The sequence below is a fragment of the Cryptomeria japonica genome, chromosome 10 (assembly GCF_030272615.1).
Source record: "Cryptomeria japonica chromosome 10, Sugi_1.0, whole genome shotgun sequence".
Taxonomy (NCBI): Eukaryota; Viridiplantae; Streptophyta; class Pinopsida; order Cupressales; family Cupressaceae; genus Cryptomeria; species Cryptomeria japonica.
The window spans coordinates 650,655,674-651,809,106 of NC_081414.1; the positions used below are offsets into that span (position 1 = coordinate 650,655,674).

Consider the following 1,153,433-nt stretch of genomic DNA (forward strand, 5'->3'; position numbering starts at 1 on the left):
GAGCATTGATTATTAAGTATAAGGTTTTTATCTACCAGTTGTTCGTGCTCGCAGTTTCAAGGCACTTAAGATTTTAGCAGTAACTTGGTCAATTGTTCATGTTCGCATTTTTAGGGCACTTAAGATTTTTACGATAACTTGGTATGTGACGTTGTTTGTAATCTTGCACTTTATAATGGTTATATGCATTCCTACATTCCTTGATTTCAGTAGTTACTCTCTGCATTTTACATAGAGGGTATTTGTGGTGTAACACTTTTTAAGTTTGCATTCGTGAGATCATCTTTTGTTTGTTCCTGCGTTTTGGTGTTGTATTGGGCATTGAATATGTCTGTGAAGAGTATTAACCATTTGCAGGGTTTCTCCAGAGTTCCTCAACCATCTATTGTCTACTACCATGGATTCTTCTAGCATGGAGTTGGTTGTGTCAACAAACCGTCAACTTGGTTTATTAATCTCAAATATTTATCATACAATTTTAAGCATTTGCCCCCTTGATTTTTGGTAAATTTGCAGTTTATAAATGTGGATTGTGCCTGTCGTGGGATGAAATTGTTTACTCATTTTTCTAGGAACCCGGGTTCTGATTATTTTTTCATTTTGTCTAATATAATGGCATTCACCTCAGGAGGACTTGAATCAATTAAATTGGGAAGGTTAAAAGGCCCTTTATTCAAATTGAAAATTTAGTTAACAATTACATACTAGATATAAAAGAAACACCACATGAGAAGGACATAATGCAAATGATTTACCTTGTGGAAAACTAAATTAGGAAAAAAGTATAATAAATAATCTATTATCATCAATACACTAGAAAGATCCCCTCTAGGAAGAACTCTAGACACCTTATAAAATTCAAACGTGTCCTCACTTCTCCTAGTAATTTTGTCTTACTTGTAACATAGTGAATTACTAAAATTATGAGTTCATTCCATTCTCAAGGATCACTATGAACACCTTAAGGCACCCTCTCACTTATATAGAAGGTGTTAATTTTAGTGATCAGAAGAATAATAAAACTCAGAAATAAACAAAACAAGCAAAAACATAACACAACACACGCAAATTACCTTGGGAAACCTCCAGATTGGAGGAAAAAACCAGCATTAAGTTGAGATCAAAGGTTTCAATATAATGTTTGGATTACATGAGCAGATATCAGATATACTTATATGATTGGTGACTAATCATAGTCACCACCTGAAGTCTAATATGAAGCCCTTTGTTCAATGCCTAATCCAACGAATGCAAATTTGACTGTTGAATGAGTTGTCCTCAATGAATCTGCCTGATTCACTCAAGTTGATTGCACTCAGAATAATGTGAATGCACAGTTTATGGTGCATATAATCATCTCACTCCAATTTTTTTCCTCCTTAAGTATTTTTTAGACGCCATGATCAAGGAAATTCTGTTGATGCCATTAAGCATCTACACTCAACATCTATTGTTGGGAGGGAGAGAAAGAGGGAGGGAAAGGAAAAATAATTTATGTTGAACATCTAATGATTGAACATCTATCAAAATAATTTATGACCACTAGCTACATTAAATACGTTCTCTATTAAGTTCAATGTTTTAAGATGAAAAAGAAGAGTTAAATGGTTTTGGTTCGATTTGCAATTTTTCTATGTTTAAGTATTTTAATTTGGCATATTATATTGAAACATCATTTAATAACGAACATTTCAACTTCTATATAACTAGTTCTAAGAAGACTTCTATTCTTGCTATATCTTTTTTCTTAGTTTGTGAAGGTTATGCACCCAAGTTTCCATAGCTTGATTTTTTTGCTTGTGAACAAAGACCATGTCAGATAATATTAGCGAAGAAAAAAATAAGGAGACAATTGCTAGATTGTGGTCTAACTTGAAAAGAAAAGGTGATGAAAAATGTTATTGTCCCTGCAAAATTTGTAAGGGCTTAAAGACTAGAAGACTTCTAATCAAAACAACTAAGAAATATTGTAGGCAACATGGTCACATTGAAGGGGGACATGATTATCATCCATTGGTAAGTTGTTCATTATATCATTTTAACAATTTATATAGATAAGAAATCACTTGATAATGAGATCATGATCATGGTTTATTTATGTTGATCATTTTTATATAGGTCGAGAACCCCAGGGCACATGATATGGACCAACACAACCCGAAGAATATGGTTTTTGAAGTGGAGGAACATGGAGGTGTGAATATCAAAGCTGAAGATAATGATCCCATGGAAGATGGCGATCATGCACCAGAAAACACAATTGAAGATGATGGTACAAATACATTGATCCATGACACATTTAGTACTGGCACAGCTAATCATGATGATCAGGATGACCTTGATGTTCATGATTTACCTCTTCTTGAGAAGGCATATGAGCCCCTTTACAAAGGCTCCCAAACAACTCTTCTCTTTGTTGTATTGTTGTTGGTGACCTTGAAGGTTATGAATGGTTTATCCAACATAACAATCTCATGTATGTTAAGATGTGTCATACATGTCATTATAGTTAATAAATGGTGAATCCTGTACCATTAATATTCTTTATATTAACACCTCAAACTTCTTTTTTTGTTGTAGATTGATAGGTGAGTTTTTCTTACCACCATCAAATATTCTACCTCGCTCATACCGAGAATTATCTACCATTATGAAAGATATTGGAACTGAGTATCAAACAATAGATGCTTGTCCCAATGATCATATTATATATCATAAACAACATGAATTTGGAACAGAATGCCCTGAATGTCATAACAGTAGATATCGAATAGATCAAATAACAAAAAAGGTGCCTTGCAAGGTTCTTCATTATATTCCCATTATTCCACGTATGCAATGATTATTCAGGTGCACTAGCTTGGCACAATTTATGGATTACCATGCACGCAATAGAAGTTGAGATGACATTATTCGAATGCCTGCGGATGGTTCAACATTTATGGACATAGAGGAAAAGTGGCCACACTTTAAAGAAGAACCTCGTAATCTCAGGCTTTTATTGGTAGCGGACGGTGTCAATCCATTTGGAGAGTTGAAATCTGTTTACTTGGTGTGGCCTATTTTTGTTATCAACAATAATATTCCTCCATGGATGTCAATAAAAAGGGAGCACATAATGTTGGCAATGATTGTTCTAGGTATTTTATCATTTAATAGTCATCTACATTTAATTATAAATATTGCAGTAAAATGGTCATAACAATTATGTAATGTTTTTGTTCATTCCACTAAGCAAGTACCAAGTTAAAGATATGAATGTATATATTGAGCCTCTTATCGATGAGTTGTTGGAGTTATGGAATGGTGTGACCATGTATGACATCTATAGACCAATAGGAGAAAGACAATTTCAATTCCATGCAATACTTGTATGGACAATACATGATGCCCCAGGGCTAACACGTTTTTGTGGTACGTTATAGTGTTCAAGTTGCGCATGATAATTATAATTATAAAAATTAACAGATTTAATAGAATTCTACATTATCTTGTAGGTCTTCATACAGAAAAAACATCTTTTCAATGGGAAAGAAGAGACTACATCAAAGCCACAAAGAATGACACCTCACTTATGGAAGTTGGAATATAATATAATTAATCATCAAGGTATTGTCATTCCATATAATGGTTTATGTTTGGAATTTGTATTTTTCTATCATGTTTTGTTTACTGATGATGTAATTGATGATCATGAAGGTCGTCAAGGCATGGATGACCACCTTCCAAAGGAACTAGAAAGTTATCCCAAACAATTTAGTAGGTTGCCCTATTATGAGTAGCTACAAATTATGCATTTGTTTGATACTATGCATATTGGAAAGAATATAATAGAGACATTATGGAAAATATTGGATGGAATGCGTAACAAAGAAAAAATTATCAAAATTTGTACTGACATTGAGGAATCCAATCATGCATTGAAAAATGTCATTCAATCAAATAACAGTGGAGACCAGATTAATATAAGTGTCCTTCCTTGCTTATTAATAGAGCAGAAAAGCAATGCTATAAAAGAAGTCATACAAAAGATTTGATTTCCCACAGGATTTGTTGTGAGCATAAACAATCTCATATCAAAGAAAAGTGAATTTGGGCCAGGGATGAAAATGCATGATTGGCATACCTTCATTAAGGTAATTCATGATCTTGTGTATTTACTATATATTTGCATACTGCGCATGTACTTTTCACTATATTATGTTAGAAAATAATAAAAATATAATTTTATAATTGTTGCAGTACGTTCTACCTCTATCTCTCCTAGACCACTTTGACAATAATGTCAAGAAAGTCATATATGATCTTGGAAAATACATGAGGTAAGTAGTGATTTTTGTTCAATTTGTTTTGATTAAGTACAAACAAGTATTTGAAAGGTATCTGAACCTTTTACAAGCCAGGAGAACAGAATAGCATAAAAAAGTGTCTGATCACTTCAAAAAGTCAAAATGAACCCACCAGAAGGGCACAGCTTAAAACATCATTACATAATTACCTAAAACTTGGAACAAACAACAATAGGAAAGCAAAAGATAGCAAAGAGATAGAACCAAGGACATCAACTGGAACTAAATATTATTCAAGATCTCCTCAGCATGAACAACCATTTGTTTCATGTTGTTCAATTTGTTGTATAGATATTATATTTGCAATTTGTTTTACTTGTTATGTAATATATTGTATATTATTTTGTAAAGTCTCATTTATATATTTTTGCGTCTTGAATCTCTTGTAGGTGGTTGTCATCTAAAGAAATCCATAAAGAAGATATAAAATATTGGAAGGGAAAAGTTCCTCATCTAATGTGTGAAATGCAAAAGTGCCTACCTTCAACTTTTTTCAATGCACAAGAACACTACCTCATACACCAAGTTGAGGAGATTGAATTGTGTGGACCTATACACACCAGGTCAATGTAGATGGTTGAGAGGCACTTGAAATTTTTGAAGGCTTTGGTTCAACAAAGAGCACATCTTGAGGGTTATATGGTGGAGGGATATATGGTATACCAGACTATGGTGTACAGTACTGAATATATTCATGTTTGCAGCAAATACCCACATAGATCGCATTTGGGATCCAAACCCCATTAACAAATTTGAAGGGGAGTACTTGATGGGGAAACATAGATTGAGGAAAGCGAGAGGTATTTATAAGATGTTATTGTAATTAATTAATTCTTAATCTTCAAAATAAATCGGTTGTAAGTCATTTATTTATTTTTTGTACAATTGGTCGAGAGTGGGATGCACTACATTTGTATATTGCCAAAAATCTTTATTGGATGATAGTATGGATTGAATGATGTCAATATTTTGGTCGCACATTAACATGGGATGGTGTGGCTTCATTGGTTAAAGAATCTCATCGTAATGGAGATTCCAATGTTACGCAAAGGGAAATTGATTTAGCATATGGTTTAAGAGATAAACAGGTACGTATAAATTTATTAATCACCCATATGTTTATCAACTCACGATGCAATAATTTTTACACGTTTGACATATTGTAGGTCAAACACCACAATGCTATGTGCTTCAATGGTCATAAATTTCACATCAAAAAGTTGGATGACATGAAGAAAACTTGTGATTCTGGGATAACTGTAGTCTTTGAGGTGACCAATATTTCATCTAGAAATGACATACATCCTCAAGAGTCTCAAAATCGATACTATGGCATTTTGGATGATATACTTGAGTGTGACTTTAATTCCTTCAAATTAGTTATGTTCGTCCTCAAATGGTACAGGCTACGACTGAATAAAAATGATCCTGATAGAACTGTTATTGAACATGATAATGGATTTACAATGGTTAATAGAAGGTCATTTGAGCCAGTTGGGGATGAGCCCTATATTCTCCCAAGCCAATGTGAGAAGGTATTTTACTCAGAGGTTCCATATAAACTGGGTTGGTCATTTGTTGTTAGACATGATCTAAGAGGGAGGCTGATAAAGTATAATGTGATGGAAGAAGAAGATACCAAAGAAGTAGAAGATGATGTAGATGATGATCATGATCGATAGTTAGTCGATGATGTTCCTGATGGAAATGTTCATGAAGAAGAAGAAGCTGATGATGATGATGATGATCACGATCGATAGTTAGTCAATGATGTTCCTGACGAAAATATTCATGAAGAAGAAGAAATTGATGATGATGATGTTGTTGCTGCTGATGATGATGGTGATGGTGATGGTGATGGTGATGGTGATGGTGATGGTGATGGTGATGGTGATGGTGATGGTGATGGTGATGGTGATGGTGATGGTGATGGTGATAGTGATGGTGATGGTGGTGTTGGTGATGGTGATGGTGATGGTGATGGTGATGGTGATGGTGATGGTGATGGTGATGGTGATGGTGATGGTGATGGTGATGGTGATGGTGATGGTGATGGTGATGAAGATGACGATGACGATGACAATGAGGATGTCGATGATGATGATGATGATGATGATGATGATGATGATGATGATGATGATGATGATGATGACGATGATGATGATGATGATGATGATGATGATGATGATGATGATGATGATGATGATGATGATGATGATGATGATGATGGTCATGATCATGAGTTGGATGAAGAAGAAGATCAATGACATGAATGAAATGTATGAGGTATGTGATTAGTATATTATCTATTTAATATTGATTTCTTGACAAAAATTAATTTGACTTATATGGTTACATAATTAATTCATTATGTGGACTGTTTATTAGCTATGTGATGGATGGTGATTTATGAAATATATTTGATGGAATACATGTTTATGATGATACATATGTGATGCTTATGATTCTCAATTACATATATGATGATACATATGTGATGCTTATGATATATATGTATTTATTGTTTATCAAATTACAAATGTAATGCTTACGATGCTCAATTGTTGGTGCTAAATTCATGTATATATTTTTTGTGATGTTGCCACCCTTGGTGGAAACATGTAATTGACTACAGACATCATCAACCCTTTAGTTGAGGATCTTGCACAGTCTACATAAAGTAAAGGTAAGGAATAAAAAAATATACAATGATTCTAATGACTGCATATTGTTCATGTTGTGTACTATGTAATTTTTACCTAACATAAGATAATTGAATTACATATGTAGGAACCTGAACCCCTTTGAAGAGGATCCTGCACAGTCTTATGGATCGACAGGTATAGGTCAATGTACCCTATAGAAACAAATTTTTTTAAAAAAATTACTAGGAAAACAAAATTCCTCATTTTTTCAAACCTCGACATTAGCAGCAAATCTAATACCGTTATCAAAACTTAAGGCCCTAGTTGGACTTATTCAAATTTTAATCTCAACATCAACTTTAGGGTCGACTTCTTCATCAACATTACCCTCATTTGCAAAATATCTCTTTCATTACAAGCTAACTCTCTCATTTGATGGAGTGCGGGTATCACCGAATAGGTATTTGTCAGATGTGTCTTCCTCGAGTGAGGGAAATGTAGGAATAGACGATGAAAGTGAGACATGTAGTAGATCTAAAATAGGGAGATCAACTAGAGATCAAAAGATTAGAAGAAAATTTAATAAACGCATGGAATTTTTCCTTGCTCAAGGGGGGTCATGTTCTTACAATGATGAGACCAAAGGGGACATCAAGGTTCCCTTGAGGTACAAACATCTACAGAAACAATGGGTACCCAAGGAACTTCTCCAATAAACACTGATTTTTGTGTTAACGAGAGGACATATCACATAGCACCTTCGTCATTACATGGTTTGGGCCTATTTTCCATGGACAACATAAAGATCTATTACAACAAATTTGTTGAATTGATGGAGCATGTCGGGCCTTGTTACAATTACAAAAATTAGATGCAGATTGTTTGATATAAAATAAGTATGTGTAGGTATGCACTGTTAGCAAGTTATATACAACAGAAAGATAATTATCAAAGTAAACGAGTGGTTGTATACATTGATGGAAGGCCAAAAGCAACAGGGAATATTGCAGGTTTTATAAATAGTACACGACCTGGGTCAACTAATAAGAAATCCAATTGCATATTTGAGGTGCGCGAGGGAAATCATGTATTCGTATGTGCGATAAATTAAATAAGTACAAGGGAAGAGTTGCTAATCAATTACAATTTGAATCATATAGATACAAACAAAGTTACTATCATGGGGGTGGTACGTACTATATACCATTTAAACCAACCTCTAATTAATGACTCCAATATACCATTTTATTATTAAATTTTTTTGCTAAGTCTATTGGTTTCATTTCGCTAACGTTTTTATATTTTTTCTTTGTCACAGGGTGACATGGATCCCTCACATAGCATAGACATGGATGTAGGTCCTAACACTTCTACCGAGCAGGTAAACCTCATTGTAATTGTACAAATTAGATAGAAGCAAACTGTTACATTATTATGTTCTTTTCTTGAGTGTTTTGGAGTAATTATGATAGTGTTAATAATATTCTTGTCATAGACGAATGTTCAGGGAAATGGAAAGGGACCTGTAGTACCTCAGCACCTCTATAAGGATGTAGACTCAATATTATTATGCAATGATGACATCGCATTTACCACAAACCCTATAGAAATGATGGAAAAATCTGTTAGAAAAATTAATAGAGAGACTCTTGATTTGGCATCCATGAGCCCTTAGACCGATGAAATAAAAGAGAGGGTGCAACAATTGATGCGGATAGCACAAAACTTGCAAGTAAGCAGTAATGAAAGCTTTATTTATAACAAAAGTTCAATAATGGTTTATATTTTATTCTCTTTTATGTCATTAGCTAAAATATGTACGTGTTGTTTCTGCAGGATTTTATGCGTCCTCATCAACCTAGTGGCCATGATTAGGGTATTGTAGGTAGTTCAGGTGATGACCATGTTCTATACATTAAAACTACTCTTTCTTTGGACTTGTGAACTTGATTTTTTAATGTTAGTGTTATTAATCATATATTTATTGTTAGGAACCGGGAAGGACAACTAAGAGGGGGGAAGTGAATCAGTTGTCAATAAAATGCAATTCAAAACAAATTACTCCAACTTAAAACTTAGTGCCGGTAAAATAAATTAATAGTTATAGTAATACTGGTACAACTTAATGCATGAAACATAAAGCAAAACAACATCCACAACACATGACATGAAGATTTTGACGTGGAAACCTTGTAAGGGGAAAAACCACGGTGGGAAACCTTACCCACAATCAAATGATACTACTGTAGATAGTATGTGAATACAATAATGGGGTTTGCACATGCAAAAAGGCCAACCGCCTAGAGCTCACTACTCAATCACAAAATTAGGAGTCTCACTGACTACACAGTTGGATGGTTAAATCCAATAATCAATGTACTACTTCAATTTAGCATCTTCAATGCCAGATTCAGTACCAATTTAAGCTCTGTGCATGAGGACTAAACACCTTCATGACCTTTAACATTCTTTCCTTCAACATTCAATGATATCTGTGTGATTCGCACAAGGATTTGCTTGTTTTCGCTCTTCACAATAATCTCAACACATATGCATACTTCTTCCAAATAAGATCTTACAATTATTTATACAAAACCTAAGACTTAACCATTAGGTTAGCTCCCAAAAGATATTACATTTAAATCAATTACAAAATAAGTCTTAGTGCGATACAATATGTCGGCCTTGATACATTTACACATTATCCAAGCAATAAATCATTTCCAAAACATGTCGTGCTGATCGAGAACATGTTTTCTTATGCCGATTCAAAACCTAGACCTATCTGTCAGTTAAGGCAAATATGTGAACCCAATCAGTCCAATATGTAAAACATCGAATAAAAACATCCAATCCATGTCTTCGACATAACCAAATGATCTCTAGATGATAACAAGTCATCATCAACTTCCTGAGTTGCCGGTGAAACATATACCGATAACTGTGCATAAGCCAATATCCATATCGAGACCACAATGTGTTGGTTCATCAACAAACCAATATAACCAGAGTGCCAAATCAACAATGTAGACCTCCAGAAAGATAAGTGTTGACATCAATGACAAAACCAATGCAACACATGATGAAGTCATCCATAATACCAAAATTTATTATGTAGTTGATGCAGAGGGATCTAGTTGATGCTCTTCATGACTGATCATGCATACCTTAGGGAAACAAACCCCCTTACACGTCCCTTCACTTGTTCTCAACAAACCCCCAACACATCCTTTTTCTAGATCCTTGACTTGGATCAACCTCTCACTTCATCACATAATTTTTGAGAGATTCATACTATGATTTGTTCTTCACTGTCAACTCACCTCTCACTATATGATACTCTCTCCTTTTAAAGCTTGTTACAATCTACTTGAGCTCACATTCTACTTGAGATCAACTTCCAACAAGCCAAGTTACATGTTCAAGCAACTCCATGTTAGCCTTAACATTGTGAAAATACCAAGGATTTGAGCCATCATACCTTAACATATACTTACCCCTATCCTCCAAGAGTTTTCTTTCATTGTCGTCATCTCATTAATGTCTACTCCAACTTCCCAAGTACTCATAAACTGCACTTACTCATAGAATCCTTACAGATTCCAAAACTGCAAAATAAGGAACCCAAACTACCATTCATTGTGATTGTCATGATCAAACAAGTAGATTGAAACTTTCTTGGCTTATCACTTTGAGCACCCAAAACAAATCATACTTGATACTTTCTCAAACATATTAGATCATCAAACATATTTTGCAACCCATAAAAATTGTACTTATGCCATTTTTAGTGCCTCAACGCCTTGGGATCAATGTCCATCATACTGGGGAAGGTTATTTAGAGTTGTTACAGCCTTATTTAATCAACACAGTCCTATTTCAACCCATTGGACATCACTCAACAAAACAATATGGTTTGTTGTCCCAAAATAGGGAAAACTATATCTCAGTCTATTAGGGCACTAGTTTTCTTGACATTTGTACAACCATTCAACATAAGAAAAAATCAATATGAAAGATACTTGAGTTGACAATAGGAATCCAGAATTTGAGAAGTTTCCAATGACAATGACTACATCAATGGATATTAACAAACCCTTGTGATTGACCCAAAATTGAGGGTTTTGGACGGTTTAGAGAAAATCAATTCAAACTCTCCTCATTCTTCACGGTCATTGCTCTAACTTGGCACAAAAAAAAGTTAATTCATTACACTTCACCCTCCAATCCTTGATTAGACATTTTTAATCTATTTATTGATGAGAAGAAACTTGAAACAATGCATGAAACATGATTGTCATGGAAATTTGCAATTAACAAGTTCCAAAACATAAAATTTTATTGATTTTATCAAACCATAATACATTATAGTGTTCTTCAAGGTGTCTCCTTCCTTCTTCCTTTACAATACCCTCTTGTCACAAATTTAACTACCTTTGTCCTCCTTCATAATTTTGTATCATTAAGATTAGCATCAAACACTTAATAAAGGTTCATCTTTCTTTACAATTCTTAATAAAGGTTCATCCTTGTTTACAATTCTTGCAATTTTCATATATTTAATGTATTATTCTTCAGGTGTTGTCAATGTTCCTATGAAAATGTCACCTCATCCGAGGTTAGCCCCACCTGTATTGCCAACTGCAATATCGACAACACGCAGCATGCAGACATCGTCTACTGCACATCATGTTGACCCGCTCACTGTTGGTAGATCCCTATTTTTCTCTCCTTCATTATGTGCTTATTTACCTTGAAGCATTCTTTCTTTGGGGCATTTCATAGTGGATACATTTTCTATAGCAGGAGATGCACATGAGGATGCGCTAGAGGTGATTATTGTTGATAACATACCATCATTTCCTAGATCTTCCTGTATTGCCAGAATGGGAACGTTGCAGGCCACATTCATGGTGAGAGATGAACAATTGATTCCCTTAAAGATATAGAAGGTTCCAGGTACTTTACAATTATTATTATATATAGTCTAATTATAATTTACTTACTGATCACTCATTTTGGACTAATGATCCCATGATTTTTTTGCAGGAAATAATATTTTTTATAAAAATATTAATGACATTGCATTGCAGATATTTGGGCCCACCATACGTAAAAGGTGGAACATCATATGTGACCTAACCCTAATCCACTATTTTGGTTTCATATCATTGCTAGAATAGTTTTCTTTTGATCCTTTTCCTGAACTATATCAAAGGTAGCTTTATTTTATTTATGAATCTAACAGATTTGTTTTTGCTTTAAAGGTGGAATGACCAAGAAAAAAAGTTAAAAGATGAACTCACAAACCATATGGTTGGGTTGTTCAGAAATGACACATTCGACAAAACCAAGCTCCTTGAAAAAGCTGGCACATATATAAAGTATGTGAGGGAAGAATGTAAAGTACGAGTGTCCCCCCATGATTCCAGAGAGGGAGTGGAAGGACCTGATTTTGGATGCGAAGGAGAGAATTGAAAGGAAAAAAGGAAATACACAACCAAACACTAGAAGAAGGTATGTGATACTATTAAGAATGTAATTATGTACTAATTACTCTTTATATTTATATAATCTAACATATTTCAAAGTTTTCATATACTGAGTGACATGTCAAAGGCAACCAAGGAAAGACAAGAAAAGCACAGGCAACACAAACTCGACTTTGGTGGTTATATGAAACTTTCTGCATGAATTGTAAGAATCAGTAAATGAAATATCGCATCAAAATATTTATAAATTGCAAACATTTTTTTTTATCAAACAATACAAGCAAAATTCATGATACTAAGTAAAAATGTAGGGCTTTGAATTCAATAGAGCACACATAGAAGATGACAAGAGAATTGCCTACCAACAAGGCTATATAGTCGAGGATGAACGGCTACGAGAATTGAGTGGACAAACACGAGATTTTGATGCATTCTTCACAAAGGTAAATAAGCTAAATGAAAATAGTTTCAAATTGAATACTTTACCAATAATCTATTTGATGTTAAGTTCCAACATAAAGTGACTATATTCTTTTTAAATAAGCAAGAAATGATAACAATGTGCATGACATTGGAATGCATCCTATTAATCGTGGAACACAACCTGGACATGAAGGTCTGGATGTGCATTCTAGTAGTGGAGGTATTCATTTTCTATTCAAAAACATTTATGTAATTATTAATACAATTAAACATCCTAATTAAATTGTAATTACTATAGTAATTAATGTAACCTTTTTGGTTAATATTTTAGAGCGTGTAGTCGGTGGTGACCAAGTGGAGCACGATCCGAGTAGACAACATCAGGAACGTGAAGTTCCCCAATCAGGTAAAGAGGACCAGTTTTATTCCTTTAAACAAATATAATTGCAATTGGTGTATTGATTAATGTAACCTTCTATATTTCAACTCCAGAGGATCTAGAGGTTGTTCAACATGTTGAGGTTGAGGCTAGACAAAATGATGTGGAAGATGATGTTGCCCCATCAGGTAAAAAAGTGCCATGGTTATGTTCTTTAAATTAATGAAATACTTGTAAAAATAATAAAAAATATTTTGAATTTAACCCATTTATTTGTTATTGCAGAGCACCCCCCTTTGATTTAGTGTCCTTATTCTCTATATAGGACTAGGCATACATTGAGATCACAAGCAGAGGGCAAAACAACTGAAGATGAGGAAAATGATGAAGAAAACGATACTCCACTTAGTTGTTACATAGCTTCAAATTTTTTTTTTTTAAAATGATTGTAATCTACCTTATTTGATAATGACTGATTTTTATGTGTTAATGAATGTAATTATGTGCTAATGAATGTTCATGAATGATATGTGTTAATGAATATTGATGAATGTTGCATGTTAATGAATGTTAATGAATTTTATGTGTTAATGAATGTTATGTGATAATGAATGAATGTTATATTTTAATAATGGATGAAAGAATGAATGAATGTTAGATGTTAACACGGAATTTAGAGTGATGTTAGGGGGGATGGGCCAAATGAGCTTCCACCTTCATGTGGTTGGCCCTATTAAGTAGAGAATATTAAACTATTCTCAAAACAAAGCGAAGCTCAATAAGATAGCACAATTTTCAATATGTCATTATGTTGCATAGTTAATCTTATTGAATAATGTATATTGAATCTTAATTGTAGGGTCCAACAGAGCCAACATGAACAACAACACCACAAGTTGTTGGGTATAATGAACTCCCATATTGTCTTGTATGTACACTAACACTATGAGTTGCTTCTACTGCTGATATTCATGGTGCGACTATAGAAGTTGTGAATATGCCTCATCCTTGTAAGTTTTTTTATTAGTTGACATTTTCTTTAGCATTATTTTAATTTTCCTTATCATTTTAATCTAACCACTTTTAAATGGAATTTATTGTTCTAGTTTTTTACTATCTGCCAGACATTATTGATACAAGGACTTGGATTGCATCCATTTTTTCAATTAGGTATTATAAAGGGTAGGTTGTATTTATAAATGTCTCTTTGAGTTCATCCAAATTTTATAGCTATTACCTCACATCTCATTATTGCTGCAATAGGGATTATGGCCAACATAGGCTACGATTGCAACCTCTCGGTGCCACAGAGTCTCTTTGTTCTTAAAATTGTAGCAGACTATCTAGTACATTCCCTCTTTTGCACTCCAAATTATAGTGTTCAATGCACATGACCAAATTTCCTTTGACATCTAGAGGATAGTATTAACTTTAAAGTAATTAGAGGCTTATGAGGCATAAATGGTCAGTATTTATTTTTGTGGGATATGATGGTTGTGTTTTAAGTCATCTTAAGATGATCTCAATGAGTAATCATTTCACTAATGACATTTTTTCATTTTTCTTCATGAATGTTGGCAGTTTTTACAAGTTAAGAGACCCATTGAGCACATAGGTACCTTTCAACATTTGTTAATAGGGGAGGGAACAACTCTTTCTAATGCTAAAGAGGATACAATGAAATGCACAATGACCCATTTGTAGGTCTCAATCTCCAAGAGACATAATTAAGATGCTTGAGTCATCTATGTGCATGTTAGAAAACCTCAATCTATTAGAATCTTGATTTAACATATAATTAGAAGAGTGCACATCAAAAACTTGCTACCTCCTAGAGGTAGGATTAAAATGCATCAAAGTATCCTTGTAAATTTATTACTTTGTTAATATAATACTTGATATCTCTAACAAAAACTCATTATGCATAGTGATTATGATAGCCAATAGTTCTCATTTGATGATCATCTAGGTCAACTTTTGATCTAAAAGAAAACTTATCACAAAAGGGGTCATGAACTATCCTCATTCACAGTCAAACCTTGCTATAGTTGAGATATCAAAGCTTTCAATCATAGGTAACAACCAACACAAGCATTTCGAATAAGGCTTGAAACAGATAAAAGAAAGAGTAAACAAAAGGCAACCAAAAGTATGGAAATATTTATCATGGCATATATCCAAGAAGTGGTAGGCACAATTCCTTATGAGATCTCAATGATAAATTTACTATCAAAATAAACTTATCTATTCTAAAATATAGTCAATAATGATATAGCAACAGTAATGTAGATGTCAACTTGAAGAGAATGAGTAGTGACAATAGAAGTCATACAAAGTTAAAGACCAAGAGTTTCCAGTCAAACCAAAAGCCCTAGAGCCATAGATGATACAAAGAGTGGTCAAATAACTCTCCACGAGTGTAGATAGTTAGAAAATCATAGTGATGAAGGTTTTTTAGTGGTGAGATAATCAAAACAATATGAGAAAACACTTAGATAAGAGATCATTTTTAAAATATGAGAAGGATGTCATCATACTCATTGTATGTGACAATAAGGACATTTACTATTGCAAAGATAGTTGTGAGTAAGAATTTTTGTATCAAATCAATATAAATACTATCCTATGCTTATTGCAGAAGCCATACACCTGAGCCAATATTCATAGTGATAAAGGAGCCTTTCAATGTTAGCAACATAGAGGATATAGACTATCAAAGTTTCAAATAGTGGTAGGCATGCATTCAAGGTAGCTCAAATAGAGGAGATTTGATAGAGCACAAGCCATGACAGAAACCTAGAGACAAATACCTATATTGGGCATAGTTAAGAAGGATAGTGCCCTAAAATGTTATAATGATTTTCTTGAATTGATCAAAATATTGCTACATTATTAGCCGATAGGATACATTTTATGTCTGGTTTTGACCTAAAACCTATCCCATGCCGTAAAACAATTGAGGGGTTGATGTGAAACTATTGTCTTTCAGTAGTCATTAGAAATGGTCGAGTCATCAAATGAAATTAATGGGGCCAGTTTTCATCGTCATCACATGAAATTAGTGGGTTGTCACAAAGCTAGTGTTTTTGAATAGTTATCAGATGAGATCAAATCTTCAAACAAAATCAAAGCTTTGAATCATTCAGATCTCTGAATTGGATCTAATTACCTCACCTCATGCCTAAAAATAACAAAATTAAATTTTTGAATCATTAGATCTCCAAATTGGATCTGATTTCCTCACCTCTTGAAAACATATTTTAAATTGATTTTGGGTTCGCTTTGCATATAATTTGGCCAGAAAAATAATTGTGTTTGAATTTTCTTGCTATGCTTGGAGTAAATAAATAATTTGGCCAAAAAAATAGATGTGCACAATGTTCTGATTTCTGAAGGCTATTGTCCCTGTGGTGATAACCTGCAACTAGGCTATAATCTTGCTTGTGGCTGTAAAGTAGCTAGACAGCTTAACAATCACCAAAAAAGAGTTTTGGGTGAAAATAAGCTTTGTCATAAATATTTATTATGTTCAAATTTGATCAGCCTCAAAAGATTTTGTGGGAAAAGATTGCACAGGTTACTGGTTTATGATTGCATGCCCAACAGTTGTTTGAACTCCTTCCTCTCTAGCCATAATTCTGAAAACCAAGAGCAGACATTCCACTGGAAAAAAGCCAATTTGGTACCATCATAGGCATCACAAGAGCCTTTATTCATGGTGATGTCAAACCTAAGAGTGTTCTTCTAGATGTCGATTTGTTCTCCAAAATTGGGGGATTTTGGACCGGAAAAGCTTTTGGGTAGGGATTTTAGTCATATGCTAACAACAACAAGAGGAACAAGAGGGGATCTATGCTCATCCAATCACTCCCAAGGTTGGTGTCTACAGTTTTGAAAATAATATTAGGATGAAGAAATTTGGACCTTAGCATGCAAGAATCATTGGAGTACTACTTTCCTGCCTGGGCTGTAATGGAGATTCGGAAAGGGAGCATGATGAAGTAGGCATCATTTAACTATCACTTTCAATGCTTTCAAGAAGAGAAAAAATGCAAGTTGCTCTTTTTTCCCCTTTCGCATTCCTCTCCTACTTGACCTCTAGGTCTACTTCTTAATTTTTTAATTTTCAATGTTTGCTTCACTCAATGGGTTTTGTTGGGATTCATTCATTTGATGTTTGAAGTTTTTGTGTGTGTCTCTCACAGTTATGCTCTCAAAGAAGGAATGGTACTGAGAATATAGTTGATCTTTTGTTCTCCTTTAACATTAACTATGGATTAAAATTCAATACCCACGCATTTCCACTTCAATATAACATTTTCTCTTTAAACCCAAGCCCTTGTGACCAATAAATCAAAATGAGACAATTTTGTGCTACTCACAATCCAAATAACAAAATGGTTTGTTTTTGAAGCAACTTATATATTTTTATTAATAATCTTCAATCCCAATGTTTCACATTATTAGTTAGAAGTCAATGTTGGGTTTGTTATTTATTAAAATGTCCCACCTAAAGGTTCTAAGTTTCTAACAGTGATTAGAATATTCTTGTGTTTCTGAGGTTATGTAGCTCTTTAGCAAAGTTTTTGGCTTTTGGTTTAGTTTTATAAATGGTTCATATTTCATAGTCAGAAGATTCACAATTGGCCAAGGATTGAAAAATATGCATACTTTTCCTCTTAGTGCATGTTCAAGTTTGGCAAGTTAGGTGTTTACTAATAATTGATATCATCAAATAATGACAAAGATTGATCTAAAATAATTGTTCTCATAGGGATTCATATATTTTTTTTACTTTTGGAAACAGTTGTATTAAGAGAAATTAACTGTTCTTTATTAGTGTGTCAGCTATTCACAGTTACTGAAGAGGGGAAAACAGATTTGAAAGGTAAACTGATCAAAACATAATGAAATGAACATGCAGAATGCTAAAATATCATTAAAAGACCATTTCACCTTGCTATTTTACCTTCTCCTTCAGATTGAGCTTGATGAAGTGAAGGCGCCCCTTGATAATGCTCCACTTGATGTGCTCCTTTGATTGCTGGATGTGGATGACTCTCCAATATTGTGCACAAATGATTACGATGAATGATAAGGATGAGATGATCAAGTTGCCAAGATGATTTCCTGGGCTCAAAAGGGTAGCATAAGCTTACTAGATTTCAAGATGTTATGAATGAAGGGATGGAACCCTATTTTATAGGAAGAGGAGAGGAAAACAAATGGCTAGGATAAAATTCGAGATGAAGGGCTATGATTTACTTGTGAGCTCACACAAGCTCCAAGAGCGGGTGTGGAGACCAAGAAATATGCCCTAAAGGCATTTCGTATCTTCACACTCTACAAGATGCATTTGAGGAATTAAAAATTCTCCAAAAATGAATATTATGGGGATTAGAAGAATAAAAAGGAATTAAAAATTCCTTGGGAGAGGGAAATGCCTAGAGGAATGTGAGATTTTGAAAATCTTATATTCATCTAGAAAAAGAGCATTTAAAGCTAGCGGCTGGATGAAAGGACAAAGAGTTGACTTTGTGGCTAATCATGATGATTAGCCATTAACAACTCATTAGGAGGGGGATTAGAGGAAATGTTAGGTGGGATTTATATTTGTAGGAGAATTTGACTAGGAGAGAGAATGAGTGGAGGGAATAAAAAATTAGAAGAATAATGTTAAGTGAGTTTAGGGAGTTTCTAGAAGAATTTATTAGGTTAATGATGAATTAAGAAGATGATTTGTAGGAATCATGTAGGTTAACTAATTAATTGAAATTAATTAGCGAAGAGGAAGATTTGTGAGAATTTGATTTTTTAGAAGAATAAAGAAAGGGATTGATTTATTAAATAAATCATATGCTATAGTGACAATATTAATTATATTTAATTAATATTGAGAATAATTTTAATTAACATAATTAATTAATTAATTATGTGAGGAATTAAAAATAATTAAAATAATTATTTTTAAGTGCCTACATTTTGCCCCTCTTTGAAGCAAGGTGTGATGACACATTAATTCAAAGAATAATCTTGTTTTGATGCTGATATTGGTTTGATAGGATGCCCTAGCTCTTGATTTATAGATTACGATATGGTGATGCCCCCTCGGGAGATCAATTGAGGTATTTGATCTTTGGAGTTTTGCAAAATTGATATCTCGATAGATTTGATTTGATTCGATTGATAAGATCTAGATTCAGTCTAGTTTCAAGAAGAATTCATCCTGTATAAGACAAAGATGATCAAAGTGTCTAGTTTCGGGAAGGATTCATCCTGTATAAGACATGATTGATCACAATGTCTAGTTTCAGGAAGGATTCATCCTGTATAAGACATGATAAGAGCATCTGGTTTTAGGAAGGATTCATCCTATATAAGACATGATTGATCCCAACGTCTGGTTTCAGGAAGGATTCATCCTATATAAGACATGATCGATCACAACAAACATCTGGTTTCAGGAAGGATTCATCCTGTATAAGACATTATCAGAGCATCTGGTTTTAGGAAGGATTCATCCTGTATAAGACATGATCAGATCGTCTGGTTTCAGGAAGGATTCATCCTGTATAAGACATGATCAGATCACAATGTATGGTTTTAGGAAGGATTCATCCTATATAAGACATGATCAAATCACAACGTCTGGTTTCAGGAAGGATACATCCTATATAAGACATGATCGATCACAACGTCTAGTTTCAGGAAGGATTCATCCTGTATAAGACATGATAAGAGCATCTGGTTTCAGGAAGGATTCATCCTATATAAGACATGATCGATCATAGCATCTGGTTTTAGGAGGGATACATCCTGTATAAGACATGAATCTGAATCAGAATTGATTATGTGAGGAAAAAAAATAAAATAGAGGAAGAAAAATTAGGGTGGAAGGGATAAATGAGGAAGATATATGAAGTAGTCGTGAGATATTTGGAAAGAAGAACAAGAGATGCGAGACCACGGAGGAAAATGGGGGCAATTGAGAACTCCATGGGATTATTGAGTTTAGGATTTGATGGAATGATGGTGAGATTTTGTGCACAATAAATGTGGAGAGCCAACCTAGTTTGATGTTGCCCTGAGTGACTTGCACCACTGATTATAGAAATCAGGATGCCATGAGAAACCCAGGGCATGGACTGACTCTGCAGACAAACGGGAATTTCTTGCACACAACAATGCAAGTGTTAAGAAACACTAATACCAAGTTGTGGGTTCGTGCAAGGAAACCCTCAAACACACCGATACCTCTTGTACACGAGAAGGTAAGTGTTAATAAACACTAGTACCAGGTCGCCAGTTTATACAAGAAGGATCCAAAACATGCCATACTATGAAATATGCCCCAGTATGCACTTATCATAACATACCTGGATATGGAAGAACCCAGGCAGTCATAAATAGTGGAAGTCGTAGGTCAAAAGATGCAAGCCTATATGAAAAGATCTAACAAAATCTAACAAGTCTCTTCCTTGCGACCAAATGATACCTCTTGCCAAGAGTAGAACTAGGATGGACTTGGGATTGTTTCTCAAGACTTCTTGAAGCTTATACAGAGGCATAAAAGATCAGTTTCACTGGGACATTTCTTGTTCATGACTTAGGTGAAGACTCGTCATCATACACATGTTTTATTGGGAGGCAGAAAAGAAGGAATGTTGTGCATGGGTGGGCTGGATGGCAGATGATTTGTAGTATCAACATGATAGACAGTGGATCCAGTTATTTACCTTGGCGCCTGCATAGAGGTTTTCACCAAGATACTTGCCCATAGCACCACGAATTGTTTTTCTTTCTTTTTCTTTCTTTTTTCTTTTTTCTTAATTTTTTCAGGATCTTTTTTTTTTCATTTTTTTATTTTTTTGACAATTTAAGACTTTCTGAGGACTAAGCATAAAACCTTTTGAGGTGCATGATATTCATCGGATCATCCAAAGGATCGCCTTCAGGAGTAGCCAACTGATAAGCTCCTGATCCATATTTTGTTGTGATTACATATGGTCCAAGCCAATTAGGCTCGAACTTGCCTTTCTTTTCTCTTTCTTGTAGATTTTTCTGATTCTCCATGAGGACAAGATCACCAACTTGGAATTCCTGGGTTTTGACTTTTTTATGATAACTCATGCGCACACGGTTTTGATATACCCGGAGATGATTCAAGGCCTTGAGGCGCCTTTCATCTAACAATTCTAGCTCTTGTAAGCGGGCAATTCTGTATTCTTCCTCTGGTAGGATGTTTTGCAACGATACCCTTAGAGAGGGGATCTCGATCTCAAGGGGAAGGATAGCTTCGGAACCAAATACTAGGTAATAAGGAGTGGCGCTTGTGGAGGTGCGGATGGAGGTGCGGTAGGCCCACAATGCAGGATGGATTTGGAGGTGCCAATCATGGCCCGCTTCATTGACTATCTTTTTGAGGATTTTTATTCGGGTTTTATTAGAAGCCTCAGCTTGGCCATTGCCTTGGGGATAATATGGAGTGGAGAAGCAGTGTTGGATGTTGAATTTTTGGCAGAGTTCTTTGACATCCTGGTTTTTAAATTGTTTACCATTATCTGTGATGATAACTTTTAGGATGCCATATCGGTAGATTAGGTAGTTCAAGATGAATTTGGATATTTGCTTGCCAGTGGTGAAAGTAAGAGGGATAGCCTCTACCCACTTGGTGAAGTATTCAGTGGCGGTGATAATGAATTTATGTCCGTTGGAAGATGAAGGGTGGATTTTCCCAATGAGATCGAGCCCCACTGTGAGAAGGGCGATGGTGTAATGAATGGTTGCAATTCTTGTGATGGTGCATGAATCTTGTCGTCATGTTGCTGGCAAGGGATGCATTTCTTCACATAGTTGTATGCATCTTCTTCCATTTTAGGCCAATAGTATCCTGTTCTCAAAATTTTTTTAGCCAATGTGAGTCCACTTGAGTGTGCCCCACAGATACCCTCGTGTACTTCACGTAATGCCCATTCTGCTTCTTGTTTATCTAAATACCTTAGGAGGGAACCATCAAAATGCCTTCTGAACAAGGTGTCTACAAGGATGGTGTAATGGGCACATCGGCGGATGAAGGTTTGCTGTTGGGTTTTGGTGAGGTGTGGGGGAATGGTGTTGTCTTTGAGGAACGCAAAGGTTTCTTGGTACCAAGGGGACTCAGGACCAACGAGAACACACACCATTTCAGACTCTGGTAGGTCATATGCCCGTATAAACAATTCCTTGACCAAGAACTCGCACTTCTAACTGTGTGCTGGCATTTGAAGGAGGGAGCCAATGGTGGCCATTGCATCTGCAGCCCTATTGTTTGTTCGTGGGATTTGATCAAACTTGATTGCCATGAAATGTTGCTTAAGATCTTCAACCATGGTATGGTAGGGAAGGAGTTTATCATCTTTTGTTTGGTATTCATCATTGACTTGTTTTATGATGAGCTGGGAATCGCCATAGACTTGTAATTCCTTTATTTTCCAATGGATAGCCAAGCGTAAACCTGTGATGAGGGCCTCATATTCTGCTATGTTATTAGTACATGCAAAGGCTATCTTGTATGATTTGGGGATGCCATCTCCTTAAGGTGTGACCAATAATATTCTTGCCCCCGATCCATTTTGAGTGTAGGAGCCATCAAAATACAATTTCCATGTGGAGGATGTGGTAACAGTCATAATGAACTCATCTGGTAATTTTGTGAGAAGAGGATGGTCGCCTGGAAGTGGAGCTTCAGCCAACTGATCTGCAATAACTTGTCCCTTGATTGCCTTTCTATCCACATATTCAATGTCAAACTTTCTTAAGAGCATGACCTATTTGGCAGTTCTGCCAGTGAGAGCAGCTTTGGACAAGAGATATTTAAGTGGATCAATTTTAGCAATTAATTTTGTCTTATTATTTAGCATATAGTGTCGTAGTTTCTGTGTGCTGAACACTAATTTCAAACATGCTCTTTCAATGGGGGTGTAATTGAGTTCATATCCTACCAACGTCCGACTGATGTAGTAAATGGCGTGTTCCTTCCCTTGATCATCTGTTTGCGACAGTAATGCCCCCAATGCCACTGTAGTAGCACATATGTACAAAATAAGGGGTTTTCCAGGGGTAGGTGGCATCAAAACTGGAGGTGATGCTAGATATTCTTTTAATTTTTCAAAGGCCTTTTGATAGAGGCAATCCCATTTGAATTTTGTGTTTTTACGTAATAGGTGTGCAAATGGATGGCACTTGTCGGCTAGCTGTGAAATGAAACGCTTGATAGACTAGAGGTTTCCCTAGAGACTGCGTAGTTGTCTGAGAGTTTTTGGCGGAGGCATTTCCATAATAGCTTTCACTTTTGTGTGATCAACCTCGATGCCTCTGCAGGAAAAAATGAATCCTAGTAGTTTTCCTGATGTGACGCCAAACACACACTTTTTGGGATTTAGACACAGCTTGTATTTTTCCAATCTTTCGAAGATCTATTTTAGAATAGGGATGTGCTCTTGTCTTGTCTTGGATTTACCTAGTAGATCACCCACGTAGTCCTCCATAATTTTGTGCAAGAGGTCATGAAAAATTGTTGTCATTGCCCGTTGATATGTAGCTCCAGTATTTTTAAGGCCAAAAGGCATGACCCCGTAACAGAAAGTACCCCATGGTGTTGTGAATGTGGTTTTATGTTGATCCTCATCTGCTATCCTAATTTGGTTGTATCCAGAAAACCCATCCATTAGCGATAGCATTTCATGTTCTGCTGTAAGATCCATAATCATATCTATGTTTGGGAGCGGGAAATCATCCTTAGGACAAGCTATATTTAGATCTCATAAATCTATACAAATGCGGATGCCCCTAGCAGATTTGCTGACAGGTACAATGTTGGAGACCCATTCAGCATAGTCTATGGGTTTGATAAATTTTGCGTCTAACAACTTTTGAAGTTCTGCCTTGACCAAGAGAGCAATATGTGGGTGCATTTTGCAGAGTTTTTGTTTTACAGGTTTAACATCTAGGCGGACGACGAGATTGTGAACCACCAAGGTAGGATCCAACCTTGGCATATCAAAATAGGACCATGCAAAATTGATTTTAACCTCTGTAAGGAAGTTGATGAAGTCTTGTTTCTTCATTTCGGTGAGGGATTTGGCAATGAGCACATTTTTTGAAATGACTTCGATGCCCATGTTGATGTTGTTTGTTTCTTCTATCAACAAATTTGATTTGTCCTATGGAAGGTAACCAATGGTAGGGAGGTCAAATCCCTCATCGTCAAGTGCCTTTTCCAGGTTTTCACTTTTAGATACGCCCTTTGTTTTTATTTCTTGTTCATCCAAAGGCACCTTAGGGAGGTTTTCACCTAGGAAATCATATCTTTTTCTTTTATTATCTTTTTTGTGGATAAGGGCATTGACTTGACTACCAAAGTATCCCTTTTCATGTAGTTGAATACCCTCAATTCTGTTACAATCTTCCATATTTTGTGTTGTTAGGAGAGCAATGAGAGCATTATCGTCAGCGCAGATATCTAAAGTGGGTTTGTCTCATTCGCCCCTGTCAATGAGTTCAAGATGGACAAGATGTAGCTCATGTGAAGTGGGTGGGGTTACGGGGGTGATGGTATTGATGTAAGCGTCGAAGAAGGTATCTTTCTCATATTTATAAGGCATTTCATGAAATTCCTCTTCCTCGGCGCTTTCAATATCCGAAGAAGGACTAGAAGGGGCACCGGGGTGTACCCCAAGCCTCTGTTGTATCTGTAGGAGATAGGATTTATGGGTGCTTTTCTTCCTTTCTCCTCTAGTCCCAGACCATGTCCTTTCTAACCCATTTTTTCAACTATGGCGAATGTTTTTGGCTACATTTCTTTGGATATTCTTGTTGGATCATCATCCTCTTCCCGGTACAGCCATGAAGAGATATCTGTTTCAAGGTTCTCATTATCAAGTGGGCCCCATTGCTTGAAGGTGGTGTTTTGGCATTGCATGACTAGTTTTGGGTCCTTTTTTAGCTCTTTTGGTTTACCAAATGACTTAGGAGAGAGAGGGAGGTTGCCTATTAATAAGACGTCCTCCAATTTGTATTCTCCATAGCCATTGTCCAAGATCTTGATTTGATTATTTGGTTGGGATGATGTGGAGGCAACATTTGATGTGTCAGATGGAGGCGTTGGCGAAGGTCTATTTAGTGGGCAATGATATGGATGCTTCCCCTCTAATAGTTTGCAATATTGAAAAGGTTGGGGATCACCTTTGATAGTGATCACTTTTCCATTATAGGGGAATTTGATGCATTGGTGATAGGTGGAGGGTACGGCCTACAAGGAATGAATCCATGGCCTCCCGAGGAGAATGTTGTAGGGGAGATCAAGATCGAGTACTTGGCAAGGGGTTTCAATTGTAATGGGGCCCACTTGAAGAGGTAAGGTGATCACGCCCTTTGAAATTTTTTTTGCATCATCATATGCCTTTATTGTGATCCTTCTTGATGTGTCTATCAAATCCTCAGAAAGTCCCAATTGTTTTATCAATTTGTATGTACACAGATTAAGCCTGGATCCACCGTCTATTAGGATACGTTTGACCTTGTGCTTGTGGATGAGAGCTTCGATGTGCAAAGGTTTGTGATGGTCCTCATCTGTGGGAGCAACTTTGGAGTTAAATACAATGTGCTGCTGGACAACAAGGTTTCCAATGAGGGTTTGAAATTGGGTGGCATTGATGTTATCAGGAATGCATGATTGGAGAAGGGCTTGTTCCAAAATTTCTTTATGGACCGGAGAAGTCTTGAGAAGTTCCAAAATGGAGATCTACATGGGTGTCTTCCCAAGTTGATCAAGGAGGTCATATCGGCAGGTGGAAGACATGGGTGGGGGGTTTGGTGGGGGAGGAACTCCTTGGATGGTGACTCTTCCTCGGCGTGTAGTTGCATTATACTCATTTTGGAAATGGGAGGTGGAAGGCGTGGCACCTTGAATGACTATTCTAGCCGGATTTGGTCTGCTTTGGGAAGAACGAGGATTAACTCCTTGGATGGTTATGACATTGACATGATTGTCTACAGGTTCAATGCGACTTACTAAAAAATCAAAACCGGTTACGTGATTAGTGTAGTCATAACCCATTACATTAGATGATGAGCCTTTTCCTTTATCATGCTTTGGGAAGGGTTCCTGGTACATTTTGAGTTTGTCATTGTTATTACCAGGTTTTGCATTTGCTACCTCAATCTCACCTCTATCAATGAGATCTTGTATGTAGATCTTCAGTTTCATACACTTTCGTGTATCATGTCCCTTGATACGATGGTATTCACGATAATCATTTTCATTATACCATCTTGGTTTAGGTTGATTGGGATCAAACGGGCGAGTGATTGGAAAAACCACTATACCTGCTTCGACAAGTTTTTGAAACACCACTTCAATAGGCTCAGCAAGAGGAGTGAAATCTCTTGGAGTCCTCTTAGTCGATCGAGGTGGTCATCTCTGGATTGAGACATTGTTGTGAGGTTTTTGAGATTGATTTGAATTGTTTTGATTGTTGAATTGATGAATATTGGTGGTGGATTTTGGGGGAGCGACCACGGTTTGGACCCGCTTTGCATCAGTTACACCATCATTGACCACAATTTTATTTTTAGCCCAGAATTTTGGCTTGTCGTTATGATAAAAGGTAGAACTTTGTGATGACTTCTGGTAATGTTTCAAGGTTCCTTCCTCCAACAAGACATGTTCGAGGGCGAGGCCCTTATCGGTCAATTTTTGGAAGGATTTGATACATTGAGATATTAAAGGTCTTGAAAGTTCAAGCACCAAGTTCTTTTGAAATAGTTCAAATTGATGTTGTTCTGGCATGTCCCACTAGAATTTTTTGATAAGATGTCACCATCTTTGTAGGAAATTGGCGAAGGTTTCTCCAGGCCTTTGTTTTGTATTACATAGGTCCATCATAGAAACATCATTACCCATGTTGTATGCATAGTGGGCCACAAATTTTTCTGCCAAGTCTGGAAAAGAGACAATGGAACCTCGTGGTAAAGATGAGAACCATGCTAGGGCGTCTCCCATGAGACTCTTGGGAAAGAGTCTGCAAAGATAAAGGTCACTATAGGAGACTTCTTGGCATAAGATGTGGAATTCATGGACATGGTAGTGGGGGTCTCCTTTGCCTTCATACTTGGTGAAATTAAGGATCTCAAATCCTGGGGGATACGGTGCAACTGATATGGATGGGTCGTAAGGACAAGGGAAAAACCCTTCGAATGAGTAAGCTTTCCTTTTATTAGTCTTTTCTTTCATGTTTTTGATGATATTCTTCATGTCTTGAATTTCCTTGATGAGGTCTTGTTGTGGACTTTGATATTTATGGATTGTATTTGCCCCAAGAATTGGATGAACCAAAGAAGGTGCACCACCACCAATATATTGATATGATGAGGAGGTGGGAATGTGGGATGTGATGATCGATGTCGCTGGGGTTTGTGTGATAGTTGGTTGTGGTCTACCAACTGTTGTGACGGGATTGAATGCGGTCTGGATAAAATTTGCGACATTGTTGGGAGAAAGGGAAGTTTGTGGAATAGAAATATGTGGTTGAATAGAAGGAGATGGTATAGAAGTTTGTTGGAGAATGGATGAGATTGGATTTGATAGTGGTATGGATGGTAAGGAGGAAGAAGGCGGGATGGAGACCATGGTGGGAGGTGTTGCAGGTGGCATTGATTGGGCTTGGATGATTCATGGGGCTGCAATTGATTGAGTTTGAATAGTAGGTGCAGCACTTTGTGTGGGAGTGAGGTCTCCTTGTGGTTGTTGGACAAGAGCGGATCTATTAAATTTAGGTGGAAGTTGAGCTCCATGTTCAAGAAGAGTTTTCAAAAGTACAGTAGGATTGTGTTTAATAAAATTTTCCATCATCTCTTGGTTATAAGAATCCGCTAGGAAAGTTTGCACTTCCGGACAAAGTTCATCTTGGTTAACCATGTCAACATTTTGGCTTTGATCTTGATCGCTTGGTTGCCCACTTTGTGTATGATCTTCCATGGGATCTTCATATAGGACACCAATATCTGGCATGCCATATTGTTGATCAACCATCTTTTTCTTTTGGGATCGAGTTGCGACCATACACGATATTTGTGATGAAAAGACTTAGGAAAAATGTGATGAAATGACTTAGAAAATTTGTGATGGAAGAATTTTAGAAACTTGTGATGAAAGGACTTAAGAAATTTGAGGATGAAAAGACTTAAGAAATTTGTGATGAAAGGACTTAAGAAATTTGAGGATGAAAGGACTTAAGAAATTTGTGGATGAAAGGACTTAAGAAATTTGTGATGAAAGGACTTATGAAATTTGAGGATGAAAGGACTTAAGAGATTTGTGATGAAAGGACTTAAGAAATTTGAGGATGAAAGGACTTAAGAAATTTGTGATGAAAGGACTTAAGAAATTTGAGGATGAAAGGACTTAAGAAATTTGAGGATGATTGATGAAGAAAGTATGGTAGTGATGGTTTAGAAGAAAACTTGATGACTAGGTTGTCTTTGGCATGAACATGAAGGATCTATTTAAATGGCAAGTTGTATGAAGGGATATGACCACCCTGATTTGGACGATAGTAGGTGTTTCAAAGGACAAACTTTAATGTTGACGTAGAGGATAAACTCTTAGCTTCTCTCTTAGGCTTATGAAAAATGGGACGGATGGAGTTTTGACACAATTTTGGACTCGGTGTGGGTAATGACTTGGACAATTTGTTTTTGTCTTGACAAATATTTTTGCAAAGTGTTTGGGGATAGTGATGTGTTTTTAGTCTACTCTTGGCAAGTATGTATCAAACAAAGCAAACACAATGATTAAATGCATATTATCTCAAAAACACTCATGCTCATATACAACATTCTTAAAGCTAGCAAGGACAATAGTCATTGAATCCCAATTGGTTTCCCATCTATGCTTACCCAGAGCGGACACTTAGATGCTTGACCCCACTGGCTCCCCTCCACGACACTCACTTCTCGGGGCAGCCAAGCATCAATTCCCATGAAAACTCCTCATGGTGAACTTTGTCTCTCTACTAAGGGTCATAAGAATATGGGCCGCTTCAGAGGTCCGACCTCCTGCACCAATGACTAGAGGGTTTTTGGCCACTATGAACAAGGTGTTTAGTAAGTCTTCCCATTTGGAGCTACCCTTCGAAGTTGCGCAAGTGCAATTGAGGCCTATAGCCCAATGAAGCACCAAGAACTTAGTAGTCACACAAGCATGATTGAGATCTCTAGGATCCTACTAAGCACCCAATGTGAGAGTGAACTCTCATATAGCCCCAACCATTAACCCTTTCGTAGTCAATGGCCTATTTATTATAGTGAGTTGGGAACCCCAGGTCCGGGTGTACTCACTTGGGTCGTTCCCCTCTTACCTTCTCAAAGAGCAAGTTGGGAGGGCAGGCCCGCTAGAGGTAAACACACAATCAAACAAGAAAAGGTTGGAGGGTCTGGATTTCTGATCGCCTAGTAAGACGAGAGCATACTTTCCTACCTTTACGCTTTTCTTAAAGACACATAAGACAATGGTTCATTCCATTTTAATTAATATCTAGGTGCCTAATTTAAATAAATGCACAATATTTGGTTGAATCAGCTAGGCAACCTACAAAACCACTTGATTAGTAGTTTGAAAAATGGAGTCTTCAAAAAGTGTCCTGCAAAACAACTTGATTAGTAGTTTGGAAAAATAGTCTTCAACAAGCGTCTTGCAAAAATCAACAAAATGACAAAAATATTAATTTTTTTTTATTTTTTAGGAATGAATAGAAAAACATGAATAAAAACTTTTTTACTAATGACAAATGTGGATTTGAAGAAAGCCTTGATGGGTAAATGGGGTTTGACTAGGTTTTTACCACTTTCCAAGGGATAGGCAAGCGAAAAATGAGGATTTTGGAGGAGAGATGAAGGAATGGGAAAATTTGTCCAAGAGGGACAAAGAAGCAAAAGTTGAAGATGGATAATATGGGAAAAATTTGGAGATGATTGGATGAAAAGAGAAGTTATGGCAAACCCTGAAAAATAGAGAAATATGAGATTTTGGGCTTCAAAAAATGGATTTTTGAGATAAAGCCTCCAAGGAAGAAAATGTGGAAAATGGCAATGTGGAGAATCTGGTGAAGTTTGAAGGAAAATGAAGTCAAGATAAAGAAGATATGGCGAAAAAATAGAAACTCTAAATTTAACGGAATAGAAACCCTAAATTTAACAAAATAGAAAACCTAAATTTAACAGAACCGAAACCCTAAATTTAACAAAACAAAAACCCTAGATTTAACAGAGCAGACAGAAACCCTAGATTTAACAGAGCAAATAGTCGCATTAAATAGAATAAAATAAAAATGTCAAAGGTCCGGATTTCTGATTGTCTAGATAGATGAGCATACTCTCCTACTTTCACACTTTCCTGCAGTCAGACAGATTATGATTAAACAGAACAGATAACACGAAATGAAAAGAAAATGCAAACTACTGTTAGCGCCTAACAAATTTCAAACATATTAACAGAGCAGACAGTCGCACTAAATAGATAGAAAAGTGCCAAAAATCTGTATTTCTGATTGTCTAGATAGACAAGAGCATACTCTCCTATTTTCACACATTCTTGCGGTCAGAGCATACAGTCGCGCTAAACAGAATAGAAAAGTGCCAAAGGTCCGGATTTCTGATTGTCTATATAGACAAGAGCATACTCTCCTACTTTCACACAAATTATAAATAAACATAATAGATAATAGAGCTATCGTGCTAAAATAGAAACAACAAATAAACAGAAAATAGAAAAGTAAAAAAAATAAGGAGGAGCTATCGCGCAGAAATGCAGAGCCGCTATTCTGGAACCTGCAAAAAATAATATTTTTTTTTCTATAGTCACTCTATTCTGGAACCTGCGTCTCACAACTCACAAAAAACCTAAAAACACAACAACATTAGTTCTTAGGGACGTGGGTCCCACCGGGCGTGCCAAAATGAAGAGGGGAAAACAGATTTGAAAGGTAAACTGATCAAAACATAATGAAATAAACATGCAGAATGCTAAAATATCATTAAAAGACCATTTCACCTTGCTATTTTACCTTCTCCTTCGAATTGAGCTTGATGAAGTGAAGGCGCCCCTTGATAATGCTCCACTTGATGTGCTCCTTTGATTGTTGGATGTGGATGACTCTCCAATATTGTGCACAAATGATTACGATGAATGATAAGGATGAGATGATCAAGTTGCCAAGATGATTTCCTGGGCTCAAAAGGGCAGCATAAGCTTACTGGATTTCAAGATGTTATGAATGAAGGGATGGAACCCTATTTTATAGGAAGAGGAGAGGAAAACAAATGGCTAGGATAAAATTCGAGATGAAGGGCTATGATTTACTTGTGAGCTCACACAAGCTCCAAGAGCGGGTGTGGAGACCAAGAAATATGCCCTAAAGGCATTTCGTATCTCCACACTCTACAAGATGCATTTGAGGAATTAAAAATTCTCCAAAAATGAATATTATGGGGATTAGAAGAATAAAAAGGAATTAAAAATTCCTTGGGAGAGGGAAATGCCTAGAGGAATGTGAGATTTTGAAAATCTTATATTCATCTAGAAAAAGAGCATTTAATGCTAGCGGCTGGATGAAAGGACAAAGAGTTGACTTTGTGGCTAATCATGATGATTAGCCATTAACAACTCATTAGGAGGGGGATTAGAGGAAATGTTAGGTGGGATTTATATTTGTAGGAGAATTTGACTAGGAGAGAGAATGAGTGGAGGGAATAAAAAATTAGAAGAATAATGTTAAGTGAGTTTAGGGAGTTTCTAGAAGAATTTATTAGGTTAACGATGAATTAAGAAGATGATTTGTAGGAATCATGTAGGTTAACTAATTAATTGAAATTAATTAGCTAAGAGGAAGATTTGTGAGAAATTGATTTTTTAGAAGAATAAAGAAAGGGATTGATTTATTAAATAAATCATATGCTATAGTGACAATATTAATTATATTTAATTAATATTGAGAATAATTTTAATTAACATAATTAATTATGTGAGGAATTAAAAATAATTAAAATAATTATTTTTAAGTGTCTACAGTTACCATGTTAATTACAAACCTACTATTTTGTGTAGGTTTTGTCATCTAAAAGGTACTAAGGAATTCTCATCTTGTACGATAGACAAAGTTAAAGATAATAAGGTAGAAGAATTTAAGCTTGACAACAAATTCATTCTATAATTGAGAGGGTTTACTAAATTCAACAAGAGCTTGATAATGTAGGTGAAATATATTTTTGGGGGGATTTTATTTTTATTTGAGCATCTCTTTTTAATTATAAGGTAAAATTGAATTATGAAGTGAAGTATTTCCATTTAGATGGTACAACTATTCGGTAATTCTCCATTGCTTTATCAATTAGACATATCCAATTCTATGTGCAATACAAGTAGGTTTTGTGCTGCTATGATCTATGGTTATGTAAATTGTATATTTTTATGAGAAAGTAAGTTTCACAATGATGGAGGCGGAGAAAAATTATAATGAGATACAAAGATGTATATTTTTTTAGTGTGCATCTCTAATTTGTTATTCACTTTAATACACTATAAAATACATTTATTCTCATTTAAATTTGTGTTTTTTAAAAGTCGATAAAAATGAGCCATAAATTCTTCTTTCTAAATTTTTCTATTTTGTCATCTAATTAGAAGATTCTTTTGTTATCTAATATAGAGAAAGATCCACTCATTATAGAAAACATAAATTCTTTATCAATATTTTTTTTAACTCTTCAACCACATTAGTGCTTTTAATGCTTGCTTCCTTTCATTGATTTTTAATTTTAATTTTTTATTAAATGACTTCAAGTCATGGGATGGATTTCTTAATTTATGTGGTAAAGATGTAGCAGAAAACTCATGTTTGGATAACCTTCAAATAGCAAGAAATGATTCCTATATGTTCCACACTATATTGTCCTCTTGGGATTGTAATTTCAACGTTCTCATTCATTGCTTGGGTTACATGTTCCATTCTCATCAAGTTCTTTCATGTTTCTCTTTCCCATTAACTGATTTATATGTGGACATCTACTTATTCTCTTCACCAAATTTGTGTTCCTTTTTGTCACAAGTTGCTTACTTTCACTTTACTTTATTTTAGAAGTAACCTCCTTGGATTTTATTGAGTAGTAAAATATGTTGTGCTCAAATAAGTTGTTTTCAACATGTGAATAAAGCTCAAAAATAATTACCACTATAACTCAAAGAATTTATAGAATGTATTGTGCCCAAAGAAGTCATTTTCATCATAATGATAGCTAATGTTTGTTAATTTTTTCCTCTAACTCTTCTACCCTACTAAAGGAACTTGTGACTCTTATCATAGAATAAAAATTGAGAGGAAGATATACTTATGTCCTTAGATTCAATTATGCTATGTGTCACCTAATAAGCATTTTTCTCTCTATTAGGAAAATAACCACTCAAGATATGAGTGAAGTGAAAATACCAAATTAATAAACTAAAATTGACATAACCATTGCAAATCCATTATAATATTCATGTAAAATACAAAATTGTTAATTGAAACAAATAATATATAGTATATTATTTAATATAATATATTATATGATTTTTTGTATTATTTTTTTTAATAAAAATTAAATCATCATCAGAATTCCAATGCCCCCTACATTTGCACCGACGACTATATCGTCGGAAATACAACATCCTCGTTGGTACATAGTTCCTGGTTGTCGTCGAACAACATTGACACTCTGATAGAAATCAATGAAACATCCCATGAGGATGTTGTATGTCTGATGACATTTTCTCGTGGGATTGGCATCAAAATTATGACATTTATCCAGAAAACATCCAACGAGGATGTTGCATGCCCAACGACATTCTCTCGATGGACTGGTGTCACAATTTTGACGTTCATCCAGAAAACATCCAACAAGGATGTTGTAAGCCCGATGACATTCTCTCGGCGGATGAGTGGTCGAGGTAGCACATGCCAATGAAATCCATTGGCGGGACTTACACTAGCAGCGAAGGGAACATTTGGTCTTGTTGATAGTCTATGAGGCTTTTGGTAAGACATACATTGATACAGACCTGATTTCATAGGTGTCGTCGGAACTTCGACGTTGGTGAGCACCATCAGAATATTCGACTACAAGTTTTTTTTGTCTGTGTTTGTCGGTAGTCCAACAAAAAATAGTTAGAATTTTGACAAGTAGCTGTTGAAATTGAGCTCCGAATGTACTAGTGATCTTATCATACACAAAAGTGTTATATGAAGATCATTAAACTATTGTTATCCTAACAGTTGCATTAGTCAAATCCCTTAACCGGGTAGGTCTTGACAAACCTTAATCTGTAAATCCCCTAATAGGGTAGCTCAACATCTGAGTGTAAATCCTCTTGCGAGGTTGCTCCTAACAGGACTCATCATAGCAAATCCCTACATCAGGTGACTCCTAAAAGAGTCTACTCCTAACATGGCATATTTGTAAGACCTTAACCAGTAAGAGGTTTCTATTCTATAGATAGTGAATCTTGTGGGTATTAACTCCCACCATGGTTTTTCCCTTTTGGATTTCCACATATAAATCATTGTGGTATGGTTGGCATGTTTTATGTAGTGTTTTCTTATGTGATTATTTTCCTTTCATGCCTATTGAATTTAAAATTGTTAAGAGGTGTAATCAGATTCTTAAGGTTTTTGCTTGCCCTGATTCACCCCTCCCCCTCTCAGTACTTTATAATTTTATCACAAATCCCATACATAGAAATAAAGAATGCAAATTTAACAATAAACCCTACTTTAATCATTGAAAACAAGAACAATTCCAACCAAAACTTATCAATTTTTAGATCAATAATGAAGACATTCCAAATTGATTTCAATGATATCAAACTGTTAGGCCCAATATGGAAAGCTAATGTACTGAGAGGGGAGGGGTGAATCAGTACTCCAAAAATTTTCTTTTGTACTAATCTTACTGTTATACATAAACAGAATAGTGTAGTAACATAAAACAAAACAATAGTAAACAGATAACATTCATACATGATTCACTCCATAACACATATATTTTGGTCACGTAGAAACTCTTGGTTAGAGAGAAAAACTGCGGTGGGGATGGCACCCACAACTTCACTACTGCAATAATAAAGAGTGCTCGGTTAGAGCTACATTTAGCTATTTCTGATAGCTTACCCTGTTAGGAGTATTAAGATCAGTTAGATCTACCTTGCTAAAGGATTTTACAACACTATATATGTGTAGCACTTGGTTAAAGGATTTACAATTTATAGACTTGGTTAGAGTCTTTTACCCTGTTAGAGGTTTCTCTTACAACTTCAAAATATTACAATAGAATCATTACAAATATCTACAACTTTACATCTGAAATGATGTAGCAGATTCTATGTGCTCAAAATAAGATTACCTTGCCTATAGCATACCTCGGTAACTCATAAAGTAACTCGGTAAACCCTTCTGTTTACTTTGTTCCTCGACTGTTCTCTAATAACCTTCTCAGTGACCTCTGTGTCTTTTGTAACAGTCATAATACTCTGTGATTTCTCATGTATCACATAAGTCTTGCTTCATACACACATGCATACACATTTCTCACATTCACATATTTTTCTAACCCTAAATTCATGCTGTATAAATAGACTTCTTATGTCAGTGATCTGATTCATTGCTTCGATCTTACAAACATGATTTCTCAAATAAATAACCATGCAAAATATTTCATTGGTTAGATGATCTCAAAATTATACAAAATCTGTATGTGCAATTTCCAATGTGATAACGGTTCTGTGTGCCTCGATCTTGTAACACGTTTTCATATGCGTGCCCAAGTTCAATGAATCTGGTAACACGTTTCACTCGGTATATATCAACTCAATGTATTATCTTTACTACTCGGTAGACATGAAATAACACTCGGTAGACAGCTCGGTGTATACTGGGCTTTGTGACTGTTTTCCTTCTGTAACCGACTAGACTGTTCATACCGACTTCTCTGTGTGTACCGACTGCATGATTTGGTAATATTAACCGACTAGAATATAGAATGACTTTGTATATAAAACTAATGGCAATTTGATAAGTAGTAACACAAACATCATATTTTCATTGTAGAACAAGAGAAATTCAAAGATATGCAGAGAAACAAAGAAGATCCTACCTCAAAATTAAAGATCAAGGAAGAAGGAGAAACTTGCACACTAAAAACCCTAGCCAAGAGCCTCTCAATCAATAGAAAATACACCAGCAATCCAATCCAAAATTTCAAGACAACAATCACCAATTCCAAGCCAAAATCTCCTCACACTCCAAGACAAAATAATGCAATCAGAACCCTTCAAAAATATCCTTTAAAATTGTAGCAAAACAATCCCACAAAACTCCAAAATCCCACCATAAAAATCCTTCCCAAAACGTGTGTGAGAAGTGAAAACCAATTAAGACACCAAATAACCAAACATTAACAAATCACCAATAATTTAATAAATAATACAATTAATAAATCATCAAATATAATTACTCACACAATAATAACATATTAATTTATTTAAATTCTTATTTAATTATTGCCCCAACCAATATAAATAAAACAAACCATAAATAACAGTCAATATAACCATCATAAATCCACCCAAAATCAAACAAGGTACAACCACTTGACAATGGGTAACTGGATGTTGCCTCCATGACAAATCGAGAAACTAGACTCAAGACCAAGATAATCACCCTAATTCCGAATGATGGCTAGGATTAGGTTAGACATGCCTTAATGCTATCTCCATGTAAACAACCATCGAGGAATGTATAGGCATGCTCAAACCTACAAAGTTAAGTGGAGTTGATGCATTGTACCTACAATAACCAAAACACAACACACCTACACAACATATCTACACATATACATATACACCTAATCATGAAATATACATAAGAATGCATGAATTCATTGTTGGAACACAATGGACCACTGAGAGGGGTTGAATTAGTGGTAATAAATACAAATGTGTACCTTCTAAATATCTAAGTAGCAATAATTTTAATTGTCAAGAAATAAGCAAAGGTATTAAACACATGAGCACACACACATAAGAGGCACATCACATAACACCAGATGTACGAGGAAAACCCATGGTGGGAAAAACCTCGGTGAGAATGTTGTTGAAGTCTACTGCTCCAATCCAGCCTCATAGATAAAAATCGATTACAACATTTAGGGAAACAACTCAAGGAGCACCAACCCCTACTGTTTATGGGATACAACCCAAAGGAGAACCAACCACTGGTTTTAGGGCACCAACCCCTAGCTCTGAGCACCCACTTAGAGATTAAAATTAAGATATACTGAATACAATTTAAGTACCTTGTTGCAAATGAAGTTTTGCAACACCTAGCTAATCTTCTTTTGAAATTGATTGACTCTCTTTTTCCCTTAGGTCTTTATGCTTCAATCTCAACTCTCTGCCTTCTATCTGTCTCTTCTCTTGTTCTCTCCTCTCTACTCTTTATCTTCTCTTCTCTCCTTCTGCTCTTTTTACCTTTTCTCAATATCTTGTTGCTTCTAGTTGTCTCGACTCTCTACACTCTGATCTCTGAACTTTGTTGTTCTTTCTATCTTTCACTATTTTCTCTCGGTAGCTACAACATTCAATCAGCTATTTGTTCTCTTCCTTCCTTTCTCAGACTACTTTGATCTTGTCCTTTTGCTTCTATTATTTCTTTCTTTCTATGTTTTTGTAACTACTCTCTCTGCTTTGTTTCTACAACCTCTGTTTATTGGTGACAACCTCCTTCTCTGATCAACAGCCCCCTGACACTGACATACATTTGTCTGTCTCTTGTTTTGCAACACTTCTTCACTCTCTCAGCTTAGTGTCTATCTAACTTCATAGTGACTTTTCCACACACCTAATGCAACAAGCTAGCAACCCTTGTCCTATCACATTCACTGCACTGATCTACTCTTCACTATGATCATCTATTTAGTAGGTGTGCATTCTCCCAATTGGCAATCTGAGTTTCAAGACCTGCCAATCTAATTCTTCATCAGCTTTGAATCTGAGCCGTCGATCTGCTAGATTCAACCTTCACTATAGGCATCATGGCGGTTTCACACGCCACATCATCTTTGTGATCTACTTTGTCTGCACTACCAACTGTCCTCACAACTCTTCCAACTCAGCTGCCTCATCTACTATTATCGAATCACATTATATTTTCCACTACCTTTGATCATTACCGCTACAACTATGCGATCTCAGCATGATCATCTGAATATCTTCTCATAAGATCTTCTACCTCTATCTACTCTGCTACCTCTCCACACAGCTCTCATTAAATGTGTTATAACTATCTTTAGGAAATTTTGTTGATCACCTTGAGCCCATCAACCAACTACTATAGATCTGCCATTAATGTCTTCTGCGACCTTTGCATTGATTGGATTGACCAACATTGTCTTCGGTAATTTTGCATTTCTGTTTGACCACTTGGAGTACACATGTCATAATTATCATTGTCCAAGTCACTCTATCAATCCTAATCAGCATTCTTGTGGACCTTTGATTAGCTTCATGCATGCCACATTGTCATGTAAGACTTGGTCAAAGCTTATGTGGACTATCAGGCTATACAAATCAGTTGATCTTCATGTTGTGACTAACCTTCGTGTTATGCAAACAAGTTGCATGTATCAGATAGATTTATAGTTAAACACTTATGTCGATCAACTTTGTCATCTGGATTTCTCTTCCCCATGTTTATCACCATAGAAATCTCAAAGTTAGTTTGTCAAAGCTTCATCGATATAGCATTAACTATCGAGTTAACATTTTGTGTCTATTCTGCCTTCAAAACCTATCCCGATGACCTTGTGAAGCCTTTGGTTCCTTTCGTCGGTATTGGTTACTCTGATGAAATCTTCACCTTTGAAATTTCTACTATCACCATAGGCTATCCCAAAGAAAAATCTCCATCTTGACTGACCATATCAGCATAGGTTACCTCGAACTGAAGGACTTCACACTAAACAACCACTTATTGGGATGACCATCACTATTGGTATAGGAAAAACTTGTTAGAATGACCGAACAACTTATTTCGATGCCACACTATCAACTCACCTTTATTGGCATAGGTAATCCAAAGAACAAACTCCACAGTGACAAGATTCATCAGTATTGGTTGTCCTGAAATACATACCCATCAGAACAACTAACACTATTGTATTGGATTTTGGATGTTATACCATCTATACAAACTTGTTCCAATGTCCCAACATGAACAAGCATCAACATAGTTCTCCGAAATCTAAGTCCAAAGACCTCCCACATATCAGCATATGTTATTCTGATGATCTTACCAAGGGGTCTTCACTTCATTCTTCTCTATCGGAATAGTTGTTCCAAAATAGTGATTGTCGAAATAGTTAACACTATCAGTATAACACAAAATTGTTATGTCACCTTTGTCAACTATTTCGATACACATCCTCAGTGCTTCGGTCGACATATTTATCCTGATACAATGATATCAAAGTAGTTTACTTTATTGACATAACACAAAATTGTTACTCTACCTTTGTTAGCTATTCTAATGCACCTCCTCAGTCTCTTGGTCGACATAGTGAACCTGATATGACATAAACTACACACTACCCAATATCGGCCAAACTTATGCAGGTAGCAATTTCCTCCACACAACTTAGCATTGGTCTAGCTATTCTAATATGACCACCTAAGTAGTTATCGTGTGCACAACACTTGATTGGTATAAATTATCTCGATATGATCACTTCACTTACACAACCCTTGATTGGTATAAGTTATCCTAATATTGCTTGTGATCCTTGTTTATCAAATCATAATGTGATTGGTATGACACAATGGATTCTTGTCAATATAAATGATTTAACTTCATAGACTTTATATGCATTGTGGGAGTTTGCAGCAACACTGTCATTTTCATCAACCTGATCCATCAACATCTTTGCAAGTCACTCCAATATATGACATCAATCAACCTGATCATAGCAACTCATCTGCAACTTGATCATCCCTACACACACACATGTTGACATCAATGACAACTTTAATGCCAACAATCTCCCCCTTTGGCATTGACGTCAACACTACACATTCTCTCCCCCTTTGACAATAATGGCAAAGAGGCCTTGATAGCCAATAGAATTTCATCAGATACCAACTTGACTATTTTGTATAGCACTTCTCATCACACTCCCCCTTTGATTCAATTGATCTATGTCCACCACTGCTTCCTTTCACTCTTCCCCTTTTGACACATGAGAGTTTTCCTTTCTATATCTAGATGAACCATTATTACAATATAAAAAGCAGTGCCAATACTACTTACAAAAATTCAGATCTCCCCTTGAGACTGCACATGAGGTTCAAGAATGAAAAATAAAATAAGGTATGCTCCCCCTGAACCACAAACATATTTTCCTTGATCCAATACATGCATCTTGATTGTAGAAAGACATGTAACATTTCTTCTTAATTTTCTTCTATATGTCCTTATGATTATGCTGCAACCACCAAACTGTTGGTTGTCCCTGAGACCATTCAATATTGTCTACATATATTTGATCTCATCATAATATTTTCATAGCTAGTTGTGCACCTCTTGCTAATAACATTGTGGACTACACCTTGTTATGCATACACTCTCAAACTGCTTCTTTGTCCTTCATTCCTGTTGCATCAATCAATCTTCTTGCAATCTTTGTAGTTGCATTTTCAGCTACACCATTATGAGCAACCATCTTATAGTGTGGATTGTCTTCACACTAAATGTCTTCAACACTTGCAAGAATATGCATCCTTATGTATACAGATGTGAAACCATGATACCATGCCTCTTCACAGTGATCTTGTTCATTTCATAAATTTGGGGGTGAAAGATATGATCTTCATACAGCTCCCCCTCATGCCTTGCATCTCCTTAAGCTTTGAGAGATATCACTTGTACATAAAATACATCATGATGGACCATGAATGCATTCACTTGTTTCCTTTTTCATACTTGTTTGACTCCCTTCCTTCCTTCATTCACAACTTCTAGAGAAGCATCAGTTTTCAGGTGTTGGACAAACCTTTCTCTACAATAACTTGTAGTGTGACCAAATTTATTGCAGTTGTAGCACACTATGTTCTTCCTAAATGGAGAAGTAGATGGGTATCTATCAAACTAATTTTTTCTCCTTCTCCAAAGCATGTTGATGTTACTATCAGATAGAACAAAAGAATTTCTTGAAAATCTAGGAGCACTTATGATTTTGTTCCATGCATATCTTTGTCTTTCATATGCTCTATCAACTCTTCCTTGCTGACCATAAGTGTTATATCTTGCAATTCTGTTGGAAGAGAAAGTGGAAGGACTGACATATGATTGAAATTTTTTCTTTCTACATGCATGACTCATATGACCAACTTTATTATAGTTATAAAAGATTACATTTGTATTCCTTGATGTATCAAAAAGACTCATCCTATCATAGATGGGAGCATATCTACACATGTTTCTACAACTTGAACTTTATGTCCATATGTATTACATCTATGATAGACTACATTTCTATTTATAGAAGAGACAACTTGCTCTATGGCCATAACCATTGCATGAGTAGCAATAACTAGGAAAAGGAGACTTGTGACTTAAAAATTTCTTTTGTCATGTGTGTGGAGATCTTGCAAACTTGTTTACAACATTCTTTCTTCCTTTATTGTTGATCCTGAGATTCTCATTTGCAACAGTTTGTTCATTTGATCCTTTTTGTCTCCAAACTTGTTTGTTCTTGTGAGAAATAGCATGCCTTGGTCTTCTTCCAGTAGAAGGTCTCCTAATTTTTCTTCTTGAGCCCATATCTATGATGAAGCCATCTTCATTTAGTTTTCCTTTACCCTTCTTATTAGCAATATTCATCCTTGTAGCAACAACATGCGTCTTCATGTTTTTCAGTTATAGTAATTAGATCTATTTTCTTCCTTGGAGTATTCCTAGATGTGAAGATTTTTCCTTTGTCCTTCAAGCTTGAAGACACAAAATTTATGTCACATTTTGATGATTCTCCACTTGTAGAGCATTTTCCACCCTCACATCCTAATCTGGTGGTGTCTTTTGAGTGTTTTTGTCTACTCAACATTTCATCCAATTCTTTGGTAGCACCATCATACTTCTTCCTCAGTTTGAGATCATCTTGGAACTTCACAAGCTCAATTGTGAGCGTTGCTATTTCATATTTTAGGTTCTTACACTCCTTTTGTTTTGTCTCTACTTCTGATTCTATATCTTTACACTTACACTTCTTAGTATCAAAATCTGATTTTGATTCTTCATTTATCCTTTTAGTATCATCCAATTGTGCCTTCAGATTTGTAGTAGTTTTCTCTAACTCTTTAAGACACTTATTCATCCGATCTTGTTCTTCAATAGAAACATCTTTATACATTTTGTATTCAACTCTCACCTTTCTGAGTTCTTCCAATTCAATTGTCATATCAGCAATACACTGATTTGATTCTTCAAGGCTTTTCCTTAACATATCATGTCCCTTTGTGGTTGACTTCTTATAATCTTTGAATTATTTCCATTCTTCCAGGGTATATAATAGTTCGCCTCTCAAATCAAGTTCAACATCACTTTCATCTTCATCATCATCACTACCAAAAATACCTTGTCTATAGGAAGGTGATACTTTATCATAGTAGGATGTTCTCTCTTCATCTTGTGTCTCTTGTGCCATGAATGAATGTGATTCATTCTCATCTTCAATGCGGCAACTGACAGATCTACACATATCAGCTTCAAATTTATCTGCTTCACAAATATTCTTCCTCTCACAATCTAATCCAACAGTGGTAAGCTCTTCACCATATAGTTTATTTAGTCTATTCCACAAGCTCTTTGCAGACTTACATCTATCTGCCTTTGAAGACACTATATCTGGTAGCCCACTGAGAATAGCCTTCATAGCTTCATCATTCCATTCATATCTTCTTTTTGAATTAGGATCAGTAGGAACAGATTAACCATTTACAATTGACATCCAAATGTCATATCCTAGAGTGGACAAATAAACTTCCATTCTTACACTCCAAGTGGCATAGTTTGAACCATTAAACATAGGTGAAGGGATTGACTCAAACTTGACCATTATGCTCACAAACCAGAATCTACCCAAGCTGGAGAAAGCTTTTCAAATTGGGAACCTAGGGCTCTGATACCAATTGTTGGAACACAATGGACCACTGAGAGGGGGGTGAATCAGTGGTAATCAATAAAAACTTTGACCTTCCAAAGATCTAAGCAGAAATAACTTTAATCATCAAGCAATGACAAGAGGTATTAAACACATGAGCACACACACATAAGAGGCACATCACATAACACCATATGTATGAGGAAAACCCATAGTGGGAAATGATATTGGAGTCTATTGCTCCAATCCAGCCTCATAGATAAAAATTGATTATAACATTTAGGGCACCAACCCAAGGAGCACCAACCCCTATTGTTTATGGGCTACAACCTAAAGGAGCACCAACCCCTAGCTCTGAGAACCCACTTAGAGATTACAATGAAGATATATTGAATACAGTTTAAGTACCTTGTTGCAAATGAAGTTTTGCAACACCTAGCTAATCTGCTTTTGAGATTGATTGACTCTCCTCTTCCCTTGGGTCTTTATGCTTCAATCTCAGCTCTCTGCCTTATTTCTACCTCTTCTCTTGTTCTCTGCTCTCTTCTCTTTGTATTTTCTTCTCTCGTACTTCTCTTTTTGCCTTTTCTCAATCTCTTGTTGCTTCTAGTTGTCTCAGCTCTCTGCACTCTGATCTCTAAACTTTGTTGTTCTTTCAATCTTTCACTATTTTCTCTCGGCAGCTACACCATTCAATCACCTAACTATTCTCTACCTTCCTTTCTCAAACTACTTTGATATTGTTCTTCTGCTTCTACTACTACTCTCTCTCTATGTTTCTGCAACCTTTGTTTATTGGCGACAACCTCCTTCCCTGATCAACAACCTCCTCACACTAACATACATTTATCTGTCTCCTTTTTTGCAACACTTCTTCGCTCTCTTAGCTTACTCTCTATCCAAATTCATAGTAACTTTTCCATACACCTAATGTAGAAAGGAAACAACCCCTGTCCTATCACATTCACTATATTGGTCTACTCTTCACCATGATCATCTATTCAGTCAGTTTGCATTCTCCCAGTTGGAAATATAAGTTTCAAGACTTGCCAATTTGATTCATCATCAGCTTTGAATCTAAGTCATCGATCTGCTAGATTCAACCTTCACTATTGGCATCGTGGTAGTTTCACACGCTACATCATCTTTGTGATCTACATTGTCTACACTGTCAACTATCCTCATAGCTCTGCCAGCTCAGCTACCTCTTCTGCTCTTGTCGAATCACATCAAATTTGCCACTACCTTCGATCAACACCACTATAGCTATCTGATCTTAGCATTGTCATCTGCATATCTTCTCATAAGATCTTCTACCTCTATCTGCTCTGCTAGTTGTCCACACAATTCTCATTAAACATGTTCTATCTATCTTCAGGATGTTCTCTACATAGATTACAAAACATGGTAATCTCAATCTTCTCAACCAATCTGATCATGACCTCTATTAATCACCTCAAGCCCATCAACCAACTGTTACATACATGCCATTAATGTCTTATGTGGCCTCTGCACTTATTGTATTACTGTCTTCAGTAATTCTACATTTCTATTTGACCACTTGGAGCACACATGTCATAATTATCATCGTCCAAGTCACTCTGTCAATCCTAATCAGCATCCTTGTGGACCTCTGATTAGCTTCATTCATGTCACATCGTCGATTCAAACTTGGGGAAAGGTTATGTGGACTATCGGGCTACATAGATCAGCTGATCTTCATACTGTGACTAACCTTCGTGTTATGCAGACAAGTTGCATGTATCGGATTTACAGTTAAACACTTATGTCAATCAACTTTGTCATCTAGATTTCTCTTCCCCATATTTATCACCATAGAAATCCCGAACTTAGTTTCTCAAAGCTTCATTAGTATAGTATTAACTATCGAGTTAACATTTTGTCTCTATTCCGCCTTCAAAACCTATCTCGATGACCTTGTGAAGCCTTTGGTTCATTTCGTCGATATTGGTTACTCTGATGAAATCCTCACCTTTGAAATTTCTACTATCACCATAGGCTATCCCAAAGCACAATCTCCATCTTGACTGACCATATCTGCATAGGTTACCCCAAACTGAAGGACTTCATGCTAAACAACCACTTATTGAGATGACCATCACTATCGGTATAGGAAAAACTTGTTAGAATGACCAAATAACTTATTTTGATGCCACATTGTCAACTCACCTTTATCGGCATAGGTATTACGAAGAGAAAACTCCATGGTGACAAGCTTCATCAACATTGGTTATCCCAAATACATACCCATCAGAAAAGCTAACACAATCGAATTAGCTTTTGGATGTTATACCATATATACAAACTAGTTTTGATGACCCAACATGAACAAGTATCGACATAGTTACTCTGAAATTGAACTCCAAATACCTCCCACATATTGGCATATGTTATTATGATGATCTTACCAATGGGTCTTCACTTCATTCTTCTCTATTAGAATATTTGTTCCGACGTAGTGATCATCAGAGTAGTTAACACTATCGGTATAACACAAAATCATTATGTCACCTTTTGTCAACTATTCTGATGCACATCCTCAGTCCTCTAGTCAGAATAGTTATCTTGATACAATGATATCGGAGTAGTTTACTCTACTATCATAACACAAAATTGCTACTCCGCCTTTGTCAGCTATTCTTATGCACCTCCTTGGTCTCTTGGTTGACATAGCTAACCCGATATGACATAGACTGCACACTACCCAATATTGGCAAGACTTATGTTGGTAGCAATTTCCTCCACACAACTTGGCATCGGCCTAGATATTTCGATAAACCACTTGAGCAGTTATCATGTGCACAACAATTGATCAGTATAAATTATCCCGATATGATCACTTCACTTGCACAACCCTTGATCGATATATGTTATCCTTATATTGCTTGTGATGCTTGTTTATCAGATCATAATGTGGTCGGTATAACACAATAGAGTCTTTCCGATATACATGATTTAACTTCATAGACTTTATAGGCATTGTGGGAGTTTGCAACAACACTCTCATCTTCATCAACCTAATCATTGTGATCTCTGCAAGTCACTCCAACATATGACATCAATCAACCTAATCACAACAACTCATTTGCAACTTCATTATCCCTGCACATACACATTTTGACATCAATGACAACTTTAATGCCAACATTCATAATCAATTCTCCAATAAGATCATTTGAAACACATGTTAGTGCATCATGATCCATTATAATCATAATGCATTATCTTCCTATCAGATTTATTAAGAAATTATAAGAAATAAACCCTTATATGATCAATATACCCTCATATGCATAAATTATCAACATCATTATTAGATTCATAAATATAGAGTCATCATGAATAGTCCACCATCATAGATCAAATAATTATGTCTACACACACCTAGTAGGATATCACACACATATAGAGTCAAGCATAAGTTCAATGGACACAAAAGTAGAAATAAATCATGGAAGGTAATACAAACCACATAGATATCATGAATAAATAACCATATCACAATAAACATGTCCCACACAACCTAGGGTAATCATATAATAATTGAATCATCAATGATAATCTACACTAGAAACAAAGGTATACTTAGGTCCATCTTCAACCCACAAATCCCCAACACAATTGACTACAATAATTAAATTGAAGGAGGAAATACAAGGTGAGTACTAAATAGGTAATGACCTCACATATGAATCACCAATAATTCATAAAGGGAGAAATGGGGGAAAACACTCCAATTCTACCATGAAGGTGACACTTTACTAGAGACCTTATTATAAAGATAGCTAATGTCACCCTAGGAAATGTCAAGTCACAAACGAGGCATTATCTCTGCAATCAACCCCACACAAATGGTTCTCTAAAAAATATAAGAGATTCGACCCTTATAAGCTCTTCCCTTATCCCAATATATGACATCTGCAAACACTCATTACTCAACAACAAGTCCACATCATCCAATTATCATAACGACACCCAAGAATGAAAAATTTATGATGTCCACAACTCTTTGCTCAAATTGAGTATGCTATATCACATCTAGTACTAAGAACATACAAATTTGCCAATATCTCATAAGACATTACTAATTTTCACAAACCAAACAAGAATCATCATACATTAAATCCTTCAACAAATTAAGTAGGACCCATAAGGTTCCAAAGTAGAAAACCCCACTCTGATACCTAATGTCACACTTGAAAAAGGAACAACACAAACACATCTACCATCCTCAAAAAAACATGACTAACTAATTTTTTAAATAAAATTATTTATTGCATCATTTAACTAGTAACCTAGTTGATAATGGATCAATTTGAAAATAATACATCATTTCAATTATCAAAATATAACAAACTGTTTCTTACCATAATTATCCTCACTTTACCTCCTAGCTTTGTCTCATCTCTAATAATTGTACCTACAAGATGTATGTACAACTAGACACACATCATAAAATCCTATCAACATTTAAACATATCATTTGTTTATAATATCTTTTAGAAACATCTCTAGTTAAAACTAGGAAGTAAGCTACACATCTATATTTAATCTACCATAAATTGTATTACTCTATGCACATGAGGTAGATTATTACAATAAAACAAAAAACCCATAGATACAAAACTATGAGCAGGATAGGTGGTCTTACAATTATGTTTAGAAGTTTCATCCCTATTGACTATTGATTGTGTTTCTTACCATCAAGGCCATGTTGGGGGTTCTACATCCCCTCAAATTTATGTATGTATATGTATACTCATACATCAATTTGACACACTTATAGTGCCTTCTTGATGTTATCTATTAATATTAACTATGTGTTTATTTTTTATATTAAGAAGCACCAAAACAAGGGTGCTAACCCTTTACACTAATAACCCTTTGGAAAAATTAACATTAACAACACATAAACTAACAACAACTTAACAATAAATATCAAACACCCAAAATTGTCTTAACCAATAAGCTAAACAAAATAGTCTTAACACCAATGACCAAAAGGCCAAGAGAAATAAAACCTGCCACCTAGTGGCTATTTGAGCACATGGCTCCAATCATCAATAAGGAACTTAAAGAGTTTCTTTTAATTCCCTTTTTTTCAATATCATTGCCTAGGACTTTTCTCTACATTAGGCACAAAGAGATAACAGAGCTATGCATCACCTTCATGCTAAATTTAGAGATATTTGCTAAATTCAGAGACATTGACCATCTTCTATTGTATCTCTAACACCTTCTTCCTCAGAGCCTCTAAGTCTTCCATTGTGGTCCTATAGTTGACACAAATGCACTCACTCTCCCTCTATCGAACGTCTTCCTCTTCTGGAATTGCATCTTAGGTCAGGTCCAAGGGTTCATTCTATTAATATTTGGCATTGTTTAGTTTCTCCAAAATTTTAGCCTTCCACATGTCGTCCTCTTCCCCATCTTCATCCTCAACTTCCTAGTCATTATTTGTAGCTTTCTCCTCCTCTCATTTTTCCTCATAATCAACTAATTTCTTTCCTCTATTTTTTGTTCATCAAACAGTCAACCAACATATTCGAGTGTCATTGAGCACTTCCACTCTTACCATCATCTTCGACACCCTCATCCTCCTCTTCAGTAGCCACTTCTTGAATTGTGATTTTGTGTTTTTTGGCTAGGGTGAGGGTCTCTAGAGTTTCCTTTTTTTCTTTTTGTGAGAGGTATAAGTTGGGGTTTTATCTTTGGCTCCCAAGTCCATGGTGGGGGTGTTGGCAACAATACTACAGGAAAATTGAGAGGGGGGGGGGGGGGAATGAATAAATTTTAACCAAGCTTAAACAAATTAACCTCAACTAAAGATCTAATCAAGAACAAAAATAACAAAGATAAACTCTGCATCAACAACACACATAACACACAAAATTTTGATGTACAAAACTAGGTTAAGGGAAAAACCACAGTGGGAACCTACCCATAATATGATAATACTTTACAATAGTATGTGAAATATTACAATGGGGAATTCACATGCATTTAGGCACACTGTGTAGATCTCACTGCTCAAAAACAACAAAGGGCTACAACCCTGGGAAGGCACATTGCATTACAAAGATTGGACAACAATTCGAATTACATGAATTAAAAGAATAGCATCTCCAAATGCCTAATCATAGTTTTGGTTAGGCATGTTGTCTGCCCTACAACACTTCTCTATTCTTCTCCACACTTCTGAAAGATCAATTCGCTTGTTCTCACATACAACACTCTCAAAGAATACAGGCACACATCTTACATGATTATTACACTTATTTATACAAATCATCAACCTTAACTTCAAGGTTGGCTTAACACATAAGACCTAATTACAAAATTACATCACACGATACATAAATCAATTGCGGACCAATACAATATCAGCAAGGACATAGAATGGACCCAAATCAAAATGTCGTACACGCAACACCATCGAATATCTCGTCGAGATCATCCGCAACATGTAAGAATCATCGAGTCAGCCAAAAGATCGTATAACATGAAGTTAGACCAATAAAATATGCAATAACATGCACATCGATCAATGCGGACCACCAATATGCATAGAACATGATTGAAAAACATCAACAAGCAACATGAATTCCACCACAACTACTCAGATTTCAAGAATCATCATCATCTCACCACTGAACCTCAAGAACACCAACATAAATTACTAACAAACTGAAAGATATGCTTGTGAAGTTTCAAATCATGAACCACTTGAACTAAGGACACAGATGAATGTTCCAAAAACTCTCCAAAATCCACTCAAAGTAATAAATCAATTATGGAGAAATACAAACCAAAAATCACAATTCTGCAATATAGAACCAACAGATAAACCAATCATCACACTGGACCATATAACTTGATCAAATCACCTTTTGGAACACTAAAACTCATGTTGAATCAACTGAAGATACTAATCTCTAAATCCTTAAATCTACATCAACATATCTGCAACCAAACCAACTCTCTGCAACATTGAAGCATGAGAACACAGGAATATGTTGACATCAATGACAATAATACATTCCAACAACTGTAATATCCAACAGGGGGTATTTGGGGAACCAGTGTGAGAGAAGATTCTATCACTGGGAGGAATTTATACTCTTCTTCTTTTTTATAGTCCTTGGGCAGCCACAGGAAGAGAGTTAGAGAATGGGGCTTCAGGGGCTTCAGAGACCAAGATTTGTCTAGGTGGACAGAGGGTGAACTAAAAATGATATAAGTAGAAAATTAGGCCTTGGTGGAGAATAGGTTTCCTACCTTTATTTTTAGCTAATTCTGGAGCATCATGAACAAAAATTTCAAGAAAAGTAAATAGAAAAAATGGAAGAGAAAGAAATTTGTGGTTTCAAAAATGATTGAGTAGATGGAGATGATAATAATAATAGTAATAAACTTTAAATATTCCTTCTAAATTAAAAAATTTCATCAGCATGAGACAACTGTCACTCCAAGGGTTAGGTAATTTAGCGCAAGCAAAACCACCATGGAGCTTGATTGATTCTTTGTCCTCTTTGAATAATTAGGTAAGGCTTTCACTACTCTTCTTCTTCCATTTTCTCCCTTTCATGGAGAGTCTTGTTGCTTTCACAATAACCTCTTCACTTATTTCAAATGAAATTCCCTACATAGTAACCTTTTGTCTTCCTAGGACCTAGCAAATTGAATCAAAAGATTCTCATCATACCCATTTATGTTTTTGATAAATGAAGCCACACCAACCTCTTTACAAATATGCCAAACAATGCTATTCCTTTCTAACTCAACAAGATTGGTGGTCTTGATCCTAACGTTGTCCCCACCCATGGAATCCATCATCGTAACACATAGAACTTGAAACTTGGCCCTTTGTTTTTCCCACAGTTTGTAGTTAGCCGATAACACAAATTTCATAGCCTTAACATTAAAGGCCTTGGATAAAAATCTACCAACTATAATGTAATGATTAAACAATGACTACTATAAACCCAAAATGTGCTAACCTTCATCCTTCGACTCAATATGGAGATTATGGTGGTATTTTCTATCATGGGAAAAAGTGATATTTAAGGCAACCATTCAAGAAACATTATGTTTTCTCCTAATAGTCATTTCAACAGTCTAGTGGCACATAAAATGATGATATCTTCAATTCATAAGACCATTCTTTGGTGTGGCCACATGAACAACCCATGCACGGATTAGCCACCTCAACATCATAACCTCTTCATTATTAGGGTGACCCACCCAAAAATCCAACTTGGCATGTTGTATTGTGGACAGGGTTTCCACATCATCTCAATATACATAATCTATTTGGCAGTTCAATCCTTGCAAGTCCAAGATAACACCTTTTCTTCCATGTGGGCCACTGAACAAGCCTCCGCGCTAGCCTAAAAGTTTCCACCCCTTTTAGTCCTTTCTACTACTATGAGGGTCTCACCTTTTTTCTACTTGACCCTATCACACACATGTTCATGTGTTTGTTATTCCTTATATGGTGACATCTTTTACAATATTATACTTTTGTTGAACATGATATGAACATTTCCCCCTTACCTCCAATTCTTGGCATCCTTTATAAACAACCAATTTAAAAAATGGATTTGATCATAGTGATGCATTTATTGTTGGCAAGAGACATTGTTCCAGTGAATATTGGTGCATGATTAATGATTAGGGGTTGTCATTGATGGCAACTCAATTCAGAAATCACATCTAGTGTACATAGAATTGGTTTACTAGAAGTCATATTGTTCATGAGGCATAAGTCTAGAAGGTGGAGCACAGTAACTAGTAGAGCATGAGATTATGGTGTATATATTGGTTTTGGTGATGTATTTTTTGTTGTGGTGACCAAGGTAGTTGATTGAAAGTTTGAGGTAGATTATCTTGTGATTCTGATATCTGGTGATTGATTTGTGAGTAAGTTTAGAGGTCTGATATCCAGTAATTTAGTTAGGGAAGAGCTATTTTGGTGTAACATGTGTTGCAGATTTGTTGGGTTGAAATCAATGATCAGTTCCATGTTTGAGGTGATTGGGCAAACTTATCAGAAGCTTATTATCATCTTATTTTTGTCCGCATTCGGATTTGTGGATGGATTGAGCCGACTTGGTGATACATATTTCATGTTGCATGCTATGCAATTTTTGGAAACCGACTTAGTAAATGATTCTTTTTGTTAGTGTAGATATATAAGATCAAATTGGTTGATGATTTTGAGGTGAGTAATGAGAGAAAAGAGTCAGTATGAGTAAATTTGCAATTCTAGTGAAAGTGATTGAAGGCTTTGATGGTTCGATGATTGACAGAGTAGGAAAACATAGCAAAAAGAAAGATCAGTTGCAGATGACAATTTGAGCCTAACTGGAACTAGTTTTTGGCATAGTTAGATGCTATACTTCAATTAATTCATTATTGTAATCATTTGTAATAGCTTGTATTGTAGTGAGCCTTCCTTCGGGTTGTAGCCCTTTTTGTAATTGAGTAATGAGCTCTAGGTAGTGTGTCTGAATGCAAGTGCATTCCCCTCATGTAATATTATCATACTTTTTGCCATAGTATAATAATATTGTGGGTTGAAATCCCACCATGGTTTTTCCCTTTTCGGGTTTCCACATAAAAAATTTGGTGTTATGATTGTGTGGTTGCTTATTTTATGTTTCTACATTTTGCTTTCACTCTTGAGCATCTAGTGGTGTAAGAATCAGATCAGAAAGTTTAAAAATTGTAGAACACTGATTCAACCCCCCCCCCCTTCTCAGTGTTCATTGATTCTAACATTTACAACAATAAATATCATTTTACAGTACAAGATGGAGTTTTGTCATCATATTCAAATGGAACACATTTCTACATATGAGAGCCCTTATTATGCTATCTATATAGTTATATCATAGTCCACATGAAAAATTATCCACTCTATTGGAATTCTTCATAGTTGTCTTCTTGGTAAAAACCCTTTCCACTTGGACCTTACTCCATTTTTTAACTTTTTTAGGTCTCAATTTTACCAAGTTCTCATTATGCTCTTTTACAATATTGGATAGATGCTACTCATAGGAACTTTTTCTTTTGTGCTTACAAATTATTAGGATGAAAAACATATAGAAATGAGAGTATGCATGATCAACCTTTGTATCTATATAATTTGAGTGAATAGATGCCATTTGAGTGTTTGGAAAATATAAATGGTTTCCGTGTCTATTGTTTGATTTTATTTTTTCATGCATTCTATTTGTAGTTCATATGAAATTCAAAGTGGGAGAAAAATGTAGTAGTGAAATCACACATCCATGCATTTTTCTCTTATCTTTCAACCCATTACAACTAAGTTGTTTTTTATGCATCAACAAATATGCAAAATGGGGCAGTATTCATGGAAGTTGGCAAATTATATAAAAATCTCATCCTCATACATCTACAAAACTTGTTCTTGATCATTAAAACCCCATTTATCAGAATAGTTTAGGTAATTAAATGTAGAATTGATTGCGGTAATTCATGTGCTTGCAAATGTAAATCCTAAATTTTAAATATATTTTAAAAAATTATAAATCTTGCCAAATTTAGAATTCATTTACAAAAGGATTAAAAAAAGATTATATCAACATTACATCATCATCATAAAAGAACATTAAATACATGCTCATTATTTTCTATCATCTTTTTAAAATCACTATATTGGTTTAGATAAATGTATGTAATGAAAACATGACCCTTATAACTTTACAAAATTCTCAAAAATATTTATAAACAATATCAACTACTTAATAAAATTCCAATATAAAAACAAGCAAACAAACAAACAAATTTTGATCATTAAATTTAAACAAATTCAACACCATAACTAAAAATTTAACTCTACCAACTATTCTCCACACAAAAATAGGCGCCTGTACAAAAATACGAATCCACAAAATAGATGGATTTTCACTTGCTCAATCCTCATAATTGGTCTCCACGATGCTCTTAAAATGCAAAACATCTAATGCAAAACCATCATGTTTAGTGGATTTTTGTTTTTACAAGTAGGGGAATCATACTAGTAGACGTTATAGCTAACTTTGTGCACTTACAGATCATAAATGACACATTGGATTTCAACAATTTTTTTCTTGTTGTCTTTGTATGTGACTTAACTGCATATAGTTATTGTTTTGACTTCTAGGTAGTAAAGATGCATGCTATGAGATCTGTTATCTAGGCAAGGGTGAAAAAGTACACATTTCAAAGTGTTGAGTGATACCTACTTAAAGGTACCCCAATAATTATGCACTTAAAATTGCCAACGCTTATGCACAAATGACCGAGTACTTGTGCATAAATACCCCAATACTCATATGCACATGGACCAATTATGGGAAAAAAAGCTAAAAAATGAGTGATTATCAATACATATGAAATTTTAGCTATCATTTTTTTGGTTTCTTTGAAGTTAGTAACTAAGAAGTTGGGTTCACAAGAAATGTATAAAAAATACACAATTATTGAAACACACACCCTGTACCATTTTGTGTGAAGAATAACAAGAACCACCATTGTACCGGACAATTTGAGAGACAAAGTTTTCATTTCATATATTTTTCATTTAAAATTTTCACTTTGTATGTATGCAATGGTTCCATGAATGACCTTTTACTTAAAAAGTGAGTCATTACTATTGAATAATTCCATATAAAACCATTTTATATTACAATATAGAGAATCTAATTTTGTTTCATACTAATCTCTACAACATATATTCCCCTTCTTCCTAAATGCCTCCACCAAGATGATGAAAAAGAAACTCATGCTAATTTCATCCCCTATCAATCTATAACCCCACAAGAGAAAGCATTAAGCAAAGAAAAGTTGGCACAACTCATAAGGTGGTAATGTAAGTCACCTTGAACATGGACTCACCCAACATACTTTTCCATGAAAAAAATGGAATCCACCACCACAAAAGAATTAACATAATTAAACAAGGAACATGTATATATATATATATATATATATATATATATATATATATATATATATATATATATATATATATAAACATATATAAACTTAGCATAACCATGAAAACTCAATGATAGGAAAACATGATCAACATAAAGATACATACATATACATATACATGTACATCTATATGTATGTGTGTGTATGTGTGTGTCTATATGTGTGTATGTGTATGTGTATGTGTATGTGTATGTGTATGTGTATGTGTATGTGTATGTGTATGTGTATGTGTATACACATACACATATATATGTATATGTATATGTACATGTACATGTATATGTATGTATGTATGTATGTATGTATGCATGTATGTATTTAGTATATATACATATATATGTGTATATATATACATACATATACACATATGTATATATGTGTAGTGTCGTAAATTGTACACACTTGCTAGGGTGGTACAATTTCACACTTAGGTTAGCACCCGTCTTAGTGTGTCTTGCATCTTGCATTTCTCATTCCCCTTCAAGAATTTAATTAAATCTAAGGTCATGTCTCATCACTTTACACATTATAAAGTTGGGCCCTTTACCCTAAGTGTGCCCCTTTTCATCTTATTCCTCCAATGAATCATTTAATCATAAACCCTAATTATGTCTTATTTTGACCGTTTAGGCCTAATTTCACATATCAAAACATCTCAAAATCGGTTGTAACTTTGGGATGCACTCTAATATCATCATATCTAATGTCCCCAAAAATTTGGTGAAAAGTTGGTCAGATCGTGGCAGGAATGCACATGGTCCGCGACTTTTTCCCCAAAATTTTGGGAGCACAATCCTATGATATAATAATGTTTAACCCCAAAATATCAGTGGGAAATTCAAATCCTAGGTTGGCCTAAACATGAAATTAAGATCTAGGGTTTCATGCTTAAGAGCTCTCTTTCTTCATTTGAAGGGGTCTTCTTCTAAGAATAGAAGAACATGTTTTTGGAGCATAAAGAGCCTTCTTTGTAGTGAAAGAGTAGATCTTTGAAGTCTTCAACAACATTCAACATTCATCCATCAAACATTCATCAAGTATCATTTTATCAATTGGGAGCTTTTGAAGATGTAGAAGAACAATAGGAGATCATCGAGTGATGATTGGCTTGTACCTCTCCCTTGGGGTTGGGTATGGTTTCATGTTGTTTTCATGTCTTTGCGTAAGATTAATTTTGATTCACATTCATACTTTAGGTCACTTTGCATTATGGATTTAGAGCATTTACTTTGTCAATTATAAGAAATTAGGGTTTACTCTTTAGGGTTTTTGTAGGTTGTTTACTTTCATTATTAGGATCTTGCACACACATAAGGTTCTTGCACACACATTTTCAATACATTATCGACTATTTGTGGAGGTGGAAATCACCAACATGGGTGTTTGACTAAGGAAAAATTCTATATAGACACCCCAAACCCTCTTTTTCAGCTTGAGGTACAAGTTCGGTTCCAAGCATCACTAGAGGTTTCGGTACCGAAAGAGCACATAGGGACAGTTTTGGGTTGCAGATCCTAGCGAAAACCCCAAGGAAAGGGGTGTGGTGCCCTAGTCTTTCCTAGGATAGTGGCGTGGTGTCATGGTCCTACCCTCTATCAGTGGGACTTGGCAGAACAACACTTTGCAGGTCTCAAAATCCCTCATGTCAGTTTCAGTTCTAGAATTGCAGAATCGGGACAATGTTGTGGCACCTTGGTCCTGGACATTTCTACTCCGATTTTAGACATAGGTGTGATAACTCAATGATGAACCAATAGTACCAAACTGGTACTGAGAGGGGGGGGTGAATCAGTACACACAAAAACACATTCCAAAATCGGTTTAACAGCAAATACTTCAAATGACTGGCAAGTAGTGATACTTAGCTGAAATAGAGTGCAACCGGTAAGACCCAGAGCAACTAAAACAATAATAAACCAGTCACTCACTAAGCTTTCCTCTTAGCTCAATACTACAATACCATTACACCCTCATGCATGAACAGGTAAACTATCATCTGATCTTCACAATAGTTGGTTTAGTATGTTTTATAGAGAGGCATAAAACCCAGAACCATCATATGCTTAACAGGTAATAACAAAGCATCACAAGACAAAAGCATCACACATGACACACATATTTTTCACATGGAAACCCAACTGGTAAAAACCACGGTGGGGTTGAATACCCACAATCTGCTTTTGAACTCTTTAGAAGTCAGCTCTGTTAGGAGCCTTGTTCGATTAAAGACATTACAATAGGTTCTGCTAGGAACCGATCCTATTAGGGATCACCCGGTTAAGGGATGGCTACAATACCCAGTTAAGGGTTAAACCTGGTTGGGGTTACCTTGTTAGAGGATTTCAAGAACTCAATAGCTAAAGGATCTCTAGAGCTCTATAGCTTCTTAGAACTCATTAACTTTGAGTTACCCGGTTAAGGGATTTGAATCAAGCTGGTTAAAGCTACCCTATTAAGGGATTTGCATCAAGCCAGTTAAGGATACCCTATAAAGGGATTTCACAACTATTGAAGTGGTTAGAGATCAACAGGAATTACAATGATCTGGTAACAACACTCAATGCTAATGCAGATCCATTTTGGCTCCTCTTCACCTTCTGCACATTCACTTTGTAGGTATCTCTTCTCTCCTTTGGTCTGGCAAGAATCACATATCACTTCCCTTGGATACACACTCACAACTTTTTCCAACAACCTTAGAAAGAAACACAACATCAACCTTATAGAAAACAGATAGGTCGGTAGCAAAAACCCTAAACCCTAAACCTGTTAGGTTTAGCAATTCAAGTGGTTCAATCCTGACCATTGAATCATACTGCATTAAATGCAACAATCTTGAATCGATCTCAAGACATTCTCCATCATCCATTATCCACCGATTTCATGGTGGCTAATAACCCATCACGCGTTATCATTTGACAAACTTTGCACATTCCTGAGATAGATAGGAATAGTCTTCTTCTTTCAAGATCCTTCACACGCACAGAGCTTACATGGCAACATGAACTATTATTCATTATACTGTTGACTCATCACACAAATATCACCGACTGAGTCACACAGGCTTGAGGTACTCCAACCGGAAATCCTGAAGTGGAAACTACCTACCAACTGGTAGTCACATAGTGCTTCCATGTGCCGATTCATCTTGAACAAGTATACCGCTTTACTTTGGCATATATACCGGTTCACACATATGCTGATTCACTTCATATCACATATTGACATCAATGACAACATACAATATCATTATGTCCTTATACCGGTTCACATAATGCCAACAATCTCCCCCTTTGGCATTGATGGCAATATACAAAGATATCTCTCTGCTTCACATCTTCTCCTGCAGATATATTTTCCGCTTCACTCCTTCTCCCCCTTTGACAATAATGCCAAAGTGGAGGCACAAGCAACCCTGTCCCATTATGCTATTGCCCCTATGGAGTAGCATCCTTCAACACATCAATCAACAAAAATTTGACTATACAATACTTGACTAATGTGGAATAGATACTTTTAGTTCACCACCTGAAGGGGCAGTACCCCCAATTCACCTCTTAAATGCACAAATGTAGTCTTTGGAGGAGGCTTGGTGAATATGTCTACTAACTGCTCCTTACTAGAAACATATTCCAGTGCAATCTCTTTATTCTGAACCTTTTCCCTCAAGAAACAATACTTAAGCTCAAAATGCTTGGTTCTAGAATGTAAAACCGGATTCTTTGAAATATTGATAGCACTTGTGTTATCACAGAATATACTTACCAATTCAGATATGGGGATTTTGAAGCCTTGCAGTACATGCTTCATCCAAATTGTCTGAGTGCAGTTCATGAAACCTGCAACATACTCCACTTTCGTTGTAGACTGAGAGATACAACTCTGCTTTTTACTCATCCATGAGACCAGTCTACCACTGAGAAAGAATGCACCACCAGTTGTGCTTTTCCGGTCATCCACATTACCTACCCAATCAACATCTGTAAACACTTTTAGATTGAAATCATTGTTGTATGGGTACCACAATCCATAGTCAACTGTTCCCTTCAGATACCTAAGAATCCACTTGACTGCAATCAAGTGGGATTCTCTTGGACTTTTCTGGAACCTTGCAGTAATGCCAACTGCATGTACAATATCTGATCTGCTATGCACTACATAACGCAACTTACCAATCATTGATCGGTATTCCTTCTCATCAACCAGTGCGGAATCATCCTCTTTTGTCAATTTGCAACTGGTCACCATTGGTGTACCAACTGGTTTGCTATCTTCCATGCCAAAAGTCTTCAACACCTCTTTGACATATCTAGACTAAGTGATAAAGATTCCATCTTTCATCTGCTGGATTTGCAGTCCAATGAAGAACTTAATCTCCCCTATGAGTGACATCTCAAACTCTTTCTTCATCTCATCAGCAAACTCATGACTCATCTTGTCATCTCCACCAAAGATAATGTCATCAACAAAAACCTCACAGATCAGGATCTGATCTCCTTCAGACTTCAAGTAGATATTGCTATCTTCACTTGTTCTCTCAAATCCAATCTTTACAAGATGGGAATGTAGGCACTCATACCATGCCCTGGGTGCTTACTTTAGACCATATAAGGCTTTATGTAGCCTGCACACCATATCACTATCTTCAGATAAGGAAAACCCATCTGGTTGCTCTATATATACCTCCTCTTCAAGTACACCATTTAGGAATGCAGATTTTACATCCATTTGATATACTTTGAACCTTTTAAAAGCTGCATATGCAAGAAGCATAAGAACTCCTTCCAATCTAGCTATAGGAGCAAAGGTTTCTCCATAGTCTTCTCCTTCTTCCTGAGCATATCCTTTGCACACCAATTTGGCTTTATTCTTGCTCACTGTGCCATCCTCATTCAGCTTGTTTTTGAACACCCATTTGGTGCCAATGACATTTTTATGCTCCGGTTTGGATACCAAGGACCATGTACCATTTTTCTCTATCTGATCAAGTTCCTCTTCCATTGCCTTGATCCAGTCTTCATCTTTATGAGCCTCTTTGAATCATTTAGGCTCAAATTCAGAGATTATACATGAGTTTTCTCTGATCTTTCTCCTTGTAAGGGTTCCTGCATCCTTATCTCCTATTATCTGCTTAGGATCATGATTCAACTTGGCATACCAAGGAATGGTCTTGACTGGTTCTTCTTTCTTTTCCTCTTCATCCTCATCTTCATCAGTATCAGCATTCATTGGTTCAGGAACACTATTACTGGTACTTGGTTGACTAGCAACCGGTTCCTAGAAGGTTGCAACCGCTTCATTCACAGCTTGCTCACTGTCGGTTTCCTCAGTTTTCTCAGAGGATTCATCAATTCTTACATTGATACTTTCCATAATTCTCTGAGTCATGTTATTGTAACACTTGAAAGCTTTACTCTTGGTGGAATATCCTAGGAATATTCCCTCATCACATTTAGCTTCAAATTTGCCTTGATGTTCACTCCTCTTGATGTAACATTTGCTACCAAATACCCTAAAGTAGCTGACCATAGGTGTCTTACCGATCCAATACTCTTAAGGAGTTTTTTGTCCTTACCTTTCTTGATGAGTACCCGGTTCATAGTGTAGACTGCAGTGCTCACCACTTCTCTCCAAAAGGTGTGAGCTACCTTTCCTTGAATCAACATGGTTCTAGCTACTTCAACCACAGTCCGGTTATTCCTCTCTACTAGTCCATTCTATTGTGGAGTCTAGGGGGCAGATAGTTGCCTTTTGATGCCAAATTCTTCACAATACTTATTGAATTCACCGGAAGTGAATTCCCCTCCTTGATCGGTTCTGAGACACTTGATTCTTTTACCACTTTCCTTCTCCACTAATGCTCTAAAAGCCTTGAATTTCACAAAGGCTTCAGACTTGTCTTTCAAGAATGTGACCCACATCATTCTTGAGAAGTCATCAGTGAGAATCATGAAGTACCTATCACCCTGCACGCTTCTAGCTTTCATAGGACCACACAAATCAGTATGCACAAGATCAAGCAAGTTGTCAGCAGTGAAAGATTTACCTTTAAAGGTTGAGGAAGACATTTTCCCCAATGGACACTCTCTGCACAAGGTATTATCCAGTTTGCTTAGCACCGACAACCCTCTAACTGCCTTGATCTTACTAGCCTTCACGATGTTATCAAAGTTTACATGATAGAGTCTCCTATGCCATATCTAGCTATCATCAATTTTAGCCATAAGACATGTACTTATATTTGCATTTAGATGAAATAGGTTACCTTTGGTCTGCATGCCGGTGGCCACCAATTTACCATCTTTTCCTTTGATTCTGCAAACTCCATTCTTGAATTCCAGAGTGAGGCCACTGTCATTTAGCTGGGCAACACTCAGAAGGTTGTGTCTGAGACCATCAATCTAGTACACATTGTCAGCACTTCTCTTTCCATTCAAAGAGATGGACCCTCTGCCTTTGACCATGCATGGTGCATCATTGCCAAAGAGAACCACACCACCATCATACTCCTCCAAGGATAGAAACTTGCTCCGGTCACCTGTCATATGGTGAGAACAACCACTGTCAATGATCCACTCATTGGAATTATCAAACCGGGAGACAAGAGCCTTCTTGTCTGCCACATCTTCCTTCACAGCAACAAACACAATGTCTTCTTCATTCTCTTCATCTTCTGATTCCTCATCTGTGACACCTTCATCAACTGCCACAAAACAGTTTCTCTGATTTCCTCCTTTGAATTTCCTAAACCTTTCTAGTTTGTCCTTGTTATCACCATTAGGACAGTTTATAGCAATATGTCTTATCCGGTTACAAGAAAAGAATTTCAAAGGTAGCTTACCTTTGTATTTACCGGTACCTTTTTTAAGCTTCCTGGCAAGGAGAGCTTCAAATGCCATCAGAATCTCCTCATCATTCATTTCTCTGCTCTGACTAGGTTCCCCACTAGTGCTAGCTTCTTTTCCTTTTCTGGATGGTATAACAGAGGCTTTAAATGTTGATTCAGTCTTTTGAACACTGCCATCAAAACTATTTAGCTCATATGTTGTTAACTTGGCTATCATGGAGTCCAAGGATACCTTAGACTTGTCTATTGATCTCAGCTCCTAGATAGCAGCAACCCTTATTGCATAGACCGGCAACAGGGATCTCAGGACTTTGCTTACCACAGTGGAATCTTCTATTTTACCACCTGCACTCTTGATTTCTCCAACAATTATTTTGATTCTTAATCCATACTGCTGAATGGTCTCACCTTCAACCATACACATATCTTCAAACTTCCCTCTTAGGCTTTCTTCCTTAGCCTGTTTCACATGTTCATCACCACCATAGATATTTTCAAGAGCATCCCATACCTCTTTGGGATTTACCTTGTCCTGAACATCAATAAACTCAATGTCGGATAGACTACTGATGAGGGCTTCCATGACTTGCCCATTTTCTTATATCTCTCTCTTTTGGTCATCTTTGAGAGTACCAGTAGGGACAACATAGACATTCTCAACATAACTCTAGTGTTGAGCACCCATTCTTCTGATGAATATCTTCATCCTATCTTTCCATATACCAAAATTTTCCTTGTTAAACTTTGGACCTTCCCTCTTCATCATTTGACTAGGATCTTTTACCTCAAGCAATTAATCTTACAACATAGAGGACCTAGAGTGCTTCGATACCAGTTGATAACTCAATGATGAACCAATAGTACCAAACCGGTACTGAGAGGGGGGGTAAATCAGTACACACAAAAACACAGTCCAAAACCAGTTTAACAACAAATACTTCAAATGACTGGCAAGCAGTGATACTTAGCTGAAACATAGTGCAACCGGTAAGACCTAGAGCAACTAAAACAATCATAAACTGATCACTCACTAAGCTTTCCTCTTAGCTCAATACTACAATACCATTACACCCTCATGCATGAACAGGTAAACTATCATCTGATCTTCACAACAGTTGGTTCAGTATGTTTTATAGATAGGCATAAAACATAGAACCATCATATGCTTAACAGGTAATAACAAAGCATCACAAGACAAAAGCATCACACATGACACACATATTTTTCATGTGGAAACCCAACTAGGAAAAACCACGGTGGGGATGAATACCCACAATCTGCTTTTGAACTCTTTAGAAGTCCGCTCTATTAGGAGCCCTGTCTGATTAAAGACATTACAATAGGTTCTGCTAGGAACCGATCCTGTTAGGGATCACCCAGTTAAGGGATGGCTACAATACCCAGTTAAGGGTTAAACCCGGTTGGGGTTACCTTGTTAGAGGATTTCAAGAACTCAATAGCTAAAGGATCTCCAGAGCTCTATAGCTTCTCAGAACTCATTAACTTCGAGTTACTCGGTTAAGGGATTTGAATCAAGCTGGTGAAAGCTACCCTGTTAAGGGATTTGCATCAAGCCAGTTAAGGCTACCCTGTTAAGGGATTTTAAAACTGTTGAAGTGGTTAGAGATCAACAGGAATTACAATGATCTGGTAACAGCACTCAATGCTAATGCAGATCCATTTTGGCTCCTCTTCACCTTCTGCACATTCACTTTGCAGGTATCTCTTCTCTCCTTTGGTCTGGCAAGAATCACGTATCACTTCCCTTGGATACACACTCACAACTTTTGCCAACAACCTTAGAAAGAAACACAACATCGACCTTATAGAAAACAGATAGGTCAGTAGCAAAAACCCTAAACCCTAAACCTGTTAGGTTCAACAATTCAAGCGGTTCAATCATGACCATTGAATCATACTGCATTAAATGCAACAATCTTGAATCAATCTCAAGACATTCTCCATCGTCCATTATCCACCGATTTCATGGCAGCTGATAACCCATCACACATTATCACCGTTTGACAAACTTCGCACATTCCCGAGATAGATAGGAATAGTCTTCTTCTTTCAAGATCCTTCACGCGCACAGAGCTTACGTGGCAACACGAACTGTTCTTCGTTATACTGTTGACTCATCACACAAATATCACCGACTAAGTCACATAGGCTTGAGGTACTCCAACCGGAAATCCTGAAGTGGAAACTACCTACCAATCGGTAGTCACATAGTGCTTCCATGTGTCGGTTCATCTTGAACAAGTATACCGCTTTACTTTAGCATATATACTGGTTCACACATATGCCGGTTCACTTCATATCACATATTGACATCAATGACAACATACAATATCATTATGTCCTTATACCGGTTCACATAATACCAACAAGGTGCACCTCTGATTTTGCCTTCTAATCTATACTTTTTAGTAGTGTATCATTTGTTCTTTGATCTGTATTCTCAAATTAGGGTTTTCTTGCTTACTTGATTTCTAGGTGTTACCCCTATATTTTTGCTCGTGCCTAAAGCCTCATAATCAGCTAAAAATTAGCTATTGCTAATGTTTTAATGTTGAAAGTTTTGGTCACCTTTGTTCAAACTTTCAAGGACCCTCATGGACATTCCCTACCTGCCAATCACAAAAAAAAAATCATTATTTTTCAAATTATGTGAAAGATGACACAGAATCCTTTTGTAGAGATAATTTTAACTTCCTTTTCTCCTAAATGACCAGTTTTTATGGCTAAAATCCATGTCGGCTGGGGGATTTTAATGCTTTTATTTTTGGGTTGCCCATATGCCCAAACAATTAAATCCCAAGTCTTATGTGTCCTATGCATAAATGATTTTTGGGTTATACTCTACTTGGATTATTTATTCTACAGTTAAAATTTCACAAGAAACAAAGTCCTCAGTAAAAGGTTATGTAGATTTTTCTATGGAAGCCCAAAGGAACAATTATCATTGAACTTGAACTATTGAACCTTTTCAAAAAGTTCAAAATTCGGGTTCAAGTTCAAAGTTTGGGTTCAAGTTCAAAGTTCGAGTTCAACCGGAGCGGGTTGTATCGTAGCTTTAGTTTTTATGAGTGTAAGGTTTTTGTAATTTTTGGTCATTGAACTTGAACTTTGAACCTTCTTTGGTTCAAGGTTCAAGGTTCAAAGGTTCAACGCACAGCCAAATATGAAGACAAGGTGATAAATGAAGCATATTGTGGGCAAAGCCTGTAATTTTGAATCTTCTGACTGAACCCCACAAGTTCAAGGTTCAAGGTTCAAACTTAGCAAGTTCAAAGTTCAAGGTTTGATTTAGAGGTTCAAATTCAGAGTTTAGAGATTCATTAGATTAAACAGATGCAGGTTCAGAGTGTGTGAGTTCAAAATTCAGAAAGTTCAATAATCCAATAACATTGGCATGTATATTGTTTGTAGTTCTCAATGCAACCTCTAACCACAAATTTTCTAAGACAGATAAATCAGTCTTAGTGTGGGGGCATAACTATTAATTGAACCATTGGATAGCACTAAATTTTTGATATGTTCTAGAAAACCTAGTTTTCTAAATCATCACTGGAGAGATTGATAAAATATTATTGCATTAAAAAGTTATTAATCTCTGAGTACGGGTCTATAAAAAAATCCGAGATAAAAGATTTGAAGCTAAAAAAAAAAAAGTTATCGGGAAGAAGATAAAAGATAAAAGAAAAGATTAATTAATAATCTTTTCAAGAATCAGTTATTGATAACTGAAAGTATCTTTTAAAAAAGAGGTTATATATATATATATATATATAATTAATGAAAGAAAAGAGCAAGGGTTCTTTTTTTATCTTTTTGTTGTAAAAAAGAGGGGGCAGTATTGTTTTCTAGACTGCACAGTTTTATTTTTCAGAAAAATTGAGTCTATGAACTCACATTTTGGCATTGATGGAATGAAGAAGATTTTGTTGATCTATGGATTTGTCAATATTTTCTTTTGATTACAATGAGATTTGTTTCTCTTGTGATTACCTTTCATTTCCTTTTCTGTTACATTAAACTGTGTATGCATTTAATTCTGAAACTTTGATTTTAGAAATAATTTATATGTTGGAAAGAAATGTGATGTTAGCTCTTTGTCTAGGTATTCTGATCCCCCTTGTCCTTTGAGGCATGAGAGAGACTCGATCAGAGTCCAAAGCATTTTGATCTATTGGAAAGGGTATTTTCTTGGGTGTGGGTAATTAAACTATGTTTTACTTATCTTTATTCACTTCATTATAAATTTTCTATTCGCATTTGTGTCATGGTTATGAGAAGATGTTAGTTGCCTTTATTGCTTTCTGGTTAAAAGCATATTCAGAAAATCCAACGAAGGGAGTTGTACCTTCATATCAAAATTCAGAGAGCACTTGCACTCACCATTGCAAGTGACTCAACTGTTGGTTCTTGTTTTTGTCTTTCAATTTCGACATTTGGGAGTCATTTTTCAAAGGTATTTAAGAAGGACAAATTTGTTAACCAACACTAGGTTAGATTGCATTGTGCATCATTCTTCTCTCTCATTTACAGCAAAGTAATAGAAAACCTAAGACATAATCCATGACTCTCTCTTTCTCATAAGAAGTAGCCGACATGTGTTACCTCCCTAGGCCCTTTCGTATTCCACGAGTGTGTATGAGAGTGGGATTAGGGTTTCTGTACTTAGCCTCACTTTTTCCCCTACACAATATATATGTATGTATGTATGTATGTATGTATGTATGCCGACGTGCATTACTTCCCTAGGATCTTTCATATTCCATGAGTGTGTATTAGAGTGGGATTAGGGTTTCCATACTTAGTCTCACTTTTTCCCCTACACAATATGTATGTATGTATGTATGTATGTATGTATGTATGTATGTATGTATGTATGTATGTATGTATGTATGTATATACATATATTTATATATATGTATATGTATATGTATATGTATATGTATATGTATGTATATATATAGATAGTTAGGATAACCAGTGGACAACTAAGGGGGGGGGTGAATCAGTTGTCAATGGATTATATTAATCAAACCACTTTATAACCTTTAACCGGAGCACATACACATTGAATACCGGAATAGTAGAAACAGATACCGATAAGCAATAAAACTTAAGAATGAAACAAAGAATTAACACAATGCAACCATACCACATAACACCATGATTTGTATGTGGAAAACCCGATAAAGGGAAAAACCACAGTGGGAAGCCTACCCACAATCAGATGATACTTCTATAAAAAGTATGTGATACAATGAGGGGCCTGCACATGCAGGAAGGCACACTGCCTAGAGCATACTGCTCATTACAAAAGAGTCTCACTAACTACAGAGAGGTTATAACCACCTCAAGATAATTGGACAACAATCTAGAAGAATGAACTGCCAGAGATAGCATCTACCATGCCTGATTACAGTCCCGATTAAGCTCAATACCAGAGGCCTTTGACCTCTTACTTAAACCCAATTTGATCACATATGATCGACCAAATCTCCTTCGCATATGATATTTCATTCCATGACCACAAAATAAATTATTCCCGTACCATGATCTACAATGAGATCTTACATCAATTTATACAAACCCTAAGGCCTAAACCAATTAGGTCGGCCACCTAAAAGATATTACAATAAGATCACTACATATATCCATGTTACAATGATATGTCATGTCACCTTTAGACCAAAAAAACATTAACCAATCCATAAATCATCCTGGTAACATGTAGAGAACACGTTAACATGATACTGGTCCATAACCTAGATAGGTACTAGACCTAATCTGGGTCCACCACACCAAAGCAATGTCTCTAATCAATTGAGGAATGATCAAGGATCGCCTTCTGTATCTTGAATTCCATCTAGAAGCCACACCAAAAACACTTAACATTTTGTCAAATTTTCTCAGTAAAAGCTATGTTGGTTAAACCCTAAACCCTTACTGGTAACACAAGATCTTCTACGGCTAACCAAAACCTGTCTATTGGTAACCAACCAAAACATCTAGTGTTGACATCAATGATAAAACATCAATGCAACACATAATCAATTCCTCTATATTTCCAAAAATCTCCCCCTTTGGCATTAATGGCAACACTAGATGTGAAAAATATCTAAGTACCAAGAAATGCCAAACAAGTCTCCCCCTGTGGAAGACAACCAATAATCTCCTACATATAGCTCTGAATATCAATAACTCTCCCCCTATGAATAATATCTTTGTAAAGTTCCAAATTTATTTTTCACATCACTATCTCTCCCCCTTTGACATCAATTTCAAAAATCTGACAAAAATATCAAAGAAAGAATATAAGCCTCTGAATCTCAAAGCTGACTACTCCCCCTAAGCAGTAGCAACCCTACATCAACCTGGAGAAAAGGATAAAGTTGATGATGCATACTGAACTGATGGTCTACTCCATCAATTAAGTTTATGCCGAAAGGGTAGATACCCCTAACCTGTCTCTCAAATACTCAAATGATTCCTTAGATAGCAGTTTAGTGACTATATCTACAATCTGTTCTTTAGTGTTCACATAAACCAATTTGACTTCCTTTTCTTCCAACTTGTCCTTCAGAAAATTATATTTTATTGATATGTCCTTAGTCTTAGATTGAAATACCAAATTCTTAGACATGTCAAGCTGCAGAGTTATCACAATAGATAACTACTAGTTCACTATAATTTACCTTGATATCCTTAAACATTTGTTTCATCTATAAGACTTGAGTGCAATTGATTGCTACTGCAACATATTCAGCTTCTATAGTAGATAAATAAATACATGACTATTTTTTGCTGATCCATGAAACCAATTTCTTTCCAAGAAAGAAAGCTCCACCAGAAGTGCTCTTCCTGTCATCAGTGTCTCCTACCCAATCTGAATCTATATATGCACATAAAGTGAAGTTATCATCTCTAGAATACCATAATCCATATTTTGTTGTTCCTTGTAAATATCGGAATATCCTCTTTACTGCAGATTCATGATTTTCTTTAGGATTACTTTGATATCTTGAAACAATACTTACTACATTCATAATATCCAGTCTAGTTTGAGTTAGATATAACAAGCCACCAATCATAGACTTATACCTTGTTGAATTTATCGGTGCAGATGTGTCTTTGATAGATAATTTCTCATTTGTCACCATAGGAGTACTTACCGGTTTGGAATTATCCATACCAAACTTCTTCAACAATTCCCTTAGATACTTAGTTTGACAGATAAAGATGCCTTTTTCAGTTTGAGTAATCTGGAAACCTAAGAAAAATCCCATTTCACCAATCATGGATATTTCAAATTCATTCTTCATATTATTAGAGAATTCCATGCACAATTTATCTTCACCTCCAAAAATGATATCATCAACAAATACTTCAATAATCAGAATATCATCATCAATGATCTTATAATATAAATTACTGTCAATGCTACCTTTAGTAAAACCAAGCTTCAAAAGATATTTATCCAACTTTGCATACCAAGCTCTAGGAGCTTGTTTCAATCCATATAAATCTTTCCTCAACCTACAAACCATATCTTTATCATCTGTTAGTGAAAATCCATCATGCTGCTCAATGTATACCTCTTCCTCAAGTTCACCATTCAAGAATGCACATTTAACATCCATTTGATAGACCTTATAGTTCTTATATGTTGCATAGGCATGAAATAGTCTAACAGCTTCAACTCTAGCTACAGGTGCAAATGTCTCACCATAATCAATTCCTTCCATTTGATAATATCTTTTTCAAACCAATCTAGCCTTATTTCTTACAACTTGACCATCCTCATTTAGTTGATTTCTAAAAACCCATTTACTTCCAATAACATTCTTATTTTTCATGCTGGGGAACTAAAGTCCAAGTCTCATTCTTCTCTATTTGATCTAATTCATCTTGCATATCCTTTAACCGATGCTTATCTTTACAAGCTTCAATGACAGATGTCGGCTCAATTTGAGAAATAAGACATACCTCTTCATTTACCAGTCTTCTTCTTATCATAACTCCCTTGTTCCTATCTCCAATGATTTGATCTTCAGAATGATTTAATCTTACATACCTTGGTGTCTTATGAATTTCAGGTTCACTATTCTGATCATTAGTCACAGTTGAGTTTTCTAATTGTGTTGGTGTAACTATCTTAGTGTCTTGTACTAGTTGAGTCATTGTCGGTTCAGTTATGATAATTTCCACTGTCGGTTCCCTGTCATATGATGTAGATTGGTTTCTGTATTTCTCATCCACTTTCACATTAGCGCTCTCCACAATTTTCTGGAATTTTTTGTTATAACATCTATATGCTTTGCTTTGAATTGAATATCCAAGAAATATCCCTTCATCACATCTAGGATCAAACTTCCCAATTGAATCATCCCTTTTGATATAACATTTACTTCCAAAAATTCTAAAATATTTAACAGTAGGTGTATGTCCAAACCATAATTCATAAGGGGTCTTATCAGTTTCACCTTTGATGTGAACTTTGTTGAATGTGTAGACTGTTGTACTCACTGCTTCTCTCCAGAAGATGTGAGGAAATTTGGCTTCCATCATCATAGTTCTTTCTGCATCCAAAATGGTTTTATTCTTTCTTTCCACTACTCCATTCTACTGAGGAGTCTAGGGTGCGGATAATTGTCTCCTAATTCTATTTGTCTCACAATAATTGTTAAATTCATGAGAAGTGAACTCACTACCTTGATCTGATCTCAGACATTTGATTTTCAATTCAGTTTCTATTTCTACCTTAGCTTTAAAGATCTTGAGTTTCTCAAAGGCTTTAGACTTCTCTCTAAGAAAAGTCACCCACATCATTCTAGAATAATCATCAATTATCAGCATGAAATACCTATCACCTTGAAAACTTCTTGTCCTTGTTGGACCACTAAGTCAATGTGAATCAAATCAAGCACATCATTAGATTTATCATGTATGCTCTTAAGGAAGTTCTAACTTTCTTTCCCAGTTGACATTCTTTACATAGCGGATTATGAGGCTTGAAAATCTTGGGTATATCTCTAACTTGCTTTGTTGAACTGATCTTAACAATACAATCAAAATTAACATGACACAACCTCTTATGCCATAACCAACTCTCATCAATATGAGCAATCAAACATGTCTTATTACCAGTGTTCAAGTGAAAGATATTACCTCCAGTCTGAGTACCGATTAAAATCTCCAAACCAGTTTTGTTAATGATTTTGCATTTTCTATCTTTAAACTGAAGTTGGAAACCCTTGTCCACCAATTGACCAACACTTAAAAGAGTATGCTTTAAACCTTCTATATAGTAAACATTATCAATATTATGCTTTCCATCCAGAGAAATAATACATCTACCTTTGATCATACATGATTGTCATCTCCAAATCTAACTTGACTGCCATTGTATTCTTGCAGGGACAAAATTTTTCTTTTATCTCTGTTCATATGATGTGAGCATCCACTATCAATTACCCATTCATCCTTGTCTTCGACTTTTTCTGCCAGGGCCTTTTCTTCACCCTTGATAGCCAGTTCTGGTTCTTCTTCCTTTAAAGCATAGAACACCCATTCCTTTCCATTGTTAGATCCACTAGTAGAGTCTGCTATCAATTCATCCTTAGAGTCATCACTTACTCCTTCCTCATCCACTATGTAGCATTGTTTACTTTTCTTGAATCTATATCTGTTCTGATTAGGCTTAAATGATTTCTTAACTCTCTCTTCAAATCTTGCATTCCTTTCAGGACATCTAGATGTAAAATGACCAATCTTATTACATGCAAAACATTTAAAAGGTGCTTTTCCTTCATACTTACTTTCTGTCAATCCTTTAGGTACTCTTCTAGCAAATAAGACTTCAAGTTGCTCAAATTCTTCATCCTCTTTCCTCATATCTTCCAATTCTTTTGCATATAGGGATTTCTAATCACTTTTGCCGGTAAATGATGATGCATGAAAAGCAGGTTCAGATTTTGTAGCTCCAAAAGGTCCAAATTCTTCAAGCTCCAAAGCAGATAATTTCCCAATCAGAATGCCTTTATTAACTGAAGTGTTTGCCATTGTTCTCAATTCATTATTGTAGTTGCCTTCATCTTGTAAGCCTATGGAAGGGCTCTTAATACTTTGCAAACTATTTCATCTTCACTCAAAGATCCTCCACAACATTGAATTCCCATGACAATCTCATTTACTCTTTCCATAAATGTAGCAATTCTTTCATTATCTTCCATCTTCAAGTTCTCATACCTTACCTGGTAACCATCAAGTTTAGCAATTTTTACAGTAGGATCACCTTCATTAAGAGTTTGCAATTTATCCCACATAACCTTTGCCAATGATTTAATAGTCAATCCCATTATTTTATGATCAGTAAGTGCATACAAGAGGACTTCTCTAGCTCTGCAATCATTTTCAATATTCTTGTCCAGGTCTACAAGAGAAGGATTGCCAAATGCCGGATCATAAGGTATATATCATTTCCCAGTGATCTCCCAAATATCCTTTCCAGACATTTAAGATGAGTCTCCCTTCAGATTTTCCATTTCCCATAATTTCTTCCATCAAGCTTAGGGATTTCTCTTTTGAAAATAGTTGTCATTGGATTTGAAGTATTAGCTGACATAAGATCTACCTCAAGCAGTTAAGCTTCTGCAAAAGAGGACCAAAGCTCTTATACCAATTGTTAAGATAACCGGTGGACAAATGAGAGGGGTGGAATGAATGAGTTATCAATAGATTATATTAATCAAGCCACTTTATAACCTTTAACCGGAGCACATACACATTGAATACCGGAATAGCAGAAACAGATACCGATAAGCAATAAAACTTAAGAATGAAACAAATAATTAACACAATGCAACCATACCACATAACACCATGATTTGTATGTGGAAAACCCGGTAAAGGGAAAAACCATAGTGGGAAGCCTACCCATAGTCAGATGATACTTCTGCAAAAAGTATGTGATACAATGAGGGGTCTACACATACAGGAAGGCACACTGCCTAGAGCGTACTGCTCATTACAAAAGAGTCTCACTAACTACAAAGAGGTTATAACCACCTCAAGATAATTGGACAAAAATCCTAAAGAATGAACTGCTAGAGATAGAATCTACCATGCTTGATTACAATCCTGATTAATCTCAATACCAGAGGCCTTTGACCTCTTACTTAAACCCAATTTGATCACCTATGATCAACTAGATCTCCTTCACATATGATATTTCACTCCACGACCACAAAATAAATTATTCCCATACCATGATCTAGAATGAGATCTTACATCAATTTATACAAACCCTAAGGCCTAAACCAATTAGGTCGGCCACCTAAAAGATATTACAATAAGATCATTACATATATCCATATTACAATGATATGCCATGTCAGCTTTAGACCAAAACAACATTAACCAATCCATAAATCATCCTGGGTAACGTGTAGAGAACATGTTAACATGATATTGGTCCATAACCTAGATAGATACCAGACCTAATCTAGGTCCACCACGCCAAAGCAATGTCTCCAATCAGTTGAGGCATGATCAAGGATCACCTTTTGTATCCTAAATTCCATCTAGAAGCTGCACCAACACCACTTAACATTCTATCAAATTTTCTCAGTAAAAGCTCTGCCAGTTAAACCTTAAACCCTTATCAGTAACACAAGATCTTCTACCGATAACCAAAACCTATATGTCGGTAACCAACCAAAACAACTAGTGTTGACATCAATGAAAAAACATCAATGCAACACATAATCAATTCCTCCATATTGCCAACATATATATACATATATGTATATGTATATGTATATGTATATGTATATACATATACATGTGTGATGCATAAAAATGGAACGAAGTAGGTAGACCTAATCCCACTCTCATGTACACACAGTGGAATAGGAAAGAGCCTAGGGAGATAGTTCACTTTGACTACTTCTTGTAGGAAAGAGAGAGTCAAGGAATATCTCTTAGGGTTTATATTCCTTTGCTATAAATGAGGAGTAGATGTGTAAGATGCAATGCAACAATCAACTAAACTAGGAGATGAGAAACAAAAGCACACTAAACCAAAAATGTAGATTTGACACAAACTGAAACTGAGAGATTGAAAGAAGAGCTAGAAAATGGACTCAGAGGTGCACCTGTCACTGAAATTGATGTAGAATTATCAGATCCTAGGGTGTTGGGTGCTCGTGTCCTTTTTCTCATAGAAAGATGATCTTCTGGATCTGGGGTCTTGAGGGTCTAATATGCAGATCTGTCACATGAAACTAAAAAACCCTGGGGACTAGGGCACCACACCCTAGTCCTATCCCAGGGAACCATGTCCTGGTTCTATCCCAGGGTGCCATGCCCCTATCTCTGAAATCTGAGATCAAATTTAGGCCCTGAGACTATCTCTATGTCTTCCGTCGGTCCCGAAATTCATACGCCCGTCAAAATTTTGTACTTGCACCTACAACTTGAAAAGGGTGTCTAAGTGGCTATATAGGGTTTTGCCTTAGTCAAACTCCTTGCTTTGGTGATTTCCAGCTCTACAAATAGCCAATAATGTAATGAAAATGTGTGTGCAAGAATCTTATATGTATGCAAGATCCTAAATGAACAAGAAAGTAAATCTAGAGTTCTACTCTACGCTTTGGAGAGCAAACCCTAAATGATTGTAAGTGTAAATATAAATGCTTCAAATCACAAATTCTATAATGGATCTAAAGCATGCATGCAAATCTAAAAATCAATGAAATGAACCTCATACAAAGACATGGAAATAACATGAAACTATACCAAACCCTAAGGGAGAAGTACAAGCCAATCGTCCATCAGTAGATGATCTCCTATTATTCTTCAGTGTCTTCAAATATCCTAAAGGATGTTGAAAATGCTTGATGTAGAACTGATGGATGCTTTACCGGCACCCTTGTGGTCCTGGTAGGTTGAAGTAGTCTTTGGTTAACTTGGATCCAGCATGATCTAGTTGACTCTGGTATAATCTGGTGATAGAATTGACTTGTTCATAATTCTTATACTCATATTTGGTCAGTTGGTTTTGGTCTGGTGATTGGATGCTATCCTACTTGCTATGAAGATTGGATTCTGGTTCCGGCGAGGGTTTCACCGATAGAGATTTTGGTGGAGATCTTTGATGCATTGCATAATTGGTGTTGGTGCAGCTTCTGATGGAGTTTTAGGATGGTGTTGGTGATCATGTTCGAGACTTGGCATTTGGAGATCATTGATGAAGCGTGTGGACCTATACTTGGTCCCGGTTGATCTAGGTTATGGACCAACATTAATGTAACATGTGGATAGGACCTATTGTTCTATTTCTGGGATGTCCTATGTGTTGGATATTTTTTTTTTGGTCTAAGGCCAACATGGTTTGTAATTATGTAATTGGTTTATTGTTTGGTAATCGACCTGATTATTTATGGTCGAGGGTTTGTATAAATAAGATGTAAGATCTCATTGTAGATCATCATGGTTATTGTAAGAGGTCATGGTCAAGGAATGTAATGTGCGAATAATGTAATATCATTTAGGCAAAGGAGTTGGTCGATCATTGGAGATCAAATTGGGTTTGTAAGAGGATTTAGTCCTCTGGTATTGAGCTTAACCAGAACTGTACTCAAGCATAGGAGATGTTATCTTTTTTATGCAGAGACCTCCTTGTAACCTTCCAAGCACTCCAAGGTTTATGAAACTGACCCCTCAAAATAAAAATAGGATCCTATCAAGGCAGAGCTCTACAACATTAGTTCAATATCTCACAATCTCCAAGACTCATAACTACTCAACTTGGATAACTTACTCCAACATACACTTTGAGACCTCCAAGGGTTATTGATCATTAACACACTTGTTTTGGGCCAAACATGACTCACCTAAACCAGATCAAACATTGGTTGTACAGGTTCAACTCCATTCCCTATAGTACCTTCACAATTAGGCCTATTTGCTAGTAGCCCTTTGAAGCGGGTAAATGGACCTTAAGTTCAAACTTTCCTAAACACCCTAGCAAAAAAATTATGGATTAAAGTACCCTTTTGGGCCTTACACAATTCCCCAAAAGGAATGGTCAAGGTCTGACAAAGAAAGGTCTGAACCGGTAGGATGTTGACTATCCTAAAGGGCTAATTAGGCCTCCATTTGTGAAGCATCTATGTCCAAATGAGAAAACCATACAATCCCAACCCCAAGAGCATGTGGGGAACCATAAACCTTCATGGATTCCAGGGTTACATGCCTGGAATCATTGCCATTTGCATACAAGGGTAACTTTGTTGCTCAAGGACTAGGTAGCCACATTGAGATGTCTACCTAGGGTCGGTTCAAACACACACCTCCCTTGCTCCTCCTACAAAATTATTTTATAATCTTAGAATAAACTTGAAATACTTTCATTTCACCAAATCCCATGAGTCTCAGATTGATAAATTGCAAGTTATGACCATGGAGGAGTAAAACCTTAGGTAAACCTTGGTTTCTTGGGCACCTACAACAAAATTGGAATATCAGGAGAAAAACACATGATCTGAACCTCAAACCAAATCAAAAGAAAATTTGACTCTCTACTCTAACCAATTCACATCATTAGGGATTGATCCCAATCTATATAGTACTGTACTCCGAACCAAAACTCCAAAATTGCAGGAAAAACTCAGAATTTCATTAGTTTGTAGTCACCAAATCTTTCCTCCGTACAGTCTCCACCTGAGAATTGGATCCACAAGGTGTATAAACCACTCCAAAACTTCTCTCAACCTAAAACAAGAGGTTAGAGCCATTGGAGGAGTTCAAAAACTGAAAAATGCAAAAAGTGCATAAAAGTTGCTTATGACAACTTTTGACAACTTCTGCAAAAGTTGTCAAAATATCATCTTTCCCCTCCTAATGCCTTGGTTGGAGACCAATCCCTCCTAAAAAATCCTAGAAGCACTTAAACTACTAGGATAACTATTTCCTACACACATTTGATCCCCTATTATCCAAAAGTCCTAATTGGCTTATTGAGATGCCAAAATAGGAGTTTGGCTCACAAGGTGGGGTCTTTTATTACCAACACACAATGCATTATTGAAACACATATAAAATATCCTAAAGAAATGTTTGATGCCTTATCCTTCCTCCCGTGAGTCTAGTTTATCATCTTGAAGGGGTGCTCCTGCACCATACTCCCCGGAAGAAGAAATCTCAAGTCCACTTGAGATGAGAGCTTGCAGGTCTGCACCATGGTCTTTGATCTATTGTTCTATCATCCAAATTGCTTCAGAATCAGGTTGTCCCTTCCAAGCCACCAAATATTCCATGTAAACTTTTTTTCTTGGTCACTTTGCAACCTTGGTGTCTAAAACCTTATGCAACTTTGGTGGTTCATGCTTGGGAATGTCATCATCTGCAATAACCTGAATTGTGTCTTATCCTGCATCAACACTACATTTATAAAGAGTTAAGTCACATACATTAAAGATAGGTGACAAACCAAGATCGGGTGGGAGTTGTAGTTCATAAGCATTTTGGCCACATTTTTTCAAGATTTGACAGGGTCCAATCTTTCTTTGCATTAGCTTTGTATATCTACCTTTTGGAAGTCTTTCCTTCTTCAAGTGAACCCACACCAAGTCTCCCACATCAAACTGAACATCCCTCTTCTTTTTGTCAGCATGGGCTTTATATTTGTCTGCAGATTATTGAAGGTGATTTCTAACTTGGTCATGGATCTCCTTTATGGCAGTAGCAAAGGTTTCCCCATCTACACTAATGACTTATCCTTGAGGTAGTTCTCTCAACTCCATCACACCCCTTGGGTGGATGCCATATACAATCTAGAAGGGTGACTTACCGGTACTCCTATTCACTGTATCATTATAGGAGAATTTTGTCTGAGACAATATGATATCCCATCTCTCTCCATGTTGTCTAGTCAAACACCTTAGCAGATTTCCTAATGACCTATTTACAAATTCAGTTTGGCCATCCATTTGGGGATGGTAGGCTGAGTAGAAGGCTAGATTTGTACCAAGCTTCTTCCAAAGGGTCCTCTAGAAGTGTCCAATAAATTTCACATCCCTATCAAAGACTATAGTCAAAGCTAAACCATGTATCTGGATAATCTCCTTGAAGAACAAGTCTACAACATAAGAAGCATCATAAGTGGTTTTGTATGGCAAGACATGTGCCATTTTACTAAACCTATCCACCACTACAAAAACACTATCATATCCTTTCCTTTTCCTAGGCAATCCTAAAACAAAATCCATACTTATGCTTTCCCATGGTCTTGAAGGGATGGGTAAAGGCTAGTATAGGCCTACATTTGTGGACTTTCCCTTTGCCTTTTGGCATATCACACAAGTGTCCACAAATCTCCTGACATCTGTCTGTAGTTTGGGCCAAAAGTAGTGTCTCTTCACCAAATCTAGTGTCTTGTCAAGGCCAAAGTGGCCTGCCATTGCTCCATAATGTTTCTCCCTAATTATATTCGGTCTCATAAAGCATTTGGGTATGCATAGCTATGCGCCCTTAAACAACAATCCATTTTGAATAAAAAACTCAGAGAAATCAACATGAAACCGCTCATCAAATGAAGCACATACCTTATAGATCTCTCCAAATTCTTCATCGTCCTTATGCATGGCTTTCAAGGAGTCTATTCCAACACTCTCCAACTGGATCTGATTTGTTGTTAGGACTCTTCTGCTCAAAACATCTGCCACCTTATTCTTGACCCCTTTCTTGTTCTTAAGAATGAAAGTGAAGGCTTGTAGGGTCTCTACCCACTTCATATGCCGGTGATTCAACTTTTCTTGACTATTTATGAAGCTAAGGGCCTAATTGCCTATGAAGACTATGAATTCTTTTGGCAGCAAGTAGTGTCTCCACTTTTTCAAGGATTGTACTAGAGCATACATCTCGAGGTCATAGGATGAATATCTTCTCTTTGCCTCATTTAACTTCTCACTGAAGAAGGCAATAGGTCTTCCCTCTTGACTAAGAACTTCCCCAATAGCCATGTGACTAGCATCACACTCCACTTGGAAGATCTTGTTGAAATCAGGTAGGGCAAGGATCGACTTCTCTGCAACTTTTCTCTTCAATGTTTCAAAGGAGTTATATGTCTCTTCTGTCCAATTGAACCTGCACTTTTTTCCTCCCTTTATGGTATCAAGCATAGGAGCACAAATATGGCTAAAGCCTCTTATAAACTTCCTATAGAAGGTAGCTAAGCCATGAAAACTTCTAACATCATTCATTGTTCTAGGTGTAGGCCAAGACAATATGGTACTCACCTTTACTTGATCCATTTTCAACTCACCATATGAGATTACAAATCCCAAATAAATGATCTCTTCCTACATAAAGAAACACTTTTCCAAATTGATCATTAATTGCTCTTCATACAATTTTTGTAGGACCAGGTCTACATGTTTTAGATGCGCTCCTTTGGTTTGACTGAAAACTAGAATGTCATCTAGGTAGACTATAACAAATTTTCCTATAAAATCCCTCAAGACTTCATTCATTAACCTCATAAAGGTACTAGGTGCATAGGATAAGCCAAAGGGCATGACCTTCCGCTCATACAACCCCTCATTTGTTTTAAATGCAGTCTTCCACTCATCTCTTGGCCTAATCCTAATCTGATGATAGCCACTCTTCAAGTCAAATTTTGTAAAATATCTAGCACCCTCCAAACAATCCAATAAATCTTCAATCCTAGGCATTGGAAATCTATACCTGATAGTAATTTTGTTGATGGCCCTTGAGTCAGTGCAAAACCTCCAAGTGCATTCCTTTTTGGGTGCCAAGACTGCAGGGACTGCATATGGGCTCAAGATTTTGCCAATCAGTCCGGACTCCAACAATTCTTCAACCTATTTTTCCATCTCAACATTATGTTCCATTGTGAGCTTGTATATTAGTCAAGGTGGATCCAAGTATAAGATCTATGCAATGGTTTATATCCCTCATGGGAGGTAGTGACCTTGGCATGCCATCAGAGATGACACCCTTGTACTTGTTTAGCAGTTGCTACACTATAGGGTCAACCAACCTCAATATGTCTTCTTCCTTATCTTCAGACCTCTCCACCTTTGTTACTGTTGGACTAGTAATAAGGGCATAACAAACCATGCCTTCATCTGCCATGTTCTTCATGAATTGCTTCCCTCCTAACACCAACACCTTGGCCTCCTTTGGTTTGGTTTCCTCCTCATTCTCCATCAGAGGTAACAACTCAATCACCTTACCATCTTTGGTGATGGAATATGTGTTCCTAGAACCATCATGTTGTGCCTTCAAATCATCTCCCAAATAGGAGATGGCAAGCATCCATCTTTGCAATGTCAAACATCAGTCTATCCTTATAGGTTCCAATTTGGAATTCTACCCAAGCCTGCTCTTCCACAATAACTTGTTGTCCTTGGGTGAGCCATGAGACCTTGTGGGGGCAAGGGTGAGGTAGTCTCCTCAACTTTAGTTTCTCCACCATTTCTAGAGACACAAAGTTTTTAGTTGAATCAGAATCTATTAGAACTTTGCATACCTTTCCACCCGCCTTGCAAGTGGTCTTGAATAGAATCTTCCTTTGTGGTGGTTCTTTTTCAGTCATCTTCATGGTAGTTACTTCTCTTTTGATCATCAAAGCCTCACCTCTTTTAGGGTAGCCATAACTATCAGAGGTATTGATACTTTGGTATGTATTTGCACTTGCCACACTTTGGTAATCAATTTCTAAAACCAAGTTACTTCTCCTCTCCCCTATGGAACTAGTAGGTTTATCGAGGCATCTATTGGCCATGTGTCCTTCTTGGTTGCAGTTATAACATCTGATTGGACCTCTACCTTGAGATCTCCCTCTAAATGGTGGTCTCCTTCCTCTGAAGTTACCTCTCTGATTGTATCCTCCATTGTTATTGGAACTACTCTCTCCTTTAGTGCCTTCTTGACTGGTTTCACCTTGGTTTCCAAAACCATTTCCTTTACCTCTGAAAAAATTCCTTCCACCCCTCTATTGTCTTCCTCTTCCTTTGTTGTTCTTCTCTTGTCTCCTTTTTATCTTCTCTTCTACCTTGATGGCAAGTTGATGGCATCTACCAATGGTATCCGGGCTAAGAAGGTTTAGTTCTTCTTGAATGTTGTACCTTAATCCATTTAGGTACCGGGAAAATTTCTCACTCTCTTCCTCTTTTGTTTTAGACTTCATACATAGCCTTTCGAACTCCTCAGTGTAAGAGTTCACATCCATCTCCTTTTGCTTGAGGTTATGTCTCCTCTTATGGAGTTGAATTTCATAGTCTTTGGGTACATAGGACTCATTTATTAAGGCAACCATCCTCTTCTAAGAAACAACCTTGGGTTTTTTGTCCTTCTCTCTCTCCTCTTGGACAAAGTTCCACCAAGTTAGGGCAGCTCCCTTCAACTTGGACTTAGCAATTTTCACCTTCTGGTGTCCTGGAATGTCTTCACATTCAAAGAAACTAGACAGGGAGTCTATCCAATCTACCACAAAATCTGGTTCCATCTTCCCAATGAAAGTTGGAAAATCAATTTTCTGCTCCATGGTTCTCCTCTCCATGGATTTGAGGGCATTAAGGAAGTGCCTCTGGTCAGGAGGAATCACCTCTTCCTCCGGCATAGGGATCTCATCCTCATCCCCTTCTTCACCACTACCAGTGCCTCCATCTTCCTTCCCATCTAGTCTACCTCTCAACCTCTCTAGCTCCCTATGCATTGCCTTGCAAGCAGTGGCCTACTCTCTCACAATATTTTCCAATTCCATGTTGGTGATCGGTTCTCTAGGGACTTCTTCTTCTTGTCCCTCTACCATTCCTCAAATCTCTCTCTTTACCAAAGCTGTTACTAGCTCTGATACCACTTGATGCAAAGACCTCCTTGTAACCTGCCAAGCACTCCAAGGTGTATGACATCGACCCCTCAAAATAACAATAGGATCCTATCAAGGCAGAGCTCTACAACATTAGTTCAATATCTCACAATCTCCAAGGCTCATAACTACTCAACTTGGATAACTTACTCCAACATACACTTTGAGACCTCCAAGGGTTATTGATCATTAGCACACTTGTTTTGGGCCAAACATGACTCACCTAAACTAGATCAAACATTGGTTGTACAGGTTCAACTCCATTCCCTATAGTACCTTCACAATTAGGCCTATTTGCTAGTAGCCCTTTGAAGCGGGTAAATGGACCTTAAGGTCAAACTTTCCCAAACACCCTAGAAAAAAAATTATGGATTAAAGTACCCTTTTGGGCCTTACACAAGTCCCCAAAAGGAATGGTCAAGGTCTGACAAAGAAAGGTCTGAACCGGTAGGATGTTGACTATCCTAAAGGGCCAATTAGACATCCATTTGTGTAACATCTATGTCCAAATGAGAAAACCATACAATCCCAACCCCAAGAGCATGTGGGGAACCATAAACCTTCATGGATTCTAGGGTTACATGCCTGGAATCATCACCATTTGCATACAAGGGTAACTTTGTTGTTTAAGGACTAGGTAGCCACATTGAGATGTCTACCTAGGGTCGGTTCAAACACACACCTCCCTTGCTCCTCCTGCAAAATGCTTTTAGAATCTTAGAAGAAACTGGCCATACTTGCATTTCACCAAATCCCATGAGTATCAGATTGATAAATTGCAAGTTATGGCCATGGAGGAGTAAAACCCTAAGTAAACCTTGGTTTCCCAGGCACCTACAACAAAATTGGAATATCAGGAGAAAAACACATGATATAAACCTCAAACCAAATCCAAAGAAAAGGTGACTCTCTACTCTAACCAATTCACATCATTGGGGATTGATCCCAATCTATACAGTACCATACTATGAACCAAAACTCCAGAATTGCAGGAAAAACTTAGAATTTCATTAGTTTGTAGTCACCAAATCTTTCCTTCATACACTCTCCCCCTGGGAATTGGATCCACAAGATGTTTAACCACTCCAGAACTGTTGTCAACTAAAAACAAGAGGTTAGATCCATTGGAGGAGTTCAAAAACCAAAAAATGCAAAAAGTGTAAAATTTGCTTGTGACAACTTTTGCCAACTTTTGCCAAAGTTGTCAAAATGTCATCTTTCGCCTCCTAATGCCTTGGTTCCAAACTAATCCCTCCTAAAACATCCTAGATGCACTATAACTACTAGGATAACTATGTCCGTCACACATTTGATCCCCTATTGTCTAAAAGTCTGAATTGGCTTATGTAGATGCCAAAATAGGAGTTTGGCTCACAAGGTGGGGTCTTTTATTACAAACACACAATGCATGATTGAAACACATATAAAATATCCTAAAGACATGTTTGATGCCTTATCCTTCCTCCTCTGAGTCTGGTTTTTTAATCTTGAAGGGGTGCTCATGCACCACTTTTGGAGTTCAACACTTCTTTGGATTGTAGTCTGGATTCGTATGTAGTCAGTGAGACTCCTTTTGTGATGAGTAGTGTCCCCTTCATTGTAAATTCACATACTTACTACAAAAGTATTATCTGACTGTGGGTAGGAATCCCATTGTGGTTTTTCCCTTTACCAGGTTTTCCACATACAAATCCTTGTGTTGTGTGGATGGCTTTTATTCTGTGATTACTGTTTATGCTTAATTGGATTAACTACTATTCCAATATTATTGTTTTGGGTTCTGGTGTTGTTGTTTTAAATTGCTAAATCTTCCGATAATCTGTGACAACTGATTCACCCCCCTACCCTCCTCTTAGTTGTCTTTTGGTTATCTAAACTGTCTAACAATTGGTATCAGAGCTTTGGTCCTCACCGCAGAAAGCTTAACCGCTTGAGGAAGATCCTATGGTAACTAATAGTTCAAGTTCATCGAGTTCTTCTGGAGCTATATTTCGAAGGGATATACCGAGGCTTGAAGGAACAAATTATACAATATTGAAGATTCAGATGGAAACTCATATGAGATATCTTGGCAAGGAGATTTGGGAGATCACACAAAATGGTGTCACACCCTATAATCCGGGATCTGGCAATCCTCCTCTGTCAAACCTAGACAAGGAGCTTGAGAATGATTTTAGAGCAAGAGAAGCCCTCGTGTGTGCACTTTTTTATCAGTAAATTATGGGATTAACCGACAAATCATCTGGAAAAGCTATATGGGATAAGTTGTAGACTCTTAATGAAGGTGACCCTACAATGAAGATTGCTAAACTTGATGGTTACCAGGTGAGATATGAAAACCTAAAGATGGAAGAAGATGAAAGGATTACTGCATTCATGGAAAGGGTAAATGAGATTGTTATGAGAATTCAATATTGTGGTGGAACTCTGAGTGAAGATGAAATTGTTTCTAAAGTCCTGAGAGCCCTACCACTAGCTTACAAAATGAAGGCTACTTCTATTAATGAGTTGAGAAAAATGGCTAATACATTTGTCAACAGAGATATTTTGGTTGGGAAACTATCTTCTTTTGAGCTTGAGGAATTTGGACCTTCTGGAGCTATGAAAACTGAACCTTCTTTTCATGCATCTACATCTACAACCTATAAGCAAGATTGAAGAGTTTTATATGCAAAAGAATTGGAAGATATGAAGAGAGAATATGATGAGTTTGAGAAACTTGAAGCACTATTTGCTAGAAGAGTAACGAAAGGACCAGTAAGAAGTAAGTATGAAGGAAAAGCACCTTTTAAATATTTTGCATGTAATAAGATTGGTCATTTTGCATCTAGATGTCTTGAAAGGAATTAAAGATTTGAAGAAAGAGTTAAGAGATCATTTAAACCTAACCCTGGATATCAGAACAAGTATAGATTCAAGAAAAACAGAGACAAATCATGCTACATAGTGGATGAGAAAGGCATTACTGATTCAGATGATGAACGGACAGAAGATTTTGCTAGTGGATCTGGCAATGGGAAAGAATGGGTATTCTTGGCTATCAAGGAAGATGATACAACACTGGAAGAGAATGTACCTAAGGAGAAGGAACTTGCTGCTAAAACCGAGGATGAGGATGAATGGGTAATTGACAGTGGTTGTTCACATCATATGACTGGAGATAAAGGGAAGCTTTTGTCTTTGCAAGTAATTGATGGTGGACTAGTTAGATTTGGAGATGACAAGGCATGTATGATTAAAGGAAAAGGAACTATATCATTGGATGGTAAGAACAATACTGACAATATTTATTATGTTGAAGGTTTGAAGCATAATATTTTGAGTGTAGGACAATTGGTAGATAAGGGATTTAAATTACAGTTCAAGGATGGAAAATACAAAATCATTAATAGATCTGGCTTGGAGATTGCAACCGGTACACAAACAAAGGGTAACGTATTTCATTTGAACTTCGATGAGAATACATGTTTGATTACACAGATTGATGAGAGTTGGTTATGGCATAAAAGGTTGTGTCATGTGAATTTTGATTGCATCGAGAAGATCAGTTCAACTAAGGTTGTTAGAGATATACCTAAGATTATGAAGCCCTATAATCCGGTATGTAAAGAATGTCAAATGGGTAAATAGGTCAGAACCTCTTTTAGGAGTATACAAGATAAATCAAATGATGTTCTTGATCTTATTCATATTGATTTGTGTGGCCCTGCTAGAGTTAAAAGTTTTCATGGTGATAGATATTTCATGCTAATCATTGATGACTATTCTAGAATGATGTGGGTTACTTTTTTGAGAGAGAAATCTGAAGCATTTGAAAAGTTTAAAATCTTTAAGGCTAAAGTGGAAATTGAGATAGGATTGAAGATTAAATGTTTGAGATCTGATCATGGTGGAGAATTCACATCCAGTGAGTTTAATAACTTTTGTGACAAGCATGGTATAAGAAGACAATTTTCTGCTTCCCGAACACCTCAGCAGAATGGAGTTGTGGAAAGGAAAAATGGAACTATCTTGGATGTTGCTAGAACAATGATGATGGAAGCTAATCTACCTCATATCTATTGGAGAGAAGAATTAGTACAATGGTTTACACATTCAACATAGTACATATCAAAGGAGAAACCGGTAAGACACCTTATGAATTATGGTTTGGTAATACACCTACAGTTAAGTATTTCAAAAATTTTGGTAGTAAATCTTATATCAGGAGAGATGATACTATTGGGAAATTTGATCCTAGAAGTGATGAAGGCATATTTCTTGGTTATTCTAATGAAAGAAAATCATATAGATGTTATTACAAGAGATTGCAGAAAATAGTGGAGAGTGCTAATGTAAAAGTAGATGAGCTGAGAAAAAGTCAAATCAGAATTTATGAGAAGAAACCGGTAGTGGAAATGATTATATCTGAACTGATAGCACCTTTACCGGAATAGAGAGTTTAACCAGTTACTCCAGAAACATCAGAGAATTCTACAGTAACTGAAGAATAGGGAAGAGGAACATAGAGTCGGAAGACTTATAGGTATGTGAGATTGAATCATTCTGAAGATCAAATCATTAGGGATAAGAGCAATGGAGTGATGACAAGAAGACTGGAAACTAATAAGGTATGTTTAATTTCACAAGTTGAACCATTATCAGTAATTGCAGCATGTAAAGATGAATTTTGGTTAAAAGCTATGGAAGAAGAATTAGATCAGATTGAGAAAAATAACACATGGACTTTGGTTCCCCGACCTAAAAATAAAAATGTTATTGGAACTAAATGGGTTTTTAGGAATAAATTGAATGAGGATGGTTAAGTTATAAGGAATAAGGATATATTGGTTTGTAAAGGATATTCTAAGAAGGAAGGAATTGATTATGGAAAAACTTTTGCATTAGTAGCTAGGATTGAAGTTGTAATATTATTTCTTGCCTATGCTGCTTATAAAAACTACAAGGTTTATCAGATGGATGTTAAATGTGCATTCTTCAATGGGGATCTTGATGAGGAAGTTTATATTGAGAAACCTTATGGTTTTTCACTATCAGATGATATTGATATGGTTTGCAAGTTATAGGAAAGCTTTATATGGATTGAAACAAGCACTTAGAGCTTGGTATGCAAGGTTGGATAAATATCTTTTGAAGCTTGGTTTTACTAAAGGTAGTGTTGATAGTAATTTATATTATAAAATCATTGATGATGATATATTGATTGTTGAAGTATTTGTTGATGACATTATTTTTGGAGGTGAAGATAAATTATGCATAGAATTTTCTAAGAACATGGAGAAAGAATTTGAGATGTCTATGATTGGTGAGATGAAATTTTTCTTAGGTTTGCAAATTACTCAGACTGACAAAGGCATTTTTATCTGTCAAACTAAGTATGCTAAGGAATTGTTGAAGTAATTTGGTATGGGAGATTCTAAATCAGTAAGTACACCTATGGTTACAAGTGAGAAATTGACAAGGAAAGATGTTTCTGCACCGATAAATCCTACAAGATACAAATCTATGATTGGAGGTCTACTTTATTTGACTCAAACTAGGCCTGACATTATGAATTTTGTTTGTATTGTTTCAAGATTTCAGAGTAATCCTAGAGAAAATCATGAGATGGCGGTGAAAAGGATTTTTAGATGCTTGCAAGGTACATCAGAATATGGTTTGTGGTATACTAGGGATGATAACTTTACTTTATGTGCATATACAGATGTTGATTGGGTTGGAGATGTTGATGACCAGAAAAGTACTTCTGGTGGAGCTTTCTTTCTTGGAAAGAAGTTGGTTTCATGGATCAACAAGAAAAAGTCATGTACTTCTTTATCTATTGTTGAAGCTGAGTATGTTGTTACTGCTACTAATTGTACACAAGTTTTATGGATAAAGCAAATGTTGAAGGATATAAAGGTGGATTGTGATGCACCAGTAGTTATTCATTGCGATAACTTTGCTGCTATTGATATATCAAAGAATCTGGTATTTCACTCTAAGACAAAGCACATATCTATCAAGTATAACTTTTTGAAGGAGAAGGTGGAAGCATATAAAGTTAAACTGGTTTATGTGAACACTAAAGAACATATTGCAGATATTTTTAATAAACCTCTATCCAAGAAAACATTTGAGTACCTGAGAGATAGATTGAGGGTTTCTGCCCCTCCGGCAGAGACTTGATTGATGCGGTTTGGCATCAGTTCAGTATGCATTATCAAAGATACTATTCATTTTGGCACTGATGTGGGATGCTACTGCTCAGGGGGACTAGTCAGCTTTGAGATTCAGAAGCTTATGTTTTTGCTTTGATATTTTTGTCAGATTTTTGGGATTGATGTCAAAGGGGGAGAGATAGTGATGTGAAAAAGAAATTCAGAACTTTACAGAGATATTATTCATAGGGGGGGAGACATTGATATTCAGAGCTATATGCAGGATATTGTTGGTTGTCTTCCACAGGAGGAGACTTATTTGGCATTTATTGGTACTTAGATGTTTTTCATATCTAGTGTTGCCATCAATGCCAAAGGGGGAGATTGTTGGCCATTTGGTGGAATTGATTATGTGTTTCATTGATGTTTTTTCATTGATGTCAACACTAGCTGTTTGGATGCTTTACCGAGACCCTTTTGGTACTGATAGGTTGAAGTGGTCTTTGGTTAACTTGGATCCGGCATGATCTGGTTGACTCTGGTATAATATGGTGATGAAATTGACTTGTTCATAATGCTTATACTCATATTTGGTTAGTTTGTTTTGGTCTGGTGATTGGATGCTATCTTGCTTGCTATGAAGATTGGTTTCTAGTTTCGGCGAGGGTTTCACCGGTAGAGCTTTTGGTGGAGATCTTTGATGCTTTGCATAATTGGTGTTGGTGCAGCTTCTGATGGAGTTTCAGGATGTTGTTGGTGATCATATTCGAGACTTGGTGTTTGGATATTATTGTTGAAGCGTGTGGACCTATACTTGGTCTCGGTTGATCTAGGTTATGGACTGGCATTTATGTAATATGTGGATAGGACCTATTGTTGTATTTCTGGGATGTCTTGTGTGTTGGATATTATTTGTTTTGTTCTAAGGCTGAAATGGTTTATAATTATGTAATTGGTTTATTGTTTGGTGGATGACCTGATTGTTTATGGTCGAGGGTTTGTATAAATAAGATGTAAGATCTCATTGTAGATCATCATGGTTATTGTAAGAGGCCACGGTCAAGGAATGTAATGTGCGAATAATGTAATATCATTCAGGTAGAGGATTTGGTCGATCATTGGAGATCGAATTGGGTTTGTAAGAGGATTTAGTCCTCCAGTATTGAGCTTAACCAGAAGTGTACTCAGGCATAGGAGATGCTATCTTTTGCAATTCAACACTTCTCTGGATTGTAGTTTGGATTTGTATGTAGTCAGTGAGACTCCTTTTGTGATGAGCAATGTACTCTATGTTGTTGGTCTTCCTGCAAGTGTAGGCCCCTTCATTGTAAATTCACATACTTATTGCATAAGTATTATCTGACTATGGGTAGGCTTCCCACTGTGGTTTTTCCCTTTACCAAGTTTTCCATGTACAAATCTTGGTGTTGTGTGGATGGCTTTTATTCTATTATTACTATTTATGCTTAATTGGATTAACTGTTATTCGGGTATTATTGTTTTGGGTTTTGGTGTTGTTGTTTTAAATTGCTAAAACTTCCGATAATCTGTGGCAATTGATTCACCCCCTCCTCTCAGTTGTCTTCTGGTTATCTGAACTGTCTAACAAAAAGATTCTCCCAAAATTCGGGGAGAAAAAGTTGGGACCATGTTGGTACCAACCAACATGGTCTGAACACACGATCTGACCAACTTTTTGCCAAATTTTTGGGAAGTAAGATATTGTGATTTTAAAGCAAATTCCAGGAGTATGTGGAAATTTGAGATGTTTTGATATGCGAAATCGAGCCTTGAAGATCGAAATAGGACATAATTAGGGTATTTGATGAAATGATTAATTGGGAGAACAAAATTAAAAGGGGCACACTTAGGGTAAAGAGCCCAATTTTATGATGTGTATAAGAATAAAAGATGACTTTAGATTTAATTAAATCAATTAATTAAACGCTTAAAGGGAATTTGAAATGCAAAATGCAAACACACTAAGGTGGGTGCTAACCTAAGCGTGGAATTGTACCACCCAGTTAAGGGTGGACAATTTACGACGCTACTATATATATATATATATATATATATATATATATATATATATCTGTGTGTGTGTGTGTACACATACACATACATACATACATACATACATACATACATAAACATAGCTTAACCATGAAATTTCAATAATAGGAAAACATGATCAACATAAAGATACATAAATGCACAAGAGACACATGAGGCGATGAAGTAAACACAAGTTGACAACGACAAGTAGAATGGAACAAACACTACTTGAACATGGTGGTGATGCTCGAAAGAATACATCTGACTTCCCCAACTCAAGGCTAAATAACATTTGTTCATTTCCAAAGTCTATGATCCTCTCTTGATGATACTCTCCCTCCCTCCTAAGGGTTTTGTGATTCCTACATCCACTTGGTTATATGAAAATCAGCCAAGCACATCTTAACCACATTAACTGATTTCATAAATTACTGAAAATACAATCTTCATTATTCATTATACATTCAAAGTGGTAACAAAGCAATATCATTGTTTAGTTGAACCAAAGTATAATAAACATTTTCCAAAGTTAGGAAAAAGGGATGCAACATATTTCCCCCCTTATGAATCATCATCCTTGATGATTATTTAACATAAGCCAAAATTTCAAACATATAAGCAAGTCCATTTATTTCTCAATATAACAGCTCAATTGTTTTTAAAAAGATGAGGAAACTTTTGAAGGATTTCATCATAATCCTCCTAGGTAGCATTTTCTTCTGCATATTGGTCCCACTAGACCTTGCATTGCATAATGTCATGGCTACGTAAGTGCAACTTACACACCTCAAGTATTATGAGTGGTTTGATCATGACCACCCCTAGATCGTGCATCTACAAGGAATTCTATTAAACCTTATGTTCAAAACCTACCGCATACTTCTTAAGATATGAAATGTTATGAAAATCATTATGCAATCAGGCGAAAGCTAGTGGTACAGAAAGTCTATAGGCTACTATATTGATAACTTCCAGCACTTCAAAGGGTGCCACATATCTCAAGGCTAATTTGGAGGCTTTTCCAAACTTGATGAAACTTTTCTAAGGTTTTAATCAGGAGAACCCTCTCCCCAACCACAAATTGTCTGAGAGTTTACTTTGTGTCAGCAAAACTTTTTTGCTAATCGTTAGCTTCTGCTAACTGTTTGCTTCTGCTAACCTTTGTTTGATTAGCTTAACCTAATCTTTCATTTCCAAGAGAATTTTAGGATCGAGGGTTATTTTGTCCTCAAGCCTATCCCTAATGGGGGTTCTGCATTTCCTTCCACATAATTCTTCAAAGGGTGCCATTTTAATGGCGAACTGATACGAGTTGTTGTAAGCAAACTCTACTAGAGGAAGGTATTCTTCCCATTTAAATTGTCGATCCATAGAATACATCCTCAAGAGATCTTCCAACACTTGATTCACTCTTTTAGTTTGTTCGTTTGTCTCTAGATGGTAAGCTAAGCTAATGTTTAAGTATGTCTCCAATGCTATGAACAATATTTTCCAAAATTTGGATGTCATTTTGGCATCCTTGTTTGAGATAACTTTCTCGGGTATCCCATGCAGTCGGAAGATCTCTTGAAAAAAAAATTGAGCAACTATATGTGCTTCGTCAATTAGGTTCCCTGGTATAAAATGTGTTAACTTGGTAAGCCTATCGGCCACCCCAAATTGGCATTATGTGTATTCCTTGTCAGGGGTAGACCTTGTACAAATTCCATACTAATGATCTACCACTTCCAATCTAGTATGGCGTGAGGTTGTAATAATCATGTTGGATGTTGGTGCTTAGTTTTTACTTTTGACACTTGCAACAAATCTAGCAGTGTCCTTCTTCATACCTTTCCAAAAGTATAAAGGTTTAGCATTTTCTAACATCTTTTCACACCAGGATGTCTCTAGTATGGTGTTGAATGTACCTCTTTCCATATCAACTTCCTTAATTCAAGGTGGTTGGGTATGTACATCCTTCCTCAACACCTCAATAGGACATCCAACTCAATGTTGTACCCATCATATCGAGGGTTTTGGAAATTTATTTGTAAATCCCCTCATACTTGATTGTAATATTCATCACCTTCCAGATTCTACAACACTTGATTTTTGAGATCTATGTTCACGGTTGCCATAGTCAACAAATGCCTTCAATGACTCGGTGCATCTAATACCCTATTCTCCTTCCCCTTGATATATTTGATCTCAAAGTCATAATCAAAGATTAACTCCAGGCATCTTCTTTGTGAAGAATTTAGATTAGGTCGGGTAAATATGTACTTCAACCCTTGGTGGTCAGATCAAAGTTTGAATGGCTTTCTCATAAGATAATGTTACCATATTTGTAGAGCATGTACAATAGCTACTAACTCCAGATTGTGTGGTGCATAATTTTTCTCATAATTCTTTAATTTTCTATACTCAGAGGCGACTACCTAATCATTCTAAATGAAGACTCCTAAACCTTTCCCTGATGCATCTGTGACTACCACAAACTTACCATCTAGGTATGGTACCTTCACGATAGGTGTGGTACTCAATTTCTCCTTTAAGTATTCAAATGCCTTCTACCAATTTTATATCCACTCAAATCTCTTTCCCTTTCTTTGGTTATCCTAGGAAAATTCCTCACGAACTTCCTATAATACCTAGCTAAACTCATGAAACTTCTTACTTCTTGTATGTTTCTTGTTTCTAGCCATTCCACTATAGCTTTTATTTTTGTCAAGTCCACTACTATTTCTTCTGCATAAATTATGTGTCCTAAGTATTGTACCTCCTTTTGGAAAAAGGTACATTTAGATAGCTTTCCATACAATTGATGTTCACGTAAATGCTAAAGGACTATTCATAAATGTTGAAGGTTTTCTTCCTCATTCCTTGAGTAAACCAAAATGTCGTCAAGAAACATTGACACAAATTTTTCCAAACAATCTTTAAACAAACTATTCATTAAATTCATGAACATGACTGGTACATTGGTGAGTCCAAAAGGTAATATGGTGAACTCATAGTGTCTATATCTTGTTCTAAATGTTGTCTTATGAATATCTTCCTCCTTCAGCCTCAATAATTGATAGCCTAACCATAAATCAGCCTTGCAGAACACTGCAACCCCTCTCATTTGACCAAATAAATAATCAATTCTAGGTAGAGGGTATTTATTTCTAATGGTGCACTTATTGAGCATTTGATAATCTATACATAGATGCAATGTCCCATCTTTCTTCTTTACAAATATTACGAGGACTCCCCATGGTAACACACTAGATAATATTAACCCCTTCTCAATGAGTTTGTGTAGTTGTACCTTCAACTCTATCAGTTCCACTGTTGTCATATGGTAGGGAACCTTAGATACTGGTTCGACTCCTGACACTAAGCCTATAGAAAAGTCAAACACCCTCTTAGTAGGTAATCCTGACAACTCCTTGGAAATACATCATGATAATGTTGCAGATAAGGGTACCTTTCCACAAAGGTTTCCTCCTTCTTGTCATTTCGTAACAACCCTTCTCTACTATGTCATGTTGCATCATACATCATCATATCATCATTGTATATGGTCTCCCTAAGCTCCTGAATCTCTTCCAGCCTGATGGAAAACATCTATCAACCTTTTCTTTTACGTCATTTCAATTGCATGGTGAAAATTTGTCGTACTTTAATTCTATGTCAAATTCCTTGGAAACATACTTTGCTACCCAAGTCATCTAAGAATTCTACCTATTTGGAGAAATATTCCTCTATAGTCTTATGCTCCCTTAACCAATTCATTCCTAATATTACATCATAGGAACCTAAGGGAGCCACATAAAGGTTTGCTTCGTTATCAAACCCTGGTAGCTCAACCTTAGCCTCGAATGGACATTACTCTACTCAATCTCTCATCTGGTTGGCATACTCTATAGGATATGTATTAGCCATATAACCAATTCTTTTGGGAAATCTACTTAGTAGTCTAGGTGAAATAAAACATTATGTGATGCCAGTATTTATTAACACTATTATGGAGTTACCATGTAGCTTACTTGTTACTTCAATTGGTTTTACCTGGTACTCTACTTGTTTGTTGTCTACCATTGCATAGATTCTTTGTTGAAATGTTGTATGTTGGTGTGGTAATGGGTTTCACTACTGTTGGCCACCTTGACGTTTGTTAGAACACTAGTTGTCATGGTGGTCTCCTCCACAAGTGAAACATCCTACATGTGGACTTGGATTTTTGGAACATTTGTTGACATGTTCTCCCTCCTTTTAGTTATTATTATTGAACCCTTTTTTGTCTCTCCTATGGTTAGGTTTGTTTCCCTTAAAAATCTTCTTCTTAAAATTCGAAGAGGACTAGTTCAATTGAACTTCTTATGGTTCTTATCCCGATAGGAGTCATCCATTTTCACCTTTTTCTCCCGCCTGAGCACCTTTTCATATGCCTCATCCATGGCTTTGGGTGCAAGCACATATATTCCCCCTCCTACCCTATGGTTGAGCCCCATAACACACTTCCTAACATGGTAGTTCTCCTCTTGATGCACAAGAGCCTTGTACTTGATTGTGAGAAATTTCCTTTATCAACCCAAGATTGAGAGGAAAAATGAATAGCATATAAGAGAGAAAAAAATTGACAAGAATAAATTGTATTCCTATAAAGATGCAAAAATATCAATTGGATTGGATTTGATTGGATTGCATACAATGTAAATGAGCCTACTTATAAAAGAAAAGCCATGAGAGAACACAATCATGACATGTGGCTCAATGAGATACAATGTTAGGTAGGGGTAAGTAGGAGAAATAATAGAATATTCCACTAAAGCTAGATCACCCATCGAAGGTGGAATGTGATAACAAGATAGCACCACAAAAGGTGGAATTTCTCTACAACCATCTTCCCTAGATGCACACTTCCTTAAGTGTCTCATATGCAAACTACAATGAATGAATTATCCTAAGTCAACTTAAGTGAAGTGTAATTATGAAACATAATTTACACCAACATTGATTAACCTAGTAAACTTTTCCTAGTATTTGTTAATTGACATCTCCCCTTGCTAGAGGTTGTGGAAATTTTGCAATTTTTTATAATAAAATATTTGTGGAATCCATCTTTGTCTAAAGACTCCCACAAACTACTCCCATGAGATTTTATTTATCTTTAGTCCCATCTCTACCTTCTTGCTTTCCCACCATGTGCAACCTCTCCTATTAGTTGATAAGCCCCCCAAGACGCTTTGGAATTGCCTAAGTAATTTCAAATTTCAAAATACTTTTCCATCTCAATGAGCCATGCCTCAACAACATCCCCTAACACAGACCCTTCAAATTTTGACGGTTTGATCTTCTTCGTGTCATTGGAAAGATCAGTTGCTAATTGGTTTTTCTCAATATTGAAATCTAAGGAGTCTGATTGCTCTTCTTCATGCAGTTTGGTTGACCTAGATTGCTCTTTCCTATTATAATTAACCCTTGATTGGCTTTTAGATTCATCATCCTTGGAATCTTGTTGACCCTCGAATTTCATCTCAAGGTTATCTAACCTCAACAAGTTTTTATTCATGGCCTCCAAAATTTGTCTCACCATGGCCATGGGTTCATTAGTGTCCTCAAAACCTTTTATGTTATTCCTAGAATTCTCCATGCTCAAAATATTTTCCTGATTAAAGAGAATTAATTTTACCTATTAGATTCATTTTAGATTTCACTTATTTGTTACGCGAGTATAATTTTGATAGCGGAATTCACAATCCAAAATTTTAACTTTATTACTCAATCCAAAATTGATTACATTCACAAGAGTTACCAAAAATTTTTAACTCTCATTTAGGAGTCACTATCACTTCCTATGATAAGTTCTTCTTGATCACTAAACTTTGAGAAAGGAAAAAGTCTATAACCAAGGTTAGGCACATGATGTTTCACAGGTTCAACAAAGTTTATATCCTTCTCAAGTGGTTTCTCAAGCACAGGTTTACTTATAATTTTGAACTCCTTCATAATGGATGCCTTGACTGATGCCTTGTTGGTGGTCATTCATTTATGTCTTTCTCTTTGAAGCCACTCAAGATCCTCATGTTGTTATATGGATCCTAATTAGACTCGGAGGTTAAATTTTCCCCACTTCTATTAGCTCAGTTTCCCCCCAAATTATTTAACGAGGGTTTGGGGACAGTGCCCCCAATACAGGGTCAAGGGAAGTGCATTATAACTCTAAAAACTAGAATCTACATTATAACTCATAGAGATCTAAAACCACTCTCAAACATCCTGCCAATATATACATAAAATATAACTTAAAGTATTTTTATGTATAAATTCAAAGAGAGAGTGAAAGGGAAAGGGAAATTGTGCTTTCCTAAATGAAACTTTTTATGGAATACATTTTCCATGCATCTTATTTGGCATGGCCCATATTTGGTGCACACTAAACATTTTTTTTCATTTTTTTTCATTTGGCATGCACCAAACTTGTTGCCTTGGAAAATACCAAGCCAAAGGCTTGTATTTTCCTTGGGCATCCAACCCAAAGGCTTGGACGCCCTTCTTAGGCCTGAGACGTGTTTTCCAACAAATATTGAAAATTTTCTTTTTTGCTCGTGCTCTGTATCAGGTTTGCATGTGTTTCAATGCAAACAAAAAAACACCATACAATCGTCAAACTCTCTTTTAGCTATCCAGCCATATAATAATTTTCAATTATTGATAATGTTAAGGTCTTGATCCATTATTTCTTTTGTTAGTGTGTCTGTTTTTTGTCAAAAACCAACATGTCGTATTTCGGCTATATATTTTTACCCGTTTATCGAATTTTGAAATAAATTACTTTTTAGAAACTAGAATCCATTCTACACAATTTAAAAAAATAAAATCTAATTTTTTATTAGTTTTCAAAATAAATTTGGGGAAAGCACGCTCAAATTTCTGTTTTTCAAGATGTGTCCACTTCGAAAATTTGTAAAAATTCAAATATTCATAAAAAACTTAGCTGAAAAAATCGACATAAACTTTAATATGTTAGCTACTTTCTCACTGAAGCGATTTGAAAAATTCTATAAAAAAATGACGTTTTAGGGGCACCACATTTTGTGCTATGTCGTGTTTTTATGAAAAATGGGACCAATAAATGTGGTACCCCTTTTTCAAACCCTTAATCTCCACCATTTTCAAAACAAATTAGTAGTTTAGAAAGTAGATTCAGAGCACTTCAACTTTTATTCTTGTTGCATCTTCAAATTTTGAGTGTGCCTATCTTTAATTTCTCATCGAAGTTCAAACTTTGCTAATTTCAACAAAAAAAAAGTGGCATCTTAAGACCCTTTTTTGGTCCTCCATCTTTGTGCACTTACCCACATACATACATACATACATATGTGTGTGTATATATATACATGTATGTATGTATATTGTTGCAAGGTGTGTGCCCTTGATCTCCTTATGATGTGCAACGCAACACTTGGGTTTGTGACATGGCTTAACCACTTCCTGTGGATTCTATAAGTCTAGTGGTTGTATTGGGCATTAACATGTCGATCTTTTGGTGCAACGACAATCGTACTTGTAACAAGTGGTATCAGAGCTTGGTCACACGTTCAAACCCCTCGCTTGCGTTGGGGGGATTGTTGCAAGGTGTGCACCCTTGGTCTCCTTGTGTTGTGTAGTGCAACGCTTGGGTTTATGACATGGCTTAACCATCTCCTGTATATTCTATAAGTCTAGTGGTTGTATCGGGCATTAACAAGTCAATCTTTATATATATATACACATGTACATATATATACATACATTAATACATACATGCATACATACATACATATATATGTGTGTGTGTGTGTGTGTGTGTAAAGATACACAAATATAAAAACATAGATTAACCATGAAAACTCAATGACAGGAAAACATGGTCAACATAAAGACACATAACCACACAAGAGACACACGAGGTGACAAGGTAACCAGAAGTTCACAACAACAAGTAGATTGGAACAAACACTACCAGACCAAGGTGTCGATGCTCGAAAGAGTACATCTAACTTCCTTGGCTCAAGGCTAAATGATAATTGTTCATTTCCAAAGTTTGGGATCCTCTCCATGATGATTATCTCCCTCCCTCCTGAGGGTACTGTGATTCTTGCATCCACTCGGTTATACAAAAATCAACTAGCTACATCTTAATCATATTAATAGATTTCATAAATTATTGAAAATAAGATAAATTCATTATCCATTAGACACTCAAAGTGGTAACAAAAGAAATATCATTGTTTAGCTGAACCAAAGTATAATAAGAATTTTCCAAAGTCAAGAAAATGGGATGTACTAGCTTCAACAAATTATGTAGACTTGTTCCGTAAGGTTCCCAAGTAGAAAACCCCACTTTGATACCTAATATCACACCCAAAAAAAACACAACACAAACACATCTATCATCCTCCAAAAAAATTGACTGACTAATTTTTTAAATACAATTTTATTGCATCATTTATGTAGTCGCCTAGTTAATAATGGATCAATTTTAAAACAATACATCATTTCAATTATCAAAAAATAACATATCATATCTTACCATAATTCTCCTCGCATTACTTCATAGCTTTATCTCATCTCTAATAATTGTACTTGCAAGATGTATGTAATGTTGGACATTTGGTGGAATTGATTATGTGTTGCATTGATGTTATGTCATTGATGCCAACACTAGTTGTTTGGATGCTTTACCGACACCCTTTTGGTCTAGGTAGGTTGAGTAGTTTCTGGTTGGTTTGGATCCGTCATGATCCAGTAGGCTGCGATATGATTTGGTTGTGAAATTGGCTTATTCATGATACTCATGTTCATATTAAGTCAATTGGTTTCGATTTGGTGATCAAATGCTATCTTGTTTGCTTGGAAGCTTGGCTTCTGGTTTCGGTGAGGGTTTCACTGACAGAGCTTTCGATGAAGATCTTTGATGAATTGCATAAGTGGTGTTGGTGCAGCTTTTGGTGGAGTTTCAGGATTTTGTTGGTGATCATGTTCGAGACTTGGCGGATGGAGATCATTGTTGTAGCGTGTGGACCTATATTGGGTCCCGGTTGGTCTAGGTTATTGACCGGTTTAACGAAGCGTGTGGATTGGACTTCTCGATACGTTTTTGGGATGTCTTATGTGCTAGATATTATTTGTTTGGTCTAAGGCCAACATGTTTTGTAATTATGTAATTGGTTTATTGTCTGGTGGCCGACCTAATTGTTTATGGTAGAGGGTTTGTATATATTGATGTAAGATATCATTGTAGATCATCATGGTAGAGATATAGGAATGGGAAATAGATATGTAATGTGCGAATGATGTAATATCATTTAGGCAGAGGATTTGGTCGATCATTGGAGATCGAATTGGGTTTATGTAAGAGGATTTAGTCCTCTAGTATATTAGCTTAATCAGAACTGTACTCGGGCATAGGAGATGCTATCTTTTGCAGTTCAACACTTCTCTGGATTGTAGTCTAGATTTCTATGTAGTCAGTGAGATTCCTTTTGTGATGAGCAATGCGCTCTAGGTTGTTGGCCTTCCTGCAAGTGGAGGCCCCTCAATTGTAATTCACATACTTATTGCATAAGTATTATATGACTATGGGTAGGCTTCCCACCATGTTTTTTCCCTTTACCGGGTTTTTCACGTATAAATCTTGGTGTCATGTGGATGGTATTTATTTTGCGGTTGTTGTTTATGCTTAATTGGTTTAACCAATATTCTGATATTTGGTTTAAGCATTCCGGTATTAATGTTTTGGGTTCCGATATTAAGGTTTTAATTGCTAATTGTTTTGGTAATCTATGACAACTGGTTCACCCCACCCCCCCTCAGTTGTCTTCTGGTTATTTGAACTGTCGAACATGTACAACTAGACACACATCATAAGATCCTATCAACAATTAAACATATCATTTATTTATTAACTTTTAGTAGCATCTCTAGTTAAAACTAGGAAGTAAGCTACACATTTATACTCAATCTACCATAAATTGTATGACTCTATGCACATGAGGTACATTATTACCATGGAACAAAGATGCATATATACAAAACCATGAGCGAGATAGGTGGCATTACAATTGTGTTTACAAGGTTTATCCCTATTGACTAAATTAATTGTGTTTCTTACCACTAGGGCCATGTTGGGGGTGCTACATCCCCTTGAATTTATGTGCTTATATGTATATCTCATACATCATTTTGACACACTTATAGTGCCTTCATGATGTTATCCATTAATATTGACTATGTGTTTGTTATTATTTTTATGGTGATATCTCTTACAATATTATATGCTTTTGTTGAACATGAAATGAACATTTTCCCCTTACCTCTAATTCTTGATGTCCTTTATAAGCAACCAATTGAATGGAGTTATATATTTTCACTAATCGGTTTTTTTGTAATAGATTTGATCATAGTGATGCATTTACAACAATAAATATATTTTTATATTACAAGATAGAGTTTCATCACCTAATTCAAATGGATTGTATTTCTACATATTAGAGCCCTTACCATGTTATCTATATAGTTAGACCATATTCCACATGACAACGTATCCACTTTGTTGGAGTTCTTCACAATTGTCTTCTTGGTAAAAACCCTTTCCACTTGGTTGAAATCATACTACATTTTGCATAGTCATAATCTCTCACGCTACTACTTTTTTAACTTTTTCTTTTGTGCTTGCAAATTCCTAGGATGAATAACTCACAACAAGGAGAGTATGCATGATCAACATTCGTATCTATATACTTTGAGTGAATACATGTCATTTGAGTGTTTAGAAAATATAAATAGGTCCCATGTCTATTGTTTGATTTTACTTTTTCATGCATTATATTTGTAGTTCACATGTAAAGTCAAAGTGGGAGCAAAATGTAGTTGTGAAATCACAAATTCATACATGCTTCTCTTATCTTTGGACCCACTAGAACTAGGTTGTCCTTTATGCATTAACAAATATACAAAATAAGCTATTAAACATGAAAGTTGGCATATAATGTTACGTCATATCTAAATCCTAGATCCCCAATTGCCACCAAATTTGAAGTTTGCAAGTGTAGAATTGATTGTGGTCATTCACATGCTTGCAAATCTAAACCCTAAATTAAAATAAATAAATTTAATTATAAAATCCAATTACAAAAAGATAAAAAATGATTTTTTTTTCATTTCAATTGTCACTTCATATGTACATCATGGTTCCATGAATGACCTTCTACTTAAAAAGCGAGTCATTACTGTTGAATAATTCCATATCAAATCATTTTATATTACAATAGAAAGAATCTAAGTTGCAGGTCTCAAACAGATCACAAAGGTAATCTGACACGGAGGTATTTGTTGGCATAGCACCAGATCGTCCTTGTCACTGCTTAACAATGCTATGCTGTGGCAGATAAGATAAGATATCAACATTTTTTAAACTAGTTTATGCCTTAGTTCAACCAAATAAATATTTGACTACTCAAATTTATTTAACATTAAACAGTATCATAACAGAATTCAACTGTATATTTATTAAATTCACATTCATTATTGTCAACTCTTAATACAAATTTGACTTAACGGTTAATAATTTAAAATTAAAATCGATTAAAAATATTTTGTTTTTAAATGCTGATTACACAGAATAAGATAGAGAGTAGCAAAGAAGGGTGCACAAAAGCTAAAAAAGAGCGGAGAATATTGTTGTTCAAACTCATCTAAATTTCCGTTTGTATCTTAGGTAGGCCATCAAATCTTATCCGTGTTGTGGGGCCATGACACCTATAAATTTTTAAGCAGACACGTGACTGTGGGCCATAGCATAGCAGCTGAGTTACAACAAGCATTTTTTCCAACTGGGGGTTAAAGTTTTTTTTATCGTTAGTCAATCTTATAGAGCATGAACATGTCAAGCATTATTACTTATGTTATTACATTAGATTTTAATTTTTTTTTTGTTTTTGTTTTTGTATGTTACTTAATTTTTTATAGTTATTTTTTTGGCTTTTGGATAATAAAGACAAACGTTGTGAGATCTATTATGCATGTAAGGGTCCAAAAGTGGTCATTTTAAAGTGTCGTCCAAAACATATTCTCTATTGTCGTGTTCTCTTTGATTACCCCTATAACTATTGTTCTAAAAGTGATCATTTTATTATCAATTTTATCTATCATGCATATTGAATAGCATAATGTCATCCAAATAGCAAATTCCCCCCCCCATCCTTCCAAAAAAAAAAACTTTTTAATTATGGATCAGGAAAATTTGAAATGTTTTCCTAATTTTGTGGAGTAGTTGCTGTGTAATAATTAAATGAGCTATTTATTGGAAAAAATGATAGGTGCTTTCACCAATTTGTTTTCTCTCCTTTTCATTTTCCTTCAATTTTGCCTCCAAATTTTATTTACAATAAATATTATTAAACATTTTATTTAAAAATATGATTTAAAAAGAATGCTTAAAGTAGCAAATTTTATTATCCATGGACCATGAGTTCCACAAATAGCTCTAAAAAAAAGTTGAACAACAACTCCTAACCAAAATAAGCTCCGCCTAGTAATAAATGGTACTCTTCCCCTTTTTTTCCTTATTTTCTTCCCTTAAAAGAAGGGGAGCGCTGGACATTTAAAATTTATGATTCATCTAAAAAAAATCATTGGATTGAAAAAATATATTCTTAATATGTAGCTTTAATTTATTTTTAGACAAACCTTATGACACATTAATCAATTTCCAGGAATAGGTAGGTAGTATGATTATTAATCATAGTTTATTCTCAATTTTTAGATATGGAAATTTTCGTGGGGAAACACAAATTGCATAGTGATGAGCATATCGTAAGTTCAGCGAGTTAAACGGCTAAAGATACGGAACGCAGCTGACAGAAGTTTCCGTTAAGGCGGCTACCAAATGCTATTGCCCAGTGTACCACATTCAAATTTGACACAACTGTACTTGACGATGTGACACGAGAGGGACCCACCCCGCTCTGACGTCGCTTTCGTTCCCTGTTTCCCAACACCCCGACTCGTACTGTCGCTGTCAATAAATCCACATAGATCGTAAAATCTTACAACTGCGCTGTTCCCGGTTAACAATTAACCAAGGGCAGTGACCCGCGGGGCGCAGGCGAGTTAAAAGCGGTAAGGGGCTGGACTCTGAAGCGCCCCCGTGACCGACCGCTTTATTTGGCAATGCCCGATTTATGAATGTTCTCTGAATTCTGAGTCTGGTGCAAGTGGACATCATAGGGATTGAGGGCGGACGATGTGACCGTGAGTGTCAGACTAAATCTTGTTTTGGATTCTTGTTAGAATCCTTAGGTAAACAACAAAACCTATTTGAGAAATTAGGAAGAATTCTTCTTTGTTTTTTTCCCAATGATGACGTGATCAAAGAGTGGATGAGTTGTATAAGAGTTGGAAATTTTGAGGCTTTGGTCACATTAGAGTGAGCTGGCTACAGAGGATTTTGGGGAAAAGGGCACAGATTGTGGTCACATTGGACAGCTTGCAAAACCTCACGTCACCTCTTTTCTCTTTATTTTAAGGTTGAATATATAGTTTATTCTAGAGATAAAGAGGTGCATGTTTTTATACTTTCGAGATAAAAGGGTGCATGTTTTTACAATTTTTTTTTTAATTTTGTGTTAGGGAAAGGATTCAGAGTTGTGTTCCAATGGTTGGGATAGTGTTTGTTGATTTAATGTCTAATATTTTTGACAATATTGTACCAATAGTTGTGACTTTAAAGTTATTGTGATGCTAACTACCCATAATTGAATGAAGTGTATCCCTAAGCACTAAAAAGCAAGGAATCATGTGAGATGCCACATCAACACACAAGTATCGGTCTCTTTTTTTGGGGCTATTTTGGACACCTTGGCAAAAATCATGTTGATGCAACATCATATTTTTGATGATGTGGCCTTGAAACCTTAGTTTTAAGTACGAGACTTGCTAAGTAAGTTGCTGTAAGAAATTGAGAGCAATTTGAAATTTTCATGTAGGATTTTGAGAAACGCAAAGTTAGGGTGCTCAACTACTAGGTCCTCTCCCTTATATTGTATAGATGTTTTGTATATATATGGGAAGAGTACCACTAGTGGTTATAGCCAATTTTGGAAAATGGAAATGGATTCTTTTATAGTCCACAAGTCTAGGTGGTATGTTCATTAACAAGGTGTATATGTTTTATCCCCTACAAAATTTGAACTTGTGACCTCTTCTTTTCCAAGAGTATAATTTCTCCACTACTAGGCCAACTTAAGTGTATGTGCATCTAATGTTCCTAAATTGTACATCAGATTTTGACGAAAAAATTTGGTTGTCTTTGAATGCAACTTAAGTGCTTATAACTATTGTTTTGGCTTCTGGGTAGTTATGACGAATGTAGTGGGATTCGTTATGTATGCAAGGGTAAAAAAATGGTCATTTTGAGTTGATGTCCCATACATATTCCCTATTGCTCTGTAAACTGTTTGTTTTGACCACCACAAAATTTGAAAAATTGATCCAATTATGCATAAATGCCCCAATAATCATGCACTATTGGTACTAATAAAGTTGCACAATTGGTCTAATTACTAACCTTTTTTTTCTTGGGTATACCAATGGGCAATTATTGGCCCACTAGTTGATTTTTTAGTGGGCTTTTAAATAGAGAAATTCAATTAACAATGATTGGAACCTGGGTCGTAATTGGGCCACTTCACCTAATCTTATCACATGATTTTGTTTGATTTGATGTATTAAGATTTTTATTAATATTCAAAAATATTATTTTATTTATTTCTATTTTAAATATGTATTTTTTCATTTTTATATTTATAGTTGTAAATTCAAATTTAATATAGTAAATATTTAGGGGAAGTGTACTAGTAGCCATTATAGCTAACTTTGTGCACCCACAAATTCTAAGTGGTACATTAGATTTTGATTGTTTTTTTTGTTGTCTCATCATGTGATTCAATTGCTTATAGTTATTGTTCTAGCTTTTGGGTGGTAACAATGCACATTGTGGGATTTGTTATGTGTGCAAGGGTCAGAAAGTACACATTTCAAAGTGTTGCTCAATACTTGCTTAAAGATGCCCCAACAACCGTGCACTTAAAATCACCAATACTTATGGACAAATGCCCTAGTATTTATGAGCTATGGGTACCTATTGATCCCCAATCAGGTCTAAAGATTTGAAGCAAGGTAGTCGGGAAGTTTCATAGAGGTGGGACTTAGTGCGCTTTGTGAAACAACCTCTGAGATTTTAGAAGTTGACTCTTTGTAATTGCAAAAGGGGGGGCGGGGGTGAAAAGGGAAAGAAGAATAGAAACACAACTAATGCTAAGGTGATACACTAGAATCTGTAGTGCTAGGTACTTCCTGATTAAATTACAAACATAGTATCCTTAAAATGAGTATAAAATACATTCTCTTTTCATAGTTTGAAGGAGAACACGAAGCTTAAATTTCACAAACATAAAAGCCAAATATTCAAAAACCTTCAGTAGAGTTATTTACTAAGACTTGTAAGGAATATATGTCTTCCATTCACAACTTGAACTAACAATTTGATCCTACTAACATGGTACGATAACATGATATCATCTACAAACCACCGAAAGAGTTAATAAGAACATGATCTAGCTACTTGCATTTGATAAACATAAATCATAAGAGTCAAACATTCATCAACAACCTTGACATAATACTTTAAACAAGTCCAAAGATAAAAACATAAAAAGGCCAAGATGACAAAGTCTATAAGTCTTTGTCTAAATTTTGTAGAAAGGAGAAGTCTTCAATCCAAAGAAAATTCTCTCTTTATACTTTTGAGATCATAACCCTAAAATAAATCAAGGAACCCTAATATGATGCTAGTCTGAGGTGGTAGATGGTCATTAAGATGGTTGTTGCAACCACCTTACTCTCGATTTGATCTTGATTCATATCTTTTGATAAGCGCACAAGGAGATCTCAATGCACTTATTACTCTACAAAATTGTCAGCAACATCAATTCATTCTTATCATTTCATGTCGCCCACGATCTCTAGTCCATGTGTTAGGTTCAAGCAAAAAACAAAACTATGTCGTCGACCTAAACATGTGGCGACACGACTGGGAAAAGAGATACTCTGCTCACTGAAACCTTTAGAAGTCTCATAGGGAAGCCACGGGGAATACACATGATCAGAAATTTGGGAAATTTTTTCTCACAAAGCAGAAACCGTACACGTGGAGGCATGATGAGGATTCATCTAAAAGAGGACACGATCCTACCATAAAATCCTACCACAACACCAAGTATCAGGGCACAATCAAAATTTCAAAGTTAGGCACAAAACAAAGAGGGAAACAACGTGGAGGTGCAAAAACATATGAAGTGAATTTTTATTCACATCTTGGCAACTTTTAGGGGCTCTCTACTGATAGGGAGAAGGAGAACCTAGAATTTTTGGTTTTGCACCAAGCTCGCTCAAAAAAGGGGGAACAAGAGGAAACTACATCCTAGAAGACATGAACTACAAAGAAACCCAATCCACATCCAAGGGTGGCTAATGATTGTGCAATTATTCAAAAGCAATGCCCAAGGAAATCATTTCCCAAAAAGAAATGTTGGTTAGGATGGGAAACTCTACCTCAAGTAAGAAGTGGAGTCCGGAGAGATGATGCAAGATTTGTTCAACTTCAAGAATGCTAGCACCCAACTCAAGGTCCTGTAGGAAGGATTGGTCTTTCTATTTTTGGTCCAACAGATCCCTTATCTAGTTGTTGTTTAGTACTATCTCGTCTAGTAAAATAAGAGAAGGGAGTCCCAGTTAAACCAATCAATCAATTTTCCCCTTAACATGGGCCATCGAGAATATGAGGGCCATCGAGGCATCCTTGCACTTGAGAGCAAATGCATTACATTGAATAAACTCATTAGCCCACTTGGCAATTAATATTTTGTCATTAATTTCTGCAACAACCAATATCGCATTATCCATTGCGCACAATTTTTTGACAATAGCTTGGGACTGAGCTTACTTTAGTAGCAATGTTTTCCAACATTTCCAAGACAACCACTTGCACTTTTCTCTCCAACTCATTGGCATATGCAATGAACTGAAAGGTTAGTTGTAGAGAGATGAGGACGACCTTGATCTTCTCCCAATACGATATATACAACTGCTAGAGAACAGGGATGAAATTGGCTTGTAATTGGAGAACATGATCACAACCTGCAACTATGAAATTTGCAATTCTCTCTCTTTAAACTCTTCTCTCAGCTAGTCCAATTGCAGCACCAAAGTGACGTGTGCTTGTTGAGACTTAGATAAATCATGCTCTCTAGCTTGGAGTGCAGACCTGATTGTACTTCCATTTTGTTTCTCGGCCTCCAAGGCTAACCAGGCCTCCTACAACTCTTTCTGGAGTTTTCCTTCTTTTTCTTGCCACTGTTTCTCAACCTAAACCCTAGCATTGCCTACCTCTAACCATTTTCTCTGCAACTCAGCCACTTTTTTAGAAAGAATACTCTATTCTCTCTCTCTCTCTCTCTCTCTCTCTCTCTCTCTTGGAGTTGTTGAAGCAATCTCTCTTTTTCTCCCATTTCAAAATTCAGATGGGCCTTTTCCACAGTCTCATCCTAACAAGCAGCTACAAGTTGGGCCTCTAGTTCCTTCTTTATCTTATCTACCTCTAACATCTTTACTTTAAGCTTTGCATCCCTCCTGTATACAACATTAACATTTGCATCGTGTAGCCACTTTTCCAATTTGGAGTGTTTCCAACTTAGTCTTAACAAATTAGTCGTGACCACCTTCTAAGTCTCCTCCATCAGCTCTACCTTACCTTGGGGATCGGGTCGTGCTAAGATCCACTCCCACAACATGGACATTATAATCATTGGACAACATCTCCCCCTTTGACTTTAATAACTTTGGGAAATTTATGCGCCATGGTGAGGGTGTTCTGTTGTTTTTTGAACACTGTGTTCATATGGCCTATGGCTAAACTACCGAGATCCTTCTCTCTCCTTCTCTAGATCTTCCTAGCTCTGTACTCCCTTGACACACTAAATTGTTGTTCTAACTCTATCGAGAGCCAAGGAATTGCCTTACAAATGGCACACACTGGGGAAGATCAAGAGGTATCTCGACGATAGGAACTATCACTGGCATTCCTGGAGGTTTTGGAAAACGTAACTCTCTAGGGGAGAATGGGGGGATACCTTGGGAAGCCATGGTTGAAATTGAGGAGGCTGAAACACTTTGCGCAAAGACTGAATAACCTAAGGAAAAGATAGGAGTAGAAGCAGGCAATTGAGTCAGCATAGCCTTCACTATAGCTACTTGGGGTTGAGAAACTCAAGTCCAAAAATGTGGTTGGGGATTTGGGGAAACAATTATGGTTGCCACTAATGTAATGACCTAAGGAATAATAACTCTTGGGAGCATAGAAAAGGACAACGGTGGTTCAGAAGGCTCCCTCTAGGAATCACTAAGCTACGGTTCTGAACTTGTCATGTGACCAAGAGATCCGACTAAGGAATGAGATGAAGAAAGAAGAGGAGAAGGAAAATTACCTACTTTGCAGTCGAGGGAAAAGAAATAGCTTTAGTGGCTTCCTCCTCTTGAGGTTTTGTCTGGTGCTCTATACTTTTCTTCTTTCTTGATTGCTCGATCCCCTTCCCTCTCTGAGGGATCTCATATTCTGCCCCTTGTCTAATTGCGACTTTGGGTCTTTAATAACAATTTGGGGCTTGCTTGATCTTGCACCAGCCTGAGCTAGTGGGGATTAGACTCCAATTGTTGCCTCTGGCCTTCTATTTCTTTAAATCATTTTGATAATTGGAACTCCCTCATCCTTGCTATCCCCGATATTTCTCAAACTCTTGGGAGAAGAATGTTCCTTATCCCATGTTCTGTTAAAAACAAATTATCCAGGTCAATAATGATGGACTTGAAAAGAACTAAGGGGGGGGGGGGGGTGTAAATCAGTGACACCAAAAATAAAACTTTTGTTAACACTAACCGGTAGATGAACTTAACAAAGCTTTTAAACGCAATGCATGCAATCCAAAATGATACAAAATCCACAAAAAGTAAAGCATCCACCATAACACAAGTGTTTGTACGTGGAAAACCCAAATAGGTAAACAGGGTGAGATGGAACTCACAAGTTAACTATCTGCAGTAATAGATAACTGATCAGTTAAGGTCTACAAAGTGCTCTGCTAGGAGCGAATCTTGTTAGAGATCCCAAAGCTTGATTAGAAGCTTATACCCTGTTAAAGGCAATACCCTATTAGGAGTAACCTCGGTGGAGGATTTATGAATCCAAACTAATGGATCACCCTGTTAGAGGATTTATACATTGAAGCTTGTTAGAGCTTACCCGGTTAGGGGATTTGATTCTGCTGTAATTGTTAGAAAACAACAAGAATGGTTTGATCTGTTCTGAGTAGCACAATACTTGCTTGATCAGATCCTTCTAAACATATTCAACACTTATCTTCTGCATACTCTGCAACTTAACTCCTTTTTTTTTTTTTAAAACTTTTGCACATAACATAACACTTTTACTTATATCAAAATATTTCATTGTGATGTCAATATATAGACCTTATGATTTCATGTCGGCCTTAAGAAATCATAACACACTTTTCTAGGTGCAGTGTAGCTAGACAAGTGATCATAACTCATCATAAAAAATACCGCCAAGCAGTCGGTGCTAGTAACTCATCACGAAATGTGGTAACTCGTCACAAAATTACCAAATACCGGTTGGAACAATCAAATACCGGTTTGAGTGAAACATATGAACTATTGTCCTTGAATCTCTGCTTGATCTCCATCTTGATCTTCATCTTGATGCCGACTTAGTATAATTACAGATTGTCTCTTATGCACATACCGGTTAACACAAAAGTACCGGTTAGATATTAACCACTAAGTATATCGGTTGACAGTGTAAATAATTGAAGGTACACTGGTAGTCCATATAATCATGTGTGTGTGTCAGTGTTTCATCAATGACAACATATGATGAATACATTGCAATCATCATCAAGCCAACAATCTCCCCCTTTGGCATTGATGGCAACACTTAGAAAATTTTACAGTAATACTGCTAAGTGTGCATACACAACAAATTTACACATATACTCATGCTCCCCCTTAATGCATACAATTATATAAAATTTTCAAAAACACACATACATATTTCTACTCCCTCTTTGACAACAATGTCAAATTAAAAAAGTAATATATATATATATATATAGAAAATTTGGATCAAAGTGTTTAGCATATACAAACTGAAAAATCAAAGTCCAGGCATAAGCAATTCTCATGAAAATAACATTGTAGCTCTTCTTCAATTGTGACAAAGCATGGGTCCATGATTCCAACACGTTCTCAGTATACTCGAATGTAGAAATTAGCTATGAATGGAATTCTTCCATTGAGTCGAGTGTGGAGGTTTCAGGAGTTGCAAGGATTTCTTTATTTGAGTAGGCTCTCTGTAATATGTCTACTTGTGATGTGAGCAGACACTTGACTTCCTTGAGAGAGCAGAGTCTCTTTGCCTTCTCCTTATCATAGATGTCCAGCCTAGTATGCAAATCATCTACAGATTTGCTAAAGGCAAATATAGAGTTCTGAAGTGGGACATATGCCTTGCATATCCTTTCCAGCTCTTGCTCTATTTTTGTTTGTCTTTTTCAAATGTCAGAATAAAAGAAAGAAATGTTAGAGGTGGAAGCAAGATACTTTCCTCCTATTTTAATATCATTGCTCAACAAATCTTTGTTGTGTGACAGAGCCATTTTTCCACTATCAATATCCTTTGCCAGTTTTTCTCCATACTTCTTCTTGTGACTCTTTTCAGCATAGAGTTGAGTAGCATCTTCTAGTGACTTGATTTGATCAGATGCATCTGCAACTAACTGACCAAGTTTGCTAATAGGTGTAGGTAGATGTGCTGTAGATGTTTCTGGTAGCAGACCAGATAAAATATCTACTGCAGTCTAAATTTTTTTAGCATCAACCCTTTGCTCTTTTAGTCTCTTTTTATGCGTTCTAGATTGCATGGCACTTGCAATCTTCATCATTTTCGATGCACTTAGGTTGTTCATATCAATAGATTCTTAAATACTTAAAGAATCATCTTCATCTTCATCAAGTTGCTTTTGGTTTGCTAATTTAGAGGATACAACCTTAATGATTGCTTTTTTTGTATTCTCTTCTGTTTCCTTTTCAAAGGAGTGTGTGATAACAATTTTGGTAGGCTCGTTCTGAATAACTTGAATGACTGGTGGAGATTGGGGTTTCTCCAATTGTGTTGTTTCCAGTGGATTGTCCACTTTTAGTTGAGTTGTTGGTTGCTCAACTAAGGTAACTTGTACATCAGTAATTGCAGGAGGCTCCGTATCTTGTGTAGTATTGTCTCCAGATAGATCAATTGTGTCCTGAACATCATCAACAACATGAATAATGGAGTCATCCTTTTTCTTGAGAGGATAGACCTCATCAACTTGTATAATCTCTTCTTCATCCATTTCCGGTCGATTAACATCATCTGCAACATTATCCTCATTCATAGAGGATTGGATGAGTTTTTCCATTCTTTTGATTTCATAGGCTATTCGATGGGTCTCAGTTTCAACAATTGCCTTCTTTCCAATGAGTAACTTCAGTCTTCTTTCTTTGAATGTAAACTGAGATTTATATCAAGCAACTAAAGCACCAATATCATCTTTAGAAAGTTCAGAAAAATATTGTACAAATATTTCATCAATGATTTCTTTTTCTAACTTTATAGCTTCCTCCCATTTGTTCAAAAGAATAGTGTACAAATAATTTGAGATATCCTTTTCCAATTCATGTGGATATCTACTGTAATGACACAAATGAGTGATTACCTATTGAATGACTTGCTCTTTCTCATTTACGGTGAAGGAATCAAAATGCTCTTTGACATTGTCAAACCTATTCCTCCCTAGTGTCTTCATTGTTCTTTCAAAATGGGTTTCAGGCTTGAAGGATGCTATATCAATAGGCACAGTTGCCTTTGGTACTTCCTTAACTATTTTTTCTACTCTACCGGTAGCCTTCACCTTCTTAGGATCTTCTTAAGTATCCGAACCTTCAGATTTTGCTTGGAGAATAAGTTTTTGATTCCTCTTCTTTGGTGCATTCTCATTCTTTGTATATACTTTAGGTGTCGGTTCCTTTTTGGTTAGGAAACTTTGAGTCACCCTTTTAGTCTTTATTACTGGAGGTGAGTCGGTTTTCTTTTTCTTTCCTTTCACATTAGTGATAGGAGAAGTACTGGTTTCTGCTGGTGCATTTTGGACTGCCACAATGTCCAATTTTGCCTTCTTTTTGTCTTTGGGAGATGCTAATAGGGTATTAGCATAACCAACCAGTAGATCATAGTTCACCTCATAACTCATGTCTTCCATCTCTTCTTCTCTTGGCTAATTGCTTGCATCAAGCAAAAGTCAGTGGTATCAGTAAAGACTATGTCTTTTTTCAAAGTGCCTTACCACATCTTCTGGTAGTCTCATTCTCATGCTCATCTTTTTCTGAAATTCATTAAAATACTTATTCATGGCTGCAGGGAAAGTATTATTTACAGCCTTAATGTTGTTCCTGATTTGTGCAGAGACTGGTAGGTCTTTTGACCACTCAATGTCTCCAATTCCTGGTAGAAAGTTCTGAAAATAGAAGAATAACCCGACCAATAGCTGACCATACTTGAATTTTTTACTATTGTTCTTTTTAATAGATTGCAAATTTTGAAATAATTGCCTTTTGATGGCTTCACAGAGATAATAATTTGCATTATCAATGATCATTCTGTGAATTGTATGAATTGTTGGAGATGGAACACTATTAAGTCTACTAGATTAAAATACTCAGTAGCCTATCACCATTGCTGCTAGTTTCACTGCAGGGTCTCTAATATTGTTGATAGAAAGGACATGCTTATCAGAAGTAGAACCGGCTAAAGAGAATACAGTGTCTTTTGAAATTCGTCTGAGAATAGGTACTTCACCGGTTGAGAAATAACCAGTTACAACCTGAATGGCTTCCTTAGTTATTGTGTGAGTTCTTTCTAAATACATATTCTCTCCACAAACTCGACTCAAAATGATTCTGATATGCTCATCCTCAAAATCTTTAAGAAAGTAAGCGGCATTATGAAAACCCTTTTTGAAAACCCTAGCATACTTTGTTTCAATCTTTCTGTTCTCATCACAAAGTGATTTCAATGGTGTATAAATGTATAGAGATCCTAAATCTTCTATATTGCAGTAAATATAACTAGATAAATCAACTTTGATCAAAACTCAACTCGGAACTTGTGACAATGCATTATACGACACAATTTGTTCTACCTCTACAACTTCCATAGGCTCAGAAGTAATCATTAACCTCTCTATAGTCTTTGAAGTTGATGCCATTCCAGATGAACAAGATTCGAAGTAGGATGTTCAAAGAAATACCTTGTTTTGCGCTCGTTGCCCCGTTTACCAGTTAAAATGCCCAAGTGCACACCAGTTCGACCTTCTGAAACCTTCAATTCAACTTAATTACACAAATCACAAAGCAATTCAGAAATTGACAACAAATAATCTTTCTCAGCTCAGCAAGCGCTCCAAATTCCTTTTCTTGAATGCGTTAGGGTAAAACTGACAAAGTAAAACTCGCTTTTATCCTTTTTACCTACTGCATTAAATGCTCGCCCGTTAGGGTTACAAACCCTAATTTCACCGCTCAAAGAGAAAACCGGTTGATAACATATTGAAAAAGTTACCAAAATTTCATGTTTCAAAATTCTTTTACCGCTCATTTTTCTCAAGGGGTTTGAAGGTAATTTGACCATTAAGCTCCCCTTAGCCATATTAAAAAGGCTTAAGTCATTGGTGCAGGGTTCTCTTCACTGGCTGAAGGAACAGTTTCTTCTCCAAGTTAGTCATCACTTTTCTTCTTTCAAATCCGATTCATTTCCTCTCTGGTTTCTTCAGCATTAACTTTCTTCTTTCCTTTCCGATCCTTAGAAGAATTGACCGGTTTGCTATTTATGGATCTATAGAATTTTGCTAAGTGCCCCGGTTTGTTACAGTGATAACAGGCCATACCAGATGATATCCAAGGTCCTGCATTACCTCTTCTTGTTCTTCTTCTACAATTCATAGCCACATGACCAAAGTTATTACAGATGGTGCAAATAACATTTTTTACCTTTTCTATCTCAAATGGACTAAACCGGTTGTCGTAGGGTCTTTGCCAGTTCAGGTTTACCTAGTTGTCAAAGTTCCTCATTTGGTCACCTTTTGGTCTTGGATGCATGTGCGGTACAGGATGGTTTGCTCCATATCTGCACTCAACAAATCTATGTCCATACATTCAACATGTGAAGCAATGACCTTCAAATTTCTTGGACACATACCTAGCATTAGTATTGTAACTTGAATTTCTATTAGGTCTGTCTCTGCAAACATTTGCAGTGTGACCAGGTTTATGGAAAACAAAACAAATAGGTTTAAAGACCTTCTTAGTAGTAGACTTATTGATCTTAGGAGAAAATTTGTTCTTAGGAATGTTTCTCTTTGTACTGGAGGATTCACCTTTTTTAGATGTGTGAAAACCAAGTCCAGAGATATCACCCTTCATCCTTTGTGATTGTTTTTGTTCTTCTAGCATGGTAGAACTTATGTTGAACTTAACTAGTTTCTCATTAGCTTCAGTAAGCTGTTTGGTGAGATCTTCATTATGCTTTGATAGGTTCTCTCTCAGAGATGATGCAAGTTCAAGATCTAGCAGTAGGTTCTCCTTTTCTTCTCTTTCAACAACCAAATGCTCATGCATAGTGAAATTTTCCCACTTGATCTTGGAAATATCTCGATCTCTTTCCTTGATAAGATCTTCAACTATTACTACTTATCAAATTGCCATTAGTTTCATATCCAAAGTCATACTATATTCTAGTTGGTTAGTATTACCGAATCATGCAGTCGGTAAACACAGAGAAGTCGGTATGAATAGTCTAGTCGGTTACTGAAGAAAGCAGTCACAAAACACAGTATTCACCGAGCTGTTTACCGAGTAAAGGTTCATGGCTACTGAGTGGTAAAGTTAACTCACCGAGTGAAACATTTTACTAGATACATTGAACCTGGACATGCACATGAAAATGTGTTACAAGATCAAGGCACATCTAACCATTTTTGCATTGGAAATTGCACTATGAGATTGTGTATGATTACAAGGCCAATCTAACCTATGAGATATTTTGTTTAGTTATTCATTTGAAGAATCTTTTTGTAAGATCGAAGCAATAAATCAGATCACCGCTATAAGAGATCTATATATACAACATGATTCTAGGGTTAGATATATGACATGATATGATGTGATAAGAGATGCAATGAGATAGCAATGTGTATGCATGAAGGAAGACTGCTACAGAGACATAGAGAGGTCACCGAGAAGGTTATCAGTGAATAGTCGAAGAACAGAGTAAATAGAAGGGTATACCGAGTTTCATTATGGGTTACTGAGGTATGCTACAAGCTAGGTAATCTTATTCAGAGCACATAGAATCTTCTTTAGCATTTCAGATGTAAAGTTGCAGATATTTGTAATGATTATATTGTAATATTTTGAAGTTGTAAGAGAAACCTTTAACAGGGTAAAAGACTCTAACCAAGTCTATAAATTGTAAATCCTTCAACCAGGTGCTACACTTATATAGTGTTGTAAAAATCCTTTAGTAAGGTAGATCTAACTAATCTTAATACTCCTAACAGGGTAAGCTATCAGAAATAGCTAAATGTAGCTCTAACCGAGCATTCTTTATTATTGCAGTAGTGAAGTTGTGGGTGCCATCCCCACCGTAGTTTTTCTCTCTAACCAAGAGTTTCTACATGACCAAAATATATGTGTTATGGAGTGAATCATGTATGATTGTTATCTATTGATTATAGTTTTATTTTATGTTACTGCACTATTGTGTTTATGCATAACAGTAAGGTTATTACAAAAAAAAGTTTTGGAGTATTGATTCACCCCTCCCCTCTCAGTACATTAGCTTTCTATATTGGGCCTAACAATTGGTATCAGAGCTTGAATCTTGGAAAAGGGTTTAACCACCTAAAGAGAAAGATCTTAGCAATGGAAGGCTACAAACAATCTTGGAAGACTGTGCATCTTCAAGAAGAGCTAGATAATGCAAATCAAGTGATTGCAGACATGCAGAGGCAAATGCAAAAATCTCTGAAAGTAAGGAGAAGATTATCTGATGACTTGCAGGATTCTCAAGAGCTAGTGGAACAAATCGAGACATCATCTGAGAACAGTATATTTGAAGAAACTGAAGAAATGATTGGAATGTTGAAAGAAAAGAACAAAGCATTGGCTAATCAACTAAAAGCAATGAAAAGAGAACATGAACATTTCGGTACACAAATGACTAAAAATCTAGATGCATTAAGGAGAGCTGAGGATAAAGCAAGAGATATACAAAGAGAGAAACAACAACTTGAAGCTCTAGTATCTGATAAGGATGATGAAATCATAAGTTTAATTGGTATTCAACAAAATATGACAGATCAACTAGGTCATGCTCATCATGAAGCAATTCTGAAGAATGATGAAAATCAATCATTGAAACTTGAAGTATCAAGGTTGACTGGTGAACTTGAAACAAAAAAGAAATCCAAAGAATCATTGGAGAAAAGTTATGAAGCATCAAAGATGTTGGATGAACAACTGAATACAAGAAGACTCTACAAAGATGGAGGACTCAGTTACAAAGGAAAAGACTCTACCGAGAAAGGAATTAATACTACCGAGAGAGGAGAATCATCAAAACAAGCTAGAAAAAGAAATAACATCAAAAGGAAGAAGCCTATTTGCTACTACTGTGGAAATCAAGGTCATACTGCCAGCATATGCCAGATCAGAAAAGGTAAGCAACTGAATATCTCTAAGTCCAATGGATACTGTTATAATTGCAAAAAATATGGTCACATACCTAATCAATGTAGGACAAAGTCTGTTAACAACCATCAAAAGGAAAAATTCAAAGGGTTTTGTAAAAACTACAATAGATATGGACATAGTACCGAGAAGTGCTGGTTTAAGCAAAAGAACTACATGAAGTATCCACACCAAGCAAACATTGGAGGTTACCTAACTCACACAGATTCTTACCGACAATATGCAGCAGTACCATGGGATTACAATACAAGGATATGGTGTGAATGTTGTGGAAGATATGGACATATAAGTGCCAACTGTTTTATAAGGTTTGTAATGAACAACCAGAGATCATGGAGAAATCCCGGTATGGCATGTTTTCATTGTCACAAAGCTGGACATTTAGCTGGAGATTGCAGAGATCAACCAAGAAGAGACACTGAGGAGATAAAAGAAAAATTCAAGATGATTTGGAAAAAAAAAGAAATTATGTATGATGAAGAAAGAACCTTACCTACCAAGTTAGGTGCACCTATTTCAAATTAGTCAAGAAAAGGTATGAAGGGACTGTATTGTTTAAAAGTTAAATCATAACAGTTCCTATTTTATTATGAACAGAATTCAAAATCTGCATAGTTAAGATGCAATTAGAAAAGTTTGCATACTATACAGGAAACCTGTCAAGTCGGTTAACAAAGCAAAGTTGGATACTCGGTGAAAGCAGAAAATGAAGTAAATCGGTAAAAGGTGAATCGAGTGCATTTAATATCTTGACCTAACTTGCACGGAGCCTGATAAGGTATTTTTGAGTACTTAAAAGTGTTTTCGTGGTCATTATCATTCACCCAAGTTTTCAAGAAGTAGAGTAGAGTGAATCAAAGCGACCAAACTTCATTCAGAGCGAATTTCAAGGTATTTACATCAATCTATTCACACTGTTTAGCTGGTTTCTGATCTAGTCAAATTGCTAGTGTCTACCGAGTGTGAAGAGTAAGTCACTTGTAAACCCTAAGGATAACCTGTTGAATTTTACTCGAGATCTACCATGGCGCCCAAGATCCAAGACCCTGTAGTTGTCCAAAATGTAGAGAAGCCATCTCTGAAGTATTCCCTAACTCCTAAAGTCGCCTCAGAACTTGATGATAAAACTGCATTTTCACTCATCCCGAATCGAGTCTTATTGGTAGAAGATGTCATATTCTTTACCAAGTGCCGTGTTGAGGAACTCAATCATGTAGAGATTAGTGACACATATGATGAACTGTGCACTGACGGCAAACTGGATAGTAAATTTGAACATATTAGAATCAAGGGATTAACTGAAGCTCTAGTCTATCCTCGTGTGTTCAAACCCCAATGGGTTAAGTTTGTATTGAGCAGAGTACATGATGATTTCATGTGGCTACAAGAGCAATCGTTCAAGATCACGAAGGAAGTCATTCACCTGATCACCGGATATCCCATCTACGATCATGCTCGTGCACAGAAAATGATATCACAAAAGGAGCTAATCAGTCTAACTAGAGTAGAATCCAATTACTGAGGACTGAAATTGAATAATGTCACTGATGTTGAACTAAAATTTGCAATCAGAGTCATTGGTTACTGTTTCTTCCAATCTGCAAGGGAAAATAGTGTACCATGTGCTGCAGTGGACCTGGCCTACAAAATAGTAAAGAAGGGAATGAAAGTAGACTTATGTGAAGTGCTACTAAAGAACTTATTTGAGAAACTGAACACAATAAGGAAGTCGAAGAAGAACAACTCGGCAAACACACACAAGTTCAGTTCACTACTTGTCTGTATGTTTTTCTATTTTGAAAAGTTCTTTCCCTCAGTTGGTAAAGTAGTATGGGAGCTACATCAACCTATCACCCATCAGATCAATGATTACATCAAGAACTTAAGAGATAACTTTAATGATGTCATGGATGATTACTTTAGCAAATTCCAAGAGAAAATGCACAACAGGTACAGGATCCCACCACAGCTGGTCAAAAAATACAAGGACAATATATGTTTTGAAGTCAACACTGATTATTGCTATGTAAATGCTGTTGAACCAAGGATTCAGTCGTTGCAACCAATGGGTTATGAAATTGATTATGATATCACACAACAACAAATTGATGCCTACCTATCATTGCCAAGGCATGCAACTGAACTAAGGTATGGAACCTATGAAGAGGTGAAGGAGAAAGTAAAAATGAGCATTCTAGTTCCTAAGGCTACAAGGAAAGCTACAAAGATGATAAAAGCTTTATCTAAGAAATTTGGAGAAGAATCCTCATCTACACCTATCAAAGGCAATCTTGCCATTACCGAGGAAGAATCAGAAGCATAGGAGGCTGCAATAACATTGAGCACAGAGTTGCCAAAGGGAAAAGTTCTAAAAAGAAAGAAACAGGACATAACAAAGGCCCTGCCAACTCCACCAACAAAGAGACCCAGCACCAGAGCATCAGCTGCATCACCAAGCAAGAAACAAAAGACTGTTGCCATTCCTAAGGTAACAAAAACTTACAAGAAATCTACTCAGAGACTCATTTTGGCAAAAGAGTCGAGTGATATAGAGTCTGATGATACTAACAAATTCCAGATTGTGAAGAGCAAAAAGGCAAACATTCACAGTGTTGAAAACTTTTGTGCCAATCTTAAGGAATATGGTGGATTTGCAGGATTTAGATATGTTAAGTATGAGTCTAGGAACAATGATGAGAAATGACAGATTGAAGAAGCTGTCATATGTACACTTCTGAAGTTTTGGCTAGCACCATTAGAACTAGCAAAGCCACTTCCAAGTGAACTCTACTCACATATTGATAACAGATGGAAATATGCAATGGATTCAAAGAGACAAATAAGAGAAAGAAGTCTTGTCCATTTATTTCCTGACATGTCCGTAGCTGAAGTCAAGGAGCATTTGTCCACATACAATTCAAAATTTCTTGTGAAACAGAGAGCCTTAAAATTGATGAATGGGCTATATATTGATGTGGAGAATGAGACTAAGGCCAAGTGGCAGGAGATCTTCAAACAAAAGGATGTCGGTGAACAATCTCAAATTGAAATTGTTGATGTCACCGAGCAAGGTCCAGAACCAGTTGACACAATACAAATTGATGAAGATGTAATGGATGAAGCCGCACCAGAGCAAGAAATGATTGAAGGCACCACTTATGCAAAACTTGTGTCTATTGAATCGGTCTTAGAACAAGTTCAACCTTATCCGCCAGTGAAGCCAACAGTCCCAACCAAAGCTCCCAAGGACACCGAACAAGTTACTGAAGGTAACATGTCTGAAGCTATAGCAGAAACAACAAAAGATCAATCGTCTCAAGCACAGATAAGTACAACAAATATTACAGTAGAGACCCCTATCATCAAGCCATCCAAAGACACTGCAACTGCTACAGGAACAGTGCAAAGTGTTGCATCTACCGAGCAACCTACCGAGGGACAGCAAGCCTCACAAGCACTTGTCTTAGTGCCCCAAACAAAAGGAAAAGAGAAAAAGGTGAGAAAGCATGGTTTTAAATTTGACTTGTCTAAACCGATCGTGTTGCCAAATGTCGACATCTCCAAATTAAAAGGGCAAGCACTCACTGAATTCGGTGAACTATGCAAGGCAAAGGCTGAACAGGAGAAACAACTAGCCATACAGAAAAAGAACAAGGTACTTCAAAAGGTTAGGACACTGCTCACAGAAATGCTACCATTAGCAACAGTATCAACCGATGCAGCCATCCATATTCAGTTGGATGAACTCCTTAATCAGATTGAAACATCTAGAGTTGATGCATCTGAATACCTAAGCAATCTCAAGGATAAAGAGCTCACAACAAAAATGATAGAGGAAGTCCAAAAATCAATTGCTGTTGGCAAGGTAAAACTTGTCAAATTCATTGCTGAGTTGTCCCCTCAACTCAAGCACATTCTTTATTTATTCTAGAAATTGTGTACATTTTCTTTATTTATTAAAGACATAAAAAATAAAACTGATGCAATTGAGAAAGAGATCACCGATCTCTCATCCAAGTTGACCACTGAGCCTAATTCAGTTCAGAATTTTTACAAAAAGCTACAACAACTCATGACTCAACAGTTAGAACTGAGGAATGAAGAACATAAAATTAGGATGGATATAATGACCCTTCAAACATTATTCCTTCCTCATCTCTCATCAGTCCAAGAGCAGCTCAACCGAGCTACAAGCTTATCAACTACCCAAGAGGGAAGCACTCTTGACGGCTTGATATCACTCATCTGATATTCAAGCATAAAACTCATTAATGGAAAGTCTCAATGACTCACTCTCAGTCGCCCTCACTGATGCCTGGACCAAGTATAGGACTATTTTTGATTAGTTACCGCCTCCGGATGCAAATTAAGTATTTAATGTTTGTCAAAAAGGGGGAGTAATATTATGTTACTTCATAGAGGAAAGCCTAGCAAAGGGGGAGTAATTCTACACTTGGAGAGTAGTACAGTTTTGATAACACAATTTTGAGTATTGTATACAAGGGGAGTATACCGAGCAGAATATACAGAGCATTTAGAGCACACAAGTACAGAACAAAACCAAACATGCAAAATTCAGAGTTATGTACAGGATAATGATAAGGGGAGTGTATCTGCATATACTATTGACTATTGTACATATTGTCAAGTATATAGTTTTTGACTTATGACTTTTTTAAGTAGTTTTTGTCAAACATCTCAACTAATGTCAAAAGGGGAGATTGTTACTAATCAAATTGCCATTAGTTTCATATCCAAAGTCATACTATATTCTAGTCGGTTAGTATTACCGAATCATGCAGTCAGTACACACAGAGAAGTCGGTATGAATAGTCTAGTCAGTTACTGAAGAAAGCAGTCATAGAACATAGTATTCACCGAGCTGTTTACCAAGTAAAGGTTCATGGATATCAAGTGGTAAAGTTAACTCACCGAGTGAAACATTTTACTAGATACATTGAACCTAGACATGCACATGAAAATGTGTTACAAGATCGAGGCACATCTAACCGTTTTTGCATTGGAAATTGCACTATGAGATTGTGTATGATTACAAGGCCAATCTAACCTATGAGATATTTTGTTTAGTTATTCATTTGAAGAATCTTTTTGTAAGATTGAAGCAATGAATCAGATCACCGCTGTAAGAGATCTATATATACAGCATGATTCTAGGGTTAGATATATGACATGATATGATGTGATAAGAGATGCAATGAGATAGCAGTGTGTATGCATGAAGGAAGACTATTACAAAGACACAAAGAGGTCACCAAGAAGGTTATTAGTGAACAATCGAAGAATAGAGTAAACAGAAGGTTTTACCAAGTTTCATTATGGGTTACCGAGGTATGCTACAAGCTAGGTAATCTTATTCAGAGCACATAGAATCTGCTTTAGCATTTCAGATGTAAAGTTGCAGATATTTGTAATGATTATATTGTAATATTTTGAAGTTGTAAGAGAAACCTTTAACAGGGTAAAAGACACTAACCAAGTCTATAAATTGTAAATCCTTTAACCAGGTGCTACACTTATATAGTGTTGTAAAAATCCTTTAGTAAGGTAGATCTAACTGATCTTAATACTCCTAACAGGGTAAGCTATCAGAAATAGCTAAATGTAGCTCTAACCGAGCATTCTTTATTATTGCAGTAGTGAAGTTGTGGGTGCTATCCCCACCGTAGTTTTTCTCTCTAACCAAGAGTTTCTGCGTGACCAAAATATATGTGTTATGGAGTGAATCATGTATGATTGTTATCTAATGATTATAGTTTTATTTTATGTTACCGCACTATTCTGTTTATGCATAACAGTAAGGTTATTACAAAAAAAAAGTTTTGGAGTACTAATTCACCCCTCCCCTCTCAGTACATTAGCTTTCTATATTGGGCCTAACATCAACAACTCTTCTGGCTTCTAGTTCCTGACTCATGCGAATAGTGAGACCTTCTAGCTCTCTCCTTAGATTCAGTTTCTCACCGTTTAACTTTTCAACTTCCTCTGCTAAAGCATCAATATTGGCTGCATCTGAAGAACTATTATTAGATATCTCCAATAGTTGTTCAGTTAGCTCTCTCCTCTTGACTTGTGAAGCTTTCAGTTTGACCCTAAGGGTTTCAAGCTCATTTCTGCTAGCTTCTAGCTCTCTAGCCATCTCGAAGTAGCTCATGTCCCCCATGGTGGTTTCAAGGCTCCCTTCTAAGTGATTAGGCTTGAAAGAAGTTAGGCTCTGATACAGATTGATGGACTTGAAAATCACTGGGGGGGATGGGGGGTGAATCAGTGACACCAAAAATAAAACTTCTGTTAACACTAACTGGTAGATGAACTTAACAAAGATTTTAAACACAATGCATGCAATCCAAAATGATATAACAACATCCACAAAAATTAAAGCATCCACCATAACACAAGTGTTTGTACATGGAAAACCCAAATAGGTAAAAACCACGGTGAGATGGAACTCACAAGTTAACTATTTGCAGTAATAGATAACTGACCGGTTAAGGTCTACAAAGTGCTCTGCTAGGAGCGAATCTTGTTAGAGATCCCAAATCTTGATTAGAAGCTTATACCATGTTAAAGGCAGTACCCTGTTAGGAGTAACCTCGGTGGAGGATTTCTGAATCCAAACTAATGGATCACCCTGTTAGAGGATTTATACATTAAAGCTTGGTAGAGCTTACCCAGTTAGGGGATTTGATTCTGCTGTAATTGTTAGAAAACAACAAGAATGGTTTGATCTCTTTTGAGTAGCACAATACTTGCTTGATCAGATTCTTTTAAACATATTCAACACCGCTCTTCTGCATACTCTGCAACTTAACTCTTTTTTTTACTTTCGCACATAATATAACATTTTTACTTATATCGAAATATTTCATTGTGATGTCAATATATAGACCTTATGATTTCATGTCGGCCTTAAGAAATCATAACACAATTTCCTAGGTGCAGTGTATCTGGACAAGTGACCATAACTCATCACAAAAATTACTGCCAAGCAGTTAGTGCTAGTAACTCATCATGAAATATGGTAACTCATCACAAAATTACCAAATACCGGTTGGAACAATCAAATACTGGTTTGAGTAAAACATATGAACCGTTGTCCTTGAATCTCCACTTGATCTCCATCTTGATCTTCATCTTGATGCAGACTTAGTATAATCACATATTGTCTCTTATGCACATACTGGTTAACACAAAGTATCGGTTAGAGATTAACCACTAAGTATATCGGTTGAGAGTGTAAATAATTGAAGGTACACCGGTAGTCAATATAATCATGTGTGTGTGTGTGTGTGTGTGTGTGTGTGTGTGTGTGTGTGTGTGTGAGTGTTTAATCAATGACAACATATGATGAATACTTTACAATCATCATCAAGCCAACAAATATTATCCACCTCAGAGGTTAGATCTTTAATTTCCTATCGATAGATCCAAAAATCAATGATCTTTTGCTCATCCCAATCCTATTGGGTCATAACATTTTTCATTGATAGAAGCATTTTCTTCTCAGGGTTTGCACTATCTAGCACAATGTAGTAGTTGTAGACACCTAAAATTGTCCTAGCTTAATTAAATAAATATTTTATTTAATTTTTTTATCCTAAGCCTTCTATTAATTAAATAATTATTTATTTATTTAATTAATTCATTAATCCTCTTCTAGCCTTTCCTTATTTAATAAATATTTTTAATTTATTTAAATTATATTTTCCTAAATTGAATAAATATTTTATTTATTTAATTGGTCCCACTTCCTCTATTAATTAAATGATTTTTTATTGGTTTAATTAATTCATTAGCTTTTTCTCTTCATGACACATGTCATTTATCTCTTAATTTTCCTCTACCTACCCCCTTCATATTTTATTATTTCTTTTACCTACCCTTTAATCTTAGACGACCATTTATTTCTTTCACCTCTTAATCTTATCCCTCCATTTTCTAAAGTGTCTTCTATATAAGAGGATTCTTTCATCCTTATCCTAATCTAATAAGCAATCCTAATCTAATCCAACAAATTTATGTAATCAAGCGACTTCACAACCACAATCCATTCTTTGTTGAGCTCTTGTGCACATATAAAATCTGAGAGAAAATATATCAAACAAGATTAATGGAGATAGGATACAATGGAGATCAAACCCTACTTGGCATGTGAATGATATTATTATTTCAATTTGTCAATTTTCATGTTCTTAGGTTTCTTCATTGGTGTATGGTGAATGTTTTTATTGTAGAACTAGGATTTTTTGTGGTTGGATCTTTGTGGTTTTGAAATAGTTTGTCATCATCATTTTTCACCTCACATAGAAGCTATGACACTTGGGTCTCTATGATTTTTGGATATATGAGAGATGAACATAAACATCCCTTGTAGGCACTATAGGATTGCATTTCTAGTCTCAATAAGGAATTGGTTTTTGATGGACTGGGAGGGCCCTATTAGCTAAACAACCATTTGGATCATAGTTCCAAGAGTCAGCTATGAGGTGGAGTCCTAAGTGAACCAATTTTGCAAGTAATAAGGCCCCAACCTTTCTCTTTTGAAGTACAATCCATTTGAAACCCACCAAAGGTTTATAGAGCATGGATTTATTCCTTCCCGCCCCAATATCAGTATCCACAATAGTGATCTTCCTGTACACTTATAAGGCCAAAGTTTTATTAGTAACAAAGGTAGGCAATTGAAAAGGCTCATCTTTGAACCCATGCAGCTAGAACATGGTAAAGTCTGCGCCGAAGAACCAGTCACACAATGGGGATTTGAATTGGGCGATGACTTGAGTTCGTTCAAACCACTCCATCTGGCTCTAGGTGAGTCTAGAGGGATCTTGGTGGAAATCTTCAAGAGTTGGGGCTAAGATGCAATCTGAGAAAGTATAATAGTCATTGGTAGAGGATATGACATGGGTCCAAATGGTGATAGGGTTTTTATCACTGACTACATCTAGAATTCTTATTTCTAGGCCATGTTGGCCTTGGAAGAAATTAACATTTTGGTACAAGAGCATATGCATTAGAAAAGAGGAATAGCTGAAAACTGACCAAGCGAGGAAGTTTATCAATTGCAATTGTTTTTGATATTCATGTATTTATATTATTGAGTCAACATGTATATTCATAATGTAATCATCTTTGTAAGCCGACATAAGGCATGATGAATTGTAAAGGGTATATAAGTCAGTTGGTTAGATCATTTTGTAATATATATTAGGAAGGAAATAATGAAGGAGGTGCAAAATATATGAGAGAGATTATGTATGTGAGGATATTTTTATAAAGGGTTATTCTAGAAAGGGTTTAGGGTTTCAGACTGGAATAGACAGAGCTTAACAGAAACTATATTCAGGCATAGAAGATGCTATCTTAGCAGTTCAATCATTTCTCTGGATTGTAGTCTAGATTTGTATGTAGTTAGTGAGGCTCCTTTTGTGATTGAGTAGTGTTCTCTAGGCTATAAGCCTTCCTGCAAGTGCAGACCCCTATATTTTGTAATATCTCTTCATATGGCCAGTGGATTGATATTGTGGGTCACAAATCCCACCGTGGTTTTTCATCTTTGAGGTTTTCCATGTATGATTCAGTGTGTTATGGTATTTGTAGAAACCTAAAAATGGTCAACGTTTGCGGAGTCATACTTTAACATTTGCGCATTGCCTCATTTTAGGTTTTTGCGTCGTATTAACATTTCTTCCATGTTTCGCACTTGATTTTTATCATTTGCAAACATCGAGTCATTCGTCTACATTCTTCATTCGTCTCGCTCTTGAATTTGGTCTTGTCGACAACAATCTTCAATCATGATTTTGGTCAATCTTATCCTATTGCATCAATATGCGTGCTTATTTGTCATCATTTTGGACATCGTCAATCCTAATTAGGGTTTTGTCCTCCTGTCAATCTTGCGATCGATTTGTCATCGATTGTTTTACTCTTATCAATCTTGTCGATTTATCATCAATCCTTATCATTTTCAATCTTGTCGTTTTAACGATCGATTTGTCATCGGTCATTGTCATGTTCGATTTTGTCATTTTGCGATCAATTCGTCATTGATCATGGTCATTTTCAATATTGTCATCGATTCTTGTCCTCTTGTTCGATCTTGTCATTTTGCGATCAATTTGTCATTGATTGTTGTTTGTCTCAATTATGTCAATTTGGATCAATTTGTCATTGTTCCTCGTCAATTGGCGCATTTTCTCAATCAAATCATTTATCACATTGGTCATTTATCAATCCAAAATCAAATCATGATCGAGTCAATTATCTTTCATCAAGACCTAATTCGTCTTTTAGGGTTTTATGATTTAATCATTTAACCTTGTGTGTCATTTCTTCCTTTAGGATTAATAAATTATTTATTTATCCTAAGTCTTCTCATTACAATTAAATGTTCATTTAATTGGCTAATTATTCCTCTTTGTGAATTAATTAATAAATGACAAATTATTAATTAATTTACCTAATTTTTAATTTCCATCAATTTCTTAATTCCTAAATTCTTAATTCTCTAATTTCTTAATTTTCTAATTCCTAATTTCAATTTCCTCCTATTTCTCTCCTAAATTCATCGAAATGACATGTCAATTTGTCATAATTGACAATCAATCAATTTTGACATAGAAGTTGTCATAATTTGTCATAAATTATCAATCAACAAATTTTGCATAGAAAGTGCATAATTTGTCATAATTTGTCATAATTGACATAATTGATTTGCAATTTCCATTTGAATTGAATCATGCTAATCTTGTCATCTCTCCAATTCTTCTATAAATTGGATGATCTTCATCAATCAAAGCTAATTGGTAATCAGACTATTGAATTTCTAATCACTTTATCAAATCACTCTTCTAGTATTCTTGTGTCAATGTCAATCTTGCTTTCTCAATTAGGTTTATGCACTTGAAGGTGAGATCTACAACAAAACTATTTGGAGAAGAAAGAAGAACAATGGAGCCGCATGAAGGGAACATTTGGTTTGCATAATCTTTTTACATGTTTTTATTTCATGTCTCTATTGAGTGTTGTTTAGGATAGATCATTGCAATGAATGCATTTGTGATTGAGCTATTACGTTTATCTTGTCTTGTGATGATTTCCTATTTCCTAACGTACATTAATTGGTGAACCCGACGTGAACACTAACCTTCTAACCTCTTTATGGTGTTTTTGAGTGCTTTCAAGTTGATTTGTAGGCCAAAAAAAACAAAAACAGGGTCGTGCAGGGTTTTCTGGAGACTTCTGCGCCTGTGTCCTGCATCCTGCACCTATGTTGAGCATTCTGCACCTGTGTTGAAGACATTCTGTGCTTGTGTCTTGCATTCTATGCCTGTGTCCTGAGTTCTGCGCCTGTGTAAAGTCCAGAACAGGGGTAAAAATGCAGTGTTTTACTTGAAAATTTGTTTAGTTTTTGCATTCTATTTTCTGTGCTTTGGATTTTGGTACTAATTATCGGTGTAGAATCTTGGCATACGCATGGCAAAGACAATAAATCAAACTACTAACATGGGTTATGCATAATCGATAGTTAAAGACAAGAAATCAAACTTCTAACTTGGGTTTTGCAGGTTGCCTTGGAGAAACAACTAAACTTGGTGTTTGTCTTTAAATGTTTTAGGCACCTAGTGATTTTTAAATAGGTTGGAATGAACATGTTTTTGCTTTGATTGTTGAGTGTGACATTGGAGTAGGAGAGTATGCTCTCATCCTTCTTAGGGTGATCAGAAATCCAGATCTTCGATACCATGCTCGTGTCTTTGATTGTGTGTCTCCTTTAGAGGGCCTGCCTTCCCGACCACTTTGCTTTTGCAAGCAAGTGATATTCGTGAGAAGGGAACGACCCAAAGTGAGTACGGCTAGAATTCCTTGGCATTCTAACTCACTATAAACAAATACCTGATGAGCGAAAGCTTTGAAGGAAGAGTTACGTGGGAATTGTAGTTACTTGGGAAGTGATGACCCTTGAACTCTTTCTCATATCAACATCTAAGTAGGGCCTCTTGGTCTAAATCATGCTTGCGCGACTAAATTTTTTTGGTATCTTGATGGGCTTAATGTCTCAATCACGCTTGCGTGACATCAAGGAGTAACGCTTAACAGAAATCCTTACTACACACCTTGTTTTAGAGGCCAAAAACCCTTCTAGTTGCTTGAGAAGGACAAATTCGGATACTTGGAAGAGATACTAAGTTCACCATGGGGAGATTTCCATGGGGACTGATGCTTGGCTGCCCTGAGAAGTGAGTGCCGTGGAGGGGAGCCCGTGGGGTCAAGCATCTATGTATTCTCCTTGAATCTCATAATGAGTCTACCTCTCAAGTACCTAATGTCTTTGCCTACCATAAGAAATGTGGAAATGAGCATGATTGTCTTGAGTCTAAGTTGCAATATCTTGTATTCTTTGCTTGTCAAAAGTTGAATTGCATCCCATTTCAAAAAGAAAAACAAATTGATTCAAAACATAAGATTAAACACAAGAGACATTCATCCAACAAAGGTCCAACAAACTTCAAAAATCATCTTCAAACATGGTTAGCAAACATTGTTCAAAATCTTATCTCAACATTCATGTCACTTACATTTAGGTTCATCCTAGGTTGCATTTTGCAAAGTTCATTGTCAAGTACCAAGGTTAGGTTTCACCTAAGTCATACTCTTTTCAATAAGGGTCATCCATTTGCATGTGTCCTCTTGCATTAAAGTCATACCATTGTCATACATTCATATTTGCATACCCTAGGTCTCTTCATTAAGCTTAGGACATTATCATATCATATTAGGGTCACTTGCATAGTAATTGTCCCTTTGCATATAGTGCCAAAACTAGGTTTTGTCATACTTGAGTAATGCAAATCTTTGATACAACCCTAAGTCATTGTTAAGAAGTCTAGACCTTATCAAAATTTTGTCTTTTTGTCATCAATATCATTTGGTCAAACCTAGCTTAGTATCCAAGCATATAGGGGAGACTTTGTCATTTGTCCTTTTGTCACCTAAGTCCTTTTGTCCTTTGAGGTCTAGACATCATTTCAATTTCCTAAGGGTCTCTCTTAGATTTGCATTCCAAAAAGTTTGTCAAAATCTTGAAAAACAACCAAAAACATAGTTTGCATTTAGTTGCATATTATACATTATCTTTGAAAATTCCAAAAACATTGCATTTGCACAAGTGACATGCCTGTTGAGACAAGATCAAAATCTAAAAAGATGGGTGAACCAATGTATCAACCCATGGACAACATAGCAAATTCGCAGTTTCAAACCAGTCAAACAATAGAAATTGAAGGTTCATCAAACACATCTCTACCACCATATGGAACGGTTCAACTTGGGCCACCTCCATTACATGAACCAGTGTTTGTACCTATGAAACCAGGATATGGGAGTGTTCCACCAACTCCAAGAGGAAGTGCGCCTTTCAATTTGAATCAACCACAACTACAACATGACATTCAAACTCAAACATTATATGAAGAACAAACTCTCTCACAAGGATTTGGTTCAGATCAAGGCATTCAACAAGAAACAAATCCAAATGTCCAACCAGATTCTTCATCCGATTCCGATACTTCTGATGATGTTGACATGTTCCTTCAAGATCCAAAGATAACAAAAAAGATGGATAAGTTCTTGAACAAGGTCTTTAAGATGTTTCCACAAAAGTATCTTAACATGATGAGTAATGTGACATCTTCAAGTGACCAAATCAATGTACAAGAACAACAAGGTGGTGAGTTGTTAAGTTTTTCCCTGCATCCAAATGAAGAAAATGCACAACAAGCAACTCAACCTACCTTGATGAGTAAACATGCTTCAAAGGCATTGACAGTGACTATTCCTCAAAAGTCACCATTTGAAATGATAAATAATCCACTATTCAACACAACACCTGTAACGCAAGATCAAATGAAGAACATGCAAGTATTCACAACTGTCCCTCAACAAGAAGTGGTTCCTTACATGCATAAAGTGGGATCAAAATCTAAGATGCAGGAAAGCTTCACAACTGGAATGCCTAATGTCACCAATGTCCAAAATAATTCCACGATGCAACAAAGTTCTTATGTCCCGTTAAGTTCAATATCTTTGTCGAATATTATTGCGACAAATCCTTCAATAATGGCGACACAAAGAGCTACAGATAGTGGTTTGCACCAACAACAATTGTTGCAACAATTGAGTAATATCCAAAAGGTACAATCGAATGTGCAAACAAGTAATGTGCAACAACAACAATTTCACATTTGACAACAAATTGCAGCGCCTTCGGCACCATTACAAGTTAATGCAAACTTGCAACCATCACAATGGATTGGACAAACAACACAGCAAGTTAATGCAAGTGCTATACCCCATCCTAAGGAGAAGCAACGAAAAGCATCTAAACAAAGTTTTTTACAAATGATGGGATATACACCACGACAACAATTGGCACAAAGTCAACAAGTTCCGATCCATCAGCCTCAACACCAACATGTGCCAAGGCAAACAAGCTATCCTACTTTACAACCGCAATTGGCGCCTGTGCAATATCAACAACCTACTCAATTGCAATATCAACCTAGGCTCCAAGAAGCAAAAAAACAAGGTCAATATCAAGGCATAGCATAACCGCAGCAACAAGCGATGTACCAAGAACTTTATATGCTGGAAACACCAAAAATGGCTATTTCAGAGTATCAACAACCGATCGGAAATGCGATGTATCGACAAAGGATACCAACTGGGATTAATGATGGACCTCTAAATTCTGATACAATTGCGCAACAACTTGAGAAGTTGCAACGAAAAGTTGACGCATTAGAAACTAAAGGAACAAAGAAGTTGTATACAGATCAAGATTTATGTCCTAATCCATTTGACAAGAGTGTACACATGCCTCCATTCCCTAAGCATTTTGAGGCACCTAATTTTGAGAAATATAAAGGGAATGGCAATCCAAGAGATCACATTCGAGCATTTTTTGCGGCATGTACTGAGGTAAGCTATGAAGAGACATATTTAATGCGCTTATTTGCACGAAGTCTCACGGGACAAGCTATGGATTGGTATTCACATCTGCAAGGAAATATAAAGACTTGGTCTGAATTGGCTCAAAAGTTTTTATCTCATTTTGTGTTCAACATCGACAGTGATGTGACCATGTCAGATTTATACAACACCAAGAAAAAGCAAGGTGAATCATTAGTGACTTTCTTGCAATGATGGTGAAGCTTGTATAGTTGTTCTTCTCTTGATATACCTGAAGAACAACAAGTGAATCTGTTTATCCAGAATTTGGTCCCAGAAATGATGTATGAGCTAAAATTGAAAAGTCCTAGTACTATAGAGAAACTCATTAAGAAGGGAATGAGCATTGAAATGGCTCTGGTAGCTAAAGGAATTATCAAGCTCAATAAAGACAATGACAACACCAATTATTCGGGGGATAGAAATAGATTTTGGTATAAGAACAAGAATGTCACTAATGATGGAGTTGTTGATGCAAGAGCGGTGAATGCAAATCAACCCCCATTCATGATCAAGAAATTGAGTGTTCCTAATATGTCAACTATGGAACAAAATCAAGCACCAATGAGCAATGTTACTCAACAGCTGCAATACCAACAACATGCTCAACAACAGCATACTCAACAATATAACCAACAACAAGGCCAACAACAAAACCAGCAGCGCAAACCCTTCCGATCATGGGATGGGCCTCCTCGACAATTTACGCCATTGGGAGAGCCTATTGAATCAGTCATGAGACAATTGATACAAGCAAAATTTATTAGGCTACCAGATATCAAGGCAGAACCAGCGGTAAAACCGCATTGGTGGAATGATAATGCGTACTGTGAATATCATCGGTCCAAAGGACACAAAACTGCATCCTGTTTCCAATTGAAACACATGATTCAAGATTTATTAGAGCAAGGAGTAATTGAGGTAGATCCACCCCATCTGACCTCTAACACTGATCATACTATTTTCAAAACTCCTTTGCTTGATCATGACAAGGGTAAAGCGTCTTCTTCCAACTCTGCCCAAACGGCCAATTATGCAAGTTCTGGTTATAATAATGTCATTAATTGTTTTCGCGCATCAACTGAGTATGTTTCTACCCTGAGAATAAAGGGACAAGATCCTTCTTGTGCAGTCACCACTTGTCGATCCAAAATAGTCCTGAAAAGAGCTCCTACAGCTCCTCCCAAGCCAACTCCTGCAAGTCAGTATAATCTTTTGGATCACCTAGGAAAGACACCTGCACAAATATCAATCCTTGAGTTACTGAAAATGTCTCCCATGCATCGTGCAGTCCTAGATAAGGCTTTAATTGAGTCCACTATTCCGACAGATATTGATGTTGACCAGTTTCAAGCCCGGATTGGACATTTAGCCATTTCCCAAAATGTCGCATTTTCTGACAATGATATCTCACCTGATAAACTCCCTCACAATGATCCTTTACACCTTGAAGTCTTTGTTCATAACTGCAAAATCTGACAAGTCTTGATAGATGGCGGAGCAGGTCTTAATATTTGTACTTTGAGAGTCGTTATTGGCCTTGGATATACAGAAAATGACATTGATGCTTCTAAAAGAATAACAATCAAAGCATATGATGATGTTGAGCGCCCATCCAAAGGGATAATTACATTGCCTATCAGAGTTGGTCCAGTGACAGAAAACACTTTCCTGCAAGTCCTCGACCTTGATCTCCCTTATAATATGATCCTTGGCCGTCCATGGATTCATGCAATGAAAGCAGTTCCATCCACCTATCATCAATGTTTGAAATATCCTTACAATGGAACTGAGATAACAATTCCAGGGGATCCTAATCCATTTCAATTTTGTGCTACTCTAAATGATACCCCTCAGCAGCAAGTCCCAGTCAATAGAGAGGCCAAATCACATAGCTATGTGGATCCTAATCAATTGTTAGATGCTGTCAAAGGAAAATTGAAGATACAAGACCAAGGATGTGGAGAATATTCAATGGATCAAACATTCCTCATCAGGAATTTGCCAATATCTCCAAAATCATATGGCAAACCGCATTTATTGCAAAAGGAACCTAAGGTCATTATTCAATATCAGCCTCCTACTACATTTACAAGATGGGGTGAACTTGACAAGGAAACTGTAGATGAGGATGTCATAGACTGGCTTTATAAAGATCCAATTGAGACCCCACCTATCAGATTGCCAATGGAACAATATGGAAAAGGATTTACTATGCTGCAAAAGAAAGGATATGATGGTTGCAGTGGCTTAGGCCTGAACAACAACGGAAGGTTAGAACCTGTCATACCTAAGAGACAACCTCCAACTTTAGGGTTAGGTTTTGTACCGTTGCGAATTGGATCCACATCTACCAAAGTGCCCACGTGTCGAAAAGGGCGTGATTCTGACGATGACATAACACCTGAGGATACCCGACCCAAGACTGATTCCAATGAATGGGAGTGGAGTTCTTTTTCTTCTAGCTCCTATGCCCTCGACAATATTTTCATTGACCCTGATAATTTGCCTATGGAAGACAAACATGAAATAACTCCTCTTCCTAAAACCTGTCCTCATGCTTGGATAGAGACATTTTGGGATCCAAGCTCCAAATCCAATACAAGCAGTTCGGATAGTGACACTACAGATGTTCATATCTTTACCATATCAGCCCTCTCTCTCCTTACAACTGATGATGACATGCCCCTCATCTACCCCCAGCTTATCCAACATGATCAACAAGAACCGCTTACATTGGACTATTTTCAAAATGACGAAGCAATTGCAGAATTCCTTGGACTACGGGAAGGCATACCACAAGGTGATCACAAGGCAGGATTTGCTATTGACCTGGATTCCACGGCATATTTTGGGGAGTCAACTCCCTCTTCCAGTCATCAACATGAAAAAAGAAAAGAAATAGTAAAAAATCAAAAGAATAGATCTTTGGGTGAAAACCATAAGGCACTCTCTGATCATACAAAAGTCAAAATAAAAGACGTACCTGCGGGTGAAAACCTCTCTGAGGCGCCCAAAGGTGGAAGAGTGGACATACCCCTATCAAGTTAGGACAAATCAACATTGCTTGTGGAAATGACCGAGGAAATCAATTTGGGTACACCTGACAACCCTAAGGTCATTCATTTTGCCGCTTCTCTCTCACAACAGGAAAAAGTAGATTTTGTCAATTTCTTTCTTGAGAAGAAGATCAGCTTCGCCTGGTCCTATGCCGATATGCCTGGCCTTGATCCAGAATTGGTTCTTCATCATTTACCACTAAAACCTGATGCTAAGCCTGTCAAACAGAAACTTAGAAAGATGCATCCTCAGGTGGCTCTTTTGGTCAAAGTGGAACTAAAAAAATTGCTAGATGTGGGCTTCATCAGACCTGTTGATTATGCAAACTGGATTTCAAATTTAGTACCAGTTAGCAAAGTAACTGGGGGCATCAGAATCTGCACAGATTTTAGGGATCTCAATAAAGCATGCCCTAAAGATGATTTTCCATTGCCAAACATAGACATCATAGTGGACATGATGGCTAGATATGAGATGCTTTCATTAATGGATGGTTTCTCCGACTATAACCAAATTCACATTGCTCCTGAAGATCAGCATAAGACAACATTCACCTGTGCTTGGGGTACCTACTGTTGGAATGTGATGCCCTTCGGTCTTAAAAATGCAGGCGCAACATATCAAAGAGCAATGACGACCATTTTTCATGATTTCATGCACACTTTGATGGAGGACTATGTTGATGACTTGTTATGCAAATCTGTCACCCGAGATAGTCATCTAGCCATCCTAGGCCCAATCTTTGACCGAATGGAGACCTACAAACTCAGGCTCAATCCAAAGAAGTGTGTCTTTGGTGTCACAGCTGGCAAGTTACTAGGATACATTGTTTCTCACCGAGGCATTGAGGTCGACCCTGCTAAAGTCAAAGCAATAATGGATATGCCTCCACCTTCAAATCTCCAGCAATTAAGAAGTCTACAAGGAAAGCTCCAGTCAATCCGTCGCTTCATAGCTCAGTTGGCCGACAAATGTCATCCATTCCAGCATCTATTGCATAAAGGTGTCACTTTCAAATGGACTAAGCAATGTCAATCAGCCTTTCAAGCTCTTAAAGAATATTTGTTGTCGCCACCTATTCTAATGCCTCCAATAGATGGAAAGCCATTTTTATTGTATATTTCTGCAACTGAAATGGCATTAGGAGTTCTCTTGGCTCAACAAGATGAGAACGGCAAAGAGCGAGCCATTTACTATATCAGCTGGACACTGGTAGGCTATGAGCTAAATTATTCAACTATTGAAAGGGCATGCTTAGCAGTGGTATTTGCAACGCAGAAACTCTGACATTATATGCTGAGCCACCGAACATTGTTTGTTACAAAAATTGATCCCTTAAAATATTTGCTTAGCCGAGCAGCTTTGACGGATCGCCTAGCAAAATGGGTCATGATTCTCAGTGAATTTGACATTGAGTATATGGAGCGAAAGGCCATAAAAGGACAAGTCATAGCAGATCAACTTGCAGAGGCTCCTATTTCTGATGATCATCCCATGTTGATCGATTTTCCAGATGAATTAGTCTTTGCTTTCACATCCTCTAATGAATGGAAGTTATAATTTAATGGGTCCCATACTAAGTTTGGATCTGGAGCCGGCATCTTGTTTGTCACCCCTCAAGATGATGCTATTCCAAAGTCCTATAGAATAACTTTCCACTGTACCAATAACATTGTAGAGTATGAAGCACTGGTTACAGGACTCCGAGTGGCAGTCCATAGGAACATCAAGCATTTGCAAGTCTATGGAGATTCTCAATTAGTCATTCGACAAGTGAATGATGACTACGAAACAAAAGATGAAAAGCTTATTCCCTATAAGCATATGGTAGATTTCTTCAAGACCAAATTCACAACTATCCATTTCAATCAAGTTCCAAGAATGCAAAACAAGTCGGCAGATGCGATGGCTACAATTGCTTCCATGTTAAATATGCCAAACAATATGGAAAAATGTGAATTTTTAGTTGAACGATTGCTGATTCCTTCTTTTGACATTCTGACGGCGGATGTGATGTGCATTCTTGTTGGTCCCAACTCCCCATGGTACAATGACGTATATCAATATTTGAAATCCCAAACATTACCACCCAACCTTTCCGCTAACCAATGCCGAGCCTTTATCCGAAAGACAGCCAAATATGTCATCATCGCCGACACCCTTTACCGCCTTTCCTTTGACCATACCCTCCTCAGGTGTTTGGATTCTGACGAAGCACAAACGGCTTTACATGAGGTTCACGATGGTATATGTGGGGGCCATTTCAATGGTCTAAGCTTAGCTAAAAAGTTGATTCGTGCTGGGTATTATTGGCCCACTCTGGAAAAAGATGTTCATGATTTTGTTAAGAAGTGCTACAAATGCCAAATTCCTGGAAACTACATTCATGCACCAGCCCAAGAGCTTCATTCTATCATATCTTCGTGGCCTTTTTCTCAATGGGGATTGGATCTTATTGGCAAGATTCACCGGACCTCTGCAAATGGACACAAGTTCATCATTACAGCCACAGAGTATTTTACAAAATGGATTGAGGCTATCCCCATGACCTATATCACAGGTGTCCAAATTTCAAAATTCTTGCTGAATTATATCATATGCCGGTATGGGGTTCCCCTTGCCATAGTCACAGATAATGGTCGTCCCTTCAAGAATAAAGATGTCAAGGAACTTTGTGAAAATTTTCATATCCAACACCGTTTCTCCAGTCCATACTATCCACAAGGGAATGGTCAAGCCGAGGCATCAAATAAAACCATTATCAAGATCCTGAAAAAGGTTGTCAATGATGCTGGTCGCGATTGGCATGTTCAGTTGAATCCAGCACTATGGGCCTATCGCACTTCTATCCGCACACCTACTGGCGCAACACCTTATTCCTTGGTGTATGGTGCAGAAGCTATTTTACCTTTGGAGGTGGAAATTCCTTCCTTGCGTGTTTCCTTGCAACATCTGATTGATGATGAGACACATAGAGTCTTTAGGCTGCATCAGCTTGAGATGTTAGATGAGAAACGTCAGACAGCTCTGACACATTTGCAAGCATATCAAAACTGTCTCCATCGCTCTTATCATAAGAAGGTCAAAGGGCGACACTTCGAAGTGGGAGACCTAGTTTTAAAGGCAAACCCTAAGAATGCCTAGTCTACTGACATCATCAAAGGTAAGTTTGAACCTAATTGGGTTGGTCCTTTCATAGTAACTGCAACATATGGCTCGGGGGCATATCAGCTTGCTACCCCAGAAGGTGAACCTCTGTCCGACCCTATAAACAGCATGCATCTTCGCAAGTACTGGGCATAATTTTCTATCAGTACTTCTTCAAATATGATCCTGAAAAAATACAAAAAAAAATCAAAAAAGCAAAAAAATACAAAAAAAAGTGAAAAAAAGCAAAAAAGTAAAGAAAAATGATTCACCCTCTAGTGAAAACCTGGCAAACAGGCGCTTGGGGCAAGTACCTTGGTGAAAACCTGGCAAACAGGCGCCATGTGTAAAATGAGATCGTTTCTCCGTCATCTATCATGACCTCTAAGCTATGCTTTTTCTTGGCCGGTTTCTCATGTCTATCTTTGTCTTGACCCAATGTCCTATTCCAGGCCCGTTATTGGTCAACATCATTGTCTTACATACCTCGGTTCCTTGTCCATATGTTTTGGTCCCGGTCTATGTATGTCTTTCAGATACGCATTGGGTGTGTTCCCTTGTCATGATCAATCACTAGAACTTTTGCATTTAAAAATGTCCTGAAAAAAGATCATAAAAATTTAAAAATGTCCTAAAAAAAGATCATAAAAAACTCAAAATGTCCTGAAAAAAGATCTTAAAAATCGAATAATGTCCTGAAAAAATCTTTTAAAAATCAAATAAATGTCTTGGAAAAAATCTTTTAAAAATCAAATAAATGTCCTGAAAAAAAGATCATAAAAAATTCAAAATGTCCTGAAAAAAGATCTTAAAAATCGAATAATGTCCTAAAAAAATCTTCAAAAAAATCGAATAATGTCCTTAAAAAATCTTCAAAAAAAAAAATTGAATAAAGTCCTGAAAAAAGTATCTAAAAACTAAAAAAATGAAAATCCCTAAAAATCATAAAAAGTCCTGAAAAAATGAACAAAAACATTTCAAAAATTGTAAAATCTCGAAAAACAAGCATTTTGTCAATAAATGATCCCTTTTGTGCATAAGACAGATCACTGAGCATCCCTCCAACGACACTCGCAATCCAACACCGTGCTGTAATTAAATCACGCTTAAACAGATGAACTTTTTTGCTCAAACCAGACATTCAAACTGATCCGAATTGTCATATCAATCAACCTCAACATCGTTTGTCCTTGGCACACTATCATGGGTCTTATACAGGGTGTGGTATACTCGAAACCAGACTGTGTCCTGTCTTAGATGGGGTACCACATGTCCTGAAACTAGACAGCATGATTGTCCTATCAGCACTTTCAACTTTTGACAATGAAGATCAAGATGTTTGTTTGATTTGTTGGAATTTGTGCATCTTATCTTTTTACTGATTTATCTTTGGCTTCGGTCATGTTCCTATGTTGCTCGATGATGTCACTGAGTGATTTAGAGTGACCGGGATGGATCATGGTCCCTTTTCTTTTTTGTGATTGTTGATTGTCTGTGATGTGTCTGTATTTTGCAAAAAGGGGTTGCATTTCAGCTCTGGCCTTCAATGCCATGATGCTACGCATCCATTTTGCTATATAAAAATAAAGGTTCTCACCTACAAAGTGCATTACTGAAAGCAAGTTTTTCTTCATCTTTAACTGTCCTCCGTCTCATTTTCTTCTTACTAACATTTCTTCCATCAGTTCAGATAGTCAGTTCGGTCTAGTGCTCCAATTTCCCCGCACACATATGTTGCATCCTGCATCCATTTCATTAGTACATTTGCATTACATTAAGCACCATATCAAGCATTTTATCCATTTCATATTATCAATGCATCAAAAAAACATAAAAAAATACATCCACACATGTTCCATAATGGTACATAAACACTGCATAAGTCATCCATACATGGAAAATAACATAAGTCATTTGCATCTCATCATATCGATGCATATCATATCATCTGTCACAATAATATCGGAGTACAAAATCGGACTGTCTGTCCTAAGTATGGCCCGCAGGCTGACTACAAAATGTCAATGTCAAACTACATAATGTCTCCTGTCTATCTAGGGAGCACGTGCCTTTGTCACTGGGTGCTCCCTCTGTCCTCCTCATCCCTGCCATGTCTCGCGGATGATGTCCCCCCTGGTCCTGGCTGTGGTGGTCTCATCGGTCCACTCACCCCCATGCTGCTCAATGACCTCTGAGAGCGTGCCCTGCTCTCTGTCCTCGATCGTGCCCGATATGAAGGTGCTCTCTGCTCTGGTGAAACTGCACTCTCATATAGTGTCCTCCAATGGCGTATCTCCTCTCCGGTCTCTACCAACATTTGTCCTAGCTCCCGTACACTAGCATCCCGAATCGACCCAATATACTCAGTGACTCTCTGTTCCTCTCGTTGTGCCTGAGCAATCGCTGCATCTCGAGCTGCTGTGAGTCTGGATATCTCTACTCTGAACTGATCCTGCTATCTCTCTAAAGTCTCAATGTGATCCTGTTGACTCGCTATGATAGCCCTGCACATCTCCATCTCCTTTGTCCTAGCTATCTCCGGCTCTATGGGTATATCCTGCAATGCCTCATGCTCGCCTGAATCTAGCTCATCCTCATCATCCCCACCATCCTCGTCTCTATCCTCATCATCCCCATCATCCTCATCCTCATCTCCATCCTCGTCATCCCTCTCATCCTCGTCCCCGCCCTCATCCTCCTCCTCGTCCTCATCATCTCCCTCCTCCTTTCCTATGAGTGGGAAGTCCTCCTATCTCCTCAGCACTGGAATATCCGGATCTGTCAATGGCACTGGCCGTCATCGTGCAAACCATCTATCATACTCATCTGTTGTCCCAACGTCCATCACATCTGATCTCCAATCCCACTGTCTCTGCCGTAGTTGTGAGAAGTCCGCATATGCTGTGTGTGGCTGAATCATACTCCCCCACTGACTCGTCTCTCTGTGAGATCAGGCAAAGTGTGCAGTCCTCCTGGGTACATCTTGCCTCTCTCCAAACTGTCATCTAACTCTCTCTGGTAGGTACAACTCAATCACTCTTTGGTGATTCACTGGTTGCCCAATCAAGTATCGCTCCTGTCTACAATATGGTAGCTCCTCACTGTCATCTGACCATCCCGGGCAATCACGATATGGCCTCCATATGAACTCTCTTAGTCAGTCTAGCTCATGTCGCCAATATAGTATGTATCCAAAAGGACCCTGTCTCAATGCTCCCCCATAGCAGTACACATATGGTCAGTGTGGTACTACCAGTCTATCTTTAATCGGTTGACATATGGCTATGTGCTCAAATGCCCATACCTGCAGCAATGTAACTCCATAGCTCAATGTCTGCACTCCCTGATATGCTATCTGATGCAACTGAAAATAGAGCATAGCCAGTACACATGGTCCCCATGCGTACACTGTCCCCTCTGTCGCCATCCGCTCCAGCACTCTTCCCCATCTGATAGGGAATCCATGTCCTCGTCTGTCTCCTGCTAGTAGACATGCTATCACCACGGCTATCACCACGTATTGTCGATCATACTCTGATGCCATAGTCTCCCAGCCGATCTCCCTCTCGACAATATCCAACTCATCTGTGTTGCACTCAAACAATCTGCACAATGCATCTCTCCCTGTCACTGGGTCATACTCTATTATCTCTCCATGAATCAGAATGTGGAGGATACGCCATACATCCTCCAGTGTCACCGTCGCCTCTCCAGTCGCCAGATGGAATGAGGAAGTCTTTGAATGCCATCGCTCTGCCAATGCAGTAAGCAGTCCTGTGTTTGCCCTAATCTCAGGCATGAATGTGACATAGTATATCCCAAGTCCTGCTAAGGTATCTCTCTCTGTGCTCCTGAGTCTATGTCGTAGCATGAAGCAATTTGGTCGGTTTTCCCGTGTGATCAACGGATACTGTCAACTCTGCATCACAATTGGGGCATATTTTGTCAGTTTTAGGGTTTGCTCCTACGGGTTGCATTTCCTCATTTTCATGTCTAATCCAAGTGTTTTTCATCTAATTTGACCTATCCTACCCTTATTCCACTTTTCTGGATCATTTGCATGTCATTTTGACCAAAATTAGGGTTTGCATTGCACAATTGCGCCTGTGTAAGGTAACCTGCGCCTGTGTCAGGTAACCTGCACCTGTGTCTCCCTACACAAGCACAGAAGACCCTACACAAGCGTAGGATTCGCCCTACACAAGCGCAGGAGTCCTTTTCGGCATCCCCTGTGGGCCCCGCAATGTCCCGCATGCAATTAAAAATCATGAAATTGAAAACATGGGTATTTGAGATCCATATCGCTGCTCCCGCATCGTCTGGTCGTCTGAATGTGCGTACACATTCCTCGAGGTGATCCGCCATTGGAATGTTCACCATCTCTCTGCAAGTGTCCTTGTCCAGAGCAACAAATCCTCCTCTTTGTCTAGTGCAAATGAGCAATTTTTCTTCTCTTGGCCTCATTTATAGATCTTTGTCAGTGCATAGATGGACGTGCACCCTCTCCATCTTATGTTGGTCGCGGTCTTTTGCACCATAAATTGCTTGTCCTTCATGCATCCGGTATCCGATTGTCAGTCCGTTCGATCCTATCCTTTTTATCGATCAATTGGCCTCTTTTCTGCATGTTTCCGGCCAATTCCTTGAGGGGTCATGCATATGTCATTATCATTGTCTGGGGCATTTTCATTAAGTTCTTTGAAACAACGCTTAAAATCGCATTGTCTCAAAGAGGGGCAAAATGTAGACACCTAAAAATGGTCAACGTTTGCGGAGTCATACTTTAACATTTGCGCATTGCCTCATTTTAGGTTTTTGCGTCGTATTAACATTTCTTCCATGTTTCGCACTTGATTTTTATCATTTGCAAACATCGAGTCATTCATCTACATTCTTCATTCATCTCGCTCTTGAATTTGGTCTTGTCGACAACAATCTTCAATCATGATTTTGGTCAATCTTATCCTATTGCATCAATATGCGTGCTTATTTGTCATCATTTTGGACATCATCAATCCTAATTAGGGTTTTGTCCTCCTGTCAATCTTGCGATCGATTTGTCATCGATCGTTGTACTCTTATCAATCTTGTCGATTTATCATCAATCCTTATCATTTTCAATCTTGTCGTTTTAACGATCGATTTGTCATCGGTCATTGTCATGTTCAATTTTGTCATTTTGCGATCAATTTGTCATTGATCGTGGTCATTTTCAATATTGTCATCAATTCTTGTCCTCTTGTTCGATCTTGTCATTTTGCGATCAATTTTTCATTGATCGTTGTTTGTCTCAATTATGTCAATTTGGATCAATTTGTCATTGTTCCTCGTCAATTGGCGCATTTTCTCAATCAAATCATTTATCACATTGGTCATTTATCAATCCAAAATCAAATCATGATCGAGTCAATTATTTTTCATCAAGACCTAATTCGTCTTTTAGGGTTTTATGATTTAATCATTTAACCTTGTGTGTCATTTCTTCCTTTAGGATTAATAAATTATTTATTTATCCTAAGTCTTCTCATTACAATTAAATGTTCATTTAATTGGCTAAATTTTCCTCTTTGTGAATTAATTAATAAATGACAAATTATTAATTAATTTACCTAATTTCTAATTTCCATCAATTTCTTAATTCCTAAATTCTTAATTCTCTAATTTCTTAATTTTCTAATTCCTAATTTCAATTTCCTCCTATTTCTCTCCTAAATTCATGGAAATGACATGTCAATTTGTCATAATTGACAATCAATCAATTTTGACATAGAAGTTGTCATAATTTGTCATAAATTATCAATCAACAAATTTTGCATAGAAAGTGCATAATTTGTCATAATTTGTCATAATTGACATAATTGATTTGCAATTTTCATTTGAATTGAATCATGCTAATCTTGTCATCTCTCGAATTCTTCTATAAATTGGATGATCTTCATCAATCAAAGCTAATTGGTAATCAGACTATTGAATTTCTAATCACTTTGTCAAATCACTCTTCTACTGTTCTTGTGTCAATGTCAATCTTGCTTTCTCAATTAGGTTTATGCACTTGAAGGTGAGATCTACAACAAAACTATTTGGAGAAGAAAGAAGAACAATGGAGCCGCATGAAGGGAACATCTGGTTTGCATAATCTTTTTACATGTTTTTATTTCATGTCTCTATTGAGTGTTGTTTAGGATAGATCATTGCAATGAATGCATTTGTGATTGAGATTATTACGTTTATCTTGTCTTGTGTTGATTTCCTATTTCCTAACGTACAGTATTCATTTGTGTGATTGGCTTATTGGTTTCTTTACTTCTTTCAATTCTATATGTACCGGTTTACTGGTTGGTGTATGCATGTTTTAATAAGGTTAAAATTGATCATTCTGGTAGAACATTGATTCACACCCCCTTCTTAGTGTTCTTGGATTCCAACAATTGGTATCAAAGATTTGTGCCTCAAAGGAAGTTTAACAGCTTGAGGAAGATCCTCAATCTTGAATCCATGGATATGATTTTGGAGAAGCAACTTGAGGTGGCACTTGAAGATTATGATGCTGAAAGGATGAAGAACTTGAAGCTACAAGATGAATTCAATTCTGCTCAGGAATTCATTCTTATCTTATAGGAGAGACTGTCACCTATTCAGGCTAGGAGGAAGGAACTTTTGCAGAATAAGGATAATGATGAGAAAGATGCACTTAATGAGAGATGTCTGAAGGTGAATCAGGAGAACATGGTTATGAGGAATGAAATACAAGCTATAACTATGAGGATGTCTAAGGAGATTGAGGACCGGAAGAAAAAGGAAGAAAATCTTGTTGTATCTCTGAAAAACAAATTTGAAGAATGTGGAAGGTTGGTTCATGAAAATGATATGATGAGAACTAATTTAGTACAATCCCAGAGTAATGAACAAGAGCTTGAGAGACAAATGATAATTCTGAGAGATGATCTGACTATTGCAAGTGAGTATAAAGAAAAATTCAAGATTAGTTCAGCACATCTAGATGAGTTATTGAAGAGACAAAGGCAGAATGGAGATTCCAATTGACTTGGATTTGAACAAAGATAGAGTTCCGGTACTGCAAATGAAGATCAAAATCATAAGAGACTGGTAAGGCAGTTTAATGCTTATAAATTTAATGGTAGATGCTTTGTTTGTAATAAATTTGGTCACATGGCTAGGCAATTTAGAAATAGAGCAAATCAAAACCTTGATTCTACTCCCGGTAAATATTCTAAATGTAATAAGTATGGTCATAAGATAAAATATTGCAAAATGAATGTTAAGTGTTATGCATGTGGACAATTTGGACATATGGCTAATCAGTGCAATTCAAGCAATTACACCGATTTTAGCAAAGCAATTCAAAAGAACAATGTTACATGTTATGCATGTAATGAGGTTGGACATTTTGCTAAGTTTCGCAGATGGAGGATCAAATGAGAAAGGAAAAGAGAAGGTTAATGAAATCTAGCAAGATCATACCCAGAGATGGGTCAAGAATATAGAAGAACAATCAACAGATGATAATGCATTGGTTACTCAACCAACAGAGGAGGTTGCTCCTGCACCGATAGGAAGCTCATCCAGTAACTAAGGCAGATGCCTTAGGGGTAGGAAAATTCATGAATATGCTACATATGCCCTAAGAAGAGGTTCTGAAAGATGTTCCAGACATTGGAGATGCTTATCCGGCATGGAGATGTTTGATCGAGATTCGGTATCTTCCACCGGAAGTCATTGATGTCAATGAAAGATTAGGAAGTCGTTGATGTCAGTGAAAGATTAGGGTTTCTTGGAGGATAAGAGGTTGAATTCACTTCATTTCTGATTACTTTGCATTCAAAGTGATTCAGAGCGATTCAAAGGAAGTCTAAGGCGATTCAGTGCAATCGATAACATCTTGAGTGATTTCACCAAGTGATTGGAAGAGGTCTTTAGGATTTTTCACTAGTAGCTATTCACAGGTATTTATCTTCAATCATGGAAGAAGGATCATCATCTATACCTATATTTGTTGTAAATCCAATTTTTGTTGAGGTCAAGGACCATCCTAGACCATTTTTCAAGGGATATCTACATGTTGCTACCCTGGACGATTCGATTGGAGCTTTTTCCCGTGTCCCAGAAAGGGTCATGTATGTCAAAGATGTAAGAGATTACATTCACTATCATGTTGAGGATTTGGAATAACTGATATTAAGAGCATGTACATGAATGAGTTAATGGGAGATTCTAGAAAGATTAATCCTGAATACCAGCATATTGTGGATTTAGGGTTTATCGGCATTTTGGATATTCTGGAATTTGAAGATGAAATTGTTAGGTATGTTTTGATAAGAATGCATGGAGAGTTTATCTGGTTGGATAGACCATATAAGATTATGAAGCAGGCCATCAAAGCAATCACCGGTTTACCAAAAATTAGATAGAGTTCGGAGAAGAAAGTTTCAAATGATCAGGTCAACAAGATTACTAGTGCAACATAAGACAAGCGGTCAATGAGGATCAGTGCTATCACCAACATAGACATCAAATTCATAAGCATGGTCATCGGTTACAAGGTAACACAATCAAACTGACTAAATTTTGTTTCTAGCTCCTGCATTTATGCAGCTCATAAAATGATGAGGAAGAATGAGAAGTTGGATCTATGTGGTTGGATGTTGGATGAATTGTTGATTAACCTAGGAAATATTAAAGGAGAAAAGAAAATTCTGGTATGGTAACCTAATTGTCTGTTTCATGCTATTTTTCATCAATGAGACTCTCGATTTTGGGAAGAGAAAATGTGCATTCGATATCCCAATAGGGAGGCAGCTAAAACAGTCAATTGCTACATTGGGTAGTCAAAGAGATGAAAAAGTGTGGGGTTACTTTAAAGCATTTCAAAAGGCTATGAATTCTAGGATAAGGGTTCCAAAGCACATTGTTGAGAAGTACTCAATAGACATATGCTTCATGGTCAAGAAAGATGAAACTTTGATGGAAGCTGTAAGGCCCCAGAAGATTTGGATTGAGGAAATGGGTTATGAAGTTGATGCTTAGATTCTTGATGCTTATGCACAAATGCTAATTGATGCACTGGTAGATGAAACTGTAAAAACCTTTGGCACTGCTAAGCAGAAGATGCAAGAGGTTGAAACTGAGTTCAATCGGAAGAAGAGAGAAGCAGGAAGGAAAGGAAAGGAAATTTAGTTTGTTGAAAAGGTTTCATAGGACATAAAATAATTGATTGATGTTGTCCTGGAGAAAGGCAGGAAGAGGAAAGAATAAGAAATATTCATTGAGCCTGTTGTAGCAGAATCCGCATCTGAGGATGACACACTGTTAGCATTTAAAAGGGTATTGAGGAAGAAAACTGAAGAGACCAAGGTAGAGGCTAATAAGCAACCAGTTAGGAAAGTCACTATCAGGGTACCGATATAGAGAAGAGACCAAAAGAAACACCTTCAACCCCATCTGGTACTAGAAGGACAAAGAAGAAGGATGACATTGATATTGAATCTGGTAATGTAACTATCATTCCACCAAAGACTTGTGCAGAGTTAGTTGATGAAATTACTAAATCTGGTATGTTAAAGAATGTGCAGTTTTATTATGAACATTTAGATAATGATGAACAAAGAGAAGTAGAGGAAGCAGTTTTGTTGTATTTGGATATTTATAAGAAAGCCTTGTTAGAAATTGAAGACCAAATACCGGCATAGTTGTATGACACGTTAGATGCCAGAAGACTATCATCAATGCAAGAGGACAAGCATATAAAGATTCAAGAGTTATTATTTGTTTGTGTTTCTATTGCTCCAGAGGAGTTGGACAAGACAATTGAGGTTGCAGAAAGGAAAATCTTTAACAACAAGCATAGAATAATTAGTCTTATGTTAAGTAGAGTAAATGAGATAATCAAGGAGACCCACAAGGCATGGGTTAAGTTATTTGAAGAGAACCATGGTTTTATACTTCACCGGAACCAAAGATAGATACTACAGACATCCTAGTTGAATGGAAAGGTAAAGGTATTATGGGCACTTCACCTTCAATTTTGAAAAACAATAAGATAGTAGATATTAAGCCCCTGGTAGATACAAATGTAAAGGCAAATGTTGAGATATCGGTAGATATAGAGAGTGTAAAGGTTGATAATGTATAGGTTACTAATTTTGAGGAAAATAGTCTTGCAGATACAAATATATAGGATGAGGTTACAATTCCTAGGGAGGAACTGATAGTTATAGAGATAACACCAAGTGGCGAAGCCACCGGTGCAAGTGAGGAAGCTATAAATGTCAAAAAATCAGAGGAGAAGAAAGGGGAACCCGATAGGGAACTAGTAGTAAGTCCATCATTGTTTTTAATTAACACCTCATAGGTTGAAAAGAAAAGTATAACCGAGATGAGTTCTATTGAACTCATGATGATGGCTGCACAAAAAATGTTGAAGGATGGATCTATGGATAAAGGTGTTATTGACCTATCTATCACTATTTTGCATTGACTAGTCCCAGAGTGCAAGTTTGACAGAGAAGTGAGCCCATCCAAAAAGCTTAAAACAATCACAAAGCACATTTCAAAGGATTTTCAATCCTTGCAACATATATCAAACCGAAAAGCATTGGAGAGGTTCACATAGGCAAAAAGAGCTACATTTGATCAGGTGATTGAGTCTGAGAGGAAGAAGATTAATGATAAGTTGAAATTGATTGATAATGCATTGAGGAAGTGTACTAATATATATAGGGTATGGTGTAATACAGGTTTACTCACAGCTGAGACAGATAAAAAGATTAAGGATATTCAAGAGGAGATTGTAGGTATAGCCAATTCTTTTGATGGATTGAATTCATTAACTACATTTGTAGATGGTCAGATTTTGGTTTTGGAAGGCCAAGTTTTTTCTCTTGAGAAATAAAAGGATAAAATCATAAGGAGAGCCAGAAGTCTTAGAGGTTTGGTGATTCCCCAGTTGGATTCATTAAGTGTACATAAGAAGGAGTGTATAGATCTGGTTGGTAAGCCCACATCGACAGAGCTTAATGAGAAAGAGTCATTTGCCCATATGCTAAATGGACTTGTATCTATTTCCAACACTTTCAAATCAGGTTGGAATACCTATCTTGAGCTTTTGGAGAAGGCCTATCTGGATATTTTCAAATACATTCAGCTCTGGTAAGGTATTTTGGGACATATTCATTATACAATCTTTCATTCTTTGTCCCAAATTTTTGGTATTTTTGATGGCATTGATGTCAAAGGGGGAGTGATATAGATGTGAAAAAGAAAAAGAGAGTTCTATACATTAGGGGGAGTATAGGTTGAAAATTATGGAGGTATGGAGTATTTTGTATTGATGGATATTCAGCTCAGGGGGAGCTGGCTCAAGATAAAACCAACAGATGGAAACCATGATCATTTTTCACATGAGTGTTGCCATCAATGCCAAAGGAGGAGATTATTGGAAATTGACACTCAATTGGTTGGTTTCAATATATTTTCATTGATGGAAACATGGCAACTTGTTCCAACTTCATATTTTGGGTTAGATGTGTACCGACAAGAACTTCACTGGCACCAGCACCGACACCGATAGGTTGGAATGAATTCTTTGATTACTGACAATGCAGGCCGACATGGTTGAGAATCAGGTTATCGGTATTGGAGGCCGAAATCTTTTGGATTTGGCATCCACAATTGTTTTTGATATTCATGTATTTATGTTATTGAGCCGACATGTATATTCATATTGTAATTATCTTTGTAAGCCGACATAAGGCATGATGAATTGTAAAGGGTATATAGGTTAGTTGGTTAGATCATTATATAATATGTATTAGGAAGAAAATAGTGAAGGATATGTGAAATATATAAGAGCGATTATGTATGTGAGGATATTTTTATAAAGGGTTATTTTGAAAAGGGTTTAGGGTTTCAGATTGGAATAGGCAGAGCTTAACCAAAACTATATTCAGACATAGAAGATGCTATCTTAGAAGTTCAATCATTTCTTTAGATTGTAGTCTGGATTTGTAGTAGTCAGTGAGGCTCCTTTTATGATTAAGCAGTGTGCTCTAGGCTGTAATCCTTACTGCAAGTGCAGGCCCCTATATTTTATAATATCTCTTCATATGGCAGTGGATTGATATTATGGGTCACAAATCCCACCGTGGTTTTTTCTCTTTGAGGTTTTCCATGTATAATTCAGTGTGTTATGGTATTAATTTGTGTGATTGGCTTATTGGTTGCTTTAATTATTTCAATTCTATATGTACCAGTTTACCGGTTGGTGTATGCATGTTTTAGTAAGGTTAAAATTGATTATTTTGGTAGAACACTGATTGAAACTCAGTTTTGTTTGCTGGCTTTCAGAGGGGTATCCAAATTTATTATGGTGGTATTGGGTCATTTCAATAGAAATACACAACATTTCTTGAATTATCTTTGGTGAAACAATTATCTAGAGGCGGGTGCCTTGAATGGTTCTATTATGCATGTTAAAATGGGAGGCACAAAGACACAAATTTCTAACAAGGGTGTACCACGAGAACCATGAATTGAGGAAGCCTAGAATACCAAATCTTGCTAGTTTTCGAGTTCAAGACATTCTCAACTTCTTTACTTAGCTATCTTTGTAGCGCATGCCCTCCCAAAATTTTTTGGGGTTAGAGTTGAGCTTCAGATCCTTAATGTTGTCTACATAGTCGATCACCAAAGCTAGATTCCCATTAGTAGGAAACTGGGAAGGGTCTATAGCTTAGGTACCTTCAAAGATGGGCCTTGGAAGGATAGGAGCCGAGGCATATGATGAATCTTAATTTTTTTTTTTATCTTGGAACAAGTAGAACTGTTGTGTTTACACTTGTCCTTTGCCTTCCTACTTCCATGGTGTTGTTGGTCTTCTTCTTGCTTTTAGTCATCTTTCAAAAATTCACCTTCAATAATTTTCTGAATTCCTCCTCTACAACTTGCTGCAATCCTTCTTCTTCATAGTATGGGAGCACAAAAGATAATATTGCGTGTGAAGGATGATCTTTCTGTCTTTGTATATTTCCCATGCAATCGCTTCTTTTGGAGAAATGCACACATTAATTTTGCATTCCTTCAGGGGTTAAGTGTTTAAACTTGTGAGGTAAGCTACTAAAATGGTGGCAATCAACTAGAGGAATTAATGATTGGTACAAGAAGGCTTTTCAAATTGATTGCCTCGACAAAAGAGGTGGTCAACAAGCCCACAAATGACACCTATACATTGTACCCATGTGTGCTTATTGAAAGCAACATGCAATGAAAAGTAAACTACCCTAATTATGTACATATGGTAGGGAAAAGCAATTAATGAAAATGTTTAAGGTGGACTCCAATAGCAGAAATCCCAAGGGGGTTACCATTTTCATCTTCTAACTCAATGATGCAGGAGCATCTAGGGTGTGGGAGCAATCTTGCATCATCCCCAAAAAAAAAAATTGTATTTTCTTTTGTTTTGTCATTTTTTCTTTGTTTTGTGGGACCAATTAGGTTGGTTGCACTATATAAATTGTGATGAAGATAAAAATAGCAAAAAATAGCCATGCACCATTTTTAGGAGTTTTGCTCATTTTTTGTTCATACAGACATAAAAACTGGTTCGAAGGAGTGGAATTAAAAAAAAGATGATTGGCAAAAGAATCACCTCAATATCCTAAGTGGGTTGAAAGATATCAAAGGTTTTGTCCCAAGCAATTTCTCTAATGAAGCTTAAAACTCAAAATTGAAAACCTTAGAGGCTCAAAAAGGTTCAAAACCTTGACAAATAGATCTTTGATATATTTGGTGTTGTAGGTATCTTCACGAGATTTCCAACAATATATTATAATACCAAATCGGACGCCTGAATCAAAAGTTATGGCTCCCGGAAGTTGTGCCACCAGAACTCAAGTTTCAATGAAATTCCACCTAGCGAGAAAAATGAACCAATGGACCGTTGGTGCCAAAAGGGGAAAAGTTACACTTCCAGAACATTCTAAGGTGGTTTTAAATGCTATATAAAGGGATGAATGAGGGTTATAGAACACAGTTCTTGTAGTGCAGATGGTGGCTTCGAATTTCATATTATTGGCTTGCAGATTATTGTAATGGGAATGCCCATTTGGCTGTTGCATGATATTTTCTAAATATTGTAATTTCATTTCTTTGAGATAGTAATAAGTAAGTGTTTCCTCTCTTGCCTTGTCTGTTTATTTCTCTATTGTTTTTGTGTCTTTGGATTTATAAGGGGAGTACCCTTCATCGCTCAAAAGAGTTACTTTCTTTGAAGTTTATAATTTGGAACGGGCCTACCCATAATGAATCGAACTTGGCATTGTTGCCCCGGCTTGATAGCTCATTCATTGTACTTCAATATGAGGTCTCCTTCCTTGAACTTTAGGTCCAAAGTCTTCTTATCAAACCACCTCTTCACTACTTCTTGGTGACTAGTTAGGGCACCAAAAGCCTTTTCTATTTCTTCTTCTACTCTTAACAGCTTGACCATCCTAGAATTGAGGGGTCCATTCTCTTCTATATCCAGGGACTTTAGCAATTGTAGCAAGAAAAATTTAGTTGAAACTGGTACTACTACTTCTTTTCCATAAACTAACTCGTAAGGACAATTCTTTAGTATTTTCTTAGGGGTAATACAATCAGCCACAAGGTGATCCTTAGGTGTATGTGCCACTCTCTCTGGTGGTCTACCCCTATCTTCTTTATTAGTTTGATCAGGTTTTTGTTGATGGATTCTACCAATCCATTTCCTTGTGGATAGTAATTTGATGACATCTTTAAGAAGGTCCCATATGTCAAGGCAAATTAAGACAGCTTGGATCCTAAGAAGGCTCTTGCATTATTTGATATGATGGTCTTTGACGGACCAAACTTGGTTACCAATTCCTCTAGGAATTAGCTATCTTAGACTCAGTTGCATTCTTCAAGGCAATAGCTTTAGACCATTGGGTGAAGTAGTCCATAGTAGTTAGAATCAATTTGTGACCAATGCTTGATGGGAGGTTGATCATCCTAAAGAAATACAAACCCCATTGAGTGAAGGGCTCATCTATAACTATTGGCTTAAGGGGCATGGCTGAGTTTTTTCTCTTCCCCATAAAGAATTGGTACTTTTGGAATTTTTGGACCCATTTACGGCAATCCACAAACATAGTTGGCCAAAAATAATAAACTCTCATGATCTTCAGGGCTATTGCGGTAGAGAAATGTCTTCCTGAAGTACCATCATGCATTTATACCAAGATCTTCCCTTCCTAGGCTGAATTGACACACTGGAGAAGGAATCCATCAAGGTTTCTTCTAAACAGGGCCCCCTCAATCAAGACATATCTAGTCCCTTGGAGCCTAAAAAATCTCCACTTATAAAAAGGGAGTTGTGGGGGGTATTTTTCGTATTTCATGAAATCAACATGATCGCTGAGCCAATCATCTGAATAGGACATCTGATTCACCAACACTGATTCTCCAGATTCACCTTACAATTATTCAGGTTCACCCTCGGTAGCTAGGTATTCACAGAGTGCTCGCCCATGGATGACCTTGGTGGGGCGAATTTCAATGTCGTATTCTAGGATTTTGGTAATCCAATTTGCTCTTTTTTGAGATCTCACCCTCTATGATGTACTCATGTACACTTAAATGAGTGACATATACCAACACCTTGTTGGCCACAATAAGGTGTTGGAACTTCTTAATCCCCTTAACTATCATTAAAGCTTGAATTTCGATGAAGTTATATTTAGCCTGATACCCCTATAATGTCCTTGAAAAGAAAGCTATCAGATGTTCTCCTGGTGCTCTTTCATTTTTTTGATTTAGGACGACCACCATACTATGCTCACTCACATACATACACATGATAAAGTCCTTTGAGAAATTAGGATTTATGAGCACTGGACCAAAATCTACAACTTCTTTTATCCTTTCGAAATCTAATTTTCTATCTGGAGTCCATTGAAACTCTGGTCCTTTTGTAGCATAAGGGTAATTGGTTGCACTAAACCAACACTGTCGAATATGAATTTACTTATGAAATTGATCTTGTTTAGAAAGGACTGGACTTCCTTTTTATCCATTGGTAGGGCTAATTCCCTGATTTCTTTGACTTAGTTGGGATCAATTGAGATGCCTTCCTTAGAAACCACATGTCCAAGAATATTACCATGAGGGACTTTGAACACACATTTCTTAGGATTCAAGGATGTCCCGAATTCCTAGCACTTCTAGAAAACTTGCTCCAAGTGGTCAAAATAATCTTCTTTCCTTTTGGTAAATATAGTGAGATCATCTAGGTGGATAAGAATAGTCTTATTTATAAGCTCCCTAAAGGCTATATCCATTACCTAATGGAAGGTGGCCCTAACATTTGATAGCCCAAATGGCATTTTGGCATATGCATACATGCCCCACCTAATAGTGAATGTTTTCTTATGATGGTCTTTTGCTTTCACCCTAATTTGATTGTACCCTAAAAATACATCTAGTAGGGAAAACATTTTAGAGACAACAACTATCTGTAGGATCTATTCCATTGAAGGGAGTGGGTAATGGTCTTTGAGGGATGCTTTGTTCAAATCTCAAAAATCCACACACAACTAAATATCACCATTCTTTTTCTAAACAGGTACCAAATTTGACACCCAAGTACTATGTTTGATTGGATAAATAATCCAGGAATCCACTGTCTTCTTGAGCTCCTGAGCCATGAGGGACTCAATCTTAGGATTTACCAGCCTTTGCTTCTATAGATGGCCTTGGCTTCATCCAAAAATTCAATTATATGCTAAATGATGTCTGGATCATATCCTTCTAGGTCATCATAGCTCCAAGCTATAACTTCTTCATATCTTTTACACAAGGAAGTTATGTGCTCCTTATTCTTCTATGCAACACCTTTCCTGACTTTGAGTTTTCTATCCCTTCCAACCTCTAAGTCCTCATAGTCACCTTCATCTGCAATGAATTTCCTCTTGTCATTTCTTGCATCATCACAATCGAGCAAATTTTTAAGGGTGATCAAGCCTTTTGGTAGCTTATTTCATTTTAGTTGAATCACTTGATCTCCATAAGCTTCCTTAATTTTTGGTTGCAATATACTTGTGAATTCTTTAGATTGTTGTAGAAACAGGGGCACTTAGGTATTTCTTTCAAAAACTTTCCAATTCTTCTCATTATCTGGAATTGTCGACCTTACTATCACTTGTACAAAATGCTCATTGTTTGGCAAATCCATCACCGGGATAAACTATGATCTAATCAATACCAATTGATTGACCCTCATATTTTGTTTGTGGGGAATAACTTGAATGTTCAATACCTAAAATACCTCAACTAGATCCCAAACCTGACGTTGATACAATCTCATCTATACATTCTTTGTAGAAGAAGTACTATGCACCTATTTAACCACTAGTTTGGAGTCTCTAAAGACTTTCTACTATTTGATTCCCATTTGCTTGACAACACTAAGGCCTCTGATCAAACCTTCATATTTGGTTTCATTATTAGTACAAGGGAACTAGTAGCGAAAGCATTTCAATATCTCCTTACCCTATAGATTTACTATGCATATCCCCACTCCTTATCTAATCTTGCATCTTTCACCATCAAAGAACATGGTTCATACTTCTAATTCAAGGCAACATTCAACCTTGGGGGTAGTTCTGTCCTTATCCTGAATGACTTTGGGAATAGGTCGATCTTCATTAAAGATGACGTATGTTCCCAGGCTTGTGGTGTGGTAGTTACAAAAAGGATTATTCTCAATGAATTGGCTCAGAAGGAGCTCCTCCTTTTCATCTCTTTCACTGGTAACCCCTTTGTCTTCTAACATTTTGGTACAATACATTTCCTCTTTGGTAATAACAGTATGAATGGGCTCAAAAATCATTATAGATTACAACATCCACTGCTATATGTTTGGGATGTAGGGGTTTCGACAAGACTTTCAATTTTAAACCATATTTAATTCTAAGAATCGGATGAGACCAGTCTAGGGACATACATCCACCAATCTTGGCTATGAAATCTCGAGATAGGAAAAGTCCGAAGATGGGAGGAATGTCAATTATAACAACCTCTTGGGGACTAGTGATGCTGGGGAAAGAATATAGGGTCAAGGGTAGGTCTCGAACAATCCCCAAGGCTTGTACCTTTTTACCATCTAGTTGCATTATTCCTCTTTCTAGCAGCTCATATTTGATTTGGAGGGCCTCAACAATTTGTTTGGGCATAACAATGGTACTTGCTCTTGAGTTTATCATATAATTATGCAATAACTTATCCCCTACTAACAGTGTTAAAAAGAAGGCAATAGGTTTTGGCTTACTAATTTATCCTTTCTTTTGATCTTCACTAGTGTTAACGAAGATAGTAGGTGGCAGGTGTTGTCTTGGGTTGTCTAGTTGGTTCCCTGTCTTCTGTCCCATAGGATCTTCAACTCGAGCCTGCTTCTCTCAATCTTCTAGGGCCTCTTTTCATAATAGATTTTGTTTAGGAATAGCCTAGATGTCCCATAGAAACACATTATCAGGGGATTTCTTTAGTCTTTCCACCACATTCATTGCTAGGGGTATCAAAACTTTGAAATCCTTTGGTTTATATTGAAAATTCTCTTGCAGCTTCTAGGGAAAAGATGCAATCGCAACATTATCCGACCCCTTTTCAAAAGTCATGTGGAGCCTAGAAATTTGAGAAGCAGGTTCCCCAATGAATCTCCTCTTTGATAAGGTGTTGTAATATGATAGAACATGTGATTTGGATGTGGAGGCATCATTGGCAAAGATTGTGTCTTCCACTTCCATCCAAGAGAAAAGTGTATGATTTGGTGCAATCTTGGACTCTTGTTCTAGAGAGATGCCTTGTATTTGTGCAATTGACATTGTGTTATCCACCCCCGAAGATGAATATGAATAGTTCTCGAGTCTAGTAAGATACCTTGGGCTTGTTTCTCAGCTACCTTTTGTTGTAGATTTCCCTACAGACAATTTTGGGGCACATGCACATCATTACAAGGAAAACACCATGAGTTTGTATCATCCATGAAATTATTTTGCCCTTGCACTAGCTCCTTGTTGTTGTTTGGGGGAATAGCCTATATGGGAGTGAGCACAACCATGAGCTGATTTGAAGGTTTTCCCTAGATCCCTCCTTGAGTTGCCTCTTGGTATTGATTCAACTAACACAAAGGCTTTGCATTTTGATAATTTTGGAAAGGAGATCTAGCTGAGGCGGCTTGCTGGCACTTGATATTGATAATCTCATTAGAGAAAGTCCATAGGAGATTTTTCATGTTATTCATTTATGGGCCCAAAGTGAAAGTGAGTGCTATAGGGGCTTGTGCATTTGGATACACATACACGGATTACGGAGGCAAGTACATGCTTGGCTAAGAAAAACTTGATTTGGAGGGGGAAGACTCTGGGAATATGGGCATAGGTGGCCTTGGAGGGAGCTTTCCTCCATCAATCAAGCTATTTTCGACTCGAATGGTCACTTCATAAGCTTGTGGTAAAGAGGTCCCCCTATGCAGTTGCACCATCATTGTAATATCTGAATTAAAATCTATGAGATAAAAAAGAAAGGCCATATCTGCCAATGGTCGGGTGACAATCAAAATTCGCTGCCATGCCTTCTGGAACCTCATGTTGAAATTAGTGATAGCCTCTTGGGATGCCCTTTTGATATTTATCAACTAGTGCAATTGATGAGAGGCTCATCTACTTTATGGTTTAAACTTTTAATTATCTGTGAACTAATATGCTTGGCGGCATACTTATAACTTGCATGTTTACTCATTTTTGCTATTATATTTTGCTTATTAGAAGTAATTTTAGGAATGATATCTGTTGGTTAAATGTTTTACTTTTTCATTGATTTGCAAGTATAAATGTCGTGATATCCAAAATTATGTCATTGTGTTCTATTTAATCTTCATAAATGTATTTTTTAATATGTTTTAAGAGAACAAGTGGATTCAATAGTTAACTCCATTTTGTTTTCCACCTGCATGATGATGTGTCTTGAAGTATTCTAGATAGAAGATCCTCTTGATCTTCCTTGTGTCTATTTCATCAGTTGTCTCTGGAACTTTAACTTCCTTCCAAAGTTTGTTAGTCTGATGTTAAGTTTTCTCCAATTCAATTTGTATCCATTACTCTATTTTAAGCAGGTAACAGTAGTTTGTATTTGAATAAAGGATATGTATAAATATCACATTGAGTTTTGTAGAATGAGATAGGAAAACTAGTTAGTAAGTTAGCCAGCAGTAGAGCTCCACATTTTGTAATCAACAAGTCTGTTTTTACTTCCTGTTGGAAGTACATTTCAATGCAAATCAGAAGCTGATCTAAGAATTCTTGTACCTCGGATCCCACCAAAGAAAGAGCAGGGCCCGCTCAAACAAAGGTAGGTGATCCTTGTGTTGTTTCTTTTACATGCTTAGTTTGTGCATTGAAACTGATTTCACATTGTTCAAATTCCATGGTAATGCATTTCTTATTAGATTAAGTGTTGAATTTGAAAAGCTATAGTTGTTTTAATTCTCACTCAAATATTGTTTCGATAAGTGCATGTTAAGAAATCTTAGTTGTCTACTATCATTTAGTTTATTTTTAGTAAATGAATTTAGTTTCTCATTTTAGTAAGATGACAAATTTGGAACTAAGAAAAGAACAAAAGCATTGTTGGGTTAACTCATGAAATTTAGTTGTTTTCCCGTTTGTTAAATAGATTTCATTTCTACAATTATAATTTAGATTTATTTCCTGCAAACATAATTTAGATTTGACTTTCAACAAGCGTAAAATAGGTTTATTTTCTGGCACTCAGTTGTAGATTTAATTTCATAGGAAGATAAAAATTATTTAAGTTTGTGATTAGATAATTCCATGATTTATATCTTAAACTTTGTTTTGTTTAGACTCTTGGTGTCAGATTGAACTCTTCGCAGGATAGTTGATTTTCGTAGCTTAAATTAGCAAAGTGTCTTTTAGTTCTAAACCACGGTCATAGGAATAGTTCCTAATAGATCCTAACAGCTCCTGAGGGAGTATGATCCAACCCCAGTTACTATTTTACAATGCAAAACCCCCCAATTAAGATCCTCATTATTGCAGACAACTTTTAGACATGCCTCAAGTTGATAATGAAAAGAATTTACAATGGTTCAAGTTGTGAAACCAATGATCTTGCCTACCATTTTTGGCATTGTTGTCGGGGATCTAAAAAGATCTGGCTATTAAAGTTAGAACCTTAGTGTTGATAAGGAAGATTTAGGAAGTTGATGAGAAGATCTAGAGATCAATTTGGAAGATTCCTTCCAAGACATTTTAACCTTGATTGACTATAGGAAGAACATCAAAACGAGTTAGAAGAACAAGTTGAACCATTTCAACAACAACAACATAATGAAATGGATGATAGTGTGGAAGCTGAAGTTCCTCCATCAAATAGGATGTTCTCATATCCTATTAATTTGAATGCAGGAGATAATGAACCTCCTATGAAAAACATTTCACCCTCGATATTACCAACTTTTAGAGGAAAAACTTCTGAAGATCTTGATCATTTTCTTTTTTAATTTAAAGTCATATGTCAGACATATGACTACACATCTAATAATAAGAAGTTGAAGTTATTTCCCTCCACTTTAAAAGAATCAGCATTAAGATGGTTTATGGGTTTATGAGCTAGTTCAATCTCTACTTGGTCGGAAATGGAAATAGTGTTCTTGGATAAATACCAAGATTATTGTTGAGTAAGAGATGGGAAAGAGGAATTGTTTCAAATGAAGAAATTAGAAGATGAGCTCTTAGAGGGTTATGTTGATATATTCATGTTTGTCTATAAAAGGTGTGCTGAAGGTCTTAACAATGATATTAGTCAAACAATTTTCTTACGAGGAGTTGATGATGAATCAAAAGAAGGTTTGAACTTAATGGGTAAAGGAGATATTAATAAGATTCTTTTAGAGGAGATTATTGATATTTGCATAATCTAGGATAAGAATTAGGACTAGGGAATCTAGGAGAAACAAAGCCTTAGGACCTAATCTACCTCAAGTTATGGAAGAGTTGGAAAATCTAAAAACTGATATTATCCTCCATCTCAACATAGAGGCAGATAAGAAAAGTACTGAACCTTTAGCCATCTATTGTTCGAAATGTAGGGGAAACATCTTTTAAGGGAGTGTCCAATGAACCAAGTTGATCTCTGTGAAATCTGTGAGAAGAATAATGTTACAAATTCTTCCAATCTTTTACCAGAAATAAAGAATCATTTGAAGAAGCCACCTATAATTGAAGAAGAGCTCAATTATACCTTAGGAAAAACCTCCACCTGTTATCACTAGCCCAAATATTGCCAATGAACAGATAAACCAACCTCAGATTCTAGCACAACTAGTCCCAAATCCTAAGAATAACCATCCTCAACAAGCATTTATTGCTGATATCAACCCCCCTGGTTTGAATGTAATTGAAGTTAATGATATCCAATTAAGGAATCGTAATGTTCCTTCCAAGGATAATACCAAGGAGAAAGGAGATGTAGAGGAAATAAGGGAAGATGATCATGGTACAGACAAAGATAAAGAAGTTGTTGGGATCCAAGAACACTGAGAGGGGGGGTGAATCAATTTTCTACTAGTAAGATATGATTTTACCCTTTTATAACATACACATATAAATCAGTAAATGAAGAAACATATAGCTTGAAGAAAATAAACCATCCACATAAATGAACACATAACACACAAAATTTATACATGGAAAACCTCAAAGAAGAAAAACCACGGTGGGATTTGTGACCCATAATATTAGTTCACTGGCCATATGAAAGGATATTACATAAAATGGGGGCCTGCACATGCAAGAAGGCACACTTCCTAGAGCACACTGCTCATCACAAAAGAGTCTCACTGACTACAAGCTTCTACTGAAATAAAACAATAATAATGAACTCACAAAATGTGTCTGCTATGCCAAAAAGAGTTCCGGTTATAGTTCTTCTCTATACTGGTTCATAAACCCTGAACACTTCTACCGGTATATCCTTTCCTCCAAGAATGCTTTCCAAACTATCTACAAATCATTGCATGATATAAAATTCACATACAAATGATCTACATACATATGCTTTGCATTATACAGTCTCCTATATCCTTATTACAATCTATTTTTTTTTTTTTTTATAATGACCTTAACAAACTAACCTATATACCCTTCACAAACAATATGCCTTATGTTGACTTATAATGCATTACAAAAGATATACAATGTCGGCCTTATACAGTAATTACAAAATGATTTTACAAATAAAACTTCCTTTGGGTCCAAGCTTGATGTCGGCTTCACTGAAGTGCTGGATACCAGTGCCGGTGCCAGTGTAACCCTAGATTCTCCAATGTCGGTGTCTACCAGTGAATGCTTCCTAATGTTGGTGAACACTGGTGTATGCTTCCTTGTGAATCTTGTTGCCAAGTTGCCATGTTGCCATCAATGACAACATATGAATCCAATGAGTGTCAATTGCCAGCAATCTCCCCCTTTGGCATTGTTGGCAACACTCATGTGAAAAATGGATTCCCTACCGGTTCAACCTGAAGTATGCTCCCCTTGAGCAATACACTCCTTTCTGATATCCTTCCCATATTTTTCTGTTTGATATTTTTCACATTATATACACCTCCTTTGGAATCAATGCCAAAAATTAGTGAAAGAATTGAAAGAATGAATAAATACAGACTACTTTAGCGAAGCTTGACCAATTTCAAATTTTTGGGTAAGCCTTGTCTAGCAACTGTAAATATGTATCCTATTTTGAAAGTTTCAGATATGGATACAAGTCCACTCAGTAAGTGTGCAAATGTTTCCTTCTCTTTGACTTATATCAGTGTGGGTTTAGCAATCATATCCATACATTTCCTCTTATGTACATCGAGTGAATCCAATCTTGGACTCACCAATCCTCTAAGACTCCTTGCTCTTCGAATGAACTTGTCTCTTTCCTTTTCGAAAGAAAAAATTTGGTTCTCCAAAGACAAATTTTTTCCATCAACAGATGTTGTTAGTGAGGTTAATCTATCAAAATAATTTGCAATATTGGCAACCTTATCATGTAACTCTTTTAATCTGCTATCTACATTTGTTGTAAGAGTTTCTATGTTACAACAAAGCCTATAGATATTTGTACACTATTTCAAACAATTCTCAATAAGAATCAATTTTCCTTCAATTTTCTTCTTCTCTATTTCAATAATCTAATCAAAAGTGGCTCTCTTAGCTGTAGTAAATCTCTCAAGGGCTTTTCGGTCTGAAAATTGTTAGATATATGCTTAGTTAATGCCTTAAGCTTGTCAGAAGGGCTTGCTTCATTTTCAATCTTACAATCAGGAATTAGTCTGTGCAACACTATGATTGAGTGATCTATTTCTCCTTTATCTACCAATCCCTCCCTTATTAGTTTCTGAGTATCCATCATCATTAACTCAGTGGGACTCATCTTAGTGATTGATTTCTTCTCAAATTGAGAAGTGTCAATTGTCAAAACCTTTGCTGGGGAATCAATATTAACTATCAGTATAGTCTCAGTTCTCTTTATCTTATCCTCCTTAGCACTGGTGGCTTCACCACTTGGTGCAGTATCTATTACTGTCGGTGGAGTATTTTCCATAATATTGTTAGTACCCTGTACATTGCCTTGTTCAAAAGTTTTCTCTGCCAGTATTGATTGTACACTTTCCTTTACTGTCGATGGTGTCTGTATACTTATAGTTACTGCCAGTTTATTCAACATTGGAGTTGAACTATCCAAAATACCTTTCCCTTTAGATCTGTCTAGGATGGTGGAAGTTGTTTCTTTTACAAATTCTTCTTGGGAGGTGAGAAAATCAGGATTCTTTTAGAAGAATTTGGTCCAACCATCTTTGGTCTCATTTACTACCTCATTTACCCTGCCCATCATTAGACTTATTTGCCAGGGTTTGCTACTAAACACTATTCTGTTTGCAACATCAATGCATCGTTTCATTTCCTCATTGTTTATTGAACCACCCATACCCAAAAGTTCTACTTCCTTAATTTCTCTATCCCTCTCGACTACATCAAGTCTTCTAGCATCTAATTTATTGTACAGTGATAGAGGAATTTGCTTCAAAATTTCTACTAAGGCTTTCTTATATATATCTATGTGTAACAAAATTGCCTCTTCAATCTCATTCTACTCATTATCCTCTAAATCTTCATAATAAATGGATACATTTTTTAAAATTCCATCCTTGGTTATTTCATCAATCAATTCAGCACAGGTCATTGTAGCCTTACCAAATTCATTAGCATCGTCACTCTTCTTCTTCTTGTTGTGGCTTGCCGGAGTGGATGTGACTGTTTCCTCTTCTGAATAGGTTTCCTTGCCAGAGGTGGGGGTGCAGTAGGTTTTGTTACTTTTCTCACAAGTTTCCTCCTTGGCTTCACCTTCTTCTCCTCTATCGAAGGCTGGTCAACTTTCTTTCTTTGTACCCTTCTAAATGCTAGAGGTTCATTATCCTCTGGATCAGAGTCAGAAGTGATAGAAGAAATGAAAGTTTCAGGCCTCTTTGCCTCAAGAGCACTAACCATTGCAGGTTCCTTTGCCGGTTTGGATCCAGAACCCAGTTGAGTGTCAATTTTATGGATTATATTCTATATATATGCAGATATCTTATCAGTTTTCTTCTCTCTTCTTTTCTTGTTGAAGCCAATCTTGACTTCAAGAGCCTTTTCCTCAGTAGTACCAAAGTGTTTTGCCTTATCATCCAATGGAGCTTCAAGCAACATTTTTGCATAAAGTTCAAAAATGCTATCATCCACTTCATATCCAAGCTCAGTGACCCATATGGTCCTAGGTTCTACTGCCTCCATAAGAGTTTCATCACTCTTCACCATAAAACAGATATCAATGGAGTACTTCTCCACAATGTGCTTTGATATTCTTTCCCTCTGTCTCATATTTTCCTAAAATGTTTTGAAATAGCCCCAAAGCTTTTCATCCTTGCCAGTACCAAGACCGGTGATTGCTTCCTTGATTTGCATACCTATTGGTATGTCATGAGCCCAATGCTTCTTCCCTAGACCGGATAGCTCATTCATGAAGTAAAGAATTAAACAAACAATGTGATTTCCAAACCTAAAAGTTCCTTTCTTATCACTCTTAATCTTTCCAAGATTCAACATTAGTTCACTTGTCAGCCATTCACATAAATCATAGTTCTCATTATTCTTTAACATCTGATAAGTAGCATGGATGCAAGAATTAGCAACAGAGTTCAATCAACTAGATTAAGTTACCTTATAGTCGATTATCATGCTGAAAAATTTCACATCAGTGTCTTTGATTGTGCTGACCCTCATAGATCTTCTATCATGGGTTGCACTGGTGAGCTTCTCAACCATAATGGTGGAAGTCTTCTTGCCAAGTTCTTGTCTGACTTTGGGTAAGCCGGTGACTGCTTGAATTGCTTCCTTTGTGATCATGTAGGGCCAATCCAGCTAGATGAACTCATTGTGAACCCTTCTCAGAACAAATCTGATCATCTCATCTTTGAATTTCTATATGTATAGGATACCGGTTAACCCTAGATCCTAGATGATCTTATATTCTAGCTTGATTGTTCTGGAGCTTCCCAGTATCATAGATTGATACATGCCCTTTATCTCTTATGTATCTAGATCCTCCAAGGTGTAGTGAATATATGCCCTTACATCTTCAACATACATCATGCCATTGGGAACCCTAGAGAATGCGCCTACAGAGTCTTCTTTCTTAGCTATCTAGGGAACTTCCTTGAAAATGGGTCTCAGCCTATCCTTAACTTCAACAATAGTGGGATTTGCAATGAAAGTAGGAGCAGATGATCCGGATGATCCGGATGCCATTTCAAGGAAATACTTGAAAATGATCATCGTTGTGAAGATTTGATTACTTCTCTGATGATTGCTGGAAATCCTCTCAGAATACCTTTTCTCACTCTTAATCGCCTGAAATTCGCCTTTGCTTCACTCTGGATTGCTTGAATGTTGGGTGAGTGAAAATGAATTCACTTTCTCCTTTTATATGCAAGTAAAGCCTAATCCTTCACTATCATAAATGCTTCACGATGTACCCTATCGGATGCTGGTTTCACAGTCTTATGTCGGGTAAACCAATTCTCTAGATCTTTTCAGATCTCTTTAGGGGAATATGCAAGATTTGCAATATATTTTCCAACCCCTAAGGCATATTCCTTAGTTACTGGTGGAATTTCCTGCCAGTGTAGGAATGCTTTGTTCTACCGATGGAGTTACCGGTGTAGATCCATCTCCACTTGGTTCTTCAGACTTTTTAACCCATCTCTTGGTGTGATCTTTGTTGTATTTCATCTACCTTCTCCTTTCTCATTTTTTTTATCATTGCTAACTAGTTGAGTGTTGCTTCTGCAGTACTTAACAATATGACCTATTTTGTTCCATGCATAACATGTAACATTGTTCTTTTGAATTGCTTTAACATATCCGGTGTCAATCCTTGACCTACATTTATTAGCCAAATGACCAAACTTTCCACATGAATGACATTTGACATTCATTCTGCAATCTTCTGATTTATGACCATATTTCTTGTGATTTGTGCATTGATCGGGAACATAATTATAGTTTTGATTTGCTCTATTTCTACATTGTTTATCCATATGCCTGAATTTATTACAAACAAAGCATCTACCATTGAATTTATAAGCATTAGACTACCTTACCAGTTTCCTTTGGTCTGATGAGTTCTGCATACCAGTTGTTTGATCTCCATTTGTAGTACCGGAGCTGTCACCTTGTACAAATCCAAGTCCTCTAGAATCATCATTTTGCCTTTGTCTTTTCAATAAGTCATCCAACTGTGTAGTACTAATCTTGAATTTTTCTTTATACTCACTTGCAGTAGTCAGATCATCTCTCAGAGTAGTTATTTGTCTTTCAAGCTCTTGTTCATTATTCCGAGAGTGTACCAAATCAGTTCTCAACAGATTATTCTCATGAGTCAATCTACCACATTCATCAAATTTGTTTTTTAGAGATATAACAAGATTTTCTTCCTTCTTCTTTATGTCCTCAATATATTTGGATAAACTCATAGTTAGGTCTTGCATTTCATTTTTCATGAGCATGTTTGCTTGAATCAATTTCCGACATTGTTCCTTAAGTGCATTTTTCTCTTCATCATCCTGGTTTTGCAAAAGTTCCTTTCTCTTGGCTTGAGAAAATGATAACCTTTCTTGCAAGACAAGAATGAATTTATTGGTAGAATTCAATTCATCTTGAAATTTTAAATTCTTCATCCTTTCAGCATCATAATCCTCAAGAGCCATCTCAAGTTGCTTCTCCATAGCCATGTTTAATGATTCCAGTTTCAGGATCTTCCTCAAGTTGTTAAAATTCTTTTGAGGAACTAGGCTCTAATACCAATTGTTGGGATCCAAGAACACTAAGAGGGGGGGGGGGGGGGGGGGTGAATCAGTGTTCTGTCAGTAAGATATGATTTTACCCTTTTATAACATACACATATAAACCGGTAAATGAAGAAACATTAAACTTGAAGCAAATAAGCCATCCACATAAATGAACACCATAACACACAAAATTTATAAGTGGAAAACCTAAAAGAGGAAAAACCATGGTGGGATTTGTGACCCACAATATTAGTTCACTAGCCATATGAAAGGATTTTATATAAAATGGGGGCTTGCAATGCAGGAAGGCACACTGCTCATCACAAAAGAGTCTCACTGAATACAAGCTTTTGCTGAAATAAAAATAGTAATAATGAACTCACAAAATGCATCTGCTATGCCAAAAAGAGTTCCAGTTATAGTTCTACTCTGTACCAGTTCTGAACACTTTTACCGGTATATCCTTTCCTCCAAGAATGCTTTCCAAACTATCTACAGATCATTGCATGATATGACATTTGTATACAAATGATCTACATATATATGCTTCACATTATACAATCTCCTATATCCTTATTACAATCTGTCATTTTTTTTTATAATGACCTTAACAAACTGACCTAAATACCCTTCACAAACAATATGCCTTATGTCAGCTTACAATGAATTACAAAAGATATAGAATGTCGACCTTATACAATAACTACAAAATGATTTTACAAATAAAACTTCCTTCGAGTCCAAGCTTGATGTTGGCTTTACTGAAGTGCTGGATACCAGTGTTGGTGTCGGTGCCGGTGTAACCCTATATTCTTCAATGTCGGTGTCTACCGGTGAATGCCAGTGTATTCTTCCTTATGAATCTTGTTGCCAAGTTACCATGTTGCCATCAATGACAACATATGAATCCAATGAGTGTCAATTGCCAATAGAAGTAACTAATAAAGCTCCATATCCAAAACGATTGGATTTACCATAGAAAGCTCCTGATTCCTCCTGATCAAACCATGCCAATTTGATAGATTCCCCACTTCTTCGGGAGTTGAAAAAGATTAACATCAAAATCCCTTTGTTGCAAGCCATCAAGGATATACCATAAATAATCTAACTTATTAAGTCGCTCTGTGTTAAGACACCTAGAAGGAAATGTAAATTTCCACCCACAATACAATTAGGAACAAAACTTACTGATGTTTTGTTAGGAAGATTGCTTCCTAAAAAATATAGTGACCTTGGAAGTCTTATGATTAATTTAAGAATAGGAGGAATTGAAATACCAAATGTCAAATGTGTTGATCGATTTAGGAGGATCCATAAATGCAATCACTACAAATACAACAAAAATGTTGAAAATGACTCAAGTTCAACCAACAATAATTGTACTTCAGTTAATAAAGCAATCTACTGCTAAACTTGAAGGTGTTCTGGAAAATTTTACAGTAACTATTGATACATGGGATTATCCTATACATTTGCTAGTACTTAAGGTTAGGAGAAAAATATCAAGATATCCAATCATACTAGGGAGACCTTGGTTAGAAACTATTGCAACTCTCATAGATTGTAGATCTGGCAGTATGACCATTTCCAATGGTCATAAACAAAAAGAATTAACACTTTACCCCCCAGCAAAATCAACAATCCATTCTAATACTCAACAATGGATTGATGAGGATATGGATTCACAAGGGGATGGAGTTATTGAATTAGCCATGGTCACTCTAACTGAATATATTGAAGAGTATGAGGAATATGTTGATAAAGGAGAAAAATTGGATAACACTGAGAGGCTTTATGAAGGGATTGAGGGGAATTATTCTCAAAAGAAGGACAAAGATGAAAGTCATAGAAAGATTTTAAGTCATCATGACCAGTATACTTGTCCTCTAAATACACTTATCAAAGATCCAGTTGAAGGGGAAAATCATACAAAGGAAATTTCAATATCAACAAATAAACCCCCTATTCATTAATTCATCCTTGCCTGTTGAACAAGAAGACGAGTTAAAAATTTCAATAGAAAAATATATAGAGGCATTTGCTTGAGAATATAAGGACATGAGAGGAATACATCCTTCAATCTGCACACATCACATTTATACTAAGGATACCAAACCGATGAGACAGGGACAAAGATGAATTAATCCAACTTTAAGAGATTTTGTTAAGATGGATATAGAGAAATTACTGCAAGTAGGGTTTATTTACCCAATCTTTGATAGTCAATAGGTGTCACCATTAGTCATTGTGCCTAAAAATAATGGAAAGTGGCATGTTTGTGTTGACTACAGGGAATTGAACAAGGCCACTAAAAAGGATTATTTTCCCTTGTGTTTCATTGATCAGGTTCTTGATAACCTAGCCGATAGTAACTATTTCTCTTTCCTGGATGGTTTTAGTGGCTATAATCAAATACAACTAGCTCCTGAGGATCAGAATAAGACAACATTTACATGTCCCTAGAGAACTCTTGCATATAGTCTTACCATTTGGACTCTGTAATGCACCTGCAACTTTTCAAAGAGTTATTTGCCATTTTTGTTGACTTAACCACTTAATGTGTAGAAGGTAATGTAGACGATTTCATGGTACATGGGAAAACATATGAAGAGGCATTAGAAAGTTTAAACAAAGTGTTACAAAGATGCAAAGATCATAGATTGTCACTAAACCATGAAAAATGCTCTCTCATGATGACAAAAGGGATTGTGTTAGGACACTATATCTCTAAAGAAGGTATTAAGGTAGATCCAAAGAAAGTGGAGGTCATCCAACAAATAGAATATCCCAAAACTCAGATTGATGTTAGAAGCTTCCTTGGTCATGGAGGTTACTACAGAAGGTTCATTGAGGGATTCAATAGAATTGTTGAACCATTGTCACATTACTCAAAAAGGATTCAGAATTTCTATGGACAAATGACTGTCAAAAGTCATTTGAGACTATAAAACATGCTTTGACTATCTCACCAATAATAAAAGGACCTATTTGGGGAGAATAATTTCAAATAAATACTGATGCATCCAATTTTTCTATTGGAGCAATCCTAGGATAGAAGGATGAAAATGGATCAATGCATGCCATTTACAATATCGGTAAAAATTTGAGTCCAATTGAGAGAAATTATACAACTGAGAAGGAATTTTTAGTTGTTGTGCATGCAATAAACAAATTTAGACATTATATCACTGGTTACAAGATTTTTATTCATACATATCATGCAACCATTCATTATTTAATGAACAAAGTTGTTGTAGGTGGACATATAATCAGATGGTTGCTTCTTTTGTAAGAATTTGATATTACTATTGTAAATAAACTAGTGAAGGATAATGTTGTAGCTGATTTTCTCTCAAGAATGGTTTTGTAGGGTAATGATGAAGCAGTTAATGATGCTTTTCCAGATGAACACTTGTTTTCTATCTCAGTACAAGAACCTTGGTTTGCGGATATTGTAAAATACCTTGTAACAGGGAAGTGCCCAAATCATTTTAACCCTAAGCAAAAGAAAAGATTGATTCGTGAAAGTTGTAGATTCCAATGGGTTGATGGTGTTGGAATCCAAAAACAAAGAGAGGTGGGGGGGGGTGTGAATCAGTGTTCTGCTGGTAATATAAGATTTTACCTTATTATAAAATACACATAGAAATCGGTAAATGAAGAAACATATAACATGGAGTAAATAAACCAGCCACATGAATGAACTGTTTGGATAACTAGTGAACAACTGAGAGGGGGGGGGGGGGGTAAATCAGTTGTTAACAGATTATATCAATTAATCCACTTAATAAAATTTAACTAGATTAAGTACTGATAAAGAAGAAATAAATACCAATAAACAATAAAACTTAACAATTAAACAGATAATCAATGCAAAGAAACCATACCACATAACACCATGTTTTGTATGTGGAAAACCCGGAAAGGGAGAAACCATGGTGGGAAGCCTATCCATAGTCAGATGATACTTCTACAGAAAGTATGTGATACAATGAGGGGACTGCACATACAGGAAGGCACACTGTCTAGAGCGCATAACTCATTACAAAAGAGTCTCACTGACAATAGAAAGGTTATAACCACCTCAAGATAAATGGACAATAATCTAGAGTAATGAACTACCAGAGATAGCATCTACCATGCCTGATTACAGTCCTGGTTAAGATTAATACCAGAGGCCTTTGACCTATTCCTTAATCCCAATTTGATCACCTATGATCGACCAAATCTCTTTCACATATGGTATTGCATTTCAAGACCATGACACTTATTCTGCATTCCCATACCATTATCTACAATGAGATCTTACATCATTTTATACCAACCCTAAGACCTAAACTAATTAGGTCGGCCACCTAAAAGATATTACAATAAGAGCATTACATAAATTCATATTGCAATGATATGCCATGTCGGCTTAAGACCAAAACAACAATAACCAATCCATAGAACATCCCAAAACATCCCGGTAACGTGTAGAGTACATGTTAACATGATACCGGTCCATAACTTAGATAGGTGCCAGACCTATTCGGGGTCCACCATGCCAAAGCAATGTCTTCAAGAAGTTGAAGCACCATCAAAGAACATCTTTAGCATCCTGAAATCCATGTAGAAGACGCACCAACACCACTTATGCATCTTGTCAAGATTCCTTAGTGAAAGCTCTATCGGTTAAACCTTAAACCAATGCTGGTAAGGGTTTACAAGAGTGTATGATAGCATCTGATTACCAAGTCAATACCAATTGACCAAAACATGCTCTAGGAACATGTAACACATAAAATCAAACATACTCCATTGATCCAAACATACCGGATGTGTCCAATAGATAGTCTCTTCTGCTGGTAACACTAGATTTTCTACCGGCAACCAAAACTTGTCTGCCGGTAACCAACCATAATAGCTAGTGTTGACATTAATGCAACACATAATCAATTCATCCATAATACCAACAATCTCCCCCTTTGGCATTGATGGCAACACTAGATGTGAAAAACATCAAGTACCAGAAAAATGCCAAACAAGTCTCCCCATGTGGAAGACAACTAACAATCTACTGAATATCAATAACTCTTCCCCTGAAAATGATATCTCTATAAAGTTCTGAATTTATTTTTCACATCACTATCTCTTCCCCTTTGACATCAATGCCAGAAATCTAACACAAATATCAAAGCAAAAGTGTAAACCTCTAAATCTCAAAGCTGACTACTCCCCCTGAGTAGTAACACCACTCATCAGTGCTGGAATGAATAGTATCTCTGATAATGCATGTTAGAATGATGAAAAAATGCATCAATCAAGTCTCTACTAGAGGGGCAGAAACTCCTAACCTGTCTCTCAAATACTGAAATGATTCCTTAGATAGTGGTTTAGTGAATATATCTGCAATCTATTCTTTTCTGTTCACATAAACAAATTTGACTTCCTTCCCTTCTACCTTGTCCTTCAGAAAGTTATACTTTATTGATATATGCTTATTCTTAGAGTGAAATACTAGATTCTTAGACATGTCAATAGTTGTAGAGTTGTCATAGTAGATAACTATTGGTTCACTATAATTTACCTTGATATCCTTCAACATTTGCTTCATCCACAAGACTTGAGTGTAATTAGTTGTTGCTGCAACATATTCAGCTTCTGTAGTAGATAAAGAAATGCATGACTGTTTTTTGCTAATCCATGAAACTAGTTTCTTTCCAAGAAATAAAGCTCCACCAGAAGTGCTCTTCTTGTCATCAGTATCTCCTGCCCAATCCAAGTCAGTATATGCACATAAAGTGAAATCATCATTTTTAGAATACCATAAGCCATATTTTGTTGTTCCTTGCAAATACCAGAATATCCTCTTCACTGCACATTCATGATTTTCTTTAGGATTACTTTGATATCCAGAAACAATACTTATTGCATTCATAATATCTGGTCTATTCTGAGTTAAATATAGAAAGCCACCAATCATAGACTTATACCTTGTCGGATTTACCGGTGCAGAAGTATCCTTGATAGATAATTTCTCACTTGTCACCATAGGAGTACTTACCAGTTTGGAATTATCCATACCAAACTTCTTCAACAATTCCTTTAGATACTTAGTTTGATAGATAAACATGTCTTTGTCAGTTTGAGTAATTTGCAAACCTAAGAAAAAATTCATCTCACCAATCATGGACATTTCAAATTCAATCTTCATGTTTTAGCAAATTCCATGCACAATTTATCTTCTCCAAAAATGATATCATCAACAAATACTTCAATAATCAGAATATCATCATCAGTAATTTTATAATATAAATTACTATTAGCACTACCTTTAGTAAAACCAAGCTTCATAAGATATTTATCCAACCTTGCATACCAAGCTCTAGGAGCTTGTTTCAATCCATATAAAGCTTTCTTCAATTTGCAAACCATATCTTTATCATCTATCAATGAAAATACATCAGGTTGCTCAATATATACTTCTTCCTCAAGTTCACTATTTAAAAATGCACATTTAACATCCATTTGATAAACCTCAGAGTTCTTATAAGCTACATAGGCAAGAAATAGTCTAACAACTTCAATTCTGGCTACAGGTGCAAATGTTTCACCATAATCAATTCCTTCCATTTGAGAATATCCTTTACAAACCAATCTGGCTTTGTTTCTTACAACTTGACCATCCTTATTTAGTTTATTCCTAAGAACCCATATAGTTCCAATAACATTCTTATTTTTAGGCTAAGGAACTAAAGTCCAAGTCTCATTCTTCTCTATCTGATCTAATTCATCTTCCATAGCCTTTAACCAATGTTTATCCTTACAAGCTTCAATAACAAATGCCGGTTCAATTAGAGAAATAAGACATACCTCTTCATTTGCCAGTCTTCTTCTTGTCATAACTCCCTTGTTCCTATCTCCAATGATTTGATCTTCAGAATGATTTAATCTTACATACCTTGGTGTCTTCTGAACTTCAGGTTCACTGCTCTGATCATCAGTCACAGTTGAATTTTCTGATCATGCTGATGTAACCGTCTCAGTTTCCTGTACTAGTTGAGGCATTTCTGGTTCAATTATGATCATTTCTACTACCGGTTCCCTATCATATTATATAGATTGATTTATGTCCTTCTCATCCACTTTCACATTAGCACTCTCCACAATTTTCTGCAATCTTTTGTTATAACATCTATATGCTTTCCTTTAAATTGAATAAACAAGAAATATCCCTTCATCACATCTGGGATCAAACTTTCCAATTTAATCATCTCTTTTGATATAGCATTTACTTCAAAAAATTCTGAAATATTTAACAGTAGGTGTATGTCAAAACTATAATTCATAAGGGGTCTTACCGGTTTCACCTTTGATGTGAACTCTGTTGAATGTGTAGACTGTTATACTCACTACTTCTCTCTAGAGGAATCTTGACAGGATGCATAAGTTGTGTTAGTGTGGCTTCTACATGGATTTTAGGATGTTGAAGATGTTCTTTAATCATGCTTCAACTGCTTGAAGACATTGCTTTGGCATGGTGGATGTAGATAGGTGTGGTGCTTATCTAGGTTATTGACCAGTATCATGTTAACGTGTAAGCTACACATTATTGGGATGTTTCAGGATGTTCTATGGATTATTTATTGTTGTTTTGGTCTTAAGATGACATGACATATCATTGTAATATGAATTTATGTAATGATCTTATTCTAATATCTTTTTGGTGGCTGACCTAATTGGTTTAGGCCTTAGGGTTGGTATAAAATGATGTAAGATCTCATTGTAGATCATGGTATGGGAATGTGGAATAAGTGTCGTGGTCTTGAAATGCAATATTATATGTGAAGGAGATTTGGTTGATCATAGGTGATCGAATTGAGATTAAGGAAGAGGTCAAAGGCCTCCGGTATTGAGCTTAACCGGGACTATAATCAGGCATGGTAGATGCTATCTCTGGAAGTTCATTACTCTGGATTGTTTTCCATTTATCTTGAGGTGGTTATAACCTCTCTGTAGTCAATGAGACTCTTTTGTAATGAGCAGTGTGCTCTAGGCAGTGTGCCTTCCTGCATGTGCAGGCCCCTCATTGTATCACATACTTTCTGCAGAAGTATCATCTAACTATGGGTAGGCTTCCCACCGTGGTTTTTCCCTTTCCGGGTTTTCCATGTACAAATAAGGGTGTTATGTGGTATGGTTGCTTTGCATTGATTATCTATTTAATTGTTAAGTTTTATTGTTTACCGGTATCTGTTTCTACTTTACCGATACTTAATCTGGTTAAAGGTTATTAAGTGTATTAATTGATATAATCTGTTAACAACTGATTCATCCCCCCTCTTAGTTGTTCACCGGTTATCCTAACAATTGGTATCAGAGCTTTGGTCCTCTTTTACAAAAGCTTAACTGCTTGAAGTAGATCCTATGGTAGCTAACACTTCAAATCCATTGACGATTACTTTCAGAAGAGAAATCCCTAAGCTTGGTGGAACAAATTATGGGATATGGAAAATTTGAATAGAGACTCATCTTAGATGCCTTAGCAAAGATATTTGGGAGATCACAGAGAAAGGATACACAACTTTTGATCTGACATCTAGAAATCCTTCTCTTGTAGACTTGGATAAAAATATTGGAAATGATTGCAGAGCTAGAGAAGCCCTCTTGTGTGCACTTACTGATTAGCAGATCATAGGATTGACTGATAAATCATCGGCTAAGGTTATGCGAGATAAATTGCAAAATCTGAATGAAGGTGATCCTACTGTCAAAATTGCTAAACTTGATGGTTACTGCGTAAGATATGAAAACTTGAAGATTGAAGATAATGAAAGATTTATTGTGTTAATGGAAAGAGTAGATGAGATTGATATGGGAATTCAATGTTGTGGAGGATCTCTAAGTGAAGATGAAATAGTTTCCAAAGTCTTGAGATCCCTTCCACTGGCTTACAAGATGAAGGCAACTACAATTTATGAGCTCAGAACAATGGCTAACTCTTCAGTTAACAGAGACATTTTGATTGGGAAATTATTTGCTTTTGAGCTTGAAGAATTTGGATCTTCTGGAGCTGTAAAGTCTGAACTTGCTTTTCATGCATCATCATCATCATCTATCGGAAAAAGTGATTGGAAAGTCCTATATGTAAAAGAATTGGAAGATATGAGGAAAGAAGATAAAGAATTTGAGCAACTTGAAGCCTTATTTTCTAGAAGAGTACCTAAAGGTCCGATAGGAAGTAAGTATGAAGGAAAAGAACCTTTTAAATGTTTTTCATGCAATAAGATTGGTCATTTTGCATGTAGATGTCCTGAAAGAAATGCTAGATTTCAAGAAAGAGTTAAGAAATCATTTAAGCCTAAACAACACAGATATAGATTCAAGAAAAGTAAACAATGCTACATAGCGGATGAGAAAGGAGTAAGTGATGACTCTGGGGATGAACCGACATAAGACTCTGCTAGAGGATCCGACTATGGAAATGGGTGTTCTATGTTTTAAAGGAAGATGAACTGGAACCGGCTATGATGAATGAAGAAAAGGCCCTGGCAGTGAAAGCTCTACTAGTTAAACCTTAAACCAATGCCCGTAAGGGTTTACAAGAGTGTATGATAGCATCCAATTACCAAGTCAATACCAACTGACCAAAACATGCTCTAGGAACATCTAACACATAAAATAAAACATACTACATTGATCCATGTTGGTATTTTGGTTATGTTGATATGGTTTTGTCATTGATGTCAACACCTGTTGACACTTATCAACTCTGGCACTTTGGAGAATTGGCAATGTTCACTGACAAGCAAGTGACTTATGCACAGTCACCGGTATCTGGTACACTAGCAAGATATATTGTTCACCAACACTTGGAATGACATGGAAAACACTTGGTTAATTCAAAGAAATTGTTTGGACACTTTGTCTTGGAGATTTATTCATTGATATATTCGTATTTACATATTTGTTGTTACCAGCAAATAGGTCCAGAATAAGCACCGACAGGCTTATCTATTCCAAATCAGCACGACACACTTTGGAGATGATTTTGTTGTTATTGTAAATGCATTAAGCCGACATGTTGAATCAGATATTGCATCAGTTATTGATTTACTTGTAATTGATTTTATTGTAATATCTTTTAGAGCCGACCTACTAAAATTAGTCTTAGGTTATAGTATATATGTAAGATCTTATTTGTAAGATCGATATGCAATTGGGAAAAGGAATTGTAAGAAGGTATATGCAAGAATAAGAAGAGCTATACACGTAGACATCATTTGAAGGTGAAGCAAGGTTTTTGTGAAGACATATTAGAACTGAACCGGTAGTGAATCTAGCATATGAAGATGCTATTTTGAATAGTACATTATTATTGGATTTAACCATCCAATTGTAGTCAGTGTGACTCCTATTTGTGTTTGAGCAGTGAGCTCTAGGCGCTTGGCCTTTCTGCATGTGCAGACCCCATTTGTATACACATACAATCTACAGTAGTATCATCTGATTGTGGGTAAGGTTTCCCACCATGGTTTTTCCCCTTACAGGGTTTTCACGTACAAATATTGGTGTTATGTGTTGTGGATGTTAATGTATTTCTGCATCATGCATTAATCTTTACTAGTATTGCAATTAACTGATAAACTGTCTACCGACATAAAGTTTGGTTTACCGGTATTAAGAATTAAGGTTGGTTAAGTTGTTTTTGGTTTGAATTTATTTGACAACTGATTCACCACCCCCTCTCAGTTGTCTCCAGGACCTAACAATTGGTATTAGAGCTTAGTCCTGTTTTTGTAGAAGTTTAACAGTTTGAGGAGATCCAATATCTACTAACTATTTCAGGAAGGACAATCCTAAACTTGATGGAACCAACTATGGCATATGGAAGATCAAAATGGAGACACATCTAAATTGCATTAGAAAGGACATCTAGGATGTTACAAAGAATGGTTATATTGCTCCTACTCAAAGTCAGCCTAATCCACCTACCTTAGGAAAAGATGAGGAAAATGATTGCAAAGCAAGAGAAGCACTCTTGAGCGCATTATCAGATCAGCAAATCATGGGATTATCAGATAGGTCTACTGCCAAAGCTATTCGGGACCATTTGGAAAGATTGAATGAAGGAGATTCCACAGTCAAAATTGCAAAACTTGAAAGCTTCTGGCTTGGGTATGAAAATCTAAAAAATGGAAGAAGATGAAAGGATTTATGCTTTTATGGAAAGAGTTAATGAAATTGTTTTGGGTATTAAATGTTGTGGAGGAACCTTAAGTGAAGATGAAATTGTTTCAAAAATTTTAAGAGGATTACCACCGACATATAAAATGAAAGTTACTTCTATAAATGAGTTAAGAACAATGCCTAATACATCAGTAACTAGGGACACATTGATTGGAAAACTTTCAGCTTTTGAAATTGAGGAATTTGGTCCTGTTGCTACGATAAAGATATATTTAGCTTTTAAGGCATCAACATCATCTGCACCATCATTTGACAAATCTGATTGGAAATCTTTTTATGCAAGAGAACTTAAAGAAATCAAGAGAGAAAATGAAGAACTTGAAGAACTTGAAGCACTATTTGCAAGAAAAATGCCTAAAGGTCCAGTTGGAAGTAAGTATGAAGGTAAAGCACCCTTTAAATGTTTTAACTGTAATAAGATTGGTCATATGGCTTGAAGATGCCCTGATAGACATGCTAGATTAAGAGAAGAAGAGAGAAGAACATACAAGCCTAACCCTGAATATAGGAGATACAAATTTAAGAAGAATAAAGACAAATCTTGTTATCTTGCTGATGAAGGAGCCACTGATGATTCTGATGAGGATTTGACAGACAATGGATGGGTTTTTGTTGCTATAACAGAAGATCAACCGACACCTACTGTTCAACCGGTAGAGCAGGCTTTGGCAGATAAAGTTGAAGTTAAGGATGAATGGATCATTGATTCAGGATGTTCACATCATATGACTGGTGACAAAGGTAAATTCTTGAATTTTCAGGAATATAATGGAGGTCTGGTAAGATTTGGAGATGATAAATCTTGTTTGATCAAAGGAAAAGGTACTATATCTCTTGATGGTAAGCATAATACTAACATTGTTTACTATGTTGAAGGTTTAAAGCATAATCTTTTGAGTGTTGGTCAATTATTTGAAAAAGGATTTCAGTTACAATTCAAGAATGGAAAATGCAAAATTATGAACAAAACTGGTTTGGAAATTGCTACTGGTAATCAAACTAGAGGAAACATCTTTCATTTGAATAACAGTGAAAAGACATGCTTGATTGCACATATTGAAGAAAGTTGGCTATGGCATAAGAGACTCTGTCATGTAAATTTTGATTGCATGGTAAAAAATCAGTACTACTAAGGCAGTTAGAGACTTACCTAAGATTGTTAAACCTCACAATCTGGTATGTATGGAATGTCAATTTGGAAAACAAGTTAGAGAATCTTTTAAAAGTATTCCAAAAAAATCCAATAATGCTCTTGACTTAATTCACACTGATTCATGTGGTCCAGCTAGAACTAAAAGCTTACAAGGTGATAGATATTTCATGCTAATCATTGATGACTATTCTAGAATGTGTTGGGTTACTTTTCTTAGAGAAAAATTAGAAGCACTTGGGAAGTTCAAACTATTCAAGGTGATGGTAGACAATGAAGCCGATAAGAAAATAAAATGTCTGAGATTAGATCAAGGAGGTGAATTTACATCTAAGGAATTTAATGCATTCTGTAAAGTGAATGGAATCAGAAGACAGTTATCAGCACCCCGGACACCACAACAGAATGGAGTTGTAGAAAGGAAAAATAGAACTATCTTGGATACAGCTAGAAGTATGTTATCAGAAGCAAATCTACCACATGTATATTGGAGAGAGGTAGTAAGCACATCGGTCTATACATTCAACAAAGTTCACATCAAAGGTGAAATTGGTAAGACCCCTCACGAACTATGGATTGGTATTACTTCTACTCTCAAATATTTCAGAATATTTGGAAGTAATTACTATATTAGAAGATATGAGTATATTGGCAAATTTAATCCTAGAAGTGATGAACGAATATTTCTTGGTTATTCATCTAAGAGCAAATCATATAGATGTTTTAACAAGAGATTGTAGAAAATTGTTGAGAGTACAAATGTGAAGATTGATGAACAGTTTAGAGGAACTTCAAGGTATATAGACTCTGAACTAGCAACAGAGATACTGACAAATGAACCTACATTGAACCCACCGGTACAGAATGAAGAGCTAGTTACACCAGTATCATTTGAAAATTCCACTGTAACTGAGGAACAACAACAAACAAAGACACCCTGGTATGTAAGATTGAGCCACTCTGAAAAACAGATAATTGGGAACAAGTATCAATGAGTTATGACAAGAGGAAGACTGGAAAATGAAGAGGCATGTCTTATTTATCAAATTGAACCATCATCAATTAATGAGGCATGTGAAGATAAGCACTAGATTAAAGCTATGGAAGAGGAACTAGAAAAAATTGAGAAGAACAACACATGGACATTAGTTCCCCGGCCTAAAGACAAAAATGTGATTGGAACAAAATGGGTATTTAGAAACAAACTTAATGAAGATGGTAAGGTAATTGGAAATAATGCAAGACTAGTGTGTAAGGGATATTCTCAGAAAGAAAGAATTGATTATAATGAAACCTTTGCACCGGTAGCTAGAATTGAGGCAGTCAGATTATTCTTGGCTTTTGCAGCACACAAGAACTAAAAAGTATATCAAATGGACATTAAATGTGCATTTTTTAATGGAGATCTTGAAGAAGAAGTTTACATTGAGCAACCTAATGGATTTTCTTTGACAAATAACAAAGATATGGTTTGTAGGTTAAGGAAAGCTTTGTATGGGTTGAAGCAAGCTCCAAGAGCTTGGTATGCTAGATTGGATAAATATCTTTTGAAGATTGGATTTTCTAAAGGTAATGCTGACAACAACTTATACTATAAAGTGACTAATGATGACATCTTGGTTATAGAAATTTGTGTTGATGATATAATCTTTGGAGGAGAAGATAGATAATGTAAAGACTTTTCTATTGAAATGCAGCAAGAATTTGAAATGTCTATGATTGGAGAGATAAAATTATTTTTAGGATTGCAGATTTCACAAACTGATAAAGGTATTTCTTGAGTTAATCCAAGTACTTGAAGGAGTTACTAAAGAAATTTGGGATGGATAACTCTAAACCGGTAAGCACACCTATGACTACAAATGACAAATTATCACTAAGGGATGAATCTACACATGCTAATCCGACTAGGTACAAATCTATGATAGAAGGCCTGCTGTATTTGACACAGACAAGATATGATATTATGAATGCAGTATGTATTGTTTCAAGATTTCAGAGTAATCCTAGAGAAAATCATGAATCAATAGTAAAAAGGATTTTCTGATACTTACAAGGCACTACAAATCTTGGCTTATGGTATCATAGAGATGAAATTATGTGCATACACATATGCAAATTGGGCAGGAGATGTGGATGATAGAAAAAGAACCACCGATGGAGCATTTTTTCTTGGAAGCAAATTAATTTCTTGGTTGAGTAAGAAACAAAGTTGCACATCTTTATCAACAACAGAATCAAAATATGTTGTAGCAGCAACTAACTGTACACAGGTATTATGGCTTAAGCAAATGTTGAAGGACATAAAGATCAAATGTAAGGAACCTATAACTATCTATTGTGATAACACTACAACAATTGATATATCTAAGAATCCGGTACTACATTCTAAAACTAAACATGTTTCTATCAAAATGAATTTTCTGAAAGAGAATGTTGAAGCAAAAGAAGTAAAACTGGTTTATGTGAATACTAAAGAGCAGATTGCAGATATTTTCACTAAGCCTTTGCCTAAGGAGACTTTTGAATATCTTAGAGATCAGCTTGGGGTCATACCCCCACCGGTAGAGACTTAAACAGTTGATGTTTGTCATCAACCGACATAATTAACAGAGAAATCTTTTATTCCGACTTTGATTAGGAGAGCTACTTTTCAGAGGGAGTAGTTGGTATGCTGAATTGGTTGGTATTTTGTATTTGAACCTGGCTTTTGTATTGGTTTTGGCATTTGATGTCAAAGGGGGAGAGATTGATATGGAAAAACACAAGGGAAACACATGTTACTCTCAGGGGGAGAGATTGTTACTTTGGGAAAGATTGATCACTCTCTGTATCTAAATTTTGATTTCTGATTATGATCTCTTTTGGGAGATTGTTGTTTTTTGGTATTTGGCATTTCTGTTTTGGCACTTTGATGGTTTTTCCATCTTGTGTTGCCATCAATGCCAAAGGGGGAGATTGTTGGTATTTTGGTTATGTTGATATGGTTTTGTCATTGATGTCAACACCTATTAACACTTATCAACTCTGGCACTTTGGAGAATTGGCAATGTTCATCGGCAAGCAAGTGACTTATGCACAGTCACTAGTATCTGGTACATCGACAGGATATATTGTTCCCTGACACTTGGAATGACATGGAAAACACTTGGTTAAGTCGAAGACATCATTTGGACACTTTGTCTTGGAGTTTTATTCATTGATATATTCATATTTACATATTTATTGTTACTGACAAATAGGTCCAGAATAAGTACCGACAGGATTATCTATTCCAGATCAGCATGACACACTTTGGAGATGATTTTATTGTTATTGTAAATGCAATAAGCCGACATGTTGAATCGGATATTGCATCAACTATTGATTTACTTGTAATTGATTTTATTGTAATATCTTTTAGAGATGACCTACTAAAATTAGTCTTAGGTTATGGTATATATGTAAGATCTTATTTGTAAGATCGATATGCGATTGGGAAAATGAATTGTAAGAAGGTATATGCGAGAATAAGCAAAGCTATACATACAAATATCATTTGAAGGTGAAGCAATGTTTTTGTGAGGACATATTAGAACTAAACTGGTAGTGAATCCAGCATATGAAGATGCTATTTTGAACAGTACATCATTATTGGATTTAACCATCCAATTGTAGTCAATGTGACTCCTATTTGTGTTTGAGCAGTGAGCTCTAAGCGCTTGGACTTTCTGCATGTGCAAACCCCATTCGTATACACATACTATCTCCAGTAGTATCATCTGATTGTGGGTAAGGTTTCCCACTGTGGTTTTTCCCCTTATAGGGTTTCCATGTACAAATATTGGTGTTATGTGTTGTGGATGTTATTGTCTTTCTATTTCATGCATTAATCTTTACCAGTACTGCAATTAACTGATAAACTGTCTACCGACATAAAGTTTGGTTTACCGATATTAAGCATTAAGGTTGGTTAAGTTGTTTTTAGTTTGAATTTATTTGACAACTGATTCACCCCCCCTCTTAGTTGTCTCTGGTACCTAACAATCCAAACATACCGAAAGTGTCCAACAGACAATCTTTTTTGCCGGTAACACTAGATCTTCTACCGGTAACCAAAACCTGTCTGCCAGTAACCAACCATAACAACTAGTGTTGACATCAATGACAAAGAATCAATGCAACACATAATCAATTCATCCATAGTGCCAACATGAACACCATAACACACAAAATTTTATACGTGGAAAACCTCAAAGAGGGAAAACCACGGTGGGATTTGTGACCCACAATATCAATTCACTGGCCATATAAAAGATATTATATAGCATGGGGGCCTACACATGCAAGAAGGCACACTACTCAACACAAAAAGAGTCTCACTGACTACAAGCTTTTGTTGAGATAAAACAGTAATGGTGAACTCACAAAATGCATCTGCAATGCCAAAATGAGTTCCGGTTAAAGCTCTGTTTTGTACCGGTTCATAAACCCTGAACCCTTTTACTGGTATCTCCTTTCCTCCAAGAATGCACTATAAACCATCTACTAATCATTGCATGATATAATTGTCACATACAGATGACGTACATACATATCCTTCACATCACACTATTCTACTTCCTTGTCATATATCAAAATGACCTAACAGACTGACTTATATACCCTTTACAAACAATATGCCTTATGTCAGCTTACAATACAAAAGATATTCAATGTCAGCCCTATACAATAATTACAAAATGATTTTACAAATAATAATTTTTGGATCCCAGATTGATGTCGGCTTCACTGAAGTACTGGATGTGAGTGCCAGTGTTGGTGTCGATGATGACCCTAAATACTCCAATGTCGGTATCTGTCGGTGTATGCCTCCAATGTCGATATATGTGGATATATTCCTTCTAGAGAATCTTGTTGCCGTCAATGACATCATATGAATCCAATGAGTGTCAATTGCCACAATCTCCCCCTTTGGCAATCGACATTGATGGCAACACTCATGTGAAAAATGGATTTCCTGCTGGTTCAATTGAAACATGCTCCCCTTGAGCTGAATATACACTCTGTTTGATATCCCCCCCAGGATTATATACATATATATTTTTCACATAATATACACTCCCCCTTTGGCATCAATGCCAAAGACCGGTGAAAGAATGAAAAAATAATTACAAATTACTTTACCGGAGCTTGACCAATTTCAAGATTTTCGAGTAAGCTTTCTCTAGTAACTGTATATAGGTATCCCAACTAGTTTTGAGTGTTCCAGATATGGATACAAGTCCACTCTGTAGATGTGCTAGTGTTTCTTTCTCAGTGACTTCTGCTGGTGTGGGCTTTGCAAGCATATCCATGTATTCCTTCTTATGTACACCAAGTGAATCCAATCTTGGACTCACCAAACCTTTGAGACTTCTTGATCTCTGAATAATCTTGTCTCTTTCCTTTTCAAAAGTAAACATTTTGTTTTCCAAAGTCAAAATTTGTCCATCAATGGATGTTGTAAGTGAAGTTAGTCCATCAAAAGAATTTGCAATATTAGCAATCTATTCTTGTAACTCCTTTATCTTCTTATCTACGTTTGTTGTAAGAATCTCTATATTACAACAGACCCTGTAGATGTTAGTACACTATTTCAAAGAATTTTCAATAAGTGTAAGTTTTTCTTCAACCTTTTGCTTTTCTGTCTCAATAATCTTGTTAAAAGTGTCTTTCTTAGCCAAAGTAAATCTTTCAAGTTCTTTCCTGTCGGAAATCTACTATAATGATTGAAAGTTTTTAGATATGTGCTCTATCAATACCTTAAGCTTGCCAGAAGGGATTGCTTCATTTTCAATCATACAATCAAGAATCAATTTGTGCAAAACTATTATTGATTGATCTATTATTCCTTTTTCTATAGATCCCTCCTTCATTAGCTTCTGAGTAGCCATCATCATTAGCTCTGTGGGACTCATCTCTGTAATTGATTTCTTCTCAACTTGAGAAGTGTCAATTGCCAAAAGTTTTTTTGGGGAATCAACTGCCGGTTCATTCTCCTTTTCCTTTGGTATCTTCTCCTTATTCTCTCCCGGTGTGTCCCTTTTCTCATCCTCTTTTGCACCAGTGGCTTCTCAACTTGGTGCAGTATCTGTTACTATCGGTGGAGTATTATACACAATATTATCAGTATCATGTACATTACCTATATCATTTTTCTTAGACTGTACAAATGTTGTATCTATCTGTTTAGTCTGTACACTCTCATCAGTTTTAGGATTAACTACCGGTTCATTCAAAATTTGATCTTAACTTCCCAAAATTCCTTTCCCTTTAGATTTGTCCTGAATGGTGGGAGTTGTTGCCTTAGCAAACTCTTTTTGAGATGTAAGGAAATCAGAATTCTTTTGGTAGAATTTAGCCCAACCATCTCTGGTCTCATTTATTATTTCATTGACTCTATCCATCATTAAGCTTATTTGTCGGGGTTTGCTGCTAAAGATTGTTCTATTTGCAACTTCTATACATGTTTTCATTTCCTTATTATTTATAGAACCACACATACTCAAAAGTTCAACTTCTTTAATCTCTCTATCCCTCTTATTGCATCTAATCTCCTTGCATCTAACTTATTATACAATGATAAAGGAATTTTATTCAAAATCTCTACCAAAGCCTTCTTACATATGTCTAAATTTAACAAAATTGCTTCTTCTATTTCATTTTGTTCATTGTCATCTAAATCTTCATATAAATTTGACACATTCTTCAAAATTCCATCTTTTGTTACCTCATCAATTAACTCTGCACAAGTCATATTACCAGATTCAATTGTTTCATCACTCTTACTCTTCTTTTTGCTGGGGGTTGCAGGAGCGGATGGAGTAGGATTCCTCTTTTGAGTAGGTTTCCTTGCTGGAGGTGTGGATGATATTGTTAGCTTTCTTACTAGCTTCCTCCTTGGTTCCACCTTCTTCTCTTCTACCGGAGGCTTGTCAACTTTCTTCCTTTGTACCCTTCTGAATGTAAGAGGTTGATTATCCTCTGGATCAGAATCAAAAGTGATAGGAGATATGAAAGTTGCTGGCCTCTTTACCTCAGGAGCACTTTTCACTATAGTTGTTGCAACTTCCATTGCCGATTGATCTACTGGTTTAGATCCAGAACCTAGTTTTGTATTTATCCCTTGAATTACATTTTGTCTATCTCCTTTTCCCTCCTTTTCTTCTACAGTGCCAAAGTGTTTAGCCTTATCATCCAAAGGAGCATCAATCAACATTTTAGCATATAGTTCCAAGATGCTGTCATCAACTTCATAACCTAATTTAGTGACCCATATTGTTCTAGGTTCCACCTCTTCCATGAGTGTCTCATTTGTTTTTACCATGAAGCAGATTTTAGTGGAGTATTTCTCCACAATGTGTTTGGAGATTATCTCCCTCAGTCTCATGTTCTCTTGAAAAGTTTTAAAGAATCCCCAAAGCTTCTCATCCCTACTACTGCCAAGACCAGTGATTACATCTTTGATCTGCATGCCTACCGGTATGTCATGAGCCCAATGTTTCTTTCCCAAACCCAGTAGCTCATTCATGAAATAGAACATCAAGCAGACAATAAGATTGACAAACCAGAAAGTTCCTTTCTTAACCCCTTTTATCTTATCAAGATTTAACATTAATTCACTTCTTAACCATTCACACAAATCATACTTTCCATTATTCTTTATCATTTGATATGCAACATACATACAGGAACTGGCAACAGAGTTTAATCGACTTAATTGTGTTACCTTGTAGTCGATGATCATGCTAGCAAATTTCACATATGTATCTTTGATGGTGCTAACCCTCATCGACCTTCCATCATGGGTTGCGTCGGTGAGCTTTTCAACCTCAGTGTTGGAGATCTTCTTCCCTAGTTCCTATCCAACTTTGGGTAAGCCGGTGACCGCCTGAATTGCTTCTTTGGTGATCATGTGAGGCCGATCCAGCTAGATTAATTTATTATGGACCCTGCTCAGAACATATCTAATTATTTAATCCTTGAATTCAAGTATATATAGGATTCCAATTAACCCTAGGTCTTCAATGATTTAATATTCTGGCTTGATTGTTCCGGAGCTGCCTATTATCACAGATTGATACATTCCCTTAATTTTCCTAGTGCCTAAATCCTCCAAGGTGAAGTGAATATAAGCCCTGACATCTTCCACATAAACTACACCATAGGGAACCCTTGAAAATGTGCCAGTAGAGTCTTCCTTCATTGCAATTTGAGGAACTTCCTTGAAAATAGGTCTAAGCCTATCCTTAACCTCAACAACGGTGGGATTCACAATGAAAGTAGGAGAAAATGATGATACAGATGCCATTTCAAAGAAATATCTGGATAACAATCATTGGTTGAAAGATATTGATTACTTCTCAGATACCTGCTGAAAATCTTTTAGATTGCCTTTTCTTCACTCTGGTTTTCTCAAGTGTTGGGTGAGTGAAAATGAGTCCATTTTCCCTTTTTATCAGTGAGTAAACCCTAATTCATCACTATCATAAATGCTTAGTGGTGCGCCCTAATGGATGCAGGTTTCATAGTTTTACGCCAAATAAAACTCCATCAATGATCAATACCACTCTCCAGATCTCTTTCTAGATCTCTTCCAGGGAATATGCAAGATTTGAAATGAATTTTCCAACCCCTAAGGCGTATGGCTCAATTACCAGTTGAATTTCCTACCGGTGTAGGAATGCTCCGTTCTACCGGTGGAGTTAATGGTGCAGTTATTGGTGTAGTTGCATCTCCACTTGGTTTTTTATACTTTCTAACCCATCTCTTGGTGTGATCTTGTTGTATTTCATCTACCTTCTGCTTTCCTTTCTCATTTTCTTTAGCATTGCTAACCAGTTTAGTCTTGCTTCTACAGTACTTAGCAATATCACCTATTTTGTTGCATGCATAACATGTAACATTGTTCTTTTCAATTTCTTTCACATATCCAGTGTCATTCCTTGACCTACATTTATTATCCAAATGTCCAAACTTTCCACATGCATGACATTTAACATTCATTCTGCAATCTTATGACTTATGACCATATTTCTTGCAATTTGTGCATTGACCGAGAACTGAATTGTAGTTTTGATTTGCTTTATTTCTACATTATTTAGCCATATGCCAAAATTTATTACAAAAAAAACATCTACCATTGAATTTGTAAGCATTAGATTGCCTTACCGGTTTCCTCTGGTCTAATGAGTTCTGTATACCGGTTGTCTAATCTTCATTTGCAGTACTGGAGCTTTCACCTTGTACAAATCCAAGTCCTTTAGAATCTTCACTCTGCCTTTGTCTTTTCAATAAATCATCCAAGTGTGTAACACTAATCTTGAATTTTTCTTTATACTCACTTGCAGTAGTCAAATCATCTCTCAGAGTCATTATTTGTCTTTCAAGCTCTTGTTAATTATTCTAGGATTGTACCAAATTAGTTCTCAACAGATTATTCTCATGAGCCAATCTACCACATTCTTCAAATTTTTTCTTCAGAGATATAACAAGATTTCATTCCTTCTTCTTTTTGTCCTTAATATATTTTGACATCCTCATAGTTAGGTCTTGCATTTCATTCTTCATTAGTATGTTTGCTTGACTCGGTTTCTGACATTGTTCCTTAAGTACATTTTTCTCTTCATCATCCTGGTTTTGAAAAAGTTCCTTCCTCTTAGCTTGAACTGATGATAACCTTTCTTGCAGAACAAGAATGAATTAATTAGTAGAATTCAATTCATCTTGCAGCTTTAATTTCTTCATCCTTTTAGCATCATAATCCTCAAGTGTCATCTCAAGTTGCTTCTACATAGCCATGTTCAATGATTCCGGTTTCAGGATCTTCCTCAAGCTGTTAAACTTCCTCCAAGGTACCAAGCTCTGATACCAATTGTTGGAATCTAAGAACACTGAGAGGAGGGGGGGTGAATCAGTGTTCTGCCAATAATATAAGATTTTACCTTATTATAATATACACATATAAACTGGTAAATGAAGAAACATATAACATGAAGTAAATAAACCAGCCACATGAATGAACATCCTAACACAAAAAATTTTATACGTGGAAAACCTCAAAGAGGAAAAACCAAGGTGGGATTTGTGACCCACAATATCAATTCACTAGCCATATGGAAGATATTACATAGCATGGGGGCCTGCACATGCAGGAAGGCACATTGCTCAACACAAAAAGAGTCTCATTGACTACAAGCTTTTGCTGAGATAAAATAGTAATGGTGAACTCACAAAATGCATCTACAATGCCAAAAAGAGTTCCGATTAAAGCTCTGTTCTGTACCGGTTCATAAACCCTGAACCCTTTTACCGGTATCTCCTTTCCTCCAAGAATGCACTATAAACCATCTACTGATCATTGCATAATATAACTTTTGCATAAAAATGATGTACATACATATCCTTCACATCACACTATTCTACTTCCTTGTCATATATCAAAATGACCTAACAGACTGACTTATATCCCCTTTACAAACAATATGCCTTATGTCGGCTTACAATATAAAAGATATTCAATGTCGGTCCTATACAATAATTACAAAATGATTTTACAAATAAAATTTTTCGGATCCCAGACTGATGTTGGCTTCACTGAAGTGTTGGATGTCGGTGCCAGTGATAACCCTAAATACTCCAATGCCAGTATCTGACACTATATGTCTTCTAGAGAATCTTGTTGCCATCAATGACAACATATGAATCCAATGAGTGTCAATTGCCAACAGATGGAATTTTATTTAAAATGTGTCCTGACCATGTTCTTCACAAATGTGTACAAGAGATCGATGTTTATGATATTATTTATGCATGTTATAATGAACTAGAAGGTGGATTATTCAACAATCAAAACAATTCATAAGATCCTGGGAGCAGGCTATTTTTGGTCTTCCATGACTAGAGATGTTTCATTTGATGTGAAGCATTGTGATGAATGCCAGCACATGGGGAGACTGACAACAACAATGGAGATTCCTCTTCAACCATAGATAGTTCTTGAGCCTTTTGAGAAGTGGGGAATTGATTTTGTGGGACCTATAGATCCTCCTTCTAGAGGGTATCATTACATTTTGGTATGCACGGATTATGTTACAAAGTTGGTTGAAGTGAAAGCATTGCTAGTAGCTAGAGAGGACAAAGTTCCTGACTTTCTGTACAAGCAAATTCTTCAAAGGTTTGCTGCTTCGAGAGAAATAGTATCTAATCAAGGACCACAGTTAATGTCTACCATGATGAGGATTTTAAGCACAGATATAAAATGACACACTGGAAATCTTCACCCTATCATCCTCAAGCTAATGGTCAGGTGGAGGTTACCAATCAGAATTAGAGAATATTATCACAAAAAATATTTCTTCGAGGAAGTTAGATTGGTTAGATAAGTTAGATGAAGCAGTTTGGTCTTATAACACAACATGGAAGACTACAACGATATTTTTTCCATATGGATTGGTGTATGGAAAAATACCTGTTACGTCAATCGAGTTTGAATTGAGAACAACATGGGAAGTCGGAATTGATCTTTAAGAAGTGGAGAAGACCATAATTTTGCGGCTAAACAAATTGGATGAGATGAGAATAGAAGCTTTGCAACACACAGAGTTAATTCAGAATTAGAGGAAACTATGGCATGACAAGCATGTTGTCGCTAGACAGTTTAAAAAGGGAGTCTGGGCACTGTTATTTGATTCTAGGTTCCAATAATTTAAAGGAATATTTCATACAAGATGGTTGGGACCTTATGAGATTAGTCAAGTTTATGATAATGGTGTAGTACAATTAATACCTATTGATGGGGAAAAGAGGATGATGTTGGTTAATGGTCACCGTCTCAAGTTATATCACAAACCAACATCAAAGGAGGAGTTTTGTGAAGAGTTGAAGTTAAAGATTGATCACTTCATCATGGAAGACATCACTTCTATGATGGGGTCCAATTATGCATGATTCCAACAAAAGAATGAATAAAGGAGATAAATTGAAAACCTAAAAAGGCGGTCTATCTCCGTAATTTTTTTTTGAGGAAGATTGAAAACCAGAAATGGCAATTCATACCTAAGGAAAAAGTTGAAAACAAGAAATGGTGGCTTTTTCCTGATCAAGTACAATTTGCTCCTGAGGGCTTTCAAAGACCAAGAATGAATCTTTGTTGAAACAATACCACTCTTTCTCCTGATAGTTCCTAACGATGAAAAAATTCTTTTGTTTAATGTTTTATTGGTACATGCAAATGAAGCTTTGAGTAATTCCTCATTAACTTGTCATCTTGACATGTTGATATTCACACTCCTGATAGATCTTGGTCAATATGCTATTTCTATTTAGTAGCAAGACGATTAGTTTTGCATGATGACTCCTGACCAATGTACGTTGAATGGTTAAAAGGTAGACATTTATCATAAATATTATTTGTGAAGTATTATTTTCTGATTTTGTAGATATAATATAGGAATGATAAATTTTGTTTGTATAAAGTTTCTGCCAGCTTATTAGTAGCAGTATTATTAAAAGTAAAGGTTTAAAAGATGAAATTATTTGAGATAGATTGAATTGACATTAGTTATCATTTCAAAATCTAAAAAGTAATGATTATAGTGATCATCACACATACTCAACCCACCACCAACTTAGCAAATCTGAAAGCAAAAGTACATGATGATGGCAGGCGGATCATTCGATTTTGTATGAAATTAATGAAACATGCATGTAAGAAATTAATGATCATTTTGGAATAATTTCTATTCTGAACATGAAAAATTATTTCATTGCATTCTCATTTTGAAAGCTAAGTTTAGTAACCGAGTTGAGAAGAGCAGAATTTTCTAAAAATGGGGAATAAGAGAATTGCAAAACCTGAGAATTTTAGCTTGGACCCAGAAACAGAAAAGCTATTACAAGAAGTGGGATGGCTCATCAAAATGTATGAGGGATATGTGTGCAAAATTGTGGAAGATTTTGTAAAAAAATTTCATGTCAATGTCACCAGAGTAGGATGAGAAATAGTTGAAGTCACTCCGTAGATTATAAGTGAAATTTCAGGGATTCCTATGGAAGGTGAGCTAAACAAAAAAGGACATATAAATTTTGATGAGGTGATTAATTCATTCCATAAAGGGAATGAGAGAAGGCCTATTTTATAGGTGCACAAGGGCAGTACAAAAGGTATAAATAGAAGCAGCTTGGATGAACCATGGAAAACCACAGTCCTTTGGCTCATGAAATTTTTCACTTGTGAAGGACAATATGGAACAGTGTTGGGCTTGGGAATGCGACTATTGATTTACCCGAGGTATGAAAATACTAGACCTGAAGCTCGGGTTAATATTCTGTCTTTTCTATTTTCACAAATTTATTCTATGGTAGCTAGGGTAAAGGGGAAAGATGGTCACATAAAATACCTTGGTTTAATCCATATTATTGTTAAACATCATTTTATAACGAAGGAAGCAGGTCAAGAAAAATGGTTAGAATTCCTGTCCTCACCTATTCATAAAGCCAAGAAAAGGTCAATGTTGAAAGGTCCAAAAATAGAAAAAGGGGAACCCTCCATGAAAAGGGCATCCAGAAAAATTGAAACTACGAAAGAGGGATTATAACACAAAAAGGGAAGACTGCAAAGTAAAGAGCCTAAAATAACTAGAGTTACCCATAGCTCTTCTTGCAAAAATCCTCAACTAGAAAAGAGTGGTGAACATAGTTCTCCTTCCTGATGAGGGCTCATCATGGAATTATTAATCATACCTTATGTTTAAAACTTTTTAATTATCTGTGAACTAATATGCCTGGTGGCATCCTAAATACTTGCATGTTTATTCATTTTTGCTATTATACTATGCTTATTAGAAGTAATATTAGAAATAGTATCATATGGATTAAATATTTCACTTTTTAATTAAATTGCAAGTATGAATTCCGTAATGTGTTTCTTTGTTCTATTTTATTGTCATAAATGTATTTTTTAATATATTTTGAGGGACAAGCAAGCTCAATCAGTTAGCTCTAGTTCAGCGGCCACCTATTGGATGACAGATTTTGAGATACTCTAGGTTGAAGATCCTCTTGATCTTCCTGACACTTATTTCATTGGCTACCTTTGAAACATTCACTTCGCTCCAAAGTTTTTTTGTTCTTTGATTATGTTTCTTTTAGTTATGTTGTTGTTGTTACTCTGTTTGATTTCATTCATTGGAATTCATTTCACATTGTTAGAATCTTTGTTAAAATATCTCAGTTAAAATAAAGTGTTAAGTTGTAGTTGTTTCATTTTCGTTGAGATCTTGATTTGATAAATACATAGAAGTTGTAGTCTTCATTCGTTAATTAGTTACTTTACAGTAAGTGAATGTAATTTCTCATTTTCTCGAGATGAAGAATTTGGTACTAAGAAAAGATCAAAAACTTTGCTATAATTCAATCATGGAATTTAATTGTTTTCTTGTTATTAATTAGATTTCAGTTTTGCAACTTTAATTTATGTTTATTTTCTGCAAGCGTAAAGTAGATTTCACTTTAGCAAACATACATTAAATTTCATTTCAGTATTTAAGATAGATTTGATTTCTTAAGAAGATAAAAGTTGTTTAAGCATAGAATTAGGAAATCCCATATTTAAAATCTTAAACTATGTGATGTTCAGATCTTTGGTAATAGATTCAAATTCTTTTTAGGATCATTGATTTTTGCAGTCTTTAAGTTTTAAAAATTGCAGTCTTAGGAATAGCTCCAGATAGATCCTGACAGCTCTTGAGGGAGCATGATCCAACCTAAGTCACTATTCTATAGTGCAAAACCCCCACAATTGAGACTATCCTTATCGTAGACAACTTTTAGACACACCCTGAGTCAATAATATAAGAATTGAAATGATGCAAGTTGTGACATCAATGACCTTGCGCATCATTTTTAGTGCCGTTGCCGAGGACATTAAAAATATATTACTATTAAAGTTAGAATCTTGGTGTTGATAAGGAAAATTTGAGCAATTGATGAGAAGATCTAGAGATCAATTTGGAAGATTTCTTCCAAGACATTATAACCTTGATCAATTGCAGGAAGAACATCAAAACGAATTTGAGGAACAAATTGAACACTTTGAACAACAACAAAACAACGAAATGGGTGAAAGAGTTGAAGCTGGAGATTCTCCACCAAATAGGACATTCTCATATCCTATTAATTTGAACCTAGGAGATAATGAACCTCCTATGAAAAATATTTCACCTTCAGTTCTACCAACTTTTAGGACAAAAACTTCTGAAGATCCTGATTAGTTTCTTTTTGAATTCAAAGTCTTATGTCAAACATATGATTACACAACTGATAATCAGAAGTCGAAGTTATTTTCCTCCACTTTGAAAGAATCAACATTAAGATGGTTTATGGGTTGATGAGCTGGTTCAATCTCTTTATTGGCCTAAAATGGAAACATTTTTTTTTGGATAAATAGCAAGATTATTGCAGAGTAAGAGATAGGAAAGATGAGTTGTTTCGAATGAAACAATTAGAAGATGAGAGTTTAGAGGATTATGTTGATAGATTCATGCTTGTGTATAAAAGATGTGCTGAAGGATTTAATGATGATATAAGTCAAACAATTTTCTTACAAGGAGTTGACGATGAATCAAAAGAAGCTTTAAACTTAATGGGGAAAGGAGATATTAAACAATTTTCTTACAAGGAGTTGACGACGAATCAAAAGAAGCTTTAAACTTAATGGGGAAAGGAGATATTAATAAAATACCTTTAGAGGAAATTGTTAATATTTGCAGAAATTACTCAAGAATAAGAATTGGAACTAGAGGTTCCAAAAGAAACAAAGCTTTAGGACCTGATGTATCTCAAGTTATGGAAGAGCTGGCAAATTTGAAAACTGATATACTCCTCCATCTTAATACTCAAGTAGAAAAATAAAACATAGAGCCTTTAACCATCTATTGCTCAAAAGGCAGGGGAAAACATATTTTAAGGGAGTGTCCAATGAATCAGCTAGAAATCTATGAGAAAATCCATGCTACAAGTTCTTGCAATTTGTTGCCAGAAATTAAGAATCATTTGAAGAAGCCACCTATAATTGAAGAAGAACTCAATTATGTTGGTCAAAGATCACATAATATTGGTTTTACTGCATACACAGGGCAATATGGTCCTAGGAATAACTGGAACTATAATCAATGGACTCCTCTTCCAATGTAACCACGTCCTATATCTTGGGGACCTCCTAAATGAGTTAGTCCACAGTGGAATTAATGGAATCAACCACAATGGAACCCACAGTGGTAAGAAAATCAGCAACCATGGCAACAAAATCAACCTCAATTTCAACCATGGCAAAATCCAGGGCCAAAGCATCCTTGGAGACAACCTCCACCTCTTATCATTGATCCAAATACTACCAATGAACATATTAACCAACCTCAAATTCATGTGCAACTAGTTCCCAATCCCAAAGATAATTGTCGTCAACAAGCATACAATGTTGATGTTAATCCTCTTGGTTTAAATGTTATTGAAGTGAATGATATCCAATTAAGGAATCAAAATGTCCCGTTTAAAGATAATGTCAAAGAGAAAGGAGATGTAGAAGAAATAAGGGAAGAAGAACCAGACACAAACAAGGATAAGGAAGTAATGGATAAAGTGCCATATCCAGAACGGTTGGATATACCACACAAAGCTCTCAACTCCTTCCTATCAGATCATACCAATATGATAGATTCACCACTTCTTCGAGAGTTGAAAAAGATTAATATTGAAATACCTTTTCTTCAAGCTATCAAGGATATTCCAAAAATAAATCAGCTCATTAAGTCACTATGTGTTAAAACACCTGGTAGAAAATGAAAGTTTCCACCTAGAATATAGTTAGGAACTAAACTTACTGATGTTTTATCAGGAAGATTACTTCCTTGGAAATATAGTGACCTTGGGAGTCCTATGTTGATCAATTTAGGAGTATCCATAAATGTTATCACAGTAGATACAACTAAAATGTTGAAAATGACCCAAGTCCAACCAACAACAATTGTACTTCAGTTAGCAAATCAATCTACTGCTAAACCTAAAGGTGTCTTGGAAAATGTCACAGTAACTATAGACACATGGGATTATCCAGTAGATTTCTTGGTACTAACGGCTAGAAGAAAAACATCAGGATATCCAATTATTCTTGGAAGGCCTTGGTTAGTAATTGTTGCAGCTCTCATAGATTTCAGATCAGACAGTATGACCATTTCCAATGGTCATAAACAAAAGGAATTAACACTTTATCTTGCAACAAAACTAGTAATTAACTCTAATAATAAGAAATGGGTTGATGAGGAAATGAACTTGAAAGGGGATAGAATTGTTGAATTATCCATGGTCACACTAACAAAACATGTTGAAGAATATGAAGATTATGTGGATAAGGGAGAAATTTAGGATACCACTGAGAATCCTTGTGAACAAATTGGAGGAAATAGGGATGGAAGCCAAAGGAAAACTTTAAATCATCATTCCCAGGGTACTTGTTCTGTAAATACCCTTATCAAAGACCCAATTGAAGGAGAAAACCATACAAATGAGATTTTACTCTCAACAAATAAACCTCTTTTCATTAATTCATCCTTTCCTAAAGAACAAGAAAAGAAGTTAAGACTTACTTTGGAGAAACACACAGAGGAATTTGCATGGGAATATAAGGACATGAGAGGAATTCACCCTTCAATTTTCACACACCATATTTATACAGAAGGATGTCAAACTTGTGAGACAAGGACAAAGACGTATTAACCCAACTTTGAGGGATTTTGTTAAAACTGAGATTGAGAAGTTATTGAAGGTAGGATTTATTTATCCAAACTTTGATAGTAAGTGGGTGTCACCTTTGGTTATTTTAATTAAGAAGAATGGGAAGTGGCATGTTTGTGTTGACTATAGGGAATTTAATAAAGCCACCAAGAAGGACTATTTTCCATTGCCCTTCATTGATCAAGTTCTTAATAACCTAGCTAGTATTAACTATTTTTCTTTCCTGGATGGGTTTAGTGGCTATAATCAAATTCAAGTAGCCCTTTAAGATCAAGATAAGACAAAGTTTACATGTCCTTGGAGAAATTTTGCATATGGAGTCTTACCATTTGGAATCTCTAATGGATTTGCCACTTTTCAAAGAGTCGTTTTAGCAATTTTTGCTGACTTAACTACTTCATGTGTAGAAGTTTATATGGATGATTTTTCAGTTCATGAAAAAATATATGAAGAAGCATTAGAAAGTTTGGACAAAGTGTTACAAAGATGCAAAGACCATAGATTGTCACTTAACCATGAGAAATGCTTGCTCATGATGATAGAAGGAATTATGTTAGGACACCACATCTCTCAAGAAGGTACTAAAGTAGATCTAATGAAAGTTGAGGTCATTCAACAAATTGAAGTTCCTAAAACTCAAACAGATGTTAGAATCTTTCTCAGTCATGTTGGATACTACAGAAGGTTCATATAAGGTTTCAGTAGAATTGTTGAACCATTATTCACTTTACTCTAGAAGGATTCAGAATTTTCTTGGACATATGACTATTAGAAGTCATTTGAAACTATAAAACATGCTTTGACTATCTCATCGATAATTATGGGACCTACATGGGGAGAACCATTTTATATACATACTGATGCATCCAATTTTGTCATTGAAGCAGTTTTAGGACAAAAGGATGAAAATGGATTAATGCATGCTATTTACAACATCAGTAAAAATTTGAGTCCAACTGAGAGGAATTATACAACAACTGAGAAGGAATTCTTAGTTGTTGTGTATGCTATAAACAAGTTCAGACACTATATCACTAGTTACAAAACTTTTATTCATACAGATCATTCAGTTATTTGTTATTTAATGAACAAAGTTGTTGTTGGTGGACGAATAATTAGATGGTTATTTCTTTTGCAAGAATTTGATATAACTATTGCAAATAAACCAGGGAAAGATAATGTTGTGGCTGATTTTCTCTCTAGAATGGTTTTACACGTTAATGATGAACCAGTTAAAGATGCCTTTCCAAATGAACATTTGTTTTCTATCTTAGTACAAGCACCATGGGTTGCAGATATTGCAAATTACCTTGTAACAGGGAAGTGCCCAAATCATTTTAACTCTAAGAAAAAGTAACGATTAATTCGTGAGAGTTCTAGATTCCAATGGATTGATGGATTGTTATTTAAAATGTGTTTTGACCATATTCTTCATAGGTGTATACAAGAGATCGATGTTTATGACATTGTTCATGCATGTCATAATGAACCAAAAGGTGGACATTATTCAACAATCAGGGTAGTTCATAAAACCTTGGCAACAGGATACTTTTGGCCTTCCATGACTAAGGATGTTTCATTTTATGTGAAGCGATGTGATGAATTCCAACACATGGGAAGACCAACAACAACAATGGAGATGTTGCTTCAACTGCAAATAGTTATTGAACCTTTCGAGAAGTGTGGTATTGATTTTGTGGGACACATCGATCCCCCTTCAAAAGGGTATCATTATATTTTGGTCTGTACAAATTATGTAACAAAATGGGCTGAAGTGAAAGCATTACAAGTAGCTAGAGAAGAGAAAGTTGCTGATTTTTTGTACAAACAAGTTCTTCAAAGGTTTGATGCTCCACGAGAAATAGTATCTGATCAAGGGCCACATTTCATGCCTGCTATGATGGAAGCTTTTATGCACAAATATAAGATGACACATAGAAAATCTTCACCCTATCATCCACAAGATAATGGTCAGATGGAGGTTACCAATCAAGAATTGGAAAATATAATCACAAAAATAGTTTCATTGAGGAAATCAGATTGGGATTACAACACAACATGGAAAACAACAACATGATTTTTTCCACATGAAATGGTATATGGAAAAACACCTATCATGCCAATTGAGTTTGAATTAAAAAAATTAAGAATATCATGGGAATTCTGGATTAATCTTTCAGAAGTAGAGAAGACTAGAATTGTGCAGTTGAGCCGACTAGATAAGATGAGAACAAAAGCACTACAACATATAGAATTGATTCAAAAATAGAGGAAACTATGGCATGATAAGCATATTGTTACTCGACATTTTAAAAAGGGAGACTAGGCATTGTTATTTGATTCAAGGTTCCAAGAATTTAAAGGAATATTTTATACAAGATGGTTGGGACCTTATGAGATTAGTTAAGTTTATGATAATGGTGTAGTCCAGTTAATACCTATTGATGGAGAGAAGATAATGATGTTGGTTAATGTGTTGGCATGATTCACATAACTAATGTAGATGAAGAATGATGATTGAACTGGTAAAGGACTGTTTGTGATGAAATTGTGATGAAGAGATTGAGATTGCATGATTAGATGACTTTGATCAGTTATTTGTGTTGTCATTGATGGCAACTAATGTTTACTATGTTGTATTTTGTCATCTTAGTATTTTTCGGTTTACCAGAAAGAGCTTACTGGTAAAGAAAGATGAAACTGAGAATTAGGACCTTAACCAGTAAATGAGGAAATGTTTTGATTAGATCTGGCGATTGGTGATGATTGAAGTGCTGTGGTTTGGAATGTTTGTATCATTGTAATATGTATATGACCAGAACTACATCATGTTTTGGTTACCGAAAGTCATGTTTATGATTTTTGTTCTATTTTTGCTAGGGTTTAAGAAGGGTTTAAGGACTGGTAAAGAATTCTCTTAACCGGTAATGATTTTTGGTTTGGCGGTGATCTACATTAAGTTCAAATGTTGGAGGTGATGTGGCACAACCCGCGTAGATGGATGAATTTCTGTTTTGGCACGTTTGATGATGGAATTTCTTGGGAAATAATGAAGTCCTTAGAAGAGTCTTCTAAGGTTTGACTTTGTATCAGATCGAGTTACTGTGATGAGTTACGATCACTCAACAATTGATATTGTCTTGTAAAATGTTGTAATGATCTGTATGATGATTTGATATGATCTAAGATGATCTGTATTGTAAATTATTGATGTATCTAGGGTTTTGTAACCAAACTAGTTGTAAAGGTTATTTATGTCAGTTTAGTTGATGTTTGTTGTGTCAGTGGTTTTGAGAAGAGTGTGAAGCCAAACTAGAGTGTGAGAGATCTGCTAGAGTGTAGTAGATTTGGAGCAAAATTGGATCTGATCAAGCAAGCAGTTAAGTGATATACCCAAATCATTCAATGTTGTTCCCTAATAGTTGCAATAGTCAAAATAACTTAACCAGATAGGTCCTAATAGGCCTTACATCATAAATACCCTAACAGGGTGGCTCAACATATGAGTTATAAATCCTCTTGCGAGGTTGATCCTAATAGGTCAAAGCTCCTAATAGGGCTCATCATCTAAATCCCTTAACTGGGTGACTCCTAATAGGGTCTACTCCTAATAGAGCATCTTTGTAACCTCCTAACCAGGCTAGGCTCCTAACAGGGCGCATTTCGAAAGAGTGCACAACTTTTGTGGGTGCCAATTCCCACCATGGTTTTTCTCTATTTGGGTTTCCACATGAAAAACATGGTTTTCATATGGTGAATGTTTTTATGTGCTGTTATGTTTTATTTTCAGTTAATGCATGGTTAATGAACACTTAATTTGTAGACTTGATAAATCAGACTAGCAAATGATTATCAATAGATACCGGTACTAGTAAATGGTTTTGTTTTTGGTTATTGTTTTATTTGGTGAAATTTTTATAAGGTTGAGTTTCAGATTTGAATTTTTTATTAATATTGATTCACCCCCCCACTCTCAGTATTAACCAGACCCTCTAAGATTAACAATTGGTATCAGAGCATTGGTCCTCTATGTGCAGAAATATTAACAACTTAAGGGAAAGATCCTGAAGAAAGATGATGAAGGAGGGTCCCAAGTTTACCAAGGACAACTACCAGATATGGAAAGACCGGATGAAGATATACATCAAAGGATTGGGTGCTCGGTATTAGAATCATGTGGTAAAGAATCATGTTGCTCCTACTACTAGCCCCTTGACACCGGATGAGCTTAAAGAACAACAAGAAAAAATTCAAGCCTTGGAAGCAATTTTAAGTACTTTATATGATTTTGAGTATATAAATGTTCATGGATTAGAAACTGCATTTGAGGTATGGGAGAAATTAGACTTGATTTATGGAGGAGATGAACATGTACAAAGAGCAAAAGAAGAAAGTTTAAGAGGCAAATTTGATGACATGAAAATGGTTGATGGTGAGAACATTGCACAATATGGTCAAAGGATTAAAGAAGTTGTAGGTGGTATCAAGAGTACTGGAGGTAAGATTGATGATGATGTTGTTTCTAGTAAAATGCTTAGAAATCTCCTACCACAATATGCTATTAGAGTTTCCGCAATTCAAGAAATGAGATCTATTTCTATAGATTAAGTCACTCTTGATTCTCTTATTGGAAAGTTGACTACATTTGAGTTAAATAACTTTGATAATAGTATTTCAAAACCGTCTGAATTTTATTTTAAAGCTTTTGTAACTAGTACAATTGTGAAGAAAGGAAGGGATATTTGTCATAATCATGACTACAGATCTAGCCATGGCGGTAGCAGAGGTGATGGTGATGATGAAGATCATCTGATGGAACTTGATGCACTATTGGCTAAAAGATTTCCTAGAGGCACCAGTAAGTACAAAGGTAAACTTCCTCTGAAGTGTTTTTCCTGCAATAAGATTGGACACATTGCTGAAAATTGTCCTAACAGTGATAAAAAGAAAAAGTTCAAGTAATTTAAAGGAAAAAGACAGAAACATTGCTATATTACAGTTGATGAAGGAGTAACTGATGACGAATTAGAAGAAGATGACAATGAGGAGATAGTGTTTGTTGCTGTGAAGGAATATCTGACTGATGAAAAGGCATTGGTGTCTCACATAGATAGTAGTGATGAATAGATAATAGATAGTGGTTGCTCACACCACATGACCGGTGATAGAAACAAGTTCTTATCTCTTTAAGAATTTGATGGTGATGTGGTAAGGTTTGGTAACAACTCACCATGCATGGTTAAAGGTAAAGGAAATATTTCATTGAATGGAAAAAGTAATGTAGATGATGTCTTTTGCATTGATGGATTAAAACATAACCTTTTGAATGTTGGTCAATTAAATGATAAGGGATATCTTCAAGAATTTAAAAGTGGAGTGTGCAGGATTCTTGAAAGTAATTGAGAATTGATTTCTACTAGAAATCAGACAAGAGGTAATCTTTTTCATTTGAATACTAATGTGAATAGTTGTTTGGTGGCAAATATTGAAGACAACTAGTTATGGCACAAGAGGCTTTGTCATGTGAATTTTGACAATTTGATATAGGTTAGTAAATCAAGTATTGTGAGAGGTTTGCCCCAGCTTGTTAAACCAGATAATGTGTTATGTAAGGACTATTAAATGGGTAAGATGACTTCTTTATCTTTTAAGAGTAAGTCTTTCTCTTCAGAAAATATTCTAGATTTGGTTCATACTGATCTTTGTGGTCCTATGAGGACTAAGAGCTATTATGGTGATAGATATTTCATAATTTTCACTGATGATTTTTCCAAGATGATATGGGTAACTTTTCTAAGAGAAAAGTCTGAGGCATTCAGTAAATTCAAAGCATTTGAAGCTTTAGTTGAGAAATAAACCGGGAAGAATTTGAAATGTTTGAGATCTGATCAGGGAGGAGAATTTACTTTTGATGAGTTTGTGAAGTTTTGTGATGAACAGGGAATCAAGAGGTAGATGCCATCTCCTAGAAATCCACAACAGAGTGGGTAGCAGAGAGAATGAATAGAACAATTGTTGAAGCTACTAGAACCATGTTGATTCAAGGTGAAGTACCAAAAATATTTTGGAGAGAAGCAGTTAGCACTACTATTTACAATTTGAACTAGGTACTTGTCAAGAGAGGTAACAACAAAACACCTTATGAATTATGGCATGTCAAGACTCCTAATGTAAGTTACTTTAATTTTTTTGGGAGTAAATGTTTCATTAAACGTGATGATTTCACTGGAAAGTTTGATGCAAAGTGTGATGAAGGTATTTTTCTTGGTTACTCTACAAAGAGTAAGGCTTTCAAATGTTATAAAAAGAGAACAAAAAGGATTATTGAGAGTTCAAATGTGAAGGTAGATGAGCTCTCTCAAAAATATGAGACCAGCAGACCTGAACCTGAGAAAAATGAAGAAAAACTTGTGTTTATTGAACCGAAAGTACAAAAGAATGATGAGCAGGAAATGCAAAAATAGGTGCTCAACCGGAAAATGAAGAAAGCAATGAAGAACTTGAAGAACATGAAACAAAAGGCACAACATTGGAACCAGTAATACCAAGGTATGCTAGATTAAATCATTCAGAAGAACAAATTATAGGAGATAAAAATGCTGGTGTACAAACAAGAAGGAAAATCAAAGAAAACTCCTATCTGATTTGTACTATTGAGCCTAAAATAGTAAGAGAAGCATTGAAGGATGATGATTGGATTAATGCTATGAATGAGGAATTGGATCAGATAGAGAAGAACAAGACATGGACACTTGTTCCCAGACCGAAAGACAAAAATTTGATTGGCATTAAAAGGGTCTTTAGAAACAAGTTGAATGAAGAAGGCAAGGTTGTGATGAATAAAGCAAGGTTGGTATGCAAAGGCTATGCACAAGAAAAAGGAAAAGATTATGGAGAAACCTTTGCACCGGTGGAAAGATTGGAAGGAGTAAGAATGTTACTTGCTTATGCTACATTTAAAGGCTTTAAGGTCTACCAGATGGATGTTAAATCTACTTTTCTTAATGGAATCATTGAGGAAGAAGTGTACATAAAAAAACTAGATGGATTTGCTTTGTCTGAGGATAAAGATATGGTTTGCAAGTTACATAAGGTATTGTATGGATTGAACTAGGCACCAAGAGCATGGTATGAAATATTGCATGCACACCTAATCAAGATAGGATTCTAGCATACCAGTGAGGACAGTAACTTATATCTTAAGACTAATGGAGACAGAGTGTTGATAGATGAAGTATTTGTAGATGATATAATTTTTAGAGGTGATGATGATTTATGTATGGATTTTTCTGAGGAGATGAAGAAAGAATTTGAGATGCCTCTTATTGGTGAGATAGTTTTTCATTAGGTTGCAGGTCTAACTTTTGGATGGTGGAATATTTTTCTGTCAGAGTAAGTATGTAAAGGAAGTGGTGAAAATATTTGGCATGGAGGATTGTAAATGAGTTGGTACTCCGATGGTGATAGGTTGTAAATTGTCTATACAGGATGATTCACCCTCTATTGATGAAAATGAATATAGGTCCATGATTGGTAAATTGCATTATGTTGTTCACAGCAGGCTTGATATTGCACATGTTGTTGGTTTGGATGCTATATTTCAGAAGAATCACAAGGAGACTCACTTGGTAGCAATGAAAAGGATATTCAGATATCCAAAAGGCACAATGGATTGTGGCTTATGGTATCCTTATAAAAATGATTTTTCTTTGGAAGTGTTTACTAATGTAAATTGGGTAGGCAACGTTGATGACTAGAAAAGCACTATCGATGGAGCTTTTCTTCTTGGAGGTAGATTGGTTTCTTGGACAAGTAATAAGAAAACATGCATATCATAGTCAACAACTGAAGCAGAATATGTTGCAGCATCTATGAAATGCACATAGGCAATTTGGATGAGACATGTGTTGGAAGGTTTTAATCAAGATATGTCCGAACCAGTGATTATTTATTGTGATAATACAAGTGCAATTAATATTTCAAAAAATCATGTATTACATGCAAGAACTAAACACATAGAATTGAAATATCACTTTCTGAGGGAGAGAGTACATGAAAAACAAGTCAAATGGAGTATGTGACAAGCAAAGAGTAGCTAGTAGACATTTTCACAAAACCATTGCCGAAGACTACCTTTGAGTACCTTAGAGGTATATTAGGGGTTAGACCCCTATACAAGAAAAACTAGGATGCAGGAGATGCATCAATCCAATATGCTTATTGAACACTTTTCACTATGGATTGATGAAATGATGGCTACTCTGTAGGGGGAGAATCTTAGATGAGATTTGCAAAGATGTTGAAGACAACAACAACATATTTGATGACTGGTGGTGCATATGCACCTTTGGCATTATTGTCAAAGGGGGAGAATAAGAAATATGACTAGGGAGAATAAGAAATATGATTGGGGAGAAGAAATAAATTATCCTAAGGAGGAGAAGATGTGTAACAAAAAGGGGGAGAAGAAATGAATATTTAGTTCTAGGTGGAGAAGAGAAGAACCAACAAAAGAGTGAAGTGGAATAGAGAAGTTCCAAAACTGAGCATCATGATTTTAGTTGAATATGTTGGTGTTTATGTTGGTGTTTCCATCAATGCCAAAGGGGGAGAATGATGGTATGATTGGCATAACTGATGCAGCCGAAGAATGATGACTGAACCCGTACAGGACCGTTTGTGATGAAGAGATTAAGATTGCATGATTGGATGTCTTTGATCAGTTATTTGTGTTGTCATTGATAGAAAATGATGTTTACTATGTTGTATTTTGTCATCTTAGTATTTTTTGTTCTACTGGAAAGAGCTTACCGATAAAGAAACAAGAAACTGGGAATTAGGACCTTAACCGGTAAATGAGGAAATATTTTGATTAGATTTGGCGATTAGTGATGATTGAAGTGTTTTGGTTTGGAATGTGATTTTGTATCATTGTAATATGTATCCTACTAGAACTGCATCATGTTTTGGTTACCAAAAGTAATGTTTATGATTTATGTTGTATTTTTGCTAGGGTTTAAGGACCGGTAAAGAATTCTCATAATAGGTAATGATTTTTGGTTTGGTGGTGATCTACATCAAGTTCAAATGTTGGAGATGATGTGGCACAACCCGTGTAGATGGACGAATTGGTGTTTTAGTGTGTTTGAAGATGGAATTTCTTGGGAAACAACAAAGCACTTAGAAGAGTGTTCTAAGGGTTTGACTTTGTATCAGATAGAGTTACTGTGATGAGTTATGATCACTCAATGGTTGATATTGTCTTATAAATTTTTTTAATGATATGATATGATCTAAGATGATCTGTATTGTAAATTCTTGACGTATCTAGGGTTTTGTAACCGACTTAGCTGTAAAGGTTATTTATGTCGGTTTAGTTGATGTTTGTTGTGTCGGTGGTTTTGAGAAGAGTGTGAAGTCAAACCAGAGTGTGAGAGATCTGCCAGAGTGTAGCAGATTTGGAGCAGAATTGGATCTATTAAAGCAAGTAGTTAATTGCTATACCCAGATCATTCACTGGTGTTCCCTAATAGTTGCAGCAGTCAAAATCCCTTAATCGGGTAGGTCTTAACAGGCCTTACATTGTAAATCTCCTAATAGGGTGGCTCAACATCTGAGTTCTAAATCCTCTTGTGAGGTTGATCCTAATAGGTCAAAGCTCCTAACAGGGCTCATCATCTAAATCCCTTAATCGGGTGACTCCTAACAGGGTCTGCTCCTAACAGGGTATATTTGTAAGCTCCTAACCAGGCTAGGCTCCTAATAGGACACATTTTGAAAGAGTGCACAATTTTTGTGGGTACCAATTCCCACTGTGGTTTTTCCCTATTTGGGTTTCCACATGAAAAACATGGTGTTCATATGGTGAATGTTTTTATGTGTTGTTATGTTTTATTTTTAGTTAATGCATGGTTAATGAAAACTTAATGTGTAGACTTGATAAATTAGATTAGAAGATGATTGTTAGTAGATACCGGTATTGGTAAATGGTTTTGTTATTGGTTATTGTTTGATTTGGTGAAAGTTTTATAAGGTTGAGTTTTAGATTTGAATTTGTTGTTAATACTGATTCACCCCCCCTCTTAGTATTGACTGGATCTTCTAAGATTAACATAATGGTCATCATCTCAAGTTAAATCAAAAACTAGCATCAAGAGAAGAATTTTGTGAGGAATTACAATAAAAAATTGAACATTTCATCATGGAAGATATCACTTCTCTGATGGGATCCAATAATGCATAATTTCAGAAAAGGCTGAATAAAGAAGATAAATTGAAAACCTAAAAGGCCGGTTTATCTTTCAGAAAAAAGAAAAAAAGAAAAAAATGAGGGAGATTGAAAACCAGAAATGGCGGTCTACTTTAGGGGTGATTTTAAAACCAGAAATGGTAGTTCATACATATGGAAAAGTTGAAAACCAAAAATGGCGGATTTTTCCTTATCAACTCCAATTTGCTCATGATGGCTCTTGACAACTCTTGATAGATTTCAAGTTCTTGAATGAGTCTTTGCTACAATAGTTTCACTTCTTCCCCTAATAGTTGCCGATGGTTTCAAGAATAATTTTATTAATGTTTTATTGGTCCATGTAGAAGAAGCTCTGAGAACTATTGATTGACTTGTTATCTTGACATTTCATATTTTCTCTTTCAACTCTTGGTCAATCACACTGCTTCTTATGAGTAGCAAGATGATCAGTTATGCATAATGATTCCTAACCAATATACATTGAATGATTAAAAGGTAAATGTTTATCTTAAGTATTAATTTTGAAGTATTATTTTCTGATTTTGTAGATATAATGTAGGAATGATAAATTTTGTTCGTATTAAGCTTTTTGCCAGTATATTAATAACGGTAATTATTAAAAGAAAAGGCTTAAAGGATGAAAAGATTTTAAAAGATTGAATTAACATCAGTTGTCATTTCAAAATCTAAAAGTAATGATTATGGTGATAACCACACATATTTGACCACGGCCAACTCAGCAAATCTTAAATCAAAGTACAAGATGATGGCAGGCGAATTGTCCGGTTTATTATGAAATTTATAAGACGTGTGTGTAATTAATGTTAATTTTGAAATAATTTCTATTCAAGATATAAAAATTACCTCATTTCGTTTCTCATTTTTAAAAGCTAAGTTTAGTGACAGAAGAAAAAAAAAGTTCAGAGTTCTGCAAAAATGGGGAACAAGAGAATTGCAGAGCTAGAAAATTTTAGCCTTGACCCAAAAATGAAGAGGTTGTTGCAAGAAGCAAGATTTCTAAAATTCATTCAGATGTATGAAGGTATTCACTTAAAAGTTTGGAAGAGTTTGTGAATAACTTCAATGTCAATGTTACCAGAGTCGATGGAGAGGTAATTGAAGTAACTCCATAGGTCATAAGTAGAATTTCTGGTATTCCTGCAAAAAGGGATCTCATAAATAAAGGACATATCAACTTTGATGAAGTAATTAATTCCTTCGACCAGGAGAATGAAAGGAAACTTTTTTTATAGGTGCATAAAGGTAGCACAAAAGGAATAAATAGAAGCAGTCTAGATGAGCCATGGAAGAGTATCGTTCTCTAGGTCATGAAGTTTTTCACTTGTGAAGGACAATATGGTACAGTGTTGGGCCTAGGAATGCAACTATTGATTCACCTAAGGTATGCAAGTATGAGTCCTAAAACTCGGGTAAATCTTCTGTCTTTTCTATTTTTAAAAATTTCTTCTATGGTAGCTAGGGTAAAAGGGAAGGACAGTCAGATTAAATATCCTGGCTTAATTCATATTACTATTAAAAATCATTTTTTGAAGAAAGAGGCAGGAAAAGAAAAATGGCTTGAATTTATTTCCTCACCAACTAATAAAGCCAAGAAAGGGTTTGTGTCAAAGAGTTTAACAATAGAAAGGGGGGAATCTTCTAAAAAGAGGACAAAAAGGGCACTTGACGATATTGAAATTATGGAAGAGGGCCCATCGCATAAAAAGGAAAAATCTCAAAGTGGGGAGCCTAGAGTAGCTAGAGTTACTCGTAGCTCTACCCAAAAGTCTTCTCAACCACAAAAGAGTGAAGAGGATAGTCCTCCTTCTGACCCCCATAGGGATCTTGATGATCCCTTGTCAACAACCCCTGAGGAAATTCCATAGCCTACTTCATAACAAAGCCCTATTACTGTGCATAATGACCTTTCTTTATCAAACCCGCCTGTTCAAGAAACTGTACCTGAAATAAACCCTTATGTTGATAACCAAGTGTTGACAATTTACCACCAAAAAAAGATGACATTGATAAAATTCTTGAACAATTTCCCCCACAAATAATTTCTTTGGATGATAACTCTTCTAATGAAGGGGAAGCACAACAATCCCCTCATTCATCTACACCCTCTGCAGCTGACATTAAAATTTTGGAAGCTTCTGAAGAATTTGAGGTAACTCAAATTTACTCGTCTCCTCCGCATAATGTTGAAACTCAAGAACCTCTGCCCCCTTCATAATTTGTCAGAAGGGAAGGGAAATAAATTCTTGTGGAAGAAGAGAATGTTCAAATCAATGATAAAGGTAGAGAAGAAGAAGATGCAGAACTGGTGAAAGCTATGTTAATGTCTCGTTTAGAGACAAACCTTTTTAATGCACAAAAGAAAATAAGCTTCATGGAAGAAATTTTAAGACAAAAGGAAGAGGAACTTAGAAAAGCAATTCAAAACATAGAAACAACACAAAGAGTTGCTCATCAAAAAGAGGAAGAGTGGAGAAAAATTGTAGAACAAACTGAACAGACTCTAAATCAAACCTCTACATAATTGGATCAAAGCAATGAAGAAATTAGGAAGTTGAAAGAGGAATTGGCAATGAAAGAGCTTGAATTGAGAAGTCAAAGACCATCAACCTTAAATCAAGGAACAATAACTTCTTTTTACCTCACATGGGAACTTTCCTCGATTATTGAAAATTTACAGCAAGAGAATTCCGAGCTCAAAAAGCAACTAGAAGAAGAAAAAGAATAGAAAGGTAGAGTAGTCCAAAGAGTGGAACAGATTGTAGAACTTTCATCTGCTCTAGTATCAATGAGGAAACCTTCTAGTCTTTATTCTTTATTTCTACATGAAAAATTCCTTAAATGGAAGATAAATCAATTGGTTATGGATAGAAAAGTGGATTATGATGATGCTCATGAATTCCTTGTAGATTTTTACAGAAGTCATCCCACTTATCAAAACTAGATGTGTGAATTTTCTTGCATTGATTTCTGATGCGTCATTATTATCAGTCATTCCTCAATATTTATGTTGGAGAAGTTCAGGTTAGAGATTTTGTGTCTTTTTTGCAAAATCAAGTAGACTAGGAAAACTAGTTGAATCAGTATAGATAAGCACAAAATGCTTTGGGTCTTCCTATCAGAGATGAAATTCCCAATTCCTCATCTTTTCGAACTAAGTTTGTTTCAATTACTAAAATACATCAGGTTCAACCCTCATATTCCAAAAATTTGAATAGTAGTATACAAGCATTCAAAGATGTCTAGAACCAACTTCCATACAGGGTGTTGCAAGTATCTAGAGAAAGATATGACACCATTCCACTGCCATTGGGAAGAAGAGAAACCATTTCCCCTAAAAAAATCTCCTAGAGCTTTAACAGAGTAAGGTCAGTTATCTAAATTATAGAAGAACAAGAGATAGAAAGGGTTAGAATGAGATTCAGGCCTCCTCTGATCCTTATGCCAGCACCACGGTTGAATGCACCACCAAAATTTGCAGGATCAACATTAAGGGAATGGACAAACGAGGTTGAATAGTGGAATGGATATGTAGCCCCCAGAAGATATCACAGATATAACTTTAATAAGCTGGATTTGATTTGGTGGCTTGAGAGGCAGAACATGGATCTCCCAGATCAACAATGAGGACATGGTTGGAATCAGGAAGGGGAGAAAATGATGAGGGCTCATCATGGCATTATTAATCATACTTTATGTTTAAATTTTTTTAATCATCTATGAACTAATATGCCTAGCGGCATCCTAAATACTTGCATGCTTATTCATTTTTGCTATTATACTTTTCTTATTAGAAGTAATATTAGAAATAGTATCTTATGGATTAAATGTTTCACTTTTTAATTAAATTGCAAGTATGAATGACGTAATCTATTTCTTTATTCTATTTTATTGTCATAAATGTATTTTTGAATATATTTTAAGGGACAAGCAAGCCTAATCAGTTAACTCCAGTTCAATGGCCACCTGTTGGATGATAGATTTTGAGATGCTCCAAGTCGAAGATCCACTTGATCTTCCCAATGCTTATTTCATTGAATGTCTTTGAAACATTCACTTCACTCTGAAGTTTTCTTGTTCTTTGATTAAGTTTCTTTTAGTTCTATTTTTGTTGTTACTCTATTTTAAGCGGGTAACATGATTTGAACTTGAATAAATAGATATCTATAAATATCCCATTGAGTCCTGTATTAGGTAATAGGAAAGTTATTCAGTAATAGGAGCTCCGTACTTTGTAATCAACAAGTATATATTTTCTTCCTGATGGAAGTACAATTTTAATGAAAATCAACAAGTTGATCTAAGAGTTCATGTGTTAAGGATACCACCAGAGGGAGAGCAGGGCCCGCTCAACTAAAGGGAGATGATCCTTCTGTTGTTTCTCTTTCATGTTTGATTTCATTCATTGGAATTTATTTCACATTGTTAGAATCTTTGTTAATATATCTCAGTTCAAATAAAGTGTTAAACTGTAGTTGTTTCATTTTCATTGAGATCTTGATTTGATAAATGCATAGAAGTTGTAGTCTTCAGTCATTAATTAGTTTCTTTACAATAAGTGAATGTAATTTCTCATTTTATCAAGATGAAAAATTTGGTACTAAGAAAAGAACAAATTTTTTTTTGGAATTTAATCATGGAATTTAATTGTTTTTTTTTTATTAATTAGATTTCAATTCTGCAACTTTAATTTGAGTTTATTTTCTACAAACGTAAAGTAGATTTCACTTTAGCAAACATACATTAAGTTTCTTTTCAGTATTTAAGATAAATTTGATTTCTTAAGAAGATAAAAGTTGTTTAAGCATAGGATTAGGAAATTCCATGGTTAAAATCTTAAATTCTATGATGTTCAGATCTCTGGTAACAGATTCAAATTCTTTTTAGGATCATTCATTTTTGTAAAGTCTTTAAGTTTTAAAAATCATAGTCTTAGGAATAGCTCCAGATAGATCCTGATAGATCCTGATGGAGCATGATCCAACCTAAGTCACTGTTCTAAAATGCACAACCCCCACAATTGAGACTATCCTTATCGCAAACAACTTTCAGACATACCCCATGTCGATAATTTTATAATTGAAATGATGCAAGTTGTGACATCAACGACCTTGCTCATCACTTCTGATACGCATAGGGCTCCAGACGACCCCTCTTTAGCAAATCATAAAGAACCTACTCAACATACCTCAGATTAAAGTCTTGTTGCTACACATTTTGTTGATCCTTCTCTATCAAACCCTCCAACCCAAACTAATGTTGTTGGTATAAACTCCTCTGTGTCTACTAAACCAGGTCAACCAAGTGTTGACAATCTACCATTGAAAGAACAAGAAGTTGAGAAAATTCCTAAAAACAATTCGCCTAAAATAATTTCTCTTGATGATGACTCTTCTAATGATGAGGAAGCACAACAGTCTCCTCATTCTTCTACACCCTCTGGAGATGATACAAAAATATTAGAATCTCATGAAGAATTTGAGGCAACTCAAATATACTCATCTCCTCCTCATGATTTTGAACCTCAATTACCCCCATCTCCTTCACAGTTTGTTAGAGGGGAAGGAAAAGAAATTCTAGTGGAAGAAGAAATGCCACAAACTATAGTTAAAGGAAGGGAGGAAGAGGATGTTGAACCGATTAAGGCCACAATGATGTCTCAACTAGAAATAGAGCTTTCTGAAGCACAAAATAAAATAAGTTTTATGGAGGGAATTTTAAGACAAAAAGATGAAGAAATCAGAAAAGCTACTTTGAACATTGAAACAAAACAAAGAGTTGCCAAAGAAAAAGAGGAAACTTTGAAAAGGGTTATGGAACAAACTGAAGAAGCCTTGAATGAAACCACTGCTCAACTATTGCAAAACAATGAGGAAATCAGGAAATTAAAGGAAGAATTGTCAATAAAAGAACATCAAATAAAGAGTTAAAAATCGCCAAAACCTACTTAGGGAGCATTAACTTCCTTTTCTCTTCCATGGGAGCTTTCCTTGATTATTGATAAGTTAAAGCAAGAAAATTCTGCATTGACAAAACAACTGGAAGAAGAGAAAGAACTAAAGAACAAAGCAACTCAAAGGATAGATCAGATAGAAAAACTTTCATCGGCTCTATTAGCAATAAGGAAACCTTCAAGCTTGTACTCTCTGTTTCTTTGTGAAAAATTCCTTCAATGATAATAAATCAGTTGGTTTTGGACATGAAGATAGACTATGAGGATGATTATGACTTTCTTGAAGATTTTTACAGAAGTCATCCCATGTACCAAAACCAAATGTGTGAATTTTTCTTGCACAAATTTTGATGGGCCACTATTATCAATCCTTTTAAAATATTTATGTTGGAGATGTGCAAGTCAAAGTAGTTGTGTCCTTGTTGTATAATCAAGTGGATTAGGAAAATAGATTGGTTCAGTATAGAGAAGCACATAACAAACCAGGCCTTCCAATTAGGGATGAAACATCAAATTCCTCAACTTTTCGGTCAAAGTTTGTTTCAATAGCACAACTACAAGTGCAGCCCACATATGCTAGAAATTTAGAGGCCAGTATAAATGCATTCCGAGATGTTCAAAACTAGCTTCCATATAGACCACTGCAAGCAACAAGAGCCAGGTATAATACTATTCCAGTTCCACTAAGGAGAAGATAACCTATTTCTCCCACTAACATTACCTGGAGTCTCAATAGAGTAAGATCAATTATAAGGATAATGGAGGAACAAGAGATAGAGTGGTTTGGAATGAGATTCAGACCACCATTAACCCTTGTGTTGGTACCACAACATGATGCACCGACCAACTTTCTAGGAACAATAGTGAGGGAATGAATAGATGAGGTTGAGAGATGAAAAGGCTATGTAGCCCCTAGGAAGTACTAGAAATATAATTTTAATAAGTTATATTTGACTTTATGGATTGAGAGGCAGAATGGTAACTTACAAGATCAACCATGAGTGAATGGTTGGAAATAGGAGGGGGAGAATGATGAGAGGCTCATCTTTACACTTATAATCATACTTTATGGTTTAAATTTTTAATTATCTATGAGCTAATATGCCTGGCATCATACTTGTAACTTGCATGTTTACTCATTTTTGCTATTATATGTTGGCATATGGACACTCCAATGAGACATTGTGTGTGATTGAAGGTTTTGTCATTGATGGCAACCTTGCAATCCTATGGCACCAGCAAGGCATTATACCGGCAAAGCATTACTCAGGCAACCTTGCAATCCTATGGCACCGGCAAGACATTATACCGGCATCAGCAAGATCAATCTACACTGGCACCGAAACAGAAAAGAACATGTATACCGGCACTGAGGCGGACAGGATTTTTGATATGTAATATTTTGTTTATTATTGTAAGCCGACTTGGAAAATTGTAAAATGACTCTTGTATATAAAAGAGATCATTGTAAGCATTTGTAGTATACGGATAGGAAGCATAAATAAATTATAAGGCATACCTAATGTGTGAATTGTAGGTCAAGGGTATATGTAAAGAACGGAGCAAGAACCGGTACTGAATCTGGCATTGAAGATGCTATTGTAAAGCAGTACAAAATATTGGATTTGTCTAAATCCTCATTGTAAGTCAGTGTGACTTCTTATTGAGTAGTGAGCTCTAGGAAGTTGGCCTTCCTGCATGTGCAGGCCCCTATTGTAAGTAATATTCTCTTATTGGCCAGTAAGTGAATATTATGGGTCACAAATCCCACTGAGGTTTTTCCCACACTGGGTTTCCTCGTTAAACATCTTATGTTATGGTGTTCTTTTCATGTGGATGTTTTTGATTATGTTATTTGCATTAATTCTTGCATAGCAGTATACTGTTACTTTATGTTCTACATATTCAGTTTTAAGAAAATTTCATTACCAGTTAGATACTGATTCACCCCCCCTTCTCAGTATCTATGGGAACCCTAACAATTGGTATCAAAGCCTGGTCTTCTATTTTCAGAAGCCTAACAACTTGAGGAAGATCTTGACACCGGTAAAGATGGAAAATCTGATGAAGCAACTTGAAGGAGCTCTTATTGACTATGATGCAAAGAAGTTAAAAAATATCAAATTAGAAGATGATTGAAAAGTGGCCTAGGACATTATTCAGGCACTTCAAGAAAATCTTACTGTTACAAGGAATAAGAGAAGAGAACTTTGTGAAAAATTGCAAAATGAGAATGATGAAAAGGAATCACTAAATTATATGATAAGAAAATTAAAACAAGAGATCATGACAACAAAAAATGAAATGCAGGACATGACTATGAGATTTTGCAAAGAGATTGAGGACAGAAAGAAGAATGAAGAAGAATTGACCAGAAGACTAAGTGATGCAGCAAATGAGAACACAAGACTTAGCTATGAAAATGACATGTTGAAGACAGATCTGATGCATACTCAGAATGACTCAAATGAACTAATGAGACAAAAAGAAATCTTGGAAAGGGAATTAGAAACTGCAAATCAACACAAAGAAAATTCAAAAAAAGCTCAGAAGAACTTGGTACCTTATTGAAGAATCAAAAACCCAAAGGTGACACTTCTAGAATTGGATTTGAAGTTGGAGAAAGCTCCGGTATTGCAAATACCCAGGATCACAGCAAACCGGTAAGACCTTCTAATACTTACAAATTCAATGGAAAATGCTTTAATTGTAATAAATATGGTCATAGGGTGAATGAATGTAGATCTAGGAATTATCAAAACATCAATCCTCCCACTGGTCAATGCACCAAATGCAACAAAATTGGTCATAACTCTGAAAATTGCAAAATGAATGTAAGATGTTATGTTTGTGGAAGATTTGGTCATTTATCAAATAAATGCAAAACACAAACTGGCATAGGTTATGGGAAAGCTATTTAGAAAAATAATGTAACCTGTTATGCATGTAACAAGATTGGTCATATTGCTAAATTTTGTAGAAGTAAAGGTACACTGGTAGATAACAGAAGTACTAGCTTGAAAGGTAAGGAAAAGGTTGAAGAGGTTAAGCAAGAATTTTCAAAACAATGGATTAGAAAAGGTGATCTAAATATCGGGGTTACTTCTCCACTGGTAGAACCAACAAATGCTTCACTGGTAGGACAATATGATGCTCCACCGACAGGACAGAGCAATGCTCCTCCGGCAGGATGTTCTTCATCAAATTGAAGAAAATTATCTTGAGGGTTTGGCAATCAAATGACACATGTGCTATTATTCCCTCAGTTAGAGAAAAGAAGTTGAAAATATTTCATTACCGGCAAATAAAGTTGATCTAATACATTACCGACAAGCAATTAATGTGGTAGGTATAGAAAAGACTTTATAAAATAAGGTTTTTGGCTCCATTTCATTTCACTGTGAATTCAAACTTTCAGAGAGCATGAAGATTTTTGAGCTCAGGCATTCCGAGCAAAGAGGCAAAGCACTTCAGCAATCAATCCATCCAAAGGCAGAAAAAGGTATTTATCATCATGGCATCCTCCTCTGCACCTGAATTCATAGCAAACCCTATAGTAGTCAAAGTTATAAAAAGACCTAGGCCCGTGTTTCAGCTAGTTCCCGAGGTAGCTAAGAAAGATGACAACACATGTGCTTTTTCAAAAAGTCCAAAAGGTGTTGTTTATGTAGAAGACCCTAGAATGTATATTCATTGCAACATAGAGGAATTAGGTGAAGAGGAAATCAAAAACATGTATAAGTCTATTATATGTGACAACTCTGGGAATATGAAACCTGAACATAAAATTGTTGAAACCCTAGGATTTACTGAAATCCTCTGCATTCCTGAATTTCCAAGGAAGTGGTTAGGATAGTTCTGAGTAGGGTACATGGTTCATTCTTTTGGCTTGACTCAGTGCATAAAATTACAAAGGTAGCTATGAAAGCAGTAACAGGGTTACCTTCCACTGGTAGCAGACCCGACAAAACCAAGAAGGTCTCCAATCACTTGGTAACAAACTTAACTGGTGCAACATCCAACATGAGATCATTGAGGGTTAATGATGTGACCGATACAAATGTTAGATTTGTTAGCATGATTCTAGGCTACAAAGCAACTCATGCTAATAGGCTTAACTCTGTTTCCAGTTTATGCATAAAAAGTGCTTATGACATGGTGAAGGGCAATGTAAAAATTGATATCTGTGAATGGTTAAAGGATGAGTTAATTGACAACTTAGCAAAAATTAAGAAGGATAAGAAAGGAACCTTTAGATTTGGAAATTTACTTGTATGCTTAATGCTACATATAACCAAACAGGCTCCCGACATAGGCCACATGGATTTTGGATTTGACATACCGGTAGGAAAACAATTGTCTGACTTATTCAACAACATGGGTGAAAATAGAGAAAAGAATATCAATGAGTATTTTCAAGCACTAAAGGTCAGAATGAATAAAAGAATTAGACTATCACAAGAAATTATCAACAAATTCAAGGATGATATATGCTTTGTGATAAAAAAGGATGAGATCTGGATGGAAGCAGTCATCCCAAGAACAATCTGGGTTACAGAGATGGGGTATGAAACAGATGACCACATTGTGGAAACTTATGCCAAAGCACTTCTGGAAGCCCCCAATGAACCAAAGGAAGAAGTATTTGGTAGCGTTGAGACCATTTAAAGTCAAATTCAATCTAAAAAGAGAGTGAAAAAGGTTGAGGCATTTGTGAGGAAAGGAACCAGAAAAGCAAAAGTCATAAAGGAAGATGTACTAAAGAAAACCGGCATAACAGAAGATGAGTTGGCAGCCCAACAACCTGAAACTCATCTATCACCGGTAGATACTTCCTCAGAAGGAGGTATACCAACAACTTTCAAAAGAGTTGTTAGGAAAAGAGACTCCTCACCGGTATCCACTCCTTCACCTAGAAGGACAAGACAAAAGCAACAAGCTGTGAGGTCTCCGGTCAAGAAAGCCACACCTAAGAAGAAGCTGACCCCCAAAAGGAAGAAGAAGACATACACTGACTTTTCCCTTCTTGACATACTACTGAATGAGATCACAGAGGAAGGTAAATTGAAAAACATAGGGAAAATCTATGACACCCTATCAGATGATGAGAAAGGACAAGTCAAGGAAAGTGTTATATTACACATGGACATGTATAAAAAGTTTTTGATGCAAGTCCTAAATGAAATTCCTGATGAACTATATAAAAGACTTGAGGCCAGAAGGCAAGGAATAATTGAGTTGGATAAGAAAATAAAAATAGAGAAATTACTTGCAGTATACCTGGTCAACTCACCTAAGGAAATTGATGATTTGATAGCTCAAGCCAACCAGACAGCTTTTTCCACTGCACACCAGCAAATATCACAAATGGCAGGTAGAGTTATAGAAGTTTCAGAGGAAATAGAAAATGGTTGGGATACATTCTTGGTTGAAAAAGAAAAACAAGAAGAATATAGGAATCCCAAGCCCATTCTGGTATATCAAAAGGACAAAGGGAAAGGTAAAGTTGGTGGACCACCAAGTATCAAGATTAGAGACAACTTACCCCCACCTCCTTTAAATACTCCACCGGTAAAAACCACAACTACAGAAGATCAATCGACAGCTGAGAGCATGGACACAGAGGATAATAATCCTAATCCTAAAGTCCTATTGACTGTGAATGTTGATACTCAGAAAATCAACATAGTGGTAGACAAGGATACAACAGATAAAACAGAAAACAAAGAGCAACCGGCAATAGGAAACAAAGAGCAACTGGTAGCAGATTCAGAGAAAAAGATGGAATCTGGAACACAAACAGAGAAACCAATAGAGCTAAAGTCTCCAGAATAGATGCCACCGGTAAGAAATGATGCAGGAAAACCAATGCTTAAAGAGATGGAGACACAAACAGACCTACCAAAGGTCAATACTAGCATGGTCACTTCCATCAGCACTCAATTTGTTGGGTCACCATCAAATGTAACAGAGGTATTGCTCGAATCTATCAAGAAAATAATCGATTATAGCTCACAAGCCTATAAAGCGATAGATGATTCAATTCCAGTTTTGAAATCAATAGCTCCCAATTGTAATATAGCCAACAAAGATTCTTTAGTCCAGTTGGATACACTTTGTAAATATATTTCTGGAAATTTTGAGCAAACAAAGGTAGAAACTATAAAGGAAAGTGTAGAAAAAGAGAAACAGAAATTCTTTGAGGAAGGAATAAAGAAGTGTAACAGGGAATTTGACACACTTCTACCGGAACTGTGCAATTTATTAAAAGAGTACAAAACTCTCTACAAAGACACCTATAAGATAAACTTTTTGACCATAGATGTAGACAAAAAGATGAGCAAGGTATAGGAAGAGATCAATAAGCTTGCTGATAATTTTGTTAACTCACCCGATACATTGCTCAAATTAGAAAGAGAGAAAGAGAAAATAATAAACAAAGCAAAATTCTTGAGATCTAAAATAAGTCCAAGATTGGACTATTTAGCATCTCTACGAAAGGAAATCTCAGAGGCACTAACACAGGGTAGCAAAACACCGATACAGTATACAGAACTGAGATAGCAATAAAGGAGAGCAAGAAGTTTATGGATGGCATAAACTTAATTTTGGGAGATATTCTTCAGATAATAACCACCCAACTACAAGGTTGAGGTTATGAATTGGTACAATTACAAAATCTACTAACCTTTGTCATTGATGCCAAAGGGGGAGTAGTAGATGAGAAAATTCAAAACACAGGGATCACATGCTCAGGGGGAGCTCTCACATTTTTGGTAACATTTTTGGATATCTTTTTGAAATTTCTCATGAGTGTTGCCATCAATGCCAAAGGGGGAGATTGTTGGCATATGGACACTCCAATGAGACATTATGTGTGATTGAAGGTTTTGTCATTGATGGCAACCTTGCAATCCTATGGCACCGGCAAGACATTATACTGACAGAGCATTACTTAGGCAACCTTGCAATCCTATGGCACTAGCAAGAAATTATACCGGCAAAGCATTACTCAAACAAGATAGTGCACCGGCATCAACCAGATCAATCTACACTAGCACTGGCACAGAAGATGTACACCGGCACTGAGGCCTACAGGATTTTTGATATGTAATATTTTGTTTATTATTGTAAGCCGACTTGGAAAATTGTAAAATGACTCTTGTATATAAAAGAGATCATTGTAAGAATTTGTAGTATATTGATAGGAAGCATAAATAAATTATAAGGCAGACCTAATGTGTGAATTGTAGGTCAAGGGTATATGTAAAGAATAGAGCAAGAACCGATACTAAATCTGGCATTGAAGATGCTATTGTAAAGCAGTATAGAATATTGGATTTGTGTAAATCCTCATTGTAAGTCAGTGTGACTTCTTATTGAGAAGTGAGCTCTAGGCAGTTGGCCTTCCTGCATGTGCAGGCCCCTATTGTAAGTAATATTCTCTTATTGGCTAGTAAGTGAATATTGTGGGTTACAAATCCCATTGAGGTTTTTCCCACACCAGGTTTCCTCGTTAAACATCTTGTGTTATGGTGTTCTTTTCATGTGGATTTTTTTGATTCTGTTATTTGCATTAATTCTTGCATACCAGTATAATATTACTTTATGTTCTACATATTCAGTTTTAAGAAAATTTTATTACCGGTCAGATACTGATTCACCCCCCCTCTCAGTATCTGTGGGAACCCTAACATTATATTCTTCTTATTAGAAGTAATATTAGGAATGATATCTTTCGGTTAAATGTTTTACTTTTTGATTGATTTGCAAGTATAAATATTGTGATATCCAGAATTATGTCACTTTGTTCTATTTAATCTTCATAAATGTATTTTTGAATATGTTTTAAGAGAACAAGAAGATTCAACAGTCAACTCCAGTTAGTCTGACACCTATATGATGACGACTCTTGAAGTATTCTAGATAGAAGATCCTCTTGATCTTCCTTGTGTCTATTTTATCAGTTGTCTTTGATAGTTCTGATACTTAATGTTAAGTATAGATGCCAAGCTGATAAGATGAGGGGGGGGGGTGAATCATACAAACTTAATCTTCCATAAAAACATTAGATTCAACCTCGATAACATATACTTCAGTGATATAACCAAAACTGTTAAACATGCAAACTCAAAAGCATATAAACATCATATACCTCATAACTCCAGATTTAACGTGGAAACCCAAATAGGGAAAAACCATTGTGGGATTTTGGACCCACTAAGAAATATACTCTTCTAGAGTATGCCCAGTTAAAAACAAATCCTGTTAAAGATTACAAACACATTGCTAGATGTGACCTGGTTAAGGGATTTCCCTCAGATCTGTTAGGATCTTCACGTTGTTAGAAGTGACCTTTTTAAAGGATTTCAAACACTCAATCAGAATGTCACCTTGCTAGAGGGTTTTACAAATAAGACTCTTAAGTCCACTCGGTTAAGAGATTTTCTGTCACTTCACAAAATAACAGTAATAAAAATCTATCTGCAACTTCACATCTAAAATGCTAAAGCAGATTCTTATTTGCTCAATACAATCTAGACATAGAACTAATCTTGTCCATCTGCTGGGCTCTATACTCTGTTATACAAATAGTTCTTCAAGCTTCTGTGCTTGGTAATTACTATGTATCATCCCTGTGCATACACTTTCCCACATACATTGTTTATCAAAAATTCCCTATTTATAAACAATTGCCAACTGCTTAATCTCCTTGATCACATTTCCCATGATCAATCATAGCCATCAGATCTTGAAGCTTTGACTAGGTTCAATGTATTCTTCGATCTAAAAAATGTTTTACCCCACCTTGGAACTTGCATACATTTCTTGGAACTTGTGCTAGGGTATGCGGTTCAATCTGCGCTGTAGATCTTCATGCTGATTTTCCTTTGCCATAGATTCTTTAACAAACTTTATGCACGACATACCAATCATTTAATCAGTTCCATCTCATCAGCTCCCTTCATTAAATAACGCATGTAACCATTTGATGCATTCTGTTACAGCTCAGTTACAACTCGGTAAATACTAAACTTTACTCGGTAGACACTCTGTCTTCATTAACTGATAGCGATAACCTTAGGGTTTACTGACTAGGTTCTTTAGGGTTTACCAGCTAGGTTCTTTGCTCGGTAACATAGTATAGTATTAACCTTACAATAAATAACATATGTATGATATCAAAACAATCTAAACATCATGATCTCATCATTGTCTAACTCGGTAATAGTTGCCCATTGAATAACTTATTCATCCCCTTATTCATCATATTCTTTTTATGTCTTTTACCAACACCTTTATACTCATCAAATCATACTTCTCAAGATATGGCAATATCATACTGATTTAGAAAATCAATATCTTGACATCAATGACAAAATAATAATATTAAGACAATAAATCATCCTTAATTAGTTATATCCATAATCATCAACAACCTTCTCAATATCCTTATTGAAATGCCAACAATCTCCCCCTTCGGCATTGATGGCAAAACCAATTGATTTGACCTAATTGATTCGAATTGTTGTGATATTATGAAATGCTCTCCCCCTGTCATCAGTCTTCTCCCCCATACATTATACTTCTCCTCTTTTCTCAGTCTTTCTTTTCTTCAGTCTTCTCCCCCTTTGACAACAATGCCAAAAAGTAAAGAACTAAAACATAATTTCTTCCTGTATGAAGTGATTTCCTATTGTGATGTATCAACTTAGTATCGGTCAGAGCATTTTGTCTTCAATTCCTGTTTCCTGTATTGTTTCCCGCACACCTTTAGAAAACCTCCTAAAGTGTGTAAATCAACATCAACTCCTAAAAGATATTCTGTAGAGTCATGAAATTGATGCTTTCACCGAACTCAGTCAGTGAATGGAAGATAGGGGTAGGACCCCTAACTTACTTCTGAGATACTCAAAAGTGTCCCTCGACAGTGGCTTGGTGAAGATATCTGCTATTTGTTCCTTTGTGCTAACATACTCCAACACCACTTTCTTCTCTTGAGCTTCTTCTCTAAGATAATGATATTTGATAGAGATGTGTTTCGTCTTAGAGTGCATAACAGAATTCTTTGAAATGTTAATGGCACTAGTATTGTCACAGAATATAGTTATTGGCTCGGTAACTTTATCATTTATACCATCCAACAGTTGTTTGATCCATGCTATGTTGGTACAATTTAATGCTGCAACAACATATTCAGCTTCTGTTGTTGACTGTGAATTACATCCTTGTTTCTTGCTAAGCCAACTCACTAGTATTTCTCCTAAAAAGAAAGCTCCTCCACTTGTGCTTTTTTTGTCATCAATGTTGCCTGCACAATCAGCATTAGTATAAACTTTTAAATCAAAGTCATTTCCTTTCTGATATACTAAGCCATAATCCTCAGTGCCTTTCAAGTATCTAAAAATTCTTTTGATTGCTGTCATGTGTGTTTCCTTGGAATATGCAGAGAATCTTGCAACTATACCTACTGCATGTGCTATATCTGGCCTACTATGAACAACATATTGTAGCTTTCCAATCATGGATTGGTAAAGTGTCTCATCAACAGATGCAGATTCATCATTCTTTGATAATTTATAGTTGGTAGTCATAGGAGTACTTACTGGTTTTGAATCCTCCATTCCAAATTTCTTCAAGATTTCCTTTATGTACTTGGATTGAGTAATGAAAATCTCATTTTTCATTTGCAGTATCTGTAAACCTATAAAATACTTTATCTCGCCGATTAATGACATCTCAAATTCTTTGCTCATTTCAATTCCAAAGTTCTTGCATAAAGAGTCATTTCCACAAAATATAATATCATCAACAAATATGGCTCAGATTAGTATTCCATTTTCATCATTCTTCATGTACATATTGTTGTTCTCACTTGTCCTTATAAAACCAATCTTAATCAAATAAGAGTGCAATCTTTCATACCATGCTCTAGGTGCTTGTTTCAAGCCATATAATGCTTTGTTCAATTTACACACCTGACTTTTACTCTTGTCTTCAACAAATCCTTCAGGTTGTTCAATAAAAACTTCTAATATACCATTCAGAAATGCAGATTTGACATCCATTTGATATACCTTGAAATTTTTGTAAGCAGCGTATGCCAACAATGTTCTTACTCCTTCTAGTCTAGCCACCGGTGCAAAAGTTTCACCATAAGCAATTCCTTCTTCTTGGGAATAACCTTTGCAAACTAGTCTTTCTTTATTTCGAATGACCTCTCCTTTTTCATTCAGCTTGTGTCTGAAAATCCACTTTGTACCGATTACATTTTTGTCCTTCAGTTTTGGGACCAGTGTCCATGTGTCATTCTTCTTGATTTGATCAATCTCTTCTGTCATAGCATTTATCCAATCTTCACTGTTAAATGCCTCTTTCACTATTCTTAGCTCAAATTCAGATATTAGACATGTGTTCTATCTCAGTTTGTTCCTTGTCATAACTGGATCATCCTTATCTCCTATAATATGACTTGACTCATGATGTCTTCTAACATATTTGGCTAATACAGGCTCGGTAGGCTCTGTATGGTCTTCTTCATTACTCGGTAACTAGATATTCTCTTCATTTTCTTCAACAGTTTTCTCGGTAAGACTTGTCAGTTGAACATAGACAAATTAATTATAGTCTTCTAGTTCCTTAGAATTTCCTTCATCATTTCTTTCTGTAAATTCATCAATTTTCACATTTGCACTTTCTACTATTTTGTTAGATGATTTGATTAGACATTTAAATGCTTTGCTTCTAGAAGAATAACCAAGAAATGTTCCTTCTTCACTTTTCTGATCAAACTTGTCATTTCTATCATCTTTGTGTACATAGCATCTACTTCCAAATATTTTGAAATAACTTACATTAGGTTTCTTGTCATACCAGATTTCATATGGTGTCTTCATAGTTCCTTTCTTTAGTTGTACTCGGTTCAGGGTGTAAACTGTTGTGCTTATTGCTTCTCTCCAAAATGTTTGTGGCACTTTCTTTTCAATCATCAAGGTTCTGGCACAATCCACAATAGATCTATTTCTTCTCTCAGCTATTCCATTTTGCTGTGGAGTTCTCAGTGTAGAGATTTATCTTTTAATACCATGATCATTGTAGAATAAGTTGAACTCATCAGATGTGAAATCTCCTCCTCTATTTGATCTAAGACATTTCAGTTGTCTTCCTGTTTCATTTTCAACTCTTGCCTTGTACCATTTAAACATTTGAAAAGCTTCTGATTTTTCTTTTAAAAACATAACTAACATCATCCTTGAGTAATCATCCACAAATAATATGAAATATTTATCACCATAATAACTTTGAACTTTCATCGGACCACAAAGATCGGTGTGCACAAGATCTAAAATTCCCTTAGAAGTGTCAGACTTACTTGTAAAGCTTGATCTTGTCAATTACCCATCTGGCATCCTTAGCACATAGCATTCTCAGGTTTTTCCAAACTCGGTAGACCTCTTACTCAGTGCTTCTTACTTATTTTGATTAGATTATCAAAATTTACATGACAAAACCTTTTATGCCATAACCAGGTATCATCTATCTTTGCATACAAACACTTATTCTGAGTTGAGTCAAGGTGAAATGTGTTACCTTTTTTTTGTGTCTTGGTAGCAGCTAACTTTCCATTCTTGTCATGAACTTTGACAATTCCTTTCTGAAATTCTATTCGATATCCTGTATTGTTTAGCTGTGCTATACTCAACAAATTGTATTTCAAACCTTCAACCCAATAAACATCATTGCATCTTGCATTGTCAAGAAGTGTTATAGATCTTTTACCTTTTTCAGGACATTGTGCATCATTACCAAATCTTTCATAGCCTCCATCAAAATCTTCTAACATAACAAACTTGTGTTTATCACCAGTCATGTGATGTGAGCATCCACTATCTATGATCCAAGAATCATTAGTATTTATGTGAGATATTAGGGCTTTTTCTTCATACCTTTCTTCATCTGATCCATCTTTGATAGCCACATAAACTACTTCCTCTGTATCAGATTCATCTGATTTATCATCATTGGATTCTTCATCAGCTATTAAGCATGTCTTTCTATCTCTTCTTCTGAAGTCTCGGTGTCCTCTGTAATGATTGTCTTTCTGTCTATTATCTCGGTAATCTCTCTTTTCAGTAGAATCTTTGTCAGGATAGTTAGAAGCCATGTGTCCTTTCTTATCACAATTGAAACATTTCAAAGGTAGTTTTCCTTTATACTTACCTTTGCCTCTCGGTAACCTTCTGGCTAATAGTGCTTCAAACTCTTCTTGCTTTCTGATTTCCTCATATTGTTTGTGTACTTCCTCCATGTTCTTACAAAATATTTCACTTGCTCCACTGTGATCTCCTTCAGAGTACTTATACTTTCTTTCATTGTAATTATTGAATTCATCAAGATGAAAAAAACTAAATGCAGATTCAACTTTATTTACCGAAGACCCACTATTATCAAAATTACTTAACTCAAATGCATGTAGCTTACCAATAGTAGCATCTAAAGAAACTGGCATATTGGGTACATACCTTAATTCATTGATTGTAGAGACTCTGATTGCATAAGCTAGTAGAAGGGTTCTTAACAACTTACTTGTTATATCCTTTTCTTCAATGGTTCCACCTGCTCCTTTGATTTGATTGACAATCTCCTTTAGTCTTGTACTGTACTGAGTTATGGTCTCACCTTCATTCATCCTCATAGATTCAAGTTGCCCTCTTAGACTATCCACTTTTTCTCTTTGAACATGTTCATCACCGCCATATATAGATATGAGCTTGTCCCACATTGCCTTCGCATCATTGCAGCCTTCTAGATCATTAAACTCTGAGTCAGTCAATGCAAATGTTATTTCAATCATTGCTTGGATATGTTCTTGCTTTGCCTTTATCTCTTCCATTGTTAATGGATAGGTGCTCGGTGTAATGAAATCATTCTCCAGATAATATACAACATATTCTCTAACTCCTGATAGGTGCAGCTTCATCCTTTTCTGCCATGTAGAGAAACTTGACTTGTTCAGCTTCAGTGCATCCCTCTTATACATCTTTGGACCTTTGCCTCAAGTACATTTAAACTTTTCTTCTGGAGTCCAAAGCTCTGATACCAAATGATAGTTCTGATACTTAATGTTAAGTATAGATGGCAAGCTGATTACATGAGAGGGGGAGGGATGAATCATACAAACTTAATCTTCCATAAAAACATCAGATTCAACCTCGGTAACATATACTTCAGTGATATAACCAAAACTGTTAAACATGCAAACTCAAAAGCATATAAACATCATAAACTTCATAACACCAGATTTAACATGGAAACCCAAATAGGGAAAAACCACTGTGGGATTTCGGACCCACTAAGAAATATACTCTTCTAGAGTATGCTCGGTTAAAAGAAAATCCTGTTAAAGATTACAAACATATTTCTAGATGTGATCCGGTTAAGGGATTTCCCTCAGATCTGTTAGGATCTTCACCTTGTTAGAAGTGACCTTGTTAAAGGATTTCAAATACTCAATCAGAATGTCACCTTGCTAGAGGGTTTTACAAATAAGATTGTTAAGTCCACTCGATTAAGAGATTTTCTGTCACTTCACAAAATAACAGTAATAAAAATCTATCTGCAACTTCACATCTAAAATGCTAAAGCAGATTCTTATTTGCTCAATACAATCTAGACATAGAACTAATCTTGTCCATCTGCTGGGATCTATACTCTGTTATACAAACAGTTCTTCAAGCTTCTGTGCTCGGTAATTACTATGTAGCATCCCTATGCATACACTTGTCCACATACATTGTTTATCAACAATTCCCTATTTATAAACAATTGTCAGTCGCTTAATCTCCTTGATCACATTTCCCATGATCAATCATAGCCATCAGATCTTCAAACTTTGACCAGGTTCAATGTATTCTTCGATCTGAAAAATGTTTTACCCCACCTTGGAACTTGCATACATTTCTTGGAACTTGTGCTAGGGTATGCGGTTCAATCTGCATTGTAGATCTTCATGCCGATTTTCCTTTGCCATAGATTCTTTAACAAACTTTATGCACGACATACCAATCATTTAATCAGTTCTAGCTCATCAGCTCCCTTCATTAAATAACGTATGTAACCATTTGATGCATTCTGTTACAGCTCGGTTACAACTCGGTAAATACTAAACTTTACTCGGTAGACACTCTGTCTTCCTTAACCGATAGGGATAACCTTAGGGTTTACCGACTAGGTTCTTTGCTTGGTAACATAGTATAGTATTAACCTTACAATAAATAACATATGTATGATATCAAAACAATCTAAACATCATGATCTCATCATTGTCTAACTCGGTAATAGTTGCCCATTGAATAACTTATTCATCCCCTTATTCATCATATTCTTTTTGTGTCTTTTATCGACACCTTTATACTCATCAAATCATACTTCTCAAGATATGGCAACATCATACTGATTTAGAAAATCAATATCTTGACATCAATGACAAAATAATAATATTAAGATAGTAAATCATCCTTAATTAGTTATATCCATAATCATCAACAACCTTCTCAATATCCTTATTGAAATGCAAACAATCTCCCATTGTCTGTTATAATGCCAACAGTCTCTGAAACTTTAACTTCCTTCCGAAGTTTGTTAGTCTGATGTTAAGTTTTCTCTAGTTCAGTTTGTATCTATTACTCTATTTTAAGCAAGTAACAATAGTTTAAATTTGAATAAAGGATATGTATAAATATCCCATTGAGTTCTGTAGAATGATATAGGAAAATTAGTTAGTAAGCTAGCCAGTAGTAGAGCTCCACAATTTGTAATTAGCATGTCTATTTTTACTTCCTATTGGAAGTGCATTTCAATAAAAATCAAAAGTTGATCTAAGAAAGCTTGTATCTCGGATCCCACTAGAGGAAGAGTAGGGCCCACTCAACCAAAGGGAGGTGATCCTTGTGTTGTTTCTTTTACATGCTTAGTTTGTGTATTGAAATTGATTTCACATTGTTCAGATTCCATGGTAATGCATTTCTTATTAGATTAAGTGTTGAATTTCAAAAGCTATAGTTGTTTTTAATTCCCACTCAAATATTGTTTTGATAAGTGCATGTTAAGGAATCTTAGTTGTCTACTATCATTTAGTTTCTTTTCAGTAAATGAATTTAGTTTCTCATTTTAGTAAGATGACAAATTTGGAACTAAGAAAAGATCAAAAGCATTGTTGGGTTAAATCATGGAATTTAGTTGTTTTCCTGTTTGTTAAATAGATTTCATTTCTGTAGTTATAATTTAGATTTAATTCCTGCAAATTTAATTTAGATTTCACTTTCACCAAGCGTAAAATAGGTTTATTTTCTGGCACTTAGTTGTAGATTTCATTTCATAGGAAGATAAGAGTTATTTAAGTTTGTGATTAGATAATTCCATGATTTATATCTTAAACTCTGTTCTGTTCGGACTCTTGGTGTCAGATTGAACTCTTCACAAGATAGTTGATTTTTGTAGTTTTAATTGGCAAAGTTTATTTTAGTTCTAAACAATAGACATAGGAATAGATCCTGATAGATCTTGACATCTCTTGATGGAGCATGACCCAACCCCAGTCATTGTTTTACAGTGTAAAACCCCCCTATTGAGATCCTCCTTATCACAGACAACTTTCAGACACACACCGAGTCGATAATGAAAAGAATTTAAACTGTACAATTTGTAACAACAACAACCTTGCCTACCAGCAACAAGGAATATCAGTCTCCCTTCTTGTTGAATCATTTAAAGAAAACATTTCCAAGGTCATCCCAATTTGTTATAGAGTTTGGGGGTACAGATATATAACAATCTAAATCTTTCCATTTAAACAATGCTGCAAGTAATTAATGGTATGATGAAAGAATAAGGATCCAATCAACTACTGAGAGGGGGGGTGAGTCAGTAGATAGAAAATAGATAATAACTTTCACCAATCTCAGAATCAACCTCTCAAAGTAAAATTAGAATTGACAAGTTAAACCATTGAAATATAAATGCAATATCACTGTCAAGTTTAACCAGTTGACTGTTATAGAAGATTAACAGTAAACAACTTGAAACTCACAAACATCCAAATACTTTATAGACATAAGTAAAAATTCATCTCATATTGGTGTCAGATAACATAACATATCAAACTGGACTAAGCAGTTAAGAAATTTAACCATAGTAAACATAACCACAAAAACATTCACCACTTAACACAATATTTGTGTCGTGGAAACCTAAATGGGAAAAATGACGGTGAGATGAGACTCTCAAAGTTAACTATCTAAACTCTTCTGAAGTTCGCCCTATTGGGATCCAAGCCTGTTAAAGCTTTTAAAAAAAGTCTTGTTAAGAACATATCCTGTTAGGGACCACCCAGTTAAGGGATTGACTATAATGACCTATTAAAAGCAATACCCTATGAGGAGTAACCTCGGTAGAGGATTTGAAATCCAAGCTAATGGACCACCTGGTTAGAGGACTTGAATAACACTAAGATTGTTAGAGCTTACTTGGCTAGGGGATTTTACTGTTGTAATTGTTAGAAAACAACAGGAGTTTGTTGATCTATTTGAATAGCACTACACTTGCTTGTTTAGATAAATTTCATGCTCCTATCTTCCTTTACACAAACTGTAGATACATCATTCAGTTCGGAAACCACACACTCAACTAGAAATTTGCCAACTCTGAAACAAAATAGCTCATCAACCTTATAAACAAACAACTAGGTTGGTAACACAACAAAAACCTAATTCTCTCATAGAGATTAGAAACAAGACAGTTCAAGTATGACCATTGGATTACATAACAATCTCTCCACATCATTTAAGATTGCCTCGACCGCTCCTTGATCACTGCTTCATCAAACTTAGTAACTCATCACGCGGTTTGCATTATGTGCCATATACTTGCTCATTACCAAGATAAAAACCATTATCTTAACGTGCCAAAAACACTTTGAAACTCTTCCCATACAACATGCATATGTCTCATAATCATTACCACTCATCATCAAATCATAAACCAATATAACAAACTTCATTAAACTTAATCGGTTAGGGTTTATCAAATCAACGGGTAGGGTTTACCAGTTCAACTCTCCATTACTTAGCAATTCCTACCAGTTACAAAACAACATTATAACAAACTCATTACTGGTTACAATTGACATCAATGACAACATATCATTTCATTAATGCAATCTTCATGCAAATGCCAACAATCTCCCCCTTTGGAATTGATGGCAATACAAATATCAATACCATTGATTGCTATGATTGTGAATAGGAATCTTGGTTTACACTTTGAAATGTACTCTCCTTGTCTTCAATTGGTAGCTGGTTGTAGATCTTCTATCCATCAATCATACAATTCTTCTCCTCATAATACATAGTTCTTCTCCCCCTTTGACAATAATGCCAAAGTGAAAGTAAAACATGCAATGTCAAACTTCACTACTAAGAATCAACAACCTGCAACTTGATGCTCCCCCTGTGGAATAACTCCACTCTACATCAATCCTACTATAAAATTCTGCAAGTAGCTCCGAGACTGATGTACTCTACATCATGCTCAATTGACTTCATGAAGGGGTACAACCCCTAGCTGACTTATAAGATACTCAAAAGTAGTCTTAGGCAGAGGTTTAGTAAAGATATTTGGAAGCTACTCCTTGGTTCTAAACATGCTCCAATAACACATCTTTACTTTGCACTTTTTCCCTCAAGAAATGATACTTCAATTCAATATGCTTGGTTCGTGTGTGCAAAATAGGTTTCTTGGAAATATTTATGGCACTGGTATTGTCACATAAGATCTTTACAGGTTCTGAAAACTTCATCTTGAAACCTTCCAGAATGTGCCTCATCCAGATAGCCTGGGTACAATTCATATAAGCTGCAACATACTCAACTTTAGTAGTAGACTCTGATATACAACTTGCTTCTTGCTACTCTATGAAACTGTAAAGCGGAAAAATCGAACCCTAGTTGTTCTCCCCTCCCCAACTCCAAGGAGAGAGAAGGGACATCACTAGGGTCGATGGTTTTCACTTAGGAGAGACTTTACATTCAAAAGAGGGGTTGAAACCCACAAGATCCAATCCCACGCAATGCAGGATTGGATTCTAAATGAGTTTCAAGCGTTAAGACATTAAGGATACCCTCTTTTGTAAAGAATGTAGATAGAAAGATTGAACTAGGAATGCATGTAAAGTAGGAAAGATTTGCTTATAAACAGAGATAGGGATATGGGATGAAGCTGTAGACCTGGAATTAGCAGTAAAATGTCGAGACGGTGCTGTTCTACAAATTTGAGCAAAAGTTGACGGGACGATGGCGCCCGGCGTGCACACGGTCCTCCGAAAAATCCGCGAAACGAAGGGGGATCTGTTCGTCTCTACACAAGGATTCTAGATCTTCAATTACAGCCGCGTACCTGCAACATGCGAAGGTGTAATGTATGTAGTATGTTGTATGTGATCTCCTCTTCAATGGTTGAATCCTTGTCTTGAATGCAACACTTAGCCTTGAATGGAGACTTAGAATGCTCAATTGCTTGAAGGAATGCTTGAATGCTTGAATGTTTGAATGTCGCTTTCGCCTTTTTGCTTTTGTTTATATACTTGCCAATTAGGGCTGATAGACTGATTTTCTCGACCTTAGGCCGACCAGGAAACATTATTTTCCAATTTGCAAACTTAAAGACCCGATGCCCACAAGAGATCGGGCCCAAAATAGGGCCAGGGACCAAGGCGCTGGGCACCATGGTCCTAGGGGACTAGGGTGCTGGGCACCCTAGTCCTGAAGGACCAGGGCACTGGGCGCCATGGTCCCACCTCCTAGGACAGCAGGGTGCAAGGAGGGATCAGGCCAGGGTGTAGAAAATGCAGTTTTTGGTGTCGTAAACAAGTTTCGGGGTCTCCATTCAAGTTCAACATTGCGCCGCCATTGTGAAGACCCAAATGCAGTCAAAATTGCAAGTGTCGCAATTTTAGGATGCTACATTTATCCCCCACTTTAGCGGGAGTATAAGCGTATGCTCATACTTCCGGTAAAGTACAAGGAAACAACATTGAAAAGCTTTCACCACGTCAAGGAGGCAAGATACACCAAGCCCCCAGTGGAATAAGGATCTTACGACTTCGATTGACAAAGTAAAAGGGAAAATCATGAAGGAGAACCATGACTATCAGTAGTAAGGTTCCCTCACTATGAGTCATGTAAGAAAGATATCAAAAAATTTCAAGTATCTTGAAAAGATATGAACGGGATGTATGCCCCCCTATGTTAAAGCAATCGCACACGCCTCACTGGGGGTGATTGCTTTAAGGTAGTGATACATATAAGAAATGAGAAAGGAGCACGTTATCACAAGGATTTAGCCCCCAAGTGTGAGATAAGCCCAAGGATAATAGACACAAAACACAAAGCACAAGGTGACTTCGCTTTCCTCAGGGTCAGTATGCTGTATGATAATTCATGTATATCATATGTATGTATGCATAATTGTTCTTCATTCCCCAATCAAGGAAGGTCACCTAGAAGAAGGGAACACATGTGTCTTTTGAGTCAACATGAGAGAGACCAAAAGAGATCTCAACGTTTTGCATCGTCCTCAAGTAGACAACACCAAGGACAACAAATAGAAGAATGAGAATAACACATAGAAGAAGTAACAAAAGAGAGGAGGAGAGAGTCTGCTATGCTAATGAAACTAGTCTAGCATGTCATCTACCCCCCAATCTTGCTGATCAATATTTTGGGAAGGTAGGAAACACGCTAGAGGTGGAACATCCAACACAACAGATGGAGCTATCACAAGATCCAAACAAGTGCTATGTTCATACCCCAAGCCACGGTGTTCTTGTCTAGGAGCTAGGATAAGTGCTTTAGAAAATTCGTTAGATAGATGGTTATCAACATCAACATATTCATATTCACTATCAGAATGAACACGAGTAACATTTTCATCATGAATAACATTTTCATCTATATCATCATCAAGATTTATAAAAATAGGATCTTTAACTCGCACAGGATCAAGACCATCATGCATCTTATGTTCAGGAGATTTTGACTCAATCGTCAGCTGAGGAGAAAATGGAATAATATTAGTTGAAGGTGTTTTTGGGGATTGCAAAGTTTGAAAAGCAGCTGCCTGAGCTCTAAGACGACGCTTTCGTCGGTGTTCACGTGCAAACGATTTCGTCTAGTCTTAGTAGGAAGTTGCGAAGATTGAGGACGAGGAATATTCTCATCCTTATCACTTGGGTGTTTAGGTTGTGGTCTCTTAGGTTGAACAATAGGAGAAGAGGAAGGTCTCTTCTCTCCATAAGAGGAAGGAGGAGGAACTGCTCCATATAAGGGAGGAATATTTGGTTTAGGAAGGAGACCAAGTCCATCATGACGAGGAGGGATAGGTCTACTTTTAGGAAGTTTATTAGTCATAGGCATAGTCACATCCATAGGGATGGGTTGGGAATCTTCTTGAGGAAAGACATTAGTTTTATCTTTCAAAGGAAGAACTTCCTTCTCAAGAACGATAGGAATGTCAAGTTTGAGTGTTCTAGGTTCACTTAGAGATAGGATCATATCTTTTTTCCACTTTTGATAAGATTTGAAAAGATGATCACTTCGCGGAGGAAGAGATTGGAATTGTTTAGGCCAAAAGTAATCAATAGGAATGCTAGAAGTTCTTTCAGCTAGTTTAAAGAGGCTATGATTGACAGTAACAATTTCACCATTATGGGGAAATTTCAAACACTTGTGAATAGGAGAAGCAGTAGCTTTTATGGAAGACAGCCAAGGATAGCCTAGCTTCACACGAAATTGTTTGGATGATGGAATAATAGAAAAGTCCACATCAAGGGATTTGTTATGGACCTCAATAGGTAATGTAATAGAACCAATTGCAGGAGAAGAAAATGCATCAAATAGTTTCACAACCACATTTGTTTCATCATAGATCACTTGATTCAATTGCAAAGTAAAAAGAAATTATTCAGTAATGATATTAACCATACAAGAAGGATCAATAAGCACTCCACGGCAAGGTGTATTCTTGACTTTTGCAACTATATATAAAGGACCATCAGGTTCCCTGATAGTTTCACTAGAATTGTTGGATACAATTGTTTAATTGTGTATTGTCTTTGATGTTACACAAATGTCATATCAGTCTACCGAGCTCAAAATGTTCGGCAAGGCAGTTAGACAGAGTCTACCGAGTTCAGACGGTAAGAGAAGCAAGTTACAGAGTCTACCTAGCACTCCAGAATGCTATACTGAGTTCGCAGCCTTTACCGAGTTAAGTCGGTCTTCGAAGAATATGTGAAGGAAAGTCAGTCTTTACCGAGTTAAGTCGGTCTTCGAAGAATATGTGAAGGAAAGTCAGTCTTTACCGAGTTCAGTCGGTCTTTGAAGAATATGTGAAGGAAAGTCAGTCTTTACCGAGTTCAGTCGGTCTTCGAAGAATATGTGAAGGAAAGTCAGTCTTTACCGAGTTCGCAGTACTTACCGAGTTCAGTCGGTTACCGAAGAATCAGCAGCGTTCACCGAGCATCAGTGAAATGTTTATGCAGCCGACCGAAGCAGAATTTATTTATTGAAACTTGTATATGTAGCCGACCTATGTAATATTTATTTTAACTTGTAATTGGGCCGACTTGGTAACCTGAATGGTATATATGAGAGATCAAGTTGAGATTTCGAAGTGTGGTGAAGTGTGAAAAGTATGGAAATGTGAAGGAGCAGAAATGTGCGAATTCTGATGAAGGATCAGTGATATCCTTGAGGTGCAGAAAAGATATATGTGATCAGTAAGGATCTATTGGCACAGAACAGAGATCTGTATCAGCAAGATAAGTTGTATTTGATTCAGATCACTTCATTGTTGCTTTCTAACCATTGTAGCAGTGATACCGAAATCTCTTAACAGAGTTGGTCTAACAACCATTTTTGTAAATCCTCTGACAAGGTGACAATTCGGTTGAATTGTTCTTAAGACCTTTCACAAGGCCACTCCTAGCAGGGTGATTAAATCCTCTAACAGGGTCACACCTAACAGTGTGTTTTGTAACCTTTAACAGGGTTGGCTCCTAACAGGGCTCACTTCAGAAGAGTGAAAATCAGTAACTAGTTACATTGGTGGTTTTCCCAAAATTGGGTTTCCACATTATATCTGGTGTTACTTGTGTTCATGTCATTTGTCTTATGCATGTTAATGTTTAATGAACAATGATAAGTTAATTTACCGAGTTTCAACAGTTTATATTTAAGACATCTAAGGGACTTGTGGATTTATTTTTGTGGTAACTGATTCACCCCTCCCCTCTCAGTTACTCCATCCATATTTCCAACAATTGGTATCAGAGCTTTCGGTGCTTGTAAGAAGGATTTCAAGGATCTAAGCTAAAGATCAAGATGTCTTACAAGAGGGAAATTCCAAGGCTAAACAGAAATAACTTTTCAGCATGGCAAGGTCTCATGAGACTCCATTTGGCTTCCATTGGAGATACAGGATTGACACATCTTGACACAGAATATGTGACACCCACTGGTACACTAACTATTGCTGATATTGCTGCGAAGAAGACTCATAACACCATGATGATAGACATTGCATTTGCCCTAAGCTGTGAAGAGTTTGATGATGTCAAAGACTGCAAAACTGCATTTGAAATGTGGAACAAGCTGAAAGATATCTATGGTGGTGATGACAATGTGAGAAGAGCCAAAGCAGAAAGCTTGAGAGGACAGTTTGATCAATTAAAAATGAGTGAGGATGAAAATATTGCAAAGTATGTTGAAAGAGTCAAAGCCAGTGTCAGTGCAATCAAAGCTTCTGGAGGTGATATCTCAGAGGAAACAGTCATAAGCAAAGTTCTCAGAACATTACTACCCATTTATGCAATCAGAGTTTCTGCAATTCAGGAAAGAAGATGTGAAGCAAATCATAAGATAAATTTAGAGGCCATAGTTGGAAGATTAACTGCATTTGAGTTAGACAACTATGACAACTATGTTCCAGCTTCCAAAAACATGGAATCAGCATTTGAAGCTAAGGTTTCACTCAAGGAGAAAGGCAAAAAGAAAAAAGAATCTCGGTCAGAAAGTGAAGATGAATCAGAACCAAGTTCAGACAGTGATCTTGAAATAATTGAAGCTCTTCTAGCAAGGAAATATTCCAAAGGCAGAGGAAAATACAGAGGCAAAGTTCCTCTAATCTGTTTTTCATGTGATGAAGTCGGTCATATTGCTGCTAGATGCCCAAACAAGCAGAGCAAATATGAGAAGAAAGATCACAAATGGAATGGCAAAAAGGACTACAAATCATTCAAAGGTAAGAAAACATGCTTTATGGCTAAGGATTCTGATAATAGTGAAGATGAAATTGTTTATATTGCTATAAGAGATGATTCTGATAATGATGAGGAAGATAAGATGGCACTTATTTCTCATATAAGCAAAAATGATATTTGGATCATAGACAGTGGTTGTTCTCATCATATGACTGGTGATAAAACCAAGTTTGAACATTTTATAGACTATGATGGAGGTAGTGTAAGGTTTGGTAATAATGAACCTCGCTACATAAAAGGAAGAGGTAGAATCCCTATAACCAAAGAACTTGTATTTGATGATGCCTACTGGGTTGAAGGTCTCAATCACAACTTGATGAGTGTGGCACAGCTACTTAATAGTGGACTCAAGGTGGAATTCATGCATGGAAAGGCCAAACTGCTAAATAATCAAGGAAAGCTGATTGGATCAGGCACTCAAACAAAAGGTAATTTGTTCCGATTTGAAACAAGTGAAAATTCATGTTTTATTGCTCAAGTTGAAGAAAGTTGGTTATGGCACAAAAGGTTATGTCATGTAAATTTTGATAACCTAGTGAAAATAAGTAAATTTAGAAAAGTAAGAGGTATTCCAGATATAAATAAACCTGAGGTCGGTCTATGTAAGAATTGTCAAATTGGAAAGATGGGAAAGACTAGTTTCAAAAGCAAAAACTATCAATCTGAAGATGGCAAAGTTTCAAGAAACAAAGCAAGACTAGTATGCAAAGGATATGCTCAACAAGAAGGAATAGACTATGGAGAAACTTTTGCTCCTGTTGCAAGATTGGAAGGAGTCAGAACCTTACTTGCATATGCCACCTACAAAGGATTCAAAGTTTATCAGATGGATGTTAAATCTGCATTTCTCAATGGTATATTGGAAGAAGAGGTTTATATTGAACAACCTAAAGGTTTTGTTGATCCACAAAAGAAGGACATGGTCTGCAAATTACATAAAGCATTGTATGGTCTGAAACAAGCCCCTAGAGCATGGTATGAAAGATTGCATAACTATCTTGTTCAGATTGGATTTCAAAGAACTAATGATAACAGTAGCTTGTATATCAAGGAAGGATCAGATAACAAAATTGTCTTAGCAGAAATATTTGTAGATGATATTGTTTTCATAGGAAATGATGATCTTGACAAAAAGATTTGTTATCAAAATAGGGTGAATTAATCTTTGTAGGATCTATCTGCTTTATAGGAGGAAGAGTAAGAACATTTTGTTCCATTAACTTATTCATAATACTATGCAATGATTCATTCAAAGGAGTAAACTTTCTTTCTTTCTTGAAAAACTTAGAAATAGGAGGCACACCTGATGCCGCATTCACATTGTTGTTGATGATGTTTTCATTGAATTTAATTGACTCTCTGTTCGGTTTAAACTTCCCAAATGGTTGTTGACTACTATCACCCTTATCACTCAGAGCCATAGGATTTGCTTGTTCCATTTGACTCACAGTCAGTTGATAATTGTGAAGAGTTGCGCACAACTATTGGAAAGAAGTAAACTCAGAAAACAGAAGTTTTTCTCTAATATCTTTTTGTAAATTAGAAATAAAGATTGTTTGAATATCATTGTTAGGTACTGGAAAAGAAATTTGAGCATACAAATGCTTATATCTACCAATGAAATCAGTCACTTTTTCTTTAACACCTTGTTTACAATGCATTAAATCAATCAAAGTAACTTTAGGACTTATATTGTTTTGAAATTGTTGAATAAAAGCATTTGCAAGTTGTTCGAAAGAAGTAATAGAATAAGAAGGCAATGAGCAATACCATTGTAGGGCTTTATCTCTTAATGTTCTAGTAAACAGTTTTGCAAGCAACCTTTGGTCATAAGAAAAATCAGTACATATTGTTTGAAAGGTCTTAACATGTGTTAGAGGGTCACCCTTACCATTATAAAGCTCCAAATGTGGAATTTCAACATGTTTAGGGGGGATAGCTCAAACAATGTCAAGAGAAAGTGGGCTCGCAACATCAAATGTGGGCACACTAAACTTAGATTGATTCATAGAGGCAATTTGTTGCTGTAAAGAAGAGACAGTTTGTGCAAGATTGTTAATGGTCGCTTCAGTCGAAGAGTTCATATTAGATGTGTTAGATTGTGATGGAGGTGTTATGTTGTTGAAAGAAGGTAGAGAGTAAGGTGGTGGGACACTATGATAGTTAGTCATAGGAGATGATTGGAAAGGAGGAACACTACAAGGAGGAATGGAAGGGTTAAATGAATTGCCCCTTGCGTCGTGTTTATTTGTGGAGATGTAAGAGGAACACTCATTGAAGGAATGAATGAAGAAGTTGGATTGAATGAAGGAAGATGATTGATTGAAGAAGAGGGATTGCCCCCATGACTAGTGATCATAGGAGGAATGTCTTGTATTGAAGTAGTCATTATGTTTGATGTAAAAGTAGGTATACTAGCAATAGAAGTTGTCAAAGGAATAGAATGATTAACTTGAGTAGGAGGTTGTGTATAACCTAAAGTTTTGGCACAACTCTTCATAGGCATCACATTCGAATCCACAATGTGTGCAATACCACGCAAAATATCAATTCCATTCTTATCACTTTGAACCATACGTTTTAGACCCTCAATTAAAGGAAGAGCTTGACTATCGGGGTATTCTTGAGACATCCATTGTCGAAAATCATCAAATTGGTTATCCAATTTTGAAAGTTGTTCTACAGAAACCTCATGGAGAGCTTCTTCATCATTAAGAGGATTAGAGGAATTACCCATGTCCTCGTTAAAAAGGCCATTCAAATTAGGTTCCATCTCCTCGGTAACTACACCTTGGAAAGACTTAATTCTAAGGCTTCGTCTAACGGGAATAGTGTAAGTAGGACTTATTGTTGTAAAACTCATGCACTAAAGAGAGAGAGAGAAGATTTTGAATTTTAGAGGTAGCAAATTTCAATAAAATCAGCCAATCTCCTAGATTTAAGCTGTTAAATGCAATCAGGACAATCTCCCGAAATTTCGGAAAAAATGTCCGGGACCGTGGCGAACGGAGTGCACATGGTCCTCACAACTTTTTTCGAAATTTTTAGGGATGAAAGTTATGATGATTTTAAAGCTAATCTGAAAAAATTGAGTGATTTTACGATCTGTAGATAGGCCAAATTAAAGTTGCAATCTCAAAATTGAACCCTACCAAGATTGTTGAAAAATGTAAAATTTGAATTTTGAAAAAAAGAGGGAAACTGAAATTTTGAATTTTATTATTTTAGAGGGAATACTGAAAGCAATGCAAGTTTTGAAATTTAAAAGTTGACCCGATTTCATGCAAAATTCGAATTTTGAAAAAGGAAATCAAAGTTGTTGCAATTAAACACTTAATTTCAAAAGTCACAAACTGCAAAAATTTGAATAAAACACTGAAATTTTGAATGAATGCCAACACACTTTTCAGATTTAGGACTGTAAGAAACACAATTTTGATATGAATTTTAATTTCAACAATTTTTGAATGATTAGAAGCCTCAATCCAAGCAATCGCTAGACCAAATTTGATTTTAATTTTGAAAGTGTTAAAATTGATAAAATCAGCCAAAATTCTGGATTTTAGCAAAAAAATACAGTAAGATCTAGCTCCTGAAATTTCGAAAAAAATGTCAGGGACGATGGCGCTCAGGGTGCACACAGTCCTTGTAACTTTTTTCCAAATTTTCAGGGATGAAAGATATTGTAATTTTATTGCGGAATCCAAAGTTACAGCCGATTTGGAAGTGTTTTGATTAGTGAAATTATCAGTCAAAGGTTGAATCAAGAAGGTTTTAAAAATTAGGGTTTTGACATTTAACCATTTAATTTTCAGAATTAAAGCACAAATATGAATTGAGAATTTGCAATAGAAGGGTAGATCTGAAACAAGCATTAACAATTAAACATTTCACAAGTTTAATTACTTAAAAGAAAATTTTAGGGTTTTTATGCAATTAGCCTCTAAAATTTGCAAAAGATCAAACATGGAAATGTAATTAGGAAAGCAAAAATTTCAGATCTAACCATGAATAATCAGAATGAGGATGTTCACGTCGGGTTCACCAAAATGTAAAGCAGAAAAATCGAACCCTAGTTGTTCTCCCCTCCCCAACTCCAAGGAGAGAGAAGGGAGGTCACTAGGGTTGATGGTTTTCACTTAGGAGAGACTTTACATTCAAAAGAGGGGTTGAAACCCACAAGATCCAATCCCACGCAATGCAATATTGGATTCTAAATGAGTTTCAAGGGTTAAGACATCAAGGATACCCTCTTTTGTAAAGAATGTAGATAGAAAGATTGAACTAGGAATGCATGTAAAGTAGGAAATATTTGCTTATAAATAGAGATAGGGATATGGGATGAAGCTGCGGACCTGGAATTAGTAGTAAAATGTCAAGACGGTGTTGTTCTACAAATTTGAGCGAAAGTTGACAGGACGATGGCGCCCGACGTGCACACGGTCCTCCGAAAAATCCGCGAAATGAAGGGGGATCTATTCGTCTCTGCACAAGGATTCTAGATCTTCAATTACAGCCGCGTACCTGCAACATGTGAAGGTGTAATGTATGTAGTATGTTGTATGTGATCTCCTCTTCAATGGTTGAATCCTTGTCTTGAATGCAACACTTAGCCTTGAATGGAGACTTAGAATGCTCAATTGCTTGAAGGAATGCTTGAATGCTTGAATGTTTGAATGTCGCTTTCGCCTTTTTGCTTTTGCTTATTTCCTTTTTTTCCACCTCCTCAAATGGGAGAGGAAATGTAGTTTATATACTTGTCAATTAGGGCTAATAGACTGATTTTCCTGACCTTAGGCCGACCAGGAAACATTATTTTCCAATTTACAAACTTAAAGACCCGATGCCCACAAGAGACCAGGCCCAAAATAGGGCCAGGGACCAGGGCGCTGGGCGCCATGGTCCTGGGGGACTAGGGCACTGGGCGCCCTAGTCCTGAAGGACTAGGGTGCTGGGCGCCATGGTCCCACCTCCTGGGACAGCAGGGTGCAAGGAGGGATCAGGCCAGGGTGCAGAAAATGCAGTTTTTAGTGTCGTAAACAAGTTTCGGGGTCTCAATTCAAGTTCAACGTTGCGCCGCCATCGTGAAGACCCAAATGCAGTCAAAATTGCAAGTGTCACAATTTTAGGACGCTACAGAAACAAGTCTTCCTCGAAGAAAGAATGCTCCACCAGTTGTGCTTTTCCTATCATCAACATTACTTGCCCAGTCTGTATCTGTATACACCTTCAAGTCATAGTTACCTGCATATGGATATTATAATCCATAGTCAATGGTGCCTTTCAAATATCTATATATCCTCTTGGTTGCTATCAAATGTGTTTCCTTAGGATTCTTCTGAAATATAGCAACTAGACCAACTGCATGAGCTATATCCGGTCTGTTGTGAACAACATAGTCCAATTTACCAATCATTGACCTATACTCCTTTTCATCAACAGATGTGTCTTCATCTTCCTTAGACAATTTACATCCTGTAACCATTGGTGTCCCAACTGGTTTACAATCACTCATACCAAATGTCTTTAATACCTCTTTCACATATTTAGACTGTGTGATGGAAATACCACTCTTCATTTGCTGAATTTTCAAACCTATGAAATTTTTTATCTCCCCCACTAGAGACATTTCAAATTCACTTTTCATTTCATTTGCAAAGTCATTGCTCATGTCATCATTACCTCCAAATATGATATCATCTACAAACACTTCACTAACCAGTATCTTATCTCCTTCAAATTTGAGATATATGTTGCTACCTTCACTGGTTCTCTGAAAACCTATCTTCATCAGGTGTGAATGAAGCCTTTCATACCATACTCTCGGTGCTTGCTTTAATCCATATAATGCCTTATGCAACTTAAATACCATGTCTTTTTCATCAGTCAAAGCATAACCACCTGGTTTCTTAATGTATACTTCTTCCAGTATTCCATTAAAAAATGTTGACTTCACATCCATCTTATATACTTTGAATCACTTATCTGCTGCAAATGCAAGTAAAGTCCTGACACCTTCCAGTCTAGCAACTGGTGCAAAATTATCACCATAATCTTCTCCTTCTTCCTGTGCATAACCTTTGCAAACCAATCTAGCTTTGTTTAGGACTACTATACCAACTTCATTCAGCTTGTTCCTGAATACCCACTTAGTACCTATCACATTTTTATTCACTGGTCTAGGGACTAGGGTCCATGTATTGTTCTTCTCAATTTGATCAAGCTCCTCCTCCATAGATTGGATCCAATGATCATCTCCAAATGCTTCCTTACCAGTTCTAGGCTCAATAGTGGAGATCATGTAATAATTCTCTATAATTCTTCTTCTGGTTAACACTCCAACATCCTTATCTCCAATAGTCTGGTCAGGATTGTGATTGAGTCTCACATACCTCAGAATAACATGATAATTATCTTCAGGTTCTTCTAGTTCATTATCATCATCTTCTTCTGAATCTACCTATTCTGGTTGAACTGGTACAACAACATTCTCTTTACCAGTTTCAGGTTTCATAGGTTCTGGTTCCAAAAATAAAATGCAAGGATCTTCATCCTTTTTCTCCACACTAGTTTCCCCTGAGACTTCAGGATACTCATCCACTTAAACATCAACACTCTCAATGATTCTCTGTGTCCAGTTGTTGTAACATATGTAGGCCTTACTCTTGGTGGAGTAACCAATAAATATACCTTCATCACTTTTATCCTCAAACTTACTAACATAGTCACCTCTCTTAATAAAACATTTGCTGCCAAATATCTTAAAATAACTAACAATAGGTGATCTACCATACCAGTATTCATAAGGAGTCTTAACCTTACCTATTTTTACTAAAATTTGGTTCATAGTGTAGATAGTTGTGCTGACATCTTCTCTCCAGAAAGTTTTCGCTACACCTCCTTGTATCAACATCATTCTAGTTGCTTCAACAACTGACCGGTTGTTCCTCTCTGCAATACCATTATGTTGTGGTGTCCTCGGTGCTGAAATTTGTCATTTGATACCATTTTATTCACAATATCTAGTGTATTTCTTAGAAGTAAATTCACCACCTTGATTATTCCTCAGACACTTTATCTTCTTACCACTCTCCTTTTGAGCTAAGGCCTTGAATGCCTTGAAATTACTAAATGCTTCTATTTTATCCTTCAAGAATGTGACCCACGTCATTCTTGAGCAATCATCAGTGAAGATCATAAAATATCTATCACCTTGAATACTTTTGGTCCTTATTGGTCCACATAGGTCTGTATGAACCAAATCTAACAGATGTTCCGCTGAAAAAGTTTTGCTCTTAAAAGTTGAGGATGTCACCTTTCCCAACTGACATTCCTTACATAGAGCATTAATCGATTTGTCCAACTGAGGAAAACCTCTCACTGTCTTGGACTTACTCACTTTACCAATATTATTAAAATTTATATGACAAAATCTCCTATGCCAAAGTCAACTATCATCTACTTTAGCAATTAAACAGTTGTTGACTTTAGGATTCAGGTGAAACAGGTTACCTTTAGTATGCTTGCCGGTTGCAATAAATTCACCTTTTCTCCCATAGATTTTGCATATACCATTCTTAAACTCCAATGGATATCCTTTGTAATTGAGTTGAGCAACACTCAAAAGATTGTGCTTTAGTCCTTCAACCTAGTAGACATCATCTGCACTGCTTCCATTAAGAGAAACAATTCCCTTACCTTTAACTATGCAGGGTGAGTCATTACCAAATCTCGCAACTCCACCATCAAATTCCTTCAAAGAAATAAATTTGCTCCGATCACCAGTCATGTGATGTGAACAACCACTATCAATGATCTAATTATCAAAATTATCCATGCGAGAAACTAAATCTTTTTTATGAGATGTCTCCTCTTTAATGGCTACAAACACAATGTCTTCATTAGCATCACCCTCAGATTCCTCATCAGTGATACCACCATCAACTGCAATAAGACAATCTCTTTTGCCTTTTTCCTTGTACTTCTTGAAATTCTCTCTCTTACGCTCATTATCACCATTAGGACAGTTAGCTACAATGTGTCCAATCTTGTTGCATGCAAAACATTTCAAAGGTAAGTTTCCACTATATTTACCGGTACCTCTGGGCAATCGCTTGGCCAACAATGCTTCAAGCTCAACCAGATTATCTTCATCATCAACTTCTCTGCTGGATCTAGATTCATAATTGTCACTAACATCTCTACTTTTCCTCATAGATGGGTTAGAAACTAAAGCTCTAAATGCAGAGTCAGATTTCTGAACACTACCATCATAACCATTTAATTCAAAAGCAGTAAGCTTACCAATGATGGAGTCAAGGGTTACCTTAGTTTTGTCAATTGACTTTAACTCTTGAATGGCTGCAACTCAGATAGTGTAGACCGGTAGCAGAGTTCTCAACACCTTACTAACCACTATGGAATCTTCCACTTTACCACCAACACTCTTGATCTCACCAACTATCTCTTTTATCCTTTGACCATACTGTTAGATATTCTCACCTTCAACCATCTACATGTCATCAAACTTTCCTTGGAAATATTCACGTGTTCATCACCGCTATAAATTTCTTCAAGTTTCTTCCATACCTCATATGCAGTCTCTAGACCATGAACATCTACATACTCTGCATTAGACAAATAACTGATAATAGCATCTAGTGCTTGATTATTTTCTTGTTGAGATTTCTTCTGATCATCAGTCATAATCCCACTAGGTGCAACATATTGAGTACCAACATGTTCCCAGTATCAACTTCGTAGACTCTTAATATAAATTTTCATTCTATCACTCCATATTCTGTAGTTCTCTCTATTAAACTTCGGACCTTCCTTATTCATCATGTTCTACAAGATCTCTACCTCAAGCTATTAGGCTTAGACCTTAGAGGACCTGAGAAGCTCTGATACCAATTGATGGTATGATGAAAGAATAAGGATCTAGTCAACTACTGAGAGGGGGGGGGGTGAATCAGTAGATAGAAAACTGATAATAACTTTCACCAATCGTAGAATCAACCTCTCAAAGTAAAATTAGAACTGACAAGTTAAACCATTGAACTATAAATGCAATATCACTGTCAAGTTTAACCGGTTGATTGTTATACCAGATTAATAGTAAACAAATTGAAACTCACAAAAATCCAAATACTTTACTGACATAAGTAAAACTTCATCTCATATTGGTGCCAGTTAACATAACATATCAAAGTGGATTAAGCAGTTAAGCAATTTAACCATAGTAAACATAACCACAAAAACTTTCACCACTTGACACAATATTTTTGATGTGGAAACCCAAATGGGTAAAACCATGGTAAGATGAGACTCACAAGTTAACTATCTAAACTCTTCTAAAGTTTTCCCTGTTAGGAGCCAAGCCTATTAAAGCTTTTACAAAAAGTCCTGTTAAGAACAAATTCTGTTAGGGACCACCCGATTAAGGGATTGACTATAATACCCTATTAAAAGAAATACCCTATGAGGAGTAACCTCGGTAGAGGATTTGAAATCCAAGCTAATGGACCACCTAGTTAGAGGATTTGAATAACACTAAGCTTGTTAGAGCTTACTCGGTTAGGGGATTTTACTGCTGTAATTGTTAGAAAACAATAGAAGTTTGTTAATTTGTTTGAATAGCACTACACTTGCTTGTTTAGATCCTTTTCATGCTCCTATCTGCCTTTACACAAATTGTAGATACATCATCTGGTTCGGCAACCACACACTCAACTAGAAATTTGTCAACTCTGAAACAAAACAACTCATCGACCTTATAAACAAATCACTAGGTCAGTAACACAACAAAAACCTAATTCTCTCATAGAGATTACAAACAAGTCAGTTCAAGTATGATCATTGGATTACATAACAATCTCTGCACATCATTCAAGGTAGCCTCGACCATTCCTTAGTCACCACTTCATCGAACTCAGTAACTCATCATGCAGTTTGCATTACATGCAATATACTTGCTCATTTCCAAGATAAAAACCGTTATCTCAATGCGCCAAAAACACTTTGAAACTCTTCTGATACAACATGCATATGTGTCATAATCATTACGGCTCATCATCAGATCATAAACCAATATAACAAACTTCATCAAACTTAATGGGTTATGGTTTATCAAATCAAGAGGTAGGGTTTATCGGTTCAACTCTCCATTACTTAGCAATTCCTACCGGTTACAAAACAACATTATAACAACATCATTACCGGTTACAATTGACATCAATGTCAAAATAACATTTCATTAATGCAACCTTAATGCAAATGCCAACAATAATCTCAAAGCAACATTCTGTCGGGTGACAAAATGGACTCTACATACATCTATGACATCTTGCAGGTGTTCAGTCAGTGTTTTCCCTTCTTCTCCATTGAACACAGGTAAGTATTTTGATGTTGATTTGGGAATATGATTCCATTGGTCAGGTGGAGTGGGGGGGAGGGGGGCAATGGCTAAGGGGCTTCAACTATCCCAATTGACAAAGTTTCAATCTGATCTTGATTCATATCTTTTGATAAGCAAACAAGGAGATCTCAACACTCTTATCCCTTTGCAAAATTGTCAGCAAAATTAATTCATTCTTATCATTTCGTGCTACTGACGATCTCTAGTCCAGGTGTTAGGTGCAAGCCAAAAACAAAACTATGTTGCCAACCTGAACATGTTGTGACACGATGGGGAAAAGAGATACTCTGCTCATTGAAACCTTTGAAATTTCCATGGGGAAGCCACGTGGAATACACATGATTAGAACTTTGGGACACTTTTCCTCACAGAGTGGAAACCATACATGTGGAGGCATGGTGGGGATTCATCTGAAAGGGGAGGTGGGCCTACCAAAAAATCCCACCACAACACCAAGTGGCAAGGCGCGATCAAAATTCTGAAGCTGAGTACAAAACGAAGAGGGAAATAACTCAGAGGTGCAAAAACATACAACTTGTGATTTTTTATTCATTGTACCAATAATGGTGCACAAATGGGCCAATTATGGTCCAAAAATGCTCAAAATTGGGCATTTATTGGTACATGTGAAATTTATTAATGGGATTTTTTTGTGGTTTCTTTAAAGTTAGTAATTGGGGGGTTGGGTGTGCAAGGAGTGAACAAACATGGGTGGTAAATGGTGCTCTTCCCCTAGTTAAAACATCACGCACACACACACAAATATACATATATACACATATGTATATATGTATATATACACATACACATACACACACACATACATACATACATACATACATACATACATGCATGCATGCATACATACACACATGCATATATACATATGTATGCATACATACATATTGAATGTATGGATGTATGCATATGTATGCATGCATGTATGTATGTATGTGTACATGCAATATGTATGTATGTATGTACATGTACACATACATACATATGCATACATCCAAACATTCAATATGTATGTATGTATGTATGTATGTATGCATGTGTGTATGCATGCATGTATGTATGTATGTATGTATGTATGCATGTATGTATGTATGTACGTATATGTATATGTATATGTATATGTATATGTATATGTATATATATATGTATATGTATATGTATATGTATGTATAACATATGTAATTGACAATGATGTGATATAATGACATAATCACGATTTGAAACAATGCAAGATAAACTACATTGAATACAAAAAGAGTAGATGAGTGCAAAAAAAAGATGTTAAGGTTACCCCATGAGGTTCAAGACCATCTCTATAACATTGGTTTGCCCCTACATAATTCCAAATTTCATAGAGTGCATTGCTCATAACTATTTATTTCTAAATCCAATGTCAAATTCTAAATTATAGATCTTTGTCATTGTTAGTCCAATCTACCTTTCTTTTGATTTCAAGCACACATTCATTCTAGTTATTTTATCTTTATTTTTATTGAAAAGTCATCATATTCATGTACAACTATAAATTTAACTTATTTTTCTAAATTAATTTGACTAGTTATTTATTTATTGTATTAATAAACATTGAATTTTCTTTATTTATATTATAATAAACAAAAAAAAATAACTTACATTTATTCTAATAATTTTATCTTTGTTTCTATTTCAAATTCATCATATTCATGTACAATTTTAAACTTAACTTATTTGTGTAAATCAATTTGAATGATTACATGTTTATTGCATTAATTAACACTAATTCTATTTATTTATATTCTAATAAACTATAAAAGAAAATTTATTCAAGATTATAGAAATTTTAAAAAATTATTATAATTTTTATTATATTACAACAATTTAGAATGCCATTTTAGTTAAATGTCTATTATAGCAGAATACAATAATTTTTTATAAAAGTAGGGAACAGTATAAACTTTTTTAAAAATAAAGAAATTATTGAATTACTTTGTAATCGTTTTTGGATGATGATAATAGAATACATATTTAATATGTAAATTATAAAACTTAATATAGATTTATTTATAATGATTTTCTGGCCATGATAACAATAATTATGAAATATTTGTTTTGTGTGTAAGCTAAAAAACAATATTCTTTTTCAAAGTTTTACTTTTTAACATTATTTGTCTATTTTTATAGGTTTAAAAATATCAGTTTTTAGTTAAGAGACAAATATACAACCTTTACAAAATGTTATTATAGAATACTGTTATTATTTTTGGTAAAAAATATTTAATTATCATTAAATAAATATAATGCATAAAAAAATATTGATAGCACATTAAGTTTCCACATCCCATGCAATATAACTAGTTGTTTCGTATTAGATTGTGTGTAATGCTTCACATTAGATTGTGTGTAATTGTGTGTAATGCTTTGGATTAGATTGTGTGTAATGTTTGGTGTAGTCACACAAATCTGTCCAGCTTAATTAAATAAATATTCGCTATTTATTTGATTAAAAATCCACTAGCCATCAATTAATTAAATTAATATTTAATTAATTCATCCCCAAACATTCTTCTATTAATTAAATAAATTATTCAATTTATTTTAATTAATTCATTAAATCAAATTCACAATCAATTAAATAAATAAAATCTATTTATTTAATAAAAACCCATTTTCCTCTTTTAAATAAATTAAATAAAACATTTATTTAAATCATTATCCCCACCCCACTTGCATTTTCCTACAAATGCAACTTGCACACATTTATTGAAATAAATAAATTTATTTTTAATAAAATCCTATTTTCCCTCACCCACCAAATCCACTTGCAAAATCTAATCCCCTTCTAGATTCTTCTAACCCCTTCCTAATTAGCCTAATCTACCTCCTAATTATTGTCACATTCCTAAGCAAAATGGAGTCACTTCTCAAAGACTCCAAAGTCTTTGAAAAGCATTTAATGCTTTGTGTGTTCAACAAATTAACCCTCAAAGTCTTCAAAGACCACTAAAGGCTCTTACATGACCATTTATGGCTCTTACATAACCATTTATGGTTATTTCAAACTTGTCCCCCCAAACATTTATTGTTTTGACCATATTCATCCATTTCACATTTGCACAAGAGTTTATCCATTGGATAAAAGCTTTATTCTTTGAATAAAGATTTTATTCATTCAACCAACCTTGACTCTAAAATCCCAAGGTCATATCAGGCATTTAATGCTTATTCCCTCCCCTCTCAACCTATCTCACATTGACACTTGTCATCCTGGGATTGGGTTGAAAGCCCTCACATGGATTTGAAATCATTCAATCCTGACCCTTGTTGAGATTACTCAATCTCAACCATCCATTGCTCCATTTTTCCAATAAATAGAGCCCATTTCTTCATAATCCAGATCCTGAAAACTTGTATGCATCTAAGCTATAGACATTTTAGAGAGCATTTTTAGCATAATCATCTAATACCTTGTTATTTTGGTTAAAATATATCATTTTAGCATCAATAGCATAGCATTAGCTTCTCATTTCATATTCGAAGCACAATATTACAATCTCAATCCTCCATAAGCATCCATAGTGCAAAAAGCTGCTGAGAGCTACACTATTTTGGAACTTGGAGAGGAGAGGAACAAGGGAGAAAGGAACCAAAACCATGCTAAGAGGCATTTGGAGATGCCTCATTATCTTTGCTTCTTTAGTTAGATATATTAGCATGTTTTTAGTATCTCTCTTGGTATGTCTTTTTAGATTAGTTTTGATTGACTAACACTAACAATCTAACGGTTTTGTGTCTTTTTGTGTTGTTGATCATTTACTAACCTTGTGCCATTTAGGAGGGCATCATTTGGTGAACCCGACGTGAATCGAACACCAAAAAACATATCATTTTTTTTTACTAACATGTTTGATTGTTGAAAGTGCCACACAGGTTGCACTTTAGCGCTATTGAACATGTTTTAGCGCTACCGACACTTTTTCTTTTAGCACTATTGTTAGTGAAATAGCGCTATTGTAAAAGTTTCAGCGCTTTTGCACCTGTTTTAGCGCTTTGGTAGTTCTTCTAGCGCTATTGGAAAACTTCTAGTGCTTTTGCCTCTCTGTCTCACACCTTCTTTCAGCGCTTCTGTATGAAATAGCGCTTCTGTTTAAAACACAGACTAGCGCTATTGCAATAGAGTGTCGTCCAAATCGCATTGTAACCACAAAAATGGAAATTATTAGGCTTGTGGAAGCCCCCCTTGAACAATGATTTTACTAACATGTTTTTGTTCATGCAGGTTAAAAACTCACCATAAAAATCACAAATTTGTCCTTTGGTGCTTAAAAACTTGAAAAACACAAAATTGTATTGCTTTCTAGCTAGGAGTCATCTTTATTTTGGTGCTTAAAATCAACACACAAAGTTTCTTTTCTTGCATCAAACTAAAGAATTTACAAGCCACACTTCAAATTTTGGTGCAATTAAAAACTTACAATCCACTTGTTCCAATTCTTGCAAGCAATTTACTTCAAGCAAAACGTGCTTTTTGTTAAGTTGACCAGGACTTCCCATTTCTAGATTACAACATATTGCCTTTGAAGTTAAAAAGAACACCATGGCTGTTGGAGCAACATCTCCAAATAGTTAGATCACATTTGCAAATACTGGATTAAAAAGAACAAGTGTTTTACGTGTTTGGCACGCTTGTGCACAAAGTCAGTCGAGTGGTCCTACCTCTAACACACACTATCCTCTCCCTTGGCTTTCGTGGTCCTAGGTGCAAGAGAAAAGTGTTAGTAACACTCAAAATTTTATCTTTTTAAGAAAGGCCTGCCAAGAGACACATCACTCTTGGGAACGACCTCGCGCGGTAAATCCTTCGAGCCGCTATAGAAATCAGGTGAGAGCGAAAGCTGTAGCCTTGGGTATAGTTGTTCCTATAGTGTAACTGGCCAAAAGGACAAATGGGCCCCACCACCAGTTACAAGGCTCTTAAGTGAGTCACTGTAGAATGAACTTATGTCCAAAAACATCGAACATGACTAAACACCTTTAAGTAGTAGCCCACCCATTTTATTGATTGAGGATATTTGCGATATAATTTAGTGCAAGAGCATAGATGGTTTTGCTCCCAAGATACTCACCATACATATTTCCTTGAGTAGAAACATAGCTTTTTGAAAAGTCACTTGTGACTTGATAAAAGTGGTGACTCCCCCATCATAGGGATCATCTATTTGTTATGCTCACGCAAGACTTAGTATATCACATCCTTACCTGCCACGGCGGGATTCATAAGGTATGTAGTACCAAAGTCGAAGAAATATCAAGATGTGGGCTAAATTTATCACAACTAGCCATTTGACCTTAGGGATAAAAAGTGTTTGAAGTGTGTTCGTTTTAAAGACCAAGTGCAAATTGATCCGACTTCAGGCTTTGGAAATACACCTTAAAATACATCTAAAGGAAGGGTCATATAAAAGTCCAAGGATTGGGTTGATCTAGACCCATACTCATTTGTGCCTTTTAGGCAACATTCTTGTGTTTGTGTGCTTGCTTTGTTTTCTTTTCAAAGAAAAATCAAAAAGTCAATCCCAAAAACAAAGTATTCATCCAACCAAACATCTGTCAAAACAACTCCAAACATCAAAAACAAAGTGCAAACAAAGGGGCAAAAATTTTATGACCATTCTTCACATCTTGCGAAAGAAGAAGTGTCATCAGAATATCAACTTGAAAAGAAGACCATTAAGCTCAAAGGCTTTGATCAAAAGAAGGAAATTCTTCTATATAAATAGACAAATCTTTGTCTCACATAGAGTCTTTCTACATCGCATGCGTTTATACATTCAAGGCAAAACAAACCAATTTGATTCCGAGTCATTGAACCGCAGAGCTTTTATGTAATATAGAGCTCTGAGTTATCACAAAAACCAAGGAGGAAAGATTAATCCCAACTTCTTCCCAAACGTCTGCATCACCTACAACATAGCTTGAGAAATACCACCAACACCCGAAAGGGAAGAGATAGAGTTTGTCCCATTTGTAACACAAAGTTTTTATTGAAGTTGAAAACATTTTCATCCACCATCTCACTCATACATCATCACTTCATCATCAATCCGTCCCAACTCTCAAAACATTAAGAGGTTCTTGTCCCAAGTTCTCTTTTAGATATTGGTTGAATCAAACACTTCACATCACTTTTTAGATTGTTTCTACATCTAGGATAAGCTCATCCTAAGAAACACATCTACGCAGGTTAAAACTAGTTCATGAGTGAATCCTCTCATTACTAGGTAGTTAAATCTGTAACACATCTCAGATTTCTCTACACCTTATCACATCAAAACTTATCAAACAAACAAGCAATTCAAAGAAGGAATTTTGGTTACATCCACCTTAAAGGTGCTAGATATCCATGTGCAACACAATTCACCAACCATCAATCTCTCATTTCAACAAAAACTCATCATCATTTTCACACAACTTCAACAAAAAGATTATAAACAAAATGGCCCAAACCCGATCACAGTCCAAGCAACGAGAAATAGAAAGGGAAGAAGAAGAAGAGGAAAATCTCAATGAATGTCAAGAAGCACCTGGAGGAAATGCAGATGACAAAAACCCAAGTACTCCCACTCCTGCAACAATAGAAAGGGCTCAGCATAACCCTCTCTTTAACAGATTTTTTGACGAAATACTCAGGAGCAATGTGGATGCTCACTTCTTAAGACTCGCTCAAGAAGGAGCAAAACTCCCCTCTAACTTTGATCTTTCCCAATTAAGACAAGCATCAGAAAGACAAAGTCACCATGAAGAGGAAAGAGGTAGAGATCCCATCAGATATAACATTCCTCGAGGTAATCCACTACCTCCTCCTCCTCCAAATGAAATGGAGATGTTGCGGCAACAAATCAAGAATCTCGCCCAACAGCTTCATAGTGGTGTCAAGACTAACCAATTCTCCCTCAATGACATATGTCCCTATCCTTTGGATAGGAATATTTACATGCCACCATTTCCTTGAGGATTCGAAACACCCAAATTTGAAAAATATAGAGGAAAGGGGGATCCCCGCGATCATGTCCGAGAATTTCATTCCACTTGTCTTGAAGTGGCATATGAAGACACCTACCTAATGTGCCTTTTTCCCCAAAGCTTGGGAGGAACAACCACATCATGGTTTTCCTGACTACCAGGTGGCATTAGAACATTTGAGGAACTCATCCAGAAGTTTCTAGCTCATTACTCTCATAACATTGAACGCGACATCACCATGGCTGATCTGTGCAACACTAAACAAAAACTAGGTGAACAATTCTCAGTATTCTTGCAACGATGGCGTCAAATGTCTAGCAGATGTTCTCTTCAGTTACCTGAATGAGAACTAGTGGAAATATTCATTTCCAACTTAAACGAAGAAATGGAATTTCACCTGGATGTCAAAGACACGGACTCTTTTAATTATATGATCACCAAGGGTTTGAAATGTGAAAGGGCACTCATCAAAAAAGGACTCATCAAAATCTTTAATGAACCAAAAGATGGTCCTCGTCCACGCTTCAATAGCGATAAACCAAACTTCTGGAATAAAAACAAGAATATTGTCAATGATGGGGTTGTGGATGCTCGGACTATCCAAAACGCACAACCTGTGGTTCGGTTTGTAGGACAAAATCCTCCACCTCAGAATAACACAAACATTCCTTCCAATCAAAATCGCATCACATCTCACGATGAACCAAGACCTCGTTAGCAAAAATAAAAACGAACATACACTCCCTTAGGGGAACCCATTGAAACAGTGTTGCGACAACTCCTCTCTCAAAATTTGGTCACTCTACCTAAACTATCAAACTATGAGCCTCAGGTCAAACTGGCATGGTGGAGAGATACTGAACACTATGAATTCCATCAAGGAAGAGGACACAAGACAAGTAATTGTCACCGATTGAAAGATCTTATTCAGGATCTTATTGATCGAGGAGAAATTGAAATTGAAGGACATAACCCAAAAACAACCAATAATGATCATCTGATGTTCAAAAATCCACTTCCATCACAAGATCAAAGGGATCCTTCCACTTCCAGGTGAGGCACTGATACCACTGATTATACGCAGGCTGCGTATAATTACACTGTAAATCATCTATATGATGCTAATGAACAAGTTGCAACCATAACCTTCAAAAATCCCAACTCAAATTGCAATGTTGTTACGCGTCGCGGCAAAGTTACCATCAAGGAAGCTCCACAAGGCACCACCTCCATCCCAAAGCAGTACAATCTTGTGGAACAATTAGACAAAACCCCTGTGCTTATATCCATTTTAGAGCTTTTGTGCCTATCACCCTCTCATAAAACTATCTTGGATCAAGCACTCCAAGAGGTGTCAGTCCCTGCAAATCTGAATACAGACCAATTTCAAGCCATGGTTGGAAGTCTCAAGTCATCACCTTGTCTCACTTTTTCCGAAAGTGACAACTCTTCCTTCCAACAACCGCATAACGCCTCACTCCACATTGAAGGATTTATTAACCAGCATAGGATCAAGCGAGTCTTGATCGATAATGGAGTAGGCCTAAATATTTGTACACTGCAGTTGGTCACAGCATTGGGATATGCGATAGAATCAGTGGATCCTCGTCAGAAGATCACAATCAAAGCCTATGACGATGCAGAGCGTTCATCCAAAGGAGCTGTGGTACTACCAATCCGAGTGGGCCCCGTGGTAAAGCACATCATTTGTCAGGTTCTGGACCTTCCTCTGCCATACAATCTATTGTTAGGAAGACCTTGGATACATGCCATGCAAGCCGTTCCATCTACCTACCATCAATGTATCAAGTTCCCACATAAGGGTGTAGAGATCACAATTCTGGGTGATGCAAATCCCTTTGCATATTGCCATAATATCAGCCATCAACCAGAGATTACCATTCCTAATAATAGAGAAGCCATTTCTTCCACATCATATATTAGTCCCGCCTCTCTTGCCCGTTCAAACACCACTATGCCCAAGCAATAAAAGCTTAAGATGAAGATCATAGAGGAAGGTCCTAGGGAATACAACTTGAGTCAACTCTTTTGTGTGGGACAAATGCCCACTTCTCCTACAACGCATGGTAAACCACAACAGGTACTCCAGCAACCACTAAACATACCAGCATGTGCTTTGACGCCTTTCGTTCTTGGAAAGAGTTAAGAGGAAGAAACACAAGATGAGGACCTAACGGAATGGATCTATAAAGTTCCCATCACCACTGACATACCGCGAGTTATACTTCCTACGGATCAGTATGGAAAAGGCCTCCTCATTATGCAAAGAATGGGGTATGATGGTCAGAGTGCTTTGGGATATTGCAAACAAGGACGACATGAACCTTTGCTACCTGAATTCAAGCCCAAAGGTAACACAGGCCTAGGCTTTGAAAAAGAGATCTTTCTTAAACTCAAGTTCAAAGGGATACCCAACAAACCCTTTTGTTAGCCTACTGCCAAAAGGCCACCTTTCATAATCAAAGCACCCTCAAGCACCATCCCAACTGCCCCACTGAGGCTCCAAACCCCAACACTGCCATCACCAATGACACTCATCCCACCAAACGAACCAGTAATCCCATCAGCAACACCATTAGCAGCAGCAATTGTACCACAACCTGCAGTAGCATCTATGACACCAGTAGTTCTAGCAGAAGCCACTGAGTCAATACTACCAATACTTCCCGTATCAGATTCTTTAATCTCCATCAACCACCCTACAGCACCGATCATTACAAAGGTACATCAACCAATCACACCTGCAGTATTTAACTCAAAGGACATCCCAGTGTGGTATAGTAATTAGATGCTGGAAAGTGATTCAGAGACCGACTCACATAAGTGGGAATTTTATTCAGTATAGCTTAACACTTCAGATGAGGAAGACACATCACCACCTCCACCATGCAAAGACATCCCTATTTACGGAGAAGCACAGATAAAGACCACTTGGGTTCTTGAACTGGAAACATCTTCCACAGACCCTACGTCTCATCCTACGCCTGATTCTGACAGGGAAAGTACCATCAACGACCTTCACCATAACGTCTTAACCCTCACTGATACCTCTAACGAACTTAACCTGGTCGATGAAGTAATGCCCATTGTCCACCGTGAACTCATCGAATGGAACCAACCAAATCCCCCATGTCTTAACTTCTTCCAAAACGATGAGGCTATCATTGACTTTTTGGAATTAAGGGATAACCTACCAAGCGGGGATCACAAAGCTGGATTTGCCATTGAACTTAATAGCGCAGCATACTTCGGGGCGGATGCCAAACCTTTTAGCTGCAAAAATATAACAATAAAACATGGATCTTCCAGTGAAAACCACACTGTGGCACTGTTTGATCCAACAAAAGTAAAAAGAAAGAGCGTATCCAACGGTGAAAACCTCTCTGAGGTGCCTGAGGATGAAGGGTTTGACAATCTCCCTGATAGTACACAACAGGAATGATCAACAATTCTCATCGAGGAAACCAAAGAGTACAATGTGGGGACTCCTGAAAATCCACATATCATACATCTGGCATCTCTTCTCACTCCAGAGGAACAACCTAAATTTATAGACTTCTTCCAGAAGCGTCAGATCAACTTCGCATGGTCATATGCAGACATGTCTGGGCTTGATCCTAATTTAGTCATGCATCACCTCACCGTAGCAGAAGGAGCCAAACCTGTCAAGCAGAAGCTTCATAAGATGCATCCCCAGATTGCGGTGCTAGTCAAAACAAAACTCAAGAAACTCTTAGATGTTGGTTTTGACCTATTGATTATGCAGAGTGGATCTCCAATATTGTGCCTGTTGGCAAGCCAAAAGGGGGCATCCGCATTTGTACCGACTTGAGAGATCTAAATAAGGCATGTCCTAAGGATGACTTCCCCTTACCAAATATCGACATCATAGTAGATCTGACAGCAGGACACGCCATGCTTTCACTCATGGATGGCTTTTCAGGATACAATCAGATAAAGATCGCACTAGAAGATCAACATAAGATAGCCTTCACATGTCCATGGGGCACATATTGCTGGAATGTAATGCCTTTCGGTCTCAAGAATGCCGAAGCAACCTATCAAAGAGCAATGACCACCATCTTCCATGACATGATGCATACTATGATGGAAGATTATGTGGATGACTTACTAGCAAAATCACTCACCAGAGATGGGCATCTCCACATCTTAGATAAAATCTTTGATAGACTGGAACAATACCATGTTCGACTCAACCCAAAGAAATGTTTCTTTGGAGTAACCTCCAGGAAGCTTCTAGGATACATTGTCTCAAGCAAAGGTATTGAGGTCGACCCAGCAAAGGTAAAAGCAATCATAGGCATGCCACCACCAAAGAATATCAGTCAGCTAAGGACACTACAAGGATAGCTCTAATCTATCCATAGATTCATTGCACAATTGGCTGATAAGTGTCACCTATTTACACATCTGCTACACAAGAACATCCGCTTTCAGTGGGATGCCCAATGCCAGCAAGCATTTCAGACGCTTAAAGACTATCTCATGAATCCGCCATTACTGATGCCACCAGATCCAAGTAGACCGTTGTTACTCTATATCTCAGCAACAAGTACAACATTGGGTGTACTACTAGCACAACATAATGCAGAAGGCAAAGAGTGTGCTGTATACTACATCTCTCGCACACTGGTGGGCTATGAACTCAATTACACACCTATTGAGCGAGCTTGCCTAGCAGTAATCCTAGCAACTACTAAATTGAGGCACTATTTGTTGACACATAAGGTACAGCTCATTGCAAAGATTGATCCACTCAAGTATTTACTCAGCAAAGCAGCATTGACAGGTCACTTGGCCAAATGGGTGATGATTCTAAGTGAATTTGACATTGAATATGTAGATCGTAAAACTATCAAAGGGCAGGTTATTGCAGATCAGTTGGCTGATGCACCACTCACAGGCGATCATCCTCTTATTTCCAATTTTCCAGATGAGGAGATATTCATGATCACAACAGCACAACCATGGAAACTATATTTTGATGGTTCATACACTAGGCACGGCTCGGGGGCAGGCATTCTATTTATCACACCTCAAGGTGATAGCATCCCGAAGTCTTACAGGCTCACATTTCCATGCACAAACAATATAGCCGAGTATGAGGCCTTGATCACAGGACTCAGGTTAGCCATACAATGGAAATTACAAGAACTGCAAGTATATGGTGATTCTCAACTAGTCATTCGACAAGCAACCGATGAATATCAGACTAAGGATGATAAACTCATTCCATATAAGCAAATGGTGGACAAACTAAAGACATCATTTACTACTATCACTTTTGACCAGATACCAAGAGATCAGAATCGAGCTGCTGACGCTATGGCTACCATCGCATCTCTCCTAGATCTTCCACAAAATTCAACACGCTATGAGTTCTTGGTCGAACAGCTTTGGATTCCCGCTTATGATATCCTTGAAACCGAAATGATATGTCATCTTGTCAGTTCTGAATCCCCATGGTACGGTGAGTTCTACACCTATCTTCGCGATCATACCCTTCCTCCCAACCAATCGAATAACCAACGAAAAACCTTCATTCGCCAAACTGCTCGATATACCATTATTGCCGAAACCCTATACCGACGTGGTCTTGATGGTACTCTCCTTCGATGTCTGGAACAAGATGAGATAACAAAGGCTTTGGAAGAGGTACATGAAGGAATTTGTGGGACTCATTCAAGTGGTCCATCACTAGCCAAGAAACTCCTGCGAGCTGGATATTATTGGCCATCTATGGAAAAAGATTCCTACTACTTTGTCAGGAAGTGCAAGAAATGCCAAGTTCATGGCGACCTGATACATGCACCCACCCAGGAACTACAACCAATCACGACACCATGGCCTTTCTTTCAATGGGGCCTTGACCTTGTGGGTAAGATTCATCCATCTTCATCCAATGGCCATAAATTCATTATTACCGCCACCGAATATTTCACAAAGTGGATCGAAGCTATTCCACTTACCCAAGTCACCGGGAAGCAGATCGCCTCATTCATCCTCAACTACATCATCTGCCGGTATGGTGTACCCATGTCCATCATCACAGATAACGGTCTTCCTTTCAAAAATCAGGATGTCCGCAAACTTTGTGAGAAATTTCATATCCAACACCGCTTTTCCACCCCCTATTACCTACAAGGCAATGGTTAGGCCGAAGCATCCAATAAGAACATATTAAGAATCCTCAAGAAGATAGTCAATGATGCCGGCCGTGATTGGCATGTTCAACTAAATCCAGCGCTATGGGCATATCGAACTAGCATTCGAACCCCTACAGGTGCAACTCCTTATTCATTGGTCTATGGTGCAGAAGCTATCTTGCCTATTGAGGTCGAGATACCATCATTACGAGTTTCCTTGCATAATCTGATAGATGACGAAGCATATAGAGTGTCCCGTCTTCAGGACTTAGAGTTACTTGATGAGAAGCGACAAGCTGCATACAACCATCTCAAAGCCTATCAGCAGCGCATGAGCAGAAGCTACAATCACCGAGTTAGAACTCATACATTTGAGGTAGGTGATCTTGTTCTACGAGAGAATCCTCGCAATCAACCAAACAAAGAACATCAGGGCAAGTTTGAATCAAACTTGCTAGGCCCATATGTTGTCACTGCTGTATTCGGGTCTGGGGCATATCAGTTGGCTACATCAGAAGGAGAACCGCTTGCAGATCCAATCAACAGCATGCACCTCAAACGGTTTTATACCTAAGGTGTATAGAGCATCAGGCTCCCCTGCATACCAGAAAATACCAAAAACATTTAGAAAAATGTCCTGAAGAAATACAAAAACATTCAAAAAAGTAAAGAAAGATCATGCATCCAAACGGTGAACAACCACTCCGGTGGCACCTTGGGTAAGTACGATGGTGAAAACCTGGCAAACAGGCGCCACTCGTAAAGGCTCTGACTCCATTATCTTTCAGGCTCATTGCAATCACATTCATACACACATCCATCCATCCACAACCATGGCTTGTTATTTATCTGCAATTGTGAAAGTACTGCATGCATCTTGCGTCCCGCTTTTTCATAAGTCATGTCTAAACTAGGGGCAATGCCCTTAAACTATTGATGGAAGTGGATTCTACATTGTCTTATGATTCATTAAGGTTCTTCATTTCAAGCAATCATCAAAATACCAAAAACATTCAAAATAATTCAAAATCCAAAAACATCAGAAAACATCGAAAATCACACAAAAACATGGCAACACCTTGTACATACTCATCCGCAGATACCAAGACAAACGTTGACAAAATACTCACGCAATGACCACTTATCAATCAACCACACAATCAACATCAACACTCAAAAATTGTCTTCAACAAGGATGCATCCTTCCTTACCAAAACAAAGACAAGATGATGTTTTCTTTGACAAGAAAATTATGTTAAGCTATCAAATACTTGGTTGATTTGCGAGTATAATCATTCGTTTATTTGTATCGGGATCTTTCAGCATTGTTTTGTTTTGTTTGTGCATTATTTCCGATGAAGTTCTGGGGCATGTACTAATGGTGTCTACGTGGGAAGTTCACTAAGTTACGTGATCATAGGCACAAATGCAGTCATAAATCACTACGGCTTGATAACTACAGCGTATACCTCGACCATATGGGCATGAACCATTACCAAGGATCCTTATTCTTTATTCTTTATGTATATACTGTTTGTTTGCAGGTACAATGCTCTTCCTTTGGTTCCTCCTACCTCATCCAAACTGGATAAAGGTTTTTATCTCTTAATACGGTATGCACTTGTCTCAGGATGTGATCAGCCTAAGATCAAGGAGGATGATCCAAGTCATGCATGAACGGTGATAAATCCTTGTCTGTTCCGCAAGCAATACTCTGGTCGACTTGATCCATTATATCAAGTTGCTTGTATTAACTTGCTATATTAAAATCCATGTAAGGAATACTCAGGTCATCTTGAATCATTATGTCAAGATGCTTGTATTCTCTTCCAACATTTTAAAGCTCAATGATGAAAATAGAGCACTATGGATCGTCATTTCATCTCATGCATTTATATCTTGCATTTCATTACATATCACCCATTCATTCATTCATATGTAGGTTTTATATGCAAAACTGTGAAAGTTAAGCTGGTCTTGGATACAATCACGATCGAGTACTCTGATACATCATCAATGCATCATGCACAGTCTTACGAACCTTGCATTCTTCATGATCATATCATCCTCACATTTAGTTGCATCTTGCATTAAACATTTAGTTGCATTTTGCATTAAAAATTCATGTCATTTTTTAAACTTAACATATAGTTCATTTTCTTGACATTTAGTTTTCATTAAATCATTTGCATCACTACATCAATCATCAATAATTCGATTCATTCATGGGATCAAATTGTCTTTGATTGTTTTAAATCATTTTATTAGGCATTCATTTAGTGTCAATTATCCATTATCATCTTATCAACTTTTATCATTTATTATTGCACACATTCATTTATAGTTAAAAAGTGCATTCATTCCTTCATTAATAAGTATCTTATTATGCTCATTTTAGGATTCATTCGCATTGCATTCATTTATCCTCTTTTTTAATTGCATTAAGGTGCAATTATTAAAACATTAGTTATCGTATCATCACATTATCATTTGTACTTAAATCATATTTAAAGCATTTAGAAATCATAAAATCCATTTGTTTATTAAACATTGGTTCATACCATATATATATATATATATATATATATATTCACTTTACATACGCATTCATTTAGGCATTATCATATAAACATTTGTACTTTACATTTTGTTTATCCATATTGCATTCATTTAACACATTATCCTATAAACATTAGTACCATACCATTTTATATATCCATTTTCCAAATGCATTCATTTAAAACATTATCATATAAACATTTGTACTTTACATTTTGTTTATCCATCTTACATTCATCTAAAAACATCTAGATGCATAACATCATTCATTCGACCATTGCATTAACACCATCACATAAATCATCTCATCATTATATTGCAATAGGAGACACTAAAAAGAAATCCTGTTCATAAATCATCATAAGCATACATCATCATCATGACATTACATACATAAAAGCATTACATCCCAAAATCAAACAAATCATACATATATAAACCTGCATTCATATGTCAGTATCATCATCAAAACATGCATATAAGGAACATCTCATCAATGCATACATATACATATATCTATCTAAGCAATAAACTCATCATCCTGCATAAACATCCATACATAATCAAATGCATATCATCAAAATATGGGATCTCCTCATATATCTCATCTCATATATTAGAGTACAATGAAGTCTACAAAATTGGCTACCAAGAGCCATCCAAGATACAGTCCAAAAAAAATAGACAATGATACAATACATATATGCATGCAAAAATGCTCTTTCAAATGCCACTCTGGCCAGATGCTGTCCTAACACCTCCCCCTACTCCACCACTGGTGCCTGCACCACCTGATCCATCTCTCCGTGGAGGCCTCATCGAACCACCACTCCCTCCTGCATCCCCTGATCTCTCCCTCCTCAAAGGACCCATCACTCCCCCACTGCTCTGCGATCTCTCTGATCTCGCCTGCCACATCTGCGAATAGCTGAGAGCTCGCTGACTCACTGGCACCACCTACTCATATAACCCCCGCTAGTACTCTATCTCAGCCTGAGCTCGCCGCATCTCCCTCATCACCTCCCCTGAAGGCCCCTGTGCTCCAATCTGCACTCTCTCCTACAACTCTGCCAATCTCTCCACTGCAGTATCTCTCTCCCGCAGCACCACCGTCAGCTCTGACTCTCGTGCAAATAGCTGCACATCCCTAGCTGCCACCTCTACCTCCAAATCCTCTATCCGCGTCTGCAAGCGTACTATAATGTGGTCCCATAGATCTCCAATGGCTCCCTCTCCGGTGTCCATAGCTGCCTCCCCTACACCTCCCTCTCTAGAAGTCCCCTCCCCTCTGTCCATTGGGATCTCCCTCTCCATCCCCCTCCCACTCAGCTGCACTCCTCTCGGAATCAATGGTCCCTGTGAGATCTATAGAGGCAGTCCACCTCTCCCTCTCCACTGACTCCACATCCCCAATCCTCCTCCACCTCCTCCACCTCCTCCATCTCCTCCTCCACCACCTCCTCCCTCTCCTCCTCCTCCTCCATCTCCTCGACCTCCTGCCCTCCTCCATCTCCATCCCCTCTCATCCTCAAACGCTGGGATCGGCTCTGCAGGATCCAATATCCGTAGGATCGGGTGCGCTGCTCGGTACTGTGTGTAATCATCTGTAACCCTTGCATCAACGACCCTCGATCGTAGGTCCCATGGCCTCGCCTGTAGTGTCCGAAACTCTGCCAGTGCCTGATCATAAGGTAGCACTAGACCCCATGCATACCTCTCTCGAATCACCCGCACATACTCTCTAGAACTGCTAAGCAGTCCCTGCTGCCGTCCAAACTGCCTCATCACTCTTCCAGGCACCTGTCTTTCCACATGATATGCAGTCCTCCCAATGAGGAATTGAGTCATGAAGACATAAGGTAGTGCCTCTGCGTCATCATCCCATGGCTCACACTCCAAGTATGGCCGCCATATCACTGCATCCAGGTCATCCAATGCCCGTCGCCACCACTCCAACTTCCCCAAGTGGGGCTGACTCATCATGCCACTATACATAAACATGTACGACTGATCCACCGCATGGAATCTCAGACTCACCGGTCGAGTCACTGGTAGGTACTCCCACGCCCAAATATGTAGCAGCGTCATGCCCACTGCTAAGGAACCTCTCCCCCGATATACTACCTCATGAAACTCCTGATACATGTGCGCTAGCACGCACGGCCCCCATGCAAATCGGGTCCCCTCGGTCATCATCATCTTGATAACCTGTCCCCATCCCACCGCCAACCCATGTGACCGCCTGTCTGGACACAACAGTCCTCCCACAATCCCTGACAAAACTGCTGGAAGTGGCTCATACAGTGCCGCTATATCCTCCCATGCGATCGAGCCATCATCAATGAACACATCCTCATCAAAAATCTTCTACACTGCCACAGTCCCCCAGGATCTATCGTACGCGACTAGCTCTCCTTGAATCGGAATCCGTAGGATGCGCCACACATCCTCCAACGTCACGGTCATCTCCCCCTATGCCAAATGAAAGGTGCACGTCTCGCTGTGCCACCGCTCTGCCAGTGCTGTGATCAATCCGTGATTCATACGAATCATGGGCATATGCATCACCTCATAAAGACCAGTTGTTGCAATACAATCAATCTCCGCCTGTGACGATCGGTCCCGCAACCCCTATGTCGCAGGATGACGCTCGCGTAACTGCAACACGTGCAGATCCTCCTGCACATGAACATTCATCAACCACCATCAGTTGTTTTATTTTCAAACTTTCTTAAGTTTATACCTAGACTATCAACAGATACTTTGATCAAGTATCTTCGGGTCTCAACAGGTAAGCAATCATGGCCACCTAGACTTCAACAGGCATTTATCCTAAACAAATGACCTAAGTCTCATCAGGCTGCTATGGTTCGAAACAACTCCCACTTCATCTCGCCATCCATCAATCATTGGCATCAGGAGATTTTCTTCATCCAAACTGGGGCATCTTTTTATCTTAAGACAAAAGCACTATTTCACCAACAAAAGCGCTAGTTTTCCACAATAGCGCTACAACTATATCAATGATGTTCAAACAGCTGTACCATAGCACTACAACTACAACAGCGCTAAAACCCCACTACAATAGCGCTCTTTTAACTCAATAGCGCTCAATTAACCCAGCAATAGCGCTACTTAACCAATAGCGCTAAAACTTGAATACAATAGCACTAATGCATGGCAAAAGCGCTCAAACAAGGGGACAATAGTGCTATTGTGGCACAATAGCGCTATTGCGGCACAATAGTGCTAGTTTATGGAGCAAAAGCGCCAAAACCAAAGTTCCAGCGCTCTTGCTCCGACTTGACTTGGACTCAGCTAAAAACCTAGCAAAAATGCACAAAAATTGAGTTTTCGAATTTGAGTACCGCTAGTCCGTAGTCATCTGGGCGCTGGAACCGTCGGACTCACTCGAATCTGTGCTCGGTGATCGAAATCGGCATCGTAGCTGCTACTTGCCCCTCTAAACGTCACTATCAGAGCTCTTGTTTTCAACTGGTCGCGGTCACAAATGATCTTGTTTTCACCCCTTTCACCCCATTTATACCCTTCGTGGTCACCGTAACTTTCCCCCTGTTCATCGTCGTGGTCCCCGTGAACTTCCAGAGCCCCCCATTTCTCCATGTTTCCCCCGTTTTCTTCTATTTTTCACCCGTATGGCTAACTTCTTCTCTTCTACCACCTTGCCAATTTTCATTCTTTTTCAAGAGATCGCCCGATTTTTCGAAATTTTTCAGCCCATCTCTCAAGGGGGCATACCACCCATTAAATTCACATTTTATGGGGCATTTCTTCACACCTATTTTTCTTTCTTTGAAACGATGCGATAAACCGCACCATCTCAAAGAGGGGCAAATGTAGTCACACAAATCTGTCCAGCTTAATTAAATAAATATTCGCTATTTATTTGATTAAAAATCCACTAGCCATCAATTAATTAAATTAATATTTAATTAATTCATCCCCAAACATTCTTCTATTAATTAAATAAATTATTCAATTTATTTTAATTAATTTATTGAATCAAATTCACAATCAATTAAATAAATAAAATCTATCTATTTAATAAAAACCCCTTTTCCTCTTTTAAATAAATTAAATAAAACATTTATTTAAATCATTATCCCCACCCCACTTGCATTTTCCTACAAATGCAACTTGCACACATTTATTGAAATAAATGAATTTATTTTTAATAAAATCCTATTTTCCCTCACCCACCAAATCCACTTGCAAAATCTAATCCCCTTCTAGATTCTTCTAACCCCTTCCTAATTAGCCTAATCTATCTCCTAATTATTGTCACATTCCTAAGCAAAATGGAGTCACTTCTCAAAGACTCCAAAGTCTTTGAAAAACATTTAATGCTTTGTGTGTTCAACAAATTAACCCCCAAAGTCTTCAAAGACCACTAAAGGCTCTTACATGACTATTTATGGCTCTTACATAACCATTTATGGTTATTTCAAACTTGTCCCCCCAAACATTTATTGTTTTGACCATATTCATCCATTTCACATTTGCACAAGAGTTTATCCATTGGATAAAAGCTTTATTCTTTGAATAAAGATTTTATTCATTCAACCAACCTTGACTCTAAAATCTCAAGGTCATATCAGGCATTTAATGCTTATTCCCTCCCCTCTCAACCTATCTCACATTGACACTTGTCATCCTGGGATTGGGTTGAAAGCCCTCACATGGATTTGAAATCATTCAATCCTGACCCTTGTTGAGATTACTCAATCTCAACCATCCATTGCTCCATTTTTCTTATAAATAGAGCCCATTTCTTCATAATCCAGATCCTGAAAATTTGCATGCATCTAAGCTATAGACATTTTAAAGAGCATTTTTAGCATAATCATCTAATACCTTGTTATTTTCGTTAAAATATATCATTTTAGCATCAATAGCATAGCATTAGCTTCTCATTTCATATTCGAAGCACAATATTACAATCTCAATCCTCCATAAGCATCCATATTGCAAAAAGCTGTTGAGTGCTATACTATTTTGGAACTTGGAGAGGAGAGGAACAAGGGAGAAAGGAACCAAAACCATGCTAAGAGGCATTTGGAGATGCTTCATTATCTTTGCTTCTTTAGTTAGATATGTTAGCATGTTTTTAGTATCTCTCTTGGTATGCCTTTTTAGATTAGTTTTTGATTGACTAACACTAACAATCTAACGGTTTTGTGTCTTTTTGTGTTGTTGATCATTTACTAACCTTGTGCCATTTAGGAGGGCATCACTTGGCATTAGATTGTGTGTAAATCAATAAAATAATCTAAAGCAATTCTAAGATCCAAAAAAACAAAAAAATCTATTCAAACTTCAAAACAATTTTATAAAACTTATACATTATTCTATCTATTTTTTAAATTATAAAATTAAGATTTTTAATAATATCAATTTTATACTCAATTAAAAATATATAATTTCAACCAAAAAAAATAATAATAATTGAATATAAGATAAATGAAGTTAGAGACGCAAATGCTTTTCAAGTGATATGACTTAAAATTATTTAATAAATACAATTAAAGATACATTTTAATTTTAAAATGCTTAGAAGCTCCAATATTTAGAATCTTTTTAAAATAACGTATGTTTTGACTTGGTCAAAAAATAAATATTGAATACAATTATAGATAGTGGTAAGCCACTGGTTATTGACAAAATCCCTATTAATACGCACATGCAAACATTCAAACTATGGAACAATTCCTGCCTTTATTTTATAATTAATTTATTAAGACTAGATAAACATTAATTTATAATTAATTTTTGAAAGCTCTACATTTACTTAAATGCATGTGAAAATGACATACATATCTATAATTAGTAAAGTCAGATTAATAACATTATAAAATTAGAAAATGACATACATATCATTAATTTGTCTCAACTTTAAATGTTATTTTGCTTTTCAAGTGATATGACTTAAAATCTTTGATGACCATGACTATTCAATTTAATATGTTTGAATTGTAGATTAATATTTATCTAAAATTTTGTAGTTAATTATTATTATAAAATTCTTTGTTTGATCTAATTCTTCTTTTTGGTTGTTAGGAAATTTTCTAAATGTTAAAGTGTTGAAATCTATTTCAGATAAGGTTGTAGAATGGGATTTAGTCTATAATATTTGAGTTACAATTTTTTTTTTAAATTATGACGATGATGTGTGCATTTTCTAGAGTTACGTATATTATTCTTGCTATTCAACTTAATTTGTTTGAATTGTAGATTAGTGTTTATCTAAAAATTTGTAAATAATTGTTATTATAGAATTCTTTGTTTGAATTTATCCTTCTTTTTTATTGTTAGGAATTTTTTTAGATGTTAAGGTGTTGAAATCCATTAACTCAAATTATTATTTTAGAAAATCAAGTGTTGGTATATTATTTTAAGGGTTAACAATTTTAAATTGTGTAATTGTGGATATGCATTTTTAGATAATCTTAAGTTGTTAGGAATGGAAAGAGTTAATGAGTCATTTTAAAGGTATCAAATAGACAACATCTAAAGTTACATCTTTGCATCATATACTAGATTATTAAGGACGTTCACTTGCATTTTTTGGGTGGTATGTCTATGATATTTTAGATCAATATCTAAGGGCTTAGATTGTGACCAAGACAAGTTTATATTTTCTCATCTTGCCTTAAAAAAAATCTTCAGTGTGTTTTCTAGCACAATCCCTTCACAATGTTAAGTCAAAAGACAAAGGAAAAACAAATTATATGGGTCACATTAGCAAGGACTAGGTTGCATGATGCAACCCTACCGTAGGCTAAGCCACACAATGTGACACTATTTTAGAATAGGTCATACAATATAACCTTGTATTCATGAACAACAACCTTTAAGCATCTCCTTCATATTATTTTTATCGATCCAAATCCAAATTTTGAATGTTGACTGCCTACCAAAATATATCAACAAGTTGGCATCAAATATCAAATCAACACCCCATAGAAAAACAATTAAGCTCATATTTAAGGACTTGCAAGATATCAAAAATATCTCTCTTAATGTTTCCCAACTTGAAGCTAAAGTGGTTGAGGCTTTAAAAAGCCTGAAATAGGAATGTTATTTGTTGTTTATGGTTTCTTATGCCTTTCTACTATTTTTTGTTGCAGTTTGGTTGTCATTTTATTGAGTGTTTGTTGATGGCAGTGTTTTGTATATAAGGTTTTGGGTCCCTCCAAAACCTTTTTGACCCTTAATAAAAAACAATTAAGCTCACACTCTTTCTCTCTAGCTATTCAATTCTCAATACTTTGATTGAATCTTCAAAAAATGAACATGGATGAATATTGTGTTAACACACATATGTTGGACATTCATTTGTCACATTTATCCAATCTTAGGGCGACACCAATCATTAATCATATGTTGGCTCTATAGAAGGAATATATGCCCAAATATTTGAATAGTCCAATATGGCTTCTGCCAACATCAAAATAGTTACACTTATTTAGAATAAAGAGGTGACAAATAAAATAGTTCCTTAAGGTGAAGTGAGGGTCACAATCTAAAAGGAAAGAGAAATATAAGGTAGTATGGAGACGACAAAAATACTTCACTTTTTTCTTTGTATTTTATAATCATTTAGATATTAGTGACAATAATAAATACGCTTTGAATTGTTTTAAAACCTTATAGAGCTCAAATTGCCCTAAAAATTCATCATTCCAACAAAAAAAGAGTTCTTTTTATTAGGACTAGATGTTGAACTAATGAATCTTAGAATCTTAGTCATGGAGTTGAAATTGTTTAAAATTGAATGATTAAAATTTGTTTGTCATTGTTTTTTGGTGTTAGAATCTTAGTAAAGAGTTGATATTGTTTATAAATATTCTTTGGAAATCTATTTAATCATAAGGGTCATGTTTTCCTTGGATAGATTTGTGAGGAAATTAATTTAATTATTTTATAATGATGATAAGTGTAGTGTCATAAATTGTAACCCTATACAATTTACACCAGTTTTTTTGCCCCTGCCTTTGTGACCTATTTTAGCTCTCATCCAAGCTTATTTTTGTTTTTTCACCTCAAAACCGATGTTATCTATTCACATGGTGGTTACCACCTATGTCCTTGGCTATGTGCTCACCATCTTTGGCCTATTCACCTTGTTTTGGGTGGACAATGGCACCTAGGGCACCATGGTCTTAGGACAGTGGCACTTGGAGCGTCCTTGTCCTCCCAAATTGAACCCAATTTTGTATAGGTCGATGCAAGTTCCCTTCCCATTGGTTTCAAATCATGATGTCTCAATTTGACCTTTGGGTGTCAACCTAGGTGGGGAAATACCCAAAGAACCCTATATAAGAGCATTCTTCTTATTCATTTTCACATCCATCCAAATTTCATAAGTCATCAAGCATTCATAAAAAGAATTAAGGCAATATTTCATCCCACAATATTCTTCAACATTTATAAACCATGGGTTAGAAAATTAATTCACTCATCATGCAAGTGTGTGTATTCATGTCTTGTCATGTTATTTTATTGCATCAACACTTGTGATCACATTCAAAAAGCTTTGTATCATCTACAACAGATTTGAGGTATAAAAGTTAGTATTTAATTCAAATTTTTAATTCATTTCAAGCATTAATTTCAAACTTGGGATTTGACCTAGGCAAACCCCTATTCCCAACATTTTTTTTCTCATTCTATGTGTAGGTGACAGGTTCAAGAGGTGTAAATATAGAATCATGCAGAATAGAAAGAGACAATCAGATATAGCTTCTTAAGGCACAAAAAAATTGAAGGACAAATTTGATCCGCGCTACTTTTCTAAAAAAAATCCCACAAAACTTTTGGGGTAGATTCTGAGCAACATTCTAGTTCCATAATTTGTTTCACTAGCATTTGGCATTTCGAGGAGAAATTCACTTGAAGCTATTTTGTCTCAATTTTTCAAGTCTATTTTTCAAAGAGAGGTTCAATTCATCTTTCCTATCTTAGATATGTGATTAGAACTTCACATCTGATCCACAACTACCTATTCATATTCATTTATGTCAATTTTTCATCTTTAGCCCTAAATCTAGATTCCAACTTTCATATTTTCAATATCCAATTCAATCCCACAAAGGGAACCACTTGAAGTCAATCAGCATTCATCCTTTGGAGGTGAATCTATTAACTTTCAATTTTGTTTCATGTAAGGACCATATGAAATAGGTTTATTCCTTGTTTGCATAGCTAAACTAATGAATTCCTATTTCACCACCTTACATTTTGGTGAACCCGACGCTTTTAACATCTTTCATATTTATTATTTGATGTTTTTAGATCTAATTTTTCATAATGGAACTCACAAAATTTGATGGTTCACTATTTTACATATGATTACATTACTCATTAGTTATTTTTATCAAAACCATGTGTTGGATAAAAAGTTATTCAATTTATGTTCCTTGCATTCTTTCACACAAATTTAGTGTATTGCATTATAAGAGTTTCAAATATTTTTCCTTCATTTAAATAATTCCTCAAAGCTTTTGTTCATATTTCATTTTGCTAGATTATGATATTTTCAAAGAAATTAATGGAATATTTATATTTCATAAAAGCTTTGGTGGATATTTCAAATGAAACCCTAACCAATCTTAGAGATGATATTGAAATGAATCATACCTCTCCTAGGGTATCTTTTGTTTATGAGGAAATAATCAATACTCCTATCAATCACCACTCCAATGGAGATGCAACATTGAAGAGTAACATTAAACCATCCTCTTCTCACAAAAATATTTCGATGCAAGAGGGACAAAATAAACATGTTAATCTTAGTACATCTTGTAATGGTGAAAAATTAGGGTTTCCACCATTATAGAGATGAAAACCATTAATTTACCATTACATTCAAAAGAGGGATGAATCCAATAGATCCAATCCCAAACTAGAAATGATGAGGACTGAATACTAAATGGATTTAAGGGAGTGTGTGAATTGAATTGACCCTCTTTTGTGAGTTGAAATGCTGAATTAAGGTAAGATGTTTAAAATGAAGTTAAAACTGAGAAAAAAGTGAGCTACATACGCGAGATTTTCGCATGCAACTAGATCTAAGCAATATATGTAGATTCGGACCCGATCTCCCAAAAAGCTCCAAAAATGTTGGGATCGAGGAGGTGGGTGCCTTGGTCCTCCTACTTTTTCACACACCAAAAAGCATTGATTCATCTCTGCAAAGCTTGTTTTGAAGATCACAACTCCATACATGTTTCCTGCACATAGAAAGAAGGGAAAATAGGTTGGGAATAAGGGTTTACCTAAGTCAAACCAAAGTTTAGGAATTAACCTTGAATGAAATATTGCAAATACTTGAAAAAAGTGATGGAATGGTATACCTCAGATCTGCAATGACTAATAATAATTCTTTGCTTCTTGAATGTAATCACATATGTTGTATGAAATGACATGAACATGAAAAAACCCTAATCACATACACATGCTTGCAAATGAATGATGTAAAGTTGCTTCACAATAGATAGATGAATAATATGCGGCCTTGAAGACCTCTAGAAATGCTTGATTGCTTGATTATAGTATCCCGATATCTCTCTTGTTATGAATGCATATCTAAATAAGAGAGAATCCTCCTTATAAACTTTCCCGTCATCAAACATATTAATTTGTCAACATAGGTTGACATGAAGCAAGGTTTCTATCTCAAATTTGGGATAGGGAAAAGGGTTTGAAATAGGTCCTAATCAGGGAGGAGCAAGGTGCCACACCCTAGTCCCAGTGAGGACCAAGGCACCATGCCCTAGTCCTACCCCATATTTGGGTTAGGGTTAAAGATCCTAGCAAGGTGGAATGTGATATAAAATCCATAATTTCATTGTATAGGCATAAATAGGTCCTGATAAAGCATATGGATGAGAAGACTAAGGTGAGGACCCCAAATATGGTCAAAATTGTAAAGGGTGCAATTTTAGGACGCTACATTTAGCCCCCAGTTTAGCAGGAGTATGAGCTTACGCAAATACTCATGGTAAAGTAGAAGAAAGAGAAATGAAGATGAGGAATGTGGAGCAAGATCACAAGGAGTATAAGACATCACTAATTTTAAGAAACCAAGCCCCCAATATTAGGATCTTGACTCACTCAAACATATGAAAGGGCACACAAAGAACAAGACAAACACAAAAAGGCAAACAAAGACAAAAATGCAAACAAAGACAAAAGACACAAAAAGATACACAACAAAAGATAAAGACAAAAACAAGACCTCAAGTCAAGTAGCCATAGATACATCGATATCAAAATATCCAAACAACTAATATCATTCTTGAAAAATGCCATCTCACACACATAAACGATCACATAAAAGAGAAAAGCCAGCATCATCCATGAACTATCACTAGCAAGGCTATGAGTTCATCAGAGTAATTAGAGAGAGAGCATGAATACACACTAGATATGTTTATCCAGGTGATCCATGAGAAGAAGAATGATAAGAGAAAACATAGATACCTTACCCCTAGATGTTTGCATCTAGGCGATCCATGGTGGGGAAGAGAGTAGGAATAGTCTAGCCCTATTCTTCTAGTTTCACTCATAGTCTTGTGTGTGTGCAAGTGATGTTTGGTTTCAAGTGTATAGAACCTCATATAAGAGTTTTTTTCCTTTGGTTTTGAGTGTGCTTCAACCTTTTTAAGACATGTAATGTAAATGAAAATACCAAGAGGTGACTGTGTGTGCAAATGTCAAGGGGTGAATGTGCAACTTTGGAAACATCTCGTTTAATATTTTTGCTCTGGTTTCGAGAATGTGTAACCCCGATTGAAACATATACATGTCTGGTTTCGAGGACATATCGTGTAAGCATTTTTCTCTATTTTTGGTGATGTGTACCCCCATCTAAGACATATATTGAAATGTTGCATCTGGTTTTAAGTGTGAAGCATATCGTGTAAGAGTTTTTTTCCTTTGGTTTCAAGAATGAACACCTCGTTTAAAACATGCAAAAATATAGTACAATATGGTACAAAGAGAGAGATATGGGTGCCCACCCCCTTAAGATGTCAACACAACTCTATGTTGATGTCTTAATGAAGCTAGAAACAAGGATACCAACCTTAAACACCAAGGAGATATCCTTTAGGCAACAATGTCATAAATCCAAGATAAAGAGAAAATACTCTTCAAGCAAGGATAAGATAGTTGAAAAAGAGATATCTTGCCACAAATTTCAAGGAGATCCTTGGAGGAGAAGAGATCTTTTCTCAAAAGACACCTACCTCCAAGAGGAGTTTATTGAACAAATATAGAATCTTCTACCGAAAGAAGGGAAGGAGAACAAGAATGCATACCTTCCCCCTATTGCTAGGTGAAAGATATTCTTGATGAATGATGACACACTTTTGAACCAATGTGAGGAGGTAAGTTTATGATAGGTGTAAGTTACCAAGTGAAAAATAGGTTGTAGCCAAGGACTTACACCTCTTGTATAAGATAGAATCCTTGAACACACAAAAACTTCACACAAGGAATGACATCAAATCATGAAAAAACACCACTCTACAAAGGAAAAGTAGACCCTTAGAAGGGAGAGAGGAAGATAAATAAATCATTGCCCCCCAAGTTTAATGACAATGAAAATAATTACACAACTTCCAAAGAGAGATTATTCATAAGAGACATTATGTTTCAAACAAAGGATAGGTCCTAACAAGGGACACACATGTACTCACTTGAAGGATAATTCTATGCAAGAAAGGACATCACGTTATGAAAAATGCAACTCAAAAGAAGAGGGAATCTTCAAATAGATAGAGAGAGAAGGATCACAAACTTCTCTAAGGAGAGACTATTCATAAGAGACATACCATTTCAAACAAATAATAGGTCCTAACCAAGGAACAAACACATGCTCACATGAAGGATAATTCCATGCAAGAAAGGACATCAAGTTATGAATAATGCAATCCATAAAGAAAATAGTGAAACCTTAGAAAGAAGAAAGATAATATTCTTTCCCCCCAAGCATAGAGACAATAATAAATATACTATTATTTTTCTCACTAAGTATGATTGCACTTGAAATTGTACCACCATGAATGACAATGAGCCTCCAATAGTTAGGCTAACAATGTCACATAGTGAGGAGCGACCTAATAGAGACTTGAATGTTATTTGAAATGATTATGAGAAATATGTCATTCATTGTTAGATGTTATTTTCTTCAAAGGATTTGATTTCGGATGGTAATCTTGAAAACCACTCCATTGATTGTCCATTTAAACTCCTAGGAAAAAGATGTATAAGGTAAGTTTCATCATGAGAAAATTCCATGCTCATAGTACAAAACTCCCTAATGTGATCTTGAGGATCAGATCTTCCATCGTATTTGTCACAATATAATGTATTTTTATTTTCAAAGCTTGACACTCATTAGTAGAATAGCCATGAATTTGATGATACTTGTGTTAGTGAACAAATTTGTCCTTCTAAAATAACTATACAAACAAAATCAAAATGCCTAGAATGAAGGATAAAAAGAACTAACAATTGGATATATTATCATTGAAGTGATAATCTTCCTCTGAATTGAGAGGTACAACTTCCTCTTAGAAAATTTACAAGGAATTAAATTGTTGATATGCTTTTAACCAGAAAGCAATAAAGGAAAATAACATTCATCCATAGCCATGAAAATGAATGCCAAAGATTTACAAAACAGATATAAATGAAGACTATTAAATCAAAGTTTAATTGTCTGCACTTATGGATAACATTTGGACTAAAAACTAACAAAGAATGTTGTTGCTCCAATATGGCTTACTTTCAAGCACACGGTCTTGTAATAAATCCACATGCACAATCGATTATAGTAGAAAAGACATTAATAAACAACTACAAAGGCTCAAAGTCTAGCTATAGTCACGAGAAGAATATCAACAACACAAAGATTGAAGATATCATCTGCATTCTATTCATGTCTGAAAATCAACTCAAAGATTGATATTTTCTATACAAAACATTGCTTAAAAAAGCTTCAACTCCTCCCTTACAAATAAAAATCTACTCCCTCTCACCCACAGGCTATTGGAAGAAAAGAAAAGAAGAAGAACCTCGCCTCCCTCAATCCTTTCACAATAAATAGCTATATGAGATCTTTATTCAGTTTTATAATTGAATCTTGAAAAACCTTTTAACTTATGCTTTTCACTTTCCCCATTACTCTTATTTATAACATCAAATATTTATAAACATTAGAAATATAATTCTCTAAAGTTTATAAGAATATTTGGACAGGTGGCACTTGAATATTTTATCCCAAAATGAAAATATTCTTTATGTTGGGCAGACTGAAAATATTTGTCAGTCAAAATCTGTCTCGATGCGGGGGCCATAACTTTTGTTTGCACCATTGGATCTTTCTCAATTTTGGATATGTTAGTATTAACCTATTTTGCGGCATTCTGACTAGAGATATTTTAAATATAATGTCTGAGTAAAAAGATATGTGCCACTGTGTGCAGGTCTATATGACTGTCATAAAATCAGACTTGTCAAAATAATGTTCTCAATGATTTTCACATCTTCTGCTCTCAAAAACACTGATTTCTTTGAAATTAGAAACAAACTTCTATAGATCCTAATAATTATAGATATAGCCGAGATGAACAATGAAAATTCATATGGTATTTAAATCCATCTGAATTATTTGAGTTGTTTTATCGTGACAACTTTTGAACTTGGCTTTGTCGAACCATCTGTACCTTGGGAATAGTTGAACTGCTTGAACTTTGAACCTATAGAGCTTGAACCTTGAACCTTGAACCTGCGAGGTTCAAAAACACAAATTGCACCCATATGCTTCATTGATTGCTTTTCCTTTCCATTTTGGTTGCGCGTTGAACCTTTGAATTTCATCAAACATTTTGAACATCACTGAATTGTTTGAACTAGGTTCAAACGGTTAATAGTCTAGAGAAAGAGTATATGAAACATCATCCACGACTATGAAATAGAGCTGCTACAAAACACTTGATATGAATGTTAGCCTAAAAATATCTTAGACACAACTTAGAACCTGCGGTACCTAAATTAACACTATGAACTCTTTTCAGGATGGTTTGAGGAGTTCATGAGATTCAAACCGACCATTGAAACATAATGCTAAGGATTTAGAAATGATTTACAGGAGGATTAGGGATTGAACCAACAAAGTTTTACCAAGATTCCGGAAAAGAGGGAGAAAAGGACTCAAGTAAAAATTTTGCAAGGCGACTCACTCTTGTTATGAGGGATGAATGACAAGGTAACATTGGCTCTGACTGGGGACCAGGATTGTAAAGGACTAGGAGAATCCAAAATGTCTTTGGGAGAGATCAATTCTTAGCCATTGGGCAATAGAGTCAAGAAAAACAAAGCACAGGGAGCTTCTTGCAGACGAGGGAAGAGGCAACAAGGTAAAACTAACAAGCCAAAACCCAAACTAAACCAAGGCTAAAAATCAAGACAAGCTATACCTAGATCACACCAAAAAAAATATTTACAAAAATACATAGATACGAAAATCCCACCATGAGAATTGGGGCCAGGAAATTCTTACACAAAACCATCCACTGGTTGGGAGAAGAATGATCCTTTCTGGAAAAATGGCTTGTGTTCAAATGAAGCAACCCAAAAACAAGCTCTTCTGGTAACTTCTTCGATGCTAAACACCAAACTAACAATATGGAGGAACTTTGTGAACACACATTCATGCCCAAAAAGCCATGTTTCATCGTGAACTTCTAAATTTTCTGGAAACATCTGCAAGGTACTTCTCAAATAATGTTCTATTTCTGGCTTAAAATGGTAATGCTCAGAAATTCATAGGGAAAAGGTTGCATCATTCTCACAATCACCACTATTAAGACCATCATTCTTAAAATAATTTTCAAAATTTGAACTAATCTTGGAATCGAGAGACACTTCATCATGCATAGGGTCCAACTTAGCTGAAACAACTTCAACATCTTTTACTAAGATTAAATCTACAAATTCCCTATCCAAACTTAATGCATGAAATAAATTAATACCTGAATCCTTCTCCTTGAAATCTCCTTCTTCAATGGATGACAAGAACTATTCTATGATCTCTTCTTCACAAAAATAAGTACTATCCAAACGGGCCAATAGTTCTTGGGACTACAACACTTCATGAGTTTGACCATTATTTTGTTTCACTTCAGAATTTTCTTTTTCAATCAGATTTTCAGAATGGGAAACATCTTTACCAAGACATGATTCCACCTTATTGTGAACACAATATTCATTAGGAAGACATAGTATTTCTTTACTATCAAAATGAAATGATTCTACAAAGGACTCATCACAAAATTTTAAACATAAAGAATCATTTTCATCAACTTCATGTAGAAGATTGAAAGCTTCATACTCTGGTTGCATGTAAATCTGAAAATGTTCATCCTTTATACTTTTTCAAACAAGATAACTTTTCATACTATCAAAACTGAAAGTTTCTATTTCTAGGTAAGAAAAAGACCTCAAAAAACCTTTTTCATTCAAGCTCGCAGGTTCTCCAATGTTGTCCTGATTATTCTTACTTACCATTGTCTGACTTGCATGAGACTGAACTGTTTCTTGTTGAACTTCTCGCTCATTCGTGACAACGTAATTGTAGGAGTGAGATGAAACTGAGATGATTGGAGCCTCGTCATCATCAAATTTTAATTCTTCTTTCAATTGGGATACCCTTTCTTCATATTCATGCAGCAACCATGTCTTTTCTTTCAATTCTTTCAATTTGTGAAATCTGATGCAAAGGCTTCTCCATAGAAGAGTGGATGCATGATCATCTTCCACACTTATATTATTTCTAACAGCACGAGAAATACTTTCTTTGTAATGCTCCAAGAATTCATGCAGTACTTTATCATCTATTGCAATAATTTCCAAGATCAAAGGATCTAATATTTTCCCTTTTCTCCTTGCTCTTGTCTTGAGTATGATGTTTATATACAGAGTCACCAGTCTCCTACACAGAGATAAATCTAAAAATCTAAGGAAACAAAATGCACTAATCTTTGATTCTGAATCCCTAGCAGAGTCGCCAAAAATAAGTTAGTGAACAGATTTGTCCTTCTAAAATAACTATACAAATAAACTCAAAATGCCCAGAATGAAGGAAAAAAAGAACTAACAGTTGGATAGATTATCATTGAAGTGATAATCTTCCTCTGAATTGAGAGGTACAACTCCCTCTTAGAAGATTTACAAGGAATTAAATTGTTGATATGCTTTTAACCAGAAAGTAATAAAGGAAAATAACATTCATCCATAGCCATGAAAATGAATGCCAAAGATTTACAAAACAGATATAAATGAAGACCATTAAATCAAAATTTAATTGTCTGCACTTATGGATAACATTTGGACTAAAAACTAACAAAGAATGTTGTTTATTAATGTCTTTTCTGCTATAATCGATTGTGTATGTGGATTTATTACAAGACTGTGTGCTTGAAAGTAAGCCATAATGGAGCAACAACATTCTCTATTAGTTTTTAGTCCAGATGTTATCCATAAGTTGAGACAATTAAACTTTGATTTAATGGTCTTCATTTATATCTGTTTTGTAAATCTTTGGCATTCATTTTCATGGCTATGGATGAATGTTATTTTCCTTTATTTCTTTCTGGTTAAAAGCATATCAGCAATTTAATTCCTTATAAATCTTCTAAGAGAGAGTTGTACCTCTCAATTCAGAGGAAGATTATCACTTCAATGATAATCTATCCAACTGTTAGTTCTTTTTGTCCTTCATTCTGGGCATTTTGAGTTTATTTGTGTAGTTTTTTTAGAAGGAAAAATCGGTTCACTAACAACTTGCAAAAATAATAATTTTTAAGATGTTGTCTACATTCTCTTCTTCTTTTAGGCCAAAGAAGAGAGATTAAATTGGCATGGAGAAGATAGGAGAAAAAAATTTCTTGCTGTAATACCATACTGGAATGAGAAGATGTGGATTCACTAGACAATGGAGGAGGGGGCATTGACAAAGGAAGAGGTTGGATACCTAGCTTTTCACTAGAAAAGTATGATTTCTCATGACTTAGAAGACTTTGTTGCACACATCCTAGAAGTTGTCCATTGTATTCATGTGCAGGATCAAGAGAGAGTTTACTCTTAGGTGGAATTGGATTCAAGTTTAAAGAATAAAGAGTACTGATCAATTTCTAGACATGTGTTTGGATAACAATTTTGATTATCAAATTTAGGCATCTTAGATTTTCTTGAAAAAGAAGGTGCAAAATCTAAGGACCCCCAATCATCCTCTAAGAGCTCTTTAGGAACTTCTTGTTGGATATTGATTGGTCATTCTTTTGCTGCTAGAATACGTTGTTGTCATTGATGTCAACTTATTCTTGTGTATTTCTGTGGTGATTGATGATTGGGAAGATCTTATGATCTGATTTGTTGTTTTGGTTTGTTGGTCACTATTTTGCAGAGTTTGGTGTATCCTCTGGTATATTCTGGTGTGATAAGCTCTTGTGCCGAGACTTTGGGATATTGTTTGGTATGGTCTTGTGTATCTTCAATTTATGTGGTTCATGATTTGGTGCTCCGCAAGTTATCTTTCTTCGTGATAGTTTCCAATTGGTTATGTTCTTGAGCTTTCAAATGTTGACCGATGAAGATTTTAAAAGTGGTGTTGGTGCGGTTGTTTCTGCTTATTCTAATGTGCTTGCTAGTGTTTCCTAGTCATGTCCTATTTTTTTTGGCAATTTGCATTGATCATTGTGTGATTTTTTGGTAGTTTGTATCAATCAGTGATGATTTTTCATGTTATGCGGTTTTCCTAGTGGTGTAGCATGTTACGGTTGATCTTGGCATGATTTTTGATGAAGTTGATAATTTGAAAATTTTATTTGGGTCCATGCTATGCTATGTAAATCATCATATTGGTCCGGTGGTCGATCTTTGTATCATGTGATGTAATTTTATATTTATGAGTTGAGGGTTTAGCGAACCTTATTATCAAGGTTGATGAATTGTATATATAGGTGATATATTCAAGTAGTTTGGGTGTCAATGTTGTGTCTACATTATCAAAGAGAGGTGTATGTGCGAATAAGTAATTTATCCTTCGGTGTTGAGATTGAAGTGAGATTGGTGTTGTAGGGCAGACAAATATGCTTAACCGGAACTGTAATCAAGCATTTGGAGATGCTATTCTTTTAGTTCATTTCTTCCAAATTGTAGTCTGAATCTTATTGTAAGTTAGTGAGACTTCCTTGAGGGTTGTATCCTTCCGAGCCATTATATTTGAGCAATGAGCTCTAGACAGTGTGCCTAAATGCATGTACATTCCCATTATAACATTTTCACATACTACTGCAGAGTATCATCTTACTATGGGTAGGTTCCCACCATGGTTTTTCCCTTAACTGGGTTTTCCACATCAAAATCTTGGTTTTGTGTGTTGTTCTTTCAGTTATCTTATATGTCTTATTGCTTCATTTTACTAGATATATTTTTGGTGGTTAAGTTTGTGTATCCGGTGAAGAGTGATTCACCCCCCCCCTCTCAGTCTTTCTTCTTGGTTGCTGCTAACAATTGGTATCAGAGCTACATCCTTTGGTAGAAGCTTAATCGCTTGAGGAGATCCAAGATGGCAGCTCAAGGTATTCTCTTCAAGAAGGACAGTCTGAGGTTTGATGGAAGTAACTATACCATATGGAAAAATCAGATGGAAGTGCACTTAAAATGTCTTGGAGAAGATTACTAGAAGATTACAAAGAATACCTATATTGTTCCTCAGAATGGACCATCTACTCCTAATGAGATCAAGGAAGTTGAACATAATATTAGAGCAAAGGAAGAATTGCTTAGTGCCTTGGCTATTTCAAAGATGAAAAATGTAATGGGACTTCAGACCACACATGAGATCTGGGAGAAGCTTGGGATCCTCTATGAAGGTGATAAACAAGTGAAAGTTGCTAAGTTGCAGAGCTTGAAAGAAAAGTATGAGACATTGAAGATAGGAGATGATGAGAACATACACTCTTTTATGGTTAAGGTTAATGATCTTGTCCTAGGTATCAGATGTGCTGGTGGAACCATTGAGAAAGATAAAAAAAATTCTAAGGTGCTGAGATCTTTGTCGTCTGCTTATAAACATAAGGTTGTTGTTATTGATGAGATCAAGAGTATGACTATAGTGACAAGAGATGTGTTGGTTGGAAATCTTGTTGCATTTGAGCTGAGTGAATTTGGAGAATCACATGGAAAGTCTGAGACAACATTTAGAGCATATGCATCTGTATCTGGTAAGCAGAAGTATGATCTTGATGAATGTAGGATATCTAGATATGAAAGAGAGAGAGAAAAGAGATGGAAGAGCAAGAAAGAGATCTAGATGAGCTTGAAGCTTCGATTGCTCGAAGATTGCCTAAAGGTGTCGATAAGTATGATGGAAAGTTGCCTTTGAAATGTTTTATCTTGTAATAAGATAGGATATTTTTCTTCTAGATGTCCGGAGAGAATGGCTAATTATGACAGACACGATAAGTTTAATAAGCATGATATGAATGATAGATATGAAAAGCATGAGAAGTTTGATAAGCCTTACAAGTCTAACCAGAAGTTTAGAAATTAGAAGAACTATTATTATGCTGCTAATGAAGGTGTTACATATGAAGAATCGAAAGGAGATGAATTTGTGTTTATTGTCATTAAAGAAGATAGACCTTTACCTGTTGATTCCACTTATTGTACTATTGAGGAGAAGGCTTTAGCTGGTAAAGTTGAAGAGAAATATGAATGAGTAATTGATAGCGGTTGTTCACATCATATGACCGGTGATAAAAGAAAATGTGTGAGCATGGAAAGCTATGATGGTGGAATAGTTAGATTTGGAGATGACAAAGCCTATGTAATCCATGGGAGAGGTTCTATTTCTTTTGATGGTAAGCATAACACTGATGATGTCTTGTATGTTGAAGGTTTGAAGCATAATATTTTGAGTGTTGGACAGTGATGGTATGATGAAAGAATAAGTATCTGGTAGAATACCGAGAGGGGGGGGGGTGAATCAGTATATTGAAAAACTGATACAAAGTTCCCAAACTCAAACTCAGTCAAACAAAGTAAACATATCTCAGTCAAGATCAATATTCATAAGAATACTTGACATCAACCAATTTAACTGTTATGACAACTTTAACAGTAAAAAACTTCAATCTTGTAAACATCAACAATTCTTAATCATAACTCAACATATTCATCTCTCCATTATTCTACTTAACATGCCTTATCAGAAGTTAACCAAATCAAAAAATAAGATCACAATCACAAAAGCATTCACCACTTGACACAAATGTTTATACGTGGAAAATCCAAATAGGTAAAAACCACGGTGAGATGAGACTCACAAGGATAGCTATCTAAACACTTCTGAAGTTCACCCTGTAAGGATCCAAGCCTATTAAAGCTTTACAATAAGTCCTGTTAAAAACTAATTCCGGTTAGAAATCACCCAGTTAAGGGATTTACAAATATGCCTTGATGAAAAGCACAATACCCTGTTAGGATTAACATCACTGGAGGATTTAAGAATCCAATCTAATGGACCACCTTGTTAGAGGATTTAATGAGTAACAAATCTTGTTAGAGCTTACCCGATTAAGGGATTTCTTTTTTGTTGTAATTGTTAGAAAACAACAGGTTTTCTTGATCTGTCTGAGAGCAATACATTTGCTTGATCAAATCCTTCTAAGCTTCAATTTTCCTTCATGCAAAGTGCAGATCTATTCACCAGTTAGGCAACTACACACTCAACTGATTTCAAGCAATCTTGCCAACAACCTTTACAAACAACTTCATTGACCTTAAATACAAATCAATTAGGTTGGTAACACAACAAAAACCTAATTCTCATAATCAAGATTACAAACAAGTCGGTACAATATTGACCATTAGAAATCATGATAATCTCTTCACATTCTTCAAGAAAATTTCAACCTCTCTATGATCACCACTTCATCGGACTTTGTAACTCATCACGTGTTGTGCATTAGATGCAATCTACTTTGCTCCTTCCCTAGACAAAATAAAATGGGCCAAAACATTTTGAACATATCCTCATACAATGATCACACGTGTCTCCATCATTACCACTTATCAGATAATAAACCAACAAACTTGATTGGTTAGGGTTTAACAACTGATAGGGCTTATTAGTTACATTACATAGAAAGGTTTAACCCTTTACACCGGTTCACCAGTTCAATTCACAAAATTTACATACCGGTTTACAACATCTTCCATAAAGCTCTTCTTACCGGTTACTAGCCAATATCAAAAACAACAATATCAGTAATAACATGAATACCATTACCAGTTCAATTGACATCAATGACAACATATCATTAATGCAATCTCTATGCAAAATGCCAACAATCTCCCTGTTTGGCATTAATGGCAATACAAATATCAACACCTTTGATTGCTACTAAGATTGGTGAATAGGAATCCTAGTTTACATTGCCAAGTATTCACCTTGTTGTTGTCTGTCTTCAGCTTGCCGCTAGTTCACCTAATCAGACACATAATTCTTTTCCTCAATCACATAATTCTTCTCCCCCTTTGACAACAATGCCAAAGTGAAAGTAAAACATGTAATTTTTCTCTCACTGTGCGTCAACATCATTCTGCAACTTGATGCTCCCCCTATGGAATACATCCACTTCTTCATCAATCCATGTAAAATTTTGCAAGTGGTTTAGGGACTGATGCAATCAACATAATGCTCAACTAAATTCATGAAGAGGGACAACCTCCAATTGACTTCTAAGATACTCGAAAGTGGTCTTAGGCAAAGGTTTGGTAAAGATATCTGCAAGCTGCTCCTTGGTAGAAACATGTTCCAAGATAATATCCTTACTTTGAACTTTTTCCAATGTGCTTAGTGCTTGTGTACAAAACAAGATTTTTCAAAATGTTCTTTGCACTTGTATTATCACACAAAATATTTATTGGTTCTAAGATTTCCATCTTCAAACCTTCCAAAATGTGCCTCATCCACATAGCTTGTGTGCAATTCATATAAGCTACTACATACTTAGCTTTAGCAGTAGATTGTGAAGTGCAACTCTTCTTTTTACTACTCCATGAAACTAGCCTTCCTCCTAGAAAGAATTCTCCACCGGTAGTACTCTTTCGGTCATAAATATTTCCTACCCAATCAGCATCTATGTATGCTCTCAAATCAAAATTTCCACCATATGGATACCATAACCCATAGTCAACAGTACCTTTCAAATATCTAAAAATTCTCTTGGTTGCCATTAGATGTGCCTCCTTTGGATTCTTCTAAAATCTAGTAACAAAACCAATTGCATGGGCAATATCTAGTCGGCTGTGAAAAACATAGTGTAATTTGCCAATCATTGATCTATATTCCTATTCATCTACAAACTTAGATGCATCTTCCTTGGATAATTTACAACTTGTAACCATTTGGGTTCCAACTGGTTTACAGTCACTCATATCGAAAGTCTTCAAAACCTCTTTCACATACTTGGATTGAGTAATGAAAATACCATTCTTCATCTGTTGTATCTGTAAGCCTATGAAAAAAATTATTTCCCCTACTAATGACATTTCAAATTAATTCTTCATTTAATTTGCAAAACAATTACTCATGTCATCATTACCTCCAAATATAATGTCATCTACAAATACCTCACTAACCAGTATTTCATCTCCTTCATACTTGAGATAAATGTTGTTGTCATCACAAGTTATAGCAAAGCCTATCTTCATCAGATGAGTATGAAGCCATTCATACCATGCTCTGGGTGCCTGATTTAATCCATACAAAGCTTTATGCAATTTGCATACCATGTCTTCCTTATCTGTCAATGCATATCATGTTGCTCTATATAAACCTCTTCTTCTAGTATCCCATTCAAGAATGCAGACTTAACATGTATCTGGTATACCTTGAACTTCATATTAGCTGCAAATGCAAGTAATGTTCTTACACCTTTCAGTCTTGCTATTGGTGGAAAAGTTTCTCCATATTCATCTCCTTCTTCTTGTGCATAACCTCTGCATACTAATCTTGTCTTATTGCGAACTACAACACCATCTTCATTTATGTGTTTCTAAACACCCATTTAGTACCTATAACATTCTTGTTTACCAGTTGGGGTACCAGGGTCCAAGTGTTGTTCTTCTCAATTTGATCTAACTCTTCCTCCATAGCTTTCACCCATTGATCATCACGAAGTGCCTCCTTAGCACTTCTAGGTTCAAAGGTGGAGATCATGCAAGAGTTCTATCTTATTCCCCTTCTAGCTAGTACACCGACATCATTATCACCAATTATATGTTTAGGAATGTGATTCAATCTCACATACCTAGGAATACCATGATCATTCTCTTTAGGTTCAAATTCTTCATTATCATCTTCCTCTAAATTCATTTGTTCCAGTTGAACAAGTACATCAGGATTTGCTTTACTGGTTTCTGATTTAACAATTTCAGGTTCCAAAAGCAAAATGCAAGGATCTTCATCCTTCTTCTCAGAACTGGTTCCTTCTAAAACTTTAGGACATTCATCTACATGAACATCAACATTTTCAACAATTTTCTGTGTCTGGTTGTTGAAGCATTTAGAGGCCTTACTCTTGGTGGAATAGCCAAGAAATATGCCTTCATCACTCTTAGCTTCAAACTTGCTTATGTAATCACCTCTTTTAATAAAACATTTGCTTCCAAATATCTTAAAATAGCTAACATCAGGTGATCTCCCATACCAGTACTCATATGGGGTCTTGTCCTTACCTCTTTTCACCAGAACTCAGTTCATTGTGTAGACAGTTGTACATACAGCTTCTTTCCAAAATGTTTTTGCTATACCTCCTTGTACCAACATAGTCCTAGCAGCTTCAACCACTGACCGATTGTTTCTCTCTGCTATACCATTCTACTGTGGTCCTGGTGCAAAAAGCTACCGCTTGATACCATTATCATTACAATACTTATTGAACTCCACAGAAGTGAATTCACTGCCTTGATCTGTTCATAGACATTTTATCTTTTTTCCAGTCTCTTTCTCAACTAAGGCTTTGAATGCCTTGAATTTACCAAAAGCTTCATTTTTATCCTTCAAGAATGTGACCCACATCATCCTTGAACAATCATCAGTGAAGATCATGAAGTATCTGTCACCATGAATGTTTCTTGTTCTTATTGGTCCATATAGATCTGTATAAACCAAATCTAACAAGTGCTCTGTTGAGAAGGACTTGCTCTTGAAAGTTGAAGAAGTCATCTTTCCTAGCTGACATTCTTTATAAAGAGCATTAACCAATTTGTCTAGCTGAGGTAGACCTCTTACAGTCTTAGACTTGCTTACTTTAACAATATTGTTAAAATTTATAGGACAAAATCTCATATACCAAAGCCAACTATCATCTATTTTTGCAATCAAATAGTTGCTAACTTTAGGATTGAGATGAAATAGATTACCTCTGATCTGTTTCCTAGTTACAATCAATTCACCTTTGTCGTCAAAGATTTTGCACATTCCATTTCTAAACTCCAGCGAGTATCCTTTGTCATTAAGTTGTGTCACACTTAAAAGATTGTGTTTTAGGCCTTCAACCCAATAGACATCGTCAGCACTACTCTTCCCATTAAGAGAAATAACTCCCTTACCTTTAACACCACCTTCAAATTCCTTCAGGGAAAGAAATTTGCTCCGATCACCAGTCATGTGATGTGAACAACCACTGTCAATGATCCAATCATCAGAGTTATCCATTCTAGATACTAGTGCCTTCTGATCTAATATTTCTTCCTTAATAGCTACAAACACAATATCTTCACTAGCATCACCATCAGATTCTTCATCAGTAATACCACTGTCAATAGCTACAAGACAATCTCTCTTGCCTTTATCCTTATACTTCTTGAATTTGTCTCTCTTGTATTCATTTTCACCATTAGGGCAATTTGCTACTATATGACCAATCGTGTTGCATGCAAAACATTTTAAAGGTAGCTTACCTCTATATTTACCAATGCCTCTATGCAGTCATTTTGCCAACAATGCTTCAAGTTCCACTAAGCAATCTTCATCTTCAGCATCTCTGCTAGATCTAGAATCATAGCTATGGCCAGTATCTCTACTTATTCTCACATATGGGTTAGAGACAGAAGCTCTGAACACATATTCTGATTTTTGTACACTACCATCATAGCCATTTAGTTCAAAAGCAGTAAGTTTGCCAATAATAGAGTCAAGAGTTACCTTTGTCTTGTCAATGGATTTCAGCTCCTAAATAGCTGCAACTCGGATAGCATAGACCAATAGCAGGGTTATCAATACCTTACTGATTACTGTGGCATCTTCCACTTTCCCTCCTACACTCTTTATCTCACCATCTATCTCTTTAATTCTTTGACCATACTACTGGATATTCTCACCTTCAAACATTCTCATATCATCAAATTTTCCTCTTAAACTCTCCTCTTTGGCAATCTTAACATATTCATCACCGCTATAAATCTCTTCTAATTTCTTTCATACTTCATTGTTAGGATTGATGATAGTCCCAAAGATACTGAGAGGGGGGCAGTGAATCAGTATCTAACCGGTTGACAAATTCTTTAACCTTATTAAATATTTTGCATTGCAAAACAGTGTACCAGTAAACAAGAATTAATGCAGTAAATAAGAATGGTAAAGACAACATAGAAAGAACACCATAACACAAGATGTTTAACGAGGAAACCCAGTGTGGTAAAAACCTCGATGGGATTTGTGACCCATAATATTCACTCACTGGCCAATGAATGGATATTACTTAGAAGAGGGGCCTGCACATGCAGGAAGGCCAACTACCTAGAGCTCACTGCTCAATCACAAAAGGAAGTCTCACTGACTTACAAATGGATTATGAAAATCCAATATAGTGTACTGCTACAAAACAAAATCTGCTTTGCCAGGTTCAGTACCGGTTTAAGGTCATACAATAATCATAAACCCTTATACAAAATCTGCCTCAATATTCGCTCATCACTTCACATCCATGCTACCTCTTTCCACATCTATTATCCTCTATTACAAAATGATTTACAAGACCTCATACATATATGAGTCTATTACAATATGTCGTGTCGGCTTTACAAAAGATATTTATAATTAAATACAATAAACAAAACTTTATTCATGTCGGTTGGGATGCCGATGAACATTGTTGTCGCTATCAGTGAAGTGTCTGTCGGTGCCGATGTCAATGCCGGTGCTAGTGCCTATCGATATCCACAAGGTTGCTGGTAAGTTTCCATCAGTGACAACACCTTCAATCACCTTCAATTCTCATTGGAGTGTGCTATGCCAACATTAATATGCAGTTTAAAGATCATGAACATCTACATATTCAGCATCAGATAGGGAACTGATAATAGCCTCTAATGCTTGGTGATTTTCTTGTTGTTCTTTCTTCTGATCATCAGTCAGGGGTCCAGTAGGTGTAGTATACTTATTTTCTATATTATCCCAATACTGACTACCAAGACTCTTAATGTAATCTTCATTCTATCACTCCATATTCTATAGTTATCTTTATTGAACTTCGGATCTTCTTCCTTCATCATGATCTACAAGATCTTTTCCTCAAGTTGTTAGGCTTTTAGATTAAGAGGACTTGAGATGCTTTGATATGAATTGATGGTATGATGAAAGAATAAGTATCCAGTAGAATACTGAGAGTGGAGGGAGGTGAATCAACAGATTGAAAAACTGATACAAAGTTCCCAAACTCAAACTCAGTCAAACAAAGTAAACATATCTCAGTCAAGATCAATATTCATAAGAATACTTGAAATCAACCTGTAGACACTTAAAAATAATTATTTTTAATTATTTTTAATTCCTCACATAATTAATTAATTAATTATGTTAATTCAAATTCTCCTCAATATTAATTAAATATAATTGATATTGTCACTATAGTATGTGACTAATTTATTTAATAAATCAATCCCTTTCTTTATTCTTCTAAAAATTGACTTCTCACAAATCTCCCTCTTAGCTAATTAATTTCAATTAATTAGTTAACCCACATGCTTCCTACAAACAATCTTCTTAATTCATCATTAACCTAATAAAGTCTTCTAGAAACTCCCTAAACTCACTTAACCTTATTCTTCTAATTTTTAATTCCCTCCACTCATTGTCTCTCCTAGTCAAATCCTCCTACAAATTCTAATCCCACCTAAAATTTCCTCTAATCCCCCTCCTAATGAGTTGCTAATGGCTAATCATCATGATTAGCCACGAAGTCAACTCCTTGTCCCTTCCATCCAACCACTAGCTTTTAATGCTCTTTTCCTAGGTGAATGTGAGATCTTCAAAATCACACAATCCTCTAGACATCCCCTCTCCCAAGGAATTTTTAATTCCTTCTTATTCCTCCAATCCCCATGATTATCCCTTTTGGAGAATTTTAAATTCCTCCTCCCCATTCTTCAAGGAATTTCACATCCCTTGCCCCTCTCAAGGCACATTGGGAAGTCTTCCCAATGCACTTTTCTCTTCTTGAGGTACCTTAGGAAATCTTCCCAATGTACCTTGAGAAAGTGTGGAGACAAGAAATGCCTTTAAGGCATATCTCTTGGTCTCCACACCCTCTCTTGGACCTTGTGGGAGCTCACAAGCAATCCCAACCCTTCATCTCGAATCCATCCTAGCCATCCATTTTTCCTCTCCTCTTCCTATAAATTGAGGATTCCATCCCTTCATTTTTCATCTCCAAGTTCAGTAATCTTATGTTGCCCATTAAATAGACCCTCGCCAATGCCTCCATCTGACACAAAATGTTGCCTCCACATCATCCCAACCAGATAATCAAATCAAGATCTTGGACAATGGCTGTGGAGAATATAAATTGGAGGACGTCTTATTAATAGGCAACCTCCCTCTCTCTCCTAAGTCATTTGGCAAACCAAAAGAGCTCAAAAAGGACCCAAAACCAGTCATGCAATTCCCAAATACCACATTCTAGCAATGGGGCCCACTTAATGAGGAGAGCCTTGAAGCAGATGTCTCTTCCGAGTTGTACTGGGAAGAGGATGATGATCCAGCAAAAATATCCAAAAAAATGTACCCAGAAGCATCTGCCATAGTTGAAAGAATGGGTTACAAAGGACACGGCCTGGGACCAGAGGAGAAAGGAAGAAAAACACCCATAAATTCTATCTCCTACACATACAACAGAGGCTTGGGGTACACCCCGGTGCCTAAGATTACTATCGCTGGTTCCCCTTCTAGTCCTTCTTCAAATATTGAAAGCACTAACGAAGAGGAATTCCATGAAATCCCTTATGAATATGAGAAAGATATCTTCCTTAACACTTACATCAATACCATCACCCCCGTAATGCCTCCCACTTTGCATGAGCTATATCTTGTCCATCCTGAACTCATTGACTGGGGCCAACAAGACAAACTGACTTTAGATATTTGCGTCGATGATAATGCTCTCATTGCTCTCTTGATGGCGTGAAACCTGGAAGATTATAACAAAATCGAGGGTATTCAACTACATGAAAAGGGATACTTTGGTAGTCAGGTCAATGCCCTTAGCCACCAAAAAGATAATAAAAGGAAAAGACATGATTCCCTAGGTGAAAACCTCCCTGAGGCACCTTTGGATGAACAAAAAATAAAAATAAAGGGCGTTTCTGAAAGTGAAAACTTGGAAAAGGCACTTGATGATGAGGGACTTGACCTCCCTACCATTGGTTACCTTCCACAGGACAAATCAAATTTGCTGATAGAAGAAAAAGATATCATCAACATGGGCACTGAAGTCATTCCGAAAAATGTGCTCATTGCCAAATCCCTCACAGAAATAGAGAAACAAGACTTCATCAACTTCCTCACAGAGGTAAAAATCAATTTTGCATGGTCCTATTCCGATATGCCAGGGTTAGATCCTGCCTTGGTGGTTCAGAATCTCACCGTTTGCCCAAACGCAAAACCTGTAAAACAAAAATTGCGCAAAATGCACCGACATGTTGCACTCCTGGTCAAGGTGGAACTCTAAAAGATGTTAGATGCAAAATTTATCAAACCAGTAGACTATGCTGAATGGGTCTCTAACATTGTACCTATAGGCAAACCTGTTGGGGTCATCTGCATCTGCATAGATTTCTGAGATCTAAATAGAGCTTGTCCTAAAGATGATTTCATGCTCCCCAATATAGACATGATTGTGGACCTTACAACAGGACATGAAATGCTATCGCTAATGGATGGGTTTTCTAGATACAACCAAATCAGGATAGCAGATGAGGATCAACATAAAACCACACTCACAACACCATGGGGTACTTTCTATTATCGGATCATGCCTTTTGGTCTCAAAAATGCTGGAGCTACATACCAACATGCCATGACAACAATTTTTCATGACCTCATATACAAAATTATGGAGGACTATGTGGATGATCTGCTAGGCAAATCTAAGACAATACAAGAACACATTCGCATTCTAAAGCAGATCTTTGAAAGATTAGAAAAATACAAACTACGCCTAAATCCCAAAAAGTGTGTGTTTGGAGTCACATCAGGAAAATTATTAGGATTCATTGTTTCCTACAGAGGCGTCGAGGTCAATCCTACAAAAGTAAAAGCTATCGTGGAAATGCCTCCACCAAAAACTCTCAGACAACTGTGCAATCTCGAGGGAAAACTCCAATCTGTTAGACATTTTATTTCACAACTAGTAGATAAGTGCCATCCATTTGCAAACCTCCTACGCAAGGACATGAAATTCAAATGGGACTACTTATGCGAAAGGGCCTTTGAGAAACTAAAAGAATATCTAGCATCACCTCCAATGTTGATGCCTCCTACTCCTGGAAAACCCCTTATTTTGTATATATGTGCTATTGCAATGGCATTGGGGGCATTATTAGCATAGACGAACAACCAAGGGAAAGAACATGCCATTTACTACATCAGTCAAACACTGGTAGGATATGAACTCAATTATACCCCCATTGAAAGTGCATATTTGGCATTAGTGTTCAACACATAGAAACTACGACACTATATGTTAAACAACAAGACAAAATTAATTGCTAAAATTGATCCACTTAAATATCTCTTGTCAAAAGCTGCTCTCACTGGTAGAACCGCCAAGTGGGTCATGCTCCTAAATGACTTTGACATCGAATATGTGGACAGAAAGACAATCAAGGGACAAGTCATTGTAGATCAGTTGGCTGAAGCTAGAATTGTTAGATCTCTAAGGGTATCACTACAAGACATCCTACCAGAGGAAGAATATAGAATTGCTCGCTTACAAGAGCTAGAATTGTTCGATGAAAGGCACCTCAAGGCCTTGAACCATCTTCGGGTATATCAGAACCTCTTGCGGACGAGTTATCACACAAAATTCAGAACCCAGGAATTTCAAGTTGGTGATCTTGTCCTCTTGGAGAATCAGAAAAATCTACAAGAAAGAGAAAAGAAAGGCAAGTTCGAGCCTAATTGGCTTGGACCATATGTATTCATAGCAAAATATGGATCAGGAGCTTATCAGTTGGCTACTCATGAAGGCAATCCTTTGGATGATCCAATGAATATCATGCACCTCAAAAGATTTTATGCTTAGTCCTCAGAAAGTCTTAAATTGTCAAAAAAATCAAGAAAAAAAATAAAAATAAAAATAAAAAAATGAGAAAAAGATCCTGAAAAAATTGTCACTTTGATGAAAACCTGGCAAAAAGGCGCCTTATGACACAAAAAAATTAAAAAATTAGTAAAAGAAAGAAAAATAATTCGTCCACCAGTGAAAACCACTTTGTGGTGCTATGGAGAAGTACCTTGGTGAAAACCTCCATATAGGTGCCAAGGTAAATAACCGTATCCAATGTCCATCAAGTCGACACTGCAAATCACTCTTCGTCTAATCCTCCCATTCACAGCATTCCTTCCCTCTCGCCTTCCAATAAAACACATGTATGATGATGAGTCTTCACCCGAGTCATGAATAAGGAATGTCCCATCAAGCTGAGCTTTTATGCCTCTATGTAAGCTTCAAGAAGTCTTCAGAAACAATCCCAAGTCCACAGGTCACTCTCCAAAACCATAGAATCACTTGCCTAATCCAAAAGCCCACTTTTCCCTAGGGATGACCCCTTCCCTTGCCTGGCAACCTAATCCTTCATCCTAGTTCTACTCTTGGCAAGAGGTATCATTTGGTCACAAGGAAGTGACTTCTTAGATTTTGTTAGATCTTTTCATATAGACTTGCATCTTTTTGCCCTACGACTGCCACTATTTACGACTGCCTAGGTTCTTCCATATCCAAGTACGTTATGATAGGCGCATACTAGGGCATATTTCATAGTATGGCATGATTTGGATCCCTCTTGTATAAACCAGCAACCTGGTACCAATGTTTATCAATACCTACCTTCTCATGTACAAGAGGTATCGGTGTGTTTGAGGGTTTCCTTGCACGAACCCACAACTTTGTATTAGTGTTTCTTAACACTTGCATTGTTGTGTGCAAGAAATTCTTGTTTGTCTACAAAGTCAATCCACGCCCTGGGTTTCTCGTGGCATCTTGATTTCTATAATCAGTGGTGCAAGCCACTCAGGGCAACATCAAACTAGGTTGGCTCTCCACATTTGTTGCACACAAAATCTCACCATAATTCCATCAAATCCTAAACTCAATAATCCCATGGAGTTCTCAATTTCCCCCACTTGCCATCTATTCAATATTCTTCTATCTAAGATCATTGTGTTATTATTGGCATATTCCCTCTTTTTATTAATTCATTCACATCATGTAGAGTGCATTTCTTAGACAGTCATTTTTTTCCCACAAAACATTTACCATATAAGATTGCATCACATAAATAAAAGATACACTCATCCATATAGCATTACATTTATACTGCATCATAAATCATTCACACATCTCTATTTATAAATAAAGCATAAAAAAAAAAACACTCATCCTGCATCCAAAAACTATGTCAGCAACACATCATAAACATACATACATAAGCATCCACTCTGCATCACAAAATAGGTTAGCATAGCACATCCATGATTGCATCCATATATGACATCATAAGAGAAACAAAAATAATTGATCACAATAAATGCTACATATCATCTGTCACCAATCGAATCATGTATACATATATATATAAAGAGGAAAATATGTCTGTCATAATACAATGACCCCTCATTGGGTCTGTTGTGGCATATATGGGCCCCCATGAGGGCCCATCTTCCCCCGTGGTCTCGCCTCTCCTATTCTTCCTTCCAAATTCTTTGCGACTGCTTCATATTTCTTCCTCGTTTATCCCTTCCACCCTGATTCTTCTTCCTTTCTCTTTTTTTTTTTTTTTTTTTGAGAATTTTTCATCCTTTTTTTTCGAAAAAATTCTCGAGGGGGCATACACCTCCCATGCTTTACGCTGGGGAATCCTTTTCTTCCTCTATCTTCCACACATCACCAAAATGTAGACGCTTCAAAATAATTATTTTTAATTATTTTTTAATTCCTCACATAATTAATTATAATTCTGATTATGTCTTACACAGGATGAATCCTTCCTGAAACCAAACGTTGCACTCTGATCATGTCTTATACAGGATGAATCCTTCCTGAAACTAGACAGTGTGATCAGTCATGTCTTATACAGGATGAATCCTTCCTGAAACCAGACGTTGCACTCTGATCATGTCTTATATAGGATGAATCCTTCCTGAAACCAGATGTTGTGATCAATCATGTCTTATACAGGATGAATCCTTCCTGAAACCAGACACTCTAATCATGTCTTATATAGGATGAATCCTTCCTGAAACTAGACATTGTGATCAATCATGTCTTATACAGGATGAATCCTTCCTGAAACCAGACATTGCGATCAATCATGTCTTATACAGGATGAATCCTTCTTGAAACTAGATGCTTTGATCATCTTTGTCTTATACAGGATGAATCCTTCCCAAAACCAAACTGCATCTAGACCTTATCAATCGAATCAAACAAGATTATTCTTTGAATCAACGCGTCATCACACCTCACTTCAAACAGGGGCAAAATGTAGACACTTAAAAATAATTATTTTTAATTCCTCACATAATTAATTATGTTAATTCAAATTCTCCTCAATATTAATTAAATATAATTGATATTGTCACTATAGTATGTGACTGATTTATTTAATAAATCAATCCCTTTCTTTATTCTTCTAAAAATTGAATTCTCACAAATCTCCCTCTTAGCTAATTAATTTCAATTAATTAGTTAACCCACATGCTTCCTACAAACCATCTTCTTAATTCATCATTAACCTAATAAAGTCTTCTAGAAACTCCCTAAACTCACTTAACCTTATTCTTCTAATTTTTAATTCCCTCCACTCATTCTCTCTCCTAGTCAAATCCTCCTACAAATCCTAATCCCACCTAACATTTCCTCTAATCCCCCTCCTAATGAGTTGCTAATGGCTAATCATCATGACTAGCCATGAAGTCAACTCCTTGTCCCTTCCATCCAACCACTAGCTTTTAATGCTCTTTTCCTAGGTGAATGTGAGATCTTCAAAATCTCACAATCCTCTAGGAATCCCCTCTCCAAATGAATTTTTAATTCCTTCTTATTCCTCCAATCCCCATGATTATCCCTTTTTGGAGAATTTTAAATTCCTCCTCCCCATTCTTCAAGGAATTTTACATCCCTTGCCCCTCTCAAGGCACATTGGGAAGTCTTCCCAATGCACTTTTCTCTTCTTGAGGTACCTTAGGAAGTCTTCCCAATGTACCTTGAGAAAGTGTGGAGACAAGAAATGCCTTTAGGGCATATCTCTTGGTCTCCACACCCTCTCTTGGGCCTTGTGGGAGCTCACAAGCAATCTCAACCCTTCATCTCGAATCCATCCTAGCCATCCATTTTTCCTCTCCTCTTCCTATAAATTGAGGATGCCATCCCTTCATTTTTCATCTCCAAGTTTAGTAATCTTATGTTGCCCTTTCAAACCTAGGAAAATCATTTTAGCATCCTTATCATGTTCAAATCACATCTCATCCACACTTGATCATCTCATTTCCATCATCCTCCAAGATCCATCTCATTCGTGCACAACATTGGAGAGCCATCCACATCAAGCAAACAAGAGGAGCACATCAAGTGGAGCATCACCAAGGGGCGTCTTCACTTCATCAAGCTCAATATGAGGGAGAGGTATAAGGTTTTGTGAGGTATATGCATCTTATTCATGTTTTCATGTGTTTTGGAGTTATGTCTTTGATTTCATATGATTATATGTTTGACTTGCATGCTTATTAACTAATCCACCTCACAGGTCTTTTTCCCCTCTTCACAACCGGTTTAACTATTACGACAACTTTAATAGTAAACAACTTCAATCTTGTAAACATCAACAATGCTTAATCATAACTCAACATATTCATCTCTCAATGCTTCTACTTAACATGCCTTATCAGAAGTTAACCAAATCAACAAATAAGATCACAACCACAAAAGCATTCACCACTTGACATAAATTTTTATACGTGGAAAACTCAAATAGGTAAAAACCACGGTGAGATGAGACTCACAAGGATAGCTATCTGAACTCTTTTGAAGTTCGCCCTGTTAGGAGCCAAGCCTACTAAAGCTTTACAATAAGTCCTGTTAAGAACTAATTCCAGTTAGGAATCACCCAGTTAAGGGATTTACAAATATGCCTTGATGAAAAGAACAATATCTTGTTAGAAGTAACCTCGTTGAAGGATTTAAGAATCCAAGCTAATGGACCACCTTGTTAGAGGATTTAATGAGTAACCAAGCTTGTTAGAGCTTACCCGGTTAAGGGATTTCACTTATGTTGTAATTGTTAGAAAACAACTAGTTTTCTTGATCTGTCTGAGTAGCACTATGTTTGCTTGATCAGATCATTTTAAGCTTCAATTTGCCTTCACTCAATGTGCAGATCTATTCACTGGTTAGGCAACTACACACTCAACTGATTTCAATCAATCTTGCCAACAACCTTTACAAACAACTTAATTGACCTTAAATACAAATCAATTAGGTCGGTAACACAACAAAAACCTAATTCTCATCATCAAGATTACAAACAAGTCGGTACAATCTTGACTGTTAGAAATCATGACAATCTCTTCACGTTCTTCAAGAAAATTCCAACTGCTCTATGATCACCACTTCATCGGACTTTGTAACTCATTATGCATTGTGCATTAGATGCAATCCACTTTGCTCCTTCCCTAGACAAAAAACAAATGCACCAAAACATTTTGAACATATCCTCATACAATGATCACACGTGTCTCCATCATTACTGCTTGTCAGATAATAAACCAACAAACTTGATCAGTTAGGGTTTAACAGCTGATAGGGTTTACCAGTTACATTACATAGAAAGGCTTAACCCTTTACATTGGTTCACTAGTTCAATTGACAAACTTTACATACCGATTTACAACATCTTCCACAAATCTCTTCTTACCGATTATTAGCCAATATCATCAATAACATGAATACCATTACCAGTTCAATTGACATCAATGACAACATATCATTAATGCAACCTCTATGGAAAATGTTAATAAACTCAAAATTCCAACAGACGGGTGGATGATAAAGGTTATGATCTACAATTAAAGGATGGTAAATGAAAGATCTTAAATGCCTCCGATATAGAGATTGCATCTAGGACTAAGACTGAAGGTAACATTTTTCATTTGAATGCTAGTGAGAAAAGTTGTTTGATTGTTTAGATGGATGAGAGTTGGTTGTGGCATAGGATAATTTATCATGTGAACTTTGATTCAATGATTAAGATATGTTCTAAACATGTTGTTAGAGATTTTCCTAAGATTTTCAAGCCTGCTAATCTGGTATGTAAGGAATGTTAGTTAGGTAAGAAAACAAGGATTTATTTCAAGAGAAAATAGTATACATCTAATGGACTACTAGATCTTGTGCATATTGACCTATGTGGACCTAAAAATGTTAGAAGTGTGCAGGGTGATACATATTTTATGCTACTAATTGATGATTATTCCAGGATGATGTGGGTTGTATTTTTTAAGGAGAAATCATAAGCATTGGACAGATTCAAGATATTTAAATCTAAGGTCGAGACTGAGTTTGGATTAAAAGTGAAGTGTTTGAGATCTGATAGAGGTGGAGAATTATCTTCTGGTGAGTTCAATTCATTTTGTGAGATGCTTTGAATTAGAACACAATTATCTGCTCCTAGAACCCCTCAGCAAAATTGAGTTGTTGTGAGGAAGAATAAAATTGTTTTGGATGCTACAAGGACTATGTTGATTGAAGGAAATGTTTCAAAGATCTACTAGAGAGAATCCATTAGCACTGTTGTTTACACATTCAACGGAGTTCACATCAAAGGTGATACCGATAAGATCCCTCATGAGCTTTGGTTTGGTCATGTTCCTAGTGTAAGATAGTTTAGAGTGTTTGGTAGAAAATATCATATCAAGAGAGATGAGGAGGTAGGAAAGTTTGATACTAGAAGTGATGAAGGAATTTTCTTGGGATATTCTACAAAGAGCAAAGCCTATCGGTACTACAATAAGAGACTGATAAAGATAGTGGAGAGTGCAAATGTGAAGGTGGATGAGAACCTTGGGAAAGAGATCAGAACATGTGGTTATGATGATGAACTTGTTTTAGCCCCTATTCAAACTGAAGAGCCTAAGAAAAATGATCTGATAGAAATTGTTAATCTGGATGTTGCTTCTGCCAATGATGGAGTGCAAGAATGTGAGAATTAGAACAAACAGAAGACTCTGAGGTATGTAAGATTGAATCATTCTGAAAATCAAATTATTGGTGATAAGAACAAGGGTGTAATGACTAGAAGAAGGTTAGCTATTGAAGAAGTATGTTTGACTTCTAAAGTTGAACCTAAAGATGTTGCTAAATCTTGTAAATATATAAATTGGATGAGTGCTATGGAACAAGAACTGGATAAGATTGAAAAGAATAATACATGGGAACTTGTGCCTAGACCTAAGAATAAGAATGTTATTGGTACTAAATGGGTATTCAGAAACAAATTGAATGAAGCCAGTGAAGTTGTCAAAAATAAAGCAAGATTGGTTTGCAAAGGATATTCACAGCAAGAAGGAATTTATTATGAGGAGACTTTTTCTCCGGTTGTTAGACTGTTGCTTGCTTATTCTTCTTATAAAGATTTCTATATCAGATGGATGTCAAACCTACCTTTTTGAATGGTGATCTTGAGGAAGAAGTCTATATTGAACAACCCGATGGATTTTCACTGTCAGATGATGGAGACTATTGGACACAAGATGCCATTGAGAGGGTGGGTGAATCTGTGGTTTCCAAAACTCTTAACCATTTAATCCTAAGAGTGAGTACCAGTTATCAATGCAAACACTAAGTAAACCTACAGGTGAGATAAAGAAAAAGATCACAATGCAACCACACAAAGGCACATCACATGACACCGGTATATACGAGGAAAACCCAAGATGGGAAAAACCTCGGTGAGAAAAGTTACTTGAGTCTACTATTCCAATCCAGCCTCACAATGAAGACACTAGTTACAAAATTTAGGGCACCAACCCAAGGAGCATGACCCCTACTGATTTAGGGCACCAACCCAAGGAGCACCAATTCCTACTGATTTATGAGCACCAACCTAAAGGATCACCAAACCCTACACCAATCTCCAACTCAGTGATTACAATACATTATATGAAAACATTAGTTATAATCCAGTTATAAATGAATTATATAACCTCACAGATATGTCTCTTCACCAATCCACCTTTGCTCTACTCTCTGTCAGTTCTCTTCTCACCTCTGCTCACTATAGCTTCCTTACTAATTCAGGCTCTATCGTTTGTTTCCCTTTCCACCTCATTACCTGTGACTTCCACAGTACCGGTTAAACCGTGCTCTATTCTTACCTGCTACTGCTTCTTTCCTACTACTTCTAATACTACCAGTTGTCTTGACTATGCACTCTTGCAACTTACCAGAATCTCAGACCTTTACTGGTTAGTCCCTTTTTAAACCTTCTTACTGGTTGCACCTCCAAATGCTCAGTTGTTTAACTCTCACCGTTAGATTAACTTTTTTCTTACAAATGGCATCACACCTTCTAGCTCCATCATTCAATCTTATTCTTTGACATGCACATATAATTGAGCTTTCCTACCAAAACCTCAGTTTGAAATTTGGCATGCTAGGGTTTCTTCCACTGATCACAAGGAGTATTAGATCCAATTAGATCTCCTTCTGCATGAAGATCGTCAACCTGCAAGCAATCAAACATCGCCACCATATCTCCTTTCTTCCAAGGCACATTTTCTATAGTTAGCAAATATAGATTGTTCATCAGCTTGGCACTTGTTGAAGCACCATAAATGGTTCAATGGTTTGCATCACCTACTTCGATTTGCACCCAGACACTCTATTTCGATCAGTGCATCCATCGATCTTCTCTATTCTGCATGCCTCGAGCTGTACACCTTCTTCCATCAACCCTTGAATTACGAGGTCTACATTTAATACCGACTGACTCTGTAACTACCTCGTCGATGCATACTCTATCTACTGCTTCATATATGTTCACCACTTGGAGTCCATGTATCCACACTATCGGCATCCACCTTAGCTCACTATGTCGGTCCGACTTGATCACTGACCAATAACACACAACTGGTGTGTGATTCATACTACCGGTCCATCTTTGCCTACCGGCTCTCTAACCCTACCGGTATATCTTTCCTTACCGGTTAACCTTCATGCCTTCACCTTCCTTGTGTCGATGGATTATGTCAGCTTGGTCATCACATATACTGGTCCTCGGCTGGTATCTAGAGTGACTCATCATGTCTAGTTTCATTTGATTGAGAGCACTTCACTTTTCCTCTTGGATCTCTTACTGGTTGACAATACATATTTCTTCATACTAGTTGTATCCTTGATGGCACCAATCCATCAATCTTCCACTGTCTGCGGTGATCTACATCTGCATTCTGGTTGATATCAACATCCTTGAGTATATCCATGTATGTAGATGTTACCACATACCTTCTTCTTCATCTGACCAATTCACCTCTCAACCAGTTTTCCTAAATGGAAAACACCTCACTACTTACTCTCTCTTTTCTGTCCTGGTAACTTATCATCCATCCTCTTGTTGATCCAGTGCACATCTTTAGTTTCTTATGCTGAAGGCATATGATGTCTCACACTTATAATCTGGTTGGTAGAGGTAGATACTTAGTAGCTCACAATTTGCCAATCACCGATGGGAGAGGATCTATATCACCTGTTGGCCAATGGTGTGACTTCCCTGTTATTGGACAGATGCAAATTCCTTAGAATCCTTAGCCAACAATCTTTCTTCCATCTTCTCTTCATCTAGGGATATGATCATTTACTATTGGAAGTCCTGCTAGATGATAGCATACCGGTGGCATGTTCACTCTACAGTCTTACCAATCATCATCTTATTGGGTAGTATCAACATGTATACTATCTTGTTCACTAGGTACCAGTTTCTTCCCTCCCAACATCATTATGTGTATCGGTGACTCTATCTTGCATATTGGTTGACCTCAATTGCACACACTATCGCTTGACATCCATGACACTTATACTAGTTGACATCAATGACCACAATGTTGGTTAACATCAATGACAACACAATGCCAACAATCTCCCCCTTTGGCATTGATGTCAACACATGTAGTATCTGACATGCTATAGATTCTTTCTTCCCCTTTGAAAATAATAGCAAACGGAACTGACATAGTTTCTCTCTCCATTTTCTCTACTGGTTTCTTCTTCATTTTTGGCTACCAAGCTTTGCACCATCTCAAACAACAACACTTGAGATGGAGAGTTTAGACACCAAATGACTCCAATTTTATATACCAGTCTGATACCAATTATAGAAGCACCTAATTATTGAAAGGTGTGTTAGTGAATACTACTTACCTGCTAATCAGACTGCATCTTCTCCATTTGATACCAATTGTTGATGTATGAAAAAATACCAATTGGTTCTAATTTGATACCAATGGTACATTTTTTATTTGTGGGGGTTGCACTGACACCAATCTGTTGATAGCAATCAGGTACCAATATGATATATTCTGCCCTTGTGTAGGTAACTCTCCCTCTTTGTTCTCACAACCAATTAGGTGAGCCTTTTTTCCCTCCTTTGCAGGTTGTTGTACCTGTAACCTAGACTGTACTTCCTATCACCTGGTGGCCCAATGACAGAAGAGCACATCCTTTTCCTTTTCTACTATAATCTTGGGCAACCTAATTGTGACTTAGATAGATAAACAAATTGAATAGGCAACTTCCCAAAGTCACTAACATACTAGTATGATAAAACAACTACCTAATCTGCCACTATGTTTAGTATGTCTGATACCATTCAAAGGATATGGCAGTGAAATCCCCCTAAACCATAGATCTCAGGTCTTCTTATCCTATTAGGTCCTAACCTAATGCTTCAAACTGCACCTCGTACTGGTAGAAGTGAGCATCTATGATCTGCAGATGATCTACCACTTCAATAATGTCTATCACACTCCTATCACATCCTCTTTCATGACCATAATTCCATCCTACATCAACATTGTGTCACATATCCAGCTAGTTGACTCATCAGGATGTATGCACATGAGATCAATTACCGGTCCAACACATTGCTAGACAATGCTTCTCCAATATTGCCTAAGGCAAAATTTCCTCTTTCCAAGCCACTAGAGCCACTATAATGCTACTAGAATACATTGACTCACATACTCTACTATATCGGTTACTATCCCTATCGACAACATACTACACATGTTGACTTACTGTACCGGTCCAATATCTCTACTAGTATACTTTGTCCACTAGCCCTTCTTCCTGTGTCACATCCCACTGCTGCCATTTTTTAATTTGAACCATCCACTTGATACTTGCAGCAATGATCCATCTCACCCGTGTGAATGTGTAGCCAAAATAGTAATTTCACACACTGTTATCTCAACTTATCCCTCATACCGGTAGTCATCCTTCATTACCTTTGTCCTTTTCAACATTGGGGGTGAATGATCTGATCAATATGTATCTCCCCCTAAGGTTCTGCATCTCCTTTAAACTTTAGGATATATCACTTGTGCATTGAATGTACAGTGTCCATTCATGGTCATGTTTTCTTCCTTCTTCCTCCATATCCACTTGGTCTCCCTCCTCTTCTCATTTGTAGTCTTTAGAACAGGCCTTATCTTCATTTGTTGAATTGTCTTTTCTTTAGCAGGTTCTGCAGTATGACTGGATACATTCCTAAAGAAGCATATTGCATTCATCCCAACTAGATGATTGGAAGACCTTCTATCCAACCGGTTTGACCTGTTATTATTACCAACTACCAGAACTAGTTTACTTCTTGTTCTTGCAGGAGCGATTCTCCTTTGGTTCCATGCAATTCTTTGTCTTCTTTGCATTTTGTCATCACTTCCATATTGGGCATAGTTGTTATACTAGTTGCCATGTGCATGAAACATCTTTTTCCTTCACTCATGACTTCTATGGCCATATCCATTTCAGTTATAACATACATAGTTTACATTTCTAGGAACAACAAGTGGATCCTTGTTTGCATAACCTAGAGTGAGCTCATGCATGTTTTTACATTCTAATATTCTATGCCCAAATACATTACATCTTTTACAATTAGCTGAATTGCTATTCCTAGGAAAAACACTTTTTCTATTCTCAGACATCATTTTGTATTCCTCTGCCCTATGGCGATATCCTTTACAAGCAAAACAGTAACTAGAGAATGGAGGCTTATTACTTAAAAATGTATTTTGCCAAACATGAGGTGATCTTATCAGTTTGGCTTCTCCACTTCTACTTCTCCATGTATTGTTCTTGGGAACAACAACATCTCTTTGTCTTCCACCAGTAGGGGATCTTTTAGGCTGCCTTCTTGTTTCCAGTGAACCTATCTTCTCTCAACTTTCTTTTTCCTTTAGGATCCACATTATTTCTTCTTGTTGCACCAGTCTTCATCTTTAGCCTCATGTCCTCATCGATTGTAGGTAGGTCAACCTTCTTTCTTGGAGCACTTCTGACTGTGAAGGTTTGACTCTTGTTATCTCCACTTGAGGAGACAAACTGAATGTCTTTGTGGAAGACATCCTTGCTAGTTGATTATTCACTGACAACATATCCTAGTCCTCTGATATCCTTGGAGTGTTTTTGTTTACTCAACATGTTGTCCAAGGCCTTAGTGCTTCCATCATACTAGATCCTGTAGGCAATATAGAGGAATTGATTATGTGTTACATTGATGTTTTGCCATTGATGTCAACACTAGTTGTTATGGTGGTTATTGGTAGACAGGTTTTGGTTACCAACAGACAAGTTTTGGTTACCGGTAAGGGTTTAAGGTTTAACTAGCAGAGCTTTTACTGAGAATCTTTGACAGGATGCATAAGTGGTGTTGGTGCAACTTCTAGATGGAATTCAGGATGCAGAAGGTGATCCATGATCATGCCTCAACTGATTGAAGACATCAGTTTGGTGTGGTGCACCTAGATTAGGTCCAGTATCTATCTAGGTTATGGACCAGTATCATGTTAATGTATTCTCTACACATTACTGGCATGTTTTATGGATTGGTTATTGTTGTTTTAGTCTTAAGATGACATGGCATATCATTGTAATATGGATGTATGTAATGATCTTATTGTAATATCTTGTAGGTGGCCAACCTAATTGGTTTAGGCCTTAGGGTTTGTATAAATTGATGTAAGATCTCATTCTAGATCAAGGAAATGGAATGGTATGGGAATAATATGTGTCGTGGTTGTGGAATGTAATATCATATGCGAAGGAGATTTGGTTGATCATAGGTGATCAAATTGGGTTTAAGTAAGAGGTCAAAGGCCTTCGGTATTGAGCTTAACCGGGACTGTAATCAGGCATGGTAGATGCTACCTCTAACAATTCATTCTTTTGGATTGTTGTCCGTTTATCTTGAGGTGGTTATAACCTCTTTTTAGTCAGTGAGATTCTTTTGTAATGACCAGTGCACTCTAGGCAGTGTGCCTTCCTGCATGTGTAGCCCCCTTATTGTATCACATACTTTCTACATAAGTATCATCTGACTGTGGGTAGGATTCCCACCATGGTTTTCCCTTTACCATTTTTTCCATGTACAAATCATGGTGTTATGTGGTATGGTTGCATTGTGTTAATTCTTTGTTTCATTCTTAATTTTTATTGCTTACATGAATCTGTTTCTGCTATTCTGGTATTCAATGTTTATGTGCTCCAGTTAAAGATTATAAAGTGGTTTGATTAATATAATCTGTTAACAATTGATTCAACCCCCCCTCTTAGTTGTCCACCAGTTATCCTAACAATTGGTATCAGAGCTTTGGTCCTCTTTTGTAGAAGCTTAACCGCTTGAGGTAGATCCTATGGCAGCTAATACTTAAAATCCACTGACAACTATTTTCAAAAGAGAAATCCCTAAGCTTGATGGAATAAATTATGGGATATGGAAAATCTGAATGGAGACTCATCTTAGATGTCTTGGCAAGGATATTTGGGAGATCATTGAGAAAGGATATACACATTATGATCCGACATCTGGCAATCCTACTCCTGCAGACTTGGAGAAGAATATTCAAAATGATTGCAGAGCTAGAGAAGCCCTCTTGTGTGCACTTACTGATCAACAAATCATGGGATTGACTAATAAATCACTGGAAAAGGTTATGTGGGATAAATTGTAAGCTCTGAATGAAGGTGATCCTACTGTCAAAATTGCTAAACTTGATGGTTACCAAGTAAGGTATCCGAACTTGAAGATGAAAGATAATGAAACAATTGCTACATTTATAGAAAGAGTAAATGAGATTGTCATGGGAGTTCAATGTTGTGGAGGATCTCTGAGTGAATATGAAATAGTTTCCAAAGTCTTGAGAGCCCTTCCACCAACTTACAAGATGAAGGCAACTACAATTAATGAATTTAGAACAATGGCAAACACTTTGGTTAATAAAGACATTCTGATTGGGAAATTATCTTCTATTGAGCTTGAAGAATTTGGACCTTCTGGAGTTGCAAAATTTGAACCTAGTTTTCATGCATCATCATCTACTGGCAAAAGTGATTGGAAAGCCTTATATGCAAAGGAATTGGAAGATATGAGGAAAGAGGATGAAGAATTTGAGCACCTTGAAGCCTTATTTGCTTGAAGAGTACCTAAAAGACCGACAAGAAGTAAGTATGAAGGAAAAGCACCTTTTAAATGTTTTGCATGTAATAAGATTGGTCATTTTACATCTAAATGTCCTAAGAGAAATGCAAGATTTGAAGAGAGAGTTAAGAAATCATTAAAGCCTAATCAAGACAGATATAGATTCAAGAAAAGTAAACAATGCTACATAGCGGATGATGAAGGAGTAAGTGATGACTCTGAGGATGAACCGACAATAGACTCTGCTAGTAGATCTGGCAATGGAAAGGAATGGGTGTTCTACGCTTTAAAGGAGGATGAACTAGAATCGGCTATCAAGAATGAAGAAAAGACCCTGGAAGAAAAAGTTGAAGACAAGGATGAATGGGTAATTGACAGTGGATGCTCACATCATATGTCTAGATGAAAAAGAAAAATTTTGTCCTTGCAAGATTACAATGGTGGTCAAGTCAGATTTGGAGATGACAAAGCATGCATGATCAAAGGTAGAGGTATTATCTCTCTAGATGGCAAGCATAATACTAATAATGTCTATTATGTAGAAGGTTTAAAGCATAATCTCTTAAGTGTTGGTCAATTGGCAGACAAGGGTTTCCAACTTCAGTTTAAAGATAGAAAATGCAAAATCATTAACAAAACTGGTTTGGAGATTGCAACCGGTACTCAGACTAGAGGTAATATATTTCACTTGAACATTGGTAGTACGACATGTTTGATTGCTCATATTGATGAGAGTTGGTTATGGCATAAGAGGTTGTGTCATGTTAATTTGATTGTATTATTAAGATCAGTTCAACAAAGGCAGTTAGAGATATACCGAAGATTATAAAGCCTCATAATCTGGTATGTAAGGAATGCCAATTGGGAAAGCAAGTTAGAACTTATTTTAAGAGCATACATGATAAATCTAATGATGTACTTGATTTGATTCACACTGACTTATGTGGTCTAGCAAGGACTAGAAGCTTTCAAGGTGATAGATATTTCATGCTGATAATTGATGACTATTCTAGAATGATGTGGGTGACTTTTCTTAGGGAGAAGTCTAAAGCTTTTGATAAATTCAAGATCTTTAAAGAAAAGGTAGAAACAAAAACTGGATTGAAAATCAAATGTCTGAGATCAGATCAAGGCGGTGAGTTCACTTCTCATGAATTTAACAGTTATTGTGAGACAAATGGAATTAGGAGACAATTATCTGCACCCCGAACTCCTCAGCAGAATGAAGTAGTGGAAAGAAATAATAGAACTATTTTGGATGCAGCAAGAACTATGATGATGGAAGCCAAATTGCCTCACATCTACTAAAGAGAAGCAGTGAGTACACCAGTCTACACATTCAACAGAGTTCACATCAAAGGTGAAATAGTTAAGACCCCTTATGAATTATGGTTTGGACATACACCTATTGTTAAATATTTCAAAAAAAATGGAAGTAAATGTTATATCAGAAGAGATGATTTAATTGGAAGGTTTGATCCTAGATGTGATGAAGGGATATTTCTTGGATATTCAGCTCAAAGAAAATCATATAGATGTTATAAGAAAAGATTGTAGAAAACTGTGGAGAGCGCAAATATGAAAGTGGATGAGCATTACAAAAATCAATCTATATCATATGACAGGGAACCGGTAGTGGAAATGATCATAACTGAACCAAAATAGCCTCAACCAATACAAGACACTGAGATAGTTACATCGGCACAATCAAAAAATTTAACTATGACTGATGATCAGAACAGTGAACCTAAAGTTCAGAAGACACCAAGGCATATAAGGTTATATCATTCTAAAGATCAAATCATTGGAGATAAGAACAAGGGAGTTATGACAAGAAGAAAACTAGAAAATGAAGAGGTATGTCTTATTTCTCAAATTGAGCCATCTATTATTGAAGCTTATAAAGATAAACATTGGTTAAAGGCTATGGAAGATGAATTAGATCAGATAGAGAAGAATGAGACTTGGAATTTAGTTCCCCGACCTAAAAATAAGAATTTTATTGGAACTAAATGGGTTTTTAGGAATAAACTGAATGAGGATGGTCAAGTTGTAAGAAACAAGGCTAGATTGGTTTGTAAAGAATATTCTCAAATGGAAGGAATTGATTATGGTGAGACATTTGCACCTATAGCTAGAATTGAAACTATTAGACTATTTCTTGCCTATGCAGCTTATAAGAACTATAAGGTCTATCAAATGGATATTAAATGTGCATTTTTGAATGGAGAACTTGAGGAAGAGGTATACATTGGGAAACCTGGTGGATTTTTACTGACAGATGATAAAGATATGGTTTCCAGATTAAGGAAATCTCTATATGGATTCAAACAAGCTCCTAGAGCTTGGTATACAAGGTTGGATAAATATCTTTTGAAGCTTGGTTTTACTAAAGGCAATGCTGACAGTAATTTATATTATAAGATCATTGATGATGATATTCTGATTATTGAAGTATTTGTTGATGATATCATTTTTGGAGGTGAAGATAAATTATGCATGGAATTCTCTAATAATATGAAGAATGAATTTGAAATATCCATGATTGGTTAGATGATATATTTTTTAGGTTTACACATTACTCAAATTGACAAAGGCATTTTTATCTATCAAACAAAGTATCTAAGGGAATTGTTGAAGAAGTTTGGTATGGATAATTCAAAACCTATAAGTACTCCTATGCTGACAAGTGATAAAATATCTATCAAAGACACATATGCATCGGTAAATCTGACAAGGTAAAAGTCTATGATTGGTGGCTTGTTATATCTAACTCAGACTACACCAGATATTATGAATGCAGTAAGTATTGTTCCAAGATATCAAAGTAATCATAAAGAAAATCATGAATGTGCAGTAAAGAGGATATTCTGGTATTTGCAAGGAACAACATAATATGGCTTATGGTATTCTAGAGATGATAACTTCACTTTATGTACATATACATATTCGGATTGGGCAGGTGATACTAATGACATGAAGAGCATTTCTGGTGGAGCTTTAATTTTTGGAAAAAAATTGGTTTCATGGATCAGCAAAAAATAGTCATGCATTTTTGAAAAAGGGAAAATGAAGCAAGGTGGATTGGATTGTTAATATGCAAATCAAACACTAAAAACATAAGAAGATGAAGCATAAAACAAATCACATAAATAAAAACATGAAGACAATGCTTATACTTTGCTATTTTACCTTCTCCTTCGGATGGAGTTTGATGAAGTGAAGGCTCCCTTGGATGATGCTCCACTTGACGTGCTCCTCTTGCTTGTTTTATGTGGATGCCTCTCCAAAGTTGTGCACAAATGAGATGGATCTTGAGGGATGATAGAGATGAGATGATTAAGTGTGGATGGGAAATGATTTTGACATGGTAAGGTTGCTAAGATGACTTTCTTAGGCTCAAAATGGTAGCATAAGATTACTAAGCTTGGAGATGAAGAATGAAGCAATGGAGTCCTCAATTTATCGGAAGAGAAGAAGAAGAATGGATAGCTAGGATGGATTCAAGATGAAGGGCTCGGATTTCTTGTGAGCTTACACAAGGCCCAAGAGAGGGTGTGGAGACGAAGAGATGTGCATTAAAGACATTTCTTGTCTCCACACTCCTCAAGGTGCATTGGGAAGACTTCCCAATGTGCCTTCAGAAGACCAAGGTGCATTGGGAAGACTTCCCAGTGTTCCTTGAGAAGAGCAAGGGATGTGACATTCCTTGAAAATGGGGAGGAGGAATTTAAAATTCTCCAAAAAGGGATGATCATGGGGATTAAAGTAATAAGAAGGAATTAAAAATTCCTTGGGAAAGGAGAGGCCTAGAGGAATGTGAGATTTTGAAAATCTCACATTCACATAGGAAAAAAACATTTAAAGCTAGTGGTTGGATGGAAGGGACAAAGAGTTGACTTTTGTGGCCACTAGCAACTCATTAGGAGGGGGATTAGAGGAAAGATTAGGTGGGATAGGATTTGTAGGAGGATTTGACTAGGAGAGAGAATGAGTGGAGGGAATTAAAAATTAGAAGAATAAGGTTAAGTGAGTTTAGGGAATTTCTAGAAGACTTTATTAGGTTAATGATGAATTAGGAAGATGATTTGTAGAAATCATGTAGGTTAACTAATTAATTGAAATTAATGAACTAAGAGGAAGATTTGTGATGATTTAATTTTTAGAAAAATAAAGAGAAAGATTGATTTATTAAATAAATCAATTACATACTATAGTGACAATATTAATTATAATTAATTAATATTGAGGATAATTTGACTTAACATAATTAATTAATTAATTATGTGAGGAATTAAAAATAATTAAAATAATTATTTTTAAGTGTCTACATTTTGCCCCTCTTTTACACAGTGGCAAATTTTGCGATGTGTAGAAGATAGGAGAAGAAAAGGATGCCCCACGTAAAGCGTGGGAGGTATATAAAATGAAGAAGGGAAAATGAAGCAAGGTGGATTGGATTGTTAATCTGCAAATAAAACACTAAAAACATAAGAAGATGAAGCATAAACCAAGTGACATAAAAAAAACATGAAGACAATGCTTATACCTTGCTATTTTACCTCCTCCTTCGGATGGAGCTTGATGAAGTGAAGGCGCCTTTGGATGATACTCCACTTGATGTGCTCCTCTTGCTTGCTTAATGTGGATGGCTCTCCAAAGTTGTGCACAAATGAGATGGATCTTGATGGATGATAGGGATGAGATGATTAAGTGTGGATGGGAGATGATTTTGACATGGTAAGGTTGCTAAGATGATTTTCTTAGGCTCAAAATGGCAGCATAAGATTACTAAGCTTGGAGATGAAGAATGAAGGGATGGAGTCCTCAATTTATAGGAAGAGGAGAAGAAGAATGGATGGCTAGGATGGATTCAAGATGAAGGGCTAGGATTTCTTGTAAACTCACACAAGGCCCAAAAGAGGGTGTGGAGACCAAGAGATATGCCTTAAAGGCATTTCTTGTCTCCACACTCCTCAAGGTGCATTGGGAAAACTTCTCAATGTGCCTTGAGAAGGACAAGGGATGTGACATTCCTTGAAGAATGGGGAGGAGGAATTTAAAATTCTCCAAAAAGGGATGATCATGGGGATTGGAGGAATAAGAAGGAATTAAAAATTCCTTGGGAGAGGAGATGCCTAGAGGAATGTGAGATTTTCACATTCACCTAAGAAAAGAGCATTTAAAGCTAGTGTTTGGATGGAAGGGACAAGGAGTTGACTTTGTGGCCACTAACAACTCATTAGGAGGGGGATTAGAGGAAAGATTAAGTGGGATAGGATTTGTAGGGGGATTTGACTAGGAGAGAGAATGAGTGGAGGGAATTAAAAATTAGAAGAATAAGGTTAAGTGAGTTTAGGGAATTTCTAGAGGACTTTATTAGGTTAATGATGAATTAGAAAGATGATTTGTAGGAATCATGTAGGTTAACTAATTAATTGGAATTAATTAGCGAGGAGGAAGATTTGTGAGGATTTAATTTTTAGAAGAATAAAGAGAGAAATTGATTTATTAAATAAATCAATTACATACTATAGTGACAATATTAATTATAATTAATTAATATTGAGGAGAATTTGACTTAAAATAATTAATTAATTAATTATGTGAGGAATTAAAAATAATTAAAATAATTATTTTTAAGTGTCTACATTTTGCCCCTCTTTTACGCAGCGGTAAATTTGGCGATGTGTAAAAGATAGGAGAAGAAAAGGATGCCCCAACATAAAGCGTGGGAGGTGTATGCCCCCTCGAGAATTTTTTTGGAAAAAAATGCAAAAAATTCTTGAAAATAAAGGAAAAAATTTTTGGACGAGAGAGGTAAGTGAGGAAGAAATATGAAGTAGTCGTGAAGAATTTGGAAAGAAGAAAAGGAGATGCGAGACCTCGGAGGAAAATGGGCCCTCACGAGGGCCCATATAAGCCACAACGGGCCCAATGAGGGGTCATTGTTACACACAAGCCTTGGAGCCACTCAGATAGAGGAAGAAGAGAAGGAGAGATGGACCGCATCTAGTTTGTGATCATCGTGCCGAGAGGATCCAACAATTCGACCAACAGACGTGCTATGGACCACCGGTGAGTAGGCCCATCCCCCTTTTGAAATTTTTGATTTTAGGAAATTTTTAGAGCTAGAAATAGGGGTCTAGATTAGGCGAGGCACTTGCGCTGATTGTTGTTTCAGTGTGCATGCCCCTAGGGCAGCACAACCGTTAGTGATCAATGTGGGCCCTCGCATAGGGGTGGTTAGAAATGGGGTTTTGGGAGGGGAATTGGGGAATCAGCGCGGTTGCTCACGCTTCAGCCCAGACGCAGGCGCTCATGCTTCAGTGCGGGCGCCCAAGGGATTACGCGGGCACTCGCACTGAAGCGCGGGAGCTCGTGTTAATGGGCCCAGGGGGAAAAAGAGGGGAGGGGTTTCTCTATTGGCGCGAGCGTCACAGTTTTGGTGCGAGCGCTTGGTAAATCAGCGTGTGCGCCTGGGATGGGTGGAAATTCAATTTTGGCTTAGAATTTTGGGATGGGGGGAAGGTTATGGTTGGTTCTGGAGGTCAGGAGGGGGGGTTTGAGATGTGAAAGTAATGATTTGGTGTAATGGATGCAGGTGGAGAGGGGACCACTGGCTTCCAAAGAGCATTAGCCTACCACGATGAGTCTCTATCATGAGTTAGCCCTTGATGAGCTAGAGGTGCTAGCTATGCTAGGGTTGCATTATGTAGGCAGGTGGTCGAGGATACGAGCACATACTGCCATGATGACAGCGTTGGTGGAGAGGTGGGATAGTCGATATAACACATTTTGTTTGCCGACTGGAGAGGCCACAATCACTTTATTGGACGTTTGGATCATCTTAAAGATCCCTGTTCGTGGTGTGATTCCTGAGTATTAGTTGGACCCAACTAATTTTTATCTGCAGGAGGTGTGCGAGTATGAGATGCCACCTATGTTAGACAGGTGCAGGATGCACTTGGGCTAGGTGATGGGTGTTCGGTAGATTCCTCGATTGGTCTTGGTGATTTATGAGTTCCTGAGTGGGTGGATCATTCCAGATTTGGGCGGTCATGGATTTCCTCTTGGGTGGAGCAGATGTTTGTACTTCATGCTGCATGATGGTCAGCAGTATGTGTGGGGGTCAGTGGTGCTAGCCTAGTTGTATCATGACATGCATCTAGTGGTTTACAGGGAGTATGCCAGTTTATCTGCTGGGGTCACACTCTTACACATCTGGGCATGGGAGCATATTGCAGTGATTTGACCAGCGGGGGTTCAGGACAGGTGGCCATGACAGCCGTTTGTGGACATGTACAGGGTATTGTTGCACTACACACAAACAGCGTCCGTGTGGTTCTGGAGGAGGATTCTGGATGAGCTGGTGCAGTTCACATGGAGACCATTTTTGAGATGTGAGCAGTCGAGGGATGACTGGTAGCTTCACTAGGCGGGAGTGGAGATATGGATTACATGGGAAGTGACATATTGGGGGCCTACAACAAGTCCCTTGGATGGTCAGATGAGCTTCCAAACAACATTTCACATAGTCTGGGATGAGTGAATGGGGGCAGGGGAGGATCCAGGCATGACAGGTGGTTACAGGAGCTAGTGGGAGGGGCACTTGCCAGTGCGGCTTACCATTATTGAAGTGTTGGATGATGAGGAGTTGGACCCAGGGGTTGATTAGCTAGTGGGTTGGGAGGATGATGGCCCAAGAGAGAGATTTTTGGTTCACGTAGGGTGTGGTGTGGGCAGACAACAAAGGAGAGTACAGGTTGTGTGGCAGAGGGATCCAGAGGAGAAGGAGGAGGGAGACGGAGAGGATGCCCTAGTGGGAGAGGCTGTGGAGGCAACAATTGGTGAGAGAGAGGAGGTTGTAGTTGGTGAGGGAGAGGAGGCTATTCCCATGGATATCCCTAATACATAGGTGGGGGAGAGGGGAGGATTGACACAGGTTGATTTTGACCATTTACAGGAGGAGCCGGATAGTTATTGGGCAAGACTTCATTCCATGGAGGATGAGCTACAGGTAGAGAGAGCTCAGAGGGAGAGCATGGGGGTAGAGGTGGAGTATTTGACACGGGAGATAGCCAATCTGACAGAGAGTCTCCATACTACCAGGACAAAGATAGATGCCTTGAGGGCGGAGGGGGAGGAGGCAGAGAGGATGTTGGAGGAGGCCCGGACAGGTACAACTATTGCAGGGCTCCAGGATTCTCTTTGTTGGCAGGATGCTGATTTAGAGGGGTTACAGCATAGAGTGCAGAGGGTGGAGGTGGAGGCGACATGGCTGTGTGGGGAGAGGGATGCATCTTGGCAGGCATTGGTTCCTGCAAGATTGGCGCAGATATTTTCTAATAGTCTGTAGCAGCGAGACAGGGCGGAGAGGTCAGCTCGAGAGACACAGTATTATAGGGGCTATATCACGGAGTAGTGCCTACAGGACAGCGAGTAGCCTCATTCACTGAGAGTGTGTGGTCTCATAGGACCCATAGTCAGCGATCGACTCAGAGTCAGCAGATAGGGGGATCAGTGGGTTTTTGGCCACTAGCAGGGGGGGCAGGAGGATTAGGGGGAGGAGGTACAATAGATGGAGGTGGAGAGACGGGAGGGGAGAGATACCTCCTTGTTTTTCTTGTGTATTATATTTTGACCCTTCGGGGCGATCATTGTATCATGACAGACACATTGTCCTGTTTATATATATATATATATATATATATACATATATATATATATATATATATACATATATATATATATATACATATATATATATATACATATATATGTATATATATATATATACATATATATGTATATATATATATGTATATATATATATATATGTATATATATATATGTATATATATATATATATACATGATTTGATTAGTGATAGATGATGTGTGGGGTTTATTGTGGTGGGTTCTTTTTTTTTTCTTATGATGTCATATATGGATGCAATTATGGATGTGTTATGTTGACTTATTTGTGATGCAGAGTGGATGCTTATACATGTATGTTTATGATGTGTTACTGACATGGTTTTGGATGCAGGATGAGTGATTTTTATGCTTTATGTATAAATGCACATGTGTGATGAATTTGTAGATGGGAAATGATTTATGATGCAATCTAAATGTAATGTTATATGGATGAATAAGTATCTTTTATTTATGTGATGCAACCTAAGTGCAACCATATATGCTAAATGTTTTGTGGAAAATGACTATCTAAATGAAATAAGTAATGCAATCTATATGATGCGAATAAATAATAGAAAGAGGGAATGTGCCAATAATAACACAATGATCTTAGATGGAAGAATATGGAATAGATGGGAAATGGGGGAAATTGAGAACTCCATGGGATTATTGAGTTTAGGATTTTATGGAATGATAGTGAGATTTTGTGCACAACAAATGTGCAGAGCCAACCTAGTTTGATATTGCCCTATGTGACTTCCACCACTGTTTATAGAAATCAGGATGCCATGAGAAACCCAAGGCGTGGACTGACTCTCAGATAAACGAGAATTCCTTACACACAACTATGCAAGTGTTAAGAAAAATTGATACAGAGTTGTAGGTACGTGCAAGGAGACCCTCAAACACATCAATAACTCTTGTACACGAAAAGGTAGGTGTTGACAAACACTAATACCAAATCAATGGTTTATACAAGAGAGATCCAAAACATGCCATGCTATGAAAATATGCCCCAGTATGTGCCTATTGTAACATACTTGGATATGGAAAACCCAGGCAGTCATAGATAGTTGCAGTCGTAGAGCAAAAGATGCAAGTCTAAATGGAAAGATCCAACAAAATCTAACAAGTCAATTCTTCTATGACCAAATGATACCTCTTGCCAAGAGTAGGACTAAGATAGAGGATTAGGTTGCCAGGCGAGGGAGGGAATCATCCCTAGGGCAAAGTGGATTTGTGGATTTAGGCAAGTGCTTTTTTTATGGTTTTGGAGAGTGACCTATGGACTTGGGATTGTTTCTCAAGACTTCTTGAAGCTTACACAGAGGCATAAAAGCTCACTTTAATGGAATATTCCTTGTTCATGACTCAGGCGAAGACTCATCATCATACGTGTGTTTTATTGGGAGGCGGAGGAGAAGGAATGTTGCGAATGGGTGAACTAGATGGCGGGTGATTTGTAGTGTCGACCTGATAGATAGTGGATCCAATTATTTGCCTTGGCACCTGCATGGAGGTTTTCACCAAGGTACTTGTCCATAGCACCACAAAGTGGTTTTCACTGGTGGACGAATTGATTTTCTTTCTTTTTCTAATTTTTTTTTGCTTTTTTTTTTTGTGTGTGTCACATGGTGCCTGTTTGCCAGGTTGTCACCAAAGTGACACTTTTTTTCAGGATCTTTTTCTTTTTTTTTTTGTATTTTACTTGATTTTTTTATTTTTGACAATTTAAGACTTTCTGAGGACTAGGCATAAAATCTTTTGAGGTGCATAATATTTATTGGATCACCTTCAGGAGTAGCCAACTAATAAGCACCTGATCCATATTTTGTTGTGATTATGTATAGTCCAAGCCAATTAGGCTTGAACTTGCCTGTCTTTTCTCTTTCTTGTAGATTTTTTTTATTCTGCATGAGGACTAGATCACCAATCTGGAATTCTCGGGTTCTGACTTTTTTATGATAACTCATGCGCAGATGGTTTTGATATACCCAGAGATGATTCAAGGCCTTGAGGTGCCTTTCATCTGACAATTCTAGCTCTTGTAAGTGGGAAATTTTGTATTCCTCCTCTGGTAAGATATTTTGCAGCGATACCCTTAGAGAGGGGATCTCGATCTCAAGCAGAAGTAGACCAAGGAATAAGGGGTGGCACCTGTGGGGGTGCGGATGGAGGTGTGGTAGGCCCACAAAGCGAGATGGAGTTGAAGGTGCCAATCATGGCCAGCTTCATTGACTATCTTCTTGAGAATTTTTATTAGGGTTTTATTAGAAGCCTCAGCTTGGCCATTGCCTTGGGGGTAATATGGAGTGGAAAAGCGATGTTGGATATTGAATTTTTGGTACAGTTCTTTGACATCCTATTTTTTAAATTGTTTGCCATTATCTATAATGATAACTTTTGGGATGCCATATCGACAGATTAGGTAGTTCAGGATGAATTTGGATATTTGCTTGCCAGTGGTAAAAGTAAGAGGGATAGCCTCTACCCACTTGGTGAAATAATCAGTGGCGGTGATAATGAATTTATGTCCGTTGGAAGATGGAAGGTGAATTTTCCCAATGAGATCGAGCCCCCACTGTGAGAAGGGTGTAATAAATGGCTGCAATTCTTGTGATGGTGCATGAATCTTGTCGCCATGTTGTTGGCAAGGGATGCATTTTTTCACATAGTTATATGCATCTACTTCCATTTTAGGCCAATAATATCTTGTTCTCAAAATTGTTTTAGCCAATGTGAGCCCACTTGAGTGTGCCCCATAGATGCCCTCGTGTACTTCATGTAATTCCCATTCTGCTTCTTGTTTCTCTAAACACCTTAGGAGGGAACCATCAAAATGCCTTCTGAATAGGGTATCTCCAAGGATGGTGTAATGAGCATATCGGCGAATGAATGTTTGTTGTTGGGTTTTCATGAGATGTGGGGGAATGGTGTTGTCTTTGAGGAAAGCGAAGGTTTCTTGATACCTAGGGGACTCGGGACCAACAAGAACACACACCATTTCAGACTCTGGTAGGTCATATGTCAGTATAAACAATTGCTCAACCAAGAACTCACACTTCTGACTGTGTGTTGGCATTTGAAGGAGGGATTCAATGGTGGCCATTGCATCTGCAGCCCTGTTGTTTGTTCGTGGGATTTGATCAAACTTGATTGTCGTGAAATGTTGCTTAAAATTTTCAACCATGGTACGGTAGGGAAGGAGTTTATTATCTTTTGTCTGGTACTCATCATTGACTTGTTTTATGATGAGTTGGGAATCACCATAGACTTGTAACTCCTTTATTTTCCAATGGATAGCCAAGCACAATCTTGTGATGAGAGCCTTGTATTCTGCTATGTTGTTGGTACATGCAAAGGCTATCTTGTATGATTTCAAGATACCATCTCCTTGAGGTGTGACCAATAATATTCCTACACCTGATCCATTTTGGGTGCAAGAGCCATCAAAGTATAATCACCATGTGGAGGATGTGGTAACAGTCATAATGAACTCCTCTGGTAATTATATGAGAAGAGGATGGTCACCTGGAAGTGGAGCTTCAGCCAACTGATCGGCAATGACTTCTCCCTTGATTTCCTTTATGTCTATGTATTCAATGTCAAACTCGCTTAAGAGCATGACCCATTTAGCAATTCTGTCAGTGAGAGCAGCTTTTGACAAGAGATATTTAAGTGGATCAATTTTAACAATTAGTTTTGTTTTGTTGTTTAGCATATAGTGTCGGAGTTTCTATGTGTTAAACACCAATGCTAAACATGCTCTTTCAATGGGAGTATAATTGAGCTCATACCCTACTAGTGTTCGACTGATATAGTAAATGGCATGTTCCTTTCCTTGATCATCTGTTTGTACCAATAATGCCCCCAATGCCACTGTAGTAGCACATATATACAAAATAAGGTGTTTTCCAGGAGTAGGCGACTTTAACACTGGAGGTGATGCTAGATATTCTTTTAGTTTCTCAAAGGCCTTTTGGCATAAGCAGCCCTATTTGAATTTTGTGTCCTTGCGTAGGAGGTGTGCAAATGGATGGCACTTATCTGCTAGTTGTGAAATAAAGTGTCTAATAGATCGTAGTTTCCCCTGGAGACTGTGCAGTTGTCTCAGAGTTTTTGGTGGAGGTATTTCCATGATAGCTTTTACCTTTGCAGGATCGACCTCGATGCCTCTGTGGGAAACAATGAATCCTAATAGTTTTCCCGATGTGACTCCAAACACACACTTTTTGCGATTTAGGCATAGTTTGTATTTTTCTAATCTTTCAAAGATCTGCTTTAGGATGGGGATGCGTTCTTGCCTTGTCTTAGATTTACGTAGCAGATCATCCACATAGTCCTCCATAATTTTGTACAAGAGGTCATGAAAAATTGTGGTCATGGTACATTGATATGTAGCTCCCACATTTTTTAGGCCAAAAGGCATGACTCAGTAACAAAAGGTACCCCATGGTATTGTGAACGTAGTTTTATGTTGATCCTCATCTACAATCCTGATTTGGTTGTATCCAAAAAATCCATCCATAAGCGACAGCATCTCATGTCTTGTTGTAAGGTCCACAATCATATCTATATTGGGGAGCAAGAAATCATCTTTAGGACAAGCTTTATTTAGATCTCCGAAATCTGTGCAGATGCAGATGCCCTCGGCAAGTTTGCCGACAGGTACAATGTTGGAGACCCATTCAGTGTACTCTATGGGTTTGATGAATTTTGTATCTAACATCTTTTGGAGTTCTCCCTTGACCAGGAGAGCAATATACAGGTGCATTTTGCACAGTTTTTGTTTTACAAGTTTCACATCTGGACGGACAGCAAGATTGTGAACCGCCAAGGCAGGATCCAACCCTGGCATATCGGCACAGGACCATGCAAAATTGATTTTTACCTCTATAAGGAAGTTGATAAAATATTGTTTCTCTTTTTCTGTGAGGGACTTAGCAATGAGCACATTTTGTGGGATGGCTTCGATGCCCATGTTGATGCTATCTATTTCTTCTATCAGCAAAATCAATCTATCTTGTGGAAGGTAACCAATGGTAGGGAGGTCAAGTCCCTCATCGTCAAGTGCCTTTTCTAGATTTTCACTTTCGAATACGCCCTTTGTTTTTATTTTTGGCTCATCCAAAGGTGCCTCGGAGAGGTTTTCACCTAAGGAATCATGTGTTTTGCTTTTATTATCTTTTTTGCGGCTAAGGGCATTGACCTGACTACCAAAGTATCCATTTAATTGAAGTTGAATACCCTCTACTCTGTTACAATCCTCCAGATTTCGCATCGTCGGGAGAGTAATGAGAGCATTATCATCAACACAGATGTCTAACCTAGCTTTGTCTCATTGGCCCCAATCTATGAGTTCAGGATGGACAAGATGTAGCTCGTGTGAAGTGGAAGGGGTTATGGGGGTAATGGTATTGATGTGAGTGTCAAAGAAGATATCATTTTTGTATTCATAAGGAATTTTGTGGAACTCCTCTTCATCAGTGCTTTCAATATCCAAAGAAGGACTAGAAGGGGCACCAATGATAGTAATATTAGGCACCGGGGTGTACCCCAAGCCTCTGTTGTATTTATAGGAGATAGGATTTATGGGTGCTTTTCTTCCTTTCTCCTCTGGTCCCAGGACGTGTCCTTTGTAACCCATTTTTTCAACTATGGCTGATGCTTTTTGGTACATCTTTTTGGATATTTTTTTTGGATCTTCATCTTCTTCCCAGTACAACCATGAAGAGACATCTTCTTTGAGGCTCTCCTCATCAAGTGGGCCCCATTGCTGGAAGGTAGTATTTTGGCATTGCATGACTGGTTTTGGGTCTTTTTTTAGCTCTTTCGGTTTTCCAAATGACTTAGGAGAGGGGGGGGAGATTACCTATTATAATATGTCCTCCAATTTGTACTCTCCAAAGCCATTGTCCAAGATTTTGATTTGGGTATCTGATTGGGATGAAGTGGAAGTAATATTTGATGTGTCAGATGGAGGTGTTGGTGAGGGTCTATTTAGTGGGCAATGATACAAATGCTTCCCCTCTAAGAGTTTGTAATGTTGAAAAGGTTGGGGATCACCTTTGATAGTGATCTCTCTTCCATTATAGGGGAATTTGATGCATTGGTGATAGGTGGAGGGCACGGCCTGCAAGGAGTGAATACATGGTCATCCGAGGAGAATGTTATAGGGGAGATCAAGGTCTAGCACTTGGCATGGGGTTTCAATTGTAATAGGGCCAACTTGAAGAGGTAAGGTGATCATGCCCTTCGAAACTCTTTCTGCATCATCATATGCTTTTATGGTGATCCTTCCTGATATGTCTACCAAGTCCTCAGAAAGTCCCAATTGTTTTATTAATTTGTATGTACATAGATTAAGTCTGGATCCACCGTCTATCAAAATACGTTTAACCTTGTGTTTTTGGATAAGGGCTTCAATGTGTAAAGGTTTGTTGTGATCTTCATCTGCAGGAGAATCTTTGGAGGTAAACACAAGGTGTTGTTGGGCAGCAAGGTTTCCAATGAGAGCTTGGAATTGAGTAGCATTGATGTTATCAAGAACGGAGGACTCAAGGAGGGCTTGTTCCAAAATTTCCTTATGTACAGGGGAAGTCTTGAGAAGTCGAGAATGGAAATTTGCACAGGGGTCTTACCAAGTTGGTCCAGGAGGTCATATCGGCGAGTGAAAGACATGGGTGGGGGGTTTGGTGGGGGAGGAACTCCTTGGACAGTGACTTTGCCTCGACGTGTGGTTACATTATAGTCATTTTGGGAGGTGAAAGGCATGGCACCTTGAATGATTATCCTAGCCGGATTTGGTCTGCTTTGGGGAGGGGGAGGGTTAACTCCTTGGATAGTTATGACGTTAACATGGTTATCTACGGGCTCGATGCGACCCACTAAAGAGTCAAAGTTGGTCATGTGATTGGTGTAGTCATAACCCACTGCATTAGATGATGAGTCTTTTCCTTTATTGTGCTTCGGGAAGGGAACCTAGTACATTTTAAGTTTATCATTGTCATTACCAGGTTTTTCATTTGCTACTTCAATCTCACCCCTATCAATGAGATCTTGTATGTAGATTTTAAGTTTCAGACACTTTCGTGTATCATGCCCCTTGATACGATGGTATTCACAATACTGATTTTCATTATACCATCTTGGTTTAGGTTGATTGGGGTCAAACGAGCGAGTGATCGGAAACACCATCGCACCTGCTTGGATAATTTTTTGAAACACCATTTCAATAGGCTCAGCAAGAGGAGTGAAGTCTCTTAGAGTTCTATTATTTAATCGGGGTGGTCATCCCTAGACTGAGACATTGTTGTGAGGCTTTTGGGATTGATTTTGATTGCTTTGGTTGTTGAATTGATGATTATTGGTGGTGGATTTTGGGGGAGCAACCACGGTTTGGACCCGCTTTGCATCAGTTACACCATCATTGACCATATTTTTATTTTTAGACCAAAATTTTGGCTTGTCGTTATGATAAGAGGAAGAATTTTGTGTTGATTTCTGGTAATGTTTCAAGGTTCCTTCCTCCAACAAGACACGTTTGAGGGCAAGGCCCTTATCAGTCAATTTTTGGAAGGATTTGATACATTGGGATGTCAAGGGTCTTGAAAGTTTAGGCACCAAGTTCTTTTTAAACAATTCAATTTGATGTTATTCTAGCATGTTCCACTAGAATTTCTTGATAAGATGTCACCATCTTTGTAGGAAGTTGGTGAAAATCTCTCTAGGCCTTTGTTTTGTGTTACATAGGTCCATCATAGAAATGTCATTAGCCATGTTGTAAGCATAGTTGGCCACAAATTTCTCTGCCAAGTCAGGAAAGGAGACAATGGAGCGTCATGGTAGAGATGAGAACCATGCCAAGGCATCTCCTGTGAGACTCTTGGGAAAGAGTCTACGAAGATATAGGTCACTATAGGAGACTTCTTGACATAAGATGTGAAATTCCTGGACATGGTCGCGGGGCTCTCCTTTACCCTCATACTTGGTGAATTTAGGGATCTCAAATCCTGGAGGGTAAGGTGCAACTAATATAGACGGGTCGTAAGGACAAGGAAAAAATTCCTCAAACGAGTAAGGTTTCCTCTTGTTAGTCCCTTCTTTTATGTCCTTGATGAGGTCTTGTTGTGGATTTTGATAATGATAAATCATATTTGCCCCAAGAATTTGATGAGTCAAGGAAGGTGCACCACCACCAATGTATTGATATGATGAGGAGGCGGGAACGTGAGATGTGATGACCAATGTCGCAGGACTTGGGTGATAATTAGTTGCGGTCCGCAAACTGTTGTGATAGGATTGAGTATGGCCCGGATAAAATTTGTGACATTGTTGACAGGAAGGGAAGTTTGTGGAATAGAAATATGTGGCTGAATGGAAGGAGGTGGTATAGAAGTGTGTCGAAGGATAGATGAGATCAGATTTGATAGTGGTATAGATGGTAAGGAGGAAGGAGGCAAGATGGAGACCATAGTGGGAGGTGCTGCAGGTGGCATTGATTGAGTTTTGATGATTGATGGGGCTGCAATTGATTGAATTTGAGTAGCGGGTGTAGCACTTTGTGTGGACATAATATCTCCTTGTGGTTGTTGGTCAAGAGCATATTTATGAAATTCAAGTGGAAGTTGAGCTCCATTTTCAAAGAGAGTCTTTAGAACTGCAGTAGGATTGTGTTGGATGAACTTTTCAATCATCTCTTGGTTATAAGAGTTTGCTAGGAAAGTTTTCACTTCTAGGGAGAGTTCATCTTGGCTAACCATGTTAGGATTTTGGCTTTGATCTTGATTGCTAAGTTGCCCACTTTGTGTAGGATCTTACGTGGGATCTTCATATAGGACACAAATGTCCGGCATGCCATACTATTATTGAGCCATCTTTTTCTTTTGGGATCGAGTTGTGACCATACACGAATAACCTTAGAAAAGCTTGGAGGAGGAAATCTTTGATGAAAGGACTTAGCAAGATGTTTGTGGAATTTTCGATTTTGTCTTTGATGACAAGGGATTTTTCTGATTGGGGTTCTTGGATTAGAGCTCAGATTTGATTAGGATTGACACCTTAGTCCTTGGATGAGGATTTTAGGTAGTGGATGAAACCACAATCAAGGTAATGACCAAGTTGGGTAGCTTTTAGACCTTGGAATGATGATTAAAAATCCTCTCTTCCACCAAGGGTTGACTAATGACCCTAAGCAAAGTAAAGGTGTGAGTTAAGAGTCTTGATTGACTCAAAAAGGATTTGGCAAAAGATACTTGGAGAGGATTCTTCTTCAAGCACGAGAGCCAATTGATTAATGATGAGGTCTAAATGGAACTTGATAAGGTATGCAACCTTAATGTGAGGTTAAATTGGATTAAAGGATGATTGGATTTGGATTTTGATAATTGATTTGATAGCGGTGGGAGATTGATTTGGTGTGTTAAGTCCTTAGGAAATTTGAGGATGATTGATTGAGGAGGTGTGATAGTGATGACTTAGAAGAAACTTGATGACTAGGTTGTTCTTGGCATGAACATGACTCAATAGAGGATCAATTTGAATGGAAAGTTGTATGACGAGACATGACCACCCTGATTTTGACAATAGCTGGTATTTTAAAGGAAAAATCTAAACCTTGATGGAGAGCATGGACTCTTAGTTTTCTCACTTGGGCTTATGAGACATGGAATAGACAGAGTTTGGACGCAATTTTTGACTTTGTGGGGTAAGGACTTGGACAATTGTTTGTGTTTTGACAAGTGTTTTTGCAAAGTGTTTGGGATTATTGGTGTGTCTTTAGTCTACTCTTGGCAAGTATGTACTAAACAAAGAAAACACAATGATCAAATGCATATTATCTCAAAGACACTCATGCTCATACACAACACTCTTAAGGCTAGCAAGGACAATAGTCATTGCATCCCAATTGGTTTCCCAGCTATGCTTACCTAGAGTGGACACTTAGATGCTTGACCCCACTGGCTCCCCTCCATGGCACTCACATCTCTAGGGTAGCCAAGCATCAATTCCCATGAAAACTCCTCATGGTGAACTTTGTGTCTCTACTAAGGGCCGTAAAAATATGGGCAGCTTCAGAGGTTCGACCTCCTGCACCAATGACTAGAAGGTTTTTTGGCCACTATGAACAAGGTGTTTAGTAAGTCTTCATGTTAGGAGCTACCCTTCACAGTTGCACAAGCACAATTGAGGCCTATAGCCCAATGAAGCACCAAGAACTTAGTAGTCACACAAGCGTGATTGAGATCTCTAGGATCCTACTAAGCACCCAATGTGAGAGTGAACTCTCATATAGCCCCAACCATTGACCCTTTTGTAGTCAATGGCCTATTTATTATAGTGAGTTGGGAACCCCAGGTCTGGGTGTACTCACTTGGGTCATTCCCCTCTTACCTTCTCAAAGAGAAAGTTGGGAGGGCAGGCCCGCTATGGGTAAACACACAATCAAACAAGAAAAGGTTGGAGGGTCTGGATTTTTGATCGTCTAGTTAGACGAGAGCATACTCTCCTACCTTTACGCTTTTCTTAAAACACGTAAGACAATGATTCATTCCCTTTTAATTAACATCTAGGTGCCTAATTTAAAAAATGCACAATATTTGGTTGAATCTGCTAGGCAACCTGCAAAAAAAAGGTGGATTATTAGTTTTTTTTTTTAGTTTTTTGAGTCTTGGACGGTCGAATTAAACTGTAAAACTAAAAAAAAAAATTAGTACTTGTTGTACTGCACATACAGTGCATGCGCTGAAGTGCAGCCAGCCATGCTAAAATGCCTGCGTACATGCTGAACTAAATAAACTAATAAAAGAAAAAGATACAATCAACATAGGGAAACGAAGAAATTTATACTTGTCTGTCACGCTGATATGAAACGCCTGTGTTGGTACGCCTACACTCGTGCCAAAAAAAAACTTGAAAACAAAAAAGCCTGACTAGTTAGCGGGCAAAAACTTCAAATTCAAATAACAACGCGGGAATTTTGAAAAAGCGGTCGCACTAGTCTAAATCTATCGCGCTAAAACACCTACGCTCGCATCGAAACACCTACGCACGTGGCAAAACACATAGGCAGAGTAGAAAATTTTAAAATTTGAAAAAGAGCGGGAACAGTTTAAAAGTTATGGGGGCGCTCGCACCGATGCGCCTGCACACACGCCAAAATAAGATTTCTCTCGCGTTGAACCCGAGTCACTCGCGTTGGTTTGCAATCTCTTGCGTTGTTCTAGAACCTACGTCTCACAACTCACAAAAACTCATAAAAAACATTAGTTTTTAGGGATGTGGGTCCCACCGAGCATGCCAAAATGAAGAAAGGAAAATCAAGCAAGGTGGATTGGATTGTTAATATGCAAATCAAACACTAAAAACATAAGAAGATGATTTATAAACCAAATCACATAAAAAAACATCAAGACAATGCTTATACCTTTCTATTTTACCTTCTCCTTTGAATGGAGCTTGATGAAGTGAAGGTGCCCTTGGATGATGCTCCACTTGATGTGCTCCTCTTGCTTTCTTGATGTGGATGGCTCTCCAAAGTTGTGCACAAATGAGATGGATCTTGAGGGATGATAGGGATGAGATGATTAAGTGTGGATGGGAGATGATTTTGACATGGTAAGGTTGCTAAGATGATTTTCTTAGGCTCAAAATGGCAGCATAAGATTACTAAGCTTGGAGATGAAGAATGAAGGGATGGAGTCCTCCATTTATAGGAAGAGGAGAAGAAGAATGGATGGCTAGGATGGATTCAAGATGAAGGGCTAGGATTTCTTATGAGCTCACACAAGGCACAAGAGAGGGTGTGGAGACCAAGAGATATGCCTTAAATGCATTTCTTGTCTCCACACTCCTCAAGGTGCATTGGGAAGACTTCCCAATGTGCCATGAGAAGAGCAAGGTGCATTGTGAAGACTTCCTAATGTGCCTTGAGAAGAGCAAGAGATGTGACATTCCTTGAAGAATGGGGAGGAGGAATTTAAAATTCTCCAAAAAGGGATGATCATGGGGATTGGAGGAATAAGAAGGAATTAAAAATTCCTTGGGAGAGGATATGCCTAGAGGAATCTTAAAAATCTCGCATTTACCTAGGAAAAGAGCATTTAAAGCTAGTGGTTGGATGGAAGGGACAAGGAGTTGACTTTGTGGCTAATCATGATGATTAGCCACTAGCAACTCATTAGGAGGGGGATAGGATTTGTAGGAGGATTTGACTAGGAGAGAGAATGAGTGGAGGGAATTAGAAATTAGAAGAATAAGGTTAAGTGAGTTTAGGGAATTTCTAGAAGACTTTATTAGGTTAATGATGAATTAGGAAGATGATTTGTAGGAATCATGTAGGTTAACTATTTAATTGAAATTAATTAGCTAAGAGGAAGATTTGTGAGGATTTAATTTTTAGAAGAATAAAGAGAGAGATTTATATATTAAATAAATCAATTACATACTATAGTGACAATATTAATTATAATTAATTAATATTGAGCAGAATTTGACTTAACATAATTAATTAATTAATTATGTGAGGAATTAAAAATAATTAAAATAATTATTTTTAAGTGTCTACAATTTCTTTATCTACTGCAAAAGTTGAATATGTTGCAGCAGCAACTAATTGCACTCAAGTCTTGTGGATGAAGCAAATGTTGAAGGATATCAAGGTAAATTGTAGTGAACTGGTAGTTATCTATTGTGATAACTCTGTAGCTATTGACATATCTAGCAATTTGGTATTTCACTCTAAGAATAAATACATATCAATAAAATATAACTTTCTGAAGGACAAGGTGGAAGAAAAGGAAGTCAAATTGGTTTATGTGAGCACTAAAGAACAAATTGCAGATATATTCACTAAACCACTATCTAAGGAATCATTTGAGTATTTAAGAGACAGGTTAGGGGTATCTACCCCTCCAGAAGAAACTTAATTGATGGAGCAGACCATTAGTCTGGTATGCTTCAACATATTTATCCTTTGCTTCAGGTTGATGTAGTGGTGCTACTACTTAAGGGGAGTAGTCAACTTTGAGATTCAGAGGCTTATATTCTTGCTTTGATATTTTTGTCAGATTTCTGGCATTGTTGTCAAAGGGAGAGAGATGGTGATGTGAAAAATAAATTATGAACTTTACAAAGATATTATTCATAGACTTGTTTGGCATTTCTTGGTACTTAGATGTTTTTCACATCTAGTGTTTCCATCAATCCCAAAGCGGGAGATTTTTGGCAATATAGAGGAATTTATTATGTGTTGCATTGATGTTTTGTCATTGATGTCAACACTAGTTGTTATGGTTGGTTACCAGGAGACAGATTTTGGTTACCGACAGACAAGTTTTGGTTACCGGTAGAAGATCTTGTGTTACCGGTAAGGGTTTAAGGTTTAACCAAAAGAGCTTTTACTGAGAATCTTTGACAGAATGCATAAGTGGCGTTGGTGCAAATTCTAGATGGAATTCAAGATGTAGAAGGTGATCCCTGATCGTGCCTCAACTGATTGAAGACATCACTTTGGCGTGGTGGACCCAAATTAGGTTCGATACCTATCTAGGTTATGGACTGGTATCATGTTAATGTGTTCTCTACATGTTACGAGGATGTTTTATGGATTGGTTATTTTTGTTTTGGTCTTAACTCGACATGGCATATCATTGTAATATGGATGTATGTAATGATCTTATTGTAATATCTTTTAGGTGGCCAACCTAATTGGTTTAGGCCTTAGGGTTTGTAAAAATTGATGTAAGATCTCATTGTAGATCAAAGCAATGGAATGGTATGGGAATAATATGTGTCGTGGTCGTGGAATTTAATATCATATGTGAAGGAGATTTGGTCGATCATAGGTGATTGAATTGGGTTTAAGTAAGAGGTCAAAGGCCTCCAGTATTAAGCTTAACTGGGACTATAATCAGGCATGGTAGATGCTATCTCTGACAGTTCATTCTTCTGGATTGTTGCCCATTTATCTTGAGGTGGTTATAACCTCTTTGTAGTCAGTGAGACTCTTTTGTAAGGAGTAGTATGCTCTAGGTAGTGTGCCTTCCTGCATGTGCAGGCCCCTTATTGTATCACATACTTTCTAGAGAAGTATCATTTGACTGTGGGTAGGCTTCGCGCCGTGGTTTTTCCCTTTACCAGGTTTTCCACATGCAAATCATGGTGTTGTATGGTATGGTTGCATTATGTTAATTCTCTGTTTCATTCTTAAGTTTTATTCCTTACTGGTATCTATTTCTGCTATTCCGGTATTCAATGTTTATGTGCTCTGGTTAAAGGTTATAAATTGGTTTGATTAATATAATTTGTTAACAACTCATTCACCCCCACCTCTCAGGTGTCCACTGGTTATTCTAATAGATCCTTACCTTGAGCTCATCTTGACACTTCTCAATGTCTTTCCTGATGTTCTCCATTTCACCTTTTAGCTTCTGACATTCTTTGTCCTTTGTCTCCACTTCTAGTTGTAGCTCCTCACATCTTCTCTTCTTGGCATCCAAGACTGATTTCAAGTCATCAACCATTCCTTTGGCCTCTTTAAGTTGAGTTTTCTATAGACTGGTGTTCTTGTTTGATCCCTCAAGACATGTTCTCAACTGACTGCATTCATCATGAACTGATATTTTATACTTCTTAAATTCATTTCTAACATTTTGCAGCTCTTCTAGTGCACTTACCAATTCACCTTCAAGGTCAACTTCTGCTTCATCTTCTTCTTCATCACTACCAAACAAATCTTTCCAGTGGGATTCATCTGTATTATCACCTTCTGATGTGCACTCCTCACTTTGAGTTTCTTGTGCCATGAAGAGATGGGTTTATTTCATTGATCTTCTTGCTTCCATAAACTAGTTCTACAATGCTAGGTTCATTGCCATAAAGTTTCTTCAATCTATCCCATAGGATTTTTTCCAATTTTCACCTGTCCACCTATGAAGAAACATAATCCGAGAGCCCACATAGTATAGTCCTTCTTGATTCATCATTACACCGATATCTTCTTTCTACTTCTGAACTGGTGGGAGGAATGACATAACTAGGGAAACCTTTTACAACTGACATCCAAATGTCATACCCTAATGAGGACAGGTAGACTTCTATTCTGTAACACCAAATGGAATAGTTAGGCCCATTAAACACCAGAGTAGAGATTGACTCAAAAGAAACCATTGTGTCCTTATACCAGAATCTACCCAAGTGGAGAAAGCTTATCTAACTGGGAACTTAGGCTCTGATACCAACTATTGGACATAAGATGCCACTAAGAGGGGGGGTGAATATGTGGTTTCCAAAATTATTAACCATTTAATCCTATGAGTGACTACTAGTTAGCAATGCAAATTGTAAGTAAACCTACCAGGTGAGATAAATAAAAACATCACATGACACCAGTATATATGAGGAAAACCCAAGATGGGAAAAACCTCGGTGAGAAAAGATGTTGGAGTCTACTGCTCCAATCCAGCCTCACAATGAAAACACTGGTTACAACATTTAGGGCACCAACCCAAGGAGCACCACCCCTATTGATTGAAGGAACCAACCCAAGGAGCACCAACCCCTACTAATTTATGGGCACCAACCAAAAGGAGTACCAACCCTTGCACCGAGATCCAACTCAATGATTACAATACATTATATCAAAACATTAGTTATAATCCAGTTACAACTGAATTATGTAACCTCACATATATGTCTCTTCACTGGTTCACCTCTGCTCTACTCTTTGTCGATTCTCCTCTCACCTTATTTGACTCTTCCTCTACTCAACCTCTACCATTTCTTCTCTCTTCTCACTCTCTTCCTCTACTCACCTCTGCTCAGTGCAGCTCCCTTACCAGTTTTGGCTCTATCTGTTGTCTGCCTTTCCACCTCGTTACCGGTGACTTCCACAGTACCAGTTAAACCCTGCTCTATTCTTCCTTGTTGCTTCTTCTTTTCTACTGGTTGTCTTGACTGATGCACTCTTGTAGCTTACCAGAATCTTAGACCTTTACCTATTAGTCCCAGGTTAAACCTTCTTACCAGTTGCACCTCCAAATTCTCAGTTGCTTAACTCTCATAGTTAGATCAACTCTTGTCTTTCAACTAGCATCACACCTTCTAGCTGCATCATTCAATATCGTTCTTTGACATGCACATACATAATTGAGCTTTCCCACCAAAACCTCAATTTGAACTTTGGCACGCTAGGGTTTCTTCCACTGATCACGGGGAGTATCAGATACAATCAGATCGACAACTTGCTAGAAATCAGACATCACCACCATATCTCCTTTCTTCCACGACACATATGCTATACTTAGAAAACATAGACTATCTATTGGCTTGGCACCCTGTCAATCACCATAAATGGTTCAGTGGTTTGCATCACCTACTTTGATCTGCACCCAGACACTCTACATCAATTAGTGCATCCATCAATATCCTCTGTTCAACCTGCCTCGAGCCGCACACCTTTTGCCATCAACCCCCTATTTACGGGGTCTATATTTAATACCAATCGAATCTGTAAGTACCTCGTCAGTGCATACTCCATCTACCACTTCATGCATGTTCACCACCTAGAGTCCATGTGTCCACACTGTTAGCATCGACCTTATCTCACTATGTCGGTCCGACTTGATCACCGACCAATAACACACAACCAATGTGTGCTTCATAATACCGGTCCATCTTTTCCTACTAGCTCTCTAACCCTGCCGGTATGTCTTTCCTTACTGATTAAGCTTCATGCCTTCACCTTCCTTGTGTCACTGGATCATGTCAACCTGGTCATCACACATACTTATCCTCAACAGGTATCTAGAGTGACTCACCATGTGGATTTTCATCTGATTGAGAGAACTTCACTTTGCCTCTTGGCTCTCTTACCGGTTGACAATACATCTGTCTACATACCGGTTGTATCCTTGATGGCACCAATCCATCAATCTTCCACTGTCCTCCACCAATCTATATCTATATTTTGGTTGATATCAACATCTCGAAATAGATCCATGTCTGCAACTATTACCACATACCTTCTTCTTCATCTGACCAATTCACCTCTCAACCAGTTTGCCTAAATGGAAAATACCTCATTACTTACTCTCTCTTTTCTGTCCTAGTAACTTATCATCCATCCTCTTGTTGATCCAGTGCACATCTCAGGTTTCTTATGCTGAAGGCATGTGATGTCTTACACTTATCATCTTGTCAGTGGACGTAGATACTCAATGGCTAACAATCCACCAATCACCGGTGGGAGAGGATCTATGTCACATGTTGGCCAATGGTGTGACTTCCCTATTATTGGGTAGATGCAACTTCTTTACAATCCTCAGCCAGCAATATTTCTTTAGTCTTCTCTTCATCCAGGGACAACATCATTTACCGGTGGGAGTCTTGCTAGATGATAGCATACTGATGGCCTGTTCACTCTACAGTCTTACCAATCATCATCTTACCGAGTAGTATCAACATGTATACTAACTTATTCATTGGGTACTAGTTTTTCACTCCCATCATCAACATGTATACCGGTGACTCTAGATTGCATACCGGTTGACCTCAACTACAAATACTGCCGATTGACATCCATGATAGTTATACCAGGTTACATCAATGAGCACCATGCCAGTTGAGATCAATGAGAACACAATGTTGGCGTGATGATTATTTTTGTATTGGATTACTTTGTGTTGTTATTGTTGGCACACATATACACACACATATGTTCATATTTTCATGCTCATCTTAGTTTAGTCAAACCAGTACTACTCCTAAGTCTTCATATTGTAAATCGGTATCATATGTATAGAGAAGTCCAACTGGTATGAAGGTGTCTAAATCAGTATATGTTGACAATCGGTATATGAAGGAAAGACAATTGGTTTTGGTCAATTCCATTGTTACTAGTTTTGAGATGAAGTAGAGAGCGACAAGGAGGCACATGGAGACAATCGATATATGAGTTTCATGTGGTGAACACTAAACCGGTATCGATGTTCAAACCGGTTTCACTAATTGTGTGATAAGTTATCACCGGTCGTGATATGTTATCTCTAACTGACATTTTTAGTGATGATTTGTGATGTGTTATGAAAGATTGTCCTAATATACTGAACCTAGGAAATTATGATGAGGTTCTTGAAGTCGACATGAAATCTAATGTCTATAAAAAAGGCATTGTGATGAGTTATTTTGATATGTAAGATATGAGTTATGTTATGAGTTAGAGTTGATGCAATTTATTGAAGGAGTTGCAAAGTATGTCGGTGATGCAATATTGAGTAAGTAGAAAAGGATTTATACAAGCAAGATGTGTTATTTCTAGATCATAGCACCTATTGTTTTCTAATCACTACAATAGTTAAATCCCCTAACTGGGTAAGCTCTAAAAAGCTTCATTATACAAATCCTCTAACAAGGTGATTCATTTAATTGGATCTAAATCCTCCTCTGAGGTTACCTTTAACCAAGTATAGCTTCTAACAGAGCTTTGGAATCTCTAACGAGATTCTCTCCCAACAGAGTACTTTGTAGACTTTAACTGGTCAGTTACCTATTACTGCAGATAGTTAACTTGTGAGTTTCATCTCACCGTGGTTTTTCCCAGTTGGGTTTTCCACGTATAAACACTTGTGTTATGGTGAATGTTTTACTTACTGTGAATGTTGTTATAACACTTTGGATTTCATTCAAAGTCTTAAGTAAATTGATTAATTGTTTTTACCAGTCTGGTTTTTAATGTGTTATTGTTTTTGCTATCACTGATTCACCCCCTCCCCTCTCAATGCTTTATAAGTCTATCACACAATGCCAATAGGAGACATGGGATACAAATTGAAGAAATTTCTTTATGGATTAAAACAAGCCCCTAGAGCCTGGTATGCTAGATTAGATAGATACTTGTTGAAATTGGGATTTACTAAAGTAGTTGTTGATAGTAATTTGTATTTCAAGATTAAGAATGATAACATCCTGATTGTTGAAGTCTTTATTGATGATATTATCTTTGGATGAGATGATGACTTGAGCATGAAATTTTCCAATGATATGTAGAAATAATTTGAGATGTCTATGATTGGTGAGATGAAATTTTTCTTAGGTTTGTAGATTGCACAGACTGGAAAAGGTATATTCATATCTCAAACTAAGTATGTGAAGGAATTGCTAAAGAAGTTTGGGTTAGATGACTCCAAACTAGTTGGAGATCCTATGGTGACTGGTTGTAAATTGTCTAAGAATAATGAATACCTGAAAGCTAATCAGAGTTTGTACAGATCTATGGTTGGTGGACTGCTATATCTTAAACAAACTAGACCAAACATTATGCATGCTATGTGTATGGCTGCTAGATATCAGGCTAATCCGAAAGAGAGTCATGTCTCTGTTGTTAAGAAGATATTTAGATACTTGAAGGGAACTATGGACTATGGTCTATGGTATGAATGATCATTTCATGCTATGTACCTAAACTGATGTTGATCGGGATGGTGATGTTAATGACCGAAAGAGCACTACCAATGGAGCATTCTTTTTGGGTAACAAATTGGTTTCATGGGCTAGTAAGAAACAAGATTCAATGTCCTTATCTATCATTGAACCTAAGTACATTGTTGCTACTAGTAATTGCACTCAAGTAGTTTGGATGAAGCAAATATTGAAAGATATCAAATTTATTTATGATGAGCCTACTATTATTTATTGTGATAATTCCAGTTCTATTAACATGTCAAAGAATCTAATGCAACATTCAAAGACTAAACATGTGTCAATCAAATATAATTACTTGAGAGAGAAAATCAGTGAAGAGAAGGTGAAGCTGGAGTATGCTTCTGCAAAGGAACAAATAGTTGATATTTTCACTAAGCCTTTGCCTGCAGATACATTTGTCTATTTCAGAAACAAGTTAGGGATATCCACCCCTCCTAATGAGAACTAGATGCATTGAGTTGCATCAGTCTGGTAACTTTCAGAGCTTTATCTTTTTATCCAGATTGATGAGTTGGTGCTACTCCTCTGCTGGAGTAGTCTGTTGACTTGGTTGTGTGTCCCAGGGGGAGAGTTTGGTTATCTGTTTTGAAGAGCTTTGGCATTGTTGTCAAAGGGGGAGAGAGATCATGTGAAAAATTGCTTTATCTATCCTAGTCTTAGGGGGATTTTACTGGAGATATCTACTTTCTTTGCATTGATTGTTTTTCACATTTATATGTTGCCATTAATGCCAAAGGGGGAGATTGTTGGATATTGATTGGTTATTGTTGCTGATAGGATATGTTGTTATCATTGATGTCAATATATTCCTATGTATTTCTCTGGTGATTGATGATTAGGAAGATATTACAATCAGGTTTGTTGTTTTGGTTTGCTAATCATTGTTTGCCAGAGTTCGGTATATCCTCCGATATATTCTAGTGTGATCAGATCTTGTGCTAAGACTTTGGGATATTTCTTAGGATGGTCTTGTGTATCTTCATTTCAGATGGTTTTTGATTTGGTGCTCCAAAAGTTATCTTTCTTCATGACAGTTGTCGATTGGTTGTGTTCTTGAGCTTTCAGACGTTTACCGATGAATATTTGAAAAGTGGTGTTGGTGCAGCTATTTCTGATGATTCTAATGTTCTTGTTGGTGTTTCCTAGCTATGTCATATTTGTTTTGGTGATCTACATTGATTGTTGTGTGATTTTTTGGTAGTTTGCATCAACTGGTGATGATTTTCATGTTATGCAGTTTTCTTGGTGGTGTAGCATGTTGCGGTTGATCTTGGCATGATTTCCAATGAAGTTGATCATTTGGGAATTTGATTTGGGTCCATGCCATGCTATGTAAATCATCATATTGTTTTGGCGGCCGATCTTTGCATCATGTGATGAAATTTTGTATTAATGAGTTGAGGGTTTAGCTGACCTTGTTATCAATGTTGATGAATTGTATGTATAGGTGATATATTCAAGTAGTTTGGATGTTGATGTTGTGTCTGCATTATCAGAGAGAGGTGTATGTGTGAATAAGTGATTTATCCTTTGCTGTTGAGATTGAGGTGATATTGGTATTGCAGGGCAGACAACTGTGCATAACTGAAACTGTAATAAAGCATTTTGAGATGCTATTCTTTCAGTTCATTTCTTCTAGATTGTAGTCTGAATCTTATTGTAGGTCAGTGAGACTTCCCTAAGGGTTGTAGCCTTTTAGGCCATTATATTTGATTAGTGAGCTCTAGGAAGTATGCCTAAATGCATGTGCATTCCCCATTGTAATATTTTCACATACTACTACAAAGTATCATCTATGGGTAGGTTCCCACTGTGGTTTTTTCCCTTAACCAGGTTTTCCACATCAAAATCTTGGTGTTGTGTGCTGTCCTTTCAATTAGCTTATGTATCTTATTGATGCAGTTTATCATATCTATTTTTGGTGGTTAAGTTTGTGTATTTGTTGAAGACTGATTCACCCCTCCCCTCTCAATCTTCTTTCTTGGTTGCTGCTAACACTTCTTTAGTAGGAGATGGTGTACTTGTCTGAATTGGAGAGAGGATTGTAGGAACCAACAAAGCATATTGTGCTTCAATTCGTATGTTTTCATCAATTTCCAAAGCAAACACTTCATGATTGTATGTGTAAGGCAATGCATGATAATCAGGAACAATTTTTTGTTTCTCAACAATATGAATGGAATTGATTTGATATTTTTTAGGCTCTTTAAATTTGGGAGAGAGAACATTGGAAACATTATAATGATGGGAAAAAGGATCATCCTCTTTCTCTAAGGTATCTTTGTGATTAAGACAAACATTAGGAAAGAGACTATCATATGTAATTAATGCTTCATCTCTAAGGGGAAGGTTATTGAAATGAATGGAGGTGAAGTGTTATTAAAATAATTATCACTCATTTCAACTTCTTTTACCATAATATCATCCTTTTTCACCAAGGTGTCCACATGGGGGAGGAATGTATTAAGAGAATGATCCACACCATCCTCCAATGGCTCATCCCAAATAGGGAGATCATTGAGAGAAGTGTTAAAATATCCTCCTGCATCAATATGTCCTCTTTAGGGAGAGAAACTTTGGGAGAGGAATCATTGAAAAAATCATAAAGGGGATTTTCATATATCTAAAATCCTTTCAACTTAAGAGCCTCTTCTTGTAAAAAGAAATTTGACATTTTTCCAAATTAAGAAAGGGAAACTTGCAATGAAAGAAGTAAATGCAATGAACTAGATTTGAAAAACACAAAAGAAGAATTATAAATTAGGGTTTTTGTAACTTCAACTACTAAATTTATGTAATTCAAATGAGATCTACGAGTGAAAATCAAAATTTTGAATGTTAAACCAATTAAACAAAGCAAAATTTTGTAAAAATGATTGTTCAATTATTGAAGAAAATTGATTTGTGATTTTGAAAAGATAAATTCATAAAGAGCATGCAATCCACTAGTAAATTTAAATTTAAAAATTACGGTTTTGTGAAAATAACCTCTTAATTTTAAAATTTAAATTTAGAATTCTCCAAAGGAAATTTAAATTTAAAATTAGGGCCTTGTAAAAAGAACCTCTTAACTTTAAAATTAAATTTAAAGTTCATCAATGGAAATTTAAATTTAAAATTAGGGCCTTGTAAAAAGAACCTCTTAATTTTAAAATTAAATTTAAACTTATCAAATGGAAATTTAAATTTAAAAGTAGGGCCTTGTAAAAAGAACCTCTTTATTTTAAAATTATACTTAAAATTAGATCTAAGGTTGAAATTGAAATTTTTAATCCAAAATTGGGCAACCCGCAAGGTTAATTTAAATTTAAAAATTAGGGCTCTTTTAATTAATCACTTGATTTTAAAATTTAAATTTGAAATTTGATCCAAGATTGCAATTTTGAATTTAAGGCAACTCTAAAATGATAAATTCAAATGTTAAACAACCCACAAGCTCAATTTTTTAAAATTTAAAAATTAGGGTTTTTCTAATTAACCATTTAATTTTAAAATTTAAATTTAAAATTTGACTTGTAGGTGAAAATTTGAATTTTGAAATTGAAAAATAGTCAGATCTAAAATAATTAATCCAAATTAAGCAATTCACAAGCTTGATTTTGAATTTAAAAATTAGGATTTTAGACCCGTTCATGGGTTCCCCAGGGTTAATCCTGCTAGTGACTGTTTGGATAGAGAGACAGTTAAATGGTCAAAACCAGAGAAGGGGTGGGTGAAAATAAATTTTGATGGAACTTCAAAAGGCAATCCAAGGATATCAAGAGTGGGATGTGTGGCTTGTGATGATGAAGGAAAGATTTTGTGTAAGGGGGCTAGAAGACTTCAAGATGGCACTAATAATGAGGCGGAAGTTCAAGCGGCTTTACTTGCAGTTGCTTTAGCATCAAATATGAAGGTGTCAAAATTACATTTGGAGGGTGATTCCCAAATTGTTGTCCAGGCTTTGGTTAAAGGACATACTCTATGTTGGAAACTAAACAAATATGTAAATATTATAAGTGAAAAACTGAAAATGTTCAATAATTATTGCATATCACACGTGAAAAGAGAGGGAAACGCTATTGTAGATGGGTTGTCAAATGGATCATGTGGTCTCGAGCTAGGGGATGTGAGGTGGTGAAATGACAGAAATGAAACTGTTAAATGGAACTAAGATGCTTTGCCAAGTTGGTATGACATTTATTTCAAATTCCTTGTCAGAAGCTAGCTTTTTTCTTGCACAAGTGTGAGTTAATGAGCAGTTATTGCGACATGCTTTGAATTGGCGGCGATGGTGGAGAGTCATGCATTAAATGTCAATTTTGTAATACCTGCACTGATAATGAATAGACCTAGCAAGTTGGTGAAACCAGTTTTAAATCTGGTTTTATCATAAATCTCTGCAATTTTTTAGAAATCTCAGAAATGAAAGCCAATTTTACTTTGGAATCTTCCAAACTGATGCCGACATTTCGAGGTCCTGTTTCTCCAAATAAACTCAAGAAAATGTTTCTTGTTAAAGACCCTCTGCTTTTGAAAGCAATTTCGTTGGTTTTAGGAGAAGAGGTGGTTGTCATCGGTCACCATTATAGGTGCAGAGAATATATCTACTCATTCCTAATGGCATGGGGTTTAGAGTTGGGACACACGGTTGAAGAGGTGCGAAAAGTATTGCAAAGACTAATTCTAGGGGAATACCTTTTAAATTTGGAATCCCTATTGGAGTGGGCGGTATCGAGATGGGGATTTAATCTTGTAGAAGGTATCCCAGAGGAAAATGAGGAGATGAGGGTGCATCACTCGCACATTCAATTTCTTCAATGTGAAGAGGAAGTTAAAATGTGTTTCAAGGATGATGTGAAGAGAGGTAGGGAAGGGCTACTAATCTTTGTCTAGATCATGTACATCGAAGATGTGATCAGGCAGGAGGGTGGAGGTAGAGTGGTGGAGAATTTGAGCCCTAGGAGGCTGATTACAAGGAGACTATCTGTAGAATTGGCCAAACATGTGGGGGATGATACAGAAGGTGGTTGGGATGGCAGGGTGGTTTCTCCAGGCTCCCGTGAGGCAACGAGTAAGCATACAAAAGGAAGTAGGGGGTGACAACATGCCTAAAGAGGAGGCCCTCGTCGTAGTTGGGTGGTTGGTGAATTGAGTGCCTCGACTACAAGAAACAGGAAGGAGGAATTATGAATAGGTCATAACAGGCACGGTACCCATAGGTGCTATCTTTCTCTGCTTTCTTTTTTAGTTGAACTTTAAACTTTCTGGACTTCGTTAGTTCATTTCAAGCTGAAATGCCTACCTTTTGACTGGGAAGATGTAACATGTTTTTTCATACTTTTAGTATGGAGGGGCAGTTGTGTGGGTGTTGGTTACTGGTTTTGAATTCTAGCTTTTTGGGAGGGTGGTGGTGGCTATGTTATGGATGTTTTATTTTGGGAGATTTTTGATAGTTCATTATCTTGCTGAAGTTGTAAATTTTAGTGAGATTAACCTCTAAATTTTTAAAATTTGCAAGGAAATCAAACTTGTAAATGAAAACTTGAATTGTAAATTGCATACACACTCAAATCTAAGAACATAAATTAGAATTAAAGGTGCAAGGAGTCGGGTTCACCAAAATGTAATGGTGAAAAATTAGGGTTTCCACCATTAGAGGGATAAAAACCGCTAATTTTTCATTACATTCAAAATAGGGATGAATCCAATAGATCCAATCCCAAATGAAAAATGATAGGGATTTAATGTTGAATGGATTTAAGGGGTGTGTGAATTGAATTGAACCTCTTTTGTGAGTTGAAATGCTAAATTAAGGTAAGATGATGAAAATGAAGGTAAAATTGAGAAAACAGTGAACTACAGATGCGATATTTTTGCAAGCACCTAAATCTAAGCAATATATGCAGATTTAGACCTGGTCCCCAAAAAAGCTCCAAAAATGTTGGGACTATGGAGGTGGGTCCCCTGGTCCTCGTACTTTTTTGTGTATCGAAAAGGGTTGATTCATCTCTACAAATAAAGCTTATTCTGAAGATCGCACACCTGTTTCCTGCACACATAAAGAAGGGAAAATGGGTTGGGAATAGGGGTTTACCTAAGTCAAACCCTAGTTTAGGAATTTCACTTGAATTAAATATTGAAAATACTTGAAATAAATTATGGAAAGGTATACCTCAGGTCTGCAATGACTGATAATGACACTTTTCTTCTTGAATGCAATCACATATGTTGTATGAAATGGCATGAACACAACAAAACCCTAATCACACACATTCTTGCAAATGAATGATGTAAAGTTTCTCCATAATAAATAGATTAAGAATATGCAACCTTTAAGACTTCTAGAATTGTTTGATGGTAAATACTTCAATACTTGAATGCTTGATTGCTTGATTATAGTGATCCCAATATCTCTATTATTATGAATGTATATCTAAATGAGAGGGGAAATCCTCCTTATATACTTTCCCTTCATCAAACATATTAATTTTTTGACATAGGACTATATTAAGAAAGGTTTCTCTCTCAAATTTTGGATAGGGCAAAGGGTTTTAAATAGGTCCCAATTAGGAAGGACCAAGGTGCCACAGCCTAGTCCTACCCCATATTTGGGCCTGGGTTAAAGGTCCCAGCAAGGTGGAATGTGATATGAAGGCCATTATTGCATGGTAGAGGCATAAATATGTCCTGATCAAGCATAGGAATGAGAACACTAAGGTGAGGGCCCCAAATACGGTCAAAATTGCAATGGGTGCAATTTTAGGATGCTACACATCTATTCCTCTAGATCCTCCTTATTCTCTTAGACATTATCTTAATCATGAACATATTCTAAGGCAATATGATATGCATTTTATTCATGACCTATATCCTAACATAACATTGAGTAGAGATGACACTTTAGATGATGAGAATACTTCTTCTCTGCCTAACAAAGTGGGTAGAAATAGTAGTGGTAGGAATGATAATATTCCTACAAAGGATATTATTTCCTCATCTATTCAACTCTTTGGCCCTTCAACATGTCCTTACACAACAAATCACTATAAAGAAGACCATAACAAAAATTCTCCTCCTATCCCCCAAGGGAAAAGACCTATCCATATTGACAATCAAGAAAAGCTAGCAAAAAGAATCTTTTGGAGACTCAAATATGAAAAAAAATTACCTTTTTGTAATATTTATCAATAATTATAGAAACAAAGATGGTACTGTGTATTGCTTCTTTCATCATAGATATTCTCATTCTATTGGAGATTGTAAAGCTTTTAAAGAATTTGTCCAAGATTTATGTGATAAAGCTCGTATTTGTATCCATTTTGGTAGAATGTGCACTCAAACCTTACATTTGACTTTTTACCCAATTGATCAAGAACTGGTCTATGATACTCCTTAACTCAATTCATACACATTCAATACTTTTAATCCTTTTACTTCCATTATTCCTTCGTTTCAATTTAGGTTAGCTTAAGTTTTAGATGTTTAGAAATTATAGAGGTTAAATTGGGAAGAAGTGTGTTTACATGCCTCTATGTGTTGAGATGAAGATATTTCAAATTATTGTTCTCAGTTGGATTCAATGAATGGGATTATGCTTGAACTTGCTAGATTGTGAGATATCCGCTATTCAAATATCTAAGCATTATCCACACTTATAGGTCTGAAATTTAGTATTTGTCATATATTTATCATGCATTTAGGCCTACATATAGGAATACCCTCCTAAGCCTTGTGGAGCTCAAAGTGCAAAAGGTTGTTAGTGTCTTGTTAGTTGACCTTTCTTGTCCTCAATCTATTGAAAGTGTAGAACTAGTGTCCTAAACTTGTAATCCTAGGGTTAGGTATTGTTGTATTACTCTTAGGATTGAGGGTAACAAGAAAAAGCACCAACAAAGGGAGAAGTATTATATGAGAAGTTGTAGAGGTGTAATTTGGAACTAGGGTTTCGTCAAGTAGGATAAGACCACCAATTAACCAAATCATCTAATACATTGAAAGAGGGGTGAATCCAAAAGATCTAGCCTCAATCCAACTAAGAAAAGGGTTTCACTAGTTAGGGTTTGACTCCCTCTTTCCAAGTTGAAATTGGGGTAAATGAAGGAATTTCTTATGTAAATTGGTAGAACCAGTGAGCTACATATGTCGTATGGAGCTACCGACCTGGATCTAGTAAAAATAAGATGTCACAGATCTATTCCCAAAAGTTTTCCCTAATTTTTCTGGACAAGAGCGAATCAATTTGCCATGGTCCTTTGAATTTTCGACCTTTGAAAGCTAAGCATATTCACCTTTGTGACCTATTTTGATCCTCTTGAACATAGTTCTATACTTGTTTCTTACACACATATAGAAAGGGGAAATTGTTGGGAATAGGGATTTGCCTAAGTCAAACCATGGTTTATGAATTAACCTTGAATGAAAAAATACAAATATTGAAATAAATGTTGAATAGAGATATACCTCAAATCGGTAATTGTTGATGATGATTCTTTTCTCTTTGAATGTAATCACAAATGTTGTATGAAATGGCACATAAAACACAAAACCCTAATCACACACACATGCTTGCATATGATTAATGTAAATTTGCCCCACACGAGTTGAAGGATGAATATGTAACCTTCAAGATCTCTAAAAATGCTTGATGATGAATTCTTCACAAATTCCTCTTGATTGCTTAGATTTATAAAATGAGAATGAGTTGAAAAGGATGCCTTATATAAGGATTTCGTAATTGAAAACATCTTTAGGATGACTTAGATTTGATATGTTTTCACGTAGAGATAGATTTGGATGGGGTAGGAGAATCTTATTATCCTCCCAAAATTCAAGGAAAAAAGTGTGGGATGATGGCGAATCAAAGCGCTCTAGTCCTATCAATTTTTTTCTAAATTTCTAGGGATGAGAGATAATATATATGAAAAATTCTTTGAGAGTTGAAATTAGTGTAGGTTTAAGGATAAATCGGGATAAAATGATAATGGGCCCACCTACAGTTAAGAGCCTAAATAAGAGTGTGATGATGTAATAAAGTGGAATAAGACCCATAATATTGAATTAAATATTGATTGATTACAATAAAGGTACTATAATGCATAGAGGAAAGGGAAATACTAAAATAGGTGCTAAGAGAGTGCGATATTGGACATACTAATAAAAGTATACAATTTATGATGGTACATAAGTATTAAGAGAAATAAATTTTTTTGTTTTGCAATCAATGACAAAGCGGAAGATTGTTGCACATATGAGTCTTTGTTGTCATTGATGTCAAATCTATTGTTGTGGTCTGAGATGTTGGTGTTGTTGGTCTGAAAGTGATGTTATGAAGAATCATATGGTGAAGAGTAAGGTCTGATAGTTTCTAGTAGTTTATCTTGTTCAAGACTAAGTACCTGATGATTGGTTGTATCTAGTTGCTTGTCCAAATGTATTCTGGATGTCTATATGATACAGAGTTATATGCAGTTTGATGTGGTATTTTCAAGAATAGGTGGATATATTTTGTTAATTGTTTGTAAGATTTCTAGATGGCTAACATTAATTATATGATGTATTTTTGAAAGATTAATGTCTTTTGTATGGTCCAAAAATGGTTTACTATCTTTGTTGGTTGTTCTAGTGAACAATATCTTTTTTTGGAATAGATGTTTGCACTCGATATGTATCAAATGGCTATGTAGATTGGAGTAGAATTATTATGGTATACTAATTTTAGTTTTCTAGTCGAATGGATGTCTATCTAGGAGTGATATTTATGTCTTGGATCTGTTTTTGAATAGTTTCAAGAGTGTACAAAGGAACACGTTTCTTTAATCACCTTACTACTACCTTGAGGTCCAGATTAAGATATTTTGGGTGAAATAGTTTGGTATGAACTATCTTATGTTTTTTGGTTTGGCGATTATGTGTAGAACCTTTATGATGATAATTGGAAGGTGTGTCAAATTAGTGTGAATCTTAATACATATTCTTTGCCTTCTACATGCAATGTTTTGGGTTGATAATGCATATACACAATACATCTTTTAATTCAACCTACTAGAAGTTACTGATGTATTGGTTGGCATATAATGAACTGATAAATTATGTTAATAGATATAGTGATGTTGATAGAAGGTTGATAAATGGTGTGCACATGTATGGAGATGAAGTAGAAATCTATATAAGATGCAAAGTAGAGGTGCAGTTGTGTTACAGAGAAGAGATATATTAGATGAGTATTAATTTGTGAACTGTTATCTGCATGTTGGTAGATGTTATTTCTTCTCAGTTCAAATTTCTTATTTCTATTGAATCTGGACAATTGATTTGTATCTTGTCCTGAATAAGTGCTCTTTAGTTATGCAAGTCTCTCTTTTACATATTGTCTAAGGTAGTACATCTTAGCCTGCAAGTATGTAATAGTGAGCCCCTTGGCCTATGGAATAAATCATTGTAAACCATTGTTATATACATTGTGATTCAAAATCTCACTCTGGTTTTTCCCAATTTGGGTTTTCAACAAAAAAATATTGGTGTTATTGTGTGAGTGTTTGTGTTGTCATTGATGTCAACCGATATGGGATGACCTTTGGTAGAAGAGATGTATGTGCAACACTGTTATGAAGGAGGTTGAGATGCCAGTACAGAGGAAGTGTGAATTTTGTGTCACCTTGACAAACTGGTAGAGGAAGGAACAACATTAATCAAGAAGAAAGGCAAGGCTAAGCAAAAGTAGTCAGAAGTAGAAAGACATGATTAAAGGTGGAGCCTTGAGAAGATTGATGACATGGTGTCATCAAGAGTGGTAACCGGTATGTAAGTCTACCGGTTATATAAGCAAGGTGCAGTTGCAGATAACTTCCTACATTATGGGAAGGTGCATGATTTGAATGGAAATGTTTGGAGACTGGTTTGAGAGTTCCATTGACAGATCAAGATGAGAGTAGATATGATAAGGTAACCAGTAGAATGGTTGAGACCGGAAGGGTTAGCAAACTGACAAAAGGAAGAAATTGGTAGGTAGTTTGTTGGTGATCATACTAGGACCGACTTGAAGTGCCAAGCTGGAAGATAGTCGATATGGATGCCACAAGAATTCAAGGCAAACCTGCATTTGGATAAAGATGGAATGTACATCAACAAGATTGTTGCAGGGTTGGTCAACTTTAATGAAAAGTCACACAAATCACGGGACTTGCTGCAGAGCGATTGCAGGTTTTTGAGGCTTGAGGTCTGGAAGACAACTATGAGTCAGCTAAGATAAATGGAGAAGATCAAGGTGCTGAAGGAAACAACATGACAAATCCTTCATGATTGACCAAGGGATTAGCTATGAGGGTAAAAAGCAAGTCGCCAGAAATGGAAGGCATGATCGAGGAGATATGACTATGGCAGAGCAGTGCATTCAGATGTCAAAAAGATCAGATCGTGCAAGATCTGATTGGATTTGGTTTGCCTTGAGGATGGTGAGGAAACCCTAACTGCCTAGCTTTTGAATTGGTTTTTGGAAGGAAAACCAGTCTATAAGTATACGATAGAAGAGGAAGAAGTTTGTTGTTGTTGGTTAGAGGAATATTGTGTGATTGTGAGGTTGAAGACTTCTGCAAGCAAGATTAAATCAGCCAAGTGCTCAATGAGCATCTGTGAGAAGAGTGGAAGTGAGGGAAAACCGGGTTGAAGCTTTCAACCGGTTGAAGGAAAGAACCGATAGTGTTCATACTGGCATAGAAGAAGTGAAGGAGGCTGAAGAGAGGTAAACTGATAGTGCTTATCAACAGAGAAGCAGTAGGTGAAGAGTCATAGAGAAGTGAGTCGGTGAAGCAGAGAAGGTATCTCACTGATAGAACAAGATATATGTAATGGTTGCAAGATTCACTTGTGACAAGATAGCCACTTATGTATTTGATATTTACTTTGTGAACATTGAGTTGTAGCTTGGTGCAAGGGTTGTTTAGTTTCATGCACATTTGTTGAATGGATATTATGTCTTAAGCGTTTTAATTTTTTCAAGTTTTGGTATATGTTGATTCACTGCCCCTCTTAGTATCTAGTACTATTCAATAATTGAAAGTACATGAAAGGGGAAAATAAAAGGAAAATCAAAATTGGGATGTGAGTGGGAAATGACAAGGAATTTTTTGTTGGATTGGGTATTAAAGTACCCATTCATTGAAGAAGTACCAAATCCAAATTAAAAAAAGAAACCTTCAATACATTAGTAAATTTGGGGCCGTTTTCCAATGAGAATTCGTCATAGTTCAGACAACAAAATGTCAAAATTCTGACGAAACAGGGAGAAAATCCCTGTCGCTATTTTTTCATCAAAAAATCCAACAATGGGTTGCAAGTCGCAATTCTGACTTCTCCACGTCAAAAATTTCTATGGAGCAGTGGCATGTTTTTCAACAAGGAGATGTATGAAACCCTCTTCTTTTTTTGATGAGAAGACATCGGAATTTCAACATGTCCCACGATGAGATGTAGGATACGTTCCTCTTTTTTTTATGAGCACACATCGAAATTCCGACGTGTGTGCGACGATGGGACATGGGACATGTTCCTCTTTTTTCAATGAGTAGACATCAAAATTTTGACGACTACGGTCACTAACGAGGCTGCATCCTGTGACATTTTTGTCATCATAGCTATGGTATCCTTGTCGCATAAATGGTTGTGTGCATCGAAATTCTGGGAAAAAATGCAACGACAAGAACATTGCGGGAATGACAACCTCGTTGATTGTCTTGTGGTGTTCATTGGAATTCCAACATTCCCCAACATTTTAAAAAAAATATCGATAAAATTGAGTCACCGACCGAATAGAAAAAGCCTTCATCAAAATGTCACCTTTCATCGAAAAAGAAGTCGATTTCATGGCAGAATGATTAAAATTTCCTCCTTTCAAAGTCTATTTTTGTTGGTGAGCCATCATGAGTTCTCATCAATATTACCCTACCTCTTTTTTGGTTTCGATAAAACATACAACTTCGGCCATCTACTTATCGTTCTCATCAACACTTTCTTTTCATTGAAAAGAGGAAAGTTTTATCATTCTGTCATGAAATAAAATCTTTTCGTTGAAAAGGAGGTGTCATTAATTTCTTGATGACCTTCATGAGGCATATAAGTTTAAAAAGTTAACAACGACAATCATCATCATCAATTACATCATCAATAAACAAAACACAATATAAAAATATAAATTCCAAACATAAACCATTAGATGGAATGACATTACCTTGATGATTAATTCTATTATATTCCAATTTCCATAGGGAAGGTGTCATTCTTCGTGTCTTTGATGTAGTCTCTTATTTCCCGTTGAGAATATGTTTTTCGATATTTTGATACTTATGATTTTTGTGGAGGAAGTGCCTATACTCATCAAACACCTTCTTTCCTAAACTTTTTGAATGACGAGATTTCATCTTTGGACCACAAACTAGACATGCAAATTTTCCCTTTGTTTGAATACCTACAAGATCATGTATAATTGGATTAAATATGATAATTTTTATATTTATAATTATGCACAAGTTGAACACTATAACATACCACAAAAATGTGTTAGCTCTAGGGTATCACGAATTGTCCATACAAGCATTGCATGGAATTGAAATTGGCTTTGTCCTATTGGTCTAGAGATGTCATACTTAGTGACACCATTCCATAACTCGAGCAACAGCGTGATCTTGAACCGGTAGCTCCTCATTTCACTCATATTCTCTCTCTTTTTCACATAGTCAACAAGTCAACTTTCTCATTTACAAAAGAGGGTAAATCACACTTCCACCCTTGCAATCCACTTATAATTCACATCTTTGTTTCCCTTGGATTTGGATCTAGTGGATTCAACCCCTCTTTTGAATGTAAAGTTCCTTTCCAAGTGAAAATCATCCCAGTGGCTTCCTTTCTCTCTCCTAGGTAGGGAGTCACTAGGATCCAATTTTGCACATTACAGTTTGTAAGGTCCTAAGAAGGCCACTTAGAAGATGTAATAGGTAACCTAATAAGGCCATGTAGAAATGAATTCGGTAACCTTCCCTTTTTTTATTACAAGCTAGAGAAATGAGCCATTAACAAGATGATAGATCTTCATTCCAATTTTATTTTAAAATTGTAGGAAATTCTTATAAATAGGTGTGTCTGAACTAGGTGGTGCAGGGGCACCTTTGTCAGTTGTTTAATCCAATAAGGACCCACAGTTGGTCCTGTTATGACCAAAGTTTTCACCAACTAAAGTTGTCATCACCAAGCCTTTGTATCACCCTTGGAATGAAGCTACAAAATTTTTCTTACCAAAATCAAAAGATAGAAAGTGCCTGAGGAACCCTCCTTGCTCCCACCGGAATAAAGATTTTTGTAAAAAGGGTTTAATGTTGATCCAAATCAAAAGATAAACACCCATCGAGGAAATTTGATTGGATTCCTATACAGGTCAAGGGCCCAAGTTGATGAAAATGGAGACATGGCACCCTTTATGAGATATGTGATTAATCGGGCTTACGCATTGGAGAATGCCATGAGGAAATGGACCAAGGAATTCAAATATTATTGTAGTAATGATTACATCCATCATCTTGGTTTATTTAATTTGTTTATGTTAAGAATTCAATAGTTTTTTGTCAGTTAGTTAGTTGTGTTTTTGAAAGGGCATGTCCCTTCAGTGTCAAACTGTTTCACTCTCTATAAAGTGAGATTAAATGTTATGTGTAAAATTTGTGCATCCTGCAATTTTAACCACATTTTAGGTCCTCACCTTGGCGACATCATCTTCTTCCCCAACCAAGACCTATTTTTGGATTTTCACCCCTTGCCCCCTTCATGTTTGAGCCCTGAGATAGCCTCAGGACCCTATCTGGGCCCTAAGATAGGATAGGATAGGGGATTGGCACCCCTATCCCCCCTAGGACAAGGGTGTGGCACCCCTATCCCCCTTGGATAGGGGCATGGCGCCCCTGTCCCACCCTCTTAGGGTGGCCCGAAGATAAGTCCCCTTGACCCCATCTGCACTTCGGGATCCTAAATCTCCCGGATGTTGGCCTTTTATGAGATGAATAAATATTCAAGAGGCATGTATAAAAGGGAGTTGGTTTTCTCATTTGTATAAGGAGGAATGGGAGGCGAAATTCAAGCGAAGGAGATAAGCAAGCATAGGAAAAGATATACATCATCAAGCATTCAAGTATACAAGTCTTCTTCATTCATCCATTGTAGCAATATTTCAACATTCATTTGCAAGCATGTATGTGTGTTAGGGTTTTCTCATGTTACATGCCATTCTATGCAACACTCGTGATTACATTCAAGAAGCAAAGCAATCATCATCAACAAGTTGCAGATCTACAAGGTATACATTTCTATTGTTTACATTCAAGCATTTGCAATTACTTTCTTTCAAGGTTGATTCCTCAATCGGTGTTTGACTAAGGCAAACCCCTATCCACAACCCCTTTTTCCTCTCTTTTTTGTGTGTAGGTTGCAAGTGCGCAGCTGTAATTGCAGGTTTGGGATTCATTTGCAGAGATGAAAGAACCCTTTTCATTTTGCGGATTTTGTGGAGGATCATGTACATTCCTGCCACTGTCCCAACAAATTTTCTCCAAATTTGCAAGGCAGGTTCATATCAATCTAATTAGCTCGGTTCCAAAATTACAATGCAATCCCAAACCAGTAGCTCCTCATTTCACTCATTTTCTCTGTCTTTTTCACATAGTCAACAAGTCAACTTTCTCATTTACAAAAGAGGGTAAATCACACTTCAACCCTTGCAATCCACTTAGAATTCACATCCTTGTTTTCCTTGGATTTGGATCTAGTGGATTCAACCCCTCTTTTGAATGAAAAGTTCCTTTCCAAGTGAAAATCGTCCTAGTGGCTCCCTTTCTCTCTCCTAGGTGGGGAGTCACTAGGATCCAATTTTCCACTTTACATTTTAGTGAACCCAACGTCCTACATCTTAATTCTGATTTCTTATTTGTTAGATCTAAATAATTGTAATTTGAAGTTCAAATTTTTATTTCCAAGTTTGATCTATTTGCAAATTTTAAAGGTTAATTGCATAAAAACCCTAATTTTTCATTTTGAGGAAATTAAGCTTGTGAAGTGTAACATTTTAATTGCTTGTTTCAAATCTAATTTCTATTTCAAAATTGCAATTCAAATTTTTCTCTTTATTCTGAAAATTCAGTGGTTAAATCATAAAACCCTATTGTTAAGATCTTTCTATTTTTGACCTTTGACTAAAAATTTAACCGATCTAGACATCTCCAAATCAGTTGTTTTTTAGATTCCACAATAAGGGAAAAACCTCGGTGGGATTTGTGACCCACAATATTTACTCACTGGCCAATATGAATAAATATTACTTAGTACAATAGGGACCTGCACATGCAAGAAGGACAACATCCTAGACCTCACTGCTCAACAACAAAAATGGAGTCCCACTGACTACAATTGGATGGTTAAATCCAATAACAATGTACTGCTTCAAAATAGCATCTGCAATGCTAGATTTAGTACCAGTTTAAGTTTTGTGTGATACCTCTAACAAAACCTTGCTTCGCTCTTCTCTGCTCTTATTCGCTCTCAAGATAAATACATCAAAGTGCATGAACAATTATTCGTTATCATAACCTATCACATAATACCGCTTCCTTACATATCATATATAGTTTTTCACCAAAATGACCTACATGATCTCATACATATATGAGTCTTTACAATACATCATGTCGGCCATACAAATATAATATTATATTATAATACATTTTTCATAAACAATATTATTTCCAAGTCGGCTTGGACTACCGATATAATCTGCTACCGGTGTAACTAGATGCCGATGTGAATAAACTTTTTAGTGACTGTCGATGCTGGTAGGTGAAGTCTTTTGTCGATATAACCTTTCAACCCTATTACCAGCTGGTTGCCATCAATGACAACATCAACCATTCTCATCTGAGTGTATAATTCCAACAATCTCCCCATTTGGCATTGATGGAAACACTCGTGAGAAAAATCCAAAAACTGAGAATGCTCCCCCTGAGAAAATGATCTTCTTCTGTATGTTTTTTTCAATACACCACTCCTCCTTTGACATAAATGAAAAAGGATGTCAAAAGAAAAAAAAATCAAAATTTTACCTAGAAACTTGTAGCCAGTTATGTACAATCTGAAAAAATGTCTACCAAAACCAAGTTAAGACTTTGCAAAAACTTAGTGCTATCAGAAATTATTGTCTTTGTCTATAGGATCATACCGGTGAGATAATGCATCGATTGCTCCGGTGACTTGTCCCCTTGAATAGTTGCCTTAGATATCTCATTCTGGTGTGTTAACAAATTATCCAATATAGGACCAAGTTTGTTCTTTAACTCCTGAGTTTTCATTTTCAACCTTGCTTTCTCTCTTTCAATCTTCTCTTCATAAATAGCCATCTCTTGATCCAAAACTGATATGAGTTCTGAAGAACCAATCATATTGTCAGCAATGTCATCAATCTCTCTTTGTGTTTTCTTTATTTGCTCATCAATATATTTTGTTAGGTGATGAGTTTTGAATGCTTCCCTGTAAAATTTCTTGTATTCCAGAATGGTGGAATTCAATGCCGGTAATAATGAATCAATCTGTCATGTACAGTCCTTTATCGTTTTGTCAAACAATGCATCCTTCTCCTAATTAACTCTTTTCTGAATATTTTCCTCATTAATTTTATCTACAGTTTGAATGTTAGAAGAAATGAATTTGGACAATGTGTCCAATTTACTTACAGACCCAACAATGTGATCAACCTTGCACGTCGGTGCGATCATCTGCAAAATTGGTAAAGATTCATCAATAGCCTTAAATTCTAAGGCATTGCATTCTGTTATCTTCTTTATTGAATCTAGTAATACATCAGTGACGTTTGCCGGTATATAATCCATAGAAGAAGTGCTAGGTTCTACAATATTTGTCTTCTCTTCTCCAAATACCCGTTTAGTTACCTTAACCTCTTCTTAATCCACTTTCTCTTCCTTATTTTCAATCTTATTTTCATTCTTATTTACTGTCGGTTCTGATTTGGTCTATTCTTGTTCCTTTTATGTTCCTTGTAGTATCTCAATATTCTATTGAGTGTCAACAATCTTGACCGGTGATTCATATTTCTCAATATTTATAGCTTCAGATTTCTTTTCCTCTGTAGTGTCCTTATCCATTACAATGTTGATATCCTGAGTGTCAACATTCATAGTGAATAGAATGTCTGACTCGGGATCAATGTCATCTCCTTTCATTTCCTCTGACTTCTTTTCAAGCTCATTTTCCATTTTTGTCAGTGCCTTTGATACTACCAGTGGGGTGTCCTGTGCCGATGGAGGTAAGTTGTCCTTAACTATGATGTCAAGTACACTGCCAACCTTACTCTTACCCTTGTATGTTTTATGATATACTTTAGTAAAGGGTTTATCAACTTTATGTCTATATTTCTCTTCCCTCTTCTCCTTCTCAACAAAGAATATATCCCACTTATCCATTGTTTCATCTACAATATCTTTTACTTTGTCAGCCATAAGACTAACTTGTCGGTGACCACTCACAAAAACATTCTTGTTAGTTTCAGATATTAAATCATCTATTTATTGCTTGGAATCAACATGATGCATAACTAATAGTGCTTCAACCTTCAGTTTCTTATCTAACTCCATAATAGACATTCTTTTTGCTTCTAGTCTCAAGTATAGCTCATTGGGAAGAACATCTATGACCTTAATAAGAACCTTATTATATATATCCAAATACAAAATAATGCTCTCCTCAATGATATCCTTATCAAAATCCTTAAAAGAATGATAAAACTTACTAACATTAGTGAGATTTCCTTCCTAAGTAATTTCATTTATCAGCTCTACCAGTGAAAGAGTGTCAGGTTTCTTTTTTTCTAGTTGCTTCTTTGGTGTGACTTTCCTCTTCTGACCACTGGGATCTCTCACAGCCTATTGTTTCTTCCTAAGTGTTCTTGATTTCTTCGGTGATGGAGTAGGTATCGGTGAGGATTTTCTTTTCTTTATGTCCACCCTTTTGAATTCAGCAGCCTTACCACTATTTGAATCGGATGAGGTAGCCACAAGAGAAATATGTGCTACCGGTTTTTGTTTTGATTTTCTTTCTTGTTCAGCAACACCTTCCATCGGATCTAGTTTCAATAATCCCTTCTTAACAATTTCAACAAACTTAGAAGCATCTTTTATTTCTTTTTATCTTTTCTTCCTCTACTTCAGCATAGTAACATCACTCTCTATAGTTCTAGCATTACCAAAGATCTTCTTAGTGGGTTCCGGTAGAGCATCTAAGATTATCTTGGCATAAGATTCCAAGATGTGTGAGTCCACTTCATAACCCATCTTTGTTATCTAGACAGTTCTAGGTCTAACTGCCTCTATCCATACTTCATCTCTTTTGATCACAAAGCATATTTGTTTGTCATATTTTCAACAATGCTTTGGGGAATTCTTTCCCTTTCCCTTATTTTTGCTTGAAAAATTTTGAAGTACTCTTTTACTAGTTTATCACCATCTGAGCCCATGCTAGTAACTACCTCCTTTATCTGTTTTCCAATAGAATTATCATAGGCAAATTCCTTGTGTCCAATATCGGGAATCTCTTTTAAGAAATATAGCATTAAGCACACAATCAAATTCCCAAAATTGAAAGTCCCCTTCTTGTCACCATTGATCTTGCTCAAATTCTCTAACAGTTCATCTTTCAACCATTTACAGAGGTCAATTTTAGCATTATTCATAATCATCTCATAGGCACTATGAATGCACAAACTTGAAACGGAATTTAGCCTATTAGTATGAGAAACTTTGTATCCAATAACCATACTAGCATATTTAACATTGTTGTCGGTTATATCACTAACCCTAAGTGATCTGTTGTCAAATGTGGCACTGCTTAAGTTCATAACCTCTTTGTTTGGAATTTTCTTTTTCTTATCAGGCCTAGTGCTAGTAGAAGGTAAACTAGTAACAACCTCGATTGCTTCCTTAATGATTTTGAAAACGGAATCTAGCCACAAAAATTCTCCATGAACTCTTTTGACTAAAACCTTGGATGCCCTGAGAATCTTGTTGCTTTGCTTCTTGAATGCCTATGCTCAACTCTACGCTCTTCGAATGCCTGAATGCTTTGGTAAGTAGAAATGAGAAATTCAAGTGCTTTATAACCAAAAAGTTAACTTACAACTGCAATAAATGCTTCATCAGTGAAGTGAATACTCAACATGTCTATCGGTAAAGAAGAAATGTGAATTCTTACCACCAACTGAGGCTAAATGCATGATCTTCAATTAATTGCCTTACCCCTAGGGATTATTCCTTACTTAGATGGAGAATCTCCTGCCGGTGCAGGATTGCTCTATTATGCCAGTGCAGAGATAGATTCATCATTCCTCTGATCTCTCTTCTTGATCCATTGTGTGAATTCTTTCTTGATTTCATTTACCTTTTCTTTGCCTTTGTCATTGGTTCCTTTTTTGTTTGTCGGTACAGTCTTACTTCTACAAAATTTTGCAATATGCCCAATCTTGTTGCATGCATAACAGGTTACATTGTTTCTTTGAATAGCTTTTCCATAACCTTGACCAGTTTGAGTTATGCATTGATTAGATAGATGTCCAAATCTACCACAAACATAGCATTTCACATAAATTCTACAATTGTCTGAGTTGTGACCAATTTTATTGCATTTGGAATATTGATCGGTGGGTAAGTTTGTATTCTGATTATTCCTAAATCTGCATTGATTTTCTCTATGACCAAATTTATTTTCAATTAAAGAATTTGCCATTGAATTTATAAGCATTAGGTTGTCTTACCGGTTTGCTCTAATCATGATTGTTTGCAGTTCTGGAACTTTCTCCATGTTCAAATTCAAGTCCAATTGTTTCTCCATCAAGTTTTTGACTTTTCAGCATGTCATCAAGCTTGTCTAAACTCTTCTTGAATTTGTCTTTGTATTCATTTGCAACGACCAACTCACCTTCCAAAGTACTGACTTGTCTCATAAGTTCCTCTTTTTCATGTTGCATGTGAATCAAATCTATTTTAAGCATGTCATTTTCATAACTAAGCCTTAGAGATTCATCTGATCTTTCATTAAGTCTTCTAGCCAAATCTTCCTCATTTCTCTTTCTATCTTCAATATCCTTACATAGTCTCATGGTTAAATCTGGCATCTCATTCTTCATGTTATTTTTCTCTTGTCTTAGTTTCTCTACAATATCTTTGAGAGTTTCCTTTTCTTCATCATCTCAGTTTTGTAGTTGCACACATAATTCTTTTCTCTTATTCTTTGCTATCACCAGTTTTTCTTGAAGTGCTTTGATGAATTCCCGAGCAGTTCTGAGTTCATCTTCTAGTTTGATATTCTTTAATTTTTCTGTATCAAAAACTTCAAGATCTCCTTCCAACTATTGTCTCAAACTTTCCATCGGTACCGGTTTCAAAATCTTCCTCAAGTTGTTAGGCTTCTGCAAATAGAGGACCAGGCTCTGATACCAATTGTTAGATACTTGGTTAGTCCCAAAGACACTAAGAGGGGCGGGGGGGTGAATCAGTGTCTGACTAGTAGATGAAATATTTAAATTTATTTGCAACTTTACAACCCAAATTAATATACCGATAAGCAAATAATAATGCAGTAAAGAGAAACAAAAGAATAAGCATTAATGCACACCATAACACAGATATTTTTGGCAAGGAAACTCGGTAGGGGAAAAACCTTAGTGGGATTTGTGACCCACAATATTTACTCACTGGCCAATATGAATAAATATTACTTAGTACAATAGGGGCCTGCACATGCAAGAAGGCCAACAGCCTAGAGCTCACTGCTCAACAACAAAAATGGAGTCCCACTGACTACATTTGGATGGTTAAATACAACAACAATGTACTACTTCAAAATAGCATCTGCAATGCTGGATTCAGTACCGATTTAAGTTTTGTGTGATACTTCTTCCAAACCTTGATTCGCTATGCTCTACTTTTATTCGATCTCAAGATAAATAGATCAAAGTGCATGAACAATTATACACTATCATAACCTATCACATATTACTACTTCCTTACATATCATATCCTATCATATATATTTTTTCACCAAAATGACCTACAAGATCTCATACATATATGAGTCTTTACAATACATCATGTCGGCCATACAAATATAATATTACATTACAATATATTTCACATAAACAATATTATTTCCAAGTCGGCTTGGACTGCTGGTGTAACTAGATGCCGGTGTGAATAAACTTTGTAGTGACTTCCGGTGTTGGTAGGTGAAGTCTTTTGCCGGTTGGTTGCCATCAATGACAACATCAACCCTTCTCATCTTAGTGTATAATTCCAACATTCACCATGGTCCTCAACCTTTTTCCCAAAATTTTAGGAGATGGAATTGACTGTGTTTTTCTGCTTAAATCTAGAAAATTGGCTTACTTTATCAATTTTAACACCTTCTAAGGTCGAACTCAAATTCAAATTTCAAATTCCATTTTCTCTCCTTTATTAAATTTTCTATGCATGTATGGGGTGAACATTATTCTTGTTTGATCATCAATGAATATGGAGTTCTTCTCTTATTTTACTAATTCAATTTCGAGTTACATTAAAGATACTCTTGATGTTCCCTTTCATGCATATGATGATAATTTAGTTCTCCCTTTCATTCATAGATATGATTTACCTTCTCTATGTTGGCTTGATGATGATTGTAATGTATTAATCATTTGTTGTCATTGATGAAACACTCTCACACACACATATATGATTATGTTGACTATCGGTGTAACTTCAATTGTTTACTCTGTCAACCGGTATGTTAAAGGCTATTGTTCTCACATGGATTTGCACCCGATGCAAGCTTGAAATTCCTGCAATCCAGTGACACATTGGACTACTCTCAGGCTATGGGTATCCTATTATGAGAGAAGACCTCTAGATTATAGATCGACTTCCTATTTGATCACCTAAAGAACTTAATTGAATTTCTGAGAAAAGGGAAGAAGGATATGCATAAAAACTAAAAATTAACTACTGCTAGGTGATCCACCAATGATAAAAGATCTGCAAACTACTTACAAATCCACAAGATAACCAACTAATGAAACTTCTTAAACTCACAACTCAAACATACATGTTTGCATAAATGATTCTCTTGAAAGACTAGCTTACTGATGTTCACAAAAAAGGAGAATAATAATGTTCTCCAAATTTTGATGCAACAGAATCATATACACAATCAGAGACCTGCACTATAACATGTACCTTAGCCCTAAGCATCTGAATAAACTAAGATAAAATGAAGGATTCTACAAAAGAATCACAGAATTTTAATCAAAATGCTTACAATCATAACAGTTAGACTAAAGAATTTAAGGAGGAGCTCAGCTTCTTTATTGAAAACAAGGAACTTTCTGCATTACAAATCTGGAAAAATCTTAAAAATTGAGTTACATGAGCCTGAATATATGATTCTACACAAGTACAAAAACTCCAAAACTCTCCCCCTCTAGAACCTCCCCCCTCAAAAGAGTGAAAAACAATCACTTATACAAAAGCTTGCTGAAATTCAAATTTTGAATTTTTTTGGCTCCAAGATGGATCCGCTGTCATTAATTCTAAGTTTCTCCTCAAAATCAGGGGCTTAACTGAGAGAGAAACTCTTCCAAAACTACAAAAAAGAGTAACCAAACTAAACACAACTTCACGGCATTTCGCGCTGAGTTCAACTAGACGTTACCGGTTACCTAACCATCTGATTTAGCTACCTGCATTAACTGTCAGCACATAATAGAAACTGTCAGGACTGCTGACAACTTGTTGCTATGTCACAAGGATTAACCTTTATGCACCTTTTCATTGCAGTATAGCGACAACCCTCAGATCTTTAGGAACCTATTCGGCTTTTAACCACTCTTCTTTTTGCTTGTATCTCTCTTATTTCTCTCTTCATCCTGGGCCAAGAGGAATGCGCGACGATAATGAACTTTGAACAATTGAAACACGTTAAACTATTGAACCAAATTGAACCGGTTCAAAGTTCAAGTTCAAAATGTATTTAAAAAATATAGACATGCGCTCATCTGTAAACTTTTGCCATGTGTCAGCCTCTAATTTGCTCGTGGGTCCACTTTGTCTGCCATCTGGACTTGGTTTGACTTGGTTCTTCATCTTCTCTCTACCATGTGGTGTATCCTCATTTGTTCTGAGCCCACCTGGGTGACCAACTCAACTGCCACCTCGCCAGTCGCCAAGTCGCAAGAGATAACTAGCGAGCATCTTCATCATGCGCTATAGCGATGGCTGTTGATCTGTCCTCAAACTGGTCTATCTTTAATCTCTTAGCCGCTCACCTTTTTCGCACATTCCTTGTCGCCAAGTCGCTATGATAACTAGTGAGCTTCTTTCTATAGCGGTATAGTGATGGCCGTTAGATCTTTCGGACTACCGTTGATCTTTCCTGATCTACTTGGTCTTTAGTCTCTCTAAGCATCTGTGGCATATGTCAATCTCTGGCTTGCCACTTGATCTACCGGAGCATGGCCTCATCTGCCACCTCAGCACCACCGAACCCACCATTTTACTTTGGTTTGTTCAGCATCAATCTTTCAGCCAAACTACCTCCCTCAGCAAACAGTTTTTATGTCTCATCAAAATTGCAGTTTCATCGATAACTATTATTTTGATGAAACTGATGCATTCGGTGAAACCATTTAGAGATCTATCGCAGCCAAGGTTTGTTCGACATTCAATTTGATGACATACCACATGTCGCAAGGCATGTCACCACGTGTCACCGTGTGATATGCTCAGATTCCACCTTAGCACCACCTGACCTGCCACTTGTCGCGAGGCATGTCATTCCAGGCACTTCACAACTGTGGTATAGCGACAATCATGGATAGCCTCAAAATGTCACTCCACCATCTGATCTTCCTTGGTCTGTCATTGGATCTCAGCGATCTGCTTGGTCTTTAGTCTCTTTAAGAAGCTCTCTCTTATGCCATTGTGTCACCACATGTCAGCTTCTATTTTGCCACATGATGCACCCAGGCGCCACATCAACTTCCACCTAGATGCCACCTCATCAGTCGCTAAGTCACAAAGATTAATAGTCAAGTATTTTTGCATAGTGGTATAGCGATGGCCGTTAGATCCTTTGCAGCCTACTCGCCTGTTAATTTGCCCTTTTACTACAAAATTTGGTTGCTTTGAGACACGTGCGCATGCGGGGGGCCTACCAACGCTGAGCTGCTCCTTGTCAAAAGTTAGTAAGCTTTGACACTTAATATGTGTGGGACTTTTCCTTTAAATACTGAAATTCTCCTCCCCGCGCCCAATGTGGGATAAATGGACTACGCCTGGGCCCTTCCATTGGGTAATCAGGATAACCTGAGATAGCTCCTTTTGATAGCCGATGACAAAAATTTCACACTCTATACTTCTTATCAGGTCATCAGGGTAGGTCTTGTCGATAAGGCAAAAATTTAAAAAACTGCAAAGAAACACCCATCTCCCTCAGCATGCTGGGCTCAACCCTCATGGGAGCCACATTTTACCCCACATGCTTTAATTCAATGAAAAAAAAGATACTTTCCCCATGTCTGCACATGAAGCAAACAAGTTAGACAAAACCATGTATTCTTTTCATACTTAGCACTTGTTTCTCCTTTTGAGGAATATCAAACTTGTAGCGAAAATAGGTAACATTTTTTGCGACATCTGCCATATGTTTGCCTGCTAAACGTTTTGACCAACTTCCTTATGCGTTCCATTGGGCATAGAGTCACTAAGACTGATAGAAGACTGCACTTACTCTCTTTTCTCTCAAAAACCTATCCTAATCTATTGAGTACAGGTGTGTGGTTTATGGCAATGAGCTTAACACCTTACTGTCATGAATTAGGCATGTGTATTGACAAATTAGGATAGGACAAAAAAACAAAACACTTCTAAAACATTGCAACAATTTATTGTAGCTATATGAGGGAGATGTCTTTTGTGTGTGACAGGGGATAAACATATTCTTTGTTTCATATAATGAGCACCTTTCTTCTATAGCTTTGATTCATTACAATGGAAAACCTCTTCATGCAGAAGCATCTTATATTCACTGCATACTACTATAATTCATTATAGCTATAAGGAGGAGCTATTTACTGTGTGTGACAGAAAACACCTAAGCCTTTTGTTTCATATAATGGATACCTTCCTTCTATAACTACAATGGATTGCAATAGTATGACTCTTATTACTCCTTCAGAATTGTGCACTAGGCACTTAGGAAAAAAAAAACTACAACTAAAACATATCCTACACTAACAGCAAGACAAAACTTAGCTAAACAAAATCATTTATAGGATGACTAAAATAGCTTCCCCTTCTTCCCAATTTACAATGACTTGCATACGTAAGGTCAGCTAAGGAGAAATAAGGCACATAAAGATAACCAACAAAATGAAGTACTATCTTTTGAACAAGGTGAACAAGTCCACCTACCTAATCAAACTAATCATATGAATTTCTCTCCCAAAGAGGATATGAGGATTGAACAACTACAAAGGCATCCTTGGTTTCATCTCCCAATAAAGCTTCATGCATGGGGACTTTATTGGACTCCATCTGGGATGAGTACCTAATAGGACAACCTCTTGTAAGGACAAAGCTAAGGATTTCCTTATTGATCTCTTGTTCATGGACTACCATCTTATCATCTTGCTGATTGGAAAGGTCTATCACTTGTGACTAACTTTGTGAAAAAATGGTAACCTCCTCCATATGATCATTTTGTTCATGGTAAACCTCACTTAGAGGTGTTGGTTTGGTATCCAAACTAATACAAAAAGTATCTAAATCATTCCAGAACATGTCTTCCTCAATGTCTTCTTCACTTTTTTGAGTAGGAGGAATGATTTTCGGCTTAATGCAACTTTCATCGGGCCCTGATAAAACATTAGCAATGTTCTCTTTAATTATAGACTCTGATTTGAGAATTTGTTCGGCTTGAACAACAACCTCTTGCACAAAATCATCATCTTCTCCTTCATGTTGATCAAGTACTTGATTTATCAATGATGTATGCACAACTCCTTCATCTTGATCATAAAAAGAAGGAAGTTCATCAACTATGAAGTTGAACACTTCATCATCATCATTATCCTCCTTTTGTTGTCCCAGTTGGTTTACAAGCATTGAAATGTGCATAGTATCTTGCTCTTTAGCATAGTCCAATACTTCATGTTCTTGTTGTTTTGAAACCACTGCTACAATTGGAGCATTTTCAATAGAAATAAGAGGATCATCTACTGAAGCAATATGAGATTCATATTGAGAGGTCTTCTCCTGCTCAATCTTTTGTTGTTGGAATTGATGACACTTTATAGCTAAATGCAGGGGATGTACATTTCTAATCTCCTCCCAAAGAAGTAACATATCCTGATCAATGGGTTGCTCTTCTTCTTTCTGTATGTCAAGGCATGGTTCTATTTGCATGGTTGATGGAGGAATCTCAATGGATGAAATAGATGAACCTTTCCAACTTGGAATCTGAATGATAGGAGGGTCATGAGGAGGCTTACTATTTGGTATTAAAGACTCACAAGGTAAGTCTTTGAAACTTGGAAACTTTTTCTCACGAACCTCCTCCTGCATAGGATGGTTTGTAGCTTCAAATGATGGTTGGCTAAAACTTGGGATGCAAGGAGTTGCTTGATCTTGTTGCCTCTAAACTTGAGCTAGGAAAATCTTCATCTGCTCATCTTTTGTTGCTAGTTCTTTTGCAAGATGTTCTTCAAACTGCCTTCTTTGATCTCCCAACTCCTACTCATGCAGATAGGCTTGATAAGACCATTCCTCCCACTGCAACCTAAGCTCTCTTTGTCTATCAATCTCATCAAATTGGTTTTGAAAGTGCGCAACCATATCTTTTAGACTCACTGAATTGGTAGTCTAAAGTTGTGTATTCTCATATTCGGGCTGCCAAGGGACTTGAGCAGGGATGGGTGGGTGGTAAGCATATTGAGTATGCTGGTTATCTGTGGACAATGAGTTATTTGGGTAAAAACCAACATTAAGGCTATTTTGATATGGATGGAAAGATGGTATAGGAGAGACATTCTCATGGTATGGAGGTGGGTATGCATTTTGGCCATATAAATTTGACATCCTCAATCATATAAACAACTGAAAACTAAAATGAAATAATTGAATCAAAAATAACACCAGCACTTGATCCTTGAAACTAGTAGATTTGAACTTTGAGTCGCCAGGTGTATGTGTAAAACTTGCCTCCAAACATTGGAAACACTACTACTCACACCAAAACAGCAGCCAAGGTGTCCTTCTATGTACTGTAAAGTCCAACAGTCCCATTGGGCGTGCCAAAAATTGTTGTCATGTGCATTTGCACCCGATGCAAGCTTGAAATTCCTGCAATCCAGTGACACATTAGAGAGCTCTTAGGTTGTGGGTATCCTATTATGAGAGAAGACCTCCAGATTATAGGTCGGCTTCCTATTTGATCACCTAAAGAACTTTATTGAATTTCTGAGAAAAGGGAAGAAGGATATGCATAAAAACTAAAAATTAACTACTGCTAGGTGATCCACCAATGATAAAAGACCTGCAAACTACTTACAAATCCACAAGATAACCAACCAATGAAACTGCTTAAACTCACAACTCAAACATACATGTTTGCATAAACAATTCTCTTGAAAGACTAGCTTACTGATGTTCACAAAAAAGGAGAATAATAATATTCTCACAATTTCGATGCAATAGAATCACATACACAATCAGAGACCTACACTATAACATGTACCTTAGCCCTAAGCATCTGAACAAACTAAGATAAAATGAAGGATTCTACAAAAGAATCACAAAATTTTAATCAAAATGCTTACAATCATAAAACTTAGACTAAAGAATTTAAGGAGGAACTTGGCTTCTTTATTGAAAACAAGGAACTTTCTGCATTACAAATCTAGAAAACTCCTAAAAAATGAGTTACAGGAGCCCGAATATCTAATGCTACACAAGTAGAAAACTCCATAACTCTCCCCCTCTAGAGCCTCCCCCCTCAAAAGAGTGAAAAACAATCACTTATACAAAAGCTTGCAGAAATTCAATTTTTTGAATTTTTTTGGCTCAAAGATCGATAGGCTGTCATTAATTCTAAGCTTCTCCTCAAAATCAAGGGCTTAACTGAGAGAGAAACTCTTCCAAAACTGCAAAAAAGAGTAGCCAAACTGAACATAACTTCACGTCATTTCGTGTTGAGTTCACCTGGACGTTACCGGTTACCTGACCATTTGATTTAGTCGCCTGCATTAACCGTCAGCACATAAAAAAAACCGTCGGGACTGCTGACGGCTTGTCTCTATGTCACAAGGATTAACCTTTATGCACCTTTTCATTATGGTATAGTGACAACCCTCGGATCTTCAGGAACCTATTTGGCTTTTAACCACTCTTCTTTTTTCTTTTATCTCTCCTGTTGCTCTCTTCATCCTAGGCCCACATGAATGAGCAACGATAATGAACTTTGAACCATTGAACCACTTTGAACTGGTTCAAATTTCAAGTTCACAGTTGATTTAAATAATATAGACATGCGCTCATCTATAGACTTTTGCCACGTGTCAGCCTCTGATTTGCTCGCAAGTCCACTTTGTCTACCATCTGGACTGCCATCTGGACTTGGTCTAACTTGGTTCTTCATCTTCTCTCTACCACATGGTGCATCCTCATTTGTTCTAAGCCCACCTAGACGACCACCTCGACTACCACCTCACTAGTCGTGAAGTCGCATGAGATAACCAACGAGCATCTTCATCATGCAGTATAGCGATGGTCATTGATCTATCCTCAAACTACTCGATCTTTAATCTCTTAGTCGCTCACCTTTTCTGTAGGTTCCTTGTTGCCAAGTTATTATGATAACTAGCGAACTTATTTCTATAGTGGTATAGCAATGGTTGTTAGATCTTTCAGACTACTGTTGATCTTTCTTGATATGCTCGATCTTTAGTCTCTCTAAGTATTTGTGCCATATATTAATCTCTGGTTTGCCACCTGATCCACCAGAGCATGGCCTCATTTGCCACCTCAACACCATCGGGCCCACCATTTTACTTTGGTTTGTTCGGCATCTGTCTTTCAGCCAAACTACCTCCCTCGGTGAACAGTTTTTGTCTCATCAAAACTGCAGTTTCATTGATACCTATTATTTTGATGAAATCAATGCTTTCGATGAAACCATTTAGAGATCTATCGTAGCTAAGGTTTGTTTGACATTCACTTTGATGACATGCCACCTGTCGCAAGGTGTGTCACCGTGTGATATGCTCAGAGTCCACCTCGGCACCACTTGACCCGCCACCTATTGTGAGGCATGTCGTTTTGAGCACTTCACAACCGCGATACAACGACAGTCATGGATAGCCTCGAAATGTCACTCCACCGTTTGATCTTCCTTGATCTGTTGTTGGATCTCAGCGATCTGCTCACTCTTTAGTCTCTTTAAGCGGATCTCTCTTATGCCATAGTGTCATGACGTGTCAACCTCTGTTTTGCCACAATGTCCACCCGGGTGCCACCTCAACTTCCACCTGGATGCCACCTCATCAGTCGCTAAGTGGCACAGATTAACAGTCGAGCATTTTTTTATAGTGGTATAGCAATGGCTGTTAGATCCTTTGCAACTTGATCACCTGTTGATTTTCCCTTTTACTACAAAATTTGGCCACTTTGAGACACATGTGCACAAGGGGGGCCACCAACAGTGAGCTGCTCCTTGTCAAAAGCCAGTAAGCTTTGACACTTAATATGTGTGGGACTTTGCCTTTATATACTGAAATGCTCCTCCCCATGGCCAATTGTTAGGATTCCCACAGATACTGAGAGAGGGGGGTGAATCAGTATCTGACCAATGTACAAAATTTCTTATCTTAAAACATGCAGAACATATTATAACAGTGTATCGGTATGCAAGAAATAATGCAATAAACAGAATTAAGAACATCCACATGAAAAGCACACCATAACACAAGGATTTAATGAGGAAACCTAGTGTGGAAAAAACCTCGGTGGGATTTGTGACCCACAATATCCACTTACTAGCCAACAAGAGAATATTACTTACAATAGGGGCCTGCACATGCAGGAAGGCCAACTGCCTAAAGCTCACTGCTCAAATGGGAAGTCTCACTGACTTACAATGTGGATTATACAAATCCAATATCTTGTACTACTTTACAATAGCATCTATAATGCCTGATCCAGCACCGGTTGCTGCTCTGCTTCTTACATAAACCCTTTAACCTATATTTCGCATAATAGGTCTGCCTTAATATTTCGCATATAACCTTATTTTTTTCTTCCTTACATAAAGTCTACAATGATCTCTTTTATATATAAGAGTCATTTTACAACATGCCAAGATGGCTTACACAGTTTTTACAAAAATAAACAAAATATAATATAACAAAATCTTGTCAGCCTCTGTGTCGGTATACTTCCTTTCTCTATGCTGGTGTCGGTGCACTAACTTGTCAGTGTAATGCCTTGCCAGTGCCATAGGATTGTAAGGTTACCATCAATGAAAAAACCTTCAATCACATACAGTGTCTCATTGGAGTGTGCATATGCCAACAATCTCCCCCTTTGGCATTGATGGCAACACTCATGTGAAATTTCAAAAGTGTATCCAAAAATGTGGAGTCCAAAAAATGTCACCAAAAATGTGTGTGCTCCCCCTGAGCATATGATTCCTGTGATGTTGAATTTTCTCATTCCACTACTCCCCCTTTGGCATCAATGACAAAGGTTGTCAAGATGTCAGTAGAGTTTGTAGTTTCAACCTTGTAACTGGGTAGTTACAATTTGAAATAGATCTGCCAAAATCAAGTTTATACTCTCCATAAACTGTTTACTATCTCTTATTGTTGTCTCTGTTCTTTTAGCTATACCGGTGAGATGCTGCAAATGCTCTGCCGGTGTTTTCTATCCCTGTATTAGTGCCTCAGATATTTCCTTCCCCGGTGATGCTAGATAGTCCAATCTTGGACTCAGTTTTAATCTTAGATGCTTTGCCTTATTCACTATTCTCTCTTTTTCTCTTTCAAATTTAAGTAATTCTTCCTCAAAATTTGTTATCTTATGTTCAAAAACTGATAATGTATCAGGTGAGTTAACAAAATTATCTGCAAGTTTGTTGATTTCATCCTGTACCTTGCTCATCTTCTTATCAATATCAACAGTCAAAAAGTTTGTCTTACAAGTGTATTTGTACAAAGTTTTGTACTCTTTTAATAAATTACATAGTTCCAGTAGAAGTGTGTCAAAATCTCTAGTACACTTCTTTATCTGCTCATCAAAGAATTTTTGTTTTTCAATTTCTACTTTGTCCTTCTGTAGCGTCGTAAATTGTACGCACTTGCTAGGGTGGTACAATTTCACACCTAGTTTAGCACCCGCCTCGGTGCATTTTGCATTTTGCATTGCATTTCCCCTTTAGCACTTAATTAATTAAATTAATTAGGTCTAGGGTTATATTTTATCATCTGCCATATCATAAAGTTGGGCCATTTTCATTAAAGTGTGCCCATTTCATTTTATTCTTCCAATACATCATTTAATCTAAAACCCTAATTAGGTCCTATTTTGACACTTGGGGGTCAAAACATCTCGAAATCACCTGTAACTTTGGGATTCACTCTAAAATCATCATATCTGACAGCCCTGAAAATTTGGTGAAAACTTGTCGGGACCATGGCACCCAGAGTGCACATGGTCCCGGACATTTTTCCCGAAATTTTAGGAGCACAATCCAATCATAAAATAAAGCTTAACCCCAAGAAATTGGTGGGAGATTCAATCTCTAGGTCGGCCAAAAGTTGAAATTAAAACCTAGGGTTTCATATATAAGAGCTCTCTTTCTTCATTTGAAAGGATCCGGATTTTGGTTTCAAGGACCTTCTATGCAGCGAAAGAGCAGATCTTTGAAGACTTCAACAACATTCAACATCCATCCATCAAGCATCTATCAATTTCATTCATCCATTTAGGGCTTTGAAGGCATTGAAGAACAATAAGGGATCACCGACTGAAGATTGGCTTGTACCCCTCCCTTGGGGTTGGGTATGATTTCATGTTGTTTTCATGTCTTTGCATAAGCTTCATTATATCATGTGTATTCATGCTTTAGATCACTTTGCATCTTGATTTGGAGCATTTACATTATCGTGTACAAGCAATTAGGGTTTACTTTCTAGGTTGCTCTAGTTTGCTTACTTGCATTTTAGGATCTTGCACACACACAAGGTCTGCACCATACTTTTATAATACAACTTGGCTATTCATGGAGGTGGAAATCACCAAAGCGGGGGTTTGACTAAGGCAAAACCCTATATAGCCGCCCACCATACCTTTTCAGATATAAGTGCAGGTTTCGGGATTCGGATGATGCCGCAAGTTGTAGATCCGACGGAAGCGAACCGAGACAGAACAACACACCAAATTTCAGAGCAAAAGACCAGGACAGGGGCGTGGGGCACCCTGGTCCTGCTAGGACAGGGGCGCTGGGTGCCCTGGTCCCTGGGACAGGGTTGCTAGGCGCCCTGGTCCTTCTGTCAGACAGCAAGTTTCAGACAGCTTTTCAAGTTACCAAACAACAGTCTCAGGAGCAGTTTCAGGAGCAGAATCAGGACAGTGGCGCCTACGCCCCCATCCTGAACATTTTCACTCAGATTTTAACTCTGGGTACGCATCTGCATTCTTATCTTGTCCTCGTGTTTACTGCTTTCCATTGTTTAGTTTTGATTCTGCAATCTTGTTAGTGGTTCATACTTGCACTTTGGGATTAGGAATTGAACTTGTATCATTTTATATTTCAATTACAACAAAGGAATAGAAATCCTAATAGGTAGCTCGTGGCTCTCTCTTCCACAAAAAGAATTAGCCAATTGTGTGATACCTCTAGGCTCTTTTGTATTCCAAAATGTGTGTCAAAAGGTAGGATTAGGACATATTAGCCTAGTCTCGCTTTTTCCCCTACACACCTTCAATGTCTCTTCCTTTATTTTCTCAATGTTTTCTGTGATATATTTACACAAGGTATTAAGTTGTCCTAAAGAATCTTTATTGTCTATATTACAATTAGGAGCAGTTACCTTCAAAACTGGTATGGTGTCATCAATTGCCTTATAAGCTTGTGAGATGCAATATGTTATCTTTTTAATTGAATCCAAGAGTACTTCAGTCACATTAGTTGATTTGTAGCCTGAATATTTCGCATAATAGGTCTGCCTTAATATTTTGCATATAACCTTATTTTTTTTCTTCCTTACAAAATGTCTACAATGATCTCTTTTATATATAAGAGTCATTTTACAACATGCCAAGTCGCCTTACAAATTTTTTACAAAAATAAACAAAATATAATATGGCATTTCCTTTTCCAACAAAATTCCCACTAGAGATGATGAATTAATGATAAATGCTTACCCTTCTCCTAAAGTTTGTCTTACCCATAAGCATCCCTTAGAGAAAGAAGATGAAATAATAAGCAATTTCCTTAATTCTCTCTCCCCTAAAGATCATATTGAACATATTTTGAGGAAAGAGGATGAGTTTAACACATCTATTGATGCTCTCCCTCCTAAGGATGAGGAATTAATAAACAATGTTATCTCCTCTCCCGAAATTGACAATACTTCAAACACTCCTTTCAACAACCTCACTATTTGGGATGAACCATTAGAAGAAGGTGTAGATTATTCTCTTCCCCATGAGAGAACCCTAGCCAAAGGGGATGAAATCAAGATTGAAAACTCCCTTGATAGTTTCTCACCTTCCTTGAATCTCAATCATTCTCCCTCTAAAAATAAAGCATCTCCCTCTCCTCAACTTGGTTCTACTCATAAGGAAACCCTAGTTCAAAACAAGATGGTTAACATCTCTTTCAAAGATCTCCATCTCAAAAGTGAGACTTTAGAGAGTAATGTTGATCCTTCTCCTAGAGATTTTATTCTCCGTGTAGATCCTTTGATGATAGAGGATGACATGACCTTTCCTAGTATTACTCTTCCTGCTGAAACATCAATGCCTACCCCTTGTCTCTCTCCTAAAATTGATTTAATCCGTGATAAGATTTTAGTGCAAGAGAAAACTATCAATAATTCTTCCAACACTTTTGTTCATTCCTCTAAACCATCCTCAATTAATTTGATACATGTGAATGAAACATGTAACAAACCTCTCTTCACTGTCCAAGGTGCCTGTCCTTCTCAAAATTCTCAACCTTTAAATAAGCCTATCTTAGTGGTCCAAGGTGGTTATGCTAATGATTCTTTTTGCACTCCTAAGAAACCTATTATTACTGTGCAAGGAGGTTATTCTACTAAGAGCCCTTATGAGTATGCTAAGCAACTGACTAGAGAGAGTTATAATGCGGTTGCTCATACCTATAACACAAGAAATAATAGGCAACCTAATCCTCCTCTAGTTATCCCAACTTCACTTCCTCCTTCCCAACCTATTCTTCCTCAAGCTCCTCGTATTTCACAAATGCTTAGTAAGGACTATGATCTCATAGAACAACTTAAAGCTACCCCTGCTAAGATATCCCTTTGCGATTTGATCCAAACTTCTTCCGCTCATCATGGAATGTTACAAGATGCCTTGGAAGATTTGAATGTTCCTCCACCTAATACATCTAGTAATATAGTGTCTTTGGTTAACTTTGTGATGAATCCTAAAGCTCAAATTGTGTTTACTCAAGATGAGTTGCCTACTAGCGAAATTCAACATCAATATGATCCCTTGATGATTGTGGTTATCATAAATGACACTGCTATAAGACGAACACTGGTAGATAATGGTTCTGGCCTTAATGTGTGTAGCATTAATCTATTGCATAAGATGAATGTGGATACATCCCTTATTGAGCCTGACTCTCATCCCATTCGAGGCTTTGATAATGTGGCTAAGTCTTCATTAGGTATTATCACCTTACCCATCACAGTGGGACCTATTACTTTGCCTACTCCTATCCATGTTATGTCAGGAAATCTAACATACAACTTGTTATTAGGGAGACCTTGGATTCACAGTATGCAAGCTGTCCCCTCTACATTGCATAGACAAGTTAAATTTATTTATAATAATAAGACATATACCTTGATAGGTGATACTAATTTTCAAGCTTGTTTGCAAACATCTACTTCCAAAGGGAGTTCTTCTAAGCCTTCCTCTTCTAGTGATGACTTGTTAAACAAGATACCTATGGATGAATCATTACCCTCTGATAATCAAAATTCTTTCGATGAGTCTGAAGTTCCTGAAGAAGATTCTTCTCAACTTGAATCTACACATGAAAAGGCTTTTGATCCTGAGAAGGTTCTCGCAGAAGACGATTGGGGATCTCTTGATTTCAATCCCACCTTTGTAGGTGAGTATAGGGTTCCTCCTAGAGAGATTAAAGTTAAAAAGAAGGAAGAAACTAGAGATCAATCAGTCTTACCTGAACCTATGAGCAATAATTTTGTGGCTGCTTCTCAAACTTCTTCTCCTCACACCTCTAATTCTGAAGAATTTGATTCTTTGTCTTATGAAAAACCACCTTTTCTTTCTGAAATGGCTAATTGCTATGGTCGTGGTTTTCATATTTTGGCTAAGAGTGGCTATAGTGGAAATGGTTGTGGCGCAAATGAACAAGGAATTAAAGTTCCTTTAGAACATAACATGCATGAATATTCATTTGGACTTGGATATAATCTTTCTAAGCCCATCAAAGCATCTAAAAGACCATCTCTCAGTGTGAATGCTATATTTAGTAGTGATGATGATCTCACTTCAACTAAACCATCTTCTACTTCTATCAACTCTCATTCCCCTCATAAGGAAATCTTGGCGATGAACAAATCTCTTTATGACTCCCCTCAAATTTCTAAATCCACTTATGAATCTTTATCTCCTATTCATCATAAAGTCCTTTCCTCCAGGGATAAGGCTCTAATAAATTACACTCATCCCTCTTCTAAGATTTCTTGTGACTTTTCTTCTTCAATTTTTATCACTTTATACATGTTTTTTATCTCACTTATAGTTGAGCATTTAGCATGTCATATTAAAATACCTCATTTAGTCTATCATGTCTTTAAATAACATTAATGGCTATTATGTTGCTCATCATTATGTGACATTGGTAGCTCATTTACTGGGGGCTCATTGTCATTCATGATGGTACAATTTCAAGTGCAATCATATTTTTGAAGCAACATAATAGCCTAATTTTTCTATGTTATCTCTTGTTCCTATGGGGTAATAGTGTGGAAATATTGATCATCTTTGCTTTAGAATTCTCTTTTCCTAGATATGGGAGAAGATGTGTATTCTCTTTCTTATCCTACCCACTTCTTGTGAGGAGCATTTTACATACACTAATGTCTTGCTTGCATGAACTCATGTGAGTATGTAGTACATTTTTCTTATGTCTAAATCTCTCCCTAGAAGATTGTGTAAGTCCTTCTCATTGTCCTTATCCTTGGGAGGCAATGATCTTTCCTTATTTTTTTATTTTTTTCTAAGGATCCACTTTTTCCTATTTCGTGGATGGTGTGAACTTTATTACTTGATGTTATTCCTTGTATGCATTTGTTGTTGTTTGTTCAAGGATTCTCTCTTACAAGAGGTGTAAGTCCTTGACTACAACCTCTTTTGCACTTGGTAAAATACATCCATAATGAATTCACTCTCCCAATTGGGTTAAAAAAAGCGTCATCCTTCATTAAGAATCACTTTCACCTCGCAAAAGAAGGAAGTATTGCATTCTTATTCTAGAAGATGTTATATTTGTCTAAGATAATTCCTCTCGGGGATAGGTGTCTTTTGTACAAAGATCTCTTCTCCTCTAAGGATCTCCTTTACACATACTACAAAATATCCCTTTTCAACTATCTTATCCTTGCTTAAAGAGTGCAAAACTCTCTTGCTTGGATCTATGACATTGTTGCATTTTTGGGGTATCTTCTTTTGTGGTGAAGGTAGGTATTCTTGTTCTACTTTTCTTATGACATTACACTTTTTGACCAGTGGGTCATTCTTGGAACTAGAGCACAGACTCTTAGAGAGAGATGTCTCCATTTTTCTTTTATGCAAGGTGATTTTTCTTTTATGCAAGGTGATTATTCTCGGAACTAGAGCACAGACTCTTAGAGCGAGATGTCTCCATTTTTCTTTTATGCAAGGTGATTATTCTCAGAACTAGAGCACAGACTCTTAGAGCGAGATGTGTCCATTTTTCTTTTATGCAAGGTGATTATTCTTGGAGCCAGAGCACAGACTCTTAGAGAGAGATGTCACACTTTTGTACTATACATATACAGGTTGTAGCATACTTGGGCATAGACTCCTATGAGGTGCTACTAACCTCACTTACACACACATGCACGAGGTTGAGTGGAACTAGCGACATAAGGCTAGACTTTCTCACTCTCCTCCCTTACATGGATCACCTAGACAGACTTTAGGGGCTAGTTTTCCATGTCCTTTTTCCCATGGATCACCTAGACAAGATCTAGGGGCGAGAAGTCCATGTTTTCTCTCTCACTATTCTTTTCATGGATCACCAATGTGTGTATTCATGCTTTTTTCCTTTCTTTTCTTCTCTTTGCATTTTGTTTCCATTTACATCCTTCATCTTGTGTTAGAGAACTCTCGAATCCTCACACTCTTTGTTGTGTTGGACTTGAGATTTAGTCCTCTTTCTTACCAAATGATTCTCCATTAGTTTTTGATCTCATATCAAATCTTCTTGTGAGCATTTGTTATCAATATTCTTTAACAATTCGAAGTGGTAAACATGATACCCTGTTTCAACTCACTAAAATTAGCAAGCCGAAACAGGGGGGGCATATAGCTACCCTCAAATTTTCATCACCTTCCTTAGTAAACATTAGGTGATTTTGTGATCTAACTTGTGTTTTGTAGGGTGCGGTTCCTAACTGTGTACTGCAGATACCGCTGGGGGCTTCATTCGACAGACTTATGGATATATCGTTTTTCAAATAATGTTTACATTTCTGTACTTTAGCTTGCATATGCACGTAGTGTTCATATGACCGCTAAAGTGGGGGCTAAATGTAGCGTCGTAAATTGTACGCACTTGCTAGGGTGGTACAATTTCACACCTAGTTTAGCACCCGCCTTGGCGCATTTTGCATTTTGCATTGCATTTCCCCTTTAGAACTTAATTAATTAAATTAATTAGGTCTAGGGTTCTATTTTATCATCTCCCATATCATAAAGTTGGGCCCTTTTCATTAAAGTGTGCCCCTTTCATTTTATTCTTCCAATACATCATTTAATCTAAAACCCTAATTAGGTCCTATTTTGACACTTGGGGGCTTGATTTCAGGGGTCAAAACATCTCGAAATCACTTGTAACTTCGGGATTTGCTCTAACATCATCATATCTAACAGCCCTGAAAATTTGGTGAAAAGTTGATGGGACCATGGCACCCAGAGTGCACATGGTCCCAGACATTTTTCGCGAAATTTTAGGAGCGCAATCCAATTATAAAATAAAGCTTAACCCCAAGAAATTTGTGGGAGATTCAATCTCTAGGGCGGCCAAAAGTTGAAATTAAGACCTAGGGTTTCATATATAAGAGCTCTCTTTCTTCATTTGAAAGGATCCGGATTTTGGTTTCAAGGACCTTCTATGCAATGAAAGAGCAGATCTTTGAAGACTTCAACAACATTCAACATCCATCCATCAAGCATCTATCAATTTCATTCATCCATTTAGGGCTTTGAAGGCATTGAAGAACAATAAGGGATCACCGACTGAAGATTGGCTTATACCACTCCCTTGGGGTTGGGTATGATTTCATGTTGTTTTCATGTCTTTGCATAAGCTTCATTATATCATTTGTATTCATGCTTTAGATCACTTTGCATCTTGATTTGGAGCATTTACATTATCATGTATAAGCAATTAGGGTTTACTTTCTAGGTTGCTCTAGTTTGCTTACTTGCATTTTAGGATCTTGCACACACACAAGGTCTGCACACACTACTTTTACAATACAACTTGGCTATTCGTGGAGGTGGAAATCACCAAAGCAGGGGTTTGACTAAGGCAAAACCCTATATAGCTGCCCACCATACCTTTTCAGATATAAGTGTAGGTTTCGGGATTCGGACGACGCCACAAGTTGCAGATCCAACGGAAGCGGACTGAGACAGAACAACACACCAAATTTCAGAGCAAAAGACCAAGACAGGGGCATGGGGGGCCCTGGTCCTACTAGGATAGGGGCGTTGGGTGCCCTGGTCCCTGGGACAGGGGCGCTGGGCGCCCTGGTCCTTCTGTCAGACAACAAGTTTCAGACAGCTTTTCAGGTTACCAAACAGCAGTCTCAGGAGCAGTTTCAGGAGCAGAATCAGGACAATGGCGCCTACGCCCCCATCCTGAACATTTTCACTCAGATTTTAACTCTGGGTACACATCTGCATTCTTATCTTATCCTTGTGTTTACTGCTTTCCATTGTTTAGTTTCGATTCTGCAATCTTGTTAGTGGTTCATACTTGCACTTTGGGATTAGGAATTGAACTTGTATCATTTTATCTTTCAATTACAATAGAGGAATAGAAATCCTAATAGGTAGCCCGTGGCTCTCTCTTCCACAAAAAGAAGTAGCCAATTGTGTGATACCTCTAGGCTCTTTCGTATTCCACAATGTGTGTCAAAAGGTAGGATTAGGACATGTTAGCCTAGTCTCGCTTTTTCCCCTACACACCTTCAATGTCTCTTCCTTTATTTTCTCAATGTTTTCTGTGATATAGTTACACAAGGTATCAAGTTGTCCTAAAGAATCTTTATTGTCTATATTACAATTAGGAGTAGTTACCTTCAAAATTGGTATGGTGTCATCAATTGCCTTATAAGCTTGTGAGATGCAATCTGTTATCTTTTTAATTGAATCCAAGAGTACTTCAGTCACATTAGTTGATTTGTAGCCTGAATATTTCGCATAATAGGTCTGCCTTAATATTTTGCATATAACCTTATTTTTTTTCTTCTTTAAAAAATGTCTACAATGATCTCTTTTATATATAAGAGTCATTTTACAACATGCCAAGTCGCCTTACAAAGTTTTTACAAAAATAAACAAAATATAATATAACAAAAGCCTCTGTGTCGGTATACTTCCTTTATTTGTGCCAGTGTCTGTGTCTTGAGTGCTGGTGTAGAGTCTGATTGTTGATGTCGGTGCAATAACTTGTCGGTGTAATGCCTTGCCAGTGCCATGGGATTGTAAGGTTGCCATCAATGACAAAACCTTCAATCACATACAATGTCTCATTGGAGTGTCCATATGCCAACAATCTCCCCCTTTGGCATTGATGGCAACACTCATGAGAAATTTCAAAAGTGTATCCAAAAATGTGAAGCCCAAAAAATGTTACCAAAAATGTGTGTGCTCCCCCTGAGCATATGATTCATGTGATGTTTAATTTTCTCATTCCACTACTCCCCCTTTCGCATCAATGGCAAAGGTTGTCAAGATGTCAGTAGAGTTTGTAGTTTCAACGTTGTAACTGGGTAGTTACAATTTGAAATAGATCCACCAAATTCAAGTTTATACTCTCCATAAACTTTTTACTATCTCTTATTGTTGTCTCTATTGTTTTAGTTGTACCGGTGAGATGCTGCAAATGCTTTTCCAGTGTTTTCTATCCCTGTATTAGTGCCTCAAATATTTCCTTCCGCAGTGATGCTAGATAGTCCAATCTTGGACTCAGTTTTAATCTTAGATGCTTTGCCTTATTCACTATTCTCTCTTTTTCTCTTTCAAATTTAAGTAATTATTCCTCAAAATTTGTTATCTTTTGTTCAAAAACTGATAATGTGTCAGGTGAGTTAACAAAATTATCTGCAAGTTTGTTAATTTCATCATGTACCTTGCTCATCTTCTTATCAATATCTACAATCAAAAATTTTGTCTTTTAGGTGTCTTTGTACAGAGTTTTGTACTCTTTTAATAAATTACACAGTTCCAGTGAATGTTGCTAGAACTCCAGAGTGCTAGTGCTTCAGTAGGTGTTGACATCAATGACAAAACCATACCCAAATACCAACAATCTCCCCCTTTGGCATTGATGGAAACACAAGATGGAAAAACCATCAAAGTGCCAAAACAGAAATATGCCAAAAACCAAAAACCAACAATCTCTCTTAAAAGATCATAACCAGAATATAGAGAGTAATAGTCTCTCTCAAACAACAATCTCTCCCCCTGGGAGCAACATGTGTTATTCAAAGTTCTCTTAAAAGATAATATGTTTTTCCATAGATATCTCTCCCCCTTTGACATCAAATGCCAAAGTTATAATAATACTAAGCTCATATACAAAATACCAATCAATTCAATATACCAACTACTCCCCCTGAGAAGTAGCTTCCTCATCAAAGACCGGAGTAAAAGATTTGTCTTTTAATTCTGTCGGTTGATGACAATCATCAACTGTCTAAGTCTCTACCGGTGGTGGTACGACTCCAAGCTGATCTCTGAGATATTCAAAAGTCTCCTTAGGCAAAGGTTTTGTGAAAATATCTGCAAGTTGTTCTTTAGTATTCACATAAACTAGTTTTATCTCTTTTTCTTCAACTTTTTCCCTTAGAAAATTCAGTTTGATAGAAACATGTTTTGTTTTAGAATGTAATACCAGATTCTTAGATATATCAATTGTTGCAGTGTTATCACAATATATGGTAATAGGTTCCTTGCATTTTACCTTTATGTCTTTCAACATTTGCTTAAGCCATAGTACCTATGTACAGTTAGTTGTTGCTGCAACATATTCTGATTCTGTTGTTGATAAAAATGTACAACTCTATTTCTTACTCAACCAAGAGACTAATCTCTTTCGAAGAAAGAATGCTACGCCGGTGGTGCTTTTTCTATCATCCACATCTCCTGCCCAATTTGCATCTGTGTATGCACATAGATCAATATTTTTATCTCTAGGATAGCATAATCCAAGATTTGCAGTGCCTTGTAAGTACCGGAAAATCCTTTTTACTGCTAATTCATGATTTTCTCTAGGATTACTTTGAAATCTAGAAACAATAAATACTACATTCATAATATCAGGTCTGGTTTGTGTCAAATATAGTAAACCTCTTATCATAGATTTGTATCTAGTTGGATTAACAGGTGTAGATTCATACCTTTGAGATAATTTGTCATTTGTAGTCATAGGTATGCTTACCGGTTTAGAGTTTTCCATCCCAAATTTCTTTAGTAACTCTTTCAAGTACTTGGATTGACTAAAAAATATACCTTTGTTAATCTGTGAAATCTGCAATCCTAAAAAGAATTTTATTTCTCCAATCATAGACATTTCAAATTCTTGCTGCATTTTAGTAGAAAATTCCTTAAATAAACCATCTTCTACTCCAAAGATTATATCATCAACAAATACTTCTATAATTAAGTTATCATCATTAGTTATTTTGTAATATAAATTGTTGTCTGCATTTCCTTTAGAAAACAATCTTTAAAAGATACTTATCCAACCTTGCATACCAAGCTCTTGGGGCTTGTTTCAATCCATATAGAGCTTTTCTTAACCTACAAACCATATCATCGTCATCTATAAAAGAAAATCCATCAGGTTGTTCAATATAGACTTCCTCTTCAAGATCTCCATTCAAGATCTTCATTCAAGAATGCACATTTAATATCCATTTGATAAAATTTGTAGTTCTTGTGAGCTGCAAAAGCCAAGAATAATCTGGCTGCCTCAATTCTAGCTACTGGTGCAAAGGTTTTATTGTAATCAATTCCTTCTTTCTGAGAATATCCCTTACACACTAGTCTAGCTTTATTTTTGACAACCTTACCATCTTCATTGAGTGTGTTTCTAAATACCCATTTTGTTCTAATTACATTTTTATCTTTAGGTCGGGGAACTAATGTCCAAGTATTATTTTTCTCAATTTGTTCTAATTCTTCTTCCATAGCTTTAATCCAAAATTTATCTTCACATGCCTCATTAACAGATGATGGTTCAATTTGAGAAATAAGACATACCTCTTCATTTGCCAATCTTCCTCTTGTCATAACTCCTTTAAATTTGCTTCCAATTATCTGATCTTCAGAATGATTCAATTTTACATACCGGGGTGTCTTAGTTTGTTGTTGTTCTTCAATTACTATGGAATCCTCTAATGGTACCAAGGTAACTGGATCTTCATTCTGTACTGGTGGATTTAGTATAGGTTCATTTGTCACAATTTCTATTTCTGCTTCAGAATCTATATACCTTGAAGTTCCTCTGAATTGTTCATCAATTTTTACATTTGTACTCTCAACAATTTTCTGCAATCTTTTATTAAAACATCTATATGCCTTTCTCTTAGATGAATAACCAAGAAATATTCCTTCATCACTTCTAGGATCAAATTTGTCAATATACTCATCTCTTTTAATATAACATTTACTTCCAAAAATTGTGAAATACTTAAAAGTAGGAGTACTACCAAACCATAGTTCATGAGGGGTCTTACCGGATTCACCTTTGATGTGAACTTTGTTGAATGTATAGACGGTTGTGTTGACTGCTTCTCTCCAATATACATGTGGTAAGTTTGCTTTAGATAACATACTTCTTGCTGCATCCAAGATAGTTTTGTTTTTCCTTTCAACAACTCCATTTTGTTGTGGTGTCTAAGGTGCTGATAGTTGTCTTCTGATTCCATTCACTTCACAGAATGTATTAAAGTCCTTAGATGTGAATTTTCCTCCTTGATCTGATCTTAAACATTTGATTTTCTTACCGGTTTCATTTTCAACCATTGCTTTGAATAGTTTGAACTTTCCAAGTGCTTCTGATTTTTCTCTGAGAAAAGTAACCCAACACATTCTAGAATAATCATCAATAATTAGCATGAAATATCTATCACCTTGTAAGCTTTTACTTCTAGCTGGACCACATAAATTAGTGTGAATCAAATCAAGAGCATTATTGGATTTTTCTGGAATACTTTGGAAACTAGCTCTAACTTGTTTTCCAAATTGACATTCCTTACATATTGTATTCTGAGGTTTCACAATTTTAGGTAGATCTCTAACTGCCTTAGAAGTACTGATCTTTATCATGCAATCAAAGTTTACATGACAGAGTCTCTTATGCCATAACCAACTTTCATCTATATGTGCACTCAAGCATGCCTTTTCACTGTTATTCAAATGAAAGATATTACCTCTAGTCTAATTACCGGTTGCAATTTCTAAACTAGTTCTATTCGTGATTTTGCATTTTCCATTCTTAAATTGTAACTGAAATCCTTTCTCAACTAATTGACCAACACTTAAAAGATTATGCTTTAATCCTTCAACATAGTAGACATTGTCAGTGTTATGAATACCATCAAGAGATATTGTACCCTTACCTTTGATTGAACAGACTTTGTCATCTCCAAATCTTACTAAACCTCCATTGTATTCTTGAAAGTTCAAGAATTTACCTTTGTCTCCTGTCATATGATGTGAACATCCTGAGTCAATGATCCATTCATCCTTTACTTCAACTTTAGCTGCTAGGGCTTGTTCTACCAGTTGAGCAGGAGGTGCTAGTTGATCTTCTGTTATAGCAACAAAAACCCACCCATTGTCTGTTGGATCCTCATCAGAATCATCAGTTTCACCTTTATCAACAATGTAACAAGATTTGTCTTTGTTCTTCTTAAATCTGTATCTCTGATATTCAGGATTAGGCTTGTATGTTCTTCTAGCTTCTTCTCTTAGTCTAGCATGTCTATCAAGGCATCTCGAAGCCATATGACCAATCTTATTGCAGTTAAAACATTTAAAGGGTACTTTACCTTCATATTTACTTCCAACTGGACCTTTTGGCATTTTCCTTGCAAATAGTGCTTCAAGTTCTTCAAGTTCTTCATTCTCCTTCCTAGTTTCTTCAAGTTCTCTTGCATAAAAGGCTTTCCAATCTGATTTGTCAAATGATGGAGCAGATGATTTTGATGCTTTAAAGGCGAAGTCTATCTTTATAGTAGCAACAGGACCAAATTCCTCAATTTCAAAGGCTGAAAGTTTTCCAATTAATGTAACCCTAGTTACTGATGTATTAGGCATTGTTCTCAACTCATTTATAGCAGTAACCTTCATTTTATATGTCAGTGGAAATCCTCTTAAGATTTTTGAAACAATTTCATCCTCACTCAAGGTTCTTCCACAACATTTAATACCCAAAACAATTTCATTTACTCTTTCCATAAAAGCATAAATCTTTTCATCTTATTCCATTTTTAGATGTTCATACCTGACTCGGAAGCTTCCAAGTTTTGCAATCTTGACTATGGAATCTCCTTCATTTAGTGTTTCCAAATGATCCCAAATAACTTTAGCAGTAGACCTATCTAATAATCCCATGATTTGTTGATTTGATAAAGTGCTCAAAAGTGCTTCTCTTGCTTTGCAATCATTCTCCTCATCTTTAACTAAGGTGGTTGGAGCGGTCTGACCAGCTACAGCAGTAGTATAACCATTCTTTGTAACTTCCTAGATGTCTTTACCAATGCAATTTAGATGTGTCTCCATCCTGATCTTCCATATCCCATAGTTGGTTCCATCAAGTTTAGGACTGTCCTTCCTGAAATAATTAGTAGTCATTGGATCTCCTCAAGTTGTTAAACTTCTACAAAAGAGGACTAGGTTTTGATACCAATTGTTAGGTCCTGGAGACAATTGAGAGGGGGGGTGAATCAGTTGTCTAATAAATTCAAACTAAAAACAACTCAACCAACTTAATGCATAATATCGGTAAACCAGTTAAGTATGTCGATAGACAGTGTTAACAGTTAATTGCTATACCGGTAAAGATTAATGAATGAAACATAAACACAAAGTCATCCACAACACATAACACCAATATTTGTACGTGGAAACCCTGTAAGGGGAAAAACCACGGTGGAAAACCTTACCCACAATCAGATGATACTACTGCAGATAGTAAGTGTACATAAATGGGGTCTGCACATGCAAAAAGGCCAACAGCCTAGAGCTCACTGCTCAATCACAAAATGGGAGTCACACTGACTACAGTTGGATGATTAAATCCAATAAGAATGTACTGCACAAAATAGCATCTTCATATGCTGGATTCAATACCGGTGTAATGCTGATATGCTTCCATAAAAACCTAGCTTCTCCTTCAAATGATGTCTTCGGGTATAGCTTTGCTTAATCTCGCATATACCTTCACTTAGTTCTTTTTTGCATTCCCACACTCGATCTTACAAATAAGATCTTACATTTATACCATAACCTAAGACCAATTTTAGTAGGTTGGCTCTACAAGATATTACAATAAAACATTTTACAAACAATATAATATTTGATGCAATAACCGATTAAACATGTCGGCTTAAAGCATTTACAACAATAATAAATCATCTCCATAGCGTGCCATGCTGATCTGGAAAAGATGAACCTGCTGGTGTAACCCTAGGTAACCCTGGACCTATTTGCTAGTAAAAGCAAATAGGCAAATATGATTATACCAATAATTAATTCTTCAAAACAAAGTGTCCACACGATGTCTTCGACATTACCAAGTGTCTTCCATATCATTCCAAGTGTTGGTGATCATTATATCCTGCTGGTGAACCATATACCAGTAATTGTGCAATAGTTACTTGTTTGCCAGTGAATGTTGTTGGATCTCCAGAGTGCTAGTGCTTTAGTAGGTGTTGACATCAATGACAAAACCATACCAAAATACCAACAAATATGTGTGGGATTTTGCCTTTAAATACTGAAATGCTCCTCCCCACGGCCAATGTGGGATAAATGGACTATGCCTGGGCCCTTCCATTGGGTAATCGAGATAACCTGAGATAGCTCCTTCTGATAGCTGATGACAACACTCTGCACTCTGCACTTCTTATCAGGTCATCAGGGTATTTCTTGCCGATAAGGCAAAAATTCAAAAAACTGCAAAGAAACACCCATCTCCCTCAGCATGCTGGGCTCAACCCTCATGGGAGCCACATTTTACCACACATGCTATAATTCAATGAACAAAAAGCTACTTTCCCTGTGTCTGCACATGAAGCAAACAAGTTAGACAAAAACATGTATTCTTTTTGTACTTAGCACTTGTTTCTCCTTCTGAGGAATATTGAACTTGCAGCGAAAATAGGTAATAGTTATACTAAGAGCTTTATCTCTAACCAATACTTTGTGTCAACCGGTATGTGCATAAGAGACAGTCTGTGATTATACTAAGTCAGCATCAGGATGGAGATCAAGATGGAGATCAAGTGGAGATTTAAGGACAACGGTTAATATGTTTTATTCAAACTGGTATTTGATTGTTCCAACTAGTATTTGGTAATTTTGTGATGAGTTACCACATTTCATTATGAGTTACTTGCACCGCCTTCTTGGCGGCAATTTTTGTGATGAGTTATGATCACTTTTCTAGATACACTACAACTAGGAAATTGTGTTAGGATTTCTTAAGGCCGACATCAAATCATAACGTCTATATATTGACATCACAATGAATTATTTGACACAGTGAAAAGTGTTATGTTATGTGTGAAAGGAAAAAGAGTTAAGTTGCACAGGATGTAGAAGAGAAGTGTTGAATATGTTTAGAAGGATCTAATTAAGCAAGTATTGTGCTATTCAAAACAGATCAAACCATTCTTGTTGTTTTGTAACCATTACATTAGAATCAAATCCCCTAACTAGGTAAGCTCTATCAAGATTCAATGTATAAATCCTTTAACAGGGTGATCCATTAGTTTGGATTCAGAAATCCTGAACCGAGGTTACTCCTAACAGGGTATAATCTTCTAATCAAGCTTTGGGATCTCTAACAAGATTCTCTCCTAGAAGAGCACTTTGTAGACCTTAACTGGTCAGTTATCTATTATTGCAGATAGTTAACTTGTGAGTTCCATTTCACCGTGGCTTTTACCTATTTGGGTTTTCCACGTACAAACACTTGTGTTATGGTGGATGCTTTACTTTTTGTGGATGTTGTTATATCATTTTGGATTGCATGCATTGTGTTTAAAAGCTTTATTAAGTTCATCTACCGGTTAGTGTTTGAAGTAATTTTATTTTTGGTGTCACTAATTCACGCCCCCCCCCCCTCTCAGTGCTTTTCAAGTCCATCACTCCCAACATTAATCTCATGAATGAGGGCACATTGGTGCAAAAAGGGAATGTGGACACTTTTTTCAAAGATCTCCCTCCTAAAGAAGAATATTTGGAGAATTGTGTTCCTTCTTCTCTTAAAAAGTACCTCCCTCATAAGGATTATCTGGTGCAAGAAGATGATATTATGGCTAGTTATCCTAGTGATACCATACCTTATTTTCATGATCTTTCCTCTAAAGATGAAGCATTAATTACATATTATAGTCCTTTTTCTAATGAGTGTCTTGAACATAAAGATACCTTAGAACAAGAGGATGATATTATTTATCATCATAATGCTCTCTCTCCCAAAAATCAAGAGCTTGACAAAAATCAAATCAATTTCATACATGTTCCTAGGAAACCAAAAATTCTTCCTGATTATCATGTTGTGCCTTACACATATACTAATGAGGTAATTGATGAGAACATAAGTGAAGAATCATATGCTTTCTTAGTTCCTAAAATCATCTCTTCAATTCACTCAAATACCCCATCTCCTACCAAATAATTTCCTAAAGAAGAACTTTTAGAGAATGATTGGGGGTCCTTAGATTTCACTCCTACCTTTTCTAGAAAGTCTAAGATGCTTGAATTTCAAATTCCTAATTTTTCTCTTAAAACAAATCTTGAAATTGATTGGGCCTCTTTAAACTTCAATCCAATTCTCCCTAAGAGTGAACCTTCTTTTGAACATACATGCAATGGAAAAATGTTTGAATGTGAGATACAAAGTCATGAAAAATCATACTTTCCTTTGCCCACATCTTCTTATCCATTGTCTTGTAAATCCACACCTTCTCATTCTAATTTTGAGTTACAACAAGAACATGTGTTGACCAATCTTCTAAATTCCAAATTCATATCTCCTCTTTGTCCTAAATGAAGAATAAAACATAAACAACATTCTCAAACTTCTTCTTTTTGTAAATATCATCAAAACCATGGCCATTCTACTAATGAGTGTCGAGCTTTGAAAACACAAATACAACATTGCATTGATTCGAGCATTTTAAAAATAACATCTGACAATGAATGGCATATCTAGCATGATCATTTAAAATAACATTCAAATTCTTATTATGTTGCTCCTCACTATGTGACATAGTTAGCCTACCTATTGGGGGCTCTTTGTCATTCGTGGTGGTACAATTTCAGGTGCAATCATACTTAGTGAGAAAAATAATAGCCTATTTATTCCTGACTCTATGCTTAGGGGAAAGAATATTTCTTTTCCTCTTTCTATTGTTTCATTGTTTTCTTCATGGAGTACATTATTCATAAACTTGATGTCATTTCTTGCATGGAGTTCTACTTCATGCGAGCGCATGTCTATTCCATGCTTAGTATCTTCTCCTTGTTTGAAAGGATATGTCTATTATGAATAATCTCTATTTAGAGAAATTTTGTGAACCTTCTTCTTCTTCTTTCTCTCTTTTTAAAAAAATCCCTCTTCTATTGCATTATTCATAAACTTGATGTCCTTTCTTGCATGGATTTTTCCTTCATGCGAGCGCATGTGTGTTCCGTGAGTGGGATCTTTTCCTTGCTCGAAATGGTATGTCTATTATGAATAATCTCTATTTAGAGGACCTTTTTGAACCTTCATTTTCTTTCTCTCTCTTTACAAATACCCTATTCTATTGCATTATTCATAAACTTGATGTCCTTTCTTGCATGAAATTTTCCTTCATGCAAGCGTATGTATGTTCCATCAGTGGGATCTTCTCCTTGCTTGAAATGGTACGTCTATTATAAATACTCTCTATTTAGAGGACTTTTTTGAACCTCCTTCTTCTTTCTCTCTCTTTGAAAATTACCTCTTCTATTGTGTTATTCATAACTTGATGTCCTTTCCTCAATGGAGTTATCCTTCATGCGAGCACATGTATGTTCCTTGGTTAGGATGTATTCCTTACTTGAAACGGTACGTCTTTGATGAGAAATATCTCTCTAGAAGTTGTGTAATTATTGTCATTGTCCTACGCTTGGGCTCTCTCCCTCTCTCTTTCTCTAAGGATCCACCTTTCCCTATTGTGTGGATGGTGTGAGCTTTATTACTTGATGTCATTCCTTGTGCAAAATTGATGGTTGTTTGCTCAAGGATTCTCTCTTATACAAGAGGTGTAAGTCCTTGACTACAACCTCTTTTCCATACATCTATGATAATTTCACCCATCCCTCTTGGGGCTAAACGTGAGTCATCCTTCATCAAGAATCCCTTTCACCTAGCCATAGGAGGAAGCATTGCATTCTTGTTCTCTTTTGTGCTTCATTCTAGAAGATGTTATATTTATCTAAGATAACTCCTCTTGGGGGTAGATGTCTTTTGAACAAATATCTCTTCTCCTCCAAGGATCACCTTTACACTTACAACAAGATAACTCTTTTCAACTATCTATCCTTTTTTGAAGAGTATTCCCTCTCTTGCTTGGATTTATGACATTGTTGCATAGTGGATATCTTCTTTGTCATGATGGTAGGTATCCTTGTTCTACTTTCCTTAAGATATCAACATCAACCTATGTTGACATCTTAAGGGGGTGGGAACCCACACTGCTCCTTTGTACTATACTTCTCTCATGCATTGCATAGTGGGACATTATTTGAACCAAAAGGAAGCCTCTTAGAGAAAGATGTCATCACTTTTCTTATACAGTGGGACATTCTTGGAACTAGAGGGAAGCCTCTTAGAGAAAGATGTCATTACTTTTCTCTTGTACAGTGGGTTCTTGGAACCAAAGCATAGACTCTTAGAGCAAGATGATGCCACTTTTTGTAGGGTGATTAGTATTGGAACCAGAGCACAGACTCTCAAAGCGGGATGTCAACCTTTCCTGACACATGTACTATACATTTTATACAGGTTGTAACTTACTCAAGCATAGACTCCTATGAGGCGCTTCGAACCTCACTTGCACACACACACTCTTGAAGTTGGGTGGAACTAACAGTGTTCCCACTCTCCTCCCTTACATGGATCACTTAGACAGGTTCTAGGGGCAAGATTTTCCATGTCCTTCTCTCCATGGATCACCTAGTTTTAGGGACGAAATGTCCATGGTTTCTTTCTTCTTTTCCTTTCTTCTAATGGGCACCAAAGTGTGTATTCATGTTCTCTCTCTTCTTCATCTCATGAACCCATAGTTTTTATATTGTGATGGACTTGGAAAGAACTGAGAAGGGGGGGTGAATCAGTGACTCCAAACAAACACTACTTTAAAAAATAACCGATAGATGAATTTAACCAAGCAGTTAAACAAAATACATGCTATCCAAAATGAAATAACAGCATCCGCATAAAGCAAAACATCCACCATAACACAAGTGTTTATACGTGGAAAACCCAAATAGGTAAAAACCATGGTGAGATGGAACTCACAAGTTAACTATCTGCAGTAATAGAAAACTGGCCGGTTAAGGTCTTACAAAGAGCTCTTCTAGGAGTGAATCTTGTTAGAGATTCCAAGATTGATTAGAAGCTTATACCCTGTTAAGAGTACTACCCTGTTAAGAGTAACCTTGCTGAAGGATTTTAGAATCCAAACTAATGGATCACCTTGTTAGAGGATTTGTACAATGAAGCTTGTTAGAGCTTACCCGATTAGAGGATTTAGTTATGTTGTAATGATTAGAAAACAACAAGAAAGATTTGATTTATTCTGAGTAGCACAAACTTGCTTGATCAAATCATTCTAAGTACATTCAACATTTCTCTCCATCTAAACACTTATTGCTCTTCAACAAAAGTATTCACATAGATTACCTCTACTATATCTATTCTCTCTTTTTTTTATCTCTTTCAAAATGCTTCACTCAGATATCTTTAAATAGGCATTCAAACCTTATGTCGGCCATAGGACCACAATTTCCTAGGTGTAGTGTATCTAGACATTTAAGCATAACTCATCACAAAAATGACCGCCAAACAAACGGTGTTGGTAACTCATATACCGGTTAGAGCAGTCGATACTAGTTGGATTAAAACTAGTGAATCGTTGTCCAGGAATCTTCCACTTGATCTTCACCTTCAACTTCATCTTCACTTTGATGTCATCTTAGTGTTACCATAGGTTATCTCTTAGGTACATACCAATTGACACAAAGTACCAGTTAGAGATAGACCTTAAACATACCGGTTGGTAGTAAAAACCAATTGAAGTTATACCAGTAGTCAATGTTATCATATGTGTGTGAGAGTGTTTCATGAATGACAACAAGTGATGAATACATTACAATCATCATCAAGTCAACATATTGATAGTTCATGGATGATGTCATATTTGCTCTTTTATGTGATGTCTTGTGTTTATGTGATGCCATTGGTATTTGTGTCATGATTAGTTTTTGAGACATTTGAGTATCAATGTCTCTTCGGCTAGTTGGTTTGTCATCTTGTGTCTTGTCTTGTCATGTGTTTTTTGTGCTTTTGTTTTTGTTTTATGTGTCTTGTTCCTTTTTGTTTTGTGTTCTCTTGTATATGTTTGAGTGAGTTAAGATCCTAGGATTGGGGGCTTTTGTTCCTCAAGATTACTGACATCTTATACTCCTTGTGATCTTGCTCTGCATCTCTCTCTTTCTTCTACTTTACTGGTAGTAGTGGCATAAGCAATACTCCCGCTAAAGTGGGGAATAAATGTAGTGTCATAAAATTGCACCTCCTGTAATTTTAACCATATTTTAGGTCATCACCTTGGCGACAGCATCTTCTTCCCCAACCAAAACCAATTTCTGCATTTTCACCCCTTGCCCCCTTCATGTTTGAGCCCTGAGATAGCCTCAGGACCCTGTTTGAGCCCCAAGATAGGGCAGGATAGGGGCATAGTTCCCCTATCCCCCCTAGGAAAAGGGTGTGGCACCCCTATTCCACTCTCTTAGGGTGGCCCCAAGATAGGTCCCCCCAGCCCCATCTACACTTCGGGATCCTAAATCTCCCTGATGTCGGCCTTTTATGAGATGAATTAATCTTCAAGATGCATGCATAAAAGGGAGTTGGTTTTCTCATTTGCATAAGGAGGAATGGGAGGCGAAATTCAAGAAAAGGAGATAATCAAGCATAGGTGAAGATATACATCATCAGTCTAATTAGCTCAGATCCAAAGTTACAGCGTGATCTTGAACCGGTAGCTCCTCATTTCACTCATATTCTCTCTCTTTTTCACATAGTCAACAAGTCAACTTTCTCATTTACAAAAGAGGGTAAATCACACTTCAACCCTTGCAATCCACTTATAATTCACATCTTTGTTTCCCTTGGATTTGGATCTAGTGGATTCAACCCCTCTTTTGAATGTAAAGTTCCTTTCCAAGTGAAAATCATCCTAGTGGCTTCCTTTCTCTCTCCTAGGTAGGGAGTCACTAGGATCCAATTTTGCACATTACAGTTTGTAAGGTCCTAATAAGGCCACTTAGAAGATGTAATAGGTAACCTAATAAGGCCATGTAGAAATGAATTCGGTAACCTTCCCTTTTTTTATTACAAGCTAGAGAAATGAGTCATTGACAAGATGATAGATCTTCATTCCAATTTTATTTTGCATTTGTAGGAAATTCTTATAAATAGGAGTGTGTGAACTAGGTGGTGTAGGAGCACCTTTGTCACTTGTTTAATCCAATAAGGACCCATAGATGGTCCTATTATGACCAAAGTTTTCACCACCTAAAGTTGTCATCACCAAGCCCTTGGAATGAAGCTACAGAAGTTTTCTTACCAAAATCACACGACAAAAAGTGCCTAAGGAACCCTCCTTTCTCCCACCTAAATTTGATTGGATTCCTAAACAGGTCAAGGGTGCGAGTTGATGAAAATGGAGACATGGCACCCTTTGTGAGATACGTGGTTGGTCAAGCATACACACTGGAGAATGCCATGAGGAAATGGAGCAAGGAATTCCAATATTAATGTAGTGATGATTACATCCATCATCTTGGTTTATTTAATTTGTTTCTGTTAAGAATTAAATAGTTGTTTGTTAGTTAGTTAGTTGTGTTTTCAAAAGGTCATGTCCCTTTAGTGTCAAACTATTTCACTCTATAAAGGGAGATTAATTGTTATGTGTAAAAAGAGATAAGAAGAAGATATTATAAGCACTTCTACAAATTTTGAGACTAGAGATGTATGAAACATTTTAAAGACAACATCAAAGTTCCTTGTTATTCCCCAAAGATGTGCTTTTACTTCTATTCAAAAATTGTGGTACCACACATACATATATATGTTTATAGTCATGTAGGTATATTCTTTGAAACTAATGCGATTATCATTTCTATTGTTTGTAAAATATATGTCACGAAAACTATAGTTAGAAATTGATCTTGATGTTGTAACTTCTCATGCAAGAAATCTATAAATGATTGACAAATTTGTATTAGTCTGCATTGTTTACAGTGGAGTGAACATCCACATATATGGAGATAGGACTTCAGTCATATGCTCTATCAACTATTGTTTGTATCCCCTCCAAGAGAGATTTTATTATGAGTCTATAATTTTCTAGATGCAGCTCATACGATGAGCATTTACCTATAAATAAATGTAATTGAAATTTAATTTCAAAAGGACATTCTCCTAATTGCAGACTTCAAATGTGGACTCACGGGATTGAACAACTATTGAGTTCTTTAGTAGATTATAGGATGGAACACACATATAAAGAAGGCAACATCGTGGCAAATTGGCTTGCAAATAAGGGGGTCGAAGCAGTTTTGGATCAGACAATTGACAATAGCATCGATTGGGATCAATATTTCACGGATATTCTTTTTAGGGATGCAGAGACTGCAGTCAAGAAAGGAATTGGGTAATCAAGTGTGCATCAAGATTCATTTCAGAGAAAGAAATATTGATAGCATCTTGGCCTTTGTAGCAGTAATGGTACTGAAGGGCTTTGTTGGGATAAGATATAGGTAGCAGCTTTTGTTAGAACGGGTGTCTTGTCTGTCCCATGCGTTGGTGTTGTCATCTCTTGCAACTGGAAGAGATGAATTGCCAGAGGGAGTAGTACAATGTGTATCGACATGAATGTACAATAATTAGATTCATTGTAAGAAGATCCTGAGAAAATCTGAGGATTAGACTAAAGTGGATTCTTTGGCTGCAGGGTGAAATCAACCTGATCTAGACATAGATCATGGTTTCTTGGGGGAGGGGTCAGATTTGAATAAGGATTATAAATTTTGAATTTCTTGGGAAACTTTTAGTGGTAAGAAAGGCTATTTAAGGTAGGCAGGGAAATTTTCTTGATTGTGGAGTTCAACGGAGTTGGCATTAGAATGGGTCATTATTTTGGTGTGAGTTGTATGTGCAGGGAGGAAACGCTAGAAGAATAATGTGAAAGTATTTTCGACATTGATGTGTAGGGACATGATGCGATTAAGGGGTTGGTGGTGGAGGTACTGAGTGGAAATAGGAATTGGTGCAATAGTTATGTGTATGAAGTGGTGCTCACAATTCTAGTGGACATCCTCTCCTCGAAGGAAAAATGTGTTGAGTGACTTATTGGCTTTATAAGAGAAATTGATGTAGACATTGTTGGTAGTGTTGTTATGGAACTGGAGGAGGAATGGTCTAGTATTCTGAGGGTCTACTTTAACCCTGCAGTTTTCTTTTCAAATGAAGAAGATCCTGGAGCTGAGGAAGAGGAGATCGAAAGGCTAAATGTGGAGAGAAAGAGGAAGGAAAATGTCTTGGCCAGGTCTTGGGAGGTATTCTGAATCGGGGTAATCAACTTGTACTTGGCTCCCTTTAGGAGGAAGATGAATATTGAGGAGAATTGGTTGTCAGATGCAAGTATAGAAAAATTGGTAGATTTGGGTAATAAAGCGGCTACCATCATGTATCTTATGTAATTGCATTTGAATTATGTATGGTCCATGTATGCATTACAATGGGGGATATATATATTTCTAGTGTTGCTAAGGTTCTTCGGGTTATTTGATAGTTGTGCTAGTGCTTCTTGAGGGGATTGTGGGGATAATGGTCTATGGTATAGTCTACCATGAGTTGGTAGTTTTAAATGTAAACTCTTTCATTATTTCACTCTTTTAAGATTATATAAGAATATTATGAATCAAGGATTACAGACCATGCAGAGCTCGATCGTGTATAGGAAAAATCCCTTTCAATGTTAATACTATTTTGTGAAAGAAATATTTAGGGTTTTTAATATGTAGAAAATAATTTGAGAATGTATATGTACAATGCAAGCCAGGAGAAAAACAACGGTGAACTTTCTAAAACTTGAATCAAACCCGGGTCAACACTTGGAATTGCCTCAACCTGCAAAATGTAAATTGGATTTGCAGTGAAAAATAGATAACACAATGGTAATAGAAAGAGATCATAACTTACCCAATCTCAAAAAATTTGAAAAGTGCTCATCATATTCTCATCATGTGCCCACTTCCTCCTAATTTTTGCACCGTTCCCGCGTATAATGAAGGTCCGTACATTACTTTTTTTTTTAAACATATCTTGTTTTCATCGGAATTTCGATGAGGACTTTCGACGAACACCATTTTGTCAAAATTCCAACGAACACTGGCAAGGTTTCAAAAAAAAGGGAAATTTGATACAAATTATCTTGTAAAATCCGACAAAGCAAACGAAATCCCATAATTCGTCAAAAATCTTCGTTGGAAAATGCACCCAAATGAGGTAGTGATAGAATGCAAGTGTATGATATGTAACTTTGGGAGCTAAAAAGGGATAAGAAGTTACAACTAAAAATGGACATCATAGAAAAGGACATGGATAAAGTGTGAAAAATAAATCATAGATGGAAAAGAACGATTAATGATTGGATGAAAAAAAAAGGAAGAATATAAACATGTTAAGTATGAAGAATACTATAAAGAGCATATGTGAAGAGAGGATAAGAATGCTAAATTTTGAGGTTTGATTGATGCTAAATTTAAATATCTCATGACAAAAACATTCATCCAAAATTGTTCATTTGAGTGTTTTCCAAATTTTAAATAGAGGTCATCCTATGTTAGACTACCTTGACTTTGCTACCTTATTAAAATTTTGAATGTTCCTATATTTCGTCATATGCATTGGTCAATAAGTAGTGGATGGGTGATTTTTCTATGGGAGAGTTTGAAATGAGTGAAGAAGGAAGTGGAGTAGGAAGTAAATAGGATTCATTTGAAACCCTAAGAAAGGATAGTGATGCAAATGATGAGGACAATGGTGCTAGAAATGTTGCATATATGGGCTAGTGGGTGGGTTGGCTCTTTGGTGGTTGGTTCTTTTCATCTATTCTAGTCTCTTTGTGTTCACTTTTCTTTGGTAGAGCGAGATCTTTCTTGTGCTTTTGGGTGGGGACTATTTGGTTCTTGATCCACCCTGCATCGAGTGGATCTACTTTATGGTGGCTTCTAGGATAATTTTTCTTGCCTGGCTAGTCCTCTTTCTTTGGTTGGAGGCTATGGCCATGGGTGGTTCCTCTATCACCAATGGTTTCTAGTCTATTGGTGTCATTTTTGAGAGTGATTTTCATTGATCTTGGAGTGTTTCAATTGGAGGCATCAATAGCTTTGTAGAGGTGGGTGTGTGATGCACAACCATCCCCGGTTCACATCAATCTTGCATCAACCAAAAACATTTTCCTTTTTGTTTTGCTTTATGTTTACAGTTTTAGTTTTCCTTTCTGTGTGTCCCAATTTTGGCTCACCGGATCCCGTGGAGTTGGATTCTACTTGAAGACTTGATCATCTTTCTTGTTTTCAAACCACATCGCATTTGGATAAGTTTCCGGCAAGATATCACTACTGGTTTCCATGACAGTTTCTTGTTACCAGATTGATAGTTCTTTGTTAACGGTTTGATCTTCTGGAACCCATTTTGAAGTTTTCAAAGCCTTGGGCATTGATTTCGATGTTACTCTATGCGTGGCCAACCTTTTCCTACAATCTACGTTTCATCCTTTGTATTTTCCAAAGGAATCTCTTGGCAGAGGCCAACCTTGTTTATTTTGCACATGAGTTCTTGTTCTTCCGATTTTGATCCCTTTTTGGGCCCACTCAATCCTTTGGATCGATATATATATTTGTAATTATTCTTCAGAATAAAATGAAGAAGAGAATAAAGTAGCTAGACTCTGCATAGAAGATAGATCTTTTGATTCAAGGTCCCGATTGTGACCTACTCTACCAAGCCTGTGAGTCAGTATGTTATAACCCGATTATAACAAGTTGGATGTAATCATATTTCATGCAATAAAACTATCTATTATGCATTGCCTCCATCATATATGTGTCTTTCTGTTGTGTTACTCTTCTTGACTGGTCTGGAATGATCTCCTTGAGGTCCCTCCTCATCGGTGACTACTTCAAGTGGTATCAGAGTGAAGTTTTGTTCCGGAGGTTGCGTGTCCTAAATTTCTTGTTGTGGGGTGGCAAATTGAGGATCTGACCAGAAATTGCAGAGGACTAGCATGAATCGATGGCGCAAAGAGGAACTATGAATGGTGGAGTGTGTGGGAATGCAGACCCTTCTATGATGGAGATGTTGTGAGGAATAGAAACTTGGTTAGAAGTCGTGGAGACAACCCAGAGAAGAGGCTGACACATTGTAGATGTGAGTGAAGATGAAGGAGAAGAAGCCCCGACATAACAAGTAAACCTATCGACGATTGATTCGAATGAAGAACAGTTTTTAAGGGTTTTGAGTAGGGTGAACACTAAACCTTATTTTACCCCACCAAAATATGATGGGAAGTTAGATTCAGATGAATTGATGGATTGGATCTCAGAAATGGAGAAGTATTTCGATTTTGAAAACACTGCAGAAGAGAGGAAGGTGAAATATGCATGTACCCAATTGAAAGGTCATGCATCTCTTTAGTGAGAGAATTTGCAAGTTGATAGAAAAAGAAGGGGTAAAAAGATTAAGACATGGGATTAGATGATTGCTAAGTTAAAATCAAAGTTTGTGCTGACAAATTATCAAGTGGATTTATTCTGGAAGTTGTAGAATTTGAGACAAATAGAATTTAGTGTGAAGGAGTACACCGAAGAGTTTTAAAAGTTGAATATCAGATCCGAACATGTTGATGATGAAGTTGAACAAGTTACAAGATATTTGAATGGATTACGGGTGTCTATACAAGATGAATTGAGTATGATCAAATTGGAGAGTGTTGAAGAGGCTTACCAGTATGCCCTAAAGGAAGAAGAGAAGTTAAAAAAAAGACATGAACAAAGGTAGAGAGGTGGAGGTGGAAGGTTTATCGGAGGAATATTTCAAGGAGGAAGAGGATATACCAGAGGAAGAGGAACTAGCACAGATCAGAACAAGGACAAGGAAGTGAGCAAAGAAGGTAATTCATACCGGAAGGATGGTAGAAATTTCTACCGAAGGAGAGAACCGGATGGTTATCAGAATGAGAACTTTGAACGACAAGACAAGAGGACATTCAGAGGAACCTGCTTTAAGTATGGAGGAGAAGGACATCGTGCATTCGAGAGTAAGAAGATAAAAACTGTTAGGATAACTGGTAAACAACAGAGAGGGGGGTGAATCAGTTGTTAACAAATTATAACTTTTAATCCACAATATAACCTTAAATAGATCAAGTATCGATAAAGCACAAACAGATGCCAGTAGAAATAGATATCGATAAATAATATAACTTAGCAATTAACCACACAATCAATGCAAAGAAACCATACAACATAACACCAAGATTTGTACATGGAAAACTCGAAAAGGGAAAAACCATAGTGGGAAGCATGCCCATAGTCAAATGATACTTTTGCAAAAAGTATGTGTTACAATGAGGGGCCTGCACTTGCAAGAAGGCACACTACCTAGAGTGTACTGCTCATTACAAAAGAGTCTCACTGACTACAAAGAGGCTACAACCTTCTCAAGCTAAATGGACAACAATCCAATAGAGTGAACTATTGGAAATAGCATCTACTATGCCTAATTACAGTCTCGGTTAAGCTCAATGTCAAAGGACTAAATCCTCTTCTGAATCCAATCCGATCACCAATGATCAATCAACTCCTCTACCTGAATGATATTATAATATTTGCAATTCCTTGACCATGACCTTTTTAATAACCAAGATACTTTTACAAAGAGTTTCTACCTCTTATTTATACAAACCCTAAGGCCTAAACCAATTAGGTCAGCCACCTAAAGATATTATAATAATATCATTACATAATTCCTTATTACAATGATATGTCATGTCGTCTTAAGACCAAAACAATAATAAAAAATCCATAAAACATCTCAAATCATCGAGGTAACGTGCAGAGTACACGCTAGCATAATATCGGTCCATAACCTAGATAGGTATCGGACCTATTTTGGGTCCACCACGCCAAAGCAATGTCTGAAAGAAATTGAAGCATGGTCAACGAACATCTTCAACACCCTGAAATCCTCGAAGAAGTTGCACCAACACCAATTGTGCATCCTATCATAATTCCTCATTAAACTCTCTATCGGTAAAGCCTTAAACCAGTGCTAGTAAGGGTTTACCAAAGTGTATGATAACATCCAATTACCAAGCTAATACCAACTGACCAAAACATGCTCATGAAGAATATAACTCATGAAATCCAATATCCTTCACTGATCCAAACATGTCGGAAGTGTCCAACAGATAATTTCTTATGTCGGTAATAGCTAGTGTTGACATCAATGACAAAACATCAATGCCACACATAATCAATTCATCAATAATGCCAGCAATCTCCCCCTTTGGCATTGATGGCAACACTAGATGTGAAAAACATCTAAGTACCAAGAGATGCCAAACAAGTCTCCCCCTGTGGAAGACAACCAATCAATCAATAGCTCTCCCCCTGTGAATGATATCTCTGTAAGGCTCTGAATAAATCTCTCTCCCCAATGTATACAACTTTTCTTTTATTTTCACATCAATATCTCTCCCCCTTTGACATCAATCCTAGAAACTTGACAAAAATATCAAAGCTGACTACTCCCCCTGAGTAGTAGCACCATTCATCAATGCCGAAATGGATAATGTTCTTGATAATGCATACTGGACTGATGGCAAACTTCATCAATCAAGTCTCTGTTAGAGGGGCAGAAACCCCTAACCTATCTCTCAAGTATTCAAATGATTCCTTAGACAGTGGTTTAGTGAATATGTCTGCAATCTATTCTTTAGTGTTCACATAAATTGCTTTGACTTCCTTTGCTTCTACCTTGTCTTTCAGAAACTTATACTTTATTGAAATATGCTTAGTCTTAGAGTGAAATGCTAAATTCTTAGACATGTCAATAGCTATAGAGTTATCACAGTAGATAACTACCGGTTCACTACAATTTACCCTGATATCCTTCAACATTTGCTTCATCCACAAAACTTGAGTGCAATTAGTTGTTGCTACAACATACTCAGCTTCTGTAGTAGATAAAGAAATGCATGAATGTTTTTTGCTTATCCATGAAACCAATTTCTTTCCAAGAAATAAAGCTCCACCAGAAGTGTTCTTCCTGTCATCAGTATCACCTACCCAATCTGAGTCAGTATATGCACATAAAGTTAAATCATCATTTCTGGAATACCATAAACCATATTCTATTGTTCCTTGCAAATACCAGAATATCCTCTTTACTACACATTCATGATTTTCTTTAGGATTACTTTGATATCTTGAAACAATATTTATTACATTCATAATAGCAGGTCTATTCTGAGTTAGATATAACAAACCACCAATCATAGATTTATACCTTGTCAGATTTACCGATGAAGAAGTATCCTTGATAGATAATTTCTCACTTGTAGCCATAGGAGTACTTACTGGTTTAGAGTTCTCCATACCAAACTTTTTCAACAATTCCCTCAGATACTTTGTTTGATAGATAAAAATGACTTTGTCAATTTGAGTAATCTGCAAACCTAAGAAAAATTTCATCTCACCAATCATGGATATTTCAAATTCATTTTTCATGTTGTTAGCAAATTCCATGCACAATTTATCTTCTCCTCTAAAAATGATATCATCAACAAAAACTTCAATAATCAGAATGTCATTATCAGTGATCTTATAATATAGATTACTATCAGCATTGCCTTTAGTAAAACCAAGCTTCAAAAGATATTTATCCAACTTTGCTTACCAAACTCTAGGAGCTTGTTTCAAACCATATAAAGCTTTCTTCAATCTACAAACCATGTCTTTGTCATCTATTAGTGAAAATCCATCAGGTTTCTCAATGTAAACTTCTTCCTCAAGCTCAACATTAAAAATGCACATTTGACATCCATTTGATAAACCTTATAGTTCTTATAAGTTGCATAGGCAAGAAATAGTCTAACAGCTTTAATTCTACCTATAGGTGCAAATGTCTCACCATAATCAATTCCTTCCATTTGAGAATATCCTTTACAAACCAATATAGCCTTGTTCCTTATAACTTTACCCTCCTCATTTAGTTTAATTCTAAAAACCCATTTAGTTCCAATAACATTCTTATTTTTAGGTCGGGGAACTGAAGACCAAGTTTCATTCTTCTCTATTTGATCTAATTCGTCTTCCATAGCCTTTAACCAATGTATATCTTTGACTGCCTTAGTTGAACTAATCTTAACAATACAATCAAAATTAACATAACACAACCTCTTATACCATAGCCAAATCTCATCAATATGAGCAATAAAACATGTCTTATTACTAGTGTTCAAGTGAAAGATGTTACTTCCTGTCTGAATACTAGTTGCAATCTCCAAACCAATTTTGTTAATGATTTTTGCATTTTCTATCCTTAAACTAAAGTTGAAAACCCTTATCAACTAATTGACCAAAACTCAAAAGATTATTCCTTAAACCTTCTACATGATAGACATTATCAATATTATGCTTGTCATCCAAAGAAATAATACCTCTACCTTTGACTGTACATGCCTTGTCATCTCCAAATCTGACTTGACCACCATTGTATTCTTGCAGGGACAAAAATTTCCTTTTATCTCCAGTCATATGATGTGAGCATCCACTATCAATTACCCATTCATCCTTATCTTCAACTTTTATTGCCAGGGCCTTCTCTTCATTTTTGATAGCCGGTTCAAGTTCATCTTCCTTTAAAGCATAGAACATCCATTCTTTTCCATTGTTGGATCCACTACCAGAGTCTTCTTCTAGCTCATCTCAAGAGTCATCTGTTACTCCTTCCTCATCTGCTATGTAGCATTGTTTTCTTTTCTTGAATCTGTATAAGTTCGGGTTAGACTTAAAAAAATTCTGAACTCTTTCTTCAAACCTTGCATTCCTTTCAAGACATCTTGATGCAAAATGACCAATATTATTACATGCAAAACATTTAAAAGGTGTTTTTCCTTCATACTTACTTCCAATAGGTCCTTTAGGTACTCTTCTAGCAAATAAGGCTTCAAGTTACTCAAGCTTTTGATCTTCTTTCCTCATGTCTTCCAGTTCTTTTGCATATCAGGCTCTCCAATCACTTTTGCTGGTAGATGTTGATGATGATGCATGAAAAGCAGGTTCAGAATTTACATCTCCAGAAGATCCAAATTCTTCAAGCTCAAAAGCAGATAATTTCCCAATCAGAATGTCTCTATTGACTGAAGTGTTTGCCATTGTTCTTAGCTCATTAATTGTAGTTGCCTTCATCTTGTAAGCCGGTGGAAGGGCTCTCAAGACTTTGGAAACTATTTCATCTTCACTTAGAAATCCTCCACAACATTTTCCCACAACAATCTCATTTACTCTTTCCATAAACACAACAATTCTTTCATTTTCTTCCATTTTTCAGTTTTCATATCTTACCCGGTAACCATCAAGTTTAGCAATTTTGACATTAGGGTTACCTTCTTTCAGAGTTTGCAATTTTTCCCATATAACCTTAGCCGATTATTTGTCAGTCAATCTCATAATCTGTTGATCAGTAAGTGCACACAAGAGGGCTTCTCTAGCTCTGCAATCATTTTCAATATTATTGTCCAAGTCTGCAGGAGCAGCATTGTCGAATGTCGGATCATAAGGTCTGTATCCTTTCTCAGTGATCTCCCAAATATCCTTGCCAAGACATCTAAGATGAATCTCCATTCGAATTTTCCATATCCCATAATTTATTCCATCAAGCTTAGGGATTAATCTTTTGAAAATAGTTGTCGATGGATTAGAAGTGTTAGCTGCCGTAGGATCTACCTCAAGCGGTTAAGCTTCTACAAAAGAGGACCAAAGGTGTGATACCAATTGTTAGGATAATCGATGAACAACTGAGAGGGAGGGGGGATGAATCAGTTGTTAATAGATTATAACTTTTAATCCATAATGTAACCTTAAACAGGTCAAGTACTGGTAAAGCACAAACAGATGCTGGTAGAAATAGATATCGGTAAACAATATAACTTGGCAATTAACCAGATAATCAATGCAAAGAAACCATACCAAATAGCACCATGATTTGTATGTGGAAAACCCGAAAAGGGAAAAACCACAGTGGGAAGCCTACCCATAATCAAATAATACTTTTGCAGAAAGTATGTGTTACAATGAGGGGCCTGCACTTGCAGGAAGGCACACTGCCTAGAGTGTACTGCTCATTACAAAAGAGTCTCATTGACTATAGAGAGGCTACAAATTTCTCAAGATAAATTGACAACAATCCAATAGAGTGAACTATTGGAAATAGCATCTACTATGCCTGATTACAGTCCTGGTTAAGCTCAATGTCAGAGGACTAAATCCTCTTCTAAATCCAATCCGATCACCAATGATCGATCAAATCCTCTGCCTGAATGATATTACAATATTTGCACATTACATTCCTTGACCATGACCTTTTTAATAACCATGATACTTTTACAAAGAGTTTCTACCTCTTATTTATGCAAACCCTAAGGCCTAAACCAATTAGGTCGGCCACCTAAAGATATTATAATAATATCATTACATAATTCCTTATTACAATGATATGCCATGTCGGCTTAAGACCAAAACAATAATAACAAATCCATAAAACATCTCGAATCATCCAGGTAATGTGTAGAGTACACACTAGCATGATACCGGTCCATAACCTAGATAGGTATTCGACCTATTCTGGGTCCACCATGCCAAAGAAATGTCTTCAAGCAATTGAAGCATGATCAACAAACATCTTTAACATCCTGAAATCCTCGAAGAAGCTGCACCAACACCAATTGTGCATCTTGTCATAATTCCTCATTGAAAGCTCTATCGGTAAAGCCTTAACCAGTTTCGGTAAGGGTTTACCAGAGTGTATGATAACATCCAATTACCAAGCCAATACCAACTGACCAAAACATTCTCATGGAGCATATAACTCATGAAATCCAATATACTTCATTGATCCAAACATTTTGGAAGTGTCCAATGGATAATCTCTTATGTCAGTAATAGCTAGTGTTGACATCAATGACAAAACATCAATGCCACACATAATCAATTCATCCATAATGCCAACAAAAAGTACAAGAAGAGCAGGAGTGGTGGAAGAAAACCCCACTGGATCAGATAATAAATCGGAAGATGGAGAACTATTGATCATGAGGAGAGCTTTGTGTCATACTAGAGGAGATGAAGAGCCCTTGCAGAGGAAGAATTTGTTCAAGACCAGATGTAAGGTATCTGGTATGTATTGTAAAGTTGTTATTAATAGTGGTAGTTTAGATTTTCTTGTTTCAGAAGAGATGGTGAATAAGTTGAAATTGGAGAGATTGAAACACCCTAAGGCTTATCACATAGCATGGATTCAGGATGAACATAAGTTGTTAGTAAGTGAACAATGTTTGGTGAAATTTAAAATTAGGAATTATCATGATGAATTCTTGTGCGATATTATGCTTATAGATATTTGTCATCTTTTGTTGGGTAGACCTTGGCAGTTTGATAGACATGCAATACATGATGGGAGGAAGAATACATACACTATTGAGGCCAATGGGATGAAGAAACCCTTGTTACCTTTGGAGGAACCTTTGACGAATGAAGTTTGTATGAATGCTAGAATTTGTTTAGTAGATGGAAGGAAATTCGTGGATGGATTGAGACATGAGAATGTGTGGTTTTCCTTAATTCTTAAGAAGATTGAGAGACCAAAACTAGAAGGAGAACACCCGGAAGAGATAAGATATTTGCTAACAGAATATGAGGACGTCATTTCAGATAATGTACCTGATGGATTGACACCTGTGATAAGTATTAGTCATTGCAATGACTTGATTCCCAGAGCTAGATTGCCTAACAAAGTTGCACACCAGTTGACACCAATAGAGAATGAAGAACCAAAAAGAAAAGTGCAAGAGTTGTTGAAGAAAGGTCTGATCGGGGAGATTCTGAGCCCTTGTGCAATAACAACAGTATTAGCACCTAAGAAGAATGGAGAGTGGGGAATGTGTATAAACAAGATCACAATGAAATATCAGTTTCCTTTGCCTAGGATGGATGACATAATGGATTGTTTGAGTGGAGAAAAATGCTTTACAAAGATAGATTTGAAGAGTGGATATCATCAGATCAGGATCAGAGAAGGTGATGAGTGGAAGACAACATTTAAGACAAAGGAAGGACTATATGAATGACTGGTGATGCCTTTTGGATTGACTAATGCACCGAGTACTTTCATGAGGCTGATAAATGAGGTATTGAATAAATTCTTGGGTAAGTTTTTTATTGTATATTTGGATGACATTTTGAATTTCAGTAAGATAAAAGAGGAGAATTTGTTGCAGTTAAGACAAGTTTTGCAGAGGTTGAGAGAAGAAAAGTTATTGATCAATATCAAGAAGTGTACTTTCATGAAGGATGAGTTGGTCTATTTGGGATTTCTGATATATGAGGATGGTTTAAAGATGGACCCTGATAAAGTGAAAGCAATTGTTGAATGGCCTACACCAAAAAGCATTGGAGAGGTAAGATCATTTAATGTATTGGCTAATTTTTACTAGAAGTTTATCAAGAATTTTAGTTCAATTTGTAACCCTATGATTGATACCATGAGAGGAGATCAGAAGGAATTCAAGTGGACCACCAGATAAAATAAAAGTTTTGAATTATTGAAGCGGAAAGTGACTGAGCAGCCTATGTTAGCTTTACCAGATTTCAATAAAGTATTTCAAGTGAATTGTGATGCAAGTGGAATAGCAATAGGAGCAGTCTTGACTCAAGAAGGGAGAGCAGTAGCCTATTTCAATGAGAAATTGAATTATGCTTGAAAGAGATATTCAGTGTATGATCATGAATTTTATGCCATAGTTCAAGCCTTGAAGAAATGGAGACACTACTTGTTGCCTAAGGAGTTTGTGTTGTATACAGATCATCAAGCTTTGCAGTATTTCAACAGTCAGAGTAAGTTGAATCAGATACATAAGATGGGTAGAATTCTTGCAGAGTTACACCTTTGTGTTAAATCATAGAAGTGGAAAATATAACAAAGTTGTTGATGCATTGAGTAGGAGAAGGAATTTGTTGACAGAGATGAGAGTGATAGTATTAGGTTTTGAAGATTTGAAGACCTTGTATGATGAAGACCCAGATTTTGCAGAACCTTGGAAAGCATGTACAGAACCGGTTATGGTTGATATGAGAAAATGGTTGGCTTATTTCATTCAGGATGGGATGTTATTCATAGGAGTTCAATTGTGCATACCTAAGAGTTCCATGAGAAAGAACCTGATAAAGGAAAACACAGTGGAGGAATAGCTGGACATTTTTGCATTGACAAAATAGTTGCATTGGAGAGTGAGCAGTACTTTTGGCCCCAGATTTATAAGGATGTTAAAAGATATGTGTAGAGTTGTAGAGTTTGTCAACTTGCAAAAGGTAGTAGTCAGAATGTGGGATTGTATAAACCTTTGACAGTATCGATAAGACCTTGGGAGGATATAAGCATTAATTTTGTACTTGGATTGCCTAAGGCATTGAGAGGGAATGATTCTATATTTATGGTAGTGGATAGATTCTCAAAGATGTCTCATTTCATACCTTGTAATAAGACATCAGATGCATTGAATGTAGCAGACCTATTTTTCAAGGAAGTAAGATTGCATGGATTACCTAAGAGCATAGTTTCAGACAAAGACACTAAGTTTGTTGGCTATTTTTGGAGAACACTTTGGAAGAAGATGAATACAAATTTGAGGTTCAGTTCTACTTTTCATCCACAGACTGATGGATAGACATAAGTTATTAACCAGAGTTTGGGAAATTTATTGAGATCTTTAGTGGGAGATAAAACTGGAAGTTGGGATTTAATCCTTGCACAAGAAGAGTTTTCCTACAACAATTCAATGAATATAAGTACCACAAAAACACCTTTTGATATTGTTATCAGAGTGCATCCTAGAGGAATAGTTGAATTGAGAGATAATAACAGTGAAGACTGGAGGAGTTCAAAAGCAGAAGACTTTGTAGATCACATGGCAGCATTGCATATTTATGTTAAGCAACATTTGGAAGACATGAACAACAAGTATAAGGATAAGGTGGATGACAAGAGGAGACATAAAGAATTTGAAGTTGGCAATGAAGTGATGGTATATCTAAGAAAAGAGAGATTCTCGGTTGGAACTTATAAGAAGTTGCAGATGAAGAAGTTTGGACCTTGCAGGATTTTGAGGAAGTTTAATTCTGGAAATGCATATGAAGTGGAATTACCAGATAGTCTAAGTATTTCACCTATATTAAACATTGCAGATCTTCATGAGTACCATGAAACAGAATTCAGTGAGGACAATGTTGTAGAATTGGAGAAACAATTGCACCGAAAGGAACCAGATTAGATTGAAGAGATTTTGGACCGTAGGATTGGATGTAGTACGCAGAACAGTCAGTATAAGGAATATCTTGTGAAGTGGAAGGACAAACCACTTGAAGATTCATCTTGTATTTCTCAAGAAAAGGTAGACCGCCTTGGTTTCCCTCTAACCCCAACAAAGTGAGAGGCTCACTTTTTCATTAACCCTGGATGTCTGATGCAGGAGCATCCCCGATTCACAACAATCTTGTATCAACCAAAAATATTTTCCTTTTTGTTTTTCTTTCTGTTTGCAGTTTCATTTTTCCTTTCTGTGTGTCTTCGTTTTGGCTCATTGGATCCTATGGAGTTGGATTCTACTTGAAGACTTGATAATATTTCTTACTTTCAGACTACATCGCATTTGGATCACTTTTCGGCAAGATATCGCTACCAGTTCCATGATAGTGTCTTGTTATCGGATTGATAGTTCTTTGTTACCAGTTTGATCTTTCGGAACCCATTCTGAAGCTTGCGAAGCCTTGGGTATTGATTTTGATGTTTCTTGGCATGTCGCAGACCTTTTCCCATGATCTACATTTCCTCCTTTGGATTTTCTGGAGGAATGTCTTGGTGGAGGCCAACCTTGTTTATTTTGCACATTAGTTCTTGTTCTTTGGGTTTTGATCCCTTTTTGGGCCGACTGGATCCTTTGGATCGATATATATATTTGTAATTATACTTTATAATAAAATGAAGAAGAGAATCAAGTAGCTAGATTGTGCATAGAGGATAGATCTTTTGATTCAAGGTCCCGATTGTGACCTACTCTACCAATCCTGTGAACCGGTATGTTGTAACCCAGTTGTGACCGGTTGGATGTAATTAGATTTCATGCAATAAAATTATCTATTTTATATTGCCTCCATCATATTTGTGTGTTTCTGTTATGTTACTCTTGCTGACCAGTCCAGATTAATCTCCTTGAGGTCCCTCATCACTGGTGACTGCTTCAGCATGGTTGTTGTCTTTCTGGTGGCTCTGACTGTGACTTATGTGGTCATTTCTTGGATCTTTTTCAATCAGCTCGTTACTCTATTTGGTGGTGTTAGGTTTTTATTCCTAGCTTGTCTGATGGAGGTGTTGGCATTTGCATGAAGATTGCATTGATGTTGTCATTGATTTCAATTATAACCGGTAATAATATTGTTATAATATTGTTTTGCAACTGGTAAGTGAGCTTGTGAAGGAAACTGGTATTACTAGAGAAGAAGTGAGATCAACTGGTAAACCCTACCTGTTGATATGATAAACCCTAACCGATGGAGTTTGGTGAATCGGTTGTATTGGTTATGACCTAATGATGAGCGGTAATGATTATGTCATGTATGCATGTTGTATGAGAATAGTTTCAAATGGTTTTTGTCTTGGGAATGAGAAAGTTCATTGCATGTAATGTAAACTGCATGATGAGTTACAATGTTCGATGAAGCAATGATCAAGGAGTGGTAAAGAATATCTTAAATATCATGCAATGATTATTATGTAATCCAATGGTCATACTTGAACCGATTTGTTTGTAATCTCTATCAGATAATTAGGTTTGTGATGTGTTACCGACCTATTGTTTTGTTTATAAGGTCGATGAGTTGTTTTGTTGTCTTGTTGGCAATTTTTGATTGAGAGTAAGAGAGTGTGGTTTCCCAATCAGATGATGTATATGTAGTATGTGTAAAGGCAGATAAGAGCATGAAAAGGATATGAACAAGCAAGTGTAGTGCTATTCAAACAGATCAGTAAACCCCTATTGTTTTCTAACAATTACAATAGTCAAATCTCCTAACCAGGTAAGCTCTAAAAAGATTAGTGTTATCTATATCCTCTAACCAGGTGGTCCATTAGCTTGGATTTCAAATCCTCTACCGAGGTTACTCCTTACAGGGTATTTCTTCTAATAGGGCATTATAGTCAATCCCTTCACCGGGTGGTCCCTAATAGGATTTGTTCTTAAGAGGACTTTTTGTAAAGCTTTAACAGGCTAGGCTCCTAACAGGGAAAACTTCAAAAGAGTTTAGAATACTTGTGGGTATTCATCCCCACCATGGTTTTTCCCATTTGGATTTCCACGTCAAAAATATTGTGTCAAGTGGTGAATGCTTTTGTGGTTATGTTTACTATGGTTGAATTGCTTAACTGTTAAATCCACTTTGATATGTTATGTTAACCGGCAGCAATCTAAAATATGTTTTACTTATGTCAGTAAAGTATTTGAATGATTCAGTTAAAAGGTTTTGAGAGTTTCAGAGTTGATTTACTATTAGTTTGTTATAACAATCAATTGGTTTAACTTGTCAGTAATATTGCATTAGAAGTTGAGTGTTTAAACCAGTTAGTTTAAAGTTTACTTTGAGAGGTTTATTTTGAGATTGGTGAAAGTTTATATCAATTTTCTATCTACTAATTCACTCCCCCCCCCCTCTCAGTAGTTGACCAAATCCTTATTCTTTCATCATACCATCAGGAGGCCCTTCCTACCTCATCTAGAGGTAGTTTTTGTTGTTTCTTGTCTGATTTGTTCTCTCTATGATTTTATCTTTAGCCCCTATTCTATTTCTTTTTGAGGCAACATTTATTTATACCCTCTTTTTGATTTGTTGGCTTCTATATCTCTTGGAGCCATTCTTGTGGATAGGATTTGTTTTTGGTTGAGGCTTCTCTCAAGTTTTGAGGCATTGTTTGGCTTTGTGAGCTTTTTTTGATCCCTATCGTCTCTGGTTTGCATGTTTCTTTTTTGGGGTCATTTTATACTTTTCTTGGTCCTCTTCTTTGTTATTCCTATAGAGGTGGAGTCCTCTCCTATTGAGGTGGATAATTTTGGGGTTGGAAAGGCTAGGGCTTGGTTTGTTAGATAGTTCAGATAACCAGAAGACAACCGAGAGGGGGGGTTGAATCAGTTGTCACAAATTACCGAAAGTATTAGCAATTTAAAACAACAATACCATAACCCAAAATAATAATATCAGAATAGAAGTTAATCCAATTAAGCATAAACAATAATCACAGAATAAAAGTCATCCACACAACACCAAGATTTGTACATGGAAAACCCGGTAAAGGGAAAAACCACGGTGGGAAGCCTACCCATAGTTAGATAATACTTATGCAATAAGTATGTGAATTACAATGAAGGGGCATGCACTTGCAAAAAGGCCAACAACCTAGAGAACACTTCTCATCACAAAAGGAGCGTCACTAACTACATACAAATATAGACTACAATCCAGAGAAGTGTTGAACTGCAAAAGATAGCATCTCCTATGCCTGAGTACAGTTTTGGTTAAGCTCAAAACCAGAGGACTAAATCCTCTTACAAATCCAATTCGATCTCCAATGATCGACCAACTCCTTTTCCTGAATGATATTACATTATTCGCACATTGCATTCCTTGACCATGAGCTCTTACAATAACCATGATGATCTACAATGAGATCTTACATCTTATTTATACAAACCCTCGACCATAAACAATCAGGTCGGCCACCAGATAATAAACCAATTACATAATTACAAACCATGTCGGCCTAAGACCAAAACAAATAATATCCACACATAAGACATCCTAGAAATACAACAATAGGTCCTATCCACACATTACATCAATGTCGGTCAATAACCTAGATCAACAGGGACCAAGTATAGGTCCACACACTTCAATAATGATCTCCAAATGCCAAGTCTCAAACATGATCACCAACAACATCTTGAAAATCCATCAAAAGCTCCACCAACACTAATTATACAATGCATCAAAGATCTCCAACAAAATCTCTGCCGGTGAAACCCTCGTCGAAACAAGAAACCAATCTTCTAAGTAGGATAGTATCCATTCAATAGACCAAAACCAACTGACCAAATATGAGTATAAGCATTATGAACAAGTCAATTCCATCACTAGATTATACCAGAGTCAACCAGATAATGTCGGATCCAAGTTAACCATAAACTACTCAACCTACCAGGACCAGAAGGGTGTTAGTAAAGAATCCAAACAACTGGTGTTGACATCAATGACAATACATCAATGCAACACATAATCAATTCCACCAAATGGCCAACAATATCCCCCTTTGGCATTGATGACAACACTAGATGTGAAAAAAATCTAAGTACCAAGAAATCCCAAACAAGTCTCCCCCTGTGGAAGACAGCCAACAATCTCCTGCATATAGCTCTAAATATCAATGTATCTCCCCCTTTGAATAATATCTCTGTAAAGTTCTGAATTCCTTTTTCGCATCACTATCGCTCCCCCTTTGACATCAATGCCAAAAATCTAACAGAAATATCGAAGCAAAAACATAAGCCTCTGAATCTCAAAGATGACTACTCCCCCTGACCAATAGAATCCCTCATTAGTGTCGGAATGAATAGTATTTCTGATAATGCATGCCAAACTGATGCCAAACCGCATCAATCAAGTCTCTACTAGAGGGGTAGAAACCCCCAATCTATCTCTCAAGTACTCAAATGAATCCTTGGATAAAGGTTTAGTGAAAATATCTACAATCTATTCTTTAGTGTTCACATAAACCATTTTACTTTGTTTGCTTCCACCTTCTCCTTCAAAAAGTTATACTTGATAGATATGTGCTTTGTCTTAGAATTAAATACTGGATTTTTTGATATATTAATAACAATAGAGTTATCACAGTGAATAGATACCAGTGCATCATAATCCACCTTTATATCCTTCAAAATTTGCTTCATCCATAAAACTTGTGTACAATTAGTAGCATCAAAAACATACTCAGCTACAATCTGTTTTTACTTTGTTTGCTTCCACCTTCTCCTTCAAAAAGTTATACTTGATAGATATGTGCTTTGTCTTAGAATTAAATACTGGATTTTTTGATATATTAATAACAATAGAGTTATCACAGTGAATAGATACCAGTGCATCATAATCCACCTTTATATCCTTCAAAATTTGCTTCATCCATAAAACTTGTGTACAATTAGTAGCATCAAAAACATACTCAGCTTCAATAGTAGATAAAGAAGTACATGATTGTTTCTTGTTGATCCATGAAACCATCTTCTTTCAAAGAAAGAAAGCTCCACCGGAAGTACTTTTCGGGTCATCAACATCTCCAGCCCAATTAGCATCTGTATATGCACATAAAGTAAAGTTATCATCCTTAGAGTACCATAAGCCATATTCTGATGTACCTTGCAAGTATTTAAAAATCCTTTTCATCGCCATCTCATGATTTTCTCTAGGATCACTCTAGAATCTTGAAACAATAAAAATAGCATTCATAATGTCAGGCCTACTCTGAGTCAAATAAATTAGACCTTCAATCATATATTTGTATCTTGTAGGATTTATCAGTGTAGAAACATCTTTCCTTGTCAATTTGTCACTTGTAACCATAGGTGTACTTACTGGTTTAGAATCTCTCATACCAAATTTCTTCAAAAATTCCTTAGAATATTTAGTTTGACAGATAAAAATGCCTTTGTCAGTTTGAGTAATTTGCAAATCTAAGAAAAATTTCATCTCACCAATCATAGACATCTCAAATTCTTTCTCCATGTTCTTAAAAAATTCTATGCATAATTTATCTTCACCTCCCAATATAATGTCATCAACAAATACTTCAACAATTAGTATATCATCATCAGTGATTTTATAATATAAATTATTTTCAGCACTGCCCTTAGAAAAACCAAGCTTCAAAAGATATTTATCCAACCTTACATACCAAGCTCTAGGTGCTTGTTTCAATCCATATAAAGCTTTCATTAATCTACAAATCATATCAGTATCATCTAAAAGTGAAAAACCATTAGGTTGCTCAATATAAACTTCCTCATCAAGATCCTCATTCAAGAATGCACATTTAACATCCATCTGACAAACCTTATAGTTTTTATAAGCAGTATAAGCAAGAAATAATCTTACAGCTTCAATCCTAGCTATCAGTGCAAATTTTTCTCCGGAATAGAAGTATATTCTCCTTTTTGATCGAGAATTATTAAAATATCAGGCACTTTTGTCATGTATCTAATACCCCCTAGATCTTCGTGCAATTTTTTCAATTCTCTCTTTAGTATTGTTGCTTCTTTTTTTGTAAATCCATCAAATCCTCCCGTTTTTTTTTTCGTTAAATTTTTGAATTTTTCAAGTCTTGCTTTTGTAGTAAACCAATTAGTTAACATACCCACGAGCCATTTTTTATTTACATAATGACATCGAGTTGCTAAAGTAGCTAATTTATAAATAATAAATTCCTTCCTTGTGATAATATCCTTTACAAACCAATCTAGCCTTATTCCTTATAACTTGACCATCCTCATTCAATTTATTCCTAAAAACCCATTTAGTTCCAATAAATTTTTTATTTTTAAGCTAGGGAACCAAAGTCTATGTGCTATTTTTCTCAATCTAATCTAATTCTTCTTCTATATATTTTAACCAAAATTTATCTTTACATGGCTCAATTAATGATACCGGTTCAACTTGTGAAATTAAACATACCTCATTAGTTTCCAATCTTCTTCTTGTCGTCACTCCACTATTTTTATCCCCAATGATTTGATCTTCAGAATGATTCAATCTTACATACCTATGAGTCTTCTAACTCTCTGTTCCTCTTCCTTGATCTTCAGTTACTATAGAATTCTCTAATATTGTCGAAGTAACTGGTTCAACTCTCTATTCCGGTAAAGGTGCTACCAGTTCAAATATAATTATTTCCATTGTTGATTCCTTTTCATTAATTCAGATTTAACTTTTGTTGAGCTCATCTACTTTGACATTAGGACTCTCCACTATTCTCTGCATTCTCTTGTTATAACATCTATATGCTTTGCTTTCATTAGAATAACTAAGAAATATGCCTTCATCACTTATAGGATCAAATTTTCCAATAGTATTATCTCTCTTGATATAACATTTACTACAAAAAATTATGAAATACTTAACTGTAGGTGTATTGCCAAACCATAATTCATAACATGTCTTACTGGTTTCTCCTTTGATATGTACTTTGTTGAATGTATAAATCCTTGTACTCACTATTTATCTCTAGTAAATATGAGGTCGATTAGCTTACATCATCATTGTTCTAGTAGCATCCAAGATAGTTCTATTTTTCCTTTCCACGACTCCATTAGATTACCTTCCATCATCATTGTTCTAGCAGTATCCAAGATAGTTTTGTTTTTCCTTTCCATGACTCCATTAGATTAGCTTCCATCATCATTGTTCTAGCAGCATCCAAGATAGTTTTGTTTTTCCTTTCCACAACCTCATTCTTCTTATACCATGCTTGTCACAAAAGTTAATAAACTCACCAGATGTGAATTCTCCACCATGATCTGATCTCAAACATTTAATCTTCAATCATGTCTCAGTTTCCACCTTACCCTTAAAGATTTTAAACTTTTCAAATGCTTCAGATTTTTCTCTCAAAAATGTAACCCACATCATTCTAGAATAATCATCAATGATTAGCATGAAATATCTATCACCATCAAAACTTTTAACTCTAACGGGGCCACAAAAATCAATATGAAAAGATCAAGAATATCATTTAATTTATCTTGTATACTCCTAAAAGAGGTTCTGACCTGTTTACCCATTTGACATTCTTTACATACCGGATTATAGGACTTCATAATCTTAGGTATATCTCTAACAGCTTTAATTGAATTGATCTTCACAATGCAATCAAAATTGTCATGACACAACCTTTTATGCCATAGCCAACTTTCATCAATCTATGTAATCAACATGTCTTCTCATCAGAGTTCAAATGAAATATGTTACCTTTTGTCTGTGTACCAGTTGCAATCTCCAAGGCTAATATGTTAGTGATTTTGCATTTTCCATCTTTGAAGTGTAATTGAAATCCCTTATCTACCAATTGTCCTACACTCAAAAGATTATGCTTCAAACCTTCAACATAATAAACATTGTCAGTATTGTGCTTACCATCCAATGATATAGTTCATTGTCCTTTAATCATACATGCCTTGTCATCTCCAAATCTAACTAGTGCACCATCAATTTCTTGCAAAGACATAAACTTCCCTTTATCTCAAGTCATATGATGTGAACAACCACTTTCAATTACCCATTCATCCTTATCCTCAATTTTAGTAGCAAGTGCCTTCTCCTCAGGTACATTCTCTTCTAGTCCTGGATCATCCTCCTTGATAGGCAAGAATACACATTCCTTCCCATTGTTGGATCCACTAGCAGAAGCTTTTGTCAGTTCATCATCTGAATCAGTAATGCCTTCCTCATCTACTATGTAGCATGATTTGTCTCTATTTTTCTTGAATCTATACTTGCTCTGATATCCAGGGTTAGGTTTAAATGATCTTTTAACTCTTTCTTCAAATCTTGAATTCCTTTCAGGACATCTAGATGCAAAATGACCAATCTTATTACATGAAAAACATTTAAAAGGTTATTTTCCTTCATACTTACTTCCTACCGGTCCTTTCGGTACTCTTCTAGAAAATAGTGCTTCAAGTTGCTCAAACTCATCATCTTCTCTCTTCATATCTTCTAATTCTTTTGCATATAAATCTCTCCAATCTTGCTTACCGGTTGTAGATGTAGATGCATGAAAAGCAAGTTTAGTCTTCACAGCTCCAGAAGGTCATGTTGACTCTAAATTTTACTTTGAAAGCAGACAACCTTATTGTTGGCATTTTGATGATGTTTTGATTGTCATTGATGAACACACGCTTTCTTTATGATGGACATACACTTTCTTGATGTAAGAGTTATGACTCAACTGGTAATTGTTCCAACCGGTATTGTGTATTGCGTAATGTATAGTCTTTAGACTATCAGTATTTTGCAGAAGATGTTTACTAGTTTCAGCTTGACTGAAGAGCTCAAGTGGTATGGAGAGCCCAAGTGGTTCAAAGAGCTCAAGCGATATGGAGACCTCAAGCAGTTCGAGGATCACAAGCGGTACGAAGGACCCAAGCGGTAGTTAACTTTTGATCGGAACACTTCGATCTACCAGTCTTCATTTTTGTAAAACCGGTAATCGGTATATTGTGTTAACCGGTATTACTCTATGATGAGTTACCAACCGGTATTTCTGTAATGTGTGATGAGTTATCATCCACCGACACTTTGGCGATGATTTTGTGTTGTGTTACCAAATGTGTCTAGATGCACTGAACCTAGGAACTTGTAATCTAATCCTATTGGACTGACATGAAATCACATTCCTTTATAAGGACATCATGTCTAGGGTTTGTAGGCATGAGACAGAGTATGAGAGATGTGTGATAGAAGAGGTTATGTGCGATCATTGTAGAGAAGATTAAGTCTATGTGAAGAGTTACAGTGTGGAGATATTGAAGACTGAAGTAATGCTGAAATGCATTAACAATAAGCTATGAAGGATCTAATTAAGCAGTCTGTGCTATTAGCTAGATCACTCACTTGTTGATTACTCACATCTTCGACAAGTCTGAAACCCTTAACAGGGTAGGCCTAGCAAAGCATTTGTAAATCCTCTAACAAGGTGGTTCACAACTGTGGATCTAAAATCCTCTCACAATGTAGTCTTTAACAGGACTTATCTCTTAACAAAGATCTAGATTCCTAACAGGATCTGTTTTGCTGAAGAACATTGTATGACCTTAACCGGTCTGGTTTCTATTCTACAAATAGTTACTTGTGAGTTTTTGCTCACATTGGTTTTTTCCCATTTGGGTTTCCATGTCAAATATCTTGTGTTATGTTGATTGTGCTCTTGTGGGTGAATTCTTTGTTTTCTATTTGGTTTGCATTTATCTTAACCGGTTTATTAGTGAACCTGTTGTACCGGTTATCTACTAAATTGTTTAGAAGTTTGTTTACAATATTTTTTGGTATACTAATTCACCCCCCCCCCCTCTTAGTATTCATCAATTGGTATCAGAGCCAACCTTTCTATAAGTCTAACCATTTGGAAGGAGATATGGGGGAATACAGTGTGAGGGAACTTACTCATCGTCTCACTTAGACTGAGAGAGCCTATGATGAACTCAAAGTCAAGTATAAAGCCTCTTTGGCCAAGAGAAGAGAGCATGCTGAGAAACTGATGGAACTTACTGAAAATAGCTCTTCTGATGAAGCAGACATGGATGCCCTATTTGAAGAAGTTGAAAAACTGAATGAATCTTAAGCCAACCTGAGAAAAGAGTTGGAAGGACTAACTATCAGAATGTGTCAAGAGCTTGAGAACAGAAGGAAAGTTGAAGATCTAGTAAAAGACAAAGATCATGAGATCTCCAAGCTGAAGCAAGAAATCAGTGCCCTTACTACTCATCTCCAAGAGAGTAAAGTGGAAAAAGAAGAAATGCAAGGTGAACTAAACATGGCTATTTCTAAGAATGCAACCTTGATGGAATCCAATGCTGCTATTTCCAAGGAACTTACTGAGTCAAAGGAGATACTTTCCAAATTCAATAAGAGTACTGCTAAGCTAGAACAAAAGCTGGAATTGGCAAAACCGGTAAAGAATACCACTGAACTTGATTTCTCTGGGTATGAGAAAGGTGAGGCATCTGGAACAAAAGCTGAAGCATCAAAGAAGCAATCGACATCCAAGGATAAAGGTAAGCAAAAATTTAAACCTGTTTGCTTTAATTGTCTCAAAGAAGGAAATAGTGCTAATGTGTGTAGAAGCAAGGCCTACAACAATTTTCCTTATTTTCTAAACAATAAGCCTAGATCCAATAGATTCAATGGAAATTGTTGTGTATGCAACAAGTTTGGGCATAGAGCATTTGAATGCGGGTTTGTTTTGTACAACACTGGGAGACATCCTCCAAGGACTCAAGGAGTTATCCTAGAACCTTCTGTGAATCGGAATCCCAACTGGTACAATACCTATGACCATCGGTCAGGTGGTTATCAAGCGGCAACTAGTTGGAGAGCAACCTGTTTGATCTGTCGTGGTAGCGGTCACACTGCTGCAACATGTAGAAGAAAGAATGGAAGTATGAATAATGGACCATGGAGAACACCTGGAATGGTATGCTATCATTGCAACAAATCGGGACACACTACTAGAACTTGCAGACTGAGAAAGAACCTATCTGATGATATACCGATCACTCTAGAAGGGAAGATTGATGTTGAAACCATTCAAATAGATATGAATAAAACTTGGAAAAAGAAACCTGAAGAAGTGTCACAGGATGAACCGGTTTCTGCACCTAGTGTGGAAGTCTCTGAATCGGAAAACTGAGCTTCTAAAAATCTTAGGGGGAACATATCAATGAAATATTTTTGAACCCCCAGTTTATATCGGTAAAGACCTTAACCGGTATAGGTTACCTATCAATCGACAGAAGATTTTGAAGTGGTAAAAGGCAAAATTAGGGTTTGTACCCTAACGGTGATGCATTTATTATGGTAGGTAAAAAATCTATTTAAAAGGATTCTGGTCATCATTTTCACTTATCTGTTTTCGAGCAAAGAATTTTCAAGTGCAGAGCGACAAAGAGTGATTTGTCTAGCGATTCAGAGTGAATTCAAAAATCTTGTAGAGGAATCCAGAAATCTTTTTCAATCTATCAAGTGAAGAACATTGAGCGGTAATCTAGCAACTGAAGTGGTGTACTGTGAGCGACATTGGCAAACTCTAAATTTCAAATTGTGAAGGTATTTCTTGAAATTCTTGTTTATCATTTAATCATGGCTTCTGCATCGCACTCCAGTTCTAGTGTACCTATGGATTCAGTCGAGTTTCTTCAAAAGAAGATGAAATACAATGCCCTATCCCAAATACCCACCAGAGAAATCGTTGAGGAAGATATTTCAGTGTATATTGACTGTAAATTGGAAGACCTGGGATCCTTGGTGATTCATTCCTAGCTAAGCTTGTTCTGTGGGGATGATAAGAAGATCAAACTGGAGTACAGTATCCTTGAGAAGATGAAACTACATAATGCGGTATATTTTCTGGAAGAGTTCATAGAAGATCATATCTGTATCATCCTGAGTAGAGTACATGGTGATAAAATGTATCTCAAGAGGATGCATGACATTACACAAGAAGAAATTCATGTCGTCACCGATTTTTGCAATTTGGAGAGGTACCAGCACTAAGGAAGGTCACCAAGGCTGAAATGACTAAGCTCACTGGTTCTCTGAGCGACCAACGGGCGATGACTGTCAACACCATCAAATATGATCTAGTGAATTATGCTTGCATGGTGATTGGTTACCGGATATTCTATGCCAGCAGAATGAATTTTGTCCCCATTGCTATGGTGAATGTCGCTTACAGAATGATTAAGGAAGATACTACATTTGATCTTTGTACCTGTCTATAGAAGCAATTGTTATTGAACCTGAAGTCCATCAAATAGGACAATGCTCTAAGGTTCAGGTTTGGACAACTTTTGGTTGGTTTATTCTTCTACTTTCAAGGTTATTTCCCTGGAGTAGGTGATGTGCAATGGTCTGCTGACCTACCGATTTCTAGGCAAATCAAGGAAAATCTTCAAGTAGTAGGAGCTAGATATTCTGAGGTGCTTAACAAGTATTTTGATGAATTCAAGCGGAAAATGAGCCAAAGAATAAGGATATCCAGTGATATTGTGAAGTATGAAGATGACATTTGCTTCACAATAAGGATTGATGACTGCATAATGGAAGCAGTGGAATCGAGAAAGGAAGCAGTTGAACCAATGGGGTATGAAGTGATGTATGATATGTTGATCGGGCATGCCTCTACCCTGCTTGCCTCACCATTATATGCGAATAAAAAGAGAACCGATACCTACTTAGAGAGGGTCACACCAGTTGAAGAACCAAAACAAAAGAAGGACAAAGTAGTGTCATTGGTATCTGCACCCATTACCTCTGTCAATCCAAAAGTGACCAAGCAGTCACCTGCTAAGAAGAGACTTGAGGTTATTCCTGCTAAAGTCTTTGAGAGGAAGCAGAAAACCAAAACCAACTCACTGGAGTTAGAAGATACTGAACCGGAAATCCAACCAAAGAAGACAAGGCAAACAAGCAAGAAAGCAAAATCTACCGGTAATGCACCTACAACCTCTGCACCGGTAAATATAGATATTTCCTCTTGTAAGCCAATGACACATTGTCAGAGGACTATTAAGAATACTAAGAGGAAAGTGCTTGATGATTTAAAAGAATATTTTGATGATTTTACTGATAGTGAGAAAGAAGAAGTAGAGCAGGAAATCATTAAATATTTGTCTATTAATGATCGGTCGCCATCAGAAATTATATCAGTTACACCTGATTCTTTATATAATTCTTTGGATAATAAATGGCGCATTGTCATTGAAAAAGAACAGGAAATAAGGGAGAAAGTCTTTGCACAATACTTTCCTGATGCCTCTAATTCAGAATTATTTGAGATGATGGATACGAATAAAGGCCTCTTCTTCATGAGGAGAAGACTCAGGTTGCTAGAAGGTAGAGCTTCTGATGTGGAGAAGGACACACATTTACATGCTAAAGTTGTTGTTAGGTTACACCAAGTGTTTGAGGCCAATATGAAGGCTGAACAAGCACCTTATCTATCAATAGAAAAATTGGATGAGGCATTTGACAATGAAGGGGAAAGAGTGACAGAGAAAAATGATCCTATTGATATGGATGCATTAGATGTTGAGGATGTCACTCCGGACAACAAGAAAGAGAAATAGGATAAAGAAGAGGAGAAGAGAAAAGAAGAGGAGAAAAGGAAAGAAGAGGAGAAAAGGAAATAAGAGGAGAAGAGAAAAGAAGAGGAGAAAAGGAAAGAAGAGGAGAAGGGAAAAGAAGAAGAGAAGAGGAAAAGAAAAGAGCAGTATAGGAAAAGGAAGCAGAGAAAACTAGACAAGCGGAGACTCCTAAGGCAACCAGTGGTCAAGCCAAACTGGTTGACACCACCAGTCCTATTGATCTTCAATCTGCAGATGAGTCTGAGCTTCTTCATCGCATAAAACTTGCATAGGAGAGACTGGAAGCATTGCGTAGGAAGAAGGAATAGGATGTCATTCAAACTGCGATTGACACCCTTACTATTATGATTCTCGGTACTAACCTCCCCAGTACCAATTCCTCTTTGTCCAAGCTTAAAATAATTTGTACCGTAGGGGAGGATCAGGTACAATGCTTAGAAGATGCTACTGAAGCCACTGCAAAGAAGAACCATGAAAAGGCACTCAATGCTGCCTTAGTCAAGAAAATGAATGAGTTGTGGACACAACTACTAAAACAACAGAATGATATCAGTGTTGCAATGGATGAAGGTAAATTATTGTTGAGTAAAATTTGCCAACCCCATCTATTTTGTGATGATGTGCTTAAATAGAAAGCTCAACTCCAATCGGAGCTACAAGCTTATATTAGTAATTCCAAGATGTCATATGATTCATTCACTACATATGGGCAATCGGTTCATCACTATCAGCTTCAGACTACCAAGATGAACTTGGAGATCAGCAACCGGTCTAAAGATTTGTAGGAGCTAAAACTACCCCTATTTCCTAGACTGCAGATTCTTCAGAAATGTTTTCTCAATCTGGAGGATATCACAGTAACTCAAGAGATGAGTACCATTGATGCAATGGAAGAACTGGTATTCCAGATGCAAATTGAAAGTGAGGTTGCTACCTCATTACTTGAGTCATGGACATTGGCCATGAAAACTTTTATGCAGGGCTTTAAATCTATTTTTGATAAGTTTCATTCCTTATTGTCATAAACATTTACTCTATTTTTAATGATAATAAGAAATAGGGGTTATTCTGCATTACTTTGTCATTGTTGGCAAAGGGGGAGTAGTACATTAAAATTTTGGTGAATGTTACCATTTCATGTATACTTTCATTTTGGGAGTAGTGTATATTGTAATTTCTACAAAAAGGGATAGTGTATATGCTTAGGGGGAGTAATTTTGATTATGGCAATTTTTTGTTTGTTGTAAAAACACCTAGATGTCAAAATTTTCCTAACTGTTGCCATCAATGCCAAATGGGGAGATTGTTGGCATTTTGATGATGTTTTGATTGCCATTGATGGACACACGCTTTCTTTATGATGGTCACACACTTTCTTTATGATGGACACACACTTTCTTGATGTAAGAGTTATGACTCAACCAGTAATTGTTCCAACCGGTACTATGTATTGTGTAATGTATAGTCTTTAGACTATCAGTATTTTGCAAAAGATGTTTACCGGTCACAGATTGATTGGAGAGATCAAGCGGTATGGAGACCCCAACCGGTATGGCGACCCCAAGCGGTTCAAAGAGCTCAAGCGATATGGAGACCTCAAGCAGTTCGAGGATCACAAGCGGTACGAAGGACCCAAGCGGTAGTTAACTTTTGATCGGAACACTTTGATCTACCAGTCTTCATTTTTGTCAAATCGGTAATTGGTATATTGTGTTAACCAGTATTACTCTGTGATGAGTTACCAACCGATATTTCTGTAATGTGTGATGAGTTATCATCCATTGACACTTTGGCAGGGATTTTGTGTCATGTTACCAAATGTGTCTAGATGCACTGAACCTAGGAACTTGTAATCTAATCCTATTGGACCAACATGAAATCACATTCCTTTATAAGGACATCATGTCTAGGGTTTGCAGGCATGAGACAAAGTATGAGAGATGTGTGATAGAAGAGGTTATGTGTGATCATTGTAGAGAAGATTAAGTCTGTGTGAAGAGTTAGAGTGTGGAGATATTGAAGACTGAAGTAATGCTAAAATGCATTAACAATGAGCTATGAAGGATCTAAGTAAGCAGACTGTGCTATTAGCTAGATCACTTGCTTGTTGATTACTCACATCTTCGACAAGTCTGAAACCCTTAACCGGGTAGACCTAGCAAAGCCTTTGTAAATCCTCTAACAAGGTGGTTCACAACTATGGATCTGAAATCCTCTCACAAGGTAGTCTTTAACAGGATTTATATCCTAACAGAGATCTAGATTCCTAATAGGATCTATTCTGGTGAAGAACATTGTATGACCTTAACCGGTCTGGTTTCTATTCTGCAGATAGTTACTTTTTAGTTTCTGCTCACTGTGGTTTTTTCCCATTTGGGTTTCCACATCAAATATCTTGTGTTATGGTGATTGTGCTCTTGTGGGTGAATGCTTTGTTTTCTATTTGGTTTGCATTTATCTTAACCAGTTTATTAGTGAACCTGTTGTACCGATTATCTGCTAAAATGTTTAGAAGTTTGTTTACAGTTTTAATTGGTATACTAATTCACCCCCCCCCCTCTTAGTATTCATCACTTATGGGAAATTCAGTGATGGGGGACCTATTGTGCAATAACTCACTGAATGACCTCCAGATTTAAGAAGTCGGCTCTTCCTTAGGATTGGGAGAAAAAGGGGAAGAAGAAACTTAAAGCAAAATGATCTAAACTACTTAGGCGATGTGCCAGAACATTTTGTAAAAAGAACTAACAGCACATAAAACCCAGAAACATACGATTTTAAGGCTCATTCAATAATCCATATATCCGAACAAAACCACAATTTAGACACAATCAAGATCCCTTTTAAAGAAATATAAATCATGCATCCACCAGATAACAAGTTCAAAACATAGTTTAATCGGAGAAGTATTAGATATATATCTCTATTAAGTCATCAGAATTACAGGAATGCACAAAAAACTATCAAAGCATACTGAAAAGAGGCATCACAAAGGCCACAGGCACAATTTGATTATCTTCTCAGAAACAACCACAGCTAAAAGGCTAAAATTCTATATAAGATACTTAATTTTTCTTTTCTTTAAAAGTTTTGAACCCTCAAAATAGGGAAAAAAAAAGCATAAATAGAGCCCTCAACTCCGCTAACAGTTCAAAGAATCTGTAAGCCATGTACAACCACTTCTGAAATAGAAAACACTACCATGGCATCTCGCGAGAACATACCTAGAAAAACAACTTTTGGGGTTGTTACTCCCACCCTATCATGGTGATCTTCGTACCTGCCTGAGAAAAAAATATTTTGCACAAACCGCAGCCTGGCAGACAGCTCACCATAAAACCATGTGGCAGCTCCGGGGACATCCGCAAAAGGGGATACACACGGAAATAATACAGGCAACGCGGAGATGTCGTGTGTCCTTATCTTCACAAGATGCAAGGTGGGGTCCAACAGAATGCCCAATCATTAAAGTTGAGCCACTTGGCAACCCCACATTCCTTCAAACCTCAAACATAAAACGTGGGCCATCAGGGACAACATCGAGGTGACACTTGGCCCGCACGCTGAGCGCATCTGGAAAGTTAAAGGAAAAAGGCCCCTGATCAAAAATTCGGCCTATCGACTTCAACTTGAAAAAATGTGAACATTTATTGGCAACTAAAAGGGGGGATTCTTCCTGCGGAATGCAAGAACCCAAAATTGTTGGTTTGGAGACCAGACTTCATGCCAGGATAGGGTGGAGCAGATCAAAGGCCTATTGCAATGAGGACCAATCTTCCTCGGAGGGCAATACTTGTGCTTCCAGATTCTGATAATGTTGATCCAAATAGATTATTTCATCGAAGGGCAAGCCTACCAATTCATCATGGACCAATTTCAAGAGCACATAGAGCTGAGCTAGCAGGTGCAGGATATGTTCAACCTCTTCCACCGAGATAGGATCATTCAGGCGCTAGATAAAATTCTTGTCCTGCTACAAATGCTTGGTCTGATTTAATACTTTCTCAACTCCTAGTACAAAATCATCTGCGGGGAACGAAGAAGGCAGGCCTAATGAAACAAACCTCTCTATACATTGCTTGATATCTAAGATGGAGATCCGCAATGGCTCAAGCACAGCTGATATGTGCATAATCACTCTATGGTGGTTGATGAAAACATTTGTCTTCTTGATCAATTGTCGGTGGTCTGCTATTCCCTTCTCTCTCAATTCTTCATCTTGGGTTGCATACAGCATTTGAATTAGGTCATGAGCCATGGGGACCTTGGGATGAAGGATGACCATAGAGTTGTTAATGAGGGCTCCCATCTCGGTGTAGAGAGATTGCACTTCTCTAATGAACCTCAACATGGGTTGAAAAGAGGGGTTGTATTGCTTAATTCTTCCCCAATGGAAAACATACAATTCCACCAAAATTGTTGAAAAGTCTTGAGAAATCTGCATGAGGGGAGGAATGGACAGCAACTGTGAGACTTATTTGCTCTTTGTTGTTACTTCTTGTTGCAGCTCCTTGCACCTGTCTTGCTCAATGACCACCTGGCTTTCTAGAGCGAGGATCCTAGCTCTTCCATCTTGCATAGCTTGTTGGAGTTGTGATGTACGATCCCATTCCTGTTGCAACAAAACCTCTACGTCTAGAAATTTCCTCACAACCTACTCTAGACTATTCTCCCTTTCATGCAACTCTTCTTTGAATCTCACTTTCTCCTCTGAAAGCATAACTTGAGCGTCACTCAGTTGTCGGGCGTACTCTTTCTTTAGATAGATTTATTCATGCAGTTGTGCTTGCACTTGGGTGGCATCTCTAGAAGTTCCTCTTAGCTGCTGGATCTCTAGGTCTTTCTCCTGCAATTATTTTAAGGCTACATTTCTCATTGCCTCCTGGCCCTTCAACTGAGAACTCACATTATTAAGGGTACACTACAACTTTCCTTTCTTTGAATTAGCCTGTGTCAGCAAACCTTGCAGGCGATTGATCTCTGTGCTCCAAGCTTTGTTTTCATTTCTCTATTGGGTGAAGGATTCTCGGAGATTTGCATTCTCTGCTTGTATTTTCTCTAGGCGATGACTCTTTTTGATGAAGTCTGAAGACACAGCCTTTGAAGTTTCTTCCATCATTTCAACCTTTTCAGATGTCGTAGCATTTAGAAGGTTGACACTGATAGCATGCAAAGTGTAATCATTGGATCTCATTTGAGATTTTGGCTTATCAACCTTAGGGAACAGGTTTGCAAAGAAGAGACAATCTTTGTCTTCACTGAAATATGTCTGCAGGTGCGGATGAGCTAGCCGGGAACCCTTCTTTTCTTTTCGTTTCCCTATTCTGCCAATACAGGCAATCTTGGAATAGGTGACTTGCTGCTAGAAATCATCTAGGTTTTCAATAACTTGGCCTGCAAATGCTACGCCAGAGGGAACCGCAAAGGGGAACTGGGAAATAGGCCTGCCAAAAGTGGTCTGAATAGGATGGGCAAGGGTTGTTGGAGAAATAATGGGATGAAAGGAGAGGCTCTTGAAGGAAAAGGATCATTGGACGCTACCCCAATAATTGGGGAAGGAGTGGACTCTCCAAAACCAAGCCTACGTGAGATGGCAGCAGCTTCAGATATCCGCTTGGAAAATATCGCGAGGATAAAAGTGGGGGACGGGAATGGAATGGAGGCCTACAGAAATACATCTTGGGGTTTGATCGGCGTCCTGGTGGGTGCTAATGTAAGGGCAGTGGGGATCTAGGCTTGCATTGTGACAAGAGGGACAGCAGAGGAAACAGCTTGAGCATAAGAAAAAGGCAAAGAAGGGCATACCTAAACCGTGGAAGTCACCAACCGCTGAGGATCTGAGGGGACCCCAGGGGCTTGAGGAGATGAACTCTTCTTTTCAGAACTCGGATACTACTTTTTCCTAGGACAAGAGTCATGAGCCTACTTCTCAACTTGTCTTTCATCGGCCTAGGAATGCGGCCTACGAGCGGAACTAGCTAGAGGAAGGAGAATATGGGGCTATAGATCTAGCTCTTCAATACTTATAACCTCTACTTCTTGTCGCTAGACCACCTCGGAAGACGAGTCCCCACATGGGGAACTATGACCTGTCTCTTCATTAGATTTATTGAGTTGATGCCATTCTAGCTCAAAGCGTTCGTCCAAGGGGGAATTCCCAATATTAGCTCTAGGCTGACTTACTTCATGTCGATAGATCAAAAAATCCTCCCTCTTCTTTCTGGGCCAAGAATCTGAAGTCTTAACTTCTAGCATCGCCCGAGGAATAGGCTTCGCGAGGTTATACCTTTGCATGACTGAAAAAAATCTCAACCATGGGGGGCACTTGAGGATGGGAAAATCATTGAGACCCACATACAAATTTGGGTCATCGGTCTGAGGATTTGTGCTCCCCTCCCATGAGCTCCATGACTCATGCTTTACTGCATTTTTCCTCCTAATGAGGCAACCATCTGGGTCATAGCTCTAGGAGTCATCAATTACAACTAACCTGAGTTGCACTAGCTTTAATGTCAGGACCTCTTTTGCGATGTTCCTCCAAACCAGAGTAATTGGACCAATTGCCTTGTGGTATTTGGAAATAGAGGTACCGTGCTTTCCCACCCTAATGGCCCTTTTGATCCTCACCAACTGTTGCATGATTTCTAGAGCAAGGGTTCTCTTAGTGACATAGACGGGTAAGTAGAATGGTTCCTCAAAGAAACCATGCACTCGGACAAAAGAAAAATCACAGCCTATGAACCATTCGTAGGGAGGGTGCTCATTTTGCATCCAGTTCATCTGGACCTGAGAGAAATGGGTCAGTGGTTCGTTAGGGATTGAACCAAAATCCTTAAGCACGAGAGTCAAGAAATAGGCGGAAAACTAGTATGCATCAAAAGAAGCTAGTAAAAGAAGTATCCAAGACAACACTAGCATCTTGTTTCCCGACTCGTCGTAGGTACCCAACTGCATGTATTGGCTGAAAAAGGCCTCATTCTAGTGCAAGAGAAGATGGACCAGGACCGAGGTAAATCTAAATCGCCGCAATTGCTGAAACTCTGACGATTGCCCTACCATGGCTCTAGCTATAAAAACCAAGAAGTCAAAATGAAAGACTCTCTCTACTTTTTGCATTTTAAAAGAAATCCCATCATCACGGCCATGATTTCTTGGTCATTTTCATGACCGCATAGCCATGCAAGAGTAGATGAGATATCTTTGAGGTCCTCATGTTTCAGGTCGCTGTAGGACAAAGGGAGCCATGGGAGCCTGGAAGACAGACTCTGGTTGAGCGTACTCTAGCAAATAGACAAGTCATCTCTTCTGGTGCTCCAGAATTCTTCCATAGTTGTCTCAAAGAACACTTTTGTCCCTTCAAAAACAAGACAGCACATCATAGCCCTTATGGCTTCCCACGAGATCACTACTCTTGAAAATGAGTCACTGATTGAGCAGGAGACGAGGTCGAAACCGTCGGCGCATATAACCATGAGCTCTAGATAGTATGGAACCAAAGGGACCACAAATTGAGGCATGCCACTGTTCCAGAACCGAATCGCCATTGATTGTGGTTTCGTCCTGTGGTGGAGCAATCTACTGCATGCAGCCTCCCTGAGCCTCTTGGGTTGCTTGCGGATTTCAAGGTCGAAGACGTTCTCGAAAGAATCTAGCATGGTGGAAGTATTGTGAGTGACCGTCTTCGGCTTGAATTTGGTTTTTGGGTATTCTATCCATGGGGGAGTACCATGTGATGAGTAGGAGAGCTCCCCAAAAACATCTACCCACAATCCCCCTTGAGCAGAGCTTGAGGATGTAGCTTCGACTTCCATTTTTGGCTTGAGATCTTTTTTTCCATCAACCTTTCAAAAGAACACTGAACACTTAGGTTACAAAAAGAGCAATAAGATGAAAATTGGGCAACCTCATTCCTTTAATGTGTTGTGTGCCTAGATTTTCACGAAAGGGGATGCTTAATGGCAAGCGTCCATTTACACGTATGCCAACTCACTTTGCAGTTTGCAATTAACTCTGACGAGGACGAGCGTCACCGTCTTCCCTTCCCGAGAGAGCACTTATTTAGCCTGTTGTTGATTGAAGCCACTTGAGATGAAAATATCATCCGGACGGATCTCCTCTTTTACCAAGAAAATTGGCAGATAGTGGGGCTCGCTCAAGCTAAGACAGTCCTGCGGAATTTGTGGTTTAAAACGCGTTGTACCTACACATACACATGGCATTTGTTTGCAATAACTCCTACTTCGAGGTACCAGGCAAGATATCGCCAACTTTGGATCAAATCTCAATTTCTTGTGCAAATTAATGAAGAATGACAGGAGCGTTGGAATTCGGGTGTCACCTTGAGCTGAAAAATTTGTTATAAATATGTCTTTTTTGACATTCTTTTGCACAGTGTTAGCCTCAACAACAGATTTTTCTTCATAAGATGGATACTCATGTTAGACTCATCAGCAGCAAAGCATGGGTCACCTTCCTTGGCAACATTTCTGACCAAAGGCTGCACATGATGACACAGCGGAAGAACCCCCTAATAATTGTTGTTCTCAAATGGGTCCTTGGTGAAGATTTAATTGACAATGTAGACCGATACCATGTAAACATGGACATCTATTCATGCTTTGTGGCCTTGCTGTTGGATTTCGGGTTGGCTGGACTATTGGCCTCAAAGCTCACCAAGGCATTATTTTCCTAGGATTATCTGGGCGAGCTAGAAGATGTGGTGGCATACCATGTCCCCTTCAGGGGCCTCCCCTTAGCGTGTGATCTGAGACACTTTAAACTTCTAGCGAAGAAGTAACTTGGCACCCGCTTATTGGCGATCTAAGAACAATGACGCTCACCTCCCATTGGTTTCGCACGGAGCTTGCTACGGAGTTCCTCCTATGAGTCCATATGATAGTTTCTATCCCGGAAGGTACTGAATGGTATTCTGATTTTAGGGACTACATATTTCCATGGGTCTTGACACCACACATACAACCGAATCTGGTTGTTATCTCCATGGCTAGGGTGTCTGGTGGCAATCATAGCCATGAGTGATCAGAAGGAGAGGGCACTCTAGATGATAGTGAGGACCTGGATTTTCAGATGGAGGATGAGGAAGATGGGGAGGACTAGTGAGAAAGTGGTAGCTCGTCTCTGAGTGCTTCATCTTATTTCTTTTTGTAAAAAAGGACCGGAGGTCTGCCTATGAATTGTAAAAGAAAACAAAATATCCATAATATGATGGTTTTTTCTTTTTGCTTAATCGTGGCATATCTTGTGATTTCATTTGCTTTGCTTGAGAGAAAAGACTGGGAATAATTAAAATAAATAAGGCACACAAAAGCATTATTTACATTATGTACATTTAGAGAGGAAAAACTTAATGAAACAATTTGAGGTGGAACCCATTGACCGGGATAGGGAGAGAGTCTCCCTGCATATCCTTGAGGTTGAATGAATTGAAACCCTTGCAATTTATGATGCGGAAAGGCCCCTCCCACAACCCATCAAACTTAGCATGTTGATAGGGCTTGGCCACTTTTTCATTATATTTCAACACAAGGTCACCTAGTCTTAAAACCGAATTAGAACTCTTTTTGTTGTCAAACCACCTCTTGACGGTTTGCTGCCGGTTTTGGAGAAATGCAAAAGTTGTTTCTCTAGCTTCTTCTAATTCCATAATCTCTGCCAACCTCACGTCCATGGGACCATTTTCTACTACTTCAATGGACTTGAGTAGCTGTAGGGCTAGAATTTCTAAGGAGATGGGAAACAGTGCATCCTTACCGTGGACCAGCTTGTATGGGGAGTTTTTTAAGACCTACTTGGGCATTATCTGGTCAGCCCACAACGCACTCCTCAAGTGGTGGTTCCATTCCCTCTTGTACTTTGAGACTATCCTTTTGATGAGTCTAATAGGATTCTTATTAGTGGACTCCATGGGTAGTAGTTAGAGGAGGTTTTGAGATAGATACCTTTGTTGACGGAAAATTAGGTGATTCGTGAACTGATGAATGCACACGCATTGTCTGATATAATTCTCTTCGATGGACCATATCGACACACCAGATCCTCCAGGAATGTCAGCACCTCACTTTCTGATGAATTCTTTAAGGGGATAACTTCAGACCATCTGGTGAAGTAATCAGTAGTGGTCAGGATCCACTTGTGTCTAGCGAAGCTCGAGGGATTGATCATTCCTATAAAGTCGAGTCCCCATTTGGCAAAAGGCTCTTCCACCATTACAAGTTTGAGCGACATTGCTGCCTTTTTACTCCTATCAGTGTAATAGTGGAACTCCTTGCATTCTCTCACCAAAGCGTGCACATCTTTGAACATGGAGGGCCCAAAATATCCGACATGAGTGATCTTGATGATGGTTTTTTGTGTCGAAAAGTAACCTCCCGACAAGCCATAGTGGAATTCATGTAGGAGCTTGTCAACCTGGCATTGATCTACGTAGCGGAGCAAGACCCCATCAAAATTCCTTTTGAAAAGTACGCCATCCACCAAGCAGAAGTTGTTGGTCCGAAGTCTATAGAACCTCTTCTTTTCAGGAGGGAGGGCCTTGAGGAAAATTCTCCATTTTTATGAAATGCTTTCGAGCCTCCATCCAGCATGTATTTGGGGGCTCGGAGGAAACCATCACGACTTCCTTTGTGGTCACCTTTCCTTCTTGGGGTTCGCACTCCTGAACTATATATTCGCACAAACCTTTTCTGCAAATTATTTTGGTTGGCCTGACATCAACATCATACTCTAGGATCTTAGTGATCTAGTTAGCCCTCTTTTCGGCGATGTCACCTTCCATCATGTACTCCCTAACCGCAGGATGAGCCACATACACGGTAGTCTTGTTGCAGGAAATGAAGTGCCTAAATTTTTTGAGGCCCTTAACTACGGCCAAAGCTTGCTTTTCAACAAAATTATATTTAGCCTCATATTCCTTGAGAGTTTTCTAATGGAAGGCTATAAGGATTCTCACCCCCCTTTTCCGCGTCTTTCTGGGTCACAACTATAGCAATGCTATACTGACCAAAAAAAACATGCATCATGAAGTCTTTCGACATATCCGAGTTAGATAACACGAGTGCTTAACAGATGGCATCTTTGATTTTGTTGAAAGATTCTTTATCCTCGGGAGTCCATTTGAAATGTATCTCTTTCTTGAGCATCAGGGTGATGGGCCTTATCACTCCGGCAAAGTCAAAAATAAAATGGCTAACAAAGTTGACCTTTCCAAGGAAAGATTGATCTCCCTTTTTATTGACCGAAAGGGGAAGCTCTTTTATTGCTTTGACTCAGTCAGGATCGATGGAGACACCTTCCTTGGACACTATATGCCCTAGTAGCTTACCTTGAGGGATGCCGAAGATACATTTTTTTAGGTTTAAAGAGATCCCAAACTCGAGGCACTTTTGAAAAAATAGCTTGAGGTGATTGAAATGATCTTCTTGGTGTTTAGAAAACATTGTTAAGTCATCCAAGTATATAAGGATGATTTTGTTGATGAGCTCTTTGAAAGCCAAGTCCATTCCTCTTTGAAAGGTTGCGCCAGCATTTGACAACCCAAAAGGCATTTTTTGGTAGGTGAATGTTCCCCACTTGGTGTTGAAAGTCATCTTGTGTTGGTCCTCTAGCTTTACCAAAACTTGATTATAACCTAAGAAACATTCGAGCATTGAGAACATTTCTGATCCTGCCACCGTGCTTAGCAATTGCTCCATTGATGGCAAGGGGTAGTGGTCTTTGAGAGACGCTTGGTTTAAGTCTCTGAAATCCACACAAAGCCGGATATCTCCATTATTTTTCCTCACGGGCACCAAATTGGACACCCGTGTACTGTGCTTAATGGGGTAGATGATCCTTGATTCAATCAACTTCCTCAGCTCCGGGGCCATGAGGGACCCAATTTTTGGGTTGACTAGTCTTTGCTTATGTCGAACTGGCTTAGCTAGTGAGTTCGATGGTATGCTAAATGACATTGGGGTCATAACCTTTCAAATCTTCGTAGGACCATGCTAGGACACCCATGTATTCATCACAATACCGAGTCAATCTTCGTCGGTCCTTAGGAGAAACATCTTTTCTTACTTTGAGCACCCTCCCATCTCCTACTGACATTTTGGTATAATCTCCTTTATCAGATGTAATCTTTTGCTTATCATTTTTGGCATCATCATGGTCAAATAAATTCTCCAAGGTGATCAGACCATTAGGAAGCTTGTTGGATCTCATCTGGATGATTTGGTCTCTGTAAGCCTCCTTCACCTTAGGTTGCAGTTGATCTGCAAACTCCCCTAAGTTTTGAATGAATAATGCAATCTGGTCATCACTTTCGAAGACTTGCTAGTGGGTGTCATTATCAGGGATAGTCAGTCGGACAACCACACAGACCGCTTGGGAATTAGCAAGCAAGTCTATGGCAAGGTCGAATTGTGATTCGATTGTAGCCATTTGATCAGCAGCAGCATTTATCTTTCAGGGAATGCTCTAGATATTGAAAGCATCGAATCTTTCAATTAAATCCCACATTCTATGATGGTAGGACCTCATGCGGACATGTTTGGCACTAGAGGTTCCTCAAACTTGGTGTACCACTAGCTTAGAGTCACCCAGGACTCTCAATTTCTTAATACCCATCCTCTCCGCCAAGATCAAACCCTGGATCAGTCCTTTGTACTCTGCTTCATTGTTCAAACATGCAAATTGTAGATGGAAAGACTTCAAGATCCTCTTGCCTGAAGGTGAAGTGAGGCAAATCCTGGCTCCGGAACCTACCTTGCATCTTGCACCGTCAAAGTGCAGGGTCCAGAGTGCAGATGACAAGTCTTCCTTAGAAAATGGTTCTTTGGTAAGCTTTGGGAGGAGCTAGTTTTTGTCAAAAATGTAGTAGGTACCTAGGCCAGTGGCATGGTAGTTGGAGAATGGATCAGAGTCTATGAATTCATTTAGGAAATCCTCTTGATTTGGTGGGATCTCCCCGGTCACTTCTTCATCCTCTAGGAGCTCTACAATTTTTCTTTCTTCATTTGAGATGGAAGTATGAGTGGGTTCAAAATTAATCATGTCCTAGTCTGCTACATGTTCAGCATGAAGGGGCTTTGAAAGGATTTTGAGTTTGGCATTGCGTTGAGTGTGGAGGATGAGGTGGGACCAATCCAACGATAGGTAGCCTCCTATTTTTTGAGTAAAATCCCAGGAAAGGCAAAGCCCAAAAACAGGTGAGATGTCAATGACCACCACTTCTTGGGACACGGTAACACTAGGACATGCAAACAATGTCAGTGGAAGATTCCTGATAAGACCTACGATCTGGACTTTATTTCCATCTAACAGCATAACACCTCTACATAAAGGCTCGTACTTGATATTTAGAACCTCAGCGATTTGCTTAGGCATGACAATAGTGTTGCCTCCGAAATCTATCATAGAATTATGCAAGACTTTATCCCCGACTATGAGGGCCAAATAGAATGGGTTTGGTTTGGGCTTACCTTCCATTTGAAACTAGGGAGGCATGGCCTCGTTGGTTAACATGGTTGGAGAGCACGATTTGTCTATATAGGGTTGGAACCTCCCTTCGTTGATTTGTGCAAGTTTAGTGGCATTTCCACTTGTACTTCTCCTGTCAGACAGGACCTCTTTTAGCCGACTCTTTTGCTCTAGGATGCTAAGGAGATCCCACAAAGAGACATTGGCTGAAGCTTTCTTCAACTTCTCCACCACATCCAGTATTGTTGGCACTGATGCTTTTGGCTCTCTTGTCTTATAAGGGATGAACTCCTTCCTTGGGTATGTGGGGCTAACTACAAGTTGTTTGGGAGCTTTATCAACGGACGTTCTCCCTAGTGTGTTCGTATTCTCCCTGGTGAAACGCCTTTTAGAGCAAAGATTGTAATCTAATTTCATGAAGGGGACTCCCTCCTTCGAAGAAGTTGCACCATTTGTGAGCACTGCATCTTCGTCCCCCATCCAAGAGAATAATGCGTGATCTAGGGCTATCTTTGTTTCTTGTTGCATCGACATGCCCTACATTTGGGCGATGAAAGATGCATTATCCATACCAAGGGACTCATAAACAGACTCATCCGGTATCACACCTAGGCTCCGTTGCTCTACATTTTTTTGCTGTAAATTTCCTCTCGGACAATTTCTTGGAGTGTGAGCGTTATTGCATGGAAAACATCAAGAGTAAGTGTCATCCGCTAGATTATTTTGACCTATTGCCAACTCCTTGTTGGTGTTGGGGTAAACGATCTGCAAAGGATTGGGTACTGGGACTATTTGGTTGTTTGACTGGGTAGATTTATCGGCACGGGGATTTGCATGCTGATTATGCTAGTATGGGGGTTTGTTTCCTTGGAAATTTTATTGAAAAGGGGTCTAGCGGGTGAGATTTGAGCTCTTTTCAGATTGACAATTTCGTTCGAGAAATATCTCAACAAATTCTTCATGTCGCTGACCTCCGTGGCCAGAGACGATTGCGGAGGGACATGTGTTTGCTAAGGGCCGGGGTACATATACATAGATTGCAGGGTAGATGTGCTAGGGGCAGCCTCTTCAGGAGTTTGGTGAGATATCTCAGGAAAAATTGGCATGACGGGGCAAGGTGCAAGCTTCCCAGCGTCGATCAAGTTATTTTCTTCTTGGATTGCTATGTTGAATGCTTGTGGGAGGGTATTGCCTCCTAGAGATTGGATCATCACTGATATGTCAGAATTGAAAGCCTTCAAGTAAAATACAAATGCCATATCTGCAGGAGGGCGAGTGGATAGAGGTATTCTTTTCCAATTCCCCTGGAATCTTAAGTTGAATTCTGTCAATGCTTCCTGAGGGGCCCTCTTTATTGTGATCAACCAGTGCATCAATGATGATCTGTCGGCCTTGTCGGAGAATCTATGGAAGAAATGGTCACCCAGCTGATCCCAATCCCCTATAGTATTAGGGCCCAAGGATCTGAACTAATCTAAAGCTCTTCCTTTGAAAGAGGCTACGAGCAATCTCAAGGCTACATGTTGCCCGGTAATACCATGGACAGTGCAGACACTCGCTATATCTTGTAAATGTTCCCCAAGAGTCTTATGACATTCTCCAGTAAACTTAGGTATGGCTTTAAACGTGGCTGAGGGGATTGGCCCTTGAAATACAGGCGAAGTGGGGGGAATGAGAGGGCTCCCATTATTCCAAGTCACAAAATTTCTAGGAGGAATGTGTGCCATTGCTATAAGGGTGACTGCAGGGAAGACAGGTAAGCTCTGAGAAGAAGAAGATGTAGCCAAATGAACACTTACCATGGGTGGTAGGAGTAAACTGGGATTCAGGGCTGTTTGACTCCAGATAACAAGCCTGTGACTCATAAACTGGCTCAGGGCTTATTCAAAATATTGTCACACCGGGCGTGCCAGAAAAAGAGCTATTGACTCTAAATTTTACTTTGAAAGCAGACAACCTTATGGGAATTTCAGTGATGGGAGACCTATTGCGCAATAACTCATTGAATGACCTCAGGTTTTAAGAATCTGACTATTCCTTAGGGTTGGGAGAAAAAGGGGAAGAAGAAACTTAAAGAAAAATGATCTAAACTACTTAGGTGATGCGCCTGAACATTTTGTAAAAACCATTAACAACACATAAAACCCAGAAACATACGGTTTAAGACTCATTCAATAATCTATATATCCGAACAGAACCACAATTTAGACACAATCAAGATCCCTTTGAAACATAAAGAAATATAAATCACGCATCCACGAGATAACAAGTGCAAAACATAGTTTAATCGGTAGAGTATTAGATATATATCTCTAAAGTCATCAGAATTACAGGAATGCACAAAAACTATCAAAGCATACTGAAAAGAGGCATCACAAAGGCTGCAGGCACAATTTGATTATCTTTTCTCAGAAACAACCACATCTAAAAGGCTAAAATTTTATATAAGATACTTAATAGTTCTTTTTTTTTCTTTTTGAACCCTCAAAATAGGGAAAAACAAAGCATAAATAGAGCCCTTAGCTCCGCTAATAGTTCAAAGCATCCGTCAACCATACGCAACTGCTTCTAAAATAGAAAACTGATGGTATGATGAAAGAATAAGTATCTAGTAGAATACTGAGAGGGGGGGTGAATCAGTATATTTGAAAACTGATACAAAGTTCCCAAACTCAAACTCAATCAAACAAAGTAAACATATCTCAATCAAGATCAATATTCATAAGAATACTTGACATCAACCAATTTAACTATTATGACAACTTTAACAGTAAACAACTTCAATTTTGTAAACATCAACAATGCTTAATCATAACTCAACATATTCATCTCTCAATTCTTCTACTTAACATGCCTTATCAGAAGTTAACCAAATCAACAAATAGGATCACAACCACAAAAGCATTCACCACTTGACATAAATGTTTATACGTGGAAAACCCAAATAGGTAAAAACCATGGTGAGACGATACTCACAAGGATAGCTATCTGAACTATTCTAAAGTTCACCCTGTTAGGAGACAAGCCTGTTAAAGCTTTACAATAAGTCTTGTTAAGAACTAATTCTAGTTAGGAATTACCCGGTTAAGGGATTTACAAATATGCCTTGATGAAAAGCACAATACCTGTTAGAAGTAACCTCGCTGGAGGATTTAAGAATCCAAGCTAATGGACCACCTTGTTAGAGGATTTAATGAGTAACCAAGATTGTTAGAGCTTACCCGGTTATGATATTTCACTTCTGCTATAATTGTTAGAAAACAACAAGTTTTCTTGATCTATCTGAGTAGCACTACATTTTCTTGATCAAATCCTTCTAAGCTTCAATCTGCCTTCACTCAAAGTGCTGATCCATTCACTGGTTAGGCAACTATACACTCAACAGGTTTCTATCAATCTTGCCAACAACCTTTACAAACAACTTCATCGACCTTAAATACAAATCAATTAGGTCGGTAACACAACAAAACCTAATTCTCATCATCAAGATTACAAACAAGTCGGTACAACCTTGACCATTAGAAATCATGACAGTCTCTTCACATTCTTCAAGAAAATTACAACCACTCCATGATCACCGCTTCATCGGACTTTGTAACTCATCACGCGTTGTGCATTAGATGCAATCCACTTTGCTCCTTCCCTAGACAAAAAACAAATGTGCCAAAACAATTTGAACATATCCTCATACAATGATCACATGTGTCTCCATCATTACCACTTATCAGACAATAAACCAACAAACTTGATCGGTTAGGGTTTAACAGTGGATAGGGTTTACCGAATACATTACATAGAAAGGTCTAACCCTTTACACTAGTTCAACTCACAAACTTTACATACTTGTTTACAACATCTTCCACAAAGCTCTTCTTATCGGTTACTAGCCAATATCAAAAATAACAATATCAGCAATAACATGAAAACCATTACCGATTCAATTGACATTAATGACAACATATTATTAATGCAATCTCTACGCAAAATACCAATAAACTCAAAATGCCAACAAAAACACTACCGTGGCATCTCGCAAGAACATACCCAGCAAAACCGCCTTTGAGGTTGTTACTCCCACCCAATCGTGGCAATCTTCGTACCTACCCAAGCAGAAAATATTTTGCACGAACCGCAGCCTAGCAGACAGCTCACCATAAAAACACGCGGCAGCTCCGAGGACATCCACAAAAGGGGATACAAACGGAAATAATATAGGCAGCGCAGAGACACCATGTGTCCCTATCTTCGCAAGATGCAGGGTGGGGTCCAACAGAATGCCCAGTCATTAAAGTTGAGCCGCTTGGCAACCCCACGTTCCTTCAAACCTTGAACATAAAACATGGGCCATCAAGGACAATGCCGAGGTGACACTTGGCCCGCGCGTTGAGCGCAGGTGGAAAGTTAAAAGGAAAAAGGGCCCTTCGATCAAAAATTCGCCTCATGGACTTCAACTTGAAATAATGTGAACAGTATCTAATATGAATGAAGAAAGAGCTAATACTCCTATCAATGATCTCTCTAACGGAGAGCAAGCATTGAAGAGAAACATGGCCCCATCTTCTTCTCATACACATACCCTTGTACAAGGGGGGCAAGGTCAAAATACTAGTGTTTCCATCTATCTATATTCTCCTTATTCTCCTAAACCCTATCTTAAACATAAAAACATTTGTAGAGAATTTGATGTCATGCATTTCATTCATGATCTCTCTCCCCATATAACATTAATCAAAGATGATGCCTTAGATGATTAGGATCTTCCTTCCCATTCTACCAAAGAGGATATGCATGATGAAATAAAGGAAAATCCTCCTCTACAAGATATTCCTTCTTCATCTACTAATCCTTTCATTCCTTCTAAACATCCTTACACTATAAACTTCAAATAAATTTATTATAATGTTCCCCCACCTTCTCAATTAAAGGATTCTTATAGGAGTGGATTCAACATAATATCAAAACATTTTAGAGGACAAGGACTTGGGAAATTTGAACAAGGAATTTGAGTCCCTATAAACCCTCCTACACAAATAACCACAGAAGGCCTAGGACATGATAATAAATCTCCTATGGATGAACTCCTTAGGATTCAAGACTTCAAAAATCATCTTGCAAGACAACAAGCCATTAGTGCTCGCAAAAGAGCTTCTTCATCAAAAACTCCCTTTTGTTCATTCTATCAAACCCATGATCAACATGCTAATGATTGTCTCGATTTTCAAAATTCAATAAAAGAACTTGTCGATAGTGGTAAAGTTAAAATCATTGATGACAATCCTTCCTCTTCTAATAACAACTCTGTTGGCATTATACACTTAGATGAGAATGATTGATGTTGTCATTGATGGCAACCAATTGATAACATGGTTCACAAGTTATACCGGCAATAGACTTCACCTAACGGCACCAGTAGTCACTACAAGGGTTATTCACACTGGCATCCAGTTGCACCGACAGTCTAAGCCAACTTGGAAATAATATTGTTTTGTATTGTAATTATATTTGTATAGTCGACATGATGTATTGTAAAGACTCATATATGTATGATATCTTGTAGGTCATTTTGAAATGTAAATAGGTAATAAAAATAAGTGATATATGAGATGTTATAGGTTATGATACCGGATAGTTGTTTATGCACTTTGATGTATTTATTTTGAGAGCGAATAAGAAGCAGACCAGAGCAAAGTCTATTATGTGTAAGCAGAATTATTCACCAGCAAGGTTTTGGCAGAGGTATTAGACATAGCTTCAACCGGTACTGAATCTAGCATTGCAGATGCTATTTTGAAGCAGTACATTGTTATTGGATTTAACCATCCAATTGTAGTTAGTGGGACTCTATTTTGTTGTTGAGAAGTGAGCTCTAGGCAGTTGGTCTTCTTGCATGTACTGGCCCATATTGTACTAAGTAATATTTATTCATATTGGCCAATGAGTAAATATTATGGGTCACAAATCCCACCGAGGTTTTTCCCCTACTGGGTTTCCTCGCCAAAAATATATGTGTTATGGTGTGCATTGATGCTTATTCTTTTGTTTCTCTTTACTGCATTATTATTTGCGTACTGGTATATTAATTTGGATTGTAAAGTTGCAAATAAGTTTAAATCTTTCATCCACTCGTTAGACATTGATTCACCCCCCCCCCCCCCCCTCTCAGTGTCTTTGGGACTAACCAAGTATCTAACGATTGGTATCAGAGCCTTCTCCTCTATTTGCAGAAGCCTAATAGCTTGAGGAAGATTCTGAAACCGGTACCGATGGAAAGTTTGAGACACCAGTTCGAAAGAGCTCTTGAAGATTTTGATGTAGAAAAAATGAAGAATATCAAACTGGAAGATGAACTCAAAATTCCTTGGGAATTCATCAAAGAACTTCAAGAAAACCTGGTCATAGCAAAGAATAAGAGAAAAGAATTACATGTGCAATTGCAAAACCAAGATGATGAAGAAAAAGAAACTCTTAGAGATATTGTAGAGAAAATGAGACAAGAGAACAGTAACATGAAGAATGAGATGCAAGATTTAACCATGAGACTATGCAAGGATATTGAAGATAGAAAGAGGAATGAGGAAGATTTAGCCAGAATACTTAATGAAAGATCAGATGAATCTCTAAGGCTTAGTTATGAAAGTGATATGCTTAAAACAGATTTGATTCACATGCAACATGACAAAGAGGAACTTATGAGACATGTTAGCACTTTGGAAGGTGAGTTGGTCACTGCAAATGAATACAAAGACAAATTCAAAAAGAGTTCAGACAAGCTTGATGATATGCTGAAAAGTGAGAAACCTGATGGAGAAATAGTTGGACTTGGATTTGAAAATGGAGAAAGTTCTGAGACTACAAACAATCATGATCACAGCAAATCAGTAAGGCAACCTAATGCTTATAAATTCAAAGGGAAATGTTTTAATTGCAACAAATTTGGTCATAGAGAAAATTAGTGCAGATTTAGGAATAATCAAAATACAAACTCATCCATCGGTGAATGTTCCAAATGCAATAAAAATGGTAATAACTCAAATAATTGTAGAATGAATGTGAAATGCTATGTTTGTGATAGATTTGGACATTTATCTAATCAATGTAGAACTCAAACTGGTCAAGGTTATGGAAAATCTATTCAGAGAAACAATGTAACATATTATGCATGCAACAAGATTGGCATATTGCAAAATTTTGTAGAAGTAAGACTGTACCGGCGAACAACAAAGGATCTAATGATAAAGGCAAAGAAAAGGTAAATAAAATCAAGCAAGAATTCACTAAACAATGGATCAGGAAGAGAGATCAGAGGAATGATGAATTTGTCTCTGCACCGGCAGAACAGAGCAATCTAGCACCGGTAGGAGATTCTTCATCTAACTAAGGAATAATCCTTAGGGGTAAGGCAACTAATTGAAGATCATGCATTTACCCTCAGTTGGTGGTAATAATTTATAATTCTTCTTTACCAATAGACATGTTGAGTATTCACTTTACCGACGAAGCATTTATTGTGATTTAAAGTTAACTTTTTGGTTATAAAGCACGGAAATTTCTCATTTTGACTTACCAAAGCATTCAAGCATTCAAAGAGCGCGAAAGTTGAGCACCAGAATTCTATAGGCAAAGCAACAAAGGTTTTTTCAAGGCATCCAAGGTTTTTCAGTTACAAGGTATTTATCTTTCAACATGGCTTCTTCATCCTCCATTCCTGAATTAATTGCAAACCCTACTATTATGGAAAATATAAAATGAACTAGACCTATCTTTAAGATAATCCCTAAGATAGAAAATTTGGATGACTCCATTGGTGCATTTTCAAAAATCCCAAAAGGAGTTGGGTTTGCTGAAGACCCTAGGGCATACATACATTGTAACATTGAAAGTTTAGGGTCTAAGGATTTAAAGAATATGTTCATGAATGTTATTACTGACAAACAAGGTGTAGTTAATCGGAACAAAAGGTTGTTGACGATTTAGGGTTGGTAGACATCCTTCACATGCCTGAATTGTCAAATGAGATTGTCCATTATGTTCTTAGCAGAGTTCACGTTTGATTTTTGTGGTTAGAATCAATTTTCAAGATCACTAAGGAACCAATTAGGGTTGTTACCAGTTTACCTTCTACCAACACTAGGCCTGATAAGAAAAAGAAAATTCTAAACAAAGAGGTTATGAACTTAACTGGCGCTACATTTGATAACATATAACTTATGATTAGTGATATAACTGACAACAATGTTAAATATGCAAGTATGGTTATTGGATACAAAGTTGCTCATACTAATAGGTTGAATTTTGTATCAAGTTTATGCATTCATAGTGCCTATGAGATGATTATGAATAATGTTAAAATTGACATCTGTGAATGGTTGAAAGATGAATTATTAGAAAATCTGAGCAAGATCAAAGGTGACAAGAAGGGAACTTTCAAGTTGGGGAATTTGATTGTATGCTTAATGCTATATTTCTCAAAGGATATTCTCGGTATTGGACACAAGGACTTTTCCTATGATATTTCTGTTGGAAAACAAATAAAGGAGGCAATTACCAGCATGGGTTCAGATGGTGACAAACTGATAAAAGAGTACTTCAAATATTTTCAAGCTAAAATGAAGCAAAGGGAAAGGATTCCCCAAAGCATTGTAGACAAATATGACAAACAGATATGCTTTGTTGTGAAAAGAGATGAAGTATGGATGGAGGCAGTTAGACCTAGAACTGTCTGGATACTATTGAGGAAAGTATAATTTTGTATATGTATATATATAAGAAGATTCTTATTGAGGTTATAGATGTTCTTCCTAATGATTTATACTTGAGACTTGAAGCCAAAAGAATGTCCATTATGGAGTCAAATAAGAAATTAAAGGTTGAGGCTCTGTTAGCAGTTCATCATGTTAAGTCTAAGCAAGAAATAGATGATTTAATATCTGAAGCTAATGGGATTGTTTTTGTGAGTGGTCACTGGCAAGTTATTCTTATTGCCAGCAGAGTAAAAGAGATTGCAAATGAAATAGCTGATAAGTGGGATATATTCTTTGTTGAGAAAGAGAAGAGAGAAGAGAAAGATAGATAGAAAGTTGATAAATCATTTACTAAAGTATATTAGAAAGCAGATAAGGGTAAGGGTAAGGTTGGCAGTGTACCTGACATCACAGTTAAGGACAACTTACCGCCACTAGCACAAAACACCCCAACAGTAGTAGCAGAGGCGCCGACAGAAATGCAAAATGAGCCTAAAGAAGAGAAGTCAGAGGAAGTGAAAACAGATAATGTTGATCCCGAGTCAGACATTCTATTCACAATGAATGTTGACACTCAAGACATCAATATTGTGTTGGATAACCAAACTGCAGAAGAAAAGAAATCTGAAGCCATAAATGTTGAGATACCAGCAGAAGCAGAAAAAGAACAAGAACAGAAAGTATCTAAACCGGCATAAAATAAGAATGAGTAAGAGTGAGAATAAGGAAGAGAAAGTGGATAAAGAAATGGTTAAGGCAACTGAGCAGGTATCTGGAGAAGAAAAGAAAAGTATTGCGGAACCTAGCACTCCTCCCAGTACATCAACTATAGATTACAGACCGACAAATGTTACTGATGTATTATTAGATTCCATTAAGAAGATAACATAATGCAATGCCTTAGAATTTAAGGTTATTGATGATTCTTTACCAATTTTGTGAATGATTGCATTAGCGTGCAAGGTTGATCACATTGTTGGGTCTATAGGTAAATTGGACACATTGTCCAAATTCATCTCTTCTAGCATTCATATTGTAGATAAGATAAATGAGGAGACCATTCAGGAAAGGGTAAACAAGGAGAAGGATGATTTCTTTGACAAAACAATAAAGGATTGTATAGGACAGATCGATTCATTGTTACCAGCACTGAATTCCACCATTCTGGAATACAAGGAATTGTACAGGGAAGCATGCAGACCTCACCATATAACAGAAGATATTGATGAGAAAATAAGGAAAACACAGAAAGAGATTGATGACATTGCTGACAATATGATTGGTTCTTTGGAACTCACATCAGTTTTGGATCAAGAGATGGCTATTTATGAAGAAAAGATTGAGAAACTAGAAAGAGAGAAAGCAAGGTTGAAAATGAAAACCCGAGAGTTAAAGAACAAACTTGGTCCTAGATTGGATAATTTTTTAACACACTGGAATGAGCTAACCAAGGCAACTATTCAAGGAGAAATATCACCAGAGCAACAGATGCATTATCTCACTGGGATGATCCGACAGACAAAGACTATAATTTCTGACAGTACAAAGTTTTTGCAAGGTCTTAACTTGGTTTTGGCAGACATTTTTTTAGATTGTACATAACTGACTACAGGTTTCTAGGTAAATTTTGAATTTTTTATTCTTTTGACATCCTTTGTCATTGATGTCAAAGGGGGAGTGGTGTAATGAGAAAAATGATAGAAGGAGATCATTTTCTTAGGGGGAGCACTCTCAGTTTTTGGACTTCATTTTGGATATCAGTTTTTGGATTTTTCTCATGAGTGTTGCCATCAATGCCAAAGGGGGAGATTGTTGGCATTATACACTCAGATGAGAATGGTTGATATTGTCATTGATGGAAAGCAACTGATAACATGGTTCACAGGTTATACCAGCAATAGACTTCACCTACCGGCATCGATAGTCACTACAAGGGTTATTCACACCAGCAGTAGATCATACCGGCAGTCTAAGCCGACTTGGAAATAATATTGTTTTGTATTGTAATTATATTTTTATAGTTGACATGATGTATTGTAAAGACTCATATATGTATGAGATCTTGTAGGTCATTTTTAAATGTAATTAGGTAATAAAAATAAGCGATATATGAGATGTTATAGGTTATAATACCAGATAGTTGTTTATGCACTTTGATGTATTTATTTTGAGAGTGAATAAGAAGTAGAGCAAAGTGAAGACTATTCTGTGCAAGCAGAATCATTCACCAACAAGTTTTTGGTAGAGGTATCAGATAGAGCTTAAACTGGTACTGAATCCAGCATTGCAGATGCTATTTTGAAGCAGTACATTGTTATTGGATTTAACCATCCAATTGTAGTCAGTGGGACTCCATTTTGTTGTTGATAAGTGAGCTCTAGGTAGTTGGCCTTCCTGCATGTGCAGGCCCCTATTGTACTAAGTAATATTTATTCATATTGGCTAGTGAGTAAATATTGTGGGTCACAAATCCCACCGAGGTTTTTCCCCTACTGGGTTTTCTCGCCAAAAATATCTGTGTTATGGTGTTCATTGATGCTTATTCTTTTTTTTCTCTTTATTGCATTATTATTTTCTTACCGATATATTAATTTGGATTGTAAAGTTTCAAATAAGTTTAAATATTTCATCGATTGGTTATACACCGATTCCCCCCCCCCCCCCTTGTCAGTGTCTTTGGGACTAACCAAGTATCTAACAAACTCTTGTCCTCAATCTCAAAAGAATAAGCCTACAACTATTAATGATCAAGAAATCTTAGCAACTAGAATCTTTTGGAAATTGAAGTATGATAAGAATGTTGTCTTTCCTTTTGTGAAGTTTAGCAATAAACATAAAGAAGGAAATGGATATTGTCTTTTTCATCATGGTGGTTCTCATTATCTTGGAAAGTGTAAAGCATTTAAGGAATTTGTTCAAGAACAATACGATCGTGCTTGTATATGTCTTTCAACATATCTTGCTCTCTTTATAGGTGCAAAAGGTAGTGCCTTACCACTCCTTTCACCCTCATTTTTCTCCTCACCCTATGACACAAGAAGTGAACTTAATTGGGGGCTCTTTGACATTAGAGGTGGTGTTTCTTCAAAATTAAATATCTTGGGATAGCAACATGATTTCCCTCTTTCTCTTCTCTTCCTAAGATTTCACTATGTTCTTTGTGATTGCATTATTCATAAATTGATGTCACTTCTTGCATGGAATTATCCTTCATGCGAGCACATGTTTTTTCCTTGATTGGAACCTATTTCTTGCTTGAAATGGTGTATCTTCTATAAATAATCTCTCTTTAGAGAACTTTTTGTGAACCTTCTTCGTCATCTTCCTTTCTCTTTGAAAATTATCTCTTCTTTTGTGTTGTGCTAGTCATCACTTGATGTCCTTTCTTTCCTAGAGTTATCATTCATGTGAGCACGTGTTTTTTTCTTGGTTAGGACCTATTCTTTGTTCGAAATGATTTGTCTCTTATGAATAACCTCTTTTTAGAAGATGTGTAATTTTCCTCTTTGTCCTCTTGCTTGGAGGGCAAGGATGGCTTTTTTTCCCTCTCTCTTTCTATCTAATGTATCACTATTCCCTTTAGGGGTGGCATTTTTCATGTGTGGATATCATTTCTTGCAATGGTATGTCTCTTATGAATAATCCATCCTTAGGGAAATATGTGATCTTTCTCTCTCTCTCTCTCTTTGAAGATTACCACTTCTTTTGAGATGAATTTTACGTCTTTTCTTGCATTGGATATTCATTCATGTGATATTATTGTCCATTTCCTTATGCTTAATCTCTCCCTTGAAGATTGTGTATTTCTTCTCATTTTCCTCACACTTGGGGGGAAATGATTGGTTTCTCCTCCTCTCTCTCTCTCCTCTCTAAGGATCAACTTTTTCTTTGTGGAGTGGTGTTTGTTCATGATTTGGTCTCATTCCTTGTGTGAAGTTATTATTTTCTCAAGGATTCTCTCTTATACAAGAGGTGTAAGTCCTTGGATACAACCTCTTCTTCACTTAGCAATGTATATCTATCATAAACCTACCCCTCACATTGGGTCAAAAGTTTTTCATTTTTCATCAATAATCCCTTTCACCTAGCAATAGGAGGAAGGTATTAATTCTTGTTCTCCTTCCTTTCTTTTGGTAGATGTTATCTTTGTTCAAGATAGCTCCTCTTGGAGATAGATGTCTTTTTAGAAAAGATCTCTTCTCCTCCAAGGATCCCCTTTACACTTGTTGCGAGATATCTCTTTTTAAACTATCTTATCCTTGCTTGAAGAGTATTCCCTCTTGAAGCAGTCACCGGTGAGGAGGGACCTCAACGAGATCAGTCCAGACTGGTCAGCAAGAGAAAACACAATAGAAACACACAGATATGATGGAGGCAATGCAAAACGGATAGTTTATATTGCATGAAATTTGATTACATCCAACCACTAACAACCGAGTTACAACATACCGGCACACAGGCCTAGTAGAATAGGTCACAACCGAGACCTCGAATGTAAAGATCTATCTTCTAGGTACAGTCTATCTATCTAATACACTGATTGATTCTAATTGATTCTAATTGATTCCATTCTAAAGCATGATTCTAAATATATATATCAATCCAAAGGATCCAGATGGCCCAAAAGGGATCAAAACCTGAAGAACAAGACCTAATGTACAAAATAAACAAGGTCGGCCTCCGCCAAGAGATTCCTCCAGAAAATCCAAAGGATGAAACGTAGAAGGTCGGCCACACACCAAGGAACATTGAAATCAATGCTCAAGGCTCTGCAAGCTTCGGAATGGGTTCTAGTAGATCACTAGAATAGGTCTTAGGCAACCGGTAACAAGAAACTGTCATGGAAACCGGTGGCGATATCTTGTCGGAAAGTGATCCAAATGAGATGTGGTTTGAAAGCAATAAAGATGATCAAGTCTGCAAGTAGAATCCAATTCCATAGGATCCGGTGAGCCAAAACCAAGACACGCAGAAAGAAAACTGAAACTGCAAACAAAACAGAAAGGAAAATGTTTTTGGTTGATGCAAGAATGTTGTGAACCGGGGATGCTCCTGCATCAGACATTTGAGGTTAATGAAAAAGTGAGCCTCTCACTTTGCTAGGGTTAGAGGGAAACCAAGGCAATCTACCTCTGCCTGATAAATTCAAGATGAATCTTCAACTATTTTGCTCTTCCACTTCACAAGATATTCTTTGAACTAACTGTTTCGGGTACTACGCCCAATCCTACTGTCCAAAATCTCTTCAATCCGATCCGGTTCCTTCTGGGGCGATTGTTTCTCAAGGTCTGCAACACTGTCCTCACTGAATTCTAGTTCATGGTACTCATGAAGATTTGCAATGCTGAATATAGGTGAAATACTTGGACTATCTGGTAGATCCACTTCATATGAATTTCCAAAACTGAACTTTCTCAAAATCTTACAGGGTCCAAACTTCTTCATCTACAACTTATTATAAGTTCCAACCAGGAATCTCTCTTTTCTCAAATATACCATCACTTCATCGCCAACTTCAAATTCCTTATGTCTCCTCTTCTCATAAGCCTTCTCATATTTTCTATTCATGTCTTCCAAATGTTGTTTAACCTGAATATGCAATGCTGTCATGTGATCTGCAAAATCTTCTTCTTCCGAACTCTTCTAGTCTTTACTACTAATGTCTCTCAATTCTGCTATACCTCTAGGATGAACTTCGATAACAATCTCAAAAGGTGTTTTTTCGGTACTTCTATTCACTAACTTGTTATAGGCAAACTCTACTTGTGCAAAGATCAAATCCCAACTTCTGGTTTTATCTCCCACTAAACATCTCAACAAGTTTCCCAAACTCCAGTTAACTACTTTTGTCTATCCATCAATTTGTGGATGAAAAGTAGAATTGAACTTCAAATTTTTCTTCATCTTCTTCCAAAGTGTTCTCCAAAAATAGCCAACAAACTTAGTGTATATGTCTGAAACTATGCTCTTAGGTAATCCATGCAATCTCACCACTTCCTTGAAAAATATAACTGCTACATGCAATGCATCTGATATCTTCTTACAAGGTATGAAATGAGACATCTTTGAAAATCTATCCACTACCACAAATATAGAATCATTCCCTCTCGGTGTCTTAGGAAGTACAAAATCCATGCTTATATCCTCCCAAGGTCTTACCGGTATTGTCAAAGGTTTATACAATCCCACATTCTGACTACTACCTTTTGAAATTTGACAAACTCTACAACTCTACACATATCTCTTAACATCCTTATGAATCTGGGGCTAAAAGTACTACTCACTCACCAATGCAATTGTTTTGTCAATGCCAAAATGTCCAGCTAAAACTCCACTATGTTTCTCTTTGATTAGGTTCTCTCACATGGAACTCTTAGGTATGCACAACTAAACTTCCCCGAATAACATCCCATCCTGAATGAAATAATCCAACCATTTGTTCCTATCAACCCTAACCGGTTCTCTACATGCTTTCCAAGGTTCTGCAAAATCTAGGTCTTCATCATACAAGGTCTTCAAATCTTCAAAACCTAATACTGTCACTCTCATTTATGTCAGTAAATTCCTTCTCCTACTCAATGCATCAATAACTTTGTTAGATTTCCCACTTCTATGTTTCAACACAAAGGTGTACCCCTGCAAGAATTCTACCCATCTCATATGTCTCTGATTCAACTTACTCTAACTGTTCAAATACTGAAAAGCTTAATGATTTGTATACAACACAAACTCCTTAGGAAACAAGTAGTGTCTCCATTTCTTCAAGGCTTGAATTATGGCATAAAATTCTTGATCATACACCGAATATCTCTTCCAGACATCATTCAATTTCTCACTGAAATATGCTACTGCTCTCCCTTCTTGACTCAAAATTGCTCCTATTATTGTTCCACTTGCATCACAATCCACTTGGAATACCTTACTGAAATCTGGTAAAGCCAACATAGGCTGCTTAGTCACTTTCTGCTTCAACAATTCAAAACTTTTGTTTTCTTTGGTGGTACACTTGAATTCCTTCTAATCTCCTCTCATGGTCTCAGTCATAGGGTTACAAACTGAACTGAAATTTCTGATAAACTTATGGTAAAAACTAGCCAATCCATGAAATGATCTTACCTCTCCAATGCTTTCCGGTGTAGGCCACTCAACAATGGCTTTCACTTTCTCATGTTCCATCTTCAAACCATCCTAAAACATCACAAATCCTAAATAGACTAACTCATCCTTCATGAAAGTACACTTCTTGATATTGATTGGCAACTTTTCTTCTCTCAACCTCTGTAAAACTTGTCTTAACTACAACAAATGTTCCTCTTTTGTTTTACTGAAAATCAGAATGTCATCCAAATACACAATAACAAACTTACCCAAGAATTTATTCAATACCTCATTCATCAGCCTCATGAAAGTGCTCGGTGCATTAGTCAATCCAAAAGGCATCACCAACCATTCAGATAGTCCTTCATTTGTCTTAAATGTTGTCTTCCACTCATCACCTTCTTTGATCCTGATCTGATGATATTCACTCTTCAAATCTATCTTTGTAAAGTATTTTACTCCACTCAAATAGTCCGTTATGTCATCCATCCTAGGCAAAGGAAACTGGTATTTCACTGTGATCTTGTTTATTGCTCTTGAATTGGTACACATCCTCCATTATCCATTCTTCTTAGGTGCTAATACAGTTGGTACTACACAAGGGCTCAGACTCTCTCTGATCAAACCTTTCTTCAACAGCTCCCCCACTTGTCTATTCAGTTCTTCATTCTCTGTCAGTGTCAACGGGTGTGTAGCTTTGTTAGGAAAACTAGCTCTAGGAACCAATTCCATGCAATGACTAATACTTCTAATGGGTGGCAATCCATCAAGTACATTATTTGAAATGATGTCCTCATATTCTGCCAGCAAATCTCTTATCTCTTTCAGGTGTTCTCCTTCTGGTTCCGATCTCTTAGTCCTCTTAGGAATTAAGACAAAACACACATTCTCATGTCTCAGTCCTTCCATGAATTTCCTTCCATCTACTAAATAGATTCTAGTATTTGTAAAAACTTCACCCTTCAAAGGTTCCTCCAAAGGTAACAAGGTTTGTTGCATCCCATTGGCCACAGTAGTGTATGTTTTCTTCCTCCCGTCATGTATTTCCTATCTATCAAACTGCCAAGGTCTTCCCAATAAAAGATGACAAATATCCATAGGCATAATATCACACAAAACTTCATCATAATAATTCCCAATTTTCAATTTTACCAAACACTGGTCACTTACTATTAACTTATGTTCATCCCGAATCCATGCTATCTGATAAGGCTTAGGGTTTTCCAATCTCTCCAATTTCAACTTATTCCCTATCTCTTCTAAAACAATATTATCTGAACTACTGCTATCAATAATGTGAGATTTTGCCAAGATCAAGAGGCAATGGAAAGCACAAATAAGAGAGACAAAATATATGATAGAAATAAACTATATTCTATCAAGATGAAAATACTGATCAACTAGATCATCAATCGATACATACAATGAATATGAGCTTGCTTATATAGGCAAGGCTATATGGATATGTGAGCACACAAACATGACATGTGGCTCAATAAGAAACAAGGGTAGGTAGGAAATAGGTGTGGGTAGGTAGGAGAAACAATATAATATTCCACATGAGGTGGATCACCCACTGAATGTGGAGTGTAACAACAAGATCAGCACCATAAAAGGTGGAAATTCTCCTACACACACTATCCCAATGTGGCACAAACACCCAAGTGTCTCATACCCAAACTACTATGAAATGCATGTACCTAAGTAAACTTAAGTAAGGTGTAATAATATCCAAGATGAATAATTATTTACACCAACACCCCCCTTAAGTGCAACTTAGGGGAATGCACTTAAGTCTACAATGCAACTAAGCAATGCAAGATGGGTCTCGGCTATGAGGCCATGTTAGGTACCCATATACAAATGCAAATGCATGAAAACCAATGCAAGGAAATCTCTCACAAAGCGAGGAAAGAGAGAAAAACCCAATGGGAAAAAACCCTCCCCCAAAAGAGAGATGAAAACTAGATACAAATAACTCTCATAGAAGTATGTGAACAACAAAACTCCATGTGAGGAAAAAGTCCCCCCCATATGAGAGAAGAAGAAGAGAGACTAGGAAGCCCCCCCCTCAATGTGGAATTTGCACCAATGATAGAAGCTCGAAGATGAATGAAGAAACTGCTCCATGAACGTCGAACCACGTTCCTCCCCTTAGGAAGAAACAAAACCAAAGGTATATCCATGAAGTCTCCCCAACCATGAAGGGAAGATGTATGCAAAAAAATCATGATGAAAGGAATCTCTGAAAACTGCTCAAGTGTCCCCATGTCAATGTTGAAAGATACCCCCTCCAAAGGTGGTAAACTATGCCACACTGCTGAAAAAGGAACTCCAAGATCTAGTGGAGATGAATGTAGAACAATATCCAAAGACTCATATGTCTCCTCAAAAGATAAAGAGACCTTCTCCAAGTGTTGTACAAAAGTATCCACAATCATGTCAACCTCTAAAGATTGATCATGTAGAAAATGCACAAGAGGGTCAGAGTGATCCCTCGCAACAATCAAAGAAGGATCATCTTCATCAAAGAGAAGATGAATGTCATCAATGGTGTCTCCCAAATCTGCAATGTAGGAGTCCACAAACAAACCTGCAATGTCTATGAAGTAGGCATCCCAATCAACTGAAGCTGGAAGACATGAAATATCTTGCTGCACTGAATCATAAGAAGGCAAAATTGTCGCACTAGCTGCATCATCAGGTGCAATAGGTGGTGTGATATCAATAGACGGAGCTGAAATGCAAGGCTCAAGAATGGGGTCACATGTGAGAATCCCCAAGTTCTCCTCAAAATTTGAATCATCAACATTGGAAGAACCAACCTTATCAATAGGACCAAAATCTGAAAAAGAGTACAACCGAGATGCATGATCAACCACCCCAGTCGCAATGATAGCTCCACTCTCTAAGTCTCTAATGATAACTGAATCAGGTGTGAACTCCACAACTTTCTTAGTTGCGCCATGTGTGATTTGATAGATAGAAAGGAGATTGTTTGTCAAGTGGGGTACACACAACACATTATTGAAGGAGTTATCCCCAATGTCAATAGATCCTTTCCCAATCACATCCATGTATGTATGATTACCCATCAAAATCTGTAGCATGTGGCAAGGCTCAAATGTAGAAAACATAGACTGTGACGATGCCATATGATGAGAAGCCCCTGAATCTAGAAGCCATCTCCCTGAATCATGACTTGTAGTAGCACAAAGAGCTTGTCCATTTCCTTTATCTATCCCAAAAGAGTGATCCTTTCCTTTATCCTTGGAAGAAGAAGTCGATGTAGACATTCTAGAAGGTAGGTTGATTCTATTCTTCTCGAGAAGATTCTTCAGCTCATCAATATCCTTCTTATAACAATGATGTTCATCATGTCTTGACTTCTTGCAATATCCACAAAAAAGATTGTCCTTATATGATTTCCTCTTAGGTGAGAATGGTGAATCGCCTTGTTGTGGAGAGGAAGATTGTGCTCCATCTTGTTGTGGTTTAGACTTAGGTTGCTTTTGATTCTTGCCTTTTCCTTGATTATTTTGATTCCCTTTGTTAGCCACCAAAGCTTGTGACTTTGAAGATTTGAGAATCCCCATCGTGGTCAACTTAGATTGCTCAAGTATCAACATCTCTGTGAATGAATCAAATGAGGGAGAAGTGTATGAGGAACCTTGAGCTAACCTATGGGTATGAAAGCTAGATACAAAGGCTGCATACTCTGAAGGAAGCTTGTCCAACAAGCTATAAACCAATTGAGCATCCTTTCTGTCAATTCCACAATCCTTTAGCTTTGCTCTTAGCTCAGTTGCTTTTGTGACATAATCTTGGATTGTATCAAAATCCTTGGGATCCAAAGTTGTTAGTTCACTATCAAGCTTGTATTCCTTAATCTCATCAACTTGACCATACAATTTCTTAAAAATATCCCAAGCCTCTTTAATTGTAGTACACTTATCAATGTGAAAAATGAGTTCATCTGATACATACTTTCTAAGAGTTCCAAGTGCCATAGCATTCTTAGTAAGCCATTCAATTTGAGCATTAGAATCAACCTTAGGATCAGGTGGTGTTGTAATAGTTTCATTTACATAATGAATGAGTCCTTTTTCCATTAATTTACTCCATGCCTTAATTTTTCATGATGCATAATTATGAGGAGTTAAAAGTGGAAATTTAGGAGAACCCATAGCACCAAAATGAAAAAACACAAGATAGAGAGAGGCACAATCACACAAGATACCCCCCCAAAATACTCAATCAAGAAATCCCCCAAAATGGTGATTTTGGCACTTTATACTTAGTGTGTATACAATGGGCCACTTGCAAAACAAGGCAAAGTGGAATTCGGATTTCAATTTACAACTTCTCAAAATAAGATCTAAGAGACTTCAACAATTACTGCTAGTGATCTAAACTGAGATCCAAGCAAAATGCAAGTACCAAATATGCCAAAAATGGCCAAATACTGAAAGCACAATTTCTACTTAAAATCACTGCAAACAGATGGTAGATCATGAAAGTAGATGAAAAAATATGCACTTTCAAAAAAAACGACACATGAAAAGGAGTCCATATGAGCCCAAACGAAGCCTCCAAAGTTGTAAAAATCAGGATTTCACGATTTTTGAACAACCTGAATCCAAAAATTAGAAAAATCCTTCACTACTGTATAGATCACGAAATTCCACCCCAAAACAAAAAACATTGCTCGAAAAAACGAGTCCGAATGAGTGAGATGTCGCTATTTGAAAAATGCCTGCAAAATTATAATTTTTGGAAAATTTCCGCCGCAGCGTCAAACTTCAAATGTCTTTAGATTTGGCCTCCAAAGTCCGATTTGGATGAAACAAAAGGCAAAACTGACTTTCTTGGACCTCCTCAATCCAATGGTAACCTCAGATTTGACCCATCAAGCTTCAATAATAACCTACAATAGAAAAATACAAAATACACAACCTCAAATAGCATCAAATTTCTCTCAATTGGCAAACCAATGACACTCTAACTACTCTGATACCATGTGAGATTTTGCCAAAATCAAGAGGCAATGGAAAGCACAAATAAGAGAGACAAAATATATGATAGAAATAAACTGTTTTCTATCAAAATGAAAATACTGATCAACTAGATCATCAATCGATACATACAATGAATATGAGTCTGCTTATATAAGCAAGGCTATATGGATATGTGAGCACACAAACATGACATGTGGCTCAATAAGAAACAAGGGTAGGTAGGAAATAGGTGTGGGTAGGTAAGAGAAACAATATAATATTCCACATGAGGTGGATCACCCACTGAATGTGGAGTGTAACAACAAGATCAACACCATAAAAGGTGGAAATTCTCCTACACACACTATCCCAATGTGGCACAAACACCCAAGTGTCTCATACCCAAACTACTATGAAATGCATGTACCTAAGTAAACTTAAGTAAGGTGTAATAATATCCAAGATGAATAATTATTTACACCAACAAATAACAACTTTACAACACTTACTAGATACCTTACATTTGGTCTTGAACATATTCTTCCTCTGCAAGGGTTCCTCATCTCCTCCGGTATGACACAAATCTCTCCTCATCATCAGCAATTCTCCATCTTCCGGTTTATTGTCTGATCTGGTGGGGTTTTCTTCCACCACTACTTCTCTTCTGGTAGCCTTTGTCTTCTTACATTCAAATGCACGGTGTCCTTCTCCTCCACACTTAAATCAAGTTCCTCTAAATGTCCTCTTGTCTTGTCTTCCAAAGTTCTCATTCTGGTAACCATTATGTTCTCTCCTCCAGTAGAAATTTCTATCATCCTTTCATCATGAATTACCTTCTATGCTCACTTCCTTGTCCTTGTTCTGATCTATATTGGTTCATCTTCCTGCAGTATATCCTCTTCCTCCTTCAAATATTCCTTTGAAAAACCTTCCACCTCTATCTCTCTATCTTTGCTCATGTCTTTTGTTCAATTTCTCTTCAGCCTTTAGTGCATACTGGTAAGCCTCTTCAACACTCTTCAATTTGGTCATACTAAGTTCATCTTGTATAGACATCCGCAATCTGTTCAAATATCTTACAATATGTTCAACTTCATCATCAACATGTCCAGATCTGATGTTCAATTTGTAAAATGTTTCGGTGTACTCTTTCACACTAGATTCCTTTTGTCTCAAGTTATGCAATTTCTAGAACAAATCCACTTGATAATTCGTCGGGACAAACTTTGATTTTAACTTAGCAATCATCTGATCCCATGTCTTGATCTTTTCTTTACCTCTTCTTTGTCTATCAACTTGCAAATGCTCCCACCAAAGAGATGCATGACCTTTCAATCGGGTACAGGCATATTTCACCTTCCTCTCTTCTGTAGTGTTTTCAAAATCAAAATACTTCTCTATCTTCGAGATCCAATCCATCAATTCATCCAAATCTAACTTCTCATCATATTCCAGTGAGGTAAAATGAGTTTTAGTGTTCACCCTACTCAAAACCCTTATAAACCTTTCTTCATTAGGATCAACCGCTGGTAGGTTTACTTGTTCTGCCAGGGCTTCTTCTCCTTCATCTTCACTTACATCTTCAATTTGTCGGCCTCTTCTCTGGGTTGTCTCCACGGCTTCTAATCGAGCTTCTATTCCTCACAACATCTCCATCACAGTAGGGTTTGCATTCCCATGTGCTCCACCATTCCTAGTTCCTCTTCGCGCCATTGATTCACACTAGTCCTCTACAATTGCAGGTTGGATCCACAATCTGCCACCCTACAACAAAATTTTAGGACATGCAACCTCTGGAACGAAACTTCACTCTCATACCACTTGAAGCAGTAACCAGTGAGGAGGGACCTCAAGGAGATCAGTCCAGACTAGTCAGCAAGAGTAAACACAACAGAAACACATAGATATGATGGAGGAAATGTAGAATGGATAGTTTTAATTGCATGAAATTTGATTACATCCAACCAATAACAACCGGGTTACAACATAGCGGCACACAGGCCTGGTAGAATAGGTCACAACTGGGACCTTGAATCGAAAGATCTATCTTCTAGGCACAGTCAATCTATCTGATACTCTGATTGATTCTAATTGAGTCTAATTGATTCCATTCTAAAGAATGATTAAAAATGTATATATCGATCCAAAGGATCCAGTCGGCCCAAAAGGGATCAAAACCCGAAGAACAAGACCTAACGTGCAAAATGAACAAGGTTAGCCTCTGCCAAGAGATTCCTTTGAAAAATCCAAATGATGAAACGTAGAAGGTTGGCCACACACCAAGGAACATCGAAATCAACATTCAAGGCTCTGCAAGCTTCAGAATGGGTTTTGATAGATCACCAAAACCAGTCTCAGGCAACCGGTAATAAGAAAATGTCATGGAAACCGGTGGCGATATCTTGCTGGAAAGATATCCAAATGAGATGTGGTTTGAAAGAAAGAAAGATGATCAAGTCTTCAAGTAGAATCCAACTCCACAGGATTCGGTGAGCCAAAACTGAGACACACAAAAGAAGACTGAAACTGCAAACAAAAAAGAAAGGAAAATGTTTTTGGTTGATGCAAGATTGTTGTGAATCGGGGATGCTCCTGCATCACCTCTCTAGCTTGGATTTATGACATTGTTTCCTAAAGGGTATATCCTTGGTGTTGAAGGTAAGGTGTCCTTGTTTCTAAGCTTCCTTAAGACATCAAATAAAACTATGTTGACATCTTAAGGGGGGGGCACCCATATCACTCCCTTGTACCATATTGTACTATGCTCTTGCATATCATTTTTGCATGTCTTAAACGGGGCGTTCATTCTCGAAACCAAAGTAAAAACTCTTAGGGAAAGATGCTTCACACTCGAAACCAAATGTATAATTTGATATATGTCTTAGACGGGGTTAACACATCACCGAAAATAGAAAAGTCTTAAACGGGATGGCCTTGAAACTGGGCATGTATCTTCACCACTTGGCATTTACAAATTTGCACACACAATCGTCCCTTGGCATTTGCACTTACATTACATGTCTTAAATAGGTTGAAGCACACTCAAAAACAAAGCAAAGACTCTTACATGGGGTGTTATACACTTGAAACCAGACATCACTTGCACACATGCACAAGGATTGGTGGAACTAGCTAAAAATAGCTAGACTATTCTTACTCTCCTCCCCACATGGATCGCCTAGATAAAAACATCTAGGGGTGAGTAGTCCATGTCCTTTTCTCACCATGGATCACCTAGATAAAAACATCTAGGGGTGAGCAATCCATGCTCTCTCTCATCATTCTTCTCGTGGATCACCTGGATAAACACATCTAGAGTGTATTCATGCTCTCTCTTCTTCCTCTCACGAACTCATAGTTTTGCTAGTAATAGTTAATGGATGATGCTTGCTTTTCTCTTTTATGTGATCACTTGTGTTCGTGATGTGGCATTTTTCAAGAATGATATTAGTTGTTGAGACATTTTGATATCAAGGTCTCTTCGGCTAGTTGACTTGAGGTCTTGTTTTTGGTCTTTAGCTTTTAGGTCTTGTGTGCCTTTGTGTCTTTGCCTTTGTTTGTATTTTTGTCTTTACTTGTCTTTTTGTTTTTGTTTTTTTATTTGTGTTCCCTTGCATATGTTTGAGTGAGTTAAGATCCTAAGATTGGGGGCTTAGTTCCTTGAAATTAGTGATATCTTATACTCTATGATTTTGCTCTACATTCCTCATCTTCTTCATCTCCCTTTCTTCTACTTTACCGTGAGTATTTGCGTGAGCTCATACTATCACTAAATTGGGGGCTAAATAAAATTGTACCCCTTTGACAGCATTTTGGGCCCTCACCTTATCGGTCTCATCCCCATGCTTGACTGGGACCTGTTTATGCCTCCCCTATGTAACTAGACTTCATTTTTCACCTTGCACCTTGCGTGGCCACATTGATCCTGCCCCAAAATAGGGTAGGACCAAGGTATGGTGCCTTTGTCCCCACTAGGACTAGGCTGTGGCACCCTGGGATCCCCTAAAGGGAACCTATCTTGGGCCTTCTCCCTTGGACTTATCTCAAAAGTGAGTGGAAAATAAACCCCTTTGTCGGCCTCTGGCAAAAAATTAAATATTAGACAATAGGCAAGTATATAAGGAGGTCTTCCCTTCTCATTTTGATACAGCATCATAACACACAATTATAATGCAAAAGCATGACAAGGTGGAAAAGGGTTTTGTCATGTTCATGCCATTTCATACAACATATGTGATTACATCGTCTATTGCAAATCTGAAGGTATACTTTTCCATCAGTTATTTCAAGAATTTGCAGTATTTCATTCAAGGTTGATTCCAAACTGGGGTTTGACTTAGGCAAACCCATATTCCCAACCCCTTTCTTCTTATTTATGTGTGCAGGAAATAGGTGCGCAATTGTACTTCTGGAATTAAGCTTTATTCGCAAAGATGGAAAAACCCTTTTTGACATGCGGAAAGTTCGGAGGACTAAGTGGAGGTCACCCCTATCTGGACACACAGTCCCTGCAACTTTTGCCCGATTTCATAGAGCAACTCTAAATCATCTCAAACTTCTCAGATCCAGGCACACGACTGAATCCTGAATCTATCGCACATTGTTTTCGCATATTTTGTGTTCAATTTCAACACTTTACTTACTCAACTTACAAAAGAGGGTCAAACACATTTCAATATAAATTAATCTACTTAGTATTCATTCCTTGCATCATTTAGAATGGGATCTAGTAGATTCATCCCCTCTTTTGAATGTAAAGTTTCCTCAAGTGAAAATTGAGCTTAGTGAATCTTCCACACTTCCCACATGGAAAATTTGCTAAGCTCCCAATTTTTCACTTTACACAAATCATGAGTGGTGCACCTATGTGATGACAGAGAGTGTGTACTAAATCCAACTCACAAGTTGTAAATGGGCTTGCAGAGGACAAATATTTAGGGTCGAAATAAATACAAATATGGGAGCTTGATTTCCTTACAACTGGGCAGATTGTGATAGATTTGAAGAGATCATTTGGAGCATGTGGCATGATTATATGTTGTGGGGACTTGTTGCTTTGTGCAAGAAAGGATAGCTTGCAATTCCCTATTTACTCTCATTGATGACCTATGGTGAATCATCGCTCTTTATTGAGAGTGTTGTGTTGTAAGTTTTAAATGGATGCTCCCATCAGATTGGTGTCTGACAAGCAACGGATGGTTTTTTGGGGGATGAATTCTAAGAAAAGTCTCGAGGTTGTTATGAATTTGTCTCATCGTCTAGTCATTCATGTGGTGACAATCATACTTGGAGATGATTTTCTCAATGCTTGACACACGCATCATGTCAACATGGACATACCCGCCATGTTCATGGCAACTATGATGAAAGTCAAGGAATCGAATGATGCAGTAAAGCTCTTGTGAAGGAACGTTTTCAAAAATTCATTTCTTGGTGAAATGGAGATTGTTCGAGAAAATGTGAGTAAAGAGTTGCAAGTTCCTTTTCCATGGGATTACTTTGTGGTTCGCCATCATGGTAAGGAGATTCCCAAACTTCCAGTGGTTACCACATTTGAGCCTAAGAAGTTTGATAGTCAGATTACAAGCATTTGTATGAATATATTGTTCCTCGAAAAACTTTTGGGGATTATGTTAAATGAAGGTAGTGAATGGATCAAAAACTACTTGAAGTATGAGGGGCTTGAAGATGTGAACGATGAAGATGAATTTGGAGTGGAAATTGGTGGAGTGCAACCAAAGGAGGATGTGGGGGTGTCATGTTCCCCTGGGATGAGATGAGCATTCTAGTGATGAATGCCTAGTTCATGTGGATTTCATGAAAAGGAAGAAGAATTCAAGCAATTATGGAAAGAATTGTTGTAGTTGATGATATGTCTATTGGTGGTCATCGTGAACACTTTGTTTTCTTTCTGGTCTATTGAAGACACCATTTTTTTAGTTTGGTGCTACTCATCTTTTGCTTGTTAGTTAGGAACTACTATAATTTTCATTTTGTAACTCTATGGGGTCACCATTAGGGGGGTGGTGACCCATTTTGGGTGGATGTAGGTTGCCAGGGGATAGACAACATAGTCGTTACAGAGCTAGGTTTCTTGGTGCTATATTTATTGGTGAGATGATTATGCAAATGTAAATGTTACTTTTATGATATCAATATAATGGGTGTTAGCCCAAACCAGCTATTAATTCACCAAAAAAAAATACTGATATTATTGAATATATAAATATTATGTTCAATGTTAATATTAATATTAGTTGACATAAAAGTAGAAAAATGAGAATGAGATTTTAATTTCCATTAACATTTAAATATTAAAAATATAATCATTAAATTTAAAGTTTCATTTTTATTTTTTAATTTGAGATTTATAATAAGAAACAAGTTACTGTTAAATTTGGCCTAATAATGGGCCAAAGTGGGTTAATCCACCAAATATAGAGATATGGGAGGATCTACGAGGTAGTTGGGAGGATGAGGTGGCAAGGCCAAAGAATTAAATGCCTAGTAGTTATTTTTGTCCTAGTCAAGAAGGTGGTGGAGTGAGTTGTACGTTATACATCATATTGAGTATGATAGTGTATTTCATCTCATCTTGGTAACTACAAGCAGAAAGAAGTTAAATGGTTGTGGGTCAACTTCTCCCTATAACATTTGAAGCCAATGGTGGCTTTCGGGGTAAGATTGACGAGGAGAGGCTCAAGAATGTCTTCAAGTTTGAAGATGAATACTTCCACCACAAAGTGAGTCTAGTTTGGGTGACAAATTATTGAAGGCAGAATATAGGTACCACACAAAGGTTGAAATCATATCTTTGTTCTTGACATGGTGTTTCGAGTTGTGGTCCAAACTAGATGCACACTATCTCATGAACCTGTCTGTAATGGAGTAGTAGTGTTGGGGTGTGGGCTCTCTTAGTGCCATAGCAATGCTGTGGGAGGGGTTTGTGGCTACATGTGGAGATTGGCTCTATGTTGGGGAATTCATCCCTCCTTTGCACTTGTTTCTTATTTGGAGTGTAAATGGGGACAAAGAGGTTCATTGTGTAGATGCAAAAAGTGGATTCAGTTTTATTAAAGATTATCTCAGAGAAAGGGAGGTGAGAGCGAAGAGAGGAGAGGAGATGTTGTAGTTGGAGCAAATAAGTCAAAAGAAGAATGAGACAAAGAGAAAGCAGGGAAGGCTCATGGGTTCAAAGATAAAAGAAGTGTAGTCATCTCTAAGAGCTTCAAGGCTACCAAGCAGGATGAGGTGGAATAGTGAGAGAGAAGTTTGTCGCCAAAATGCCCATGTGTTACAGAATGTGAAGAAGGGTGGTTGGTCTTTAGTTTTCTTTTTGTTTTGGGTCAATGTTATGATATATTTATGTCAGTAGTTGGACAAGAAGCACATTTTTTTGTAGATATGTATGTGAAATCAATGGTGTATAGGTTAGATGCAAAATGTAAATTCGTATCGACTTGTAGTAGGAGAAGCAAAAACTATAAAAAAAATTGTATGTAGAAATTATGGTGGATAGGATATATGTAGATTGTGAATTTATATGGATACAAAGTAGGAGGAGCTAAAATTGAGACAAATCTTATCGTGATTTTTTATATTATTAATAAAATTACCTAAAAAAGATACCATTAAATTTAATTAAAGATAGAAATACAAATGTATGATTAAAATTGATGACAAGATTTTGGGGAAAAAAAGTTAAATTGTTAATGTAATGAAGAAAAAAATGAAATTATGAAAAATAATAATAATTAACTTTCAAATTTAATGATTATAATTAAACATTATAAATCTGAACTATAAGGCTTGCATCAAGTAGCAGTCACATCAAATAATAATCTAAAATCTTTGTCAAGTAATAACAGTCACATCAAGTAATTTCACATCATTGCTACTAATAATTTGAGTTGGTAGTGGTATTGCCTCCATAAATTCGTGATACGAAACCCATGCATGATGCAATTTAGAAATGTAACACTTGTCTCAATTAACTAAATTATTAATCCAAATCCCTTAACAACTTTCAAAATGGCCAACCATAAATGAGTATGACTACAGATTGGGTTGTGCTAAGTGTTCATTCAAATTTATTAATCTAAGAAGCAAAGGGTGATGAACATTGAATTTACTAATTTCGTAGCATCGCTACTAGTACTTTGAGTTGCTATAAATATTTTTTCAACATTTTCTACTAATTTTTCGCCAATTTCAAGAAATTCACCAACCAAATTTATTACCTCTACGAAAAATTAAAAAAATTGTCAATAAAATTAAATGTTGTTTCTACGAGTAACGAAAAATTTGCCAATATTTTACACCTTTTTGAGGGGGACGGTTTCCTAAAGTTATCCCGATACTTCTGGTTTAGTACAATAGTATTCACATTGTCTTCTAGATATGGCACATGGGATTATCCCTTGACAGGAATTGTAGGCTTGTTTGTAGAGTCCCATGTTTAAGATTTGGGAGACACCATTGATTGCATTCATCTTCTCTTTGATGGAGATTATTCTTTTTCAATTGTTGTGAGGAGACATTCAAACCCACTTATTCATACTCCACATAATCATTCCTCACATTTTGACATGAATTTATTTGGAAGAGGCGTCCTTATCTTCAAAGGAGCTCTTTGTCTTTGAATATCATCTCCACTAGATTTTGGATTGTCATCTTCATCATTGTGGCCTAGAGCACATGATTTGATTATAGAAGCTTTTAGTATCAACATGGGGACACTTGAGCAATATTTAGAGATGTTACACTTCATTCTTCTTCCCTCACATTTCTTTAAGGAATGGGAATACAATCTTGGTTTTGCTTCTTCTTAGTGGGTGAAATGTTGTTCAAGAACATTTAATCATATTCATCATTCAATGTTGGACATTTACCATCATTGCAGAAGACCCTACATTGAGTGGGGTTACATAGTCTCTCTTCTTCGTATCTCCTATGGGGGGTACTCTTCTTCACATGGTGTTTTGTCCATCTCATAGTTCTTTAAGAGCATTTTTGTATTTTCTCTTTTGGGGAGTTTTGTCTTGCTAAGTTTTCTCCTTTTCTTTGTTTGTGAGAGATTGCATTTGTACATGGGTACATAACATGTCCTAGTAGCCATAGCCCATCATCATCATCATTCGCATTTGTGTACTTATCCCTAAGTTGCGCTTAATGGGGGTGTTGGTTTGAAAAGGGTGTTTTACCTAGCTAATTCATCACCTAGGTCCTATTCACACTTAAGTTCATTTAGGGTGCACATAAGATAGTTATCACTTATATGTCTCAAGTCATAAGATTAAGACACATGTCATAATCTTACGTAATTCTATGTTCAAATTGGCCTATATAACCAAAGGGTTCCCTTCGTAATCTCAAGTTGTTCATCACTGCATATTTGCACCTTTTGATAGAATAACATTATACTCTCATAGTTGATAAGATAGTTATCACTTATATGTCTCAAGTGATAAGATTAAGACACATGTCATAATCTTATGCAATTTTATGTTCACATTGGCCTATATAACCAAGGGTTTCCCTTTGTAATCTCAAGTTGTTCATCATTGTATATTTGCATCTTTTGATAAAATAGCATTAAACTCTCATAGTTGATCTCTTTTGCTTTCATATAAGTTCCTAGATCCTAGGTAGCTACAATCTTCAACCAATCTTGCATGGGATAGAGCATTCTATAACAACTCTCATAAAGTGCAACTCCAAATTTAGATTATTGTAGCTAGACTTCAGAGATACTCAAAAAAGGTGTAATCTATGAAGACAAAACTCATGCCATCATTCATAGAACAAAAATGCTCTTAATATACAAAAAAATCTTAACATTTGACTAAGTAGAATGTTAGCTATATAACATTTTAATCATTAGTTACTTTTATAACTAAATTCACATATACATAGCCCATAAAACTAATCTTAATTCCACCTTCAAGCACAAGATAGGTATAAAGCTATGAATCCTAAAACTAATCTTTAATTCCACCTTCAAGCAAAAGATGTGTATAAAAAAAAAGGAGTTGCTTTAATATTTGAGATGAGACAAATTATGGCCTCATCATCCCCAAGCTTAAGGTCTTGAAAATCCTCCTACATGCTTTTACTCTTATTTTTGTTTAGCCTTTGGCTCAAGTTTTTTCTCTAGTTTTTGCTCACTAAGGGCCCTCTTGCAAATTTTGGCTAACTTAAGTAATCTTTTAAGTCTTTGTTCCTGTGTTAGCTTTTGCTTTCTTTGCTTATCTAGACGCTTCAAATTCTTTGTGTATTGACTCATATTCTTTTAGGTAAGTTGTCAAATTGACTCATATTCTTTTAGGTAAGTTGTCAAATTGACTTATATTCTTTTAGGTAAGTTATCAAATTGTGGTTGTTCTAGATCTTCATGTTCCCATTTTCCTTCAGCATATGCCCTCCATATCTCAGAATATTTCACTCTTATAATCTAATGTCGTCTAGTAGAAAATAGGGATGACGATCTTGAACTTCATCTCTATTCATTCATGTTTGTATTTTCCCTCAACTAGACTACTGATTTGGCTTTACTTAGGCACCATTTCAAATCGATTAGGGAAATAATATCCCTCATCTTCAAATAACTAGGGTTGTATACCAACCTTTATAAACATGTGAGCCCAAAAGAGTTTTGAGCAACTTCTTGGAAATCACAATAACATAGCCTCATTTTTTAAATATACCTGGCTGTCATTGTGGTGTTGTGAAGAAAATTTATGGGGAATTTGATAAAGTCGTTGGGTACGAGGTATTTATTTCTGACCACAATAACCAAATAACCATGTACTCTCTACCTCCAAGAAGTTTGATTCTAGAATAATAGAATAAAGGCTCTGAATTTCTCCTACGAAAAGATTGACTGGAAAATTTGTTTGACAACCTAGGCCAGTGAAAAAATCACGTAACAAGTTCCTTTGCTCTTGTATATTTCCTTTACAGAATTTTATAAATTCAATTTCATTTGCAAAGTTGCGTCAAGCCACAAGAAATAAATTGCTCCCTCCAAAACAAACCATACAAATTGGGAAGCTTCCAAAACAACACCAGTAATGGCTTGAAGTTTGGTTTCCAATGTTTGTTTGTTTTTTTTCAAAGAAGAAGAATAAAATTACATTAACAGTTCAGAAGGGCATGACAACAAATTAGAGGGTTCCAATGTTCATTTATTTTCAGATGTATTGCCATTTGTCCCTTAGCCCCACATTCACATGTCCAACTTGTCTTAGAAAATAGCACCATTCAATGCATCTTTGGAGGATTGGGGAGTGCGAACATGGAAAGATTCGAAAGAGGGTCTATTTGAATTATTTTATCCTCCTTTGCATGTGGAACTCTCCATTCCTACAATTCTTCCTCCAGATAAAATACATTATTGTTTGCTTTAGCGAGTTTGGATTGCTCTTAGGGCCCACTATTCTACATAGGGACCAAAAAGAGACATGATGATCTAATCTTGGATTAGATGGCAGGGTGAATTTCTAGAAGGCAGCAGGTTGAATTGATCAACGTAGGCTGAAGAATCTAGGTTGAAGAGATTCTGTGCCAGCATCCTTTTTGTGATCCTATTAGATCTTTTGACAAAACTTGAAATTAACAATTTTTTCAGATATCACAAGCATTTAAAAAATTTGTTGTTTTTTATGATGAGTTGAATTTGAAAACTTTTAGATTTCACTGTATTTTTTTCAAACATTTTAAATCATACTCTACGATTCATTATCATACTCTTTGGTTTGTTCTTGAAAACTGTAGAGATACTTTTCCTTTATCAGGGCTCCTATGTATTGGAGAGGTGATCTCCACAACTACTATGACTTCCTCGTTTTTCAGAGTTTCTTCAAAACAGTCCTCAGAAGGACCCACGTGGGCCATGCTTTGCATAATTTCTGCTACCACCATAAAGAACAAAACATTAGACTAACTACTAATCTCACTAGAAAAAGTAGCTTTTGGTGTTGGTTTCCACCGTGACAGCTGAACAAATATATCTGACCATGTGTAGGTGTATTTTGTTCCACCACCACATATTTCCGAAATTGTTAAATTACAGTTTAAGATAGAACTCATTACCTAACTTCAAGTTCACTAAGGTATAGTTTATCTATTCCAAGGTAGATAAATTTACCAATTATACGAGTGAAATTTCCTTGGCTGATTTTTGAAGGCCATTTGCCGGTTGGGTAATAAGAACAGACCAAGAGCTCCTAACATACAGTGAGAGGATGGTAAAATTAGACACCCAGTACCTCAGCAAGTCTAATCAATATACAGCCCTCGTTAAGAGATATTCCCCAACTAAACTATTTTTAATGCAGAAAGGAAAATAAACTTCACAAGGTCACTTAAGGAACTTGAAAACAGTAGCATTTGATCTGTGTTGAGTAACAGCGAACCAAAAATGAAAATATAAAAATTCAAAGCATGCATAGACAATACTTGGAGTGACTTGATGGTTTAAGTTCTTGGTGTGGATTGTTTTAAGTGTACAAATAGAATTGCTGGGAATGAAACAGCACTGGTAGGGGTTATGTCAGGCATCTGTGCAAAAAAGAAGCATCAAATGATCAACATTTTATTTAGACAAACTCCACTACGTGTACATTATGCTTACACTTTCCGATTTGCATAATGGACCTTATGAGTGGTCTGTATGTAGCCTTAAAGACAATTTTTTGGCAGAAAGTGCCATTCATTACAGACTCAGTAGGTACAATAAAATTTAACTGTCTGCAGATTTAACAATAAATGAAACATGGCATCAATAAGTGCAATAAAATTTAATATGGAAACTGTCTGCAGATTTCACGATAAATGAAACATGACATTCATTTATTCTGTTGAAATTGAATATGGAACTAAGAGTAATAATTTCATTGCAAGTAATCGTCTTTCTGAATTTATCACTTTTCAGTTATATCAGTAAGAAACATGTCGAATTGCAAAACAGAAAAAAGTACTAATAATGACAAAACTCAACTGAATGGATGAATCTGCTTCGAGAAGAGATTCATACAGCATGCTTCTTATTGACCAAGTAGTCTCTGCTTAAGTCCAATTGGCAAGCCAACTATACAAGTTTTTCTTGCTGCTTGAACTGTCTGCAGATCGCACTATATATGAAACATGAGATTAATTAATTCATTTAAAATTAAATGTGTGCATGGGTGAAACTATTTTATTGCAATCAATTTTCCTTCCTAATTTATCACTGTACAATTATATCTCTCAGCAATATGTACAATTGCACATCAACACTAACAACAATAGTGATGGATAAATTTACTTTGAAAATAAATAAATTCATAAAGCATGTTTGATATTAACTAGGAAGTCTGCTAAAGTTTAATAGGCAAGCCAATTATGCAGATTTTTTCTGCTTCTTCAATCTCCATTCCTTTATATTTGCTTGCACTTTTGCCTGTACGCTCTTCTTGAAACCAGGATAAGGTTCATAATTACAGAACTTTTGGAGGGTCTGAATCAAAGCAAAAATGGTGTGCCACTTTAGACATCTACTTCTGACTACAAAACCTTTCTAAAATTTCTTCGGTCAATGACTAAATGTGAATAAAATACTCATGCAAAGACAATTGAAGTTACCTCAAGCAGGACAAAAAATGGAGCCATTAAGAAAGCTTGAACAAGATTATCCAAAAGTGCAGGTGCTCGCTTCTGCAAAACAATAAATGAGATTCTAATTCATACCTGTAAAAGTAATTAATGGGGCTATGAATTTACAGTAGAGTACCTCAAAAACTCCATGTCCTATGAATTGACCTGTCCAGCAAACCAACTGAGAAACAAGGACCACCTGACAAGGATAAAGCACCGATCAATCTTCAAAGATAAATAAGAATACCCAAATGCTTATTGTACTTTATCTGCCTATTCCTAGTGAAATGCCTAATTTTTGCGGGCACAACGGCAACCATTATCCAATGGACACTGGATCCAAATTCAGTTTGATGACCTGGAAGACAAATTACTCCTAGACATGTAAAGATCTAATTTTCTTAAGATTGGCTTACTACTATTAGTCTCCACATCGTTATGCATGGTAAGTACAGAAAGATTCAGCATTTCACTGCCAAAATCCTGAGAATCAGTATCACCCTAATCTGTGCTCAATTTCGAAGCTAAAACTAGGTTGAGAAAAATAGTCCTGCCACAACAATTTCTCTTCACCACATAAAAACCCTACAAATGAAAGCTTAAGGTTCCTGATCAAGATTTACAAGAGCAACTAAGCAGCCGTTTTGCACTGCATGCATTTCCAACCTTGGTATACCACAATTGGAGCTTGGTTACACTAAAAAGAGGCTTATATACATAGATAGCACTGTGCCCACAATTGTCAATTGCAAAGTTTTTAAAAAATGAAGCCCAATTTTGAAATTCCTGAACAATCCACATTTTATAAACTGCGAAAGTCCTCCATAACAAGAAAAACTAATCCACATGTTCTCCCTCCTCACCGAATAAAAGCAATTTTATAAGGCACAATACTTTTGAAGGTTTTGAAATTGGAGTGGCAAACGAAGCGATATTGAAGAAACTATATGATTGAACACGTTTGAGTCATAGTCGTATTAGGAAGTAGTATTGGGATGGTGCCTTGGTAATATCTATCCAGCCGACAGAATGAATCCGAATGGATTCAATTAGACAGTTCTCTGTTATTTATTATTTAAATTAAAAATCACAAATCAACTGTATTGTGATTTTTAATTTAATTAATAAATAACAGAAAAGAGTCCATTCTGCCGGCCACATAACTATTTCCAATATACTTCACTCTAAATGCAATGAGTGCCAAATGAAACATTGATTCTTAAAAATTAGATCCATGTAACATTAATCAATTGAATTAGATTTTTAAAAATTTATTTAAAAATCACAATTAATTTATTACAAATAAATGATAAAAGATGGTGCCTGAGTATTAATTAAAAACTCTACAAAATTTTATTTTTATTCTTTAAACTTTTTATATATTCAAAATTAATATACTTCTAAATACACAATTTACAATATCATTTCAGTGTTCTTTAACTTTTATTTCTTTCATATTTATAATCTATAAACTGTTTCGTACAGAATTTGATAACTTGCTCTGTTGTATGAAAACAGATTATCTCCAAAGTCGACAAAACGGAGCTGTCTATGCAGCATCAAAAGACAATTTATTTACATTTAATAATTAAATTAAAAATCAAAGTACAATTATATTCTGTTTTTTAATTTTAATTATTAAATACAATTATATTCTGTTTTTTAATTTTAATTATTAAATACAACTGAACTATCTTGTCAAAGCCCTGTATAGGCAATTCCCAACAAAACATTGAAATCCATGGATTGAAAAATAACTTACCTTCCACGCTAAGGAAAACCCCAATCTCTGAGCAAGGGCATTGCTGCTAACCCAGCAAAGAAGGCAGATGACTCCTGCTATTGTGCCTGCTTTCTTATCCATCATAATATAAAACAGAGCATATAAAACAGCTGTCACAAAACCCATATTCAGTACCATATACTCCTGGAAGGGGAAGGTTCCTGGTGCGATGGGCAGCGGACCAAAAGCAGGGGTGAAAGATTCCAATACTAGCGCAGTGAAAAAAATTGGCCACACAAATATGGTATGGATAAGGATATTAGTCTTGTCACTGTGATAAGCTCCATAAAATGCAAATTGCTTCTCCAAATCGATCGCTCCCATTATAGCAGCTCCCGCTACAAAATCTTTGTAAATAGGAAGATCTGGCACGACCCATAATAAACATATATACAAATTAATATTTCACTTTTTGAGATCCTTCCCGGGAAATCTAACCCTGCCTAATCACTACATGAAAGAAAAAGAGATTTTGCAGATAACCCAAATAGAATTTGACAATCTCCATGAAAATTTCCAAACCCTTATCAGAAAATCAAATATAGAGCTTGAGTAGGGAGAAAAAGCAATGAAAAGGCTATTGCCCATGAGAGAACCTGCAAACAGCGAAAAGATCCAACGAATGTCTTCTCCTTGATGGAGAAAAAATATAAGAGATTTAAAATCAACTGACCTTCTTTCTGTTCCGCTGCACAAACCAGTTTGTTCCTGAAAGTAGGATTAATGCGATGAACCAGAAGTTCATGATAACTTATGGACCAAATCCACACAACGGCGAAATAAAAAGCTAAACTGGGTCCCACGAGATCGCTTAGTAGTGGGAAAAACGTGGTGTAAGGGAATAAAATCGTCTAGGTATATTTGTTTAATAAGCCTAGAAATTTGTGAGTCTCATGTGAAATGATGTGACCTGCTGAAGCGGGTAAAACTAAAGGTAGATGGTTTCAAAGTTTGAAGAAGTTTGCAAGGACGTCAGGCTCTATGTCTATGCAGTTTAATTAATTAATTGAAATTTAAAAAGTTGTTCTGATTCTTAATTAATTAATAAATACGTTGAAGATGTATTCTGCAAATCTTGATATTATTATTTTTAATTATTTTAATAAAGAAATTGATTAGGTGTGTCTTTAATCAACATCAACATGAGGTGCTCATGAATAAAACATAAGTGCCCACATTACCATATTCTATAGGTTTCATTTACGTATGGGGGACCATAAATGACTATTTTAATGTCACTATTTTAATTTCTTAGATTATTGAGTTTGACTTTTGAAGTGTGTAGGTGGCTCAATTATTATTATTAAGAAATATTCTTTTTAATGAAATAGGTTGATTTTAATTAGTGTTTTTAATGTAATGGTTAGTTAAAAAGATTTTTTTGTGTGAATTTGGTTTAGGACATTATCATATGTCAATTTTATCATTATTTATTTGAAAGATTGATTGCAATTGGTAGATCTTTTATTGATCATGAATTTTTTTTCTTTGTGAATTTGGTTTAAGACATTATCATAAGTCAGTTTTAGCATTATTCATTTGAAAGATTGATTGCAATCCTTAGATCCATTATTAATCACCATTGATTAGATTCATGAGTGTGTATTTAAAAATCTACATCACTTTTTGCAATTGTGGACATGAACCTTGAAGTTTTAAAAATCAAAATTTAAATGTATAATTTGCTAATCTTTTCACCAGTTGTTGTGAAATGATCTAACATGCTTAATTCGATTGTTTTATGCACTACGTTGTTATATTTAAAGACATTCATTCATTCACTTTGAAATCATCTAAGACAACTTATAAGTCTTGTTCACCTTTATTTTCCTCGATGTAAGTTCTTGGCGGGCCCAGTTGTGATTGTTGTTTTTTTTCTTTAGCCAGCGGGGATGAGCATGCGTGACACTTGGTGGCCCAACGTTGCTCCCTCGGTTCTTCTTTGGTGTCATGTTTTTGAAGCAGTGCGGGGGTGACAAATGGCAATGCTCATTTACTGTTCTTCTAGGCGGGCCCACTTGTTTGCGTAGTTTGCAAGCGATTTCCTCGTAGCGGTCCCCTTTTCCGCAGTCGTTTCTCTTTTGACAGAAACAATTCAGTTCTGGGTACCTCCAGGCCATTAAAGGAAAAGTTTGAGTTGCAGGGTTTGTTTTGTTGGGTGTGGCCTCTGTTGTGACACGCCATGTTTTTCTGTTCCAAGGAGGTTGTGCCAGTTTTGGATTTTCAGGAGAGCTGTTTTTAGAAGCAGTGGCGTATTTAAGGGGGGATTTTCTCGGTTGCAACAAAGAGGATATTTTAGGACAAGGAGAAGAACAATCTAATTTGCTAAGTAGGAGTTTTTTTTCGTTTCCAGCCTTAAAAAAACTATTTGGGATTTATTATAAGAAGATTATTCAGATTGTGCCTGTGGCCTTTATGATGTCTTTCTTAGCTTACTGTTTATAGTGTTTTCTGTGCTATTGTTGTTGAAAATTCCGACAGACTTTAGGAATATTTTGTCTAAGACTTCACTGATTAAACTATGTTTTTCTATACTTGTTATCTAGTGAATGCGTGATGAATGTGTCCCTTATGTTTTTAGGCAAATTTGGTTGTAGTTTTGATTATGTCTTTGGCTCAGATGCTTATAGAAGTTGCAAATATTCTTTGATTTATGTTGGTTCATTTCCTATTAATGATATGGAGCATCGCCTAAGTATTTAGCATCTCATTTTCTTAAAAAGTATTTGTTTCCTCTCCCTTTCCTCAAAACTCAAGGAAGAGTCGGTTTCTCAACTCTGGAGGTCATTCAGTGTTTCTTTACGCGAGTCGGTCCCCCAACACTTAATTTCCCATAAGGTTGTTCGTCCCCAAAGCAAAATTTAGAGTCAACAGTTCTTTTTCTAGCACGCCCGGTGGGACCATTACCTTTAACAAAACAAAAACAACACATCCCAGCTAGTTTATGAGTCATAGGCCCGTCACCAGGAGTCAAACGGCCCTAAATCCCCATCTTCTTTTCCCTCCATTGGTGACCGTCCATTCCGCCTCCGTTTCACTTCCACAGGGTTCCCCCACCATCATATACCTTGCAATGGCCCAAATTCCCCCTCGAAATTTTGTGACCTAGGACAATGGTAGACCTCTCATCCCCCTAGTTCCACCGTAGTTTGGGGAGCCATTTCGGCAGCCACGCTGAAAGTTGTTCCCAAATTCATGAGAGAATGTCACAAAACCCCTAGAGAACATTTGCAAGACGTAGCTACTATTTGTACCGTACACAGCATCACCGAGCAAAACGTGGCTTTGCGATTGCTCGTAGCTTCTTTCAAAGGAAAAGCTCTGGACTAGTTTAGATCTCTAGGCCCTAGTACCATAGGGGACTGGTATCAGTTGGGAGATCGCTTCTTTCAGAGATTCTCAGACAAAGCTGACAGATCATCCCTCATGCACCAACTCATTATGATCAAAAGAGCTCCCAAGGAGGCCTTAACTGATTTCAACCTAAGATTCCAGCGAACCTGGCAAAGGATACCATTGCCCGCCCACCCCCTGGCAGATATGGCCTTCGTATTTTATCTAAAAGCTTTCAATTCTGATATATCAATAATGATCCAATCCTTAGGGGGTAACACTCTTCCGCAATCTTTCGACTTAGCAGTTCAAGCTGAAAAATAACCTTATCGACGCTGGAAAGCTCGCACCTCGCCCTACAATGCCAGTATTCCCCGAAATGTCTACCCAAGTAATGGAGGAAGTCGCCCCAAGCACTTATGCTCCATAATCTATGTATTCATTGCCCACTCCTCAAAATACCATCCATTCCACCTCTCTGGCTACTGAGGTCAATGATATGAAAAATCTCTTAAGATCTTTCTCTAATGAAATCGTCAACCTAAAAAGGGCTCAGGTCTCTCCTACCAAACCTCCTTTTCAGCAAAATTTCCAAGGAAACAGACCCCCCTATCAACATCCTAATTATCGAGCTGAGAAAAATACCCCACCAAATGGCAAAATAGTCCCCGTCCCTAATCCATTGCAGGCCATCCACCCGAACGGCGGTAGAGAATTGACTGTGGGTCAGAATAATTTGGCGAACGATGCCAATTCTTGGTGTTTTCCATGCAACAATGCTCATACCCCGAAGAATTTCCCAAGGGGTAATCTGCAACAAAAGGTCGCGGAACAAAGGAACTCAGGTATAATACCAGATGAATCCGCATATACATCCTCGGGCATGGATAATGCGGCTTTTGTTGCTCAGATGCAAGGAATGTCATTACAACAAGAAGCGGAAATCGCCCCTGATCACGCACTTTTTTCATGGATGGAGGATGACGATACAGTACTAACTATTGAGGAAAGAACTTCAAAAAATGGGACCCCTATGGTGCATTCAGACTACAACCTTCGCTCTAAAAGGTGCTTGACCGGGGAGGATGCCAGTAATATAAGGTCAATACCCGTAAACAAACCTCTGGAACCACCAGTCATCGTTTTCGCCTATCCCAGGAAGGAATTCATCCCTTAAAAACCGAAAGAGCCTAGAGTTTCCATGCCCCCAGCGTTAGATGTAGTAGATTAGTTGAAGAAAGCTCCAGCCCATGTCTCTTTCTGGGACCTCATGAGTATACCAGAGCAGAAAAGCTAACTAAGGGAGGCATTGTCCCATGATCAAAAGGATACAGCCGCAGTAGCTCCACCACCCTCTCAGACGAATGGAATGGATCGCCACTCAGCAGTTAACAAGGCATGCTCCCCTGCTGCTTTGACAAATGAAGGCTCACCCTCCACTGCACAAGGAGAAGGTAAACCTAAGACAAATCCTTTTTACCTCACCCTGATAGTTGGAAACAAACTTTTGCATAACTCCATGATAGACTCCAGTGCTAGCACCATGGTCATGCCTAAGCAGATTACTGAAGTATTAAACATTAAGTATGACCCTTTAAGTAAAGGGGTAATGCAGCTCGACGGGAACAAAGTCCAGATGATAGGTCTCATCAAAAGCCTCCCTTTGACCTTATTTGTATGTCCAAGTATAACAGTATCCCAAGAAGTAGTGGTCATCGACATCCCTCCCATCTTTGGACTCTGTTTGTCTCAAGACTTATATGTCCCTGGATTGGTCTCACCTGATTCTCCGTACCTGACACGACGCTAAGATGAATATCTTTTCAAAACCTCTTCACACCGAGCATATAACTAACCAAGCCTTGATTAATTTCGAGCCTCCTCACACCTCTATAACCCATGATGAGCAAAAGGTGGTAGAACTGTTAGAAGACAAAGAAGTGACTGGGGAAATCCCACCCGAACAAGAAGCCTTCCTAAATGTGTTCATAAACTCTGATCCCTTCTCTAATTACCATGCCACCGGCCTAGGAACTTATTGCATTTTTGAAGAGGATCAGCCAATCCCAAAACTCACCAAAGATCCTTTCTCCAAAGATCAGCTGTCTTCGACACTATGGACCGTACACTTTGATGGCACCAAATGCAAAATGGGCTCCAGGGCCGGAGTTTGTCTCACTCCTCCGATGGGCGATTTGATTCGAAGGTCTTTCCGATTACAGTTTGTATGTTCGAATAATGAAGTAGAGTACGAAGGGCTAATTCAAGGCCTGAACATGGCCGAAAAAATGGGCATCAAGAAGCTTAAAGTTTTCGGTGATTCCGAATTAGTAGTACATCAAGTCCGAGGGATATCCAGTGCCAAGCATGTCTGTATGAGATCCTACCGCTCCAGAGTCTGGGATTTAATAGAAAGTTTTGATGCTTTCAATATCACCAGCATTCCCCGGACACTAAATACCGAAGTTGATCACATGGCAACCATAGGGGCTCATTTTGATCCAGTTGTAGACCTCTTGGCCGGCAATTCAATAGTCAATATGGTGGTCCACCCGGCTATTCCTAATAATAATACATATTGGCAGGTATTTGAAAGCGATGAGCAGATTACTCTGTTTATTCAAAGCTTGGGAGAATTTGTTGATCACCTGCAACCTAGGATTAAAGAGGCTTACAGAGACCAGATTATCTAGCTAAAATCCAACAAGCTCCCCAACGATCTGATCACCTTGGAGAATTTGTTTTATCATGAGGATGTTAAGAAGGATAAGCGGAAGCTCATAGTGGACAAAGGAGATTACATTGAAATGTCAGTGGGACGCGGAAGAATCCTCAAAGTGGGCAAAGGTGTTTCCGTCGAAGATAGGACGAAATTGGCTCGATACTGTGATGAATATGAAGGCATCATGGCTTGGTCTTATGATGATCTAAAAGGTTATGATCCCAGCGTCATTCAACACACCATCAAACTCACAAATGAAGCTAAACTAGTCTGACAAAAACAGAGGCCTCTTAATCCTAAGATCGAATCCCTCATGGCTCAGGAGTTGAAGAAATTGATCGAGTCAAGGATTATTTATCCTATAAAACACAGTACATGGGTATCCAATCTGGTCCCAGTGAGGAAAAAGAATTGGGACATTCGGCTCTGTGTGGACTTTCGGGACCTGAATCGTGCATCACTCAAGGATCATTATCCCCTGTCGTCAATGGAGCAATTATTAAGCATTGTAGCTAGATCATAAATGTTTTCTATGCTCGATGGTTTCTCAGGATATAATCAGGTAAGTGTCAAAATGGAGGATCAACACAAGACCACTTTTACCACCAAGTGGGGCACGTTTGCATATCAAAAGATGCCCTTCGGCTTGTCAAACACTGGGGCCACTTTCCAAAGGGCCATGGATCTGGCTTTCAAAGAGCTAATAAATAAGATTATCTTAATATATTTAGATGACCTAACCATGTTTTCTAAACCAAGAGGATCATTTTGATCATCTTGAGTTAGTCCTGCAAAAATGTTTGGAATTTGGGATCTCCTTGAACCCAAAAAAGTGTATTTTTGGGGTTCCCCAAGGGAAGTTGCTGGGACATATAGTTTCTAAAGAAGGCATCTCTATCAACCCTGATCGGGTCAAGGCTATCAAAGAGCTCCCCCTTCCGGTCAACAAAAAGGGAGTGAAGTCATTTTTGGGAAAAGTTAATTTTGTTAGTCGTTTCATTTCCGACTTCGCTGGGATAATAAGACCTATCACCCTCATGCTTAAGAAGGATGTACATTTCAAATGGACCGCTGAAGCCAAAAACGCCTTCAACCAAATAAAGCATGTCATTTGTTCAGTCCCAGTATTATCTAATCTGGTCATGCCAAAAGATTTCATAATGTATGTCTATTCCGGTTAGCATAGTATTGCCATCGTCCTAACTCAAAAAGACACCCAAAAAGGAGGAGAGCACCCTATCACCTTCCATTCAAAAACTTTGAAATATTATGAGCTCCGCTATAAATTTGTGGAAAAACAAGCCTTAGCTGCCATAAAATGACTGAAAAAATTCTGGCATTTCATTGCCTGCAACAAGACCACAGTGTATGTAGCTCACTCCGCAGTAAGAGAATACATTATGGAGGGCGACATCACAGAAAAAAGAGCGAATTGGATCACTAAGATCTTAGAATATGATGTTGACATTAGGCCCACAAAGCTAGTCCGCGAGAGAGGTTTATGTGAGTATATAGTGCAGGATGGTGAATCCCGTGTCTTCGAAACCATCCCAGAAGAGACGGTTATGTTTATGCCTGACACCCCCAGCAGAAATTGGATTGACAAAAGGAAAAATTTCATGAAGACAGGGACCTTTCTCAAAAATCTCCCTCCGGCCAAGAGGAGATTCTATTGACTCCAAAACAGCGATTTTCGCCTCATAAATGAAATTCTTTTCAAAAGGAATTTCGACGGAGTCCTACTCTGATTTGTAGATCAAGGCCAAGCTGATAAAATTCTCCAAGAATTTCACTACGGCCCCTTGGGAGGTCATTTCTCCCCCCCAACAACTGAAATCAAAATTACTCAAGTTGGATACTTTTGGCCATCCATGTTCAAAGATGTACACGCTCTAGTAAGAGGATGTAAAGAATGCCAATATTACACGGGGAGGGGTAAGAAAGCGGCCATGTTGCTCAGGCCTGTGTCAGTTGAAGAACCTTTTGCTCAATGGGGACTCGATTTTGTCGGAATGATTAATCCCCTAAGCTCAGCCGGACATAAATGGATCCTGACCGCCACAGACTATTTCACCAGATGGTCTAAAGTCGTTCCCCTGCGGAATTCATCTGAAAACGAGGTGCTATCTTTCCTGGAAGAACTGACTTGCTGGTACGGTCCCCCAAAAACTGTTATATCTGATAACGCTCGCGCATTCACTAGCTCGCAAATCACGCAGTTCGCTCTTAGCAGAGGTATTTATCTCAAAACATCCTCTAACTATTACCCCCAAGGGAACGGTCTGGTGGAATCTACTAACAAGAACCTGATCCGACTTATCAAGAGGATAGGCGTGGAATATAAGAGGGAGTGGCACCATCACCTAAGGAGTGCATTATGGGCCGACCACATAACACCCAAGCAGATTCTCAAGAGTTCCCCGTACAAGCTGGTATATGGGAAAGATGCATTTTTTCCTCTATCACTGGAAATCTCGGCATTACAGTTGCTAAAATATATGGATATCGTCGAAAATGGCCCGATGGTTGTAAGGCTAGCAGAGATTATGGAGTTAGAGGAAGCGAGGGAGGCCACCTTCACAGCTCTCCAGGATAGGCAAAAGGTCATAAAAAGATGGTTTGATAGTAAAAAGAGCTTTGATGTTATATTCACCCTTGGAGACCTTGTTCTAAAGTACAATGAGAGAACAACAAAGCCAGGTTAACACACCAAGTTCGACTGCCTATGGGAGGGTCATTTCCGCATCATAGGATGTAAAGGTTTCAACGCCTTTGAGTTAGAGGACATGAATGGAGACTCCCTCGCCATCTCGGTTAACGGTTTTCATCTTAAGCCTTATTATTAAGGGTCCTTCCCCTTTTCCATGTAAATAGTGTATATTATGTGCATATGTGTGGTGTGTATTTATTTTAATTATTTTCAGCTCAGCGCCAAAAGGAAAGAGAGACTAGATAAAGAAAAAGAAAAATCATTATAATAAGTATTTCTCGTACTATTACAAAATGTGTGGGCCCTCAGCCTCTATCTTGTTTACATCTATCAGTTCCAGCACAAGTCGCGCTTTGCCAAGGACTCAGAGGCTAGTCTCAGTATCCTCCTCCTTAGTATCGGAGTCCCCTTCTTCTCCTAGCCATTCTGAACTAGAAGAACTCTCAGGCTCCCCGTGCATGAATATAACCACCAAGTTAGGAGGCTGATCAGGCAATAGGACTCTTGGGAAGATATAGTCCTTGAAACTAGTATACCATTCCGTGCCTTCTAGAATAGAGACCATCATATGCACTCGCAGAAGAAACTTGACAGCTAGCTCGACACGGTACCTATGGGAGGACAATGACATGGTTTTCAAGCCATTAATAATTGGATGCCACCTCACTTCTTCATTCTGAAAGATGATGCACTCTAAGTTAGATGCCATAGGGAGTCCGAGGAAAGGTACATGATACACAACTACATCTTCAAGGCCCCCCAGATAGTCTAAAGGAAAGAGGGCTTGCATCAGCTACGTTGTAAGTAGCCCAGATTGGCCGCAGTCTAGCAAAGAAGCCACGAAGCACGAGTAGATATCTGTATTCACCCGGTATCGGTCTAGATTACCAATGAAATCTTCCCCAAGTACCCATTTGATGGCAGCAATTATTAATTTATTTTTCCTTCTCGTCATCCCTTGCAGTCTCCGGTCTGATATATTCCCTAGGAAAGTGACTTGCGCCCTTCTGCTGACGAGCCGAACTGGAGTATCCATTTCTTCAGAAACTCTGTCGTTATAACTCGCATTATGATGAAAAAATGTCTGAAAAGACATATTTATAGCAAAAATCTTGGCAAATAAGCAATCGGCAACTTGAGCTCACCCTTGCCCCATTTTAATGTCTCTATCACACCTCTATTAATTCGCCTGATGCGAATGGGATTATTTCCAAGATATCGACGTCTAGTCAGTCACTTCAAAAAAAGAATGGATGGAAACAGAGAGCCATACATACTTTTAGATATCCCCCCCTTTAAATGAGCCAGCTCTGCCAGCCCGTTTCGGCTCACGCGACCATTATCCCTAGCTGATCTCCTCAATTAAAGAAAGATTTGGCCCAAGGTACTTTTCCCGAGGAACGCCATCACAATCAAGTAGTTTTTGGGAAAGTGGGAATGATGACTCCCCTCATTCATGGAAGTTGATCGCAGCAACATTTTAGTTGGTGCGCGTGTCAGCCGAGCCTTAGCTTTCGTGAAAAACAAGGCATGTCATGCATTTAAAAGCTCAAAGTTTCTCCTGGTCATCAATCTATTCATTTTGTTGCCAAGGAGTTAGGCCAGAAGACGACGCGTAGGTTTCCATCCTCAATCTTTAGTCTAATAGCAGTCTAGGAAAGGCCGATTGTCGCCTTGATGGATTCAGAGGCTTCATCCGCGAAAGCCGCTTCTAGGGGTTTTTGGGTTGATATTTTTGAGGAACTATCTTACTCTTCTCATGCCATCCCATCAAAGAAGGATTATACAAAGACAAAGGCCAAAAAGAAAGCGACAACCTAGAACCCGTCAGTTGTTCTATATTTCTTAGAAAACATCTATGAGTCTGAGATCCGAAAGCAGCCCAAAAACCTCAGAGAGGCCGCCTGTTCAAGGATTTTGCATCACAGAAATGACCCTCATTCCATCGTGGTGTGTTTGTGGAAGAGTGGTGCTCCCCAATCTTTGGTCCCCACAGTTCCCTACTGTCCTGAACTTGTAGCTGCCTGTGCAGAGACTTTTGATCTTACCTCATTTTCTGTTAGCGGCTCGCACTTGAAACTGATCATATCTCCAGAGGCCATTAGGGAAATGCTCTGCTCTCCAATCTTGGAGAATACTGAGGTTTTCTCGGAGAGATCCATGGAGGAATTCTGGAGCACCAAGAGAGACGCATTAACTTTATGTCAGAATGCCCTCAACCAGAGTTTATCAGCAGGGCCTCCAAAGTTTCCTTTGTCATATAACGATCTGAAACAAGAGGACCTTAGAGATATTTCATCTACCCTGGCTTGGTTGTGTGGTCATGATAGCGACTAGAATATCACAGCTTCCATGATGGGCTTTCTTTTTAAATGCAGGAAGCAAAGGGAACCTTTTCACTTCAACTTCTCCGCGACTATCGTTAAGGCCATGGTCAAGCAGTTATCCGAATTCCAACAACTGTGATGTTTCAGGTTCTCTTCAATATTGGTGCACCTACTTCTGCATCAAAATGAAGCATTTTTCGCACAGTTCATGCACTTGTCCACTTTCGATGAGACGGGAAGTGTATTGTCGGTATCTTATTGAACGCCTCTGTTGCTGGCCTCTTATGACTCCTATCAGTTTTCTGACTTGTTCTTGGCCCCTGTACTCAAAGATTTTGGAGTGATTCCTAATGAGCCTCTTGCCCGTTTCTTACAGGTCCAAATGAACTAGATGCAGAATGAACGCCCTCCTTGCGACTGGTTCATGGGCTCGAATTTCTCTTTCATCTGCGTGCATGGTTTCTCTGAAGAGCCATTCCGGCTACCTACTCACGTGACCGATAGAACCTTAGCTCTGGAAATGGCAAGGCAACTGGTAAGGGTCGAGCAAGCAATTGGAGCTGGGAAGCACGATACTTCCATCATAGAGGATAACAAGGTCATTGACCTAATTACCCTAGTAAGAAGAAAGGTAGTTGAGGAAACCTTGACTTCAAAGCTAGTGTAGCTGGGTTTCATAGTAATTGATGACCTGTGGAGTTACGACCCTAATGGCTGCTTGAGCAAAAGGAAAAACTCTATGAAGCATGAGCCTCAAGACTCATGGGTGGAACGTACCAACCCCCGGGTTGATGACCCGAGCAAATATGTGGGTCCCAATGATTTTCCTATTTTGGATTGCCCCTCGTGGTTAAAATTTTATTCCCCAGTGCAAAGAGTCAACCCCGCAAAGCCAATTCCTCAGGCATTGTTAGAAAGCATGAAAGCTTTATCCTGGCCCAAAAAGAAGAGGAAATTTTTTTGGGTCTATCGTCAGGAAGTGAATCAGCTTAGAACTAGCCTTGGAAATGCACACCTGGACAAGCGTTTCGAGCAAGAATGGAGTAAAGTAAATAAATCTGACGATGAGACAGGTGACAGTTCCTCGTGGGGACTCATCTCCTGAGATGGCTATTCAGCAGGAAGTTGAGATTATAAGTACCGAAGGGCAGGAGCCAGAGCCAGAAATCCCTCCTTCTCTAGACAGTGCAACTCGCAGACCTCGTTCATAGTCTAGTAAGAGGCGGTCTGAGAAGTAGTCCTCTAAGGGCCCCCCAAAGAAGAAGCCATATCTCAATGGGTCAGAAGAGATTGCACCTAATACATCAACGACAGCATCAATAGATCTTTAGTCGTTGCAGCCTTCGACCAATCAGGTACATCCCTTTTTCCCTTCTTCCCATTCTCTGGATGTTCTTGCAGCTGCTCTCATGCTTATCATGCAAACCTCAGTCCCTACTGCTCTTACGTTGGCCCCTGCGGGTATGACAATTAACCCCCAAGATGTGCTTGCACAGACTTCCGCTCATCTCCTGGTCGGAACCCCCATACCTACAACTTTTCAGTCGCCCATATCAGAAGCAGTCCCTATGTCGTGCAGGCTAGGTTTCGAAGAGTTTTCCCCCTAGAGTATGGTTGCGTTGTCCGCCAGTTCCTTCCCATTAGTGAGTTCCCCTTTTGTCCCCCACTGGTGGTGACTCATCCTGTCCAATCCTCCTTCGCTGCCCCTTTTTCACATTTCCCTTTCGTTGTCCCTCCTAGTACAATTTTCGTAGGTTAAGCCATCGATCACCCGGATAATTTCCAGCAGCAGACTGTTTATAATCAAACCATTGGTTTGAATAAGGCAAATAAGAGGAAGGAGAAGGAAGGTGCTTGTCGCTCTCATCCTCGCCTGCAGACCCATTTCAGTGAGCAAAGAGATTGCCTTTACTTTGCAAATCTAGTTCCCAAGGTTGACAAGCTAGAATCCCAGATGAGGCCTGATGATTATGAGTTACAAGCAATGGGCGTTCGTCTCCAAAGCACCACGACATCTCATAAGGTTGGGATGATGGAAGAAACTTCTAAAGCAGTGTCCACAGACTTTATTAAAAAGAGTCATCATTTAGAAAAGCTCCAAGCAAAAAATGCTAGTCTCTGCAATTCTCTTTCCCAACAAAGAAAGGAAGATAACGCTCGAGTATCAGAGATCAATCGTCTGCAAAGCCTGCTAGCTCAAGCAAACACAAAAAAAGGAAAGTTGCAGTCGGCCCTCAACAGTGTTGGTTCCCAACTAAAAGGTCAAGAAGTGACAAGAAATTAGCCCTGAAGGAAGCGCAAGGTAAAGATTCTGAGATACAATGACTGAAGGCCGCTTCCAGGGATGTCGCCCAGGTTCAGATGCAATTGCGCGAAGAAATCCTTCTCAAAGAAGGTTATGCCCGTCAACTGAGTGAAGCTCAGGTGTCACGGACAGATGAGAGGATGACTTTCGAAGCTGAACTGAAAGAAAAAGAAGCAAGTCTCGAGCAATCTGGTAAACGTGTTTTAGAATTGGAAACTCTTCTGCAGTAGGAGCAGAATCATACATTCCAGTTGCAACAGACCATCAAGACCGAAGAAGCAAAAATCTTAGCTTTCGAAAATCAGGTGGCTATTGAGCAAAACAAAATCCAGCAGGTCCAACAAGAAACAGTTGGGAAAGATAATGAGATATCTTGATTAATGAGCATCCCAACCCCTCAGCCGATTGCCCCAGACTTCTCCACCATGCTGACGGAGCTTTATGTTTCTCATTGGGAAAAGGTAAAGCAACTCTGCCCATCTTTGCAATCGGTGTTAAGATTTCTCAGTGATGTGCAATCCCTCTGTGCTGAGGCCGGAAACCTTATAAATAATTCTATGCTTATCATCGATCCAAAATTCTCAATAGCCCAAACTCTTATTCAGTTGCTTTATTTCACTCTAGAGGAGGAACTTAGGGAGAAATGGATTGCAGATCGCCGATAATTGATCAAAAGGACTAATGTCTTCATAAATCGACATAGGATAATTATGCAAGTGTCAGCTGCTCTGGTGCCTTTGCAATTTTCAGTACTAGACATTAAGCGACGTGTCGAGAAATTTGTTTCTCTAGGCTTACCTTCTCCTTTCCCTGCAGATGGTTCTGTGCTACGGATTGAGCAAGTATTGCAGCAGATCGAGATTTTACAGCAGGACAGAGTTTTTCTACAACCCCTAGGAAGCCCTATTTTAGTGAATGAAGTGGAAGGTCTTTTGCGTCCTCTAGCTCAGCTCTCCACTCTCCTAAGCCAGGTCCAAGATGAACTTGTACCTCTGCCCCTGGATGAAGTAATTTGCCTGGAGCAATATTTCCAAGAGTTGGAAGCACAAGTTATGCTCTCAGAGGATGAATGGCTACCCTTGAAGCAGGTTTTTGATCTTTTTCACCCTGTTGTGGGTTGAGATTTGGTCTTCGAACCAGTAATTTTGGATTCTTCTATTCCACAGGCAGAAACGCCCTTGATAGTCGCTAGGAAATGTTCACCTTTATTTTCCCTGATGTAAGTTCTTGGTGGGCCCAGTTGTGATTGTTTTTTTTTTTTTTAGCCAGTAGGGATGAGTGTGTGTGACAGTTGGTGGCCTAATGTTGCTCCCTCGGTTCTTCTTTGGTGTCCCATTTTTGAAGCAACGCGGGGGTGACAAATGGCAATGCTCATTTACTGTTCTTTTAGGCGGGCCCACTCATTTGTGCAGTTTGCAAGCAGTTTTCTTGCAGCGGTCCCCTTTTCCGCAGTCCTTTCTCTTTTGACAAAATCAATTTAGTTCTGGGTAACCTCCAAGCCGTTAAAGGAAAAGTTTGAGTTGCAGGGTTTGTTTTGTTGGGTGCGGCCCCTGTTGTTACACACCATGTTTTTTTGTTCCAAGGAGGTTGTGCTAGTTTTGGATTTTCAGGAGAGCTATTTTTAGAAGCAATGGCATATTTAAGGGGGGATTTTCTTGGTCGCAACAGAGAGGATATTTTAGGATAAGGAGAAGAACGGTCTAATTTGCTAAGTAGAAGTTTTCTTTCGTTTCTAGCCTTAAAAAAACTATTTGAGATTTGCTATAAAAAGATTATTCAAATTGTGCTTGTGGCCTTTATGATGTCTTTCTTGGCTTACTATTTACAGTGTTTTCTGTGCTATTGTTGTTGAAAATTCTGATAGACTTTGGGAATATTTTGTCTAAGACTTCACTGATTAAACTATGTTTTTCTATACTTGTTATCTAGTGAATGTGTGATGAATGTGTCCCTTATGTTTTCAGGAAAATTTGGTTGTAGTTTTGATTACATCTTTGGTTCATATGCTTACAGAAGTTGCAAATATTCTTTGATTTCTGTTGGTTCATTTCCTATTAATGATATGGTGCATCGCCTAAATATTTAGCATCTCATTTTCTTAAAAAGTATTTGTTTCCTCTCCTTTTCCTCAAAACTCAAGGAAGAGTCGGCTTCTCAACTCTAAAGGTCATTCAGTGTTTCTTTGCGCGAGTCGGTCCCCCAACACTGAATTTCCCATAAGGTTGTTCATCCCCAAAGCAAAATTTAGAGTCAACAAGTCCTTAAAAATTATTGTTATGGAACATTTATGAGACTATCATAGCAACATTATCAATGGATTGCACCAACTTACATCATCCTGGGTTCATCACGTACTCACCATTAACCATCAATCCTTCTTGAAAGAATTTCTATTGATGTGTTGCGACCTTTTTGTGTGTGTTAATTAATTAATATTTATATTGCTTTTTTTAAGAAATAAAGTTTTATTATGACATAAAATGATATTAATTGAATTAATATCATGACTTTTTTTATTTACTACAAATTGTCAAATGATAAATAAAGTTATTGTTAAAAACATACAACCATAAATTACATAAGTTATTTTTAGAAATAAATGCATTAAGAAATATACAACCATTAATTAACACATTGCACAAGATATAAATGGGAAAACATTTTCGGGTAGAAAACCCCATAACGCATCATTTTATTAAAACACTTACAAATGTAGTTTATCATAAAATAGACTAGAGCTTGAGGACACTCCTCTAATAATTCCACAAGACCAATATTTACGTCTTGTGCAAAGTGATACAACTCACCATAAAGCTTCAAATTCACACTCCTCTCAATGAGAGAGAACCCCCTTAAATGTAGGAGGAAGGGTGACTTAACTAGTCACACATTTTCAATAACCCCCATTCACAAATAATTAAAAATCTAATAGTTATTAGATTATAATTATTTCAAATGGAATATGCTTATAAAGCATATAATATATAAAATTTTATAACCTTATAGTAGAACATTATATATAAATGTTATAAGGATATGACCCCTGATAAAAATATGTTCTAACACTCACCCTTAATGTTAATAGGGGATCACATGTCAATTTCCATAAAAGAAAAAATGAAGTACCTCGGTAACATAGATCTTCTTTGTTAATGATAAAAAGGGACAGAAATATATGCCAACATGGAGATCATGCATTGTGGTCTACATGAAAATCATCTTGTCATAATTTATAATCTCATAGTTTTAAAAATGATGCTACGAGATCTTTAAAAATTATATTAGAGTTGTGGTCTCCTCAAATTAGCCTCTCCCCAAGTTCATTACATAGTGCCCATAGGACTTAATACAATGCTTTTACAATTAAAATATTTAAAATATGCTTGTAGGACTTTAGCATGAGTGTGCCTATAGGACTTACTAATGCCTGCCTATAGTATTTAGAACCAAAAAGAACTTGCATATGCCTACTTGTAGGGTTAAAGGACTTACTAGTGCCCATATAGGTCTTATTTCATACCTATTAGTACATATGCCTACACATAGGATTTAAAACTAGGATTTAGCCACTTAGGTGGTTTCATTGACATGCACACTCCCCCTTAATGGCATAATTGAAGGCCAATCATTATTTGAATTTGGAGCATATAATTTCTAAAGGTCTTATGCCTATTAGGTCTTACATCTAGGATTTAGCCACTAGGTGGTGTCATGTACACTCCCCTTGAATGGCATCACCTAGAAGCCAATCTCTATAAAGAGGATTTCAAAGTGATGAGTATGATTTTGATATATAGAATGTTCCCATGATCTTTAATGTACTTTTATAGTGGAACTGGAGAGAACTTTTATAATGAAGTACTTTCAATTTAGTAAGGTGTCATGATCTTCAACATGCCTTTTTGTCTTTAAAAATGACATTCTTTTGAAAGAGTAAAATAATTTTAAGTAATAATTTACTTTTACATGTATCCAACTGGACCTATTCCATAAATCTTGAAGGCCATATAGATTCTTCAAGAGAAAATTTCATATTTCGCCCTTTTGATTCAAAGATGCATAGAAGATAGTCTTTTTATTAAGGTATTGCACCATCCATGCAATAGCACCTACACCATATGTTTTGAGGGCATACTCTCTAAAGAAGTACCAATATAGTTAGTAACCTATTAATCAATTAAACTTGATTCTTGGTGCAAAGAAAAAACAAAATATTATGAATTTGTCATTTCAGAAAGATCATATATAATATTCAGGATCATAAATTTAGAATATATAATCCAATGATTAGTAGCAAGGAGATCAACAAATGTTTTCATGAGCATAAGCATGAATAATTAGTTGTCTTGTTCAAAAATATACATGCTACTACATGTAGTAATGATCCATAAGAAAATTAAGCAATAGGTGAGTTATCCTTTCTAGGTTTACTCCCCAAACAGTTTATAAGGGTGATAGCCACCCATTATAATGTTCAAATTTAAATTAATAATTTTTAGAGGATACATGAAGCTCATAAACAAATATTAGCTCAAGTAACATTCAAGAGAGAAAAGGGGATGACCCTGCAGTACAACGAAATTTGCAACGCTATGTTAGTATGGAGGTCTTGGGTTTGAATGTTCGGACCTGCTTCTTGGAGCATGATGGTTTTCGATGTAGGTTGCTCGTGCAAGTGATATTCCCATTGTTTGACCAGGCAATATGGTGCTTTGACCAACATGGGGGATGTTCATATCCCTACCAATGGTGACATGGAGTTGATGTTGGCATTTCGGTTGTCCTGGTAGTTGGTCTTGCAGGTCGTACTTGATGTGCATTGAATGATGGAAGAAGGAGTGAGGTGGGAGGTGATGATAGAGTGCACAAAGTGGTGGGAGTAAAAAGGGAGATCGGTAGAAAGGCAACTTTAAAGAGATTGTGAGGAAGGTTTGTGAGGAGCTAGGAGATAGCGCAAAAGGAGGTGAAGATAGGTGGTGGAAGGTGGTAAGAAGGAGATCAAAGGAAGACAAAGGAAGAGAAGAGGTGGTGCAGGGTGGTGTTGTGGGTAGAGAAAAGATGTTGGAGGATGTTGGCGGGTGGTGAGGCGAGAGATGAGCAGAGGATAGGTAGCGCTAGAGGATGGTGGTAGGAAGGGTCAACACTGGCAGATAGAAGGATTTCTTTGATTACCGGCAATGCAGATCAACATGGTTAATAATAAGGTTATCGATATTGGAGGCTGACATCTCTTTGATCTGGCATCGACAATTGTTTTTGATATTCATGTATTTATGTTATCTAGCCGACATGTATATTGTTATTGTAATTATCTTTGTAAGCCGACATAAGGCATGATAAGTTGTATAGGGTATATAGGTCAGTTGGATTAGATCATTTTGATATCGACATGGTAATGGATATGTGGATGTGAAATATATCAAAGAGATTATGTATGTGAGGATATTTATGTAAGGGTTATTCCGGCAAAGGGTTTAGGGTTTCAGACTAGAAAAAACGGAGCTTAACTGGAAATGTATTCAGGCATAGAAGATGCTATCTTTTGTAGTTCAACACTTCTTCGGATTGTAGTCTGGATTTATATGTAGTCAATGTGGCTCCTTTTGTGATTGAGTAGTGTGCTCTAGGTTGTAAGCCTTCCTGCAAGTGCAAGCCCCTTATATTTTGTAATATCTCTTCATATGGCCAGTGGATTGATATTGTGGCTCACAAATCCCACCATAGTTTTTCCTCTTTGAGGTTTTCCACGTATAATTATGTGTGTTCTGGTTCTCATTTTTTTGATTGGCTTATTAGTTTCTTTACTTCTTTCAATTCTTTATGTACCGGTATACCAGTTGGTGTATGCATGTTTTAATAAGGTTAAAATTGGACTTCCCAGTATAACACTGATTCACCCCCCCCCCCCCCCCCCCCTCTTAGTGTTATTGGATTCCAACAAAGTGACCCCCACTAGTACAAAGCTCTAGTCAAAAGCGATTACCAACCAAAAAAAAACATTCAAGAGAGAAAAGAAAATATGTAACTCAACCATGATCCGGAGGGTCCTCAAAGAGAACAATCCATATCATGCAGCAAGAGTAACACAGTGGAAGCAACAACACAAAACATAGTGTTAGTGTAGGATTTTAATACTTATTTTTCCTACACATTATTAAGCATACTTAGGTTATATTAGGATGGTTTAAGTGAGGACACATGACATAGTCCTACATTCACATGTGTCATTCACACCCACATTTGGGTGGTTGAATGTCACACCCTCTTTTTGGACTCATTGGCCACTTCCCCATAACCATTTATTATCCCTACCTAAGTTGGTTTGCCACATGTTTGGTATTTTCCAAGCAGGCACAACTCCCACCCAATTTGGTTATTTAGGAGTTATTATTTCTCTTGGAATTATGTGCTCACATTTTGCTATATAATCAACACTCACCTCTCCCTTATGAGCTAATTCAGAGATAACTCAAATGAGTTCTTATCAGCTCAGTCAATACAAGGGAGTGTTGATCCATATTGTATCTTTTGGAGTGTGATAATATCATCATTCTATTATTGTACCATATTTCAACATTTTATCCTCTCTATTGCTCTCGTGTAGAAGATCGATCTTGGTTTTGCAAGTGATCCTGGGAGATTGAGTTTCTGACACATATAAAATGGAAAATCAAACATCCACATCATCATATATTCATCATAGGACATTCGATAACATCAGGTTATTTGTAGGTTAACATGCCCAGCTATAGACTACATCCTAGAACACAATTCATCTAGACCTCCAAGAAGTATCTGAATTACAAATTATGAATCTAGATCATCATAATACTTCGCTATATCCCAAAGGATCACATACAACAATATATATAGCATTTGAAACACATCTAGGTCGGCCATAAAAGATCACATTCTCCAAAATAGGAAAATAAAACGTGTAAGATAGGTCGGCCCCAAAATGTGAAGATCTCATCCTCCAAGAACAAACATGAAGTGCAGACCACAAAGGAGGGTTGACCAAGGGTCTAAGAACATCATGTGTGGTGCTAAATTGTTTTGCAATCGAAGGAATCACTCTACACAAGAAGAAATCTCCAACATAGACGATAAGCTCAAAACTGCTCTAGAACCACGAAATGGACACTCTAGAAGTGATAACTTATCAAAAAAGAATCCAAATAAACTAGAAATTTGGAATGATGAACAAGAATAATCCTAGAAGCCAAAAATGTGATATGCAACAAAAAAAGAAACAAATGCTAAAAGTAACGCAGAAATTGTAATAAGAACAAAACTAAAAGCAAATATTTTTGGTTGATGCAAGATTGCTCATAGACCGAGGATGCTCCTGCATCAAACACCTTGGGTAGGAAAAAATGTTCCATGAGAGGCAACTCATGTACATAAAAAATGATTGGAGATATATATCCCATGCTCACTTCTGATCCAAATGTCTTCTTTGTCTGCAAACTTTTTCCCTCCTACCATTTCCGAAACTTCAGCCAAATCCTCTAACTTTTGTTTTTCTTTATCTCCCTTTACTTGCTTCATACTTGCACACTATCTCTGATTGTTGATCTCTTTCTTCTGCAACTTTGATTTATTTCTACTATAAGATTTCATCTAGTGTGTCATCATCATCTTAACCTTACTGGCATTCGGTACCACCTTACTATTAGACCTATCCATTAGATCCTTTTGCAAATCCATGCCATCATCTAGTGTAACCCCTGCAACTTGCTTTTGATCAGCACTGCAATTCTTCACAAGGCTCAAATGCTTCACTTCCTTCTCTTTCTCCTTCAAAGAAACCAAAGTGAAATTTTGCCCATCCTCCTCAATAGTGATAAGGTTTCTTTTATAATGATAAATAAGTCTTCTATCAAACTGCCAAGGTTTACCCAACAAAACATGACAATCACTCATAGGCAAAATGTCATACAAGACTTCATCCTTGAAAGGTCCAATATTAAAATTCACCAAGCACTGCTCTCTCACTTCCACCTTTATGATCATCTTGCAATCAACTCACCTTATAAGGGCTAGGATTCTCAAGCCTCTTCAAGCCAAGCTTCTCTACCATCTCTTCTAATACCAGATTATCAGTACTTCCACTATCCACAATAATCCTACAACACTTACCTCCCGATTTACAAACAGTTTGGAAAATATCTTTTCTCTAAATGGGTCTAGTTTCTTCATTGATCTACTCCATCAAGACTCTTCTGAACAAAAGAGACTCTCCCTGCTTTGGTTCTATCATGTTCTCTCTGATAAATCTAGCTTCCCGATCCTCATTTACCATGCAATTTCTTTCCATTCCTTGCTTACACTCAAAATATTTATGCCTAATTTCTCCACACTTAAAACATCTACCCAAATATTCCCTACTACTACTGCCACTTCCTTTTCTCTATGTCTTCTATTGTGGCTCCTTATTCCATTTAGATTTTGGTTCTTCAATAGTCTACTTCTCCATACTGCCACTTATCTTCCCTCTATCTATTGCATGTCTCTCCCTTCCCCTAGGGTTATTTTGTTGTTGTCTCTTCACTTTATCTTTTGCCTTCAACACATATTAATAAGCCTCCTCAATTGTAGAAATCTTCAGCTATACTCATCTCATCCTAATGTTAAATCAGAGTCCATTTATGTATCTAGCCACCTTTTCCCTATCCGTTTCTTGATGACCGGATATGATCATCACCTTGTATAATTCCTCACTATACTCTTTCATACTCATGTCCTTCTACCTCAGGTTTTGTAACTTTTTGAACAACTCCAACTCATAGTCTCTTGAAATGAATTTAGCCTTCAATCACACGACCATCTGCCTCCACCGGGTGATTTTCATCTCACCATTCTCCACTCTATCTCTCTGCAACTATTTCCACCATAAAGTAGCATGCCCTTTCAACTTAGTTTGTGCTAACTAGACTCTCTATGGGTCCTTAACATCTTCAAACTCAAAATATTTCTTCAACTCTTCGATCTAGTCTATCAGATCTTCCAGATTCAACAAACCCGAAAAGTTAGAAACCTCAAATTTATGAATTTTTACTTGCACCACTGCCCTAAGAAATATTTCTTCTCCCTCATCTATCGGCCCTTCAACTCCTTCAACATCTATCTTTTCTCCTTCTTCTTCATACTCATCCTCTAATTTCGGATTCCTTCGCAAACCAACCAACATGTTTCGAATCTCATTCCTCATCTCATTATTGAAACCCTCCATCATCTGCTCTACCCTTTTAGGGTTCATCCTCCTCGGCGACATCTCCTCCCTTGCTCCAGTGCAATTGCCTCAACTTGGAAATCTAACTACAAGGTTCCAATTGCCTCTCCGTCAACGATCTATTGAACACACAAGCAACATGCCTCAAATTGATGATTTGTTCAACCAAAAGAATGCCTCAAGGTTCACAAGCAACTCTTATACCATCTAACACAACCATGATCCAAAAGGTCTTCAAAGAGAACAATCCAAATCATGCAGCAAGAGTAACACAATGGAAGAAACAACACAAAATATAGAAAATGGAAAATCAGATATTTGTATCATCATATGTTCATCATAGGACATCCGATTACGTGCAGGCTAACATGCCCAGTTATAGACTACATCCTAGAACATAATTCATCCAGACCTCCAAGAAGTACTGAATTACAAATTATGAATTTAGATCATCATACTACTTTTCTATATCCCAAAGGATCATATACAACAATATATATAGCATTTGAAACACATCTGGATCAACCACAAAAGATCACATTCTCTAAAACAAGAAAATGAAACATGTAAGATAGGTCGGCCCCAAAACGTGAAGATCTCATCCATTAAGAACAAACATGAAGTGTGGACCACAAAGGAGGGTTGGTCAAGGGCCTAAAAACATCGTGTGTGGTGCCAAATTGTTCTGCAATCCAAGGAATCACTTTGCACAAGAAGAAATCTCCAACATAGACAATAAACTCAAAACTGCTCTGGAACCACGAAATAGACACTCTAGAAGTGATAACTTAACAAAATAGAATCCAAATGAATTATAAATATGGAATGATGAATGATAACAATCCTAGAAGCTGAAAATATGATCTGCAATGAAAAAAGAAGCAATTTTTGAAAGTAACATAGAAACTGCAACAAGAACAAAACTAAAAGCAAATATTTTTGGTTTGCGAGATTGCTCATAGACTGGTGATGCTCCTGCATCAATCTGGTATCTAAAAATGCTTTGAAATTTTAAGCATTGGTTTGAAAATAAATTCTTACCTTTTGATTCACTTGTCATTCTTGTCTCATGGATCAAGAAAATGAATGTCCATTTAAATATAACATGATTGTGAATTCTTGAGAGAAATAGTGATTTCCATAGATGGTTGTGAAAACACGTGTATTTTATCAATATTCCATTTTCTTAGATCTATTTATGCATATATTGAAGCATTCCCCCTAATAGTATTGTCTTATCTATGATATATAGTATGTTTCTTGATTGTAATAGTACTTAAACATGATTAATATCAAATTTTATTGATATTTTTCTCATTTTCTTGTATTAATTTTGTTCCCTAAAGTGTGATCTTATAGTAGAAAATATTTTAAATTCATTTTTACTTAAACATATTATAGTGAAATCCAAATAGGAGTGTGGAGATTCCTATACTCATTGAGATACAGGGCTTCCTATATTACAGGGACAAAAATGAATATATTATAACTATAAGGCTTAAGCAATAAAATAAAATCTTAAATAATGGTAACATCAAGTCATTTTGGGTTGCTCCCCAAATACTACCTTAGCTAAAAAGGATTTTTGTGGTCCAATTTTATGAATTTTTACCCACAAAAGTGTACCATTAATATTATCTTAGGATAAAAAAGTGTTCATATCAACCCATATAGTTGATGAAACCTAAACTTAAGTGTCATATAAAGGCCCAACATAAAGAGCATAGAATAATCTAGGAGTGGTGTGTACCTAAGAACATAGCAATGCTAAATTAGGGTGTTTTATTTATGATAGTATTTAGTAATTGGTTAGGTGTGAGGAGCTTATAAAATGATAGGTAGTAGGTGTTTATATTCAAGCAGTCACGATATAACCAACTAGTAAGCTTAATCATTAATGAAAAGAAAGAATCACTTCAACAATTAGCATTAAAGCTATGCACACCTTTGAAGCTCTTAACATCACTAATGGATATAACAATAAAGCTTTATAAAGTAATTTATATGGAGAAAACATGAAAATAAATAGAGGTCTTGATATTTATCTTCTATTTTTTTAAAACTTGACTCACTTTATGTCATTTAAAGATCTAAAAAAATATCAAAATGAAAGGGTGGTAAAAGAGCCCTTGATAGGGTGATCAAAATGAAAAAATAGAAGTATTATATAAAATAGGTATTAAATCCAATAGAGATATAACCAAACAACAAACCATCCTTATATAATTGGATTTATTTGGTTTTCTTTCATTATTGTGCCCAAATCAATAATAGATTTGTGAATACTACTTATATAATATAATGCTGGTAAATGTTCTTCCCTTGTTCAAATATTATACGGTCCAACTTGTCAAAGTCACTAGAAGAGGTGTTGAGCCCTGTAATGTGGAAAAATTGAATGATGGAGAGATCAAGAGGAAAGATTTTCTTCCCTCCAAGGAGAGATGAAAGTTTCACTGTGAATTTCCCTTCAAACACTTTATCCACCTCACATTTAAAAGAGGGGGGGCGGGGATGTTAGCAATTGACACTCAATTGGTTGGTTTCACTATGTTGTCAATGATGACAATATGGAAAGCTATTCCAGCTTCATGTTTTGGTTCAGTTATGTACTAGTATGCACTTCACAGACACTTCACCGACACCGACACTGATAGGATGGAAGGAATTCTTAGGTTACCGATAATGCAGGCCGACATGGTTTAGGTATTGGAGGCCGACATCATTTGGATCCAACATCGGTAATTATTTTTGATATTCATGTATTTATGTTATCTGACTAACATGTATATTGATATTGTAATTATCTTTGTAAGCCGACATAAAAGAATGATAAATTGTAAGGGGTATATAGGTCAGTTGGTTAGATCATTTTGAAATAGATATCATGTGAATATGTATTAGGAAGAAAATAATGAAGGAGATGCGAAATATATCAGAGGGATCATGTATGTGAGGATATTTATGTAAAGGGGTATTCTGGTAAAGGGTTTAGGGTTTTAGATCGGAACAGACAGAGCTTAACCAGACTGTATTCAGGCATAGAAAGATGCTATCTTTAGTAGTTCACTCATTTCTATGGATTGTAGTCTGGATTTTTATGTAGCAAGTGAGGCTCCTTTTGTGATTGAGCAGTGTACTCTAGGCTATAAGCCTTCCTGCAAGTGCAGGCCCTTATATTTTGTAATATCTCTTCATATGGCCAGTGAATTGATATTGTGGGTCACAAATCTCACTATGGTTTTTCCTCTTTGAGGTTTTCCATGTATAATTTTGTGTGTTATTTTATTCATATATATGATTGTCTTATTGGTTGCTTTACACTTCTTTCAATTCTATATGTACTGGTATACTAGTTGGTGTATGCATGTTTTAATAAGGTTAAAATTAATCATTCCTGTAGAACACTGATTCACCCCCCCCCCCCCCCCCCCTCTCAGTGTTCTTGGATTTCAACAATTGGTATCAAAGCCTTGTGCCTCAGAGGAAGTTTAACAGCTTGAGGGAGATCCTGAATCCAGAATCCATGGATATGAGTTTGGAAAAGCAACTTGAGGTAGCACTTGAATATTATGATGCTGAAAGGATAAAGAACTTGAAGTTACAAAATGAATTGAATTCTTCTCAGGAATTCATTCTTGTCCTACAAGAGAGGTTGTCATCTGTTCAGGCTAGGAGGAAGGAACTTTTGCAAAATTAGGATGATGAAGAGAAAGATACACTTAAGGAACAGTGTCAGAAGTTGAGTCAAGAGAACATGGTCATGAGAAATGAAATGAAATGAAAGATATAACTATGAGAATGTCTAAGGAGATTGAAGACAAGAAGAAAAAGGAAGAAAATGTTGCTATATATTTGAAGAACAAATTGAAGAATGTGGTAGGTTGGTTCATGAGAATGATATGTTGAGAACTGATTTAGTATAATCCCAAAGTAATGAACAAGAGCTTGAGATACAAATGATAATTTTAAGAGATGATTTGACTATTGCAAGTGAGTAAAAAGAAAAATTCAAGATTAGTTCAGCACAACTAGATGAGTTATTGAAGAGACAAAGGCAAAATGGAGATTCAAGTGGACTTGGATTTGAACAAGGTCAGAGTTTCGATACTACAAATGAAGATCAAAATCATAAGGAATTGATAAGGCAATTTAATGCTTATAAATTTAATGGTAGATGCTTTGTTTGTAATAAATTTGGTCACATGGCTAGGCAATGTAGAAATAGAGCAAATCAGAATAATAATTCTGCTCTCGGTCAATGTTCTAAGTGCAATAAGAATTTTCATAAAACAAAAGATTGCAGAATGAATATTAAATGTTATGCATGTAATGAGGTTGGACATATTGCTAAATTTTGTAGAAGCATAAATCCATCGGTTGGTAACAAAGGATCAAATGAGAAAGGGAAAGAAAAGGTTAATGAAATCCAACAAGATCATACCCAAAGATGGGTTAGAAAGTTAGAAGATCAATATGCAGATGGGAATGCAACAATTACTTATCCGAAAAAAGAGGTTGCTCCTACACCGACAAGAAGCTCAACAAGTAATTGAGGCAGATGCCTTAGGGGTAGGCAAAATTTATGAAGATGTTGCATATGCCTGGAGAAGAGGTTTTGGAAGATGTTCCAGACATTGGAGATGCTTATTCGGCATGGAGATGTTCAACAAAGATCCTGTATCTTTCACCAAAAGTCATTTATATCAATGACAGATTAGGGATCTTCTTGGAGGTTAAAAGGTTGAATCCACTTCATTTTTTATCACCTTGCATTCAAAGTGATTAAGAGTTATCAAAGGTGATTCAGTGTGATCAGATATCTTCTTGAGTGATTTCACCAATGGTTGGAAGAGTTTGTTAGGGTTTCACCGACAGCGATTAACATGTATTTATCTTCAATCATGAAAGCGAGATCATCATTTGTGCCTATCTTTGTTGTAAACCCGAATGTTATTGAGGTCAAGGACCATCTCAGGTCAAATTTCAAGCGATATCCACATGTGGCTACCCAAGATGACTTGATTGGAGCATTTTCCTATGTTTCAAAAGGAGTTGTGTATGTCAAAGATGTTAGGGCATGCATACACTATCACATTGAGGATTTGGGAACATCTGATATGAAGAGCATGTGCATGAATGAGCTAATGGGTGACTTTGGAAAGATCAAGCCAGAATACAAGCACATTGAAGACTTAGGGTTTACCGACATTCTGAACATCTCAAAATTTGAAGATAAAATAGTTAGGTATGTTTTAAGCAAAGCACATGGATAGTTTATCTAGCTGGATGGACCATACAAGATTACCAAGGAAGTCATCAGGGCACTCACCAGTTTACCACAGGTTGGGCAACATCCAGATAGAAAGGGTTTCTAATGATCATGTAAACAAAATCACCGACGCAACATTAAACAAACAATTTATGAGAATTAGCACTATCATTGACACAGACATCAGATTTGGTAGCATAGTCATCGGTTATAAGGTAACTCAGTCAAACCAGCTGAATTCTATTTCTAGCTCCTACATTTTTCGCAGCTTATAAGATGATGAGAGAGGATGAGAAACTAGATCTATGTGGTTGGATGTTGGATGAATTATTGATAAATCTAGGAAAGATTAAAGGTGAAAAGAAAGGAACTTTCCGGTATGGCAACTTAATTGTTATTTTAATGCTATTTTTCATAAATGAGACTCCCAGTTTTGGGAAGAGACAATGGGCATTTGACATCCCAGTAGGGAGGCAACTGAAGCAGTCAATTTCTTCATTGGGTAATCAGAGAGATGATAAAGTTTGGGGATATTTTAAGGAATTTCAAAAAGCCATGAAATCTAGAGAAAGGGTTCCTAAGCATGTTGTTGAGAAATACTCAATAGACATATGCTTCATGGTGAAGAAGGATGAAACACTCATGGAAGCGGTCAAGCCCCGTAAGATCTAGATTGAGGAGATGGGATATGAAGCTGATAGGCATATTTTAGATGCCTATGCAAAGATGTTAATCGATGCACTGATAGATGAAACTGTCAAAACCTTTGGTACTGCAAAGCAGAAGACACAAGAGGTTGAAATTGAGTTCAGCCAAAAGAAGAGAGAGAAGTAGGAAGGAAAGGCAATTAAGTTTGTTGAGAAGGTCTCACAGGACATCAAAGCATTGATTGATGTTGTCCCGGAGAAAGGCAGAAAGAGGAAAGAACCAGAAGTATTCATTGAACCTATTATAGCAAAATCTGCATCTGAAGATTGTAAGGAAAGCAAGTGCGGAAATTCACTTCCCTAATGCCAATTTGCAGGGGAGAACAAACTAGTGTTTATAAATTTACAACTTTTACAAAATATGGCACAAGCACGAGCATACACAATTAAACAACACAGAGATAGAACACACATAGTTAACGTGGGAAAACCCTTTCGGGAGAAAAACCCACCACCAACAAAAATAACTTTATTATCAGTATGTCAAATACAATAAAGTTCAGTCTGCAGACTTCCTTTCACTTTGTCAATCAATCGTTCCAGATGTAACATATGACACTCAGATCACACTATAATTATAGATCACTCAAAGGCTATCAGAACTCGTAACAATACATTCAATTCACATTTGGCTTCTAATACCAAACTGGTCGACCGTTACACCTGCACGAGATGGTTGGGAAGTCGAACTGTCCCTGTCGGTCTGCAATCATGGAAAATCAATTATCCCACATGCATCAAGGAGTCGGCTCGGTTTGTATTCATATACATCGATAGTCTCATCCTTAGTGTCCGAGTGTTCACCTTTTTGGATCTCGGTTCGATCTCACATCCACAATCGGTCTTCGCTCCATCGACCATCGGTATAGAGTTCAACTGGTAGAGCTGATCGCTGAAGGAGACTCCATTGGGTCATTGACATAGCACATGGAACGTTACCCCAATCTACATTGTTATCCCAATAACCTAAGGTGGTCTCATCGGGTCATCGACACATGCCCAAAACTGCTATCCCGATAAGCGAAGCACTCCAAGACAAAACAGGGTAGACTCATCAGGACTTTGGCGTAGCCTTCATCACGTCGACCCGATTGCCGATATCAACTTGGGTGCCTAGGATACCTCCATCGGGTCATCGACTCAACTCTGATGTAGTCTTCCCAAAAGCCAAAGTTACCCTAATATAAAAGAAGACACTAGTGTGAGTCATACCGATCAAAAGGTGTTCAACAACCAAGAAAGTAACACTCTACTATTCCATCGGTGTAGGCTACTTCGATCAAACCGTATATGTCAAGTGAATTAGAGGCACATATCTAAAAAACTCCCACTTGACAAGGAATTCACTAGTTTGATTACCATTTTAGACTTTACTAAGGAACATGGGTATCAAGACCCATAGAATTTGAACACCACCTGAACTTGTGTGTGCTCACTAGTTTCGTCAAGGCATCTGCAACATTTTCCAGAGTATCTACCTTGTTAAGATAAACTTTTCCATCTTCCACCATGTCACGAATGAAATGATATTGAACATCAACATGCTTCGATCTGGCATGGAAAGTAGGATTCTTTGCCAAACATATGACACTCTGACTACCACTCTAGATTTTAACCTGCCTTGCATCAAAACCAATATTTGAACTCAAACGCTTAAGCCAGACTGCTTATTTACAAGCATGTGTGGCCACAATGTATTCTGCCTCTGTTGTGGACAAAGTGACTACAACTTGCCGCTTGCTCATCCAACTAATTGCTCCACCATTTAGGACAAAAATATATCCACTAGTGGATCTCCTGCTATCAATATCCCCTGCCCAATCAGAATTCATATAACCACAAATGCTAAGAGTTCTCTTTGAATCCTTCAAATTACCATGATAACACAATGCAAAATCTAAAGTGTCCTTTAGATATCTAAACACTCTCTTTACAACATCACAGTGCGGTTTTCCTAGATTCGACATAATCCTGTTAAGTACTCCCACTGGTTGGGAAATTTCTGGTCTTGTATAGACCATAGCATACATCAGACTACCTTTAACACTTGCATAAGGTACACTTTTCATGTCTTCAATCTCTTTTGGAGATTTTGGACTGTTAAGCACAAAAAACTTAGTTCCCTGCAAGATGGGAACAACCTGTGGTTTACAGTCAGACATATGAAACCTGTCAAGAACATTGGTTATATACTTTCTCTGGTTGAGCCAAAGTTTCCTATTAGATCTATCCCTTTTGATCTCCATTCCTAGAATGTAATTTTCCGGTCATAAGTCCTTTATTTCAAATTTTATAGAAAGCTAAGATTTTAAATCTGAGATCATACCTTTTGTGTTTCCTATGAACAACATATCATCTACATACAAAGCTATGATAAGAATCCTATCACCACCAGCTTTGTAGTAAACACAATGATCAACTTTTGATCTCACAAATCCCAAGGACAAAACAAATGTATCATACTTTTGATACCACATCCTGGGAGACTGTTTCTAACCATATAGAGACTTCTTGAGTTTGCATACCAAATGTTCTTTACCTTTTTCCACAAAGTTCTCAGGCTGGGACATATAAATTTCTTCTTCAAGATCACCATGAATAAATGTTGTCTTCACATCCATCTACTCAATCTCCCAATCATATGTTGTTGCAAGTGACAAGAGAAATCTGATAGATGTCAACTTAGCTATAAGAGAGAAGATTTCCCCATAGTCAATACCTTCTTTTTACGAATACCCCTTTGCAACCAGTCTTGCTTTGTACTTGTCAATGCTACCATCTGGACCATACTTCTTTTTGAACACCCACTTGTAGCCTACAGGATTTTCGCCTTTAGGCAATGACACCAAATCCCAAGTTCCATTTTTATCCAATGACGACATTTCATCATTCATGGCTTCCAACCAGGAATCTGAATCAGGCATTTCAATTTCTTCTTTGATAGTCCTAGGCTCATCAGTATCTGTAAGTAAAGCATAAGCACAATTAACGTTTAACATAGAGTGACTGTACTTATTAGGTGTATACCTATTAGGTTGCTGCCTCTCTTGAGTAGATCTTCTGAACTTTGGTGTTGAGGCTTCTTGAGGTTCCACAAGAGGCTCATCATCACGTTCTTCTTCAGAACTACTTGAACTGATTGAACTCTCCTCATCTTCAGGTATCTCAGGAGATTCTTCTTTGGTTGGAGGAATTTCAACCTTAGCTTCTCCTCTCTTTTCTATATTATGATCTAGTAACATAGGCTTCAGCTCAAGAAAAATCACACTTCTTTTGTACACAACCTTACTAGTCACTGGATTCCAAAGTTTGTATCCTTTCAGACCAACTCCATAGCCAATGAAGATACATTTCACCACTTTGTTATCCAACTTAGATCTATTCACATTGGGCACATGAGCATATGCCTCTGCACCAAAAACATGAAGGTGCCTTAAAGAAGGTTTCTTACCAGACCATGCTTCCATAGGTGTTTTGTCAACCAATGCTAAAGTAGGAGAACGATTTAGTAGGTAACACGCTATAGCAACTGCTTCAGTCCAAAAATTTTGTTCCAACCCAGCTCTACTCAACATGCTTCTTGCTTTCTCTATTAGACATCGATTCAACCTTTCAGCGACTTCGTTTTGTTGTGGAGTGTAAGGTACAGTCTTAAGTCTCTTAATTCCATGATCAACACAGTACTTGTCGAAATCTGCACTACAGTATTCACCACCATTTTTTGTTCTTAAACATTTAATCCTTCTCCTAGTCTGATTTTTAACAAGATTCTTAAATTCTATAAACTGATTGAACACTTCTGATTTACTTTTAAGAAAATACACAATACCCTTCTTGAATAATCATCTAAAAAAGATACATAGTACTTAGACAAAGAAGGAACATCCACTCGACCAAAAACATCAGAGTGAACATAATCTAGAATGTCAGAAGATTTATGAGAACTGGAATAAAACTGAACATGGTTATGTTTTCCATATATGCAGTGTTCGCAGAAATCGAACTCAAAACTACAATCATCTAGACCTTCAACTAGATTCTTATTTTTCAAGGATTTTAAACCTTTTTCACCTATGTGTCCTAACCTATTATGCCAGAGCATTGTTTTCTCAACAGGAAGTTTAGCTTCCAATGAATTTGCATTATGCATCATTACAGTTGTCTTAACAGACTTTTCAGAAGTTACATTATAACATTTGGGTTCAACATTTAACTTATACAATGTACCAATGCGATCACCCTTTTCCAATACAATGGAACCCCTAGTCATCTTACAACCACCAGATACAAATGTAACTTGTACTCCAACATCATTAAGTTTACTTACAGAGAGAAGGTTTCTTGCTAGACCTGGTATATGAAGAACTTCATTGATCCCCTTCACTCTACCATGTGGGAATTGAATTTTAATTCTACCTCTCCCTACAATATCCAACTTAGAATCACTAGCCAAATATACCTTTCCACCAGCATACGGTTCATACTTCGAGAACCACTCCTTGTGGGAGGTCATGTGAAAAGATGCGCCAAAATCTACTAACCAGGTGTCATCTGAGGTAGGTACTGCTAGGGCTACTACAAATGCATCTGCATCACTTTGAGAAGATTCAGTGTCAGAATACTTCTTCTTCTCCTCCTTGCAATCCTTTCGAATATGCCCTTTTTGCCCACAGTTCCAGCACTTCACCTTTGAATTCTTGCCTGGAGATTTAAATCTCTCTTGAGACTTGGACTTCTTTCCTTTCTTCTTGTCTTTGTCCTTCGGTCTGCCTCGAACAAAGAATGCATATTTTGTCATCTCAGAAGACTTCTTTCTCATTTCTTCCGACAAAAGAGTATTTACCACAATATCCATCTTGAACTGGGTCGTAGTACTACCGATAGCCATCACTAAGTGATCCCAAGATTCAAGCAATGAACACAACAACAACATGCAATGTTCTTCTTCCTGAATGGCCACACCAACAAAAGTTAACTATGCAAAAACTATGTTGAATGCATTCAAGTGGTTTGCCAATGGTGTTCCTGCATCCATCTTTAGAGAGTACAATTTCTTCCTTAGGAAAAGTTTATTCACCAAGGACTTGCCTTGATAAATATCTCCCAACTTATTCCAGAGAAGATGTGTAGTCTTCTCCTCATGGATGTTTAACGGAACAAAATCAACAAGACATAGCTTGATTAGACCCCTTGCCTTTCGACCGGCTAAATCCCAATCTTCTTGCTTCATGCCTGTAGGTTTCTGTGCAGTTATAGAAATCCAAAGATCTTGGTCAACCAGTAAGTCTTCCATCTTGAGTTTCCATAGTTCGAAATTGGAACCATTAAACTTCTCCATGTCTATGTGCCCTAAGGTGCTCGCCATCTTAACCTATAAAACAAACAAGTAGACACTCTACAAGACTCCCATGGAAATAGAACTGACACAAAAAACCAACCCTACCCAACAAGGATAACAAAATGGGCCAAGCTCTGATACCACTTGTAAGGAAAGCAAGTGCGAAAATTCACTTCCCTAATGTCAATTTGCAGGGGAGAACATACTAGTGTTTATAAATTCACAACTTTTAAAAAAAAAGGCACAAGCATGAGCATACACAATTAAACAACACAGAGATAGAACACACAAAGTTAATGTGGGAAAACCCTTTCAGGAGAAAAACCCACCACCAACAGAAAATAACTTTATTATGAGTATGTCAAATACAATAAAGTTCAGTCTGTAGACTTCCTTTCACTCTGTCAATCAATCGTTCCAGATGCAACATATGACACTTATATCACACTATAATTAAAGATTACTCAAAGGCTATCAGAACTCATAACAATACATTCGATTCACATTTGGCTTCTAATACCAAACTAGTCGACCGTTACACCTGCGCGAGATGGTTGGGAAGTCGAACTGTCCCTGTCGGTTAGCAATCATGGAAAACCAATTATCCCACATGCATCAGGGAGTCGGGTCGGTTCGTATTCATATACACCGACAATCTCATCCTTAGTGTCTGAGTGTTCACCTTTTTGGATCTCAGTTTGATCTCACATCCGCAATCGTTATCTGCTCCATCAGCCATCGGTATAGCGTTCAACCAGTAGAGCCGATCGCCTGATGATACCTGATCGTCGAAGGCGACTCCATCGGGTCATTGGCATAGCACATGAAATGTTACCTCAATCTGCATTGTTATCTCGATAACCTAAGGTGGTCTCATTAGGTCATCGACACATGCCCAAAACTGCTATCCCGATAAGCAAAGCACTCCGAGACAAAACAGGGCAGACTCATCGGGACTTCGGTGTAGCCTTCATCACGTCGATCCGATTGCTGATATCAACCCGGGCGCCTAAGATAGCTCCATCGGGTCATCAACTCTACTCTGATGCAGTCTTCCTGAAAGTCAAAGTTATCCTGATAGAAAAGAAGACACCGGTGTAAGTCATACCGATCAAAAGGTGTTCAACAACCAAGAAAGTAACACTCTGTTGTTCCATCAGTGTAGGATACTTCGATCAAACTGTATATGTCAAGTGAATTAGAGGCACATATCCAACAAAGATGACACACCCTTGGTATTTAAAAGGGTATTAAGGAAGAAAATTGAGGAAACCAAGGTAGAGGTGAAGAAGAAACTGGTTAAGAAAGTTACATTCAAGTTATCGGCACATAAGAGAGCTCCAAAGGAAACACCTTCTGCTCCATCTGATACTGCAAAAAGGAAGAATAAGGATGACATTGATACTGCAATTGAATTTGGTAATGTAACTATCATTCTACCAAAGACTTGTGCTGAGTTAGTAGATGAAATTGATGGTATGATGAAAGAATAAGTATCCAGTAGAATACTGAGAGGGGGGGTGAATCAGTATACTAAAAAACTAATACAAAAGTTCCCAAACTCAAACTCAGCCAAACAAAGTAAACATATATCAGTCAAGATCAATATTCATAAGAATACTTGACATCAACTGATTTAACCGTTATGACAACTTTAACAATAAACAACTTCAATCTTGTGAATATCAACAATGCTTAATCATAACTCAACATATTCATCTCTTAATGCTTCTACTTAACATGCCTTATCAAAGATTTAACCAAATCAACAAATAAGATCACAACCACAAAAGAATTTACCACTTGACACAAATGTTTATATGTGGAAAACCCAAATAGGTAAAAACCACGGTGAGATGAGACTCACAAGGATAGCTATTTGAACTATTTCGAAGTTCCCCCTATTAGGAGCCAAAACCTATTAGAGCTTTACAATAAGTCTCGTTAAGAACTAATTCCTATTAGGAATCACTTGGTTAAGAGATTTTACAAATATGCCTTGTCAGAAGCACAATACCATTTTAGGAGTAACCTCGCTGGAGGATTTAAGAATCCAAGCTAATGGACCATCTTGTTAGAGGATTTAATGAGTAACCAAGCTTGTTAGAGCTTACCCGGTTGAGGGATTTAACTTCTGCTGTAATTGTTAGAAAACAACAGTTTTGTTGATCTGTCTGAATAGCACTACTTTTTCTTGATCATATCCTTCTATAACCTTTAGTCTGCCTTCACTCAAAGTGCAGATCCATTCACCGGTTTGGCAACTATACACTCAACAGGTTTTCTACCAACCTTGCCAATAACCTTGACAAACAACTTCATCGACCTTAAATATAAATCAATTAGGTTGGTAACATAGCAAAAACCTAATTCTCATCATCAAGATTACAAACAAATTGATATAATCTTAACCGTTAAAAATCATGACAATCTCTTCACATTCTTCAAGACAATTTCAGCCGCTACATGATCACCGCTCTATTGGACTTTGTAACTCATCGCCCGTTGTGCATTAGATGAAATCCACTTTGCTCCTTTCCTAGACAAGAACAAACATGCCAAAATGATTTGAATATCTCCTTAATCAAATGATCACACGTGTCTCCATCATTACCTCTTATCAGATAATAAACCATCAAACTTGGTCGGTTAGGGTTTAATAGTTGATAGGGTTTACCGGTTACATTACATAGAAAGGTTTAACCCTTTACATCGATTCAACCCACAAACTTAACATACAGGTTTACAACATCTTCCACAAATCTCTTCTTACTGGTTACTAGCCAATATCAAAAACAACAATATCAACAATAACATGAATATCATTTACCAGTTCAATTGACATCAATGACAACATATCATTAATGCAATCTTGATGCAAAATACCAACAAAATCAAAATGCCAACAATCTCCCCCTTTGGCATTGATGACAATACAAATATCAATGCCTCTGATTGCTGTTGAGATTGGTGTGATTGCTGAATAGGAATCTTGGTTTACATTAGCAAATATTCACCTTGCTCTATCTGTCTTCAGCCTACCGTTGGTTCACTTAATTAGACACATAATTATTCTCGCCAATCACATAATTCTTCTCCCCTTTGACAACAATGCCAAAGTGAAAGTAAAACATCGTAATTCTACTCTCATTGTCCTGTGGAATACATCCACTCCTTCATCAATCCATATAAGATTCTACAAGTGGTTTAGGGACTGATGCAATCAACATCATGCTAACTAGCTTCATGAAGAGGGACAACCTCCAATTGACTTCTAAGATACTTGAAAGTGGTCTTATGCAGAGGTTTGGTAAAGATATTTGCAAGCTGCTCCTTGGTTAAAACATGCTCCAAGATAACATCTTTACTTTGAACTTTTTCCCTCAAGAAGTGATATTTCAATTCAATGTGCTTAGTCCTTGCGTGCAAAATAGGATTTTTTGAAATGTTTATTGCACTTGTATTATCACACAAAATCTTTATAGGTTCTGAGATTTCTATCTTCAAACCTTCCAAAATGTGCCTCATCCACATAGCTTGTGTGCAATTCATATAAGCTGCTACATACTTAGCTACAACAGTAGATTGTGAAGTGCAACTCTGATTTTTACTACTCCAAGAGACTAGCCTTCCTCCTAAAAACAATGCTCCACCGGTAGTACTCTTTTGGTCATCAATGTTTCTTGCCCAATCAGCATCTGTGTATGCTTTCAGATCAAAATTTCCACCATATGGATACCATAACCCATAGTCAATAGTACCTTTTAGATATCTAAAAATTCTCTTGGTTGCCATCAAATGTGCATCCTTTGGATTATTCTGAAATATAGCAACAATACCAACTGCATGGGCAATATCCAGTCGCCTATGAACAACATAGTGTAGTTTGCCAATCATTGACCTATATTCCTTTTCATCTACAGACTTAGATGCATCTTCCTTGGACAATTTACAACCTGTAACCATTGGGGTTCCAACTGGTTTACAGTTACTCATATCAAAAGTCTTCAAAACCCCTTTCACATACTTGGATTGAGTAATGAAAATACCATTCTTCATCTGTTGTATTTGTAAGCCTATGAATTTTTTTATTTCCCCTACTAATGACATCTCAAATTCATTCTTCATTACATCTACAAAACAATTACTCATGTCATCATTACCTCCAAATATAATGTCATCTACAAATACTTTGCTAACCAGTATTTCATCTCCTTCAGACTTGAGATAAATGTTATTGTCATCACTGGTTCTAGTAAAGCCTATCTTCATCAAATGAGTATGAAGACGTTCATACCATGCTCTAGGTGCCTGCTTTAATCCATACAAGGCTTTATGCAATTTGCATACCATGTCTTCCTTATTTGTCAATGCATAACCATCAGGCTGCTCTATATAGACCTCTTCTTCCAGTATCCCATTCAAGAATGCAGAATTAACATCCATCTGGTATACTTGAACTTTTTATGAGCTGCAAATGCAAGCAATGTTCAAACACCTTCCAGTCTTGCTACTAGTGCAAAAGTTTCTCCATAGTATTCTCCTTCTTGTGCATAACCTTTGCATACTAATCTTGCCTTATTATGAACTACAACACCATCTTCATTTAACTTGTTTGTGAACACCCATTTGGTAACTATAACATTCTTGTTTACCATTTGGGGTACTAGGGTCCAAGTGTTGTTCTTCTCAATTTGATCTAACTCCTCCTCCATAGCTTTCACCCAATGATCATCATCAAATGCCTCTTTAGTGCTTCTAGGTTCAAAGGTGGAGATAATTTAAGAGTTCTCTCTTATTTTCCTTCTAGTTAGTACTCCAACATCCTTATCCCCAATTATCTATTCAAGACTGTGATTTAGTCTCACATACCTAGGAATAACATGATCATTCTCTTCAGGTTCAGCTTCATCATTGTCATCTTCCTCTGAATTTATTTATTTTGGTTGAACAAGTTCATCAGGATTTGCTTTGCTAGTTTCTATTTTAACAGTTTCAGGTTCCAAAAGCAAAATGTAAGGATCTTCATCCTTCTTCTTAGAACTGGTTCCTTCTGCAATTTCAGGACATTCATCTACATGAATATCAACACTTTCAACAATTTTTTGTGTCCGGTTGTTGAAGCATTTATAGGCCTTACTCTTGGTAGAATAGCCAAGAAATATGCCTTCATCACTCTTAGCTTCAAATTTTCTTATGTAATCACCTCTTTTGATAAAACATTTGCTACCAAATATTTTAAAATAGCTAACATTAGGTGATCTCCCATACCAGTACTCAGATGGGGTCTTGTCCTTACCTCTTTTCACTAGAACTCGGTTCATTGTATACACAGCTATACTTACAGCTTCTTTCCAAAATGTTTTTGATACACCACCTTGGATCAACATAGTCCTAGAAGCTTCAACCACTGACCGATTGTTTCTTTCTGCTATACCATTCTGTTGTGGTGTCCTTGGTGCAGAAAGTTGTCACTTGATACCATTATCATCACAATATTTAGTGAACTCTGTAGAAGTAAATTCATCACCTCGATTTGTTCTTAGACATTTTATCTTTTTGCCACTCTCTTTCTCAGCTAAGGCTTTGAATGCCTTGAATTTATCAAAAGCTTCATTTTTATCCTTCAAGAATGTGACCCACATTATCCTTTAACAATCATCAGTGAAGATCATGAAGTATCTATCACCTTGAATGCTTCTTGTTCTTATTGGTCCAAATAGATCTGTATGAACCAAATCTAACAAGTGCTTTGTTGAGAAGGATTTACTCTTAAAATTTGAGAAAGTCATCTTTCCTAGTTGACATTCTTTACAAAGAGCATTAACCGGTTTGTCTAGCTGAGGCAGACCTCTTACTGTCTTAGACTTGCTTACTTTAATAATATTGTCAAAATTAATATGACAAAATCTCTTATGCCAAAGCCAGCTATCATCCACTTTCACAATCAAACAGTTTCTAATTTTAGGATTGAGATGAAATAGATTACCTCTAGTCTGTTTACTAGTTGCAATCAATTTGCCTTTGTTGTCAAATATTTTTCATATACCATTTCTGAATTCTAGTGGGTATCCTTTGTCATTAAGTCATGCCACACTAAGAAGAATGTGCTTTAGGCCTTCAACCCAATAGACATCACCAGAACTTCTTTTCCCATTAATAGAGATAACTCCCTTACCTTTAACCATACAGGGTGAGTCATTGCCAAATCTGACAACACCACCATCAAATTCCTTCAGGGAAAGAAATTTGCTCCAATCACCAGTTATGTGATGTGAACAACCACTATCAATGATCCAATCATTAGAGTTATCCATTCTGGATACTAGTGCCTTTTGATCTAATATTTCTTCCTTAATTGCTACAATCACAATACCTTCACTAGCATCATCATCAAATTCTTCGTCAGTAACATCACTGTCAATAGCTACAAGACAATCTCTCTTTCCTTTACCCTTGTATTTCTTAAATTTTTCTCTCTTGTATTCATTTTCACCATTAGGGCAATTTGCTGCTATATGACCAATCTTGTTGCATGCAAAACATTTTAAAGGTAGCTTACCTCTATATTTACCAATGCCTCTTGGCAGTGGTTTTGTCAACAATGCTTCAAGTTCTACTAAGTTGTCTTCATCTTTAGCATCTCTGTTGGGTCTAGATTCATAGTTTTGGCTAGTATCTCTACTTCTTCTCATAGATGGGTTAGAGATAGAAGCTCTAAATGCAGATTCTGGTTTCTGTACACTACCATCATAACCATTTAGTTCAAAAGCAGTAAGTTTGCCAATAATAGAGTCAAGAGTTACCTTTGTCTTATCAATGGATTTCAACTCCTGAATAGCTGTAACTCAGATAGCATAGACCGGTAGCAGGATTCTCAATACCTTACTGATTATTGTCGCATCTTCCACTTTCCCTCGTGCACTCTTTATCTCACCAACTATCTCTTTAATCCTTTGACCATACTGCTGGATATTCTCACCTTCAGACATTCTCATGTCGTCAAACTTGCCTCTTAAACTCTCTTCTTTGGCAATCTTAACATGTTCATCACTGCTATAAATATCTTCTAGTGTCTTCCATACTTCATATGCAGTTTCAAGACCATGAACATCTACATATTCAACATCAAACAAGGAACTGATAATAACTTCTAGTGCCTGGTGATTTTCTTGCTGTTCTTTCTTCTGATCATTAGTCAGGGGTCCAGTAGGTGTAGTATACTTATTTTCTGTATGCTCCCAATACTGACTACCAAGACTCTTAATGTAAATCTTCATTCTATCACTCCATATTCTATAGTTATCTTTGCTGAACTTTGGATCTTCTTTCTTCATCATGATCTATAAGATCTTTTCCTCAAGCTGTTAAGATTTTAGATTAAGAAGACCCGAGACACTCTAATACCATTTGATGGTATGATGAAAGAATAAGTATCTGGTAGAATACTGAGAGGGTGGGGGGGTGAATCAGTATACTAAAAAACTAATACAAAAGTTCCCAAACTCAAACTCAGTCAAACAAAGTAAACATATCTCAGTCAAGATCAATATTCATAAGAATACTTAACATCAACCGGTTTAACTGTTATGACAACTTTAACAGCAAACAACTTCAATCTTGTGAATATCAACAATGCTTAATCATAACTCAACATATTCATCTCTTAATGCTTCTACTTAACATGCCTTATCAGAGATTTAACCAAATCAACAAATAAGATCACAACCACAAAATAATTCACCACTTGACACAAATGTTTATACATGGAAAACCCAAATAGGTAAAAACCATGGTGAGATGAAACTCACAAGGATAGCTATCTGAACTCTTTTGAAGTTCACCCTATTAGGAGCCAAAGCCTGTTAGAGCTTTACAATAAGTCCTATTAAGAACTAATTTTGGTTAGGAATCACCCAGTTAAGGGATTTTACAAATATGTCTTGTCAGAAGCACAATACCCTATTAGGAGTAACCTCACTGGAGGATTTAAGAATCCAAGCTAATGGACCACCTTGTTAGAGGATTTAATGAGTAACCAAGCTTGTTAGAGCTTACCCGGTTAAGGGATTTAACTTGTGTTGTAATTGTTAGAAAACAACAGTTTTGTTGATCTGTCTGAGTAGCACTACTTTTGCTTGAGCAGATCCTTCTATAACCTTCAGTCTACCTTCACTCAAAGTGTAGATCCATTCACTAGTTTGGCAACTATATACTCAACAAGTTTTCTACCAACCTCGCCAACAATCTTAACAAACAACTTCATTGACCTCAAATATAAATCAATTAGGTCGGTAACACATCAAAAACCTAATTCTCATCATCGAGATTACAAACAAGTTGATACAATCTTGATTGTTCGAAATTATGACAATCTCTTCACATTCTTCAAGACAATTTCAACCACTCCATGATCACCGCTCTATTAGACTTTGTAACTCATCACACGTTGTGCATTAGATGCAATCCACTTTGCTCCTTCCCTAGACAAGAACAAACACGCCAAAATGATTTGAATATCTCCTTAATCAAATGATCGCACGTGTCTCCATCATTACAACTTATCAGATAATAAACCATAAAACTTGGTCGGTTAGGGTTTAATAGCTAATAAAGTTTACTTAGATAGAAAAATCACTGTTTTGAAAGTTAAAAGGAACACCATGCTTTTTTTGAGCAACATCTCCAAATAAATTTTAGCAAATCATTGAATTGAAAGGATAAAAAGAACCATTTGTGCCTTGTCTTGAAAGTGGAAGGTATATGCTCTCCCCTTAACTAGGTGACCAAAAAGCCAAACCACTCTTTCATGCTTTCAGTGTTTCAAAGTACTTAAATCCTTTAGTAGGCCTGCCCTCCTGAGTTGCTCTTAGAGCGCCATTTAAATGGTCGGTGAAAGGGGAATGACCTAAGTGGGAAATGACTTTATCGCTAAGTGTTCCAACCCACTATAATCAAAAGTGGAGGATGATGAAAGTCCCTTCGAAGGTTTTGCTCAGTGATTAGCCTTCCCCCAGTATCTTTACGATATGTAAAGCCTTTGTTCTAAAGGTTGGGAAGCCTCCTGAGGGAGTTTATCACTGAAGACCAAATAGGAAGCTTGATTACTAACTTTAGCAATAGAAACCTTGGGCTGAGTTAGTATCCAAACATCCTCAATATCATAGTGCAAGGGTGGGGAAGAATATGCCCCCAAGATTACTCACCATATTTCTCCCAAGATAACTACCCAATTGTGAAGCAATTCACTTTGGGTTAATTTTTGGCAAAAGGAAAAAAAATGGGCACCCCCTAAGGGGTGACATGGTTGTTTGAGCTGACGGAGTATTGAGACTAGTGAGCCATGATATTGTTGATGACCCTTGAATAAAGAGTCTATCTGATTTGTATTCTTTGTATCCAAACCTGTGAAAACAATGGGATTTGAATACATCCTTGCAAAACATACACTATCTGTTTAGCATAGGCAAAATTGGTTGTCTTTTTCATGCTGTGTTTTTAGTTTATATTATCAGAAAATCATCCATCAAAAATAAAACAAGTGTTAAAAAATACCAAAAGACCATAAACGAAGCAATCAGGACAGTTTAGCGCGTAAGAGCAACCTCTTAGCATATTGGAAACATTGTTTAGTGCATACCAGCCCAACTTTAGCACTTTTATCCATCAAGTTAGTGCATAACACTTCTTTTCCTGATAAAACTTCACTAGTGCTTCGGGAAATTATATTAGTGCTTTTAGGCATCAGTCTAGCGCATCGGGGGCAAACCTTAGCGCTTTGAATCCGAACTTTAGTGCATAGTTAGGACATATCATCGCATAACCATCCCTGTCAAAACAAAATTCAAAACTTTGAGTTAGCACGTACCACAGACAACTAAGCACATAGGTGGCTTTGAATAGCGCATTTGGATCACACAGTAGTGCATCCAGTCTGTCTTAGCGCATAGGTAAAACTTGGAAAAACAGAGAGTAAAAGTGAGCATTTTTAATTTTTTTATCATAAGTCTTGAATACCCTTTTGGATCCTTAGTCAAACTCACCATCCAAAGATTTGAACCAGATCATCTGATAAATACTCCAAACAATTCAGCAAGCGTCTTTAGAACAAGATTGTCAGAACTAAAACTAGCTAGAGATAAAACTTTCTCTGATCAAAATCAGGTAACATCATCACACTGATCAAAAGGTCTGCCAGCTAAACGAATTCAATCAATCAAACATACCTAGTTTAAACTTAAGTTGTCAAATCAAGTCTCCATATCAGGAAACTCTTATTCCATATCATTTGACACACTTTGTCGTGGAGGCGAATCTAAACCTCTACTCGATAAAAGTAGGCTTAAGTTTTCAACCAAAGTATCTCAATCCAAACAAATCAAAGGAAACCATTGATCACTTGTGTATGACCACTCCTCATATTTTGAGAAGAAAAAGTCTTCATCACAACACTAAGTTGAAGAAATGATAACCTAGTTCCAAAACACTTGCCAAATGAAACAAATTTCTCTACATAAATCGTCAACTCTTCAAATCACATTGCACCTTTCTTCATCATATGCAATTGCATCTTCAAGACAAGTCAAATAAATTTGACAAAGAACCATTAAGAAGGAGAGCCTTTTGCCAAAAATTAGCATTCAGATAAAGCTTGAATCATGGAGGAAAGATCAACCCCTCTTTCTTCGCAGAAGTCTGCATCACTAATAACACAACTCGATTTGAACCACCAACCCCCGAACAAGAAGAAGAAGAAGAGTTTGTCCCCTTTGTCATAGAAAGTTTCTACTAGATGCTCGATGTCACTCGCTCTCAACAAAATAAGCAAAGTGAACCACAACTAGAGTCCAGTATGGGTAGAAGATTATCAAACCCATTCAATTATACTGATCTAGGATAAACAAAGATCACTGAGGAGCTTATTCAGGAATGTCAAGAAAACCCCTCATTCCAAAAACTTATGGAAAGACTCATAGAAGCTGACAAAGAAAAATACATGCTCATGCTAACAAGTAAAGGAGTTAGACTTCTTGAAGACTTCAACATTGAAATATTTAGGACAAGGTCTCAAAATTACGCTTATCAAGAACAACAAAGAGAAGAGGAAATGTGTGACCCTGAACAAAACATACCTGAACAAAACATACCGGAACACACCCATACTCAAACTAGGGATAATGAAAGGGAAGAACCTTTTCTTGGACAAAAAAATGTGCTCATGGTTGCTCTTACATGACAAATGCAAATGCTACAAAGACAAATGCAGGACATGCAACAAGGGACCACAATACAATATTCCTTAAATAAAATTTGTCCTTACCCTTTTGACAGATTAAACATGATACCTTTTCCCTCGAAATCAGATATACCCAAATATGATAAGTATGATGGTAAGAGTGATCCCTGTGATCATGTTCAAGAGTTTTGTACCATGAGCCTTGAATTTTCTCATGATGACACTTATTTGATGAGGCTATTCCCAAGAAGTTTGGGAGGGCAAACAATGGAGTAGTTGTCCAAACTTACACCTCCTGTCAGATCCTTTGATGAGTTGGTCAATAAATTTATCACACAATACTCCTATAATATTCAACACGCGATCACCATGTTAGATGTATGTAATATCAAACAGAAAAATAATGAAACATTCATGGTGTTTCTTCAATGTTGGAGACATATGGTTTCAAGATATCCTCAAGATGTGCAGTCAAAGCTATCATGGAGATGGAGTCACCTAAGAACATAAGTCAATTGCAATCTTTACAAGGAAGATTGCAATCAATCAAGAGATTTGTTTCTCAGTTGGTCGATAGATGCCTTCCATTTACCCATCTTCTACATAAAAATGTTCCATTCAAATGGGATCTAAAATGTGAAGAAGCTTTTTTGTGAATAAAAGAGTATCTTATGAGTCCTCCAGTATTGATATCACCAACCAAAGGGAAACCATTGTTACTCTATGTCTTAGCAATAAGTGTATCATTAGGCGCTCTCCTAGCTCAACATGACGATGGAGGAAAAGAAAGAGCATCTTATTATATATGTAGAACGCTTGTTGGCTATGAATTAAATTATTCCTCAATCGAAAAGACATGTCTAGTAGTTGTATTTGCAACTCAAAAGTTGTGACATTATATGTTGATTCACAATGTGAAACTAATAGCAAAGATAGATCCTCTTAAATATTTGTTGAGTAAGTTAATATTGACAGGAAGACTAGCCAAATGGGTTTTGATACTGAGTGAATTTGACATAGAATATGTTGATTGGAAAGCTATCAAGGGACAAGTCATCGCCGATCAATTGGCCGATGCACCTTTACAAAATGACATACCTTTGCACATCGAATTTCCTGATGCAGATATCTTGATAGTAAGTACAAACTTTTGGGAATTGTACTTTGATGGTTCTTATACACAATATGGATCAGGTGTGGGAATCTTTTTCATCACACCTCAAGGACACACACTTCTGAAATCATATAGACTTCGATTTCCATGCACCAATAATACTACAGAGTATGAAGCATTGGCTATAGGGCTTAAAATGGCCATTGAATGGAATGTTAAAGAACTACATGTCTATGGTGATTCACAACTTATCATCAACCAAATAAATGATGAATATCAAACAAAGGATGATAAGCTTATGCCATACAAATAGATGGTAGAGAAATTTAAAGAAATAACATTCACCCAGATTCCAAGAAATGAGAATAAAGCAACAGATGCAATGGATACAATAGCATCTCTCTTGCAAAATAAGGAGAATCAACAACGTTACAAATTTCTCGTGGAAGATATCTTAACCCCTACCATTCAATCCTAGCATACCTTTTGAATTTGCCATATATCAGGAACCAGTCAAACTTATCAGTATTTAAAAGATCATATCCTTCCTCTTGAATTATCTCGTAATCAGAGAAGAAATTTTATCCATCAATCCTCTCACTATACTATTATTGTTGATATCCTATATAGGTGTGGTCTAGATGGTACTTTGTTGAGATGTCTTGAAAAAGATGAATCTAGGAGAGTTCTTAATGACATTCATGTAGGTATTTGTAGGACACACTCAAGTGGTTTAACATTGGCTAAGAAACTTCTTTGTATGGGTTACTTTTGGCCTAGTATGGAAAGAGATTCATTCACATATGCTAAAAAAAGTAAACAATGTCAGATCCATGGAAATCTCATTCATACACCAGCACAAGAGTTATATCCTATGACAAGATCATGGCCATTTTCACAATGGGGCCTTGATTTGGTAGGAAAGATCAATCCCTCATCTTCTAATGGACATAAGTTTATTCTGATTGCTACTGAATATTTTACTAAGTGGATTGAAGCAGTGCCTTTAACAATAGTGACAGGAAAACAAATATCATCATTCATTTTGAATTATATAATCTGTCGCTATGGAGTTCCTATGACCATTATCATTGATAATGGAAGACCATTCAAAAATCAAGACGTGAAAGAGCTATGTGAACAATTTCATATCCAACATAGGTTCTCTACTCAATATTATCCACAAGGTAATGGTCAAGATGAGGCATCAAACAAAACTATCTTGAAAATCTTGAAGAAAACAGTCAATGAAGCTGGAAAGGACTGACACATTCAGCTAAATCCCGCTCTTTGGGCATATTGAACTAGCGTCTGCACTCCAACAGGGGCAACTCCATATTGTTTGGTCTATGGATCATAAGCCATATTACCTATATAAGTAGAGATACCTTCTCTATGAGTATCCTTGCAAGGTCTTATACCAGAAGAAGAACAACGAGTCTCTCGACTCCAGGAACTAGAACTGATTCAGGAACGTTGCCAAAATGCAATAGAACATTTGAAAGTATACCAAAAAATAATGGAAAGAAACTATAACCACAGAGTCAAGCCGCATATTTTCCAGATTGGAGATATAGTTCTAAGGGAGAATCGAAGAAATCAACAAGACCGAGAAAAGAAGGGAAAATTAGAACCAAATTGGCTAGGACCTTTTGTCATAGTAGCAATATATGGATCAGGAGCATACAAGTTATCTACCCTTGAAGGTGATTGGTTTGATGAACCTACCAATTCTATCCATCTCAAGAAATTCTATGCTTGAGATATAAAGTCCTAAAAAAATAAACAAAAAACATATAAAGTCCTGAAAAAATAAACAAAAAGCATATAAAGTCTTGAAAAAAAAAAATCAATAAAAAGCATATAAATCCAAAAAATGCAATAAATTTAGATGGTGAAAACCTGGTAAACAGGCTCTATCTAAGAAGTAAGTTCCTCCATCTATGAGATCACTTTGCGCACCTATCTACTCCATCCTACCGCATCTATCGCTTCCATCTATCTTAGCTTATCCATTCCATCCTTCGAATCCATTGCTTTGAATCATTTCGTAGGAAATATGTAGCTTACCAATAGTTATCAATCTTCAAAATACTTGTCATAGTCACTATCTTAGATTTTATCAAAATCAATCATATCTGCATTTCTATTCCGCCATGGTTTGGATCTTGATCAATTCATATATTCATAATAAATATTTGTTTCCACTAGGGGAAAAATCCTAATTCTTTTTGCTAAGGTGATCTTTTGAATCTTTGAAAATCCCAAAACATTCGAAAAACTTAGGAAAAACCAAAACAAAACACTTAGGATTTTGAAATAGATAATGTGCAACAAAGCAACGAAAATCAAGGTGTTTAATCAACAACTGAATCGTGAAACTTAGGAAATGAAGAATCAATCAGCAAGTAATAAGGGATTATCAAAGATCATTCATTAAGATGATTATATCAATTAATGACCATTAGAACATGTGAATGACATGCAAGATTCAGTGTTTATATCTTGATTTTATTGCTAATCATGTACTCTATGCAACTCAAGGATGTCTATGACTAGAGAAGCTATGATGAGGCATGATTATTTTCTTTGATTGTTGTCTATGGTTTATCTCTTACTACGGTATGTACTTGTCTAAGGATACGATTGGCAAAAAGATCAAGGAGGACGTTCCAAGGCATGCATGAAAGGGGATAATCCTTGTCTGTTCTGCAAGCAATACTCAGGTCAACTTGATCCATTATATCAAGTTGCTTGTATTAACTTGCTATATCAAAATCCATGTAAGGAATACTCAGGTCATCTTGAATCATTATGTCAAGTTGCTTATATTTTCTTACAACATTTTAAAGCTCAATGATGAAATCAAAGCACTGTTACAAGATAGCATATGAAGAACAGTAGTACAATTTTTAGTTAGCTCATTATTCATCTACATTATAAGCATTCATTTGTCAGTTGCATTATAAGAATATCATTTCATTAATAGATCAACGGTCATAAATAAAGATTGAGTATACTTAGACAAACAAAAACAATTTGCATTTGATCATTATAGGTGCATTCATCCTTAGAATCATTATCCATTTTTCATTTTAATCATTGCATTAATTTGCATTCAAATTAAGTGCGTTTCATTAATCATGTAGTGTGTCATCATTAGTATTTTGCATTATCATTAAAAGTTCATTAAAGATCATTTAGTTGCATCTTTGCACTTAGATTTATAATCATTACATATAAAATAAAAAACATTTTATGTAGATCATTTGCAGTTACACCAACATAAATCAAAAAATATTTCAAATCAATCATTGCATTTTGCATGATTTACATATCAGTTAACTTAGTAATCATTTTCATTTGCATCCAAGAATCATCAAAATTGAAAATCAACAAAAGCATTTATCATTGCATCATCATATAAAGCATCATCATCAAATAGAGAAACATGCATAAATATCATCATCCATCTCATCACTGCATCCATATAAAGCATCATCATCAAATAGAGTAACATGCATAATAAAGATCATCATCATATAGAGTCCATGTCTACATATAGATCATCATAAAACAATAAAAGTCCAAGTATACAATGACATCAAATAAACAAATGCTCCAAATCAAGTCATGACTATCCTGTACCACTACCACCTAACTCTATCCATCTCTATGGCAATGGGTGAGAAGATCCTCTAGATGTCTGTCTCTCATGCTCACCACTCCTCTGAGGAGGTCCCATGACCCCACCACTACTAGTGTCCATCAACATGGTGGTATGATAACTACCTGCTCTCTAGCTCTCTGCAACTACCTCCTCATATCGTCGTCGCTAGTGGGAAGTCTCCTTCCCAACCCGAACTAGTGCTCTAACAGTGTCAACCAAGAGAGTACCTAATCCAACCTAATGAATATGATCAAGAAGGCCTTGAGTATCTTGATGTCTCCTAACAACTCTATCCCTCTCAGTCATAAGAGTCTACACCTGTGCTCGAAGCTGATCAATCTATGCTCTAAGACTATCAATGGTCTTATGCTCTGGTGCATCCTGCTCTGGCACATCATGCACTAGTGCATCCTGCTTTGGCACATCATGCACTAGTGCATCCTGCTCTAGAAAATCTTGCTATGGTGCATGAATCCCAATTCCCTCCTCACCACCAACATGTCCAACTGCTAGAATCTTAGTCCGAGTAATTCTCTGAAATCATCATCTAATAAGTGGAACATGATCCTCTGGATCCTCATCATCTCCACCATGAGCTACAATCACTCTTGGGTCTGGTTGAATCTGGCCAAAGTTAATGCCTCTCCCGCAACCCCCATCCAGTCCAGTCATCTTGCCTCCTCCTGTCAATGGCAACCCTCTCGTTGATCTCATCCCTGCCTTGCCATGCTCCCTCCCAATCCGTAGAAAATCTCTCCCACCCATAGGACGTGGTCTCCCAATCCTACCAATTGGTCCAAATGGTCCTCCATAGACTCTCAGTCGACCTCCCCTCCGTCCAGGTATCCTACCACTACCTCCATCCCCACCCTCATCTCCATCTCCCCGAACCTCCAAAGCAACTCTAAGCTCTCATCTTTGTCTCCGTCTCCTAAAAACTAGATCATCTGAATCATCATCCTCATCTCCCAAGATGGGAGAAGGATCCACTGGATCAGTAATATGAGGAAATGGATGAGCTAATATATACTGAGCATAATTTGCAGTAACCCCAGGATCAAGAATGTGCAATCTCATATCATAAGCCACTCTCGGAGTAGCAAGAAACTCTGCACAAGCAATCTTAAATGACAAAGAAGGTCCCCAATCTCTCCTATCTCTATATCGCCAAGCATATATCGTTACACTAGTAGGCGTAGGCTGAATGATACCAAACTGTCTCAAAATGCGACTAATCAACTATCGCTCAACAATGTAAGGAGTCTGACCAATGAGATATATACTCTGCATGATAAATGGTAAGGTCTGTGCATCATCCATCCATGGCTCACAATCAACATATTGTCTCCAAGTAATGCTATCCAATGAATCAAACACCCAACACCAATACTCCATCTTACCCAGCTTATGCTAAGTAAGGATACCTTGCTGGCATTTCAATATCAGGAGATTGTTGATATTTAGTAATGATACTGAGAAGGTTGTTGAATATTATTGATATAACTGAAGAAGGATGATAACTATCTTTATAACTTTATTTTGTCATTGATGTCAATTGATTGATTATCTAATTCAGTATGATGTTGCCATATCTTGAGAAGATTGATTTGAAGAGAATTAAGATGTCAATAAAAGACACAAAAAGAATGTGATGAATAAGGGGATAAATAAGTTATTCAATGGGCAACTATTACCGAGTTAGACAATGATGAGATCATAATGTTTAGATTGTTTTGATATTATACATATGTTGTTTATTGTAAGGTTTATACTATACTATGTCACCGAGCAAGGAACCTAGTCGGTAAACCCTAAGGAACCTAGTCAGCAAACCCTAAGGTTATCGATATCGGTTAATGAAGGCAGGATGTCTACTGAGTAAAGTTTAGTATTTACCGAGTTACAACCAAGTTATGACAGTGCACATTGGATGGATAAAAGCATTAATTAATAAAGGACAATGATTAGCTGGAGATGTATAAACGATTGGTATGTCGTGCATGAAGTTTGTTAAGGATCTATGGCAAAGGAAAATCAGCAAGAAGATCTACAACACAAATTGAACCACAATAACCTTATGCAAGTTCCAAGAAGGGAATGCAAGTCCTGAGGTAAGGTAAAACATTTTCAGATCGAAAGGATACATTGAACCTGGTCAAGTTTGAAGATCTGATGGCTAAGACTGATCATGGGAAATGTGATCAAGGAGATTTAGCAGTTAGCAATTGTTTATAAATAAGAAATTGTTGATGAACAATGTATGTAGGCAAGTGTATGCACAAGGATGCTACATAGTGATTACCGAGCACAGAAGCTTGAAGACTTGTTTGAATAAAAGAGTAGAGAGCCCAACAGAGGGACAAGATAAGTCCTATGACTAGATTGTTTTGAGCAAATAAGAATCTGCTTTAGCATTTCAGATGTGAAGTTGCAAATAGATTTTTTTTACTGTTATTTTTTCAAGTGACAAAAAATCTCTTAACCGAGTGGACTTAACAATCTTATATGTAAACCCTCTAGCAAGGTAACATTCTAAGTGATTGTTTGAAATCCTTTGACAAGGTCACTTCTAACAAAGTGAAGATCCTAATAGATCTGAGGGAAATCCCTTAACCGGGTCACATCTAGCAATGTGTTTGTAATCTTTAACAGGATTTGCTTTTAACCAAGCATACTCTAGAAGAGTATATTTCTTAGTGGGTCCAAAATCCCGCAGTGGTTTTTCCCTATTTGGGTTTCCATGTTAAATCTGGTGTTATGAGTGTTGTTATGATTATGTGTTCATAAGTTTGCATGTTTAACAGTTTTGGTTATATTGCTGAAGTATATGTTACCGAGGTTGAATCTGTTGTTTTTATGGAAGATTAAGTTTGTATGATTTAGCCCCCCCCCCTCTCATCTTGTTAGCTATTGGAATCTATACTTTACATTAAGTATTAGAATTGGTATCAGAGCATTGGACTTTGGAAGAAAAAGTTTAAAGGTACTTGAGGCAAAGATCCGAAGATGTATAAAAAGGATGCATCGAAGCTGAACAAGTCAAGTTTCTCCACATGGCAGAAAAGGATGAAGCTACATTTATCAAGAATTGGAGAATATGCAACATATTATCTGAAGAATGATTACATTGCACCGAGCACCAACCCTATGACCTTGGAAGAGATAAAAGCAAAGCAAGAACATATTCAAGCTATGATTGCAATTACATCAGCATTGACCGACTCAGAGTTTAATGATCTAGAAGGCTGTAATGATGCAAAATCAATGTGGACTAAGCTCATATCTGTGTATGGAGGTGTGAACATGTTCAAAGAGAAAAAGAAGATAGTCTAATAGGACAACTTGAATCCATGAGGATGAATGAAGGTGAGAACATAACCCAATACAGTACAAGACTAAAGGAGATTGTCAATCAAATTTAAGGAGCAGGTGGAACTATTGGAGAAAAGGATATAACAAGTAAGTTGTTGAGAACCCTTCTACCAACCTATGCTATTCGAGTCTCTGCAATCAATGAATTGAGGTCTATTGAGGTCTATACCTAACATGGCAGTTTCTTTGGATGCTACTATTGGTAAGCTACATGCATTTGAGTTGAGCAATTTTGATAACAATGGGTCCTCGGTAAATAAAGTAGAATCTGCATTCAGTTCTTTTCATATTGGTGAATCTGATGATTACAATGATAGAATGAGTAAGTACTCTAAAGGGGATCATAGTGGAGCAAGTGAAATATTTCGCAGGAACATGGAAAAAGTGCACAAACTGTATGAGGAAATCAAGAAGCAAGAAGAGTTTGAAGCATTATTAGCCAGAAGGTTACTGAGAGGAAAAGGTAAGTATAAAGAAAAGCTATCTTTAAAATGTTTCAATTGTGATAAAATAGGACATATGGCTTCTAACTGCCCTGACAAAGAATCTAGTGAAAAGAGAGAATACCGAGATAACAGGCAGAAAGACAACCAATACAGAGGACACATAGACTTCAGAAGGAGAGATAGAAAGACATGTCTAGTAGCAGATGAGGAATCCAACAATGATGAATCTAATAAAATTGATATTGAGGAAGTGGTTTATGTGGTTATTAAAGATGGATCTGATGAAGAAAGGTATGAAGAAAAAGCCCTAATATCTCGCATAAATAATAATGATTCTTGGATCATAGATAGTGGATGCTCACATCATATGACAGGTGATAAACACAAGTTTGTTAAATTAGAGGACTATGATGGAGGCTATGTAAGATTTGGTAATGATGCACCATGTCCGGTGAAAGGTAAAGGATCTATAACACTTATTGACAATCCTAAATGTGATGATGTATACTGGGTTGAAGGATTGAAATACAATTTGTTGAGTGTAGCACAACTAAACAATATAGGATACAAAATAGAATTTCAGAAAGGAATTGTCAAAGTTCATGACAAGCATGAAAAGTTAGTTGCTACTGGGACACAAACAAAAGGTAATACATTTCATCTTGACTCAACTCAGAACAAGTGTCTTTATGCAAAGATAGATGATACCTTGTTATGGCATAAAAGGTTTTGTCATGTAAATTTTGATAATTTGATCAAAATAAGTAAGAAGCACCGAGTAAGACGTCTACCGAGTCTTGAAAAACCTAAGAATGCTATGTGCCGAGGATGCCAGATGGGTAAGATGACAAGATCAAGCTTTACAAGTAAGTCCTACACTTCTAAAGGAATTTTAGATCTAGTACATACTGATCTTTGTTGTCCTATGAAAGTTCAAAGTTATTATGGTGATAAATATTTCATAATATTTGTGGATGATTACTCAAGGATGATGTTAGTCATGTTTTTAAAAGAAAAATCAGAAGATTTTCAAATGTTTAAATGGTACAAGGCAAGATTTGAAAATGAAATAGGAAGACAACTGAAATGTCTTAGATCTGATAGAGGAGGAGAGTTCACTTCTGATGAATTTAACTTATACTGCAATGATCATGGTATAAAGAGGCAAGTATCTGCACCAAGAACACCTCAGCAAAATGGGATAGCCGAGAGAAGAAATAGATCAATTGTGGATTGTGCCAGACCCTGATGATAGAAAAGAGGGTACCTCAAATATTTTGGAGAGAAGCAATCAACACTGCAGTTTACACCATGAACCGAGTTCAATTGAAGAAAGGAACTATGAAGACACCATATGAGATCTGGTATGACAAGAAACCTAATGTAAGTTATTTTAAAATCTTTGGAAGTAGATGCTAAGTTCACAAAGATGACAGAAATGGAAAATTTGATCAGAAAAGTGAAGAAGGAACATTTCTTGGTTATTCTTCTAGAAGTAAAGCATTTAAATGTCTGATCAAATCATCTAACAAAATAGTGGAAAGTGAAAATGTGAAAATTGATGAATTTGCAGAAAGAAATGGTGAAGGAAATTCCAAAGAACTAGAAGATTATGAAGAATTTGTTTATGTTCAACCGAGAAGTCCTACCAAGAAAGCTGCTGAAGAAAATGAAGATAATGTCCAGTTACCGAGTGATAAAGAAGATCATACAAAACCTACCGAGCCTATATTAGCCAAGTATGTTAGAAGACATCATGCATCAAGTCAGATTATAGGAGATAAGGATGATCCAGTGATGACAAGGAACAAATTGAGACAAAACACATGTCTAATATTCGAATTTGAACCAAGAATAGTGAAAGAGGCATTTAATAGTGAAGATTGGGTAAATGCTATGAAAGAAGAAATTGATAAAATCAAGAAGAATGACACATGGACACTAATCCCAAGACCAAAGGACAAAAATGTAATCGATAGTAAGTGGATTTTCAGAAACAAGCTAAATGAGAAAGGTGAGGTTATTCGCAACAAAGCAAGACTAGTTTGCAAAGGTTATGCTCAAGAAGAAGGAATAGATTATGGCGAGACTTTCACACCTATGGCTAGACTTGAGGGCGTAAGAACATTATTGGCATATGCTACTTTCAAAAATGTCAAGGTATATCAAATGGATGTCAAATCTACATTTTTGAATAGTATACTAGAAGAAGAAGTTTACATTGAACAACCTGAGGGATTTGTTGAAGACAGGAGTAAAGATCAAGTACGCAAACTGAACAAAGCCTTATATGGTCTGAAACAAGCACCTAGAGCATGGTATGAAAGATTGCACTCTTATTTGATCAAGATTGGTTTTATAAGGACAAGTGAAAACAACAATATGTGCATGAAGAAAGATGAGGACAATGGAATACTGATCTCAGCCATATTTGTTGATGACATTATATTTTGTGGTAATGACTCCTTATGCAAGAATTTTGGAAATGAAATGTGAAAAGAATTTGAGATGTCACTAATCGGAGAGATAAAGTATTTTATAGGTTTACAGATACTGCAAATGAAAGATGAGATTTTCATTACTCAATCCAAGTACATAAAGGAAATATTGAAGAAATTTGGAATGGAGGATTCTAAACTAGTAAGTACTCCTATGACTACTAACTGTAAGTTATCAAAGAATGATGAATCTACTGTAGACACCTAAAAATGGTCAAACGCTTGCGAAGTCATACTTTAACAATTACGCATTGCCTCATTTTAGGTTTTTGCATCGCATTAACATTTCTCCTATGTCACGCACTTGGTCTTTATCATTTGCGAACATCGAGTCTTTCTTCTACATTCTTCATTCATCTCGCTTTCAAATTTGGTCTTGTTGACAACATTATCCAATCATGGTTTTGATCGAACTTATCTTGTTGCATCAATGTGCGTGCTAATTTGTCATCATTTTGGACATCGTCAATCCTAATTAGGGTTTTGTCCTCTTATCAATCTTATCATTTTGGACATCGTCAATCCTAATTAGGGTTTTGTCCTCTTTTCAATCTTATCATCTGGCGATCAGTTTATCAATCTTGTCGTTTTACGATCGATTTGTCATCGATCGTTGTCATGTTCGATCTTGTCATTTGCGATCGATTTATCATCGATCGTGGTCATTTTCAATCCTGTCGTTTTGCAATATATTCTATCATCGATCGTTGTCTGTCTCAATTATGTCAATTTGGATCAATTTGTCATTGTTCCTCGTCAATTGGCGCATTTTCTTAATCAAATCATTTTGTCGCACTGGTCATTTATCAATTCAAAATCATGACATTAATTATCTTCAATCAAGACCTAATTGTCATTTTCGCATTTCTAATTCGTCTTCTAGGGTTTTATGATTTATTCATTTAACCTAATTTGCCATTTCTTCCTCTAGGATTACTAAATTATTTATTAATCCTAAGTCTTCTCATTACAATTAAATCTTTATTTAGTTGGCTAATTATTCTTCCTCTTGTAAATTAATTAATAAATGACAAATTGTTAATTAATTTACCTAATTTCTTCTAGTTCCTAATTTCCTATTTTTCCATCAATTTCTAATTCCTAATTGTCATCAATTTCAATTTTCTAATTTTCTTAATTTCTAATTTCTTTTCCCTCCTATTTCATCTCCTAATTCCATGGGAATGACATTTCAATTTGTCATAAATTGTCATAATTGACAATCAATCAATTTTGACATAGAATGTGTCATAATTTGTCATCAATTATCAATCAATCAAATTGTGCATGGAAAGTGCATAATTTGTCATAATTTGTCATATTGATTTGCAATTTCCATTTGAATTGCATCATGCTAATCTTGTCATTTATCCAATTCTTCTATAAATTGGATGATTTTCAATCAAAGCTAATCTTGAATCCGAATCCTTAATCAAACTACCGAACTTACGCTTCTAGTACTCTTGAGCTTTTCATCAATCTTGCTTTCAATTGTATGTGCACTTGTAGGTGAGATCCACAAATCCATTGAAGAGGAAAGAACAAGAATGGAGCCGCATGGAAGGAGCATTCAATTCTGCATTTGGTTTGCATAATCTTTCATTTTGAATGCTTTGTTTTCATATCTCTATTGAGTGTGCTTAGGATTAGATCATTGCAATGTGTGATTGAGCTAATAATGATTAACATGTCTTTATATATATTGCTTTGATGATTCCTAATTCCGATGCTACATCTGCATCTGTTGATGAGACACTTTACCGATCTATGATTGGAAAATTGCAATATGTTGTGCATAGTAGACCGGATATAGCACATGTAGTAGGTATTGTAGCAAGATTCTCTACAGATCCCAAGGAGACACATATGACAACAATCAAGAGAATTTTCAGATACCTGAGAGGCATGAAGATTATGGCTTAGTATATGAAAAGAGGAATAATTTTGATTTAAAAGTTTATACTGATGCTGATTGGGCAGGCAACATAGATGACAGGAAAAACACAAGTGGTGGAGCTTTCTTTGTGGGAGAAAGACTAGTGAGTTGGCTTAGCAAGAAACAAGGATGTATCTCACAGTCAACAATAGAAGCTGAATATGTTGCCGCAACATTGAATTGTACCAATATAGCATGGATCAAACAACTGTTGGAAGGTATAAATGAGAAAGTTACCGAGCCAGTAACTATATTATGTGATAATACTAGTGCCATTACCATTTCAAAGAATCCAGTGATGCACTCTAAGACAAAGCATATATCTATAAAGTATCATTATCTTAGAGAAGAAGTTCAAGAGAAGAAAGTTGTGCTAGAATATATTAGTTCAAAGGAGAAATTAATAGATATCTTCACAAAGTCATTGCCAAGGGACACTTTTGAGTATCTCAGAAGCAAGTTAGGGGTCCTACCCTTATCTTCTACTCACTGACCGAGTTCGGTGAAAGCATCAATTCGATGAATCTACAGAATATTATGTGTGGATTGATGCTGACTTACGCACTTTAGAAGGTTTTTCTAAAGTTGTGCAGGAAATTTTGAATAGAGACAAGTTGATCTGACAGAGACTGAGATGACACACAAAAAGACAAATCACTTCATAGAGGAAGCAATCATGATTTAGTTCTTTTACTTTTTGGCATTGTTGTCAAAGGGGGAGAAGACTATAAATGGTTTGGCTAGAAGACTAAATGGTTGACTGAATGGTAAAGCCGTGAATGATGAATAACAAAAGACTATTGACAGGGGGAGAAGATTGCAAAAATGGAGAAGTCTAACAACAATCTGAATCCGAATCAATTTGAATATCTTGTTGGTATTACCATTTAATTATTGGTTTTGCCATCAATTCCAAAGGGGGAGATTGTTGGCATTTCAATATCAAGAGATTGTTAATATTCAGTAAGGATATTAAGAAGGTTGTTGAAGATTATTGATATAACTAAAGAAGGATGATAACTATCTTTATAACATTATTTTGTCATTGATGTCAAGAGATTAATTATCTAATTCACTATGATGTTGCCATATCTTGAGAAGATTGATTTGAAGAGAATTAAGATGTCAATAAAAGACACAAAAAGAATGTGATGAATAAGGGGAAAAATAAGTTATTCAATGGGCAACTATTACTGAGTTAGACAATGATGAGATCATGATGTTTAGATTGTTTTGATATTCTACATATGTTGTTTATTATAAGGTTTATACTATACTATGTCACCGAGCAAGGAACCTAGTCGGTAAACCCTAAGGAACCTAGTCGGTGAACCCTAAGGTTATCGATATCGGTTAATGAAGGCAGAATGTCTATCGAGTAAAGTTTAGTATTTATCAAGTTACAACCGAGTTATGACAGTGCACATTAGATGGATTAAAGTATTATTTAATAAAGGACAATGATTAGCTGGAGATGTATAAATGATTGGTATGCCATGCATGAAGTTTGTTAAGGATCTATGGCAAAGGAAAATTGGTAGGAAGATCTACATCGCAGATTGAACCACAATAACCTTATGCAAGTTCCAAGAAGGGAATGCAAGTCCTGAGGTAAGTTAAAATGTTTTCAGATCGAAAGGATACATTGAACTCGGTCAAGTTTGCAGATTTGATGGCTAAGACTAATCATGGGAAATGTGATCAAGGAGATTTAGCAGTTAGCAATTGTTTATAAAAAAGAAATTTTTGATGAACAATGTATGTGGACAAGTGTATGCACAAGGATGCTACATAGTGATTACCGAGCATAGAAGATTGAAGACCTATTTGAATAACAGAGTAGAGAGCCCAACAGAGGGACAAGATAAGTCCTATGACTAGATTGTTTTGAGTAAATAAAAATCTGCTTTAGCATTTTAGATGTGAATTTGCAGATAGATTTTTATTACTATTATTTTGTAAGTTGCAAAAAATCTCTTAACTGAGTGGACTTAACAGTCTTATATGTAAACCCTCTAGCAAGGTAACATTCTAAGTGAGTGTTTGAAATCCTTTGACAAGGTCACTTCTAACAAAGTGAAGATCCTAATAGATTTGAGGGAAATCCCTTAACCGGGTCACATCTAGCAATGTGTTTGTAATCTTTAATAGGATTTGCTTTTAACCGAGCATACTCTAGAAGAGTATATTTCTTAGTGGGTCTGAAATCCCACAGTGGTTTTTCCCTATTTGGGTTTCCACATTAAATCTGGTGTTATGAGTGTTGTTATGATTATGTGTTTATAAGTTTGCATGTTTAGCAGTTTTGGTTATATTGCTGAAGTATATGTTACCGAGGTTGAATCTGTTGTTTTTATGGAAGATTAAGTTTGTATGATTCACCCCCCCTCTCATCTTGTTAGCTATTGGCATCTATACTTTACATTAAGTATCAGAACTATCACACCTGCATAAAAATATACATATGGCTGTCTCTCTCCATGAACTCTGTGATGGATAGGTCGAGTAACAACAATGTGTTCCCAACACCAGATCTGCAATAAAGTGCATCCTGTAGACAAACTAGCACTCTCATCATACACCACCTGATGAAGATCATGATATAAATGTGCAAGCATGAAAACACCCCAAGCATATTGAGTACGATGTTGCATCATACTTAGGAGAATCTCACCCCATTTAATAGAAAAACCTCGCGATCACCTATCAGGACAAATAAATCCTCCAATCAAACCAACAAGAATAACATGAAGAGTCTCGTAATAAATCACCATATCCTCCCATCAAATCTCTCCTCTACCAATGCTATTATGAGCAAACATAGCTCTGCAAGCCTCTGTCCCAACACGATCCTGAAAATCATACTGCACTAACTTGTCAGTCACTAGGATATGCAGAATCCTATAGACATCCTCGAGTGTCACACTAATCTCACCCATAGGAAAGTGGAAAGTGTTATGCTCATTGTGCCATCTCTCGGCTAACACCGTTAACAATGCTCTATTATGCATAATCTTAGGAATATACAACAGATGGTGTAAACCACAAACATCTATATGTCTAACCTCTACCTGTGTTAGCTCTGACACTAAATGATGCATTGCCGGTAATTTCTCCCAACACTAGAGAACATCAAGTTTCTCCTATTTATCAAGAGAAATCAATCAATCATCAAATAATCATCTATCTATCAAATCAAATTGAAGCAATCTATGCTATCTATCTATCAAATCAAACTGAAGCAACTATGCTATCTATCTATCAAATCAAACTGAAGCAATTACGCTATCTATCTATCAAATCAAACTTAAGCAATTTACGCTATCTATCTATCAAATCAAACTAAAGCAACCTACACTATCGATCTATCAAATCAAATTGAAGCAAATTAAGCTGTCAAATCACTTTTAAAACCTATCAATCATGGCTTTCTATCAATCACTAAGTTCAATCAAAACTCTACTAAGCTCTTGCATTAGAAACTAAATCAGTTTCTTAGCACTAATCAATCAATCAATCAATCAAGAACTTAACAATCAATCAATCAAATCAATCACGCAATCAACTCCCTATTCATCATCAATGTGCATTAAACATGTTAAATATAATCATCAAAGTGATTTTTAGCTTTTGCACTTATCAAAAACATCAATTTTGAGCATTTACGCTATCCTATTGAGCAAAAGCACTAAACTTATAGAAAATGCACTTAATCTACATGCAAATGTGCTAAACTCAAGCATATGCGCTAACTTTTTGTGGAAACACACTAAACCTACGAACATATGTGCAAAATAAAGCAAAAACGTCAACTTTGGCTACAAAAGCGCTAACAAACGAAACATTTGCGCTATTCTATGCAAAAGCGCTAACATAGTTAACATATGCGCTTACAAAAAGATCATTTGTGCTAATCTATGCAAATACACTAAACCTAATTGCAAATACGCAAAAACAAAATGCAAAAACGCTAATTTAAAACTGAAAAATTGCAAAAAATTCAAAAAATTCAAAAATGCGCCTAAAAACTTGAAAATTTGCAGGACAAGTTAAAAACAAAGCTCAGGATAAGATACATACTGAATACCCATACTCGGCTGGTCGCTGATATCGTCGCACACGCTCCAAATGATGATTCTCCTCAGGAATCACCATTTCGTCACTTCACCAAGAAAATTTTCTTCACAAAGCTGACAAGGATAACAATGAAATAAAAATTAACCTTGGTTAATTTTATATTTACTCTTTGGAAGTGTAATTAATGCTATTAAATGGGGCAATTTAATTTGTTTTTTACAAATGAATTTAATTGACTAATTTTTTTAATCAAATATCATGAGATCAATCGTTCAAACCAGAGTTTTCAACAATTTCACGATCAATCTCTTGAGGGGGCACACAATCAGGATTTTCAATCTCCATCAGAAGCATTATTGAGACTTGATTTAATCTTTGAAACAATGTTGTCTCGACATCATTTCAAAGAGGGGCAAAATGTATACACATAAAAATGGCTATGAGCAATTAAATAAATATTTTATATTTATTTAATAATTATTCTTCTATTAAATAGTTGATTCGAAAAGATTAATTTATTTAATTCATTTTCGTGTCTTTATATTAATTAATATTTTATTAATTAATTCATCTATCCTATTCATCTAATTAATTAAATATCTAATATTTAATTATTTCTTTTAACCAGGTTAATTAAATATCTAATATTTAATAGTTATTCTCTTATCCTATAATCTCAAATATTAAATAATTTCTTAAATTATTTAAATCCCTTTTCGAACTCACTTTCCATCTCCATTTCGTCTTCCCTTTGGCAACTCATCAAACATGTGGGTAAAGAAATTAATATTCTTAAATATTAATTCATCATTTATCTCCAACCACCAAACTTAATGAATATTGTGTACGTACACATATTTCATAACCATCTCCTATATTCTCTCCAACACCCTCTACATCTTAGGAAAGACTTAAGTCCACTTGTCCTATCATGCCTAAATCTTCTCCAACCATCCCTAGATTCTCTCAGTCAGCAACCTAGTCAAGTTGAGATGAGTGACACTTGTCTTCTCCTTCCCCCTTTCTCTCAACCTTCACTTTTTCTCATAACCATCCAAATCTACAGATCTGATTAGGACCGTTGATCTAAGCCACATCATCTAATCCTCTCAAGGTCTATAAAATCAAGAGCTTTAGTTGAGAGAGAGTTAGACTTCAAAAGACTTCAAGTGTATTTTGCAAGCTAATCATATGCATCCATGAGTTTCAATCTTGAAGAAAATAGAAAATAGTAATAGCATAATCATTTTAACATAATCATGTAGTATTTCATATCATATCATAGTATCAGTTAACTACAAGTTATTAGTCCACTATTCATATGCTATCTTGGAAGCCATCAATGCATTGTCTGAGAGCACACCATCTGCAACCAGGAACAATGGAGTTAGGACACAATGGGACATAAGCCATGAAGGTAATATTAGTATTTTATTTCATATGGACTTCATGTAGTTTCATTGGTTGAATTTGGATTTCCTGTAGCATTTCTATTTGTATTTTGTGAAACTAACTTATTGCAGGTAACATTCTGAGGATGAAATTCAAGTCGACACACTTACCACTGTGCCATCTTCATTCAGCTTGTTTCTAAAAACCCATTTGGTGCCAATAACATTTTTGTGCTCAGGTCTGGGTACCAAAGACCATGTAACATTCTTTTCTATCTGGTCAAGTTCCTCTTCCATAGCCTTAATCCAGTCTTCATCTTTGTGTGCCTCTTTGAATGTTTTGGGCTCAAATTCAAAAATCATACAAGAATTCTCTCTGACCTTTCTTCTTGTAAGTATTCCTGCATCCTTATCCCCTATGATTTGCTTTGGATCATGATGTAGCTTCACATACCTAGGAATGATCTTGGCTGATTCCTCTTGCTTTTCCTCTTCATCCTCATCTTCATCTTCATCTACATTGGCGTCTACTGGTGTAGGAGAACTATTACTTGTACTTGGATGTTTTGCAAGCGGTTCCCAAAAGGTTACACTCGATTCATCTACCGCTCGCTCGCTGCTAGTTTCCTCAGGTTTCTCAGAGGTCTCATCAAATATAACATTGATACTTTCAACAATTCTCTGAGTCCTATCGTTAAAGCACTTGAGAGATTTTCTCTTGGTGGAATAGCCTAAGAATATTCCCTCATCACATTTTGCATCAAACTTGCTTTGGTGTTCACTTCTCTTAACATAACACTTTCTACTAAAAACTCTAAAGTAGCTTACTACTAGAGTCTTACTAGTCCAATACTCATAAGGTGTTTTATCCATACCTTTCTTGATGAGTACCCAGTTCATAGTGTAGACTGCAGTGCTCACCGCTTCTCTCCAAAAAGTGTGAGAAACCTTCCCTTGAATCAACAACGTTCTAGCTTCTTCAACTATAGTCCAGTTGTTCCTTTCTCTTAGACCATTCTGTTGTGGAGTCCGGGGGGCAGACAGTTTCCTCTTGATGCCGTTCTCTTCACACTACTTATTGAACTCACTAGAAGTGAACTCACCTCCTTGATCAGTTCTAAGGAATTTAATCCTCTTATCGCTTTCCTTTTTAACTAGTGATCTGAAGGCTTTGAACTTTCCAAAAGCTTCAGACGTGTCTTTCAAGAATGTGACCCACATCATTCTAGAGCAATCATCAGTAAGAATCATAAAGTACCTATCTCCCTGAACACTCCTAGTTTCATAGGACCACACAAATCAGTATGTACAAGATCAAGTAAATTATCTACTGTGAAAGATTTACCTTTGAAGGTTGAGGAAGACATTTTCCCCAGTTGACATTCTTTGCACAAAGGATTCTCTGGTTTGTTCAACACAGACAATCCTCTAACTGCCTTGATCTTACTGGCCTTCACAACATTATCAAAATTTATATGGCAAAGTCTGCTATGCCATATCACACTGTCATCAAACTTGGCCATTAGACATTGACTGATATTTGTATTTAACTAAAACAAGTTACCTTTGGTCTGCATACCGGTGGCCATTAGTTCACCACTCTTTCCTTTTATTTTGCATACTCCATCTTTGAATTCTAGAGTGAGTCCTTTATCATTCAGCTGGGCAACACTCAAAAGGTTATGTCTGAGACCTTCTACCCAATACACATTATCAACACTGCTTTTTCCATTTAGAGAGATGGACCCTTTACCTTTTACGATACATGGTGCATCATTACCAAATCAGACTACACCTCCATCATACTCTTCTAGAGACATAAACTTTCTCCGGTCACTAGTCATGTGGTGAGAACATCCACTATCAATAATCCACTCATTGGAATTATCAAAGTGGGAGACAAGAGCCTTCTTGTCTGACACATCTTCCTTAATGACTACAAACACTATGTCTTCGCTTTCTCCATCTTCTGATTCATCATCAGTGACACCTTCATCAACTGTAACAAGACAGTTTCTCTTATTTCCTCCTTTGAACTTTTTGAACTTCTCCGGTTTGTCCTTATTATCACTATCGGGACATTTTACATCAATGTGTCCTATCCTATTACAAGAAAAACATTTCAAAGGGAGCTTACCTCTATATTTTCCGGTTCCCTTAGGAAGTCTCTTGGCAAGAAAAGCTTCAAATTCCATTAGGATCTCCTCATCATCCATATCCCTTCTTTGTCTAGGTTCACAATTGGTACCAACTTCTTTTCCCTTTCTAGATAGTGCAACAAATGCTCTAAAGGATGATTCTATCTTTTGGACACTACCATCATAACTATTTAGCTCATATGCAGTCAATTTAGCAATGATGGAGTCAAGGGATAACTTTGTCTTGTCAATAGATCTCAACTCCTGAATAGCGGCAACCCTTATTGCATAGACCGATAATAAGGATCTCAAAACTTTAGTAACAATGGTGGGATCATCTATTTTTTCTCCTGCACTCTTGATGTCTTCTACAACAGTTTTAATTCTTATCCTATATTGTTGAATCGTCTCTCCTTCAAGCATCCCCATGTCTTCAAATTTTCCTCTAAGGCTCTCTTCCTTAGCTTACTTCACATGCTCATCACCGCCATAGATAGTCTCCAGAGTATCCCATACATCTTTGGGATCATCTTTGTGTTGAACATCTATAAACTCAATATCAGATAAACTGTTGATAAGAGCTTCCATGACTTTCCCATTCTCCTTAATTTCTCTTCTTTGATCATCGGTGAGAATACCGGTAGGGACAAAATAATTATTCTCAACTTAGTTCCAGTTTTGAGCACCCATTCTTTTAATGTATATCTTCATTCTATGGTTCCATATCTTAAAGTTATCTCTATTGAACTTAGGACCTTCCCTCTTCATCATTAGAATAAGATCTTTTCCTCAAGCGGTTAAGCTTATAACACAGAGGACCCGGAGGACATTCTGATACCAATTGATGAATAATGATGAACAATAAATACTCAACAAATACTGAGAGGGGTGGGGGGGGCGAATCAATATAGACAAAAAATTCTTCAACAACTTAAACTGTAAAGACTGCATTAACAGGTAAACAACCTCACCAATCTAAATGAAGGCTATATTGGTAAAACACAGTGATTGTGAAAAGACATAAACTGGTAGCATCTAGATCTTCTCAAAACCTAACATCTCTTCTCAACTTCACCCATATGCTTAAACAAGTAATACATCAGAAATACAATGACCACTGGATCAACTTGCATTATCGCTTAATTCAAAACACTAAAAAATCATATGAAAAAGTATCACACACAACACACTGATTTTTTCATGTGGAAACCCAATTGGGAAAAACCATGGTGGGGATGAATACCCACAAGTTCTTGAACTCTTCTGAAGTTTGCTTTGTTAGGATTCTAGTCAGGTTAAAGACTTTACAATAGGTTTTGCTAGGAACCCATCCTGTTAGGGATCACTCGGTTAAGGGATGGCTAAATAACCGGTTAAAGGTTAAAACCTGGTTAAAGGTTACCTTGTAAGAGGATTTGAAAGACTCAATGATTTTGAGTCACCCTGTTAAAGGATTTACAAAGAGCCCATTAAAGCTACCCGGTTAAGGGATTTTCCAACTGTTGAAATGGTTAGAAATCAACAGGCAATACACTGATCTGATAAAAATAATTAATGCCAAGGAAGATCCGCTTCAGTTCGTTCACATCTGCAATCACACTCTACAAATCTCTACTCTCTTCTTCGGTCTGGCAAGAATCACCTCACATACATTCATTTGCCAATAATCTTCAAACAAGAAACATCATTGACCTTATAAACAACAATTAGGTCGGTGGACAAAACCTAAAACCCTAAGCATCTAGGTTAACAATAGAGTTGGTCCAATCTTGACCATTTAATCACATTACATAAGGTAAAACAATCTTGAACAAATCTCAAGAAGTTCTCCATTGTCATTTCTTCACTGCTTCTGGAAGCTGATAACCCATCACGCGCTCTCCACCGTTTACTAAGAATTTTCACATTCCCGAGGTAGATAGAATCAATCTTCTTCATGCATGATCCTCAAGGAAATATTTCACATGCACAAGGTTGACGAGGCAATGTGCTTTGATCTTCATTTCATTGCTAACTCATCATAGGATGTCGTCGGTCAAATCACACAGACTTTGAATGCATTAGTTGGTAACCCTAAAGCTAAGACTACCAACTTGTAGTCATATCAAATGAAACACCGATACAAACTTTGCATATACCAGTTCACACTTCATCATACCAGTTCACCTTTTGCACGTACCGATTTACACCATCATACCTATTCACAGATTTACTTTTCAGACTGCTTACTTCAATACACCCGTTCACACTTTAGCATATTGACATCAATGACAACATACATCATCATGTCATCAAACTCTGCACATATGCCAACAATCTCCCCCTTTGCAATTGATGGCAATACAAAAAGATATCTCTACATCTTCTTCCATATTACTTGTCTGATTCACATATGTCTTGAATACTGTAGATATATTCTCTTCTTCACATCTTCTCCCCTTTTGACAACAATGCCAAAGTGGAGGCACAAGCTTCCATGTTCCATTATACTGCTCCCCCTGAGGATTAGAATCCTTCAACACATCAATCCTGAAAAGATTTGACAATGCAATACCTGACTGATGTGGAGCACATACCCTTAGTTAAATGTAGCCTTCGGTAAAGGATTGGTGAATATATCCGCTAACTGCTCCTTACTGGAAACATGTTCCAATACAACCTCTTTGTTCTGAACTTTCTCCCTCAAGAAACGATACTTGAGCTCGAAGTGCTTGCTTCTAGCATACAATACTAGATTCTTGGAAATATTAATTGCACTTGTGTTATTACAGAATATACTCACCGGTTCAGATACAAGGACTTTGAAACCACTTAATACATGCTTCATCCAAATTGTCTGAGTGAAGTTCATAAATGCTGCTACATATTCTGCTTTTGCTGTGGACTGAGAGATACAACTCTGCTTCTTACTCATCCATGAGACTAGTCTACCACCAAGAAAGAATGCACCACTAGTTGTGCTCTTCTAGTCGTCCACATTACCAACCCAATTGACATAGATAAATACTTTGAGTTGAAATCATTGTTGTATGGATACCACAATCCATAATCTATAGTTCCCTTTAGATATCTAAAAATCTACTTGACTGCTACCAAGTGGGATTCTCTCAGACTTTTCTGGAAACGTGCAACAATGCCCACAGCATGTGCTATGTCTGGTCTACTGTGTACTACATAGTGCAACTTACCAATCATTGACCGATATTCCTTCTCATTCACAAAGGTTGAGTCATCTTCTTTTGACAATTTACAAGCGGTCATCATCGGTGTACCAACCGGTTTGCTGTCTTCCATTCCAAAGGTCTTTAACACCTCTTTGACATACTTGGACTGAGTGATAAAGATACCATCTTTCATTTGTTGAATCTGTAGTCCAATGAAGAACTTAATCTCTCTGATTAGTGACATCTTGAATTCCTTCTTCATCTCATCTACAAACGAATGACTCATCTTGTCATCTCCACCGAAAATTATGTCATCAACAAACACTTCATAGATCAAAACATGATCTCCTTCTAACTTCAGATAGATATTGCTATCTTTACTTGTTCTTTCAAATCCAATCTTCACAAGATGGGAGAGTAAACATTCATACCATGCTCTAGGTACTTGCTTCAATCCATACAAGGCTTTATGTAGCCTACACACCATATCATTGTCTTCTGATAGGGCACACCCATCTAGTTTCTCTATATACACTTCCTCTTCAAGTATTCCATTCAGGAATGTAGATTTTACATCCATCCGATACACTTTGAATCCCTTGAAGGATGCATATGCAAGTAGAATTAGAACTCCTTCCAATCTAGCTTCTGGAGCAAAGGTTTCTCCATAGTCTTCTCCTTCTTCTTGAGCATACCCCTTACAAACCAATCTTGCTTTGTTTCTTACCATTGTGCCATCTTCATTCAGCTTGTTTCTGAAAACCCATTTGGTGCCAATAACATTTTTGTGCTTAGGTCTAGGTACCAAAGAGCATGTAACATTCTTTTCTATCTGGTCAAGTTCCTATTCCATAGCCTTAATCTAGTCTTCATCTTTGTGTGCCTCTTTGAATGTTTTGGGCTCAAATTCAGAAATCATAAAAGAATTCTCTTTAACCTTTCTTCTGGTAAGTATTCCTACATCCTTGTCCCCTATGATTTGCTTTGGATCATGATCCAGCTTCACATACCTAGGAATGATCTTGGCTGATTCCTCTTGCTTTTCCTCTTCATCCTCATCTTCATCTTCATCTACATTAGCGTCTACTTGTGTAGGAGCATTGTTATTTGTACTTGGATGTTTTGCAACTGGTTCCTAGAAGGTTACACCCGGTTCATCTACCGCTCGCTCGTTGCCGGTTTCCTCAGGTTTCTCAGAGGTCTCATCAACTCTAACATTGATACTTTCAACAATTCTCTGAGTCCTATCGTTAAAGCACTTGAGAGCTTTTCTCTTGGTGGAATACCCTAAGAATATTCCCTCATCACATTTTGCATCAAACTTGCTTTGGTGTTCACTTCTCTTAATATAAAACTTGCTACCATATACTCTAAAGTAGCTTACTACTGGAGTCTTACCAATCCAATACTCATAAGGCATTTTATCCTTACCTTTCTTGATGAGTACTCGGTTCATAATGTAGACTACAGTGCTCACCGCTTCTCTCCAAAAAGTGTGATAAACCTTCCCTTCAATCAGCATCGTTCTGGCTGCTTCAACTACAGTCCCGTTGTTCCTTTCTGCTAGGCCATTCTGGCATGGAGTCCAGAGGGTAGACAATTGCCTCTTGATGTTGTTCTCTTCATAATACTTATTGAACTCACTAGAAGTGAACTCACCTCCTTGATCAGTTCTAAGGCATTTAATCCTCTTACCACTTTTCTTTTCAACTAGTGTTATGAAGGCTTTGAACTTTCCAAAAGCTTTAGACTTGTATTTCAAGAATGTGACCCACATCATTCTAGAGCAATCATCAATAAGAATCATAAAGTACCTATCTCCCTGAACACTCTTAGTTTTCATAGGATCACACAAATTAGTATGTACAAGATCAAGTAAATTATCTACTGTGAAAGCTTTACCTTTGAAGGTTGAGTAAGATATTTTCCATAGTTGACATTCTCTGCACAAAGGATTCTCTGGTTTGTTCAGCATAGACAATCCTCTAACTGCCTTGATCTTACTGGCCTTCACAACATTATCAAAATTTATCTGGCAGAGTCTCCTATGCCATATCCAGCTATCATCAAACTTAGCCATTAGACATTGACTGATATTTGTATTTAAATGAAACAAGTTACCTCTGGTCTACATACCGGTGGCCATTAGTTCACCACTCTTTCCTTTTATTTTGCATACTCCATCTTTGAATTCCAGAGTGAGTCCTTTATCATTCAACTGGGCAACACTCAAAAGGTTATATCTGAGACCTTCTACCCAATACACATCATCAACACTGCTTTTTCCATTTAGAGAGATGGACCCTTTACCTTTTACCATACATGGTGCATCATTACCAAATCAGACTACACCTCCATCATACTCTTCCAGAGACATAAACTTTCTCCAGTCACTAGTGTCACAACCCTCCTTTATCACTTTTTTTGATTTAAATACAAAACTCTATTTATATTCTTTGGATGAATTATTGAATGAATATTGTAAGGGAATAAAAATAATAAACCTCACACACATGGAAAATGCATATATTTTAATTTGTTATTTAATTTCCCTCACCCAAATTAAGGCACATGTTGTAGGAGGAATAAGAAGCTTCTAGAGGCTTCTCCACCTCCTTGCATGTAACTCCTCCCACTAAGCCCAATTAATTTGCATGGAGGCCAAATTGGGAGAGAATCTCCTTTTTTTCCAATTAATAATTAGGTAGTGGGAATTTGAAATTTCTTTTATAAAATAGGTACAAGTTTCAAAAGAAAAGTTAGCTATTCCATAAGAAATTTCTGCAAGTCGAATCCTCCTTTGTAGTCCACTTTCATTGGCAGCTAAGATTTTTGTTGTGAGGATTTCTCTTCAATTGGAGGATCAAGGAAGACTCTACACCATCTTCAAGCATCCAGGTTCCTTCAACTTAGTTTATGCATCTCATTTTTATTGTAGATTAGATTTGATTAGATTAATTATGAGTATGAAATTCATTTGTGTTTTGTTAAAGAATTAGTTTTAAATTTTATAGAAAATGAGAGTCATGGTTTAAATAAGATTCATTGTTAAAATTCTTGATATGAAGTTAGTTTTAGATTTTGTAAAGAATGAGATTTATGGCTTAAATGAGATTCATTGTTTGAAATTTTGATAAGGAATTAGTTTTAGATTTTGTAGAGAATGAGACTTATTGTTAAATAAGATTCATTGGTTAAATTTTTGATAAGAAATTAGTTTCAGATTGTAGAGAATAAAATTCATTGTTTAAATTTTTGATAAGAAATTAGTTTCAGATTTGTAGAGAATGAAATTCATTTGTTTAAAATTTTGATAAGAAATTTGTTTCAGATTTTGTAGAATGAGATTCATTGTTTAAATTCTTAGTTTCTGATTTTGTAGAAAATAAGATTCATTGTTTTAATTCTGATAAGATATTAGTTTCAGATTGAAAGAAGTAGAGTAAATGGAAATTATCTTCAATTTATTTGATAGAAATTAGATCTCCCTGTGTGTGTAAATAAATTTCCTCTCTCTGTGAATAAATTTTCCCTATGTAAAGAAATGAATTTCTTTCTCTGTGAATGAGTTTTTCCCTGTGTAGGAAACAAAAGAAATGAAGAAAAGAAATAAATTCTCTCTATCTGTGAATGTATTTCCCTGTAGAAAACAAAGAAATGGAAAAATTCCTCTGGTTACTGCTTCATTCTATCCCTGAAATAAATCTATAAACATTGTTAATTACTCATTATTATCCTGGTCTGAGTAATCTTCAAATGTTTTTAATAGTTATAATACTCCTGTATAAAAATGATAATGATAATACTGTAACAAATATATATATATATATATATATATATATAAATATATATATATATATATATAAATATATATATATATATATATATAAATATATATATATATATATATATATAAATATAAATATAAATGAGTAACCAAAAAAGCGAGAAAGCATTTCGAACTTCAAATCTTTCCCGAGCCCGTAACGCATGGTGTTTTCGCTGATTGGACGTCGGCAACAGTGCATGGACGGTTACGTAGTAACCGTCGCAGAGTACGGGGCCGCGGGTTCCCTCACCTCTGCGGTCCTGCGCATGCAGGGCCGCGGGGGTGATGATGGGACCCGTGGTCCCCACCCCCGCAACTCTCTTTATTATTATAACGCAATACAATGCCCTTTGCCATTAAATTTAAAATTTGGTTTTTTTTTGTATTTCGACACTTGGAGTTTTAATTTGGTTTTTTTTTTAGAAAAAAAAAAAATATAATCTAAGTTAATTTCTATTTGTCATTTTTTTTTTCTTAAGTTGATAATAATGACATTAGGAATGATGATTTTTTTCCTTAGTGTAAAATTAAGGATATTGACTTCCAATTAAAAATGGGATTAATGTGTAGCCAGATTGTGATTAAACTATCCTTAATAAACTTTTAGACTATATTCTTTATTAAACTATTAAGAATCGTTGGGACACTCGATTGGTCCTTAGAGATTAACTTATCTTATTACAAGTACTTAGATTTAATCGTTATTTTGGATTCGTTAAGTCATCTTACATCATAGATTAATTGCTTTCGTTAATGGTTCATAGCATGCAAATTATTTATAGGATAATTATATCTTTCATGCAATTACTATTATGCAAGTTTCATTTGTTATGCAAATTACACTTCAAGTAGTTACTTCAATTATTTACGCTTTCATTTTCGTTATTCGTAGTTAGATAACTAAATAAAGGAAGTTGGAAAACCAAAACTAGCAGCGTTCGGTATATATGGTGCCTCTGGGTCACGCTTACGGGTAATGCCATCGTGTTGAACTACTGCACTTAACGCCTAATAAAGCTGCATTAACGACGTCTGTGGCATCGTCCCTATAAATCGTCGGGGAGTAATAAGGGACATTTGGAAGTTAAAAAAAAATCCAAGGGGCGGGTAATCCCTCTTGGATCGATAATTTAATAAGATAACTTTTAAATGAATTTCACATCCGTTGAGATAAACCATAGTAAACCCCTCTTAGGGATGGTCAAGTTAAAAGCTCTCGTGGAATTTACCTTCTTATCTATTTATTTATTCATCTCGAAGGGATATTGGTGATTTGCAATTGGGTGACGCTCATGATAAGTACTAGGTTCTAGTTATTTTGTTTAGGCCACAAGCAATAGGCCATCTTGAGCCTTCGCTTAAGTGCTACCTTCGTGGGTAGCAACCGCAGAGAAATTGTCTGGGACACTGACCCTAGAAAGGGTTGCGTACCCACAAATCAGTTTACATCAAACCATAGATTAGAAAATAGAACTACATACTTTACGCCTTGATCCCGTGCCGAAGCGGGTATGTAGGCAGTCTTGGGATGGAGTTGTCCCTCGTACTCAGGCGTTCGTGGGTGGGGTCTAGGCTTGGTTGAGTAAGAATCCTAATTGAAAGATAAGATAATCAAACTTAATTCAATGCATACTCGGAAGGAATCCCGTATGGATTCGCTTGACTTCCCGAGGCTTTAAGCCAAATTCCGAGGCGGAATTCAAGCTTGTATTATTTTCTTACTCCTAAGGACGGCGACCTCAGTGCATTCTTGTTAGAAGAATGTAGTACTTAGTGAGTGGCTCAGGACCCGAATGGTCCCGATGAGTCTAAGTCTCTGGCCAGAGCATCTCCTATCCCGTTTGGATGGATGCCTACCCCGTATGGGTAGATGCCTATCCCGTATTGGATAGATGGAATTTACGTCCCATATGGATAATTGCCTAACCCGTATGGTTAGAAGCTCATCCCGAATGGATGAATGCCCAATCCTATTGGATGGATGCCCAGAGTATGCAATTGAATAAAACATAATAAAGGGAAAAAAAAAAAAAATATACTCAATTTTTGTTGGATCAATTTTGGTGTGTTATTACAACTAGTCATGTGGTGAGAACATCCACTGTCAATAATCCACTCATTAGAATTATCAAAGTAGGAGACAAGAGCCTTCTTGTCTGACACATCTTCCTTAATGACTACAAACACTATGTCTTTGATTTCTTCATCTTCTGATTCATCATTAGTGACACCTTCATCAACTGTAACAAGACAATTTCTCCTATTTCCTCCTTTGAATATTTTGTACTTCTCCGGTTTGTCATTATTATCACTATTGGGACAGTTTATAGCACTGTGTCCTATCCTATTACAAGAAAAACATTTCAAAGGGAGCTTACCTCTGTATTTTCCAATTCCCTTAGGAAGTCTCTTGGCAAGAAGATCTTTAAATTCCATCAGGATCTCCTCATCATCCATATCCCTGCTTTGTCTAGGTTCACAGCTGGTACCATCTTCTTTTCCCTTTCTAGATAGTGCAATAGATGCTCTAAAGGCTGATTCAGTCTTCTAAACACTACCATCATAACTGTTTAGCTCATATGCGGTCAATTTAGCAATGATGGAGTCAAGGGATACCTTTGTCTTGTCAATAGATCTCAACTCCTGAATAGCGGCAACCCTTATTGCATAGATCGGTAATAAGGATCTCAAAACTTTGCTAACAACGGTGGGATCATCTATTTTGCCTCCTGCACTCTTGATGTCTCCTACAACAGTTTTAATTCTTATCCCATATTATTGAATGGTCTCTCCTTCAAGCATCCGCATGTCTTCAAATTTTCCCCTAAGGCTTTCTTCCTTAGCTTGCTTCACATGCTCATCACCACCATATATAGTCTCCAGAGTATCCCTTACATCTTTGGGATTATCTTTGTCTTGAACATCTATAAACTCAATATCAGATAGACTGTTGATAAGAGCTTCCATGACTTTCCCATTCTCCTAAATTTCTCTTCTTTGATCATTGGTGAGAGTACCGGTAGGGACAACATAAGTATTGTCAACATAGTTCTAGTATTGAGCACCCATGATTTTAATGTATATATTTATTCTATCCTTCCATATCTTAAAGTTATCTCTGTTGAACTTAGGACCTTCCCTCTTCATCATTAGAATAGGATCTTTTCCTCAAGCGATTAAGCTTATAACACAGAGGACCTGGAGGACACTCTAATAACAATTGATGAATAATGATGAACAATAAATACTCAATAGATAGTGAGGGGGGGGGGGGGGTGAATCAGTATAGACAAAAATTCCTCAACAACTTAAACTGCAAAGACTGCATTAACAAGTAAAATGCCACACCATTCTAAACCAAGGCTATACCAGTAAAACACAGTGACTGTGAAAAGACATAAACTGGTAGCATCTAGATCTTGTCAAAACCTAACATCTCTTCTCAACTTCACCCATATGCTTAAAAAAGTAATACAACAGAAATACAATGACCACTGGATCATCTTGCATTATTGCTTAACATAAAACACTAAAATATCACTTGAAAATAATCACACATAACACACTGATTTTTACACGTGGAAACCCAACTGGGAAAAACCATGGTGGGGATGAATACCCACAAGTTGTTCTTGAACTCTTCTAAAGTTCATTCTGTTAGGAGCCTAGTCTGGTTAAAGACTTTACAACGGGTTTTGCTAGGAACCGATCCTTCTAGGGATCACCCAGTTAAGGGATGGCTAAATACTCAGTTAAAGGTTAAAATCTGGTTAAAGGTTACCTTGTAAGAGGATTTGAAAAACTCAATGATTTTGAGTCACCCTGTTAAAGGATTTACAAAGATCCTGTTAAAGCTACCCGGTTAAGGGATTTTCCAACTGTTGAAATGGTTAGAAATCAATAGGTAATACACTGATCTGATAACATCACTTAATGCCAAGGCAGATCCGCTTTGGTTCCTTTACATTTGCAATCACAATATGAAAATCTCTACTATCTTCTTCGGTCTGGCAAGAATCACCTCACATACATTCATTTGCCAACAATTTTCAAACAAGAAACATCATCCACCTTATAGACAACAATTAGGTCGGTGGACAAAACTTAAAACCCTAAGCATCTAGGTTAACAATACAATCGATCCAATCTTGATCGTTTAATCACATTACATAGGGTAAAACAATCTTGAATAAATCTCAAGACGTTCTCCATCATCAATTCTTCACCGCTTCTGGAAGCTGATAACCCATCATGCGCTCTCCACTGTTTACTAAGAATTTTCAGATTCTCGAGGTAGATAGAATCAATCTTCTTCATGCAAGTTCCTCAAGGAAATATTTCACATGCACAAGGCTGACGTGGTAACGCATTCTGATCTTCATTTCATTGCTAACTCATCATAGGATGTCATTGGTTGAATCACACAAACTTGGAATGTATTAGCTGGTAACCCTAAAGCTAAGAATACCAACTAGTAGTCATATCAAATGAAACACCAATACAAACTTTGCATATACCAGTTCACACTTCATCATACCAGTTCACCTTTTGCACATACCGATTTACACCATCATACCTGTTCACAGATTCACTTGTCAGACTGCTTACTTCAATATACCTATTCACACTTCAGCATATTGACATCAATGACAACATACATCATCATGTCATCAAACTCTGCACATATGCCAATAGTTTGATCCTAGATGTGATGAAGGGATATTTCTTGGTTATTCAAATCAAAGCAAAGCATATAGATGTTATAACAACAGATTGCAAAAAATTGTGGAGAGTTATAATGTGAAAGTGGATGAGAAATACATAAATTAATCTATATTATAGGATAGGGAACCGGCTGTGGAAATGATGATAACTGAACCGACAATGCCTCAACCGGTACAAGAAACTAATACAGTTACACCAACACAATCAGAAAATTCAACTATGACTAAAGATTAGAGTTGTGAACCTGAAATTCAGAAGACACCAAGGTATGTAAGATTAAATCAGTTTGAAGATCAAATAATTGGAGATAGGAACAAGGGAGTTATGACAAGAAGAAGACTGACAAATGAAGAGGTATGTCTTATTTCTCAAGTTGAGCTACAATCTGTTATTGAATCTTTTAAGGATAAACATTGGTTAAAGGCTATGGAAGATGGATTAGATCAGATAGAGAAGAATGAGACTTGGACTTTAGTTCCTCGACCTAAAAATAAAAATGTTATTGGAACTAAATGGGCTTTTAGGAATAAACTGAAAGAGGATGGTCAAGTTGTAAGAAACAAGGCTAGATTGGTTTGTAAAGGATATTCTCAAATGGAAGGAATTGATTATGGTGAAACATTTGCACTTCTATCTAGAATTGAAGCTGTTAGACTATTTCTTGCCTATGTAGCTTATAAGAACTATAAGGTTTATCAAATAGATGTTAAATGCACATTTTTGAATGGTGAACTTGAGGAAGAAGTATACATTGAGCAGCCTAATGGATTTTCATTGATAGATGATAAAGATATGGTTTGTAGATTGAAGAAAGCTTTATATGGATTGAAACAAGCTCCTAGATCTTGGTATGAAAGGTTGGATAAATATATTTTGAAGCTTGGTTTTACTAAAGGCAGTGCTGATAGTAATTTATATTATAAAATTACTGATCATGATATTCTGATTATTGAAGTATTTGTTGATGATATCCTTTTTGGAGGAAAATATAAATTGTACATGGAATTTGCTAACAACATGACGAATGAATTTGAAATGTCCATGATTGGTGAGATGAAATTTTTCTTAGGTTTGTAGATTACTCAAACTGACAAAGGCATCTTTATCTGTCAAACTAAGTATCGAAGGGAATTGTTGAAGAAGTTTGGTGTGGATAATTCCAAACTGGTAAGTACTCCTATGGCGACAAGTGAGAAATTATCTATCAAGGTTACTTCTACGCCAGTAAATCCAATAAGGTATAAATATATGATTGATGGCTTGCTATATTTAACTCAGACTAGATCAGATATTATGAATGCAGTAAGTATTGTTTCAAGATATCAAAGTAATCCTAAAGAAAATCATGAATGTGTAGTAAAGAAGATATTCTGGTATTTGCAAGGAACAATAGAATATGGCTTATGGTATTCTAGAGATAATGATTTCACTTTATGTGCATATACTGATTCAGATTGGGCAGGAGATATTGATGATAGGAAGAGCAATTCTGGTGGAGCTTTTTTTCTTGGAAAGAAATTGGTGTCATGGATCAACAAAAAACAATCATGCATTTATTTATCTATTGCAGAAGCAAAATCTATTGTAGCAACAACTAATTGCACTCAAGTCTTGTGGATGAAGCAAGTGTTGAAGGATATCAGGGTAAATTGTAGTGAACCGGTAGTTATCTATTGTGATAACTCTGCAGCTATTGACATGTCTAAGAATTTGGTGTTTCACTCTAAGACTAAGTATATATCAACAAAGTATAACTTTCTGAAGGACAAGGTAGAAGGAAAGGAAGTCAAATTGGTTTATGTGAACGCAAAAGAACAGATTGCAAATATATTCAATAAACCACTATCTAAGGAATCATTTGAGTATTTGAGAGACAGGTTAGGGGTTTTTGCCCCTCCAACAGAGACTCGATTGATATATTTTGTCATCAGTCCGACATGCATTATCAGAGATACTATTCATTCCGACACTGATGAGTGGTGCTACTACTCAAGGGAGTAGTCAACTTTGAGATTCAGAGGTTTACATTCTTGTTTTGATATTTGTGTTAGATTTCTGGCATTGATGTCATAGGGGGAGAGATAGTGATGTGAGAAATAAATTAAGAACTTTATAGAGATATCATTCATAGGGGGAGAATTATTGATATTCAGGAGATTCTTGGTTGCTTCCACAAGGGGAGACTTGTTAGGCATTTTTTGGTACTTAGATGTTTTTCACATCTAGTGTTGCCATCAATGCCAAAGGGGGAGATTGTTGGCATTATGGATGAATTGATTATGTGTTGCATTGATGTTTTGTCATTGATGTCAACACTAGCTGTTATGGTTGGTTATCAACAGACAGGTTTTGGTTACCATTAGAAGATCTAGTGTTACCTGTAGAAGAGACTATCTGTTGGACACTTCCGACATGTTTGGATCAATGAAGTATGTTTGATTTTATGTGTTACATGTTCCTGGAGCATTTTTTGGTCAATTGGTATTGACTTGGTAATCGGATGCTATCATACACTCTTGCAAACCCATATCGACATTGGTTTAAGGTTTTACCGGCAGAGCTTTCACTGAGGAATCTTGACAAGATGCATAAGTAGTGTTGGTGCGGCTTTCAGGATGCTAAAGATGTTCTTTGATCATGATTCAACTGCTTGAAGACATTGATTTGGTGTGGTGGACCCAAAATAGGTCCGACGCCTATCTAGGTTATGGATCGATATCATGTTAACGTGTACTCTACATGTTACCGAGATGTTTCAGGATGTTCTATGGATTGGTTATTATTGTTTTGGTCTTAAGCCAACATAGCATATCATTGTAATATGGATTTATGTAATGATTTTATTGTAATATCTTTTAGGTGGCTGACCTAATTGGTTTAAGCCTTAGGGTTGGTATAAAATGATGTAAGATCTCATTGTAGATCATAAGGAATAAGTGTCATGATCATAAAATGTAATATCATATGCGGAGGAGATTTGGTTGATCATAGGTGATCGAATTAGGATTAAGGAAGAGGTTAAAGGCCTCCGGGATTGAGCTTAAATGAGATTGTAATCAGGCATGGTAGATGCTATCTCTGGCAATTCATTACTCTAGATTGTTGTCCATTTATCTTGAGGTGGTTATAACCTTTCTGTAGTCAGCGAGACTCTTTTGTAATGAGTAGTGCGCTCTAGGCAATGTGCCTTCTTGAATGTGCATGCCCCTCTTTGTATCAAATACTTTCTGTAGAAGTATCATCTGACTATGGGTAGGCTTCCCACTGTGCTTTTTCCCTTTTTGGGTTTTCCACTTACAAAGCATGGTATTATGTGGTTTGTTTGCTTTGCATTAATTATCTGTTTAATTGTTAAGTTGTATTATCTACCGGTATCTATTCCTACCGACATATGTTTCTGCTTTATTGATACTTAATTTGGTTAAAGGTTATTAAGTAGATTAATTGATATAATCTGTTAACAACTGATTCAGCCCCCCCCTCTCAGTTGTTCACTGGTTATCCTAACATAGGTTGAGGTCTTTCAGGTTGGACAAGAGGAGAGGCATGCCTCTTCTCTCTATAAGAGGAAGGAGGTGGAACTGTGCCATATAAAGGAGGAATATTAGGTGTAGGAAGGAGACCAGGTCCGTCATGGGGAGTTGTTACAGGTCTAACCTTAGAAGGAATATTGTTGTTCTTGTTAGGAGAAGGCATAGCCATATCCATAGGAATAGGTAGAGGATATTCCTTAGGAGGAAGATTAGTTCTATCCATTAGGGGAAGAACTTCATCTTCAAGAATGATAGGAATGTCAATTGTTGGAGTTCTAGGTTTACTTAAGGATAAGATCATATCTTTCTTCAATTTTTGATAAGATTGGAAAAAACCATCACTCTTTTATGGAAGAGATTGAAATTGCTTAGGCCAAAAGAAATCAATGGGAACACCTGGGCTTCTTTTGGATGGTCGAAATAAGCTATGGTTAACAGTCTCCATTGTGGGGAAATTTTAAACATTTATGAATTGGAGAAGCAATAGCCTTCATGGAAGATAGCCAAGGGTAGCCAACTTCAAACATAATTGCTCGGAAGAGGGAATGATAACAAAGTTGACATCCATAGATTTAGTGTGAACTTCAATAGGAAGGGTGATAGAACCAATGGTAGTACAAGAGAATCCATCAAAAAACTTGACAACCACATTAGTGTCATCATAAAATGGTTTATGCAATCATAAAGTTAAAAGATACCCCTCAGTGATGATATTAACAATGCAAGAGGGATCAACAAGAGCACCATGACAAGGTATGTTATTAACCTTTGAAACTATGTATAAAGGGCCACCGGATGCCCTAATGGTTTCACTAGGGTCAAATGTAATACAAGGATCCTTAGGTGTCTCTTGTTTCTCTACCATATTCACTAGATTTGGAGATGTGGTAGTAAGATCAAAAGGAGAGAAAGAGGTATGTTCAGTCTCAATCACGTCAGAGGTATGAGAAGGCAAAGGATCGGTAAAAATATTAAGATTCTGATTAGGAGGAGCTACTGACTTGTTTCCTTTATCATTCACACCTTCCATAGATATAGTTTTATTATCAATCAAATATTGAATCTTAATTTTCAAAGCAAAATATTTCTCAATATCATGACTAGGCTAACGATGAAATTGACAAAAGGATTTGCTATCAAAATAAGGGGACACTAGCTTAGATGGATCAACTGGTTTTATAGGAGGAGGTTTGATAACATTTCTTTGTAACAACTAAGACAAAATGCTATGTAAAGATTCATTCAAAGGAGTAAATTGTCTTTCTCTTTTGAAAAATTTAGAAATAGGAGGCACACCTGTTGTTGCATTCACATTGTTGTTGTTGATTGTATCATTGAACTTGATGAATCATTTTGCTGGTTTGAACTTCACAAATGGTTGTTGAACACTCTTCCCCTTATCACTCAGAGCCATAGGAGTAGATTGCTCCATTTTACTCACAACCAGTTGATAATTGTGGAGTGTTGCGCACAACTGCGAAAAGGAAGTAAACTCAAACAAAAGAAGCTTTTCCCTAATATATTTTTGTAAATTAGAAATGAAAATTCTTTGAATATCATTATCATGTATTGGAAAAGAAATTTTAGCACACAAATGCTTATATATACCAATGAAATCAGTCACTTTTACTTTAACACCTTGTTAACAATATATTAAATTGGTCAAAATGATTTTAGGACCAATGTTGTTTTGAAATTGTTGAATGAAAGCATTTGCTAATTGTTGAAAATAATTGATAGAATAAGAAGGCAAAGAGAAATACCATTGTAGAGCCTTATCTCTTAGTGTTCTTGTAAATAATTTTGCAAGCAACCTTTGATCATAAGAAAAATCAGTACACAAAGTTTGAAATATTTTAACATGTGTTAGAGGATTACCTTTTCCATTATAAAGTTCCAATTGAGGGACCTAAACATGCATAGGTGAGATAACTTTAACAATTTCAAGAGAAAGTGGGCTCGCGACATCAAATGTGGGTACATTAAACTTGGATTGACTCATGGAGGCAATTTGTTGTTGTAAGGAAGACACAATTTGAGCAAGATTGTTAATGGTCGCTTCGGTATAAGAATTGATGTTAGACATGGTTGATTGAGATGGTGGTATGATATTATTGAAATAAGGCATTGAATAAGGTGGTAGGACATTATGATAAGTAGGCATAGGTGATGATTTAGTAGGAAGAGGGACACTTAAAGGAGGAATAAAATTGTTGAATGAATTGCCCCCTTGTGTCACATTGATTGGTTGAGGGATAATAGGAATTCTTATTGAAGACATAGGTAAAGATGTAGGATTAAAAGAAGAAAAGGTATTGCCCCCATTAATAAGTGTTGTAGGAATGAAATTTTGAGTTGAAGTAGCCAGGATGTTTGAGGTAAAAGTAGGAACACTAGTCATAGGAGTAGCAAAGGAATAGAAGGATTGACTTGTGTTGAAGGTTGTGAATAACCTAGGGTTTCAACTGTTGGCCATTTGGTGGAATTGGTTATGTGTTGCATTGATGTTTTTTCATTGATGTCAACACTAGCTATTTAAATGCTTTACCGATACCCTTCTGGTCCAAGTAGGTTAAGTGGTTTCTGGTTAACTTGGATCTGGTATGATCCGACAGGCTCCGATATAATCTGGTGATGGAATTGGCTTGTTCATGATACTTATACTCATATTTGGTCAATTGGTTTTGGTTTGGAGATTGGATGCTATCCTGCTTGCTTAGATAATTGGTTTCTGGTTTCGACAAGGGTTTCATCGATAGAGCTTTTAGTGGATATCTTTGACGAATTGCATAAGTGTTGTTGGTGTAGCTTTTGATGGAGTTTCAGGATGCTGTTGGTGATCACATTCGAGACTTGGCATTTGGAGATCATTGCTAAAGCGTGTGGACCTATACTTGGTCTTGGTTGATCTTTATGGATCAAATTTAATGTAACTAGTGGATATGACCTATTAATGTATTTCTGGGATGTCTTATGTGTTGATATTACTTTTTTGGTCTAAGGCTGACATGGTTTGTAATTATGTACTTGGTTTGTTGTCTGGTGGCTGACTTGATTGTTTATGGTCGAGGGTTTGTATAAATAAGATGTAAGATATCATTGTAGATCATCATGGTTAATGAAAGAGGTCATGGTCAAGGAATGTAATGTGTGAATAATGTACTATCATTCAAGCAGAGGAGTTGGTCGATCATTGGAGATCGAATTGGGTTTATGTAAGAGGATTTAGTCCTCCGGTATTGAGGTTAACTGAAACTGTACTTAGGCATAGGAGATGCTATCTTTTGCAGTTCAACACTTCTTTGGATTGTTGTCTGGATTTATATGTAGTCAGTGAGACTCCTTTTCTGATGAGCAGTGTGCTCTCGGTTGTTGGTCTTCTTTCAAGTGTAGGCCCCTTCATTTTAATTCAAATACTTATTGTAGATGTATTATCTGACTATGGGTAGGCTTCCCACCGTGGTTTTCCCCTTTATTGGGTTTTCCACATACAAATCTTGGTGTTGTGTGGATGGCTTTTATTCTATGATTATTGTTTATACTTAATTGGATTAACTACTATTCTAGTATTATTGTTTTGGGTTCTGGAATTAAAGTTTTAATTGTTGAATGTTCCTATAATTTGTGACAACTAATTCACCCCCCTCTCATTTGTCTTCCAGTTATCTGAACTATCTAACAATTGGTATCAGAGCTTTGGTCCTCTCTATAGAAAGATTAACTGCTTGAGGAAGATCCTATGGCGACTAATAGTTCAAGTTCATCCAGTTCTTCTGGAGCTATCTTTCGAAGGGATATTCTGAGGCTTGATGGAACAAACTACACAACATGGAAGATTTAGATGGATACTCATCTGAGATGTCTTGGTGAGGAGATTTGGGAGATCACACAGAATGGTGTCACACCATTTAATATGGGATCTAGTAATCCTCCTCTGAAAACCTAGACAAGGAGCTTGAGAATGATTGTAGAGAAAGAAAATCCCTCTTGTGTGCACCTTTTGATCAGCAAATAATGGGATTAATAGACAAATCATCTAGAAAGGCTATATGGGATAAGTTGGAGATGCTTAATGAAGGCGACCCTACAGTGAAGATTGCTAAACTTGATAGTTATCAGGTGAGATATGAAAACCCGAAGATGGAAGAAAATGAAAGGATTACTACATTGATGAAAAGGGTAAATGAGATTGTTATGGGAATTCAATGTTGTGGTGGAACTCTGAGCGAAGATGAAATTGTTTCTAATGTCCCGAGAGCCCTACCACCAACTTACAAAATGAAGGCTACTACTATCAATGAGTTGAGAACAATGGCTAATACATTTGTTAGCAAAGAATTTGGTTGGGAAACTATCTACTTTTGAGCTTGAGGAATTTGGACCTTCTAAAGCTGTAAAGACTGAACCTATTTTTCATGTATCTACATCTGCAACCGGTAAGAAAGATTGGAAAGCTTTATATGTAAAGGAGTTAGAAGTTATGAAGAGGGAAGATGATGAGTTTGAGCAACTTGAAGCACTATTTGCTAGAAGAGTACTGAAAGGACCAGTAGGAAGTAAGTATGAAGGAAAATCACCTTTTAAATGTTTTGCATGTAATAAGATTGGTCATTTTGCATCTAAATGTCCTGAAAGAAATTCAAGATTTGAAGAAAGAGTTAAAAGATCATTTAAGACTAACCCTGGATATCAGAACAAGTATAAATACAAGAAAAATAAAGACAAATCATGCTACATAGAGGTGATAGTTCTGATACTTAATATAAGTATAGATCCAATAGCCAACAAGATGAGAGGGCGGGGGGTGAATCATACAAACTTAATCATCTATAAAAACATCAGATTCAACCTCGGTAACATATATATTAGTCATATAACCAAAAACTGTCAAACATGCAAACTCAAAAGCATATGAACAATATAAACCTTATAACACCAGATTTAATGTGGAAACCCAAAAAGGGAAAAACCACTATGGGATTTCAGACCCACTAAGAAATATACTCTTCTAGAGTATGCTCGGTTAAAAGCAAATCCCACTAAAGATTACAAACACATTGCTAGATGTGACCTGGTTAAGGGATTTCCCTCAGATCTGTTAGGATCTTCACTTTGTTAGAAGTGACCTTGTCAAAGGATTTCAAACACTCAATCAAAATGTCACCTTGTTAGAGGATTTACATATAAGACTGTTAAGTCCACTCTGTTAAGAGATTTCCTATCACTTTCACAAAATAACAATAATACAATCTATCTGCAACTTCACATCTAAAATGCTAAAGTAGATTCCTATTTGTTCAATACAATCTAGACATAGAACTAATCTTGTCTATCTGCTGGGCATCAATACTCTGTTATTCTAATAGGTCTTCAAGCTTCTATGCTCAGTAATCACTATGTAGCATCCTTGTGCATACACTTGCTCACATACATTGTTTATCTACAGTTTCCTATTTATAAACAATCTTCTAACCGCTTAATCTCCTTAATCACATTTCCCATGATCAATCATAGCCATCAGATCTTCAATCTTGTCCAGGTTCATTGTATCTTTTGATTTGAAAATGTTTTACCCCACCTTGGAACTTGCAAATTCACCTTGGAACTTGTGTTAGGGTAATGCGGTTCAATCTGAGCTATAGATCTTCTTGCCGACTTTCCATTGCCTTAGATTCGTTTAACAAACTTCTTCCATGGCTTGCCAATCATTGATCCGCTCTAGCTCATCAACTTCTTTCATTAAATATCACATGTAAACATTTAATGCATTCTATTATAGCTCGGTTACAACTCGGTGAATACTAAACTTCACTCGATAGACATTCTGTCTTCATTAATCGACTGCGATAACCTTAGGGTTTATCGACTAGGTTCCTTAGGGTTTATCGACTAGGTTCTTTGCTTGATAACATAGTATAGTATTAACCTTTACTTTTTACAACATATGTATGATGTTAAAACAATCTAAAACATCAAGATCTCATCATTGTCTGACTCGATAGAGTTTCCCATTGAATAACTTATCCCCTTATTCATCATATTCTTTCTTGTGTCTTTACCGACTCCTTTATAATCTTCATATCATATTTCTCAAGATATGGCAACATCATACTGAATTAGAAAATCAATTTATTGACATCAATGACAAAATAATAACATCAAGATAGTAAAACATCTTTAATCAGTTATGTCCATAATCATCAACAACCTTCTCAATATCCTTATAATGTAATATTGTCAACAAGAGGATGAGGAAGGTATTACTGATTCAGATGATGAACTGGCAAAAGACTCTGCTAGTGGATCCAGAAATGGGAAGGAATGGGTATTCCTGGCTATCAAGGAAGATGATCTGACATTGGAGGATAATGTACCTGAAGAGAAGGTACTTGCTGCTAAAATTGAGGACAAGGATGAATGTGTAATTGACAGTGGTTGTTCACATCATATGACTAGAGATAAAGGGAAGTTTCTATCTCTGAAAGAATTTGATGGTGGACTAGTTAGATTTGGAGATGACAAGGCATGTATGATTAAAGGAAAAGGAACTATATCATTAGATGGTAAGAACAATACTGACAAGTTTTATTATGTTAAAGGTTTGAAGCATAATCTTTTGAGTGTAGGAAAATTGATAGATAAGGGATTTCAATTACAGTTCAAGGATGGAAAATAAAAAATCATTAATAGATATAGCTTGGAGATTGCAACCGGTACACAGACAAAAGGTAATATATTTCATTTGAAATCTGGTGAGAAGACATATTTGATTACACAAATTGATGAGAGTTGGCTATGGCATAAAAGGTCCTATCATATAAATTTTGATTGCATTGTGAAGATCAGTTCAACTAAGGCAGTTAGGGATATACCTAAGATTATGAAACCCTATAATCCGGTATGTAAAGAATGTCAAATGGGTAAACAAGTTAGAACCTCTTTTAGGAGTATACAAGATAAATCAAATAATGTTCTAGGTCTTATTCATACTAATTTGTGTGGCCCTACTAGAGTTAAAAGTTTTCATGGTGATAGATATTTCATGCTAATCATTGATGATTATTCTAGAATGATGTGTGTTACTTTTTTGAGGGAAAAATTTGAAGCATTTGAAAAATTTAAAATCTTTAAAGCTAAAGTGGAAACTGAGACAGTATTGAAGATTAAATGTTTGAGATCAGATCATGGTGGAGAATTCACATCCGATGAGTTTAATAACTTTTGTGACAAGCATGGTATAAGAAGACAATTTTCTGCTCCTCGGACACCTCAACAAAATGGAGTTGTGGAAAGGAAAGACAAAAGTATCTTGGATGCTGCTAGAACAACGATGATGGAAGCTAATCTACCTCATATCTACTGGAGAGAAGAAGTGAGTACATCGGTTTATACATTCAACATAGTACATATAAAAGGGGAAATCAGTAAGACACCTTATGAATTATGATTTGGCAATACACCTACAATTATGTATTTCAAAATTTTTGGTAGTAAATGCTATATCAGGAGAGATGATACTATTGGGAAAGTTGATCCTAGATGTGATGAAGGAATATTTCTTGGTTATTCTAATGAAAGCAAATCATATAGATGTTATAACAAGAGATTGCAGAGAATTGTGGAGAGTGCTAATGTCAAAGTAGATGAGCTGAACAAAAGTCAAATCAGAGTTTATGAGAAGGAAATGGGAGTAGAAATGATTATATCTGAACCGGTAGCACCTTTACCAAAACAGAGAGTTGAACCAGTTACTCTAACAACATCAGAGAGTTCTACAATAAATAAAGAATAGGGAAGAGGAATAGAGAGTCAGAAGACTCCTAGGTATGTGAGACTAAATCATTTTGAAGATCAAATCATTGGGGACAAGAGCAATGGAGTGATGCCAAGAAGAAGATTGACAACTAATGAGGTATGTTTAATTTTACAAGTTGAACTGATATCAGCATTTGAAGCTTGTAAAGATGAAAATTGGTTAAAAATTATGGAAGAAGAATTAGATCAGATTGAGAAAAATAACACATGGACTTTGGTTCCCCGACCTAAAAAAAAATGTTATTGGAACTAAATAGGTTTTTTAGGAATAAATTAAATGAGGATGGTCAAGTTATAAGGAATAAGTCTAGATTGGTTTGTAAAGGATATTCTCAGAAGGAAGGAATTGATTATGGGTAGACTTTTGCACTTGTAGCTAGGATTGAAGCTATAAGATTATTTCTTGCCTATGCTACTTATAAAAACTATAAGGTTTATCAAATGGATGTTAAATGTGCATTTTTGAATGAGGATCTTGACGAGGAAGTTTATATTGAGAAACCAGATGGTTTTTCACTATCAGATGATACAAATATGGTTTGCAGGTTAAGGAAAGATTTATATGGACTAAAACAAGCACCTAGAGCTTGGTATGCAAGGTTGGACAAATATCTTTTGAAGCTTGGTTTTACTAAGGGCAGCGCTAACAGTTTTTTATATTATGTGAGGCCCTACCCCGACCCATCCTAGAATTTCAATGATTTCATGTTGGAACTATTATGGATGCTTTATTTTTATGCATTATGGATATAGAACTTTATATGATCCCAGGATGGGATAACATTGATATATTGATGCTTCATTTCTATGCATTATGGATATAAAATTTTATATGATTCTAGAATAGGATAACATTGAGATGGTGTGTGTCATTTGTTTGATTTGTAGGACTTTATTATGATGCTAGAATTATGATGCATATCTTATGAATGGATTAAATTTATGAGGATTATGATAAATTGCTTATGTGGATTGCTTTGATATATGGTAAATTGATTTGTATGATGTCAATTTTATGCAAAGTGATTGATTTGTAATCTTATTTATGTGTTTAATATTATATGAGGCTATTTGGAAATTACTAATGTGTAATTGAGATGCATAGGAAAATTATCCATGTGACCATGGAAACATTATGGAGAATAAAGCCTAGACCTATGTACATTCGTAAAACTAGGGTTTGTCTATTTGGAGAGACAACACCCCATATGTATCATATTTTATTCGCAAACATAAATGTTTGCATGTATGTTAAATTGTAATTATTAATTTGTATAAATCCTACAAGAGACAATTGCCATGTGTGTAGTTGTGATGTGGAATTCTTTTTGTAGTGTCACTTGACACATATGTTGTATGTTGAGTTGGCATTGTCATGTCACTTTTTGAGAGATTTATTTTACCAATGATATATTTCCAAATTATCCTTGAAGGTCCCAAGTAATCTAGGATAGTGAGTCATTAGGAGGGTCAACTCAGAGTTGACCCGTAGGTAAACTTTGGGTGGACTTTCAAAGGGTTAAACCAAATCCTAGAGTCGGTTTTGGAGCATTTTTACTAGGCCCTATGGGGTACCTATGGATGAAGGCCAAATTTGGCCATGTGTCCACTCCCTGGGGCTTGTTTAACCTCCCCAAAAAGTGGATTTCCCAAGATGGCCGAATTTCATCTTTAGGAGATAACCTTCTTGGTATGTGTCATTCCTTTTCCCCATTCCATTCCCCTTTTTGAGGTGCCTTGGGTAGGGAGTGTGTAAGACCTAGGGAAGACCAACCAAGGAGCTCTCACTCTATCCAAGAGGTTGGAAAGAGTGAGAGAAGCCTTCTTAGGCAATGGATTGAGACTTAGGAAGTTAATCACCCACTCTCCATCTTTGGAGACTAGATCTTGCAATTTTGAAACAAGTTTTTGAAGGGAATTTTTGGCTAAGTGTTGGGGAAAAGAAGTGTGGATTTGGGCTGCTCTTCTCCAAACTATCCCTAGTAAACCCTTGACAAATTCAAGGTTGGTTCTATCTCTTACTTGTATGTTGAAACTATGCTTTTGAAATATTGCTTGAATGTAGTTGTTTTCTTCCCTTGTGATTTATTTGTGAAAATTCATGTATGTGATCTTTCCCTTATTTTTTTGTATGCATTTACTTGTGTTTGGGAGTATCTAAGGCCATCTTACCCTTGGGAAGGTAGAATGGTCTTGGGGGTGGAAGTTTTTTTGTCAACCTTAGAGTGAGAGGCTCTCTTTAAGAGAATGATCTCAAGGGTTTGTTTATGTGACCCTTGCTGCATAGTTTTGTTTATGCATTTGGGGGTCATAAGGGGAGATATTATGGCATGTATGCCTTGGGGGTCATAAGGATGTTGGGTCAAGATGGATTTGTGATGTGTTCTTGGTTGCCATGAGATGGCTTGTGTTCTACTATCTTGCAGTTCTCCTCAAGGTACTTGGTCCACTTCCACCCATGTAAAAATCACATTATATGATGAAGTTCAGCCTTGGGATGGGAATGTGTTTGTTTTGAGTTTTTCCTTGCTTGTTTGTGTATTGTTTGAGTGTAACCCATCTAGGTCTTGGTTCTCCAAGCTTGAGGGTGGCTTCTAGTAAGCCTAGGTTGGGAGGTGAGCCCTCCATGGTCACAACCTTAAGATTTTGTATTGCAGGTTTCTTTGGGAAGGGATTGAAGGAAAAGCTTGGATATGGTCTTCCTGATTCTATTTTAGTTGCATAAAAAAAAGGGGAATATAATATTGTATTTCAGTTGCAAAAATGAAAGAGAAGAGTTTTATGTTGTATTTATTTTGAAAAGGAAATGTATTATTCAATTTAGCTTAACATGTAATATATATTGTATTTTACTTGAGATGTTGATCTTATAAATAAGAACAAAGTGTTTTGAATTAATTTTGTAATGTCAAAATTGCTGGATAATGAAATTAATTCTGTTCTTGTCTATTTAGATGTAGAAAGGAATGAGATGTTTTATATTGTTTTAGGTGTTGATATAGTAATGAAAGAGGCATTCTTTTTATACATTAATTATTCTATTTAACAATAATGCAAAAAAATATGTCTCTGTGTGCGAAAAAGAGATGCAATGCATCGACATCTTCTTTCGAGTGCTCTTATCCACCGCGGGGAAATTATAGAGGTTTTGCTAATCAATTCGATGTTTTGGCTAATAACTCCGAGACTGAGGATCTTGGTAGGGTCATTTCACGGACCCGTGATCAAGAGGCCTTCTTTGCAAAAACAAAATGCTCTTTGGTTAATGCGCTAGGGCCCCTCCTCTTTACAAAGCTTGGGATCACGATTGGCATTTGGTTAGCCACAGAAGGGCATTAAGGCAACCAAATGGCCTCAAAAGGATTTCCAATCACTATCGGGAGGAGGGTTTTGTAAAACCTAACCAGCCAAAGAGTTCCTCTGCTCATTACATTCCCCCACGAAAATCCCTAGGCAAATTATCAGAGGATATGGAAACCTCTGGCCATCACAATTCTAAGTAAATTAAGCACCCTATGTTGGATCTACCTTCAAATTCCCCAGCTACTCCTAATAGGTTGGTCATTGAAATTGATAATTATACTCAAGCTAGGTATCAAATGCATTACAACGATACAATGATCTTTGCTCGGTGGAAAGGCTGGGAATCCCGTCGGAACAAATTGCTAACTGGGTGTCATCCTCCTTCAATAAATAGGTAAAAATTAACATCCTTCCTGATAATTTCTTAGCTATTGAATGTGGTAATCAGAATCTTAGAAATTCATTTCTTAATGAGGATATATTAAAATTTAAAGGTCTAGGGTTTGATTGCTGGGAATGGCAACCTCTCTTTCTCCCATCTTAATTCAATTCCTGCATGGTTAATAGAGCAATTTCACTTGATAAATTCCCTGTAGAATTGGGCAATAATGACTTTTTAAGAATAATTGGCAACAAAATAGGTAAATATGTAGAAGTCAAAAAATAGGCCCTAAGCTTCTTTAACCAACTCTTAATCGTTAAAATGAATATTAACTTTAAATCTTTAGAGCCTATAACTCTCAAATGTGATAAATCTTGTTTAACCCTAGAATTACCCTTTTATAATGGTCCTTTCAAAGATTCTATGCCAAAGAAGATCCCCTCTGAGAAACCTTTCCCTGTATCATTGCTCAAGTCTAATGGCGCTCCATTCAGATTCGTGGAAGGAGGGGGTTTTACCATAGAGGGCTATAAGATTGATATTAACCCTAATCATCTTACCTCTAACCTATATCCTCATAGCTCCCCTGTTAAGCCCTCTCACTCCCCTCTTCCTTCACTACCAACTATAAATTCACCTATAGCTGACTCTCTTCTGGGGGATTGAGATCTGGAAGATGGTGAAATCAATGAGGATATCCCCCAGAAAGAGCAGCTCGGCCTGACAAATTTGTCATCATCTAGCTCTCTCATTCCACCAGAGAGGCTGAGTCCCTTAGGGTCTCCCCCTTTAATGGAACTAATTGCCTCTAAGCAATCAGTAGAGCTGGATAGGCTTTCCTTGGATCCAGGATTGGCTTCCTTACAGGGTCAACGAATCTCTCTAGTCTCAAGTATGGAGGGCTTTGAGGAGGCAGAGGTTTGCCCTCCATCTTTGAAGGCTGTTTCTGATCCAATTGTAGAATCTGAGAATGATCGGGTGGCTAGGGAAGTTAAAATCATTGCCAATTTTGTAGGGGAAGAAGTAGTAAATGACCTCATGGACCTATTGGTTGATGAAATCTGTGATGATGAGGAGTTGGAAAGATAAAGGGATTTCCTTGCCAAAAATCTAGTGGATGTTACTAGAGTCAACTTAGAAATAGATGAACTCTTTGTAGCATTAGATAACTTAGAAAATGATAACCCAAATATTCTAGGCATTCTCAGCTCTGATAGAAGCAAAGAATCTCCTAACTATGCTAAATATAGTAAGAGAAGAGGTAGGAGATCCCTTGCTGAACTAAGATCAAAGGATGGAGAAGCCAAGGGTCAGTCTAAAATATCTACTCTTTTTAATGCAGGGGAGGGGAAGTTCCTCCCCACAGAGCCATGGAAATCATAACTTGGAATGTTAGGGGTCTGAATGCCCCTAACAAATAGCGCATCTTAAAGCGTTGCATCTCTGATTCTAAACTAGATATAATGTTAATCCAAGAAACCAAAATGAACTCCTCGGATATAGCCCTTTTTGAGAAAAAACTAGGCGTTAGATAGCTAAAACACTCCCCTGCAATAGGGGCCTCAGGGGGTTTAGCCATCAGTTGGGACTCTAGATTCATCTTGTTTACACCTTTAGAGATTAAGAAAAATTGGATGGGAGGAGAAGTAGTAAGTTATAAAAATAACCTAAGATTCAAATTGATTAACGTTTACGGTCCTATCCAAAATAGGGATAAGGCTAGGGTGTGGGTGGAACTAGAGTCTTTCCTTAGAAGTTTCCCAAATGATATATGCATCATTGGGGGAGATTTCAATGCTATCACTAAGGTAGCAGGCAAAAGAGGAGGTAGCAATAAACTTCCTCCAACGGCTGTAGATTTCAATCATTGGATCAATAGGAACTCCTTGTTGGAAATCCAGACGACAGATAATGCCTTCACCTGGAACAATAGAAGGCTTGGTTTCTATAACATTGCTGAGAAACTAGATGGGTTATTTATCCATGGAGGGCTCTTAGAGCTTAACTTTACCCTAAATGCAAAACCCCTCCCTTTAGCAGGATCTGACCATTTCCCACTCCAACTAATCTTATTATCTAACGACTCCCCTAAAAAATGTCCCTTCAAATTTGAGAGCATGTGGTTCCGAGATGATAACTTTTTTAACTTAATTGAGAACTGGTGGAGAAGCTCTGTTTTCTTTGGTTCGAAGATGTTTATTATCACAAGCAAGTTAAAGCTTATCAAAAGGAAGCTCTTAGAATGGAACAAGACTAATTTTGGAAATATTTTTGATAAAAAACTCCTAATAGAAAATGATCTTAAGAATGTTAGCATTGAGGTTCTTGAGAAGGGGATGGATGAACATCTCTTCCTCAAAGAAAAGGCTCTACTCTTTGAGTATGGAAAGACACTCTCAAATGAAGAGATATTTTCAAAACAAAAATTGAGGGAGACTTGGTTGAGTGATGGGGACCGAAATACTAAGTTTTTCCACAATAGTACTAAGCAGAGGTGATGGGTCAATCGAATTTCTAAAATTAAGAATTGCCAGGGATCCATCCTGTCTGAACTAGATGATGTTGCCTCCAAGGCAAAAAGGTTTTTTGATAAAATCTTAAACAATATTGAAGGCTCCAACCTCAGAGGCCAACTCAATATTATCAAGAATATTCCAAAACTCATTAATGATGACCACAACAAAATCTTGTCAAAGAAATTCTCTAAGGAGGAGGTTAAATCTGTCCTTATGAAGATGAATCCCGACAAGGCCTCGGGCTCGGATGGCTTTCCCACTAGCTTTTTCCAAAAATGTTGGGGTTTTATGGGGATAGAGATCACAGACACCTTAGAAGGTATTAGGAACTCTAGTAAGATTCTCAAAGAAATCAACAATACTTTCTTAGCTCTCATCCCCAAAAAAGAGAATCCTGAAAGCTTTAATGACTTTAGACCAATAGCCCTTTGCAACACTCTGTACAAACTCTTAACCAAAACCCTAGCAGCTAGACTCCAAAATATTCTCCCCATTATCATTAGTAAAAAACAAACTAGCTTCATAGTAGATAGATCAATCTATGATGGGGTTATTATAGCCCAAGAGGCCATTCATTCAGTCCAGCTCAATAGGGCCCCAAGTATGCTAGTCAAATTAGACATAAGCAAAGCTTACAACAAAGTTGATTGGCGCTTCCTATGCAAATGCTTGGAGGCCTTTGGATTTTCCAAATCCTGGATCAACCTAATCTTTGAATGTATATGCACCCCCAAATTCTCAGTCTTGGTTAATGGTTCCCCAGAAGGTTTCTTCAATAGCTCAAGAGGGCTCAGGCAAGGAGATCCTATGTCCCCTTTCCTCTTCATCATCATGGCTGAAGCCCTAGGTAGATCCATCTCTAAGGCCAAAGAGGAAGGAGGGATCCAAGGAATCCCCATTACCAGTGACCTCCCTCCCTTTACCCACCAGCAATTTGTCGATGACATGATGCTTTTTGGGCAGGGAAGTGTAAGGGAAGCAAGCACCTTCAAAAGCATCCTTAACTCCTATATGCTAGCCTCGGGTCAAGAGGTGAATCTGGCCAAGTCTGCAGTTTTTATGTTCAACATAGACCCCTCCTTAGGGAATGTGATCAGCAATGTTCTTGGAAATTAGTGAAGGAACTCTTCCTTGCAAATACCTAGGCATTCCCCTTGACAAGGGTCAAAGGCCCTCAAAATTATGGGACAACTTGGTGGATAAAATCAAGTCCAGGATTAACACTTGGAAAGAAAAAAGGCTCTCATCTGCAGGTAGAGCAACCTTGGTTAGATCGGTCTTGTCAGCTATGCCCATTTACCAGCTCTCTTATCAACATTTATCTTCTTCTAAACTTGTAGAGCTCAACAAGCATCTCAGGACTTTCTTCTAGCAAGGTGCTAATGACAATCGTAAAATATCACTCATATCCTGGGACAAGATATGCAAACCTAAAGAAGAAGGAGGAATTGGCATTAAAAACCTTTGTGATCAGGGCAAAGCCTTGGGTGCCAAGTTGGTCTGGAGGATGTTCAAAACCCCCCACCTCAAATGGGCTCACTTGCTACACCACAAATACCTTAATGGAGGGAATCCTATCCAAATCTTTAGAGAAACCAACCCTCCCAGAGGTTCCTACCTACAGAATTTTATGTTAGACTGTAGGAGGATTATCTTAGACACACTTACTTGGAACCTGGGGTTCGGGGATAAAGCTCTTTTTTGGTCAGATTCATGGGGTGGATATAAGGCCATTGATAATATCCATGACTTTGGTGCTACTCGTATCCTTCTTGAATCTCATAGAGGACCCCTATTAAACAACTATATCTCCCCTTCAGAGGATGGGGTTGGTTGGAAGTGGATATAGAAGGAAGATGAGGATATCCCGGTAAGGGATAAACAAATACTTATGGCAATTCTTAAATCAAGGAACATTGCCTTAGGTTAGAATAAGGACAATCTCATCTAGGATGGCTCCCTAAGAGGATAATACAACTCCAAGGATGGGTACTCTCTCATCTCCAAATCATTTATAAGACCTATGACTAAGTTTCCCTTGAAACTTTGCTGGGATAAATACTGTTTGCCTAAGGCAAGTGTCTTCTCCTGGCTTGTGGTTCAAAACAAGCTCGTAACTACGGACAAATTTAAAAGAATGGGGTAGGAGGGCCCTAGTAGATGTCCTCTTTGTGAGGCAGGCGAGGAAGACACCAATCATATCCTCCTTGACTGCCCCTTTTCTCATAAATGTTGGATCTGGTTCACCAACAAACTTGAATGATCTGCGGCCTTCCCCCACACCATCTTTGGAATGCTCAAGACATGGCCTCTCCTCAGGCGTGGCTATCTCTTTGAAGGTTTATGGACAACTCTTCCTTCTTCCATTATGTGGGAACTATGGAAGGAGAGAAATAGACGTCTCTTTAAAAATGAAAAACTAGAAGTTCCCAAAATCAGTAACATGATAGAGTTAGCTATCACTGAGCTCATGAACAACCGACTGTCATCAGGCATAGTGAAGAATGCCTCTATCACTTATTGGGATGAAATGATGAAAAAACAATGGGAAGGCTTATCCTTTCCTCCCTTTGTAGGAGATGGTCCTATTGCAAGTCTTCGATCAAGGGATGCTTGCAGATGGCAGCCCCCAGGCAAAGGTTGGGTGAAGCTAAACTTTGATGGGGCATCCTGTGGCAACCCAGGGAAAGCAGGGATAGGACGTGTTGTTCATAATTGGGAAGGAAAGGAACTAGCAACCCTTGCCTCTCTGGTTGGCATCAACACCAACAATTGGGTGGAACTTATGGCCCTGGTGGAGGGTCTGCATTTATGTAGGAAACTAGGAGTTAAGAACTTGGAAATTGAAGGAGATTCAGCTATAATTGTCAATGCTCTAAGGAAATGTAGTATGTCTAATTGGAGACTAAATACTTTACTGTCAAAAGCTCTTGACTTATGTAGATATTTTGATAGGTTCACAGTCAATCATATTTATAGGGAGGGCAATAAAAAAGTGGATGAGTTGGCCAACTTGGGAGCCAATGGCATCAATCTCCTATCTGTGCCACCTTAAGGCAACCCCCTCTTTTGTTTTCGTGTCCTAAGTGGTCGTTAGCATGTTTCTCCTTTCATCCCCTTATGTTTCTCTTGCCCAGACTCTGTTCTAACCCCCTTATTTATTCCTCTTCCTACCCCCTATATTTACGTATAGATACTCAGACAAACATTGAGTCTAAATATGCCCATATATCTATTCTCCCAGACTTTAACTCAGGTAGTTAGGCTCAATCCATGGTCAGATATAATCATTAAAACACAAATCTCAATCATATATTTTATTCCTTTCCTTCATACCCATTTAGTCTTCCATCCTTTAGCCCAAGGAGAGGCCCCCCGTCTAATATTTTTGTATATACTTATCTGGGAACTTTCATTTTCAGACCCTCACCTTGATTCAGTCATCCATCCTCATATTCAACCTCTCATCAACACATATATATATCCTTATATATATATATATATATATATATATATATATATATATATATATATATATATATATATATATATATATATATATATATATATATATATAAGGATATATATATATATATAAGGATATATATATGCAGGTTTTATCTCACATTCTTGCGGCCCAGGACACTTTCATGAATTATCTGAGACAGATAAGCACTCTCAATGCATGTATCCTTCTTTCATCGAAATACTATATTTGGTCACTATGGTTGTTTCCTCACCAATACCTATCTTTTATCCATTGGGTTTTATGTCGAAGAAACCTTGGGCTTCAGTGACCTCCTTTATTTTTTCCACTGAAACACTTCTTCCATCAAAATCATCATGCCTTAAAGGTGAATGGATCTATTATCTCACTGAAGCCTTTCTTTATCCTCCCTTATCATCCTCCACTGATAAAGTCACATTGGTGAAACCATGCGTATCAGAGGCATGCCTTTTCTCTTCCTCTAAATCTATTTCCTTATCGATACCTTTTATCGATGTAGCTTCCTTTTGTCTGATGAACTTTATTCTTTCGATGAGAACATTCCTTTCAGTGAGTCCTTTTTATATTACACCGAGGGTACTATCTCCTTGAAGACCTTTTCCCATTGATAAAAACCATCTCTGCTCTCCTCGATATCTTTTGTCAATGGAATTACTATCTTTGATGAGTCTTTTCTGAAGTTCATCAGCACTTCCTTTCTTCAATGGCCCTTCTATATTGATGAGACATCATTGGGTCTCATCGATATTATTGAACCCAGATATCTTAAATAGGATGCTTTTACACCCGCTTGATTACTTGTGGGCTACCATGGTATCTATTTTCGGTCACTATGGTTGTTTCCTCACTGATACCTATCTGATATCCATTGGGTTTTTATGTTGAAGAAACCACAGGCTTCGGTGACCTCCTTTATTTTCTCCACCGAAACACTTCTTCCATCAAAATCATCATGCCCTGTCGGTGAATGGCTCTATTGTCTCACCGAAGCCTTTCTTTTTCTTCCCTTATCATCTTCCATCGATAAAGTCGCATCGGTGAAACCATACGTATCGAAGGCATGCCTTTTTGCCTCCTCGAAACCTATTTCCTCATTGATATCTTGTATCGATGTAGCCTTCTTTTGTTTGATTGACATTTTTCTTTTGATGAGAACATTCCTTTTGGTGAGTCCTTTCTATGTTACACTGGTGGTACTATCTCCTCCCAGACCTTCCCGTTGATGAAAACCATCTCTACTTTCCTTGATCTTTTGTTGATGGAATTTCTATCCTTGATGAGTCTTTTCTGAAGTTCATCGGCGCTTCCTTTCTTCGATGGCCCTTCTATATCGATGAGACATCATTGGGTCTCATCGATATTATTTGAACCTGGATATCTTAAATAGGATGCTATTACACCCGCTTGATGACTTGTGGGCTACCATGGTATTAATGAAAATGATAATTCTTTTAACAATAGGGGGCTTTTATAATTTAACTCCACAGATAATCCTTCTTTCATCAAAATACTGTATTTGGTCACTATGGCTATTTCCTCACGGATACCTATCTAATATCTAGTGGGTTTTTATGTCGAAGAAACCATGGGCTTTGATGACCTCCTTTATTTTCTCCACTGAAACACTTCTTCCATCGAAATCATCATGACCTATCAGTGAATGGATCTATTGTCTCACTGAAGCCTTTCTTTAGCCTCCCTTATCATCTTCCACTGATAAAGTCGCATCAGTGAAACCATGCGCATTGGAGGTATGCCTTTTAGCCTCCTCGAAACCTATTTCCTCATCAGTATCTATTATCAAGGTATCCTCCTTTTGTCTGATCAACTTTATTCTTCGATGAGAACATTCCTTTTGGTGAGAAGTTACACCGATGGTATTATCTCCTCGTAGACCTTTTCCCATCGATGAAAACCATCTCCGCTTTCCTTGATATCTTTTGTTGATGGATTTTCTATCTTCGATGAGTCTTTTTTGAAGTTCATCGGTGCTTCCTTTCTTCGATGGCCCTTCTATATCGATGAAGACATCATTGGGTCTCATCAATATTATCATCCTCCCTTATCATCCTTCACCGATAAAGTCGCATCGTTGAAACCATGCGTATCAGAGGCATGTCTTTTCGCTTCCTTGAAACCTATTTCCTCATCAATATCTTTTATCGACGTAGCTTCCTTTTGTCTGATCAACTTTATTCTTTTGATGAGAGCATTCCTTTCGGTGATTATGTTACACCGATGGTACTATCTCCTCGAAGGGCTTTTCCCGTCAATAAAAATCATCTCCGCTTTCCTCGATATCTTTTGTCGATGGAATTACTGTCTTCGATGAGTCTTTTCTGAAGTTCATCAGCACTTTCTTTCTTTGATGGCCCTTCTATATCAATGAGACATCGTTGGGTCTCATTGATATTTTTTGAACCCGGATATCTTAAATAGGATTCTATTACACCCGCTTGATGACTTGTGGGCTACCATGGTATTAATGAAAATGACAATTTCTTTTAACAATATTGGACTTTTTTTTCATAGACAATCCTTCTCTCATCAAAATATTGTATTCGGTCGCTATGGCTATTTCCTCACTGATACCTATCTGATATCCATTAGGTTTTTATGTTGAAAAACCCTGGGCTTCGGTGACCTTTTTTTCCACCGAAACACTTCTTCCATCAAAATAATCATGCTTTGTCGTGAATGGATCTATTATCTCACCGAAGCCTTTCTTTATCCTCCCTTATCATCTTCCACCGATAAAGGTGCATCGGTGAAACCATGCATATCAGAGGCATGCCTTTTAGCATCCTCGATACCTTTTTCCTCATCGATATCTTTATCGATGTAGCTTCCTTTTGTCTGATCGCCATTATTCTTTCAATGAGAACTTTCCTTTCGGTAAGCCCTTTTTATGTTACACCGATGATATTATCTCCTCAAAGACCTTTTCCCATCGATGAAAACCATCTTCTCTCTCCTCATTATCTTTTGTTGATGGAATTATTGTCTTCGATGAGTCTTTTCTGAAGTTCATCGCCGCTCTGCTAGGGTAAGCTTTAAGACTAGAAGGAGGCAATACCTTACATTAATGAGCATAGGTATATAAATGTGTTGTCATATCTTGCTCCCAGATATATGTGATCATGGATATATAGGTATTATTATTTATGTAGATATTGCCTTCTTTTAGGACTAACACTTATCGAGATATCCTCATCTCTATTTTACCTTTTTCGGTCCCCTATATTCTTGATGTTTTGTCTCTTGTTTTTTTCTTAAGAAGCTTTCAAGCTTTAATGTCTCTAGGTTGCTTTAACATAGCTTCGTAATCTTGTTAAGCTGTGTATAATCTTTAAGATGGTAGCTCCCCATGATCTCTTTGTAGGAATACTTATGGAATTTTCCACGTTAATATTTATTGAGTTTATGCTCTCCGATGGGTAATCATTCTTGCATTATGTTCTGGAGATTTTTTGAGACTAATATTTTGATTTGTGTATCCTAACAGGGTGACCATCCAAGCAGGTATGATATATTGTATAAGTTGACCTGTTCGGTTTTCCTTTTCCTAACATTTTGGTGAGAGATTTTCTCAAGATTTTGTGCAGCATATGGTGCAGAGCATGCTTAACCCTGTGTTTCAGGAATAGCAAGAACTGTCGCCCACAAATGGCAGCAACACCCCAAGAGATGGGCAATCTGATGCTCAACTTTACACAGAGGATTTCTATAGACAATCTTCATTATTTTGGACAAGTTCCCTTTGTGATCTTGTATCTCCATTTTGTATCACATTCTTAATTTTTTCTGATCCTTGAGGGATCTGGGCTAGATCGGAGGTTTTCTTCCCTCCATTCTTTCCTACCGGTGTCCACACCGAATGGAGGTGTAAATTTAATTCTCTATTTTTTAAAATTAATAAAATTCTTTGGCCTCGGCCTTTTATCGATAAAAAAATTTGAAAGAGGCGTTTTATTCCATTTTAAAACAATAATGCTTTTTATCTTGCTGTTGTTAATCATGGGTTTTTTTTATAAGAAATATTAGTTGCAACTGTCTATAAAATTATTCTGCTACTTTTACATATTTTGTAAATGCATGTTAAGAAGAAAGCCATTAAACTAGAAAGACTAATTTGTAGCTGTAAAAACTAGTCAGTTTTGCTCAAGTTAAAAATCTGGAAATGCAATAAAGTAGGGAAAATAATTTTAGTGTTGTCATTTCTGTTCATTCTGTAGAATCAGTAAAATTACTTATTCTGTAGATAAATAGAATTGTCATATTTTACATTCCATAAAATCTGAAAAAAAATAAATCTTAATATGCCCTTAGTGAAAATGAAATAAAGGGGTTAACTCCTATTCTGTTATTGAAATAAAATAGTCTGTTAAAACTGTTTGAAATTCAGCTTTTACCATAGTAGGTTATATATATATAAGTGCAAGATAGTACCGGCCCGAAAGTGAAAAGCAATAGAACCGGACCGCATGGGGGTCAGGTGTGAGCAGTTCGATTTAGTCATATATATATGTAAGTATATATAAAGGGAATGAGATCCTTGCCTTTACAAATAAAGAGAATAATAAAATAAACAATATAAGCATGCACATGTATTTATATATATATATTTATTTGCATATAAATATATATATATATATATATATATATATATATATATATATATATATATATATATATATATATATATATATATATATATATATATATATATATATATATATATATATATATATATATATATATATATATATATATATAGTTAACTAGCAAAAAAATAATAATACCTTTCAAACTGAAAATGAGATCCTAATGAAATCTGTCTTTTAAACTTATCAAATCTTAATGCTGAAGCCATGCATGTTTTCTCAGGTTATATATATATATATATACTACATATATATTATATAATAATAAAAAAAGGGGTATACCATGTTTTGGTGCGGGCCAAGCCACTATGGTTAAACACAGTGGACGGCGGGGGCCGAGCCACTGTGTTTAAACACAGTGGACGACACAGGGGGTGCCGCCACTGTGGTTAAACATAGTGGTCAGCATGGGCTACCACTGTGGTTACACACAGTGGTTGAAACAGGGCCACCACTGTGGGTAACCACAATGGATGACTCATGACCACCACTGTGGGCGGCACCAGCCGCCACTGTGGGTATCCACAGTGGTGCTTGGGGAGCCACCTCTGCCCTGTGATTCGGCCTCCCTTCATCCTCCTCCCTACCATTATACCCTGCAACACACACGTTTACCCTAAGCAAGAAAGAAAGAAAAAAAAAGAGAGGAAAAATTAGTAAGCAACCCTAACCCTATTTCGGGATTAGGGTTTGCTCAATTATAAGGAAATGAGTTAATAGATTGATATGAAAATAATAATAATTAATTCAACCCTAAATTAGGTTTTATAATTAAACATTATTCATATATATATATATAGCTTAAACGTAGGATTTAATATCTCCTAATATGGACTAAGGTGAAATCAAAACTTAATATAGACCTTATATGTCAAGTTTAATTTAAAATTGGGGATTAGATATAATATAGTTTTATTAATTGCATATTTGATTTAATTTTATTAACTAGGGCTATTAAAGAGGAAATTTATTATTATTTTTATATATTTAATTTAATATGGATGTTGGATTAAAATTTCTTTGGGGAGATTTTTATTATTGAATATTATTAATTATATTATGTGAAATCTAGCCTAGAAGGTCAAAATTGGCAAAGAATTTAATAGTAAAAAATTTGAAGGTTTTGGGGGATTTAAAATTGACTATAATATAACTTATATTTAATTGGCAGTTATCATTATTGAATTAGTTAACCTTATTGGTTATATTTAAAAAGTGAATTTGTATGCGCTCAATTAATTAATTTCAATTTGAGATAACATTATCATTAATTTAACTAGCCTCGAAAATTTTAAATACAATCAAAATATTTAAATATCTCTCAACTTTAATTAGCAGAAAATTAATTAGGCTGATTAGATTAATTAATTAAGTTTCGATGACCCTCTTAGGGAATAATTAGTCTTTACTAATTTTATCGCTATATTGACTCAGTTAATTATTTCAACTTTAGTAAGCAATTCTATTTACACCCTAGTTAAGACAAAACTTATATGATTTCATTTTAATGTAGATTGTTTTTATGAGTTTATGATGTCAAAAAAAAAAAGAATTGCTGTTCCGTTTTTGCCCTAAAGTTTGGGCATGACATATTATAAAATCACTAACGATGATATATTGATTGTTGAAGTATTTATTGATGACATTATTTTTGGAGGTGAAGATAAGTTATGCATAGAATTTTCTAAAAATATGGAGAAAGAATTTGAGATGTCTATGATTGGTGAGATGACATTTTTCTTAGGTTTGCAGATTACTCAGACTGACAAAGGTATTTTCATCTGTCAAACTAAATATGCTAAGGAACTATTGAAGAAATTTGGTATGGGAGATTCTAAATTGGTAAGTACACCTATGGTTATAAGTGAGAGATTGACAAGAAAATATATTTCTACACCGGTAAATCCTTCAAGATACAAATCTATGATTGGAGTTCTACTTTATTTGATTCAGAGTAGGCCTAACATTATGAATGTTATTTGTATTGCTTCAAGATTTTAGAGTGATCTTAGAGAAAATTATGAGATGGCATTGAAAAGGATTTTTAGATACTTGCAAGGTACATCAGAATATGGCTTATGGTACCCTAAGGATGATAAATTTACTTTATGTGCATATATAAATGCTGATTGGGCTGGAGATGTTGATGACCAGAAAAGTACTTTTAGTGGAGATTTCTTTCTTGGAAAGAAATTGGTTTCATGGATCAACAAGAAATAGTCATGTACTTCTTTATCTACTACTGAAGTTGGGTATGTTGCTGCTGCTACTAACTGTACACAAGTTTTATGGATGAAGCAAATGTTGAAGGATATAAAGGTGGATTGTGATGCACTGATAGTTACTCACTATGATAACTTTGTTGCTATTGATATATCAAAGAATCCGATATTTCATTCTAAGACAAAGCACACATCTATCAAGTATAACTTTTTGAAGGAGAAGGTGGAAGAAAATGAAGTTAGACTGGTTTATGTGAACACTAAAGAACAAATTGCAGATATTTTCACTAAACCTTTATCCAAGGAAGCATTTGAGTAACTGAGAGACATATTTGGAGTTTCTGCCCCTCTGATAGAGACTTGATTTATGCGGTTTGGCATCGGTCCGACATGCATTATCAAGAGATACTATTCATTTCCACACTGATGTGGGATGCTATTTCTCATGGGGAGTAGTCAGCTTTGAGATTTAGAGGCTCATGTTTTTGCTTTGATATTTTTGTCATATTTCTAGCATTGATGTCAAAGGGGGAAAGATAGTGATGTGAAAAAGTAAAAGTCAAAGGGGGAGAGATATTGATATTCAGAGCTATATGCAAGTGATTGTTGGCTATCTTCCACATGGGGAGACTTGTTTGACATTTCTTGGTACCTAGATATTTTTCACATCTAGTGTTGCCATCAATTCCAAAGGGGGAGATTGTTGGCCATTTGGTGGAATTGATTATGTGTTGCATTGATGTCAACACTAGCTATTTGGATGCTTTACTAGCACCCTTCTGGTCTTGGTAGGTTAAGTGGTATCTGGTTAACTTGGATCTGGTATGATCCATTAGGCTCTCATATAATCTGGTGATGGAATTGGCTTGTTTCTGATACTTATACTCATATTTGGTCAGTTGGTTTTAGTCTGGAGATTGGATGCTATCCTGCTTGCTTAGATAATTGGTTTCTGGTTCTAACAAGGGTTTCACCAGTAGAGCTTTTAGTGGAGATCTTTGATGAATTGCATAAGTGGTGTTGGTGCATCTTTTGATGGATTTTCAGGATGTTGTTGGTGATCATGTTCGGGACTTGGCATTTGGAGATCATTTTTGAAGCGTGTGGACCTATACTTGGTCCCGATTGATCTAGGTTATGGACCGGATTTAATGTAACGTGTGGATATGACCTATTGATGTATTTATGTGATGTCTTATGTATTGATATTACTTGTTTGATCTAAGGCCGACATGATTTATAATTATTTAATTGGTTTATTGTCTGGTGGCTGACCTGATTGTTTATGGTCGAGGGTTTGTATAAATAAGATGTATGATCTCATTGTAGATCATCATGGTTAATGTAAGAGGTCATGGTCAAGGAATGTAATGTGTGAATAATGTACTATCATTCAGGCAGAGGAGTTGGTCTATTATTGGATATCGAATTGGGTTTATGTAAGAGGATTTAGTCCTTTGGTATTGAGCTTTACCGAAATTGTACTCAGGCAAAGGAGATGCTATCTTTTGCCATTCAACACTTCTCTGGATTGTTGTTTGGATTTATATGTAGTTAGTGAGACTCCTTTTGTGATGAGCAGTGTGGTATAGACTGTTGGCCTTCTTGCAAGTGCAGGCCCCTTCATTGTAATTCACATACTTCCTACAAAATTATTATCTGACTGTGGGTAGGCTTCCCGTTGTGGTTTTTCCCTTCATCAGGTTTTCCACATAAAAATCTTGGTGTTGTGTGGATGGCTTTTATTCTTTGATTATTGTTTATACTTAATTGGATTAACTATTATTTCGGTATTATTGTTTTGGGTTTTGGTATTAAAGTTTTAATTGTTGAATGTTCCTATAATCTATGACAACTGATTCACCCCCCCTCTCAGTTGTCTTCCGGTTATCTGAACTGTATAACATCAAAACATCTCTTTATAGGCATGACATTAGAATCAACAATACGAGCAATGCCACACAATATATCAATTCCATTCTTATCACTTTGAATCACGTGTTTAAAGCCTTCAATTAAAGGAAGACCTTCACTATTAGGGTATTCTTGGGACATCCATTGTTGAAAGTTATCAAATTGATTGTCCAATTTTGAAAGTTGATCTATGGAAACTCTAGTCAAAGCTTCTTCTTCATCATGGGATTCATCAATTGGATAGATAGGGACATGATTAGGATGGGATGAATTAACATTATCCTCATGAAATAATTCACCCAAATTAGGCTCCATCTTCTTGGTAATTAAACCTTGGGAAGCCTTAATTCTAATGCTTCATCTAACGAGGATGGTATAGGTAGAACTAATAGTGGTAAAACTCATGCACTAGAGGGAAAATTTTAATTTTAATTGTGGGAACAAAGTTTACAAAATTGAATAATGCAAAAAATAATGATTAAACAATTTGAAATTTGTTGAAGGGAGAAAATGACACAATTTCCAAAAATAATTTTATGATAAATGAAAGGAAATTGGAATTTTAAAATCAAGGCTAGGGGGACACCACTTAATCTTAAAATTGACAAAATCACGGTAGATTATTATTAACCACTTAACTTAAAAAAATTTCTTGAAATTTGAAATTTTGGACTTTGAAGGTATTTTTTATTTTAGAGGGATAAAAATTTGACAAAATAAGCTAATTTTCTGGATTTAAGCTATTAAATACAGTCATAACAGTCTCTCGGAATTTCAAGAAAAAAACTGAGGATCGTGTTGAAAGTGCACATGGTCCTCCCAACTTTTTTAGAAATTTTTCAGGGATGAAAGTTACGATGATTTTAAAGCTAACCCCCCAAAATTGGTGGATTTTATGATCTCTAGATAGGAAAAATTAAAGCTTCAATGTGAAAATAGGACCCTATTAGGGTTTTGAGAAAAAATGAGGAATTGAATTGCAAATTCGAAAAGGGTCAAACCTAATGGATAGGGACACCTTGGAAAGTGTTTAGACAACTGAAATTGATTGAAATTTGCACAAAATGCAATTAAATTTTAAAATTAGGGTTTTAGGACCCGACCACTTAATTTTTCAAATTTTAAATTTTTGAAAAGGAGGGAAATTGAAAATTTGAATTTTGAAAATAGTCACAAATGTGAAAATTAAATGGAAATTCAATTTTTGCACAATTTCAAGATGATTTTAGAAAATTATGGCTTTGACAATTAACCTCTTAATTTTATGAATTTGATTTGCAAATTGAACAAGACAATGGAGAAATTGAATTTGACAAACAAAACAATTTTAAGATCTAAGACAATTTTCTAATTATGAGGAAAACTTTTCTTCCCTCCAAGGAGAGATGAAAGTTTCACTGCAGATTTCCCTTCAAACACTCTACCCACATCATATCAAAAAGAGGGTGGGGGGGATTCACTAGATCTAACCTCTGAGGAAAGGGATTGAATACTAAATGAATTGATATTGAGATGGAAGTGGCAAGCTAACCCCTTCTTTTAGAATGGAAAATTGTTTGTGTTAAGTGTTTCAAGACGAAGTGTAAAAGTAGTAAAGAAAAGATTATAGCTTGAAATAGAAGTGTGGGATGAAGCTGTACACCTAGATCTGGATATAATATATTGAGATGAAGCTTCCCTATGAATTTGCGGAAAAGTTGTCAGGACCGTGTTGAAAGTGAACACGGTCCTCCGAAAAATCTGTGAAATGAAAAGGGTTTTTTTACCTCTGCAAATGGAGCCCTAATTTACAAATACTACAACACACCTACAACCTACACAAAAAAGAGAGGAAAAGGGGTTGTGATTGGGGGTTTGCCTTTAGGTCAAACCCCTATTTTGGAATTAACCAAATGATGAAAGAAAGTACTTGCAAGTAAATGTAAATGAAAGACTGAAATGTAAATCACCTCAAGGGAGGATGCAATAGGAATGTAGATAGAATTTATTGTGTGAAATTGAATGATGAAAGAGATCTCATCTTCAATGGTTGAATCCTTGACTTGAATGCAACACCTAGCCTTGAAGGGAGACTTGAGAATGCTCAAAGCTTGAAAGGAATGCTTTGATGCTTGAATGCTTGAATGCTTGAACTTATGTTCACTTTTGGCTTATTCAACTTATGCAAATGGGAGGGAAAATGCAACATATATATTCATCAATTAGGGTTAATTGGACTGCCTTTTCATCATAGGCCGACATAGGGGAAGTTTTCCTGCTTTAATTGCAAAGACCAATGCACAGTTTGCAAGAAGGAGCCCCAAGATAGGGCAAGAACAGGGGTGCCACACCCCTGTCTTGCCCTTAACTCAAGAAAGGAAGCAGGTTTAAGTAGTGCGGGGGGCAAAAAAAGTGCATTTTCTAGGGATTGAGCAAGTCTCGGGTCTCCGATCATGCTCGGGGATTCAGTTTGCCAACATGAAGACCCTAATGTGGTCAAAAATTGCAAGGGTCATAATTTTATGACACTACAAGCCCTAGGTTTTCTTGGCAAGGTATAATGCTTATTGGCAAGCCAACAAATTGTTCTTGTAATGCACTCTAATATCTTGAAACATAAAACTCTATATAAAGTATGGATTGTTTTCAATTATAAAAGGTGTATAGAAGGTGTATACAGGAAAAGTGGGTCAATAGAACTTAAAACGTGAAAAATGAAGCCTAAGGAGCCTTGTCCACACACACATAGGACTTCTTGGTGAAAGCTATGGAGTCATGAAGGATGATTCAGCTTCCCAAGGTTGGTTCCATGGTTCTCTATCTCACAAGGTCCCTCAAACCAATGTCTTTGCTCTCAGATCACTAAGCAAAGTGATTTAGGGATGACAAATGCAAGAACGAGGGATGATTTGGTTGATTTTAACATGAGAATGCAACCTATCTATGCATGATCCTACAAATGAAATGAACTAGATTATAAGATGACAAGATTAGTAGTGATACTATCCTAACATGATATACTAGTTATATAGTTAAGCTATTGATAAAAGAGGCAATCTAAAATGATTATTAGATTAATTCTTATTTGCAAAGAGAGAGACTAAATGTGATAAAATTGAGCATAAGTATGATACTAAGAGCTTGCATATATGAAAATGGAGGAATGAGAGCTCTATTTATAGCAAAAATAGGGCAATGGATGGCCAAGATTGAAAGAGTTAATCAAGGGTTGAGTTTTAAAGTTGCTCAATCCATGTTTTCAATTTGCACCAATGAAATGGTGACAATTGTCAACATAAGGTTGGGTTGAGAAGAGAGGTAGGAAGCATTAAATGCTTGAGAAGACCTCATGGTAACCTTAGGGGGTAAGGGTTAAGGTTAGGTTAGGATTACCCATTGGATAAAGCTTTTACCCAAAGGATAAACTCTTGTGCAAAGGATTAAGGAATAACCATGGTCAAAGCAATAAATGCTTGATGAGACCCTTGGGTTACATGGAGGTTGAGTTTAGAGAAAGTCTCTAATCATGCTAGAGAGTTGAGTTAACCATTAATGGTTTGTAAGACTTTCAAAGTTAAGTTGTTGAAGCCTTTAATGGTTTTCAAAGACTTTGAGGGTTTGAGAAAAGACTTCCCCTTGCTTAGGGATGTGACAATATTTAGAAGATGGGTTAGGCTAATTTAGAAGTGATTAGAAGAGTCTAGAAGGGGGTTAGGAATAGGGTTTAGGAGGCAAGTGGGAGATGTAGGATTTTGCAAGTGGATGGAGAGATAGTATGATTTAATTGAAATAAAGTTAATTTAATTCAATTTGGTTGCAATTGGGGAAATTGAATAAATTAGATTTATTCAATTTAGGGTAAACTATTAATTAAATTTGAATTTAATTAAAAAGTGGATAGAAGGGATTTAATTGAATAAAATGATTTATCCCATTAAATGGTAAAAGAGGTTAAGTGAATTTAATTTAAATAAATTGAGTAATTTACTTAATGTAAATAGAGGAATGCAAGTGATTCAATTAAATTGGATTTAATTAAATAGAGGAATGAACATAAAATATTCATTTAGGAATATGGTCATTTTTATATGTCTACATTTTGTCCCTCTTTAAAGTGACGTGTGTGCACATGTTAATTCAAAGAAAATGATGTGTCGTTGCAATTTATGATCAATCATTTTTTTTTTATGTCGTTTTGAGATATGCCATGCCCCAATTTTGATAATCGATGCCCTAAATTTGATAAAATGATGTTGATAATGCCCCCTTGGGAGATGAATCAAAATTTTGAAAAATTTCTTGGATTGTTTTGGATGATAGCATTTTGAATTTTGGTGTGTGTGGAATGCGTTTATTTGATTCATCTCTCGATAATGATGTCGGTTAGGGTTAGACGGAGATTGCAAACATGTTAGATGCCCCATCTCCAAACCCTAATTTCAATTCACCCTATAAAAGGGGAAAAGTGCATTGTTTTGTCTCATTTGTGCTTTGTTGACTTTGGAGAGAGTGATTTTTGGAGAAGAGTCAACATGCCGATTCTATATTCTACTCATCGATTCGAGCGCGTGCGGAGGTATCAGAGGCCCACTGCATATGGACCACCGGTAAGTCAACCTTTTGACCCCTTTTGGATTTTTGATTTTGTCATTTCTGGTATTTTTTAAAATTTTCTATTCGGATTTTACGTTTTAGCGCGTCGCGTCGAAAGGGTAGCGCATACGAAAAATTTCATAGCGTGTAGGGTCCAGTTAATAGGGTAGCATCTGAATGTTTTAGGCTAGCGCATAGGCAGGCTAGGGTAGCGCGTCGAGTTAGGTTAGCGCACTGGGTGCATAGGATAGCGCAAAGGGTAAGTCGTGTAGCGCGTAGGAAAAACCTATCGCATAGGGCTTGTTGGAGGTCGCATGAGGAGGGTAGGATAGCGCGTAGGTGTAACCGAGCACATAGGGGTAAATTCGCAGTGCGTCGACAAAACCAGCTAGTGCATAGACTATGTTTAGCACATAGGGTGTGTTAGAGGGTGCATGCGAAGAAAAGGATAGCGAATAGAGTTTGTTTAGTGCATAGGGTTGGTCAGGTAGCGCGTAGACAAAACAGTGTAGCACATGAGATGCAGTTTAGCACTTGGATAGAATAGGTTAGCACATACAAGAAATTTGATGGTAAAGTGGAATTTTGTGAGTAAAAAAGTTTTGTAGGTAATGTCAGGTTTGTCGGGATAAGGGAATTTTTGCCAGTTTCCATGTCTGCTGTCTTTGATGTGTCCAATATGAGTTTTGATACAACTTGATTTGCTTTGCGATGTTGCAAGTTGATAGTGATTTTGATATGATTTTGGATATTTCATGGGACTTGATTTAAATGTGTTCAAAGTTTTTCAAGTTTTGGATATGAATATGATTGATATGAATTTGTGGAGCTTGAGTTGTGTTACAAGCTGATATGGAACTTGAGTTGTGTTACAAGTTGGTATGGAACTTGAATTGTGTTACAAGTTGATATGTTTATGAAACTTGAGTTGTATTACAAGCTGATATGATTTGATGGAGTGATATGATGTGAAACTTGATTTAGATTTGTTCAAAGTTTTCAAGTTTTTGAGGTGATTTTGATTTTGATATCCATATGTTGATGAGGGAACTGATATTTGGACTTGCATTGTGTTTGACAGGAGCGTCTTGGTGTAGTGTAGTCGTGTGAGCTATTTTTGAGACCATGGTCATTGATACCACGATTGACACAGGGAGACAGGGATATCATTGACAGGTGTGGTTTGACCTCTTTGCTAGAGACGCCTCAGTTTATTGTACACCAGGGTTTGTTGACAGTGTTGGCCGAGAGGTGGCATAGTGACACGAACACCTTTCATTTAGCTACAGGTGAGATGATAGTGACACCTAACGATTGCTACCGGATTTTGCGAATTCTTGTAGTAGGTGCACTGCTACCGTATGAGAAGACATAGGAGGGAGGGACCGAGGCATTGCATCAAATATTTCAAGATGATACCCTTTGCGGGTATGAGATCCCATGGTAGGAGTTTTTGGATTTGGATTATGCCCCTCTGCCCTCAGTTCTAGCAGGTTTTATTGGTGGTTTTCTATGTCCCGACTGTAGGTCAGAGGGATTTTCCATTGGATGGGGGTTAGTGCTAGAGGACATGGTGATGCAGGGGTGTCATTTTGCATGGGGATCAGCTATGCTGGCCCATCTATACAGGGATCTTCATGAGGTAGTGTACCTTGGATACAATAGTCTATCAGCTGGTGTGACACTTCTCTAGCTATGGGCATGGGAGCATATTCCCATGATGAGGCCATTGGTAGATAGAGATAGGCCTGTTGGATGCGCTTATGCATATGGGTATAGAGGTTTAGTTGTCCAGCGTAAGCCAGGCAAACTAGAGCATTGGAGGAGAGTGCTAGATGATATTGATACGGTCGTTTGGTGACCATATATAGGTTGTGAGGTTTGGGCAGAGGATGGGATGAGATGCCACATGTCTTCATGTCTTGATATTTGATAGGGCAGACACCCTTTGTTATAGAGCGATTTTTGCATAGTCGGGTGCTACGGTAGTATGGGCTGTAGCAGGGCATTCCACAGGGAGCTTGTCTATATGCTCAATGGAGATAGGATATCCCAGATTGGGGTGCTATGATTGATAGCATGGCGGTCATAGATGAGTACTTTTAGTTAGCCAGCTAGATTTGGGATTATGCCCCTGAGATCGTGGATGTAGGGATGACTCATGAGTTTGTAGGACTCTTCGCAGCATGGGTAGTAGCCAAGATATCAGATCCAACAGAGATGATTCCAACATACGATGATGATGAGGAGGCAGATGAGGGAGGGGGTGATGGAGGAGGAGGAGATGGAGGAGATGATAGGGGTGGTGGGAGAGGTCAGCGAACAGTTAGAGGGAGATTGGAGTTATGGAGGAGAGGGGATAGGGGATAGGGGTGGAGATGGAGGTGGGAGGGGGATACGGGTAGAGAGAGCTGTCCAACTTGTGGTCTTGGATAGAGGGAGAGGGGGTTTAGCAATCAGAGCTAGAGAGGAGGAGCGGGTGGAGGAGGTGATAGCAGTAGTGGAAGGATATGAGGATGTGCAAAGACCGACTCAGAGGAGGAGATCAGATGTATTAGCTCCACCAGCACCAAGGATGGGTAGAGGGACAGGGGGTACCCCCTCACAGGTACCCTTACAGATACAGATCCTGACACATGTGGAGGATGCACAGATCAAATCACTACAGTTGTCAGTGTAGCAGTTGCAGGCACAGATGTTGGCACAACAGCATCAGATTACACAGCTGACCACAAAGCGTGATACTAAGATAGAGCGGTGGGGTCGAGTAGAGGAGCTCGTAGTGAGCTTGCAGAGAGCAGCGACAGGTGGTCTGATGAGAGACACCTTGAGAGAGCTAGCTTTGAGAGCCAAGGAGGGGGAGTATTACCGATGACATTATGAGGATACGGTGCCTAGGGAGCACCGAGTACAGAGTTTTACATAGTTGAGATCTAGTCGATCTTGAGAGACTGGATCACGGTCAGAGAGCAGAGGCATGACAGGGCCTCATAGATAGGATCCACCTGGAGATCCAGGGGTTGGGACATCTATGGCAAGACAGTCTCCTTCAGGAGATAGTCACACTTGAGAGACATTGTCTCCATTGTATTTTTGATCATCATTTTTGTTGTATTGGGCATAGACATGACATGACATATATTGTATATGATGACCTAAGAAAAATTTACATGATGTTTGATTTTGCAAGATAGCACAAGCGTCAAGGTATAATTGAACCAAGATGACTAGAGTGCGGATTGCGTATAAATAGACAATATTAAACCATTTGTATGCGTAAAGTGGGATCATGTCTTCAGTGATATGCTGTGCATTATGTCTTGAGACAAGTATCTACACAATACAAATTATCACCTCGCAGATAGAAGACTAAAAAAATATTGGAGTTTCCCAATGTTGTCTAGCTGTGAAGTATTGTGGAGAAAATTTAGAGAATCCAATATTTCAAAAAGTTCAAATGCAAAAATAGTCAAAACTTTATGCAAAATTCAACATGTGATACTTCAGAAAATCATCCAGTGTATTTCTTTTGTGATTCTTTGTTTGAATGATCAATGTTTTGCCTTGTGATTTGTGTGAGCCTTTGGTTGTTGGATATGATGTTCTGAGTTTGCAAATAGTCTTGATGATTTGAACATGCTGCAAGTTTTTGACGGTTATTTCCCCTAGCTATGTGTTCCTCTTGTTGCGGGTATGTACAATGATTACCAAGCCATGGTGAGATGTGGTGAAAGCCTAGACAGATAAATCAGGATAGTGACTATGCTAAGTATGTCCTAAATGGATATTTGTGATAAAATGTCGGGCGATGGCTGATAGTGCTTTACTGCAGAGATAAAGATATGGATATAGATAGAGGAGTTGTTCTTTCACAATAGCACCTGCTACTAGGTTTTCACTAGTTGCTTTTATTGTACCCTCTTATTTGCTTCTTCTTGATTTTTTGATTTTTTGACTTTTTCCGTGCATTACACTACTCAAGTGTAGCATTTCTTCAAATGGATGCTGTTAGTTGGTTCATCGAGCACATCTCCTTTTGAAGTTGTTAGCTGATAAGCACCTAATCCATAGGCTGATATGATGACATAGGGACCTAACCAGTTAGGTTCAAATTTCCCTTTCTTTTCCTGATCTTGCTGATTTCTAGGATTTTCCTTAAGTACTAGGTCACCAACTTAAAAAATCTAGTGAATGACTTTGTGGTTGTAGCTTTTGCACATGCGTTGCTGGTATGATTTGAGATGAGTATAAGCATTCTGACATCTTTCATCTAATAGTTCAAGTTCTTGCAATCGGTTAACTCGATACTCTTCATCTGGGATTAAGCCTTTCAGAGAGACTCTGAGAGATGGAATTTCTACTTCCAGGGGTAAAATAGCTTCTGATCCATATACCAATGAGTATGGTGTTGCTCTTGTAGGTGTGCGAATGCTAGTTCTGTATGCTCAAAGTGTTGGATTAAGCTGCACATGCCAATCTTTGCCTGCATCATTCACTGTTTTCTTTAGGATTTTCAATATTGTCTTGTTGGATGCTTTTGCCTGACCATTCCCATGTGGGTAGTATAGTGTAGATAAATGATGTTGGATTATGAATTTTTCACATGGTTCTCGAACATCTTGGTTTTTGAAAGGTCATCCATTATCAGTGATGATGGAACTGGGAATACCATATCTGCAGATTAGATAATTAAGGATAAAAGAGGCAATTTGTTTCCTAGTCACTGTGGTCATGGGGACTACTTCAATCCACTTAGTAAATTACTTTGTTGAAGTTATAATGAGCTTGTGTCCATTTGAAAATGAAGGATGAATTTTGCCGACTAAGTCTAGTCCCCACTGACAAAAGGGCCAGGATGTTGTGAATGGTTGCAGTCCTGTGCTGGTGAATGTATAAGATTGCCACGGATCTGGCATTTAGGACACTTTTTTGCAAAGTGATAAGAATCTTTTTCCATTGTAGGCCAGTAGTATCCCATCCTTAAAAGCTTTTTAGCAAGAGTAGTACCACTAGAATGTGTGCCACAAATACCTTCGTGAATCTTGTGTAAAGCAGAGTCAGATTCATTACGATCAAGGCAACGAAGAAGAGTACCATCTAGACCTTGACGATACAAAGTATCAGCAGTAAGGGTATAATGGGCAGCTTGTCGGATAAAGTTACGTTTTTGGTTTCGAGATAATTCAATGGTTGATTTAGAGGATGGGTAAGTCTTTGGTTGATTTTAACATGAGAATGCAACCTATCTATGCATGATCCTACAAATGAAATGAACTAGATTATAAGATGACAAGATTAGTAGTGATACTATCCTACAAATGAAATGAACTAGTTTATAAGATGACAAGAATAGTAGTGATACTATCCTAACATGATATACTAGTTATATAGTTAAGCTATTGATAAAAGAAGCAATCTAAAATGATTATTAGATTAATTCTTATTTGCAAAGAGAGAGACTAAATGTGATAAAATTGAGCATAAGTATGATACTAAGAGCTTGCATATATGAAAATGGAGGAATGAGAGCTCTATTTATAGCAAAAATAAGGCAATGGATGACCAGGATTGAAAGAGTTAATCAAGGGTTGAGTTTGAAAGTTTCTCAATCCATGTTTGCAATTTGCACCAATGAAATGGTGACAATTGTCAACATAAGGTTGGGTTGAGAAGAGAGGTAGGAAGCATTAAATGCTTGAGAAGACCTCATGGTTACCTTAGGGGGTAAGGGTTAAGGTTAGGTTAGGATTACCCATTGGATAAAGCTTTTACCCAAAGGATAAACTCTTGTGCAAAGGATTAAGGAATAATCCTTTCAGAATACCAATGCACCCACTGGTCAATGTTCAAAATGCAACAAAGTTGGTCATAACTTTGAGAATTATAGAATGAATGTAAAATGTTATGTTTGTGGAAGATTTGGACACTTATCTAATCAATGCAAAACACAAACCGACATAGGTTATGGAAAGGCTATTCAAAAAAATAATGTGACTTGTTATGCATGTAACAAAATTGGGCATATTGCTAAATTTTGTAGAAGCAAGTCCTCGCCAGCAAACAACAAAGGTCCTAGTTTGAAAGGTAAAGAAAAAGTTGAAGAGGTTAAGCAAGAATTTTCAAACCAATGGATTAGGAAATCAAAACTAAATGTGGATAGGAACACTCCTCCATTGGTAGAACCAAGAAACACTTCACCAGTAGGACAGAGTAGCACTCCACCGGCAGAAGTCTCTTCATCAAATTGAAGAAATTTCCTTGAAGGTTTGGCAATCAATGAGACATATGTTATTATTCCCTCGGTTGATGGTAAGAAGTTGAAATTACTTCTATACCGGTAGTTATGTTATGTAATTACTTAACCGACATGCATTAAATGTGGTAGTTGGCAGATTGACATTATAAATTAATGTTTTTTGGCTCCATTTCACTTCACCAAGCATTCAAACTTTTGAAGAGTGCAAAATTTATAGAGCTAAGGGATTTCGAGCAAAGAGGCAAAGCATTTCAGTGATCTATCCTTCCAAAGGCAGAAAAAGGTATTTATAATAATGACATCCTCTTCTGTACCTAAATTCATAGCAAACCCTACTGTGGTCGAGGTAATCAAACGCACTAGGCCCGTATTTTAGTTAGTTCTCGAGATAGCTAAAAAGAATGACAATGTAGGTGCTTTGTCCCAAATTCCCAAAGGAGTTGTTTATGCAAAAGACCCTAGAATATATATCCATTGCCATATAGAAGAATTGGGAGATGAAGAAACCAAGAACATGTACTAATCTATTATCTGTGATGATTTCGACAAAGTAAAACCAGAACACCAAATTGTTGAAACCCTAGGATTCACAGAAATTCTTAGCATTCTAGATTTCCCCAAGGAATTTATTAGGATAGTATTGAGCAGAGTACATGGTGCATTCTTTTGGTTAGATTCAATCCATAAAATTACCAAGGAAGTGGTGAAAGCTGTAACAAGGTTACCCTCCACTGGTACCAAACTAGACAAGACAAAGGTGGTCTCAAATGACCTGGTAATGAACCTAACTGGTGCAACATCCGACAGAAGGTCTCTAAGGGTTAATGATGTGATTGATATAAATGCGAGATTTGTTAGCATGATTTTAGGATACAAAGAAACACATGCAAATCGACTTAACTTAGTTTCCAGTTTATGCATAAAAAGTGCACATGATATGGTTAAGGATAATGTAAAAATTGATGTATGTGAATGGCTAAAGGATGAATTGATTGACAATTTAGGGAAGATCAAGAAGGATAAGAAATGAACTTTTAGATTTGGTAATTTACTTGTATGCTTAATGCTACATATAACCAAATAGGTGCCCAGTATAGGCAACAAGAATCTTGGATTTGACATACCGGTAGGAAAACAATTATCAGACTTATTCAACATGGGTGAAAAAAAGGAAAAGTATATCAATGAGTATTTTCAAGCACTAAAGGCCAGAATGAACAAAAGAATCAGACTATTACAGAAAATTGTAAACAAATACAAAGATCATATATGTTTTGTGATTAAAAAGGATGAGATCTGGATGGAAGTAGTTATCCCAAGAACAATTTGGGTTACTGAGATGGGCTATGAGACTGATGACCACACCATTGAAACATATGCTAAAGCATTATGGAAGCACCAAATGAACCTAAGGAAGAAATATTTGGTAGTGCTGAGACCATTAAAAGCCAAATTCAATCTAAGAAGAGAGTTAAGAAAGTAGAAGCAACTGTGAGAAAAGGTTCAAGGTAGGCTAAGGCTATAAAAGAAGATGTACTAAAACAAACTGGTATCACTGAAGATGAGTTACAGGCACAACAACCAAAAACTCACCTTTCACCAGTAGCAACTTCTTCAGAGAGTGACATGCCAGCTAAATTCAAAAGAGTTGTAAGGAAAAGACAACCTTCACCGGTATCCACACCATCGCCTAGAAGAACTAGACAAAACCAATAGGCAGTGAGATCTTTGATAAAGAAGACAATTCCAAAGAAAAATCTAACACCTAAGAAGAAAAGGGCTCAACAGAATATTTCTCTGATTGACAAACTGTTGGATGAAATCACAGAAGAAGGAAAACTCAAGAACATAGAAAAATTATATGATACACTATCAGCAGATGAGAAAGAGCAAGTTGAAAATAGTGTTATTTTACACCTGGATATCTATAAGAAGTTTTTGATGGAAGTTGTAGATGAACTACCAGATGAATTATTCAAGAGACTAGAAGCAAGAAGACAATCTGTTGTAGAACTTGACAAGAAAATCAAAATTGAAAAATTACTTGCTGTCTACCCAGTCAACTCTCCAAAAGAAATAGATAATCTAATTGCAAAAGCCAATCGGTCATTATTCTCTACTACACACCGACATATTGCACTAATGGCAGGAAGAGTAAAAGAAGTAATATAAGAAATAGAAAATGGATGGGATATATTCCTTGTGGAGAAAGAAAAGTAGGAAGAGTACAAGAACCCCAAGCCTATCAAAGTCTATCAAAAGGACAAAGACAAGGGTAAAGGAAAGGTTGGTGGACCTCCTAGTATCAAAATAAAAGATAACTTATCCCCACCGCCTCTGATTACTACACCAGTAACAACAACAAAAGACCAACCAACAGATGACAGTATGGATGTATCACAAAGGGATACTAATCCTAATCCTGAGGTACTATACACAGTGGATGTTCATACTCAAAAGGTCAACATTGTGATAGATAAGGACACAACTGATAAAACTGACATGGCTAATGAGTCATCGGTAGTTGACAACATTGTTAACACTGAAGGAAAAGTTGAAGATGATAGCACAGGGAAACAAATAGAGAGACAAGCAAAGCAACAGGCTCCAGAACAAGAATAGGTTCATGTGGAAACAGGGCCACCGACAACAGGAGAGAAACAAAGACCCTTTCTTAAGGAAATGGAAACATAGACTGACCTACCAGAGGTCACTACAAGCATGGTTACTTCCTCCACTTGCAGAATTCAGAATGTTGGTTCCTCCTCTGCAAGTTACAAATCAACCAATGTAACTAAAGTTCTTTTAGATTCTTTGAAGAAAATAACTGATTGTAGTTCACAAGCTTATAAAGCTATAGATGACACAATCCCAATTTTGAGGATGATAGCCCCTAAATGCAACATAGATAATAAGGATTCCTTAAGTCAACTTGACACTTTGTCGAAGTATATTACTAACAACACAGTGACAATTGAACAGATAAAGGAATAGGCATTCAAAGATAGGTTGAAAATTGAAAAACATAAATTCCTTGAGGATCAAATAAAGAAGTGTACTAGGGAATTTGACACACTTCTACTGGAACTATGCAACATATTGAAGGAATATAAAACTTTGTACAAAGATACTTGCAAGACAAACTTTTTGATAGTGGACATAGATAAGAAAATGAGCAAGGCACAAGAAGAAATTAATAAACTTGCTGACAATTTTGTTAATTCACCTGATACATTATTAGTTTTTGAGCAAAAGATAATAGGCTTTGAGGAAGAGTTACTGAAGCTAGAAAGAGAAAAGGAAAGAATAATAAATAAGGCAAAAAATCTGAGACTAAGACTAAGTCCAAGACTGGACTATCTGGCATCTTTGAGGAAGGAAATATTTGAGGCATTAGTACAAGGACATAAAACACCGGCAGAGCATATGCAACAACTCACTGGTATAGTTCAAAGAATAGAGGCAACAATAAAAGACAGTAAGAAGTTTATGGAAAGCATAAATTTGGTTTTGGCAGATCTTTTTCAAATTGTAACCACCTAGTTACAAGGCTGAGATAGAAAAACTATAGCTCTATTGACACCTTGACAACCTTTGTCATTGATGCCAAAGGGGGAGTAGTAGTATGAGAAAATAATCAGCAAAAGACTTATCTGCTCAGGGGGAGCTCACATATTTTTGGTACACAATTTTTGGATTACAAGTTTTGGAATTTTCTCATGAGTGTTGCCATCAATGCCAAAGGGGGAGATTGTTGGCATATGCACACTCCAATGAGACATTGTAGGTGATTGAAGGTTTTGTCATTGATGGCAACTTTACAATCCTATGACACCGGCAAGGCATTCCACCGGCACTACCAAGATCAAACTCTACACCGACACTCACATTACCGACACCGACAGTGAAAGGTATCATACTGGGGATGAATACTAAGAGGGGGGGTGAATTAGTATGCCAAAAATCTTTGCACTTAAACACTTTACAATACTGACAATAAACTGGTAAAACAGTTTAACAGACAAAATGGTTAGCACACATGCAAACCAAATAGCAAATAATGAAATCACCCACAAAACACCATAACACATGAGATTTTGACGTGGAAACCCAAATGGGAAAAACCACGGTGAGATGGAACTCACAAGTAACTATCTGCAGAATAGGAACCAGACCGGTTAAGGTCTTACAATGTTCTTCACCAGAATAGATCCTGTTAGGAATCTCAATCTCTGTTAGGAGATAAGTCCGATTAAAGACTACCTTGCTAGAGGATTTTAGATCTAGAGATGTGAACCACCTTGTTAGAGGATTTACAAATGGCTTTTGGGCCTACTCGGTTGAGGGCTACAGACTTGTCAAAGATGCGAGTAATCAACAAGTGTTTGATCTAGCTAGTAGCACAGACTGCTCGGTTAGATCCTTGATAGCTCATTCTTAATGCACTCTAGCATTACTTCAGTATTCTACACATTCATATTCTCTCCAAATCCTCAACCACCTTAAACCCTAGCCACAATATCAACTATCACAACAACAACAACATCAACAACCTAAAACCCTAGACATGATGTTCTTATAAAGGAAACAAATTTCATGTCGGTCCAATAGGATTACATTACAATTTCCTAGGTTCAATGAACATGGACATACTTGGTAACACGACACAAAAAGCATCGCTACAGTGTCAGCACTGTCAACCAATTGGTGGATGGTAACTCATCACAAAATATTACCGGTTCATACAAAATGCCGGTTGCCATTTTGACAAAAATGAAGACAGGTAAGAAATGTGTTTTGCCGCTTTGATCCTTTGTACCGCTTGGGATCCATGAACCGCTTGGGGGTTGACATGCTGCTTCAGACTGGGAAACACATTCTGCAAAACACCAATAGTCTAAAGACTATAATACAACATACCAGTCGGAACAAATACCGGTTGAGCTTAAGCTCATACATATAAAGGGGATCTCAATGCAAGTGTGTGTCCATCAATGACAATCACAATATAAACATCAAAAATGCCAACAATCTCCCCCTTTGGCATTGATGGCAACACTCAGGAAAATAAAATTTTGACATCTAAGTGTTTTACAACAAAATCATGCCATTAGCAAAATTGCTCCCCCAAAGCATATACACTATCCCTTTTACAATACAATGTATAGAACTTTTGCATATAGAGCATAAACATTGAGATATTTAGAGCATATATCAAGATTTTGATTACCAGATACTTCTCCCAAATAGAATTATTCTCCCCCTTTGCCAACAATGACAAAGTACAGCTAAACAACCCTATTTTCATTTGATATTAAAATAATAAAAGTTTATGAAAATAAGGAATAATACTTGTCAAAAATAGATTTAAAGTCCTGCACGAATTGTTTCATTGATAAAGACTAGGACTCAAGTAGGGAGGTGGCGACTTCTTGCTCTGTCTGCATCTGGGAGACCTATTCTTCCATGGCATTATTGTGCTCATCTCCTATGTAACTATTAAGGCATCCAGGTTCAGATAGCACTTCTGAAGAATTTGCATTCGTGGGAGTAGAACCAGTTGTAGCTCCTGCAAATCTCTAGACTTGGTTTTGATCTCTTGCTCCATTTTTGCTGGCTGGGTGTGAAACTGGTGAACGGTTTGGCCATAAGTTGTAAAGGAATCATAAGTTAGCTTGAATGTGCTCATGTAGGATTGTAAGTCTGCTTGAAGCTTTTTCTTCTGAGCTAGCAAATCATCATATAACAGATGGGGTTGACATATCTTGCTGAGTAACATATTCCCATCATCCAGAGCATCCCTTATATCCTTTTGTTCTTTCTTTAGTTCAAACTGGAGCTCATTCAACTTCTTCACCAGAGCTATATTAAGAGCTTTTTGATGCTCCTTCTTGACATTTACCTCTGCTGCCTCTTCTAGGCTTTGCACCTGATCATCCACTACTATGCATAGGAGCTTAAGTCTAGCTAGTGATGAATCGGTGTTGGGAAGATTGGTATCAGGTATCAAACCGGTAAGAGTGTCCACAGCCTCTTGAATTACATCCTACTCCTTCTTCCTTCGAATAAGTTCAAGGCGCTCTTGAGCAACCTTGATGCTCTGCATTATCTCCGTTTCACTTGTAGACTAGAGATCGATAGGATTGGTGAGATTAGCTGGTTTGGCTTGACTCCCAGTTGCCTTCGGAGTCTCCATCTAGGTGCTCCTCTACTTCTCCTACCTTGTCCTCTTCCTCTTTCTTCTTCTCCACTTCTCTCCTCTTCTCTGCTTCCTTATCCTTCTCTTCCTTCTTCTTCCTCTCTGCTTCCTTCTTCTTCTCCTGTTCCTTATCTTCCTCTTCCTTCTTCTTCCTCTCTGCTTCCTTCTTCTTCTCCTGTTCCTTATCTTCCTCTTCCTTCTTCTTCTTTTCATCTTCTTGCTTCTTTCTGTCTTCTTCATCCTTCTTCTTCTCCTCTTCATTTTTTTTTTCTTCTCCTCTTCATCCTTTTTCTTCTTCTCTTCTTCATCTTTCTTCTTCTTCTTCTCCTCTTCATCTTTCTTTTTCTTCTCCTCTTCATCCTTTTTCTTCTTCTCTTCTTCATCCTTTTTCCTCTGCTCGGCCTCCTCCTTTGCCCCTTCCTGTCTGCCCTTGGCTTGCTTATCAACCTGTTTAGACTGTTGCTCTTGTCCTGTTGCCTCAGATGGTGTTTCCTGAGTAACATCCTCAACATCCAAAGCATCAACATCAATGGTGTCGATCGGTTCAACAACAGGATTTCCTTCATAATCAAATACTTCATCCGGTTTGGATATAACCAGTTCTTCTTCAGCTTGCTGGTTGGCTAGATGCGCTTTGTGAGTCTGGACAATGGTTACCATATACTGATGAGTGTCTTTTTCGACATCATCAACTCTACCTTCTAACAGCCAAAGTCTTCTTTTTCTAGTGAAGAAGAGTCCTTTATTTTGGTCAATAACATCAAACAATTCAGAATTTGACAGGTCGGGAAAGTACTGTGCAAAAACTTTCTCCCTAATTTCTTGTTCCTTTTCTATGGCAATGCATCATCTATTATCTAATGACATATATAAAGAATCGGGTGTCTGAGATTTGATCTCTGAGGGCGATCGGTCATTAGCACATAAATACTGAATTATTTCCTTTTCAATCGCTTCCTTTTCATCATCATTAAAGTTGTCAAAACACTCAATTAAGTCATCTAACACTTTTCTCCTAACATTCTTTATTGTTCTTTGACAATGTGTCAAAGGTTTATAGGAAGAGATATCTATATTTATCAGTGCAGATGATACCGGTTCATTCTTTGTCTTCTTCTTTGCTTGACGAGTTTTCTTTGGCTTTTCCTCAGACACAGTTTCTTCTGAGTCTGGAGAGGTATTCCTTGTCTTCCTCTTTCTCTCAAACACTTTAGCCAATGCTGCTTCTGGTTTCTTCTTGGCTGGTGACCGCTTGGTCACTTTTGGAGTTGCAGTAGTAACCGGTGCAGATGCTACAGGCACTGCCTTTGCCTTCTTTACTACTGGTTCTTTTCCTTTCTTTGCAGAGGGTTCCTCGATTGGTGTAACCCTTTCCTTGACCAATGTAACCCTTTCTAGATAGGTTCTGGTCCTCTTTGCCTTAGGATCAAGAGGTGAGGCAATAAGGGTAGAGGCATACCCTTCCAGCATATCGTACATCACCTCATAGCCCATTGGCTCCACTTCTTCCTATCTGGGCTCAATAGCCTCCATTATGCATTGGTCCACTTTGATGGTGAAACAGATATCGTCCTCATATTTCTTGACGATGTCACCTGATATCCTCATTCTTTGGCTCATTTTCCTTCCAAACTCATCAAAATACTTGTTCAGAATATCAAGGTAACTGGTTCCAAGTGCTTCAATGCTTTCCTTGATTTGCTTGGTCACCGGTTGGTCACCAAACCACTAGACATCTCCTACTCCTGGAAAGTAGCCTTGGAAATAGAAGAACAACCCAACTAGTAGTTGTCCAAACTTGAACCTTAGTGCATTATCCTGTTTGATTGACTTTAGATTCAACAGGAGTTGTCTCCACATACCGATGCACATATCAAATGATGCATCCTCCTTTATCATCTGGTAAGCGATATTTACCACTACAACAGATACAGAGTTAATTCTGTTGGTTGAGAATGCCCGGTATCCAATCACCATACATGCATACTTTACCAGATCATCCTTGATAGAATTGACTGTCATACCCCGTGAGTCGCTCACTGAACCAGTGAGCTTAGACATTTCAGTTTTGCTTACCATCCTTAGGGCTGCCACTTCCCCTATGTTGTAGAATTTGGTGGCTGCATGAATTGCCTGTGGTGTGATATCATGTGTTCTTTCTAGGTACATCTTATCACCATGGACTCTGCTTAGAATGATCCTTATGTGATCCTCTGTGAAATCTTCCAGGAAGTAAACAACATTGTGGAGCTTTTTCTTCTCCAAAATATTAAACTCTGGTTTGATCCTCTTATCCTTTCCACAAAATAAACCTAACTGGGTGTGGATAGCTAGAGACCCTAGGTCTTCAATCTTGCAATCTATGTAGTCAGAAATTCCCTCTTCTACTATCACACCAGCTGAAACTTATGATAGGGCATTAGACTTGGACTTCCATTGAATAAAACTTGTAGACTCGATAGATGCACTAGAACTAGTATGAGATACGAAAGCCATGATAGAAAATTTAAGAACTCGAGAAATACCTTTTGAAACATGTGAAATTAGGGCTTGCCTATTCTCCTTCACTTCACACTCCGTTGGTTGCTGAATCACCGCTTTGTGTTCTCCACTTGACCATTTCCAGTTTGAATTTGAATATTCTTCATGATTTCTCAATTTCTCAAAATCTCTGCTCTAATCACCTTTTTGTTGCTCTGCTCTTTGAAAAACTTTTCTTCGCTCAAAAACTGATAGTGAGAAATGATTTGAAAAATGCTTTTAAACATATTCCTCACCTACCGTCATTAATGCTCCTCCATTAGGGCATAAACCCTAATTTGCCTTTTTACCATTTTCGATCTTCTACCAAATGACAGGTATAACACACCTATTAAGGTCATTTATCGGTGTAAACTGGGGGTTCAAAACATTTCGCCATTTTCTCTCCCTAAGCTTTTTGAAGCTTAGTTTGCCGGTTCCGTGATTTCCACACTAGGTGTAGAAACTGGTTCCTCTTGTAACACCGCTAGTTTCTCCTTCCAGATTTTGTTCATGTCCGCTTGAACAGTGTCAAAATCAATGTTTCCTTCTGGAGTGATTGGTATATCATTAGATATGTTATTTCTTGATCTACAGTATCTAGCAATGTGACCCGGTTTGTTGCAGTGATAGCAGACCAATCCAGGTGCTCTCCAAGGTCCATTGTTCACATTTCCATTCTTCCTTTTGCATGTTGCAGTAGTGTGACCATGACCATGATAGATCATACAATTTTCTCTCCATCCGGTTGCTGCTTGATAGCCACCGCTTCTTTGCTGATGATTGAAGGCATTAAACTGGTTGTGATTCCGGTTCACAAAAGGTTCGAGACCAACTCCTTGGGTCCTCTGAGGATATCTTCCAGTGTTATTCATAACAAACCTACATTCAAATGCTCTATGCCCATACTTGTTGCATGCATAACAGTTACCATCAAATCTATAGGATCTAGGCTTATCATTTAGGAAATAAGGAAAATTGTTGTAAGCCTAACTCCTACACACATTTGCATTATGTCCTTCTTTAAGACAGTTGAAACAAACAGGTTTAAACTTTTGCTTATCTTTATCCTTTGATGTTGGTTGTTTCTTTGATGTTCCAACATTTGTACCAAAGGTCTCACCTTCCTCATGACCAGAATAACCAAGTCCATTAGTATTCTTGACTGGTTTGGCAGATTCAAGCTTTTTCTCCATCTTGACAGTACTCTTGTTGAACTTAGCAAGTATTTCCTTTGACTCAGAGAGTTCTTTGGAAATAGCAGCATTTGTTTCCATCAGGGTTTCATTCTCAAAGATGTCATTGTTCAGTTCTCCTTGCATGTCTTCCTTTTCCACTTTGCTTGCATGGAGTTGAGCAGTTAGGGCACTAATCTCTTATTTCAGCTTGGAGATCTCATGATCTCTTTCTTTCACCAGATCTTCAGCTTTCCTCCAGTTCTCAAGCTCTTGACACATTTGGATAGCTAGTCCTTCAACTCCTTTCTCAGGTTGGAGTTTGATTCATTCAACTTATTTACTTATGCAATTAGGGCTTCCATGTCTTCTTCATCTGTAGAACTATTTTCAAATAGCTCCATCAACTTTTCTACATGTTCTCTCTTTTTTGCTTGAGATGCCTTGTATTTGACCATAAGATCATCATAGGCTTTCTTAGACTGAGTAAGCCATTGAGTAAGTTCCCTCAAAGTGTATTCCCCCATATCTCTTTCCAAGTGGTTAAACTTATAGAAAGGTTGGCTCTGATACCAATTGATGAATACTAAGAGGGGGGGGGGGGGTGAATTAGTATGCCAAAAATCTTTGCACTTAAACACTTTACAAGACTGACAGTAAACTGGTAAAATAGTTTAACAGATAAACTGGTTAGCACACATGCAAACCAAATAGCAAATAATGCATTCACCCACAAAAGCATAAACACCATAACACATGAGATTTTGACGTGGAAACCCAAATGGGAAAAACCATGGTGAGATGGAACTCACAAGTAACTATCTGCAGAATAGGAACCAGACCAGTTAAGGTCAAACCGGTTAAGGTCTTACAATGTTCTTCACTAGAACAGATCCTATTAGGAATCTCAATCTCTGTTAGGAGATAAGTCCAATTAAAGACTACCTTGCTAGAGGATTTTAGATCCAGATATGTGAACCACCTTGTTAGAGGATTTACAAAAGGCTTTTGGGCCTACTCGGTTAAGGGCTACAGACTTGTCAAAGATGTGAGTAATCAACAAGTGTTTGATCTAGCTAGTAGCATAGACTGCTCGGTTGGATCCTTGATAGCTTGTTCTTAATGCACTCTAGCATTACTTCAGTCTTCTTGACATTCATATTCTCTCCAACTCCTCAACCACCTTAAACCCTAGCCACAATATCAACTATCGCAACAACAACAACATCAACAACCTAAAACCCTAGACATGATGTTCTTATAAAGGAAACTAATTTCATGTCGGTCCAATAGGATTACATTACAATTTCCTAGGTTCAATGAACCTAGACATACTTGGTAACACGACACAAAAAGCATCGCTACAGTGTCGACACCATCAACCAATCGGTGGATGGTAACTCATCACAAAATATTAATGGTTCATACAAAATGCCGGTTGCCAGTTTGACAAAAATGAAGACTGGTCATAAATGTGTTTTGCTGCTTTGATCCTTCGTACCACTTGGGATCCATGAACTGCTTGGCGGTCGACATGGTGCTTCAGACCGGGAAACACATTCTACAAAACACCAATAGTCTAAAGACTATAATACAACATATCGGTTGGAACAAATACTGGTTGAGCTTATGCTCATACATATAAAGGGGATCATAATGCAAGTGTGTGTCCATCAATGACAATCACAATATAAACATCAAAAATGCCAACAACCGACACAGAGGCCGACAAGATTTTTGTTGTTTATATATTTTGTTTATTATTTGTAAAATCATTGTAAGCCGACTTGGCAGGTTGTAAAATGACTCTTATATAAGAGAGATCATTGTAGAATATTTGGATGATGTAAGAAGATTGTAATGAGGCGAAATAAGGTAGACCTATTATGCAAATTATAGGTTAAGGGTTTATGTGAGAAGCAAAGGAGAAACTGGTACTGGATTTGGCATTATAGATGCTATTTTGAAACAGTACAAGACACTGGATTTATATAATCCATTTTGTAAGTCAGTGAGACTTCCTATTTTGTATTTGAGCAGTGAGCTCTAGGCAGTTGGCCTTCCTACATGTGCAGGCCCCTCTTGTAGCAGTAATATTCTCTTATTGGCCATTAAGTGAATATTGTGGGTCACAAATCCCACCGAGGTTTTTCCCACACCGGGTTTCCTTGTTAAACCCTTGTGTTATGGTTTGTTTTTCATGTGGTTGTTTTTATCTCTGTTTATTGCATTACTTTCTGTTTATCGGTACACAGTATTAATATGCTGTACATGTTTTAAGTTAATAAAATCTACTAACTGGTTAGATACTGATTCAACCCCCCTCTCAGTATCTGTGGGAATCCTAACATAACCCTCATAGGTTTTTAGTTTAGGTTCTTTTTTAGATGAATGGTGATTTTTCCCTAAAGTAAGGCCATTAACAAAGCTAAGGCAAGGGTCTCATGGGGGGTCTTAAGTTTCTATTTTTAAGGAAGAGGAGGTCCCATAAAAAAAAATTGGGCTACAAGATTATTTTGCATCGATTTTCCTAGAAAATGGAAGCTCTTACTTTTTAGGCCTACATATTTGAGTTCGCCCCACCAGCTTAAGAATATTGTCTACCACTTGTCAATCATTCCAGTTTGATCCCCACCAAAAAAGAGATAAATCTTGCCAAAAACAATTTAGAGGTTAAATGAAAATGAAATTTATTCAAGTATTTTTTAACTGTTCATAAGCTAAACTGCACTACAAATTTTATTGGATGACTAGCTTCCTGAAATTTAGGATCTTAAAATTTTAAGCTAAATTGTAATATAAAATTCATCGGACCACCAACTTTAAAATATTCATAAAAAATCTCAACAACTTCAACTCTATTTTTTAGGAATCCCTCCTCCATGGGACCTAGTCTAAAGAGGCCATTTAAATTTTACTGAGATAAGGAAAGTTAATTTTGTCTATCACGGGACATCATTGATAAAGAGGGCAACAATTTTATACATCACTCATGCAGTTGGCTGCACTACAAAACCTAACATCCTATTTTAACTTTTATTTAAATGGAGATGGCGAGAAAATATCTACAACTGCATCATGAAACTAGTGCACCCAGTCTAAATGGTTAATAACAGATTGCTTGGTAATAAAAGAAATGAATTAAAGGTGTCGACATACATCAATGCTTTGGTCAACATGGATCCAAAGTGGAGGACTCAAGTCACATGCACTAAGCTTTTACTTCTAGGCTTAAAAGTGTTAAACACTCAGAGTTGACTCACATTCTCTAGACTTAATTTGTTGCTTAGTGTAGAGGGTTTAAGACTAGCCGATGCAAAGTACAAATGTAAGATAGTTACTAAAAATCACAAGGAATGAGAATCTTTGAATTGTAAGAATCTAAAAATTCATACGAACTGAATCAATCTTTGATTGTTTGGATGACTAATCATTTCAAATAGGCGATGTTTATGGGCCCTTCACATATTAGATGAAGATGTTGACAATATGCCAAATCTTCCCAACATACCAAGACAAAGAATTTACTCTCAATATTGAAAAGGTCAAAATATATGAACTTATTTAAGTTGGATAGATATAATTATTAGTTTCCTTCCTTTTGTAAGAAAAGGTCAAAACCATGATTTTTTATTATCAACTAACAATGCTCTATTATTATAATGTGTAAAAATAGATATTTTAATTTCATGTATAGTTTAGACAAAAGAGTGCCAGTAACTATTAATAATGTGAGACCCAATCGACAGCCTACCTATAGTGACTCTTGGCCTTCTAGCTGAAGGCTTTTCTTCTTATATATAATATTCATCTTACTGCTTGTAATATGTACTTTTTGATAGAGATTAATATAATTCCCCTTCTTTCTTGAATGTGGATGTAGGCATTTGCTGAACCACTATAAACACCGTGTCAATCTTCTGTGTGTTTGATTTCTTCTATATTTTTCTATTGTTTAATATTTTGCATTTCTCTTCAATTGGTATTAGAGCTCGTGAAGTTGATTGGATTTCGCTAAAGAATTTTTAAAATAATGGAGGAAGCGAAGATAGAGAAATTCATAGGGTAGAATTTTGGACTGTGGAAATTATAGATGGAGTCACTATTAATTAAACAATAACTTTCCCTTGTATTGGAAGGGAAAGCTAAGAAACCAAATTCGATGATATATGAAGATTGGGAAAATATGGACACGAAAGCAAGGGTGACAATTTTCCTTTTGTTATCCAAAAATGTTCTTTTCAATGTCACAATTGAAAAGACAACAAAGGAGTTATGGGAAAATCTTGTAGCCATGTATGAAATGACATCAGCTGCAAACAAATTCTATCATGAAAAAATTATATAGTCTAAAGATGAGGGATGAAGGGACTATAGAAAATCATCTCAATGAATTCGATACCCTTATTAATCAAGCAATTTCAGTTGGAATGATGCAAGATGATGAGAATAAAGTTGTCTTATTGTTATGTTCTTTACCAAGCAGTTGGGATTGAGTTGTGACCGCCATAAGCACTTCGGTGTTTGACAAAAATAAATTATTTTTGATGTTGTAGATACTCTTTTTAGCAAGGATATGAGAAGAAAGTGTCAAGAGCCCACATCCAATGACACCTTAACCATGGTGAGCACTGAAAATAGGGGATGAAGTCATTATAGAGGCAGAAATAATTTTAGAAGGAGATCCAAGTCTGCTAAAAGATCAAAGTCTAGGGGTAGAAATGGAGAATGTTGGTTTTGTGGTAAGGCTGGGCATACAAAGAAACTTTTTGGGTCTTACAAGAAGGCACAAGAGAAGGTGTGGGACAACAAAGCCAATATTGCATATGACAAAGATGATAGTTTTCTAGTTCTTTCAACTACTAACACCACTTCAGATTCATGGGTGCTTGATTCCAGTGCATCCTACCATGCCACTTCATGCACAAAGGCATTCCTAAACTACTAAGAAGTTCAATTTTGAAATGTCTCTCTTGGTGATAATAAATCTTGTGAATTATTGGAAATGGTGACATTTTGTTACCACTGGGAGGTGGAAAATAATGGTTGCTAAAAGATGTTAGACATGTCCCAAAATTGAAAAGAAATTTGATATCCATTGGTCACATTTTTGCACAAGGATTTCATGTTAAATTTTTTCCGGATACTTGGAAGGTAACTAAGGGAACCATGTTGATTGCAAAGGGTGACAAATTGGGAAACCTCTATGTTTTTGAGGGTCGTGGTGAAGTGGGAGTTGCAATGGAAGTTGAAGACAATTATATAGGCCTTTGACATCAAAGGCTTAGACACCTGAGTAAGAAAGGGCTCAATGCTATGCTCATAAGGAATCAACTTTCGGGTCTCAAAGCTGTGGATTCATCTTTTTGTGAACATTGCCTTTATGGAAAACAAAAGCAAGTCAATTTTTTGAAGGGTGGATGTGACATGAGGTCAACCCCATTAGAAATAGTACATTCAGACATCTTCGGTCTGACTGAGGTAACTTGTTTGGGAGCCGCAAATTATTTTATTACCTTCCTTGATGATTATACAAGGAATGTTTGGATTTATATGCTTTCTAAAAAAATAATAGTGTTTTCTAAATTCAAAGATTTTAAATCTCTTGTTGAAAATTAGAGTGGACACAAAATCAAATGTTTACAAATAGATAATGGAGGGGAGTTTTGTTCCTTAGAGTTTGATAGTTTCTATGCAGATAATGGTAGTCACAGGGTTAAAATTGTTCCCTTTAATCCTCAAGAGAATGGGGCAACTAAAATACTCAATAGGACAATTCTTGAGAAATCTCAATGTATGCTTTCTAATGTTGGTTTTTGCAAAGAATTTTAGGCTGAGGCATGCAATATAATAGTGTATTTAGTTAACTAGAGTCCTTCATGTCCCTTGGATTTTGGTATTCCAGAGGAGTGGTTGGGTAAAAGAATTCCCTGTTCACATATTCGATTTTTTGGCTATGAAGCATTCTCACATGTTCTTAAGGAGAAGAGGACCAAATTCGACCCCATATCACATAAGGTGCATCTTCATTGGCTATGGTGAAGATCAGTTTGGTTTCAAATTATGGGATCCAGTTCAAAAGAACTTTTTTTGCAATAGAGATGTCATCTTCAATGGGAAGACATTTCTAGCTTTGCACACTTTAGTCCCATCAAATAAAGAATTTGTTCCATTTTCTATGTTTGATAATGGTGATTCACATGAATCAACCAATCCCAGTTTGCAAATAGTCTTGAATCAAGTGGGAGCCTCTATTATTATTCACAGACATCCTATGCAGTATTTTACATTTCCTCCCCCTGCTCCTCAACATGATTCTGCAACTTATAATGTAGACTAGGAAGTTAGCTCAGTGTAAGAGTCTGGAATAGAGGATTCGAGCTCTCCCAATGATGCCCAAATTTCTACCTGCACTAATGATTATGTTTTTAGGGAAGATTCTTTTAGTCCCACACACTCCTCTACTGATTGGGAGGGTGCATTGGACATGTTTACATTAGCAGGGCATACTTCACTTTCCACCACACATGAGGAAGAAAGCAACAACTTGCATCATCACCTTGATCAACTAACACCACATTCAGGTTGTGGTAGGGGTGGAAATATGTCTCATGCCTCATGTGAAGGATCTCAGCCTCTGTAGCATAACACGCAGGTTATGCAACATCACACAACCTCTGCAACATCACACACAACCTTTGCGACATAACTCATAGGTTATGCAACATCACACACAACCTCTATAGCATAAAGCATAGGTTATGTAACATCACACACAACCTCTACAACATAACATGTAGGTTTTGAAACATCAGTCAACCTCTATAGAATAACACACAGGTTATGCAACGTCACACACAACCTCTACAACATAACACACAGGTTATGCAACATTAGACACAACCTCTACAACATAACACACATGCTATGCAACATCACACACAACCTCTACATCATAACACACAATCAATGTTGCATAACACGTAGCCTGTGCAATTGTAGCGTCCTAAAATTGTGACACTTGCAATTTCGACTGCATTTCGGTCTTCACGATGGCGACGCAACACGCAACCTGAATGGAGACCCCAAAACTTGCTCACGACACTGAAAACTGCATTTTTCAAGCACCCTGGCCTGAACCTCCTTGCACCCTGCTGTCCCAGGAGGTGGGACCAGAGCGCCCAACACCCTGGTCCTGAGGGACCAGGGCACCCAGCGCCCTGGTCCTCCAGGACCATGGCGCCCAGCGCCCTGGTCCCTGGGTCCTATTTTGGGCCCGGTTTCCTAAGTGATATCGGGTCTTTTTGATTGCAATTTGGAAATATACTTCCCTGGTCGGCCTAAGGTCGGGAAAATTAGTCTATCAGCCCTAATTGTCAGGTATATAAACTACATTTTCTCTCTCATTTGGGAGATGAAGAGGATATGTGTACAAAGCGTGGAAATTATACTCAAGCATTCAAGCATTCAAGCATTCAAGCATTCCTTCCACGTCTCCATTCAAGGCTAAGTGTTGCATTCAAGTCAAGGATTCAACCATTGAAGAGGAGATCACTTATTACATGCTACATACTACAACATACAACATCTAAACCTTTGCACATAAGGATACAAACATCCTTAGAACAAGGTATTAGTACTTGTTTTACATTACAGTCATTTACATTTACAACACTTGCTCATTTCTTGGTCAATTCCAAAACCGGGGTTTGACCTAAAGGCAAACCCCTAATCCCTAACCCCCCAATCGTCTTCACTTTTCTATGTGTAGGTTGCAGGTACGCGGCTGAGATTGAAGATCTGGAATCCTTGTGCAGAGACGAACCGATCCCCCTTCGTTTCGCGGATTTTTCGGAGGACCGTGGCGCCGGGCGCCATCGTCCCGACAACTTTTTCTCAAATTTGCAGGACAGCGCCGTATCGACATTTTACTGCTAATTCCAGGTCCCCAGCTTCATCCTATAACCTAAACTCAGTTTATAAGCGAATCTTTATGACTTTCTATGCATGCTTAGCTTAATTTCCTTAACAACATTCTTTACAAAAGAGGGTAGCCTTGCTTTCCTAACCCTTGAAATTCATTTAGCATCCAATCTTACATTGTGTGGGATTGAATCTTATGAGTTTCAACCCCTCTTTTGAATGTAAAGTCTCCCCCCTAAGTGAAAACCCATCGAATCCTAGCGAACCTCCCTTCTCTCTTCTCGGAGTTAAAAGAGGGGAGACCAACTAGGGTTCGACCGCGATTTTCCGCTTTACAGCAATAAAATGAGAATCCATTACCTTCATTAAGGTGTTCTACAAGGCATAGGAAAATTTCCACTAAGTTTCATGACTACGAATTATTATTTTCTGAAGAAGCCACCCCTAAATTGTTAGTCTCTGATCGGGTAGAACTTGTTAATTATAGGGATGCTTGTCAAGCCTCTGATTTTGACAAATGGATGGTAGTGATGCAAGAAGAAATGGAATCGCTGAAAGTGAATCACATTTGGGATCTAGTCAATCTCTCACTTGGTCAAAAGCCCTTGAAGAATCATTGGGTTTATAAATTAAAAAAAGAAGATGGATGTAGGAAACAATATCATGCCAGACTGGTTGTCAAGGGGTATTCTCAGAAGAAAGGAGTTGATTTTGATGAAAATTTTTTGCCAGTTGTGAGAATGACTACAATTTGGCCAGTTTTGGGTTTAGTGGCTATTTGGGATCTTGAGCTCGAACAACTTGATGTAAAAACTGTGTTTCTTCATGGGGATGTGGAAGAAGAATTGTACATGGAGAAGTCTGAAGGCTTTATTAAATAGGGGTAGGAAAACTTATTTTGTAGATTGAAACAAAGTTTGTATGGGCTCAAACAAACCCCAAGGCAGTGGTACCTCAAGTTTGATTAGTTCATGGCTGAGCATAAGTTTAGTCGTAGTGAATCTGATCCTTGTGTTTACTATAAGAAGCTTGCTAATGGTGAGTTTGTCCTACTCTTGCTTTATGTTGATGACATGTTAGTCACCAGTTCTAGGATGAAAGTAGTTTGTGATTTAAAGATTCTTTTAGCTCAGTGGTTTGCAATGAAGGATTTAGGTGTAGCGAAAATAATACTTGGCATGGATATAATTAGGGATAGGCAGAAAAAAGAACTCAAGATATCTCAAGAAAAAAGTGTTCTCAAATTTTTGGACAGGTTTGAAATGAATAATGTCAAGGCAGTTGGAACTCCCTTAGCTAATCATTTTTATTTGTCCTCTGCTATGTGTCCCAAGACACAATAAGAACATGATTTCATGAAATGCATTCCTTATTTCTGTGTAGTTGGAAGTCTTATGTATGTCATGGTCTCTACTCATTGGAATATTGCTCATGTAGTGGGAGTTGTGACCAGATTCATGAGAAATCTCGATAAACCTCATTGGGAGGTGGTCAAATGGATATTAAGGTATCTTAAAGGTACTATAGATTATGCCTTATGTTTTGGTGGGAATAGTGTACAGTTAAAGGGCTTTACTGATTCTAATTTTGTTGGAGATTTAGACAAACACAAATCTACTATTGGTTATGTATTTATGTTAGACAGTTCAAATAACTAGAAGACAACTGAGAGGGGGGGGGGGTGAATCAGTTGTCACCAGATTACCAAAACCTTAAGAAATTAAAACTTTAATATCAGAACCCAAAATATCAATACCGAAATGCATAAACCAATTACCGAAATAGCAAATATACCAATTACTCACAAGCAACAATTAGAAAAAATGCCATCCACATGACACCAAGATTTGTACATGGAAAACTTAGTAAAGGGAAAAACCATGGTGGGAAGCCTACCCACAGTTAGATAATACTTCTGCAGTAAGTATGTAATTACAAATTGAGGGGCTTGAACTTGTAGGAAGGCCAACAACCTAGAGCACACTACTCATTATAAAAGGAGTCTCATTGGCTACATAAAAATCTAGACTACAATCCAGAAGGAAGAATGAACTGCAATGATAGCATCTCCTATGCCTGAGTACAGTTCCAGTTAAGCTCAATAATAGAGAATTTAATCCTCTTACATAAACCCAACTCGGTCACCAATGATCAACCAAATCTTCTGCATGAATGATTATTACATTATTTTCTCCTATATAATCCTTATTATCTGTTAAATATGATCTACAATGAGATCTTACATCATATATATACAAACCCTCAACCACAACTAATAAGGTCGACCACCAGACAATAAAGAAATTACATAATTATAAAACATGTCGGCCTGAGACCAAACAAATAATATCCAACCCATAAGACATCCCAAAAACACATCGAGAAGATCAAACAACACATTACATTAAGCCGGTCCATAACCTAATAATACTAGACCCAATTTAGGTCCACACATGCTAAAACAATGATCCTAATCAGCCAAGTCTTGAACATGATCACCATCAACATCTTGAATCTCTACTAGAAGCTGCACCAACACCACTTATGCATAATATCAAAAGATCTTCAATAAAGCTTTGTCGGTGAAACCCTCACCGGATCAACAAATCAAGCTTACCAACATACAGGATAGCATCTGATCACCAAATCAAAACCAATTGACTAAACATGAATCTGAGTAACATGAATAGTAGATCTAATCCAATTCCATAAGCCAAAGCATACCAGATCATCATGATCTAACTAGCCAGAAGCCAAACAACCTAGCGGGACCAGAAGGATACCGGTAAAGCAACCAAAATAGCTAGTGTTGACATAAATGACAAAACATCAATGCAACACATTATCAATTCCTCCAAATGGACAACAATTTATATTTGTTGGAGCTACTATTAGTTGGGTTTCCAAGTTACAACATACAATTTCTCTCTCTCTCTCTCTCTCTCTCTCTCTCTCTCTCTTATACCCAAGATGAATACATGGTGCTTTCTGAAGGTGTCAGGGAAATAATTTGGTTACAATAGTTGTTTAATGATCTAAGGTGTAAAAAAGTGATTGTGTTTTGTTTTGTGATAGTCGCAGTGATCTTTTTATGGCCAACAATCATTCATCTCAACATCACTCGAAGCATATTGACATACATGTTCATTTGATTCATCAAGTGATTGAAGAGGGAAAGTTACAGGTTGCAAAAATTGACACAAAGGGCAATCCAGTTGATGTCTTGACCAAAGTTGTTTCCAAAGAGAATTTCAAATTTTATAGGGCTTCTCTTGGTATGGTTAAGATGTGACAACAAGAATTGAGTAGGGTAATTAACTCTGAGCAACGTTTAGTTGGACTTCAAGTGGGAGATTGTTAATAATGTGAATCCCAACCACAACCTACCTACAATGGCTCTTGGCCTTCTAGTTGAATGATTTTATTCTTATATATAATATTCATCTTGTTGCTTGTAATATGTAAATTTTGATAGAGATTAATATAATTCCCTTGCTCTTGAATGTGGACTTAGGCATTTACCGAACCACCATAAATGATATGTCAATCTTTTGCGTGTTTGATTTCTTTTTTATTTTCCTACTGTTTAATCTTTCGCATTTCTCTTCAGTAACACCACAAGTATCAAATATATAAATACGTAGGACAACATTTCATAGGATTTGCTAGACCATTCAATGATGAAGAATAATTTCAAGTTTAGAATCAATGATGAAAAATATTGTCATCGCAATGACATTACCATTTAATTTAAATTGATGGTCTTCAAAATTTGCCATAGACAAACACATTATGGAAGGATACATAACAATTGAGAAAATGTCTATTTTTGTTTGTTGATTGTGCATCCATCTAATTACAACATTATAGATATTTATACACAAAGTATGGAGGAGAAAAAAATGGTATCAATTGAGGAAGATTGATATTTTATAAAAGTTGGCTGGCCTTCAGGTCAAAGTATATGTAGGTGTATGTCAAAGCCATCTATTTTCCATACAAAATAATATGATAAAAGATACAAATCAGTAAATCACAATATATTTTAATGCAATTTCTACTAGTTCGATCCTCTTAATTTCCCTTCTCAATATTGTTTGACAGCAAAAGTATCTATTGAAAAATATTTTTTCTATGCGAATATGTGTTTTTACAATTGTATCATTTTGTATGAAGAATCGTCATTGTTGTATACATCACAACAATTGATTTATTTTAAATTGATAATAGAATACAAACTTTTTGATTTCTAATCTCACAAAAATGGTAATCCACTACATCTTATGACATGAGTAATATTTGTTATGTCTCTTAGAAGGGAATTTAAACCTTTTCGAGTGATGTATGAAGTAGTTGTTTAGTCACATCTAAGTAAAAGTTAATCTTTTCAAGTGATATATGAAGTTGTTGTTTAGTCATATCTATAAGTCAAAAATGTCATTCATATAGGCATATGTCTTCATGGTGTAGACATTTAGAAGGGTCTTTTGTATGTTGTAAGTATGTGAATTATAATACTTACAATAATATTAATATAATCATTAATGATTATGTGATTATGATGGTTTTAGAACTATAATTCTAATATCTCTTTTATAAAGTTATTTATGGTAATATATTTTTCTAGAAGGAGAATTGAATGGTCATAAGAAAAAAATAATGGATCTTTTTAATAAGTATCTAAAATTGAATTTTTTTCAATATGCCAATTTCTTAATGATATAGGATGGTGTTAATTTCCTAAGATATAAGATAATAGATTAACTTTGTTTTTTTATGGCATATAAAATGCAACGTAATTTTATATTATGAAGTCTCTTAATTTTATATAAGAAAATTTAAATTATATTTATAACAATTTTCCTATGTTTCTCAAAGGCAATTTTTAACAAAGTATGATGTTTTTGTGTTCTATGGTGTAAGTTCAAATGTCAAATTTTATGAGGCAATTTTTTTCATGTAGTAATATAAGATGCATTTTTTCCTAAAACATGAATTAGCAAGGAAGAGCTTTTACTAGAATTTTTTGATTGAACATAATGAGACTTCCCATAAATTCAACTTATCTTTTCGTATAACTTGTAAAAATGATTAGTATAGACTAACTTGCTCTAATACCATGTTAGAAATTAGGATCTTAGGACACTAATCATTATAAAGAAGATATAAAGTAAATGCATTAAGAAAAATACGAGCATAAATTAACACATTAAACAAAATATATGCGGGGAAAACCCTTTTGAGTAAAAAACCCCACAAAGAATAATTTTATTAAAATACTTACAAATGTATCGTATCATAAAATAGACTAAAACTTGGAGACACTCCTCCAATACTTCCACAAGGCCAATAATACCTCTTGTGCATAGTGATACAACTCACTATAAAGCTCCAAATTTACAATGCTCTCCATGATAGAGAACCCCCTTAAATATAGGAGGAAGGGTGACTGCACTAGTCTCACCTTTTCAATAACCCCCATTCACAAATAATTATTAATGTAATAGTTATTAGATTATGATTATAAAACATATAGTATATAAGATCTTTTAACCCTGTATTAGAACATTATATATAAATGTTATAAGGATGTGACCCCTAATAACATTATGTTCTAACAATTATTCTATATAAAGTAAAGGCTTAAGAGACAAGGAAAAAGTGCATAAAAAATCACCAATTTTATGGTTGAAGAAGAAAAAGTTTGGAAGGAGGATGCCTAGAAGCCATTAAGTATGGATTAGGTATAAAAAATTATAGTAGTCTCATATTATAGAAGATGAGACGATAGAAACACAAAATGACCAGTTTCATAACATTTGCAATGGCATTTGAGTTGTTCTTGTGACATTAGTAGTATGTGTGACATTCTAAATCTAGCTTACTCCAAAAGTGAAAATATGCACTTAGAGCATTGTATTTCATCACACCCTTGTTCAATGGATAAAACCCAACTACTATTTTCTCTCATGGTAAAGCCAATCAAGCTACACAAAGTTGAATTTATTACCCTCTTTGTAAATTTTGGGAGTTTGGTGAGTGGAAACTATAGACGTATAAATTTGACCACTTTCCTAAGTGAATATTTAATATTCATTTTAAACCTCATTCCCCTTATTAATTAAATTCTATTTAATTAATTTCTTTACATTCATCTATTTGATTAAATGAATTACTCAATTTATTTAATTAAGTTCACCTAAGCCTTTTCTAGCCTTTGATTAAATAAATCACTTTATTTAATTAATTCCCCTTTCTCCCTTTTTAATTAAATTTACATTTAATTAAATTGATCCTTGAAAATAAATAAATCTAATTTATTTATTAAAATCTCCCACTTGTATTTATGTAAGTTGCATTTATTTGATTGAAATAAAGTAATTTATTTTAATTAAAACTCCCTCCATCTACTTGCATTCTCCTACATCTCCCACTTGCCTCCTTAACCCACTTCTAGATTCTTCTAATCAATTTTAATTTAGCCTAATCCATCTCCTAAATATTGTCACATGCCTAAGCAAAGGGAAGTCACTTCTCAAAGCCAACAATGTCTTTGAAAACCATTAAAGGCTTTATGTCCTCAACAAGTTAACCCTCAAAGTCTTCCAAACCATTAAAAGCTCTTACATAACCATTAATGGTTAACTCAACCTTATTACATGATTAGAGACTTTCTCTCTAACTCAACCCTCATCTAACCCAAGGGTCTCATCAAGCATTCATGGCTTTAATCTTGGTTATCCCTTTAACTCTTGCACAAGAGTTTACCCCTTGGGTAAAAGATTTATCCATTGGATAACCCTAGTCTAACCTTAACCCTTACCTCCTAAGGTAACCTTCATGTCTTCTCAAGCATTTAATGCTTCTTTCATCTCCTCTCAATCAACCTCTTGTTGAAAATTTCCACCATTTCATTGGTGATAATTGTGAACATGGATTGATTAAATTTCAATCCTGGCCCTTGTTAAGCTTATCCAATCTTGACCATCCATTGCCTTTTTTTTCCTCTAAATAGAGGTCTCTTTCTCTCATTTTGGAAATTTTTTTTTATTACGCATCTAATTTATAGTCATTTTACTAAGCATCTAACCTCTCTTTGTTAAAACACATTAAATATTTAGAAGCATTTTTGATATCATAGCATATCCATGTTAGACTAGTATATCTTGTTAGGATAGGATTACTAATCTTTATCATAGCATCATATTCATACTAGTATAAATCATTCTAGTTTCAATATTATACATGTTGTAGGAATGCATTCATACTTATAAGAAAACATCACTCATTCTTGGAGTTGTCATTCATAAGTCACTTTTCTCAGTGATCTGAGATCAAAGACATTGACTTTAGGGATCCTGTGAGATAGAGAACAATGGAACCACCCTTGGGAAGTTGAGCTATTCAATATTGCTCCTATAACTTGCACCAAGAGTCTCATTAGTGTGAGGACACTTTGAAACTTTAATTTCACGTTTATGTTGCCCTCATTTCCTGCACACATTTCTGGCTCTCACCATGGGGCTCAACCCTATTAATCATATCATTTTTGATACAGGAGAAAGATTGCAAGCACATGGAAAAGATGTTTTAGCATGTTGGAACCTTTCATTAGCACGATACACTGTTTAAGATGTAAGACCCAATCCTTAGTGCATCTAGACTTTCTATTAGCGCATAATATTTTGGTTTTTATCCTCCATATTGGAACAACTTAGCGCAACTGGTAACCAGTGTAGCACTTATGGACTTTTAATTAGCGCATCAGTAACTTCTTATAGCACATCTGTGCAACAGTCTAGCTCATGACTCTAACAGGGAAAAAGCAAAAAAATTGTAACCAAGGGAAGAAAATTTAGGCTTGTGTAAGCCCACCTTCAATTATGGTTTTCACTAACTTTCTTCTTGTAGGTTACTAACCATTTTCTTGCAGGTTTAGATTAATTAAAAATATAAATTTTCATTCTTTCTAACTTTTTTTAGTTAGATAAAAAAAATTCACTTTTCTTTAAATTGGGAAAGAATCTCACTTTTTCTTTTGGGTTTTAAAATCTACCACATCTTCCTTTGGGTTTTAAAAAAGAACTTCATTGTTGGATAAAAAGAACAAAGAAAACTTTTCATTCTTGCAAGATAGGCAAAACACTTCAATTTGGGTTTAAAAAGAACAAACAAATTTAATTTTCAGTTTGCAAAGGTATAAAGAACTTCACCTTCCTTTGGTGCATAAAAGGATTCATTTTCGATCTTTTCGCAAAGGGATAAAAAGAACCTCATCTTTATTTTTGTGCAAAAGCAAGAAAATTTTCACTTATCGACTTTACTTTTGTTGACCAATATCCCAATTTCTTTTGTTGACTATGATTTCCATTCTTAGATAGAAAATCATTGCTATGAAGAGTTAAAAGGAACACCATGCTTTTTGGAGAAAAATCTCCAAGTAGAAGTTGGCAAATCATTGCTTTGAAAGCTAAAAAGAACTTGTTTGCTCTATCTCAAAAGTGGAAGGTATATGCTCTCCCCTTAACTGGGTGACCAAAAAACCAAACCACTCTTATGCTTTTTTTATTTCGAGCATTTAAATCTTTTAGCAGGCCTGGCCTCCCGAGTTGCTCTTAGAGCACCATTAATGGTCGGTGAGAGGGGAACAACCTAAGTGGGAAATGATTTTATCGCCAATTGTTTCAACCAACTATAATCAAATGTGGAGGTTGATGAAAGTGCCCTTCAATAGTTTTGCTCAATGATTAGCCTTTCCCCAGTATCTTTAAGATACATAAAGCCTTTATTCTAAAGGTTGGGAAGCCTCTCAAGGGAGTTTATCATTGAAGACTGAATGAAAGCCTGATTAAGAAACTTAGCACTAGAAACCTTGAACCAAGTCAGTATCCAAACATTTTCAGCATCATAGTGCAAGGGTGGGGAAGAATCCTCCCCCAAGATCACTCACCATATATCACCCAAGATAACTAATCAATTGTGAAGAAATTCACTTTGGGTTAATTTCTGGCAAAAGGTAAAAAAATGGGCGCCCTCTACGGGGTGACACGACTATTTGAGCTGACGGAGTATCGAGACTAGTGGGATATGATGTTGTTAATGACCCTTGAATAAAGAGTTTGCCTGATCTATATTACTTGCTATCTACACCAATGAAAACATCAGGGATTTGAACACATCTTCACAGAACATACACTAGTTTTCTAGCATAGGCAAAATTTGTTCTCTCTTTCATGCTATGTTTGCAATTTATTTTTTAGAAAATCATCCATCTAAAATACAAGTGTTAAAAATCCAAAAATGGCAGAAACAAAGAAATCAGGGTAGCTTAGCATGTAGGAGCAACTTCCTAGTGCGTGTCAACCATTCCGTAGCGTGTCTCAAACAAAACATAGCACTCTCAGCAATCATATTAGTGCATAACTAGTATCACACTGGTAAAAAATTTAGTGGCAATTTTTGGCACCAACCTAGTGCATTTAAACATCAGCTTAGCACATCAAAGACATACCTTAGTGCTTTCAGCTTAAACAATAGTGTGTAATCTAGACATATTAGCATATGACTTTTCCAACCAAGTCAGTTTCAAACAATCTAAGTTAGCGCGTAGGAGAGGCATCTTAGCACATAGAGAACCTTTTGTGGTGCATCTGGAACATTCATTAGCGCATCTAGTCTCTATTTTAGTGCATCTTAAAAACCTTAAAAAATAGAGAGCCAATAAGACCTTTCAGGAAAATTTCATCAAAAATATTGAGTACCCTTTCAAGTCCTTTAGCAAACTCAAAAGTCGAAATCTGAATCAAATTATCAAAGAAAACAATTCCAAAATCAACAAGGTATCCTTAGAACAAATTTTTTAAATCTTAAACTAGCTTGAGATAAGACTTCATCCAATAAAATTAGGCAGTGTCATAACAACGATCAAGGTTCTACCATCTAATGAATTCTATCAAAATGACATACCCAGTTTAAATCTTAAGTTGTCAAATCAAGTTTCCATATCAGGAGAATTTTATCCATATCATTTGACACACTTTGTCGCGGAGGCGAATCTAAGTAAACCTCTACTTGATAAAGTAAACTTGAGTTTTCAAACAAAGTATCCAAATCCAACATCATCAACAACCATTGATCATTCGTGTATAACCACTCATATTTTGAGAAGAACAAGTATTCATCACAAAACTAAGTTGAGGAAGAGACAACCTAGTTCTAAGGCACTTGCAAGAAGGAATAAGTTTCTCTATATCAATCGCCAACTCTTTGCATTGCATCATGCATTCTTGCATCACATGCGATTGTATATCCAAGGCAAAACAAACGAGTTTGACAAGAAACCTTTAAGAAGCAGAGCTTATATTCAGAAAGCGACACTCAACCAATGTCTAAATCAGGGAGGAAGGATCAACGCTTCTTTATTCCCTCAGTTTTGTATCACATATAAGGAAGCTCGACCTGAACCACCAACACCACCCAGAACTCCCATAGAAGATGAAGAATTCATCACGGTAGAAATTTACTAAATGCCCACTGCCACTCGATCTCAGAGAAACAAATGTTAGACTCAATGATAGTCCCAAAGACACTGAGAGGGGGGACTGAATCAGTGTCTAACCGGTTAGTGTTATATTTGAACTTATTTATAACTTTGCAACCCAAAACAATGTACCGGTAAACAAGAAATAGTGCAGTAAAGAGAAATAATAGAGACAACATAAATGCACACCATAACACAAGATATGTTAATGAAGAAACCCGGTGTGGGAAAAACCTTGGTGGGATTTGTGACCCACAATATTTATTCACTGGCCAATATGAATAAATACTACTTACAATAGGGGCCTGCACATGCAGGAAGGCCAACTGCTTGGAGCACACTACTCAAAAGAGTCTCACTGACTACAATATGGATAATGGAATCCAATACAATTTACTTCTCAAAATAACATCTCAAATGCCTTGTTCAGTACTGGTTTAAGCTCAGTCGAATACCTTAACCAAAACCTTTGCTGTCCAATAATATCCTAACCATTACATTCAACCATAATACAAAATGACCTATGAGATCTCATACATATACGAGTCTTTACAATATACCAAGTCAGCTTACAAATAATTAATTACATTTACAAAACAATTCACATAAACAAAAATTTATCCCATGTCGGCTTGAGTGTCGGTATACTTCATTTCTGGTGTAATCTGGATGCCGGTGAAAGTGCCTACTAGTGTCGGTGCCTGCTGGTGCATGATGTTTGTGATGTCGGTGCATGTGTAGAAACCTATTGCTGGTTGGTTTCCATTTGGTTTCCATGGATGACAACATCAACTATTCTCATTAGAGTGTAGAATGCCAACAATCTCCCCCTTTGGCATTGATGGCAACACTCATGAGAAAAATCCAAAACTGTTGTCCATAAAAAAGAAGTGTGCTCCCCCTGAGCAAGCAATGTCCTCTATGCATTTATTTTATCCATACTACTACTCTCCCTTTGACATCAATGGCAAAGGATGTCAAAAAGAATCAAAGAATAAAAAAATGCTACCTCATCGCCTGTAATCGATTGGTTACAATTTGAAAAATGTCTGCCAAAATTAGATTTAGGCTCTGCATGAATTTTTTGCTATCGGAGAGAATGGTCTCAGTCTACTGGATCATGCCAGTTAGATAGTGCATTTGTTGCTCCGGTGACCATTCTCCTTGAACTGTTGTCTTTGATAGCTCAACCCACTGAGTAATGAGACAGTCCAATTTTGGACCAAGTTTACTTTTGAGTTCCTGAGATTTTAACCTTATCCTTGCTTTCTCTTTCTCAAGTTTCTCTAACTTGTCCTCAAAAACTTCAATTTCCAGCTCAAAAACTGAGATAAGTCCCGAAGAACCTATCAAATTATCTACAATATCATTGATTTCTTTCTGTGTCTTCTTGATTTCTAGATCTATATCCTCTATCAAATGGTGAAGCTTGCAAGCTTCTCTATACAACTCCTTATATTCCAAAGTTGTTGAGTTGAGTACTGGTAATAATGAATTCATATGCTCATTACAGTTTTTGATGGTTTTCTCAAAGAGTTCTCCTTTCTCTTTATCTACTCTTTCCTTTATAGTATCCTCATTCACCTTATCTACAGTTATGACATTTTTAGCAATGAATTTGGACAATGTGTCCAATTTACCTAAAGAATCATTAATGTGATCTATCTTACAAGTAGGTGCAATCATTTTTAGGATAGGTAATGTGTTATCAATAGCCTTAAATGCTAAGGCATTGAAAACTATTATCCTCTTGATAGAATCCAATAGAACCTCTGTTATGTTAGTGGGTTTGAATTCACTTGTAGATGTGCTTGGTTCTACTATGAGTTTCCTCTCAACAGATGCTTGCCCAATTACCTTCACTATTTCCTCCTTATTTCCATCAGTCACTTCCACTTTACTTACATTTTCTACCCATTCCTCTATCTGTCCTTGTACCTTTGCTTTTGATTTTTCAGTCTATACAAGTATCTCTTCAACAATCGGTTTCTCTAATTCTAGTTGCTCTTTGTTAGTTACCTTATCGTCTGTTGGTTTCTCAGTCTCCGATTGCTCTACTTGTGTCGGTATCTTAGTATTCTGAGAGTTGAAACAGTGTGTGCCAATATGTCAGAGACCTTACTATCCTTAACATCATCTGCCTTAATTTCTGTAGTTTCCTTATCCACAACAATGTTTATATCTTGTGTATCCACATTCATGGTGAAAAGTATTTCAAACTTCGGGTTAGTATCATCGTGAGTTACTTCATCAGTTGTCTTATCCAGTTGATTTTCAGTATGTACCCGTGATGCTGAAGTTAATGGAGGGGTGTCTTGAGCTGGTGGAGGGATGTTATCTATTACCTTTATAGCAGGTACACCACCAATCTTTCCATTCCCTTTGTCCTTTCAGTACACCTTAGCAAAAGATTTGTCTATTTTCTGTCTTTCCTTTTCCTCTTTCTTTTCCTTTTCAACAAAAAGATATCCCATTTGTCCATAGTCTCATCAGCAATATCCTTAACTCTACCACCCAATAGGCTTACTTTCTGGTGTCCACTAACAAAACTTGATCGGTTTGCCTCAACAATTAGTTCTTCAATTTCCTCTCTAGAGTTTACAGGGTGCACTACCAATAATGCTTCAACTTTTAGCTTTTTATCTAGTTCCATCATTGACATTCTTTTAGCTTCTAGCCTTAAATATAAGTCATTCGATAGATCCTCTACAACTTCAATCAAAACCTTTTATAGATATCTAAATGCAAAATTATACTGGCCTCTATAGTGTCATTGTCTGAATCTTTGTAAGAATGATAGTCTTTATTCACATTGCAAAGATTTTCTTCCCATGTTATCTCATTTACCAGTTCCTTCGGTGTCAGGGTATCCGGTGTCTTAGTCTATTTCTTCTTTGGTGCCAATTTCTTTTTAGGTTCCATAACTGCCTGCTACTTCTTCCTCAATGTTCCAGTCCTTTTGGGAGAAGGAGAGGGTACCAATGAGGGTTTCCTCTTCTTTCTTTCAACTCTTTTGAACTCGGCTACTTTCCCACTATCAGTATCTGAAGAAGTAACAACCGGCGAAACATGAGCTTCCGGTTTCAATCCTTCCAACTCACTGGCAGATATACCACTTATGTTCATTACATTTTCTTTGACCTCCTTGGCCATCTTGGATGCATCTCTGATAAAATTTTCTCTTCTTTTTCTCTATTTTTGCATTGAAACAACACTCTCAATGGTCTCAAAATGTCCAAAGGTTTCTTCAATGGGTTCTCTAGGTTCCTCAAGTAGTGTTTTTGCATATGTTTCAAGAATAGGTAAATCAACTTCATAACCCATTTCAGTAGCCCAAATAGTTCTAGGGCTAACTGATTCCATCCATGTCTCATCATGTTTGATTACAAAGCAGATTTGCTTGTCATACTTGTCTACTATGCTCTGGAGTAACCTTTCTCTAGCTCGCATCTTAGTCTGAAAGTTTTTGAAGTAATCTATTAGAGTCCATATCGGTGATAGCTTCCTTGATTTGTTTGCCTACTGGGATGTCATATCCAAAGTCCTTATGACCAATACTGGGTATCTCTTTGGTGAAGTAAAGCATCAAACACACAAGAAGGTTGCCAAAATGAAATGTCCCTTTCATGTCACCCTTAATCTTTTTCAGGTTGTCTATTAATTCATCTTTAAGCCATTCACAAACATCAATCTTAGCATTGTTATTTACCATCTCATATGCATTATGAATACATAAGCTGAAAACTGAATTCAATCTGTTTGCATGAGTTACTCTGTATCCCGGTACCATACTCACATATCTCACATTAGGATCAGTAATGTCATTAACCCTAAGAGATCTGTTGTCAGATGTAGCTCCAGTTAACTCCATAACTCCCTTGTTAGGTATCTTCTTAGTGTTGTCGGGCCTACTACCAGTTGAGGGTAAACCAGTAATTGCCTTGATTGCTTCCTTAGAGATTTAAAAAATAGAGTCAAGCCACATGAACTCTCCATGTACTCTACTTAGAACTAGATGAACTACCTCCTTAGGAAATTCAAGTATGTTAAGTATCTCAATGAATCCTAAGTCTTCAGCTATCTTATGCTCTAGTTTAATTAAACCTTGTTCATCAGTAATGATATCATTGTACATGTTCTCCAAATCATCGATTCCTATATTTTCTATGTTGCAGTGAATGTAGATTCTAGGGTCTTTGGCAAAAGAGACTCCCTTCGGAATTTTCAAAAAATCTCTGATAGAATCATCTTGCTTGGCAATTTCAAGGATGATTTTAAACACGGGCCTAGGGTGCTTAATGTTTTCTACCATATTAGAGTTTGCAATAAACTCAAGTGCAGAAGATGAAGATGCCATTTCAAATGATAAATACCTCTTAGCTTGAAATCCTTGAATGCCTGAAAATCACTTCACTACTTTGCCTTTAGATTGCCCTTGCTCAATTTCATGCTCTTTGAATGCTTGAATTCTTAGTGAGTCGAAATGAGGGTTTTTTGGTGTTATATAACCAAAAAATTCTTCAAAAACCACATTAAATGCTCGCCGGTTAAGTGAAAACTTAGCATATCTACCGGTAAAGAAGAAATGTATCTTCTTCCCATCAAATGAGGGTAGAATGCATGATTTTCAATTTGCTGCAATACCCCCTAAGTATTATTCCTTAGTCGAATGAGGAATCTCCTATCGGTGGAGGGTTACTCTGTTCTATCAGTGCAGAGATAGATTCATCAAATTTCTGATCTCCCTTCTTAATCCATTATTTTGAAATATTCTTGCTTTATTTCATTTACCTTTTCTTTTCCCTTCACACTAGATCCTTTATTGTTCGTCGGTATAGTCTTGCTTTGACAAAATTTTGAAATATGCCCAATCTTGTTACATGCATAACAAGTTACATTATTCCTCTGAATAAATTTTCCATATCCTTGACCGGTTTGTGATATGCATTGATTAGATAAATGCCCAAATCTACCACAAACATAGCATTTTACATTCATTCTCCAATTTTCTGAATTATGACCAACTTTGTTGCATTTGGAACATTGACCAGTGGGTAAGTTTGTATCCTGATTATTTCTAAATCTGCACTGATTTTCTCTATGACCAAATTTGTTGCAATTAAAACATTTCCCATTAAATTTATAAGCATTAAGTTGTCTTACCGATTTACTGTGATCTTGATTGTTTGTAGTCCCAAAACTTTCTCCATGTTCAAATCCAAGTCCAATTGTATCTCCATCAGGTTTTTATCTTTTTGGCATGTCATCAAGTCTTTCTAAAATTTTCTTGAATTTGTCTTTGTGTTCATTTGCAATGATCAACTCATTTTCAAGAATTCCAACTTGTCTCACAAGCTCTTCTTTATCATGTTGCATGTGAATCAGATTTGTCTTTAGCATATCAATTTCATGACAAAGTCTCAGATTTTCATTACCTCCATCATTAAGTTTCCTAGTCAAGTCTTCTTCATTCTTATTTCTATCTTCAATATCCTTACATAGTCTCATGGTCAAGTCTTGCATTTCATTCCTCATGTTAGTGTTCTCTTGGCTCAACTTGTCTACAATATCACAAAGAGTTGCTTTTTCATCATCATGTTTCTGCATTTTCTCATGAAGTTCTTTTCTCTTATTTGTGCTATAACCAGGTTCTCTTGAAGTCCTCAGATAATCTTCAAGTTTGATATTCTTTAAGTTTTCTGCATCAAAATCTTCAAGAGCTCCTTCCAACTGTTTTATTAAATTCTCTATCTGTACCGGTTTCAAAATCTTCCTCAAGTTGTTAGGATTTTGCAAATGGAGGACCAGGCTCTGATACCAATTATTAGATTTAATTACAATCCCAAAGACACTGAGAGGGGGGGGGGTGAATCAGTATCTAACCGATTAGTGTTATATTTGAACTTATTTATAACTTTGCAACCCAAAACAATGTACCAGTAAACAAGAAATAGTGTAGTAAAGAGAAATAATAGAGACACATAAATGCAGACCATAACACAAGATATTTTAACAACGAAAACCGGTGTAGGAAAAACCTCAGTGGGATTTATGACCCACAATATTTACTCACTAGCCAATATGAATAAATACTACTTACAATAGGGGCCTGCACATGCAGGAAGGCCAACTGCCTGGAGCAAACTGCTCAAAAGAGTCTCACTGACTACAATATGGATAATTAAATCCAATACAATGTACTGATAAAAATAGCATCTCAAATGCCTGGTTCAGTACTGGTTTAAGCTCAGTTAGATACCTTAACCAAAACCTTCGCTGTCCAATAATTTCCTAACCATTACATTCAATCATAATACAAAATGACCTATGAGATCTCATACATATATGAGTCTTTACAATATACCAAGTTGGCTTACAAATAATTAATTACATTTACAAAACAATTCACATAAACAAAACTTTATCCCATGTCGGCTTGAGTGCCAGTATACTTCATTTCCAATGTAATCTAGATGCCGGTGCCAGTGCCCGTCGGTGCATGATGTTTGTGATGTCAATGCATGTGTAGAAACATGTTGCTAGTTGGTTTCCATTTGGTTGCCATCAATGACAACATCAACTATTCTCATTAGAGTGTAGAATGCCAACAACAAATAAAGAGAATCACAACCAGAATCAAGTATGGGTCATAGATTATCCAACCCTTTTGATGAGTATGCCAATATGGGCGAAACAAAGATCACTGAGGAACTTCTCCAAGAGTGTCAAGAAAACCCATCATTCCGAAGGCTCATGGAAAGACTTATTGATGTAGACAAGGACAAATATCTACTCATGCTAATCAGAAAAGGAGTTAGGCTTCTTGAAGATTTCGATACTAAAAAATTAAGAAATGTAGACGAAAGAATTTTAAGAACAAGGTCTAGAAATTACGCCTATCAAGACTAACAAAGAGAAGAAGAAACACATGATCCAGATAACATACATGAGAAAAATAACACCCCTGAACACAAGCATGCCTGCAATCGGGACAATCTTAATGAAAGGGAGGAAGCTCTCCCTTGACGTATAAATGCACCTATGGTCGCTCTTACACAACAAATCTAAATGTTGCAAAGGCAAATGCAGGACATGCAACAAGGAACCACGGTGTGATACTCCTTGGACGAGATCTGTCCTTATCCTTTTGATAGGAGATTGAACATGGTACCTTTTCCCTCAAATTCATATATACCAAAGTATGACAAGTACGATGGTAAAAGTGATCCCCATGATCATGTTCAAGAATTTTGTACCATAAGCCTAGAGTTTTCTCACAATGACATTTACTTAATGAGACTATTCCTAAGAAGTTTGGGAGGGAAAACAATGGAGTGGTTTTCTAAATTCACACCTCCCATTAGATAATTTGATGAGTTGGTAAATTTTTTTATCATGCAATACTCCTATAATATTCAACACACCATCACCATGTTGGATGTATGTAACACCAAATAAAAGAACAATGAAACATTCATGGTGTTTCTTCAGCGGCGGAGACACATGGTTTCAAGATATCCTCGAGACATGCCTGAACAGGAAAAGATGGAGATCTTTATTGATAATATAAATAGTAAGATGAGTTATCAACTCAAACTCCAATGCATACCATCTTTTTTTGAATTGATAGAAAATGGAATTGAAGTGGAGGAAGCCCGCATCAAGAAAGGAACATTGAAGTTCTTTAAGGAAGGAATTAACTCGTCAAACTCTAACCCCTTTAACAATCCAAACAACAACAATACTTTAGACAATTCCAAATTTTGGACAAGGAACAAAAAAGTTGTTAATGATGGGGTAGTTGATGCTAATAATGTAAAGTCCAAACAACCACTGTTGGCCTTATCACGTAACCCACCATCTAACAAAAATAAAAAAAGTGTTAATCAAGGCACTAACACTTATCCACAAAATACCAATCAAGGACCTTCAATTTCAAACACCAAGAACAATACTCAAGGCAACACCAATAACCAAGGCAACAACACTAACCGAGGGAATAATGAAAACCAAAGAGGAAACACCAACACTTTCTTGAATAGACACATCTACACACCATTGGGGCAAAACTTAGAATCAGCATTTCAAGAACTATTGGCAAACAAGATCATCACATTGCCAGTCATCAACAACTTTGAACCCCAGGTCAAACCACCTTGGTGGAATGATGCATATTTTTGTGATTTCCATCGAAACAAAGGACATCAAACAAATTATTGCATGAGGCTTAAGAACATAGTTCATGACATGATCGATAGAGGTGATTTGACAGTTGATGGTCTCAAAGAAAATGGTGACCATGACACCTTTAAAAATCCTTTTCCGAACTACAAGGGAGGATCTTCATCATCAAATGATACTAGAGGATCTCGTATGAATCACCTGTACAATAACATCATCAATCACATATCGACAAATGACAACCAAATAAATTTCATAAAAATCAAGGGCAAACAAGACCATGCATCGATCAATGTGACAACTAGAGCTCAAAAATACGTCTTGAAAGGGCATGCATCAACATCCACCACTATCCCCAAGACTCAATATAATTTCGTTGATCAACTAAGGAGAAACCCCTCTCAAATATCCATACTTGAGTTACTCAAACTCTCGCCAAAACATAAGGACATCTTAGAGCAAGCACTTGTCGAAACGAACGTTCCTAAAGATCTAGACATTGATAGATTTCAAGCCATGGTGGCTAATATGACATGGTCTCATAACCTTACATTTTCTGAACATGATGATGTCTCCTTGAATCATCCACATAACACTCCTCTCCATATTGAATTCTTAGTCTATAAACATCGAGTCAAGATAGTGTTAATAGATGGAGAAGATGGTCTCAATATCTATACTTTAAAGCTTATCCATGCATTTGGCTTCTCTGAGCATTCTATTGATCCAAACAACAAGATCACTATCAAGGCCTATGATGATGAAGAAAGGTCATCCAATGGAACAATAATACTAACTATTTAGGTAGGACCAATATAAAAGGACACTATGTGCCAAGTCTTGGACATAGATAACATACAATATTCTATTGGGTCGTTGTTGGATACATGAAATGCAAGCAGTGCCTTCAATATACCATCAGTGTATCAAGTTCCCATATAATGGACAAGAAATTTCTATATCTTCCGATAATAATCCTTTTCAACATTTCAATGCTATGGGAGCAGCTCAAGACAGCCTAGTTCCACACAATAGGGAGGCTCAAGCTTCCTCAACATTCAATCATCATCAACAAAAACTCAAGTCTTTATCCATAGACTTCAAACAAAAGATGAAAATCAAAGATCAAGGCTTGGGGGAATACCCTTTTGAATCCATGTGTCTATCAAAATTGCCAACATCATGAAAATCTTATGGACAACCTTCGGCATCAACACATCAAGCAACACAACCCCTCACCAAATTTTCTGGAAAATTTATCCGATTGGGCACACTAGCAAATGAATCAGAAGAGAATGACATCTTTAGTTGGCTATACAAGGATGGAGAGGAGGTCAGAGCTGCTACCCTAGATGTGGCCATACCAACACAACAATATGGAAAAGAATTCTGGATCATGCAACAGATGGGATACAATGGCAAAGGACCTATAGGCAAGCACCAAGAAGGCATTATTGAACCTCTACAATTGCCTTCACAATTTTCAAGAGACAAAATAGGACTGGGATATGGATACAATATACCACCTAGGCAAAAACAAAATAAGTATCAAAAACCTCAATGGAGAGAAAAGAAGAAATATAATGAAAACTCATGGCAAGAAGCACTATACCAAGCACCTGAAATGACAAGGAAAGAGAAAGGAAAAGAGAAACGACAAGAGGAATTGGCCATTCAAAGGGAAGAAGCCTCTTATAAGAAAGTGCATCATGTGCAAGAACCCATTCAAACCAAGGCAGAGTCACCACCCAAAGAAATTCCTACTCCCCAAGGAGAAACAATGTATGAACAAATAAAAATAATACATGTAGGCTCCGATTCTAAATCATAAAAAACTACAAGACTCGTATCAATTGTCAGAGATCTTTTCTCACCCTACAACGTACCTGTTAGAAGCAGTGAGAGACTCTGGGAAAGTAATTCTAAAATTGATTCTAATGAATATGAATGGTGTAGTTGTTCAGATGTTACTGAAGATATTGAGGTAGGTACCATCCATTCATACACACCCCTTTCTCAGAAGGGACAAGGTACACAGTCTAGATCACTTGAATTTAGACCATGACATAACTACGAGGCTACAAAGAATGAGCAACATCAATACAAACAAGTCTACATCAAAGATGATACCATTGAAGACCTTGACAATATCATAAACCTAACCAACATCCCAAATAACTATAGCGATACCTGTATCATGACACTTACTGCAACCAATCTCAACCCCTCAAATGACTCTCTACTGCTCATATTTCCTGATTTGATAGAATGAGAAGAACCTGAGCACCGTGATATACCCATTTTCCTAGATGATGAATCCATTGGCCAGTATCTTATAGAGTCATTCTGGAAACATGCTCTACTAGTGAAAAAAATAACGATATCTGCAATCAGGGGAGTGCCAAGTGTTAGCATAACCGGTGAACAACTAAGAGGGGGGAGGGTGAATTAGTTGTTAACATATTATCTTTTAATCCACAATATAACCTTAAACAAATCAAGTACTGGTAAAGCACAAACAGATGCCAGTAGAAATAGATACCTGTAAACAATGCAACTTAACAATTAACTAGATAATCAACGCAAAGCAGCCATACCACATAACACCATGATTTGTACGTGGAAAAAGTGGAAAGGGAAAAAATGTGGTGGGAAGCCTACCCACAGTCAGATGATACTTCTACAGAAAGTATGTGTTATAATGAGGGGCCTCCACTTGTAGGAAGGCACACTGCCTAGAGCATATTGCTCATTACAAAAAGAGTCTCACTGACTACAGAGAGGCTAGAACCTTCTCAAGATAAATGGACAACAATCCAATAGAGTGAACTGATGGAAATAACATCCACTATTCTAGATTATAATCCTGGTTAAGCTCAATGCCAGAGGACTAAATCCTCTTCTGAAACCAATCCAATCACCAATGATTGATCAACTCCTCTTCCTGGATGATATTACAATATTCACACATTACATTCCTTGGCCATGACCTTTTTAATAACCATGATACTTTACAAAGAGTTTCTACCTCTTATTTATACAAACCCCAAGGCCTAAACCAATTAGGTCAGCCACCTCAAGATATTACAATAATATCATTGCATAATTCCTTATTACAATGATATGCCATGTTGGCTTAAGATCAAAACAATAATAACAAGTCCATTAAAAATCTCGAATCATCCAGGTAATGTGTAGAGTACACACTAGCATGATACTAGTCCATAACCTAGATAGGTACCGAACCTATTCTGGGTCCACCATGCCAAAGCAATCTCTTCAAGAAATTGAAGCCCGATCAACAAACATCTTCAGTATCCTAAAATCCTCAAAGAAGCTACACCAACACCAATTTTGCATCCTGTCATGATTCCTCAATGAAATCTCTATCGGTAAAGCCATAAACCAGTGCTGGTAAGGGTTTACTAGTGTGTATGATAACATCCAATTACCAAGCCAATACCAACTGACCAAAACATGCTTATGGAGCATATAACACATGAAATCCAATATACTTAACTGATTTAAACATGCCAGAAATGTCTAATAGATAATCTCTTCTGCTGGTAACACTAAATCTTATACCGGTAACCTGTCTGCCAGTAACCATCCAAATCAGTCAGTGTAACTCTATCTGCCGGTAACAGCTAGTATTGACATCAATGACAAAAAATCATTGCCACACATAATCAATTCATCCATAATGCCAACACCAAGTCTCCCAGTCGCAAAAATGAAAGAAACAAAAGGTCTAATACTAAAAACCAGTCAATGGCAGTATTAGATCACAAAAAAGTAAAAATAAAGCATGGATTTGCAGGTGAAATCATTTTTAAGGCACCTAAGGATGGGAGACTTGACACTCTTCCTGAACACTACCAATAGAGGTCACCTTTATTGATCGAGCCCACTCAATCAGTAAACATTGGTACAGAAACAACAGTCAAAGCCATACACCTAGCAGAATCACTGACAAAAGAAGAGCAACCAGAGTTTATCAAATTCTTTAAAGAAAAGCAAATCAATTTTGCTTGGTCCTATGCTGATATGCCGAGAATAGATCCAAAACTAATCATGCATCACTTATCCATCGCTCCAGAAGCTAAGCCAGTTAAACAAAAATTAAGAAAGATGAACCCGAATGTGGCATTGTTGGTCAAAGCTAAACTAAAGAAGTTATTAGATGCCAGATTCATTAGACCTATAGAATATGCTAAATGGATTTCAAACATTGTACCAGTTTCAAAACCTGAGAGAAACATCAAAATATGCACAGATTTTAGAGATGTCAATAAAGCCTTTCCAAAGGATGACTTTCCTTTGCCCAACATCGACATAATTGTGGATCTAACAGTAGGCCATGCAATGTTACCATTAATGGATAGTTTCTCTGGTTATAATCAAATCAAGATCACCCTGGAGGATCAAGATAAAATTGCATTCACCTATGCATGAGGAACATATTGTTGGAACGTCATGCCTTTTGGCTTAAAGAATGCTAGGGCAACTTATCAAAGACCCAAGGTGACAATCTTCCATGATATGATGCATACCTTCATGGAGGACTACATGGATGATTTACTAGCTAAATCATTCACCTGGGCATAACATCTAGGCATATTAGATAAAATATTTCAAAGATTGGAATAGTTCAAGGTCAGACTAAACCCTAAGAAGTGTGTCTTTAGGGTCACATCAGGAAAACTATTAGGCTACATTGTGTCTACAAAAGGCATTGAAGTAGATCCAATGAAGGTATAGGTCATCATGGAGATACCACCTCCCAAGAACATTAGCCAGCTCAGATCTCTACAAGAATGGGTACAGTCTCTCAGGCGATTCATAGCCCAACTAGCAGATAAAATTCTATCATTCAATCATCTTCTACATAAGAACATACCTTTCAAATTGGAAGCCAAGTGTGAAGAATCATTCTACCAACTCAAGCAATATATAATGAATCTGCCAGTTTTGGTACCACCAATAGTGGGCAAGCTGCTCATTCTCTACATCTCAACAAAAAAGTATCATTGGGGGAATTGCTAGCACAATAAGATCTGGAAGGTAAGGAAAGAGCTATATATTACATCAGCAGAACAATAAATGGATATGAGCTAAATTATACATTCATTGAGAAGGTTTTCTTAGCTGTGGTATTCGCCTCTCAAAAGTTTCATCAGTACATCCCAGCCCATACAATCAAGCTAGTAGAAAAAAATGATCCTCTCAAGTATTTACTCAGCAAAGAAGCTCTTACAGGCCGATTGGCTAAATGGGTCATGATTCTCAGTGAGTTTGATATCCAGTACACAAAGCATTGGGCTATCAAGGGACAGGTAATTGCAGATCAACTAGCTGAATCACCACTACTAGATAAACAACCAATGTAGGTGGACTTTCTAGACATGGATGTCCTCACTGTCACACCCAAACAATGGACCTTGTACCTTGATGGATCCTATACCCAACATGGATCAGGTACCAGCGTCTTGTTCGTCACTCCAGAAGGGCACACCATCCCACAATCTTATAGACTGATGTTTCCATGCACTAACAATATCACTGAATATGAAGCCCTGGTCAGAGGAATCAAAATGGCTGTGGAATGGAGAATCACATAATTGAGAGCCTATGGGGATTCTCAATTAGTCATCAATTAGATTAACAATGAATATCAAACAAAGGATGATAAGCTAATGCTCTATAAGAGAATGGTGGATGATTTCAAATAGTAGTTTCTACACATCAACTTCGAGCAAATACCAAGGTTGGACAACAAAGCGACTAATGCAATGGCCACTTTTGCTTCACTGCTACAAATTCCAAAGAAACAAAGTCGTTATGAGTTCCTGATAGAGCAACTATTTTCCCTAGCCTATGATAATTCTGCATCCCAATTCATCTATGCCTTAGCCGATTCAGACTCCCCTCTATACGAGACAATCTATGATAATATTAAGAACAATACCCTTCCACTTGATCTATCTCATAACCAAAAATGCAACTTCATCCAACAAACTGCCTATTATACCTTAACTACTGACACACTTTATCGTCGAGGTCTAGATGATACTCTTCTTTGTTGCCTTGATCGTAATGAATCTGAATCCGCCTTACATGAGCTTCATAAGGATACCTATGGTACACAATCAAGTGGTCCCACTCTCACCAAAAAACTTCTTAGAATGGGATATTACTGGCCGACAATGGAGAAAGACTCATGTATATTTGCAAAATAATGTCCTAAGTGACAAATTCATGGCAATCTTATCCATGCACCAGCACAGGAGCTGCAGTCCTTTACCACATCTTGGAATTTCTATCAGTGGGAACTTGATTTATTAGGGAAAATCCATCCTTCCTCTTCAAATGGACACAAGTTCATTATCACTGCAACAAAGTATTTCACAAAGTGGATTGAAGCAGTCCTGATGACCATAGTAACTGGAAAACAAATTTCCTCATTTATTCTCAATTATCTCATTTGCAGATATGGCATTCCTAGTTCCATCATCATAGACAATAGGCATCCTTTCAAAAATCAAGATGTACAAGAGTTATGTGAAAGATTCAATCCAACATTCGTCCTCTACACCTTACTACCCATAGGGGAATGGTCATGCACAAGCATCAAATAAAACAATTCTAAAAATACTCAAGAAAACAGTAAATGATGCGGGTAGATATTGGCATGTACAACTCAATACAACACTTTGGGCATACAGGACTAGCATTCAGACACCTACAGGGGCTATGCCATATTCATTGCTGTACAGATCAGAAGAAATTCTACCTCTTGAGGTAGAAATTCCATCTCTCAGAGTATCTTTGAAAGGCCTCATACTAGATGAGGAATATCAGGTAAACAGATTGCATGAGCTAGAACTTCTAGATGAAAAATGACAACATTCCTATGATCATCTCAAAGCATACTAGCAGCGAATATGCAGGAACTACAATCACAAAGTCATCCTTAGGGCTTTCAAATTTGGTGTTCTTGTACTAAAGGAAATTCCCAAAAAACAATAGGATCAAAAAAAGAAGGGGAAGTTTGAACCTAACTGGTTAGGTCCTTTTGTCATCCTATCAGCCTACAGATCAGGCGCCTATCAGTTAACAACATCAAAAGGGGATGTGCTAAATGAACCAACCAACAACATCCATATGAATAAATTCTACACTTGAGTTGTCCAATGCACAGAAAAGGCAAAACTAAAAAAAACAAAACAAAACAAAACAAAAAAGTGCAATAAAACCAAGTAGTGAAAACTTGGCAACAGGTGCTATTTGTGTGAGACTGTCTCCTCTATCTATCAGTACTTGTATCTTTTACATCCATCCAAGTCTCAACTAATGGCTATCACCCAACACTTATTCACATAGCATTATCCTGGACATACTTAGCATAGTCACTATCCTTGATTATCCAAATATGCTTATCTATATCATACCCCACCATGGCTTGGTAATCAACATGTATATCCACATCGATAAATATCTATGACTAAGGGAAATATTCCTCTTGCTTTAACTATTTCAACAACAAACAACAAGGATCATGACATGCTAAGGAAACAATGTCAACAATTGCTCATCAGGCTAGAAAACAAGACCATTATCCAACTACAACTTTAACACACACATGATGGATGATTTTATGAATTATAATTTATTTACATCTAGCATGAAGTTTTGAATATTTTGTATTTTTGAATAATTGGATCTCCTGAGCTACTCAAGGATGCATTGAGCTAGAGAAAGCACCGATGAAATCTGATAATTTTCTTTTGTTTTCTATCTATGAGGCGATCATTCGTATGGTGCAAATATTGTCTCAAGATATGATTGGAAATATATCACTGAAGACATTTTTTCCACTTTGCATATACCAATGGTTAACTCTTGTCTGTTTTATGCAGGCAACACTTAGGTCATCTTGGTTCAATTATACCTCGATGCTTGTGCCATCTTGCAATATCAAACATCCATGCAAGTTTCACTCAGGTTATTATAGTTCAATTATACCATTATGCTTGTATAAACTTCCAACATATCAAAAGCTCAATGATGACAAAAAAAATAGAGCACAAACAAGTGACTAAACAGGAATGACAACGACAAAATTAATGTGACCATTTAGCTGCATATCATTCTTAAGCTTGCATTAACTGGATACCATTTTAAAAATATTGCATAATAATTATCATACATCTCATTTTCAAGATACATCTCACATCATTATCATTATCATTATCATACATCTTATTTCCAAGATATATATCACAACATAATCATTATCATACATCTCATTTTCAAGATACATCTCACAACATAATCATTATCATACATCTCATTTTCAAGATATATCTGACATCATTATCATTATCATACATCTCATTTTCAAGATACATATCATAAATCACAGTAATCAATACATCATCATATTCTCATCTCATCATAAATCATGCATCATTATACAAATCAGGAGCATTATTATCTAAGAATCACATCATCATCATATCAATGCATATCATCAATCATCATCAATAACACATGTGAATAAGAGAAAATCAGTGTTATGTATATATCTCTAAAAAATGGTCGAAATGTGCAAGGTATATAATGTCTGTCAAAATACAACAAGATAATCAAAATACAACAGAGACAAGTCTCTCAGGTATGACTATCTCCTAAGGCTGATGGTCTTGTAGTAGATGTCCCAGCCCCTGAATATCCACCAAGTGAATCATGTCAGGTAGGCCTCATAACACCTCTAGTCTTTGCCCTCGTATGACTGGGAGTAGATTGACTTCCTGCATAGATAGGAGCTCTATGATCTCTAGGGACCACCTCCTCATATAGATGCCTATAGTACTCGACCTCCTTGGTTGTGTACCGTATCTCCCTTAGCGTGTCCTGCATTGGGGCACCACCTATCGCTCTCTCCAATCTCTCAGCAAGATCCTCTGCCCGACCCCGACGCTCTCTCTGTATCCCGCTCTACCATAATATGTGTAATCTGGCACAACTGTGCTAGGACCTGTGCTTGTAGCTCCTGCACTGTGACCTATAGGGATCTACTCTGTGAATCATGTTGATGGGTGGGTACCCTAATCTAAATGGGTACCTGTGTTGTGATACCACCCATACCTATCCCTATCCAAGGCACTGGTGGAGGTAAAACATCAGATCTTATCCTCTAGGTGGGTCACCTAACATCCTCTAGACCTTCCACCACTGCTAGCACTGCACCTACCCTACCAACCCCACCAGCACCAAGAATGAGCCCTCCTCCTCTCCCTCCCTCTAATCCACCACCTCCTCTATCTCCTCCTCTCCCTCTCTCTCCACCACCTCCTCCACCACCTCCTCCACCACCTCCTCCACCACCTCCTCCACCACCTCCTCCATCATCTCCACCTCCATCTACTACCTCCTCTCCCTCCTCATCTCTCTGTTTGACTCCCCCTCGCCTCTCTAACTACTCATCCTCATCATCATAAAAGGCATGTAGCAGCTCTGTCAGATCAAATATACGCGCCACTGTATGTTCCATGAAGTACACTATGAACTCCTCTGTCTTCCTAGCATCAATGACCCCAGCTCCATAATCCTAGATCTGGCTTGCCAGTGTCATATACTCCTCTGTCGATGTTACACTATCTATAGTGGGTCCCCAATCAGGCACATCCTATCTCTGATGATCATACAAACATGCTCCCTGTGGCATCACCCGTTGTCTCCCATACTATTGTTGAACACGACTGTGCCAAAATTTCTCAATGATAAAGGACGTCCACTCGATCAGGTATCATGATATATAAACATAAGGCATCTCTAGCCTATCCTCAGCCCACACCTCACAATCCATATATGGTCTCCAAATGACTATATCAATTTCATCTAGTACCCTCTGCCAATGCTCTAGTTTGCCAAGCTTCCATTGGACAACTATACTTGTTATCTATAAGCATACACTCACCCAACTGGCCTATCCCTATCTGCAAGTGATCTCGCTGTAGTAATGTGACCCCCACTAATAAACTGTTGTATCCTAGATACACTACCTGGTGAAGCTCTCTATAAAAGTGGGCTAACATACAAGACCCCCATGGGAACTTGCATCCTTGCATGACCATACCCTCTAGCACCAATCCCCATCCCACAACTAGTCCCTTCAACCTATAGTCAGGACATATAGATCCACCAATGAAACCTACTAGTACCGAGGGCAACAATTCATAATCAAAATCCATGAACTCCTGCCAGGGGATCTCATATCCACTAATTTGATCATCCTGGAAGATGTGATGGAGAGCCTCTATCCCACCCTCCTCAGTCTTCTTGTATGGCAACAAGGTCCCAACGATAAGAACACAAAATGCGATAACAGTCCTTTGGTGTGACTATTATATTCCCTGTAGCCAAGTGGAAGGTATTTGTGTCACTGTGCCACCTCTCTACCAAAGCTGTCAACAAACCCTTGTTAATAATATACCGAGCCATGTGTAGTGAGGATGATAAATCACATTTCTCAATCACATCTCTATTAGCCTGTGATAAACTCATAATCAATAACCATGGTCTCAAAAACCTCTCTCGAGACTGAAGCATGCCAAGATGTGCCTACCAAACAACAAATGTCCATCATCAGTTACCACATCTATATGATATATTCAATCAAAACATAATCAACTTGAAATAGCGAAGCATCTGAAGCACACAATATCAATCACACAATATCAATCAAAGACGCATATCACAAGCATCAAATCAGGACCCATATTGAAAGCAACATCAAAGAATCATATCGAAAACAAAATCAATCTAACCCATATTGAACATCAAGATCCATATCACAAATCAAAGGACCCATATCAAAAGCAACATCAAAGACCCATATCAAAAAATCAAAAGACCTATATTGCAAGTATCAAATTAGGAATCATATCTGAAATCAAGAATCGAAATTCATATCAGACATCAAATGCATATTGCAAGGAAAAAAGCACAGATCCACATCAAAAGAAAACAGGATCCTCATAAAAAACAATCAATCAACTTGGCACTCCATATCAAAAGTAATTTCAACAGAATCCAAATCATCATATCAGAAATCATACATCATCACATTAGGAAAAGCATTGGCTCAAGACCCATCTCAAAACATTCAGTAGGTGCGTATCAACCCCTAAGCCATCTATCTCATCTATCTTGACTCACAATGCATCCTTCCAAGCCTTTTTTTCCCAAGTTTGGACCCTATGCGCTAAACCAGGAATCCTACGCGCTAAGCTACTACTTATGCACTATCCTTTTCCTCCAATGTGCTAGAAACTTTACCCTATGAACTAAATCCCTTGACGCGCTAACTGGTTCTGCCACTACGCTACCCTACTAACCATATGTACTAATCTATCCGATGCGCTACTCTATCTACCCCATGCACAAACTTGTCAAACCTATGCGTTAAAACAATCTATGCGCTAACCTAACCTACTGACATATTGCAGAAAGTTACTTGGACGCTAACCTACCTAGGTTTACCCTACGTGCTATCTTGTCTATCGTATGCGCTATGCAAATACATCTACGCGCTAAAACGACAAATTTTAAACCAAAAATAAAAATGTCATCAAAATAGGCAAAATCAATAAAAAATGTAGAAAGTTTTGGATCAATTATAGGTGGGCCATATGCGGCAGGCCTCCAGTATCGACAAACGTGCTCAAATCGGTGTGAAGCATATAGAATCGACATCTTCGTTAGAGCTAAAATGTCACAATCACAAGGAGACAAATGTGCGAATGATAAGAATCAAATCACTTTTTACCTTTTTATAGGGTAAAAGTCAACAAGGTTAATAAGTGGGGCATGTATTTTCCTCACTTTTTCATTTTTTAATCTTATCAACATCATTTTTGGGAGATGAATCCATTGAAATGTATTTAACACAGTCAAAATATTCATAATGCAATTAATTTAAAAATGCTCATCAAATAAAGAAAATTTTCAAATCCTTGATTCATCTCCCGAGGGGGCATCATCAATATCATTCATCAAATCTGGGGCATCATATCGGCATCTCGACACATGACATCATATCAAAAAATTTTGACAGCATATCCGACAAATTTTCTTTGAATCAACATGTGCACACAGGTCACTTCAAAGAGGGGCAAAATGTAGACTTATAAATCTGACCACTTTCCTAAGTGAATATTTAATATTCATTTCAAATCTCATTCCCCTTTTTTTTTTTTTTTTTTTTTTTTTGGGTAAAAGGCCGAAGCCAAAATTTTATTAATATTAAAAATAATTTTTACAGTATAACCCCACTTGCTGTGGGCGCTGGTAGGAAAGAGTGTGGTCGAGAAAACCTCTAGCCTTGCCTGGGACAAAAGTCCTATACCTGATATAGAAATATACGTGGGCATTCCCACGACTCGAGCTTTGTCGAGATTTCATAAATACATAGGTCCGTGGGCATACCCACTACCGAAAAAATTAACAAGTAACAATAAATTATAATGACCATGATAGTTACAATTTTGATCACATTTTGAGATATCATTCTGCGGTCCTATAACTTCAAAGGGAGCTTATACTTGGTGCCGAGTTGAGTCCTTCCTCCTGAAATGCATAACACTTTCCTTGACAACCAATGGTCAACTTATCAACTTTAAGAATAAATTTACCTTAGGCAGTGAGACCTTGTTCCGAGAGTACCTCATTAGAAATCATGGTTAGCAATTTAGAGCATAAATAATCATCCTAAACAGACCATAAAGGAGTGGGATACATACTGGTAAGATAAAAATACAAAAATACATGTAATCTTATTTATAAACATTAGTGACATCTACCTAATCTTACTAAATAAATAAATTAAAACTACAAGTGATAATCTAGATATCATTATGCAGTTAATCGTTAGTAGAGGACCTAATGAAAGAGAACCAGAAAACATCAAGCCGCCCACATCTACATCATGGCTACAAATAATGAACCTAGATTAATTCTAGCATTAACAACTTATAGTACTATTAAGGTCCTTAGGAGAACAGTCAGTCATATGGAGAGACCTCTATATAGGTATAGACTGGTGACTCTAGAAAGATCTAGTAAGCTCCATCGATAGCTGGAAGAGTTAAGAAGGCGGTACACATGTAGGGGTGAGCACGATCAAGGGAACGAGTGTCGAGTAATTATATGCCACAAGCAAATGCATATATTAATGATGGCAAATCCAACTAATAGTTCAGCACCGCAATCATTCTCTAAAAGGGAAAGCGGAGTAAGCAAAATCCCCTAATGCTAACAACATCTCAAAAGGAGGATACAATCAATATTGAAACTATAAGTTAGCAAGACTAGGTATAAAAATATAGGAGAAAACCAAAATTAAATTATTCCAAAATGGATATACCATTTGCTCCTAAATTAGCTAGATTGTCTGCGTCAGAATTGCCCTCCCGATAGGTGTGTTTTACAAGAATCTCAGGGAAGGACTCAAGAATGTGATTAATTTCTTCAATTTTAGAATTTAGTATCCAATTTGGTGTCTTTTTAGTTCTGATGGCATTAATGATAATTTGAGAATCTCCTTCAATAATTAATTTTGGAAAATTGAGTCTTTTGCAGATTTTAAGGCCTTCGAGTGCCGCTAGGCATTCTGCCATGTTATTTGTAGTGGGTTTGATGGGTTGAGAGAATTTAGAGATAATTTCTCCCATCCAGTTCCTGATAATCCCACCAATACCTGCAACCCCAGGGTTGCCTCTGGAGGCCCCATCAAAATTTAGCTTGACCCAACCTTTCTCCGGTGGGATCCAGGTGCAATTAGACCTATTTGATTTTGATTTGTTACCTCCTCTACCAAAAAGTTTCGGTACGATCAATGAGGGCCATTTTAGTCTGATCTTGTTATCCCAAGTTCTGAAAGAGTCTTCGTAGCACGTAGTGTCTCGCAGTTTGCTATTGATCTTTTTTGATATTGAAGCTTGGATTTTATTAGTGATGCTATTCCAATCTAATTTATGGTTTGTAAAGATTCTTCTGTTACGTTCCTTCCAGACTTCCCAAACTAGGATGGAGGGGGATAAAATCCATATGTCCTTATATAGGTTGTCTTTGTACAGAGCTGGCCAGGTTTTGAGGTGGCCCAACAGGTCCGCAGGTAGAGCAGACTTCCAATCGAGGGACTGTTGCAGCCAATTCTAGCACTTCTGGGTGAAGGGGCAGCTTAACAGGAGATGATTCACATCCTCTTCCTGGTTTTCACATAAGGGGCACCTAGAAGGCCCCTCGAAGCCTAGTTTACGAATCCTATCAGTGGTTAAGATTCTGTCCTGCAAAGCTGCCCAAAGAAACATCCCAGCCTTGGGAAGGCAGGCTTTGTTCCAACAGAGATTAAGGGGAATGTCTAAATGATCCATATGATTCTCGCGAATTATGGTCTTATATCCATCCTTAACTGAGTATTCCCCATTATTGGATCCGGCCCATATAAGGGAATCCGAATGATTTTTGATAGTGATGCTTCTATCCTTTATAATATTGAATAATTTCTGACTTTGTAGATCTGAAGGAAGACCTCTTGAGTTTAATACATCATCTTCATTTATTTTAATATAGTCTTTAAGGTAAATCCCAAATCTATCTTTACAAGTTTCTATGAAATTGGGCGAGAAACCTTCCTTGAGTAGCGAGGGGAAACCTGCCCAGGAGTCCTCCCAAAACAAAGCTCGGTCCCCAAGACCCACATCCCAAGTGAGGTACTTGCTGATTATGCCAATAGAGTCCTTAATGAAATTCCAGACACACGATCCTTTAACATGGGATTGGGCCCTAAAGATATTAATGGGATCGGCCTGTGGGATATACTTGTGTAGCAAAATAGAAGCCCATTTAGTGTTAGGCTCCTTGAAGAGTCGCCAAACTAGCTTGGCACCTAGGGCACGGTTTTGCCATAGTAAATTCTTAATCCCTAGCCCACCCATAGAAACAGGTTTACAAAGGTTATCCCACTTAATTAAGGCAAGTTTCTTTTCCTCGGATGAGCCTTGCCAATAAAATTCTCTCAACATCCTATCTAAGTCGTGCTTGATAGTAGTAGGTAGCAGGAGAATAGACATTTGATAAGTTGGTATGGCAGATAAAACTGATTTAATCATTATGGTTCTTCCTAGCTTAGTGAGCCACTTACCTTTCCAAGAACTCTTCTTATCTTGGACCTTTACTAGTACTTGTTTCCAAAGTTTGGAAGATTGTAGACCTTTATCTAACTCGATACCAAGATATTTACAAGGGAAACTGCCTGGTTTAAAACCAAAGATATCACAGATTTTCTTTTCCAAATTAGGCAAGGTATTAATATAGAAGATCTCTGATTTTTGAGAGTTGACTTGTTGACCAGAGGCCTTCATATAAAGGTTAAGGACATCTTTGAAGGCCTTCGCCTCTTGACAGTTGGCGGATCCAGGGAGGATTGTATCATCCATGAATTGTTGGTGCGTAATGTATGGAATGTTATCTGCAGCTTTTAAACCTGTAATCTTACCTTCTGATTGTTTCCTTGTGATAGTTCTCCCTAGGGCTTCCGCCATGATAACATATAGAAAGGGCGACAATGGGTCACCTTGTCTGATGCCTTGCAATATACCAAAAAAACCTTCTGGAGTACCATTAACGAGGACCGAGATCTTAGGGGTAGAGATACATTTGAAGATGAGATTGATCCATTGCTTGGAAAATCCAAAGGCTTCCAGGCATTTGCAAAGAAATCTCCAGTCCACCTTGTCATATGCCTTTTGAATATCAATTTTAATAAACATACTTGGTTCCTTGGTCGCTTGTGCGGTATGGACTAATTCTTGGGCAATGATAATGCCATCTAGGATCGATCTATTGGTTATGAAACCGGTTTGCTCTTCTGAGATTAAAATCGGCAGAAGAGTTTTAAGTCTATTCGCCAAACACTTAGATAATATCTTGTAAATAGTGTTGCAAAGCGATATAGGCCGAAAATCTCCTGCTTCGATGCAATAATTTTTCTTGGGAATAAGAGTGAAGAAGGTATTGTTGATTTCCGATAAGATAGTACCCGAGTTCCTGGTTGCCTCTACCGCTTGCCAGATGTCTCTTCCCATAAAGTGCCAACATTTTTGGAAGAAACCCGCTTGGAAACCATCAGGCCCAGGGGCTTTGTCTGGCTGCATTTGGAATAATGCAGTCTTGACTTCTTCCAAGGTGAATCTGCTATTCATCATGATGTTATCCTCATCCGTGATCAATTTGGGTATGGCCTTTAACATTTCATTTTGTGCTTGAAGATTAGCTGCTTCCAAATTATTAAGAAGAGAGTTATAAAATTTGGTGATATGAGCTGCGATATCTTTGGGGTTTTCCAAGAGTTGCCCCCTATCATCTTTAATCTTGGAAATCCTGTTAATATTCCTCTTTAGGTTGGTTGATTGATGGAAGAATTTGGTGTTATTGTCCCCTTCTTTAAGCCAGGTTTCCCTGGATTTCTGTTTCCAATAGATTTCCTCTTTCAGTAAAATTGAATTATATTTAGCCATGAGTTCCTTTTCTTTTAGATAGCTTGCTTCGTTCATGCCTTGGGCTATGACTATGTTATTAAGATTCTCTAATTCTTGTTCGGTCTGAATTTTTTCTTTGAAGATGTTATTAAATTTGTTTTTATTCCATTCCAAGACTTTGTTTTTAATAATTTTGAGTTTATTAACTAGACTATACATCTTAGAACCCTCAACTGTTGTTTGGTTCCACCATTTCTCCAAAAGGTTGATAAGTTCTTGGTCCTGGAACCACATACATTCAAATTTAAACGGGTTCCTATTAGGTTTACAATCCTCAGTAATGGTCAATCTAATGGGGAAATGATCCGATCCAGCATCTGGAAGAATCTCTGTGGTTAAGAGTTGGTCAAAACTATCCATTTCTCCAAAAAACAAAAATCTGTCTAGTTTTTCCGCGATATGACTAAAGCCCATTCTTCTGTTATTCCAAGTGAAAGACCCATTGATGGTTTCAATATTAATTAGATTGTTATCTGTGACCCATTGACTGAAATCTTTTTGAGATTGTGAAATGTACTTGGACCCACCAAATTTTTCATTGATGTTCAAAATAGCATTAAAATCTCCTCCTAGGATATGCGTCTCTGTTTTGCTTGATTGTAGTATAGACTGGATTTCCTGCCAAACCCTTCTCTTTTCTGTGTTTAGTGTAGGACCATAAATATTAATCAAATTGAATTTTAGGTTAGATTTTAGGCTGCAAATCCTAAGGACCATCCAATTGCTACTACTAGACAAGACTTGGGAAGAAACTTTTCGGGGGTCCCATAAGACTGCTAGGCCTCCTGATGCCCCTGTTGCTGGTTCAAATTCTGATTTCCATATGCCAAGTTTATTATTTAATTTTATGCTTTCATCTGTACTTAGTTTAGTTTCTTGTAAGATTATAATTTCCGAATCAAAGTTTTTTAGATAACTCTTAACGAGTCTTTGTTTGTTAGGGGCGTTTAGGCCCCTACCATTCCAGGATGTGACTCTCATTGGTCCTTGGGAAGGCACTTCCCCTTCCCACTGTTCAGAATGTCAAAGATCTTTATTTGGTTATCAGCATTGCCAGCTATGTTTCTAAGCTCTATGAAAGATTTCCTACCCCTTTTCTTTTTAATCTTGTCTATTTTGGGGGAAGATAATCCTTCCAAATTAGTGGCAATACCTAGTTCTCTATCTTCATTTGTAATACCAAAAATACCATCAATGTTTTCTATGCTATTTTCTGCATTATCTTTAAGCAGAGGAGAGGAACTAGGGGCCTCTATCGGAACTTCATATCCATACCCTCTTCCTGGATCAATGAGTGAATCTTCAGCATCAATGTTCTCTTGTCCATAGGATTCAATCATCATATCCAGATCATAAGGGTGGGCTTTCATAGGGGTCTTATTTACTAGTTCCTCAACCTCTTGTTGACTTACTAATGAGGCGTCATTATCCTCTGCAGAATTTCTAAGCAACAAGATTTCTTTAATTAGGACATCCTTTTGATATCTAAGCTCCTCTTCATCGCAGATTTCATTTGTAAATAGGTCCAGTAGTTCATCAGTTAAGGTTTCCCCTATATAATCCGCTGTAACTTCTCTGGTGCATTTTCCATCCTTAGAGGGGTAACCTTGTGATGTTGCAACTGAAGGATCATAATTCTGAGAGGATGTTAGATTGTCCTCTATGCAATTAGGAGACTGTGTAGGATGACTAGTAGGAACAGTTTGGGCTACCGATCTGGGTGACTGGAGCCTATCTTTAATTTCTGATTGTGTTTCAATCCTTGCAGAATTTAGGTTGACATGGTTATCAACCAAAGGATCATGTCTGTTGATTTCAGCAGGTATATTATGGGGGATAAGATTCCCCATAAAAAATGGAGGTTCCTCAGCGACCAAAACTTGATTGCCAATTACCTCAACTGCCTTATTAGGCTTACAGGGGGGTTCGACTATTTGTGGGGGAGGTAGATTGTCCGTGGAACATTCCTTTACATTTGTAATTGTGAAGCCCCCTTTACTCGAATGAAAGTTGATGTTTACATCTAAACTCCTATCTAGGAGATTAGTTAATTTTCTAGGTTTCATAGTGTTAAGATTAGTTTCTAAGAAATTTTCCATGGTAATTGGATTAATGATAATTGTATTCAAATTAAAACATAAACTAATATGAGGTATGAAATGCTGATGTATATTCATCTTCACAATGATAATTTTCTCAGATTTGTTTGGCATAGTTTCACAAATTCTAATAAATTTACCTATTTTGTTACCAATTTTGGTAATTGATTCTAAGCTAGCAAGTTCTATTGGTAAATTCCTAAGACAAATAGCTTTTTCTACTACAAAGTTTTCTAGGTGTAAAGGATTGAACAAAGGCATCCAATTGGTTACAAAAAAGGATTCATGCCTGAATTTTAAATTAAAACTATCTAATACTACCTTTTTGGTTTCTGAATTTTTACAATCTATTAGGAAGAAGAAATCTATGAGGGCGGTGATACTTACCTCACATGGGAGCATTGCTTCTAGGGCTTCTGTGATGTCCAGTAAACTCGCTCCAACTCCTTTCCAGCGCACAATAAGACCTGCTTCTGCAAAATAGTTCTGATTCTATGCTATAGATTTGATTTCTAGGATTACTTTGTTAGATTCATAATTAGAAATTGTCCTATCTCTATTATGATCAAATAAATGCTTACTATTTCGCCTATGTGGCGGTGTATAAACAGAGTTAGATACCTTTAATTGTTCACCTTTCGTGAGATTGGGTTTATGGACTGGATGCTTACCAGCCAATCGACGATGAGGGGGAGAGTAATACCTGTCTTTATGTGTATGAGGCTCTGAAGAATGATCCTCAATAATCTCCCCAGCCGCAGCATACCCTGATCCGATACTTAGGGTTTTCGAAAAGGAAGGGGGGGTGTGAACTGGATTTGATCCAGTTAGCTTAGTGCGTTTGTGATTCTCATCCCTGAAGATTCCCTTCCTTCCCAAAACCCCATTGCGAATGTGGGGGGGAGAATAAGAGCTGATGTTTGGAGAGATCTTCTCTAATCTCAGTGTATCAAAAGGATTACTTAGAGGAATCTCCACTCTCTCCACAAAATGTGATCTTACCTTCTTCTTGCTTTTTACCTCTTGCCACTCATATTCTCTCAACCTAGCAACCCCGGGATCCGCCTGGGCCACTGAAAAACCCCCTCTCCCCAAGGCAGAATGGGGATCATTGGATTGCTTAGCCGGTTCAGCTCTGGGTTTTAGGGCCCCCACAATCCCGAGGTTGCTTGAATTCTGCAGTGGATACTTTGTTTTGCCAAAATGAATCAACTGTCTATCTAAATCCTTTATAGTAAAGACTTTTGGAAGCCGAGTAGTAGTGCGTTTTTCAGATTTCTTGTCCATGCAAACCCTAGATCCCAGGGTAGGCTTATTTACCAAGGGAAAAATCCCTTTTGAATCTCTTCTTTCTTCCAAGCTTTTCTGATTTTGCTTGGCAATAAAAGCTTTAAGATGATCGTAGTTAGGGCTTGGGGAACTCACATTCTTTTGACGGCAATCCACAGCTCGGTGTCCATATAACCAACAATTAAAACAGTAGCCAGAATAACCTGTATCGCTGGTATCCTCTTTCGAAGCCTTGCTTTGTTCATAAAACCTGGCATCAGTATACTTTAATTTTTTTAAGACGGTTTTCCGCGGTTTAATTCTTGGTTTCGCTGTCTGCCAAAATTTGCCTGTTTTCGGATCCATTTTTTTTTTCAAATCTCATTCCCCTTATTATTTAAATTCTATTTAATTAATTTCTTTACATTCATCTATTTGATTAAATGAATTACTCGATTTATTTAATTAAGTTCACCTAAGCCTTTTCTAGCCTTTGATTAAATAAATCACTTTATTTAATTAATTCCCCTTTCTCCCTTTTTAATTAAATTTACATTTAATTAAATTGATCCTTGCAAATAAATAAATCTAATTTATTTATTTAAAATCTCCCACTTGTATTTATGCAAGTTGCATTTATTTGATTGAAATAAAGTAATTTATTTTAATTGAAATTCCCTCCATCCACTTGCATTCTCCTACATCTCCCACTTGCCTCCTTTACCCCCTTCTAGATTCTTCTAATCAATTTTAATTTAGCCTAATCCATCTCCTAATTATTGTCACATTCCTAAGCAAAGGGAAGTCACTTCTCAAAGCCTCCAAAGTCTTTGAAAACCATTAAGGCTTTATGTCCTCAACAAGTTAACCCTCAAAGTCTTCCAAACCATTAAAAGCTCTTACATAACCATTAATGGTTAAATCAATCTTCTTACATGATTAGAGACTTTCTCTCTAACTCAACCCTCATCTAACCCAAGGGTCTCATCAAGCATTTATGGTTTTAAACTTGGTTATCCCTTTAACCCTTGAACAAGAGTTTACCCCTTGGGTAAAAGCTTTATCCATTGGATAACCCTAGTCTAACCTTAACCCTTACCTCCTAAGGTAAACTTCATGTCTTCTCAAGCATTTAATGCTTCTTTCATCTCCTCTCAATCAACCTCTGTTGACAATTGTCACCATTTTATTGGTGAGAATTGTGAACATGGATTGATTAACTTTCAATTCTGGCCCTTGTTAAGATTATCCAAACTTAACCATCCATTGCCCTATTTTTCCTCTAAATAGAGCTCTCTTTCTCTCATTTTGGAAAAAAAAATCTATCATGCATCTAATTTATAGTCATTTTACTAAGCATCTAGCCTCTCTTTGTTAAAATACATTAAATATTTAGAAGCATATCCATGTTAGACTAGTATGTCTTGTTAGGATAGGATTACAAATCTTTATCATAGCATCATATTCATACTATTTTAAATCATTCTAGTTTCAATATTATACATGTTGTAGGAATGCATTCATACTTATAAGCAAACATCACTCATTCTTGGAGTTGTCATTCCTAAGTCACTTTGCTCAGTGATTTTAGATCAAAGACATTGACTTCAGGGATCCTATGAGATAGAGAACAATGGAACACCCCTTGGGAAGTTGAGCTATTCAATATAGCTCCTTTAACTTGCACCAAGAGTCTCATTGGTGTGTGGAAACTTTGAAACTTGACTTTCATGTTTATGTCATCCTCATTTCCCACACACATTTCTGGTGCCCACCGTGGGGCTCGACCCCATTAATCATATCATTTTTGATATAGGAGCAAGATTGCAAGCACATGGAAAAGCTTTTTTAATGCATTGGAACCTTTCATTAGCACTTTAGCACTTCTGGTACACTGTTTAGCGTGTAAGACCCATTCATTAGTGCATCTAGACTTTCCGTTATCGCATAATGTTCTGGTTTTTATCCTGCATATTGGAACAACAACGTAGCACAACTAGTAACTAGTGTAGCACTTAGGGACTTTTAATTAGTGCATCAACAACTTTTTATAGCACATCTGTGCAGCAGTCTAGCGCATGACTCTAACAGGAAAAAAGAAAAAAAATTGTAACCAAGGGAAGAACATTTAGGCTTGTGTAAGCCCACCTTCGATTATGGTTTTCACTAACTTTCTTCTTGCAAGTAACTAACCATTTTCTTGCAGGTTTAGATTAAGTTAAAATAGAAATTTTCATTCTTTCTAACTTTTTTTAGTTAGATAAAAAGAATTCACTATTCTTTAAATTGGGAAAGAATCTCATTTTTTCTTTTGGGTTTAAAAATCTACCACATATTCCTTTGGGTTTTAAAAAATAACTTCATTGTTGGATAAAAAGAACAAAGAAAACTTTTCATTCTTGCAAGCTAGGCAAAACACTTCAATTTGGGTTTAAAAAGAACAAACAAATTTAATTTTCAGTTTGCAAAGGTATAAAGAACTTCACCTTCCTTTGGTGCATAAAAGGATTTATTTTCAATCATTTTCGCAAAGGGATAAAAAGAACCTCATCTTTATTTTTGTGCAAAAGCAAGAAAATTTTCACTTATCGACTTTACTTTTGTTGACCAAAATTGAGCAAAATGTTCAATATTTTTGCTCAATGATTAGCCTTCCCCCAGTATCTTTAAGATACGTAAAGCCTTTGTTCTAAAGGTTGGGAACCCTTCTGAGGGAGTTTATCACTGAAGACTGAACAAAAGCATGATTAAGAACCTTAGCACTAGAAACCTTGAATCGAATTAGAATCCAAACATTTTTAACATCATAGTGCAAGGGTGGGGAAGAATCCGCCCACAAGATCACTCACCATATATCTCCCAAGATAAATACTGAATTGTGAAGCAATTCACTTTGGGTTAATTTCTAGCAAAGGCAAAAAAATGGGTGCCCTCTAGGGGGTGACACAGCTATTTGAGCTGACAAAGTATCGATACTAGTGGGCTATGATGTTGTTAATGACCCTTGAATAAAGAGTCTTCCTGATCTGTATTACTCTAAACCAGTGAAAACATTGGGGATTTGAACACATCCTCATAGAACATACACTACTTGTCTAGCATAGGCAAAATTTGTTCTCTCTTTCATGTTGTGTTTGCAATTTATTTTTCAGAAAATCATCCATCTAAAACACAAGTGTTAAAAATCTAAAAAATGGCAGAAGCAAAGAAATCAGGGAAGCTTAGCACGTAGGAGCAACTTCCTAGCGCGTGTCAACCATTCTGTAGTGTGTCTCAAACAAAATATAGCACTCTCAACAATCATATTAGAGCATAACTAGTATCACACTGGTAAAAAAATTAGTGGCCTTTTTTGGCACTAGCCTAGTGCATTTAAACATCACCTTAGTGCATCAAAGACATACCTTAGCTCTTTTAGCTTAAACAGTAGCATGTAATCCAGATATATTAGTGCGTGACTTTTCCAACCAATTTAGTTTCAAACAATCTGAGTCATCGCATAGGAGAGGCAACTTAGTGCATAGAGAACCTTCTATGGTGCATCTAAAACATTCATTGGCGTGTCCAGTCTTTGTTTTAGCGCATTTTAAAAACCCAGAAAAATAGAAAGCCAATTATATCTTTCAAGAAAATTTCATCAACAGTCTTGAGTACACTTTCAGCTCCTTTAGCAAACTCAACAATCAAAATCCAAATCAAATTATCAGAGAAAACAATTAAAAAATCAACAAGGCATCCTTAGAACAAATTTTTCAAATCTTAAACTAGCTCGAGATAAGACTTCATCCAACAAAATCAGGCAATATTATAATAGTGATGAAGGTTCTACCATCTAATGAATTCTATCAAAACAACATACCTAGTTTAAATCTTAAGTTGTCAAATCAAGTTTCCATATCGGGAGACTTTTATCCGTATCATTTGACACACTTTGTTGTGGAGGGAATCCAACTAAACCTCTACTTGAAAAAGTAAACTTGAGTTTTGAAATGAAGTATCCAAATCCAACATCAACGACAATCATTGATCATTCATGTATGACCACTCCTCATATTTTGAGAAGAACAATTCTTCATCATAAAACTAAGTTCAGGAAGAGACAACCTAGTTCTAAGATATGCTGAAAATGTTACTAGATGGAATGATGTTTTCACAGGAAGACTTGTCTTTGAATTGCAGGGAGACAAAAACAAAAGAATGTCATTCGAAGCTATGGAGATAGTCAACATATATGGAAGCTATTTTATTCAATTTCCTAGATTTATCTACATCAGAGTAGGGGGTTTTGAAGGTGAAGTATTCAAATTGCCTAGGTATGCCTTTGAAAGCTATATACTTATTGAAGTTTGTAGACAACTTGCTCACATTGATAAAAGGTTAGGGTCAAAGAGTAAATCTGGAGTAGCCATCCCAATTGAACTTAAATATTATAGTTACAAATCCACTTCTGATGCTTTGAACCTAGAATTAGAGTTAAAGAAACTAAATTTACAGCCCTGCATTGCCCAATGAATGTTTGATAGTAGAGGCTATGCTGTGGAACATTTAAATGCTGATGCAAATTTATTTCATGAACCCCAATTAGAAGACTATTAGAAAAATTCTTGTGATGAATTTGAAGTTAGAAGGAGATTGTAGTCAGTTTCATTGTGCAACAAATTGTTACAATGAGATAGTCAATAAATTTGGCAGGAATACAAGAAGAAGAGGGGGAATATGTGCTAGATCCTGAATTTGATGTAAAGGTTCCAGGACAACCCATCGCTGAAATTAATTAGGACAAGAGAAAAGAAGAAAGTATCTAGGCCAAGAAATTCAATGTTATAAGGAGAATGAAGAAGTGGTTGAGGGACCACAAATTTAGAAAGGAGCCAATCATTACTCCTAAGGAGATAACAGCTAGTCCACTTCATGCTACAACACAAATTCTCACTTCCTCCTCTAATGTAATTGTTGATATTGCAGGTGCGAGAAGACTGAAAGTTGGAGAGGTTCAAACCAAGAGGTCAAATAAATCCCCATTGAGGTCATAGTGGTTCAAGTCACTCATTCTAGGAGAAGAAAGAGAAATAGAGAACTAGCAGCTGACCAGATTATTGTGGACCTAGATTTGAGTGAGAAAGCCTAGGTGGCCATGGATGAGAAAGTGCCAAATAATCCTTTAGTTCAGGATGTAGATACAAAGAGAGAATCTGAAGAAAATTTAGACCCAATGTGGACGATGACTGTTGTTGATCTATCAAATTATCAGACACCTATGCCCAAAGAATGTTCCAGTGTTTCTCGATGGCTCGGAGATTCTATTGGTAAGAAACACAGTGTGGTTCCTATTACCATTCCCATGGAAGATATGGTTAGTAAGTGTCTTGGAAAAATATCCAAACCCAAAAAACTTAAAATAGAGGCTATGATGGAGGTTGATGATGACATAGGGCACTGGGTAGGAGAAGTGGCAAAGCCTATCTTAGATAAAGAACTAGAAAATACCATTGAAAAAGATTTTATTGTTGAGAAAATTGATCTAAGAGTTGCTTCTAGAGCTGAGGATGCCAAAAATTGAGAATCTTCTACCAAAAGAATGTTATCCATAACTTGGAAGGATGAGAAGAACAAGAGAGAAATGAAATAGGTTGTCAGACAAATGGCATAATATATCAATGCCATACATCACCCGAGTCCTCAGCCTCTGTCGTATATGTCATTGTCTTTTGATCCTAAATCACCAGTAAACCAGAAGCTATTAGATCAGGTTCAAAGAAGTCGTATGATAGCTAAGATTTTTGATGAATGACTTGAATCCATAGTGAAACAAGGCACAATTTACATTGTTAGCTTAATCAAGATATATGATAAGACTATAGCCGTGAGTAAGGAGTTGGAGTTGGAAGCTACAACATGGGACAAAAAAGAAATAAATGGGTAGTGGTTTTAGCACAAATGAATGATGTACAAAATTTTGGGATCATGAAATTTCTTGCTGAGAAGCTTGTGGATAACTTGGATGATAATGTACTGTATGTGTCAAAGAAAACTGTTGAATGGAGAAACTCAATCATCAAATAGGGTCATGAAGAATCCATCAACTTATTAAAAATATTGAAAGAGATCATCGAGATGATGCAGAAAGATTTGAAATGCATCGATATACAAATCTTGAAAGATGATGGATAGACAATCGAGCATGCAACTGAAATGGTAAAAACTTTTAAGGAGAGAGTGCATATTGTTAAAGAAGAAAAATCTCTAACTACAAATGACTTCTCTAGGGTGGCTAGAATCGAGTCAATGCTAACAGTTTTCTTTGATCATATGGAAGCACATAAAATAAAATTTATGCAAGTAAACATGGATAAAGAAGTATGGAAACATCACATTCTGCATATTGGGCTCTTGCATTATCAGGCCATCATCAACTTCTCAATGACACACTTGGAGTGGTGGAATGTATGTGGCACTATGGCAAAATAGGATAAATCAACCATTTCCTCTACCACGTTGGAGTCTTGATCGAGATTATCAATGTCATTTTGTCTGTGGCTGGCCGTTTAAGTTTTATTCAGTTTTAAGAAAGATAGTTTCTTTAACTCTAGGATAGAGTTTAAAAGGAAGTTTGGTTATTTAAAAAAAAAAAACTATGAGCCTGGAGGCTATATTTGTAATTAAGCAAACTTTTGTGAAGGTCTTAAAATTTTGAATGGTTTAGTAGGCTTAATTTTCTTTTGGAATTTTTAGTGAAGACATTTTATCAGTGAATGAAATGGTATATTTTGCACAGCCTTCAAATCTATGTATTTGAATGAAAGAACCAATCTCTGTTGGGATATATGTTTGTGTGCAAAATAGGTTTTTTCTTTGATTATCCTCTTATAATAAGTCTATGAATTTATTTGATGAATGAAATTAGTTGTTTTTTGTTTGTTTAGATGATTCTGATCCCCCTTGTCCTTTGAGGCATGAGTGAGTCTTGATCAAAATTCATAATACATTGAGTACACTTTGTAAATTTAGTTTTATAAGAGTGAAATATTTGAAGTTCAAGTTTGTTTGCTTTACATTATGAATAATTGTTTTGTAGAATTCATATTGTGTTGACAAATGGATGTGAAAAGGCTTTCTCACTTTTTGGTTAAAAGTGTATTTCTTTGTGATTACTTTTCATAAAAAATCATTGAATATCATATAGGGAACTACACCCTTATGCAGAGGGTAAACCAATAATCGGTTCACCCAACTATTGGTTTCTTTTTATTTTCAGCAGGGGTATGCATGAGTCATTATTAAAAATATTAGAGAAAGGCAAATTTGTTAACCAACAAATTTTTGTCGACTTTGATAAGGAGTCGAACAACAAGATTGGTCGTCTGGTCACACGATATATGGGACTGTCTTGTGAGCTATTTAAAGTTTCTCCAATTATACCAAAACTATGCATTGTGAATAAGATGGAGCCAAGAAGATACATTAAGTCTCAGAGGCATGAGGGGATATTTGACTCAGTCTTTCAAGAATTGCAAAATCTGAACTTCCAACCTTCCTTTACACCCAAGAGATGAGCAAGATGTAGACCTCCTTCACCTTCCCCTTCTTTTCCTATATCTTCAGTTTGTCAAGCCCTAAATTTGCATGGTGTTACCTTACCTAGTGTAATCAATCCAACACCCCTTAATATCATTCTTCCGATGGCATCCAACAATCCTTGGGGACCTGTAGTAGGTCCATTAAATCTTGGTCAAAATTTGAATGCTTTACCCAAAGGAGCAAGGGATCATTTAACTAAGTTTAGTGGCAATGGGAAGGTCATAGTTGATGAACATTTAAATGCATTTAATAATGCATGTGGTGTAATAGCTGTCCAACATGAAGATGTGGCAGTAAGGTTGTTTGTGTAAACATTAACTGAGGCAGTTGTAGATTGGTTTTCCCATTTGCCGAATAGCGTAATAACAAACTGGAAAAAAATGAAAACTAGGTTTAAGGATAGGTTCAAGGTTGCAGAAGATGAAAATTACCTTTTGGCACAGTTAGCTTAAGTAAAAAAAAGAGATCCCTGAATCTATGAGAGCTTTTGTGGCCAAATTTGATAAAATTCTCCATAAAAGTCTTGCAAATCAGAAATCTTTAGATGATAACTTGAAATGTTTCTTCATAAAATCTATGCCCTCAGAGATAAGTTTCTTAATTCGTAGATAGAGAGTTGCAACTCTGGCATATGTCAAAACACTTGCTGTTGAGTTAGAAGATGACTTAATTATTGTGAGAAAATGGAAAAGGGAAGTGAAATTGGCTAATGCGCAACCCTCTACCACTTCAGATCCTGTAATTCAAAGGTTGATGAACGATGTCATCTCATAAGACAGTTACCCAAGGCTAGTACATCTTACTAACAACCTTATTAAAACATACCAAGGAGGATTACTAATCAACCTATGGGAAGTAGGAATAAAGCCTTACAATTGCCTCTGGCTCAATAAAGACTATAAATTGAAGCTCCACCACCTAAGGGAAATATGTGTGTTTTCCATTTGACTGATGATCATGATGGTAGTTCTTGTCCAAAGATGCTACAACATGCACAAATGATAAATACAAGAGAAGTCATAAGTGAACTTGGTTCGGAAGAAGAAGTCCATGGGCAACCTGTTGGCTTTGGAATACACTTCCTAAAGTATGAATCAGATTCAGACAAAGAAGGTGACATATTGGTGACCCTTGAAGACCATTCTTGTGCCATCCTCACTAGAAATCAACGTCAATCCAAAAACATAGGTACCACCACTTTTCCCAAAATCGTAGCTAAAGGTAAAGCAACTATGAACCAGAACTAAGAGAATGGTCCAAGGGCTCAAGAAGTTCAGATGTTGAAGCATTTTGACCCTGATACTTATTTTGATAATGTTGAATTTTGTAAGTCATCTAAAATTCAAATTTGTCCTGTTGAATACCTTAGGTTGAATCCTAAAGAGTACTTCTCAGTTGCAATTCACCAAGATACCATTGATTAATCTTGAGTCCTCACAAGGTGAAAATGATACCAAATCTGTAGAGTTATCTAGTACTATTCTAAAGGCATTAGTTAATGAACCAATTGAACCAACATTAGTAATTGATCAAAGGTCTGAGCCATTTTATGTGTCTTTATTTATCAATGGATATAAACCTAATAATTGCATCATTGATTTGGGAGCCTCTGATAATATTATGCCTTCTGCAATTGCTAAAGCATTAGTTCTTTCACTCACTAAAACATTTGGTAAATTTTATTCAATGGACTCAAAGAAAATTCCTTTGCTAGGTCAAATCAAAGATGTGCAAGTTGCTTTGGCAGTACATCCTAACAAAAGATTGAAGGTGACTATTTTGGTTTCTGATATTCCCGCAAGTTATGGAATATTGCTAAGAATGACTTTTTGTAAGGATTTGGGAGGAGAGATTAAAATGGATTGGTGTGAGGCAATAATTCCCATTGGTAAGAAAAAAATTGCTCTTTAACCTGAACCAAAATCCAAATATATAGTTTTTCCCTCTGATGACCTAAAATCTCAAATATTGTATCAAGAAAGTGATTTTGGCAATTATTTTCTCTTCTTTGATGATAAGAAAGGGACACCAGAACATGTAGTAGATCCTACTGCAGGCTTGCGGATAATGGAGTTTGATGGGAGTTGTGCATCATCTAGATTTGGTGTTGGAGTGGTGCTCATTTCTCCACGAGGTGAAAAATTTCCTTTTTTCATCCAAATTAGAATTTAAAAACACTAATAACACTACAGAATATGAGGCATTGTTATTAGGAATTGAATAGGCTAAGAAAAGAGGAATCAAATTGCTGAGCGCCAAAGGTGATACAAAATTGATTGTTAATCAAGTACGAAAGCTCTTCTCAGTAAGGAATGAAAGCCTTAGACATTGTATAAATAGAGTTTGGGATGAGATTGAATATTTTTTATGCTTTCTCAATTGAAGCCATTCCTAGAGATCAGAATTCCCATGTAGATTCTTTGGTAGTGTCAACGTCTTTATTACTCCCACATATAGATTTTGGTGCAGATGTTTATAAGATTGAAGTAGTATATCGTCCTATTGTACCTAATAATTCAGATTTCTGGCAAGTGTTTGGAAATGATAGACACATCAATAAGTTCTTGCAAAAAGCTGAAATGTTTGCTTCTTCTTTCTTCAAAGGGTCTGAGAATGAATGTAATGAGTTTTGTCCAGATACAGGGGGAGGTTCCAAAAAGGAAGTTTTTTAGTTGAAAGGAAATTGAATTCTAAAAGGTCTAGTATCCATAGAATGCCTCTTTGATTGCAATGACAGGTATGTCAAAGAAAATAATTCTCAAAATATTAATACATCATGAGAATATGAAAAGATTAATATAGGTGATTAAAATAACCCAAAGATGGTCAATTTAGGCAAGTACTGTTGGCATTTTTGATGATTATGTTGTGATTGTCATTTATGGACACACACTTGCATTGAGATCATTTTTGTATGTATCAGTTAAAGCTCAACCGGTACATGTTCCAACCGGTATGATACATTATAGTCCTTAGACTATTGGTGTTTTGTAGAAAGTGATAACCGATTTGAAGTGGTATGTTGACCCCAAGCGGTTCGAGGATCTCAAGCGGCACGAAGGATCAAAGCGGCAGAACACATATTTCCCAGTCTTCATTTTGTCAAACTAGCAACCAGTATTTTGTATGAACTGGTAATACTCTATGATGAGTTACCAATAGACATTTTGTGATGAGTTACGATCCATCGATTGTTTGACGATGCCAACACTTTAACAGTGCTTTTTGTGTCGTGTTACAAAATATGTCTAGATGCATTGAACCTAGGAAATTGGATTATAATCCTATTGGACCGACATGAAATCAGATTCCTTTATAAGGACATCATGTCTAGGGTTTTAGGTTGTTGTTGTTGATGTTGTTGCTAGGGTTTAAGGTGGTTGAGGAGTTAGAGAGAGTATGAATGTGTAGAAGACTGAAGTAATGCTGGAATGCATTAGGAATGAGCTATCAAGGATCTAACCAAGCAATTTGTGCTATTAGCTAGATCACTCACTTGTTGATTACTCACATCTTTGACAAGTTTGTAGCCCTTAACCGAGTAGGCCCAAAAGCCTTTTGTAAATACTCTAACAAGGTGGTTCACATCCATGGATCTAAAATCCTCTAGCAAGGTAGTATTTAATCGGACTTATCTCCTAACATAGATTGAGATTCCTAACAGGATCTGTTCTGGTAAAGAACATTGTAAGACCTTAACCGCTTTGACCTTAATCGGTCTGGTTCCTATTCTGCAGATAGTTACTTGTGAGTTCCATCTCACCGTAGTTTTTCACATTTGGGTTTCCACATCAAAATCTCTTGTGTTATGGTGTTTGTGTTTCTGTGGGTGAATGCATTATTTGCTATTTGGTTTGCATGTGTGCTAACCGGTTTGTCTGCTAAACTATTTTACCAGTTTATTGTTAGTCTAGCAAAGTGTTTAAGTGCAAAGATTTTTGGCATACTAATTCACCCCCCCTCTTAGTATTCATCAATTGGTATCAGAGCCAACCTTTCTATAAGTTTAACTACTTGGAAAGAGATATGGGGAATACACATTGAGGAAACTTACTCATTGGCTCACTTAGTCTGAGCAAGTCTATGATGATCTTATGGTCAAATATAAGGCCTCTCAGACAAAAAGGAGAGAACATGTTGAAAAGTTGATGGAGCTATTTGAAAATAGTTCCTTTGATGAAGCGGACATGGAAGCCTTGATTCAAGAAGTAGAAAAGTTGAATGAATCCAATTCCAACCTAAGAAAAGAATTGGAAGGACTGACTATCTGAATGTGTCAAGAGCTTGAGAACCAGAGGAAAGCTGAAGATCTAGTCAAAGACAAAGATCATGAAAACTCCAAGATGAAGTAAGAGATCAGTGCCCTAACTGCTCAACTCCATGCAAGCAAAGTGGAAAAGGAAGACATGCAAGGAGAATTGAACAGTGCCATCTATGAGAATGAAAACCTGATGGAAATAAATGCTGCTATTTCCAAAGAACTCTCTGAGTCAAAGGAAATACTTGCTAAGTTCAACAAGAGTACTGTCAAGCTAGAGCAAAAGCTTGAATCTGCCAAACCTATCAAGAATACTAATGGACTTGGTTATTCCGGTCATGAGGAAGGTGAGACCTCTAGTACAAATGCTAGAACATCAAAGAATCAACTGACATCAAAAGATAAAGGTAAGCAAAAGTTTAAACCTGTTTGCTTTAACTGTCTTAAAGAAGGACATATTGCAAATGTGTGTAGGAGTAAGGCTTACAATAATTTTCCTTATTTTCTAAATGATAAGCCTAGATCCTATAAATTGAATGGTAACTGTTATGCATGCAACAATTTTGGGCATAGAGCATCTGAATGCAGGTTTGTTATGAACAACACTGAAAGATATCCTAAGAGGACTCAAGGAGTTGGTCCTGAACCTTTTGTGGACTGGAATCACAAACGGTTTAATGCCTTCAATCATCAGTCAAGAAATGGTGGCTATCAAGTGGCAATCGGATGGAGAGAAAACTATTTGATCTATCATAATCATGGTCACACTTCTGCAACATGCAGGAGGAAGAATGGCAACATGAATAATGGACCTTGGAGAGCACCTGGATTAGTCTGCTATCACTGCAACAAACCAGGTCACATTGCCAGATTCTGTAGATCAAGAAAGAACATATCTGATTATATATTGGTCACTCTAGAAGGAAAGATTGATATTGACACTGTTCAAGTGGATATGAACAAAACCTGGAAGAAGAAACCAATGGTGTTACAAGAAGAATTTGTACCTAGTGTGGAGATATCAGAACCAACAAACTAAGCATTAGAAAAGCTTAGGGGGAGCAAACGACAAAATGTTTCAAACCCCTGGTTTACACCAGTAAAAGACCTTAACCGGTATACGATACCTGTCATTTGGCGAAAGACCAAAAATGGTAAAATCCAAATTAGGGTTTACACCCTAATGGTGGAGCATTAATTGTGGTAGGTGAGGAATATATTTAAAAGGAATTTTCAAATCATTTCTTACTATCATTTTTCAAAGCGAAGAAGGTTTTCAAGTGGAGAGTGACGAAAAAGTGATTTTTGTTGTGATTCAGAGAAATTTTAGAAACCTTGAAGGAGATTCAAAAGCAAATTGCAAATGATCAAGAGAAGAACTCAAACCAGTGATTTAGCAACCGACGAAGTGGAAGTTGCAAAGCCCTAAATTCTTGATTTTCAAAAGGTATTTCTTGAGCTTTCTGTTTCGTCATGGCTTCCGCATCGCATGATAGTTCTAGTGCAACTGTCGATTCTATGGACTTAATTCAAAGAAAATCAAAATATAATGCTTTGTCACAAGTACCGGCTGGGGTTATAGTAGAAGAAGGGATTTCAGATTATATAGACTGCAAAATCAAAGACCTAGGGTCTCTTGTGATCCATTCACAGCTAGGTCTATTCTGTAGGAAAGATAAAAAGATCAAACCAAAATATAGCATTTTGTAGAAGAAGAAACTTCACAATATGGTTTACTTCTTGGAGGATTTCACAGATGACCACATTAGAATCATTCTTAGCAGAGTTCATGGTGACAAGATGTACTTGGAGAAAACGCATGATATCACTCCTCAAGCTATTGATGCCGTCACCAATTTCTGTAATATAGGGTAAGTGCCAGCCCTAAGGAAGGCCAGCAAGACACAAATATCCAAGCTCACCAGTTCAGTGAGTGACTCATGAGGAATGACTATTAATTCCATCAAGGAAGACCTCGTGAAATATGCGTGCATGGTGATTAGATATCGGATGTTCTCAGCTAGTAGAATTAACTCTGTATCTACTGCAACGGTAAATGCCGCTTACCGGATGATCAAGGAAGATGTATCATTCAACCTCGGCACCGGTATGCAAAGGAAACTCCTATTGAATCTGAAATCAATCAAATAGGATAATACATTGAAGTTCAAGTTTGGTCATCTACTGGTTGGATTATTCTTTTATTTCCAAGGTTACTTCCCAGGATTGGGAGATATTCAGTGGTCTGTGGACCAACCGGTTACCAAATAGATCAAAGAAAGCCTGCAAGCATTTGGAACTGGTTACCCTGATGTTCTAAACAAGTACTTTGATGAGTTCAGAAGTAAGATGAGCCTACGGATGAGGATATCCAGTGACATAGTCAAGAAGTATGAAGATGATATTTGCTTTATCATCAAAGTTGATCAATGCATAATGGAGGCTATTGAGCCTAGACATGAAGAAGTGGAGCCTATGGGATATGAGGTGATGTATGATATGCTGGATAGGTATGCATCTACCCTAATTTCCTCACCCCTAGATCCCAAGGCAAAGAGAACCCGCACCTATCTGGAAAGGGTTGCACTAGTTGTAGAACCTCCTAAAAAGAAAGGAAAGGCAGTGCCATCGGCATTGGCACCGGTTATTGCAGCCAGTCCCAAAGTGACCAAGTGGTCACTTGCAAAGAAGAAACTGGTAGCGGCACCTACCAAAGTCTTCAAGAGGAAGAGGAAGACAAGAAATGCCTCACCAGATTCAGAAGAAACTGTGTTTGAGGAAAAACCTAAGAAGACAAGACAAGCAAAGAAAAAGACAAAGAATGAATCGACATCATCGGCACCAGTAAATATTGACATCTCCTCCTACAAACCTTTGACACATTGTCAAAGAGCCATAAAAAATATTAGGAGAAAAGTGCTGAATGATTTGATTGATTATTTTGATGACTTTAATGATGATGAAAAGAAAGCAGTTGAAAATGAAATCATTCAGTATTTATGTGTTAATGATCGGTCACCCTCAGAAATTAGATCTGAGACACCGGATTCTTTGTATAAGTCCCTAGATAATAAATGGCACATTGCCATAGAGAAAGAACGGGAAATCAGGGAGAAAGTTTTTGCTCAATACTTTCTTGACCTGTCCAATTTAGAGTTATTTGATGTCATCAACCAAAATAAAGGACTCTTCTTCACCAGAAGAAGAAGACTCTAGTTGTTGGAAGGAAGAATTGATAATGTTGAAAAAGAAACATCTGCATATGACAATAGCGGTTCATACACATAAAGTGCTTCAAGCTAGCAAGAAGGCTAAACAAGAACCGGTAGTGACAGAACCATATGAAGTGTTTGATGATGAAGGAAATTTGGTTGTTGAACCTATCGACACTATTGATGTTGATGCTCTGGATGGAGAGGATGTTGCTTAGGGTAAACCATCAGAAGCAACAAGATAGGAGAAGCAGGCAGAATAGGTAGATAAGCAAAAGGAAACTAAGGACAAAATGGATGAAGCGAAGAAGCAAGCGGAGAAGAAGAAAGGAGAAGAGGAAAAGAAGAAGGATGAAGAGGAGAAGAAGAAGAAAGAAGAGGAGAAGAAGAAGAAGGATGAAGAGGAGAAGAAGAAGAAGGATGAAGAGGAGAAGAAGAAGAGGGATGAAGAGGAGAATAAGAAAAAGGAAGAGTACAAGAAGAAGAAGGAAAAAGATGAGGAGAAATAGAAACAAGAAGAAAAGAGAAAAGAAGAAGAGAAGAAAAGAAAAGAAGAGGATGAACAGAAAAATAAACAAGAAGATGCAAGGAAGAAGAAAGAGGAAGAGGATGAGAAGAAGAGAAAGGAAGAGGATAAGCAAAAGGAAGTAGAAAAGAAGAAGGAAGAGGAAGATAAGGCAGAGGAGAAGAGGAAGGAAGCATAGAAGAAGAAGGCAGAGGAGGATAGGGAATAGGAAAAGAGAAAAGAAGCGGAGAAGAAGAAGGCAGAGGAGGACAAGGAAGTAGAAGTGGCAAAGAGCACACATATGAAGACTCCAAAGGCAACTGGTAGTCAAGCCAAACCGACTGACCTCACCAGTCCTATTGACCTCTAGTCTGCAAGTGAAATGGAGCTGCTACAGAGCATTAAGGTTGCTCAGGAACGCCTTGAGGTGTTAAGGAGGAAGAAGGAGGAAGATGTGATCCAAGCTGCGGTGGACACTCTTACTAGTTTGTTACCTGACACAAGCCTCCCTAGTACTGACTCATCATTGGCCCAATTGAAGCTCCTATGCATAGTAGTGGATGATCAACTGCAGAGCTTAGAGGAGGTAGCAGAGGCAAATGCCAAGAAAGAGCATCAAAAAGCTCTCAACATTGCCCTAGTGAAGAAGCTTAATGAGCTCCGGTTTGAACTGCAAAAAGCATAGAAGGATATAAGGAATGCTCTAGATGAGGGGAATATTCTACTCAGCAAGATTTTCCAACCCCATCTGCTCTATGATGATGTACTTGCATAGAAGCAAAAGTTTCAATCTGATTTGCAGTCATACATGAGCACCTTCAAGCCGCCATATGACTCCTTTACAACTTGTGGGTAAACCATTCACCAGTTTCATATCCTGTCTACTAAAATAGAGCATGAGATCAACACCCGGTCACGAGATTTGTAGGAGCTACAACTGGTTCTACTCCCACATCTGCAAATACTTCAGAAGTGCCTTAACGGTGACACAGGAGATGAGCACAATAGACGCCATGGAAGAACATGTCTCCCAGATGTAGACAGAGAAAGAAGTAGCCACCTCCCTACTTGAGTCCTGGTCTTTATCTATGAAACAATTCTTGCAAGACTTTAAATCTATTTTTGACAAGTTTTATTCCTTATTGTCATAACCTCTTATTATTTTAATACTAAAGACACAGGTGTTAGTCTATACTATTTTGTTGTAATTGTTGGCAAAGGGGGAGAAGTATAAATTTTGATGTATACTTTCATGTTATTTCTGTTAAGAAGTAGTATACATTATATTTTCTGCAAAAGGGATAGTGTATATGCTTAGGGGGAGTAATTTTGATTTTGGCATATTTTTGTTGTAAAACACTTAGATGTCAAAATTTCCTAAGTGTTGCCATCAATGCCAAAGGGGGAGATTGTTGGCATTTTTGATGATTATGTTGTGATTGTCATTGATGGACACACACTTGCATTGAGATCATTTTTTTATGTATCAGTTAAAGCTCAACCAGTACATGTTCCAACCGATATGATGCATTATAGTCCTTAGACTATTGGTGTTTTACAGAAAGTGATTACCGATCTAAAGCGGTATGTTGACCCCAAGCAGTTCGAGGATCTCAAGCGGTACGAAGGATCAAAGAGGCATAAAACATATTTCCCAGTCTTCATTTTGTCAAACCGGCAACTGGTATTTTGTATGAATCGGTAATACTCTGTGATGAGTTACCAATCGACATTTTGTGATGAGTTACCATCCACCGATTGTTTGACTGTGCCGACACTTTAACGGTGCTTTTTGTGTCATGTTACAAAATATGTCTAGATGCATTGAACATAGGAAATTGGATTGTAATCCTATTGGACTGACATGAAATCAGATTCCTTTATAAGGACATCATGTCTAGGGTTTTAGGTGGTTGTTGTTGATGTTGTTGCTAGGGTTTAAGGTGGTTGAGGAGTTAGAGAAAGTATGAATGTGTAGAAGATTGAAGTAATGCTGAAATGCATTAGGAACGAGCTATCAAGGATCTAACCAAGCAATCTATGCTATTAGCTAGATCACTCACTTGTTGATTACTCACATCTTCGACAAGTCTGTAGCCCTTAACCGGGTAGGCCCAAAAGCCTTTTGTAAATCCTCTAACAAGGTGGTTCACATCTGTGGATCTAAAATCCTCTAGCAAGGTAGTCTTTAATTAGACTTATCTCCTAATAGAGATTGAGATTCCTAACAGGATCTGTTCTGGTAAAGAACATTGTAAGACCTTAACTGCTTTGACCTTAACCGGTTTGGTTCCTATTCTGCAGATAGTTACTTGTGAGTTCCATCTCACCATGGTTTTTTCCATTTGGGTTTCCACATCAAAATCTCTTGTGTTATGGTGTTTGTGCTTCTGTGGGTGAATGCATTATTTGCTATTTGGTTTGCATGTGTGCTAACTAGTTTGTCTGCTAAACTATTTTACTGGTTTACTATTAGTCTAGCAAAGTGTTTAAGTGCAAAGATTTTTGGCATACTAATTCACCCCCCCCTCTTAGTATTCATCAAGTACTGCATCCCTAAGGAAAAGACATTTGTTTATTAAATTGTTAAATTTTTTTTTGGATGTTTTTGCTTCGTCTTATGAAGATTTGAAGGACTTTAGAAATGGTCAGTTTCAGCATCATATTCCTCTCAAGCCTGGAGTGGCTCCTTTTAGACAAAAACTGAGAAATTACAATCCCAAGGTCGCGGATACCATTTTCAAGGAAATAGACAAGATGCTTCAGGAAATGATTATCTATCCTATTCATCATTATACATGGGTGGCCAATATTGTTCCGGTTCATAAGAAAAATGGAGAAATAAGGATCTGTGTGAATTTTCGAAACTTGAATCATGCCAGTTTGAAAGATAACTGCCCATTGCCAGCAATGGATCATATACTCTAAACTGTTGCTGGATAAAAAATGATGTCGATGCTTGATGGTTTGTTCGATTATAAGCAAATAAGTGCGACAAAAGAGGGCCACTACAAAATGACCTTTACAACACCTTGGAGAACTTTCACTTACAATCATATGCCATTTGGCCTAATAAATATGGGAGAAACTTTCCAAAGGGCGATGAATCTCTCATTTGGTCATCTCATTGGTAAGACCATCGTTATCTATCTGGATGATTTGACAGTTTTCACTAAAAGAAGGAAAAATCACCTAAGAGATTTGGAGACTGTGCTACAAAGATGCAGAGATCATGGTATTTCCCTCAACCCAAAGAAGTTAGTTTTCTGTGTTACAGAGGGAAATCTATTAGGGCATATAGTTTCGTAAGATGGTATCAAAATTGACCCTGATCGGGTAAAATCTATCCAGCAGTTAAGTTTGCCATTAGACAAAAGTGGTGTCAAATCATTCTTCAGGCAAGTAAGTTTTCTTAGGAGGTTTGTGCCAGACTTTGTTGAAAATTACCAAAGAGCTAGTGAAGGGAACCGGTATTACTTGAGAAGCAGTGAGATTAACCGGTAACCCTACTTGTTGATGTGCTAAACCCTAACCGATGGAGCTTGGTGAATCGGTTCTATTGGTTTATGATCAAATGATGAATGGTAATTATTATGCCGCATATGTATGTTGTATGCGAAGAGTTTCAAATGGTTTTTGGCTCATAGAGATAACGGTTTTATCTTGGGAATGAGTGAGTACATTGCATGAAGTGGAAACTATGTGATGAGTTACAAGAATCGATGAAGTGGTGATCAAGGAGCGATTGAGGTTGACTTGAATCATGTGCAATGATTGCTATGTAATCCAACGGTCATACTTGAACCAATTTGTTTGTAATCTCTATGAGATCTTAGGTTTGTGATATGTTACCAACCTATTTTTTCGCTTATAAGGTCAATGAGTTGTTTTGTTGTAGTGTTGGTAATTTTGGTTAAGTGTAAGTGTTACCTATTTTCTCTACAAACTCAATATCCCTCAGAAGGAGAAAAAAATGCTAAAGTATGAAAATAATACATGTTTTTGTCTAGCTTGTTTGCTTCATGTGCAGACACAGGGAAAGTAGCTTTTTGTTCATTGAATTATAGCACGTGGGGTAAAATGTGGCTCCCGTGAGGGTTGAGCCCAACATGCTAAGGGAGATGGGTGTTTCTTTGCAATTTTTTTGAAATTTTGCCTTATCGACAAGACCTACCCCAATGACCTAATAAGAAGTATAGAGCGCGGAATGTTGTCATCGGCTATCGGAACGAGCTATCTCAGGTTATCCCGATTACCTGATGGAAGGGCCCAGGCATAGTCCATTTATCCCACATTGGCCACAGGGAGGAGAATTTGAGTATTTAAAGGCAAAGTCCCACACATATTAAGTGTCAAAGCTTACTGGCTTTTGAGAAGAAGCAACTCAGCATTGGTGGGCCCCGCGTGTGTGTGCGTGTCTCAAAGCAGCCAAATTTTGCATTAAAAGGGTAAATTAATAGGTGAGCAAGTTGCAAAGGATCTGATGACCATCGTTATATTGCTATGTGAAAGTGCTTGACTGTTAATCTCCATGACTTAGCGACTAGTGAAGTGGCGTCCAGGTGGAAGTTGAGGTTGTGCCTGAGTGGATTATGTGGCAAAACAAAGGCTGACACATGGTGAAACCGTGGCATAAGAGAGAGTCTCTTAGAGAGACTAAAGACCGACTAGATTCAGGTAGATCAATGGTGATCAAGAAAGATCTGATGGTTGTCTCTATATCGTGATGGGAAGATAATCGTCAAATACTCCCCGCGACTTGGTGACAAAGCACATGCTGAAAAGGAAAAGTTAAAGCTCGAGAAGGTCGTTGAGATCCAATGATAGATCAAGGAATATTGGATGGTGGAGTGACATTCTGAGGCTATCCATGACTGTCATTGTACCATGGTTGTGAAGTGCCCAAAACGAATACCCTCACGACAGGTGGTAGGTCAGGTGGTGTCGAGGTGGACTCTGAGCGTATCATATGGTGACACGTGGTGATACGCCTCGAGACAGGTGGCATGTCATCAAAGTGAATGTTGAACAAACCTTGGCTGCGACAGATCTCTAAATGGTTTCACCAAATACACCAGTTTCATCTAAATAATAGGTATCGATGAAATTGTAGTTTCAATGAGACATGAAAACTATTCGTCGAGGGAGGTAGTTTGGCTGAAAGACTGATGCCAAACAAACCAAAGTAAAATGGTGGGTCTGGTGGTGCTGAGGTGGAAGACAAGGCTGTTTTTAGGTGGATCAGGTGGAAAACTAGAGATTGACATGTGGCATGGATGGATGAAGAGGTTAAAGATCAAGTAGTTTGAGGACAAATCTAAGGGCTATCGCTATATCACTATAGAAAGAAGCTCACTAGTTATCATAGCGACTTGGCGACAAAGAACATGCAGAAAAGGTGACCGCCTAAGAGGTTAAAGATTGAGCAATTTGAGGGTAGATCAATGATTGTCGCTATACTGCATCATGAAAATGCTCGTTGGTTATCTTATAAGACTTGGCAACTATCCAGATGGCAGTCCAGATGGCAAACAAAGTGGACCCGTGAACAAATCAGAGGCTGAGACGTGGAAAAAGTCTACATATAAGCAAATGTCTATATCTTTTAAGTCAACTTTGGACTTGTACTTTGAACCGGTTCAAAGTGGTTCAATGGTTCAAAGTTCATTATTGTTGCTCATTCCCGTGGGCCCAAGATGAAGAGAGCAATAGGAGAGATAAAAGCAAAAAACTAGAGTGGTTAAAAGATGAACATATTCCTAAAGATCTGAGGGTTGTCACTATACTACAATGAAAAGGTGCATAAAGGTTAATCCTTGTGACATAGTGACAAGCCGTCAGCAATCCCAACTATTTTTGTTATATGCTGACGGTTAATGCAGGTAGATAAATCAAATGGTCACGTAACTGGTAGCGTCCAGGTGAACTCAATGCGAAATGATGTGAAGTTGTGTTCAGTTTGGCTACTCTTTTTTGCATCTTTGGAAGAGTTTCTCTCTTAGTTAAGCCCCCTGATTTTGAGGAAAAGCTTAGAATTGATGACAATTGATCCATCCAGGAGCAAAAAATTCAAATTTTGAATTTTTGTGAGCTTTTGTATAAGTGTTTGTTTTTCACACTTTTGAAAAAAAGGGGGGAGTTCAGGAGTTGGTACCTATTCAGTAGCAAAGATATTTGCTCTTGTAACTCATTTTTTTATGAATATTTTCAGATTTTGTGATGAGAAATACTCCTTGTTTTCAATAAACAACTGAATCCGTCTCTTCTTTTCTATGTTCTAAATGTTGTTGTGAATATTTTTGGATGAATTAGTTGTGATTATTATCAAATAATTCTTCATTTTATCTCTATTCCTTCAATTTTCAGTGCATGGTTAAGCATATTATAGTGTAGATCAGTGCTTGAGTTATACTTTTTGGTAAATGAAGTTGTGGGAACTATCTTTGTTCTCCTTCACAAAAATATTAGAAAGAATGAACCTTTCACATGAGGCATTTATTCAAAGTATGCAATTTGGAGTTGTGGTTGTTTTAGTTTTCTTTATTGGATTCTTGTGAGTTCCTTATCATTGCAAGTCATTTTCAATCATTTGTGGATCACCTAGCAGTAGTTAATTTTCAGTCTTATGCATATCCTTCTTCCCTTTTCTTAGAATTTCAAGTCAGTATTAGGTGATCAAATAGGAAGTCGACCTATAATCTAGAGATCTTCTCTCATAATAGGATACCCACAACCTGAGAGTAGTCCAATGTGTCACTAGATTGTAGGAATTTCAAGCTTGCATCAGGTGCAAATCCATGCGACAACAGTAAGTGTGATTGGTTGCCAAACCAAAATGTGTATCTGCTGTATGTGTGAAGGTAGATAGAAGCATGAAAAGGATTTGATCAAGACAAGTAGTGCTATTCACGAGATCAACAAACCCCTATTATTGTCTAACAATTACAACAGTCAAATCCCTTAACAGGGTAAGCTCTAATAGGCTTAGTACTATCTAAATCCTCTAACCAGGTGATCCATTAGCTTGGGTTTCAAATCCTCTACTGAGGTTACTCCTAAAAGGGTATTGCTTCTAATAGGGCATTATAGTCAATCCCTTGACTGGGTGGTCCCTAACAGGATCTGTTCCTAGCATGACTTTTTGCAAAATCTTTAACAAGCTTGGCTCCTAGTAGGGAAAAATTCAGAAGAGTTCAGAATACTTGTGGGTATTCATCCCCATTTGGGTTTCCACGTCAAAATCATTGTGTCAAGTGGTGAATGCTTTTGTGGTTATGTTTTCTATGGTTAATTTGATTTGCTGCTAAATCCACTTAGATATGATAAGATGACCAACAATAATATGAAATGTGCTATTACTATTGTTAGTAAAGTATTTAAATGTTTTTGTTAACAGGTTTTGAGAGTTTTAGAGCTGTTATATTGTTATTATATTATGATAGTCAATTAGTATACTTGATAGTGATATTGCAATATGTAGTTCAGTGTTTGAACCAATTAGTTCTAAGTTTGTCTTGTGAGATTATTTTGCAGTTTGGTGAAAGTTTAGTCAGTTTTCCATCTACTGATTCACCCCCCTCTCACTAGTTGTTCAGATCCTTATTGATTCATCATACCATCAATTGGTATCAGAGCATCTCAGGTCCTCTAATGTCTAAGCCTAACAACTTGAGGTAAAGATCATGAAGAACATGATGAAGAAAGAAGGTCCGAAGTTTAATAGGGAAAACTACAAAATATGGAGTGATAGGATGAAAATCTATATCAAGAGTCTAGGAAGTCAATACTGGGAACATGTTGTTACTCAATATGTTGCACTTAGTGGGACTATGTCTGATAATCAAAATAAAGAGAAACAAGAAAATAATCAAGCGTTGGAGGCCATTATTAGTTATTTGTCTGATTCAGAGTATGTTGATGTCCATGGTCTGGAGACTGCTTATGATGTATGGAAGAAACTTGACGAAATCTATAGCGGTGATGAGCATGTGAAGATTGCCAAAGAAGAGAGCTTGAGAGGTAAATTTGATGACATGCAGATGGATGAAGGTGAGAATATTCAACAATATGGTCAGAGGATCAAGGAGATAGTTGGTGAGATCAAGAGTGTTGGTGGTAAAGTGGAGGATGCCATAGTGGTTAGTATGGTGTTGATAACCCTTCTACCAGTCTACGCTATCTGAGTTGCAACCATTTAGGAGATAAAGTCTATTGATAAAACTAAGGTAAATCTTGACTCCATCATTGGTAAACTTACTGCATCTAAATTAAATGGTTGTGATGGTAGTTCTCAAAAATCCAAATTTGTATTTAGAGCTTCAGTTTCTAATTCACCTATGATGATGAAGACAAGATGATTGAGCTTGAAGCATTGTTGGCCAATTGGTTGCCCAGAGGTACTGACAAGTACATAGGTAAATTACCTTTGAAGTGTTTTGCATGTAATAGGATTGGACACATTGCAACTAACTGTCCTAATGGTGACAATGAGCATAAGCTTGAGAAGTACAAGAAGTACAAAGGAAAAGGCAAAAGAGATTGTCTCATTGTAGTTGATGGTGGTAGCACTGATGAGGAATCTGAGGGAGATGCTAATGAAGACATTTTCTTTGTTGCCATTAAAGAGGAGACATCTTATTAGAAGGCATTAGTTTCTGGCATGGATAGTTTTGATGATTGGATTATAGATAGTGGTTGTTCACACCACATGACCGGTGACCAAACTAAATTTTTTACTTTGAAGGAATTTGATGGAGGAGTTATGAGATTTGTAAATGACTCACCCTACATGGTAAAGGGAAAGGGAACCATTTCTCTTAATGGAAACAACAATGCAAATTATGTCTACTGGGTTGAAGGATTAAAGCACAATTTTTTGAGTGTAGCTCAACTCAATGACAAAGGTTATCCATTGGAATTTAAGAATGGAATGTGCAAAATCTATGGGAGAAAAGGTGAACTTATTGCAACCGGCAAGAAGACAAAAGGTAACCTGTTTCACCTAAATCCTAAAGTCAACAACTATTTAATTGCTAAAGTAGACAATAGTTGGCTTTGGCATCAGAGATTTTGTCATATAAATTTTGATAACATTGTCAAAGTTAGTAAGTCTAAGTCGGTAAGAGGTTTTCCTTAGTTGGACAAACTGGTGAATGATGTGTGCAAGGAATGTCAGTTAGGAAAGAAGATATCCTCAACTTTTAAGAGCAAATCTTTCTCAGCAGAACATTTGTTAGATTTGGCTCATACAAATCTCTATGGACCAATAAGGACTAAAAGTATTCAAGGTGATAGATATTTTATGATCTTCACTGATGATTGCTCAAGAATGACGTGGGTCACATTCTTGAAGGACAAAACATAAGACTTTAGTAAGTTCAAGGAATTCAGGGCCTTAGCTGAAAAGGAAAGTGCTAAGAAGATAAAGTGTCCAAGGACTGATCAAGGTGGTGAATTTACTTCAGAGGAATCACTAGATATTGTGAAGACAATGGAATTAAGAGGCAACTTTCTGCACTGAGGACACCACAATAGAATGGTATTGTAGAGAGGAACAACCGATCAGTTGTTGAAGCTACTAGAACGATACTAATACAAGGAGGTGCAGCAAAAACTTTCTGGAGAGAAGCTATCAACACAACTATCTACACTATGAACCAAATATTGGTATAAAGAGGTAAGGATAAAACTCCTTATGAATACTAGTATGGTAGATCACCTAATGTCAGTTATTTTAATATTTTTGGCAGTAAATGTTTTATCAAGAGAGGTGACTATGTTAGTAAGTTTGAGGCTAAAAGTGATGAAGGTATATTTCTTGGTTACTCCACCAAGAGTAAGGCCTACAAATGTTACAACAACTAGATAAAGAGAATCATTGAGAGTGTCGATGTCTGAGAGGATGAGTATCCTAATTTTTCAGGAGAAAAAGGAAGATGAACCTTACATTCAGATTTTGGAACGAGAACCGGTGAAGCTAGAAGTTGGTGAAGTGAGTGATGTAGTACCAGTTCAACCAGAACGGGTAGATTCTAAAGAAGAAGATGATGATAGTGAGGAAGAAGAACCTGAAGATAATGATCATGTTATTTCAAGGTATGTGAGACTCAATCATAATCCTAACCAGATTATTGGAGATAAATATTCTAGAGTAGTAACCAGAAGAATAATTAGAGATAATTCTTGCATGATCTCCACTATTGAGCCTAGAACTACTAAGGAAGCATTTGGAGATGATCACTGGATTAAAGCTATGGAAGAAGAGCTTGACCATATTGAGAAGAAAAATACATGGACCCTAGTACCCAGACCAATGAATAAAAATGTGATAGGAAATAAATGGGTATTCAAGAATAAACTGAATGAAGATGGAGTAGTAGTTAGAAACAAAGCTAGATTGGTATGCAAAGGTTATACACAGGAAGAAGGAGAAGAATATGGCGAGACATTTGCACCAGTTTCTAGATTGGAAGGTGTTAGGACTCTACTTGCATTTGCAACATATAAGGGATTCAAAATATATTAGATGGATGTGAATCAACATTTCTAAATGGAATACTGGAAGAAGAAGTATACATTGAGTAGCCAAATGGTTATGCTTTGATTGATGCAAAGGATATGGGTGAATTCACAAAACTGGTTCCCACTTTTGCCAACGAAAGAATTTGGCGAAAGTGGGAATTTCGGATTTGACAATGTTCGAGCGAAACATAAATGTTCGCTCGGACTACCCCTGGGAGTCCGAGCGAACCAAACGGTTCAGCAGGGTTCGAGCGAACAAGGTGGTTCGAGCGAACCCATTAAAATATCGATATTTAATGGGTTCGCTCGAACCCCCCGTTCGCTCGAACCCTTGGCAGTTAGGGTTTTTTTAAAATTTTTATAAATATCGAAAATGACAGTTAAAAGGTCATTGTTACATTTGACTTTTTCTGTCTGGTGGGGGTTAGATCGAACCAGTCGTCAGCATCACGTCATCGAGCATTGTCTGCAGCAGTTAGCATCTTTCTTATTTCAGTTTCCGACCCTTGTTATATCAGGTGCACAAAATAACCCTTTGTTTGGTTTAATAATGTCTTTTTTTATTAAATTTGTAAATAATTTATTTGTTAATTTAATTTTTTAATTAAATAATTATATATAGTTATTGGTTTTGAACATTTTAGAAAAATGTTTGATAATTTATTGTTTTTCATTATTTTAGAAAAATGTTTGATAATTTAATATTTTGATTGAAATGTGTAAATTTGTTTTTAAAATTACGTAATTGTATCTAGATGTATATTTTTTTCAACATTTTAAAAAATTGTTATGAAAAACATAGAAAACTACCCTGTAGTAAATCAGATCTTAGAAAAACATTAGCAAAAAAAGAAAAACGTTAAAAAAATTAATTTAAATAAACATTAGAAAATTTAGATACCAAATTTAAACAAATTAGACAAAATAAATTTCCTCTACAATGTGACCTATTTTCACATCCTATTACACGCACAACATGACCCCTTGAGACCACATATGAGACTATACGTTCTCTTAGGAGGTCATAGAGGATCACATATAATATAATAGTGTACATGTATGACATTCCCTTTAGGATCACATCTAGTGTCCTAAGGGGTCATACGTGGTTCTAAGGTGTCACACGTGTTATAACACATGCGGGACCCCTTAGAATCGCATATGACCCCTTATAAAATTGTAGGGTGAATGACATACCCCTTAGTCCATCAAATAGTGTCTTAACACATACGTGACCCATTAAAATCGCATATGACCCTTTATAAAATCAATCTTAGTGTGAACGACATATCCCAAAACCCATCACATAGCGTCTTAAGGGGTCGTATGTGGTCCTAAGGGGTCACGCATGCTTTAACACATGCGTGACACCTTAGTAGGTCACATAGGACCCCTTATAACATCCTACTATACATATGACATTCCCCTTAGGATCACATAGTGTCATAAGGGGTCATATGTGGTTCTGAGGGGTCATGCATTTGTTATAACATATGCATGACCCCTTAGAACTGCATATGACCCCTTATAAAATCCTAGTGTGAACGACATACCCCTTAGTCCATCACATAGTGTCTTAAGGGGTCCTATGTTGTCCTAAGGGGTCACGCATGCATTAACACATGTGTGACCCCTTAGTAGGTCACATATGACCCCTTATAACATCCTACTGTACATATGACATTCCCCTTAGGATCATATAGTGTCCTAAGGGGTCATATGTGGTTAGACCCACATATGACCCCTTATAAAATCCTATAACCACATATGACCCCTTGTAAAATCCTAGTGTGAACGACATACCCTTTAGTTCATCACATAGCGTCTTAAGGGTCGTATGTGGTCCTAGGGGCCACGCATGCATTGACACATACGTGACCCCTTAGTAGGTCACATGTATGACCCCTAATAACATCCTACTGTACATATGACATTTCCTATGTGTCCTAAGGGGTTGAATATGTGGTCCTAAGGGCTCACGCATGCATTAACACATGCGTGACCCCTTATAGAATCCTAGTGTGAACGACATACCCCTTAGTCCATCACATACTATCTTAAGGGGTCGTATGTGGTCCTAAGGGGTCAACATGCATTAACACATGCGTGACCCCCTTATAACATCCTACTGTACATATGACATTCCCCTTAGGATCATATAGTGTCCTAAGGGGTCATATGTGGTTAGACCCACATATGACCCCTTATAACATCCTACTGTACATATGACATTCCCCTTAGGATCATATAGTGTCCTAAGGGGTCATATGTGGTTAGACCCACGTATGACCCCTTATAACATCCTATTATACATATGACATTCCCCTTACGATCATATAGTGTCCTAACATACATATGACGTGTTAGATCTCTCTATTCTTGAATTTTTTATGTATGTCAAAGATTTAAATATGTACATGTACATTAGATCTCTCTATCTCTTTGAAATATATGTTATCTCTAGATCTGAAATATATGAACTCTCTCTCTCTCTCACTGAAATATTTGAAATTTTTACATGTATTTTTTGAAAATGAAAATGATCTCTCTCTCTCTGTCATGAAGATTTATATGTATATAATCTCTCTCTCTCTCTCTCTCTCATGAAAATGATCTCTCTCTCTCTCTCTCATGAAAATGATCTCTCTCTCTCTGCTTACGTATTTATTTTAACTTTATGACATGTACCTAGATAGATGGCATCCCAGGATATACCTTCGCAGGCTCCTGATCAGGATCCACCTTTGCAGGCTCCTGATCAGGATCCACCTTCACAGGCTCCTGATCAGGATCCACCTGCGCAGGCTCCACATCAGGAGCCACCACAGCAGGATCCTCCACAGCAGGATCCCCCCTTGCCCGATATTGCCACTATTTTTCATTATAGTGATCGAGAGATGCATAGGTTGAGGGCCATACTAGATGACCCTCGTACTGATGGCGTGTACAAGAGTACGTGCACGTCCATTTTTGACAGTTTGCAGACATTGAGGGATCGCTTAGTATCTCATACCTCATTCTCACCTGAGGTTATAGAGGATATATATAGACAGTTGAGGAGTGAGGTGAGGGGTCCTCATTCTTTTGCTGATGTGGTGGGGGTGGTCTCGAAGGAGACCATCAAGGAGAGATGCTTCCCACAATATCAGGAGAAGAGTAAGGTGAGGGGATATCAGGTTACCAGATGTATTGACCCACAGGTTGCGTCACTGATTTACCCACGATTCTTAGCAGCCCATGGTCGTTATCCTAATAACGACCAGATTCCATTATACTTTGCACAGCAGGTATTTGCTGAGGTTCATTGTCAGATGAAACCAAACTACCTTGATATTCCGGGATATTATGGACAGGGGAGGGGCAGGATTGCTGATAGAGATGCATACCGTAGGCATGATAGAGCTCCGCCTAGACACAGGGACCTTGTTGGCCAGAGATTTCCTGCAGTAGTCCCAGCCATGGCACCCATAGCAGATCACGTTGTGATTGCTTCTCAGAGAGAAGCAATTGATAGGATTGGACATATTGCATCAGCAGCAGCCACCATATCTTCTGACAGGGTGGGCAGATATATGATGACTCGACCACGTTCGCGATCATCCATAGATCATGCATCTTCTAGTCATGGGGGGGCTTCAGATTCAGATGATCGGTATATTTCTACTGGCATCCCCTCCCCAGATGAGGTAGCAGCTATAGTCGGAGGTAGTAGACATGTACAGATGTCGCAGTATTTAGTCGAGGACCTACTACATGCTTATAGTTTTATTTCATCTCGACTTGGGATACCATTGGGTGATGTTAGAGAGGAGATTCTCAGAGATGTTCAGGCTACAGCGGCATCGACGCATACCCCGAGGCAGTCACAACATTCTCATCACTCTACGCATGCTCCAGGCACTGACCCACCTATAGATCACTCTGTTGCTGCAGAGGAGGAGCTACGAGCTGATGAGCTCCATATCACAGATGAGGGCCGGTTGGATTCATGTGAGGAGATACGAGCTGATCAGGTACATATCACAGATGAGGGTTTGGACTCATTTGAGGATCAACTGAGAGATTTGAGCCATACTGGATTTATGGACATGCTACTACAGTCAGACACTTCATCCACGATGCCCACTCATCTAGTTAGCCCCTTGCACTCCTCAGTGATACGTACAGCTAGAGAGAGATATACTGGCACGAGTGATGTTGTTGATATGATTACGGGACAGGATCAGTCTACTATACAGCCTACTCCAGGTGATACACAGGTATGTACATGTACATGTGCGTTTAAAATTTTAGAAGATATGTATACTTACATTGCAAATTTGTACCTAATAAATCTATATATATATATAGATCTCATGTTTAATTTAAATAATCTAGAAATTTCTAAGTTTTAATTTGTAGATCATTTAAATTGATTGTGGACTAATCCTTAAATTGACAGTTAGCTCATGTCACTCCTTCCTTGAGCTCTGAGCATGTGCGTAGGAGAGATTCTTTAGATGCTGACATTAGTGTACAGGTTAGTTATGGTTTTTGGTATATATATATTTGATGTACATGCACGTCTAGAGAGATCTATATATATTATATTTAATATTTAAATAAATTCTACTTTTGCAGGACTCCCCCTCAGATGGTCGCTCAGTTCGTAGCCGACATGATGATCCCCAGTGTTGATTTGCTCCAGACTTTATAGCTCATTTACATTTATCTTTTTATATACTTTCATATTATATATATATTCATGCACGTACATGGAGTTTAGACTCTAGATTATACTTTATACCTGGTTTATGTTTGACTCTGGATTATACTTTATACTTTATACATGGAGTTTAGACTCTAGATTATACTTTATACCTGGTTTGTGTTTGACTAGAGCTAGATTATACTTTATACATGGAGTTTAGACTATAGATTATACATGTTATAAGTTTTATACATGTTTGATTATATTATATTTATACACATGTTTGATTATATTCTAGATTTATGTACATGATGTTTGATTAAATTAGATTTAAATACATGATTGATTAGATTGTATATTTCATGCATGTGTACAACGACTTGTTTAGACTCTACATTATACTTTATACCTAGTTTGTGTTTGATCAAGATCTATTATACATGTTTGATTATATTAGATTTATACACATGTTTGATTAAAGATTAGATTTAAATTCATGTTCAAGATTAGATTGTATATTTCATGCATGTACAATGACTTGTTTAGACTCTAGATTATACTTTATACCTGGTTTGTGTTTGATTGATCTATTATACATGTTTGATTATATTAGATTTATACACATGTTTGATTAAAGATTAGATTTAAATTCATGTTTGATTAGATTGTATATTTCATGCATGTACAACGACTTATTTAGACTCTAGATTATTCTGTATACCTGGTTTGTGTTTGATCATCTATTATACATGTTTGATTATATTAGATTTATACATGTTTGATTAGATTAGATTTAAATACATGTTTGATTTTCAAACAAACTTGATTTAAATGTATTCAATTATAAATGTTTGATTTTCAAACAAAAGAGTATGTATGAAATGAACAAACTAAACTAAGATAGGTCATGTATTGAATAGTTCACATCCAGTACATGTATATTACATAGGTATGTATATTTGTAGGTATGTGAGCTTCTAGGTATGTATATTGTAGTTAAATAGTTCACAACATGTACATGTCCTAATTCCATATTAAATATATCAATTTTACAAATGTACATATTATGTATTCTAATTTAAATATGCATTTTTTAATTAAATACAAATACAATTACATACAATTAAACATGTGCACATTTAAATACATCCTAATTTGATATAATGTATAAATAAACTTAAAAAAATATTTATCCTAAATAGTTTCAAAACAAGTTACTTGAGATCTAGAATTTATAGATTGAACTTTTACATTAAAATTCAATTCAAGTGGATTACTAAATTATGTATATATAGTTCATACCACATCAAGTGGTTCACAACGCTCTTCAATAACACTTAATATTTTGTCATGATCTTCACTATCTAGTCTCCACTTTTGAGTCCGCCCTCGACGTGGAACTGTTTGAAGAATTAGGCCAACAGCAATGACCAAGTGACTATACTGATATACCTTGTTATCAATTTGGTATTCAGTGAAATGAATCCCATGTTGAACAATTTTAACTTGTTTGAAATATGTCCCTTGCACTACAACTGATCCTGCATGTACATGTATATAAGAAACATGAGAAATTAAAAAAATTCACACAAGCGATTTGTATGTATGTACATATTCAAATCAGAACTCAAACCTGTGGGAAATGACATTCCATCACTCATCTCAGATTTTGATAACTTCTTTCTCTCTTCTGTGCAACGCAATAAATAATAACTAACACCTTCTATATTTCCATCTTCTGCTATGACTGCAAAAATATCTCCTGCAATTTGACACAATTTAAATAAATTCTAAGTTATATGTCATTTTTAAGGAAATGTTTACATGTGTACGTCATGTACATACATACCTTTTTTAATCAATCCTGAAATATGATCGTAATCACCAGAAATCAAAGGAATGTCTTCAAAGTTTTCATCCTCATTTGAATCCTCGTATGTGTCAGAAACATCTAGTGGCACCATTTTCCATTCACTAACATATCCAAGCTCTTGGTTCTTGCAATCAACATAGTTTTCGAAAATGCATTCAGAACAAAAACATGAATAATCTCTAGTGTATAATGTCCATGGGCGATTATCTGTACTCATGACACAATGCAAAGATCTTGTCCTCTCCACACTCTTGCATCCATGCATTGATTTTCTATCCACATCTGTAAAATGTACATGTGTACAAGAATACATACATGTAGATCAAGTTGTTAAATTAAAAAAAAATAGAATAAAATACTAAAAGAGAACACGTACCGGTTATCTCCCAAAACACTCTATATGGAATGGGCTTATATGTTCTTGATGATGATTCCCCAGGATAATTAGGTTGTTCAAAGTGTTTCTTACACCATTCAACAACATCATGTGCATTTTCTATACGTTCTCCTGTGTACTTTATTTGATGCTTTCTTATAGCACATTTGATACAAGCTCCTGCACCATCATGTTCACCCTTTCCATGACCACTCTCAAAAAAACTCCAAACATGTGGTATTTTGTCATTTCGATGATATCTACATAGTGCATAAAATGGCCTCGAAGATTTGAATTGTGCCGCACATCCATCAGACCAAACAAAATGTTTAACTATTGTTATGCCTCTATCTTTCAAATATTCAAAAAACTTCTTAAAGCAATGTTGTACAAAAAGTGTGTCATGCTCCTTATCATCACTGATATAGAAGTGGTACTCTTTCTTAATGACACGATTTTCAAATGTACTATCAACACCATCTAAATTCATCTGTGCATGTCGATAACACACATGCACGAAAATAGTGATTTGCTTTGAAAAATAATACTCTGATTGAATCTCTTTTTGATGCACAAAAGAGTAATTCTCTGCGAAGTCAACTACAGATAAAATAGTTCCAAGTGGGAAAGTGTCTCTTAATCTTTTAAATTGTTCTGCTTGCCACTTGGCAAAAAAACCATGGCATATGTATGGTTTTATCAACTTACGAAAATTTTCCATAAATGTTCCAATAGGTATTTCTTCTTCTACATAATCTAGTCTTGTAGATTCCTTTCCAAATTTTGTTTCAATTTTTTTGTACTTATAACTCTTGCAATTTACCATCTTCCTCATGTCAGTATCTTCATCTCTCAAAGGCAATTTAGCCAAGTCCCCGCATGTTCCACAAATTCCTCTTATGCAATTTATTTGACCGGTTGCATTATCATCTGATTTATCACATAAGATGGATGTTATAAATTGACTTGTTCGTTTAGGAGGAGCATTTTCATAACCATCATTATCTTCTCTAATCTTTCGAAACACCTGATAGTACAAGTCAAATTCGATGTGATAACGACAACAACAAGTTTCGAAAACTTTGTTTAACTTCACATAATATGGCCTTAACCGTTCAAACATGGTTTGTCCAATCTTTATATGAGGGTTTGTTTTAGTAAACAATACATACAATTCATGTTTTGTTGTGTCTAGCCAATGTTTTACATGGAGATCATAACGATCAGGACCAATCCTTTGCTTGATAACATCTCTACTATTTGATGAAGGGCGAGTATTATCATTCCAAAAACTTGTCACAAAGTTCCTAACAACATCTTCAATTCTATCAGAACGAGGAGCTCTACACATAATTGCCCAATTCCCTTCTGAGGTAGTATCATCCAAAATCTTTCTCCTTTTAACATATTTAGATATTGTCCTTCTACTAAAACCAAACTCAGATGACAGTGAAGAGATTTGTCTTTTTTGAGGCAATCTTTCATTTACTAAAGATGTCAACATCACTCTTCTTGAAATGGTCTTATCTAGTTTTCGAGATTTTTTACCAATGTTCACCAAACCTTTCTTAACATTATCAACAATAGATTTTTGTAGCTGAGAATATTTCCTCTTTTGATTTGTTGTATCTATACCCAACAATTTCATTGGATCTATTAAGTCTTTATGAGTAAGTACAATTGATAACAATTGAGCTTTTTCTAGTGTAGTATCAAGATTGTTGAAATGCGACATTATTTCTTTTGCACTTTTATTCATTGACCTCCTTTTAGTATGTCTAGGTTCTTCACTGAGACGTTTCAACTCATCCACATCCATTTCAAGTAAATGATCTAAATTTTTATAAGAAATATTTCTCTTCACCTGTTTAGCTAGATCCACAATATGCTCATCCATATCAGTGGTAGGAGGTAAGGAGCCTGACCCCTCTCCTTCAAAGGTCTCCATTGGTTCAACTTGGACAATCTCCTCCCTATGTTCATCAACTATATTGTGTTCTTCAACAGGTTCATTTGCCCGTTCTGCACATAATTTAAGAGTTTGTGTAAGGTTCTTGAATTAATCAGAGATTATTCAATTAGGATTAAGAATAGGGGTGAATTTGGCTTAAAGCTTTACATGTTAAAATTAAAGCCCATTCAATTTGGTTTATTAAATTTAAATACTTTTTTAAGACCTTATTGTTATAACTCTAATTAAATTACTTGTTTAGGTTTAAAGTTCAATTTGTTCTCAGGTTAGGATTAAAGTTCAATCTCTAATTTTGAGCACTAATTTAACACATAAAATAAAATTTTGATAAATTAGAAATTCCAATTTTGAAAATTAAAAGTACAAATATTTTGATGCATGCATACGATAACTTAGGTGACCTCATATTAATTTGTTATGGACCATAATGTAAGTGGACTATAATTTGTCACATGTGAGTATATTTAAGACCTATTATTGCATAATAGACCTCCTAATCTGAAATGTTTTTGCATGTACGTGAAGTTGAATATAAATAGTTCACCTAAATTATTCAACATGTTTAATAGGAGAAAAATGCAATTACACAACAAGCAAGTTGATGGAAATTGAAATTTGCAAATACACATGTATTATCTCAAATTAATTATGTTTTCCAATTAAAACAAAATTATTTTTAATCCTATTAAAAATATTAGATAAAAAATATTGAATTCTAATTAATTGATACGTAATACATATTAAATTAAATATCTTCTTTGTTATAAATTTATGTCACATTTAAGAACTATAATCAATGTAATAGTCCTAATAGGCCTTATTATTAAAATCAATATGACCACATTTGAAAAAACATTTCACAAAATTAATATGCTTAACTACCCTTAAGACAAATATATTATGTGATATTAAAGGACCTATCACATGAAATTACTTGTACATGTAGATTAAATATTCAATATATATAATTTAGAACCTAAAAATTATGACATAATAGGTCTTATCTATTATAAATGAACTTAATTATATAGGAGAAAAATGCAATTACACAACAAGCAAGTTGATGGAAATTGAAATTTGCAAATACACATGTATTATCTCAAATTAATTATGTTTTCCAATTAAAACAAAATTATTTTTAATCCTATTAAAAATATTAGATAAAAAATATTGAATTCTAATTAATTGATACGTAATACATATTAAATTAAATAGAAATAAAATTAAAAATACATACTTGCATCATGATATCTTTGTCTTCTTTGTTCTCGATATCTTTCTTCCGTTTCGGGAGAATAATTCCTTGCAGTCTTATTTTGCCTTCTCTTCTTGTTCCCCATGCTTTTACAAAAAACCTTCAAATTATTCGCTTTCAAAATAAATTTCAAATATCTTCTCTCATCCAAAAGTGCGAATTATTTTAATCATTTGAGTGATAAAAAGAGAAAAAAAATTATAGATATTTATACGATTCCACAAATGAAAAAAAAAACAAAAAATGCGTTGGCCCGTGTTCGAACGAAAGCCGACAGTTAAAAATTGTTGGGTTCGCTCGAACATGGCAGTTACCAAAAAATGCATGCCGAAATTTAGCTCGGGGGTTCGAGCGAACCCAATCCGATCGAACATGTGTTCGATCGAAACCCCAAAATTGGAAGTTTCTCCCAAAAAATTTCAGAGTTCTGAAGAATTAATGACTTCGGAGCTCTGGTTCAGTACACGAATGAAATAATCTTCATAACCCAAAAATATTAGATGGTAGTACTCGAAACAAGCTTTCCAACGGATATAATTTTGTTATATTTTGAATTTATTATGTTCTTGATTTTTTAATTTTATTAAAAGTTGGTTTTTAAACGAATATGAACTTCTCTGTTCAACGCATTGGGAAAAATAAGAAACTAATTCAAAAAATTTTTGAAAAATATCTATGCCCTTGGTATTGATGTCTTCTTTCTAACAAAAAAAAAAAAATTGAATTTCGATTAATATAGAACAAGTTATGTGTTCAAACGTAAACCTATGTTTGAATTATGACTAGTCGGACTTCAAAACTTTATAAAATGAAAAATATTGAACATATCACTATAAAACCAAATGCATGCCCTGGATATTGATGTTACAAACCAAAATTCGAAAGAATTGAGTTTTTATCATTTATAGAAAAAAAGTTATGCGTTACGGAAGGCACATCACTCTTAAAAAATGTAGTTTGTTGTAAAAAACTACTTTTCGAGGGAGATGGAAATTTTTTTAAAAAATCTTTCAAAAAAAATTGAAAAAAATGTATATAGAATCTACAAACAAAATGCTAGAAATCACTAATTTACATCATCTTCAAATTTTTAATAGTTTAAAAGTTATAGTTCTCGGAAGTTGAAGATTATTTTAAAAATGTACATCTCAGTGTCAAAAGTGGCAAAAAAGTGGGAACCATTATTGTGAGTTCACCCATATGGTGTGTAAATTGCACAAGGCACTATATGGTTTGAAGCAAACACGAAGAGCATGGTATGAAAGGTTACATTCACACTTGGTGAAGATAGGTTTTTAGAGAACCAATGAAGACAATAATATATATCTCAAATCTAAAGGAGATAAGATACTGGTTAGTGATGTGTTTGTAGATGATATCATATTTGGAGGCAATGATGACATGAGTGATGACTTTGCAAATGAGATGAAAAGTGAATTTGAAATGTCTCTAGTAGGAGAGATAAAATTATTCATAGGTTCACAAATTCAGTAGATGTAGAGTGGTATTTTTATCACATAGTCTAAGTATGTGAAAGAGGTATTGAAGACATTTGGAATGAATGACTGTAAACCAGTTGGGACATCAATGGTTACAGGTTGTAAACTGTCTAAGGAGGATGATGCCACATCTGTTGATGAAAAAGAGTATAGATCAATGATAGGGAAACTGCATTATGTTGTTCATAGCAGACTGAATATTACTCATGCAGTTGGTTTAGTTGCCAGATTTAAGAAGAATCCAAAGGAGACACACTTGATAGCAACTAAAAGGATATTTAGATATTTGAAAGGTACTATTGACTATGGATTATGGTATCCATATGTACGTAACTTTGATTTGAAGGTTTATATAGATGCAAACTAGGTAGGAAATGTTGACGATATGAAGAGCACAACTGGTGGTGCATTCTTTCTTGGAGGAAAACTTGTATCTTGGAGCAGTAAGAAGCAGAGCTATATATCACAGTCCACTACTAAAGCTGAATATGTTGCAACACATATGAATTTTATCCAGACAATGTAGATGAAACACATTCTAGAAGGATTCAAGTTGAAGATTATAGAACCAATAAAGATTTTATGTGACAACACCAGTACAATAAATATTTCAAAAAACTCAGTGTTGCATGCTAGAACCAAGCATATTGAGCTGAAATTTCATTTCTTGAGAGAGAAAGTGCAAAGTAAAGGTGTGTTACTAGAGCATGTATCTACTAAGGAGCAACTAGAAAATATCTTTACTAAACCTCTGCCTAAGAGTACTTTTGAGTATCTTAGAGGTCAGCTAGGGGTTGTGCCCCTACATGAGGTCAATTGAGAAGATGTGGAATACATCAGTCCTAGAGCTAACTGAAGAATCTTGAAGCAAGATTGGTGTAGAGTGGATTTATTCCATAGGGGAAGCATCAAGTTGCAAATTGTTGATGCAGAACAATGAAGTATGACACTGCATGTTTTACTTTCACTTTGGCATGTTGTCAAAGGGGCAGAAGAACTATATGATTATGAGGAGAAGAATTTTATGATTGATAGAGAAAATATCTATAGCTAGTTACCCGCTAAAGACATGGAGACTCAATTGAAGGAGAGTACATGGTAAAATATAAAATAGGATTCCTATACATAATCAAGGGTATTGATATTTGTACTTCCATCAATGACAAATGGGGAGATTGTTGGCATTTGCATGAAGATTGCATTGATGAACTATTGTGTTGTCCTTGATGTCAATTATAACTGGTAATTAATCGGTGAGCTAGTGAAGGGAACTGATATTACTTGAAAAGCAATGAGATCAACCGGTAACCCTACCTGTTGATGTGGTAAACCCGAACCGATGGAGCTTGGTGAATCTGTTATATTGGTTTATGATCAAATGATGAATGATAATGATTATGTCACATATGCATTTTGTATGTGAAGAGTTTCAAATGGTTCTGCTGCATAGAGATAACAGTTTTATCTTGGGAATGAGTGAGTACATTGCATGAAGTGGAAACCGCGTGATGAATTACATGAATCAATGAAGCGGTGATCAAGGAGAGGTCGAGGTTGTCTTGAATCATGTGCAATGATTGCTATGTAATCCAACGGTCATACTTGAACTGATTTATTTATAATCTCTACGAGATCTTAGGTTTGTAATGTGTTATCAACCTATTGTTTTTCTTATAAGGGCGATGAGTTGTTTTTTTGTAGTGTTGGAAATTTTGGTTAAGTGTAAGTGTGATTGGTTTCTGAACCAGAAGGTGTATCTACAGTATGTTTGAAGGCAGATAGAAGCATGAAAAGGATCTAATCAAGTAGAGTAGTGTTATTCACGAGATTAACAAACCCCTGTTGTTCTCTAACAATTACAATAGTCAAATCCCTTAATAGGGTAAGCTCTAACAGGCTTAGTGCTATCTAAATCCTCTAACCAGGTGATCCATTAGCTTGGATTTTAAATCCTCTACTGAGGTTACTCCTAATAGGTTATTGATTCTAATAGGGCATTATAGTCAATCCCTTAACTGAGTGGTCCCTAACAGGATCTGTTCCTAACATGACTTTTTGTAAAAGCTTTAATAGGCCTAGCATATTAAATTGCATCGGATATTATATTGTTTGTAAAATGTTTTTATTGTAATATCTTGTAGAGCCAACCTACTAAAATTGGTCTTAGATTATGGTATAAATGTAAGATCTTATTTGTAAGATCGAGTGTGTGGAATGCAAAAATGAATTGTGAGAAGGTATATGCGAGATTAAGCAGAGCTATACACGAAGACATCATTTGAAGGTGAAGTTAGGTTTTTGTGAATGCATATCAGCATTACACCTGTACTGAATCTAGCATATGAAGATGCTATTTTGTGTAGTACATTCTTATTGGATTTAACCATCCAACTGTAGTCAGTGTGACTCCCTTTTTGTGATTGAGCAATGAGATCTAGGTTGTTGGCCTATCTACATGTGCATACCCCATTTATGTACACTTACTATCTGTAGTAGTATCATCTGATTGTGGGTAAGGTTTCCCACCATGGTTTTTCCCCTTAAAGGGTTTCCACGTACAAATATTGGTGTTATGTGTTGTGGATGACTTTGTGTTTATGTTTCATGCATTAATCTTTACCGATATAGCAATTAACTGTTAACACTATTTACCGACATACTTAACTGGTTTATTGGTATTAAGCATTAAGTTGGTTAAGTTGTTTTTGGTTTGAATTTATTTGACAACTGATTCACCCCCCCTCTCAGTTGTCTCCGGGACCTAACAATTTTAAGAGATATTTTATCATGTATTGTTATGCTTCAAAACACACAATGTCCTACATTCTTCTGCAAAAGAATGAATTGAATGAAGAAGTCCCTAGTGCGTTCATGAGTGTTCCGCTAAAAAAGAATGAATTGAATTACTCATTAGTCAAGAAACAAGCCTTTGCAGTTGTTAAGGTTGTCAAGCATTTCAGGTATTATATACTACATTCCCATTCAATTGAGTTTGTGCCAAACCCCACAGTGAAAAGCATCTTGACTCAATAGGAGGTGGGAATGAATAATAGAGCGAACTGGGTTTCAAGGGTTTAGGAATTTGATCTAGATATCCGACTGACCAAGTTAGTTTGGGGGCAAGGATTGTGTCATTTAATAGCTGAAAACAAGGAGGTAAAAGACAAACTACCACTAGCTGCATTTGTCAACTTGCAAGATGAATGGTTCACTGATGTGGTTCATTACTTGACATATGGAGAATGTCGTGAGCATTTAAGTGTAGACTAAAAGAGAAATCTTAGATTGAAAGCAACCAAATATGTGATTGTGGATGACATCTTATATAAAAAAAGGCTTGGATGGGTAATTTTTAAGGTGTGTTGACAAGGAGCAGCAAGAGAAGCTTTTACAAGTTTTTTATAATGAGGCATGTGGAGGATACTATTCATCTATCATAATAGCTTTCAAAATCCTCACTATTTGTTACTATTGGCTAGGTATGTTTAAAGATGCATATAAGTGGGTTGCAGGCTGCGAGAAATGTAAGTTGTTCTCAGGCAAGCCCCAATTAGCCACATTACCATTAAGGCCGGTGATCATAGATGAACCCTTTAAACAATGGGGTAAATATTTTGTTGGTCCATTGAATCCCCCGTCTAGTGCTGGTCATACTCATATCCTCACAACTATAGATTATTTTACGAAGTGGGTAGAAGAAATTCCCGTAAAAAAGACTACTTCAAAAATTGTTTATAACTTCCTAAAGGTTAACACCTTGAATAGGTATGATGTACCCTACAAGATTGTGACCAATAATGCCCCAAATTTATCTTCTGAAGAAGTCAATAGTTTTGTTATGACCATGGCATCCTCTTATTCTTCAGATTACTATCCACAAGGAAATGGCTAGGGTGAATCTAGCAATGAGAATATGATTTCTATAATGTGAAAATTGGTGGCTGAGAATGAAAAGGATTGGCATAAAAGACTACATGAAGCAGTGTGGGCAGACATGAACTCGCCTAAAAGGGCCATAGGTATGACACCATTTGAATTGGTATATAGAGTAGAAGCTTAATTGTCCTTACCCCTAGAATTATCAGCTGCAAGGTTGCAGAAAGTGATAGAAGATGAATTCTTCCAAAGTGCTCTGGAAAAGAGAATTATGCAGTCCTGCTCTTGGAGAAACATAGGGAACCTAAAGGAGCTCATGGGAAATTTGATTCTCTGTGGAAAGGACCATTCATGATTAAACAGGTATTAGGTCATAACTCATTTAAACTTGAATACCCTAATGGAACTTCACTGCCCTTCTCCTACAATGGGCAAGATTTAAAGCTGTATTAGTTATAAGTAGGTTTCCTCCTGTTGTGTAGATTAGGTTTTGGTGTGTTGTTTGTTTTCTTGTTGTGTTTTTTTTTTTTTTGGTGGTCAGATCTTTGTCTTTCTCCGCTTGCATGCGAAACCAAAGATTCTAGGTTCCATTCCTGGTCCTTCTCAGTCCCGCTCCCCAGTTAGAGCTGATGTTACCCCTTTATTTTGTTGATAGTTAAAGTCTTTATCTTGAGTAAAATAAAGTGTCATTAATATTGAATCCCCCATTTGGCTTGATTCATCCTTGGCTATGCACCTTTTTCTTTGCGATTCACTTTTTCTGTCTTATTGAACCTGTATGTTGAACTTGCATCTTGGTTCAAGGTTAAAGGTTCAATTGATGCCTTTGTGTTTGTCGCGGCTTTGTTTTGTTGTTAAGCGGGCAAGAATCAATGTGTTAAGTTGGATTTGAACTTGAACCTTTGAACCATTCTTAATGTGGTTCAAGGTTCATGGTTCAAGCTCCTCCTTTATGTTTGTCTAAAGTTTTTTCTCATTCCTAGTTGAGTTGTGTTGAGCTACAAGGTGGCAGTCCTTTTGTTCTCTCATGTTGAACTTGAACCGTTGAATTTCTTGTTAAATGGTTCACGGTTCAAAAGTTCATTTCAAGCTAGCTCTGAAGACATTAATAAAGAAAATGTGGCATGACAAAAGGAATGTTTCGAGCATATCATGTTTTAAAATTTTAACTATGGAAAGAAATCATGAAAATTCAAGCTATTTGTGTGGAGTTGATATATAATAAAGAAAGTTGTCAAAATCCCATCAAATCATGGGTTATCTCACATGCTCGAATGAATTATCATGAGGCATGCATATGTATTACTTAGTTTTTCCGCCACTTAATATGCGAGTACTAAAATTGTGAAATTGGTAGTTGTTATTGTTGGAGAAGTGAAGGGCACCAAAGGTAATTTTAGTTCCATACTTTTGAGGGTTTCACAAATTTGATGGTGGCAATAGGTGAGTTTTGATAATTTCTTCTTCATTGTGTTACTAGCTCAAAAAGTCAATATAATAAAATTCTTTTCTTTGGAATATAATTATATTCTTTCTAGAAATTATTTCATGAATACAAAAGCAACTATCATGAGGCCAACTCTTCCAAAGCTTGGCTGCACATCATGCTTAGTCAGTACACTTCCAGAATTGGGTCACACTTCTTTAGCCCAAGCTGACTTAGGAGATTTTTTGGAAAGAGCTAGAAACCTTGAAGCTAACTCAATGATGGAAAGAATTGCTAAAAGTGCCTTGATTGAAGCTGCTGCAATCCCAACTATCACCTCTTGTCCAAAATTGGTGATAGCATGTATGAACAGGTATGACACTAGTAACATGTGCATTAGGACTAGCAGTGGTGAATTGTTTGTAGAAATCAACAGGGAAATGGTGATGGCCACAATTGGAATTCCTCATAAGGAGCCATATTAAGATTGGTCCATTGGTACTTCATACACATTCTTCTCTAAGAAGAAAAACACCTACAAGAGTGTCATTGCCAGGAATTGGCTCCTAAAAGGTCAGAAAGGGGGTTCCCAATTACCCAAACCTCTTACAAGAGAGAATTTCATAACGGAGGTGCAGGACGTTGTGATTTTGTTAAATAGATTCTAAGGGAATTCACATGCTTTCTACTGGGAGGACTGGATGTATTTTTACATTCAAGTATTGTTGACTGGTGAAAATAATCTTGATTGGGCACAGGTTATTGCTGAAAGGCTTCATGAGGGTTTGAGTAATTTTGTTGGAATGCCTAGTTTTTACATGTTTTCATATCTATTTTATATTATTTCTTGTACCAGAGAGTGGCAAGGGTTACATAATAAGCCTTGGGTGGATGGAATGGAGGTTTATGATTATTATCCAACCTATAATAACAAACATATGCTGAAAATGTTACTAGATGGAATGATGTTTTCGCAGGCAGACTTGTCTTTGAACTACAAGGAGACACAAATAAAAGAATGTCGTCTGAAGCTATGAAGCTAAGCAACATATATGGAAGATATTTTATTCAATTTCATAGATTTACCTACATCAGAGTAGGGGGCTTTGAAGGTGAACCATTCAAATTGACCAGGTATGTCTTTGATAGTTATATACTTATTGAAGTTTGCAAACAACTTTCTCACATTGATAAAACAAAGAGTAAATCTGGAGTAGCCTTTCCAATCGAACTTGGAAATTATAGTTGCAAATCCACTTCTGATGCTTTGAACCTAGAATTAGAGTTCAAGAAACTGAGTTTATAGCCCTACATTGCCTAACGTAAGTTTGATAGTAGAGGCTATGCTGTGGAACATTTAAATGTTGATGTAAATTTCTTTCATGAACCCCAATTAGAAGACTATTGGGAAAATTCCTATGATGAATTTGAAGTTAGAAGGAGATTGTGGTCAAGGTTCACCGTGCAGCAGATTGTTACAATGAGATTGTCAATAAATACTGAAAGAATACAAGAAGAAGAGGGGGAAGATGTGCTAGATCCTGAATTTGATGTAAAGGTTCAGGGGAAACCCATCCCTAAAATTGATTGGGATAGGAGAGAAGAAGAAAGTATCCAGCCCAAGACCTTCAATGTTATAAGGAGAACAAAGAAGTGGTTGAGGGACCACAAATTTAGAAAGTAGCCAATCATTACTCATAAGGAGATAATAGTTGGTCCACTTCATGCTGCAACGCAAATTCCCACTTCATCCTCTAATGTAATTGTTGATATTACAGGTGCCACAAGACCAAAAGTTGGAGAGGTTCAAACCAAGAGGTCAAAGAAATCCCCATTGAGCTCCATAGTGATTCGAGTCACTCGTTCTAGGAGAAAAAAGAGAAACAAAGAACTAGCAGCCGACCAGATTGTTGTGGACCTAGATTCGAGTGAGAAAGCCTAGGTGGCCATGGATGAGCAAGTGAAAAATAATCCTTTAGTTCAGGACGTAGATACAAAGAAAGAATCTAAAGAAAATCCAGACCCAATGTGCATGATGACTATTGTTGATCTACCAGATTATCAGACACCTCCACCCAAAGAATGTTCTAGTGTTTCTCGATGGCTCGAAGCTTCTATTGGAAAGAAACACACTATGGGTCCTATTACCATTCCCATGGAAGATATGGTTAGTAAGTGTCTTTGAAAAATATCCAAACCCAAAAATCTTAAAATAGAGGCTATTATGGAGGTCGATGATGACACAAGGCACTGGGTAGTAGAAGTGGCAAAGCCTATCTCAGATAAAGACCCATAAAATACCACTAAAAAAGATTTTATTGTTGAGAAAATTGATCTAGGAGTTGCTTCTAGAGCTGCGGATGCCAAACATTAAAAATCTTCCACCAAAAGACTGCTACCCAAAACTTGGAAGGATGAGAAGGACAAGAGGGAAATGAAATAGGTAGTTAGACAAATGGCAAAGTATATCAATGCCATACATCACCTGATTCCTCAGCCTTTGTCACATATGACATTGTCTTATGATCCTAAATCACCAGTAAACCAGAAGATATTAGATCAAGTTCAAAGAAGCCGTATGATAGTTGAGATTTTTGATGAATGACTTGACTCCATAGTGCAGCAAGGCACTGATGGCATGATGAAAGAATAAGTATCTAGTAGAATACTGAGAGCGGGGGGGGGGTGAATAAGTATATTGAAAAACTGATACAAATTTCCCAAACTCAAACTCAGTCAAACAAAGGAAACATATCTCTGTCAAGATCAATATTCATAAGAATACTTGAAATCAACCAATTTAACTGTTATGACAACTTTAACAGTAAACAACTTCAATCTTGTAAACATCAACAATGCTTAATCATAACTCAACATATTCAACTCTTAATGCTTCTACTTAACATGCCTTATCAGAAGTTAACCAAATCAACAAATAAGATCACAACCACAAAAGCATTCACCAGTTGACACAAATATTTATATGTGGAAAACCCAAATAGGTAAAAACCATGGTGAGATGAGACTCACAAAGATAGCTATCTAAAATCTTTTAAAGTTTTCCCTATTAGGAGCCAAGCCCATTAAAGCTTTACAATAAGTCTTGTTAAGAATTGATTCTAGTTAGGAATCACCCGATTAAGGGATTTACAAATATGCCTTGATGAAAAGCACAATACCCTATTAGGAGTAATCTTGTTGGAGGATTTAAGAATCCAAGCTAATGGACCACCTTGTTAGAGGATTTAATGAGTAACCAAGCTTGTTAGAGTTTACTCGGTTAAGGGATTTCACTTATGCTGTAATTGTTAGAAAACAATAGGTTTTCTTGATCTATCTGAGTAGCACTACATTTGCTTGATCAGATCCTTCTAAGCTTCAATCTACCTTCAGTCAAAGTGTAGGTCCATTCACTAGTTAGGCAACTACACACTCAACAGGTTTCCATCAATCTTGCCAATACTCTTTAGAAACAACTTCATCGACCTTAAATAAAAATAAATTAGGTTGGTAACACAACAAAAACCTAATTCTCATCATTGAGATTACAAACAAGTTAGTACAATCTTGACAGTTAGAAATCATGATATTCTCTTCACATTGTTCACGAAAATTCCAGCTGCTCCATGATCACCACTTCATCGTACTTTGTAACTCATCACACACTGTGAATTATATGCAATCCACTTTTCTCCTTCCCTAGACAAGAAAAAATATGCCAAAACAATTTGTACATATCCTCATACAATGATCACACGTGTCTCCATCATTATCACTTATCAAATAATAAACCATCAAACTTGATCGGTTAGGGTTTAACAATTGATAGGGTTTATCGGTTACATTACATAGAAAGGTTTAACCCTTTACACCGATTCAACTCACAAACTTTACATATTGGTTTACAACATCTTCCACAAAAACTCTTCTTACCAGTTACTAGCCAGTATAAAAAACAACAATATCAGCAATAACATGAATACCATTACTGGTTCAATTGACATCAATGACAACACATCATTAATGCATTCTCTATGCAAAATGCCAACAAACTCAAAATGCCAACATACACAAATTACATTGTTATCTTAATCAAGGTATATGATAATGCTAGAGCCATGAGTAAGGATCTAGAGTTGGAAGCTACAACATGGGACAAATAAAGAAATAAATGGGCAGCAGTTTTAGCACAAATGAATGATGTACAAAAATTTGGGATCATGAAATTTCTTGTCGAGAAGCTTGTGGATAACCTGGATGATAATGTACTATATGTGTCAAAGAAAAATGTTGAATTGAGAAAATCAATCATCAAACAGGGTCACGGAGAATCCATCAAATTGTTAAAAGGATTGAAAGAGCTCATCGAGATGATGCAGAAAGATTTGAAATGCATTGGTATACAACTCTTGAAAGATGGTGGACAGACAATCGAGCATGCATCAGACATGGTCAAAACATTAAGGAGAGAGTGTAGATCGTTAAAAAAGAGAAATCTCTAACTATAGATGACTTCTCCAGGGTGGCTAGAATTGAGTCAATGCTAGCGGTTTGTGTGAGATTTTGCCAAGATCAAGAGCTCAATGAAAATTACAAAATAGAGAGGCAAAATATAGGACAAGAATAAATTGTATTCTCATCAATAGATATAAATGGTTGTTACATACAATGTAGATGAGCCTGCTATATGGATATGTGAGCACACAAACATGACATGTGGCTCATTAAGAAACAAGTGTAGGTATGAAATAGGTGTGGTAGGTAGGAAAAATAATATAATATTCCACATGAGGTGGATCACCCACCTAAGGTGGAATTATAACTCCACAATAAGTGGATATGATAGAGTAGTAACAAGATCACACCATAAAAGGTGGAAATTCTCCTACACACACTATCCCAATGTGGCATAAACACCCAAATGTCTCATACCCAAACTACTATGAAATGCATTATCCTAAGTAAATTTAAGCAAGGTGTAATAATATCCAACATGAATAATTAATTACACCAACACCCCCACTTAAGTGCACCTTAGGGGAATGCACTTAATTCTACAATGCAACTAAGAAATGCAAGATGGGTCTCGGATACAAGGCCATGTTAGGTACCCATGTACAAATGCAAATGCATGCAAACAAATGCAATGAAATCTCTCACAAAGCGAGGAAAGAGAGAAAAACCCAATTGGAAAAAATCCTCCCCCAAAAAAGAGATGAAAACTGTACAAGAGAACTCTCATAGAAGTGTGTGAGGAACAAAACCCCATGTGAGGAAAAAGTGCCCCCCCCATATGAGAGAAGATAGTATCCCCTCCTCAATGTAGAAGCTGCACGAATGGTAGAAGCTCGAGAATGAATGAAGAAACTGCTCAATGAATGTTGAACAACATTCCTCCCTTTAGGAAGAAACAAAACCAAAGGTGTAACCATGAAGTCTCCCCAATCATGAAGGGAAGATATAGGAAAAAAACTCATGATGAATGAAGTCTCTAAAACTGCTCAAGTGTCCCCATGTCGATGCTGAAAGGTACCCCCACCAAAGGTGGTGAATTGCTCCACACTACTGAAAAAGGAACTCCAAGATCTAGTGGAGATGAATGTAGAACAAGTCCCAAAGACTCATATTGATGCTATAGGGAAATCATACTGGATTAAGAGCATGCAATAGTGAATGTACCGGTGTCAACACAGTGCCAATGAAAAGATCATGCATGAGGATCATTCATCGCAATCAATGGCACAAAGGATAGTATAAGCCCAAACCCAAAGGAAGATCATTACATAGTGTATATTTGTCACAAGCATTAGAAAGTCACAAGAAAAATACTGTGTTATGAGTCATAATAAGTGCCTTGGAGAATGAGAAAACACCAAAAAGAAGGTCATCCAGATTGTAGAGAAGCACAAAAGCCATAGATTTGAGGTAGAATACAATCATGAAGGCATTTTTTCTTAAAAGACAGGGTTAGAGCCTAGTCATGGGAGTATCACAAGAACAATGTTGTCTAGATCATTTGACAGTCAACGGTGAAAACAAAGTCCCACACTTAATAGTTAAAAGACAGTCCCAAAGCCAGGTACATCAAAAGAATAAAAGCAACAGTTACAGTGGCTAGGGGTCCCAAAACCAGGAGATCAGTAATGTATAGAGGATCAAGTACAAACACCATTATCATGATCATTGTACAAAAGGTTACAATCCATTCACTAGAAAATAACCAAGAGAGAAATAGTGACTTAAGATGCAAAGCACGGTCTTCCATTCATCAAGACAGTGGCATCAAAGTAAATACAATGAAAAATACAATCTTAGAAAGGAATCTTGATATTAATGAGGACATTGGAATTTATAGCATTATAACTGATGGGTAAGTGCACCAAGATGGTGAACAGAAAAGTGGCCACATGCCAAAAAAATAAAATAAAATTTCATAGCTCGTGCGGGTTCTAAATTCCAAAAATGTGCTAGGCTTGGTAACACCAAGCCTAGAGAAAAAACAATATAAAAATACAAAAGTTCCTCAAAACCCGTACGGGTTTTGAGGAACAGTTTTTTTAAATAAAAAAATTTAAAGTTTCTCAAAACCCGTACGAGTTTTGAGAAACATATTTCTTTTGTGTAGGCCACAGGTTTTGGCCATTTTCAATGCCAAAACCCATGGAACAACAACAAGGAGAAGCCAAAAAAGCATAGGACTCACGTGGGTTCACAACTATTTTTTATTTTCCCAACATCGAGAGCAATTTTCAACAATGGCACCCCGTTGAACAGGTAAGATTTGATTTGTTTGATTATTTTTCTTTGTATTTTAATTAAATTAGGGTTTTTTAATTGATTTAAGTTTTTTTTTATTAATTTGACATCAGATTCTTCAAGAAATCCCCAAAAATGAAATAGAAAACAAAGACCTCCTCTTGCACAAGCAAAACAAGAAAACGTTGTTAACATTGTACAAGAGCAATAAGAAAACCCACAAAATCTTGAAAATGTTGCTCCTCAACAACCACCACCACCCCGAAACCCTCCACGTCCTCCATTAGATCATGTAGATGCCACACAAGAGGATCTCATCAATCACCTTACACAAAATAGTGCCCAAATTTCTATATTGGTGAATAGATTGAGGACCTCTAGGCTTGAGCACCACTCAACCCTTTCTAGGACACTAGAAACAATGGTTAATAGTGAAAATGAGGTATCTAGGGAGGTTACGGAATGGGGTTCATGGAGGGATAGATGTCAAACATTTTATGCAAATGGGTTGTCATATGATCAAGTGAAGAATAAGGGCATAGGTAAAGCTGACATATGTGCTCTTTTCACCGATCCTGTTACTAGTAACAACCTAGAACTAAATACAACTCGGTTTCCTATACATTGGTGTGTTCATGCTAGGTTGAAAGAAGCTTTTTGGGATAGGTGGTATATGGTCTTTGACCAACCACCTTGTAATAATTGGGAGGTGCCTCTATATTTTTTGAGAAATTTGTATTGTGAGTTTATCCTTGGTGAGAAGCTGAATTACTTTGACATCCGACAATTTCAGGGTAGAGGGAGAGGCTCTATGTAGGATAGACCTAGAACCCATAGGGTGGTAGACCCACAACATAGGAGGTGTACAACTCCTAAACCCATGGTTCATGTCACGGTCCCTATATCCTTGAAGGAGTCTATGGAATTACAGTCTCTTCAAGCAGCTGCATCATTGACTGATGTCATTGTTCAGCATGGTACACAGCTGGTCAGAGTAGAGGATGTACCAACACTTGTAGCACCTCCTTCATTAGTGAAACCTCCTTCATCAGAAACACCTCCTTCCTCAGTGGCACCTCCTTCATCAGTAGCACCTCATGCATCATTTGGCACGAGCCAGCCCATTCAACATATGTGCCCCACCTGCCAGGGTGTATGTTCTGATGTAGACACTGACGTGGATGAGGATGGTGGGGCATCTCATTCATGTAGATGTTGCGAGAGTAGATGCCATTCTTCCACTATAGAGGATGTGGCCCTCACCGATGAAATGCTCAATATGTTGTACCCTCTCTATCAGACATAGGTGCATTTAATTCTGTTTATGACATGTTATCAATTAAGTGACTAAATCTTATAAAAATAAATGAATTTTTATTTTTAAAACAATTTAAAGTGACATATAAATAAAATGCATTGCAGGGTGCAACAGGTGGTGGGAGTACACCACATACTATTCAGTCGACTCCACGGTCACGAGTAGTTTCGCCACCAAAGGTAAAGATTTGTAAATTTGTTAAAAATATAATAATACATTGGATTCAAAATATATATTTTTAATTATATGTATCATTACTTGATATTTTGTAGGGCTTATTAGTGGCTGAGATGTCCCAACTTGACGATATCATGCTTTCAGCCATTGACTTTGGCTAAGATAGCTATGCGGTACCATTTATATTTATATATTTTTGACTTAAGTGATATATTAAATACATGCTCTTTTCCCTTATGTTAATTTTTTTCCATTAGTTTACCCCACTTGCCTTGAGGACATCTCATGTGAGAAAGCCATCCTCTAGCACTCCAAGGTAGAAAAAGATATCCTCTCAGACACCCAAACGACAAAAGATAATTCACTACAATTTAAATTCAATTGTTGAAATGTATTATGATTAAACATATATATGTAGATATTGATAAATGCACTTAATTTATTTGTTTTATATACAGAAACATATGGGGTTTATGAAATTAATGAATGCACCTGATGTCGATGAGGTTCAGTAGAGGAAAGAGGTGATATCTTCATATTCACTTTGGATTACATTCTTGCTTGTTCAAAATAACTAAATCCTTTTATGTCTATATCATATGTTATCATTTTTCATACAGGAAATGGTAATAGCTACATCAGATTCGACTAGGCCTCCTAAGGTTACAGGAGAACTATACAAGGCTTCTGTGTGTATTTTTTCTACATATGTTAAAAATATTTGTTTTATCTAGTTTGTCAACAACTTTGGGTTATTAACTTGTATGATTGTCTTTAAACTATTACAGGCCCCTTCCAAACTTCTTACTATTATTCTACCATTCCATTTTAGTAGAAGTCCTATAGGTATATTATGGGATCCAACACGACCAAGGAAAAAGGTATGTCTATCTTAGATCAACTCCTTTTCACTAAGTGCACAACGGAGTTGAAACCGTCTAGTTAAATCCTTTTGGATCACTTACCATGGATATAGGAAATGGTCATAACTGATTCATCTATGACTTTGCCTCCTATGACCACAACACATCCATCTAAGGCTCTGATATGCTTTAGGTTTTTAGTCTATTCATTTTTAGTTATTATGTGTTATTTGACATATATGTCATTAACATGTATTAATGTTGTTTTACCAATTACAGCCTCCTTCAGGACATCCCACGGATCCTCAGCTTCACCGAATTGCAGAAGACAAAGATGAGGTAGTCAACATTTCAACTTCAAACAATTTAGAGTTCAGTATTTAGTTATTTTGATGTTATATTAAGAAAATATATCTGATTCGACATTTGAATTGTCCTTGTGTAGCCACCTGTAGAGCCATGTACTGCTTCGAAAAGGCTCGATTTTGATGATCCGCCACAGTCATAGATACCAATAGAGACATATAGTTATAGTTGTGGTCATTGAAGGAACAATTTTTTATATATTTGACATTTGTATATGTATATATCGACTTTGACAGACATGGCAAATGCCACATTTTTGTAACTCTTATTGATTCGGCATCTATGCCATTTTTTGATATATGTACTTGATAATTTTTCATTTTGATATATATGAAACTTGATATTTGATCCAATTTGTTCATTGATATATATGAAACATGATATTCCTGAAACTTAGTTATTTGCTATTGAAATGTGATCAAATTTGTTCATTGTGTATATGTCTTGAAATATGATCCATTTTGTTCATTACTTGTAACTCGTACAACTTATAATTTTAAACTATCTATTGCTCATATTGTGTATACCCAAGTACTGATACTAGTAATGTTGATATTGTGTATTTTGATTGAGTGAATTTGCTTTGAGTCCTTCGTGCATGAAGAGATTGGATTGAAGTTATTATTTCATTAACTCATGCTTATGGAGTGAAGTTCATCATTTTAAGAACCAATTAAGACAAGATTTGAGAACACAAAGCAGATTTGAAATTTATCTAAGGATGAGTCGGCTTAGGTAAGGTTTTCATTTAAATTTTATTCCATAACAAGTCAGCCTTAGGGTAAGAGACACACCTATTCATCCAAATCACCTATAAAAGAAGAGTTGAAGCACTTATGGAAGATTCATGTGAACCAATGGGGTCGTGTTGTCACTGCCTAAAAAATTCTATCTTGGTTTTGGGCAAATTGATTCTGTTTTCTTGTGGTGAGATTTTTTCTGTCGCATCAAAAATCATCAAAAACTATCAGTGAGAGGTGGCAAAATATTGCATCTTTTGTTCTGCTTGTCATTAGAACAAATTGTTAGTGTGAGTGCATCTAGGTGGCCAAGTTTACACTAGGTGTTCCCTTGTCTTTCTTCCCAAGGCATCTGATTGTTACGAGCCACCTTGTAGCGACATTTTCCTTTGAGCGCTCAAAGTGGAAAAAATGGCCAAACTTTGACATCCCGTAACTCAAAGACCATGGCACTTATAGATGATCTATGTGAACCTATGGGGTTTTGTTTTCTCTACCTAAAAAATCCTCTCTTGGTTTTGGGCAACTTGATTCAGTTTTGTTGTGGTGAGATTTTTTCTGTCGCATCAAAAACTGTCAAAAACCGTTAGTGAGAGGTGACAAAATAGTGCATCTTTCGTTCTGCTTGTCGTGGGAACGAACCGTTAGTGCGAGCACATCCTAGTGGCTGGGTTTACGCTAGGTGTGCCCTTGTATCTCTCCCCAAGGTGTCTGATTGTTATGACCCACCTCATAGCGAGGTTTTCCCTTGAGCGCTCAAAGTGGAAAAAAATGGTCAAACTTTGATGTAGCGTAACTCGGAGACCGTGGCACTTATGGATGATCCGTTTGCACCCATGGGTTTGAGTTGTTTTTGGCTAAAAAATCTTATCTCGGTTTTGGGCAACTCGATTCCGTTTTCTTGTGGTGAGATTTTTTTCTATCGCATCAAAAACCGTCAAAAACTGTCCGTGAGAGGTGGCAAAATAGTGCATCTTTTGTTTTGCTTGTCATGGGAACAAACCATCAGTGCGAGTGCATCTAGGTGGCTGGGTTTATGCTAGGTGTGTTGTTGTATGGCTCCCCAAGATGTCTGATCATTATGAGCCACCTTGTAGTGATGTTTTCCCTTGAGCGCTCAAAGTGGAAAAAAATGGTCAAACTTTGACGTCCCGTAACTTGGAGACCGTGGCACTTATGGATGATTTGTTTGAACCTATGGGGTCATGTTGTTGCTGCCTAAAAAATCCTATCTTAGTTTTGGGAAAATCAATTTCATTTTCATGTGGTGAGATTTTTTCTGTCGCATAAAAAACTATCAAAACCCGTCAGTGAGAGGTGGCAAAATAGTGCATCTTTCATTTTGCTTGTCGTGGGAATGAACCATCAGTGTGAGCGCATCCAAGTGCTTGGGTTTATGCTAGGTGTGCCCTTGTCTCACTCCCCAAGATGTCTGATCGTTACGAGCCACCTCGTAGCAACGTTTTTAGGCTGTTGGGACTAAAATATATAAAGATTTTCCCATAACCTGTACGGGTTATGGAAACCTTATATGTCAACATTCACAATTTCTCATAACCCATATGGGTTATGTAGAACTAGAAGTTTTGGCGTTAATTATACATAACCCGTACGAGCTATGTAAAACTGGGAAAAGGAGAGGGGGAGAGGGAGAGAGAGGGAGATTGGGAAAAGGAGAGGAGAGGGAGAGAGGGAGGGAGAGGGAGAGAACGAGATTGGGAAAGGGAGAGGGGGAGAGGGAGAGGGAGAGAGAGAGAGAGAGGGAGATTGGGGAAAGGAGAGGGGGAGAGGGAGAGAAAGTGAGATTGGGAAAATGAGAGGGGAGACAGAGAGAGGGAGGGAGAGGGAGGGAAAGGAGAGGGGGAGAGGGAGAGGGAGAGAGAGGGAGACTGGGAAAAGGCGAGAGAGAGAGAGAGAGAGAGAGAGAGAGAGAGAGAGAGAGAGAGAGAGAGAGAGAGAATAGGATAAGGAGAGGGGGAGAGATAGAGGATAAATTGGGAGAGAGAGAGGGAGAGGGAGATTGGGGAAAGGAGAGGGGGAGAGGGGGAGAGAGGGAGATTGGGAAAGGGAGAGGGGGAGAGGGAGAGAGGGAGGGAGAGAGAGGGAGATTAGGAAAAGGAGAGGGGGAGAGGGAGAAGGAGAGAGGGGGATGGAGAGAGGGAGGGAGATTGGGAAAAGGAAAAGGAGAGCGAGAGAGAGAGTAGGGGATAGGAAGAGAGGGTGATTGGGAAAAGGAGTGGGAGAGAGGGAGATTGGGAAAATGAGAGGGGGAGAGGGAGAGAGGGAGATTGGGAAAAAGGAGAGGGAGAGAGGGGGAGAGAGGGAGATTGGGAAAAGGAGAGAGAGAGAGAGAGAGAGAGAGAGAGAGAGAGAGAGAGAGAGAGAGAGAGATGAGGTAGAGAGAGAACAAGAAGGAGAAAAGGGTGAGAGACTCGAAAAAGAGAGAAGTGTGATGGGGAGAGAGATGAGATAGAACTCAAGGAAGATAATTAGGGCTCATAATAGACAAAGACAATGATGGGGAAGTAAGACGAGAGAGAGAGGAAAATAAGAGGTACATGCATGTATACAAACATATATACACATATCTATATAAATACACACACACACACACACACACACACACACACACACACACACACACACACACATATATATATATATATATATAAAACTATAGATATGCATATATACATACATAAACACATATTATCTAGGTATGTCTAAAACATGTGTAGTAAATTCTAAGTTTACAAGCATACATTATTATGTCTTCATAACCTGTACGGGTTTTGTGAAACAAAAAAAAATGTTTTTAGTTCTTCATAACCCGTACGGGTTTTGTGAAATAAAAAAAATATTTCTAGTTTTACATAATCCATATGGGTTATTTAGAACTGCGAATAGTACTTTTGGTTTTTCAAAACCTGTGTGGGTTTTGGCTTGGTAAGAGGGTTGGAAAACAACCCTAAGGCTTGCAAGCCCATTTCCCCCCCTTTTTTGTTCCTTTACATGGTTTTTCATCCTCCACCATGATTTCTTGACTTCATTATCATCAGGTTTACAAATGATCAAGTGGGTATCTCTAAAATTACCACCATAATCTCACTGATCTTCTTAGTTTTCTGACCATATAAATTTTTCTAGTTTTGGACAACATTAGCATAGTAAACTTTAATTTTCTTTATCAGTGCCTTGATAGTCCTCACAGACATATGTCTACCATTTTTTTAATAACTTTTGATATACTTGACCAAATTCAAAATAAATTATATATTATTGTTCTACACTATATTCTATACACTTTTTTAAAAAAAATTGCATTTTTGATTATTTTGATGCAAGTTATGCCCAGCGCACGAATAGGTACCAAATTTTCAAGATGCGGCCACTTCCAAAAATCATAAAAAGTAAAATACTCAATGAAAAATTACAAAAAAATACACAACTTCTAGATCTCACTCTTACCTATCATCCTACCAAAGGGTTTTGCAAACTACTAAATCTAACTATATATTTTGTGCAGTGTACAAAAATAGCTATGTTATATTTTTTTGAAAAAATTAGGAACAATTTTTCGTGCGTGAAAGGTTTGATCCTCTTAATCTTATCCAATTTTTAAACAAATTAGTATTTTAGAAACTAGATTCAAAGTACTACAATTATTATTCTTTTCTCAACTCTTATTTTTGAGTGCATGACCTTCAAATAGCTCTTTGAAATTCAGGTTTACCTATTTTCAGAAAAAAAAAAAAAAAGAAAAAAAAAGTGGCCACTTATACCCCCCTTTTTGTTCACCATCATGGAGGTATTCTTCACAGTCATATGATATAACAAGAATGAATAATCTATTGATATCCATCAAAGAGTTTGTCATAGTGTTTTATTGTAGTAGAACAATGATCATGATTACAATTTCAATCCAAATGCCTTCAAAGGAGCAACTTCAACATAGGATTCGTAGTCTAAGGACATTTTGCAACCATGAAATTTATAATAGTTCAAAGTCCAACGTAGTGAATAATGAAATATTGCTACAACAATTCTTCATGGACAATCCATAGCCTTATAACAAATACACTGATAAGGGAAAAAAATATTACTATTATCATGGGTTTGAGACAATATAAAATGATCAAAATATACAGTTATTAGTAATCATAAACTATCTTAGAGGATTGGCAAAGAAAAAAATAGGTGTTCTCCTTATAGAACATAGAGATATGAAGCAATAACGAGATGTGAGGTAATAGTTATAAAATTTGGATGAACTCAACAAGACATTTACAAATACAACCTACCCTTTATAATACCTAATTAAAAAAATGGATGCAATGCAAGTCCTTGTATCAATAATGTCTAGCAAATAGTAAAAAACTAGAACAATAAATTTCACATAAAATTGGTTAGACTTAAAATATAAGGAAAATTTAAAAATTCTAAAGAAAATGTCAAGTTATAAAAAAAATTACAAGGGTGAGGCATATTCATAACTATTGCAGTCCTGCCATGGATATCAACACTAGAAGCAACTCATATTGCTAGTGTACATACAAGACGATATGGGATTTCATTATACTCAACAACTTGTGGTGTTGTTGTTCATGTTGGCTCTGTTGGACCCTACAATTAAGATTCAATATATACATTATTCAATAAGATTAACTATGCAACACAATGAAATATTGAAAAGTGTGCTATCTTATTGAGCTTCACTTGGCCACACTGAGTAAACAAATCTTATCTCTCCAAATGGATTGACACAATCCACTTCCAATGAAAGCCTGAGATTATGAGGTTCTTCTTTAAAGTGTGGCCACTTTTCCTCTATGTCCATAAATGCTGAACCATCCTCAAGCATTCAAATAATTTCATCTAAACTTCTATTACGTGCATGGTAATCCATAAATTGTGCCAAGCTAGTGCACTTGCATACATAGAATAATGAGAATATAACGAAGAACCTTGCGAGGCAGCCTTTTTGTTTTTTGACCTATTCGATATCTATTGATATGACATTCAAGGCATTCAGTTCAAAATTCATGTTGTTTGTGATATATAATATGATCAATTGGACAAGCTGATAGTTCTGATACTTAATGTAAGTACAGATCCGATAGCCAACAAGATGAGAGGGGGGGGGGGGGTGAATCATACAAACTTAATCTTCCATAAAAACATCAGATTCAACCTCGGTAACATATACTTCAGTAATATAACCAAAACTGCTAAACATACAAACTCAAAAGCATATAAACATCATAAACATCATAACACCAGATTTAACGTGGAAACCCAAATAGGGAAAAACCACTGTGGGATTTTGGACCCACTAAGAAATATACTCTTCTAGAGTATGCTCAGTTAAAAGCAAATCCTATTAAAGATTACAAACACATTGCTAGATGTGACCTGGTTAAGGGATTTCCCTCAGATCTGTTAAGATCTTCACCTTGTTAGAAGTGACCTTGTTAAAGGATTTCAAACACTCAATTAGAATGTCACCTTGCTAGAGGATTTTACAAATAAGACTGTTAAGTCCACTCGGTTAAGAGATTTTCTGTCACTTTCACAAAATAACAGTAATAAAAATCTATCTGCAACTTCACATCTAAAATGCTAAAGTAGATTCTTATTTGTTCAATACAATCTAGACATAGAACTAATCTTGTCCATCTGCTGGGCTTCTATACTCTATTATTCAAACAAATCTTCAAGCTTCTGTGCTCGGTAATCACTATGTAGCATTCCTATGCATACATTTGCCCGCATACATTGTTTATCAATAGTTCCCTATTTATAAACAATTAGCTAACCGCTTAATCTCCTTGATCACATTTCCCATGATCAATCATAGCCATCAGATCTTCAATCTTGTCCAGGTTCAATGTATCCTTCGATCGGAAAAATGTTTTACCCCGCCTAGGAACTTGCATACATTTCTTGGAACTTGTGCTAGGGTATTGCGGTTCAATCTAAGCTGTAGATCTTCATGCCGATTTTCCTTTGCCATAGATTCATTAACAAACTTAATGCACGACATACCAATCATTTAATCAGTTCCAGCTCATCAACTTCCTTCATTAAATAACGCATGTAACCATTTAATGTATTCTATTATAGCTCGGTTACAACTCGGTAACAACTTGGTAAATACTAAACTTCACTCGATAGACATTCTGCCTTCATTAACTGATAGTGATAACCTTAGGGTTTACTGACTAGGTTTCTTAGGGTTTACCGACTAGGTTCTTTGCTCGATAACATAGTATAGTATTAACCTTACAATTTACAACATATGTATGATGTTAAAACAATCTAAACATCATGATCTCATCATTGTCTGACTCGGTAATAGTTGCCCATTGAATACCTTATTCATCCCCTTATTCATCATATTCTTTCTATGTCTTTTACCGACATCTTTATACTCTTCAAATCATACTTCTCAAGATATGGCAACATCATACTAAATTAGAAAATCAATTTCTTGACATCAATGACAAAATAATAATATCAAGATAGTAAACATCCTTAATCAGTTATATCCATAATCATCAACAACCTTCTCAATATCCTTATTGAAATGCCAACAATCTCCCATTGTTTGTTATAATGTCAAATGCTAACAATCTCCCCCTTTGGCATTGATGGCAAAACCAATTAATTTGACCTTAAAAAGATTCAGATTGCTGTGATTTTGAAATGCTGAAATGCTCTCTTGTTGTCAACAAAATTCTCCCCCATATATTAGACTTCTCCTTTTTTCTTCATTCTTTTCAATTAGTCTTATCTCCCTTATATTAATCTTCTCCCCCTTTGACAACAATGCCAAAAAGTAAAGAACTAAAACATAATTTCTTCCTGTATGAAGTGATTTCCTGTTGTTGTGTATCAACTGAGTCTCAATTAGAGCATTTTGTCTTCAATTCCTGTTCCCTATATCATTTCTTGTATTATTTCTTGTACACCTTTAGAAAACATCCTAAAGTGTGTAAATCAGCATCAACTCTAAAAAGATATTTTATAGAGTTATTGAATTGATTCTTTCACCGAACTCGGTCAGTGAGTAGAAGATAGGGTAGGACCCCTAACTTACTTCTGAGATATTCAAAAGTGTCCCTTGGTAGTGGCTTGGTGAAGATATATGCTATTTGTTCCTTTGTGCTAACATATTCCAACACCACTTTCTTCTCTTGAGCTTCTTCTCTAAGATAATGATATTTGATAGAGATGTGCTTTGTCTTAGAGTGCATAGCAAGATTCTTTGAAATGTTAATGGCACTAGTATTGTCACATAATATAGTTACTAGCTCGGTAACTTTCTCATTTATTCCTTCCAACAGTTGTTTGATCCATGCAATGTTGGTACAATTCAATGTTGTAGCAACGTATTCAGCTTCTGTTGTTGATTGTGAAACACATCCTTGTTTCTTGCTAAGCCAACTCACTAGTCTTTCTCCTAAAAAGAAAGCTCCTCCACTTGTGCTTTTCCTATCATCAATGTTGCCTACCCAATCAGCATCAGTATAAACTTTTAAATCAAAATAATTTCCTTTCTGATATACTAAGCCATAATCCTTTGTGCCTTTCAAGTATCTAAAAATTCTTTTGATTGCTCTCATGTGTGTTTCCTTAGGATCTGCAGAGAATCTTGCAACTATACCTACTGCATGTGCTATGTCTGGTTTGCTGTGAACAACATATTGTATCTTTCCAATCATAGATCAGTAAAGTGTCTCATCAAGAGATGCAGATTCATCATTCTTTGATAATTTACAGTTGATAGTCATAGGAGTACTTACTAGTTTTGAATCCTCCATTCCAAATTTCTTCAAGATTTCCTTTATGTACTTGGATTGAGTAATGAAAATCTCATTTTTCATTTGCAGTATCTGTAAACCTATAAAATACTTTATCTCACCGATTAATGACATCTCAAATTCTTTGCTCATTTCATTTCCAAAGTTCTTGCATAGAGAGTCATTTCCACAAAATATAATATCATCAACAAATATGGCTGAGATCAGTATTCCATTTTCATCATTCATCATGTACATATTGTTGTTCTCACTTGTCCTTTTAAAACCAATCTTAATCAAGTAAGAGTGCAATCTTTCATACCATGCTCTAGGTGCTTGTTTCAGACCATATAATGCTTTGTTCAATTTACATACCTGATCTTTATTATTGTCTTCAACAAATCCTTCAAGTTGTTCAATAAAAACTTCTTCTTCTAATATTCCATTCAGAAATGCAGATTTGACATCCATTTGATATACCTTGAAGTTTTTGAAAGAAGCATATGCCAACAATGTTCTTACTCCTTCAAGTCTAGCCACAGGTGCAAAAGTTTCACCATAATCAATTCCTTCTTCTTGAGCTTAACCTTTACAAACTAGTCTTGCTTTATTTTGAATGACCTATCCTTTTTCATTTAGCTTTTTTCTGAAAATCCACTTTGTACTGATTACATTTTTGTCCTTTGGTCTTGGGATTAGTGTCCATGTGTCATTCTTCTTGATTTGATCAATCTCTTCTATCATAGCATTTATCCAATCTTCATTATTAAATGCCTCTTTCACTATTCTTGGTTCAAATTCAGATATCAAACATGTGTTCTATCTCAATTTGTTCCTTGTCATCACTAAATCATCCTTATCTCCTATAATCTGACTTGGTGCATGATGTCTTCTGACATACTTGGCTAATACAGGCTCGGTAGGCTTTGTATGATCTTCTGCATCACTCGGTAACTGGATATTTTCTTCATTTTCTTCAACAGTTCTCTCGGTAGGACTTGTCAGTTGAACATAGACAAATTCATCATAATCTTCTGGTTCTTTGGAATTTCCTTCATCATTTCTTTCTGCAAATTCATCAATTTTCACATTTGCACTTCCTACTATTTTGTTAGATGATTTGATCAGACATTTAAATGCTTTGCTTCTAGAAGAATAACCTAGAAATGTTCCTTCTTCACTTTTTTGATCTAACTTGCCATTTCTATCATCTTTGTGTACATAACATCTACTTCCAAAGATTTTAAAATAACTTACATTAGGTTTCTTGTCATACTAGATTTCATATGGTGTCTTCAAAGTACCTTTCTTCAGTTGTACTTGGTTCAGAGTGTAAACTGTTGTGCTTATTGCTTCTGTCCAAAATGTTTGTGGCACTTTCTTTTCAATCATCAGGGTTCTAGCACAATCCACAATAGATCTATTTATTCTCTCAGCTATTCCATTTTGTTGTGGAGTTCTCAGTGTAGAGACTTGTCTTTTAATACCATGATCATTGCAGAATAAGTTGAACTCATCAGATGTGAACTCTCCTCCTCTATCCGATCTAAGACATTTCAGTTATCTTCCTATTTCATTTTCAACTCTTGCCTTGTACCATTTAAAAATTTGAAAAGCTTCTGATTTTTCTTTTAAAAACATTACTGACATCATCCTTGAATACTCATTCACAAATAATATGAAATATTTATCACCATAATAACTTTGAACTTTCATAGGACCACAAAGATCAGTGTGCACAAGATCTAAAATTCCCTTAGAAGTATAAGACTTACTTGTAAAGCTTGATCTTGTCATCTTACCCATCTACAATCCTCAGCACATAGCATTATCAGTTTTTTCAAGACTCGATAGACCTCTTACTTGGTGCTTCTTACTTATTTTCATCAGATTATCAAAATTTACATGACAAAACCTTTTATGCCATAACTAGGTATCATCTATCTTTGCATACAGACACTTTTTCTGAGTTGAGTCAAGGTGAAATGTGTTACCTTTTGTTTGTGTCCTGATAGCAGCTAACTTTCCATTCTTGTCATGAACTTTGACAACTCCTTTCTAAAATTCTATTCGGTAACCTGTGTTGTTTAACTGTGCTACACTCAACAAATTGTATTTCAAACCTTCAACCCAGTAAACATCATTGCATCTTGCATTGTCAAGAAGTGTTATAGATCCTTTACCTTTCACCAGACATGGTGCATCATTACCAAATCTAACATAGCCTCCATCATAATCTTCTAACATAACAAACTTGTGTTTATCACCTGTCATATGATGTGAGCATCCACTATCTATGATCCAAGAATCATTAGTATTTATGTGAGATATTAAGGATTTTTCTTCATACCTTTCTTCATCTGATCCATTTTTGATAGCCACATAAACTACTTCCTCTGTATCAGTTTCATCTGATTTATCATCATTGGATTCCTCATCAAATATTAAGCATGTCTTTCTATCTCTTCTTCCGAAGTCTCAGTGTCCTCTGTAATGATTGTCTTTCTGTCTGTCATCTCGGTAATCTCTCTTTTCAGTAGAATCTTTGTCAGGACAGTTAGAAGCCATATGTCCTATTTTATCACAATTGAAACATTTCAAAGGTAGTTTTCCTTTATACTTACCTTTGCCTCTCGGTAACCTTTTGGCTAATAGTGCTTCAAACTCTTCCTGCTTTTTTATTTCCTCATACAGTTTGTGTACTTCTTCCATGTTCTTACGAAATCTTTCACTTGCTCCACTGTGATCTCCTTCAGAGTACTTATATTTTCTTTCATTGTAATCATTAGATTCATCAAGATGAAAAGAACTAAATGCAGATTCAACTTTATTTACCGAAGATCCACTGTTATCAAAGTTACTTAACTCAAATGCATGTATCTTACCAATAGTAGCATCTAAAGAAACTGGCATATTAGGTACAAACCTCAATTCATTGATTGTAGAGACTCGAATTGTATAAGCCGGTAGAAGGGTTCTTAACAACTTACTTGTTATATCCTTTTCTTCAATAGTTCCACCTGCTCCTTTTATTTAATTGACAATCCCCTTTAGTCTTGTACTGTACTGAGTTATGCTCTCACCTTCATTCATTCTCATAGATTCAAGTTGTCCTCTTAGACTATCTACTTTTGCTCTTTGAACATGTTCATCTCCTCCATATATTGATATGAGCTTATTCCACATAGCCTTTGCATCATTGCAGCCTTCTAGATCATTAAACTCTAAGTCAGTCAATGCAGATATTATTTCAATCATTGCTTGGATATGTTCTTGCTTTGCCTTTATCTCTTCCATTTTCAATGGATATGTGCTTGGTGTGATGAAATCATTTTCTAGATAATATACAACATATTCTCCAACTCCTGATAGGTGCAGCTTCATCCTTTTCTGCCATGTAGAGAAACTTGACTTGTTCAGCTTCAGTGCATCCCTCTTATACATCTTTGGATCCTTGCCTCAAGTACCTTTAAAATTTTCTTTTGGAGTCCAAAGCTCTAATACCAATTGATAGTTCTGATACTTAATGTAAGTACATATCCAATAGCCAACAAGATGAGAGGGGGGGGTGAATCATACAAACTTAATCTTCCATAAAAACATCAGATTCAACCTCAGTAACATATACTTCAATAATATAACCAAAACTGCTAAACATACAAACTCAAAAGCATATAAACATCATAAACCTCATAACACCAGATTTAACGTGGAAACCCAAATAGGGAAAAACCACTGTGGGATTTCGGACCCACTAATAAATATACTCTTCTAGAGTATGCTCGGTTAAAAACAAATCATGTTAAAGATTACAAACACATTGCTAGATGTGACCCAGTTAAGGGATTTCCCTCAGATCTGTTAGGATCTCCATCTTGTTAAAGGATTTCAAACACTCAATCAGAATGTCACCTTGCTAGAGGATTTTACAAATAAGACTGTTAAGTCCACTCGGTTAAGAGATTTTCTGTCACTTTCACAAAATAATAGTAATAAAAATCTATCTGCAACTTCACATCTAAAATGCTAAAGTAGATTCTTATTTGTTCAATACAATCTAGACATAGAACTAATCTTGTCCATCTGCTGGGCTTCTATACTCTATTATTCAAACAAGTCTTCAAGCTTTTGTGCTTGGTAATCACTATGTAGCATTCCTATGCATACATTTTCCCGCATACATTGTTTATCAATAGTTCCCTATTTATAAACAATTAGCTAACCGATTAATCTCCTTGATCATATTTCCCATGATCAATCATAGCCATCAGACCTTCAATCTTGTCTAGGTTCAATGTATCCTTCGATCGAAAAAAATGTTTTACCCCGCCTAGGAACTTGTGCTAGGGTATTGCGGTTCAATCTGAGCTGTAGATCTTCATGCCGATTTTCCTTTGCCATATATTCATTAACAAACTTCATGCATGACATACCAATCATTTAATTAGTTCCAGCTCATCAGCTTCCTTCATTAAATAACACATGTAACCATTTAATGTATTCTGTTATAGCTCAGTTACAACTCAGTAACAACTCGGTAAATACTAAACTTCACTTGGTAGACATTTTGCCTTCATTAATCGATAGTGATAACCTTAGGGTTTACTGACTAGGTTCCTTAGGGTTTATCGACTAGGTTCTTTGCTCGGTAACATAGTATAGTATTAACCTTACAATTTACAACATATGTATGATGTTAAAACAATCTAAACATCATGACCTCATCATTGTCTAACTCGGTAATAGTTGCCCATTGAATACCTTATTCATCCCCTTATTCATCATATTCTTTCTGTGTCTTTTACCGACATCTTTATACTCTTCAAATCATACTTCTCAAGATATGGCAACATCATACTGAATTAGAAAATCAATTTCTTGACATCAATGACAAAATAATAATATCAGGATAGTAAACATCCTTAATTAGTTATATCCATAATCATCAACAACCTTCTCAATATCCTTATTGAAATGCCAACAATCTCCCATTGTCTGTTATAATGTTAAATGCTAACACAAGCATCTATTTCTTGATACTTCATTCCAATATCATTCATAATAGTAAATAATTCTTAGTATGAGCGAGCTAAAATATTTGATGGTGGTAACAAAAAATCACCTATCAATCTACAACAAAAAAATATAATTTGTTAATATAAAGAATATTAATGGTACATGATTCATCATTTATTAACTATAATGACATATATGACATACCTTAACATACGTGAGATTGTTATGTTGGATAAAATTTCATAACCTTCAAGTTCACTAACAACAATACAGCGGAGAGAAGAGTTGTCTGGGAGCCTTCGTAAAGGGCCTCAGATGCCTTCTCAAATAGAGGTAAATCTTGAACAACATCAAGGTCATCTTCATCATCATTATTAGCTACGCCAGTACTAAATATGTCATGGATAAATGTATTTGTACCATCATCTTCAATTGTGTTTTGTGGCTCATGATCGTCATCTTCCATTGGATCATTATCTGCATCTTTGATATTCACACCTCCATGTTCCTCCACTTCGAAAACCATATTCTCCGGATTGTGTTGATCCATATCATGTGCTCCAGGGTGCTTGACCTATATAAAATTGATAAACATAAATAAATCATGATCATGATCTCATCATCAAGTTATTTTTTATGTATATAAATTATTAAAACGATATAATAAAAAAATTACCAATGGATGATAATCATGCCCCCCTTCAATGTGACCATGCATCCTATAATGTTTCTTAGTTGTTTTGATTAGAATTCTTCTAGTATTTAACCCCTTACAAATTTTGTAGGGACAATAACATTTTCCATCACCTTTTGTTTTCAAGTTAGACCACAATCTAGCAATTGTCTCCTTATTTTGTTGTTCGCTGATATTGTCTAACATGGTCTTTCTTCACAGGCAAAAAAATTGGGCTATAGAACTAGTTATATAGAAGTTGAAATGTTAGTTATGAAATCATGTTTCAGTATAGTATACCAAATTAAATTACTTGAACATATAAATTATGCAAATTGAACCAAAACCATTTAACTCTTCTTTTTCATCTCAAAATATATCTCAGGACTTTGTGGTGATTTAGAGTAGGTGATATGCTAATGGCTTTGTGGAATGCAATCCTTGTATTATATCTCAACTTAACTAGTGTCTAATTGGGGTAATCCATGAGTTTCTAATGTGAATTCATTATTAATGTTCTAAAGTCATCGAGAGTATGGTGATAGTCATCCTTATAGGATCCTCTCAATACTATCCAAATCAGTCTAAAAGGAAAGTAACTATCCATTCCCATGCTCATGCATACTTACATGACTAAGGCTTCCCTTGTGTATCCTAAACATTGGAGAGACCTTATTTTACTTGCCTAATAAATGTGGCTTATGTCCTAATATGAAATACTGAGTTCTACCCTTGCCTTTGCATCAAACTTCTCACATCATGTTTCTTCAACAAAACACACTATTCCAATCCCAATCTTCCTCATTACCCTTAATTGAGGGGCATGTATAATGGTTTCAACATACAAAGTCAATGATCATACAATCCATTCTTTTAGACACCCTTGGATACATTACTTGGCATCTAGGCTTGGTAAAACTAATATGAATTGAGCCAACACCATGAGGATAGGGTCAAGTATCATGACAACTAATCATAATACATGAAGATAGGTTTCACACCTAATTGTTGGCTCTCAACAATGCCACACTTCAAAAAATTTTAGTCTCAAGACTTCTCCTATTGGGTCAACACTCATTGATGGGCACAAGGCCAAATCAATGTTTCTAGGCTTCGAACTCCTTACTCTAGGCTTGGAGAACCCTACACAAGGTCTATGAACACTCACTTGGTATTAAAATAGAAAGATCCTTCCTCTAGAACTTTGTTTGCAACACACACATCATTAGTAATCATTGTTATGATGGATGGTCTATTAGGACAGTAAATAAAATGCTTATTCTTTTTCCACCCTTTGAAACTACAACAAGGTATTTGAATTGGAAGGGTCCCCACACATCACTTAAACACCAAACATTAGGCAATTCAATCTTTTTCCTTCTCAATGCATTTTTGTTTGTCTTTCACTGGATTTCTCAGTCTGATACATAGGGATATTAGACCTTTCATGGCATCAGCACACACGCAAACTTCCTCGTATATTCCTATAAGTCTATTATATTAAATACATTTCACCTAGCACTATGTGGTACAAATTCTTGTCTATCCATATAGGATGTTTTCACACCACACTATCATCCTTGACTCATGTGTGTGATGTAGAGGTAGGGGAAGGTATAATGGTTTCAATATACAAAGTCATTGATCATAAAGTCCATTCTTCTAGACACCCTTGGATACATTAATTGGCTTCTAGGATTGGGAGAACTAATATGAATTGATCCAACACCATGAGGATAGGATCAAGTATAATGGAAACTGATCATAATTTGTGAAGATGGGGTTCACACTCATTGATGGTCATTTTGCAACTCAGCTTGAGTCTACATGAGCTAGAGAAGCTTGTGATAAGTATCGATGATTGTCTCCTTCCAATATGCATTCCTTTCATATTTTAGGTGCCTACACACTATGTTATTGTTAAGTATTAATGTAGTCTTAAGACATCTTATGACTTGATTACATGTCCACTCTTGGGTTTACAAACACAACTTTGTCAAAACAAAAACAATATCACTAGTAAAACTATGACTGCGACAATTAATACCCTTAGGACAATCATATAAATTTAATCTATTTATTTCATTTGGTTTTGATCCAAAAACCCTTCCAAAGGTTTCATAGGGTCCCCTCACCCCTCTCTCTATCATCAACCACTTCAAGATACCAATCGCTTGGTCTTCCCACCAAATTCTTCACTCTTACTGCCTTTTACTGTCTGATACATAGAGATATCAAATTGTCCTCATACCCAAACACGTACCAAATCTAATTTGGATCCCTGGACACAACATAATATGATACATAGCATGATACCCAAAGTAGCATGATACACCTATGGTTAAACCTACCCAAGTACAAACACAAGAAGCAACGAAAATGGATGTGGACCAAGACAACTCAAGAATTGTCATTACAATAGAAGACCAATAAAATTTATTTTTAGAGCCTAAGGCCAAAAAAAACGAAGAGAGAAGAAACATGGAGTAAAAGAAGCATGGAGAACAAGACAAAGAGGATCTATCTAGGCCCCCACCCCCAAGATGACTCCTCCAAAATTTTAAACTTAGGTGCACAAGCAACAAGATGAAGAACAAAGGCAAAAGTAGGTTGTAACTACCATGAACCCATCCATCCAAAGTGATGAGAATCTAGATGTTCTTAAGTGGCTAAAATTCAACTTTGAAAGGATAAAGAAGAGAGTATTGAAGAAAGTAAGTTTGTAAAAGATGATCATTGAGGTTGAGGCCGCAAGGAAGCCAAAGAAGGAAATGAACTTGTATGCCACCTGAAACTATGCAAAAGGAGAGATAGTTACAAACATCTCTATCCCAATGCCAAATAAGGATGACTGAGAAATGGATCCTTTTGATAATTTGGGAACTCAAGTGAAATTTAGAAAATAAACCAAATGGGGAGAAGTAGCAACTTTATATGCAATTACTGAGACTATAAAGGTAAGGATGCAAAAATGATACCAATCTAAACAAGACAGGAAGGCTATTTAGTATCATAGTACATGAACAACTCTTTACAGATCTTGATGCCCCTTGAGCTTCTAAATTTTTAGGGATACTGATGCCTACTTTTCTTTCTAAAAAAACAAAAATGGAATATTTGTATGCTATGAAGGGTAAAGCTACAATGATGGATACATGGGTTATGGAGAAAATGAATCACATCAAAACCTTCTTTGCTAAGTTCTACAATGTTTATGATGAATCCACTAAGTTGGAATTAATAATGTCATCCTATGCTAATCAATGGGAGAAGATGGGAGGAAGTGAAATTATAATGTTGAGTGAAAATAAAATCAAAGAACTTGATGTATTGAGAGATGAAGATAATGGCTTCATTCAAAGTAGTCTAGACGAGCTAACATTATAGCTAGAAATCACAGAAGGAAAAATAACTAAGATGGTAAAGTGCCATTATCCCATGTTAACTGAGCATCGGGCTTATGATGAATACATAGCAATCAATTTGGGGGCTCATCCCTTTAGATTAGATAAGGATTTGTTGGACACTATATAAGTTATTTTGTCTAAATGGGATAAGATGGTGGAAGGGAAGTTTGGGCCAAATAGTAAATTTGATGAACAAGTCTTGAATGAATGTATGGGGTTAATTGTGGCTACATCTCATGCTGCCAATGTGGTGAAAGCCTTAGATAATTCCATTACCAAACTAAATAAAGTTGCTAGAGTTTTTGATTTTCAAATCAAATGGATAGATGGGCCAAACGAAAGATCTCTAGGCTAATATTTGTATAATTATAAGGAGTATAAGGAAAGGCAAAAGAAGGCTTCCTCCACAACAAATCCAAGTCTGAATTTATTTGTTTCAAATTTTGATCAAGTAGATGGCAAATAATGGATTCTTAGTTAATTCGAAGTGATGACCTAGCAAGCTTATCTCTATTTAAGTAAGGGCCCATCCAAATACTATTAGTGAATTGCACCCAAATTAGAAAGTTTCCTTCTTTCTACAAGCATTTCAACTTCTTCCTCTACATACATGAAATCCAACTTCAATGTACACAATGAATAAAGGAAAGTGTGAGTTGTCCACTCTAGTTCGGGCTAGTAATTACTCACTTTCTCTTATTTGGCATATCATACTTACTATTCTGGGGTTATTGGATTAGAATGAAAAAATCTAGCAAATTGCATGTTGGCTGGACTTCCTAGAGTTTAGGTCATTTTGGGCAAGTTATTTCATAGAATTATGAAGGTTTCCTCCTATAAATTGATGTTTTCAAGATATTTTAAAGGTTAGAAAATTGATGATTTGAGGCCTCTAGCATAGTTTATTTCAATTTTTGAGGCTCTTTATTCTCTTTGTTTCATGATACATTTTGTGAAGACAGTAGACTCAAGTGCTAGTGATTTGCTAGTATATGGTTAATATATCAAGTTGTTGTTGATTCATTGTCTCATTGAGTTTTTGGTATTTTTCTAGTGTCTACATCTTCCATGATTTAAGAATGATCTAAAAATATTTGTGGTTACTTCATTTATTTGCTAGATCTGATTAATTTAGCATGCCAAATGGATCTGAAAACTAACCATGTTGATAATGTTGATCTCTATTTTTCTCAAGAATGTTTCTTCTCATGGCGTCCCCCAGTAGCCAACATGAGACAAAGATTTTGCATGTTCAAAGAAACATGTGAAGTGTTTGGCCAAAGATTTACAAGTCATTCTCCATTTGAAAAAAATAATGTCTAAAACATGTGGAAAACATGAGAAGTTTGGACCCTACAAAAAAACCCCATAGTTGCTCGAGCGCCTCTGGTTGATTTTGATTACCCCCTAGTCCCCTTAGGATAAGCCCACGATGCAATTTATAATAATTCAATAGTTGTGAGCTACAAGGATCTTAGAACCACCATTATTCTATTTTAGATGCCATAGTAAAATAGGTGATGTTAAAAGCATCATAATGATATTCTAGATATTAAGAATATGCATAGCCCTTTAAGGGACCTGCCAACATGCCATCTTAGACAATGATAATTGGTGATTCTATTACCATAACTTGTGGGGTTTCAAAAGAAAATGCAGGTAATATTAGTGGTTTAAAGAAACTAGCTAAAACATGGTAATACCATATTAACAGCTTCATAATGCAACAAAATTGTAATTTGTAGATTGGCATACAACATGGAGAGGATTTTGAAAATTTTCACATTTTGTGAAAGTTTTAACATCTACACCATTGAAGACAGGCTCCAATTTATGTCCATCTACATTACATGTGCATATGTAACAAGTTTAGTTGTATCGAGAGAACATTTTCAAGTTTTAAAAATAGTTGTTAAACCCAACTATTGAAGATTTCAACAAAGAAAAGCTTCCATGGATCATCTTGGATTTGGGATCCCACCTGACATGGTACACCAATAAAAATAGAATGGTGCAATCTTGGAATTGCTTCTAAAGTTTCTCATGTAGCCCCAACTATACATCAAAAATTCTTATGGTGATGACTTTGTGAGTTTTCACCTCTGGGAATTTGATATTTACATGTTTTTTATGCTTAAGCAGTAACAACCTTTTAATGGTGCATTAATGACTCGAAAACTTATAACTCAAAAAATTCACTAGCTTTATAAATTCAGGACTATTAGTATTCTCAGTCTTGTAGTAATAGTCCTTTTTAGCAGTAGAATAATTTATTATATTAATGTTGTCATTGATAATTTTATTAATGTTTTAGAAACCCATAGTTTGGGTTATGTTCCAATTTGAACCACTAGGTGGATTGTTGTAGCTAGACAGTCAAATGTTGTCATTGGATGAAGATCTTAGACTGCTATATATTTTTATATCACTTAATGTTGATACTAGCAGCTACAAGGATTTCCGCTTGAGAAGCTTTATCTTAAGATTAATGTTGTCAATGTTTTAATATTTGGAACATTAAAACTATCTTGAAGGTTTTCTTTTTTTGGAATGCTAAAACAATCTTGAAGATTTTATTTTTCTAGTGCATGACCTAGGAATGGCAAAGAATGGGTAGTTGTGAATCAATAAGTTCAACAATCGGAATTGAAATAGGCAATGGTTCAACAAGAAATCAGAGGGATCCTATAGGCAATTCAGCTACCTCGAATGGTGAAGATTCTACCCAAGCAATTCTTCATATATGCAAATCTGAAGATTCAATGAATGAAGGTAAAGATTCTGCAAATCTCATTATGCAAATCCAAAATTAAGGTGAAGATTCTACCTCGAATGTTGAGTGTGCCATTTGATCTTGCTAGGGGTTGAAGTCGACGTGGAATCCTGCATAGGATTGAATGCACAAATGACTTGCCCTCTTTTTTTTCTTTTTTTTTTAAGTAATTCTCATTGTCGTCAAAATTTTGACAAACGCAGACACTTTTTTTGAAAAAAAAAATTCATTACTAATTCCTTCTCCGTCAAAACCAAATGTGAAAATACCGTCGGAATTCCAACAAATTCAGGCATTTTTTCAAAAAAAATAAAATTTGGTCACAATATACCTTCTCTGTCAGAATTTTACACCAAATGTATTAGTTTTACTTCCTGCCGGTACTTTTGGTACTCTTCTAGCAAATAGTCCTTCAAGTTGATCAAACTCATCATCTTCTCTTTTCATATCTTCCAATTCCTTTGCATACAAAGCTTTCCAATCTTGCTTACCGGTTCTAGATGTAGATGCATGAAAAGAAGGTTCAGACTTCACAGCTCCAGAAGGTCCAAATTCTTCAAGCTTAAAAGAAAATAGTTTCCCAACCAAAGTATCTCTATTAAAAGATGTATTAGCCATTGTTCTCAACTCATTAATAGAAGTAGCCTTCATTTTGTAAGCCAGTGGTAGGGTCTCAAGACTTTAGAAACAATTTCATCTTCTCTTAGAGTTCCACCACAACATTGAATTCCCATAACAATCTCATTTACCCTTTCCATGAATGTAGTAATCCTTTCATCTTCTTCTATCTTCATGTTTTCATATCTCACCCAGTAACCATCAAGTTTAGCAATCTTCACTATAGGTTCACCTTCATTAAGAGTCTCCAACTTATCCCATATAGTCTTTCCAGATGATTTGTCAGTTAACCCCATTATTTGCTGATCAGAAAGTACACACAAGAGGGCTTCTCTTGCTCTACAATAATTCTCAAGCTCCTTATCTAGGTTTGCCAGAGGAGGATTGCTAGTTCTTGGATTATAGGGTGTGACACCATTTTGTGTGATCTCCCAAATCTCCTTGCCAAGACATCTCAGATGAGTCTCCATTTGAATCTTCCATACTGTGTAATTTGTTTCATCAAGACTCAAAATATCCCTTAGAAAGATATCTCGAGAAGAACTAGATGAACTTGAACTGCTAGTCGCCATAGGAACTTCCTCCAGCGGTTAAGCTTTCTACAGAGAGGACCAAAGCTCTAATACAAATTGTTAGATAGTTCAAATAACCAAAAGACAACTGAGACGGGGGGGGGGGGGGGGTGAATCAATTGTCACAAATTATCAGAACCATTAGCAATTTAAACTTTAATACCAGAACCCAAAACATTAATACCAAAATAGCAGATAAACTAATTAACATAAACAATAATTACAAAATAAATATCATCCACATGACACCAAGATTTATATGTGGAAAACTCGGTAAAGGGAAAAACCATGGTGGGAAGCCTACCCACAGTCAAATAATACTTCTATAGTAAGTATGTGAATTACAATTGATGGGCCTGCACTTGCAGGATGGCCAACAACGTAGAGCGCACTGCTCATCACAAAAGGAGCCTCACTAACTACATAAAATTCCAGACTATAATCAATAGAAATGTTGAACTGCAAAAGATAACATCTCTTATGCTTGAGTATAGTTCCAGTTAAGCTCAATACCAGAGGACTAGATCCTCTTACATAAACCCAATTCGATCTCCAATGATTGACCAACTCCTGTGTCTGAATGATATTACATTATTCTCACATTACATTTCTTGACTGTGACCTCTAACAGTAACCATGATAATCTACAATGAGATCTTACATCTATATATACAAACCCTTGACCATAGACAATTAGGTCGAGCACAAGATGAGAAACCAATTACATAATTACAAACCATGTCGGCCTAAGATCAAACAAATAATATCAATACATAAGACATCCCATAAAAACATCAATAGGTCCTATCCACATGTTAGATTAATGTCAGTCCATAACCTGGATCAACCGAGACCAAGTATAGGTCCACATGCCACAACAATGATCTCCATCCACCAAGTCTCAAACATGAACACCAATAGCATCCCGAAACTCCATTAGAAGCTGCACCAACACCACTTATGCAATTCATCAAAGATCTCCACAAAAGCTTTGTCGGTGAAACCCTCGTCAGAACCAGAAACCAATCTTCTAAGCAAGCAGGACAACATTTAATCACCAGACCAAAACCAACTGACCAAATATGAGCATGAGTATCATAAATAAGTCAATGTCATCGCCAAACTATACCGGAGCCTACCAAATCATGTCGGATCCAAGTTAACCATAAACCACTCAACCTACAGAGACAAGAAGGGTGTCGGTAAAGCATCCAAACAACTAGTGTTGGCATCAATGACAAAACATCAATGCAAAACATAATCATTTCCACCAAATGGCCAACACCTCTCACTTTCACTCTTCAATTGCAATTGTTACAAAATTCACCTCAAATTTTTGAAATTAGACAACTTTGGACCTCTTGCCCCAATTTTTCATCACTGAAATAACTCTTTTGACTTACCCCCACCAGTTTTATGTAGATCCATCTTCTCCCTTCTCTTTTGTTTATACTTTTGCATGACTTAAATTCTAATTTTTTTTTTCTATTTTAAACTTTTTTTAATTCTTCAAATATAATATTTTAATTAATAATTTTTAACTTTATATTTTACTTTTTAAAGATAAAGAATTTATATTTCTTGATTTATTTTGTCTCTTTAAATATAGAGAAGTATTCATGTGTATAACTAATTTTTAAAAAAAATAAAAATTCTTCAATAAAATTAATACATTTTATTGACCATTGTTAGCTAGACACTTTAAATAGCTTATTAATAAAGTTGTTCCTATATTCAATGCTACTAGTTCAAAACTCAAAATTTCACGACTTTAAAGTATTGCCCAACACAATCTAACTAGTGACAGTGTTTTTCTTTCATCTTTTACAAAGAATGACAAGAATACTACTAATCCAAAATTTAAAAACTTTTTCTATTAAGTCCTCCAGCTATCCAAATCATTACAACAAAGGCAGGAACTTGATGCAATGCGTCTTTTGTTTTTTCCTTATTTTTCTTTTGATATTGCTTTGTGGTTGGCAATTAATGTGATATTTATCTTTTTTTTTTTAATTAAAATAAGTGAGTTTTTGATTGGGCTCAAACACTAGTACAAAGAGCGATGATCGCCAAAGGGATAACCCGATAGAATTAGAGGGGGAACAAAAAAACTTCTAGACAATAGATTGAAACAAGACAAAACAGTACATTGAAAAATCACAGTTGGGACCCAACAATGGTCCCAATAGAACAATCTATGTATTTGAAATAATAAGAGACTGAATCTTTTACTTGTGATGAAGTTGTCTTTATTGTTATGTATTTGGGATGCATCTATTGTCTTCTTTCAAGTAATTTTCACCTACAATTAGAAAGTAAAACTCACTAGTCATTACCTAATAGTTTGTGTAGAAGTGATATAGATGATATAGATGTATGTATTCCTTATACACTCCAATTTTTTTTTGTTGACCTTCATACTGATGCAAAAAAAGAAACATGCCTAATATGTAAATAGATATAATTTTTATTTATCTTTTTGTTGCTAATACTACTGTTTTGGTAAATTTAAAAGTGTTGGGCTATAGTTGTATGAGTTCATTGTAATCATTTGATAAGCATACCCATATGTGGCATGTGGAAATAAGATTTATAAATAAATGGTATGTTCTTTTTATGATCATCTAAAACAAATTCTTCAATCCTTTGTAGGTCAACTTAAGAGAATTAGGTTGACTTAATGTAGCTTGTGCAAATAAATTTGAAATTGAAAAATATTTAGTATTTAGTTTATTTTTATGTTAATTTTTTTTTGATAATTTTTTTTGTTTTTATTATCTCAATGTATTCTTTGATTCCTGTAATTTGAGTCTAACAATGGGGATTCTTTTTTGGACTACTACATTAAAAGAGGTTAGTGAGATATTTTGTGGTCATTGTAGGTGATCTGGGTGGTAGTAGGCCAAACATCAATATATGACCATGTCTTACAAGAAGGAATTTATTGGATTTTTGTGCTTGTGCTGCTTCTCACATTGTACATCTCATAACATATTAAACATTGGATATTGGAAAGTTTGTGTGGATATTATGAAGCATCATTAGTTTATCTATCTATTAGCAGTAGTAAAGATCGGAAACACTATAATTTCAATTCTAATACTTATGGAATTTGTATTATTAATCGTTGTTCATTAAATAATCTTGTATATATAATCACGATGCATATTTTCAACTAAAGGGGTGGGTGCAAGAAGTTGGGTCCCAATTTTGTAGAAATCTGCGAGCAAAAAAATCTGTTGCTAGAAACAAGCACCCATTTTTTAAGAAATAGACACTAGTTTAGCTTTGGGGCCCTGACCCATAAAAAAAAAATGAGCGCACATTTTGAAAAATGGGTGCCCGTTTAGGATCGGAAAACCGCAGAGAAACGGGTGCACGATTTTTAGAAACGAGAATACATTTCTAAAAATGGGCACTCGTTTCTAAAAATGAGCACACATTTTTAAAAACGTGCACACGTTTCTCAAAATGCTACAAATTTCAAAACATGTGCCTGTTTTTTTAATTTTAAATAACGGGTGCCTGTTTCATAAAAGATGGAGTAGGATACACACCTATGCCTCGGTTTTGGCTTCAGGTTGGGCTTGTTGGGACCAAGCCTATGCTTGGACCTCCAAAAAAATGGCAAAGGCACTGGAATACTAGATTTCTGCCTTGCCATAATTTTTTCAAGGTCTTCCTGATTGTTTCTTTTTTATGAGAAAAAAACCCATTAGAGTTCTCACTGTGCTGATTTCAAAAATGAAAATTTCATAGTGATATGATTATTTTTGCTATTTTTGCATTATTTATTAATCAAATGTGGTACTTAAATGTAAAATAGTGAGGTTCAGTAAAACTTTAATAACTTTTTTGTTTTTAGATTTTTTAGAAAATAAATTATATGACATCAATCTACATACACTTATTTTCATGATTAAAAAATAAAAAATAAAAAATAAGAAATTTTCATCAAATTATGGTGGTCGTACACCAGATGTTTTGAAAATGTACTTTATAGTCAATTAAAAATTAATTAAAAACATATATTTAATATAAAAATAAGAAAAAATATTCTCATCAATATTTCTTGTCTTAAGTATCTTCTCCTAGAAGGATTTGCAAAAAATCATTTATTTATGTCACAATATGGTGGTCGTACACATGTGTGGTATGATCCTGAAACAGGCATTTTGAAAAAGTGGTTTAAAACATGCCTACTAAAAAGAAATTTCTACCTTGTGGGTGTTGAAATAAATTACATATTTGAAAATTAGACTCCAATTAATACATTTTCTATTACTTAAGTTATTCAAGATTCAATCTATAAGTGCCTCAAATTTTGACATAAATTGACAGAAAGTTTGAAAAATAGGGAAGACACTTCCACTTTTTGCCCAAAAGTGGGACTTCACCCAAAAAACAATAATAAAAACCTCAACAATGGTTCTTTCTTAAATGTGTTTAACTTAATTACACCTATTTTAAAACAATTAATTATTTCCTAGGCTAATTTATCATGACCTGAAATAATTGTTATTAGTTTCTACCATAGAATTAGAAAAGATGGAGGTAGCTTGAAATAGTGATTAAACCATATGCTAACAACAAATCAAAATTAAGAATTTTATTTATTTTAGGTCAGCAAACGACAAAATCCAAAAAATTAATATTAAAGATAATATTTCAGAAATACAAAAAATTAGCAGTCCGAGTATCCAACTGAATCTATCCAAGCCAATATAGATTTCCAGAGTAAGTCTAATGTCGAGCATCAAAAATTCAAAGAGTTCATCAAAGGCATAAAAAATATTATATTATCAACATTTCATCTAATTTCTAAAAATTTAAAAAAACTTGGCAAAAAGGAGTTTGCAAATTCATATCTCTTTGAAGCTTGAGATCACCCCTGGGATGAAGACCCAGGGTGAGAGCTAGGTTGTTCTACACCACTACCACCATGTCCTCTGCGACCACGACCCATCTCTTGTCTGACCTCTCCCTCAACTGCGACCACGGCTGCTACCTTGAGACCCCTACCCTACAACACCACCTTGATCACCCTACAGATGAACTGAGTTATTACCATTTCTGTTCAGAACATTTTCTTCTTCTTTCCGATGAAGGAAGCCATTCAGGATATAAAAATCTCTTAGTTCTTCTTCATTATCTGGGTCCTCTATCTGGTCAGTAAGAAACTTCCATTTTAAGAAAGAACGCGCCATAGCAAAAATTATTTGTGTCTCATTAGAGTCAAACCCTTAAGGTCAAGAAGGAACAGATAAAAGGTTACTCTTTCCTCTGAATCTGTGGATGCAACAAGGTCTCCAGGTTGCGGAAGGCCAACTCCAAGCATGGCATAGCCTAATACTTTGCCTAGACCAACCAAAAGCTCCAAACCAAAGAGGCAGTTGGCCAAGTCTCTGACGTTTACCTTGGGTACTTGAATCTCCAACATAGACACCACGAATCTTGAGGAGATTTGTGTGTTGTCCCTATAATATTCACTTCTTTCAAGATGGCCCTTACCCAAAGCCATTTTAACTGCCAAGATAATAAATTCATCCATGGAATACAAAATTCTCTTCAGTCTTTGATCAGAGATTTCCTTGAAGTTTTCCTATCTATCTGGACTGGATAAGGATACCAGAGTGTCCACTCCTAAACATGAGACGGGTTCTGGATACACCCTTACTATAAATTTTGCTGAAGGAGCCATTCTCAGTTGTCGAATGCAAGTGAAATTCCACTCTCTCAAGCAAAAACAAACTTCTAAAGAAGAGACTCGGCCAAGGCGGAGGAAGAAAATGAGAACAATTTCCTAAATGAAATCAAAATTGGAGTGGTTGTTTGAATGAAAATCAAGTTGTCATCCCCAATAAACCTACTACATTAAATGCATACTACCTTGAGAAAAAATAAATAATTGGAATAAATGTCCGCCAAATAATCAATGTCCATAACTAGGGAAAAAGTGCAAAAAAACTCTCCGTAATTCTAGAGGCGCTTTCTTGAAATCTTGAAGATTTTGGCAGACTAGTTAGTTGTTGCCCATACTTGTTATTAATTTTGCTTGTGTGGGAAGAATTCATGGTAGATAAATTCCCCTCTGTTTTGGGAACTTAGGGAAGATGAAATCCGTTATAAAATCAGAAGTGACAAGATGTCAAGATTGACCGATTTGAAGATCTTGAATCACTCAAAATTTTCTAACAATTCAATTTATGATATGATACCAGTTGATCCATCTACCAACTCATCTATATACAAAACACTTTCATAATTATCCATTATTTGATGAGTTGGCCAAATTAGTAGGAGTTTATAGGCAGTTGTTGAGATTACATAACGTTCTAATATTCAAACTCCAAATGCAACCGTTAGAAATTTTGACTTCAAATTTTAACGGCGAGAAAAATACTTATTGAGATGGTTATCTTTGAAAAAAAAATGATTAGAAACCTTCAAATAAAGAAGAAAAGTTGTTAGCCTTAGGATGAAGAATAAGGAAAATCTATTGGAATGAGTATCCACCCACCCACCAGCTAAAATGTAACGCTTTTGCCACTGATTTTGTTAGTGAATCTGCCTCTGAGTTTGCTTCCCTAAAAGTATGCTTGCATGAGAAACTCTCAAATCAGCCCAAAGTCCATAAAATCTTTTCCAATAAAGCTTGAAGCCGCCAATTAGGAGTTTTTGCAGCCCTAATTGCATTGATAGCAATAGTTGAGTCCCCTTCAATTTTAATATGCATAATTCCTCTCTTTGAGCATTTAGTGAGGCCCAATAAAAGGGCACTAAATTCAACAACATTATTGGTGTCCAGAGGGATGGGAATGGCAACTTTACCTTTAAAAATTCTATTATGCTCCCTGATAATTCAGCTAGCTCCAGATGGTCCTAGATTACCTTTTGAAGCCCCATCAAAGTTCAGTTTCAATCATCCCACCCTCAGTGGCATCCAAAGAGCTAAGTTTCTTTTACAGTGATTATTTCCCATTAATGGGGGAACTCTTATGCCATTCCATCTGAATCTAATCCTACCATCCCAGTCTATAAATTATTTGTTGGAGGAGGAGTAGAGTGCTAGCTTGTAGTTGATTTTCTCCACAATTAAGGTCTCTATAGAGTTAACGACTGATTCTACCTTTTTTTTTAATTATAAAAAATCCTCCTATTGCATTCTTTCCAAATCTCCCACATAAGACTAGAAGGGTTAATTTCCCATAGGGAGCTGATAAGACATCCTTTGGTCTAATTGACCAACGTTGAAATAAGGATACAATTTCATTTGGAAGGGCTCTTATCCATCCTAATTTAGCACAAAGCCATCTCCAACACTTGGCAAAAAAAGGGCAATTAAGAAGAAGATGGTCTACTATTTCCTCTTGTTCTTTGCAAAGAATACATCTAGAAGGACCTTCATAATCCATCTTTTTTAATTTCTCTACAATTAGAATTTTTTTCCTAGATGTTAACTAGGCAAAAAACACCACTTTGGGTATATGATTCCTGCTCCAAATTAGATTTTGTGGAATCCCAGGATCATTATTCTCATGCTAATTAACAAGGATATTATAGCCTTCTTTGGCATTATATGTAACTCATTTGAAAGGAGTTCAAATGAGAGAATCCTAGCCATTTTTGAAAAATAATTTCCTAATAGCTAGGTAATTTTTTTAGGAGGTTAAGGAAGCTTGTCAATGCTTTTTGAAGACCAATCAAAATAAGAGCCCTCTATAGAGAAATCTACATAATCACTTATGTGATTGCCCAAGTTTTGTTTTATCCAATCTCTTTAGAATTGAATAGATAACAAACTCTCTAGACTTGGGCAACCTCCCCACGAATCTTCAAAGAATAAACATGAAGTCCCATCATGGACAATCCCAAGAGATATAATCTGCCACTCAAGGTCTAAATTTTAGCATAAAGTTCCAAATAGTGGAACCTTTAAAGGTATTACTAATTCTCATTAAAATACTTGAATCTCCAGCCTCAATATATTTTTCTTACATTAGTCTTAGCCACCTGACATTTGGACTCTTTTTTATTTTCCACACAAGTTTATCTCCCAAAACCTGATTTTGGAGATGCTAATTCCGGATACGTAAACCACCTGATACCTTTGGTTTACATATTTTATCCCAAGCAATGAGAGCAATTTTCTGCCTTTCCTCCAAATTTTACCAAAATAAATTCCTCATTTTTTGAATAATAAATGTTTTCATGCCTATTTTTAGTGCTAAGAATGACACTAGATAACTAGGAAGAGAAGATATAATGGATTGAAGCATAACTATTCTTTGTGCCCATGAAAGCCATTTACCTTTCCAAGAACTAATACTCTACTCCATTTTTTATTTCAAGGTATCCCATAGTTTAGAATTCCTCAAACCTCTATCAATTGGAAGCCCAAGTATATACAAGGAAGGTTACCTTCCTTGCAATTAAAGATTTTCATTATTCCATTGTCTAATGGTATAGAGGATGAAAAGAAATAAATCTATGATTTCTCTCTGTTGATAACCTAGCCCAAGGCCTTACCATACAAGGTTAAGAGATTTTAAATATGTGTAGCTTTAATTTCTATGGCTTCTCCCAATAGAAGATTGGAATCTACAAACTGGCTGATGTATTGACATGACAATTTTTGATATCTTGATGCCTTTTATAAAGCCTCTATTGTGCATTTCTTTAATACCTCTACCCAATGCTTCTACCATTATTATGTAGAGGAATGGAGAAAATAGATCACCTTGTCTGATGTCCTCAAAGGTAGCTTCATTCTACCATTTCTCTACAAGAGGCAGAAAATTTTGATCCTTCATCCACATGTGCTCAAATCTGAAAGGTGATTTTTGAAGAATTGGAAGAACCCTATAAATTTATCTATAGTGGATACTGATCTGATTTGGAGCAAGGAAGAAATTTACACTTCAAAGAGAAAGGAAAAGAATAAAAGTCCCCTAGCTAGAAAAATTTGCCTATTTTTTCTGCAATATTGCTAAATCCTAACCTCCTATTATTTCAAGTGAAGATGTTGTCCCCCGATTCCACCTCAAAGAGACCATTCCTTTCAACCCAATCATTAAATTCTTTCTGATATTTTCCAAGCCTAATTAATCCTTCCCTTTTGTCTTTCAAACTTCTAATGGCATTGAAATACCCTCCAATAAATAAATTCTCATTTTGAATCTTGGATAGAACTCCATCTAAATCTAACCAAAAGACTTGTTTTGATACCAAAGACACTAAAACATAAACATTAATTAACAAGAAAGGAAAATTTGGACCTGGAAGAAACTTAACTGAAACTAATAACCAATTTTTATCTGAATCAACCCTCTCAATTTGAACAATGGAAGGTTTCCGTATTACAAGGATACCCCCAGACAAACCCTCTTCATGAACAAATTCCTTCTTGCATCCACTATATTGATTTCTAAGACTTTGAACAACGAATTCAGCTTGTTGTATATTTAGCTTAGTTGATTGAGTATAATGATGTCTACATTGATCAAAAGTAGTCTTCTTATGATCAAGCATTTCTTGTTAGGGGCATTGAGACCCCTAACATTCCAAGTTAGGATTTTCATTTCTGTTCACAAAGGGTTGAACCCTTCTTTACTTTCAATATTTTAGTAATTTTCATTTGTCCATCAAACTCGCCCTCCATAGAAATGTGGTCACTTAATGATTTTCCACCCCTCTTAGGAGAAACAATTCCAAAGTCGGGTTTTGATTTGCAACAATAAATTGTTTAATACCTAAATTCCTTTCTTATTTCACTTGTGAATATAAGATAGCATGAGGGGTATCCATAACTTGGTTTGGTACTTCATCTTCTTCTATATAGTTGTTTAACAGATTGTGAAGGTTTGAATCTATGCCCCCATTCGGAAAAGCAAAAGGAAGGGAAAGAGAGTCTGTCAAAGAGTTTGGAACTTCCAAAGATAGGTTGAAGCCTTTTGGGTTGAAAGGTTCACTCCTAGGTGAGGAACAGTGGCACAAAGGAATATTAGAGCTAGGAAGATCCATAGGATTCCCAATCACTGCCACCCCAGACAAGGATTTGTCTGAGGCTTGAGGAAGGGAAAGTTGATAAACTTAGTTTCGATTATATATATTCTAAGGTTGGGTCCCATCATCCTTAAAAGAATTCATTTCTTGAATGATATCTTCCTTCAAGCTTTCCATCTCTGAGAGTAGTCCCGAGAGAGCTTGTGCCTTTGATTTTCTTTGGTCCATAAAATTCACACTAGTTCCCACTTTGATATTCCTTGTTCGCTTCCTTTTCCTAGAAATATTTTTGAATTTGGTTACAAATGCTTTACACACTCCCTATTTTGAATAGGTTTCTTCTTTGGAACTTTTATTTTCTGGAGCCCTCACAAAATGGCTTAGAACCCAAAGAAAGGCTAGGTTTGAGCTGAGAGGATATATCAATTATCTCCTTAAGGGGATGATTACAAAGGTCTCTCTTCGTGGATACTAATTGCTCATTCTCCTACTATAGATTGATGTCCCTAGCTTGACCAACTTTTGCCATTTGTAGGAAAGATTCATTTCTTATAAATATAGGACCAATTGAACCTTTTAGAGAGGTACCTAAAATAATCTGATATGTCAATAAAAATTTACCAGGATGTCTATTTGTCAACCTTTTGAATTTTTGTTTCCATCTTCCTAGTTTAGACACAATTTCTAACTCCCCATACAATCCTATATCTAGGTCTATGTCCACATAGATATTTGCCACATCCCCTTGGTTTCCAATAAGGAAATCCTCTTGTATGCCTAAAATGGAACCCAACACATCTCCAAGTTTCAAGAGAGCCTCAACACACCATAATTCTAAAGGGAGACAAACCAGACTAATCCACACTAGAGATCTCCTTATTTTATGGGTAATAGGATCAAATCTAGGCTTCCAATCCAGGAAGTGGAAAGTTGAGCCAAGAAAGAAAATAAGACTACCATGAAGGATGCATCTTTTCAAATTTGAGTCTACAATTCTATGAAAAGAAATTCATTTTGAAGGGGAGCGTATCGAGGCTATACCAGGAAAGGACTGGAGCCACCATGCTATGATATCTTGAGTATTTCTCCCAATTCCACATCACTTTTTAAAGAGGCATTTTTCTCTAAGGAAACTAATGGAAGGATTGATGGCTTTTGAGGGTAAAACAAAAAGTTTGGATCTCAGACATTTCCTTTCCACTCTTTTGATGCAAACTTTGATTATTCTCCTTCAAGAAAAGAAGAAGACTCACTCCTTCGAGGTTGCTGGGTCAAATTAAAATTCTTCCTTGGCTTATATAGATCATTCGACTTTGGCAGGTCATAGAAAAACCCACACCTTTTTTAATATTTGATGCCTTTCAATTATGCAAATCCCCTTCAAAAGATATCTCTTGCCATATTGGTTCTAGACTAAGCTTTCAAAGACTTTGACCAAAGGATTTAGCTTGTTGTATAATTAGCTTAGTTTAGTGAAGTATAATGATGTTTGCATTGATCAAAAGTAGTCTTCTTTTGATTAAGCATTTCTTGTTAGGGGCATTGAGACCCCTAACATTCCAAGTTAGGATTTTCATTTCTGTTCACAAAGGGTTGAACCCTTCGTTACTTTCAATGTTTTAGTAATTTTCATTTGTCCATCAAACTCACCCTCCATAGAAATGTGCTCACTTAATTATTTTCTACCCCTCTTAGGAGAAACAATGCCAAACTTAGGTTTTGATTTGCAGATAATAAATTGTTTAATGCCTAAATTCATTTTTTATTTCACTTATGAATATAAGGTAGCATGAGGGGTCTCCATAACTTGGTTTGGTACTTCATCTTCTTCTATATATTCGTTTAACAGACTGTGAAGGTTTGAATCTATGCCCACATTCAGAAAAGAAAAAGGAAGGGCAGGGGAGTCAGTCAAAGAGTTTGGAACTTTCAAAGATAGGTTGAAGCCTCTTGGCTTCAAAGGGTTACTCCTAGGTGAGGAACAATGGCACAGAGGAATATTAGAGCTAGAAAGATCCATAGGATTCCCAATCACCGCCACCCAAGATAGGGATTTATCTAAGGCTTGAGCAAGGGGAAGCTGATGAAGTGAGTTTTGATTCTCTATATTCTAAGGTTGGGTCCCATCATCCTCAAAAGAATTCATTTCTTCAATGATATCTTCCTTCAAGCTTTCTGTCTCTGAGAGCAGTCCTGAGAGAACTTGTGCCTTTTATTTTCTTTGGTCCATAAAATTCACACTAGTTCCCACTTTGATATTCCTTGTTCACTTCCTTTTCCTAGAAATATTTTTGAATTTGGTTACAAATGCTTTACACACTCCCTATTTTGGAATAGGTTTCTCATTGGAACTTTTTTTTTGGAGCCCTCAAAAAATGGCATATAACCCAGAGAAAGGTTAGGTTTGAGTTGGGAGGATATATCAGTTATCTCCTTAAGGGGATGATTACAGAGGTTTGTCTACGTGGATACTACTTGCTCATTCTCCTGCTATAGACTCACCTCCCTAGCTTGACCAACTTTTTCCATTTGTAGGTAAGATTCATTTCTTTAAAATATTGGGCTAATTGAACCTTTTCTAGAGAGGTACCTGAAATAATTTGATACATGTCAATAAACATTTACTAGAGTGTCTATTTGTTAGCCTTTTGAATTTTTGTTTCCATCTTCCTAGTTCAGACACAATTTCTAACTCCCCATAGAATCCTAGATCTAGGTCTATGTCCACATAGATATTTTCCATATCCCCTTGGTTTCCTATAAGGAAATCCTCTTCTATGACTAAAGGGGAAACCAACACATCTCCAATTTTCAAGAGAGCCTCCACACACTAGAATTATAAAGGGAGACAAACCAGACTAATCCACACTAGAGATCTCCTTATTCTATGGGTAAGAGGATCAAAGCTAGGCTCCCGATCCAGGAAGTGGAAAGTTGAGCCAAGAAAGAAAATAGGACTACCATGAAGAATGCATCTTTTCAAATTTGAGTCTACACATTCTATGAAAAGAAATTTATTATGAAGGGAGTGCACCAAGACCATACCAAGAAATGATTGATGGCTTTTGAGGGTAAAACAAAAGGTTTGGAGCTCGGACCTTTCCTTTTCCACTCTCTTGATGAAGACTCTGCTCATACTCCTTCAACAAAAGAAGAAGACTCACTCCTTCGACGTCCCTGGGTCAGATTAAAATTCTTTCTTGGCTTATATAGATCATTCAACTTTGGCAGCCCATTAGAAAAACCCACACCTTTTTTAATATTTGATGCTTTTCGATCATGAAAATCCCCTTCAAAAGATATCCCTTTCCATATTGGTTCCAGACTAATATTTTTGGACCCTTCCATGATTGTATATTGAAATTTTTCCTCTGATGAAAGGCCACTTCCTTTTTGGAAGTCCAAGGAAAAATTTGCATTCTGAATAGGGATTCTATTTGCACCCGTTTCTACATCATTATTATTGTGAATGGAGATTATGTTTGATCCCACGGTCACATTTAGCTCGGTCCAGAGAAGGGTATTTAATGAGGGCCTAGCTCTCTTTCTGACGACCATAGAATAAAACTGTGATTAGATTGATGTTTCTTCATCCAAGACCCCTGAAATCTTCCTTTGAATGAAGTGTAAAAGTCCCTTTCACTTCTGTTGACCAAACGTGAGATGGGTTCCCTAAATAAACTTGTAAGGGTTTTCTTTTTCTCATTGAGAGCTCGCGAAATGGGATCAACATGACCTCATGCCGATTTGGACCCAACATACGAGCCAGATTTAGGAGGCAATCATTAATGCTTGGAGGAGTATTAGCATCCATACCATAGAGGGTTTGATCGATGTTGTTGCAAAGGATTTGATCGCCCAATCATTATTCAGTGAAATGGAAATATTAGAATTCAACTTTATTCAAGATTTGTTTTTAATTTATTTTTTGAAAATAGAGAACAATTTTAAAGTTGAATTATGCATAGCTAGTGAAGAAATGTAAAGAATAAAACTATTTTTGGAGTAAGTGTTGTTGCAAGCATTTAATAAATTCTATGATGTAATGAGAATCCTTTTACTTTCACCATCATTAAGTTTTTCTTGAGCCTTTAGTAGCTATTATAGGAAAGAACCCATGACTAGTAGTAAGGCATTTTTTTATGGTTTATTTTTCATATGAGACTTTGTGCTCCAAAGTAGGACGTTGCATTTAGTATCGTGGAAGAAGGATAATAAATCTCATCAAAGAATGAAAATTATTCTTCTGAAATACAAGTAGGGAAGTGGTGCTATTGTGCCCACTTCAAACTGTTTAACAAATAAAATATCTAGGCATTTTTATAATTACATGGATTGTTATTTTACTTGCTATGTAAATGATAATATATTTAAATTGTTTTTGGTCTTTGTCAAAATGTAATGTATGCAATGTTTTAGATTTTTCCTAATACCAAATTTTCTTTTCCAATATTTAATCTGGCAAGTTGTAATATGAGTCTATTTTGAATGTCTCTATATTTTTTCCTCCACTAATATTTCTTCAATTTATTTTTAAGGTGATTTAAGTGGTTCAAATATTTGGTGTATAGGAGGTAAGTTCATTTCAAAGAGATTGGATTGAATATACACCCTCTTACATAATTTATTTGACACAATTTCTTTTATGCAATTCTATTTGTGAGACTTGTTTTTCCCTTATGTTATAATTTATTAGCAAAGCACAAGAAAAAAACTATGGACTACTCAAATCCCTATAATGAGTTGTAACTCACCTCCACACTAATTTATATATCCATAGCATTTTAATATGAATCTCTTTTCGGAAGTTTCCTAAAAATAGAGGAACTTCGAGATACTTTGTTAGGAATGAAGCGATCTGGAACTCCAAAATACCCACAATTCTCTTCTAACTCTGATTGTAGGTATTGATAAAAAATAATTATGATTTAGCACAAACAATGAAGGAAACAATGGGTCTCTTTGCCTCAGCCCATTCGTGACATCAAAAAAACCATTGACTGAGTCGTTAACCATAACAATTATCTTAGAATAAGAGATGCAGGAATAGATGCAATCCAACCAACCCTTGTTGAAACCAAATATCTTCAACACCAGAATGAAAAAGTCCTAGTTGACCCAATTTTATACCTTGCTAACATCCAACTTAACAATCATGCCCTTCTTGTTCCCCAAATACATGGAATGAATAGTCTCTAACGCTAAAATGATGTTGTCCATAATCTCCCTCCCTAGGGTAAAACCATTATGTTCCTATGAGACAAGCCTATTTAAAATTCCCTTTATCCTATTCATGACAATTTTGGAGATGATTATATAAATAGAGCTACAGAGGGAAATTGGCCTGTAGTCAGCCATTGTCTCATAGTTATGTTTCTCCAGAATCAAAGAGATGATAGTTTTGTTAATATCTTTCATGAACTTCTTCTTTCTCTCAAAGTCCTAAACCAAACCAAGAATATCATTATCCATAATGTCCTAGATATTTCTTAAATAGTTCCACCATGATTCCATCTGGTCCAAGGGCCTTGTTCAACTACAATGTAAATGTAGAAGCATTGACTTGTTCTAAGGAATAAGGTTGGGTAAAAAAATCATTATCCTCTTGCTTAACTTCCTCCTTAATAACCCCGACCACCTTATCCCAGAGACTACAATCACCCCTAGTCAATCCTCCAAGAAGGTTTTGGAAATATTGCACCGCAATTATTCCAATGCCTTTACCCTCGATTAACTCCAATATCAACCTCCAATTGCACTAGAAAGTGATCTAAAATAGAAATGGGCTAAATACGAGAGAAACTGCTTGAATACCTGCCACCCATGAAGAACCTACCAAAAAATAGTCCAATATCTTTGATATGTTGGTAAAATTCAACCTTCGGTTTATCCATCTATATTTACCATTTTTGGGAATAATATCTATGATGTAATTATCCAAAATAAACCACTTGAAGTCCTCCATATTTCTATTTATTCTTGAAAGTCCTCAACTTTTCTCGTTGAGGTCAAGAATTGCATTAATATCCACAACTACTATATCTTGTCCCTATCAATATTCCCAATTAGTGGAGACAAAACTATCCACAACCTGGCTTTGTCTTCAATTTTAGTAGGGCCATTCAAGTTGATCAACGAGAACTCCAAGTCATGAGGAATAAATTTAATGCAACATAATATCCAGTGAGCCTCAGAAGCAATTAATTTGACATTCACCACAAGCGGGTTTCACATAATCCCTAAACCTCTAGAAGAACCTCTAGCCTCCTAAAAAAATCCTTCCCATTTATTGCAATATTTCAAAATGTTTGCATCCTTCTCTACATTGAGCTTGGTTTCTTGGTATAAAAACACATTATTAGAAGACATTTTTAAAGTTCATTTAGGCAAGCATCTCTTGCCATGGGTCGACAAGCCCCTAATGCTCCATGTCACAATTTTCATCGCCCTCCAATGGATGACTTTTCTTGCTTTGATTACTTCAAAAAGTCGATAACACTAATAATGCATTTCTCCTTTGCTCTTTCTTCCCTCAAATGCTTGTTTCTTTTCCTACCCCTACCCTTTTTTGACCTTCGGATGCAAAGTGGGAAACATGAAGGTAAGGATACCCAATTCACCCTTGTATGTCTAGTCAAGGCTTATTACAACCCACAACTAGGGTTCTACAAACACACCAATGTAATCAGTCAACCACAACACTTCTTAAGGAGGTTTTGGGATATTTGAAAACCAAGTTCACTCACCCTCTGCCTTTCACCCAATTTTCAAGACTTCCTACTGCACCCGGGTCAACGAACCCCTAATTAGGCCTATTCCTTGTAGCCCTATTTGATCAGTATTTCTCAGCTAATTCAAATTTTCCTCAAAACATCCTAGGAAAAAAATTGCATTTTAGAGTACCCTCTTTGGGCTTAAATAAAATTCCAAAAGATAGAGGTTTGACCCTACTGCAACACTCCTAAGCACCCATTGGGTTTGCAGACCTAATAGGCCTAATTAGGCCTATTTTCCAAAGCAACTACTTTAGAATGGGGTTGCAAAACCAACATCACTCTTTGGTAATATTCCTTAGGATTATAATGAACCAAATCCACCATTAAATAGGTTCCCAAAAACTCCTTAGGTGATTTTCCCCTCATTACTTCTTAAGGCTAGGCTAAACACATGGCTTTGTTTAACCTAGGGTATGGTGGAAACCACACCAAATCTCACTCCCAGATTCCACCCTTTTGTAATAATAATATATACACCCTTACTCTACATTTACCAAAGGGCCATTGGATTCCTCAATAGGATCTGCAAGTTAGGGCCATGCTTTTGATGAATCCCTATGAACCGAGTCTTTGAGTGAAAGTTTTTGGAAAACTACCCACAACTTGCTCCAGACTCCACCAATTCGAGTTACACCCCTTGCATTCAAACCTAAACTCACACAAAAATCTATCCAATTCAAAATTTCATGCCAACCAATCCTCTATCAGATTGTACAATACAAAAAATAGTGAAAAAGGGGCAATCTTTGAGTTTTTGTTTATTCAAACCACCAAATCCTTACATCCATCATCCAACCAAATCATAGATGATCTCTAAGGAATAAATAGGCCTTCCCCCAATGGCTACAACTGATTTTCAACCAGTTAGGACCATTGGAACTTCTTTGCCAATTGGTGGGAAAATGTGGCTTAGCAACTTTTGCAACTTTTTACAACTTTTCATTTTGGACATTTCAAAGTCCCTAAAAGACTTGTAGACCAACCATAGACCTAAAACAACTTAGGACAACCTAACAACATACCTCCTACCCTACATGAACCCATGGTTAAAGTTTGTCTCTAGGTTTATAAATGACCTAGAGCTAATTAACCTTACAAGAGGTTCTTTATTACATCCATAGGATCCAAAGATCCACTCTGATCCAAAACACCATCCTAGGGTGTAAGACCACCTAACAACACACAAACAACACAAAAACTCCAAAACCAAGAGGTTCCTTGCACCATACTCTTGGGGCTAGAAATAACTCAAGTCTCTGGAGTTGGCAAATCTGGAACCTTGCATCCAATCTTCTCCAAAGCCTGCTTTGTCATCCAAGTTGCATCTTCTAAGGGTTTGTCCTTCCATTGGAACAGGTACTCATAGTAAGTATGCCTCCTTGTGTTCTTACTCACCCTATTGTCAAGTACATTCTCAGCTGCAAGCTTAGGCTTCTTAGATAGGTCTTGTAACATCTTTTCCCTGCTGGAATCATCTAGACTTGCATCACACACATCAGTAATAGGACCTTTATATGCATAGATATTTGAAACCTTGAAAGTGTTAGAGAGACCAATGTATGGTGGGAGATTAATCTTGTAGGCATTGCTAACACACTTTTAAATGATCTTGAAAGGACCTATCTTCATCATCATCAACTTAGTGTATTTCTCCTTAGGGAGTCTCTACTTCTTGAGATGAATCATCACTAGATCTCCAACCTTAAACTACAAATCTCTCCTTTTCCTATCTGTTGCATTCTTGTACTTGTCTGAGGTTTATTCTAGCCTATCCTCGACCTATTGATGGATATCCCTCATCACTTCTGCAAAGTCCTCTTCTTGTGCACTTATTTTTTCCAAATCCTTCACATCTCTCAACTCCAATAAACCTCTAGGGTGTGACCCATACACTATTTCAAAGGGACTGTGACTAGTTCTCCTATTCACTAAGTCATTATAAGAAAATTCTGCTTGAGGAAGTATTGAATCCCATGTAGTTCCTTGATACTTAGTCAGACACCTTAATAGGTTTCCAAGTGACCTATTGATGACCTCAGTCTGTCCATCAGATTGGGGATCATAAGCTAATGTGAATGACAAATTGGCACCCAACCTTCTCCAAAGAGTTTGCCAAAAATGTCCAAGAAACTTAGAATCCCTATCTAAGATGATTGATAGTGGCAAACCATGTAATCTTACAACCTCCTTGAAGAATATACCTTCTATATGAGATGCATCATGTGTGGTTTTACAAGGTAGAAAGTGAGCCATTTTTGAAAATGTGTCAACAACCACATAGATGTTGTCATGACCTTGTTTAGTCTTTTGGAGTCCTAATACAAAGTCCATGTTGATTGAATCCCATGGCTTGTTTGGTATGGGAAAAGGAGTATACAAACCTGCATTTGAATTGCTACCCTTGGCCTTTTGACAAATCATACAACCTTCCACATACTTTCTGATTTCAATCCACATGTTAAACCAGAAATAAAATCTTCTACCCAACTCAAGGGTCTTGTCAATCCCAAAATGACCTGCCAATCTCCCACAATGCTTCTCTTTCATAATGTTTTCCCTCATGGAGCCTTTAGGGATGCAAAGTTGACTTCCCTTGAAAATTAGACCTTCCTGCAGAACAAAATCTGAGAACTCCTTATGGTACTTGTCACCCATTTCCTGACACACTTGGTATGCTTCTTTGAAATCCTCATCTCCTTGGTACATATCCTTCATGGAATTGATGCCTATGCTCTCCAACAAAATCTCCTTCACTGTCAAGTTCCTCCTACTAAGTGCATCAAATACCTTATTTGCTACTCCTTTCTTGTGCTTAATGGTGAAAGTGAATGCTTGAAGGTATTTCATTCACTTCATATGCCTATGATTCAACTTGTCCTGCCTATTCAAGAAACTCAGAGCATGGTTATCAGTATAGACTACAAATTCCTTTGGCAACAAATAATTCCTCCATTTCCTCAAGGATTGGACCATTGCATACATCTCTAAGTCATAGGTTGAGTACTAATATTTGGCTTCATTCAATTTTTCACTAAAGAAGGCTACTGGTCTACCTTCTTGACTCAAGACTCCCCCTACTGCCTTGTTATTTGCATCACATTCTATGGTGAAAATTTTATTAGAATCAGGTAAAACCAATATAGGTTGCTCTGCTACTCTTCTTTTCAAATAATCAAAGGACTTGTCTACTTCAGTAGTCCATACAAACTTGTATTTTCTACCCCCCCCTTGATAGTATCAATCATAGGTGCACATACACCACTAAAATTCTTAATAAACTTCCTATAGAAGCTTGCAAGACCATGAAAACTCTTTACCTTACTTGCATTTCTATGTGTAGGCAAATTGAGGATTGCTTCCACCTTGGACATGGATCCATCTTTAGACTTACCTTGGAGATTAAAAAACCAAGAAATACCAATTCTTCTTGCAAGAAGACACATTTCTCCAAACTAATCTTCAACTGCTCTTCATTCAACCTTTTCAATACCGAATCCAAATGTATTAGACGCTCATCCCTATTCTTGCTAAAAATCAGAATATCATCTAAGTGCACAACAACAAAATGATTGATAAAAGGTTTCAAGACTTCATTCATGAGTCTCATGAATGTACTAGGAGAATTTGAGAGCCCAAATGGCATAACTAGCCATTCATAAAGTCCTTCATTTGTTTTGAAGGCTTTCTTCCACTCATCTCCCTCTCTTATCCTGATTTGATGGTAACCACTCTTCAAATCCACCTTAGAGTAGTACTTGGCTCCTGCTAGACAGTCCATCAAGTCCTCTATTCGGGGCATAGGGAACCTATACCTGATTGTGATCTTATTTATGGCTCTTGAGTCCATACATAATCTCCATGTACCTTCTTTCTTAGGAACCAATACTGCAGGGACAACACAAGGGCTAATGCTCTTCCTTATGAACCCTTTTTCTAGCAACTCATGTACTTGCCTTACAAGTTCTTGATTTTTATCAGGGGTCAAATTATATGCTACTTTTTTGGGCAATGTTGAGCTTGGTATAAGGTAAATACAATGACATACATCTCTGAAAGGTGGTAGGGTCTCTGGTTTACTTTTTACAACTATACCCTTGTATCTTTCCAATAACTCTTTCACTTCCCTAGGACTTGCAGTCTTTTCTTGCACCTTGGCTACCTCTTTCTTTCTCACTTCTTCTCTTGGCTTCACCACTATGGCAAGGCATGTGGTACCCTTCTCTCTGATTATCTACATAAAATACTCTTTACCCACTAACATGACACCAGTTACAACATGACTGTTTGTACCATCATCTCGTAGTGGAGTCATAGTGTATTGCACACCATCTTTGGTCAAATTGTAGACATTTTTCCTCCCATCATGTGTTGAGTCTACATCATATTTCCATGGTCTTCCAAGAAGTAAATGACAAGCATCCATCTCTGCAACATCACACAAAATCTTGTCTTTATATTCACCTATTTGAAAATCAACCCAAACTTGTTCACTTACCAAGGTTTGCTGCTCTTTGCTCAACCAAGAGACTTTGTAAGGGCAGGGATGAGGAAGTTTCTTCAATCCAAGCTTGCTGACCATCTCAGTTGAAGAAAGATTATCAGCTGACCCTGAGTCCACAATGACTCTACATACCTTTACACTTACCTTGCAAGTAGTTCTAAATAGTGTCTTCCTCTGTGGTGGCTCCTTGACGGTTGGTACTTTCAAGAGGGTCCTTTGGAACATCAAACACTCCCCTTGCTCTGGATCTGCATGCCTTGAAGGTGAGGTTACACTTTGGGTGTCCTCCTCCTGTGCTAAATGAACTCTTCTTTCTCCATCTTGACTGCTAGAGCCTTTCTTTTTCAGGCATCTAAATGACTGATGGCCAACTCAATTACATGTGAAATACCTTCCAGTGAACACATTGGCTCCTCTACCTCCAAATCTGCCTCAGCCATTTGGTCTCCTTCATCTGAAACTACCCCTGTGACTTGGTTCTCCTTCTGATTCCTAATTACTTGACTCTCCTTGTGGTTTAGGAGATGTTCCTCTTCCACCAAATTAGCCTCTTCCTCTAAAGTTTCCTCCTCTTCCTCGACCTTGCTGGTCTCCCTTTCTTCTGAAATTTTCTTCAATTCTTAGTGCCATCTGATAGCATTTATGAACTGTCTCGGGATTGAAGAGACTTAATTCATATTGAATGGCATACTTGAGGCCATTCATGCATCTTGCCAACTTTTGCTTCTCATTCTCTGGTACCTTTTCTCTTAAGGATAGTTTGAGAAACTCCTCTGTGTATCCACTGACATCCAAATCCTTTTGTCTTAGGCTATGCAACTTATTGTGCATTCTCACTTCATAATCCTTAGGTACAAATTGCCTTTTCATCTCTACGACCATCCTCTTCCATGATGAGATGGGGTTCCTTCCCTCTTCTACTCTCTCATTTTGCAAGAAGTTCCACCAATGAAGGGCAAACCCTTTCATCTTAGACTTAGCAGTATTCATCTTTTGGTTATCAGGCACATCTTCACACTCAAAGTGATTCTCTAAGGCCTCCAACCAATCCATGACCTCATCTGGGTTCATCATCCCAGTAAACATAGTTAGGCTTTCTTTGTCATCTTTGCTACCTACTCTCCCAAGGGCTTCCAGGAAACTTCTCTGATTTGTAGGTATCCTTTCTCTTGCCTCCAAAAGTGCATCATCCTCATTCCCTTCTTCTTATTATTCTTTAGAGTCTTCTTACTTCTTATCCCTCTTACCCTTCAACATATCCAATTTTTTTCTCATCTCTTTGCTGGCTGCCACCTACTCTCTTACCAACTTGGCCAATTCAACGTTGGTCATCCTCCTTCCATCACTAGTGTCTTCTCCTTCTGACATCTTGCCAACCTCCTTCTTCCACCCTCAAGAAACTATAAGGCTCTGATACCACCTGATACAAAGTGGGCAACACGAAGGTAAGAAGACCCAATTCACCCTTCTATGTCTAGTCAAGGCTTATTACAACCCACAACTAGGGTTCTACACACACACCAATGTAATCAGTGAACCACAACACTTCCTAAAGAGGGTTTGTGCTATTTGACAACCAAGGTCACTCAACCTATGCCTTTCACCCAAGTTTGGAGACTTCCAACTGCACCCGAGTCAAGGAACCCCTAATTAGGCCTATTCCTTGTAGCCCTATTTGATGGGTATTTCTCAACTAATTCAAATTTTCCTCAAAACATCCTAGGAAAAAATTACATTTCAGAGTACCCTCTTTGGGATTACATCCAATTCCAAAAGATAGAGGTTTGAACCTACTCCAACACCCCTAAGCACCTATTGGGTTTGCAGACCTAATAGGCCTAATTAGGCTCATTTTCCAAAGCAACTACTTTAGAATAGGGTTGCAAAACCAAAATCACTCCTTGGTCATGTTCCTTAGGCTTCTAATGAACCAAATCCATCATTAAATAGGTTCCCAAACACTCCTTAAGTAACTTTTATCTCATTCCTCTTTAAGGCTAGGCTAGACATATGGTTTTCTTTAACCTAAGGTATGATAGAAACCACACCAAATCTCACTCCCAGATTCCACCCTTTTGTAATAATAATATACACACCCTTAACCTTACAAGAGGTTCTTTATTACATCCATAAGATCCAAAGATCTACTCTGATCCAAAACACCATCCTAAGGTGAAAGACCACCTACCAACTCACAAACAACAAACAAAATCCAAAACCAAGAGGTGCCCTTCACCACCTTCCCAATAAAACATTAACCGACTAACTAAGACATGAAGGATCTATTATATTAAGTTCGTCTTCGATTCCTATGTCACCCTGTGATCCTAAGTAATAATCAATCCTCGTATCAGAGACTCCCAAAGCCAACATGAGGTTATCCTTGGTATCTCGCCAATGTCTGTAGTAGCCTCCCTCGAAGAAATCGCCCATGCTTGGAGAGAGCGATTTCCCTGAATCGGGGAATCCTTGCTTGATCTCAGAATGTATGGCTTCAAAATCTTCCTTATGGTAATTATCTGAGACCTTCCTTTGAATAACTGCCTTGGTAATTGCTTCCATCTGCCTCTCCTTTGCAATCCATTTCTCTGTTGCTTTAACAGAAGCCTTACATTCACTCTCCATGTGTTTCCTTTTGCCACAACAAACACAATTTTTTTTTTTCTCTTCCACTTCAATGTGTCGCAACAACTGTCGATCCTCCAATGATAGACAAATCATAATAGGAATCCTCCAATGATTCTGCCTCAAGAAATGTTGGATTTGAACAATTCTACAAGCGAGAACCAGCGTCATCAGTTTGGGGCAACAAACTCTGCTGATGTAAAATTACGAATATTTGGCCCAAAACGTCAAGAGTATGAGGGAAATCCACTTCATCTTCATTTCGAAATTCTTCAACACTCGGATTTTTTTAAGACTTTGTTATCAGATCACTGGTATTCGAATGCCCAACCCTTCGAAATCGACGTAACCACATCTCAATCATTTGAAAACTATTTAAAATGTATTGAGATGATGTATTCTTCTACTTCTGTCCGGTTCTCCGATGTAGATGAATGTCTAACAATTCTTTCAGTTGCTTCGGAATTGTTAGTGGATAAGCTTTTCCTTGGAATTCAGAGCAAGAGACTAATATCAGAGATCTATTATCCTCTCTTAATTTGAGCGTATTGCCCGATTTGGATGCAAGGCTTAATAAACAGAAGAACGACTATTTAGATTTTGCCGTAAAGAATGTCAAGGAGTTCACACATTTTCTTCACAAACAATACCATGCCGATGATAAACAGCCAAATCTTCGAGAAGCGGTGGGCAAATTTATAATAGAGAATTTACAGAGAGATGCATGTTCAGGCATTGCAGATACGTGCAGGGATATCATTTTAGAGGCGTTTAAAACTAGCATTGTAATAATGCGCAATCATAAACATTCAACTATTGATCATACTAAGATAGAAAAAAGGATAAAGGCGGAAGATTTTCCATTTGCCATATTATGGCTCTCTGATGTATTTCCAGGTTGTGATGTGACGACCCATGAAGCCGCACTGAGGATATTATGTGAAAAATTGGAACCTTCCGACATTAAAGCATGGAATGACGGCCACAGGGAAATTATGGTGCCTTTTCTGTTGGAGTGTCTGGAGGCTCTGGGAAATGGGAAGATAGTTGTTGAAAGAAAGCTTCGTGTTGGTTTTGTTACAACATGGTTCCCAGTAATGGCGGAATTGATTTATTATGCTCATTATGCCCCCCCCAACATCAAGAATGGTGAAGACTTAAAGACCCGGCTTTGCAACTCTCCCTTTTGATGATTGGACAGGAATTTACAGAATTTGGATGAAGTCCTGTGCAAAATATTATATTGACATGAGCATACCATTTGCTTGGTGCTGCAAGCTACTGCACGAACTACTTGATTAATGTCTTTGGTGGGCTTGCAGTAATCTGTTTTGGATTTTTTTTTTCTATAAGTTTACCCACTGCATACATTAGAATTCAACGAAGATTACCCACCAAAGAATTCACATTTTCCAAAACTATGTTTGAACTTGTCCTGATTGTGTAGAGTTCCAGCTGCCGATTAGAAGATTTAGTATTTCAACCAATAAAGATTGATATAAACTTTAGAACATACTTGCGCAGGAGTAATCTACACTTTGATTCTTGAAAAAATATAAATATATTAGTTATCAGGAGAGTAACATCCTCCCTGCTACAACCGTGGAAATAACCTGGTAGACAGTAATGACCAAGTTGAAATGAGAAAAGGATACATCCTCTTAATTATAAGTTTAGATCATACCTAATAAAGCATAATTTTTATTTAAGAAATTTAATATAATTCTTTGCAGAATTATAAATTTAATATATTATTATTTTAAAAAAGGAAGGAAAATAACAGACCATCTTGATTAATGCCTTTGGTGGGCTTGCAGTAAATCTGTTTTGTCAATCAAATAGTCATCGCAATAGATTTTGTTCAGTGTAAAATGAATAATACGCTTGTAATGTTTTTGTTTGCATCCATACATTAAGATATTAATGTAGGGAAACTTAAAATTGAGTTTTTATTTTTATGTTACACTTTTTATTATATATATATTTTTTTCCAGTTTTGATTGGAGCTATGAACTGATTTAAGATTTCTAAATAATATTGAAAGATTTATATAATAGAATAAATAAATAAAAATGTAGTTAAAGTAGAATTAAAAAAAAACAAAAAAACTTAGTACTCTTAGTATTTTCAAACAAAAACAGGTTAGTTTTGCTATTAAAAAAGAATACAATTAGACTAGAATAAAAATAATAATATTGCTCTTATTATTTTCAAATAAAAAGAGATTAGTTTTTCTATAAAAAAGAATGCATTTAGAACAGAGTTTTTAAACTAATATATATATATTTAATAATATGTGTATTTAATAATATATATATAGAATAAGCCAATAGATATCTATCTTCCATTTTAATTTGATCAATTGATAAAGAAATAGGCACTTCTCTCCACTTATTCTATATATATTTTTAAATGTATACAAGCCAATTAATCTCTATACATATCTCTATTTTAACCCCAGCCATTATTTAACCCTAACCCTTACCCTAACTTAAATATTTTTCTTATAGAGCCAATTTTACCCTAACTCTAATTGAACCCTAGCTGTAATTCAACACTAACCTTAGTTTTCTTGTAACCTTAATTTTACATTAAAACCTTAATTGCACCATAACTCTAATCTTGTCTCTAATTCTAATTCTAACACTAATTACAATGTAACCACAATCCTATCTTTCTTCAAACCCTAATCTAGTGTTAACCCTAACCCTATTGAAACCATAGCCCTAATTTAACCATAATCCTAACCCTAAACATATCTCTCATTGTAATTTTATCCTTGACTATAATTCTCTATGAAATGTTATATAGAAATTATATTTTTCCAATCTCATTATTTTGATATTTAAAAAAATTATTTGTACATAATCTTCATACAAATAAATTTTTAAACTTTTTATACATAAAACATATAATTATAAATCAAACTAAATGTTTTTAGAAATGCCATAGAACCCTAACTCTAACCCCAATCTTAACCCAATTTGTTAATAAAACTATATTGTTAAATATAGTAGTTATAATTGAATTCTAGTTGAATTATATCCTTGATTCAACTCTAATTGCCATTGAACATTTATTGATTACTTTAATGGAACCATAATTTAATATTAGTCATTGTAAAATTGATTTAGTTTGAGGGTTAAGAGTTATTCTATTTTACTTTACAATTATTTGGTTTAAGTAATAAAAAGTGCACATCTTTGGATTAGAAATGCTTTCCATGTCAATTATTTGTAGTTGCACTTTAATACCCACCAATTTCATACTTGTATATATTTTGTATATTTGGCTAGTGAAAAACCTATTAAAACTTGTAATCTGAATTCATTTGGGTTAGTGTTTTCATACAACCCATGTTTTTTCACGTATCTACTTAAAGTTTGTCATCCTTTGCACTCTAACTCTAATTCTAATTCAAACTCCAATTACATTGTAACCACAATCTTATCTTTATTCAAACCCTAATCTAATGTTAACCCTAACCCCATTGTAACCCTAACCATAATTTAAACCTAATCCATACCCTAAACATATCTCTTATTGCAATTTTAACCTTGACCTTAATTCTCTGAATTGTTATATAGAAATTCTATCTTTCCAATCTCAATATTTTGATTTTTTTAAAAAATATTTGTACATAATCTTCATACACATGATTTTTAAATTTTTTAAAAAATAGAAAACATAATTATAAATAAAACTCAATAATTTTAGAAATGATAATTTTATAATTATTTATAAAACCATATTGTTAAGCATAATTGTAATGATAATTGAATGATTTTCTAATTCTGGTTGAATTATAACCTTGAGTGGACCCTAATTGTAATTGAATATGTATTGATTACTTTAATGTAATCATAATATAATATTAGTCATTTTAAAATTGATTTAGTTTGAGGGTTAAGAGTTAATTTATTTTACTTTACAACTATTTCGTTTAATTAATAAAAAATGCACATCTTTGGATTAGAAATGGTTTTCATGTCAATTCTTTGTAGTTGCACTTTAATATTCACCAATTTAATGCTTTCCAATGTATATATTTTGTATATTTGACTAGAGAAAAATCTATTAACATTTATAATTTGAATTAATTTAGGTTAGGATTTTTATGATTTGGATACAAGTTCCAATACAATCCCTCATTTTCTTCACCTATCTACTTATCTACTTAAAGGTTGTCTTCCATTGGAAGATCCATCATATCCAACTTAGGGCAATAATAAATTAATAGCATACATGCAACTGAGCATAATAAATTAATAGCATACATGCAAATATGCAAATGCGTATCAAATTTTATCTATATAGATCATCTTTTAGGGAAAACATAAGTGTCACCTCAACTTTTTAAGCATTTATATGTAGGTTAAATTTATCAAAAATTGAAATGTTAACCAATACTTTTGAAATGTTAACCAATACTTTTGTCTTCCATTGGAAGATCCATCATATCCAACTTAGGGCAATAATAAATTAATAGCATACATGCAACTGAGCATAATAAATTAATAGCATACATGCAAATATGCAAATGAGTATCAAATTTTATCTATATAGATCATCTTTTAGGGAAAACATAAGTGTCACCTCAATTTTTTAAGCATTTATATGTAGGTTAAATTTATCAAAAATTGAAATGTTAACCAATACTTATTGAAGCCTCTAGACTTAAATAAAAACTTAATATTCATATTATATTTAAACAAAAAAAAATCTGCTAATTTGTTTATATCAATAATATGACAAAAATGAATTTGTAGAATCAATAGCAATAAAATAATAATAATCTAAAAACAGGGTTTATAAAATTTATACATAAAAGAGTGCTTAAGAGTTTTATTGAAATTACTAAGAAAGAAATATGCAACAAAAAAATCTATGGAATAATTTAGAAATTGGAAGACGCCTACATAGCACGCAACACTCGCAGATTTCTCAGCTGTAGATATAATCTCTCTTGATATGCTCACAATACGATCTGGAGGCATTACTAACTGAACCTTTTCAATATTTTTGAAAACGTATATATTATCTATATTATAATCATAATAAAAAATCTCAATAAATTAATTAATTACCTAAAGAGGAATTGCACCTCAGCACATGAACATTATGTAATGTCAAGAGAATTCTGTTTTTCACTCCTCACACAGAAATTTATGTCTTTGGTGTATATCTCAACTATACCCAGTGGCAGTCGCTGCCATTTTTCCCTATCAAACATATGGGAGTTCCAAGAAGATAGGTGTGAACTGTGAACACATTTTTTATATAAACATTCGTGTCTAGCGTACATTATTTTATCTTTTTATATTTAAAACAAGAGGAAAACATTGTACATAGAACAGCGCTGCCTTTACGAGGCACAGATGAGGCATATTGTCATACTAAGATCCTATGCGGATACTACAGACTTACATCCATGACAAACAATCTATAAAAAATTGTACAAAAAAATTGTTTATACATCTAATTTATTTTGTCAAAAAATGTGTAGTCTTCATATTGGCTGTAGCTGTTTTAGTAATCTGGTTGGTCCTCCATCCATGTTGTCCAGCCCATAGGCCCTTCCATCTACTTGATACTCTTGTTCCACATATCCAAGCCTATCACTAGGGTGTTCCTTCTGGTCACTCCATGTGTTCCTCTGCCTCAACTGCCTAAGTCTCTTGCTGGTTTCTGTTCAGCTTCCTTCCATCATTAGGCTCCTTCAAGGTGGTATCTAGCGCTCTCATAAAAGGTGTTCGTTCCTCCTTATATATTGACCATGTTTACCCAAGAGATATTTTTGAGATACAAATTGATATTTTTGAGATACAAATTCTCATTGGTCCATATTGAATGAATCTCTTAAATTTCTATTTAGCCAACTTCATTACTATAGTAACCAGAATATCAACATTATGAAAATTGAGTCTTCAAATAGACTCAGTAAGAAACCTGCCCTTGCCTTGATACTTATCTTCATTCCCAAGACGCCAAATTTGCCATAAAAGTTCACACGATAACAGAAACTTAAAAAAGATTACTGTCTTTTTATGCCCCATAAAACAAAGAACCATTTTTGCCACTCTTTGTTAGTATGAATACATTTCTATATAGTATAGAGGTGAATAATTAAATCCTTGTTGTAGCATAATGAAGTTTAGATAGACATAGTCTTGGTTTTTGGCTGAGGGAAACCATCAACTCACTTGAAGAGGTTGAATCTATCTTCCATTGAAGAATAGATCTTGGGGAGCAAGAGACCGGGGCATGCCTTTCAGAAGATAGTATACATTCTCCAATTGGAGTGGGGGAAAATTGTATTGTTGACTAAGACAGCTCCAGGACTTTTCAGTGATAATATCCTTAAAGAATCTAATACCCTATAGCAAAAGGTAGGTGATGTTTCATCAAATGGATCTCTCTCCATATAATGTTTCATTTTCAATATTGGTACCATTGTGAGTGATCAGGTTTCTAATAGACTCTTAGGCCTTCTATATAGCCTTGAAGACATTAGAGCTTGCAAGGGTAACATGAAAATTTCTAGTAATGAGGTCACTAAGGGGGAGTAATTTCTAGGATTTGGCTTGTTTGGTGATAGCCAATTTAATGTTATTCCTAATAAGCACCTTCCAAAGCTCATTTCAGTCCAAGGCATGGAAAATCTACTTAGCAACAAGAGCAATCCCATGCAGCTTAAGATCTTTAAGACCCAATCCTCTCATATTATTCCCTATGCAGCAATAATATCATTTGATAGAGTTCCATTTATTGTTGCCTTTGCCATCAGACCACAGGAACTTCCTAATTTGCTTCTTAATGTCATTGACCTAGTACTTATTGAAAAGCAAAATTGAAGCAAAATTGAGATTGTCAGAAGATAGAATCTTCTAACAACCTACAACCTACAAACCATAGACAAATATTTAGAATATTTACCAATCTTATGGTCAATCTGAAATTTAATCCATAGCCACATGTCTTTGACACAAGGATTGATTTAAAATAGAATACCAAGGTACCTCACGTGCTAGGAAGGACCACCCCACTAGTAAGTATATTTACAGAACCTTATGGGGAGGGATTCATCTCATCCCAATAGAATAGATTTGGATGAGAAGACCTTGACTCCTAAAGCCTCAAAGAATAGATCCAAATTTTCAAGTAAAGACTCCATATTGGCCTCCTTAAGCTTTAGGAAGAATGCAGTTGCATTTGCAAACTATATGTTTAGTAGGTCTTCCTTGTTAGGAAGAGACATACCATTAATCCTTTGGGAGAAGGAGTCTTTAAGGAGGTAGAATATAGCATCGGAGGTCTTGATGGATAAAATTGTTAGGGTTTCAACCAGATCCGAAGCAAATATAAACTAACAATTATATGCAGATTTAAATACAAAAGATAAAGGAATAAAATAGGACACAGATAACACAGAGATTTAACGTGGTTCACCCAGAATGGGTTACGTCCACCATACACAGCCGTCCAATCTTTCTTATTATCCAACAAAAATAGTACATCAACATTACAATGCCTTAAGCATCCCAGCCGCTTATAACATGCATTTTTAGGGCAACAAACAAAGTCAACCCTTTTAGGGTTTTATTACAATGTCGGTTTTCATCAACAAAAAAATGGCAAAAAAAAAATTTCTTGGGGGCTACCGCCCCCAAACCCCCGCTTAGGGCCTGGCCCGACCCTAGACCCCGGCAAGGATACGTGCTGAGTGTACAGTACTTTGCTGATCAGTCGCCACATTTCAACAATCTCCCACTTAGAGACTGATTAGGCTTCACACTGAACAATCTCCCACTTGGAGACTGAAACTACACGACACCACTGTACATGCAACATCCACTGGAAAAAAAAACACTAGGAATCGACTAGAATACATTCCACAATTATCAATCAAGAAGACCAACAGAAACTGATGAAGAAATTAGCTTCTCCTGTGGAACTGCCTTCATGAACATATCGGTAGGATTCTCACTTGTGTGAATCTTCTCAAGCCGTAACTAACCCTCCTCCAAAATAGTTCGGATGAAGTGGTACCTGAGCTGAATGTGCTTTGTCCTTGAATGAAAAGCAGAGTTCTTCGCAAGATGAATGGCACTCTGGCTATCAGTATACAATGGGCGATCCTCCTATGTCTAGCCCAATTTCTCCAGAAAACATTGTAACCAAATCATCTCCTTGCTAGCTTCTATAGCAGCAACATACTCAGCTTTAGTGGTTGAAAGTGCAACAACCTTTTGCAGCCTAGAAATCCAACTGACTACAGTTCCCCCTATAGTAAAAACATACCTTGTAGTGCTCCTCTATGAATCAATATCACCTGCCAGATCAGAGTCAACAAATCCACTCAAAGCAGCATTAGATCCTTAAAACATAATGCCTTCGTAGTTGTTCCTTTCAAATACCGAAGGATCCATTTCACAGCATTCCAATGTTCCATACCCGGATTACTCATAAACCTGCTCACAACTCCCACTGCATGTGCAATAGCTAGCCTTGCGCATACCATTGCATACATCAGACTACCAACAGTTGATGAATACAGGATGTTAGACATTTTATTTACCTCTTTCTATGCCTTTGGGCACATCTCCTTAGTTAATTTGAAATGACTAGCCAAAGGTGTATTAACTACTTTTGCATCCTGCATGTTAAATCTTTTCAACACTTTCTTTATATACTCACTTTGGGACAAATTCAAGGTTCTATTTTTCCTATCTCGTGTAATCCTCATACCCAGAATTTGCTTAGCTACACCCAAATCCTTCATAGCAAATGACCTGACTAATTTATGTTTAAGATCATTTATGTGTTCCATGTTAGACCCAACAACAAGCATGTCATCAACATAAAGCAACAGGATAATATAACTGCCATTATCCAATCTCTTAAAATATACACAATGATCAGAATGACATCTATGATAACCGTGTTCAGCCATGAAACTATCAAATTTTAAATACCATTGTCGGGGTGCTTGCTTTAGGCCATACAAACTTTTCTTCAACCTGCACACCAAGTTCTCCTTACCTTTGACCTCATATCCCTGTGGTTGCAACATGTAAATTTCCTCCTCCAAATCTCCATGGAGAAAAGTTGTTTTCACATCTAATTGTTCAAGGTGTAAATCATTTGTAGCCACAAGACTAAGTACAGTTCTAATTGAAGTCATTTTTACAACTGGAGAAAATATTTCATCATAATCTATACCCTTTTTCTGTGCAAAACCTTTTACCACAATTCTAGCTTTATATCTTTTCTGACCTCCTTCCTCCTCCTTTAGCCGATAAACCCATTTGTTAGGCAAGACTCTTTTTTCTATAGGTAAAGAAACTAAGTCTCAAGTCTGATTTTTCATCAAGGAGTCCATCTCCTCTTTCATGCGTAGCTCCCATTGTTGTTTGGCATCCACCTGCATTGCTTCTTCATATTCTTCTGGTTCACCAGAATCAGTTAATAATATAGAATACAAAGACAGAGAAAATATTTCAGGGGGTCTACTTGACCTTGTAGAACGTTTAACACTTGCAGGAGTTTGTGGGACATTCTGTTGTTGCTGAGCATCAGGTACCTGTGGCATTTCATTTTCAGGAATCTCATCCAACACCACATATTCTTGCTTGTCCTATTCATGCTTCTTTTCCTGCATCTGTTCTTTATACATAACCTTCTCATTGAATATAACATCTCTACTTCTAGTTATTTTCTTATTTTCAAAATCCCATAACCAATAGCCATATTCATCTATCCCATATCTAATGAAGGTACATTTCTGAGATTTAGCATCAAGTTTGGTTTTGTTTTCTTTATCAACATGGACAAAAGCTTCACAACCAAAGGTTTTCAGAAAAGAATAATTTACCTTTTTACCAGTCCATGCCTCCTCTAGAATACCACCATCCAAAGGGGTTGAAGGTCCTCTATTTATCAAATAGACATCAGTATGTACAACATCTGCCCAAAAATGTAAGGGCAATCCAACATGCAATCTCATGCTCCTCGCATGTTCCATGATAGTCTTATTCATTCTCTCTGACACACCATTTTCCTGTGGAGTTCCTGGAACTGTCTTCTGCTTTTGAATCCCATTTAAGGAGCAGTAATCTTCAAATGCTTTGCTGCAATACTCACCTCCATTATCCGATCTGAGACACTTCAACTTTTTTCCTGTCTCATTCTCAACCAAAGCTTTCCATTTCTTAAAAGTTTCAAAAACATCCGATTTTCGTTTTAGGAAATATACCCATGTTTTTCTGGTTGAGTCATCAATAAAAATAACATAATAACAAGAGCCACCAAGAGATGATACCTGAGCTGGTCCCCATACATCTGAATGCACAAACTCTAACTTCTCACTCTTCTTCTCTTTCCCAACCTTGAGAAATCTGACTCTTTTCTGTTTACCATAAACACAGTTTTCACAGAAGTCTAAATCAATCTTCTTTAATCCTGGCAATATATTTTTGGAGTGAAGTATTTTCATCCCTTTCTCACTCATGTGCCCAAGCCTATGGTGCCACATTATCGAATCTGTTCTTGCAACATCTATTGTTGATGTCCTTGCAGTAACTTTATCTGTAGCAGCTAAGGTAGAGTAAGTGTTACCAGTACACAGATATAATGTGCCTACCTTCGCACCTTTAGCTACTACTAATGATCCTTTAGTGACCTTCCAGATACTATCTGAGAAGGTAACTATGCAACCTTCACTACCTAGTTGCCCTGCAGAAATTAAATTTCTTCTTAAGTTAAGAACATGTCTTACCTCCTGCAGAAACTAGTCATTTCCATTCTGCAACTTGATCTTTATCTTTCCTTTTCCAACAATTTGATAGGGCTCATCATCACCCAAATATACCTGTCCAAAATCACCTTGAACATAATCTAGAAAATATTTTCTATGAGGTGTAGCATGAAATGAAGCCCCAGAATCTATTACCTAGGAATCATTAACATTATCCAAACATAAGATCAAAGCATATTGTAAAGTGTTACTTGCAATATTAGCTTCCTTACTGTCATTTTCATTTTTGTCTCCTTTGTTTTTTCGAGACCAACAATCTTTCTTTAGATGACCAGGCTTTCCGCAGTACCAGCAATCTTTCTTTCCTCTAGATTGAGAGCATCCTTTCTTTGACTTCCCTCGTGACTTCTCATTCCAAGGGCCTTTTCCTCTTTCCTTTGATCTTCCTCTATTCTCCACATTCAAAACACTACTTGATGATGTTGGAGTCTCACCTGTTCTTTTCCTTCACATTTCCTCGCTTAGGATAACACCAACAATATCATCAAATACCAAAGTATTTTTTTCAAAGACAAAGTTACTTACAACCATAACCAAGCTATTCCAGCTTTCTAGCAAAGAACATAAAATCAAGAGAGCCCTAACCTCTTCTGCAAAAGTAATTTTTACCGAAGACAACTAACTAGTAATTGTGTTAAATTCATTTAAGTGCTCTGCTACAGATCCTCCCTCACTCATTTTCAAATTAAACAAACGCTTCATAAGAAATACCTTATTCGAAGCCGAGGGTTTCTCATACAACTTAGCCAATGTCGCCATCAAATCTACAGCCATTTTTACTTCTGTTATATTGAAAGCTACAGACAGTGCAAGGCACAATCGAATGGATCTTAGTGCCTTTCTATCTAAAATGTCCCATTCTTCATCTAACATTGTGGTTGCTTTCTTTGCCTTTCCTTCTAATGGCCGCCACAAATCCTTTTGATACAGGTAATCTCCATCTGCATTTTCCATAACTGATAATTCTGGCCGTTAAACTTTTCGACCTTGAATTTGGAATCCTCCATTGCTCCCACTCAAATATGAAAGTCCTACCAATTTACAAAAAAACCTCACTCTAATACCAATTGTTAGGGTTTCAAGCAGATCCGAAGCAAATATGAACTAACAATTATATGCAGATTTAAATACAAAAGATAAAGGAATAAAATAGGACACAAATAACATAAAGATTTAATGTGGTTCACCCAGAATGGGTTACGTCCACCATACACAGCCGTCCAATCTTTCTTATTATCCAACAAAAATAGTACATCAACATTACAATGCCTTAAGCATCCCAGCCGCTTATAACATGTGTTTTTAGGGCAACAAACAAAGTCGGCCTTTTTAGGGTTTTATTACAATGTCGGATTTCATCAAAAAAAAAATGGCAAAAAAAAATTAATTCGGGGGCTACCGCCTCCGAACCCCCGTAGCGGGTTTCGCCCTCTTTGGGGGCTGTCGCCCCCAAACCCTCGCTCGGGGCCTGGCCCGGCCTCAGACCCTGGCAAGGATACGTGCTGAGTGTACAGTACTTTGCTGATCAGTCGCCACATTTCAACAAAAACAACATAAGTTTGATACTACTAGAAAACTTCTTGTGAAAGAAGTAGGGATGGGAAGTCGCTGACCTCCCAAGGTCTTTTAAGGCTAGATCTCAACTATGTCAATACAACTTAGAGTTGATGAAACTAACAATGTAAGGGACGAACCTGCTGAAACAAACTTTAGGAACTAACTTAACTTTCAAGAAATAAAAGACAAAAAATAGATCAGGGAACAAGAGAATGCAATACTAGTATTCATCATAAACCTACATTATCAATGTTATTTAAGAAAGCATTAAGAATAAAGATTCATATAACACATTAAATCTATTAACTTCAATATGTCAATGAAGAAAACATATGAATTTCAAATTCCTTTCTCTCAATTTTATGTTAACCTCATACATGATTAACATGTGTAGAATGATTTTTGATGTAAATAATCTTAATGTAAAATATTAAGATCATTCTTTTAATCATGAAAGTTGCACAATCTCCAAAAAATACAGGAATCACAAAGAAAACATTAGCAAGACTGAATCAACAAGTTGAATTGTATTGCCATGAGTGCTAGCGAATCACCAATCCTGAATCCATAGTTTTAAGAAAGTATCCCTTTGAAAATTGAAGCGAAATAGCATAAAAATTAAAGAAATTATCCTAGAGGCCTCAAACCATCAATTTACCGACCTTTTTAGAGCTAAGAAAATTATAATATCTAGGAGAAGACCTCCTAAAATCACACTATCTTCCCACCCAAAGTTGCTTACAAAATAGGAAGTTCGACCAACATGCAAGTTGCTAACTTCGGTTCTATCCCCAAGCCTTCTAAAAATGAGAGAACAGGTCACCAAGGAAGAGAAAGTTTCTAACATGCAAGTTGCTAATTTTGGTTCTAGACCTTGAGTTTGCAGGAGATGTATTCTCTACATGATAAAGAAATGAATCCAAATAGTTGGCATCCTTTGGTAAACTTTCTAATTTTACACACAACTTTGCCTACTGACTAAGTCATCACTGGGAGTTAACTGAATATACTGTTTTCATGCTTGAAATCATTAAATCTGTGCTAATTAGGAAGTAAGAACGTATCACAAAATCCTTAACTAATTAAGATGATTTTAAACACAAAGCAATAGAATAAATGATAGAAGTGGAAGAATTAAACTAAATTAAACTCCCTATTCTCCATTTGTGCTTCCATTGTTCTTCTCTATTATTGGTGGTGTAGGTTTCTCTAAGTATTGCACTGATTTCCTGCATAAGATAGACAATAATTTTGAAGACTGTGATTCTGACCTGAAAATGAGAAAAGGGATTAAATTTATAGATTTTCAGCACAAAGGAGGTGAGAATTTGAACTCAAGTGTTCATTGTCAGATAACTGAAATTGATTGATCAGTGAACTCAATTGATTGATCTGTTAACATAATTGATTGATTTGTTAACTCATTTGATTGGAGAGTCAACTAAATAGATTGGCTAGTGAACTAAATAGATTGATCAGTTGACTAAGTTGATTGAGAGATAATTGATTACATGGATTAGAAGAGTGAATTGATTGATTAGTCAGAAAAGGGTGATTTTGAGTGAAAAAGGGGAGATTGAAGAGTTAACTGAGTTAACGACTTAGTCAACTGAATTGATCAATCAGTTCAATTTCAACATGTGTTGTAGGATTTTGAAATTGAATTTGAATTTCATTTTCAATTTGGATTTGAATTTTGACTTTTGAATGCTGAAATGCACATGAAATTAACTGAAATTCAGCTTTGGGGAAATGTGAATTTGGAAGAAATGAAATTAATTGGAATTAGGTGAAATTCGAATTTGGGGAAAATGTGAAATGAAATTAGATGAAATTAATTGGAATTAGAAGAATAATTAATTAATTTAAATAATTTAAATGAAATTATTTAAACATTAGAAATGAAATTTAATTAAATAATAAAGATTATTTAACTAAGGAAAACGTCTCAATTTATTAAATAATTAATATTTAATTAATACTTGAGAAAGGGGTTAACTAATTTATTAATTAAAGAATAGAAATTTAATAATTATAGATGTTGGATGTGATGATAAGAAGAAATAGTTAATTTAATCAAATAATTAAAGAATTACCTAATTAACTAGATGAATAATTAATGTAGAATCAATGAGACATTTTTAGGTATCTACATTTTCCCCTCTTTGAGACAATGTTGGAACGACATTGTTTCAAAGAAAACAAAAAAATATTCTGCTCCAGTATGCCCCAGCGACATTTAGGGTGTAAATATACCCCCTCGGAAAAATTGGTCAAAAAATTGTGGAATGAAGACCCTTTTTTGAAAATATGCTAGTAATCGACCGAGTGAAGTTTGGTGAGGCTTTGATCTTGCATGATATGGTTACAACTGCATTGAAGTTGGAGGGGTCCATGGTCGTTAAGGTGACAAAAAACCTTAATTTTAAGCTATAAATTGAAAATTGGTTTTGATTTGAGTTCATTTGCACTCATTTGCTTTGTAAGAGTTCCTTAGAGATTTTAGTGCTTTTTGCATCCTTGGAGCGAGATGGTGGGTCACACAGCGAGGTTGCATGTTTCTGAGTGAGTGCGATCATATCAGAGACATCCCGACACTAGCGGCATGGTGAGTTTCCAAAAATTAATCCCATTTTTTTTCTGTTTTTTCCAATTATTTTCATTGATGGCTGGATGGGTCAAATTTATCTCATTCACAATTGCTTATTGATTTGTTTGATGGTATGATGAAAGAATAAGTATCCGGAAGAATACTGAGAGGGGGGGTGAATCAGTATATTGAAAAACTGATACAAAGTTCCCAAAATCAAACTCACTCAAACAAAGGAAACATATCTCAGACAATATCAATATTTATAAGAATACTTGACATCAACCGGTTTAACTGTTATGACAACTTTAACAGTAAACAACTTCAATCTTGTAAACATCAACAATGCTTAATCATAACTCAACATATTCAACTCTCAATTCTTTTGCATAACACGCCTTATCAGAAGTTAACCAAATCAACAAATAAGATCACAACCACAAAACCATTCACCACTTGACACAAATGTTTATACGTGGAAAACCCAAATAGGTAAAAACCACAGTGAGATGAGACTCACAAGGATAGCTATCTGAACTCTTATGAAGTTCACCCTATTAGGAGCCAAGACTATTAAAGTTTCACAATAAGTTTCGTTAAGAACTAATTCCGGTTAGGAATCACCCGGTTAAGGGATTTACAAATATGCCTTGATGAAAAGCACAATACCCTATTAGGAGTAATCTCGCTGAAGGATTTATGAAGCCAAGATAATGGACCACCTTGTTAGAGGATTTAATGAGTAACCAAGCTTGTTAGAGCTTACCCGGTTAAGGGATTTCACTTCTACTGTAATTGTTAGAAAACAACAAGTTTTTCTTGATCTGTCTGAGTACCACTACATTTGATTGATCAGATCCTTCTAAGCTTCAATCTGCCTTCACTCAAAGTATAGATCCATTCACTGGTTAGGCAACTACACACTCAACAGGTTTCTATCAACCTTGCCAACACTCTTTACAAACAACTTTATCGACGTTAAATACAAATCAATTAGGTCCGTAACACAACAAAAACCTAATTCTCATCACCGAGATTACAAACAAGTCGATACAATCTTGACCATTAGAAATCATGACAATCTCTTCAACTTCTTCAATAAAATTCCAACTGCTTCATCAGACTTTGTAACTCATAACGCAATGTATGTTAGATGAAATCCACTTTGCTCCTTCCCTAGACAAGAAAAAAATGCGCCAAAATAATTTGAACATATCCTCATACAATGGTCACACGTGTCTCCATCATTACCGCTTATCAGATAATAAATCATCAAACTTGATTGGTTAGGGTTTAACAGCTGATAGAGTTTACCGGTTACATTACATAGAAAGGTTTAACCCTTTACACCGGTTCACTGGTTCAACTCACAAACTTTACATACCGGTTTACAACATCTTCCACAAATCTCTTCTTATCGGTTACTAGCCAATATAAAAAACAACAATATCAGCAATAACATGAATACCATTACCAATTCAATTGACATCAATGACAACATATCATTAATGCAATCTCTATGCAAAATACCAACAATCTCTCCCTTTGGCATTGATGGCAATACAAATATCAACGCCTTTGATTACTGCTGAGATTGGTGAATAGGAATCCTGGTTTAGATTACCAATTATTCACCTTGCTCTGTATGTCTTCAACCTACCACTAGTTCACCTAATCAAACACATAATTCTTCTCCTCAATCACATAGTTCTTCTCCCCCTTTGATAGCAATGCTAAAGTGAAAGTAAAACATGTAATTCTTCTCTCACTATGCATCAACATCATTCAGCAACTTGATGCTCCCCTTGTGGAATACATCCACTTCTTCATCAATCCATGTAAAATTTTGCAAGTGGTTCAGGGACTGATGCAATCAGCATCATGCTCAACTAGCTTCATGAAGAGGGACAACCCCTAATTGACTTCTAAGATACTCGAAAGTGGTCTTAGGCAAAGGTTTGGCAAAGATATCCACAAGATGCTCCTTGGTAGAAACATGCTCCAAGATAACATCTTTACTTTGCATTTTTTCCCTCAAGAAGTGATATTTCAATTCAATGTGCTTAGTCCTTGCATGCAAAATAGGATTTTTAGAAATTTTTATTGCACTTGTATTATAACACAAAATCTTTATTGGTTCTGAGATTTTCATCTTCAAACCTTCCAAAATGTGCCTCATCCACATAGAAGTAGATTGTGAAGTACAACTCTTCTCTTTACTACTCCATGAAACTAGCCTTCCTCCTAGAAATAATGCTCCATCAGTAGTACTCTTCTGATCATCAATATTTTCTTACCAATCAACATCTATGTATGCTTTCAAATCAAAATTTCTACCATATGGATACCATAACCCATAGTCAACAGTACCTTTCAGATATCTAAATATTCTCTTGGTTTCCATCAGATGTGCCTCCTTTAGATTCTTCTGAAATCTAGCAACAATACCAACTGCATGGGCAATATTTGGTCGACTGTGAACAACATAGTGTAATTTTCCAATCATTGACTTGTATTCCTTTTCATCTATAGACTTAGATGCATCTTCCTTGGACAATTTACAACCTGTAACCATTGGGGTTCCAACTGGTTTACAGTCACTCATACTGAAAGTCTTCAAAACCTCTTTCACATACTTGGATTGAGTAATGAAAATATCATTCTTCATCTGCTGTATCTGTAAGCCTATGAAATTTTTTATTTCCCCTACTAATGACATCTCAAATTAATTCTCCATTTCATCTGCAAAACAATTACTCATGTCATCATTACCTCCAAATATAATGTCATCTACAAATACTTCACTGACCAGTATTTCATCTCCTTCAGACTTCAAATAAATGTTGTTGTCATCACTGGTTCTAGCAAAGCCTATCTTGATCAGATGAGTATGAAGCCATTCATACCATGCTCTGGGTGCCTACTTTAATCGATACAAGGCTTTATGCAATTTGCATACCATGTCTTCCTTATCTGTCAATGCATAACCATCATGATGCTCTATATATACCTCTTCTTCCAGTATCCCATTCAAGAATGTAGAATTAACATCCATCTAGTATACCTTGTACTTCTTATGAGCTACAAATGCAAGAAATGTTCTGACACCTTCCAATCTTTCTACTGGTGCAAAAGTTTCTCCATAATCCTCTCCTTCTTGTGCATAACCTTTTCATACTAATCTTTCCTTATTGTGACCTACAAAACCATCTTCATTTAATTTGTTTCTAAACACCCATTTAGTACCTATAACATTCTTGTTTACCAGTTAGGGTACCAGGGTCCAAGTGTTGTTCTTCTCAATTTGATCCAACTCCTCCTCCATAACTTTCACCCAATGATCATCACCAAATGCCCCCTTAGCACTTCTAGGTTCAAAGGTGGAGATCATGCAAGAGTTCTCTCTTATTCTCCTTCTAGTTAGTACATCGACATCCTTATCCCCAATTATCTGTTCAGGACTATGATTCAGTCTCACATACCTAGGAATAACATGATCATTCTCTTCAGGTTTAGCTTCTTCATTATCATCTTCCTCTGAATTTGTTTGTTCCAGTTGAACAAGTACATCAAGATTTTCTTTACTGGTTTCTGATTTAACAGTTTCAAGTTCCAAAAGCAAAATGCAAGGATCTTCATCCTTCTTCTCAAAACTGGTTCCTTCTGAAACTTCAGGACATTCATCTACATGAACATTAGCACTCTCAACAATTTTCTGTGTCTGGTTGTTGAAGCATTTATAGGCCTTACTCTTGGTGGAATAGCCAAGAAATATGCCTTCATCACTCTTAGCTTCAAACTTTCTTATGTAATCACCTCTTTTAATAAAACATTTGCTTCCAAATATCTTAAAATAGCTAACATCAGGTGATCTCCCATACCAGTACTCATATGGGGTCTTGTCCTTACCTCTTTTCACTAGATCTCGGTTCATTGTGTAGACAACTATACTTACAACTTCTTTCCAAAATGTTTTTGTTACACCTCCTTGTATAAACATAGTCCTAGAAGCTTCAACCACTAATCGGTTGTTTCTCTCTGTTATACCATTCTACTGTGGTGTCCTTGGTGTAGAAAGTTGTCGCTTGATACCATTATCATCACAATACTTAGTGAACTCCACAGAAGTGAATTCACCGCCTTGATATGTTCTTAGACATTTTATCTTTTTTCCACTCTCTTTCTCATCTAAGGCTCTGAATGCCTTGAATTTACCAAAAGCTTCATTCTTATCCTTCAAGAATGTGACCCACATCATCCTTGAACATTCATCAGTGAAGATCATGAAGTATATGTCACCTTGAATGCTTCTTGTTCTTATTGGTCCACATAGATCTGTATGAACCAAATTTAACAAGTTCTCTGTTGAGAAGGACTTGCTCTTAAAAGTTGAAGAAGTCATCTTTCCTAGTCGACATTCTTTACAAAGAGCATTAACCGGTTTGTCTAGTTGAGGCAAACCTCTTACTGTCTTAGACTTTCTTACTTTAACAATATTGTCAAAATTTATATGACAAAATCTCCTATGCCAAATCCAACTATCATCTATTTTCTCAATCAAATAGTTTCTAACTTTAGGATTGAGATGAAATAGATTACCTCTGATTTGTTTCCCGGTTGAAATCAATTCACCTTTGTTGTCAAAGATTTTGCACATTCCATTTCTAAACTCCAGTGGGTATCCTTTGTCACTAAGTTGTGCCACACTTAAAAGATTGTGCTTTAGCCCTTCAACCCAATAGACATCATCAACACTACTCTTCCCATTAAGAGAAATAAATCCCTTACCTTTAACCATACAGGGTGAGTCATTGCCAAATCAGACAAAACCGCCATCAAATTCCTTTAGGGAAAGAAATTTGCTTCGATCACCAGTCATGTGATGTGAACAAACACTATTAATGATCCAATCATCAGAGTTGTCCATTTTGGATACTAGTGCCTTCTGATCTAATATTTCTTCCTTAATAGCTACAAACACAATATCTTCACTAGCATCATCATCAGATTCTTCTTCAGTGATACCACTATCAATAGCTACAAGACAATATCTCTTGCCTTTTACCCTTGTACTTATTAAATTTGTCTCTCTTGTATTCATTTTCACCATTAGGGCAATTTTTTTCTATATGACCAATCTTGTTGCATGCAAAACATTTTAAAGGTAGCTTACCTCTATATTTACCAGTGCCTCTAGGTAGTCAGTTTGCCAACAATGCTTCAAGTTCCACTAAGTTGTCTTCATTTTCAGCATCTCTGTTGGATCTAGATTCATAGTTATTGTCGGTATCTCAACTTCTTCTCATAGATGGGTTAGAGACAAAAGCTCTAAATGTAGATTCTAATTTCCGTACACTACCATCATAGCCATTTAGTTCAAAAGCAGTAAGTTTGCCAATAATAGTTTCTTGTCAATGGAATTTAGCTCCTGAATAGCTGCAAATCGGATAGCATAGACTGGTAGTAGGGTTCTCAGTACCTTACTGATTACTGTGGCATCTTCCACTTTCCCTCCTGCACTCTTTATCTCACCAACTATCTCTTTAATCCTTTGACCGTACTGCTGGATATTCTCACCTTCAAACATTCTCATGTCGTCAAAATTTCCTCTTAAACTCTCCTCTTTGGCAATCTTAACATGTTCATCACCACTATAAATATCTTCTAATTTCTTCCATACTTCATATGTAGTTTCAAGACCATGAACATCTACATATTCAGCATCAGACAGGGAACTGATAATAGCTTCTAATGCCTGGTGATTTTCTTGTTGTTATTTCTTCTGATCATTAGTTAGGGGTCCCGTAGGTGTAGTATACTTATTTTCTATATGATCCCAATACTGACTACCAAGACTCTTAACATAAATATTCATTTTGTCACTCCATATTCTATAGTTATCTTTTTTGAACTTCGAACCTTCTTTCTACATCATGATCTACAAGATCTTTTTCTCAAGTTGTTAGGCTTTTAGATTAAGAGGACCTGAGATGCTCTGATACCAATAGATGGCATGATGAAAGAATAAGTATCCGGCAGAATACTGAGAGGGGGGGGGTGAATCAGTATATTGAAACTGATACAAAGTTCCCAAACTCAAACTCACTCAAACAAAGGAAACATATCTCAGTCAAGATCAATATTCATAAGAATACTTGACATCAACCGATTTAACTGTTATGACAACTTTAGCAGTAAACAACTTCAATCTTGTAAACATCAACAATGCTTAATCATAACTCAACATATTCAACTCTGAATGCTTCTGCATAACATGCCTTATCAGAAGTTAACCAAATCAACAAATAAGATCACAACCACAAAACCATTCACCACTTGACACAAATGTTTATACGTGGAAAACTCAAATAGGTAAAAACCACAGTGAGACGAGAGACACAAGGATCGCTATCTGAACTCTTCTGAAGTTTTCCCTGTTAGGAGCCAAGCCTGTTAAATCTTTATAATAAGTCCTATTAAGAACTAATTCCGGTTAGGAATCACTCTTTACAAACAACTTTATTGACCTTAAATACAAATCAATTAGGTCGGTAACACAACAAAAACCTAATTCTCATCATTGAGATTAAAAACAAGTCGATACAATCCTGACCGTTAGAAATCATGACAATCTCTTCACGTTCTTCAAGAAAATTCCAACGACTTCATGATCACCGCTTCATCAGACTTTGGAACTCATCACGTGTTATGCATTAGATGCAATCCACTTTGCTCCTTCCCTAGACAAGAAACAAACACGCCAAAATAATTTGAACATATCCTCATACAATGATCACATGTGTCTCTATCATTACTGCTTATCAGATAATAAACCATCAAACTTGATTAGTTAGTGTTTAACAACTGATAGGGTTTACTGGTTACATTACATAGAAAGGTTTAACCCTTTACACCGGTTCACTGGTTCAACTCACAAACTTTACATACCGGTTTACAACATCTTCCACAAAGCTCTTCTTACCGGTTACCAGCCAATATCAAAATAACAATATCAACAATAACATGAATACCATTACCGGTTCAATTGACATCAATGACAACATATCATTAATGTAATCTCTATGCAAAATGTCAACATTATTCACATTTGTTAATAATAATTCGTAATTGTTAAATTTAATCCACACTTGATTATTTTTCCCCTAACTATAATTGTTAATTCACAATTGCAAATTTTAGTTCACAATTTCTTTAAATAAACCACAATTGCTTTAATTGATCCGCAATTGATAATATTAGTTCGCATTTGACATGATATAAATTTTTTTGTGTTTTCTCATGATGCGAATGATGTATCTAATTCATTTTTCTCTTTCTCAAATGGAGGAGAATTATCCCATCTTGATAGCAAGACAGATGAGGCCAGATGGTCTTGATCGACGCCACGAGTTAGATGTCGAGGATATTGCTTTGCTTCAACAGGTTGGATTATATCATATAGTACACTTGCCTAGGGTCACGACCAATAGGGCCATGATTACTACTTTGATTGAGCGTTGGCATTCAGAGACTTGTTCATTTCATCTTCCTACAGGTGAGGCATCCATCACACTTGAGGATGTGTGGCATATTTTGCACATTCACATATATGGTGCGCAAGTTATATTTTATCTTAGGGATGAAGTATCTATCTTATGTGCTTTGATTGAGTGTTTTGAGGATGATCTTCATATTTGGGGTCGTTATGAGATTAATTAGGATAATTTTGATTACGATAATCTCACAGTTGTTCTTGGTTGCACTGTTGCTAGATTATTGATCCCTGATAGACGTACCCATGGTTTCCCTATTGGATGGGGATGAGTGATTCATGATGTGGTTATTGATAGACAAGTATTTTCTTGGGGTCCCTATCTTCTTGCTACTTTATATCATCAGATGTATGGGATTATATATTTGTGGGAGAAATCTATTGGATGCACGGTGTTACTTTGCTCTAGATATGGGCTTAGGAGCACATAGCTATATTTTATCTTGTGATACATGTTGATTTGCAGCCAAAGGATCCATATGCTTATATATATGTTATTGGAGTGAAACATAGGGCATTGGGTAACACTTTGTATTGGCGTCATCATATTGACACCTTACAGTACTTCTAATGGAGACCTTATCTTACTTTCCCCAGTTGGGTTGATGATGCCCAAAACCTTACTTTTTGCTGATAGTAGAGATACCTTATTGGGAAAGAAGTTGGTGATCATAGGTTTATTGATATGCATCTTCTTGGCCATGTCCTCCAACAAATTGGGGAGATACAGGGTGTTCCAGATGTTACTGCCTATTTTGCTCGTAGTACTTGTGATATTGGTGATTGGGGTGCATGTGTGTAGCCTCATGTTGCCATTGCAGAGTTTGATGCTCTTGCTCCTGTTCAGTGGGGTTGGTAAGTTGGTGTTGCAGATCCAGGGACTACAACACAATATAGAATATGGTGGATACATCATAGGGCCATACCTTTGACAAATCCAACAATCCCGATTGTCACTCAGTAGATTAGACACAATAGGGGTCCTAGGGGGAGACAGAGAGGATGACGGGGAGATGGTGGGGGACAGAATGGAGGAGGGAGAGATGGAGGGTGAAGAGATGGAGGTCAAGGATGATGGGATATAGGTTAGATAGATCTGATAGCAGCAGTTGTAGAGGAGGTGGAGCGCGGAGAGGAGGATGTGGATATCAGTGGAGACATTGCATCTTTGAGCAGTTCTGGTGGGAGTGAGACTGAGAGAAATGAGTCAATATCGAGTTCATCAACCAGTGATGGGGATGAGAGTTGGGATGATGGACATGATATTGATATGCCCCCGGCCATGGAGAGAGGAGATGAGGAGGGGAGTGATGAGGAGGGACTGAGGACTCAGGTTAGGAATTTGGAGGACTTGGTCACTACTTTGCGGCAGCGACAGATGGAGGATAGAGATTAGTATCGACGGGTGATGGGGGAGCTTACCACAGAGAGATATCAGAGAGACGGTGAGAGAGACCAGATAGCCACTAAGAGAGATCAACTACAAAGGAAGAGAGATGATACAGTGAGGTGGATACGATTAGTTCATCTTGCCAATGACTAGCAGTTTTCTCCAGGCACTGATGCAAGAAGACAGTCTAATAGACTTTACTACATTGTTCAGGAGGCCTTGTATTATAGACAACTCTATGATGGGGTCGTACCTGAGGCACAAAGAGCTCCTAGTTTCAGTGAGTATAGAGGTTGTTCTAGTTTGAGTAGGTCTTCTATGCATAGGACCAGCAATGGTGGTGTGATGGGTCCACCTCAAACATCTTCGAGACATCCTGGGGAAGGATCTTGTAGGCAAGATCCACATGGAGATAAAGGAAGCATTGGTTGAGATTCTTTGTTATTGATGATGTATCATAGATACGATGTATTTTGACACATTAATGAGATATATGACATGCATTTTGGTTATGAGCTATGCCTTATTTTATGATGTATTATATGATCTGATATTTTTGTTTTTATTGTATGCTTACTTGATGATGTGATTATGATGCAGTGTATGTGATGTGGATTTGTTTTATGATGTATGAATCTATGTGTGACAATGATTTAAATTTGAAATGTTTGTGATAATGCAACTATGTAAATGTGCAACAAATGAACTAATGAAATATTATGTGAAATAGAAATGCAATGTGGATTTTTGTTGTGTTAAAATAAGCGTTGAATTTTTGAAGAAATGCTAGTTGTTAGATGGAAAATAGATAAGAAGTTATGATATGAAATGATAGATCAAAAGAACCAACCCTTATTTATTCCAGAAGTGATTAATAAAATGTTCATGAGAAAGTATTTGTTGCTTTATTTGTAGTGCAATACATTTTCATCATTGAACCTTATTATGTAACAATGGAGCTTATTACACCAAGGTATGAGGAACCAAGATGTATAGATGTATCATTGCAACAAACAAACACATAGAAAACAAGAAATGAACCCTCCATTTTGGAAATTATGTTGGGAGTCGAGGTATGCACGACATTCATAGAGCGAATGTACTTATCACAGACACCCACAACACAATTGTGCTAAAACTTCATTGGTTTAAACCACATACAACAAACAAAGAAAAGGAGCATGCCCATCATAACTCCTCTAGTCATTGTTTTGGACATCCTTGAGTAGCTAAAAGCAATGATCTTTGTCAGATTGATAAAAAGATTCAACCAAAATAGACAAAACTCAGCAGTTGGACTGACTATGTCTTTGCTTTGATATGTTTGATGTGATTTTGATAATGGCTGGTTTTAGAAGTTTTGGACCCTGTTTAAGACTGGCCTGTCTAGTTTCGAGTGTACTGATTCTGTTTAAGACAAGATGTTGATCACGTTGAGAGTTCGATAGTGATTCAATAGATTAGATAGTTGATTATCTTGATTGCAGATTTTTTGATAAGATAGTCGTATCCTTTGTTTAACTTCATGTGAAGTGCTTGTTGGATATCGGCTAGGGTGTTGGATTCTTGCGAGATAATTTATTGCAAGTTTTCAATTGATTTTTCAATGTTTTGGTACTTTATTTTATTTTCATTTTTCTATCTCCCTCAAAAACTAGTTTTAAAAAATAACATTTTTAAAGAGTGATACTCATTTGGTGTGGCATAACTTTTTTTGCTAAAATAGATATGAATGCGATTCTTTCGAATTTAGTTTTGTGACATCCATATCTAATGTTTCCAATTGGTTTCATAACATTATCTTCAGTATTTCATATTTTATTAAGTTTTGAAGTCAAGTTAATTGTAATTTTGGCATATGTTCATTTGGTTGATCATAACTTGTTGTGTATGTATCCAAATTCAATTTTTTTTGTTGGAAAGACGACTTCAATACCTAGTGCACGAATATTTTTCAGAATTTTTTTTCACTTGTTTACTTTTTTCCATAACCGTTGAACTCGAAAGTTGATGTTCAACATTAAACCTATGTTTAGTTAATCTAAAAAGAAAAGCATAATAAACTCTTTATATATTAAAATAATAGTCATTAGAAAGCCTGCTTCGAGTGCTACTATCATGCATTTGGGTTTGTCAAAATTCATCCATTTGAGCCCTCTTTTATAGCTTCGAAGGCCAAAAATCTACAGAAACCATAAGACGTTTGGGGAGAGTCCAAAACCAAACACTTTCGATAGAACATATGTTATATCCAAGGGGGTTCGATCGAACCCTCCTTCTATCAAACCCCCTAATGCAAATTTTGTATTTTATTCTTTTGGGGGTTCGATCAGAAGTGGGTTTCAATCGAATGTGTTTTTTACATTTGATTAAGAGTGGGTTTCGATAGAACATGGCTAAAATTGAGTTTTGGATAAAAGAGTCAATTTTTTTGGTCCGAAAAAGTGTAACCCACTATTGTGGGCTGACCTTGATCAAGATCTAGAGAAATAATGGGATCTTGTTTAGGACATGAAGGTGAAGGGATGCTTTGATCTTGACTTGGAAAGGGATTATTAGGAAGGATGGAAGGTATGTCCTGATCTTGCTTGAGAGGTGGATGTTGGATGGGACTTGAAAGAACATCTTGCTCTTGAGAAACAAGGGTGTTATTATGAGTGGAATAGAAAAGGATGAGGGGATCATCATAAGATTCTTGGTTGATGGGTTCTTGATCAAAAATTGGGTAGGATGGAAGGGTTTGTTCTTGATCTTGATTTATTTCATGACTGATTTCTTCTGATTTTGCATTGTCCTCCTGACACGGAAAAGGAGTTTGCATGGGATATTTTTGGAAGGTTCCAACACTTTGGCATGATGAGGAATAATTTTGAATGAGATCCTCTAATTTATTACTTCAATTAGATTGGATTTGTACAATGGATAGCCCTTTGGAGATTGTGTCTTCGGATAGAGATGGCATGTATTGGTCTTGTGTGACTTCACCAGATGATGAAATGGTGGATAGATATGATTGATTTGGATTTGGGTTGAAAGGGATTTGGTTTGGGTTCAAATAGTTTTTGTTTTGGTTGAAAGAGTTTTGATTTGGGTTGAAAGAGGTTTGATTTGGGTTGAAAGAGGTTTGATTTTGGTTGAAAAAGGTTTGGTTTGGGTTGAAAGGAGTTTGAATGTTGGGTTGAAAGAAGGTTGAATAGTGGGTTGATGTGATTGGTATGTTTGATAAGTTGGGTTGAAAGAAGGTTGACATGAATCTAATGTTGGTGAACTGAGGTAGCAATGATTTTGTTGAAGAATGAAGGTTGGCATGTGTAATGGTTGGCAAATGGTGAATGATAGATCAAGAAGGAAACTACCTTTTCACTCAAAGAGAGATGAGAGTTTCTCTATTGATTACCCTTCAAGCACTTTTCAACATTACATTAGGAAGAAGGGGATGATAATTCACTAGATGCAATCTCTCCACACAAAGATGGTAGATTGAATTTTGAATGAATTGGGAATGCTAAGTTGATCCCCTCTTCTTTGTTTAATTTGGAAAGGAAATTGATTGAATTATGTAGTGGAAAAGTGACAAAGAATCGATTATAACTTGAGATCGGAATATGGGATGAAGTTGTGCACCTGGATCTAGAAATTAAATATCGAGATGAAGTTGCCCTACGAATTTGAGGAAAATTTGTCTAGACCATTGCCGGAATGGACATGGTCCTCCAAAAAATCCGCGAAATGAAAAGGGTTTTTTCGCCTCTGCAAATGAAGCCCGAATCTGAAAGTACAGCTGCACAACTACAACCTAAACACATAAAAAAGAGGAGGGATTGGGGGTTTTCCTTTAGGTCAAACCCCAATTTTGGAATTAACCAAGCAATGAAAGAAAGTACTTGCAAGTAGATGTAAATGAAAGACTGAATTGTAAATCACCTCAAGGGAGGTTGTAGTAGAAATGTTGATAGAAGTGCATGTGTGGAATTGAATGTTGAAATCAATCTCATCTTCAATGGTTGAATCCTTGACTTGAATGCAACACCTAGCCTTGAAGGGAGACTTGAGAATGCTCAATGTTGGAAAAGAATTCTTTAATGCTTGAATGCTTGATCACTTGTGCATAATCCAATCTTATCCAACTTCCACCTTATTGAACTTATGAAAATGAGAGAGTGAATACCCCCTTAAATACATGTTGGTGGATTTGAATTTTGTCAATGGCTAACATTGACGGAGTTTCTCGCCCAAGGCACAACCAACAATGCAAGCCTAGGAAGGGTCTTGCCCAAAATAGGGTAGGGACATGGGTGACATGCCCTTATCTTGTGAGGACAAGGGCGCCACGCCCCTGTCCAAGGGGGGACACCGGTACCACGCCCCTATCCTACCCCTTTCTCTAGGGTAGAGTGCGGACGAGGTGATGCAGAGGCCAAGGAATAAGTTGTTTCTACAAGTCGAGCAATCTCCAGTCTTCGATCAGGATAGAGGATTTGAGTTCTCATGCATAAGGACCCTAATGCAGTCAAAAATTGCTAGGGTCGCAGTTTTATGACACTACATTTAGCCTTGACTTTAGCGGGAGTATAAGCGTACGCCAATACTACCGATAAAGTACAAGGAGCCAAGATTGAAAGAATTTCACCACGTCAAGGAGGCAAGATGTGCCAAGCCTAGTGATAACTTTAAGAAATCCCTTCTCAGAAAATTTTATAAAATCTTGGTGAATATTTAATTTTTTGTTAAAATAACAATTATTTTTATGGACGAATCTTTCCTTTTTAAAAGAAAAATATTAATTTTAGTGGTGAATTTTTTTTATATCATTTTTTTGGTATAAAATATTGGCGAATGTTGGAAAATAATAAGAGTATGCATTAATTACTATTGCAAATCCTTTCATTTAAAAAAAATATTTTTTAATAGAAAAGTAAAGGCCTGAAGGTGGAAATCATTAATGAGTTTAAGGGGTAGAATCTACTTTATTTAGTTTCTACCATTAACTTAAAATAATCTAATAGCCCTCTTTGTATATAGTGAGATAAAATGTACCAACAATTTGTAATACCCATGGGGCCAAAATTTTCTTTTAGACGATTGATTTTCATTGAGGCCATTACAACTTGTAGGTACAATTTACCTCTTAGAATACAATGAAGGTCATTAGATTATATTTTAAATCAATGGTGGCAGCTAAATATTGTTGACATAACCCTAAAGTAACTAATAATTATGATATATTTTTGGTTAATTAATTTAGATTTCTACAATGAATTATAAAATATTGACGAATATGATCCAATTATGTATCGGATATTGTGGCGAATATTTGAGTTAAAAAAAAATAAAAAACTAAGTTCTCTGGCGATTTAAATAACACTAAAATAAAAATTTGTAAAAATGAGGCGATTCAAGTCACCTACAAAGCTGAACTTCTTAGCCAAATCTTGATTGAACCCAAATTTCAAAAAATAGCCAATTGGCGAATATTAGCCACTAAAGTTTTCATTGGCCAAGCCCCTAGTGGACTTAGGATCTTATGACTTTGATTGACAAAGTAAAAAGGAAGATCAAGAAGGGGAAAACTATGACTGCAAGTAGAAAATTTCCCTTCACTATGAGTCATGAAAGCAAGGATAAAAATATTACAAAAAAAAACAAAGTTCACTAAGTAATTCTAAGTATCACAAGAAGGAAAATATGAGTGGAGTGTATGCCCCCATGTTAAAGCGACCGCACATGCCTTATCAGGAGTGATTTATTTAAAGTACGATACACCCAAAAGAAAGAGAAGGAAGGAGCACGTTATCACAATGATTTAGCCCCCAATCGGGGATTAAACCCAAGGATAATGAACACAAAACATGAGGTAGTGTCTCTTTCCTCGAGGTCAGTATGTTGTATGATAACTCACGTATATCATGTATGTATATGCATATAATAATCTTCATTCCCCAAAGAAGGACACTACCTTAGAAGAAAGGGAAGAGAGGATGTCTTTTGAGTCAACATGAAAGAGACCAAGAGAAGATCTCAATGCTTTGCATCATCTACAAGTAGACATTAAGGGAACAATAGAAGAACAGGGATACACATAGAAGAATGGTCACAAAAGAGAAAGGAGGGAGTGATCTGAATTATTTTGTCAATTCAGAGGACAATACCCAAACCAGAATTTGTGGTATTGTAAACACATAACAAATCATATAAATTTCATTTCATTGAAAATATGTAAGAACCATACAATTTTAGAGTTGTGTGCCCTTGAATCTATCCCATTTGGGAAAACTCTATAAAAGAGAGTTGTATGCCTAGAATCTATCCAATTTGGGCAAACTCTATAAAAGAGAGTTGTATGCCTAAGCCTGTACAATTTAGGCAATCTTGTGAAGGATCTTATGCCTATAACTCTGTAACTCCATAACTCTCTAACTCCTTGCAATTGGATTCAAATTGGGCTTATTTATAAGCTTTCAAAGAAGCTGAACAACCACCACATTTATGTCCTCATCGAAAGTCGAAAAGACAATCCAATATTGAAAGGTTATTACATTTATATGAGGACAAAAATTAATTAAAGATTAAAATATTCAATACTCTGACATATTTCTGATCATTACTCCCTTCTTGAAAGGCAATGGGCTCCATTGCTCGATCATCTTCCAAATAAAATTCTTCCATGTAACTTGAAAGTGCTAGTGAGACTCTCGAGAGAATAATCACTTCTTCCTAATCTGTTGTAGCAGTAGGAGCTTGGTCAGCTTGAGGCGTAGTAGCTATTGGTTCCTTGGTAGATGATCTAGTAGCTTCCTTGTTTCCTTCTGCTGAAGACAAAGACAAGGAAGAGTTTGGCATAGTATGGGCAACGACCGATTGGCTGTAGATGCACCTGCAGTGATCGAAAATGGCTCTAATACCACTTATCTAAATTATTTTGTCAATTCCAAGGACAATACCCAAAGCAGAATTTGTGGTATTGTAAACACATAACAAATCATATAAAATTTCATTTCATTGAAAATATGTAAGAACCATACAATTTTAGAGTTGTGTGCCCTTGAATCTATCCCATTTGGGCAAACTTTGTAAAAGAGAGTTGTATGCCTGGAATCTATCCAATTTGGGAAAACTCTATAAAAGAGAGTTGTATGCTTGAGCCCTTTACAATTTAGGCAATCTTGTGAAGGAGCGTATGCCTATAACTCTGTAACTCCATAACTCTCCAACTCCTTGCAATTGGATTCGAATTGGGCTTATTTATAAGCTTTCAAAGATGTTGAACAGCCACCACATTTATGTCCTCATCGGAAGTCGAAAAGACAATCTAGTATTGAAAGGTTATTACATTTATATGAGGACAAAAATTAATTAAAGATTAAAATATTCAATACTTTGACTTATTTCTGATCAGGGAGAGAGAGAAAGATCTACAGTACTAATATTGCTAATTTGGCATGACAGCCGCCTCTCGATCTTGTTGATCACTATTTTGGGAAAATGAGCAACATGCTAGAGGAACAATATCGAGCACAGCTGATGGACCTATCACAAGATCCAAACAAGGACTATACTCATGTTGTAAGTCACTTTGTTTGATTCTAGGAGCTAGGATTAGGGTTTGTGAAAACTCATCCGATAAGTGTTTGTCCACATCAACATACTCATACTCACTATCAGAAGCATTAGGACTTGTATTGCAATTATGAATAACAATTTCACTCATTTCTTCATCAAAGTTTAGAAAAAGAGGAGAAAGAACATGAATATAAGTAAAACCATCACATGTTTTATGCAACTTATGATTTGGAGATGTAGGTTGAACATCTTGATTAGGAAAAGAGGGAATCATGTCAACTGTTGGAATCTGAGGAGATTGAGTATTTTGTGGGATAACTTCACGAGCTCTAACACGACGTCTTCTTCGGCGTTCTCTCGCACAACAATTTTGTCAACTCTTAGTGGAAGGCTGAGAAGGAGGAACACTTGAAAAAGTAGGAATATTTCTCTCCTTGATAGTTGAAGGTTAGGTTGAGGTCTTTTTGGTTGAACAAGAGGAAAACCAGGCCTCTTCTCTCGATAAGATGAAAGAGGTGGAACTGGGCCATAGAAAGGAGGAATATTAGGTGTAGGAAGGAGACCAGGTCCGTCATGAGGAGGAGGTATATGTCTAACCTTAAGAGGAATATTGTTGCTCTCCTTAAGCGAAGGTAAAGTCACATCCATAGGAGTAGGTAGACAATTTTCCTTAGGAGGGAGATTAGTTCTATCTGAGAGGGGAAGAACCTCATCTTGAAGAATGATAGGAATCTCAGGTGTTGGAGATCTAGGTTGACTTAAGGATAAGATCATATTGTTCTTCCAGTTTTTATAAGATTGAAAAAGAGCATCACTCCTTGATGGAACAGATTGAAATTGTTTAGGCCAGAAGAGATCAATAGGAACACCGGGGCTTCTTTCAGATGGATGAAATAAGATATGGTTCACAGTTATGATTTCTCCATTGTGAGGAAATTTAGGACACTTGTGTATTAGAGAAGAAATAGCCCTCATGGAAGCTAGCCAAGGATATCCCAACTTCACATGGAATTGCTCAGAAGAAGGTATGATAACAAAGTCAACATCCATGGATTTAGTATGAATTTCAACATGAAGGGTGATAGAGCCAATGGTAAGACAAGAGAAGCCATCAAATAACTTCACAACCACATTAGAAGCATCATAGATTGGCTTATGCAATCGTAAAGTGAAAAGATACTCTTCAGTTATGACATTAACCATGCAAGAGGGATCAATCAGGTAACCATGGCAAGGGATGTCCTTAACCTTTACAACTATGTATAAAGGGTCATTGAGTGCTCTAATGGTCTCACTAGGGTCAAATGTAATACAAGGATCCTTAGGAATATACTATGTTTCTACCATATTAACCAAGTTTGGAGCCATAGAGGTGAATTCTTCAGAAGTGAGAGAATTAGACACAATCTCAATAATGTTAGATGTATGAGATGGAAAGGGATAAATGAAAATCTTAAGATTTTGATTAGGAGGAGCTACTGATTTATTCCCTTTATCACTCACACCTACCATAGATATAGTATTATTATCAATCAAGTCTTGAACCTTACTTTTCAATGTAAAACATTTCTCAATATCATGACCAAGTTGACGATGAAATTGGAAAAAGGAATTGTTATCAAAATAAGGGGATGCAAGTTTGGAAGGATCGATTTGTTTTATAGGAGGAAGTTTGATAAAATTTCAATGCATCAACTGAGACATAATACTATGTAAAGATTCATTCAACGGAGTAAATTGTCTTTCTCAAGTTGAAAAAAATTAGAAATAGAAGGCACACCTGCTGTAGAATTCACATGGTTGTTGTTGATTGGATCATTGAACTTGATGAAGCTTTTTGTTGGTTTGAACTTTGAAAATGGTTGTTGAACACTCTCCCCCTTATCACTCAGATCCATAGGAGTGGATTGCTCCATTTGACTCACAACCAGTTGATAATTGTGGAGTCTTGCGCACAACTGTGGAAAGGAAGTAAACTCAGACAAAAGAAGTTTTTCCCTGATATCTTTTTGCAAATTAGAAATGAAAATTCTTTGAATATCATTATAAGGTACATGAAAAGAAATTTGAGCACCCAAATGCTTATATCTACCAATGAAATCAGTCACTTTTTCTTTAACACCTTGTTTATAATGCATTAAATCAGTCAAAGTGATTTTAGGACCAATGTTGTTTTGAAATTGTTGGATGAAAGCATTTGCTAGTTGTTGAAAGGAAGTGATAGAATAAGAAGGCAAAGAGAAATACCATTTTAAGGTCTTATCTCTTAGTGTTATTTTAAACAATTTTGTAAGCAATCATTGATCATCAACAAAATCGGTACACGAGGTTTGAAATATTTTGACATGCGTAAGAGGATCTCCTTTTCCATTATAGATTTCCAATTGAGAGATCTCCACATATTTAGGTGGCACAAATTTAACAATATCAAGAGAAAGTGGGCTCGCAACATCAAAGGTGGGAACACTAAACTTGGATTGACTCATAGAAGCAATTTGTTGTTGTAAGGAACACACGGTTTGAGCAAGATTGTTAATTGTCATCTCAGTAGAATAATTGATGTTAGACATAGGTGATTGAGAAGTTGGTGTGATGTTGTGGAAAGAAGAAATGGACTGAGAATAAGGTGGTGGGACATTATGATAAGTAGGCATTGGTGATTATTGGGTAGGAAAAGGGACACTTAAAGGACGAATAAATTTGTTGAAGGAATTACCCCCTTGTTTTACATTGATTGGTTGAGGAATAATAGGAACACTCATAGAAGACATACGTATCGATGGAGGATTAAATGAAGAAGATGGATTGCCCCCATGACCTATGGTTGTAGGGATGACATTTTGAGTTGAAGTAGCCATAATGTTAGAGGTGAAAGTAGGAATGCTAGTCATTGGATTAGTCAAAGGAATAGAGGAATTGACTTGTGTTGAAGGTTGTGAGTAACCTATGGTTTCGGCACAATTCTTGATAGGAATGACATTAGAATCAACAATATGTGCAATGCCACACAATATATCAATTCCATTCTTATCACTTTGAATCATGGACTTAAGGCCTTCAATTAATGGAAGAGATTCACTATTAGGGTATTCTTGGGACATCGATTGTTGAAAACTGTCAAATTGATTGTCCAATGTGGAAAGTTGATCTAAAGAAACCCTAGTTAAAGCTTCTTCTTCATCATGGGATCCATCAATGGGGTGAATAGGCACATTATTAGGATGGGAAGAATTTGCATTATCCTCATTAAAGAAGTCACCCAAATTAGGCTCCGTCTCCTCGGTAATTAAACCTTGGGATGCCTTAATTCTAATGCTTCATCTAACGAGGATAGGATAGGTAGGACTAATAGTGGTAAAACTCATGCACTAGAGGGAAAATTTGAATTTTGAATTGTGGAACAAAGCTTACAAAATTGAGTAATGCAAAATGTAAGGAAATAATGATTACACAATTTGAACTTTGTTGGAGGAATGGAATGACACAATTTCCAAAAATTAAAGGAAATTGGAATTTTAAAACTAGGGCCAAGGGAATACCACTTAATTTTAAAATTAGAATTTTTAAAATCAAGGCAGACTATAATTAACCTCTTAATTTTAAAAAATTTCTTGAAATTTGAAATATTGAATTTGGGAGGTATTTCCAATTCTAGAGGGATAAAAAATCGATAAAATCAGCCAATCTTCCAGATTTAGGCTATTAAATATCGTCATAACAGTCTTCCAAAATTTTGGGAAAAAAGACGAGGACCGTGGCGGGAACGCACATGGTCCGACCAACTTTTTTTTAAACTTTCAGGGATGGATATTATGATGATTTTAAATCTAATCCCCAAAAAATGGTGAATTTTACCTTTTTTTAGATGGGCGAAATGAAGGTGCAAATGTGAAAATAGGACCCTATTAGGGTTTTGAAGAAAAAGAGGAATTGAATTAAAATTTTGAAAAGGATCAAACCTAATGGATAGGGACACCTTGCAAAATGTTTAGAAATTTGAATGTAACTAAAATTGATTTGAAATTCGCACAAAATTCAAGTAATTTTGAAAATTAGGGTTTTATGACCTAACCACTTAATTTTAAATTTTGAATTTTGGGAAAAAGGGGGAAAATTGAAATTTTGAATTGTAGGATTGAAGACAACTCTGAGAATAATAAAAAATCTAAAAATTAAATGGAAATTCAATTTTTACAAAAGTTCAAGATGATTTTTGAAAATTAGGGTTTTAACAAGTAACCTTTTAATTTTGTAAATTTAAATTGCAAATTGATCAAGACAATGAGGAAATTGAATTTGATAAACAAAGAAATTTTAAGCTCTAAGATAATGACAAGCAATTTTTTACAAATCAATAGTTCAATTTTAATTTTAAAAACTAGGGTTTTTAATGAATTAATCATTAAGTTTGTAGAAAGTTGAAACTTTTAAATGAAAAATATGCAATTTTGTTCAAAGGAAAGCATGCAAGATGTCGGGTTCACCAAAATGTAATGGTGGGAAAATGGTGAATGACAGATCAAGAAGGAAACTACCCTTCCCCTCAAAGAGAGATGAGAGTTTTGCTATTGATTACCCTTCAGACACTTTTCAACATTACATTAGGAAGAAGGGAATGATAATTCACTAGATCCAATCTCTTCACACAAAGATGGTAGATTGAATTCTGAATGAATTGGCAATGCTAAGTTGATCCCCTCTTCCTTGTTTGATTTGGAAAGGAAATTGATTAAATTCATGTAGTGCAAAAGTGACAAAGAATCGATTATAACTTGAGATTGGAATATAGGATGAAGTTGTGCACCTGCAAAGGAAGCTTGAATCCAAAAGTATAGCTACGCACCTGCAACCTACACACAAAAAAGATAGGAAAATGGGTTGGGATTGGGGGTTTTCCTATAGGTCAAACCCTAGTTTTTTTAATTAACCTAGTAATGAAAGAAAGTACTTGCAAGTAGATGTAAATGAAAGACTGAATTGTAAATCACGTCAAGGGAGGTTGTAGTAGCAATGTTGATAGAAGTTCTTGTGTGGAATTGAATGTTGAAATCAATCTCCTCTTCAATGGTTGAATCCTTGACTTGAATGCAACACCTAGCCTTGAAGGGAGACTTGAGAATGCTCAATGCTGGAAAAGAATGCTTGATTGCTTGCGCATCCTCCAATCTTATCCAGCTTCCACCTTATTGAACTTATGCAAATGAGAGTTCCCCTTAAATACATGTTGGTGGATTTGAATATCGTCATGGGCCGACATCGGGGGAGTTTCTCACCCGAGGCACAACCAACAATGCAAGCATATGAAGGGTCCTTCCCCAAATAGGACAGGGACAGGGGTGCCATACCCCTGTCTTGGGAGGAAAAGGGTGCCATGCCCTTGTCCAAGAGGGGACATTGGTGCCACGCCCCTATCCCACCCCTTTTTCCAGGGTAAAGTGCAGACGGGGTGATGCAGAGGCCAAGGAAGAAGTTGTTTCTGCAAGCTGAGCAATCTCTGGTCTTCGATCAGGCTAGAGGATTCGATTTTGCATGAGTGAGGACCCTAATGCAGTCAAAAATTGCTCTAGGGTCATAATTTTATGATACTAGATTATGTTTGAATGGTCTCACAAGAAAAATAAGGTTGGCCTGATACTGATTCCCTCGTGGTTATCACTTCTCTCATTATTTTTTCTAACCATCCCCTATGGTTGTTAGTACTAGTAATGTCTATCATTTGTTGTTGCAAAGTCATGATCTATTGAGCTAAGGTTTATATGGATGGTGATGGAATAGGAATAGAAGCGATGAATTGTTCACCTTCCTTATGAAATGCATAATGACAGTCCATGGTGTTTGTTTGATTGGTTTGGACCTAGGATCACAATATGTAAGATGTTTTCTCCGTTTCTTGAATGTTTGATTTTGATTTTGATATTGATGTTGACACTTGATCTTTTTGTAGGTGTTTGATCTTTTTTAAAATGTTGCAAAGACACAATAGAAAAGCAATAAAAAACAACTTGGCATGATCAAAGAGAGCATTGCTTAAAAGACTTTTTTAAATCCTCATGAATGTTGAGATCTTTTTAAAAGACCCAATTTTGTTTTTGATATATTTTGGCAATTAGATAGCACATCAAGCAGACTCTCCTAAGGTCAAAAGGTCACAAGTATTATCACAGCCTACATCTTGATACTTCGTCATCTCAAACAACCTTGTCACACCCTAGGGTGCGCTCTTTGTTTTGTCTTTTTTCTAGAAATTAGAACAAAGAAGATTGCTCCTTAATTGGACCGTTATCCTAGGAGATATATGGTGAGTGTCTTGGGGACAAATTCTTTCCCACCCTTGCACTATGATAATTCAAGTGTTTGGTTACTAACTCGGTTTGGCATCTATTGCTATGGTTTTTAATAAGGCTTTCGTTCGAAGATACTCTTTGAAGTCGTGCAAGCACGATTGAGGCCTATAGCCTAACAAAGTACCAAGCAAGATGTAGTCATGCAAGTGTGATTGAGCCCTCAAGGCCCTAAAAAGTGCTTGATATGAGATAAACTCAAATATGCTCTATCCCTAGAGATTTTCATCTGAAAAGGCGATTTGATTATCGTTAGTTAGAATACTTGGCTTTAGGCGTACTCACTTGGGTCGTTCCCTTCACACCGCCCCCCTCAAGGCAACTCGGGAAAGCAGGCCCTCTAAAGGATGTAATTACAGAAATTAAATGAAAGAATAAGAGAAGAGGGCCTAGTTTTCTGATCACCCATTGAAGGGGAGAGTATAATACCTATCTCTTCAAAGACATGCAAAACAACATTATTTTTATCCTTCAATTGCAATGATTTTCTACTCTATACAAGCATGGTGTTCATTTTTCATCTTCATAGCAATCTGTGAAGTAAGGAAAAGAATTTGATTTTTTCTTTTTAACAGCACCAAAAGAAAAATTTATATTCTAACCCTACAGAGGAAAATGACATTAGTAGACACATGGTGGGCTATCTAGCCTATCTTTCCATCAATTACAGAGCTCTGTCTTTTCACAATCAGATAGTAATTATGATAAAAAGTAGAAAGAAATATAGACAGAATGTAGAAAATTCAAATTGGCAATTGAGAATTACCTTCTGAGCAATTGAGAATTACCTTTTGAGCAATTGCGAATTAACTTATGATCAATTGCAAACTAATATGCTATCAATTGTGAATTACTATTATAGCAACAGTGAACTAATCTCTAAGCGATTGCGAATTTATCTCTGAGCAATTGCGAATGAGTTAATAGGCATAATTTAGTTTAAATAGAAATATAAGATGGGAGAGAGAGGTTTATTCGGTGGTGATGTCACTACAGATCACGCGAGCCATTACTTCAATGTCGTCAAAAAAATTAAATTTGGCAAGGAATCAATGGATATTTCTATGGTATTGAGCGATTGCTTCTCCTTCTATTGCATGAAGTTCTCTTTCTGCCTTTAGGAGCCTTTGGTAAGTTCTTTGTGCTCTCCTATGCTGTCTTGCCCTCCTTGCACCTAGAATTTTGAAAGTCACCTTCCCTGCCATCAAATTAGACACATTTTAAGCCAAAAAGTGAATTTTTTCAGAATTAATTTTTTTTATGGGTTAGGTGCGCAAGGCCAAATAATTGAGAAACGACAAAGAAAAAATGATTTCTCTCCTTTTCTGGAAATTGTAGTGAAATTTTAGCAATTATGTGGAATTTTAATAGCAATTGCGGTAGACTTTAACATCAATTGCAGATAAATATTACCAATTGTGAATTTCTGAGCTGGCAATTGCGGATCTCCATTTTCTAGGTTTGTATGAACCTGCAAAATCACAGAAAAAGAAATAAATGTTAAATATGATCTTTCATGTTGGGTTCACCATTGTTTTCATGATTGAAATCATTAAATCTACACTAATTAGGAAGTAAGAATGAATCACAAAATCCTTAACTAATTAAGTTGATTTTAAACACAAAGCAATAGAATAAATGACAGAAGTGGAAGAATTAAACTAAATTAAATTTCCTATTCTTCATTTGTACTTCCATTGTTCTTCTCCGTTATTGTTGGTGTATGTTGCTCTTAGGTATTATACTGATTTCATGCATAAGATAGACAATAATTTTGAAGACTATGATTCTGGCTTGAAAATGAGAAAAGGTATTGAATTTATAGATTTTCAACACAAAGGAGGTGAGAATTTAAACTTAAGTGTTGATTGACAGGTAATTGAAATTGATTGATCAATGAACTCCATTGATTGATTTGGTAGCTCATTTGATTGGAGAGTCAACTAAATAGATTGGCTAGTGAACTGAATAGATTGATTAGTTGACTAAATTGATTGAGAGATGATTGATTAGATGGATTAGAAGACTGAATTGATTGATTATTCAGAAAAGGTTGATTTTGAGTGAAAAAAGGAAGATTGAAGAGTTAGCTGAGTTAACTGCTTAGTCAACTGATTTGATCAATGAGTTCGATTTCAACATGTGCTGTAGGATTTTGAAATTGAATTTATATTCTAACCCTGCAAACCAATTTATCCCCTAATACCATATTCCTAATTTTCATATTATTAATTCTGCAAATTGAATTTCTATTCTAACCCTGCAAACCACTTTATTAGTAACCTCTTAATTTTGTAAATTTTAATTGTAAATTGAACAAGACAATGAGGAAATTGAATTTGACAAACAAAGAGGTTTTCAAATCTAAGATAACCACAAGCAATTTTTCACAAATCACAAGTTCAATTTTAATTTTAAAAACTAGGGCTTTTAATGAATTAACCACTAAGTTTGCAAAAAGTTGAAACTTGTAAATGAAAAATATGCAATTTTGTTCAAAGGAAAGCATGCAAGATGTCAAGTTCACCAAAATGTAATGGTGGAAAATGGTGAATGATAGATCAAGAAGGAAAATACCCTTCCCTCAAAGAGAGATCAGAGTTTTACTATTGATTACCCTTCAAGCACTTTTCACCATTACATTAGGAAGAAGGGGATGATAATTCACTAGATCCAATATCTCCACACAAAGACTATAAATTGAATTATGAATGAATTGGGAATACTAAGTTGATCCCCTCTTCCTTGTTTGATTTGGAAAGGAAATTGATTGAATTATGTAGTGCAAAAGTGACAAAGAATCTATTATAACTTGAGATCGGAATATGGGATGCAGTTGTACACCTAGATCTGGCAATAAAATGTCGAGATGAAGTCGCCCTACGAATTTGAGGAAAAGTTATCTAGACTGTGATGGGAATATACATAGTCCTCCGAAAAATCCGTGAAACAAAAAGGGTTTTTCCGCCTCTGCAAATGAAGCCCAAATCCAAAAGGATAGTTGTGCACTTGCAACCTACACACAAAAAAGAGAGGAAAATGGGTTGGGATTGGGTGTTTGCCTATAGGTCGAACCCCAATTTTGGAATTAACCAAGTAATGAAAGAAAGTACTTGCAAGTAGATGTAAATGAAGGACTAAATTGTAAATCACCTCAAGGGATGTTGTAGTATCAATATTGATAGAAGTGCTTGTGTGGAATTAAATGTTGAAATAAATCTCCTCTTCAATGGTTGAATCCTTGACTTGAATGAAACACCTATCCTTGAAGGGAGACTTGAGAATGCTCAATGTTGGAAAAGAATGCTTGATCGCTTGTGCATACTCTAATCTTATCCGGCTTCCACCTTATTTAGCTTATATAAATGAGAGAGAGAATTGCCCCTTAAATACATGTTGGTGGATTTCAATTTTGTCATGGGCTGACATCAAGGGAGTTTCCTACCCGAGGCACAACCAACAATGCAAGCCTAGGAAGGGTCATGCCCCAAAATAGGGTAAGGATAGGGGTGCCATGCCCCTGTCCTAGGAGGACAACAATGCCACTCCCCTATCCAAGGGGGGACACTGGCGCCACACCCCTATCCTACCCCTTACTTGAGGGTAGAGTGTGGACGGGGTGATTCAGAGGCCAAGGAAGAAGTTGTTTATGCAAGTCGAGCAATCTCTAGTCACCGATCAGGCTAGAGGATTCGAGTTTGCATGTGTGAGGACCCTAATGCAGTCAAAAATTGTTGGGGTTGTAATTTTATGACACTATGACATGTTTGAATGGTCTCACAAGAAAAACAAGGTTGGCCTAATATTTATTCGCTCTTGGTTATCACTTCTCTCATTATTTTTTCTAACCATACCCTATGGTTGTTAGGACTAGCCATGTCTATCATTTGTTGTTGCAAAGTCTTGATCTATCGAGCTAAGTTTCTATGGATGGTGATGGAATAGGAATAGAAGGGATCAATTGTTCACCTTCCCTACGAAATGCATAACGCCAATCCATGATGTTTTCTTGATTTGTTTGGACCTAGGATCACAAGATGTAAGATGTTTTCTCCATTTCTTGAATGTTTGATTTTGATTTTTATATTGATGTTGACATTTGATCTTGTTGTAGGTGTTTGATGTTTTTGAAAATGTTGCAAAGACAGAATAAAAATGCAATAAAAAATAACTTGCCATGATCAAAGAGAGCACTATTTAAAGGACTTTTTAAAATCCTCGTGAATGTTGAGATCTTTTTCAAGACCCCATTTTGTTTTCGATATATTTTGGAAATTCGATAGCACATCAAGAAGACTCTCCTAAGATCAAAAGGTCACAAGTATTATCACAACCCACATCTTGATACTTCGTTAGCTCAAACAACCCTATCACACCCTAGGGTGCACCCTTTTTTTTTCCTTTTTCTAGAAATTAGAACAAAGAAGATTGCTCCTCAATTGGCCCATTATCCTGGGAGATATATGGTGAGTGTCTTGGGCACAGATTCTTCCCCACCCTTGCACTATCATAATTCAAGTGTTTGGTTACTGACTCGGTTTGGCATCTATTGCTATAGTTTTTAATCAAGATTTCATTCCAAGATACTTTTTGAAGTCGCGCAAGCATGATTGAGGCCTATAGCCCAACAAAGTACCAAGAAAGATGTAGTCACACAAATGTGATTCAGACCTAAAGGCCCTACAAAGTGCTTGATATGAGATAAACTCAAATATGCTTCATCGCCAAAGATTTTCATCTCAAAAGGCGATTTGATTATAGTGAATTAGAATACTTGGCTTTAGGCATACTCACTTGGGTCATTCCCTTCACATCGGCCCCCTCAAGGAAACTCGGGAAGGCAGGCCCTCTAAAGGATGTAATTACAAAAATTAAATGAAACCATAAAAGAAGAGGGTCTAGTTTTTTAATCACCCATTGAAGGGGATAGCATAATACCTATGTCTTCAAAGACATGCAAAGCAACATTCTTTTTATCCTTCAATTGCAATGATTATCTACTCTATACAACCATGTTGTTCATTTTTAATCTTCATAGCAATCTTTGAAGTAAAAAAAAGAATTTGATTTGTTCCTTTTAACAACACCAGAAGAAATATTTCTATTCTAACCCTACATAGGAAAATAACATTAGTAGACACATGGTGGGCTATCCAGCCTATCTTTCCCTCAGTTACAGAGCTCTATCTTTTCACAATCAAAGAGTAATTCTAACAAAAATAAAAAAGAAATATAGACAACATGTAGAAAATTCAAATTCGCAGTTGAGAATTACTTTCTGAGCAATTATGAATTAACTTCTTATCAATTGCAAATGAATATGCTATGAATTGCAAATTACTGTGATAGCAACTGCGAACTAATCTCTGAGTGATTGCGAATTGATCTCTGAGCGATTGCGAATTGATCTCTGAGCAATTGTGAATGAGTTATTAAGCATAATTTAATTTAAATAGAAATATAAGATGGGAGAGAGAGGTTTATTTGGCGGTGATGTCACTCCAGATCACACGAGCCATTACTTCAATGTCATCAAAAAAGTTAAATTTGGCAAGGAACCGGTGAATATTTCAATGGTATTGAGCGATTGCTTCTTCTTCTATTGCATGAAGTTCTCTTTTTTCCTTTAGGAGCCTTTGGTATGTTCTTTGTGCTCTTCAATGTTGTCTTTCCCTCCTTACACTTGCAATTTTGAAAGTCACCTTACTTGCCATCAAATTAGACACATTTTATGCAAAAAAGTGAATTTTTCCAGAATTTAAAAAATTTTATGGGTTAGTTGCGCAAGACCAAATAATTGAGAATCGATAAAGAAACAATGATTTTTCTCCTTTTCTAGCAATTGCAGTGAAATTATAGCAATTGCGTGGGATTTTAATAGCAATTGCGACAGATTTTAACATCAATTGCGGATAAATATTAGCAATTGTGAATTTCTAAGTTGGCTATTGCAGATCTCCATTTTATAGGTTTGTACAGACCTGCAAAATCATAGAAAATGAGGAATAAATGTTAAATATAATCTTTCACATTGGGTTCACCATTGTTTTCATGCTTGAAATCATTAAATATACGCTAATTAGGAAGTAAGAACGAATCACAAAATCATTAACTAATTAAGTTGATTTTAAACACAAAGGAATAGAATAAATGATAAAAGCAGAAGAATTAAAATAAATTAAACTCCCTATTTTCTATTTGTGCTTCCATTGTTCTTCTCCATTATTGTTGGTGTAGGTTTCTCTCAGGTATTGTACTAATCTCATGCATAAGATAGACAATAATTTTGAAGACTGTGATTCTGGCCTGAAAATGAGAGAAGTGATTGAATTTATAGATTTTCAGCACAAAGGAGGTGCGAATTTGAACCAAGTGTTGATTGACAAATTACTGAAATTGATTGATTAATGAACTCAATTGATTGATTTGTTAACAGAATTGATTGATTCGTTAACTCATTTGATTGGAGAGTCAACTAAATATATTGGCTAATGAGCTAAATAGATTGATCAGTTGACTAAATTGATTGAGAGATGACTTATTAGATGGATTAGAAGACTGAATTGATTGATTAGTCAGAAAAGGCTGATTTTGAGTGAAAAGGGGAGATTGAAGAGTTAACCAAATTTACTTTTTAGACAACTGATTTGATCAATCAGTTCAATTTCAACATGTGTTGTAGGATTTTGAAATTGAATTTCATTTTCATTTTCAATTTGGATTTGAATTTGGACTTTCGAATGCTGAAATGCACATGAAATTAACTGAAATTCACCTTTGAGGAAATGTGAATTTGGAAGAAATGAAATTAATTGGAATTAGGTGAAATTCGAATTTGGGGAATTAGAAGAATAATTAATTAATTTAAATAAGTGAAATGAAATTATTTAAACATTAGAAATGGAATTTAATTAAACAATAAAGATTATTTAACTAAGGAAAATATCGTAATTAATTAATTAATTAATACTTGAGAAATGGGTTACCTGATTAATTAATTAGAGAATAGAAATTGAATAATTAGTGATGTTGGATGTGATGATTAGAAGAAATAGTCAATTTAATCAAATAATTAAAGAATTACCTAATTAAATAGATGAATAATTGGTGTAGAATCAATGAGAGATTTTTAGGTGTCTACACATACTGCTCCCCTTCCTTTTTCTTACCATCAATTTACAAGGGATTCCTTGAGAGGTAGGGATTATGAGGAAGAGTCCTTCCATTGCCTCTCTTGATATTCTTTGAAATTATCCAAGCACTGTCTCAAGGGTCTTTCATCTGGTCCATCTATCCACTTTATTCTAAATTTGGCCACCCTACTGACCTCACTTAACTTAACAACAAAATATTGTAGGTCACCAACTACCTAGGTGATAGGTGGTAGGAGAATTGACTCACTCTAGAGATTGATCTTGAAGATAGGTAACCCAAAGGCCTAAAGATCATTCCATGTTGCACAATATTGCTAAAAATTTTGAGTTTGGCACAAGGTGCAAATCCTTGTGCAAACCAATTTGACCCTAACACCATATTCCTAAGTTCCATATTATTAATTCCTACACCCCACCTTGCTTTGGAATACAACCCTTGTCCCAAGCTAAAAGGTGCATTTTTCATTTGTTCTCCTTATTTCCTTTCCAAAGAATTTTTTTTAACTTAGATTTTAATTAACGGAGAGCCCCTTTGGAATAGGCAATACAAACATGATATAGTTACGAACTGAAATCAAGAGAGTTTTGACCATTAATTCTCTTCTAGCTAAAGATAACCAACAGTTCTTCAATGAAGATATTTTATTGTAGATTTCAAGGAAGATATCCCTGACCAAAATGAACTCTTATTGCACCCTGCAAAGAGAGGCATGCCAAGATATTTGCAAGGAAGATTTCCTTGTTTAAAACCCAAATAATCTAAAAGCCTTGTGGAGATAGCTATAGACCAATTTAGAAAAAAACACCTTAGATTTGGTTGCATTTATCTTTTGACTAGATATAGCACAATACTTATCCAAAACAAGCTTGATGATCCTAGCCTCCCTTATTGAAGCTTCACTAAATAAAATAGTATCATTTGCAAATAGAATATGAGTCACTGAAATCTCTATCTAAGGAATCTTGACACCTTTTCGTTGGCCTGACTAATGATAAGAAGCAATGATTTGAATAACATCCTCCACCAATAAAAGGAGATAAAGGATCTCCTTGCCTAAGAAAAGGTGATAAAGAATCTCCTTGCCTAACTCCCTAGGAAGAAGAAAAGAAACCACATGCATTACAGTTCACTATGACTGAGAATTTGGCTCCAAAAATTCATGGCATCACCCATCTACACAATTTCTAAACAAATCCAAATTTTAGCAAAACTTTCTCTAAAACCTTCTAACTAACTCTATCATAGGCATTCATCATGTCCAACTTGATTAGCATAGCTTCATATTTATGAGATCTCACAAAGTGTAAGCTATAATGTGCTATCATAGCTCCTTCAAAAGTCTCCTTACCTAGCTGAAAACCTCCTTGTTCCTCATAAATGAATTTAAGTATCAATCTTGCAAGTTAAGAGAAACTGACTTGGTGAAAATTTTATAAATTTTATTGCATAGTGCTATATGCCTAAAATCCACAAATAAAGATGGAGAATATTATTTAAATGGTATAAGGGAAATAAAAGATGTGTTAAATTATTTTAGATTTTTGTCATTCCTCCTTAACTCCTCCACAATCCTCTAGGCATCAAATTCCACAAAATCCTAGCATTTTTTTTAAAACAAAGTAGTAAACCCATTCAGATTCGGAGCTTTGTCTAGGGACATTGGAAAGACTACTAATTTGATTTCATCGATAGAGAAAGGGGCCAAAAAATCCAAATTGTCTTAATTTGAAATCAACAAGGGAATATGATTAAGGAGGAAATGACAATCTTCTACAAATCGTCCTTCCAACTTCAATGTAGCTATGAAAAGATTGGAGAAGAACCAAATTACTTCATCCTGAATCTTATCTTTATCTCTCAGCATATCTCCTACACTATTTTTTATGTGATTTTTTTTTTTTGAAGTGCTTCTCATTTTGACAGATGAATGGAAGAACTTGGTGTTTCTATCCCCTTCTTGGAGCCATGGTTCCCTAGATTTCTATCACCAATAAATATCTACTCTGTTTAAAACTTTCTCTAATTAATTTTGAAGAAGATGTTGAGTTACAAATGACTAATTCTTCAACCATTCAAAATAATCTCTTCATTATCCCTCAAGAGGTGAAGTTCCAAACAAGATTTAGAAGCAAAAATGTTCTTAAACACCTAAGAATTCCACTCTCAAATTCATGATTTTAGAATCTGAAATTTTTTACACAACTGATACATTCCTGACCCAACTTCAAAGTGAGCATTCTACCACTAGCTTCTAAGAAGGGGGAGAAAATTTGAATCTCTGAACCATATTTATTCAAACATAAATGATGCTTAATTTGATGAGATACAAAAGAAACTAAGAGAAGCAAAGGAAAATGGTCTAGACCTGATTAAGGCAAAAATTATGATACACAAGCACCAAACTATGATGACCATAAAAGGTTAAAGAAGAATCTATCTAACCTCTCTACAATATATATAATACTTACTTGCCCTTCTATTGGTCCATGCCACGTTGCCATTATAAGACACACATTCCTTAAGACCATTGTTAAGAACAAACTCATTGAAGTCCTACATTGTTTTCAAAGGAGAAATATTTCATCCTATCTTATTGAATTAAAATCACCTACAACAATAAAGGGATCCTTCAGATAAGATGCCAAAACCATTGACAAATATTCTCAAACCATCTTTTTTTTTCTTGTAGTGGAAGTAGGACCATAAACATTAATGAGCTAAAAGCTATTAGTAAGTAACTTGAACTTTGATGAAGTTTGCTTTAACTGCTATTCTACTAATGTGAATATTGTTGCCTTTCCATAAAATAGCCAGCCCTCCTGAGGCACCCAGTGAAGTCAAGGCTATATACTTCCACTTTTTCCATTTGCTAAAAGGCTGCAAATTCTCATTCTTCGAATTTTTACTCCCCTGAAACAAAACTATATCTGCACCACTTTCCGGTCATTAAGGGATTTGATGAGGCATCTTTTTCTAGGGGCATTGAAGCCCCTCGTATTCCATGTAATAATCTTCATGGGTTTCGCGAAGAGTAGTAGGCTCTTCGCAATATCATAATCTCATCTAGAGTAGTTTGTATCCCTATATTAATTTCCTCTTTCGTCTTTTTACCCTTGAGTGTTCTCTTACCTTTTCCCTTTGTCCTTTTTACTAGATTCACTTTAGATGAGGTCAACACAGTTTGGATGATGGAGGCTTCAATAGGAGACTCTCCATCATCAGATACAATTTGTATGTCTGGTTGCCTACACCTTAAGACTTCTTGCTCCTGCTGATTATTCTAATCTACAAACAAAGAACAAATATCTCTCGAGGAACACCATCCATAATTTCCACTAAATTAGAAGAAGGGAGGACCCAAAAAGAAGTTACAGGAATCATTCCCTTGTAAACCATACATGAATTTACATCCATGGTTTAACAATTGTCAACTTTGATAATAGGCTCTATATTGACTAAAGCACACTGCCTGTCTGACATCCCACACATTGATACATCCTCCCCCTCTTAATTATTCTGATCAACAAGCAAAGAATTAGTAACCACACCATCTCCTTTTACCAATTCTGCAGGAGAAAGGCCAACGAATACACCAACAGATTCATTGTCCTCATGAACCAAACATGAATCAATCTTCAAAGGCCGAAAAACTTGAGAAAACTTGCATTGACTACACATATTTTTGATAGCACAGTGGACACCGTGTTTGTAGGCTGAAAATATTCTACTAACAGTTGATCTCCAGTCTCTCTATAAATTGAAACCAAGTCTTAAAAAGATGCATGTCATACGCAATATGGTTCAAAACACCTGCTAGAAAAAGAACTTTGAGTTTAGCCAAATAAATAGAAATTTTCATCCTCTAATTACGTGGGACAACCTTTTTTGAGTATCTCTAGACATATTTGGTGAGAAATTGAGAATGCCCCACCGCGAGCTCACTCGGACTTGGGGATAATAATAGTGCTAAAGAAGTCAATCTAAAAACACGCCACGAGTCCTTGTTACCGCTACCATCAATAAAACCCAACTACAGATTCTGAGATTTCAACGTTTTAAATTCTTTATGTAATCTACCAAACAAAACATTCCACTCCAGATTCAAGTGGCAGTGAACAAATAGGGTGGGTTAAACTAGCATTGAATATTGAGAATAGATGACCTTATGGGCCTTCTTTAGGCTACTGTTATGAGAAAAAGCTGAATATAGAATAGGAGCTACCAGACCCACCTCCATTCTTGTTATTTTTTAACAAAGTAGAGCATTTGACACCAAATCCTCACACTCTCTTATTTCTCCCACACCAGATGACTAATAGTCTGAAATGAAATGAACCAAACTACTAACACCCTGAGCCACTACTTGTTCTGGGTCTGAATGAGTATCTTTTGATAACTCACCCGAAACTTTGACTATATCAAAAAAGACTTGGGGGAAGTTTTTTTTGTATATCTAAAAGCACACAAACTTGAATGAGAAGATGTAAGGGTCTTAAGATAAACATCTGCAATGTATATCAAGGTGTTGTGATTGGCATTATAAGGGACAATTAGGTTGTTAAGATAAAATTCACACATTTGGTCTTCAATTTTTCGTGTGGCCTTTGATAAACAATTAAAAATGATCATTCATTATATAACTCATTTAAAACTATAATTTATTTTTTTGCAAATACAATGATTATACCTAAACTGGTGGCCTAGAACTCCTTAGCTAGTTTGCTAGATCAACTATCAACTTTTTCACCTTTGAGTTCCTTCCAAATCTGCCTCATATTTAGTCTCGATTTCTTCTTCTTCTTTTTCTTTTTCCCATTATTTTTCATACCAATCAAATTTTATGTGTACAACATAAAGAAAGTCCAAAGGTTAATGTTGTAAGTGGTGGTTGTCTCATAGAAGCATCTACTATCTTAGTGGGAGGTGGCTCATTCTATCATAGATCTACTATAGCCTGGTTTTGCAACTTGTTTAGCCCAACTCCTTCCTACTGATGGGGTACCAAATGTGTTTCTAGCTCATTAACTTTCCCTTGCAATGCAATTTCTCTTTTCTTGTATCCTTTCAACTTCTCTTCCAAGTCCTTAATCTTGGGATCCTAAACCTAGTCAACACACCCACAACATTATAATGAATATAAAGCTTCACTAATAATGGAACATACATGATATCACTCAAATTTGGTAAAAGCTTGTCAACAAACTCACAATATTATGTGGTTCTTGGATAAGAATTGATCAAAGATGGGCCAATTGAGTTATATTTTGTTGAACCCACTTCCAATTCTATGAATGATAGGGTTCACAATTATTTTAGCATTTTTCCCTATAAATTAAACGCAATAACTCGTTACATGTTGAGGCCTTAGTAAAAGTAGTGCTCACATCATCAAACGCAAATTACTAATTCATTTACTTATGATCAAATGAAATCATCTTAACATCAATTGGTTTAAAAAGTAGCACTTACAACAAGCTTTCCAATAAATATAGATATCTTATATTTTTCTAATTTCCTTAAAATCATTATTTTTCCTCAATGTTCATTTCTAAATGCCTTAAGATTAAAGTTATTCAATCCTCAAGCAAATAGCAATTAAATTACAACTTGAAATATTGAATTTTCATTTTAATTTACTCAATGCCTTAAACTATTTCTTATGAGCTTTAACTTAACACATGCTTGTGTGATATACTACAAGTTTTTATTAGTATTTAAATTTATTCATTGTGAAATTAATTGATTATCTAAGACATGCAATTAACAAAATAAAATAATTATATCACACATTTATTTATAAGAAAAAATAAAGAATGAGATATGCATCATAATGATTAAAGCCCCTTTGCATGTTTGAATATGTTTTATGTTAAAGTAAGTGGGGAAGGGCTCCAACCCATTACAGAACAAACCTAAACTATCAAAAAAATAAGTTGTTATGGGACCAAACAATAGAGTTGCTTCCAAGTAACCGAAGTATAACACTATAAAGATCAATTAGACCTAAAATACTAACTAATGAAAATTAGAGTAAGGAACAAAGAGTGGGCCCAAAAGAACAATTTGGGATTTTAAGGTCAAAAGGGAATGACCCTTACTTTATTGTACAACTATCCAAGAAGAAACATCCTTCTTAAACAAAATCAAGCTCAAAGTTGTGTTGGAAAATTATTTAGAAGTAGCAAATGAGCCAAACAAGAAAGCTACCAAACCTAGAAAGGAAACTAGGTAGGCTAGAGAGGGGGAGTCGGGAACCATGGATGGGACAAGGCCAATGCTCAAAAGAGCATGAGAAGGAGCCAGAGTAGCACAAACAACATACTTTTACATAGAGGTAGCTTTGAGAGTAGGTTTCACCATAATAAGAACAACACCAATTGATGATATAAGGGCATGGGAGCTGAGTTGGCACGAACCACCAAAGAAAGAATAAAAATTAAAGAGGGGAGCACAAAGTCCATAGGGGAATCTGAAGCAAAGTATGAATCCATAGGGAAAACTGTTAGATGGCACTATTCAACATGTTTCCATTAGACAAGAGAAAAGTGAAGACAAAAATTGTGAGGACAAGAAGAGGCCAAATACCCACTTGTAAAGCCATGTCTACACCTAAACCAAATCGCTTCATTGTCCATGATTTAATTCTGATGCAACTCACCAACCTTAAAAGTGATTGTAGTAGTAAGTGGTTTGGAGAGGTCCAAATCTAAGTTAAAATTCCTACATAAGAGGTGTGGGAAAAAGGATTGGTATTAGGGTCAACTTTGATGAAGCAACCCAACTTGTTTCCAATAGATTCATGGGTATCAATGCAACAGAAGTGGAGGAGGATATGGGGGAACTTGATCTAGGCAGGAGAAAAATCAATAGCATCCACTAGGGGATTAGAGAAGGTTCCCAAGGGAAAAGGGACAAAGCATGTGAGCCCCATTTTTAGACATCCAATGAAAAAATAGAATCCCTATCATCCATAGTTTCAAAGAAAATAAAAAAGAAACCATGAGGACAAGGACAAATTTCCACTTTATCTGAAACCAACAAGTTCTAGTGCTTAGAGATCTAAGAGTGTAGTGCTGAAAGAGATGGCCATAGATGATTAAATCTGCCAATAAGCGCCAAATTCTCAAAATATGAAATGCAGTCCAACACCTCCTTCCCTAGCTCTAATTCCAAAACAAAGGAGGCATAGTAAAAATATTTTGCAATTTGGGTATAAGATCTCTTTAAGGGTTAGTCTGCAAATGAATTTTTAAGTGGAGAGTTAACATAGGTGTTTTTAGTGGAAGTGGTTGGCTACGTTTTGTGTGAAGGGGATAATTTGAATTTAAAATATTGACAACTAGTTTGCAGACCAAAGAGTCATTGGCATGAGATCTGTTAATAAGGAAGCCATTGTTCATATTGAACATGGGTAGTAGACAAAGGTTTGAATTTGGGGAGCATGAGGATGAGCAAGAATCTAAACTTGATGAATATATCATGTTTTGATATGTTTTTTATTACAGTAAAAGCAGGTTTTGAAGGGACCCTAAACCCTTTACAAATGGTCAAAACCAAGATAAGACATTAAAACCATTACAAAACAAACAAAATACTACCAAAAGATATAAACAAAGAACAAGGTAGCCCAACACCAACAAAAAACCTGTAAAAATCCAAACAGGGATTGAAGAAAATTAATCCAAAATCTTTAAAGTCTCAACGACCTGGGACTCAAATTGATTCATATTCCGAGCAACTTTTTTGAAGTCCTGGATCTCCTTCAGGGGTCTTTCTGCCTTCTTCTTTAGATTAGCCCGACTCCTCTTGCTAGGGCCCAACAACTCTTCATTGTCTTTTTCCTTCTCTAGGTCCAACTCCAACACCAGGCTATCTTGGTAACCTTTTTCCATATTTGTAACCATGGTATTCATACCCTCGGTTGTGGATTTGATAACACTATGGCTATGAGACATGGTCGAATGGAGAGAATCTTTAATGCCTTTGAATATATTCTCAAAGGTAGCAATCTTGTTCTCATAGTCATTTTTCAAATTGTCTAGAGCTTCAACAGTTTTAGTGAGGCAATCAATGACTAATTTTTTTTCTTCCTCAGTCTATAGCTCATTGCCTTTAGTTCCCTGTTTGTCATGTGAGCTATCACCACCAGTATCCAACATTTCTATTTTATTGTTGATAGCACTCTATTTTTTGTTGAGGTTCTTTATCTCATAGAAAGCCCACTTCATCATTCAGAAAGAGTCGACCACCCTGTTTCTTGCAATGGCTAAAATATCATTGGTGAACTCCGGTCCAGATTCAAAAGGGGAGAATCTAAGTTCAGATACAGTGGAAAATGAGGTCTATTTTTCCTGTCCATGGAAGGGTTAGAGTTGAATGAGTGCAGGGAGACTGGGAAACTTGATTAATATTATCCATCGAGGGGGCCTCTGAGTCAAGAGATTTACCCTTTGATAGAGGGCATGTTGGCAATAATGCAACAAATTGAGAGGGAGGGTGAATTGGTTTGCACAAAAAATCTACTTAAACAAACTCAAATTTAGATCTGATTATAAACAATAAAAACATAAAACAACATCACATCAATAACACACATAACACCAAGATTTTTGAAGTGGAAAACCTAGTTAAGGGAAAAACCATGGTGGGAACCTACCCACAATGAGATAATACCCTGTAAGGAGTAAGTGAAATATTACAATGGGGAATGCACATGCATTCAGTTACATTGCCTAGAGTTCACTGCTCAAATCACAAAACAAGAAGGACTACAACCCTTGGGAAGGCTCATTGCCTTACAAAAACATTCGGATTACATACAGAGGATCATGAATTGATGAAATAGCATCTCCTCATGCCAGGTTACAGTTCTAGTTAAGCACATATACTCAAACTTTGCTCTTTCACACTTTTGCACACTCTTCGCACTTCTCCTCTACTACTGAAAGGTCAAATCAATGTTCGCACACACAGATACATCTCTCAAATGAATATTACATGTATTTATACAATTCACCAACCTATATTTCAAGGCCGACTAAACCCTTAACATAAATTATAAAATAATAACCTCACACACTACAACAATACATGCAGACCAAAAAAATGTTAGTTAAGACATAGTTTGGACCTAAAACAACACCGCACACAAGAAACAACTCCAAGAATTACGTCTTGAACATCTACAACACGTTACAATCATCATGAATGTCGCATAACATGAAGAACACCACCAGATCAATAAAAATGATTAATAACATGCACACCGGTCAATGCGGACCAACAACACAGATAGAACACGGTCTAGAAACATCCACAAGCAACATGAATTACCATGGAATCAACCACAACATCACCACTTACTAGAATCTTCATTATCACTATACCAAACCTCAACAACATCAACTCAACTGACTAACAAAATGAAAGATTCACTCACAGATTTCCAAATCATGAACCATCTAAATTGAGGACACACCTGAATGTCCCTAACACTGCCAAATTTTCAAACCAATATATTGAAATTCTAGAGCAATGCGGAGCAAAATCCAAAATACCAAATAACATGAACAACTGAAAACTAAGCACAATACCAGATCACACAACTCGATCAAATCACTATGCGAACCTCTGAAACTTCTGTTGAATCAACTACAGATAAGTATCTCAAAACCCATTAAACCACAACAACTCATCTGCAACACACTAGCCAAACCAACTCATTTAATCTAACTACAACACTAGAATACATAGAAGAATATGTTTACATTAATGACAAAACATCATTACAGCAAAATTCTCAACAATATCCAACAATCTCCCCTTTTGGCATTGATGGAAAGATATGAATGTTGAAAATAATCAATGCAAAGAAATAAATCAACCACTAACAATTATCCCATAACTCTTAACAATCTCCCCCTGAGATCATCACATGATATAGTAGTTTTTCACATGTGCTTCTCTCCCCCTTTGACATCAATGCAAAAGGCACATATGCATGACATAATCTCTCCCCCTTAGAACAAACTCACAAATCTGAACACCTTAACTATAAAACTAACTACTCCCCCTGAGTAGTAGCCTCACTCATCAATCCAGATCACAAGATATCTCTGTGAAGCTCACCAGACTAATGCAACTCCATGCATCTTAGTTCTCATCAGGAGGGGCAATCACCCATAGCTTCTCTCTGAGATCCTCAAAAGTATCTTCAGGCAAACGCTTCGTGAAGATATCTACAATTTGTTCCTTTGTAGATACATACTCCAATATGACGTCCTTCTCATTCACCTTCTCTCTCAAGAAATGAAACTTGATTGATATATGCTTAGTCTTTGAATGAAACGCCGAATTCTTAGAAATGTTAATAGCACTTGAATTGTCACAATATATAGCAATAAGCTCATCAAAAATAACTTTGATATCCTTCAACATCTGCTTCATCCAAACCACCTGAGTACAACTACTAGAAACAACAATGTATTTAGCTTCTACAGTAAACAAAGAAACATTATTCTGCTTCTTACTCATCCATGAAACCAATCTCTTACCCAAGAAAAATGCACCAACCCTAGTACTCTTTTTATCATCCATGTCACCTACCCATTCAACATTTGGAAAAGCACTCAAAGTAAAATCATCATATTTAGGATACCACAAACCAAAATTAACTGTCTATTTTAAATATCTGAAAAATTCTTTTAATAGCAACAATATGAGATTCCTTAGGATCATCTTAAAATCTAGCAACAAGACAAACAACATTCATAATATCTAGTCTAGTCTGAGTCAAGTGCAACAATCCACCAATCATAGATCTATATCTAGTTTGATTTCTTTCAAAGAATCATCATCCTTAGTCAGCTTACATCCGGTCACAATAAGTGTACCAATTGGCTTTGCATCATCCAAACCAAACTTCTTCAACAATTCCTTCACATACTTAGACTATGATATAAAAATACCTTTATTCAACTAAGTAATTTGCAATCCCAAAAAGAATTTCATCTCACCAATCATAGACATCTCAAACTCATTCTCCATATCATCAGCAAACTTCTTGCACAAACCATCATTTCCACCAAAAAATAATGTCATCAACAAAAAAATCATTGATCAAGATGTTATCATTATCAATCTTGAAGTACAAATTACTATTTGTGGTACCTTTATTGAATTAAAGCTTCATCAAATACCTATCCAATCTGGCATAATAGGCTCTTGGAGCTTGCTTCAATCCATATAGTGCTTTCTTCAATCTACAAACCGTATCTTTTTTATTTGTCAACTAAAATCCATCTGGTTGCTCAATATAAACTTCCTCTTCAAACTCACCATTAAGAAAGGCTGACTTGGCATCCATCTGATAAACTTTGAAATATTTTTAAGCTGCATAGGCAAGAAATAATCTAACAACTTCAACCAACAAAGAAATCCATAAGAAAATAATTCATATCAAGAAATATCCATCACCTTACAAGCTTCTCACTCTAGAATGACCACACAAATCAGTATACACAAGGTCCAATATCCCATTAGAAATATACTATTTTCTTTTGAAATAAACTCTTGTCTACTTCCTTAACTGACATTCCTTACATACTGGGTTAGAAGGCTTTACAATCTTAGGAAAATCTCTCAATGCTTGAGTAGAACTTATCTTAAATGTGCAATCAAAATTCACATGACACATCCTTCTATGTCATAACCAACTTTCATCAATTTGAGAAATCAAACAACTTTTACCACCAGCATTCAAGTGAAAGATATTACCTTTAGTCTTTGTACCTGATGCAATCTCAATTCCGGAGCTACTCAAGATCTTACATTTATCGTTCTTGCAACACTCAAAAGATTATGCTTTAGACCTTCAACATATAAGACATCATCAATATTATGCTTACCATCAAGAGAAAAAGAACCTCTACCATGGATTATACCAACTTTGTCATCTCCAAATCTCACTACACCACCATACTTTTCCATACTCACAAACTTACTCTTATCACCTGTCATATGATGAGAGCAACTATTGTCAATAACACATTCATCTTTCTCTTCAACTTTAGCAGGTAAAGATTTATCTTCAATAATGCAACTACTAGAATCAACAGTCACCAGATCATCTTCCTTGATAGAAATGAACACCCATCCATCTCCTGAATTTCCCTTCTCGGACTCATCATCAGTCACACCTTCATCAGCAACAAAATTACACTTCTTCTAATATTTAGGCCTATAAGACTTTAATGGTTTCTTAGGAATTATTTCTCTTTCAAAACACCGTGAGGCAAAATGTCCTATCTTATTGCATGAAAAACATTTAAGAGCCAACTTTCCTTCATACTTACCGACACCTTTAGGCGATCTTCTGGCAATCAAGGCTTTAAGTTATTCAAACTCTCTCTCTTCTTCTTCAAGCTCTCTCATCTCCTTTTCATATCTAGACACCCTTGTAGAAATTTCTCTAGGATCATATTTTTGCATCCCAAATACAGTAGCTTTGAATGTAGTTTCTAATTTAGGAGGGGTTTCACCAAATTCACTCAACTCAAATGCAAAAAGATTTCCAATCAATATGTCTCTAGTCACATCTTTCACAGATTCGATCTCCTCAATAGAAGAAGCTTTGTGCTTATAAGAAGGAGGCAAGGATCTCAACACCTTATCTACAATCTCAGATACTTCCAACAAGTCTAACAAGTCAGTGCAAGAAGCTGAGTCCACTTTTTGACCAAAAAGTGGAAGTGTTTTCCCCGATTTTCAGGTTTTGTCTCATTTGAGCTTAAATTTTGAAATACTTGGAGATTGAATCTTGGAAAGAGTCATCAATATAAAAGATATCCCTCTGAGTCTACTTTACAAATATGTAATTTATTTTAATACCCACATAATAAAAAATAACTTTTTGAATGGAGTTTTAAAAACTATGTTTTAAAAATGTTTTTTTCAGGACCATACCATGCATGTGTACGACCCACACTTTTTGACACAATTAAAATTATTTTCTCAAACTGTTCTAGCAAATGGTTTGTAACACACTGAAGATTGATGGGCATATTGATCTGTATTTTTTTTTTAAATATTTTTTTTAATTAATTTTTTAATGACCGTAATTATATTTTTTAAAATTTGACGTGTACAGCCCACATAATTTGACGTAAACTTAACATTTTTTTATTTTTGTTTTAAATAGAAAATAATTTTGTGTAGATTGATGACAATTGTTTTTCAAAATTCATTAAAATAAAAAAGTTATTAAATTAATAAAATTAGTTAATATTTCAAGTTTATGGACCCGATTTAGTATAAATTAAATAAAAAATAGTTAAAATAATCAATTTTTAAGAAAACTTACATAATTAGAATCTAGATAGTATAATCTGAAATTGTTTTTAATTTCGTATAAAAATTATCTAATTAGAGGCACGTAAACTATTTCAGAAGTTCATATTTGTGCTTTCGTTCATGGAGATTTGAATTTACAGGTCCATGTCTCAGGTGTGGCCATCCCAGGCCTATCCTGGACCTAATCCTAAGATAAGTGGCGGGTTGTCGAATCAACTTCCACATAATGGGCCCCCTTCTTGAAAATAGGGGCCCGTTCCTTTTTTAACCATTGGTTTTCACTTCGGGCCCCCGTTACTTTTTTCCTCGGGGGCCCGAAGAAAAAACGAGCCCCCATTTTTTGAAAACGGGCCCCCATTTCTAGGAGCATGTTTTCCAACGTGCAAACTTCCACCAATTTATGACCCATTACCTTGCACAATCATTATTCAAACTCTCTCTCTTCATCGTAAAGCTCTCTCATCTCCTTCTCATATTTAGACACCCTTGTAGAAATTTCTCCTGGATCATTTTTTTGCATCCCAAATACAATAGCTTTGAATGTAGATTCAGATTTAGGAGGGGCTTCACCAAATTCGCTCAACTCAAATGCAAAAAGATTTCAAATCAATATGTCTCTAGTCACATCTATCATAGTTTGGATCTCCTCAATAGAAGAAGCCTTGTGCTTGTAAGTAGGAGACAAGGATCTCAACACCTTAGCTACAATCTCAGATACTTCCAACACTCCATCGGCACATCTGATAATCAACACAAGATCATTCACTTTCTGCATAAAGGAGGTAATGTTCACATCTTCGCCCATCTTCGACATTTCATACTTTCCCTTCAAGCTCTGCAACTTAGCAAATTTCACATGACTATCACCTTCGTACAAGGTCTCTAACTTCTTCCAAATCTCATGAGTATTCTGTAAATCCATCACATTAGTCATCTCAAAATAAAACAAGACACTCAATAATTCTTCCTTAGCTCTAATTTTAATTCAGCTTCCTTTATCTCATCCGAAGTTGTAAGACTATTCTGAGGAGCACTAGTAATCTTCCAATAGTCCTCATTGATGCATGCCAAATAACATTCCATCCAGTTCTTCCAGAGAGTATAATTAGTTGCATCAAACCTTAGACTATCCTTAAAATCAAAGGTTGCCATCCCGAATCTCCTCAAGCAGTTAAGCTTCTTTTGGAAGATCTATCTTTAATATCAATTATTGGCAACAATGCAGCAAATAGAGAGGGGGGGTGAATCAGTTTCCACAAAAGTTATACTTAAACAAACTCAAATTTATATCTGATAATAAATAGTCAAAGCATAAAACAACACCACATCAATAACACACATAACACCAATATTTTTTATGTTGAAAACCCAGTTAAGGGAAAAACCATTGTGGGAACCTACCCATAATGAGATAATACCTTGTTAGGAGTAAGTGAAATATTACAATAGGGAATGCACATCAATTCAAGCACACTGCCTAAGTTTCTCATTGCTCAAATCACAAAATAAGAAGAACTACAATATCCATCAGGGCAACCCTTAGATTTGTTTTTTATTTCTTTAGTTCCAAGGCTAGAAGGGAGGACAATCTTTGATTTTTTAACCTTCCCCTTCCCAACATGTGAGAGATTGATAGGTCTAGTACTTATTTTCCTTTTCTCCGAAGGGACGAAACATTCATCCCCCATGTTCATGTTCCAATCAGCATCATTTTAACTATGGGTATCCAACTCCACATCCTCTAAAATGGAATTGAGGGGGGAATTCAGCTTGGCAGAATTATCTTTAAAATGCTCATAAATCAAAACTAGAAGACCCTCATGAAGAATAGGATTAACACTAGGGTTATCCTTATTCTTAAAAATACTAGCATTGAGGGAAGAAAGGAGATAGAAGGGGAAAGAAACCCTACCCTGGTGTCTGAAATGTTTAAGCAAGACAAAATAATGCCCAAAAGCCCTCGAGTATCGCCCATCCATGGTGACATATTCAATCATCACCTTCAACACCTCCCTCCAAACTAGCTTGATTGTATCCACATCATAATAGTTTTTGTTTTTCTTCACCAACAACTTCCTCTCTTTATCTATTTTAGGGAATTTCTTCACCCCAGGGTTGGAATATTTTCTCTCTTTGTAAAACTTCAAACCCTAAGTAGGGAGACCAATGATATCCGCAATTGGGATCTCATCCACCACCACTGTTCTCCCAAATATTTTAATTTTACCGTCATTCCATCCTCTGGCAATTTTTTTTGTAACTTTGGGGTCCCATCCATGCAACTTCTCAATATAGGGCATAAAATCCCCCTTCTCTAGTATTCTCCATATAGTCTAGTTAGCCCTTAGCCCTTCATAGTCCATGGGCCCAATGCGGCGCCTCTCTCCTCCCATCTTAACATAAGCAGGGACCTCAAGATCAAAGTGTAACAACAAAAATAAAAGCCAAGCAAAGTCCTCAAGAAGAAAGTGGTTTTGCATAATAAATGATAAATTAATAACCCAACAAGATCACAAATGACCTAGAAAGTGTGCGAGCAATAATGAATCAATCCGTCTCTAAGCTCACCATAATATCTACCATGAATAGTAATGATGACACTTCCCATTTTTTGGAATTAGTAAGATGACAGGATACCTCCACATATCCCATGTGATATGTCATATCCAAGAACTCTGACATCATTCTCCAAGCTATCTTCTAAAGTCCATGTCATCCTTCCCTTAACTTCCACCCCCTTCTTAGCAAAGAAGTTTGCCACCGTGTTGGATTCCCTTAAAGCATGAGAAATATAACATTCATCAAAAGAATGGATTATTTATTTTGATAAATTAATCCAACTCTGAATAGTCCATGAGGCCTTATTGCTCCCCTTAAGCCATTGGATGATATTATTTGAATCTCCTTCAATCCAAAGTTTTTTACCATTAACTTGATGGGCCAATAGTAAAGTCTGATAGCCTCCAATGACTTTAGCAAGGTGGTTAATCTGGTTACCCAAGATCATGTTTTTATATGTTATCTTTTATATTTCTCGCTATATTTAATTTAAGCTACATAAAGGGTTTGAACTTGTTCACAAAAAGAGTCAGATAATTTTTTTATGTACAATGTCAATAAGCACCACCTTAACATATATCTAGATATTGCAAAGGAAAAGATAAGTAGAATTTTCTAGTGTAATTTATACAAATTGATTACATATAACATAAATCAAATAATAGATGAAGATCAAGGAAACAACATTTAGTATCAAACTCTTGATACTTGGGAATAAATCATGGAATCTTTTACAATAACATAAATGTAATATAGTTTTTCTATGATATGGCTAATTACTTTAAAATATCATGAAAATAAAGACCTGAGTAGCCACAAAAGACTATTGTGTAAATGTTAGAATATATAATTATAATAAAAACACAAAAATTAAATATAATACATATAAAAGTACTTATTTTATGGAGTAGTCAATGTTATTTTTTCAATCTTTATTTTGGACTAAATTATCTCATGATGTTTTTATTTTTTGACTAATTTTAAATAATTATCAAATTCTATATTTTACTTACTTAGTATGTGCATGCATGGGTGTGTGTGAAGGGAAACCTAAAAATGAAAAGTAAAAATTATGTCATCATATAATACAATTATATTTTGAACCTTCTCAAGAATACTTTAATCAAATTTATATAATGTTGAAATGAGTTATTAAGCATTGCATTATAATATCTCAACAAAGATCCAAATTGAAATCCTGGAAAACTTGAATCTGGTTTTGAATTTTGTGCACTATTACCAAAAACCAAAGATAATACAAACATTTACCATTAGCAAAATTGATGGGTATAACTAGTAGCCTATTATACAACGTTTATTTAAAAAATTTGGACTCAATTTTGAGGTGGAAGTTACGAAAACATCATTCTATAACTCTTAGAACCAAACATCATTCTAAGTTATCTCACGACCCATGTTGGGTTATCTCATTGTCCTATCTTTTATCCATTCTATACCTTCCAACACCTCTCTTCCATGTTCTAAGTTCAAATATATAATTGGTTAGGTGAGCTTTTCATTTCATGACAAAGGGTAATTTATTGAAGTGATCATCTTATCTCTCTATATGCATATGCCTATACATACATACTTACATACATACATACACATATACATATACACATGTGTACTTAAATTTTCATGTTGTCAATTTATGAACATGAGAGCTTCATTTTGAAGTTAGTAATTCCATGATGTTTCAATTTTCTACAAATTTCATATATATGTATGTTTTGAACCTTAAAAAACAAAAACTTGGTAAAGATAATAAAATTCAGTGCGTTTATTTTATTAAATGTTAAAATGAGTTATTAAACATTGCTAATAATATTTTAATGAAGATCCAAATGAAAACCCCATTCAGAAAACTTGAATCCGATTTTGAATGCTCTGGAAGATCTTATTATTAGTAGTAGTAATATTATCAGGATCCAAAAGATAATACAAACGGTTCTTTTCTGTAAGAGTGACGGGTATAATTGTTAGGTTATATTACAACATTTATTTACAAAAACTTATTCCTGCGAATATTGCCCTTAATTTTTGCTAATCTTCCTCCTTTTATCTGACGAGCTTAATGGAGAATGAGAAATGACAGATTGAGAATGCGAATCCACGTACCGTCCGGACTCAACGTTGAGGGGGAAGTTCAGAATTGCTCTGCTCCCACGCAACTTGAACGCCGCACGGTCATATGCCGCTGCAGCTGCTTCTGCTGTACTGAAAGTCCCAAGCCAAATTCTCATGCCTTTTTTCTTAGGGTTTCTTATCTCAGCAGCAAACTTTCCTCGAAATTTAAGCCTTCTCACACCTCTGTAATGTTTCACTTCCTCTTTATACTGCAACTGAGCTACCTCTTCCTCTTCCTCCTTTTCCTTTTCCAGTTCTTTCCACAACCCATTCGCAGCCTCCTCTATTCTCTTATTATTACTGCTATCATTTGAAAACGAGTAGTCTTCACCCAGCAGAAACTGTGAAATTCTCTCGAACATTTTTGCAGTCTCCGCTGCTTCGTCGCCTGGATAATGCATTGCCTCTGCTATTTTTTACGCGTTATTTCGCAATTTTGATTTCTTGCATTTGAAGTGTAGCAAGCTTTAAAGCGATAATGAGCGCGTCGTAAATTTGGTATCTTATTTAATTTGTACGTGTCCGATCACTCCTTTCTACGAAAAGCGCGTTACAGGATATAATTTGTTCTCCACGCTGAATTATAGCATTATTTTGAACAAAGACCCAGTCGAATGACTTTATATATAATTTATTTATTAGATGATCGATGATTTGTTCTGAATAGGAGAGAGTCAAGGAAAACGCCAGAAAACGTCGTACGATGTCGTTCATTACACGAAATTCGTCACAGCCTGAAGACCTTTTGTCATTCTTTATTGGCATTCTTTAAGCATTCTATGTTTTCCATTTTACAAGTGGCATACAAGGTGGAGTTGGCTATGAAATCTATTACTGCCTTGATTCCAAAGAGAAAAGGCCAACTGGACAATACTTTTGTCTAACACCAAAGATTTATGCTAGTGCCACTTTTTTAGGCTGCATTAATGTGGTCATGTCTATGCCTTCCCAAACAATTGTGCACCAAGCAACATTTTAGTTTAAAGAGCATACTTTAAGCTTTTGATTTCTTTAGATCAGTTAGCATGATCAAAGTCTAAAATGTATAACCATGAATTTTGGGGATTGTTAATCGTAAATTAGTGACTTCAATGGAACCTTATATTAAGTCAGTGTAAAACTAGAAATAATTAGCACAAATAGAGAAATACAAAGTGGCAAAGTTCATAAGCTTTTTGTAATTGCAAATTTGTAGGACTATAAAATTCAATGTTACATTTATGATCCTTTCACTATCATATTGTACATGAAGATAAATTTTCTCTAAGTTTAATCTAAAGCAAATCAACAAGAGACGTAATGAGTCAAGTTCCTACCAATAGGGTGGGATGTGGAGAGCATAAGATAGAGGTAGATATGAAGATAGAATGGGAAAGGAAGAAAGAGATAAATACATGGGGAGATAGATAGGGGATACAAAAGGAGTGAGGGAGGGAGATATGGAGAGATATAGAGAGAGGGAGAGAGGTAAATGAGAGATAGAAGACAGGGGAGAGGGAGACAAACAAATGGAGAGTAGAAATAGAAAAATACAGATGGAGAGGGAGAAAGAGGGGATATATAGAGAGAGATAGGATGGGAGGGAGAGATGGGAAGAGAAGTGGGGGTGAGATAACTAAATATAGAGAGAGGGAGAGGGAGAGGGTGAGTGAGAGAGGGAGATGGAGGGTGATGTACAGACATATAGAGGGATAAAAAATCTAAGTCTCACTATTACAATTATATACAACTCGATGAGTAAAGTTGAACCTTTACATAACTACAAAAACCAAGTGATAAAAACTAAGGGATCACAAGGAGTGAGGGCCCAAGGCCACGATGCATACTACCAAAAAGGAACAAAACCCAACAGGCATCTAACACAACAAACTAAACCCAAACTACAAACAAGTAGAACCAAAAGACAAAAAATAGAACAAAAAACATCCCCACTGAAGGCATGAACCAATGACCTACTTGGTGGGGGACATCATCGGCTTCCTATTAGATCCTTTCAAAGAGAAGATAGTCGGGGAATCTAGGGTTAGCTTCACCTTTAACATAGATGTCTACAGCCCAGTGGTAGTGGAGGACTCCAAATGGTGCCTCTCTTTTGCTTGCTTCCTCTCAATTTCTTCTTGTATGGCTTGGAGAGTAGCAAAGGTCTTCTTAGTCATTTCTGTATTCTAAGAAAACATATCCTCAATTTTTCTTTTCATGATATCTTTATTGTCATGCCTCAACTGACTCCAATAAATCCTTAGTATGATTTCCCTAGTTCATTTTTTCACTGAGTCCCTTCACAACCTTCTCTAGACCTTCCCATTTGCCAACCATTTTAGTGAATTTACCAGCTATCATCCAAACTTTGTGGTCCCTATAGTCCATTTCCCAACTCGAAGCTCTTCCATCCACTTTATTAAGGTCCTTGAGTTTGTTGATTTTCATCCTAGCCACCCTGAATTGCCAAAGAAGCTAGTGGATTAAAGGTTCATGTTTATTGAAACCCTTGGAAAGTTCATTCACCTTGGGAAAAAAGGGAGGGAATTCCTCCTTAATCAAAGCAAGGGGAGGAGGAGGGGTGGTAGCATTACTCATTGAGTCATTTGGGGTCCATTTAGACCCAGTGGACCAAGAAGAAGTTATCTCCTCTAAATATTGATCAATAATTTTCACCATTTTAATAGAGCATTTACCAAAACTGGGGCCGAAGGCTTTTTAGATTTAGTAGTTCTAGAGGGGTTAGCCTACGTAGGGGTTTTCTTGGGCTTTGGGATAGCTTTTGTATCAACTAGCTTGGCATGTAACTCAACACACAAGGCCAAGCCTGAAGGATTAGTGACTAGGCCTCAAGATAGGATTAAACCCAAGTGAAAATTATAAATGCACAAGATGAGACCTTGGTGCAAGTGAAGGGTGCCCTTAGATTTAGCCACCACGACAAATTAGGAAATAGAAGAGAAAATACAAAAGGGAAAGTTCATTTTGACACTATACCTTAAATGATTAAGCATGGGAAATGGATGGGAATGGAATCATTTAAACCTCCTATCTAGGGTGATAAATTTCATTAATAGCAACATGGCCTCTTTCTAGATTCCTAGTAGGTCATCCATTTCCAATCAACTTTGAAGCTAGGCTACATTCTCTCTGGAACCCATAAATCTTTTGAAATCCTCCTTATTCTTGCCCTTAGGTTTTTTAGGGAAGGATGTGCCTTTCACAACCAACCTAGTGGCAACCACGATAGTTTCCATTGAAACTGTGAACTTCACCTTCCCGACTTGGACTTCTCTGTTAGGTCCCAAAGACAACTAAGAGGGGGGAGTGAATCATTTGTCCAATAAATTCAAACCAAAATTAACTTGACCAAAACTTAATGCTTAATGCCGGTAAACCAAACTTTATGTCAGTAGACAGTTTTATCAGTTAATTGCAGTATCGGTAAAGATTAATGCATGAAACAGAAAGACAATAACATCCACAACACATAACACAAATATTTGTACATGGAAACCCTGTAAGGGGAAAAACCACCATGGGAAGCCTTACCCACAATCAAATGATACTACTACAGATAGTATGTGTGTACAACATGGAGTCTGCACATGCAGAAAGGCCAGCTGCCTAGAGCTCACTACTCAAACACAAAAATGGGAGTCACACTGACTACAATTTGGATGGTTAAATCCAATGATAATGTACTGATCAAAATAGCATCTTCATATGCTAGATTTAGTACTGGTTTAGCTTTGATATGCCTTCTTCAAATACCTTCCTTCAATCTTCAAATGATGTCTGTGTGTATAGCTCTACTTATTGTCGCATATACCTTATTACAATCCTTTTTCCAATCGCATACCAATCTCACAAATGAGATCTTACATTTATACCATAACCTAAGATCAATTGAATAGGTCGGCTCACTAAAGATATTACAATAAAATCAATTACAAATAAATCATTATGCGATGCATCATGTCAGCTCAATACATTTACAATAATAATAAATCATTTCCATAATGTGTCGTGCTGATCTGGAATAGATATGCTTGCCGGTGCATAACCTGGACCTATTTGCCGGTAACAGCAAATATGCAAACCCGAATAGATCAATAACCAAATCACCAAAACCAAGTGATCAAATAATGTCTTCAACATAACCAAGTATTTTCCAAGTCATTCCAAGTGTCGGTGAATAATATAACCTGCCGATGAACCAGATACCAGTGACTGTGCATAAATCACTGAACATGTCGGTGAACATAATCAAGAATCTCCAAGTGCTGATAAGTGTTGACAAGTGTTAACAAGTGTTGACATCAATGACAAAACAAAAAAACACATCCAAAATACCAACAATCTCCCCCTTTGGCATTGATGGCAACACAAGATGGAAAAACCATCAAAGTGCCAAAACAGAAATGCCAAAAACCAAAAACCAACAATCTCCCAAAGAGATCATTAACTAGAAATCAAAAATACATAATATCTCTCCCTAGGAATAATCTCTCCCCAAAAGATAATGTGTTTTTCCATAGATATCTCTCCCCTTTGACATCAAATGCCAAAGCAATACAAAACCAAATACAAAATACTAACTCATTATAAAATACCAATTAACCAATTTATCCAACTACTCCCCCTGAGAAGTAGCTCTCCTCATCAAAGCTAGAATTAAAATTTCTCTAATAATTCTATCAGTTGATGACAAACATCAATTGTCTAAGTCTCTACCAGTGGGGGTAGAACTCCAAGCTGCTCTCTGAGATATTCAAAAGTCTCCTTAGGCAAAGGCTTAGTAAAAATATCTGCAATCTGCTCTTTAGTATTCACATGAACCAATTTCACTTCTTTTGCTTCAACATTCTCTTTTAGAAAATTGAATTTGATAGAAACATGTTTAGTTTTTTAGTGAAATACCGGATTCTTAGATATATCAATTGTTGCAATATTATCACAGTAAATAGTTATAGGTTCCTTGCATTTTACCTTTATGTCCTTCAACATTTGCTTGATCCATAATACTTGTGTACAATTAGTTGATGCTACAACATATTCTGATTCTGCTATTGATAGTGATGTACAACTTTGTTTCTTGCTCAACCATGAAATTAATCTGCTACCAAGAAAAAATGCTCCGCCGGTGGTGCTTTTTCTGTCATCTACATCTCCTGCCCAATTAGCATGTGTGTATGCACATAAATCAAAGTTTTCATCTCTAGGATACCATAAGCCAAGATTTGTAGTGCCTTATAGGTACTGGAAAATTCTTTTTACTATTGATTCATGATTTTCTTTAGGATTACTCTGAAATCTTGAGACAATATATACTGCATTCATAATATCAGGTCTTGTTTGTGTTAAATACAGTAAACCTCCTATCATAGATTTGTATCTAGTTGGATTAATAGGTGTTGATTCATCCTTCAAAGATAGTTTATCAGTTGTAGTCATAGGTCTGCTTACCAGTTTAGAGTTTTCCATGCCAAATTTCTTTAGTAATTCCTTCAAGTACTTAGATTGACCTAAGAATATACCTTTATCAGTCTATGAAATCTGCAATCCTAAAAATAATTTTATCTCTCCAATCATAGACATTTCAAATTCTTGCTGCATTTTATTAGAAAAGTTTTTACACAATCCATTTTCTCCTCCAAAGATTATATCATCAACAAAAACTTCAATAACCAAGATGTCATCATTAGTCACTTTGTAATATAGATTGTTGTCAGCATTACCTTTAGTGTATCCAAGCTTCAAAAGATATTTGTCCAATCTAGCATACCAAGCTCTAGGAGCTTTCTTTAATCCATATAAAGTTTTCCTTAGCCTGCAAACCATATCTTTGTCATCTGTCAAAGAAAATCCATCAGGTTGTTCAATATAAACTTCTTCTTCAAGACCTCCATTCATAAATGCACATTTAACATCCATTTGATATACTTTATAGTTCTTGTGAGTTGCAAAAGCCAATAATAGTTTGACTGCCTCAATTCTAGCTACCGGTGCAAAGGTTTTATTGTAATCAATTCCTTCTTTCTGTGAATATCCCTTACACACTAATCTTTCTTTGTTTCTGATTACCTTTCCATCTTCATTAAGTTTATTTCTGAAAACCCATTTAGTTCCAATTACATTTTTGTCTTTAGGCCGGGGAACTAATGACCAAGTGTTATTCCTTTCAATTTGTTCCAATTCATCTTCCATGGCTTTAATCCAATATTTATCTTCACATGCCTCATTAATAGATGTAGGTTCAATTTGACAAATAAGACATACCTCTTCATTCGCCAATCTTCCTCTAGTCATAACTCCTTGATATTTATTTCCAATTATTTGCTCTTCAGAGTGATTCAATCTTACATACCGGGGTGTTTTTACTTGTTGTTGTTCTTCAGTGACTGTTGAATCCTTAGATGATGTCAGTGTGACAAGATCAGCATTATGTACCGGTGTACTCATAGTAGGTTCATTTGTGATTATCTCTATTGCCGGTTTAAAGTCCATGGACCTTGAATTTCCTCTAAATTGTTCATCAATCTTCACATTTGCACTCTCAACAATTTTCTGCAATCTTTTGTTAAAACATCTATATGCCTTGCTCTTAGATGAATAACCAAGAAATATTCCTTCATCACTTCTAGGATCAAATTTTCCAATATACTCATCTCTTCTAATATAGCATTTACTTCCAAATATTCTGAAATATTTAAGAGTAGAAGTATTACCAAACAATAGTTCATGAGGGGTCTTACCAGTTTCACCTTTGATGTGAACTTTGTTGAATGTGTAAACTGTTGTATTTACTGCTTCTCTCCAATACATATGAGGTATATTTGCTTCTAATATCATGCTTCTAGCTGCATCCAAAATAGTTCTATTTTTTCTTTCCACAACTCCATTATGCTGGGGTGTCCGGGGTACTGATAACTGTCTTCTTATCCCATTCACTTCACAAAATGTATTAAATTCCTTAGATGTGAATTCACCTCCTTGATTTGATCTCAAACATTTCATTTTGTTGCCAGTTTCATTCTCTACCATTACCTTGAATAGTTTGAATTTCCCAAATGCTTTAGATTTCTCCCTGAGAAAAGTAACCCAACACATTCTAGAATAGTCATCAATGATTAGCATAAAATATCTATCTCCTTGTATACTTCTAGTTCTTGCTCGACCACATAAATCGGTATGAATTAAATCAAGAGCATTATTGGATTTATCTGGTACACTCTTAAAAGATTCTCTAACTTGCTTTCCAAATTGACATTCCTTACATACCGGATTGTGAGGTTTAACAATCTTAGGTAAATCTCTTACCGCCTTAGTTGTACTAATTTTCACAATGCAATCAAAGTTTACATGACAAAGTCTCTTATGCCATAACCAACTTTCATCAATATGTGCAATCAAACATGCTTTCTCATTGTTATTCAAATGAAAGATATTACCTCTAGTCTGATTACCGGTTGCAATTTCCAAACCAGTTCTATTTAAGATTTAGTATTTACCATTCTTGAATTGTAACCGAAATCCTTTTTCAACTAATTGACTAACACTCAAAAGATTATGCTTCAAACCTTCAACATAGTAAACATTATCAGTATTGTGCTTACCATCAAAAGATATAGTGCCTTTTCCTTTGATCAAACAAGCTTTATCATCTCCAAATCTCACTAGACCTCCATTGTATTTCTAAAAGGTTAAGAATTTACTCTTATCACCAGTCATATGATGTGAACATCTTGAATCAATGACCCATTCATCCTTATCTTCAATTTTAGCTACCAGGGCCTGCTCTACCAGTGGAACAGTAGGTGTCGGTTGATCTTCTATTATAGCAACAAAAGCCCATCCATTGTATGTTGGTTCCTCATCATAATCATCAGTAACTCCTTCATCGGCATAATAACAAGATTTAACTCTATTCTTCTTGAATTTGTACCTCTGATAATCAGGGTTAGGCTTATATGTTCTTTTAGCTTCTTCTTTCAATCTTGCATGTTTATCAAGACACCTAGAAGCCATATGACCAATTTTATTACATTTAAAACATTTAAATGGTGCTTTACCTTCATACTTACTTCCAACTGGACCTTTAGGCATTTTCCTTGCAAATAGTGCTTCAAGTTCTTCATCCTCCTTTTTTATTTCCTCAAGTTCTCTTGCATAAAAGGCTTTCCAATTAGATTTATCAGATGATGATGATGATTCTTTGAAAGATAAATCTATCTTAATAGTAGCAAAATGACCAAATTCCTCAAGTTCAAAATCTGAAAGTTTTCCAACCAAAGAATCTCTAGATATTGATGCATTAGGCATTTTTCTCAATTTATTTATAGCAGTAACTTTCATTTTATATGTCGGTGGAAAATCTCTTAAAACTTTAGAAACAATCTCATCTTCACTTAAGGTTCCTCCACAACATTGTATACCCAAAACAATTTCATTTACTCTTTCCATAAAAGCAGAAATTCTTTCATCTTCTTCCATTTTCAGATTTTCATACCTGACCCGGAAGCATTCAAGTTTTGCAATTTTGACTGTGGAATCTCCTTCATTCAATGTTTCCAATTTGTCCCAAATAGATTTAGCAGTATATCTATCTGATAATCCCATGATTTGCTGATCTGACAATGCGCTCAAAAGTGCTTCTCTTGCTTTGCAATCATTTTCTTCATCTTTAGCCAAGGTTGGTGGATTAGGTTGACCTTGAGTAGGAGCAGTATAACCATTCTTTGTAACATCCCATATGTCCTTTCCAATGCAATTAAAATGTGTCTCCATCCCGATCTTCCATATGCCATAGTTGGTTCCATCAAGTTTCAGACTATCCTTCCTGAAATAGTTAGAAGACATTGGATCTCCTCAAGTTGTTAAACTTCTGCAAAAAGAGGACTAGGCTCTGATGCCAACTGTTAGGTCCCAAAGACAACTGAGAGGGATGGGATGAATCAGTTGTCCAATAAATTCAAACCAAAATTAACTTAACCAAAACTTAATGCTTAATGTCGGTAAACCAAACTTTATATCGGTAGACAATTTTATTAGTTAATTGCAATACATGTAAAGATTAATGCATGAAACAGAAAGACAATAACATCCACAACACATAGCACAGATATTTGTACATGGAAACCCTATAAGGGAAAAAACCACGGTGAGAAGCCTTACCCACAATCAAATGATACTACTGCAGATAATATGTGTGTACAATATGGAGTTTGCAAATGCAGAAAGGCGAGCTGCCTAGAGCTCACTGCTCAATCACAAAAATGGGAGTCACACTGACTACAATTTAGATGGTTAAATCCAATGATAATGTACTACTCAAAATAACATCTTCATATGCTGGATTCAGTACCGGTTTAGCTCTGATATGCCTTCTTCAAATACCTTCCTTCAATCTTCAAATGATGTTTGCATGTATAGCTTTGCTTATTTTCGCATATACCTTATTACAATCCTTTTTCCATTCACATACCAATCTCACAAATGAGATCTTACATTTATACCATAACCTAAGATCAATTGAATAGGTCGGCTCACTAAAGATATTACAATAAAATCAATTACAAATAAATCATTATGCGATGCATCATGTCGGCTCAATGCATTTACAATAATAATAAATCATCTCCATAACGTCTCGTGCTGATCTAGAATAGATATGCTTGTCGATGCATAACCTGGACCTATTTGCCGGTAACAGCAAATATGCAAACCCGAATATATCAATAACCAAATCACCAAAACCAAGTGATAAAATAATGTCTTTGACATAACCAAGTAGTCTCCAAGTCATTCCAAGTGCCGGTGAATAATATAACCTATCGGTGAACCAGATACCGGTGACTGTGCATAAATCACTGAACATGTTGGTGAACATAATCAAGAATCTCCAAGTGCTGATAAGTGTTGACAAGTGTTAACAAGTGTTGACATCAATGACAAAACCAATGCAACACATCCAAAATACCAACATTCTCCTCCTCCCAAGACTAGGCAAAATTTTTTGATAATGAGGGGTAAAAGTTCTACATGGCTTCCACATAGTTTGCTAGATTAACTTCAACCACTTTCTCCCAAAGAGTCTCATTTATTTGAATTTATCACAACTATGAGGCTCAGTTTGAAGTAAATCACCTCCCATTATCACTTTAGTAAAACCAAAACCAAAGGCTAAAACAAAGATACACAAACTAGTTTTACGAATAACACAGTGGAGGGCAGTTTTAGAAATATCACTTTCTCCACCTTTAAAAAGGCAAAGTCCACTTCATGAAATTATTGAAGCATGTGTGGAAAAGATATAAAGAAAACAAGTGATTTCAAAATTTTTAGGACTCATTGATTTTAATATCCTCATTAATCATGGCACAAATATCTGCGGTTAATTTGTGTTGTTCCATCCATATTTTAATCCCCTCAAAGAAGGGACCTAGGTTGGGTAACCTATCCATAGTCCTATTTCCCTCCTTGAGGATATGTTAATATGTCACATGGCCCAATGTAGTAATGACATCTTAGCACCTTGAAATGATATCCACCATGTGCTAGCCTAATTTTGCTAAGCCTTCTAACATCATAATAACATTATTGGAGTCACCTTCAATAACTAATCTTTGTCCTCTATCTCTAGCAATAGATATACCATGAAATGCTACCATCACCTCAGCCATGTCAGGGGTTTGAATAGCTAGGTTGGCCACATAGGCCACCACCACTTTGCCTCCTAAGTCTCTAATGACACTAACCCCTCCTACCCAGCCTTTGTTCCCTTTAGAGGATCTGTCAAAATTTAATTTCAACCAACTTAAATTGGGTGGGACCGATTCAGATATTTTTATGATACGTATTATTTTATTTTAAGTTTATTGTAAAATAATTTTGAAATGTACTCACATCAGTTATATTCTCTCAATTAAAAAAAAATTGAAACATGTGCATCAAAGCATCTATTATTGATAGTCTTAGTTACCATCATAATTGGTTTTTGATGTGACTTATGTAAATGGGTATTTTTAATCTATTTTATTAGTACAAATATAAGTGTTTAGATTTATAAAATAATGGGTAAAAACAAAAAGACCATTGATGTCCAACTTGACACATATTGTGGTCACAAGAAAAAGCTAACAAATCATGTTCATTGTGACATAAGCCTGCCAAATTTTGTTGTCATCGTATAATAGAGGTTCTATTTTAGCTTATATAAACATCTTAAACACATTTATTTAAAAAATGCAAGATTATCAACATAGAATTACTTTATTTTACTTTAGAAATACATGAGAATTGTGTTATTTTATTAAGTGAAATAAAGTAGCTCTTAACTAAATTATTAAATTATAAAATATTTTTCAACTAGAAAAAATAAAATCTTTTCACTATATAAAATATTGTTTAGCTCAATAAATAAATTGATATTTGCAATATTATGATGTAGCATATATTGCCACATTCTTCTCAATCCCATGTTTGTTCCCACCAACAATTTGTGGATTCAATACTCTGCTAATGGGGGAAAGTTATGTGGTAGAAGCTAATCTCTTGAAGTCTACCCTTAATCTTTATGAAAGAGGACCTGGGCAGAGGATTAGCCTGTCAAAGAGTTCTATTTTCTTCCTCAACATGCCTGTGTTAGGATAAGCAGTGGACAACTGAGAGGGGGGGTGAATCAGTTGTCAAAGGATTATAATACTTTAAGTACACAAAACCAAATACCGGAATAGAAGATATAACAATTAAGCATAAATATAAATCAAAGAATAATTACCAACCATCCATAACACATAACACCATGATTTGTACGTGGAAAACCCGGTAAAGGGAAAAACCATGGTGGGAAACCTACCCATAGTCAGATAATACTTTTGTAGCACGTATGTGATTACAATAAGAGGGGCCTACACATGCATGAAGGCCAATAGCCTAGAGCACACTACTCATCATAAAAGGAGCCTCACTGACTGCAAAATAAATCCAGACTACAATCCAGAAAGATGAATGAACTACAAGAATATCATCTCCTATGCCTGAGTACAGTTCCGGTTAAGTTCAATACCAAAGGTCTTAATCCTCTTTTACAAACCCAATTCGATCACCTATGATCAACCAAAATCTCTACATGTGATTACAACTTTATTCGCACACAGATAATCACATAACCTTTTCCTACCAACTATATGATCTACAAAGAGATATTAAATTATATTTATACCAACCTGGGACCTGAACAATTAGGTTGGCCACCTAAAAGATAATACAATAGATCCATTCCATAATCCCACAAACCAATGATAAACCAAGTCGGCCTAAGACCGAAACAACATAAACCAAACAATAAATCCAATCGGTGATGCATCGGGAGCATAAACCAACATGTTACATAAACCGGTCCATAACCTAACAGAATAACCACCGGACCTAAAATAGGTCTCCATAAGCCAAATGAAACACTAAGAAAAAATGAAACATGAACATGATAACCATCAGCATCCTGATAACCTTCTAGAATCCACACCAACACCACTTATTGGATTTATCAAAAGATCTTCAACAAAGCACTGTCGGTAAAACCCTTACCGGTAACAAAAAGGCTTACTAAAACATATGATGGAATTTAGATCATTAAATCCCAAAGCAACTGAATGTGATACACATCAGGAAAACATGAATAACCAATCCAAACCAATTCCAACAGTCGGACCAAAATTGAAGACAAATCTCCAGATCAACATCAAAGACCAACCACTCTACCGAAAGTCGGTAGACAACAAAATAGCTAGTGTTGACATCAATGTAGCACATATTCAATTCCTCCAAATTGCCAACAATCTCCCCCATTGGAATTGATGGCAATGCTAGATGTGAAAAACATCCAAGTGGCAAGAAGTACCAAACAAGTCTCCCCTAATGGAAGACATCTCACAATCTCCCAAAATGATATGACAATGAAGTTCTGAACCAATAGACCAAACTCCCCCTGTGAATGATATCCTTGTTAAGCTTTGTTTTTCACATATATATCTCTCCCCCTTCGACATCAATGCTAGAAATTTGACATAAACATCAAAGAAAAGTCATAAAACCTTTGAAACACACAACTGACTAGTCCTCCTGAGTAGTAGCACCAGCACATCAATCCATAATGAATGATAGTTCTAATAATGCATGTCGGATTGATGTCAGTCAGCATCACTCAAGTCTCTACTAGAGGGGCAGAAACTCCCAATCTATCTCTGAAGTACTCAAATGATTCCTTAGGCAAAGGTTTAGTGAAGATATCTACAATCTGTTCTTTAGTGTTCACAGAAACCAGTCCCACTTCGTTTGCTTCCACCTTCTCCTTCAGAAAATTATACTTGATAGAAATGTGCTTAGTCTTAGAATGAAATACCATATTCTTTGACATGTTAATAGTAGCAAAGTTATCACAGTGAATAACTACCGATTCATTACAATCCACCCTTATATCCTTCAACATTTGCTTCATCCATATAACTTGTGTACAGTTAGTAGTAACAACAACATACTCAGCTTCAGCAGTAGATAAAGAAGTACATGATTATTTCTTGCTAATCCATGAAACAAGTTTCTTTCCAAGAAAGAAAGCTCCACCGGATGTGCTCTTTTGGTCATCAACATCTTCAGCCTAGTCAGCATCTGTATATGCACATAGTGTAAATGATAGTCCTAGAGGATCTAGTTAATACTGAGAGGGGGGTGAATCAATATTAACAATAATTTCAAAATTAAAACTTGAACTTATAAAAATTCTTCAAATCAAACATAAACCAAGAATAAACTCTTTTCCATTACCGGTAATCACTGATAACCAACTATTAAACCGGTTTATCATAACAACTCATTAAGTGTTCATCAATATGCATAAAATGAAAGTAAAACATAATAGAACATAAAAACATTCACCATATGAAGACCATATTTTTCATGTGGAAACCCAAATAGGGAAAACCATGATGGGAATTGGTATCCACAAGAATTGTGCACTCTTTTAGAATGTGCCATGTTAGGAGCCTAGCCCAATTAGAAGCTTACAATGGTTTCCTGTTAGGAGCAAACCCTGTCAGGAGTCACCCGGTTAAGGGATTTAGATCATGATCCATGTTAGGAGCTTTGACCTTTTAGGATCAACCTTGCAAGAGGATTTAATACTCAGATGTTGAGCTACCCGATTAAGGGATTTATAATGTAAGGCCTGTTAGGACCTACCTGGTTAAGGTATTTTGATTGTTGCAATTGTTAGAGAACAATAGTGAATGATCTGGTTACAACACTTAACTTCTTGCTTGATCAAATCCAATTAAGCTCCAAAACTACTACACTCTGGCAGATCTCATACTTTGGTTTGGCTTCACACTTTTCTCAAAAACCACTGACACAACAAACATCAACTGTACCAACATAAGTAACCTTTTCAACTTAGTCAATTACAAAACCCTAAGACTTACAGAATAGATCATTACAGATCTTTTATAGCTCATTACAGATCATCATTGATCATCATATGGATCATTACAATTAATTACAAATAAATTACAACTATTGAATGATCATCGCATCTCGATCTGATACAAATTCAAACCCTTACAACACTCTGCTAACCACTTTGCATATTCCTAAGAAATTCACTATCCAAATGCACCAAAACATCTTTTAAAAACTTCACGCAGTTTGTGCCACGTCATCACCAACATTTGAACTTGATGTAGATCACTGGGAAACCAAAAAACATTACTGGTTAAGAGAATTATTTACTGGTCCTTAAGACCTTCTTAAACCCTAGAAAAAATACAACATAAATCATAAACATGATTTCCGATAACCTAAACATGATGCAGTTCTGGTTAGATACATATTACAATGATACAAGCTCACATTCCAAACCGCAATACTTCAATCATCACAGATCGCTAGACCAAATCAAAACATTCATCGTTTATCGATCAAGGTCCTAATTCCTACTTCACTGTCTATACTACTGGTAAGGCATTTTTGGTAGACCAAAAAGACTTAGTTGACAATCTTTTGACACCCTAAAAAAGAAAATAGTTAAGAAATGTATCCTTATCTATCTAGACATGTTTGTACCCTTCCACATTCATGTCAAAGAATCCAGAATAGCTATAGGCATTGTACTTTCCCAACTTGGAGGAAACAAGTACCACCAAGTAGTATCTTCTAGTAGGAAATTGTCTCAAGCATAAATAGACTACATCACCACTATGCTAGAAGCCTTAGCTATGGTATATGCACTACATAAATCTTGGCGCTATTTAATATCCACTCCCTTCACATCTTATACAGATCATGAGCCCTCAAAATTCCTCCTTCAAAAACTAATAAGACAATGACATATATATATATATATATATATATATATATATATATATATATGGATTTTACTATATCATGAATTTAACTTCACCATAACATTGGTCAAACTTGGGAGAAATAATCAAGTACTATAATATCTATCACAAATTGATATATGAGAAGCACCTAATGAAACTTATAAAGAAGACCTATACAAAACATATATTTTTAGGATCATAGAAGTTTCAAAAGAATTATGTATGATGTTGTTGAGTTGCTTTCACCTAAAACATACCCTCCAAATATGAATGCCCATGACAAACAATTACTATTAAAAAAATATTTACCATTCAATTTGAATGAGGGTGCTCTTACAAAAGAGAAAAACACAATGTACTTGGTAGGGTTCTCTATGCACATGAAAGAGAACAAATTATAAGGGTGGCACATGAAGGCATAGTAGGAGGAAGCAATAGCAAAGATTATACAACCCAAAAATATTTGTTATCAGAATTATGGTGGACAACAATATACAAATATTGCAAACTATATACAATGAAGTGTGATGTTTGTTAAAGAACTAGATGCACTACAACTCGGGATGAGATTTTCTTACAATGATTCTCACATAAAATCCAATTGAAAATGGGCAATTGATTTCATTGACCCTATTGAACCTTTGGTTAAACTATCAAAAGTTATCATTATTATAACCGGTGTGGATTAACTAACAATATGGGTAGAAATAGAAATAACTAAAGAGTGTATTGCACACATAGTTGATAAATTCCTCTATGATAACATTATCACTAGATTTAAATGTCCCTTAAGCATACCAGATGACTAGGGAAAACATTTTGTTTACAAGATCATCAAATAATTATTAGAAAACTATGATAAAACATAATGAAAACACTTCCTACCATCCACAAGAAAATGGGGCAAGCAAAGCATTAAATAGGATCCTAGGAACTACTGTCACTATGTTGTGCAATACAAATAGAATCAATTGGGATATCAAGATACCAACATTACTTTGGACTTACCGGATCGCATATATAAAAGGGCTACCTAACATACATGCTTCAACCTCATATATAACATCGAAGCTATCTTATCGATTAACTATGCAGTCAACAATTTGTACATGGCCCTCACTCTCATACTAATGGAAGAATAAACTATCAAGCACTGATTCAAATCCTAGACAAGTTAGCTAAGGAAAGGAATTTGGTTGAATCAAACCTATGGGCAAAATGTAGAAAAAAAAAGCCTCACATGACAAGAACCTTGGGATATTTACGCAATTTAAGCTTGGAGATGTTCTACTTTTATATGACAACAAATTGAAAAAGAAAAAAAAAATCAAAGTTTGATGGCTCAAACCTTACAAAATCAATGATATTTTAGACTTCGAAGAAATTTGGTTAGAGAATTTAGATGGAAAGATCCTATAGTGTTATTTTAATGGAGTAAGGCTAAAACATTTTCATTATGATTCAAGACAAGGTTAACCTGAGGACAAGTCCAAGCTTTAACATGGAGATGATATTGACTAGAAAATGGTATACAAACACCAATCTAGAGACTTGACAAATTATAAACTAGAAATGAGGATTTGGAACATGTTCTTTAGAAGATAGGTCATACTTTAGGAATTATCTAAGGGCTACATACCCTTTAGGAGCAATAGGTAAAGAAGATAGATCTATTCACCAAAATAGATGAGATATAAAAGGAGATAGATAAGAGATAGATGAGATACATGTATGGAGGAGATATAAAGAATGCAATTATTATTATCTATTGATATATGGATATAAATACTTATAATTTTGGGTCTACTATGTGTATGTGATGTTTTATTCTAATTTACAACCTAGATAGGTCTTGGGATACCTTACTTGCTACCTCAATAGGATTGAATCTTGGGTATCAAAGTTAAACATTATAATTCCTTTGAGTATAGGACCTCTGGTCTGTATCCCTCATATTTCTTGCTAACAGTAACACACTTTAAAAGAATTCAACTTCCTATTGTGACTTGTTCAATTGCACCATACTCTTTCACCTTGTATTTATACAAGGTTAGTATTTTGTTGTAAATTATATCACTATATAATTTCATACTCACTTAGGCCTCACTTTAGAGTTTTGACCTTATATTCTCTAGTTGTGCCTAATTATACTCACACAAGATTCAAACATGTATACCTCATGTTTAACTTTTCTTTATGGTCCTCAATTCAATCCCAGTGGACTAGACAAAGGTACCCAAGTGCCCTTGTCCTCTAGAAAATGGATCCCAAGTTCCCTTCTCTAGGCCAAATGGGCCCAATTTTGAAGCCTTCAATGGTTGAAAAATATGGGCAGCAATTCCCTTTACATGTCAGCCTGCTTCATAATTTTTAATGTGTTTCATGAGGCAAGTTATAAAATAAATCCTTACCCCCCATTTGAGAGAACCTCTCAATGATATCTCTCAATTTTGAATTTAATTCCTCTCAATAAAATTTCCAATGAGAAAGCAATCAAGAATTATCAAAATAGTGAAGGAGAGGTCAATTATTTAGATTTCAATCATTCAAGATGGTATCCATGATCAAGTTAAAATTAAGGCATCTATGAAATCATACATGATATCATAAAAACTTTCATGAAGACTTCAAGGAAGGATTCATAAAGGTATAACATGCCAATTAATAATTTCAAGTTTAGATCCAGCCTCCACCATTTCAAGGCACACTTTCCATTTTAATTTAATTATAGGGTTAATTCCGGGCCTGGGGTTTGATCTAAGCAAACTCCTATCAGCCCAAAAATAATTTTCTCTTTATTGTGTGCAAGTGACAAATTCAAGAAATAACAAATATAGATTTAGCAAGAGCAAATTAAGGCACATAGAAATAGCTTTTGTAGAGGCTGAAATTGGAGGACAAGGTTTCCCAAGAACCATTGTCTAACATGTTTTTGGTGAAAATTCAAGGAAACACTTAGAACAACATCCTAATCCTCAAAATACTTCTATTGTCTACATTTGAGCTCCTAGACAAGGGCACCCAAGCACCATTTTCATGTACTTTAGAGTCTATTATTTAGATGCAGCTTGATCTCTCCATCCCATTTCTAGATCTAAACTTTTTGTTTTTATATCTGATCTGAGACTATGTATACATGTTAATTATTGTCAATTTTACATCATTTACCATAGATCTTGCATTCAATTCACAACGTTTATATAGATCATTTTCAACTCAGTCAAGGAGAACTGAATTCACCTTGTGATCAGTCCTTTTCAATGAGATTTGAGATTGGAGCAGCTGAATTCACCCTTATCCTTAATGTAATCATGGCAAATAGGTCTTATTCCTAGTTTGCATGCATAAACTTTAAACTACTATTTCCAACCCTAATAGGTTATTTATAGGCTTCACTTTGCACTTTAAAATCTCAATAAGGTTGTTGGAATACCTTGCATCTCCATATTTTAATGACCTTCTCTTCTATAGACATTAAATTACTTTGTACACTTCATGCTTTCTTATTATTTAATCATTATGTCTCCACATTGTTTACCTCTTGTGGACTTCCTTTTCCTTCTTGCTTCCTGTAAACAACTTACTTATATATATCATATATTTCCACCATACATTCCTTTTATGACAATTTTGGCATGTTTTAAAATTTGCAGCTCAATGCACATTGTCATATTAGCCAAGTATCTATAAGTGAATTTGAGTGCCAAATTTTAATAAACAAGTATTGTAAATATACACTTCAAATACAAATAGTGGGATTCTATTAATTATCTTAAGAAATAAGTAAAAATGTATAGCAAGAGATGGGCCATTTAGGGAAGAAACTACTATCTAGAAGATGGGCATGAAACTTCATGTAAGCACTCAAAGGTCTAAGAAACCTTATCCACAAAAGTGGAAGTATCCCATAGATGAGATATTCAGGATCTAGAAGATCTCCTAAATTTTAACAAAGATATAAGAAAAGAAAATTTCTCTTAGAAGAGAGATACATTAGAGAAAATCTCCAAAAATATAGGAAAGGGGAGAAAGGAAGCAATCTTATCCTAGATGATAAGATAGACGACTAATAAAAATTTCCTAAATAACTTAAGTTTGTTTTTTGTTTTTTTAAGCAAGTTCTACCTAGGGGGCAGTACCCATTATATTTCCTTCAAAAAGAACCTTACAAAGGGATAATAAGATGAACTCCTTTGGCTACATCCCACATTGATCAATTATATAAATACTTGATCCCATTGCCCATAGCCACTAACCTATCCCCTACTCCATCAGGAAATAGATCAACATTTCCCTGCAGGAAAGCTTCAAACATTTCCATGTTATTCTCCTTAACAATGTCTGCCTTGAACATGGACCAGGCCTTCTACATCTTCTTCTTCTTCCCTTCTACCTGCAAACCAAAATACCCCAACATACAACCATCTGCTGGGCTAGAGACTATTCCATCCAATGCTCTCATGACTTAAAGATAAATGTCTTCATCCACTGTCCTATGCAAGATGCCATTGGCTGAAATGGGGTGACCCAACACCTGAATAATTGGCTGAAATAGATCCTCCATCAGACGACCGTCATGAACATGTACCCCAATCCAATAGTTAGGACCCAAAATGTCTACCATGGTTACTTTCTCCTGCTCATTGGCCTTTTTGAACAACCACTCCACCTGTTCTTCGGGAGTTTCCTCCAACCCAACGATCTTGCTACATTTGTATATGATGCCTAAGTGATCCGCCATGCTTCCGAGAACTGCGTATGAGACCCTAGATAATTCACTATATACTGATCTCGGTCAATGCTCCCCTTCCAATGAAGCTTGATGCGATCTGACTGATGGTGTTCTGTCTGTGAGGGGATTTCCATATCCTCAGTCATCACTGTCAAAACCATCCTATCTATCCAACTCAATGTCTTTCTACCGCCTCCATTTCGTACTTCACCAAAGTTTTACCCTTACAGCCGAAGGGTAATGGTCAAGTTATCCAGTCCCCTGACGAAGAAATCTTCAACAATCTGTAGATTCTCAATAATAATTACTGATCACTAACAAATCTGGAGCATGGCAGACCTCAAAGACTATGTGCAATCATGTCTTTAAAACTTTATCGCCTATCCTCGATGCACACAGCCTTTCTCAGACAAGATCTCTGCTATCTGATTCTAGTTCTAGGAATCTCGGCTTTGTCTGCAGTAAGGATTAAAATTAGATCGTCTGGCAATTCCTCTACATGAGATAGTTGTGTAGGTCCTTCATAATCAATTCCATAGTTTGCCAGCCAATCTGCCGCCGTGTTACCCTCTCGATATATGTGTTTAAGAGAATATCTGTCTAGGCTGTCACATAATCCCTGGATCTTGGGATGGCTTGCCTCCAATTTCCAATTCTTGAACTTCTGATTGATTATCCCATTCAAAACAATTAGAGAATCACCTTCTATTTCTAAGGAGCGAGATCCTCAGCCCACGCTCCATTCCAATCCAGCTAATAGCCCTGCAATTTTTGCCATATTGTTTGAAGTGATTCCTAAGGGGCCGAAATTTGCTCCAACAAAATTGCCAAATTCATCCCTAATAATGGTGCCATAACCCAATTTACCAGGATTGCCGCGGCTGGCCCCATCAAAATTAACCTTCAAGCTTCCCGCTTTGGGAGGAATCCAAACTGTACTTGCTCTGTTCTGCTTCTTATTGACAAACTTATAGCTACTTATCTTCGTCAAATTCCATAGCCTTTCCATCTCTTTGTCCTAGGAAGACTAAGTACAATACTTCCTTCCCACTACTTTGACATTAATGACTTCTTTGATGGTGGTTTTGATTTTAGGAAGTAGTAGTTCTAAGGATAGGGCTTCCTCATTGAAGACTCTTCGATTTCTCTCCTTCCAAATATGCCATACAAGCATGGCTGGACTAACTACCCACAATATGCTCCATTTTGATTTTCTGTAACAGGTGGGCCAAGCCAATAAGAACTCTTTTAGTGATTGGCATCCTACCGATCCAAACTGCAAATTATTCAATAACCAATCCCAAACTCTTTTAGTGTATGAGCACTAGAATAAGAGATGCTCTGCAATCTCTTCAATCTCCTTACATAGTAAACATACACTTGGCCTTGTAATTCCAATAAGTTTCAGCCTTCACCTGTTAGAATTCGACCATGCAATGTTGTCCAAAGGAATGCCCCTGCCTTGGGAAGTACCATTTTGTGCCAACATAAAGTCGAAGGCCATTCCACATTCTATGCTCTGCTTCTAAGAATCTCATAACCCAAATTAACCTTATATTTCCCGAATTTGGATGCACTCCATAATAAACAATCTACTTCTTTTCGGTAGATAATTTTTTTCTTTCTGCTCAAGATATCCTTCAACTTTATGCAGTTTTCCATCTTCCATTCACCCACTATTTTCCATTCAATCCACTCATCCTCCAACTGCCCTTCCAAAATGTAATCAGCCACAAAAGGACCAACCAGTGCTTCCACTTCATTAGTCCACACCGGGTCATCAATTTCCTCAGCTAAGGAAATGTCTCCATTCCAAGAATCTCTCCAAAATTTTGCCTTTTTACCATTACCAATTTTCCAAGTTAAATGCTCTGTTATGATATTTCTACTTTCCTAAATAAATTTCCAAATTGGTGATCCACTGATTGAGTTTGCCACAGTGAAAATCCTTTCTGAATCATTTGAGTCCAAATACTTTGTAGTCATAATCTTGCACCAAGTTTTTTTTGGCTACTCGTACATCCTCCATGCTAACTTAGCACCTAGCGCCATATTATGCAAATCCATTTTCCTTAAGCCCACTCCCCCATCCATTTTAATGAGGCAGACCGTATCCCAATTTATGAGTGGAATTTTCATTTTCTCTTGCTCCCCTTCCCATAGGAACTTTTTAAGCAAACTGTCTAGCTATTTTGTAGCTTTATAGGATAGTCTGAAGCATGACATATGGTAAATAGGGATCGCTGATAAAATAGATTTAATCATTTGAATTCTCCCCGCCTGTGTTAACCATTTGTTCTTCCATGAAGATGCCTTTGCTTGACATTTGTTAATCAATTCCTCCCACATTCTATTTTGATATCTGTTAGGATCTAGTTGCACCCCTAAATACTTCACAGGAAAACTACCAGTCAAAAATCCCAAAATCTCACCAATCTTACTTTGCATCCTTATATTAGTATTAAAGAAATATATCAAAGACTTATCAGTATTCATGCTCTGTCCCGATCCTTTTTCATAATCACTCAGTAACAACTTCATTGCCATAGCTTCCTTCTCCGAGGCCTCCCCAAAATGAACTGTATCATCGGCGAATTGAGAATGGGAAATTGGATCAATGCTATCGTGGATGAGAACACCTTTCCACAGTCCCGTTTCTACAAGTTTTTAAATGTTTCTTCCCAGAATTTTGGCAATTAATACAAACAAAAATGGAGACAAGGGGTCACCTTGTCTGAGACCATTCGTGGCTTGGACAAAACCATCTATAGATCCATTTACAATAATAGAATATGAAACAGAAGTAACACAATGCTTTATACAATTTATCCACCTATGATTAAAACCAAATATTTCAAGAATAGAAAAGAGGAAGTGCCAAATCACCCGATCATGCGCCTTGCTGACATCTAATTTGACCATCATCCCCTGCATTTTGCTCCTTATCATCGAATGCATGGTTTCAGCAACTCTGATTATACTATCTGCAATTTCTCTACCGGGGGTGAATCCATGTTGCTTTGGAGATATAAGGTTGTCCAAAACAGACTTCAACCTATTGACCATTACCTTGGATATAATTTTGTATAACGAATTACACAGAGAAATAGGCCTATAATCCGCAATGGTCAAACAACTTTTCTTTTTTGGGATCAAAGTAATAAGCGTATTGTTTACTTCTTTCACGAATTTACCTTTCTTGCAAAATTCCTCCACCACCAGCCATATGTCCTCGCCCATGAACTTCCAACACTTCTGATAGAATTCCATAGTTACCCCATCTGGTCCAAGAGCCTTATGTGGATGTAATGTGAATGTAGCCTTTTTGAATTCATCCTTTGTAATTGGAGCCATTAGCATAGCATTATCCTCCTTCGTAATCTTCTTGTCAATAATGTCCAGCAAATAGCCAGCAGATTCCTCACACTCCCCTACCGCAGATCCCAAAATTTTCTCAAAATATTTTACTACTATGCATTCCAATTCCTTTACTTTACCAACCATTCTACCCGAATCATCTAGCAAATGACTGATTTTGTTTTTTTCCTCTTTGCTTTTAATGAAGCATGAAAAAATTTTGAATTTGAATCTCTAGCTTTGATCCATAATTCTCTAGATTTGTCCCGCCAAAATATTTCTTCTTGCTGGAGAATCTTTGCCAATTCCGCTTTAAGAGAATTCTCGGTTTTAAATTCTTCAATAGACATCCCCTTCTCAATTACCAAGTTATTGAGCCTATCAAGTTCCGCTTCCACCCTAATTTTCTCTAAAAAAATATTCTTAAAGGATTCCACATTCCATATTTTAATCTTATTCCTCAGATATTTCATCTTCTGGACAAAACAAAAACTTGGAGTACCTCTATAATCTGCGCATTCTACCCACCACTTCTCAATGGTTTTTTCGAAGTTAATATCTCTCCACCACATGCTCAAAAATTTAAAATTCCCTTTCACCTTTGCCACTAGAGTGATACAATTCATCTGAACCGAGAAATGATCCGAGAGTGTTATGGGCAGAATTGACAACTCCAATTCAAATTGTCCTTTGATCCAATATGTTCCTGTGAATATTCTGTCCAACCTCTCTAAAATTCTGCTGAAATTTGCCCTCTTATTAGTCCATGTGAAGTTACCTGATTTAGGGATAACATCGAAAAGGTTATTATCTATCACAAAATCTCGGAAATCTTCCATCACACGAGCGTTCATTCTTAATCCTCCATATTTTTCTTCATTATTGAGAATAGCATTGAAATCTCCCGCCACTATCACTTTCTCTGAATCCACCAATTTAATTTGTTCTGAAATTTCTTTCCAAACCCTCTTCTTTTCTTCTGTCTTGGTTGGGCCATAAACGTTGAACAAAGAAAACTCCAAATCTTCCTGCAAAAATCTTATGTTACAATGCATCCAATTTTCTTGCTTGGAGATTGTACAAACTGAAACTTTATCAGGGTTCCATAGAACCGCCAAACCACCCATAGATCCATTCGCCTTCTGAGAGTCTCCGTCCCACAACCTACTAAAAGATTTGAAGAAGGAAATTTTTTTTGCATTTAGCTTGGTCTCTTGCAACAATATAATATCTCCTGAAATTCTTTGTATTGCCCTTTTGACCAAGCATTTTTTGTCAAGGGCCGATAAACCCCTAACATTCCATGTTGTTATCTTCATTGTTTACCAAGGGAGATTCCTTCTCCCTTGGTTTTCTTTATGAATTCCATAACCTCAATAATTCCTTTCTCCTTTGCTCTGTCCTCCCTTTTCTGTTTATTACTTCTTTTGCCCCTTACACCTTTAGCTTTCCCCAACAGAATGTTTGTCGACTGGCTAATGCATCTGGGGTCAATATTAACCAGTTCGTCAGTTTGAAAAAGTTCATCATCTGAACCTCTTTCATAATCAAATTCAATACCTGACAATCCTTTATCTCTCGAAGATATGCCTCTACAATCCTCCTCTATATTGTTACTACTACCAATTATGTTTCCTTCCAAAGATTCAAAATTATTTTCCTTACCCTTATTCCCCCCATCTTTCTCTTTTGCTATCTCCATATTTTCCATCTTGTTCTCCTTGTCGCCTTCATTTAATAATGGCAATATTTTTGATTCTTTACTTTCTTTCGTATGTGTCTATACATCTTCCTTATTTATTTTGTTTACTTGAAGTTCAACCGTTTTCTTGCTTTCCTCTATTTTTCTTCTCCATGTCTGTATAGGTTTTCTTAGAACAATTCTTGCCTTTCTGACATACATTTTACATTCCTTCTCACCATGGAATTTGCTTCCACATCTTAGGCATCAAGATAAATGTTTTTCTATCTCTACTTTTTGAATCCATTCCCCACATTCAAATACCAAAATTATGCTCTCATGAAATCTTTTCATTGCTACAATTCTCATTTGAGCACTTTTGCAGATATCTTCTTCATCATCATAATATGTTTCCAGCAAAGTGCCCAATGTTCTACCAATTTTCTTCCAAAGTTCCTCACTCCAGTATTCAATTGGAAGGTTATATAGTCATATCTAAACTGGTTCTGAATAAACTGCCAATAGAGTTGGATCGAAATGGGGTGTCCATGGTTGAATGTATACTACATGTGAATTGACAAACCAATTCCTATCGATAAGCACATGATTTCTCTCCTCCTTTTCTTCAAACAAAACTACAAAGAAACCCTTTGCAATAAATTTAACCACCAGTATGCTTCCCCAATTGCATTCAACCCATTTTTTAATGTCCTTTCTTGGCTAATTCAATCCTAAAAATTTGGCGATTACCGCATACTCCTCCCAAAACACTAGATCCTCCTGCATTTCCTTAGAGCAATCTATTTGAATTTTCTCTGCGTGCCCTCCCTTTCCGCCATTAATAGGTAATGACATTGCAGAGCTATTTTCTGCATTCAAGTATTTTTAGTATATATTCAATATCTCCTTTAAAATAACTTAAGTTAGTACATGCGATGTTTAAATAAACATTCCATCAACACCCCTATTTAAGTGCAACATAGGGATGCTACACATTAAAGCTAATAAAGAAGGATGGGTCTTGACAACAAGGAAAAATCAGGTACCCAATTAAAAAAAAAAAAAAGAGCTCTTATAAGTGGGGAAGAGTCCAAGAAAAACTAGTGGTAAAATAATCCCCCAGAAAAAAGAGAGAAGAAAGGAAAGAAAAAGAACTTCACAAGATGATGAGGGAATATGGAAGTTTCACATGTATCTCAATGATGATGTTGAACTAAAACAAATTATCTATTGGACAAAGTAACATGAAGATTCAATCGAGATGTGAATTAATGTTAATCTAATGTGTTGGGTTCATTAACATAATTAGGCACAAAGAGACTAGAGAAATTGATACAACTCATGCACCATTAAGATGGAGATTGGGTCATAGTGTGTGATGCAACTACACTCTCATCCAATTTGATATTCTCACATAGTAAAACCAAATGCCACACATAATAGAAATTTATTGATATTTGTGCATTACAATGCTTCAAAATTTTCCTTTGAACATGGAACTTTATCATGTGGTGTTCAATTAACACCTGCAATTTTTAAAAGATCCAAATTATGAAAATATAGTGAACATGCAAGAAAAAAGGAGGGACATGAAATAAAGCATGCTATATATTATGGTTTACATCTACTCCATTATGGTTGCCTTCTTGAAAATTCACCAAAGATAGTGAACAGCAAAAAATGAGTGCCCAAAATGAAGAATTCATGACCTTGAATAAATCATCAATCATTACAAAGCACAAGAAAATCAATTTGTGAATTAAAACTCCCTAATTGAAGCCTTCTCATGGATCTCATTGTTATATGTACATGCAACAATGTAACATGCGCATACAAGTGGTATGGACAAAGGAATTAGTGACAGGGCCAAGAGACACCCATGAGCATCAAGAATCCAAAATATAGAATACTTTAAAATTATCATAATATATTTCATAAAAACATTCAATCAAACCTATAGCTTTAATATCATATTAGATTAGCTAGGAATCTATGAATGGATGTGAGTACAAAATTGGAAGGAAAAAGTAAATAGACACTTAGAAGGTAAATAGTGAGATTAATTTAATTAGGTTAGGAAAGATGTACAAATATGTAGCAAGTGATGAGTCATTTAGAATAGAAAGTTTTATCCAGAAGATATGAATACAACAATATACAAGCCCTTAAACCTTAGAAAATTTATCCAAATAAATAAAAATATCGCCTAGAAAAGATATACGTTAGATAAAATCTCCTAAAAAATCTAGAAAGGAAAGTAAATAAGCAATATTATCTTCGATGATAAAGAAAAAAACTAATAAAGACTCCATAAATAAATTGTTTTTATGTTTAATATTAAAATAAATATTAAACCAACACACTCTTCATCTAAACTCCACAATTTGAACATGAGAGACTTTCACACTTACAAATGGATCTTACTCTCTTGTCAAATCTACAAGGTTGAATATGATGCTATAGAGAACTTTTAAATGTACTTTTATAGGTTTTTTTCTCGATGGTGTAATATAAATGTCTAATCCTAATATTTAACATGTAGATTTAATATTTATTTGAATGTGCTCTTGAATATCACGTAAAATGTTAATGATCTCCTTGATCCTCCTATTCACAATTGTTGATCTAAATATTGCATTTGACTAGTTTGTTAGTTGGAAGACTATAAAACACCTTTCAAAGTATTTGAAAAGTGTCCTATCAAAGTAATATGTAAATTTTATATGTTCATCCATAGATAAATAAGGTATGTTCTATTATTTGTGCATTAGTTCATGTATTCGTCAGTCTACATTCATAGAGTCTAGGTTATTTATGTGATTTTGAGGCATAATTTTTGTTGTCATCTTCATTAAGTTGTCTTCTCTTTGAATACATTCATGTTGGAATCTAGAATTTTATTCCATATAAGAAAAGGAAACCATTTTCTATATATTCATTCTTGCATCACATCTTGACATTTAAAAAATAAAACAAAATTATTTAATTAAATAGTGTTAACTTCTACTAGCATTGCATAGTCTTATATGTTTCTTTAAGCATTATTCAAGTTGAGATGTGTAATGTTGTTTTTCTATATCAATGTATAAGTGGATGGTCTAAAGGCAAATATCATAAGAGGTTAATGAGAAAAAAAATATTTATATCCTTACATGGCTATGTATCTACTCAACAGAGGTGTGATATCCTCGTACAATCCAACCAACACATAGGTTCTTAGAGAAAGTCAAATTTTACTTTCTTACGCATTTGTATGGGTTACCTCAAGGCCCATTCTATCATCATTTCTATTTGATTGTCTTGAAGAAAAAAAAAAACTCAAGGAATGTCTTCTTTGGCCTAGTAGAGCCAAAAGGAGGAGCTACCCCCTCTTATCAAGCAGTCCATTGTTGTTCTTGCTTAATCATAAATTGGAAGTTCTCTATCTTAAGTTTAATGCTCCTAACATGTAGGCTTCTTAAATTTAGAAATTTGGGAGAAAACAAGTCAAGTCAACTAAATCGACATAAAATTGATGATATTTATTTAAAACAAACACTACACTTTATGTATAGATGCATTTAATATTCTTAAATATTTATAAAAAATCAGCATTCTTAGATGAGAGAGTCATGTGCCCTTCCCTGTGTTTATTTCCCTAAAATAATCATCATTTATGTGTCATGATTATTTAATTTATTAAACCAAATTATCATCTATTTAATATAAATTAATGTATATACTTATTTAGATACATCTTATTGATTTAGGCTAAATAAGCCGTAGTGAAAAATTTATCTTCATATACAATATGGTAGCAAAAGGTTCATAATTGCAACATTGATTTATATAGTTTTGTCAATTTGACAAAAAAGTTTAAGGTAAATGCTTTTGATGGGAGTTATGAATCAGTAGGTCATTCCCACATGAACACTAAGAAATAACACCCCAATATGAATTCGAACTGTTATGACAAAAATCACAATACCAATATTTAACCATCATAATATGACATTACATAATTTGACATTACAGACAAGGAGAATTCTCATTTATTCTTCTCTATTTACACCAATTATTCATAAATGATGTCAGCAAAGCATGTGGCGCTATTCAAGCCACTGATTTGCCATCTCACGACCATCTCAAGCCACTGATTGGGCAATAATATATTCACTAACCCCATCGCCACGTCCACACTGTAGTTTAAAAAATGATAGTAGAAAACTAGTAGGGTTGGCCTTCTCTTTGGAATCATGGCAACAAGACACACAGTAATAGATTTCTCTTATGCCACTTGTAAAATGCTCATGGGAAATGACAATAAAGAATGACAAAAGGTCTTGATAATTTCGTGTAATGGCCGACATCGTACAAATTTTCTGGCGTTTATCTTGACTATTTAATACTCACAACAAATCAGAGCTCATGGAGTGATCATAAATGAGATCATTGACTGGGTATTTGTTCCCAACTGAAAAGATTATTATGATGTTCAATTTAACGCGTCAAAATGAAAGGACCATCCCAGAGTTCACGGAATAGTTATTCTGTAACGCGCTTTTTGTAGAACACGTACCTAATTTAATAAGATTATAAAAATTACGACGCGCTCATTATCGCTTTAAAGCTCGGTACACTTCCACGCAAAAACATCAAAATAACGCGTAAAATATCCGTCTTCTGAGTGAGAAAAAATAGTAGAGAGAATGCATTATCTAGCCGATGAAGCAGCGGAGACTGCAAAAATGTTAGAAAGAATTTCCCAGTTTCTGCTGGGTGAAGATTACTCGTTTTCAAATGATAGCAGTAATAATAAGAGAATGGAGGAGGCTGCGAATGGGTGGTGGAAAGAAGTGGAAAATGGAAAGGAGGAAGAGGAAGAGGTAGTTCAGTTGTTTAGAGAGGAAGTGAAACATTACAGAGGTGTGAGACGACTTAAATTTCGAGGAAAGTTTGCTGCTGAGATAAGAAACCCTGAGAAAAAAGGCATGAGAATTTGGCTTGGGACTTTCAGTACAGCAGAAGCAGCTGCAGCGGCATATGACCGTGCGGCTTTCAAGTTGCGTGGCAGCAGAGCAATTCTGAACTTTCCCCTCAATGTTGAGTCCGGACGCTACGTGGATTCCCATTCTCAATCTCTCATTTCGCAGACTCCATTGAGCTCGTCAGATAAAAGAAGAAGAATTAGCAAAAATTAAGTGCAATATTCGCAGGAATAAGGTTTTGTAAATAAATGTTGTAAAGTTAGCTACCAGTTATACTCATCAGTTTAGAGATAAGAACTATTTGTATTATCTTTTGGTTCCTGATAATATCACTACTAATAATAATAAGATCTTGCAGAGCATTCAAAATTGGATTCAAGTTTTCTGAATGGGTTTTTAATTTGGATCTTCATTAAAATAGTTTTAGGAATGTTTAATAACTCATTTTAACATGCAGTGAATTTTATTATCCTTACTGTCCATCGAGGAAAATTGGGTTAATCAGTTTGAAAACCAAAACCAAAGCATGCAACTTATCTAAGCTAATCACAAACCAGAATTACATGCAAAACTTCTTAATCTATCCAAGAGGACCATTGAAGCTAAAATGAAAACATAAAATGCAAACTTGGATTCTTCAATGAAACCTTGCTGCTCTTCCTTTCATCTATAATGATGATATGTCGCTCTCATATATGCCTAGGTGCAGGAAACAAATGAAAGTAAAGGAATGATATTTGAGATTTACTAGGAATGCGTGATTAAAATGATTGATAATTGCTAAATGTTAATTATTGATTTGATAGAATGAAATTATTAAAACTAGAATATTAAAATGCGACAAAATGAAATTACTCGAACAACAAATTGATAAAATGAAATTACTAAAAAATTAATTATATGATTAAGATTACTCGAAAATTAGACACAATAACAATGCATAAAATTTAGATTAATTGATTGAAGAAGAGGCCTCAATTTATAGAAAATCGAAGACTCGACGACGGACAAGATCAAACAGATTTTCGATTGGGTGGATGGACAAGATTAAATGCACGACAGAGTTACCATTCTAGGAAAGATGAAGGAGATGATGAAAAAGTGGAGAAAAGGTTAAAAAAACAGATTTTCCAAGGATGCATACTTCATTTTCAAATTTAAATTGAAATTAATGAGATATTTTTCAAAAAGAATGATTTTTGAACATTAGAGATAAATCTCAAAAATAAAATTATCATTTTAAATAATTAGGAGGATAATGGACAGGTAAAAAAGTAGATTTTATCTTCATACGAGAAGATAATTAGGAAATTAAATAAATAAAGATATTTATTTAATTTTGATGGCATAATTACCTAATTGAATAATTTAAATCAATTATTCAACTATAGGTTATTCCAAATGAACCTTTAATTAAATAATTAAATAATTAAAAATTATTTAATAAAGAGCATAAATTGAAATTATTTAAATAATCTAATATTATTTAATTAATATTAAAAAGGGAAGGTTTAATTAAAATGATGACGGATTAGAAGCAAAATAATTAGTCAAAAAGGGCTTAATTAATTAAAACTAAAATGGGAAGTTAGTCAAACTGACATCTGAAGACCTTAATTAGGTCAAATTAAAAAAAATGGTCAAAATAGGTAAAATTGGAAAGAATTGGGAAGGTTTCGATAGAAAATGAGAAGATTCAAATGAAGATTGAAAAATTAAGGCAAACCGGATAAAATCGAGCAATAGCGAGTAAACTGGGTCAAAGCAGGTCAACAAACAAAGAAGGGAATCCATGAGGCTAAAGGAGAGACCAACAGGAAAACTCGGAACAAGAATAGGGGGGAAAAAAATGCCAACAAGACTAAAAATGCAAAGCAGCAAGTGACAGGACTTAAAAGAAGGCAAAAAAACCCTAAAATTGAGAAAGGGGTTTAGGTTGAAAACTTACATCACTAGAATGAGAAGGGAATAATCTAATGCAAAGGGGGTGAATTCAAGAATAAAATGTAACCTCAAAATTGAAATGGGAAGAAAATGGAAAGACCTAGATAGGAAATGTGATGCAGGAGCACCGGAGTAGTTCAATCGGTTGGAGCAATTTGGCTTTTGGATTTGATGCCGGTGAGATATGAATTTTGGTATTGGCCTGATATTGGTATGTTCTTACCGGTTTGTCTTGCAAAGTGTTTAGTGAAGCAGAATCAAGTTGCGGGTGGTTCCCGTAACTTGCAGATCATTGAACGATGGTGTTTTGGACCTTATCCAATGTTTCCGAAGGACCATGTGAAATTTTATGCATTTTGGTTATGTTCTTGGTGATTTGGTCTGAAATGTTATTGTTTACATGTTTCATCATGAACCAGTTGGTCTTTGGCGGACTTGATCGAGTTGTTATTGCTTGTGGATGGTATAAATAGGAAGTTTGGAGATTCATTTGAGTGACAGGGGTCCAAAGAAGAAGAGATCGAGCTAAGATGTAGTTTTCGAAGAGACTCTAGTCCAGGGAGACTGAAGTCCAGAAGGACTGAGGTTTGGATCAGTGCAAAACAGTGCAGACTATTACCAGAGGCTTATTTGTTGAGCAGAAGATCTGTGGATCTCATATTTGTGTTGTAAGGATTGTTTTGTAATCCTGGGCTGCGGTCCAACATGCGTAGCCGTTGAAGGCTTATGTTATTCTTTAAATGGTTACACTAATTGATTTATCTAGTTACTGGTTATATCATGTGTTGCTTCTACCGGTTAGGTTGCTCTTCATCTCTTTACCGGTTATATCTTGTGTTGTGTTACTGGTTGTCGGTATCTTGCATGGTATTTTGTGTTATAGGCTGCAAGGCAAGGATGTCCTTCATTGGATCTCCCTACCTTGACTGTGTCAAAATGGAAAATGCGAAATAGGAGGATCAAATCAGGGGCAAAGATCCCTAAATGAGATGCAATTAGGCAAAATCTCACCATAAAAGAAACAAGGGAAAGATCCAACACAAGAGGGATGAAGTTAAGGGTAAAATGTAACCCTAAACATGAAATGGGAAGAAAATGGAAAGATGTGGACTGAAAATGGAGAAGAGGAGACAGGCAGGATCGTGCGAATAATGAAGATCATTCGCGTAATAAGATTAAAAACTGATAACGCAAGTGATACAAATTGTTAGTGTCTACACTTATGATTTTTTTTGTGAAGGATCAAAACATAAAATGTGTTATACGATATGTTTTTATAGAAATTATATATATACTAATTTGACAGTTCAAATTTTGTAAAAATTTGAAAAAACATGGAATTACTAACTTGAAAATGAAGCTCGTCTACTTCTCTTGCACCCTAGGTTGCACTTTCTTAGTGGGTTTGTAATGGTACGAGCTTAGCCCTCTTTTTACTAATCAAAACTCCAAAATTAAGCTCTCGTGCTCATAAATTAACATGAAAATTTGAGTACAGACATTTGTGTGTATATATATGTGTGTGTGTCTGTGTGTGTGTGTGTGTGTGTGTGTGTGTGTGTGTGTGTGTGTGTGTGTGTGTGTGTGTGTGTGTGTGTAAATATATGTGTGTATATATATGTATGTATCTATGTATGTATGTATGTAACAATCTATTTGTCATAAAAATTGAAAGTTCACCTAACCAAGTACATCTTTGAAATTAGAATATTAAAGAGGTGAGTCAAAGGTATAGAATGTGTGAGAGCTAGGATAATGAGATAACCCAACATGAGTCATGGGATAACCTATAATGATTCTCTTAGAGTTATAGAAGTGTGATCGATGAAGGTTGAGCAATGATTTTGACACCTACAAAGACTAATATTCCTTAAATAAACTAAAGGTATATGTTTAGGTGATTTAGTTGTTTTAGGACCTAAGAGACTTGATCTCTCTATGGCGATTTGACCACCCACTAACTATTTACTTTATTAACTCCTTACCAAATAAAATAGCTTATCCATTTAATCAATGGTATTTAACAATGATAAGGTCGCCATGTTTTTAACTTATTCCATTGATTAATTACTCATTTTAGTAATCCCTTCTACCATAATAACATATGCAAATTGTCATGGGAAAAACATACATTACAATCCAAACTAACTTTGATTCCAAGAAAAAGAAAGAAAACATATTCTTTGACTATAAAACTATTTTTGCCACTATGATATCATAAATTATATCTTATGGTTTATTTCACATCACATAAGCCTTGTCATTAGATTAAATAAAGGAAATTAACCCTTAATCTAATTCAATACATGTTTTTGCCTAGACGAATGTGTCACGTGTGCACCTCACAAAAAATCATTACCTTACTAATCAATGAAATGTTACACCCATCACATTGTAACAATGTAACCTACCACCTTGCAGTATCATTCAGAATCTTTCCATGCTTCTATTTTGGACTGAAACATTCTATTTTATCTCTAGTTCTTGCATCCAACTTCATTCTCTCACAAAGTCACTTGCTCTTGGATTCATACCACCATTTTCTACAACTTTTTTAGTCATTTTCAAACAATAATTCTTTGAAGCTCTATTGTTATTACATTTAAGATCGTTTAATGGAAGCTTTGATGGTTTTTTTCTACTTCTTTATGATAATTCTATAAAGGAAACTCTATCTATGTAGGGTACTTGCCTTCTCTTGCTAAATAAGTGATAACCTTTGAAGCTTTATTGGCATATTGTCTTTATTTTGATAGCTCATTGTTCTTTTATTTTGTATGTCTTTTATCCATCTATCTATCTTGATTGTCCATGGAGGTGGAAACACCAAAATGGGGCCTTATTGTTAGGCCATTTTTTAACTTGGCCAAATTTAAACTTTTAAGTCCTAGTTCATAGTCGGCCTTTTTCAAATTTTTAAGTTCTAAACTTCCAAAAGTTGTGAAAATGGCCGACTTGCCAACAATGGTTCTTAAGTTATGAAAATGGTTGACTTGCTGACAATGGTTCTAAAGTTGTGAAAATGGTTGACTTGCCGACAATGGTTCTAAAGTTATGAAAATGGTTGACTTCTTGACAATGGTTCTAAACTTTTGATAATGACCAACTTTCAACTTTTCAAAAATTCTTGATTTCTCGACATCACTGATTCTCAAGCCTAAAAAATGCATCAGAAAAAAGTTGTAAATGTATTAAATCTAAAGGAAACCCACCTAATATTTTGGTCTTAAATGTTCCCAAATTTAATTTTATGGCCATACAAGCTTATATGATATGTTATTTTGATATTTCCTCTATGGAGCGATATAGTTGGTAGGGCTAATTTACAAAGGAAGTACCTCAATTTTGTGAGTTGGTCATAAATGGTTAAAACCCCATGTTTTATTTTAATTATCATAACTAATCACAAACTTTCATGGCCCTAGGATGCCTTGTTAACCCGCAGTGAATTTACCCAAAAGTAGTTACAAGAGAAATTAAGAATTTCTCAATTTCTCTATAGTTATATTTGATAATTTAAAACATTTTAAGATGTTTTCAATTCATTTTGAGAGCATAAATTTCATGGAAATTTGAAGGTTTATTTCATTCTTTAAAAAATAAGTGGTTACCAAAATGGAAAAGGCTAATTGGAGTCTTTAAATATGTAATTAACAGAAATTGTGTGGGAAAAGGGAGAAGGCAACATATTTTTATTGTACAGGAGTCTTGAGTCTGGGAACTCACATTTTGATATCAAAGGAATAAAGGGGATGTTTCTGATTCTTTGAATGTATTAATGTTTTCTTTAAATTACATTGAACTGTTCTTTTTTGTAATTACTTTTGGTGTCATTTTGTTATATCAAACCGTGCATGAATATAATTCTAAAGCTTTGAATCTAGATTAAATCATCCATTGAAAAGGGTCTGCTACTCTTTCTTTCCTTGAATATTATTTGTGAGTGTGGGATAAGTAAACTTTGTGTTGTTTGTCTACATTCACTTCATTCTAAAATCAATCTTTGGCATCTACTTTCATGGTTATCAGTAGGTGTTAGTTTGCCTTTTCTACTTTCTAGGGAAAAGAATACCCTATGTTTTCATTCATTACATATCATTTGAAGGTAGTTGCACCTTGTAAAATAAGCAAAGAGCACTTGCAAATATGATTGCAAGCAACTCAATTGTTGGTCAGATTGTCATTGACATGGGCAAAAGAGTGTAAAATAGAAGTGGCAAATTTGCTATCCAATAGACTATGGCAAACCCTATATAGACCTCCCCAAAATTTTCTTTAGTCTTGTGTGTGTAGATTTTGGAGAGAAGTTGTCTAGTGAAGGCTTATATCATTGTGTAGTGTTCTTAGCTAACTTCTCTTCTTTTTTCTTATTATTTCATAGTTAGTTTAATTTAATTCCTATTAAAATTTATCTAACATTATTTTTTATTTCATTACACACTTGCATTTTCTAGATTTCAAGTTCTATGTAGATTACTCTTTTGTCTCTTCCATGATTAGCTTTATTATCTATCCATATGGGATAAGAACAATTCGCACTATTATCTATGTGTCACACAATTTTTTAGGATAGAGAGTTAGCTAAATTGTTCAAAGGACCAATTTAGCCTATACTTTCTATTCTTGAAGTCTTACAAATTTAATTTGGCCCGGTACTTAAACCAACTTTTCAAATAGTTAACTAGATAAATCTATAGGTTGTGAGTCCCTTCAAATTTATTTTAATATGGTGAAGTACTATAGGTTGTAAGTCCCTTCAAATTTATTTGAATATGGTGAAGTAAGTTTTGTTATGAACTTGAGTTATATTTCCATTGATGTCACTTGAGTTATATTTCCATTGATGTCACTCTGTGTGGAAGTTGTAGACTTTGTTCAGTTGTGTGGATTACATAGAAATGAGTGTTCAAATGTTTTTATGTTGTCCGGAGGTGATGTTGAGTAATTATGAAGTGTTTTTGCAAAACTGCAGTAATGGAAATTACAATATACAAGAAAGAGTATTCAATGTCTTTATAGAAAATTATTATGATGTTGAATGTAACGCTTGAAAAAAGAAAGGACCATCCCAGAGTTCACGGAATATTTATTCTGTAACGCGCTTTTCGTAGAACACGTACGAATTTAATAAGATTATAAAAATTACGACGCGCTCATTATCGCTTTAAAGCTCGGTACACTTCCATGCGAAAACATCAAAATAACGCGTAAAATATCTGTCTTCTGAGTGAGAAAAAATAGTAGAGACAAAGCATTATCTAGCCAAAGAATCAGCGGAGACAGCAAAAATGCTGGAAAGAATTTCGCAATTTCTGTTGGGCGAAGATTACTCATTTTCAAATGATAGAATGGAGGAGGTTGCGAAGATTACAAGTGGAAAATGGAAATGGAAATGAAAAGGAGGAAGAGGCTACGAAGATTACCAGTTATTCTCCTCAGTTTAGAGATTAGAACTGTTGTATCATCTTTTGGTTCCGGATAATATTTCTACTAATAATAATAATAAGGTCTTCCAGAGCATTCAAAATCGGATTCAAGTTTTGTGAATGGGATTTTAATTTGGATCTTTATTAAAATAGTAGTAACTCAATGTTTAATAACTCATTTAACATTTTATGAAATAAAAGTAGTAAATTTATGTATCCTTACCAAGTTTTTTTGGGGTGAAGGTTCAAAATATAAAATGTATTATATAGTTATATAAGTTTTTTCCTTTATTTTTTACAACTTATATATATGTATAACAATTTGACAATTTAAAATTTGTAGAAAACTAAGAAATCATAATATTACTAACTTCAAAATGAAGCGCACACACATAGAGATATGTGTGTGTGTGTACATGTATATATGTTATGTATGTGTATACACATATATACATATACATATAGATATGTATATGTACATATACATATATGTATATGTATACATATACATATATGCATATCTATATGTATATATATATGTACATAAATATATATACATATACATATATGTATATACACATATACTTACACACACACACATATGTACATATATAGATATATATATATGTACGTATATATGTACATATATATATGTACATATATATATGTACATACATATATATATATATATAGACACACACACACACACACACACACACACACATATATATCGTAGTCACATAAATTTGTCGAGTTTAATTAAATAAATATTTGTTATTTATTTGATTAAAAAACTCAGTAGCCATCAGTTAATTAAATTAACATTTAATTAATTCATCTTCAAACATTCTCCTATTAATTAAATAAATTATTTAATTTATTTTAATTAATTCATTAAACCGAATTCACAATCAATTAAATGAATAAATCCTATTTATTTCATTTAACCCCTCTTTCCTCTTTTAAATAAATTAAATAAAACGTTTATTTAAATAATTAAATTCCCCCCACTTGCATTCTCCTAAAAATGCAAGTTGCATCTATTTGTTGAAATAAATGAATTTTATTTTAAATAAAAAATCATATTTTCCCTCACCCACCAAACCCACTTGCAAATCTTAATCCCCTTCTAGACTCTTCTAACCCCTTCCTAATTAGTCTAATCCATCCCCTAATTATTGTCACATTCCTAAGCAACTTGAAGTCACTTCTCAAAGACTCCAAAGTCTTTGAAAAGCATTAAATGTTTTATGTGTTTAACAATTTAACTGTAATGCTCCGCCAGGAAACCCCGAAGGGGTAAGCTAAAACACATGAATAGAGTGCAAATAATTTTTTTTGAAAGTTAAACACAACATTAAGATACAACGAGATATCATAGTACAGATTACACAGCGGAAAACATCAACTAACATCTAAAGGGTTTCTCAACGTGATTACTTAATTCCACATTTAACTTAACTCACACTAATAAATCCAATAAGTTGATTATCTTATAACGAAATTATTTTTAAACAAGGATAATTTCTTTCAGATAGATGAAAATATAATTCACAAGATAAGGTTTATCTATATTCTTCATTCATACTTTTCATGAGAATTTAAGTCATACATCTAATTTAACAACACACTTGAATTTTATCATAAGCTAATGAGATCTTCCCATGCATACTTAATTTCCCTAACAATAAGTGAATGTATTCCATTATACTAAGCTACATTCATTCATGATCCAATTTACTGCATATAAGGGAGAGTTGCATACATGCATTAAAAATTAATTTCATCTTATCCACTTATACATTCTATCAAAATGGCATTCATACATGTTAACACTAAACATGAAACATAAGAACGAAAGCATCACATAACACCAAGATGATCTCGAAGTTCACCCCTAAGGGCTACATCTCTGGGTTTGCTCAACTGCAAGACCCCTCTGATAATTAATAAAGTTAAGAATACATGAGGTTCTCATTATTTACAATCCTGCCATCAAGGTGAAACATAATCAATATACAAACGACCACATCGGTCAATAATTACATAAACGATCCCTGAAAAGGAAAGGATCCAGCTGAATATAATCGAAGCTAATACAAAGGTCCATTAAAGCAACCACAAAACTGAGTCATCACCACCCAAGGTCTAACATGAAACCAAGTACTCACAAGTGTATAGACAATAGGATGAATTCACAAACGTGCTCCTATCAGGACAATACAACAACACACTAGCGAACGTAGGGACAAGTTTCATCACACAACTTGGTATGGTTACCATGCCAGGTCTTCATAGGTTCCAGCACCATACACTGGGATACCCTAACCACCTAGTCCAAACCTCCGACCCATCCAAGCCTCATGTGGACCCACACATCCTCTCGTGAAGACAAGGATGATGGTTTGCCATTTCAGGCCTTCTCACAGCATGTCGAGTCTATGTTAGCACTCGTCCCATGTGTGAGGCACAATTATCTTACTTAGAGATTAACATTCTAATCTATTGTTAGGTTATCACTTATCAGACTCACTTTCGATGGGTTACCCAGAAGCCACTTTGGGCGCGGCCCCCAATCGAAAGCCACTTTCCCATACGACACTAGACTTTACTCAAGCGACCTCAGACACCAAGGACACACATGGTCAAGCAAACGAAGTTCAAAAAGGGAGGGATCAACCATTTGGTCAAACATGACTCAAAAGAGGTACACTTACTAACGGTACTCTAACCAGAGACTTGACCAACCATGCTCAACCACGAATCATCATTCGACACCCACATAAGGGATATGACCAATACAACACCACAACAAAATAACAGTCAACTCGAGACCGAGGACAGAAACAGGTACCCAAATCAACCATACAACAGGGTCCAATCAAACAAAGCAAGGCTTGCCATTACTTAAGCAAAAGCGAATACAAAAATTAAACTTGCACAAGTAATAATTGGTAGATACAATCTTTTTCCATATTGATTTAAACATTAAAAGTCGATCAAGTTTTCTAAATGATCTAAGTTTGATTGCAGTTATCTACCTCCTCTAGGTACAATTTGATTCTTGGTTTTCTAACTCCCTAGGGTTCATTAGCATCGAACATACATAAATGCGTCATTAAGAGTTCTTAAACCAAGTTCACATGATTATAATTAAATAATCATTAACCAACTAAATAAGATATTTATTCTTCAAATAAAACATCGTTCTCATATTGGCTCAAAAACAATCTCTCCAATTTCGTCTTTTCCAAGCCCAGTTACACTATACGGATTAAGGAAACATAAACATATAAGGAATCCAAATAAAGATAGTCCTTTCCTAACTTAACAATTATTTCCTTACACGTATAGAGAAATGTCAAAATTAACTATTAATTAATATATGTATTTATTAATCCATGATTAATAAAATATAACACATTGATAATTAATAACACTATTAACAAATCAAGTAATTAATTAGAAAAATATGCATTAATTAATAAAATGGAATTGAATACTAATTAATGTATTTTTACCCTTATATAAATAATTAATAACAATTTAATCATAAATTATTAATTAATGACCAAAAATTTGTTGGCATTATGTGAACCGGTATGAGAACATAATGACATTGTATGTTGTCATTGATGTCAATATGCTGAAGAGGTGAGAACCGGTATAACACTGTGAACCGGCATTTGTGTCAAAGTGAAGTGGTGTGTTTGTTCAAGTTGAACCGGCATATGGTTATGGGAACTAACACATGGAAGCGTTGTATGACTACCGGTTGGTAGTCTCAACTTCAGGGTTTCCAGTTGAAGTGCTTCAAGCCTGTGTGGCTCAACTGGTGACTTTGTGTGATGATTTAGCATGGTAACGAAGAACAGATCATGTTTCCACGTAAGCCTTGTGCGCGTGAAGGATCTTACATGAAGGAGATTGTTCCTATTTACCTCGGGAATGTGCGAAGTTTGTAAAACGGTGATAATGTGTGATGGGTTATCAGCCACCATGAAATCGATGGAAATGGACGATGGAGAATGTCTTGAGACTAGATCAAGAACTGTTGCATTTAATGCATTGTGCTCAATGGTTAGGATTGAACCATTTGAATTCCTTAATGTAACAAGTTTTTAGGGTTTAGGGTTTATGCTACCGACCTATCTGTTTTCCTATAAGGTCGATGTTGTGATTCTTTCTGAGTTTGTTGGAAAATGTTGTCTGTGTGTATCCAAGAGAAGGGATACGTGATTCTTGTTAGACAAAAAGGAGAGAAGTGATACCTGCAGAGTGTAAGTGTAGAAGGTGAAGAGGAGCTTAAGCGGATTTGCATTGGCATTGAGTCCTGTTACCATATCATTGTAATACCTGTTGATCTCTAACCACTTCAACAGTTGAGAAATCCCTTAACAGGGTAGCTTTAACAAGCTTGTTGTAAATCCTTTAACAGGGTGACTCAAAACCATTGAGTTCTTGAAATCCTCTAACAAGGTAACCTTTAACAGGGTTTAACCCTTAACCAGGTATTCTAGGCATCCCTTAACCGGGTGATCCCTAACAGAACCTATTGTATCAGTCTTTAACTGGACAAGGCTCCTAACAGAGCAGACTTCTAAAGAGTTCAAAAATAAGCTTGTGGGTATTCATCCCCACCGTGGTTTTTTCCTGTTGGGTTTCCACGTGAAAAATATGTGTGTTATGTGTGATGTCTTCTTCATGTGATGCTTTGTTGTTTTCTGTAAAGCGGTGAATCTTGTTGATATAGTTGCTCATATGTATATCTTTGATGGTATATTACCTGTTCATGCATTAGGGTGAAAAGGAAATGAAGTGTTAGATTGTATGAGAAGATAAGTGTCAGCCGGTTTATGATTGTCTCAGTTATTCTGGGTTTTTCCGGTTGTACTCTGTTTAAGGACCGGTGTCATTGTTTGTATGTCAATGCATAGTGTCTGCAGACAAACCGGTTCAAGAGTGTGCTTTTGTCTGTACTGATTCACCCCCCCTCTCAGTATCGGTTGGGTACTACTCGTTCATCATTGTGTTATCAGTTGGTATCAGAGCATCCTCCAGGTCCTTTGTGTTATAAGCTTAACCGCTTGAGGTAAAGATCCCAGTCTAATGATGAAGAAGGAAGGTCTAAAGTTTAATAGAGAAAATTTTAATATATGGAAAGACAGAATGAAGATATACATCAGAAGCATGGGTGCTCAACACTGGAGCTATGTTGAGAATGCCTATGTTGCCCCTGTCGGTACTCTCACCAATGACCAAAAGAGAGAGATACAGGTGAATGGGCAAGTCATGGAAGCCCTAATTAGTAGTTTATCTGACATTGATTTTATTGATGTCCAAGATAGGGAAAATCCCAAAGAGGTATGGGATACTCTTGAAAATATCTATGGCGGTGATGAGCATGTAAAACAAGCTAAGGAAGAAAGCCTTAGAGGGAAGTTTGAAGATATGCGAATGGTTGAAGGTGAGACCATTCAACAGTATGGAATAAGAATCAAAACCATTGTTGGAGATATCAAGAGTGCAGGTGGTAAAATAGAAGAATCCACTGTGGTAAGAAAAGTCCTGAGATCCCTATTGCCGGTCTATGCACTAAGGGTTGCTGCTATTCAGGAGCTGAGATCAATAGAAAAGACTAAGGTATCCTTAGACTCCATCATTGCAAAGTTGACAGCCTATGAGCTAAATAGTTTTGATGGCAGTGTACAAAACACTGAATCAGCTTTTAAAGCTTCTGCAGTACCATCCAGAAAAGGAAAAGAAGCTAGCACTAGTGGTGAACCAAGACAGAGTAGAGAAATGGATGATGAGGAGATTCTGATGGCATTTGAAGCTATCCTTGTCAGGAAACTTCCTAAAGGAACCGGCAAATACAGAGGTAAGCTACCTTTGAAATGATTTTCCTGTAACTGGATAGGACATATTGTTGTAAACTATCCTAATGGCGACAACAAGGACAAACTAGAAAGGTTCAAGAAATTTAAAGGAGGAAACCGGAGAAACTATTTTGTGGCAGTTGATGAAGGTGTCACAGATGAGGAATCAGAGGATAAAGAAAATGAAGATATTGTGTTTGTTGTTGTCAAGGAAGATGTGTCAAAAAAGAAGGCTCTGGTCTCCCGGTTTGATAATTCCAATGAGTGGATCATTGACAGTGGTTGTTCTCACCATATGACTGGTGACCGGAGCAAGTTTCTATCCTTGGAAGAGTATGATGGTGGTGTGGTTCGCTTTGGCAATGATGCACCATGCATGGTCAAAGGCAGAGGGTCTATCTCTCTGAATGGAAAGAGTAGTGTTGACAATGTGTATTGGGTTGATGGTCTCAGACACAACCTTCTGAGTGTTGCCCAGCTGAATGACAGTGGCCTCACTCTGAAATTCAAGAATGGAGTTTGCAGAATCAAAGGAAAGAATGGTGAATTGGTGGCCACTGGCATGCAGACCAAAGGTAACCTATTTCAGCTAAATGCAAATATAAGTACATGTCTTATGGCTAAATTTGATGCTAGCTGGATATGGCATAGGAGACTCTACCATGTAAACTTTGATAACACTGTGAAGGCTAGTAAGATCAAGGCAGTTAGAGGGTTGTCGGTGCTAAGCAAACTGGATAATACCTTGTGTAGAGAGTGTCAATTAGGGAAAATGTCTTCCTCAACCTTTAAAGGTAAATCTTTCACTGCTGACAACTTGCTTGATCTTGTGCATACTGATTTGTGTGGTCCTATGAAAACTAGAAGTGTGCAGGGTGATAGGTACTTCATGATTCTCACTGATGACTGCTCAAGAATGATGTGGGTCACATTCTTGAAAGACAAGTCTGAAGCCTTTGTAAAGTTCAAAGCTTTCAGAGCATTAGTGCTGAAAGAAAGCGATAAAAGGATCAAGTGCCTGAGAACTGATCAAGGAGGGGAATTCACTTTCGGTGAGTTCAACAAGTCCTGTGAAGAACATGGCATCAAGAGGCAACTATTTGCCCCCTGGACTCCACAGTAGAATGGCCTAGCAGAGAGGAATAATCGGACTATAGTTGAAGCAGCTAGAACCATGTTGATTCAAGGAAAGGTATCTCACACCTTTTGGAGAGAAGTGGTGAGCATTGCAATCTACACAATGAATCGGGTACTCATCAAGAAAGGTAAGGATAAAATTCCTTATGAGTATTGGACCGGTAAGACACCTGTGGTTAGCTACTTTAGAGTGTTTGGTAGCAAATGTTACATCAAGAGGAGTGAACACCAGAGAAAATTTGATGCGAAATGTGATGAGGGAATATTCTTAGGATATTCCACCAAGAGCAAAGCTCTCAAGTGTTTCAACAATAGGACTCAAAGAATTATGGAAAGCATCAATGTAAGAGTTGATGAAACCTCTGAGAAAACTAAGGAAACCGACAGTGAGCAAGAGGTAAATGAACCGGTTGTAACATTCTGGGAACTGGTTGTCAGTCAACCAAGTACCAGTAACAGTGTTCCTACACCGGTAGATGTAGATGTTGATACTGATGGAGATGAGCATGAAGAAGAAAAGAAAGAGGAATCCATTAAGACCATTCCTTGGTATGTCAAGCTGAATCATGATCCTAAGTAGATCATAGGAGATAAGGATGCAGGAATCCTTACAAGAAGAAAGGTCAGAGAAAACTCATGTATGATCTCTGAATTTGAGCCTAAATCATTCTCAGAGGCCCATAAAGATGAAGACTGGATCAAGACAATGGAAGAGGAACTTGACCAGACAGAGAAAAATGGTACATGGTCTTTGGTACCCAGACCGGAGCATAAAAATGTCATTGGTACTAAATGGGTTTTCAAAAATAAGCTAAATGAGGATGGCATAGTGATTAGGAACAAAGCCAGATTGGTGTGCAAAGGATATGCTCGAGAAGAAGGAGAAGACTATGGAGAAACCTTTGCTCCTGTAGCCAGATTGGAAGGAGTCTCTATGCTTCTTGCATATGCAGCTTTTAAGGGTTTCAAAGTATATCAAATGGATGTAAAATTTGCATTCCTAAATGGAGTACTTGAAGAGGAGGTGTATATTGAGCAACCAGATGGGTTTGCCCTATCTTAAAATAGTGACATGGTATGTAGGCTACATAAAGCCTTATATGGTCTAAAGTAGGAACCTAGAGCATGGTATGAACATCTGCATTCCCATCTTGTGAAGATTGGATTTGAGAGAACAAGTGAAGATAGCAATATCTACTTGAAGTCTGAAGATGATTAGATCCTGATCTGTGAGGTATTTGTTGATGACATTATCTTTGGTGGAGATGACAAGATGAGTCATGAGTTTTCTAATGAGATGAAGAAAGAGTTTGAGATGTCACTCATAGGGGAGATTAAATTCTTCATTGGACTACAGATCCAGCAGATGAAACAAGGAATCTTTATCACTCAGTCCAAGTATGTCAAAGAGGTGTTGAAGACCTTTAGCATGGAAGATAGCAAAATGGTTGGTACTCTGATGGTGACCGGTTGTAAACTATCCAAAGAAGATGACTCAGCATTGGTCGATGAGAAGGAATATCGATCAATGATTGGTAAGTTGTTTTATGTAGTGCATAGCAAACCGAATATTGCACATGCAGTTGGCATTACTGCAAGATTCCAGAAAAGCCCAAGAGAATCCCACTTAGTTGTAGTCAAGCGGATTCTTAGGTATCTGAAGGGAACTATTGACTATGGATTGTGGTATCCATATAGCAAGGATTTCAACTTGAAAGTATACAGAGATGCTGATTGGGTAGGCAATATAGATGACTAGAAAAGCACAACCAGTGGTGCATTCTTTCTCAGTGGTAGATTGGTCTCATGGATGAGTAAGAAGCAGAGTTGTATCTCTCAGTCTACAGTGGAAGTGGAGTATGTTGCAGCTTTTATGAACCGCACTCAAACAATTTGGATGAAGCATGTGTTAAATAGCTTCAAAGTTCCTATATCTAACTGGTAAGTATATTTTGTTACAATACTAGTGCAATTAATATCTCCAAGAATCCAGTTTTACATTCTAGAACCAAGCACTTTGAGCTTAAGTATCATTTCTTGGGGGAAAAGGTTCAGAACAAAGAGATTGCACTGGAACATGTTTCCAGTCAAGAGCAATTAGCAGACATATTCACCAAGCCTCTCCCAAAGGCTACATTTATGTACTTAAGAGGTGAATTAGGGGTGTTGCCCCTTCAGGAGGTGAACTAAAGGTATATGCTACACATTAGCCAGGTATTGCATTGTCAAATTTTTCTTCAAGATTGATGTGTTGAAGGAGGCTACTCCTCAGGGGGAGCAGCACAATGGAACAAAGAAGCTTGTGCCTCTACTTTGGCATTGTTGTCAAAGGGGGAGAAGATGTGAAGCAAAGAAGATATCTGCAAAAATTTGGGGAGAAGATGTGAAGCGGAGAGATATCTTTGTATATTGTCATCAATGCCAAAGGGGGAGGTTGTTGGCATTATGTGAACCGATATGAGAACATAATGACATTGTATGTTGTCATTGATGTCAATATGCTGAAGAGGTGAGAACCGGTATAACACTGTGAACTAGCATTTGTGTCAAAGTGAAGTGGTGTGTTTGTTCAAGTTGAACCAGCATATGGTTATGGGAACCGGCACATGGAAGCGTTGTATGACTACCGGTTGGTAGTCTCAACTTCAGGGTTTTTGGTTGAAGTGTTTCAAGCCTGTGTGGCTCAACTAGTGACTTTGTGTGATGAGTTAGCATGGTAACGAAGAACAGATCATGTTGCCACGTAAGCCTTGTGCGCGTGAAGGATCTTGCATGAAAGAGATTGTTCCTATCTACCTCAGGAATGTGCGAAGTTTGTAAAATGGTGATAATGTGTGATGGGTTATCAGCCGCCATGAAATCAGTGGAAATGGATGATGGAGAATGTCTTGAGACTGGATCAAGAACTGTTGCATTTAATGCAGTGTACTCAACGGTCAGGATTGAACCGTTTGAATTCCTTAACATAACAGGTTTTTAGGGTTTATGCTACTGACCTATCTGTTTTCCTATAAGGTCGATGTTGTGATTCTTTCTGAGGTTGTTGGCAAAAGTTGTGTGTGTGTATCCAAGAGAAGGGATACGTGATTCTTGCCAGACCAAAAGGAGAGAAGTGATACCTGCAGAGTGTAAGTGCAGAAGGTGAAGAGGAGCTTAAGCGAATCTACATTGGCATTGAGTGTTGTTACCAGATCATTGTAATACTTGTTGATCTCTAACCACTTCAACAATTGAGAAATCCCTTAACAGGGTAGCTTTAACAAGCTTGTTGTAAATCCTTTAACAGGGTGACTCAAAACCATTGAGCTCTTGAAATCCTCTAACAAGGTAACCTTTAACAGGGTTTAACCCTTAACCGAGTATTCTAGTCATCTCTTAACCGGGTGATCCCTAACAGGATCGGTTCCTAATAGAACCTATTGTATCAGTCTTTAACCGGACAAGGCTCCTAACAGAGCGAACTTCTAAAGAGTTCAAAAATAAGCTTGTGGGTATTCATCCCCACCATGGTTTTTCCCTGTTGAGTTTCCACGTGAAAAATATGTGTGTTATGTGTGATGTCTTCTTCATGGGATGCTTTGTTGTTTTCTGTCAAGCGGTGAATCTTGTTGATATAGTTACTCATATGTATATCTTTGATGGTGGATTACTTGTTCATGCATTAGGGTGAAAAGGAAATGAAGTGTTAGATTGTATGAGAAGATAAGTGTCAGCCGGTTTATGCGTGTCTTAGTTATTCTGGGTTTTGTCGGTTGTACTCTGTTTGAGGACCAGTGTCACTGTTTGTCTATCAATGCACAGTGTCTGCAAACAAACCAGTTCAAGAGTGTATTTTTGTCTATACTGATTCACCCCCCCTCTTAGTACTGGTTGGGTACTACTCGTTCATCATTGTGTTATCAAAATTTCTTCATAATTAATACTTTATTTAAAATTCATAACTATAATAATATTAAATTAATATTTATTTATTTTTGCAAATGAAAAAAAATATTTTAAAAAAACAATTTATAATTTTAAAAACAAAAAAAACAAAGAGAGAGGGGGGGGGGGGGTTCCACGTGGGTCCCCCTTGGTAGCTCACGCTACCTATGGTAGTGTTGCTACCAAAAGGTAGCAGTTCGCTACCATTGGTAGCAGTCCACTACCATTGGTAGTAGCCGCTACATTTGGTAGCGAGCTACCTCTCGCGTGGTGGGGGGGTTTACTCCCGCCATGTGGGTTATTGTATTTATATTTTTTTATTTTTTTTATTACCTTTTTTTTTTAAATTATTTACTGTTAAAAAACAGCAACTCACAAAATACCTAGTCTCAGTCAGAGACCTAAAAACAAACTTTCTAGCAGCATGGTTTTCTCACATTTTTTTAAATACCCAGATGAGGAAAAATTTCTTTCAATCAAACACCATCATGGCAAGGTAAAATTGATTTACATATTTTTAACATTAAATCTACCAAATCCCCAAACTAAAATTCAATTTAAAAATTATTTAAAAGAAGATTTATTGGAGTTTTAAACAAATTTCCTCAAGAATAGCCAAACCCCAATACTTGGTTTTAATTTTTTAGAACTAGTTTATACAAACACAACTGACATCTGGAGGTTTGATATGAGAGCAAGGAGAGTTTGAGTCTGTGATTTCAAGGCACTCTTCCATTTTCCACAAAATAAGAGATTATTTACAATAACAACCAGATTTCTACAAAACACCAAAAATAGTTTTTTTAAAACAAAGAAACCAATGAAATTAACCAGAGGCCTACCCAGTTAAGCAATCCTAGAAAGATTGAAGAAGGGCCCAATTCTCCAACTCAAGAATTTCCTTCTCCTCCCAAAACCCCCAAATTTTTCCATCCAAAATATTTTCCAAAGAAATTCAACCTCCCATATTTTCCAAAAATCTAGGTTATATGGGAAATGTTTGACCAAAAATTTTATTTTTGGAATTAAAATTTTTATTTAAAATAAATCCCAAAATCATTATTTTCCAACTATATCAATAATTAAACTTGTTTTTTAAATTTAAATTTGATTTTTCCAAATAACTGAATTTAACCTTTCTATTCCCAAAATGCCAAGAAGATAAAATTAATTCTATTTCAATTAAATTTAAAATCTTTCTTTTCATAAGCATAAACATAATACATTTAATATTTAAATTTAACCATTTGATTGAACATGCTCCCAATTTAAATCGAGCAATTCAAATTAACGATAATCGCATAAAGAAACCCTGTTTAATTCAGTCCATTAATATTTAATGCACAAACACATATTTCATCAAATTAAATACTAAGGACTAATTACCCAATTTAACCATACACACAAAACACGCAACCCAAGAAGCCAAACAGACAAACGACCCACAAACCCAACCAAAGGGAATATCGACGACGATTGACGACGCTCACTTGAGCACGACTATGGTCAAACAAGGGTGTCACGACCACCTAATCCAACTCTAAGGATTAAAGAGGTACACTCAAACCTGCAAATCCAGGTGAAGATGAACTCGCACCCATGTAGTACTGTACCTGAAATCACCTGCAACCAAGAGTCATACATGCATACATATATAAATTTAATGAAAGCGTTAGCCCGAGATAATAACACGAAATAGGAGAATTAATTAACTTGCATACAAACTGGTGCGAAAACCACAATAACAGGTATGCACTAAAATCAAAGCATCTAACTATAACACTATAATATGTTAAACTAACTCAGGTCAAACCGAGATTAGAAATTGATTAGGGTAGGGGTACTACATTCTTCCCCCCTAGGTTCTGACTTACTCCTGGAAGTCATAAGGCTAGATGGAGAACATGTCGCATGCATAAACCCTGAAACTCATTCAACAAATATTAAATTGCACATAGGAATCTTTCCATAAATAAATGAAACATTATTTCTAAATCCTTTACAAATGCCATTACCCATTGGCAAGATACATCTTAAACCATAAACTTCTTAAAATATTCTAGGAATGATCAATAATCATAGCAGAGATACAAGAATTTTCTCCCTTTCATTATACCAAGTTAGTTCCTTACAAAGAGGTAAACAACAATTACCATAATCATCTATCAAATATGACAAGAAAACATGCCATCATGATCAATTTCTTTTACCAATACATCTTTTTCATAAAACTTTATCGCATAGCACTAGCTTCAAAATTTTAATTTCTACAACAAGTTAACTTTCATGAATAAGTGAAGTATAAATAACTCAATTGTCTACACTTGCCAAGCATAAGAACACCTTTCCAAAGACTATGTCCCATAACATAGTGACAAGTTAACACAATTTACTCCATGATTACACATAATAACCATCCACAAACTAGAATGCATAACTCAAAAGGCCACATGTAAGCATGTCTAATGCTCAGTCAAAGATAACATGCACAATCAACATTTCTATGCCTGATCTCAGAACAACAATATGATCATAAATATCCAATATCTCACTCAAGGCTCGATGGTGCTAGGGCACACCATAGCGGTGTTACCTTCCATACAAGGCCTTCGTGAACATACCTTGTTGAGTAAGGTGGTTAGCCTCCAAGAGATAGTCACCACACATAGGTAGGTAGTGGATCCTAGCTGCATCACAGCCTCACATACCCCCATCCTCAAGGTTCCTTACGTCTACTTCCTCATACACACTCTACCAAGATCGTCTCATACATCCTTGGAGAGGAATTTCACATTTCAACACAAGACCAGCATACGAAAACAATAAGGATAAACCAATTTAGCCACCAAAGTACAAATGAATAAAAATAATAAATCATCAATTCCAACAGTAAGGCAAGAAAATAATCCAGAATTTGCAACACCAAATCAAGAATGCAAAAGATCACAAGATCGTGGCTAAACCTTCAAAGTCAAATTAAAATAAATTGTTGGTCCCCAAAGAAATATAAAGAATATCACAACTGCACATAACATCACTATGTGACTAGCGTCTAGCCACCAACGAGGAAGGAACGAACAATCATCTAGCTATTACAGTAGCTCATCATGTGGTGCGACATAGTTACACTACCCACATGGCATGGCGGTGTGCACCTCGACATCACCCCGCATCACATCGTCACGTGGCATGGCCATACCCCAAGCGGAGAAGACACGCAATGGACGTATCTCGCATGGTAGTGTACCTCACAGAAACAAGCACGCGCAAGTCACGTCCCCCATAGCAACGTATGTATAAGGATACTCATCGTAAGCCAAAGGTATACATGACTAAGGTCCACCCACATGCCCACCAACACATACTAACTGGAAGCTCATGTGGATAAACCTACCTTTCATGAAGACAAGGAAAAGGATCCTCTAAAATACGCCATCACTATGCTCAATAAATGCCATCAAAATGCTCAATTAAAGGAGAGGAACAGGTTGTCACACATAAACCTATAAATAGATTCATCAAAAGGGAAAGTATTGAGTACACCTTTGATACAGTTTTATAGTATAACTATATCATTCCTCGAAATAGAGAAGCTAAAGTCGCTTCACGCTGATATTACTCGTACGTCAATCCATACTATTCAAGGAATGGTGACTTCTAATACTACCCCTTAACATACTGAATTACCCACAACCCGAGGTTTGATACTTAGTAGGGAAACAAATAAGCAACATCACAAAAACAGTATGGTTTCCCATACTCATAAGCAACATATCCTCCATGGATGATTACTTCATCAATCCATGGGCACATATAATAAGCATTGGTTTCTTACAATACATATGAATACACCAGTACTGGTTTAGTCACATTTACAGGGAGTACTTTTTAGTATGCTATCATCTACTCTAGGAAGGTTTTAATTATGCTTTCCACATGAATAACTGAATAAAGTTTACTCTAGATACAAGTACTGAAATTATTAACAATTCAAAATTACATAAGGAAATACATCATTCCTATATCTTTCTCGAATTTCACTGAGCATTCATAACTAAATTACTAACTAAGCAAATTTCTTTTTGAAGCTTAAAACTTTCATCTTTCCATAAGAAGTCCAAAAGCAAACATACAATTTCATATGCGTTATAAACATTCTATTTAAATCAATGCATTCTTTAATACCATTTCTAAAAATCTGATACTCTAGGCAAAGAGAAGGGAAAGAGAGTTTGGTAACCAAACTATTTCCTACATAGACACAAGATCAACAAGGTCACACTACAATATAAAATTTCTCACTATAAGCCTATCATTTAATTGCACGGTTTTCGTTTCGCTACCATTTTAGAAGGATGCCAAACCACCTAACATGAATTTTCCAATTATTATGGTTGCAATAGAATAATCTAGTTTTCCAAACAATAGAGATCAAAACAGGCAATCTTTTGATAATACCAGACCTCTTGCAAACACTCATTACTCTTAATTCAATACAAAACGTATCATAATTTGCAACCTATCATTGAAAATCAAAATACGATAAGAAGGTAAACGAGGAGCTATCAACAAAATAATACATACTAATGCATGCACATCAAACAAGCTTTTCATTCACACTTTCTAAACATAATAAGATAATTACATATATCCAAAGCAAGTTCAATGGAGCATTGCTAAAATAAATCCTCAATCAAACTGGTTTATTGCAACACATAAACAATCTTTCGTGGAACACATTAATACACTCTCAAATCTACTGTAACATGTTCCCTTTAACACCTCTTTTACAAACAAAGTAGTTTCGAATAACAGCTATTTGCATATTAATGTACATTACATAAGATAGAATTTAATTATGTTACTCCTATATTACACATGGAGAATTCTTTAATGTAAACATATAGTTTTCTCACAATAACCAAAATGAACTTTCAACCTAAAGCCCTTTTATAATCTAAAAACATAGAAGCGTCATAGGGTTCACACAAGGGTTCAAGAAGTCACAACCTTTCTCTTGCAAAAATAAACCTCATATAAGAGATAATTACACATATCCCAGACATTTTATTTTCTAGAGAGAGAGAGGAGGAAGGGTGATAATCATTCAATTTGCTACAAAATAAGCATTCAATATCTACCATACTAGTCCTTTAGGTGGACAACACTAAGCTAGATCATAGTCTTAAACAAGCACAGTTCACACTTTCAGATTAAAGACAAGCACGGACCAACCCAAATGGATTAGTCTAAAGAGTACAATAGTCAATAAGGAAGGTACATACGACTCTCTTTCAGAATCTGAGTAATCGTAGACCAAGACATCGATAAGCACATAATGCACATATAAACACTCAAAACACCAACATCAAGAAGGTGAAATCAAGGTGTGAACAAACACGTTACACACAAGATAAGGTCTGCCCAATCACTCACATACAAAAAGGAGGACAAGCATGCGCATAAGGTTGATACACTTCACACCAACTAAGGGCACACGTGACACCAAAGATCCCAGTGTTTACAAATTGGGCTCTAATACCAAAAGTAATGCCCCGCCAGGACACCTCAAAGGGGTAAGCTAAAACACATGAATAGAGTGCAAATAATTTGTTTTTGAAAGTTAAACACAACATTAAGATACAACAAGATATCAAAGTACAGATTACACAGCGAAAGACATCAACTAACACCTAAAGGGTTTCCCAACGTGATTACTCAATTCCACATTTAACTTAACTCACACTAATAAATCCAATAAGTTGATTATCTTATAACGAGATAATTTTTAAACAAGGATAATTTCTTTCAGATAGATGAAAATATAATTCACAAGATAAGGTTCATCCATTAAGGTTTATCTATATTCTTCATTCATACTTTTCATGAGAATTTAAGTCATAAATCTAATTTAACCACACTTGAATTTAATCATACGCTAATGAGATCTTCCCATGCATACTTAATTTCCTTAACAATAACTGAATGTATTCCATTATACTAAGCTACATTCATTCATGATCCAATTTACTGCATCTAAGAGAGGGCTACATACATGCATTAAAAATTAATTTCATCTTATCCACTTATACATTCTATCAAAATGGCATTCATACATGCTAACACTAAACATGAAACATAAGAATGAAAGCATCACATAACACCAAGATGATCTCAGAGTTCACCCCTAAGGGCTACATCTTCGGGTCTGCTCAACTGCAAGACCCCTCTGATAATTAATAAAGTTAAGAATACATGAGGTTCTCATTATTTACAATCCTGCCATCAAGGTGAAACATAATCAATATACAAATGATCACATCGGTCAATAATTACATAAACGATCCCTGAAAAGGAAAGGATCCAGCTGAACATAATCGAAGCTAATACAAAGGTCCATTAGAGCATCCATAAAACTGAGTCATCACCACCCAAGGTCTAACATGAAACTAGGTACTCACAAGTGCATAGACAATAGGACGAATTCACAAACGTGCTCCTATCAGGACAATACAACAACACACTAGCGAACGTAGGGACAAGTGTCATCACACAACCTGGTATGGTTACCATGGCAAGTCTTCATAGGTTTCGGCCCTATACACTAGGTTACCCTGGCCACCTAGTCCAAACCTATGGCCCATCCAAGCCTCATGTGGACCCACACATCCTCTCGTGAAGACAAGGATGATGGTTTGCCATTTCAGGCCTTCTCACAGCATGTTGAGTCTATGTTAGCACTCGTCCCATGTGTGAGGCATAATTATCTTACTTAGAGATTAACATTCTAATCTACTGTTAGGTTATCACTTATTAGACTCACTTTCGATGGGTTACCCAGAAGCCACTTTGGGCGCGGCCCCTAATCGAAAGCCACTTTCCCATATGAAACTAGACTTTACTCAAGCGACCTAAGACACCAAGGACACACATGGTCAAGCAAATGGAGTTCAAAAAGGGAGGGATCAACCATTTGTTCAAACACGACTCAAAAGAGGTACACTTACTGACGGTACTCTAACTAGAGACCTGACCAACCATGGTCAACCATGAATCATCATTCGACATCCACATAAGGGTTATGACCAATACAACACCACAACAAAATAACAGTCAACTCGAGATCGAGGACAGAAACAGGTACCCAAATCAACCATACGACAGGGTCCAATCAAACAAAGCAAGGCTTGCCATTGCTTAAGCAAAAGCGAATACAAAAATTAAACTTGCACAGGTAATAATCGGTAGATACAATATTTTTCCATATTGATTTAAACATTAAAAGTCGATCAAGTTTTCTAAATGATCTAAGTTTGATTGCAGCTATCTACCTCCTCTAGGTACAATTTGATTCTTGGTTTTCTAACTCCCTAGCGTTCATTAGCATTGAACATACATAAATGTGTCATTAAGAGTTCTTAAACCAAGTTCACATGAATATAATTAAATAATCATTAACCAACTAAATAAAATATTTATTCTTCAAATAAAACATCGTTCTCATACTGGCTCAAAAACAATCTCTCCAATTTCATCTTTTCCAAGCCCAGTTACACTATACGGATCAAGGAAACATAAAGATATAAGGAATCCAAATAAAGATAGTCCATTCCTAACTTAACAATTATTTCCTTACGCGTATAGAGAAATGTCAAAATTAACTATTAATTAATCCACAATTAATAATTAATAACACTATTAACAAATCAAGTAATTAATTAGAAAAATATGCATTAATTAATAAAATAGAATTGAATACTAATTAATGTATTTTTACCCTTATACAAATAATTAATGACAATTTAATCACAAATTAATAATTAATGACCAAAAATTTCTTCATAATTAATACTTTATTTAAAATTCGCAACTATAATAATATTATATATATATATATATATTTGCAAATGAAATAAAAAATTAAAAAAAAACAATTTATAATTTTAAAAACAAAAAAAATAAAGAGACAGGGGGGGGGAGCAGGGGGTTCCATGTGGACCCCATGTGGGTCCCCCTTGGTAGCTCACGCTACCTATGGTAGCGCTGCTACCAAAAGGTAGCAGTCCGCTACCATTGGACCAATAGGTAGCAGTCGCTACCTTTGGTAGCGAGCTACCTCCCGCATGGTGGGGGGGTTTACTCCCCCCACGTGGGTTATTGTATTTATTTATTTTTTAATTTTTTATTATGTTTTTTTTTTTAATTATTTACTGTTAAAAACCAGCAACTCACAAAATACCCAGTCTCAATCAGAGACTTAAAAACAAACTTTCCAGTAGCATGGTTTTCTCACATTTTTTTAAATACCCAGATGAGGAAAAATTTATTTCAATCAAACACCATCATGGCAAGGTAAGATTGATTTACACATTTTTAACATTAAATCCGCCAAATCCCCAAACTAAAATTCAATTTAAAAATTATTTAAAAGAAGATTTATTGGAGTTTTAAACAAATTTCCTCAAGAACAGCCAAACCCCAATACTTGGTTTTAATTTTTGAGAACCAATTTATACAAACACAACTGAGATCTGGAGGTTTGATATGAGAGCAAGGAGAGTTTGAGTCTGTGATTTCAAGGCACTCTTCCATTTTCCACAAAATAAGAGATTATTTACAATCACAACCAGATTTCTACAAAACACCAAAAACAGTCTTTTTAAAACAAAGAAACCAATGAAATTAACTAGAGGCCTACCTGGTTAAGCAATCCTGGCAAGATTGAAGAAGAGCCCAATTCTCTAGCTCAAGAATTTCCTTCTCCTCCCAAAACCCCCAAATTTTTCCATCCAAAATATTTTCCAAAGAAATTCAACCTCCCATATTTTCCAAAAATCTAGGTTATATGGGAAATGTTTGACCAAAAATTTTATTTTTGGAATTAAAATTTTTATTTAAAATAAATCCCAAAATCATTATTTTCCAACTATATCAATAATTAAACTTGTTTTTTCAATTTAAATTTGATTTTTCCAAATAACTGAATTTAAACTTTCTATTCCCAAAATGCCAAGAAGATAAAATTAATTTTATTTCAATTAAATTTAAAATATTTCTTTTCATAAGCATAAACATAATACATTTAATATTTAAATTTAACCATTTAATTGAACTTGCTCCCAATTTAAATCGAGCAATTCAAATTAACGATAATCGCATAAAGAAACCCTTTTTAATTCAGTCCATTGATCTTTAATGCACAAACACATATTTAATCAAATTAAATACTAAGGATTAATTACTCAATTTAACCATACACACAAAACACGCAACCCAAGAAGCCAAACGAACAGACGACCTGCAAACCCAACCAAAGGGAATACTGATGACGACTGACGACGCTCACTTGAGCATGATTATGGTCAAACGAGGGTGTCACGACCACCTAATCCAACTCTAAGGATTAAAGAGGTACACTCAAACCTGCAAATCTAGGTGGAGATGAACCTCGCACCCATGCGGTACTATACCTGAAATCACCTACAACCAAGAGTCATACATGCATACATATATAAATTTAATGAAAGCGTTAGCCTGAGATAATAACATGAAATAGGAGAATTAATTAACTTGCATACAAACTGGTGCGAAAACCACAATAATAGGTTTGCACTAAAATCAAAGCATCTAACTATAACACTATAATATGTTAAACTAACTCAGGTCAAACCGAGATTAGAAATTGATTAGGGCAGGGGTACTACATTAACCTCTAAAGTCTTCCAAATGACTAATGACTCTTATATGACCATTAATGTCTCTTACATAACCATTTATGGTTAAATCCACTTGCACCTATGGTTAGGGACTTTGACCCCTAACTCAACCCTCATGTGACCCATGTGTCTCCTCAAGCATTTATTGCTTTGACCATGGTTATCCTCACTAACTCTTGCACAAGAGTTTATCCATTGGATAAAAGCATTATTCTTTGGATAATGAATTTATTCACTCAACTCAACCTTAACCTTAGCCTCCCAAGTTAACCCTCAGGTCATTTCAAGCATTTAATGTTTCTTCCCTATCCCCTCAACCCCTCTCATGTTGACACTTATCATCCTGGCATTGGGTTGAAAGTCCTCACATGGATCTTAAACCATTCAATCCTAATGCTTGTTGAGATTACTCAATCTCAACCATCCATTGCTCCATTTTACCTATAAATAGAGCTCATTTCTTCAATATCTAGATCCTGAAAAAATTGTATGCATTCAAATTATAGTCATTTTTAGAGAGAGCATTTTAGTATAACTATTTACATTCACTCTTTTGGTCTAAAATTAACATTTGCATAGCATAGATTAATCATATTCAATCTTGAACCTCCATAAGGCATCCATAGTGCAAAAAACTGTTGAGAGCTACACTCATTTGGAACTTGGAGAGGAGAGGAACAAGGGAGGAGGAGCTACAAGCATGGTGGAAGGCATTTGGAGATTCCTTGTTGTATTTGTTTTTATTGTCAAATACTCTATTATGTTTTTAGTGTCTCTCTTGGTATGCCTGCTTAGAATAGTCTTTGGTTGATTAATACTAACTCTCTTTGTTTCTTGTGTTTTTCATGTACGTTGTCTAACCACAGGTTTTTCTAATCCATTTTGCAGAGCATTATTTGGTGAACCCGATGTGAATCCAACACCAAAATTTTTAAAACTATTAACATTTTCGTGATTTTAATTGCCACACAGGTTGTGCTTTGGCACTTTTGAACACGCTTTAGCGCTTTTATTCACCAAAATAGCGCTATTGTTCTGGAAATAGCGCTATTGATATTAGTTTAGCGCTTTTGCACTTAGAGTGGCACTTTTGTCAGCAGTTTAGCGCATTTGTACTCCATGTTTGACAGAATTTATTTTTGTCCGATAGAATTTTTTAGCACTATTGACCATAGTTTAGTGCATATGTCAGTTATTTAGCACTTTCGTGTTAAATAGCGCTTCTGTGTTTACATAGAGTGGCGCTATTGTAACAGAGAGTTGTAATTTTTTTTACTTTGTAACCAAAAAATCAAAACTTAGGCTTGTGGAAGCCCACCTATACTTCATTTCATTTTTCTAATTGTTTGATTGTTTGTGCATGGTGAAGGAGTTTAGAATAGAAAGAATTTAAGTTTATTTCTTTAACTTTTTTTTCTTTCGAAGTTGGATAAAATGAATTCACTTTTTTTTTGGCTTAAAAACTGAACTTCACACTTTATTTTGGGCTCTAAAATAAATCACACTTTCTCAGCTTGGGCTTAAAAAAAAACCCACTTGCAAGCTAAAAAGAACCACAAAATTCACATCAAAGCTTTCTTTGCAAGTTAGGAACAATCTATTTTGGTGCTTTAAAATCAACAAACAAATTTTATTTCTTGCATCAAACTTAAGGAAATTCACAATCAACACTTCATTTGGTGCAAAAGTAAAAAGAACAATCAACTTGTCCAAAAAAAATTTATTTTCAAAAGCGATTTACTTCAAGCAAACGTGTTTTTCATTCAGTTGACCAGGATTTCAAATTCTTAGTTTACTCAACATTTTGCCTTTGAAGTTAAAAAGAACACCATGATTGTTGGAGCAACATCTCCAAATAGCTAAATCACATTGTGATGAAAAATGGTTAAAAATAACAAGTGATTTTTGTGATTGGCACACTTGTGCAAATTTTGTCGAGTGGTCCTACTTCTAACACACACTATCCTCTCCCTTGGCTTTCGTGGTCCTAGGTGCAAGAGAAAAGTGTTAGTAGCACTCAAAGTTTATATTTTTAAGAGAGGTCTGCCAAGAGACACGTCACTCTTGGGAACAACCTTGTGCGGTAAATCCTTCAAGCCGCTATAGAAATCAAGTGTGAGCAAAAGCTGTAGCCTTGGGTATAGTTGTTCCTACAGTGTAACTTGCCGAAAGGACAAATGGACCCCACCACAAGTTACAAGGCTATTAAGTGAGTCACTGTAGAATGAACTTATATCCAAAGACATCAAAAATTATTAATCACCTTTATGTAGTAGCCCACCTGTTCTATTGATTGAGGATATTTGTGAGAAGTTCAGTGCAAGAGCATAGATGGTTTTACTCCCAAGATACTCACCATAAATATTTCCTTGAGTAGAAACATAGCTTTTTGAAAGGCTACTTGTAGCTTGATAAAAGTGGTGACTCCTCCATCATAGGGATCATCCATTTGTTATGCTCACGCAAGACTTAGTATATCACATCCTTACCTGCCACGGCGGGATTCATAAGGTATGTAGTACCAAAGTTGAAGAAATATCAAGATGTGGGCTGAAATTATCGCAACTGGCCATTTGACCTTAGGGATAAAGTGTGTTTGAAGTGTCTTCGTTTTGTGTCAAGACTAGTGATAAACTGAGCCGACTTCATGCTTTTTGGAAAAACATACTCAAAAACATTTGGAAAGAAAGGGTCATAAAAAGTCCAAAGATTGGGTTGATTTAGACCCACACTTATTTGTGCCTTTTGAGGCAACATTCTTGTGTTTGTGTGCTTGCTTTGTTTTCTTGTCAAAGAAAAAATCAAAAGAAAAGTCAATTCCAAAAACAAGTATTCATCCAACACAAAATTTTCAAAACACCAACCTTTTGGCAAAACAAACAAAAAACCAAAGAGACAAACAAAGGTATCAAAACTATATGACCATCCTTCACATTTTGAGAAGGAAGAATCTTCATCAAAACATTAATTTGAAGAAAAGACCATTAAGCTCAAAGGCTTTCATCAAAAGAAGGAGATTTTTCTATCTCAATAGACAAATCTTTGTCTCACATAGAACCTTCTTACATCACGTGCATCTATATCTTCAAGGAAAATCTAATGAATTTGATCAAGAGTCTTTAAACCACAGAGCTTTTACCCAATATAGATCTTTGAGCTATCATAAAAATAGAGGCAAAATCAATCTTGCTTTCTTTCGAGACAATTGCATCATATATAACTCAGCTAGGGAAGAACCACCAACCCCCGAAAGAGAAGAGGAAGAATTTGTCCCATTTGTAACACAGAGTTTTTATTGAAGTTAACATTTCATCCATTCTCCAATTCACACATCATCAATCCATTCCAACTCTTGAAACATAAGAAGGTCTTATCCTAAGTTCCTTTTAGTAATTGCTTGAATCAAAAACAAACACATCACTTTTAGAGTGTCTCTACATCTAGGATAAACTCATCCTAATAGGCATTTTCTACGCAGGTTAAAACTAGTCTATGAGTGCATCCTCTCATTACTAGGTAGTTGGGTTTGTAACACATCTTAGGCCTCTCAAAACCTTATCATATCAAACATTGTCAACAAACACAACAAGCAATTCATAAAAGGACTTTGGTAACATCAAACCTTTAGTGCTAGAGATCCATATGCTAAATAGTTCACCAAACATTTATCTATCATTTCATCATCAACTCATCATCATTTTCATCAAACTTCAACAAAAATTTTCAAATAAAATGGCTCAAACCAAATCAAGGACTAGACAACAAGAAATCGAAGAGGAAGAAGAGGAAAATCTCAATAAATTCCAAGAAGCTCTTGGAGGAAACGCAAATGATGAAAATCCTCATACTCCCACTCCTAAAGCAATAGAAAGGGCACAACACAACCCTCTCTCCAATTGAATTTTTGTTGAGATCCTCAAAAACAATGCGGATGCTCACTTTTTAAGACTTGCCCAAGAGGGAGCCAAACTATCCTTTGATTTTGATATAGCACAATTATGGCAAGCATCAGAACACCAAAGTCGTAATGAGGATGAAAGAGGTTGAGATCACATCATATACAACCTTCATCAAGGAAATCCCCCACCTCCACCTCCAAATGACATTGACATGTTGCGGCAACAAGTTGAGAATCTCACCCAACAACTCCACAGTGGTGTGAAAACAAACCAGTTTTCACTTAATGATATTTGTCCCTATCCCTTTGATAGGAATCTACATATGCCACCTTTACCATGAGGGTTTGAAAAATCTAAGTTCAAAAAGTATCGGGGAAAAGGAGACCCTCATGATCATGTTAGATAATTTCACTTTGCTTGCCTAGAAGTGGCATATGAAGACACATACCTAATGCATCTCTTTCCTCAAAGTTTGGCGGGGACAACCATGCAATGGTTTTCTCGACTCACTGGAGGCATTAGGACGTTCGAAGAATTGATCCAGAAATTCATTGCACGTTAGTCCCATAACATAGAGTGCGATGTCACCATGGCAAACCTGTGTAACACCAAGCAAAAACCAGGGGAGCTATTTTCAGCTTTCCTGCAATGATGGAGACAAATGTCTAGTAGATGTTCCCTTTAGCTACCTGAAAGAGAGCTAGTGGAAATATTTATCTCCAACTTGAATGAAGAAATTGAATTTCATTTAGACATGAAAGGCACAGAGTCTTTTAATGACATGATCACACAGGGTTTAAAATGTGAACGGGCCCTCATCAAAAGAAGCTTATCAAAATATGCAATGAACCAAAAGATGCCCCTCACCCATGCTTTAACAGTGATAAACCTAACTTTTGGAATAAAAACAAAAACATCATCAATGACGGGGTTGTAGATGCAAGGACTATCAAGAGTGCACAACCTGTGGTCTGATTTGCAAGGCAAAACCCCCCTCCTAAGACCAACACGGTTCCTCCCCCACCAAATCAAGAACGCAATGTTCAGCAAGAAGAACCAAGGGAAAGACAACAAAATTATAAACCAAAATGTACATACACTCCCTTAGGGGAACCTATTGAAACAATGTTACATCAATTGGTCTCGTCAAATCTAGTGACCTTACCCAAAAAACCTAATTACGAACCTCAGGTCAAACCTCCATGGTGGATGGATAATGTACATTATGAATTCCATCAAGGAAGCATAGAACAAGTAATTATCATAGATTGAAAGATCTTGTTCAGGATCTTATTGACCAAGGCGAGATTGAAATTGAAGGACATGACCCAAAAACCACAAACAATGATCATCTTATGTTTAAGAATCCACTTCCATCACAAGATCAAAGGGGTCCTTCCACATCAGGACGAAACATAGATACCAATGATTATACATGAGTCACTTATAATTACACTGTGAATCACCTATATGATTTCGATGAACAAATTGCAACCATTACCATCAAAAATCCAAGCTCTACTTGCAAATTTGTTACATGGCGTAGCAAGATCACCATTAAAGCAGCTCCACAAGGCACCCCCTCCATCCCAAAGTAGTATAACCTTGTGGAACAATTAGATAAGATGCCCGCACTTATATCTATCTTAGAGTTGTTGTGCCTATCCCCATCTCATAAAACAATCTTGGATCAAGCTCTCCAAGAGGTGTCAGTCCCTGCCAATCTAAACACAATTCAATTTCAAGCTATGGTTGGTAGTCTGAGGTCATCACCATGTCTCACTTTCTCAGAAAGTGACAATACATCCTTCCAGCAACCTCATAATGCCTCACTCCATATTGAAGGATTTATCAACCAACACAAGATCAAGAGAGTCTTGATTGATAATGAAGCAGGCCTAAATATCTGTACACTATAATTGATCACAGCATTGGGATATGCAGTTGAATCAGTGGATCCCCACAAAAAGATAACAATAAAAGCTTATGATGATGTAGATGTTGGAATATGTGCAGACTATATTGACATGATGATATTGTATTGTCATTGATGTCAATATGCTGAAAGAGAACTGGTAATATGCTGAAGAGTGAACCAGTAACATGATGAAGAGTGAATAGGATTATTGAAGTTAAGCAACTAACAAAGAGAACCAGTATGATGTTGTGAACCGGCATATGTAAAAAAGTGAAGTGGTATGCTTGTCCAAGTGAACCGATGTGATGTTTTGAACCGGAACTAGTATGTTGGAATGAGAGTCGGTATATGGAATGTTTTGTATCTAGGGTTCATATGGCATAACTACCAGTTGGTAGTCTCAGCTTCAGGGTTTCCGGTTGAAGTGTTTCGAGCCTATGTGTTTCAACCGATGGCATTGTGTGATGAGTTAGCATTTTATTAGAGATTAGATTGTGTTGCCACGTCAGCCTCGTGCATGTGAAGGATCTTGCATGAAGGAGATTGATCCCATCTACCTCGGGAATGTGTGAAGTCTCTGCAAATGGTGGAGAACGCGTGATGGGTTATCACCTCCAAGGAGCGGCAAAGAACGAACGATGGAGAATGTCTTGAGATATGTTCAAGACCGTTGTATTCAAATGCATAGTGTTTAATGGTCAGGATTGAACCGACTAAATTTCTCAACCTAAGTGTTTAGGGTTTAGGGTTTATGCTACCGACCTATCTGTTTCCTATAAGGTCGATGTGATGTTTCATGCTGAGGTTGTTGGCAAATGTTGTGTGTGTATCTATGTGCAGAGATACGTGATTCTTGCTAGACCAGTTGAGAGGATTGATACTTGCATAGTGTGTGTGCAGAAGGAAGGAACTAAAGTGGATCTACTTTGGCATTGAGTGCTATTACCAGATCATTGTAATACCTGTTGATCTCTAATCACTTCAACAGTTGGAAAATCCCTTAACAAGGTAGCTTTAACCAGCTTGTTGTAAATCCTTTAACAGGGTGACTCAAAGCCATTGAGTTCATAAAATCCTTTAACAAGGTAAACTCTAACAGGGTTTAACCCTTAACCGGGTATTCTAGCCATCCCTTAACCGGGTGATCCCTAACAGGATCGGTTCCTAACAGAACCTATTGTAACAGTCTTTAACTGGACTAGGCTTCTAATAGAGTAGACTTCTAAAGAGTTCAAAATAGCTTGTGGGTACTCATCCCCACCATGGTTTTTCCCAGTTGGGTTTCCACGTGAAAAATATGTGTGTCATGTGTGATGTCCTTTTCATGTGATGCTTTGTTGTTTTTTGTCAAGCAGTGAATCATATTGATCTAGCAAGTTATTATATCTCTGATGATAGATTATCTGTTTATGCATAAGGATAAAGTGGAAATGAGGGAGTAGGTTGTATGAAAAGCTAAGAAGATTGACCAGTTCATGTCTTTCACAGTTGCACTGTGTTTAACCGGTAGTAGTCTGGTTTGGACCGGTGTTAGGGATTGCCAGTAGTTTATAGTCTGCAATCAAAGAGGTTCAGGAAAAGTTTTTGTGCCTGTATTGATTCACCCCCCCCCCCTCTTAGCACTAGTTTGGTACTCACTATTCATCATTGAGTTATCAATTGGTATCAGAGCGCCCTCTAGGTCCTCTATGTTGTAAGCTTAACCACTTGAGGGAAAGATCCTATTGTAATGATGAAGAGGGAAGGTCCAAAGTTCAACAGAGATAACTTTAAAATATGGAAGGACGGAATGAAGATATACATCAGAAGCATGGGTGCTCAACATTGGAGCTATGTTGAGAATGTTTATGTTATCCCTACTAGTACTCTCGTTGATGACTAAAAGAGAGAGAGATTTAGGAGAACGAGCAAGTCATGGAAGCCTTAATTAGTAGTTTATCTAACATTGAGTTTATTGATGTCTAGGATAAACAAAATCCCAAAGAAGTATGGGATACTCTTGAGAATATCTATGGCGGTGATGAGCATGTAAAAAAAGCTAAGGAAGAAAGCCTTGGAGGGAAGTTTGAAGACATGTGGATGGTTGAAGGTGAGACCATTCAACAATATGGAATAAGAATCAAAATTGTTGTTGGAGATATCAAGAGTGCAGGTGGTAAAATGGAAGATTCCACTATTGTTAGCAAAGTTTTGAGATCCTTATTACTAGTCTATGCAATAAGGGTTGCTTCTATTCAGGAGTTGAGATCAATAGACAAGACTAAGGTATCCCTAGACTCCATCATTGCAAAGTTGACAGCCTATGAGATAAATAGTTTTGATGGTAGTGTTCAGAAGACTGAATCAGCTTTTAGAGCATCTGCTGCACCATCCAGAAAAGGAAAAGAAGCAAGCATCAACGGTGAACCAAGACAGAGTAGAGAAATGGATGATGATGAGATTCTGATGCAATTTGAAGCTCTTCTTACCAAGAGACTTTCTAAGGGAACCGGCAAATACAGAGGTAACCTTCCTTTGAAATGCTTCTCTTATAATCGGATAGGACACATCGCTATAAACTGTCCTAATGGTGACAACAAGGACAAACTGGAAAGATTCAAGAAATTCAAAGGAGGAAACTGGAGAAACTATTTTGTAGCAGTTGATGAAGGTGTCACAGATGAGGAATCAAAAGATGAAGAAAATGAAGATGTTGTGTTTGTTGCAGTCAAGGAGGATGTGTCAGACAAAAAGGCTCTTGTCTCCCACTTTGATAATTCCAATGAGTGGATCATTGACAGTGGTTGTTCTCACCATATGACTGGTGACCAAAGAAATTTTATATCTCTGGAAGAGTATGATGGTGGGGTGGTTCGTTTTGGTAATGATGCACCATGTATGGTAAAAGGCAGAGGGTCCATCTCTCTAAATGGAAGAAGTAGTGCTGACAATGTGTATTGGGTAGAAGGTCTAAGGCACAACCTTTTGAGTGTTGCTCAACTGAATGATAATGGACTCACTCTAGAATTCAGAAATGGAGTGTGCAAAATCAAAGGAAAGAATGGTGAACTGGTGGCCACCGATATGCAGACCAAAGGTAACTTATTTCAACTGAATGCAAATATAAGTACATGTCTTATGGCCTAGTTTGATGATAGTTGGATATGGCATAGGAGACTATGCCATTTAAACTTTGATAACATAGTAAAGGTTAGTAAGATCAAGGTAGTTAGAGGACTGTTGATGCTGAGCAAACCGGAAAATCCTTTGTGCAGAGAATGTCAACTGGGGAAAATGTCTTCCTCGACCTTCAAAGGTAAATCTTTCACTGCTGACAACTTACTGGATCTTGTGCATACTGATTTGTGTGGTCCTATGAAAACTAGGAGTGTGCAGGGAGATAGGTAATTTATGATTCTTACACATGATTGCTCAAGAATGATGTGGGTCACATTCTTGAAGGACAAATCTGAAGTCTTTGGAAAGTTCAAAGCTTTCAGAGCATTGGTAGAAAAGGAAAGTGGTAGAAGAATCAAATGCCTTAGAACTGATCAAGGAGGAGAATTCACTTTCGGTGAATTCAACAAATATTGTGAAGAGATTAGCATCAAGAGGCAACTATCTGCCCCCAGGACTCCACAGCAGAATGGCCTAGCAGAGAGAAACAACCAGACTGTGGTTGAAGCGGATAGAACTATGTTGATCCAAGGAAAGGTCACTCACACCTTTTAGAGAGAAGCGGTGAGCACTGCAGTCTACACAATGAACCAGGTACTAATCAAGAAAGGAAAGGATAAGACTCCTTATGAGTACTAGGCCAGTAAGACACTAGTGGTAAGCAACTTTAGAGTGTTTGGTAGTAAATGTTATATCAAGAGGAGTGAACATCGGAGCAAGTTTGAAGCTAAATGTGATGAGGGAATATTCCTAGGGTATTCCACTAAGAGCAAAGCTCTCAAATGTTTCAACAATAGGACTCAGAGAATTGTTGAAAGAATCAATGTTAGCATTGATGAAAACTCTAAGAAATCAAAGGAAACTGGCAGAGAGCATGTAGGAGATGAATTGGTAGTAACCTTCTAGGAACTGGTTGAAAATTAGCCCAGTAGCAGCAATTGTGCTTCGACACTGGTAGATGCTAACGAAGATGAGAATGATGAAGAAAAGCAAGAGGAAGTTGTTAAGAATATACCTAGGTATGTCAAACTCAATCATGATCCAAAGCATATCATCGGAGACAAAGATGCAAGAATTATTACAAGAAGAAAGGTCAGAGAAAGCCCATGTATGATCTCTTAATTTGAGCCTAAATCATTCAAAGAGGCACATAAAGATGACGACTAGATCAAGGCAATGGAGGAGGAACTTGACCAAATAGAAAAGAATGGTACATGGTCTTTGTTACCGAGACCAAAGCATAAAAATGTCATTGGAACCAAATGGATTTTCAGAAATAAGATAAATGAGGATGGCATAGTGGTAAGGAACAAAGCCAGACTAGTATGTAAAGGATATGCCCAAGAAGAAGGAGAAGACTATGGTGAAACCTTTGCTCCTATAGCAAGATTGGAAGGAGTTTGTATGCTTCTTGCATATGCAACTTTTAAAGGATTCAAGGTATACCAAATGGATGTAAAATCTACATTTTTAAATGGAATACTTGAAGAGGAGGTGTATATAGAGCAACCAGATGGGTTTGCCCTATCAGAAGACAATAACATGGTGTATAGGCTACATAAAGCCTTATATGGACTGAAGCAGGCACCAAGAGCATGGTATGAATGCTTGCATTCCCATCTTGTGAAGATTGGATTTGAAAGAACAACTGAAGATAGCAATATCTACTTGAACTCAAAAGGAGATCAGATTTTGATCTGCGAAGTATTCGTTGATGACATAATCTTTGGTGGAGATGACAAGATGAGTCATGACTTTGAAGATGAGATGAAAAAGGAGTTTGAAATGTCACTCATATGGGAAATTAAGTTCTTCATTGGATTGCAGATTCAGCAAATGAAAAATGGAATCTTTATTATGCAGTCCAAGTATGTCAAAGAGGTGTTGAAGACCTTTGGCATGGAAAACAATAAACCAGTTGGTACACTAATGGTGACCGGTTGTAAACTATCAAAAGGGGATGACTCAGCATTGGTAAATGAGAAGGAATACCGATCAATGATTGGTAAGTTGCATTATGTAGTGCATAGCAGATCGGACATTGCACATGTAGTAGGTATTACCGTTCGGTTTCAACAAAGCCCAAGAGAATCCCACTTGGTAGCAGTCAAGCAGATTCTTAGATATTTGAAGGGAACTATTGACTATGGGTTATGGTATCCATACAATAATGATTTCAACCTAAAAGTGTTCACAGATGCTGATTGGGCTAGTAATGTAGATGACCAGAAGAGCACAACCGGTGGTGCATTCTTTCTGGGTGGAAAACTGGCCTCATGGATGAGTAAAAAGAAGAGTTGTATCTCTCAGTCTACAGTAGAAGCAAAGTATGTTGCAGCTTTTATGAACTGTACCTAGACTATTTGGATGAAGCATGTATTGAATGGCTTCAAAGTTCCTGTATTTGAACTGGTAAGTATATTCTATGACAATACAAGTGCAATTAACATATCCAAGAATCTGGTTTTACATGCTAGAACCAGGCATTTTGAACTCAAGTATCATTTCTTGAGGGAAAAGATTCAGAACAAAGAGGTGGTATTGGAACATGTTTTCAGTAAGGAGCAGTTAGTAGGCATATTCACCAAGCCTCTACCGAAGGCTACTTTTACCTATCTGAGAGGTGAGTTAGGGGTGCTGCCCCTTCAAGAGGTAATCTAAAGGTTTGTGCTCCACATCAGTCCGATCTTACTTTGCTATATCTTTTCAGGATTGATGTGTTGAAGGATACTACTCCTCAGGGGGAGTAGCATAGTGGAACAGGGAAGCTTGTGCCTCCACTTTGGCATTGTTGTCAAAGGGGGCGAAGATGTGAAGTGGAAAATATATTTGCAGTATTAAGGAGAAGATGTGATGCAGAAAGAGAGATATCTTTGTATATTGCCATCAATGCCAAAGGGGGAGATTGTTGGCATATGTGCAGAATATGTTGACATGATGATATTGTGTTGTCATTGATGTTAATATGTTGAAAGAGAACTAGTAATATGTTGAAGAGTGAACCGGTAACATGATGAAGAGTGAATAGGATTATTAAAGTTAAGAAACTGACAAAGAGAACCGGTATGATGTTGTGAATCGACATATGTGAAAAAGTGAAGCGATATGCTTGTCCAAGTGAACTGGTATGATGTTGTGAACTAGAACCGGTATGTTGGAATGAGAATCAATATATGGAATGTTTTGTATCTAGGGTTCATATGGCATAACTACCGGTTGGTAGTCTCAGCTTCAGGGTTTCCAGTTGAAGTGTTTCGAGCCTATGTGTTTCAACCGATGGCATTGTGTGATGAGTTAGCATTGTAATAGAGATTAGATCATGTTGCCACATCAACCTCATGCACGTGAAGGATCTTGCATGAAGGAGATTGATCCTATCTACCTCAGGAATGTGCAAAGTCTCTGCAAATGGTGGAGAACGCGCGATGGGTTATCACCTCCAAAGAGCGACAAAGAACGAACGATGGAGAATATCTTGAGATCTATTCAAGATCGTTGTATTCAAATGCATAGTGTTCAATGGTCAGGATTGAACCAACTAAATTTCTCAACCTAAGTGTTTAGGGTTTAGGGTTTATGCTACCAACCTATCTATTTCCTATAAGGTCGATGTGATGTTTCATGCTGAGGTTTTTGGCAAATTTTGTGTGTGTATCTATGTGTAGAGATATGTGATTCTTGCTAGACCAATTGATTGGATTGATACCTGCATAGAGTGTGTGCAGAAGGAAGGAACTAAAGCGGATCTACTTTGGCATTGAGTGCTATTACCAGATCATTGTAATACCTGTTGATCTCTAATCACTTCAACAGTTGGAAAATCCCTTAACAAGGTAGCTTTAACCAGCTTGTTGTAAATCCTTTAACAAGGTGACTCAAAGCCATTGAGTTCATAAAATCCTTTAACAAGGTAAACTCTAACAGGGTTTAACCCTTAACCGGGTATTCTAGCCATCCCTTAACTGGGTGATCCCTAACAGGATCGGTTCCTAACAGAACCTGTTGTAACAATCTTTAACCGAACTAGGCTTCTAATAGAACAGACTTCTAAAGAGTTCAAAACAGCTTGTGGGTATTCATCCCCACTGTGGTTTTTCCAGTTGGGTTTCCACGTGAAAAATATGTGTGTCATGTGTGATGTCCTTTTCATGTGATGCTTTGTTGTTTTCTGTCAAGCGGTGAATCATGTTGATCTAGCAAGTTATTATATCTCTGATGATAGATTATCTATTTATGCATAAGGACAAAGTGGAAATGAGGGAGTAGGTTGTATGAAAAGCTAAGAAGATTGATCGGTTCATGTCTTTCACAGTTGCACTGTGTTTAATCGGTAGTAGTCTGGTTTGGACCGGTGTTAGGGATTGCTAGTAGTTTATAGTCTGCAATCAAACCAATTCAGGAAAATTTTTTGTGCCTATATTGATTCACCCCACCTCTCAGTATCGGTTTGGTACTCACTATTCATCATTGAGTTATCAGTAGAGCGTTCATCCAAAGGAGAAGTTGTGTTACCAATCCGAGTGGGCCCAGTGGTGAAGCACATCATATGTCAAGTTCTAGACCTTCCTTTGTCGTATAATTTGTTGTTAGGAAGACCTTGGATATACGCCATGAAATTCATTCCATCCACCTACCACCAGTGTATCAAGTTTCCTCATAACGGTGTAGAAATTACAATCCTGGGTGATGCAAACCCATTTGCATATTGTAACAATATCAACCATCAGCCAGAGATCACTATTCCCAACAACAGAGAAGCTATCCCATCCACATCATATGTAAGTCCAAACTCTCTTTCCAGTTAAAACACCACTATGCCAAAGCAAGAGAAGCTAAAAATAAAAATGGCAGAGGAAGGTCCTGGGGAGTACAATCTAAGCCAACTCTTTTGTGTTGGGAAACTACCCACTTCTCCTAGAACTCATAGTAAACCTCAAAGGTTACTTCAAATGCCACTGGTCATGCCAACATGCACTTTGATGCCTTTTATCCTTGGAAAGAGTCAAGAAGAAGAGACCAGATATGAGGACTTAGCAGATTGGATCTATAAAGACCCTATCACCACAGACATCCCACAAGCTAAGCTTCCCACATATCAATATGGAAAAGGCCTTCTCATTATGAAAAGAATGGGCTATGATGATCAGAGTGCATTGGAACCTTGCAAGAAAGTATGACATGAGCCATTGTAGCTGGAATTAAAGCCTAAAGATAACACTGGATTAGGATTTCAAAAGGAGATTCTTCCTAAACTCAAATTCAAAGGAAAACCCAACAAACCTCTATATCATCCTAAAACTCTAAAGAGGCCACCTTTGATAATATTAGCAGCACCAACCACCATACCAACAATATCATCCACAACACCAATCATCCCACCAATCAAGCCAACAACCCCATCAATAGCAGCAACTGCATCAATAGCACCATTCTCAGTATCGAAACCCCCAGCACTATCGACAACACCAACAATTCTATTAGAAGCAGTAGATTCAACAAGGAAAATACTTCCCGTATCGAATTCACTGATCCCAATAATCCTTCCGGCAGCACCAATAATTTCATCTACAAAGATACATCAACTGATCACACTTGTTGTATTTAACTCAAAGGATATCCCGGTATGGTATAGTAATTGGATACTGGAAAGCAACTCAAAGACCGACTCACATGAGTGGGAATTTGATTCAGTACATCTCAATACTTCAAATGAGGAAGACACATCGCCCCCTCCACCTCACAAAGAAATCCATGTTTATGGAGAAGAGCAAATTAAAACCTCTTGGGTTCCTGAACTAGAAACATCTTCCATAGACCCTACGTCACATCCTACACCTGATTCTGACAGGGAGAGTACCATCAACAACTTTCACCACAACGTCTTAACCCTCACTGATACATCTTATGAACTTAACCTAATCGATGAGGTAATGCCCATTATCCATCCCAAACTCATTGAATGGAACCAATCTAATCCCCCATGCCTGACCACTTCCAAAACGATGAGGCGAGCATTGACTTTTTGGAACTATGGGATAACATACCAAGCGGGGATCACAAAGCTTGATTCACCATTGAACTTAATAGCGCAACATACTTTGGGGTGGAGGCCAAACCTTTCAGCTGTAAAAATATAACAATAAAACATGGATCTTCCAGTGAAAACCACACTGTGACACTGTTTGATCCCACAAAAGAAAAAAGAAAGAGCGTATCCAAGGGTAAAAACCTCTCTAAGGTGCCTGAGGATGAAAGGTTTGACATCCTCCCCTCTAGTACACAATAGGAATGATCAAAAATTCTCATCAAGGAAATAAAAGAATTCAACATGAGGACTCCCGAAACTCCTCACCACATACACCTAGCATCTCTTTTAACTCCAAAGGAATAGCCTAAGTTTTTCAAATTCTTCCAAAAGTGTCAGATCAACTTTGCATGGTCATATGCAGACATGCCTGGTCTTGATCCTGATTTAGTCATGCATCACCTCACCATAGTAGAAGGAGCTAAGCATGTCAAGCAAAAGCTTCACAAGATGTACCCCCAGATTGCAGTACTAGTCAAAGTAGAACTTAAAAAACTCTTGGATGTTGGTTTTATTAGACCAATTGATTATGCAGATTAGATATCCAACATTGTGTCTGTTGGCAAACCAAATGGGGGCATCAGTATCTATACTGACTTCAGAGATCTAAACAAGGCATGTCCTAAAGATGACTTCCCCCTACCTAACATTGACATGATCGTAGACCTAACAACAAGACATGTCATGCTCTCTCTCATGGATGGCTTTTCAAGTTACAACCAAATAAAGATCGCACCAGAGGATCAACATAAGATGACCTTCACATGTCCATGGGGAACATACTGTTGGAATGTAATGCCTTTTGGTCTAAAGAATGCAGGAGTGACCTATCAAAGAGCAATCACCACCATATTTCATGATACGATGCATACCATAATGGAAGATTATGTTGATGACTTATTGACAAAATCATTAACAAGAGAAGGTCATCTCACAATATTAGATAAAATATTTGATAGACTAGAACAATATCATGTTCGACTCAACCCAAAGAAATGTATCTTTGGAGTAACCTCCGGGAAGCTTCTAGGGTACATTGTCTCAAGCAAAGGCATTGAGGTCAATCCTGCAAAGGTCAAAGCAATCATGGACATGCCACCTCCAAGGAACATCAGTCAACTAAGGACATTACAAGGACGACTACAATCCATCCAAAGATTCATTGCACAATTGGCAGATAAGTGCTGCCCTTTTACACACCTGTTACACAAAAACATCTGCTTTCAATGGGATACCAGATGCCAGCAAGCATTCTAGATGCTTAAAGATTATCTCATAAAAACACCATTGTTGATCCCACCCGATCCAATTAGACCTCTATTGCTCTATATTTCAGCAACAAATATGGCATTAGGAGTACTATTGGCACAACATAATACAAAAAGGAAAGAGTGTGTTGTTTACTACATCTCTCGCACACTGGTTGGCTATGAACTCAATTACATACCTATAGAGCGGGCTTGCCTAGCAGTAATCTTGGTAGCCACTAGAATAAGGCACTACCTATTAACACATAAAGTACAAATCATTGCAAAGATCGATCCACTAAAGTACTTACTCAACAAAGCAGCATTGACTGGTCGCTTGGCCAAATGGGTGATGATTCTAAGTGAATTTAACATCGAGTATATGGACTGTAAGGCTATCAAGGGTCAAGTTATTGCAGATCAGTTGGTCGATGTACCTCTCATATGCAATCATCCTCTCATTTCCAATTTTCAAGATGAAGAGATATTCATGATCACTGCTGCACCACCATGAAGACTATACTTTGATGGTTCATACACTAGGCATGGCTCAGGGGCAAGCATTCTATTTATCACACCTCAAGGTGACAGCATCCTGAAGTCTTACAAGCTAAATTTTCCATGCACAAACAATGTAGCAGAATATGAGGCCTTGATCACAGGACTCGGACTAGCCACACAATGTAAATTAAAAGAGCTACAAATATATGGCAACTCCCAACTGGTCATCCGATAAGTAATCGATGAATATCAGACCAAAGATGATAAACTCATGTCGTACAAGCAAATAGTGGACAAATTAAAAGCATCATTTACTACTATCACCTTTGAGAAGATACCTAGAGATCAGAATCGAGCCATTGACGCTGTGACTACCATCGTATCTCTCCTAGGTCTTCCACAGAATTCAACACGCTATGAGTTCTTGGTAGAACAACTTTGGATTCTTGCTTATGATATCCCTGAATCCAAGATGACATGTCTCCTTGTTGGTTCTGAATCCCCATGGTATGGTGAGTTCTACACCTACCTACATGATCACACACTTCCTCCTAACCAATCGAATAACCGACGTAAAACTTTCATTCACCAAACCGCTCAATATACCATTATTACTGAAACCCTATACTGACGCAGTCTTGATGGTACTCTCCTTTGATGTTTGGAATAGGATGAGATAACAAAATCCTTAGAAGAGGTACATGAAGGAATTTGTGGAACTCATGCAAGCGGTCCTTCACTAGCAAAGAAGATCATACGCGTTGGATACTATTGGTTGTCCATGGAAAAAGACTCCTACTATTTTGTTAGAAAATGCAAGAAGTGCCAAGTTCATGGAGACCTGATACATGCACCAGCACAAGAATTGCAACCAATCACAACACCATGGCCCTTTTGTCAATGGGGACTTGACCTCGTGGGAAAAATTCATCCATCTTCATCCAATGGCCATAAATTCATTATTATCGACACCGAATACTTCACAAAGTGGATCGAAGTTGTTCCACTTACCCAAGTCACCGGCAAGCAGATCGCCTCATTCATCCTTAATTACATCATCTGTCGGTATAGTGTAACCATGTCCATCATCACAAATAATGGGCTTCCTTTCAAAAATCAGGATGTCCATGAGCTATGTGAGAAGTTTCACATCCAACACTGCTTTTCCACTCCCTATTACCCACAAGGAAATGGTCAAGCCGAAGCATCAAATAAAAACATATTGAGAATCCTCAAGAAGATAGTCAATGATGTCGGTCATGATTGGCACATTCAATTAAATCCAACACTATGGGCATATCGAACTAGCATCCGAACCCCTACAGACGCAACTCCCTACTCACTGGTCTATGGAGTAGAAGCCATCCTTCCTATTGAGGTCAAGATACCATCTCTATAGGTTTCCTTGCATAATCTGATAGATGATGAAACATACCAAGTCTCCCATCTCCAAGACTTGGAACTACTTGATGAAAGGCGACAAGCTGCATACAACCACCTCAAGGCCTATCAGCAACGCATGAGCAGAAGCTATAATCATTGAGTTAGACCTCGTGCATTTGAGGTAGGTGATCTTGTTCTCAGAGAGAATCCTTGTAACCAACCAAACAGAGAACATCAAGGAAAGTTTGAATCTAACTAGTTGGGTCCATATGTTATCACTATGGTCTTTGGGTCCAAGGCATATCAATTGGCTACTTCAGAAGGAGAACCACTAGCAGATCCAATCAACAACGTGCACCATAAACAATTTTATACATAAGTTGTAGAGAGCATCAAGCTCCAATACATATCAGAAAAAACAAAAAACATTCAGATAAATGTCCTGAAGAAAATACAAAAAAATCAAAATAGTAAAGAAAAATCATGCATCCAAATGGTGAACAACCACTCCAATGGCACCTTGGGTAAGTGCGATGGTGAAAACCTAGCAAATAGGTACCACTCGTAAAGGCTATGGCTCCATTGTCTTTCAAACTTGTTGCAATCACATTCATTGCATCCACTCATCCATCATTCAAACCATGGCTTGTTATTGATCTGCAATCAAGGATAGTACTCCATGTGTCTTGCATCTAGCTTTTTCATAGTCATGTCTAAACTAGGGGAAATGCTCTTAAACCTATTAATGGAAGTGGATTCTACATTACTTATGATTCATTGAGCTCTTAATTCAAAACTGTCTCACAAAATACCAAAAACATTCAAAAATTGTCTCACAAAATTAAAAAACATTCAAAACTGTCTCACAAAATACCAAAAACATTAAAAAACACTCACAAAAAAACAACATCAGAAAACATCAAAAAATGTATAAAAAAACATGGCAACACCTTGTACATACGCATCCAAGCAGATACCAAACAAACATTTTGAGATAATCCAACAACGATCACTTATCACGTCAACCAAACAATCAACACAGGTACGCACAATTGTCTTAACAACGATGCATCCTTCCTTACCAAAATAAAGACATGATACCATTTTTCTTTGACAAGAAAATTTTGTTTAAGCTATCAAGTACTTGGTCGGTTTGATAAGTTATTTAATCATTTATATCAGGTTCCTACACTACTCTGGGATATCCACAAGTGATTAGAGTAGCCGGGATGGTTCCTAAGTATCATTTCTGTTTGTGTATCTTCTGCGATTTATTCTGATGAAGTTCTGGGGCATGTACTAATGGTGTCTATATGGGAAGTTCACTAAGCTACGTGATCTTATGTGAAATACAATCATGGATCACTATGGCTTGCTAACTACAGTGTATACCTCAACCATATGAGCATGAACCATTATGGAGGGTCCATATTCTTTATTCTTTATTTATGCTGCTTGTTTGCAAGTACAATGCTCCATCCTTGGTTCCTATTGCCTCCTCCAAGATTGGTACTACCCTTGCTCAATGATGAAAATAAAGCACTGTGGATTGTCATTCCATCTCATATGTTTATATTGCATTCTATTGCATATCACCCATCCATTTAATCATTCATTATTCATATGTATGGTTTTGTATGCAAGTGTGAACACATTTTTAAAATGAGACATTATTTGGTCTTGGATACAATCACGACAGAGTTCTCTGATATATCATCAATGCATCATGCATAGTCTAAACAACCTTGCATTCATCTATCATGAGCACATCGCATCATCATTTCATTACATTTAGTTGCATTTGAATAAACCTAGTTCATTATCATGCACATGCATATAGGTTTTATTAACTTCATTCTTAGATATTCATTAAAGGGCATTTAATATCATTAAGTTGCATTTGCATACATAAAATTCATTCTCATTGGCTTGCATTAGTATCATTACATCATTTCATCATTACAAAAATCATGACATTTACATTCATTTGTATACATTTCTCATTATTACATATTATCATTATTAGCCATTACTATGTATTCATTTAGTATCATTTAAACTCATCATTCACCATCATTTAACCTTGTTTACCATATTTGTTTGGATTTCCTTAGTTACATGCATTTATTAACTATCCATTAGTTAAAAGTGCATTCATCTATCCATCTCGTATATTCTTATACTCATTCATTTTCATCTTACAAACAATTTCATTTAGGATTCATTAAAATGCATTCATTATCCTTTTAATTGCATTAAGGTGCAATTCTTCATTACCCATGAATTGCATTATCATTACAATACAATCATAACAAAAAGCATTTGTCTCAACATTGGTTTATACATTTTACACATACATTCCTTTAGAAATCATTACTTAAACATTGGCACTTTATCTATATTGCATTCATTTTAACCATCTATATGCATCTACATAAAGTCATTTTGATTTATTGCATTTCATCATAATCCACACAACTACATATCATCATCTCAGCAACATAAAACACAAGTAATATCTATATCTTCATTAGTATCATTTCATTAGGCATACATCATCATCATGGCATTACATACATAAAGCATTTCATCAACACATCATGCATGTATAAATCTGCATCCACATGTTAGCATCACATTCATAAAAACATGCATGTAAACATCATAAAATCATCATCATCACGTGCATATAGGAATCATCTCATAAACGCATACATATAGCAAGTACCAGTATCATTCTAAGCATAAATTATAGATCATCATCCTGCATAAATCCATACATCTCATCAACATGCATACCATCACAAAATATGGGATCTCCTCATATATCACATCATATCATCTCACAAAAACATACATGTATTAGAGTACAATGATGTCAAAAAATTGGCTACCAATAGCCATCCAAGACACAGTCCAAAATGACAATGCAATAAAATACATAAAAGCTCTCTCAAATGCCACTCTGACCAGATGTTGCACTACCATCACCACCGACACCACCATCACCACCTGCTCCCCCACTACCCCCTGCACCACCTACACTACCTCACTGTGGAGGACCCATCATATCACCACTGCTCTGCATCCTCTGAGACCGCTCTGATCTCACCCGACGCATCTGTGAATAGCTCAGTACTCACTGACTGGCTAGCACCACCTTCTCATATAAACCCTACCAATACTCTATCTCCCCCTGCGCTCGCTGATTCTCCCTCATCACCTCCCCAGTAGGACCCTATGCTCCTACCCCAACCCGTACTCTCTCTTGCAGCTCCGTCAATCTCTCCACAACATCATCTCTCTCCCGCAACACTACAGTCAACTCTGACTCCCGTACAAATAACTCAACATCTCTAGCTGCAACCTTCGCCTCAATATCCTCTAGTTGAGTCTGCAAAAATAATATCATATGATCTCGAAGATCTCCTCCAGCTGTAGCTCCCTCCTCTCCTCCAGTAGCTCCCTCTCCTCCTCCAGTTGCTCCCTCTCCCGTATCCATAGGTGCCTTCCCCTCCCCCATATCCCTACCACCTAATCTAACTCCTCCCTGCATCAAAGGTCCCTATGAAATTCGCAATGGCTGCCCACCTCTCCCTCTCCGCTGTAACTGTCCACCTCCAAATCCACCACCCCCTCCAAAACCACCACCCCCACCTCCTCCTCCTCCATCACCTCCTCCTCCATCCCCTCCTCCTCCATCACATCTCCCTCATCCTCCTCCTACCACTCTGTGACCTCCTCTCCTCCTTCGTCTCTATCTCCTCTCCTCCTCAAAGGATGGAATTGACTCTGCTGGATCTGATATGCGAGGAATCGGATGTGTCGCAATATACTGCGTATACTCATTAGTAACACCTACATCTACTACCCCTGGCCTCATCTGCCATGGTCTCATCTGTAGAGTCTGAAACTCTGCTAAAGCCTGATCATAAGGTAATATTGGCCCCCACAAGAACCTCTCGTACCACCTGTACATACTCTCCAGACCCACTCGACAATCCCTGCCTCCATCCAAATTGTCTCAGTACTCTACCAAGTACCTGTCTCTCCACATTGTAGGTTGTCCTACCAATCAAGTACCATGTCATAAATATGTATGACAATGCCTCTGCATCATCGTCCCAAGGCTCGCACTCAATATAAGGCCTCCAGATCACTGTATCCAAATTGTCGAGTGCTCACCACCACCACTCTAACTTCCCTAGGTGGGGCTGACTCATCATACCACCATACATATATACATAGGGCTGATCCACTGCCCTAAATCTTAGACTAACCGGTCAGGTCACAGGTAAGTGCTCCCATGCCCAGATATGTAGCAGAGTGATCCCCACTACCAGTGAGCTCACCTCTCGGTATACTACTTCATGTAGCTCCCGATATAAGTGTGACAGAATGCACGATCCCCATGCAAAGCGGGTCCCCTCAGTCATCATCTACTCTATCACCTAGCCCCAACCCATAGCCAGTCCATGTGATCATCGATCAGGGCATAGTAGGCCCCCAACAATACCTGATAATACCGCAAGTAGTGGCTCATATAACGCAACTATATCCTCCCATGCTACTAAGCCATTGTGAATGAACACATCCTTATCAAAAAACCGCTACACTATTGTTGTCCCCCAGGCTTGGTCATATGTCACCAACTCCCCTCGAATAGGAATGTGTAAAATTCGCTATACATCCTCTAGTGTCATAGTCATCTCCCCCTATGCTAGGTGAAACGTACACGTCTCACTATGCCACTGCTCTGCCAATGCTATCATCAAACCATGATTCGTCTAAATCATGGGCATATACATCACATCGTACAGGCCTGTCGCTGCAATGTAATCAACCTCGACCTCTATCAATCGATCTTGCAACACCTGTGTGGCTGGATGCCTCTCTCGCATTTGTAAGACGCGAAGCTCCTCCTACACATGCACATCAACCATCATCATTAGTTGTTTTGTTTCAAACTTTCTTAAGTTTAAACCTAGACTATCAATAGATACTTTGATCAAGTATCTTCGGGTTTCAACAGGTAAGCAATCATGACACACCTAGACTACAATAGGCATTTATCCTAATGACCTAAGTCTCAACAGGGCTGCTATGGTTCAAAACAACTAACCTCTCCATCCATCCATCATAGGCATCAGGAGATTCTTTTTTTAAACACTGGGGCATCTATTTTTCACATAATAGCACTACTTTGCTAACACTCGTGCTACAACAACTACACATTAGCGCTAAACAAACAATAGTGCTAGAACAACTACACAATAGCACCATTTCAAACCAATCGCGCTACAAGAAGGACTCAATAGCATTCAAGCTTCATTAACACTAAAACAACTACGCAAATGTGCTACACCTTCAAAAGCGCTAAAACCACTATGCAATAGCGCTATAGCAGCACAATAGCACTAGTTTGATTGACAACAATGTCAAAACATAGTTTTAGCCTTATTGTTTTGACTCAACTTGGACAAGGCAAAAAACCCATAAAAAATGCATGAAAACTAAAATTTCAAATTCACATACCGCTGGTCCATAGTCATTTGGCCGCTAGAATCGATGCTCACTCTAGCCGATGATTTGCTATCGGTACCGGCATCCTGACTGCTGCTCACTCTTTCAATAAGGTCACTATCAGAGCTTTGAAATCACTATGGAGATGAATGTAAATGACCCTGTTTTTACCCCTTCACCCCCATATATACCCTTCCCCCTAAACCTAATTTTACCCCGCTCACTGCCATGGTCCTCGTGAACTTCTAGCGCCTCCCATTTCTCTGTTTTATCTCCGATTTCTTCCATTCTTTCACTAGTATTGCTAAATTCTTCTCTTCTACCTCCCTACCAATTTTCATTCTTTTTCAAGAGATCGCTCGATTTTTTGAAATTTTCGGCCCATTTCTCGAGGGGGCATAACCCCCATTAAATTAACATTTTATGGGGCATATTTCTTCACACCTATTTTTTTTCTTTGAAACGATACGATAAACCGAACCGTCTCAAAGAGGGGCAAATGTAGTCACATAAATCTGTCCAGTTTAATTAAATGAATATTTGTTATTTATTTGATTAAAAAGCCCACTAGTCATCAGTTAATTAAATTAACATTTAATTAATTCATCTTCAAACATTCTCCTATTAATTAAATAAATTATTCAATTTATTTTAATTAATTCATTAAACCAAATTCACAATCAATTAAATGAATAAATCCTATTTATTTCATTTAACCCCCCTTTCGTCTTTTAAATAAATTAAATAAAATATTTATTTAAATCATTAAATTCCCCCCACTTGTATTCTCCTAAAAATGCAAGTTGCGCCTATTTGTTGAAATAAATGAATTTTATTTTAAATAAAAATCTTATTTTCCCTCACCCACCAAACCCACTTGCAAATCCTAATCCCCTTTTAGATTCTTCTAACCCCTTCCTAATTAGCCTAATCCATCCCCTAATTATTGTCACATTCCTAAGCAACTTGAAGTCACTTCTCAAAGACTCCAAAGTCTTTGAAAAGCATTAAATGCTTTGTGTTCAACAATTTAACCTCTAAAGTCTTCCAAACCATTAATGGCTCTTACATGACCATTAATGGCTCTTACATAACCATTTATGGTTAAATCCACTTGCACCCATGGTTAGGGACTTTGACCCCTAACTCAACCCTCATGTGATCCATGTGTCTCCCCAAGCATTTATTTCTTTGACCATGGTTATCCTCACTAACTCTTGCACAAGAGTTTATCCATTGGATAAAAGCATTATTCTTTGGATAATGAATTTATTCACTCAACTCAACCTTAACCTTAGCCTCCCAAGTTAACAATCAGGTCATGTCAAGCATTTAATGATTCTTCCCTCTCCCCTCAACCTCTCTCATATTGACACTTGTCATCCTGGGATTGGGTTGAAATTCCTCAAATGGATCTTAAACCATTCAATCTTGATCGTTGTTGAGATTACTCAATCTCAACCATCCTTTGCTCCATTTTACCTATAAATGGAGCTCATTTCTTCAATATCCAGATCCTGAAAAACTTGTATGCATTAAAATTATAGTCATTTTTAGAGAGAGCATTTTAGTATAACTATTTACATTCACTCTTTTGGTCTAAAATTAACATTTGCATAGCATAGATTAATCATATTCAATCTTGAACCTCCATAAGGCATCCATAGTGCAAAAAGTTGCTAAGAGCTACACTCATTTGGAACTTGGAGAGGAGAGAAACAAGGGAGGAGGAGCTACAAGCATGGTGGAAGGCATTTGGAGATGCCTTGTTGTATTTTTTTTTAATTGTCAAATGCTCTATTATGTTTTAAGTGTCTCTCTTGGTATGTATGCTTAAAATAGTCTTTGATTGATTAACACTAACTCTCTTTGTTTCTTGTGTTTTTTGTGTGTGTTGTCTATACACATATACACATATACACATGTATATGTATATGTATATGTATATGTATATGTATATACATATATGTATCTACACATACATACATACATACATACATACATACATACATACATACATATATATATATATATATATATATATATATATATATATATATATATATATATATATATAGTGTGAGTGTGTGTGTGTGTGTGTGTGTGTAGATATCTAATATTGTACCATGTTTGCAAGTGCTAATTTTACATATTTTTTATCTATAATTAACTAAATAATTTTATTACCTAATTAATTCATTGGCATTCTTCTATTCAAATTCAAATCTCCCCCTTTTTTCATAATTAAAATATTTTTAAGTATTTAATTATCTAATTTTCCTTCAATTTATTATTTAATTATTAATTTCACCGGATCCCTTAATTAAATAATCTTTTTTGATGAATAGAAGTCATTTCCATTAATAAAGATAAAGTACACTATTCACAAAAAAAAGGTAACAGGATACAGGATCGCCCCTCAAAAGTCAAACGTGTAGTGCTCAGATAATTAAAAAACCTAAAAACATGGGCTAAGCCCGAAGAGCCAAAAATAGAAAACAACCACTTATACAACTAGATAAGTGGTTGTAGGAGGTGGATCTTTGTCATCCTTAAGACCCCATAAAATAGTGGGGTCAGTGTTATCATTTGGAAGGGACCACCCTTCTTTAGTTGCGCCCTCCTCTTTATCCTAGTCCCGATCCTTCCAAGAGGGAAAGATTACCAAATCCAAACGCAGAAAGCCTTTGGAAGAATCAAGCCACCTGTTGTCACCATTAGAAGTCATCCAACTATTGCCACGACTAGAAGTTAGCCACCCATTCGCACAACCATCAGTCTAGTCTACACCCCCAAAGACCCACCTAGAGACAAAACTCTCACGAGGCAATGAATTAGAGTCTCGCTTGTTGAAAGCATTACCACCATCAGACTCATAGTGGGGAGCCTGAGACTGTGGGGTTTGAGAATGGTGAGAGAAAGAGCTACTTCAATGTTAGCAGCCATGGGGTAAAGAGTAATCACAAGAGGTTGAAGGACTAGCAGAGGCACCGACAGATGGATCTCAAGGCACTCTAGCAACAATACAAGGGGCATTTCTCCAATGATCTAGAAGGGTCTAAAGGTGGCCAGCTCCAATGCAACCTTGTTGGCTTGCACTTGAATTTGTAGTATAACATCATTTCATATATAGACTTTATTAAAAAGCAAGACATGAATATGAATTGAGTTGTGAGAAAACAAAACAACATTTCTACCTTTTCAAATTTTGAAGAGGATTTCCATCCTAAAAGCATACAAAATTTGGGAAATTTTAGAAGGGATACAAGGTGAATCCCTAAAAAGGGTCGTATGCCAAGAAAAGGGTTCTAGCCAAGAAGGTCAAAAGAAATCATGAATCCAACTCCACAAGTTTTGAGCACAATGGAAAAAATAAAAGAGGTGAATGAAGGTTCGATGACCAAAGAAAGGGAAATGCAAACTTGGGATACCCTTATACCACAGATGAGAACCCAGAAGAAAATCTTGTTAAATAATACACTAAGAAAACCATGGGTAGGTCCAAAGAGAGCCAATGGTATCCCATCCATGGTTTGTAACTACAAAAGGTGGTGTTGGGGAACCAACACTAACCTCTGCACCATGGTTTAATAGAATAATTACCTAGCTTATGTATCATATCCATAGGTAGAGTAGATACAATAGTGCCATATGTTTTTCAATCTGACTAACCAAGCTAGAACTAGATTCACATATCTTCCCATGAGTGAAGACCTATAGTAGCTCTAGAAAAAAGTCCCAGGGAGTATGGATGTCACACTTATGGAATTCAAAAGCATGAACTATAGGCTATTGACATTTGGCATAACTGATGTAGATCAGGTCATGTAGTTGAAGTTGGATGACTACATCGGTAAAGGATAGAGGTCTATTTGTGATGAAGAGATTGAGATTCTATGAATAGATGACATGATCAGTTATTTGTGTTGTCATTGTTGGCAACTAATGTTACTGATGTTCCTGATGAATTGTTTTATCATCTAAGTAATTTCATTTATTGGAAGACATGGTTTACCAACAGTGGACTAAAGTCTGTGAATTAGGACTTTAACCGGTAAAGCTGAATTGTTTTGATTGGATCGGTCGATTGGCGATGATTGGTGTTTTGCGGTTTAGATGGTGAACTTGTATCATGGAAAGATGTATGTGACTGGAACCAGAACTTGTGATGATTATCGAAAGGCATGTTTCAATTTCTGATAAAGTTTTACTAAGGTTTTAGAAGGGTTTAAGGATCGGTGAAGAAATCATTAAATCGGTAATGATTTATGTTACAACTGTTGGCAATATTACAAGGATATTGAGAAGGTTGTTGATGATTATGGACATAACTGATTAAAGATGTTTTACTGTCTTGATATTATTATTTTTTCATTGATGTCAAGAAATTGATTTTCTAAATTCAGTATGATGTTGCCATATCTTAAGAAATATGATATGAAGATTATAAAGAAGTCGGTAAAGACACAGGAAAGAATATGATGAATAAAGGGATAAGTTATTCAATGGGCAACTCTACCGAGTCAGACAATGATGAGATCTTGATGTTTTAGATTGTTCTAACATCATACATATGTTGTAAAATGTAAAGGTTAATACTATACTATGTTATCAAGCAAAGAACCTAGTCGGTAAACCCTAAGGAACCTAGTTGGTAAACCCTAAGGTTATCGCAGTCAGTTAATAAAGATCGAATGTCTACCGAGTAAAGTTTAGTATTCACCGAGTTGTAACTAAGCTATAACAGAATGCATTAAATGTTTACATGTGATATTTAATGAAAGATGCTGATGAGCTGGAGCGGATCAATGATTGGCAAGCTGTAGAAAAAGTTTGTTAACGAATCTAAGGCAATTGAAAGTCGGCAAGAAGATTTACAGCTCAGATTGAACCACATTACCCTAACACAAGTTCCAAGATGAATGTGCAAGTTCCGAGGCGGGGTAAAACATTTTCAGATCGAAAGATACAATGAACCTGGACAAGATTGAAGATCTGATGGCTATGATTGATCATGGGAAATGTGATCAAGGAGATTAAGCGGTTAGAAGATTGTTTATAAATAAGGAACTGTTAATAAACAATGTATGCGGGCAAGTGTATGCACAGGGATGCTACATAGTGATTACCGAGCACAGAAGCTTGAAGACCTATTAGAATAACAGAGTATTGATGCCCAGCAGATAGACAAGATTAGTTCTATGTCTAGATTGTATTGAACAAATAGGAATCTGCTTTAGCATTTTAGATGTGAAGTTGCAGATAGATTGCATTACTGTTATTTTGTGAAAGTGACAGGAAATCTCTTAACCGAGTGGACTTAACAGTCTTATATGTAAATCCTCTAACAAGGTGACATTCTAAATGAGTGTTTGAAATCCTTTGACAAGGTCACTTCTAACAAAGTGAAGATCCTAACAGATCTGAGGGAAATCCCTTAACCGGGTCACATCTAGCAATGTGTTTTGTAATCTTTAACAGGATTGGCTTTTAACCGAGCATACTCTAGAAGAGTATATTTCTTAGTGGGTCCAAAATCCCACAATGGTTTTTCCCTATTTGGGTTTCCAAGTTAAATCTGGTGTTATGAGGTTTATATTGTTCATATGCTTTTGAGTTTGCATGTTTGACAATTTTATTATATGACTGATATATGTTACCGAGGTTAAATCTGATGTTTTTATGGATGAATAAGTTTGTATGATTCACCCCCCCCCCCCCATCTTGTTGGCTATTGGATTTGTACTTATATTAAGTATCAGAACTATCAATTGGTATCAGAGCTTTGGACTCCGAAAGGAAATTTTAAAGGCACTTGAGTTAAAGATCCAAAGATGTATAAGAGGGATGCACCTAAGCTGAATAAGTCAAGTTTTTCTACATGGCAGAAAAGGATGAAGCTACATCTATCAGGAGTTGAAGAATATGCTTTATATTATCTGGAGAATTATTTTGTTGCACTGAGCACCTATCCATTAACTATGGAAGAGATAAAGGCAAAGAAAGAACACATTCAAGCAATGATTGAAATAACATCTGCATTGACCGATTCTAAGTTTAATGATCTAGAAGGCTGCAATGATGCAAAGGCAATGTGGACTAAGCTCATATCTATATATGGAGGAGATGAACATGTTCAAAGAGCAAAAGTTGATAGTCTAAGAGGACAAATTGAATCTATGAGGATGAATGAAGGTGAGAACATAACCCAGTACAGTACAAGACTAAAGGAGATTGTAAATCAAATCAAAGGAGCAGGAGGAACTATTGAAGAAAAGGATGTGACAAGTTGTTAAGAACCCTTCTACCTGCCTATGCAATCTGAGTCTCTGCAATCAATGAATTGAGGTCTGTACCTAATATGCCAGTTTCCTTGGATGCTACTATTGGTAAGCTACATGCATTTAAGTTAAGTAATTTTGATAACAGTGGGTCATCGATAAATAAAGTTGAATCTGCATTTAGTTCTTTTCATCTGAATGAATCTAATGATTACAATGAGAGAATGTATAAGTACTCTGAAGGAGATCACAGTGGAGCAAGTGAAAGATTTCGGAAGAACATGGAGGAGGTACATAAACTGTATGAAGAAATAAAAAAGCAAGAAGAATTTGAAGCACTATTGGCCAAAAGGTTACCAAGAGGCAAAGGTGAGTATAAAGGAAAACTACCTTTGAAATGTTTCAATTGTGATAAGATTGGACATATGGCTTCTAACTGTCCTGACAAAGATTTCACTGAAAAGAGAGATTACCGAGAAGACAGATAGAAAGATAACCATTACAGAGGTCACCGAGACTTCAGAAGAAGAGATAGAAAGACATGCTTAATTGTTGGTGAGGAATTTGAAGATGATAAATTAGATGAGACTGATACAGAGGAAGTTGTTTATGTGGCTATCAAGGATGGATCAGATGAAGAGGTGTGAAGAAAAAGCCCTAATATCTCACATAAACACTAATAATTCTTGGATTATAGATAGTGGATGCTCACATCATATGACAGGAGATAAACACAAGTTTGTTATGTTAGAAGATTATGATGGAGGCTATGTTAGATTTGGTAATGATGCACCATGTCCGGTAAGAGGTAAAGGATCCATAACACTTCTTGATAAAGCAAGATGCAATGATGTTTATCGGGTTGAAGGTTTGAAATATAATTTGTTAAGTGTAGCACAACTAAACAACACAGGTTACCAAATTGAATTTCAGAAAGGAATTGTCAAAGTTCATGACAAAAATGGAAAGTTAGCTGCTACCAAGACACAAACAAAAGGTAATACATTTCACCTTGACTCTACTCACAACAAGTGTTTGCATGCAAAGATTGATAATACCTGGTTATGGCATAAAAGGTTTTGTCATGTTAATTTTGATAATCTGATCAAGATAAGTAAGAAGCACAGAGTAAGAGGTCTACCGAGTCTTGAAAAACCTGAGAATGCTATGTGTTGAGGATGCCAAATGGGTAAGATGACAAGATCTAGCTTTACAAGTAAGTCCTACACTTCTAAAGGAATTTTAGATCTTGTGCACACTGATCTTTGTGGTCTTATGAAAGTTCAAAGTTATTATGGTGATAAGTATTTCATATTATTTGTGGATGATTATTCAAGGATGATGTCAGTAATGTTTTTAAAAGAAAAATCAGAAGCTTTTCAAATGTTTAAGTGGTACAAGGCTAGAGTTGAAAATGAAATAGGAAGACAACTGAAATGTCTTAGATCAGATAGAGGAGGAGAGTTCACATCTGATGATTTCAACCTATTTTGTAATGATCATGGTATTAAAAGACAAGTCTTTGCACTGAGGACTCCACAGTAGAATGAAATAGCTGAAAGAAGAAATAGATCTATTGTGGATTGTGCTAGAACACTGATGATTAAGAAGAAGGTTCCACAAACATTTTGGAGAGAAGCAATAAGCACAGCTGTTTACACCTTGAACCGAGTTCAATTGAAGAAAGGTACTTTGAAGACACCTTATGAAATCTGGTATGGCAAGAAACCTAATGTAAGTTATTTTAAGATCTTTGGAAGCAAATGCTATGTTCATAAAGATGATAGAAATGGCAAGTTTGATCAGAAAAGTGAAGAAGGAACATTTCTAGGATATTCTTCTAGAAGCAAAGCATTTAAATGTCTAATCAAATCATCTAACAAAATAGTAGATAGTGCAAATGTGAAAATTGATGAATTTGCAGAAAGAATTGATGACAGGAATTCCAAAGAACCAGAAGACTATGATGAATTTGTCTATGTGCAACCGAGAAGTCCTACCGAGATAACTGTTGAAGGAAATGAGAAAGATATCCAGTTACCGAGTGATGAAGAGTATCATACAGAGCCTACCGAGCCTGTATTAGCCAAATATGTCAGAAGACACCATGCACCAAGTCAGATTATAGGAGATAACGATGATCCAGTGATGACAAGGAACAAACTGAGACAGAACACATGTTTGATATCTGAATTTGAACCAAGAATGGTGAAAGAGGCATTCAATAGTGAAGATTGGATAAATGCTATGACTGAAGAGATTGATCAAATCAAGAAGAATGACACATGGACACTGGTCCCAAGACCGAAGGACAAAAATGTAATCGGTACAAAGTGGATCTTCATAAACAAGCTAAATGAGAAAGGTGAGGTCATTCGGAACAAAGCAAGATTGGTTTGCAAAGGTTATACCCAAGAAGAAGGAATTGATTATGGTGAGACTTTTGCACCTGTTGCTAGACTTGAAGGAGTTAGAACATTATTGGCATATGCTGCTTTCAAAAACTTCAAGGTATATCAAATGGATGTAAAATCTGCATTTCTGAATGGAATATTAGAAGAAGAAGTTTTCATTGAACAACCTGAAGGATTTTTTAAAGACAATAATAAAGATCAGGTATGTAAATTGAACAAAGCTTTATATGGTCTGAAACAAGCACCTAGAGCATGGTATGAAAGATTGCACTCTTATTTGATTAAGATTGGTTTTATAAGGACAAGTGAGAACAACAACATGTACATGAAGAATGATAAAAATGGAATACTAATCTCAACCATATTTGTTGATGATATTGTATTTTGTGGAAATGACTCTTTATGCAAGAACTTTGGAAATGAAATGAGCAAAGAATTTGAGATGTCATTAATCGGTGAGATAAAGTATTTTATAGGCTTACAGATATTGCAAATGAAAAATGAAATTTTCATTACTCAATCCAAATACATAAAGGAAATCTTGAAGAAATTTGGAATGGAGGATTCAAAGCCAGTAAGTACTCCTATGACTACAAACTACAAACTATCAAAGACTGATGAATCTGCATCTGTTGATGAGATGCTCTACCGATCCATGATTGGAAAACTACAATATGTTGTTCACAGCAGGCCAGATATAGCACATGCAGTAGGTATTGTTGCAAGATTTTCTGCAGATCCTAAAGAAATACACATGACAACAATCAAAAGAATTTTCAGATACTTGAAAGGCATTGAAGATTATGGCTTAGTATATCAGAAAGGAAATAATTTTCATTTAAAATTTTATACTGATGTTGATTGGGCAGGCAACATTGATGACAAAAAAAGCACAAGTGGAGGAGCTTTTTTCTTAGGAGAAAGACTAGCGAGTTGGCTTAGCAAGAAACAAGGATGTGTTTCTCAGTCAATAGCCGAAGCTGAAATATGTTGTTGCAGCACTGAATTGTACCAACATTCCATGGATCAAACAATTGTTGGAAAGTATAAATGAGAAAGTTACCGAGCCAATAACTATATTCTGTGACAATACTAGTGCCATTAATATTTCAAAGAACCCTGTTATGTACTCTAAAACAAAGCACATATCTATCAAATATCATTATCTTAGAGAAGAAGCTCAAGAGAAGAAAGTGGTGTTGAAATATGTTAACACAAAGGAACAAATAGCTGATATCTTCACCAAGCCACTACCAAAGGACACTTTTGAATATCTCAGAAGTAAGTTAGGGGTCCTGCCCCTATCTTTTACTCACTGATCGAGATCAGTGAAAGCATCACTTCGATGACTCTATTGAATATCTTTTAGGGAGCTGATGCTGGAGTGATACACTTTAGAATGTTTTTCTGAAAGTGTACTAGAAATAATACTAGGATACTATAGAAAATGATACAGAATTGTAAACAAATGCTTTGACCGAGACTCAGTTGATGCACAACAGTAGGAAATAACTTCTTACAATAAGAAATTATGTTTTAGTTCTATTATTTTTGGCATTGTTGTCAAAGGGGAAGACCGAGGAGAAGACCAAGAAGAAGACCAAGGAGAAGACCTACCCAGGGGGAGAAAACTGAGAAAATACTACAAATTGAAAACATAAGAGAATTTTGATGTATGGGGGAGAGCATTTCAACATTTCAGAATCATAGCAATCTGAATTCTTAAAGGTCAAATCAATTGGTTTTGCCTCAATGCCAAAGGGGGAGATTGTTGGAAATATTACAAGGATATTGAGAAGGTTGTTGATGATTATGGACATAACTGATTAAAGATGTTTTACTATCTTGATATTATTATTTTGTCATTGATGTCAAGAAATTGATTTTCTAAATTCAATATGATGTTGCCATATCTTAAGAAATATGATATGAAGATTATAAAGAAGTCGATAAAGACACAGGAAACAATATGATGAATAAAGGGATAAGTTATTCAATGGGCAACTCTACCGAGTTAGACAATGACGAGATCTTGATGTTCTAGATTGTTCTAACATCATACATATGTTGTAAAATGTAAAGGTTAATACTATACTATGTTATCAAGCAAAGAACCTAGTCGGTAAACCGTAAGGAACCTAGTCGGTAAACCCTAAGGTTATCGCAGTCGGTTAATAAAGACAGAATGTCTACCGAGTAAAGTTTAGTATTCACCGAGTTGTAACCGAGCTATAACAGAATGCATTAAATGTTTACATGTGATATTTAATGAAAGATGCTGATGAGCTGAAGTGGATCAATGATTGGCAAGCCGTAGAAAAAGTTTGTTAACGAATCTAAGGCAATGGAAAGTCGGCAAGAAGATTTACAGCTCAGATTGAACCACATTACCCTAACACAAGTTCCAAGATGAATGTGCAAGTTCTGAGGTGGGGTAAAACGTTTTCAGATTGAAAGATACAATGAAGGTGGACAAGATTGAAGATCTGATGGCTATGATTGATCATGGGAAATGTGATCAAGGAGATTAAGCGGTTAGAAGATTGCTTATAAATAAGGATCTGTTAATAAATAATGTATGCGGGCAAGTGTATGCACATGGATGCTACATAGTGATTACCGAGCACAAAAGCTTGAAGACTTGTTAGAATAACAGAGTATTGATGCCCAACAGATAGACAAGATTAGTTCTATGTCTAGATTGTATTGAACAAATAAGAATCTACTTTAGCATTTTAGATGTGAAGTTGCAGATAGATTGTATTACTGTTATTTTGTGAAAGTGACAGGAAATCTCTTAACCGAGTGAACTTAATAGTCTTATATGTAAATCCTCTAACAAGGTGGCATTCTAAATGAGTGTTTGAAATCCTTTGACAAGGTCACTTCTAACAAAGTGAAGATCCTAACAGATCTGAGGGAAATCCCTTAACCGGGTCACATCTAGCAATGTGTTTTGTAATCTTTAATAGGATTGGCTTTTAACCGAGCATACTCTAGAAGAGTATATTTCTTAGTGGGTCCAAAATCCCACAGTGGTTTTTCCCTATTTGGGTTTCCAAGTTAAATCTGGTGTTATGAGGTTTATATTGTTCATATGCTTTTGAGTTTGCATGTTTGACAGTTTTATTATATGACTGATATATGTTACCGAGGTTGAATCTGATGTTTTTATGGATGAATAAGTTTGTATGATTCACCCCCCCCTCTCATCTTGTTGGCTATTGGATCTGTACTTATATTAAGTATCAGAACTATTAACAACAGTGATCAACAACAAGTCTACTTAAAGTTGGTAACATGACACAACTCGCGTGAAAGATTTAATAAGTGTTTTAGCGCGATTCAAGCAAGATTTTCTTGGCAATCAGTGGAATGCTTTAGAGAGTGTTTTGAGGATACAGATCGGATTTTCATGATGAGTTATGATCAATCAATGATTGATATTGCATTGTAATTTGTTGTTATGATCTGGATAGCAATCTACGATGATATTTTGTGATCTTATTGTAAACTCATGATGCAATTAGATTGTGTGTCCAATCTAGTTGACATGGTTATTTATGTTGACACAATTGTTGTTTATTGTGTCAGTGGTCTTAGAGAATGTGTTAAGTCATCCAAGTGAAGTGTTGTGTATAACTAGATCTGATCAAGCAAGCAGAGAAGTGCAAGTAAATAGATCATTATTTTACTATTGTTCCCTAATAGTTGAAACATATTAAATCCCTTGAATGGGTAGGTTCTAACAGGCCTTAATCATTTAAGTCCCCTAACAGGGCAGCTCTAAAAAGAGTGTTAAATCCTCTCACGAGGTTGATCCTAGCATATCATCAAGATCCTAATTGATTTGCAAGGCAAATCCCTAATCGGGTGACTCCTAACAGGGTATTCTCTTAACCGAGTGTATTGTAAACTTCTAACAAGGCTAAGCTCCTAACAGGGTGTACTTCAAAAGAGTACAAATATTTGTGGGTGTGGAATCCCACTATGGTTTTTTCCCTATTTGGGTTTCCACATCAAAAATATATGGTGTTCACATGTAGAATGTTTTTCATGTGATGTTCTTGTTTATATTTCATTTCATGCATTATTTCTAAGAAACTAGATATGATGTTTTATCAGAAGTTTATCAGAGGTTACCGGTACTGATAAGAAGCTGTTTGAGAAATGTTTTGATCTTATTGATAGGGTTAATGAGTTGGTAATTGATCACGTTTATATGATTACTTTGGTGGTGAAAGTTTTGGTAAATGATTTGATTAATGTGTTAAGCAAATCTGATAAAGAGGTTATTAGATCTTATTATAGAAGCTAAGATATTTTGTTATATAGTTTCAGATCTGAGATAAGCTGAAAGAAGTTTTATTTTGAGTTTAAGTTGAATTGGTCTTAATACCTTCACCCCCCCTCTCAATATTAACCGGATCCTCATAGGATTAACATAGGCATGTAGGCCAAGGGAAGCCTATGAATCTGAATGAGAAAAGAACACCAAATGCTATGCTGGTTGAATGAGAGATCATATCAAAAACCATATCCATCCCACCAAAGCGGAGCTTTGACAACTTTTTAAGAACTATAGAAATACTTTCGACCATAAAAGTTCATATTATCTAAACAAAATCCTTCATAATGAGAAGGGTTTGAAATCCAATTTACTTCCAAGAAGGTGTGCTAGTAGGAAAACCTAAGGAAATGCAATCCCAAAGAAGGATTTTCCAAGCTTCATTACTAGAGATGGCTTGTATGATTCATTTGACACATAAGGAAAGACCTTTCTTTTGAGTATAAAGAAGCCCAAGTCCACTAGACTCCCATGAGAGGCAACAAAACTCCTAAGCCACTTTATGAAATTCATGACAATCAACTAAAGAAGCCCATAAGAAATCTTTGAGAAGTATCTCAAGCTTATTTTAAGAAGCTTTCAAGGGAGCCCAAAAAGAAGAGTAGTAAACATGAGTGGTTGCCAAAATCTTCAAGTAGATTTGAAAATTCTCGACTAAAGAAAGCGATTTGGTGATCTAGTATGCCAACTTCTTCTCAATTATGGGGAGCACAACAATCTAGAGGTCCATAGGAGATCCTTGGAAGGAAAAAATAATTCTTAGAAATCAAAAGATTTCACCGTGCCCTATCCACTTCCACCTATACTGGAGCATCCTGTGGGGGGTTAGAAGGAAGGATTGTCGATAACACTGGGTTTTGTACCACTAAATTGGCAACCTAAAAGCTAAAAAAAAGTATCAAAGCATTGGAGAGCCTCTTGAACATTATGTTTGTCTTCAATGAGGGTGAGAAAGGAATCATCTGCAAAATTGCCATTGACCAGTTGAGAAGGTGACTTGGGTAGAAAAATTCCCCTAAACTATCCAATGGAAATGGTACTAGCTAGCAAATACCCAAATCCGTCGGCAACCAGCACATACAAGGAAGGAGCTAAAGGGCACCCCTGATGAAGAGATGTGAATAACCCAAAATTGAGGGACTAGTATCCACTAATGGTGATATAGGTAGAAGCATCCCCAAAAAGCATCTTCATAGACTAGATACACCAGGGGCCAAAACTAAGATATCCAACATGGCAAGAATGAAAGGCCATTCAATTTGAACATAGGCTTTAGCAAAGTTAATCTTAACAAAGATGGCCTTCTTAGATTGGTGAACCCGTTTCATTCCTTCCCACACCACAATGATGTTATCTAGAATAAATCTAGATCTGATAGATCCATTTTGTTTATAACACACCATGGGAGAAGAAGATGATTTTTTAATGTCAGGGGCAATAATCTTATAAGAAACATTGAGCAGGGTGATAGGCCACCAGTTGCAAATGTCTTCAAGGTCACTAGCTTTAGATATGAACTTAGTTTTTCCTTTATTTATTAGTTGACTAATGGATTGAGAATGAAAGGCTTCAAATTGACCTTACGAAAATCAAGTCCCACATAAGGCCAAAGAGCTTTGTAAAATTCACAAGGAAATCCATCGTACCCAGGGGACTTGTCATCGACCATGTAGAAAGAAACTTCCTTGAGGTCCTCAATGGTGAGTAATTTATGATAAGAAACCTTTTAGGCTTCAAAATGATGAGAGGGAACATCATTTATACATCCCACAGAGCCTTATCTTTCTCAAGTGAGGCATCTTGAGTAGTGAAGACCTTCTCATGGTGGTGTACAACTGCCTAGAGAATGTTTGGTAGCTCAAAATGCACCATTTGCCTTTCCTTAATTTTCTTGATGCCAAGTGAGGAGTGACATGCACGAAGATCCATGAAGACTTATTTGGAAGCACAATCCCCAACCCATAAGCATGGCTATCTGCAATCTGCTTCTAATGATGGAGCTAAGAAACCCTGATTTGTTGTGTGGGAGAGAAAGGATTGGCCGCAAGAGCCTCTATGGCTTGGTGTAGATACAAGGTGGTAGCCTCATATGACCATTGTCAATACATGGCTAGTTGTTTTCCATAAATCTAGTGAAAATGAGTTGTTCTCTAAGTAGCATCATTTGACCAAGCAATGCACCTAGTCTATTAAGTAGAATGACTCTCTCAATTCCAAAGCCACTAAATATTCCATCATGGGCTAGTGACTTAACAAAGAGGTGTTTAAAAAAATGTCTTAGATGGTCATACATAACCCACTTGCCATTGAAAATTGAACTTGATGAAATATTGGTTTTATAGGGTAACCTCCAAGAGATGTAAAATTCGGAGATATCAACAGTCCCCAAAAGAGAAAAAATATCATGTCTTCATTATAGAATGATTAATCCATTTAAGAATTCTATCACTACTAGCTCAAAAGTTCCTTCATGTATGCCAAACACACTGGGGACAACAACAGTCTGTGTTGGGATCAAAGAGCACCAATTTATTGTGCATGTAAAAACACACTTCCCTTTCACTAACTATCCATAAAAAAGGAATTAAAAATTATATGTCAAAGGTAGCCTCCATCATATTAAAGTCATCACACAACACCCAAGTAGCAAGTGGCAATGGATCTGTAATCCACCACCACAACAAAGATCACTCAACAACATAATTGGGAGAATAAACATTAATGATCCCAAAGGAATGATTGTTCATGGACATAAGAATCCAAACTAGTCATTGAGTAGAATCTAACCCATGAGCCACAATAGAAGACCACCATCATGGTGCAAGGAGAATGATTACACCTCCCCATCCTGCCTCATGATTGGAAGGAAAAACCAAGTTAGTTGGCCAAAGAATTTCACATGTACCAACAAGCATGAAAGAAGAAATCTTAATTTCTTGAAGATAAAGGATATTTAAACTAGGATATTTCTATCAACTATCCCACATGAAATAATTCCTGGCAAGGTCAATGAGACCTTGAACATTCCATGACATACAAATAATGATTCAAATTCATGCATGGTATCCTCATCCCCAAGAGAGGGGAATCTATTCTACAAAAATTGGACACCACCTAGAAGGCGGGATAGTGTAGTAGCATAAATTTTAACCTTGTACAATTCACACTCATGTTTGTGCTCCTACTTTGTGTGTCCTATTTCAATTCCACCTAGGCCCATTTTGGCCTCTTTTTACTCTGAATTTGATGTCACCTATCAACACTACTAAGTGGACCCCATCCCAGGGCTATCCCCCTTTATTTGTTGGTTGCTTATCCTTCTTTTGGAGGACGAGGCCATTATGGAACCCTTGTCTAAGCTAGGGCACCATATTGCCCTAGTTCTCCTCAAAAAAGGCCCATTTCAAATGTGGGCAATATTTTCCCCTCCTCAATGGATTTTAGTCCATGTGGCTCCATTTGACCATTAGAGGTCAACCTAATCGATAATTTACCTAGGAAACCCTATATAATGACATCCCAACAGTCCATTTTAGACCTAGAAGATTCCATCCATAGAATTTGCACATTCAACATAAAGCATTCTTAAGCATTCATGATAGCATTTCATCCCACCATATCCTTTAAGCATCACGAAGCAAAGTCACATCAATCTTCATGCAAACATGTGTGTTTGATTAGGTAATTTATGTTGGTGTGTTTGTCATGTTATTGCATTCAACATTCATGATCACATCTAAAGAGAACTGCATCATCAATCTTTTATCAACCATTGTATATTTGAGGTATATCTTCCAACATTTACTTTAGTATTTGCATGTTCTATTTCAATTAAATTCAAGGTTAATTCCTAAACTAGGGTAAGACACAAGGAAAACCCTTATCCACAACCCTTTTCTCTATCTTTATATGTGTAGGAAATTGATTCAAGAGCTATGATTGAAGGTTTTGACAAAATAGGTAACGAACAAGTTTAGCTTTTAGCAAAGAAAAAAGCGGAGGACCAAGGTGAACTACCACCCTGGTCTAGATATTTTTTCTTGATATGACAATAGTGGATCCTATGCATCTCCTTGATTTGAAAAAGATCCCACTTCCCCATCTAGAAGTTGTCGGATCAGGATGACCTGCCACCCTAGTCTTGACAATTCAGCCCAAATTTTTAGCTAAAGGTTCTATTCACTTTCCTTGCTTATATTTATATTTGTCGATCTGTGTGAAGTTTGTAGAAACTTTTAATTACTCTTCTACTCCAATCCCCTATTGTACAAATCCAATTTTAACTCCAAAAGGAGAAGACAACAAACAAGAAAATCTAATAAGTATTTTAACCCTTTTCTCTAATTGAGTTGTGGTTGGATCGATTAGATTTATCCCCCCTTTTAAATGTATGGTTGATTTGGTGAGATTAGTGGTTTAATTATCTTAATTGGTAAAACCCTAATTCTCCCCACTTCAAATAGGAAATCATACACTTTTCTAGAGCTCCATCTCTAGATTTTCTGGAGTTAGGCTAAGCAAGTAACACCGAGGTAGGTTGAGGAATTTGAACCCAAGTGGTACAAATGGTGCTATCAATAGTTGCAAGAGCAGGAAATACCTTTTCGTGAAAATAAGGGTTTGAAATAGGTTGCACCTATGACTGTGGTCTAGGTTATGGTTGTAGGGTAGTAGAAATTTGTTGCTTATGAGAAGCTAAAGCAAACAAATAATTCTTTCCTCTATGAGTAATAGTTATCCAACATTCCTAAGATTTAGGGGCCTCAAATGAGTGTGAAGGTTCAAACTCCTTGGGAGAATTCTTCACCCACAAATCAGCCAGAGGGCAGTCCTTAATATTGTACTCTCAAGATTGGTACCAAAATAAAGTATTGAGAAAATTAAAATAGAGCACTCATTGCGAGTGACAGAGACCTCCTATCTAAAATTCAACTTTCTCTTTGAGGCGACAAGATAAATCAACTTCTATATATACTCTCTTTTGAGGGTGAGCATGGTAAAACTAGTAAGCTTCAACACAAATAACTTTGTTGATAGACTGGTCAATGGTTTGCAAAAGCAGGCAACAAGACAATAGGAGATGGAGAAATTATATCTAGATTGGGACATTGAGATTCTTGTCATCAGAGATAGAGAACTCTCTTGACTGTGGCTGAAAAACAATTAGAGATGATCGAACATACCAAGGCCAATGCTGAAGAATGGCTTGAACATGGTCATACTTAGAAAATCATAACAAAAAATACCTTTGAGATTCTAAACGCTATCAAGATGGACCCCATGAGGGGCCCAAGTATTGGTGACCCAGTCACAAAGCATGCTTTCAACTGGAACCCTCCCCAGAAAATACCCAATAAAAGTAAATTGTTCAAGCCACTAACATTCACTATCAAAATATTGAATGGGAAAAATAACATCAGGGGTCCCAACAAACGTACCTCATGAAAGACTTTGGGAATAATTTTTTTGCGGTATTTGTTTGGAGGTTCCATGATCGTTAGATGCCAAATCTCCAACACCAACATCAAATACTAGGTTGAGGCTATTTGAGGCCATAATAAACCCCAAAGACTGTTGCAATAAATGCGATATGACAATAGACCCACCTCAATAAAAAATAGATAGTAAATGAAGCAACCAAAACCCTAGTAGAGCAAGGGAAACTTCACTCAAACTTTTTTGTGTTTGCTCGAACACCCCCCTTCGAACAAGCACCTCAACATGGAGGGGTTCGTTTGAAGGCCCTGTTGACCAAATTTTTTATTATTTTAAGGGGGGTCATACAAAGCCCCTTCATTTGAACCCAATTATTTTGCATTTATTTGTAAATTTTTATATTTTTTAATCTTTCAAAGCTCTAGTTGAAGGCTCAAATGTAACAATCTTGACAACCCAAAATGTAAGACAGTAGTCCTTGAAGCAGGCTTTCCAACAACTATAATTTTATTACATATTGAGTTTATTATGAATTTGTTTTTCTTTATTTCATCAAAAATCAACTTATTTGTTCAAAGCATATGCAAAAATAGTAAACTAATTAAAATAAAATGAAAAATATCTACGACCTAGGTGTTGATGTCCTCTTTCCAACAAAAAAAATTGAATTTCAATACATACATAACACGTTATGAGTTCAAACATATATCTAAATTATAATTAGTTCAACTTCAAAACTTAATAAAATAAAAAATACTTAACATATATCATCATGGATCCCATTGCATGCTCTAGATAATGATGTTACAAACCTAAATTTGAAAGAATCATTTTTTTATCCTTTGTAGAAAAAAAGTTGTGTTATAGAATGCACATCACTCTTTAAAAAATTTGTTTGCTGTTAAAATCTAGTTATTGAAGGAGATAGAAAAATGAATACAAATCGATTCAAATATTTTTGAAAAAAAAAATCAGAATCTACAGACAAAATGTCACAAATTACTAGTTTACATCATCTTCAAATTCCTAACGGTTTAGCTGTAATAGGTGTAAAAAACTGAAGGTTTTTTACAAAATGTTCATTTTAGTGTCAAAATTGGTCAAAAAGTGTAACCCACTATTGTGGTTTCACCCAGATGGAAAATCCCTAAATAACTCTTCCCAAAATTTTCTTTGGGTTAGACTAGGTAAAATAATTTTAGTTGATCCTAAAACTCTATCAACTTTAATGGTAATACTTCAAATTTTCAACCAAATGCCCCCCCTTGATATTGTCCTCTTATAGACCATGACCTTTCTTTTAGGGTTCCCTTTGAGAAAGTCCAATCTTTGCATGAGAACCTAACGAAATTTCTACATTTTCTTAATTAAGACTTTATACGCTCAAATGACCCCTGTTATAAATAATTCAAGATATTTAACTATCTCATATCACAAGAGCTTCAAGATTTTACATGCATCTCCTATGCCTTCGTTAAATCACTCTTGGCTTTACCTCTTAATGCCCAATCAAATGCCACTAGTACTCAACTAAATGTGTCGATGCATATGGTGTTTGTGCACACATGATTAGCATTAATCCTAAAATAACTCCTTTATATTGTAATGATGTTACTAACACTATGTATGCAATTCCTTACATCCCATCTATTAATATCTTTCATCCTTTGTTGTGGTTTAACATCTCTCCTCAACATATTTCCATAATTCTTGTTTTCATAATTCTCATTTCCATAGTTCAACCCTCTATCATTTCCACAGCCAATACACCTTTCTCAAACCTTATCCTTAATACCATATTGCTAAAAATGGGTCAAATGTAATATTTGCTAGCTATTTTAACTAGTTCCACTTCCCATTTCACATTGCAACCATATTATCGTCAAATTCCTTTAGCTTTAAAAATCCTAAACATACACATACCCTAAGGGCTAAATATTCCTAAGTTTGACAAGTATATTGGAAAAGGAGATTCAAAGGCACATGTATCTTCCTTAAATGTGATTTGTAGTGACTTCTTGTATTAGGACCATCTACTAGTAAAGTTATACTCATGATGTCTTAAGGACACTACATTCAAATGGTTTTGCTTATTTCCTAATAATTTTATCCTCCCATTCATGTAGTTAATAAATCAAATCCTTTAGCATGTCTAGGCTAACATTTGATGTAAGATCACCTTCAGTGATCTGATCCATTTCAAGCAAGGACCACATGAGAAGGTTATTAATTTCATCTCTCCATAACATTTGGCATAAGATCACCTTCATTGATTTGGTCCTTGATTCTGACATCTAAAGGGTGTTCATTGGTAATCTATAGTCGATATTAAGGGACAAGGTTCTTTTAATGAAGTATCCCTTATTTTCACATTTGTGTTGTGCATTGCGTGATTATTAGCAGAATCTAACATAGTATAGGGCTTCCACCTCATTTTCTTGTCTTGATAGTCATGGGGATACATCTTCCTCTAGGGCATCTAACGTAAGAAGGATTCAATATCTCTATCTACTGCAGAAGAAAAATATATTACAACAACATCTTGTTGTACTCAGGTTATGTGGATGAAACAAACTATTAAGTATATCAGAGTAATGTATGATGAAGCTATTCCAATCAATTTTTTATAATACCAATTCTATAAAAAATTCAAAGAATCTGATGATGCATTCAAGAACCAAACATATCTCAGTTAGGTATCATTTCTTGAAAGAGAAGGTTGCAAAGAAGTCAAATTGTAGTATGTTTCTACAAAAGAATAGGTTGTAGACATTTTTACTAAAGTGCTAGTGAAGGATACTTTTGAGTATCTTAGGATGAAACTAGGGGTCATTTCCCCTCATTTTTCTAACTAGATGCATAAGTGTGGTGCATCTTTGTAGGGGGAGATTCAAGGCTTATTCTTTGTCTCCTGGATTGATGTTGTTATTGCTCTTAGGGGGAGCAATGGAGTGTGATGTTGCTGGAAAACTGGTTGATCTTTGTTTTTTTATGTCAAAAGGGGAAAAGTATGTGCAAGTGTTGCCATCAACGAAAAAAAGGGAGATTGTTGGAAGTCAAAGTTGTTTCACTAGTAGAGATATGACAAATAAATGACCAGATGACTAAAACTTTTAGTCACAACAAGTAAAAATGACCAAATTCTAGTCATTTTTTGCAACACAATTATAAATGACTAATTTGATCATTGGGTAAGTAAACACAATTAAATAATTAGTCACACAAATAAAAATGACTAATTTGATCACTGGTTAAAATACACAACTAAACATCATATTTGTGCTTGAAAAACAGTTATATATATATATATATATATAAGCTTGTTAAAATGTATTAGTGATATATATTTAACAAGCTTTTTGTTAAAACTCTTGTCCTAAAATTACATTTTAACAATCTCAAATAAAAATAAAGACAAAAGAAAGGCTCAAAAAAAAAACACGTGACTAAGGTTACTTTGTAAGATGTCGTAGTATAATTGTGAATATATTTTAATTCGGTTATGGTTTTAAATATAGGTTTGCTTTTTATTTTCCTGTTGCAGGTCGGGGTGGATGGACAACTACATCCATTCATAGATCATTGGGGCGAGAAGACCAATCATAGGAGGTGGACCGATTACCGCCATTACCAATTATAGCATCGTGGAGGTGGCATGCCTACTAATCCATGGGTGGATTTCCAGAACAAAGGCTTGCTTCATGCGGGTATTTAAAGGTATGCGATAGATGGATGGGAGACTTCTAACCTAGATTGTGGAATTTGGCATTTTCCCTACCATTAGCATTTGCTTTAAAGTTTCTAGAAACTTGTACTCATAGTTCACCATGAGAAGACCGTATTTTTGTAGTGGTTGGTGTCCTTCGTGTTTTTAATTGTTTTTGTTTGAGGGCTTCCAAACCCATTTCCCCGAATTCGATTTGTGCATAACAATGATCATTGCATTTTCTTGAAAGTTAATAAAGCTTTTTTAACCAACAATTTTATGCCCTTTCTGCAATCATAGCATTCTGTTAGCAAGCTGGTATATTTTTGAGGAATTGTATTAAACAGTTCATCGCAACATGCCATGCAACCCCATTTCTTTCTAATAATTCACATGTTTTGTCTATGCTTATACATTTGGCATGCATGGTGAGTTCATTTGTCTCTGATCCTATTTTGCAACATCATTAAGAATAGCTACCGATTGATAGTTTGCTTTAATAGCTTTGTTGGGTTGCTACCTGTTCTTTGTGTATTTTTACTTTCTCTCAAATTATTGGTACTTAGGAGAGCCTAGGGATCTAGGGCTCCATTCCCATCTAACATAGAGTCCATGTCTGTGAAATCAGAGTATGAAGCCTAAGAGTTCACCTGGCTCAGATGAACTTGAATGCTACTTTAATAGATCTACTAGATGAGAACTTGTCATTTTTTTTCTCTGGTAATTTTGAAAGATTCAATGGAATAGAGTTCCAATCCCATCATTGGTAGTTTGATAGATTTATTGGAATGGGGCTCTAGTCACATCAAATGTGAAGTCCAAGTTTGTGATCCAGGGCTATGAAGCCTACGAGTTTATGCGGCCTTATGAGGACTAGAATGCTATTTTAATGGATATACTTGTGACTTCTTTGTCTCTGTTATTTCTTTTTTAAGCTTTATTTTATAGTTTTTCTTTCATGTTTTTAATACTTTTGAAGGAGTCAGTGGAAGAGTGTTTCAATCCCATTCAGATATGCGATCTAAATTTGTAAAACAGGGGCACAAAGTTTGTGAGTTGACCTGGTCGTATGAACCTTGCAGGGATTTTATGGTGTAATTTTCTCCATAAATGTGAGAGTGAGAACTCCTTAAATTGTACTCTGGACCTCTAAAATGGGGACATGGGTTGTGAAATCACCTGACCATTGGGGTTTTTATGGTGTAATTTGTTCCAAAATTGTGAGAGTGGCAGCTCGTTAAATTGCCCCCTACAATAAGGGGTTTCAGTTTGTGTGATAAATGAAATCCATTAATACTTCAAATAAACTGAAAGAAGTTGGACTTAAAAAATGCAAATACAATATGCCGAATTCATGGTATCAATCGTAACTCTTTTATCTTTTTAAGGTTTCAACAATATTTTTCTTAAGAAGCTATGCACCAAATGGTGTTGGTTGGCCAGTTCCAAAAATGAGGGACGTAGGTCTACTAAGGAATATGTAATGTTTTAGCAAGCATACAATCATATCTAAGATCCAGTCAATTTTAAGCACTCTATCGCTTATCTTTGTTGTTCTTATCTTTATTTTCCAAACACATTTCATTGCAGCATTCGATCAAACACTTGGTTGTCATTCTTTGTTGTTCTTATCTTTAATAAAACTAGCCAATGAATCAGATAGAGCAGTTCTTGTAGTGGATAAAACCCCCAAACACAAGGGGAAATCATAGTAACATATACTCTATAACTGAAAAGTCGATAGGATTAGTTGGCAAAAGTTGATTCCATGTAAATGTGTACTTAGAGAAAAAATTATGTGTCAAAGACTCAATATAAATTCAACTAATGATACCGCAGGAGTAAGAAAGCCAACATCCATATAAGGCAGATAAATTACCGCGTGAGACACCGGGCCTATATCATTAATGCAAAAAAATAACCCCGTGACACAGAATTAAGAATGGTGTCACCATTTTCAATGTTTACTTCTTGTGGTATATTTGTATTTGCACTTATTACTAGTGTAAATTGATAAAAATACAATATTTTGAAATTATTCCTAATCAGACAGATACAACATCTAACACCAGGTGCCACATGATCAATCACAAAGCTATGATTTATTTGTGATCATTTTGTGAATTAAAATCTTTTTATGCTCGTAGCCTCATTTTAATCGTTTGTATTTGGTGGATTAACTCTATTATGGACATTAATTTTTTTTTATATATTATTGCATGAATGGCAGCTACCGATCTAATTAAGATTTGGTAATTTTGATTTAAGATGGGTTACTATCATTTTCCCTATGATGACTGTGCTCAAACTCATTCTACAAACCCTCACAAACTCTCTGTCAGTCTGCAATATAGCTTTATCATGAACAGGGCAGATATTGTATGATGCTCTTGTTCATGAAGCCTCACTTAGATTTGACTGTCTTCTTGATTTGTGATGGTTTTTATCCTATCAAACATGTGACTGTTGATATGTCTCATATGAATATGAGGTTGCCATGTAGCTTGCTTGGTGACTGTTTAAGTGATGTCTTCTTGACTTTTGAGAATAGAATGGTCTTAGTGGCCTGTTCTATAGGTTTTGTTGTCATTGTTCTCAGAAAGACTTGAGACTTCTTTAAGGGTTCTCATACACTGCCATGATTCTTTACTATTACAAAACTTTATTTTGTTTTGGCTTTGAAGTTTGATTGCATCTTTGATCTCCTTGGGACTATCGATGTAGCTTTCTTTACCCCGAGGCTGCAATCTTTCAATACACTGTTATTCTCGGATGTTGACTGGCTATGACTACCTTTAATGTCTTAGATCATCATGCTGCTCTATCCCTGAGATCTCTATTGAGGAGTGTATCTCATACTTTCATCCTTCCTCTTGACTGTGATATATTCTAACATATTTATGCATTGATTTGGTATTTGTACTGATTTTCTTCTAATCAAGACTGTGTGTTGGCAACGATCCTTGTGTGCACTATTATGAAAAATTGTCTGTGATGTCCCCAAAATGAACCTCATCAAATATTGTTAATATCGAGAAAGCTCCTTGTGTTAGGGAAAAATGAAGCACTATAAAAAGGAAAGATGATCAAAGGAATGACAACGATCACACATGAAACCATATGCCAGTTATAACTAAAAAAGCAATACTAAATTAATTAAAATAAAGGTAGTGATTTCATTAAAGACATATTGCCACTTGGCTCAAAGAGACGATAGTATGATTACATAAGGCCAACAACATTGATTATGATTATCAAAGACTAAAATACAATATAGTTACAAAGTGGCCCAAGGTGAATGGGGAAGTAGATCAACTGTGTTAACACTGTTGAGGCAGCAAATAGAATGAATTAATGCAGTAATCATAATAATCATTATCGTTGGTATACAGAAGACACAAATAAGATACTAAAGGCAGCGAACCACTACCAAGGCAGATCGAATAAGATAACATATGCACTTATCATAAGATAAAGATTGGCTAAGGATAATCGATAACTAAATTAGTAATGAAGTGGTGCGTTAACATAAGTCATGTCTCTTGGCAGCTTAGCTAATTAGGCCCATGAAGGTATAAGTGGGCATTCACAATCACCCCAAGGGACATGGTAGAAGTGGCAGATTAAAGGTTACGGCATTTGGTAGAAACCTGTTGCATATTAACACAATTCAAACCAGAGAAACAACATTCGGTGTTGCAAGTATATATCTCCAGATTGGAACAGTGATTAAGAATTGATAGCGATGAATCAAAGGAAGTGAACAACTACCATCCAAACCTACATTCTATGAAACAGTGATATGAAGGTTGAATAGCATCTAGCATATGGAAGGAGTTTGGTTCTGGCCAGGGAATATGTCAGACTCATCTAATTGGGATCACTAATCGTGAGTAATTCTCTTAGAACTTACCACTTATGGGCACAATTATAATTCAATACAAAAATATCCACATTGATATTTTAATTCTTTGATGTTACTTCCGCAATGATAGTTCATCATGGGCAAGTATATAGAGTCACGGTTGAAAGTGTTGGGATCCAAGAACACTAAGAGGGTGGGGAATCAGTGTTCTGCCAGTTAGAATATTTTTAACCTTATTAACAAATTCACTTATTAACCGGTATGCATAAAAGAAAGTAACAACAAGTAATAGCAATGCAACCACAAGAATCAACACCATAACACAAAGATTTATATGTGGAAAACCTCAAAGAGGAAAAACCACCGTGGGATTGGTGACCCACAATATCTATCCACTGGCCAACTGAATAAATATTACAGGAGGGGCCTACACATGCAGGAAGGCACAATGCTCATCACAAAGGAGTCTCACTAACAACAGATATGAAATATTGAATTATAAACAAAATTTGAACTCTGAATGTGCACCTGACATGCTGGATGAGTTCCGGTTAAAGCACTATCTGTATCGATTTATACTGTAACCTCCCTTACCGATAACTTAGATCGCTTTCCAATCTTCTAGACAAATACCCAAGACCGACTACAAATGTTTACATTCGCATTATGTTGATCAAGATCTTGCTTGCATAACATCACATAACCTTTCGCATCTCTGTATATCCAAAATGACCTAACTGAATTGACTTATATACCCATTTACATGTATAAACATAAATACCTTATGTCGGTTTACAATCATATTACAAAAGATATGAAACATGTCGTCCCAGACAAAATATAAACATAAAACTATATGATTGTTGCTGCTTCCAAGATTGTCGGATTAATCTCCTATGTCGGCCTTAGAATACCTGTTCCAAGTTTGTCGGTTACATGCCTGCTGGTTCCCTGAATGCTGGTGAAGTGAAAGTCGGTTACCTTGATTGCCGGATCTGTTAATGCATGGTAGCTTATGCAAGATAAGATCTTCCTAAACCTTCCTTGTTCTGTTATTTACATGCTTCATGTCAGATTTATATTGCATATGATTATCGGATTGTACAAACATCACTTATCATTATGCTATCGGGGTATTAACCCGATAGCATATTAAATGCTATAAGTCATCGGGTTATTAGCCGATACATACTTGCTATCGGGTGCATAACCATTGGCACCGGTTCACATCTGTTATCAGGCGTAATTATATCGGGCATATTTGTTATCGTGTTTGATGAATACACCGCTTCATTTGGAATTAACATTAGTTAACAACTGCACCGGTTGGATTACATACATCGTGCACTTTGAATCATCGGTGTTTATATGAACCGATTCATTACATTGATCAGTCATTATATTATGATATTACAATATGCTATCGGGTGTTTTGAATCGATAATCAGCATTGTGTTAATGGTATAATTACAAAGGCACCGATCAATGGGTGCATTGATTGGTCATGCCTAAAAGGCATGACCAGTCAATACACCAATTGACCGGTTGCCTAAATGATATATATGCCAATTGAATTCATTTGGAGTAGACATAGAAAATATTAAATGATCTCTCTCCTTCAGACCTGCAGATAAAATCAGAATTATCAGACATTGACATAATTCCTCATGTCCATTTATAGCATACATAGTTCATAACTTGTTCTTTAATTAAAAATTGAAATAACTTTACATGGTATCAGAGCCAAGGTAATCGAACCTAAGGCTATTCAATTTTGATAAAATTCAAGGACTAAGTTACAAACTACATCACATTTCCATGATGGCCAATGCTATCAGATTCGAAGATAGACTCGGAGGTAGCGAAGATTTTTCAGCTTGGAAGTTTAGAATCAAAATGATTTTAAGAGAAAACAAAGTTGATTCATATGTCCAAACTGAAAGTGCACAACCAGAAGATGAAACCGAGAAATCCACATGGATCGAGGGAAATGATAAGGCCATTAAAATAATAGTGGATGGGGTAAGAAATAATATAATGCCCATCATTAGAAAGCAGGAGACGGCTTATAAAATGTTCAAGGCACTTGAAAAGACATTTGAGATATCAAATGCAAGTCGTACTCTAGCACTAAAACGAGAAATAAATCATATCACCATGAACAAAGGGGAGACAATCAACGCCTACTTCATGCGGATATCGGTTCTAAAAGATGAACTTGCAACTCTGGACTACGAGATCCGAGGCAAAGAACTAACACTCATTGCCTTAGATGGGTTGCCTAGTGGATGGAGCACATTCGTCCAAGGCATCAGTGCAAGGTCTAAATATCCTAAGTTTGAGAGACTAAGAGATGACTGTCTACAAGAAGAATCCCGATTGAACAAGGTAGGAATAAAACAGAAGAATATAGATGAAGACTTGCAAGTCCTAAATACAAACATCAATAAAAAATACAAAAAGAAGCAATTCAGGAAAAGAAAAGCTAAACAAGGCAAGAACACTTCTAAGAAAGACCTATCACATGTTCAATGTTATAGGTGTGACAAATTCGGACACTATGTTGCAAACTGTCCGGAGAAAGGGAAGCAAGCCACTTTTGCAAAAGTGAAGAAATCTAGAAAAGAAAATGACTCCGAGAACTATGTCCTCTACTCAGCTCTTACAAGCCATACTTCAAACAAATCTAACTCATGGGTGATCGACAGTGGTTCATCCAGACACATCACCGGCTTTAGAGAAATACTAGACTCCATGATAGAGAAAGATGATGAGGAAGTAACCATCGGAGACGATTCTTCACATCTAGTCAGAGGAATTGGAACCTGCACCATCAAACTGAAGTCAGGCATGTCACTACAACTTGAAGAAGTACTATATGTTCCAGGCATCAAAAGAAATCTAATCTCCATATCAGCACTAGAAGATCAAGGATACAGAGTGACCTTCATGGAAAACAAGGTGTTGGCTTGGCCAAAGAGATCCTCCATCAAAGACGCTAAGGTCATTGGTCGAAGACAAGGTTATTTGTATGAGCTATGTATAGAGCCCAATCTAGCATTGATCCATGAAGCAACTAATGCAAATGAAGTATGGCACAGGAGATTAGGTCATCTGAATTATAGAGCTTTGTCAACCATGGGAAACCTTGTCACAGGTCTACCTAAGTTGAAGCAATATCATTCAGAGGCATGCAAAGGGTGTGCCTTAGGTAAAAAAAAACACCAAAAATGCATTTCAGAATAGTACTAGGAAAACTAGCAAAGTTTTGGAGTTAATTCATTCTGATGTATGTGGACCTATGTCCGTACCCTCGCTAGGGGGATTTTTGTACTATGTAATTTTTGTTGACGACTACTCTAGGAAGACATGGATCTACTTTCTGAAATATAAAGAATCAGAAGAGATCCTAAGTAGGTTCAAAGAGTTTAAAACATTAACAGAAAATCTCTCTGAAAACAAAATTAAAACCTTAAGAACTGACAATGGGGGGGAATACACATCAGAACTATTTAAAGACTTTTGTAAAAATTCTGGGATTAAGAGGGAGTTGACAATACCTTATAATCCACAACAAAATGGAGTAGCTGAAAGGAAAAATAGGACCATAGTAGAAGCTGCCAAAGCCATGATACTAGATCAAAATCTAAACTTGAACCTTTGGGCAGAAGCAACTAACACTGCTGTGTACTACAAAATAGATGTCCTCATTCACACCTTGAAGATAAAACTCCTGAGGAAGTCTTTACCAAGACAAAACCAGATATCAGCCATCTTAGGATATTTGGGTGTCCGGTCTATATTCATGTACCTAAAGAGAAAAGACTAAAACTAGAACCCTCTGGAAAAAGGGGAATACTTGTAGGATACAGTGAAACTTCTAAAGCCTACAGAATCTATGTACAAGGACAGAGAAATATTGAACTCAGTAGGGATGTAATCTTCGAAGAAGATTTAGCCTTCAAAAGGGCCCAAAATACAATAGAACCTGAAATTCATAATCCTACTCCTAACCTAGAAGAAGAACCTACTCCTGAGCTTCAGAGGGAGTATCTTGAGGAAACTATAAGTGAAACACAAGACCCACCTATAGATAATTGCAAGAAAAGACCACTATGGGCCACCAAAACTATAGTAGAAGCTCAGAAGTTCGCTGTTCCTTCAGGAACCTTTAGGGAAAGCAAGAGGCCTAATAAATTCATCAACTATGTTGCACTTATGAATGATCTATCTAAAGCTGAACCTAACAATGTTTCAGATGCACTCAAACATCAAGTATGGATAGATGCCATGACTGAAGAATATCAGTCCATTATGAAGAATGATGTTTGGGAGATTGTTCCTAGGCCAACCAAGAAGTCTGTCGTGTCTTCTAAATGGTTGTTTAAAATCAAGCATGCTGCAGATGGCAGTATTGAAAAACACAAGGCCAGATTTGTAGCTAGAGGGTTCTCACAGAAGGAAGGAATAGATTACGAAGAAACATTTGCACCTGTTGCCAGGTACACATCAGTAAGAGCTGTCCTAGCCATTGCAGCAGCAAAGGGGTGGAAGGTACATCAGATGGATGTTAAGACAGCATTCCTAAATGGCGAGATCGTGGAAGAAGTCTACTTAGAGCAACCTGAAGGGTTTGAAATTCATGATGCAAAGTCTCATGTGTGTAGACTCAAGAAAGCTCTTTATGGGCTCAAACAGGGTCCCAGAGTTTGGTATGAAAGAATTGACACCTATCTCTCAAAGCTGGGTTTCTCTAAGAATGATGCAGATCCTAATCTCTATCTCAAAAGAAATAAAGGTGATATGTTAATATTAATTTTATATGTTAATGACTTATTAATTATAGGAGATAATCATCTAATAGATCAATGCAAGAAAGATCTATCCACAGAATTTGATATGAAAGACTTGGGGCTTCTTCATTACTTCCTAGGATTGGAAGTATGGCAGAATTCTGATAATATTGTACTGAACCAAGGGAAGTACACCTTGGACATATTGACAAGATTTAGAATGCTAAACTGTAGACCCATGACCTCTCCTATGGAAACCAACTTCCATAAACTTAAAGAAGCAGCAGCAGAATCAAGACCTACTGACCCCACTCAATACAGGCAGATGATTGGGTCCCTGATGTATCTAGTAAATACAAGGCCAGATATCTGCTATGCTGTTAATGCCTTAAGTCAGTTCATGTGTGAACCTAAGGAGATACACCTGGTTGCAGTAAAGCATATAATGAGATATCTACAAGGTACCCTAAAGCTTGGTCTTAAATATGAAAAGGTTGACATAGATCTACATGGATTTACAGATTCAGATTGGGCTGGCAGTGTGACTGACAGAAAGAGCACTTCAGGGTGCTGCTTCAGTTTAGGGTCAGCCATGATATCCTGGATCAGCAGAAAACAATCTTCAGTAGCTCAGAGTTCCACAGAGGCTGAATATATTGCAGCTTCAATGGCTGCCCGAGAAGCAGTATGGCTAAGGAAATTGCTCGTGGGATTATTTGGAGAACCTATGAAACCTACAGTCATTCAGTGTGATAATCAAAGCTGTATAAAACTTTCTATAAATCCAGTATTTCATGACAGGTCCAAACATATTGAGATCCCATATCACTATGTACGAGATATGGTTGACAGGAATGTGATAAAGTTAGAATATGTGTGTACAGGAGATCAGACTGCAGATATTCTAACCAAACCACTTCCCAGAGTGAAGGTTGATCACTTCAGAAAGGGTTTAGGTATGATAGAAAGGTAATCTGCTTTGTAATCTATACTTACATATATTTAAGATGTTTAATGTGTAAACTTCTTTGTCATGTCTGGACTATCTCTTGGCTTCTTGCCACCTGTGTTCATATCTAAGAGGTGACGATCTCTTAGACACTGAACACTTGTATATAGACATCATAAGGTGACGATCTTATGATAGTCAAACCAGTAATCATGTTGGATCACTGGTAAGTCATGGATGTGTCATGACTATGTTGTGATACAACATCTGTACAAATGTTATTGCATTATCACAATTTGGATATAATGAGAACTTAAACACTTCTCATATGGTTATCCTTGTATTGCGTGTTAAGCAATACTGATATCACGTGTAGGTGATATCTCAACCATTAATCATGATTGGATCTCTGGTAAGTCATGGATTTGCCATGACTATGTTGTGATAAACATTTATAAATGTTATTGCACTTATCACAACTTGGATATGATGAGAAACTAACCTTTCTCATAGACTTATCCTTAAGTATTGCGTGTTAGGCAATACTAATGTCACGTGTTAGGTGATATCTTGATGAATCTTACAGATCACATGTTTTGATGATTTCTCACATGATTAGGTGATGATTCTCTTACTTTTATCACATGTTAAAATAATACTTTATGTCACATGCTCAGGTGATGTTCTTCTATTTTGTATCATATGTCTTGATGGTACTTCTCATGTATAAATGATTTTTGCTGACTGACATTATCTTAGTTATGAAAAGGAAATGTGATGCAGGTTGCCTTATCTATCTTCCAAAGCTAAGAGGGAGTGTTAATGCATGGTAGCTTATGCAAGATAAGATCTTCCTAAACCTTCCTTGTTCTGTTATTTACATGCTTCATGTCAGATTTATATTGCATATGATTATCGGATTGTACAAACATCACTTATCATTATGCTATCGGGGTATTAACCCGATAGCATATTAAATGCTATAAGTCATCGGGTTATTAGCCGATACATACTTGCTATCGGGTGCATAACCATTGGCACCGGTTCACATCTGTTATCAGGCGTAATTATATCGGGCATATTTGTTATCGGGTTTAATGAATACACCGCTTCATTTGGAATTAACATTAGTTAACAACTGCACCGGTTGGATTACATACATCGTGCACTTTGAATCATCGGTGTTTATATGAACCGATTCATTACATTGATCAGTCATTATATTATGATATTACAATATGCTATCGGGTGTTTTGAATCGATAATCAGCATTGTGTTAATGGTATAATTACAAAGGCACCGATCAAATGGTGCATTGATCGGTCATGCCTAAAAGGCATGACCGGTCAATACACCAATTGACCGGTTGCCTAAATGATATATATGCCAATTGAATTCATTTGGAGTAGACATAGAAAATATTAAATGATCTCTCTCCTTCAGACCTGCAGATAAAATCAGAATTATCAGACATTGACATAATTCCTCATATCCATTTATAGCATACATAGTTCATAACTTGTTCTTTAATTAAAAATTGAAATAACTTTACAGGATCTACCATGAAGTGTTTTGCCATCAATGACAACACCTAGAACCCGGATGAGTGTCAATTGCCAACAATCTCCCCCTTTGGCATTGATGGCAACACTCATGTGAAAAATAGATCATTGAAGTGTTGTGTCGGTTTCTGTCCAAAATATGATCTCCCAAAGCTAGTCTCAGAAGGCTGCTCCCCTTGAGCTATACATTACTTCTTATGTCCCTTAACATTTTTCACATCCAATCTCTCCCCCTTTGACAGCAATTCCAAAGGCCGAGGCAACAAATAAGAAATAAATGAAATTTTGTACAAATCAAAATTGTGATTACGGAACTAGATGTACTTGAAAATATCTAGATAATCACCCTTCAAAAATGTCAAATAAGTATCCCAGCCAGTCTTTAAAGTTCCCAAAATTGATACAAACCCGTTCAGAATGTAAGCGTGCAATTCTTCTTCTGTTAGGGTTGCCGATGTGGGCATATTCATCTGATCCATATATTCCCTCTTATGAAGTAACAAAGTATTAAGTCGGGGATTGACCAAACCTCTTAATTCTCTGGCCCGCCGGATTAACTTGTCCTTTTCTTTCTCCAAGACTGAAAATTCTGACTCTAAAAGCAAAATTTGACCATCAATAATTATCATGGGAAGGATTATTAAGAACAATCACCAATGATTATCGGTACCCAAGGGAAATACGTGAATAATGAACATTTAAGAAAAGTTTGCAATAGATTATTATATATTTATATATATAATAAAGAAATGTGTGAGTGGAGTGGAGTATGAAGGGATAGGAATAAGAAAATCAGATCAAATGAATACTTGGATTTTATGTCAAGGACAACAACATCTTACCTATATTTGGGTCATCATCATTACAAAGTTAATATAACAGATCAGCAATCAGTTGGAACGATCAGCAATATAACTTGTGTATATTATAAAGAGGGAATGTGGAACAACATATATTCTCAGATTTCAGTTCATAAGTTTGAAAGAAGTATATAGGATCAAAAAGGGAATAGATGTGGAAGTGATTATGTCGATCATGTCAAGAGCATTACAAGAAGATCATTTGCAAAGAGCAACGTTGTATGTAGAATTGTTAGAGAAGATATATTACGTGGAGTTGGTGTTGAGAAAAAAAAGCTTTATAGTCAAATTATATGGAGACAGTAGGCAGTCTTATGGGAGATTTATAATAAACATAAATCTATTGTGAAAACAAAAAAATCTGTCAAGAAAAGTACTACTTTTCCAAACAAGCCTTAAACTTTAAGTCGATTATTATAATGAAATATATTCAAGTTTGATAAAATTATGTTTATTGATGTATTACAACTCTCATATCAAGTTGGAGTTATTGTCTCAAGACTAAATTACAGCAACTCCCAAAAGGGGAAATTACATTATCCATGGTATTGGACTGCATTCTTTCTTGGATTGCAAGAAGGCTGCCATTATATCATGTGATCATTCATAAGAAGAAATACTGTAACCTACTACTCTTTATTGCAAATTGACATTGATCATCATGCTTTTGCTATCACCAATAATGTTCCTTCACTGTTTGTGACTGTATTTTAATTGTATCTTCTTTGAACATCACCAACTACTCCTTTGAATGATCTTTGTTCTACTCTTAGCTCATTTTCATTCATCTAAACTGTACACCTTTAGTCCTTCATCTCTGTTCATGAAATGATTGTACTTTTTACTATGATGAGGGGCTTTTGGCTTTGAAGACTTCTCTTTAGAGCATATTTTGTAAACCCCTTACACTATAGTGGCTCTTTTGGAAGAATCACTCAATATGTTGCTATCATAGTTCATGGTTTGACTGTGATCTATGGCTTCTCTTTTCTTATAAAAAGTGTTTGACTCTGTCCCTTTACACTTGTGCGGACTTCACTGTGTCTTCCCTCATGACTGATATCTTTGTCCATGAATTCTTAGGGATTCTTTTGCATTGACTGTCTCTTGAGCTTAATTTCTACTCTTTGTATAATAGATGCCTGCTATACTGTATTCTCCGAAACCTCAAATCATCATACCTTTGACCAATGATGAAGAACAATAGTACAGTAGACTTTGAAAAGCTTGACTGTTATAAATATTTTGAGAGCATAATACCTTCCTATTAATTGTGGTTAGATCATAGTTCTAATGCCCTTATCCACTGTTTTTGTACAAGGCATCTCTATTCTGTCCTAGAGCCTTGATCTTTATCTCTATATGACTATTTTTTTTCAATGTTGCATGCTTAAAGCAAAAGTATTGTCTTCTTTGATGTTGTTGTTCTAACAGTGTTGCTACAAGTCTTTATTGGACTCTTTATTGTTATAAGTGATCTTAACTTTCCTCACCACTGATGCATATTAGTGTCTTACTATTCTGGAAAGATGGTCTGAGATACCCTGCCCTAGCCTTAAGACTGCTAAGACTGCAATAATGTCTTTTGACAGTAATCTCTGTAATTGCATCAATCTTTGGTTCTTGCAATAATGTCTTTTGGTGTTTTTAAGATGCTTTTCTTTGTTTTTTGGTTTCTATTATGGTTGTCACTGCCTTGAATGCATCTTCTCCTTTTGACTCCTTTTATGTTACCAAGCTCTGTGTGATCTTTGATCTCTCGCTATAATCAAATTTTCATAGTATTATTCGAGGTTTATTTAGATTGTATGTGGAGTTACCAAATGTGTGGAGTTACCAAATGTTTGCGAGTATGCTGGTACTAGTCACAATGCATGTACTTATATCAAGTAGCATGTATAATGTTACTGTTTTAGTTTGGTCCTTCTAACGTGTTTTATGGTTAGAACTTTTTGTTCATTATTTTTATTGTTTAGTTTATATCCACACCTTCTGTCATTTGAATTTACATGTTAGGAAACTTGTTAAGATGAAAAGCTTGAGATTTCCTTGTGGGTGCTGCCGAAATAATTATGGTATCTTGAACATGCATGTATGCCCCACTCTGTATGGTTTACCATGAATTTTTATTCAACTATCTATGTCATAGTAATTTGTAGACATGAGATACATTTACAGGGACACAAGTAGATGTGGATATATGAGTAAACTGCACAAAGTTGTTTTTTAAGATAATTCTACTCCCAGAAAATATGGGTACAAGGAGGAATGTGTTGTCCTTGCTCCTACATCAGGATGTACTGGTGACCATGATGCTAGTAAAACACTTCTCCAAAATAAGGCCACATCAATATTTTCATTTGGTAGAATATCTTGCCAAAAAAATTGAGATGGTATTGGAATTTCCTGGAGTTAATTCCATGCAAGTTGTATGATTTGTCAACAAAATAAAATGAAAACTCAATTCGGGCTAAAAGAACAATTACTCAACATCTGTGTATGAATAATTTTGCAATAAAAAACCCTAACACTAGACAATTGATTCATATAGTACTGTTTTATAGCATTTTTCAATATAAAAATATTGTAGTAAAACATGGTAATTGATCATACAACACTGTAGTTAAAATTATAAATCCAATCATTTAGGATTAAATAATTATTGATTTGAGCTGGTATACTATTTTGTATAAAATAGCGTTGCATTTTAGATAGTTTTTGTTTTTATTATTATATATTTTTGTTTAATTATTTCAAATGAAATGTTTGCTAGAAAGATGTGCACAACGTTCATTCTTAAATTTGATTCTACATGGTTTTGACTGTGGTTATTGGATTATGTATCTTTAAAATTGTAAGACTGAAGTTATGAGCAAAGACATCTGGTTCCTGCCTGTCAATCTTTTTTCTTGTAAATTCAATTCAAATGTTGATGTTTACAGGTTCATTATCCGGGAGCAGATTTAGATACTTTATGTGTAGGTCCATGTTATGTGAATAGGGAGGTGAGTCTTTGCTGCTCTTGTTATCAATGCTTTTTCATGTGTAGATATTCTTGTTTTTTAAACCAACAGATTAATATGTATAAAATATATGTCAGTGATTTTTAAAGTGCACTTGCTTTATTTTGGGTTTAAATGTACTGTGCATGTCTGTGGAGTGTCTTTGAAGTTTTATTTTTTATCGTTTTTTAATCAATCGTGTTTCTTTTAAAATGATTTGATCTGTCATTAATGCTTCTCTTCTCTACCCCTTGGAGTGGCTGCTTCGTAAACTTTGATCTTGGATTGGTGACTTGTGATATGGCTTTGATAGTGACTTTTAATGTATTCATTATCCTCATGCCTTGGTCTGCTCATCTCATGGGTTTTGATCATTGTTCAAAGCTCTCTATGAAGGCTGTCCTTTTGACTTTGATTGCACTGTCACATCATGACCTTGGCACAACTCCATGCACTTTGGACTACACTTTTAAGTTTTTGAGCTTAATCACGATTGCACCTATGTCTCTTGACAGTGAATAAAGTCATTGTATTTTGTGCCTTTGATACATGTATGTAGCCTTCTTCTATGACTGTATTTTCCATATCCTCTTTGTGATGGTTGTCTCATGTATCTTTCTATGCTGGAGACATCCCCAAAAAATACATCACCAAAAGCACTTATTACTGTGAAGAGGTCTCATGCATTTGACTGAGACTTTGATCGCATTTTTGCCTTGGCTTGTCACAAGACTTGTGTAGCTTACACTGCTCACAGTTTTATGATGCCATACCTTTTGTCCGAGTCTTCCCTTTACTGGATGAATAATGCTTTTATAGTCTATAAGCTTACTGGCATACCCTTTGTCGGAGCTTTAAGGTTTGTTGTTCATTTTTGTTCATTGGTATTTTCCTTCATGATCGGGCTTTTGGTTGGTTTATGAACTTTGTTTTCATTTTGATGAAGGCTAGGAACAAAAAAACACTACTTTGTCATTGTGTTTCTCTGAGCTTTAAGGTATGAGCTTAGTCCTTAAGATATAACATGCTGGCCTGAATTATGTTACAAACTTTCCTTCATTCTTTTCACTTGTTGATTTTGTATTTTGTAGAGATGTATGTTTATAGGCTAACATAGGATACATGGTATACTTATTCTATAAAGGGTGTTAGCTCAATGGAAGAGCACCTGATTTACAAGCAGGAGGATGGTGGTTCAATTCCATCGTGCCCTAATATGACTAACTATATGATTGGTTGATGGAAAAATAACGATTAGAATGACTAAATATACTACCAATTGACAACAATTAATGACTAAATAAATGACCAATTAACAAAATCAATGACTAAATTAACGACCAAATCAATGACCAAATAAATGACTGGTCAACAACAACCAATGACTAAATAAATGATCAAATTAATGACTAAATCAATGACCAAATTGATCAATCAAAACAACCAATAAATGACAAATAGTTTAATCATAAATTTGGTCGTGTGATTAATGATTGGCAATAAACTACTAATGGTCATGTGATCAAATTTAGTCATCTATATGCATTTTTTGGTAGATTTTTTAGTCATATATTGTTGTTTTTGTACTAGTGTTTGTTGATATCTTAATTGTGTTGTCATTGATGTCAAACTTGGTGTTCATGTCAAACTTAGTCTTCTGAATAGAGTTTGGTTTAGATATGGTTGTGTATTATTGTAGGTTTTTTTAACTGTGGTTGAGTGTTTTGTTTATCCAATTTGTGGATTCTAGAAGTTTGTTGTTACTAATCTCTAATAGTAAGGTTGTCTGTTAGACTGGTCCAAGAAGTCTTTGGTAGCCTCTGAATATGTAAAATCTTGTGTTGTTTTTTTATGGACATGTTGAGGTGGTTAGTACAATATTTCTATTATGTTATATGGTGGTGCATATGTTCTGAAAGTGAGTTGTGTTTGATAATGTTTTGTATGTTCAGTGTTCTATGTATCTGATTGGATTATCCTATTTGGATCATGCCTTCTTGGTCCGATATGCATTGGAGGTTGAGTTATAATAATCCTATGGGTCTCACCTTGGTGTGTGAAGATCCATGTTAGGTAATTTGCATTGGAAGATGTCTTTTGGCCAATTGAGTGCTAAATTTTATTGTTTATCTACACATTACATTTGGTAGTGTCTTTAGAGGATACGTTAGTTTGTGTGGTTCAATGGATTCAACTTGGAAGGATGTATTGTGATGTTTTTGGCTCCCCTCTTTCTCCTGGAGTGGACCACCTGACCCTTAATTAGGTTTTTGATGATCTAACATATATATAAGGAGTGTAGATGTATGATTGGTGTATGGAATAGAGCACGAATTGATGAGAAGTAAACATGAATGATATGCAAGTAGATTTATGACTTTGGATGTGCAAAAGTTAGTTTGCCAAAAGCTTTGAAGGTGATACATTTAGTGAGACAATGTGTTGTGACATTAGTGGTTATCAGAGATGTTTGCCATGATATTGGTCGCTTAACATAGAGGTTCAAGGACAATTTCATGTTTAAGAGATTCCTCTCATATCAATTATGTTATTCTTTCTATTATCAAAAGATAGTGGGTCTCTTGGCAGCCTATTTTGTATCTTGTCTTAAAGTAGTATGCCTCAGTTGTGCAAGTTCATGTAGCTTGTCCTAAGGTAGTGTGCCTTAGTCTTGCAAGACCATCAGGTGCATGTTACTCCTTGGAAGTAAGCCTAAAACTTTGTAATCAATTCTATTTATATTGTGAGTATCATTGATTGGGTTTTCCATGTAAATTTGGTGTTTATGTGTTGATGGTTTGTCTTTTGGTGTTATTTTTAAATATTGTTTAATATTAGTTAGATTTGATTTAAAGTGTTCTGGACTAATTCACCCCACACCCTCTCAGTCCTATCACGTGTTTAACAGAACCCAATGATCCATTATAGTGTTGAACATCCAAAATACTAAGAGGGGAGGGGTGAATCAGTATTCCCTTAAATTTATTAAAACTTCTAGACAACCATCCACATAACATAATTAAATTGCAGAAAAGAAGATAACAGTACATGCAAAAACAGGGTATGCCACATGACACCAATATTTATACGTGGCAAATCGAATATGGGGAAAACCATGGAGAGGATTAGCTCTCAATATTTTGTAACCAGTTACAAAATACAAAAGGTGGCTCACTATTGGATGGACTCACTATCCAAAATATAATGGTTCACAGTCAGATAATTGCTTGAAGCTAATATTATAAAAATTAAATTGTTATAATTGCATTTGTCGATGAGATACAGTTCCGTTGAGGTGCATAAACACTTTTACACTTCTTGTTAATTTGTTGTACATAACATAGATCCTTTTTCTTTCACTGTACATACAAAACAAAAGGATCAAAAAGATCATACCATACTCATCACTAAGCAATTGAATATATACTAAATAATTTTTCATGAAGGTCGACTTAGCTGGAGTAGAGGTTAGCCAAGAAAGATCCTTTACATGCTACTGCAAGAACTCATCTTTATCATATCGAGGATGTCAACTAAAATACAAAAAGACTTTTACCAAAGTTAGAGAAATAAGCATGATTACATAGAACGATGCGAGAATACAAGGTACTTCAATTGCAGACCCATAGAATTGTCGCATCAAAGACTTTACTACCAGAAACATCTGATGTGGATCTTAAAACAAACATCAACATAGGCCAGACCAAAAGAGAGTACCAAAGTTTGTAGAAATTGTGCTAGAGTATGTCGGACCCATGTTATCAAATCACCAAAATCTCAATGACATCAATGACAATATCCTAACAATCTCCCCCTTTGTCATCGATGGCAACATGATAACTAATATGGCAAAAAAAAAGTTCTATATGCAAAGAGTTGTCTGTATATATTCAGTATATACACTCCCCCATTGGCATCAATGGAAAAGGGTGCAAAAGGAAAACAAACTATACACAAAAAGCTCCCCCTGAGGATAGAAATGAGAATTAACTGGAAGATCCCTTGGTTTTCTAAATGTGGGCAAACCAAATACCTATGTTGTTGTCCCTTGATTGAAGCTAGAGAGAGATGAGTATGCTTTTCTTCTTCAATGGGTCTAGGCTCTAAGAAGGTGAATTGTTGTGCCTTAGAGAGGGCACAATTCATCAATGAGATGAAATCACTACACATGTCCCTTAATTGACCAAGAGTGAGAATGATGTTTTCCCTCTTTTGCTGATGTTCAAAATATCTCTTGTGCAATTCTTCAATAATGATCTACCAAAGCCGATAAGATCCTGAGTTAACTGGAACAAATGGTGTGTCTATTAATGCATTAGTAGCTTCTACAAGATAAGACTCTCCTAACTCATTAATCTCCTCTATTATGTTATTAGTTTACTCATTCATGCTTTATGTTTATCAGACTATAACATTGGTCATAATTATGATATTGATATTGGATAATGATGGATTAGATTGACGACCTGCTTAACTATGTTAAGCGTCAATCTAAATGCTATCGGGCTATTAACCCGATAGCATATTAATGTCAATTCATATCAGCATTAATATGCTATCGGGGTATTAACCCGATAGCATATAATGCTAACAACTATTGTTATTGTTTACGTTATATTGATCCATTATCATATGCTTTGATACCGATTCATTATCGGGTATGTTTTAGATCTGTTACAATTAACAAATGATACCGATTCATTATCGGGTATGTTTATAAGCACTGTTACCATTAAACAATGATACCGATTCATTATCGGGTATGTTTATAAGCACTGTTACCATTAACAATGATACCGATTAATTATCGGGTATGGTTATAGCATCAGTTAGTTATGAATCGGTTGATGGTTGTAAGAGTCACGACCAAGTGACATCTTGGTCGGACATGTCTAAACAGACATGTCCGATCAAGGTGCCACTTGATCGTGGCCATCTTACTACTTATACTTCATTCAAATTAAAGGAGATGACATTGAAATCGATACATGTTCATCCTCCTTACCTACAGTAAAAGACAGATAACAATATTAGTGTCATAGTCATAATATAAAATAAAAAGACACCATCCTGCATATAACTTGTCCATTAAATTGGAAATTACAATACTTTTACAGTGTCTGTTGAATTTTTGACTCAATTGAGTCATTCTCTTTACGAATGCTTCTAGTAGCCTCTAGCCATTGCAAACTATATAGATAAATTACATTACTAGCGGAGAGACAAGCTTGTCCTTGAGCAATAAGTTGACATAGATTTCCACTTTTAGTTATGCATTTGCTTCTCAAATCCTATAACAACTTTTCTTTCTCAGCCTCCTTTTCACGAGCTATTCTGGTGTTTAGAGTGGAGGAGTAACCTTTAAGAGATTTTATCAAAGATTTGAATTTGTCCAAACTGGCGGAGGATGGATCAATAGAACAATTAGGAATGTCACTTTGTAGTGCAAAAATTGCCATCTCAATCACCTAATTCTTTTATTTTAGATCCTCAAATACATCCTTTTCAATAGAAGCTTGAATGGCTTTCCCAAACTATTTTTTTTGGAAAGAATAAATCTTATTGAAATCAACAAATGATGTGGAAGAAATGATTAGTTGGAAAGATAATAGTACAACATGAAAATTCTCTAATGATTCATTCATTATATTGGAGCAAGTACTGGCTTCCACCCTTTCAGTGGTGTCAGCTGCTACGATACATTCCTCAGATGAAGTCTTTTCTTTTCCTTTCCTTTCTTCCATGTCGTCTTCTTTCTCCTTTGAGTTTTTTGTGGGGACATTTAAAATATTAGGTTCATTTCCCAGAGGGAATTCTTCCACTTTAGTGCTATTAGGACTAGTATTATCAAATACAATGTCATCATAAATATTGGCAATGGTATCAATGATAGCTTCAGTAGATACACTTTCTGAACCTTCAATAACTAGTAATAAACCATGTTTTCATGTAATGCCTTTGACATACTCTATGGTTTCAATTTTTAAAGTTTCTATGTTCCGTGATCCTTCCATAAGGGTATCTAACCCTTTCTTGGTTTTGAGCTTTGTTTTGCATAACTCCAGTAGAGTAGCCTTGTCTTTCTTTGAAAGAGTTTTTCCAACAATTTCTAGAGAAAATCGCTAGATCTCTTGATCTTCTTCTATTACTTTGCTTCTAATTTCATTTAGAATTTCCCAAAGGTCTTGGGGATTCATATCTTTTTAAAATTCTTCTAAGACAACATTTAGTCTAATATAGTACTAAATAAAGTCCTTTTCTATTGTTTCCTTATCTTCTTTATCAACTTCAACATACATGTCACCTACTTTCTTTAGCTCACTTTCTACAACTATCATATTATGCACGGATTCTAGTTCAAGAGGATCCATTACTATGTGCTTACCTTTTCCTTTCTAGACTTTAGCTTGAAATCCTTCTGCTTTAGCTTCTTCATAATCTTCATGCTCAGATTTGACATCAATGATTTTTCTTTTCACTTCTCTGAGATTTCCTCAGATGGAGAGGGTGAGAGGATCTCCTTCTTCCTCTTAGCTAGTTTATCCGTCTCTTCACTTGGAGATTCTTTTTCCTTAACCGAGGTATCGAACTTGAGGTAGTGATTCTGCTAGATCTTTTGACCTATTCAATTTCTTCTTCTATGATACTTGTTGGCATATGGACACTCCAATGAGACATTGTGTGTGATTGAAGGTTTTGTCATTGATGGCAACTTTGCAATCCTATGGCACCGGCAAGATATTATACCAACAAAGCATTACTCAGGCAACCTTGCAATCCTATGACATCGACAAGACATTATACCGACAAAGCATTACTCAGGCAACCTTGCAATCCTATGGCACCGGCAAGACATTATACCGGCAAAGCATTACTCAAACAAGACAGTGCACCGGCATCAGCAAGATCAATCTACACCGGCACTAGCACAGAGGTCGACAGGATTTTTGATATGTAATATTTTGTTTATTATTGTAAGCCAACTTGGCAAATTGTAAAATGACTCGTGTATAAAAGAGATCATTGTAGGCATTTGTAGGATATGGATAGGAAGCATAATAAATTATAAGGCAGATCTAATGTGCGAATTGTAGATCAAGGGTATATGTAAAAAACATAGCAAGAACCGGTACTGAATCTGGCATTGAAGATGCTATTGTAAAGCAGTACATAATATTGGATTTGTGTAAATCCTCATTGTAAGTCAGTGTGACTTCTTATTGAGCAGTGAGCTCTAGGCAGTTGGCCTTCCTGCATGTGCAAGCCCCTATTGTAAGTAATATTCTCTTATTGGCCAGTAAGTGAATATTGTGGGTCACAAATCCCACCGAGGTTTTTCCCACACCGGGTTTCCTCGTTAAACATCTTGTGTTATGGTGTTCTTTTCATGTGGATGTTTTTGATTCTGTTATTTGCATTAATTCTTGCATACCGGTATACAGTTACTTTATGTTTTGCATATTCAGTTTCAAGAAAATTACACTACCGGTCAGATACTGATTCACCCCCCCCCCCCTCTCAGTATCTGTGGGAATCCTAACAATACTTGCCTGCCTCATAGATTCTTTAACTTCTTTTTACACATTCCTTGTTCTTTCCTTTTGGGTTTGCTCCATGTGGATTTTCATCAATTTCTCTTGAGTTATCCTTTATCTTTCTTGGGATGCATCAACTGGACTTTCCAATAAGACTTTTTCCAATCCTTCCAATCTTTCTTCAGACACTTTGTATCCTAGAGCTGAAATCCATTTCGTCTTAGAGTTACGGCTTTCGTAATGCATTTGTTTGTTGCTATCACAAATGTGATATCATCTTTGTACTATTGCATAATGGTTTTTGGAACTCTTTGTTTGTTGTGCATCTTGAGCTAGAATACTGTGAATTAGGTTGTGAATGCTTATTCTTGAATAGAAAAATCCATGAATCTCCTCAAGCGCTCTGCAATTTGATGTGCTACTGGAATATCCTCTAACCACAATACTCTCTCTATTCTAGGAATCTCTTGTATGAAATAAAATAAGATACACAAAGCCAGTGTACCATACTTGAATGGATGCTTTTTCTCCTTGCATTTCTTTAAGTTGTCAAGAAATTGTCGCTTCAAAATTTTGCATAGATCAAAATCAACATTCTTTTCCACCATTTCATAAGCCATATTGACCACAATGGCTAAAATAGAATTTTCTCGGTTGGTGTAGTAGATTAATTTTTTTTTATCATTGATGCATATCACACTGCAAGGTTTATAATAGTCTCAACCTTTAAGGAACGACCATCATTTGTAGCATTGGTCAACTTCTCAACCTCTTTGTTCTTTGTTGATTTCAGTGCCAAGATTGTACTTGAATCACACAAGCTGGTGATTACCTTCATCAAGTTATTGGTAATTTGAAATGGTTCATCAAGCCATAAGAATTCATCGTGAAAGTGACTCATTGCCATCGTGACTCATTTCTCCTTAAAATAGAAATTGAGAAAGTGGTTCCACACATCAATCCTTTTCTCAGCTAGGGCTTTGTATTGCGGTTTGATTTCAAAATCGTCCCCAATTAGCTTGTTTGTCCATAAATTATGCAGTGTTCCATGATTGTATTCATCCAACTTTACATGAATATATTCCCTAATTTATCTTGTCAATACAACTCCAAAAGGAATGCTTGTGAGTGCGCCCTCTGGATCATTTTCAAGAGACTTGTTTGGATATGTTATGAATGATGGTCGCTCTTGAGTGCTTATATTGACAACAGTGGGAGTAGTCATGGATAAGAATGCTAAAAGCAATGAAATCGCATAAAAGTACCTTTTGTCGCTTTGTCAGGAAATCCTAACCCTTGCTCCACTTCTGTAGTCTAGAAATTTTTTTTGCTTAGAGTGAGGAAAGACGTAGGGAATTCCTCTTTTATCCTTTTTCGATCTGCTTGCATGCAACAAATGCGATAGGTAAAATCAACTTTTTTTAAATCATATTCTATTTGAGTTCATAGTGTCTTTTTGAAATTTCACATTCAACCAAAGTTGCGTGTATTCCATCGGAGTCTTTACCACGAGACTCAAATAAACTCGTTGTAACCATAGCCTAGTGTTCTTTGGAAGGGGATAGGTTTTTTGTGATTTGTTCCCCTTAGGCCAAAGCCTTTGACTCTTAATTGTTAGACCCAATATCTGCACCAGAGCTAGGAGTAGACTCAACTTCTTTCTTCCTCCAGATCTTCTTCATTTTTTTCTTCACATATTCTTTGTTGATTTTCTTTATTGTTGCATTTTTCTTTGCTTCTCCTATTCTACAATGTCTTTCAATATGACCGGACTTATTGTAGTTGTGGCCATCTGTCATTCCTTTGACTTTGTCTTGATCTACACTGGTTAGCCTTATGTCCAAAAATGTTGCATATAAAACATTGACCTACAAAATGGTTACTTCTATTTTGATCTGTCCTACCATAATTTCTACATTGATTAGTTTTATGACCATAATTATTACAAGTAGAACACCTACTAGAGAATAATCTAATATTCTGATTTGTTCTATTTTTACAAAAGAATGCTTTGTGACTTAATGTGTTGCAATTAAAACAATAGCCATTAAAAGAAATGTTTGTTTTACTTAGTTGTCGCTCAATGAGTGACTTACCTTTGTCATCCTTCATGAGCTTACTGGATTTAGCTTCCTTTGCTAGAGATGATCCTTCTATACTGTTAGACTTTCTTTGTGAACTTTCACCTGTCTCAAATCCTAGACAACTTTTTTTTTCCGGAGACCTTTGCACAGCTAACATTTGATCATGCTTACCTAAACTTACATTAATTTTGTCTTCTTGTTTCCTTGAATTTTCTAGATTTGATTTCAGAGTTGTGACTTTTTGTTCAATCTTCTTACATTCCTCTGATTTGTGTTTTACCATTTTATTCAAGTACTCCTTGGTCTTCTCATTTTCTTCACTCTTGGTTTTTAGATCTACAATTGAGTTGTTTGCCTATTTTAGTTCTTCATTAACTTCCTTGTGTCTTTCTCTAATTTTTTTGTTTTTCTCTCTCAGCTTTCTGATTCACTCATTGGCCAATTGAACATTTTCTTTCAGATATTTGTTTTCATTCTCAAAATTCTCAAGATCTTCAAGAGGACTTCATAAGTTCTTCATTTGCATCTAGACATCTATCATGATCTAAAGTAGATTTCGGTGCCATATGTTCAACTATCTAGATCTCCTTCAACTTATTAGACTCTTCTAAAGGACTTTGCTTTGGTCAATTGTTGAAAATTCAGAATATTGAGAGGAGAGGGGTGAATCAACATTCCCTTAAATTTATTAAAACTTTTAAACAACCATCCACATTACATAACTAAATTACAAAAAATAAAATAACAGTAAAAAGAAATAGGGTACGACACATGATACTAATGTTTATGTGGAAAACCCAAGGTGGGAAAAACCACGAAGAGGATTATCTCTCAATATTATGTAACTGGTTATAGAGTACAAAAGGTGGCTCACTTTCGGATGGACTCACTGTCCAAAATATAATGGCTCACTAGCGGATAATGGCTTGAAGCCAATATTACAAAAATTGAATTGTTATAATTGCATCTATCATATGCATGAGATATAGTTTTGTTGAGGTGCATAAACACTTTTGCGCTTGTTGTTAATTCATTGTATATAACATAGATCCTTTTTCTTTCATTGTACATACAAAACAAAATGATCAAAAAGATCATACCATACTCATTACTAAGAAACTAGAAATCTATACCGTATAGGTTTTCAAGAAGGTCATCTTAGCTAGAGTATCGGTTAGCCCAAAAATATCCTTTGCACTCTACTACAAGAAATAATCTTTATCATATCGATGATGTTGACCAAAACTCAAAAATAATTTTACAAAAGTGAGATAAATAAGCATGATTGCATAGAACTAATATCTTGCCAATGATTCCAGATGAGACTGGACCAAAAACTTGATGTTGAACAAAGCCAAAATACATGGCACTTCATTACCAGACCCATAGAATTGTTGCATCAAAGACTTTACTACTGGAAACATTTGATGTGGATCCAAAAATGAACATGGGAATATGCCAGACCAAAAAAAAAGTACCAAAGCTCGTAAATTTTTTGCCATAGTATGTCAAACCCATGTTGCCAGATCACTAAAATATCAATGACATCAATGACAATATTCTAACATGTATTTGATTGAAAGATGAATTCTTGAATTGTAAACATGCTCAATTAAATACATAAGTTATGAAAACATATATAAAGACATATTAAAGCATGGATGTTTAAAAAAAATTAAAGACACACAAAATATGATTAAACATGGAAGAAGACAATATAACTAGACATGGAGCAGTATCCCCTTGGCTCTCTAAGTTGAAGATGATAATTTATGTACATAATACACCTATGCAGTAAGTAACCATTAATGTATGTTTATCATATTTAAAGGTATATGTTTTAGGTCTTGCATCACATATTCATTATTCATTATCATTCAAGGGTCCCTCATTAATTTATTGCATTTCACTTAGTCTTCATTTATTGTTATATATTGGTCCATGTTTTAGTTCTTACATTTCATCATTTATTATTTTGTAGAAGACCCTCATTTAGGTTTCTTAATGCCCTATTTTTAGAGCTCAAAATAAATAGCCACTCAAAGCCTCCTACTTATGAATTTTTGAATCCATAAGATAGTTCCTAGAAGAGTGAAAGGGGTACGCACAAGCATCAAGAAAATCATATGCCTAATATTTTATTTTCCCATTCTAATCTACTCGTAAAATAAAACCCTTTAGTTAAATTAATAATTAAAAATATAACATTTTTTATTCTACTTTATAAGTTCATTAAATTACACATAGGAATCATTAATAAGATTTTAATTCATTAAAAATATGCCTAAAAATTATATATAACATTTATTTCAAACACATGTAGTAATGCAATCTATTTTTCATTATTCTAAAAGAAAATGGAATTTTATAGGAGACAAACCATGTGGATTCCCATAAAAATGAAGTAAGGAACAAGCATACAAGTGTGCACAAAGTGATAATTTCAACACAATAGAAGATCGTGAAATTGTGGGGATGTAAGTTATAGATGCAATTTTGTTGAAATTGTAAAGTTTTAACAAATGCCTACAACCAATCAAATATAAAAGCTCTAGGAATTCAAGGTATATGAGCAAGGTGTGATTGAATAAGTTACAATTGGAAGTTAAAAATCTGTAAGATACATAAGCAACAAGAATTTATAGTGTAAAAAAATTAACACAACTTGCAAATTTGTTAAGGATGGAATTAATTTTGGAGTTTCATAGGGAAGAGAATGGTTAAAGGAAGAGACAAAAAATGTGAATTATAGGGAAGAAAATATTTATAAATTTAAGAAGAATTGTGACTTTATATAGAAATGCTTGCAAGGAAATGGGAGGTGGAAACAAGGAGCGAGGAGAAATAATGTGATATTGAGGTAGTTTACACCACTTATGTAGTGAAATTTGGGGTATAAAAACCCATAGAAGATAAAGGAAATATATCCGATGGAGATATGTAAGAAACTTGCACAATTCCAAGTTATATGGAAATCATACAACTTTTTGTAAGCATATAAACCTAATTAAATGATTTGAAACAAAAAAATATTGCATATCACCTTTAATGAAATTATAGATAGAATATGGCCTAAGATTTATTATTGTTTTATGAGGTAGAGGGTGCTTCTAGGGGAATAGCTACAATGTGGAACTCAACCAACATTAAGATCTTGTTTCCCTCCTCCTTAAAGTACAGTATTGAAGTTCACTTCTTCCCATTTTTAACAATGTTTAATGGAACTTATCCAATATCCATGCTTTCAATTTGAGATCTTCCAAAAGGGAGGTTTGGGCTAATATTCCCTCCTAAATGCTCTAATATAATTTTTATGGTGGTCAGTCACTTCAACTCCCCTTGTATCCTTCTAAGATGCTAGGTAGTTTATAGGATTACACAAATAGTATGAAAAAACTTGGCAAAATTCATTGTTGGTTCTTGTCTACTTTATGTGGATATTAAAGATTAAAAATCGGATGTTCACGTATTTTAATAGATACATGGTCAATAACATTCATTAGGAAGTTTGGATAGATATTTAATTACAAAAGAAATGATGCCAACATAATTAGAAGAACAAAGATTAATGGGTGAGATTCGAAAAATCCAAAAATAAATCTTGGTAAAGTAAGAATGGTGAATTATAGAGCATAAATACTAAAAATAAAATACAAATACTACTACATAACAAATAGAAATTTTTGAAATATAAAATAAAAACTATTAAATGAATATAGAAGCTGTAGCATCCTAAATTGTATTCCCTTACAATTTAGTTCACATTTTGGGCCCTCACCTTAGTGTGTGTCCCTCGATGCCTAATTAAGGCCTGATTATGCTTATACCATACAAATTTGGCCTTGTCTTCATTGAATACACTACATAACCCCTTGTCCCAACCCCAAATTAGGGTAGGACTAGAGCGTGACACTTTGGTCCTCATTGGGACCAGAGTGCACGCTATGGTTCCCCTTAATTGGGCCCTTTCTTGGTCCCCTCTTGCATCTTAAAAAATGAGAAGGAAATATCTCCCCGTGTCGGCCATGTTGGAAAATTAATGCATTTTTTGATGACCATGTAAATAAGGAGGGTTTCCCCTCTCATTTGCATAATGGAGGATACAAAGGATACATAAAACAAGGGCAAAATTATAATTATCAAGCATTCAAAAATTGAAGTGTTCATCATCAAACATTTCTAGAGGTCTTCAAGGTTGCATTCTTCATTCATCAATTATGGAGCAACATTACATCATTCATTTGCAAGCATGTGTGTGTGATTAGGGTTTTGTCATGTTCATTCCATTTCATACAACATATATGATTACATTCAAGAAACAAAGCATCATTATCAGTCACTCTAGATCTGAGGTATACCTTTCCATCATTTATTTCAGTATGTGGAATATTTCAATCAAGGTTAATTACTTAACTGAGGTTTGCCTTAGGCAAAACCCTATTCCCAACCTCTTTGCCTTTCTTTCTGTGTGTAGGAAACAGGTAAGAAGTTATGATCTTCAGAATAGGCATTATTTGCAAAGACGAATCAACCCTCTTTGGTGTGCAAAAATTTAGGAGGACCAGAGTGACAGACGCTCTGGTCTTGACATTTTTGGAGCTTTTTGGGGGGTCAGGTTTGAATCTGCATATACTACTCAAATGCAGGTGCATGCCTCAATTTGATGACTGTAACCCATTGTTTCCTTATTTTTACCTTCATTTACCACACTTTTCCCTAATTTCAGCATTTCAACTCACAAAAGAGGAAAAATCAACATCATTCTGTTGAATCCAATCAATATTTCTAGTCCTTATCATTACTGGTTTGTGACTATATCTATTGGATTCCTCCCTTTTGAATGTAATGGTAAAATTGGTGGTTTTTTACCCTTCTAGGGTGGAAACCCTAATTATCCATCCATTACATTTTGGTGAACCTGACTCCTTACACCTTTATTTCTAATTCATGTTCTTAGATCTGAGTGTTTATGCAATTTAAAATTCAATTTTACAATTGAATTTTAAAAATTTAAAGTTTTATTTCAAAAAAACCCTAATTTTTAATTTTAAAATTGAGCTTGTGAATTGTCCAATTTAGATTAATTGTTTCAGATATGATTTAGAAACATTTTAAATCTAAATTCAAATTCGTAGATCTCATTTTTTTTATCATATTTATAATTTAGAGGTTTAAATTATAAAAACCTTGATTTATTTGGGTTGAATTGATTTGTGGATTGCTTTACTTTTCAACATTCATTATGGCACTTAATAAATCTGATTAATTTTTCATTTCACATATGATTACCTTGCTTTTCACTTATATTTACAAAAATCATGTGCTGGATAATAGCTTATTTTATTTCACAATGCTTTTTTTCATTCATAGCACTTTGGCATATTGTGTTGCTAGACTTTCAGAATTCCTTCCTTTCAATCAAATTGATCTCAAAGCTTTCATTTTTACTACATGTTGTTTTATGGTGATGTTTATAGGAAAGTTCATTTCATATATAGATCACCTTAAAGCTTTTGTAGATCCTAATTCTAGAGATGCTAATGGAAAACCCAACATTTGTATCGAGAATTCAAGACCAACATGGCCCCATCTTCTTCTCATACACATATTGTAGTGCAAGTGGGGCACAATCAAAATATTGGTGTTTCTATTTCTCTAGATCTTCCTTATTCTCCTAGAGCCTATCTTAAACATCAAAATATTTATATAGAAGCTGATGTCATTCATTTTATTCATGATCTCTCTCCCCACATAACATCAAGAAAAGATGAGGCCTTAGATGATAAGGATCTTCCTTCCCAATCTATCCAAGAGGATATGCATGATGAAACAAAGGAAAATCCTCCTCCACAAGTTATTCCTTCTTAATCTACTAATCCCTTTATTCATTCCAAACATTCCTACACTACAAACTTCAAATAATTTATTACAATGTTCCTCCACCTTCTCAATTAAAGGATTCTTATAGGAGTGGCTTTAACATAATATCAAAACAAGATTTTTAAGGATGAGGACTTGGAAAATTTGAACAAGGAATTCGAGTCCCTATAAACCCTCCTACACAAATTACCATAGAAGGCCTAGGAAATGATAATAAATCTCCCATGGATGACCTACTTAGGATTCAAGACTTCAAAGACCATCTTTCAAGACAACAAGCCATTCATTCACGTAAAAGTGATTCTTCCTCAAAAACTCCTTATAGTTCATTTCATCAAACTCATGACCATCATGTTAATGATTGTCTTGATTTTCAAAATGCAATGAAAGAACTTATTGATAGTGGCAAAGTTAAAATCATTGATGACAATTGTAGATACCTAAAAATGTCTCATTGATCACGTACTAATTATTCTTCTAATTGATTAAATAATTCTTTAATTATTTAACCAAGTTAATTAATCATATTCTTCTAATTTCATATTTCTTCAACATCTTACTAATTATTCTATTTTCTTGTTCTTTCACCATTTAATCATTTTAATCATTTTTCTAAATATTAATTAAATATTTATTATTTAATTAATTATGATTAATTATTCAATTTAAATAATCTTTATTATTTGAATAAATTAATTTTCAATTTCTATCTCTAATCATCTAATCATTCAACCCTTTTCTAAATATTAATTAAATATTTATTATTTAATTAATTGTAATTTAATCCTTTAATTGAAATAATCTTTATTATTTAATTAAAGTTCATTTCTAAATAATTAAATAGTTTCTTTAAATTATTTAATTAACTAATTAATTCTTCTAATTTAATTTAATTTAATTAATTCTTCTAATTTCTTCTAAATTCAAATACATGTGCATGATTTCAAAATCCAAATTGAAAATCAAAGTCAAGTTCTAAATATATTCAAATGCTAAATTGAATTAAATAAATTCAATTATTTGAATAATTTTGATGCAAAGATTAAATTGAAAATCTAAGTTAAAATGCAAGCACATGCTAAATTAATTAATTAATTAAATCATTTATCTCTCCAGTCTCTATTTCTATCTTCTAGTTCTCTTGGTCATCTTCTTTATTTCCTCCAATTATTCTTTTTCTTCTTTCAATTAGCTTTATCTCAATCAGTTGACTCAATTAATCTATTCAATCTATTCCGTTTCACCTCCAAATCAACAGTTCAACTATCAATTTTCATGTGAGCTCACCTGGGTTCCACCTCTTGATCATTATGTTCCACCTTTCAATCAATCTCATCCAAAAATATATAAATTGAACATTCAATCCTCACAATTCCTCTAGGTCACGAACTTCGAATCTTTGTGTCAATTGCAGGTTGCCAGTGCAATATCTGAGAGCCATCATACCACAGAGAGAAGAAGAACAATGGAAGCCATGATGCACAATAGGGAGTTTCATATTGTTTAATTTAATTTCATTTTATATCTATTTCATTGGTTTTATGTTTGAATTGCTTAGGCAGTTAAGGAATCTGTGATTGTCCTTATTTCCTATTTAGAAGTGATGTATTTGAGCATAGAACATTTTGGTGAACCCGACGTGAATCACAACTAATTAACCTTCTCTGTTTTTTGTGTTGTTTTTGCAGATCGTACGATTTTTTTTCTTTTTTGTAGGTTTTGCACATATTTCAAGACAAACCTCTTCATCACGCATTCACGGTTACATCATCATGCAATCTAATAGACAAATCTATGCAATCGACTAGACAGGGTTACACATTCATGCGAAACCCATCACACAATCAACCTTACAGGATCACGTAATCGATCTGATATTGTCATGCATTCGTTTTGAATCTTTCTGTTCTGATAATTTTATTTTCATTCCTTTTCTGTTCTTTGATCTGTTTAATTCTGCATGAAATTGAGTAAATCTGGAAATAAATTATTTTTATTGAATGTTTTGGTTTTAACGGTTTATGACACATAAGGTACAATTCAGGATTTCAGGTGCTAGAAGGACTAAGGAACAAAGAAAACAGGCCAAACGCTATCAAAGGGTTCTCAAAGTAGAAAACCAGATACAAGATTGGGAAGATCAACCAACCTTCGATAGATACAACAACTTAGTTCTCTCATATCAAATTAAATATGATTTAATTAACATTGAATGGATGATGAGAGATCTAGCTAGGGCCTCACAATTGGTTTTGCAGGTTTTTGATCGAGTTTAGTTTCATTTTTATTTTATTTTTTGTGTTATCTGCTTGTGTCACGCAATCGGCCTTTTATGATTACGCAATCGACCTGTTAAAGTCACACAATCACTTTGATACTATCACACATTCAATCTGACAGAATTACGCAATTGCTTATCTAGAATCACGCAATCGGGTAGGTATAATCACGCATTCACTTCTGTCAATTTTTGATTCTCTGTTTTCTGTTGATTTGATTTTACTGCTAATCATCTATTTTCAGCCTATGGCGGATTTACAGAAAGGATCGGATTAGTATTAGATAAATTGCACTCATAATCTCACACTTCATCTTTTAGTGCTTAAAATCAACAATGGTTAAAATGGAAATGCATGCATAATTTCACACTTCATCTTTTGGTGCTTAAAATTAACATTGGTTAAAATTGACATGCATGTATAACACTTCGATTTGGGCTTAAAATCAACAATGGTTAAAACTGACATGCATGCCTTCACATTTCAATTTGGTGTTTAAAATGGACATGCATATGCGTATTCAACACCTCAATTTGGGCTTTAAAATGAATGTGAATTAGGCTACATTAGATTAAATCACATTTGGTTTTCTTAAGGGAAAAAAAATTTATCGTGTTTGGGGTGGACCTACTATTGCATTAACTAACTTTCCACCCGCCTTCAGGGTCTTGGGAGAAAGAAAGGAGGTGACAACGACACCCAACTTTATTTTATTCCACGTAGTGAGGGGTATCTTTGATTGGGGATTTCATCACCCCACAAAGGTACTTCGAATTGGGATGCATTGGGGATATCCTCGCTCCCAACGTACTCTCGAGTGGGTTTTTCGACCTGCTATATAAATATACTGGTCAAGCGGTTAGAGTGTTGAGTGAATTCGACGTATGTGGGGGCTTTCCCTGCACCGGTAAGCTCAACTAAAGTCTTAATTTTATTGCTTTTAGAATCCGTTGTTGGATCAGGACCCCTCAAAACCTTACAATAAGAACCAACTTAGTAGCCCAAAACCCTACATTCAGTGATTCTGAGAGTGCGGATCGTACCCCATAGATACCCTTATTGTACCTTACACTATGATACATAAATCCCTCGATTATAAGATCTTCAGATCTTTGGGGTAAGAGAGACTAACATGCCCGAGAAGTGTGTGCCGTGGAGTGGAGCCAGTGCTACCAGACTCTATCTGTTTGTTTTGTTTCGATATTTCATAAGGGTCTCATTGAATGGTGTCCACTTTCCAACCTAAGATTGTATTCTGTTTTTTTTTATGTATCGTTGTATCAAACCAATATTGAGTCAGTCCTTTGGGCTATTTCAGGCCCTATCTTGCATATCTCTGAATTCTCTGAGATTGTTTGAAAAAATAGTTCAGTTAGCTATATCAACCTCCAAACAATTGTTCTCAGACTTGGAAAACCACAAAACTTGTCCTACACACAAAATTACTGAAAATGAAGTCCATTTTGAAACATCAAATAGTCCAGCAAACTCAAATTTTTACACACTTGTAACCATACGAAGTCCTTGCATAGTCCTCATTTACGTCCTTACTATCGTCCTTAGTCTTTGCATAGTCCTCATTTACGTCCTTATTATCATCCTTAATCTTTGCATAGTCCTCATTTACGTCCTTACTATCATCCTTAGTCTTTGCATAGTCCTCATTTACGTCCTTACTATCGTCCTTAGTCTTTGCATAGTTCTCATTTACATCCTTACTGTCATCCTTAGTCTTTGCATAGTCCTCATTAATGTCCTTACTATCGTCCTTAGTCCTTGCATAGTCCTCATTTGCGTCCTTAGTCCTTGCATAATCGCTATTTAACATCCCCATTATCATTCTCATATATGTCTTCATCTAGATTTCACATATGTATGTCTTAGTCTGTCGTCATTGACATAATCATCCTACAAAGTCATATCATACGTCTTAATGGGTCTCCCAGGTGATGGGTTGCTCCCCTTCGAGCAACCTAATCTAGTGCCAAATGATGGTCAACGAGAAATTATTGATGGTCTAGCTAACTTAGCCTGGGACTCAAGGATAAACGCACCCCAGTATATAGGAGTCGAGTACGAGATAACTATCGATTATAAAATTGCCCGCAGGATTGATAGAGAAATCACTGCAGAACGTCTAAGAGAACAACTTGAAAAACTTGCATTACAGAAATCCTGAAATACTCAACTATTAGGCCCAATATGGAAAGCTAATGTATTGAGAGGGGAGGGGTGAATCAGTACTCCAAAACTTTTCTTGAATAATAACTTTACTGTTATGCATAAACCGAGTAGTGCAGTAACATAAAATAAAGCTAAAACAAATAGATAACAATCATACATGATTCACTCCATAACACATATATTTTGGTTATGCAGAAACTCTTGGTTAGAGAGAAAAACTGCGGTGGGGATAGCACCCACAACTTCATTACTGCAATAATAAAGAGTGCTCGGTTAAAGCTACAAATTTAGCTATTTCTAATAGCTTACCTTGTTAGGAGTAACAAGATCTGTTAGATCTACCTTGCTAAAGGATTTTACAACACTTAATCTAAATGCTGCACCTGGTTAGAGACTTTACAATTTATAGACTTGATTAGAGTCCTTTACCCTATTAAAGGTTTCTCTTTCAACTTCACGATATTACAATAAAATCATTACAAATAGCTGCAACTTACATCTGAAATGTTATAGTAGATTCTATGTGCTCAGAATAGATTACCTTGCTTATAGCATACCTCGGTAACCCATATAGTAACTCGGTAAACCCTTCTGTTTACTCTATCTTCTACTGTTCTTTGAAAACCTTCTCAGTGACCTCTGTGTCTCTGTAACAGTCTTCTTTTTCTCATGCATACACCCTTAACTCATGCTATATAAATAGATCTCTTAAGATGATGATCCAATTCATTGCTTTGATCTTACAAACACGATTTATCGAATGAATAACTATACAAAATATTTCATTGGTTAGATTGATCTCAAAATCATACACAATCTTCTAGTGCAATTTCCAATGTGATAACGGCTAGATGTGCCTCAATCTTGTAACACATTTTCATATCCATGTCCAGGTTCAATGAATCTGGTAACACGTTTCACTCGGTGTATATCAACTCGATGTGTCATCTTTCTTGCTCGGTAGACATAAAAAGATACTCGGTAGACAGCTCAGTGTATACTGCGTTCTGTGACTGCTTTCTTCTGTAACCGACTAGACTGTGCATACCGACTTCTCTGTGTATACCGACTACATGATTCGGTAGTGTTAACCAACTAGAGTATATACTATAACTTTGACATAAAACTAATGGCAATCTGATAAGTAGTAACAATCTCCCCTTTTCACATTAGTTGAGATGTTTGAAAAAAACTACTTTCAAAGCTATAACTCATAAATCTATATACTTTGCAAAATGACTATACTTGACAGTATATACAATAGTCAATGAAATAGTATATTCAGATATATTCCCCTTATCATTATACTGTACACAATTCTGATTTTGCATGCTCGGTTCTATTCATTGCTCTATTCACTGTACTTGGATACTTTGCATAATCTGCTCGATATACTCCCCCTGTATACTATACTCTGAATACTATACCATTCTCAATACTATATCAAAACTGTATCACTCCCCCTTTTTGACAAACATCAAAAACTTAATTTCCATCTGGGGGCGGTAACTGGTCAAAAATGGATTTGTACTTTTTCTGGGCGTCAGTGAGAGCGACAGAGAGTGCATCCTTTACACTTTCCATTAAAGAATTTTGTGCTTGAATATCAGCCAATAGTGATATTAAGCCATCTAAAGTGCTTCCCTCTTGTGTAGTAGATAGGCCTGTGGCTCGGTTAAGCTATTCTTGGATTGATGAAAGATGAGGAAGGAATAATGTCTGGAGTGTCATTATATCCATCCTGATCTTATGTTCTTCATTTCTTAGTTCCAATTGTTGAGCCATGAGCTGTTGTAACCATGTATAAAAATTCTGAATTGAATTTGGCTCTGTGGTCAACTTGCTTGAGAGATCGGTGATCTCTTTCTCAATTGTATCAGTTTTATTCTTAATGTCTTTAATGAATAAAGAAAATGTACAGAGTTTCTGAAATAAATAAAGAATGTGCTTGAGTTGAGGGGACAACTCAGCAATAAATTTTACAAGTTTGACTTTGCCAATGGCTAGAGCTTTCTGTACCTCTTCTATCATTTTTGCAGTAAGCTCCTTGTCTTTTAGCTTGCTCAAATACTCAGATGCATCAACTCCGAATGTTTCTATTTGAGTAAGGAGTTCATCCAGTTGAATATGGATGGCTGCATCGGTTGACACTGTAGCTATAGGTAGCATATCTGATAGTAGTGTCTTCACCTTCTGAAGTACTTTATTCTTCTTTTGTATGGCCATCTATTTTTCTTGTTCGGCCTTTGCTTTGCATAGTTCACCAAAATCAATCAGTGCTTGCCCCTTTAATTTTGATATATCCACATTGGGCAACACTATTGGTTTAGATAAATCAACTTTGAAACTATGCTTTTTCACTTTATTTTCTTTACCTTTGGCCGGTTGGACCAAGACAATAGCTTGGGAGGCTTGCTGACCCTTGATAGGTTGCTCGGTAGAGGCAACACTTTGGTCAATTCCTGTAGCCTCTGTGGTGTCTTTTGGTGTCTTGGTACTGGGTGTCTCAGCTACAAAATTTTCAGTGCTCGAAGGTGCTTGAGAGGTCTGTTCTAGAGTAGTATCTTCTCCTGCTGTAGACTTGTGACCTTCGATGCCTTGTGCTGTATCCTGACGAGCTTTGGTAGAGACAGGTTGATGGATCGGTGGATAAGGCGGAACTTGTTCTAAAACAGATTCACTACATACAAGTTTTGCATATGTAGTGCCTTCTATCATTTCCTGCTCTGGTTCCTCTGTATCCATGACATCTTCATCTATTTGAATAGTGTCAGTCGGGTCTTGTTCAGAAACATCAGGACCATGCTCGGGGACATCAGGACCGTGCTCGGGGACATCAGGACCGTGGTCGGTGACGTCAACTATTTCAACTGTAGGTTGTTCACCGACATCTTTGATTTTGAAGATTTCCTGCCATTTTGCTTTTGTCTCATTTTCTACGTCAATATATAGCCCATTCATCAGTTTTAAGGCTCTCTGTTTGACAAGAACTTTTGAATTGTAGGTTGTCAAATGTTCCTTTATTTCGACTACTGACATATCAGGAAATAGATGGACTAGACTTCTTTCTTTGAGTCCATTGCATACTTCCACTTATTATCAATATGCAAGTAAAGTTCATTTGGAAGTGACTTTACTAGTTCCAATGGAGCTAACCGGAACTTTAGAAGTGTGCAGATGACAAATTCTTCAATTTGTCTCTTCTCATCATTATTTCTAGTTTCATACTTGACATATCTAAATGAACCAAATCTGCCATATTCTTTCAGATTGGCACAGAAGTTTTCAACACTATGTATATTTATCTTCTTACTCTTGACAATCTGGAATTTGTTTGCATCTTTAGATTCTGTATCACTAGACTCTTTTGCCAAAATGAGTCTCTGAGTAGATTTCTTGTAGGTCTTGGTTACCTTGGGAGTAGTAACACTCTTTTGTTTCTTACTCGGTGATGCTACAGATGCTCTTGTGTTAGGTCTCTTTGTTGGAGGAGTCGGTAGGGCCTTTGAAGTGTCCTGTTTCTTTCTTTTTAACACTTTACCCTTAGGCAATTCGGTGCTCAGTGTTATAGCTGCCTCTTGAGCTTCTGATTCCTCTTCGTTGATGGCAAGAGTGCCTTTGACAGGTGTGGAGGAAGAATCTTCTCTGAATTTCTCTGTTAAAACCTTTATCATCTTTGTTGTTTTTCTTGTAGCTTTGGGTACTACAATTTTCATTTTTACCTTTTCCTTTACTTCTTCATAGGTTCCGTACCTTAGCTCAGTAGGATGCCTTGGTAATGTAAGAAATGCATCAATTTGCTGTTGTGTGATGTCAAAGTCAATCTCATAACCCATAGCTGGCAAAGATTGAGTTCTTGGTTCCACAACATTCACATAACAGTAATCAGTGTCTACCTCAAAGCATATGTCATCTTTATATTTCTCCACTAGCTAGGGTGGAATTCGGTACCTGTTGTGCATCTTCTCTTGAAATTTATTGAAACAATCATCCATTATATCATTGAAATTATCACCTACCTTCTTGATAAAGTCATTAATCTTATGGGTGATTGGTTGGTGTAGCTCCCAAACTACTTTACTGACTGATGGAAAGAATTTTTCAAAGTAGAAAAACATGCATACAAGAAGTGAACCAAACTTTAGAGTATTTGCCGAGTTGTTCTTCTTCGGCTTCCTTATTGTGTTCAGATTCTCAAATAGGTTCTTCAATAACACCTCACATAAGTCAACTTTCATTCCCTTTTTCACAATTTTATAAGTAAGTCAACTGCTACACAGGGTACACTGCTTTCCCTTGCCGATTGGAAGAAACAGTAACCAATTACTCTAATAGCAAACTTAAGTTCTCCATCAGTGACATTGTTCAATTTCAGTCCTCTATAATCAGATTCCACTCCGGTTAAACTGATCAATTCCTTATGTGATATCATCTTCTGAGCTCGGGCATGATCATAGATAGGATAACAGGTGATCACATGAATGATTTCCTTGGTGATTTTAAATGGTTGCTCTTCTAGCCACATGAAATCATCATGAACTCTGCTCAGAACAAACTTGATCCACTGGGGTTTGAACACACAAGGGTAGGTTAGGGATTTAGTTAATCCTTTGATTTGATGTGTTCATACTTGCTGTTCAATACACCATCGATACATAGTTCATCATAGGTGTCTCTGATTTCAACATGATCAAGTTCTTCAACACGACATTTGGTGAAGAATCTCACATCTTTGACTAGCAATACTCTATCCGGGATGAGTGAAAAGGCGGTTTTGTCATCCAGTTCGGAGGTGACTTTAGGAGTCAAAGAGTATTTCAGTGAGGGATTCTCTACATTCTTGACAACTATGGGATCTTGGATCCTGGGCGCCATTTAGGATTTCAGGTAAAAAACTAGTAAAGAGTCCTTAGGGTTTCAAAATTCCAAATGACAGATGCTTTATACTTAGCAAATAATGGCAACAAGATCAATAAACCAACTTAACAATATGTTGAGATTTGATGTAAATACCTTGGATTTTCTTTGAATGAGGTTTTGATTGCCTTGGAATCGCTCTGTTCTGCTCTTTCAAAAACTTGGTAAATGGAAATGACCGCGAAAATGCTTTTAAGTACACAAAATACCTTATCGGGCTCTGTGTGGGTTAGGTCAAAAACACTAAATGCACTCGGTTCCTCTTTAACCGATTTACTCTCCTTTTTGTTTTAGCCGAGTAACTAAGCTTCCTTCATTTACCAACTTGACAGGCTTCCTATATTCACCGACTTGACAGGTTTCTTGTAAAGTGCTTTAAAAGACTTTGATAGAATTTCAAACTTAATAATGCATCTTAACTATGCAGATTTTGAATTTAGTACATAATAGAATAGGAACTATTATGATTTTAACCTTCAGAGAATGCAATCCCTTCATACCTTTAGCGATTAATTTGGAATAGGTGCACCTAACTCGGTAGGTAAGGTGCTTTCTTCATTTGACACAATTTCTTTCTTTTTCCAAATCATCTGTAATTTGCCTTTTATTTCTTTAGTGTCTCCTCTAGGTTGATCTCTGCAATCTCCAGCTAAGTGTCCAACTTTGTGACAATGAAAACATGCCATACCAGGATTTCTCCATGATCTTCAGTTGTTCATTCCAAACCTTATAAAATAGTTAGCACTAATATGTCCATATCTTCCACAACATTCACACCATATCCTTGTATTGTAATCCCATGGTACTGCTGCATATTGTCGGTAAGGATCTGTGTAAGTTCGGTAACCTCTAGTGTTTGCTCGGTGTGCAGACCACATGTAGTTCTTTTGCTTAAACCAACACTTCTCGGTACTATGTCCATATCTATTGCAGTTTCTACAAAACCCTTTGAATTTTGCCTTCTGATAATTGTTAACAGACTTTGTCCTACATTGATTAGATGTGTGACCATATTTATTGCAATTGTAACAATAACCATTGGACTTAATGACATTCAGTTGCTCACCTTTTCTGATTTGGTATATGTTAGCAGTATGACCTTGATTTCCACAGTACTTGCAAATAGACTTATTTCTTTTGATTTTATTCCTATTTCCAGCTTTCTTTGATGATTCTCCTCTCTCGGTAGTATGAATTCCTTTCTCGGTAGAGTCTTTTCCTTTGTAACCGAGTCCTGCATCTTTGTTGGGTCTTCTTGTATTCAGTTGCTCATCCAACATCTTTGATGCTTCATAACTCTTCTTCAGTTTTTCTTTGGATTTCTTCTCCATTTCAAGTTCATCGGTCAACCTTGATACTTCAAATTTCAATGCTTGATTTTCATCATTCTTTAGAATTGCTTCATGATGTGCATAACCTAGTTGATATGTTATATTTTGTTGAATCCGAGTCAACCTTATGATTTCATCATTTTTATCAGATACTAAGACTTCAAGTTGTTGTTTCTCTCTTTCTAGATCTCTTGCTTTATCCTTAGTTGTCCTTAATGCATCTGGATTTTCAGTCATTTGTGTGCTGAAATGTTCATGTTCTCTTTTCATTGCTTTTAGTTGATCAGCCGGTGCTTTATTGTTTTCTTTCAATACTCCAATCATTTCTTCAGTTTCTTCAGATACACTATTCTTAGATGATGTCTCAATTTGTTCCACTAACTCTTGAGAATCCTGCAAATCATCAGATAATCTTCTTCTTACTTTCAAAGATTTTTGCATTTGTCTTTGCATGTCTGCAATCACTTGATTAGCATGATCCAACTCTTCTTGCAGATACACAATCCTCCGAGATTGTTTATAGCCTTCCATTGATAAGATATTTCTCTTTAGGCAATTAAACCCTTTTCCAAGATTGAGGCTCTGATACCAATTGTTAGGCCTAATATGCAAAGGTAATGTACTAAGAGGGGAGGGGTGAATCAGTACTCCAAAACTTTTCTTGAATAATAACTTTACTGTTATGCATAAACCGAGTAGTGCAGTAACATAACATAAAGCTAAAACAAATAGATAACAATCATACATGATTCACTTCATAACACATATTTTGGTTACATAGAAACTCTTGGTTAGAGAGAAAAACTGCGGTGGGGATGGCACCCACAACTTCACTACTGCAATAATAAAGAGTGCTCGGTTAGAGCTACATATTTAGCTATTTCTGATAGCTTACCCTGTTAGGAGTAACAAGATCTGTTAGATCTACCTTGCTAAAGGATTTTACAATGCTTAATATAAATGCTGCACCTGGTTAGAGGCTTTACAATTTATAGACTTGATTAGAGTCTTTTACCTTGTTAAAGGTTTCTCTTTCAACTTCACAATATTACAATAAAATCTTACAAATATCTGCAACTTTACATCTGAAATTTTATAGAAGATTCTATGTGCTCATAATAGATTACTTTGCTTATAGCATACCTTGGTAACCCATATAGTAGCTTGGTAAACCCTTCTGTTTACTCTATTCTTCGGCTGTTCTCTAAAAACCTTCTCGGTGACCTCTGTGTCTCTGTAACAGTCTTCTTTTTCTCATACATACACCCTTAACTCATGCTGTATAAATAGATCTCTTAAGATGGTGATCCAATTCATTGCTTCGATTTTACAAACATGATTTATCGAATGAATAACTATACAAAATATTTCATTGGTTAGATTGATCTCAAAATTATACACAATCTTCTAGTGCAATTTCCAATGTGATAACGATTAGATGTGCCTCGATCTTGTATCACATTTTCATATGCATGTTCAGGTTCAATGAATCTGGTAACACATTTCACTCAGTGTATATCAACTCAGTGTGTCATCTTTGCTGCTCGGTAGACATAAAAAGATACTCGGTAGACATCTCGATGTATACTGCGTTCTGTGACTGCTTTCTTCTGTAACCGACTAGACTGTGCATACCGACTTCTCTATGTATACCGACTGCATGATTTGGTAGTGTTAACCGACTAGAGTATATAGTATAACTTTGACATAAAACTAATGGCAATCTTATAAGTAGTAACAATACTGCGGTGGGGATGGCACCCACAACTTCACTATTGCAATAATAAAGAGTGCTCGGTTAGAGCTACATATTTAGCTATTTCTGATAGCTTACCCTGTTAGGAGTAAATCGCTATTTAACGTCCTCATTATCATCCTCATATATGTCTTCATCTAGATTTCACATATGTATGTCTTAGTCTATCATCATTGACATAATCATTCGACAAAGTCATATCATACGTCTTAATGGGTCTCCCAGGTGATGGGTTGCTCCCTTCGAGCAACCTAATCTAGTGCCAAACAATGGTCAATGAGAAATTATTGATGGTCTAGCTAACTTAGCTTGGGACTCAAGGATAAACGCACCCCAGTATATAGGAGTTGAGTACGAGATAACTATCGAGTATAAAATTGCCCGCATGATCGATAGAGAAATCACTGCAGAATGTCTAAGAGAACAACTTGAAAAACTTGCATTACAGAAATCTCGAAATACTCAACTATTAGGCCCAATATGGAAAGCTAATGTATTGAGAGGGGAGGGTGAATCAGTACTCACGTCAAAATCTCCAATAGAGAGTCTAGTTTAGTTTTGCATACCTCATACCTACGTCTAGAGTCTAGCATTAGTTGTCGTCTTGCATAAAACCACCCTCATATAGTAGTCTTAAATGCCCGTCAAAAGGTAACAATTAGAGGATCAATCAAACTTAATCTCAACTCAAACAACTTTGTCAAGTTCAACAAATCAAACATTGTCACATTCAGAGAAATGGAGAAAACATCTTACATTTTGTGATCCTAGGTCCAAACCCATCAAGAAAACATCATGGATTGGCATTATACATTTCGTAGAGAAGGTGGAGGATTAATCCATTCCATTCCTATTTCATTACCATCCATAGAAACATTAGATCAACAGATCAAGACTTTGCAACAATAAGTGACAGACATGACTAGTCCAAACAACCATAGGGGCTAGTTAGAAAAAATGATGATAGAAGTGATGACAACGAGGGAATCAGTGTCAGGCCAACCTTCTTCTTCTGGTGAGACAATTCAAACATGCCAACCTCCATTAATCAACAAAATTGTTCCTACCTTAGTTCAACCAACATTAGAGTCATGTAAACCTTCTTTTTCTTTCAACCCACTATATCAATCATACCAATCACACTAACCCAACATTCAAACCCCTTTCAACCAAAATAAAACCCCATTCAACCAAAGACCAAATCAAAAATCACACCAACCCAACATTCAAACCTCTTTCAACCAAACTCAAACCACTTTCAACCAAAGTCCAAATCAAAATTCATTCAACCAAAATCAAACCTCTTTCACCCAAAATCATACTCCTTTCAACCAAAATCAAATTCCTCTCAACCAAATCCCAAATAAACCATATTTATCCACCATTTCATCATCCCCTGAAATCACACAAGACCAATCCATGCCATCTCTATCTAATAAAACAACCTCCCAAGGGCTATCCATCGTACAAATCCAATCTAATTCAAGTCATGATTCAGAGGATCTCATTCAAAATCCTTTCTCATCAGGCCAAAATGTTGAAACATTCCAACAATCTCCCATCCAAACTCCTTCCCTGTGTCAAGAGGATGATCCAAAATCAAAAGAAATGAGTCGTGAAACAAATAAAGATCAAGAACAACCACTTCCATCCTACCCATTTTTTGATCAAGATCCCACCAACCAAGAATTTTATGTTGATCCCCTCGCTCTTTTCTATTCCATTCATAATCAAACCCTTCCATCTCAAGAAAAAAGTGTCATTTCAAGTCCCATCCAACATCCACCTCCTAAACAAGATCAAGACATCATTTCCATCCTCCCTAATAATCCCTTTACAAACCAAGATCAAAACATACCTTTACCTTCATGACCTAAACAAGATCTCATTATTTCTCTAAATCCTGATCAAGGTCCCTCCATCTCTTCATCTCCATGTCATAATCCTCCATGTTCTTCACAATATTCCCTCTCAAATGATCTTTCCATTTCTCCTAATGATCCCAATCCCTCTACACAAGTTGTTCATAAACCCCTTATCAATGAAATCACCAATCCAGATCATACTACATAGAGCAACTTGTCAATAATTGTATGTGTGTCATGAAATGCCAATGTAGTGAAAAAAAGAAGCGTAATACCAACTAATGAGATCGACACTTGGTTGACTTCATCATCCTCTTCAAGTGCATCAATAGAAACAAGCATAACACCCGCTCATGTCACAACTTCAGAACTAGAATCTATTTGCCTCATATACCCACACTTGAAAAACTGGGGGCAAGAGAATCTACCATAGTTGTATTTCTTTAAAAATAATAAGGCTATAGCTGAATTCATGGGTTCCAGAGATGGATTTCCCTCTAATGATCCACAAAATCCAAAAACTAAAAAAATCAACATTGGAGATGTTGAACATGTACACTTAGATGAGTCCTTATATCATATTGGAAAGGACATCTTTATCTGACTCTTCAAACAAAGACCAATGAACTACCTACATAGAACTCTCTAACCCTATGAACAACATGCACCTTATGATGAATCAATGATGAATAGTTAGTACCAAACCGGTACTGAGAGGGGGGGGGTGAATCAGTACTGATAAAAACACTTTTCCTTGAACCGGTTTGACTAAGAACCCTGCACTTTGACTGGCAAGCAATAACACCGGTCTGAACCAAATTACTACCGGTTAAACACAGTGAAAGACATAAACCGGTAACTCAGCTTTCCACACAATCTAGCATCTTATTTCCACTTCACCCATATTCATACACTAGCAATATTTTAACAGAAATGTAAAGACTTACAGGTTCAACATGCTTTACTGCTTAACAGAGAATAACAGAGCATCATATGAAAAGCATCACACATATTTTTCATGTGGAAACTCAACTGGGAAAAACCACGGTGGGGATGAATACCCACAAGCTATTCTTTGAACCCTTTTGAATTCTGCTTTGTTAGGAGCCTAGTCCAGTTAAAGACTTTACAATAGGTTCTATTAGGAACTAATCCTGCTAGGGATCACTCAATTAAGGGATGGCTAGAATACCCGGTTAAGGGTTAAACCCTGTTAAAGGTTACCTTGTTAGAGGATTTTTAGAACTCAATGATTTTGAGTCACCCTGTTAAAGGATTTACAACAAGCTGGTTAAAGCTACCTTGTTAAGGCATTTTTGAATTGTTGAAGTGGTTAGAGGTCAACAGGTATTACAATGATCTGGTAACAACACTCGATGCCAATGCAGATCCGCTTCAGTTCCTTCCTTTTGCACTCACACTCTGTAGGTATCAATTCTCATATCTGGTCTGGCAAGAAACACGTATCTTTGCACTTAGATACACACACAACATTTGCCAACAACTCAACATGAAAAACAACATCGACCTTATAGGAAACAGATAGGTTGGTAGCATAAACCCTAAACCCTAAACATTTAGGTTTGAGCAATTCAGTCGGTTCAATCCTGACCATTGAACACTTTGCTTTGAATACAATGGTCTTGAACATATCTCAAGACGTTCTCCATCGTTCGTTCTTTACCACTTCTTGGAGGTTGATAACCCATCACGCGTTGTCCACCATTTATAGAGAGTTCACACATTCCCAAGGTAGATAGGATCAATCTCCTTCATGTAAGATCCTTCACGTGCACAAGGCTGATGTGGCAACACAATATGTTCTTCATTCCAATGCTAACACATCACACAATGTCATCGGTTGAATCATAAAGGCATAGAACACTTCACCTGAAAAACTTGAAGCTAAGACTACCAACCGGTAGTCATACCATATGAAACCTTGATACAAAACATTCTATATATCAGTTCACATTCCAACATACCGGTTCTCTTGGACAAATGTACCGCTTCACTTGTTCACATATACCGGTTCACATCTCAACATACTGGTTCACTTGGACAAACATATCGCTTCACTTTTTCACATATACCGGTTCTCTTGCAAGTGCTTACTTCAATATACTGGATCACTCTTCATCATACTGACATGAATGACAACATACTCTGCACATATGCCAACAATCTCCCCTTTTGGCATTGATGGCAATATACAAAGATATCTCTGAGCTTTACATCTTCTCCCCCAATACTACAGATATCTTCTCCGCTTCACATCTTCTCCCCCTTTGACAACAATGTCAAAGTGAAGGCATAAACATCTACGATCCACTATGCTGCTCCCCCTAAGGAGTAGCATCCTTCAACACACCAATCTTGAGAAAAATATATCAATGTAAGTCCTGATTGATGTGGAGCACACACCTTTAGTTCACCTCTTGAAGGGGCAACACCCCTAATTCACCTCTCAAATAGATAAAGCTAGCCTTCGGTAGAGGCTTGGTGAATATGTCTGCTAACTGCTCCTTATTGGAAACATGTTCCAGTACAACTTCTTTGTTCTGAACCTTTTCCCTTAAGAAATGATATTTAAGCTCAAAGTGATTGGTTCTAGAATGTAAAACCGGATTATTGGAGATGTTAATTGCACTTGTGTTGTCACAAAATATACTTACCGGTTCAGATACATGAACTTTGAAGCCATTTAATACATGCTTCATCCAAATTGTCTGGGTGCAGTTCATAAATGCTGCAACATACTCCGCTTCTGTTGTAGACTAAGAGATACAACCCTGTTTATTACTCATCCATGAGACTAATCTTCCACCAAGAAAGAATGCACCACCGGTTGTGCTCTTTCGGTCATCCACATTACCAGCCCAGTCAGCATATGTAAACATTTTTAGGTTGAAATCATTACTGTATGGATACCATAATCCATAGTCAATAGTTCCCTTAAGATATCTCAGAATCTGCTTGACTGCTACCAAGTGGGATTCTCTTGGTGTTTTTTGGAACCGTGCAATAATGCCCACTGCATGTGCAATGTCAGGTATGCTATGTACTACATAGTGCAATTTACCAATCATTGATCGGTATTCCTTCTCATTTACTAACCCTGAGTCATCCTCTTTGGATAATTTACAACTGGTCACCATCGATGTACTAACCAGTTTGTTGTCTTCCATGCCAAAGGTCTTCAACAACTCTTTGACATATTTGGACTGGGTGATAAAGATTCCATCTTTCATTTGTTGAATCTGCAGTCCAATGAAGAGCTTAATCTCCCCTATAGGTGACATCTCAAACTCCTTTTTCATCTCATCTGCAAAATCATGACTCATCTTGTCATCTCTTCCAAAGATTATGTCATCAACAAATACCTCATAGATCAGAATCTGACCTTCTTCTGACTTTAAGTAGATATTACTATCCTCACTTGTTCTCTCAAATCCAATCTTCACAAGATGGAGTGCAAGCATTCATACCATGCTCTAGGTGCCTTCTTTAGTCCATACAAGGCTTTATGTAGCCTACACACCATGTCACTATCTTCTAATAGGGTAAACCCATCTAGTTGCTCTATATACACCTCTTCTTCTAGTATTCCATTCAGGAATGAAGACTTTACATCCATTTGATATACCTTGAATCCCTTGAATGCTGCATATGCAAGAAGCATACGAACTCCTTCCAATCTGGCTACTGGAGAAAAGGTTTCTCCATAGTCTTCTCCTTCTTCTTGGGTATATCCTTTACACACCAATCTGGCTTTGTTTCTAACCACTAAGCCATCTTCATTTAGCTTATTTCTAAAAACCCATTTGGTGCCAATGATATTTTTATGCGCTGGTCTGGGTACCAAAGACCATGTACCATTCTTTTCTATCTGGTCAAGTTCCTCTTCCATTGCCTTGATCTAGTCTTCGTCTCTATGAGCCTCTCTGAATGTTTTAGGCTCAAATTCAGAGATCATGCAAGAGTTTTCTCTGAGCTTTCTTCTTGTAAGAATTCCTGTATCCTTGTCTCCTATGATCTGCTTTGGATCATGATTCAACTTTACATACCTAGGAATGATCTTAGTTGTTTCCTCTTGCTTTTCTTCTTCATCCTCATCTTCATCAGCATCAACATCCACTAGTGTAGGAGCACTGTTACTGGTGCTTGGTTGTTTTGCAACCGGTTCCTAGAAGGTTACCACCAGTTCATCTCTTACTTGCTCACTGTCAATTTCCTCAGATTTTTCAGAGCTTTCATCAATTCTAACATTGATGCTTTCAACAATTCTCTGAGTCTTATTGTTGAAACATTTGAGAGCTTTGCTCTTTATGGAATACCCTAGGAATATTCCCTCACCACATTTAGCATCAAACTTGCTCTGATGTTCACTCCTCTTGATATAACATTTACTACCAAATACTCTGAAGTAACTTACCACTGGTATCTTACTGGTCCAATACTCACACTAATACATTTGGACTAGATTTCCGACTGAGGTTTCCGACGGAGAAGGTATATTGTGGCCAAATTTGATTTTTTTTTAAAAATGCCCAAATTCGTCGTAATTCCGACGACAATTTGCCATTTGGTTTCGACGACCATTACTTAAAAAAGAAGAAGAGGGCAATTCATTTGTGCATTGCAATCCCGCGCACAGGCGTCCGTGGCACTTCAACCCCCAACAACATCAAACCTGCGTCGAAGACATTTGTGGCATTGCTTGCAATCCTGCACAGGAGGTAGATTCTTCACCTTAATTTCATGTTGCAAAAAATATACCATTCAAGAGATTCTACAACTTTTTCTTGCTTTTATACATGCTAGCTATGCCTGCATTCTTGTGGGATATTGATCGATTGTGGAAGCAACTCTTGGAGTATGAGAGATTCCTTTTTTATGCAAAAGATGTTAGGAAATGAGACATGTGGTGGTTAATTGCCCTAGTTTTTAATGCAAATTGGTCAATCTCGTATTCATATTGATTATCCAATCTCAGGCCGGAATTGCCCTATTTTTTATTGCTTTGATGGATTTCCATACCCTGTTCCAAAGATCCCATCTGAAAAAATTCCTCTATCTTTTATGCTTTGATGGATGTCCATACACTGTTCCAAAGCTCCCATTTTGGCACAGGCTGGGAGTACGCTGGCAAATGTAACCTGATCAAGTTGGAAACCGGTTTGTTGCATATGGTGAAACAATGTAATTGCCTCTTGAGGACACCCATGTCTTCTGTATGTTGCAATAATCGTATTCCATGAGACACTATCTTGTTCTCTCATGCGATCAAAGATTTTTATAGCATCCACCAAACTTCCACACTTGCCATACAAGTAAATAAGCTTATTACAAAAAGTTAAGCATGTAGCGAAGGCAGATCACCTATGAGCGATGAAAGAGTGGACATTTTTCCCTTGTGAAAGCACATTCTTGACAATAGAGGTCTGCAAAAATGTAGAATTACCTACAAGTGGTTTGTGTGTAGTCGGCAGAATGTGTAGTGCCTCCCTCAACATAATGTTGTAAGATTTAGATGGGTAGTGAATGCCAAGGGCATTTTATGACTGTAAGTAGTGTAGGGTTTTTTAGTCTATGCCTACCATAATGACATTGGCAGTGGTAAACCTGGAGCATCCCTTGATGCAGATATGATAGCAGACAATCAAACTTTTCAACTTCATTTTATTTTTAAAGGTGTTCATACACAATTTTGTGCTTTACCTTCTTTCATAGAATGAAGCTAAATTGCAAATGAAAAAAAATAATAGCAGTTCAAAAAATCTATGAAGAAAAAGGAACTAAAGAAATGCAATGATCAGCTCCAAAGATATCAAACCACTACTAACAAAACCGAGAGTCTAAAATATGATAGGGAATAGTGTGAGCTATCCTGAAATAAAATATTTTATTTTCAATTTCAACTAAAACATAATTACTCAGCTATTTAATGTTATTAATAAATGTTTAATTTATGAAAGAGATAAATGGTTGGCCACAAGTACATGAGTTACTAAATGCACACAAATAAGTGAATTTGATATTCAAAACTATCTACAATGAATTCAATTCTTGTCCATTACTCATTTATGTTTGCAATAAGCATCTTTTTTTTTTTTTCCTTAATATTTATTCATAGTTATGTGCATATTTCACATTCTATAATTAGGATATCAATTGCTATGGCTGAACACTAGCATGATGTTTGTGTTGTGGTATAGATGCGTGTAAACATAATTATGGGATTGTTATATTATAAAGATCATAAATCTAGATATCGCATATTAGTTCTAGCTCTTCTTAGATATGGTATCAAACTTGACATACAGTCATAAAGCCATTATTAGCAGATCTATCCATTTCTAGTAAAGAAAATTGAAAAAGTCATTTTGATATTGAGAGTTTCTTATCTATTTACCTATTGATCATTATTAATCCATAATATTTAGGTCTATTTATCTCTCTTGCAAAACCCTTGTAAGTGTCCTAGATTGTCCCTACTACTCACTCTTCAATGAAATAGTGGAGTTCTAAAGATTTGTTGCACAAGATGGTGTTGAATGTATCAATAAGGCTAGCATGGAAGGCATGTTCAAGCTTCCACTTGTACAACTTACAACAAATGATTTGCTGATAGAAGAAATTCTTGAAATAGGGATACAATCGAAAGACAAGTAAGTACATACAAACCTCCTCAGTTGAAAGTAAAATCTGTATATAAAATGAGTACATTGTGTATGCAGGAAAAGTGGGTCGATAGAACTCAATATGTGAAAATATTCCAAAAGACTTGTCCACACACACACAGAGGACTTCTTGGTGCAAGCTATGGAGTCATAAAGTATCACTCAGCATCCCAAGGTGGGTCCCATGGATCTCTATCTTACAATGTCCCTCAAACCAATGTTTTTGCCCTTAGATCACTGAGCAAAATGGTTTAGGGATGGCAAATGCAAGAACGAGGAATGCTTTGATAGATTTTAGAATGAAATGCATCCTAAGTTATGCATGATCTTAGAAATGCAATAAACTAGATGATAAGATGACAAGGTTAGTATGAGTACTATCCTAACATGATATATTTAGTCTATGATTGAGCTAAATGATAAAGAAAATATTCTCAACATGCATATTTAGACTAATTCCTGATTTTTAAAAGAGGCTAAAATGATGAGCATAAAATGGTATGAAAGCTTGAATGTATTTGAGCATAAGTGTGATACTACAAACTTGGATTGATGATTATGAAAAATGGAGCAATGAGAGCTCTATTTATAGCAAAAATAGGGCAATGGATGGTCAGGATTGAAAGAGTTGATCAAGGGTTGAGTTTGAAAGTTGGGGATCCATGTTTGTAATTGGCACCAATGAAATGGTGACAAGTGTCAACATAGGGTTGAGTTGAGAGAAGGGGTTGGAGGCATTAAATGCCTGAGAAGACCTTATGGTTATCTAGAGGGTAAGAGTCAAGTCTAAGTTAAGATTACCCATTTGATTAAGAGTTAATCCCAGGATAAACCCTTGTGCAAATGATTAAGAGATAATCATGGTCAAAGCATTAAAGGCCTGATGAGACCCTTGGGTTGGATAAAGGTTGAGTTAAAAGAAATAATTTAACCATGTAAGAGGGTTTGAGTTAACCATTAATGGTTATGAAGACTTTGGGGAATTAAGTGGTTGAAGGCTTGAAGCCTTTAATGGTTATCAAAGACTTTGAGAAATTAAGTGGTTGGAGGTTTGAAGCCTTTAATGGTTATCAAAGACTTTGAGGATTTGAGAAGTGACCTCCCTTTGCTTAGGGATGTGACAAAGTTTAGAAGATGGGTTAGGCTAATTAGAAGCGATTAGAAGAGTCTAGAAGGGATTAGAAAGGGGTTTAGGAAGGCAAGTGGGAGATGTAGGATTTTGCAAGTGGATGGAGGGATAATAGGATTTAATTGAAATAAAGTTAATTTAATTCAATTTGGTTGCAATTAAATAAATTAGATTTATTTAATTTAGGATAACTATTTAATTAAATTTGATTTTAATTAAAAGTGGATAGGGGGGATTTAATTGAATAAAATGATTTATTCATTAAATGGTATAGTGAATTTAATTTAAATAAATTGAGTAATTTATTTAATTAAATAGAGGAATGCGGGTAATTTAATTAAATTGGATTTAATTAAACAGAGACATGAACATAAAATATTCATTTAGGAATATGGTCATTTCTATACGTCTACATTTTGCCCCTCTTTGAAGTGACGTGTGTGCACATGTTATTTCAAAGAAAATGATACTTTATCATGATTTATGATCAAATGCAATTTTTGTGTCGCTCTTTTGATTTGCAAGTCGTGTCCCAGATTTGATTTGATCCGTGATGCCCTAGATTCGATATTTTGATGGTGATACCCCCTCGGGAGATGAATCAATTTTTTTGAAAATTTTTTATTTGATTTGATGAGTTGCGTGTGATGTGTAGGATTTCGTCTATGTGAAAGGTGGGTAAATTGATTCATCTTCCGATAAGTTACAACACGTAAGGTTTAGGGGAGACCGCGACCATAGTACATGTCTGTTGGGCTAACCCTAATTTCATTTTCCTCCTATAAAAGGGGGAAAATAGCTTTGACTTGATTCATTTGTGTTTTGTTGACTTTGGAGAAAGAGAATTTGGTCTGATGAGAAAATGCCTAATCCGTATCCCAAACACCATTTCGAGCGCGTTCGGAGGTACCAGAGACCTGCAGCGTATGGACCACCAGTAAGTCAGCGTTTTTGACCCTCTTTTGATATTTGATTTGGTCGTTTTTAGTCATTTTTTTATTTTTGAAACTCGGTTTTAGCATTTTAGCGCGTCAAAGTCATAGATTAGTGCATACGAACTTTAAAGTAGCGCATCAAGTCTATTTTAGGGGTGCGTCCAAAATAAAAATAGGGTAGCGCATAGGAAATATATGTTAGCGTATAGACGTAGAATAGTGCATGGCGATAGTCGGGTAGCGCGTTAGGGCAGTAGGTTAGCGCGTAGGGTAGACCTAGTGCATAGGGGTCATAGGGGTTCGCATAGGTAAGGGGGTTTAGCGCGTAGGGTTAACCTAGCGCATAGGGTCAAACAAGTAACACTCGGGAGGTATAGATTAGCGCGTGGGTAGGGTTTAGCGCATAGGGTAGATTAGGTGGCGCATGGGGGGAAAGTTTTAGCGCATAGAGTCAGTTTAGCGCATAGGGTAAATAGATTAGCGCGTAGGAAAAACAGCCTAGCGCGTGGGTAAAGTTTAGCGCAGCGGGAGTCTGTTTTAGCGCATCTGGAAAATTTTTGCAAAATGATGTAGTTTTGTAAATTTGTTGTGCCGTGTTGTCATGATGTTATGGATTTGTCCGATATGAGTGTTGATATAACTTGTTTTGATGTGCGATATTTCAAGTTATGTATTAATATCAATGTGAATTTTGATCAAAATATGATTTATTTGTGTACCTTGTTTCAAGTTCAATGTGTGAAGCCTGATTTGTGTTACAAGTTGGTATGGATTGGAAACTTGAGTTGTTTTACAAGCTGATATGGGTGGGAAACTTGAGTTGTTTTACAAGTTTATGTGATTGTGGAGACTTGAGTTGTGTTACAAGTTTTGATATGGTTTTTGATAACTTGAGTTGTGTTACAAGTTGATATGAAATGATAGGATTTTGAACTTGATGTAGATGAGCAAATTGTTTCATGTTGTTGATGTGAGTTTGCTTTTGATATCTTTGTTTTGATGTGGAAACTGATATTGGATTTGTTTTGCTTATTGATAGGAGCGATTGGGTGTGGTTCAGTCGAGGGAGAGATTTTCGAGACCATGGACATTGATACCGCGGTTGTCTCAGGCTGATCTCAACATCATTGAGAGATGTGGGTTGACCTCCCTTTTGGATATGCCTTGGTTCACTGTGAACCGAGGGCTACTGACAGCACTTGCAGAGAGGTGGCATAGTGACACAAACACCTTCCATTTTGCAACAGGAGAGATGACAGTCACACCAGAGGACTGTTACAGGATCCTGCGGATTCTAGTAGTAGGTGCACTACTACCGTATGAGCAGTCGGAGGAGGGTGGGATAGAGGCACTGCACCATATCTTCCATGATGAGACAGTCTGTGGCTATGAGATCCCATGGCAGGAGTTCCTAGACATAGATTACGCACCCCTGCCATCTGTACTAGCAGGGTTTATTGGTGGATTCTTTTGTCCTGATTGCAGGTCAAAGGGATTCTCGGTGGGATGGGGGCTGGTGTTGGAGGAGATGGTCACACAAGGCTAGAGATTTTCATGGGGATCAGCTATGTTGGCCCATTTGTACAGGGGCTTGCATGAGGTGGTATACCTTGATTACGACAGTTTGTCAGCTGGCATGACACTATTACAGGTATGGTGCTGGGAGCACATTCCAGCAACGAGGCCACTAGCAAATAGAGACAGGCCCGTGGTGTGCGCATATGCATATGGATACAGGGGTCTAGTTGTCCAGCGCAAGCTGGGCAAACTAGAGCATTGGAGGAGAGTGCTTGATGATATAGATATAGTCACCTGGAGACTGTATATAGGATGCGAGGTGTGGACAGAGGACGGGCTGGAGATGCCCTTTTTTTTTATGACTAGATACCTGATCGGAAGGACCCCATTTGTGATAGAGAGGTTTGTGGTCACCCAAGTTTTGAGGCAGTTTGGGCGCCAGCAGGGTATTCCACAGGGAGTGTGCCTATATGCACGGCGGCGACGAGATGTAGGTGATTGGGGTCCGACAATTGATAGCGCAGTGGCGGTGGAGGAGTTTGTTGGGTTGGTAGGGCAGATATGGGATTATGCCCTGAAGATTTAAGATGCAGGCATGACCGATGAGTTCGCTAGATTATTTGCTGCGCGGGCGGTGGCCAGGATATCTGATCCTGAGGAGATGAGGCCAACTTTTGATTCTGATGAGGAGGAGGGAGAGGGAGATCATGATGATGATGGAGAGGATGGAGGAGATGGATGAGGCAGAGGAGCCAGAGGGAGGTGGGGAGGTAGAGCTAGGAGAGGAGATAGGGGTGTGGAGAGAGCGGTGAGACAGGGGATGATAGACAGGGGGAGAGGTGGATTGGCGATTGGAGCTGGTGGAGAGGGGAGAGTGGGGGAGGTTCTAGCTGCAGTGGGGGGTACTGATGAGGCAAGGCGACCAGCGTAGAGGAGGAGGACGGATGTGCTCCCACCTCCAGCATCGAGGACAGGCTGAGTAGGAGGAGTTGCCCCTGCACAGGTACCACTACGGGTTCGGGTCCCTACACATATTGAGGATGCGTAGATCAGGACCCTACAGGTGACTATACAGCAGCTGCAGGCACGGATTTTGACATATCAGCGGCAGATTTCTCAGTTGACCACTGAGAGGGACACCAAGATAGAGCGGAGGGGACGAGCGGAGGAGCTGGTATCTAGCATGCAGAGAGCATCGGCGGGTGGTCCAATGAGAGTCACCCTGAGAGAGCTAGCATTGAGAGCTCAGGAGGTGGAGTACTATCGGCGACACTATGAGGCTGCGGTACCTAGGGACCGGTGAGTACAGAGCTTTGCAAAGTCCAGATCTAGTCGATCTCGAGATACTGGGTAGCGGTCTAAGAGCCGAGGTGTGACAGGGCCACCGAGACAAGACCCTCCTGGAGATCCAGGGGTGGGTGCATCTGGAGCTAGACCATCTCCATCAGGGGATAGTCATACTTGAGAGACGTGGTCTCTGTTGTATTTTTTATCATTGTTATTCTTTGTACTGGACACAGTGTTGATACATTTTGTACCTGTTGATCATTTTTGAGATATATATATATATATATATATATATATATATATATATATATATATATATATATATATATATATATATATATATGGCACCATTTTTTTTGATTATGTGGTGTGTTTATATGGATGCATGTTATGTGGCTTATTTCTTTATGATGATGCAATGCTTAAATATATGATATAATGTATGATGCAAGATGTATGCTTTTATATGCTGTGAGATGTATCTTGAAAATGAGATGTATGATTTGATATGCAACTAAATGTAAAAGGATATGCAACTGATTGTAAAATGATATGCAACTAATTTGTAAAATGATATGCAACTAATTGTAAAATGATATGCAACTATGGTTTTGGTAGCATCCTCATTCTGTATTTGCCATCCGATATAGCCATATGTTGTTTGCTTTCTTTTTAGGTATCATCATTGAGCATTGATTTGTTTAGGATATGTTGAAAATTTATACAAGCATAATGGTATAATTGAACCATAATGACCTGAGAAAAATTTACATGATGTTTGATTTTGCAAAATAGCACAAGCGTCAAGGTATAATTGAACCTGGACGACCTGAGTGCGTATTGCGTAAACAGACAAGATTAGATCATTTGTATGCGTGAAGTGGAATCAGGCCTTTAGTGATATTCGATGTATCACGTCTCGAGGCAAGTATTGACACAGTACAAGTGATCGCCTCCTAGACAAAAGACTAAGAAAATATTGGAAGTTCCCTATGATCTCTAGCTTCGAAGCATTTAGTGAGACAAGGAAGAGAATCCAATAATTCTAAAAGTTCAAAATGCAAAACTAGTTAAGATTTTTATGCGATAATGCAACATTCAGTACTTCAGAAAATCATCCATCCTTGGTATTTTTGTACATTGTTTTGTTTTGCGATGAAGCATAGTTTTTGGTTTGTTGGATGTCATGCTTTTGAGTTTTGCAAATAGCCTTGATATCTTGAATGTTTGCACTATTTAGACAATTTGAATGCCCCTAGCTGAGTGTGCCTCTTGATGTGAATATGTACAGTGATTTCCAAGCCATGGTGTATTTGTGGTAAGAGGATATATATGGATATACCAGGATAGTGACTACGCTAAGTATGTCCTGAATGGATATTTGCTAAGTGTTGGGCGATGGCCGATAGTGTTTGTATGGATAAAATGGTATGGAGATAGATAGAGGAGCCATTCTTTCACAAGAGCGCCTGTTTACCAGGTTTTCACCATTTTTTATTATTGTACTTTGTTTTGGCTTTTTTCTGGATTTTTTTTATTTTTTTGCTTGTTTTGGCTTTTTCCATGCAGTAGGCTACTTAAGTGTAGTATTTCTTCAGATGGATGTTGTTAGTTGGTTCATCGAGCACATCTCCTTCTGAAGTTGTTAGCTGATAGGCACCTGATCCATAGACTGATATGATAACATAGGGACCCAACCAGTTAGGTTCAAATTTCCCTTTCTTTTCTTGATCTTGCTGATTTCTTGGATTTTCTTTGAGGACTAGGTCACCAACTTTAAAGTTGCGGGGAATGACCTTGTGATTGTAGCTCTTGCACATGCGTTGCTGATATGCTTTGAGATGAGTATAAGCATGCTGACATCTTTCATCTAATAGTTCAAGTTCTTGCAGTCGGTTAACTCGATACTCTTCATCTAGGATTAAGCCTTTCAAAGAGACTCTGAGAGATGGGATTTGTACCTCCAGGGGTAAAATGGCTTCTGATCCATATACCAATGAGTATGATGTTGCTCCTGTAGGTGTGTGGATGCTGGTTCTATATGCCCAAAGTGCTGGATTGAGTTGTATGTGCCAATCTTTGCCTGCATCATTCACTGTTTTCTTGAGGATTTTCAGTATTGTCTTGTTAGATGCTTCCGCTTGACCATTTCCCTGTGGGTAGTATGGTGTAGAGAACCTATGTTGGATTTTGAATTTTTCACATAGTTCTTGGACATCTTGGTTTTTGAAAGACCGACCATTATCTGTGATGATTGAACTTGAAATACCATATCTGCAAATCAGATAATTGAGGATAAAAGAGGCAATTTGTTTCCCAGTCACTGTGGTCATGGGAACTGCTTCTATCCATTTGGTAAAGTATTCTGTTGTTGTTATAATGAACTTGTGTCCATGTGAAGATGAAGGATGACTTTTTCCTACTAAGTCTAGTCCCCACTGACAAAAGGGCCAAGATGTTGTAAATGGCTGCAGTTCCTGTGCTGGTGCATGTATCAGATTACCATGGATCTAGCATTTAGGACATTTCTTAGTGAAGTGGTGTGAGTCTTTCTCCATTGTAGGCCAGTAGTATCCCATCCTTAGAAGCTTTTTGGCAAGAGTAGTACCACTTGAATGCGTGCCACAAATACCTTCGTGAAGCTCATGTAAAACAGAATCGGAATCATTACGATCAAGGCAATGAAGAAGAGTACCATCGAGACCTCGATGATACAAAGTATCGGCAGTAAGGGTGTAACGGGCAGCTTGTCGGATAAAGTTACGTTTTTGGTTACGTGATTGGTCAATTGGTAATATATTGTGCTTGAGGTAGTCATATATTGGTCCATATAACAGAGAATCTGAACCAGTCAAGGCATAGATAACATGGGATTCAGAGTGGTCATAGGCGGGGGAGAATAGTTACTCTACCAAGAATTCGTAACAACTCTGTTGCTCCAGAATTTGTAGTAATGAAGCGATAGTAGCCATTGCATTGGCTGCTTTGTTGTTTAACCTTGGTATTTGTTCGAAGGTGATGTGCACAAAATACTATTTGAAGTCATCCACCATTCGCTTGTAGGGTAGTAGCTTCTCATCCTTGTCTGATAGTCATTGTTGATTTGATGGACGACTAGTTGTGAGTCTCCATAGACCTTTAACTATGTGATTTTCCATTCTATTACCATTTTGATACCTATAACCAATACCTCATATTCAGCCACATTATTTGTGCATGGAAACATAAGCCTATATGATCATGGTATAGTGCGTCCTTCAGGAGTGATGAACAGAATGCCAACACCTGAACCTTGTTGTGTATAGGATCCGTCAAAGTATAGGGTCCATTGTTTAGTAGAAAGAGCAAGAACGTCCCTATCTGGAAATTCAATCTCCATGGTGTGTTTGCCTAGTAGCGGTGCTTCAACCAACTTATCTGCAATTGCTTGTCCCTTGATGGCTCATCTTTCTGTGTATTGGATGTCAAATTCACTAAGAATCATGACCCATTTAGCCAATCGGCCTGTAAGAGCTGCCTTGCTGAGTAGATATTTGAGAGGATCAATTTTTGCGACTAGCTTAATGGTGTCTGCTAGCATATAATGTCAGAACTTTTGAGATGCGAAGACCACTGTTAGGCAAGCTTTTTCAATGAATGTATAGTTGAGTTCATAGCCATTCAATGTCCTACTGATATAATATATGGCGTGTTCCTTCCCTTGTTGATCTTCTTGTGCCAATAGTGCCCCCAACGATATATCTATTGTTGAGATATATAGGACAAGAGGCTTTCCTACGATTGGTGGTACTAGAACTGGTGGATTCATCAGGTACTGTTTGATTTGGTAAAAAGATTCTGCACACTTGGTCTCCCATTTGAATGGTACATTTTTGTGTAGTAAATGGTTAAATGGTAGACTTTTATCTGCTAGCTGAGCGATGAATCGCCTGATTGATTGAAGTCGTCTTTGTAGAGATCTGAGTTGACTGATATTCTTTGGTGGTGGCATGTCCATAATGGCTTGTACCTTTGCTGGATCTACTTCAATACCTTTAGCTGAAATAATGTAGCCTAGTAACTTGCCTGATGTAACCCTGAAGACACACTTCTTAGGGTTGAGCCTAACTTGGAATTTCTCCAATCGATCAAAGATCTTTGTTAGGATGCTGAGATGTTCTGCTCTGGTGAAGGATTTAGCGAGTAAATCATCCACATAGTCTTCCATAAATGTATGCATCATGTCATGGAATATTGTGGTCATTGCTCTTTGATAGGTGGCCCCTGCATTCTTTAAGCCAAAAGGCATAACATTCCAACAGTACGTTCCCCAAGGATAGGTGAACGCGGTTTTACCTTGATCTTCTGGGGCTATTTTGATTTGATTATAGCCTAAGAAACCATCCATTAGTGAGAGCATTGCATGGCCTGTTGTGAGATCTACAACTATGTTGATACTGGGCAGAGGAAAGTCGTCCTTTGGACAAGCTTTGTTGATGTCTCTAAAGTCAGTGCATATTCTGATACTACCATCTGGTTTTGATGCTGGAACAATGTTGGAAATCCATTCTACATAGTCAATGGGTCGGATGAATCCGACATCTAATAGTTTCTTTAGTTCCGTTTTGACCATAAGTGCCACCTATGGATTCATTTTCTGTAGCTTTTTCTTGACTGGTTTGACTCCTGAAGAGATGGACAAGTGATGCATGATTAAGTGTGGATCCACTCCAGGCATATCAACATATGACCAAACAAATTTAATTTGTTGTTCTTTAAAGAAAATGATGAATGCTGATCTTTCTTTCTTTGTCAGAGATTCTGCAAGGTGTAGGTTTCAGACTGCTTCCATGGTACCAATGTTGATTGATTGAGTGGGCTCAATCAATATGGGTGATCGCTCATGAAAGTGTTCAAGAAGAGTGTCAAGTCTCCCATCGTTAGGTGCCTTAAAAAGGTTTTCACCCTCAGATGCATCCTTTATTTTTACTTTTTTGTGATCTAGAGCTGCCATTGACTAGTTTTCAGCATCAAATCCTTTATTTGGTTCATTTTTGCGACTAAGAGACTTGGCACTCCTTGGTTTGCAGACATCATTACTCTGTTTGCTGGTAGAGCCTGTTTCTGGATTTACGGTACATAGGTAATGGATAATAGATTCATCATCTGAGAAAATTGGTAGATCATGGATTTCAGGTTCATCCCAGTCGATGAGGTTAGGAAAGACAAGTGGTAAGGAATCATTAGGTGGATCAAGTTTAGCTACTGTGAGTGTTAGGACAGAGTTTTCATCGTGATTGTTCTTGGTTTTAAAGAAGTAGAGGATTTCGTCGAGGTCTTCGATGGCATTATCTTCCACATAGACTTGTTCATAATGTTTTTGTTCGCTTTCCTTGGCGTCATAGATATTTTGTGGTCCAAATTCAAGAGGTCTATCTCTTGCGTTATGTTCTTCTTGAGATAGAGATATAGAATCAGTATCATTAGGGATATCTGTAGTAGCATTGGAGCAGGTACCCCATTCATATTCATTGGAATCAGTCTCTGAGGCATCATCCTAGATTCTATCAGTGCTATAAACTGGTATGTTGTATGATGAAAACAAATCTTTGATGATAGATACCATTTTGATAGTTTTTGTTGATTCTGTGTCAGATCCATCTTCTATTTTCTATATTTGTTCATAGACTGTGCTTCCTCGAGGAGAAACAAAGGTATCCGGAGATGATTTTATTTATTCTTGAGATATTGGTATTTGAATATGAGCTACTGTTACAGATATGGCCCTTTTGTGTTTTAGAAACTTTTCTTGATGTAACTTCTGATCTTGACGTTCCCGTGCCTTGCAGATTGTTTCTGCTGATTCAAAGAGTGCTTCCTGCCAGGATTCTTCTTTGTACTTCATCTTTACTTTCCATTGAGGTTTTGTAGTTAGGTGGGGTGGCCTTTTTAATAGGAAGGTGAGCTCACAACCCAAGCCTGCTTTGCTTCTATTGGATTGTGAAGGAAGATTTATAGGTTCGGTGACTCCTTCCTTGCGTTTCTCAATAGGTCCTTTACCATCATATCCCATTTGCTACATGATTAAGTATCCTTTTCCATATAGGTGTGTAGGTAGAGCAATATCCAAAGCGGCTGCTCTATTATCTTCTTTCTCATCTTTGTATAACCAGCTAAGAATATCCTTGTCTTCTGATTCATGTGCCAGAGTGCCCAAATGGATGAAGGTACCATCAAATTTGGTGATGGGCTGAGTGACCAGATGTGTTGATGTAGTAGGCAATCCATTAGATCTAAGTGAAGTTGGAAATTTGGCCAAATAGAAAGGCTCCAAAGAGTATTCTCCTATACCTTGGTCTTTGATTTGCATTTTCTGTTTGAAATCTCCCCATAAGGAGTTGGATTTTGCTGTTTGTTGAACTAATGTTGAAGATCGCTGCTTTTCTCTATTATGAGGAACCAAACTGTCTTGGGCTGCCCCCATCACGTTGCAATGTTGAAATGGATTGTGATCAGCAGATATGGAGACCTGTTGTCCGTCATAAGGAAATTTGACACACTGGTGATATGTAGAAGGTACTGCTTGCATTTCATGTATCTAGGGTTGTCCTAACAAAATATTGTAGGTGAGATCAATATCTAAGACCTGACATATAGTAGCTTTTTGCATTGGTCCTACTTGAATGGGTAATATCACAGTTCCTTTAGAGGACCTTTCCTCATCATCATATGCCTTTATGGTGATCTTCTTGCAGGGATCAATAGATTCTTCTGAAAAGCCTAATGCATGGATAAGCTTTAAAGTACATATATTAAGTCCGGCTCCTCCATCTATTAAGACTCTTTTTACTCGGTGTTTGCAAACAATGACTTCGATATGGAGAGGAGTATTATGTGGATGGATTAAGGAAGCATCATCATGTTCTGAGAAGGTGAGGTTATGAGGTCCAGTCATATGGGCGACCATGGCTTGAAATCTGTCTGTATCCAAATTTTGAGGTACATTGGTTTCCAATAGCGCTTGTTCTAATATGTCTTTGTGCTTTGGTGATAGTTTCAGCAATTCTAGTATAGATATCTGTGCTGGAGTTTTACGTAGTTGGCTAACCAAGTCATATTGGATTTTTGGTGTGATAGTTGTAGGTGCAGTATGTCCTTTCAAGACATATTTCTGAGTTCGGGTTGTTACATTGACAGATTCATGATCATGCTTATCTCTGATGGTGATGACATTTACTTGATGTTCTTCAGCTGATATGTGATTTATGGTGTTGTTGTAGATATGGTTGATACGAGCTCCGCATGTATCATTCAAGGTTGAAGCTCCTTCTTTGTAATTTGGAAGAGGATTTTTAAAGGCTCCATGATCACTATTTGTTTTGAGACCATCTATTGTTAAGTCACCTCGATCAATCATATCTTGCACCATGTGTTTTAACCTCATGCAATCGTTCGTCTGATGACCCTTGTTACAATGGTAATTACAATAGTGTGAATCATTCCACCAAGGTGGTTTGATTTGGGGTTCATAGTTGCTGATTGGAGGCAAAGAAAGAATTTTGTGTGCCAAAATTTCTCTGAATGTTGATTCTAGTGATTGCCCCAGTGGTGTGAAGACACGCTTTTGGAAATTGTTTGTGTTGTTGCGTGAATTGTTGTTAGGTCCTGGATTCATGTTTTTGCTTTGAGTATCATTGGTGTTGTTTGTGTTGAGTTGTCTGTGATCGGTGTTTGGTGCATATGTGTGAGCATCTGGATTAGCAGTTTTAGGATTTTTCGTGTTTTGAGGATTTCCGGATAATGCGAGCACTGGTTGCTTAGATTTGGGATCATATGATTCATTGTTGCCTTCATTTTTGTTTCGAGTCCAAAATCAAGATTTGTCAAGGTTGGTGTTGTTCTGGTTATTGTAGTTTGATGAGTTTGTTCCTTCCTTGTAGAATTTGAGTGTTCCCTTTTTGACACATGCTTCTTCTACTTGAAAGCCATTCTCAATTAATTTAGCGAAAGATGGTATACATTGAAGTTTTAGTCTGTAACTCATTTCACTATTCAAGTTATCGATGAAGATTTCCATTTTCTCCTTCTCGGGAATATCTCGAGGATATCTAGATACCATACGTCGCCACTGTTGAAGAAATATCATGAATGTTTCATTGTTCTTTTGTTTGGTGTTGCAAACATCTAGCATGGTTATGGCATGTTGGATGTTGTAGGAATATTGCATTATGAATTTGTTAACCAATTCATCAAATGATCTGACAGGCGGTGTAATTTTGGATAACCATTCCATGGTTTGCCCTCGCAAGCTTCTGGGGAATAACCTCATCAAATAGGTGTCATCATGAGCAAATTCAAGGCTCATTGTGCAAAATTCTTGAACATGATCTCGGGGATCACTTTTCCCATCATATTTATCAAATTTGGGAACGTCTGAGTTTGGAGGAAAAGGCACCATGTTCAATCTTCTGTCAAATGGATAAGGACAAATTTCGTTTAAAGAGTACCACACTGTTGTCCCTTGTTGCATATCCTGTATTTGCCTTTGCAACATTTGCATTTGTTGAGTAAGGGCAGCCAAAGGTATATTGTCTTGTCGAGGGAAAAGTTCTTCCCTTGTATTTGTTCTCAGCTGAAAAGGTGTGGTAAATGGTATATTTTGCTCTAGTGTTTCTAGTTCAGGTATACGCATTTCTGGTATGCGTTGTTCTGGAATGTGTTGCTCAGGTATGTGTTGTTCAAAGTTACGGGTTTCTTCTTCTCTTTGTTGTTCTTGATATGCATATTGTCGAGATCCAGTTTTAAAGATGTTTGAGTCTAAATCTTCGGGAAGTTTAACGCCTTTACTTGTAAGCATGCGTAGGTATTTTTCTTTGTCATTTTCCATGAGCCTTTCTACAAGCTTTTGAAATGAGGGGTTTTCCTGACATTCCTGAAGAAGTGCTTCAGTAATTTCAGGTTCTTCTAAGGGTGGAACTTCAAAAGGATTTGACAATCTTCGATTCATACTAGACTCAGCATGTGTCTCGCTTTGTTTGTTTCTTTGAGAGCGAGTAACAGGCATTTTAATAGAAACTCTCAGTGATGAAAGGGACAAAAGCCTTGTTGATATGTTGCTTGGGGGTGGGTGGTTCTAGTCGAGATATGTTATAAGTGATAGACTCATTGGGCAAGAATGCTGGATTGATTTTTCCGCCGCGGTTTATGGTTTGATTAAAAGCAGACTTTTGACAGTAGGCTCTTGTCTTCAAGGGTTCCTTGTCAAATTCATTGGATTTGTTTTGGATATAATGTTTGACATGAAGCAGGAATACCCGATGAGATTTGAAGAGTTGACGATTGATGTGTAAGAACTTGTTTCTCTTGATGAATTTGGAAAAACTAGGTTGTTGTTTCTTCAACGTGATGTTATGATAAAGATTCTTTCTTCTCAGAATATGAGGATTAGTCATACATGAGTGATCAATGGTTTCCTTTTGATTTGTTTGGATTCAGTTGATCTTGTTTGAAAAATTTCAAATCTTACTTTATCAGAGTGAAGGTTTAGATGCCCCTTCACGACAAAGTGTGCCAAATGATATGGATAAAAGCTTCCCAATATGGAAACTTGATTTGACAACTTGAAAATTTTAAACAAGTGTTTTTGTGAGATAAAATTCGTAAGATGGTAAAGGATTCTATTGATACAAATGATGAGGTTTCCAGATTATGATAAGATAGACATGTTTTATCGTGCGATTCATTTAGGATTTTACAACGTTTGTTTTGACACAAATTTAGCTCAAGAAATAGTCTTAATGGTTTGTTTTTGCTATTCTTGTTTGATAAAAAAATGATGTTTGATGAAGAAGGCTTCGGAAAATGTTTTTTGAAAATTTTAAAATTTCTCACCGTTTTGCCCTCTGTTTTTGTGTTTTGGATCATGCGCTAAAACAGAGACTACATGTGCTACAAAATTTACCCCACGGGCTAAAATAATGACCACACGCGCTAGGCTGCCCTCAGACACGCACTAAAGTTTTGAATGTTCAAAAATGTTTTCTATCTATTTAAAAAAAAGCTATGCACTACCCTGGGCCTTCAACGCGCTAACCTATGAACCTGATGTGCTACTGCTTAGCCTCCACGCGCTAAGCTGATGCTTCCACGTGCTAGACTGTTTCTTTGATGTGCTAAATAATTTCACACTGTTTTTGCTTTGAGATGAAACACTACTGTTTGGAACCGACGCACTAATTTGATGGTTGGATGGGCTAATAAAAATTCTGCACGCGCTAAGAAGTTTCTCTTATGCGCTAAACTGCCTTGATTTTTTCTTTGGTTGATTTTTTCAAATTTTGAACTTTTGTTGTAAAATTTTCAAGTTTGATGGATGATTTTCTGAAGTAGTAAATGCAAACATGGCACAAAAAATATAACTATTTTGCCTAATCTAACAAAAAGTGTATGTTCTGCGAGGATGTGTTCAAATCTCCAATGTTTTAACAGGTTTTGATACGAATAATACACTTCAAAAAGACTCTTTAGTCAAGGGTCATAAATAACATCATAGCCCACTAGTCTCAATACTCCGTCAGCTCAAACAGTTGTGTCACCCCTAGAGGGCGCCCATTTTTTTGCCTTTTGTCAGAAATTAACCCAAAGTGAATCGCTTCACAGTTGAGTAGTTATCTTGGGAGATATATGGTGAGTAATCTTGGGGGTGGATTCTTCCCCACCCTTGCACTATGATGTTATAAATGTTTGGTTACTGACTCGGTTCAAAGCTTCTATTTCTATGGTTCGTAATCTGGCTTCTTGTTCGACCGTCAGTGATAAACTCCCTCGAGAGGCTTCCCAACCTTTAGAACAAAGGCTTTACGTATCTCAAGGATACTAGGGGAAGGCTAATCACTGCGCACAACCGTTGAAAAGGACTTTCGTCACTTTTCACGTTTGATTATAGTGGGTTGGAATTCTTGGCGTCAAAGTCATTCCCCACTTAGGTCGTTTCCTTCACACTGACCATAAACGACTTTAAGAGTTGATTTAAACTCCTCGGGAAGGCAAGCCTGCTAAAGGTTTTATTGCTTGAAGTAAAGAAAGCTTTTAAGAGTGGTCTGGATTTTTGATCACCCAGTTAAGGGGAGAGCATATTCCTTCCACTTTCGAGACAAGGCAATCAAGTTGTTCTTTTTATCCTTTAAGACAATGTTTTCTAACTTCTATTTGGAGATGTTGCTCCAACAAGCATGATGTTCTTTTTAATTCTTCATAGCGATGATTTTCTAATTTAAGAAAATAATTTGGTCAACAAAGCAAAATTCTGATCTTTGGTGGTCAACAAAAGAAATCGATAAAAGAAAATTTCCAGCTCTACCTGCAAGAAATTGTCAGAGTCCTGCAAAATTCCAATCAAATAGTTAGAAAAATGTGGATTTTGGTGGACTTCTACAAGTCTAAATTTAATTTCGGTTACAATTTTAATTTTTTTTGCCTTCTGTCTGTGATGCACTACAGAAAGGACTTCACATGCTAGAATATAACCTAGATGACTAAAATTATGTCTAAATGCGCTACACTATTTGCTGGATGCGCTACACTATTTGCTGGATGCGCTACTCTGTGCGTCGAAAGCGCTGCTTTGTTTTTCTCCCGCATTGAGACCTACAGGAAAAGTAATGATTTCATGCACTAAAAGACGGACTTCACACGCTGGATGGTGGACTCCACGCGCTAGATAGTTAACTGGATGCGCTATCTAACAGACCCGACGCGCCAACCTATTTTTCAGATGCGCGACTCTATTTTTCTTCCGCACTGAGACCTACAGGAAAATATTAGTTGAAGTCATGTGCTAAAAAAAGGACTTTACGCGCTAGAATGTAGACTCCACGCGCTAAACAGTATGCGGGATGCATTGGACTGTTAACCGCATGTGCTAGGGAATGTTTCCCACGCGCTTATTCTTGTTTCCCATGGACCTACAAAAGTGGTTAATTTTAAAAACCGATTTGATATATGGGGTTGGGCCCCACGGTGGGCGCCAGAAATGTACGCGGGAAAAGCGAGTCGATAGAACTCAATATGTGAAAATATTCCAAAAGACTTGTCCACACACACACAGAGGACTTTTTGGTGCAAGCTATAGAGTCATAAAGTATCACTCAGCTTCCCAAGGTGGGTCCCATGGTTCTCTATCTTACAATGTCCCTCAAACCAATGTTTTTGCTCTTAGATCACTGAGCAAAATGGTTTAGGGATGGCAAATGCAAGAATGAGGGATGCCTTGATAGATTTTAGAATGACATGCATCCTAAGTTATGCATGATCTTAGAAATGCAATAAACTAGATGATAAGATGATAAGGTTAGTATGAGTACTATCCTAACATGATATATTTAGTCTATGATTGAGCTAAATGATAAAGAAAATATTCTAAACATGCATATTTAGACTAATTCCTGATTTTTAAAAGAGGCTAAAATGATGAGCATAAAATGGTATGAAAGCTTGAATGTATTTGAGCATAAGTGTGATACTACAAACTTGGATTGATGATTACGAAAAATGGAGCAATGAGAGCTCTATTTATAGCAAAAATAGGGCAATGGATGGTCAGGATTGAAAGAGTTGATCAAGGGTTGAGTTTGAAAGTTGGGGATCCATGTTTGTAATTGGCACCAATGAAATGGTGACAAGTGTCAACATAGGGTTGGGTTGAGAGAAGGGATTGGAGGCATTAAATGCCTGAGAAGACCTTATGGTTATCTAGAGGGTAAGGGTCAAGTCTAAGTTAAGATTACCCATTGGATTAAGAGTTAATCCCAGGATAAACCCTTGTGCAAATGATTAAGAGATAATCATGGTCAAAGCATTAAAGGCCTGATGAGACCCTTGGGTTGGATAAAGGTTGAGTTAAAAGAAATAATTTAACCATGTAAGAGGGTTTGAGTTAACCATTAATGGTTATGAAGACTTTGGGGAATTAAGTGGTTGAAGGCTTGAAGCCTTTAATGGTTATCAAAGACTTTGAGAAATTAAGTGGTTGAAGGTTTGAAGCCTTTAATGGTTATCAAAGACTTTGAGGATTTGAGAAGTGACCTCCCCTTGCTTAGGGATGTGACAAAGTTTAGAAGATGGGTTAGGCTAATTAGAAGCGATTAGAAGAGTCTAGAAGGGATTAGAGAGGGGTTTAGGAAGGCAAGTGGGAGATGTAGGATTTTGCAAGTGGATGGAGGGATAATAGGATTTAATTGAAATAAAGTTAATTTAATTCAATTTGGTAGCAATTAAATAAATTAGATTTATTTAATTTAGGATAACTATTTAATTAAATTTGATTTTAATTAAAAGTGGATAGGGGGGATTTAATTGAATAAAATGATTTATTCATTAAATGGTATAGTGAATTTAATTTAAATAAATTGAGTAATTTATTTAATTAAATAGAGGAATGCGGGTAATTTAATTAAATTGGATTTAATTAAACAGAGACATGAACATAAAATATTCATTTAGGAATATGGTCATTTCTATACGTCTACACATTGGATCCCAATCCATCAAAGAATTTTATTACCAGGTCTACATTAAGCACATTGTTGTTCCTAGAATGAAAGCAATTGAGTTAACTTTAGAATATGACCCCCAACAAAATTTCCAGGCCAAAATGTTATCTGCATTCCCTCCCGAAGAGATTGAATATATTAGGAGACACAAGGATGTTAATTTTGTGCATTTTGGTGCTATTCAAGTCACAAAAGAGTCATGTATTCCTGAAAATTTAGACTTGTATCATATCTTTCACTCTATGACTATCATCAAGTTGACTATAATAATGCTTGTCAATTTTCTAATCTATCTAGATTGACCAAAAAATCTATGTGTTTTACCTTTTCCCAAAATCTTACTGCTCATGCTAGAGACAAAGCTCATGCAAAAGTTAAGTATGGTTCTTTAAATTGTTTGGGAGGGGAGGGGGGTTAGTTCTCTTTATGGGTTGAATATGTTTGGAAAATTCAAATATGTCATAGTCCAAATAAAAATCATGTATTCCATGATGAATACCAATAATCCTTACATTCATAGATAGTTGGCCTTATGTTAGAACTCTTAACGGAGAAGTTTAACTCCAAAAAAGTTACATAAACACAATAGAGATACCGATGGAGACTTAATTGGATGTAGCATGTCACACCAAAGTTGTTAGAGTATGCTAAGCTAGTACATAATGTTTCCTAAAGCCACATTAGTATTTTACCTAGATCATTATCTACCAAAACTAACTATAGTAATCCTTTTGAGGATTCATTTCATGGTGCTAGATCTTCATTTAGTTCCACTTCTTGTTGGAGAAAAGAACAATTATTTCTTGAGGTAGATGAATATCCCATCAACAAAGGACAAGACCCTTTCTAGAATATAAAAAATTCTACTCCAACAAAAGATCATGGGGGTTTCACTTAGTGAACTGGGGTTATATCACGTGCATTCATAACATACTATAGAATCCCCCTATTTTCAAAAAATATTGCCCTTGACTCTTTTTTTGTCACCCCCTTCCAATACATAACCTGAATTAAAAGCCCCTATTTTCACCAAATATTGTATTTTTTCATAGCTCAAATTAAACCCCCCCCCCCCCCCAATATGAATGCACATGATATAATAAATTGCCTAGTTAACTTGAAGCCCCCATGAAAAAGATAAGGGAAAGAAGATTGTTAAATATCATGTATTTTGTATCATGGTTTATAATTTACCAAGAGTAGAAACTCTTGAATGGTATAAGGAACAAAAAGAATCATATTTCAATAATGAAAGATGACCTCTTATAAGAGGAAGTTTTAAGTTAAAACATGAGATAGTTTCCCTATTCCAATATGCTTTCCAACCCAATATAGCTGGAGAGAAAGAGACATCTAATGAATTCAAACAAAGAAATTGTATTTCAAGGTTCTGTGAGCATCTATGACATGATATAGATGATTTTTGTACAAAAAAATTATCTTTGAAAGATTCAGTTGTTGTTATCCATAACAATGTATAGAACATTGGTAATATTGTTGTAGCTAAACATAATAGTTTGAAGTACACCGAATTGTCTTTAGGACAACTCAAAACTTACTTTGAACAAATATTAAATAATTTACAAAAACTGGGAGATGATATTCAAACTGTACCCAACTATGTCTAGCCATCTAAACTACAACATACCTTTGTCATCAGTATATTTGATAGAATAGTTAAATTTTTGAATGAGTTATCAACATCGTTAGATTGTCTTGTTAATCAGGATTAAAAGACTGAATGCATAGCTCTTTTCATCCTTAAATTTCCACAATCCCATGAAAAGAGGGTCAAGAAATATATTGATTTCTTTATGATGATGAGAATTACCTATTCCATACAGCCCTAGTATCTTGACATTGATAATGTTGAAGACCCCTGTCAACTACTACAATCTAGATTGTTTATCTACATTGACCAAAAACTCTATCTAGGTCAGCCTCAAATGCATTCATCGCTATAAATAAAAAAATTCAGGATGCCTCATGTGATTGATGAATGCATTTGAGGCCAACCTATGTAGAACGGTGGATTAACAAAGCAACTATAAGAAATATTACTTCTGGGTACTTCTAACCTTAAAAGAGTCTTTCTAAATATCAAATGATGAAGGAATCCACAATCAATTTCAGTTTGTGAGACCTCTAACCCCAATAGCCCCAAATTTTCATCAAAAAGCCCTAAAATCTAGGGATTCTCCAATCTCCCACGTCCATTTTACAACTTTTAGGACAATTTGACAACTTTTGCATTTTTTTTAGTTTCAAAAGTTATTATTGGCTTTAGGATCTCATGATTGATTTTATTGAATTTATTTGATGTTGGAAACTCCTCCTTGGTCTCAAAGGTATTCAAATTTGAATTTGTTTGCCTTGGTGCACCTGCACCACAAATACCTTGTTGTAGTTTCAAAGGGTGGAAAAAAAAAGTATTTTATTTACCGTCCTAATAGACCATCCATCATTACAATTATTACCAATATTGATGTGTGCATTGCAAACAAAGTTATAGAGGAAGACTCTTTCTATTGTAATACCAAGGGAGTGTTCATAGACCTTCTGTAGGGTCCTCATAGACTAGAGTTAGGAGTTTGAAGCCTACAAACATTGATTTGGCCTTGTGGCCATCAATGAGTGCTCACCCAATAGGACAAGTCTTGAGACTGACAATTTTGGAAGTGTGGCATTGTTGAGAGCCAACACTTATGTGTGAACCCCATCTTCATGTATTATGATTAGTTGCCATATTGATACTTGACCCTATCCTCATGGTGTTGGCTCAATTCATATTAGTGTGTTTTCTTGAAGAAACATGATGTGAGAAGTTTGATGCAGAGGCAAGGGTAGAACTCAGGATTTCATATTAGGACAACAACCACATTGATTAGGCAAGTCAGATAAGGTCTCTCCAATGTTTAGTATACTGAATTCACATTACACACTCATGGATTACCCCAATTAGACATCATTCAACTTAATATCTTATACAAGGATTGCATACCACAAAGCCATTAGATATGTTTTGAGATGAAAAAGAAGAGTTAGATGGTTTTGGTTCAATGATGATAATTTCTATTTTCAAATAATTTGATTCGATATATTATACTGAAATGTGATTCTAACATTTAAACTTCTATATAACTAGTTCTATAACCCAATTTTCTTGCCTGTGAAGAAAGACCATGTCAAACAATATCAACGAACAACAAAATAAGGAGACAATTGCTAGATTGTGGTTTAACTTGAAAAGAAAAGGTGATGGAAAATGTTATTGTCCGTGCAAAATTTGTAAGGGGTTAAAGACTAGAAGACTCCTAATTAAAACAACGAAGAAACATTGTAGACTGCATGGTCACATTGAAGGTGGACATGACTATCATCCATTGGTAACTTTTTCATTATATCATTTTAACAATTTATATACATAATAAATCACGTGATGATGAGATCATGATCATGGTTTATTTATGTTTATCAATTTTATATAGATCGAGCACCTCGAAGCACATGGTATGGGTCAACACAACCCTGAGAATATGGTTTTCAAAGTGGACGAACATGGAGGCGTGAATATCGAAGCTGAAGATAATGATCCCATGGAAGATGACTATCATGAGCCAAAAAACACAATTGAAGATGATGGTACAAATACATTGATCCATGACTCATTTAGTACTCGCGCAACTGATCATGATGATGAAGATGACCTTGATGTTGTTCATGATGTCCCTCTACTTAAGAAGGCATTTGAGGCCCTTTACGAAGGCTCACAGGCAAATCTTCTCTCCGTTGTATTGTTGTTGGTGAACTTGAAGGTTATGAATGGTTTATCCAACATAGCAATGTCACGTATGTTAAGGTATGCCATATATGTTATAATAAATTGTGAAGCAATGTCACGTATGTTAAGGTATGCCATTTATGTTTATCAATTTTATATAGATCGAGCACCTCGGAGCACATGGTATGGGTCAACACAACCCTGAGAATATAGTTTTCAAAGTGGACGAACATGGAGGCGTGAATATCGAAGCTGAAGATAATGATCCCATGGAAGATGACTGTCATGAGCCAAAAAACACAATTGAAGATGATGGTACAAATACATTGATCCATGACTCATTTAGTACTTGCGCAACTGATCATGATGATGAAGATGACCTTGATGTTGTTCATGATGTCCCTCTACTTAAGAAGGCATCTGAGGCCATTTACGAAGGCTCACAGGCAAATCTTCTCTCCGTTGTATTGTTGTTGGTGAACTTGAAGGTTATGAATGGTTTATCCAACATAGCAATGTCACGTATGTTAAGGTATGCCATATATGTTATAATAAACTGTGAATCATGATGTACCATTAATATTATTTATATTAACAAATTATATTTTTTTGTTGTAGACTGATAGGTGAGTTTTTGTTACCACCATCAAATATTCTACCTCTCTCATACCAAGAATTATCTGTCGTTATGAAAGATATTGGAAGGGAGTATCAAGCAATAGATGCTTGTCCCAATGATCATATTATATATCACAAACAACATGAATTTTGAACTGAATGCCTTGAATGTCATATCAGTAGATATCGAACAGATCAAATAACAAAAAGGGTTCCTCGCAAGGTTCTTCGCTATATTCCCATTATTCCACATATGCAACAATTATTCAAGTGCACTAGTTTGGCACAATTTATGGACTACCATGCACACAATAGAAGTCGATATGACATTATTTGAATGCCTGCAGATGGTTCAACATTTATGGACAGAGGAAAAGTGGCCACACTTTAAAGAAGAACCTCGTAATCTCAGGCTTTCATTGGCAGCGGATGGTGTCAATTCATTTGGAGAGATGAGATCTGTTTACTCAGTGTGGCTTGTTTTTGTTATCAACAATAACATTCCTCCATGGATGTCAATAAAGAGGGAGCACATAATGTTGACAATGATTGTTACAAGTATTTTATCATTTATATATAGTCGTCTAAATTTAATTATAAATATTGCAGTAAAATGGTCATAATAATTATGTAATGTTTTCATTCATTCGATTAGGTAAGTACCAAGTTAAAGATATGAATGTATATATCAAGCCTCTTATCGATGAGTTGCTAGAGTTATGGAATGGTGTTATTATGTATGACGTCTCTAGACCAATAGGACAAAGACAATTTCAATTCCATGCGATGCTTCTATGGACAATACACGATGCCCCAGGGCTAACACATTTTTGTGGATGTTATAGTGTTTAAGTTGTGCATGAACATTATAATTCAAAAAATTATCATATTTAATCCAATTATACATTATCTTGTAGGTCTTCAAACAAAAGGAAAATTTGCATGTCCTGTTTGTGGTCCAAAGATGAAATCTCGTCATTCAAAAAGTTTAGGAAAGCAGGTGTTTGATGAGTATAGGCACTTTCTCCACAAAAATCATAAGTATCGAAATACTGAAAAACATCTTTTCAATGGGAAATAAGAGAATACATCAAAGCCACAAAGAATGACACCTCATATGTGGAAGTTGGAATATAATAGAATTAATCATCAAGGTAATGCCATTCCATCTATTGGTTTGTCATAAAACATCTTTTCTATTTTGTTTTGTTTACTGATGATGTGATTGATGATCATGAAGGTCGTGAAGGCATAAATGACCACCTTCCTAAGGGACTAAAAAGTTATCCCTGACAATTTAGTAGGTTACCCTACTACGAGCAGTTACAAATTGTTCATTTGTTTGACAGTATGCATATTGGAAAGAATATAACATAGATAGTATGGAAAATATTGGATGGAAGGCGTGACAAAGAAAACATTGTCAAAATATGTAGTGACATTTAGGATTCCAATCATGCAATGATAAATGTCATTCAATCAAATAGCCATGTAGACTAGATTAATATAAGTGAGCTTCCTTGGTTATTAACAGAGCAGCAAAGCAATGCTATAAAATAAGTCATACGAAAAATTCAATTTCCCACAGGATTTGCTGCGAACATAAACAATCTCATATCAAAGAAATTGGATAATTAATTCATGATGCACCTTTTAATATGGAGATGGAGATAGGGAGAGTGACTATTTATGTGACATTTTTTAAACTGTGTTTATTTATGGAAATTGGATTGTTTATTAGCTATGTGATGGGTGTTGATTTAAAATACATATGTGATGGATCACATGTTTATGATGATGCATGTGACATTTTTTGAACTTTGTGTTTATTTATAGAACGTGGATTGTTTATTACCTATGTGATGGATGGTGATTTATGATACATATGTGATGGATTAGATGTTTATGATGACACATATATGATGCTAATTGTGATGCTCAATTACATATATGATGACACATCATGTGATGCTTCTGATGTGTATGATACGTATGTATTTATTTTCTATCAACTTACAAATGTAGTAATGCTTATGATGCTCAATTGATGGTGTTGATTTCAGGTATAGTCCCTGTGTGATGCTGACACCCTTGGTGGGAACAGGTCGTTGACTACAGACATCGTCAACCATTTAGTTGAGGATCCTACATAGTCTACATAAAGTAAAGGTAAGGAATTAAAAAAATTACAATGATTTTGATGACAACATCTTTTTATTATTTAATACTCTTTTTGTCTACAAAGTTCATGTTGTGTACTATGTAATTTTTTGCTAACATAAGATAATTGAATTAAATTGTACAAGACCCTGAACCCCTTTGACGAGGATCCTGCATAGTCTCATGGATGGATAGGTATAACTAGTCAATACACCCTATAGAAACAATTTTTTTTTTTTTAATTACTTGATAAACAAACTTCTTCAGTTTTTCAAACCTTGACATTAGCATCAAATCTAATACAGTTATCAACACCTGAGGCCCCGGTTGGACTTATTCCAATTTTACTCCCAAAATCAAATTTAGGGCTGACTTCTTCATAAACATTACCCTCATTTGAAATTTTTTTCTCTCATTGCCAATTAACTCTCTCATTAATGGAGTGCAGGTACCCCCAAATAAGTATTTGTCAGATCTGTCTTCATCAAGTGAGGAAAATGCAGGAATAGAAAATGAAAGTGACACATGTAGTAGGTCTACAATAGGGAGATCAATAAGAGGTCAAAACATTAGAAGAAAATTCAATAAACACATGAAAGTTTTCCTTGCTCAAGGGGGGTCATGTTCTTATGATGATGAGACCAAAGGTGACATTGAGGTGCCACTGAGGTACATATATCTACAAAAACAATGGGTGCCCAAGGAACTTCCTCCAATAAACACCAATTTTTGTGTTAATGATAGGATATATCGCATAGCACCTTCATCGTTACATGGTATAGGCTTATTTTTCATGGATGACATAAAGGTCTGTTACAATAGAGTTGCTGAATTGATGGAGTTTGTTGGAACTTGTTAAAATTACAATAATTGGATGCAGATTGTTAAATATAAAAAAGTATGCGTAGGTATGCACTGTCAGCAAATTATATACAACAGAAAGATAATGATCAAAGTAAACGAGTGGTTATATACATTGATGGTCAGCCAAAAGCAACAAGGAATATTATAGGTTTTATAAATAGTACGTGACTTGGGTCAACTAATAAACAACCCAATTACATATTTGAGGCACGCGAGGGAAATCGTGTATTTGTATGTGTGATAAAATTAATAAGTGCAAGCGGAGAGCTTCTAATCGATTACAGTTTGAATCGTATAGATACAAACAAAGTTAATATCATGGGGGTGGTACGTACTATATACCATTTAAATTAACCAATCTCCAATTAATGAATCCAATATACCATTTTATTATGAAGTTTTTTTGCCAAGTCTATTGGTTTAATTTCGCTAATGTTTTTAATATTTTTTCTTTGTCACAAGCCGACATGGATCCATCACATATCGCAGACAAGGATGTAGCTTGCGACACTTCTACCAAGTAGGTAAACCTCATTGTAATTGTACAAATTAGATAGAAGCAAACTGTTACATTATTATGTTCTTTTTTTTAGTGATTTATACTAATTTTGTGATTGTTAGTGATATTCTTGACACAGACAGATGTTCGGGGAAAGGGAAAGGGAGTTGCAATACCTATGCACCTTTCTAGGGATGTGGAATCATTAGGGTTAAGCGATGATGACCCTGAAGATCCCACAAACCTTATGAAATTCTTTAAAATGCCTCTTAGATAAATTAGAAAAGAGATTGTTGCTTTGGCAGCCATGAATCCTATTACTGATGAGATACGAGAGAGGGTGGAATTATTGCTTCGGACAACAAAAAATTGCAAGGAGTAATGAAAGCTTTAATTATAACAAAAGTTCAATAATGGTTTATATTTTATTCTCTTTTATGTCATTAACTAAAATATGTATGTATTGTTTTTATAGCAATTTATCCGCCCTCATCAAATTCGTTCCCACGATCAGGGTGTTGTAGGATCTTCAAGTGATGATGATTTTCTTGTATTATGACTTTCTTGGCTTATCACTCTGAGTACCCAAAACACATCATACTTGATACTATCAATTTTCAAAATAAAAGTTCATCCTTGTTTACAATTTTTGTACTTTTCATATATTTAATGTTTGATATATTTAATGTATTATTATTTAGGTGTTGTCAATGTTACTATGTGAATGTCACCGCTGCCTCATCATGATGAATACTAAGAGGGGGGGGTGAATTAGTATGCCAAAAAACTCTGTACTTAAACACTTACACAGTCTGAAGATAAACCAGTAAAACAATCTAACAGATAGACCGGTTATCACACATGCAAACCAAAAAGCAAATAAAGCATTCACCCACAAAAGAAATACAACCATAACACAAGATATTTGACGTGGAAACCCAATTGGGAAAAAACACGGTGAGATGGAACTCACAAGTCACTATCTGTAGAATAGAAACCAGACCGATTAAGGTCAGACCAGTTAAGGTCTTACAATGTTCATCACTAGAACAGATCCTGTTAGGAATCTCAATCTCTGTTAGGAGATAAGTCCGATTAAAGACAACCTTGTTAGAGGATTTTAGATTCACAGAAGTGAACCACCTTGTTAGAGGATTTTACAAAGGCTTTTAGGCCTACCTGGTTAAGGGCTATAGACTTGTCAAAGATGTGAGTAATCAACAAGTGTTTGATCTATCTAATAGCACAAACTACTTGGTTAGATCCAGTATAGCTTACTGCTAATGCATTTCAGCATTACTTTAGTCTTCTCTATCTCTTTCTATTACAACTTGATCTTCTTATATAAGATCGCTCTTACAACAACTCAACAACCACCTTAAACCCTAGTCACAACATAAACCCTTTCAGCAACAACAACTCCAACAACTCAAAACCCTAGACATGATGTCCTTTTAAAGGAATCTGATTTCATGTCGGTCCAATAAGATTACATTACAATTTCCTAGGTTCAATGAATCTAGACATACTCAGTAACACGACACAAAAAGCACCGTCAGTGTGTTGGCACCATCACTTAATCACTGGGTTGGTAACTCATCACAAAATGCCAGTTGGTAACTCATCACAGAGTATTACCAGTTCATACAAAATACCGGTTGCCGGCTTGACAAAAATGAAGACTGCTAAGAATATGTTATGCTTCTTTGCTCCTTCATACCGGTTGAGATCTATGAACCGCTTGAGGTCGATATGCCGCTTCAGACCGGGAAACACATTCTACAAAATCATCAATAGTCTAAAGACTAGAATACAACATACCGGTTGGAACAAATACCGGTTAAGCTCTAGCTCATACATATAAAGGGGATCTCTATACAAGTGTGTGCCCATCAATGACAATTACAACATAAACATAAAAAATGCCAACAACCTCCCCTTTTGGCATTGATGGCAACACTTAGGAAAATAAAATTTTGACATCTAAGTGTTTTGCAATAAAAAACATGCTATTAACAAAATTGCTCCCCCTAAGCATATACACTATCCCTTAATCAATACAATGCATAGCAATTTTGCATACGGAGCATAAACATTGAGATATCAAAGCATATAGCATATATCAAAACATATATCAAAATTTCAAAGCCAGATACTTCTCCGTATTCTTCTCCAAAATAGATAGAGTACTTCTCCCCCTTTTATCAGAAGATCAAAAATTTAAAACCAAAACCAGATACTTCTCCCCCTTTGCCAACAATGACAAAGTACAACTGAATAACCTTGTTTCTATTTGATATTAAAAGAATAAAAGTTTACGACAATAATGAATAATATTTGTCAAAAACCGATTTATAGTCCTGCAAAAATTGTTTCATGGATAGAGACCAGGACTCAAGTAGGGAGGATGCCACTTCTTTCTTTGTTTGCATCTGGGATACCTGTTCCTCCATGGCATCAACTGTGCTCAGTTCTTGCGTAACTGTAAGGGCATCCAGGTTCAGAAAATACTTATGAAGAATTTGCAGATGTGGAAGTAAAACCAGCTGAAGCTCCTGCAAATCCTTAGATCGTGTACTGATCTCTTGTTCCATCTTGGCTGACTGGATCTGGAACTGATGAACGGTTCGCCCATAAGTTGCAAAGGAATCATAGGGTGGCTTAAATGTGCTCAAGTAGGACTGTAAGTCCATTTGAAGCTTTTTCTGCTGAGTTAGTACATCATCAAAAAAATAGATGGGGTTGACATATTTTGCTTAGTAGCAAGTTTCCCTCATCCAAAGCATCCCTTATATCCTTTTGGTCTTTCAGAAGTTCAGACTGGAGCTCATTCAACTTTTTCACCAGAGCAATGTTAAGAGCCTTTTGATGCTCTTTCTTGACATTTGCCTCATCTGCTTCTTCCAAGCTTTGCACCTGATCATCCACTACAGTACATAGTAGTTTGAGCTATGCTAGTGATGATTCAGTGCTGGGAAGATTGGTACTGGGGATTAAACTGGTAAGGGTGTCTACAGCCACTTGAATTATGTCTTGCTCCTTTTTCTTGTGAATGATCTCAAGGCACTCTTGAGCAACCTTGATGCTTTGCATAAGCTCTGACTCGCTTGCAGACTAGAGATCGATAGGACTGGAGATATCAGCCGGTTTGGCTTGACTCCTAGTTTCCTTTGGAGTCTCCATCTGTGTGCTCTCCATTGCTTTCGCTGCCTTGTCTGCATCTTCCTTCTTCCTTTTCTCTACTTCTTTCTTCTGTTCTTGTTCCTTGTCTTCCTCTTCTTTTTTTTTCCTGTCTGCTTCTTTCCTCTTCTCCTCTTCTTTCTCTTTCTCTTCCTTCTTCTTTTCTTCCTCTTCCTTCTTTTTCTTCTCTTCCTCTTCCTTCTTCTTCTTTTCTTCCTCTTCCTTCTTCTTCTTTTCTTCCTCTTCTTTCTTCTTCTTTTCTTCTTTGTCCTCTTCTTCTTTCTTCTTCCTTTCATCTTCTTGTTTCTTCTTCTCTTCATCTTTTCATTTCTCCTCTTCCTCTTTTCTCTTCTCTTCCTCTTTTCTCTTATTCTCATCTTCATCCCTCTTCTTCTTCTCTTCCTATTCCTTAGCCACTTCCTGTGTGTCCTTAGCTTGCTCACCGCCCTGTTCAGCTTGTTGCCCCTATTTTGTTCCCTCAAAAGATATGTCCTAAGTGACATCTTCTACATCCAGGGCATCGACATCAATAGTGTCGATTGGTTCTTCAATCGGGTTTCCTTCTTCATCAAAAACTTCATCTGGTTTGGATATGACCAGTTCTTTTTCTGCTTGCCGGTTGACCATTCATGCTTTGTGAGCTTGAATAGCATGATTCATATACTAATGAGTGTCTTTTTCAACATCATCAACTCTTCCTTCCAACAGCCAAATTCTTCTTCTCCTTGTGAAAAAGAGTCCTTTATTTTGGTCCAACACATCAAATAATTATGAATTTGAGAGGTCGGGAAAGTATTGTTTAAAGACTTTCTCCCTAATCTCCTGTTATTTTTCAATGGCAATGCGCCATTTATTATCTAATGCTTTAAATAAAGAATTTGGTGTTAGAGATTTAATTTCTGATGGCGACCGGTCATTTTTGCACAAATAAATAATGATTTCCTGTAATACTTCTTCCTTCTTCTCATCACTAAAATCATCATAAAAATCTACTAAATCATGAAGTAATTTTCTCCTAATATTCTTAACTGTCATTTGAAAATGTGTCAAAGGTTTGTATGAGGAGATATCAATATTTACCTGTGCGGATGATGCCAGTTCATTCTTCTTCATTTTCTTTGTCTGTTTGGCCTTCTTTGGCTTTTCATCAGACTCGGTCTCTTCAGAGTCTGGTTCATTTATCTTAGTCTTCCTCTTTCTTTCAAAGACTTTTGCCGGTGTCACCTTCGGTTTCTTCTTTGCAGGTGACCACTTGGTCACTCTTGGAGTTGCAGTGGTAGCCAGTGCCGATGCTACAGGCACTGCCTTGGCTTTCTCTGCTGTCGGTTCTTTTCCTTTCTTAACAGATGGTTCTTCAGTCGGTGCAATCCTCTCCAAGTAGGTTTCAGTCCTTTTAGCCTTAGGATCAAGAGGAAAGGCAATAAGGGTTGAGGCATACCCTTCCAGCATATCATACATAACCTCATAGCCCATTCGCTCCACTTCCTCCATTCTAGGCTCAACAGCCTCCATTAAGCATTTGTCCACCTGAATGGTGAAACAGATGTCATCTTCGTATTTCTTAACAATATCACCTGAGATCCTTACCCTTTGACTCATCTTTCTTTTGAACTCATCAAAATATTTGTTCAGTACTTTAGGGTAACTGGTTCCAATGGCTTGTATGCTTTTCTTGATTTGCTTGGTTACCGGTTGGTTAGGAGACCACTAGACATCTCCTACTCCAGGAAAGTAGCCTTGGAAATAGAAGAACAACCCTACCAGTAGTTGTCCAAACTTTAACCTCAATGCATTGTCCTATTTGATCACCTTTAGATTCAACAGGAGTTGCCTCTACATACCGGTGCATAGGTCAAATGATGCATCCTCTTTAATCATCCGGTAAGCGGCATTTACCGTTGCAGCAGATACTGAATTAATCCTGCTAGCTGAGAATGTTCTGTAGCCTATCACCATGCAATCATATTTCACCAGATCATCCTTGATAGGACTAACTGTCATACCCCGTGAGTCACTTGTTGAACTGGTGAGCTTGGCCATTTCGGTTTTGCTTACCATTCTTAGGGCTGGCACTTCCCCTGTGCTACAGAAACCAGTGACTACATGAATTGTCTGAGGTGTGATATCATGCGTCCTCTTCAGGTACATCTTGTCACCATGGACTCTGCTCAAAATGATCCTGATATGATCCTCCATAAAATCTTCCAGAAAGTATACTGCATTATGGAGTTTCTTCTTCTCTAGGATACTAAATTCGAGTTTGATCTTTTTGTCCTTGCTGCAAAATAAACCTAACTGGGTGTGAATAGATAAAGACCCTAGGTCTTCTATTTTGCAATCAATATAATCTGAAATTCCTTCTTCAACTATGACTCCAGCCAAAACTTGTGATAAGGCATTATATTTGGACTTCCTCTGAATAAAACTTTCCAACTCAATGGATGTACTAGAACTGGTATGAGATGCGGAAGCCATTGTTGAGTATTTCAAGAACATGAAAAATACCTTTACAACATGAATTTAGGGCTTCTTGATTCTTCTTCACTCCACTCTCTGTCGGTTGTCAAATTACTACTTTGTGTTCTCCTCGACCGCTTGCAAACTGGATTTGAATCTCCTTCAAGATTTATCAATTTCTTGAAATCTTAGCTCAAATCGCCTTTTCTTTGCTTTGCACTTGAAAACTTTTCATCGCTCAAAAACAGATAGTGAGAAATGATTTGAAATATGCTTTTATACATGTCTCTCACCTACCGCCATTAATGCTCCTCTATTAGGGCGTAAACTCTAATTTGCCTTTTTGCCATTTCCAGCCTTCTGCCAAGTGACAGGTATCACATACCGGTTAAGGTCTTTTACTAGTGTAACTGGGGGTTCACAATCATTTCACCATTTGCTCCCCCTAAGCCTCTTTGGAGCTTAGTTTGCCGGTTCCGATATTTCCACACTAGGTGTAGAAACTGGTTCCTCTTCCAACATTGTTGGTTTCTTCCTCCAGGTTTTGTTCATGTCCGCTTGAACCTTTTCAACATCAACTTCTCCTTTCTGAGTGACTGGTATATCATCAGATATACTCTTTCTACTTCTGCAAAATCTTGCAATGTGACCCGGTTTGTTGCAGTGATAGCAAACCAATCCACGTGCTCTCCAAGGTCATTTGTTCATATTTCCATTCTTCCTTCTGCATGTAGTAGTAGTGTGACTATGTCCATGATAAGTCCAATAGTTTTCTCTCCATCTGGTTGCCGATTGATAACCACTATTTCCTGGCTAATAATTGTAGGTATTAAACCGATTAGGGTTCCGGTTTACAAAAGATTCCAGACCAGCTCCTTGGGTCCTCTAAGGATATCTTCCAGTATTGTTCATGATAGACCTACATTCAGATGCTCTATGCCCAAACTTGTTGCATGCATAACAATGACCATTGAACTTGTTGGATCTAGGGATATTATTGATAAAATATGGAAAATTATTGTAGGCTTTGCTCTTACATACATTGGCAACGTGTCCTTTTTTAAGATAGTTAAAGTAAACAGGTTTGAATTTTTGCTTACCTTTTCCTTTGAGTGTCAGTTGCTTCTTTGATGCTTCAACATTTGTTTATGAGGATTCTCCTTCCTCATGTCCAGAGAAACCAAGACCATTGGTATTTTTTACCGGTCTAGATGACTCAAGCTTTTTCTCTAGCTTGATAGTACTTTTGCTAAACTTAGCAAGTATTTCCTTTGACTCGAAGAGTTCTTTGGAAATAGCAGTATTGGTCTCCATTAGGCTTGCATTTTCAGAGATGGCTATGTTTAGTTCTCCTTGCATGTCTTCCTTTTCCATCCTGCTCTCATGAAGGTGAGCAATCAGTGCACTAATCTCTTGTTTCAACTTGGAGATCTCATGATCTCTGTCCTTTACCTGATCTTCAACTTTCCTCTGGTTCTCAAGCTCTTGACTAAACCAGATGGTTAGTCCTTCCAACTCCTTTCTCAGATTGGAGTTTGAATCATTCAGCTTATTTACTTCTGCAATCATGGCTTCCATATTTGCTTCATCTTCAGAACTACTTTCAGATAACTCCATCAGCTTCTCTACATGTTCTCTCCTTTTTGCTTGAGATGCCTTGTATTTGACCATAAGATCATCATAGGCTTGCTCAGACTGAGTGAGCCATTGAGTAAGTTCCCTCAAGGTGTATTCCCCCATATCTCTTTCCAAGTAGTTAAACTTATAGAAAGGCTGGCTCTGATACCAAATGATGAATACTAAGAGGGGGGGGGTTGAATTAGTATGCCAAAAATCTTTGTACTTAAACACTTACATAGTCTGAAGATAAACCGATAAAATAGTCTAACAGATAGACCAGTTATCACACATGCAAACCAAAAATCAAATAAAGCATTCACCCACAAAAGCAATACAACCATAACACAAGATATTTGATGTGGAAACCCAACTAGGAAAAACCATGGTGAGATGGAACTCACAAGTCACTATCTGTAGAATAGAAATCAGACCGGTTAAGGTCTTACAATGTTCTTCACTAGAACAGATCCTGTTAGGAATCTCAATCTTTGTTAGGAGATAAGTCCAATTAAGACTACCTTGTTATAGGATTTTAGATTCATAGAAGTGAACCACCTTGTTAGAGGATTTTACAAAGGCTTTTGGGCCTACCCGGTTAAGGGATACAGACTTGTCAAAGATGTGAGTAATCAACAAGTGTTTGATCTATCTAATAGCACAAATTGCTTAGTTAGATCCAGTATAGCTTATTGCTAATGCATTTCAGCATTACTTTAGTCTTCTCTATCTCTTTCTATTACAACTTGATCTTCTCATATAAGATCGCTCTTACAACAACTCAACAACCACCTTAAACCCTAGTCACAACATAAACCCTTTCAGCAACAACAACTCCAACAACTCAAAACCCTAGACATGATGTCCTTTTAAAGGAATCTGATTTCATGTCGGTCCAATAGGATTACATTACAATTTTCTAGGTTTAATGAATCTAGACATACTTAGTAACATGACACAAAAAGCACCGTCACTCAATAGATGGGTTGGTAACTCATCACAAAATGCCGGTTGGTAACTCATCACAGAGTATTACCGGTTCATACAAAATACCAGTTGCCGGCTTGACAAAAATGCAGACTGGTAAGAATATGTTATGCCACTTTGCTCCTTCATACCAGTTGAGATCTATGAACTGCTTGAGGTCGATATGCCGCTTCAGACTGGGAAACACATTTTGCAAAATCATCAATAGTCTAAAGACTAGAATACAACATACTGGTTGGAACAAATATCAGTTGAGCTCTAGCTCATACATATAAAGGGGATCTCTATACAAGTGTGTGTCCATCAATGACAATCACAACATAAACATAAAAAATGCCAGCACATCAGAGGTTACCCTCACCTGTATTGCTGACTGAAATGTCGGCAACATGTAGCATGCAGACATCCTCTAGTGCATGCCATATTGGCCTGCCCACTATTGGTAGATCCCTCTTTTTCTCTATCTTATGCCATGTGTTTATTTCCCTTCAAGCATTCTTTCTTGAATTCTAATGCCATTTCATAGTGGATTCATTTTTTGCAAGAGGAGATGCACATGAGGATGTGCCAGAGGCGACTACTACTAATAACATACCATCATTTCCTAGATCTTCTCGTATTGCTAGTACGGGAATGTTGCAGGCCACATTGGTGGTGAGCGACAAAGAAATGACTCCCTTAAAGATACAAAAGGTTCCAGGTACTTTAAAATTATTATTATATACTCTAATTGTAATTTACTTTATGATCACTCGTTTTGGACTAATGATCCCATGAATTTTTTTGCAGGCAATGATATTTTCTTTAAACATATTAGTGACATTGCATTGAACATATTTGGGCCCACCATATGTAAAAGGTGGTACATCATATGTGAACTATCCCTAATCCACTATTTTGATTTCATATCATTGCTAGAATAGTTTTCCTTTGATCCATTTCTTGAAGTGTAATAAATGTAGCTTCAGTTCATTTCTGAATCTAACAAGTTTGTTTTTATTTTTAAAGGTGGAATGACCAAGAAAAAAGGTTAAAAGATGAATTGACAAACCAAATGGTTGAGTGGTTTGGAAATGACACCTTTGACAAAACCAAGCTCCTTGAAAAAGCTGACACATATCTAAAGTATGCGAGGGACCAATACAGGACCCATTTAGAGAGGAACCTAAAGTATGAGCATCCCTCCATGACTCCAGAGAGGGAGTGGAAGGACCTGATTTTGGATGCCAGGGAGAGAATTGAAAGGAAAAAAGGAAATACACCACTAGACACCAGAAGAAGGTATGAGATACTATTAAGAATGTAATTATGTACTAATTAATTACTCTTTATATTTATATAATCTAATATATTTCAAAAAATTTATAGACTAAGTGACACATCAAAGGCAACCAAGGCAAGGCAAGAAAAGAACGGGCAACACAAACTTGGCTTTGGTGGTTAGATGAAACTTACAACACGAATTGTAAGTATCTCATGTAAACGAAATATTGCATCAAAATATTAATAAATTGCAAACGTTTTTTTTATCAAATAATGCAAGCAAAATTCACAGTATCAAGCAAAAATGCAGGGCTTTGAATTCAATAGAGTGCCCATAGAAGATGACAAGAGAATTACCTACCAGTAAGGCTATTCAGCCGTGGTTGATCGGCTATGAGAATTGAGTGGGCATACACAACATTTGAGTGCATCCATCACATAGGTAAATATGCTAAATGGAAATTGTTTCAAATTAAATACTTTACCAATAATCTAATTGATGTTGAGTTCCAACATAAATGAAGTGACTATATTTGTTTTAAATAAGCAAGCAATGATAACAATGTGCATGTCATTGGAATGCATCCTGCTAATCATGAAACACCACCTGCACATGAAGGTCCGAATGTGCATCCCAGTAGTGGAGGTATTCATTTGCTATTAAAATTTATTTATTTAGCTATTAATACAATTAAACATCTTAATTTGTAATTAGAGTAGTAATTAATGCAACCTTTTTTGTTAATATTTTAGAGCATGTAGTCGGTGGTGAGCAAGTGGAGCATGATCTAGGTACACAATATCAAGAACGTGGTGTTCCCCACTCAGGTAAAGAGGACCATTGCTATTGCTTTAAACAAATATAATTGCAATTGGTGTTCAGCATTAATGTAACCTTTAGTATTTCAACTCCAGATGATCTAGAGGGTGTTCAGCATGTTGAGGTTGAGGCTACAGAAAATGATGTGGCCCCATCAGGTAAAGAGCACAACAATTATGTTCTCTAAATTAATGAAATACTTGTAACAATGATTTTTTTTTTTTGAATTTAACCCATTTCTTTGATATTGCAGAGGACCCCCCTTCGCTTTAGTATCCCCGTCCTTAGTATAGGACTAGGCATACATCGAGATCATGAGCAGTTGGCAGAACATCTACAAAGGGGGGAAATGATGAATAAACCGATGTTCCACTTAGTCTTTTCATAGCTTTAAAGAAAAAACAAAGAAAGAAATGATTGTAATCTAACTTATTTGATAATGACTTATTTTTATGTGTTAGTGAATGTAATGGTAGAAAGAATGAACGAATGAATGTTACAAGATGTTAACGGGGAATTTAGAGTGATGTTAGGGGGGGGAAGGGGCCAAATGAGCTTCCACCTTCACGTGGTTGGCCCTGTTAAGTAGAGAATATTAAACTATTCTCGAAACCAAGTGAAGCTCAACAAGATAACACACTTTTCAATATTTCATTATGTTGCACAATTCATCTTATTGAATTATGTATATTGAATCTTAATTGCAGGGTCCAGTAGAGCCAACACAAATAACAACACCACAAGTTGTTGGGTATAATGAACTCCCATATTGTCTTGCCTATACATGAACAATATGAGTTGCTTCTAGTGTCGATATCCAAGGTGGGACTGCAAAAGTTATGAATATGCCTCATCCTTGTAAGTTTTTTTATTACTTGTAAGTCATGAATATTGCTCTTTAGTTGATTAAACTCATTTCAGTGAACGTAAATTTTGATTATTATAAAGTGATATCTACACTATCAATTCCAAATTGAAACCCTTTCAGTGCATGCACGCTATTTGCCAAAATGCCATCTCAAAGTATCAGCAAACAAACATTGGCATTCACAAAATCAAGAAAGACAAATTGAAAATTAGCAATAGAGAATTCAAGTAAACTATTTGTCAAGAAGCATAGTTGAAAAGTTACAAAAGAAATTGGTTTCAAAACAGGGGTAGACCATTACAAATTGGCAACTTGGCATCACTTCTCTTCTTACTTCTCCTTAACCCTCTTGCTCTGCATTCTCACTTTTTCACCTAGCACCTGCAACTCTCACTCTCACATTCATAGTTGTCAGCTTCTTGCTCTTTGTTTTTGTGAGTTGAAACAAAAATAGGAGGCAATTTTATAAAGTTGGTGGGGTTTGGGTGGGGCCCATAGGCTATGATGGTTTGACCTTGGGCATGGAGTTTGAAAAAAAGTTCATATTTTTTTTTAAATCACTTATGGGCTATTGGGATAGTCAAGAGGCTCTTGGGGGTCCCTCAAACATCTCAAGGATGTCCTAGAGATGTCTCAAAGATGATAACATTGGATTGCACTAGGGCGGCAGGGGGACGTCCCATTCCAGTCCCTGTATTCTGAAGGTGTCCCCATTTAAAAAAAAATAGTTTTGGGGGAGGAAATGTTCTTGTGGAAACAGGAACGCAGTGAAGACATTAAGAGGGCATGAAGGCACAACCAAGGGCAATTGAGTAGAAGGCAAAGGAAAAATCTTGGAAACAAGAGGAGGAGCACTTGGAGAAAAAGGTAGGGAAAATAGCATTCCAACCAATAGAGAAGTTAAACTCTGAGGGAAAACTACCAGAGATAGCAAGAAACTCTCCAGCCAAAGCAGGAGAGACAAAACCAACAATCTCTACCTAGGGAGGAGCTCTAGAACCCAAATCTGAAGAAAGAAACAGAGCTAAAGTAAGTGAATTGGATAACAAGAAGAATGTAAAGTGCACCCCTGATTTGCTAACCAAAATGCTCAAAATTAAATGAAAATCTTTAATGAATACATAAAACTATATACATATGCAGGCGCACCATGGTTGAGATGGTCCAACTCCCTAGTCTCACTCTACGACTAAGCTCATGCCATATCTAAATCAAAGACATCTCAAATACATCGTCGATGGAAAGCTGCAAAATGCCATTTTCATACATAAGCAAGACATACACAATTGGGCACAATCACCAAGAGAACGGTAAAAAGCGTGTTTGAGATCATTGTCCTAATTTACAGTGATCTTTTTGTACCACACCACAATTAGGACAATGATCTCAAACACACTTTTTATCGTTCTCTTGGTGATTGTGCCCAATTGTGTATGTCTTGCTTATGTATGAAAATGGCATCTTGCAGCTTTCCACCGATGATGTATTTGAGATGTCTTTGATTTAGATATGGCATGAGCTTAGTCATAGAGTGAGACTAGGGAGTTGGACCATCTCAACCATGGTGCACCTGATCATATTAGCTTGAAACCATGTGCCTCATATTAGCCTCAAACCTATGCCTCTGCTAGTAGGTGGTGGGGATAGAATATCATTCACTGTACATATCAATGACTGGATAATAATAAAAAAAATTTGATAAAAATTATCATTGTCAGAATTACGACGAATACCAAACTTTCAACCGATGATGTAATCGATGAACATATAGCGTTCTCGTCGGTGAAATGTTCTAGAGTCATCACACTTCTGACTCAAACCACACAAACATCTGACGAGGATGTTGTATGTGTGACAACACTTCATAGTCGGACGGTCGTCGATGTCTCCAAATGGATCAACAACACAAGCGTCGGACAAACAACATCACCATCGGTGTGAATTTCCAAATCATCGTCGGCTTTGCGATGAAATCTACTGATTCCAATGACTTTTTTGACCGAAAGAGCATTCATGCCCACCATCGGCAGAGTCCATGGGATTGTCATATTTCTGACAGGTAGGGGATCATCGACCAATCCAACGATGAGTTTTCGATGGTTAATTTTGTCAGCACTCCGACAAAAATTAATCATGAATCCGACAATCGGCCATTGGAAATCAGCTCCGAATGTACTAGTGTCATAAGGTATTTTATCCTTGCCCCTTTTTGATGAGTACCCAGTTCATTGTAGACTACAATGCTTACCGCTTCTCTCCAAAATGTGTGAGCAACCTTTCCTTGGATCAACATAGTTCTAGCTGCTTCAACCACAGTAAAATTGTTTCTCTCTGCTAGGCCATTCTGTTGTGGAATCTGGGGGCAGACAGTTGCCTCTTGATGCCATTCTCTTCACAGTATTTGTTGAATTTACCGGAAGTGAATTCTCCTCCTTGATCAGTTCTTAAGCACTTAATCCTCTTACCGCTTTCTTTTTCTACAAGTTCTCTGAAGGCTTTGAACTTTCCAAAAGCTTCAGATTTGTCCTTCAAGAATGTGACCCACATCATTCTTGAGCAATCATCAGTAAGAATCATAAAATACCTATCTCCCTGCACACTCCTAGTTTTCATAGGACCACACAAATTAGTATGCACAAGATCAAGTAAATTGTCTGTAGTGAAAGGTTTACCTTTGAAGGTTGAGGAAGACATTTTCCCCAATTGACACTCTCTGCACAAAGGATTTTCTGGTTTGCTCAACATAGGCAATCCTCTAACTACCTTGATCTTACTGGCCTTCACAATATTGTGAAATATTACATGGCAGAGTCTCCTATGCCATATCCAGCTATCCTCAAACTTAGCCATAAGACATGTACTGACATTAGCATTTAGCTGAAATAGGTTACCTTTGGTCTTCATACCGGTAGCCATCAGTTCACCATTCTTTCCTTTGATTTTGCACACTCCATTTCTGAATTCCAGAGTGAGTCCATTATCGTTCAGTTGAGCAACACTCAAAAGGTTGTGCCTTAGACCTTCTACCCAATACACATTGTTAGGATTGCTTCTTCCATTCAGAGAGATGGGCCCTCTGCCTTTTACCATACATGGTGCATCATTACCAAAATGAACCACACCACCATCATACTCTTCCAAAGATAGAAACTTACTCCGATCACCAGTCATATGGTGAGAACAACCACTATCAATAATCTAGTCATTGGAATTATCAAAGCGGGAGACAAGAGCCTTCTTGTCTGACACATCTTCCTTGACCGCTACAAACACAATATCTTCATTTTCTTCATCTTCTAATTCCTCATCAGTGACACCTTCATCAACTACTACAAAACAATTTCTCCGGTTTCTTCCTTTGAACTTCTTGAACCTCTCTGTTTTATCCTTGTTGTCACCATTAGGGCAATTTACAACAATGTGTCCTATCCGGTTACAAGAAAAACATTTCAAAAGAAGCTTACCTATGTATTTACCGGTTCCCTTGGGAAGTCTCTTGGCAAGAAGAGCTTCAAATTCCATCAGGATCTCCTCATCATCCATTTCTCTACTTTGTCTTGGTTCACCACTGGTACTAGCTTCTTTACCTTTTCTAGATGGTGCATCAAATGCTTTGAAGGCTGATTCAGTCTTCTGAATACTGCCATCATAATTATTTAGCTCATAAGTTGTTAACTTTGCAATGATGGAGTCCAGGGATACCTTTGTCTTGTCTACAAACCTCAACTCCTGAATAGCAGCAACCCTTATTGCATAGACTGGTAATATGCATCTCAAAAATTTGCTAACAATAATGGAATCTTCCATTTTACCACCTACACTCTTGATATCTCCAACAACAGTTTTGATTCTTATTCCATATTGTTGAATGGTCTCTCCTTCAACCATCCGCATGTCTTCAAAATTACCCCTAAGGCTTTCTTCCTGAGCTCGTTTCACATGCTCATCACCGCCATAGATATTCTCAAGGGCATCCCATACTTCTTTGGGATTCTCTTTGTCCTAAACATCAATAAACTCAATGTCAGATAAACTGCTAATTAGGGCTTCCATGACTTGCCCATTCTACTGAATCTCTCTCTTTTGATCATCAGTGAGAGTACCGGTAGGGATAACATAAACATTCTCAACATAGCTCCAATGTTGAGCACCCATGCTTTTGATGTATATCTTCATTCTCTCCTTCCATATTTTAAAGTTGTCTCTTTTGAACTTTGGACCTTCCCTCTTCATCATTAGAGTAGGATCTTTACATCACGCAGTTAAGCTTACAACACAGAGGACCTGGAGGATGCTCTAATACCAATTGATGAATCAATGATGAACAGTTAGTACCAAACCAGTACTGATAAAAATAGTTTTCCTTGAACTGGTTTGATTAAGAACCCTGCACTTTGACTGGCAAGCAATAACACCGGTCTGAACTAGATTACTACCGGTTAAACACAGTGAAAGACATAAACTAGTAACTCAGCCTTCCACACAATCTAGCATCTTATTTCCACTTCACCCATATTCATACACTAGCAATACTTTAACAGAAATGTAAAGACTTACAGGTTCAACATGCTTTACTTCTTAACAGAGAATAACAGAGCATCATATGAAAAGCATCACACATAACACACATATTTTTCACGTGGGGATGAATACCCACAAGCTGTTCTTTGAACTCTTTTGAAGTCTGCTTTGTTAGGAGCCTAGTCCGGTTAAAGACTTTACAATAGGTTCTGTTAGGAACCGATCCTGCTAGGGATCACCCGGTTAAGGGATGGCTAGAATACCTGGTTAAGGGTTAAACCCTGTTAAAGGTTACCTTGTTAGAGGATTTTTAGAACTCAATGATTTTGAGTCACCCTGTTAAAGGATTTACAACAAGCTGGTTAAAGCTACCCTATTAAGGGATTTTCCAACTGTTGAAGTGGTTAGAGGTCAACAGGTATTACAATGATCTGGTAACAACACTCAATGCCAATGCAAATATGCTTCAGTTCCTTCCTTCTGCACTCACACTCTATAGGTATCAATTCTCATATCTGGTCTGGCAAGAATCACATATCTTTGCACTTAGATACACACACAACATTTGCCAACAACTCAACATGAAAAACAACATCAACCTCATAGGAAACAGATAGGTCGGTAGCATAAACCCTAAACCCTAAACATTTAGGTTTGAGCAATTTAGTCGATTCAATCCCGACCATTGAGCACTTTGCTTTGAATATAACAGTCTTGAACAAATATCAAGACGTTCTCCATTGTTCATTTTTCAACACTTCTTAGAGGCTGATAACCCATCACGCATTCTCCACCATTTACAGAGACTTCACACATTCCCCAAATAGATAGGACTAATCTCCTTCATGCAAGATCCTTCACGCACACAAGGCTGACGTGGCAACACAATCTGTTCTTCATTCCAATGCTAACACATCACACAATGTTATTGGTTGAATCACAAAGGCATAGAACACTTCAACCGAAAACCCTGAAGCTAAGACTACCAAATGGTAGTCATACCATATGAAACCTTGATACAAAACATTCCATATATCGGTTTACATTCCAACATACCGGTTCTCTTGGACAAACATACCGCTTCACTTTTTCACATATACCGGTTCACTTGCAAGTGCTTACTTCAATATACCGGTTCACTCTTCATCATATTGACATCAATGACAACATGCTCTACACATATGCCAACACCTTAAATGACATTATACCTAAGGGCTGGGTTAGTTTAGGTTTTATTTTCCGCATTGCATATCATATTATTCAAAGCACTACATCACATATAGTTTCATTTTCAAATGCATCACATTCTCAAAGTTTCTGCATTTTTCATATAGTAGCACCAATAAAACAAGGCAACTATTCAGTTTATCATCCGTTTGCATTCAAGAGAAACAAGGGTCGTCTCCTTTCTTAGATTTTCAAACATTAAGTCTTTGAGGTTCTAAGGTCATTCATTTTCAACATTACCCTGTGATGATGCTTTACTTATGGTTAGGTAGTGATTTCACTATTTGAGACTTGTTAAACCAAAATCTATCAATTGCTATATCTCAAACATATTAAGAATGTCTCTAATTCATTCTAGACACTTAGTTGATCATATGACTAGTGAAAAATCTAAAATTCTATTTCAGCGCCACTGTAATTGTCACACCCAAGTAGGTTTCATTACTTACAAGTCAAAGCAAGAAAATAAAAAGAAAAAGAGCTATGCCAAATTCATCTCAATGCAAAAGAGAAATGATATATAACTGAAATATCACGCATGCAAGCACCACAAAAAATCTTGATTATGGGAACATGCAAGTAACTCCATCAGGTCTATGAACGCCTATTGGCAATGGAGCAATACTTGATAAATTATAGTCTATAACCTTGTCGGATCTCTAAAAGCTTGTTGGTAGCGAGGCTCTATTCAGGATGCTTTTGAAGTTAGGATAATCCATGTAGCTAGTCATATAGAATGCTAAGGATCTTTAGTGAACACAAGAGCATGAATTAACTCATTTTCACAAACATGGGAAAAATAAGATCAAAGCTTCAAGAACCAATGGGGAAGTTTCCTACATCTCCATTTGTAAATCTTAGTCACTAAGTGTGTTAATTTGGATGTTCCAAAGGACCTTAAAGATTGATTGACTGCTTATCTATGAAATGTTTTGCACCTCCATTTCAATTGGTGTATTAAAAATGCTAAAACAAACACAATCAATTGTTCAAATAGGAAATGCATCTTCATCATGCTTATTGCATTAACATAGCTCATGTGAAAAATTCATTATCTCCACATGCATTATGCTGATCATCATGTCATACAAGTCTACACACTGGAGGCATAGCTGAAAAAAACTTTAAAATTGTACAAAGTCTTGAAAAAGTCCTAAAAATCGTATAAAGTCTTGAAAAAATCTTAAAAATCGTATAAAGTCCTAAAAAAATCTTAAAAATCATATAATGTTCGAAAAAATCCAAAAATAGTGAAAATCCTACAAAAATCCCAAAACAGTGAAAATCCTACAAAATCCAAAAATATTGAAAAACTCAAAATACAAAAACATTGAAAAACTCAAAATACCAAAAACATTCAGAAACAATCTTGAAAAAATACCAAAAACATTCAAATACAATCTTGAAAAAAAATACCAAAAACATCCATATAATGTCCTGAAAAAAATCATTCAAAAACAATCAAATATCTATCCACATAATCCAAAAAGATCGAAAAAGCTCTTGGAAAAGAACTAAAAATCGAAAACCAATCAAAAAATTTGCAATAAAATGTCTTGTGAGAAACAAATACTCTAGTAGATATCCAGCAAATGCTTTGCACAAAGGTAACAAAGGATACGACTATCCAGTCAAACATCTGCAATCAGCTGATCGAACTATCTTATCAATCATATCATATCCATATCAAAGTGATCATTATCTTGTCTTAAACAGAAGATGATACACTCGAAATCAAACAGGTCAGTCTTAAATGGGGTCTGCAACTTTTTGAGATCAGACATGATCAACCATCACATTAAGCAACTGAGAACGAAGGCACAAGGTCAGTATAACTACTGAATTTTGTCCGAGTCAATCTTTATCTTTTGGTGACAAATTATGTTCCTATGCTACTCAGGGATGTCCACAAGTGACTAGAGGAGCCGTGATGGGCATTATCTTTTTCTTTGTTTGTTGCTTGTCTACTACATGTTTGTTTCTTCAATGAGATATCTTTACATCTTGGTTCCTTATACGCTAATGTGCTAAGCTTCATTGTTCAATAATAAGGCTCAGTGATGAATATATATTGCACAATAAATAATGACACAAGTTTGTGATTAATTCAATTTCATTCTCATCTCATTTTCTTATTGCTAGTTTACTGGTTCTTTTCTCATCATCTCTTTCTACATCATTTTCTATCATCTAACATTGTTTTTTCATCAATCTATTCTCTCATACTCTAGTTCAATATCATCTTCACATCACCTATCTCTATCTCTAATCAACTAACCATTCTTCTATCTTTCGTCTCACATTCTTCTTTTTTCAAGAGATCATTCATGTCTTTAATGCACAAACAATCTCTTGAGGGGGCATTACACCCTAAGTATCACCAGAGCAAAACATTTTTTTTTTCTTTGAAACAACATCATTCTGACATTGTCTCGAAGAGGGGCAAATGTAGACACCTAAAAATGTCTCATTGATAATGTATTAATTATTCCTCTAATTGATTAAATAGTTCTTTAATTCTTTAATTAAGTTAATTAATCATATTCTTCTAATTTCATATTTCTTCATCATCTTACTAGTTATTCTATTTTCTTGTTCTTTCATCATTTAATCATTTTAACCATTTTTCATTAATTAAATATTATTATTTAATTAACTATGATTAATTACCCAATTTAAATAATCTTTATTATTTAAATAAATTAATTTTCAATTTCTATCTCTAATCATCTAATCATTCAACCCTTTTCCAAATATTAATTAAATATTTATTATTTAATTAAATTCCATTTCTAAATAATTAAATAGTTTCTTTAAATTATTTAATTAACTAATTAATTCTTCAAATTTCAATTAATTAATTCTTCTAATTTCTTCTAATTTCAAATACATGTGCATAATTTCAAAAACCAAATTGAAAATCAAAGTCAAGTTTTAAATATATTCAAATGCTAAATTAAATTAAATAAATTCAATTATTTGAATAAATTTCATGCAAAGATTAAATTGAAAATCTAAGTTAAAATGCAAGCACATCCTAAATTAATTAATTAAATCATTTATCTCTCTGGTATCTATTTCCATCTTCTAGTTCTCTTGGTCATCTTCTTTATTTCCTCTAATTATTTTTTTTGTTCTTTCAATTAATTTTTTCTCAATCAGTTGACTCAATTGATCTATTCAATCTATTCTATTTCACCTCCAAATCAACAGTTCAACTATCAATTTTCATGTGAACTCACTCGAGTTCCACCTCTTGATAATTTTGTTCCACCTTTCAATCAATCTCATCCAAAAATCTATAAATTGAATATTCAATCCTCACAATTCCTCTAGATAACAAACTTTGAATCTTTTTGTCAATTGCAGGTTGCCAGTGCAATATATGAGAGCCATCATACCACGGAGAGAACAAGAACAATGGAAGTCATGATACACAATAGGGAGTTTCATATTTTTTAATTTATTTCCATTTTGCATCTATTTCATTGGTTTTATTTTTGAATTGCTTAGATAGTTAAGGAATCCGTGATTGTCCTTATTTCCTATTTAGTAATGACGTATTTCAGTATAGCACAACAATCCTTCTTCTTCTAATAATAACCCTTGTCCTCAATCTCAAAGTAATAATCCGACACCTAGTGATGATTAAGAAAAATTGGCTACTAGAATCTTTTGGAAATTAATGTATGACAAGAACGTGGTTTTTCCTTTTGTGAATTTCAACACTAAGCATAAAGCAAGTAGTGGATATTGTCTTTTTCATCATGGTGGTTCTTATTCAACTTGGAAAGTGTCAAGCATTTAAGGAATTTGTTCAAGAACAATATGATCGTGCTTGTTTATGTCTTTCAACAGATCTTGTTCTCTTTCTTGGTGAAAAGGTAGTGCCTTAGCACTCCTCTCATCCCCATGTTGCTCCTCACCCTATGACATAAGCAACTATCCTAATTGGGGCCTCTTTTTCATTAGAGTTGGTTCTTTTTTAATTTCAAACATCTCAGGGTAGCAACATGGTTCTTTTTAACATCTATCATATCTATTATCTTTAAAGTTTCACCATTCCATTTTGGGATTGCATTCTTCATCACTTAATGTCCTTTCTTGCATAGAGTTAGTCTTCATGTGGATGCATGTGTGTCCCTTGTTAGGACCTATTATTTGAATTTGTACATCTCTTATGAATAATCTCTCCTAAGAAAATGTGTGTATCTTCCCCCTAATCTATCCTTGTCTTCTTGCTTGGGGGACAAGTATGGTTATTTCCCTTTCTCTCTTTCTCTCTAATATATCATTATTCCATTTAGGGATTTCATTTTTCTTATGTTGATATCCTTTCTTGAATGGAACAATATGTCTCTTATGATTAATCCCTCCTTAGGGGAATCTGTGTTCCTTCTCTCTCTCTCTCTCTCTCTCTCTCTCTCTCTCTCTCTCTCTCTCTTTGTAGATTACCACTTCTTTAGAGTTGCATTTTGTTCGTATTTTGGATATGTTGATATGGTTTTGTCATTGATGTCAACACTTGTCAACACTTATCAGAACTTGGAGATCTTTGGTTATGCTCATCGACATGATCAGTGACTTATGCACAGCCACCGGTAACTAGTTCACCGGCAGGCTATATTGTTCACCGGCTCTTGGAATGACTTGAAGATTACTTGGTTATGTCGAAGACATTGTTTGAAAACTTGGTTTTGGTGATTTGTTCATTGGTTTATTCGGGTTTGCATATTTGCTATTACCGACAAATACATCCAAGTTATGCACCGACAAGCATATCTATTCCAGATCAACACGACACGTCATGAAGATGGTTTGTTATTAGTGTAAATGCATTGAGCCGACATGATGCATCAGATATTGATTCATTTGAAATTGATTTTATTGTAATATCTTAGTGAGCCGACCTACTCATTTGGTCTTAGGTTATGGTATAAATGTAAGATCTCATTTATGAGATTGTGTGGAAGTGTGGAAAAGGATTGTAATAAGGTATATGAGAATATAAGCAGAGCTATACACGCAGACATCATTCAAGATTGAAGGAAGGTTTGAAGAAGACATATCAGAGCTAAACTGATACTGAATCCAACATATGAAGATGATATTCTAAGTAGTACATTATCATTGGATTTAACCATCCAATTGTAGTCAGTGTGACTCTCATTTTTTGATTGAGCAGTGAGCTCTAGGAAATTGGCCTTTCTGCATGCGCAAACTCCATATTGTACACACATACTATCTGTAGTAGTATCATCTGATTGTGGGTAAGGTTTTCCACCGTGGTTTTCCCCCTTGCAGGGTTTCTACGTACAAATAAATGTGTTATGTTTTGTGTATATGTTATTTGTCTTTCTGTTTCACACATTAAACTTTACCAGTACTGCAATCAACTATTAAATTGCCTACCGGAATTAAAGTTTAGTTTACCAGCATTAAGCATTAAGTTTGGCTAAGTTAGTTTTGGTTTATATTTATTGGACAACTGATTCACCTCCCCTCTCATCTGCCTCTGGGACCTAACACATTTTACATATACTAATGTTGTTTTTTGTATTATATATTTATTCATGTGAGTACATTGTGCATTTGCTTATGTTTTATCTCTCTTTAAAGGTTGTTTAATTCTTCTCATTGTCCTTACACTTGGGTGGAAATGATTTCTCTATATCTCTCTTACCCTCTCTAAGGATCTACTTTTCCTTTGTTGAGTGGTGCTTGTTTCATGATTCGGTGCCATTTCTTTGTGAGAAGTTATTGTTTACTCAAGTATTCTCTCTTATGCAAGAGGTGTATTTCTTTGGCTACAACCTCTTTTTCACTTGGTGATGTACACATATCATAAACTTATCCCTTCACATTGGTTCAAAAGTGTGTCATCCTTCATCAAGAATCTCTTTCACCCAGCAATAGGGGGAGGTATGAATTCTTGTTCCCATTCCTTTCTTTTGGTAAAATATATTATATTTGTTCTAGAAACTCCTCTTGAAGGTAGATGTCTTTTGATCAAAGATCTCTTCTCCTTCAAGGATATCCTTTACACTTGTTCCAAGATATCTATTTTCAACTATCTTATCCTTGCTTGAAGAGTCTTCCCTCTCTAGCTTGGATTTATGACATTGTTGCCTAAGGGATATCTCCTTGGTGTTTAAGGTTAGGAATCCTTGTTTCTAGCTTCCTTAAGACATCAACATAGGTTTATGTTGATATTAAAGGGGGGCACCCACATCACTCCCTTTGTACCATAGTGTACCATATTTTTGCATATCATTCTTGCATGTCTTGAACGGGGTGTTCATTCTTGAAACTAGAGGAAACAAACTTTTACACGAGATGCTTCACATTCAAAACCAGACACAACATCTGATATATGTCTTAGATGAGGTTACACATCACTGAAACCAGAGAAAAATCTTACATGGGATGTCCTCAAAACCAAGCATGTATTTGTCATTCACCTCTTGGCATTTACACATTTGCCTCTTGGCATTTTACACATTTGCCCCTTGGCATTTGCACACACATTCACCTCTTGGAATCTGCATTTACATAACATGTCTTAAATAGGTTGATGCACACTCAAAAATGGGGTGCTTCATGTACTTGAAACCAAACATCACTTGCACACACACACAAGGATGAGTGGAATTAGTAGAATAGGGATAGACTACTCCTACTCTCCTCCCCAACATGGATCACCTAGATAAAAATATCTAGGTGTGAGGTATCTATGCCTTCTCTCATCATTCTTCTCATGGATCACCTGGAAAAATGTATCTATTGTATATTCATGCTCTCTCTTATTCTTCTCATGAACTCGTAGCTTTGCTATTTTATAGTTTAAGGATGATGCTTTCTTTTCTCTTGTATGTGATTGCTTGTGTTTGTGAGATGGCATTTTTCAAGAATGATATTAGTTGTTGAGAAATTTTTAATATCAAGGTCTCTTCGGCTAGTTAACTTTAGGTCTTATTTTTGGTCTTTATCTTTTGTTGTGTATTTTTTTGTGTCTTTTGCCTTTGTTTGCCTTTTTGTCTTTGTTTGTCTTTTTTTGTCTTATTTATGTATGCCCTTGCATATGTTTGAGTGAGTTAAGATCCTAATATTGAGGGTTTGGTTCCTCGAAATTAGTGATGTCTTATACTCATGATTTTGCTCCTCATTGCTCCTCTTCTTCATCTTTGTTTTGTTCGCAGCAACAATGAAGGAAGAGTGAGAGGGGGGGTGAACTATTCTTCACCGGATCAACTAAACAAACTACAAAAATAAATCTAATAAAATGCAATAATGATAAAGATAAGAAAGTTAAAAAATCAACACACAACACCAAGATTTTGACGTGGAAAACCCAGTTAAAGGAAAAACCATGGTGGGAATCTACCAACAGTAAGATGATACTCTGCAGTAGCATGTGAAATATTACAATGGGGAATGCACATGCATTTAGGAACACTGCCTAGAGCTCACTGCTCAAATATAATGACTTTGAAGGCTACAACCCTTAAGGAAGTCTCATTGAATTACAACAAGATTCGGACTACAATCCAGAGGAAATGAACTGAAAGAATAACATCTCCAAATACCTGACTACATTTATGGTTAAGCACAGTTATCTGCCTAGAAACACCAATCTCTCCTTACTCACAACATCGAAGGCTAAATCACTTTCTCACACATACACTACTCTCTAATAATGTAGACACAACATCGACACTAGAATTATATGACAATATCACCTATTTATACAAAAAATCAACCTTGACAACAAGATCGACTAAGCATAGTTGTCTTCCTAGCAACACCAATCTCTCCTTAATCACAACACCAAAGGCTAAATCACTTGTTTGCACATACACCACTCTCTGATAATGCAAACACAACATCAACATCACAATTATATGACAACATCACCTATTTATATAATTCATCAACCTTGACAACAAGATCGGCTAAACCCTCAACCCTCAATTACAAAATTATTTCACATGATACAAGGATCGATCACCAGACCAATATAATTATTTACATGGACCTAAATCAAATTCCCAAACGCTCAACTACACTATAAATCATGTCAAGATAAACTGCAACATGCTACACCACCAGGAAAACCACATAACACGAAAATCATCTCCAATTCATAGAAACCACCAAAAACTCACACAACGATTAATGCATATCACAAAAAAAATAGGATAAAACTAGGAAACACTAGCAAGCATGTTACAATTATCAGCAATAGTTGCACCAACACCACTTATCAAATCTTCATCGATCAACAACTAAAACTCGGGAATACTCAAACAATAGAAACTACCATGAAGAAAGATAACTTGCAGAGCACCAAATCACAAATCATCTGAAATGAAAATACACAAGACCAAACCAAACAATATCCCAAAATCACAACACAAGATCCAATCACAATAGAATATACCGGAGGAAATACTAAACTATACAAAACAGTGATCAACAAAACAATACTGCAAAATCAGATCATAAGATCTTCCCAAATACACCAGAGCAAATCATAGGAATATGTTGACATCAATGACAACAACATATCCTAATAGCAACAATGACGATAAATATCCAACAATCTCCCCCTTGGCATTGATGGCAACATATGAATGTGAAAAACAATCAATGCAAAGAAAACAAGATATCTCCAGCAAACTCCCCCTAAGATCAAGACATATAAAGCAGTTTTCACATGATCTATCTCCCCCTTTGACAATAATGTCAAAGATCTCAAAATAGATAACCAAATCATGATTCTCTCTCCCCCTAAAACAAAGACTACTCCACCAGAGGAGCAGCACCAACTCATCAATTCGGATAAAAAGATAAGGCTTTGAGGTCCATTGGAGTAATGCAACTCAAAGCATCTAGTTCTCAATAGGAGGGGTAGATACCCCTAACTTGTCTCTCAAATAGAAAAATGTATCTGCAGGAAAAGGCTTAGTGAAAATATCAGCTATTTGTTCCTTTGTAGATACATACTCCAACTTCACCTTCTCTTCACATACTTTCTCTCTCAAGTAATGATATTTGATTGACACATGCTTAGTCTTTGAATGTTGCATTGGATTCTTTGACATGTTAATAGAACTTTCCAATTATCATAGTATATGGCAGTAAGCTCATCATAGATAACTCTGATATATTTCAATATTTTCTTCATCCAAACTACTTGAGTGCAATTACTAGCAACAACAATGTACTAAGCTTCAGCAGTAGATAAGGATACTAAATCTTGTTTCTTACTAGCCTATGAAATCAACTTCTTTCCCAAAAATAATGCTCCATCGGTAGTGCTCTTCTAGTCATCAACATCCCCAACCCAATCAACATCAATGTAATCACATAGTATGAAATAGTCATTCCTCAGATACCACAAACCATAATCCATAGTCCCCTTCAAGTATTTGAATATCCTCTTTACAACAGTGACATGACTCTCTTTCAGATCAAATTGATATCTAGTAGCCATGCACACAACATGGATAATGTTTAGTCTAGTCTAAGTAAGATATAACAGTCCACCAGCCATCAAAAAGATAAACCACATCATCCTGAAATAATCATTAGTAAAATATGTCTCCTTGCACACTTCTTAAATTTGTAGGTCCACATAGGTCAGTATGCACAAGATCTAGCAATCCATCAGATGAATATTATTTACTCTTGAAAGAAATTCTTGTTTGCTTACCCAACTGACATTCCTTACATACCAGATTAGCAGGCTTAACAATCTTAGGCAGATCTCTAACAACTTGTGTAGAACTGATTTTAATCATTGAATCAAAATTCACATGACACATTTTCTTATGCCACAACCAACTCTTGTCAATCTGAGCAATCAAACAAATTTTCTCACCAACATTCAAATGAAAAATGTTACCTTCACTCTTAGTTCTAGATGCAATCTCTATACCTAAGGCATTTAGAATTTTGCATTTTCCATTCTTGAATTGTAGATTATAACCTTTATCAACCATTTGTCCAACACTGAAAAGATTATGCTTCAAACCTTCAATATACAAGACATCATCAGTGTTATGCTTACAATCAAAAGAGATAGAACCTCTCCCATGGATTACACAGGCTTTGTCATCTCCAAATATAACTATTCCACAATCATATCTTTCCATACTTACAAATTTGCTTTTATCACCATTCATATGATGTGAACAACCACTGTCAATCACCCATTCATCTTTCTCTTCTAATTTAGTAGCCAAAGCTTTCTCCTCAATAGTGCAACTTGTGGAATCAAAAGGTACTAGTCCATCTTCCTTAATGGCAATAAACACAATTTCATCTCCTTCTTATTCTTCATATGTAACACCTTCATCAGTAGCATAATGGAAGTTCTTTTGATTCCTATACTTCCAATTAGGCTTGTAGGGCTTATCATACTTATCATGCTTCTCATATTTGTCAATCCTATCATGCTTCTCAAACTTATCATGCCTGTCATACTTAGTCATTCTCTTCGGGTATCTAGAAGAAAAATATCCTATCTTATTACAAGAGAACATTTCAAAAGCAATTTTCCATCATACTTACTAGCTCCTTTGGGCAATCTCCGGACAATCAATGTTTCAAGCTCATCTAGCTCCTTTTCTTTCTGTACCATCTCTCTTCTCTCTCTTTCATATCCAAATATTTTGCACTCATCAGGATCATACTTCTTCTTACCAAATATAGATATTGATGCTCTAAATGCTATATCAGACTTTCCATGTGATTCTCCAAATTCACTCAGCTCAAATGCAACAATCATTCTAACCAGCATATCTATTGTCACTATAGTCACACTCCAGATCTCATCAATAGCAGCAACCTTATATTTATAATCAGGAGGCAAAGATATCAACACCTTAGCAACTATTTCATCTTCTTCAAGGGTTCCACCAGCACATCTGATACCTAAGACTAGATCATTCACATTAACCATGAAAGAGTGTATGTTCTCATCATCTCCCATCTTCAACATCTCATACTTTCTTTTCAAACTCTATAACTTAGCAACTTTCACTTGTTTATCACCTTTATACAAAATTTCAAGCCTCTCCCAAATCTCATGTGTATTCTGAAGTCTCATTACATTTGTCATCTCAAAATTAGTCAATGCACTAAGAAATGCTTCATTTGCTCTAATATTATGTTCATCTTCCTTGACCTCATCAGCAGTAACTGGCCCATTCAGAGGAGTAGAATAGGCATTCTTTGTAGTCTTCTAGTAATCTTCACCAAGACATTTCAAGTGAACTTCCATTCGATTCTTGCATATAGCATAGTTACTTCCATCAAATCTCAGATTGTCCATCTTAAAGATAACATCTTCAGTTGCCATCTCGGATCTCCTCAAGCAGTTAAGCTTCTTCTGGAGGATATAGCTCTGATACCAATTGTTGGCAGCAACAATGAAGGAAGACTAAGAGGGGGAGGTGAATCAGTCTTCACTGGATCAACTAACCAAACTACAAAAAAGATTTGATAAACTGCATCAATGATAAATATAATAAAGTTAATAGCACAACACACAACACCAAGATTTTGACATGGAAAACTTGGTTAAGGGAAAAACCATAGTGGGAACCTACCCACGGTAAGATGATACTCTGTAGTAGTATGTGAAATATTATAATGGGGAATGCACATACATTCAGGAACACTTCTTAGAGCTCACTGCTCAAATATAATGAATCGAAAGGCTACAACCCTCAAGGAAGTCTCACTGACTTACAACAAGATTCAAACTACAATCCAGAGGAAATGAATTGAAATAATAGCATCTCCAAATGCCTGATTACAATTCTAGTTAAGCATAGTTGTCTTCCCAGCAACACCAATCTCTCCTTAATCACAACACCGAAGGCTAAATCACTTGTTTTCACATACACCACTCTCTGATAATGCAAACACAACATCACCATCACAATTATATGACAACACCACCTATTTATACAATTCATCAACCTTGACAACAAGATCAGCTGAACCCTCAACCCTCAATTACAAAATTATATCACATGATACAAGGATCGATCATTGAACCAATATAATGATTTACATGATATAACATGGAACTAAATCAAATTCCCAAATGCTCAACTCCATTGGAAATCACACCAAGATCAACTGCAACACGCTACACTGCCAAGAAAATTGTATAACACGAAAATCATCATCGATTCATAGAAAGCACCAAAAAATCGCACAACGATCAATGTGGATTACAAAAACAAATAGGAAACAATTAGGAAACACTAGCAAGCACGTTAGAATCATCAACAATAGGTGCACCAACACCATTTATCAAATATTCATTGATCAACAATTGAAATCAGGAATACTCAAACAACAACAACTGCCAGAAAGAAAGATAACTTGTAGAGTACCAAATCATGAAGGGTGAACTCACAAAGTTGGTTCCCACTTTTTGGTACGACCTGATTTTTGCTGAAATCATACATTTTAAAAAAAAAATAACGATTTAAGCTTTAAGAGGTCCCATTTTAAGTAATTAATTGAAGAGAGTTAAATCAAAGGCTCTTAGATCAAAATTTGTTGGATAGAACCTTTCTACTTCTAAATCCTACTTGCAATGGAGTCTCCTTTGCATCTATCAAATGCTGATAAAAAACCAATTTTACATTAGCTTTTGGGGGGTCAAATTAATTCATTTAAAAGTTTTTTTTTTAAAAGTATTTAGTCCTTATTATAAGATTTCCAAGTAGTATAACAATTAATATATTTAATTTCATTAATATATTTTTATTTTATTTCTAATGAATGTAGGTTTTTCACCGAACATGAACTTCTTTGTTCAATGCATTGGGAAAAATAGTAAACTTATTCAAATAAATTCTGAAAAATATCTATGCACTAGGTATTGATGTTTTCTTTCTAACAAAAAAAAAGAAAATTGAATTTTGATATATATAGAACAAGTTATGTGTTCAAACGTACACCTATATCTAAATTATAATTAGTTGAACTTCAAAACTTAATAAAATGAAAAATATTCAACATATCACTATCAAACCAGCTGCATGCCCTGGGTATTGATGTTACAAACCAAAATTCAAAAGAATTAATCTTTTATCATTTATAGAAAAAAAATTATGCGTTTCAGGATACACATCACTCTTAAAAAATGTTGTTTGCTGTAAAAAACTACTTTTTGAGGGAGATGGAAAAATCAATAAAATTTTATTCAAACAAATTTGAAAAAAATATATTTAGAATCTACAAACAAGATGTTAAAAATCACTAGTTTATATCATCTTCAAATTCTTAACGGTTTAAAAGTTATAGGTGTCGGAAAGTGAAGGTTTTTGTCAAAATATTCATATAAGTGTCAAAAGTGGTCAAAAAGTGGGAACCAATATTGTGAGTTCACCCTGAACCATATGAAATGAAGATACACAAGACCAACCTAAACAATATCCAAAAATCACAGCACAAGATCTGATCACACCAGAATATAGAGAAGGAAATACTAAACTCTGCAAAACTGTGATCAACAAAAGAAAATTGCAAAGATCTGATTGAATTGATAAGATTGATTAGATTCATGAGATTAAGATCAAGTCGGGTTCTAGGAATGACACCTCTTGTATAAGACAAAGATGATCAAAGCATCTAGTTTCATGAATGATATATATTGTATAAGACTTGATCAAAACGTCTAGTTCCAGGAAAGATATATCCTGTATAAGACATGATAGAATGAATCAAATGAGATGGATTGATTGAATTGATAAGATTGATTGGAAAAAAGAACTGACATTTTTTTGATATCCTGTTGCAGGAAGATTCAGATGTGCTAATGTTGGAACATTCAAGGGAGTAGCATAAGATTCTCTTTAGGTCAACAACATTTGGAGAGAGATGAGTCATCATTCTGATTGTGTATACACCTATGATGATACATTGATGATTCTTGTGATAGATTTTGGCCTTGGATAAGATGACCTTTTATGATCCTATGAAATGCAAGCTAAATGAAAATGCAAATGCAATGTTGTGATTAGATGAGTCGCTGGGTTATTGCATTGTGTGATTATTGAGCTTTTTAAAATGTGGGAAGTGAGTGCAAACATCGATGATATAATTGAGCCATGATGACCTGAGAACTACTTTCTTGGATTGTGATATTGCAAGTTAGCAAAAGCGTCGAGGTATAATTGAACCAAGATGACTTGAGTGTTGCTTGCGTAAAACATGCAGTATTAACCATTTCTATATTTAAATCGGAAATGTCTTCGATGATACTCTAATGATCATGTCCTAAGACAAATTTTCCCATATTAATGATTAATTTACAAACAATAGACAAGAAAAATATCATGTTCCTTCCTTGTTCCTCTAGTCAAAGACGTCCTAAAGTCACTTACAAATCATGATAGCGAAAATCAAGATAGATAAGCTAAACTAAAGTGTTAAAATCATTAGTCAAAAGATATCATCCATTGATATGTGTTTGCCATGTTTAGACTGATATTTGATAGTTGATGGTTGATAATTTGATCTCGTGTTCCATGTTGGATGTGTCTCAATTTTTTCTTGACAAGAGTTGTCTAACTATTGTTCTACCTATTCGATTAAACTCAAAATGATGGAAAAAAATTTCCCCAGCTAGGTGCAGGATTTTGCCCCAAGCCTAGAAACAAATTTATTATGATATACCCAATGATCCAAACCATGGTGAAAAATCACCTGCAATGCCTGCATATGTACAAAGGCTTATTATGGATATGAACAACACTGATGGAAAATGAATGCAAGTGGAAAGATGCATGAACTAATAGATGGAAGAGCTAGCTAACAATAGCGCTTATTGCCAAGTTTTCATCATCTTTTTTTATTGCACTTTTTCTCATATTTGATTTTTTTTCTCTATTTTCACTATATTTGTATTTTTTGATTTTACACTATTTTTAATTTTTCTACTTTTCCACTGTTTTTGGATTTTCTGCTTTTTCACTATTTTTGGGGATTTTTTTGCTTTTTCACTTCTTTTTTTTTTCTCCGCTTTTTAGACATAAAACTTTTTCAGATGCATCCAATTGATGGGTTCTTCAAGTTGATCCCCATCTGGCATTGGTAGCTAATAGGCTCCTAACCCAAATCTTGTTGTGACCACAAATGGACCCAACCAGTTTGGTTCAAACTTCTCTTTCTTTTATCGATCTGACTGGTTTCGTGGATTTTCCTTTAGTACTAGTTTTCCAACTTGAAAGGCTCTTGGTTTGACCTTGTGATTATAACTTCAGTACACTCTTTGTTGATACACCTTTTGTAAAGCGGAAAATCACGGTCGAACCCTAGTTGGTCTCCCCTCTTCTGACTCTGAGGAGAGAGAAGGGAGGTTCGCTAGGATTCGATGGGTTTTCACTTAGGGGGAAGACTTTACATTCAAAAGAGGGGTTGAAACTCATAATATTCAATCCCACACAATGTGAGATTGGATGCTAAATGAATTTCAAGAGTTAGGAAAGCAAGGCTACCCTCTTTTGTAAAGAATGTGCATAGAAGAATTAAGCTAAGCATGCATAGAAAGTGACAAAGATTCACTTATAAACTGAGTTCGGGTTATAGGATGAAGCTGCAGACCTGGAATTAGCAGTAAAATGTCGATACGGCGCTGTCCTGCAAATTTGAGCAAAAGTTGTCGGGACGATGGCGCTCGGCGCCACGGTCCTCCGAAAAATCCGTCAAACGAAGGGGGATCGGTTCATCTCTGCACAAGGATTCTAGATCTTCAATTTCAGCCGCGTACCTGCAGCCTACACACAGAAAAGCGAAGACGATTGGGGGGTTAGGGATTAGGGGTTTGCCTTTAGGTCAAACCCCGGTTTTGGAATTAACCAAGAAATGAGCAAGAGCTGTAAATGTAAATGACTGTAATGTAAACAAGTACTAATACCTTGTTCTAAGGATGTTGGTATCCTTATGTGCAAAGGTTTAGATGTTGTATGTTGTAGTATGTAGTATGTTGTATGTAGCATGTAGTAAGTGATCTCCTCTTCAATGGTTGAATCCTTGTCTTGAATGCAACACTTAGCCTTGAATGGAGACTTAGAAGGAATGCTTGAATGCTTGAATGCTTGAATGCTTGAGTATAGTTTCCACGCCTTTTCCATCATATCGAATGAAAGAGGAAAATGTAGTTTATATACTTGTCAATTAGGGCTGATAGACTGATTTTCCCGACCTTAGGCCGACCAGGAAATGTAATTTCCAAATTGCAATAAAAAAGACCCGATATCACTTAGGAAACCGGGCCCAAAATAGGACCCAGGGACCAGGGCGCTGGGTGCCATGGTCCTGGAGGACCAGGGCGCTGGGCGCCCTGGTCCTGAGGGACCAGGGCACTGGGCGCTCTGGTCTTGAGGGACCAGGGCGCTGGGCGCTCTGGTCCCACCTCCGGGACAGCGGGGTGCAAGGAGGTTCAGGCCAATGGTGCTTGAAAAATGCAGTTTTTGGTGTCGTGAGCAAGTTTTGGGGTCTCCATTCAGGTTGCGTGCTGCGTCGCCATCGTGAAGACCAAAATGCAATCGAAATTGCAAGTGTCGCAATTTTAGGACGCTACATTTAGCCCCCACTTTAGCGGGAGTATGTATGCTCATACTTCCGGTAAAGTACAAGGAAACAACATTAAAAGACTTTCACCACGTCAAGGAGGCAAGACACACCAAGCCCCCAGTGGACTAAGGATCTTACGACTTCGATTGACAAAGTAAAAGGGAAGATCACGAGGGAGAACCATGACTGTCAGTAGTAAGGTTCCCTCACTATGAGTCATGTAAGAGAAATACCGAAAATTTTCAAGGCAAAGCTAAGTTCTCCAAGAAATTTTCAAGTATCGTGAAGGGATAGTCAGGGTGTATGCCCCCCTACGTTAAAGCGATCGCACGTGCCTCAACGGGGGTGATTGTTTTAACGTAGTGATACACATAAGAAATGAGAAAGGAAAAGGAGCACGTTATCGCAAGGATTTAGCCCCCAAGTGTGAGATAAACCCAAGGATAATAGACACAAAACACAAAGCACGAGGTGACTTCGCTTTCCTCGGGGTCAGTATGCTGTATGATTATTCATGTATATCATATGTATGTATGCATAATTGTTCTTCATTCCCCAATCAAGGAAGGTCACCTAGAAGAAGGGAACACATGTGTCTTTTGAGTCAACATGAGAGAGACCAAAGAGATCTCAATGCTTTGCATCGTCCTCAAGTAGACAACACTAAGGACAACAAATAGAAGAATGAGAATAACATATAGAAGAAGTAACAAAAGAGAGGGGGAGAGAATCTGCCATGCTAATGTAACTAGTCTAGCACGTCATCTACCCCCCGATCTTGCTGATCAATGTTTCGGGAAGGCAGGGAACACGCTAGAGGAGGAACATCCAACACAGCAGATGGAGCTATCACAAGGTCCAAACAAGGGCTATGTTCATGTTCCAAGCCACGTTGTTCTTGTCTAGGAGCTAGGATAAGTGCTTTAGAAAATTCATTAGATAAATGGTTATCAACATCAACAAGTTCATATTCACTATCAGAAGCAAGAGGAGTAACATTTTCATCATGAATAACATTTTCATCTATATCATCATCAAGATTTATAAAAATAGGATCTTTAACTCGCACAGGATCAAGACCATCATACATCTTATGTTTAGGAGATTTAGGCTCAATGTCTGGCTGAGGAGAAAATGGAATAATGCTTGTTGAAGGTGTTTTTGGAGATTGTAAATTTTGAGGAGCGGCTGCTTGAGCCCTAAGACGACGTTTTCGTCGACGTTCACGTGCAGAACGATTACGTCTAGTCTTAGTAGGAAGTGGAGAAGATAGAGGAGGAGGAATGTTCTCATCCTTATCATTTGGGTGTTTAGGTTGTGGTCTCTTAGGCTGGATAATAGGAGAAGAAGAAGGTCTCTTTTCTCTATAAACGGCAGGAGGAGGAACTGCTCCATATAAAGGAGGAATTTTTGGTTTAGGGAGAAGACCAAGTCCATCATGACGAGGAGGTATAGGTCTACTCTTAGAAGATTTATCAGGCATAGACATAGTCACATCCATGGGGACGGGTTGGGAATCTTCTTGAGGAAAAACATTAGTTTTATCTTTCAAAGGAAGGATTTCCTTCTCAAGAATGATAGGAATGTCAAGTTTAGGTGTTCTAGGTTCACTTAAAGATAAGATCATATCTGTTTTCCACTTTCGATAAGATTTGAAAAGATGATCACTTCGCGGAGGAAGAGATTGGAATTGTTTAGGCCAAAAGTAATCAATAGGAACACTAGAGGTTCTTTCAGCTGGTTTAAAGAGACTATGATTGACAGTAACAACTTCACCATTATGGGGAAATTTCAAACACTTATGTATAGGAGAAGCAATAGCCTTCATGGAAGATAGCCAAGGATAGCCAAGCTTCACACGAAATTGTTCGGAAGAAGGAATAATAGAAAAGTTCACATCAAGAGATTTATTATGGACCTCAATAGGCAATGTAATAGAACCAATTGCAGGAGAAGAAAATGCATCAAATAGTTTCACAATCACATCTGTTTTGTCATAGATCACTTGATTCAATTGCAAAGTAAAAAGAAATTCTTCAATAATAACATTAATCATGCACGAAGGATCAATAAGCACTCCACGGCAAGGTGTATTCTTGACTTTTGCAACTATGTATAAAGGACCATCAGGTGCTCTAATGGTTTCACTAGAATCAAATGTGATGGAAGGTTATTTAGGGATTTCTTGCTGCTCTACAAAGTTAATCATATTCAGAGTCATAGACACAAGACCATCAGATGAGAAAGAGGAATCATTAGCCTCAATCGCATTAGAGGTGTGAGAGGTATGAGAAGGTAATGGATCAGTGAAAATCTGAAGATTTTGGTTAGGAGGAGCTACAGATGTGTTGCCTTTATCATTCACTCCAGAAACAGAAATAGTATTATTATCAATCAAATACTGAATTTTACCCTTTAAAGAAAAACATTTTTCAGTATCATGACCAGGCTGACGATGAAAATGACAAAAAGCTTTGTGATCAAAATAAGGTGAAGTAATTTTTGTAGGATCAATTTGTCGTACAGGAGGAAGAGTAAGCACATTTTGTCCCAATAACTTATTCATAATATCATGCAATGATTCATTCAAAGGAGTATACTTTCTTTCTTTCCTAAAAAATTTAGAAATAGGAGGCACACCTGATGCTGCATTCACATTGTTGTTGATGATGTTTTCATTGAATTTGATGGAATCTCTGTTCGGTTTAATCTTCCCAAATGGTTGTTGACTGCTATCACCCTTATCACTCGGAGCCATAGGATGTGATTGTTCCATTTGACTCACAGTCAGTTGATAATTGTGAAGAGTGGCACACAACTGTTGGAAAGAAGTAAACTCAGAAAACAGAAGTTTGTCTCGAATATCTTTTTGCAAATTAGAAATAAAGATTCTTTGAATATCATTATCAGGCACTGGAAAAGAAATTTGAGCATACAAATGCTTATATCTACCAATAAAATCAGTCACTTTTTCTTTAACACCTTGTTTACAATGCATTAAATCAATCAAAGTAACTTTAGGACTTATATTGTTTTGAAATTGTTGAATGAAAGCATTTGCAAGTTGTTCAAAAGAATTAATAGAATAAGAAGGCAACGAGCAATACCATTGTAGGGCTTTGTCTCTTAATGTTCTAGTGAATAGTTTTGCAAGCAACCTTGAGTCGTAAGCAAAATCAGTACAAATTGTTTGAAAAGTCTTAACATGTGTTAGAGGATCTCCTTTACCATTATAAAGCTCCAAATGCGGAATTTCAACATGTTTAGGAGGGATAGCTCGAACAATATCAAGAGAAAGTGGGCTCGCAACATCAAATGTGGGCACACTAAACTTAGATTGATTCATAGAGGCAATTTGTTGCTGTAAAGAAGAGACAGTTTGTGCAAGATTGTTAATGGTCGCTTCAGTCGAAGAGTTCATATTAGGTGTGTTAGATTGAGATGGAGGTGTGATGTTATTGAAAGAAGGTAAAGAGTAAGGTGGTGGGACCCTATGATACTCAACCATAGGGGATGATTGGATAGGAAGAACACTACAAGGAGGAATGGAATGGTTAAATGAATTGCCCCCTTGCGTCATGTTCATTTGTGAAGATGTAATAGGAACATTCATTGAAGGAATGTACGAAGAAGTTGGATTAAATGAAGGAAGAGGATTAATTGAAGAAGGGGGAGGATTGCCCCCATGACTAGTGATCACAGGAGGAATGTCTTGTATAGAGGTAGCCATGATGTTTGATGTAAAGGTAGGTATACTAGCAATAGGAGTGGTCAAAGGAATAGAATGATTGACTTGTGTAGGAGGTTGTGTATAACCTAAAGATTCAGCACAACTCTTCATAGGCATCATATTCGAATCCACAATATGTGCGATACCACGTAAAACATCAATTCCATTCTTATCGCTTTGAAGCATGCATTTTAGACCCTCAATTAAAGGAAGAGCTTGACTATCGGGATACTCATGAGACATCCATTGGTGAAAATCATCAAATTGGTTATCCAATTTGGAAAGTTGTTCAACGGAAACTTCCTGGGGAGCTTCTTCATCATTAGGAGGATTAGAGGAATTACCCATATCCTCGTTAAAAAGGCTACTCAAATTAGGTTCCATCCCTCAGTAGTTAAACCTCGGAAGGACTTAATTCTACGGCTTCATCTAACGGGAATAGTGTAAGTAGGGCTTATTGTTGTAAAACTCATGCACTAGAGAGAGAGAAAAGATTTTGATCTTAGAGGTAGCAATTTTCAGTAAAACCAGCCAATCTTCCAGATTTAAGCTGTTAAATACAATCACAACAGTCTCCCGAAATTTCGGAAAAAATGTCCGGGACCGTGGCGCCCGGAGTGCAACACGGTCCTTGCAACTTTTTTCGAAATTTGCAGGGATGAAAGGTATGATGATTTTAGAGCTAATCTGAAAAAATTGAGGGATTTTACGATCTGTAGATAGGCCAAATTAAAGTTGCAATCTCAAAATTGAACCCTATCAAGATTGTCGAAAAATGCGAAATTTGAATTTTTGAAAAAGAGAGGGAAACTGAAATTTTGAATTTTATGATTTTAGAGGGAATGTCAAAAGCAATGCAAATTTTGAAAATTAAAAATTGACTCAATTTCACGCAAAATTCAATTTTGAAAGCGGAAATCAAAGTTGTTGTAATTAAGCACTTAATTTCAAAAGTCATAAATTGCAAGAATTTGAATAAAGCACTGAAATTTCGAATGAATGTAGACACACTTTTCAGATTTAGGATAGTAAGAACACAATTTTGACACAAAATTTTAATTTTGACAATTTTTGAATGATTAGGAGCCTTAGACCAAGCAATCGCAAGACCAACTTTGACTGTAATTTTGAAGGTGTTATAATTGATAAAATCAGCCAAAATTCTGGATTTTAGCAGAAAAACACAGTAAGATGTCGCTCCCGAAATTTCAGAAAAAATGTCGGGGACGATGGCGCTCGGAGTGCAACACGGTCCTCGCAACTTTTTTCCAAATTTTCAGGGATGAAGGATAATGTGATTTTATTGCGGAATCCAAAGTGACAGCTGATTTGGAGATGTTTTGATCAGTGAAATTGTCGGACAAAGGTTGAATCAAGAGGGTTTCAAAAATTAGGGTTTTGACTTTTAACCACTTAATTTTCAAAATTAAAGTACAGACATGAATTGATAATTTGTAATAGAAAAGCAGATCTGAAGCAAGCATTAACAATTAAACATTTCGCAAGTTCAATGTTCAAAAAGAAAATTTAGGGTTTTTATGCAATCACCTCTAAAATTTTGCAAAAGATCAAACATGGAAATGTAATCAACTTTTCAGATCTAAGCATGAAAAATCAGAAAGGATGTTCACGTCGGGTTCACCAAAATGTAAAGCGGAAAATCGCGGTCGAACCCTAGTTGGTCTCCCCTCTTCTGACTCCGAGGAGAGAGAAGGGAGGTTCGCTAGGATTCGATGGGTTTTCACTTAGGGGGAAGACTTTACATTCAAAAGAGGGGTTGAAACTCATAAGATTCAATCCCACACAATGTGAGATTGGATGCTAAATGAATTTCAAGAGTTAGGAAAACAAGGCTACCCTCTTTTGTAAAGAATGTGCATAGAAGAATTAAGCTAAGCATGCATAGAAAGTGACAAAGATTCGCTTATAAACTGAGTTCGGGTTATAGGATGAAGCTGCGGACCTGGAATTAGCAGTAAAATGTCGATACGGCGCTGTCCTGCAAATTTGAGCAAAAGTTGTCGGGACGATGGCGCCCGGCGCCACGGTCCTCCGAAAAATCCGTCAAACGAAGGGGGATCGGTTCATCTCTGCACAAGGATTCCAGATCTTCAATTTCAGCCGCGTACCTGCAACCTACACACAGAAAAGCGAAGACGATTGGGGGGTTAGGGATTAGGGGTTTGCCTTTAGGTCAAACCCCGGTTTTGGAATTAACCAAGAAATGAGCAAGAGCTGTAAATGTAAATGACTGTAATGTAAACAAGTACTAATACCTTGTTCTAAGGATGTTGGTATCCTTATGTGCAAAGGTTTAGATGTTGTATGTTGTAGTATGTAGTATGTTGTATGTAGCATGTAGTAAGTGATCTCCTCTTCAATGGTTGAATCCTTGTCTTGAATCCAACACTTAGCCTTGAATGGAGACTTAGAAGGAATGCTTGAATGCTTGAATGCTTGAATGCTTGAATGCTTGAGTATAGTTTCCATGCCTTTTCCATCATATCGAATGAAAGAGGAAAATGTAGTTTATATACTTGTCAATTAGGGCTGATAGACTGATTTTCCCGACCTTAGGCCGACCAGGAAATGTAATTTCCAAATTGCAATCAAAAAGACCCGATATCACTTAGGAAACCGGGCCCAAAATAGGACCCAGGGACCAGGGCGCTGGGCGCCCTGGTCCTGAGGGACCAGGGTGCTGGGCGCTCTGGTCCCACCTCCAGGACAGCGGGGTGCAAGGAGGTTCAGGCCAATGGTGCTTGAAAAATGCAGTTTTTGGTGTCGTGAGCAAGTTTTGGGGTCTCCATTCAGGTTGCATGTTGCGTCGCCATCGTGAAGACCAAAATGCAGTCGAAATTGCAAGTGTCGCAATTTTAGGACGCTACACCTTTAAATGATCAAATACATTTTGTCTTCATTCATAGATTAATTCTAACTCTTGCAGTCTAGAAACTCATTGTTCTTCATCTGGGATAAGGCCTTTTAATGATACTCATAGAGAAGGTATCTCTACTTCTATTGGCAGTATTGCTTCTGATCCATATCTAAGGGAGAAAGGTGTGGCCCATGTTGGTGTGTGGATACTGGTACGGTAGGCCTATAGAGCGGGGTTTAATTGAACATGTCAATCTTTGCCAGCATCATTCACTATCTTTTTGAGGATTTTCAGAACAGTTTTGTTTAATGTTTTTGTTTACCCATTCCCTTGTGGATAGTAGGGTGTGGAGAATCTGTGTTGGATCTTGAATTCTTCACATAGCTCTTATACATCATGATTCTTGAATGGTCAGTGATAATGGTCATGGGTATTCCATAGCGACATATGATGTAGTTCAAGATAAATGCAACAATTTGCTTTCTTGTGAGAGGTACTACCTCAATACATTTTGTGAAATATTTTGTAGCTACAAGGATGCATTTGTGACCATTGGATGAAGGAGGATTTAACTTTCCTACTAGATCAAGACCCCAATGACAGAAAGGGCAAGAGGTTTCCAAAGCATCAAGTTCTTGTGCTAGTGCATGAATTAGATTTCCATGGATCTAACATTGTTTGCTTGTTTTAGCTATCTGAAAATAATCTCGTTCCATAGTTGGCCAATAATACCCCAAGCCTATGAGTTTTTTTGAAAGGGTAAGACCACTTGAATGAGTGACACAAATATTATTATGGAATTCATTTAAGGCCTTCTCATATTATTCTTGCTCAAGACATCTTGAAAGAGTACCTTCTAGAGCTCGTTTAAAAAGGGTATCTGCGAAAATAGTATAATGGTAAGATTGGAGGATGAAATTTATCTTTTGGTTTTTTGACAAGTTGGTAGGGAGGGTGTTATCTTTCAGGTATGTATAAATTTGGCCATAGCAAGAGGAATCATGCCCAACAAGGTGACAGATAATTTGAGAATCGAGATAGTTATGTGTAGGGTAAAACAACTCTTCCACCAGGAATTCATAACACTCTTGATTTTCCTGTGTCTGAAGTAGAGAAGCAAGTGTTTCCATGGTGTATGTTTCTTTGTTGTCATTTATCATAATCTAATCAAAAGTGATTTCTACAAAATACTTATTGAAATGATCTACCATATTTTTATAAGGCATAAGTTTGTCATCCTTTGTTTGGTAGTCATCATTGATTTGATTGATGACAAGCTGAGAGTCTCCAAAAATATGTAATTGTGTGATGTTCCATTCTATGGCCATCTTGATTCATGTGACCAAAGCTTCATATTATGTTGTATTGTTGGTGCATGGAAAACTCAATTTATTTGCCTTTGGAATTGTGTGACCTTGCGGTGTAATGAATAGAATGCCTGCTCCTGATCCATGTTGGTTATATGAGCCATCAAAGTACAACTACCATGTCTATTTGGTGACTGTGAGGATATCAGCATCTGGAAATTCAATATTTAAGGGATGAGCATCTTGAAGTGGTACCTCTGCTAGCTGGTCTGCAATGACTTGTCCTTTGATAGCTTTTTTGTCCACATATTTAATATCAAATTCGCTCAGTATCATGATCCATTTTACTAATCTTCCTGTTAAAGTCACCTTACCAAGAAAATACTTTAATGGATCTATTTTAGCAATCAGCTTGATGGAGTGAGAGAGTAGATAGTGTCGCAACTTTTGAGAAGTGAATACTACTACTAAGCATGCTTTTTATGTTGGTGAATAGTTGAGCTTGAATCCCACTAATGTTCTACTGTTATAGTAAATAGCTCATTCTTTTCCTTAATTATCCTATTGTGCAAGCAGAACTCCTAATGATACTTCTATGTTTGATACATATAGTAATGACTTTCCTTGAATTGGTGACATTAGGACTATTGGTTGCATGAGACAGTCCTTGATTTTGTTGAATGCTTCCTCACATTGATGGTCCCACTTGAAATTAACATTCTTGTGTAACAGATGTGTAAATGGTTGACATTTATCTACCAACTAGGCAACAAATCTTCTAATTGACTATAGTCTTCCTTTATGTGACCCGAGTTGACTAATATTTTTGAGAGATGTCATTTCCATGATTGCTTTAACTTTAGTCGGATCTACTTCTATAGCTCTAGCTGAAACAATGTATCCCAATAGTTTACCTGAAGTGACACCAAAGGCACATTTATTTGGATTGAGCCTTGGCTTGTATAATTTTAACGTGTCAAAGATTTTTTCCAGTATTTCCAGATGTTCTTCTCTGTTGTATGATTTTTCCAATATGTTATCCACACAGTCTTCCATGAATGTATCATCATGTTATGGAATATCGTTGTCATGGCTCTCTGATATGTAGCACCTGCATTCTTTGATCCAAATGGCATGACGTTCTAGAAGAAAGTACCCCATGGACATGTGAAAGCTATCTTTTCTTGATCTTCTAGAGCTATTTTAATCTGATTATATCCTGAGAAACCATCCATTACAGAAAACATGGAATGTATAATAGTTAAATCCACAATGATGTTAATATTAAGCAAAGGAAAGTCATCCTTTGGACATGCATTATTGAGATCTCTAAAGTCTGGGCATACTCTGATACTTTTATCCAATTTAGAAATGGGAACTAAATTTTGTACCCATTGAGAATATGCTACATGTCTGATGAATCCCAAGTCCAGTAATTTCTTCAGTTCTACTTTGACAAGAAGAGAAATATGAGGATGCATCTTCCTTAATTTATGTTTAACTAGTTTGGCTCCTGGACTGACATTTAAGTGATGCATAATAAGATATAGATCCAACCATGGCATGTCTGCACATGACAAGGCAAAATTTATTTGTCATCTTTTGAAGAATTCCATATATTGTTGCATTTCTTGTTCTGATAGAGAGGTTGTTGGATGTAGAATCTTTGGTTGCTCTGTTATCCCAATGTTAACTACCTCTGTTGGTTCGATCAATATGGATGACCTCTCTTGATAGTATTCAAGTAAAGTGTCAAATCTCCCATCTTTTGATGCCTTGAGGAGGTTTTCACTATTAGATGCATCCTTTCTTTTTACTTTTTCTTGGTCTAATGTTGCCAATAAATGGTTTCCAACATTAGACCTGATATTGTTTTCTTTAATTCACTTTCACGACTGGGAGATTTGGCATGGTCATTAGGAAAGGTATCAATGGAAGTATGTCTTTCATTTTCCCAGTCAATAAGCTCAGGATGGATTATAGGTAAGGGGTCCTAAGGTTAATATGCTTCAAAGGTATTAAGGGTCATGATAGAGATGTCAAAGTTTTCAATATGTATTTCAAAGTCTAGAACAATAATCTCATCAGAATGACCTCTCACAAGTAGCTTCTGATTGTCCTTGATTAAGTCCAAGTCAACCGAATGTGATTCTAATTCAAGTGGGATAGTTCCTAACGTTTGTCCTACATACGCATAAACTAAACTGACACCTACATTTTCTTCAAAGCAAGTTTCTTCAGCTAGTTGTTCAGAATGATAGGAATCCTATTCCCATTCATTAAAATCTTTCTCACTTGCAGCTTGCAATCTGCAGATTTGTTCATATAGCATTTGATTTTTTTCTTCTATTTTTCTTGATATATCTTTTCTTCTCTCATATTCAGCTTCCTCCAGGATGATATTGAGTTCTGTCAACCTTGCTATTAGCTCTCCTTGATTTGTACCAACTTCTTGTCTGTTTTTATTAGGAGTTAACTCTTCTTGGGAAGTACCTTTAGTTTGTTTTTCCTATTGATTAGAATCTTTCTTCTTTTGCCATTTTATGTTTTCTTGTTCTCGTTGTTTGGCAGATGTTTCTTCCCTTTCAATTGCAAGTTGCTCTTGTTTGTTATCATGTTCATCTTTTTGTTTCTTAGAAGATGTGCCCTCTTATAGAGTAACTTGTCCATACCCTAAGCCTGATTTGTCTGTAGCTTGTTGAGTATGAAGTTGTATGGGTTCTGAGATACCTTGTTTTCTTTTTCCTACAGGACCTATTCCAGTGTATCCCATTTTCTAAAGAATGTTAAATCCTTTTCCGTAATTTTCTATGGGTATTATGACATTATTGATTTTTTGTTGAACTTCTTCATCCTTATATAGCCATTGTAGCACATCTTTGTCCTCTATTTCCTCTGATAAGGTCCCAGCACTAACAAATGCTCCATCAAATATTGGAAGATGTTTCATAATTGGTTTGTGTTTAGATTTTGATGGTTTTCCATAGGATTTAGGAGAAAGTGGTAATTGCAATAGTGAATATTCTTCATTCCCTCGATCTCTTAGCTGCATTTGGTTTTCCATACTTGATAAAATTGAGGCAAATGATTTTTCCTTGGATTGTGTGTTTGAAGATGATGCCTCCCTATTATGAGGAACAATGACCTCTTGAGCCAGTTTTAGATTACTACAGTACTGGAATGGATTTGAATCTGTTGAGATTGTGATTTCCTACTCATTGTATGGAAATTTCAGGCACTGATGATATGTTGATGGAATAGATTGTATGTCATGTATCCATGGTCTTCCCAAAATTATGTTGTATGATAAATCCAAGTCTAGAACCAAGCATGATTTATCTTTCTACAAGGGTCCTACTCTAATGGGTAAAACCACAATTCCTTTGGAGGAACACTCTTCTTCATCATATGTTTTGATTGTGATATTTTTATAGGGATCATCTACATCTTTAGAATAACCTAAAGCACAAACAAGACTTAATGAGAAAATATTTAGGCCATCTCCCCCATCTATTAGGACATGCTTAACGCATGTCTTATGAATGTGGACTTCAATATGAAAGGGAGCGTTATGGGGATGTTGCAAGGACATGTCATATTTTTCAGTGAATGATAAGAAGTGAGGGGTTGTGAGGTGTCCCACCATGGTTTGAAATTGATCTACATCAAGATCTTTGGACACTGTCGTATCTACTAATTCTCTTTCTAGAATTTCTTTGTGTGTAGGTGAAAGCCTTAAAAGTTCTAAGATGGATATTTGTGCAGGAGTTTTCTATAGTTGATCCACTAGACTATATTGTTTTGAAGTGGATGATGTGTTAATTGTAGGACCCAACAAAACAAATTTGGCTTTTCTTCTTGTGATAGCATGAGCAGGTTCTTGATGTTGTTTCTCTTTAACCACAATAACATTTACCACATTGTCATATGCATGAACATAGTCCACCTTTGCTTTACCTTTACTGTTATGCACTGCTGATGATTCACCCTTCTCATAGTTAGGAAGCGGAGTTTTGAAAGTTGTGTGAGATTCATTTGTCATATGTCCATCCACAATTATCACTCCATTATCAATCAAATCTTGGATGACATGTTTCAACCACTAACAATTATCCATTTGGTGTCCTTTATTTTAATGAAAATCACAATAATGGTTGTCGTTCCACCAAGAGGGTTTCACCTGAGGTTCAAAGTCTCTTCCTTCTGGCAAAGTAATCAACTTGTTTGCAAGAAGCGTCTTTAATGCTGACCCAAGTGGTTCACCAATGTTTGTAAATTTCCTTCAAAAGAAATTGTTGAAAGTTAATTTTTGGTGATTGTTGTTTTGTTGACCCGCTACTGAGTGATTGTATAAATTGAAAACCGATTGCTTTGGTTTTACATTGTTGTTATCCACTATCCCATCATTGACAATATTTTGATTTCTATTCCAAAATTTGGGCTTATCATTGTTGTTTTTAACATAATTGTTAGGAGTATGAACTCCTTCTTTGTATAGCTTCAACTCACCCTTCTTTACCATAGATTCCTCCATCCTAATCCCATTATCAATCATATTTTCAAAATTTTGATGGCATTGCATTTTTAGATGATAACTCATTTGTTCATTTAGGTTGTCGATGAATATGTCCATTTTCTCGTATTTTGTCACTGTACGAGGATATCGTGAAGCTAACTGTCTTCATCTTTATAGAAACGTCATGAAAGGTTCTTCACTCCTTTTTTAAGTATTACATAGGTCTAGTATTATGACCTCATGTTGTATGTTGTAAGAGTATTGTGAAACAAATTTATCCACCAATTATGTGAATGATCTAATTCCAGGTGGAAGTTTATAGAACCATTCCATAGCTAGTCCACTTAAGCTCTTTGGAAATAACCTCATCAGGTATGTATCCTCATGTGCAAACTCCATACTCATCATGCAAAATTATCGTATATAATCTTGGGGATCAATAATTTCATTATATTTATCATATCTAGGAGTTTCACAACCTGTAAGAAATGGTATCATGTTTAGATTTATGTCAGATGGGTAAGGACAAATTTCTTGAAGCGAGTACCTTCTAACAGTTCCTCTCTGCATATCTTAAATCTATGTTTGCAGTGTTTGTATTTGTTGTGTAAGATCCATGAGAGGATTATCCACATGATTTATTCTTACATAACCATGAGTCTGCATTCTAGTATGATCTTGATCTCTTCTTATATCATCCTGACTCTTTCTTGTGTCCTCATTAGATTTGGCATTGTTGAGAATTTTTGCGTCATCCTTTTTGGGAACGAAAGTTTCCTCATTAGTACTTGTGTTATCAGGAATTGATCTATCATCCTTTTTGTGACTAGAATTCTCCCCTTGTTGTTCATTATTATGGAAAGGGTCACTTCTCCTTTGTCCTAAATTTCTCACATCAAAATCTCAGGAGAGTGTAGCACTGAATTTCGCTAACATTAGGAAGTATTTTTCTTTTTCTCCCTCCAATATTTTCTCCACGAATTTATCAAATTTATGATCTATTATGTCTTCTTCTTGTATTTCGCTCTGGTATGCCATGTTCCTATGATCTTCAACCCTTTCAAATGTTTCTATGTCTGTTTCTACAATCTTACGTCTTTGAGATCTAGTTAAAATGGGCATACACGTGTGCTAGATGTTGTGCATGGATTCGACTGTCTAAAAGGTGTTTCAATAAGAGACCAAATGTCAATGTAGATATGATAGAGTGATATAAAGTGAAATATAATTCAAGTATTTGTAAGTTTGTAAGTTTTTCGATCTTTGGCTAGAGTGCAATGATGATTATTTTGATAAGACCAAGTCCAATAATAACAATATATCCTATGATGTGGGATGAGGTTATCTTGATCAAATGTTGTAGTTTCGTGATAGAGGATGATAGATCCTGATGAGAAACTATGTTTTCAGTGATCGGTTTATCAAAGAAGGTGATGATGCACTTTGATATTTTATATCTTGAACTTGTTGAAGATGAATACTTGAAAATCTTGGGGTGTCTAGTTCTAGAATCAGTTTTGACAGAAGATTACTTAACCAAGCGAACCAAGAAGACAACCTAAGCACAAAATGACTGATATCAGGTGTATATGCTCATTGTGAATTAACCAAGAAAACATGATAGTTTAATAAGATCCAGACGATAATTTAGATAGTCCCATATGATAAAGAAAGAACCTCACATCACAATTTATAAGTAACCTATGACAAACCGATAACAAAGAGTCTCTGCTGATCTGACTCATACAAAAATTTAAGAAGAACAAGATGAAAAATTAGTTTTATCATAAGACAAATAGGAAACTTGTACGACTTATGACAAAACAGAGACAATTTTTTTACTTTGACAGAGTTTTGACCAATGATGTTTAATGTTTTGGTTATGTTTTCTAGTTTTAGATGTTTCAATTTTAGTGCCAAGGATAAAAACACAAAAAGTATGTGATATGATAAGTGACCTCAAGCACAATATGCTAATTCCTAAGGAAGTTGGCTGAGAGAGAAAACCTTTGCTTGCAAACTTAGGTACACACCCAATAGCTAATCAAAATATGGCCATTGAGTCTCACGCAATGGATTCTCAACACCGTATTATTTGACTCTAAATGCTAATGGGGGCATGATATGACAAGTGTCTTGGGAGAGTTACTATCTCTATTGCACAAAGATTATCCCCCTTTTAGAGGTGAACAGGGTAGCTTCTATCTTAGGGTTCATAGTAAGGATTTCCGTTTGGAATTACCCCTTGTAGTCGCGCAAGCACAATTTAGACACATAGCCCAACAAGGTACCAAAAAAAGAATTAGTCACGCAGCATGATTGAGACTGTGAGGCCCTACTAAAAGTCTAATATAAGATCTGAAAAGAGAAAACTCAAATAATCCCATCCTCTGAGACTTTAATCCTGAGAAGCCTATTTTTTAGAGTGAGTCAGAAAGCTTAGGTCTAGCTGTACTCACTTGGGTCGTTATCACAAGGTGATTACTTTTTCCCACTGTGACATACCTGCTAAAGGTATTCAAATATCAAACTAGAAGCACTTCAAGGGTTGGGATTTCTAATTGTCTGTATGAACAAGAGCATACTCTCCTACCTTTTAGACAACTTCTCAAGCATAGAAAACAAGATTATTCATTTACCAATAGAAAATTAAGTGTGCCTAGAAAACTTTAAGAACACATAAAGTTTGGTTGATTTTCCTTAGGCAACCTACAAAACCAATACATTACTAATCATATTTGTTTTGAGTAATTAATTCTTTGGCCCACATAATCTTGGACAAATGTTCTATAGAAAACCAGTTAGGCTACTAGAAAACTCACAAACAAACCAGGGTTAGCATTAGTAATAGCCAATTTTTAGCATAAAAACCCTAAAATGAACTTTGTTTATGAAAAGACAGAAACAAAAACTCATACAAGTTTTCTCACCTAGCAGTACGAGTATTCCCATATACTCATACGAGTGCACAAAAAAACTTGTACGATACTGCAAAGGTACTCGTATGAGATTCTAAAGATAGTACAACTAGAGATCTATGAGATTGAAGATTTGAAGATGCAAGAGGCCAAGAAATGAGATGATCAAATTAACCTAGATCCAAGATACAATAAATGATAACAATGCTAAACTAGAGTGCTAGAAATGATATGCCTATAATAACAATGCTTGAGATGGGATCCATTGTGCTCCAAAATGGGGGATATTTATATTTCCAAGGCCAGGGGTGAGGTGGCAGGAATCAACGATCAAGATTGAATCTAAAGATATCAAGGGTCAAATTGGAGGAGGTTGGAGAAGAGGTTGGAGGGAGGGACACTTGTCATATTTGTGGTGACAAGTGTCAAGGAATATTTCTCACAAGAGGGCAAGTGTCCAAGGGAAGAGACATGTGGTAAAAGTGCCATGTGTCTCAAGGGGAGAATATACAACCCATAGGAGGTTAGGATAAGTAGGTTATGATGTGTAAGATAGGATATGGTTAGTTAAACCTAGGATTAGGTGGAATGGGTTAGGTTAGGGGGTGGTTAGGTTAGGTGGTTAGAATTTTAGGAGGCATGTGGGGAATTTGAATCTAAAAATTTAAATAATAAGAACAGGCTAATTAACTTTCAACAAACTCATAAATTGATTTGTTTTAATTAATTAGGGAATTAGAAGAAACAAATTTAATGGGGGGGAGGAATAATTAATTTAGATTAATTAATCAAAAGGGGATATGAAATGAACTATAAATAAATCATGTATATTTATTCGCAAGTAGATGAATGGGGGAATTTAATCAAATTGCTAGTGAATTCAATTAAATTGGGAAGGAGGATTAATTAAATAATTTCTTATTTAATTAATTATCTTCAAACCATTTTTAGGTGTATACACTTTCATCTACATTACCGTGAATATTTGCATAAACGTATACTCTCGCTAAAGTGGGGGCTAAATTTATTACCCTAAATTGTACTACCTTACAATTTAATTCGTATTTTGGGCCCTCACCTTAGTGTGCATCCCTCAATACCTGATTAAGGCTTGATTATGCTTATACCATGCAAATTTGGCCTTGTCTTAGTTCAATACACTGCATAATCCCTTGTCTCGGCCCCAAATAAGGGTAGGACTAGAGAATGACACTTTGGTCATCATTGGGACTAGAGTACCATGCTTTGGTCCCCCTTAATTGGGCCCTTTCTTGGTCCCCTCTTGCTTCTTCAAAAATGAGTTGGAAATCTCTCCTTGTGTTGGCCTATGTTGGAAAATTAATGCATTTTTCAATGGACAAGTATATAAGGAGGTTTTTCCCTCTCATTTGCATAAGGGAAGATTAAGAGGATACATAAAAGAAGAGTGAAATTATAATCATCAAGTATTCAAGCATTCAAACATTTCTAGAGGTCTTCAAGGCTGCATTCTTCACTCATCAATTATGGAGCAACACTACATCATTCATTTGCAAGAATGTGTGTGTGATTAGGATTTTTTCATGTTCATGCTATTTCATTCAACATATATGATTACATTCAAGAAGTAGAGCATCATTATTAGTTATTGTATATCCGAGGTATACCTTTCCATCATTTATTTTAGTATTTTCAATATTTTAATCAAGGTTAATTCCTTAACCAGGATTTGACTTAGGCAAACTCCTATTCCCAACTTATTTCCCTTTCTTTCTATGTGCAGAAAATAGGTATGGAGCTACAATATTCAAAATAGGCATTATTTGTAGAGATGAATCAACCCTCTTTGGTGTGCGAAAAGTTAGGAGTACTAGAGCGACGAGCGCTTCACTCTCGACATTTTTGGAGCTTTTTCGAGGATCGGGTCTGAATCTGCATATACTGGTCAAATTCAAGTGCATGCCTCAATTTGATGACTGTAGCCCACTATTTCTACAATTTTACCTTCATTTTTCAGCATTTTCCCCTAATTTTAGTATTTCAACTCACAAAAGAGGGAAAATCAACATCATTCCCTTGAATCTAATTAGTATTTTCAGTCCTTATCATTACTGGTTTGTGACTAAATCTATTGGATTCATCCCTATTTTCAATGTAATGGTAAAATTAGTGGTTTTTACTCTTCTATGGTGGAAGCCTTAATTTTCCACCCATTACAAAATCATTAAAACATAGAACCAAAACTATAAAATAAATAGAAAGATAGATGATATAAAAATGATGAAATAATGATATGAACATTGAGACAAAGAAGGATCACCAAAATGACCCACAACAATAAAATTAGGTCATTTTCTATCTAATGGTTAACTAAATAAATTATATTTATTCACTTAATTAAATAAAATCCCCTTCCCTTATCAATTATGTGATATTTAACTAATTGCCTTAACCTTTCTTGATCACTAATTAATGAGACAAATGATAATCCAAATAATTAGGCAAACACACATTCATTTCCTCATTAAAAAACAAATAATTTTGCCTCACCATTAAAAATCAAAAGTCAACCCTTTACATCTCTACCCTCCATGTTTAAGTTCAATCTTGACCCTCCATTTAGACTCTCCTCAAACATCCACATATTTACATCTTATCCTTCATATCCATCATTTACATTCTCCTCAAGCTTCAACTTGCTTGTATCTCCTTTCCCCATGCAAATAAAAGTGATTCTAGGCACTTAATCTACTTGACCTAGTCTTATCAACTTGCATCATTCTCTTTACTCTTCACATATTAAAAAAACTTATCCATGCAATCTAAAACATGGTATAAACCACCCACAAATTGAGATAATAATCAATACAAACCCTCATAATTTGAAGGATATTTTTAATATGTAGAGGTGCTTCATAAATAATATGTACATGAAGGCAAATGAGAAATCTCTTACCTCAAATTTAAAGGGTCAAATATCTGAAGACCAAAACATTAATGGAAAATTCCTTAAAAACTCCAACTTTTGGAGAGCATTAGAATTAAGTTAAGTTGATTTTCCTCATATTCTTCTTTGTTTGGATGAATTATTTATAATTTGATGTCAAAAGAGTTTGTGACCCCTCTGGTTGGCAATTGAACAATCATTTGAATTCTTCATTGCACAATATGCTCTGTTTGGATAAATTATTTATAATTTGATATTGAAAGAGTTTGTGACCCCTTTGGTTTGCAATTGAACAATAATTTGAATTCTTCATTGCACAATATGCTTGATTGATTCACTAATAAACAATGAATGGGGGTGAAGACATAGAGGAGAACATTATAGTTGCATAACCATAAAATGTAGTTGTGTAACTAAATACAAGCAATGTAGTATTCTAGTAGTTTAGGTGCTAAATATACATACTAACACTTGCACCAAATGGAGGTGCAATGATAACGTCAGTTAATAGTAATATATGCTAAAATTTATATCTAAGGTTTATACTTAACTAATAATTAAATATAAGTTTCATACTAATAGTTGTTGATATTGAGTCAAATTAGATGATAATTAAGGACAATATTCAAATAATCATAACTTTTTCATCTCTTGGCCAGAATGATTTGGAAAGGGGAATGAATGAAGAATAAAACCCCAAAATTATTTTATAATATTGTTAAACACATATGAGTAGTTTTTTCTACATTTTAAAGTATTAAATTTTATTGAGAACATCAGTTTAATTCTAGACAAGTAAAATCTGTACATATGAATGCACATAACCAAGGGTAGAATAATTAAGGAATGTAAATATTCTAATTGAACCTTTTCATATTCATCTATAGTTAATAACTTTAATAGATTTAATAGTTTTACTATTGTAATGTAAATAAGACCTTCTAAGGTAAAAAGAATTAAAGTCCTATTCAAGTGACATTTGTAATAGATAGAAACGAGATTGTATAACATCAATGGATATATCCTCAATATGTAACTCCAAAGGACTACATATTCATAACAATTATTATATAACAAAAGTGAATAATATGGGCAAAGCAATGTTGTTTATTAAGGTCACTTGTCACACTATCTTATTTTTGATACATGCCTCCCAATTCTAATACAACCTAACTCATTTAAATTATTAGGTCTAAAATCTTCCTATTTATTTATAAATCTTATAGATATTGACCTAATAACTTATTTAAAAATAAAATAAAATTAAATGAAGTAGAGACCAAAGTTATGTATATGTTAAAATATTAAGATGAAACCACTTGACAAGAAGATACAAAGATTTATTTCAAAACCACATACCTGAAAGTATACAACAAATAATGTTATTTAAAATTACTTCAGGAATCACTACAAATGTTAGGCATATCCTCTAAAATTCAGTTACCTTCCATGTTCAGTCAAAAATATAAGGTATTGCAGCCCAAGCTAACTCAACCTATAATAATCCATGAACAAATGAGATTTAGAATAAGCACAAGATTTCATTAATTTGAGCAAAGTTGACCATTGTACATATAGGTAGAATGATTAGGTCGAATCAGAAGTCAAACCCAACACTCAATGAGTCCTGATCAGTTTCCTACCACAAAAGTAGCATGAGGTGTCAAAAATGAGTCAACGCCTCTCTAACAACTCCTAACCAACTTGACATCTTGCATGGACAAGTGTCAAGCATAAATGTATGACTAAGTAGGCTTAATTGTTAGAATCTATGATACCGGGAGAAAAATAAGAGGGGGGGGTGAATTAGTTTTCCACAAGTATAATAAATTAATGTATATTATAAACCATTAACCATAGCATAATATAAATAGCACAGTAAAAGATAAAGCATGAAAGCACAGAGCACACAACACCAATATTTTTCATGTGGAAAACCATGGTGGAAAACCCTACCCACAGTCAGATAATACTTCTGCAGCAGTATGTGAAATAATTACAATGGGGATTACACTTGCAATCAGGCCAACCACCGAGAGCTCGCTTCTCATCCAAAAGGAAGTCTCACTGACTTACATATGTTAGGTCCCAGAGACAACTGAGAGGGGGTTTGAATCAGTTGTCTAATAAATTCAAACCAAAAACTAATTAACCAACTTGATGCTTAATACCGATAAACCAGTTAAGTATGTCGATAGACAATGTTAATAGTAAATTGCTATACCGGTAAGGATTAATGCATGAAACATAAACATAAAGCCATCCACAACACATAACACCAATATTTGTACGTGGAAACCCTATAAGGGGAAAAACCACGGTGGGAAACCTTACCCACAATCAGATGATACTACTGCAGATAGTAAGTGTACATAAATGGGGTCTGCACATGCAGAAAGGCCAACAGCCTAGAGCTCACTGCTCAATCACAAAATGGGAGTCACACTGACTACAGTTGGATGGTTAAATCCAATGAGAATGTACTGCACAAAATAACATCTTCATATGTTGGATTTAGTACTGGTCTAATGCTGATATGCTTATACAAAAACCTAGCTTCACCTTCAAATGATGTCTTCATGTATACCTCTTCTTAATCTCACATATACCTTCACACAATTTTTTTTCGCATTCCACACTTGATCTTACAAATAAGATCTTACATTTATACCATAACCTAAGACCAATTTTAGTAGGTCGGCTCTACAAGATATTACAATAAACATTTTACATACAATATAATATCTGATGCAATAACTGATTAAACATGTCGGCTTCATGCATTTACATCAATAATAAATCATCTCCATAGCATGTCGTGCTGATCTGGAAAAGATAAACCTGCCGGTGTAACCCTAGATAACCCTGGACCTATTTGCCGGTAAAAGCAAATATGCAAATATGAATATACCAATGATCAATTCTTCAAAACAAAGTGTCCACATGATGTCTTTGACATTATCAAGTGTCTTCCATATTATTCTAGGTACCGGTGAACATTATATCCTGCCGGTGAACCATATACCAGTAACTGTGCAATAGTTACTTGCTTGCCGGTGAATGTTGTTGGATCTCCAAAGTGCTTGTTTTTGGTAGGTGTTGACATCAATGACAAAACCATACCAAAATACCAACAATCTCCCCCTTTAGCATTGATGGCAACACAAGATGGAAAAACCATCAAAGTGCCGAAACAGAAATGCCAAATACCAAAAACCACAATCTCCCTTAGACAACAATTTCTCCCCCTGGGAGCAACATGTGTTTATCCAAAGATTTATTTTCAATACCAATCTCTCCTCAAAAGATAATGTTCTTTTCCACAGATATCTCTCCCCCTTTGACATCAAATGCCAAAGTTTCAAAAACCAAGTTTATACAAAATACCAACTACTCCCCCTGAGATGTAGCTTCCTCATCAAAGACCGGAGTAAAAGATTTGTCTTTTAATTCTGTTAGTTGATGACAATCATCAACTGTCTAAGTCTCTATCGATGGTGGTTTGACTCCAAGCTGATCTCTAAGATATTCAAAAGTCTCCTTAGGCAAAGTTTTTGTGAAAATATCTACAAGTTGTTCTTTAGTATTCACATAAACCAGTTTCATCTCTTTTTCTTCAACTTTTTCCCTTAGAAAATTCAGTTTGATAGAAACATGTTTTGTTTTAGAATGTAATACTGGATTCTTAGATATATCAATTGTTGCAGTGTTATCACAATATATAGTAATGGGTTCCTTGCATTTTACCTTTATGTCTTTCAACATTTGCTTAAGCCATAGTACCTATGTACAGTTAGTTGTTGCTGCAACATATTTTGATTCTGCTGTTGATAAAGATTTACAACTTTGTTTCTTACTCAACCAAGAAACTAATCTCTTTCCAAGAAAGAATGCTCCTCCAATGGTGCTTTTTTTATCATCCACAACTCCTGCCCAATTTGCATCTATGTATACACATAGATCAAAGTTTTCATCTCTAGGATACCATAATCCAAGATTTGTTGTGCCTTGTAAGTACCGGAAAATCCTTTTTACTGCTGATTCATGATTTTCCCTAGGATTACTTTGGAATCTAGAAACAATACATACTGCATTCATAATATCAGGCCTGGTTTGTGTCAAATATAGTAAACCTCCTATCATAGATTTGTATCTAGTTGGATTAACAGGTGTAGATTCATCCCTTTGAGATAATTTGTCATTTGTAGTCATAGGTGTGCTTACCAGTTTAAAGTTCTCCATCCCAAATTTCTTTAGTAATTCTTTCAAGTACTTGGATTGACTCAAAAATATACCTTTATTAGTCTGTGAAATCTGCAATCCTAAAAAAAAAATTATTTCTCCAATCATAGACATTTCAAATTCTTGCTGCATTTTAATAGAAAATTCCTTACATAATCCATCTTCTCCTCCAAAGATTATATCATCAACAAATACTTCAATAATCAAGATGTCATCATTAGTTATTTTGTAGTATAAATTGCTATATGCATTTCCTTTAGTAAAACCAATCTTTAAAAGATACTTATCCAACCTTGCATACCAAGCTCTTGGGGCTTGTTTTAATCCATATAGAGCTTTTCTTCACCTGCAAACCATATCATTGTCATCTATCAAGGAAAATCCATCAGGTTGTTCAATATATACTTCCTCTTCAAGATCTCCATTCAAAAATGCACATTTAATATCCATTTGATAAACTTTGTAGTCTTTGTGAGCTGCAAAAGCCAAGAATAATCTGACTGCCTCAATTTTGGCTACCGGTGCAAAGGTTTCATTGTAATCAACTCCTTCTTTCTGAGAATATCCCTTACATACTAGTCTTGCTTTATTTCTAACAACCTTGCCATCTTCATTAAGTTTGTTTCTAAATACCCATTTGGTTCCAATTACATTTTTATCTTTAGGCTGGGGAACTAATGTCCAAGTATTATTTTTCTCAATTTGTCCTAATTCTTCTTCCATAGCTTTAATCCAAAATTTATCTTCACATGCCTCATTGATAGATGATGGTTCAATTTGAGAAATAAGACATACCTCTTCATTTTTCAATCTTCCTCCTGTCATAACTCCTTTAAATTTGTTTCCAATTATCTGATCTTCAGAATGATTCAATCTTACATACAGGGGTGTCTTAGTTTGTTGTTGTTCTTCAATTACTGTGGAATCCTCTGATGATACCAGGGTAACTAGATCTTCATTTTGTACTAGTGGATTCAGTGTAGGTTCATTTGTCACAATTTCTGTTGCCGATTCAGAGTCTATATACCTTGAAGTTCCTCTGAATTGATCATCAATCTTTACATTTGTACTCTCAACAATTTTTTGCAATCTCTTATTAAAACATCTATATGCCTTGCTTTTAGATGAATAACCAAGAAATATTCCTTCATCACTTCTGGGATCAAATTTGCCAATATACTCATCTCTTCTAATATAACATTTACTTCCAAAAATTCTAAAATACTTAAGAGTAGGAGTATTACCAAACCATAGTTCATGAGGGGTCTTACCGGTTTCACCTTTGATGTGAACTTTGTTGAATGTATAGACAGCAGTGCTAACTACCTCTTTCCAATACACGTGGTAGATTTGCTTCTGATAACATACTTCTTGCTGCATCCAAGATAGTTTTGTTTTTCCTTTCAACAGCTCCATTTTGTTGTGGTGTCCGAGGTGCTGATAACTGTCTTCTGATTCCATTCACTTCACAGAATGTATTAAAGTCCTTAGATGTGAATTCTCCTCCTTGATATGATCTTAGACATTTGATTTTCTTACCAGTTTCATTCTCAACCATTGCTTTGAACAGTTTGAACTTCCCAAGTGCTTCTGACTTTTCTCTAAGAAAAGTAACCCAACACATTCTAGAATAATCATCAATAATTAGCATGAAATATATATCACCTTGTAAGCTTTTAGTTCTAGCTGGACCACATAAATCAATGTGAATTAAATCAAGAGCATTATTGGATTTTTCTGGAATACTTTTGAAACTAGCTCTAACTTGTTTTCCAAATTGACATTCCTTACAAATTGTATTATGAGGTTTCACAATTTTAGGTAGATCTCTAACTGCCTTAGAAGTACTAATTTTTACCATGCAATCAAAGTTTACATGACATAGTCTCTTATGCCATAACCAAAATTCATCTATATGTGCAATTAAGCATGCCTTTTCACTGTTATTCAAATGAAAGATATTACTTCTAGTCTGATTACTGATTGCAATTTCCAAACCAGTTCTATTCATGATTTTGCATTTTCCATTTTTAAATTATAACTGAAATCCTTTCTCAACTAATTGACCAACACTTATAAGATTATGCTTTAATCCTTCAACATAGTAGACATTTTCAATGTTATGCTTACCATCAAGAGATATTCAACCCTTACCTTTGATTGAATAGGATTTGTCATCTCCAAATCTCACTAAACCTCCATTGTATTCTTGAAAGTTCAAGAATTTACCTTTGTCTCCAGTCATGTGATGTGAGCACCCCGAGTCAATGATCCATTCATCCTTTGCTTCAACTTTGGCTGCTAGGGCTTGTTCTACCAGTTGAGCAGTAGGTGCCAGTTGATCCTCTGTTATAGCAATAAAAACCCATCCATTGTCTATTGGATCCTCATCAGAATCATCAGTCACACCTTCATCAGCAATGTAACAAGATTTGTCTTTGTTCTACTTAAATCTGTATCTTTGATATTCAAGATTAGGCTTGTATGTTCTTCTAGCTTCTTCTCTTAGTCTAGCATGTCTATCAGGGCATCTCGAAGCCATGTGACCAATCTTATTGCAGTTAAAACATTTAAAGGGTGCTTTACCTTCATACTTACTTCCAACTGGACCTTTTGGCATTTTTCTTGCAAATAGTGCTTCAAGTTCTTCAAGCTCTTCATTCTCCTTTCTAGTTTCTTCAAGTTCTCTTGCATAAAAGGCTTTCCAGTCTGATTTGTTAAATGATGGAGCAGATGATGTTGATGCTTTAAAGGCCAAATTAGTTTTTATAGTAGCAACAGGACCAAATTCCTCAATTTCAAAGGCTGAAAGTTTTCCAATCAATGTATCCCTAGTTACTGATGTATTAGGCATTGTTCTTAACTCATTTATAGCAGTAACCTTCATTTTATATGCCGGTGGCAATCCTCTTAAGATTTTTGAAACAATTTCATCCTCACTCAGGGTTCCTCCAGAACATTTAATACCCAAAACAATTTCATTTACTCTTTCCACAAAAGCATAAATCCTTTCATCTTCTTCCATTTTCAGATGTTCATACCTGACTCGGAAGCTTTCAAGTTTTGCAATCTTGACTGTGGAATCTCCTTCATTTAGTGTTTCCAAATGATCCCAAATAGCTTTAGTAGTAGACCTATCTGATAATCCCATGATTTGTTGATCTGATAATGCGCTCAAAAATGCTTCTCTTGCTTTGCAAACATTCTCTTCATATTTAGCTAAGGTGTTTGGAGCAGTCTAACTAGCTACAACAGCAGTATAACCATTCTTTGTAACTTCCCAGATGTCTTTACCAATGCAATTCAGATGTGTCTCCATCCTGATCTTCCATATCCCATAATTGGTTCCATCAAGTTTAGGACTGTCCTTCCTGAAGTAATTAGTAGACATTGGATCTCCTCAAGTTGTTAAACTTCTGCAAAAGAGGACTAGGCTCCGATACCAATTGTTAGGTCCCGAAGACAACTGAGAAGGGGGGGGGGTGAATCAATTGTCTAATAAATTCAAACCAAAAACTAATTAACCAACTTGATGCTTAATACCAATAAACCAATTAAGTATGTCGGTAGACAATGTTAATAGTAAATTGCTATACCGGTAAGGATTAATGCATGAAACATAAACATAAAGTCATCCACAACACATAACACCAATATTTGTACGTGGAAACCCTGTAAGGGGAAAAACCACGGTGGGAAACCTTACCCACAATCAGATCATACTACTGTAGATAGTAAGTGTACATAAATGGGGTTTGCACATGCAGAAAGGCCAACAGCCTAGAATTCACTACTCAATCACAAAATGGGAGTCACACTAACTACAGTTGGATGGTTAAATCCAATGAGAATGTATTGCACAAAATAGCATCTTCATATGCTGGATTCAGTACCGGTGTAATGCTGATATGCTTATACAAAAACCTAGCTTCACCTTCAAATGATGTCTTCATGTATACCTCTGCTTAATCTCGCATATACCTTCACACAATTCTTTTTCGCATTCGACACTTGATTTTACAAATAAGATCTTACATTTATACCATAACCTAAGACCAATTTTAGTAGGTCGGCTATACAAGATATTACAATAAACATTTTACATACAATATAATATTTGATGCAATAACCAATTAAACATGTCAGCTTAATGCATTTACATCAATAATAAATCATCTCCATAGCGTGCCATGCTGATCTAGAAAAGATAAACCTGTCGGTGTAACCCTAGATAACCTCGGACCTATTTGCTGGTAAAAGCAAATATGCAAATATGAATATACCAATGATCAATTCTTCAAAACAAAGTGTCCACATGATGTCTTCGACATTATCAAGTGTCTTCCATATTATTCCAAGTACTGGTGAATATTATATCCTACTGATGAACCATATACCAGTAACTGTGCAATAGTTACTTGCTTGCCGGTGAATGTTGTTGGATCTCCAAAGTGCTTGTTTTTAGTAGGTGTTGACATCAATGACAAAACCATACCAAAATACCAACAACATAAACATCAGACTACAATCTGGAGAAAATGAGTTGTGAAAGTAGTATCTCCTAATGCTTGATACAGTTCTGACTAAGCACAGATGTCTGTCCTGCAATACCAAAACCTTGACAACCTTCGTTGAATGATCTAACCTTGTTCGCACATAAACCTTTTTCTGATAATGTAGACATAACCATCTCATACCAAATTACATGAATAAGTTGCCTATAAATATAAATCATCAATCTTGAATAACAAGGTCAGCTAAACCCTAAACCCATAAACCTATAATTACAAAAAATACATCACACGATACCACTAGATCAATATAATGATTTACATTACATAGAATGGACCTAATTCAAATTCCCAATCAATTATATCCATCAAAAATTCCGCTAAGACCTATATCAATACGTTTCAGCAACTAGTAGAAACCCTCAGTGCAATAACACAGAATAATCAACCAGATCCAAATAAGACCACCAAATCACCACGCAAGCTAATGAAAAGCCACCAAACAAATAGGACACAAATTAGCATGTTAGGAACCATTTCTATAAGTTGAACCAAAATCAGTTAACCAAATCATCAAATATCACCAACTGGTACCAGGAAATACCAATCGAGAACATAAATGATAGCTTCTAGAGCACCAAATCATGAACCAACAGAATGTGAAAAGCATATAACCATCCTGAATAACCATCCAAAACCAAAATAACCAATCTGATCATACTAGATTAGAATCACTAATAACTAAGTCCAACTGGGACTAGAAACCAACTGGGATAGCAATAGCCGACCAAGAAAGAACCAAATCTAACTATAGCACAGTGTTGACATAAATGACAACACATAAGCATTTCTAGCATATTGCCAACAATATCCCCATTTGGAATTCATGGCAACACTAAATGTGAAAAATATCCAAGTGCCAAGGAATGCCAACAATCTCCCCAAAGAATCAAAAACCAACAAAATATCTCTCCCCCTAAGATTATCAATTTTTCACATGGACACTATCTCCCCCTTTGACATCAATGACAAAGGGTTGATGCCAAACCAAACAACTAACTACTCCCCCTGAGCAGTAGTAGCATCCCATCAACCCAAATCAAAATATATGTCTGATAAGATCACTGGATTGATGAATCATTTCATCTCTAAGTCTCTTCAAGAGGGATGGTGACCCCCAACTGATTTCTGAGGTATTCAAAGGTATCATTAGGCAATAGTTTCATTAGAATATCTGCAATCTATTCCTTAGTAGGCACATAAACCAATCTAACTTCCTTTACTTCAACCTTTTCCTTCAAGAAATTGTACCTTATAGAAATGTATTTTGACTTGGAATGAATTGTCGGATTCTTTGACATATCAATAGAAGTAGTATTTGTTGGAATCCAAGAACACTGAGAGGGGGAGGGGGTAAATTAGTGTTGTACCAGAATGTTCAGTTTTAACCTTATTCAAACATGCATTCACCAACTGGTAAACCGATACATATAAGATTGAAAGAAGTAAATAAATCAATAAGCCAATCACACAAATGAATACCATAATATAGAGAATTATATTTGGAAAACCTCAAGGAGGAAAAACCACTATGGGATTTGTGACCCACAATATCAATCCACTGGCCATATGAAAAGATATTACAAAATATGGGGGCCTGCACTTGCAGGAAGGCTTATAGCCTAGAGCACACTGTTCATCACAAAGGAGTCTCACCGACTAAAATTACTTTGAATAAGAAAACATAAAACTAAACAAATAAAATGCATCTGCTATGCCTGATAGAGTTTTGGTTCAAGCTCTATCTATTCTGGTTCTTATACCCTAAACCCTTACCAGAATAACCTCTTACATAATCAACATTCCTCGCATTACAAATATCACTCTCATATATCTCATAACCTCACATATCTCTCATCTCACAAAATGATCTAATCGACTGACCTATATACCCTTACAATCCTTCATGCCTTATGTCGGCTTACATAGATAATTACAAAGTGAATATACATGTCTGCTCAATTACATATATACATAAATATCAAAACCAATTGTCAATTTTCGGATCTCCTAAAATGATGTCGGCCTTCAATACTTGTAACCTGATGAAGTCATGTCGGCCTACAATGTTGTTACCCATAGAGTTCCTCCTACCGGTGAAGATACCTATCGGGCTCGGTACTGATGAAGTGGTTGTCGGTGAACAACCAAACTAAAATATGAAAGTTAGAACATTTTTCCATCAATTATAACATATTGAAACCAATCAAATGAGTGTCAATTTCCAAAAATCTCCCGCTTTGGTATTGATGGCAACACTCATGTCAAAAATGATAATGATTTCCATCTATCGGTTCCATTATGAGACTACTCCCCCTGAGCTAAATATCCATCTATGATCATGATTTGAACAAAATATCCCATACCTCCATATCTCTCGATGTCAAGAATATATTTTTCACCTATACCTCCCCCTTTGACATCAATGCCAAAAAATTACCAAAAACCAGGATGAAGAATGAAAGACTATACAAAGAATGTCCCAAAACACCTTACCAAAGCTAAATATACATAAAAAATTTTGGATAGGCTTTCTCCAAAAGCTCTAGATAGGTATCCCAACCTGATTTGAGTGTGTTGGAAATAGATACAAGTCCATTAAGCATATGAGCATATGACTCTTTATCCTTAAGTTCTGTCGATGTGGGCTTACCAACCATATCAATACACTCATTCTTATGTACACTTAATGTGTCCAACCAATGACTCACCAATCCTCTAAGACCTCCAGCTCTCCTTATGATTTTATCCTTATCCCTCTCAAGAGCTGAAACTTGAGCTTCAAAAACCAAAATCTAACCATCAATAGTTGTCAAATAATTTGAGCCATCAAAAGAATTGACTATACCTACAATTTTCTCCTGAGTATCCTTAATCCCTTTATCTAAATCTGCTATAAGTAAACATGTGTTACAACATACTCTGTAAATATTAGTACATTGCCTCAAATAATTATCAATCAACTTCATCTTATCATTAATCTCCTTCTTCTCCGACTCAATCATCTGATCAAATATTTCTCCCTTACCTTATGTAAACCTCTCCAATGCCTGTCGGTTTGCTATGTGTTGTAAAGATTGAAAGTCCTTAGAAATGTGCTTAGTGATTATTTTAAGCTTGTCGGATGGGTAAAAGAAAGAAAAGTACTTAGAAATGTGCTTAGTGATTATTTTGTGATCAGTCACTCTGGGACAAGTCTATGCAAAATAGGGATAGACTGATCAATAACTCCTTTGTCCACAAATCCTTCCTTCATCATCTTCTATGCAACCATCATCATGAGCTCAGTAGAACTCATCTTAGTTACTCTTTTTTGCTCTACCTGTGAGGTGTCGATTGACAAAAAATATGCGCTCAGTACCGGTTCCCTGTCAAATTCCTCTTTCTTCTCCTCTGATGGTTTATTAACTTTTATAGCTTCCTCTTTTGCACCAGTGACTTCCCCACTTGGTGCAGTATTGGTTTTTGTTGGCTCCTCCTTATGAATTGTGTTCTCAACCTGTACATTCAGATTTGGGGGACTAATGTCCTCAACATTTATAACCTTTACACTTTTTGAATATGCCAATATCTCAACATTTTCTAGTATCACCTCTGTGTCCTATACATTAGATTCTACCCGGGGCTCTATATCCAATATCTTAATATCCTTCAAAATTGTAGATGAGGTACCCATTATACCTTTACCTTTCCCTTCAATTGGGATGTCTGTAGTGTCCATTTTAGCCTTCAGTGAACTATAGAAACCAGGGTTTGTAGCAAAGAATTGAACCCATTCTTTGTGGGTCTCAGTGATTATCTCATTAACCCTTCCTAACATAAGACTAACTATCTTGTGCTTGTTGTGAAAGATTTTTTTGTTTTCAACCTAAAGTGTCATATCCAACTCCTCTGGAGTAATGGATCTACAGGTAGTTAACGACTCATAAATCTTTATCCGCTCGTCCTCCTCTATAGCTGATAATCTTCTAACATCCAAATTGTCATATAATTGTGTCAATATTTGATTTTCAATTTCTAACAAAACTTTCTTATATATATATATCCAAATATAATAAAATTGCTTCCTGAACTTCTCTATGTTCATCATCATCTAAATGCTCATAATAAAATAATACATTTTTCAACATACCATCCTTAGTTATTACATCTACCAATTTTGCACAAGACTTAGGTTGAATATTACATTACCGGATACCATTGTCGGGTCTATGTCATCCATCTTATTTCTTCTTCCAGTACCAAATAGAGCAGAAGGTGTTTCCTTCGGAGCTCTTTTCTGTGTCAGTACCTTGATTGTGACCTTCCTAACTGATTGTTTCCTAAAATCCTCCTTGGAATCTTCACCTTTCTTCCTCAATACCCTCTTGAATGCTAAGGGTGTGTCAACCTCAGATACAAAGTCTAATGGAATAGACTCAATAAAAATTTCAGGCTCTTTCCTCTTCCTTCCTTTTTCTAAAACAACATCAATTAATGCCTTGATGTCCTGAGATACTTGTTCAACAAATTTGCTTGCCTTGCCCTATTGTTTCTCCCTCTTCTTCCAATTAAATTTAGTTTCAACCTCTTTCTTTTTTTGTTTTGCAGTACCAAAGGATTTCTCAGCCTCAATAATAGGTGCATCAATTAACATCTTTGCATAAGCATCCAAAATATGTGCATCAACTTCATAACCCATCTCTTCGATCCATATCTTCTAAGGCTTGACTGCTTCCATCAAGGTTTTATCCTTTTTAACCATAAAGCATATCTTGGTTGAGTATTTCTCAACAATTTTCTTTGGAACCCTCTCTCTAAAATTCATAGCCTTCTGGAATGCCTTGAAGTAACCCCATACCTTATCTCATTGACTACCCAATGTAGCAAAAGATTGTTTCAGTTGTCTTCCTACTGGGATATCAAATGCCCACTGTCTCTTCCCAAAACTGGGAGTTTCATTAATGAAAAATACCATCAAACAGACAATTGTTAGGACCCAGAGGCAACTAAGAGGGGGGGTGAATTAGTTGTCTATTAATTTCAACCCAAATATAACTTAATCAAACTTGATGCATAATACCGATAAACCAAACTTAATGTCGGTTGATAGTTTAATAGTTAATAACAATACCGGTAAAGTTAAATGCATGAAACAGAAAGACAAATAACATCCACAACACATAACATAGATATTTGTATGTGGGGAACCTTACCCACAATCAGATGATACTATATCAGATAGTATATGTGTACAAATGGGGTCTGCACATGCAGAAAGGCAAACTTTTAGAGCTCATTGCTCAATCACTAAATGAGAGTCACACTAACTACAATTGGATGGTTAAATCCAATGATAATTTATTGCTCAAAATAGCATCTTCATATGCTGGATTCAGTACCAGTTAAGCTATGATTATCTTCTTCAAAACCTTCCTTTAATCTTCAAATGATGTCTGCGTGAGTAGCTCTGCTTATATTCGCATATACCTTATTACATTCCTCTACCACTACCATGTTAATCTCACAAATGAGATCTTACATATATACCAAAACCTAAGACCAAATGTGTAGTTCGGCTCACTAAAAATATTACAATTAAATTATTTTAAAATGAATCAATATGCGATGCATCATGTCGGCTCAATGCATTTACAATAATAACCAATCAATAAATCATATCCATAACATGTTGTGCTGATCTGAAATAGATAACGCTTGTCGGTCCATAACCTAGACCAATTTGTCGATAACAACAAATATTCAAACTCGAATAGAACAATAACCAAATCACCAAAACAAGTATCTAAACCATGTCTTCAACATAACCAAGTAATATCCAGATGATAACAGATCATCCTCAGTGCTAGTGAATAATATAACCTTCCGGTGAACCAAATACTGGTGACTGTGCATAAGTCACTGAACATGCTGGTGAACATAACCAAAGATCTCTAGTATTGATAAGTGTTGACAAGTGTTGACATCAATGACAAAACCAATGCAACACATCCATAATACCAACAATCTCCCCCTTTGGAATTGATGGCAACACAAGATGGAAAAACCATCTAAGTGCCAAAGCAGAAATGCCAAAAACCAAAAACCAACAATCTCCCAAAGAGATCAATTACTAGAAATCAAAATACATAATATCTCTCCCCCAATGAATAATCTCTCCCCAAAAGATAATTTTTTTTTCCATAGATATCTCTCCCCCTTTGACATCAAATGCCAAAGCAATACAAAACCAGATATAACCAATTCATAGAACTAATTACAAATACCAATTGTTATAACTATCTACTCTCCCTGAGAAGTAGCTCTCCTTCATCAAAGCCTAAAAAAAGATTTCTCTGTAAATTTTGTCGGTCTGATGCCATTCTCCAACTGTCTAAGTCTCTACCAATGAGGGTATTACCCCAAGCTACCCTCTGAGATATTCAAAAGTTTCCTTAGGCAAAGGCTTAGTAAAGATATTTGCAATATGCTCTTTAGTATTCACATAAACCGGTTTCACTTCTTTTGCTTCAACATTCTCTTTCAGAAAATTGAATTTGATAGAAACATGTTTAGTTTTAGAGTGAAATACTAGATTCTTGGATATATCAATTACCACCATATTATCATAGTAAATGATTATAGGTTCTTTGCATTTTACCTTTATGTCCTTCAACATTTTCTTAATCCATAATACTTGAGTACAATTAGTTGTTTCTGCAACATATTCTGATTTTGTTGTTGATAATGATGTACAACTCTGTTTCTGGCTCAACCATGAAATTGATCTGTTACCAAGAAAGAATGCTCTGCCGGTGGTGCTCTTTCTATCATCTACATCTCCTGCCTGATTAGCATCTGTGTATGCACATAAATCAAAATTTTCATTTTTAGGATACAATAAACCAAGGTTTGTTGTGCCTTGTAGATACCGGAAAATCCTTTTTACAGCTAATTCATGATTTTCTTTAGGATTACTCTGAAATATTGAAATAATACATAATACATTCATAATATCAGGTGTTGTTTGTGTCAAATATAGTAAACCTCCAATCATAGATTTATATTTGTTAGATTAATAGGGGTTGATTCATCCTTCAATGATAGTTTATCAGTTGTAGTCATAGGAGTACTTATCGGTTTAGAGTTTTTCATACCAAATTTCTTTAGTAGTTCATTTAAGTACTTAGATTGACATATGAATATACCTTTATAAGTCTATGAAATTTGCAATCCTAAAAATAATTTTATCTCCCCAATTATAGACATTTCAAATTCTTCCTGCATCTTATTAGAAAAGTCTTTACACAATCCATCTTCTCCTCTAAAAATTATATCATCAACAAAAACTTCAATAACCAAGATGTCATCATTAGTCACTTTGAAATATAAGTTTATGTCAGCATTACCTTTAGTGTAACCAAGCTTCAAAAGGTATTTGTCCAATCTATCATACCAAGCTCTAGGAGCTTGCTTCAATCCATATAAAGCTTTTCTTAACCTGCAAACCATATCTTTGTCCATATATATTTCCATACCAGAATGTTCCCTTCTTCTCTCCTTTGATCTTCCCTAGGTTAATTAACCACTCATCTAACATCCATCCACAAAGACCTAACTTCTCATTTTCGCTCATGATCTTATTTGTAGCATAAATGCAAGAACTAGAAAAAGAGTTCAGACGGTTTGATTGAGTTTCCTTGTATCCAATAATCATGCTTCTAAATCTGATGTCTCTATTTGTGATGGTGCTAACCCTCGTCGATTGCCGGTCCGCAGTTGCATCGGTGAGCTTGTTAACCTGATCATTAGAAATCTTCTTCTCTGTATGTTGTCCAATTTGTGGCAAACTAGTGATGACCTTAATGGCCTCCTTCAAAATCTTATAAGGTCTATCCAACCAAATGAATTCTCCATGCACTCTGCTCAAAACATATCTAACAATCTCACCCTCAAATTCAAGAATATCTTGAATGTCGGTAAACCCTAAATCCTTAATGTTCTTGTACTCAAGCTTGATCTTTCCAGAATCTTTCATTAACTCGCTCATATACATGCTCTTAATATCACTTGTTCCCAAATTGTCAATGTGGCAATGAATGTATGCTCTGACATATTCCACATATACAACTCCTCTCAGGACATGGGAAAAAACGCCAACTGAATCATCCAACGTGGCAATATGTGGACATTATTTGAAAATCAACCTTGGATAATCCTTTACCTCAAAAAATTTGCAATAAAATTAGGTACAGAAGATAATCCCACTTCCATATCGAAATATAATATCAATAAGTACCTGAGAAATAGTTGTCGGTGAAACCCTAAAGAACTCTTTTGATCGCTAGTGAAATTGCTCAAGAAGATATCGATCTCACTGCATCGCCTTAGACTCTCTCTGAATCACTCTGAATGCAAGGTGATCAGAAATGAAGTGGATTCAACCTTTTAACCTCCAAGAAACCCTAATTTGTCATTTATATGAATGACTTCCGTTGAAAGATACTGGATCTCAGTCAAACATCTCCATATCGAGTAAGCATTTCCAATGTCTGGAACATCTTCCAGAACCTCTTCCCAAGACTTAAGAAGTATTATCATGAAATTTTTCCTACCCCTAAGGAATCTTCCTTAGTTACCAGATGAGCTTCCTATCGGTGCAGGAACAACCTCCTCTATCAGTTGAGTAACCAGAGAATTCCCATCTACTGATTGATCATCTAACTTCCTGGCCCATTTCTTGATATGATCTTGCTAGATTTCATTGACCTTCTCTTTTCCTTTATCATTTGATCCATCATTATTAACTGGTGGTTTTCTGCTTCTATAGAACTTAGCTATGTGTCCAACCTTGTTGCATGCATAACATGTAACATTGTTCTTTTAAATTGTTTTGCTAAAACCAGTATATTTACTTTACCTGCACTGATTAGCCATATGTCCAAATTTTCCACATGCATAACATTTAACATTCATTTTAAAATATTCTATCTTATGACCATACTTATTGCATTTAGAACATTGACCGGGAGCAGAATTATAGTTCGGATTTGCTCTATTTCTACATTGCCTAGCCATGTGACCAAACTTATTACAAACAATGCATCTACCATTAAATTTATAAGCATTAAGCTGCCTTACCGGTGCCTTCTGGTTTTGATCTTCATTAGCAGTACTAGAGCTCTAACCTTGTTCAAATCCAAGTCCACTGGAATCTCCATTCTATCTTTGAATTTTCAATAATGCATCAATTTGTGTTGAACTAGCCTTGAATTTTTCCTTGTACTCACTTGCAGTAGTTAGACCATCTCTCATAATTATCATTTCTCTCAAGTTATTGTTCATTACTCTAGGATTGCACTAAATTAGTTCTCAACATATCATTTTCATGAACCAGTTGGATGCATTCTTCAAATCTATCTTTCAGGGTTCTCCCAAGATTTTCTTCATTCATCTTCCGATCTTCAATCTCCTTTAACATCCTCATAGTTAGTTCTTGCATTTCATTCCTCATGACCATGTTCTCCTGACTCAACTTCTAACATCTTTGATTAAGGGCATCTTTCTCATCATTATCTTGAGTTTATAGAAGTTCCTTCCTCCTAGCTTGAACAAATGACAACCTCTCCTATAGGATAAGACTAAATTCATGAGCAAAATTCAATTCATCTTGTAACTTCAAGTTCTTCATCCTTTCAGTATCATAATATTCAAGTGCTACCTCAAGTTGCTTCTCCAAATTCATATCCATGGATTTTGGATTCAAGATCTTCCTCAAGTTGTTAAACTTCCTCTAAGGAACAAGGCTCTGATAACAATTGTTGGAATCCAAGAACACTGAGAGGGGGGGAGGGGCGTGAATTAGTGTTCTATCAGAATGATCAATTTTAACCTTATTAAAATATGCATTCACCAACCAGCATACCGGTACATATAAGATTAAAAGAAGTAAAGAAATAAATAAGCCAATCACACAAATGAATACCATAACACATAGAATAATGCATGTAAAACATCAAAGAGGAAAAACCACGGTGTGATTTGTGACCCACAATATCAATCTATTGGCCATATGAAAAGATATTACAAAATATGGGGGCCTACACTTGCAGGAAGGCTTACAGCCAAGAGCATACTACTCATCACAAAGGAGTCTCACTGACTACAATTACTTTAAATAAGAAAACATAAAATTGAACTCATAAACTCCATCTTCTATGTCTAATAGAGTTCCGGTTCAAGCTCTATCTATTCTGTTTCCGATACCCTAAACCCTTACCAGAATAACCTCTTACATAATCAACATTCCTTGCATTACAAATATCACTCTCATATATCTCATAACACCACATATCTCTCATCTCACAAAATGATCTAATTGACTGACCTATATACCCTTACAATCCTTCATGCCTTATGTCGGCTTACATAGATAATTACAAAGTGTATATACATGTCGGCTCAATTACATATTGTAGACATATAAAAATGACCATATTCCTAAATGAATATTTTATGTTCATTTCTCTATTTAATTAAATCTAATTTAATTGAATCACCCACATTCTTCTATTTAAATTAAGTAAATTACTCAATTTATTTAAACTAAATTCACTAGATTTCTTTTTACCATTTAATGAATAAATCATTTTATTCAATTAAATACAAATTTAATTAAATAGTTTATCCTAAATTGAATAAATCTAATTTATTTGATTTCCCCAATTACAAGCAAATTGAATGAAATTCATTTTATTCAATTAAAATCCTATTATCCCTCCATCCACTTGCAAAATCCTACATCTCCCACTTGCTTCCTAAACCCTATTCCTAACCCCCCTTTTAGACTCTTCTAATCACTTCTAAATTAACCTAACCCATCTTCTAAACTTTGTCACATCCCTAAACAAAGGGAAGTCACTTCTCAAACCCTCAAAGTCTTCAATAACCATTAAAGGCTCCAAGTCTCCAACAACTTTCTCTTACAAACCATTAATGGTTAACTCAACCCTCTTACATGGTTAGAGACTTTTTGCCTAACTTAACCTCCATCCAACCCAAGGGTCTCCTCAAGCATTCATTGATTTCGCCATGGTTATCCCTTAATTATTTGCACAAGAGTTTATCCTTTAATAAAAGCTTTATCCAATGGGTAATCTTGACTTAACCATAACCATTACCCCTAAGATAACCATGAGGTCTTCTCACACATTTAATGTCTCCAACCCCTTTTCTCAACCAGTCATATGTTGACATTTTTTACCATTTCATTGGTGCCAATTGCAAACATGGATTCCCAACTTTCAAACTCAACCCTTGATTGAATCTTTCAATCCTAGCCATCCATTGCCCTATTTTTGCTACAAATAGAACTCTCATCCCTTCATTTTGATCATCCAAGTTTGTAGTATCATACTTATGCTCAAATACATTCAAGCTTTCATTTCACATATGCTCATCATTTAGCCTCTCTTTAAAATAGAAATTAATCTAATATGCATTTTAGAGTATTTCTATTATCATTAGCTTAAATCATTAACTAATATAGCATGCTAGGATAGTTTGTTTACTAACCTTGTCATCTTATAATTAGTTTATTGCATTTCTAGAATCATGCATAGCTTAGGATGCATCTCACATTAAAATCAACAAAAGCATCCCTCATTCTTCCATTTGTCATCCCTAAACCATTTTGCTCAGTGATCTAAGAGCAAAAATGTTGGTTTGAGGGACCGTGCAAGATAGAGAACCATGGAACCATCCTTGGGAAGTTGAGTTATACTTCATAACTCCATAGCTTGCACCAAGAAGTCATGTGGGTGTGTGAGCAAGGCTCCATAGAACTCCATTTTTCGCATTTTGAGTTCTATCGACCCACTTTTCCCGCATACATTTATGGCGCCCACCATGGGGCATTACCCCATATATCAAATCATTTTTTTAATTTAACCCCTTTTGCAGGTACGCAGGAAAAATGAATTAGCACGTTGAGTTAACTATTTAGCGCATCCGGTTAACAGCCTAGCGCATTCGGTTCACTGTTCAGCGCATTGAGTCCATCATCTAGCACGTAGAGTCTGTTTATTAGCACATCAGCATACTAATTTTTCCTGTAGGTTTCGGCGTGGGAGAAAAATAGAGCAATGTCTCTGGAACACAGAGTAGCGCATCTCGAAGACAGTATAGCGCATCACTAATTTATCTTAGCGCATTACTGTGATTTTGTAGTGCGTATAGTTTGTTCTATAGCGCATCGTAGACAGAAATAAGAAAAACAAAAATTGTAACCGAAAGTTAGAAATTTGACTTCTGGAAGTCCACCAAGATACCTAACATCTTTTCACTGGTTATTTTGCAGGTTTCTAACAACTTTATTGCAGATGGGAGCTTCGTCTTAGGATCAAGATAGTTAGATTTTTACTAACTTACCTATGTTAGTTTAAAATTTGATTTTCGTTTCCTAAAATTGAACTAACCTTGTTTTTAGGCTATAAAAAGAACCACTATCAGAAATTTTCTTGTTTTCATAGGAGAAAACCTTTATTTTAGGCTTTAAAAAGAACAACACAAACTTTTCTTTTTGCAAACATAGCTCTAAAAAGAACCTCACCATCCTTTGGTGTATAAAAGGATTCATTTTAAAAAATTTCAAAGGAAAGAACCTCATTTACAAAGTTTTGTTCAAAATCAAAAGAGGGAAGTTATTCCCCTTTTTCAATTTTCTTTTGTTGACCACATCGATAATTTTGCTTTGTTGACCAGATTCTTTCACTAGATTAAATAGTCATTGCTTTGAGAAACTAAAAGGAACACCATGCTTTTCTTGGAGCAACATCTCCAAGTAAAGGTTAGCAAATCACTGAATTGAAGGCTTAAAAAGAAATTTGATTGCCTTGTATCGAAAGAGGACGGTATATGCTCTCCCCTTAACTGGGTGATCAAAAAGCCAGACCTCTCTTAAAAAGCTTTCTTTCCTTCAAGTATTTACATCCTTTAGCAGGCCTGCCTTCTCGAGGAGTTGAAATCAACTCTTAAAGCCATTTATGGCCGGTGTGAAGGGAACGATCTAAGTGGGAAATGACTTTGACGCCAAGTATTCCAACCCACTATAATCAAAAGTGGAAGGAAATGAAAGTCCCTTTCAATGGTTGCGCGCAGCGATTAGCCTTCCCCTAGTATCCTTGAAATATGTAAATCCTTTGTTCTAAAGGTTGGGAAGCCTCCTGAGGGATTTTATCACTAACAGTCGAACAGGAAGCCTGATTACGAGCCATAGAAATAGAAACTTTGAACCGAGTCAGTAACCAGATATTTATAACATCATAGTGCAAGGGTGGGGAAGAATCCACCCCCAAGATTACTCACCATATATCTCCCAAGATAACTACTCAATTGTGAAGCAATTCACTTTGGGTTAATTTCTTGCAAAAGGCAAAAAAATGGGCACCCTCTAGGGAGTGACACGGCTGTTTGAGCTAACAGAGTATCAAGACTAGTGGGCTATGATGTTATTTATGACCTTTGAATAAAGAGTCTTTCTGAAGTGTATTATTCGTATCCAAACTTGTTAAAACATTGGGGATTTGAACACATCCTCACAGAACATACACTTTTTGTTAGATTAGGCAAAATGGTTGTACTTTTTGTGCTGTACTTGCATTTATTACTTCATAAAATCATCCATCTAAGCTAAAAAACTCACAATCAAACCCAAAAATTGCAGAAAAACCAACCAAAGGAAAAAAAGGGCAAATTAGTGCATGGGGACAACTCCTTAGCGCGTAGGGTATTTCAGTTAGTGCATCAAACCATCCAGTTAGCGCATCTGTTCCAAACAGTAGCATTTTATTCTAAGTCCAAAATAGTGTTAAAACATTTAGCGCATCAGAAAAATAGTCTAGCACGTTGAAGCATCAGCTTAGCACGTAGGAGCCAAACATTAGCGCATCAGGTTTAACAGTTAGCGCGTCACAGACCTAGATTAGCGCGTAACTTTTCAAACAGGCAGAAAACAAATTTTGAACAGTCAAAACTTTAGCACGTGTCTGGGGGCAGCCTAGCGCGTGTGTTCATTCGTTTAGCGTGTGGAGTAATTTTGGTAGCACATTTAGTCTCTGTTTTAGTGCATGACCAAAAACATATAGACAGGGGGCAAAACAGTGAGGAATTTTAAAATTTTTGAAAACATTTTCAGAAGCCTCTTTTCATCAGCAACATTTTTCATCAAAGCAGAGTAGCGAAAACAAGACTTTAAAAGCTATTTCTTGAACCAAATTTGTGTCAAAACAAATGTTGTAAAAATCCAAAACTGATCGAACGGTAAAACATATCTATCTTATCATAATCCGGAAACCTCATCATAAGTATCAATAGAATCCTTTACCATCTTATGAATTTCATCTCAAAAACACTTGTTTTAAACAATATCAGGTTGTCAAATCAAGTCTCCATATCGAGAGGCTTTTATCCATATCATTTGGCACACTTTGTCGTGAAGGGGAATCTAAACCTTCATTTTGATAGAGTAAAACTTGAAATTTTCAAAACAAGATCAATTGAATCCAAACAAATCAAATGAAACCATTGATCACTCATGCATGACTAATCCCCATATTCTGAGAAGAAAGAACCTTTATCGTAACATCACGTTGAAGAAACAACAACCTAGCTTTTCCAAATTCATCAAGAGAAATAAGTTTTTATACATCAATCGTCAACTCTTCAAATCTCATCGAGTATTCCTTCATCACGTCAAACGTTATATCCAAAACAAATCCAATGAATTTGACAAAGAGCCTTTAAAAAAAAGGGCATATTGTCAAAAATCCGCTTTTAATCAAATCATAAACCGCAGAGGAAGGATCAATCCGGCATTCTTACCTAACAAGTGTATCACTTATAACACACCCTGGCTAGAACCTCCAACCCCTGAGCACCACATTGAAGAGGATTTTGTCCCCTTCGTCACTGAAAGTTTCTACTAAAATGCCTATTACTCGCTCTCAACAAAACCAACAGAGCAAGACACATGCGGAGTCTAGTATGAATCAAAGGTTGTCAAATCCTTTTGAGGGTCCACACCTAGAGGATATTGAAATTTTTGAAGCGCTTCTTCAGGAATGTTAGGAAAACACTTCATTCCAAAAGCTTGTAGAAAGGCTTATGGAAAATGGCAAAGAAAAATATTTGCTCATGCTCACAAGTAGAGTAAAACTCCCTGAAAACCTTGATGCAGATGTGTTTAGGACACACCCTCAGCATTACGAATATCAAGAATGACAATGAGAAAGGGAAATCTGAGACCCTGAATAAAACATCTCGGATTAGAACATACTAGAACAAAATACACCAATGCAAAACATCTCGGATCAAAACATACCAGAGCAACATACACCGAGACAATACCTTCCTGAGCAAAACATACCATTCCAAACACCATTTCAACCTAGGATCAATACAAGGGAAGAACTTTTCCCTCGACAAGACAATGTACCTTTGGTTGCCCTTACTCAACAAATGCAAATGTTACAAAGGCAAATGCAAGACATACAACAAGGGACAACAGTACGGTACTCTTTAAACAAAATTTGTCCTTATCCTTTTGACAGGAGATTGCACATGATCCCTTTTCCTCCAAACTCAGATGTGCCTAAATTTTACAAATACGATGGAAAAAGTGATCCCCATGATCATGTCAGAGAATTTTATACCATGAGTCTTGAGTTTGCTCATGATGACACCTATCTGATGAGGTTATTCCCAAGAAGCTTGGGAGGGAAAACAATGGAATGGTTATCCAAAATTACACCACCTGTCAGATTCTTTGATGAATTGGTTAACAAGTTCATAACACAATACTCCTATAACATCCAACATGCCATAACCATGCTAGACGTCTACAACACCAAACAAAAGAACAACGAAACATTCATGATATTCCTTCAACACTGGCAACGTATGGTATCACGATATCCTCGAGATATTCTTGAAAAGGAGAAAATGGAAATCTTCATCGACAACTTGAATAGTGAAATGAGTTATAGGCTCAAACTCCAATGCATACCGTCTTTCGCTAAATTGATTGAAAATGGCATTCAAGTAGAGGAAGCCTATGTCAAAAAGGGAACACTCAAATTCTTCAAGGAAGGAACAAAATCATCAAATTACAACAACCAGAACAACAACAACTTGGAAAAATCTCGATTCTGGACTCGAAACAAAAACGAAGGCAATAATGAAACGAATGATCCCAAATCTAAGCAACCAATGCTTGCATTATCTGGAAATCCTCAAGCCATGAAAAATCCTAAAAATGCTAATCCAAATACTAACACATAGGCACCAAATGCCAATCAAGGACAACTCAACCCAAACAACACCAACGATACTCAAAGCAAAAACATGAATCCAGGACCTAATAACAATTCACGCGACAACACGAACAATTTCCAAAAGCGTGTCTTCACACCACTGGGGCAATCACTAGAATCAACATTCAGAGAACTTTTGGCACACAAAATTCTTTCTTTGCCTCCAATCATGCAGCAAATGGGATATGACAGTAAAGGACCTATTGGGAAATGCAAAGAAGGAGTCACTAAACCCATAGATCTTCCTTCACAACCTAGTAGAGACAAAACAGGATTGGGTTGTAAGCTCACTTTCCTATTAAGAAAGCCGCCACGCATAACTGGGAAACCTCAATGGAAAGTAAAGAGGAAATACAAAGAAGAATCCTGGTAGGAAGCACTATTTGAGTCAACAGAAACAATCCGCAAGGCACGGGAACGTCAAGAACAGAAGTTACATCAGGAAAAGCTTTTAAGCCACAAGAAGGCCATATCTATAGCAGTAGCTCATATTCAAAATCCACTATTTCAAGAACAAATAAAATCATCTTAAGATATAGTTATTTCTCCCCAAGGAGGCACAATCTATGAACAAATACAGAAAGTAGAAGCAAGATCTGACATCGAATCAACAAAAACTATCAAAATGGTATCCATTATCAAAGATTTGTTTTCACCATACAACATACCACTTTACAGCACTGATAGAATCTGGGATGATGCCTCTGAAACTGATTCCAATGAATATGAGTGGGGTGCCTGCTCCAATGCTACTATAGATATTCCTAATAACACTAGCACTATACCCCTTTCTTAGGAAGAGCATGGCACAGAAGATAGACCTCTTGAATTTGGACCACAAAGCATCTATGACTCCAAGGAAAGCGAATAGAAACATTATGAACAAGTCTATACGGAAGACAATACCATCAAAGACCTCGATGAAATCCTGGACTTCTTTAAAACCAAGAACAATCATGATGAAACCTCTATCTTAACACTTACAGTAGCAGAACTTAATCCACCAAACGATTCCTTACCACTTGTCTTTCCTGACCTCATAGACTGGGATGAACCTGAAATCCATGATATACCAATTCTCCCAGATGATGAATCTATTATCCACTACCTATGTACCATTAACCCGAAAATAGGCTCTACCAGTGAACAAAGTAACGATGTCTGCCAATCAGGGAGTGCCAAGTCTCTCAGTCGCAAAAATGAACCAAGTAAAAGATCTGATGCTAAAAACCAGTCAATGGTAGTTCAAGATCACAAAAAAGTAAAAATAAAGGATGCATCTGAGGGTGAAAACCTTTTTAAGGCACCTAAAGATGGGAGACTTGACACTCTTCCAGAGCACTTTCATGAGCAATCACCCATATTGATTGAGCCCACTCAATCAATCAACATTGGTACCACAGAAGCAGTCAGAAACATACACCTTACAGAATCTCTGACAGAGGAGGAACGATTAGCATTTATCATTTTCTTTAAAGAACAACAAATTAACGTTGCTTGGTCATATGTCGATATGCCTGGAGTAGATCCACACTTAATCATGCATCACTCGTCCATCTCTCCAGGAGTTAAACCAGTCAAACAAAAGCTACAAAAGATGAACCCACAGGTGGCCCTCATGGTCAAAGTTGAACTGAAGAAACTATTAGATGTTGGATTCATCCGACCCATTGACTATGCAGAATGGATTTCCAATATAGTACCGATATCAAAACCAAATGGCAGTATCAGAGTTTGCACTGATTTTCGAGATGTCAACAAAGCTTGTCCAAAAGATGACTTTCCTCTGCCCAGTATCGACATAATTGAAGACCTCACAGCGGGCCATGCAGTGCTCTCACTAATGGACGGTTTCTCAGGGTATAATCAAATCAAAATAGCCCCGAAAGATCAAGATAAAACTGCGTTCACCTGTCCTTAGGGAACGTACTGTTGGAATGTTATGCCTTTTGGCTTAAAGAATGCAGGGGCTACTTATCAAAGAGCAATGACTACAATCGTTCATGACATGATGCACACATTTATGGAAGATTACATGGATGATTTACTAGCTAAATCCTTCACTAGAGCAGAACATCTCAGCATCCTAGAAAAGATTTTTGATCGATTGGAGAAATTCCAAGTCAGGCTCAACCCGAAGAAGTGTGCCTTCGGGGTTACATCAGGCAAGTTACTAGGCTACATAGTCTCAACTAAAGGTATTGAAGTAGATCCAGCAAAGGTACAAGTCATTATGGAGATGCCACCACCAAAGAATATCAGTCAACTCAGATCTCTACAACGATGACTTCAATCAATCAGGCAATTCATCACTCAACTAGCAGATAAAAGTCTACCATTCAATCATTTACTACACAAAAATGTGTCATTCAGATGGGAGACCAAGTGTGTAGAATCTTTTTATCAAATCAAACAGTACCTGATGAATCCACCAGTTCTAGTACCATCAGTTGCAAGAAAGCCACTTATCCTATATATCTCAACAACAGATATATCGTTGGAGGCACTATTAGCATAAGAAGATCAACAAGGAAAGGAATGAGCCATCTACTACATCAGTAGGACATTGAATGGCTATGAACTCAACTATACATTCATTGAAAAGGCTTGCCTAATAGTGGTCTTCGCATCTCATAAGTTCTGACATTATATGCTAGCACACACCATTAAGCTAGTAGCAAAAATTGGTCCTCTCAAATATCTACTCAGCAAAGCAGCTCTTACTGGATGATTGGCTAAATGGGTCATGATTCTCAGTGAATTAGACATCCAATAAACAAAAAGAAGAGCCATCAAAGGACAAGCAATTGCAGATCAATTAGCTGAAGCACCGCTACCAGGAAAACAAACTATGGTGATTGAATTTTCAGACAGGGACGTTCTTGCTCTTTCTACCAAACAATGGACTCTATACTTTGATGGATCCTACACCCAACACGATTCAGGTGTTGGTATTCTTTTCATCACTCCAAAAAGACACACTATACCAAGAACATATAGGCTTATGTTCCCCTGCACAAATAATGTGGCCGAATATGAGGCATTGGTTATAGGCATCAAAATTACCGTAGAATGGAAAATCACAAAATTCAAAGTCTACAGAGATTCACAATTAGTCGTCAATCAGATCAACAATGACTATCAAACAAAGGATGACAAGCTGCTACCCTACAAACGAATGGTAGATGACTTCAAACATTATTTTGTGCACATCACCTTCGAGTAGATACCAAGGTTGAACAACAAAGCAGTTGATGCCATGGCTACTATTGCTTCATTATTACAAATTCCAGAGCAACAGAGTCATTACAAGTTCTTGGTAGAGCAACTGTTCTCCCCAGCCTATGACCACTTTGAATCCCATGTTATATATGCTTTGACTAGTTCAGATTCTCCATTATATGGACCAATATACAACTACCTTAAGAACAATATCTTACCAATTGACCAATCCCATAACCAGAAACGTAATTTTATCTGACAAGCCGCCCGTTATACCCTCACTGCTGATACTTTATACCATCGAGGTCTAGATGGTATTCTTCATCATTGCCTTGATCGTAATGAATCTGACTCGACTTTACATGAGCTTCACGAAGGTATTTGTGGCACACATTCAAGTGGTACTACTCTTGCTAAAAAGCTTCTGAGAATGGGATATTACTGGCCGACAATGGAAAAAGACTCTTATCACTTTGCAAAAAAGTGTCCTAAATGCCAGATCCATGGTAATCTGATACATGCACCAGCATAGGAACTACAGCCATTTACAACATCCTGGCCCTTTTGTCAGTGGGGACTAGACTTAGTCGGCAAAATTCATCTTTCATCTTCCAATGGACACAAGTTCATTATAACTGCAACATAATACTTTACCAAATGGATAGAAGTAGTTCCTATGACCACAGTAACTGGGAAACAAATTGCCTCTTGTATCCTAAATTATCTGATCTGCAGATATGGTATTCCAAGTTCAATCATCACGGATAATGGCTGACCTTTCAAAAACCAAGATGTACAAGAACTATGTGAAAAATTCAAAATCCAACATCGGTTCTCTACACCATACTACCCATAGGGAAATGGTCAAGCAGAAGCATCTAACAAGACAATACTAAAAATCCTAAAGAAAACAGTGAATGATGTAGGCAAAAATTGGCACGTACAACTTAATCCAACACCTTGGGCATACAAAACTAGCATCTGCACACCTACAGGAGAAACACCATACTCATTGGTATATAGATCAGAAGCCATTTTACCTCTGGAGGTAGAAATCCCATCTCTCAGAGTCTCTTTGAAAGATTTAATCTTAGATGAAGAGTATCAAGTTAATCGACTGCAAGAACTGAAACTGTTAGATGAAAGACGTTAACATGCTTACACTCATCTCAAAGCATATCAACAATGCATGTGCAGGAGCTATAATCACAAGGTCATCCCTTGCAACTTCAAAGTTGGTGACCTAGTCCTCAAAGAAAATCCAAGAAATCAGCAAGATCAAGAAAAGAAAGGGAAGTTTGAACCTAACTGGTTGGGTCCCTATGTCATCATCTCAGTCTATGGATCAGGTGCCTATCAGCTAACAACTTCAGAAGGAGATGTGCTTGATGAGCCAACTAACAGCATCCATCTGAAGAAGTACTACACTTGAGTAGTCTAATGCACGAAAAAAGCCAAAACAAGCAAAAAAATAAAAAAAATCCAGAAAAAGCAAATAACAAGGTACAATAAAAGCAACTAGTGAAAAACTGGTAACAAGCACTATTGTGAGAGGATAGCTCCTCTATCTATATCCATACCATTTTAACCATATCCATCAAATACTATCGGCCACCGCCCGACACTTAGCAAATATCCATTCAGGACATACTTAGCATAGTCACTATCCTAGTCTATCCATATATATCCACATTCCACCATGGCTTGGAAATCATTGTACATATTCACATCAAGAGGCACACTCAGCTGGGGGCAATAAATCGTCAAAACTTGCAACACATTCAAGACATCAAAACTATTTGCAAAACTCAAAAACATTACATCCAAACAACTAAAACTACACTTCATCACAAAACAAAACAAAGAATCACAGAAATACCAAGGATAGATGATTTTCTGAAGTACTAAATGTTGCATTATTGCATAAAATCTTGACTATTTTTGCATTTTTAACCCTTTAAAATTATTGGATTCTCTACCTTTTCTCACTAAATGCTTCAAAGCTAGAGATCATGGAGAAACTCCAATATTTTCTTAGTCTTCTATCTGGGAGGCGATCATTTGTACTGTGTGAATACTTGCCTCGAGACATGATACATCAAATATCATTGAAGGCATGATTCCACTTCACGTATACCAATGGTTTAATCTTGTCTATTTATATGCAATCCGCACTCTGGTCATCCTAGTTCAATTATACCTTGATGCTTGTGCTATCTTGCAAAATCAAACATCATGTAAATTTTTCTCAAATCATTATGGTTCAATTATACCATTATGCTTGTATAAATTTTCAACATATCCCAAAATCAAACCAAAGCTCAATGATGACACTTATCTCGAAAGAAAATAACATATGGTTATATCAGGATGGCAAATACAGAATGAGGATGCTCCAAAAACAATTAGTTGCATATCATTTTAACATATTTGCATATCATTTTAACATAGTTTCATATCATTTTACAATCAGTTACATATCATTACCATACATCTCATTTTCAAGATCCATCTCATAGCATATCATTACCATACATCTCATTTTCAAGATACATCTCATAGCATATCAAAGCATACATCCTCCATCATACATTATATCATATATTTAAGCATTGCATCATCATAAAGTAAAGAAAAGAACACATAGCACATACATCCATATACCACACCACATGATCAAAGACAATAATGTCGTATATATATATATATATATATATATATCAAAAATGATCAAAATATACAAAATCTATCGTATCTGTGCCCAGTACAAAGAATACAATGATCAAAAATATAATGGAGACAATGTCTCTTAAGTATGGCTATCCCTTGACAGAGATGGTCTAGCTCCAGAAGTCCCCACCCCTAGATCTCAATGGGATCATGTCTCGATGGCCCTGTCACACCTCGGCTCTCGAACCGCGACCCAATATCTCGAGATCGACTAGATCTTGACTATGTAAAGCTTTGTACTCAGCAATCCCTAGGTACCATAGCCTCATAGTGATGACGATAGTACTCTGCCTCCTGAGCTCTCAAAGATAGCTCTCTCAAGGTGTCTCTCATCAGACCACCAGCCGCTGCCCTTTGCACGCTCTCTGCAAGCTCCTCCACTCGACCCTGCCACTATATCTCCGTGTCTCACTCAGTGGTCAACTACGCAATCTGTCACTAATATGTCAATAGCTATGCCTGCAGCTACTATACCGTCACCTGTAGGGTCCTAAATCTGTGCATCCTCAACATGAGTGGGGATCCAGACCCATAAGGGTACCTGTGCAGGGGTATCCCCTCTCCCTCTACCTGTCCTCGATGCTGGAGGTGGGAGCACATCCGTCCTCCTCCTCTGAGCTGGCCGTGTCGCCTCATCAATCCCCCCCACTATAGCTAGAACTTCCCCCACCCTCCCCTCTCCACCTGCTCCAATGGCCAACCCGCCTCTCCCTCTATCCATCACCGTCCGTCTAACTGCTCTCTCCAAACCTCTATCTCCTCTCCTCCCTCTATCTCCTCTCCTCCCCCGATCTCTTCTCCCTCGTCATCCTCCTCCACCATCTCCATCATCCTCATCATCTCCACCTCCCTCGTCATCATCATCATCATCAAATGACGACCGCATCTCCTCTAGATCTGATATCCTCGCCACTACCCACGCATCGAACAATCTGGCAAACTCGTCTGTCATGCTCGCATCTAAAATCTCTAGGGCATAATCCCATATCTGGCCTACTAAGCTAACAAAATCCTCTACCGCTACTGCACTATCAATAGTTGGACCCCAATCTAGTATGTCTTGCCTCCGGCATGCATACAAGCAGGCCCCCTGAGGTATACCCTGCTGTCGACCAAACTGTCACAAAACTCTGGTGACCACAAATCTCTCGATCACGAATGGGGTCTCTCGATCAGGTATCTCGTCATGAAAACATAGGGCATCTCCATCTCATCCTCCGCCCATACCTCACACCCTGTATACGGTCACCAGACCGTATCAATGTCATCCAACACTCTCCTCCAATGCTCTACTTTGCCTAGCTTCCACTGGACAACTAGACCCCTATAACCATAGGCATAGGCACGTCTAATGGACCTATCTCTGTCTGCTAATGGCCTGGCTGCCGGAATGTGCTCCCAACATCATACATGTAAGAGCGTCATGCCAGCTGACAAACTGTCGTAACCCAGGTATACCACCTCGTGCAAATCCCTGTACAGATGGGCTAGCACAGTCAATCCCCACGCGAACCTACGGCCCTGTGTAACCATGTCCTCTAAAACCAACCCCCATCCCACAGATAGTCCCTTCGACCTACGGTTAGGACATAGAAAGCCACCTATAAACCCTGCCAGTACTGATGGAAGCAGTGCATAATCCAAGTCCAGGAACTCTTGCCAAGGGATCTCATATCCACATACTGTCTCATCATGGAATATGCAGGGAAGTGCCTCTGTGCCACCCTCCTCCAACTGCTCATAAGGTAGTAATGAACCTACTACTGGTATGTGCAGAATCCTGTGACAATCCTCTGGCGTGACTGTCATCTCACCCGTGGCAAAGTGGAAGGTGTTCATGTCGTTGTGCCACCTCTCTGGGAGCACTGTAAGTAAACCTCAGTTCACAGTGAACCAAGGCATATCCAACAGGGATGTAAGACCGCATCTCTCGATAATGTCTAGGTCGGCCTATGTCAATCATGGTATCAAAGTCCAAGGCCTAGGAAATCGCTCACGCGACTGAACCACGCCCAATTGCTCCTGTCAACTAGCAAAACAAGTCCAATATCAGTTTCCAAATCAAAACAAAGATATCAAAATCAAAATCACATCAACAACATGAAACAATTTGCTCATCTACATCAAGTTCAACATCCTATCACTTCATATTAGCTTGTAACACAACTCAAGTTATCAAAAACCATATCAAAACTTGTTAAACAACTCAAGTCCCCAAATCACATAAACTTGTAAAACAACTCAAGTTTCCCACTCATATCAACTTGTAAAACAACTCAAGTTTCCAACCCATATCAGTTTGTAACACAAATCAGGCTTCACACATTGAACTTGAAACAAAGTGCAAAAACAAATCATGCTTTAATCAAAACAACACATTAATATCTATGCATAACTTGAAATATCACAAATCAAAACAAGTTATATCAACACTCATATTGGACAAATCAATAAAAACCATGACAGCAAAACACAGCAACGCACCAATTACACCTATCCTGACAAAACTGGCTTTATCCTATCAATTTTTCTCATTCACAAGTCAGCCCATCTCACAAAATTTTTCCTGATGCGCTAAAACAGATTCTCCCCGCGCTAGAATACACCCATGCGCTAAGTTGTTTTCCCCACGTGCTAATCTATTTATCCTATGCGCTAGACTGCCTCTACGCACTATCCTTCTTCCTCCATGCACCACCCAACCTACCCTATGCACTAAAACCAGTTTATGCGCTAACCTATAACTTGCTGGCGCTACTTATTTGACCCTATGTGCTAGGTCTAACTTATGTGCTAAAACCCCTTACCCATGCAAACCCCTATGACCCCTATGCGCTAGGTCTAACTCAAGCACTACCCTATTGACCTGACGCACTACCCTATGTTCAACATGCGCTACTCTACCACCATGCGCTAACCTAGAACTTTTATGCACTACCCTATTTGTTTCAGACGCAACCCTAAATTCAAACGCTATGCACTACCTAAATTATCGTATGTGCTAAATTATGACTTTTACGTGTTAAACCGATGAAACCGGATTTCAAAAATAAAAAAGTGACCAAAAACAACAAAATCAAAAATCAAAAAAGGGTCAAAAGCGTTGACTTACTGGTGGTCCATATGCGGCAGGTCTCTAGTACCTCTGAATGCGCTCAAAATGATGCCTGAAATACGGAATGGGCATTTTGACTTCTCTCCAAAATCTCTTTCTCCAAAATCAACAATGCACAAATGAATCAAATCAAAACACTTTTCCCCTTTTACAGGAGAAAAATGAAATTAGGATTAGAGAAATGGGCATGTAATTTGCTCGCGGTCTCCTTTATACACTAAAACATGTAAATTATCTGGAGATGAATCAATTTAAACATTTCACATAGACAAAATCATACACACCAAACACGAATCACCAAATCAAATCAAAAATTTTCAAATATTGATTCATCTCCCGAGGGGGCATCACCATCAAATATCAAATCTGGGGCATCACACATCAAATCAAATCTGGGGCACGACTTGAAAATCATAAAAGCGACATAAAAATTTTATTTGATCATAAATCATGATAACACATCATTTTCTTTGAAATAACATGTGCACACACGTCACTTCAAAGAGGGGCAAAATGTAGACGTATAAAAATGACCATATTCCTAAATGAATATTTTATGCTCATTTCTCTATTTAGTTAAATCTAATTTAATTGAATCACCCACATTCTTCTATTTAAATTAAGTAAATTACTCAATTTATTTAAATTAAATTCACTAGATTTCTTTTTACCATTTAATGAATAAATCATTTTATTCAATTAAATCCCTTCTATCCACTTTTAATTAAATTCAAATTTAATTAAATAGTTTATCCTAAATTGAATAAATCTAATTTATTTGATTTCCCCAATTACAAGCAAATTGAATGAAATTCATTTTATTCAATTAAAATCCTATTATCCCTCCATCCACTTGCAAAATCCTACATCTCCCACTTGCTTCCTAAACCCTATTCCTAACCCCCCTTCTAGACTCTTCTAATCACTTCTAAATTAACCTAACCCATCTTCTAAACTTTGTCACATCCCTAAACAAAGGGAAGTCACTTATTAAAGGCTCCAAGTCTTCATTAACCATTAAAGGCTCCAAGTCTCCAACAACTTTCTTTTACAAACCATTAATGGTTAACTCAACCCTCTTACATGGTTAGAGACTTTTTGCCTAACTTAACCTCCATCCAACCCAAGGGTCTTCTCAAGCATTCATTGTTTTGACCATGGTTATCCCTTATTATTTGCACAAGAGTTTATCCTTTAATAAAAGCTTTATCCAATGGGTAATCTTGACTTAACCATAACCATTACCCCTAAGATAACCATGAGGTCTTCTCACGCATTTAATGTCTCCAACCCCTTTTCTCAACCAGTCTTATGTTGACATTTGTCACCATTTCATTGGTGCCAATTGCAAACATGGATTCCCAACTTTCAAATTTAACCCTTGATTGAATCTTTCAATCCTGGCCATCCATTGCCCTATTTTTTCTATAAATAGAGCTCTCATCCCTCCATTTTGATCATCCAAGTTTGTAGTATCATACTTATGCTCCAATACATTCAAGCATTCATTTCATATATGCTCATCATTTAGCCTCTTTTGTAAAATAGAAATTAATCTAATATGCATTTTAGAGTATTTCTATTATCATTAGCTTAAATCATTAACTAATATAGCATGCTAGGATAGTTTGTTTACTAACCTTGTCATCTTATAATTAGTTTATTGCATTTCTAGAATCATGCATAGCTTAGGATTCATCTCACATTAAAATCAACAAAATCATCCCTCATTCTTGCATTTGTCATCCCTAAACCATTTTGCTCAGTGATCTGAGAGCAAAAACATTGGTTTGAGGGACCGTGCAAGATAGAGAACCATGGAACCATCCTTGGGAAGCTGAGTTATGCTTCATAACTCCATAGCTTGCACCAAGAAGTCATGTGGGTGTGTGAGCAAGGCTCCATAGAGCTCCATTTTTCACATTTTGAGTTCTATCGACCTGCTTTTCCCGCATACACATATATACATAAATATCAAAATCAATTTCTGATTGTCGGATCTCCCAAAATGATGTCAGCCTCCAATAACTATAACCTGATGAAGTCATGTCAACCTGCAATGCCAATGCCCACAAAGTTCCTCCTACTAGTGAAGATAGATGTTGGTGTCAATGTCGGTGAAGTATCTATCAGTGAACAACCAAACCAAAATATAAAAGCCGGAATATGTTGTCATCAATGACAATATATCGAAACCAATCAAATGAGTGTCAATTGCCAATAGTATTATCACAGTGAATAGAAATAGGCTCATCATAATTTACCCTTATATCCTTCTGATGCTCTGTGAAATGGGGGAAGGTTAGACTAGAACCTGTGGTGGAATAACACAAAAAAACCAAGAAACTGACAGTGTTAGTCAACCACAAACTAATATAAGTAGGCATATCAAAAGAGACACCAAAAACATGAAAGAATATTTAACTAGGAAAGTAAATATAATGAGGCATCTTCAAATGCTTCCTAATATGCTCTTAGCTCCTTCTCATTTGTTCCTCTCCTCTCCAAGTTCCAAACTAATGTAGCTCTCAGCAGCTTTTTGCACTATGGATGCTTATGGAGGTTCAAGATTGAAATGTTTACTCTAAAATGCTATGCAAGTGTGAATAAAAACTAATATTAGATGCTATGATGCTAAAATGATTTATTTTAGACCAAAATAACAAGATATTAGTGGTTTATGCTAAATGCTCTCTAAAATTCTCTATAACTTAGATGCATACAAGTTTTTAAGATCTGGATTATGAAGAAATGGGCTCTATTTATAGGAAAAATGGAGCAATGGATGGTCAAAATTGAATAACCTTAACAAGGGTCAGGATTGAATGATATTCAATCCATGTGAGGGCTTTCAACCCAATCTTAGGATGACAAGTGTCAATGTGAGATAGGTTGAGAGGAGAGGGAATAAGCATTAAATGCTTGACATGACCTGAGAGTTAACTTGGGAGTTAAGGTCGAGTTAGGTTGAATGAATAAATTCTTTATTCAAAGAATAAAGCTTTTATCCAATGGATAAACTCTTGTGCAAAAGGCAAAAGGGATAACCATGGTCAAAGCAATAAATGCTTGAAGAGACACATGAGTGCAAGTTGAATTAACCATAAATGGTTATGTAAGAGCCATTAATGGTCATGTAAGGGCCATAAGTGGTTTTGGAAGACTTTAGAGGTTAGATTGTTGAACACACAAAGGATTAAATGATTTTCAAAGACTTTGAAGTCTTTGAAAAGTGACTCCAAGTTGCTTAAGAATGTGACAATAATTAGGGGATGGGTTAGGTTAATTAGGAAGGGTTTAGAAGAATCTAGAAGGGGGTTTAGGAATGCAAGTGGATTTGGTGGGTGAGGGAAAATGAGATTTTAATTAAAATAAAATTCATTTATTTCAATAAATGTGTGCAAGTTGCATTTGTAGGAAAATGCAAGTGGGGGGATAAATGATTTAAACAAATATTTTATTTAATTTATTTAAAAGAGGAAAAAGAGGATTAAATGAAATAAATATGATTTATTCATTTAATTGATTGTGAATTCGGTTCAGTGAATTAATTTAAAATAGATTGAATAATTTATTTAATTAATAGGAGAATGTTTGAAGATGCATTAATTAAATATTAATTTAATTAACTGATTGCTAGTGGGTTTTTAATCAAATAAAAAGGAAATATTCATTTAATTAAAGTGGACAGATTTATGTGACAACATTTGCCCCTCTTTGAGACTGTGCGGTTTATCGCGTCATTTCAAAGAAAAAAAAATAGGCGTGAAGAAATGCCCTATAAAATATTGATTTAATGGGTGGTATGCCCCCTCGAGAGATGGGCCGAAAATTTTTAAAAAATTGGGCGATCGCTCGAAAAAGAATGAAAATTGGCAAGGTGATAGAAGAAAATAAGTTAGCCATGTTAGTGAAAAATAGAAGAAATCGTAGATAAAATGGAAAAATGGGAGGCTCGGGAAGTTCACGGGGACCACAACAGTGAGCGGGGAAAAATAATAGTTACGTCGAAGGGTTTATATGGGGAGAAAGGGGTGAAAATAGACTCATTTGTATCCGCGACCATAGTGAAATTTGAGCTCTGATAGTGACTTTTTGGAGGAGCAAGGAGAAGTCAGGATGTCGGTACCTATAGCAGAGCACCGATTAGAGTGAGTCCGATGATTCTAGTGGCTAAATGACTATGGACAAGTGGTATGTGAATTTGAGTTTTTGAATTTTACGCATTTTTTATGTATTTTTAGCTAGGTCCAAGTTGAGTCGAGACAATAGCGTTGAAACTGTGTTTTGATGCTTTTGTCGATTTAATTAGCACTTTTGTGCTGCAATGGCGCTATTGTGTAGTCATTTGAGTGCTTTTGAAAAGAGTAGCGCTATTGTATAGCTGTTTGAGCGCTATTGTTTGTGTAGCGCGATTGAGGAGTCAATTGAGCACTAGTGGTGTGAAGCAGTGCTATTGCCTAGTTACTGTAGCGCTTTTGTAGTTTAAGCGTTGTTGTATAGTTTATTGAGTGCTTTTGTTAGGGCATTAGCGTGTTTGTGTGCAAAATAGCGCTTTTGTGTAGAAAAATAGATGCCCTGGTGTGTGAACAAATAATCTCCGGATGTCAATGATGGATGGATGGAGATGTGAAGTGAGAGTTGTTTTGAACCATAGCAGCCCTGATGAGAGTTAGGTCATTAGGATAAATGCCTATTGAAGTCTAGGTGTGCCATGATTGCTTACCTGTTGAGACCTGAAGATACTTGATCAAAGTATCTATTGATAGTCTAGGTTTAAACTTAAGAAAGTTTGAAACAAAACAACTAATGATGATGGTTGATGCACTTGTGTAGGAAGATCTTCACGTCTTACAGTTGCGCGAGAGGCATCCCGCCACACAGGGGTTGCGCGATCGGCTGACAAAGGCCGAGGTGGATTGCATTGCAATGACTAGGTTGTATGACATGATGTATATGCCCATGATTCAGATGAATCACGGTTTGATGACAGCATTGGTAGAGCACTGACATAGTGAGACATGCACGTTTCACTTGGTGCAGGGGGAGATGACTGTGACACTGGAGGATGTATGGCACATCCTGCATATTCCTATTCGAGGTGAGCTGGTCACATACGACAGAGCGTGGGGGACCCTTGTGGTACAGAGATTTTTTGATGAGGACATGTATATTGATGATGGTTTGATAGCCTGGGAGGATATCGTTGCATTGTATGAGCCATTACCAGCAGTGTTGTCAGGGATTGTTGGGGGGATACTGTGTCCGAATAGATGATCACGTGGTCTGACCATTGGTTGGGGGCAGGTGATTGAGCAGATGATGACACATGGGACCTGATTTGCCTGGGGGTCGTGCGTGTTAGCGCACCTATATTAGGATCTGCATGAGGTAATATACCATGGGAGGGGCTCATTGGTAGTGGGAGTGACGTTGCTGCATATTTGGGCATGGGAGCACTTACCGATTACCTAACCAGTGAGTCTAATATTTTGGGCAATCGACCAGCCCTATGTATTTATGTATAGCGGTATGATGAGTTAGCCCCACCTGGGGAAGTTAGAGTGGTGGCGGTGGGCAATGGATGATCTGAATGTAGTGATTTGGAGACCCTATATTGAGTGTGATCCCTGGGAGGATGATGCAGAGGCGTTGCCATATGTATTCATGACCCGATTCCTCATTGGGAGGACAACCTACCATGCAAAGAGATAGGTGTCGGGCAGAGTTTTGAGACAGTTTGGATGGCGGGAGGGATTTCCTAGGGGATCGGGGGAGTATGCCAGGGTGGTACGGGAGAGGTATGCATGGGGTCCAGTACTACCTTATGATCAGGCACTGCCAGATTTTCAGATGCTATAGGTGAGGCCATGGGATATACGACTGAGGGTGGTAGATGCAAGGGTGTCAGATGAGTATACGTAGTATATGGTGGCTCATCTGATTCCTCATATATCAGATTTGGCAGAGTTGATTCCTAATTTTGAGGAGGATAGGGGATAGGGACGGAGACGGAGGAGGAGGGGAGGTCAAGGACCGATAGTAGGTAGATAGGGGAGAGGGGATGGTGGTGATGGAGGAGGAGGAGGGGGGGATGGTGGAGGTGGTGGTGGTGGTCGGGTTCAGTGGAGAGGGAGAGGCGGTTTTCCATTGCGGATATCACAAGGACCTCTGATGCAGGGAGGAGTTATATTGGGTGGGAGAGGGATGGGGGAGAGGGAGGTACCGATGGATAGAGGGGAGGGAGCCATAGGAGAGGGAGCTACAAGCGAGCCACCTATGGATATAGGGGAGGGAGCCACTAGAGATCTTTGAGATCATATGATATTACATTTGCAGACTCGACTTACAACAGCCAAGACACAGGTGAAGGATCTAGAGGTGGAGGTTGTAGCTAGAGATGTGCAGCTATTTGCATGAGAGTCAGAGCTGACTATAGTGCTACAGGAGAGGGATGGTGCAGTGGAGAGATTAGTAGAGTTGCAGGAGAGAGTCCAGGTTGGAGTAGGAGCACAGGGTCCTACTGGGGAGGTGATGAGGGAGATCCGGTGAGCACAGGCTGAGATAGAGTATTGGTGGGGATTATACGAGCAGGTGGTGCCAGCTAGTCAGCAAGCACTGAGCTATTCACAGATGCGGCAGGCCAGATCAGAGCGGTCTCATAGGGTGCAGAGTAGTGGAGGTGTGATGGGTCCTCTTTGAAGAGATAGGTCAGGTGGTGCAGGAGCTAGTGGGGGTTTGATGGGTCCTCCACAGAGATAGATCGGATGGTGTAGGGACTAGTGGGGGAGTAGGTGGTGATGGTGGTGCAACATCTGGTTAGAGTGGCATCTGAGAGAGCATTTTGTATGCATGTATTTATATTGTCATTTTGGACTGTATCTTGGATGGCTCTTGGTAGCCGATTTTTTGGACTTCATTGTACTTTGAGATATGAGATGATATATATGAGGAGATCCCATTTTTTGCTATATGTATGTGTTTTTATGAAATGATTCCTAGATGTATGTTTTTATGATGATTTATGCCTACATGATGTCTATATACATTTTGTATGACGTGATGCTAACATGTATATGTAGGTTGATAGATGTGTGCTTTTGATGTTTTGGGATAGAATGTCGAATGTATGCAATGCCATGATATGTATGTATGCATAATAAAATGATGATTTATGATGGTATAGATAGTATTTTTTACTTTATATTAATACAATGATGAGATAATGATATGCAATGATGTTAATGTAAATGCTTTTGAATGATGGATTTATGGATATGCATATAAATGGTTTAAAAATGAATGTATATGTCGATAGACAAATGTAAAGTACAAATGTTTAAATGATGATTTCTAAATGTATGCATATGTATATGAACCAATGTTTGAGACAAATGGTTTTATGATTTCTAAAATGTCAAAATATGATGAAGTAAAATGATAATGTGTTTACAATGCAACTCATGTTTAATGAATAACTGCACCTTAATGCAATTAAGAGTGATAATGAATGCAATCTAATGAATCCTAAGTGAGATAAAATGGATGAATGAATGCACTTTAACTAATGAATAGATAAATGAATGTATGCAACTATGAAAAGCTAAACAAATGTATGATACATAAGTGTGGAAATGATGATAAATGATGAACACTAACTGATGTTAAATGAATGTATAGTAATGAGTAATCATGGTAGGAAATGAAAATAAGGATAATAATTTATGTAAGTGAATCTAAATGTCATGAGTGTAATAATGAAATGCTATAATGATACTAGTGTAAGTAAAATGAGAATGAACTATATGTGGTAAATGCAACTAAATGATATTAAATGCATGCTAATGAATGGCTAAAGATCAATGGAAATGCAACTAAATGCAATGGAATGATGATGTTATGATGGTAGATGAATGCAAGGTTTAGACTTTGCATGATGCATTGATGATGTATTAGAGTACTCTGTCGTGATTGTATCCAAGACCAGCTCAATTTCCACATAATTGTTCATAGATTAACTTTGTTCGCACTTGCATGCAAAAAACTTTTTATATGAATAATGAATGAGTAAATGGATGGACGATATGCAACAGAATGCAATATAAACAGATGAGATGAAATGATGATCCATAGTGCTTTATTTTTCATCATTGAGCTTTTGAAATGTTGTAAGAGAATACAAGCAAGTTGACATAATGATTCAAGATGACCTGAGTATTCCTTACATGGATTTTGATATAGCAAGTTAATACAAACAACCTGATATAATGGGTCAAGTTAACCTGAGTATTGCTTGCAGAACAAACAAGGATTATCTCCTTTCATGCATGACTTGGATCGTCCTCCTTGATCTTGGGCTTATCATATTCTGAGACAAGTTCATACTATAATAAGAGATAAAAACCTTTATCCAGTTTGGATGAGATAGGAGGAACCAAAGAAAGAGCATCATACATGTAAGCAAACAACATATATAAAGAATAAAGAATATGGATCCTTGGTAATGATTCATGCTCATATGGTCAAGGTATACACTGCAGTCAGCAAGTCGTAGTGATCTATGACTGTATTTTGCCTATGAACACATAGCTTAGTGAACCTCCCACATAGACACCATTAGGACATGCCCCAGTACTTCATCGGAATAATTTGTAGAAGATATACAAACAATGTTGTAGGAACTCGATATATATATATAAATGACCCACAAATCAACCAAGTATTTGATAGCATAAACAGAATTTTATTGTCAAAGAAAATGTTATTTTGTCTTTGTTTTGGTAAGGATCCTTGTTAAGACCGTTGTGTGTTGATGTTGGTTGTTTGGTCAATTTGAGAAGTGATCATCATTTCAGTATTGCACAATGTTTGTTTGGTGTCTGCTCAGATGAGTATGTACAACATGTTGCCATGTTTTTTATTATTTTTTTGATGTTTTCTGATGTTTTTGGATTTTATGATTTTTTTGAATGTTTTTGGATTTTGATGATTGTTTTCCAATGTTTTTGGTATTTTATGAGATAGTTTTTCAATGTTTGTGGATTTTGTGAGACGATTTTGAAATGAAGAACTCAATGAATCACAAAACAATGTAGTATCCACTTCCATCAAGCAGGTTAAGGGCATTGCCCCCAATTTCTAGACATGACTATGAAAAAGTGGGATACAAGACGCATGAAGTACTTTCTTGATTGCAGATCAATAACAAGCCATGGTGTGGATGGATGGATGTGTGTATGTAATGAATGTGAGCACACCAAGCCTCAAAGACAATGGAGCCATAGCCTTTACGAGTGGCACCTGTTTGCCAGGTTTTCACCATCGCACTTACCCAAGGTACCACCGGAGTGGTTGTTCACTGTTTGGATGTATGATTTTTTCTTTATTATTTTGATGTTTTTTGTATGTTTCTTTAGGACATTTTTCTGAATGTTTTTAGTGTTTTTACCGATATACATGAGAGCCTGATGCTCTGTGCAGCTTATGTATAAAATCATTTGAGGTGCATGTTGTTGATCAAATATGCTAGCGGTTCTCCTTCTGAAGTAGCCAACTGATATGCCCTGGACCCAAATACAACAGTAATAACATATGGACCCAACCAATTTGATTCAAACTTCCCCTGATGTTCTTTATTTGGCTGGTTACAAGGATTTTCTTGAAGAACAAGATCACCTACCTCGAATGTACGAGGTCTAACCCGATGATTGTAGCTTCTGATCATGCGCTACTGATAAGCTTTGAGGTGATTGTATGTAGCTTGTCGTTTCTCATCAAGTAGCTCTAAGTCTTGAAGACATGATACTCTGTATGCTTCATCATCAATGATATTATGCAATGAAACTCATAGAGATGGTATCTCTACCTCAATAGGAAGGATAGTTTCTGCACCATAGACCAGTGAGTAGGGAGTTGCACCTGTAGGGGTTCGAATACTAGTTCGATATGCCCATAGTGCTGGATTCAATTGAATGTTCCAATCATGACCGACATCATTGACTATCTTCTTGAGGATTCTTAATATGTTTTTATTTGATGCTTTAGCCTGACCATTGCCTTGTGGGTAATAGGGAGTGGAAAAGTGGTGTTGGATGTGAAATTTCTCATAGAGCTCACGGACATTCTGATTTTTGACAGGAAGATATTTATCTGTGATGATGGACATGGGTACACCATACTGATAGATGATGTAATTGAGGATGAATGAGGCGATCTTCTTGCCGGTGACTCGAGTAAGTGGAACAACTTCGATCCACTTTGTGAAGTATTCGGTGGTGGTAATGATGAATTTGTGGCCGTTGGATGAAGATGGATGTATTTTACCCACAAGGTCAAGGCCCCATTGACAAAAAGGCCATGGTGTTGTGATTGGTTGCAATTCCTATGCTGGTGCATGTATCAGGTTTCCATGAACTTGGCATTTCTTGCACTTTCTGACAAAGTAGTAGGAGTCTTTTTCCATGGACGACCAATAGTATGCAGTGTGCATGAGTTTCTTGGCTAGTGGCAGACCGCTTGCATGAGTTCCACAAATTCCTTCATGTACCTCTTCAAAGGCCTTTGTTATCTCATCTTGTTCCAGACATTGAAGAAGAGTACCATCAAGACTGCATTGGTATAGGGTTTTAGCAATAATGGTATATCGAGCGGTTTGCCGAATGAAGGTTTTATGTTGGTTATTCGATTGGTTAGGAGGAAGTGTGTGATCATGGAGATAGGTGTAGAACTCACCATACCATGGGGATTCAGAACCAACAAGGTGACATATCATCTCAAATTCAGGGATATCATAAGCGGGAATCCAAAGTTGTTCGACCAAGAACTCATAGCATGTTGAATTATGTGGAAGATCTAGGAGAGATGCAATGGTAGACATAGCGTTAGCAACTTGATTCTAATCTTTGGGTATCTACTCAAAGGTGATAGTAGTAAATGATGCCTTTAGCCTATCCACCATTTGTTTGTACAACATGAGTTTGTCATCCTTGGTCTGATATTGATTGGTTGCTTGTCGAATGACCAGTTGGGAGTCTCCATATACTTATAGCTCTTGTACCTTCCATTGTATGGCTAGTCTGAGTCCTGTGATCAAGGCCTCATATTTAGCTATGTTGTTTGTGCATGGAAATGCAAGCCGGTAAGACTTCGGGATACTGTCACCTTGAGGTGTGATAAATAGAATGCCTGCCCCCGTGCCATGCCTAGTGTATGAACCATCAAAGTAGAGTTTCCATGGTTGTGTTGTTGTGGTCATGAATATCTCTTCATCTGAAAAATTGGAAATGAGAGGATGATCGCCTATGAGTGGTGCATTGGCCAACTGATCTACAATAACTTGTCCTTTGATAGCCTTACGGTCCACATACTCAATATCAAATTCACTAAGAATCATAACCCATTTGGCCAAACAGCCAGTCAATGCAGCTTTACTAAGTAAGTACTTGAGTGGGTCGATCTTTGCAATGAGCTATACTTTGTGTGTTAACAGATAGTGCCTCAATTTAGTGGCTGCCAAGATTACTGCTAGGCAAACTCGCTCAATAGGGGTGTAATTGAGTTCATAGCCAACCAGTGTACGAGAGATGTAGAAAACAACACACTCTTTCCCTTCTGCATTGTGTTGTGCCAATAATACACCTAATGTTGTACTTGTTGCTGATATATAGAGCAATAGAGGCCTACTTGGATCTAGTGGAATCAACAATGGTGTATTCATGAGATAGTCTTTAAGCATCTGGAATGCTTACTGGCATCTAGCATCCCACTAAAAGCAGATGTTTTTGTGTAACAAGTGTGTAAATGGGTGACACTTATCTGCCAATTGTGCAATGAATCTTCGGATAGATTGAAGTCGCCCTTGTAGTGTTCTTAGCTAGCTGATGTTCTTAGGAGGTGGCATGTCCATGATTGCCTTGACCTTTGCTGGATCGACCTCAATGCCTTTTCTTGAGACATTGTATCCTAGAAGCTTCCCCGAGGTTACTCCAAAGACACATTTCTTTGGGTTGAGTCGAACATGATATTGTTCTAGTCTGTCAAATATTTTCTCTAGCATTTCTAGATGACCTTCTCTTGTTAGTGATTTTGCCAATAAATCATCAACATAATCTTCCATTATGGTATGCATCATGTCATTGAAGATGATTGTCATTTATCATTGATAGGTCGCTCCTGCATTCTTTAGACCAAAAGGAATTACATTCCAGCAATATGTGCCCCATGGGCATGTAAAGGCCATCTTATGTTGATCCTCTAGTGCAATTTTTATCTGATTGTACCCTGAAAAGCCATCCATAAGTGAAAGCATGGCATGTCCTATTGTTAGGTGCATTATTATGTTGATATTTGGTAGGGGGAATTCATCCTTAGGACATGCCTTGTTCAGATCTCTAAAGTCAGTACAGATACAGATGTCCCCATTTGGTTTTCTGACAGGCACAATATTGGATATCCAATCTGCATAATCAATTGGTCTAATAAAGCCAACACCTAGGAGTTTCTTAAGTTATGTTTTGACTGGTACTACAATATGAGGATGCATCTTGCAAAGCTTCTGCTTGATAGGTTTGGCTCCTTCTATGATGGTGAGGTGATGCATGACTAAATCAGGATCAAGCCCAGGCATGTCTGCATATGACCATGCAAAGTTGATCTGACACTTTTGGAAGAATGCTACAAACTTAGGTTGTTCCTCTGGAGTTAAAAGAGATGCCAAATGTATGTGGTGGGGTGTGTCAAGAGTCCCCACATTGTATTCTTTTGTGTCCTTGATGAGAGTCGTTGATCTTTTTGGGTGTGTACTAGAGGGAAGAATGTCAAACCTTTCATCCTCAGGCACCTCAGAGAGGTTTTCACCATTGGATACGCTATTTCTTTTTACTTTTGTGGGATCAAACAGTGCCACAGTGTGGTTTTCACTGGAAGATCCATGTTTTATTGTTATATTTTTGTAGTTGAAAGGTTTGGCATCCGCCCCGAAGTATGTTGTGCTATTAAGTTCAATGGTGAATCCATCTTTGTGATCCTCGCTTGGTATGTTATCCCGTAGTTCCAAAAAATCAATGATCACCTCATCCTTTTGGAAATTGTCAAGACATGGGGGATTAGGTTAATTCCATTCGTTGAGTTCAGGATGGATAATGGGCATTACTGCATCGATTAGGTTAAGTTTGTTAGATGTATTGGTGAGGGTTAAGATGTTATCGTGAAGTTCATTGATGGTACTCTCCCTATCAGAATCATGTGTAGGATGTGACGTAGGGTTTGTGGAAGATGTTTCTAGCTCAGGAACCCAAGAGGTCTTTATCTGTGCTTCTCCGTAAATAGGGATGTCTTTGCGGGGTGGATGTGGTGATGTGTCCTCCTCATCTAAAGTATTAATTTGTATGGAATCAAATTCCCACTAATGTGAGTCAATCTCTGAGTCATTTTCTAGTAACTGGTCACTGTACCATACTAGGATATCCTTTGAGTTAAATATTGTAGGTGTGATCAGTTGATGTACCTTTGTAGATGAAATGGTCAGTTCTGCATGAAGGATGATGGGGATCAACGAATCTGATACAAGGAGTATCAGTAGTGTTGACTCTGTTGCTTTTGTTGGAACTGTTGATGTCATAGATATTGCCATGGGTTCTGATACAGTAGTTGCTGCTAATGGTGTTATTGCTGGTTTATTTGGTGGGATGATTGGCGTTGTGGATAGTTTTGCTGGGATTTTTAGCCTTGATGAGGCAGTTGCTATGGTGTTTGATTTTTCTTTTATAATACAAGGTGACCTCTTTGTATTAGGCCAATATAGAGGTTGGCTGGGTTTTCCTTTGAATCTGAGCTTAGGAAGGGTCTCCTTTTGAAAGCCTAGGCCAGTGTTATCCTTGGGCTTTAATTATAGATGCAGTGGTTCATGTTGTCCTTGCTTGCAAGGTCCCAAAGCAATCTGACCATCATAACCCATTCTTTGCATAATGAGAAGGCCTTTGCCATATTGGTATGTGGGAAGCTTAGCTTGCGGAATATCGGTGGTGATGGGATCTTTATAGATCAATTCTACTAAGTCTTCATCTCTTGTCTCCTCTTCTTGACTCTTTCCAAGGATGAAAGGTGTCAATGTACATGCTAGTTTGGCCAGTGGTGCTTGAAGTATCTATTGAGGTTTGTCATGTGTTCTAGGAGAAGTGGGCATTTGTCCAACACAAAAGAGTTGGCTTAGATTGTACTCTCCAGGACCTTCTTCGGCTATTTTCATCTTGAGCTTCTCTTGCTTGGGTATAGTGATGTTTGAACTAGAAAGAGAGGCTGGACTTACGTATGACGTGTAAGAGATGGCTTCTCTATTGTTGGGAATGATAATCTTTGGTTGATGACTTATGTTATGACAATATGCAAAGGGGTTTGCATCACCCAGGATCATGATTTCTACACCATTATGCGGGAACTTGATACATTGATGGTAAGTGGATGGAACAACTTGCATGGCGTGTATCCAAGGTCTTCCTAACAATAAATTGTATGGCAGAGGAAGGTCTAGAACTGGACGAATGATGTGTTTCACCATAGGGCCCACTCAGATTGGTATCACAATGGCTCCTTTGGATGAACACTCTGCATCATCATAAGCTTTGATTGTGATCTTCTTTCGGGGATCCACTGATTCAATTGCATATCCCATTGCAATGACTAATTGTAGTGTACAAATATTCAAGCTTGCTCCATTATCGATCAAGACTCGCTTGATCCTATGTTGGTTGATAAACCCTTCAATATGGAGTGAGGCGTTATGAGGTTGCTGGAAGGATGTGTTGTCACTTTTAGAAAAGTGAGACAAGGTGATGACCTTAGATTTCCGACCATGGCTTGGAATTGATCTGTGTTTAAATTGGTAGGGACTGACGCCTCTTGGAGAGCTTGATCCAATATTGTTTTATGAGATGGAGATAGATGCAATAGCTCTGAGATGGATATCAGTGCAGGCATTTTATCTAATTGGTCCACAAGGTTATACTGCTTTGGGATAGATGTGGTGCCTTGTGGAGCTCCTTTTATGGTAATATTGCCACGACGTGTAACAACATTGCAAGTGGAGCTGGGATTTTTTATAGTTATAGTTGCAATTTGTTCACTGGCATCGTATAGGTGATTCACAGTGTAATTATATGTGGCTTGCATATAATTGGTGGTATCTGTGTTTCACCCTGAAGTGGAAGGACCCCTTTGATCTTGTGATGGAAGTGGATTTTTGAACATTAGATGATCATTGTTTGTTGTCTTTGGGTCATGTCCTTCGATTTCGATTTCACCTCGATCAATAAGATCCTGAATAAGATCTTTTAATCCGTGACAGTTGCTTGTTTTATGCCCTTTCCCTTGATGGAAATTGAAATGTTCAATATCTCTCCACCATGATGGTTTGACTTGAGGTTCATAATTTGATGTTTTGAGTGAGGTAACCAGATTGTGAGAAACCAGCTATCATAACACCGTTTCAATCGGTTCCCCTAAGGGAGTGTATGTTTGCTTTGGTTTTTGTTGACGTTGTCTAGGTTCATCTTGAGATGTGATGCAGATTTGATTTGGAAGAGCAACTATGTTAGTCTTAGGTGGGGGATTTTGTCCTGCAAATCAAACTATAGGTTGTGCACTTTTGATAGTTCTTGCATCAACAACCCCGTCATTGACGACATTTTTGTTTTTGTTCCAGAAGTTTGGTTTGTCACTATTGAAATGTGGATGAGGGCCATCCTTTGGTTCATTGTAGATTTTGATAATTCCTTTCTTGATGAGAGCCCGCTCACACTTTAAGCCTTTGGTGATCATGTCATTAAAAGAGTTTGTGTCTTTTACGTCCAAGTGAAATTCCATTTCTTCATTTAAGTTGGAAATAAATATTTCCACTAGTTCTTGTTCAGGTAACTAAAGAGAACGTCTGCTAGACATTTGATGTCATCGTTGCAAAAAGACTGAAAATAGTTCACCTGGTTTTTGTTTAGTGTTACATAGATCAGCCATGGTGATATCACGTTCAATGTTGTGTGAGTAATGTGCCAGGAATTTCTGGATGAGTTCTTCAAATGTCCTAATGCCACCTGGTAATCAGGAAAACCATTATGTGGTTGTTCCTCCGAAGCTTTGAGGAAAAAGGCGCATGAGGTACGTATCCTCATATGCCACTTCGAGGTAAGCTGAATGGAATTCTCTGACATGATCGTGAGGATCTCCTTTTCCTCTATATTTTTTGAACTTGGGTATTTCGAACCCTCATGGAAAAGGTGGCATATGAAGATTCCTATCAAAGGGATAGGGACAAATGTTGTTGAGTGAAAATTGATTGGTTTTTATACCACTATGAAGTTGTTGAGCGAGATTTTCAACTTGTTGCTGCAACATGTCAATTTCATTTGGAGGAGGAGGAGGGGGGTTACCTTGAGGAATGATATATCTTATGGGATCTCTACCTCTTTCTTCCTCATTGTGACTTTGTCATTCTGATGCTTGTCTTAGTTGTGCAAGATCAAAGTCAAAGGGTACTTTAGCCCCTTCTTGAGCAAGTCTAAAAAAGTGAGCATCAGCATTACTCCTAAGTATTTCGTCCAAAAGTATGTTAAAGAGAGGGTTGTGTTGTGCCCTTTCTATTTTCATAGGGGTAGGAGTACTTGGGTTATCGTCATTTGTGTTTCCTCCAAGGGCTTCTTGGAATTCATTGATATTTTCTTCCTCTTTGTCTTCAATTTCTGGTTGTCTAGATCGTGACCAGGTATGAGCCATTTTGTTTACAAGCTTTTGTTGAAGTTTGATGAAAATGATGATGAGGTGTTGATGAAATGAGAGATATATGGCTGGTGTGGTGTGTTGCATATGGATCTCTAGCACTTTAAAGGTAGATGTCACCAAAGTTCTTTCTTGAACTGCTTTGTTGTTTTTGATAAGGTTTGATGTGATAAGGTTTAGAGAAGTCTGAGATGTGTTATAGACTTAATTACCTAGTAATGAGAGGATGCACTCATAGACTAGTTTTAACCTGCGTAGAAATGTCTCTTAGGATAAGTTTATCCTAGATGTAGAGACACTCTAAAAAGTGATGTGTTGTGTTTGATTCAAGCAATGTCGAAATAGAACTTTAGGACAAAAATCTTTTGATGTTTTGAGAGTCAGAATGGATTTGATGAGATATGATTATGATAATGGATGAGATGTTTAACTTCAATAGAAACTTTGTGTTACAAAAGGAACAAACTCTGCCTCTTCTTGTTCAGGAGTTGGTGGTTCTTCTCTAACTATGTTATATGTGATGCAAATATCTAGAAAGAAGTTAGGGTTGATCTTGCTTCATTTGTTTTTGTGATAACTCAAAGCGTGATATTGCATAAAAGTTTGGTGGTTTAATGACTTTTGATCAAACTCATTTGATTTCCCTTGAAGATAGAGACGCATGTGACGTAGAAAATCTCTATTAGAGACAAAGATTTGCCTATTAAGATAGAAGAATTTCCTCCTTTTGATAAGAGCCTTTGAGCTCAATGGTCTTTTCTTCAAGTTGATGTGTTGATGAAGATTCTTCTTTCTCAAGATGTGAAGAATGGTCATATATTTTGATACTTTTTCTCTTTTGTCTTTGATCTTTTGTTGATGTTTGGAAATGTTTATGTTGGATGAATACTTGTTTTTGGAATTTGATTTTTGATTTTTCTTTGACAAGAAAACAAAGCAAGCACACAAACACAACAATGTTGCCTCAAAAGGAACAAATAAGTATGGGTCTAGATCAACCCAATCCTTGGACTTTTTATGACCCTTTTCTTTTAAGTGTATTTTTAGGTGTTTTTCCAAAGCCTGAAGTCAGCTCAATTTGCACTTGGTCTTGACTCAAAAATGAAGACACTTCAAACACTTTTTATCCCTAAGGTCAAATGGCCAGTTGCGATAAATTCAGCCCACATCTTGATATTTCTTCAACTTTGGTACTACATACCTTATGAATACTGTCGTGGCAAGTAAGGATGTGATATACTAAGTCTTGCATGAGAATAACAAATATATGATCCCTGTGATGGGGGAGTCACCACTTTCATCAAGCCATAAGTGACTTTTCAAAAAGCTATGTTTCTACTCAAGGAAATATATATGGTGAGTATCTTGGGAGAAAAACCATCTATGCTCTTGCACTAAATTGTATCACAAATATCCTCAATCAATAGAATGGGTGGGCTACTACTTAAAGGTATTTAGTAATATTCAATGTTTTTGGACATAAGTTCATTCTGCAGTGACTCACTTAAGAGCCTTGTAACTTGTGGTGGGGCCCATTTTTCCTTTGGGCAATTTACACTATAGGAACAACTATACCCAAGGCTACAACTTTCTCTCTCACTTGATTTCTATAGCAGCTCGAAGGATTTACCGCGCGAGGTTGTTCCCAAGAGTGATGTGTCTCTTGATAGACCTCTCTTAAAAAGATAAAACTTTGAGTGTCACTAACACTTTTCTCTTGCACCTAGAACCACGGAAGCCAAGGGAGAGGATAGTGTGTGTTAGAATTAGGATCACTCGACAAACTCTTTTGCACAAGTGTGCCAAACACAAAATACACTTGTTCTTTTTAACTTGTCATTTGCAATGATTTTTTATCTATTTGGAGATGTTGCTCCAATAACCATGATGTTTTTTTTAACTTCAAAAGCAATGTGTTTGAGTAAACTAGAATTTGAAATCCTGGTCAACTGAAATAAGAGCACGTGTGCATGAAGTAAATCATTTTGCAAAATAAGACAAATTGATTATTCTTTTTATTTGCACCAAAATTTTGAAGTGTTGATTGTGAGTTTTGCTTAAGTTTGATGCAATAAAATGAAATTTGTCTTTGTCTTGTTTTAAGCACCAAAAAAATAGAGTGTATCCTAACTTGTAAGAAATGAAATTTTATGTTGTTCAATTTTTTAGAGCACCAAATGAAAAATTTGTCCTAACTTGTAAGAAATGAAATTTTGTGTTTGTTCAATTTTAAAGCACCAAATGCAAAATTTGTCCTAACTTGCAAGAAATTAAATTTTGTGTTGTTCAATTTTTAAAGCACCAAATGCAAAATTTGTCTTTTTAAACAACACAAGGAGTTAGTCTAAACCTACACAAGAAATGAATAGTTAGTAAAATCCAAACATATGGTGGGCTTCTCCAAGCCTAAGAAAATTCACTTTTTTGGTTACATGGTCTTTTTTACAACATTCTGTTACAATAGCGCTACTATGTGTGCAAAGAGAAGCACTATTTTAACACAAACGTGCTAATACGAAGACAAAAGCGCTAAAAGTAAAACCCTGACAGCAAAAACATAAGCGCTAAAACATGTACAAATGCGCTACTTAAGCCTCAAAAGCGCTAAAAGATGGGCAATAGCGCCAAATTTGATATAATAGCACTAGAATATCAAATTGCAATAGCGCTACAACGCGATCAAAAGCGCTAAAGTGCAACCTGTGTGTCAAGCTCAACATGCAAACAAGTTAGTTTTGTTAAAGAAATTGTTTTTGGGTGTTTGGATTCACGTCGGGTTCACCAAATGATGCTCTGCGAAATGGGGGAAGGTTAGACTAGAATCTGTGGTTGAATAACACAAAAAAACCAAGAAACTGTCAGTGTTAGTCAACCAAAAACTAATCTAAGAAGGCATATCAAAAGAGACACCAAAAACATGAAAGAATATTTAACTAGGAAATTAAATATAATGAGGCATCTCCAAATGCCTCCTAACATGCTCTTAGCTCCTTCTCCTTTGTTCCTCTCCTCTCCAAGTTCCAAACTAATGTAGCTCTCAGCAGCTTTTTGCACTATGGATGCTTATGGAGGTTCAAGATTGAAATGTTTACTCTAAAATGCTATGCAAGTGTGAATAAAAACTAATATTAGATGCTATGATGCTAAAATGATTTATTTTAGACCAAAATAACAAGATATTAGTGGTTTATGCTAAATGCTCTCTAAAATTCTCTATAACTTAGATGCATACAAGTTTTTAAGATCTGGATTATGAAGAAATGGGCTCTATTTATAGGAAAAATGGAGCAATGGATGGTCAAAATTGAATAACCTTAACAAGGGTTGGGATTGAATGATATTCAATCCATGTGAGGACTTTCAACCCAATCCCAGGATGACAAGTGTCAATGTGAGATAGGTTGAGAGGAGAGGGAATAAGCATTAAATGCTTGACATAACCTAAGAGTTAACTTGGGAGTTAAGGTCAAGGTTAGGTTGAATGAATAAATTCTTTATTCAAAGAATAAAGCTTTTATCCAATGGATAAACTCTTGTGCAAAAGGCAAAAGGGATAACCATGGTCAAAGCAATAAATGCTTGAGGAGACACATGAGTGCAAGTTGAATTAACCATAAATGGTTATCTAAGAGCCATTAATGGTCATGTAAGGGCCATAAGTGGTTTTGGAAGACTTTAGAGGTTAGATTGTTGAACACACAAAGCATTAAATGCTTTTCAAAGACTTTGGAGTCTTTGAGAAGTGACTCCAAGTTGCTTAGGAATGTGACAATAAGTAGGGGATGGGTTAGGTTAATTAGGAAGGGTTTAGAAGAATCTAGAAGGAGGTTTAGGAATGCAAGTGGATTTGGTGGGTGAGGGAAAATGGGATTTTAATTAAAATAAAATTCATTTATTTCAATAAATGTGTACAAGTTGCATTTGTAGGAAAATGCAAGTGGGGGGAATAAATGATTTAAATAAATGTTTTATTTAATTTTTTTAAAAGAGGAAAAAGAGGATTAAATAAAATAAATATGATTTATTCATTTAATTGATTGTGAATTTGGTTTAGTGAATTAATTTAAAATAAATTGAATAATTTATTTAATTAATAGGAGAATGTTTGAAGATGCATTAATTAAATATTAATTTAATTAACTGATGGCTAGTGGGTTTTTAATCAAATAAATAGGAAATATTCATTTAATTAAAGTGGACAGATTTATGTGACTACACCTTCAACATATGTTTCATCCATAAAATCTTAGTACAATTAATTGCAACAGCTACATATTTAGCTTCAGCAATAGATAATAAAGTGCATGATTGTTTCTTACTGAGCCATGAACCCAACTTCTTCCCAAGAAAGAATGCACCACCAGTAGTGCTCTTCCGGTCATCCACATCTCCTACCCAATTTGAGTCTCTATAGACACATAATCTGAAATCATCATCCTTTGGATACCATAACCCATAATCTATTGTTCTTGCTAAACATCTGAATATTATTTTAATAGCAATATAATGACTTCCTCTTAGATCAGACTGAAATCTAGAAGCAATGCAAACAACATTCATTATATCCGGTCTGGTCTGAGTTAAGAACAACAATCCACCAATAATTGATTTTTATCTACTTGGATTCACTCTAGGAGATTCATCTTCCTTAGATAATTTAAAAACCAATCTAGCCTTGTTTCTTACAACCTGGCCTTCCTCATTTAATTTATTCCTAAAAACCCCTTTAGTTCCAATAATATTTTTATCTTTAGGCCTAGGAACCAATTCCCATGTTTTATTCTTTTCTATCTGATTTAATTCCTCTTCCATTTCTTTCATCCTATTCTCATCTTTACTTGCTTCAATAAATGATTTCGGTTCAATTTGAGAAATTAAACATACGCCTTCAGCAGCTAACCTTCTTCTTGTCATCACATCTTATCTCCAATGATCTGATCTTCAGAATGATTCAACTTTGCATACCTAGGAGGCTTTGTATTATCTTCACTTTCTAACTCTTTCTTCTCATCAACAGTCACTGTGAAATTTTATGATGTTACAGAAGCAACAAGATCAATGCTCTGAACTGATTCTTGCATAGCAGGTTCTGATCTGACAATTTTATCTTTTGGTCCATAGTCATATGATCTGATCTAATTATTACCCTGCTCATCCACTTTGATATTTATGCTTTCCATTATCCTATTCAATATTTTGTTATAGCATCTATATACTTCACTCTTAGTAGAATAACACAAAAATATTCCTTCATCACATATAGGATCAAATTTCTAGTGCATCATCTCTTCTAATATAGCATTTGCTTCCAAAAATTTTGAAATACCTAACAGTAGGAGTATGACCAACCCATAATTCATAAGGAGTCTTACCGGTATCACTTTTTATGTGTACTATGTTGAAAGTGTATACCGCAATATTGGCAGCTTCTCTCCAATAGATATCAACCAATTTGGCTTCCATCATCATTGACCTTGCAGCATCTAAGATAGTTTTGTTCTTCCTTTCCACTATTCCATTCTGTTGTGGAGTCCTAGGTGTAGATAATTGTCTTCGGATTCCATATTTTTCACAAAATTTGTTGATCTCATCACCTTGATCTGATCTTAAATATTGTATCTTCAATCATGTTTCTGTCTCAACCATAGCTTTGAAATTTTTGAATTTCTCAAGAGCTTCTAATTTTTCTTTCAAAAATGCAACCCACATCATTCTAGAGTAATCATCAATAAGCAACATAAAGTATTTATCACCTTGAAAACTTTTAGTCCTTATCGATCCACACAAATCAGTATGAATAAGATCAATAATTTCATTAGATCTATCATGTATGCTTCTAAAAGAAGTTCTAACTTGCTTACCCATTTGACATTCTCTACATACTAGATTATGAGGTTTGATAATCTTGGGTAAATCTATGATAGTCTGAGTTGAACTGATATTCACTATGCAATCAAAATTTACATGACACGTCCTCTTATGTCATAGCCAACTTTCATCAATCTGAGCAATCAAGCAAGCCTTCTCACCGAAGTTCAAATGAAAGATGTTTCCTTCAGTCTAAGTTCTAGATGCAATTTACAAACCAGATCTATTGATAATCTTACACTTACCATCTTTGAATTGAAAATAAAATCCTATATCCATCATCTAACCTACACTCAAAATATTATGCTTCAAACCTTCAACATAATAAAAATTTTCAGTATTAGTCTTACCATCCAAGGATATTGTTCCTTTTCCTTTGATCCTTCATGCCTTGTTGTCTCCAAATCTGACTAGTCTAACATCAAATTCTTGCAAAGACAGGAATTTCCTCTTGTCGCCAGTCATGTGATGTGAGCAACCACTATCTATAACCCATTCATCATTCTCTTCAATTTTAGTAGCTAGAGCCTTCTCTTCGTAATGATTTGCATCAATGACGGGTTCCAGAGAATCATCCTCGATAACAATAAAAACCCAATCTTTACCAGAGCTTCCATTATTGGATCCACTCACAGGTTCATCATCATCATCATCAATAATACCAAAATCATCATCACCAAAATAGTAACATGATTTATCCTTATTCCTTTTAAATCTAGGTGTGCTCTGATATTCCAGATTAGGTTTATAATTCCTCATAAATCTTTCTTGATTCCTAATAGCTCTTTCAGGACATCTAGAAGCAAAATTACCAATATTATTGCATGAGAAACATTAAAAAGTAACCTTTCATTCACTTTTACTTCCAACCGGTCCTTTAGGGATTCTTATGGAAATTAGGGCTTCCCACTCTTCAAGTTCTATGTCTTCCCTCTCAATGTCTTCCAATTATTTAGCATATAATTTCTTATAGTCTATCTTCTGCTTACTGAAGCCAGATGCTCTAAATGCAATCTCAGTTTTAGCAGCACTCTGATCTACAAGTTCTTCAAGTTCAAAAGAAGTCAACTTCCCAAGTAATGTATCTTTGGTAACAAAGGTATTTGACATTGTCTACAGTTCATTTATTGCAGTAACCTTCATTTTGTAAGTCAGAGGTAGAACTCTTAGAATCTTTGACACAACCTCATCCTAATTAACATTTTCATCACAACATTTAATTTCCATTACAATCTCATTCACTCTATCCATGAAATAATTTATCTTCTCATCTTCTTCCATCTTCAAAGTTTCATATCTCACCCGGTAACCTTAAAGTTTTGGAATCTTTACTGCTTGGTCACCTCCAAAAAGAGTTGTAAGCTTCAACTAGATCTACTTTGCATTTTTCATTTCTATGACATTCAAGAACTTCTCATCTAATAGGGCACTTAACAATGCTTCTTTTCCTCTGACATCATTATCAGCTTTCTTCTACTCACCAGGAGGTGTCAGTGTTCCAGAATCAAGATCATGAGGTGTATACCCTTTCTCTATTATCTCCCAAACCTTAGTTCCAAGACATCTAAGATGAATCTTCATTCGATCCTTCCATATATTGTAATTTGTACAATCACATTTGGGTGATAGGGAGGTTGCTAGGTAATTGCTCAAAAAGGCCAATTTGACTCAAAAGGCCATAACAGGAAACAAGAGGTATTGTTTGTGTTTGCTCCTGATGTTTGCAAAAATAAGTTTAGTTATACTTGGTAGGTCTCTCTACAAGTCTTCACCCTCAATCTCCCTTCTTGGTGAAAACCCACACCCTTACTCAAACTTTCTTCAATTGCTCACTCCACCCAACTACTCATTCTCAAACCCTGTTCTTTTGTCATTCAACACACTGTTTCAAAGTACATTAGGTGACTCCAACATGGACATGTAGGGACAGCAAGGTTTTGTTCAAGTTTGACAACCAAACTTAGTTTTAGGCCCATAGCCTTTGGCTTTCTCAATACCCCAACCAAAAGGTCAAAATATCCAACTGAGGGTATGCACTGTCCTAGGTTCCATCTGAAACTTATCTCACTATTTTCTATTGTTCTCCTAAGGTTTCATAAGCCCCCAAGCTCCTCTTTTCAATCGGATTATGTATTTTGACAAAAATAGTCAAATGTGTGTTATGCAGTCACAAGGGCTACTAGCCCATGGAGGGGTAATTGTCACCTTTTTACTCACCCTACCCAATGATGGGCTTCTCCTTCAATAAACTTGTTTTGGAAGGTGTTTTAGAGGTATGCGCTGATGGATTTTCATGGTTTGGGCCACTGTTAGAGCAACAAGAGGATTGTCCACCATTTAGGCATATTTGGTAGGGTTTAGACCAAAAGACATTGGAAAGTCTCTCCAACTCCACTCTTCAAGCCTCCAAAATGGCTTAGGACTTCTGTCACACCAAATAGAACCTTCCCCTATTATTTCCCTACAAACATAATACCAAACACTTGGCAAACAAATGAGAAAATAGTAAAATTGCCACTGTCACTGTCAATTTGCTGCCCTTTTACCAGTCAACAGTTGTTACACTTTTTGAACTGCATAATGAAGAGTTTGAATTGGAAATATACCTCAATGAGGTCTGAAAAACACTAGATATTATTCCTATTACATTGCCTTCTCAGTTACAAGGCTTGGATTATGATTTTGAAGCATTCCATGAGCATTTTGACACACAATACACAAAAACAGTGAACTCACTGTTTTGTTTACAAAATGAGAATGATTAAATGGAACAAGCTACTCTAACACATAAAGATGATGCTTCACACCCTTGGCCACATGTCCAAACCTCTGCCTCATTCATTTGTTTACTCCAAATTGTTGTTGGGTACAAATCTTGAGTTTTTGATCATGCTACTAGCCGAGTATTCACTCAAGTTCTTCTTCCAACCACACTTTTAGCATAAAGTAGAGAATATGTACAGTATATACATGAATTCCAACTTGACTAAATCCATTTTGTTGGATCCCAGACCTAGATTAGTCAAGTTGTGGCATTTTCCCACTCCAAACCCTTAACAGGGTAGTGAGCACACAAGAGTGAAAATAATTTTGTATAATCAATTTTTCAAGGAAACCAGAACAAAAATAAATTAGAGAGCATTGTACAAATGTTATTAACACTTCCCAAAGGTACAATACGGACTATGAGAGTTACAGTACATTACTCAAAGGAAGGAAAAACCAGTCATAAAAGCCAAAGTTTCATGATTTTTATTAAGAATATCTTGATCATACAATCACCAACCCTTTCTAAGGAAAAGGGAGGCCTTTTATATTTTTTCCAGTTGGTTATCAAGCCTTAGTACAAACATGAGGCTTCCATAACTTCATTTTGCAAGAAAATGATAATTTTGACAATTTTACAAGCCCAAATGACAATGTTTCTTGCTCCAAAAGATATTTTTGACATTCTAACCTTCTCAACTTGTCTAAACAACTTTTATATGCCTAAAAACACTTATAAAACATGTTTCAATACTTTGGAAAGTATTAGAAGACCTTTTTGGCAATTTTTCACATTTTTGCCAAAAATTGTCAATACAAAGCCTGAAAGGCAAAACTTGATCTCTTGAGCCCAAAATGAGATCAAAACCACTAAACGTGACACATAACAACCTAACACAAGACATTAAAAATATGAAATCATTAAATACTCAAAAATGGGGGTTTTACTCAACTAGGTGCTCCTACACCATACTCCCCCAAAAACAAAGAAGCCATGTGACTCCTTGAGGCAGAAAAGAAGAAGGGATTCTAGCTTTTTGAAAGTCATCTTCAGGTATCCATGTGGCCTCTAAGATAGGTTTATCCTTCCATTTGATTAGATGCTCCATGTAGGTGTGATTCCTTGTCTTTTTGAGAATCCTGGAGTCTAGAACTTGTTCTGCTTGGGAAAAAGAAAGAGAAGGGAGAGATAGATCAGAAAGGGATTGTGCAACATCTGAAACTCTTTGAATCTCCTTAGGTGGCTGCCCTTTGAAAGCAATCAGATCTACAACATTAAATATGGGAGACAAAGAAACATTAGTAGGCATATCAACTTTGTAAGCATTAGACCCATACTTAGCCAAGATTTTGCAAGGGCCTATTCTCCTCATCTGAAGTTTGCTTGGAACTCCCTTTTGTAGCCTTGCCTTGTTCAAATGAACCATCACATAATCACCTATGAAAAATTGAATATCTCTCTTTGTAGCATCCACTCTTGCCTTGAATTTTTGGGAGGTATCTTGAAGATCTTTTCTCACTTGCTCATGAACCTCCTTCATGGATTGAGCCATGTCATCTGTTGTTCCACTCTTAGGCTACAAGTCTTTGATATCCCTCAACTCCATTATACCCCTTGGATGCATACCATAAAAAACTTCAAAAGGACTTTTACATGTAGACTGGTTAACACTATCATTGTAGGCATATTCTGCTTGATGAATGAGCTGATCCCAACTCTGCCCATATTCCTTTGTCAATCACCTAAGCATGTTCCCAAGAGACTTGTTCACAACTTCAGTTTGGCCATCAATTTGTGGATGATAATCTGAACCAAAACAGAGATTAGTACCCAATCTCTTCCACAATGTTTTCCAGAAATGACCAAGAAACTTAACATCCCTATCTGAAACAATGCTAGTAGGCAATCCATGTATTCTAACAACTTCTTTGAAAAATAAGTAAGCAATATGACTTGCATCATGTGTTGTCTTACAAGGAATAAAATGAGTCATTTTGATGAATCTGTCAACAACTACAAAGATGCTATTGAATCTTGCTTGAGTCCTAGGTAATCCTACCACAAAATCCATACTAATGCAATCCCAAGGCCTATGTGGAATGGGAAGAGGCTGATATAAACTGGCATTAGAGGAATTACCTTTTTCTTTTTGACATACCAAACACTGCTCAACATACCTCCTGATGTCTCTCTGCATCTTAGGCCAATAATAGAACCTTTGAACTAGCTCTAAGGCCTTGTTGAGACCGAAATGTCCACTTAAGCACCCATTGTGCTTCTCTTGAATGAGTTTCTCTCTCATAGAACCTTTTTGAATACACAACTATCCACCCCTGAATAACAAACCATCCTGCAAAGTGAAATCAGCATATGCACCATGGAAATTATTCTCAAAATCTTCACAAACTTTATAAGCTTCAGCAAAATCATCATCAGTAGGATACATGTCTTTGAAACTATCAATACCAATGCTCTGAACTTGAATCTCATGAATAGTTAACAACCTTCTACTCAAAGCATCTGCTACTTTATTCAACTGACTCTTCTTATGCTTAAGAGTAAAAGTGTAAGCTTGCAAGTATTCTACCCATTTAACATGCTTATGATTCAGTTTATCCTATGAGTTCAAGAAACTTAGTACCTGATTATCTGTGTATACAACAAAATCTTTAGGAAGAAGATAGTGTCTCCACTTCCTAAGTGCTTGTACGAATGCATAGAGTTCTTAATCATAGGAAGAGTACTTTTTATTTGCATCATTCAACCTCTCACTAAAGAATGCAACTAGTCTATTTTCCTAACTTAAAATAGCTCCTACAGCAATATTACTAGCATCACATTCAATAGTAAAAAGCTTATCAAAACTAGGTAAAATGAGCACTGGTTGAGTAGCTACTTTAGTTTTCAATAATTCAAACCCCTTATTGGCTGCACTTGTCCACTGAAGTTTTACCTTTACACCCCCTTTGATGGTGTCTAACATTGGAGCACAAATCTTACTGAATCCCCTGATGAACTTTCTGTAAAATTGTGCCAAACCATGGAAGCTTCTAACATCATTGGTTGTCCTAGGAGTTGGCCAACTGGTTATTGTTGCAACTTTAGATTGATCCATTTTCAAATTGCATCCTGATACAACAAAACCAAGATAGACCAATTCTTGCTTCAAGAAATCACACTTTTCAAGATTAATGGTTAGTTGTTCATCAGATAACTTTCTCAAAACATTAGCTAAATGTTGCAAATTCTCTTCCTTAGTTTTACTGAAAAATAAGAATATCATCTAAATACACAACAACAAACTTGCCAATGAAATCATGTAAAACTTCATTCATGAGTCTCATGAATGTGTTGGGAGCATTAGAGAGTCCAAAAGGCATGACAAGCCACTCAAAGAGACCCTCATTTGTTTTAAAAGTTGTCTTCCATTCATCCCCCTCTTTGATTCTTAGCTGATGGTAACCACTCTTCAAGTCAATCTTACTAAAATATTGTGCACCCCCCAAACAATCCATCAAATCCTCTATCCTAGGTTTGGGGATTCTATATCTGATGGTGATCTTGTTTATGGCTCTAGAATCTGTACAAAGTCTCCATGTTCCACCCTTCTTAGGTGCCATCATTGTAGGTACTGCACAAGGACTAATGCTTTTCCTAATCAGCCCTTGGTCTAAGATTTCTTGTATTTGTCTTGCTACCTCTTCATTTTGTTCAGGGGTCATCTTATAGGCTACCTTATTTGGTAAAGAGGCTCCAGGTATGAAATCAATTTGATGGCTAATGGCTCTAGGAGGTGGTAAAGTTGTAGGTGTACCATCACTGATTATTGCTTTGAAGTTATCAAGGATTTGTTGCACCTCATATGGCATCTCAACTTTCTTTTCTACCTTTTCTTCCTTGGGTTTCACTACGAATGCAAATCCCACTCCTTCACCCTCTTCTAGTGTTTTTATGAACTCTTTATCATTCACTAACAAGATGTTAGGTACTTTATTGCTGCTCTCTCCTTCTTCAATGAGGGATTGAATCTGATAGGTTACTCCATCTTTCTGAAATGAGTAGGAGTTTCTTTCCCCATCATGGTGTGCTTTTCTGTAAAACTGCCATGGTCTACCCAACAATAGATGGAAAGCATCCATAGGAAGGATGTCACATAGGATCCTATCTACATATCCACCTATGTGGAAATCTACCTAGGCTTGCTCATTTACTAACACATGTTGTCCCTTATTTAACCATGTGACCTTGTATGGCTCCTTGTTTTGTATCCTAGGTAGTTTTAATTTGCTTACTACTTCCTTGGATATGATGTTATCTATGGATCCTGAATCTATGATCACCTTATACACCTTTCCCATGATTTTACACTTAATCCTGAACAATGCTCTTCTCTATGAGACCTCTATATTGTGTGGCTTCTTCATTAACACTCTCTTGATCATTAAACTCTCACCATCTTCTGAAGCTAGGTGGTTCAATGCTGAAGTTCTGGTATTACCTCCATCTTCCTAAACATAGTTTACCCTCTTTTCACCACCATAGGATGAACTAGGCTTCTCTGGGCATCTATAGTAAGGGTGGCCCAACTTTTGGTAGTTATTGCACTTCATGGTTGAGAAGTAGGACCCTCTCCCTGGTCCATTAGATCTACCCCTACTCGGGTTGCTTGACCCCCTACCCCTATAGTTGGGTTTGCGTTGAGAATCCTCACTTTTCCCTATAAGTTTAGACTCTCCCTGGGATCGTTGATCTATGCTCCTTCCCCCAAACTACCTCTATGGCCTCTACCATCTCTTCCCCTACCTCTGCCTCTATTATTTTGTTCTTTCTTTCTCCTACCTTTCTCTTCCACCTTAAGTGCTAGTTGATAACACTTGTGTACTATTTGTGGGCATAACAAGCTCATCTCTCCCTGGATGTTCCATCTTAACCCACTCAAGTAACTTGCCACTTTTATACTCTTATCCTCTACTACTCTAGATCTCATGCATAGTTTTTGAAAATCCTCAATGTAGCTACTGACATCTAGGTCTTTTTGTCTCAATTTTTTTCTTTTCCTATGAAGTTGTACTTCATAGTCTTCAGGAAGGTAGGTTTCTTTTATTTTGGCTACCGTTTCTTTCCAGGTGGCTAGTGGTTGCTTGCCTTCTTTCATCCTTTCCTCTTGGATGAACTTCCACCAAGTTAAGGCTTCCCCTCTCAACCTTGATTTTTCTACCTTAACCTTTTGTGCTTAAGTTACTCCATCACATTCAAAATGGTTTTCTAGACCTTCAATCCACTCTATAAGAGCATTTGGATCCATCTTCCCACTAAAAAAAGCCACTCCCTCTAAGGTTTTACCACTCATAGCTCTCAAGGCTTTCAAGAATGGTTCTTTCTCAATAACAGGGTCAAGTATGGGAACCTCATCTTCTATGGCCACCATTTTACCCTGATCTCCAACCTTATCATGGACTTCTTCAGTTATGACTTCTACTTCAGCTAGTTTCATTGCTAGTTGATCTAATCTTTCTCTGAGTGCTCTATTTTCCTCTTCTTGGTCTTCAACCTTCTTGGCTAACTCAGTGTTAGTCACCATGTTTTCCTAATGATCCTTTTCTCCTAAATCTTTTGTTGGCTCTCATACCACTATGATAGGGAGGTTGCTAGGTAATTGCTCAAAAAGGCCAATTTGAGTCAAAAGGCCATAAAAGGAAACAAGAGGTATTGTTTGTGTCTGCTCCTGATGTTTTCAAAAACAAGTTTAGTTATACTTGGTAGGTCTCTCTACAAGTCTTCACCCTCAATCTCCCTTCTTGGTGAAAACCCACACCCTTACTCAAACTTTCTTCAATTGCTCACTCCACCCAACTACTCATTCTCAAACCCTATTCTTTTGGCATTCAACACACTGTTTCAAAGTGCATTAGGTGACTCCAACATGGACATGTAGGATAGAAAGGTTTTTTTCAAGTTTGACAACCAAACTTAGTTTTAGGCCCATAGCCTTTGGCTTTCTCAATACCCCAACCAAAAGGTCAAAATATCCAACTGAGGGTATGCACTATCCAAGGTTCCATTTGACACTTATCTCACTACTTTGGATTGTTCTCCTAAGGTTTCATAATCCCCCAAGCTCCTATTTTCAATCGAGTTATGTATTTGACAAAAACAGTCAAATGTGTGTTATGCAGTCACAAGTGCTACTAGCTCGTGGAGGGGTAATTGTCACCTTTTTACTCACCCTACCCAATGATGGGCTTATCCTTCAATAAAATTGTTTTGGAATGTGTTTTAGAGGTATTTTCTGATGGATTTTCATGGTTTGGGCCACTGTTAGAGAAACAAGAGGATTGTCCACCATTTTAGGCATATTTAGGGGGTTTGGTAGGGTTTAGACCAAAAAACATTGGAAAGTCTCTCTGAATCCACTCTTCAAGCCTCCAAAATGGCTTAGGACTTCTGCCACACCAAATAGAACATTCCCTTGTTACTGCCCTACAAACATAATGACAAACACTTGGCAAACAAGTGAGAAAATAGTAAAATTATCACTGTCACTATTAATTTGCTACCCTTTTACCAGTCAACAGCTGTTACACTTTTTGACTTGCATAATGAAGAGTTTGAATTGGAAATATACCTCAATGAGGTCTAAAAAATACTAGATATTATTCCTATTACATTGAAGCATTCCATTTATTCCTATTACATTGAAGCATTGGATTATGCTTTTGAAGCATTCCATGAGCATTTTGACACACACAATACACAAAAACAATGAACTCGCTATTTTGTTTAAAAAATGAGAATGATTAAATGGAAAAAGATACTCTAACACATCAAGATGATGCTTCACACCCTTGGATACATGTCCAAACCTCTGCCTCATTCATGTGTTCACTCCAAATTGCTTTTGGGTACAAATCTTGAGTTTTTGATCATGCTTCTAGCCGAGTATTCACTACTTGCCTAGTATTCACTCAAGTCCTTCTTCCAACCACACTTTTGGCATAAATTAGAGCATATGTATAGTATATACATGAATTCCAACTTGACTAAATCCATTTTGTGGGATCCTAGACCTAGATTAGTTAAGTTGTGGCATTATCCCACTCCAAACCCTTAACAAGGCAGTGAGCACACAAGAGTGAAAATGATTTTGTATAATCAAATTTTCAAGGAAACCAAAACAACAATAAATTAGAGATCATTGTAAAACTATTATGCACACTTACCAAAGGTATAGTATGGACTATGAGAGCTATAGTATGGACTATTACTCAAAGGAAGGAAAAACCAATCATAAAAGCCAAAATTTCATGAAATTTATTAAGAAGCTCTTCCTCATACAATCACCAACCCTTTACAAGGAAAAGGGAGGCCTTTTATAGTTTTTCCAGCTGGTTATCAAGCCTTAGTATAGACATGAGGCTTCCATAACTTCATTTTGCAAGAAAATGACAATTTTGACAATTTTACAAGCCCAAATGACAACTTTTCTTGCTCCAAAAGACATTTTTGACATTATAACCTTATCATCTTGTCTAAACAACTTTGATATACCTAAAAAAACTTATCAAACATGTTTCAATGATTTGGAAAGCATTAGAAGACCTTTTTGGCAATTTTGCACATTTTTGCCAAAAATTGTCAACTCAAAGCCTGAAAGGAAAAACTTGATCTCTTGAGCCCAAAATGAGATCAAAACCACTAAAAATTACACATGAAAACCTAACACAAGACATTAAAAACATGAAAGCATTAAATACTCAAAAATGGGGGTTTTACTAAACTAGGTGCTCCTGCACCACTAGGACTCTCCTTCCAATAAGGATTAAATGTAGAAGTTGATGCCATCGGATCTCCTCAAGCAGTTAAGATTTTGTAGAGAGGACCTCGCTCTGATACCAATTGTTAGAATCTCTGATACGAGGAGAAACTGAGAGGTGGGGTGAATCGTTCACTAGTACATTTGGACTAGATTTCTGACTGAGGTTTCCGATGGAGAAGGTATATTGTGGCCAAATTTGACTTTTTAAAAAAAAAATGCCCGAATTCGTCATAATTCCGACGGTAATTTTCCATTTGGTTTCGATGAAGAAGACATTAGCAATGAAAATTTTCTTTTTTTCAAAAAAGTGCTTGAGTTCATCGTAATTTCGACGACAATGACTATTACTTAAAAAAAAAGAGGGTAATTCATTTGTGCATCGCAATCCCGCATAGGCGTCTGTGGTGACTTCAACCCCCAACAACATCAAACCCGTGTCGAAGGAATTTGTACATTGCTTGCAATCTCGCGCAGGAGGTAGATTCTTCACCTTAATTTCATGTTGCAAAAAATATACCATTCAAGATATTCTACAACTTTTGCTTGCTTTTATACATGCTAGCTATGCCTGCATTCTTGTGGGATATTGACCGATTGTGGAAGCAACTCTTGGAGTATGAGAGATTCCTTTTTTATGCAAAATATGTTATGAAATGAGACGTGTGGTAGTTATTTGCCCTAGTTTTTATTGCAAATTGGTCAATCTCGTATTCATATTAATTATCCAATCTTAGGTCGAATGGCTTCTAGTCAAAGGTGTGGTTCCCTGAATGCATAATACTCTGTAGGAATCCACTCCTCATAAAATCATAGAACTGTGATTGAGGAGTGAGTGTTCAATTTTGTCACAACAATCCCTTCCTCCCGTATATGCGCGTGTTGATTGTTCATTATTTTACGAGCTAATATATAGGGCAATGTCTGCCTCTAGCTGTTGAATCGATGGAGATCAAACCAACGCACAATAAAACAATGGGAATTAATATTATTCAATTGATTTTCACCCTTCATTCAGTGTTGTTCGGGCAAGCCTTTCTTTCTCTTGCTAGCCAGCCTAACACACCCGACCCGAAAGCCCTAGGGAGATACAATTGTGTTTGGTTCAGCACAATCCTAACCTAGAAGGGGTGGACTGAAAATCTCCAACCACACAACTTATCACTTTGTAATTAACATACAATATAAAGCTAGTCTATATGACCCCCGAACCATTTTCTTATTGTCTCGAGTATTGGCAGTTTTTACTAAATCTTCTCTATTTTAGGGTATTGACAACTATCTCTCCTTTTGCATAGTTTTAGGTGGCATACAAAGTCATTGCCTTCTTTGGCTTCCTTGCGGCCTCAACCTCAACGATCATCTTTTGCAAACTTACTTTCTTCAATACTTTCTTCTTTATCCTTTCAAAGTTGAATTGTAGCCACTTAGGAACATCTAGATTCTTATCACTTTGGATGGACGAGTTCATGGTAGTTACAACCTACTTTGGCCTTTTTTCTTCATCTTGTTGCTTGTGCACCTAAGATTAAAAATTTTGGAGGAGTCATCTTGGGGGTGGGGGCCTAGATAGATCCTCTTTTTCTTGTTCTCCATGCTTCTTTGACTCCACATTCTAAGTTCCTTCTAACTTATATTCCATTTTCATGAGTCAACTTATAGTTCTTAATTCAGTTATAGGCTAGTATCTTGTGTGTTGATTGTACCTCTTAGTTTGATAAGGTTTTGGGTGGAATTTAATCTCTAATTTTGAGGAAAAAGTTTCCCTATAAATGTAATTTAAAAATTCATTTTGAGGGTCTAATAATTGATTATTTAATGTCCAAGTTTAGTAACACTCATTAGTGTGTTTTCTTTCAAAAGACATTTAGCAATAGGTTGTAGATTGAATACTTGTGCTTTGCTAGTATATTTTGAAGAATTAATGGAAATGAAGTTCATAGTTTGCAACGGTATTGGTAATCTTTTTTGATTGCTTGGTATTATTTTCTTTCTTTCATTTTCCTTAGTCCTGAATTAATATTTACATTTATGAAACATCTTCTTTGTTATAATCAATTTGTGCATCTTTCGTGGTGATTGAGGTTAATAAGGAACATGTGAATGAATAGTAGTAGTTGTTCTAGAGATTTCCTTGGTCTCATTTTCATGTTAGAATTGGAAATTTTGGCTTCATAAATTATTTACATACAAGGTTATTTCTAGATCTTGTTCTATCTTTTGCAATTTATTTTAACCTTTTACCTTAGGCAGATTGAGAAATTGACATTTCAACTTGATTAGTGACATTTTCCCCTTTAACAACTTGATTAGGAAATTATAAATTCTAAAGGTAACCTAACTTAACTCAAGGGACTAAGATGGTATCCTACCATGAAAGATGATAGTTCTAAGAAAAAGACTACCTACTGATATGAAAGTTGATGCAAGATAGTAAGGACAACAAGGAAATTTATTTTGAACTTTGACAATATTGAATCTTTGGGTGGAATTTTGAATGGATTGATAGTGAAAAGGCATGTTGATGTAGAGAGTCCAATAAACTCAACCAAAAAGGGAGATATTTCTCCCAACTCGCCTATTCAATTAGGTGTCAACAATTCACTTACTCACAAGACCCCTCACAAGGCCACAAGTTACTCAAAAGGATTCAATACCCCAAAACACACCCATACTCACCAACCCTCACCCAATCATTGAATCACACTCAAATAGGAAAAATAAACATGTCTAAGTCACAATCCAACTCTCCAACATTCAATCACCACCAACACCCTCAACCCTTATTCACACAAATCCTCCTTCAACTGGGTCTTCTAATCCCCCCTAGTACTCAACTCACAAAATGTACTAGATATCCAAAAACCCAGAATGGGCGTCCATGGATGAAATCCCAAAGTAAGTAAATTGAGTCAGCTCTCTCTTTTCTTTTCAGTTTGAGCGGCAGGACACCTTCAATCTCTGTGTGTTATGGGACTCTTTAGAGATGTTTATGTTTGAAGATCCTAGTTTTGTAATTAGGATTGTTTCAAAGGAATGTTTAAAAAATATTTTTTTATCCTCTGCAAATGAGATTGCTTTGTCCGAAAGTTTGGCATATTTTTTTCTTGATAAGTGCAAAAATTAGATAAACTATTTATAACATATGAGATTTAGAGCACAAAATCAAGGTGAAAGCTTCTGTAAGAGGACTTGTAGTTTAAATAATTTCACAACTCAAAATGGCTCCATAGCGGGGATTCTCTTAGGCTAATATTTGCCAAAAAACTATTATTAGCATATTTTAGAAAACTAGTTGGCTACCATGTATATAGTGTAAGGTTGTGTTAGCTATACAAATTTGTTTATGAAGAAAATATCATTTCTATTTTAGAATTTGGCAGCATAAAAACCATCTGTTGTGGAATCTGGTATAGCTATTGTGTGATTTTACTACAGCATCTTCATGGTAATGTCTGGATGGAATGCACTTACTATCCAAGCTCTTTGAATGTCTCAGTCATTTATTTGTGTTTGGATTGCTACTACACAGCTTGATGTTTAGTTATATTTATTTCCTATATGTTGTGGGTGCACTTTGTGGCAAACCAACATGTTAGTAACTCTATAATGAACTTATGAGGCCCTCCTTGAAATTTAGCCATACCTGGGAAATACAGTTTTGGTCCTTGTTTGGGGCAGATGATGTTATTTCCCTTTTTCCAAAATGAATCAAGGGAAACCTGATAGTACATTCCTTTATTTTCTTATGGGCTAATGGGAACAAAATTAGGGAAATAATATTGTAATAATGTTTTAAGTTTGTCCAATTTAAATTTTGTAAAAAAGGACAGCTTATGGATTAAAATAAAGTGTAATATATAATTGGGTCAGATAAGGCCTTTTGTAACCCCCAAGATCTAGTTTTGGATTTTTAAGAGTTGGGCAACCATGTGAGAAGGGAAACATATAAAAGAAATTGCAAAAAGAAAATGATCATCTGATTTGTCATGTTATCAAACCTTGTTTCTAGAGCAATTCGGTGTGATTCAATCGAAGAACGAAAACCCTTGAGGTTGAAAGGGATCCAAGATGGAATGCCTAAGTTCTGGGACAGGGACTGGTAAGGGTTCGAGGTTCTGGTATAGCTAAGAGCTCCTAGTCAAATGGGAGTGGAGACCTATGTGGCATTCCATTTCCTATTTCCTCTCCACCTTCCCTACATTGTAGAGATTGGTTTCTCCATATCACCCTAGTCAAAAGAGACTCATCAGACACTTGTCTCATGAATCCTATATTCCCTCCAACCTCCCTACAACTTAGATTCCTTCTTCCATATTTCTCTCATGGTCTTTGTGAGCATCTTCCCATGTGGCTCTTTATCCCACATATCCTTCCATCTTGTCAATGTAGTAGGAACATCCTCCATTTATCTCTCCCCTCACTCAACCAATTTGATCTTGACCTTCCATTTCATAAGACTGATTCCAAATCGTTGATTTTTGCCACCTTGGATCTAAGCAATGAATTTATTATAAAGAGGAAGCCTCTCATCTCCATTTAGTGTCTAGAGTGTCTATTACACTTTCATGTTGTTTTGAAGAGCTTAGGAGATCATAGCAATATCAAAGTGTGCCTTTGGCTTTAGTTTACATTATCATAGGCATTTGCAAGTTCATTAGCATAGCATTTCAACTTCCATTGTTGCATTCTAGCTGCACTATTTGTAATGTCCCCTACTAGGAGGTTGCCAATTCCTATAACTTAATAATAGTTATGATCTGATCTGATTAATGGTGATGTCACTAGATGCTTTTGATTCCTTCCCTTTATATCTCTCAATGTGAGAAAGAGGTCACACCTCTTCATCATGTATGCCCTTTGCAATAGACACGCCCTTTCACCATTAGCACCATTAGCATCCTTTGAAAGAGAGTGATTCTTCATTATTTCTGCCCTTTGAAAGGGACACAACCTTCCACAATCAGATTTGCACTTCTTAAATCAGATCTTCTCTTCTCATTTCCAAAATTTTTCCCTTCTCAAAGTGAGGTTCTCTTCTCCCATTTATATCCCATGTTTGAGGGAGTCACAATTTTTCCTTCCATGTCTTTTGACCATTCATTAACTTAATTAAATTTTAATTATATTATTTTATATTTTATTTTTATTCTTTTTTAATTTAATATTATTATTATTATTTATTATTAAATTATATTCCAAAGTGGGGACATTATAGTCCACCCCGCTCAAGATTGCTTGTCCTCAAGCAATGATCATGGAATGTTCAAAATGATTCCCAATATGAAATAGCTTTCGAAACACTCATAGAATAAACATGCTGCTACTTTTTTTTGTAAAAACCCAAGTTCTTTCCCTAAATCACCATTTTATGTAAAAATACAAATGGAATAAGATGTATACCTGATTGAGGTCCTGCAATAGGTTAGAAATCCATCAGAACTAATAATAAAAATCTCTAAAGAAAGATAATTAAGCATAAATTAACTTAACCAGTGTCTGGTCCAACTCCCTATAGGAGCTCAATCATAAGAAAGTGGGAGTAAGAGGAATGATGAGGTGTCCAAGAGACCCTCTATCCTAGGCCCAAGAGTGGAGTGAAAGCCAGAGTCCTCTTGGCCTCATGCGACCATTGGCCAAACTACCATGAGGTGGGCTACCTAGTGAGGTATCCTATCACTATTCCCCTTCATCACTTCCATCCTTATCCCCTTGCCAATAATCAATAATGATATAGTTTGGAAAGATACAATAGGGTGTCTGGAATGTCCTTCCCTTCTAGGTCCAAGAGTGGTGGACTTCATCTTACACCCCCTTGGCCTCATGGGACCATCAGTCAACTACCATGAGGTGGGCTACCTAGCTAGAGGAGGACCTCATCACCATTCTCCCTCCTTGTACCTCCTTATATTACTATCATGGCAGTCCACTCAATATATGCATCATAGGGTATGATAATACAAGTTACATATACATTTCATAATTATTTAATTTTAAGACAAGCTTTCTTTCATCCTTGTTTCACATCACTTCTTAAATGGTTTGCACAATATCATAGATATGTTGAAATAGTAGATATCTCGGATACCTATCTATTGTATTTTAATGTTGTCGATGACAAATTAAAATACACATGTATTATCTATTATGTAAATCAAACTTAGGGTTGGGCCCAAATACATGTAACTTGTAATTATGTCTTGCTTGGGCAAGACCACCCAAAGGTCAAAGGAAGATTCACTGTTGCAACACTCAGTTTTTGTGATAGTATCAAGAACTTAGTATAGTAACTCCTTTTATGAAAGTATCAAGATCAGATCGATACTGGACTGGGTAATAACGGAACTGCCAACAATGTATTTCTCATCTCAAATAATAAAGAGAATATAGGGTTGCATCTATGAAGAAAAAAAATGTTGGAAAAGACTATTTCCACCTACTTGGCTGCCGGAGTGGTTTTTGAGGTGTATTCAAAGCTTTTACTCCTTTTGTTGCATTTTCACTTGAAATATGGATGAATTGGCTTTGTAAGCTCCTAGATACTTGGTACATGTTCTAATCAAGTTAAAAGAGTCTCAAGACTACCCTATAGTCATGCTCTACCTTACCTAGCTACTCAATTAGCTTCCTAGACTTATAGGACATATGGTTTTATTCCTTACTTTGAGTTGAAATTGTCTTGGATTAGATATAACTAAAATAAGCCATTCCTTCAACTACTTCAAAAATTGTCAAAAAGACTTCATACTACTATCTACATGTGTTTCTATCCTTAAGAAGTCTAATTTATGCAAGTGAAAAAACACCTAAGAGGTCATAGCTACTCCTTTTGACTTGGTAATATTCATGGTTTTTCTTTGTCTATTTAACTTCATTCCTTGCATCTTACCCACTATCTTGTAGCATACTTTGTTTTCTTTTTTAGTTAATTGCATTTAGTGGACTATTGTGCATCTTTAAAATCATTTGACAACTTCAGGAAATGGTTTTCCTTCTTTATTACTTGAATATATCATTTAATATGCATGGATGGTATTATCATTTAATTTTCAAGATGGACCTTATATGGATGGTCCTTGCACCTTTTCAAATTGAACTTTTGAAAAAGTCCAAATTTGGAGAGGAAATTCCTACTATTTGCAAATCCACCATTCATCTTTCAAATTTTAGGTCCAATTTCCATGAATAAGGGTTCCCAAGACCCTAGTCCTATAAAAATGAGCCATGAGGAATATCATGAATAAGGGAATGAACCAAATTTATGGAAACTTTGTCAAACCTAAGTACAATTAGGTATAAATAAGGCACAACCACTTAAATTGAGTCCAAACTTAGTGTATATTTTTAAAGAGATACAACTTATGATGCAATATTTAGCCCCCTCTTAGCAAGAGTATGAAATTATGCTCATTTACTCTTTGGAAAATGTGGAGAAACCAAATATTCTTTCACCAAGATATTGAAGAGTCAACATGTCTAGAAGCTTGGAAAGGTGGTATCTCCCAAGACTTATGATATTGTCAATCTAAAATATTGAGATAAAAGGGAAGTAGAAAGTGAGTAATATGAGTAACATTGGTGACACACATGGAGCATGCAAAACACAAAGTTATGACATTTAGAACTAGTAAGATTCATATATTCTCACTAGGAACCATATCAAAAAGACAAGGCATGGATCTAGGACTAGTAAGATCCTTATATAGTTACTAGGAGTCATGTCAGAGACACATAAAATCATGATACCCAAGTTAGTAAGATCCTCTAATACTTAGTCATAGATTGCATTCTAACAACAAATAGAGACCTAATTGTGAAAGTTTGAGGTCCATTGGGAAAAAAAGTTGTCATATTGCCATGACAACTTTTGAATTTCTTGTACAAAGGTTCAAACTATTTTTGGCCTTCTGTTCAATACCCAAATGCCCAAACCCCAATTTCCTCCTACTAGCCCTAGACCCCCTATTAGCCCTACAGCGAAAGAAATTTAATGATAACTCTAAAAACTTCCAAGACACAAGACAAATAAAATAGATTTTTGAATACCTTTTTGGCTTTTCTCTAACATAGTCAGAGCATTTAGCAAGTTGTTTTAGAAAGTATCTATTGTTTTTAGACTGTCCTTCGTTTTCAAGCAACTAGAACAGTGGATTAACAAAGCAACTACAAGAAATATTACTTTTGGGTACTTCTAAACTTAAAAAATTATTTCTAAATATCAAATGATGAATTTCTAAATATCAAATGATGAAGTAATCCACAATCAATTTCATTTTGTGAGGCCTCTAACCCCAAAAGACCCAAATTTTCATCAAAAAGCCCTAAAATCTAGGGTTTCTCCAATCTCCCACATCCACTCACTCTTGGATCAAATTGGTTGTTGATTCACCTTTAGATAAGTGTTTTACCAATTTCTAAATCATAAAAACTACCCCTCATGTAGGTATATCTCTCCAACCTTCACCCTACCGAGCCTCTTCACTAGGCTTCTCACTCCTTCAAATGGTGATCACCTACACTAAACCCCTCAATTGCACATTTTAGTTGTTAGAATGTATTATACATGTTAGAAAATAGTCATCCCATGAAAAACAGGGTTCAACATTCATGGAATGACCCCATGATTGAATTTTTTCAGAGCTACCAAAGGAAAATACTCAAAAAGTTATGTCAGTCAGCCCTATAACAGAATTTTAGAATGAATAATGAACTCAAATCATCCACAGAGGTGTGTAATGTTGATAAAATTTCTTTACAATGTTAGGGCATGAACAAATTTAAAGTAAACCTTCACAAAGAATAGAAAATATGAGAAATTACACCAAAATTCTGAATTTTCATTGAGTTTCTATAGCAGTCCGTACTCCTTGGCATTCAATCTGCCTTACAAAGCATGTATATGGCTTTAAATAGCCTCTCCAAGTTTTTTCAACCACCATATGGTTGTTTACAAAATTTATTTAACACTAAAACAATTAAAATTTGCTTTTCCCTCCTAATTCTTCCTAACCGTTGGAACTTGGAAAAGAAATCGAATTGTTGGAATTTGCAGTATATACTTGATCCCATTTTAAATAATTATAATTGTTTGAATCTTTCTTGGTATCCCATTGTTACAGAGAAGTTAATAAGATTACAGATTATTTGGCAATTTTAGCCATTGATAGCAATGCTAATCAGCGAGAGGTGGGTTTTGAGGAAATTCCTTCTAGGGTATGCGAAGGTTTGCAGCAATAGTCATATGATTTTCTTGAGTAACGTCGATGTAAAATTTTATGATGATAATTATTCATGCTTTCCCCTTTCATTTCAAGTATTCATGTTCATTGTGAGAAGAATTCGAGCTCATGGTATTTGATATAATTGTGTTTTTCCAAAGTTTTTTTGATACTTTCTTTTTTGGCAGGAAGATTTTTGGCTCATGGGATTTGGCATAGGACTTTGGAAAATTTTGTCTTCTTCCATTGATAGCAGCTATGGAGTCTACATTTGAAAATTATCCGATGGGTTTTTTTGGCAAATTGTCATATGGGCTCTATGCAAAACTGATATTATATGTGTTGTGACCGCATTTTGTATGTGGTTTTGGGCGGGGTGTATAAATTGATCTGTTAGATACTATAGGTTTATTTTATGAGTTGTGACCAGAGGTTTTCTTCCTAGGGTTCTTTCCTCTGGTATGCTCTTTGAATCCTGTGTAAAAAATAAAAAATATTAATAAAAAAGTTCAGTGGAATAATCCACTTTTATTAAAAAAAAAAAACCTACAATTATTGGATTTTCATCCTTATTGGCATATTTGATGAATCTAAACCCTCCTAAATCCATTTTTGGGTGTTTTGACCCAATTTCCAACATTTGACAACATTTTACAACTTTCGGGACAATTTGACAACTTTTGCATTTTTTTAGTTTCAAAAGCCATTATTGGCTTTAGGATCTCATGATTGATTTTATTGAATTTGTTTGATGTTGGACACAAAGGTCTTCAAATTTGAATTTGTTTGCCTTGGTGCACCTACACCACAAATACATTGTTGTAGTTTCAAAGGGTGGAAAAAAAATAAGCATTTTATTTACCGTCCTAATAGACCATCCATCATTACAATTATTACCAATATTGATGTGTGTGTTGCAAACAAAGTTCTAGAGGAAGGCTCTTTATATTGTAATACTAACTGAGTGTTCATAGACCTTCTGTAGGGTCCTCCTAGCCTAAAGTTAGGAGTTCGAAGCCTACATACATTGATTTGGCCTTGTGGCCATCAATGAGTGCTCACCCAATAGGACAAGTCTTGAGACTGACAATTTTGGAAGTGTGGCATTGTTGAGAGCCAACACTTATGTGTGAACCTTGTCTTCACGTATTATGATTAGTTGCCATATTGATACTTGACCCTATCCTCATGGTGTTGGCTCAATTCATATTAGTGTGTTTTGTTGAAGAAACATGATGTGAGAAGTTTGATGCAAAGACAAGGGTAGAACTCAATATTTCATATTAGCATAGAAACCACATTGATTAGGAAAGTTAGATAAGGTCTCTCCAATGTTTAGGATACTAAATTCACATTACACACTCATGGATTACCCCAATTAGACATCAGTCAACTTAATATCTTATACAAGGATTGCATACCACAAAGCCATTAGATATGTTTTGAGATGAAAAAGAAGAGTTAGATGGTTTTGGTTCAATGATGATAATTTCTATTTTCAAGTAATTTGATTCAGTATACTATACTGAAATGTGATTTCATAACTAACATTTCAACTTCTATATAACTAGTTCTATAGCCCGATTTTCTTGCCTGTGAAGAAGGACCATGTCAGACAATATCAACGAACAACAAAATAAGGAGACAATTGCTAGATTGTGGTCTAGCTTGAAAAGAAAAGGTGATGGAAAATGTTATTGTCTGTGCAAAATTTGTAAGGGGTTAAAGACTAGAAGACTTCTAATCAAAACAGCGAAGAAACATTGTAGGCTGCATGGTCACATTGAAGGTGGACATGATTATCATCCATTGGTAAGTTTTTCATTATATAATTTTAACAATTTATATACATAATAAATCACGTGATGATGAGATCATGATCACAGTTTATTTATGTTTATCAATTTAATATAGGTCGAGCACCCTGGAGCACATGGTATGGATCAACACAACCCTAAGAATATGGTTTTTGAAGTGGACGAACATGGAGGTGTGAATATCAAAGATGAAGATAATGATCCCATGGAAGATGACGATCATGAGCCAGAAAACATAATTGAAGATGATGGTACAAATACATTGATCCATGACTCATTTAGTACTCATGAAGTTGATCATGATGATGAAGATGACCTTGATGTTGTTCATGATGTCCCTCTACTTGACAAGGCATTTGAGGCCCTTTACGAAGGCTCGCAAGAAACTCTTCTCTCTGTTGTATTGTTGTTGGTGAACTTGAAGGTTATGAATGGTTTATCCAACATAATAATGTCACGTATTTTAAGGTATATCATATATGTCATAATAAATAGTGAATCGTGTTGTACCATTAATATTCTTTATATTAACAAATTGTATTTTTTTGTTGTAGATTGATAGATGAGTTTTTGTTACCACCATCAAATATTCTACCTCTTTCATATCGAGAATTATCTGTCGTTATGAAAGATATTGGAATGGAGTATCAAGCAATAGATGCTTGTCCCAATAATCATATTATATATCACAAACAACATGAATTTTGAACTGAATGCCCTGAATGTCATATCAGTAGATATCGAACAGATCAAATAAGAAAAAGGGTTCCTCGCGAGGTTCTTCGCTATATTCCCATTATTCCACGTATGCAACGATTATTCAAGTGTACTAGCTTGGCACAATTTATGGATTACCATGCACGCAATAGAAGTCGAGATGACATTATTCGAATGTCTGCAGATGGTTCAGCATTTATGGACATAGAGGAAAAGTGGCCACACTTTAAAGAAGAACCTCGTAATCTCAGGCTTTCATTGGCAGCGGATGATGTCAATCCATTTAGAGAGATGAGATCTGTTTACTCAGTGTGGTATGTTTTTGTTATCAATAAGAACATTCCTCCATGGATGTCAATAAAGAGGGAGCACATAATGTTGGCAATGATTGTTCCAAGTATTTTATCATTTAAATATAGTCATCTAAATTTAATTATAAATATTGTTGTAAAATGGTCATAATAATTATGTAATGTTTTTGTTCATTCGATTAGGTAAGTACCAAGTTAAAGATATGAATGTATATATCGAGCTTCTTATCGACGAGTTGCTAGCGTTATGGAATGGTGTCACTATGCATGACGTCTCTAGACCAATAGGACAAAGACAATTTCAATTCCAATCAATGCTTCTATGGACAATACACGATGCCCCGGGGCTAACACATTTTGGTGGTATGTTATAGTGTTTAAGTTGTATATGAATATTATGATTCAAAAAATTATCATATTTAATCCAATTATACATTATCTTGTAGGTCTTCAAAGAAAGAGAAAATTTGCATGTCCTGTTTGTGGTCCAAAGATGAAATATCATCATTCAAAAAGTTTAGGAAAGTAGGTGTTTGATGAGTATAGGCGCTTTCTCCACAAAAATCATAAGTATCAAAATACTGAAAAACATCTTTTCAATGGGAAAGAAGAGAATACATCAAAACCACGAAGAATGACACCTCACCTATGGAAGTTGGAATATAATAGAATTAATCATCAAGGTAATGCCATTCCATCTATTGGTTTGTCATAAAACATCTTTTCTATTTTGTTTTGTTTACTGATGATGTGATTGATGATCATGAAGGTCATGAAGGCATAAATGACCACCTTCCTAAGGGACTAAAAGGTTATCCCCGACAATTTAGTAGGTTGCTCTACTACGAGCAGTTACAAATTGTTCATTAGTTTGATAGTATGCATATTAGAAAGAATATAACAGAGACAGTATAGAAAATATTGGATGGAAGGCGTGACAAAGAAAAAATTGTCAAAATATGTAGTGACATTCAGGATTCCAATCATGAAATGATAAATGTCATTCAATCAAATAGCCATGGAGACCAAATTAATATAAGTGAGCTTCCTTGGTTATGAACGGACCAGCAAAGCAATGCTATAAAATAAGTCATACGAAAAATTTGATTTCCCACAGGATTTGCTACGAACATAAACAATCTCATATCAAAGAAAAGTGAATTTGGGTCAGGGATGAAAATGCATGATTGACATATCTTCATTAAGGTAATTCATGTTCTTGTGTTTTTAGTATGTATTTAAGTATTGCGCATACGTGTACTTTTCATTGTATTATGTTACAAAAAAATGAAAAGATAATTTTATTATTGTTGCAGTACGTTCTACCTCTATCTCTCCCAAACGACTTCGACAATAATGTCAACCAAGTCATATATGATCTTGGAAAATACATGAGGTAAGTAGTGATATTTGTTTAGGTCGTTGTATAAATATTATATTTGCCATTTGTTTTACTTGTTATGTAATATATTTTTTTGTGTCTTGAATATCTCATAGGTGGTTGTCATGTAAAGAAATCCATAAAGACGATATAAAATATTGGAAGAGAAAAATTCCTTTTAATGTGTGAAATGCAAAAGTGCCTACCTCTAGCTTTTTTCAATGCATAAGAACACTACCTCATACACCAAGTTGAAGAGATTGAATTGTGGGGACCTGTACACACTAGGTCAATGTGGATGGTTGAGAGGCACTTGAAATTTTTGAAGGCTTTGGTTTGACAAAGAGCACATCTTGAGGGTTCTATGATGGAGGGATATATGGTATACCAGACTATGGTGTACATTTCTGAATATCTTCCTAAGTTTGTAGCAAAGATCCATGTGGATTGCATTTGGGATCCCAACACCATTAACAAATTCGAAGGGGAGTACTTGATGGGGAAAGGTAGATTGAGGAAAGTAAGAGGTAATTATAAGATGTTATTGTAGTTAATTAGTTCTTAATCTTCAAAATAAATTGATCGTAAGACGTCTATTTATATTTTGTACAGTTGGTTGAGAGTGGGATGCACTACATTTTTATATTGCAAACAATCTTGATTGGATGACGGTATGGATTGAACGTTGTCAAAATTATGGACGTACGTTAACATGGGAAGGTGTTGCTTCATTGGTTAAAGAAACTCATCATAATGGAGATTCCAATGTTAGACAAAGGGAAATTGATTTAGCATATGGTTTAAGAGATAAACAGGTATGTATAAATTTATTAATCACCCATATTTTTATCAACTCACAATGGAATAAATTTTACATGTTTGACATATCGCAGGTCAAACACCACAATGCTATGTGCTGCAATGGTCATAAATTTTGCATTAAAAAGTTGGATGACATGAAGAAAACTTGTGATTTTGGCATCACTGCAGTCTTTGAGGTGACAAATATTTCATCGAGAAATGACATACATCCTCAACAGTCTCAAAATTGATACTATGGCATTTTGGATGATATACTTGAGTGTGACTTTAATTCCTTCAAATTAGTTTTGTTCATCGTCAAATTGTACAGGCTATAACTGAATAAAAATGATCCTGATAGAACTGTTATTGAACATGATAATGGTTTTATAATGCTAAATACAAGGTCATTTGAACCAGTTGGGGATGAGCCCTATGTTCTTCCAAGCCAATGTGAGTAAGTATTTTACTCAGAGGTTCCACATAAACCGGGTTTGTCATTTGTTGTTAGACATGATCCAAGAGGAAGGCCAATAAAGTATAATGTGATGGAAGAAGAAGATACTGAAGAAGTAGAAGATGAAGTGGATGATGATCATGATCGATAGTTTCTCAATGATGATGAAGTAGAAGAAGAAGAAGAAGAAGGTGATGATGGTGATGATGATGGTGATGATGATGATGATGATGACCTTGATGATGATGATGATGATGATGATGATGATGATGATGATGATGATGATGATGATGTTGGCGATGATGACCTTGATGTTCATGAAATGTATGAGGTATGTGATTAACATATTATCTATTTAATATTGAATTCTTGATATAATTTTTTTTACATAATTAATTCATTATGTTTTGAATTCTAATGTCATTACATAATTAATTCATGATGCACCTTTTAATATGGAGATGGAGATAGGAAGAGTAACTATTTATGTGAGATTTTTTAAACTGTGTTTATTTATGGAAATTGGATTGTTTATTAGCTATGTGATGGATGTTGATTTAAAATACATATGTGATGGATCACATGTTTATGATGATGCATGTGACATTTTTTGAACTTTGTGTTTATTTATATAACGTGGATTGTTTATTACCTATGTGATGGATGTTGATTTATGATACATATGTGATGGATAACATGTTTATGATGACACATATGTGATGCTAATTGTGATGCTCAATTACATATATGATGACACATATGTGATGCTTGTGATGCTCAATTACAATGATTTTGATGACAACATCTTTTTATTATTTAATACTATTTTTGTCTACAAAGTTCATGTTGTTCATGTTGTGTACTATATAATTTTTAGCTAACATAAGATAATTGAATTACATTGTACAAGACCCTGAACCCCTTTGACGAGGATCCTGCACAGTCTCATGGATGGACAAGTATAACTAGTCAATACACCCTATAGAAACAGTTTATTTTTTTTAAATTACTTGGAAAACAAACTTCCTCGGTTTTTCAAACCTCAACATTAGAAGCAAATCTAATACAATTATCAACACTAGAGGCCCCGGTTGGACTTATTCCAATTTTAATTCCAAAATCAACTTTAGGGTTGACTTCTTCATCAACATTACCCTCATTTGCAAAATTTCTCTCTCATTACCAATTAACTCTCTCATTCCATGGAGTGTAGGTACCCCCAATTAGGTATTTGTCAGATCTATCTTCGTCGAGTGAGGAAAATGCAGGAATAGAAAATGAAAGTGACACATGTAGTAGGTCTACAATAGGGAGATCAACGATAGGTCAAAAGATTAGAAGAAAATTCAATAAACACATAAAAAATTTCCTTGCTCAAGGGGGGTCATGTTCTTATGCTGATGAGACCAAAGGCGACATTGAGGTGCCATTGAGGTTCAAACATCTACAGAAACAATGGGTGCCCAAGGAACTTCCTCCAATAAACACCAATTTTTGTGTTAACGATAGGATATATCGCATAGCACCTTCATCATTACATGGTTTAGGCTTATTTTCCATGGACGACATAAAGGTCTATTACAATAGAGTTTCTGAATTGATGGAGTTTGTTGGACCTTCTTACAATTACAATAATTGGATGCAGATTGTTAAATATAAAAAAAGTATGCGTAGGTATGCATTGTCAGCAAATTATATACAACAAAAAGATAATGATCAAAGTAAATGAGTAGCTGTATACATTGATGGCCGGCCAAAAGCAACAAGGAATATTGTAGGTTTTATAAATAGTACACGACTTGGGTCAACTGTCATGCCCAAACTTTTGGGCACAAACGGAATAAATTTTTTTTTTTAAACTTAACCTAATAAAACTAAATTTGCTAAATAACGCATTAACCAGTCTTGTCTTAACTAAATTTGGAGTTAATCTAACAACTAAATCAATTAGGCGAAAATAATCTAAATTAAAAGCGGAATTTTAATTCTCCAAGAAATCATCATTATCTCAAATAATAATAAGTAATAAATTCGTTTAAACAAATATCCTTAAATTAATAAAATTAATTTGCCAAAGATATTATTAAGCTCAAGTAGTCCTTTAATTGCCTTGGAACTAAATTAATTAGCACTACCTCTTAGATTAAATAAATCTATTGTTTATCTTAACAATAATTATAATTTGCCTAAAATTTGACTCTAGGGTCGATAAAACCCCTAGTGAAATTGTGCTATAAAATCTTTTAAAGTTGGCCAATAAAATTTATCCTCTAAGGCTAACTATTTCCAAAATATTTATTTTTATATTCCCCAAAAGATCAAACCCAAAAAGGGTTCTAAATCTAGCTTTTAATTAAAGCCCTAAGACAAACTCTACTTAATAGCAAAAGTAAATCCACTATTTGAATAAATATTTCAATTAAAGTCTAAATTTATAAGTCATTTTTGTTATATATATGACTACATATATAGCTATGTACTATTTCTCCTTGAAATTATAATATATATAACTACATCTAGGGTTACAAGGAGTTGTTGTAAAAAAATATTATCATATTCAAAGTCTATGGGGGAATACCCTATTCAAATTTTGAATAGGGTTTCCCCCTTCTCTTTTTTTTATAATAAAATAATTAAACCCTAACTTTATTTTATATATATATATTTTTTTACATAACCCCCACATGTTTTTTTAATTTATTATTGTATGTTTTTCCCTAACTTGAAAATTGGGTTAGGGCTTGTGTGTGTGTGTGTTCTATTTTTTTTTTTGTGCAGGGTTGGTGGAAGAGGGTCGAAGCCATGGCGGATCCTCCAAAGGGAGCTGCGGCCATGGGATGCCATAGAGGCTGTGATTCTCGCAGAGGAGGCGGCATTTTATGTTAGCACAGGGGGGCGGTTCTAACAGGGAAGGCGGGGCCTCCCGTAGTGGCACCTAGGCGCCGCTGTGGGTCGCGGTCCGCGGCGGCGCGGTGATGTCTCTGCGGGATGCGGCTTGCAGTGGCGGCCAAGGCCGCCCCTACGAGTCACGGCCCGCAGCGGCGTCGTGGGCGCCTCTGTGTGCCTCGGCCCACAATGGCGCCTCAGCGCCTCTGTGGGTCGCGGCCCACAGGGATCCCGAGCCACCCGGCCTCCCGCCAAGAGTTCGATGCAATCACTTTTTTTTTTATAATTTTTTTTTTAAAATTTAAAACAATACATCGCATTTGTATATATATATATATCCATTCTTCTGGGGTTATAATGGTAAAATAAAGATAATTTTTTCAGACTGAGTAAAATATTTAAATATATATATAAATATGCACACACTTAAGCATTCTGTATTATCTTTTTTTTTCTTTTTTTTAAACTTTATATACCATGCAGAAAACTAATAAAATAATGACAGCATGTCATTGATGCAAATATTCATTTTCTATAATGCTAATATGTAGACTTTAAATTTTGCCTTATCTTTTTTTGTATAAAGCATTCTGTAAATTTTTATTTAAAAAGAACACTAATAGCAAGTTTTTTTTTAAACAAATAGATTTAAAATAATGCATTGAATCTTTCTTTTGACAACTAGTTGCTAACTTTAGAAATGGATCACTAATTAGATTTATTTTCTGCAATAAATAAAATGACAGAAAGTAATAAATTTTAACAGCAACTACTTTAGCCTAGGAAACATTAAAATCAATTTAGAGGTAGACATATTAAACCTATTTAACCATTTATTGTATTTGAATCTATCTCAAATAGGCCTAAATGCTTGCTTTTCCCATACCCAAAATTTCAATTTGCATGAAGGAATAAAATGAACTTTTATTTTCCAATATAACAAGAATACAACAAAACATCATTTTAGCAACTATAGGGACTTAATAAAAGAATATACATTTCATTTTGCAAAAGTAAAATAATAGAATGAAGCACTTCTCATAGCATATTTAGAATAGAATGTTGTTAACATTACAAATGGGTATGAAACCCAACAAGTCTCTCTTTTCCATTGAATGAGGACTTGAATATAAAATGGATACATTTCTTTTCCTTTGAAAAATAAATACAACATTTAGCTTTTCTTTATATAGCTGCAACTTAAATACATTATTTTATTTCCTAATCTTTTTTTGCAACTCAAGTAAAAACCAGCAACTTATATCTTTCTTTTTTTTTATTCTTCCCATTCCAAACAACCTGCAAATAAAACATAAGGCTTGACCATGGAGTGCTCACCTCCCAGCCTAAGCTTACTAGAAGCCACCCCCGAGCTTGGAGAACCAAGCACTAGATGGGTTACACACATACAACCACATCAAGAAAGGGATAAACACACAACAAACAATTTTCCCGACCAAGGCTACACTTCACCACAACTTGTGATGATTTTTCAAGGGTGGAAGTGGACCAAATACCATTGGGGAGACTGCAAGCATGGAACATCTCAAGCCACCTCATGGCAACCAAATACAACACAAATACATCCCCACATCCTTATGCCCCCCAAAGGCATATAAGCCATATCATCTCTCCTTATGACACCCAAATGCATAAACAAGGCTATGCAGCAAGGGTCACAAAGAACACCCTTGAGATCACTCTCCATAAAGGAGAGCCTCTCACCCAAGGTTATCAAACTCCTTCCACCCCAAGACCATTCTACTCTCCCAAGAGTAGAAGGCCTTGGACACTCCCACTACAAGAAAAAGCATAAAAAGAACAAAGGGGAAAAAATCACATTTTCTTTCACAAAGTAATATACAAATAATCAACTCTTTCATACAAGCATTTCTTCAAACATGCATATACAACATAAACAAAAAAAAGAGTAAGAACCAACCTTAATATACCCAAAGGTTTTGATAGATCTAGTTGGGGATGAGCAGCCCAAATCAACACAATCTTTTCACCAACACTTAGCCAAAATTCTATCCTACAATTATTCTTCAAAATTGCATGATCTCCAACAATGGACAGTGGGTGATTAACTCACTAAGTCCCTAATCCTTGTCTAAGAAGGCCTCTCTCACTCTTCCCAACCCCTTGGATAGAGTGAGAGTTCCCATTGGTTGGTCTTCCCAACCTCTTACATGTTGCTAAAACTAGAAATAGAAAAAGGTAAGAGAGGATGGGGAAGAGATTCTGACACCAAAAAGGAAGGTTGTATATCCTAGGAGGAACCTTCTAAGTTGAATTTTCGCTCACCTTGGAAAAACCACTTTTTAAGGTGACTAAACAGTCACATGGGAGTAGTCACAGGTTTAAAAATACCCCTAACCCATAGGTATACCCTTTGGACCTTTGGACCTTTGGAAAAGCCCTAAAACTAACCCTAGGAGTCCATTTGACCCCTTTGAAACCCAACTGAAGTTAACCTATGGGTCAAACCTGAGTTGACCACTCCCAAGACTTCCTACCCAAGGCAAATTTGGGACCACACTCAAATGTTTGGAAAGGGCTTTGGTAGAAACAAATTCACTTCAAGAGACAAGTCAAAATCAATGACACTAATCAGCACATGTGTCAAGTGACACAATAAAATACATTATAAAAATTACACATGGAATTTGTCTCTTGTTGGATTTACACAAATTAACAAAATCAATTTAACACACATGCATCATTTACTTTCACAAATAAAATACAATACAAACGGGGTGGTGTCTCTCCAAATAGACAACCCCTGGCTTTACAAACATACATAAGTCTAGGTTTGGTTCTCCATAATATTTCCATGGTCACATGGATAATTTTCCTGCGCATCTCAATTTACACATTAGTAATTCCAAGTAACCACATATATTATTAAACACATGAATTTGAATACACATCAAACACTCATACAATTGACAGTAATAAATCAATATCTCATATATCCCAATTAATCCACGTAAGCAATTATCATAATCCTCAAAATTTGATCCATTCATAATATAAGCATCCTATTTCTATCATCATAATGAAGTCCTGCAAATCCAATAATGACATACATCACCTCAAGGTAATTCTATTCTAGCATCATATAAAGTTTCATATCCATAATGCATAAATATGAAGCATCAATATACATCAATGTTATCCAAATCATGAAATCATATAAGTTCTAAATCCATAATGCATAAAAATAACGCATCCATAATAGTCTCAACATGAAAATAACGGAAATGCTAGGATGAGTCGGGGTAGGGCCTCACACCCTCCCCCTCTAGGCATGAACTTCCTCGTGGAGTTCATCAAAAAGGTGGGGGTACTGTGATCTCATACGTGCTGCATCCTCCCATGAAGTTGTAACCTCATCATAACAATCCCACTGGACGCTAACCTGGTCCAGCTCTCGACCTTGAAGTGCTAGCATCCGACGTGCCAAAATGCGAATGGGCTCCAAAGCTAGCTGTCCGTCTGACTCCACCTGCAAGGCATCCCAATCTAGAATATGAGACTCATCATATATATATTTCCTCAAAACTGAAACATGAAACACATCGTGGATGCGCGATAGGCTAGGTGGCAATGATAAATGATAGGCAACTGGTCCTATCCTGTCAAGGATCTCAAATGGTCCTACAAATCGAGGTGCGAGCTTAGAACCCTTTCCAAAATAGATTGGACTCTTATGCAGTCACACTCTCAAGAAGACTCTGTCTCCAACCAAGTAGCTATGATCTATCCTCTTCACATATGCATACTTCTTATGTCTATCATGTGCCTCTCTAAGACGCTGCCTAATCAAATCCACCTGCTGCTCCATATCCTGAACTATCTCAGGACAAATAGCAACTCTGTCCTCTATGCGGTCCCAACTCAACGATGTCCTACAAGGTTTTCCATATAATGCCTGATAGGGTGGCATCCCCAAAGATGTGTGGTGCCCATTGTTATAGGCAAACTCCACTAAGGGAAGGTAATCTTCCTATATAGTCTGGTGATCCATGACGTACATGCGAAGCATATCTTCTAACACCTAATTAACCCTCTCTATCTGGCCATCCACTTCTGAATGACAGGCTGTATTGAAATTGAGCTTGGTACCCATAGCTGCCTGTAATGCCTTCCAAAAGGAAGAAGTGAAGAGGGAATCCCTGTCGGAAATAATCTTGCATGGAACGCCATGAAGTCTAACAATGTCTCGCAAGAATACATGTGCTACTGGTGGTGCTGTGAAGGTAGTCCGAACTGGTGAAAAGTAGGCCACTTTGGTCAACTTGTCAACCGTCACCAAGATGGCATCATGGCGACGAGATGACATAGGGAGACCAATAATGAAATCCATGGATATAGTATCCCACTTCCACTCTAGTATAGCATGAGATTGGAGCAACCCACCTGGATGGCAGTGCTCCGCCTTGACTCTCTGACACTCAAGGCATCGAGCTACTAACTCGGAAATAAGCTACTACATTCGTGGCCAATGATATAACTGCCTCAAGTCTGCTTGCATCTTCTTAACTTTGGGATGTGTTGCATAGGGAGCTCTATGAGCCTCTGTGATAATGAACTCTCGCAATCCCCCAGAAGAAGGTACATAGATGTGCCCTCTATGGCGTAATAATCCATTGGACTCTAAGGAATAATCCACATATGTCCCTTCTAAAGTTTCCTGAGATTGTATAGCCTGGAAAACCTCTAAATACCATCCATCCTCTGGCAACCACTGCATTATCCGATCTCTCAAATCCGTGCCCATAGATATGGTGTATACCTCGTGACATCTCCTACTCAAAACATCTGCAACTACGTTTTCTTTTCCTTTGATGTAGTGAATGTCAAAATCATACTCGCACAAGAATTTCATCCGTCTCCTCTGACATGCATTAAGATTCGGCTCAGTGAATATGTACTGAAGGCTCTGATGGTCTGAATGAAGCTCAAAATGATGACCCAAAAGGAAATGTCTCCACCTCACAAGTGCATGTACTACTACTGCAAGCTCAAGATCATGAGTAGGGTAATTAAGCTCGTGAGTATTAAGTTTCCTAGACTCAAAAGCTATAGCTCTACCATCCTGCATAAGGACTGCTCCTAAACCCTCTAGGGAAGCATCTGTGCAAACCATGGAGTCGGCTGAGGGATCTGGCACTACAAGGATAAGTGCGCTAGTAGGTGCCTTCTTAAGTTCTTGAAAGGCCTTCTTGCACCTCTCCGTCCACTCAAATTTCTTCCCTTTACGCTGAAGAGAAGTAATAGGATGTGCGACTCTAGAGAATCCTTCAACAAAACGTCGATAATAACCTGCTAAGCCCATGAAGCTCCTGACCTCTATCACACTGGTTGGCACTGGCCAATCCATAATGGCTCTAATCTTTGATGGGTCAACTGAGATCCCATCATCGGATATAACATGACCAAGGTACTTGACCTCTGTTCTAGAGAAAGCACACTTCCACAAACTGCCATACAACTAATTATCCCTCAACACTACAAAACCTGTCTCAGGTGCTCCTCATGCTCCTTCTCATTCCGTGAATATATCAATATGTCATCGAGAAACACAATCACAAAATGGTCAAGGAATGTGTGGAACACTCCATTCATGAGACTCATGAAAATAGCTGGGGCATTCGTAAGACCGAATGGAACCATGGTGAACTCATAGTGGCCATATCTAGTGTGAAATGCAGTCTTGTGGATATCGCTATCCACTATCCTCAACTGATGGTACCTTAACTTTAGATCAATTTTGGAAAATACTTTGGCACCCTGAAGTTGGTCGAATAAATCATCGATCCTGGGCAAAGGATATCGATTCTTGATGGTTACTTTGTTTAGCTGACAGTAATCCATGCATAATCGGAGAGATTCATCCTTCTTCTTCACGAAGATGACTAGTGCACCCCAAGGGGATACACTATGACAAATGTGGCCCTTCTCTAGGAGTTCCTCAAGCTGCATCTTGAGCTCATTAAGCTCATTTGTGGTCATCCTATATGGTGCTCTTGAAACTGGCTCGGCTCCTGGTACAAGGTCTATATGAAAATCAATCTCTCTACGGGGCGACATACCGGGTAACTTTGAAGGAAATACGTCTAAAAATCCCTTAAGGATAGGATGGTCATCAATAGATGGTTCCTTTTCATCTTCTTCTTCTCTATCACTAATGGTGATGGAAAATAACTAGCATCCCTTTCGCATGCTCCGCTTAAGCTGCATTGCAGAAATCATACGAAGAGACACAGGTCTCTGAATTCTAGTGATTACTATGGGAGAACCATGATCATCCTCACACTCAATATTTTTTAGGTGACAATCCATCTTGGCCTTGTGGGCATAAAGCCAATCCATGCCAAGTACGATGTCGTATGATCCAATTGGTGTAACTCTAAGGTCTACTAAGGTGGTGGTATTGCCAATCTGAAGCTAACATCCCCTAACCTCTGCTTCCACTGACACTCTAGCCCCTGAAGCTAACTCCACTTCCCAACTGACCTCTTGTCTAATTGCCACTAGCCCGCAACACTCCATAACCAATGGAGATATAAAAGAGTCAGTAGCTCCTGAATCAAATAATATAGATACACTGCTACCTCTGATCATACCTGCAACCTCAATAACCGTGGCCTAATGCTCTGCTTGGCAGTTGTCAACCGATGCGAAGACCCTATGGGACTTGCCCATATCCCCAACTATTAGCTCTGATGCTGCCATCCTCTAACTGCCTGCCATCTGACCCTGAGGACACTCTCTCGCCATGTGTCCCATGGCTCCACATGTGAAGCAAGCGCCACGTGCCTGAAACTGCACACCCTGTGGTCTGGAGAAAGACTGTCCCCCTGTTCTACTAGAACCACTGTACCCACCCCTGGAGGACTGCTGAGTCCTCGCCGGAGGTGTGTAAGGAACCTGAGATCACTGGTCTTGCCTCTAACCCTGAGACTGCCACTGCTTGGGCTTTACACCCTGCTGACTCTGCGAAGGCCTCTGCCTCTGGTTCTGCTATGACTACTGCGGAGGAGGGGGTTTGGAGAACCCTGATGTGTGTCTATTGTTACCCTTCCAATGGGGTTTCTGAAATTCATAAGTCTAGGGTGTAGGGTTTCGGTTCTGGGACCGATCCCTCGAGTCCTGAGGTCTGACCTGAATCTCCTCTACTATCAAGGCCTTCTCCATGACAACCTGAAGGCTCCCTAGAGCAACCATCCTCAATGATCTTGCTATGCCAACATTCAGCCCTCTGATAAATCAGTCGACGAGAAGCTTCTCGTCTTTCAGGTAGTCCACGTACAGTAAGAGCTCAAAAAAATTGCTCTCATACTGGGTCACTGAAAGACGCTTCTGCTGGAGGTCATGGAACTCATCCACCCTACGTTGTCTGTAGTGCTCTGATAAGTACCTCTCCCTAAATCTATTTGTGAAAATCTCCCATGTGAGAGTATCTGCCACCAAGCCACACTTAAATTTCTTTTATCTCCACCATGTGGAGGTTGTTCCTCTCAATAGATGGACTGCTACACATGCCTTTAGATTGCTCTCGTAGGAGCGCAATGCAAAGCACCTATCTAGGCTCAAAAGTCATGCCTCTGCTTCTACCCTGTCGGTAGATCCCCCAAAAGATGATGGTTGAAGGCGCATAACCTCTCTGATTAGATCCCCTGGATCCCGACGTGCCCTCTCATAATACACTGGTGCTACTACTGGAGGTGATGCAGGTAGGTGAACGAACTCGAGCTCATGCCCAGCCTGACTCTCTACGGGATTAGGAGGTGGACTCCTACTCCGTTCTCGTTCTACTGTTCTATGGCTCCCTGAGTTCTGGTTTTCAACATGATGATCCACTGCCGGAAGCCTATCCTGGACTATGCCAATCAGGTTCTGTAGAGCTAACAAGATGTCTCAGTTCGGATCAACTGGTCGTTCAGGAGGAGCCTCTAGGTTCCCTTCCGGGACCGATTCCTCCCTATCGACCTCTTCGTGTGCCATGCGTTCACGTCTAGGGCCTCTACCACATTTGTGAGCTTGTCGCGTAGTTGGAGGCATCCTTATAAGAAAATAAAATAAATAAATAATTTTTCGGAGAAAAATTTAATTTATTAAAAATTAACTGTAATAAATAAATAAATATATATATATATAATTTAATTAATTAAATAATTAAAGCGAAACGTAATGGAGAAAGGTTCCTAGTGTTGGAAACCTCGCTCTGATACCAAAATGTCATGCCCAAACTTTTGGGCACAAGCGGAATTTTTTTTTTTTTTAAACTTAACCTAATAAAACTAAATTTGCTAAGTAACGCATTAACCAGTCTTGTCTTAACTAAATTTGGAGTTAATCTAACAACTAAATCAATTAGGCGAAAATAATCCAAATTAAAAGTGGAATATTAATTCTCCAAGAAATCACTATTATCTCAAATAATAATAAGTAATAAATTCGTTTAAACAAATATCCTTAAATTAATAAAATTAATTTGCCAGAGATATTATTAAGCTCAAGTAGTCCTTTAATTGCCTTGGAACTAAATTAATTAGCACTAGCTCTTAGATTAAATAAACCTATTGTTTATCTTAACAATAATTATAATTTGCCTAAAATTTGACTCTAGGGTCGATAAAACCCCTAGTGAAATTGTGCTATAAAATTTTATTAAAGTTGGCCAATAAAATTTATCCTCTAAGGCTAACTATTTCCAAATTATTTATTTTTATATTCCTCAAAAGATCAAACCTAAAAAGGGTTCTAAATCTAGCTTTTAATTAAAGCCCTAAGACAAACTCTACTTCATAGCAAAAGTAAATCCACTATTCGAATAAATATTCCAATTAAAGTCTAAATTTATAAATCATTTTTTATATATATGTGACTACATATATAACTATGTACTATTTCTCCTTGAAATTATAATAATATATATAAATATATATGTATATCTATATATTTATATATATACATATATATATATATATAGGAATATCTAACTACATCTAGGGTTACAAGGAGTTGTTGTAAAAAAATATTATCATATTCAAAGTCTATGGGGGGAATACCCTATTCAAATTTTGAATAGGGTTTCCCCCTTCTTCTTTTTTTATAATAAAATAATTAAACCCTAACTTTTTTTTATATATATATTTTTTTTTACATAACCCACACATGTTTTTTTAATTCATTATTGTGTGTTTTGCCTTAACCCGAAAATTGGGTTAGGGCTTGTGTGTGTGTGTGTTCTATTTATTTTTTTGTGCAGGGTTGGTGGAAGAGGGTCGAAGCCATGGTGGAACCTCCAAAGGGAGCAGCAGACATGGGATGCCACAGAGGCTATGATTCTCGCAGAGGAGATGGCATTTTATGTTAGCATGGGGGGGTAGTTGTAACGGGGAAGGCGGGGCCTCCCACAGCGGCACCTAGGCACCACTGCGGGTCGCGGTCTGCAGCGGCGCCGCGGTGTCTCTGTGGGACACGGCCCGTAGTGGCGACCAAGGCCGCCCCTGCGGGTCGCGACCCGCAGCGGCGTCGCGGACTCCTCTATGTTGCTCAGCCCATAGTGGTGCCTCGGCACCTCTGTAGGTCGCGGCCCACAGGGGTCCCGAGCCGCCCAACCTCCCGCCGAGAGTTCGATGCAATCGTTTTTATTTTTTTTTATAAATCTTTTTTAAAAAAAAATTTAAAATAATACATCGCATTTGTATATATATATATCCATTCTTCTGGGGTTATAATGGTAAAATAAAGATAAGTTTTCTAGACTGAGTAAAATATATATATATATATATATGCACACACTTAAGCATTCTGTATTATCTTTTTTTTTCTTTTTTTTCAACTTTATATACCATGCAGAAAACTAATAAAATAATGACATCATGTCATTGATGCAAATATTCATTTTCTATAATGCTAATATCTAGACTTTAAATTTTGCCTTATCTTTTTTTGTATAAAGCATTCTATAAATTTTTATTTAAAAAGAACACTAACAGCAATTTTTTTTTTAAACAAATAGATTTAAAATAATGCATTGAATCTTTCTTTTGGCAACTAGTTGCTAGCTTTAGAAATGGATCACTAATTAGATTTATTTTCTGCAATAAATAAAATGACAGAAAGTAATAAATTTTAACAGCAACTACTTTAGCCTAGGAAACATTAAAATCAATTTAGAGGTAGACATATTAAACCTATTTAACCAGTTATTGTATTTGTATCTATCTCAAATAGGCCTAAATGCTTGCTTTTCCCATATCCAAAATTTCAATTTGCATGAAGGAATAAAATGAACTTTTATTTTCCAATATAACAAGAATACAACAAAACATCATTTTAGCAACTATAGGGACTTAATAAAAGAATATACATTTCATTTTGCAAAAGTAAAATAACAGAATGAAGCACTTCTCATAGCATATTTAGAATAGAATGTTGTTAACATTATAAATGGGTATGAAACCCAACAAGTCTCTCTTTTCCATTGAATGAGGACTTGAATATAAAATGGATACATTTCTCTTCCTTTGAAAAATAAATACAACATTTAGCTTTTCTTTACATAGCTGCAACTTAAATACATTATTTTCTTTCCTAATCTTTTCTGCAACTCAAGTAAAAACCAGCAACTTATATCTTTCTTTTTTTTTCTTCCCATTCCAAGCAACCTGCAAATAAAACATAAGGCTTGACCATGGAGTGCTCACCTCCCAGCCTAGGCTTACTAGAAACCACCCCCGAGCTTGGAGAACCAAGCACTAGACGGGTTACACACATACAACCACAACAAGAAAGGGATAAACACACAACAAACAATTTTCCCGACCAAGGCTACACTTCACCACAACTTGTGATGATTTTCCAAGGGTGGAAGTGGACCAAATACCATTGGGGAGACTGCAAGCATGGAACATCTCAAGCCACCTCATAGCAACCAAATACAACACAAATACATCCCCACATCATTATGCCCCCCAAAGGCATATAAGCCATATCATCTCTCCTTATGACCCCCAAATGCATAAACAAGGCTATGCAGCAAGGGTCACAAAGAACACCCTTGAGATCACTCTCCATAAAGGAGAGCCTCTCACCCAAGGCTGTCAAACTCCTTCCACCCCAAGACCATTTTACTTTCCCAAGAGTAGAAGGCCTTGGACACTCCCAATACAAGAAAAAGCATAAAAAGAACAAAGGGGAAAAAATCACATTTTCTTTCACAAAGTAATATACAAATAATCAACTCTTTCATACAAGCATTTCTTCAAACATGCATATACAACATAAACAAAAAAAAAGTAAGAACCAACTTTAATCTGCCCAAAGGTTTTGATAGATCTAGTTGGGGATGAGCAGCCCAAATCTACACAATCTTTTCACCAACACTTAGCCAAAATTCTATCCTACAACTATTCTTCAAAATTGCATGATCTCCAACAATGGAGAGTGGGTGATTAACTCACTAAGTCCCTAATCCTTGCCTAAGAAGGCCTCTTTCACTCTTCCCAACCCCTTGGATAGAGTGAGAGTTCACATTGGTTGGTCTTCCCAACCTCTTACATGTTGCTAAAACTGGAAAGAGAAAAAGGTAAGAGAGGATGGGGAAGAGAGTCTGACACCAAAAAGGAAGGTTGTCTATCCTAGGAGGAACCTTCTAAGTTGAATTTTCACTCACCTTGGAAAAACCACTTTTTGAGGTGACTAAACAGTCACATGGGAGTAGTCACATGTTAAAAAATACCCCTAACCCATAGGTATACCCTTTGGACCTTTGGAAAAGCCCTAAAACTAACCCTAGGAATCCATTTGACCCCTTAGAAACCCAACTGAAGTTAACCTACGGGTCAAACCTAAGTTAACCACTCCCAAGACTCCCTACCCAAGGCAAATTTGGGACCACACTCAAATGTTTGGAAAGGGCTTTAGTAGAAACAAACTCCCTCCAAGAGACAAGTGAAAATCAATGACACTAATCAGCACATGTGTCAAGTGACACAATAAAATACATTATAAAAATTACACATGGAATTTGTCTCTTGTTGGATTTACACAAATTAACAAAATCAATTTAACACACATGCATCATTTACTTTCACAACTAAAATACGATACAAACAGGGTGTTGTCTCTCCAAATAGACAACCCCTGGCTTTACAAATGTACATAAGTCTAGGTTTGGTTCTCCATAATATTTCCATGGTCACATGTTGCGCATCTCAATTTACACATTAGTAATTCCAAGTAACCACATATATTATTAAACACATGAATTTGAATACACATCAAACACTCATACAATTGACAGTAATAAATCAATATCTCATATATCCCAATTAATCCACGTAAGCAATTATCATAATCCTCAAAATTTGATCCATTCATAATATAAGCATCCTATTTCTATCATCATAATTAAGTCTTGCAAATCCAATAATGACATACATCACCTCAAGGTAATTCTATTCTAGCATCATATAAAGTTTCATATCCATAATGAATAAATATGAAGCATCAATATACATCAATGTTATCCAAATCATGAAATCATATAAGTTCTAAATCCATAATGCATAAAAATAATACATCCATAATAGTCTCAACATGAAAATAACGGAAATGCTAGGATGAGTCGGGGTAGGGCCTCACATCAACTAATAAACAACCCAATTGCATATTTGAGGTACACGAGGGAAATTGTGTATTTGTATGGGCGATAAAATCAATAAGTGCAGGCGAAGAGCTTCTAATTGATTATAGTTTGAATCATATAGATACAAACAAAGTTAATATCATGGGGGTGGTAAATACTATATACCATATAAATTAACCAGCCTCCAATTAATGAATCCAATATACCATTTTATTATGAAGTTTTTTTGCTAAGTCTATTGGTTTAATTTCGCTAACGTTTTTTATATTTTTTCTTTGTCACAGGTCGACATGGATCCATCACATATCGTGGACAGGGATGTAGCTTGCGACACTTCTACCAAGCAGGTAAACCTCATTGTAATTGTACAAATTAGATAGAAGCAAACTGTTACATTATTATGTTCTTTTTTTTAGTGATTTATACTAATTTTGTAATTGTTAATGATATTCCTGACATAGATGGATGTTCGGGGAAAGGGAAAGGGATTTGTAATACCTAAGCACCTTTCTAGGGATGTGGAATCATTAGGGTTAAGCGATGATGAACCTGAAGATTCCACACACCTTATGAAATTCTTGAAAATGCCTCTTATAAAAATTAGAAAAGAGATTGTTGCTTTGGCCGCCATGCATCCTATTACTGATGAGATACGAGAGAGGGTGGAATTATTGCTTCGGACAACAGAAAACTTGCAAGTAAGCAGTAATGAAAGCTTTAATTGTAACAAAAGTTCAATAATGGTTTATATTTTATTCTCTTTTATGTCATTAACTAAAATATGTATGTATTGTTTTTACAGCAATTTATCCGCCCTTATGAAAGTCGTTCCCATTATCAGGGTGTTGCAACTTCTTCAAGTGATGACGATTTTCTTGTATTATCACTTGCTTGGCTTATCACTCTGAGTACCCAAAACACATCATACTTGATACTGTCAATTTTCAAAATAAAGGTTCATCCTTGTTTACAATTCTTGCACTTTTCATATATTTAATGTTTGATATATTTAATGTATTATTCTTTAGGTGTTGTCAATGTTACCATGCAAATGTCATCGCCGCCTCATCAAAGGTTACCCTCACCTGTATTGTCGACTACAATGTCGGCAACATGTAGCATGCAGACATCCTCTACTGCACGTCATATTGGCCCACCCACTGTTGGTAGTTCCCTCTTTTGCTCTATCTTCTATCATGTGTTTATTTCCCTTCAAGCATTCTTTCTTGAATTCTAATGCCATTTCATAGTGGATTCATTTTTTGCAGGAGGAGATGCACATGAGGATGTGCCAAAGGTGACTACTGCTAATAACATACCATCATTTCCTAGATCTTCTCATATTGCTAGTACGGGAACGTTGCAGGCCACATTGGTGGTGAGCGATGAAGAAATGACTCCCTTAAAGATACAAAAGGTTCCACGTACTTTAAAATTATTATTATATACTCTAATTGTAATTTACTTTATGATCACTCGTTTTGGACTAATGATCCCATGAATTTTTTGCAGGCAATGATATTTTTTATAAACATCTTAATGACATTGCATTGCAGATATTTGGGCCCACCATACGTAAAAGGTGGTACATCATATGCGAACTAACCCTAATCCACTATTTTGATTTCATATCATTGCTAGAATAGTTTTCCTTTGATCCATTTCTTGAAGTGTAATAAATGTAGCTTTAGTTCATTTCTGAATCTAACAGGTTTGTTTTTGCTTTAAAAGGTGGAATGACCAAGAAAAAAGGTTAAAAGATGAATTAACAAACCAAATGGTTGAGTGGTTCGGAAATGACACCTTTGACAAAACCAAGCTCCTTGAAAAAGATGGCACATATCTAAAGTATGTGAGGAACCAATACAGGACCCATTTAGAGAGGAACCTAAAGTACGAGCATCCCCCCATGATTCCAGAGAGGGAGTGGAAGGACTTGATTTTGGATGCCAAGGAGAGAATTGAAAGGAAAAAAGGAAATACACCACTAGACGCCAAAAGAAGGTATGGGATACTATTAAGAATGTAAATATGTACTACTTAATTACTCTTTATATTTATATAATCTAACATATTTCAAACTTTTTATAGGCTGAGTGACACGTCAAAGGCAACCAAGGCAAGGCAAGAAAAGAATGGACAACACAAACTCGGCTCTGGTGGTTACATGAAACTTGTTGCACGAATTGTAAGTATCTCATGTAAATGAAATATTGCATCAAAATATTAATAAATTGCAAACGTTTTTTTTTTATCAAACAATGCAAGCAAAATTCACGATACCAAGCAAAAATGCAGGGCTCTGAATTCAATAAAGCACCCACAGAAGATGACAAGAGAATTGCCTACCAGCAAGCCTATTCAGCCATGGCTGATCGGCTACGAGAATTGAGTGGGCATACACAACATTCGAGTGCATCCGTCACACAGGTAAATATGCTAAATGGAATTGTTTCAAATTGAATACTTTACCAATAATCTAATTGATGTTGAGTTCCAACATAAAGTGACTATATTTGTTTTAAAAAAGCAAGCAATGATAATAATGTGCATGTCATTGGAATGCAACCTGCTAATCGTGAAACACCACTTGCACATGAAGGTCCGAATGTGCATCCCAGTAGTGGAGGTATTCATTTTCTATTCAAATTTATTTATTTAGCTATTAATACAATTAAACATCTTAATTTGTAAATAGAGTAGTAATTAATGTAACCTTTGTTGTTAATATTTTAGAGCATGTAGTCGGTGGTGAGAAAGTGGAGCATGATCTGGGTACACAACATCAAGAACATGATGTTCCCCACTCAGGTAAAGAGGACCATTGTTATTACTTTAAACAAATATAATTACAATTGGTGTTCAGCATTAATGTAGCCTTTAGTATTTCAACTCTAGATGATCTAGAGGGTGTTCAACATGTTGAGGTTGAGGCTACACAAAATGATGTGGCCCCATCAGGTAAAGAGCACAACAATTATGTTCTCTAAATTAATGAAATACTTGTAACAATATTTATTTATTTTTTTGAATTTAACCCATTTCTTTGTTATTGCAGAGGACCCCCCTTCGCTTCAGTGTCCTCGTCCTCAGTATAGGACTAGGCATACATTGAGATCACAAGGAGTTGGTGGAACATCTGCAGAGGGGGGAAATGATGAAGAAACTGATGTTCCACTTAGTCTTTTCATAGCTTCAAAGAAAAAACAAAAAAAGAAATGATTGTAATCTAACTTATTTGATAATGACTAATTTTTATTTGTTAGTGAATGTAATTATGTGCTAATTAATGGTTATGGATGATATGTGTTAATTAATATTGATGAATGTTGCATGTTAATTAATGTTAATCAATGTTATGTGTTAATGAAAGTTATGTGATATTAATGAATGAATGCTATATTTTATTAATGGTAGAAAGAATGAATGAATGAATCTTATAAGATGTTAATGGGGAATTTAGAGTGATGTTAGGGAGGGGAGGGGCCAACTGAGCTTCCACCTTCACATGGTTGGCCCTGTTAAGTAGAGAATATTAGACTATTCTCAAAACCAAGCAAAGCTCAACAAGATAACACACTTTTCAATATTTCATTATGTTGCATAGTTAATCTTATTGAACAATGTATATTGAATCTTAATTGCAGGGTCCAACAGAGCCAACACGAACAACAACACCACAAGTTGTTCAGTATAATGAACTCCCATATTGTCTTGTCTATACATGAACAATATGAGTTGCTTCTAGTTTTGATATCCAAGGCAGGACTACAAAAGTAATGAATATGCCTCATCCTTGTAAGTTTTTTTATTACTTGTAAGTATTGAATATGCCTCATCCTTGTAAGTTTTTTTATTACTTGTAAGTCATGAATATTTCTCTGTAGTTGATTAAAATCATTTCAGTGAATGCGAATCTTGATTATTATAAAGTGATATCTGCACTATCAATTCCAAATTGAAACCATTTCAGTGCATGCATGTTGTTTGCCAAAATGTCATCTCAAAAGTATCAGCAAACAAACATTGGCATTCACAAAATCAAGAAAGACAAACTGAAAATTAGCAGTAGAGCATTCAAGTAAATTGTTTGTCAAGAAGCATAGTTGAAAAGGTGCAAAAGAAATTGGTTTCAAAACAGGGGTAGACCATTACAAATTGGCAACTTGGCATCACTTCTCTTCTTACTTCTCCTCAACCCTTCTCCTCAACCCTCTTGCTCTACACTCTCACTTTTTCACCTGGCACCTGCAACTCTCACTCTCACATTCACAGTTGCCAGCTTCTTGCTCTTTGTTTTTGTGAGTTCAAACAAAAATAGGAGGCAGTTTTATAAAGTTGGTGGGGTTTGGGTGGGGCCCATAGGTTGTGATGGTTTGACCTTGGGCATGGAGTTTGAAAAAAAGTGTTGGGATGGTCAAAAGGCTCTTGGAAGTCCCTCAAACATCTCAAGGATGTCCTAGAGATGTCTCAAAGATGATGGCATTGGATTGCATTGGGGTGGCAAGGGGACGTCCCATCCAAGTCCCTGTATTCTGAAGGTGTCCCCATTTCAAAAATAAACAATTTTGGGGGAGGAAATGTCTTTGTGGAACACTGGCTCCAATACATACATCTTGGTATGATTTTTTAAATAAGACACCAGAATTCATAAAATAATATCTCTAGAATCTATATTAATCAATAAAATATGTTTCTAATTCAATGTATGTACCAACCCCTATTACCAACAATATAACAACCCTAGTCTACAAATTGGACTGGTTAATTTTCTCCAATCAAACAAATATGTAATCACTCCATAAACTAGGTACATTAAGCACACATCGAATTATAAAATAACTAACTATGATACATCAATATGTGAAAGTTTAATGACCTAGATATTAGGATTGTAAAATACTATATCGTATCCTAATTCCTAAAATAACCCTTTTTGTGTGATGTGTGAAGTACAATACACAACTAGGAATTATGTTGAGTCAAATGCAAAATCGATACTAACCATGGAAGCCAAGGATAAATCATGAACAACAAATCTAAAGCAACACAGGAATGACTCAAGTGCAGATGAATGCTAGGAAACAAAGTAGAAAACAATACAAAATTAGGTAAGAAACTAGGTGACAATAAACCATGAACAACTTGAAATAATCTATAATTAATTATCTATGTGATCCATCAACCTGTGACTATGAAACGTAATCTGTAAACACTAAACTTGTTTGTGAATATTTAGGGTGACATGATTAGCATCCTCCCCTTTGTACAAAATTATTGATTACATGAAATGGATTTTTTATGTCATTTTTCAATATACCATGGTTGTATATGTTTATACGTAAAGTTATGAATCCAAAATTGTCAAATAGATGTTACATAGATAACAATCTTTCCTTCTTGCTATCTATTACAGACAATGGAGAAGTTTCCATTGTCCTTTAATTCTTGTATGCATTACTTGAACCATGCTAGAATTTGATGTTGCAAGATCCAAGATGGATATTTCATAACATAGAGAAGCCATCATTTGAAGGAAACAGGAACCCAATGAAGACATTAAGAGGGCATGAAGGCACAACCAAGGGCCATTGAGTAGAAGGCAAAGGAAAAATCTTGGAAATAAGAGGAGGAGAACTTGGAGAAGAAGGTAGGGAAAATAGTAGTCCGACCAATAGAGAAGTTGAACTCTGAGGGCAAACTAACAGAGATAGCAAGAAACTCTCCAACCAAAGGAGGGGAGACAAAACCAACAATCTCTGCTTAGGGAGGAGCTCTAGACCCCAAATCTGAAGAAAGAAATAGAGCTAAAGTGAATTGGATAACAACAAGAATGTAAAGTTCACCCCTGATTTGCTAACCAAAATGCTCAAAATTAAATGAAAATCTTTAATGAATACAAAAAACTATATACATATGCAGGCACACCATGGTTGAGATGGTCCAACTCCCTAGTCTCACTCTACGACTAAGCTCATACCATATCTAAATCAAAGACATCTCAAATACATCGTCGGTGGAAAGCTACAAAATGTCATTTCCATAAATAAGCAAGACATACACAATTGGGCACAATCACCAAGAGAACGGTAAAAAGTGTGTTTGAGATCATTGTCCTAATTGTGGTGTGGTCACGAAGAGATCACCGTAAATTTGTCAACCTTTCCTTTATAGGCCTGAACTTATCCATGGAATTAGCACCTTGAATTTTGGGGATTAATGCAATGAAGGTACCATTGATCTCTTTCAAAAGTCTTCTAGCACGGAAAAATTATTTGACGCCATTGGAGACATCTTTCCCAACAATATCCCAAAATTCTTAGAAAAAGAACATGGGGAAGACATTAGGTCCGGGTGCTTTGTTACCATCAAAAGAAAAGACAACATTCCTGATCTCCTGGTTCGAAGGTATAGAAGAAAGGGAGGCATTAATCTGCTCATAAATGAGGCAAGGGATATTATTAAGGAAAGAGCTTTGAGCATCAACATCCAGTCTATGATCCCTACAAAGGAGATCAACAAAGAATCTTTTGGCCTCTTTTCTTATCTCTTCCTCCATAACCAGCTCCCCGTTGTCCACAACCAGTTTAGTGATCCTTTAGATTTAAATGAAGGAAAGGTTGACAAATTTACGGTGATCTCTTTGTGACCACACCACAATTAGGACAATGATCTCAAACACACTTTTTACCATTCTCTTGGTGATTGTACCCAATTGTATGTCTTGCTTATGTATGAAAATGGCATTTTGCAACTTTCCACCGATGATGTATTTGAGATGTCTTTCATTTAGATATGGCATGAGCTTAGTCATAGAGTGAGACTAGGGAGTTGGACCATCTCAACCATGGTGTGCCTGATCATATTAGCTTGAAACCATGCACCTCATATTAGCCTCAAACCTATGCCCCTACTAGTAGGTGGTGTGGATAGAATATCATTCGATCGATATACATATCAATGATTGGATAATAATAAAGAAAATTTGATAAAAATATTATCATCGTTGGAATTACGACGAATACCAAGCTTTCAACCGACGATGAAATCGGTGGACATGCAGTGTTCTCGTCAGTGAAATATTCTGGAGTCATCGCACTTCCGACTCAAACCACACAAACATCCGACGAGGATGATGTACGTGCGATGGCACTTTGTAGTCTAATGATCGTCGATGTCTTCGAATGGACCGACGACACAAGCGTCGGACAAACAGCATCACCGTCGGTGCGAAGTTCCAAATTGTCGTCAGCTTTGCGACAAAATCTATTGATTCCAACAACTTTTTTGATCGAAAGAGCGTTCATGCCCACCATCGGCAGAGTCCATGGGATTGTCGTATTTCTGACAGGCAGGGCATCATCAACCAATCCGACAATAAGTTTTCGACGGCTACTTTTGTCGACACTCCGACGAAAATTAGTGGCAAATCTGACAATCGGCCGTCAAAAATCAGCTCCGAATGTACTAGTGAGTTTTCCAAAAGTATAAAAAATTAATGCATATTATAAACCATGAAAGCATGGAACAGACAACACCAATATTTTTTACATGAAAAACTTGATAAAGAAATAAACCATGATGGGAAACCCTACCCATAGTCAGATAATACTTCTGCAGTAGTATGTGAAATAATTATAATGGGGATTGGACTTGCAATAAGGCCAACTACCTAGAGCTCACTACTCATCACAAAAATAAGTCTCACTGACTTACATAAACATCAGACTACAATCTGGAGAAAATGAACTGTGAAAGTAGCATCTCCTAATGCTTGATACAGTTTCAATTAAGCACAGATGTTTGCCCTGCAATACCAAAACCTTCACAATCTTTGTTGAATGATCAAACCTTTTTCACACATAAACCTTTCTCTGATAATGTAGACATAACCATCCCATTCCAAATTGCATGAATAAGTTGCCTATAAATACAGATCATCAACCTTGAATAACAAGGTTAGCTAAACCCTAAACCCATAAACCTATAATTACAAAAATTACATCACACGATACCACCAAACCAATATTATGATTTACATTGCATAGAATAGACCTAGTCCACATTCCCAATCAATTATATCCACCGGAAATTCCACTAAGACCTATGTCAGCACGTTTCACCAACCGTTAGAAACCCTCAGTGCAATAACACAGAATAATCAACTGGATCCAAATAGGACCACCAAATCATCACGCCAGCCAGTGCGAAGCCACCAAACAATTATAACACGATAAAGAAGAACCTTCATAATGTTAGGAACCATTTCTATAAGCCAGACCAAAGTCAGTTAACAAAATCATCAAATATCACCAACTGGTACCAAGAAATACCAACCGAAAACACAAACGATAGCTTCTAGAGCACCAAATCATGAACCAACTGAATGTGACAAGAATATAACCATCCTGAATAACCATCCCAAACTAAAACAACCAATCTGATCATACTAGATCAGAATCACTGATAACCAAGTCTAACCGGGACCAAAAATCAACCAGGATAGGAGCAGCCAACAGTGAAAGAACCAAATCCAACTAGAGAATAGTGTTGACATCAATGATAATACATAATTAATTCTAGCATATTGCCAACAATTAATAATCCTAAGTGTAATTAAATGAAATAAATACACTAACACCCCCCCTTAAGCATAGCTTAGGTGGGCCTGAAGGAAATGGGTCCTAGCTACTAGACTGGTGAGGTACCCATGTACAATGAAATCTCTCATAAATGAAGAAAGGTATAAAACCTAGTGGGAAAAAATTATCCTCCAAAAAAGAGATAAGAAAAGAAGACCATGAAGCCCCCCCTTAAAGTAGATTCTATTACAAAGAAGCCAATGTTTGCACCAAGAATGTCAAAGTGTGACACAACCAGGTACCAATATCGATGAAGAATGGCCGATGAATCACTCACTGCAACAAAATGAAGTACAAGCATGGAGACACCTACTTTGAGAATCATCTAAATACTAATCAATGGAAAATTGGTACAATCAAAGTCTCACTAGAGCCATGTATAGATGTGTACAATCGAAGTCTCACTGGAACCATGTACAGATGTGTACAATCGAAGTCTAAATTGGAGCCATGCACCAAGTCTCACAAGATATTCCTAATCTATGGATTACAAGAGAATTACATCACATATGTCATCAATGACAAAGTACAAAGTGTTATGGCACTTTATATTAGTGTCTTACAATATAGCTTTTGCAAGAGAATCCATATCCAGTGTGCAAGGTGACTTCCCATTCTGGATGTGTAGGAAGTGATGTGGTTGTCTCTAAAGTTTGCACATGATCCAAAGATTGAACCTTGTCATACTAGTTTCCAAATCTGCAATGTTAAAAACTTGTATGCATACTTTGTTGCAAGGAATCATGCATGTTTTATGTGAAGCATTTATAGATTCATAAGTATCAATAAGTAAGGAGATCACAATGCTTTCCATACGAATACATTGTACATCCCCATAATGATCAAGAAGGATACCCCCCTTCATTTAATATTTGATGACCCCCCTTGTTTTTGGCACTTTATAGAATAAGTGATTTGTAACCAAATCCAAAAAATACACATAATTGGTACTTTACAATGAGAGTGCGTGAGTGTGCTAGTTGGATTCATGGCAAAAAACCATGCACTTTTGCAAAAAATGACACTCAATTCTGAGTTGCCTAGCAAAAGTTAATGAGCAAAACTTTTTTGCCTTATTACAAAATTAACCTCCTCCAATAAAAAAAATTCAATAGAAGAAAATTTGCCAAAAAAATAGGGAGCAAATTAATCCCCCTAGGGTTGGAAATAACCAAGGGCTAGGGAACCATGTGGACCCCTTGTGAACCCCACCAATATAATACGTCGAGAGATATCCTTCTCGAGACGGTTATTTTTAATATATATATATATATATATATATATATATATATATATATATATATATATATATATATATATATATATATATATATATATATATATAAGCTATTATATTTATTATCTCAAAAAAAATAATGTACTAATGTTATTCTTAGCCATGAACAAAGCTAGTTTCACATCTAGGCTAACCCGAAGCTACAACACAGGTAGAACTAGTTGAAGCGTTCAATAGCCAAAACCCAATAAATATGCTTTAGTCGCAGATCCAAAGCTACAAGATTTGACATAAGTTTACCAAGTTTATCCATATGATTTAATATCATAAGTTCATGTTAAATTAAGATTTTAAATTAATTTGTATTCATTTATATTTAATTTTCCCATTTCAAAATCAGTTCATTTATATAATAAATATTTATATTTAACAAAAACATTTTTATTTTCTAATTTCTTTTATATTTCTAATATATTATTCAAAGTATATGAAGTAAAGAAAAAAAAAAAGAAAATATAATTGAATCTTTAACTCACCAGAATTGACTCCTTATAAGAACTTCAAGGAAACAGATTCAACATGAAACTTTTATGGGGTGCCTCAGACAATCTTAGTGGGGTGAAAAATTCTATCAACTAATTAACTTTCTTTTTTTCTTAATATTTCAATTTTTAAGTATTAATTAAAAAAAATAATATCAAAACATATATTATTTTAGATTCTAAATCATGAAAATAAATATGATTGAACAAACAAAGAGATAGAAGTTAAATTTTTTTATGTAATTTACTTTAAAAATATGATTAGATTGCCACATAGATAGTTTTGGACAAAAAGATTTTAATCAAAACTCTTTCACACAATTTTTTTTATCAAAATCTTGCATTCACTTATTTGTCACATAGTTCCATGTATTTTTGAGTAAAATTGTTTCACCTCCAACTACACATTTCGTCTAAAATGTGACATTGCCCTAGAGTTACACCATTGTTTAGTATTTTTGATAAAATTTTGTTATTATAAATGTGTTGGGACCACAACGTCTTGCATGTTGTCATGTGCCTAGGAATGGGGTTAGGACAAGGACATTGAGGCAAGTTAGGGATCCTTTAATAGATTATATTCATGTCCAGTTTTCATAGGAAACATTTTTCAATTAGCTATTTAAATTGAGGAGTAATTGATACATTAAAAATATATTTTAAAGTTGTAATATTATAAACAATTCTTATATCCTTCTAAAAATTAATATAAGCAACTTATGGATTATTGAAAACCTAACATATTATGTACTTTTAATTATGTAGTAATGGACAAAAGGACTATACTAAGAAGGATCACTTTTCTAACAAGATAATGTATTAAAAAATATATTATGGGATGAAAACATTCTTTGTATATAATTAAAAGTGGCATTATGTATATATAAAGGTTAGCATACTTGTGATGGTATGATGAAAGAATAAGGATCCGGTCAACTACTGAGAGGGGGGGGTGAATCAATAGATAGAAAACTGATATAAACTTTTACCAATCTCAAAATCTACCTCTCAAAGAAAACTCTAAACTGACAAGTTTAAACATTGAACTTCAAATGCAATAAAAATAACAAGTTAAATCAGTTGACTGTTATAACAGACTAACAGAAAAACGTCTCTAAAACTCACAAACCATTTAACTAAATCATTCAAATACTTTACTGTCATAAGTAAAACCTCATTTTAGATTGTTGTCGGTTAACTAATATATCAAAGTGGATTTAGTAGTTAAGAAATTCAACCATAGTAAACATAACCACAAAAACATTCACCACTTGACACAATATTTTTGACATGGAAACCCAAATGGAAAAAACCACAGTGGGGATGAATACCCATAAGTATTATGAACTCTTGTGAAGTTTGCCCTGTTAGGAGTCAAGCATGTTAAAGCTTTACAATAAGTCCTGTTAGGGACCACCCAATTAAGGGATTGACTATAATGCCCTACTAGAAGCAATACTCTGTAAGGAGTAACCTTGATAGAGGATTTCAAATCCAATCTAATGGATCACCTGGTTAGAGGATTTGAATAACACTAAGCTTGTTAGAGTTTACCCGGTTAGGGGATTTGATTGTTGTAATTGTTAGAAAACAACAGAGGTTTGATGATCTGCTTGAATAGCACTACACTTGCTTGTTCAGATCCTTTTCATGCTCCCATCTTCCTTTACGCATACTGCAGATACATCATCGGGTTCGGCAACCACACTCTTACTCTCAACTACAAATTGCCAACTCTTCAACAAAATAACTCATCAACCTTATAAACAAAACAATAGGTTGGTAACATATCACAAACATAATTCTTTCATAATATTACAAACAAATTGGTTCAAGTATGACCATTGGATTACATAGCAATCACTGCACATCATTCAAGATAACCTCGACCGCTCCTTGATCACTGCTTCATTGAACACTGTAGCTCATCACGCAGTTTACATTACCTACAATGAACTTGCTCATTCCCAAGATAAAAACCAGTATATCTATGCGCCAAAAACATTTGAAACTCTTCTCATACAACATGCATACATATCATAATCATTACCGCTCATTATTAGATCATAAACCAATACAACCAATTCACCAAACTTCATCAATTAGGGTTTATCATATCAACAGGTAGGGTTTATCGGTTCACCTCTCCATTTCATAGCAATACCGGTTTCCTCCACAAACTCACCTACCGGTTGCAGCTCCCTTCACTAGCTCTTCCTACCAGTTACAAAACAATATTATAACAACATCATTACCAGTTAATTGACATCAGTGACAATATAATATTTCATTAATGCAATCTTCATGCAAATGCCAACAATCTCCCCCTTTGGCATTGATGACAATACAAGTATCAATACCCTTGATTGCTATGATTGTGAATAGGAATCGTGGTTTACATTTTACCATGTATTCACCTTATCTTCAGCTAGTAACTGGCTATAGACCTTCTCTCTGTCAATCATACAATTCTTCTTCCCCATAATCAGATAGTTCTTCTCCCCCTTTGACAACAATGTCAAAGTGAAAGTAAAACATGCAATGTCAAACTTCATTGTTCAGCATCATCAACCTGCAACTTGATGCTCCTCCTATGGAATAACTCCACTCTAAACCAATCATGTTGTAAAATTCTACAAGTTGCTCCAGGATTGATGTAATCTACATCATGCTCAATTGACCTCATGAAGGGGTACAACCCCTAGTTGACTTCTAAGATACTCAGAAGTAGTCCTAGGCAGAGATTTAGTAAAGATATCTGCAAGCTTCCCCTTGGTAGAAACATGCTCCAATATCGCATCTTTACTTTGTACTTTTTCTCTCAAGTAATGATACATTAATTCAATATGCCTGGTTCGTGCATGCAAAATAGGGTTCTTTGAAATATTTATGGCACTGGTATTGTCACATAAGATCTTTATCGGTTCTGAAATCTTCAACTTGAATCCTTCCATAATGTGCCTCATCCAAATATCCTGGGTACAATTCATATAAGCTGCAACATACTCAGCTTCAGCAAGAGACTGTGATATACAGCTCTTCTTCTTGCTACTCCATGAAACACGTCTTCCTCCAAGAAATAATGCTCCACCAATTGTGTTTTTTCTATCATCAACATTACCTGCCCAGATTGCATCTGTATACACCTTCAAATCAAAGTTACCTGCATATGGATACCATAATCCATAGTCATTAGTACCTTTCAAATATCTGAATATCCTCTTGGTTTCTATCAAATGTGTTTCCTTAGGATTCTTCTGAAATCTAGCAAATAGACCAACTGCATGAACTATATTTGATCTATTTTGAACAACATAGTGCAATTTCCCGATCATTGACCTGTACTCCTTTTCATCAACAGATGTAGCTTCATCTTCTTTAGACAATTTAAATCCTGTAACCATTGGTGTCCCAACTGGTTTACAGTCACTCATTCCAAATATCTTCAATACCTCTTTAACATATTTAGACTATGTGATGAAAATACCACTCTTCATTTGTTGTATTTGCAAGCCTATGAAATTTTTTATCTCTCCCACTAGAGACATTTCAAACTCATTTTTCATCTCATTTACGAAGTCATTTCTCACGTCATCATTGCCTCCAAATATGATATCATCCACAAACACTTCATTAACCAGTATCTTATCTCCTTCAGATTTGAGATATATGTTGATGTCTTCACTGGTTCTCTGAAAACCTATCTTCATTAGGTATGAATGAAGCCTCTCATACCATGCTCTCGGTGCTTGCTTTAACCCATATTGTTCCTTGTTCAATTTGCATACCATATCTTTTTAATCAGTCAAAGCATAACCATCTAGCTTCTCAAAGTATACTTCTTCTTCGAATATCCCATTCAAAAATGTTGACTTCACGTCCATCTGATATACTTTGAATCCCTTATATGTTGCAAATGCAAGTAAAGCCCTGACACCTTCTAGTCTAGCAACTGGTGCAAAAGGCTCACCATAGTCTTCTCCTTCTTCTTGTGCATAACCTTTGCAAACCAATCTAGCTTTGTTTCGGACTACTACACCATCTTCATTCAATTTGTTCCTAAATACCCACTTAGTACCTATCACATTTTTATTCATCGGTCTGGGTACTAGGGTCCATGTGTTGTTCTTCTCAATTTTATCAAGCTCCTCTTCCATAGCTTTGATCCAATGATCATCTCCAAATGCTTCCTTAGCAGTTCTAGGCTCAATAGTGGAGATGATGCAAGAATTCTCTCTAATTCTTCTTCTAGTTAACACTTCAGCATCCTTATCTCCAATAATTTGGTCAGGATTGTGATTGAGTCTCACATACCTTAGAATAAAAATATCTTCAAGTTATTCTTCTTCGTTATCATCATCTTCTTCTAAATCTATCTATTTCAGTTGAACTGGTACAACAACATTCTCTTTACCAGTTTCAGGTTTCACTGGTTTTGATTCCAAAAATAGAATGCAAGGATCTTCATCCTTTTTCTCCACATTGGTTTCCTCTGAGACTTCAGGATACTCATCCACTCGAATATCAGCACTCTCAATAATTCTCTATGTCCGGTTGTTATAACATTTGTTGGCCTTACTCTTGGTGGAGTAACCAAGAAATATACCTTCATCACTCTTAGCCTCAAACTTAATGACATAGTCACCTCTCTTGATAAAACATT

The 1,153,433-nt window shown here is 36.4% G+C and overlaps 4 protein-coding genes across 5 annotated transcripts; 1 reads left to right on the forward strand and 3 right to left on the reverse strand.

Moving 5' to 3' along the window:
- Window positions 1–468,751: 468,751 nt before the first annotated feature.
- Window positions 468,752–472,002, reverse strand: LOC131073375 (2-hydroxy-palmitic acid dioxygenase mpo1). Of its 2 annotated transcripts, none has more exons than XM_058009797.2 (5): window positions 471,848–472,002; window positions 471,154–471,539; window positions 469,528–469,590; window positions 469,380–469,451; window positions 468,752–469,254 (listed from the first exon to the last, which is right to left on the reverse strand). In XM_058009797.2, the coding sequence occupies exons 2-5, from the start codon at window positions 471,496–471,498 to the stop codon at window positions 469,138–469,140; spliced, it is 597 nt and encodes a 198-aa protein (XP_057865780.2). In that variant the 5' UTR covers window positions 471,499–471,539; window positions 471,848–472,002; the 3' UTR covers window positions 468,752–469,137. The 2 variants fall into 2 exon arrangements, with proteins under 2 accessions (XP_057865780.2, XP_057865781.2); XM_058009798.2 differs by having other exon boundaries at window positions 471,771–471,923.
- A 334,847-nt stretch (window positions 472,003–806,849) lies between these two features.
- LOC131859109 (ethylene-responsive transcription factor 1A-like) lies at window positions 806,850–807,344 on the reverse strand. The gene has a single exon (XM_059212649.1). It carries the CDS (start codon window positions 807,342–807,344, stop codon window positions 806,850–806,852), a length of 495 nt encoding a protein of 164 aa, XP_059068632.1.
- A 23,211-nt stretch (window positions 807,345–830,555) lies between these two features.
- Window positions 830,556–831,713, reverse strand: LOC131859110 (uncharacterized). Its single transcript, XM_059212650.1, has one exon. It carries the CDS (start codon window positions 831,711–831,713, stop codon window positions 830,556–830,558), a length of 1,158 nt encoding a protein of 385 aa, XP_059068633.1.
- A 5,050-nt stretch (window positions 831,714–836,763) lies between these two features.
- LOC131073358 (ethylene-responsive transcription factor 5) lies at window positions 836,764–837,255 on the forward strand. Its single transcript, XM_058009764.1, has one exon. It carries the CDS (start codon window positions 836,764–836,766, stop codon window positions 837,253–837,255), a length of 492 nt encoding a protein of 163 aa, XP_057865747.1.
- The last annotated feature ends 316,178 nt before the right edge of the window (window positions 837,256–1,153,433 follow it).

Bases quoted from the DNA above. Each gene is read 5' to 3' on its own strand.
- LOC131859109 (XM_059212649.1), bottom strand. From the start codon at position 807,344: ATGCATTATCCAGGCGACGAAGCAGCGGAGACTGCAAAAATGTTCGAG.
- LOC131073358 (XM_058009764.1), top strand. From the start codon at position 836,764: ATGCATTATCTAGCCGATGAAGCAGCGGAGACTGCAAAAATGTTAGAA.
- LOC131073375 (XM_058009797.2), bottom strand. From the start codon at position 471,498: ATGGGAGCGATCGATTTGGAGAAGCAATTTGCATTTTATGGAGCTTAT. The intron at 469,452-469,527 runs GTACTCTACTGT...ATTGTTTTGCAG, and splicing joins TAGGACATGGAGTTTTTGAG to AAGCGAGCACCTGCACTTTT. The intron at 469,255-469,379 runs GTAACTTCAATT...GCTTTGATTCAG, and splicing joins CATTTTTTGTCCTGCTTGAG to ACCCTCCAAAAGTTCTGTAA.
- LOC131859110 (XM_059212650.1), bottom strand. From the start codon at position 831,713: ATGAAGATAACAACATGGAATGTTAGGGGTTTATCGGCCCTTGACAAA.